Source organism: Molothrus aeneus, chromosome 22 (genome assembly GCF_037042795.1).
Source record: "Molothrus aeneus isolate 106 chromosome 22, BPBGC_Maene_1.0, whole genome shotgun sequence".
Classification (NCBI taxonomy): Eukaryota; Metazoa; Chordata; class Aves; order Passeriformes; family Icteridae; genus Molothrus; species Molothrus aeneus.
Genome location: NC_089667.1, coordinates 2,758,702 through 3,900,424, shown reverse-complemented (window position 1 = coordinate 3,900,424; position 1,141,723 = coordinate 2,758,702). Strand labels below are relative to the sequence as shown.

The window sequence follows — 1,141,723 nt, the reverse complement described above, 5'->3', positions numbered from 1 at the left end:
ATTAAGCAAAAACAATTCAGATGAAACCAATCAAGCAATGACCAGTTGGTAAACAATGTCCAACCACATTCCAAAGCAACAAAGCACAGGAGAAGCCAGTCAGATAATTATTGTTTGCATTTTTCTCTGAGACGTCTCAGCTTCCCAGGAGAAGAAATCCTGGGCAAAGGGATTTTTCAGAAAATATGATGGTGACAATCCTGTCCTTTCCAGCTGCCATCACACCCTCCCAGCTCTGGAATTGTCCTGCTCAGCTCATGAGCTTCATGGCTGGCACCTGGCCACAGCCAGCTCCAGGCTGACACTGGTGTCTCCCTTTTTCTGTGCAAAAATCCTCCAGGATCAGCTTTCCCCCCCTCCCTTCCTGTGCTCCATCCCCTGCAGAAACAGTGCTGTGCTTCTGTGCTTCCCCACACAAACTGGGGAGCTTTTTGCTTTGATGTCTTTTTGGGTAACCTAAAACCAAAATTAAGAGAATAAAAAGCAGATCTATTTATTGAAGGGTCTTCAGGTACATTTAGAGCAGACAAAACCCACCCAAAAATGGACAATGGGTCCCAGATTTCACACTTTTATAAGTTTGGTCCATTTGCATTTTGGGGGTGAATCTGCCAATTCCAGCTTCAGCTGATGAAGTCATTGACCCCAAGTTTGCTGCCCCCAAGTCCCTTTTGTTCCCATCTCTGGGGCCTGAGGCAGTGAGGTGTCCTTGATTGCCAGGCCTGGAGAGGAATTGTTGTGTCTGCCCCAAATGGGGAAGCAGCAGCTCCCACTGTGTGTGGAGTTCAGAGTTCTACACTAAAGAACTGCAGGGTCACAAATAGATGGAAAATAGAAAAGCTGAAATCCTCAGGCAGTGGTTTGGACATCCAGTGTCCCCCAGCCTGCACAGCCTGGTTCCCCTGGGCAGAGCTGCAGGATCAGGGCAGATCCATTCAGCACTGGCCACCCCTGGGCTCCTTCTGGCCACAGCTGGGTCTCTCCTGAGGGCATCCAGAGCTTCTCCAGCCTCTCCCCAGCCCCTGTGTGCCCGCCCAGAGGTGGCAGCAGCCAAGGTGACAGTGTGTAATTAAGTGGGAATGGATCCCCATGTGAACCCAGTGGACAGGGGTGAACATAAAAGCCTGGCAGAATTTTTCTCACCTCATCCTGAGCAGATGGGCAAATGGCACCTAATCAGTCCTCTCTCCTTTTTTTCTTTTTTTTTTTTTTTAACCTTTTAAATAATGAAGCAGCAACCTGGCTGAAATGGCCCCATCTGGATCATATAATCCTAATCTTCCTCTGAGGTTAAGTGCAGGTTATGTCACCAGGAGCTGAGGTGACAGCATGGAAATGGCACACAGATCCACCTGAAAGTGACTTTTTTTTCACCACTGGGAAAACTGGGATTGGGAATGGCCCCTTCTGGTAAAACTGGGATTGGGAATGTCTCCTTCTGACTGCAGACCTTTTTCCAGAATCCTAAATTAGTGGGTATTCCACTGCTGCCTTTTTCCCCTATTAACAATTCTCACCCCACTCATTTAAAATGCAACAGGTTGGAAGAGCAAACAGAGCCTTACTCTAAATTCAGCTGAAATCCCCAGCCTGGAGCTGTCCTGAGGCTCCTGAGGGTTCAGATCAGCGTGGAGGTTGTGGTCTGTCCTCTCTTTCTACTCCAGTTCCTAACCCAACTATTTAATTTAGCATAGTGGGATTAAATCCAAGGCTTGATGTGAATTTTCTCCTTCCAAAATGTGCAGGAAAAGTCTGTCAGAGGCTGTGAGCAGCAGGATAGGAAAGGGTTTAAGGGTGACGCAGAAAATCTGAAAAAAAAACCTAGTGGGATTAAATAAAGCACTGAGAGTTTGACACAATCAGGAATTATATCCTATTAGACTACAGGATAATCCCAAGAGAGGTGGCAGAATGCAGCAGGCAGTTTAAACCAAATTGCTTATACCAGCCTGTGAATACTGAGAGATAAAAGGCAGCAGATAAATTAATTAAAAATCCATAGCTCAGACAGGCCTTGCTTTGCCTCTCACTGTCCCTGGAATTCATGAGGAGAGAGAGAGCAGCACAAAGCCAATGGCACAAGGGCTGAGCCTGCCATCTGATTATGTCAGTTAATTTAAGGCAAAGACACTGCAACACACACAAAAAAAAACAAAAACATTCCAGCAAACAAAAGTCGCATCCCAACGAGCCATTTGTCACTTTTTTTATGACTGCATTTAAAAGGCAACCTCTGAAACAAAGTTCACCCTGCTTATATCTCATCACCAGGACCTGGTGCCTGCTGCAATGAAAGCAATTAATTGAGGTCCTTTACATCACTTTCTCTCATGCATCATTGAGTTAATTATTTAATGACATATAAATCCTAACGGTTCAAAAGGTCTGGGGCTCGCTGCAGCTTCATTGCAAAGCCGTCTTTCATCTCCCTCTTCTCACAAGAGCAACTCCCCTTCCCTGTGAAGAAGGAGCTCTCTCTCTCTGAGATATTGTTGTGGCAGCCATCAAAAGGTGTGATATGAAATGTTTATTCACACACAGATAGCAGATATTAAATGAAATGAGACATATGTGGTTGCCTGTTTGTTTGGTGCTCCCCTGCTAAACCCTCAAGACACTTCCCTGTCACTCTCTCTCCTTGGATTGGCTGTGGGATGGGATATGTCTGTTTGATCTGGTGCTTTCACTTCCATTAGATAGTGCTTGTCAGCAAGGAAACACCACAAATTAATTAATTTGTTAAAGAGACTGAGCGTTTCCTTAACAATGCCTCGCATTTGTTTGGAACCTTTCATGTAAGGCTCTTGGAAAGCTCTGCAGAACTGAATTAATTAGTGGTGAGGTGGCATTTTCTGCCATGCCAGTGTGAGCTTGGCACTTTTGGGGCTACAGCATTAAATTAAATTAAAAATTTTTAAAGTTTGTGCTTTAAATTGTGTGTTTGGGCCCAGGGCTGGCAGCTGCTGGGTACCTCCACCCCTGAGTGCAGGGACACTCTGCCCCTCTCACAGCCTGGGGCACAGCACCCTTCCAGCTCAGGGGAATTCCTAATGAGAGGAATGAGGGATTTGTCTTTCCAAACCAGCTGTGGGTCTGCTGGGAGATAAAACCAGCACTGAGAGAGAAAAGAAACAATGGGGAGGATTCCACTGAGTGATGAATGGAAAAAGAGATTTGCTTTTACAACTAAACTGTAGGTTTGCTGATAAATGAAATTGGATATTGAAAGGTGAAAGAAACAATGGGGAAAACTTTAAATTCCATAAGAATTAAAAATGAAAAGGCAGGGTTATACATTAGAGGGGAATCTTTGGTATCAGGTGTTTTGGGAAGTCTGAACCATGATTTCTTCTTCTTATTTGTAGCCATCTTGTGAATGGCTTTGAATGCCTGAGCTTCACAAAAAAGAAACGGCTGTGTTTCTCAAACCCTTCCTTATCAGGCTAGAAAACAATCATTCTTCATTGTAAACCCAGCTTTAGAACGTGTGAATTATCTCGTGTCCATCACAATCAGCTGAAAACCTGGCATGGCTGCATCCACTGTGGCTGGGGGAATTCAAACACATTTGCAAACATCCCTTGTGTGCCAAGGGAACAATGGGCCGGGCACAGCTGCCTGGGGAGCGCTCAGCACCAGCTGCAGCCTGGGCCTGCTCCTCTGGGAGGTGACAGCTGGGGAAGGACAGGGACGGGAGGTTGGTGACAGGAGAACACCCTGAACTCTGGCGGGGGGGGGACACCTCGGGGAGCTGCTCTGCACCCCCATCAAGGAGGTAAATGTGTTTTCTTAGGGTTAAATTTCTATGCTTCATGATCTTGGCACCTCACCTGCCTTGGGGGTTCAGAAGAGCTTCAGTGCACAGTGGGCAAAGCTTAGCTGGTGCAAAGGCAGCTGCAGACATGGGTGTCCCAATGAATGTGAACAGAAATTAGCAAGGAGAGCGAGGATTACTCTAAAAATAATTTGTTTGATAGAACAAAAGCTGTGCAGTTTGAGTAATTATTCCTACAGCACTTTTTGGGGAATCCCCTCTTGCCTTCTGCTCCCTTGTTCCAGCCTCAGGTTCTTTGTTCTAGATTGCAAGGCAAGATGTGTTCTTGTATGCTCTTGTTCTGTATGGCAGATTATCTTTTGTCAAGTGGGCAGTTTGCCTTATCTCTCTCTCTGAGTGATCACACCCACTCCTCCCTCCAGGGGACATCTGCTGATAACAGCCATTGAATGTCCCTGCATGGCTGATAAGAACTGCAGCATCCCATTGGCAGATGTGAGCCCAGAGGGAGGAGCCAAGCATTCCTGCCTGGATATAATCTGGGGATTCTGGAACACCAGCCAAGCATTCCTGCCTGGATATAATCTGGGGATTCTGGAACACCAGCCAAGCATTCCTACCTGGATATAATCTGGAGATTCTGGAACACCAGCCAAGCATTCCTACCTGGATATAATCTGGAGATTCTGGAACACCAGCCAAGCATTCCTGCCTGGATATAATCTGGAGATTCTGGAACACCAGCCAAGCATTCCTACCTGGATATAATCTGGAGATTCTGGAACACCAGCCAAGCATTCCTGCCTGGATATAATCTGGAGATTCTGGAACACCAGCCAAGCATTCCTGCCTGGATATAATCTGGAGATTCTGGAACACCAGCACAGCTTCTCCACTGGATTCCCCAGAGGAGCAGCAGCTGCCTCTTGCCCTGGATCTTCAGAGGCAGAGACTGCACCTTTCTCCAGGATCCCTGCTCCAGCAGAACCAGCCCTGACACTGCAGGAGGGCTGAGCCACAATTCCAATGGGACTGCTGCCAGCACCCTGACCCACAGGGTGTCAGGCTGGGTTCTGACTCTGTCAGTGTTTTAGTCACTGCATTGTTAATTTTATCTTTTTATTTTCTTCCCTATTAAAGAACTGTTATTTCTGATCCCATTTTTTTGCCTGAGAGTCCCTTAATTTCAAATTTATAATAATTCAGAGGGAGGGGGTTTACATTTTTTCCATTTTAGGGGAGGCTCCTGCCTTCCTTAGCAGACACCTGGCTTTCCAAACCAAGACACCAACATTACCCCATATGTGTCTGGAACTGGGATAAGATTGGAAAATTAAAGCTGCCTTCACGTTTTCTCCATTTCAGGGGAGGCTCCTGCCTTCCTTAGCAGGCACTTGGCTTTCCAAACCAAGACATTCTCTTCCTTGCCTTTCCTCAGGAAAGGGGTTGTAATTGAGAGAGAGAGAGGAGGATGAATTAAACAGATCCACTTTGAGAGTGAATTGTAGCTTTTCAGGTTGCCCAAACTCAGGCAGACAAGCTGCCCTTGAGATAAAGCTTTTGCATCTGTGGGAGAGAAACAACTGGCCAGGAGAACCATTTGCAATCCATTTCAGCAACACTTTCTAAAATAAGTGCTTCAAAGATTCCATTTAGATTCTGTCAGGCAGTTTCTGGGTGTTAATTAAATACTGACTGATTATGGAAAACTTATTTATGGGAATCCTAGACCTGCTGATGACTCTAGGAGCATTTTATAACACATCCTGCTTAGAAATAATTTTTTTTTTTGCATTGATTTCTCTACACCCTTTTTTTTTTCCCACTTATTTTGAAAAATGCTATCAGGAAAAGAAAGATTTCTTTCTTAAAAGTTTTCCTGCCATAACTTTTTAATTCTCTGGTTCTTACTGGATGAGTAGGAGACTGCAGGTGATAAATCATAGACTCCAGTTAGAAATATTTAGACTGTGGAAATGCAGCCAATGGAATTGAAAATGAGACATAGAAACCTTTTATACTCTTAATTTGTGGGCACTCATTTTGCTGTGAACAACCCTTTTCTGGTGGTGTCAGCAGCAGGTTAACCATGACAACCACCATGAAAAGCTGACAGAATTACAGATTCACTGGCTCAAAATATTCACAAAAACAGGGAAAAAACTTCTTGTAAATGCAACAGGTAGGTGTGGAACTCTGGCAACTTGTCTTGAGGAACAGGACTGCTGGGATTGTCACTAGGGTTGTCACTGGGGTTGTCACTGTCACTGGGGTTGTCACTGGGATTGTCACTGTGGTTGTCACTGGGGTTGTCACCGTCACTGGGGTTGTCACTGGGATTGTCACTGTGGTTGTCACTGGGGTTGTCACGGTCACTGGGGTTGTCACTGGAATTGTCACTGGGGTTGTCACTGTCAGGAAGCAGCAGAGGGAACTGGCAGTGCTTGGGGAGCTGCTGCATTATCTTGTGGGCACAGGAGCATCTCTGTGATCTCCAGTGCTGGATTGGTGACACAGCTCCTGTGCAGCACCCAATTCAGCCCTGAGGAGCCTGGCTAATTAATGCTGTGTAATACATCTTGAAAGGGCCCCTGGGTGTGACTCATGCAGGGGGAGCTCAGCAGAGCACCAACATTTTGCTTGAAACTATTAAAACTGAGCTTAGCAGCACACCCCAAAGGGCAGGAATGACAAAGAGAGGTGACCAGAGCAAACACAACCCTTCCAGGCTGGCATTGGCCCCAGAGAGCCAGATGGGCATCCTGGCTTTGCAAAGAGCACCAGGGGTTAGTCCTGGCTTTGCAAAGAGCACCAGGGGTTGTCAGCCCCAGGTTTAATGCTGAATCCAGGGAAGTGTTCAGGGATCTGTTCCCTGATCCCAGAGCCTCACGTGGCCCTGCAGAAGAGCTGGGCCCAGCTGAGCAATGCCTGATCCATCATCATTGCCTTTGATTTAATGCACAGTAACCCTGCCTCTAACCTAAATTAATTGCATGGTCATACATATAAGTCACTTAATTGTAATTGTTATTACCTTAATTTCTACAATTACAGTGGGTAAACAACAGGGCTTCATCTTTCAAGGGACGTGGCTCACGTTTGGAGCATGTTCGCTTCCCTGCCTTGCTCATCTCTCCTGTCAGATCTCTAGAAAACATCATGTGCATCCTCCCAGGCAGGGAATTTGGAAATATTCTTATGGTAATAAGAACTTCTCCTTCAGCTCTGGCCAGCTCCTGGGTGGGACATGGTGACTGAGTGGCACCAGCCTACCCTACAAAGGGACAACTTCATCAACAGCTGAGTGCCAAGAGCTTGCAGCTTTTGTCTTCCTTCTGCACCCCACACAATGGGGTCTGTAAACCCAGATTGTAAAGTGATTTGTAAACCCAGATTTACAGATTTTCCAGACACTGACCTTTTTTTAATTTGAATTTTAGATAAACATTTTGTAGATCTGGCCCTGTAGTTGTAGTGGCTGCCTGACGTCTCCTGCTGATGGGATGAGGCAGTGCCTCTTCAGCTCCAGACATCACAGATCCCAAAGAGCAGAATTCACCAATAACTTTAATTCCTCTCCTCTCCCTTCAAGATACAACCCCTTTAATTACAGGCCTGTAACATTTTTCAGTCGTTCTCACTTCCCAGCAAATAGTTTGGCTAATAGTGGTTGTATTGATGGACCCATCCAGCAGAGCAGAGAAAGAACCAAAGCTCCTGGATTTAAAATGAATGGAGTGTTTACCTGTACATCATTTTAATGGATGGTGAAATTCATTCTCATGATAGACCCATAAATGTCACTTTCTGTCTGCCACAGCAAAATACTCGTGTAACAAATGGCATGCTGCATTAATACCCAACAAGAGGATGTTCAAAGCAGCTTGACTTGCATTACACACGCTAATAAAGGCTCAACCTGGGATTTTTATTCATTCTGTTGGCTCAGGGAGCAGCAGAAACACATGGGTAGAGGTACAGCAAGAGGGAAGATGAATTATATGAAATTAAATATAAACTAGTCTGGCTCCCAGAAATGAGATCCTTTGTTGAGCTTGGGTCTATTCCAGGTGCTCCGGTAGAAACTATTTTTATTTGTTTAGGTTTTTTTTGCCACAATCCTCTGTGAGTTTGCTCAGCTTTGAGAAAACCTGGAGGCTGATAGCAGCCTCTTCCATCCCTCAGTGGAAATGCAATCACATCCCTGAAATCCCAGTGTCCAGGGAGCTCAAAGCCCTCCAGGTGTGCACAGAAGAGCAATCAGGGCCCTTTATTACATCCTGTTCTGCCCCACTCTCCCAGGACAGCAGCAGGTTTGGGACACTGTGTGCAAAGAGGAATCAGCAAAACATCCCCAGCCTTTTTGTTTCCTGTTATTTTCTCTCCAGGAAAACATTTTCTCAGGTTCTCTTTTCCTGCATTCCCCTGGGTTGGGAAGCACAAACATTGTCCTCTCCTGGGCCCAGGGATGGAGCAAGCAGCAGAGAACAGCTCCAGCCCCCATGCCAGGAGCCAGCTCTGTGCCTGTCCCTCTGCCTTTGACCTCACAAATCTACCCTGTGGGATTTCAGAGCGGGGAAACCAAAGGAAATTTTAGAATTAAAATTTATTTAGTAAAAAGTCAAACCCTCTGTAGTCCTATAGAAATGAAGAAGTTTCTTCACCTCTAAGTCACCTTCTAGGCTTTAACAGAGAATAATGTCTCATAACATCCCTTGAGAATAAAGTCTCATATCTCATCCTTTTTACCAAGGATGGTAAAAATAGGTACAAAATGTAGAGAAAATGAGGATTTCTCTCTTTCTCTTAAGATCCCCATAAGCAGCTCTTATCTCGGCATTTGGGATGTTCTTATCTCCCTGTGATGGGAAGGGCTGGGTGTTTCATGAGCCACAAACAGTCCCACCACCACTTTGGGGCTGAGGAAGACTCCAGTCCTGCGAGAGCTTTCCTGGATCAGCCTTTAACCCTCCAGAAAGGCACTGATTGAAGCTGCCACCCAAAGAGCACTCCCTGTGTGCCCTCCCACACTCCCTGGTGATAAATTGGGCATGAGGGTGGATGAGAAACCCCTGATTGTGGCTGCTCAAACAAAGGTCAGGGCTCTGTGTTCCTCAGCAGAGGATTAGAGCCTAGGGGAAGTTTAGCAGGACCTAAATTGAATCATTTAATTAACAGAAAACTCCCCCTTCCCATCTACTGCCAATTTTCTGTTACACCTTTGGTTTCATCTTTATTCCCTTTGGTTTAGTTCCAGCTCCCCTGTCCCTAAACTCTCAGAGTGGAGCCCTCCTGCTTTTCAAAAAAATGCTGCAGCTCAGTTTGCAAGCCTTGCTGAGCTCTGTCAGATCATTTAAATATTTAACTTAGCCTGGATGGACTATTTGTTAATTAGAGCTTTCTGTGTTACAGAAATGTTCCTTAATTTGCATCTCCCAATAAAAATATCCCCTGGATACCAGCACTTAAAGCTGCAAACCCCTCCACAGGAAGAAGCTGTCGGGGACAAAGCAGAATGGGATTCCCCTGCTTCTCAATTCCCAGGATCCATGGCCACGTTCCTCAGATTGGAAACATCCAAAAGGAGGGCTTGGATGGAGCTCAGTGTTTGCATTAGCCCAGGTCTCCAGCACAAGGAGCATCCCAGATCTCCTGGGCTCTGTCTGAGGGTAGAAATGCAAAATGTGGCTGGGGTGTGCGTTCTATTCCGATTTTTTACAGCTGGGGCAGTTCTCTGCTGTTCATGGGGCAGTTTTCTTTATCTCTCCCACAGCCAATCCTCCCTCCAGGAGATCTCTGCTGTCCATGGGCCATTAATTATTAATTCTCTTCTGTTCATGGGCCATTAATTATTAATTCTCTTCTGTCCATGGCCACTGAGTGTCCCTGCAGGGCTGATCCAATTCCACCATCCCATGGGGAGATGCTGCGCCCAGGGGAGGAGCCAAGCATTCCTACCTGGATCCAATCTGAGCTTTGGGACAGCCCAGCAGCCTTTGCCCAGTGCATTGCCAGAGGAGCAGCTTCTGCTGCCCTGCATGGCCAGAGGGAGCCCAGGCCCATCTCCAGCAGCCCTGGAGCTGCAGAGGAAAACTCCCCCCTTGTGCAGGATCCCTGCTCCAGCAGAGCCACAGCTGGCACTGCAGGAGGGCTGAGCCCCCATGGGATGGGGCTGTGCCACCCCCTGACACACAGGGGACAGGGCATGGGCTGACTCTGGGAGTGGGTTGGTTTGTATTACTGTATTTTAATTTTATTTTTATTTTTTTCCCTAATAAAGAACTGTTATTCCTGCCCCCATATCTTTGTCTTAGAGCTCCTTAATTTCAAAATTATAATAATCCAGAGGGAGAGGATTCACATTTTTCATTTCAAGGGAAGCCCCTGCCTTCCTCAGCAGACACCTGGCTTTTCAAACCAAGACACAGGTCCTGCTGATGGGATCTGAGGCGTTCACCTGCTCCTGATTTCTCTCACTGAGCTGTTGTAGGAAGATGTTTGAGGCATTGCTCCTCTCTGATGGCCTCTCCAGCTTTCTGTGTGAGGAGAGTGGTAATTCCACTGGTGATACTTCAAGAAATATCGCTGGCTCCGTGTATTTAAGGGCTTTGAATCGTGAAGAGAAAGGGGAAGTGTAATCTTCTTACATTATCATTAAAGGCATCAACTAATCCTGCTGCAAAAGGTGTGACTTGCTGATGGAAAGGGGAACCTTGCTGCTGCCTGGGAATGCATCTTGCCAGCTCACGAACACTTCTCCCCCAGTTCCTCAAAATCTTATCTGTGCCTGATAAATTCCAATCCCCGCCTGGTTAATGCACAGTCCACACCTGGGAAATGCTGTGGCCTTTTCTATAAATATTTGCTTTGCCACCGCTGAGTAAAAACAACAAACTGGTGCTGGGATGTGCAAGTGCTGCAGATCAAGCAGGAGGTGGCACAGTCAGGTGGGCAATCATCAAACCAGCCAGGGGCACACTCAGGTTTTTCATTTTGCTGCTGACTTGATCTGCTGCCTCAGGCAAAGCACTTCACTGGGTTCTGCTTCCAGTTCCACCCACTGGGAAAATAAATATCAGCATACCCAGCTTTGTCCCTCTGCTTTGGAAAACAAAGGAGGTGAGATCTGGGAAGAAGCATTCCTGCATTTAGCTGTGTGGCAGTGATCTCTGATTCTTTTCCAGGCAGGATGAGGGAAAGTTTTACTGTCCCTTCCTCAATTTGCACTCTTGTGCCAACCCCACAGAGGGGAAGAGGGACGTGAGCAAGGTTTGGGAGCCTCTGGGCACAGGGATTTATGGAGGGCAGAGGTGCCAGTGTGCTGACAGAACATCTTCTTTCCTCCCTTGATAAGTTTTTGACCACTGCAGGTGCAAATTGGTCAGATTTACCTTGCTCCTGTGTGCTCCATCTGCAGCCACACAGCAAATTGGTTCTGCTGATAACTTCCCCTCCCCACACATCAACCATTCTCTCCAGCACTCAGTGCCTTCCAAAAAGTGCTCCATGGCTTGGAGAGGCTTTGCACAAGGAAAAAAATCCAAGCCAGAATGTTGAGGGATGGCTGAAATGGTGTTCATGGAAAGGAGTTTTGGGTTTGGTGCAGGGTGTTGGAGTCCAGGTCAAAAATCCTTGAACTGAGTGGGCTGGGGACAGCAACAGGATTTGGTTCCAGGGAGTGGAGGTTTCACAGGGAGGAGGTTTGTGCAAGCAAGAGGAACCCAAAGAGGGAGCTTTTCACGAGGATGGAGGAGTCGAAGTGTCTAATATATGAATCAGGAATAATCTATGAATCAGGAATAATCTATGAATAAGAAATAATCTATTAGAACCCCCAGGCTGACAGGGAGCAGCAGTGTGTGACAGGAGCAAGGATTGTCCTGGACACGTGGCTTGGCCATCCCAAAAGCAGAGATAACCCCAGGTTGTGCCACTGCTGTCAGCAGCAGGAGCTCTGCAGCCAGCTGGCAGAGAGGGGAACTCTCTTATTTCCACATTTATTTCATGCCAGGGTTCCTCAGTGCATCTCAATGACTGCAGCACTATTGGAAAAAGAACACAATTATTTTGGATTTGCCGTTTCTTATCTCTATTTTTTAATTTTTTTTTTTTTTTGTTCATTAGTGGCTTGCTTTTAGTTAATGAAACCTCCTGCTGGAAGGGAAGGGAAGGGAAGGGAAGGGAAGGGAAGGGAAGGGAAGGGAAGGGAAGGGAAGGGAAGGGAAGGGAAGGGAAGGGAAGGGAAGGGAAGGGAAGGGAAGGGAAGGGAAGGGAAGGGAAGGGAAGGGAAGGGAAGGGAAGGGAAGGGAAGGGAAGGGAAAGGAAGGGAAGGGAAGGGAAGGCTGTGATTTCCAGCCAAATGTGTGTGTGTGTGCCAGGGACTGTCAGCACAACACCCTGCCCAAATTTGGGCAGGGACCTGAGTGCGGGAGGCTGATTGAAGGAGCAGGACATGAAATTGCACTTGCCTGGCTTTTTCTGTGGGATCTGGAATTCAAATTTAGGCTCCACTTGTTGATGTAAGACCTGGAAGTGCCTGTTGCCATCACTGATTCAGGTGGACACGCCAGGAATTGACTCCAGAGAGGAAATGAAACTTTCTGAGCTTGGAGTCCACACCTCCATCTCCTGTTGGGTTGGACGCAGAGGATTTGTAGAATCCTGTTTGAAAAATGGGCAACACTTGTGATTAAAAAGAAAAACCCTTTGTCAGCTTTCTTAAAAGCTATTTTATTATTTTATTATTATTTTACCTTAAAAGCTATTTTATCCCCCATGTGGGGAGAAAAAGGGGGAAGGATGCCTTAGAATAACTCCTGTGCCTTGGAAGCATTTTTAATATCCCTTTAAGTACAAGATCCAGCATATTTCTGGCTGATATGAATTGCTCTTATATTAAAAATGTAGCAGTGGTGTTTTATGAAGGGGAAACATTTTTAATGCCAAAGTAGGGCTATTTTAAAATGAGTTGCTTTTATGAAATGGATGAGGTGGTTTTATTTAAAAAAGACCATTTGGGAGGGAAAACTGTGGCAGTATTTCTGTCTTACAGTGTAAGACAAAGCTGCATTTTTTACACTACCTCTTTTTTGAAAAGAAGGGGCTAGATTTGAATTTTTTGGGGTTTCCATGGAGTCTGTTTAGGCTCTGCCTGCAGACAAAAATCCAGTTTTTCATGAAGGGTGTGGTATTAGAAATAGTCCAAGGTGTTTCTTTGGCTCAAATACAAAGTGACCTTGTGGGAAACTGCTTTGGAGTAAAACCTGCATTTATAATTATAAATAATAATATTATTAAAAATAAAAATAATAATTTATAATTTTAAATAATAATGTAATAATAAAATACAAATAAAATGCAGGTATAAATATAAAGATTATACAAATAATTATAAAAATAATTATTATATTATATTATATTATATTTATTATATATTATATTATATATATACATTATATTATATATATTATATTATATTATATTATATTATATTATATTATATTATATTATATTATATTATATTATATTATATTATATTATATTATATTATATTATATTATATTATATTATATTATATTATATTATATTATATTATATTATATTATATTATATTATATTATATTTATCCTGCAGCACCCACACTGCTCTCAGCTTGCTGAACTGCTCCATGAGCCTGGATTCCCACCTTTGTTTCCTCATTAAAAGTTCTGATCCTGGATTCTCACCCTTGTTTCTTCCTTAAAAACTCTGGTTCTGGTCCATGACCCTGAATTCTCACCTCTATTTCCTCATTAAAACGTCTGGTTCTAGTCCATAATTCTGGATTCTCCCCTTTGTTTCCTCATTAAAAGCTCTTGTTCTAGTGCATAATCCTGGATTCTCACCTTTGTTTCCTCATTAAAACCTCTGATCCTGGCTTCTCTCCTTTGTTTCCTCATTAAAACCTCTGGTTCTAGTCCATGATCCTGGACTCTCCCCTTTGTTTCCTTATTAAAATCTCTTTAAAAGTTCCTGGAATTTTGTTATTTTCACTCTATGGTTCGTTTCTGCTGTGTCTACCCCACCCCTCATCTCTCACTTCTTCGTGCTTGTGGGCAGAGGGAAAAACCTTGGGAATGCACCTTCCAAAGATCAATAAAAAGTTAAAAGCCAGGAAAACACTTTTTCTGAGCGTGCTTGCTTGCAGGAGGTTGAGAGTGGCCGCGGATGTTGTGAAGGAGAGCGAGGCTGATCTGTGCTCACACAGATTTCTGGTTTTGAAATCAGACTGGGGGTGGCACAGGACCAAAGGCAGATTTAAACACTTTTCAGAGGTGAAGTTCCTCCTTTCCTAAATTACTGTCTTGGCTCATTTCAGGGTGTGGTGTGTGTGCTGCAGAGAGGCTGCCAGAGTGCTGGTAATGCTTTGGCAGTCCTGACTGACCTCAGGTGCTGCTTCCACAGCTCTGTTATTGATCCCAGGAAATCTGTGCTCGTGGTTTGAACAGACAGGTGTCTGCTGAGGAAGGCAGGAACCTCCTTGGAAATGGAAAATGTAAAACCCCTCCCTGTGAATTATTATTTTGAAATTAAGGGGCTCTGGCACAAGGATATGGGAGCAGGAATAACAGTTCGTTATTAGGAAAAAAATAAAAATAAAATTAAAATACAGTAATACAAACCAACCCTGCCAGAGTCAGCCCATGCCCTGTCCCCTGTGGGTCAGGGGGTGGCACAGCCCCATCCCATGGGGGCTCAGCCCTCCTGCAGTGCCAGCTGTGGCTCTGCTGGAGCAGGGATCCTGCACAAGGGGGGAGTTTTCCTCTGCAGCTCCAGGGCTGCTGGAGATGGGCCTGGGCTCCCTCTGGCCATGCAGGGCAGCAGAAGCTGCTCCTCTGGCAATGCACTGGGCAAAGGCTGCTGGGCTGTCCCAAAGCTCAGATTGGATCCAGGTAGGAATGCTTGGCTCCTCCCCTGGGCGCAGCATCTCCCCATGGGATGATGGAATTGGATCAGCCCTGCAGGGACACTCAGTGGGCATGGACAGAAGAGAATTAATAATTAATAGCCCATGAACAGAAGATAATTAATAATTAATGGCCCATGAACAGCAGAGATCTCCTGGAGGGAGGATTGGCTGTGGGAGAGATAAAGAAAACTGCCCCATGAACAGCAGAGAACTGCCCCAGCTCTGACAGGTGGGGATAGAACACACAGCCCTGGACATATTTTGCAGCCTAAGACATTTGTGTTCTTGAGTAGAGAGAGAAATCATGGCTCCTGTCACCCCGTGATGCATTCCATGTAGGAATCATCTCCTTGGCCTCTGGGTTGGGAATCAAGAGCTCACACAGCCCTGCAGGTCAACAGGTTGCACACTGAGTGTGCTTCAGGTTAAGTTTCTGCAATTGCTGAAAGGCAAAGGGGAAAAAACTCATTGGTGTTTGTTTTGTCTTTAATCACTCCTGCACAAAGGCAGCTCTGTGCCTCCCTGGGGTCTGCCTGGGTGGTTTTGCATATCTGAGAGATGCAGTGCTGGCTTCCCCCTTCCCTCTCCATTATTTATCTATCCCTTTGTGTCAGGGCCAGCTTAAGTTGTGCGCAGTTCTCTGGGCTGTGGTGATAATTATATTTATTCTTCTGAGATGGTTTTCCTTGGGTTTTCAAACAAGACAGGGGCCTTTGAGATCCCACTCTCTGTGGCTCTCTGATAGCTTTTGAACCATTTGTGAATCTCCAACAAATTTCCCCAGCATGTGTCAGTCTCGAAGAGAACTGGATGGGGATGTTATTTTTGTTACCCAAAGGGACTGCTAGAATCCTATATTTCTGTAAGTTTCATAAACACCGGGGGGAGAGAAATGGGTGTTAATTCTGTATTTCCATAGGCTTTGTAAATGGAGGTGGGAGAGAAAAGGGTGTCAGTCCCACTGCTGGGGGCTGAGGGTAAGGTCACCCTGACAAGAAACCAGGATCTGTGTGGGAGACATCCCAAATGTCCCAGGAACAGGAAAAGCAGCTTTGTGCCTAAACTTCCATCCATTTCCATGGGAAATTCAGGGGTTTGTGGTTCCACCACCCACAGAGTGACCTAAGTGTTAAGCCTTATATATTTAGAATTTATTTTGTCATGCTGCTCCTTCTGCTGCTTCAGCCATCTGACTGACATCTATCTCAGCATTTCATAGCTCAGTCTCTTCCCTGAGAAAGGAATGTGTGAGGGCTGCAGGCAGAATGAGGTATCCGTGCTTGGGATGGAGAAGGTGTCAGGAAAATTCATCCACAAACACCAGAGGTTGATGTCCAAAAGGAGACAGAGCAGTCCTGGGACTTTATTTCAATCAAGGCAGAGGCCATGGGCCATTCCCCTGGGGTCTCTCCAGTTTTTGGAGGACTCAGCCCACTTTTTATCCCAATTTCCCAGCCATATTTCTCTTCTCTCTTTCCCCATTTCTGAGGTACTTGAGAGGTTCAGACTTCCCAAAACACCTAATACCAAAGATTTCCCTCTAATGTATAACCCTCCACTTTAATTTTTAATTCTTATGGAATTTAAGGGTTTTTCCCTATTGTTTCTTTCATCTTTCAATACCCAATTTCATCCATCAGCCCAACCTACAGTTTGTTTGTAAAAGCAAATCTCTTTTTCCATTCATCAATCATTGGGACCTTTCCCATTGTTTCTTTTCTCTCCCAGTGCTGGTTTTATCTCCCAGCAGACCCACAGCTTGTTGGGAAAGACAAATCCCTCATTCCTCTCAAAGATGCCGTGTGAGACACACACCCCTCGTGTCTGGCATTTTGGGGAGTGCAGAACGCCCTGGTCCCGTCCCTTCCTGCAGACAGAGACGCTTTCTGGGTGCATGACTCAAGTGAACTCAATGATTTTGTCTCCCTGCCATCCTCGGGGCAGGCACAGATGACCTCATGTCTGGGAGAGCACAGGGCACCCTGTCCTCTGCTTCCTGCACGGACAAATCCCCTCCCTGCGTGTTCTGAGACCTGATTTTCAGTGCTGCTCCCTACTGAGCACCCCCATTCAACCAAAAAAAAAAAGTGTGCAAAGCCTTCTAGGTGCAGTTTTCAAGGGAATTTCTGCGTGAGAAAAAAGTATAGAACAATTATATTTAAATACTTCATTCATTTTTAAAAGAACTCTTTGTTCCTTTCCTCCCTTAAAAGCTCCTTTAGTGATTTATCTCAGCAAATTCTGAGGGCCAAAAAGGCTCTTTGGGGTGAGCTGGGAAGGGACCTGCAGCCTTCCAGCCTGGTGACACCAGGACAGCCATTGCTCCTCTCTGTCAAAAGCTCTAATTCCTAATTTAGGAGGCAATTCTAGTGCAAATTAGTGCGCCTTGCAGATAGAATTAGAGTCTGTGTGATGATTTGGAAAATACAATCAATTTACTCCAATTGTTTGTACATGTCAGATCTCTCTCCAATAATGAAGAATTTACTCCCTTCGTGCGTGAATACAAACAATGAGCCATTAACCACGGGATGGGAGGCAGAAACAGCACATGGGGGTGAGGGGCTCCTCCTCAGGGAGGGTATTTCCAGGTCAGCGAGGCTGGGAACCTGCCTGACCTGGGAACGGCCTGGAAATATCCTCCTGGAAATAGCTCTGACCTGGAAATATCCTCCTGGAAATATCCCTGGCCTGGAAATATCCTCCCTGACCTGGGAACAGCCTGGAAATATCCTCCTGGAAATATCCCTGGCCTGGAAATATCCTCCCTCCCTGTTCCCAGGTCAGAGAGGATATTTCCAGGTCAGAGAGGATATTTCCAGGTCAGGGAGGATCTTTCCAGGTCAGGGAGGATATTTCCAGGTCAGGGAGGATATTTCCAGGTCAGAGAGGATATTTCCAGGTTAGGGAGGATATTTCCAGGTTAGGGAGGATATTTCCAGGTCAGAGAGGATATTTCCAGGTCAGGGAGGATCTTTCCAGGTCAGGGAGGATATTTCCAGGTCAGGGAGGATATTTCCAGGTCAGAGAGGATATTTCCAGGTTAGGGAGGATATTTCCAGGTTAGGGAGGATATTTCCAGGTCAGAGAGGATATTTCCAGGTTAGGGAGGATGTTCCCAGGTTAGGGAGGATATTTCCAGGTTAGGGAGGATATTTCCAGGTCAGAGAGGATATTTCCAGGTTAGGGAGGATATTTCCAGGTTAGGGAGGATATTTCCAGGTCAGAGAGGATATTTCCAGGTTAGGGAGGATGTTCCCAGGTAGGGAGGATATTTCCAGGTTAGGGAGGATATTTCCAGGTCAGAGAGGACATTCCCAGGTTGAAATCCCAAACCCTGCCCTGTGGAAGGCTGCAGGTAGAGGAGGGATATCAGGTTCAAGGTGACCCCCGTGGCAGGGAGGAACGATGAGGAGGACTCCATTGATACCACAAGGCTAATTAATTACTTTATTATACGATATTATTCTATATTACATTACACTACGTTACATTACACCTAAACTGAATCTGCCAAGCACCCAACTCTGCACACAACTGCCCAAAATCTCATGACTGTCCCTCAACAGTCCCAACACACACACACACACCTCTGGCCAAGGAAACAAAACCCCATCACTGTGGGTAAACAATCTCCACACTGCATTCTGCTTTGGCACAAACACGGGCACAGCAAATGAGATAAGAATTGTTTTTCCTTTCTCTGATGTTCAGAGAATGTGAAACCCAGAAATACCCTTGGGAAGAATTGTGCCTTGCTTTTCTCTCTCTGAAGAGAAATGTGGCTACAGAGGGATGTCAGGGATGACCCTCCCCTGCCCAAAATGATGTGGGAGGATGGAGGACGCCCAGTCCTGCTGCTGGAGCAGGGGAAGAGAGGCCAGTGCTGGGGCCAGGGTGGCTCTGTCCTGCAAGGGACACCAGGTCCTCCCCCTGTCCCCAAACTGGCTGTCACAGGGTGGCTGGAGGGGCTCTGTTCCCAGGGCTTTTCCAAGTTCCTGGCCTCCCCAAAGGCTTATTCTTCTGATGAAGCCCCTGAAAAGTGCATTTATTGAGACATCCCACTGGGGACCGTGCTGTGGCCATCATTACGATTGCAGGTGTGATTTCTGTGCTGCAATAATTCACCCTCGGCCCTGGGAGGATGCCAGGCTGGGCCTACAGCTGGTTCCAAAGCTCTGGGCCATTTCTGAGCACCAGCAGAGTGTGTCCAGTGCCTCCCTTGCAGAGCTCCTCCAGACCATCCCCTGTCCCACATCCACCCAGAGCTCATCAGAGGCTGCCTGGGGAGCGATTGTTGCTCTAATTCTCCATTTCTGGTCTTTTCACAGCTTTTTGGAAAGCAAACAATGTGCATATTTCATGGATTTCAGCTCAATATCTGTTTCATTGTGAACACTCTGGGTGAGTTTCCAGGAGCTGCCCCAGTGAATCACTTGAGCTGACAAATGGAAACTGGGGAGGAATTTCTGAGCTCCAGGCCTTCATCAGCGTCCTGCTCCTCTCCCTCAGAAATCAGAGATCAGCTCCTCTGCCTCAGTCTGGCAAAGCCTGATATTCTCCCAGCAGAGTTTCATGTTTGGTTTTGGAATTTGAGCAGTTCCTAAGGAAAGGCCATTCCCAGGAAAAGTTCCCTTTAATCCCCAGGATGGCTGGAAAAGGCTTCTTTATCAGAGACCTCTGCTGCCTGCTGGGGCTGGAGGCCAGGATGGTTTGTGCTGTACAAATCCACCCAAAATTCCATTCAGGGATCCCCAAAACTCCCAAATCCACCCAAAAATTCCTCCCAGATTTCCACCCAGGAATCCCAGAAATCCTGAAATTCCCAAAAATTCCACCCAAAATTCCATCAGGGATCTCTGAAACTCCCAAGTCCACCCAAAGATTTCCCCCAAATTTCCACCCAAAGATTCCCCAAATTTCTGAAATTCCACCCAAATTCCACCTAAAATTCCACCCAGGAATCCCAAAAATCCTGAAATCCCACCCAAATTCCACCCAAAATTCCACCCAGGAATCCCAAAAATCCTGAAATCCCACCAAAATCCCGCCCAAAATTCCACCCAAAATTCCACCTAGGGATTCCAAAAATCCCCAAATCCACCCAAAAATTCAAAAAAAATTCCACCCAGGAATCCCTGAAATCCCAAATCCACCCAAAATTCCACCCGGGAATCCCAAAAATCCTGAAATCCCACCCAGAATCCCACCCGAAATCCCACCCAAATTCCACCCAAGAACCCCAAAATTCCCCAAAAAAATCCCCCCCAAATCCAACCCAAATTCCATCCAGGCATCCCAAAAATCCCCAAATTCCACTGAAAGTCACAGATTCTCCAGGAGGGAGGATCCTGTGGCTGTAAATTCCTGGGGCATGCAGATGTTCCAGCATATGTATCCCATCTCTGGGGCCAGCCTTAATGCTGGGGGAAACGCACAAGATGCTAAAACCTGCATTATCTGGGATTTGGGATGTTTGCTTGGCAGAACAAGGGATTAGAGAACAGAAAGCTGAAATGACCATCTGTCTGCAGAAAAAGGATCCCGTGAATTCAAATTTCCATGGTCGTTTTCCTTAATCTCCTTGGCTTCATTTGATAGCTTCTATCAGAGCTGATGCCCTGTGCCCCAAACAGGGACAAAGTTCATTTCCCACACGTGGGAGTTCTCTCCTACTTGTCTTTCTCTAGAAACTGTCACTTTTGAGTTTTTCCTGTTGTTTGCAGCCCATAGTTTTAGTATTGGGAAAGAGGAAAGCTTTATCAATACGATTGCCTGGCAAAAGATTTGGTGTCAGAACCCAGGAAATTCCTCTGGCTGCCCTGGAGGGCTCCAGCCCCTGCCCAGGGGGCTCAGAGACCTTGGCACAGAGCCCCAGACACCTTGATCCATGGAAAAACCATTACCAACCTTTATATGAAGAATTACAAGTCAAAAGAGTTTAAGTAGAATGATAGTTTGTCATGGGGTGAAAAATCGATTTTTGGGGTTTTTAGAATGGGGGTTCAGGGGGCAAGATGGAGGGATCTGGGTGTGTCCAGCCTTTCTCCTGCTTCTTCTTGGCCTCCATCTTCTGCTGTGATGGTGGCACTTTTGGATTGGTTTAGAGTAGAAGCTCAGTGTCTAACACAGGTGATGGGTATTGGAAAGTAATTGTAAATATTGTACAGGTAGTTTTTAGTATAAAAAGATAACAGTGCCCTGGGGGCAGGCAGAGTGCCTCTGTCTGTCCTGCTGAATGGACCTCACCAGGGCAGGAGAAAGAATTTTATAGATAAGAAACAATAAAAAACCTTGAGACTGAGAAATTAAGAGCTCTGACTCCTTCTTTGACTGCCAGGCTGGGAAAAGAGACTTTCTAACACATCTTGGGGTCACTGTGAGCAGCAGAGATTCCAGGAATTTGGAGAATATGGAAACTATAAGTGAGATTGAAATGAAAGCAAGCTTTGAGATCCCTCAGTTACTGAACAACTGGAAAACAATGGTGTGGCTGCTGAAGGTGATCCCCTTTTGATGGAACAACACTCTCTGCTTGCAGACAGGCCCAAGGTCAGAGCAGACCCTACAGCTTGGCAGAAGGGGCCCAAAGAGGAGTTTTTAGGGTTTAAAATGTAACACAGGATGGTGATGTAATGATTCTTATAGGCTGTGTGTAAATGCTGTAGGATTTGTATCTTGTACTGGATTGGTTAGTGAGAATCAGAATATTGTTATTGATGGATAATGAGATGATTGGCTCTCACAATTAAGGGATAACTATTGTGTGAATATCAAGACAAGCTTTAGTGATGTACAGTTATGTTATTGCAGTTTAGATGGCCTCTGCTCTCCCCATGGTTCCTTTCCCCCTGTGTTGCTGCCATCAGACAGCCTGGGCTGTCCAGGACAGGTACAAAGAAGCTGCACAGGTGTCCCTTACCTGGGGCAGGTGGGAATGGAAAAGCTTGGGGGGCTCAGGGGGTGGGCATGGCACCACCTGAGCTCCAATGCAGTGACAAGAAAGCAGTTTGCACTGATAAATGGCACAGAAGAGCTGAGTGACAGACCTTGGGAGGGGCCAGGGCTGGCTGATGCAACCCCAGGGGTATAAAGGCCTGAGCACCCATCTTGAACATGAACTGGCCATGAGCTGTGTACGAGGGGCAGCTCCCAGAGCTGCAGCTTCTGCCTTGTGTAGTCCTTTGTTGTATTTTTGTTAAGGTTTAATAAACCTCTTTAAATTTCCAAAGTGAGCAGTTGTCTCTCACAATATTCAGCACAGATGAAGATTTATTGTATTGTAATGGGAACTTCCTTCCTCTCTGGGGCTCCTTTGGGGCTGCTCCAAGCTGTGGCTGGCAGCTCCACCCAGGCCCTTTGCAATAAACCACAAATTCCACAGCCTGGCTTCAGAGATCTCTCTCTGTCCATCCTGACCATCCTACCCGTCACCCCTACATTTTTAGGGTTTCCAGCACCTTCTATCCCCAAAGAATGAGATCTGGGTTTGTATTTCTTCTCCATCTAGACCTGAAATGTTTTTTCCTCTGGGCTGGGATGACTCACACTGTTGGACCCTATCACTGCACGAGGGTTTAGTCACCAATTCCAGCTGTTTATACACCAATTTTTGCCACGTGCTTGTGAATCTGTTGGTATTTGATGTCTCCCCATAGAGCCCCTGCTCCTGGAAATGTGAGAACCTTGAAATTTTGGGTTTAAAAAAGTTTCAAGGCCTCGTGGCTGTTCAGGAGAAATCTGGAAGTGTGTTAAAAGTGCTGCCTGTGGATTCACAGCCCAGAGAGGTTAAAGCCCTGAGTTTATTAATTTTAAATCTCATTACCTTTAAGAGCAAATTATATTTTCCTTAAAATAGCAGAGACATAACACCTGCAAAGAGGCAGCAGATCCTTGGTTCTGTGGTGGGGCTGTGCACTGGGAGATGCAGAACCTCAGAGCCTGAAGGAAATAAAGTCCTTTGCTTTGTTTTAAAACCTTGCCTTGCTCCCATTTTTTAGGATTTAGTTCTGAAGGCAGCGAGCCTTGCTGGAAGACCTTGATTTGGGGTATCTTCAGCAAGACAAAGAGGTTGCTGGGCACTAATCAGCTCTGCTGGAATGGTTTGTGGCCGTGCTGGCATTAGCATGAGCTCCCCAGGGGCTCCCAGGTGCCTTTGGAGTGAAACACCAAATAAATTGGGGTCCTCACCCCTGTGCAGGCTGCCTTGAACCATAGAAGCTTGAGATTTCTTTCATTTTTTCCTGTTCTCTGTGCTCTGCCTTTCCAGCTTTCCTTCTCTTTTAGCATTTCCTTGTTTACAGCAAGGTGAGTGGTATTTACAGCGCCGGGGAATTTGTCAGGAGCTGCATTCTGCTCCTCATCTGCTCCGTGCCCGTCTCACAAAGCAATTAGCAGGCAGAGCATGTGAATAACAAACGGTGCTGGAGGGGCTGCTCAGCCGGCTGTGCCCAGCAGGGCTGCTCCTGCCACAGCTGGGAGCTGGCAGTGCCAGCAGCGCTGGCCAGGGCCACTGCCAGGGCCACCAACCTGAGCCGGGGGGCAGGGACAGGGAGCCACAGCTCTGGGGACACTGTTGTGGAGCAGGGAGTGGCAATTAGGGACAGGTATCAATTGTAGGGCAAGGACAGGGAGCCACAGCTTTGGGATCCCTGGGGACACTGCTGTGGGGACACTGGGGACACAGCTCTGGGGTCCTGGGGACACAGCTCTGGGGACACTGGGGACACTGCTGTGGGGCAGGGAGTGGCAATTAGGGACAGGTATCAATTGTAGGGCAAGGACAGGGAGCCACAGCTTTGGGATCCCTGGGGACACTGCTGTGGGGTCATTAGGACACTGCTTTGGGGCAGGTATCAGCTCCAGGGTGGGACAGGGAGCCACAGCTCTGGGGACACTGGGGACACTACTGTGGGGGCACTGGGGACACTGCTGTGGGGCAAGGAGTGGCAATTAGGGACAGGTATCAATTGTAGGGCAAGGACAGATCCACAGCTTTGGGATCCTTGGGGACACTGCTGTGGGGCCCTTGGGGACACTGCTGTGGGGCAGGGAGTGGCAATTAGGGACAGGTATCAGCTGCAGGGTGAGGACAGAGAGTCACAGCTCTGGGGCCCTTGGGGACACAGCTTTGGGGCAGGGAGTGGCAATTAGGGGGAGGTATCAGCTGTAGGGCAAGGACAGGGATCCACAGCTCTGGCATCCTTGGGGACCCTGCTTTGGGGTCCTTGGGGACACTGCTTTGGGGTCCCTGGGGACACTGCTGTGAGGCAGGTATCAGCTGTAGGGTGAGGACAGAGAGTCACAGCTTTGGGACACTGCTGTGGGACAGGGAGTGGCAGTTAAGGACAGGTATCACATATTTGGTCTTTCCTTTTTCAGTGGAAGCTGATGAGTTGTGCCTCCAACTCTTAGAGGTGTCCTGAGCTGTTTTAGTCTTAGAATCAAAGAAATAAAACTTTTGTGCTCAGTTCTGCTGCCTGAGATGCAGCCTGGGCTCAGCTGGAGTGTGTGGCTGGGGCTTTAGCCAGGGGAGAGCTAAAAGAAGTGGGATAGCAGAGGAGTATTTCATAGACACTTTAAAAAGTCATCTGCAAATATAAATTAATATTTCTCTTTGTTTGCATGGGATGGTTCCCTGCCCTCAGTGCTGCGCTGAGATGCTGGAATCAGTCAGGGAAGGGTGAACAGAGGGATTTGAGGCTGCTTCAAGTGCAAATGTCTGTGCAAACTCAACCTGGAGCTGCTGCTGACTTTCCCATTATTCATTTATTGGGTGCCTTGCTCTGAGGCTGAAATTGGTACCTCCAAAACTCAGCCTGGCCCTAAATGAGGGAGAGGAGAGGAGAGGAGAGGAGAGGAGAGGAGAGGAGAGGAGAGGAGAGGAGAGGAGAGGAGAGGAGAGGAGAGGAGAGGAGAGGAGAGGAGAGGAGAGGAGAGGAGAGGAGAGGAGAGGAGAGGAGAGGAGAGGAGAGGAGAGGAGAGGAGAGGAGAGGAGAGGAGAGGAGAGGAGAGGAGAGGAGAGGAGAGGAGAGGAGAGGAGAGGAGAGGAGAGGAGAGGAGAGGAGAGGAGAGGAGAGGCTCCATCCTCTATCCCAGGCTTTTGGACACTTCCCAGTCTTTTCCTTCCCTCCCAGGATTGCTGTGCTGCCCTTCCAGCCAGCACTTTGCCTGAAAAGCAGGCCCACATCACCCAGCCTGGCCTCCAGCTGGCTTCCCATGAAATAATAACGAGAGCATTTAGGAAATGAAGCCCTGAGTGTCGCCCGAGGGCAGGCAGGCCCTGCTCAGGGAGAGTGGAGAGGGTTTGTTCAGAGCTGGGAAGCAGCACAGGATGGAGCTGAGTGCAGGGGACAGCCCTGAGCCTGATGCCTCCTGACGGGCCCTGGCTGCTCCCTCCATCCCCTTGTGCCCCAGGGAACCCATCCCACCTGGGGCCAGGCTGTGGAGGTGAGGGATGGGCCTGGAACAGCTCTGTGTGTGTGTGGATGCAGAGCCTGCCCTCAGGAAGGATTCCAGGAGTGGCTCTGGGCTCAAAGCCCCCTGTGCTTGATCCAGATGTGGTTCTGGTTGATCCAGATGTGGTTCTGGTGGATCCAGGTGTGGTTCTGCTTGATCCAGGTGTGGCAATCAAGGACACCTCACTGCCTCAGGGCCCAGAGATGGGAACAAAAGGGACTTGGGGGCAGCAAACCTGGGGTCAATGACTTCATCAGCTGAAGCTGGAATTGGCAGATTCACCCCCAAAATGCAAATGGACCAAACTTATAAAAGTGTGAAACCTGTGACCCATTGTCCATTTTAGGGTGGGTTTTTTCTGCTCTAAATGTACCTGAAGGCCCTTCAATAAATAGAACTGTTTTTATTCTCTTAATTTTGCCTGGCCTCTGTTTTTAGGCAGCCCAAAAGGCATCAGTGCCATCAGTGAAGATGGAATGAGGTTGCTCTCCCTGCTCCAGGCTTTGAGGGTTCCTTCCTGCAAGGACTTGGGTGGTCCCTCCCTGGAGTGGGCTCTGCTCTCAGAGGAACCATGACATTCTCTCACTTTTTTGTCCCTCTCTTTCTAGACAGGAATGAGTAGCTGGGAGACTGGGAAAGAAAGAGGAAAAGATTGTCAATGATCAGAAATTCAGCCAGTTACAGAATGGTTTTGGTTGGAAGGCCATGGGCAGGGATAGCTTCCACTGTTCCAGGCTTCTCAAAGCCCTGTCCAGCCTGGCCTGGAACACTTCCAGGGATGGGGCAGCCACAACAGCTTAACAAATGTTCCATTTCTGTTTATGAAAAGGCTCTTTGGTGAGCTGGTAGCCATTTAAACAGCTCCCTAATCCAGTGCAGTCTCTCAGAAAGGCCAGCAGTGGTTGGCAGCACCTGAGATGGATGAGATGGCTCCTCTGCTTTCACCAGGAGCAATTTATTTACGGGGTGAGGCTGTCAGCCCTGCATGAGCACTGCCAAAGCTGCCAGGAGGAGCTTTTGTTGGGTTTCTATTCCCAGCTTCAGCCAAAGCAGCCCTGCCTGGGCCATGGCTTTGTTCTGAGGAGAATGAGGTGGTCAAAGGCAGCTCCTGCTCTCTCTTGGTGCTTCCATGTCTGGATGGTGCTGTGTGGGACGGCTTGGAGCAGAAATGAGAAGTGCAAAGGTGGTGGGTTGGAACCCAGGACATTGCTCTGGCTGCCCTGGAGGGCTCCAGACCCTGGCAGGGGGCTCAGAGACCTTGGCAGGGAGTCAAAACCACCTGTGCCTTGGATTTTAACCCAGGGAAACAATTCCCAACTTTGTGTGAGCCACAAGAGTCTGAGTAGAATGATAGTGAATTTGTCACAGGGTGAAAATGTAGAATTTTGGGGTTTTTAGAATGAGGGTTCAGGAGGAAGGATGGAGGGATTTGGGTGGAAATTCCTCTGGCTGCCCTGGAGGGCTCCAGACCTTGGCAGGGGACTCAGAGCCCTTGGCAGGGAGTCAAAACCACCTGTGCCTTTGATTGTAACCCATGGAAACAATTCCCAACCTTGTGTGAAGAGTTACAAGCCACAGGGGTTTGAATAGAATGACAGTGAATTTGTCACAGGGTGAAAAAGTAGAATTTTGGGGATTGAAAATGGGAGTTCAAGAAGCAACATGGAGGAATTTGGGTGTGTTCTGCCTTTCTCCTTCTCCTTCTTGTTCTTCATCTTCTGCTGTGATGGTGGCACTTTGGGATTGGTTTAGAGTAGAAGCTCATTGTCTAACACAGGTGATTGGGAAGTTATGGTAAATAAGTACAGGCAGTTTTTAGTATAAAAAGCCAACACCACCCCAAGGGCAGGGACTGTGCCACAACCCGACCTGCTGGACAGATCTCAGCAGGTCAGAGAGAGAATGGAACAGATAAGAGCAAATAAACAACCTTGAAAAGCAGAGCTGAGGAATCCCAACTTCTTCTTCAAGCGCGGGGCTGGGAAAAAAAGAGACTTTTTAATACCTCAGGAGCCATTCCAACAGCTCAGAACCCGAGAGTGGTGTTGCTTGTACCTTCGTGGAGAATCAAAGCCTGATTTTTCTCTTTAGCTGGGAATTAGCTGGGGGAGTGACTCACTCTGCTAATGCTGCCTGCAGAATTATCCTGGCCACAGCAGCTTGGGCTCCTCACTCACTCTGCTCCACTTGCTCTTGGCCAAATTTAAGGTTTGTGATTCGGTTGCTTTTGCTGTGCTGCTTGCTAAGCTGCTGAGGGGATCAGCAAGAGAGGTGGGAGGAACTGTTGGGAAAAATCAGGGATTTCAGGGCATTGCCAGAATTCCAGAGCTCAGCCTGGCCTGGCTTGTGGCCTCCAGGAGAGATCAAACTCCATGAGCTTTGGATCTGCTGTCTGTGGCAGATTAATGTTTCTGTTCCTCTGGAGCCCACGGCTCAGAAATAATGACCTGGTGAGAGGCACATCCAAACAGTCCACAGAAAGGTCATGATAACAATTACAGGAGTGCAATAAATGCAATTAAGTATTCACAGCAGCTGATTCCTCGCTAAGGGTGGAGAGATCCCATTTTGGAGAGGAGCAGAGGTCAGGCAGCAGAAGGGTGAGGAGCATTTTTGATGTGGCAGGGAATGAATTCCCTGCCTCGAGCAGGGTGAGTGTCCCTCTGATCCCTGCTCAGGGCTGGGCAGGAGCAGGGATCAGCACAGATTATGGAGAATCCTCCTTGTACACCTGCCCTGAGGGCTGGCAGGTGAAAATCTGCAGGATTTGGTGCTGTGGAGGGGCAGAGACGTTCACCAAAGCCCAGTGATGGTGAAAGTCCTTGGGGAGAGGGAGCAGCAGCGGGATGGGGGAGGCTCCTCTGCAAGGAGGGGAAGGTGCTCACCCTCTGTGGCTTCAGCAGCTCATTCCTGGGCAGAAAGGAGCAGGATGGGAGCATTCCTGGGCTGAATTAATCAGGATGAGAGCATTCTGGGGTGAAAGGAGCAGGATAGGAGCATTCCTGGGTAGAAAGGAGAATGGGAACATTCTGGGCATAAAGGAGCAGGATGGGAGCATTCCTGGGCTGAAGGGAGAAGGATGGGAGCATTCCTGGGCTGAATTAATCAGGATGAGAGCATTCTGGGGTGAAAGGAGCAGGATGGGAGCATTCCTGGGTAGAAAGGAGAATGGGAACATTCTGGGCATAAAGGATTAGGATGGGAGCACTCCTGGGCTGAAGGGAGCAGGATGGGAACATTCCTGGGCTGAATGGAGGGGTGGGAGCATTCTGGGGTGAATGGAGTGGGAATGGGAGCATTCTGGGGTGAAAGGGGCAGGATTGGAGCATTCTGGGGTGAATGGAACAGGATGGGAGCATTCCTGGGCTGAAGGGAGCAGGATGGGAGCAATCTTGGGCTGAAAGAAGCAAGATGGGAGCATTCCTGGGCAAAAAGAAGCAGGATGGGAGCATTCTGAGGTGAAAGGAGCAGGATGGGAGCATTCCTGGGCTGGATAGAGCATTGCTGGGCAGAAAGGAGCAGGATGGGAGCATTTTGGTCTGAATGGAGTGGGAATGGGAGCATTCCTGGGCTGAACGGATTGGGATGGGAGGATTCCTGGGCTGAGTGGAGCATTCCTAGCTGAAAGGAGAAGAATGGGAGCATTTTGGGATGAATAGAGGGAAGTGGGAGCATTCCCAGGCAGAAAGGAGCAGGATGGGAGCATTCCTGGGCAGAATGGAGCAGGATGGGAGCATTCCTGGGCTGAAGGGAGCAGGATGGAGCATTCCTGGGCAGAATGGAGTGGGAATGGGAGCATTCCTGGGCTGAGTGGAGCAGGATGGAGCATTCCTGGGCAGAATGGAGCAGTATGGGAGCATTCCTGGGCTGAAGGGAGCAGGATGGAGCATTCCTGGGCTGAGTGGAGCATTCCTGGGCAGAAAGGAGCAGGATGGAGCATTCATGGGCTGGATGTGGCATTCCTGGGCAGAAAGGAGCAGGATGGGAGCATTCCTGGGCAGAAAGGAGCAGGATGGAGCATTCCTCACTCCACAGGCTCTCTCTGCCTCGCTGCAGGCCTGTTCCTGCAGCTCTGCCAAAGGGTTTGTAGCTGCATCCTCTGCTGTGCAAAGGCAACGTTTTGCTGCCAAGGTGATGGTGTAACTGAGATTGAAGGCCTGTGTGTGTGCAAAACCCTGCAGGGTTTGAAATGGGAGTAGGAACAGCCGTCCTCAATCTGCTCTTTTTGTGCTGTCGGATGAATCTCAGGGGGAAATTCGAAAAGAAAACACATTTCCCGTGCCAAAGGTAAATGCTGGGACATTTCTGGGGGCAGTGATGGTGTTTGCAGGGCAGGATTGGTCCCCCAGTGCTGGATGAGTGGGTTTGGGCACAGCCCATCACCTCCATCAATGCCAGGGCTGAGGAAGCAGCTGGGATTTATGTGCCTGGCTTTGGATCCACAGCAGAGCTGGAAAAGGGACCCCAGTGCCTGGGATCTCAATCTTCTGCTGGAAAAAGGATCTCAGTGCCTGGGATCTCAATATTCTGCTGGAAAAAGGATCTCAGTGCCTGGGATCTCAATATTCTGCTGGAAAAAGGATCTCAGTGCCTGGGATCTCAATCTTCTGCTGGAAAAAGGACCCCAGTGCCTGGGATCTCAATCTTCTGCTGGAAAAAGGACCCCAGTGCCTGGGATCTCAATCTTCTGCTGGAAAAAAAGATGCCAGTGCCTGGGTTCATCAATCTTCTGCTGGAAAAAGGATCCCAGTGCCAGGGGGGTTCTTAATCTTCTGCCCATCACAGCACCCCAGGGGAATGGAGCCTTTCTCCAATCCTCTGGTGGTGCTGCCCAGGGCTGGGAGGCACAGCTTGGAGTGGGGATAGGCAAGGAGAGCGGTCAGTGCTGCCTGGGGCTGGCTCCTGGTGCTGCTGCTCTGGGGTGCTCTGGGATGATGTGGGAGCTGCTCTGGGATGCTCTGGGATGATGTGGGATGATCTGAGATGTGGGAGCTGCTCTGGGATGATGTGGGTTGCTGTGGGACGTGAGAGCTGCCCTGGAATGCTGCTCTGGGATGTGAGAGCTGCTCTAGGATGGGGGAGCTGCTCTGGGATACTCTGGGATGCTCTGGGATGCTCTGGGAGCTGCTCTGGGGTGCTCTGGGGAGTGGGAGCTGCTCTGGGATGCTCTGGGAGCTGCTCTGGGGTGTGGGAGCTGCTCTGGGATGATGTGGGTTGCTGTGGGATGTGGGAGCTGCCCTGGGATGCTCTGGGATGTGGGAGCTGCCCTGGGATGCTCTGGGATGCTGTGGGAGCTGCTCTGGGATGTGGGAGCTGCTCTGGGGTGCTCTGGAATGCTGTGGGAGCTGCTCTGGGGTGCTCTGGGATCCTGTGGGAGCTGCTCTGGGGTGCTCTGGAATGCTCTGGGATGCTCTGGAATGCTGTGGGAGCTGCTCTGGGGTGCTCTGGGAGCTGCTCTGGGGTGCTCTGGGATCCTGTGGGAGCTGCTCTGGGGTGCTCTGGAATGCTCTGGGATGCTCTGGAATGCTGTGGGAGCTGCTCTGGGATGTGGGAGCTGCTCTGGGATGCTCTGGAATGCTGTGGGAGCTGCTCTGGGGTGCTCTGGAATGCTCTGGGATGCTCTGGGGTCCTGTGGGAGCTGGAGGGATGGAGTCACTCCCTGCTGTTAACCCCTGGCTGCCCTGCTTGCCCCTCTCCAGGAGCACCCTGCAGGCTCCCCTCTCTGTGGTGGGCTGTTTGTTTGGCAGCAGTTTCACCTTTGTTCCTGAGCCTGGAGCAGGGCTGGGCAGAGGCAGTGTAATTAAAGTTTGTTCAGACAAAGCTCGGTGACGAGATGCAGTGTTGCTGAATCCACAAGGGGCACAATTAACTGATAAGAGTAAACTAATTGTTATTCATATTAAATTAGGGCACAGGTGATTTGGAAAATCTATAGACACTCCCATATGCTTTGCAGTTTTGCATTGCAGATTATGGTTTTATAAGGCCCTTCTGGGATTCGGATTAGAGAGGCAAAGTGTGGAGCTGTATCTAAACTGAACACACTCCTTCCTGATTAACTACATGATAAAAACATAAATGTGACCATCAGAGGATTTGTCACTGTTTGCATACTAATTTTTCTTTTCCAGGCATGAACACAACAGGTTTTTTTTTAATACATCCCAGTGATTTTGTTTAGTGGCAGCTTGGTAAAGCCAGGCAGGGTGACGTGATTGCTGTGTTGTCACATAAGAGTTTGGAGCTGGAGGTTGAGAGGAATGAGGGATTTGTGTTTCCAAACCAGCTGTGGGGCTGCTGATAGACAAAACCAGATAAAAGAAACAATGGGAAGGATTCCACTGAGTGATGAATGGAAAAAGAGATTTGCTTTTACAAATAAACTGTAGGTTTGCTGATCAATGAAATTGGATATTGAAAGATGAAAGAAACAATGGGGAGGAAAAATCCCTAAATTCCATAAGAATTAAAAATTAAAAGGCAGGGTTATACATTAGAGGGGAATCTCTGGGATCAGGTGTTCTGGGGAGTCTGAACCTCTCAAGTACCTCAGACAATGGGGAAAGAGAGAAGGGAAATGTGGCTGGAAATTGGGATAAAAAGTGGGCTGAGTCCTCCAAATATTGGAGAGACCCCAGGGGATGCCCCATGACCTCTGCCTTGATTGGAATAAAGCCAAAGGACTGCTCTGTCTCCTTTTTGGACATCAACCTCTGGTGTTTGTGGGTGAATTTTCCTAACAAGGTTAACAGCAGGGAATGGCAGGGACATGCCTGCCTCAGGAGCTGGTTCACACTCTCTGTGGATATTTGCAGATCTGTGCTCACCCTGCCAGGATGAGGTGAGGCTGCAAAGAGGTGCAGTCTCTCCACACAGCCTGGGAAAGCCAGGCTGGAGCTTTTGGAGCAGTTCTGTATCAGGCTCCATTGGTTTAAAACATCTCTGAAATGAATATTTATAAATGGGACACGAAGAAAGAATCTAAATTGCTTGTGTGATCTTGGGACATGAGATATTATGATTATTTATGCGGTTCTATGTCTTGCTTTATCAGTTCATTGTGTTGCAATCCCAGAGTGTCACAAGCTGCTCTTGAAGAAGGTTCTCTCTCAGTTAGAGGCAAAACTGCCTGGAGACGCAGTGGTGGGAGATGTGGGGACAGCAGGGCAGGAAATGGGGCAGAGGATGAGCCAACAGCCCAGCTGGAGTGTTGAGGGAAAGAGAGATGCAGGCTTGGACGGGCTGCTGACCCCTAAAAACAAAGAGTCTGTGACTTTTATCATCCTAAGGTCCCCATTTGGAGTTGTCTCAGCACACCCACTGTTGGGGAAGATGAAACAAGAGAGCCTTATCAATATGATTGTCTGGGAAAAGATTTTGAGAATATGGAAACTATAAGTGAGATTGAAATGAAAGCAAGCTTTGAGATACCTCAGTTACTGAACAACTGGAAAACAATGGTGTGGCTGCTGAAGGTGATCCCCTTTTGATGGAACAACACCCTCTGCTTGCAGACAGGCCCAAGGGGCAGAGCAGACCCTACAGCTTGGCAGAAGGGGCCCAAAGAGGAGTTTTTAGGGTTTAAAATGTAACACAGGATGGTAATGTAATGATTCTTATAGGCTGTATGTAAATGTTGTAGGATTTGTATTTTGTACTAGATTGGTTAGGGAGAATCAGAATATTCAACACAGAAGATTTATGGTATTGTAACGGGAACCTCGCTCTCTTACCCTTTTACTCTCATGCCCTTCTACTCTCTTACACTTTTGCTCCCTTATCTTTTTACTCTCTTACCCTCTCATCCTCTCTCCCCCTCTCTTCTCTCAGTCCTGCTCTCAGCTGTGCCTGGCAGCTCCCAGCAGGGCCCTGCACCCAGGCCCTTTGCAATGAACCCCAAGTTCCCAGCCCTGGCTGCAGAGATCTCTCATCTCTGTCCGTCCCGACCGTCCCACCCTGTGACCGTGTTCACAGGGGTCCCAGGATGAGGGAAGAGACGAGGATCTGACTCCATGTTTCAGAAGGAGCCAGTTGGACAAGAGCCAAAAAACAATTTATTAGAAAAATAAAAGAACAAAGAAACTAATGGCTTTTGTGGGGTGCTTTACCAGGGCCAAGAACTTCTTTCACCTGGCTCGGGTTTTCTCTGTAAAGAGTTTTGTTATTCTGCCTTTTATTAAAACTTTTCTGTTTCCAACGCTACCACAAAAGCCATCCTGCTGATTTTATGCCATCTAAGGTAGCTGAGCTATCTTGGGTGTGATACAGATCTCCAAGAGCTTATGAGACCTGGCTTGAGGAGACCATAAATCCCTCTGTCCATGGGGAGCCCCAGGCACAGCTCTCATCCCCCGGGCTCTGAGCTCTGCAGGCTCAGAGTCTCAGCAGGGCAGGGAACAGGGGGTTTGTGTTGGGCTGAGGTGCCTTCACTGGAGGAAATCCTGGTGGGAAATGCCAGGCTGGGGCTGGATTGCAGGGGAGAGCACCACCTGCTGATCCAGCACCATGGCTCCTCTGCTCTTCTCTGCCTCTCACCTGCTCCTGAACGTGCTGTGCGCTGCTGTGAAGCATCCTGAGAGCTGCACCCACAGATCAGGGAACAGAAACCTCCTCCATCCACTTCCAGAGCTTTGCAGGGGTGGCCAGCTCCTCCCTGGTGCTGGGGAAGAAAGTAGGGAATGTCTGTGTGCCTGTCCTGAGCCTGCTGGTCTGTGGCCCTTGGTGAGTAACAGGGTTAGGGTTATGAGGACAGCCAGCACAGCAGGTGCTTGTTGAAGGGTGTTCTTGCCCAGGGTGAAAATGACAACCAAAGCAGGAGCAAGGATCTGTCCCAGAGAGTGGGAGGGACTGGGAGGGTTGAAGGGAGCACCATAAACACTGGGCTGGGGGGTTTGGTGGGATGGAGGGTGAACACAATTTGTTAGTTTGGTTTCTGGGTATGAGCAGCTACAAACACTGTGGGAAGAAGGGCAGTGGTGTTAGTTTGGCAAAGTGGCCAGAATTTGGCATTCTTTTCCTCCCACAACCTCTGGGTTGTCATGCAGGTGAGAGGGACCATCAAGTGACACGGAGACCCACAGAGGCATTGCTCCATCCCTCTGGATGAAAATTACAGCATGAGGCACCCAGAGCTGCTCCTGGTGATCAGAGCAGCAGAACAACCATGCAAAGACACTGCTCTGACATTTCTTACAAAGACACTGCCCTGGCATTTCCCAAGGCTGTCCCTTTGAACCAAGGGCAGGGCTGGGTCTGAGGAGCTCAGGGCTGGGTCTGAGGATCTCAGGGCTGGGTCTGAGGAGCTCAGGGCTGGGTCTAAGGAGCTCAGGGCTGGGTCTGAGGAGCTCAGGGCTGGGTCTGAGGAGCTCAGGGCTGGGTTTCAGCATCTGGCCCATGCCACTGCTCTCCTGTTTCTGCAGGCAGCCCTGTCTCCAGTCCTGCACCACAAGGTGACGATGGCCTGGGGAAACTCCCTGAGGGGAGGAAGAGGAGGCAGTGCTGCTGGGGTGTGAAGCTGTGGCTGGGGCAGCAGCAGAGGCTGACAGCCAGGTGAGATGCAGTCAGGGATCTCTCCAGCTGCTCCCAGCCCCGTGTCTGTGTGTGCCCTGCTGAAGCATACTGTCCTGGATTGCCAAGCACATTGTCTTCTGTTTGCCATCTGTATGGCAGTTGGCTTCTGCTCAGTGGGCAGTTTGCCTTATCTCTTCCACAATCACTCCTCCCTCTGGGAGACACCTGCTGATAACAGCTACGGAATGTCCCTGCATGGCTGATAAGAACTACAGCATCCCATTGGGAGATGTGAGCCCAGAGGGAGGAGCCAAGCATTCCTGCCTGGATATAATCTGGAGGTTCTGGAACACCAGCCAAGCATTCCTGCCTGGATATAATATGAGATTCTGGAACACCAGCCAAGCATTCCTGCCTGGATAGAATCTGGAGATTCTGGAACACCAGCACGGCTTCTGCACTGGATTCCCCAGAGGAACAGCAGCTGCCTCTTGCCCTGGATCTTCAGAGGCAGAGACTGCACCTTTCTCCAGGATCCCTGTTCCAGCAGAGCCACCCCTGGCACTGCAGGAGGGCTGAGCCACAATTCCAATGGTTCTGCTGCCAGCACCCTGACCCACAGGGTGTCAGGCTGGGTTCTGACTCTGTCAGTGTTGGTTTAATTACTGCATTGTTTATTTATCTTTTTATTTTCTTCCCTATTAAAGAACTGTTATTCCTGCTCCCATTTTTTTGCCTGAATGCCCCCCCTTAATTTAAAATTTATGAAATTCAGATGGAGGGGATTTACATTTTCCATTTTAGGGGGGGCTCCTGCCTTCCTTAGCAGACACCTGTGTGTTCAAACTAAGACACATACCCTGCTATTTACTGAGGACTGGCCCTGGTGCTGTTCCCTCGCCCCTCACAGCCCTGGCTGATGAGCTTGTTGTTCACTGGAGAGAGGCACCACTCCTGTCCATGCCTGGCTCCGAGCACAGACACTCCCAGCACTGCCAGATGGTAAACACAGGGCGAGGAGAGCAGGGAGCTGCAGCTCTGCTTCCTCACAGGAAAAAAGCCTGGAGGGAGCGAGCCTGCCCTGGCCCTGCTGCTGCCTGGCTGTGGAGTTGGGAAGGGCAAGACAGAGCAGGGTCAAGGACTGAGCCCTGAGCCCCAGGGTGGCTGGGGCAGTGCAGGGTGTGGGGCTAGGAGTGTCTCCTTTAGGTTTGCACGTGCCTCCAGCCCTGTGGAAACAAATCTTACATAAACGTAGCCAGAAGCACAGCATTAATATTTAAAAAAATGACATTTAAGGTATTGGATGTGTGCTGTGCTCTCCAGCAGTGTCTCTGTGTTTGCGTGTGCGCACTCACGCTCCGGGCTTTGTTTTCCTTTTATAGTGGATTGTTGTGTGTATGTGTTTTACTCGGGGTGTTCTGTGCTATAATAAGAAGGGAGAGGGAGCAGGGAAATGCTGCTCTGTTTATACACACTGCTGTCAACAGCGATGCTGCCTCTTCCAGACTCACATCCTCCCTGAAGCTCCTGGATCCAGGCAAAGATTTCCCCCCATGATCCCAGGATCCTGCAGGACCGCCTGAGCCTCTCCTCCCATTCCCTCTCCTGGAATTTGGCCCAGGGGAGCGTGGCACAGCCCCATGCAGTGTGCAGACAAGTGGATATGTGCAGGTTCAAAGAGACAACCTTGGGAAATGTCAGGGCAGTGTTTTTGCATGGTTGTTCTGCTGCTCTGATCACCAGGAGCAGCTCTGGGTGCGTCACGCTGGGATTTTTGTCCACAGGGATGAAGCAATGCCTCTCTGCGTCCCTCCTGAGCTTCCTTGATACTTTTCCCAATGTTTTCCACCTTTGTGAGTCTTCTGAGGCTCTGGTGCAGGACTCAGCCTGAAATGTTACTGCTCACACATAATTTTATAAATCTCAGGTGTAGCACATCTCCTTCCCCTCCCCCCTGAATTTTGATGTGTTTAGGTTTTGTGGCAGGAGCATTTTTATGCCTCTTCTCATTTTTTTCCCCTGAAATATTCACTGAATTTGCCCTTTTCTCATTCTGATATGGGCCTCAAGGGACAGATCGCTCCTATCCATCTCCAGCATGCCATAACAGCCTGGGACACGCTGGAAAAGCACTGGGTCTGAATCCACCCTTTTGATATAAGTGGACATTATGCATTTTTAATAGACATGGAGCTCAGTGAAACCCTTAGTACTAGCTGAGCTGGCACAAAATTCCCAGGCAAGGAGTCTTTGGAGCTGATCTCTCCCTAGGTACCTTGCAGAAAATGAGACCAAGGACAAAAAAAGGCCACGTTCCTTTTGATTGCAGGAGCTGCTGTGTTTTGCAGGAGCAGGAGCTGCCTGGCTGTGCATGAAGGACTCTGGGCTGGCAGTCCTTGTTCATCCTGTTGTTCCACAGAGTAGGTGCAGCTTGCAGGGAGAGGCTGCTTAAAGCTCCTTCCTTCCAGCATCACCTTGGTCTGGAGGCATCATCTGCCTGCTTTGTCCAGCCCAGGCTCAGCAAAGCTCATTTCCACCTGAGGCAGGGGTGTGGAGCCCTCCAGCTCACCCCACTGCAGGAATAGGGAATGTGGGAATCCCTGTGCCTCAGAGGGCGCAGCTGGGCTTTGTCAGTGGGCCTGATCATTTGTGGGTGATGTTCGGATTTCCAAACTTCTCAGCAGAAATCTCTGCATCGCCTGGAGATGCACAGGTGAAAGCTGGAGTCTGAATGCTGTGGGTTCAAAATCAAAATATCCAGTGAAAATGGTGGGAATCCCTGGTGAAGATCCCTGAGGCTGCTCCACGCTCTGGATCCCAGATCTCTGTGTACTCCAGCTTTCCCCAGTCACCAGAATGATGGCTTTTGTTTTTGTTTTTGTTTTTTTTTTTACTTTGTTCTTCCTTTTTTGGTAAAGCATAAGTAAATCTGTCTATACCTACAGGTTTCCATGGCACTGTAACCTTACAGAGAGGGAGCAGCAGGGGAGGATCCGTGGATCTGTGCACGTCCACTGTGCAACAGGGAGAGATAAATGGGGGTACTTGGAGAGGAGTGATGTGGTTGGAAGCAGCTCAGGACAGGTGAAAGGTGCCTCATCCCCAAGCTCAGCAGTGACTTTTGGCTCAGGTTAAACTGCCCAGCTGCCATTTGGAGACACACTCACTGTGGTGCTCAGCCTGCTGAGCAGGATCAGGAGATGAGACCTTTGCTCTCCCTGTCCCCTGAAGCTCTGCCTCCTCCAAGTGATCCCCAAGGAGGAAGGGAGCATCCCTGTGGTTCTGTGCATGGATAGAGGTCACACACAGGTCCTGTCTGCCTGCTGGGCTGGGTGCAGATGTCACAGCTCAAGGGCAGCCCTAGGCACATCCAGAGCCTCCTTCCCATGGGAAAACGCTCCTGCTGCCCTTAGTCCAGTGCCAGGACCCTTGGGCAGCCCCCAGGAGGGACATGGGGGTGCTCAGTGCTTGGGTGGGGATGGCTGAGCAGGGCTGTGGGAAGGCTGGTGCTGCAGGGAAGGGCAGTGGGATGAGGTGTAAGGAGGGCTGCCCGCTGCTCCCAAAGCCTGGCTGGGCTCAGCTGGGAGCCACCAGCACGAGCATGGGCAGAGAGGAGCTGAGGGGGCTGCTCTGAAGAGCTGGAAGTGGAGCAGAGCTCTGCCTGCCACCCTAGGGGCTGGAGGGGACCCTCACACCCAGCACATGGTCACCTTCTGAGCTTCCTCTGAGCAATGCTGAGCCCTCTCCCCAGCCAGAGCCTCTCCATGCCCATGCCATGCCATGCCATGCCATGCCATCCCATCCCATGCCATCCCATCCCATGGATCCCATCCCATGCCATCCCATCCCATCCCATGGATCCCATCCCACCCCAGCTCATTTCATCCCATCCCATCCCATCCCATCCCATCCCATCCCATCCCATCCCATCCCATCCCATGCCATTCCATCCCATCCCATGGATCCCATCCCATCCCAGCTCATTTCATCCCATCCCATGGATCCCATCCCATGGATCCCATCCCATCCCATTATCCCATCCCATCCCATTATCCCATCCCATCCCATATCCCATCCCATCCCATTATCCCACCCCATTACCCCGTTATCCCATCCCCTCTCCCCCCGGTCCCGCGGCCGCAGCTCGGGCTGTGCTCAGGGTGAGCAGAGCAGATCCAGTTCCTCCCGGGGCCCTTTCCCGGCTGTGGCTGCCGCTGTCGCAGGGAGCGGTGCCCCTGCCGGAGCGGGATCAATTGGTACAGACCATTCCCAGAGCATCCCCTCCTCTGGCAGCCAGAGCTGCCGGCGCTGCTCTGGATACAAAGCAGCCACGCTCTGGCTCCTTCCTCCCGCATCCCGCTGGCCTCCTCCTCCTCCTCTTCTTCCTCCTCCTCCTCCTCCTCCTCCTCCTCCCTGTTTGCTCGCTCTCTTTCTCCCCCGAACGCCAGGCTGCAGAAGGCAGAGCTGCGAGCCGGAGCACAGCGAGGAGCTCCCCGAGGCTGCTCCTGGCCGAGGGAAACGCGGGCAGGGATGCGATGAAGCAGCGCCGTGCTTGCTGCCTGGATTAAGAAAGAAAACATTTAGAAAAAAAACCAAACACCTAAACAAAGCGAGAAAAGCACCACAAAGCCGGACGCAACAAACGAGGCGGAAAGGGGGGAGAGAAAGAGGCGGAGGTTGCTGGATGGGCGAGGAGCCGCTTTGAATCGTGCCTCTGTTCGCAGGGATTAGAGCATGAATGGGAGACGCTTCCCGGCCGCGATGGAGACAGAAGGCGGCTCCGGCTGTGCTCACAAGGTAACTCTGGCTGCCTCCCCTGGCTGCATGGCTGAGCCGAGCAGGACACACGTCCTTTAAGCCCAGGGTGTGTGTGTGGGTGCCGCGGGCAGGGCACGGCAGGGAGCAGGAGATGCTCGGAGCGGTTTTTCCCAGCCCTCCCAGCGCAGTGAGAGGACGCAGAGCGGGTCCGGGGGGCTGCGGTGCTGGAGATTCACTTTGCCTCCCCTTTGCCTGAGGACACCGAGCTGCCTTCCCCGGGGATCGCTCCAGGAGCTCCCAGCATCGCCCTCCCGACCCTGCGCTGCCCCGGGGTCCCTCGGTGGCCCCGCATCCTCCCGAGCATCCGTGCACAATTAGGGGAGGGAGGTGAGAGGCCGCCCGGAGTTGCTGTTCCCCTCCCTTGGTCATCCTCTGCCTTTTCTTAGCACAGCAGAGGGATGGGATGCAGGAGGAGGGGGAACTGAAATCGCTTTCATTCGTGCCAGCAGCGCCGGGAGCCAACTTTGAGGCTGCTTAAAGGGAAAATCTTCCCAAGTGCTGTCTTTTTCTTGGGGAAGAGGAGATGGCTGAGCAAGGCTTTGCCGTCTGAGGAGGGATGTCTGTGTTGTGGTGTGGAGTGGGAGTGGATGAAAGCCAGTGGTTGTGAGGGAGAAAGTCAGGGCTGATCAATGAAGCTGCCCACAAATTATGCTTTCCTCTCCCTGCTGGGCCTCTCTCTGACTCAGTTCCTGGGTCTCTGACCGTGAAACTCCGAATTTCTCTCAGCCAGAGCAGACAGCACAACTTCAAGCAGGGCTGGGAGGTGCCTTTAGCCAGATGTTTGGGAAAGCCCCGAGGAGAGCCCGATGTTGGCAGCTGTGGAGCCCCTCCCCAGTTATCCCCAGCGAGCAGAGCTCCTGCCTGGCCATCCCTCACTGCCTCGGGCAGGATCCTGCTGCTGCCACATCCATTTGCTCCCATTCCCCTCCTCCCCTTGCCTCCAGGGGCTGCTCGATGGCTCCTGGCACGGGGTTAGGAAGCGTTTGCTTTGATTACTGAAATAACGACGTGTCCCAGAAGTCCCCACTGGTGTGAACACATCCTGAGCCCCAGAGTGCCACCGGTCCCTGTAGGAGCCTGGATGTGCAGCAACAGTGATGCAGGAACATTCAGGGAGTTTGTGGCCCAATGTGAGGGACTGGCAGGGACTCTGGAGTCTCTTGCACTGCTCTGCACACACTTGGATTTTTTAGTGTCCCTGAGCATCCTCCTCAGTGAGTGGAGTCACCAGGATTTGGCTGGAAGGTCACAAGGGCTGGGATTTCTTGGCTTGCCTGGCAGAGATGGGACTGAAAGGGTGTGGAGAGGAAAATGGAGGCACTGGGGAAACGGTGGGGAAAATATCTTCTTTCTGTGTGAAACTCCAAACTCTGGTGTCTGTGCCAGCCTCGAGGAATGTAGATGATGTTCTGGTGAAGGAATTCAAGAATTAGGAATAATATTTCTCCCAGCAGGGTTAATTCTGTGGCAGGGGCTTTGGAAATGGCCAAAGCCAGCAGGACAGTGGCCGTTGCTATAATGGGAAGGCAGCTGATCAATAATTTTATTTTCCTGTTTGAATATTTATGGGTGTGGGGAAGGCAGAGGAAGAAACGTGCAGTCTGTGATGTTGGCTCTGGGCACGTTCCCACTCCAGCTGGATTACAAATCCCTTCCTGCACCCCTCCATGGGCATTCCTGGGGGGATCCCAGCAGTGCCCTGACAGCTTCAGAGTGCAGAACAGGGGACACAAGCCTCATGTTTGGCTTCTCTGGGTCAGAAAAGCCAGAGGGTCTCCATGAGGGTCTCCCTCAGTGCAGGAGTCCCCAAGAGAAGAGAGGGGGAGCTTTCCCACCTGGCTTCCCAAAGTTTCCTGACCCATCAGGGTGGCTCAGAGTGCACAAAGTGCCCCAAGCCTGGCAGGGGCTGTCACCCTGTCTGTGTCACAGCTGGCACAGGGCAGTGCCACCAGAGCCCAGCCAAGCTCAGCGATGCTGGATCTCCTCTTCCCTGCCCATTTGTGGTGCATCTTCCCGGGGATTCTCTGCAGTTGTGCCCCTCTGGAGGCCAGGAGGGCTCTGAGTGCCCCCAGAGTGCAGGGCTGGTGGGGTTTCAGCATCCCCAGCCCTGCTGCATCCTCCTGGCAACCCTCGGGGACATCTGGCCTAAGCTCACCAAGAATCCTTCCAGGACCAAACTGTGAGCACACGCTCCCTCCTTGGCCAGAGCCGGCTGTTCCCTGCCAAAACGCTGCTTTCTGAACCCAAATCAGGGCATCATCCGCCCCTTCAATCTCTTCCAGCCCTCTCCTGTTGCCACAGCACAAGCCGTGGGAAATGACAAGAGCTGTCTTAAAAAGGGACACCAGGGCAAACGCTGCATTTCATTTTTCAGTGGGTTTTGCAGACTTGCCTTTTGAGATGATTTTGCTCTCTCTTGCCCTTGTTCTATTTCTACTGGCTCAAAAAAAAAAAAAAAAAAAGTTGTGCAAAAAAAGCAATTTTTAGTTCGTCCAACAAAACCCAGTGGGCAGATCTGAATCCAGAGGAGGACAGGATGTGGTCCTTTCTTGCATTTCTGTGCATTTTCTCTGGCAGGGATGAGCAGTGCCAGAGGCTGCCTGGATTCCAGGGCTGCTTTTCAGCAGCATCCCTGACCTCTGGGGATGCAGCAAGCCATGGTCAGCATCTTCCTCTGTGGCCATGCCCTCAGTGGTTCCCTCACCCTCCACTTTCCCTGCAGGCCTTCATTTCCTGCCTCAAAAAGTTCCGTGGGCTGCAGCTGCAAGTTGTGTTTAGCTGGAGGAGCATTTGGGGGAGCTTTGGTGTCTTGTGTCCCGCTGTGGTCACCAGAAACTGATGCCGTGAGAAGGCTGGCCTAGAACAGAGGCTGGGCAGAGTTAAAGAATAAAGCAGGGATTTATTAAAAGGCCTCCATGGATGCACCTTGGGCAGCACAAGAGCCCAGCCAGGGCTGCACCTAAGGTGAACGAAAATGGTCCCAGAATGCACCCAAGATGAACCAAAATGGTCCCAAAATGAACCCAAGGTGAACCAAAATGGTCCCAAAATGAACCCAAGGTGAACCAAAATAGTCCCAAAATGAACCCAAGGTGAACCAAAATGGTCCCAAAATGAACCCAAGAGGAACCAAAATGGTCCCAAAATGAACCCAAGGTGAACCCAAATGGTCCCAAAATGCACGAGCGCTCCCGGGGTCTCTCCCTTGGATCAGTTCTGCTCCATTTGCATCTTGCAGTTCATTGTCCCATCCCAGCTTTAGCCCATGCAGTCCCATCCTTGTTTTTCTCTCTCCAGCCCACGGGGTTTGTGCTCCTGGGCTGAGATTTGGATCATTTGTCCTTGGTGCCCAGCTTGAGCAGGAATTGTTTTGTCTCCCTGCTCTGTGCCCAGAGCTCACCATCCCCTGATGTGAACCCAGACCCACACACTAAAGCAGCACAGAACCTGAAAAATGCAAAAGCCAAAACCTGAGGCAGCAGCTTCAACCCACTCCAAGGCAAAGCTTCTTCTGGGATCAATGTCCCTGGAAGGTGCCTCTGTGGGTCCTTTTTCTCTGGGATGTGTTTTCTGCTCATGCTCTGCCTGTGGAGATCCTGGATCAGCCACCTGCCCGTGCTTTGCTGCTGTGGTGGCAGAAGGAGTGACCCATGCCAGGGGGGCTGAAGGGTGAGGATGGACTCTCCCTTTTCCTCCTGCATTCCTTGACTTGTGTTTGGCTTGGCCATCAGGGCTGGATTCACCTCCAGGAGCTGAGGAGGGATTCTGTGAGCAGACACCATGGGGTGGGGCCCGTCATTAATCTCCATCTCCTGCTGGAGACACAAGGAGCAGCCCCAAGTGCTGGCAGTGAGTCCCTGGGGAATACATCCTGCTCCAGCTGTGCTGGGAACTCCACACCCCCAGGGAATGAGAGAGTGGGCAAAGAATTCCCAGTGCTGGGGAGCACATCCTGCTCTCTCAGTGCCCTGTCCCAGGAATTCAGCCAGTTCAGCCCTCCTCCTACCCTTATCCCTCTCCCTCTGTGGGTTTTTTGGCTGTACCAAGTGTCACTTCCCAAAAGACATTGTTCACAGGCTCAGAAAATTATTCCTGGCCAGGAATGCACTTTAAAGCACAGTTCCACACCCATTTTTCCATTCTGGAAGTGAACTCCTTCCCTCTGCATAGTTCTGAGTGGTAGTACACCTTGGAGCACACTTCCACACCCATTTTTCCATTCTGGAAGTGAGTTCCTTCCCTCTGCATAGTTCTGGGCAGTAAAACACCTTGGAGCACATTTCCATGCTCATTTTTTACCATGCTGGAAGTGAGTTCCTTCCCCTGCACAGTTCTGGGCAGCGAAACACTTTGGAGCATAATTCCACACCCATTTTTCCATCCTGGAAGTGAGGCCCTTCCCTCTGCAAAGTTCTGGGCAGGAATACACTTTAAAGCACACTCCCACACTCATTTTTTACCATGCTGGAAGTGAGCTCCTTCCCCTACACAGTTCTGGGCAGCAAAACACTTTGGAGCATAATTCCACACCCATTTTTCCCATCCTGGAAGTGAGTTCCTTCATTCTGCACAGTTCTGGGCAGTAAAACACCTTGGAGCACGCTTCCACACTCATTTTTCCATGCTGCAAGGGAATTCCTTCCCCTGCACAGCCCTGTGCAGTTGCTCTCCCTCTGTTCCTGCCCTGCCCGGGTACCACAGAGCCTTGAACCAATTTCCCAGCTGCAGTGGTGCCTCTGAAATCCCTGCAGCTCTGCTCTCCCTGTGAGCCATGGCCAACACAACACGCTGTGCCTGGCTGTGACAGCAGAATAAATAGGAAATGCTCGAGATCCCCCTCCTGCCTGCATCTGAGCTGTTTTCCTAAAGCCAGGACAAGAGCTAAGCTTCTGTCGAGGGATTTCTGTGCTGTTCTTGAAGAGCAGCGGAGAGGGAATTGAAAGCTGAGGCTCAGGAGGAGAAGCCTGCTCACCTCCAAAAAATGGGGAACCCTTTGCTTCAGTGCTCTGAAGATTGGGGTGCTGCCTTAGGTAGGTTCAGCTGTAAAGAAAAATAGGGATTTCCAGGGTGAAGCTCATCTGATCTAAAGGAATTGCCCTAAAATAGACCAAGTGGTTGTTTGCAAAGAGAATGGAGCCAGGCAGCTCTGCTGAGGGGAGCTCCCTGCTCCTGTGGCCCTGCAGGGAGCAGGAGAGGGAGGCACACTTCACTCTCTGACAGGAGACAGAGCCGTGGGATTTGTCTCAGTCTCCTTGCTGGACATCATTCCTAAATTCCCTGCAGGTTCCTCTGGAGATAAAAGGCAAAAAAAAAAAAAAACCACACCCAAAAAAAACCCCAAAAAACCCAAAACAAAACAAAAAAAAAACCCAAAAACAAAACCAAAACCAACCAAACAACAACAACAAAAAAACCAAAAAACAAACAAACAAAAAACAAACCAAAACAAAAAAAAAACACCAAAACAAAACAAAACAAACAAAAAAAAACCCCAAACCAAACTTGCTGGACATCATTCCTAAATGCCCTGCAGGTTCCTTTGCACCTGAAAGGCAAAAAAAACAAAAAACAAAAAACAAACAAAAAAAAAAACTGCAGAAAAAACCAAAACAAACAAACAAAAAAACCAAAAAAACCCCAAAAACAAAACCAAAAACCAAACAAAAACAAAACCAAAAAAACAACAACAACAAAAAAAAAAGCCAAAACTAAAAAAAGGCTACTCCAGGAGAAACACCTCAAGTCTGCCTCACCTTCCATTGAGCTGGAAAGAGCCCAGAGCAGAAGGAGGGATGCTGGGGCTGTGCTCTGCATTTCATGAATGGATGAATGTAGAGACACAAGAGGGGATTTGGAGGGGATTTGGAAGCCTGCTCCAGGATTTGTCTGGCACACAGAGCATTTATAATACTTCCAGCATTATCATAACATAATGCCAGCGTGATTTGGGGCCCACTCGGGCTCTCAGTGAATAAAGAGCAGCACTCCTGTCACCATCAGGGGGACAGGGATCTCACTAGGGATGAGTTGGGGTCCAGATTCTTGTCCTGGTGGCCCCGAGCAGGGGCTGAGATGCTCTGGAGTGCTGCTGTGAGGGACTGGGGCTGCTGGAGGGTGTCAGTGTGACAGTGGGTGGGTCTGGGGTTTGCTGGGTCCCCCAGGTGCTGGTGATGGGGAGAGATGGGGAGACTGACTTGGGGATCAGAATCTGATTTTATTGTGGGTCACCCTGGTTTTTTAAGATTTTCTAAGCCTTCTGCTGTTGACATTCTTGTAGTGAACTTTCTCACACACTTTCTGTAAGTAACTCATTGTTTTGCATTCCTTTATGGAAGAGGAGAGAGTTGATGGACTGTTGGTTCAACCAGTGGCATTGGAGAGGTGGCACTGTCATCCTCCAATCCACTGTCACTTTTAGAAGACTGTAAATGTTGGAGTCAGAAAATAAACTGCCCTTTTTTCCTCACCTTGAGAACGGTGGTGAGCTCGTGTTCTTTTGTGTCCTGTAGCGACAATTGTGGGATACAAACCCTCATGTACTATTTCAGGGAGAGTAGTAACATGTACCACAATGATTAGGTTAAAATCCCATACACAAACTTATGCATACCTTGCTTGCAGAGTTTAATGGCATTTTCTTTTTCCAGTAAACCCGTTGGATTGAATCTTCTTGCAAAGCAGATCTAATTTTCAAAGTTCCCTTTGCTTTTGCCAAGGCATCCTGTTATCAAATCTCTGATGTTAACCAGGTCCAAAGTCCATAATCTGTCTTGTGTCCCCCAACATTCCAGCACCCAGATGAAGGAAGGAATGATGAATCTGACTCCATGTACTCAGATAGCTAATTTATTATTTTATGATACTATAGTATATAAAAAAAATGCTAAACTATACTAAAGAATGCAGAAAGGATACAGACAGAAGGCGAGAAAGAATAATAAGAAGAACTCGTGACTCTTTTATAGATAAGATACAATAAACAACCTTGAGACTGAGAAATGAAGAGCTCTGACTCTTTCTTCAAGCACCAGGCTGGGAAAAGAGACTTTTGAACTTTTCTTGGGGTCACTGTGAGCAGCAGAGATCCCAACATTTGGGGAGTGGGCAGGAGCTGAGGGACCCTGAGGGACATTGGGCAGTGATGAGGCAGAGCTGCTCCTCCTGTCCATCACAGAATAACCACAAATCCCCCAAAAATGAGGGATCCAAGCCAGAGCAGACCCCCTCTCCTCTCCCTGAGCTCAGGCTGGGACGGGAGCAGCCAACAGAAGGGATTTTGTCAGGCTGGGTGCAGTACCTGGAGAACTGGTTTGGCTCATGAATAACTTGATATTTGTCCTGAATAATAGATGCACGTGATGGCTGCTGAGAGGCAGGGCTGGGAGGGGGCTGGGTGCCTGAGGGAGGGAGGGAGGGAGGCACAGGGATGAGGCGGCCATGGGCTGAGCTGGGGGCAGGAAAAGGGGCAGAGGGGACCTTTGGGTGTGAATGGGTGTGGCTGAGGCAGAGAGGGGGCTTGGCTGGTGGTTTTGTGTCCTCTGCAGTCAGCAGGAGTATATAAGTGTGTATTTATATAAAAATATATTATATAGTGTATATATATTGTATATATGTATATATATTATATTCTATAATTACATTATATATGCATTACATTATATTACATTATATATACATTCAATATAAAAATATATATTTTTATATATAGATTGTGTATAAAAATATATATTTTTGTATGTAGATCGTGTATAAAAATATATTTTTTTATATAAAGAGTATATAATATTGTATATTATATACATTATATATGTACACATATATACATGTGCTAAACATATATATATGTATTATATTAATAATACATACATAACAGGTATTATTATATGTACTACATATATGTAGTACATGATATATGTATTATATTATATTATATATGTATTATATATGTATTATATACATATTATATATATATTATATATTATTAGTGCAATACAGCACTGCCCAGCTTGGGCTCTGGGGCTGGGGAGGGTGAATATTTGTAATTTGCAGCTTTTAAAAAAATTCTAGTTAATGATTTAAATTTTTATTTTTAAAATGTTTGCGAATATTTGCCATTTCTCTGCCTCCAAGAGGGGCTTCCTTGGCTGTGTCCATGGCAGGAGAGCAATGGGTGCTGTGGATAAATCCCAGCACGGTTTGTGCTGTGGGTCAGGACAAACGGGGCAGGTTTGGGAGAGCCCAGAGGCTGGAGCTGAGGGCTGTGGGGGTTTTTGGGAGTTCCTGGCAGTGCTCAGACCAGCAGGGTGCTGTGACAGGCAGCCTCTCCCTTCCTTGAGAGACAGCTTTCACCTGACTTTCTAGTGGCACGCTCTGCTTCTAATTTGGGAGAGAGGGAAGGATAATCTGGCACAAGGCTGCCACCTCTGAGAGGCTGCCAGGCACTCTGTGGCACTGTCTGCCTGCTCCCTGCAGCCTGGGATGCAGGAATGCTCCTTCCCTCCTGCCACACCTGGCTCCTGAGGAGGATGCAGGGCTCAGGAGAGGCTGCCCTGGGTGGTGTGGGCTGCTAGGGACAGCTCAGGATTTATTCAGATGGGCTCTGATCCACTTGGATGGACAGCAGCTGGTTAAGGAGATTGGAGCCACACAAGTCACTGCTGATGAATAATTCTGCCAGTGTCTTTCTTATAATAGTGTCACATTCAGCAGGCATGACTCGGACATATTCATCTTCCCAGAGTGTGCAGCTCCTGGAGTGACCTTCTGTGAGGCTTTGGAAGTGTTGTCTTCTGTTTGTCACACCAAGGAGCATCAGTCCTGACATGATTTTTAGCAGAGACAAAAAATTACAAGTGCTGAAATGGGGAGTATTGAAAAGAGGGGTTGGAAGCTGTGTGAAAAAGGATAATTCTGAGAGCACAGCTCACTCCTGGGTGGGCCAGTTTGAAGCCTCATCTCCCTTGGAGTTAGTTATTCTAAGTTATTAGTTCCTTTAACTCTAAATTCTCCCAAGTGCAAGCAGCCAGAGTTCAGAGAGGAGCACAGAGAAGGGGCCTGGCAGGCACAGCTGTGAATAAACCCACTGTGAGATGAATCCCCAGCAGCAAAGGGGGATCTGCCTGGATTCTGCAGGTGGAAATTGTGTCTCTGCCTCCAGCCTGGCAGGCTGGCCTCAGGAAAGAGGAAAAATGGCAATAAAAGGTGCCTTTCTATAAATAAAGCCCAATTTCTGCCCTTTGTGGAGGCTGTGGCATTGAGAGGACGCAGGAATTGCTGTCAGGTGCTGGGCTCAGGGAAATGCTGCACACCACAAATCCATCCCTGTTTTGGGGGTTTGGGGAGTTTTGTACTGGCAGAACACGTGTGGGAGGGAAGCAGGGGGACCTGAGCTCTGTCCCTTGGCTTTGGGAAATGTGACAGCTGTGAAGCTGCTGGTGGCAAAGGATTGGTGGCAATCCCCTGAAGGTGTCACCCCACACGTGCACCTCCTTCCTTCCAGCCATTTGTCTCCTGAAAATGCTGCCAGCACTGTTTCTGCCCTGTTTGTCTTGTTCCAGAAGGCTCTAAAGGCAAGAGGCTCAGAGTTAATAAATAACTCACCTGAGGGCCTGGGTTATCCCAGGGCAGAGCAGGGTGGGATCTGGGTTATCCCTGCACTGGGTTATCCCAGGGCAGAGCAGGGTGGGAGCCCTGCAGGGTGGGAGCCAGGCTGGGCACAGAGCCTGGGGGGTGGGAAGGGATCAGCCTGTGGAGTGGGGAACAGTCCCAAATGTGGGATGAGATCAGCCTGTGGAGTGGGGAACAATTCCCATTTGTGATGGGATCAGCCTGTGGAGTGGGGAACAATCCCAAAGTGGGAGATGGGATCAGCCTGTGGAGTGGGGAACAATCCCAAAGTGGGAGATGGGATCAGCCTGTGGAGTGGGGAACAATTCCCATTTGTGATGGGATCAGCCTGTGGAGTGGGGAACAATCCCAAATGTGGGAGATGGGATCAGCCTGTGGAGTGGGGAACAATCCCAGTGTGGGATGGGATCAGCCTGTGGAGTGGGGAACAATCCCAAATGTGTGGGAGATGGGATCAGCACCTGCCCCCTCTGCTGCTCCTGCTGTGGGACACCTTCAGCTTTAAAGCTTGGAGTGCTTCCCAAAGCTGTGCTACACTGGGGGGATGTGGGAAAAAGGGATCAGGGAGTGCAGGGAATCCTGTTCCAGAGGCAGGATGGGAATCAATGGCTTCACTCTGTGCTGAGAACCAGCACAGGCAGAGAGGCTGAGACAGAAAATCCTCTTTTTTGTCAGCATGACAGCAACTGGGTGGACCAGGAGTGCCCAGATGTCCTCCCTGATGTGCCACATCCCCATTTTCACAGCCTGCATTTCCCAGGAGCCCCAGTCCCTGGAGCAGCAGTGGCCCCATGCAGCACCTTCAGAGCCCATGCAGCTCTGCTTCCTCCCTCTCTGTCTCAACCATCATTTCTGTTCTGGCTCATTATCAACTGAGTCAATGAGTTTAGTAACTCATGTTTTTAAAGATTAGTCATCTATAGGAATGACATTTGAAAGACTGACAGCTCCAATCAAATCACAAGGGCTGCTCTTGTGCTTGAAGTTGTTTAATTAAAATAAAAAAAAGGTAAAATCAACCTGACTAATTACGTGTGGTACCCTGAGATGCAGCTGAGGGAAGAACAGACGTGGTCCTAGGAAGGAAGGAGCTGCCAGGGTGCTTGGGTGTGGGCTGGGCAGGCCTGAAGGGAGTGAGCTGGAGCTCTGTGGATGTTCCCTTAGCCCTGCTCCCTCCTTGGGCTGGGCCTGATCTCTGCCAGGCAGGGCTGGTGACAGTGGTAATAATAATAATAACAACGCTGTGATTTGCCTGGTTGATTTGAGATGTGCCATAATTACTGTGTGATTACAATATTCTTAGAGCAGGGCTCACAAACCCCCCCAGCTCCTCAGAGCTCCCCAAGGGCTCATCTGGCACCTCACCTTGCAAGCAAAGCCTGCACGGGAGGCTGGGGGGTGTCACTGGGATATTTTATGAAAAATCCCTTTGCCAGGATTTCTTCTCCTGGGAAGATGAGGAGCCTCAGCTTCTCCATGTTTTGCTCTTCTGGAATGTGATTTGGAGAATTGCTTACTCTGCATGTGAATTGTTTTGAATTAATGATCAATCACAGCCAGCTGTGTCAGACTCTGGTCAGTCACAAGTTTTTCTTATTCATTCTTGTTTAGCCTTCTGATGTCTCCTTTCTCTTTCTTTAGTATAGTTTTAGTATAGCATTTTCATATAATATAATATAATATAATATAATATAATATAATATAATATAATATAATATAATATAATATAATATAATATAATATAATATAATATAATATAATATAATCAGCCTTCTGAGAACTTAGGGTCAGATTCTCATCTCTGACCTCGTCCTGGGGACCCCACAACACGCCAATATCTGGGTGTCCCTCAGGCAGCTCTGGCTGTGCCAGGTGAGGGCTGTGTGCCCTCAGCCACCTGTAGATCAGAGTTCCCTGCTTCTGAGACTCTCTGGGGGAGTATTTGGTAGCAGGATGGTGCTTGGCCAAGCAGGACAAGCTTTTCCAAGGGCTGAGGATGCTCCTGGGAATGGCAGGGGCTGGGCAGTGGCACCTGGGGATGCTTTTCTTCCTGTGACAACCTCGTGCCCACTGAAGTATGAGGTGTGCAATTCTCAGCTTCATTCTGTCCCCAGCTTCTGCTTTGATGCCTTTTGGGGCTTCTAAAACAGAGGCCAGACAAAATAAAGAGAATAAAAAGCAGATCTATTTATTGAAGGGCCTTCAGGTACATTTAGGGCAGACAAAACCCACCCAAAATGGACAATGGGTCACAGGTTTCACACTTTTATAACTTTGGTCCATTTGCATTTTGGGGGTGAATCTGTCAATTCCAGCTTCAGCTGATGAAGTCATTGACCCCAAGTTTGCTGCCCCCAAGTCCCTTTTGTTCCCATCTCTGGGGCCTGAGGCAGTGAGGTGTCCTTGATTGCCAGGCCTGGAGAGGAATTGTTGTGTCTGCCCCAAATGGGGAAGCAGCAGCTCCCACTGTGTGTGGAGTTCAGAGTCCTACACTAAAGAACTGCAGGGTTACAAATATGTGAAAATATAAAAGCTCAAATCCTAAGGCACCAGTTTGGCTCCTCCATTTCTCATTCAGAAGATCTGGATAGGCTTGGACTTTGAGTGACTCTAAATTCAGGAGAAATTACCTTTTCCAGGCCATAGGATTGGGCTCTGCCAGCATTGGTGCCTCTGCCATCACTGTGCTGAGCCCCTGAGCTCCCTGAGCCATGAAATTCCTGGCCAAAATTGGGCAGCTATTTCCATCTCACCTCCAGAGCAGGCTGAGGTGAGCTGAGCCAAAATAACTCAGCCACAGGGAAGGCAGAGTCAGCACCAGGCTGGGGTTGGAAGCTGGACAAGCCTGAACATTCATCCTGTGCCTTTCCCTCTGAGAGCAAAATCCCATTTCCTCAGGCAGGGCTGGAACAGCTCTGGGTTTATTGGATTGGCGCAGGGGGATTTGTGCTGGTGGAAGAGAAGGAATGGTTCCCTGCCAAACACCTCTCACATGGAATGGGCCAGGTTATCCTGGGGATGCCTTGAGAAGGCTGAGTTAGAACAGAGGCTGGGCAGAGTTAAAGAATAAAGCAGGGATTTATTAAAAAGCCTCAAAGGATCCACCTTGGGCAGCACAAGAGCCCAGCCAGGGCTGCACCCAAGAGGAACCAAAATGGTCCCAAAATGAACCCAAGAGGAACCAAAATGGTCCTAGAATGAACCCAAGATGAACGAAAATGGTCCCAAAATGGTCCCAAGATGAACCAAAATGGTCCCAAAATGAACCCAAGAGGAACCAAAATGGTCCCAAAATGAACCCAAGAGGAACCAAAATGGTCCCAAAATGAACCCAAGATGAACCCAAATGGTCCCAAAATGGTCCCAAGATGAACCAAAATGGCCCCAAAATGAACCCAAGATGAACCAAAATGGTCCCAAAATGAACCCAAGATGAACCCAAATGGTCCCAAATGCACGAGCACTCCCGGGGTCTCTCCCTTGGATCAGTTCTGCTCCATTTGCATCTTGCAGTTCATTGTCCCATTCCAGCTCCAGCCCATGCAGTCCCATCCTTGTTTTTCTCTCTCCAGCCCACGGTGTTTGTGCTCCTGGGCTGAGATTTGGATCATTTGTCCTTGGTGCCCAGCTGGAGCAGGAATTGTTTTGTCTCCCTGCTCTGTGCCCAGAGCTCAGCATCCCCTGATGTGAACCCAGCCCCACACACTAAAGCAGCACAGAACCTGAAAGATAGAAAAGCCAAACCTGAGGCATCACTGACATGTCAAAGGCTCCCAGGCAGGCAGAATTTCATATTCCCTGGGGAGAGAGCTGGTGAGCAAAGGATGATGAGAGCCCCTTGTGGAGCCCTTGTGCTTCTTTGAGCAGGCCCAGCAGGCTCAGAATTTGGGCAGGGAGCAAAAATCCCCACAGGAGACCATTTAAAAATGACCTTCCAAGCAGGGTGTGTAGGTTTGTGGCTGCACTAATGGACTGCAGGACTGCAAGCACCAATTGATTGTGCTGCAAGCTGCTGAATTACAGTTAGGAATCAGCTTAATCATGCCAGATCCCCCCCTCACTTCCCTTTCCACGCTATGGCATCAAAGAATCAATGTTAATTCCTCAGTCCCATTAGTGACTCCTGTGTGGGCACCCAGCACTGAACAGGGATCAGGATTTGAGCCTCATCCCTTTAAAGGAGCCATCTAACAGGGATGGGAGCTGGGAATTTTCTCTCTAAGCTGATGGAGTGGCTGATTTCCTGTCCAGCTGCTGAGCTGGGAGCTCTGAGTGCCACTCTGAGCTCTGCTGGAGTTTCCTGAAAGGCCACGGGAGTGAAAACCTGCTGGAAATATTCCTGTTGGTGCCTTTTTGGGCTACCTAAAACAGAGGCCAGACAAAATTAAGGGAATAAAAAGGGCTTTCAGGTACATTTAGGGCAGACAAAACCCACCCAAAAATGGACAATGGGTCACAGGTTTCACATTTTTATAAGTTTGGTCCATTTGCATTTTGGGGGTGAATCTGCCAATTCCAGCTTCAGCTGATGAAGTCATTGACCCCAAGTTTGCTGCCCCCAAGTCCCTTTTGTTCCCATCTCTGGGGCCTGAGGCAGTGAGGTGTCCTTGATTGCCAGGCCTGGAGAGGAATTGTTGTGTCTGCCCCAAATGGGGAAGCAGCAGCTCCCACTGTGTGTGGAGTTCAGAGTTCTACACTAAAGAACTGCAGGGTTACAAATAGGTGGAAAATATAATAATATATTATTGCTAAATTTATTTTTATTATTATTATTATTATTATTATTATTGTTATTGTTATTGTTATTCTTGTTGTTGTTGTTGTTATTACATTATCTATTTCAAATAGATGAAAAATATAAAAGCCAAAATCCTAAGGCATCACTGTGACTGGCACTGCTACACCATGAATCTGTTCCTGCAGTGCTGGGATGAGCTCTGGTGTTGCTGTTACCCTGGGAGCCTTGGCAGCTCTGCATTGCAAAGGTGGCTTCAAATAAGACAGGAATTTAACCATGAGTTTACCCAGATGTTGCAATAGGACACAAAATGAATGACACACACACAAGCTGAGATGTCCAAGGTAAAAAGAGAGCAGTTTATTTCCCAATTCCAATATTTATAGACTTTCAAAAGTGACCATGGATTGGAGGATGAAATTGCCACCTCTCCAACCACACTGGTCATACCAACAGTCCATCAATTCTCTCCTCCTCCAAAAAGAAGTGCAAAACAATCATTATTTATGTGAAAAGTGTGCGAGAAACTCCATTACAAAAATGTAAAGATCAGAAGGCTTAGAAGAACTTTAGAAGAACAGGGTGACACCCAGACACTGCTCAGCTGAAATTCCCAGTGTGGTTGTTCTGGGTGCTTCTGACCATCAAAGCTGCTCCTTGCAGCTCTTGCAGCTCCTTCTTGCAGTTCTTGCAGCTCTGCTCCTCTGCCCAGCTCTGAGCTGCACCTGTGGGGAGCAGCAGGGAGGTGATGCCAGCTGGGAATTCACAGCACTGGAATTCCAGAGTGCCAGGAGCCCTCTGCCTCCCCCAGGCAGGAGCAGCCTCTCTCTGCCCCCAGGCAGGGAACTCTCCTGCCTGTCTGGAGCATCTCCCAGCCCGGACATTGCTCAATGTCCAGCAGCTCCTGCACAGCAGTTTCTGCTTCACCTCTGTCTTCAGGGACTGCTTCCTGCATCAGCTGCTGCTGTTTCCAAAAATGATGGAGAATTTGGATGTGTTCATGTTTTTTTGGAAAAAAAAACACCTCTAAGATATTTGATGTTAGCTATTGAAAAGAGAACAATCATGTTTTAAAGAGCTAAATCCCTTTTTCAGGTGATTTAGTTCTAAAAAGTTCCCTTTTTAGAGAACTCAGTGGTGGCTTTCTGCAGTGGGAGAGGGAACTCGCTCACAGCTCTGCGAGCTTCTTTCTCCCCTTTTCTTTTATACATTAGAATCAGGTTATTAATAACTCCTTTTAAATAGAGCAGGATTTATTTTCTTCCAGGGGTAAGGAAGAGCTCTTTAATTAAAAGTGAGTGCTGATGGCTGTGGGGCTGCTGAGCTCTGCCAGGTGATGCCACAGGTGTGTCCCACCCCGCCGTGCCCCCTGGCCCTGGGTGTGGGGGGAGAGCAGCGTCACCTCCAGGTCTGCCGTTGAGAATTTTGGGATTTGGGAGATAAATTGAGCCCTTGTGGCTTGCTGGGCACAGCTCTTCCCGTCTGAGGGTTGGATTTGTGAATTTTCCCAGGTGCCAGCGTGAGGGGAGGCAGCTCCCAGCGTGTCCCACCAGCCCACAGAATCCTCCACCAATAATTCACAGAGGAAATAAGAGCTTCTCTCAACCATCACCAGCACGAGCTCTGGGGTGGTGGAGGTGATGGAATCCTTAATCCAGCATCAGTCAGCACCAGCCTGCCTCCTTTTATTGCTGTGTTCTGCTGGTTTGGCTTGTTTGGCTTTCTTGGGTACAGGAGGGAAGGGAAAGGGAAGGGAAAGGGGAAGGGAAGGAAAGGAAAGGGAAGGAAAGGGAAGGAAAGGGAAGGGAAGGGAAGGAAAGGAAAGGAAAGGAAAGGAAAGGAAAGGGAAGGAAAGGGAAGGGAAGGAAAGGAAAGGAAAGGAAAGGAAAGGGAAGGAAAGGAAAGGAAAGGGGTCTTGACACATTTGGCTCGATGATTCAGCCTTGCACATCCTGGAAAAATGCAGTTTGCTGGCCTGCAGGTTGGAAAGATGAGCTTTTTCCTCTGGAAAAGTGAGGTTTGGTCATTGTGACCTGCCACCTGCTCCCATGAGGTGTCACGTGGCAGCTCCTGCCTCCAAACCCTTTGGACAAAGCATATGCAAAGCCTATTATGGAGCTGTGGAATTCAGCCTGATCTTGTTGAAATTGGGTCATCCTTTGTTAATGTCACTTGTTCAGATCCATGGGAGTCAGCAGTGCACAAACACTCGGTGCAATGCAGAGCACAGAGGTGGAAATGGAGAGCCTGGGAATGTGTCTGATGTGGTCTGGGCTGAGCAGAGGGGGCAGCTGAGGTGTGTAGTGTCACCAGATGAGGAGAATTGGATGAGAAACCCTCAAATGAGCTAATTGTTGCAGCATTTCCACCAGCAACCTTTAACAAAAATCCACCAACTTTTCCTGAAGCAAAGCAACTCCCAGCTGCCTTTCTATTTTGGGAGTGGGCTGCAAGTCAAACAGCTTTTTATCTTGGGAGAGATGCTTCTTAAAAACTGTGTGTGAAGGGCAGCCCTTCATCAGGGAGGGCTGGGGGCAGGAGAGGCCTCCTCATCCCACACCTGAGTCAAGGCACAGCTTTCCTGGTGTTGGCCATCCTGGCAGAGCACAGCATCCTCTGTCTCATAGATGAGTAATGCCATGGTTGACTCACAATTTAAAGGCAAATATTATGTATATGTTAAGAGAAGTTTTATAGGTTTATAGTTATATAGATTATATATAACTAGACTATATATAACTATTATATATTATAGCTATAATAGTTATATATAACTATATAATAGATATAATATATAATATATAATATATTATACATATATATATTATATATTATACAATATTCTATATTCTATATTATATTTTATATATATTATAAATAATATATTATATATTATATATTTTATATACTTACATTAAACTATTATATGTAATATATTATATATAGTTATATGTAACTATTATACATAACTATTATAATTATATATATTAATATATATTAATATCTATATAATTATATGTATTATAACAATATATATATTATAACTATTATATATAATAACTATATAGTTTATATATATAACTATAACTCTATATATTTATATAGGTTTATAGTTATGTTTTACCCCCCTTGTGTTGTTATCAGGGGGTGCCCTGGGTTTGGGACATTTGGGAAGGTGGGGTTGTTACTATGGCAGCTCCTGACCTCCAAACAAGATTTAAGGCACTGATTTCCACCCCTGGGCAGTGAAGAAGGAGTTGATGGACAGAACTTTGGGAGGGGCTAAAGGGTTAAAAGGCAAAATCTCCATTGTGTGGATGAGCACATGGTGGGAAAAATCCTCTGCTCCAGCACTGTAATATTTTCTCTGTTCAGTCTGCTGTTGTATTTTTAATAAACCTTTAATAAGGTCTTAGTAAACCTTTCCAATTTTTGGAAGTGAGCAGCATTTCTCACATCTGGAAGCAGAAAGGGTCCCTAAATCTGGTGCCACTCCCTGGTGAGGCTGTGCCAGCACCCAGGACCCACAGCAGCCTCACCACTGCTGGTGCCAAGCGTGTGTGACGCATTCTTTTGCTCCTGCTTTGCTTGGCACAAGAAGGTTGCAAAGGTCAGGTGCAGCCCTTTCCAAAATCATTTAATAAAAGGATTCCTGCCTTTTCCAGCCCTGGAAAAGATCCCTTTGCAGCAGCAAGGAGAGGAAGTGCAGTGCCTGTAGTTAAGGAGAAATCTGGACAGCACCTGGGCACTGTGGTGATGCTGCAATGTGAGAGCCTGTCCAGGAAAACAAGCACATTTAGGGCAATAAATCCAATGTTTTCAGGCTCTCCCAGGAGGTGCACCTTGCTGTTGGAAGCAGTGGAGCCCTGGGACTGTGTCACAGCATGAGAGCAGTGCCACTACACCTCCTGTCCCGATTCTACCACGGAGGGTGGATTAATCTGGAGAAGAGAAAGTTTCTGATGCTTGTTAAAATTTGGCTGAAGCTCTGAAACTCAAGGGGTTTTATGTTTTCCAAACTGGTGGGTGGTTCATTCTAATTATGGATATGCAGTTTATTCACATACACAACTAATCCTTTTTTGAATCCTGTTAAGTTCTTGTTCTTCTCAGTATCCTGTGGCAATAAGTTCCAGCAGCTAATTGTGCTTGTGTTGAGCTCCCTTGATCCACTTTACTCATGCTTGCTTTAAAATTTAAGTGTTGTTCTGAGGAGCTCGGTTAATTTTTTTATTTATTTTATTTCCTTTTTTTTTATTTTCTGGGAGATAATCTGTTTTCTTGATCCCATTTGTGGCACCAGACTCAGGCTGGAAGGGAAGGGTGGGTTGGGTTTTGCCTCAGCTGTTGCAAGGTCAGGGGAATTTTGTGCCTCAGTTTCTGTGGCAGTTTGGAAAGCACAGGAAGTGGCTCTGTAGGCAAGGCAAGGGGTTTGTAGGTTAAGCTGGAGAAAATACCGAGTGAAAAAACAGCCTCCAGAGGCTGAGCTTCCTTACCAGGCTTTTCCAGTATCTCTGGGTTTCTGAAATCTAAAAAAATTACCAACCAAAAAAACCCCAACCAAATAAAAAGCCATAAAAAGGAGAATGCATTATTTCTGTATTCTGGCCATAGAAATTATTTCAATTTTTAAAAGAAGGAAACGAATTCTGAGTGAAGAGATGATGCCAACCCTCACCCTCCATTGCAGCATTGGCTCCAAAATTTGGGTTCTCGTGGATGTATCTGGATCTCCTCTGGCTGGGAGGATTCTCTTGGACACCTGAAACATTTCTGATCATTCTCCTTCCCTTTGCTGACCTGCAGTCCAAGGTTTGTGCTGCACAGATCAGCTCAGGGATGGCCATTCCCCCTCAGAGCTGGGAGGGCTGACCTGAGAATCCTCTGTCCTTTTGTCCCCTGGATCGGGAGAATCTGAGCTTGAAAACACCACCCCTGATTAAATCCTCCAAGAAGCAGCAATTCTGTGTGCTCATTACTCAGTTCTGGCTATGTTCTGCTTAATAACTAAACACTAATTAGCTGCACAGTTTTGCTACTATACTTATAATAGCCCCCATTAAAGTTATGGGGTTTTTAGGCAGTAATGGCTTACAGAGTAATTAACGAGCAAGAGGCTTTTATTACTACCTTTATTTTTAGCCTGTGCTTTACAAGCCTGTTCTGCCAAATACCAAAAATCTTAGACAGAGGCTTGGAATGCCCATCCCCTGCCAAGCAGTGTGATAAAGAACAGGGATGAGTGTGCAGCACCTGGAGCTCAGAGCTGCTCCAGAATCCCGAAATTCCAGACTGGTTTGGGTTGAAAGGAACTTAAATCTCATCCAGTCCCACCCCCTGCCATGGGCAGGGACACCTCCCACTGGCCCAGGTTGGTCCCAACCCCATCCAGCCTGGCCTCTTGTCCTGACCCAGCCTTGTCCCCAGTGTCTGCTGGGCTGTGACCACCCCGTGCCTCAGTTTCCCCCTCTGGGAAGGGGGCAGGACACCCCTGAACTCACAGTTCTGGGGCTGATTTCTGTGCCAGGCACCTGCCTGAGCTGGGGTGGGAATTCAGAAGGGTTTTTGGGTTGAGGAGGGCAGAGCAGAGGGACCAACTCTGTCTTGTGCCACTCCAGCATCATTTTCCAGCAGAGATCAAACCCGGCTGCTGTTACAAAAGTGGAAGGAGTCCTGATTTTAGATTTTGGGAAGGAAAAGCTTTTGGTGAGAATCTCCGGAAGTGTGAATGTTTATTTCTTTGCAAAGCTTTTGTTGCAGGTTTTGGCAGCATCTGTTTATTATTTCCTGGCTTGTTTGAAACACAACAAAACAAGTGTTTGCTACGTTTGTTTGGGGATTTTTTTTGGGTGCATTTTTTTGTCACATCTAGACAATGTTTTTACTCCAGTAAGATGTATAGGTACAAATTCAAATCAAGCCTTTCTTTAGCTTAACATTTTCTAAATCACTTCTCTTCAGTGTGGGCAAACCAAGGATTAATGACACTGGGGCTGAGCAGCCCCAGAGGAGGAATGAAGGTAAAACTGACTATAAAGGTTGCAGATCAAATCACTCGCTCCTATGGCAAGTGTCAGAGCTGATGCCAATTAACTTGATTTAAAAAAAGAACCTTCAGTGTTTAATAATCCGGCATGTTACTAACACGTGGCTCCAGGATTTATTAAAGCTTTTTTATTAGATCAGTGCCCTTTCCCTGTTGTCATTCCTCGACACCATTGCCCTCTGCCGGAGGATGGGGATCTCTTTCATCTTTTGGCACCCAATTCTTCCCAAAACCGTGCGAAACTCCTTTGTTCTAGAAGTACTTTAACCCCTAAAAACACTTACTTTTGAGTCAGTGATTTGTGGCTTGCACATTACCTTTCAAAAGTAAAAAAAAAAAAAAGGCAGGATACTTTCTGTAGTGGAAAATAGATTTTGATTGTTTTAATTGATGTTTAAATTTGTTCATTCTCCTTCATTTCCCTGGGGAAGAAGAGACAGGAGAAGTTTAAAAGTGACAATCTGAGAGAAGCAGGTTTTGTTTCAAACAGTTTCAGTGAGAAAAGGAGAGTCCTGTTATGATGGGGAAGGGGTGGAGTGAATGCCTTGAAGAGGAACATTTTTCCCAGACCAATTTTTCTCTCGTGCCACAAACAGCAACAAAAATCATCGCCTGGCTTTGGCAACAAGGGAATTTTGGGATTCAGGGCAAGCCCTCTGTCCTGGGCAGTGTAAAATCACAGGCTTCCACGTAATTCCTGGCTGGTGGCGTTCACAGGAGAAAATGGATTTCACCTTTGGCCCATGCTGAGAGGGGAGTGTGGCTTTGTGACACTGAGAGCTGGTGTCACCTCTCACCATGGCATCAGGGTGTGGAGAGGGAAGCTTGGAATGCTCTGGATGGAGATTTCATAGCATTCACTGTGCCCGTGCTCACAGGGGTCCCAGGATGAGGGAAGAGAGGAGGATCTGACTCCATGTTTCAGAAGGCTGATTTATTATTTTATGATATATATTATATTAAAACTATACTAAAAGAATAGAAGAAAGGATTTCATCAGAAGGCTGGCTAAGAATAGAAAAAGGAATGATAACAAAGGTTTGTGGCTCAGACAGAGTCTGAGCCAGCTGGGCTGTGATTGGCCATTAATTAGAAACAACCACATGAGCCCAATCCCAGATGCACCTGTTGCATTCCACAGCAGCAGATAACCATTGGTTACATTTTGTTCCTGAGGCCTCTCAGCTTCTCAGGAGGAAAAATCCTAAGGAAAGGATTTTTCAGAAAAGATGTGTGTGACAGCTCACAGCTGCCCCAAAGAAATTCTCACCACGTCCTTCAGGCAGGATCATCAATAACAGCAAATCCCTTCAGGAACCAGCAGTGAGGGAAGGCTGCAGAGCAGAGCTGGGCAGCTCAGGGTGCAGAACTGGGCTCAGCCTCTGGCTCCATGTCCACCCACCAGCATCAGGGACCCACCCTGGGCTCGTGTCCCTTTGGGGACATTATTGCAGCCACTGCAGCCCAGGAGTGCTGATGGCACAGAGGGAGCTCAGCCAGCTCTGGGGGACAGGGAAGGGAGCATGGGGACATTCCCTGGGCCTGGCAGCTCTCCCTGCTGGGCCTGGGCAGCTGGAGCTCCACAGGGACAGCTCAGTGCCCAGGGAGCTGCTGAATGCTCTGGAGCAAATGGAAATAATCAGAGCAAAGCACAAACCACTGGAGCTGCTCGGTGTCCCCACTGCTCAGGGGCTGGGAAGCAGAGCAGCACCCCAGCACAAAGGGGCCCATTTGCCATCATGGCAAGCTCAGCCTGTCCTGTGGGATGAGGCTGGGTTGAGCCTGGATGGGCAGGAGGAAGGGGAAAGGCAGCTTTAAGGTAGGGGCACTGTGCCTGGAGGAAGCTGCCCGTGACAAACAGGGCATTTGGTGATGCCAGCCCACGGTGGCAGCTTGCCAGGGGCTGTCCATGGGCTCTGAGTGGCTTTTTGAGCTGTTATTTCCTCCACCCCCTCTCCAGCAGCAGAATCCTGTCCTGGGTGCATTTCTGGGGAAGGCACTTTCCTGGGAAAGGTGTTCAGCCTTTCCAGCTGCCCCTTAGGCCCTGCAGGGATGCTCAAGGGACCTGTTCCAGCTTCATCAGGGGATTCCAAGGGTGCTACCCCTCCTTGTCCTCTGTTCAGGCACAGTCAGCAATGCAGGCACAGCAGGGATGATGCTCTTTCCTCAGGGCACTGTGCTCTGGCAGATCGAGGCCAGCAGGAATTCTCTGGCTCCAAGAGCTGGACAGGGATGCAGCAGAAGGCTGATGCTTGCTGGAATAATTCCTCCCCTTCCTCCCTGGTTTATTTTGTCTGAATGAGGCTGCTTTCACCAATTCTGGAAACAAATGAGAGAGCTCTGACTGGGGAACTGGCTGTTTGCTAGAGCTGGCTGGGAATTTTCCTACGAGTTTGGGTTTTGTATGCATGGAAAAGAAATTATTCACTGAAACGTCAGTTGAGGGACATTTACATGACAGTTTTAAAGACAAAGCCCTGTTTTCCCTGGTAAATTAATACCTTTGTGATTGAAGTGCTAATTTGGAAGAACCAGGTTCTATCCAGCCACTTGAATATTGCTTGATTGCAAGATTCATTTAGAGGAAAAACCTGTCAGTTCTTGGAGCTGTTTCACTCCAAGTGAGCTCAGTGCTGGGGGCTGGCTGTACAGCCCAGTGGCCAAGGAAAACTCAGATCAATCCAATTTGGGCTAATCAAGGATCTGAACCTGGATTTCTCCATGTCTTCCCCCAAGAAAAAGCCACCTCTGCACAAGCAGCGTGGCACCTGTCACAGACATCTTTTATGAAAAATCTTTTCTTTAGGATTTTTCCTCCTGAGAAGCTGAGAGGCCTCAGGAACAAAATGCAAACAATGGTTATCTGCTGCTGTGGAATGCAACAGGTGCATCTGGGATTGGGCTCATGTGGTTGTTTCTAATCAATGGCCAATCACAGCCCAGCTGGCTCAGACTCTCTGTCTGAGCCACAAGCCTTTGTTATCATTCTATTCTATTCTTAGCCAGCCTTCTGATGAAACCTTTTCTTCTTTTCCTTTAGTATAGTTTTAATGTAATATATATCATAAAATAATAAATCAAGCCTTGTGAAACATGGAGTCAGATCCTCGTCTCTTCCCCAGTCTGAAACCCCTGTGAACACAGCCACAGCACCAGACTCAAGGGGAATTAGGGAGGGGATGTGATAACTCCCAGATCACTGTCAGTGGGAGAGCAGAGCTTTTCCCAGAGCATCCTGCTCCCTCTGCAGCATCCCTGGGCTCTGCCTGCCTGCACTGCAGCCCTTTTAGCAGCCTCTAATGCGTGGCCCCACCTGGGAGCAGCAGCACTAAACTGCTACCCGTGTTTGCAAACTGCCCTGGAGCGTGGCAGCCCTGCTAAGTGCTGTGCTTGGGGCTGAAATACAGCCTGCTTAAATCTTGTATGTGCTTGTCTTGCATCAAACTAAGCCATTGTGGCACTTTAATAGACTCCAGGCACAGCACCTCTGAGAGGGAGCCAACCTGAGCTTCGCTGGAAGCCTGAGCTGAAAGTGGAGCTGCCTGCAGGATGGGCTGAGCTGAGGGAGTGCTGGTGGGAATGGTGCCTTTGTCCTTTACCCAAAACAGGCAAAATTAAGGGAATAAAACATATATAATAATAAAGATAATATTAGATATATAATAATACTAATACTAATACTACTACTAATAATAATAATAATAATAATAATTATATATAATAATTATTATAATACTAATAATAGATAATAAAAAGAATAATAATATTTATTGAAGGGTCTTCAGATACAAAACAGAGGCCAGGCAAAATTAAGAGAATGAAAAGCAGCTCTATTTATTGAAGGGTCTTCAGGTACAAAACAGAGGCCAGGCAAAATTAAGAGAATAAAAAGCAGCTCTATTTATTGAAGGGTCTTCATGTACATTTAGAGCAGACAAAACCCACCCTAAAATGGACAATGGGTCATGGTTTTCATACTTTTATAAGTTTGGTCCATTTGGTTAAAAAGTGGTTGTATTTATTGAAGAACCTTCAGGTACAAAACAGAGGCCAGACAAAATTAAGGGAATAAAAAACAGTTCTGTTTATTGAAGGGCCTTCAGGTACATTTAGGGCAGACAAAGCCCCCCAGGAGCTGCACCCAAAAATGGACAATTCTAAGCTGATGGAGTGGCTGATTTTTTGTCCAGCTGCTGAGCTGGGAGCTCTGAGTGCCACTCTGAGCTTTGCTGGAGTTTCCTGAAAGGCCACGGGAGTGAAAACCTGCTGGAAATATTCCTGTTGGTGCCTTTTTGGGCTACCTAAAAACAGAGGCCAGACAAAATTAAGGGAATAAATAGTGCTTATATTTATTGAAGAGCCTTCAGGTACATTTAGAGCAGACAAAACCCACCCAAGAATGGACAATGGGTCACAGGTTTCACACTTTTATAAGTTTGGTCCATTTGCATTTTGGGGGTGAATCTGCCAATTCCAGCTTCAGCTGATGAAGTCATTGACCCCAAGTTTGCTGCCCCCAAGTCCCTTTTGTTCCCATCTCTGGGGCCTGAGGCAGTGAGGTGTCCTTGATTGCCAGGCCTGGAGAGGAATTGTTGTGTCTGCCCCAAATGGGGAAGCAGCAGCTCCCACTGTGTGTGGAGTTCAGAGTCCTACACTAAAGAACTGCAGGGTCACAAATAGATGGAAAACATAAATGCTCAAATCCTAAGGCATCAGGGAAAATATGGGATTTCTGTGGCCAGGAGCAGAGGTGCAGCCACCCCAAGGGCCCTGCCTGGCCAAGGGAGGATGTGGCAGGTGACAGCCTGTGCTGCTGTGCCCAGCAGTGCCGTGCTTGTGGCAGCCTCTGCTCCTTCCCTGCGCTGGGCTGGTGCAGGGGAAGGTTCTGCTCCGCTGGGATGGCTCAGACACTGCAGCTCTGAGCAGCTTTAGCTCAGCTGACAACAGGGGCTTGCCTGACAAGGGGATGCAAAGGGAAAGCAAGGCCCTGGACACGCAGGAGACATCTCCCTGGAGGGGTGGGACCCGGCTGCTGCTCACTGCCTCCCTGGGGTTTGTTCTTCTCAGGAGAGCTCTGGTGCTTTCTGTGCCTGTGAAAAACGCCAATCACTTGTTTTTAAAATTTTAAAAGTTTAATAGTAATAAAATGGTTATTAAAATAGTAATACAATTAGAGTAATAATAATTTGGACAATTTGGATTAGGACAATATGAGACAATAGAGACAAAGAGTTACAGACAGTCCGGGTACCTCTTTCTGGGCAAAAGGCCCCACGTTAACAGAGGATTAACCCTTAAAAGCAACAGCCTGTTGCATATTCATACATCCCATCCATGATGCATAAATTCCATTCAAACACAGGATTCTGTCTGGGCAGTGTCAGCTTCTTCCTCTGAATCCTGATGGTGTCCTGGATCCTGAGTGAGGCAGGCAGAAGTCAGCTTCTTCTGATAAGAGAACAATAAATTCCTTTTCTCTGAAAGATTTAGGTGTCCTGTGGCTGCTATCTGGTGCGAATACCTCATTCCTTTCTTAAAAAATATCCCTCTTACATAGTTCCTATTTCAACTACAAAAGTGACCTTTTAACTACAAAACTATTAAAATGTGAATACAGCACTACTAATCAATACAACAAAATACACGTAGTAAATATCTGCATAGAGCAGATGACAATATGAACCAGCAGAAACAAAGAGTTATTTTAACTACAAAAGTTAATTTTTAACTGTTTTAACTACAGAAGTTTTTAACTATTTTAAAACTATCTTAACTACAAAAGTGACCTTTTAACTACAAAACTATTAAAACGTGAATACAGCACTACTAATCAATACAACAAAACACACATAGTGAATATCTGCATAGAGCCATACAATATGCACTTTTCACAGTGCCTGCTGGCCTTTGCTGTGTGTTGCAGGTTTCCTCCCACATGAGTCCCTGAGGTTCCTGCTGGCAGCTCCAGCAGAGCCCTGCAGAGGTGCCCTCCTGCTCCTGGCTCTGAGGCCCCTCCAAACCTGCTTCTGCAATGGGTGGGTTGTAAGCACTGGTAAGACCCACGAGCCGTGTCACCTTGCTGCTCTCTGCCTTCTCGCGTTCTCTCGCTCTGTCCTCGCTCCTTCCTGCCCATTTATTTCTGTTCTCCATGTGCTCTGCTGTTCTGTCTCTGGGGTTTTCACTGTCAGGTAATGAGGAGCTGTGGGCCCAGTCAGTCTTGGAGATGCCGAAGAGACGAGACATCCTGGCTATCGTGCTGATAGTTCTGCCCTGGACACTGCTAATCACCGTCTGGCACCAGAGCACCATTGCTCCTCTGCTTGCAGTGCACAAGGGTGAGAGAAACCAAACCAGCCCATGCCAAGCCCGTGCATCCCCCCCTTCGTCCTCATCTCCTCTCTCATTTCATTCCTCCATGGCAGCCATGCTCATCTCAGCTCCCAGACCATGCCCATGCAGGAGCCTCCCCACCTCTGCTGCAGGGGTTCTTCAGAGGCATCAAACTCCCCACCCCAGCTCCTAGGGGTTCTTCAGAGGCATCAAACTCCCCACCCCAGCTCCTAGGGGTTCTTCAGAGGCATCAAACTCCCCACCTCAGCTCCTAGGGGTTCTTCAGAGGCATCAAACTCCCCACCCCAGCTCCTAGGGGTTCTTCAGAGGCATCAAACTCCCCACCCCAGCTCCTAGGGGTTCTTCAGAGGCATCAAACTCCACACCATGGGATGTGCTTGCTGCACTTGGAGAGCTCTTTATGGCCTATGCCCAGAGTGCTGCTTCTCTTTGTTCCCTGAGAGGATTCCCTCCCTCCCTGCTGGCCTTTGCAGAGCTCTGCACACAAAGTCATTCCAGCGGGAAAGCTGCAAAAGAAACAGCAGAGGAAACAAAGCTGCCACTCAAGGCAGCTGCTCTGGGAGACCTGAGGCTGAGAGCACTTTTAAGGAAAGCAGAAAAGCAGCGCTCTTGCACTTGAAGGAGAAGGCAAGAGCCAGATCTCACCTGCCTGGGGGAGCTGAAGTGCTCTGAGAAGTTGACTCCACACTCCTGTCACACACTGCAGTAAACACAGCCCTGGCCCAGATCAGGGGCTCCAGGAAGTTCTGAGGGAACCCTTCTGGCCAGAAGCATCCCAGTTTGGTCCTGTTCTTGGCACAGCAGCAGTATCCAAGGGCTATGAGGGCTCTTGGGGGCTGGAAGAAGCCATGCTGCCTTCTGCCACCTTCCTTCTTGGTTCTGCCCTTCTGCTGTGGGCAGGCTGGTCTGGGGGAAGTAGACCAGTTCATTTTCAGACCCTTTCATCCTCTCTGGTCCCTTTCTCTGAGGGATTCTCTCCCCTTTCAGTGTTTGTCCCCATCCTGTATAGCTGCTTATCCCTTTGCTGGACACTCTGATGCGCAGTTTGAGCTGCAGGAACTTCAGTCTGTCCTGAGCAGTTTTCCCTTTCTCCTGACTGCCACCTCTGAGACTTTGAGCAGGGAAAAATGCCTCTGATCCCTTCTGGAAGGTGGACAGTGTTTCAGAGGATGAGGGATCTCCTGGGCTCTAAAAGAGGACTTTAAAGATGACTAAAAACACACTGCCTGTCTGTACAGCAGTTTGATCAGTGCCCTAAAAGCTGTTTTCTGTCAATGGCCTCTGCAGTTTCAGCACAGAGACTGTTCCAATGGCTCGGTCAAGAACTCACCAATGACCTTGATGAGACACTTCTCTGCTTCTCAGAGCCCCCAGCAGAGAGTGAGTGGTGGTAGAGACCAATCTGAAATCTCTCAAGAGGAATCATTTTGTTCTTGTGAAGCATTTCTGAGATGCTCTGCTCACAGGTGCTGAGAGAGATGTGCACCTGGAGATGGCCAAACAGCAGCACTTCCCCGTGCCAGGGCTCACAGCTGAGGATCTGACCTGCAGGGCTTTGCAAACTGCCTCAGGCACCATCCTGGCTAATTACATTTGTGTCTGTGTCCAATGCATTTCGCAGATTTATTTCTGAATTGATTCCAGCTCTCAGAGAGCTCTGCTGTGATGCTGAGGTGCTTTGCAGCACTTAGGGCCTGATAGCAACGTGTACCCTGCTCCTTCCCCCAAATATCCACCCCCCTCTGTCAATACCTTGGAGTACAAAGCCTTCATTTGGTTCAGGTATCAAAGCTTTGCTGCTGGAAGAATAACATGCTATGAAAAAGCCATGGGTAATCCCATGCTGGGTCAGATCTAATGGCCCTCTGTTCCTGTTCTTTCTCATCTCAAGTACCTGATGTTGAAAAATCTATGGCTCAAAGAGCTCTGTGCCCACTGGAGAGGCAGCCTTCCATCCTGAGTGGGGGTCCCCCTTCATCTCTGCAGACTGTGGCATTCCCCCTGCCCTGCACTGGAGAATTGCACGTGGAACTTGCACCCTGGAAAAGCAGCAGGTGCATCAACACTGGTTTTCCTCGAGCTGATTGTGAACATTTGCAGGGATTTTGTATGTTTGGATCAGAGTATCCGATCTTTAGGCTGTTCATTGCTCACATCTACAGCCCTGAGGGGGCTGTTCTGTTCAGAGGCTGGAGGGGCCTTTTTGAGGCAGGTTAGTTAGAGGCAGGGGAAAGTCTCTGCAGGAAAAAACCTACAATTACAGGCTTTAATTTCCACTCTCCATTTCTGCATTTGAAGTGTGCCTTTCCCCACTTCTCTGTGGCTGTCAGAGAGCAGTGGGGCACTGCAGTGTCCTGCCCAGACCGTGCTGCTGGGGATCTTCACTGGCCTGGTGTTTTCCACCAGTTTTTTCTGTGCCTCCCAGTCCAGGTCCTCCAGTTCTTGAGTGCAGATCTGAGTCCTGCCCCACTGAGCGTGGTGCCCAGAGCTCCGGAGCTCTTCAGGGATGATGGACCATCATTCCACATGGCTATTTTCTTTATCTAAACCTACTTGCTCTACAATCCTCTTTTCTGGGTGCTTTTTGAAGCTGCTTGTTGTGAGCGCTCAGCCCAGTTGTGAGCTCAGCTTGTTGAGCACTCAGCTTGTTGTGAGCTCTCAGGCCTTTTTTCTTTTCAGTGCTGGTTTTCTAGCAGCAGAATCTTCTTTTCTCACGTGTGTTTGTCCCTGATTCCTTTATTTATCCGTGCCCTTACCCACGAAAGCCTCCACTCCTGGCACCCACGAGGGTGACCCGCTGGCTCAGCCAGGGGGTGCCGGACGCCCGAGTCCATGCAGCTCTCTCTTCTCTCCATGCCCTTGCCCAGATGATGGTGGTGACTCCCAGCGTGATCTCGCTGCAGGCTTGGACTCCAAGGAATACTGCCTGTCGGACCGGGACATAGTGGAGGTGGTGAGGACAGAGTACGTTTACACGCGCCCGCCCCCGTGGTCGGACACGCTGCCCACCATCCACGTGGTCACCCCCACCTACAGCCGGCCAGTGCAGAAGGCAGAGCTCACCAGGCTGGCCAACACCCTGCTGCACGTGCCCAACCTTCACTGGATCCTGGTGGAGGACTCGCAGCGCCGCACGCCGCTCATCACCCGCCTGCTGCGGGACACGGGGCTCAACTACACCCACCTGAACGTGGAGACCCCCCGCAACTACAAACTGCGAGGGGACATGAGGGACCCCCGCATCCCCCGCGGCACCATGCAGAGGAACCTGGCCCTCAGGTGGCTGAGAGAGACCTTTCACAAAAACAACAGCCAGCCCGGGATTGTTTACTTTGCTGATGATGATAACACCTACAGCCTGGAGCTCTTCGAGGAGGTAAGGGCCTGATGGGGGCGTGGATGGGGCTGGTGAGCCTGGGGAGTGTAGGATGGTTGTGGTGAGCCTGGATAAGTGTAGGAGTGGAGTGGTTGTTCTATCTATCTAGGATGGGGCTGCTGAGCCTGGGGTAGGACGGTCGGGATGGACGGAGACGAGAGATCTCTGCAGCCAGGTCATGGAACTTGGGGTTTATTGCAAAGGGCCTGGGTGCAGGGCCCTGCTGGGGGCTGCCAGCCACAGCTTGGAGCAGGACTGAGAGAAGAGAGGGGGAGAGAGGATGAGAGGGTGAGAGAGTAAAAAAGGTAAGAGCATAAAAGGGTAAGAGAGCGAGATTCCTATTACACTACAATAAATCATCTTCTGTGTTGAATATTCTAATTCTCACTAACTAGTCTAGTACAAGATACAAATCCTACAGCATTTACATACAGCCTACAAGAATCACTACATTAGCATCCTGTGTTATATTTTAAACCCTAAAAACTCCTCTTTGGGCCAAGCTGTAGGGTCTGCTCTTACCCTTGGGCCTGTCTGCAAGCAGAGGGTGTTGTTCCATCAAAAGGGGATCACCTTCAGCAGCCACACCATTGTTTTCCAGATGTTCAGTAACTGAGTTATCTCAAAGCTTACTTTCATTTCAATCTCACTTACAGTTTCCATATTCTCAAGATATTTTGCTAGACAATCACATTGATAAGGCTTTCCTGTTTCATCTTCCCCAACAGGGAAGGGGTGAGGTGTAAGAGGTTACAGTATGGGTGAATGAAGGTGGTATGGAATGTAATCTTATCCCCTAAAGAGTTGCAGCTGAACCAATTACTAAAGATTAGGAGCAGGCCTGATGTTAACAGGCCACACCTGTAGCCAATAAGAAGAGTGTTAGAAAAGAGTGGCTTGGTGGGAACTGGAGTCAGTTGGCTGCTGTGAGGACAAGGATGAGTTAGTGCCTAGAGGAGCTGCCTACGAGAAACATGAAGGAGGTACAAAACTCTGGTAATATGGAACCCTTGCAATGTAATGATAATAGAACTCTTGCAATGTAATGACAGCAGTGAGGGATGCTGTGGGTGAGCTGAGGAGGTGCTGGGCTCCACAGCCTTCCCAGGACATCTTGTTCAGAGATGTTCCCTGTGCTGGTCCCTGCCTTGCTGCACACACGAGGAACAGGAGTTTGCTGGAGCTTTTTGTTCCCCTCCTGGAAAAGCAGAGCCCTTCATACACTGCCTGGGGGAGGGATGTCTGTGCCAGGAGATGTGTCCAGTTTTTTCCCCCTAGAGCAATTCCTATTCCAGCACTCAGTATGACTCTCCCAGGGTGCTATCAGCAGGCAGAGGGGCTGAGATCTCTCCCTGAATTTGGCAGCTCCAGGGCTGATTTTCAGCATGTCCTGACAATGTGGTTGGGCTTGAGCAGGGGAAGATTTGCTGGGCTTTCCACCTTTGCTCTTTGTTCCAGCCCAGCTGGGGCTCTACATGAGCTCCTGTCTGCAGGTTTGAATGTTCTTACTTGGCTTCTAGCTCAGAAATTACTTGTTCCCTTGCTCTCTTGAGGCCAAACTCTTTCACCAAGGGATGAGAAAGGAGGATTGCTTCCTTCCCCACCAGCTGCCTGTTTTCATACCAGGGATCTCCTATTTATTTCCTCACGCATGCCTCTTTCCCTTCCCCAATGGCTTTCACTTTAGCTTGCACAGCCACAGGAATGGCTTTGGAAGCTGAGAGTGAATTCAGGCTGAATTTCTTTCTTCCCCTGTCCCCTTTGAGGCTGGCTCTGGTGGCATCTTGAGACAGACTCCTCACATGAATAAAGCAGAAAGGGTTCCTTCATTCACTCCTGTGCTGTGCTCATAGAGGCTTCTCCTCTCAGATGTGTCTCTGCAGTTAAGGTCACTGAGCCAAGGAAATGTGCTGTGAAATGCAGGAGACACACATTATTGTTCCCTGTGGACAGGGGCTGCCGTTAGCAGCTGTATAATGCAGAAGGGCAAGTGCCAGAGCTCTTCTGCTCTCGTTTGCAGTAATTAGCAGTGATGAGATTAGCTCTGGGAGAGCCCTGATCTAAGAGAGCGAGCTGAGAGCAGAGATGGAGGCTGAGCCTGCCAGGGAGCAGGGCAGGGTGCTGAGGGTGAGGGCATTCAGAGCATCTGCCTTGGCCAAAGGGGCCCCTGGTGGCTCTGCTCCATTTCTGGTGGCCACAGGGAGCAGAGGCACCCTGTTCCACAGGGCAGGGCTGTTCTGCCTGCTGGCAATGTCCACAGAGGCTGTGCTTCCCAGTTGTCCCCCAGGCTGGCAGCTGCAGTGCCCCACTCTGGAGATGCCCTTAGCCTTACATAGCCTGAGACTGCAGCTTAAATACCTTAGTAGAGACCACCTTTCTTCCTAGACGTGCCATTCCTGCATTTCCATGAGGCCTTGGACAAGGTTCTTCCCTCCTGGGTCTTGGTTAGCCCATTTGGAGCCCAAGAGTTGGACAAAAACCCCACTCATAAATCCCAGAGATTTCAAACAAACTTCTTCCCGCCTTGCTCGGGCAGGATGATGCTGTTAGAATTATGAGGAAGAAGTTGATGATGACCAGACAGAATCCTCTGTTTGAATGGAATTTATGCATCATGTATGAGGTGTATGAATATGCAACAGGCTGTTGTTTTTAAGGGTTAATCCTTTGTTAACGGGTGTCCTTTTTTATGGGCCTATGCTGCCCAGAAAAGGTACCCAGACTGTCCATAACTCTTTGTTTCTCTTGTCTCATATTGTCCTAATTCAAATTGTCCAAATTATTATTATTACTCTAATTATATTGCTATGAATTAATACAGCATGTGTAAAATACGTACTTTATGATTGGCTTTTCAGAAATATTAAAATGAATATTATATGTGTTGTGTTAGAAAGTAATGCTGTATTAATTCTCTCAAGTAGTGCGTTAAATATAGTTTTAGGTTATAACAAAATGTTAAAATAGAAACTATGCTCTGTAGGATACTTTTTTTCTAAAGAAAGGACTCGCACTGAGATAGCAGCCACAGGACACCTAAATCATTCAGAGAAAGCAGGTGTATTGCTCCATTCTCAGAACTTCTTCCCGCCTCGCTCGGGCAGGATGACGCCGTTAGGATTATGAGGAAGAAGTTGATGATGAACAAACAGAATCCTGTATTTGAATGGAATTTATGCAACATGTATGAGATGTATGAATATGCAACAGGCTGTTGCTTTTAAGGGTTAATCCCTTGTTAACGGGTGTCCTTTCTTTGGGGCTATCACAAAATCTACATTTTTCACACTCTGTGTGTTTTCCTGGCAGATGCGCAGCACCCAGAAGGTGTTGGTGTGGCCCGTGGCCTTCATGGGCGGCCTGCGCCTAAAGTTTTCATACAGGCAGAACTTATTTCACATATATTTTATTTTAATATCTGCAAAAAGCCAAGCACAGCATACCCATTTTTCACACCCTGTGTGTGCTCGTGGCAGATGCGCAGCACCAGGAAGGTGTCGGTGTGGCCTGTGGCCTTTGTGGGCGGCCTGCGCTACGAGTCGCCCAAGGTGAACGCGGCGGGGAAGGTTTACGGCTGGAAAACCGTCTTCGACCCGCACCGGCCCTTCGCCATCGACATGGCCGGCTTTGCTGTCAACCTCAGGCTCATCCTGCAGCGCTCCCAGGCCTACTTCAAACTGCGCGGGGTCAAGGGCGGCTACCAGGAGAGCAGCCTGCTCCGCGAGCTGGTCACCCTCAGCGACCTCGAGCCCAAGGCTGCCAACTGCACTAAGGTATGCTCTCGTCCTGCTGCGGGGTGCTGGGGAGCCAGAGGGGGAAGAAAACACAGTTTTCTCCATCATTCCATCACTTCACAGAATCACAGTATTGATATTTACCAATACAGCCAGACGGGGCATGCCTGAGCTTGTCTGGCCCTGCTGCTGAACCAAACAGCAGCACTGTGGTGTTTCACCCCAGGGACACTTTTGGCCGGCTGGGTGTGTGGTGTTTCACCCCACAGACACTTTTGCCTGGCTGGGTGTGTGGTGTTTCACCCCACAGACACTTTTGGCTGGCTGGGTGTGTGGTGTTTCACCCCACAGACACTTTTGGCTGCCTGGGTGTGTGGTGTTTCACCCCACAGACACTTTTGGCTGCCTGGGTGTGTGGTGTTTCACCCACAGGCACTTTTGGCTGCCTGGGTGTGTGGTGTTTCACCCCACAGACACTTTTGGCTGCCTGGGTGTGTGGTGTTTCACCCCACAGACACTTTTGGCTGGCTGGGTGTGTGGTGTTTCACCCCACAGACACTTTTTCCTGGCTGGATGCTGCAGCTGGGCCCTGCAGACAAGTCCAGGCCTGCAGGAGCTCTGGTGCTGCTGGGATGGAGCTTCCCCCATAACAGGGGCTGCTCCTCAGGTTTCCCTCTGTGGAGAAGCTTTAAGGGGGTGGTGAAGGAAAGGAGTTGGTTCTGATGGAGGGTTTGGATCCAGAGCTTTATTCTGGCCCTCAGGCCTCTGAATGCAGCACCAGCTCCAACAGAACTCCCTGAGCCTGTGGCTGCTGCTCCTTTGAACCCCGGGGAGAGGGGCAGGGAAGGGGCAGGGAGCCACCAAGCAGGGACAGGAGGGGAGGGACAAAGGGACAAAGGACACCTGGATGGCCCAATGCCCCCAGGGACAGAGGGCATCCTTTGGATCTGCCCATCACTGATGCCCTTCTGGAATGCCAGGACTGACAGACAGTGCTGGGAGGGGAAAGGAGAGGTGACTGACACACCTGGGAGGGAATCTGCAGGGGAAGGACTGGGGTTCTGAGGTAAATCCTGAAAACACAACACACAGAACATCCTGAGCTAAAAGGGACCCACAAGGATCATCCAGTCCAGCTCCTGCCGCAGCAATCCCACCCTGTCCATCCCTGGATTGCTGTCCAACCCCTCCTGCAGCTCTGGCAGCCTTGGGGCTGTGCCCATTCCCTGGGGAGCCTGGGCAGTGCCAGCACCCTCTGGGGGAAGAACCTTTCCCAAAATCCAGCCTAAACCTGCCCTGGCTCAGCTGCAGCCATTCCCTGGGTCCTCAACAGAAAGAAGAGGGATCAGTGCCTGTCCACCCACTGCCCCTCATGAGGAGACTGCAGATGGCTGTGAGCCTCCCCTCAGTCTCCCCTTCGCCAGGCTGCTCCTCTGTTTGGAGGGAGCACAGCTCCATTTCAGGGAAGCTGGGAATGGGGGATTGTGCACTAAAATGTGTGGAGGGCACTTAATCTCCTAGTGGTTGCAGAGACCTTGAAATGCACTCTTCTCTCCACTGTAATTGTTCTTCTTTCTTACATTAACCCTTAAAAAATATTATTTTCAAGGTGGGCTTTCCTGTGGCCTGGCTGATCCCCTGGAGCAGGGAGTTCCATGGGTGAAATGTCTGTTATTTCATGTGAATTCCTGAGCGGGGTTTGAGTGCTGTGACATGCTGGGGTTTGCTCTGTGGCCCCTGTAACCAAGGAGCAGGGAAGGGCTGCTCACACAGGCTCTGCCTTGCTGCCAAGTTGTCTTCTCCCTCCTGACATCTCTGCAGTATCTGTGCTGTCAGTGCCCACAAAAACCTGGATCTTTCTATGTCAGAGATAACACAGAAATGTTGTAGTGCCTGGGACATTGCTGTGAGCTCCAGGAGGCTTCCTGGAGGCTCCATTTGGGGGGATTTCACTGCTTTTAGCTGACTGATCAATGTTGCCTGTGCACGTGGCTGGGTCAGGGAGCAGAACCCTGTGTGCTAAATAACACAGAAACCACGGATGGCTCTTCTCCTGAAAACTTCCCAGTCTGAGAGGAGAGATGAATCTGTCTGGGCTGACAGGGACCGTGGGAGACACCATGAGACAAAGCTGCTTAGAGTGACAGGCGTCAATCACGGCCCATGAGCCACAGAGGTGCTGCCAAGGGCTTTGAAGCTTTGGGAATGGTTTCCCTAAATACTGGAGGTGTGCTGGGGGTCCCTCTGAAATCAGAGACCCCTGTGTAGCACTCTCACACCTTTGTCTGTTATAAACATCAGCCAGTCTGATTTAGAGAGTCTTTATTTCTTAATTACCCTCACAGAATTGTTCTTTTATTGTAAATAAGTTGTTATCGCCAACAGCCCCAGTGTTGGATCCAGGTCTCATCTTTTCTGGGATAGGAAGGAAAATGTGGTTTATAGCCTCTGCCTGATTTCCATGTGCACTGCTCCAAAGCCATGGAAAAAAACAGGAATCTGAATGTTCAACAGTGCTCTCACAAGGAACCCAGGAATGAGGAGGAGGAGCTGAGGGGAATGAGCAAGTCTGGGCTTTATCGGATACCTGCTGTGCCTCTCTGAATCCACATTTCTGTGCTTATGGCTGTCCTACACCAGTTCAAATAACCCAACCAGCCTCCCAAGAAAGAGGAAAGAGTTTGGATTAAAATTGGATCCCTGTTCCTGGGCTCTGTGTGGAAATAAACGTGTTTCCAACAGGCAGGAGGGATGGACAGGCTGCTTTTACTCTGCGTACAGAGGATCAGGGGTGTTTACCTGATCTTCCCTCCATAGGGTGTTTACCAGGGTGTTTACCTGGCCAGTTATGCAGTCTTTGGTCCATTGTCCTTGCTGTAAACAAATACCTGCTGGAAGGAAGCTCTGCTGAAAGGCTGGAGTGGGAAATGACAGCCCTGGAGGAAGGAGAGGAAGGAAAATGTTGTTTCCAGGAGGGGGAAACAAAGGGTGCTGGAGCCAGGCAGGGCTGAGCCAGGTCAGGGATGGGAGGAAGCAGCAGGGATTGCTGCCCAGCACTGGAAGCAGACTGAGTTTCCTTTCTTGGCTGGGCTGGGGGGAGCTCACAAGGCTCCTTGTTGTGAGCTGAATGCTGTCTGCTCCTGGCAGGCTCTGAGTGCAGCTTTGCAGCCTCCATTTCCCTGGAAATCTCCATTTCTGCTCTTAATCACCTGTGACTGGGTTCACAGGGGTCCCAGGATGAGAGAAGAGATGAGGATCTGACTCCATGTTTAGAAGGCTTGATTTATTATTTTATGATATATATTAAAACTATACTAAAAGAATAGAAGAAAGGATTTCATCAGAAGGCTGGCTAAGAATAGAAAAAGAAAGAATGATAACAAAGGCTTGTGGCTCAGACTCTGAGCCAGCTGGGCTGTGATTGGCCATTAATTAGAAACAACCACATGAGCCCAATCCCAGATGCACCTGTTGCATTCCACAGCAGCAGATAACCATTGGTTACATTTTGTTCCTGAGGCCTCTCAGCTTCTCAGGAGGAAAAATCCTAAGGAAAGGATTTTTCATAAAAGATGCTTGTGACACTCACCCCTTTTACCAGGACAAGAGTCAGGGCCAGCAGCAGAGAAGGACCAAAGCCAGCTGTGGTCTGGGCTTCTCTGAGCCTGAGGTCACAGCTCCGGCTCCTCTCTCCCCCCTGTGCTCCCAGCACTTGTCATGCTTTGCTCCTGTTAAACACAACCACACACCTGCTTTGCAGGGAGATTTACATTAAAAATTATGATGTGCTTAGAGTCATTAAGGGGGGATCAGAGGAATATGTAAGATAAGCACAGACATCTGTTCTCCAAAAATGCTGCCTTCCCTGTGTGCTCTGCTGGTGCTGGAAATGTTGATCAGAATTCAGCCCACAAACACACACTCCTGCAGAAAGCTGAAGTGTAGGCCAAAGATCACGTATCATGCTTATTTTGTTGGATTTGGGAACTGCCCAAAATGAAGGAGAAAGTAAAGGAAGTTGGTATTATTTGCTGAGGAGAAAGGTATCCCTCCTTATGAGGAGGGAAGGATTGGTTTATCCTGGAGCTGTAAGGAAACAGGGCTTTGCAAGGGTTCTCTGTATTTGGATTTCTGCTGTTTGTGCATTTCCCCACACCCCCAGATCAAACCATCCTCTCTTCAACCCCTTGGCACAGGAGAGAGGTCTGAGATTTGGCATTGCTGTCAGGCTGGTGGAAGGGGGGGACATTCTGTTCCCCATTTTCTTTGGACAGCCAGGGAACAACCTGCAGTGAGCTCAGGCAGGGAGGACTGAAGCAGAGACAGAGGCCCATGGGCATCACAATGCCACAGCTGGGGACATTTTATTGTCAGGCTGCAGAGCAGGGAGCAGAGCTGCCCTGTCAGCCTGGTGTCTCTTTTTTTCCCCATTCTGTAGTTTCCATTTCAAACAACAGCAATTCCTGAATCCCTCCTGGGAGGGTCTGCTGGAAACCCTGTGATCCCTCCCACTGCAGGTCGGACACTTCTGTTTGTTTTTTCATCTCCTGTTGGGAGAGAATGAATTGTTCTGCTGTGGAGATGGAGCCTTGTGACCTCCTAGGTCTGTTTTGAGTCCTGTGACTCCAAATGTCAGGCCAGGAATGAGTGGAAGGGTTTTGCAGTAGTGTTTTTAAAGGGGGGTCCCTTGAGTGCTCTCAAGGGTGATGTATGAAGTGATGTATGAAACCACTGCTCAGGAAAAGTCAGATATTTGGTCCCCCTCACTGTTTGGTCCCTCGTGAGAGAGCCAAAGCTTCTCTGAGGCATAAAACACGCTGCTTGTTGAAAAAAAAAACAAGCACTGGCTGAAAGGAAAAGCAAATGTTTCTGTAGTAAATGGTGACCTACCTCCCACGTTAAGGAGCACAGCATGGAAAATGGTAAAAGCTGCTGTATCAAGCTGTAAACTCTGAAAATGGGTCGGTTTTAGCCCATTTGATCTGCCCTTTTTGGCATTTGGCTGTAAGAGAGCAGAAGTGGGCTCCAATTGAAGCAGAGCACTGGTGCTGTGTGGTTGTGTTGCTCTGCTGCTGGAGTGGGAGTGAGCCCTGGGCCAGAGGAGGGCCAGCAGTGCAAAGGGCTCTCTCTGAAGGGGAGAATTGGCTGCAGGATTTCTCCAGCACCTTTTAAATCCTTTCACCATCACTGCAGAGCCCTGAGAGCCACTTGTGAGCCCCGCTGGGTTTTGTCTTTTCCCGGGCATGCAGTGCAGTAATTGCAGCAGTGGGGAGAGCAGGGCTGGAATCAAGGGTGACTTTGATGAGCAGGCTCTGAAGTGCTCGTGGGGGATGATGAAATGGATTTTTGGACCCACTCCAGCCAGCAGTTGGTCTCTGCTGCTTCAGTATTAGCAGAGATTTAAGCTCCACGCAGGAGGTGACTGCTCCATCAGAGAGGAATTTGGTCAAACAAGGTCCTTGGGAAGGGAGGGAAGGTGCTCTGCTTGAGCCAGGAGGGTTTGAAAGGGGCTTTGTTCATCCCTCAGAAGCAGAACGTGGCCTGGTTTTTCAGGAAGGCAGGCACTGGGTGGAAGAGGTTTGCAGGATTGGGTGTGCAGGGGATTGTCATGGCAACCAGAGGGAAACCCCACGAGGTGGGAAACAGCCAGGCACAGGTGAGGGGAAGCAGGAAACCTGTTTGGAGAGGATAAAGCTGCAAGGAGGAAAGCAATGAGGATAATTGAGTATTTTAAGCAGCTTCCACAACCGTCTGAGCACAGCAAGTAGAAACAATTTCCTACAACAGCCCCTCTGAAATACTCAACCACCTCAGATTCTGCCAGTTCTCCTCCACAGATGTTGATCTCTCTGCAACTCTGCTGCCAAGACAGAGGGAAGCTTTTAGGAGAAGCTCCAGTTGTGTTTTAAGCAAGTTTGGGAGGGGTTTTAATACCTGGTACAGAATAGGGGGTGGCTGTATGGGGGCAGCATTCCAAAGGCTTTTGGGGGATCCATAGGGGAATGCTGGGTTATGAGAGGGTGTGTGCAGCCCAGAGCTCGTGGGAAGAAGGGAGGATTCTGGAGCCAGCTCCTGCCTCAGCAGCTCTGAGGCTGCAGCAGCACTGAGTCCTTCCCTGCTCAGTGACACTCAGTGGCTTTTTAGGCTCTGGAAAGGATTTAAAAGTGAAAAGAGAAGTGGTGGTTTTGTCTTTTCCCGGGCATGCAGCGCAGGAATTGCAGCAGTGGGGAGAGCAGGGCTGGAATCAAGGGTGACTTTGATGAGCAGGCTCTGAAGTGCTCGTGGGGGATGATGAAATGGAGGTTAGGAAAGGAGGTTAGGGGGCAGACTGATGCCTGCTCCCCAGGAATGGATTTTCAGGGATGCACTGAAAAATTCAGATTGTATTTCCCTCAGCCAAAGGCAGGGGTGGACATGGAAGAGCTGCCGATGCCTCTTCCCTCCCAACATCACCTAAATGTCAGAAATTTGCATTTCCCCTCTGAGTGACTCCAAGGCTGAGGGTGTGGGTGATAACCCAGGAGCAGCTGAGGAGCTGTGGGAGGCAGGGCTGTGATTCCAGGCTGGGAGGGAGCTGCCTTACCCCATTGGAAGGCTGATGAGCCTTTGGAGGGAGCTGCTGGATAACTACATGGAAGGAGCAGGGTAATGTCCCACGACAGCACACTGTAAATGGTGATTTCTGTGCACTGTGCGTTCTGCAGAGCAGCAGCTCTGCCTAAATGAAGGTTTATGCAAAGCCCCTCTCAGCAGTGGATGCACCATTAGGCTCCAGGGTGGCTGCTTAAATTGCACTATTGATTTAATGTGCAGGAATATTTCCTAGTGCACTGGAGAGCTGCAGCTAATGACTTCTGCTGGCTTCCTCAGATTTTAGTCTGGCACACAAGGACAGAGAAGCCTGTGCTGGTGAACGAGGGCAAGAAAGGATTCACAGATCCCAATGTGGAAATCTGACTGTGCATGGCTGACAGAGACCAACAACCAGGTAAGAGCTGTTTCTAACAGCACTGAGAAACTACACAAGGGCAGGGAAAAGAGAAAAGCTCTTTTAAATGTGCTTTTTCATTTCCATTTTTCACAACCCTGACCTTCTCTTACTGCTAAACCTCTCAAGACCATTTGTTAATCTCTCTTTTTTAGAGTTAATCCATTTTTAAGACAAAATACCTGCTGAGAGATTGAGGGGAAGAAAAATGCAGGGAGTAGGAGTTTCAGCAGAAGTTGCAGCATTAAGAAAAATCCTTGTGTAAACAAGGTTGCCTTATTAACTTAATATAGCTAAAGCACCGAGGTGAAGGGTGTGGATTTATCCACCTGCAAACACCTGAGGGAAGCTAAAGCAGTAGCAGCAAAAAGATTTTTGGTCAGGCAGAAGCTTTCACTGAGGGAAATATTTAATTCAGGCCCACAGTGAAGGCACAGAGGGGCCCTGATGAGTATGGAAGGTGTGGATTGAACCCTGCCTGAGGTGTTTGTTCACCTGAGGAGACCATGGGGTGTCTTTTCCAGTGGAAAGGAGGAAAGAGCACACACATTGATATTTGTTCATGCCCTGGGTGTTTCTGCAGCTGGTTTGCAGGAGGATGAGCTGTTCACTTGTAGCTGCAGCCTGTGGAGCTGCCCTTCATTCTTATGAGCAATAAAATAAATGCCCAATTCCCTTTCACTGGAGTGTAGAACCAGGCCTGGAGGGACAGGAGGTTGCTGCTCCTGAGTCCTGAGAAACAGGAGCAGGAAGGGGTAGATTTGCTCAGCAGGGGTGAATTTTTACCCGCAATGAGCTCCCTTGTGTCCCATTCCCTGGGGGAAGCAGGATGGATCCCTGGCTGCTGCTCTGTGCCCTGGGCAGGGCAGGAGGAGAGCCTGCACCGGCTGCTCTGGGCCAGGGAGAGGCTGTGCACGGGGGCTGCAGCTCTCCAGTGCTGCTCCCCCTGCCCAGGCGGCACAATCTTGGGATCTGCAGTGAGGGCCAGGGCTTTGGGATGGCCCTGCAGTGAGGGCCAGGGCTTTGGGATGGCCCTGCAGTGAGGGCCAGGGCTTTGGGATGGCCCTGCAGTGAGGGCCAGGGCTTTGGGATGGCCCTGCAGTGAGGGCCAGGGCTTTGGGATGGCCCTGCAGAGTGGGACACGGCTTTGGGATGGCCCTGCAGAGTGGGACACGGCTTTGGGATGGCCCTGCAGAGTGGGACACAGCTTTAGGCTGGCTCTGCAGTGGTTCAGGGCTTTGGGATGGCTCTGAAGAGTGGGACACAGCTTTAGGCTGGCCCTGCAGTGGCCCAGAGGTGCTACCCATGCTGTTTGTGTCTCTTGCAGAAGATTTCTTCATGCACAGCCTGCAAGGTTCCTCTCCACAGCACCCACCCAGGCAGGAGCCAGGAGCTCTGCTGACTCCCACCAGTTTTAGCCTTCAGAAAAACCAAGCACCACTGCATACATGAAGTCCCCGGATCCCCTGCCCCTCCTCCCGGGCTCCGGAGGTGGAGAACAAAGCACAGCAAGGCAGGACTGGCAGCTCCCGGCCCCAGGCTCCGGCTGCAACGTGAGCAGGGCTGTGCCAGCACCTGCCTGAGGGTGAGCGCCACCACAGTGGCCCCCAGGGACTGGTTTTGCTGAGCAACATGAACTTTGTGGCCGTGTGTGAGACAGCCTGAGCAGCTCTCTGGCCGTGGAGGGGACAGCTGCCTTCCTAGATGGCACCTTAGCCCTTAATTTTAGGCCTCCTTTAATCAGTGTTCGTTACGCTGCACAAGAGGGGAAGGGTTTGGGGCGGGGGAAAACAAGGCAGGTTAGAACAAACCCTTGAAGCATCACTGTTCTGATTCCCTCTCCTTTTCCTTCCTCAGTTTCACAGTTTGGGGGGCACCCTGATGTTCCTGTGTGGTCATGGAATCATGGAAGGGTTGGGGTGGAAGGGACCTCAAAGGTCCTCTGGTCCAAGCCCTGCCCTGGGCAGGGACACCTGCAGCTGGACCAGGTTGCTCCTGGCCTGGAATATTCCCAGGATTGGGGCATCCCCACCTCTCTGGGCAGCCTGAGCCAGTGTGAACCACCCTCATTGTAAAAAATGCCCTTATATCTCACCTATCCTCTTTGAGCTGGCCCCATCTTTCTTAGAAGACCCCAGAGTGGGACAGGAGCAGGGGGCTGCTGATCACCACCAGTTCACCACTAATCCTCATGGAGTCGTGTCTCCAGCATGTGGATCTCTAAAAATGCTAAAATAACTGGAAATGGGGTTTAATGAGATTGTGGGGGCCATACACCACAATATTCATCCAGATCTTGGTCCTGTTTGGCCCTAATTTGGCTCCCATGAGCATTAGGTATGGGATTCTCTCAAGGGTGCTCCTACATAAAGGCAAATTTCCACTCTTAAAAAATAAAACTGCTTCAAACTAGAGATTGAACACTAAGAGGTGATTTTAGTCCATTTCCCATTTGACTGGAGAGTATCCTCCAGCCCCAGCCCCTTTTTCTGCTACTGCAGAGCTGGTGTGAAAAGCCACCCTGGAGCAGTTCCCTTGGGAAGGGGATCCTGGGCTCAGGGCTCTGCTTCTTCACCATCTGGTGGTGCTGCCACCATGGGTGACTCTGTTTGAGACTGCCAAGCTTGCTGAGATAAAAACTGAGGTACAACAGGCCCCTTCTCCCCAGCCAAAACCCATAGATTCCCTCCTCCTCCTCCATAACTGTTGTCAAACCTTTGTCATTCCCCCTACCCCTGTCCTAATTCCTTCAAAAATTTTGAAGCACAATTTTACCTTTGAACTGAGGGAAAAATGTAATCCTGCAATAGACTTGGTTATTTTTAGCCCTAACACACAGAACTATTAAAATGCTCTGGGTTTGATTGTTGGCTTCACAGTGCAGAAGTCTCCCCTTGGACTAATGACATTGTGTATTTCCTGATATTTCAAAAGGAAAATATTTTTTGTAAGTTATTTTCTCCCACTGTATATCAGAACCGTTGGGGAAAAGTCTCATTCTTTAGTTCCCAGCCACAGAAGCCTTTACAAAAATGTTCCTTTTAGATGCAATGGCTGAAGCACCACTTGGAAAGAAAGTGTTGGATGCTGCTGGCTGCTCTATGGGAACAGGTATTGTTACCTTGGATTAAAACTCTGCACTCAAGTAGATTTATTCTCTTACTGTACTGGCCTTCCAAGCTCCCTTCAGTCTGCAAACCCTACAGTGGAAAAGAGACATTTTTCAAGGACTACCAAGTTTTCATAGCATTGAAATAGTTTCCAGCTGATGTCCTCTCCGAGCTGCATGTTTTGGTTCACTGATCTGAATTCCAGTCCCTGCTGGGTTCCAACTTTCCCTCCTTGGAAGGAAATAATAACTTTCAGAAAAATGCAAAGGATGGAGTGCTGAACACAGCCCTGCACGTTTGCTCTGCCCACAGGAGCCTGGGCCCTCTCAGCTGTCCCAGAGCTGCTGTGGCCCTGGGGAGCAGAGACAGACCTGGCCAGGATGGAGTGTGTTCCAGCTGCACTGTCTGTTCTCAGTTTTAAACAAACTGTATTTAAATTTGTTAAATAAAATGATGGTTTCTAAGAGCCAGAATAGCCTGCACCTCCCTTACAGACACAGTCTGGTGTTTCTCCTGGTACTGGCACAGAAAGCAGAGACTCCTTGGAGATTCTGTAGGATTCACAGCTCAGGTTTGATCTCTCCCTCTCCCTAAGGAGGCTGCAGCTCCTCTGTGCCTGGAGCTGCTGAATTAAAACAATGTCATGTTTACCTAAATCCCAAGTTTCTGTTTAGAGGGACAAAAAGAAAAAACAGGACCCAAGATCCCACAGCAGCTTTAAGGAGAAAGCAGGGATGAGTTTTCCCACTTGCAAGCCCTTTGCTTCTACCCCAGCCAAAATGGGATCCCTGCTCATTGTGCAAGGGGGAATTTCATCTTTAGGTGCTTCAGTGTGAGCACTGCTGGAGAGGGGACTGCAGCACTCACTTGTTCTTTTCTCCTCCTTGAAAATTCTCATTCCTACCTGGCCTGAAACATAATGATACATTTGACAGAAGACAAAACACATCTCACTTTTTAAATTTTCTCTTTTTTTTCCTTTTGAGAGAGAGACGACCTCCATCATAAAACTTAGTGGAAAAAAAAGCTGAAATTTAAAGTCATTTGACAACCACCTTGCCTTCCAACAAGGGAACACGTAATGGCCTTTCTGCAGAGAGACTTGCTAAAATCTGCCTCAAAATGGTTTCCCACACCTGATTACTCACATGTTCACCAACTATTTTCTCCCTACCTAATTATAAAAATGAGGAGGCCAAGGATAGCACATTTTGAAAGTCCCTGGAAAGCTGAGCTCAGCTTCCAGTTCAGATGGCTTCAGTTCTTTCTCTCTCTCTCTCTCTCACCTGCCTCCAGCACCTTTTTACGCCCCCACATCCACCAGATGGTCCAGAACATGCTCAGCCATCGGGGCTGGGGGCCTCAGCAGGGCAGGGGATGAGCTCCATCCATCCATCCATGGAGCAAGGGCGCTGCTTCCTCGCTGTCCTCTCCTCTGACCTCACTGCCAGAGGGCAAATCCTTCCCCTGGCTCTGGTGGAGATGAGCATGCCCAAGTGCTGAGCCACCAGGTCCCCAGCCATGCAAGCAGGAGTGCTCAGGGTGAGCCAAACGTGGGCCAGGAGCTCTGAGCCCACTCTCAGTCCACGTACTGGGTCCGTCCCAGGTAAGGGATGTCCACGGACTGGATGATGCGGCCCGCCGTGCGCTCCTCAAAGATCACAATCTGCACAGGACAGAGAGAGAAAATCCCTTCTTGCAAAGCCTGGGGCTGCAAAAATGCTTAGGAGAAGCATATTTAAAGAGCTCAGTCAGCGTGGGTCTAACAAGGACTGAGGCTCTGCCTTGGGGATGAAGCAGCATCACCCAGGTTTGGGGTGATTTCCAACCTGAGGCAGAGCTGTGAAGTTCAGCTGTCAGAGCCAGCTTTGGAGCAGCACCTTCCCTCGTTTTCAGAGATCTCAGGAGACAGCACTGCCCTTCCCCTCTGTGGCACTGGCTTTCAGCTAAAGGGTAATTGCTGTCCTGTGTGTGTCTGGCTCTATGGGACAAGGATCTTTAACAGCCCCAACAGGCACAGAGCAATCCCAGCAGAGCCTCTCACCTCGTTGCCCCCTCTCCTTAGCCAGGGCCCAGGAAGGTAAAGAGTTTCCTGAGGTCCAATCTTCCAGTATCTTCCCAGGTTCTGACCATTGACAAACACCACTCCTTTCTCCCAGCCCTGGAATCAAGGCAGAACATGAAATTACTGATGCAGCTCTGCTGCCTCCTTAGCATCCCTACAGGAAACCAAATCTACTTTCACACTTGCATTCTTTCCAGCCACTTTCTGCAGGTTTTCTGCTTGCTTTCCCTGTGCAAATCCCTGCAGCCAGGGAAAGGGATTTAAACGAGCCCTGCTGAACAGGAGTTATCCTTAATGTGCTCATTAAAAGGATAAAGCTTTCAAAAATGTGCAATTTGTGATTTGTGCTTGTATAGGAAGTTTCTTCCCTTTGAACAGACAGGCCTTTATTCCTCCCCAAGCATGGAATAGCTGCCCTCACCTCTTTCCCAGGTGACAGAAAAACTGAATTGCTGCTGGCTGTCCTGATTTACAGCAAACAGAATTTTCCCAATACATGGAAAAGTGAGCAGGACAGTAAGGCCAGGCACAAGGTTGGCTCTAAGGGAGGGAAATCAGAGGAGGAAGTTTAATAATATTTAAAATCTCATGTGAAGTTCTGTGCAGTCTCCTACAGAAGCATGACAGGAATGCTAACTCCCATGCCATGGCCACAAAGAAGTGACTCTTTCCATGTCACACTGAGGAGACAGGAATAAAACAAGGCCCTCCTTTATTTTCTGTGCCCATTACTCCTCTGCAACTAGAAAAGAGCATTTGCATGCCAGCAAAATAAGACTGAAGTGGTCACGGGCAGCTCTGCAGGGTCAGTTTTCTCACAGGACCTCTCCACACTGAACAGAATTACCTGGAGGAGACCCTCAGAATAATTCCCTAAGAGAGAGGGGGAGGCTACAGAGATCAGTCAGAGCAGCTGCACAAGTCTCTCTAACCAGTTTTTTTTTATAAAAACTTGACCAAGAAGAACCAGGACTTGCCTGCAGCTTCAGGAAGGTGTCCTGTGGCTGCTGCTCTATCCACAGCCTCCCGCGGAAGAACGCCGGCCCCACGAAATAATCCGGGACTGAGCTCCAGCCAGACACGTGCTGCAGGCTGCAAGAGAGGGACACCTCACAGCCCATGGGGGCCACCTGCCTGTCCCCACCACCCACAGCCCTGGCAGGCCAAGCTGGGCTGCAGAGGAGATGCCTGGGGCTGTCACCACTCCTGATGTCAGCGCTTCAATGTTTTTTAGAATAGTGTGTGCTGATGGGGCAAAGGGGAAAGGATTCAGGCTGGAAGAGAGCAGGTTGGGATTGGGTATTAGGGAAAAATTCTGCCCCGTGAGGCTGTGAGGCCCTGGCAAAGGTTGCCCAGAGTATCTGTGGCTGCCTCATGCCTGGGAGTGTCCAAGGCCAGACTGGAGCACCCTGGGATGGTGAAGGGGTCCCTGGCCACGGCAGCAGTGGGATGAGAGGATCTTAGAAGTCCCTTCCACCCACACAATTCTGGGATAAAAGCTCTGCTTCACTTTGGCTGCTGAGGATCCTTCAGATCTGCCAGGGTGTTTGAAATGGCTGTGGCTTGCTAAAGGAGACTGCAGAACTGACAGGATTCAAACCAGACACTCCTGCCATGGCTCCTGGCGAGGAACACAAACACATCCCTGCAGTGTGCAGTAATCAGGGGGATCTGACATGATTCCTTACCTGTGGCAACAATTTGGGAGCAGGGCACAAGCAGAAGAGGAAATAAGGAGAGCAGAATCCCACAGAAGCCTTGAGCTCCTGTAAGAACATGTTCCCTCCAGCCCTTACAAACTGCATCTCTTGGACTGGGGGAAGTTATTGATCCAGTGCAGCCTGGCTGCTACTGAATTATTCAACTTAAAGCCTGTGACAGCTCCTTTCACAACACTCCTCTCTCTCCTCCCCCAGGGGACTGTGAGCTGATTGTGTTTCAGTGCTGCTGGTCAGCAGCCAGGAGCTGAGGCTACTGGTGACTAATCTTGCTTTTGTTTGGCCATGGCAGCTCACTTGCTTTAATGCTCCTCACTGGAAATATTCCTCTAACACCCTGCAGTCCAAAAGGCTCTGAGTTACCCCATCAATAAGAATCCTTCAGGTAGCTCCTCAGCACCTGGTAAACTGCCCTGAGGCATTTCAGAATGAACCTTTTCCCTTTTAAAAGCCTTTTTATTTTAATGTGGCCTCTCCCTCTCCCTCCTACACAAAATGGGGCAGCTGTGATATCTTGGGGGATGCACATAAGTTGCTTGCTGGTATTAAAAACATCACTGAAAAGAGTCTCTGGACTGTGGCCAGAGTCCTTAGGGCATCTGCTGCCTGAAACATTTGCTGAGGTTTTCTCTATGTGCTGACAGAGGCTCTTCAACATCCCCCTGCTAAATTTCCTCCCTTGAATTAAAGCAAAACAACATAAAAGAGAGGGAGCCATCTGGATTGTTAATGCATTATCAGTAGCTTTCTAGAATTAATCCATCCCTTGCCAGGCTGAATTACTAAATATATCAGCCAGATTGGCAATTTCCAGAAAGACCCAAAATTTCCAACATGTGGGTGTGAGGGGATCCTTCCCTTTGGATAAGCCTGGATTTACCTACCTGATCTCACCCTGCTGCCAGGAAACCTTTAAACCCCACACAGTGGGATTAGATGTCTCCCTAAATGATGGTTTGGATCAGCTGGCACCAGTTCCTGCACTATTTCAGGCAAAAGTATCAACAAAAGTAGCAGTACAAAAATCCACTCCCCACTGTTACCTCATTTAGCTGCTCCCCATTAGACACTGCACTGCTGGAAAGCAGGTGGTTTGAAATGAAGAAGGAAAAAGAAAATAAAGGTTAAAATCCCACAAACCTTTTCATGAAGGCAGGTTTCATCTCCAAGCTGTAAATCTTGAAGTTCCTCAAGGGGGTTTTATTCAAGAAGATGTCACCAATTAAGCCTGTGAGAGCAATGGGGGTAATGAGAAGTTGAGGAACAGCTAAAGCTGATGGATTTTGCTATTTGAATCTGAGGAACAGCAGGAGATGGAAAGCAGCCACGTTCTGCAATGGAATTAGAGTCCATATGGTCCCATTGCTCATGCAGATTGAGTGGGGAGCATCTCTAAACTCTGCCCTCTCCATTCCCTCCTTTCCTCAGCTCAGCAGGGCCCCCAACCCTCCCAGGAGAACCCCCTGGGATGTGATGGGGCTTGTGGGGATTGTGGGGTTCAAGCTGACCATGCACAGATTGTTTTTAAAGCAGTCAATCACTTTTTAAAGCAGTGAATCACTTTTTAAAGCAGTCAATCACTTCTCTAACAGGCACAGCAAAACACAACCGAGCCAGCACCAACACCCAGGGCTGCTCCAGGGCTTTTCATCCCAGGATTTTAAGGCACCTGAAGAAGTCATTCACCTTTAGCAGCCTTTTGTTGAAGGCAAAGCCTGCTCCTAATCACAGCTCTGAGGCTGCCTGGGCAGCACTGAGGTTTATGCAATGTTTCTGCATTAAATAAAATCAATACAGTCACGTGCCTAACTCCATTAATCCATTTTATAGAGCTTTTGCACATAGCTCCCCACTAAAATAGAATCAACCCCTTCCAGCCCCACCACTGTGTGTGATAGGCTTGAGCATTTCAGTCAATTCTGCTCCATGGGATGCAGTTCCCTCCTCCTGACATTGTGTGAGCTTTTAAATGGTGTGATTCTCAAATATCAACCTCTCCAGGGAAAACACAGATTAAAAAAGGTATTTTCCTTCCCTCCTTGTGAAGTAATATGCTCAGAGAGCAAGAAAAGGGAGCTGAGCATCACCTAGGAAACCCAGAGCAGAGCAAGAGCCATTGACAGCCCTGGGTTTAGCTGTACCCTTATCAAATAAACCTTGGGGCACTGAGCAGCCACTGCTTCTCCTCTGATCACTGCAGAGATGGGGGAGGATGTTTTTAAACCCATCCCCACGGAGCTGTACCCAGCTCCCCCACATACACAGTGTTAACAAACACCTGCAGAACAGAGCAGAGGAGAGCAGAGCTCATCACTGATGTCACAATCACATCCCTGCAGTTGGGTTTGGGCAGGAAATTGTCTCTGCTTCAAACCAGAACTCAGGTGTCCATAACTGTGCCACTGTCAGCAAAGTGGGAATAAAATTATCAAAATATTCTCAAGACATTCAACATTCTGATAATTCTGTTTAAATATAAATATTTAGCAAAGTGGAACTAGAAATTAGCAACTGGAAGTTGCTCTGATGAGCAGAGCTCATCAAGGATGTCACAATCACATCCCTGCAGATGGATTTGGGCAGGAAATTGTCTCTGAACCCAGAACTCAGGTGTCCATAACTGTGTCACTGTCAGCACAGGTGGGAATAAAATAATCCAAATATTCTCAGAATATTCAACATTCTGATGTTTAAAGATGTTATAAGTTTTAGCAAAGTGGAACTAGAAATCAGCAACTGGAAGCTGCTCTGATGAGCAGAGCTCATCACTGATGTCACAATCACATCCCTGCAGATGGGTTTGGCCAGGAAATTGTCTCTGCTTCAAACCAGAACTCAGGTGTCCATAACTGTGTCACTGTCAGCAAAGGTGGGAATAAAATAATCCAAATATTCTCAAAACATTCAACATTTTCCAGTCCTGACCAGCACCATGAGAGCTGTGCTGGAGAGATTGGTTTTAAAAGAAAGGAACAGTCACACTTGTGGCTATTTCAAGAATCTTCCAGGTATTTGTGATGTGTGCAACAGAGCTGAGCCCTTATAGTTCTTGAGGTTCCTAATATTTTTAGACAAAGAAACATCTATTAATTTAATGATGGTCACAGTGATTTAGGCACTGATGTACCTTGACAATCTTCCACACTTCCTAGGACAATGGGACACACCCAGGGAGTTTTGGAGTCAGCTCCTGTAGTTTAGCTGCCCACAAATTTGTGTAGCAGCAGGAGCAAAGATTTTTCAGGGATACAATCCTGGATTTACATCCCATGTCAGGCCTGCAAAGTGCTTGAACAACACTGAAATTCATAATACTGCTGGAGTTTGCAGAGACCTGAGACATCAATTATGTTTTCCTAAATCCTTCTTCTGTACTGTTACAGGACTCCAAGATAGCTGACCTGAATCTGGAGCTGCTTTTATATCTGCCAATAAATTATAAACACAAACATTGCCTGGAATGTTTTGGAAGAATCATGGGAGGACCACAAGTTGCTGAAAAGCACCTGGGCCCTCAGCTGGTTCTGTGCAAAGCACACAGGCAGCTCTGAGCATTTCCCCTCTGAGCAGTCCCTGGGAGGGTTTGGGAGCTCTGAGCAGTCCCTGGGAGGGTTTGGGAGCACTGAGCAGTCCCTGGGAGGGTTTGGGAGCTCTGAGCAGTCCCTGGGAGGGTTTGGGAGCTCTCAGCAGTCCCTGGGACAGTTTGGGAGCTCTCAGCAGTCCCTGGGAGGGTTTGGGAGCTCTCAGCAGTCCCTGGGACAGTTTGGGAGCTCTGAGCAGTCCCTGGGAGGGTTTGGGAGCTCTCAGCAGTCCCTGGGAGGGTTTGGGAGCTCTGAGGAGTCCCTGGGAGGGTTTGGGAGCTCTCAGCAGTCCCTGGGAGGGTTTGGGAGCTCTGAGCAGTCCCTGGGACAGTTTGGGAGCTCTGAGCAGTCCCTGGGACAGTCTGGAAGCTCTGAGCAGTCCCTGGGAGGGTTTGGGAGCTCTCAGCAGTCCCTGGGAGGGTTTGGGAGCTCTGAGCAGTCCCTGGGAGGGTTTGGGAGCTCTGAGGAGTCCCTGGGAGGGTTTGGGAGCTCTCAGCAGTCTCTGGGAGGGTTTGGGAGCACTGATCCACACCCACCTTTCCTCTGCTCATTCAGTGCCAGCCCATAATTGACACGGCCACGGTTCTCCACCAGCAGCCTCAGCTGCCTGAAGCCCTGCTGGAAAGAATAAAGGACAAACATCAGCTGCAGCAGCCCTGCCCTCAGCAGAGGGGCTGAAGGGGAGAAATGGCACCACTGCCTTTGGCAGCTGCAATTTATAAATTTACTTTCAAGTTCTCTATTATTGTTGCTGCTTTGTTAATGAAGGAATGGGACTATCCTGGGTTAAGAATTTATTGTTTAGATGAATGTCAGTCTCTCAGAGGCTGTGAGGTTTTAAAGGAGCAAGCAGCTGGCTATAAAGCAGTCACAAATTCTTTGTTACAAGACAATTCATAACTTTCTAATCTAATGGACAGATGCTACAAGGTTTATTTTGCTTTACTAACATCACCTTTCCTTACTTCTACTGCACTGTGGATACTTTTACTTGATAGGCTGCTGTCTCACATCCTCACATATGCTTCTGTTATAACTTCTAAACTCTTTTATAACTTCTAAACTCTTAGCTTACTCTATACAACCACACCCTACACTACAAACCCTTCAATATCTTACCCAATAGTTTCCTACATTATAAACCATTCACATCAATATGGTTTCCTACATTATAAACCCTTCACCATCTTATCAAACAGTTTCCTACATTTTAAATCCTTCACCATCTAATCAATAGTTTCCTACATTTTATAAACCCTTCACCATCTTATCAATAGTTTCCTACATTTTAAACCCTTCACCATCTCAACCCAATAGTTTCCTACATGATAAACCATTCACATCAATACAGTTTCCTACACTATAAACCCTTCACCATCTTATCAAGTTTCCTATATTATAAACTCTGCACCATCTTATCAATAGCTTCCTACATCATGAACCCTTCACCATCTTATCAATACAGTTTCCTCACCATCTTATCAATAGTTTCCTACATTTTAAACCCTTCACTATTTTATCAATAGTTTCCTACATTTTAAACCCTTCACCATTTTATCAATAGCTTCCTACATTTTAAGCCCTTCACCATCTTATCAATAGTTTCCTACATTTTAAGCCCTTCACCATCTTACCCAATAGTTTCCTACATTATAAACCATTCACATCAATACAGTTTCCTACATTTTAAGCCATTCACCATCTTATCAATAGCTTCCTACATTTTAAACCCTTCACCATTTTCTCAATAGTTTCCTACATTATAAACCCTTCACCATCTTACCCAATTCAGTTTCTCTCTTACTTACAGCTATAGAAACACAAGTTTATTGTTTTTCTACTTCATGTCTGCGTAATTTATTTTTACATCAATCAAAGCCTGCAGATCAAACCCTCCTGTATCTGTAGAAATTTCTATATTTCCATTTCCCACAGTTCTCTACTGCAAACAGGGAGGAACTCACAGCCTTTGCACAGATTTCTGGGTTGTTTTTTGGTTTTTTTTTTCTTAATCTTGGATTTTTAATTCCCATTTTAATAGCACCCACAGAGCCAGCAATGGAGTTTGATGCAGGGCAGGCTCGTGCCATAAACTCTCCCACAAGCCCTAAGAACAACAGTGCACCCACCCATCCCCTCAGCTGCTCCCACAGCTCTGGTGCAATGTGCTCATCAATACTGAGCTCTTAGTGCCAGCTTCTGACAGGGTAAAACTGCTCTCAGAGCTGAACTGAGACATTCCTCCTCATTTAATTTGAGACCCAAGAGCCTCCAAAGCCCCTTAAAACCTGCTTTGTGCTAAGGAAGAAGCAGCCTGCAGAGATTTAATCTGCAATAACAGGGTACAGGTACTCAATGTTGTGGCTGTGTAAGAAGGCTGGCAAATTTTGTACAGCAAGGGCTGCAATAACTTGAATTTTCTCCATGGAAAAGCATTCAGACCCCACTTTTCAATCACAAATGGTAACTTGGCAGTGAAATCCCATCATTTGTGTCTGATTGGGGTACCAAGCTAGTCTGGGGTAGGAGGAGGTGCCTCTCTGAGCCTTCTCCCTTTTCAGTGATCTTGTCATCCACACCCTGGAGTTACCTGTCCCTCAGGAATGGAGAGCTCCACTGAGTTGTAGTCCAGCTCCCCCACATACACAGTGTTAACAAACACCTGCAGAACAGAGCAGAGGAGAGCAGAGCTCATCACTGATGTCACAATCACATCCCTGCAGTTGGGTTTGGGCAGGAAATTGTCTCTGCTTCAAACTAGAACTCAGGTGTCCATAACTCTGCCACTGTCAGCAAAGTGGGAATAAAATTATCAAAATATTCTCAGGACATTCAACATTCTGATAATTCTGTTTAAATACAAATTCTGTTTAAATATAAATATTTAGCAAAGTGGAACTAGAAATCAGCAACTGGAAGCTGCTCTGATGAGAAGAGCAACTGCTCATCAGTGATGTCATAAACACATCCCTCAGCTGGATTTGGGCACAAAATTGTCTTTGCTTCAAACTAGAACTCAGGTGTCCATAACTGTGTCACTGTCAGCAAAGGTGGGAATAAAATAATCAAAATATTCTCAGGACATTCAACATTCTGATGTCTAAAAATGTTAGAGGTTTTAGCAATGTGGAACTGGAAATTTAATTAGAAGCTGTGAGGGTTTAGGGCTTAGCTGAGAAGTGGAAATTCATGTTTTCTCCCCATTTCCTGCCCCACCCAACCTGAGTGAGCCCTGTGCCCCTACCTGTGCCTGGTCCTGACTGTGCCACAGTGAGCACAGGTGGGAATAAAATTATCAAAATATTCTCAGAATATTCAACATTCTTATACTTAAGTATGTTATAAGTTTTAACAAAGTGGAACTGGAAATTAGCAACTAAAGTTGCTCTGATGAGCACAGCAACTGCTGATCAATGATGTCAGAACCACATCCCTCAGCTGGATTTGGGCAGGAAATTGTCCCTGATTCAAACCAGAACTCAGGTGCCCATAATAGTGAGCACAGGTAGGAATAAAATAATCCAAATATTCTGAGAACATTCAACATTCTGATGTTTAAAGATGTTAACTTCATCTTTCCTCCTGTAGCTCGAAGCTTGGCTGGCATTCCCAGTTGGTGAAATGCTTTGTCACCCCTATGGTTAGGAAGGACATGGGAGGATGCATTGCTCTGGATATGCCATTTTTCCTGTCACTGACTTGGTGGATTGATATGTGATTACAGGTTTTAGCAAGTGAAACTGGATGTTTAATTAGAAGCTGTGAGGGTTTTTGCTCAGCTGAGCAGGGCAGGGTTGATGTTTCCCCCATGAGTGAGCCCTGTGCCCTACCTGAGCCCGGTCCCGGACGTGGTCCCTGCTGTGCAGGTGTCCCCCCCCAAAAATGACAGTCTCATAGAGCACATAGCCATAGGGCTGCCCAATGCTGTCGTTCAGCTGCAGATTCTCCATGTTCACAGGGAACTCTGACTTGATGGGCTGCAGGGGAGAAGCAAATTGAACATCAGGAGTGGAAATTCTTGGAGGAGCAGCTCATTTAAAGGTTCACTCTGCCACAGGTGAGAGCCTCCAAACTCTGGTCCAACCCAAAATCCCTCCTGACCAAAGTACCAGAAAAAGGAGCCAAGGACTTGCAAAAGTGCAATTCCAAGAGAACAGAAGGAGCAGTGAAAAAGCTGAGATAAAAGATTTGCTGCTTTTGCATATCCTTGGTAAAAAAATACCCCAGCCTCATCCTTTTGGGATAAGGCAGAGCAGAAATTGCTCTACAAGTTGATGCCTTTTAGGTCTGGGATGCAGTAAAAGAGGTGTCAGTACCTGCAGAAGTGCTGGCAGCACATCCCACAGAGAGATGTACTGGTGCAAGAGGATGGCACCATAGGAGGCCTTGCTCTCAATCATGGGAGGCAGAGGAAGGGGCTGGCCTGGGGTGCAAAAACAAAGATGGAACAATGACTTCAGACAACAAATTCAAGATACCTCCCTCCCAGACCTTCTTTGTCCTCCCATCCTTAATTCATAATCAAGCAGAGCTCCAGAAAGGTCAGTGTCAATAACTCCCATCCAAGGAGAGCCCCAGAAAGGTCAGTGTCAATAATTCCCAACCAAGGAGAGCCCCAGAAGGGCCAGAGTCAATAATTCCCATCCAAGGAGAGCCCCAGAAGGAGCCCAGAAGGGTCAGCTTCAATAATTCCCAACCAAGCAGAGCCCCAGAAGGGCCAATTTCAATCATTCCCAATCCATCCCCAGTTTCAATAATTCCCATCCAAGGAAAGCCCCAGCAGGGCCAGTGTCAATAATTCCCAACTAACCAGAGCCCCAGAAGGGCCAGTTTCAACAATTCCCAAACAAGAAGAACCCCAGAAAGGCCAGTTTCAATAGTTCCCAATCCATCCCCAGTTTCAGTAATTTCCACCCAAGCAGAGCCCCAGAAGGGCCAGTTTCAATCATTCCCAATCCATCCCCAGTTTCAATCATTCCCAATCCATCCCCAGTTTCAATCATTCCCAATCCATCCCCAGTTTCAATCATTCCCAATCCATCCCCAGTTTCAATCATTCCCTGACTGAACAGTGCTGAGACTCCTGGGTTGGTGATTACCAATGACCATGCTGAAGAGTTGTCTCAGCTTGAAGAATTTGGATGTGTAGTCCCCAGCCTCTGTCAGCACAGCATCATAATCTGGAAAAGCAGAACAGCAGCACATGTTTTAAAAACATTTAAAAAAAAAAACCATAAAAAACTATAAAGCAGCTCTGGGATGGCTTCATGCAAGAAATAAAAGCCCCAGGCACAATTTTCATGGCATTGTCTGCAGAATGGAAATCTGTACACTTTAATCTGAGGGAACATCACTAAACAGCCACAAAATTCCTTAAATTAGAGAAGAGCCATTCACACTTTCAGAGATCTAATTTGCACGTATCCAGAATTTCACACAGGATAAAGTCAACAATTAACCATTTTCACCAGGGGCTGTTGGGATGAAAAGAGATTTACAGTAAAATTTGACTTTGTAAAATTAAAAAATGGTGTTTTGGATCATCATCTCTCCCTAGAAAAAAGAGACATCAGTTCATCATCTGTGACAGCTCTGTTTAAAATTCAGAATAAGGGAATCCCCCACTTCCTGGAATGGCTGGGAATTAGAATCACTCATGTAAGCTCCCTTTTAGACAGGAATTTACTTCTGGGCTGTGTCCTACCTCATCTCTCAGGACAAAGTGGTTGTGCTGACCACTTCTGAGCGTGGCTGGTCACTGTCAGCAGCCCAGGGCAGGCAGAGCTGCACAGGCAAAACAAACTCACCATAACTGGTGACATCTGACTTGTACTCATCAGCTTCCAGAGCCCCGCTCATGAAGCCAAAGTTGGTGCCTCCATGGAACATGTAGAGGTTGATGGATGCTCCTGTTTTGAGGATGCTTTCTACAGTATTCACCATCTCTGTAAAAAAAAAGAGATTTTTTTGCAGTGCCAGGGAGGCCACGGACACAAATCTGGGCCAGGAATTCAAATCAGAAACGTTCTGGTAACTCCTGCCCAATTACAGTGATTTGTGTTGTGATTTGCCCTCAGGAAGTGGCAACACATCTACTGATGCATTTAAATACTAAATTTATTATTATTATTATTATTAATAATAATAATAATAATAATAATAATAATAATAATAATAATAATAATAATAATAATAATAATAATAATAATAGTTGTTGTTGTTGTTGTTAACTTAATTATTTGAATGTATTAAATATTTAATATTTAATCCTCTTCTCCAGGTGAAAAAGGGGTAAAGCTCATGGCCTCCAGCAAGAATTTTGCTTTGAAGAAGAAGAGTTGCAAGGACTCCTCAGCCAGACTAATCACCCAATTACAAAGACAATTGCAGGAGGATGAAAGTTGTTAAACCAGTCCTGTACAGCTCTGCTTTCACTGCTCTTTAGATGCCCTGGGGGTTTGTTTTTTTAGTAGTAACCTTCCAAATGAGCTTTTAACCTGGGAGAAAGTGCTGCACTCCCAAGAGGCTGAAATTCACTACAAAATGTTCTACAAGAAGAGCGTTTGGTGCTCACCATCTGCATCAAAGACATAGTGAGGGCCTCCCCAGTTATCAAACCAGCCAGTCCAGTACTCCATCACCATCTTAGGCTGGTCTTTCTGTCAAGAGAAAAACAGAGTTCACATGGATCCAGGACAGGCCTGCAGCCACCCCTTTGTTCTGGAGCAGCATTGTTGAAACAGAAGAAGGAGGAGAGGGAGGATGAGAAGAGGAAGGAGGAGGAGAAAAGGAGAAAAGGGAGAGGGAGGAGAAGGAGGAGAAGGAGGAGAAGGAGGAGAAGGAGGAGAAGGAGGAGAAGGAGGAGAAGGAGGAGAAGGAGGAGAAGGAGGAGAAGGAGGAGAAGGAGGAGAAGGAGGAGAAGGAGGAGAAGGAGGAGAAGGAGGAGAAGGAGGAGAAGGAGGAGAAGGAGGAGAAGGAGGAGAAGGAGGAGAAGGAGGAGAAGGAGGAGAAGGAGGAGAAGGAGGAGAAGGAGGAGAAGGAGGAGAAGGAGGACAAGGAGGACAAGGAGGACAAGGAGGACAAGGAGGACAAGGAGGACAAGGAGGACAAGGAGGACAAGGAGGACAAGGAGGACAAGGAGGACAAGGAGGACAAGGAGGACAAGGAGGACAAGGAGGACAAGGAGGACAAGGAGGACAAGGAGGACAAGGAGGACAAGGAGGACAAGGAGGACAAGGAGGACAAGGAGGACAAGGAGGACAAGGAGGACAAGGAGGAGTTTATTTCCTGACTCCAATATTTATAGATATTATTATAGATATTCAGTGGATGGATTGGAGGATGACATTGTCACCTCTCCAATGACACTGGACAAACCAACAGTCTATCAAATTTCTCCTCCTCCAGAGAGGAATGTAAAAACAATAACTATTTTAATTATTTACATAAAAGTGTGTGAGAAACTCCATTACAAGAATGCAAACATCAGAAGGCTCAGAAGAACAGGGTGACAGTGTGGTGCCATGGTTTTACAGGAGTATTTTCTTCTCAACTGGCACAGCCAAAAAGGCACCTAAGGAGCTCTGAACAAGGAGCTGTGGGCCAGCAATGCCCAGAACAGGCAAGCAGAGCTTTGTTCCTCTGCTAGTCACAAAGCACAGAGCACACAGCCAGGTAGGTGCTGTCAAACATTTCTGGATGCTGCTGTTTGGCAGAGCTGTAGCAAAGGGACAAACCAACTGTCAGTGTTTAGTTCTTGCTAAAAACACACATTTATAAATGTCTGCTTATCTGCCACGCCACTGCCAGCTGAGAGCTTGCAGGTGCAGGGCAGCCAGAGCTTGCCAAGGTACAGCAGCAGACCTGAGCTGCTTTAATGCCTTTTTAATGCTGCATATGGTGCTGGCAGGGAAGAATTTGCAGGAATTAGGTCTTCATTAAAGGCTCTGCACACAGAGCAATTGCTTCCCATTTGTCAGTGCCTGGCAGCTCCCTGAGGCCCTGCAGGATCCCTCCTGTCCCCATGGCATGGGCAGGGCAATGTGTGCTCAGCCTGGCTGCCCCTCCAGCCTCCTGGGCTTTAATTCCAGGCAGTTTTGTGACAGGGGTTTTGTTTAATGCCACAGGAATTGGCTGAGGTAAGTGGCATTAAAGAAACTCGTGTTTCATTAGGAGAAAACAACTGCCTGTAATCATCGAAACATCCCTGGAAATGCATTTAATCAATCCATCCCCAGTGAACCAGGCAAAGAAGGGATTTTATCACCTTCTGGAACAAAAACCCATAACAAGGAGAAGACAAAACAGCTTCATAACCCCTAGAAACATTTCCTATCTCATTATTGGTGTGGCAAAGGAGGAGCTGCTCCTCTGGGGCCACGTGTGGTGGGGAAGGTGCCACCTTCTGCTCATTTGCAAGGTTTGGGCAATTCTGGCAGACCTAAAGGAGGTGCAAGCACTTCCAGCAGAGCCTCTTTGGCCAGCAGAGGAAAAGAAAACAAATGCAAGCTGCAGGATTGAACATCCAGCATGCCAGCAGGGCTCCCCTCCACAGCCAAAAGGTGAGCAGAGAATTGATCAGGGCTGGGGCAGATCCCAGCTGCTCACATCCTTCATCTGCTGCAAGCAGAGCACAGGGAAAGACGACAGAGGGTGTAAAAACAGAGATAACCTGTCACTGAGCCCAAAACCTGCCATTCCCTCACCACTCCCTCATCACAATCAGGACACTGTTCACATCAAGAGCTCATTAATTAATTAACTCCCTCCCTGAGGCAAACCTCTGATAGAACAGAGGGGTTAAAAATGCTCAAGTGACACAGTAAAACCTCATAAATCTGAATGAGGCCCTGGAGGTGCACAGCCACAGCTGCAGCACACCAGCAAAGAGCACCCACAGCACCAGGGTGAAAGAGTTTGGGAAAAAGATGATGGAAATTCAAGAGAGAGGTTTGATAATTGTGCACTGGGATGCTCTGGGTATCACTTGAACAAGTCTAACCCCCACCAGCTAAACACAGGGCACAGCTGGGTGAAAATCCCTTTTAGAAGGACAACAGGACACTTAAATCCTGCTTCCCTAAATCCAGGAGGATTTGGCCTCGTGAGAAGGAAGCCCCAAAACAACAGACAAATCCCAAACAGAGTTATCAGCTTCACTTCCAGTGCTGGGAAACGTGGATGAGCAAAGTGTTTCTGCAGCTCACCTGCACTGTGTCAAGGTATTTCAGCAGCCCAGGCTCCAGCTTCTGAAAGTTAACAGTGGCCAGTGCTAGTGGGAAAGGAAAAATGTATTAATTTACACTCATCCAAAATGTCCAGGGGATCATCTCCTCAGGCCAGCAGGAGGGAACTGCAACACCTCCTGAACCCCCAAAACACCTCCTGAACCCCCAAAACAACCTGCTCAGAAACTCCCATCAAAGCCTTCACTGGTGTGCAGAATCCAAGTGAACCACAGCACAGAGTGGAATCCTCCCAGGCCATCTTTCAGCTCTAATGTGCAGAGATATCAGAGAGAGAGAGCATCAGAGCAGCTCCTGGGGTATCACCAGCTCTAATTAGAGCCTGTAAAGCACTTGGAGATCCTCACTTAAAAGGCACCACATAAAGGCAAATTTATTACCAAGGCCTGTGTGGATGGCACAGTGCTCTCCCAGGCTTTAGCTGCAGGAATCCCTTCCCAGGCAATATCCCACAGCCTGTCATGTCTGTGGGGATGAGTGAGAGCAGCCACAGCACAGGAGAGCCACAGAGAATTAACTGCAACTGGAGGAATTCTCTGTGCTTCTGCCCATCCTCAGGCTCTGCAGTAACTTCAGTCTAACAAGATGAAGTTTAATTAAAGTCCAAGTGCCCAGTCCTGCATTTTGGCCACAATAGCCCCTGCAATGCCATGGGGATGGTGTGGCTGGGCAGTGCCCAGCACAAAGGGACCTGGTGGGCAGCAGCTGGACAGGAGCCAGCAGAGTGCCCTGGGGGCCAAGGAGGCCAAACTCCTGGCCTGGGGCAGGAATGGGGTGGCCAGCAGGAGCAGGGAGCTCACTGTGCCCTGCCCTGGGCACTGCTGAGGGCACCCCTCGAGTGCTGGGCCCAGCTCTGGGCCCTCAGCCTGGGAAGGACCTTGGGACACTGAGCTCTGAATTTGCCAATGGCATCAATTACAGACTGGGTGACACTTTCAGTTCATTGTCCCTCTGCAAGCCCTGAATGGACCCAGGAGTAGCTGGACAGAGTGATGCTGTCTGGTACATAAATTTAAGACTGATGGAAGATCCTGCATTCAAGTTATCTTATACATCTGTATCTATATCTGATATCTATACCTGCACATCCAGAGGGGACAGCGAGGCTGGAGAGGGGCTGGGAACACAAACCCTGAGAGGAACCCCTGAGGGAGCTGGGGGTGCTCAGCCTGGAGAAAAGGAGACTCAGGGGTGCCCCCATCACTGCACAGCTCCTGAAAGGTGCCTGTGCTCAGCTGGGGCTGGGCTCTTTCTCCAGGAACTGACACAACCAGAGCACACAGCCTCGAGCTGCACCAAGGGAAATACAGGCTGGATAGCAGGAAGAAGATTTTTCCAGAAAGGGGATAAAGTTCTGGAATGTTCTGCCCAGGGAGGTGGTGGAGTCCCCATCCCTGGGTGTGTTTAACAAAGCCTGGATGGGGCACTGGGTGCCAGGGTTGAGTTGGGGTGTTGGGGCTGGGTTGGACTCGATGGTCTTGAAGGTCTCTCCCTGTCAGAACCCAGGAAATCCCTCTGGCTGCCCTGGAGGACTCGAGCCCCTGCCCAGGGGGCTCAGAGACCTTGGCACAGAGCCCCAGACCCCTGTGCCTTTGATTTAGCCCTTGGAAAAAACAATTACCAACCTTAGATGGAGAATTACAAGCCACAACAGTTTAACTAGAATGACAGTGAATTTATCACAGGGTGAAAAATCGATTTTTTGGGGTTTTTAGCATGGGGGTTCAGGGGGCAAGATGGAGGGATCTGGGTGTGTCCAGCCTTTCTCCTTTTTCTTCTTGGCCTCCATCTTCTGCTGTGATGGTGGCACTTTGGGATTGGTTTGGAGTAGAAGCTCAGTGTCTAACACAGGTGATGGGTATTGGGAAGTCATTGTAAACATTGCATACGTAGTTTTTAGTATAAAGACATAACCCTGCCCTGGGGGCAGGCAGAGTGCCTGGAACTGTCCTGCTGGATGGACCTTGACTGGACAGGAGTAAAAATTTTATAGATAAGAAACAATGAACAACCTTGAGACCAAGAACTGAAGAGCTCTGACTCCTTTGACCGCTGGGCTGGGAAAAGAGACTTTGAACACATCTTGGGGTCACTCTGGGCAGCAGAGATTCCGAGATCTGTGCTGTGATTCTGTGATTCTGGGTGGGAACACCTCCTGCAGGACAAGACCCTAATCTGGGATCAGTGTCCCAGCCCCTGGCACACATTTTAACCATTTTTGTATCTCCCAGCCCTCAGTCACACTGATATTTCTCCCAGACAAACTCTGCAGCAGCAATGATGTGATTCAGCATTAAAAATTGACTTCCAACAAGAGAGCTGCTATCAAATCCAGCCCCAGTTGTGTCAGGCAGATCACTTCAAACAGAATTATTTACAGAAGGAAAAGCTCACTTCTCACTATTTATACCTTGATTTTAATAGGCTGACCCATGTAGTGAGCTGAGCTGGAGAATTCAGCACAGAAAACACGAAAGGAGAACAAAATAAAATGTGGATTTAGCACTGATGTAATATGTTAGTTGGCAGTTCTGAAGGAGAACGTGCCCAGCTCTGTATGGTTAACAGCAGCCCATGGAAAAGAGAACCATCCCCAGAGCCTTACTGATCCTTCTCATGGGCTGTTCTTCCCACACACACACACACACAAGGCATCCCACCCTGCTCTGGAGGGACAGCAGAGGCTTTGGCACCCAGCAGCTCCCAGAGGGGCCTCACCAGGTCAGATCAGCTTGGGAATTTTGGAATCAGAGTGGGATTGGGATAGAAGAGACCTTAAACTCATCCCTGGAAGGGCAGGGAGACCTCTCACTATTCCAGAGGATCCAAACCCTGCCCAGCCTGGCCTTGGACACTTCCAGGGATGGGCAGGGATTCTTGCCTCTCCTTCAACCCCTTCCTCACACCCTGCTGCCCCTCACTTGGAGCCCTGGTTATCCCAAACATCCTGAGAGGAACCCCTGAGGGAGCTGGGGGTGCTCAGCCTGGAGAAAAGGAGACTCAGGGGTGCCCCCATCACTGCACAGCTCCTGAAAGGTGCCTGTGCTCAGCTGGGGCTGGGCTCTTTCTCCAGGAGCTGACACAACCAGAGCACACAGCCTCGAGCTGCACAAGGGAAATACAGGGTGGATAGCAGGAAGAAGATTTTCCAGAAAGGGTGATAAAGTTCTGGAATGTTCTGCCCAGGGAGGTGGTGCAGTCCCCATCCCTGGGTGTGTTTAACAAAGCCTGGATGTGGCACTGGGTGCCAGGGTTCAGTTGAGCTGTTGGGGCTGGGTTGGACTGGATGGTCTTGAAAGTCTCCTCCAATCTGGTCATTCCATGAATTCTCTAAATTCTGTTATTCTGTGATCAGTGACACCCTGGCTCTCACAGATTGTTGTGACAACCAGAGGCAAACTGGGATCAAAGAGCTCCCAGCAGAACAGGACACTCCAGACAAGGAGGAGCTGCCAACATTCCCTCCCTCAGGAGATGAGGCCAAGGCAGGGATTTCTCCTTTCTCCTCCTCCTGACAGCTCTGTGTGTGTGTGGCAGGCAGACAGTGACTCTGTGTGGTCACAGCTGAAAACTGCTGCACACCCAAAAACATCCAAAGGAATTTTTCACCGTGCTGCTGAAGGCCCATGACTCAGTAAATGAATTTATCCCTCTCATTCTGACATGGAAAAGCAAAAGGAGGGAAAAAAGGAGGGGAAAGTTTTTCCCTTTAATCATCTCCATGCCTGAGATTGGAAATTTAACATTATTTATGACTGAGTGATAACAGGAGCACTCAAAGGCTGTACCCTGCAAATACTAAATTTGGGGAGCAATAACACCCCAGGCAATTGGCAGGAACACAGGAGAGAGCAGAGGCCAAGCACAGAGTAAATCCCAGCTGAAATTACCCCAAATTCTGGGAATCAGTGCCCCAAACAGTCAGATTTAGGGCTCAGTGAAACTCAAGCAGCTGCACCTCCATTTCTTCCCAGGAAAAAGGAGGAGGGTGCTAAGCAACATTTAAAAAACTTATTAGAATTATACTTTATAAAAGGGAAAATGGGCATCCTTCTGCATTCTACACATCTGACACCCTCCTTTCCCCACCTAAGGTTTTACACCCCAAAATAAGCTTGCTCAGAAGATAATGCTGCCCCACAAACTATTGCTACATCTACTGCTTAAATGTAAAACTCAGAATCAAGGTTTTAATGGACCTTTTTTTCCTTCTCTTTTTAACTGCAAAGCTTTTACCTTAGGAATGAGTTACTACTGCTAGTAATTGCTGAGGAACTTGTTTAGTATCTATTGAAATGAAGCAATAAGTAGCATTTTCAGCCTTGTAGTCAGGTGAAACATTAAGAAATGCTGGGTGCTGCCATCTCTTGACTCAGTGGGAAGTACAGATGCCCATCCCTTCCCACAGTGTTGCACTATGTGGAAAATAAATAATTCTAAACCTTTCTGGGAGGGGTCTGGGTTTGTCCTGGCTGCACCATCCAGCCAAGGGGTCCCTCCTGCCACAAACAGGACTCAGGGGGTGCAAAGGGTGAATTCAAGTCCTGTTTTCCTCCCTCAGCTCTAGAAGCACTCACCTCCTTCCACCAAGCCAAAGGACAGCCCATTCTTGTTGTCTGAGGTCATCAGCAGCTCCACAATCCCTCTGTTTAACAGGGCCTGGGTTAAAAAGAGCAAAAGCCATTGTGTTAACAGAATTTAGCATTTCTCAGGGTATTAAAGCACTCCAGCATCCCTTCTGTGGGCACAGCCTGCAACTGGCAGTGCCTTGTAATAAATATTATCCCTGTGACATCTCCCATTCCTCCTGAAGCCTCCCTGCCTACTTTTCCCAGCTTAAAGACCACTGGAAAATCTTATTTTGTCTTAGAAAGCTCAATTGGTTTCTCACTGATGCATCCAACTTCAGGATTATAGCTTCTGAGATCAAGGCAGTAAACAGCTTCACTGCTTTCATCAGGAGAGGGATTCAGGTGGAAGGAGGAAAGGAAATTCAGCTCAGGCTTCCCAAATGCCTGACAGTGGGAGCTGGAAAGAGGGAAGAGCTGATTTTGCACAGAACACCTTCACAGGACAGCTCAGGCACAGATGTTTTTCAAAAATCAATGAATTTAGTGGTTCCTCAATATTACAGCTCTAGAGGAATCAGGAGTCCAAGGTTTTAAAATCCACCTGCACACACAAGATCCTCCCATAAGGATTGCTCTCTTGCAGCTGGTCCTGAACAGAACAGTGCCTTAATTAACCACTCATTTCACTGTTCCTCCATTGGAAGTCACTCCTGCAGCTCCCAGGAGCTCTGAGAGCAAGGCTTCAGTCCCTTCAGTCCAAATCACTAATTGTGACATGGGATAAAACCCTTTGCTTATTGTCCCTGCCTGCACTAAGAGCAGACCTGGGCATGAAACCTTGCAACACAGAGCCTACAGACAAACCCAGCCCAGAGCCAGGACAAGCTGGGCACTTCTTCAACCCATCCCCACCAAATTTATACCTGAACAGAAGCTGGATTCAGACAAAATTCAGCTGCTGAGGGAGCTGGAATTTCTAACCAATTTTACCAAGGTAATTCTTTGAGCACTGCACTAATGCTGAGTTTCTTCCCCTCCTTTTGAGTGTAAATGCAAAACAGAGGAACAGCAGAGCTCCCACACATTCAGTGCCTCCCAGAGTGCAGCAGAGAAGCAGGAATAGAAGCTCAGGTCTGTGTGGGAAGGGCCATGTCAATAAATCCTTTCACTTTTAGGAAGGCAAAGGTACCCAAAAAGTGAGGTAAGCACAGGGAGTTGAGTTTTTGTGTGAGCTGTGGGTGTTTTGTAATGAGTTTATTAATTCCAGGAAGCTGCAACTTGGTCAGAGATGCTAGATGTGAATTAATCACCTTGCCACAAACCAGAACAAAGACTCAGAGCCCCACCTCACATCAGATCCCACTCCAACCAAAAACAAAGCCCTGCAAATCCTGCTTTCCAACATTTCCATCTCTAACCACTATTCTGCACTGCCTCAGATGCAAATTGCACCCAATCCCAGAATATGATGAAACAGCACTGCAAAAATACACCCACAGGCCTGGCAGGGAGATGTGTCCTGACAAGTCTGAAACAGCACAAACTCTCCTCACCAAGGAAAGCAAGGCCAAGCCTGCAGCCTGCTCAGACCCCCAGAACCTCTGTGTCCCCTTCATCCAGGGCTCTGAAAACCACCTGCTTGCCATTATCTCTAATTTGTTTGTGTACAAACTTTATATTTGACCTTGTAAGGAGAGCTAAACCACAGCACAAGCTGGAGTTGGTGCAGCCCTAAGGAGAGGAGCACTCCTGCCATGGACTGGTTTGTTTGAAAAGCCTCTGGACACCCTGAGCAATGGCACAACCTGAGCCTCAGGGTGTCACCCTCATTAAACCCTACACTCCTCACCACCCTGGCTGTCCTCTCAGCAGCCCTGGGAGGATGAATAGGACTCAACCAAACACAAATCCAAACAATCCTAGCTTTTTCTTCCATCTCCCACCTAGGCTGAATAGCAATCATTATCATCTACAACCCTAAGCTTACACTCCTCAACTTCTATCTATACACTGTAATAACTGCAACTGTCTTCCTCACCCTAAACACAATCAAAGTCTAAAACTATCTACCCTAATAACTAAAAATAAAGCTATCTACTCTAATAACCCTGAGGGTGAGCCTCAGGGTGCAGCTGGGCTACCCAAAAGGCTCCAGAAGGATCCCATCATCCTGTAGCAGAAGAGCAAGCCTGCATGGGTGACCCCCCTGATGTGCAGCAATACCTTTAAGCATTCAGTGAGAAGAAATGAAACAACAAACCCTGTGAGGCACACTGCAGATCTCACTATCTGCCTGCCCTGCACTGGGTCAGAGTGCTGGGAGATCCACCAGGATAATCCAGCCTCCCTGGGCATGGGCCAGCTCCTCATCACTGACTCAGAGCAGCCAGGGCACAGTTCAATCCCTTTCTGACAGGGCTAAGGGAGGCATTAGGCAAATTAAGCTCCCTGATGCTGAGCTGCAGATTACACAGGTTTAGGAGAGTGCTGCTGACTTGTTCCCATCAACTCTCCTGCCAGGAAAGCCAACAAAGGGAAACCTTTATCAAATATATCTAGGAGAGGCAAAAAAGGACCTGCAGGTGAGAGCTGCTTCAAGGCAGGCTGTGCAGGACAGACACTCCCAGCTCACTATCTCCCTCTTCTCTGGGAGATATAAGAACACAGATTTATCAACACTCAGAGGCTCATGTGCCAACTCTTCCACTCCTGGAGGAAACATCCAAGGAAAATGCAGCTGGTGCTTTCAAGAGTCTCTCAAACCACACTCAAAAGTTACACAGAAAAAAGAAAACACTGTAGGGAAGGAGAATTATGGGAGAGATTAACACAGAAACAAGTAAAAGTGCCACCATTACCATTTTGACATAGTTCATGTAGTTTGGGTCTTTGGCATAGGAACCATATTCATTCTCCACCTGCACTGCAATGATGGGACCTCCTTTCTTGTACTGTGGGGGACAAAAAAAAGGGAGAAAGAAGGTGTTCACTTGATTTCTAACTAGCAAAAATCCCATTAACTGGCAGGAAAGATGCACCAGCATCAGAAGGACTCAGCTCCACCCTCCCATGCTCCCACAGTGACAGAGAAAACAGCCTGTGCTGATTCCTGGTGCATTTTTGTGGCAGTTTTTGGTTATTGCCTGACCCTCTGCTGTCACACAGAGCCCCCAGTGCCCTGTGCAGCCACTCCCAGGAACAGGGACAGGGGCAGGATGGTGCTTGCCTGGAAAGGGACAACCACGCGCATCAGGCGGTCAAAGTAGGCGTCCACAGCCTCCGTGAAGCCCTTGTAGGTCGTCCTCAGCTGCATCTCGGGGTCCTGCAGCAGCCAGCTGGGGAACAGCAGCAGAAGAGATGTGTTAGACAGCCCTGTCCAGTCATGCAGAGGTGTTCCAGCCACTGGCATCAAGTCCCACCTGGGCAGGGATCATCAGTGTCACCTGGCGGAGCCCACAGTGACACCGTGTCCCACCCACCTCATGTCCATCTCTCACTTGGAAATAAATCCAGGCTCCAATTCCCAATCTCCTCCTCTTCTTTTTGTTTTGCATTTCAGGCCCAAACTCATTTCATCACCTCTTCCAATAATATTTCAAGGCTTAATCTTATCACTCCAAAGTGAATTCCCTGCATTCCCGAGGGCACTGCAACCAAGTGCTCCCTCAAAAAAACCCAACCCTTTCTCAAATAAAAGATTGCTGTCATTGTTCCCACTGTTTCTACTGCTGATTTACAAGGCTGGGTTTGTTTGGAGTTAACAGCAAAAAGGGCAATTTGTTGAAGAGCAGAACAATATAGTGCTGTAACAATTTAAGGGGAATGAGCCTGTATTTTCCTTTTCTCAGCAAAATGAGGCCTTAACTAATATCCTTTCAAAGATCTGAATATTCAACTCTTTGCTAAATGTGGCTTTGTGGACTTAAAAAAAATCATGTCCTCTTTAGCTGGAAAATGAGAATAGTACTGTTGCCCTTTATTAGAATTTTTATGTGTCTGATTAAAAAACCACATGGGTGATGTGACAACAACTGACAACAGATGCACTTCTCATAATCCAATGTGGAGGTGGCTTCTGGCTCTGGTCATGAAGAGCTCTGCTCTCAGGAGTAAGTCCCTGACAACTCAACTCTGATGCCAAAGGCAGGTGAAAAGTGAAAAGTTAAAAAAATAATCCCCAAGTAATCTGCACTGAGGTTTGTGCTGTGTGCAGTAAGGAAAACGTGGTAACCTGGCACTGGCTCCACTCAGGAACCAGGAATGTCCCAGGGCTCCCAGAGCCTCCTCAGGGGAAAACACCACAGGAGGCTGGGGTTTCATCACTGCCAGCCATATAATGCAGATTTCTAGTAGGACTTTTAAAATGGAGCTGAGATGGAGTAAATTCTTACACCAAGCTGCAAATCCTGTCCATGTTATGCAGAGTCAAGGTGCAACAGCAAGATGGGTTCCTCTAATTCTATTTTCTTGCTGTAACCATTATACCATAAAACAATTATTATTATTTTAACACTCAAAAACAAAATTAGAAGAGCTCCATAAGATAATGAGATAATTTCTGTTTTGGGAACACAGAAAATAAATATCCCCATCAAGCAGCCAGGCATTCCAAAGCAATTCCTTTGAAGGAGCCTTGACTATGTGATCGTGTGTCACAGACATATTTTATGAAAAATCTTTTCATTAGGATCTTTTCTCCTGAGAAGCTGGAAGTTTCAACTTCTCCATGTTTTGCTGCTTTGAAATATGATTTGGAGAATTGCTTACCCAGCATGTGAAATTGTTTTTACTTGATGACCAATGACAGCCACCTGTGTCGAGGCTGTGAGCAGTCACAAGATTTTATTATCATTCATTCCTTTCCTTGCTCCCTTCTGATGAAATCCTTTCTTCTATTCTTTAGTATAGTTTATCATTTTCTTTTAATATAATATATATCATAAAATAATAAATCAGCCTTCTGAAACATGGAGTCAAGATTCTCATCTCTTCCCTCATCCCGGGACCCCTGTGAACACCACCACAATTGGGAGTCTGGGATTTGTTTGTCCCTGATGTTGTGATCAGGAGCTTGGGATTTGTTTGTCCCTGATATTTCCCTGCAGTGAGCAATTTCCACACTCACCTGGGCAGACCCCCGAGGTCCCACTCTGAGCAGATGTAAGGTCCAGGGCGCAGAATCACCCACAGCCCATTTTTAGCTGCCAGGGAAAGGAAGGCCCTGGGGATCCAGACAGAGGAATTATTGTCTGCAGAACCCCCACCCCTAATACTCCAAACCCATTGAATTTAGGTAGCAAAGCAGAAGGGAATTGCATGATGAAGTAACCACACAGGACTGGTGTCACTGTGATATTTTCTGAAAAATCCCTTCACCAGCATTTCTTCTCTTGGGAAGTTGAGAAGCCTCAGAGAAAAATGAAAACAATAATTATCTGATTGGCTTCTCCCTGTTTTGCTGCTTTGGAATGTGTTTGGACATTGTTTACCAACAGGTGCATGTTTGACTGGTTTAATGTGAATTGTTTTTATTTCATGACCAATCACCACCCAGCTCATTAAGCCTTCTGTCTGTATCCTTTTTCTGTATTCTTTTAGTATAGTTTTAGTATGGCATTCTTTTAATATAGTATAATATCATAAATAATAAATCAGCCTTCTGAGAACATGGAGTCAGATTAATCTCTTCCCTCATCCTGGGGATCCCAGCAAAGATATCAAATTGGTGCTAAATTGATTAAGTTCCCAGAACTTCAGAAGGATGAGGAAGGGGAAGGAAGGAGTCCCCACTGCCTGATCAAGGCACATCTGGAAATGACATCTTCACCCAAACACCACACCCCCCCTCCCCTCCAAAGAGGAGTATTTCAGAACAGAGCTGTCTGTGCCACATACCTCAGGTCCAGGTTTTTACTGAAGTCAAACTTGCCTCTTTCCTTTTCGTGCAGGTTCCACGGCACGTACCTGAAAGGCAGAGCAGGTGAAGGTGAGCTCTGGCATACTCAGAGAAAAACTGAGGCCCCACCATTCTTTTCTGTAGGAGCCACAGAGGGTAGGACAGTTGGGATGGATGGAGACGAGAGATCTCTGAAGCCAGGTCATGGAAATTGCATTTATTGCAAAGGGCCTGGGTGCAGGGCCCTGCTGGGAGCTGCCAGGCACAGCTCAGAGCAGGACTGAGAGAGCCCCAAAGAGGGAGAGAGAAGAATAAAACAAGAGGAAAAAAGAGAGCAAAGTTCCCGTTACAATACCATAAATCTTCTTCTCTGCTGAATATTCTAATTTTCACTAACCAATCTAGTACAAGACACAAGTCCTACAGCATTTAGGATTTTAAACAAGCTCTTTCCCCACCAAGCCTTGGAAAGCAAGGCCAAGCCTGCAGCCTGCTCAGACCCCCAGAACCTCTGTGTCCCCTTCATCCAGGGCTCTGAAAACCACTTGCTTGCCATTATCTCTGTTTGTGTACAAACTTTATATTTAACCTTATAAGGAGAGCTAAACCACATTACATCACCATCCTGTGTTACACTTTAAACCCTAAAAACTCCTCTTTGGCCCCTTCTGCCAAGCTGCAGGGTCTGCTCTGCCCCTTGGGCCTGTCTGCAGGCAGAGGGTGTTGTTCCATCAAAAGGGGATCACCTTCAGCAGCCACACCATTGTTTTCCAGTTGTTCAGTAACTGAGGGATCTCAAAGCTTGCTTTCATTTCAATCTCACTTACAGTTTCCACATTCTCAAAATCTTCTGCCAGGCAATCATATTTACATGGCTTTCCTGCTCCATCTTCCCCAACACTTTTCCCACAGTAAGGAGCATGGAAATACATCCTTATGGCCTGTCACAGACATGTTTGATGAAAAATTCTTTCCTTAGGATTTTTCCTCCTGAGAAGCTGAGAGGCCTCAGGAACAAAATGTAAACAATGATTATTGTGGAATAATATTGTTATTATTCAACAATAATCTGTGGAATAATAACAATATTATTATTATTCCACAGATTATTGGAATAATAACAATATTATTGTTATTATTCCAATAATCTGTGGAATAATAACATTAATATAACAATAATAACAATATTATTGTTGTTATTCCAATAATCTGTGGAATAATCACAATAATATAACAATAATAACAATAATAACAATATTATTGTTATTATTCCAATAATCTGTGGAATAATAACAATAATATAACAATAATATAACAATAATAACAATATTATTGTTATTATTCCAATAATCTGTGGAATAGTAACAATAATATAACAATAATAACAATATTATTGTTATTATTCCAATAATCTGTGGAATAGTAACAATAATATAACAATAATAACAGTAATAACAATATTATTGTTATTATTCCAATAATCTGTGGAATAATAACAATAATATAATAATAATAATATTATTGTTATTATTCCAATAATCTGTGGAATAATAACAATAATATAACAATAATAACAATATTATTGTTATTATTCCGATAATCTGCTGCTGTGGAATGCAACAGGTGGATCTGTGACTGGTCTCATGTGGTTGTTTCTAATTAATGGCCAATCACAGCCCAGCTGTCCAGACTGTCTCAGTCAGTCACAAGCCTTTGTTACCATTCTTTTTCTATTCTTAGCCAGCCTTCTGATGAAATCCTTTCTTTTATTCTTTTAGTATAGTTTTAATATAATATATATCATAAAACAATAAATCAGCCTTCTGGAAAACATGGAGTCACCATTCTTGTCTCTTCCCTCATGCTGGGACCCCTGTGAGCACCAGCACAGTGGAGAGGCTGGGCAGGGAGGGCACTCACGTGGTGAGGGTGTTGAGGCCACAGGCTCTCATTTTGAGCATGCGATCCTCCCAGTACTCCCGGGGCACTCTGAAGTAGTGCATGGAGCCCCCCAGGATGCGGAAGGGCATCCCTTCCAGCAGGAACTCGGAGTTCTCTGTCTGCAGGCCATGGGTCCTCCCCCACAGCCCCAGAGGGGTCAGCTCGCTCCAGTTAAACCTGCAAGAGAAAAGGAGATGGGTGAGCAGACAGTCCTGGGGGAGGAATGTGTCCCACTCATTGCACCTCGCCCAGCACAGAGTCACGAGGTTGGGAGATGTGGTGTTACATTTTAGTTAAATGGTATGCTCTGTCTCACCTCTCAAAAATGTAGGGTTTATTCCAAGCCTGTGACCCTCCCCTGAAGTACCATGGATCTGTAATCCCATTGGCCCAAGCCTTACTCCATGCCCACTTTGAATCTCCCTGTTAAGCTGTGCCAGGGAGACCAAACCTCTCCTTGCCCTTTTTCTCCCTCTCTCTGCAACAGGAAGAGACCTTCAAGATCATTGAGTCCAACCCAGCCCAAATCCCTCAACTCAACCCTGGCACCCAGTGCCACATCCAGGCTTTGTCAAACACACCCAGGGATGGTGACTCCACCACCTCCCTGGACAGAACATTCCAGAACTTTATCACCCTTTCTGAAAAAACTTTTCCCTGATATCCAACCTGTAATTCCCTTGGTGCAGCTTGAGACCAGCTCTGACCTTCCTGCTTCTCAAGCAAGCCACACTCTTGTTCCTACAGAGCACAGAGATGGTTCAGAAGGCTCTAAGCCAGTTGGGAGATCTTCTTAAATATAGTTTTAAATCCATTTCACTGGCTGCTTCCCCCCTGAACCCCCAAGCCACTGTGCCTCACTCTACAACTGACACTGCTCAGGCACAGAGCATGAAACTCATTTGCTGAAATCATGGATGGGCAAGTTTTCACTCACAATACTCACAAACACTTCCCTAACCTATGGAATTCAACATCTCCCTTTGCAGTAGGAGGGCACATGGCTGATTTCCAGACCCATGTTCCAACATCAGCTGCATCCATCACTGCCATCCCAAATGTCTTGGGGACTCTGGCATCTTCCAACTCAAAGCATGGAAAAAATAAAACCCTCTCACCTGTTCCCTGTGAACAGAGAACCTTTTCCTCAGTTTAATGAACCCCCTGGATTATATTCATCACCCAGGAGAGACTAAATCAGCCGTCACCACAAACTTACCTCTGCTCACATCACTGTTAAGGTTCATCCTGAAAATGTTATTTGCCAGAAGAACCAGAGGCACGGGGCCAGCAGCTCCTCAGCACTTACCAGGGTGAGCCCTCCTGCTGTCACAGCTCCTCTGGGGTCAGCTCCTGCACTACTCACGGCCTTGCAGGCTCCCAGCTCTCTTTGGCTGAACCAAAACCCCATCTCACCAACAAGACAGTGTCTGTTTTTACCAAAGCAGTGTCACTGCCTCCCTCAGCCCACCCCACGAACAGAGGGTCAGACAATGGCAGCTTGTTCCTTATCAGAGCCAGATGTGAGCAATGAATTCCCAGCTCCAGAAAGCAGCAATGACCAGCACACTTGGGAGAAAATCACAGGGAGAGAGGAGAGGAACACCTAAGGCCCCAGCTGCTGCCTAGGCTATGTGAGAAGCAGTTGTTAGCAGAGGGTGAGGATGCTCAGAGCTTGTGGCTTACAGGGATTGCTAACCACAGCCTGTCTGTCCTCTGACAGGCCAGGGGGACTAAAAGGAGCTGAACTAAGGCTTGCAGGGCACTGCAGGGCTGGCTGACAAGCTCAGTGGGTACCTGAGTAGCACAGCATTCTCACAGGGCTCTGAAACAGCCAGCAGCAGGCAGGGGTAATACCTGGAAAAGGAAGCCAGGTTAGATATTCAGTGCCTCCAGACAAAGAGACTCACAGATTGTCCAGCCATTCCCAGTGGTCCTTCCAGCCAGGTCTTATAAGCTCTTGGAGATTTTTATTACACCTAAGATAGCTCAGCTACTTTAGAAGGCATAAAATCAGCAGGATGGCTTTTGTGGTAGTGCTGGAAACAGAAAAGTTTTGATAAAAGGCAAAATAACAAAACTCTTTACAGAGAAAAATCGAGCCAGATGCAAGAGGGTCTTGCTCCTGGTAAAACACCTCACAAAAGCAATTAGTTCCTGTGTTTTCTTCTTTTTTTTAGTAAATTGCTTAGACAGGACTTTTTAGCTCCTGTGCAATCCATAAGTTTGAGGTGAAGTCCCTCCCCCAGGTCCTATGAGGTGTCTTTTTACCTAATTGAGGAGAGAAACTGTCACAGACATATTTTATGTTTTATGAAAAATCCTTGTTTTAGCATTTTTCCTCCTGAGAAGCTGAGAGGCCTCAGGAACAAAATGTAACCAATGGTTATCTGCTGCTGTGGAATGCAACAGGTGCATCTGGGATTGGGCTCATGTGGTTGTTTCTAATTAATGGCCAATCACAGCCCAGCTGGCTCGGTCAGTCACAAGCCTTTGTTATCTTTCTTTTTCTATTCTTAGCCAGCCTTCTGATGAAATCTTTTCTTCTATTATTTTAGTATAGTTTTAATAATATAATATATATCATAAAATAATAAATCAAGCCTTCTAAACATGGAGTCAGATCCTTGTCTTTCCCCTCACCCTGGGACCCCTGCGAACACGATCACCAGAAACTTCTGGGCTTTATTTCCTTTTTAAGGAAACAAAGAATAATTTGGTCACTCCATCAACAGGGAGCACATTCCAACATCCCAGCAACAGAGCTGAGCAAGGAGACTCTGCTGTGTCAGAATGTGGGGTGATAACAACAGCTCCTGATGATAGTGCAGCTCAGATAGGAGAAATGAGTACAAACCACAAATCTGCCACATTTAAAGCGTGCCTGGGTCAGAACAGGACCCAACGTGCTCATCTGCATGAGAAACAGCCAGAGAATGATGGCACGAGGCTGGGAAATGGCAGCACTGCTCCCAAGGAATTGTGATGAATTTCAGCAGCAGGGGAAAGGGTTCTCAAGCCCCAAACAGGACACGCCATGGCCACCTGCTCCTCTGTGCTGCTAAGTTACAGATTGTGACTTTGGCAAATGTGAAAAATGCATATTTTATGATTGGCTTTTTGCAAAAATTATGCTGTATTAATTTTTTTAGTAGTGTGTTAAATATAATTTTAGGTTGTAACATAATGTTAAAATAGAAACTATGCTATGTAAGATACTTTTTTTAAAAGAAAGGACTTGCAGCAAGATAGCAGCCACAGGACACCTGAATTGTTCAGAGAAAGAGAATTTATTGCCCCATTATCAGAAGAAACAAACTTCTTCTTCCTTGCTCAGCCCTGAAGAGCTGTCAGGATTCAGAGGAAGAAGCTGACACTGCCCAGCCAGAATCCTGTGTTTGAATGGAATTTATGCACCATGGATGAGGTGTATGAATATGCAACAGGCTGTTGCTTTTAAGGGTTAATCCTCTGTTAACGTGGGGCCTTTTTCAGGCTTATGTTGCCCAGAAAAAGCTACCCAGACTGTCTGTAACTCTTTGTTTCTATTGTCTCATATTGTCCTAATCCAAATTGTCCAAATTATTATTATTACTCTAATTATATTACTATTTTTGTAACCATTTTATTACTATTAAACTTCTAAAATTTTAAAAACAAGTTATTGGCGTTTTTCACAGCAAACCAAACCAGCAGCTACATCTACTTCTGCTTTCCAGAGGTGGAAAACTCAAAGGGGTCTGGAGCTGCAAAACTCCAATTTTTAAAGATTATGTTGGAAAAGAGTTTCCAAGTTGTTTCTTAGCTAGGTAGAGCCCCAAATTCCCCCTGCACACAGAAGTGCTGCTGAGTGGTGCCAGAATGAAGGCTGTGCTCAGGAGGCACACACAGCCAGATAAAAATAAACTAATCACTTAAGCTCATCTTCTTAATCCCAGGCACAACTAACCTGGCACATTCCCATCAAGTTTCCTACTTTAAAACTCCCCATCTCCATTGTTTTTTCTCCCCAAGAAGGGCTGGAAGGAAGCTCCCAGTCTCCCAGTATTTTCAACACGTTATCCTAGATATCCTGAAACCCACATTTCTCATTAGGATCTGTTCAAGTCACCTCAGGAAGAAACATTTCTGTGACTCAGCAGAGCTTGATCCTGTTACCCTGAGCTGGATTGCCAGAGTTTAAAGTGTACCTGGGCTCTGTGCTTCCTCCTGAGAGCAATTTACAGCTCCCAGAAGACTTTTTTTCTCACTTCTATAATGACAGAACAGGTTGCAAATAGTCTTTTTTTTTTTTTTCCCTTTGTTAAAGGTTCCTGGCTTTCTTTGTCAACCTCAGCAGCCATCCCTGGGAGTGTTCCAGTCAGGCTGGATGGGGCTGGGAGCAATCTGGGATACTGGAAGTGTCCCTGCCTATGGCAGGGGTGGGACTGGGTCATCTTTAATATCCTTAATATCCAACCCAAATTATAAGATTCCATGATTCTGTGATTTCATCTCTGCCTCAGGGAAGTCTCTTTTGCAGAAAAACCCCAAAACAACCATTCCATTACCAACCAACCCTTCAGAGCAGAGACTCTGAAGTTGGATTGCATGAGTTAGTCCACTAAGATGGAATAAGCCTCTGTAAGATGGAATGTGAAGTGCAAAATAGAGCACATGGAAAAGCCGAGTCCCAAATAACTTGTGAACCAAACAGCCATGCTGCTCACACCTGTGAAACACAAACATGGCTGAAGTCCTCTCTGCAAGAGAGATTTGAAAAACCTCTCTGATCGAACACCAACCTTTGATCTTCAACCACCCCATATCCAGAGCAGCTGGGAGAAAAAGCTGGTGGAAAACAGCCAAACCAGGGGAAAAAAGGCAACAATTTCTTTGCTGATACTGAAGGATGTGCTTCAGAGGACAAGGGACTGTGCTGCTGATCCCTAAGCTCCACTGAGACCTCCAAGGGCTTTGCTGTTTATTCTGGGCTTCCTCTGGCCAGGGGAAAGTGAAAGCTCTGAGCTGCCCTGGCCCCCAGCTCCCTGCCCTGCACAGCCCCCCTGCTCACAGACCAAGGCTGAGGTAGCAGCAGCAATATCCTGTAAAACTGCTTGTTCTGCACACAGGGGTTTGTTCTGCACACAGGGATTTGTGGCTACACTCCTAGAGGAGACAGATGCTGTGCCTCCATCAGGTATCAGTTTGCAATAATCCTCCCTAAGAACCCAGGTGGCACAAATCCAAGGCCAGCTATGCAAGAATTTTGCTTCTAATTATGCAAAGATTTATTAAAGCTTTTTCCATAGCTCTGAGGATCAGGTTTACTTCCAACTATGATTTTAAGAAGGTGTTATAAAACAATCCAGCTGGCAATAAATAACTCTATTACATCTCCATACATATCCATGTGTATTTTCCAGCATGCCACTGGGAGGGACTGAGGAGTTTCTGACACCTGGAAGCCACAAACACGGGGAAAGAACATCACCCCCAGAATGAACGTGATCTAAACCACGTGGGATTCAAGCCAGAACCTCAAAATACTTCTTGATACTACTGGTGGGGTAGAGCTGCTGGTCTGGAGGGTGAAACAGGAGCAGCAGAAGGAAGAGAAGAGGTTTAGACTGGACAGGTGGGCATGGCCCATGGGTACCACACCGCTCTGGGGACACGGAGCAGGGACAGGCAGCGCCAGACCGGGGCTGCAGAGAGGGAAACAACGGCTGGGAGCCCGGAGCTGGGTGAGATGAGCCGGAGCAGCGATTGATTCGCGGAGCGCATCATCCACCAGCGCTGCGGTGATGCAAAGGCTCCCAAGGTCGGCACAGAACTGATTTATAACGAACACAGAGCTGATTTATAACACAGAGCTGATTTATAACACAGAGCTGATTTATGGCGCTGGCAGCGCGGCTTTCCCCGCCGATATTTCGGTGACGGACGGTGCGGCTATCAGGTGCAGCGCATATTTATATTTATATTTATATTTATATTTATATTTATATTTATATTTATATTTATATTTATATTTAGCTTTGCTCATTCCGCGCTCCTTCCCACGCTCCCGTTCCGCTGCAGGAATGATGGCAGCGGAGGTCTCCCATCGGAAAGGATGGGATTCTACCGAGCCTGCTCCCGCCCGGTAATTCCCCGGCAGCGCTCGGGACGCACGGACGCTAATTACGTTAATAACCGTTCTCCCGTGCACCGGCGCCGCCGATTCCATCCATGCGCAGTTCTCCCGCAGCCAGCCCCGCTGCCAGCGGCGGGGCCTGCGCCCGGCGGGCACCGACACCCGCCTCACGCCCGGCCCCGCCGCCCCCGGGGCGCGACCCCCGCGCCCCCCACCTCGCGCCGGGTCTCACCTGCGCAGCAGCAGCCACAGCACGACGAGGAGCAGCGCGACGCCCCCGAGGCGGCGCTGCCGCCGCCCCCCGCACGGCCACATGGCGGAGGGAGCGCGGCCGGGCCCCGGGAGCCCAGAACCCCGGCCCGGAGCCCCCCGCGCCCTCCGGGCCCGAACCCCCCACCCGCCGGGCGCCGACCCAGAGCGCGCCCGCCCCGCCTCGGACCCGCCCCGCCCGCCGCCCGCGCGCCACTGGCCCCGCCCCGCCGGACCGCCTCCCCGACTCCCATTGGCTGCCGGAGGGGCGCGCGCGGCTGAGGGGGCGGGGCGTGAGAGGGAGAGGCGCGGCCGTGAGGGAACGGCCTGAGGGGGACGGAGAGACGGACAGAGAATGGGGAGAGGGAATATGGAGAGAGAACATGGATAGAGAGACGGGACTGAGAATATAGATAGAGAACATGGATAGAGAGACGGAACAGAGAATATGGATAGAGAACATGGAGAGAGAGATGGGACTGAGAACATGGATAGAGAGACGGGACAGAGAACATGGATAGAGAACATGGATAGAGAATATGGACAGAGCTGGGACAGAGAACATGGACTAGACAGCTGGAACAGAGAATATGGATAGAGAACATGGACAAAGAGCATGGATAGAGAACATGGACAGAGAGCTGGGACAGAAAATATGGGTAGAGAGATGGGACTGAGAACATGAATAGAGAGATGGGACTGACAGCTGGGACAGAGAACATGGATGGAAAGCACTGGGAGAGAGCCCAGACTGAGAGAGAGCCCCAGGAGAGAACCCAGGCTGAGACCATGGCCAGGGACCCCTGGGAGAGGGACCCTAGGCAGGGATCCCACAGAGAGACCCACGACAGAGCCCCCCAGGAGAGAACCTGCACTGATACCCTGGACAGGGACCCGTGACAGAGATCCTGGGAGAGACCCCAGACAGATCCTCTGGGCAGAAACTCCCCATGGAGACCCTGGAGAGACTTCAGACAGAGACCCTGGGCAGAGACCCCAGCCAGAGACCCCTTCCCACTGCCCAGAGACCCTCCCAGCCCAGGACACCCATCCCCTGGGCAGGCAGAGGGTCTCCCCCATGGGCAGGGGGCTGTTCCTCTTTGAGGCACTGGTATTTATCCTTTTAACTGCCCTCACTGCCCTGTGGGGCAAATTCAATGCGCAATAAAATGAGGGAGGGGACATTCAGGGCCTGCCAGCAACAGCAGGAACTGAGGTCAAACAAGTGGAAGGTGTCTGGAATGAGTTTAAGGGTTTAAGGTCCCTTCCAACCCAACCCATTCCATGATTCTGCTGCTAATCTCTGTCATCTTCCCCCTGCCAAGTACTGCTGAGAAAAAAGAGCTGGCTGACCTGAAGGGGTTAACAAAGACATTACCTAAAAAGCCCTCAAGCAGAACTATTTTGCAACGCCTACTTCAAAAATTCCCTATTGCTTCTGTTTAAACACCTGAAATACCACAGAAGGAAATTATCTTAATTTCCACTCCAGTAACATTTCCATCATTGCTTTATTGATTTCAAATCAGAGAGGAGAAAATAATTTACCAATATTTTTACTCCCCTTACATTGTTCACAGCCTCACTGATTGGAGGCCACAGAGCTCAATATTTCTGTACATAACTTTATTTTTCATTTGCACTTTTGTGTTGGAAAGGCTTCTTTAAGATTAAGCACCAAGATGTGGTGGGAATACAGAGAACAAGCAATGGCTGGGAAAAGTTTAGGAAACATCAGGAAAAGTTTGCTGGGAAAAGAGGGAGTGCTTCTAGCTAAAGGAGAGGCATCCTAGGATAAAAACCCTCTGGTTAGAGCCTGTGATCATCGGTTCCCAGGGGTGCTGTGAGCAGTTAATTCCTTCAAAATAAAGATTTCAGTGATCCCATGGGCTCACCTCTGCCTGGGATTCCCATTTCAGAGGTGAGCAGCAGCTCTGGGGTTTGTTTTGCCAAGGAGGACGTGTGGCAGGCAGGCCAGGAGCAGGGTTTGGAGACAGAGACTTGGGTTGGCAGCTGTGATTTCTGGCTGCACAACGCCAGCCTGGCGACAGCAGCTCTGCCAGGCACGGCATGCAGCTGTGCCAGCCAGCTGGGGGTAAGGCAGGAAGGCTGTTCCCACTGGGGCATCCCCCTCTCCAGTCCCAGGGAGAGAGCTGGCCAGCAGGGGAGGGAAACAGGCCGGGCTGGAACACACGGAGGGATTTGAAGGCTCCTGGCTTCAGCCCTGCAGCAGATTCCTGGCCACAATCATCCTCATGACCTCGTTGGTGCCTGCAGCAGGATGGGCATGCAAAGGAAACACGGTTAAGGCATGGCCCAGTATTTTCCCCCTCAAAAGACCAAGAGAATTCTCCCCTGCTGTGCAGTTTACAGCTCTTCCCACCAGCTGAAGTGGCATTTAGGAGGGGCTGGGCCAAAACCCAACTGCCAAGGGCCAGCATATTGCTTGGGAAAGCTGCTGCTGCTTTTTATGTGAGTGTTGGGAGGCTGCAGGAGCAGGCATTGAGCAGAACTGGATTCACAGCAACATCTGAGCTCTCTGCTGTACATTTAACACATTCACCACACACAGGCTGCAAACCCACTGGGTGTAAGAAAGAGCATGTCCCTCACCAGCTACCCTGCTTGTAGGTGAGGGGATTTCAAAGCAGAGAAAACAGAATATTTAGGAGGCCAATCTGAGATTACAAATGGCCAGATACTGTTAGAGATACAATGTCAAGGAGTGCAAACAGACCAAAATCACAGGAGAGGAATTGTTAGGGAGAATCATCACGAGGCCAGGAGTAATGGGATGAAACTGGACAGAGGCATTGCTAACATGACAACTAAATATATTTCTCTGCTGTAAGACTCTTAAAATAGCCAGCTAAATATCTTCCTCTGCCCTCACACAGCCAGAGCTGCTGGCCAGGGCTCTCACACACAGCACACCTCATGCTCAGAGCAGAGCAGGGCTCTGAAACCCAACAATCAGACTCATGTGGGAAGGTGGGGGCCTCCAGGGGGGTTTTCCTCCCAACCCCACTGCCAACTTCACTTGTTCTAGGAGTGTCATTTACCTTCCAGGATCTGGTGCACTCTGATGTCTCGCACGAACTGCTGCACGGCGTAATCCTTCAGGTAGCCATAGCCACCGTGCATCTGCAGAGCCTGGTTACAGATCTGAGGGGATAACACTGCTCTGAAGTGACTCGTACAGGACACAGCAGTGGCAGAAGTTCAGTAAGGGCCCAGGAATCTGGGCTCACTTTTTTTCCCTGGTCACCCAATCTCATCTCTTAAAAACATGGTGTGACTGTCAGACCCCATCAGTGCTGCTCTCCATGCTATCATATGTCCTGTTTCACATGAAGGGTGTGTTTATGTGAACAGCAATGCCCAGAAATACCCAGGGATGGGTACAGATACCCAGGAATGGGATAGATACCCTGGGATGGGTACAGAGATGCCCAGGGATCAGAACAGACACCCACGGATGGGTACAGATACCCAGGGATGGGTACGGGGATGCCCAAGAATGGGTACAGATACACAGCGATGGGTACAGGGATACCCAGGTATGGGTATAAATACCCAGGAATGGGCACAGAGATGCCCAGGGATGGGTACAGACACCCAGGGATGGGTACAGAGATGCCCAGGGATGGGTACAGACACCCAAGGATGGCTACCGACATCCAGGGATGGGAATCTTTAGGGAATAAATTGATTTTTGTCGCATTTCTGCCGTTTGCAAACCCGAGCCGCCACCTGGCGCCACCTGGCGGCCACTCAGGGGAGGGGCAGGCAGGGCGCTGGTTTCCATGGAAACGCGACTCCGCGCGTCCTGTCCCCCAGTTTGGGATGGAAAACGGAACAACAGCAAAAATTCAAACTGCTGAGCACATAAACAGCTTCTAAATGGCACTGGGATAGGAAATGTCAAGTTCTTTTCCCCCCTTCTTGCTTTCTCTTTCTGGGAACATTTTGATAAAGTAATAAAATAAGGTATTTTTCAAAGGGATAAGATAATTTTCAAAGCAATAATGTAATTTTTCAGCGGTCTAGGAAAGACCACTTCCTACCTAAGAACAATCACCCTGCAACATACAAATTTTCCTTGGAAAATAAAAATGCTCTGCTCCCTATCCTGTCTCCCTTTTGGACCCCAGGAAGAACAGTGGAAAGATGTTTGAAATCTCTCAGATTAATCCTGCAGCCTCCACATGTGTTATAAAACATCCTGTCCTCAAATGAGGCTCCTGTTGGCTTTGGGTTGTGTAGTGGTTTTGGTTCACCAATTTAAAGATCTTAATCTTTAAATTAAGATTTGAGATTAAACCTTAAAATTTTAAGTTTTTTTTAAACCTTTAAAAAAATTTAAGATTTTTTTGCAAATTTAAGATTTTTCAAAGATTTAAGATTTAAATTAATCTTAATTTAAGATTAAGATTTAATCTTAAATTTAAGATTAAATTTAAAAATAAAAAAATACAAATTTTCAGGGACAAGATCAAACTTCTCCCTGACACCCTGGGCATTAAGATTAAATTTAAGATTTGGAAAAAAAAAATTAAGATGTCACTGTCATATTTTCTGAAAAATCCTCTTTGCCCAGGATTCTTCTCCTGGGAAGCTGAGAAGCCTCAGAGAGAAATGAAGACAATAATTTTCTGATTTCTTCTCATTTTTTGCTGCTTTGGAATGTGTTTGGACATTGTTTATTTACCAGCTGGTCATTATTTGATTGGTTTCATGTGCGTTGTTTTAAATTAATGACCAATCACTGTCAGGCTGTGTCGGGACTTTGGAAGAGAGTCACGAGTTATCATTATCATTCTTGTTAAGCTTTCTGTCTGTATCCTTTATTCTTTAGTATGGTTTTAGTATAGCATTAATATAATGTAATGTAATGTAATATAATAATAAATTAGCCTTCTAAGAACGTGGAGTCAGACTCATTCCTCCTCTGTCTGGGGCACCTCAAATATGACACTAAGATTTTTCAGGGAGAAGATCAAAGTTCTCCCTGACACCCTGGGCATTAAGGGGGGCATCTCCAACCTTCCAAGGAGGATCCCAAGAGGAGTTTGAGGCACCTACCCCGAAGCACTCGTCGGTGGCAAAGAGCTTGGCCATGGAGCAGAGCACGGCCGCGTCCTCCCGGCCCTCCTGCAGCGCCCGAGCCGCGTTGCGCACCATCAGCCGCGCAGCCACGAGCCGGGTGGCCATCTCTGCCAGCCTGAACTGCAGGTACTGCAGAGCCACAGGAAACCTCCATCAGCACCTCACAGGGGTCTCAGCCAAGCCCACCACTGCCAGGCAGGGCTGGGAGCCACAGCTCTATAGAGAGAGCAAACACAGCCCCTCCACCGCCAGGCAGGGTTGGTAGCCACAGCTCTATGGAGAGAGCAAACACAGCCCCTCCACTGCCAGGCAGGGTTGGTAGCCACAGCTCTGTGGAGAGAGGAAACACAGCCCCACCACTGCCAGGCAGGGCTGGGAGCCACAGCTCTATGGAGAGAGGAAACACAGCCCCACCACCAACCACCACCAGGCAGGGCTGGGAGCCACAGCTCTATAGAGAGGCAAACACAGCCCCACCACTGCCAGGCATGTTGGTAGCCACAGCTCTATAGAGAGGCAAACACAGCCCCACCACTGCCAGGCAGGGTAAGGAGCCACAGCTCTATAGAGAGGCAAACACAGCCCCACCACTGCCAGGCAGGGCTGGGAGCCACAGCTCTATAGAGAGAGGCAAACTTTCCCTGGGGAAGGCTGTGAGAAGATCAGAGAAAATAATGAGAAACAATTTGTATCTCCACTTGCTGCACCTGGTGTTGTGCACGTGTGGAATGTGTTATGGGGATTTGGTTATACAAAGGGTGGTTTTGTAACTGGACACTGGATAGTGTTGGGATTGACCAATTGGATCCATCTGGATCAGACTGTCTGTAAGGGTGATGAGCTTCTTAATAAGTATACTATAATAATATACTATAGTATAATAGTATAATATATGTTATACATTATAATATGTTATAATATATAACATATTATAATATATATTATATAATAGTATAATATAGTATAAAGTATAATATAATAATAATATAGCACAGTATAACAGAATAAAGCAATTGATCAGCCTTGTGTAATCATGGAGTCAATGATTAATTATTATTACCCCGTTCAGGGGACTGCTGCTATGATAAGGGCTCAGGCCTGATACACTTCCTTAGGAAAGTGTGCTCTTGACTTCTCCAGGGAGGGCCCTGTGAGGTGAGGGATGGCCCTCCCAGCATGAGGAAGGTCAGGGCTGCTGCAGGGCTTACCTGGTTGTTGGCGAGGGGTTCCCCGAACTGCTTGCGGACAGTGAGGTGCTCCTGAGCCAGGAGAACTGAGGCGTGAGCAGCTCCTAACGAACAAGAAGCTGGTGGGAGAAGCCAAGGACACAGAGTGAAGGTGAAGCTACTTCAGACAGGCAACAGGAAGGTCCTGCCCTCCTCCCCTGGCTCTCTTTGGCTTTCTCACCAATGTTTATCCTGCCTCCGTTGAGCCCCTGCATGGCGATGCTGAATCCCTGCCCTTCAGCTCCCAGCCGGTTGCCCACAGGAACAACGCAGTCCTCAAAGATCACAGCTCGAGTTGGCTGGGAATTCCAGCCTACCTGGGAAAAAAAAGCTCCTTCCAGACTGCTCCTGAGGAGCAGCACAGCTCCAACACAGAACCACCCAACCCCTCGGTCTCACCGCCAAGCTGCCACAAAGCACCCGTGGCCTGCATGGCTTGGCCTCAGTGTGGAAATTGGAATGGGTGTTTTTGAGAAGAGGCACAAATCCAGTGATCTTGATTTTCCTGAGACTAAAATCCTTCACTTACCAAAGGGATGGGTATTGGGCAAACTTCACCACTTGGTGAAACCATGACAGTTTGGGACTACAATCCCATCCATGGAGAGATCCCTAATGCTTTGCACAGAAAAGCTCATTGGAACCACAGGACACAGCCTCAAGCTGTGCAGGGGAGGCTCAGATTAGACATCAGGAAGAATTTCTCCATGGAAAAGGCTGTCAGGCATTGGAATGGGCTGTCCAAGGAGGTATTTGAGTGACCACCCCTGCAGGTGTTTAAGGAATGCCTGGATGTGGCACTCAGTGCTCTGGCTGACAAGGAGGATCAGTCACAGGCTGGACTCAATGGTCTTGGAGGTCTTTCCAATCCTGATGCTTCTGTGGTTCTGTGATCTCTGTCCTGCACTTCCCTCAAGCACACAGGAAGCACAACCCAAGCCTCTTACCTTCTTCTCCTTCTTGCCAAAGCTGAGCCCTGGCATTCCCTTCTCCAGCACGAGGCAGGAGATGCCCTTGGGGCCTGGGCCCCCTGTGCGACACATGACCACGTACACATCGGTGTCACCTCCCCCGCTGATGAAGGCCTGCAGGAGGGCACAACAAGAAAAGTGAGGCTTTTTGTGGGGGGGTGGTTTGCAAACTATCCCTGAGCCCACAGCAGCAGCTGGCAGGGTACAGAAATGGAGAGGCAAAGAGCCCACAGCCAGAGGCGTTCAGGGACCCAGCTGGTGAAAGCTCTGCAGAGCACGTCTTGCCTTGGGAGAATGCACAGAGGTGAGGAGACAGCAGGAATGGGAAGGACAGTTTAGCAGGAGCAAAGAGGTACCTTGGAGCCATTCAAGACGTAGGTGTCCCCTTTCCTCTGAGCTGAGGTCAGCAGGGAAGCTGCATCACTGCCACTCCCTGTTTGAGAAGCAAGGAAGCAGCCAGTGAAGCAGAAGGTCCAGAGCCTACAAACTCTCCCTGGGACCATACCCTGACACCTGAGTTTGTACCACAAGCATCTCAGCAATCATCATCTGCCTCTCCTCAACTTCACAAAATGAATATGGAAAGAAACGTTTCACCTGCAGCCCTTTGCAATGTTCATGTGCAGTTAAAGAGAGAGGAGATGTCCTGGTTGAGGATGCTCACCTGGCTCAGTCAGGACCTTTGCAAGGTTCATGTGCAGTTAAAGAGAGAGGAGGAGATGTCCTGCTTGAGGATGCTCACCTGGCTCAGTCAGGCAGTAAGAGGCAAACTTTTCCATGCTACAGAGAGATGGGCAGAACCTGTGCCGCTGCTCCTCGTTGCCAAAGGTGTCGATCATCCAAACACACATGCTGGGGTGGGAGACAAGGAGCAGCATTCAGGATTGAACATAGGTTGTACAAGAACATCCCTGGCTGAACAGAGGAAAGCTCCACAGAGCTGAGCCACAAGCCCTGAGGCCTGAAAATGTTATTGTTACACCTTCCATTCACCACAGACTCAATGCCCTGTGGAACAGCAGGTTCTGTTTAAGAGCCTCAGTCTCCTCTCCATGAGCCCTGCTCCCTCTCCAGGAAACTGCACCTGAAGAACGAGCAGCATCACTGCAGCTCTCTGTGCCAAGTGACCTGTCACTGGACATGTCTCTACAAGCAGGACAGCCCTGGGGTCAGGTGGTGCCTCTGGGCTCTGTCACAGCATGGCTGAGGCACAAAAGCTTTTTCCAGGCAGGTTACTATCTATAGAAAGCTTAAGTGGCAGGGCAGAGAACAAAATCCAGAACTTAATCCTATCTTGCATGCCACAAAGCTAAAATTACTTCTTGGTGGCATCTCAGTCCTTGTGGCCTATTTGTTTACTGCCATCCAGGGATCCTCACAGGGATGTGTGTACTCGAGGTCAGCACTTAAATATATAAATAATGAGCAGCAGCCAGGGAGTGCCTCCAGCTGGATTTAGAGCCCACAGAGCAGCCAGGCTGACACCATCCACCCTGCACAGACAGACTCACTTGTGGATGCTCATGTAAGCAGTGGTGCTGGTACATCCTGTTGCCAGAGCTTCAAAGATGATGGAGGTGTCAAGCCGTGACAATCCAGAGCCACCAACATCTGGTTTCACATAGATCCCACCAAATCCCAGCTGGGCTGCCTTCCTCATCGTTTCCACAGGGAATATTTCCTGTTGGGGCAGGAGAGATATCCCAATGAATATTCAGGATTAGTTCAGTCCCTTTGGGTAGCCTTGGGTTTGAGTCCCACTGTCCTGCAGAGTTTAAGACAGTTGGGTGGGTCAAAGAAGAGCTGGTACCAACACAGACACATTCCATCTTCAGCAGTGAATCCAGGATCCAGGTGATTGAATAACCTGGCTGGGAAAGCTTCAAGGTGTTTCTGATGACTTCCCCTTCCCCAGCTACAGCAGCAGCTTCAATGACAACCCCCAGAGCTACTGCAGGAACCCTCAGTGAGACCCATGGGTCACAATGTCCTAAGGGAGGAAAAAGGGAGCAGTGCAACCCTGGTGAGGCTGTCCTACCTTCTCATCCCACTCGGCCATGTAAGGAGCCATCTCCTTCGCAGCAAAATCAAGGGCAACTTTCTGGAATTCCTTCTGATCCTCAGTGAGTCCCGTGGATGCTAGAAAAGCAGCAAGAGATGAGAACACGTGTCTGTTGAGGGAAAGCAGCACAACCACCTTGTCTACACCCCAAACAATTTCAAGGTGCCCCTTAACTCACACAAACAGTTCAGGGTCTCTGCTGCAGAGACCATTTCTCTATTCCTCAGGAATACAATGAACTGTGCTGAGAGCAGGGGGCTTTGGGAGGGGCTTTCTTGGGACAAAACAAATCCAAGATCCCAGCTGGCTCTGTCTGCTCCGTGCTAACTACATTAGAAAGCCAGGACAGGGACCACAGTCACTCCATCTAACTAAGTCTGTGATAAAGAAATCTGAGGGAGCAGTGCTGGGACTTTAAAGAAAGGAGATTGGAAGCAAATAATACAGCAGCCCTTTGGAAACAGCATCTAAAGCTTTAGTTAGGTTCTGCATTTAAAACCTGCTTCACTGACACATAGATCCAACATTGTTTTGGTTGTTCCTCTCCTGAAATTCACAGCTATGCTGCAGCCTCAATTTTTAATGTTGCTACATTTAGACATCGAAGCAATTCATCTGCAAAGTGTCCTGGAACCAGAATGGTTTGGATTGGAAGGGACCCTAAGGACCATCTTGTTCCAACCACCTGACATCTTCTATGAGACTAAGCCTGTCCAACCTGGCCTTGAGCACTGCCAGGGATGGGGCATCCACAACTTCTGGCCAACCTGTGCCAGCTGGAATTCTGCCTGAAGAATTTCTTCCTAGTATCTAACCTGAATCTCTCCTCTTTTAGCTTAAATCCATTCCCCCTTACCCTATCAGTCTGCCTATATAAAAAACCACTTTCCTTCTTTTTAAAAATCCCTCTTCTTTTGAGAGATACTCTTTGATTCACTATCAAATCTGGAAAACCGTGAAAACCTAGGTAAGGGAAGGACATGGAGATGTCACTATAGGATATGAAACAACATGAGTGCACACACCACTGCTCTTAAGGTGAAGAAAAAGGGAGTTTATTTTCTGACTCTAGCATTTATAGTTTTCTAAAAGAGACAGTGGATTGGAGAGTGAAAGTGCTCCTTCTCCAATGACACTAGACAAACTAACAGTTTATCAAATTTCTTTTCTTCTATAAAAGAAAATGCAAAACAATAAGTTATTTACAGAAAGTATGTGAGAAATTTTACTGCAAAAATGTAAACGTTAAAAAGTTTAAAAAATCTTTAAAAAATCAGAGCAACATGGAGAGGGATAGACCTTCCTTGTGGGCTTTTTCTTACTATTGAGCACGGTCTAAAGAGGTAAAAGGAGGGACATGGAGAGGGATGGACCTTTCCTTACAGGCTCTGTTTCACTGCTGAGCATGGTGTAAAGAGGTAAAAGGAGGGACAGGGAGAGGGATGGACCTTTCTTTGTGGGCTCTGTCCCACTACTGAGCACGGTCTAACAAGGCAGAAGGAGGGACAGGGAGAGGGAAAGACCTTTGCTTGTGGGTTCTGTCCCACTGCTGAGCACGGTCTAACAAGGCAGAAGGAGGGACAAGGAGAAGGATGGACCTTTCCTTACAGGCTCTGTTTCACTGCTGAGCACAGTATAACAAGGCAGAAGGAGGGACAGGGAGAGGGAAAGACCTTTCCTTGTGGGCTCTGTCCCACTGCTGAGCACGGTCTAAAGAGGTAAAAGGAGGGACAGGGAGAGGGAAAGACCTTTCCTTGCGGGTTCTGTCCCACTGCCAGGCACCCTCTGCGCGTGTCCGCGCCCGCACTGCCCTGACCGGGAGCAGGACCCGGGGAGGAGGGACACGGGGAGCGGTGACACACGGAGCAGTGACACGAACAGCTGGGAACATCCCTCCGGGCGGGAACAGGACCCGGGGGCCACCGACCCGCCGTCCATCATGTCCCCCAGCCCGCCTCCCCCAGGCCGGGCAGCTCCTTACGGTCGATGCAGGACGCGATCCCCCGGCGCCCCAGCAGCAGCCGCGCCGCCGCCCGCGGGGCCGCTCGCCACGCCATGGCCATGGCCGTGCGGGGCCGCTCCGCTTCCCGGCTCCTGCCGGCTCCTGCCGGGGCAGGCTGGGAGCTGTAGTCCTGCCCCCGGCACCGCCCGCCCGGGCGGGGAGGGAGCGAGGGGAGCCGGCCCTGCCCCGGCCTTTGCATAGCGGGCACCGCTTCCGAGCGCGCTTCCTCCTCCTCCTCCTCCTCCTCCTCCCCGCCCGGCACCGCCAGCATCCTCATCGCCCCGAGCAGGACCGGCGGCAGCGGCCCGGGCTGGTGAGCGGCAGCTCGGAGGGCTGGCAAGGAGGGAGGGAGGAAGGGGAAAGCTTGGCATAGAAGGCGGAAAAGTTGATGCCGGCCGGCCTGGCAGGAGGCAGCGGGCTCGGAGCCGTGCGAGTGCTGCTGGCAGAGGGGGCAGGGGATGGGCCGGCCGGCCCGAGCCTCTCCCGGCACCCCGGGGTCCGCAGGGCTGGGAGGGACCTGGGCGTCAGCGGTGAACCCCCCTGGCCGGGCACGGCCACCTGCGGCCAGGTGCGTTTGGCGCTCTGCAGGGAAGGGGCCGCTCCCGAGGGACGCGGGCGAGCCCGGCCAGGAGCAGAGCCCAGGCAGAGCCCGGGCAGGGGCAGGAAAAGCCCGGACAGGGGCAGGCAGGGGCAGAGCCCAGGCAGGGGCAGGCAGAGCCCAGGCAGGGGCAGGCAGAGCCCGGATAGCGGCAGGCAGAGCCCAGGCAGGGGCAGGCAGAGCCCGGGCAGGGGCAGGCAGAGCCCGGGCAGGGGCAGGCAGAGCCCGGATAGCGGCAGGCAGAGCCCAGGCAGGGGCAGGCAGAGCCCTGGCAGGGGCAGAGCCCAGGCAGGGGCAGAGCCCAGGCAGGGGCGGGCAGGGGCAGGCAGAGCCCAGGCAAGGGCAGAGCCCAGGCAGAGCCCGGATAGCGGCAGGCAGAGCCCAGACAGATCCTGGCCAGAGGCAGGCAGAGCCCGGGCAGAGCCCAGGCAGGGGCGGGCAGAGCCCAGGGAGGCGCAGGCAGAGCCTGGGCAGAGCCCGGCCAGAGGCAGGCAGAGCCCGGGCAGAGCCCGGGCAGGGGCAGGCAGAGGCAGGCAGAGCCCAGGCAGGGGCAGGCAGAGCCCGAAGCCGCAGGCAGAGCCCAGCAGAGCCCGGGCAGAGCCCAGGCAGCCGGGGCGAGGCTGGGCTGAGCCCTGGGGAGCAGCACAGCTCCTGTGCCAAAGGCAGAGAGGGCCCGCGCTCTGCCCACGCACCTTGGGGATTGCCTGGGTACAGCAGCGATCCAGCCCTGCTGCTGGTGTCCATCAGGGCTCCAGGGTGCGGTCCCCAAGCCCTGCCAGCATTCACACTGATAGAGGAAGTGGCTGAGCTCAAGGAAAGATTTATTTGCTCTCCACTCGCCCTGCAGTGCTCGCAGCTCCCTGCCTCAGCCGTCTGTACTCTTTTCAGCCGCCTGGAGCAGCAGTAATTCCTCCTCCTTCTCTCGTCCATCAGGTGCTTCTCAGTGAAGAGAAGATAATTCAGAGAGACCAGAGATGCCTTGGCCGAGCAGAAAGAGAGACAAAGGAGCAGTAGCAGGTCTGTGCTGACATCCTGACTGATTTAGCACCTCTCATTTGAGGTTCCAGGCCATAGTGAAACTACAGGCAGCCGTGCTAACCGTCTGTCTTTCACAGGCAGTGTCTTACAGACAGCATTTCCTGTGCCAAATGGGCTGAGCACCCGAGCGTGACTGAGACAAGCCTGCTAGGTGTGTGATAAGGACAGTGATGTATTCTCAGCACAAGGGGCTTAGGAAATGGAATTCAGGCCCATTTTTGCACAGCAGAGTTGGTCAGTCAGAGTACCCCCAGTGCAGTGCCAGGAAACTGATGTGGTACCAGCTGCAAAGACAAAAAGCAAGAAAATGGCACTGGAGGCATAATGATGTGGTGTTTAAAGTACAAGATGAAAAAACTGCACATCTGTGCCACTCATCTGCTTGATCCACTCCAGCAAATAACCGCATTTTTATCCTTTAATCACTTCTTAATAACTGGGACCTTTTTGTCTGTGTCCTGAAGAAACAAAGGATCCGTTCTGAACAGGTAGTTCAGTGGAGGTTAAGCTAAGATTTCCAGCTCCTGCAGGAATTGAAATAGTTTGGTTTGCTTGGTGAATGTTCCTCTTACCAGATTCACCTAAGTCTGCTTTGTTGCCTGGAGCTGATTTCTCAGCAATTAATTAAAAAAATTCAACTACACTTCATGTGGGCAAACATGGTCTATCCTGAGGTCTTTTTTATTACTAACTGGGAGTATTAAACTACATTTTTGCAGACCCAAAAAAAATCTCCTTATTTCAGATGCAAATTAGAAATACTCAGAATCATTGGTGCATAATGCTGCTACCTTACCCTGAGCACCTGGGGTGCCCCAAGCTCCTCCTGCTGCAGTCAAATGTGTGAAACCAGCTTGGACAACTAAAAATATTTTTTGAAACAAAATGTGTTTTATCTCAATGTCTTTTAAGATAAAAAAGAGCCTGATGCTAAAATTGCCAAAACCGAGAAGGAGACCTCGGATAAGGAGGAAGAAGAGAAGTCTGCAAAACCTCCAGCTGGGAGCTCCAAGTCAGGATGGAAGAACTGGAAGAAAAAAGAATCAGAGTCTGGTGGGGAGGAAAGCAAGATCACATATTGTCACTGGCTGCTGAAATCAGAACCTGAGAGCAGGCTGGAGAAGGGGGTGGATGTGAAGGTGAGCACTGGCACCCCCTCACTCAGCAAAGGACAGCAGCAGGGCCACTCCTGCCCACCTTTAGTCCCAGATGCTGAGGGACAGCATCAGGAAACTCAGGTTGCTTTATCCTCTCAAAACCCATTTGTCCTCCTGGAAACAGAAAAACAAAATGTTCTTGTCCAAGGTGACAACCTTGGGGTTTCATACATGTAATACAAGAGGAAATCAGCTCCTCAGCATGCTTGGCTGCTGGTCACAGGAGCAGCATCTATTTCAGACTCTGCCTTTTCACTGCTGCTTTGTAAAGGTTTTTCTGTAGGCCCTGTGGGAGATAAAAATTGTGTCAAGTTTGTGCTATAATTGAAGGAGCTGCTAGCAACAAACGCTTAGGCTCAGTGCAGACAATGACACTGTAAAGATCAGAATGCTCCTGAATGAATGTTTATTTTCATTTCATTTGGCAGTTCAGCGTTGACGACTTGAAAGCTCAGCCTAATCAGACAACCTGCTGGGATGGAGTAAGGAACTACCAGGTAAGAAGCACATGGGGGCACTGAAATAGCAGTAGAAGAAGGTGGCTCTGCCCACAGCTTGTTCCTGTGCCTGAAGCATTTCCTCTTGCGGCACCCTGCCTGTTCATGCAGGTGCATTTTGGCAGGGACCTGAAGTCAGCTCTTGCTTAGTGGCCTCAAGGTCAGAGGTAGATTCAGGCTGGTGAATATTCTGTCAAATCACCCAGTTTTTCTTTCACTTAGACCAACCTTTGGTACCTCACAGCAAGTCTGTACTTACCCAAATCCTCTGTCAGTGCACAGTTTTCTGTTCCAAAGGAATTCCACGTGTGTTCCCCTGCTGTGTACGATGCCTGTGCTGTATAGGATTCCCTGTTCCCCTACACATCATCTGCTCTGAATTGTTTGCTGACAGCTCTCCTGGGCAAGGGTGGCTGAGCTGTTGAATTCCCACACACTTTCTGACCAACAGGAGCTTGCTCTTCAGCCTTGTTTTGACTTTATTTAATTCCAACACAAAACCATCTCTATGACAACTGTAGGAAACATTATCTGAGTAATTCTGAAGCACATCTACCTTTCCTCTTGTTGGTTCCTGCTCTTGGCTGCTTCTAATGAAGCCCTGAGAGCTTGATGGAAAGAGCTGAAAGTCTCTTGTTTACTCCTGACAGGCAAGGAATTTCCTGAGATCCATGAAACTTGGGCAGCAGGCCTTCTTCTACCACAGTAACTGCAAAGAGCCTGGCATTGTGGCCCTTGTCAAGGTGAGTGTCTCTGTTTTGGGGAGAAGTGATAAGGAATGGATTATCAAGCAGCTCACTGCTTGTGTCTCAGCACCAAAGAGTGCAGGAGTTGTCCAGTGAGAGCAGGGAGTGAGCCCAGGACACCTCAGCTCAGCACTACAGGGCTGACTCAGCCATGTGTCCCCAGAGAGATGGAACCACGCTGTGCTGTTTTCCTGCTGACATTTCGGGGCACTCCCAGCCAAGCCAAGTGCTGTTCCACACTCTGTTCCAGTCTGACTCACTCCATTCTAGTCAGCAGAGCCCACAAGGCAGTAGACTAAAACCAGGGCACAGAGCAGCTTTTTCTTTAAGAGCAGAATTCATCACAAAGATCAGCAGCAGCTACCCAGTTTTCCTCTGCTGCATTTCCTTCCACGCTGATCTCCAGCAGGTGATGCTGCACTCACTGCTCTGCACTTCTTCCACCCAAGAAATGTAAAGGAAACTGTTAGAATGGAGTTCAGGGAAAGCAAGGCTGATTTTTCACCAGGATTACTCTCTGTCACATCTCATGCCCTTTGCTGGCAGGTGTTTTGAACTGATGGAAACTTTCCTCTCCCCTTCTGCTTCAGATTGTGAAGGAGGCGTACCCTGATCACACACAGTTTGATCAGAAGGATCCTCATTATGACTCCACCAGCAGAAAAGAGAACCCCAAATGGTCCATGGTAATGTATTCCATTAAATACAGCCCTGTGTGCAAGCCAAGAGAAGGGAGAAGGCTCTTTGCATCATATTAAAAATCTTAAGCTTCTGTCCTGGCCTAGCTGCCTTTTTCTCTCTCAAGAGAAAATTCAATCCTATTTTCTCTGCTTTTTCCCCAATCCCTTCCAGGAGGCTGCCAAAATATATCTCCCTAAATTTTCATATCTTGGCTGCAGAGCTGGCCTCTCTTCCTTTTCATATCTTGGCTGCAGAGTTGGCCTCCACACATGGCAGAACCCTGAGTTAGAAAAATGAGCTAAGAGCCACTGTCAGTGCACAGCGAGCAAAGCTGCAGTTTTGAGGCACATTAGATTGATTGTAGGGTGTTCATGTAGGGTGTTCATGTAGGGTGTTCATGGGCTGCCTACATCCCACATCTGAATTTTGCATTGTTTGTGACTTGCTGCTGCACAGTGCCAACAAATCACCTGCAGAACCCTGAGTTAGAAAAATGAGCTAAGAGCCACTGTCAGTGCACAGCAAGCAAAGCTGCAGTTTTGAGGCACATTAGATTGTAGGGAAGGGAGTGTTCATGGGCTGCCTACATCCCACATCTGAACTTTGCATTGTCTGTGACTTGCTGCTGCACAGTGCCAACAAATCACCTGCCACAAATACTGGGAAGCTCTTTCAGCCTTCAGCAAGGCAAAGTCAGTGCACATCAGTCACTTCCTACAGCTCCAAATCTTTACCCCTCAAATATTCTACGGGCTGTGGAGGCTGTGTGCCTGTCCAAGCTGCTGCTGCCCTCCCTTGCAGGTGGATGTGCAGTTTGTGAGGATGACCAAGCGCTTCATCCCCCTGGCTGAGATCAAGGCTCACCACCTGGCACACAAGGCAGACGGGGGCCCCCTCAAGGACATGATGCTCTTCAGCAGGCAGCGTCTGTCCATCCAGCCCCTGACACAAGGTGAGAACCTCCCAGGACTCTTCATTCCCTCGGTCAGGGCAAGCTGCAAGTCCCATTTATGGTTTTTCCTTCCTTACCACAGAGGAGTTTGATTTTGTCTTGAGCCTGGAAGAGGAAAAGCCACATTAAAGCAGCACAGCTCCCACCCAGCCTGCTGATGCCTCCTCCTCCACCAGCACAACTCTCAAGTTCACCTGCTCAAGCACAGCACCACGAACATGCCACCACAAGACCTGCAGCCACACGTCCCTTCCCTTGACACACTGTTATTTTTGCTTATTTTTTCAATAAATAAAGCCTTTTGGAATCAACTGCAGCTACTTGGGTTTAAGTAGTAGGAAAATCTGCAATTCATCTCTTGAGGAAGAAACAGGTACATCTTCTTTGTTTAGTTTGGGGTCTAGTGCAGCTCCATGTACTGCAGAGGGACATTTTTCTGCAGGAAGGAATCCCTGAGTTCTGTCTAGAACCAGAAAATTTAGAATCATTGAATAGGTTGGATTTGAAGAGACCTTAAAATCATCTCGTTCCACCCCTTACCTTGGGCAGGGACATTTTCCACTATCCCAGGGTGCTCCAAGCTCTGTCCAGCCTGGCTTTGGACACTTCCAGGGATGTGGCAGCCACACAATCAGGAGGAATTTCTCCCCAACCTCCCATCTAAACTATTTTCTGTCAGTTTGAAGCCTTTCCCCCTCCTCCTGCCAGTGCATGCTGTTGTAAACAGTCTCTCTGGAGATGGACACACAAAGCAGATCACAGTGAACTTCCTGCAGGTACAAAAGTTCCCATGTTATTTTAGTTCTGACATCAGGGAAATGGAAGAAAATAAAGCCAGCCTGCTAATTTTTAAGCCACATGGGTCCTCCACCAGCACAGCTGCCAAGCAGTGACACAGCTTAAAGAAAGACCAAGGATTTATAAAGATAACAAAGGACAAACTCCTCCAGCATGTTTGAGAGCTGCACACTGTGGCACTTTTTAAAGAAAAATCTCTCCATACCACAGAAAAAAACCCCAACCCAACCCAATGCAAAACATCAGACAAACTCATGCACAGCATTTGACAGCCAGGGCTGGCTCTTTTTAATTGGAGAGACAAAAAAACCCAAGTTTTAAAATACAGCCATTGAAAAGACGACGAATTAAGAAACATGTAAACACAGCAGAGGCTTAATTACAACTTGCACTGCTTGGTTTGGTACTTGCCCACTCCCCTGTGCCTGGGAGGGAGGGAATGAGCCAAGTACAGCACAGAACCACCAGCTGAGGGGGACAGGAGTGCCCCTTGACATGCTAACAGAACACTGCTCTGGAGTGCCTTGTCCTGCAGTGAGCCCAGCTTCTCTCTAAGGATGCTCAGCACATCTGCTCCACCCCACACAAACACAGGGCCCAGTGCTAACAGGCTGAAAATGGTCCTTCAGATTCAGTAAAAACGGGGGTCACTTCTGAATCCTGGTTCCACACACAGGGACATGGGGTAGGAAAAAATCCCCCAACTGAATGTATAGGCTCAGTCAATGTCCAGGCTCAATCAATGTCCAGGCTCATGCACCTTTTCCAAAGGAACCCTCCAGGAGTGATGAGCAGATGTTGAACAGCCACCTCCTTAGAGCCAGGCAATGATCTCACACCCAGTCAGGCAGGAAAAAACCACTCCTGGAATGCAGAGACATCTCCATCCAGGGGGTTGCTTACCTTCTACACGGCCTACAATCCAGGGGAATAAAGGAATAAAGGAATAAAGGAATAAAGGAATAAAGGAATAAAGGAATAAAGGCAAGGAGGGAGCTGAAGGAAAGCTGAAGAAGATTGTAAGGGCACTGCTGTGCTCAGTTCCCCTTAGAACAGTTTGCATCCCCAAGAGCTCCCAAAGGAGCCTCACTTGTCCCTAAAGGATTGTGCCTGGCTGCAGCACAGCCAGTTCCCCCCAGGGAAGGAGGGAGGGAGGGAGGAGTGTCCCAAGTGCCATCCAGGGTCCCCTGCCATGGCAGAGGTGCCCAGCCCTGCCCTGGCACAGCAGGCTCATTGTTGTTTGCAGGGAGGTTTTGCCCCAGCCTTGGGAAGGCAGGGCCCAGCCCATGGCACAGATTCCCCGTGGGGGGACAAGCAAGCCAGGACCTCAGTGGGGCACAGCAGAACCAGGGGGTGACACAAGCACTGAGCAGAGATGAGAGCATCAGTGTCCTCTACAGAGCGAGACTGGCCAGCTCTACTACAAACCACAACCTTACACGTGGTGAGGAAAAGATAACTGACTTTGGCAAGCAGAAACACACATTTATCACTGAAATACAGTAGCTGTCATTACAGATAAAGCTCCCCTTCCCACCCCAGCCCCACTCCCTCCACCAGCACCGTTCCACTGAACACAGCAGACACTTCCATTGCCCAGACACCCGCTCCACACTCAGCTGTAGGACAGAGGAACTTGATTCCAGAGCCAAAAGGAAGCTGGACGAACTAACAAGCCACAAATTCAGGGAAATCCAGACAAATCCCACTTGACAGAGCTCATATCCCAGCACTTGGTGCAGGCTGGTCTCTCCCTGGGGTAGGAGGTGTCACCACCTGCTTGAGCAGGAGGGACATCCTCCAACCTCAGTCAATCAAGTCTACAAAGCCACATCTGATTTTTAATGGAGGAGTGACTTCCTTCTGGGAATGTGCTCATGAGTCTACTTAGCTGAAGGCTAAAAGCAGCTTATTTTAAAAAAAAGAAAACCCACATTCAGGTTCTCAGCTCACTGCATGCTCTCAGACCTCGCTGGTGACTTCAGCTCAGGCCTCAGGAATGTGTCTCTGGAATCAGAGCTCTGCCACCCTTCCAGGTGCTGCTTGGCTCCTTCCAGCAGCCCACACTGGCCTGTTTGAGCCCCCCACAACAACTGCATCCCCCTTCTGTCCCCGCTAACCCTCATCCTGCAGGCACGAGGCAGCAAACCTCAGCAAACCAGACCACATGCACGTGTCCCCACACTGCTGTCCATCCCCACACACAGCCTGCTCTGTCCCCAGGACACAGACACAGGCAGGGCAGCGTGGGCAGCACAAACCCACCCACAGGAGAGCCCCCAAGAGCTCCAGAGCTGCTCTCCACACCTCCCTGCAGCAGCACCTGCATGAGAGCAGCAGCCGAGTGTGGATCTCAGGACAAGAGAAGGAAGGCACAGCTCGTGGCCAGGAGCCTTCCTGGCCCCACTTTGTTGCCCACCCATGAGCACTGGGACCGTCACCGCTCTGCCCACACCATGGCACCTCCTCCTGCAGCCACATCTCACTCCCTCCTACCAGCCCCAGCTCCTGGTGGGACACAGCCCGTGCTCCACGTGGCTGGGTGGCAGTCCCAGGGCTGAGTCACCTCCAGCATCCAGCTGCTCGAGGCAAGGAATCCAACGCCAGCATGAAGAGGAAGAAGGGGAAGCAGCGAGGGGATGACACCACAAGGTTTCCAGCAGGTCACACCAGTCTCTGATCCCTCCTCTAGCTCCTTCTGCTGGGACCTCCATCCAGCTCATCACCAGGCAAGATTTCCAAAAGGCAAGGCAAACATCCATCCTGCACAGCCCCAAAGCACCCTGCACACGGCAGCCTGGGCCTCCCCTCGCTCTCTCCTTCCCCACAGCCCGTGGGAGCTCTCGGGACACAGAGGAGATCAGGAGGAGATCAGGAGCTCGGCCATGGCCTCCAAGCAGCCACGGCCTCCAAGGCATGGATGGACTGGGCAGTGCCACGGCGCCTCCGCTGCAGCTGGCCGAGCCCTCCCGCCCCGTCCCGCCCCGCCAGTCCTCCGAAGGAAGGAAGGAATGCAGTCCAATCCGGGTTTACTCAGTGAGGTCCCTGGTGCCCCGCGGTGCTGGGGGGTCCCGGCGCCCCCCGGCCTCACTGGCGGCCGTTGTTGTCCGCGGGCTGCCCGGGGGCCTTGGCCTCGCCGTGCGAGGAGCTGCCCTCGAAGCGCTGCGACGCGATGGCCGCCTGGTGGGACATGCTCTTCCTCACGATGTCCCCTTTCCTCCACAGCACCACCTCCTGCAGGGACACAGCAAAGGCTTGTCAGGGCTCCTGAGACCTTCTGCTAGGACCTTCTGCTGAGAGAGACCTTCTCCTAGGACCTTCTACTGAGAGAGACCCTCTGCTGAGACCTCCTGCTAGGACCTTCTGCTGAGAGAGACCTTCTGCTGAGACCTTCTGCTAGGACCTTCTGCTGGGACCTTCTGCTAGGACCTTCTGCTGCCCCACCCAGCCCCCCAGGCTGAACCAGGCTCGGTGTCCCACCCACAGCCAGGATCCACCTGGCAGTGCAGCCTGCCTGAAATTCGGGTAGGAAGCTCCTCCCTGGGTCTGGGCACACAGAGGACATCCACAGCACCTCTGTCCTAGTGCCACTGGTAAGGTGAAGCACAGGAGCTCCACCACGGAGCAGAAAAGATATCCCAGGCAGGCACTTTGCAGACTCCTCCTCACCACCATACACACATCTGACCTGCAGGGACATTCTTCTAGATCATCTTTCCATGTGATGAATCCCAAAATGGAATTCTTCTAGACTATCTTTCCACTTGCTGAATCCCAAATTCCCAGCAGGTCCTTGTAAAAGCGTTCCCATCACCATGCACGGCTCCAAAGAGAACAGCAGCTGTGGTTCTCACCTGCTGTTTGAAGTAGCGCCTCTCCTCCTCATCAATCAGCACCAGGTTGAGGTAATAACGCACAGAGAACTTCTTGTTGATGTCCCTCATGGTTGGAGTCAGCTCATAGCCAGCCAGAAAGAGCCTGATGGGAATGGACTCCCCTGGAAAGGGCACAGAGCTCTCAGCACAGACAGGATGCAGAGAGAAACCAGGAGAGCAGCAGCAAAACACAAACTCACACGGCCACAACCTTTGTCACCGCTTCCACAAGTGGACTAACATGAGCTAGAAGACCTCAACTCCCTCCAGAAACCAGCATGCACGGTCCTCAGCCAGATCCTGCCCTTGCTGACAGCTATTCCAGCTCCACTCTAACAGCACAGGACTCTTTTGGGACCTGCATCAAGACAGCACTGCAGGAAAAAATGAGTAAGGTGACATTTTCTCTAGCAGGTGACTCTGCTGGGCAAAGGAACACTGGCACAGGAGATTGGCACAGAGCAAGAACAACACCACCTCTGCTCTGAGCTGCAGCAATGCCAGCTGCTGGCCCATGCCAACTGTGAATTTATAGCTGGATCTGCCACTGCTCCATCAGAAAGAATTATGATCCTGTCTTAGTCACCCCTCATCACACTGGAGAGGGAAGGGGATCAGATCAATCCCCTGCTCTGAACCCACAACAGTGGAACGGGATGCTGAGCACACAGAACATACTTCAAGAGTCATATTCCCACCCCAAAATCCTCCAGGAGAGCAGTGCTGGGGGTTGCTGTGCCCTCTCACCTCTCACAGGTGCCCCATCCATGATCTCGTACTTGGCTATGGTGTCGTTCTCGTGGTACACGTTGGGCCCCGTGCCCGTTGTCTCCCTCTTGATGATGTCTATCTCCATGTGCTTGATCTTGATCCGCACCAGCAGGAAGTAGATCTTCCCCACAATCACATCTTTTAGATGGTACCTGGCACGAGAGGGGAGGAAACACCAGGATCAAAGCCTGTGCAGCAGAGCAGGGCTCAGGCTGACGTGCAGGAACTTGCTGGGCAGGCACTTTGCTCTCATCCCCAGCAGATGGCAAATCAACCACCCCCACCAGCAACCAGCCCTTTATTTCCACCCTCTGCTCTTTTGGAAACCCACAAGAACATTTAGCACCAGCATATAAATTAAATACTTTGCTTCAGGCTGAATATCTGCAAGAAACCCCTGGAAGAGCAAAGGCTCCAAAATCAGTATTTTACATCAATTAAAACCAACCCAAATCACTGAATCATTTAGGTTGGAAAAGACCTCTGAGATCATTGAGTCCAGCCACCACTTGCAGGGAGATTTGCCAGCACCAGCTGGGAAGGATGCACTAAGGGTAGTTTAAAAGAGCTCTTCCTAACTTCTTTGCTAGAGTTAATTTCTACTCCAGCTGTATTGCCTGGAAAGGAGCAACCATTGCCTTTTGGAGGCACCTGGAAGTACTGATCAGGATACAGGGAGTGGGAAGTTACAGCAAGCATTTCATGCTGTGCTCCAGGCTCAGTGAGCCACAGCCATTGCTTCCCACTCCCTGACCCAGAAATATGAGAAAAGGAGAGGAACCCATGGAGCAGGGAGGATCTGAGCTGCCTCCAGCCTGTCTGGAGCATGTGTGAGACATAAACTTTAAGGAATTTAGGGATTTTAGAGGAGCTAAGATTTTAGTTAGAGATAAGTTTTATTGGAGTTAATTAAAATCAACCTTGATGAAGTTAAGAGTTAGCAGTTAACTAATAACTGATTGCTTGGCAACACAATGCTGGGTTAGCTGGGTTTATAATGAAGAATATAGAAACTGATAAAAGGCTTTTAGGAACATAAGAAAATTGTGGCCTCCTCTGTTCTGAAACCAATTGAAGACAGGAATGGGAGTTCTACCAAGGGTTCATTTGTCAGATTTGCATTGAAAAGGCAGCAAGGTCAGAACGAGGAAGACTTCATTTACTTCCTCATTTTGGGACCCCTCCCCATGAAAGGGACCAGTGACCCATTTCAAGGAACAAACTGCACATGCTTAATGGCTTTTGAACTAATTACCATGCTTAATGACTTTTGAACTAATTACCATACAGAGTGGGGAATGGGATGAACCAAAGTTATGAACCTGTATTTGTATTTTGGGTATTCAATACCTGTACAGATAAAAGGGCTCTGTGATCACCTGTAAATTGTGTTGTGTATTGGGAGCTATTCCACAATAAACACACACTTTCTAACTCTAAACTGTCAGAGAGTTTTTGGATATTGGCACTAGATCAATATCCATATTGGGAATGGGATGTACCAAAGTTATGAACATGCATTTGTATTTTGGTATTCAATACTTGTATAGCTAAAAGGGCTCTGTAATCACCTGTAAATTGTGCTGTGTATTTGGGAGCTATCCCACAATAAACAAACACTTTCTAACTCTAAACTGTTCGAGAGTTTTTGTCCGTCACAGTTGGATATCAGTACTAGATCAAGATCCATATTTTTTTCAATAAATCACATGAGCATGGAATTCCTTTGAGGAAACCCCAGCAGGTGGGTCCCCAGCTGCTCCTGAGCCACTCACTTGGACTTGTTGTACTCGAACTCGATGTGCAGGCAGTCCTCAATGCCCACTTCCATCTTGATGGAGGAGTTGAGCTCGGGGTAGGTGCTCAGAGTGTGCACAACGATGTCCATCTCCTTCACCACATCGTTCAGCCTGCGGCTCACGGTGGCACGGAGGAAATACCTGCAGGGACAGTTGTCATGGACATAGGTCATGAAAAATCCTTTCCTTAGGACCTTTTCTCCTGAGAAGCTGAGAGGCCTCAGGAACAAAATGCAAACAATGGTTATCTGCTGCTGTGGAATGCAACAGGTGCATCTGGGATTGGTCTCGTGTGGTTGTTTCTGATTAATGGCCAATCACAGTCCAACTGGCTCGGACTCTCTGGTCAGTCACAAGATTTTATCATTCCATTCCTTTCTTTGCTAGCCTTCTGATGAAATCCTTTCTCTTTCTTTAGTGTGGTTTTAATTTATAATTTTCTTTTAATATAATATATATCATAAAATAATAAATCTTTTCTCTTTCTTTAGTGTAGTTTTAATATATCATTTTCTTTTAATATAACATATATAATAAAATAATAAATCAGCCTTCTGAAACCTGGAGTCAAGATTCTCGTCTCTTCCCTTGTCCTGTGAACACCACCACAGACAGTCCCTTGCCACCAGGGTCACAGCAGGGACAGCCCCAGGGGGGCTTGGGCTGCACTGTCCTTAGGACACAGATCCATGTAAGGAGCTGAAATGCATTTCAATGCAAATCTAAATACAACGTGTGATCAACTCAGCAGATCCACTGAGAAAGTTCCTTTTTCCCACTGAAGCTTGGAGCTTTCTCCTTGGCAAGGTGAGGTGCTCAGCTCAGCTCAGCTCATGCACAGCTGAGAGGAGGGCCAGCATTTCAAGAACAGGGAATGGGAAATGTCCAAAGGGATGAAATAAGCAGGAAACCAAAGAATTGCCACAAGGAAGCAGAAGAGCAAGGAAGCTCCTCTTCCCATGTCATTTGCTGTTCCACTGCTCTTTTAGCCCAGGTCTGAACAAAATAAACCCACAGTAAAAGAGCCCCCAGCTCTTTACATGTACCTGCCCCTGGAGCAGCCAACACCCCACACTGGAAAAGGCAGAAGGGAATTTTCAGATTCAGAAGGGAATTTTCAGATGGAAAAGCAGAATCCTCTCAGCTTCCAAGCATTTGTGAGCCTGAGTTACCTAAGCCCCGTTTTGGGGCTCTGAGGAACAGCCTGCACATGTTCAAACCACTGCCCTTTTGCAAGATTACATCAGGCTGCACAGCCACACCTCCCAGTGCACATCTCAGACTTTTCCAACCCCCACTTTGAAGGCAGTGAAAGGATTTTGAGTCGATTGAGTGCCTTGATGTGAAATATCATTTCTAACATATGAACAAGGCACCAGCAAAGCATCTGTTTGCATACAGAGCACAATTAAAGTTGACAAGACTGATTACAGCAAAAATATCCCCACTGGAGACTAAACCAAACAGTTTATTTTGATTTTTTGAATTATCAAATAAATTAGCAAGTATTTGATTCAAAAGGGGCTGATTTCTCTTGTCACTCAAAGGGGAAAAACAAGTTCCATAAAGAGCCTGATGCATGCTTGTAAAATAAAGACCTCAAAGGCAGCCTTTTACAATTCAGGCACTAAAATTAATTTGGAGTTCTGCATCATCAGAGTGAATATCAGCACTCACAGAGAGCAGAACTGGGCTCAGCCAGAGCAGGGGACTCACCTTAGCTTCACATTCTGCCCCGTGTAGGACTCGTAAGGTTTCTCCACATGTGTGAACTCAAAGTCAAACGTTTGTGATTGAGTGAACTCCCCAGGCCGGGCCAGGTCCTTCACCAGGGACACGAACTCGTGGTGGTTCCCTCGGTCATAGTAGAGCTCTAGAAAATGGAAATCCAGGTTAAGCTGAACCCCACATGACACAGGAGATTTTCAGCAACTCTCTTGTCCAGGTCACTCCTTCCTTCAACACCATTCACAGAACCTACCAGGGGAGCTGCACTTGTTCCCTGCTCTCCATCAGAGCCAGGTGCAGGCCACAACTTTCCTCCCTGAAACAGGAAGGAAAAGGTCCACACAATCTCCTTTACTACAATTTAATCAAGAACTTGCCTTGGGGAGGCATGAGTCGCCTATTATCAATATTAAATATTTGTAGCTCATGCAAACCCTTCCAATAATCTTCTGCACTGTATTCCAGGCCAAAGGCATTGCCCCCGTGAGGAAAAGCCACCACTGCTTGTCTGGAACAGCCAGTGACAGAGCAAAACCAAGGGGACACGATGATTCCAACTGCTCCTGCTTATCCTTGGGCAGCAAAGAGCTGAGCGGCCTTGAGCTGCAGCAGGGAATAAATGACAATGTTGATCCTGCTGCACAACCAGCCTGTGTGTGGGGAGGCAGCTGAACCCTCCAGCCCATGGGTAACACATTCCTGGCCATGTGAGCATGCTGAGGGAAGAGCTCTCACCTCTGGAAGCACTGCTCAAACCAGCTCAAGTGACCAGCACTGCCTCGCTCTTCCCCACAACCCTCCCACATCAGCAGGAAACTACAGCTTTCCTCATTTAATGAAAGCAATCCTCCACACCTCCACTGAGTTTTCAGCCTCAAGACAAAGCAACAAAACTCTTCAATCTCTGCAATTTGCATGAACAGCTTGGGACTACCCAAACCCATCAATGAAACCTGCCCTTCCCAGCCCTGTGTGTGAGCCTGTGCCTACAGCACACCCACACAGCCCTTCTGCAAGGCAAAGCCTTTCTGCTTACATGAGGAAACAAAAACCTAAGTCATCACACAATCACACTCACACAAGCTCAGTGTCAGCACTAAACTGTGCAGAGGAGGCTTCTGAGAGGTATCAGAGGTGCTCAGGAACTGCAGTTCAGCCCTCCTTGAGATGCACAATGAGATTTCAGCTTTTAAGTGATGCCTGTTCCTCACAGCCCTTTGCTCACCTTATCTCTCTAATGGAAATTTTGGCACTAGAGCTCCCCTCACTTACGCACAACAGCAAATGTCACCAAGCCCTTTAGGCTGGGCAGGTGACATAAATAACCCAGCCTCTCTCTGTGCACTGAATTTGTGTGTCCACTGAGAGGAAGTGCTTGCTGATGTGACAGGGAGAAGCCACGTGCCAAGAGAAAAAAGAGGAACCAGCCACAGAAATGGAGGAATCAGCCCAGACCATCATGACACACAATGCAGAAGGCACAAATCAAAAAAGCAAGGGGAGGCAGATGTCAGTGCACTGAGTTCTGTGCTACCTCAGAAGGTCATGTTTGGCACCCTGCAGCCTTTAGCAGAGTGATGTTTCCCACACTCCAGCCTGTCAAACAGGTATAAGCTGTAATTTCAGGTTTTCAGAGCTATAAGGTTTCCAGACTTCCAGAGAAAATAACCTGCCAACATTTCAGTGGCTTGCTCAGGCCACAGCCACCAGAGGTGAAACCATCTGGAATGGGTTCTGGGCTGACTTGAGAGCAGGCAGGACCCAGCACTCACAGTCTGGCCTCCAGTACCTGCTCTGGAGCATCTTCCCTGCAAAACATCCCTCCTTCACATCCCAGTCCCCCTGCCTGTTAAACTGCCTCACCTCCACGCTGACCTCATGGCAGCAAGAAGTCAGAATACAAGATGGAAAGCATTGAGAAGTGCAATTAGTGGAACAAACTTCAGTGATTTATCAAAAAGGCCTGAGGGGCATAAGGACTGACGTGCAGCCACAGCAGCTGTAACACACCCTGCTTGGGCAATAATGTGCATACAAAGCAGTAATTCCAGGCAGGCATGGCTCAAAAGTCTTCCAGAACAGGGAATGAGTTGCAGGCAAGGCAGCACAGCAGAGACAGTGGAGCAGGAAGCAAAGTTCATGCTTAATTTCCACTGGGAACCGTATCAATAGGAGCTCATACCCTGGCTCCTGGTGAACAGCCTCACCTACACTGCATCATTTACAAATCATCATCCCTTCCCTTCCAAAATCCAGAGTCAGGCACAAGCAAAGCCAATAAAACTCAAACAGCAGCATGGGCTGGGTGGGAAATCTCCTGCTCATGTTCCCTCACCACACAATTTGCAATGCAAAGGCTGCAGGCCCTTGGCTCCAGCAGTGATTTTGGGGTTTAGAGCCAAGCACAGAGAGCCACAGATGTGAGGCCTCGCATGCAGCCACGGGAAGGAACATCCTGAACTTATTTTGGCTTGTGGGGCTCAAGGCATATCTGTGGAGCAGGGACAGCTCCACTCCAATGGAGGAGTGGGTGTGGCAGCTGCCTTTCCCCTTCGAAAGCAGGAAATATTAAACCTGAATTGCTTACACGCACAGATAACCACAAGTTTTGAACAACTTGAAGTCACCCAACCAACCGTGCAGGGGTGTGTGGAGGAGAAGGTGGGATCAGCCAAGGTGAGCCTGCAAGCCTCAGGAAAGGGGATCCACGCAGGTTAAAGGGATGTAAGGACAAAACCCACCCCATCAGCACCCTCAGCATCCCTAAGAGGATCAGCAGGCACACGAGGGAAGCGGGCAGGTAGCTCCTGGAGCAGGAACAGCCAGCCTGGGCAGCAGGTCTGGGCTGACCTGCAGCTGCAGGACAGAACCAAAGCGCGCCCAGCTCGGAGCTGAAACCAGTGACCGAGCAGAAGAGAGAAATTAGGACAGGAGAACAATGACCTGGAAAAGGACTGGAATGCCCTTCCTTCTGCCAGGGCTCAAGCCTGGAGAACAGGCCAGGCTGCCCAGCTTGGAGAGTGGAATAATGTCCAGCAGCCGTGGGAATGCTGTGTGCAGCCAGGAGCGAGAGGAACCTGCTCAACACCAGCAGGATCCCAGTGCCATGGGCACAGCAATACCCCCAGTACCAGTGGGATCCCAGTGCCATGGGCACAGCAATACCCCCAGTACCAGTGGGATCCCAGTGCCATGGGCACAGCAATGCCCCCAGAGCCCCGGTACCAGCGGGTTACCATGGGATGCAGTGATGCTCCCTGGACACTCAGCACCAGCAATGCTCTCTGGATCCCTGGCACCCGCAGGGATCTCAGTACCATGGGGTCCAGCACTGCTCCCCAGACCCTTGGCACCTGTGGGATGCAGTGATCCCCCCCGGACCCCGGCAGCAGCGGGATCCATCCCCGTGCGGTGCAGCGCTGCTCCCGGCACCCACGAGGGCCATCAGGAAGGGAGCCCGGGCCCGCAGGCCGCCCCGCTCACCGATCTGCCCGATGAACTCCACTTTGATGCCCTGGTGCTCCAGCCGCTTGTTGGGGTTCTTGAGGGTGAGGACCACCCTGCCCGACACGGTCTCGCCGTCATAGAAGAGGAAGTATTTCTCCTTCTTGCCTTCCTCCGTCTTGTGCTCCACCCGCCGCCGGCTCTCGGCGTCGCTCAGCACCAGCTCCAGCTCCGGGCTCTGCCCGAACCCGAAGAAGCTCATGGTCCCGGGATGCGGCGCGGGCCGGCGCGGCCGGACCCCGCGGCCCCGCTGGCGGATCGCGGCCGGGGCGGGGCTGCGCGGGGCGGCGGCGGCGGCGCCGGGGAAGGAGCCGGGGCGGCGGCGGCAGCAACGGCGGCGGCGGCGGCGCGGGGGGGCCGCAATGCGGCAGCGCTGCCGGGGCGGCGGCGGCGGGACCCGCGCACCGCGCACCGCGCACCGCGCACCGCGCACCGCGCACCGCGCACCGCGCACCGCGCACCGCGCACCGCGCACCGCGCACCGCGCACCGCGCACCGCGCACCGCGCACCGCGCACCGCGCACCGCGCACCGCGCACCGCGCACCGCGCACCGCGCACCGCGCAGCTCCGCCCCGGCCCGGCCGCGCCCGCCCCGCTCCTTCCGGGGCAGCGGCGCCCGCCGCGATTGGCCCGCGCCGCCCCGCGCTCGCCATTGGCGCGTTCGAAGGCGGGCGGCGGCGGCGGCGCGATGGCGGCGGAGCGGCTGCGGAGCGCGCTCGGCGGGTGGCGGCTGCCGGAGCTGGCTGCAGGTGCGGGCCGGGAGCGGGATCGGGATTGGAATTAGGAATAGGATTGGGATCGGGGTTAGGATTGGGAGCGGGGCCGGGGTTAGGACCGGGGCCGGGGCCAGTTTCTCGACCTCTTTTCCGGTCTAGGTCGCTCTGTCTCTCGGTCTCTCTGTTTCCCGGTCCCGCTCTCTGTCCTAGTCTCTCTGTGTCTGTTCCGGTCTCGGTTTCGGTCCCGGTCCAGGTCTCTATTCCGGTCTCGGTCTCTGTCCCGTTCTGTCTCCCTGTCCCGTTCTGTCTCTCTGTCCCGCTGTCCGTCTCTGTCCCGTTCTGTCTCTCTGTCCCGCTGTCTGATTCTGTCCCGTTCTGTCTCTCTGTCCCGCTGTCCATCTCGGTATCGGTTTCTGTTCCCTCTCCCGGTCCTGTCTCTGTTTCCGTCCGGGTCTCTGTCCCGGTCCCAATCTTGGTGTCAGTCTATGTGCCGGTCTCTCTGTCTCGGTGCCGGTCTCTCTGTCTCGGTGCCGGTCTCTGTCGCTCTCCCGTTCTGTCTCTTTGTCCCGGTCCCGGTGTCAGTCCCGGTCCCGGTGTCAGTCCCGGTCCCCCTGTCTCTTTGTCCCGGTGTCAGTCCCGGTCCCTCGGTCTCGGTCCCGGTTCCGGTGGCTCTCCCCGGTCACGGGGGTGCGGCTGAACCCAGGCATTGGGAGGCTCCTGGCACTGACAGCGTTGCCCTCAGCCCGCCCGTGTCCCGCTGGATTTTGGGCAGTCCATGCTTATTTTGGAGCCTTATTTTGGGTGAAACGCGTTTCGGAGAAATCTCACCCCTAGCACTTATAAACGGTTTTTTTTATTATTTTTTTTTATTTTTTTTATTTCTCTCAGTGTGGGTGGACACGGTGTGGGATCTGGATTTCACGGAGACCGAGCCTCTGGATCGCTGGATAGCGGAGGAGATCACGGCCGATGGGCTCGACACCTTCACCCGCCTGTACAGCGCTCTGGCGCCCTTTGCTGCCGGGGACCAGGAGAGCAGAGAGGTGACATCCCCTGAGCACAGCCAGCCGCTCTCACTTTCTCTCTTTCACATCCGTCTTGCCTTGGAATTGGCAAAATATTCAAAAACTACTCAAACAATTCTTGCTCTGTGTGCTGGAATGCTTCAGAAGGAAGTTATTCCCAAATTTTAATAATAGAACTCAGTATTAAATCATTATACTATATTATATTATACTATATTATATTATACTATATTATATTATACTATACAATATTGTACTATATTACATTACATTATACTATATTATATTACATTATATAATATCATTATATATATCATATACATTATATATTATATACATTATGTATATTATTATATTATATACATTATATATATTACTATATATTATTATGTTCTATATATTATATTTAGTATACATAGTGTTATTATAATTATTGATAATAAATATATTTTAACAATTATTAATGTTAATTTATTAATTTAATTATTAATATATTATAAATATTAATAGAATTAAAATACTATAGATATTAATAATTACAGTAATAAAATAATTACAATAATAAAACACTTTTAAAAGCAGATAACACATAGGGAGTTGGTCATGGTGGCACCTGTTAAAATCTGAATAATGGCTAGTTTTGGACATCCATGTTGTTATGGGATTCCTGACTATTCCTGTTTTGCCTCAGAATGTCTGGACCTTGTTTGCTGGGAGCAGCCTGTCCCACCAGGCCCTCGTGGCCGTGCTGCATCACTTTGTGCACGTGGGCCAGCACAAAAGAGCCAACACACAGCAGAGGGTCTTTGCTCTGCACTCAGCTGGGCTCTACCTGCTGCTGCTGGAGATCCCAGGTGAGCCCTGAAATGTTCCTCTTCATGCCTGGGGACAGCACAGGTCAGGCAGGGTCGGGTTTGTCACAATTCCAGGTGGAACAAGTGGCGATGTTGGCTTGGTGGCCCTGAAATGCTCAGGGGTTTCACGAGCTGAGCGTGGTGTGAGTGCTGAGCAGTGTCACTGGACCCCTGCCACAGAGGTGTTTGGTGGCCCCAGAGCGGGTCTGTGTCCTGTGGCAAGGTGGCAAAGGAGAGTGCACAGAGCTGGAACCACACAGGTCCCTCTGCTTTGACAGTCAAGGCAGGAGCTTATTCCTGTTCCTGTAAGCAGGGAGCATTTCACTGTGCAGCACATCTGGATGGGTTTGATTGTGCAAGCAGAAATGTCAGTTTAGAATGACCAGCAGCTGAGTGTTTCCAGCAGGTTTGTTCACAGCTGGATCCCTTTGCATTCCAGCATGCCCTGAGGTTTTGCTGATGTCCAGGGTGCAGCTGAGATGGAAGGGGTCATTCAGCTGGTGGTGCTCCTGGAATGTGTCACTGCTTCAGGCAGCTCTTTGTTCTTCTCATGAACGTTTTTAGGCTCTGGGGCACCTGTGGAGAGATCATAGAACCACAAACTGATTTGGGCTGGGAGGAACCTTAAAGCTCATGTCATTCCATGGGCAGAGACACTTTCCACTAGACCAGGTTGCTCCAGCCTGGCACTGAGCACTTCCAGGGGTGGGACATGATGCTCAGGTGGTTTGATGTTCTCTGTATCTTGCCTGGAAGAGGACTGATGTTTGTCTTTTCTGGGCAGGCAGCATAGCCAACCAGGTGTTCCACCAAGTGATGTTTGACAAATGCCTTCACACCCTGACAAAATGCTGGCCTCAAGAGATGAAGAAAAGGAAGAAGGCACAGTCTCAAAGCTCTCAGCCCAATGCCAGAAGGAACAGAAAGAAAGGGAAACCATGCAGGAATGACAGCTCTGGTGTAAGATATTTGTGCAATTTTTTCAGATACAAATCCCTAGTTATAAGCAAATTGTTGGCAAGCTGTTTCTCTTTTCTGCCAATACAGATGGAAGAGATGTTGGAAGAGGAGAAAGAAGAGGATGATGAGAATGTTTACTTCTCAACAGAAGATCTTCTCCAAGTCCGCAACGCCATCTTCCTTCTCTTGAAAAACTTCCTGAGGCTTCTGCCCAAGTTCTCCCTGAAAGAAAAGCCTCAGTGCATGCAGAACTGTGTGCAGGTAAGAATGATCCAGCTTGATGAGCCTTCTGTCCCCTAACCCAGACTTTTTGGGGATGCAGAGCACTCCACATGGAGGAGGTGGCAGCCCTGCCTTCCATCACCTGGTCCCTGATGGGAACTGGGGAGATGTGGGAGCAGGGTGCCTGCCCTGTGTCTGCCTCTCCTACTGAACACTTGCAGGTGTTTTGTTCCTGGAATCAGAAGGGTTTGGGTTGGAAGGGACCTTAAATCTCGTCTTGTTCCACACCCTGCCATGGCAGGGACACCTTCCACTGTCCCAGGCTGCTCCAAGCCCTTGTCCAGCCTGGGCCTGGGCACTGCCAGGGATGCAGGGGCAGCCCTCACTTGTTCCTGGGGGGAGATTCTGGGCTTTGGGCTCTGCTTTTGTTCTGTTCAAGGGAGGTGTTTGAAAGTTAAACCCAGTGGTGTGACCCCAGACATCCAGAGCCCTGCACAGCCTCCCCTCAGGGCACTGAGCTCATCTTGGCTCTCTTCCCTTGCAGATCTTTGTTGAGATGACCAGCTTTGAGGCAGTGCTCCACGAGTTCGAGTTTTCAGCAGCCATGTAAGCAAAAAATTCTTAATAATTCTTAGGGTTTATAAAATGGTCTGAACAAGTAAAGCCATCAGTGCTTGTGTTATTGTCCAGTTTGTATAAAAATGAAAGTGACAAATTCTCTTATAAAGATAATTGGAATGTGTTCCACGTGCTGACTGCAAAGAGCATCTTGTGAATATTGAATGTTTCACAGTCAAAGAGCTCTTTTAATAGTCACATTTACTCTGATGAGAGGTGAAGACATCTCTTTGCTTTCTTTCCTTAGGGATGTTAATAAAGCCAAGTACATTCCTGAGCTGGCCTATTACGGACTTCACTTACTGTGCTCCCCTCTCCATGGCACAGAGGATAAGGTACAAGTTAAACAGAATCTTTAACATCCTCACAGCAGCATGGAAAAGGAGTGGTTGCTTCTTTCCTTCTCAGCATGTCCTTTTTGCTTGGATGGTTTTTACTTTTCACTTCAGTTTCCCTCTTTGTGCCATCTTTGCTGGGTCAGAGCAAAGATGGTTTTTCCCACCCCAGTCCTTATTTGCTGCTGCACTTGTGTGCAGTGAATTCTGTGCTCTGCTGACTCTTATGGCAAATGAATTGAAAACAAAGGAGATCTGCAGTGACACTGGGTCTCTGAACCTTAAAGAAGAGAGTTCCAGGTGGCTGCCTTTGCCTGGAATGTTGTGATTCCCTGCTAGATGGAGCTGCAGCACCGCCTGGCAGCGTGTGAGGGGCTGGGCTGTGCAGAGCTCTGTGCCCTCAGTGAGGCTGAGCAGGGCTGGTTCTTCTTCACAGAACACTCTGGGATCGTGGAGCAGCCAGTTCTGCCAGAAATTCCCATCTGTATTTGTTTAAATTGGCAAGCAGAGCAGGGCATCTCCCACTTACCTGAGTGCTGCTGCTCTGCATGGGCTGCTGAAGGTTGGGTGTGCCCAGGCTGTGTCTGGGAGTCTGTGTGCCCCCCTGGGCTGGTTCTGAGCCTGCAGGCTGGGGATCAGCAGCTGTCTAGTCAGGAAAGCCTAGAGAGCACACCAGCCTGGTTATTCCTGAGTGCCAGCCCAGCTGCAGCAGCCTGTGTGTTTCTGCCTCCTTGGTTTCTCAGTGCAGCATGAGCTTTGCAGAGCTGTTGGCGTTTGTGGTGACAGCAAGGTGTAGCCACTCTCCTTCCCAGACCTGCCTCATCTTCCCTGCCTCTCCTGCTTGTTCAGGGAATGTCAGGATCATGAGGAAAGCTGTGGTCCCAAAAACATTCAAGGGAGACAACTCCAAGAGTTCAAGTACAAAACACGCATTTAGCTTAAGACATCTCCTGTGCAAAACCCAGCGAGTTTCCTCAAACTCCAAATGTTTCTGGCAGAAAAAAAAAAATCCACAGGGGACTTTGGAGGGAGCACTTTGCCCTGTTTGGAGGGCAGCTGTTAATGCTTTCAGAAAGCCCTTCTGAGACCTTGCTGAGCTTGCATGAGAACATCACAGCCAGGAAAAGTGTTGTGTGTATTTAGAAAGTGTCCTCGTGGAATTTCTCTGCTAGGAGTCATGCTTTAACCTGTGCTGCTGTTTGGTTCTAAGCTTGATTCAGAATTACTTCATGACCCTGGAGTGCCCATCCATGGAACAGAGCCTGCCAGTCACCTCTTCTTTGCAGACCCTTCGATGTGTGTTCCAGCGACTCCTCAGTGTTGTTCTGGTTTCATGCTTTATTATTATATTTACATTTATTATATAATTATATTATATATTATTATTTATTAGATATATTATATGATTATATTATATTTATTCATGCATTAACCTGTGCTACTGTTTGGTTCTAAGCTTGATTCAGAATTATTTACCTTGATTCAGAATTATTTCATGACCCTGGAGTGCCCATCCATGGAACAGAGCCTGCCAATAGCCCCTTCTTTGCAGACCCTTCAGTGTGTGTTTCTTTGCAGACCCTTCAATGTGTGTTTCTCTGCAGACCCTTCGATGTGTGTTTCTTTGCAGACTCTTCAATCTGTGTTTCTTTGCAGACCCTTCAATCTGTGTTTCTCTGCAGACCCTTCAGTGTGTGTTTCTTTGCAGACCCTTCAGTGTGTGTTTCTTTGCAGACCCTTCAATCTGTGTTTCTCTGCAGACCCTTCAGTGTGTGTTTCTCTGCAGACCCTTCAGTGTGTGTTTCTCTGCAGACCCTTCAGTGTGTGTTTCTTTGCAGACCCTTCGATGTGTGTTCCAGCGACTCCTCGGTGTTGTTCTGATGGTGGAGAGCAGTGGGGGCTCCAGGTGTGAGGCCCTTCCCATCACATCAGCTGTGACCAGCGCCAGGAACCAGGCTGTGAAATTCATCAGGTGACATTCAGAGCTCTGAGCATGGCTGCTCCTTTCTTCTGGCATGCCTTTGCTTTGCTGTTGAGGTGATAAAGGGATGAGACAAACTGGCACTGGCTTTGAAGTTGTTTGTGCAAATGAGGCTTAATTAAAATGTCTGGAATGGGAATTTACCCAGCTTGCTGGCAGAGGGGGAAGAAGGTGCTGTGGAAAGGACCCATTTTCTGTATTTTGCTTTGTGTCAGTTTTTCAAGTCTTGTGTTCAACTACAGAGAATTGTGAAGGAAATGAAAGATTAACATGGAGCTCATTCCTCTGTAGTTGTTGCTCTCTCCTGCTTAATGATGTGTTTTGCCTGTGTTTATCCCCCCTTTTGGGGATCCATGTTGTTGGAAGTGTAGTTTGTGCAGAGATCCCCAGACAACATATAAAAGTAGATTAAGAACAAAGAAGCTTTTCATGTTACCCTTCTACTTGTTAGAAAAGTATGGGAAGAAATTATTTTGTGCCTGCAAAGCCTGGTTAACGTGGGAAGCAAGGATGGTTCTCTGCTCATATCCTGCTGCACTCATGATTCCAGAGTCATGGCCACTTTTCCTGACTTTTCAAATGCATTCCAAAAGGAATGTCCTTGACTTTTCCTCTGCTATAAACCAGCTTTGTTAAAATCTGCTTATGTCTTTCCCCTCTGCAGTTCTCTGGTGGATGAGCTGAAAGAAGCTGTTTATCCTGTTCTGCGAATCTTGCTCCAACATATCTGTACCAAGGTATGCCAAGCTCTGCTACTTCTGGGGCTGGAGAACTCGTGTGGATACATTGGAACATCATTAATAGTTTAGGAAATTTGTTTTCACAATCTTTTCTAAGCAATGAAAACGTGTGATGGTGAAGTAGTGACTGAGGGAGCTGTGATGATTCTCACTGTTGTTGAATGTGAATATATCAGCTCATTAAATAAAAAAACACTTCTCTTAAGCCCTGAAATGCCTTTCTGGCATCCAGAGCAGTGAAGTATCACAGGATGCCCTTGTGTCTTTCAGGTTTTAATTAAATTTTCTCTCAGGTCCCAGACAAGGCTGATTATCGCACCTACGCTGCCCAGGCCCTGGTGACCCTGCTGGACAAACTCCCCTGTGCAGAGTTTGCTGAATTCATTGCTTGGCTTTATAAATACTCACTCACCAAAGTAAGTGCATTTCCTTGATGCTTTGCAGATGAAGGGTTCAATCTCAGCACTGAATAGCTCTGTCACTGCTGGTACCCAGAGGCAAGAAAACTCTGTGTTCACTTCCATTAACAGAGCGCCTCGTGTGCTTTTTCTTCCTGCAGGTTTCCTACAGAGTGTTTGCTCTTGATGTAGCCTTGGCTTTGTTGGAGCTGCCAGAGAGGAGCCCAGGCAGCTCCTTGTCCCAGGATCAGCAGAGTTTGCTAAAGCACAAGTTTTTAGTGCAGGTCATGGTGTTTGGCCGGTGCTCAGACAAAGCCCCCATGGTCCGGAGCAAAGCTCTCAGCAGCCTCGCCCATTGTCTCGAGATGAAAGCTGCTGCTGCCTTGGAGAGCATTCAGGACTTACTACAGAGCTGTGAGTACTGTGGGCACATGAGGTAATGAAAATCATTCTTGAACTTTCAAGGGGATAATTGCTGGGAGGTAGGAGTTGTCAGGAACTTAAAAACTGGCACGCAGAGTCCTTACGTGCTGTGCCATAATGAGCAGTAATTCATGAGCTGTTGGGAAGGATGAAAGTTTGACAAGAAAGTCTCACATATATGTGTGTTTAGCAGAAAGATTTTTAAATGTAGAGTCTGATGAAGAAATAGAGATGGAAGTAAGTTTTTATATAGAAGAAAAGAATTGCTGAGCCAGTCTCGCTGGATAACCAAGGAGGCAAAGGGTGTGTTAGTTAGAAGGGGTTTGTATGGCTTAGAGCATAGGATAAACCCACCCCAAACAAGAAGATGTTTTTACTAAGCAGAAAGATGGCACAGGAGAACAGCCTGCTGATGTTGCAAGTCGAAAAAAGGTCTCAGAATTTTCCACTGCAAGAAAACTGAAAAACAACTTCTAGCTTAAACTGTAATGTACTGACTGTTAGTGATTGGAGAACAGTAACATGAATATGGTAATTATAGTAGTTATGATAGGCTGTAGATAATAGTTAGGGTATAGATTGGTTCTACTGTATTAAGAATCTAAGCAAAGAAAAGTATAAAATGCATTGGAACCAAAAGAAAAGGATAGAATGCAATGTAACCAAAACCAAAGGGCTCCAGGCCTGCCTGCAGCTGGAGCTGACAGCTGTAGACACAGCTCTGTCACCCACCACCCTGGACTGCTGCAATGTCTTAAATAGAATAAACTGCATTTTGGATACAATAAACTGCATTTTGGAGAGCTGCCTGGAGTCCCACATCCCTCATTTAAGCTCTTACAATGAGCCTTGTTCCTTATGAAGCCTTATATTTGGAAGGGATTTATTCTCCTGTATCAGTTCTAAAGAGATTCCTCTGTGAGGCCCCTTTGAAGGATGTTTACAGACAACCAAAATTGCTCATTGGGAAAAAAAAAAAAAAAGCAGTTCATTCTTGCCTGACAGCTGATTAAATCTTGAGTTGCCTTTTGCTTCTGCTAAGTTGTTCTGTTCGTGACTGGCATTCCGAGCTCCCTCAGGTGTGCTGAAGGCCAGATGGCACAATTCAGAGCCTGCACACAGCATCCCACGGCTAGATTGCTCGCCCAAAAAGAATTTGGAATGGCAGGGATATCCAGAATTCAAATACTTGGTTTGATTTCCTTTTTTATTTCTCTTTTTTGGCAGCCTCTGTCCGCACAGTGTTGGAAGCAAACACAAACACTGCAAGCGTGACAGTCAGTGCAGAAGGTATAGAGTCATTCTTTTCCAGTAAGTCTCAGGCTTTTCTTGGCATGCCATTTCCTAAAAAACACACAAATCTGTTAAACCTAGGGCATGCATGAGGCTCTCTGTTTAACACTGAACCATCTTCTTGCCAGGTGAATATATGCTTTTATTATTCCTCAGCTTTTATCTTTTCTTTCAGCTGTGTCCAACCATCCACTGAGGACCTTCCCAACTTCCAGAACTGTGGAGCTGACAGACAGCAGTGACAGTGCTGGGCCTGATGGTATGTCAGAATTAAAGCAGCCTTTCCAGATAAGCATTCAAAGCCTTAATTGAAATCAGACTTTCTGAATTGTATTCATTGTCCATTTCTCAAAGGAAGTGGAGAAATCTGTTACAAAACACTTAAGGGTGATGAAGGGGGTGGAATTGCCAGCCATAAAGTAACACTATTTCCACTCAAGTCTGAAAAATACATTTAATCCTGAAATGCAGATGTCTGTTGGTACTAATGTGGTGGCAACCCTTGTTGAGAAGCAGGTAATTTATTCTTCTCAAATTGTAATTTATGTGGAATAAAACACTTGTAGCTCCATGAATTTCAGGGTAATTAAATCTCTTGCTCCAATGCACAAAGAACTGATCTGTTTTGCTGTGTAAAGCACAGCACCTTTCTGTTCTGGAGGCAAGGATCTGTTTCTCTGCAGCATCAGGTTGAAAGCTGAAAGCAGAGTGTCACACAAAATGTCCTGATGCAGCATGGCAAGCTGCCTCTAATGTGTTGATAGCATGAAATCACCGTGCAAGTTGGCTTTTGTGGCCAGGATGTTCCTCCTTTAAACCTCTCCCTTTCTTTTCCTCTTGTGTGGAAAAGCTTTTCTTGCTAACCTTTCAACCCCTGCCAGGATCTGCACTCTCAGTTCTTGCTGTTCACCTCCCTTGAACTGCTGACAGTTTCAATTCTCTGCTTGCCTCACATCCTGCAGTGCTGCCTTTGTTCCACGCTGCTCCTCACATGGGATCTCCCTCCCTATCTCCAGGAGCCAGGCTCCAATCTCCCCCCATTGAAAGCTCCTTTTTTTTTTTTTCAAACACACTCTGCTGATAAATTTCCTTAATCTGCTCCCTCAGACAGAAAAGTCCTCCAGGCCACTCAAGGTATTGTGAATTCCCCGTGTAGTTGCAGGCTCCTCGTGCCAGAGGATGCCTGGGTTTGTCTCTGATACCCAGCTGAGCACACTCTTGGCACTTGGCAAAACAAATTAAGAAAAGGCTGGAATGAAAAAAGACTGTCTGGAGCTCCAGAGGATTCTGGAATCCAGGGCTCTCCGAGGCAGTCAAGGTGCATTAGCAAAGCTGTCTGGCCCATGCCTGTGCTTGGCTTGTGCCTGTGCTAATTTTGCTCTCCTCTGAAGACCAAACAGCTCATTTCTCTTAGAAAAGAAACAAATCTCAGCCAGGGATAGTCAGAACATGCTCAGTGCTCAAGGGCAGAGATCAGAAGGGTGGGGATAACCTGCAAGGTGAGGTGTGCACTGCAGAATTCCCCCTGCACACCAGCATCAAAGATTCCCTTCCCTTGGGAGTTCCCAGCCCTTTAGAACTTGGGATTTTTGGTTGTTTTGTTGTTTGTTCCCCCCCTCTTTTCTACATCAGAAAGATCAATGCCAAAGTGTGATTATTTGGTCACCTTCACAAGACTGGACTATTTTAGTGGCAAAATCTTGCAGTAGGAAGGTTCTGTGCTCTTCCTGTGCAGCTGCTCTTGGGAGGAGGATGGAAACTGCACTTAGCTGCCCATTAAGAAAGCCCAGATCAAAGTCCCTTTGCTTCCTTTTGGTAAAAATGTATTTTTAAGCTAGTTTTGCTTAGTTCCCTGTGACTAATCCTGTTTTTAATGGCAACAGGATGGATGTCCGTGTGAATCTCTAAGTAACAGATCTCCAAATTTGGCATATCTTTGGGAAATCTGACAAACAGCAATAAATAAAAACCTTAAAAGCCATGATAAAATGCTTGAAGTCCTTATGGCCAGTTAATAGCCTAGTGATTCAAAATGTGAGAAATAATTGATCTGTGTATTCAGTTGTGTGCCACTTAATAACTTCTTGCCTTGATGATGTATTTTTTCCCTGCCAACATGCAGAAATAAGTATGAATATGGCTGTGCAGGGTGAAATTTGGGCCCTAACATGACATCCAGGGAAGAGGGATGTGTTCTGCTTTCCTTGCAGGCTCTGAGGTGGTTCTTTGCAGCTGCTGGTTCAATTGTACACCCTCATGGAATTAACAAATGGAGTCATTTTCCCTCTGCAGCACACAGCAGTTCAAACATTGATGCTGTGTGCAGCTCTGAGGCAGAACTCCCAGGAGGTTGTGGGTGTTGTGAGCTCTGCAGAGCCTCCCCTGGCTCTGTGCTGGCTCCTTTTGTCTGAGCTCTGCCCAGGTAGCTCTTCCCACAGGTACCAGGGTTACCTGAGCCACAGACTGTGCCTGACTCATCTGCTGAGCTCTCAGACTCTGAAGGTAGCCTCACATCTTTTGTGTAGACAAATAAGAGGTCAGAAATTACAGATTCACCTTTTTTTTTTTTTTTTTTTTTTGCTGTGTGTCTCAAGTAATTTGTTCCATCATTTTCTTTTGTGATATATTAAGATGAGTTTTCAAATGAAAGAAGTGGGGAAATGGTTTGGGTTTGTTTTTCCTTCTGGCTTATGCCTCATTCTGGATTTTTCTGGGTGGTTTTAATTGTTCAGTCCTTCTGAAAGTTTTGGGGAGCCGTTTGAGTTTGTTTTTGCTGATTTACTGAGTTTGTGCTGCTTTAGGGTGGGCAGGCCCTGGCACAGGGTGCCCAGAGCAGCTGGGGCTGCCCCTGGATCCCTGGCAGTGCCCAAGGCCAGGCTGGACACAGCTTGGAGCACCTGGGACAGTGGAAGGTGTCCCTGCCATGGCAGGGGTGGAACAAGATGAGCTTTAAGGTCCCTTCCAACCAAAACCATCCTGGGGTTGTGTTGTTCCAGCTGGTGCTGTGAGTAATTCCTTCTTCGTGGGGGTAATTCCTTTTTATCCTCATTTTGGATAGGAAAAGAAGTCATGGCCATGCTGAGAGTGAGAGCTGGAGATGAGAAAACCAACGTGAGGAAATCTGCTCTGCAGGTAGGGTGAGGTTTGCATCCTTCCCTGCTCTCAGTGATTACCCAAAATTGTTAAGTAATTAATTAGGCCACAGCTTTGCTGCAAACTCTGTCACTTTGCCCACTTGTAGCTTCCTGCTCTCCCTGCAGAGTGCCTTAGAGGCATTTAGGATCTTGTTTACTAGCTCCTGATAAGTAAATAATGCAGGCATAATGATGGAAATTTCTCTAGTACCCTTGCTGGCGTTCTGTTATTCCGTCATTTGCAAGGAGAGGCTCTTGTCAAATGTCAATAGGCATTTCAATTAAGAGCCTTCCTCATAAACTGAAGCATATTAACTGCTTAGTTTGTTTTGACCTTGTTAGCAAAGGGATTAGGTTATATCCAGCCTCTTTTTGAGCTCTGTGCTGCTTTCCTTGCTGCTCATTTCTTTAATGAAGTCATTAGCTTTTAAAGAGAGATGCTTCAATGGAAATTTCCTTGTTTTTAAAAAAGAGGTGTCTGCTGCTGACTGCCTTCCTCTGTTAGTCCTCTTCACCCCAGCTCTTCCCCCTCAATTCACACACTGATTTGAGCTTCCCAGTCAGGGCTTTGCAATTCATGTTTTAATGCTTTCTGATTAAGAATAAAAATAAATCCCTCTTCCTTATTATGAAGTAAAAGCTGTGGCTCATACAAGAGGCACGTTACTTTCAAGGGGAAATTGTGACACCCTCCCTCTCCAGCTGCTGTTCCAGAGCAGCAATGACTGGAATGATGTTTTCTGATTCATTTTCCATCTCTGGCTGTGCCCAGCACTCATGAATTGTTAATGTGCTTCACTCTGGGTGTGATGAATCTCTGGTTGCTGTTGGTGGGGGGTAAATTGTATTTTTGCTTTGCCACCCAGTGCCCCTGGAGTGCCCAGCCCAGCTGAACCTAAATGGTGGGCCCAGAATGGGAGGGGATTTGGGGACAAAGAAGGAAGTTCATGGTGACTGCATTCTTGTGAAACAGGAGCTTTAGCCTGAACAGGACAGTGGGGGTCTAGGTAGGATCACTTGGGTTTGGACTCCCAATTACCCTCCTTGCACTTGTTCCAAATATCAAGGCAAGTGCAATGAGATGCCTGTCACATTCAGTAATTCTGTCTGGTTAAGGTGTTCCTACCATAATTAATGAAAAGATTTTGAAGGCTGCAAAGCAGTGGGGAGGGACAAGGGATTTTTTTGGCCTTTTGACCTGTTTTTAAGCTGCCCCCTAGAAAATTCCACAAGTAGAGCACATGTAGTTTGTGATTATCAGTGAAAATGGCAACACCAGAATGGAACTCAAACCCCTTTTTAGTGAGCTCTGCTCCAAACCCAACCAAACATGTTGCAGATGTAAACGGAGCTGGGAACCCTTCGTGGGAGCTTTGAAATGCAACTCTATTGGAATTAAATATCAATATAGCCAGATGGGACATGCTTGGGCTTGTCTGCCCTTGCTGCTTGACCAAAGGTAGCAACTGTGGTGATTTCACCTCAGAGACACCATTGGCCGGCTGGGTGTGTGGTGTTTCGCCCCACAGACACTTTTGGCTGGCTGGGTGTGTGGTGTTTGACCCCACAGACACTTTTGCCTCCTGGGTGTGTGGTGTTTCACCCCACAGACACTTTTGGCCGGCTGGGTGTGTGGTGTTTCACCCCACAGACACTTTTGGCCGGCTGGGTGTGTGGTGTTTCACCCCACAGACACTTTTGGCCGGCTGGGTGTGTGGTGTTTCACCCCACAGACACTTTGGGCTGGCTGGGTGTGTGGTGTTTCACCCCACAGACACTTTTGCCTGCTGGGTGTGTGGTGTTTCACCCACAGACACTTTTGCCTGGCTGGGTGTGTGGTGTTTCACCCCACAGACACTTTGGGCTGGCTGGGTGTGTGGTGTTTCACCCCACAGACACTTTTGCCTGCCTGGGTGCTGCAGCTGGGCCCTGCAGACAAGTCCAGGCCTGCAGGAGCTCTGGTGGTGCTGGGATGGAGCTTCCCCCCATAACAGGGGCTGCTCCTCAGGTTTCCCTCTGTGGAGAAGCTTTGAGGTGATGGTGAAGGAAAGGAGTCGGTTCTGATGGAGGGTTTGGATCCAGAGCTTTATTTATTCTGGCCCTCAGGCCTCTGAATGCAGCACCAGCTCCCACAGAACTCCCTGAGCCCGTGGCTGCTGCTCCTTTGAACCCCGGGGAGAGGGGCAGGGAAGGGGCAGGGAGCCACCAAGCAGGGACAGGAGGGGAGGGACAAAGGACACCTGGATGGCCCAATGCCCCCAGGGACAGAGGGCATCCTTTGGATCTGCCAATCACTTGAGGCCCTTCTGGAATGCCAGGACTGACAGACAGTGCTGGGAGGGGTCAGGGAGAGGGGACTGACACACCTGGGGAGGGACTGGGAAAACTGCCATCAGAGCACACCACAACTCAGCGCTGCTGTTTGCCTGGCAGGTGTTTGTGAGCCTCCTGAGGCAGGGCGTGGTGCCCTGCACGGCCGAGGAGCTGGGCGTGCTGCGGGAGCGCTGCCGGGACCCCGCCGTGTCCGTGCGGAAGCAGGCGCTGCACTCCATCACCGAGCTGCTCCTGGTGAGCCTGCCCAAGAGGAACACAATTCAGTGCTCTCATCTTACTGCAGGGGTGCCATGCTCTTGTCTGCTTATCACAAAAGTTTCGTATCTTCTTGGTGTTTCTCCTGAGTCAGCTCCTCATACTCCTGGCTTCCACACTGTTGTCTCCTTATCACAAAAGTTTCACACCTTCCTGGTGTTTCTCATGGGCAGCTCCTCAGAGCACTGACCCTTTCTTCTTCACAAAGCACCCAACTAACTCCAGTTCCCTTCTCCAGCAGCCAACCACTCTTTTATAGCATCTTCGTCTCACTGGGTACAGCTCTGGCCTGTTAAAGTCAGGCCTGCTCCCAATCTTTGATAATTGGCCCAGCTGCAACTCCTTAGGGCTAAGATTACTTTCTACACTATCTTTATTTTCTTATATTCTATCCCACTACAGTTAAATGGGTATTTATATTATGTCTTGGTTTGGAAAGACAGGTGCCTGCTAAGGAAGGCAGGAGCCTCCCCTGAAGTGGAAAAAATGTAAACCCCCTCCCTCCAAATTTTATAAATTTTAAATTAAGGGGCTCTCAGGCAAAAAATATGGCAGCAGGAATAACAGTTCTTTACTAGGGAAGAAAATAAATTTTCTTTAAAGAAAACTCAGAGAAAATTTTGTTTGTATTTTTTGGGGCCTGAGACAGTGAGGTGTTCCTCAAGTTAGACCCCTGGAGGGATTGTTTTGTGTGAGTAAACAGGAGGTGATAGTGTATATGGAGATTAGATTTATACTCTAAAGCAGCACAGGATTTGAAAAATATAAAAGCTAAAATCCTAAGGCATCAAGGGGAATGGAAATTCTGCCACACCTGGGAAGGGGGAGAGCAGGAGGGACCTCACCAATCAGTTATTCACTCTAGGAGCTGCATTTTAGGCTGCTCTAATTCTTTTCATTACCTTTTGACTCGGAAGTCATGACTCACTCTGATACCTACTTGTGATTTATGCAGAGTGCTTCCAACTGTTGGAAACACTGATTTTTCTGGCTGTTGATTTATGTGTCATGAAGAAAATGTTTATGTTGCTGGCCTTCTCAAGTTAAAAAAAACCCTGAATCACTTTCAGATGTAATGTGTGGATGATAGCAATGCTATATTTTTCTTTCTTTTCTATTTATTCACAGGGGGTTTGTAACTCAGGCTTGGAGCACAGGGTTTATATTAAGCAAAGCTCTTTTTTTTAGTGCTAAATCATCTGCTGTACAGCCTTATTGCAAACCTGTTATAATTCTTTATAGAGTCTCAAAACAAAGTGTTACAGTACTTTAGCAGAAACACCAGGTATTTATCATAGAGATGATTAAAGACCTTGTGATGCTGAGTTTCCCTGTCCCACCTGCTGCCACACTGCTGGGCTTGATTAAAATTCAAGTTTTGAAGTTTGTAGCTGAACCTGGAGGCCTTTGCTGCTCTTACCCATGCATTTGGGATCCCCTAATGATTTAAAAATGTGTTTCTCTCAGTCTCAGCCCAGCAATGTCCTGGTGCAGAAGGCCTGGTTGGACGGAGTGGTGCCTGTGGTGATGGATGCAGAAAGCTCTGTCCAAGAAAAGGCCTTGGATTGCCTTGATCAGCTCTTGCTGCAGCACATAAAACCTTACCATAAATCCAGGAGTGGTGATGGGAAGCAGGAGCTGGCTTGGGATCTGCTCTCCCTGTTGTCTTCAGAAAGCCAGGAGCTGAGGTAAATGCATTTTTCCCTCCCTTGCCTCTGTTAACATTCAGGGATAAAACCCACAAGTTTGGGGTTTTTTTTTCACTTTTAATCCCATTAGAATACACAATTTTTCCTTTACAGAAGGAAATTACCTATTGACTGAGGACTAAGATAAGAGTCTGAGTTTATGTTCTCATTCCCTGTGTGGCCACAGCCTGTGAGGTTCCACAGCTCACACGCACCCCGTTAAAATGCACGTGCTGTGCAAGGACAAGAAACCAAATTTTTCTCAGGGATTTCTTTGAAACTGCTCAAATTCCCTGCTTGAAAGCCTCAGTATCATTCTGGGGATGGAAACTGCCACACTGAGGTGCTTGTGTTGCCCTGCCAGCTCCCAGGACAGGGCTGTTGAGCATGGATAAGAAGAGTTCAGCCTTGCTCTGTGTCAGGTGTTTTCACCTGCTGCTCCTGTTACCTGTGCTCTCTCCCTGGACTGAACTGCTCATTGTTCCATCCCATGCTGGATGCACTGATAGCACATGAATATTTAAGTCAGATGGAGGTGTTCCTCTGACAGAAGTGAGAGAGGATATATAAAGCAAGAACATCACCTTGTATTAATTCTTATGTACAATATGTTACTTGTCTTGTGACAAATCGAATTATCCTGCCTGCCGTGGGAAGGAGAGGGAGAAATGGGATGACACACAGCATGACAAGGACACAACATTGATTAAAGACAGCTGTATGTTTATTAGTCAACAGGGCATAATAGCTCAGAAATAGCAGCTGAGGCACTGGTGGTGCTGCCGTGCCAGTGTGGGGAGCTGTCACTGTTCTAATTTGGGCCATTTTCTAACAGGGTTTGCACATTCCTGGCACCTTCTTCCTCCTGACCCTGCAGGACCTTGCAGCTTGAGAAATCTCACAGCTCTACCAGTGTGGAGCAGATAATGAGGGTTGTGCAGAAAAACGAGCAGGCTGTGATGCCTGACATGACTCTGCTGTGCCTTCATCCCTGGGAGTGCTCAGGGCCAGGCTGGATGGGGCTCTGAGCACCCCAGGTTAGGGAAAGGTGCCCTTATCCATGGCAGGGGGTGGAATGAGATAATCTTCAAGGTCCCTTCCAATTAAGGCCATTCTATTGATGCCTTGTCACGGCTGAACTGGAACAGAGGCTAGATGGAGCTAAAGAATAAAGCAGGGATTTATTAAGGGGCCTCAATGGATGCACCTTGGGCAGCACAAGAGCCCAGCCAGGGCTGCACCCAAGATGAACCAAAATGATCACAAAATGAACTCAAGATGAACCCAAATGGTCCCAAAATGCACGAGCGCTCCCGGGGTCTCTCCCTTGGATCAGTTCTGCTCCATTTGCATCTTGCAGTTCATTGTCCCATTCCAGCTTTAGCCCATGCAGTCCCATCCTTGTTTTTCTCTCTCCAGCCCACGGTGTTTGTGCTCCTGGGCTGAGATTTGGATCATTTGTCCTTGGTGCCCAGCTGGAGCAGGAATTGTTTTGTCTCCCTGCTCTGTGCCCAGAGCTCAGCATCCCCTGATGTGAACCCAGACCCACACACTAAAGCAAAACAAAATCTGAAAAATAGAAAAGCTAAACCTGAGGCATCATTATGACTCTGGGTATTAAATAACCACTGCTGGAAAGTCTTGGCTACAAATTGCTGAAATTATAATTTCCTGGTGTGTCATGGGACCAGTTGGACCTTCTGTGTTACTGCCCCAACACCCATGTAGGGATGTCAGGTCTGTAGTGAAAATATGCCTAAATGTGGAAATTTTCAGTGGGAATTGTGGCAATGCCAGGCAATAGCAGCTTTGTTGTGTTGAATTTTACTGTTCTATTTATTCCTCCCTAAACTTTCCTTTCCTCCCTGCAGCCGTTACCTGAGCAAAGCCTTCCTTATGTGGTCCAAGCAGAACAAGTTCACCTCCACTTTTGTCAATAATGTCATGTCTCACGTGGAGACAGAGCATTCCAGGGCAGCTTGGATGCTGCTTGCCAAGGTGGCAGGTTCTTCCCCCAAGCTGGATTACTCCAAGATCATTGAATCCTGGGACAGCATCAGCAGGTCAGTGTGTGTGCTCTGAGCTCCATTCTGCCAGGGAGCCCTCAGTGCCCTTCCACAGATTGCCTTGTAGCTGCTAAAATCCCAGTTTTTCCTTCAAACTGTCACTACTTCAGCTGGAAATCCAGCAAAGGCTTCGAGATTGGTGCAGTAACCAACTCTTTCCTCAAGCCCTCTGAGTTTTCATTGCCTTTGACAGGCCTGCCTTAATCATGCATGTCCCAGATGAGCGAGGATTGCTCAGCTGTGCTTTGGTGGCGTGGCTCAGAGCTACTGTTGGTTTTGCAGGCAGCAGGACACCAACAGTGGCACCGTGGGACACGTCCTGTGTGTCATTGGGCACGTGGCAAAGCACCTCCCCAGGAGCATCCGTGAGGGGCTGAAGGGTGAGTGGCCCTGAACACCTGCAGAGGTTTCATCTCAGGAGTTTTGCTGTTAATTGCAGCCCCAAGATAGAGGAACAGTCTCTGTTTCGGCCCGTGTGTTCGAAGAATGAGTCAGAGCTCTTCAGTTTTTGATCTCTATATATCTTATCTATAAAAATTTTCCTCCTGTCCAGCTGAGGTCCACTCAGCAGGACAGACAGAGGCACTCTGACCGCTCTCGGGGCGGTGCTGTCTCTTTATCCTACAAACTACGTACAACATGTTTACAATTACTTTCCAATACCTATTGGAGGAATACAGTATGGGTAAATGAAGGTGGTATGGAATGTAATCTTATCCCCTAAAGAGTTGCAGCTGAACCAATTACTAAAGATTAAGAGCAGGCCTGATCTTACCAGGCCACACCTGTAGCCAATAAGAACAAGTGGCATAAAAGAGTGGATTGGTGGGCCCTGGGGTCAGATGGCTGCTGCAAGGACCAGGAACAGTCAGTGCTTAGAGGAGCTGCCTGTGAGAAACATTGAGGAGGTATGAAACTCTGGTGATATGGAATCCTTGCACCATAGTGATAAAAGAACTCTTGATATACGTAAGACAACGCGTAATGATAATAGAACTGTTGTAATAGATAAGACAACAACCTATCACCTATGTTAGACAGTGAACTTCTATTCTAAACCAGTCCCAAAGTGTCAGCATCACAGTAGAAGATGGGGGTAGAGAAGAAGAAGAAAGGCTGGAACACGCCCAAGTCCCTCCATCTTGCCCCCAAAAACCCCTATTCTAAAAATCCCAAAATCTACCTTTTCACCCAGTGATGAATCTTTTATTACACTGCTTAAACTTCTGTGGCTTTCAGGTCCTCATACAAAGCTGGCAACCTGCTCCATGGGTCATAATCAAACCCACAGGTGCTCTGGGCTGTGTGCCAGGGTCTCTGAGCCCCCTGGCAGGGGTCCCACAACTCTGGACACCCACAGGGATGTGCTGAGTCCTGACAGTTTTGTGCCTCCACAAACCCTTGAACAGCTTAGAAAATGTTTATTTTATGTGTGATGTCATCTCCAGGGAGCATCCAGAGCTGGCTGAAGGAGTCTCAGTGTCCCCTGGAGGTGATCAGCCCTGCTGTGGAGACCCTGCAGAAGCTCTGCCAGGCCTCTGCAGCTGCACCAGAGGAGGCACAGGTGGGACTTAAAATACTCCTTTTAAAATAGCCTGTTCCCCACTCAGGGGGTGTCTGCTGCTGTCTGCAGCCTGTGGGATGGATGATGAGCTCTAAAAAAGAGGCTCTGATTCCAGCAGCTTGAGCCTGCTCTGCTCAGCTCTGCCTCTTTGCTGCACTTGAGCTGGAGAACATCCTGGGGCTAAGCCTGAGCTTGTGAGAAATCTTCTGCCTTCAATCTTCTGCCTTCAAATGTGTTCCCCCCACACACCTCTGAAACACCTTGCATTTGCCTTCTGTCCAAGTTTACGGAATTCCTAAAGGAAATTTCCTAAAGGAAACCTGTAGCTGTGCTTGTTCCAGCTTGAAGCCACAGATTTATGCTGTAATCTCTGTGTTCTCCATCAGAGCTGCTGGAAATACACATATTTCCTAGACCTCTTCCTGGAGACCAAACAGGGAGTTAATAACTTGCTCATAACTTTTTTTCTGCCTCCATTTGTTTTATGCCATGGCTCTGTTCTGTTCCCATAATGGGAAGTTAGGCCATATTTTGTTGGTAAAATAAAAATCTCAGCCTGGACACAATTGCAGAGAAGCCAAAATTGATGCAGGTCTCTGTCCCTGATGATTTCTCTTTGTGTCTGTTTTATATTTCTCTTTCAGTGTAGATGGTAGCTGTCTTATAATAAGCATCCCAATCAAGTTTAGTAAATAATGGGCAGAACTGAACCTTCTGTGCCTCAGCAGCCAGGGTGGGATGATGGTTTTTGGGTTTTTAAACTGACAATCAGAAAATCCTGCCCTGTAGGTACAGCCACCACAGAGTGTTGGCTTAAAATGAAATACAGATGTTCCTGTCATTGGTCACTTCATCAAATCTAACATTAAATACTATTTATATATGTATTTGGTTATTAAAATTATCACTTTTAGATGGTGGAAAACCAGAAATTATGCTTTATATTCACCACAGTGTAGTAGATAATCTGCTTTTCATGTGTTTCCCCTTCACTCTTTGGAATTCACATCATGTTTTCTTGGTTAATGGAGCTGCTTTTTTCAAGCAACATCTAAAAATTCCCACAGACACCTCCAATGTGTTGGGTGCACATGAAACAGTCGCCTAAATCCTTTTTGTTTAAGTCTGTGTGATTTCTATAATGAAGTAAACTTGGGCCTGTGGATCATTAAAAGCCACATTTTCCAAGGTGTTTTGACACTTGCACACATCCTTTGATGTGCAGGGAGAATTTTAAAGCTCTAAGGCACTGTCAGTTTGATTTTAATGGAATCCAGATTATTAAAAGCACGTAAAGACTTTGATATTAGGGATTCATGTGTGGACAGATATTACAGCTACCTTTTGTTTAATTAATAATGTGTTGAATTAATTTTGTTTAATTACTGAACAGGAGCTGCTCAACCAGGTGTGTGGAGATTTGGTATCCACCTGTGAGAGCTACATCTCCAACATAGTCCTCAAAGAGGATGGAGCAGGGCAGCTGCAGGAAGATCTCTTGGTAAGTTTGGGGATTATTATTGTAAATAATCCCCTTCAAGGGTTATTTAAAGGGTGGAGGTGTGCCTGGAGCTGGTGTTCCTTGAAATCCATGCCAAGAGCTGGGATCATAGGAATGTGCAGGGCCTGTGTGTGTGGTGAACACTTGTGTTTAAGGGCCTGGGAGCCCACAGCAGTTTTACACACCAGCAGTTGCTTTAAGGATATGGCACCCCATGTATTTTTAATATATGACGTGGTTTTTATTTCCTTGCCTTTCCACTCAAACTTCTGAGATGAGCTGTTTGGGAGAGATGCATGGAATGCTCTGAGGAGTATTTCAGTCTCATTAGATGTGGTGGGGGCTGTTGGAGCATATTAAACACACCCACCCAGGATTTCTGTTCCAAAGCCTCCCCTTCTGTTCTCCAGCCACTGCCTTGAAAGCACTGAGGGAATTTTGAGTTGTTTTTTTGGAGAAGAACCGACTCCTGCTGGCTTAATTTGCAGCTCAGCCTCTGCCTTTTGACTGCAGTGCTGCTTTCTCTCTGCAGGTCAGACACCTCTTCCTGCTGGGTGAGGCTGCCCAGCTGTGCCCAGCCAAGGTGGACAAACACATCTTCCTTGTGGTTCAGTCCATCCTGGCCTCTTCTGGCAGCAAGGACCAACGTGAGCCACTCTCCCTCTGCCTTTAGCTGTCGTGATGTTCACAGGGGTGTCAGGATCAGGGAAGAGATGAGAATCTTGACTCCATGTGTCAGAAAGCTGATTTATTATTTTATTATTTATATTTATTATTATATGATATAGATTTAGTGAATTATTATTTTATGATATATATTATTGTGGGATATGTATATTATGATACATATATTTATATTTTATATATATATATATTTCTTCTCCCTATGATTTAGGGAGAAGAAGAATATAATATATATATTATATTAAAACTATACTAAAAGAATAGAAGAAAGGAGGATCTCATCAGAAGGCTTAAAAGGAAAGGAATGATAATAAAATCTTGTGACTGACCAGAAAGTCTGAGCCAGCTGGGCTGTGATTGGCCATTAATTAGAAACAACCACATGAGCCCAATCCCAGATGCACCTGTTGCATTCCACAGCAGCAGATAACCATTGTTTGCATTTTGTTCCTGAGGCCTCTCAGCTTCTCAGGAGAAAAATCCTAAGGAAAGGATTTTTCATAAGAGATGTCTGTGACATTTAGCTTTGAATTTGCAGTCACCCCTGTGTGCCAGGCCCTGTTTCCATCCCTGCCCTGTTCTTTTCCAGTGTCTGCTTGCACAGACAGTGAGGAGATGCCCAGCTCCCAGACACTGTCGCAGTTCAGGGGCTCAGCCATGCCTCCCGTGGTCAGGGCTCATGCACTCATCACTTTAGGTAAGTGCTATCCTGCCTTAAAAATGGGCCTTTGTGTATCTCAGCCTTTCTGGTGAAGTTCTGCCCAAAATCCTGCAGAAAAGGAGGCTCAGGGGGGACCTTGTCACTCTGCAGCTCCCTGGCAGGAGGGAGGGGACAGGGACAGGACAAGAGGAAATGGTCTCCAGCTGTGCCAGGGGAGGGCAGCTTGGACATGAGGAAGAATTTGTCCATGGAAAGGGTTGTTAAACATTGGAAGGGGCTGCTCAGGGAGGCTTGGAGTGCCCATCCCTGGAGGTGTCCAAGGAATGCCTGGATGTGGCACTCAGAGCTCTGGGCTGGGGACAGAGCAGGGATCAGTCACAGGTTGGACTCAATGATCCCAGAGGTCTTTTCCAACCTAAATAATTCCATGTAAAGCTCTGGCAGTTGTGACAGAGAGCCCCAGTGCTCTGTTGGCATTAGTGCAGCTCAGAGCTTTTAGCAATGCAAATATCCATGGAAACAAGTTGGGCAAACCATCAGAACCCTGCCAGCTCTGCTTCTCCAGGTGGTTAATGCATTAATAGTGACCAGTAATCAGCACTGTCCCCAGAGCTGTGCTGTCCTTGTACTCAGAGCTGGGTGCTGAAGGATCCAGCTCACTTTCAGTAAGGTATTCTAGAGAGGGTGAGGAAAACTTGGTCCTGTTGATGTAGCTTAGAGCAGGATGGCTGCACTCAAATACTTGTTCTCCTCAATGTGAGGGAAATGCTGCTTTCAGAGAAGCCTGGAATGCCAGCTGCATTCCCAGGATTCTGAGGAATACCACATGAAAGTTCTGGGTTTTAATACTTCCTTGGTTAGGAACAAGTTTCTTCTGCAGATAGGCAGCATTATTCTTCCCTTAATTGCTTTGGAAAGTTTAATACTTTTGTGCAGAGCTTGGGAACAGGGAGAAGTGATGTTAGAACTATTGCAGGCTATTTTATTTTAGGTTGGTTCAGTGATGCTCTCAGAGGTGGGTGTCTCCCTGCTATGCCTATGACAGCTGGGGCTGTTCTTTTTAGCTGCTTTGAATAATACCCTGCACACAGAAATAGTTTGCTGTGAAGGAGGGAATTTGGCATGGAGACCCACTCTATAGGTCTAAGGGGAGTTTGGAAGAACTTGAAGTACCATCTCCCTGAGAGATCGTGCAGATTGCTCATCAAGTTCCAGCATGAGTTTCTTGTTTATTCCCTTGTTTACTTCCTGATTCCTTCCCTGGTTTGTTTTGGAGGCAGCGAGCTGGGCTGGCTGGGAAGGAGAATTTATCCCAGCTCTGCTGCTCTGGTGATGCCTTGGAGTGGCTGCCTAGAACAGAGGATAAGACAGAGTTAAGGGAATAAAGTGGGAATTTATTAAAGGCCTTTAATAGATACACCTTGGGCAGGGTTACAGAGGCTACACCCAAAATGGACAATGGTCATGAGGTCTTGCATTTGTGGGGTTCCCAGATGGAGGAAGAAATGATGAATCTGACTCCATGTTCTCAGAAGGTTAATTTATTATTTTATGATATTATATTATATTAAAGAATACTATTCTAAACTATACTAAAGAATACAGAAAGGATACTTACAGAAAGCTAAAAAGATAATCATGAAAACTTGTGACTCCTTCCAGAGTCCTGACACAGCTTGGCCCTGATTGGCCAATAAGTCAAAACAATTCACATGAAACCAATGAAACAATCACCTGTTGGTAAACAATGTCCAAATGCATTCCAAAGCAGCAAAACACAGGAGAAGCAAATCAGGTAATTATTGTTTTCCTTTTTCTCTGAGGCTTCTCAGCTTCCCAGGAGAAGAATCTTGGGCAAAGGGATTTTTCCAGAAAATATGGCTGCTACAATGAGGTTTTCAGACCGATTTGAGTTTGGTCTATTTGCATATCAGAGGTTAATCCTCTAATTACAGCTTCAGCTAATGAAGTCATTCATAGTTTACTTCCCCCCAGTCCACTTTTGTTTATACTTTTTGGGGTCTGAGGCTGTTGGGTGTCTTTGGATCTCACACCTAGAGAGAAATTGCTTTGTCTGACCACAATATGAAGAGTTCACTAGACTTTACATGGCACTTAGAGCTGTGCTGTCTTGGTTTCAAAAGACAGGTGCCTGCTAAGGAAGGCAAGAGCCTCCCCTGAAATGGAGGATGTGAATGCCCCTCCCTCCAAATTGCTATAAATTTGAAATTAAGGGGCTCTCAGGCAAAAAATAGGGGAGCAGGAAATAACAGTTCTTTAATAGGGAAGAAAATAAAAAGATAAAATAAACAATGCAGTAAACTAAAACACTGCCAGAGTCAGAACCCAGCCTGACACCCTGTGGGTCAGGCTGTTGGCAGCAGAACCATTGGAATTGTGGCTCAGCCCTCCTGCAGTGTCAGGGCTGGTTCTGCTGGAGCAGGGATCCTGGAGAAAGGTGCAGTCTCTGCCTCTGGAGATCCAGGGCAAGAGGCAGCTGCTGTTCCTCTGGAAATCCAATGCAGAAGCCGTGCTGGTGTTCCAGAATCTCCAGATTATATCCAGGTAGGAATGCTTGGCTGGTGTTCCAGAATCTCCAGATTATATCCAGGTAGGAATGCTTGGCTGGTGTTCCAGAATCTCCAGATTATATCCAGGCAGGAATGCTTGGCTCCTCCCTCTGGGCTCACATCTCCCAATGGGATGCTGCAGTTCTTATCAGCAGGTGTCCCCTGGAGGGAGGAGTGGTTGTCCGGGTCTCCTGCTGGGCAGGTTTGCCCCCGGGCAAGCAGCATGGGGCTGCTCAGTCCTCATGGGGATAGCTCAGTCCTTTGGGGACAGACTGTCCAAGTACCCAAGCTGCTCTTAGCCACAGGCAACCTTAGCAAGCTTAAGGGATATCAGCTCTTTTTAGTGATTCTCAGCTCTTTTGCTTACTAAGGCACCATTGCAGGCCGACCGAAAGGCAGACACGAGAGAGGAGAAGGCAGCTGGGGTTCCACAGTGATGGCTTTATTGGGGGTCTGTGAAGGGTTCCAGTGACAGCTCTTCTAACCAGAATGGGCTAAACCAGTCCATTATATAGGGTATAGGGAGATCCAAAATTGTCCAGTAGCAGGGGTTAAGGGAAAGTGACCTATGGGGTTACAGAGAGATGAGCAGGGGTCCGAAAGGCAGAAGAGAGGGGCTTCTTGCTATTTCACCATGACTTGGCATTTCCTATCTTTAAGCCTCTTCCCTCCACGGAGCCCTAGCAGGCCTGGAGCCTGCTGCAAGTGGTTGTGGACGAGATAAGGAAAGAACCTGCCTTAGTCCAAGAAAGGAAGGAGTCGAACCCCCATATGTTGGTTTCAAGGCAACCGCATAGACCACTTATGCTTCTTTCTCATAAAGAGGTGTTAGTAAAACAATTACATAGCCTTGTCAAGACTAACTTGCAGGTGAAAACCCAGGACATCTCTACCTAAATATGGCCAACCACTCACAACTTAACTTCCAAGACATTTCCTCACCTATCATAGAAGAGCTGATAGGATTCCATGACCATGCCCTGATGTGACTGTGTTCACAGGGGTTCTTGGATGAGGGAAGAGACGAGGATCTGACTCCATGTTTCAGAAGGCTTGATTTATTATTTTATGATATATATCACATTAAAACTAGACTAAAAGAATAGAAGAAAGGATTTCCTCAGAAGGCTGGCTAAGAATAGAAAAAGAAGGAATGAGAGCAGAGGTTTGTGGCTCGGACTCTCTGTCCAAGCCATCTGGGCTGTGATTGGCCATTAATGACAAATAACCAACATGGGCCAATCACAGATCCACCTGTTGCATTACACAGCAGCAGATAGTCAATATTTACATTTTGTTCCTGAGGCATCTCAGCTTCTCAGGAGGAAAAATCCTAAGGAAAGGATTTTCCATAAAAGATGCCTGCGACACCCTAATGGTTGCACTAGCAATCTGCAGCCTAGTCCTCTACCTATTAACCCATACACTCAGAGAAAAACTATCGATAAGGATAAGGAAAACTGCCCACGAAACAGAAGACAACTATACAGATGGCAAACAGAATCCACCTTGCCTTGCAATCTGGGACATGCACCCTAAGGAGGCACTAGCAGGCCAACCAGCATTACAATTGCTATCTTAACCACCATGTCCGTCATCCTCCTTCCTATCCTCCCCTATAATCCTTACCATTATCTAAGAAACTTAGAATTACCTAAACCCAAGGCCTTCAAAGCCTTAAACAAGAGTTAAGCCCTCTTAGCGCAGGCTCTGAGAACCACAAGAACCTGAAATTGCAGGCGTCACCAGCGGTGTTGCTTTGCAGGGAAGCTGTGCCTGCAGCACGAGGAGCTGGCCAAGAAATGCATCGCGGCGCTGGCGCGGGAGCTGGAGGTGTCGCCGGACGTGGCCGTGCGCAACAACGCGGCGCTGGTGCTGTGCGACCTGTGCGTGCGCTACACCTCGCTGGGCGACAGATACATCCCCAACATCTCCCTGTGCCTGCGGGACCCGCACCCCTTCATCCGCAGGCAGACCCTCATCCTGCTCACCAACCTCCTGCAGGTGAGGTTATGCGGAAATTTTCTGGATGGGAATCTGTTTTAAGTGAAATGTGCATTTTTTAATTGAGTCTGTGGCTTGTAAACACATCTGCGACACCCCTCAAACTATTGGCTGATGAAGGAGACATCTGCATCCTGCTCACCAACCTCCTGTAGGTGAGACAAAATGGAAATTTTCTGGAGTAGAAATCCATTTTAAGTGAAATTTACATCTTTGAACTAAGTCTGTAGCTTGCAAACACATCTGTAACACCCCTCAAACTATTGGAGACACCTTCATCCTGCCCACCAGCCTCCTGCAGGTGGTGAGACAGAGTGGAAATTTTCAAGAGTAGAAATCCATTTTGGTTTAAGTGAAATATACATCTTTGAATTGAGTCTGTAGCTTGCAAACACAGCTGCAACACCCCTCAGACTATTGGCTAGCTAAGGAGACACCCTCATCCTGCTCACCAACCTCCTGCAGGTGAGATTATGTGGAAGTTGTCTGGATAGAAATACGTTTTAAAGGAAATGTACATCTTTGAATTGAGTCTGTAGCTTGCAAGCACAGCTCCAACACCCCTCAGACTATTGGCTAATGAAGGAGACTCCCTCATCCTGCACACCAGCCTCCTGCAGGTGAGACAAAATGGAAATTTTCTGGATACAAATCCATTTTAAGTGAAATGTACCTCTTGAATTAAGTTTGTAGCTTGCAAACTCAGCTGCAACACCTCTCAGGCTATTGGCTAATGAAGGAGACACCCTCATCTTGCTCACCAACCTCCTGCAGCTGAGACACAGTGAAAATTTTCCAGAGTAGAAATCCATTTTAAGTGAAATGTACATTTTTTGAATTAAGTCTGTAGCTTGCAAAGGCATGCAGTGTAAAAACAGTGTTGAAGAGCACACCTGCCATGGGGTGGGAAAACAGATTTTTCATTTTTCTGCTTTATTCTTCATGCCTGGGGTAAACCTCAATGTGCTGTTGTGGCATTTATGCTGCTTAGAGCATCCCCCAAAATACTTGGGGTTGTTTTGGGGTTTATTTTATGTGCCTCTTGAGGGTTTACAGCTTGTTTGTTTACCTGACTGCAACTGGGAGGTTCACACTGAATTTTCCTTGTCCAGGTTGTTGATTTCTGCTGATTTTCACAGGAGGAGTTTGTGAAATGGAAGGACTGCCTCTTCTTTCGGTTTGTCAGTGTCCTGGTGGATCCAAACCCAGACATTGCCAGGTAAAGATCTCAGCTGTGAAATGATGGAGGAGGTGAAGGTCAGAGATGGCTCAAAACCTGTCTCAGTCTTGGCACCTTCACATTGTGAAGAGAAATGCCAGTGATAAAGCAGATTATCCCTCTAACCTCTGGACTTCCTTTAGGGTCTGCAGTGGTGGCACAGGGGTGATGAGCCTCTCCCCAGGTCATTTAAAAGTCCCAAAGTGTCCTTGGCTGTCCTCAAAACCTTCAGCTCTGCTCTATTCAGGACTCAGTTATCCAGAAAAAAAAAGGCATTTTTGAGTCAGACCCTTGTGAAATCTTCCTTGTGGTTTTCTGACAGGCTCTGTCTCAAGTGCTGGATTTGTTTAAGAACTAGGATTAAGTATTTTGTTGCAGTTTCTTTTTTCTTATGTTGCATGCCTTGCCTTTTCAGCCTTCTGCCACATCTTGTAATTGTTAGAGGAATGACCTGTCAAATGATGTGTCAGAAGAATTATGCACTCTCATTTTAAGTGCATGTTTATGAAGTTTTTGGAGGTTTCAAGGTCTCCAGCTGCTCTGTTATGTGGGAAATGAATGGGGCAGGTTTCTCTCAGGTGGGGAGCTCATGTAGAAATTAGGATTGCAGAGGAGGATTGGACACCTTGCTGCTCATTTCTGCCTGGAACAGTCAATCTGAGATGGATATTTCCAGAACCATCGACCTTTTGTCAATTACCATTCACATTCCCTTTTCTCTTCAGTGTCTTTTGAATATCTAAAAATGTCTTTCCAGTAGATGGTGGCATTGCAGCATCGTGTTCCTCCCATTTCTTTGGGAGCCTTTTCCTTTGCATCTGCATTTGGAGACTGCATCCAGCCAAAACCACTTTCTTCAGGCCTGGGTTTGCCCTGCAGCTCTTGCAGGACCTTTGGTCATGAACTCGTTGCTGAGTGCTGTGTCTCAGCCATGGTGGAACTCAGGTTAAATAATTAAATTGCTGTGACAGGATTCAAGTTCAGATTTATTTCTGACTCAGTTTGCTTTAATGGCCATAAAAATGAGTAGTGCTGTGGCTGCTGGAGATGTCTGTCCCTCTGAGAAAGGGTGGAAGTCAGTGAGCTGGGCAAGAATTAAATGTGGTATTGAGGGAGAGGAGAACCATCCTCCAGCCTTGAGAGCCCTACACAGCCTCAGGGGTGGCTTTTGGAAAGCATCCAGTGATAATTTCCTCCTTCTCCTCCCCTGCAGGTTTGCAGAGTTCTGCCTGGTGCATCTCTTGCTGAAGAGGAACCCTGTGATGTTCTCCCAGCACTTCATTGAGTGCATCTTCCATTTCAACAGCTATGAGAAACACCAGAAGTACAACAGGTTCCCCCAGAGCCAGCGGTCAGTTGAGCGCATTCCTGGCTAATTTTTGCTAAATTATGGGCTGTCTGGCCATGCAGCTCTCAGTGACAGCACAGCATTTGTGGCACTTGATAATTATCCATGCAAGTGCTGAGCTGGGTCCTGCCTTCCCTGTGACACTGCTGTGTGTAATTTGTAGGACTGTGTGCTGTCCTAGCAGGTTTATGGGTCTTAAAAGTGGCATGCAAATATCCCTGGCTGATTTAAGGTCTCATTATTCCTGGGAGCTGGCATGATGTGATTTGGGCCTCTGTAAAATGTCCTGCTCTGCCACAGGGCGAAGCAGCTCTTCTCTCTGAAGGGGAAGGAGAACAAAGAGAAGAGGATGAGGATCTACACCTTCCTGCTGGAACATTTTACAGATGAGCAGAGGTTCAGCATCACCACCAAGATCAGCCACAGCATCCTAGGTAAGGCTTTAAAAATGCCTTTAAAAACCTGCCAAACAAAAACCTGGTGTCTGTATAAAATCTCATGATCCAGGTGTTTTTATCCTGGCTTGCCCATCATTGCTGCTTCTGGAAAAACAAATTATTTCTTTCCTGTGTCTTCCAGCTTGCTTTGTGGATGAGGTCCTTCCTTTGGACCTGGAAGGCAGTGAGCTGCTCTCAGATACATTTGCAGTCCTCAGCTGCAAAGAAATCAAGCTCTCAAGTATGAGGTCCAAACCTGAGGAGGACATTCAGGCTGATGAAGATGAGATGGCCATGGCCAATGCTGTCATGCAGGTGGCCCAGAAAAAGCTCATTTCACAGGTGAGGGGCACTTGCTGTGCTGTGGGGAGAGGGCTGGGCAGCTCATATTGTAAAAGCACAATATGAAGGCAGAATTGCTGAGGGATGCTTGTTGTGGAGGTGGAGGGAGCAGAAGTGCATTTCCCAGGAGCCAGGGGAGCTGTGCTGAGCTGGACTTGTTCCCCACCCCTCTCCTTGGCCAGGCATTTGAGCAGAACAATGATTTTCCTGCACCTCTGGGCAATTTGCCTTCACTGTGAGATCTGAGTGACTTAGTGATGCATCTGAAAAGGCTCCCCTTAGGTTAAAAGCCTCTGTGCATATGTGTGGTGCAAGAGCAGCCTTAATTACAGTGATTCCTTGGCTGTGGAGGGAGAACTCCTCTGTGGAGGTGCAGAGTGGCTTTTCCTTCACTGCCTCGCATAACTGTTCATGCCTCGTTCACAAAAAAAGGTTCAAAAGAAGAATTTCATCGAAAACATCATCCCAATAATCACATCACTCAAGTCCTTGATGGAGCAGAAGAGGATCCCAGCTCTTAAGGACCTGATGAACTGCCTGAGGGTAAGGGGAAGTGTTGCTGGTCCTGATGTTTTGATCCTCTCTGGAGTTAATGTGCAACCACTGCCACAACCAAGAGCCTTCTGAGGAGGGAGGAATTCAGAAGATAGGATGTTGTGACACTGCCACTGTGTTAAATAACGTGGGAGGTGGAGGGATTGGAGATGAGGCTCTCAGTGTGGAACGTGGGCAGGAAGAGAGCTCAAACGCTGCAAAGCTTTTCCATGTTCTGAGGAACAAATTGGAGTTAAAACTCTTCAGTCTGTTAAAAACACCTCTGCTCTACCAACTGGTGTTTCCTTTTGCTCCCAAGCAGCTGTGATCTGAATGGGGATGTGAATCAGTAGCTGAGGGAGATTTCTGAAGGAGTCCAAACATTCCTTGTTGCTGCAGGAAATGATGCAAGATTACCGAAACGAAATCAAAGACTTCTTTGCTGTGGACAAGCAGCTGGCAGCCGAGCTGGAGTATGACATGAAGAAATATGAAGAGCAGCTGGCCAGGGAGAAGGAGTCAGAGCAAGAGCAGCTCCCAGCAGCCCACAGGGAGGTGGTTATTGCCATTAATTCCATGTCTCCTCTGCTCAAATTTGTGTGCTCACAGCGCCCATGCCCTGCCTGGGGACCCTGCCCTTGGAGCAGGATGGTTATCAGGGGTTTTCCTCCCCCTTTGTACTTCCTGACAGAAGTTTTGGTTTCAGAGTCATTTAATAGACTTAGAACATCAGCAAACAAAGCTAAGAGGAGCAGCAAATGATTAATGGAGAGAGAATTAAATTTAAAGGAAAAAGCAAGTCTAATTTGGCACTGGCTGGGCTTAAATGCTGTATTCTCTCTGTTCTCAGAATGATAAACTGGTAACAAAGAAAAGAGTTCACTTTGCCTGATGTCAGGTGTCTACAAAGTGAGAGTTCAAAGCTGTCCCAGTCATGAGATACTCTTTTAAATTCAGTGTAAAGAAATAAATATGTGCCTGAGTCAGTTGTCCTGAGCTATTTTAGATCCTTACCTTAAGATGAGATGACTTCTAGCCTGGAAGTTCATTTCTCTGCAGACCTTAGAAGAGCACTTTTTATATATAGACCTCTAAACTGGGACATTTGTGTCCCTGCTCACTTCTTGGTAAAATTTTGGCCAATAAATTGTTCCTCCCCAGCACCCTTTCCATCCCTCCATCCATCCCTCCATCCCTCCATCCATCCATCCATCCATCCATCCATCCATCCATCCATCCATCCATCCATCCATCCCACAAAGGGCAGTTCTGAAACACTCAGGCCCAAGCACCTTGCAGGGTTTTCTGCTCTTGTCTCCACTGGCAGACATGACCTGTTCTCCTGTTTTCCACAGCAGACTCCATCTCTGGAGAGAGCTGCAGCTCCTGGTGGCCAGAATAATATCAGTGCTCAGTCCTCTGGGGGTGGGAGGCCATCCACACCTGGCTCCATCCCTGCCCCTGGCCCCTCTGAGTTTGCCACTCCTCGTGCTGAGGCTCTCAAGCAGCCACTGGTGGATCGCAGGTATGGGCTCATTTTGTTACCTGGTATTTTACATTTATTATATATTTGTATTTCTTTTTATTTATTTATAATTTGTATTTTTATATTTTAATATTATGTATTATTTTACATTCTATATTTATTTATATTATTTTTTTATTATGTATTGATATTGTATATTTCAATATTGTTTGTATATTAGAGTTTATATATTTTGTATTTTTATTTATATTATATTATTTTTATTAAGTATTTATATTTTCTATTTTTATATTAGAGCTTATATATTATGTATTTTATATTTTTATTTATACTATTTATATTATTTTTATTTACATTGTGTACTTTTATATTATTTTATTAGAGTTTATATATTTTATATTAATTTATTCATATTATTGATATTATTTGTTTTTATTTGTTAAATTTTTTATTATTTTTACATTAGAGCTTATATATTATGTATTTTATATTTTTATTTGTATTTATTATTATATTGCTTTATTTTATTATAGATTTATTATATTATATTTTTATATTCTTTTAATTCGAGTTTATATATTTCATATTTTTAATTTATTTATATTGCTTATTTTAATTTAATTATTTATTCATATTTTAATATTATTTTTATATTAGCATTTATATATTTCTTATATTTTATATTTTAATTTATTTATAATATTTATTTATTTGTATATTTCCACTTATTTATGTCACTTTGCTGATCCTTTCTTTAGAGAGTGGTCTGAAACTCATGGGTGTTGCAGCATAATCTCATTATTAGGTGTTGAAGATGCTGAGGGAGGGGACAGACCTTCCCTCAGGGTCTCATCAGGGCTTTCAGAGGGACATCCCAGCCACTGTCCCTTTGTGCCTTAGGGCAGCATCCCTGAGCACCCTGGCCATCCTCACCTCTGTCCCTTTGTGCCCTAGGGCAGCATCCCTGAGCACCCTGGCCATCCTCACCTGTGTCCCTCTGTCCCTTTGTGCCCTAGGGCAGCATCCCTGAGCACCCTGGCCATCCTCACCTGTGTCCCTCTGTCCCTTTGTGCCCTAGGGCAGCATCCCTGAGCACCCTGGCCATCCTCACCTCTGTCCCTTTGTGCCCTAGGGCAGCATCCCTGAGCACCCTGGCCATCCTCACCTCTGTCCCTCTGTCCCTTTGTGCCCTAGGGCAGCATCCCTGAGCACCCTGGCCATCCTCACCTCTGTCCCTTTGTGCCCTAGGGCAGCATCCCTGAGCACCCTGGCCATCCTCACCTCTGTCCCTTTGTGGCCTAGGGCAACATCCCTGAGCACCCTGGCCATCCTCACCTCTGTCCCTTTGTGCCCTAGGGCAGCATCCCTGAGCACCCTGGCCATCCTCACCTCTGTCCCTTTGTGCCCTAGGGCAGCATCCCTGAGCACCCTGGCCATCCTCACCTCTGTCCCTTTGTGCCCTAGGGCAGCATCCCTGAGCACCCTGGCCATCCTCACCTGTGTCCCTCTGTCCCTTTGTGCCCTAGGGCAGCATCCCTGAGCACCCTGGCCATCCTCACCTCTGTCCCTTTGTGCCTTAGGGCAGCATCCCTGAGCACCCTGGCCATCCTCACCTGTTGTGTCCCTTTGTGCCTTAGGGCAGCATCCCTGAGCACCCTGGCCATCCTCACCTCTGTCCCTCTGTCCCTTTGTGCCCTAGGGCAGCATCCCTGAGCACCCTGGCCATCCTCACCTCTGTCCCTCTGTCCCTTTGTGCCCTAGGGCAGCATCCCTGAGCACCCTGGCCATCCTCACCTCTGTCCCTTTGTGCCTTAGGGCAGCATCCCTGAGCACCCTGGCCATCCTCACCTGTTGTGTCCCTTTGTGCCTTAGGGCAGCATCCCTGAGCACCCTGGCCATCCTCACCTCTGTCCCTCTGTCCCTTTGTGCCCTAGGGCAGCATCCCTGAGCACCCTGGCCATCCTCACCTCGGCCAGGAAGGCTCTGCAGGAGAGGAGCCAGCAGCGCAGCAGGAGCGTGGGCAGCAGCCTGTCAGCTTCCTCTGAGGCAGCGGGCACAGCTGGCAGCCAGCAAGGTGGGCACTGCCATGCCCTGCTCTGCATGGGCACAGCCAGCAAGGTGGGAACTGCTCTGCATGGGCACAGCTGGCACCAGCAAGGTGGGAACTGCCCTGGCTCTGCTTTACATGGGCACAGCTGGTACCAGCAAGGTGGGAACTGCCCTGGCTCTGCTTTGCATGGGCACAGCTGGCACCAGCAAGGTGGGAACTGCCCTGGCTCTGCTTTGCATGGGCACAGCTGGCACCAGCAAGGTGGGAGCTGCCCTGGCTCTGCTCTGCACGGGCACAGGCAGAGCTGCAGTGCATTTCAGATCTCACTTTTTCCCTTCTTGTTCCCAGGCTCCTTCCAAAGCCTGAACCAACAGTCCAGTGGAGGAACCACGGCTGTGGTGGGGAGAGCAATCAGCACCCCAGAGGGTGAGTAGGAACTGGTGGCTGTGGATTATTTATTTATCTAAGGGCTTGCAGGAAGGAAGAGCCCTCCTGAAACCAAGGGATGAGAAAACTGAAACTGTGCATGGGAAAGCACAGCCCAGTGTCTCCATGTGCATCTCACAGGGTCAGTGCAGGAGGGAATTTATTTTGGGATGCTGACATAACACAGTGCCCTTTCTTCCTTCCTTGGCTCTGGGGTGCTGAAGAGGAAGGTGGCTGGGGTTCCTCAGCAGCCTGCCCTGCCCAGGGGTGTGGCAGCAGCTCTCTGGCCATAGAGAGAGAGATTTTCCCAGGATTTCCCTGGTGAAAGCTGTGAGAAGATCAGAGAAAAGAATCAGAAACAATTCTTAGCTCCACTTGCTGCACCTGGTGTAGTGCACATGGGGAATGTGTTATGGGGATTTGGTTACCAAAGGGTGATTTCTTAATTGGACACTGGTGATGGTGTTGGGATTGACCATTTGGATCCATCTGGATCAGACTGTCTGTAAGGGTGATGAGCTTCTTAAGAAGTATAATATAATAATATAGTATAATATTGTATATATATAAATATAGTATATATATTATATACTATATAATTTAATAATATGGTATATAGAGAGGCAAACTTTCCCAGGATTTTCCTGGGGAAGGCTGTGAGAAGATCAGAGAAAAGAATGAGAAACAATTCTTATCTCCTCTTGCTGCACCTGGTGGTGTGCACATGGGGAATGTGTTATGGGGATTTAGTTACTAAAGGGTGGTTTCTTAATTGGACACTGGATAGTGTTTGGAGAGATTGACCAATTAAGTCAGAGCTGTATGTAAGGGTTACAAGCTTCTTAATAGATATAATATTATACTTAATAGGTATAATATTAAGTATTATACCTATTATATAGGAATAATACTTAATATTATACCTATTAAGTACAAGCTTCTTAATAGGTGTAATATATTATAGTAGAATAAAGTGATTGATCAGCCTTCTGCAATAATGGAGAACTAATATTTATAGTAATTATTACCCATACTAATTATTACCCAGCTGGGGCCCTGCTATGACACAGGTGCAAGGCTGAGCACTTCCTGGGCTCTGGAAGCTCAGCTGAGCAGTGTCAGTGCCCTGCAGAACCCTGCTGCACAGGGAAATCCTCGAGGTCAGGTTCTCCCTACTCTGAGGTGTCCAAAGAGGGTCTGGGGTGAGCTGCAAGCTGCTCCCAGAGCAGCACAGGATGTGCTCACAGGGATTAACAGCCTGCACAGACACTGAGGGTGTGTGTTCCACACTCAGAACTGGGCAAGGAATGATGTGGTGTGGTTACTGCACAGAGAGGAACATCCAGTGCACAAACTGTGAGTCTTTGCTTGTGTCCACTGCAGCTGAGCCCTGCAGGGACAGATTCTGCTGGAATGCTCTGCAAGCACGAGAGGCACTTAGAGCAAAAGCCAAATGGAGCTGAGTTCCAGCAGGAAATCCCCTTCCTTTCCATCCCTTTGCTGCTGAACTCCTTTAGATCATCTCTGTTGTGCTGTGAGGTGCAGAGAATTGAGAGAGAGCTCCAGGTGTGCATGTGTGACAGCTCAGCCCTCCTTAGGTTTGGGGCCTGCTTTGGGAAGGTTCTGGAATCCCCAGGGAGCTGTGGGACTGACTGACAGCTCCCCTTAGGTTTGGGGCCTGCTTTGGGAAGGTTCTGGAATCCCCAGGGAGCTGTGGGACTGACTGACAGCTCCCCTTAGGTTTGGGGCCTGCTTTGGGAAGGTTCTGGAATCCCCAGGGAGCTGTGGGACTGACTGACAGCTCCCCTTAGGTTTGGGGCCTGCTTTGGGAAGGTTCTGGAATCCCCAGGGAGCTGTGGGACTGACTGACAGCTCCCCTTAGGTTTGGGGCCTGCTTTGGGAAGGTTCTGGAATCCCCAGGGAGCTGTGGCAGTGCCCCTCACACACAGCAGAGCCACACTGCAAACCCCTGACAGCCCTGAGCAGCCACTGGAAAATCTGATCCTGCCCTTCCTTCCCCGTGTGCTGGGCTGCACTTGTTGCCTCAATGTTTCTCTTTTCCTAAGCAACAAGCAAAAAAAAAAAGAAATGGGGTTTGGTGCAAGAAGTGTTTTTAGAGAGCAGGATTCTTTGAGTGCTGTGGTCTCCTGGAAGCTTGCACGGCTGTTGCTCTTAAAGCACCATATGGTGAAAAAGGAGGGAAAATGTTAATCTGCAGTGGTGCTAGAGCTGAATTCCTGCTTTGCTTGGAGGCAGCATGTGTCCTTCAGCAGGGAGACAAACTGTACAGAGCAGGAGCATCACTTCAGTCAGCGTGTGTTGAGCCATCTGTATGGTGGCACAGGCTGATAGACAACCAGAATAAAACATTTTATTCCTCTGCTATATCATTCTGAGACTACTGGAGATGCAGTTCTTTGTAAACAGGTTTGTACTTGAGAAGCTGGGAGCAGCTGTCCCCTCTTGCTGCCTCCTTCAGCTGTTCTGGCTGTGTTCTCTCTTCCCTTCTGTCTTTGGGGCTCCTCAGCTCCTGCTTGGTGCTTTGGGAGCAGCCTCAGTGAGCTGGGTGCAGGGGATTGTACATAAACTGTACATTATTGTGGAGATAACCACACTGCAAGGAAGCCCTACTTCCCCATTTTTCCCCCCATTTTCCCCCCACTTCTTTTCTGTTTAATCTTTACCATTTCTTTCCCCTTCATTTCCCTTCCTTCCCCATCAATGGCTCCCTACCAAGGTAACTTTTTCAGGCCCACACTGCACAGAGTCACTGGCACAGTCCTGGGAGATGCAGGGCAGAGCTAAGGCAGATGGATCAAGTTTGATTTCTGCTCTAAGCTTCAGTGATTCCCTTCCAGGACAGGGGAGGAGTTACAGAGCAAACCCAGCTCAGCTGTGAAGAAAAGTCCTTTTAGCTGAGTTTCCAACTCCTGCCCTATAAAGCACTTCCTACCTTAATTCCTTGTGAAAGGTTCTGGGAAACACGAGCATAAAACAGAGCGTTGAGTTAAGTAAAATCTGAATATTGTGACATCTCTCCTGAGATAAATGACAGGAAAGAGACAGCTGACAACCAGGGCCTATTCAGGCAAGCTAAATTCCACCTAGCTCCCCTGTCAAGTGATTCCTCTTGTCTGACTGCAGGCAGCTCCTCACTGAGTGGCTCTTCAGGGCCTTTGGCAGTTTTCAGATTCTGCCTTGAGTAAGAGGAGCAACTGCTCTGGGTGGGATGTGCTGCTGGGAGGGATGGCAGAGCTTCAGTGCCTGCCAGGGCAGGGGCACAGGACCAAGGTGCCACCCTGATTGCCTCCAGCCTGTGAGGCTGGGATTTGGGGGTGCTGTGCCCATCACACTCAGCACAGGGGCTGTGAGGCTGGGATTTGGGGGTGGTGTGCCCATCACACTCAGCACAGGGGTTTGAGGCTGGGATTTGGGGGTGATGTGCCCATCACACTCAGCACAGGGGTTTGAGGCTGGATGGGAGGCCCTGAGGTCTGGGAGGAAGAGTTGGATATGTGTGTTTGCAATTAACTGGATTTACTTACTCTGTGACACTTGAGTATGGCACAGCAGCCTGCTTTGCCCTCTGGCTGTGTCACAGGCTGCTAATATGTGATTTTTTATTTGTTTTTATTTCCAGAGACCATAAATGAGTTGACATTTGGTGCTGGGGTCAGTTACATCAGCCTGATGCACACACCCCATTCAGCTCCAGGCAAGTCATCTCTGGCATTCTTATTTGAGGGGAGGGGGAAATGAAACCAACCCCAAATGACCAAACTCTGTGGCATTTTGTAAAACACGAAAACATATGTATTGTTTGCAGCGAAGAAAGAGCCTGAGGATGAGCCAAGGGATATCATCTGTTTGACATCTCCAGAAAAACTGTGAGTGCAGCACGGGGCTGGAACAGGAACTGCAGGGAGAGAGAGAGGGGCTGGAGCTGGCACTGCTGGGAGAGAGAGAGAGAGAGGAGCTGGAAGAGCCATTGCAGGCAGAAAGAAACACTGGAACAGCCACTGCAGGGAGAGAGAGGTTGGAGTAGGCAGAAAGAGAGGATGGAACAGGCAGAGAGGCGCTGGAGCAGGCACTGCTAGGAGAGAGAGGGGCTGGAACATCCACTTCAGGCAGAGAGAGGTGCTGGAGTACTCGCTGCTGGCAGAGGGGGGCTGGAGCAGGCACTCCAGGGAGAGAGAGAGAGAGGCTGGGGCAGGCACTGCAGGCAGAGAGAGAGGGGCTGGAACAGGCAGAGAAGAGAGGCTGGAAGATCCACTGCAGGGAGAAGGAAACACTGGAGCAGGCACTGCAGGGAGAAGGAAACACTGGAGCGGGCACTGCAGGGAGAAGGAAACACTGGAGCGGGCACTGCAGGCAGAGAGAGAGAGAGAGAAGCTGGAGCAGGCACTGCAGGCAGAAAGAGGGGCTGGAACAGGCACTGCAGGCAGAGAGAGAGGGGCTGGAACAGGCAGAGAGAGGGGCTGGAAGATCCACTGCAGGGAGAAGGAAACACTGGAGTAGGCACTGCAGGCCGAGGGAATGGCCAAGGGTTGGGAAATGCAGGGCTGTTCTCCTTCCTTCCTGCAGCCCGTGCCGGCCCCGGGAGTGGAAGGTGGAGTCCCCAGCCCGGAGGAGCGGCCAGGCCCAGGCGGGGCCGCTGCGGCGCTCACAGCGCAGAGCCCCCCCGAGGGCGGACACCTGAGAGCCGAGGGCGGACACCTGAGAGCCGCACACAGAGAGGCACCAGGCTCCTGCACTGCCCCCGGCATCCGAAACGGCTGTGAATGTGCATCCTGCCCTGTCTGCTCTGAGCTGGCTCTCCCCAGAGCTGTTCTGGAGATGGGCAAAGCCTGCAGAGCACAGGGATGGGTTGCAAGTGCTGCTGTTCACACTGCAGGGCTCAGAGCTGCAGGGTGAAAGGAGGGTGGCTTTTCACTCTCTGGATGTGTAACTTGTCCATTTGGAAGAGTAAGGGCATAATGTCACCACGAGCTTGGCAATAAATTCATTTATCACAGCTTGCAGGGCAGTGAGTGGCTGGGTTTGCTCACCCAATCCCTCATTGTCCCTCTTGGTTTTATAATAGAGTTGCTTTAATTTGAAAAAAGGTGAATCAGCTTGTCACTGCCACACCCCTAAATCTGGTAATTGCACGCTACATCACCTCTTATTTGTTGTGCAAACTCCTGTGTGTATGAACAGCCTTAATGTTCTTTTTATATGGAATATTTCCATTCTTGAACTGTGTTATTTCCAACTATTAGCATTTGATGAAAATAAATGGTTGCAGAATTAATTCCACCCACGGCGTCTCCCCTTTTCTTCAGCTGACAGAGAAATGATTTTTTTTTCCCCTGCAGATTTCTACAGCTTCTCAGTCTCTTCTACCACATCATTGGTATCTTGGGCCCTCAGTTCAATTATTGTTGGGCCAGCAGCTTTTAAATAGAGACTTTGACTTGACTGCAAGCAGGGTATGAGTGACTCAGACAATGTGGGTAAGTGCCTTGTTTATCCCAAATATCCTGGGTAAATCTGACCCTTCCTGAGTCTCCCTGATGGCCACATGCACCTCACTGAAGTTTTTCTGTTTTTAGCTTTTATCACAGAGCTCATGGCCTAGATTTCATTGAAACTTGGAGCTGGGTTTTGTTTTATTCCTGCTGGTTTGTCTAAGTCAGACACCAGCCCCAGGTATGGAACAGGATTTGCTGCAGGAGTGGAAACAGAGGCACTTTCCTCCTGCACTGGAATCCCAACGTTTGCCTCCACTTTCCCTACCCTCTTTTGAAGATCAGAGAACCCTTCAAGTGAGGTTAAACTTTATTCCCAAAATCAAAGTCAGAGAACAGAGGATGTATGGAATGGCTTTGGCTGAAGCTATGGCCAAACCATATATTTCTGTACCTTCTCTCCTGCCTTCAGCTATTATTTAACCACTCTGAAGGTAAACTGGGATCATTTATTTCCTACTTTTAGTTTTCTCCTCGAGCAGTATCTGAGATGGGCCCTGTGAGTTTTAACCTGTCTTCTCTAGAGAAGAACCAGGAACAAATGTCCAAGAATAAACTGATAAACAGCCCTGGACTTTGTCACCTCCATCCACTGTGAGTGCTCTGACAGGAAAGACCTTCCCTTATTTCACTGAGTTGAAAACAGGAGCTTCCCATAATTTGGCTGTTTGAAAACCACCACCAAGCCTCAACAAAAACCCCTACAAGAATGCTTTAGAGCTTGATATTTATGTAAAACATTCTTGGCAAAGTTAAAAGATAATACATTAGTACAAACCTGAATATTATTCACAATGATACAATGAATTCATCCATCAGCTCTCAGGAGCTGGGTGGGGGGAGATCCTCTCCCCTTTCTCTCATTAGAGATGCCACTGTGCATTTTGGAACTGGGAAAAAAAATAAAATGAAGTTTGGATTCCTAGCCCTGCTGGTTTGTCACACGAAGGCTGCCTTTGGTGGGGCTGCAGATTGTGCTCCCAGAGCTACCCTGGTCCAACCCTTTCCTCTCTCTCCTTTGTTGAGGTACCCTGAAAGCAGCACAGAGGAGCAGTGGATGCCCAGAGGGTGCAGAGGGATGTCAGAACAATTAGAGGCAGCAATCAGCACTGGGTGGTTGGATGAAGAGCTGGTATTAAGAAGGTAACACCAGGGAAAAGCTGCAGGATAGTGGTGATGGGTGAGTTACAGAGAGAACGCCTGGCTGGGGCTGCCCCATCCTTGTCTTTGCTTCCCCTGGCAAAGGGACAAGTGGCAATGCTTTGTTGGGGTGGAACAAATGCAGCAATGGCATGCCCAGCAAGGGCTCTAGGAGACAAAGCAGAGTAAAGCAGAACACGAAAAAATAACACTGACAGTCCAAATTGTCAAGTATCCAAAATACTGTATACAGGAAAAGTTAAGACAACTCAATTCATATTGGAAATACAAGAACACTAAATTCTGCTACATTAAAAAACTTCCTAAACCACAGCACAGTCCTAGTGTTGCATCCACATCTTGCAGCCTGGTCTCACCCAATGCTGTTCAACACTATCAACATGGATATTTTGGGAAACAAAATATTCCCCATCATTCTCTCTAAAGCCAAGAGAACCAAATTTGGTTGGTTTTGCTTTTTCTTTTTTTTTTTTTTTCCTTTACCATCTAGAGAAGAATTTCATCTGACACTGTAAAAGTGCTTTTGTGTTGAGCTTTTGCTTTCCCAAGCCCAGAAACAGTGGCCTTGGCCATGTGGTTTAAACCTGCCAAGCTGCTGCAGCTGTCACACTGTGTTAGTGCTTTAGGGAACTTGCAGAGGGGCAGCAAACACTGAAGTCACTCTGTCACCTCTTTATAACTGAATCCAAAAACCATCCTGGCTGTTTCTTGCAACGACAAAAACAAAGTGTTGGTCACTGGCAAGAAATTTTTTTTTTTTCATATAAAAAAGTTGATAGCTCCTGCCATAAATTTACAAAAACTATCCCTGAGTGACTCTGTTCTGTGTCTGGTAAGACCTCTTGTGACAAGGAAATGGCTGAAGCTGGCTGAAGAGGAAAGAGATGCTGTTCCACCTGCAGCTTTTTGTTACACTTTGCACTAATACTGATATGCTCTGACAGTGCCACACTATAGCAACGTGTGAGCTCCTCTCCTGTAGCTTCAACAGTAAAAAAATAGCTCCGTTACTCAAACACTGCTGGCATCGCATATTTACACTTTTAAATAGAAATGTTACCTTTTCTGAAGTAATCAAAATAGATCTTTGCAAAAAAATTTAGAAGGTTGTGGGGTTTTACAAAATAAACGGAGAAGGTAAAAAAAGCTGGAGGATCTCTCAGTACCTTTTATGGCAATCTTAGCCCAGGAAATTATTTGGCTTTAATTTTCCTGAAAGGGATGTCTTAGCAGTGGTTCTGTGCCTCCCCTGTAAGCCTCTTTGCCCACGGAAGGACGCAGGAGCCAAGCCTGCTTTGTGCAGATTAGAACCAGGGGTTACCTGGGTGCAGGAGCCCTGCCAGGCACTGCCCTGCCCTGGGGCTCCTGTTAAACAAAGCATTTGGGGATTTACACAAGGGCTGAGGGCATTAGTGGTGGTTTCACTGTCATTGGTGGCTGGGCACCTGAGCAGAGCCAAGCACAGGACAATCACAGATGTGGAAAAGTCACCAGCCAGGCCTGGGCAATGAGCTGCTGGGAGGAAATCCCCCAAATCTCACTCTCTGAAGTCCATCTACTGCTGTATCAGCACCTTTTTTTTTGTCTACTGGTAACACATTGCTGCTCATGTCTACTACAGGTTTACCTAATGCTGTGCCCCTGCTGGATTTGCACATTGTGGCCGTGTCCCTGCAGCACAAAGAGAAGGCAATTCCACAAACTTCACACAGCCCAGTCTCTTGGGAAGGATTGAAACCTTTCCTCAGTCCAAGGACAGGTTTGGGTGATCCTGTTGGTATCTCCAGAGGCAGGGGAGACGCGAGTTGGGCAGTGAGGAGTTACTTTAAACTTTGGCAAAGAAAAAAAAGATAAACAGATAGCTAGCTATCGAGTTCTTGTGTGTTCCAAACTCTTCCAAGCGCACTTAATTATTCTTTTGCTCTTGCTTTGAGTTCCTGGAGGAGGTATTTTCACACTTGCTTTTGCTGGTTTGCAATCTCCTTTTGGCGTCTTAGATGACAAATGAAGACTTGTGTCTGAAGTCGCCCTGCAACGAAACAGTTTGGGATGTAGGAAGGATCCAGCAGCTTTCCAGGCAGCTCTCTGTTCCTGCTGCCCCTAAAAGGTGGATCCAAGCTGTGTGACGATGCCCAGGCAGCTCCCATTTCCCACTGGGAAGGAGAGGGAGGCACCAGTTCCCCCGGCCAGGTGCTCCTCCCCTCGTCCTCCTCTCACACCAAGGCGTGGCAGGGACTTTCTCATTCCCTCACTGATATCTCTGCTAATGGGAGAGGCTTTTTCTGCTCTTAAGCTCAGTGATCTACTCAAATCCCAAAATACAAATTCTCTCGTAAAAGCATCACGTCCTGCCCACTTAATCCAATGAAACTCATCCTAAGGGGGTCAGGCCACGAGATAACTCAGAGCAGAGCTGCCTCTGATAGCTCCTGGCATCAGTCACTTCCAGGCAGCTTCAACTGTTCATCATTTCTAAGGAAATGACTCAGCCCTCACCCTTCTGTTTTCCCTCTGTTCCCCAGCCCTGCTGAGGAGGGGAGCCCACTCTCACAAAGTCTGTGGGCCCTCCCAGCGCCTCGTCCTCTGCCCACCCTCCTCCTCTCCTGCCAGAGATGGAAATGCAAAGCATTTGTTGTTACCTCATCATCTGTCCGGATATAGTTAACGCCATCAGGCTTTGCTGGAGTCTTGTAGCTGAAAGAAAGGGAAAAAAAATCTCATTTCTGGGACAGGAAGACTGCAGGGTTTTGGAGGGGAGGTGCTGGGGAAGATGGAAATGAGGAGGAGGAGCTGAGTGAGAAGCAAGCAGAGAGAAACCCAGTTTGTTTCTCAAATGAGAGGTCTGTGTTTATTCCATCATTTACCATGACTGGGATTTTGTCTGAATTCCCCTTCAGCACAGGGCGAGAAGATTGCTGTGTGTTTCCCTAAAACTCTGCAAAGAGATAAACTGATTCCTTCCTGGGCTTTGCTGCTTTGGTGTCTGTCACTGCCTTTCTGGGCCTCCTGCTCTGTTTCCTGTGGCAATTATAAAGTTCATTTTAATCCTTCACTGCCAGAAGCCTTCAGCATTTTTCTTAGTTACAAGGAAGCACCACTTGTTTGCAATCCCACAGGAACTCAGGATTTATACAAGACTGTCAAGTCCAGTGTATGCCAACCCTCAGCTGCATTTAAATGGCATATTTAGAGCTTTTTTCTGAAAAACAAACGAAACCAACGAGAAAAACAAGACAGGACTTGTGCTGAAAAGCAACATTTAGCACAGAACAAATCTATCTGGTGAGAATCTTGGCTTTGCATATATTATCTCCTCTCCAGACTCTGTAAGGACATCGAGGCTTGTCTCTGATGCTAATGCTGTTGTTTTTAACATTTTCATCTGCGCTCCAGAACGGCTGTTTTTCATCCCAAATTTAGGTCCTCACAACTAGTGAGACTTTCTGTGGAGAGCCTGCTCTGCTGCATCCATTCCCTACGCATGTCCTGATGCTTCAGACTAATTAGGCAGCGAGCTGAGATCATTAAACCATGGCCCTCGTTATGCCAACAGCACAGGAGCTGCTGGACAAACACCTGCAGGCATTTAATTGTGCTGGGCCTCCTTTCCGTGCAGAGGATGAGGGTGGATGTCAGAGCACAGCTCTCATCCACACCACAATTCTCCCCTAGGAAAATGCCATCCATTCCTGCAAGCATCCAAGGCCAGGCTGGATGGAGCTCTGAGCAGCCTGGTCCAGTGAAAAATGTCCCTGTCCATGGCTGGATGGTCTTTAAGGTCCCAACTGACTCTGGGATTCCGTGATGATTCCATGAAATAAACCTGGATGCTGCAGGGTTTTACAGCAGGGCATTGGATGCCTCAGGGACTGGCTTGGCCTGAGGACTTTGGTGGGGAATTAGGCACTGAAATTCCTTTTAGTCACTAATTTTTGGCACCCTTCAGACTCCTCCATGCTACCTGAGGGTGCAGGGAGTTGTCCAAGAAGCCCAGCTTACCTTTCCCCACTCTCTTTGCCATTTGCAAAGTATCCCCTTCTGTAGGCACAGCAGATCCCAAAAGTGATGAGCACCAGGACTGCAAGGACCACCAGGACTCCCCCGATTATCCCACCAATATTGAGGTCATCTGCCAAAGAGAGACACCAGCTCAGTGTTTCTTCAGGGCAGCAGCCACATGCCAGCTTCACACACACTAAAATGCCATCTCTCAAGTCTTTCAAGCAATAGTTCACAGGGAACAAGTGAGTCCCTGACTTCAAGATTAAATCTGTTCACAATCTGACGTTTCCCTGCATTTTCAGATTATTTTTATCTCCTTATGTTTGGGGCTATGAGAAAGCAGGGAAGACTTAATGCTGTAGGATGTCCCTCCCCAATCCTGATGGTGATGGCAATTTATTTATGGTGATAAATCAGGCAGCATTGATGAAAACTGTACAGAGAGCCACTCACAGACTTCCATCTCCTGCTCCTCACACTTGGCAAAGCCAGCCTCGTTTGTTGCTATGCAGGAGTAACGACCTGTGTCACCTTTGTGCACTGCATGGAAAACCTGGGGAGGGAAAAGGGACAAAGGGAAGGGATGTGACATGAGAAACAAAGCACTGTGAGGGTATAAAAGCGTGTATAAAAATGTATCTCTGCTAAGATCTTCTTCCATCAATCTTCCCCCTCCCAACTAACCCAGACCCTGGCACACTTCACCCTCTTCAAATTATTCATTCCTTGAAAGCCAGGCAATGTTTTTGTGAATTTACAAGCAGACTTAAAGATAACCTGTCCAGCCAAACAAGTGTTGATCAGGTGTGTCAGGGCATTACCAGAGTGCCTGTGGCAGGGTTCAGGCTGTAGGAGGAGTTGTGGGGTTTGGATTTGCTGTCGGCTGACAGAGGTTCGCTGTTGCGGTACCAGCTGTAGGTGGACTTGGGGAAACCTTCATTCTCATGGCAGTGAAGAGAGGCTGACTTGCCAACAGGGACAGCTTTAGGCACAGAGCATCTGGGAGTCATGGGTTTCACTGTGGGGAGACAAAAACCAGGTGAGCGGCACTAAAATTCTCTGCTTTCTTAGGCAAAACCATCCAAACTTCCCATTATTTCCAGCTGGTTTTAAACCTCCCAGAGTGGCACTGTTTGGAGATGCCCACAGCCCTTTGTGTTCCCCTTGCAGAGGCTGTGGGTTTGTGTTCATTTGTGTTTGTGCCAAGAATATTGTATTCTATTTTATCTATTTATTCTATTTTATTTATTTATTCTATTTTATTCTATTCTGTTACTCTATTGTATTCTAAATAGAATTGTATTCTATTTGCCATCTGTATGGAAGTTGTCTTCTGTTCAGTGGTCAGTTTTCCTTATCTCTTCCACAACCATTCCTCCCTCTGGGCAGACATCTGCTGATAACAGCTATTGAATGTCACTGCATGGCTGATAAGAACTACAGCATCCCATTGGGAGATGTAAGCCCAGAGGGAGGAGCCAAGCATTCCTGCCTGGATATAATCTGGAGATTCTGGAACACCAGCCAAGCATTCCTGCCTGGATATAATCTGGAGATTCTGGGACACCAGCACAGCTTCTGCACTGGATTTCCCAGAGGAACAGCAGCTGCCTCTTGCCCTGGATCTTCAGAGGAAGAGACTGCACCTTTCTCCAGGATCCCTGCTCCAGCAGAACCAGCCCTGGCACTGCAGGAGGGCTGAGCCACAATTCCAATGGTTCTGCTGCCAGCACCCTGACCCACAGGGTGTCAGCCTGGGTTCTGACTCTGTCAGTGCTGTTTTAGTTTACTGCATTGTTTATTTTATCCTTTTAATTTCTTCCCTAATACAGAACTGTTATTCCTACTCCCACATTTTTGCCTTAAAGCCCCTTCATTTAAAATTTATAGCAATTTGGAGGGAGGGGATTTACATTTTCCATTTCAGGGGAAGCTCCTGCCTTCCTTAGCAGACACAGTTTGGTACCTTGGACTGTGAGCTGGATGTTGATCTCGTCGATGGTTTTGGTGTCGGAGGGCGCAGCCACCTCGCAGCGGTACGTGGCCGTGTCCATCCTCGTGGTGTTCTTAATCACCAGGGACGTCCTGCTCAGGATCTCTGCCCGAGTTGCAAAGTCTCCTGAGACACAGAAAAAAGAGGGAAAACAGCAGGGGAATCAAGATTAATGACTCAAGACTGAAAACCAGACTCGTTTTGGGTGTATAAATTAAGTGGTTGTTCTCAGACTCCTTTCCAGAGTCAAAGGAACTCGATGCTTGAAAACCCCAAAGGAAACCAAAGCTTCCAGCTATGTAAGAGGATGAACTGGAAAGCATCACTCCAACCCTCAAAAACTGTGGCAAAATCGAACTTCCAAGACAGCCTCAGGCCTTGCCTCCTTTGGCAGATTCGTTTGGATGTGGCTCTTGGTCCCATGTGAAGTGCTGGAGTAATTCCAGATGGAGTCAAGCCCTCCTGGCACTGGAGTTCTCCTGTCAAGCCAGTGAGGCTGCTTCTAATGCTCCCAGGATGCTGCAAATCCCTGAGCAGCCTCAGCAGAGAGCACTGGCAGCTGGACACACAGGTCCCTGCTGGGGTGCAGGTGGAGCTCTCAGATGTTCTGGGGAAAGCCTGGAGGGCTCAGTGCCTGGTGCTGAGAGCTCAGACACCCAGTGACCATGGGACCCACAGAAGGGAAGCTGTATCATTCCTTTCTTCCCCAGAAAATGCCTCCTAAGGAGGATCTCACTCCAGCTCCCTGTGGCTCCCTACTGTGACTTGTCAGTACTGAGGCAGGGAGGAAAAAAACATCCTGCTCCCTCTCCATCCTGCACTTCAACTGTTCCAGAAGAAAGCAGCCAGCCAGCCAGAGCTCCTGCCTTTCACAGGCTTGTTTGTTCCCCATTGTGCTGTTTCTGAAAGCTGGTTTGGAAATCTGAGAACAAGGAATCTTCATACCCTGCATTTTGTTGCCAAAAAACACGTAAGAGGTTTCTCCATCTCGGATTTTCTTCCACTCGATTCTGGGATCTGGCGTCACCGTGGATTTAATGATGCAGGACAGCTCCACACCTAGCAGGAGAAATGGAGGCAATCCAGATTAATAGGAAGCAGCTGTGTTTTTGCTCTGCTCTGAACACTCTCACTCAGTGTTTTATTAGGAGATGCTGCCCACAAAGCAGAGCCTTCTCTTTCATCTGCTTCACAAACAGAAACATTGCTGGGTTCCAGGAGCTATTGGAAGATGGATTTTGGCCAGCAAAAATAATAGTCCAGCAGATATCAGCTATGGAGAGAAATGAACACCCTGTTCTCTGCAGACTGGGGCTCATGGCAAACAAAACCTTTAGTCAGAGTGAGCCCTCAGCCCTGTCCTGCTGCTGAGCAGAGCCACCCTGTGAGCCAGGGGTGCAGCATCTCCCTGGGCAGTGCCTGGGGATGGGCTGGGAGAGCAACTCCTGGGGATAAACCCAGCCAACGCTGTCCCCTCTGCAGCTGGCCCTGGCACCCCAGCTCCCCAGCAGGGTGAGAGGAGCCTTCCCAGTGTCACAGGCATCTTTTATGAAAAATCCTTTCCTTAGGATTTTTCCTCCTGAGAAGCTGAGAGGCCTCAGGAACAAAATGCAAACAATGGTTATCTGCTGCTGTGGAATGCAACAGGTGCATCTGGGATTGGGCTCGTGGTTGTTTCTAATTAATGGCCAATCACAGCCCAGCTGGCTTGGACAGAGAGCCGAGCCACAAACCTTTGTTATTCATTCTTTTTCTATTCTATTCTTAGCCAGCCTTCTGATGAAACCTTCTCTTCTCTTCTATTCTTTTAGTATAGTTTTAATATAATATATATCATGAAATAATAAATCAGCCTTCTGAAACATGGAGTCAGATCCTCGTCTCTTCCCTCATCCAAGAACTCCTGTGAGCACCATCACAAGAAAATATAAATTTCTCTCTCTGTGTATTAATTGCATTGTTTTCCTTTTCTTGGGACCCAGTTCAAAAAAGCACTTAGGCAGAGACTTTGCAATGCCAGTGGCTTGCAGAGGACCTCAATAAACCATTTAAAACAGGGATATACAAACACATTCTCAGGCACTCCTCTGAATCCCTGGCTCTCGTAGTCCTAAGGAACCAGTGAACAATAAGCCAAATTTTCCTGCATTGTTTGGCCTGATGCAGCACAGGCAGCACTCACTTTGGAATTCCTGCACCACGGGCTTGGTGTTGCTGGATGTCAGCTCCACAGCCAAGAGTCTGCAGCCTGGAAAAACAAACAGAAGGTAATAAGAAATAGCATAGCTCATAAGTCACCCAGCTAGGAGCAGGCTGCCTGCTGAGAAATCATCCTGGCCAGCTCTGAGGAGTGACTTCCCCTGACAAAACCTCTTCCTGCCTACCAGCACAGCTCCAGCAGGACTGAGTTTATTTAGGAGTTGTGGTGTAAATACAGGAAAATATAATTGTTAGAAGTAGCAATTAAAGAGGAGGATAAGCATAATGGCACAAAGGCAGTGCCAGCACGAGCCATTTCCTTGTGCTTGTTTAGATGGGAAAGGAACTGTGCTAATGCAGGAGTGAAAGTTTTATTTGGAAAATTAACTTGATGGTCAGAAGACAGGAAGCAGACCAGTCTCCAGAGATCTGGTCAGTTCCTGGGAGATGGAATGGGCCAGGCCTGGCCTCTAACAAATGCTGATTACATTGGCAAATACTGCAAGTGTGGAAATGTAAAATGTGAGGCAGTAAATCACAAGAGGACTGTGAATCAGGAGAAAACAGCTCAGCTCTTTGGGTAGAGCCCCAGCCAGACCCACACTGGGGAGGAAGCTGAGCCATGCAATGCTGTGAGGCTCCTTACAACACAAACCTGCTTGTTCCCTTCCTGCTCTGAGCACTAATTCCCAATTAATCCAGCCATCTTCCCTATTTTGCATGTTCCTTTAGTTTGAAAAATCTGCCTTCTGTGTCCCTTCTGCTGTGCACCCCACCAGAGCAGGCATCAACAGCAGTCTCGCTCTGCTGGATACCAAATTCACCAACAACTCCCCAGAGGGAGAGGGAAACAAGCAGGGATTTCCCTGGAAGAGGAGAGTGAAGCAGACAGGATATTCTGGAGCTGGGTGTTCTGGTTCTCCTTCTCCCATGCACAACATGGTGTCACCAAACCAGGCTCCAAAGCCCCTCCAGGAGGAGGCCCCATGCTGCAATCAGTGCCAAAATAATCAGCTGCAGGGGCCTGCTGGGGTCACATGAGCAGCTCTGCTGTGACAAATCCCATCACAGGTTGGTGGAAATCTAAGGGAGATGCCCACTGAGCTCGCTGGGCATTGATCAAACAGCAGCTTAAAAATGATGGAAAACCCAGCCTCAGGGACATGGGATGCAGCTGAAGGTTAAGAGTAAAAAGCCATAACAAGCATGGATAGAAAGCAGAAAAGAGAGATGTGGAGAAAGGAATGCTCTCCAGCATCATGACCCAGCTGGAAATTCCTGCGCTGGCTTTCAGGGGGGAAAGCTTTTGGGCAGGGACAACATCCCCCTGTGGAGTGGCCTGAGAAGCACCCAAGAGCTGCAAAGTCACTCCCACTCAAAGCCTGAGGGCCTTCAACACCCAAAACCCTTCCAGCAATGCTGAAATGTTCCCTGCTGGTTCCTGCCCCTCATTTATTAAATGCTGACACTTTCCTGGTACCCCAAAGACCACCAGGGAGAGCTGGAGTTTGACAGGGTTTAGAAAGCTGCCTTTGTGTCCAAAATCATTGTTTCTCACACAAAAGCCACCAGCTGATGCGAACTAATAGCTGGCCCAGCCAGAACTGCTCCTAGCAGGACTTTTCCACCCTTCCCCCTTCTGCACTGGAGACAGTCATGCAGCCTTTGGGAGAAATCCAATACTGCACTGAGCTGACAGAGCTCTGCACTTTGGTTCTCTCCAGGCAGCAGCTGGTCTAAGCAGTAATTTTTGCAAGTCTGTTTTGAAGCAGAGTCCATTTTCATAAGAGTTGCTGCTTCCAGACCTACCCCCTGAAAGCAGGGAATGGTGCCAGACAATGCCAAAGCATTCCCTGCCCTCTGTGCATCAGGGAACTGTGGATTGATCTGGGTTGGAGGGGACCTTAAAGACCCTCCAGTCCCACCCCTGCCATGGCCAGGGACACCTTCCACCGTGCCAGGGTGCTCCAGCCTGGCTTTGGACATTGCCAGGGATCCAGGGGCAGCCACAGCTGCTCTGGGCACCCTGTGCCAGAGCCTCATCACCCTCCCAGGCAGGAATTTATCCCAACATCCAGTCTGTTCTGTCAGCTGAATCCATTCCCCCTTGTCCTGACATGATGTGCTCTTGTAAAAGGGGATTTTTTAAAGTTCTCTGATCCTCCAGGTGTTCTGTGTGGGGCTCCCATCCTCGGGAGCATGAACAGATTCCACTGACCCCAGCAAACCCCAGAGCATGGGAAGCTGCTGATCCCCCAAAGACAAGGCACAATTTTGGGAAAATCCTTTTGGAATCTTTGGAAACGTTTCTAACAGTGAAACACAGCATTTGAGTGCCTCTGCTGTGAGATTGCTGCTTCTGGAACCAAGAACTGAATTGAGAGCCCAGGTCTGAGCACTCAGCTGATCTGAGGGGATGCTGGCTGGCCTCCTGCTCTGGACCAGTTTTAGTTTTGTTTCAGATTCTTGCTTGCACAATATCTTTTTCTGGGAAAATGCTGTCCCATCAAATAGGCATGGCAACAGTCCTACATCTGCTGTAGTTAGAAAATCTGTTCAGCTGAAGGTGGGGACAACAAAACCACGGAGCTGTGTAGCTCTGAGGGAGTTATGGCTCTGGAAATATTCACTCCAGGCCAGTGGGACTCCATCAGATTCCAGCCCCATCTCATTTCTCAGAAACTGCTCACAGCAGGCTTTTTCTCACCCACTAAACACAAGAGATTCAGGTCTATCCCTCAGGCACAAAGCAGGATGACAACAAATTTTAGACAGAAGCTGAGTCCTTGGAGACTGTGTGAGAGGTTCTGACATTATTACATGTATTGACCGTGGGCAGAGATCAATGTGGCTGCTTAAATCACTGCTAAGGCAGATTTATTCCCTTCTGTGTGGCAGAATACTGCAAGTAGCATGTTCTAAATTAAAAGAAGGTGACAGCAAAGCAAAACAAAAACCTGAGCTGACCATACAGACTGTACAGAAAGAGAGGAATGCCTTTCTGGAACCATCCATCCCTCATCCCAACTCTGCTGGCAAGAGTTGTTTGTTTGTTTTGTTTTGTGTTAAATCATCATTAGTGCTTAATAATCTTCTAAAAGGTGTTGCTTTAGGCTCCTTCCAGCCCAGCACAAACAAGCAGCAAAGGGTTTGTGTTATGTAAATCTCACTTCAAAGGCTGCAGCACCCGGGGTTTGGAGAACAGCTGGAATTGCATTCCCTGTCCATGTGTGCCACAGCACAGGCTCCCACCACAGCCGTATGTGCCACATCCCTGGATCCCACCAGGTCCATATGTGCTGCACCTCCCAGCTCCTACCAGGTCTCCATAGGCTGCAAAATCCCAAATCCTACCAGATCTGTATGTTCTACCCCTCTGAGTACCTACCAGCTCTCTGTGTGCTGCAGACTCAGCCAGACATACAGCTGAATCCCAAATGTCATCAGTTCTCCAAAATAGAATCCAGGACAAGCCACTGAAGTCTATAGCATATTCTTATGGCACTTCTTTTTTTTTTTTTTTTTTCAGCTAAAGAGATCCAGCCCATGCTTGTTACTGTGACTCATGGTATCTGAATCATTTTAAAACGCTATACTGAAGAAAAAAAAAGCAGCTTTATAGGCGACTCTGTGTGTTAAATCTCCTTTCTACTTTTCAAAGCCAAGCCTGACCTTCCATTTCCTTCCATCCTGATGTCTGTTTGAAAGGTCTAGGCAGAAATTTGAAGAGGAGGTGAGGTATTGTGTTATAGGGAAAATGAGAGGATGACCAGGAGACAGTTTGGGAGAAGTTGCTGGCAGCATCCTGAGCCACAGCCCCGCTCGATGTTATCTGATACAGTAATTTTAGTGAATGCACTGTCAGGCACAGGCAGTACAAAACCACGCAGCTGCATTTAAACACCTGCCCACCAAAGCAACAGAAATATTCCTTGCTTGAGGTGTCCATCATCACCAAGCCCTTGCTGGATTTGCAATTCAAAGCGTGCCTAAGCCATGTGGGAACGCTGCGATAAACCACACGCCTTGTTAAGCACCTCTGCCTTCTGGGGGGGTACTTGGTGCAGCAGGGGTGAGGGATACATTGGGGGGTGTTAAAACACGTTTGCTGAACCCTCTGCATGTCAGCAGCCTCAGGGCTGCTCGTCTGGAGGTGCCCCTGGAGCATCCATCCATCCATCCATCCATCCATCCATCCATCCATCCATCATCCATCCATCCATCCCTGTGTCCGTCCATCCATCCATCCATCCATCCATCCATCCATCCATCCATCCATCCATCATCCATCCATCCATCCATCCATCCATCCATCCATCCATCATCCATCCATCCATCCATCCATCCATCCATCCATCCATCCATCCATCCATCCATCCATCCATCCCTATGTCCATCCATCCATCCATCCCTATGTCCATCCATCTATCCATCCATCCATCCATCCATCATCCATCCATCCATCCATCCATCCATCCATCCATCCATCCATCACCCATCCATCCATCCATCCATCCATCCATCCATCCATCCATCCATCCATCCCTCATCAATCCATCCATCCATCCATCCATCCATCCATCCATCCATCCATCCATCCATCCATCCCTCCATCCATCCATCCATCCATCCATCCATCCATCCATCCATCCATCCATCCATCCATCCATCCATCCATCCTCAGTGGTGACAAGGACAGCACAGCCCGGGCACAGAGCAGCCCAGGGGAGCTGGGCAGGGCAGCCAGGCTGACCCAGGGCTGGCCCTGCCTCTCAAGGGGGGTGTGCAGCAGGGAGGAAGCTGCCTGGGAAATGGGTGGGAAACCTCCAGAGGAAGAAGAGCAGAGGGCGCCATGCGGAGCTGGACTGGGTAAAACAAGGAGAGGGGAGGCTGCATTCCTGCCCTCAGCTTATTTTGAGGAAATCACCATAAGCCCTTTCAGGAGCCTCTGACCATCTGCCTGGAAATATCCATCCTTTTGTCTCCCAGTGCTGCAGGCTCTTTATCCCCCCGTTCTCTATTCCCAGCGCGTCTCCTTGCAATTCCACAAGCAGACTTGTGCCAGGTGGTGCAGGACAGACAACGCAGCGTGGCACAGCAGTGAGACACCACAGTGCCTTAGGCACTGTTTGGTGAAGTTTCTTGGGCTTTCTTTGTCCAAATGTCTTTGTGTGGAACTTCAGAAACAGCAAATGTACTTGTGACAGATAAAGACTGGATTTGTAAAGGGTGAATAAATGTTTTGCAGCACTCAGTCTTAACTTCCACTCCTTTCCTTCATCCCAAGGAGCTGGTGCTGTGTTTGCTCTGGCCCCTCAGTGTCAGGCTAAAGCCCCTGGGGGCTGATAGGAGGGAGCAGGCAGGTGATGAGCCATGTTTGCCCAGTGACCCAAGCGAGCCATGTGCCTTTTTTTATTCCATTTTTCCATGGCACCTCCCTGAGCTCAGCCTTGACTCCAGGGTGGGCTGCCCTGCTGGAGAACAATGTCAATGTGCAGCCAGAGATTAGTGAACAAAAGCTTAGGAGTGTCTCCGTTCAAATTAAGTAACAGATGGACCTGGTCTGTGTGGGAGCTGATAACAGTTATAAAAAGGCCATCACCAGACTGTGGCCAGCCCACCCTGGAAAAAACCCACTCAGTCGTAAATCCTCTGTGCTGTTATAGCTGCTTGTGCGAGTAAGGCTTTATTTTTACCAGCTATCATCAACCAGCACGCCTTATTTTAAGATGCATGGCTTTTACTGCTCAGCTAAAAGGGTGCCAGCTCTCTGACAGACACCTCCCAACAGAGATGTGCCCGCCTGGGCAGGGAGCACCAGGCAGAATTAACCCAGAGAAGGGAAATGCAGCCTTGCAGAGCAGCCTTGGCATCCACAGGGCTTTGCTGTCCTCCTCTTAGGGAGCTCACTTGTGGCACTTTGCTGTGAAATGCTGGTGGCGAGGGGGTCTCTGGTGGTCCCAGCAGCAGCGGGACCCCGCAGGATGGAGCTGTGTGAACACCACCGGGTGTTTGCATTCATCTGGAGGTGTAAGAACTTGGGATTTTGCCCTTAATTCACTTTCTTCCTCCTCACCAGTACAGAAGGTGAGGAGATGCCTGACTTCAAACAGGGTACGTGCAGTTCTGGAATGAAATCTTAACCTGTTAAATCTCCTGATTTAAATCTCCTGACTTCAACTGGGACCTTAAAGACCTGACTGCATTTGCTGCAGAGAGGGCTCATTAGCACCCAGGCCACGCACACAGGCTTTTCTCTTCCTTTTTCTTTTTCAGTTTTTTTCTTTCCTCCTCCTTCTTTTCTTCTTTGCTTTTTGTCTTCCTTTTGGACAGGAGCATTTACTGTTCTACCTCCTAACCAGACAGCAAAGCACACCCACCCTGAGGAGTGGAACAGGTTGCTCTCAAGGAGATTTGGAACCCTCTTAGGTCAAAAGCCTCTCTGCAAAGCAGCTCCTTCTGCAGCCAAACACTCCCCCTGTCTCCCAGGCAGGCAGGGAACCATAGGTGTTGCCTGGGAAGACCACACAGAGCTCTCTGATGGTTTCCCCCAGCCTGGTTTCATCACACTGGGCTGCAGCTGCAGACAGACTGTCTCAAGCCACCATCTGATCAGGGCTCCTGCAGCTCAGGGTTTCACAACCTCTGCTTGCTGTGGCATTGCAGCGTGGGCAGAGATGAGATGTTAAGGTCCTGCAGATCAGCACCTTCACAGAAACGACCCCACTTTATTAAAATGGGGTTTCCTCTGTCCCAACAGAGCTGGCTGGAGGCGCCAGCCCCACAAAGGGACCCTCACTCAGCCGCCAGCAAGGAGGAGATGGACATTTATACTCCATTTAATACCCTGCAGATGTGGCTGTACAAACCTTGCCCAACATCTTAATCTGGGCCTAGCTCTCCTGTTTTCCCAAGCTCATCCCCTGGGCTCTGGCTCCTCTCCTGGAGAGCACTGGCTGTATGCGCAATATTTGTGTGCATGACTAATACCCAATACTTAAAGAGATTAGGATGGAAGCAGCAAGGAGAACTTCCAGCATGTCAGATTGCATCTCCTTCTGGAATATACTTCAGGCCAACTTCAGCTCAGGGAGAGGATGGAAAGAGTTGGAATTTGCCCCTCAAAATCAGGGATGAAGGGTAGTGGAGGGGGAACAGAAAGGAAACATGAACAGGAAAGCTGTTACCACCATTCCCTGCATTCCTGAATTGCTTCTTCCTTCCCAACAAACCTGAGGTCTCATTCAACAAACTGAAAGTCTCATTTCCCTCGTGTGAGCAACAGGGAATAGGGCATGGAGCTCCTGCCAGGGGATTGAGTCCTGCCCAGACCACTTCTTTGCCTTGCTGGTGGCCTCTGGGGTCAAGCCCCTCAGAGATGCTTTGGGCTTCCAGTGTTAGGCTGAGTCTCCAGGAGGGAAAACAGGGGCAGGTGGCCTTGCTGTGTGGTTCTGAGGCAGGAGAGCTTCTCCTTACAACCGCACCAGGGTTTTGGCAAAATAACAGAGGAGAAATCCCAGATCACTCGGCCAGGAATGCATCAAACCAGCCAGGATGTGCTCAGTGCTGGTCTTGCCATTTCATTAACAAATGGGCAGCCTAATTACACCTTCAAACTGGGCTGGCTCACAGCCAGCATCAGGGAAATAAAATGGGGATGAGGGGATCCCAGGAGGGTAGCTCATCCCCACCTCTGTTTAGGGCATGGAAACCCCAGGGATGCAGCTGGCCAGGACCCTGGCACCCTGAGGAAGCTGAGGGTCTCTTGTGCAGTTTCCCCCCATCATTTCCATCTCCCCAGGTGCTGTACATTCCTCAGCTGAGCCTCAGTCCCTCCACATTCAGCATCCCCTGTACTCAGTAAGGATGTACAGTTCCAGTTCACTGGAGGAAAAAAATGAGGAATGGAAATCCCAGGAAGAGCAAAGGCACACGCTGTCTCAGGCAGCAGTGGATATGCCTCTCTGTGACCTGTTTACTAGATGAGAATGCCTTGCAGCAGCAAATCCCAGGAACAGAGATGGTGAGCACTGGAGAGCAGTGGGAACTTTTGCACAGGGCAGATTTGAAACCAACCCTTCCTGCCTAGTCCCACTTGCCTTCCATTGTTTCCTCAGCCAGCCCTAGGAACTGCCATGCAGGCACATCCTACGTTATTTCTCACTTCAGCAAGTCCCCTTCCTCCCCAAAGTGGCAGATGCTGGTACCAAATTAGTGCAAAGTGGGAGGGAACCAGCAGATAAGTACCACAAAAGCCAGGAGCAATGGTGCTCCTGCTGTCCTTCCCTTCCTCCCAGCAGGACTCTCCTGGCAGCCGACAGATGCTGAGGGATGAAATCCAGGGCAGAGTGGGGTCAGTGAGATGTGACAGGGATCTATGGCCAGTGTCAGGGAGAGGGAGTGAACTGCAATGGGAAAAGGGGCAAGTTCCTTTATTTTTGGCTCGTGTGGGAATTTGACTCAAGGATTGCTGAGGATCTCAGAAGCCACGGTGACATTTTCCAGGCTGAGCGCCAGCCGAGGCACAGACTTGATCTCAGCAGGTATTTGACTTCCCTGGGAGCTGGGATGCTTGCTACCTGCCTGACCCTGCCTTTTGATGAGGACACACATCTCAGAAGCTGCCTGCAATGCAAAGACAGGAAATAAGCGGATATGCTATCAGCACCAGGCTTTGCAGTGCTCCTTAGTGTCTGGCTGTGTCCCAACCATCAATACAGAGACTTGCAGGGGTTTAGCCTATAATCCTCTATTCCTCTGTCTGTGACTCTAATCTCCTGATCCTCCCTTCTCCTCCAGCCTAGAGGCTTGACCAGCAAAACACGGATCCGAGGTTCTGCTTATTGAAGACCAACCATGTCATCTTCCTGTGGAAAATGGGAGCTGGGGAGAGAGCAGCAGTCATCCGAGCCAAGAGCCGGGAGTGGGCTGGAGAAGGGAACAGGAGAGGGCGTGAGCAAGCACACAGAGAAATAAATCATTTATGACAAGACTGAAAGCAGCTCTCGTTTTAAGAACATTTCCTCCAATTTTACAGTGTAATTTCTGCCTTTTTTTTTCCTTTCCCCGCGTGCGTATAATTCTAGCCCCGGGTACAAACCGCAATTGTCTCACGAACACGCCATGAAACACGCACAAATAAACGCTGCAGGAGCCTGCTGCAGGCACCCAGGGAACATCCCCAGCTGCCTGTGAGCACACCAAGAGCTCACAGAGATCCCTGTGCCGTCATTCCAGGCGGGAGAGCTGGGGCCGGCCTCCGCCAGGCAGCTTTGAAGCTTTGCAGAGAATCCGTCAGAACAAAGGACGCAGACCCACAAGGGGGGAAAGGCACTCAGCAAGCCCAGAGATGTGATTTTAGGGGCAGCCCTGGATCACAGGAGCAGATCTGAGAAGACTTGCCTTGTTAACATCAGCCTGAGCAGCACAGGCTGCCAACCTGCGCGGGGAGAAGCGCTGCAGGGTTCAGGGGAGATTATTTTCTTAGGAAGTGCACCAGGGAATTAAAGGGAGCCCAAGTGAAGTCACAGACAGATAAAGATGAAAAGCCTGACACAGAGCTATTAGGAAGATGCCAGCATAAATGAGCAGGGGGAGAGGGAAGGGAGTAATGCTGTGTCAGAGCAAAGAGGACAAAACCCATCCTGGCTCAGCCCAGCCTGGATTCCTGACCAGGGCAAGTCTGTTTAACAGAGCAGAAATGAGCCTTGGCACAGAGGGGTTAAAAGATTACTTGTCCTGGGTGAGTTGAATTAGCCACATATCTGGGAACCAACTTCTCCCAGACCCTGCCTTGTTTTTCTCCTTAAACATCATCTGCTGCTATTTTTAGCAGAGAATTTTCTCAGCCGAATGCTCCCAGTGGAGCTCTGGTCAGGGGCCCTTTTCCCAGCGAGACATGGGCACAGCAGCACATGCTGGCCCCTGGCTCAGCCCAGCTCTGTGCCACTGCCCTGCCATCTCTGGGTTCCTGTGCCACACTGCCAGCCCTCTCCTGAGGCACGGGACAGTGCCCACCCCAGCCTGGGCCAGGTATATTCAATGCCCTCAAAAAGCCAGGGGAGGCTCTAAGGTCAGAGACAGCTAAAAGGGGTGGACTGGACTTGGTAACTCGCCTGGAGGCTTTAGCAGCATGAATGGCAAGAAAGGTGGGAAGGAGATGGAAAGAAATGATTAGGCTGACATTAATAACAGGATCTGCTTCTCAGGACTAAAATCTATTTGGATTCCTTCCAGTTCCTCCGAGGGAAACCATGGAAGCTTTTATTGTTCATAAAAGTTGTAACTAAATTCGGACTGTATGAAGCTTAAGGAAATACCTCTCAGAGGACAACCCTGCTAAAAACAAACGAGGTAACTCCCTTCCTCTTCTCTGCTTTTCTTGGGGCCTTCATTCTTCCTTGGCCAACACCCCAAGCTGTCCATCAGCCCATCAGCCCCTGGCTCCTGGCTGCTCAGCCTCCAGCACTGCTATCTGTCTGCCTGGCTGCAATTAGCAATGTGTCACTGGATGTCTGGGCTGCTTCTCAGGGAGGCAACGCTGGGAACTGCTTTTATCTCCAGCTTGAATTAATACCTGCCTGCCAGAGATCAGCACGGAAATCAAAGGGCCAGATCAGGGCACACGGATGGACAAATTGAGTAAAGCAGGAGCAAACCCCTGCCTTGTGTGTGCTAATGTGCAGCTCAGGCTGGGGGAGCTGGGAGGATTGAGCTCTGTGGATGCTGGGGATGAAGTCAGGAAGGTCCCTGTAACAATGGCCCCTTCTTGGTCAGTGTATCTGTTCCCTGTGTGTCTTGGAGCCATGTCAGCGAAGCAAACAGATTGGGAACACATTTGCACTCCCCACAGCAGCATAGAAGCCAGCCCTGACACAGAGGAGCAAGCTGGGCTCTTGGCTGCTCCGTGCCTCGGTGCCAAGTTTCCAGCTCTGCTCAAAACCTGTGTTGGAGCCTGAGAGGACAGGCAGGGCTGGGGAATGCTCAGCTCACAGAACCTGGCAGCTGCAGGACAGGGGAGCCAGGCTGAGCTCACCTGCGCTGCTCTGAGGCTTCCCAGGTGACACCAAACCTGGCACAGTGTGGCTCTGGCCTCCTCACGGCCACGCTGGAACAGCTGGGGCAGCAGGAGCCCACACAGCACACAGATGCTGCACAGGGCCTCGTCCCTGTGGCGAGAGCTGCCTGCAAAAAGCTTCCCCCAGCCCTGCAGGAATCCCAGGAGCCCTGGATCTCTCTCCTGACCTTCATGTGTGCATTCCAGCACATGGCACTTAACCTTTGAGGCTCCTGTGCAGCGCCAGTGCCAGCGTTTCACGGATGAGTGTGCTTCCCCTCGCATCTGCCCCGGCATCAGAGGCTGCCAGCACCTCTCTGTCTCTCTGCTGGCCCTGCTCCCAGCTGAAGGACAGACAATAGGCATTTGAATCCAGTCTCCACTTCCCCTCCCCAGCAGCCTGGGGAGATGGCATATCAGAGGCAGTGCTGAGAGCAGCTCCTGCCAGCTAGCCACAGGTCTCTGCAGATCCCACGCTGTCCTCTCCTTCCCTCCCACGGCCACAGAACCACCACTGCAGAGGTCACTGGGCACCCAGGCCAGCTCTGCTGGGCAAGTCCTGCCTCCCTCCAGCTAGCCAGGCCAAGGGAGCCTTCTCTCAGCACTCTGCTGCTGCCAGAATGGACTGGATCACCCTGCATCCCCAACCTGCCAGCCACAGCACTGGGCACGGAGCTCTCCTGGACCTCTCTGCCCTGCCAGCTCACTGCAGACACACTGGCCACCTCCTGGACCTCTCCTGCTCACTCTTAGGAGCATCTACCTGCATTTAAGTGATCCAGGTTCCACCTGCAAGAGGTTCAGCCAGGGTCTGGTGAGAACTGTCCTGGATTCTCCTGAAGAACCATCTTCCATCTTTCTAGAACCAGCTCTGCCTCTGGAGCCATTCAGCCTGCTTGGCACCATTCCTGCTGCTTCAGAGATAACAACAGAGAGTGAGAAAAACCTGTCTAGACACCATTTACCTTCCACGGACTCCCACTGCCACATCAAAGCACCTCTTCAAACAAAACTGGCCAGGGAAAACTCCCCAGCCCTCCTGTGCCTGCTCCAGCCAGAGGCAAGGACTCATCCCATCATGCTCCAGAGTTTATCTTTAATCCAGGCCCTTCTGACAACAGGAAGAGAGGGAGGATGAAAAATCTCATTACAGGCACATCAACAGAAGTCACCTGGCTTTACCCTGCCCAGCTGGGGGCTGCATCCCTTCTGCTCAGTGCCCAGCTTCAAGCTGAGATCTCACCTGTCTCCTCCGGGCAGGCTGCAACCCCCCAGCTCCTCTCCAAAGCTGCCACACACTTGTCACACTTGTCCCTTCTGCTCAGCTGCCTTCCCATGTGTGTGAATGCTGGGCAAGCTTGGCTGCGAGCTGGGGATCACAGAATATCTTCCTGTGACACCCAAGGGAAGGGAGGTCAGCACCCAGCTCAGGACAAAGGCACAGGAGCTCAGGGAGAGGCTCAGGATACCCTGAAACCAAGGAGAGAATTTCAGGTTTCCTGAGCAATTCAGAATTCAATTCTCAGTTCTTGAGAATTTCAGGTTTCTTGAGCACAAGTTCAAGTCCCTGCTGTGAGGAAGCACCTGGTGCTGGCATCGAGCACTGACCCCACACAGCCACCACGAGAGCAGCATCTACCTCATTATTTTAATCAGGGTCCTTTGAAATACCTCCTGTGTGAGAGACAGCTAAGAAAATCCCAGTCTGGCTTTATTCTGTCTCAGGCAGAAACAGCCTTTATTTAGCAAACTGCTGCTAACAGCTCTGTCTCATTAGTCAGTGTTTAGGGAAGCAGGCTGCAATTGTTCTGAAGTCTGGCATTGCAGAAAGAGCCTTGATAATGAGGTCTGCAGGAGACGATTCCTCCTGACAGCCCCACAATGACCTAGAAATCCTACTTAATTCCCTGTCAGGGAAAAGTGCTGAGTAACAGCGAGGTGCAGAGGCACCGGGGGCTGGTCCCAGAGGGAGCTGCTCACACTCGGGGCTGCCATGCAGGTCCAGGGTGGCAGAGCCAGCCCTGCCCAGCTGCAGCAGCTCCCCAGAGAGAGCCTGAGGGGCAGGGACATGGGGCTTGCTGTGGGAAGGTTTTGTAGCCTCGTCTGGAGAGACTTGGCATATAGATAACACAACAGGAAAATCAACAGCAGCACCTGGGTCTGGGCTTCCCAAGGCATGAAGCACTGCCTCCCCTGGATTGTACTCACCTGCAAACTGTGCCAAAGCCCTGCCAAGGAACTCCCTGGCTCAAACAGCTCCACTTTTCCCTCTGTTCTAGGTCTGGCATGGCCGGGAGCTCACCAGCTCCACTGCTCCCAGCAGAGCCTGTGCAGTGTTCTGCTGTGGAGCACCCCTGGAGCTGCACAGAGGAGCAGACTCTGGGCAGATTGTTAGAGCAGCCCTCCAGTATCCGAAGACAGCCTACCAGAAGGAGGCAGATGAGCTACACAAGGGCACGGAGTGATAGGGAAAGTGTGGATGGCTTTAAAACCTGAAGAGTATGTGTTTCCTTTGGATATTGGGAAGAAATTCCTTGCCAGAAGGGTTGTGAGACACTGGAACATGTTGTGGGTGACCCATTCTTGGAAGTGTTCAAGATCAGCTTGAATGGGTCTTTGAGCTTAAGGCGGTCTAGTGGAAAGTGTCCCTGCCAATGACATGGGGGGTGAAATTAGCTGAACTTTAAGGTCCCTTCCAAACCAACCATTCTATTATTCTGTGGTAATATTCATTCTGTGCAGTAGCAGTAAGCAGTTGAAGATAGAAATAACAGACTATTCATTCTGAGAAACTGCTATCCAATGAGTTTAACTGCTTGGCTCTCACATGTATGCTCCATTTAGCATTACTATATCCAGTAACAGTCCTAGCGCTTTATCATACACACAAATATTTTATAATTTTTAACGTTTCTGACATTTGGGAACAGGATATGGGACACAGAGTGTGTGCCCTGAGGTGCTGGGGAGCATCTGACACGTTCTGCCCCAGCTGCTTTCCCCCATTCCCTCGGAGGAGCAGGCAGCAGGCTGGGGCAGGCTCAGCCCATAGGCACCCCATTTTCAGTGGGGTGATTTGTTCTCTACAAGCAGCACGTGGGCATGGCCAGAAACCTCTGGGCTGGGTGGCCCAGGGCCAGCTGGGCCAGAAGGTGAGGCAGGAGGTGTAGCAGGAATGTGGGCTCCATACTCCTGCAGGGAGGCTGTACAAAGGTGGGGTTGGTCTCTTCCACCAGACAGCACGGACAGAACCAGAGGACACAGCCTCGAGCTACATCAGGGAAGGGATAGGTTGGATATTAGGAAAAAATTCTTCACCAGAAGAATAATAAAGCACTGGAATGCTCTTCCCAGGCAGATGGTAGAATCACCATCTCTGGATGTGTTTAAAAAAAGCCTGGACATGGCACTTGGTGCTATAGTCCAGTTGAGGTGTGAGGGCATAGGTTGGGCTCAATGATCTTAAAGGTCTCTTCCAACCTCATTATTCTGTGATTCTGTGATACAGCTGACCCTGAAGACCACCTCCAGCACAGACCCCCAGAGCCATGTGCTTGCCACCTGTTCCAGCCAGCAGACGAGGGGCTAAGGCAGGAATTCTGGAGCTGAATGCAGGGTCTGTTCAGGAGGGGTCTGGAGCCACACTGGGCTGGGGGTGCTGTCACAGCCCCTGGCACAGGAATGCAGGGTCTGTTCAGGGGGATCTGGAGCCTCCCCAGCATTGGGCTGGGGGTTCTGTTTCAGCCCCTGGCACAGGAATGCAGGGTCTGGAGCCACATTGGGCTGGGGGTGCCCTCCCAGCCCCTGGCACAGGAATCAGCTCAGCCCATCACGTGCAGGGCTGCGAGCGCGGCGCTGTTTAAAGCACAGCCCAAATGTGCAAAAGACTGCTGCAAAAAAAAAGAAAATTTAAAAAAAAAAAAAGGGCAAATGAAATCAGCAGCCGAAACAGTGTCTAGAGACAGCCCCAGCCAAGTCCCTCGAATGTCAGCAGCAGAAGGAGGGCTCAGAGATGGAGAACCCAGCTCAGTCTGCTGGCACACACGGAGGATCTGCCTCAGAGACATGAGGAAAAGACATATGCTGAGAAGGGAAGGCCCAGCTTTATTTTACCAGCCTCTGTTCCCACCCAAGATGTTTTAAAGACTGCCTTGCAAAGTAGGAATTAAATCCAAAGGTGCCTATGCATCTTCCTTGCTGTCATCCCCTTATCAGTTATCTCCAGCCTGCTCTGAGCCAGAAGATGAAAGGATCCTAACACCACTTATCTTCCCACTTAAGAACACGCTTAAAAGCTTGCTCTTAAAGAGCAGGACACTCAAGGCTGGGGAAGCAGCTGTAAATTCTGCAAATGGGCTTCCTTGCATGTCTTTGAAGGAGCTACTGCTTCTCAATGAGGGGCACAGATACCAAGAGGAAACTCGGGAGAGAGGAAAGAGAGAAGCCTTGATAGCCAAGGGAGTCTTTGCCTCATGTCCAGGACGTGGAGCTGAGTGACAGTTCCTCATGATACCATGAAGAAACTCAGGAGGGTGGAAAGAGAGAAGCCTTGATAGCCAAGGGAGTCTTTGCCTCATGTCCAGGACGTGGAGCTGAGTGAGAGATGTGAGACTTAGAGCATGTGTGCCTCAGAAGTGACCAAGGACGAGCCAGGAATTGCAAAGCTCTTGGGAAATATGGAAGCAGCCAGAATGATGGCATATTTGTCACTCCAAAACCAGGCTCTCCTCGGCACTGTGCAGTGTCACGGGCAGCAAAGGTTAGGGATGCCCTTGCAGGCTGCAGGCAGAGCTGCTGCATCCAGCCCTGCTCCAGGACCAAGCCTCGAGGCCAGGACCTCTCCCACACAGCCCCGTGTCTGAATTTGACCCTCAGCTCCCCTCTTTGTAGAGCTGCTTGTAACCACAGTGAACCTGGCTCCAGCTCGCTTTTGTCATTTAATAGCTGAGTCAAACTGTCAAAACAGCCAAAAAGGATCTGTTCCAAATATTTGCAGAAAGAGGAGGATCAAGGAGCCTGCAGCAGAACAGCAGGAGCCTGCCCAGGCAGGGAGAACAATTCTCATTGTGGAGCAGCAGCAGGATGCTGGTGGGCGATGAGCACGCCTTGGGACGTGGGCATAGAGCCCCCAAAGCCCCCAAATCCTCCAATGTTCAGGGATAAACTGGAATCTGGAGTCCCCTCTGTTGGGGTGTCACTCACTTGGGGACATCAATTGTGGTTATTAATTGTTGTGGTGTTGTGAGGGTCCCCAGGACGAGGTGAGACATGAGAACTGACTCTAAGTTCTCAGAAGACTGATTTATTATTTTATGATATTATGTTATAGTATATAATATTAATTATATATATAATTAATTAATATATTATTTATAATAATTATATAGTTATATATATTATATTATATATTACATATAATATAATTATTATATATAATTATATAATTATATATAATATATATTATATTATATTATATTATATTATATTATATTATATTATATTATATTATATTATATTATATTATATTATATTATATTATATTATATTATATTATATTATATTATATTATATGAAAATTATATACTAAAACTATACTAAAGAAAGAGAAAGGAGACATCAGAAGGCCAGACAAGCATGGTAATAAAAACTCATGACAGACTCAGAGTGTCTGACACAGCTGGCTGTGATTGGCCATTAATTAAAAACAATTCACATGCTGGGTAAACAATTCTCCAAATCACACTCCAGAGGAGCAAAACATGGAGAAGCTGAAGCCTCCCAGGAGAAAAATCCTGGCAAAGGGATTTTTCAGAAAATATGTCAGTGACACCCCTCTGCCCCCTGGCAAAGGCCCAGCCCTGCAGGGTGACCCGCCCTGTGGCAGCTCAGCTGTTGGCTTGGAGGAGCAGTTGGCAGAGGGACAGGGGGTGCTGGGGCGCCTCAGGAGCTGCTGCCAGCCCCAGCAGGGACTTCAAAGGGCTCCTCTCTCCCTGCTGTGTGGGACAGGACAGCTGTGTGCTGGGCAGGCCCACCAGAGCATTTCTGATGGCAGCACGGAGGGGCTGGTACCTGGTGTAAGCTCCTCTCTCTCGGGTTGCTGTTGATAATTGCTGCCCCGAGATGTGCAGGGTGTCTCTGCTTCGGCCCGTGCGGCTGAAGAACGAGTCTGGACTCTTCACTTTTTGCTCTTGAGGTTGTTTATTAATTCTTATCTATAAAATTTTCTTTCTGCCCAGCCGAGATCAGCTCAGCAGGGCAGCCACAGGCACTCTGACCGCCCCTGAGGTGGTGTTGTCCTTTTATACTACAAACTACATAAAACATATTTACACTTAATTCCCAATACCCATCACCTGTGTTAGACAGTGCACTTCTACTCTAAACCAATCCCAAAGTGCCAACATCACTGCAGAAAATGGAGAACAAGAAGAAGAAGGAGAAAGGCTGGACACACCCAGATTCCTCCATCTTGTCCCCATAACCCCCATACCAAAAATCCTAAAATCTACATTTTCACCCTGTGATCATTTTGTTATTACACCATTCAAACCTGTGTGACTTTCAGGTCCTCATACAAAGTTGGCAACTCACTCCATGGGTCATAATCAAATCCCCAGCTGCTCTGGGCTGTGTTCCAGGGTCTCTGAGCCCCCCGGCGGGGTCCTCAGCAACTCTGGACACCCAGAGGGATGCACTGAGTTCTGACACTCTCCAGCAGGCAGAGCTCTGAGATTTATGGGATGCTGAAACCTGGCCAGAATGAAGGGAAAACACCAGCTCCAGAAGGATGTTTACCAACTCAAACTGCCAGCTCTGCTTGAGAAAGAGCCCACGAGGCTCAGTGGGCGATTATAAGGCACTCTGCCAGTTCAAAGGCAACTCCATCAGCTCTGAAGGAGATAAGGCATTGCCTTGCTGGGAAATCAGAGCAGCCCCATGCACATCCACCACCTGCAACCTCAGCAGAGCAGCTCACAGCAAAGAGGGAGGGAAAGCAGCACCTCCTGTGCTGTGTGGGAGCCTCTAGATCAGCGAGGAGATCCGTGGTGGGTGAAACCAACCTGTCCCATGGCTCATGTCTCCAATCCCAACCGGGGTGTTGGAACCCAGGACATCCCTCTGGCTTGAGACCCTGCCAGGGGGCTCAGAGACCTTGGCACAGAGCCCAAGACCCCCCTGTGCCTTTGATTTTGACCCATGGAAAAAACAATTACCAACCTGATATGAGGATTTACAAGCCACGAAAGTTTAAGTAGAATGACAGTTAGTTTGTCACAGGGTGAAAAGTAGAATTTTGGGGTTTTTAGAATAGGGTCTCAGGGTCCCAAGATGAAGGAATTTGGGTGTGCCTTGTCCTTCTTTCTCCTTCTTCTTGTCCTCCATCTTCGGGGTGATGGTGGCACTTTTGGATTGGTTTAGAGTAGAGACAAACTGTCTAACATAGGTGATAGGTATTGGAAAATTATTGTAAATAAAGTACAGGCAGTTTTTAGTATAAAAAGACAACACCACCCTGAGGGCGGGCAGTGTGCCACGGACTGACCTGCTGAACCGACCTCAGCAGGCCAGAGAAAGAATGTACTAGATAAGAGAAAATAAACAACCTTGAAAAGCAGAGCTGAAGAATCCTGACTCCTTCTTCAGTTGCTGAGCTGGGAAAAGAAACTCTCTGACACACCTTGGGGTCCTCCTGACCACAAACACTCCTGAGACAGGGGTGCCTCACTCCTTCCACTCTGCTGGTACCCAAAGACCTCAACAGCTTCTTCCAAGGGCTCCCACAGGCTGGGCTGGACCAGAGCTCCAGAGCACAGAGCTGGGACTTCCCTTTCCAAGATGCTCAGGACCTCCCTAGCACAGAGCGGATGTTTTCCAGGCTCTAAAAATAACCAGCTCCAAACAACGTGGTGGGCATAAAGAAATATTTATCTGCAAGGTTTTTGCTGAAGATCAATACGGAAGAAAAAGATTAAAGCAAAGATTTAAGTGTGTATTAAAAATAGCTGTTGATAAGTTCCCTTTGAGGGGATAAAAGCTTTTTTACAGGAGCAGCGAGAGCTGCAGGACTTTGCAACACCTTCCCTGCCGTGTGAGCTGCAGGAAATCATTCAGGAGAGTGTCAGCAGCCAGAGCCTCGGGAGGAAGTCCATTAGCAGGCAGCAATTCCTTAATGGGCCCTGGGGTATGTGGGAAAAGCTGCTGTGGACATAGGGGCTCCTTCCAGCACCACGATTCACACAGCCAGTTACCATCCCATCCTCCCAGGAACGCTCCTCATCTTTATGGCAGCCTGAGAGCACCATGAATTCATCTTTTGAGGAGCTTCCAGTGAGTTTTTGCTTTTTCTTTCTCTTTTTTTTTTTTTTTTTTTTTTTGTCAGCCCTCAGCAAACAGCCGCGAACAGAAGCTGTTCTGTAAGGCAGCTAACAGCAGCACCATCCATTAAACCTCTGTTTCCCAAGGATAACATCCTGGCAAAACAATAAATGCTGCTCTCCACGGGTGATTTTGGGGCTGAAAGATCTTGTCCACTTACAGAAAAAATCATTAAGTTCTCTGCTGTGCAGCCACCTCCACTCCAGGTCTGAGAGAACACACAGCCACCCAGGAGGGATGAAAAGTGGCAGGAACCTTTCCACCGGGAATAAAAAGCAGGACTGCTGTGCAGAGCTCTGCTTCTCTGCTAAAAGGTAAAAAAGAGCTCTCCTCCACTGACCTTGCTTGCCAGCCTTATTCCATGTCACTAATGAAACACAACTCCCGACTTCCTTTGGATATGTGGGATTTTCATGGGCTCCTTCAGCAAGTGCTGAAGGCTGTGCATCTTGAGAAATACTGGGCAAGAGTGTCAAAAATGGCAATTTAATTAGATGTCTCAATGGGAAGAGAGCAGGGAAGCCGGGTGCTGTCAACAGACCTGAAATTTTAGAAGTATTTCACTCCCACCCTTCAAAACAGAGCCTGAAAGTGTCCTGATTTACGTCCTCTCTGTCAAATACTGGCCACTTATATAAGAAATTGCCCAAAGTTTATTAAGGCAGGGATTTTCAGAGGAGGTCATGGGCATTAGAAACCCAGCCTAGTAATAGGAACAAAATCCCCTTAGATTTCAGTGGATTTCTCCAGCTCAGCAGAAAATCTTACCTAGGCCACCAAAATACATTTTTAATAGCGTGATTAAAAATCTTGAAATACTGCTGAACATTGTCCACTGCTGCCTTTCAGCCTCATGCCAAAGATAGAGTAAGTCCCTGGCATGCTGCAGTTTTAAAGCTCAGTGTGTCTTCAAATGAGCCAGCTGTGCCCAAACAAATTAAGAGGGTCCAAAAAACCTGCTGATCTCACATTTGTGTTGTAATAATCAGGTACATTGAAGGGAGTAGGTTCCAGCATGCTCTGGCTTTAACTCTGAAATCCCTAGGATTTATGACTTAAAAAAAAAAAAGAAAGAAAACCTTAAGCATTATCTGCACACAATTTAATTTCATCCATTGGTGCTCTGAAAAAACCTTCATTTCCCCTTGTAACTGAGTCTTAAGCCCTGTGCTCCAGCCCATGAGGGGCACCACAGAGCCCAATACCTGGGATTATTTATACTGACAAGCAATTCTTGCATGACAGAACAATTCCCATTAATTTTTCGAGCTTATCTGAAGTACCTGTGGGCTGTCAGGTTACAACATGTATGTGCTTTAGTTTCTCTTTGATTGGCCAATGCCAGCCCAGAGCTGACTGGACTCTCATCTGACAGCATTTCACAGGTGAGTTCATGGGAATCCAACCCAGCTGTGCTCTCAGGAGCTGGAGAAATTTCCAAAATACTTGTTGTTTTGGGGGGTTTTTGGGGGTTTTGTTTTAGTTTTTGTTTTGTGTTTTGTTTTTTTTTTGGGGGGGGGGTTGGGGGTTTTTGTTTTTCGGAGGTTTTTTTGTTTGTTTGTTTTTTGGTTGGTTGGTTTGGTTTTTGTTGTTGTTGTTTTGGGGTTCTTTTTTGGCCAACTCCCATTTATAAATTTTGCTCCTGCCTCTGCTGCTCTTTCCTCTGCCTGTTCTCTGCTTTGGAACATGCACCTAAAGCAATTCCCTCCAATTCCCAACACAGCAGAAAAGCACCTTTGACAAGACACTGAGGAACTGCAGAGGAGCTCCCTCTCCAAACCTCACGTTTTACATATTGGGGTCTTTTTCTAAGATATTTGAAGGCCTGGCTGAGGATGCTGCTCTGAAGAACAGGACTCCAGCTCCGTGTGCAGCTGTCCTGGTGCTGCCCAGGAGTCACACAAAGCTTCCTCAGAGTGGCAGCAAGGCCACCAAAGTGATAGCAGGGCCTCAGCTGGCTGTCCCTGAGCAGAAAACACCTTTAAAATACACCTCCCTCGATGTTTATCCCCCAAAGAGGCTGCCTGACCCCTGAAATGAGAAGCAGGAGCTTGTGAGGAGTTGATAATCCCTGAAACCAGTGTTCTGGTGAACCGCAAGGAATGGACTCCATGAACTCCTCACTGTCCTGTTCCCCACAGATTTATTTTGCTGAAACCCATGGACTCCATGAACTCCTCACTGTTCAGTTCCCCATATTTATTTTGGGGAACCCCAAGGAATGGACTCCATGAACTCTTCACTGTCCTGTTCCCCACAGATTTATTTTGGGGAACCCCAAGAATGGACTCCATGAACTCCTCACTGTCCTGTTCCCCATATTTATTTTGGGGAACCCCAAGGAAGGGACTCCATGAACTCCTCACTGTCCTGTTCCCCACAGATTTATTTTGCTGAAACCCATGGACTCCATGAACTCCTCACTGTCCTGTTCCCCATATTTATTTTGGGGAACCCCAAGGAAGGGACTCCATGAACTCCTCACTGTCCTGTTCCCCACAGATTTATTTTGCTAAGTCCCCACAAAAAAAGAATTGAAACTCTCCAAACCACACCTCTCCCCTCAGGTTATTCCTGTCGGTGCTCTGAAGGGTCACGAGCAAACAAAGACCTGAACTTTCCAGCCAAAAAAAGGTCCAGTTTTTATGTTATTATTTATTCTTCTGAAAAGTGAAACCCCTGGCTTCCAGCAGGGAGCTGGAGCACTGTGACCCAGCAGTTATTTCCTCTGCCCCAAGCACAGCTATTGCCAGAACTGCACCCAAGCAGCAATCCAGGCCCTTTGGGGGAATTTCAAGCTGTGTCCAGAACATTCATTAGTGCAATTAAAGCCATTAGCTGGTTCTGAAGCCATGCCCTGACTCAGCAAGGACTGGGGTTTGTGCCCACGCCCTGACTCCTGCACCTCCCAGGAGTGATGTTCGGTGCTTCGCTGGGGTTTGGTCCTGTCTCACAACAACGTGATACTCCCTGGGGGCTCTGAGGGAAGGCAACCAGCCCTTATCAATCAGGAGAAGACGCTGCAGCTCAAATTCCCATCGATGGAGAAGCCAGATTGAGAATGTAATTATCCTAATTAATTTTATATCTGGAACTCATCTCCTTTTGCAGTTTCCAAGCAGGCCACCGGCTTTTTTTTTGCACAGAGCAGTGGTTTTATCTTGTTGAAGGGCATGTTGGCAACACAAGCTCTTGTTGTGTGAGACAAGGACTCTTGAGGACTCGGGATGCTGCTGGCCTGTGGAAATCTTTGCCTTTGCTAACTCCCTCCCACCACTTCAGGCCGGCTCCGTAAGGAGTTCACGAACCTTCTCCGGATCATCGGGGCTTGATGCAATCAACTGTGAAGCATTAGCTCTAAATATACAACTGGGAGGCCAGTTCTGCTTCAACACACAAACACTCATGGCAGAGGATGAGCCAGCAGCCAGCCCAATTTGCAAGAGGAACTGAACTAATAATCCAAGCAAGCTGCAGGGGAAGCAGGAGTGAGTGGGGGCTGATCATTGCTGTGCCCTTTGGGGATGGCTAAAGTTAGGGGCAAACTGGCAGGAGGCCACCCACAGCTTTTGTCCTTGTTGGTGGAGCTAAATGCAGCAGCTCATTCTGCTTTATTTACTTGTTTAGGTGATTTTTTGGCAACTCCAAGCGTGTCCCTGGTGCAAATCCTCCGTGTGTGGACAGATAATTGAAAAACAACAGCAGCAGGCCAAGAGACCCAGCATTCAACTTGTACAGGGAAAATAAACACTGAAAGAACCCAAGCTCACAAAGCAGAGCAACATCTCAGCCCACAGACTAAAGCAAACACGTTTTACTCTTTGGATCTCCTCGTGTTTCAGCAACCAAGAAATTCTCAGAAGCATTCGGGGCAAGAGGGAATGTGCTGGTGTCACGTTCTTTGTCAACAGCTGTAAAGGAGATGCGCATCCAACCACTCTTTGGTGGCCATGCCAGACCCCGCTTACCCAAAAAGGAACACCAAGCCCTTCCTAGGAATTTTTTGGAAGATGTTATTAAGCATCTGATTTTGGCAGGGCTCTCAAAGCCGTTTGTCCCGGTTTTTTACTGCCTGTTGAAAAGAAAGCGATACTACAAATACTTCCCATCAGAACATACCAACAAGCAACCTATCATCGCTGCAAGGGAGCTAACAACATTTCCACCAAGTGGTTTTTGGCACTGACAGCTGACTCAGAACAGTTGTTGGTGGCTGGGACAGATGGACTTCATATATTAAAAAAAAAAAAAAAAGGAAATGAGAACTTCGACTCCATAGATTTTAAAAAGCCTTTTGCGAAATCCAACCTATTACCAAGCCCTCAGAATTAAATCAAAAGGAGATTTGAATATAATGAGCTTTAAAGCTGAAATGTGCCTGAGACTTGCCCATATCTCCCCATCAAGGACTACAAGCTATCAGCATGTTCCATTTTCAACAGGAAATACTCCAGAGTTTTGGGAGGGTCTCCACAGCTCTGCCCTCAGCCCAGCCTGTGAAATCCTCTAACATCCAAATATTTGTTTCCACGGGGAAGCTGGCAAGGAGAGAGAGCTGGAGGTAGAACTGAAGTCAGCCGTGAGCCCCGCTCTCCATCAGTGCCGCCGAGAGCTTCCCCTGCTCTAATCGTGGCCATGGCATTTCCCTGATGTGCAGAACCTTTAGAGGCTTTCAGTGCCTAGAGCTGGGAATGCTCTGAACGCTCCATGCTTCACTGGCTCCCCTTCCATGGCAATGTTTTAAGGCCACGAGCAAGAACAGGGGTTGTTCTGGCAGCAGCACACAGCAGAGGCAAGCCCAGCCCGCAGCGCTCGGGGGTCAGAGCAGCACCTCAGAGTCTAGAGCAGGTCAGAGTTGGCATCTCAGCATCTTGGGAGCTTTGCCTCCTTCTTTTCATGCCTTTTTCTTTTTTCTCCCCCAAGTAATCAGTTGGCACAAACACATCCTTCCAGTCACACTCCCATCCCACTACCCAGCACCAGCCCTGCAGGCTTCAGTGCATGTCTAATTTTATGTACTGCTGACAGCATAACCCTATTTTAGTGGGGTGCCCCCAGCACCTCAAGTCAGGAGTGGTGGAAGAAACCTTTTTATTCTCAACCTCACTCTGCCCAATCTTTTGGGCTTATGACCCCAAGTTCAAACATTACTGGAAATCAACACAGGATGAGGCACTCTGACTTTGAATTTAATGGAAAGCAAAGCCTGGCACCACTGGGCTCACTCACCAGGTAAATCCTCTCAGTCAGAGGTGTGAAACCAGTGGGGTTTGGCTGCTTTTAGCAACTATTGTCTGTCTGAAGAAACACAGAAATATCTGGAGTTTGTTTCCATTCCTCCTATCTTTAGGCCAGATTCAGTAGGATACTTGGGCTCTGTTCATGCAACACAAGAAGGAAATGGGGCACCTTTCTACCCTGCAGCCCCTCTGCCAGGGAAAGTCGTGTTAAATCTGTGTTTTTTGCCCATCAAAGGGAGCAGCTGAATCCAGAGCTAGCACTGGGCAGACCGTGTGATGCTCTGGGATCAGGCACTCCTGATTTCTCCCACTGAAGCTGCTTCTGCTCCAAACCACAGCAAAGCAAGTGAACACCAGAGCCTGGAGTGCGTGACAACCCTCTGCTTGTTGGGGATGAGTGTCAGAGTCATCTTCACACCCCTCCGCTGACTGATTGGGTAAATAGTGCCCAAATCTCACTTTACTTGAGACCCAAAGCGACTCTAAGCGACTCTGTGAGCTCTCTGGAGTCACTGGAGGAGTGTTTTTTGTCCTTAGATAAACTGTTTGAAATATTTCCATTCACTTCCTTGAATGTTGACCCAAAACAGTGACTGGTGAGTGTGTACACGCTCAGCCCTGTGTATTTTGGTACTCAGCTGTAGGCTGGTTGTCAGCCTAACCCCACTCCACCCCATCTTCTCCTCCTGCCATCTGGGCAGAGGGGGGGAGGACAACGTGAGCCCACCGGCTGCTGTCCCCCTCCTCATCCCCCAGCTATTAATAGCCAGACAACAAATGAGCCCAAATTCATTCCTGAGCGGAATTAGCAAATGTTTTTGCAATTAAAACTGCAAACACTCACGCGGGGCCCCCCGAACAATAGGCGCCTGTGCCTGGTCTTGAATAGGCACCAGTGTCCTCCCTGCCTGCCTGCCGAGCCTGCACATTCCTGGCACCCTCAGCCCTGGACCCGCTCCTTGCTGAGCTGGGTTTTGGGATGTTTCCCCCTGTGCTGTGTGTGTCCCACGCTCCCTGCAGCATCCGGCGGGTCCTTGCTGCGGGCTGGCCCTGGCCCCGTGTGCTGGCCCCGTGTGCTGGCCCCGTGTGCTGGCCCGTCCCCATCCCGGCGGCTCCCACGCTGTCCCCGCATCCCCCCGCGCCCGGGCCAGCGCATCCCTCCCCTCCCTTCCCTTCTCCGGGGCAGCAGGAGCAGGGACGGGGGCAGGAGCAGGGGCAGGGGCAGGGGCAGGGGCAGGGGCAGGAACAGGAACAGGAGCAGGAGCAGGAGCAGGAGCAGGGGCAGGAGCAGGGGCAGGGGCAGGGGCAGGAGCAGGGGCAGGAGCAGGAGCAGGGGCAGGGGCAGGAGCAGGGGCAGGGGCAGGAGCAGGAGCAGGAGCAGGGGCAGGAGCAGGAGCAGGAACAGGAACAGAAGCAGGGGCAGGGGCAGGAGCAGGAGCAGGAGCAGGAGCAGGGGCAGGAGCAGGAGCAAGGGCAGGAGCAGGGGCAGGAACAGGAGCAGGGGCAGGAGCAGGGGCAGGAGCAGGAGCAGGAGCAGGGGCAAGGGCAGGGGCACGGGCACGGGTAGGGGCAGGGGCAGCGCATCCCTGTCCTTCCCCGGGATGGTGACGGGGGCAGCGCATCTCCCCCTTTCCCTGGGATCACAACCGGGGCAGCGCATCCCTCCTCCCTCCCTGCCCCGGGATCACGACCGGCCAGCGCATCACCCCCTTTCCACGGGATCGCAACCCGGGCAGCGCATCCCTCCTTTCTTTCTCTCCGGGATGGGGACAGGGACACCGCATCTCTCCTCTCTCCCCGGCTCCGGGATGGGGACAGGGACACCGCATCCCTCCTCCCTCTCTGAATCTGCGATCGGGACGGGAGCAGCGCATCCCTCCTCCCTCCCTGGCTCCGGGACAGGGACACCGCATCCCTCCTCCCTCTCTGAATCTCGGATCCGGACGGGAGCAGCGCATCCCTCCTCCCTCCCCTCTCCGCGATCCGGACGGGAGCAGCGCACGGCGGTGCGCGGTCGGCGGGGCGGGCGGCGGGCGGTGCGGGGCGGTGCGGGCGCTGCCGGCCGGTACTCACCGAGCAGGGGCAGGAGCAGGAGCCGGAGCAGCTCCGGCCGCCGCAGCGCCATGATGGGGTGTGCGGAGCCGAGCCGAGCCTGCGCACTGCCCGGGCGGCGCCGGCCCGGGGGCGGGGGTGCCGCCAGCCCGGTCCCGGCTCCGCGGGGGCACCGGCCGGGGGCGGGCCCGGCACGGCTCGGCTCGGCACGGGAGGGGACGGGGCACGCACCGCACCCGCGGGCAGGGCGCGGCCCGGGCCCGCCGCCTGGAAAAGGGGATGGTCCCGGCAGGGGGATGGTGAATGGAGAGAGGGGATGGTCCCGGCAATGGGACCCCGTGAATGCGAAGAGGGCATGGTTCTGGCAGTGGGACCCCGTGAATGGGGAGAGGGGATGGTCCCGGGAGGGGAACCTCCGTGAATGGGGAGAGGAGATGATCCCAGCAATGGGACCCCGTGAATGCGGAGAGGGGATGGTTCTGACAGTGGGACCCCCGTGAATGGAGAGAGGGGATGGTTCTGACAGTGGGACCCCGTGAATGGAGAGAGGGGATGGTTCTGACAGTGGGACCCCGTGAATGGAGAGAGGGGATGGTTCTGACAGTGGGACCCCGTGAATGGAGAGAGGGGATGGTTCTGACAGTGGGACCCCCGTGAATGGAGAGAGGGGATGGTTCTGACAGTGGGACCCCGTGAATGGAGAGAGGGGATGGTTCTGGCAGTGGGACCCCGTGAATGGAGAGAGGGGATGGTCCCAGCAATGGGACCCCCGTGGATGGGGAGAGGAGATGATCCTGGCCGTGGGACCCCCGTGAATGGAGAGAGGGGATGGTTCTGGCAGTGGGACCCCGTGAATGGGGAGAGGGGATGGTCCAGCACTGGGATGTTCACATTGTGAGAAAAGGAGCCGTTCCTCCCCGTGGGACCCCCGCCGGATGGGAGAGATGGAGATCCCGGTAGTGAGACCCCTGGCGAGTGGGGAGAGGGGTCGGTCCCGTTAGTGGGACCCCCAGTCGGCAAGGAGGAAGAGTGATCCCGGTCTTGGGACCCCCGTGGGTGGGGAAAGGGGGTGATCCTGGCAGTGGGACCCCCGTGGGTGGGGAGAGAGGGAGATTCTGGCAGTGGGACCCCCGTGGGTGGGGAGAGGGGGTGATCCCACCCATGGTGCAGAGAGAGGCCGTTCCCAACCGCTGGTTAAGCTCTGTGGAGAGAAGGAAACTCAGCCTGAGTAAGGCACCAAGAGGACTTTAATGTTTTTGAGCCAGGATATTAGCAACATTGTGGTTATAAAACCCATCTAAGTTTTGTTCCAAAGTGTTTCCCCTTTATGTTTAAGAAGAACCCCTAAAAAGAGATTTCTCTGAGAATTTGCCCTGAAAAGCCAACTCTCATTGGTCTGTGAATTTTACTATAAACTTTCAACAACTTAAAGTAAGCAAGAAACATAAACAAGCAGCTGGGCAGAGAATGCTGCTCTTGAGGAACTTCCTGAGCCATAGAATCACAGAATGGTTTGGACTGGGAAGGATCTTAGAGATCATTTAGTTCCAACCCCCATGAGAAGGAACACCTTCCCCAGCCCTCCTGCTGGACCAGATCCTTTCTGACACAGCCAAATATTTGATTTAGTGATTTTGCCCTAAAAAATAGCTTGGCACAGAGAGCATCCCAAGCTGCTGTGTGGTCCTCAAAAGTGCCCCAGGATCTTTTTCTTTGATTAAGAGCAACAGAAATGATCAGCATGGGACAGTGGCCCCGAATAGAGCAAGTTCTGTGTTAATGCTGGCTCTTGCGTCACCGCCAGCAGAGTCTGATGAGGATGCAATTAAGAAGCTGTTGAAGATCAAGCAGCTGGAATGAAAGGCAGAGCTCTCCTCTGCTCCATAAACCAGCTCAGCAGAGCTGGCAGGAGTTAAGGGATGTAAAAATGTATTTAACCTGATAACGCAGCAGATCTAACTCGAGATGCTAATGAGTAGATTTAAAGGGATGATCTGAGCCCGGTGAAATTAATACAGGGAGTCTCATCAATTCTAATGACCAGATGGGACATTTCCCTGAGGATGAAGGGGAAGGAATCACCTAATAAGGCTGTATGGCTTAAAACCTGACTCTGGCAGTCTTTGGGCTGGGTCCCTGTCGAGTTGGGAATCATTTTAACACAGCCCATTTGGGCTGCTCTGACAGGAGAAGTAAAATGTGATGACAGCGAATATAATCAGCGATAAAGTGCAATCACTGAAGTGTCAGGATCCTCTTTAGCTTCCAGCAGCAGCTTGATCAGGGCAGAGAGGAGATGAGACAGAAGAGACAAAGAAGGATGGGAGGTCTCTAGCTAGATTGCAGAAAAAAAAAGAAAATTATTTCAGTTTGGATGGTGCTTGGAGCAGCCTGGTCTGGTGGAAGGTGTCCCTGCCTGTGGCAGGGGGTGGAACTGGATGATTTTGGAGGTCCCTTCCTCCCCAAACCATTGTGTGCTGCTCTGAGTGGGAATGAGCCGTGCTGGGACAGCCACAGGAGGACTGTGCCGAGGTGTGTTGGCTCCCCCAGGCCATCTGGGCCACTCGAGGGGGAGCTGGATCTGCTCTGAGGAGCTCCCCCAAGCCTTGATTCCCCTCTCCAGGCTGCTGGAGCCCAGCCTAGGCGTGCCCTGAGAGTGTGTTTGAATAATCAATGCAGGCAGGGGCTGGGTTTGGAGTCAACTGGCAGAGCAGATATCACCTTCAGGATAACACCAGGGCATGGAACCTCGGCATCATCCCAGATATCCATACTGCACCAGAGGGATGTGCCAATTGCTGTTCTCAGGCTGATACAACCCTGCCAGCTCTTCTCTTTGTGCTGCCCCCGTGGTTTCACTGCAGCCAGGTCCTGCCTTTTCAGCTGCCATTGCCTCTGAGGAGCGTTACTCTGCTTTTTTAAAGTTCTTCTAAGCTTTTTGATATTTACATTTTTTGTAATGAAGTTTTTCACGGAGTTTTTATGTAAATAATAATTGGTTTGTGTTTTTTCTAAAAAAAGAAAAAATTAATAAACTGTTAGTTTAACCAGTGTAATTAAAAAAATAACAATTTCATTCTCCAATCCATAGCCACTTTTAAAATTCTATAAATATCAAAATCCAGAAATAAACACACCTTTTTTTACCTTAAACATCTCAGCGTGCAAGTGTCATTCATTTCGTGTCATATTACAACAGAGGAGCACTTTGAAACGTGAAACTCAACAAACTCAAAGAGTCACAATAAATACTATACAGGATATTAATTTATTAATAAATATTATACAAGATATGAATTCATTTATATTAATATATATTATAAATATATAATATATTTGTATATTATAAATATTATACATCAGGCTGGGATGGCAAAGCACTGCTGTGTAAAACACTGATTTCCACACACAGATGGAGCTCCCTTTCCCTTATTTATTGTTGAAACAAGCTACTAGAATAAAATTTGTGCTGAGGGCAGCCCTGTGTGGCACAGGGGTGTATTCAGAAATGAGGAGGACCTCTTCCTGTGGTTTCCTTGTTCTCTGGAGGGTTTTCCAATCCATGCTCCAAACAAGCAAAGGAATCTGCAGGATGATAGGAGGGGAGCACAGGCCCTGCCAGGGAGCTCCAGGACAGCCTGTGTGGGGAGTGATGGAGAACAAAATGTGGGATAAAGCCATAGATACTCCTTGTAAGAACAGAGGGACGGTGACCAAGGACTAAACTGGAGAAAAAAAGCCCTGAGGGATTTCTGAAGGTTGCATGGAGCGTGCGGTACATCAGGTGTTTGGGATCTGAAGGCAGCTCAGAGAAAATGGATCTTTTTGATGCTTGCAGTGCCTGGAGGCCCAAACTGAGTTTCAAGCCCTGCTGGGAAGAAGCTGCTCAAACCTGTAATAACAGGCTGTGCCTGTCACGATGGCTTTTCAATAGCAGTCCACATGGCAGGCAGGAATGTGATTATCCCAGGCACCAGGGCTCTGCCAGAGAGCTGTGCCATACCTTGTGTGAGGAGGAGCAGCCTGTCTGAGCCCTCAGGGCTGTCCATCTGGACCTTTCCCAGCCTGCAGCTTTCTCCAGACCTCTTTAACTTTGATGCTGTGATGGTGACAGGACTCTGCTGGCCTGGGGTGAGGGAGGTCCTGGCAGATTGCTCCACCAGAGAGGGTTTGGCTGTTGTCGGGGGTGGGAGCAGCAGCACTGGGGGGAATCTGTTGTGTTAAAGAAAAAACTTTACACAAAAGAGAAGGGTTCTGGGCCACAGTGTTTTCTCAGGGGGAAAATACCTGCAGATGTGATTTTATTGGATGATCTGAAGTGTCTCTAGAGCCACCTTTGCATGTGACAGATGGCAGGTCACAGGTGATGTGTGTAACTGGTGACAGAATGGCCACCAGAGAGGAAAAGTCTCCCTGGAGCTGCCCTGGGGTGAGCAGGAGCTGTGTCCCAGCCTTGGTTCCCCTTGGTGGGACAGAACCTCTCAGTCTGACTGGGTAGGGTGTCTGGAAACAAAGTCCTGCCTTGTCCTGGGGGGTTTCTAGGGTCACTTTAGGCAGGTACATGTTTGTGCACATCACTCCTGATCTCTGGATTTACCCAGATCATTCCCAGCAGCTCTGGGGAGAGATGCAGGTGTCTGGCCTGTGTCCATCCCTCTTTCACACCCTCCTGCTGCTCGGGCAGCTTTTTAAGGATGGCCTCATGCTCCAGTGCCTCTCACTCCTAGCTGAAGACAGCATCTCTTTTTTTGTCTGCTGCAGTCTAGACAAGCTGTTGATTCCCTGGTGTCACAGCCCATGACCCCACTCCTACACCAGTGCCATCATTTCCCCCTAGTTCATTGCTCAGGCATATGCTCATCTATTTTGAATCATTTCTGTGTGTGAGGCTGAGTGGCTCTAATCTCGTCTCCCTCCCGGGGCGTCAGTCACACTGGCATGTGCCTTTTCCCTGTCTGCCTCCCTCTCTTTATGGACTATGGGTATTTTTAACTCTACCCTCTAATTAGAGGCAGTATTCTCAGGATATTTTGTGCTGAAGGGCTCTCACGTCTGTGGTCAGCAGGGCAGGCAGTGAACACTGGGGACTGGCCATGCTTGGAAACCTTCCTGCTGAGCAAACAGGGTCCAGCAGCAGAGCCTGGGATGTGGGGAGTGCCTGCATTCCTCAGCAGCGTGCTGGGGTGGCAGCCACACAGAGGAGGCAGCTAACCCCCAGTGTGGAAAATGCCAATCGCTTGGTTTTTTTAAATTTTAAAAGTTAATAGTAATAAAATGATTATAAAAATAGTAATATAATTAGAGTAATAATAATTTGGACAATTTAGATTAGGACAATACAAGACAATAGAAGAATAGAGTTATGGACAGTCTGGGTACCTTTTCTGGGCAACATAAGCCCGAAAAAGGACCCACGTTAACAGAGGATTAACCCTTAAAAGAAACAGCCTGTTGCATATTCATACACCTCATCCATGATGCATAAATTCCATTCAAACACAGGATTCTGTCTGGGCAGTGTCAGCTTCTTCCTCTGAATCCTGACAGCTCTTCAGGGCTGAGCAAGGCAGGAAGAAGTTTGTTTCTTCTGATAATGGGGCAATGAATTATTTTTCTCTGAAACATTTAGATGTCCTGTGGCTGCTATCTCGCTGCAAGTCCTTTCTTTAAAAAAAGTATCTTACATAGCATAGTTTCTATTTTCACATTGTTATAACCTAAAACTATATTTAACACACTTCTTAAGAGAATTAATACAGCATCACTTTCTAACATAACACATCTAATATTCATTTCAATATTTGCAAAAAGCCAATCATAAAATAGGCATTTTTCACCCCCAGGGACAGGGCCACAGCTGCCTCCTCATCCTGCAGCACAGCGCAGAGCCTGCTCAGAGCTCCCTGCAGCTGCCTCCAAGCTGCACGCTCATTTCTCCCGACCTGGAGCAGCCACATCCCCAGAGACATCCCTGGAGACATCCCCGAGCTGAGCTCCCTCACCCTGTGCTGGTCCAGGCACAGAGAAGACAGTGATACTGTGTCACTATAGGACATGAAATAAAATGACACACACACTGGAAACTCCAAGGTAAAAAGAAGGGAAGTTTATTTTCTGACTCCAATATTTCTAGACTTTCAAAAGTGACAGTGGATTGGAGGATGAAAGTGCCACCTCTCCAATGACTCTGGACAAACCAACAGTCCGGCAAATTTCTCCTCCTCCAGAAAAGAATGTAAAACAATAATTATTTACATAAAAGTGCATGAGAAACTTCATTACAAGAATGTAAACATCAGAAGGCTTAGAAGAACTTAGAAGAACAGGGCAACAATACTAATTAGAGGTGGCCTTGAACCAGGTGTCCCCATCCAGGACCTTGTCTCCTTGTCCTTCCAGCACCAAGCAGTGCTGCCTGCCTGGCTCCAGCACCCTCTGGAGCCCCAGCCTGCTGGAAGCTGTGTGTCCTAGGGTGACGTTATGATGCTTGTATCCCCATTTGTGTGTTCTGTTCATGCTGCATATCATGTTCTGTGCCTTCAAGACTGGCTCTGAAGAGTGAAAGTTTTGGTTTGGTTTGGTTTGGTTTGGTTTGGTTTTTCTATCAGCTGCTCCCCACGGCTGGTGGGACACACAGACACAGGGCAGTGCATGGTGCTGCTTTTGCTTTTTGCTTTGCTTTTCACTTTGCTCTTGCTTTTTGCTTCTGCTCGTTAGTTAGTTTAGCTAAGCAGTCCAATTTTTCCCTGGACTGTTTCTCCTTTCTCTTTTTTGGACATACTCGAACCTGCTCTGGACTGGGACCTGGGAAACACCGAGAGTTTGCACCTTGTGGCTGCAGCAGCTGCCCCAGCACCGGAGGGACTGAGAACAGAGCGACCACCCCCAAGAGAGACTTTCTGAATTTGTCAACTTTTTCAGAGCAGTGACAGAGTGGTGTCATCTGGTATTGTTCATTTTGTGTGCTGGGGGGTGCTGTGCCTATTAATAAACAGGTCCTTTCCACTTCTCTCCAAGGAATCCTTCCCAAGCCAGTTGGGCAGAGGGGCTATGTGGGTTTGCTTTCTGGAGGGGTCCCCTTTGGAGGTTTTCTCCCAAATTTGCCCTAAACCAGGGCACTGTGGTTCCCCAGCGCAGAGGCACGAGGCAGCCGTGGTGAGTGGCTGGTGTGAGCAGAGCTTTCCTCTCCCTGCCCAGCAAGCAGCATCTGGCTGGCCCAGGGCAGCCCCCGGGCAGCCTGTGGTGTGCTGCACATCTCCTGTTCACAGCCAAGTGCTCGCTGCCCTGCCACAGCCCCCAGCAAAGCCAGGCCAGCTGTCATTGCCTGTCCCACTGACTGTGCCCTTGCCAAGGCAGCCGGGGGTGGCACCAGCTCGGGAGGGGCAGGGTGGGCGCTGGGGCTGCTGACCCAGCTCAGCTCTGTGGCTGGGAACAGCCAGCCCTGCTTCCCTGGCTGGGCTGCCTGGAGAAGGGGGATACAACTCCCTTTCCTCTGCTGGGGTGTGGGAAGGGGAGGCTCCCTCTCTCTCCTGATCCCTTACAGACCCTGCTGCACACACTGATAACTGTTAGAGATAAGGCTCTGTCGAATTTATCTCTGTGCTTGAAAGACAATGGGGAACACAGAGGGAAAACCGTTTCTTCAGGAGAGTGAGGATGTTCTGCAAAGCTCAGGGCTCAGGCTGCTCACGCCCTGGGGCAGAAGGAGCTGCTCTTCTTCTTCAGCACCATGGCAGGAGGGCAGTCAGGTCTTCAAATCCAGCCTGTGCAGGTGAGAGCAGCCTCCTTGGGCAGCGCCCCTCACTGCCTCCCATCTCCCTGTGCTCCCTGTGCTCCTTCCCTTCCTGAGTCACTGTTTACCCTGGCTCCGAGGGCTCCTGCTGCTGCGCTGGAGCAGCCTTGTCTGGATTTTCCAAGCTCTCCAAGGTTGTTTTGACATGCCTAACATCCAGTGTCAGCCAAGGGTCTCCCACCACCCAAGCAGCACCTTGCTGGCCAAACAACACACGCCCTGGGGCAGGCAGCTGGCTATGCAAACACCCCCACGCATGCACACACCTCTTGCACTGTTTTATTGTTTAATAAGTGCCTTAGGTTTCGCCCTCCCAGCTCTTCTTCATGTGAATCCCTGGCTCAAGCTGGTTTTCATGGCTCTTAATGGAAACCAGTCGGGTTCTGCATTGGCAATGTGCTCAAGTTGCTTGGAAAGGAGTCAAGGATTTAGTTCTTGTTGGTCTCTTGAGTCCCTGTTGGTGCATTTTTCCCTGTCCCATCTGCCTGATGGCTTTTCCAGATGATGGCATCCCACACCTTTGGGTCTGAAGCAGTCCCAGAGGAGGGCTTGTCTCATGAAGAGAGCTGCTCAGGCTCCTTTGGAGGAACAGGGATTTCTTGGGGGGTCTGGCTGCTTTGGGACTTTGTGCTTCTGGAGGGCTGTGGGGCTGGGGGAATTGCTTTGTGTCACTGAGTGCCACCCTTGGTCCCCTCCTGGGCAGCCTGGTGGGAGCAGTGTCCTGCTGCCTTGCAGTGGAGAGCAGTGCTGGGTTTGGAGGAGGAGCAGGGCTCTAATCTCTGCCAGTCGAGTGGTGCTTGCAAAGACGATTAGACATATGCCAGCTAATTCATAGTAAACAGGATGGAGGGAGAATTTGCCACTTATAAATGGCAGATGAGCAAGCCCATCATTGCTGTCACTCCTGGGTAATACAGGCTGACATAAGCCCAGTTTAGCTGCAAGTTTATCATTGCTAATCCTGCTGGCCCATGCCCCTCTGTTCCATCCTCCTTTCTGTGTTTTGTCTCTTTCTCCCTTGCTCCTGGTATTCCATCTTGGGGGCAAATTCCCCAGCATCTCCCACCCTCTTCTCAATACATTTGGCTGCCAAGGAATCTTTTCCTTTCTCCTGAAAGTGTCCCTGTGCAGATTGGGGAGATCTATGGAGAGATCTATGGGGAGATCTATGGGGAGATCTATGGGGAGATCTGTGGGGAGATCTGTGGGGAGATCTATGGGGAGATCTTGTCACCCCAAGGTTTTGGATAGACTTCCCAACCCCACTGCAGCTCTCATCACCTTCATTTGCCTCTCTGACCCCTTGGTGCTATTTCTTCACATGATACAGCATTGCCCAGCTCCCTTCCAGGTGTGCCTGTCTCCAATATCATCGATGCTCCTGCATCTCCCACATGTGGGGTTGGGGCTCAGACAATGGGCTCAGACCCCCCCATGGGTTCTGCTCAGGGCTGGATCCCACCCAGCCTGGAGTTTATCTGATACCTTTCCCCAAACAGACACTCCCCTGGGCTCTGTGTGAGCAGCACCACAGGAAATTTTATCTTGGAACCACCCTGCTGTTTGGACAGCCACGTGGCCAAGCCAAACACCATCCTCTGCTGCTGGGGAGGGGGGGTTGGAGCCTTCGAAGAGGCGGAGGGGAAGGCGAATGTCCATGGGGGAGAGCAGCGACCACACAGCCTGGCTGTGGGAATACAAAGCTGGATGGCACCAGCCAGATGTGGAACCAGTGCTCAGTCTTACCTCTGCCCCACTGAAGGACTCTGGGCTCGCTCCAGAGCGTGGCAGGTCCAGCTGGGATGCAAGTCTTGCTCCTCTGTGCCTGTGTGGGTGCCAGGGACAGCAGTGGGAGCCAGAGCAGTGACATCTTTCCTGGGAGTCCTGTTGGATTTCCTTCCCAGTGATGATACAAATGTCCAGGTTTTCCTTGCTTGACCCAGCCACCCACAGAGGGTATGTGGGGGTTTTTTGGGTACTCTCAGTGATGTCTCAGAGACATTGCCCTGCTACTCTCCTTCATTCAGTTAAACTCCCTCCCCCTGCCTGGCCTTCATCCCTTGGATTGGATCAGCTGGAGAAAGGAGGTCAGAGACAGGAATCCCATGAACCCAACCCCTCCCCAGGGGCAGGGGGACGGGAGATGCCCTCAGGTGGTTTGGGGCAAGCCAGGGAGTCCGAGACCCCTGTGCTGAGCGAGGGCAGAGCATCCCTCCCTGGGGAAAAGCCTCCCTGGGAGCAGGGCTGAGGGTGCCGAGCCGCGGAGCTCCTCTGGGATGAATTTCTCCAGCCCAGGAGTTCCCCCTTGTGGCAGGAGGCTCGGGCTGGTGCGGGGAGCTGCCGGGGAAGGCTCTGGATGTGCTTTGTCTTCCGGAGGGTGCTGTCCGTGGGTGTGCGGCTATCACCGAACCAGCGCTGGGTTTGCCTTTCCCGTGGCCGCGGCGGTGCCTGGATGGACTCGGCAGAGCTCCGAGCTCTGCATCTGCCGCAGTTTGCCCCTCACCTCACAGGGGCTGTTGCTCCAGGGTCCCTCTGCTCCCCGTCCGTGCGGGCAGCTCGGTGGGAGCAGCCCTCGATGGATGTGTGGGCACGGGGCTGTGAGTGATGGAGAGCCCGCTCATGGTGAATTCACAGCCAGGAGCCGGGTCCTGGCCCCTCTCCGAGCTGCCCAGAGCCAGGGCTTCCCTCTCACACCGGGAGCAGCCAGCGAGATGCTTTGCAGCTGCCTGCTGACATTTGTGGTTGCTGCTGCAGCAGCCGGGCATGAAGGGGAGGCCTCCACAGCTTCCCCGCTCCAGATCAGCCTCTGAGCATCCTCTGAGCCCCGTGCCGGCCCGGGGAGCCGAGGGCAGCTGTTCCCGTGATGAATCAGCACCTCCCGGGATGCTGAGCCGGGCTCCTCACGGCGCGGAGGCGACATCGATGTTTATTAATGACTGTATCGGGGATGCTGTTTAGTCAGCGCTCCCACGGAGCCCGAGAGGCACCCGAGAGGGGGGAAGCGGCTCCTCTGTCCTCGGGGGACACCTCAGGCACCTCGGCACCCGCAGTGTTTAGCGCGCTGATAGCCGGGTCCCACGGGATGCCACTGCTGCTGGCACACTGATGGGGAAGATGAAACAGGAAAGCCTTATCAATGTGATTGTCTGGGAAAAGGTTTTGAGAATATGGAAACTATGAGCAAGATTGAAATGAAAGCAAGCTTTGAGATCCCTCAGTTACTGAACAACTGGAAAACAATGGTGTGGCTGGCTGAAGGTGATCCCCTTTTGATGGAACAACACCCTCTGCTTGCAGACAGGCCCAAGGGGCAGAGCAGACCCTACAGCTTGGCAGAAGGGGCCCAAAGAGGAGTTTGTAGGGTTTAAAATGTAACACAGTATGGTAATGTAATGATTCTTATAGGCTGTATGTAAATGCTATAGGATTTGTATCTTGTACTGGATTGGTTAGTGAGAATTAGAATATTCAACACAGAAGATGGTTTATTGTATTGTGACAGGAACTTCGCTCTCTTACCCCTTTACTCTCTTATGCTTTTGCTCTCTTGCCCCTCTTACTCTCTCACCCTCTCATCCTCTCTCCCCTCTCTTCTCTCAGTCCTGCTCTGAGCTGTGCCTGGCAGCTCCCAGCAGGGCCCTGCACCCAGGCCCTTTGCAATAAACCCCAAATTCCAAGCCCTGGCTGCAGAGATCTCTCATCTCTGTCTGTCCTACCCCCGACACTCCTACAGCACACGGCTCCAGTCCCTGCAGAACCACAGCACGCGGAGCTGGGGAAACTGAGGCACAGCAGGCAGCCAGGGGTGACAGCAGGACACGGACAGACCGTGCTGATCTCCTGATGGGCAGCGGGCTCCTGCCTGCATCTGGCACATCCAGGGGGATTTATTGGTGCAAGAGGGCTGCAGATTTAACTGGTGACAACCAAGCAAAACCATTAGAGGAGGAGGGGGAATGGTTCTTAAAATGCTGGGCAGCGTGGGGTGTGCTCTGGGTGCACGCTGGGGACGTTTTGGCACAGAGAGGAAGCAGTTTAAGGGCTGGGTGCTGTTATTAAACTCTGTGACGAGCGTTTTCCCACTCCGCCATCTGCAGTGCCATGAAACTTGCATGAGATTTGAAATGAAAAGTCTATTTCTTTGAATGAAGTTTTAATAAGATCAAATTGGAAAAAGAAAATAGTGCCTCTTCCCCCTCCCGTCCTGCCCCCCTTCCTTGGCTGCTGTTGGATTTAGTCTGGTGGAGGTAAAACCCCTTGTGAAGGGGCAGGGGCCTGCACTGGGAGCTGGGTGTTCAGGGGTCTCTGCAGGGGATGGGAGGAATTTGAGGGCCATAAAAGCTGTGGGGTTGCAGTGGAGGGGCTGTCCTGGTGCTGGGGGTGGTGGTGAGCTCACAGGCCATACCAGGGGCACACATTGACATGGGCTGCAGGGACTAAATGACCTTTAAAGGTCCCTTCCCACCCAAAAAGGGGAGCAAGCCCCTCCTGGTTGGTGTGCCAGATCCCTCGGGATGCTGGGAAGGGCTCAGCTGCAAACCCCTTCATTAACCCTCTCTTTGAACTATAATTTAAATGGGCTTAAGCTGCGTCCCTGCTGGGTGGAGGGAGGATGCTGCCGGGGGTGTTCCCAGCTCGGGGCAGCACAGAGGGCAGCTGGTGGCCCGGGGGACCCTGCCGGTGTGGGATGCTGCCAAAAGGGAATGCTGCCGGTGTGGGATGCTGCCAAAAGGGAATGCTGCCGGGGGGGAGAGCTGCCGATTTGGGGTGCTGCAGGTGCGGGATGCTGCCGGTGGGGATGTTGTCGGTGCGGGATGCAGCCAGTGTGGGATGCTGTCGGTGTGGTGCAGCCGGGGCGGGATGCAGCCGTTGTAGGAGGCTGTGGGTGCGGGATGCTGTCGGTGGGAATGCTGCTGATGGGAATGCCTCTGATGGGAGATGCCATCCCTGCCCCTCTCCGGGCGGGGCGGGGCCGCCAGGGGGAGCCTGCAGCCGCGGCGGGAGCTTCATCCCCCGCTGAGCATCATCGTCATCATCATCATCATCGTCATCAGCAGCACCATCCTCCCCGCCGCCCCGGGGCTGGGACGCGCTGCAGGGCTCGGCGGGATGCGAGTCCCACCCTGCCCCAGCCCTCCCCAGTGCCCGGCTCCCCACGGCATTTCCAACGGGGCAGGTCCAGCCCCGGGGCCCCGAGGGATGCAGCTTCAGCCAAGTGGGATGGAGAGGAGAGCTGCGTGGCCCTGTTCTCTGAGAAGCACGAAGCCCAGCTGGCGTCTCCTCATTGCCCGGGAATGGCTCCCAGCACATGGCTGTGCTGCCAGCGCCGGGATGGGCTGGATGCCCCGGAGATGGAACCCGGGGCATTGCCCTCTGCTCCTTCTGTGATCAGCAGCTCCCAGCACTGGCGGGTGGGGCAGGCTCCAGGAAGGGGAAACTGAGGCACAGCCCATCAGCCGTGCTGGGTACAGAGAGAAGAGCAGTTGCAGCCCAGCATGGCTCACCTGGAGGTGCCAGCCCCAGGAGCTGTGCCCAGGTGTGCTCTTAGCCCTGAGCTGGGCTCAGCCCCATGCCAGCCAGGCCGGACAGGAGGCTCTGGTGTTTTGCAGTAGCCCCCAGGCACAAAGGCCCCTTCCCCTGCAGATCTCATGGCCACACGTGCCAGGAACCAGGTGTCCCTCTGGCACACAGGCTGTGACACGCCACTGCCCTGCTGCAGCCTCACCAGCGGTCAATAAACCCTCTCTCTGATCTTCCTACCCCTGCCAGCTTCTGTCCCAATGCCAGAGGGCTGGCACTGCCCCAGCTGGGAGAGGAGCACTCCAGCTTCACCTTTTCCAGCAGCTGGGAAGGCAGAGGGAGAGGTGAGAAGGTACCTGGAGCTCAGGGAGTGTGTTAACATGAGTGACATTCCTGGAAAAGCAGGCACAGATTTAATTCGCTCGGCAGCGTGGGCGGGATCCTGCTGCTGGATCCTCCACCATGGATCCTGAGTGCCTGAAGTGTCCGTGGAGGTGGTGCTGCATCCAGTGCCAGCTATTTTGGGCAGGTGTCAGTGCCCTGCTCCTCATCCTCCCCCGCTCCACGTGCCCTGGCTGCTCCGTGCCACCATCCCTGAGCAGTGGGAGGCTGGGGACGGTGCAGTCCCAAGGAGCAGGCTGAGGGTGCCAGGCAGTGGGGCTGGCAGGGGCTGGGAGGTGCCCCAGGACTAGCAGAGGGACAGAGCAGGGTGAATGACTCGTCATGGCTGGCCCTGCCTGTCCCTGCCTGTCCCTGCCCACCGGGGTGGCCCCGCTGGGTTCCCCCTCTCCATATGGCTGTGGATGTCTGGAGAGGCGTTTGACACCCTTGGATGGGTAATAAATAGAATCAGGCCCGCTGCCTTTTGTTTTGATTGATTCCATTTGTTCTGCATAAGCAGCTCCTTACCCTTGCCAAGGCTCAGCTCCCGAGGAAGGAAAATGCTGAGAGATGGAGGGGCCCAGTCTGGCTCTGCTGGGAAGGTCCCCGAGGCTGAACTCTGACAGGGAGACACTGAGGCACCCAGCAGTGCCAGGTTTTGGTTAAGAAGGGAAACTGAGGCTGGGAAAGGTGGTGTGCTGTGCCTTGGGGATGCACAGTGAGGCAGGGGAGCCTCTCAGGGCCAGAAGTTCCTTCTCTGGCGCTGGGTGGGGATGAAGCCACCCAGACTGGCAAGCAAAGAGCGATCCAGAGACGTCGGCCAGCCCATGGTGCCACTGGCACAAAGGGAAAATGACTTTATAAATGAGCTTGGGATGAAAATGAGCACAGGAGCCAGGACTCCTGGCTTCCCTTGCCAGCTTGGTTGGAAACAGCAGCCTCGGGCGAGTCTGGTTCCTCCCTGCCTCAGTTTCCCCAAGCAGGAGAGGCTGTTTATCCATCAGGAGCTGGGGAACAGGCAGGTTTGGGAGCAGCTGGGATGAAACACTGGAAGCTCAAAGCCGGGGGGCTGCTCCATGGGCTCCCTGTGGGGCGGCACAGCAGTGAGGCCCCGAGTGGTGGGCGATGGGTGGGGACTGGTGGGACCCCAAAGCCATCTCCCTGGTGGTTCCCCGTGTGTAACCCCCTCACCTCCTTGCCTGGAGACCCCCATTCCCGGCAGAAGGAGGGACGGGGTTAAAACCATCGCCCCACCCCGGTGCTGCCGTGCCCCCCGGGTGAGTCACAGGGCCGGGGGTGCGCGTTCCTGCTCCGCAGCTGAGGTGCCACGTCAGGGGGAGCGGGTGTGGGCCCGAAGGACACAGCTGCCTCCTCTCCGCGTCCTCTCACTGCTCCTCTCCTCCTTCTGATCTGCCTCATTATCTCCTGAGTCATCATCGCTCCCACCTCCGCTGCAGCCACCGCCGCCCGCAGCCGGCACCGCGCGGGGCTGGAGCTGCCGGCGGGGAGAGGGGAGCTGCGGGCTCCTGAGTGTCACCTCCCGGTCCCCAAAGATGTCCCGGTGACTGGGGACCGGGAGCATCTCCCCTGCGCGTCCTGCTGGGCGCTCAGATGGACACAGATGGGTGGGTGGTCATCTCCCATCTGCTCCCACTCCCTTTCTTCCTTTTCCTCCTGCCTTCTTGGCAGGGAGACCCTCCAGCCCCCTCCTCCTTCTCGGGGCTGCAGAAGGGTGAGAGCTGCCATGTCCATGGGCTGATGAAGACCTTTTTTTCTGAACAGGAAGGTATTTTCAGGCAATAACTGCTCCTGCCCGGCACGGAGGGATCCCTGGCCACGGTGCTTGTCTTGCAGGGATGCTTTAGGGCTGGCAGTCAGGCTCCGGTGTGCCAGGCAAGGCTGCAGGCTGCTTCCCAAGCCCCGCACATATCAGGAGCCAGGAATACAGCTGGTCTGCTCGCTGCTGCCCAAATAGGTCCCGATCCAGCTGCTGGCATTGCTGAGCACACGCTGGCGTGCTGCAGATCCCGGGTTTGGCATGAGCAGCCTGTGGTGCATCCAGGACACGGCTGTGCTCCCCAGAGAGCCCGAGGCATGCTCCAGGATTTTGCCTCCGAAGGTGCTGCAAGGCCAGGGCTGGCTCCATTTAGCTGCCGGGATGAGAGGCACAGCTCTGAGCTGAGCGGAAATCCGAGGAAGTGCCTCTCTCTCTCCCCGTGGCACTTGGCAGCCTCTTCGCAGCGTTAATTCCTCTTGCTGCTACCAATTTGTGGCTTATTAATTCTCATTTGAGCTCCCCGGTTTCCTCTCTCCGCTCCTCGTGCTGCCTCTCCCCGGCAGCCCCGAGTGCCCACAGTGGAGGAGCTCGGGGGGGATGGCAGCCCCCATGTCTCCTGTCGGCTGCGTGGGTGCAGCAGTTTAGGTCTCTTGTCAGAGGGTGTCTTCTCCCAGAGCTGGGAATGTCTCCGTGGCTCGGCATGACCGACGGCGGCTGAGCTGTGAGCTGTGGTGGCTCGCAGCCAGGCTCTGTCTCGCAGACTGTTCTGGAAGTGCCCCGGGTTAACCTGTCCATCACCCACAGATTTCTGCAGATCTGAGTCTGGGCTCTTCCCCCCATCCCTCTCTGCTTTGTGCTTTGCCTCCATGGCTAATAACTAGGTCAGGAGTCCTGGAGCAGCCGGGTGGGTGGGTGGCCATCTCCCATCTGCTCCCACTCCCTTTCTTCCTTTTCCTCCTGCCTTCTTGGCAGGGGGACCCTCCAGCCCCCTCCTCCTTCTCGGGGCTGCAGAAGGGTGAGAGCTGCCATGTCCATGGGCTGATGAAGACCTTTTTTCTGAACAGGAAGGTATTTTCAGGCAATAACTGGATTATGGCCCCACAGCCGGGCTGTCAGCTGTAGCCAATTGAGCCCGTGGCTGTGAAGAGCCTGTCGTGATGGGAGCATCCTTGGGTACAGACATCCCTGCAGAGGGTTTCCTACCCCCCAGCACTGGGGTGGTGGTAGCCACGGCCATGGCAGTGGGAAGTGCTGGAGCTGTGCAGGAGGCTCTGAGTCGGTGCAGAAGGTAACAAGCAGCTGAGTGACAGCCACGAGAGCCCCCCGGGGACAGCCACACGCTGCCGGAGGGCCGGGGAATCAAAGCCTTGGGAGAGCTGATGTCTGCAGGCTCCAGGAGAAAGGCTGCTCTCGAGAGGAAGGGATGATGCAAAGGCCACCTGCTCGCAATGCCCTGTGCCAGCAGGACCCGGGTGACATTGAAACAGCTCTGTCCCTTGAAGCACCCGGCTCCCAACGCCTCAGTTTCCCTCCGAGGGGGCAGAGCTGCAGCCCCCGAGGGCTGTGGGGGTCCTGTGGCAGCATCCGGTCCCGCTGGCCACCCCTGGGACGGCGCCGGCAGCGCGGGTGCTCCGAACAGGCGGCCCCTTGTGCGGCGGGGCCGGCGGCGGCTCCGAGCCCCCGAGGGGAGCGGGGAACAAGGGCGGCTGTGTGCGCCCATGGCACTGCCTGGCCCTCTGCCCTCCACGCATTCCCGACACGGGCAGCGCTTTCCGGGCTGCCGCCGCTGGGATGCGCAGGGAGGGGTGCTGGCTTCTATAAGGGGCTTGTTGTGGAGTTGATTTTCTTTTTTTTTTTTTTTTTTTTCCTCCTTTTTCCTTTTTTATTTTATTAGCAGCCTTTGGGTGTCTTTTTGAGCAATTAATCTGGGTCATGACATTCGCTGAGCAGATCGGAGAGCCCGGGGCTCATTAGCACCCGGCCGAACGTCGCTGGAGAGGCGCTCTCGGCAGCTCCGCGGCTCCGCCTGCTTGTTATTCTGGGAGAGTCGGGGGCTGCGGCAGCTCAGAGTCCCCTCAGCAGAGACCCCACCGCACTGCTGTGGGCAGGGGGGACACCGTGGGGTGGCCGGGGTCCCCTCCTGCCGTGGTGGCGTGGCCGGAGCAGCCGGTGATGCTGTGCTGGCGCTGGGGTCCCCGGTAATCAGCAGGCAGCACCGTGCTGCAGGGCTCAAGGACTTTTGAGGGTCTCAGCCTCCCTGCTTCGGCTTTGGATTGACTTCATTCCCTGTCCATCAGCTGCTGGAGTCCTCAGAAGTGACCTGCAGCTGCTGCTGCATCGGCACCAGGAGTGGTGTTTGGTCCTGGCAGCCCTTTGTAGGAGCTGGTGCTGCTCCCCTCCCCTCTCCTGCCTGGGGAAACTGAGGCTGGAGAACTCACCTGGCCCAAATCCAGTTGCCTGCCTGTCTGTCCCTGCCAGCAAGGAAGGAACCATCTCTCCTTGGTCAAATCCAGCCCAGCTGTCATAGGGAACTGGTCTGTGATTCCCCACCTCCATCTCATGGATGCTCCTCTGTGGCTTTGGCCGGAATTTTGCTTTGGTTTTCCACAATGCCCCACGGCCATGAGCTGCTCCCAAGCTGCAAGCCCTGGCCTTAAACCTTCTGAGGGTTTTCACCCCAAGCCTCAAGCCTTCACCCTATCCTGCTGCCCACCTCCTGCACGGCCCAGCCCCGTCCATAGGCCTGGGGAGCAGGAATGGCGAGGAAGCTCCCTGTGCCTGGCTGGCTGTGGCGCAGCATATGTGCTGGGATCTGCTCCCTGCCTGCTGTTTATCCGCTTCCTTCGAGTTAACTTATGTTTCCATCGCTGCCCATCTGTCTCCTTCTCTTCTTCTCTTCTTTCCACTCCTTCCGTGCTGGCAGGCGCCGGCGGAGCGCGGGGTCTCCATCCCCGGCAGCTCGGGGTGACCCTGGGGAGTGACAGGAATTCTGCTTCCCTCCACTGCTCCTGTATCCCTGCAGGCCAGTTTTTGGGGGAATCCCGGTGTGGATGCACCCAAGGCTGAGCTCTGGCAGTTCCCTCCATCCACCACTAAATCCAGCAGGAATTCCGTCTGGAGGATCCCCTTCATCCATTAAACCTGAAGCCGCCGGGGCTGTGTCGGTGCCGGCAGCTCCCTTTCAGCCTTCCATTCCCTCCCTTCCTCCCTCTTCCTCGGCTCTCTTCACTCCCCAGGCTCAGCGACGTCGCTCCCATCCATCCTGTGTGGAATTTGCTCTTCAGATGTCTGTGCCTTCCCAGCTCCGGGAGGGAAGCCCGGCCCCGCTCCCACCCGGAGCCCGGCTATTAGGGATACCCAGGCTTCTTCGGGAAACACAAAGGCATCGAGAGCCGGAGCCAACATGCACCTGCTTTTCTTGCTGCTTCAGAAAGCCCTTGTGGCTGCTGCCTCCCACTTCTCCAGCTTTTATTTATAGTCTGTCTTGCTCGCGCTGGGGATTTTTTCTTTCTTTCTTTCCCTCTCCCCGGCGCAGCTGAGCTGCTGAACTCGTAGCGCTGCGGAGAGGCTTCTCCCTCAGCTCAGCTGCATGGCCATGGAAAAGGGACTGGGAGAGAAACTGGATCCCCACAGGAGCATCCCAGAGCTTCATCACCATGCTCTTCATCAGTGCTGGTCACCCCTGTGGTGGCCGGGGGCTCATGCACGAGGTCACTGCTGGTGGCCGTGACCCACATTTGGGGCTTTGCTGGGTGCTGTGGGCACGAGTGGCATCATCCTCGCTGTGGCACCAGGCTCTCAGGGCTCCTGCAAAGGACAGATCAGGCCCTGAGGAGGGACATCCCTCCAGCTGTCTGTGCTGCTTGTCACATCAGTTTGGTGACACCAGTCTCTTGCCTGCTGGGAACTGGGCTGAGACCCAGCAAGCTCGTGCTGCTCATGGCCCCTCAGGGGGATGCTGGGCAGAGATGGGGCTGGTGTTTTTCTCTTTGCCAGCACTGTCCCATCCCCAGAGCACAGCAGGATGTCCCTGTGCCCAAGAATGCACAGAGGATCACTCAGCCAGGGGACACCAACATCATCTGCCCAGGTCAGTGCTTTAAGAAGCTTGGGGACTGGTTGGGATGAGTGCACCAGCCAGTGCTGTTCCATGTGGGACACTGCCAGCCTGCCATGTCCCACAGGGAAGCCACCAATGGCTGTGGAGAGTCACTGAAAGCCAGGCTCCACTCCTTTGAGCAAAAACACAGTGCTTGCCACAGCCATCTCTGCCCTCCCAGGGAGGAGGTGGCCAGGGGACACAGCAACGAGAAGGGAGGGGAGAGGGGGCTGAGGACTGAAACAACAGCCAAAAATTACAAAATAAAATCCAATCACAAGGCGAGAGGCTCGCCATCTGCCGTGTGGGTGCCAGAGCAGGAGGCACCCGTCAGCCCCGCACTGCTGCTGCAGCCTGGGTGGCACCAGTGCCAAGTGATTCCACACTGGGAGGGAAGGATGCTCTGGGGACCCTCACACCCCAAAATGTACCCTGGGGGGAAAGCCAGGAGGGAAACCCTTCACCCCAGGGGCAGCTGCTGGTAGAGGTTTTGTGTGAGCCATGGCTGCTGGGGTGAAACTCTTCACACCTTGGTGTTTCCTAATGAAAGAAGAAAATCCAGGTGGAAGCGGAGACTCCTTTGTTCCAGGGGAGCCACGTTTCCATGGCACCCAGTGGGAATGTGCTTCTCCACACACCTGATGCCTCGCGGGGTCCAGCAGCACGGCGAGGGGAGCCGGGGGTGCCCCTCCAACACAGCCATGGCAAACCAGGGCACCCAACCTGGGCAGGTGTCCCCAGATGGGCTCAGATGCCACGACATCATGGGCAGAGGTGGCATAGTGTCATGTGTAAGCAGCGAGTGCCACCCCCGAGGCGGCTGTGCCGGGAGCACCGTTCGTGGCTAACACTGCATTCCTGGCTAAAGCCGTGTTCCCAGCTAATGCCTGGTCGTGTTCCCGGCTAATGCCTCATTCCAAGCTAACAGCCTGTTCCCTAACACGGTGTTCACCTAACACTGTGTTCCCGGCTAACGCTGCATTCGTGCTCGCGCTCCCGGCTAACGCCTCATTCCCAGCTAACACCGTGTTCCTGGCTAACACCACGTTCATGCTCCCGGCTAACACCTCATACCGTGTTCCCAGCTAACGCCTGGTCGTGTTCCTGGCTAATACCTCATTCCAAGCTAACACCATGTTCCCACCTAACACCGTGTTCCCAGCTAACGCCGCATTCCCGGCTAATGCTGTGCTCATGCTCCTGGCTAACACCTCTTTCCCAGCTAACACCGTGTTCCCACCAATACCCTGTTCCCAGCTAACACCCCTGTTCCCAGCTAACACCGTGTTCCCACCAATACCCTGTTCCCAGCTAACACCCCTGTTCCCAGCTAACACCGTGTTCTCAACTGACACTGTGTTCCCACCTCATACCCTGTTCTCGGCTAACACCCTGTTCCCAGCTAACGCCGTGTTCCCGGCTAATGCCGTACTCGTGCTCCTGGCTAATGCCTCTTTCCGAGCTAACGCTGTGTTCCCACCAATACCCTGTTCCCAGCTAACACCCCTGTTCCCAGCTGACACTGTGTTCCCACCTAATACCCCATTCCTGGCTAACACCGTGTTCCCAGCTAACACCCCTGTTCTCAGCTAACACCCCTGTTCCCAGCTAACACCCCTGTTCTCAGCTAACACCCCTGTTCCCGGCTAACACCGTGTTCCCGGCTAACACCCCTGTTCTCAGCTAACACCCTGTTCCCAGTTAACACCATGTTCTCAGCTAACACTGTGTTCCCACCTAATACCCTGTTCCCGGCTAACACCGTGTTCCCAGCTCACACCCCTGTTCCCGGCTAACACCGTGTTCCCGGCTAATGTGGTGCCGGCACGGAAGACAAAAGCGGCATTACTCACTGCCGGGGAGGAGTGGCTCAGAGCATTACTCAGCCCCGCCAGCAACTGGGTCTATTCTTTGTGCTTCAACCTGGGGGACCGGGGAGGAGGAGGGGAAGGAGGGCTGGGGATGGGGGACTCATTTTTCCGACGGAGCAATGCCCGCCCACTCCTCTGCAGCCCCCTCCTTCCCCCGGTGTCACTGGAGGGACGTCAGCGGGGGGGATGCTCGGGCGGGGGCTGTGCCAATGCTGGTGCCTCCGGTTCTCCATGTGCCGCTTCCTCGGGGCTAATTGGAGATAATTGATCCAAGGAGAAGCTGGAGGAGGCTCATGTGGCTGTGGGTCATGACCTCCTGTGCTCCTCTCCTCCAGGTATCTGGCAAAGAAAGTCCCCAAGACCTCCAGATGTGGAGCACAGCTGGGGCCGGGGTTTTTGCTGAAGTCTGGGCACAGCTCTGGGAAGGCACTGGCATCATGCTGGTGTGGAATTCTCTGGAATTTTCTGCTGGGCCAGGTGCACACATTGCTCCACTGCTGGGGAGGGTAGCAAACACATTGCCCTCCTCCTGGGAGAGTTTACTCCTGGCTTAGAGGATTTTTTAGGGAGCTCCTGGTGAGGTTGATGCTGGGATGGATGGATGGATGGATGGATGGATGGATGGATGGATGGATGGATGGATGGATGGATGGATGGATGGATGGATGGATGGATGGATGGATGGATGGAGGCAGTAATGTAGGAGCACTGGAGAGGGGAGGCAGGGGTGAGGGATGAGCCGCTGGCGGATTTGTAGCCACGGATGCAGCTTCTTAATGGAGGAAAATAATCAATGTGAGCTGAAGGGGGGAAGAGGATTTTAAGTGGGGGAGGACATCGCTGCTCTGGGTTGGGAGCATAGGAATTCCCATGGGTGAGGGGAATGAAGGGGAACAACGTTCTCAAAGGCATGGCCATGAGCAGGAGCAGAATGGGGGTGAGGAATAGTGCAGGGGCAACACCTGCTCTGATAGGAAACACCTGGAGCCACCCAAAGCTGGGGAAACCCCAGCTGCAGAGGATGAAGCTTTAAATAGGGGAGGGGAAGCCCTTCCAGCATTCCAGCTTCTCTGCCCTGGTTCCTGCCCGTTTTGGTGATCCTGTGGCTCTCCTGGCCAGGTACTGTCAGTGTGGCTGGGCTGTGTGGTGGGGATTCTGGTTGTAAGAGGATATCCCCTCCCCTTGGATGTTTGGTTGGGAAATCAACCTTGGTGTGTGCATCAGGATAGGGCTGGCAGAGCCCTACCCACAGCAGGACTTGGATTTCTGGTGGGGATTCTGCTTTGAGCTCCAGAGAATGCAGCTTGGAGGGCTCTGGGCATGGAGTGGCTGCTCCTGTCTGTTAGGGGAGTCCAGCTTCTTCATGGCTTTGTCATGGGCAGGAAAACATGCTGGTATTGCTCAGTATGCAGGGAAATTGTTTCTTGCTCAGTTCCCAGACACAAAAGGTAATTTTGGGCTGGACCAGACCTTTTCTGGCTCTTTCAGCGTTGCAGCTCCTGTGTCTGTCCGCAGGGTCCGTGCAGAGCCCTGGCAGCCGTGTGTGTCTCCACGTGGCTTTGCAGGCACTAATGAACATCCCCCGTGCTGAGCTCCTCGCTCCCAGGGAGGAAAACCTCGTTATCCAGGGAGATGGATGCGGTGGCGTGTTCCCAGACACCCCGTGGCAGAGCCAGCCTCTAGGTCTGGATGCCTGGGTTACAGAGGTGCCTGGGGAGACACTTTTGTTCCCAAAGCAGTGGTGAATTTAGGGGATTCGAGTCCCACCACCCTGCTGCAGGACCCCTGGGGGTCTCCTTATTCTCTGCATCCCTCGTGTTGCTCCTGTAAATGCACCCTCAAGCCTCTACCAAGCAATTAAAACCGCAGCTACCCATAAAAATTAATTGTGCCGTGTAACGCTGCTCTCTGGCCAATGAGCTTGTCCCCACCTGACCCTGGGACCCCATCCCTATTGGAGCCCCTCCGAGGGGGGGACTGGGTACCTCTGCATGTGGTTGCCCCAGCAACTGTCAGTCTCACAGAGCATCCATCACACCCAACATTTCGGAGCCGTTATCGCGCCTGGGGCGCGGCGCTGATGGAGCGCTGCCGCGGGATAAGCGTCACCCGCCTCACCTCGCTCTTTATCTCACAGTGGGCATAAATATCCACCAGCTCCTGCGTGTCCCCCTGCTCCAATCCCCTCCTGGTGCTGCTCACAGCAAGAGCTCCCTGAGCAGGGACCTGTGTCCGTAGGAGACTCGGCACAAAAGCAATTAGGAGTTTCCGAAGCGCGGTGTCGTTAATTGCATCTATCCTGGCAAATTAACAAAAGCGCCGGGGCCATTGTTTGACTCTGCCTGTGCCTGCGTGGCCTCAGGTGCAGCCTAGAAATGTTGGAGGGGGTCTGAGGGATGGGAAGAGCTGTGGGGTGATGGGTAGAGGGGAGCTGTGGGTTGTGGAGCCGGGAGAACGGCTCATGGGTGCCCAGCTGCTTTTCCTGCTCCTCACAAAGCGTGTCCTCGTAGGGCAGAAACTGGTCTGAAAACTGTCCCAGATCTTTCCTCTACCCAATATTTTCCCTGCCTTTATCCTGCTTTCCCTGTTCCCCAACATCTCACCTGGCTTGTGCTGAGGGATTCCTGCTCCTTTTCTAAGCCCGCACCATCCTTGATCTGCGGCTTTGCATCATTTCAGGACTTAATTTTAAAGGTAAAATATGCTGTCAAAATAAAGCTGACTTTTTTTAGTGCTGCCTAAAACTAAGCAGGTCTGAGGGTCAGAGCAGCAGCTGGGGGGAGCTGCAGGTGTCTGGGGCTGGGCTGGTTTATCCCAGGAATGCTTGGTTCTCCTTAATTAATTCGTAAGGCCTTCTCTCATGTTTTTACACAAAACACCACGGGTTTGGCTCACAGCATCCCTCCCGAAGGGAAGCCCAGCGTGGGGCTGTGGAAGACACCCGCCCAGCTTGGAGTGCTGTCCTCATCCAAGGTTTTGCAGGGGAAGCCTGGGATGAGCGTGAATCAGCCATTCTCTGAGCAGAAAGCAGAGTGAGCACCAGCATCCCCCCCCCCCGGGGGCTGCCTGGGATGGCTCCCTGCCTGCTGCAGGCAGCTTTCCTGCAGGGAATGCATAATTTCCTTGGACCCCCTCAGGCAACCAGCTGGGAATCTCCAGATTCCCCAGTTTCGATGACAGCGTGGGGAATTTGGGAGCAGCATTTCCTGCCCTGTCTCGCTGCTCTGGTGATAAAAGGCGAGTGACAGCCCGTGGATGTTTTGGGGGAGGAAAGCATGTAGGGCAGTGCTGCTGCAGGGAGGGGATTGCTCTGCCTTCCCTGTTTCCCAAAGGATGCTCAGGCTCTGCCAGGCTCTCCCAGCTGACCAAGGATGTGTTGGTTCTTTCCCTGCCATGGGTTGCTCTCCAGTGGGACTGACCCCAGGGATCAGAAAGGTGCTGGAGGGTCCCTGCAGGTGTTTTCCTGCAGCTTTAGGTTGCAGGGATGCTCTGGCTGTGCCTGGAGCTGCATCTCCTTGTCAGTGCCTCAAAAGACACTCATATATTCAAATGCTTCGAGGAGCTGGGGAAATAAATAAATAACATCATCTGCTGGGATTTTCTTGCTCCCGTTTTGCTGGTGAGGAGCCAGGCCCGGGTGGTGGTGGCGGAAGGAGCCGGTGGGGATGGGGCGATCCGAGGAGGGTTCCTGCCCTCTGGGCATCTCCTGGTGAGATCCCAGCGCAGGGAGTGAGAGCCCGGGGGACCCTGCGGGGGCTGTGCAGCCTCGCGCAAGGCCACCGTGTCCTTGTCGGGGGGTGGCGCAGGTACTGCTGTCCCCGCGGCTCCGAGCTCCGGGTCACCTTCCCCGCCGCGCTGCCGGGAGCCGCGGCCGCGCCGTGACCGGAGCGGTGCCGGCGGAGCCGCAGCACAGCAGGGAACCGGCATTTATCTGCTGCGACAGCTTTGCAACAGATTCCTTGGCGGAGCTGACTGCAAACTGCAATCCTAAACTGTCGGACGGCTCCTTTTTCCAGCCTGGGAGTGTGAGAAACAAATTTGTTTGGGTTATAAAAACATATTAAAAAGCAACACATTTTGTTTTGCAATATACATAGTTCTTCATGCCAATTTTTTTTTTAATGACTGCCATTCTAATCCCTTCCAGACAAAGACGTTTCTTAATAACTTTTTGTGGAGGTAATTGCTGGGGAGCCGTTTCAAAGTGGCAGGCAGGGAGCTGTGGGTTGCACAGCTGCAAGTGATGGCTGTGCATTGCTCAGGTACGGGGGGAGGAAGGATCAAAAAAAGCTCTTGGGTGTCTCTAGCTCTGAAAAGGTTCCATACCTGGTGATGCCTGACATCAGGATGTCTGGAACAGCACAGGAAAGTGGCTTTTTTGCTCATCACACGTGCCCAGATGGTTGGCATCTTCATGGGCATGTGCTCTGTAGTTCTCTGGTGGTTCAGAGGCTGCTTGGCTCTTCCCAGATCCTGGGTTTGGAGGGTCTGGCTCTGAGCAGCAGCTCATCAGTACCAGCAGCTTCCTCTCCTCCTGGCATCCAGATAACGTTCAGGACCTCCAGCAGAGGGTTTCCCTGGTAGGAACAACGTGTTAGGGTTCCCTGGGAGCTGCAGGTAGGTTTGGGTCCCAAACCACTTGGGGTCCATCAGCTCCTCATCCTTGGGCTGATGATTGTGGAACATCCTGGGGTGTCTCCAGATCTCCTTTGCAAATGAGGGGGTCCAGACTTGTTTTTCCAAGTTGGTGTCAGCTGCTCTTCAAATCAAGGTAAATGCCTGTGGGTTTTTTTTGGTTTTTTTTTTTTTTTTAGAAATGGCACTGTTTGATGTGCAATTAAAATGCTCCATTTAATTAGACAAATACCAAAGAACCTTCAGAAACATGACTATTTTTCTATATTTACTCCTCTTGTGTTTTTCTTAGTGACTGTAGTTCCAATTAAAACAACCTCCCCTATTAAACTGTTGGCTCCTAAACCCAGGAACTAAAAATACAGCACAACCATGAAGCTGCCCTCCCTACCCCCACATCTTTCCTTGGACTGCTGCCTCTGCATTGCTTTGCTCCCTGAGAGCTTCTCCAGGCACTTGCTGGAGCTGGTGGTACTTGACTTTGGCTTTGCTCCATCACTTCTCCTACCTTGTGCTAAAAACTTGCTGCCTTTGGGCAGAAATATGCCCAGAGCAGCCCGATTAGGATGGAGGGATGGGTTACTATGGGGATGGGAAGGCATTTGCAGCAGGTTTTCTCCCACCCTATTAATTTGGGGAGCCTTTGGAGGTGGTTTCATCCCAAAAAGCCCTGTTTGATGTGCCTCCAGCTGGGAGCTGACACTTGCTGTGGTGGGGCTGGGGGGAACAGCTTGCATCCACCCCAAACATGTCTGTGCCATCCATGCGTTTGCAGTATAGGAACAATAGCCGGCCTGCCAAGCTAAACACGAGCTGTTCCCAAAGTTATTGGCATTTTGCTTTTTGCCAAGGGTCTGGAGAGGAGGCGGAGAAGCAGCCATCAGCTCTGAGCTGCAGCTTGGAGCTGGGAGAGGGAAGGAAACCCCTTCTGATCATCCAGGTTGAGGCAGCACCAGCAGCTGTGCCTGTGCTCGGGGAAACTGAGGCAAACCCTTGGTTTGTGTGCGCTGGGCACCCCCAGGGGCACTGATGGGGAAGATGAAACAGGAAAGCCTCATCAATGTGATTGTCTGGGAAAAGGTTTGGAGAATATGGAAACTATGAGCAAGATTGAGATGAAAGCAAGCTTTGAGATCCCTCAGTTACTGAACAACTGGAAAACAATGGTGTGGCTGCTGAAGGTGATCCCCTTTTGATGGAACAACACCCTCTGCTTGCAGACAGGCCCAAGGGGCAGAGCAGACCCTACAGCTTGGCAGAAGGGGCCCAAAGAGGAGTTTGTAGGGTTTAAAATGTAACACAGTATGGTGATGTAATGATTCTTATAGGCTGTATGTAAATGCTGTAGGATTTGTATCTTGTATTAGACTGGTTAGTGAGAATCAGAATATTCAACACAGAAGATGATTTATTGTAGTGTAAAGGGAACTATGCTCTCTTAGCTCTTACCCTCTTACTCTCTCACCCTCTCATCCTCTCATGCTCTCTCCCCTCTCTTCTCTCAGTCCTGCTCTCAGCTGTGCCTGGCAGCTCCCAGCAGGGCCCTGCACCCAGGCCCTTTGCAATAAACCCCAAGTTCCAGCCCTGGCTGCAGAGATCTCTCGTCTCCGTCCATCCCAACCGTCCTACCCCCCAATGCCCCCACAGGGCACCTCCCTGCCCTGCTTTGCCCCAGCTGCTGAGCTCAGCCCCCAGGCACTGAGCCTGGCTCTGTTTAATGGGGAGGTAATTTCCCAGAGGTGCCTGAATTTGCCTTAATGCGAGCTGTCAAAATGATGTACAACTGTGCCGGGCTGCCTCGCTCCCCCTGCCTCTCTGGTGACAATTTTGTCAAAGATCCTTTCTGAGATGCTGTTTTGACGGGGTGCTAATGGCTCCTTCCTCATCAGGCACTCGTCGTGTCCTGAACGTGCTGAATGGAAGCCGCTTGTTTCTGTGGTAATTAAGAAAAATGATAATAACAGGTTTAAAGGAGAGCAGCTGGGGGTCAGTGCTGCTGGGTTGTTGGCAGCTCGGTGATGCTCACAGCCTGCAAAGGCCAGAGGTAGCATCTCCTCTGTGGGCTGGGATAAATCAGGTTTTTGGGAGCCTTTGAGGGTTTGCTGGGATGGGGCAGCCCTCAGAAATAAGGAGCTGGCTCAGCTCATCTTAATAACATAGGAGGTTAAAAATAAAAATCAATAAATACCAGATTATTGAGATGGGATTAATATCAATTTTAAACACCCCCCAACATCAATAATGACCCAGCGTAGTCCAACTAATGAGATTGGGGGCCTCAGCAATCAAGGCAGAGGATTAGAGATGATCAGAATAAATCCCAAATGATGAGGGACGTTGCCAAAGTCTATCCTTGGAAGACCCCACTGGCATGGACCTGATCCTGGGGGATGCTTGGGGCTGACTTTGCTTGACCTCAGGGCTGGGTGATCTGACCTGGATGTGGGTTTGGGCACAGGCTGCAGCTCTTGGTGCCTGCTTGGGTGTTGGAGCCCAGAATGCTGTGACCTCCCTTTAGCACACCGTGGTCAGATCCCACCTTTCTGGCAGCATCTCGTGGGCTCCCACCTCCACCACTGATGGCTCAGACTCCAAGCCTAGATCAGAACACTGGGACACTTGAACATTGCCTAAAACCAGTTTGCCCACAGCCCTTGGATAGCCCCAACCATCTTCTCCCACAGCTGCCCGTGGTCTCCAGCTGTGCTCTCCCTTCCCAGTTCCCAGCTTAATCCCCAGGCGTGTTTTTAATGCCTCTGCATGTCTCTAAGCTCCTCTATACCCAGAAGCCAAATGCTCCTTGTAGGATTCAGATGTCTCCCCTGTGGATTAGATGGGATGGCTGCAAATTCCTTGTAATTTGCTCACACGGGGTCTATTATCTGCTCCTGGGAGGAGGGGGCTCAGGGGTGGCCCCCCTCTGTTTCCCATCTGTGGAACGCTGGGCCAGGGGGGATTTTAGCCAGTGATCCCTTGTCCAGGCTGTGATTCAATTATTCCCCACTGCAGCCTTGCTGGTGGCTATGGGGCAGCACTGGAATTTGTTCCTTGTGTAGTGTGATGGAGGATGGCCCATCCCTGTGCCAGGCAGAGCTGGATCATGTCCTCCCTGTTCCACCCAGGGCTGGACCAGAGCATCCCCAACTGATTCAGGGCTGGATCAGAGCATCCCCATCCCACCCAGAGCTGGACCAGAGCATCCCAGTCCCACTCAGGGCTCGACCAGAGCATCTCCAACCCAACCAGAGCTGAACCAGAGCATCCCCTGCTGATTCAGGTCTGGACCAGATCATCCCCAACCCATCCAGGGCTGGTCCACACCATCCCCATCTGATCCAGAGCTGGACTGGAGCATCCTCATCCCATTCAGGGATGAGGACCAAAGCACCTCAAACTGATTCAGGGATGGACCAGAGCATCCCTATCCCATTCAGGGCTGGACCAGAGCATCCCTGTCCCATGCAGGTCTGTCCCCCTGGGCTCTCTCCCTTCCCAGGTTAGCTGGTTCACCAGCTGCCTGTGTTGTTAAATATCACTGCTGCTTAACTCAGGTGACTGGGATGCAGGCTGGATTTGCTGATTCAGCAGGTTAAAAGGGAAAATCCTTTCTTTTATTGAAAAGAGTGGGAGCTGGGCAGAAGCAGGGGAGTTTTTGGGAGGGAAGTCCTTTTCTGCCAGGGATTTCTGGCTGATCAGAGCTGTGTGCTCCAGGAGTTTGATCCCTGCTGTCGGCTGTCTCGTGCCCAGCAGCTGGAGAACACCTGAGTTGGTGCTTTCAGGTCCTGGGAGCTGTTTGCCCTCTCCATAGGGATGGAGAGCATCAAGCGAGGGCATCCCTGTGCTTCCCACATCTCACCATGAGCGGTGGCATCCCCCACCCCCGGGGCTGCCGCCGCCTTCCCGGGGCGGGGAGCCTGGATTTGTCTTTCTAATGCCTCAGTCAATGGCATCGATTGGGCTGGAGCAGAGGATCGATCGTAATTTGGTCGGAGGGCCCCGGCGCCGGGTGCGAGAGGAGTAATTAGAGCAGCAGAGGCGGCGCGGGCCGGGAGGTCGGGACGGAGCCCATCGCCTGGGGAGGGACAGACGGACGGACAGGCAGCAGGGAGGGCGAGGGGCTCCCGCTCTTCCAGCGGCCGGGATGCCCTTCCTGGCACCCAGACCCCCACCCCAGGCTGGCAGGAACAGGGGGGTTTGCTCTGCAAAGGGATGGATGCTGAAGCTGGGTGTTTTCCAAACGTGCTTTCCCTCTCCTCTGGAGCAGCCCCTTCAGCCCCACAGAGCAATTTTTCCCAAACTGGGCAGAGTTTGGGTGCTGGGAGGTGCCTGCAAGGGAGGGAATCCACTGCACTACCCAAGGAGAGAGGGATGAGGGATGCTGGTGGGAGCTGGGTCTTGTTACAGTTGGGCAAAAATGGGAGAAATTCCCCTGCAGCCCAAGGGAACGGCACCAGAGCCCCGAGCCGGGCTGCAATGCAAATTTCCTGCTCTGCCTTGGCCTTCCAGGCTGCAGCTCGCTGGCAAATCCCACCCACACGGCTGGAGCCTGCTGCTTTCCCCAGCCCTGCCTTCGCAGGGGGCTGCGGTGGAACAGACTCTCTCCTCTTCCCCAGCAAGAATGATGGGCCATCTGGATTTCAAAGGCAGCTGCTTTAATTGGAAGCTGTTCCTTGCAATGGGAAAGGAGGGGGCTCTGCCTGACAGACACCCCCAGCTTTGTCCCCCCTTGCTGTCCACGGCCATGCTGGGGAACCACATCCCAAGGGGGCCCTGGGGGATGTCTGCACACAGCTGGGCTTGGGAGCATCCCAGGGGTAGTTCCCAGAGTTGGGTGAGTGGAAGGGAAGGGAGAGGAGGATGTAAACTTGGAGAAAGGTCAGGAATGCTATAAATAAATGGCATCCGGGGAAAGAAATGTCAGCGTGAGGCAGCAGCGACACAGCAGTGCCCGAGATGGGGAGGGAAATGTTGGTGTCTGGGGGATCAAATCCATGGAATGAATGGGGAGGGGGCCCTCCCTGAATGTGGTGGGTCAAAGCGTGGCTGTTGTGCTGCCCAGGTTGTTATTGGGGGTGCTGATGCAGCCAGGTGGGATTGGGGCACACATCAGTCACAATTCTCCCAGACTCTCAGCACTTGGAAAGTTGTGCTGCTGCTGTCTGACAGGGAAAACAGGCTGGGGCTGTGAGGCTTTCCAGCTGCTCCACTCCCAGGCCCATCTTCAGTGAAGGCAGAAAAATGAGGGAGAGCTTCCCGTGGTCCTCCTGCCCGAGCTGTGGCAGAAGGATGTTGCAGGAGTGGGCGAGCACCCTGGAGGGGTTTATTTGGGATGGGGGAGCATCAGCAAAGGAGGCTGCAGTGCTACCCGTGCCCACAGCCTCCCCAGGGCATTCCCTGCAGCTCTGCCGGCCTCCCAGGGGAGCCAGGCGTGCTCCTGGGGACTGATTGCACGTTTGTCCCCGAAGTGGTCTGACTCGCTGCCGAGTCATCTTCCCGCAGCCCTGTGAATGCCGGGCTGATTGCTGCCTGGCAGGGAGGGAGCCTGGGGAGGGGGAGGCTGACTGGGAGCCAAGCCCAGCTGCGGGAAGCGCTGCCGACAGCGCTGCCCGGGCCGGGCTGTGCTCACCGGGCTGTGCTCAGCTCCTCTCGCTGCTCTGAGGAAGGGATGGTTTGGGGAGCTGTGTGTGCCGGGGGATAGGACCCCCGCGTCCCCAAGGGAGCCCTGGGGGGCTGTCACCTCTCCCTGTGTCCCCTGGGCCGGGCTGGCTCGCCGGGCTGTGCTCAGCTGCTCTCCCTGCTCTGTGCCCATCTCCATGGAGGGGATGGTTTGGGGAGTTGTGTGTCCCTCTGGGACAGGACCCCCATGTCCCCAAGAGAGCTCTGGGGTGTCGCAGACATCTTTTATGGAAAATCCTTTCCTTAGGATTTTTCCTCCTGAGAAGCTGAGAGGCCTCAGGAACAAAATGCAAACAATGGTTATCTGCTGCTGTGGAATGCAACAGGTGCATCTGGGATTGGGCTCATGTGGTTGTTTCTCATTAATGGCCAATCACAGCCCAGCTGGCTCAGACAGAGAGTTCGAGCCACAAGCCTTTGTTATGATTCCTTCTTTTTCTGTTCTTAGTCAGCCTTCTGATGAAATCCTTTCTTCTATTCTTTTAGTATAGTTTTAATATAATATATATCATAAAATAATAAATCAGCCTTCTGAAACATGGAGTCAGATCCTCATCTCTTCCCTCAACCTGAGACCCCTGTGAACACGGTCACACTGGGGGCTGTGACCTCTCCCTGTGTCCCCTGGGAGTGCTGTGGCAGTGAAGGGCGATCTGGGGGTGCCTGGGCCTGAGGCTGGTGCCACCCTGTGACTTCTGCATGGGGATTTCCTCCCCATGGCAGGCTGCAGTGTCACCTGCTCATTGCACCTTCACCCCCAAGTCCCTCCTGGTCCAGGGAGGGTTTGGGGTCATTGTGGTGATGCCCTGAGCTTGGGGGCACAGGGTGCTGAGCTGGGAGCCTCCAAAGTCACCTGTCCTGGGCACTCTGTCTCCTTCAGCCCTTCGTTGTGGCACCTGGGCTGTGCCTGGAGGGGACACACGGGAGGGCCAGAGCCTCTTTTTGCTGTGCCTGGCCTCCTGAGCAGGGCAGACAGCTTGGAGGGCTGTGGCCTCGGGCAATCCTGTTACAGGCTGCCAGGCTGTTGTTGGAGGGAGTGGAGGATTTGCCCACCTGCTGCGGGGCAGGGAGCAGCAGGAGGGGGCTGGGGCTGGAGGGACCTGGGGGGTTCCCTGAGAGGTTGGACTCTGCTTCCCCCAGCCACGATGTAGCCTGGTTTGGGGTATGGCTATGGGAAAAGCCATCAGCGAGGGATGGGCTCTGGCTGTTGGCTCCTCAGGGCCCACCCTGAGCCCCCCACCCAAGATATTCACTTTGAGAGAGGAGAAAAGCAGTGAGTGGTTCAGTCTGGGCAGGGAGGTGCGAGGCTGCAGACCCTGCAGCCATCATCTTCTGCCGTGAACAAAGGCGGCTCTGAGGCTCCCCAGCCTCTCGGCTCTGCACAAGAGATCCCTTCTCTCCGGCAGCAAAAGCCTTTTCTAAGCCCGGCCCCCCTCCTCGGGAGGGCTGCAAGGCTCTTCCCTGCCCTCGGCCAGCCCAGCCTGGCTCCTGCCTGTGCCCTCCCTGGGCTGCTGCGGGGTCCGGCCATGGAGGGGACCCCGACAGGTTTGTCCCCTCCTGCAGCAGGGCCAGAGGTGGAGGTGGGATCTTGGGGGGCAAGGCTTGGATTGCAGACAGTCCCACATCCTGGGGACCCTGCCTGGCACCAAGAAGGCTCCTGGGGGAGCCTGGGGTGATGATCAGCCCCCCCGGTTCGGGTGGGACTGGGCTGGGGCGGGCTCTGGCCGCGGGCACCGGGGAGCCCGGCAGGGCAGCAGGGATCAGAGGGAGGAGGAGAAGAGCTCCTGCGCCGGTAATTACGGGCGAGGCTGATGCCACATGATCCGGGGACGTCAGCAGAGTGTCACAGCTGATGACACGCTGCATGTGCAGGGGCTGGAAAGGATGCCAGGGTGAGGGGGCTGGAGCACTGGGACACGGCGTGTGCCCACAGCGCTGAGCCAGCCTGGCCACCCCACCTTCACTGAGTCACCTCTCGTCCCCTCCTGCCAGGGCCCAGCCTTGTCCCCCTCCCGTGCAAAGAAAGTTCATTGTTTCAAGTCCAAACAGCTGAGTTTCAGGAGAAGGTCTATTCTGGAGATGTTGCTCTTTTGACATCCCGGGTGGTCCTTTCTGGTTCTGAACCAGACCTGCAGAATCCTGAAGCAGAGAACTGCTACAGAAAATCACTAATAACTATTTAGAAATCCACTGAGCCAGTAGCTCTTTCCCCCCTTTTTCTTTTTTCTTTTTTTCAAAAAGACCAGCAGCAGCAGAGGCTTCTTGGCTTCTCAGGAGGAAAAAAAATCCTAAGGAAAGGATTTTTCAGAAAACATGTCTGTGACACCCTCCCTCTGGGAGCTCAGCACGGCCAGATCCCTGTGCCTCAGTTTCCCCCGGTGCAGTGAACTGAGCAGCTGCCGTGGCTCTGTGCCTCAGTTTCCCTCGGTGCAGTAAGCTGAGCAGCTGCCGTGGCTCCGTGCCTCAGTTTCCCCCGGTGCAGGGAGCCGAGCAGCTGCCGTGGCTCTGTGCCTCAGTTTCCCCCAGTGCAGTAAGCTGAGCAGCTGCCGTAGCTCCGTGCCTCAGGTTCCCCCGTGCAGGGAGCCGAGCAGCTGCCGTAGCTCCGTGCCTCAGTTTCCCCACCGGTGCAGGGAGCCGAGCAGCTGCCGTGGCTCCGTGCCTCAGTTTCCCCCGGTGCAGGGAGCCGAGCAGCTGCCGTAGCTCCGTGCCTCAGTTTCCCCACCGGTGCAGGGAGCCGAGCAGCTGCCGTGGCTCCGTGCCTCAGTTTCCCCGGTGCAGGGAGCCGAGCAGCTGCCGTAGCTCCGTGCCTCAGTTTCCCCCGGTGCAGGGAGCCGAGCAGCTGCCGTGGCTCCCTGCCTCCCCTCTCCAGCAAGGAGAACAGCACGCTCCTGGCTTTTTGGGGATGTTCTCGGGGAAGCCAAGGCAAAGTGTGGTTACTCATGGCGATGACAGCGCCGATGACAAGTCCCGCAGCCCCCAGAAGCACGTGCTGTGCCTGTGCTCCCGCGCAGGGAGGTGTGTTCCCGGTGCCAGAGAGCCCCGCTGAGTAATGGGGTGGGCGGCAGTGCTGGGGTGCCGTGCTGCAGGGTACGTTCTGTCCTCTTTTTAGGGTGGAGGGGCTCCCCCCAGGCAGCCCCTGAGGGGTGTGTCCCCCCACGGGCAGTAGGATGGGGGGCTACAGCGCCACTCTGCTTTGTGTGAAGGGTGAGATGGGTCCCCAGCGAGGTCAGCAGTGTCCCGCTGCCCCTGCTTGGAGGAGCAAACACCAGGTCACGGTGGCTGCCCTGGGTTTGGGGACCCCCACTGGCCCCAGCCAAGATCCCACAGAGCAGCACAACAAGGCTTCCCCTGACTGGTGTTGGGACAGGGATGCTCCATGCAGTGGAAAGACGTATTTAGGCTGGGGAAGCAGGTGATGAGATAAGGATGGGGTATCGCGTTACCACAGCCGGATCTTTCTTTGAGGTTAACAAGACAAGACAGACAATCGCTGCTGCTTGATCCAGGGAGTGCTGTGTGAGTGAGTCTATTAGTGGGCTGATGAGTAATTAGCTCTGTTGGAGACCTGCTAACGGGAGGAGAAAGTTGTTACCGTGACTCAACTGACCCCTCTTCGCACAAGTTTAGTGTGTCTTTTCTGAAATACCACAGGTGGATCGTTCCACGACTTGGACGTGCAGCCAGCAAGGCATGGCAGGATATTCCCTGTTTGCCATCTGGAGTCACGCGTCGGTGATGAGCCACCGGCGAGGGGACAGGGGACGAGGAGGGAACGAGCCTAACCCCAGCTGGGTGTGAGCCGAGCCCATCTGCCTGCCTGTCCTTTGAGGGGGCTTGTTTTGGTCTTTCCGAAGAGCAGGCTGGCTGAGCAGGCAGCGGCACCGCAGGCTTGGCACAGCCCTTCCAGCTCAGCTCCCGAGCTTTCAGTGCCCCCGAGGGCCCCTGCCCTGCTGCTCTTCCTCGCTGAGATGGCAGGGATGGGGTGGGCTCTGCTGGTCCCTGCACAGAGAGGGGAGGAGGTGACAGCTGGGCCATGTGGGATGCTGTGAGACACCAAGTCCCACTTTCGGAATGTGGGCCGTTCCCTCCGAAGTGCAGGAGGCAGCTCTCCCGGGAGATCAGGTGTTGTGAGACTCGTGACTCCACCATGCAAATGCTGGAGGCTGTGAATAATCATGTACTTGTGCAGGGAGACTCAGCCCCGTGTGGGTTGGAGCATCCCTCGGCCAGGTGGGAAGCAGCTGGGTCCAGATTCCTGCTTTCCTGGACTGGTCACCAGCAGCGAGGTGTTGGAGGGAGAGAGGCAGCAATCCATATCCTGGCAAGTCTCATTTTCAGTTCAGCCCCTCTCCAGTGTTGAGTATTTTTTGCTGCCCCATATGAAGTCTGATCCAGATCCTTGCTGCTCCAAGTGCTGGAATTCCCTGGGTTTCCAGCCTGAGTTGTAGCTCATTCCCACTTTTCTCGTGCCACTTCCCAACCCAAAACCTCTCTCCCTGATCCTGAGAGCCAAATCTCAGGGAGATGGCAGCAGGGCTCAGCCAGGGCTGCATCTCTCCCACATGAATGTGTGTGATGGGGAGAGCTGCATCCCCCGGGTCTCTGGTGCTAATCTGAGAACTCCTGCCTCATCTGTCAGAGCTGTTTTCTTTTAAAAAACAGCCACATTTTTATCCTTCTTGTTAGACAGAGCAGTGGAATTATCACTGGGCAGTTGTCAGTGGCTCAGCTGGGCATGGTGGGTTCTGCTGGCCATGGCTGTGTGGAGGACAAGGACATCCCTGGGTCAGTAGCACAACACACAGGTACAGCTCAGGTCAGCAAAACACTGCTGCAAGAGCAGCTCCAGCTGGGAATGTGGGGCAGGAAGGTGGCAGCTCCAGGGTGCCCTGCATCCCATGGAACTGCAGAGCTGGAAATGGGGAGCAGGAAGGTGCCAGCTGCAGGGTGCCCTGCATCCCATGGGAACTGCAGAGCTGGAAATGGGGAGCAGGAAGGTGCCAGCTGCAGGATGCCCTGCATTCCATGGAACTGCAGAGCTGGGAATGTGGGGCAGGAAGGTGCCAGCTGCAGGGTGCCCTGCATTCCATGGGAATTGCAGTGCTGGGAATATGGGGCAGGAAGGTGCCAGCTGCAGGGTGCCCTGCATCCCATGGAACTGCAGAGCTGGAAATGGGGAGCAGGAAGGTGCCAGCTGCAGGGTGCCCTGCATCCCATGGGAACTGCAGAGCTGGGAATGTGGGGCTGGAAGGTGCCAGCTGCAGGGTGCCCTGCATCCCATGGAACTGCAGAGATGGGAGGAAGGTGGCAGCTCCAGGGTGCTCTGCATTCCATGGGAATTGCAGAGCTGGGAATGTGGGGCAGGAAGGTGCCAGCTGCAGGGTGCCCTGCATCCCATGGGAGCTGCAGTGCTGGGAATATGGAGATGGGAACATTTGTATGGGTCTAGGGGCTGTGTGGCTGATTTGGTCCCATTGCCATCCCCTTGGCATGGAGGGCTGCCCACCTGCCTCCCACGTGCCATGGCCAGGGCCTGGGGTGCTCCTTGCCTCGCCACTGATTCCTTCACCCGCTCCTGGCTCTGCCACCACAGGCTGACGTGCAAGTACAAGGAGTGCCCTGCTCATGTAAATAAACCCAGCTATAAATAGAGAGGGAGAGAAGTGTGAAAACAGTGGGGAATGGATTTCATGAAACCAGCAAATTAGTCTGGAGAAACAAGGGTGTGAACTGACAGCCATGCTCCAAACCAAGCCCATATTTCCAGTTTCTTGAGGGATGTTAGTGGGGCCCCTGTGGATGCACAGGCTGGGATCAGGGCTGGGCCCCCCCATCCACCACGGGCTCCTGATGCCTCCCAGGTTGGGCTGTGTTACCAAAGGTGCCATCAATGCCCTTAATTATTTTTTTTTTCCTCTTTGAAATTGTGGCAAAAGCCAGGTAAAGACATGGAGATGATCTGACTGGTAACATGGACTCCTGCTAGACCAGAACACTTTGTCTCTGTCTGGCTGGGCAAGGGCAGATGGAGCTGTGCCAGCCTTGGGTTGGCTGCTCTGCAAGCTGGGAGATTTTGGGCGCTTTGAAGGTGGCAGGACCGGCATGGGGAGGGTGCTGGACAAAGGGTTTTGCCCTCCTGGGCCACTCCAAACCAGACTTTCAGGAAACAGGAGAGCAGCTTGGAGAGCAGAACTGCCCCAGCACAAGGGTCAGCCCTGGCTGTGCCAACCCCCTGTGAAGATCTGCAAGCTTTCACTTCAGGCCTCAGCACCAGGAGCTGAGTCAGGCTTTTATGAGGTCTTGGAATCTGCTGGGGAAGCAAAGTGCCTGGGAGCTTGCGTGAGCTGGGGCTGGGCTGGGGGATGCTCTTGCCTCCTGCCCAGGGCTGTGCCAACATCTGATCCTCCAGGAATGTAATTCCAGGCAGAAGCTGTGGGATGTTTCTCCAACTCCCACATCCTCTGCAAGAGTTGGGTTTGTTTTTTTTTTATTTTATTTTATTTTATTTTTTTTCTTTCCTGAACGTGCATGGGAAGAGGTGGGAAGAGCAGCTGCTCAGACCTCTCCCAATGGGCAAGGGGAACACAGTGACTGCTGGGGACAAAACAATGTGTCCCCCTCTCCGTGTGAGCCTGTCCCCTCCCGGGCTGGCTGTCAGCTAGGGGAGTTCAGTGGCTCATTTTCCATGGCTGGCATGCTCCTGGGGGAGCCAGCCCGGCTGTTTGCCCATCTGGCACTGCCAGGTCTTTGCAGGGAGGATGGGTGGGCTGAGATGGGGGAGCACAGGGGCACTTCCTGTTCTCTGCCCATTTTCCATTGAAATGAACCCAAATTCTCTCTTGTCAAGTGGGCTGTGCCCAGCAGGTGACAAGGAGCTGTCACAGGGGGTAAATGGTGTGGAGCAGGAGCAGGGGAGGTGGCACAGGTGGTGCAATGACAGGAGGAGGTGGCACAGCTGGTGCTAGAGGTGACAGTGGCACTGAGTGAATGTGACACCAAGCTGTGGTGGTGGCAATGAGGTGACCGTGCAGTGCAGGGTCCTGGCAGAAGTGACAGCAAGCTGGTGCAGGGGGCAGGTGACATATCTGTCCCAGGCTGGTGGGGAGATGACCCTGGAGCTCTGCCAGGGCACAGATGGTGGCAGCTGTGTTCCCCTGAGCTGGTGCATGGTACGAGGCTGCAGTGGCACCAGGCAGCTGGCAGGGAGGTGACCCTGAGCTGGTGCAGGGTGCAGGGACAGATGGCACAGCTGATGTGGAGCTGGTGCAGGGGGCAGGTGGCTCAGCCCGTGGTAGGGAGGTGACCCTGCCCAGTCACAAGCTGTCACTGGTGTGTCAGAGAGGCAGTGTGTGGCAGCAGGGGTAGGTGGCAGCTGGGGCCAGGGAGGTGACACTGCACCAGGGGAAGGGGGGCACGTCTGGGGACAGGGAGGTGATGCTGAGCTGCTGTAGGGGGCACATCCAGCAACAGGGAGGTGACACTAAAGCTATGCAGGGGCACAGCTGGGGACAGGAAAGTAACGCTGAGCTGGCACGGAGAATGCGTCTGGGGATAGGGAGTGACACTAAGCTGAAAGTGACGCTGAGCTGCTGTAGGGGACACATCTGGAGCCAGGAAGGTGATGTTGCACCATGGCAGGAACACTTATGGAGGCAAGGAGGGAGCAGTGAGTAGGTGCAGTGACATTTGGGGATAGGGAGGTGATAATGAGTCGGTGCAGGGGCACAGCTGGACACAGGCAGGTGACATGGAACCAGGGTAAGGGTCCATCTGGGGATGGGGAGGTGACACTGATCTGGTGTGGTGACACGTCTGGGGACAGGGAGGTGACACTCAAACAGTGCAGTGACACATTTGGGAGTGAGGAGGTGGCACCGAGTTGGTGCAGGGGCACATCTGTGGACGAGGAGGTGGCACTGATCTGGTGCAGTGATGCATCTGGGGACAGGGAGGTGACACTGAGTAGGTGCGGTGACACATCTGGACACGGGGAGGTGGCACCGAGCCGGTGCAGGGGCGCCTCTAGACACAGGGAGGTGACACTGATCCGGTGCAGGGCACATCTGGGGCCAGCGAGGTGACACTGTACGGGTGCAGGGGCACACCTAGACACAGCGAGGTGACACTGATCCGGTCCAGGGCACATCTGGGGACAGCGAGGTGACACTGTACCGGTTTGGTGACACATCTGGGGATGGTGAGGCAGCACTGAGGTGGTGCGGCGGCACATCTGGGCACGGGGAGGTGGCAGCGAGGTGGTTCAGGGGCACAGCTAGACATAGGAAGGTGACACTGCACCGGTGCAGGGGCACACCTAGACATAGGAAGGTGACACTGTACCAGTGCAGGGCACATCTGGGCACGGTGAGGCAGCACCGAGGTGATGCGGTGACACATCTGGGCACGGGGAGGTGGCACCGAGCCGGTTCGGGGGCCCGTGCGGGCGCGGGTCGCGGCGGGTGTCCGTGCGGGGAGGTGACCGTCCGGCGGAGGTGACCGCGCCGCTCCCGGCAGTGCGCATGATACTGCGGCGCAGGGGCCCCGTGCGCGCCAACCCACCTTGAACCGGCCCGGGCCGCGGCGGCGGCCAATCACCGCCCACTCCGCCGGGGCGCGGCCAATGGGCGGCGGGCGGGGGCGGTGCCGAGCCGCTAAAGGGCGCAGGCTAGGCTGCACCGCGCGGCGGAGCGCAGGTGCGGCGCGGCGCGGGGATGGGCGCGGGCATGGGCGCAGCGGCGGGCGGCCGGCCCTGAGCCGCCCCTCCGGCCCCGCCAGCCCCGCCGAGCCCTGCCCGGCCACGGCCAGCCCGGCCCGGCCCCGCCCCGCCCCGGCCGGGCCGCCCGGCGGGCGGAAGATGCTGCGCACCGGGGGCCGGTAGTACTATGATTTGGTATGTGGCCGCTTTGGTAGCAAGTGTGCTCGGCGCCCGCGGGCTGCCCGTCCAAGGTGAGTGCGGCCGCGGGGTGTTTTCCGCCGGGGTGAGCCCGGGAGGGCCGCGCCGGGGTTTGCGGGGCGGCGGCGGGGCCGCCTTTACGTGTCCTCCCCCCCTTCTCCCGGTGTACCGGATGCGGCGGGGGGGATGCGCATGGACCGGGAGGGATGCGCGCACCGGGGGGGGCATCACGTCCCGGGGAGAGGGTACCGGGAAAGGGCTGGGGAGGAGGGTAGGAGGGGGAACTGCGGCTGCGAAGGGGGTTTGCGGGGTTCGCGTCTTCCCCGCTGCCGGTGCGGGGACCGAGCGCTTCCCGCTGCGGCGGGGCGCTGGCGATTCCTTCATCCCCCGCTGCCGGGGGGAGCCAGGAGCGCCCGGCGCATCCTCCCTCCGCAGGCTCTCGGCGGGGCTGGCCGTGACCTCCCCGAGGGCAGCGGCTGCAGCTGGGGAAGTTCGGGAAGCCGCGCTGCCGGTGCGGCAGAGCCTCTGCCCAGGGCTTGGAAATTCCCTTTGGGAGAAGGCGAGCGGGTGCGGGTCCTGGCGGGGAGGGAGCACGGCCGGCTGAGTGTCCCCGTTGATCAGGGATGGGCAAGCTTTTCTCCGCATTCGGATTTTCTTCTCTCATCCTGAGGAAGCGCCTGCGGCAGCTCCGGGGGGTGCGGGCAGCGTTTGCCCTTCCCTGCAAGGGTAGCCCGGCTGGGCAAGGAGAAATGCAGGAGGGATTCGTCGCCTTCCCCTGCAGCGCCCCGGCTGCGGGTTGGGGGGTGACTTTGCTCCCACCCCCCCGCCCAGGAGAGGCTGCCCTCCTTCTCCCCCCACTGCAGGCTGGCTGCTGTGCTGTGGTAAACTGAGGCACAGGGTTGTCCAAGGTCAGGACGGAGACGGCGGCAAGGAATAACCCTGATTTTCCTGCTCTAGCTTCTTTCCCTTCAGCTGCCAGCCCCCTCCCACCCCTCCGAGCCATCCCTGCAGGTACAGGGGAGCTCCCTGCCGCTGGTGCAACACCCTCCCCCATCTCTGCCGCTGGTTCCTCGCGGGACACACGGTTTTCCCTGCGTCCCGGTGGTCCTTTCCCGGGATGAGACCCTGGAGCCGTGCCCTGGGTGTCACCCACCCTGCCCATGGGGATGCGGTGGCTGCCGGCAGCAAGGGATTGCCTGGCTGGGAGCCACCACCACTCCCCTCCCCGTGCTGAGGGGGACGCTGCCTCGGGGGGCACGGGTGGGCTGGGAGGGGGCACCTGCCGGGTGCTGCAGCCCCCCCAGTTCACAGCGCTCCCTGAGCCCACTGGGTCACATCTCGTCCCTTGTCCTCCTCGCCTGGCAGGCGGCTCCTGGAGGCAGGGGGTGTGTGTCAGGACAGGGCCGTCCTTTTGGGGAGGTTCACGATGGGGCTGCCCCATTTGGGGGTACGTAGCCCCTCTCACCGAGCCGTGGCCGGCAGCTGCCAGCCTGAACTGCGTGCTGCAGTGTGGCGAGGCAGTGTTTGCAGCAGCTGCTTGTACAGGGATGCTCCGCCGGGGAGAGGAGCAGAGCAGCGCGTTCGGCACCTGGGAACTTGGAAATACCCTGGAGCCGCGGGGATGGAGCTCCGGAACTGGTGCCGGGGGGAGTGGGTGCCGGGAAGCCCCGGCACGGGGGTGCTGTGCGTGTGGAGCAGCGTGTACGTGATGAATGAGCGTGCCGTGAGTAATGCGGGGGTGGCTGCCGGGGGAGGGGGTGCTGCGGGCCAGCGCGGCCCCCGCAGGGGCAGGGAGCCCACGGCACTCACCCCAGCTGCTGCAGCCCTTTGGTCCCAGCACTGTCCCGTCCTCCTGGGGAGCTGTCACCCTGCATTGCTTGGGGACAGGAGGAGAGCCGGGGCTCACTGTGTACCGGTGCCCGCGCTGGGGCTTTTCCTCTTGCCATGGCCTTCCTCCCACACCACTTCCTCTTTGCCAGCGGTGCTGGCCCTGGGCAGCCTTCTTGCCTGGCTCTCCAAGGGCTTTCCAGGCGTTAATCGGCTCAGAGAGGGAAGGAGGGTGCGTTATCCCCTCTTATGGCATGGGGGAGGAGAGCCAGGACGTGACCGCGCCAGGAGTGGGTGTCAGAGGAAGGATCCGGCCTCCTGGCATTCCCAGCAGTGCCGTCACACCGAGGGGCTTTTCCTCCCTCTCCCACGAGCGTGACGCTGTGGCAGCACACACACAGTGCCTGGGGATGCTGGTGGATCGGGCAGGAGGGTTTGCAGAGCGAGGATTCGGCTCTGGTGAGGAGGCTCCCTGGGCACCGCGGCAGGCGACGCTCCTGGCGCTGACCTTGGCCGGTTGGAGGGGCTCGGGGTGGCAGTGCCAGCCCTCCATCCCCTGCTCACTCGCCGTGCACAGCTCTTGGGTTTTGACTCTTTGGCCGTGGAGGAGTCTGGACCGGGAGCCGCTGGATTTGGCACGTGTGGCTTTGGCCCCGCTGTCTTCTGGCAAGGGGATGGTTTGGCACCGGGAACAGCCAAGGGCGTTGGCCGGGCTCCCATTTCCATCATTCCCTGGAGGTTTTCTGCTCCTCTGGACCTGTTGGATGGGAGCACGCGGGGCAGGGAGGGACGTGAGCGGCTCGATGGATGACTTGGCTTGCCGGCGGGTCTTTGTGGTGATGCTTTGCCGGCTCAGTTGCCTTTTGGCTTGGAAGATGCAGCTTTGCTGGTGATGGGTGAGCCCTGCAAGTTCCTCTCCAGAGCTGTGGCAGGGTGGCACAGCTCCCGTTCACCTCTGGTCCTCTGTCTTGGAGGTCATGCCTTCACGTGGATGAGAAGCCCTGCAGATGGGCCAGCAGTGGGTCCAACCCCGTGCCGTGCCGATGGAGGAGTGCTTCCCTCTCCCTTTCCCTGCAGGAGGAATCTCCCAGGCTGGGAGCCCTGAGCGACCAGCTGGCCTTTGGAAAAACAACTCGCTTCCTCCCGCTCCTCCGTGGAGAGGCTGGCGTTGGTGGGAGGGCTGCCTGAGCCAGGAACAGCGTGATTCAGGAGCTGCTGGCGGGCAGCTCGGAGCGCTGCCTGCATCCCAGTTTCCTGCTGGAGGGCTGTGAATGCATCGGGATGGTACCCGCTGCTCCACGGGGAGGGTGGTGCCAGCCTGCATGGGGGTACTGGGGTGATGTGGGGCTGGACTGGGGGCACAGCACCCTGGCAGTGCTCTCCAGCTGCCAGAGGTCTCTTCTGGGATGGGTTTGGTGCTCCAGCTCCCACCACAGCTGCTTGTTTGTCCCTGTGGTGCGTGGAGGGAGCTCACGGGGAGTGCACAGGTAGCTGCTGGTCGTTGCTGGGAGATGATGCCTCCCACGAGGCAGCTGCCAACACCCGATGCTCAACGCCGGGCTGGTGGTGATTGGAAGGAGGGGGCACAAGGGACCCCCAGGAAGGAGTAAGGTGACCTTAGGGAAGTAATTTTCTTTCCTGCTCCATCTCCGTGCCTCTCAGAGCACCAACCTGTGCTCCCGTGTGCTCACTGAGCTGCTGCCTAGCCAGGCACATTCCCACCTGTGCCATTCCAGGGAGCAAGGACCCACTGTGGGGCTGCTGTGGGGCAGCATCCCATGCCTGCATTCCCCTTGGGATGCCAGGGCAGCTGCCTGCCTGAGGAGGGGGGTGATAGTCCCACAGGACACCCCTTGTGCCCAGGAATGGGGTTCTGAGTCCCCATCTCGCTGGGAATGGGGCACCAAGCCACCCCTCAGAGCTGCTAATCCTTCTCCTCCCTGGCCCCGTGTGACCTTGAGGCATGTCACTTGACCTGCGCATCGCCCTCCATCCATCTGGAAAATCGGGTTTAAAACGCAGGAATCGCACTGAAAGCCCAGATGCTGCTTTCCAGCTGGGGGAGGGGGTGAGGGCTGCGCTCCCAGCCCCAGGGCTTCCCCCATCAGGGGACAGGCGGGTGCTTTTGGGGGGCTCTGGATACCCCAAGATAGGGGCTGGGTTTGTAATGGGGGGTGCAACCCCTACTGGGATATTTAGGGGGCACAGAGGTGGGGGACAGGCAAACTCCCAGCACCCCACACCCTGCCAGGGTCCCTGCAGCACGTTGTCCCTGTCCCCCACCTGGGCTGCAGTCTCCCCTGTCTTCATTTCATGGCGATGGCTGCCTGCTCTCCTTCCCTGCTGGCCTCCATATGCCACGCTGGTGGCCTTGTCCTCAGAGATCCCTGCCATATCCTGCCTCCACCGATGGGAGCGGGATGTGTCAGAGCACATCTCGTCTCGGCTCACCAGGGAGGAGAGGTCCACAGGCTCGGGCCCTTGTGCCTGCTCCCTCAGCCGTCCCCATGGGGGCTCTGGGGTGGGGATAGTGCCAGGGGTGTGGGGCAGCACTGGAAATAGATCGTGGTGCCTCTGTTAGCAGGCTGCAAGGTGATGGGGGGTCAGGACAGGATGCCCTCTCTGCCCTAGAGCATTGGTGTCCACTGTCCCAGGAGGAGAAGCTTTCCCAGGTGTTAATTCCTTTGGAAACCTCTCTGAAAGCACCTGCAGGAAGAGTCCTGCTTCAGCAAGCACAGCAGAGATTCTGGATGCCTTCAGCTTCACCGAATCCTGTGGCACCTTCCACCTGTGCCCTTGGGATCGGAGGAACTGCACGCCCAGATCCAGGTGAGGGTCTCCCCCTGCTTGGCATCGCCGTCCTGGGGAGCCCCGCGGTGGCACCGTCTCGGTGGCGGCAGCCTTCCCTCCTCTCCCTTTGGGATGCTGTTCAACTCCACCTCCGCATCTTGTATTCTTGCCTCCTGGCACGCGGCATGCTTTTATTTTTCCTGGATCTGCCTGGATGACGAAGCCTGTTGATTACTTGTTTTTCTTTACGAGGCATCCCCCAGCTTCACGTGAGCTCCTGCACCGAGGCGGATTTGGGGTTCGCCTCGGTGCTGCCGTTCCCTGATGTTGACCCTGTTTCCAAACCGCAGATTCAGCCTTGAAACCTCTCTGAACTTGGCTGGGAAAATCAAGTGGGTTTAAAAATACCCCGTCTATTTGTGCTCTGTTTCTTCTGGCGTCTGCGGGTTGTTTTCAAGCGTTTCCCTACAAATGTGGGGGTGAGAAAACACTTTGAATCGAGAGCTGCAGTCTCCATTGCTCGCTTTCTTCATGGTCTGGACTTGGAAGGAAAACTTGGTCAGGGTTGGGACCCCGCAGGGTTGGTGGGTTGGGAAGTTGAGGAGACCCCAAGAGGGTTTGTGAGACATCTCCCCATTGCCTTGCTGGTGCTCTGGAAGTGGGGACAGGAGGGCACAGGGCGGGTGGCAGCTGGGCAGAGCCGGGGGCCGGTTCCCCGCCGTGGCTGCCAGTCGGCCGTGCGCTGGGGAGGTGATGCTCAGCCGTGCGTGCAATTCCCCACCGGCCCCGCGATCAGACACCGGCGCTGTGAGCTGCCGGGGATGACCTATTTTCCTGCGCCCGGGCAGCCCTGGCCAGGCGTGGGTCCGGCGGAGCGGCTGGCTCGTCCCCTCCCCGGGGACGTCACCCACTGCTCTGCCAGGGAGCCAGCCAGGGGATCCTCATGTAGTGTGACTCCCTGGCGCCCGTCCCCAGGGTGTCTGGGTGGCCTCTTGGGCAGCGGGCTTGCTCCAGCTGGGCAAACATTGGCATTCCAGGCTCCAGTTGGTGGAGAGGTGCTGGAAACCAAGATTCCAGCTTGGTAGCCCAGGAGCTGGAGCGCTGGGGCAGGTGGGGGGCTTGGAAAGGGGTTTGGGTGCTACCGCTTCCATCTTCTCCTGCTGGTGGGGAGAGGATGTCACTTTGAAGGTGATGGAAGTGCTGGGGACCTGCTCGCTCTGGCAAGGCGGCTGGGGAAGCGCGTCCTTGGATGCTCTTGAGCAGCATGTGACAGCTCTGTCCCCGATCGGCGCAGCAGGACCATGGACAGGGAGGGGGGCTCATCCAGCCCTGCAGCGCAGCCCCCCTCACCCTCTCGGATGGAGGGGTCAGGACGGGTTCTCACAGCTCAGTGCCGGGGTGGCAGGGGAGGGCTGGTACCGTCCCTGCTGACAGGGTGCGAACGGGAGCTCATCGGCGATGCAGCGCTAACGAGGGATGGAAAGGTGCAAGAGTGTTGTCGAGGCGGTGCAAAGCGTGTGCGGGGGTGTGCGTGCACACCGCACGTGTGTGCTCAGCCATTCCCCCCGCCCCGCTGGGGTCCGGGCGGATCCGTGGCCCTGCAGGACCCCCGAGCGGGGCCGGGTGCCTGCAGTGGGTGTGCAATGCAGCATCTGCTCCTTGCAGATGCCTCACAGCTCTGCACCCCCAGCCCGCTGCCACCAGCCAGCCCTCCCAGTTAAAGAGCCACCCGTGCCTGGTTTGCTGGTGGCGTGGGAGCTTGGTGACCTTCTGCAGGGACACACCTTGTGCGTGCCGTGTGCGAGCCGCGGCCGGCTCTGCCCGCTGCCCTTCCCGCGGGGACACTCGGCTGGTGGGCCCGTGGGGTGGCACATCACGGGCCTCTCGCCGGTACGCGCTTGTGCCAGAGCCAAAAATAGCCGGTGATGCTCGGTGATGCTCGGCTCCCGCGGCGGGAAGCGGTGATGTCACTCGCCGCCAATCACCGGCGGCCCCGAGGAGCAGCGCGGAGGAGTGGGAACGTGCTTCCCCGAGCATCCCTCCCCGAGCACCCCCCCGGAACAGCCAGCGGCCGCGTGTGCCAGGAAAACGGGGTCCTTTCCATGATGGGAAGGGCGATGTGGGTCTAAACCTAGTTTTGGGGACCCCCTGTTTGGCTTCCTCCCAGCCCTGGGTTTCCCTGTCTCTCCCTCTCTGAACGCCGTGCTGAGGATGCAGCTTTGCTGCTGCTGGCAGAGCGGGATGACGCCAGGCTGCAGCGAGCAGGGCGGCACAGCCGGGGTGGAGCAGCCTCGGAGCTGAGACCAAAGTCCCCTGTAATTAGCCAGCTGGGAGGAGCAGGGTGACAGACCCGACCCGCAGGTCGCAGACGGGTTTCAGGCTTGGGGCTCTCGGGGATGCCCGAGGACATGTGGGCTTGGCTGGGGCATGGTGGCTCCGGGGGCCCAGCCCACCCTGGCAGCGGCGGGAGAGCTGGGTCCGAGGGCTGGCACAGCAGAGCTGTGCCCAGGGGTCTGTGCATGCTCAGTCCTGCCCGCTGGAGGATGCAGGGGCACAAGCTAAAAGCAGCCTTTTCCCTGCCACAAGGATATAGGGTAGCCCGGATGGTGCTGCTATGTGGGGAGCAGTGCTAGGCATGCTCCGTGCTCTTCTACTGAGAGCAGGGGTCCCCAAAACCCCTGTGTGGTCACTGGGTATCACCCTTGCCCTGGTGCAGAGGTTGGGAAGCTGTCCTGGAACATTGGGGTGCTGATGGCCACTGTCCTGATTCCTGTGGTAGCTCAGGGGTGGCCTTGGAGCTGAGTGTAAGGGCTTGGGACCCTCTGTTGGTTTTGGGGCAAGGGTGAGCCATGAGCTGCCCTTGCTGGAGACAGGGGGCTGGGTATGGGCATCCTGGTTCGATGCTGGGCACCAGCAGTGGGATCAGCCACAGATTCTTCCTTCGCCCCCTCGCAGGTGCCCTCGGCTCGAGGGAGGAGCCCGAGTTCGTGACCGCTCGCGCTGGCGAGAGCGTGATCCTGGGATGCGACGTGATCCACCCGCTGACGGGACAGCCCCCTCCCTATGTCGTGGAGTGGTTCAAGTTCGGCGTCCCCATCCCCATCTTCATCAAGTTTGGGTTTTACCCTCCCCATGTGGACCCAGAGTATGCCGGTGAGTCCCGGGGGCGCAGGGGGACGAGGGGAGGGTGCCGGGTCCCGGCTGCAGCCCGGCCTGGGCCATGCAGCTCCGCTCCATCCGTTCCTCTGTCACAAACCACGCGGGCTCTGCCTCTCGTTGCTCGCTTTCCACCCAGTTGGTTTTAATTAAGCAGCAGCGTTAGGAAGCCAGCTGGGCTGCGTGGGACGGGAGCAAGCGAGGCAGAGAAACCCAGGGTGATGCGTGGTGGCGGTGGCTGCTGCTGCTGCTGCTGCTGCACCCCAGAGCAGCTGTGAGCCCAGGGAGGGGTGCTGGGGGGACACTGGGGATGGAGCCAGGGCCACGTGCTGGGCAGAGGTGACAGGTTGGAGCTGCAGAACTCATATGGCTGCTTGCCAATGTGCTGCCTGTGACACGTGGCCGGTGTCCTCTGGTGGGATCTGTGAGCTGGAAACCAGCCCTGAGAAGGTTGGTGTGGCAGGACAGACACATTGTGGTATCTCTTTCCCTGTCCTGGGAATCTTCCCTGGGTCTTAGGGGACTCTCTGCCCAAATTGCTCTCTAAGAAATGCAGCAGCAGGGAAGATGCACCAGCTGAGCCCTGCCAAACTCAGCTCAGCAATGAGCGATCCCACAGCCCGGTGGCCACTGCACCAGGGTGGAGCTTTAGGCTGCTCTGCTCCTGACCCAGTTTTTGGGGCTGTGCACAGGGTCAGCTCAGGGCTGCCCTGCTTTCTGGGAGTCTCCCAGGCGGGGCAAAGCTCTGGGGCACGCCCCTGTGCCGGCTGTGCCGCCGCCAGCCCCCGGCTGGGAGCAGAAGGCCGGTGTCGCTGCGGGCAGACATTGCTCCAGGCACCTTGCCTGGCCCTGGCAGCTTGGCTCTGCTGTCCCCAGATGGGCGAGTGTGTCACTGGCCTGGCACCACTGACCTGGCGCCACCAGCTGGAACCACACCGTGGGGACCAGCCAGCCCCAAACCGGGACAGTGCCCACACAGGGATGGGGTGTCCCCTGTGGTGATGTTCTGGGGGGCTGCTCTGGGGCCAGGATGGGGGTGTCCCCTGCAACGGTGCTCTGGGGGCTGCTCTGGTGTGGGGATAGGATGTCCCCTGTGGCCATGCTCTGGGGGCTGCACCAGTTTGGGATGGTTTGTTCCTTCAGTGATGTTCTGGGAGCTGCTCCAGTTTGGGATAGGGTTTCCCTTGCAGTGATGCTCTGGGGGCTGCAGCAGTTTGGGATGGGGTGTCCCCTGTAGTGATGCCCTGGGAGCTGCAGCAGTTTGGGATGGTTTGTTCCCCACAGTGATGTTCTGGGAGCTGCTCCAGTTTGGGATGGCTTGTTCTCCACAGTGATGTTCTGGGAGCTGCTTCAGTTTGGGATAGGGTTTCCCCTGCAGTGATGCTCTGGGGGCTACAGCAGTTTGGGATGGGGTTTCCCCTGCAGTGATGCTCCGGGGGCTGCTCTGGTGTTGGGGACACGGTGCCAACGCTGTGCTCTCCCACAGGCCGGGCCAGCCTGCACGACAAAGCCTCCCTGCGCATTGAGCAGGTGCGCTCTGAGGACCAGGGCTGGTACGAGTGCAAAGTGCTCATGCTGGACCAGCAGTACGACACCTTCCACAACGGCAGCTGGGTCCACCTCACGGTCAATGGTGAGCGGGGCGGGGGCTGCGGCATCCCTGCGGTGCCAAAATGGGATTTCTGGGGGATGCTGGATGGCTGGGGGATGCTGGGCCTCAACGGCATCTTCTGTGCCTGGCAGACACGCCAGCCTGAAGCCATCCAGGCTGGCTGATCCGGCCAGGGTGTGACTTCAAAAGGGACAAAGCTTTATTAGGGATTCCTCAGTTTAATTACACAGAGCTTGTTTAAAGGAGAGACATCAAGAACCGGGGCTGGGAATGAATCTCCTCTCAACAAACAGATCAGAAAATCAAATCTTTGTTTTCTTGAAATTCAGATTTACTCAAATTACTTTTTCATTTTATTAAGGCTGTATATTAAACTAATTAACAAATTGTCATTCTCTGCATCAGGAGAGAGATCTTTATTTTTAGCCCAGCAGCAGGGCTGTGCCTCTCCTGCTGCAGTGGGGTGGCTGGAGAGATGTGGCCACTGGCAGCTCCTCGCTGGTCTTGCCTTGACCTTGTGCAATTAATTTAACCTTTGGGGGGATAGCTGTGCTGTGGCACAGAGCAGAGCCACCTAATTGAGCCCAATTAGTGAGCAGGAGCTTTGCAAGCGGGGCTGTGCAGGCCACCAGCCCCATCCCTGCCTGCTGCCCTGCCTGCTGCTTCCTGCTTTCCCCCAACCTGCTAATGAGCTCCGAGGGCTTGGGAAGGAGGGCAAGAGGAGGAGGAAGGAGGAGGATGGCGGTGCCTGGCTCACCTCTGCCACGTGCACAGATCCTGCAAACTGCCTGGAAAATGGCCCCAGATGCCCTGTCCCTCCCCTTGGCAAAATGGGCCAGTTTTGGGGCTTTATGCAGCACGGGGCGTGCAGGGGCTTAATAACAATATAATAACCATAATCCTCCCAGCCCGAGGAATTGCTTTCAGGGTGAGGGCTGTGGCTTTCCCCCAGCGCATTACAATGCTTAATTTTCTTAGGGGGAAAATAAAAATCATTTGGGGAGAAACAAAATATAATTCCTTTTCCTTTTTTTTTTTTTTTTCTCCCAAGCAGATTAAATTGCCAACCTGTCTTCTTCTAAAGTGGGCTTTAACAACCGCGGGTAATTAGGGGCGGGCTGTAATCCTGCCAGCCTCTTTCATCAGGAAGGAGCCTTTCGGTCTGCACTGCGGTGTTTTCCCATGTTTTGACAATAGCGAGTTAATGTGCAGCGGGGTGGGGGGAGGAGAGGGGACAGGGCTAGGGTGCGACGTGGCACCTCTTGGTCGCTGTCCCCAGGGACACCCCTGTCCGTGCAGCCTTTGTGGCGGTCGCAGCCCTGCCGTGGGGATGTGCAGGGCATCCCCTGTGTGCAGGCAGCAGCGTCCCCTCTGTCCCCGTGTGCCCCCAGCCCCGGAGAGGCCACGGGTGACGCGGTGGTGTGGTGTGTCCCCAGCTCCCCCCACGTTCACGGAGACCCCGCCGCAGTACGTAGAGGCGAAGGAGGGCAGCAGCGTCACCCTGACCTGCATGGCGTTCGGGAACCCCAAGCCCATCGTCACCTGGCTCCGAGAGGGAGACCTTTTGGGTGCCAATGGCAAGTACCAGGTAGGTGGGGGTGGGCTGCCGTGGGGGCTCCTGGGCTGGCAGCTGGCAGGGACAGTATTGACGGGACCACGGTGGCGGCGGCTCCGCTGAGCCTGGAGCCAGCCGTGCTTTCTCAGCACTTCTCCTTGGTGAGATGCCCATTTTCCCCCACCCCATCCCTGCTGAGCAGCAGCCTGTAACGCTGCCAGCCCTTGGGTGCAGGCTGGAGACCCTCTGAGTGCTTGGGACAGCCCTGCTCCTGTACCTGACCTGCTCCCTGCAGACCCAGCCCAGGGGCCAAGACCCTGGAGGTGTGGTGGGGGCTGCAGCCTGGGGTAGTGTCCCCCCTGGCAGGGCTGGGGCAGGGCAGGATTGAGCAGGGAGGATTTCCCCTCCTCCCCTCCCCTTCAGGACCCTTTTTGCATCCCAGAGGCTCCCAGGCAGAGATTCCCCCCTGAGCTGTAATTGGTAAATCAGGCATTGGAATCAGCGCAGGCACTAATGAGAGTAATTAGGAATCATTTGTTACTAATTGAAATAGAAGGATGAGGCAGAATGAGGTGGGGGGGGAAGCCTGGCTGGGAGGCCTCCCCTGTGCATGGGGGTGCTGCTACCCCAAAAGGTGACAGTCCCTTGTCCATCCTTCTGCTGTGTCCCCAGGGGTATCCATCCACTCCTCTTCTAGCTGAGAGGTGGCCCCACAGGGAGGACAGTGGCCAGGCTGGGGTCTCCCCTCATCCCCCAGCAATGGAGCAGGTCCTTGGGGGGGCAGGGAATGCTCCAGCAAGGCTCCTTGTGCAGCTCCAATGGTGCTGGGGTGCTTGGCAGGAGCGATTTGGAGCCTGCTGCCTGCCAGTCACTTCAGGGAGACGAATGTGCTGGGATGGTTATTTATTTATTTCATGATTTTTTTTTCCCTTCCCCTTGGCGTCGAGCAGCAAGGCGTGTGTTGGTTTATTAATATCCCACGTCTTGCAGAGCGGGGAAACCCGTCTCTCATCCGGCCCCGAGAGCGCCGGCAGCTCTGCCGTGGGAAGCAGGGAGGGCCTCCCCCATCCCCCTGGGGGTCCCTGCCCACGCTCCAGGGTCTTCCCTTGTTGCCAGGTGAGCGACGGGAGCCTCACGGTGCTCTCGGTCAGCCGGGAGGACAGAGGTGCCTACACCTGCCGGGCCTACAGCATCCAGGGCGAGGCTGTGCACACCACGCGCCTGCTCGTCCAAGGTGAGACCTTCCAGCTCCTCAGCATCCCCTGGGAAGCCAGGATGGGGGGCATTCCACAGGTCCATGGTGTCACCTTGGGGTGACCCCCCAGGCCTCTGTGCCTGGCTGCCCCTGGCTCTGCATCCGGTTTGTAGGATGGAGGAATCTGCTTAATTGGGACGCGGTGGTGGCCGTGCTGATGAGCAGCCAGGCCCTGATGGCAGCTCGGTTTTGTTTGGGAAGCGGGGAAAAGATTGAGGCTGTCATGAAGCGCCTCGTCAGACAGCGGTGATGCATGACAGGCCTCCTGCTCCTTGCTCCCTCTCTTATTAAATAAATCTTTAATTAGGTCAGCAGCTACCGGCAGAGAGAGGAGCGCGGGGTGTCCTCTGCTCTGCTTTTGTGGCAGTGGTGAGCTGCTGGCTCCTGGCAGTCTGTTCCCCCTGGATTTTTCCTGTGGGTGATACTCTCCTCCAGAAGTGCTGGGGATGAAGGGAGGTGTGTCCTTGTGTGCCCTGGGAGAAGCACCATGGGCGTGGATCCTCTCCTCAAAGCTGTAGAGATTAGGAAAGCACTGGGAATAACAGGGTCACTGGTCAGCCGAGAGATTAGGGAAAGGGCTGGGAATAACAGGGTCACTGTGGTTCTCAGTCAGCCCAGAGATTAGGGAAAAGGTTGGGAATAACAGGGTCACTGTGGTTCTCAGAGGATCGGGGCCAGCCCTGCCCCAGAACCCTCCAGCAGCTCCCAGCCAAAATGCTGTGATGGAGCTGAACCTGAGCAACCTTTGTGGGGACACCTGTAGTGGTGGGAGTGACACCTTCCTCTTCCCCCCTCCAGGACCTCCCTTTATCGTTTCCCCTCCGGAGAACATCACAGTCAACATCTCCCAGGATGCTCTGTTCACCTGCCAGGCCGAGGCGTATCCCGGGAACCTCACCTACCTGTGGTACTGGGAGGAGGAGAACGTCTACTTCAAGAAGTGAGTTTATAGCTGGTGGGGCAGCGTGTTCTCCTCCTCCTGCTGCTCCTGGCTTGTGCTGGGAGCTGGGATTGTGCTGGGCTTTGCCTCTGGCTCTCCTCGTGATCCTCCTCTCCTCTTCTCCTGCAGTGACTTGAAGCTGAGGGTGCGGATCCTGATCGATGGGACGCTGATTATTTTCCGTGTCAAACCAGAGGATGCTGGAAAATACACCTGCATCCCCAGCAACAGCCTGGGCCGCTCGCCATCAGCCTCTGCCTACCTGACAGTGCAGTGTGAGTGTGGGGATGGGGCTGGCATTGATAACACCTGGCTCCCAGGCAGCCCCACAGGCTCTCTTGTCCTGGTGTGACACTGGGAGAGTCAGGCTGATGTGACAGCAGCCTTTGGATGAACACGGAATCATCCTCAGCAAAAAAGCTTAAGAGCATCCCACGTGGGCGTGGGAGACAAGAAAGCAAATGGTCTGAGCAGCCTGAGTGACACTGCTCAGCTGGGACCGGCATCCACCTTGGCTACAAGTGTTTTTTAATTAGGTGAGCGTGACTGTGTTCACAGGGGTCTTAGGTTGAGGGAAGAGACGAGGATTTGACTCCATGCTTCAGAAGGTTTGATTTATTATTTTATTATATATATTGCATTAAAACTATACTAAAAGAATAGAAGAAAGGATTTCCTCAGAAGGCTGGCTAAGAATAGAAAAAGAAAGAATGATAACAAAGGCTTGTGGCTCTGACTCTCTGTCCGAGCCAGCTGGGCTGTGGTTGGCCATTAATTAGCAATAACTAACATGGGCTAATCAAAGATCTACTTGTTGCATTCCACAGCAGCAGATAGTCAATGTTTACATTTTGTTCCTGAGGCTTCTCAGCTTCTCAGGAGGAAAAATCCTGAAGAAAGGATTTTTCATAAAAGATGTCTGTAACAGGTGAGCATCATCCCATGGCGGCTGCCTCACCGTCCTCACCCTGCTGGGGTGAGGTGAGGGCTCTCAGTGCCGAGGTGTGGTTTTTTTTGGTGTTCATTTTGGGGGTTATTCCTGTGTTGTGGCCGTTCTGCGAGCTCGGTGTGTCACATTCCTGGGGCGGTAAGCGATCTAAACAAGCGCAGGAGAAAGGGCTGCAGCAGGAGCGGCGCCTCCCACGCTCGCTCGTTCTGCAGGAATCCCCGGGCGGTAATGGGTAGTGTGCCACCGGCATCCTGTGGCATTCCCCTGTAATGGCCTCAATTGCCGCCGCTCCAATTGCAATATTGCTCTGCTCCGAAAGACTTCGGCGTTTTTATTTCATAATGAAAGACAGGCCTGAGCAAAGTGGGCTCTCAGCGTGGGTTTTCCAAGGCTGCCTTAAAGCTGCTGCTGCCTTTAGACCTGGTGCTGGTTAGTGGGGAGCCCAAGAGCCGGGCTGGCAGGTCCCTGTGGGGATGGATGAAGGGGCAGAGTGAGCAGGGGGATGGTGTGAGTAGTGCTGTGCCCAGGCACAGGCGTGATTTGGGGCTTGGATGTTCCCAGCTGGGTGGCTCTTGGGAAAGCCTGTGGCCTCAGGCCATTAAATCTGCCCTGCCTCTAATCCAGGGCCACTTGTCAGGGCTGATAGCTGTTAAAAATAGCTCTAATGGCAGGGAGAACAGGCTCGGACAATCTGCTGCTCAGCCAGGCTTCAGCACAGGGAGGGGTGCTCGGTTTTTGGTGCCACAAACCCTTTTCCTCCTGAGCAAACCTTGTCCACACCGGGGTGATACCTCTGGAGGGACCTTCCCATCCTCTGAAAGCAGATGGGGACACAGCTCTGGGTCATTAGTGGGCTGGGCTGGCCCCTGGCCAGTGACCTAGTAGTGAAAGGCTCGATCCCATTACCCTCTCCCGCACTGCTGGAGTCCTTGATTACATTTCCTAAGAGGTGGAGTTAAGCAGAGGGGGGTAAAGCCTGCTCCATATGTGGCGCTGGGCAATCTGGGTTATGGTGCCACTGCCGGGGGCGAGCGGTTTTGGGGAGTGGTTGGGGTGACCTGCTGGGAGCAGAGCTCCCAAACTCTGCTGGTTTTGCCCCAAGAAAGCAATAATCTTCCATCTTCCACATCTTCCATGCCTTCCTGTTAAGCACCTTAATGTTTACCCTCCCAATTTGCATCAGCAGTGCAGGGATGCTGCACCCCAAAACTCCCACATTTATCCCTTAATGCAGCATAAGCCCCATCAGGATTTTCCCATAACCTCGTGCTGCCGGTGTCTAGACGAGATTGTAGAAATACTCACTCTTCTTATTAAAAATAACATTTTTTTAAAAAGCTTCTTATTAAAGAAAGTCTAGATTCTCTTCAACCCACTCGCACTTAATTAAAAAGCTCTTAGAAGTGCTGTTAATGACACATTCTAGACTGGAGGATTGCGAGACACCTCTCTGCGTGGGTGGTGCAGTGTGGAGGGGGGGTTAGATACGTATTTTAAGGTTTTTGCATCTTGGAAAGGGTGAGGTGGCTGCTGTTCAACATGACCCAGCCTCAGTGAGGCATGAGTATAAGCAGATACGGGAGGTAAAGGACTTGTGGCAGCCTGGACACAGATCCCTTTTCCTATCTGTGTGTGTTTTAAGGCTTGGCAGTTGAAATAGGTTTGATTGCTTATATGTAAAACCAGGCTGTGCTGGATGTTCGTCACACCTGGCACATGTTGTGCTGTAATGGAGCAGCAGGATGCAAGTTGGTGTGGAATTGGGAGCAGGCATATCTCCCATTTCTTCTTAAATGCAATCTTTAATGACCCCCAGGTAGGAACACCCCGGACATGAGCAAAGCCTTCCAGAAATACCAGGTATTCCAGAGGATTTGTGTGTAGCAAGCCTGGCTTAACAACCTGTGGGAGCCAGGGTGGTGCTGGGTTTGGAATTCATTACAGAAGTGAGGCAGATCCTCTGAAGCCAGGCTGGGAGGAGAGAAGGGCTCTCTCCCCGTGCTGATGTGGTGCTGCTGCCCTCCCAGATCCTGCCCGTGTGGTGAACATGCCCCCCATCATCTACGTTCCCATCGGGATCCACGGGTACATCCGCTGCCCTGTGGAGGCAGAGCCACCGGTCACGCTGGTCAAGTGGAACAAGGACGGGCGTCCCCTGCGAATCGAGAAGGTACCAGAGCCCCCAGGGAGCAGGGGACAGGGGGGCACAGAGGGCTCGGACCCTCATGTCCTCTGCAAACACCAGTGAGCACCACCAGGCACCCTGTGGGTCCCTTTCTGTTGGGAGAGAAGAATCTCGTGGATGGGATGACACTGCTTTTCCTTGTCAGCTGTGGGCAGAGTTAATTCCAGTATTCCAGTTCTTGTATGGAGCCCACAGTGCCTGTGGACATTCTGTGTCTCCCACACCTGATGCCTTCTTCCCCCTAAAGTCACCTCCCGATGGCCCTGCTTTATTTTTCCAATGGCAACTGGTGGTTAAAAGACCCTTTTAACAAATCTACATCTTCCCCTAATCATGGTTTGATAGTCTGAGCAAGGATATTAGCCATTAAATATTTAAAGAAAACGCTCAATATTTTAAATTTTTTGCTTAAATATTAACGATTTGAAGTTTTAATTCCATTTAAAGTTGTTGCTGCTGTGGCCTCCTGGTCCTTGGTGCCCTCAGCTCTCCAGGTAGAGATGTCTTGCTGACTCCAGAACAAGTCTTATTTAGTGTTAGATTCTGATCTTAAATCTTTTGGGCTACACGAAGGTGCCTGGCTGTGCTTGGACAGGCTGATGTTGCCCAAGTTTCCTCTCTCTACTGTTGAGGAGATGCTTTGGATGTTGGGAGTGGGATTGGGCATCTCCTGGAGATGTGACAGCACCCTGGGCATGGGCGGGGGCTTGGCTGAGGGGGAAATAAGGAGCTGTGGTGGGTGTTGGCTAAGTGATCTCCCTGGCTCTCCCTGCTGCAGTATTCTGGCTGGAACCTGCTGGAAGACGGCTCGATCCGGATCGAGGAGGCCACTGAAGATGCTCTCGGCACTTACACCTGTGTGCCTTATAACGCCCTGGGTACGATGGGCCAGTCTCCCCCTGCCCGACTGGTACTGAAGGTAATCCTCTGCCAAAATCCCCTGGGTTTGCTGGGAGCAGTGTCCTCCTGTGCCAGGAGCAGCTCCTGGGGCTGTGTGGGGAAGAGCAGAGGCTCCAGGGTGAGGGAGTGTCTGTGCTGTGGTTGGAGTTGTGCTTCCCACCGGCCCAGGCAAACCCCCAGGGCACCCTGTCTGGTGTAGCTGGAAATATCCTGCTGGAGCAGCAGTGCGGGTTTTGACACTGGACTGGGGTAGTTTGAGGAAACATCTCCCTGGAATGTCCCCTTTGCCAAGAAAACACTTAGCCCTGCTGGCCCGGGCTTGGGTTCAGGAGGATTTTCATAAATGGATGATTTGAGCTCCACGTGCTCCGGCTGCGTGCGGCGCCTGGGGCGCGCTGAGCTCCCAGTGCAGTTCCTGGTGCAGCTGGGGTGGGAGCTGCTGCCTCTTCCCTCCCTGAACACGGAGTCCTGTGCCTGGGAGGGAGCTGTGGTGATTCATGGAGTCTCGGCGAGGTTCAGATGATAACGCTTTGTGTACCAGACACGCGCATCCGCCGGGGCGGCTGCCGGGGCGAGGAAATCAGGTTGATGGCTGATGTGATGTGGGTGGGTTTCTTCCTGTTTCCAGGAGGTAAAAAGCAAGATGCTGCTCAGCCTGGAGAAGTTGCGTGGAGGTGTCAAAGCAGGCTTCCTGCAAAGACGGCACCTGCAAGGAAGCTGGAGAGGGATTCTTTGTCAGGAACTGTAGAGATGGGACGTGGGGTAATGGGGTCAAACTTAAAGAGGCAAAATTTAGGTTAGATATTAGGAGAAAGCTTTTCTGTGTGAGGATGAGGAGGCCCTGACACAGGTTGCCCAGAGAAGCTATGGCTGCCCTATCCCTGGAAGTGTCCAAGGCCAGTTGGAGCAATCTGTGACAGTGCAATGTGTCCCTGCCCATGGCAGAGTGGAATGGGATGAGCCTTAAGGTACTTACCAACCCAAACCATTCTAGGATTCCATGATTCTTTGGACAGAATCTTCCTCCAGGTGTAATTTGAGCCATTGAGGCTCCTTAGCACACGTTCTCCGCACAATTTTCCTTGCAATGCCTCAAGCTTGCCCAGAATGGGGATTGGGTGGGTCTGGAAAAGGTTTGGTTTTGGTGATGGGAGTTTGGGCAGGCTGACACTCGTTGTTTTTCCCTTGTTTGGCTGCAGGACCCCCCCTATTTCACGGTGCTACCAGGCTGGGAGTACAGACAGGAGGCAGGGAGGGAGCTGTTGATTCCTTGCGCTGCTGCCGGAGACCCCTTTCCCATCATCGCCTGGAGAAAGGTACCCGGCCTGCCAGACAAATCTGCAGTGCCTTTGGCTTTTGGTGAATATTGCAGACAGAGAAGCCACACTCTGTCCCGGTAAGAACAAACTGCAGGTACAGCTGCTTCGCTTTGGGCTGAGCCACTGCCGTCCTGTCCCGCAGGTGGGTGGGGGAAGCCCGGCTTGTGGCCGCCCAGTAATCCCGGGAAACCGACACGGCAGCATCCGCAAAGCTGAAACACTGCCCCCGCCCCGGCCCCTCCTCTGCCTCGCCAGCACTGCCCACAGGACGCCCTCCTCCTTGCCTGGCTCCCAGGTGTCACCAGCGGGACGTGGCAGTGGTGGCAGTGCCGTTGTCGCAGCACACACCTCCTGTGGAGGGAGGAGATGTGTCACCGCAGCACATCAGGGGTCTGGACCAGTCAGCAGCTGCTTTACTGCCCTGTGACTTCAAAGAGCCTGGGAAGAAGCTGTTTTTATGATCCTGAACTGGATATAAAGACTTCATGATGTCCCTTGTCATAGAGCAGGGTGTGGTGGCACAGCCTGGGAGCAGCGAGGGCTTTCCAGTCCTCCTGCAGCCTTTCCCTTGCTTCCCACCTTTACTGCTCCCATAGGAAAGCCACTGTACAGGAGACCTCCTGAGCTCTTTGTTGTGCTGTCAGGAGCTTCCCTCCAAGCCTTCCACGCCCTTCTTAGGGCTCTTGAGAGTGATCTGGGTCCCTCTGTCACCCAGCGGGACCATCCCCAATCTTTGTGTCTTGAGCTGCTGCACCTCTGGGTCCCTTTTAGCAGCACGAGGAGGACCGTGACTTGTACACATTGCAAGTGACCTGCCTAAAGCTTGTTGGCTGTTTAGTCTTTTTCTCCATCTTATTTTTCTTTCCATGCCCTCACCAGTCTCAGCCAGGTTTCTTTCCAATCCCATTTGTGCCTTCTGGTGGTCCTCCTCCTTTTGTGGCTCTGGACTTATCTCCTCCAACTCCAGTTAGGGCTGGCTTGGCCTGGGCTCAGTTTGCCAGTGGCAGAAACCAAATTCCTCCCTCCCCATCAGCCCACCAGTGCAGACCAGCCTCTTGAAGTACTCCTTGCCTTGCACTGTAACCCAACGTGTCCATGGGCTCCTCTGCTCCTCCTTCTTTGCATCAACCTCTGGGTCCTGGTGATCAGCAGAGTCCCCCACATGAAGAACAGCTGAAGAAGACTCAGGACAATGTGGAATTTGCACAACTTTGGCTGATGGGCATAGATGAGTTGTTACAAGATCCATCTTTCCGCTCGGCTTGAGAGATTCCAGGCACCTCCACGCACGCCATCCTCCCACATCCCCACGGGACCCTTGCTGCCCAGACTCTGATGTGAAGGGTCCTGCCTCTCATCTGCTGCTAACTGAGGCTGAGGGGCAGTTTGGGCATCTCCTGGGGCAGCCTGTGCCTTCCCCATCCCGGGAGGGGGTTTGCTGGGATATCCAGTGCCCGTTCTTGCAGCAGTTTCAGCTTTGGATGCCGGAGGTTGAGCCCTGGCGCGGGGCTCGCTGTCCGTGCGAGTGCCGTGGGGTTTCCCGCTGGTGTGTGAGCGCTGCCAGCAGCCTCCTGACGCATGCCTCTCGCGTTGCCCCCCAGGTCCTCTCGGAAACGGGGGAACCGTCTGCCTTGCCACGATCGGAGAGCCCGGATCCCCTGCCGGTGGCCGGCGGTGTCCCCTGGGCCGCGCAGGTAGCTTAGTGACCCCGCCGCCGCCTCGCCCTGCCCCACCACCCGCTGCTGAGTCCTGTTCTTTCTCTCTTTGCCTGGCTCCCCCCACCCCGCTCCCTGCCCAAGGTAGGGAAGCCCAGCAGGAGCAAGCACAACACGCTGCCCGGCGGGACCCTGCAGATCCGCTCCCTCGGCAAGGACGACCACGGCGAGTGGGAGTGCGTCGCCACCAACATCGTCGCGAGCATTACTGCCAGCACCCACCTGACCGTCGTAGGTACGGGCAGGGGGGGAAAAAGGGGCCTGGGGAGAGCCCCCCGGGCAAGGCAGGAGGTGGGCATGCTCCCCACAGGTGACAGGACAAGGGGGAGTGGCTTTAAGCTGAGAGACGGGTGGTTTAGATGGGATATTGGGAAGAAATTCCTCCCTTTGAGAGGGTGGTTAGGCCCTGGTGCAGAAGCTGTGGCTGCCCTATCTCTGGAAGTGTTCAAGGTCACGTTGGACAGGGCTTGGAGCAATGGGGTCTACTGGAAGGTGTCCCTGCCCATGTCAGGAGGGTTTGAGCAGCCATCCCTTCAAGTTCCTTCCAACCCAAACCACTCTATGATATTGGGAAGAAATTCTTCCCTTTGAGGGTGGTGAGGCCCTGGCACAGAAGCTGTGGCTGCCTTATCTCTGGAAGTGTTCAAGGTCACATTGGACAGGGCTTGGAGCAACCTGGTCTACTGGAAGGTGTCCCTGCCCATGTCAAGAGAGTTTGAGTAGCTGTCCCTTCAAATTCCTTCCAACCCAAACCACTCTATGATTCTAAGAGCAGTGTCTCCTTTAAATGTTATTTCCTGCTGGAGTTGCCTTTCTCTGTGCTGTTATGGCCACCTGCCCTCTGCCATTTCCAGCAGAAATGGCCTTGGCCATTTGTGACCGTGTTCACAGGGGTCCGAGGATGAGGGAAGAGACGAGGATCTGACTCCATGTTTCACAAGGCTTGATTTATTATTTTATGATATATTTTATATTAAAGCTATACTAAAAGAATAGAAGAAAGGATTTCCTCAGAAGGCTGGCTAAGAATAGAAAAAGAAACAATGAATAACAAAGGCTTGTGGCTCGGACAGAGGGTCTGAGCCAGCTGGGCTGTGATTGGCCATTAATGAGAAACAACCACATGAGCCCAATCCCAGATGCACCTGTTGCATTCCACAGCAGCAGATAACCATTGTTTGCATTTTGTTCCTGAGGCCTCTCAGCTTCTCAGGAGGAAAAATCCTAAGGAAAGGATTTTTCATAGAAGATGTCCGTGACAGCCATTGGCTTGGTGCAAGAGGAGTCCCCTCAGGCCGTGTTTTGGGAGATGACCCCTTGCAGCCGTGGTGCTGCTCCCCTCTAAGCTGTCCCCTCTCTGTGCAGGGACAAGCCCTCACGCCCCGACCAGCGTGCACGTGGTGGCCGCCATGACCTCAGCCAACGTGTCCTGGGAGCCCGGCTATGACGGTGGATACGAGCAGACTTTCTCAGTTTGGTACGGCCCTCTGTGAGTCATCCTGGCATGCTTTGCTCTCTGCTTCTTTTCCTTCCTAGCCGACCCGAGCTTGGAGCAGCCGGGGGGAGGAGGGTGGGGAGGGTGGTGTGCCCAGCTCTGTGCCCGTGGGCCTTGCAGGGCTGAGCTCCCCCAGGGCTCCTCCGACAGATGGGTGGTGGTTGTGGTGGTGGTGGGATCGTGCAGTTCCTGTATTTTCTCTCCCTTCTGTGCTGGCCACTGCCTCTGTCTGCCCCAGCAGGTTTTACTCTGCTTGTGGTACACAGGAGATGCTTTGCATTCGTGTAGCTGTGCCTCTGGCATCTAATTTCATGATAAACTGTTTATGAGGCTTAACAGCCAGGGAGAGGATGGAAAATGCAACCTTTAGAGAGTGTGTCCTGGAAGAGCTGTGACTAAGCAGAAATGTTCTCTCCTTGCTCTGTGGCTCCCTGGGGGTGGTTAAATCCCAGCTGAGATCATGACCAGCCACTGTGAGATCCTGGCACTGGGGCTTTGCTCCCATAGCTCCTGTGCTCCCAGCACCCAGGTGCATCCCACCTTCCTGCAGCAGGGCCAGGCTCAGCCCTGTGCCTTTCCCCTGGGGCAGGGGAGGGAGAAATGTAGCTGCAGCAGGGCTGGGGTTTACTTTGGGCTCTGCTGTTGTCATCTTCTTATAAAGAATCATCCTTGGAAATGTGGAGGGGGTGATGTGTTCCCTTTCCATGCCTGGGCTGGCATTCTTCAGCCTTTCCTCTCGCTCTCTCCTTCTTTCCTTGCCTTAATTTGCCCTGATGGAGGCTGCTGATAGAGAGGAGAGAGGGAGATGCTGCCTGTAATGATTTCTGCTCTGCTCCAGCCTGAGGCTGGGCTGTCTGTCTGGAGATGGAAAGAAGGAATGGATTGAACAGAGAGAGGGGAAATGAGGGAGCAAGCTGAGCAGTGCAGACCTTGCTTTGATGAAAATGTCCTTGGGAAGGAGTGGTTAAACCTCTCTGCTCTGGCTGCATCAGCAGCTGCTGCTGCTCTTGCTCTGCAAGCTACTCTCAGATTCCTGCCTCCTCGTGGCTCTTCCAGACTGCACAGGGAGAGAGCAGCCAGCAGGGAAGGGTGTTTGCACCAAGCTTGCATTAAGGAATTCACAGGGAGCTGTGGGGACTCAGGATAGGGAGGCAGTGACCTGCCTTGCCCTGACCCTAGGGCGTGATCCCTGGGGGATGTGCTGTTCCCTGGGCATCCGGGGCATCTGGGGCACAGCTGGCTCATGCAGTGCCATCCAGAGTGCCATCCATGTGCTTTCCTCCCTGCTGTGGCTGTGGGATGCTCAAGCAAAACAAGGCTCCATTTTCTCTGGATTCGTGCTCTCCTCCTGCCTCTGCCTTTGTTGAGGCTGGAAATGCAAACCCCTGTCCCCAGGGTGGCCAGGGCCAGCACAGCATCCCAGCTGCACCACGTCCTCCCTCAGCCAGGGGGTTCTCCCAGTTCAGTGCTGCATTTACCCCCTGCTTTCCCCACCCTCAGCCCCTCTCTCGTGTGTCCCTGCCTGCAGCAGTGCCAGGAAGGAGGGATGTGAGGGCAGTGGGATTAAACACTGCAGGGACACTGCCCAGGAGAGGGGCTGCCCTCCTGCCTCTGCCAGAGTGGAGGGGGGTGCTGGGATCTGCAGTCCCAGCTGGAGCTGCACTGATCCAGAGGCTTTCCCTGGGTTTGGCAGAGGCACACAGCACATGCATGGCTCTCCACAGACCTGCTCGTTTCCATTGCTGCTGCTTCTCTGCCTCACTTTCTGCTCTCTGGACAGCAGCAGTATTTCTCTTTCCTCCATCTTTTCCTGCTGGGTGGATTCACCTGGCTGTGTGCTGGTAACTGCGATGTGCCCCCTTACCTGTGCAGGACAGACCATCTGCACCAATCCTTCCCAAATTTTCCAAGGACACCACCAAAACCTGCAGCTGAGGGCTCAGACTCCCTAAAACATCTTCTAACACGAGCAGTATGGTAGTCATGCAGTGGTGCTGCTTTGGGATGTGGGATCCTGGTGGGATTAATGGCTTGTGGAGGTGGCACTGGGATGGCTCTGGGGGCATTTTTCACCCTGGGGTTGTGGTTAGACCCCAGCAGAAAGGTTCTGTCCTGCACTCCCTGCCAGTGCCTCTGCTGCTCTGCCAAACCCTGAGTGGTGCCCCAGGCTGTGCTGGCAGCCCCCGACTTGTGCAAATGTGGCAGAGATGGGGATTTAGTTAAATGTCTCTCGTGGGATGACATGTACAGGGCTACAGCTGAGGGAGAACTTGGCTCTGGCTCAGGAGATGTCGAGGTATAAATGGGAACAGGGCCTGTCTCCTGCGTCAGCCGTTCCCTTTGCAGCACTCACCAAAATGCTCCAGCTCCCACTTTTGCCCGTGGGAATCTGGTGGAGATCACGTCAGAGCGGGGCTGTTGGCACTGCTGTTATCCCTGACCCAGCTCAGGGCAGAGGGGAGAGCTCGTGGCAGTGCCCCTGAGAGCTGGTGGGACACCAGGGCATGGCGTCCTTTGCCAGCTCGTGGGTGGTGAGTGGCTGCCCCATGTCCATCCACATCACTGCTGTCAAACCAAACCATCGCTCAGGAAAGCTCCATTTTTGCATAAGAAGTTAATGCTGCCTCTCTGTCCTCCCTGTCAAAGACACCTTTCCCTGAGGATGCTCCCTTTTCTCTTGGCAGGATGAAGAGAGCCCAGTTTGGACCCCATGACTGGCTGTCTCTCCCTGTGCCAGCTGGTTCCAGCTGGCTGCTGGTGGATACCTTGGAACCAGAGACTGCCTACCAGTTCAGTGTCTTGGCTCAAAACAAGCTGGGCACCAGCTCCTTCAGTGAGGTGGTCACTGTGAACACTCTAGGTAAGTCCTCCTTGGGAACAGGGGAGGGATCTGGGAGCTCTGTGTTGCCTTCTCCATGTTTCCTGTCTGTTGGAGATGGAGATGGAGATGAACATCATCAGCAATGGTTTCCAGCCATGTTGGGGATAGTTTGTGGAGGGTCCTGAATGAAGCTTGCGGATTTTGGTGGATGCACGAGGCTTTGGAAGGCTTATCCTGAGAGACAGCATGGGGGAGCTGTACTGTGCCAGTCACCTTTCAGATCTTCCTTAAGTTCAGCTGGGATCAGGAGGTATTAATAGAGCACGAGATCACTTGTTAGAGCTCAGAGCCTTTGGGCTCTCAGGTGGTGGTGGGAGGAAGCAGGAAGACCTGGAGTCATGGCCTCATTAGTCCAGTGCCTTTTGAAAATCCACTTTTCTATTTCTGTGATAAGAGACCAGACTCCCAAGAGGTGCCCTAAACTCCTGGAATGTGGGAACTGCCACAGTGGTCCTTCTTATCGCCGGCCAGGGGTGTATGTACAATCACAAACAGGACAGGACTGCTGTGGAACGTGCCTTGAGCTGTTTTATTTTCCAGCATCAGTCTCATTACATGGTTAAGACAATGGGAAGATGCCAGCAGCTCACATCCCCGGCAGCAGGCCAAGAACTTAATGTTACAATTTACTTTATAAGTTTCTTGACCAATCACACAAAGCAAAAGCACATTGACAGTAGTTCTATCCAACCACCATAAGCACATGTACCTGTGGTTAAAGCAATGCTTGCTTATTTTTAATATAATACCTACTTGTAAGCCTTAAAACACAATGTACAGAGCTCCATTATTAAGCTTCAAACTTCCTAGTATCTTGCTAGATAAACTTTCTGTAGCTTAGAGAGTTATTCTAGACAAGCGTTACTACACAGACCATTGTTCTATTTGTCCTTGCTTTTCTACTTTTTAAATAATTTTTCTGCTGACCTATCTCATGGCTGCTGCTTAGCTCCAATCACAGTTCTGCTGTCTCTGAGGCCTGCCTTTTGCAGCTTTCCCAAAACCCTCTGATTTTGTGGATTCCCACACTTCTGCTGCTGCTGGGGGCACGGGTGGAAGAGAATCTCCTGTGCTTGCCCTGCCCCAGCTCAGAGGTGTCCCTGTCCCTTCTGCTCTGCCCCCAGCATTCCCTGTAACAACTCCAGAGCCTCTGGTGTTGGTTACCCCACCGAGGTGCCTAACAGCCAACCGGACACAGCAAGGCGTCCTCCTGTCGTGGCTCCCTCCCGCCAACCACAGCTTCCCCATCGACCGCTACATCATGGAGTTCCGCGTGGCGGAGAAGTGGGAGATCCTGGATGATGGCATCCCGGGCTCCGAGAGCGAGTTCTTTGCCAAGGACTTGTCCCAGGTGAGCAGGGGCTGGCTGCCCACACCAAGCCCAACGGAGTGATCTTTTCCAGCCTTCATGGCTCTGTGATAATATTGCACCATCTGCTGCAGCTCCGGGGAAGTTTTGGAGTGGCTTGATCAAGGAGCTGGGCAAGATAGAACGCTTTAATAATTTTAATTAATGGTATTAAGTAATCACAATCAATATACATAAAAATGATAAATAGTGTGTTACTCTTCAATTACTCTTAGCCAGCATTTGTATAAAGTTGTTATAAGCTACTTCTGTAGGAACACAGCTTGAGAAAATGACTGAGACTTAAAGTTTTGGTAAGGCCACTCTGATATACTTCAATGGACAAAACCTGGGAGAGAAGGATGTGTTGTTGAGGTTGGAATGTAGGATTTATGGACCACAAGGACATTTTGCAGAAAGCAGAAGCTAAAGAGACTAACAAAGTCTCAGTATACATTAGAAAGTCCCTACAGGAGGAAAAAGATACTAAAAATATGCACTAATTAGCATAAGAAGCGAGAAATCGATAACCAATAGAGGATAGGATATGAATTAACGAAAGAGAATTGTGTCATTTAGAACCAATGAACAATAACTTTTGTTTGATGAAAGTGTATAAATAGATGAAAAAGTTTTGTATCTGTGTCTGGGCAGAGGCCAGAATTTTGGGTTGACCACACAAAATGGCCACACACCCCCTGGGCAAGGATAAAAGCCTGGCTTGCTAACATTAAAAATGTGTTGTTAGAGGGTTTTTGTTGGAACCCAGGACATCCCTCTGGCTGTCCTGAGCAGCCAAGACCCCTGCCAGGGGGCTCAGAGACCCTGGCACAGAGCCCAAGATGCCTGTGGTTTTGATTATGACCCGTGGAGCAAGTTACCAACCTTAGATAAGATCTGCAAGCCACAAAAAATTAAGTAGAATGATAGCGAATTTATCACAAGGTGAAAAAGTAGATTTTGGGGTTTTCTAGAATGGGGGTTCAGAGGGCAAGATGGAGGGATCTGGGCATGTCCTGCCTTTCTCCTTCTTCTTCTTGGCCTCCATCTTCTGCTGTGATGTTGACACTTTTGGATTGGTTTAGAGTAGAAGCTCACTGTCTAACATAGGTGATAGGTATTGGGAAGTTATTGTAAACATTGTACACGTAGTTTTAGTATAAAGCCATAACACCGCCCTGGGGGCAGGCAGATTGCTAAGCAGACCTCAGCAGGACAGGACAAAGAATTTTATAGATAAAGAACCAGAAACAACCTTGGGACCAAGAAATTAAGAGCCCTGACTCCTTCTTCAAGCGCCGGGCTGGGAAAAGAGACTTTCATACTTTTCTCGGGGTCACTCTTAGCAGCGAGAGATCCCGACAGGTTTTATGGGGATGTTGGAGGTTCTGGTAAGACGAGGCTGGAGGGTGTGTGGGGGCCCTGACAGGTGTGTTTGGCGTTGCAGGACACCTGGTACGAGTTCCGCGTGCTGGCGGTCATGCAGGATCTCATCAGCGAACCCAGCAACGTCGCTGGCGTGTCCAGCACAGGTGAGGGCTGGCTCCTCTCCTCTTCTCCCCCTGGCTGTGGGGCTGTGAGCTGGGCTGAGGGAGGGGTGCAGGGCTGTCATGGCTGTGCTGAGCTGACCCCAGGCTGCCCCGATGGGAGCAGGTGAGGACAAATCCCCGGAGCATCGCCGAGCCCAGCCCGACCCGGCTCTGCGGTGAGCCTGGAGAACAAAGCTCCGAGCGGGCACTGGCGCAGCCGGGGAGCGGGAATGAAAGGTGGAGAGAGGGAAACGTAGCACTGCAGTGCAGAGTCCACAGGGAAAAGGGCTTTGCAAGCAGGGAGACTGCAACGTGCTGCAGTTCGTGCGTGTTCTCCCTGCACATGCAGCGCTGAGAATGCTCCTCGAGCCAGGGGCAGGCGGAGGAGGGTTGTGATGGCGCTGGGAAGGCGAGGGCAGCAGGAAAGGATGGGGATGGGGCGAGCCCTGATTTTCTGGCTCTCGTGGAAAAGCCGGCTCGGCTGTGCTGCGATGCTGCGGTCTCTCTCTGCCCCCAAGTGGTGCCGGTGTGGTGAGGAGAGCTTGCCGCAGCTTCCCTGCTCGCTGCCCTTGCTCCTCACGCCCAGGTTTTCTGATGGGGTTTGGCAGGTGCCCGGCCCCAGGCAGCTGCTCTGCCAGGCTGAAAGCTCCGTGGGGGAATGCGCTGATGCTGGATATGGCACACGGCAGGAGCACCGAGGTGTGCAGGGTGCACATCTGCACGTGCTCACAGCTGAGGTCTGCTGGGGCTTCGCACGTGCTCCTGTTGAGCAAAGGGTTTGCAGCCCAGTTTTCATTGAAATGCTGAAATGAAGCCCTGACAAAGAGGTTGAAATGCCTTCTGCTGCTGCAGTAGGCTATTCAGCCAGGAGGTGACTGCAGGTTTGCTGCAGTTGTGTGTGTTCGTATGTATTTGTTTGGTGTGGACGCTTCTTCCCTGGATGTCCACCAGCTAACACAGAAAGGTTTATCAGGTTGGTTTGGGCAGTCTGATCTAGTTGAAGATGTCCCTGCTAGACAGCCTTAAACAGCCCTTCCCATCCTAAACTATTTTATGATTCTGTGATCTGGTGTGAGATCACCAACTCCCTTGGCCTTGAAGCAGCACTGATTGTTCTCCCTTTGTGGGCTGGCTTGGAAGCAGGGTCTTTACAGAGATTATCATTCCTGCAGACTATCACTGCCTCCACGCTGTGGCAGCTCCCTGGGGAAGGCAGCACGTGTAACATTGAACTGTGTTTTTCCCCAGATGTTTTTCCTCAGCCTGACCTGACGGACGAGGGCCTAGCCCGCCCGGTGCTGGCTGGCATCGTTGCCACCATCTGCTTCCTGGCTGCTGCCATCCTCTTCAGCACACTCGCCGCCTGCTTCGTCAACAAGCAACGCAAACGCAAGCTCAAGCGCAAGAAAGGTGAGTCCATTCCCGGTGTGCTTCCTCCCTCCTTCCTGTCTCCCCCTCGTTTCTGCCCCCTGGTTGTGTTGTGGTCGTAACCTTCTTCCCTGTCTGTCTCTTCTTCGTCCGTGCGCGTCCTCAGGTGAAGCCCTGACTTCCTCCCTCGGCTGTGCCTGAAAGCGCCCGCGGTCGGGAGCGGGAGAGGCAGGGTGGGTGAAGAGGCGCCAGAGAAACTAGCCTGGGAATTCCGAGGGAGCTCTCCCACGCGGTGATAACTCCTAGAGCCGGGGGTTTAGGCTGGGCTGTCCTCTGGGATGCAGACGGGGGGCACTGCTCACCTGCTCCAGGTCACCCTGGAGCTGGGTTCTCCAGCTGCTCCCAGCATGGAGCGGGCAGTGCTGGGCTAGAGAAGACCCCAAAGGAGACCCTGCTGCTCTGTTTCCCAAAAGCTGGGACTGCAGCCTCCATGCAGGAGTGGCTGGTAGGGAAAAGGGCGGCTGGGGAGCTGGAGAGGGCAGGGAAGTGGCTCCGTCTCCTCCAGCCTGCGGGGCTGTGGCAGCAGGACGGGCAGGACCCTGTGACGGGAGCTGTTTGTTGTCAGCAACCATTAAAGCACTGGAGCAATGAAACCTTGGCCTCTTGTTGAGTGTCTTTTGTTGTCGTGATGTTGAGTGTGTCTTGTCTCTGTCGTGTTGCGCCTCCTCAGCGTTCTCTCTTCTTTCCCCTTTTTATTCTCTTCCAGACCCTCCTCTCTCGATAACCCACTGCAGGAAGAGTTTGGAGTCCCCGTAAGTATCTGTCTTAGCTGTGGCACCAGGCTGTGAGGGTCTTCAAGGTGCCTCCCTCCTACAGTCATTGCAAAGCTCAAATGGAAATGTCTCATCCTTATTTGGTGCTCCTGATGAGTTGTTTTTGAGTGTTCCCTGAACTTTTGGGAACACAGCAGTTCACAAGAGACAAATGGGCTTTGGAGCAGGAAGCAGCAGGGACAAATGCAGCAAGCTGAGCTAAGAGATGACCCCGCTGGATCTGTGAACACTTTCCAAAGCTGGAGTTGGCTGATGGAACTCAATTCCACACCAGTTGGAAGAGGCTCCTTAGGACAAGGACTAGCCTGCTACATATGGAGTCCTTCCTGCCAGCTCAGTGTAGTTTTTGAGTCATTCTCTGTTGGCTCTTTTTTTCCTGGGAAATTCATCTTTTCTCCTGAAGAGTGCCCTGCTGAAGCCTCTTTCCATATGTGCCCAAAGGTGGTGGATTGGGGTGCTGCGGAAGCCACAGCTCCTTGCAGAGCCCATCAAAAGCATGTGTAGCTGCAAATCAGCAGGAGCATCTTCCTGGTGGGAGTGCAAGAGTCTGGGATGTGGACACCTCATTCTTTGGCTCCTCAACTGTTGGAAAATGTCCTGGTGCCGGTGGATCTGAATCTTACTTGTTTTCAGTTCATCCACTGCTCTGAAATAACCTGCACTGTGTTGGATCTGCTGTCTTTTGCCTCTCAATCCTGTTTGTTCAAGGCTTTCTGGATAGGGATGAGGGAACTGTCCTGGTGCTCTCTGCCTTTTGAGATGCTCAGCCTAAAGTCTGAGTGTTGATAAGAGTGTTGGGAGAAAGAGTTGGTCTGAAATGATCCGTTAGCATCTCCAAGTGAGATGCTGAGTTCTGTGGGAGGGAACATTTGCCTGATGTCCCTCTTCTCAGGGCCTTTCCTGGGCATGTACAGCTCAGGTGGACATAAGAAAGCCCAGAAGGAGTTGGAAGCGAGCTCTGGGTGTGTCTTTTTTTCCTTGTGGGGCTGTAGAGCTTGTTGCAAGGTCTTGGTGGAGCTTGTTGTGAAGTGTTGGGGTGTTGGTGGAGCTTATTGCAAGGTGTTGGTGTGAACTTTCAGCCCTGAGTGTTCCGAGCTGCCCTCCCAAGGAGCAGGGATGCTGTGCACTGCCGCTGCTGAGACTCTGCCATCCTGGTTAGCCCCTGCCAATTTCTCCCAGAGGTTCCTCTTTTGAGAGCTGGTAGCACTTTGTTTCCCGGATCCAGAGTTGTTCTTCTGGGCAGGAAGGGCTCCTTTCCTCCCCAGGTGACCGTCCCCTCTCTCGGTTTTTCTCCCCTGTGGTCCAGGTTGTCTTCCGGCAAGGTGAGTCCCGAGAGCATCCGCACGCTCCGTCCCCCCTCGGAGTCCTCTGACGACCAGGGCCCTCAGGCCAAGCGGATGCTGAGCCCCACCAAGGAGAAGGAGCTCTCCCTTTACAAGAAGACCAAACGAGCCATCAGCAGCAAGAAGTACAGCGTCTCCAAGGCGGAGGCCGAAGCTGAGGCCACCACTCCGATCGAGCTCATCAGCCGCGGGCCGGACGGACGCTTCGTCATGGACCCGGCCGACATGGAGCCCTCCCTGAAGACACGGCGGATCGAGGGCTTCCCCTTCGTGGAGGAGACGGACATGTACCCCGAGTTCAGGCAGTCGGACGAGGAGAACGACGACCCCGTCGTCCCCACCTCTGTGACCGCCCTGAAAGCCCAGCTCACCCCTCTCTCCTCCAGCCAGGAGTCCTACCTTCAGCCACCAGCATACAGCCCCCGGTTCCACCGGGCACTGGAGGGTCCCGGCGCCCTGCAGGCCACCGGCCAGGCCCGCCCGCCAGCCCCCCGGGCTTTCCACCACCAGTTTTACGGTTACCTCAGCAGCAGCAGCCCCGGGGAGGTGGACCCGCCGCCCTTCTACATGCCAGAAGTCAGCCCGCTGAGCTCAGTCATGTCCTCCCCACCGCTGCCCCCCGAGGGGCCCTTCGGACACCCCACCATCCCCGAGGAGAATGGGGAGAATGCCTCCAACAGCACGCTGCCCCTGGCCCAGACCCCCACGGGGGGCCGGTCCCCCGAGCCCTGGGGCAGGGCCGAGTTCCCCTTCGGCAGCCTGGAGCTGGCCCCCGCGCCGTTCCCCCACCAGCTCCAGCCCTGCGAGGCGGCCGAGGGCTCCCAGCCCACGGGCTGCCTTCCTCGGGGGCCACCACCCTCCTCCCTCCAGGTGGTCCCTGCATCCTACTCGGGCATCCTGCCCCTGGAGGCACCAAAGAGCTGGACCGGCAAGTCACCGGGCAGGGGTCAATCCTCCGTGCCCGCTACCACCAAGTGGCAGGACAAACCTATGCAACCCATGGGATGTCAAGGGCAGCTAAGACATACCAGCCAAGGTATGGGCATACCCGTGTTGCCTTACCACGAACCGTCCGAGCCCGTCGGCCCCAGCGGCACAAGCACATTCAGCCTGGACACCAGGTGGTACGAGCCCCAACCCCGACCTCGGCCCAGCCCTCGGCAGGTCAGGAGGGCTGAGCCCAGTTTACATCAGGTGGTGCTACAACCTTCAAGGCTTTCTCCTCTGACCCAAAGTCCCCTGAGCTCCCGCAACAGCTCCCCGGAGCTGACTGCCCGCGCCCGGCCCCGCCCGGGGCTCATCCAGCAGGCGGAGGTGTCGGAGATCACGCTGCAGCCGCCCGCGGCCGTCAGCTTCTCCCGCAAATCCACGCCGTCCTCCACGGGATCTCCGGCGCCGAGCAGCCGTGGGGACAGCCCCAGCTTCCGACCGACCACCGCCTTCACCCCCGTGGGCACCGGCTTCTCCAACTCCCAGGGCTCCTCCCTGCCCGTGGACACCATGGATGTTTTCGGAGACATCCCTTCTCCAAGGAGGGCTGGCGAGGAGATTCTCCAACCGGAGCCGACATCCACCACCACGGTAGCCGCCACAGGGTAAGTGCGTGAGCCCCATGGTGACCACCCCCCCCCCCACTCCCAGCCCCTTCCTGGCTTCCCCCACCCTGCCTTACCCGTTCCCTCTGACTCCCTCCCTGCCATCACCATCCCAACTGGTAGGGTCTCTCTGGGCACGCTGCAGCATCCCTTTTGGAGACCGGCGTCCTGCGGGCTTTGCTAGGCAGAGGCTGGTGCCACGGGCACGGGTTGCATGGCCGCCGCCCGAGAGCGCTGGGTTTTAGGCAGGCGACCTTCCCGGTCCCTTGGGAATCTGGGAGCGCCGTGAACTCGGGCTACGGGCCGTCTACCAGGTGTACAAAGACCTGGCTCGCTTAGGTAAGTGTCCTGGTGTCACTGGAGGTTGTTTCCTCTTCTAGCTGCTGGCTCTTGGCTTTCTTCGAACGTTAGGGCCGCCGCCGCCGCGCCTCTGTCTTCCTCCTCCTCTTCCTTCCCGCGGAGTCTAGAGAGCTTTAATGCATGACAGAAACAGCTATCACGGTCACCGCCCCACCTGCAAAAGGGATGCTGCAGCCCCAGGACGCGGGCAGGGAGAGATCAAGGACTTAGCCACACCAGCAGCATGTCAGGAGAGGAGCAAAAATAAAAATAAACTAAGCCCAGCGGAGATCGGGAGGCTGCCGGCACGCTCAGATCCTGCCCTAAAGAGGGATGTGGCTGCACTAGACAGTAGCGGCTGGTTTTCCAGGTACCAGGGTTGCTCCAGGCAAAAGCGTCTCTCTCTCTCTCTCTCTCTCTCTCTCTCTTTCTCTCTATTTCTCCTCTTTCCTTCCGTCTTTCACAGCACCTTAGACCCCGTAGCCGTGCTTTCGTCCCATCCTTTCGTCTCGCTTCATTCTGGCTTCTTGTCTGGTGGGGTCGAGCCCCCTCCTCCGGCTTGTGGCAGAGAGGAGTCGGGGGCCGGGGCTCCCGGCCCCGCGGAGCCGGCGCGGTCGGAGGCGTTCGGAGGAGAGGCTGTGTTCTGGGGAGGGGGGAGGCAGCGTTTCACCCCGCAGTGCCCTCCGCATTTCACTCCCGCCCTCTGGTACCTGGAAGCGTTATGGCCTTAGCAAATCCCTCCGGCACTGAACGGAAGGAAGGAGGGCTCAGGGGAGAGAGGATGGGGAGGGAGAGCAGCTGGATGAGCCTGAAATGACTTCTGTGTGCCTCTGGAAAACCCAGCTACGGAGCGATGCAGTCAGGGATGTAGTCACAGGTCCATGTGTCTAGCAGGGCATGCCAAGGAGAGCCAGCTCCAGGACAGAGCCGTGTTAGAGCAGCACTGTTGTCCGTGCTTTTATGCAGTGTATCCATTCGCTTTGTTGATTATCGTTTTTGTTTCTTCTTTTCCTTTCTCTTCTGTTTCTTTCCCCCTTTCTTCTCCAGCCTCGTTTCGTTTGTGTTTCAGTTTGGTTTCTTTCCCTCCTTTTTCCTTTGGAGTTGTTGACGTGCTGATGTGTTGCGGAGCTCGGCTCCTTGCGGGTGTTGATAACTGCTTTGTTTTTGATTAATCTCAGCTATCTGGGCAGTGTTGTCGAGACAAGCTTCTCCTCAGCTCAATAGGTAAGGGTGATCCATGTCCGAAAGGATGGTGTGGGTGCTGTGGAGGGTGGCCGGGAGCGGGGCATGACAGGGGACACGGAAGGGGCTTTTCCAATACCATCTCTTCCTTTAAAGGGGAATAAGGAATGTGAAAACACTAGGAAACACCTCTGGACGCACAGTCTCTGTGGCTTTTGGGTTTCCCCTCCCAGCAGCACACGCTGCTCCCCTGCCTTGGGGGCTGGGGTTTGGGATGAGCCGAGCTGCCGTCTCGCTGGGCCACCCTTCCTTTCTTGGGGGCTGGTGACACACGTGGCACTTTTGGCCCTGGCAGGGTGCACGAGGGCTGTGGGGTGTTAGGGAGGTGTGTGTTGAGGTGGGGTTGTCCTGGATGATCCAAACCAGGAGGAGCCCACAGCTAACCCCTGAAGTCAGGAAAAACAGCCATCTCTGTCTGCCAGCTGCAGACAGCCTGCTCAGAGTGGGCTCCAAAAATCAGTCTCCAGCTGCAGTCCAGCACGTGGAGAATTTTGTTTCCAGCAGAGTCTGGATTTGTTTTCTTTCTCCCGAGTCTCCTCAATCACAGAAAATGGGAAAAGTCTTTCTCCCAAGATGGATTGTATGCTTGGCAGCAGCAGAACTATGGTCTCAGGCTGCCAGAAACGTGTTTTTTCCTTCCCACCACAGGTGTAGTCATGGTAAAATCCTTCCATACCTGAAATACTCCTTGGAGAAATCTTTGACCTCTTCTGACCCAGCTGTAAATAATCTGCCCTAAGCAGATCTTGAAAGACTCTTCCAAGAAAATTCCTCCTGGGCTGCCTTCATGGGGCTGGTTTCCTAGACAGCCATGGGCATTTCTGGAACTGGGATGGAGTAATCTGGAGATGGTTTTCAGACCTTAGAAGCAGAAGAACATCACTAAAACTGCCAAATCCAGATGGGATAATACTAATTTGTGACCCAGAGGATTGGCAGCACTGACCTGTTTGGCCGTCAGCCAGGCTGGTTGTGAAAGCAGAGATGGGATTGTAGATGGGCCTGTTTCTAAAGGCATGGCCATACCCAAACTTCCTTAGGACAGGTCTTACAAAAAGTAAAGCTTTGCTGCCTTGGTTGGGAAGAGTCAAGGTTCTGGCTGATTCTCTCGAACAGCCTGAGGAGCCTTGTTGGGCGGGGAAAGAGCCTCATGAGAGAGAGGTGGGATGCCTAGAGAAATCAGGGAGAGGTTTCCAGGAGAGGGGAATTCCTCCAGCTGACCTGGAGGGTTGTCCTGGGGTGGGGAGAGCAGGATTGGTGAGGAGGGGGTGTTGGATGTGTGTGGTCCATGGAGGAGCCATCCTCTTGGCATGACAAAACCCATCCTGTTCGAGCCTCCAAATCTCTTGAGCACTTGGCTGCCTTCTCCTTCTGTTTTTCCTTGCTGATCCCAGAGCAGGGCATCCTGTGAGGAGCAAAGTTGGCACCAAGCCTTGGTGAGATCTGGGCTGTGCCAGCCTTTTTGGGAAATGGGGAAGCCCTCAGAGAGGATGTGGCTGTTTGTTCTTGCTCTGTGACACTTCCCTGCTCTGGCAGCATTAGGGACACAAGCAGTCATGGCTTTAGCACAGCAGAGGTGAGTCCAGGCTCATGTCTGAGTTTGGTGTGGCTCTTGCTCAGGTCCTGGCTGGCTCCAGTGCTGGCTGCCATGGGCTGATGGATTTTGAGAAGCAGGTGACACTGCCCAGCAGGGTGGGAGCAGCCGTGTGTCCTACTCCAGGATGCTGCTGGGAGCTGCAGTCACAGGGACAACTCCAGAGTCATTATCCCCAAAAAGGGGAAACCAGAAGAATAAATCTCACTTCAATAAGCAAGGAATCCCGCAGAGAGCCCAGCCGAGTAATTTCTTGATGATTTGGGGTCATAAAATTGTCAGTGCATGCAGAGCACAGGGATTTTATACCAGGCCAGCCAGATTTCTCTATTGCAGCATTGGAAGCTGAGAGGAGAAGGAGAAGCAGCATGTGAGCTCCCTGCTGCACCATGGTGGCTTTTGCTAGGTGAAGCTCAGGTAGTTTTTATGGATGAGCAGAGATAAATGATGCAGTTACTGAGCCAGGCAAGGAGTTCTCCCATCTTCTCCTAGGATGCAGCGCGCATCTTGGAACAGGGAAAAGGGGGCTGTCGTCTCCCTGCAGAGGGAAACCCAAAAACCACAGACAAGGCACCAAGCTCCCCTGCCCCTCGGCACGGCAGCCTGCCCTGGGTGGCCTCCCTGGGCCCCCCTTGCCGGGGCAGCCCTGCCAGTGCAGGGAGCTGGGGGGCTTGGCAGTGGCGTAGCGTTGAGTGACCAAGGGACGTCGGCGCCAGGCGTGCGGGAGGAGCAGCAGCAGCCCTCGCTCCCCGCTTGAAAGAAAACAGGTTCCCCTTTAAAGACTGTCCATGTGCTGATCCTCTGCATGTGTTCCATGCCTCCTTCCGCTTGGAGAAGTTGTGAGTCCGCTTGTCTGAGTGCGTTTTTCTTTTCTTTCTTAATTATTATTATTATTATTATTATCGTTATTTTTCTTTTCAGTCTCTTTAATTTCCTTATATATTTTCTCACTCCTGTTTTTCATTTATCTTCCTCTCTCCCGTCCCCTTCTCCATGACTGTATCCCCCTCTTCCTGTCCAGCCCGGCCCCGTTCCCCTCGCCTTCTCTCCTCTCCGTCAGCATGGTGGTGAAGTCCGTTGTGTAGATGAGTTATGGTGTCTGCAGACCTGTAGAAGGGCACCCCTTCTCTGGTGTGCTCCCTGCTGTGACCAGCCCCTTCCTCCCTCCCTCCTGGCGGTGCCTTGGCAGCAGCAGCAGCCCTGGCCTGGGGCTGTCACCGCGGTGTTTCTCTGGCACCTCTTGTGCTGAAGGATCCCAAGCGTTCCGGGATGGAGGCAGCAGCCTCGGAGCAGAGTGGGAATTCTGACTTGCAGGAGCCTTGTGTAGGACAACTGAGCTCTTCATGTGAGGAGGATGAAGGGTAGAAGGACACAGTGGGCTCCTTTCAAGTGGATACTCTACTTTATCCAAGTGGATGCTCTAACATGCCCAAACTATTCCTGGATGTCAATGTCTTGGCTCAAGGAGAGGAGGAGACAGGGAGGGTGTGTTGAGACCTCCATGAGGTTAAATATATATGAATTTATCTATAGTATCCTTGAATCTCCTGGACCCTTCCTTTATATGGGTTCCCTTTCAGAGTGGATGATTTCAGGGGTCTTCTCCCTCATATCTTTGCTTTGTACATGGAAGGACATTTGAAGAAGAGCAGCTGTGATGTGTGTTGGGCTGGATACTTCTCTCCTTCCTTTTCCTGCCCTGGGACTCTTGGAGGTCCTTCAGTACCTTTGTGGCCTCTCCAGTACCTCCCAGTCCATGCAGTCCAGACACTTGCTCATGCAGAAGGGTTTTCCTTTGAAGACTCGAGGAAAGCTGCTGCTCCAGGTGTTGGTGGTGCCTTGCAGAAGGTTGGTGCCAGGAGTTCACATGGGCTTCTCAAAGCTCCTTTGCTTGGCTCTACACTGAAATTTCCAGAAGAAGTTCGCCCACCTCCCTAAACGTCTCATCTGTTGGTATTCAAGAGCTCCTTTGTGTGTGGGCAGCTGCCCAATATGTGAACTCTGGGGGCAGGAAGAGGCTTTTGGCTGAGCTTAAAATGAAAATTAATTTGGACGAATTGGCGCCCTTTGAAGAGATAAAGGGTGGGTAGAGCAGATAAAATTTGGCTGCTGAGTAGCATCGTTTTGTCCTCTGTATCCCTTCCTTGCCAGAGGTCAGATAGTATTTATGGTGACACATGGGTTCAGTGCACTCACTGTTTATTTTGTGTGTATAAATACGAGTTCAATTATGGAGAACTAGTGGAAATGAGCTTCAGGCAATTTCCTCATAATCCCTCATGTAAATCTGTTTAATTTTGTCAGCATGCCACGACAGCTTCTTCTTAGAAAGAAAACAGAGTGGAAAGAGAAAGAGACTTTTACAGGCTGAGCTTTAATAACAGTGGCAAAAGCTGTCTGGGTGGTGGGAAGAGGTGGTGGAAGGCAGGTGCTGGTGGGCAGGATGGTGGCAGGATCACCGAGCTCGTTGCTCTCCAGGGCTTGGCACACCTGAACTCTGTGGGTGATGGAGCTGGAGCAGCTGAAGTCACCATTAGCCAAGTCCCTGCAGGAATGCAACTCATCTGCACCCCACAGAATGTTGGCTGTAAGAGGGAAAAGCCTGTCATTGGCCATTCAAGCAGGAATTGCTGCAAGGAGTGCCATGTTGTGACCTGTGGGTCACTGCAGTCCTGCCTTCAGCCAGCATGGTTGAAGCTCAGTTGGTTCAGCTCAGAGGGCAGAGCTGCTGCTGGCAGCATCTCTCACAAGAGGCTGATTGCACTTGGGAAGGTGTTTGAGCTCTGCAAATGTAAACGTTGTCTTCTGGATGAGGAAAAGCTTGGATCCAGCCAGCGGGACTCCCGGCATGTCTAATGAGCTGCTTCATCTTTGGCTGATGTGATGCTCTGCTGGGAGCTGGAACAGAGGCTCTCCAGGAACTCTCCGCACCCTGACGTCTCTGTTGTGTTGGAAAACATGAAAAGGAGCTGTTCTGTGCCCAGTGAAAACATGAAAATGAGCTTTTCTGTGCCCAGTGTTTGGGTTTCTGTTGCGTCTGCTGTGCCTCAGCTGCTTCTTCACCTCACGCTGCACTTCCCTGGGTGCTCTCCAGTGCTGCCAGCAAAACTGAGAAGCTTCGCAATCACACTCATCTTCAAAAAAACCCAAAAACCCTTTTGCTCCCCAAGGGGAAAAAACCTCCTGGGAGCTCCTTGCCTGTGCGCTCCTGCTGAAATTTCAATGCTCTGGAGACCCTTGGGATGTCAGATGGGAAGTGCTGCTGTCACACTGTGCTCTGCACACATGGGGACTCACAGGGAAAAGCCTACAGGTGTCTTCAGTGCCAGCCAGGCTCTGCCTGGACCCCAGGGGAGATGAGGAGCTCCAGACTCTCCGTGGGTGGGTGTACTCTGGTACCACAGCCCGGGAGTGCAGGGTCTGTGCTCCAGCCCATGTCCTCGCCCCTTCCCTGCTGCTCCTGCCAGCAGCCACGGTGTTTTTGCCATGCTGGATGGGGCACACCCTGCTGACAGACAGGGGGACATCATCCTCAGTGGTTCTGTGCCTCAGCAGGAGTCTGAAGGCACGGATGTTGCCTCTTGCAGCCAGCTGAGGTGTCTCCTCCTGCCGTCCTGCTGCCCGTGGCTTGTGGGATTTGCTGATCACTGCCCTGGTCACAGATGGATGCAGGAGCTGCCATCAGCACTGTCCTCTGTGTGGCTCCTGTGACGAGGTTTGGTTGCTGACCCCTGGTGACCAAGTTGTCAGAGCAGAAGAGCATCATCTCCTCCTCTGAAGGGTTCCAGCAGGCTGGTTTAAATCTTCTTTCCTCATTGGAGCCTGGCTTAAAATGTTGGCTTTATCGCAGTGAAAGGTGCTTTGTGGAAGCTTCCAATCTTCTCTGGACACCTTGTCTGCAAGTGGCTTGGGTTTATCCCAGATGGTCACAGACAGCTTCTGTGGCATTAGGAGTTGGTGACTCTTCGAGGGTCGTGGAAGTAAAATGGAGAGGGGGAAGGAGATGGGAAAGCAGCAAGAAGGAGGGGATGCTATAGATAAGGGGTGTGCTATAGATAAGAGCTGGACTGCCCGCTCTCCTTAGGAAAAGGTTTTCCTCTAATGCTCTGCTCTCTACAGCAGTCGTGCTTTCCAGGCCTTGGATGGGAAAAACAGGTACAGTGAAGGAGATAAAACAAAAAATCTCTTTGCAAAGGGGAGGATACTGCACCTTGAGCTGGTTCCTGTAGAAGAGCTCCCCAGGGGGTACAGCTGATAAACTATCCCTTGCACCTGCTGGCTCTCCTGCAGGAAGCACCCCTTTGCAAACGTCCTCCTTGTCCTTGCAATAAAACCTTGTCAGTGTTTCCATTTCCAGCTCCCAGCCTCTCGCTGTTCCAGGAGCAGATGCTCCTGTGCTGTCGCGTTTCTGTTGTCGCTTCTCACAGGGACCTGGGAACGAGGTACCTCTCCCAGCTCTGTTGGTCTGTGCCCTTGGTGTCCCTGTCTGTCGTGTGGCCCCTGGTTTTTCTGGCTGTGGGAGCAGGGCCAGCAGGATCCTGCCTCCCTGCTGTTTGTGGTGCAGGTGTTGTCTGCCTCGGGTGGCTCGTGGTGCCCGTCTCGATGCTGCCGTGCCGCTTCTGCCTATCTCTTTCTCTTCTCTTCTCTCTCCATCCCAAGGGGTTTCCTATCACTTCCCAGAAATGCCTTATCGGACATAGGATCTGCCCCGTCCTGTTTTGTCTAGCAGTGTTGGCATGGCAGGCAGGTGAGCTGGGGATGCCCACATTGGATGTGGCACTGGCCAGGTCGCGGTGCTGCTGGAAAACCTGGAGGAGACGTAGGGGCACGGCGGGGACGCCTCACTTCCTCCATCCCGTGCTCTGGCACACCTGGCTGGCCCTGCTCCCTCGGCCCTGGGTTTCTCACCTCTTCCTTTTCCACGGCAGAGCCAGCTGGGATCGGCCGATCCCCCACCGGGGACGCCCAGAGGCCCGAGCGTGGCCGGGAGCCGCTGATGGCGCGTGTCTGCTTTTCCTTCCTAGAAAACGTCCATCTCCGCCCGGGGACACTGCTGCACCTGAGAGGCTCGAAGCTCTGAAATACCAGCGGATAAAGAAGCCCAAAAAGTCATCCAAGGGCTCCTCGAAATCCAGAAAACAACCCAGTGAGTGCGAGGACCCCACGGTCCCCAACGGCATTCCCTGTGTCCTGCTGTGAGCAGAGCTTGGGCAGATCCCTGCCGGCTCCAGCACTGGGGTTCTCCAAGCCCGTTCCTGGATGCTGCCCTTGTTCCCTGCTTCCCAAAGGGATGTCTCCCCGGGCTGCTTGCCTGCAGGTTGTCCCTCCTTTGCTCCTCCAAACCAAGTCCTTTCCATGCATCTCCCATATTTAGTCATTTGTTTGGATTTTGAGTGTTAATTTCATTTTCCCTGATGCCCAGCGTTTTCCCTTCTTGCCACACTGCGTATTCAGGGCCAGGCTTGCTGTCACCTCCCTTTTTCAGCAAGCAAAGCGCTCTGCTCTGCCTGCTGCTGGCTCCAGTCCCATCTGCCTTCTCTCCCCCCTTCCCAGATGGCTCTGCCTCCCAGGTTCAGCACCCTCCCAGCTCTCAGGTACTGTCACCTGACGAAGCTGTCTGCCTCCGCAAGAAGAAGAGACACCCTCGTCAGGACCCCTTCGCCCGGCTCTCAGCGCTGAAGGACGACCTCTGCCACCGACAGCTCCCTGAAGACCAGACAGCCATTCTCAACAGCGTGGACCACGATGACACCAGTGGACACGCCACCCTGCTCTAGCCTAGCGCCGGTCCCAGGAGGTTGAACAGGAGCGGTGGAGGGAGCTGGTGTCACACCACGGGGGGATGGAGGTGATGGGAAAGAGGGGGGGACACCCCTAAGCTGTCACCTCTCTGAGGGGTTCGGTGGCTCACGGTGGGGACGAGCTGGGGGGACCTGGGGGATGCTTTGGGGAGAATGCTTTGGGCTGGGTGTTCCTCAAATCCACTTCTCCCCCACCCCAAACAGTTTGGGTGGGGTGGGAAGAGGGGTGTTGCATCTCAGTTTTGGAAAAGATCTATAGGCTTCAAAGGCATGGATGGAGCTTTTGACATCTGCGTCGGCAGCGCGCGTTTAGGGGGAAAGTGTGGGATTGAGCAGCTGGCCCTCAATCGCCAGAAGAAGTTGAATGACACAGGGTGTAATTAAGTGACAAGAACCTAACAACCCAGGCGGGAACTGGTAATCCCATGAATCTGATTATGATAAAAACATGACCAAATAATCCCAGGAAAGATGTAATTGTGAAAATCTCCCTGCCTCCCCCTTCCCAGCCTCCTTTGACGTGAAGGTAACAGCAGCAAAACCATCCGTGACATCTTTCCTTACCTATCTCTGAAAGGGAAAAGCCAGAAAGACCCTGAGCCTTCGAATCAATGTGAGAAATCACCATTTGTCTGTGTGCAAATGCACTTGAGCCTCGGTGAGGTGTGCTTGATGCCGCGCGAGCGCGCAGGTGCGGGGCTGATGCGATCTGGGGGTGTTTCCCCCTCCAGGCGTGGCGTGTGCCAGCTTTGATGAGGGTGGGTTTGATTAATTCTGCCCGGCTGCTCTGTGTATCTCAGGCAAATGTTCTTCAGCGCCGCATGGTGATGTGATTTCTTACTGTGTGATGTTTAATCCCTACCCATAACCGCAAAGGGGGAGACGTGGGCGTGCGGGCGAGCGGGGTTTGGCTGCCTGGTGCCCAAAGCCTCCGTCGGCAGGTGCTGAGCCCCAGGGAGAGCATCTGGAAGTGCCCAGCTCTGCGGATGGACGTGGATGGCTCCGTGCAAAGCTAAGCCCAGCGTTTCGCGCCAGCTTAAAATATGTTGCTGCTGGTTTCACTGTTTTTCCCTTTTTCCTTCCTGCTCCAGCCCGGATGTGTCGGCTGTGACACCTGCCAGGGTTGTGCCCCTCCCTTTGCTCCCTGTTCCCCTCAGTAATGCTGTTCAAACTCTTCACCAGAATGTATTTCCTCTTCAGAATAGGGTAGGTTTGGTGGCTGGTGGTTTTCTGGATTGCATAGGCCTTTTTTTTGGTTTGTTTTTAGCAGGCAAGGTGTAACCCGAGAACAGCCGGGCTCACTTTCCTGCTCTGCCTCCACTCTCTGACTGCGTGGCCTTGGGCAAGTCACTTGACCTCTCTGTGCCTCAGTTCTCCCATCTGTAAAATGGGGATAAGTCATATTTGAGCACTTTGGACAAGCACTTGGTGGCCTACAGACTGCAAGTGCTATGTAAATGCTTAGTGCTAATACCAAGCAATCCCTACCTTTAAAATATTTAGAGTTGATTCTTTTTTTTTGGTTTGAAGTGGTAAAATCAACCACTGCATCCAGGTTTGCACAGTTCTTCCTCTGCGGTAAAGTGCTAAACCCTCCGGCCTGCCTGGGAATAAAACACCGAGTGTTTCATGTAGATATTCTTGCTTTGAGTGGATTCAGGCTGTAGAAAAAGTGTCAGGAGAGCTGGAGAGCCTGCAGGCATGTTTTTAGCCCCAGGCTCTCTATTTGCATATGAAACTTTTGTTTATTCCCAGGTAGAATTGCCAAGAGATTCTCTGCAATCTCGCCTTTAATTCTGCTTTGCCTTGGTTTTTGCTCTTGCTGCTGGTTGAACCTCCAAGGGCTGAGATGTTTGGAGGAAGACGTGAGCTCTCGGTTGTGATCTGGCTCTCTGACCATGCCACGCTTTTAGGTTGGAGCCTGTTGATTGCTCTGCCTCCTTATACCTGGTTTTAGAGGTTGTGCTTCCTTTCCCAGCAGGATGCTCGGGAACCTGTGGCCACCAAAAGCAGAGCACCGTGTCTTTTCCAATCTCCAGGCCCTAAGTAAGGTTTGAACCGCTGGACAATGAATCCTCTAAATCGATAACCAGATATTTCTGAGCTTTAACAACTTTCTCAAACCATCACCAGGTTTGTCTTGGGAAGGAGGGAGGGTCTGGCAGAAATGCCTCTCTCTTTCCAGCCTGTACCAGGGCTTTTTATTGACCTGACGAGTGACCTGACGTAAGAACCTCAACTCTCAGAGTGAGAACTCAACCTTGCTAACAGTATGACTGCGAATTTCTTTTCTTTGGGTGTGTTTTTAGGGTTTTTTCCCTAGAACCTGCTCGGATCTGAATTGATTTAATGCCATTCTCCCGCTCGGCAGCGGGGAAAACTCTGCCTGGCTTGGCCAACTTCAGCTCGCCGGTCCCTCCAGCTGGGCTGCTCCTGATGGACAGGTGACCCTCGGGGCTGGGGGAGGCGTGGAGGCTCTGTGCTGCCTGTGCCATGGCCAACTTGCTCTTCCTTTTGCTCTCATTGCCTCAGCCTCTGGAACAGAGGGTTGCTTTTCCATTTGAGTGCTTTCCAAACGATTTACGACACCCGTTCGGATGGGCCAGGCGCTGTCTTCAGGCTCTTGAGGTTTCTACCTCAGGACTATGCCCCATCCCATCTTAAGGAGCTCTAGAGGACTTGGAGTGCAGGGCAGGTTGACGGAGCATGCCGGCTTGCTGGGTCAGTCTTTTGAGATTTGTTTTCCTTTTGCAGGTGTTTTGAGCCACTGGGCTTTTCATGGTCTTCGACCTTTAGAGGCTGGAGCTGCAGCCCTCTCTCTTTCAGCCGTGTACCTGCCACGCTGCTGGAGTGGGAAATCCCGCCCGGGCGCCTCGTGGAAGCAGCTCCTCCCTAAAACCATCCTTAACTCCTTTCCCTGCTAGACCGAGTTACCTTCTGATAGACTCGGGCCGCGCTTTGGCTGACTGGCTCGCCTCTTGCTTTGGCAACCTCCTCCTCGCTTCTCCCAGCCCTCTGGTTTCCATGCCCTTCAGGGTCGCTCCTCTCTCCTTCCGTGGACCTGGAAACATCGAAGCCGTGTCAGACGATGCCAAACACTTCCCCCATTTCACCCCCGTTTGAACTCCGTGTCGCTTTGGTGGTTTGCAAACACAGCTGCTGTCGCTGCTGCTGCTGCTTCTTCATTATTTTTTTTTTTTTTCCTTTCATGCTGCAAAATATATCTTGATTTTTATCTTCCTGGGCCACACTCTCTTATTTTCTAAGCTGGTCTGAGGTAGATGGCTCTTTCTGTATCTATCAGTAACTGTACAATTCCTCCTTTCACGTTGTGAACATGATGTTCTATTAGGTCCCTTGGCAAATCCTGGCCCACGGTGAAAAAATTCCTCTGAATCACAAGGATATTGTCCCTGGGCTCTGCTGGGGTGTCAGTGTAGGGATACCAGCCCCGTTTTGGGGGGTCCTTGCTGATGCTTCTCCCTGCAAGGGGGCCATGGTGGGGATGCTCCAGCACTGGTTTCGTGCCACCTTGGGGGTTGCAGGATTGGGGCACCCTGAGCTGGGGAAGGTGACATGGAGAGGTGGATAGAGGATGCCACTGAGATCCTGTGGAAAAGGGGTGCTCCTGGGGTGCTATCCCTTGCAGTCCAACAAGGAGTCCTGGAGCAGGCAGGGAAAAAGGGCAGGGAAAGTGCTTTGCCTGCTTTTCCAGCAGGGCTTGCTGAGCTCTCATCCACGTGTTTCTAAGGTGACTTTGCCGTGCAGCCCCAGCAGCGTTTTGGTTCTGCAGTGTTGACGTGAAGGAAAATGCAAGTTAGTGTCAGGGGGGAGAGGGAGCATTCAGGGCTCGTTTGTGGGGCCCCGTTGCTGTGCCTGCCACTACAGCACCCACGGGCACAGGGAGTGATGAGTTTGTGGGATGGGGGAGCTGCAAGGTCCCAGGGTCCCTTCCCAGTCTGAACCTCGGCATGGTTTGCAGTCTGCCCCGAGTCACCGTGAGCCCTCATGCTGGCTGTGTGAGCAGGGGAAATCCTTTTCCTGGGAGGATTCTCATTCCTGCTCCCCTGTGCTGGTCACCTGTGACTTGGAGGCTGCTTTGGGGCATGGGGGGACTCCAGGCTGTTCATCTGGTGTTTGTCACCTTGTCAGCTGCCTCAGTGCCACTGGAGGAAGGCTGGAGGTGATGCTGTTTGGATATATAAATGTAAAGGGAATATAAAGGGAATAACAGCTTGCTGTACCTACCTCTGGGAGTGCTGAGGACACTGGATTTGGGATCAGCAGCCCAGGCACGGTCCTGGCAGGGCTTAGTCATGTCTGGTGGCATCCAGACATGACACACATTCCAGACTCATTGCTGCTCCCACCTTGCTGTCTGTATTAGGACAAAATCCGCCTGGCATTTTGGTTTCTCTTCCTGCTTCAGGCAGTGACGTAGATTTGGGAGTTCTTGGAGTTTTGGGTTGGTTTCAGCTGTAGCTCTTATCTGGAGGTATTTTTCCATGAGGCTGGACCTTCAGGGATTTCCACACGTCCCACATGGGCTCGCTGCAGCCCCAGACTGAAGTCAGGGCTTTTTTGGAAGGAAATCTTCTCAAGGAACTGGAGTAAAACCCACTGTACATATGAGATATAAATAGATAGAGAAGCATAGGACAAAGGTAGATAGGTTTGCAGAATTCAGTAGATTTGCATGTCGGGGTATGTGTGTGTCATGGGGAGAGTTTAGAGCCGTGCTGGAGCGGGGGATCAGGATGGGCCAAGCTGGGAAGGGGCTGGGAGCAGCTGCAGCCTGAGGGGAGTTTGGGGATGGAGAGGCACCGGCGTGAGCTGCGCTGCGGCCCTGCTGCACACAACAGATCGCTCTGTTTCATTATTTCATCCCCAGTTTTTAGCTTTGCTTTGTTCATTGTCTGGGACTCACCCTTGGGCCCTGAGATGGAGGAGCAGGAGGGTCAGGTCCTGTGCTCTGCGTGCCCGAGGCACGTGGGGCGTGACACGGGACAGGACACGGGAGGAGGATGTCACATTGCCTCATCCCTGGTGCCATCGCTTAAAGAAAAAGCTGCACCACGCAAAAACCCTTCCCTCGAGTCCCTCTAGATGCTGCTCTCTGGTTACTCGTGTGAAAGCATTTTGCTTTGCGTCTGTTCTTCCCAGAGAAGCGTGAGTCAGAAGGGATGAGAGAGGGATACAGCTAAATTTGTCCCCTGAGCTGAGGAATGCAGCACTGGCTGTGCCAGCCAGCCCCAGCAGTGCCTCCTGGGAGGGACAAGATGTTCTTGACAGAGTCTTTTTATTTTAAACCTCATTAGCAGGACTTTGAGGATCTGAGGCAGAGAGGGGGTTTGGTCACCAGTGATGCCAGAGCTGGTACTGACCCCGGGCACGGGGGCAGCTGGATTCAGGCTGGATCCTCACTCCTCTCCCAGAGCCATCCCTGTGCTGTCTGGGCACGGGGTGGCCCTTACAGAAAGCAGGATATTTACTCCCATTTCGCCCCTCCATCCAAATTCTGTTGTTTTTTTTTTTTCTGTTTTTGAGTGTCTTGACTCTCTGCCTGTGTTTGTGGGAAGGAGAGGTAGGAAGTGCAGTTGTTCCTGTTAGAAATCTGTCAGGGAATGCTTGATCCAGGAACTGAGGGCTGGGAGGCAGCGACCAGATTTGGCAACACCGGTGCCAGCAAAAGAAGAAACTTAATATTGCACTCAATTTCCATCAGTTGGCACATCCCCAAGCAGGGAGGACCAGTGTGGTTGTGTGGAGATGGGAGCCTGTTCCCCTGCCTGGGTGACTGGGATGAGAGGGAGCCGTGTTTTTCCATTTTCCCCAATTTTGGGTGTTTTGGCACAGCTGGCTGAGCTCTTTTCCTCAGCATTGCGTGGCAGCAGGATGAGCATCCCCAGTCCTGGGGCTCTGGCTGGCTTTTGATACGTGCATGGATGGAGGAGGGACCTGGGGAGGGGGTGGGCAGTGAGAGGGGGGCAGAGGGGCTGGTCCAGGCTCGGGGGTGTTGGCTGAGGCAAGCATGTGCTCTAGAGGTAGATAAGGATTTTTGTACTGGTTGCAGTGGGGTGGGAAATGCAGGATGGAGGGGCTGGCATCCCCCATGGAGGACAGCTTGCCCGGATTTTATATTTACCATCAAAATGACACTTTCTCTCCCAGGAGGGCTTTTATTCTTGTTCTCCTGAGGTTGCAGGGCTGCAAAAGAGGGTGCCCATCTTCCCAGGTCTGAAAGCTCCTTGGATTTCCACCCACTCCCCCCCCAGCACTTAGATTAAAATAAAACACACAAAAAAAAATAGACTTGAGAAATGAGCCCCAGTATCTCTATCTAAAGAAATGATATTGGTGTATTGAAACCGCATTGTATATAAAATTAAACAAATATATATTTACTCTCTATTTTAGAAGGGGGGAGAATAAATATTTAAAATAATTCGTTAGTAATAGGTGTCAGAAACTTCTGTGCAGCATGAGAGAGGCTGTCAGAGGTGGGGAGAGTCTCAACAGCAGGAGCAGAGCGAGTATTTTTACATTATATTGCGCTTCAGCTTCTCTGCTTCTCCATCCACCTATAAATAGACAAAAAATATATATACAAATATATATATATATATAAAAATTATATATATCTAAGTCACATAGCTGTTTTATTTTTGTATCCATGCCTAGTGCTGTTTGAGCAATACAGTGGCGAGGGAGAGGAGGGCTGGGCCAGGCTGGGGGGCTTGCAGTGCTCCGGGGGATCTGCCCTCTCCGGGCCCAGCATCACCACTGTTTGCTGTTTCAATAGGGAAAAACACTAAAAAGGGACAAAATCCCGGCATGGGGAAGCCTGGGCTTGCTGCCAGCTTGCCCAGGGCCATGGTGAGGTGGTGTTTCCACTGAGGGCTGTCTTGGGCTTTTTTTTCTCAGAGAAAAAAGACAAATTTCAGCTCTGAGGAGCATCAGGGAGCTGCAGCCTGGGGGTGGCACAGGGTGGGGACACGCTGTGGGGACAGGGTCCCCACACTGCTGCCTCCCTGATCACCTGTCCCTGCTGCCCTGATAAACCTCGAGGGTTTCTGAAACCCTCAGAGCCCCTCAGAGCCACCCGGGTGGCCACAGTGGCATTCTCCAGGTCCCTGCACCTGGCTGGAGCGGGGAACCTGCTCTGGAGGGAATGTCAGGACCTCTCCAGCTGAGTCTCCCAGGGCCTACTGGTGCTGTGGGGCTGCTGGGGTCCACTGGGGCAGGATGTGGGGCTCTCCCTGCCTGGATGGGTGGGATTTGAAGCTCTCCCTGCCTGGATAGGGTGAGGGGCTCTCCCTGCCTGGATGGGTGGGATTTGAAACTCTCCCTGCCTGGATGGAATGTGGGGCTCTCCCTGTCCCTCTGGATGGAATGTGGGGCTCTCCCTGCCTGGATAGATGGGATGAGGGGCTCTCCCTGTCCCTCTGGATGGGATGAGGGGCTCTCCCTGTCCCTCTGGATGGGATGAGGGGCTCTCCCTGTCCCTCTGGATGGGATGAGAGGCTCTCCCTGTCCCTCTGGATGGGATGAGGTGCTCTCCCTGTCCCTCTGGATGGGATGAGGGGCTCTCCCTGTCCCTCTGGATGGGATGTGAGGCTCTCCCTGCCTGGATGGGTGGGATTTGAAGCTCTCCCTGTCCCTCTGGATAGGATCTGGGGCTCTCCCTGTCCCTATGGCTGAGGTGGCATCGAGCCCTGGCGCGGTGGGGGCTGTGCTGGGGATATTTGGGGCTTTTCCTGCAGGGCAGTACGGACCCGCCGGATCCCTGCCCCCTTCCCCCTGGGCTGTGGCAGGACAAGGAGCCAGTTTGGGACTGAGCAATGCCAGGGAGCTGCAAACCACCCCCGTGCCTTCACTGGGGCACGATTTGGGGATTGTCTTTGGGCAGTGGCTCCCCTCAGCCTGTGTCCCACAATCCTGGGCTCTGGGGGGGTCCAGGTGCTGTTGTTTGGGCTCAGATGTCCCCGAGGGGACGGTGGCAGAGCCCTGGAGTGCTTACACCCCTGCAGAGGCAGGCAGAGGTCCCTCAGCGTGGTGCCCCACGGCTGAGGCGCTGGCAGGAGCTGGCCCCTCGCAGCAGCCCCGTGTCCTCCGTAGGTGTCACCTGTATTTTCCATGATATTTCTCTCTCTTCTTCGTCGGGTCGGGGGGGGTGGCTGGGGTGGGGGATGTTTCTAATATCCAGCCGAGATTTGTTCAGCACCAATTCTTGATATCGAAGCAAAGCATGTTTGGTGGGACTAACTTGCATTTATTAGCGGTAAATACATAAGTGAGTATTTTATATGTTAAAATAAAACAAACGAACGGGAGAAGAAAAAAGAAAAAAAAAAAAAAAGAGGATGTCAGGAGAAAGAGAAGGGATGAGATTTCTCACCACTCAGTGTCCGGGCTGGGGGGCTGCCTTGCCCCCCCCCGTGGGGCTTTGGGTATTGCTGGGGGTGGGCAGGGGGGCGGGCAGCTTTCTCCTACCCCCATCTCCCCTGGAATCACTTACAGAAAAAAAACAGGCAAAGGAAAGCTCGAAATGTTTACAAAGCACACTTCCCACAGTACCGTTAACCCTCTGGATGCCAAACAGACACATCAGGAGCTGCCCCCTCCCTGTGCTCAGGGGTGCTGGCTCCCACAGCATCATCCTGCTTCCCGTGGTTTCTTTGGTTTGGTTTTTTTTGGACACCATCCCCACTGCCTCCATCTGTGTGCACCTGCCTGGAGCTTGCTGTCCAGGGGAGGGGTTTGCTTCTGCCCCCTCCCAGGCTCTTCCTGCTCACCTGGGAGCTGTGGGAAGCTGTCCAGGGGCAGTTTGCTTCTGCCCCCTCCCAGGCTCTTCCCGCTCGGCTGGCAGCTGTGGGAAGTGCCTGTCTCTGCTCGGGAGGTTCTGGCTCGGTGGGAGATGCTGGCACTCACTCCTTGCCCTCCCAGATGCACTTTAAGGCCAAACTTCCCTTATTTTCCTTCTCCGGGGCTGGCACAGAGCAGGCAGGGGATGCTCCCGTGGCCCCAGGGGGTGCAGGACCTTCCACACATCTGTGCAGGCTCTGGTCCCTTGGCATCTCCCGTGTGGGGAAGCCCTTTGGAAATCCTGGGAATGCCCACGTTGCCATAAGGTTCATCCTTTGGGCATTAGGGGATCACAGCTGCACTGCAGCTCCTCGGGGAGCAGCCCTGGGTCCCCCGGGAGCATCTCCAGCTCTCCCATGGGAGCATCCCTGGCTCTCCGGGGGAGCCCAGACTTTTTAATCCCCTTTTAATAGGTTTGTAGACTCTCTGAACCCTCGTAGACCTCCATAGGTAGCTCTTGATTTAGTCCCCTCCTAACCCCATAGTGTTTTCCCCTAAGGCAGGATTTTCTTCCGGACCCAACGCGCGTCTCTGGTTGCGTGCTACAACTTTTTCTTTTTAAGAAGAATTTCTTGCCTCTGGATATAAAGACTAGACCATCCAACCTCGTTTCCATCTCTTGAATGTCGAGTATTACGATGTATAACACACGTTAGGGTGCTCTTTGGTGCTGTTTCAATGGTAACCAGTGGAACTGACTTTTTTAAATAACAATAACAATAAAAGAAACTTTAGTGTCGCTGGTTCCATAACGTTCGTTGTCGTGACTTTTTTTTTTTTTCCTCTTTTTTTGGAAGTTTTATTAGGGTTTTGTTTTCTTTTTTTTTAATTCTTTTTTAATTTTTACTAAACAGTGAGTAGCGATCAGCTGCCGGGTTTCTGTGGTGTTGATTTTAGTGACTGGTGGATGCTGTGAGCTTGGCAGGCTGCGTCACAATTTAGTGGGATTTGGGATCAAGTAGCTTCATTTTGGAACTGCACACAGCAAAACGAGCATTTGATGGGAGCCCAGACGGCAACTAGAGGGTTAATTTTTGAACTTTCAGGTATGTTCCTCAGAAGAAAATAATAATAATAAAAAAAATAATAAAAAAAAAAAAGATAAGAGAAACAAAACACTATTTTTTCAGTAAGCTTTTTTTTTCTGTAAACGATTTACAAATAAATCTGACATGATGGTGCTGTACCAAAGCCTTATACGAAACTTATTCCGCTCTCTCTATAATCTCTCTGTATCTGTATTGTTGCTCTCGGCCTCCGCCAAGGCCAGGAAATGCCAGCAGGAGGGACCGATGGCCGCGCTCGCCATCGGCATCCCTGGAATTCCCCGGCATGGGAATCGTCGTTCATTCCCGGGAATTCCCGGCCCGCGGGGAGGGAAAGCCAAATTTCAGCATCACTCCCCAGGCGTGCGATGAGGGGCACAAGTGGGGGTCCCTCACCCCAAACTCTCCTTCCGACTGGGTGCTATCCTGCCCTGGGCAGGGATCCGAGACCTCGAGGGCGTTTTACCCCCCGCGCCCCCTCCTCCGGGGGATTCCACATCTTCCAGCTCAGCCCGAGCTCCGCAGCGCTCAGCCAAGGCAGACCCCTGGCTCTGCCCTGCGAGCCCTCTGCCAGCCCTTCCCCTGGGGAGCTGGGGCTGCTTTGATAGCTCGAAGCAATAATCCCACTCTGCCAAGAAAGTTGGGTCCTTTTGGCTCTTGGACTGTTGTCAGTTAATGAGTAAATGCTCATAAGCCAACAAAAAAAGTGGAAGCAATGAGAGTTTGAAGCCCTGCCTTACTGGGAGTAGCTGGTCCCTCGGTCTCTGCCTGTTGGAATTTTAAGGCCTGCTGAGTATTTAATTTATCGCCGGTAACATTGCATGTTCATAGATTGACTTCTTGAGTTGATTTTTTTCTTATTTTAATGTACCCACTATAAGAAATTCTGGCAGTGTTGCAATGTTACGTACAACTAGCCATGCTGTAGGAGAATGATGGGTTTTGGAATCGATTAACTTGCTCCTCATGTAACATTACCCTGCTTCAGAAATGTTTTGTATTTTGATATAAATAAACATTTGCTAAAAAAAAATATCTATAAAAAGGCTCGGTTGCTGCCATTGATTTGCTCAGTGGGGCTGTGGGGAGGGGGTGGGCTGCCCCAGAGGTGTTTGTGGGGGATGCTGGGCTGTTCTTTGCCCTCAGCATCCCAAGTTGTCTTGTCCCCCTGGGATTTGCAGCATGTCCCAGCTGGTGCTCCAGGCTGAGCTGGATACTGGGATGGACACTGATGCTCAGGTCTTGATTTTGGGTGAGCTCCAACCCCATCTGGCAGGTTGATGATGGACGGTGAGCCCTGTCCCTTACTGTCCCCTCCCACAGTTCCCTTTCTCATCCCCTCCCCTTTACCTGCTCCCTCTGGAGTTTTTCTCCATCTTTTTGCGCTGATTCATCCCGCAGGAGCCCCAGGATAATGAAGTCTGTGTGCAGCCATGGAGTGTGTCCGGGACTGTGTGATGCCACAGTGTCCCCAGACTCGCTGGTGGCCGTGCCACACTGTCCCCAGGGTCACTGGTGGCAGTGCCCCGCTGTCCCTAGCCTTGCTGGTGGCCGTGCCCCGCTGTCCCTAGCCTTGCTGGTGGCCGTGCCACACTGTCCCCATTCTCGCTGGTGGCCGTGCCCCGCTGTCCCCAGGCTCGCTGGTGGCCGTGCCTCACTGTCCCCATTCTCGCTGGTGGCCGTGCCTCACTGTCCCCATTCTCGCTGGTGGCCCTGCCCCGCTGTCCCCAGGCTCGCTGGTGGCCGTGCCCCGCTGTCCCCAGGCTCGCTGGTGGCCGTGCCCCGCTGTCCCCATTCTCGCTGGTGGCCGTGCCTCACTGTCCCCATTCTCGCTGGTGGCCGTGCCTCACTGTCCCCAGGCTCGCTGGTGGCCGTGCCCCGCTGTCCCCATTCTCGCTGGTGGCCGTGCCTCACTGTCCCCAGGCTCGCTGGTGGCCGTGCCCGCTGTCCCCAGGCTCGCTGGTGGCCGTGCCACGAGGTGGCAGTGCCGGCTAGGCAGCTCCCGGCGCTGGCGATGCGCTCCGAGGAAGAGGAGGCTGCCTCGATCACCTCCAGCATCGCTGTGCTCCGTGTGTCCCCCGCAGGGCCAGCATGGAGGGGATGCTGCTGTCTGTCTGTCTGTCTGTCTGTCTGAGCTATCCCCCAGCGCTGGGGTCTGCACGAAGCCCCCCCCCCCAGCCTCCCTGCAAGGATTTTAGGGGCTGGAACATGTTCTGCTTTCAGCACGCTGGGGACAGGGCTCAGCCCCTGCAGCATCCTTGGGGTCGGTTCCAGGCTTAAACCCCGGTCCCAGCTGAACCCCTCTAGTGGTAGGGATGCAGCATCTTTGGGGCGTCAGCTCTGGAGCTTCCCAGTTAAATCCCACTCCAGGGAGGAGCAGGGATGCAGGGAAAGGCTGTTCCCACATCCCTGCTCCCCAAAACCGGGGGCTGAGGCAGCCCTGGCCCCTGCACCCCTCTGCTCTGTTGGTGCAGAGATCAGGGACTGTCCTGCTGTGGTCCCAGCACGGGTGGGAAGATGCTGGGGAGCTGCTCAGGGGCTGCCCTCCATCTCTGTTCCAGGCTTGGTGAAACCCTGCGGGAAGGAGGAGGAATCCTCCCGGCTGGATGCACAGGAGAACTGACCCACGCTGCTTCAGAGAGAGTGAGGGGGAAAACTCAGGGTGGGCGGGCTGTGACTGAGGACTGTGCAGTTGAATTGATGCCTTTTGGGCTGCCTAAAAACAGAGGCCAGACAAAATGAAGAGAATAAAAAGTAGTTATGTTTATTGAAGTACATTATGTTTATTCAGGTACATTTAGGGCAGACAAAACCCACCCAAAAATGGACAATGGGTCATGGGTTTTCACACTTCTATGAGTTTGGTCCATTTGCATTTTGGGGGTGAATCTGCCAATTCCAGCTTCAGCTGATGAAGTCATTGACCCCAAGTTTGCTGCCCCCTTTTGTTCCCATCTCTGGGGCCTGAGGCAGTGAGGTGTCCTTGATTGCCAGGCCTGGAGAGGAATTGTTGTGTCTGCCCCAAACGGGGAAGCAGCAGCTCCCACTGTGTGTGGAGTTCAGAGTTCTACACTAAAGAACTGCAGGGTCACAAATAGATGGAAAAATAGAAAAGCTGAAATCCTAAGGCATCAGAATGATGCTGCTGGAGCTCACCCAGGCTGTGTGGGTCACAGGGGATGATCCCTGGGCTGGGGGAGGATGGCACTGGTGTGCATGGCAGCTGTGACGCCCCCCCAGTATCCCCAGTCCCCCCAGTGCAGGTGGGCAGCCCAGCTGTGCTGGTGGCCTGGGGCACAATCCCCTGGCTGTGCTTTTAAGCCTCACAAGGACAGCTGACATTTCCTGAGGGCAGTTTGGACTCTCTCCAATGGTTCAGGGGCTGACAAAAAGCCTTGATCTGCAATCACTGAGCTGAGGTGCTCCCAGCATTTTGAACACCTGTCCCCAGGTAACAAATTTATTTCCCCTCCTGGAGCCAGGCAGCATTCCCCTCCTCTGGAGCCCCACATCTGGCTCCTGGCTCTCTCCCAGCCCCACTGAGGGCCAAACCTCTGCTGCCAGGATGGGTGGCACTGGCAGGAGCTGGCAGGGATGCAGGGGATGCCCCAGGGGGAGGCTCTGTGCCCTCCACAGGTAGGTCTGGCTGGAGTGTCTGCTATCAGTGAATTATTGATTGGATTTACCACCACGGCTCTGACAACACCATTACTGCCTTTGACTTCATGTTTAAATCATCACTCCAATAGCTCTGAAAGATGAGATCTTTTATTTAAAACGCACTCAGTGGCTCTTTTTGATGCCCTGGCTGGATGTGCTGCTGGCAGGGGTGGGGAGTGCTGGGTGCCTCAGTCTCACACCAGGGGCTTTGGGGACACTCAAGGTCACTCTGAGAGAAACTCTCACCTCATGCTCCAAATGAAAGCTGCAGGTAAGAGGGAGCTGCAGGGAGCTGTGCCATGCCCTCTGCCCTGCCTTCAGCCCAGCCACAGCAATCCCTGAAGCTGGTGGAGCAAGCTGGGAGCTCCTCCAGGGCTCTGTGCCCCCAGCCCACCCTGCTGTGCTCTCCCACTGCTGTGTCCCTGCTCCCCATCCCCAGAGCTTCCCCAGCTCCCAGGCTGAATCCCAGACCCTGTGCCTGTGTCTCCACAGCTTCTTCCCACCCTGACCTGCCTCTGGGGTGTGCAGGGTGCCTGTGGTGCTCTGGGGCTGCACATTTTGGGGCACAGCAATGGATGTAGAGGCCCATGGGGCCAGAATTCCCCCATGCCCAGCTGGGGGCTGTTGGGATGCTCAGTGCCATCCCACTGGGAAGCTGCACTGCTCATTCCAGCAGGACAACAGGGCTGCCTGCATCCCTGCTTGTCTTTTTATCAGCTTCACCATCCAATATTCCCAGGCTGCTTTGTCTTTGCTTTCCATTTATCAATATTACCAGCTGATCCCACCGTCCCCCTCCGTGGGTTTATTAATATTGCCCTCTGATCTGCAGGCAGCAGCCATGCTTTATATTCCTGCCCCATCCCCAGCTCCTCCAAGCCCCCACGCCATGTTTAATTAGATTTTCTCCTTGGCTCAGGCAAACACAAATTGAGCTCCTGGTATCTCTGTGCTGTGCTGGAGCTGGGTGCCTGGCTGAGGTGGACAGCATCCTCCACCACATTAATATTCTAGTGCTGGTGCTTGTCTTGGGATGGTGCAGTCTGGGGGGTTTGCCTGGAAAAGGGATTATTTCTAACCCCCACACCCTGTTTTCAGTGAATGGCAATTAATTTAGCAGGGAAATATCTTTTCCTACGGGGTCAGGGTTGAGAGTTCATGATTAGGAAGCAGCACAGGATCCCTGGGTCAGAAATCAGAGCTGCTGCTTCCCCTTCTCCCATTGCATTCCCCCCATCCTGCTGCTCCGGGCCATTAATGTCATTTTCCAAGGAATCCTTCTGGGCTTGGCTTTCCTCAAGTCAGTGGGGACCAGCATCAGCCTCTCCCACTGCTCCATGGCAGCTTTTCCACATCAGAGGGAAAGAAAATTGTTTATGCAAAGTTTGTCAGTCCCTCCAGGCACGGAGGGAAGCGCTGATTGTTCTCCAGCTATCTCAAATCTTTTGCCAGTTTCCAAAATTAAAATTTTTCCCTGTGTCTTGCAGACATATTTGGTGTTCGTGCTTGGATTTCCAGACTTACTGTCCAGCAGCTGCACCATTATTATTATTATTATTTTTATTTTCATTATTACTAATATTATTATCATCATCATCATCATCATTATTATCATCATTATTATCATTATTACTATTACTATTATAATATTTAATTTAATTTGAATTTTATTTTACTTTAATTTTTATTTTATTTTTAATTTTACTTTTAAAAATTTCCTATTTTATTGTATTGTATTTTATTTTTTAATTTAATTTTAATTTCATAGAATTTTATTACCCCACCTCCCCAAAAATAAATAAATAAACAAACAAATAAATAAATAAATAATTTTATTTATTGGATTTCTCCTCCTGCCACAGTCTCACCCTTTGTGTTTTCCTCTTCTCCCAGGGAATACAGGATGGAATTTGCTCCAGGGATGCTCATGCAGGGACCAGAAACCCCTCCTGGGGCTGGATCTGCCTTTCTCAGCTGTGATTCCATGGGGCAAAGAGCTTTCCATCCTGGCAGCCTGTGGTGCTGCTGGGATGCAGGATGTGCTCCCCTGCCTCTCCTTTCGCAGCCCTGCCAGAGGAATGTGCTCCTTGAGTCAATAGGAAGCTAATTAAGCCATTTATCTGGGAAAAGCAGCCACTCCTGGTGAGCTGAGCTGGAGGGATGGAGGAGGAAGGAGCACAGAGCTGGGGAGAGCAGCAGAAGGCTGTGGGCAGCCCCTGCAAAGGGAGAAGCTCAGCTGGGAGCTGAGCAAGGTGGGCTCCATCCCCAGCACTCCCTGCCAGGACCCTGCCCATCCCTAGGTCACACCCTGGTCTTGCATGTGCTGCCTGAAAGGAATCCCTGAGGATGCTGCAGTGCTAAAATCACCAATAAACTGCTTTTCTAGCTGACAACTCGGTGCTGAGTTCTGTAACACCCATCATTCTCACCCATACTGACAAACAGTGTTTATTCCCAGCTGCCCCTCAGCCCTGTGCTATCCATGCAGGGGACCCAAATCCCATTTTTCCCCCCCAAACTCCCCTCTCCAGGCTTGCTGTTTGCAGAGCACGGCTCTGCACTAAAGCAGGCTGCACTCTAACTTTAAATTGACATTTTTAGTGGAGCCCTGGGAGGTTTTTCCAAGGAGTGCAGCCTATTCTTCAGGGCTTTTATAAGCCTTTAGTAGCTTAATACACAACTAAGTTGGCCCTAATCCCTCATAAAAGCACGTAGGTTTTCTTGCCCTTCTGCTGCATCAAGGTCTTAGCCAGGTGCTTTCCTTCACTGTTGTGTTTGTCTGAAGGACGGGAAGGAAATGCCTGTGAAATTTTCCTTTTTAAAGACCTGGATCCTCAGATCAAACCCATCCAGGGGGGGCTGTGGGCAGGAGATGGGTTCCATGGGACAGAGGGAATGTCTCATCCCTGATGTGGTGGCACAAATCCTTTTGGCTCCATGGACATGCAGCACCTGGGGAAATCTTTGGCTGGATCATCCCCACAGTGACCCAGAGTGACCGTGCTCACAGGGGTCTGAGGATGAGGGAAGAGATGAGGATCTCACTCCATGTTTCAGAAGGCTGATTCATTATTTTATGATATATATTACATTAAAACTATACTAAAAGAATAGAAGAAAGGATTTCCTCAGAAGGCTGTCTAAGAATAGAAAAAGAAGGAATCATAACAAAAGTTTGTGCCTTGGACTCTCTGTCTGAGCCAGCTGGGCTGTGATTGGCCATTAATTAGAAACAACCACATGAGCCCAATCCCAGATGCACCTGTTGCATTCCACAGCAGCAGATAACCATTGGTTACATTTTGTTCCTGAGGCCTCTCAGCTTCTCAGGAGGAAAAATCCTAAGGAAAGGATTTTTTATAAAAGATGTCTGTGACAATCCAGAGTGAGGGGGGCGGTGTGAAAATATGGAAAAAAAGGATTTCTTCAGCAAAACAACAGTAACCCTGCAGTGAGAGGGGCTGTGCAGCTCTGCCCCTGCCAGGAGATGCCCAGCCATGGGTGAGTTGGGTTTTATCCTTCACTTTGGAGAAGTTTCTTGGGTTCTGGCTGGGGTTCATTCTCAGAAATATGGTTTTTGTGAGGAGAGATGAAATGCTGCCTTGAAAGTTTGGAAATGGGTGGATGCAGAGCTGGAGGGGTCTGTGCTTGGCCAGGGCTGGGCAGGGATTGATTCCCCCAAGAATTCTCCTGGGCACTTGCAGCTGAGCTGTGCCTCGCTCTCCAGCCCTTCCCAGACCTGGGGCTGGCCCAGGATCACTCTGTGGTGGGGTGTGGGAGTGCTCCAGACCCCAAAATGAGGATTTCTGCACCAGGGCAGCCTGGTGCTGAACACGAACACACAACTCTGCACCCCAAAACCACACACAACAGGGGCTTGTCTGCCAGTGGGGGAAAATTCGGGTCCCTGTGGGCCAGCCTGGCAGGAGCTGCCCCATTTGCATATTAGGGGTGAGTTTATGAATTATGCAGCCACCACGGCACGTCCAGAGGAATCGGCTGCAACACGGAAAGCATATTTATCTTGGTGTCTCATTGATTTATTTTTCCTCTCCTGTTTTTTCAAGCTTGAGCAGCTGCAGCGAGGAAGGGAAAACAGCCCAGGCAGCCGGGGCTGCAGTGGGACAGTGTCCCCTCCCTGCAGCCATCACTCCCATGGGGCTTCTCCTCAAAGCTGGGAGCTGTTCCATGGAGACCAACGTGTTCTGAGCACTCTGGTGCTTGTTTTGGTGGAGCAGGAGCCTGGGGATATTTCAGAGTGAGTGTAATCATTTTTGGTGACAGCAAAGGTGCTCCTGAAGGGTGATAAGGACCATGGGGTGGTGAGAGGGACAGTGACCAAGGACTGTCCTCTGTGGGCACCATCAGAGGTCCTAGGCAGGAGCCAGGCCGTGAGGACACATCAGAACATTCGTCCTCATCTGGGTAGAAATGCAACCATCCATTTTCACATTGTCTCCATTGTCTTTGTCCATCCATCTACCCTTTCCACTCATTAACTCCACCATCTGCTCCTTCATTTATCTCCCATCCTGGCCAGTAAATCATCTCTGTCTTCCCTCTCCACCCATGCATGAGAGAAGAACCTCTTGGTTCCCTCCTCATCCCAGACCCCCAGGGCCATGACCCTGCTTTGAGCAAGACTCCATCCAGGAGGGAAGCTCCCAAATCCCTTGGGGCTTTATTTTAGCTCTTAGATGGCTTCCAAGCACTCAGGGACTGCAGGAAGGAACCAGACCTGCTCCATCCCCAGGTGCTGGACTGTGGGTACCACTGACAACCACACTCCACCTGCCTTCTCCTGCATCCCTGGGAGCATCCCCAGGTGCTGGACTGTGGGTACCACTCACATCCATGCTCCACCTGCCTTCTCCTGCATCCCTGGGAGCATCCCCAGGTGCTGGACTGTGGGTACCACTCACATCCACCTGCCTTCTCCTGCATCCCTGGGAGCATCCCCAAGTGTTGGACTGCAGGTACCACTCACATCCACGCTCCACCTGCCTTCTCCTGCACCCATGGAAGCTCTCAGCCCTCCCAGCTGTGCCCTTTTCCCCCCAGCAGCAAAGGTTAGCTGAGATCACAGAGCCAGCCGGCTGCCCAGATTCCCACTCCCTGGGGCTAATTATGGAACAACATTAGATAAAAGTCAACATATGTTGTAAAAGGCACTATGTATCAGCGCCTGACAGCTCCTAACAATGTGCTCATGTAACAGCTGTCAGGCTGCAATGCCTGGAAATGAGGAATATGTTGATTTATGGATATCAGATCTGCCCTCACGTTGGCCGACGGCGGCGCGGAGCAGCGGCAGCGCCCGCCAGGATGGGCTGTTCCCCACGCCCTGGCTCAGCCTCCCGCCCTTCCCAGGGATGGTTCACTTCCAGAGGTGCCCACGTTTGTGTTGCTGCTCCTACAGAGGAGGAAAATCCCCAAATCCTGTTGTTTCTGCCCCCTCTCCATGGGCTCGGAGAGCAGGGAGGTTCATCCAGCTCAGGAGGGATGTGGAGTTGCTGGAGAGAGGCACCAGCATCATCAGAGAGATGGAGCAGCTCTGCCGGGAGGAAAAGCTGAGAGAATTTGGATTGTTCAGCCTGGAGAAGGGGAGCTGAGGGGTGACCAAATTTCAGCCTCCCAGTACCTAAAGGAGCCAGCGAGAAGGATGGGGAGAGATGTTTTACAAGAGCCTGGAGCAACAGGAAAAGGGGGAATGGCGTCAACCATAAAGCAGGATTAGATCAGATATTGGGAGAGAATTATTCCCTGTGAGGGTGGTGAGGGCCTGGCACAGGGTGCCCAGAGGAGCTGTGGCTGCCCCTGGATCCCTGGAAGTGGATTGGACCAGGACTTGGAGCAGCCTGGGATGGTGGAAGGTCCCTGTCCATGGCAGGGAGTGGAACAAGATGATCTTTAAATTGCCTTCCAATCCAGGCCATTCTCTGATTCTATGATTCATTTCTATATAGGACTGCAGTTCATTTCTGTGCTAATTGTAATATTTTATTTTAAATGCAATCAGTAAATATTTGCTGGCCGAACAAAACCTTCTTCCCTCCTCATCCCTCCCTGTTTCAGAGCTCTGGCTGCTCAGACCTCTCTGCTTTGATTGAACCAATCACTGGGTGGTTTCAAAGTCTTGGGGTCACAGGGCAGCTTTAGACATCAGCTCCCAGCCCCAGATCCCCCTGGGAGACGCGGTGCTGTCCCTGCAGCTGGCAGGATGCACCCAGGCCCAGCCCATGCTCCCCAGATCCTTGGAGCTGAGAGCAGAGGCTGCACTGGGATCACTCACAGCTACTGACACTTGTGTTCTTCACCTGTACTTGTCCTGATGCTTGTGTTCTTCACCTTCTCCTGTTCTGCAGCTCTGTCCCTTCATGGAACCCCTGCACTGTGGCAATTCCCCAGACCATGTTCCTTCACCTTCTGTGGCCTCTAGGGCTCTGTATGTTGGGGGGAACCAAAATGGGACTGTGGCTTGGGCAGATTTTGGGACGTGGGAGGTGTGGTGAGCCCACAAACCCCCAGATCCTGCACCCTGCTCCCCTCCAGCTTTTGGGGTGAAGCTCAGCTTTTTTACTGTTTTCCTGCTTGGATAAGGAAGTGAATTTTTTTGGGAGGTTGTGGTCAAACCAATGGGTGCTCAGATTTGAATATTGGCAGCTGGTGTGGCCAATGAGGACATGGATCCACCTCTGAGAACACAGGGGGTTAAGAGCAGAGAATGCCCAGGGAACTCTCGCTTGGTTCCAGTCCCTGAAGGAGATCAGATCTTTTGTGTGGTGGTGGAAACTGGGGGGAGGAGGAGGAGGAGGAGGAGGAGGAGGAGGAATGTTTTTGGGAGGTTTTCATTCTGACTTCTGTGTGTTCTTTTTTTTCATCTTGGAAGTTAATAAAGTTCTTTTCCTTTATTCCTAAGCTGGAGCCTTGCTCTATTTCTGGTCTATAAGCTTTGCTCTGTTTCTGGTCACATCTCACAGCAGACACTGGGGAGAATATATTTTCATGGGGGCACTGGCATTGTGCCTATCCCCTGTGGTGGAGTTCACAGGGGTTCCAGGACGAGGGAAGAGATGAGAATCTCGACTCCATGGTTCAGAAGGCTGATTTATTATTTTATGGTGTATATTATATTAAAAAGAAATGATATTTTAAAACTATACTAAAAGAATAGAGGAAAGGATTTCATCAGAAAGAAGGGAAGGAAAAAGGGAAGGAAAAAGGAAAGGAAAAAGGGAAGGAAAGGAAAGGAAAGGAAAAAGGAAAGGAAAGGAAAGGAAAGGAAAGGAAAGGAAAGGAAAGGAAAGATAATAAAATCTTGTGGCTGACCAGAGTCCCAACACAGCTGGACCTGTGATTGGCCATCAAGTAGAAACAACTGACATGGACCAATCAGAGATGCACCTGTTGCATTCCACAGCAGCAGATAATTATTGTTTTTCTTTACCTCTGAGGCTTCTCAGGAAAAAAATCCTCTCAAAAGGATTTTTCATAAAATATGCCAGGATCTGGGGGGCCTGAACCATGGACATTCCCACCGCAGCAGAAAGCAGAGGTGCCATCCCAGCTGCTGGCAGAGTTCATTAGTGGCTCCCACTAATCAGCTTTGATGGGAACAGGGAAGGAAATTCCTCCTGGCTTTATTAGGCACGCTCGGCTGGATGCTCCCAGGTACAGCTGGGCCTGAGGGAAACCTGATTCTGCTTAGATCTGTGGGGCTTGGGCTGATTTTTGGCAAGGAAAGAGCTTTTGGGAAGTGTTTTCTTGGCTGAGGCGGGGTTGTTGGGGAGGCAGGAGGGGATAAGGCAGCTCCAAACTCATGTAATTTAAAATACAGGAGAGCATTCTCTTTCCCTCCTTGTTTTCAGCAACCCTCAAGGCTCCAGGAGCTGTGGAATGGAGATATTTCTTCCTGGGAATGGGGTGGGACTGGATGCTTTTGGTGCAAACTGGGTTTGCTCCCCTGTGGGAGGTGGCAGCCTGGCCAGGGATGCAGCGGGACTCTGAGGTTCCCCCTTGGGAAGGCAGTGGATCCAAAATTAATTTGAAGTGGGGATGTTTTTTCAGCTCTTAATGTCAAGAGACATCATTTTTAGTTTCCTTTTCCAAATGCTGATCCCTAGCAGGATTTGCATCGCTCTTTAATTTATTCCAGCCATGTTTTCCTGTATGTGCACTCTGGTTTTCCTACATTTTGTGGGGCTGTTTTCCTGGGGGTTTTTGACAAATATGAATAAAGATGCGATCTGCAAATGCTTTAACTCTTTTTATTTTTGGGTGCTGGGGTCTCATCCCCTGTAACAACCCTGCCAAGTTCCCCCTGCTGCAGGGGGAATGTGTAAATCCAGTAAAAGTGTTCATTCCATTGAAATTTGAAAATATAATAAAGTTGGTTATATCACTTTATAAAAAGTAATAAAAAAGAAGGTTAATGTCCTTCCTCAACTTGCAGCCTGTGTGTTTTAATCTGCAAAACAATAATGGAAAACTCCATTTATGGAGCTGCAGAGTGGGTTGGACTGAGCCTTTACAAAACCTCACATAAGACTAAATAAACTCCGGCTCCATTGCAATTTGCTCTTTATAGGCTGATATTTACCAGCCTAGCAACCCCTCTACTTCCTAACTTGAATATATTTCATTTTTTTTAATACATATTCATTATTTACAAACTAGTTTCCACTCTCCAATTTCTGCTGCTTTGTGTGATTTCTCGTGGGAATTCTTTTAATATGCAGATTTCATAGGAAATATTTTTATATATAGATATTTTGGCTATGTAATTATCTCAGGTCTATTGTGTTTAATTCCAAATATAACTTTGCAATTCCCCAAAGAATGACTCTATTTTAGGTTTTCCCCTCTTGGGGGAAGTTTTATTAACCACAGGTGTGTGTGTGGATGGGGGAATTATCCCAAATTCCTCGTGCAGGGCAGACCTGTGAGCAGGAGATGGGAAAGCAGCTCCAGGATGTTTTATTTTGCTCCAATGGTGGGAAAAATTCTCTGGGAATTTTTGCCTTTCCCCTCTTTTGATGCTCAGATGGGGAGCAGGAACTGGTGGCTGCTGGAGGAGCAAGAAGCTCCCACAGACCATATCAAAAGCAAGTGCACATTAATGGGCTTTTTTCCCTTTTTTTTTTTTTTAAATGGGGTTTGGACACTGAGCCTGGGATTCATCCAGGCTGGACCAAGAGCCCTGTGGCATTTGGAATGCAAATCACCCAGCCATGCCTTAATCATTACCACCGGGAGACAATTAGGGTTAAAATATAGATTTTTCCAAAACAAGGCCAAACTGTAGAGGCATAAAAAGAAAAAAAAAAAAGTCTGGCTATGATTCATTTATATCAGCCTGTTGCTTTGAGGAGGTTGTTAGATGCTGGGAAAGAGCCTAAAACCAGAGATCTGCTCCAAAACAGGGGAGAAAAGTGGGGTTTAGGTGGGTTCCACCTCTGTGGAATTCAGAATTCAGGGCTGGCTGATCCCACAGAATTCCCCCCAGCAGCAAAAAACGTTGGAAACAGGGAAATTAGTCAGCTGTGCTGGAATGTGATCGAAAGTGCAAAGCAGAGGATGAGGGAGGTGAACAGAAAGGGCCTTTTTTGCATTTTTATAATCTTGTGGGCTTTATGAGCAAGGTAAACTTAATAACGTGGGCCAAGAGCCTTGCTGAGCACTGCCCGGGGCTGTGCAGGGAGGGGGTGAGGAAAGGGGCTGGGAGAGCCCAGGGGGCTCATGGGGGGCACTGGGGGTGAGCAGCTGCTGCCAGGCTGGGCTTCCCCTTCGCCCCTTGGCTTTTCTCCAGGGATTTACCCAACACTGATCCCACTGACGGTGTGAAAATGCAGGAAAAATTATTTTTTTCACAATTTCTGGCCTTGGAGTGAAAAAAAAAAAAAAGGAAAAGGTTTGATTTCATAGGTTATTCCCAATCCCAGCTCCCTGTGGTGTCTCCTTGCCCACCTGTCCTGTCTCAGCACCATGACTGGGGCCCGTGGGTGGGAGCCAGGCTGTCCCTGGACCCACACAACAATTTCCCCTTCCTTCCTCCTCCCTCTTGCTCTCCGCTTTCCCCCAAATCAGAGGGTGAGGGATGGGGAGCAGCCTGTCCTGCCCCTCCTGTGCACCTTGCAATGCCCTTCCCAAAGCCAAACCCCGTGGCCAGGGCCAGCACACGGCTTTGGATAATCCTTGCCCAGATTGTGGAAGTGTCCCTGTGGGGAAAACCCAACAACAGCCGCGCTCTAATCTTTAATTAGAGAGTTAATTACCCTCGGAGGCTTGTGAGGGGGTGGCTGGACATGGAGGGAAGCTGCTTTGTGAGTGGAATAGGGGGCAAAGACTTTGGGGTTGGGGGGGTGGTGGCTCCTGATTTAGCTGGGTGAGGGGTGGGCACCTGTCCTGTCCCCTTGTCCCTCCTCCCCTGTGCCCAGGGAGGGACCCCAGGTGATGAATGCTGGGTTTGGATGGACTGAGGGGTGGGCACCTGTCCTGTCCCTCTGTCCCCAGGGATGGATCCCAGCCGAAATCCAGCTGTCCCCTGTTCCTGGCAGTGCGGGGGTCTGGGTGTCACCACCCTGGCACAGGGGTTCCAGCAAGTGGCACATGGCTGAGGAGCCGAGCTGGCCCACGGGGATGTGGGCTCTTGGTGGCCTCTCTGCCACCTGCTTGGTCTCTAACACTGAAGTCAAAAAGCAGGAATACAAATGGTGTGTGAGAGCCCAGTGCTGTGCAGGGCACACAGAACGTGGCAAATGGGACAGGGCAGATGGGACAGGGCACACAGGACAGGGGACTCTGAATGTGGCAAATGGGACAGGGCACACGGAACAGGTCACACTGTGCATGGCATGTGGGACAGGGCACACTGAACGTGGCACATGGGACAGGGCAGATGGGACAGGAGACTCTGAATGTGGCACATGGGACAGGGCACACAGGACAGGGCACACTGAACATGGCACACAGGACAGGGCACACTGAACGTGGCACATGGGACAGGGCACACAGGACAGGGCACACTGAACGTGGCACACGGGACAGGTCACACTGAATGTGGCAAATGGGACAGGGCAGATGGGACAAGGCACACTGAATGTGGCACATGGGATAGGGCAGACGAGGCAGGGCACATGGGAAAGGGCACACTGTGCACAGCACACGGGACAGGGCAAAGTCTGCATGGTCCCAAGCACACAGCTCAGGGTATATTGCACATGTGTCTCAGCCCATGGCACAGAACCCATGTCACCCAGCCCATGGCACGCAGCACATGTCACACAAAGCATAGCACATGTAACCCAGCCCATGGCACACAGAGCATGGCACACAACCCATGTCATACAGCCCATGGCACCCAGCCCCATGGCACCGAGCCCATGTCCCCAGCCCTGTCACACCTGTCCCCAGCCCTGTCACATGTCCCCAGCCCGTATCCCCAGCCCTGTCACATGTCCCCAGCCCATGTCCCCAGCCCTGTCACACCTGTCCCCGCCCAGCCCCGGGGCTCCCCGCGGGGCTGTGACCAGCGGCAGTGACCAGAGGAGGGCGCTCTCGGCTCAGAATTGCCCCTCCCAGGCCCTGCCCCGCCCCACCTGCAGCCCCCCAGAATCCCAACCCCCGGTGAAGAACAGCCCCCCAAAATCCCCGACCCCAGGTGCAGAACAGCCTCCCCATGTCCCCCTCCCAGCCCCTGTCCTGCCCCACCTTCAGCCCCCCAAAATCCCAATCCCAGGTGCAGAACAACCTCCCCTGTCCCCTTCCAGCCCCCCAAAATCCCAACCATGTACAGAACAACCTCCCCTGTCCCCTTCCAGACCCCCAAAACCCCCTATCCCATGCACAGAACAACCTCCTCTGTCCCACTCCAGCCCCCCAAAACCCCCTACCCCAGGTACAGAACAGCCTCCCCTGACCCACCTGCAGCCCCCCAAAATCTCCAAAAACCCCATGCACAGAACAGCCTCCCCTGTCCCCTTCCAGCCCCTCAAAACCCCCTATCCCATGCACAGAACAGCCTCCCCTGTCCCACTCCAGCCCCCCTGCACTCCTGACCCCCCCCAGCTTGGGGGGTTCGGGCATGGAAGGTTCTGGCATCGCCCCATTGCACCCCTGGGGTGGCTCAGTCTCCCCCTTGGGCATTGGGGACCCCCCCAGGTACAGGGCCCAGCCCAGGGAAAAGCCCAAAGCAGCAAAAGGGACTCGGTGCCAGGGAGGGGAGTGAGTGTAATGATGGGAAAATAAGGGGAAAATAAGGGAAAGTAGGAAATCAGCACAACAAAGTTGACTAAAGCAAATATTTCCATCCCTGCAGGAGGGAGCTGGGCTGACTGGAATGCTAAAGCTGCCCCTATTTGCATCTTTTTAAATAGGAGCCGATAAAAGCAAATACTCCACCGCCAATAATTATAATATTTTAATTGCCTTTCTTCAGGGCTTTTGTTTTTCAGCGAGACACAAAAGCTGTGTGTAAACTGGCAGAAATAAATATCCCTGCTGGTGTGGGTTTGGGTGAGATTCCTGAGTGTGCTCCTTAGGACCTGCTGCACCCCTGGGGCTCAGCTGGGACCTGGGGGTTGCACATCCCCATCCTTGGGGGCATCAGGGGGTGAATTTTGCTCCCCTCTCCCTCCCAAATTCCTGGTTGCAGGGTCCCCCCCATCCCTGTGCTGCTGTTGGGATTTTAGAGCACTTCCAGAACAATTTTGGTTTCCAGACCAAACCCCCAGGCCTGGGCAGGATGGGGGGCTCAGAAGGTTGGAATCGATGACCTAAGAGATCTTTCCAACCCAAATGATTCTAGAAAACGCCTTCCCAGTTCCATTGTGGTATAAAAATGGAGCCTTTCATTAATAAATACGTGATTTGGTGTCTGGGGGTGATCTATCTCTGCTTTTCCCCCATGTTTTTAATTCACAGCACATTTTTCACTTGCTAGCAAGGGCCCCATCCAGAGACTCCCTTGCTCTGGGGGATTTGGGATGGTTCCCCCAGCCCAGCACACCTGGGGGGGTGCTGCAGGTGAGCTGGGAGCTCCCAGCATCCCTGAGCCCCTGGAGGAGGAGCAGGTTCATCCTGCAGAGGGGGAGAGCTGGAGGATGTGGAGGAGGCTGAGGGTGAGCCGTGGATGTCTTTATTTTTGGGTTTAATTCCTTAGCTACAATAGAAAGATTTGGGTTTTTAATAGGTGAATGGAGCTGTTGCTGTGTGCAGCTGCCTCCTCTCAGCTCTGCTGGTTCCAGAAAAGGAATTTTTGTGGGTTTTTTTTCAGTCTTAACAGGGAGCCACGTTGTGCAAATCACCCCCAAACTCTGCTGTGGGGTGTCTGAGAGCTGCAGTGAAACAAACTCCACTCCTCCACTCTTGATACCCCATGGAAAAATGATTTACAAGGAGGATGCCCCCAAATCACCTCCCTGCAAGTGCAGGGCTTGTGTTTAATGTCACCAAATGTCCCTGAGTGTGCCCAGGTACCACCCAGCTCCACAGAGAGCTCTCCATGAGGCTCAGCCTGGGGCAGAACACATCAATATCGAATTCCCAGAGGAGTTAAAGTCTTTCCAAGTTGGGTTCTGAGCAGGGCTTGCTTTGGTGGGTTCCATCCCCATGGTGGGGGCCCTGGAGCTGCTCCAGCACGGGAGGGCTGGGTCCTGCTGTCCTTTGGGGGCCCAGGGAGTGTCCCAGGGCAGAGAAAATCCCCCCATCCTCTGGGTACCCCCAAACTGCCTGGGAAGGAGGGAGAGTGCAGCTGCTGAGCCCTCAATTCGGGGTGCACCGAGGGGAAATCTCATTTTTCCAGGGGGGTGGTGGGGCTGGATTTGCTGCTTGCTGCCCAGGAAGGATTTTTGTCACAGACACATTTTGTGAAAAATCCTTTCCTTAGGATTGTTCCTCCTGAGAAGCTGAGAGGCCTCAGGAACAAAATGCAAACAATGGTTATCTGCTGCTGTGGAATGCAACAGGTGCATCTGGGATTGATCTCATGTGGTTGTTTCTAATCAATGGCCAATCACAGCCCAGCTGGCTCGGACAGAGAGCTGAGCCACAAACCTTTGTTATCATTCCTTCTTTTTCTATTCTTATGAATATCATCATTCTTCTGATGAAATCCTTTCTTCTATTCTTTTAGTATAGTTTTAATGTAATATATATCATAAAATAATAAATCAAGCCTTCTGAAACACGGAGTCAGATCCTCATCTCTTCTCTCATCCTTGCACCCCTGTGAACACCACCACAGATTTTTCTCCTGGTTTTTGGCTGGTTTGGCTGATAGTGAGGAGTTTGTGGGGGGAGAGTGGGGCTGGATTGCTGGGCAGGGGTCCTGGGGAGGTTGGGCTGACTGGGCAGAGTAGGAACAGGGTCACCCCTGTGGGATGGAGGCTCGGGATGGGGTTTGGGGTGGGAAGGAGCTGGGCCCAGCTGCTTCTGTGGGCAAAGAGAAAGAGGGAGGGAAGGGGAACAGGAGCAGCGTGGTCTGACCCAGGTTTAGCCTCCTGCTGTGTCCCAGGATTTAACTGGGATTGGGGGATCCCAAAAGGGCCCATCTTGAACCCCTCTTTGGGGGAAACCTGCCCCAGCCCCAGCTGCACAGGCTCTTTCCCCTGTCATTCCAGCTCCAGGCATAAATCCCGAGGGAAGCAGGGTTCATTGGCTCTAGTGCCCCTGGGATGACTTGTTTTATTTAGATTTTCATTCCTGGAAAGAGAACGAGACCTTTTCCCCCTATTTTTAGGGTTTCACATTGATATAACACAGAATTTTTTGCTGTTTTCTCTGTGCCTGGCCCCGAAGCAGTGGGGAAGTGGGGATGGAGCAGGAAGGGATTTTTCCTTCTGTTTTCCCAGCTGTCAGAGGGGGACACAGCAACATCCCCTGGCATCCCCCAGAGCTGCTGAAGCCTCTCCTGGCCCTTCCCCATCCCATATCCAGCCTGTCCACCGAACCAAGGGGTGCTGAACAAACAAACAAACCTCAAACTGTCCCCTCTGCTGGCGCTGAACAAACAAACAAACCTCAAACTGTCCCCTCTGCTGGGGGGCATCACCAGAGTTTGTTTCTTTGGAGTTGAAATTAATTTCCCTCCCCATGGGTCCAGGGCTATGCTCAAAAGTGCAAATAAACCTCGGGCACATCTCGCTTGTGTGCCCCAGGATCCACGTGCAGCAAGATATTTGCAGGGTCAGGGACTAATAATTTAAACTGCTGAGCAAAATAAATAAGTGTAAAGCAAACCCCAAACCCAGAGCGCCACAGGAGCAGGCAATATTGTTTGCTTTTCAAATAGACACACGAAAAATACAAACAGTAGCAGGAGGGATACAGAGATTAAAATTTTTATAAAAACAAAATAGCAGCAATCCCACCAGGAAGCAGTGTTTCCATTTTGTATGTGCATAAGATTAGCAACACTTTGCTGCCTGCTATGAGCATCCCTCTTCCCCTCCTCCTGGGAAACTTTGACCAAAAAAAATAATCTTTTTGGACCAAAAGGAAAAAAAAACAATAAAAAACCAAACCAAAAAATAAGACGATTAAGATTTCCTGCAGAAAATGTTGACTTTTTAAATTGGCTGTTGTCTCTGCTCTAGCCTAGGGGGCAGCCAGGAAATTCCCTTTTTACTTTTCCCACACAAACCCTGAAAAGTTGGAATTAGATGCCTCCCTTGCAGATCTTGATGTGTCATAAACGTGAAATCCACATGGAAGGAGGAGAGGGATGTGCTGGCTCTGTGTCAGGGGATCCTGAGCCAGAGGGGAGCGAGGTGTGTGCCTGGGTGGACACCGTGCAGCCAATGCTGCTGCTCCTGCTGGGCTTTGAGTCTTCCTGCTGTAAACTGTGATTCCTGGAGCGTCACCACGGGGATTTCCAGAGGCAGGTCCCCAGGCAGCTGTGCCTGAGCGCCACAGGGAGCCCTGCCCTGAGCCCACTGCCATTCCTGCAGGGGCTTTCCCTTGGTGAGGGAATGTTTTCTGCCCGATATATTTCAAGGATCTCTGAGTGTTTGACTTTTGCAGTTTCAAAATTGAAAAGGCTGAAATCAGTGGTTTGGTCAATAAAAAGCTCCAATCTATTCCCTTTTCAACTTCACTTTTGCCATTTAATGCTTGGACTGGCCCTGAGCGCTCTGGTTTAGTTGACAGGGCAGTGATGGGTTAAACAGACTCCACGATCCTGGGGGTGCTTTCCAACCTAAATGATTCCATGATGTGGTCCAGTAACACCTTGTCCAGGTGCCTGGAGTCACTCCTGATTCCCCAGGCCTTCTTTCATGTGCTGTCATGTATCCAAAGTGAGCTTGGAGCTGGAATTTGGAGTTTTTTGGACCTGGCATGGCTGGTACTGACCCCATCCCCAGCCAGCCCCAGCTCCCCTCAGACATCCCCATTCTCCTGGCATCAAACCTGAGCTAACGCATGAGTGGGGTGGGAACTCCAGGGAGCTGCAGGGGTGGCTTTGACAAGCAGATCCCACCACATCCTCACCTTCCCCACGAGCGTTTGCGGGGCCGGCAGCGCCCGTGCCCACCCCTCTGCAGAAGGCTGGAGCCAGCATTTGAATAATGAATTCTGCTTAAGACTGAAAAGCTCCGAGATCCATCTGTAACAAGACTCGAAATAATTACAGCTGATGATTGCCTGGTACCTCAGCCAGAAAAAACAGAACAGATTTTGGCCGCCAGCAATTACAAGCAGCACCCGCTCGAGCACGGGGAGAACTTTGTGAGCGAATTCATGAATACATTTGTGTGGATCAGGAGTGGTGGGGATGGGGTTTGGGGTGCAGAGTGTGGGGAGGAGGTGTCTGTGCTCACATGGATCCCTGAGAACTCGTCTGGGAGAGCAGTGGGTGTTCCCTTGGGGTGTGTGTCTGTCTGCAGCATCCTTAGGGGCTGGGAGGAGCAGGGAATCCACACTCAGACCAGTGCTTGGGGTTTTAATCCACACCAGGATAAGAATTGGTGGGGAGATGGGAGAAGAACAGGGAAAAGTGGGGACAAAATGAGAGCCTTCCCAGGAGCAGAGGGATGTGTGGAGGTGGCAGAAGAGGGTGATGAATTTTGGACTCTGCCAAACATCTTCCCCCTGTTCCTTTGGGTTTGTGGCTTCACAGGCAGGGGCTGAGCAGAGCAGGGTTGTTCCTCCACACAACACAACAGCGCTCCCCTTGGGGCTGCCAAAAGCGCCCGTGCTGTCCCTGCTCAGATTTGCCTCTCGCATAATGGGGATAATTTATCAAATAGTGAATACTACGCTTCCCTTCTTCCATGTCTCCTCCACGTACCATTTCAACTGACTGAAAATTGTCAAATTAGACTATTTTCCTTGACTGCTCCATTTAGGAGCAGGGGGAGCCGAAGGCGCTGATAATTGCGCTGCGCGCTCCGCCAACGTCTTGTAAAATAACAGCGAATAAAACTGTTACTGCCCGAGCTCCAGGAATGTCCTGCTGGCTGAAACATGGGCTTCTCTCCTGAAACTGGATGCTGATGATCCTTAAAGGTCTGTTTTCTTTGCCCCCAGAGCGTGGCTGGCTGAGGCTGACTCGGGGAAACCTCCGCTCGGGGACTGTAAGGACGCGGCGCTATCGTGTTTTCCCATCCGCCAAAATTGCGTGTGCTCAGAATTGTCCCCGTGTAATGTGCCTGTATTAATCATTGCTCCCTTATCTTGTTCGCCTCCAATCTACAAGGATCTGCTTGGTTCTCCTCTGCACCTTAAATTCTCTTTTATCTCAACTGGTGTCACCGCAGAGCCCGCAGACAGCTGGAGCAGCTTTCCTCCTGCAGCTGGAAAATGCGGGCGGGACTCCCTGCCCTGTCCCCATCCCTGGATTTTCTGTGGGATGTGGGGCTTGTATGGACTGGCTGGAGCAGTGCTGGCATTTTGGAGCATGTGTGGGTGTCTCTGCTCTGCAGCCATCCTGGTGGCCATGTGAGATCCTTGTGGCGGGGATGATCGTGGTGGGAAGGGTGACCTGGGGAGAGGGAAGCTCCCAGCCCTTGGATTGGCAATCCAAGAGGTCCAAAGAAATTTTGTGATGGGGGAGCCACGTACTCTGTCAGGTTGTTTCCTCCCTCCCCCCCGGCCAAAATTACCTCACTGACCCCCTGTTTCTGGTGATGAGTCCATCTGGAAGTTGGAAAGACAAACCTGGGAGACCTTGTGCATGCCTGGGTATTTCCACAGTGTACAGCAAGGGCCTGGGGGGCTTTTCCTCAGGGAATCTCTTGCACTGGTATTTCCCACCCAAGCTGAGGCGGATGCCAAACCAGAAGCACTTTATTTTATGCCAGAGCAGCCTGCCAGCCCAGAGCAGATATGCAGAGAGGGTTTGCTGGTCCTGCCCTATGTCCTGAGCTTGTCTAATGCTGCCAGTGGGGTTTTTGTAGGCTCTGTATTTCTGTTGGTATTGGGATGCTGGGATTTCTTCGTCAGTGATTCAAGTTATTTTCTCCCTTTCCATCTTTATCACTAGAGCTGGTTAAATAAAACAGGAGCTACAAAATGCCTACTGAGTACAGGTGCCCAATTTGAATGATGATGATTCTGTTATAGAATCCCAGAATCTTTAAGGCTGAAAAAGACCTTTAAGATCATCAGGTCCAGCCACTACTGTGTTCACAATTAAACCATGTCCTCAAGTGCCATAACTACACATTTTTTAAACACTTTCCAGGATGGTGATTCCCTGAGCAGTCTTTTCAAATGTTTCCCAACATTTGCCATGAAAAAAACCTTTTCCTAATATCTAAGCTGTTAGATAGGAGGCTGTTTCCTCTTATCCTGTCTCTCTGCACCACCCTGTTTTGGGATGAAACGCGAGGTACCAAGTCTGCCATCCCAAACTCCCCACAGCCTCTCCTGAAAACCTCCATTTAAACCCAGAATATGGGAGCTGCTTGGGCAATATAGACTGTGCAGCGTGGCTTAATGGGGCCCCAAATAAAGGGAACAGCTGGGTAATCAGTTCGAGTGGCTGGGAACCAGTTTACCGTGCATTAAGTATTCTTTGATTCCGTTTAATTGGGACATTGCAGAGACCCTGACGTCCAGTAATAAGGACAGTGGGAAGCTGATCAGACAGCTCGTTAACACTCAATTAATGTCGCTCTGTACGGCACAGCAGTAACTTTTAAAAAATGTATGTGCTCAGCCGAGGTGGAATGGGATTGCCAAGGCAATTTCCAGAGGGCCCGAGCCGGGGCTGCCACGCGGGAACGGCGCTGCCGCGGCGCCCGCGTGCAATTGAAGTGGAATTAAAAGTTGAAGTGCGATTTTTTTAGGTGAATGCAGTCACTTTACGCAGTGCAGAATCAGTTCATTTTTAATTTATAGGAGCAATTAAAGCGCAGTAAGAATAAAATTAATAAATCTTTAGCTAACTGACCGTGATTCTTCTGAAAACTCTTTTTGTTCCTCCTGATGTGGGTGATAGGGGCACCTGGCGTGCCTGGAATTACATTAACAGCCAGCTCTTCCCCTTCAGCCTTTCCTTGTCAATCCTCCAGGCTTCAGTAATCTTCCCTGGATGTGCCCTGGCTGTGCTGGGGTGTTTGCTTTGCACCCATAGTCGTGCAAAGCCTCAGCAGCAGCTTTAACGTTGGCTTTGGCTGAGGGACCTGAGCCAGGAGGGTGAATCCCAGGGATTCCCTGAATTCCTTACTGTGGGATTTGCTGAGATGCAGAGATGGAGCAGAGGATGCCAGGTGCCATCCTTCACCTTGCTCCAGGGATCTGTCACCTCTGCTAGGCCTGTGCACCACCTGAGAAGCAGAGGGACAGACGGACATGGGCATCTCAAGGCAGGGAATGGTGGCTGTAACTTCACTGGGAACCCTGGAAAGGACTTGGATGGAGAAGTGTAACCTGGCAAAGAAGGGAAGGAGCTCTCAGAAGAGGCATCTCAGTCTGCAATAGCTCTGCAGGGTTTTCCTGTGGTGTGGATGGAGAAAGCTCTCAGTGGTCTGGGTTCAGCTTTTCTCTCTCCCAGTCAGTTTCCCGTCATTTTCCCTCCGGCCAGACAGAGTCCACGCTTGGCATAGCATGGCTGGAGGGGTAATTGTCATCTCTGCATTTCCCTAATGAGCTCTGGGTCTGCTAATGAGCCTATTGCTCCTCACAGAGGAGCTCTGACAGGGCCCCTCTGCTCCGAGGGGGGCACAGCTTTGATCAGGGCATGTCTCTTGCCCCCTGAGTGCTCAGAGGGGGACAATTCCCCGCTGGCCTCTTTGTAACTCAGCTCCTCCAACCATTCCTTGCCATCAATCATAGATTCATTTAAGGGCATGATTTCCTCCTTCTTTCTTTTCTTTTCTTCCCTTTTTTTTTAATTTTTTTTTTTTTTATTTTATTACATCTGCACACTCAGTCATGCAAAAAATTACACGATTTCAGAGCTTCAGCTGACTCTGGTCTCAGAGCACGGGGGCTGCTTAGCACTGCCATCACCATTCAATTAGCCCTGTGCACAAAAGGGATAACACAGCCTAGGGCTGACAGGGGCTCTGTCCTGTGCAGAGCACTGTGGGGAGAGCAGGAGCTTGCCCAGTTACTCCTCTGTTGGAGCTCAGTCCATCCCTCTGAGTGTCCAGAGTTGCTGGGGACCCCGCCAGGGGGCTCAGAGACCCTGGCACACAGCCCAGAGCACCTGGGGATTTGATTTTGACCCCTGGAGCAAGTTGCCAGCTTTGTATGAGGATCTGAAAGTCACACAGCTTTGAATGGTGTAATGACAAAATGATCACAGGGTGAAAATGTAGATTTTAGGATTTTTGGTATGGGGGTTATGGGGACAAGATGGAGGAATCTGGGCGTGTCCAGCCTTTCTCCTTCTTCTTCTTGTTCTCCATTTTCTGCAGTGATGGTGGCACTTTGGGATTGGTCTAGAGTGGAAGTGCACTGTCTAACATGGGTGATGGGCATTGGGAATTAAGTGTAAATATGTTTTATGTAGTTTGTAGTATAAAAGGACAACACCCCCTCAGGGGCGGTCAGAGTGCAGACCTCGGCTGGGCAGAAAGAAAATTTTATAGATAAGAATTAATAAACAACCTCAAGACCGAGAAGTGAAGAGTCCAGACTCGTTCTTCAGCCGCACGGGCCGAAGCAGAGACACCCTGCACATCTCGGGGCAGCAATTATCAACAGCAGCCCGAGACTCCTCAGCTCATCCTCTCCCCTCATCCACTGGGATAACGATGGGGACTGGGCTCCAGAGGTTGAGTTGAGCCTGAACATGCCAAGAGATGCAACAGGTGGGCATGGAGTTGTTTAGTGCTGCTGACTCCCAAGCAGGTGCTTCAGTGCTGCCTCCTTTTCTGGCTGCGTGTCTGCCGCAAAATCCAAGTGGATGGAGCTGCTCTGAGCATCCTCCTCCTCCCAGGGGACAGATCAGCCTCCTTGCAGCAGCAATCCCAGTGTGCCAGGCTGCAGAATTCCCTCAGCTCCTCAGACGTGCCCTGGAGGATGCTGAGCTGTGGGGAGGGCTCCCCGCCCTGCTGTGGACTCACCCCCCAGCCCACAGCTGCATTTTTGCCCTGCCTGTGCAGCACTCGCAGGTGGGCTGCAGAGATGGGGGTGAGATGAAACACACGGCTGGAGCCAGCTCGGGGAGGCGGTGTGAGCTTTTCCTTGCAGTTTATAGGCCACAAAAACCTGCCTTTCCAACACTTCCCCTCCTTCTCCATGGAAAGCCTCAGTTCTGCTGCTAAAACGTGGTTTGCAGGAGAGGCAGGTGAGCACACGTGCCACTCCCAGGACTCCTCTGGCCATCCCTTCCCCAGGTAGATGAAGCACCACATCACCTCTGTCATTCACGATCAAAACCTCTGCATTTTTAGGCTGGTGATGACTGAAGATAAATCTGTAGCTTTGAAAGGAGGGGCAGAGGGTAAAAGAAAAGTTATTCCTTTCCTTCCACCTCTGCCCTTGAGTGGGAGCTGATAAAATCCAAAGGCTCTGCCAGGAGATCAGACTCCACTCCAGCTTTGCCCAGGAACCATGTGGATGAAATATTAAGCACTGGGGCTGGAGCAGGTAGAGGAGGAATAATCAGATGAGTAGCTAAAGGTCTGGTATCCTGTGGGGACACATGTGATTGATCAGCCTTGCAAAAATAAATAACCTGGCCCTTTAGATCTATGTAGCAATTTTAAATTTTTAATAAATCTGTGTGTATGGTGAAGGATAAGTCGTCGCCCTGCGCTCTGTGCCTCTGATTCTCTGGGTGAATTTATCATGCTCTCCCTTTTGGAGGCTTCACATCCTGCTGATAAACAGTTTAAAACTCCTGTCCCGTCTTTATCTCTTTGAGGTGCCACAGAGCCTGGCTGGGGATGCTCCATCTCTGAGCAGGGAGAAGGGAGAGCCCAAAGCTGCTGCTCCTGCCTTTGCCAGCCCGTGGTGCCCCCAGGTTTGCTGCAGGAGGAGGGAGAAGAACCAGGAGTGCAGGGGAGGGCTCTGGAATCCTGCAGAGAGGGGCAGCATGTGGAGCAGAGGGAGAGATAACACAGCAGAGGTAACACAGCAGCCTTCCAGACACGGGAAATGATGGCACAAGGTGGACAGCACCTGCAAACCAATCCTGGCAGGCTCTACAGAGCAGGGTTGGGCTCTCTCCACCTTCCTGCTTGGAGTTGAGGCACTTGGGAATGATGGAGCCTGGCAAAGCTGATCTGTTTCTGCTCTGAGAAAGAGCAACCAGGGGTCTGAGAAAAGAGTTTGCTCCTCCGGGAATGTGGAGTTGGAGGCAGAAGGACCCAGGTGCAGCTGAATTTCACATCTGAGAAGCACAGGACATGTTTGAAGGCAAAATGTGCCTTTCCTGTGGCTTGGTGCAGGGCTCCTGGGCGGGGCTGTGGGTGGCAGCGCTCTCCTGGCATCACAAGAGCTTTGCAAAACTCTTTTGTCACTTGTGTGCCATTTTTGTGCTGTGCAGCTGTTCAGTCACATCCCTCTGTGTCCCACCTGAGCTGTGGAGCGAGAGCTGCTGCCATCCCACTCCTGAACAGGCAGGAATCTGCCATCCTCTCCTAGCTGGGATTCCAGCAGCCCTGGGTGAGGTTTCCCAGGTCCCTGCTCTCTGCCAGGCTCTGACACGCCCAGCCCAGGGCTCTGTCCCCCGGGCAGAGCTGCTCTCAAGGACCACATCCCAGCTGGGCAATACAAACTCCCCGCTCAGCAGGGAGGCAAATCCAAGCTGGGAATACTTTTGGGTTTTATTTTTACCATTGCAGTGGGGAAGCCTGGAAGATCTGCAGAGCCATGGCAGCGTGGGTGCTGCTGTTCCCCCACGCTCAGTGGGGGTGACACGGCTGCGTGTGTCACCTGCAGGGCCCGCGCTCCTGCTGGAACCTCCTGGTGCCTGCAATTAATTTCTACGTGAGCCCAGATCATTGCTGACTTTGGGGGGCATTTTTTTTTTTGTACTCTGTGTCTAGCAGCCATCAGTATTTTTAAAACTTGAGCTGCCAGCAAATTTGAGTCGTGGTAGAACCTCTGGAGGAGGTGCTGATGCTCTCGGTGGCTGCTGTCAAGGGGAAGGCAGGATGTGAGCTGAGGGAAAACCTTCTCCTGCTCCCCTGATAACGTGGCACTGTTCTCTGGGCTTGGGTTATGGATTTGGAACCTCCAGGAGGGGGTTCTGGTGATGCTTGGAGGTCTGGTCTGGCCACCAGTTGTCATCGGCAGCACCAAACGTCCCCCCAGCCATGGGGACAGCAAGCACAGTGCGGTGACAGGCAGAGGGAGCCCCAGGCTAGAGAGCCAGGGGATGAGCAGGGAAAGGTGTCCAAGCCATCCGGGGGGTGTGCACGACCCTGGCACAGCAGTGGGAGCTGGAGCTGCCACCTCGGGGTGGTCCCAGCCTGGCAGAGCTGTGATATCCATCCCTTTCAAGCACTGCTGCTCTGCTCTTTGGGAAAACTCATTAAAAGCAAACATCTCCTGGCTCTGCAGTAATTGAGAGCTATCAGTGGAGCACCAGGATGCTCTTTAAAGCATTATGGGGGAGGAGAGAAGGTAAAAGCCCGGGGATGAAGGCCAGCCAGGAAGGATGAAATAGCATTTAACAGTGAGCAGGTTTGCCTTGGGCATCCTGGCAGGCATGGCAGCTCTAGGTGGGAGGCTGCTGGCACCCAGGTGTCATTTACTTTGATTTCCTGATGGTGTTTTTAACCTTTCAGGGGCCAGGACAGCCAGCCCTGCTATCAGCACAGATGAGGGTGGCTGTGGGGGCTTTGGTACCTTTGATGATCTACAGTAATTTGTTTTCCCTCCTCATCTGAGGCAAGCCCTGGTAACTTTCTCTGTGCCTCTTCCTCTGCCACAGCCAAATGGGGAGCAGGCACCTTTTTCTGGGGTGAATTTGGCCCTGTGAGCATTGCAAGCCTTCCCACTGGTTTTTAAACACTCTCATCAGCAGAGCCCAGATCTGGCAGCCAGATTCCTCGCTCAGGTTTAAACGAGGGATTGCCTCCCTCCTGTGCTCTGTTTGTTGTCTCAATTTCTCTGATCACCAGCAAAGATGGTTTTTTTAGACATTCTGCTTCTTGCAGATAATATTCCTCCTTGAGCAGACCTGCTTGGACTTAAATAGGCAAAGTGTTGGGGGCTGTGTGTGCAGATTTTGCTGAGCTGCTCGGTGGTGAAGGTGTGGGGGCCCAAAATGCTGCTCCTGAGAGGAAAAAAAGGATTTGCAGGGACAGTGGGTAGAGGTGAGGAGGTGGAGAAGAGCTGCCAGGAAGATGATGGCTGGGGAGAGCACTGGGGAGGAAGGCAGTGCCTTCCTGAGGTGGTAACACCAGCCCAGCCCCGTGCAGGAGAAAAGTGATTCCCAAGCATTCCCAGCATGTTGTTCTCCCAGGTTTTTTTTGATGCCACAGTGCTTTTGGGCATGGCTTTGCTCTGCTGCAGCCCTTGAAAGCTGTTGTCCAACACGTCTCACTCCTGTATGGTCGAAATAATTGCGTGAGTGGCATCCAATGCTCTCTTCACTCCTTTTTGCATCGTCCCTCTTGTGAATAAAAGCCACTTTCATCTCCTGCCTCCTTTAGCATTTTCCATCCCATTCTTTCTCCCCCTTTTTTTTTACCCACAAAAAGCACAATTTTTGAAAATGAAATGAGAAAGAGAGAAAAAGAAAGCTCAGATGCAAGTTTTTTTTGGTTTTTTTTTTTTTTTTTTGCTCATGAAAAGGAAAGCGTGGAATACAACAAATTAAATAGCCACCCAGTGAGAAAAAAGGGAGTGGAGTGAAAAATGGGCAGGGGGGGGATAAAACCCAGATGAAAAAGGCAGGCTGGTGCTGGAAGATGCCAGACAGGTCTGGGAATAGAGGCATAGCATGGCAGTAAAATAATTGTACCCCTTCGGCTGCAGTCCAGCGCTGCTTTCTGCCTCGCTACCCCAAGCCTGCCATCCTCTGTTAGCTCCTGCAATATTTTATCCGCCAGCCCGGGCTCTGTTTCACCAGCGATGGAGAGGACTGGATTAATTAGGAGAGCTCTCTCTCCCACAGCCAGCCCGGCTCTGCGGGGGGAAGGCTGGGAACTATTTAAAGGGATGAAGATGTACTGCAGCAGCTGCCATCTCTCTGGCTGGTAATGTGCTCGCTCACCTAGCTGAAAATTCATCTCCTTTTGCCCTCTGCCAGTAATTCCCAGCAAATAAAAGCTGGTGAGCTCCAGGCTGAGCTCTGGGCTGGGCTGGGGGTTTGGGGAGAGCAGGTGTAAGGGAGGGCATGGGGGCGAGATGTGTCTGGATGGAGCTTGGAACCTTGCAGAACGTTCAGAACCTGAACGCTGCTCTTGTTTGTGACAGCAGTGCCCACGATGGGAGCGGGGCTGCAGGAATCCCAGGTACCCCCCAGCCAGCACGGACCCTGCCCAGCACCGCTCCCCCGTTTCACAGCTCATTAAGGCCCAGCCTTGCCTCCGAGTGACACAGGTAATGAATCCTCTGCAGGGTGCCTGCTGGCTTTAATAAGCTGGAATGAACTGAGGATGAGAATTAACCTGGCAGGATTAGCTCGCTCTGCAGCGGGATGCTGGGGATGTCTCCTCGCGGGCCGTGACGGGAATTTCAACACCTCTGGCTGCCCGCACTGGCTCCGGCTGCTCTTTGTGGAGCATCCAGCAGCTTTAAAGCCCCTGCGGGGCCGAGGGGGAGCAGGCAGGGGAGCAGCACCCCGGCTTGGATGGTGCCTGCTGCCCCCCCGAATGTCGGACGGGAGCGATGCTGAGCTCTGCAGCTGCCAGATGTGGGCTCTGCAGCTGCCAGATGTGCAGCATCCCGGCGCTCCAGAGCAGGGAGGGTTTGAGAAGCTGTGTGTGGGTTCGGGAGGTGTTTCAGGCAGCACATGGGGTGGGTTTTGGCCAGGGCTCCCGGAGCCTGGCTGATCACAGCACCGTGAGAGCCTGACGCCTGAAAACCCTGCAATTACCCTGCATTTGCTTGGGCCTTCGGGCTTTTTATTTTCAGTAAATGGCTTTGTAATGCAGCCCCCCTGCAGGGCACGCTCCGTGGGACACAGGACGTGCTTCATGCCCGAAAAGCCACAGGGATGGCAGTGTGGGGACATCCAGGGGCTGAGCCTGGGATCCCACACCGCATCCAGGGTCCCGCCCGATCCCTGGATCAGGGATCCTGATAGGATCCAGGCAAGGGGGCACTGTGCTCTTGCTTAGCTCAGCGCAGATGAGGAGCTTCCCTGCTGTCCTGCCTTTGGTAGAGTTAGTCCCTTCCTAATCCCCGGTGGTTGGGATTTAGGATGAGCCCTGCTGTGACACATCACCCTGCTGCCTGTCACCCTCCCTCTACGCTGTAGGTCCCTGGGCAAAGCTCATCCTGCAGCTGGGTGAGCCCTGGTACGTGCCCAAATGGATGAAAGATCCCTCGTGATGAGGTCTCTGGTGTCGAGATGACCCCGAGGTGTTGAAAGTCTCTTTTTCCCAGCCCTGAGACCAAAGAAGAAGACAGGATGTCTTGGCTCTTGTTCTGAAGGTTGTTTATTTTCTCTTATCTCATACATTGTCTTTCTGACCCACTGAGATCTGTCTGGCAGGTCAGTTCATGGCACACTGACTGCCTCGGGGCACTGTTATCTTTTTATACTAAAAACTACATGAACTTTATTTACAATAATTTTCCAGTACCTATCACCTATGTTAGACAGTTTGTTTCTACTCTAAACCAATCCAGCAGTGTCACCATCACAGCAGAAGATGGAGGCCAAGGAGGAGAAGGAGAAAGACAGAACATGCCCAGATTCCTCCATCTTGCCTCTTGAACCCCCATTCTAAAATCCCCAAAATTCTACATTTTCACCCTGTGATTAATTCACTATCATTCTTCTCAAACCCTTGTGGCTTGTACATCTTCATTCAAAGTTGGTAGTTTTTTTCCATGGGCTAAAATTGAAGGCACAGGTGGTTTTGACTCCGTGCCAAGGTCTCTGAGCCCCCTGCCAGCGTCTGGAGTCCTCCAGAGCAGTCAGAGGAATGTCCTGGATTCCAGCACCTTGGGTCTGGGGGAAATGAGGGGAATGGGTAATTGGGACACACCTGGCTCCACAGGCACAGGGACGTGGGAAGGTGATGAGGGTTGGCACCTCTGTCTGCCAGCCCAGCAAAGCCAACATCAGAGAGCCCTGCTCTTTGCCAGGCTGCTTCCCAGCCCGTGGTCTCCTCCATGGGCACGGCACATGCATATTAATGTGCTTTTCCTGCCTTACAGGAGCCTCTAAGGACAGACACAGAGTTTGAGAAACCCTTAATGGCACTGCTTGTAATTAGAATGTAATTGGAATAATGGGGAGCCCAGGGGCTGATTTGTGTGGTTTTGGTTATTTTGAGGCTTGTGGGGTTATCCACTTCCCCAGGCCTGGTTTGTGGGGGTTTAGTGATGCTGCTTTGCCTTGGTTTGGGTCCTTCCTCCTGCCTGTCCGTGGAGAGCAGGAGGAGGGGAATGGGGACAAGGATTGGCAACAACTGACAGAACCAGAGGACACAGGCTTGAGATGTGCCAAGGGAAATATGGGTTGGATATTAGGAAAAAGTTGTGGGGGGATAGAATGTAAGAAAGTAAAGATAGTGCAGAAGGGAATCTCACCCTGAGGAGTTGCAGCTGTACCAATCACCAAAGATTGGGAACAGGCCTGGCCTTAACAGGCCACAGGTGTTTCCAATGAGGAGGAGTGCTATAAAAGAGTGGCTTAGCTGGGTGAGAAGGGAGTTGCAGTTTGTTGGCTGTGCTGTAAGGAAGGAGTCAGTGCTGTGAGGAGAGCCCCATGAGAATTCACCAAGAAGGTATGGGAGCTTTTCAATAAGATGGCAACAAAGAGTTTTTTCCAGAAAGAGTGACAAAGTTGTGGAATGTTCTGCCCGGGGAGGTGGTGGAGTCACCACCCTGGGTGTGTTTAACAAAGCCTGGATGTGGCACTGAGTGCCAGGGTTGCGTTGAGGGGTTTGGGCTGGATTGGACTCAATGATCTTGAAGGTCTCCTCCAACCTGGTCATTCTGTGAGTGCAGGCACAGAGCAAACACTTCCTTGTGACACCACAGCCTGGTTTGAGGGCCACCAGAGCCATCCCTCATTGATAGCACCTGGGCTGTAATGAGCTCCCAGTCCAGGCTAGGAAATAGTTTGGAAGCTGCTCTGGATTTCCATGGAATGTCCCTGTCTGCTGAAGGGTTTCTGGCTTTTTCAGCTCTTAGTAAGAGTGTGAATGTTTTTATTTCTGCATCAATGGGGTAGCAAGGAGAGGGTTAACACCACATACCCGGGTGTATTGTCCCCAAGATGCTGAGGCAGGGACAGTGCTCCTGTCCCTTGGCATGGGGACAAATCTGGTGGCAGCCACCAGCTCCCACACTGGGGCTGCTGGTGGCTAGCAGGAACAAAGCCCAAGTGTGGAGCTGGAAGTGGATGGAGCCTGGATGACCCAAAGTGTTTTGAAGAAGATAATTAACATTGAGAGGGGATGGCTTTCAACTGCTTGGATTTTCTAAGGTTAAACCTGGATGTCATGAGGGTATATCCCAAATTCCATGCACGGCTGGGCAAGGTGGCTGTGCCTGCCCACCTTTAGCCTTAAATCAAAGGTTGCAGTCCTTGATGAGAAAGCAGCCAGGGAGATTTTTATTCTGATGCTGGATTTCAGGGACTTGCAGGAAGGTGTCTGTTTTTCTCTCCCAATCCAGTTTGTGGAAGAAGAAAAACAATCAAGAAAGCAGGGAGGGTGATGTTCTTAAATCCACCAGGGCTTTAGGAGGATATTATTTGTGCTTCTTGAATAATGGCTTTTGATATGTAATAATATTGTGTGGGGTTTTTTTTGATGGCCAATATTACATTTATTTTAAATGATATAATCAGCCCTTGGCGTCTCAGCTGATTTAGTCAATTAAGTTTTTAACCTCATGTCTTCAATCTCATCTGTGAGTAATTTAAATGTGGTGATTTTAATGAAAGTACATCTACCTGTTCATTTATCCACACACACCGTTGCCCTTTGGATCTGTGGTGAGAGGGACAGGAGATGCCTTTTCTCTTCTGCATGGAAATGTTTAGCAAGGCTGAGGAGACAATGCAGTGATTGGCATTAGGGAGCTAAAGGGGTTTTTGTTTTTTCCCCCCCACCAATGCAATCCAAATCTATCAGATGTAGCAATTCCCAGAGTGGCTGTACATTAAAGCTTTCAGAAAGGACAGTGGGACTGCCTCAGAATCTGGGGTGGTGTTTCTTACCCCAGGAGATGACAATAATGCACCATGGGGTGGTGTTTCTTACCCCAGGAGATGACAATAATGCACCATGGGGTGGTGTTTCTTACCCCAGGAGATGACAATAATGCACCACCCAAAGCTGATGGATGCACAACATCTCAGATGCTCATGCAAATCTTGTGGCTTGCCCTGATAATTACAGCAGCTTCAGGATCAGGCACTGCTGGGGCTGAGATTGAGCCCCAAACCCCTCTGTGCTGTTTGGGGCACTCATGACAGTGATGTCCCCAGGCAGATGGCCCTGGAGATGCCCTTCCTGGCAGGATGGTGGCTCCTGCAGCCCCTGGCGTGGCCCTCGCAGCGCTCGTGGTTTTTGCCTCGTGCTGAATTCAAGCCCAGCAAACGCAGCTGATGTTTTTCAGCCTTCACCAGCACTGCAAAGAGAAATCAAGATAAATGACCTGGGGCTGCTCAGAGCCCAGCTTTGTGTGCTCCTGGACACGCTGGCTCCTCCCCACGGTGTTTTTTGGCTCACAAGGGAGTTCTGCAGCACCAGCAACAGCCCAGGCTGGTGCTGGGGCTCCTTGGGCACACACCCTGGAGAGGTGCCTGCTCCAAAGCGGGTGTCTGAGGCCAAGTTCTTTGAAATCAAGCCCAGAAGCAGCAGTAACAGCTTTTTGTTCATATCTCATAGGCTGACATATCTAAAATTCTTTTTTTTTATTTGTTTTTAAAGTAAAAATATTCCAAAGAGGCATTATATGTGGTTTTCTCACAGAAGGCAACCTGCCTCCCCCTGAAAACATTTGTTTCAAAATTTTCTGTGGAAAATGTGAACGGTTTTTTTTTTTATAAAAGCATTTCTATTCATGAGCAGTAGCTCAGAGAGATTTGCAGAAAATAAATAGGTTTTGGCAGCATAAAAGTCTCTGTTGAACAAGGGGATGGGGAAGGTGTGAAGCTTGATTTGGTATCGTTTGCCCATGGAATTTCAGCAAAACTCCTTCAGCAGAAGTGTCAGGGGACATTTTCCCATCAAGCCCCTGTCCAAATCTCCTGGTGCTGGTGAGAGCTACAACATTCCTGTGTCAATAACCACCTTCTTGGCTGTTGCAGTGCTCTGCTCCTTGGAGATTTGTCTCCATCCCACCCTGGGCCATGCTTGCTGCTGCCTGGGTGTGTTGGAGAGCTGGCCTTGAGCTCCCTCCACATTTCAGCTGGTGAAGGTCACTGTGTCTCAGGAAAGCTGATTTCTCCTGCACTTCTAATAAACATTCTGCCTTATTAGTGCAGGTTTTTAATGAACTCTCTGCACAACGGAAAGCAGAGAAGGCAGGGACAGGGCCTGTGTTGGTCTGAAGCAAAAGTGAGGTTTTTATTTTGCAGCCCTCTTGCTGCTGACCTGGGCTGGAGGCGCCTGGGGCAGGGCAGGTTGGCATTCATTCTCTGGTAGAATTGATCAATAATTCCTGCCTTGGGGTGAGTGAGTGATTAGCCTGTCAGGAATTCACCAGGCTCCAGTTTCCAGCATGCCCCCTGCTTCCAGCATCCCCAAATTCCCTGCTGCCATAGGGAGCAGCTCATCTTAGAGCCAAACCTTGTTTTGGGTGTTCTCTTACCAGCTTTTTGGGCTATGTCCTGCCCTAAGTCTCCCAGCTGAAATTTGGCTCTCCTCTCCTTGCTCATCTGAGGCTCTTTCCCTCCTTCCTGCCATGGATGGGGTGTAAAACTGATGATATTTGGGAGTGTGAGCTGGCCCTGCTTGTCCACACCTCCTCCCCTCTTCATTCCTTCAGAGCTGCATATAAGAAAGCTCAATTTTCTTGAAAGCTGCCTAAAAAAAAAAAAAGGTATTTCCATGTCTGGCAAGGAAGCAGGAGGATGAAGGGATGCTTGGAGCTGCCTCTCTACCTCCAGCTCTTCCCCCACGTCCACGTGGATGCAGCTTCACTCCCTTGTGGGAAAGGGAGAGGGGAGGAGAGGCACCTGCACCGCTTCCCTTTAAGCAGAGATTTGTCTGTGGCTCTGAAAGCAGAATTAGAGGTAGGGTTTAATCATACAAGCTCTGAAATATTGGAGATTAAATCTTTTTAAGGAGGGCAGCTAAGCACTTTATTTTCTGTGCAGGAATCTTCAGGGGGTCGGAGACCAGACAACTGGATTTAAAGCTTTTAAATTACTTTTTTCTTCTTCCTTTTTTTTTTTAAACAAGTTTTTTTTTTTTTTTTTTTCCCTCCCACAATACATGGTTGGACAGGGAAGATTTTAAAGTGATGGTTAAAAAAAAGAGAGAGAAAAAAGATGGGTGGAATGGAGATGCTTGTTGAGAACGGACATTATTAATGTTGTGTTGAGTTGTCCAGGCACATTTAATCCTTAAAGTGCACGTGTACTCTGGGAAGTGATTTTTGTGGAAGGAGGGAAATCTTTCAGGTGTTTCTTGTCATTTCTTGCTGCATTTGATGACAGCTTTGCTCCATGGCAAGGGGATTTTCAGCCCCTTTCCTGCTGCAGCCCCCAAAAGCCCTGAAGGTGCTCGTGGGTGCTGTGGGTCCCCCTTCCCGGGGTTCCGGGGGGATGTTTAAGCTGAGATTGGCATTCTGGCTGCAATTGGGTTTTGTTTTTCCCAGCCAGGCACTGGACCAGCCTTGCTCAGGGGAATTGGAGCTGTTTGGTTGCCTCTCACAGAGCCTGCTCGGGGACGTTTGCTTGTGTTTGTCTTGCGTTTTTCTTAATTTCACGGAGCTGAAGAGATCGATGGGAAGGTAGACCTGGGATTTAAGGCTGCCTATAGCACAACTCTGTGACTGATGACCCCAGCTCTGCTGCTGCTCTGCAGGCTGGGAGCTTGCAGGGCTGCCAGGGGCAGCTGATGGTGACATCCACAGGAGGAATGGTGTGTCCTTCCCATGGGTGGGAAGGACCATCCCCAGGAGGAGTGTTGTCCTTCCCATGGGTGGGACACCTGAGTGGGTCATGGTGACTTTTATGAGTAGAAAAGCTGCCCATTTTTTTAAAAGGTTGCAGAGTTCACAGGTTGGGCCAGTTGCTGCCAGGGTGGAGTTCTAACTATTTGTTATTGTAATCACCTGTCGTTTTTGTTAACTACCTGTCCTTGATGGTTAAGGATTCCCCCTTTTGTCGAGTGGCACACCCAGATGGTGAAGAGGAGGGGACATCGAGTCAACATGCAAATGATATCGGATCCAGCGTGCAACAGGAGAGATCCCTCACCAAACCTAGCCAAAAACCCCTAAAACAACGAGCCAACACAAAATTGACGAATCAAAGCGATGACTAGACGTGAGGAACAGAATCCAGTATTGACAAGGCCTTTTTACCCCTCACCCTAACCTAAAATGTTGGCTGGACAGAGGACCTTGAATGTCAAACCAAAACATCTGATGCCCTTGTGAGGACGGAAGCCCCAGCTCTGCCCACAGACCATTGGACAAAGCTGCGCTCTTCTTCCTCCTCTGTGCCACTCCTGGGAGCAGCAGCGGTGCGAGCATGGACCCATTGGTTCTCCCCACCTGAGCTGGTTTTCAATAAAGGCATTAAAAAGGAGAAAGATCTCCTGCCCTATTTATTTCAGTGAACGCCCTGGGAAAGGAGTGCGAAGTTGGTTTTGAAGGCTCTCAAAGGACTCTGGGAGTCCTGCCTGGACTCGGTGGGACCTTGCCTGGGGTGTCAGCAGACCGGCGCTGGAATCGCGGTGCCGCCGGCTGTATCGGCTGCTCGTTGCCATGGGAACACCCTGTGGCATCGTGCTTGTTTGGAACGAGGTGGCACTGGCGTGTTGGCAGGACGCGCTGCGCTTTTCCCACCTGGAGCGAGCGCCTTTGGCCACTGGAAGTTGTGTGTGTGAGGGAAAGAAGGGTTGGCTTGGGTGACTGTGCTGGAAGGGCTCCAACAGCCAGTGAAATAAACACAGGCAGGAGACTTTTCTCCTTTTTAGTACCTTTATTAAAAGTGACCAGCTCAGGTGGGGAGATCCGATGGGTCTGTGCTTACGCCACTGCTGCTCCCAGGAGTGACTTGGAGGAGGAAGAAGAGTGCAGCTTTGTTCAGTGGTCTGTGGGCAGAGCTGGGGGTTCCGTCCTCATGAGAGCATCAGGAAATTCTCAACATTTGAGGTCCTCTGTCCAGCCAACGTTTTTTTAGGTTAGGGGTAAAAAGTCCTTGGTGGATACTGGATTCTGTTCCTCACGTCTAGTCATTGCTTTGGTTCATCAGTTTTGTGTTGGCTCGTTGTTTTAGGGGTTTTTGGCTAGGTTTGCTGAGGGGTCTCTCCTGTTGCACGCTGGATCTGATGTCATTTGCCTGCTGACTCGATGTCCCCTCCTCTTCACCATCCGGGTGCCATCCTCCAGGAAGCAGCAGGGTGCCACTCGACAAAAGGGGGAATTCTTAACCATCAAGGACAGGTAGTTAACGAAAGTGACAGGTGATTACAACAACAAACAGTTAGAACTCCACCCTGGCAGCAACTGGCCCAACCTGTGAACTCTGCAGCCTTTTAAAAAAATGGGCGTCTGTTCTACTCATAACAGCCAGCGCTGAGGACACTGAGGGTGATGGGAGAAGGTCCCCTTGGTGATGCTCTGGTGTCCCTGCTGGTGCAGGCAGCATTTTCTCCATTCCAAAGGCTGCTCCATGGCAGTGAAATGGTTTGTGCAGCCTGGGTGTCCCTGTAGAGATGCTGCTGCATCCCTCCAGCACCGGCAGCCTCTGCAGCCCACCGTGGCTTTAATGGCCCAATTCCACCGAGCAAATGAGGCAGCGCCTCCGAGCCCTCCCCTCGGCCTGCCAGCTAATTAGCACTCCATTAACTTAACGAGGCTCTGCTGGCCACCCTGGATGTGGCCAGGAGAGGGAGAGCCAGGCTTGGCTGGACCTGGGGGCTGCGGCAGAGCCTTTGTGGCTGAGCAGGGAGGGCTTTGCCCTGGGCTCTTGGGGCTGCCGAGGCTTTTCCATGCCTTTGGGTCAGAATGGCCGTGTCAGGGAAGGGTGATGGGGATGGCTGGCGCTGTTGGAAGCTCTGGGAGTGAGTTGTGACGTTGTGTAGGGTGTGATGCTCCAGCATCCTGCACAACCCTGTCTTGAGACACTGCCCCATGGCCAAGGGGGACTGAAGGGGGTGCAGTGTCCCTCGGAGGAGATTCCCTTCCTGCTGGAAAGGCTCAGACAACGGCAGCTCCCTGCCAAAGCTTTGTTTGTTGACAGAGTTAAATTTGCAATTTCATGGTTTGGTTACAATGAGTTTAGTTTATAAAATTCATGAGCTGTTAGGAAGTGTGGGGAGGAGGGGGGAAAAACACGCCTGGGAGTCAGCAGGGACGTGGCTGCTGGCACATCCAGCAGGGTCCTGCTTTGGGGACCCTGTGGGGCTCAGAGATGGGGTGTGAGAGCCTTGTGCAGGACAGAGGGATGAGTCCCCACTGGAGGAGAAATGCTGGTTTCTCCTGGTAACAACCACTGTGTCTTTACCTGCACACCGTGCAGAGCTTTCCTTGGGTGGCCTTCAGAGAGCCACTGGAGAAACAGGAATCCTTTCAGGGATGGAGCCCAGGGTCTTGGAAACAGCAGGGCTCAGCCTGCTCAGGGAGCCTGCTGCTGGTTTGGAGTTTGAATTTGTGGTTCTTGGGAGCTTTGGTTGGCAACCCACGAGATGAGCTCCATTCCCTGGAATTCAGAAGGACCGTGACAGAGAGAGGCAGTTCCCTGGAGTGTCACTGCATAGGCAGCGTGCTCCAGTCCATCTGTTGTGAGATGAGCTGGTTGACACCCTCACATCCCACTTTTCCAGGAGATTTCTTTGCAGCCTGTCTATTGTATTTGCAGGGTGCCCTGATGAAGGAAGGAAGGAATGACGAATCTGGCTTCATGTTCTCAGAAGGTTAATTTATTATTTTATGATACTATATTATATTAAAGAATACTATACTATACTAAAGAATACAGAAAGGATACTTAGAGAAGGCTAAAAAGATAATAATTGAAACTCGTGACTCTCTCCAGAGTCCTGACACGGCTTGGCCCTGATTGGCCAATGAGTCAAAATAACACACACCAGAATCCAATGAAAAAACCTCCAAACACATTCCAAATGAGCAAAACACAGGAGAAGCAAATAAGATAAGAATTGTTTTCCTTTTCTCTGAGGCTTCTCAGCTTCCCAGGAGAAAAATCCTGAGCAAAGAGATTTTTCAGAGAATGTGAATGTGATACCTGTCCTGTGTCTTTGGGGGCTGACTTGGAAGCAGAGCAGCCCCCCCGGTCCCATCCTCCATCCCCCAGCAGTGGAGATGCTGCTCCAGGATCCCAGAGCTGCTGATGAGCTCGGAGGGAATCAAAAGGCAGTGTCAGGAAGGATCTACACAAATATTAGCTAATTAACATAGAGTGCTGGGAGCTCAGGGGGAGCAGGAAGGGGAGGATTCACTGAGGATACAAAGCCATGAGGTACCTGTCCAGCATGGCAATATCTGTGAGCAGGAGCCAGCAGCCTGTGTGTGCTGCTGTGGCTGGGCTGGCGTTATTGTCACATCAGCAGGAGGCTGGTGCCCTCCCAGATTCCTTACAGGTCATAAACCACCACTGGACTCCATTGGAAATGCTAAGCTGTTGATTCTTGGGGTTTTCAAAAGAAACCTGGTGTTAGTCACTGCATGGTCTGTCCCTCTGTGGGGTTGTTCATGGAGACAGGCCATAAATAGACACCAAAACCCCCTTTTCCTGCAGTGTCTGTTGGGTGGTTGACTTCCTGGGATCAGTGGTCTCTAAGGTTTGGCAGAATCTGCTCATGGCTGAACACATGGATGTGCTAAGCAAGGCCCAGAAATCATTGGTGGAAATGGAACTGAAGTTCAGGGACGGTTACTAGATCTGACCAGGGCATCCAAAAATTAAGGGGAAGGTGATTCAGGCTGACTCCTGGACCTCATTCTGGTGACCTCTCCAGCAGCATTGTCCATGATGAAACCTTTCAGTTGCTCTGTGTTCATTAATGGCCTTTGGGTTGTAATTAGTACATCCTTGCCTTACTGAACATCTCCATTTGAAGCAATTTACTGTGTGAATGTTTCCCTGTGAAGCTGCTGGACTTTCTGGGAATGCTCAAGAGGGTTTCTCTTTCCCAGCAAGCCCCAGCACATGGGTTTTGTTGATATACAAGATGCAGGACCCAGGTGAGGTTCATGGTCATTGGATTTTTGTATATGGGGCTTGTCTGGAAGGAAATCCTCCTCTTCCCTTGCTGGTGGGGCAATTGCATGGAATTCTTTTCCATCCAAAGTGTTTAATCACCTAATTTGTGTTAAGGAGCATCGGCTTTTCATTTCCAGCTGCGCCAGCACAGAAGATGCTTCCTTGTTAATGAATCCTGGACTTGAAACATCTTTATGTCTGTGTGGGGACATGAAAGCCCAGGGAGGGGACAAGACTTGAGGGTGCATCAGGAAATTGGGAGCAAGGGCAGGATGGAGCGCAGCAACGAGACCACCCGCAGATCCCGCTGCATTGTGTCCAATCCAGTACCCAAATTTCAGACTTTTAAGAGGATTATCAGGTGTCTGTTTGAATTACTCTGACATGAACAGTCACTCAGAAAATGTACATTCATTTGAAAGGTCAAGCACATCTGATTTTTGCCTTTGGTATGCGGGGGCTTATCCTTTCAACTCTCCCTTCCTTAATGAGATTCTTGTTTCAAAGAGTCGCGCTGTGCCCAGGATTTGACAGAGTCAAGGGTGCTGGAGATAGTTTTTGTTATCATGTTTACCCTTTTATCTGCCTGTCCTTTGAAAGCTCCCCAGCACACAATAAGGATGCAGCAGGATGGCCACTCGGGGCAGCTCTGCCAGCAAAATCAGCTTTTTAGGGGCGGAGAGATGGAGATGTGCTAGCGGGGAGCTGCAGCACCAGGAATTTTGATTTCTGTGTGGCAAAGCATCCAAATGGAGAGAGGGCCTTTAAGACCTCCAGTCACTGGGCAGGGGGGGCGGCTGGGCAGGTACCAGGGTGTCATCAGCTCCCACAGAAACCTCAGAGGAAATAAAGCCAAGTTGGGCTTGGCATGGCAGAGTTGTGTTTCTTGATTAAATTAATGTGTATTGATATTTCTCCTGTTGTTTTGACTTCACAGGCTGTTTAAATTCAGGCTTGTCACAACAAAATACAAAGGAGGTTGCTCAGAGATTGATTTTTTTTTTTTCCCTTTAATCCTGTCTCTGAAGAAGAAGAGTATTTTAAAATTTTATTTTTTTTTTTCCCAGTACTTCCAGGTTGACAGCCAGGGAAGGCTGCAAACGTTAAAACTGTTGTGCAAATAATTATGTTAAAATGCTGAGCATACATTATGGAGGGCGCTCCTTGATTGTAACGTACGAATCAATTTTCTGCGTCACAAAATTACTGACACTGGAGTTGGCTTTGGTGATTTATTCCCTGGAATGACGATCCTGTGACTGCCTTTCCCCTGGAGAAGGTTTTTATTTTTTTCCTGATGGGTGAAGCTTTGGTCTCCTCTTTGCTGTCACTGCTGTCTCCTCCCTGCCTCGGTGACAGTCCCCTCTGCCGCTTAAAAATAGCGGCTTTTATGCAAACTACGTCCCAAAACGCTCTGCCAAGTTAAATAATGTAGTCACAAAACCAAATATTGAATAATGACTGAGGCATGGATTAAGGGAGACAGGCAAGGAACAAAAGAGAGATTCTCAAGTGTTTTGAACACAGAATTGAGACGACACAGATGCTCAGTGGGCTTTTTCTCTCTGCAGCCAGAGGACACAGATTAAAGGGGTCCTCCAGGACTGTGCACTCCCAGCCAGCTTAAGCTGCCTAAAGACCTCTTTAAATCCAACCTTTTCGACAAGCCCAGCTGGCTGGAGGAATTTCTGCTGGGGATAAATTCAGAGAGTCATGGAGTGGTTTGGTTTGGAAGGGACCTTGGAGGCCGTCTCGTTCCAAACCTCTGCAGGGACACTTTCCACTAGAGATTCTCCCATTGGACCTTTTAAAATGGATTTCTGGGGAACATATCTTGGTTTTTTTTTTTCTAGTGGAAAGTTCCCATGGGAGCTTTTCTGTGCTTGCTTCTGGAAAGAAAACATAGTTTCTCTTGTTTTCCCTTGAAAGGCAGCAGCCCAGGCAGTGCCATCAACCCCAATTCTTTACACGACTCTGTTTTTGCAGGGAGATTTAAATAAAAAATGCCAGAGGCGGGGAAAAAAAAAATCACAGGCATGTAATTTCTCATGCAACTCGTGGGATTTTTCAAATCCACCTCAAAGTTGTTGAGTTGCAGTAACTCAGTGGGTAGCTGTTGGCTACTCATATGGTGAGAGAGGAACAGGCTGAAGGAATGTTGCACACAAACTTATGTAAATGTCTTCTGTACAGCTCAGAGAAAGTCTAGGACTCCTTTAAATCTAAAAGTTGGAAATTTATCTGGGAAGACATAAATTCAGAAGATGTCTTTTCCTCAATAAATTCAGACTATTGGCCAGGGAAGAAGTATCCATGTTTCAAAGAAGGAATTACTGGACTTTCTGAGTGTTTCTTCTTTTTTTTTTTCCTGGTCCAGAAACACTTGAAATGTGGCTCAGGATAAATTGCAAGGTGATGATTTACATGACAGGTGACACTGGCAAGCACATTATTCTCAGAGGAAGCATGAGATGGGATGTATTTACTGCCTGTCTGGGCAAATTATCCACTCTCAGATGTCTGGCATGTGCTTGTGTAGGAAATGTGTGAATCCAAAATAGCTGATAAAGGGGATGCAGGGCACAGCAGTTAATAAATGCAACCCCCCCATGGTTGTTGCTGCATCCCTCCTGCTGAACTCTGTAACTGAGAGATCTGGAGATGCTCTGAGGCTGGGTTGGAGTGAGGGAGCTCGCAGAGGAATTTCCTTGCTGCTGCAGAGGTGAGATGGGCACGGCTTTGCTGAGGAAAGGAGAAGGATCTGTGTTTGAGGGATGTCAGTGCAGGGAGCCCAGTGTGTTTTGATTTTGGAGCTGCAGGAGCCAACACCTTGTCTCCTGTTCCTTCCTGAGGTTATAACATCCCATCCTCCAGGGAAACTCCTCATCTGAGATCAGGAAAATTACCCTGCTCTGGCTGCTGCTGTTGCTTGGTCTTGTCAGGCTGGCTGTGATTTACTCCTAATATTTATCCCTCTTCACCTTATCTTTCCTACTGATGATTTAAGCAGAATAATGAAGTGGTGCTGTTAAACTCTGAGCTCGTGCTATCCGAGGGGACTGCAGCTCACAGGCAGGGATGGGTTGGGAATTTCAGTGCAGTTTTGGAGCCCTGATGTCCCCCCTGGTAGCTGGTGATGACCCTCCATGTGGAGACTGCTTTAGATCACCTCTATTATGGATTATTGTGTTTCCAGAAGGTTTTTTTCTCCCCTACTCTGGGCGGGGGGAGGTTTGCAGGATGATTGCTTTTTATTTGTGTGTGTGTGCCCACGGAAAGCTTGGGATCTCATCTGGCTTTTAAGGATCTGCTTCTGTTACCTAGCAGGTATTGTAGGTGGATGTGTAAATGAGGATCCTTCTGTTTACAAAGAAATGGATATATAGTATAAAAACAATTTACTTGTAAAAGACTCATCCTGCCTCCAGAATATGTTTGAATCTTAACACAAGACAAAGTAATTTAATCCCTCCCAAACCCATATGTTGTTTGCTTCTCATTTTTTCCAGCAAATTTTACCTTCATCAAAAGATAAATCAATTTGTAGCAGCTATTGGCAGCTCTTTAAGCTGCTGAATTGAACAGCTTAATTAGGGAAAATATATTGAAAGATCTAAGAGATGCTAACCCATTCAGTGTCTCCTCTTGGTACATCCCTGTGGTCTTACACATGTGTGGGGCTCCAGACCCCCTCTAGTTTGTCTTTGCTGCTGCTTTTATGTGATGCTTTGTGGTGTAGTGATGGCACGAGGGGTTTTACTGCCCTCTAAAGCCTGGCAGGGCTTTTCTAGGGCTGTCCAGTTTGAGGATTTATTATAGAAGTTTATTCTCTTGCAAATTTTTCTTTTAAATAAAAGCAATAACAATTTAAAAAATTAAACCAATAATAACAACAACAAATTATTATTATTACTACTACTATTATTAACAACATTGGTGGTATTATTATTATTAGAGGGCTCTTCCCAAAGCACCTGGCAGCTGCCCAGTGTCTGTGAGCATCCCATGTCTGCAGCATGAGATGGAGTCGTGGTCTCAGAGTTCTCACACCCAGATAAATGGGACAGGAACAATTTGGAGCACCATTCCCAAAGTTCCACTCTCATTCAGCGCCGTTCCTGTGCGTTGTTTGCACTTTGGAGGGGGGGATGGAAAAAGGCACCCAGTAAAAGTACAAACTGCATGAGTCAGCCTGAATCTGCTGTTGTGCCTCGTTCTTCCCATTAGCAAACTCCAGGGATGAGTGTGTGGGGAGGTGGGCATGCCCTCCTTCCTGAATGACAGGTTCTTTCAGGGCTAAACTCATTGGTGAACATCCCCAGCCTGGCTCAGCACATCCCTGCCTCTCCCAGATATCCTGGGCAGGGGAGTGGCTGCTGTTGATCTTTGCCATGGCTAAGATGAGGACAGACCTTTGCTAGACCTGTCTTGGAGGGACAAAGCTGCTGTGCCCTCAGTCCCAGCCTTCAAAAACCTGCTAGGAAGTGGATTTTGGAAAGGAGTTTCCTGCTGCTCCTGTTGGAGAGGATGAGCATCAGCTGAGGACTTCAGAGCTGTGCTTTGCTGTAAAGCTTCCATACTTGACCTTTCTTAGGGCTCTACCTTGGGTGACGTTTGGTCCAGGATTACTAGAGATGGCTCTGGGTTCAGCAAATAAGTTTCTTGCAGATCTGAACTCCCCAAGGCTCGTGTGCTGGGCTACAACAAAAAAGCAATGTTTGGTTAATTTAAGCTTTAACTGAGGTGCTGAGATAAAACAGAGCTGATGTCAGGGTAGTCTTGCTTCAGAAGCAGAGTATTGTCAGCGCAGAGCAAAGTGTTCTCCATCTGTTCCTGTGGCTGTCAGGAGCCAATATTAGATAGCTCCGCTGCAGGCTGGGAATCTGCGAGTGAGGGCTCATGGCAAAAGCTCCATGTGGGAAGTTTCATCCCTCCCTTTGCCTTGCCTTGGGTTAACTCACACCCAAACCAGTCAGGCTTTGCAAAGCTGAGTGTTCCTGGTGATGTCTAGAACTCATTTAACATCCTTCACGTTGCCCTGGAAGGACAGGGACAAAAAGGAAGCTGAAACATCAACTGAAGGATCTCCTTGTCATCATCCTGAAAATCTCCTAATGACCCAAAGAGTGGTTTCCTTGCTCTTGGAGCTTGTAGCACATGACAGACCTTGAGGTTTTTCTTCGCCCACCTCACGTTTTTTTTGTCCTCTGCAGCAACAGAGATGAGGTTTGGCTGCTGAGGGAAATGATGAAACTTAGAAAACGAGAGGTCCTGTGACAGGCTAACACCTCAGCTTGCTTTGAACTCGATAGTGAAATATATAGACACAATTTTCATCGCAGGTGGCTTTTTCCATGGTAGCATGTGGGTATCTGTGCCCAGCCCCACACGTGTGTGTACATGCATAGTTATTCTTGCCTCAGCACAGCGATTTCCTAACGATCTCTTACCCATCCAAGACAGATTGCTTTTCATGGTTCAGTGGCCGCAGCTCAGGCATCCATTTTAATCAATAAAACAGTCAAAAGAGAGAATAGATTTACTTGTTTCTGGTTTTTTACATTTAATTGAAAATTTTCGAGTGATTACAAACATAGCTATTGTATAGATTGTGGAGTTTAGAAGACAATAAGTGCCAAAAGAAAAATGTCCCTGGAGCTCAACCTCTTCCCCTTGTGATGCACTATAGATGTTGGTGGTTTGTGCCTGGCCTCGTCCTTTCTTCTCCTTCCTCAGGGTTTGCAAAAAGCGGGATGGATTTAATGGGGTTTTACCCAGACACTGCAGGGATGTCTGCGATGAGCAGCATTAAATCCTCTTGTTTGTCATGAGGGAGAATCTCCTTTGACACAGAATGTGGAAACACCATGGGAAACCTGGAGATGCATCATCGTGAGCCACCTGGTCACCAAACATGTGTGAGGGTGGGCCATAAACTCTCTCCAGATCCAACAAAAAGGGTTTAATTTTAATGAGAGCTGATTGAAAAGCAGTTTCAGCAAAAAAAAAAAGATCTTTTGGTCATCAACAGGGGAAAATATGTATAATTTTTGTCATGTTTTCATGTCCAAACCAAGCCCCTTCTTCAGAAGGAAACTGTGGGGATAAATAATTGGAGAATAGGTGGGTTTGGGGTATTTCCTAGTGCCCAAAGGTGCTGCTGTGGTATTTATCCCTTATTAGCAGGTTAGGTTAACCTTCCCCACTGGAGATTGAATTTGATCATTTAATCTGTTCCCTTTGTTAATGTGAGTGTCCAAAGGTAGGTGTGTTTGTGGGGGTACCACATACATAACAATCCTGTTGAGATTTGAATAAATGTGTGCATGGAGCAATGATTTGCTGTGTGGTGTTAGGAAAGGGAACTCCTGGACACCCATGGTTTCTGAGCTTGCAGCTTGCATTGATGCCTGATAAACTTTGCCTTTCTTCTGGGGATTCTTTGGAAAAAATAACAAGCCATGCTGTCTCTCTGGCTGTAAATTTAATAAACCTGGAAGCAGCACAGCAGCTGAACATATCAAAGCCACAGACTGTTAACTCCAGTGCAGGAAAACTTTAAAAACAGTCCTCGAGACCCCTGCGCTCTCTGCAAAATGAGATCTGAGTCCTCTTTAAGTTGTTTTTAATAGCTGGAATTACTGAAGATTGGTGTTTACCAGGGAATAGGTTTGTGAGGGAGCTGCCTGGTGGGTGCCCATGGTGATACCATTTCCAGTGGTATTCCTGGGATAACCTCCAGAGCACACAGGCCTCCTCACAAATTAACGCTGAGCCCTTTGTGCTGCCTGGCTCTGGCTCCCAGACGGACAATTTCCTCGATATTTTTATTATCATCTCCGATTTCCTAAGCTTGGTTGCCTGCTGAAAGCAGATTTGTTCTGGCATGGGCCAAGATGTGGCTCTGGAGGAGTGGTTGTCACCTTCCATCTGTCACGGGTAGCGCCCCTGTCACCTTGCAGAGAGCGTGGCTTTGTCTCCAAGAGCCCAAACCTGTGGAGCAGCTCTTAGGAATCCAGAGATTCCCAGTTTGGAGATTCCATCAGAGAAGAAAAACAGCTCATGGGGTGGTTGTGTCCACAAAACGAAGCATTTTTGTCCTTTTTATCCCTGATATGTTGCAAGCTGGACAACCCCAAATGTTGGATTATGTGCAAACGCACCCTGAAGAATTTGCAGCAAAACTGATTTTACTGCTACAAAAAGTTTATAGATTATGGCTATTCCTTTCTTGGCAGCATTTTAACTCTTCCTCCCCATCAATTTTATGGATTTTGTGGGATTTTTTCCCATTGCATATCCCTCACCAGAAGGAAGCAGCCGTTTTGAGGAAGAACAGATCCTTTTCACAATTTTCTTTTCAAACGCAAAATCAAATTCTCCATCAGGAAAGGCTTCAAATAGAAAACTCTGACCAGCCCAAATTAGGGGGGACTCAATTTACTCTGGCAGAATACTTTGAGAGCTGCAGATGAAAACTGCAATTTAAGTGCCTAATATTATAATTATACACCGATGTGTTTTATTAATGGGATTGAATGCTGGTAGCTTTGTAGTAATGAGCTTTTTTGAAGATCCGTGTAATAGAGTTTTCTGATGGTGAGGACCCTGCCATGCTGCCCCCTCTAAGAAGCACCTTGAAACTTGTGGAGTAGCCAGGGACAGGGTTAATTCGTTGACTTGAGCAGTAATTAGTTGCCCTTCTCCTGGAGGAGCCCTTACTGGAGGGGAAGAGGAACCCAAACCTCTCGCTTTTGGTGCTGCATGGATGATCTGGAATTTTATTTTGGGTGATTCTCGAGCAAATGAAACGTTTGGGGAGCCTTGGAGATGAAAGGTTTTGTCTTGACAAATTAGCACTTAGCAGATTGCTGGTATTAAAGAGCTGTGGGTTTGAGCGATGTGTGCAGTTGGGCCTTTTTAACACAGGAAAAATCATTTTCCCATTCTCTAACAGCATTTGAATGCACTTCTGGTAATAAATAGGGAGAAAAAACAAGATGAAACCTTTGAGTCTTTTCCTGGGCCACACCATTCCCTCCCAGCGGGGTAAAGCTGGGTCAGTTAAAAAGATTCATGTTTGCAGCTTGCATATTCCCTGTGGAAAAACCTGGAACAATCCTAACTGAGGTTCTGAAATAAAGTCTCTAAGACAAATTTCAGTTTTAAACAGAATGTTGATATGGGATATTCTGATAGTTTAATTTTTTTTTTCTTACTGTGAATTTATCACAACTCGCTTCCCCCGGAAGGAATTTTGGATAAATCAACAGCTTGTGTTAATTATATTAATAACCACATTAATTATATAACAGTGCATAAGAATTCAAGGTCTTCTAAGACTGAGTAGGGAGAGCAATGAAAATAAAATGGCAAATTCTAGAGCTGTTATACTGTGAAATCGATGTTACTTACTTGGTGTCTTTTGACAGGGAAAAGTAACTTTTCAAAACCCACTCCAATGTTCTTTACAAATCCTGCTTTTCTCTAAATGTGTCCCTTCTATGCTAGAGCATAATTAGCTTTTGTCAACTTTTCTATGGGCAGTTTTCATTTTGCACTTTCTTTGAATTCCATGGCTGCTTTTCTGGAATAGCTGAAGTTTTGTTTCTTCCTCTGGCATTTTTAGTCTGCAATTTTCGTGGAGAGAAAACCTCATGTTTGGCCTCCTCTCACTAGTTAGGTGTCCTTGATGCATTCATTTAGGAAATGCAAAGCCAGGCAAGTGTTGCCCCTTCTCCCTTTGTTAATTAACCCAGTGTGTACAATCACATTTTATTTGGCAGCTTGACTGGAGGGCCCAGCTGCTGGGAGATGAGCCATGAGAGGGGAAACAGGAGCTTTGTGCTGAGTTAATATGTGGATTTTTGGAGCTTGTTGATGTTCCCTAGAACATCTGCTCCTTGGCACTTGCCTGTCCAGCTCAACCTGGATCCTTCCAGGAACGGTGGAATGAGGAGGGGTGGGGAAATGGGGGTGCAAATGGGAAAATGGGATGGAGAGTGAGAGACTTCCCCTATTGCTGATGGACGCTGGTGTCTGAATCTTGGGGACTTCAGGGCAAAGCCTCCCTCCCAAGGCCAAGGAACCATGTCTGGCTTCCAGCATCACCCTCAGTGACTTGTGGCATGCTGGGTTTGGTGTGGGAGGGATGGCAGGAGATGGGAAGATCTGTGTCCCATGCATTCTCCATCCTGTCCTGCATCCCTCCTGCCCTTCTCACTCATGGTCCCTGTCAGGGAAGTGGGAAGAATGGGCAAGGAGACAGCTCCAGTGCCACCCTGTCCACCCCCACATTATCCTGCCTTATTACATTGTAATAAATTGAACCATTCCACTTCATTATTTCATATTTGAGGAGATTTATAGATTGTCCTGGTGGCTGAAGAGGCAGTGATTAAAGGAGCAGTGTGCTAATGAATGAGCCTCAGCACAAAGCCTTTTTAATTAATGCACAGCCCAGGGGCTGTAAACGCCTTGCTGATAACAAGCCTGGCCCATTCAGGACATGAACTGACAACTTTGCAGAGAATGAAGGCTTATGTGGAGACATGGGTATGGTATTGAAATGGCAATTAAGGCTAATAAAATGATTCGTCTGCCCATCCATCGCCCTCCTTCCCTGTGCCCAGCCCTGTCTCTGCCTCTGCCTTGGAAGTAATGGCAGGTGGAGATTTCATTTGGCTCCTCCAACCTTTCTTGGTGATTTAATTTACAGGCTGCATCTGTTCCTTCACAAGGCTCTTTCAGTCACATTAGAGATGGATTTTCACTCCAGGCTATTCTGAACTCACTGGAAATTTCCCTGAGTCAGATTATTTTGCCCAGTGTTTACGGCTGCTTTTCTTTTTATTTCTACAAAACTTTTCTAATGGAGTGTCTTGCTGGGAGGGGAGGCAGTGAACTTGTTGGCAGTGCTGTCCATCCATCCACACATTCAGCACTGACTCTGGGCTGCTCAGAGCCCTGGGATAAGCAGAGTGGATTCACACAGCTCTGGGAAAGAGGGAACTTTCCAGGATGAGTTGTCACCTTCTGTCAGGATGGCCTCAAATCTATCCCTGATTTTTGATGGGTTTCACATCCCCTTCCTGCACATCCTGTGCTTGGTGGTGTTGGTACATTTGCCCATTGGTAAAAGTGACTTTGAAAAAATGCATTAAGGAAAAAATCAATGCTTAAATAAACTGGTGGTGACAAACTGGAACTTCCCATTTCCTTGAGAAGTTTAGGGGGAGATGAACAGCACAGACAGGTCATTGCTGCTCCACTGAACTCTGAGGAATTGCCCTGGTTTGTGCCCCATTCTTTGTGGTGATGCTTAAATGCTGTGCCCTGAGTCAGCCTTGTGGCAAAACACCCTTGGTGTGTCCAGGAGCACACAGAGATCAAACCAGGCATCACTGACACCTGGCAGCTCTGGCGAGTTTTGGAATGCTGTACTCCTCTGAGCATCCCCTGTGGCTTGGGAGTGAGGACCTCAAAGCCTGGCACCATCCCTTCTTCTCAAGGTCCATCTTCTGCATTTTGCCTCACTGAATTCCTGACAGGTGGAAGCACTATTTTTCAGAAAGGGACACATGGGAAGAGGAGGTGGCAAACTTTTGAAACAAAGTTAAAAAAAAAAAGAAAAAAGACAAAAATATAAATGATGCTGCTTGTGGCCTGCAGCTTTAATGATATTTGCCCATTTGATTGATGAAGATGATGAACGAGGCTTTGTGGCCTGTTGAGGGTGAAAAGTCTAAGTACCAGGATGGAGAGTAAATCAATCACTTCCCTCTCCCGTGCCAGATGGGATCATCAGTTACCTGCAGATCCCGGCAGCGCCGTGCATTACCCGGCTGTGGGACAGCACATCAGCCATGGCTGCTGCCTCCTTTCCCCAGAGATCAATAATCCATGGCCAGGGGAAGCAACACCACAGAAATAAAACTGCTAAAACTCCTGGCCAACTTTATTCTCGTGTCAGGTTTCGTTTGCTGATGGACAAATTCTGGCACCACATCTCACAGGGGTTGGGCTGGACACTGGGCCCTGCAGTGCTGGGCTCTTCAGGGCAAGGTAGAGGTGCCTTAAGATTTTAGCCTTTAATATATTTCAAATCCTCTATGCTGCATCAGTGCATAACTCTAAACTCCATATAAAGTGTAGTTAACTCCTCACATTTCAGTCAGTCTTCACATTTAGTCATTTTAGTCAGACAAAACAATTCCTCTAGGCCTGAGATCCATGGACACCCTACAGCTTCAGACCCCGTAAAGTATAAATCAAAGTGAATTGGGGAGGGGAGAAAATGGGGGGGAAATGATTTCATTGCCTGAAGCTGTAATTGGAGGATTAACCTCTGATTTGTAAATGGACCAAACTTATATCTGGTCTAATCTTATATCTTATATCATCTTATATCTATCTTATATCTTATATCTATCTTATAAGATTGGTCCATTTATAGATATAAGATCTATCTTATGAAAAACTTGTGACCATCATCCAAACTGGGTTTAGTCCCTCTCAGAGGCTTTTGATTGCCGCAGGTGTATCTATTGAAGGCCTTTAATAAATGCCCACTTTTATTCTCTTAATCTTGTTTAGCCTCTGTTCCAGGTATCTACTCAAAGACAGCATTAGGACACAGGAGATGGTGTACATGGGGGAAAATGCTGGTGGTTTATTGAAGAATAATCTTCTCTTGAGTGCCTGCAGTGCCCATGTTATTTTTTGGGTTTTTTTGTTTTGTTTGTGTGCATATGTTTTTTCGTGGCCTTAATTAAGTATTTGAGCACTTCCTCATCATTTACATGCTGAAACCCAGAGTGTAGAGGTAAAAAATGGTTCTGTCCCTGCTTTGGACAGAGGGATTTGGGTTGCAGGGCTGTATCTCAGTGCTGGACCCTGCAGGAGTCAGAGATCTCATTCCTTGGGCATTATGAGCCATGTCCTCCATGTGCCATCCCCATGTTACACCTGCTTTGGGCCAGCACTGTAACTTTATTATTTTGAGTAGTATTTGCCTTACACTTGGCAGAATCCCATGAATTATTTGAGGGTGTGTTGGTAAACAAGGTTTGACAAACAGTGGCTCAGAACCATGTAACAAGCTCAGGACTTGGGATGTTCATCAAAAGTTTTGGGGTTTTATATTTCCTGAGTTCCACCAACCTTGTGAGCAGAGCCAGTGTGATTTATGGCTTTGTGTTATGCTCCTGTGAAACTTGCAGGATTTTGTTATAAAATTCTCCCAGCTTTAACTATCAGGTTTCACCTGAGCCCTGTTTTGGAGGCCGTTAATTCTTTATGTTGTCATTTCTGAAGACCCTTTTACAGCAGGAACTCAGCATTATATAGCACTTAATAATGGGCATGTTGCACTCCAGAGTAAAGAACATTCTGCTGTGTTCAAGCCTCTTACAGTGATCACTGCAGCTGCTGATGGCCAGGACAAATGTGCCCAGTGTTTTGCAGTGTATTTATGTAGGGAAGCATCATTCTGCTCAGGTACTTTTTGGGTTGTGATTTATGCTCAGAGGTGCTGCAGGACTTTCACACTCTCTGAGTCCTGTTGTCTAATAAAGTCCCAAGTTGTGTCAGTGGGGAAGGAGAGCTGCCCTTGGGAAGAGTCCATCCCTCTTGTTGACTTGGTCCATTGACCTCCCCAGTCTATTATCAGGACTCATTGGAGAGCTGGCCTTAATTACCTGGCCTCAAGATGATGAGTTTAATGTGCTGCTCAGACAGAGAAGCTGCCACATGCAGAGGTCCTCACCAACCATGAAGAACACGGTGGGAAGCAAAGGAAGGAGGAGCTGAGATCCTTGTAATGTGTATGTCCTGAGTTTTAAGACCCTAAGAAGGGAGATATGATGGGCCAGGCTTGGTCTTGTCACAGCAGATGCAGAACCAGTGCATTAAACTTACAGCCACAGGAGGATGAGGTGAATTTCTGACAGCAGCACTGTTCTGACTTCTCAGCACTGTTTTTTCCCCTGGATGTGCTGCAGATTCCTTCTGTGACCTTGAGGATGTTTTCAAATCTTTCTTTTCTGCTTGTATCTGGGCTTTCTAGGGCAGGGACCATCTCTTACAATGTCTACTTAATCGAGGTTTGCCTCTTTTTGCCTCTTGTTTGAAGTCTCTGGGCACTGCTTTTGATATCAATAACAGTCATGATGGTGAGAGACCAAAGACAAAGGAACAGTTCCCAGGAAAAATAGAGCAGTGCTGCTCTCCTGTATTGGTAATCCAGGGGTAAGGAATATAGATGAGTTTTGACAGGAAATAAGAAGTGCTGGGGAGCTCAGACTGCAGTTCTAGTGTGGACTGAAATCTGGTGTACAATGAACAAAGCCTTCCAGACCTCCCTGTGCTCTCTCACCTGGGTGGGAGAGTAGGAAGGGAAACACAAACATTTCCTAAGAGGATCTGCTTGAATTCATAGTGCCTAGAGCAGGGTTGTTAGATGGGCCCTGAATCACAGGCAGGAGCAGAGGATTTGGGGGAGAACAGTCTCCCCTAATAAATCCACACAGCACCTGACTTGCAAATAGGTGAAGTAGAGTTTTTGAGGTTGGAATTGCTGGCTAAATCCAGGACTTCTGTGCAGCCCACTGCAGTCATTAGAAAGGGCCTTAAACTCATTCTCTCCTTTTCATTAGCATTGACCATTAGCTCTGGAGAGCCGTGTTATTGATATAAATGTCTTTGAAACCTCCCGAGCCCCAGGCTTTGACGGATTTCATAGGCTGGTTAGGGAAAGTGTTTCTTTTCATCAGTTTTGAATTTGTCACTATTTCAGTGGAATCAAACGGGACTTCTTGTGTTGCAAGGCAGGGAGGGTAGAAATACCAGATGTACTTTATCTCCCTCACTCATTAATTCATATACATTTATCATAAGACTTCCTATTTGTCTCCTTTTTAAGATAAATAATCTCAGCCCTTCCAATGCCTTGTCATATGCAGACAAGAATGATTTAAGGAGCTGGAAAAGTTCCATATGACAAGGGATACAGAGATTCAAGTGTTGAGTCTGGTCCTTTCATTTCTGGAGGACAGAGCAGAAGATGGACATGACAGGGCTGAATATCCTGGTTTCTCTGCAGATGTCCTGTGGCTAACACAGGGACAAGTGCATGGAAACACATCTGTCCACCCCATTTTTGATGCTGGTAACACATTCTGGGCTGTGATAAGTTCGAATTTTGTACAGAATGAGCTACATTTGATAGGAGCTGTCTGTATGGCCTCTTAGTCCCAAACTCAGAGGTGGATGCCGAACGTGTTTGAGTCATTCCCTCCGCAGGAATGTTTTATAACTTGGCTGAGGTTGTAGCTGTGGTATTTGCTTAAGATCTGATCCAGATCTCCTGTAATTGCAAGGTGTCTTTCTGGAGGATTTGGAAGAGCTAGGCTGCCTTATTCCCTTCCCCCTAATTTGAAGGTTATGCATTGCTGTTTTCCCCCGGAATACAAGAGTCTTTCCTGGGATACTCGGGAGGATCAGAGGAGGAATAGCAGCAGCCCTGTTTTAGGGTACTAATCCTCTTGTAAATCCCAGCATTTGTATATCTCTAATAATAATTCCAGGCACTTGAATGATGGTTTAAGCGCACCCATAAGGAAATAAACACTGAGCTAATCCTCTCAGCGCCCGGGGAGCAGCAGGGTGAGCAAGTGGTTAATGCTTGTGGCGTGGGTGGGGCTGCTCTCGATTCCCTGAGCATGACAGGACCCTGGGAGCAGCTGATGCCAGGAGAGGTGTGGCGACAGGAGGCACAGCTCACCTGAGAGACGTCCCTGCAGCATCCTCACCTCACCCCTCGCTCAGGAGCTGCCTGTGAGCTCAGACAGAACCAACAGCTTGAGAAATCTCTCCCTGCAGCCCAAGCTAATTTGTGCTGTCAATCCCCCTCGCTTCCCGCGCTCGTATTTAGCACCATTGATTTATTGGATTGCAGGAATATTAAGAACCTCAAACTATTAGTCCTGATTATAACTTGTTGGCGGCTTCATCACTCCATGTGTCTTGCCATGCTTGGGAGGAGACAGACTGGGCCCTTTGCTTGTTCCCAGCAGCTATTGAGCCTCAATTTACCACTCTCCTCCTCTCTGCCTTTCCCTGCCCTCCCAAACTTTCCCAAGCATGCTTTTCTTACAGCCACAGGGATTTTTGGGAAGGCATGGAGGAATGGAATAACTTTCCAAGATGAGATGGACTCATGCATAGCAGAGCCAGGGAGCTGAGGTTGCTTTTGCCTTTGTTCCCAATGCACTGGATCTTTCCTAATTTCTCCTCTACTGCTTCCCATCCCTTTGCTCCCTTCAGAGCACTTAACACTGCCTTTCCTTTCCTACCTTCAAGGTCCTCTTTGAAAATCTCTGCATCTTTGGCCTCAGAGCAGACTGTCTTCCCTTCTCATCCCTTTTCCAAGTCCTGGGTGCTTCCAGAAGGAAATGGGGTCATCCTGAGTACAGATGGGAATGCATTTAGAGGAGTAAACACCACTGCAAAGAGATGCTGCAATGGCCCTGGTTTTGAAGCTGGCCTTGATCAAGAGAAAAACAGCCTCTGGCAGTGAGGGAGGGGGAGAGCAGGGAATTTGGGGTGAGAAAAGTGCTGAAAGGAACAGTCTGTGCTGCGCACTGTGCCCGGGGGGTTTGGTGTGTACAGATGGACCAGGTCCCTCTGTGCTCCAGCTGGGCCTGAGTGCAGGGACAGTGCTTGGAGGGGCTGTGTGAGCTTCCCCTGAATTGTGGGGGTGTGTGAGGGGGCTCAGCCCCCATCCCACTCTGCCAGTGGGGGATGCAGCAGAGTTTGTGTTTGTTGGATTTGTGACTGTCCTGTCTTTCTGCTTGGCTTTTCCCTCCAATGGGAAGGTGTGGGGTCATAAAGGAGCCCCCTGAGCCTTCAGGCTGGGGTCACTGGGGTTTACTGATCCCTGGTATGGGCTGGTGGGGTCTGGCAGCTTCCACCATCAAGGCTGTGCTTTGCTACAGGGGCCAAGACTCCATGGGGGAAATGGCCTAAGATCAGTTCCTTTGTGGGGGGCGAAAAATAAAGAGAAATGGCTTTTAGAATCTGAGAGTTCCACATTATTAACATCAGAGCTGCTCTTACCTCTGCAGTGTCCTCTTAAATGATGCTGGTGCTGCCAAGGGCTCCCAAAATCTGGATGGCTGGGAGCTCCCTGCCTGGGGTTCCAGCTGTGTGGTGCTTTGGAGAGGGTGTCATGTGCCTTGGTGACTGTAAAGGGCAGGGGGAGAGGCAGCAGGATCCCACCACCCTCATCCCTTAGCTGCATCTGAAGAGAGCTGCCTCCAAGCTGCTGGTGTGGGAATCCTTAAAATCAGAGGGTTTTGGGAAAGCTGCAAAAGACAGGTGTCAGAGACAGCAACTGACTGGACTTTCACAGCATTAAAATTGCTGTGTTGTAATATATAGCAATGCTTAATGCGAGCAAAAAAGATGATTTAAGCAAGAAATAAATATATTATAGTAAAGCTATGAAATGCAAAGTAGTTAATAAATGACACAATTAGAAAAGTTTCTTTTTAGTTAAACCCAGAGAGAGAGCTGGGGGTGGTGTCCCCACTCCCGAGCCTCCTTTCCTGCCCTCCAGAGGCTCTGTGGTGAGATGAGAGCTCTGTCTGCAGCCCTGTCCATCTTCCATCGCTCAGGGCCTCAGGAATATTGCAGAGGAAGGGTTTCCACTTGTTGTAACCCAGGAAATTCCTCTGACTGCCCTGGAGGACTCGAGACCCTGCTGGGGGAGCTTGGAGACCTTGGCACAGAGCCCAAGACCCCTGTGCCTTTGATTTTGACCCATGGAAAAAATTACCAACCTTTTTATGACGATTTACAAGTCAAGAGAGTTTAATTAGAATAATAGTTAGTTTGTCACAGGGTGAAAAACAGATTTTTGAGGTTTTTAGAAAACCTCAAAAGGTCCCAAGATGGAGGAATTTGGGCATGCCCTGTTCTTCTTCTTTCTTCTTCCTGGCCTCCATGTTCTGGGTGATGTTGGCACTTTTGGATTGGTTTAGAGTAGAAGCTCACTGTCTAACATAGGTGATAGGTATTGGGAAGTTATGGTAAATATTGTACAGGTAGTTTTTAGTATAAAAGATAACACCAGTGTGCCTGAACCCGACCTGCCAGACAGACCCCGGTAGGTTGGAGAAATAATGTTAGAGATAAGAAATAATAAACAACCTTGAGAACGAGAACAGAAAAGTCCTGACTCCTTCTTTGACTGCCAGGCTGGGAAAAGAGACTTGTACGGATCTCAGAGTCACTCTGAGCAGCAGAGATTCTGAGAGCCACTCTGCTGGCGTGAGGCTGGATAAGGTCTGGGCGAGCTGCTGCTGAGGGATGGCTGGGGAGTGCTCCACAAGGACCTGGCCCTTGCCCAGGAAAGGTTTCCATCACTGCCTCCCAGCCCTGCGGCCATGCGCTGCTGTAGCCTAATTACAGCAGCGCTGCTTAACAGACTGCAGAGCCTGCACTGCATCTCATGGCTTTTACTGCCCCAGGAGCACCAGTCCTCCTGCTGTGCATGGAGCCAGACAGGGCTCTGAGAATCACAGGGTGTCCTCAGCTGGAAGGGGCTGTGGCAGCAGCTCTCTGGCCGCAGAGACAAACACAACTTTCCCAGGCATCATTGTGTGAAAGGCTGTGAGAAGATCAGAGAAAAGAATGAGAAACGATTCTCATCTCCACTTGCTGCACCTGGTGTGCACAAGTGGAATGTGCTATGGAGATCTGGTTACCAAAGGGTGGTTTCTTAATTGGACACTGGATAGTGTTGGGATTGACCAATTGGATCCATCTGGATTGGACTGTCTGTAAGGGTGATGACCTTCTTAATAAGTATAATATTATATATATATATATATATATATATATATATATAATATAGTATATAGTATAATATAATATATAGAGGGGCAAACTTTCCCATGCATGGTCCTGGAGAAGGCTGTGAGAAGAAGATCAGAGAAAAGAATGAGAAACAATTCTTGCCTTCACTTGTTGCACCTGGTGTTGTGCACATGTGGAATGTGTTTTGGAGATTTGGTTACCAAAGGGTGGTTTCTTAATTAGCCATTGGTAATAGTATTTGGATTGGAGAACCAATCAAGTGCACCTGTAGTAAACTAGGGTATAAAAGTATAGGTTTCTTCATAAAGATTATTATCAGCCTTCTGTAATGCATGGAGTCTGTGCTAATTATTACCTGTTACTGTAATAAGGGACCACAAGGATCACCCAGTGCAGCTCCTGGCCCTGCACAGACACCCCAGCAATCCCACCCTGTCTCTGGGAGCATTGTCCAGCCCCTCCGGCAGCCTCTGCCCATTCCCTGGGGGGTCTGGGCAGTGCCCAGCACCCTCTGGGGGACAAACCTTTTCCCAGTCATCCTAAAATCCACCATAACAGGATGGATCATGTTTCCCCATCACATGGATCGTGTTTTACCATCACTTCCAGGGTAGGACAGCAGCATCGCTTGCAGCTGGAGTTTTAGGTGCTGCTCTCACCTTCAGCAAACAGAAGTGAAGGATATTCCAGGTGAATTTGGATGCTTAAATTAGTATAGCAACTCTTCCATCCACTTCCAGCCCTCATCTTTCCCTTCTCCAGCCTTGCTCCCTGCTCCTGCAGCCCAGAGCTAGTGCAGCAAACACGTTCCTCACGGAGCAGCCAGCCTGCTTAAGGACCTAAATTTATTTCATTTTCTAAACTGCAGCTGGGAAAAAATAAGGACCCATTAGGCTGTCAGTTGTCAGAGCTTTACAGGAGCATCAACACATCATGTTTTTCTTTACTGAGACATTAAATGTGTCAAGAGCCAGTGATGGACTGTTTGGATCAGATTCAGAGGGCAGAAGGGATGGTGAGTGAGGGCAGGATGGTTTTCTCTGCTCTCCCAGGCTCCAGAGTCTCAGGAATGCTGTGCTTTCCCACATGTCAGAGCCCTTCAGCTGCTTCACCTTAATGGAAGCAGTCACAGGTGTCTGCAGGGATGTCAGCAGGGAGCTGAAGCTCAGGTGCTCGCCCATCACTGGATGGAGCAGCACCACAGGTCTCTGGTGCAGCCCTCGTGGGTAGGATTTGGATGCTGCTGGAAGCCAGGAGCGTTTCTCCCCATTTTCTCCCCGTCAGGAGGTTAATGACTGCCTGACCACAGCAGTGTGCCAGGGCAGGAACTGACAGGCAGAGCAATGTGGAAATCGTGACTTAAGCTAAGGAGAATTCAATGTGAATGGAGGTTTTATTATTTCCCAAAGTACAGCTGGACCTGGGAGTTTTATTTTGTTTTTCCTGTGCTTGTCAGATGCCCAGAAACTTCCCAAAGCCTTCAACATCCCAAGGCTCTCCCGAATGCAGTGTTTGGTCTGCATGTACACGAGATGTGTGGCAAATATTTTATTTCAGATGCTGGCATATTTGCACTGGCACCGACTGCGTTCCATGTGAGTGATGAAAGGCCCTGTATAAATACGGTGTTTCCATTGGTATTGATTGCATTATGATTGCAATTACACTTGCAGTGGGGCTGCCTGCATTATGTGTGTTATTAGATTGGCACTCATCATTAGTGCCTGCCTGAGACCACTTTCTTTTTCCTCGAGTCGTGTCTGACACAGCAGGAACGGAGCTGTGGAGGCAGAGCCAAGGCTGAGCTTGGGATGTTGGGTTTTCCTGCAGCACTGACCTGCCCAGGGCAGTGCCTGGCTGAGGAGGTCTCTGGTGTCGAGATGACCCCGAGGTGTTGGAAAGTCTCTTTTTCCCAGCCCCGAGACTGAAGAAGAAGACAGAATTCCTTGGTTCTCATTCTCAAGGTTCATTATTTATTATCTATTACATTTTTTCTCTGACCTGCTGAGGTCTGTCCAGCAGGTCGGTTCGTGGCACACTGACTGCCCTCAGGGCAATGTTATCTTTTTATACTAAAAACTACATGAACTTTATTTACAATAATTTTCCAACACCTATCCCCTACGTTAGTCAGTCTCTACTCTAAACCAATCCAAAAGTGCCACCACCACAGCAGAAGATGGAGGCCAAGAAGAAGCAGGAGGAAAGACAGAACACGCCCAGATTCCTCCATCTTGCCTCCTGAACCACTGTTCTAAAAACCCCAAAATTCTACATTTTCACCCTGTGATAACTTCATTATCATTCTACTCAAACCCTTGTGGCTTGTACATCTTCATACAAAGTTGGTAGTTTTTTCCATGGGCTAAAATCAAAGGCACAGGTGTTTTTGACTCCATGCCAAGGAGTTTTTGACCCCTGCCAGGGTCTCGAGTCCTCCAGGGCAGCCAGAGGAATTTCCTGGGCTCCAACACCTGGGTGGTTCTGAACCCGAGCATCTCTTGCCTCTCGTGCAGGGCAGTGTTTGATGCTCTCCTGGTTGTCACTGCTCAGTGCCTTCAGCTGGATGTCCCCTCCCACACGAGCAGCTCAGCTCTTGTGGCAGCTCCTGCTGCACTCCCTCCTGCTGTGTTGAGATCCCCAAAATTCCAAGGTGCTATTTAAAATTCCTTCTTGCTCTCTGTGCTGACCTCCTCATTACAGACCCAAATTGCCTTGGATAGTCTGTGTAGTAGAATGTCTCTCCTCCTTTGATTCAACCTCTGTCTTTATTTTTTTTTTTTTGTTATTCTGTTTTGTGAGATGAGGGTGCTGCGGGCTCAGAGGCGGTTTTGATATTTTCCAAGTCAATATCTCTTCCTGCTAGGAACAAGATGTAATCTGTGTGTGTGTGCCTTCACAGGCTCACACAGAGCAGCATCAGGCTCCTGGAACAGGAAGAAAGGGATGTGCATTCCCCAAACGCAGCAGGGAGCTCTGACATTGCCTCTCCCTGGCCTCTGAAGCTGGTGAGAGGATTGCCCTTTGCTGCCCTGCCCTGGAAATGTCATCCTGGCTGGAGAGGGAGTTCTGTGCCTCCTCCTCGCCCCAGGCTGAGGCAGCTCCCTGGCAAACTGATGAGGAGCAGATGCTTTGAGCTCGGGAAGGGTTTTCCCTGCCTGGGCAGGTGTTAATGGGAAAGGTTACAGGTATGATGGGGAGTGAGGAGCAGAGTGGGAAGGGGCAGATGGACAAGGCAGGAGGGGGAAGGAGAGGGAAGCAGGATGGCTGTGCAGGGCTTTCTTCATCTGCTCACTTAATTAGAGAGGAGACCCCAACCTGGGCACCCCTGAGCCTTTGAGGAGTGGTGGGGGTTTGCTCTGGGCTCTGCCCCTGGCCTCAGCCACTGCCCCAGGGAATCTGCCTAACACCTGGAGAAAGCCAAAATAATTTTTAAAAAAACCACTGAGGGGTAAAAATGGGGAGGGGGAAGTGGGCATGAGGAAGGGACACAAAATGCACTTCCTCTCTGACAATCCACATGAGTTTGAAGTCAAAACATTCTGTGCATGTCTGTTTTTTCATTGCCTCACCACCTGGTAGCTATTATCAGATGACAATTTATTCCAGGCATCCTCTTGGGAGGAGATTTCACTAGCATCAAGATTTTAAATCCAGAAAGGGCCATGCTTGGCATGGTGTGTGCCTAAGACAGAGTGTTTGGTTTCATTTCCCATCCTGGGCTGTGCCCCTTGCCGGGGTTTCGTGTGTGTTCCCCTGGCAAAACCTCAGGATTTGGCTCTGAAGTCCAGGAGCCTTCACTGGCTCTTAAACCACCTCTTCAGGAAGAATCTCCAGACACAGCTGGGAGGGGGAAGGATTCTTGCAGTTTGGCTGGGAAAAGGTGGGGGAGTTGTGCCTGGGCTCTGGGACAGGCTAAAAGAGGAATTTTATTTTGTGTAACCTCAGGAGGTTTGCAAGGCAGATGGAAATGGCTGCAGAGGAGCAGGTAGAGCATCTGTGTTTCTCTGGAAGGAGAAGATTCCCTCAGCATGCCTCAACATGGTTGTATCTGATTCAGGAGTGTGTGACCAGTTCACAGAGGTCTCAGGTTAAGGGAAGAGACGAGGATCTGACTCCATGTTTCACAAGGCTTGATTTATTATTTTATGATATATATTATATTAAGACTATGCTAAAAGAATAGAAGAAAGGATTTCATCAGAAGGCTGGCTAAGAATAGAAAAAGAAAGAATGATAACAAAGGTTTGTGGCTCAGACTCTGTCCGAGCCAGCTGGGCTGTGATTGGCCATTAATTAGAAACAACCACATGAGCCCAATCCCAGATGCACCTGTTGCATTCCACAGCAGCAGATAACCATTGTTTGCATTTTGTTCCTGAGGCCTCTCAGCTTCTCAGGAGGAAAAATCCTAAGGAAAGGATTTTTCATAAAAGATGTCTGCGACAGGAGTTTATCACCAGGATAAATTGGTGCATCAGGCACCTTTTGTCTTTGCCTTTCCTTTGCCTTGGAGGCTTATTGGTCAAATTGGTAACTATTAGAATATTACTTTACTGCTAATGACTTTGCAATAGGTTGCACTGGGATGTTGCAACTCCAAAACCTGCTGTGTTTTATGGGAGAGGGTGGCTTTTCCCTGTGCATTATGGCTTCCTGAGCTTTCTGCCATTAGAGAATTCTTCCCCTGGTGTAGAATCCCATCCCAGCTCCTCCTGAAGTCTCCCTCTGGACACCCTGCTTCCCAAATTTCCCAAAAAGTGCCTTGCTGGTGCCTCAGCCAGGCGTGACACACGGGGCTGTGAGCACCTCAGTGCCTTGCCAACGGTGAAAATAGACTTGTCATGTTTCGTTTGGTTTGGTTTCCAGCAGATGTATTCACAAATAACTTCATTTGATGGCAATGATGGGGAAAGAAAAGAAAATCATCCCCATGATTTTCTGAATGTTATCCAATGATCTATAAAGCTAGGCAGAAATTTAAAAAATAAAAAGGGAAAGAGAAAGGAGGAATTGTGAAGAGTTTGACAAGTGTGTCAGTGTTTCTTGAACACATTACAGCACAAAATTCAGTTGGCTTGGGTTCCTAAAGCACTTCATTGCTGGCTCCTGAGTGCTGAGCTGGGCTGTGCTGCCTGTGTTCCCAGCACATGAGGGACACAACATGCAACAAAATGCAGGAAAAATCAGGGAGCCTTTAATGCTGGAGTGATGGTGTTTGAGGAGGGAGGAGCGTGATTAGATCACTTTGGTTGTCCCTACTGCTGCCAGAGCCACAAACTCCAGGGTTTACAGGGCTCAGCATGGTGGGATCTGCAGAATCCAGGGAGTCTCTGTCTGGATTTGCTTCTGGCCTGCTCCCAGTGTGAGCCCAAATTTCCCAAGTGTGCTGAATGCAGCAGGAGGAGCTGGGCAGGTGTGTTGCAGGGGGAGTGCCCAGGGTGTGCCAGAGCTGCTCTCCTGCACTGCAGCTGCATTAGAAACCTGCTCAGGTGCTGCTGGCCACAGGCAGCCCCAGCTGTGCAGATCCAGGGCTCTGGGAGGAGCTGGGCCAAGCCATCCCTGTAATCATCCCTCCAGAGTCCCCCTGGAGTGGTGCTGCTGGTTTGTAACCTGTAAAATCAGAGGGGCTTGGTCAGTTCAGCCAAGCAGCTGCTGTTCAGCACCCCCTTCACTCTGGATTTTGGTTTGCTCTTGTTTAGGAGGTGGATTTGTTTTGTTGGTAGGTGCTGGGTGAGGGAGCAGTGCCCAAGCAGAGGGGCTGTGTCACTGCAATTCCACATAAGGCAGCATGAAGCAAGGAGGGGGAAAATACAAGCAAATAATAATAATATTAATAATGCAAACAGAATGAAAAATAGTGCCATGGGAAGATTTAATGCAAATTCCCTTCCTGTCCTGACTGTGTCTGGTGACCAATCCTGTGACACTGGGTTTGGTCACCAGGACTGGGGCTCTGAGATGGGACAAGGGACATGGAGCTGGGTTGCACTCCAAGGAGCCTGGTGTCCCATCTGAGGGCTTCTCTCCAGGTGCCTGGAGGCACAGTGCGGGGCTTTGTCTCTTGTTTAGAGAGCCTTGGCTTTTATAAGTTCAAAAATGAGATGGCAAATTGAATTTATTCATGAGCATGGAGGCTCTCTGGGGTTTCCTCTTTAATTCAGTAGACTCGCTTTAAGGGACTCTGTTTTAGCAGAGAAAGGACGGAGTTGGTGCTTTCATCTTTCAAGCTCCCTTTACCGGTGTTCCCCCCTTGCTCCTGAGTCCTACAGAGCCTGTCCCAGAGCAGAGATGTCCCTTTGTGTGGTTCCCACCCCTTTGTGTGTGGGATGCTGTGCTGGGTTTTTGGTTCAAGGCTCCTCTCCCTGTGCAGGGGTTTGGGAGGATCCATGGGAGGGGGTGCAGCAAAGAGCCCCCAAGGTCCTTTCTCCTTCCTCCCCACCCACTTTGGAGCAGGAGCTGCCCTGGTGGGGTGACGCCTCCACCCTGGCTGGCAGCTGGCTCGTGCCACGCTGCCACTGCCATCCCAGCTCAGGCTAATGGGTGCCATATGGAACGAGCCTGGCTCTGCCTCCCACTCCCCCTCCATGCTCCCAGGGAGCCCCGAGGGGTTTCCAAGCAGTGACAGGAGCAGTCACAGGCACAGGGACCTGTTAGCTGCTCTTTCATGGTTCAGCAGGCTCCGTTTCCACCTGCTGCTCTCCGGGGAGCCCCTGTGAGCTGCACAAGGTGGGCAGAGACAACAGGGTGTTTTGTGGGATGTGGGGCATCTTTGTGCAGGATGAGGGTGTGCAATGGACTTGGGGGTTAAATAGCCCCTCCCAAGTTTTGGGAGATGCCCATTTCCCTCCCTTTTCCGTTGGCATTGCTGCTAAAAAGTGGAGGTGGGTTCAGGGAAGGAGGGGAGCCAGAGCTCCTCCAGCCTGCAAGCACAGCTCGGGCTGGAGGTGCTTTTGTCTCTTGTTTAACCCAACAAAGCCCCGTGGGCTGATAACTTCAGAGGGCTGCGCAGCAGCTCTTGTATAAACCATGGAAATCAGGAGAATTTTTGCTGTGGTTTAAGTTTGTTATGAGCTGAATGTCAGCCTGGGTTTGTGGTCCCTCTGGGAGCGCCGGGAGCCGGGAAGGTGCAGCGCTAAAATTCATTGCCTGCTGAGCTGGCTGCTGCTGTGTGCACACAGCCCGTGCTCCCAGCGAGTGTCTGGGGCTGTAAAACCCCGTGGAAGGAGGTGATAAAGCCCCTGAGGCTCCAGCAGAGCTGCACCTCCCCAGCTGCTCCCTTGGTAATGGGACCTCCTGATGCACGGCAGGATCTTTACTGGGAAGGTGCCATTGAAGGACAGCGTCTGAGGATGTTTGGATGTTAAAGTTTTACAGCTCCCCTGCCTTCGAACAATGCCTAAAAATACTAGTGTATGCAAATTATAAACTAATTTAGATGATGGAGCATGGGAATATTGCTCATACTCCCCAAGCATGGCATTTCCAATCATATCTTCGTTTCATTTTTAAGCAAAGAAATCATAATCTTGACATGTTTATCATTCAGTGCCTGCACCAATTATCTCTTTGGGTTCATTCTATAGTTCATAGAACTGATAGATTATGATCATGTTGTTAGGAGAATTGTGCAATCATTATTCCTCCAGCTGGAGGAGAAGTTGCAAAACAATTATAAAGAATGATTCTCCTTTGGATTGCTTTTGGAGTTCATGGAATAGGCAAGTTCCCATTACCAGGGACCTGGAGCTGCAAGGTTCCTGCCACCGGTGGGTTTGAACTCTTGTGATCCAAACCCCATGTCTTGAGATGCTCATTTCCTCCAGCAAGCTCCAGTTGTGGTTATTATTTTTTTATGGGTTGATATCAGAGAGATGAATGCCATTGGCTGCACGAGGGCTGCGACTCGGAATGATAATTTCCAGTTTAATTACAGTGCAGGGCGCTGGGGATGCACCAGTGGATACCTTTTGGGTTAGAAATTGAGACTCGAGGCTTTGCATCCAAATAACCCAGTGTGGAATTTTGACTTGAAATCGGGTGAAGCGTGGTTCCCCCAAATTAAGCGTTGTTTTCTTTCAATGTCCTTAATGAGACTCGTGGGATTGTGACCCTCCCAAAGAAAATATTTGCAGGAGATGCTGCTAAAGGAGTCCTCTGGGAATTTGGGAGTTGAAGGCAGCATGCTCCTAGGGGAGAGCTTTTCTTTGATCCCCAGAAGGAGCTCTCTAATCTCTTCCATAAACACACTTGGGCAGCTCCGGGGTGATTTGGCAGCCCTGCCTGTGTGATGGATGGTCCCCAGAGGACCACGCTGCCTCCCCGCTCCTCCCCTGCCCCACTTCTCCACTCACACTATCGAATTTTCAAGTTACTTGACCAGAAGGCAGCAGAACCAGAAAAACAAATGTCTCGTCAAGACATCATTCCCACACAAGGATTTTGTCTCCTTGTCTCTCCAGGGCTTTTCTTTCCCTGCTCATGTCCCAGCTGGTGTCAGGACACGAACAAAGGGCTTGGCTGCATCCGTGCTTATCCAATTTGGGGCTGGATGAAACCCCCTGTCCCCCAGGCCTTTTTGTTTTGCCTTCTCCAAGTGGTCAATATCGACTGCTGGAGCAGAGCTATTTATTTAAGAATGCACCTTGTCAATATTTATGTAGCCTGCAGCTGGCTGAGTGTTCCAGAGCAGTGTGGGGAGTGATGGACGGGCAGGGGAACTCTCCAGCTGGGAAGGGCTCCGTGCTGGGGAAGGAGGGAGCAGCCTTGGAGGGGCTCTGGTGATTTTGCTGTGCCTTGGAGTGGCAGTTTCCTCCTTATTCTGGTCACACTTCCCTCCTCCTCCTCTGAAATTCTTCTTTCCCTCTGCATCCCCACTCTGGAGGGCTCAGATTTTCCTTTGGGGGAGGGAGAGGACAATCACCTGCTTGCCATGAGACCCTCAGTTCCTTTTGGGAGCAGAACTTGCTTCTGCTGTTAATTACCTGTTTAAATTACATGGCAAATAACAGAGAACCCTCAATTAGGTTATTCAGGTGTTGCACACCCAGGGAAGCAGGGTGAATGTCCTAGACCCAAGCTCATGTTTTAATATGAAACCTGTTTTTATATGCTGGGCAGAGGTGCCAAGAGTCCTTCAACTTTAGAAGAAACATGGAGAAACTGGCATTATTATTTATTACTTTCCAACACCTCCCACCCTGAGCACCTGGAGTTAACAGGCTCCCTGTAGCTCTCCACTGGCTGGGATTTAGTAGATGGATAAACACATTTTATTTCTTCAGAAAGGGGAAAAGTTGTTTACAAATTTTAAACCAGAATGGAAATGTTGTTTTTTGTCAGGACTATTTCATGAACAATAACAAAATAATGTTTAAAAAGCCTTTGACGTGTCCCTTTCAAAAGCAAAACTGAAGTGCTGGGGGGAATATTAAATGCCACAAATACAAGGTATTAATGCTTATTAATAAGCTAAGAGAAGAATAAAATGCAACTGAAAGCAGAAATTCATGCCTTTGTGAAGGCTTAGTGAACCTTTGTGAAGGCTCTGCCACATCACCACAGGAAAGGGTCATATCTTTATTTAAAAACAAATAAAGGCACAAAATGTGCCTGTGGGGGAAAATCAGCTGTGGGGCTTCCAGATTTACATTGATGTTATTTAATGGTGGTCAGGGGAAGACCCTTCTGGGTAGGAAACTCTCAAGGAGTTGTCCCTGAGGTTCTTGCATCTTCCTTAAGCTGTGTGACATGGATGTGCTTAAGTGCTGCTAATTCTGCTTTTCTCAAAGTGTATTGGACTTTTTAAATGTTAGACAGTGGCAAGGGTATTGGTTTTGGTCAATTCTCCTTTTCCTTTCAATTATTGTAGGAAGGATACAAAAAGATTCTAAGAACAGGTCCTCTGACAAGTGAGAGCAAGATTTGCTTGTCCTGAAGAGTAGCTCCAAGGAGAACACGGGACATATTTCCAATTACTTCATGACCAAACCTATTACAAAATAAAAATATTTCCAAGTGCCAGAGGAGGGAGCCAGCAAAACACAGGAAATCAGAACATTTCTGCCTTTTTAATATCTCTTTTCCTAATGAAATCAGAAGAAATTGAGTGGAGCAGCACCAAACTTTGCTGTCAGTTGAGAAGGAGTTGATAAAGTGGTGTCAGTGTGTGATGGATGAGTTGGGAGCACTCACTTTAAAAATCAAAAGTTTTTGGCTCTGGGAGGACGGGGCTTTCTCCTTTCTGCTCTGCCCACCTGCTCCAGTCTATTTTTTGCAATAATCTCAGGGGTTATTTCTGGCCTTTTCCCTGCTCTTGCAGCACACAGCTATCCATGGGGATACTTGGGAATTTTTGCTTGCCCAGGCTTGTCACTGCTCTCCCCACAAAGCAGAGCTATGTCACAGGCATGTTTTATGGAAAAGCCTTTCCTTAGGATTGTTCCTCCTGAGAAGCTGAGAGGCCTCAGGAACAAAATGCAAACAATGGTTATCTGCTGCTGTGGAATGCAACAGGTGCATCCGGGATTGGTCCATGTGGTTGTTTCTAATTAATGGCCAATCACAGTCAGCTGGCTCAGACAGAGACCCGAGCCACAAACCTTTGTTATTCCTTCCTTCTTTTTCTATTCTTAGCCAGCCTTCTGAGGAAATCCTTTCTTCTATTCTTTTAGTATAGTTTTAATGTAATATATATCATAAAATAATAAATCAAGCCTTCTGAAACATGGAGTCAGATCCTCATCTCTTCCCTCATCCTCAGACACCTGTGAACACTGTCACAGAGCTGGATGTTGGTGACAGGCTCTCAGATGGCCAACAATAATTCATGGCCTCACACAATGGTTTGGGTTGGGAGAGACCTTAAATCTCATCTCATTCCAACCCCCTGCCTGGGGAGGCACACCTTCCACCAGCCCATGTTGCTCTAAATCCCACCCAACCTGGCCTTGCGCACTTCCATAGGTCGGCATACACATTCTCCCTGGAAAAAGGAACGATGGCAGGTCCTGGGAGGACACTGGGAGATGTGCTGGAGTGCATCTCCTCGCTTCCATGGGGAGTGTGGGGAGCATGGTGCTGCCTGGAAAAGCTGGGGGAGGCAGGGAAAAGGACATCTGTGAGATGCCGGAGGCGTCTCCACCCTGCAGCGCTGCTGTGGGAGGCAGGGAGGGATAGAGAGCACCCATGGGCAATGCAGCCGAGCTGGGTGACCCCAAACACCCCCGTGCAGCCCCAAAACTCCTCTCCAGTGCCTGGGATGGGTGGGAGCTGCCAGTGCCTCTCAGTTTTGGGCCTTGCCTTTCGATTTGCGTGCGCTCCGTCACTCCACAGATTCCCACTCCCCGTCGCCTTGCAAAATGCCTGCGCCGCATATGAAATGGAGGAGATAAAATTACAGGATCTGAGAATTGGCCGGGCTCTGTGCAATATATAACATACCAGATGGTCCTACAGGATGCCTCTGAAATATCTGTGCAATAGCATTTTAAGAAACTGATATAACTGATCAGGCAGCATATGGAAAAGACTTTCTGTGCTGTGTGAGGGTGCGGTGCCCCCTCTCCCGGCACCTGCTCTGCCTCCCCAAATTAGGGGTGCCACGCAACAATGAGCATCTCCCATCCTTAATGGGAGATGTTCCCATCAAACATCTGGGACAGGGCCCTGCAGCTGGGAGAGCACCATTCCAGCATCATTCTGTAGAAATGAAAAAAGAAATAAAGTTGTTGTCAATCAAGGGCAGAGTGATAACATGGTGGTTCGGTGGCTTCTTCACAACAACAACGTCCAGGATGGCCTTTTCCTGGGAGCATCCCAAGGATGGGGCTGTTTGCATGGAGTTTGTGACCACCCAGCCTCCCTCCTGCTGCTCTGCTGTAAATGAGGTTTTGATCGCATATTTCCCATCTCCCTGTGCCTTAAACAGAGGGCGGGGTGGGTTTGTGGGAGCAGACAGACCCTAGAATGCACCTCCCTCATCCCTGGGCAGCAGCACAAACCCTGGGTCTCCAGCAGGAGTTTTCCCCGCTCTCCACCCTTTGAGCCTCCCCAGTCCATCCAATTTTGGATGCACCTCATGTGCTCATCTTGCCCGTGGTGTCCCTGGGCTGCCTCTCACCCTGTGCACATCCAAAGCCTCTCCTGCCTGTTTGCTATTCCCTGCTCCTCTGCCTGGCCTCACACATGGGCTGACCCCTCTGTCAAACAGAATGGACAATATTTCCTCTCCACAAGGCTTGGCTCATATTCTATGAGGTACTTCGGGGTCACGGGATGAAAGGCTCCTTGCTGCTTCTGCAATGAGTCCAAGTCGAGCTAAGAATAGATCTATAAACAAGCCAGCAGGGAAGGCTTCCCTGGGGAACCTCTCAGGACTCTCAGAGAATGTCATTGCTGGAGTCATTGTCACAGGAGATGTGGACCCTGCTGAGCCCTTGCTCTGGGGGGTGCCTGCCTTTCCTGTGTGGGGGGTGGCTCTGAGCAGATCCTCTCCCAAACTGCAGATTGCTTTTGGTCCCAAGGAGCAGTGCTGGGATTGGACACCCCAAAGCTGAGGCAGGAGAGGGAATATTGCATCCCGTGGCTGCAGGTGCTGTGGTGGGTGATGCTGCAGGACACAGGTGGTGGGCTCTTGTTGGGATCTGGAGGGATGGAACCAATTTTCCTCCCAGGCCTGTTTCCCTGGGTGCCCTGGGAGAGGGCTGCGGGCTGGGATGAGCTGCAGGGCTGGGTTTTTCACCGGCACGTGAAATGCTCTGGCAGGAGGCTCCACGCTTGGTTGCTACCCACGCTCGTGCAGAGGTATTTCGAGCTGTCAGTCTGGCGTGCTGTCTGTCTGTCCACCCACCCAGGCATCTATAAAAATCCGGGCTGGATTAAATCTCTGTCAGAGCCCTGCTGCTGGGGCCAGGGCTCGTGATGCTGATTGTTGTCCTGGAGCCCAACGTCCAGGTGGAGAGGGTCAGGATTGGGGCCTGAAATGTGCAGCTTGATCAGCTTGATCCCTGTTTCTGGAGTAATCTACATAAAAGCTGAGAGCGGGAATCTTGCAGAAAGCAGGCTTCCCTCCTTTGTCTTTCCTGACTCTGTCCTCTCTGTTATCTTGACGGCTTCTGCTTGGCTGCCGTGTTGCTCTTTAATCTGGAGCCCTCTGTTCTTACCTGAGCTACAGAGGCTTGACGAGGAAAGCCACTGAACTCAGAGAAAAATGAAAAGGAGCAAAGCTTATAAAAATGTTTTCTTTCTCATTCTTGAAAAAAAAAGGAAGAAGAGAAAACCCAACCCCCAGAAGCGCACAGCCAGTGAGTGATGCCTGGATTCATCCTTGAACTGTTTCCTGCTTATGGATCAGGGATGCATCATTTCTGCTTTGCTTTCTTTCTTTCCTCCCCCCCCTGCTCTTTCCCTGGCATTCAATCATTTTGATCAAAGCCAGGCAAACAAAAAACTCTTTGCTTTCACCCCATTGACTGGGAGAAGAGAGTCCTGCCCCGGTCCTGAGGAGAGCATCTTTGGAGAGGGTGGGATGGGGAGCCTGGAGCAGTGAGGTGTGAGGGGATGGGGGGTGGCACAGAGGAACTCGATGCCTGCATGGAGATAAATGTTTTGTACACGACAACAATGGATAATTACTGTGATCAAAGATCTGTGTGAGGGTATCTTGTGTTTCATCACTCCTGGTGCTGGCCCATCCTCCTGACAGCTGAGGAGGGGAGCGAACTCCCCCGCTGTCTTTTCCCACCATCCTCCTCCCCATGGATTTCCTCTGAAAATGCACACGAATCCTTCCCATGAGGATTCCTCCCAGGAGATGGGGTGCTCTGGAGGGTGGTGGTGTTTTGGGAGTGGCTGGGAGCACCTGGGGGTGTGAAGGGGGCAGGCTCTTCTCAGGAGTGCTCAGAGAGGGCAACGAGCACAATCAAAGTGCAGGAAATTCTCTTTAAATGTAAGAAAAGCTGTTTCAGGGAAGTGGTGCTCCAGCACTGGAATGGGTTGTCCAGGGACACTGTGGGGTCCTGACCTCCTGGTGCTGCCACGTTTTCCAGTGCTCACAGCACATCTTTGGGGGTGCCTCATCCAGCATGCTGCAGGTAATGATTCTTGACGGGAATTAGGACCCTGTCCATCTGGCCCCCGTTCTGCCATCTAACAAGAGGAGATAAGTGCACTTAACAACACACCAGCTCTAGTTCAGGCCCCTTCTTCCCAAGCCAGAATCAATAGCAGTTCTCTACAGCTTTTAGAGACTTAGATCCCATCTTTTCATCTCTCTCTCACTCATTTTTCCCAAGCAGCATGTGCATGATTTCTCTTTTTTTTCCACTCTGCGGAAATTTTCCCGTTCCACCTTTCATCCACACCCGCGTGGTGCTGGCCCAGCCGGGGCTGCAGCTTGCACACCAGATAAGAAACCATACCATACCTGGGTTCCCTGATCCCCATCTCCCCCTCTCTCCTGGCCAGGAGCTCTCCCACAGTCTCATTTATCTTCAAAGTGCTTTACAAACACTAATTAATCCCCGCAGCAGCCCGCGGCGGGAGGTGATGCATCGCTGTTTGCCCTCAGCCACTGATGCCAGCACCCTCATTCCTCGCCCTTGGTTTCTTCCCTGCTTGCTGTGCTTGCCGTGGTTTGGAGGAGTAGGGAACTCTCCCCATGGAAGGGTAGCAGGACACTTGGTGTCTGTGTCACAATGGTTGGGGACCTGTGTGGAAGGAGCCTGACTGATGGCACTGCCAGCCAGGACCTGCAGGAGGTGAGCAGTGCTGTTTGCTCCATCTCCTCCTCCCGAGCCCCAGCCTGCTTCTGCCTTGGCTTTCCCTGCTCATTTAGTTGCCTTAGGTCCAGCTTAATTGTTTTGTTTGCCTTCCCCCCTGGGCTGGGTGATGCTGCTGGCCCAGCCTGGGGTAACTCAAAGTGTTTGCCCTTGGTGAGGGATGCAGAAGCACTTGGGGAGGATGGTTGGGTGGATCCTTGTGCTCTCCCTGCAGAGCTTGGCGTGGTTGGTGCTCAATTCATAGAATCACAGGATGGTTTGGGTTGGTATCACCTCATTCCAACCCCCTGCTATGGCCAGGGACACTTCCCACTAGACCAGGTTGCTCCAAGCCCCATCCAGGTTATTTATTCCTGCAGGAGCTCTGAGTTCAGAGAGTCTTTCTTTTTAAAAAAAATAGAAAAAGAAAAAAGCTAGGTTTTTTTTTTTTTCCTCTCTCCTTGCACAAAATGCAAATCAATAGCTGTTGTATTCACATTCTAACAAGATGTCAAGGAGAAAAGGGTAGCCTTTCATTCAGCAGAGCACACACACACACACCCCGAGGGAGGGAACAGGGAGGAGGTTGCGGGGGCTGCCTGGGGCGGGCACTGTGGAGAGGGCACGGGGGTGAAAGCCACAGGCACGGCTGGTTTGGGAGGCTTCTGTTTCCCTGGAGCCCTCTGCGCCCCTTCCTGCCCATCCCAGAGCTTCCATTCCCCACCCTGCTCTCTCAGCATCCCTTTAAACCAAACCCTTGTGCTCCTCATCCTGCCCATCCCAACCCTTCTGCACCCCATTCTGCCCATCCCAGTGCTCCCACTTTGCTCCCCTACACCTCCCAGTGTGAGCAGACACCTCTCAAGGCAGCCTTGGGCTCCTTGCAAAGCCACAGCCCTGCAGAGAGGTGCCATGCAGTTCCCTGGCACTGCTCTGGGGTGGATGGTCCATGGGGGTGTGGGGTCTGGGGTTGGGAAGGAGAGTGGAGGTGGCCATGGCAAGGATGGTCCTCAGCACCTGGAGGAGCAGGACAGCGCTCTGTGGCACGGGGTGATCTGTGGCTCACGGTGATCTGTGGCATGAGGTGATCTGTGGCACAGGATGATCTGTGGCTCAGGGTGATCTGTGGCTCAGGGTGATCTGTGGCTCAGGGTGATCTGTGGCTCAGGGTGATCTGTGGCACGGGGTGATCTGTGGCTCAGGGTGATCTGTGGCATGAGGTGATCTGTGTCTCATGGTGATGTGTGGCATGAGGTGATCTGTGGCACAGGGTGATCTGTGGCACGGGGTGATCTGGGGCATGAGGTGATCTGTGGCACAGGATGATCTGTGGCTCAGGGTGATCTGTGGCTCATGGTGATCTGTGGCTCAGGGTGATCTGTGGCACGGGGTGATCTGTGGCTCAGGGTGATCTGTGGCTCATGGTGATCTGTGGCACAGGGTGATCTGTGGCTCAGGGTGATCTGTGGCTCAGGGTGATCTGTGGCTCATGGTGATCTGTGGCTCAGGGTGATCTGTGGCTCAGGGTGATCTGTGGCACGGGGTGATCTGTGCCCTGAGGTGATCTGTGTCTCATGGTGATCTGTGGCATGAGGTGATCTGTGGCACAGGATGATCTGTGGCTCATGGTGATCTGTGGCTCATGCTGATCTGTGGCACAGGGTGATCTGTGTCTCATGGTGATCTGTGGCATGAGGTGATCTGTGGCATAGGGTGATCTGTGGCTCAGGGTGATCTGTGGCATGAGGTGATGCAGGACTCTGTAGGGATCACTCTGGCAGATGGGATCAGCCCAGTGCAGGCTGCTCTGGGGATGGAGCACCCAGGATGGGAGCAGGGATGCTCCTCGCGCTGCTCTCCTGCACTTCTCTGCCCCTCTCCCTGTCTGTGCAAACCTCTGCTTCACTGAAAACGTGTTATTTCCCCCAGAGACTACTCTGGTCCCAGATGTGAATATGCATTGAGACAGCTGGGGAAAAAAACCTCTGGAAATACACACAAAAATCATGTCTAAATGTGCCCAGCGGAGCAGAATGTCTCCTCTCCGATCAGGGGCTGCCTGTCAAATTTAAATATGCATTTCAGATTCTCTGCTTGATGTCGGAAAGCAAACAACCCCAAATATCCCAGAAAAGCTCCACCAGCTAAATACATATTTATACACCTTTTTATTATGTGTCTTGGAAATCAAACAAATGAAACAGGCCAGTGCCTGCTCGGTCCTGCAGAGCTGGTGAGCAGTGATGGATTTGTTTGGCTGATCAAAGCACATTTGTTCCCATTTTGCAGATGGGAAGGTAAAGGCAGCAAGGTACCAAAGGTCTGCTCTAGGGTCACTCTCAGAGCTGTGTTTGGCAGTTTGGGTGCCAGCCTAATTGGCCAAAATATATGCAAAGAGAGCAGCTCAGTGTGTGCTGGACTTGGGTAATAATCACTGCCAGGTGAAGAAAAAAAAAAAAAAAAAAAGCAAATGGGAGAAGTGTGGTGGGAGGAAAAAAAAAAAGTAAGAATGTGTTGTTTTGAAACTTCCCCAAATATAGCTTTTCAACTCAGGGTTTGAAAGCAGAGCAACATGTTTGTTCTGAGTCCATCAAACATTTCTGTTAATTAGAAATGATTTCTTTGTTCATTTCCTTTAGTTCCTCCAAGATAACTTTATTTCTTTTTTTTTGCCTTGGGCGGATTCAGAGCTCGCTGTGTGTGTTTGGAGGATGAGCTGCAGCCACAGGGTTCAGCTGAGCCCCAAAGCAGCTCAGTTTCCCCTGGGGACAGATGTCCCTGTCCTGGGCTGGCCAGGAAGGATGCAGCCACATGCCTGGCAGCCCTGGGAAATCCCAAATGTCTCTTTGCAGCTGTTTTCCCAAAATACTTGTGAAGCAAAGGATAAATTTGCTTGGTGTCATCTGTTGGGGTGTCATTTAGAGGGAAATTCAGGACAGAAATATCCCTGTCCTCTCCCAGGCTGAGGGAGACACTCTGCTCACTGGGTTTTGCTCCATGTGATGATTTAGCTCTTTCAGAGGTCAAGCAACATAACTTTACCCTTATTAAAGGAATGAAATCCTTAGTCATGTTTGCTTTGGTGCTTTCCTGAGGATGCAGGAGATGGGATGCCTTCAGCAGATAATGTGGGAACATGGCTGAGTTAAAAGCTTTTGAAAACTTGTGGTTTATTCATGCAGAGTAGAAAATGAAGAAGGATTAATGGTTAAAAGCCAGAGGAGTTTGTCCTGGCAGTGTGTGCTTGGCTCCCATCCCTCTCTGGGTGAGGGACACCCCTTCCAGAGCACAAGGGACCTGGCTCTGTGCTCCAACCCCACTGCTCCTGCTCCTCCCAGTGCTGCTGTGTGTGACAATAGTGCCAGATAAGAGGGATGGACATGGACGGGGATGTGCTGATACTGTGTTGTAACAGGTGGGTGAGACAAAAGGGAAAAAAGACCAGAGGGGAGGGAATGATCAGGGGTTTGTGGGTTTGGGTGCCAGGAGAGCTCTGGCCCCAGCTCTGTGGCAGGCTGTGGGAATTGGGGTTTGTGCACCCCAATGAAGAGGGTCCCTTAGCCAGGTGCTCCCTGAGATGATGGCTTAATGGAAAAAGGAGTCTCGAGGGAAAATAATCCAGGAAAATGGGGAGCCAGGGATGGTGAGAACAAGCCCAGGTAGGTGAGAACAGAGACCAAGGCGAGGAGCAGGTGAAACCCTGGGGTGTGGGATGTGGAGGAGTGTGTGGCCACTGGTGCCAGAATGCTGTGGTGAGTTAGCTGGAAACCCAAAGTGTTGGGCTGAAAGTTCTCTTGGGCTGGCCTGGAGCTCAAAAAGAGACCTTTAACCCTGAGCTAGTGGGGAAAGAGATGGTTTTGAGAAAAACTGAAGGTTAAAATTTGTCCTGAACCATTACAAAAACCCCACTTACAGTCTGTTTTTAACAAAGTTGCAGTGAGAAATAAGAAACATGTTGTTGGTTTCTTTTTTTTTTTTTTTTTTGTTTAGAAAATGTCAAAAATAAGTACTATTTATTTTGGAAACTAACCTTTGCAACTTTTTTTTTTTTTTTTGGCAATGCAGCAAACTCACGCCCTGACTGGTGAATGCCTTGGTCTGGAGGTGGCTGTGGGAGGGGGACATGGCAGGGGCAGCTGCCCAAGCCCAGGGATGCTCAGGGCTCAGCAGAGATGTGGGAATGTGCCAGGGAGGGGGTTCTGGGGGTACAGAAGAAAATTGTGGCATCCTGGAAGGAAGGGAGACCCTGAGGAAAACTCCTTGGTATGGGATAGGGGGTCTGCAGGGGCAGGTACCCTGAGCTCAGGGTCTTTTTGGGGCTTTGTGAGCTGCTGAAGGGAAAAAAATCATGTCTCCAGTTAGGATGCACAGGGAAGATTGCTGCCTGGTTTCAGAGATTTTGTGTGAAAAACACCCACTCATGCTAAAAAGCTTGGATTGCTCCCTGGTTTGCCTCAGCAGTGGAAGAGCTGCTGCTGCCTTCCCAGTGAGGGGAGCAGAGGGCAGGGAGAGCCAAGGGGCTGAAGCCTGGGGCTGCCCCACCAGCCAGCTCCAGGCTGGGGAAGGAAAACCTTCCCCTTTGCAGGTGGCTGGTGCACGAGGAGCTGGTGTGACCATGCCTGTGTCCATGCAGGACTGCTCTCTGCATCCCGAGGCTGCTCTCTGCATCCCGAGGCTGCTCCTGCATCCTGGGGCTGCTCTCTGCATCCCGGGGCTGCTCTCTGCATCCTAGAGCTGCTCTCTGCATCCCAGAGCTGCTCCCTGCATCCCAGAACTGCTCTGTGCATCCCGGGGCTGCTCCTTCTATCCCGGGGCTGCTCTCTGCATCCCGGGGCTGCTCTCTCCATCCCAGAGCTGCTCTCTGCATCCCAGGGCTGCTCCTTCTATCCCAGAGCTGCTCTCTGCATCCCAGCGCTGCTCCTGTATCCTGGGTCTGCTCCCTCCATCCCAGAGTATCACCCTCCATCCCGGGGCTGCACCTTCCATCCCAGAGCTTCTCCCTCCATCCCAGAGCTTCTCCCTCCATCCCAGAGCTGCTCCTGCATCCCAGAGCTGCTCCCTCCATCCCAGAGCTGCTCCTTCCATCCCAGAGCTGCTCCCTCCATCCCAGAGCTGCTCCTTCCATCCCAGAGCTGCTCCTTCCATCCCAGAGCTTCTCCTTCCATCCCAGAGCTGCTCCTTCCATCCCAGAGCTGCTCCTTCATCCCGGGGCTGCTCCCTCCATCCCAGAGCTGCTCCTTCCATCCCAGAGCTGCTCCTTCCATCCCAGAGCTGCTCCCTCCATCCCAGAGCTTCTCCTTCCATCCCAGAGCTGCTCCTTCCATCCCAGAGCTGCTCCTTCATCCCGGGGCTGCTCCCTCCATCCCAGAGCTGCTCCCTCCATCCCGGGGCTGCTCCCTGCATCCTGAGAGCTGCTCCTGCATCCCGGGGCTGCTCCCTCCATCCCAGAGCTGCTCCCTGCATCCTGAGAGCCGCTCCTGTATCCTGGGTCTGCTCCTTCCATCCCAGAGCTGCTCCCTCCATCCCAGAGCCTCTCCCTGCATCCCGGGCACCAGCTGGTGCCGGGAGGGATGCTCGGGGGGTCGATGCCTGCATTTAACTCCCTGGTTGCGGAGTGAAGCCCGCAGGAGAGCGGGAGTGCGTGTGTCAGTCAGCATCCTGAGCCAATGGGTGCCCGGTAGGAGGTCTGCGCTCCCGGAGCACGCACGGAACCCGCTGCTCCTTCTGCCAGTTGTGTGCGAGTGTGCGTGCGTGTGCAAGGAGAGACCAGCCACACTGACTGCCTGCTCCCGTCTCTCCCCCTCTCTCCAGCTCGCTAACTCCGTCTCCCTCCCTCTGCAAACATTGGATTTAAACCTGCTCAGAATTCAGCGCAGACGGAAAGCAGCGGCGGCAGCAGCAGCCAGCAGCGAGCGAAGCAGCCGCTCGCCTAGCGCAGCTCCAAGATGTACCATCCTGCCTGCTGGATCGTCTTCACGGCCACCACTGCCCTGCTCTTCATCCCAGGTAGCGCAGGAAGCTTTTTCTGGGGCGGCTGGGAGGGCAGGGGCTGGCAGGGTGGGAGAGCCGAGCGGGCTCTGCGCGCAGGGAGCCGGCTCCGCGCACATTGCGCACGAACGCGCGCAGGCAGGCGGGCAGGCAGCGAGTTTCTCTGCATCGGGGGATTGCCCAGTGCTCCCCGTGATCCCCTTGAGGGGCTCCGGAGCCGTGCTGGACCCCCAGGTGGGCACCGAGCCGCCGGTACCTGAGCGGTGCCGGCACCTGCAGCCCCCGAGCTGGGCAGGGTCTGTCCCCCCGAGCGATCTCTGCTCGAAATGATGGGCTCGTGCAGTTTTTTTTTCCCTTCAGAGTTGGGCACCTGCTGTGCCCTCCCTCTTCTGAGAGCTGTCATGCTATTCCCTGCGCTGCCCTCATCCGTGCTTCCCTGATTCCTGCCAGGCAAACTCGGTGCCTTCCCCTCCAAAGTGAAAATGAGCCCCCCGCCCCAATCCAGGCACTCGGGGAGGCCGTGCCGGTGCCGCAGCCTCGCTGAACTGAGCGGGTGGCTCCCGAAACGGGGGCTGGCCTCGTCCCCCCGGCTCCGGGGGAGATGCTGGGGCTGCATCCAGCGCTGGCTCCGTGCTGATGCTCGCGGGGCAGCGGGCGCTGCATCCAGCGAGGGCGATGGGGGCGGAGAGCGGAGCTGAGCGCCGGGGGGAGGAAGTCACCGGCGTGTTTTTGATGATGATGTGCGCTTTTAGCAGCTGGGGAGATTATCATCCCTGTGCAAGCAGATGGGGACTGGGTGTCGAGGCTGGGATCCGATCTTAACCCAGCCTTGTGTTTTTCATGACCGCCAGGGAGGGTTCTGTTGCACCAGGGAGGGCAGAGGGAGGCACGGCTGTGATTTCAGCAGCTGAAGCACACACGGGCTCTGAGGGGTTGGTGTGGGTGGCAAGAGGGTGAGGCTGGCAGGGGAGAGGTTACTCATGTCACAGCTGGCGAACAGCTCTGCCCACAGCAGGGCTGAACAGGAGGGTTCTTGGGTTAGAACTTGCTTGTGGAGGCTTGTGCCGTGGGACCAGGCACATCCTGAGGTCCTGTGGAGCTGTCACACTGCAAACTGAGCAGATCAGTGGGTACAGGACCCCCTGGGATGGGCACAAGACCCCCTGGAATGGGCTGGTTGCCCCTCTGTGGGATGGCAGGGGGCTGGGATGTGCATCAGCACTGGGGTCAGCCCTGTCCCCTGGGCCAAGCTTTGGGAGCAGTGGTGGAAAACCCTTGACCAGCAGAGCCTCGAGCTCCTCAGCAGCAGCAGAAACCAAAATGGTGCATCTGTAGTTTAGCATGTGAGCACAAGGGAGCCATGGCTGTGTGAGCTGCCTGACTTTGTGCATGTAAAGGGGTTTTTTTGAAAATAGATCTTCAGCAGGACAGGGTGGGTGTGCCTGGCGTGGGGGCAGGCGTGCCTCAGCAAGGATGCTCTGAGCAGAGCATTGGCTCTTTCACCCTCCTGCTGGATAAGGTTCTGTGGGTTGGAATTGCAGAGAAATGGATGGAAGCAGCTGTGTGGGCCAAATGGGAGGACGTGTGACACTTGATGGGCTGTCACAGAGATGTCCTTAAGCTGCAGGAGCTGGCAGAAACCTGACAGGGTGCATTTGCTGTTTGCCAGTGCTCTGCTGCACTTTCCTCAGGATGTGGCTGTTTGGGCCAAGCCAAGGCCTGGGCTGGCTCTGGCCCCTGCATGGGCCAGGGAAGGAAAAGGCCCTTGCGTTTAAGTCCCTGGAAACTTGGGAGAGGCTTCTTGATCCACACTTATGCAGTTGTAGCTTTCCCTTCTTATTTCTATTAAGCAGCAATATCTGCTTTGGCTTTGGATGTTCCCCTGAGCTAAACCAGCCCAGGACTTTGCCTGGCTGGGCTCAGCCCTTAATCCATCAAGCCAAACCCTTCTGCCTGCATTAGAGGAAGGGAAATACTCTGGGCTGCTGGTGCTTTGCCTTCCTGCCCTGCATTTGAACATCTCCAATCCTTTTTATTTATGCCTGGCTTGCAGAGGTTGGATGTTTTCCCTCCCTGCCCAACCTGTCCCAGCAGTGATTGCAGTCATGGTTTCACTGCTGTGGGCTGGAACACGAGTCACGTTGGCAAAGTCACGGATGGCAGAGGGAAGGTGAATGGTCCCTGCTGTCCTTTGGAGCCTGCACCTTTTCCCAAAATGTTTTTCTTGGGCTGTTTATTATTCACAGGCAAAGGTTTTGTGCAGGTGACTCTCCCCTGGGATATGCAGAGGCTGGTTCTGAAGTGCAAACTCTTTTCCTTTCCGTTTTTATCCGAATCCTGCGGGAGTTTCACACGGGGTGGTTAAAGTGAGAAGGGAACCTGCTTTTAGAAGGTGTAATTAGAGTGAAGGGAAACATCACAACTTGAAGGCTCCTGCAGAAAATAGCATCGCAAAGTTATTATTAGCTGTAATAGCTTATTTGCCAGTTTTTCCTCTTTCTCCTGCTCCCACCTCTGTCTTTCCCCCTTTCTCTTATTTTTGTTAGGAAAGATGCATTTTTCCCATTGGGTCTTGTGTCATCTCGTTACCAATTTACTCTCGTGGAATCTAAAGACACGAAAGGTTAATGCAATAATGAAACCCTGACCCCTCTGGTCATGGAGACTGTCTTACTCTGCAGCTTTTTACTTCTTTGTAAGACAAGTTTCTATCTAAAATAATTTGGAAGCCTTAATGCTGTTGTCATCTGGAGCCTTGGGGGAGGCGGGTTCCTGGACTGGGGTTGCTCTCTGAGGTGGGAAGGATGCTGAGGGTTTTTAATGAGTCCAGCGCTGCAGGATAGGGAGGTGAGTGGGTAATTTAATTGCCAAGCTGTTGGCAAATGCTTTGAACTGCTGGGCATTGTGGGTGCTGCTGGTTTGAGGTGAGGGTGGGCTGTGATGGGGAATGAATTTGGGGCAGGGGGGAATCGTTGTCTGAGCTGCAGTCACAGGGTGACATCATGGCTCTACAGGTGGCAAAAATCAATGCTCATCAGCCTCTTCAGACATTTATATTGCTGCCTTTGCAGGCTGGGGGAAATTACTTGTCATGGCAGTGGTCAGAAAATCTGGTACTGCAGGGGGGGATGGACAATCCTGTTTTTCACTGCTCCAGGACACCGGGATCAAGGTGAAGCTTGTAGAGCTTGGGGTGTCCCCCAGTGTGCCACTGTCACCCTGGCACCCAGGACCTGCTTTCTGCATCCTCCCAGGGACTCTGTGTGACTTCATCCTTGCTGAGGCAGCCTGGCTTTGGTGGTGGTTGTAAAACCCATCTAAATTTACAAAACAGACATTGCAGGCATTAAAAAACACCCTCCCATCCCCTCCTAAAGGGGTCCCTGCTGCAGGAGCTTGCTTTTCCTGCTGCCTGTGACATGACTGTCACCTCTCTCTGGTGGGGGATGCTGGGCTGGTGGAGGGCTGCTGATCCCTGCCACTAAGCCTGAGAATAAGTACCTGGAGCACATTAGTTCTGCTTTAGTGTCATTTCAATATGAGCAAGAGGGGCTTAAAGGGATTTTCTGTGCTCTCCCAAAGGCTGGGGATAGGTGTGGATCAGGCACTGCAATCATCAGTCTTCCAGGAGGAGTCAGGGAAGCTGGGGAAGGTGTCCCAGCAGGATGGGGTGTGAGCCCAAAACCACTGTCTGGCCTTCCTCTGCCTCTCCCTGAGGCCTGGCCTGTACTTTCCCTGCCAGAGGGTGATTTCTCCATCTCCTGGCTCCCAGTACAGGGAGAAGGTTGGTGTTGGCTCTTAGAGGATGCTTTAATTCTGCTGGGGAGGAGCAGCACTCGCTGTCATTTCCAAGCAATGTGGGGAGAGGGAGTGTGATGGGAGAGGAGGCACACACAGCTCTTGCTCCCTGCAAATCCCCGCCGGTGCAAGTTCCCAGAAGAATTTGCCCTGGGGGCTGTGGGTTTCGGGGTCGGTGGCTCTGGCAGCTGCCTTTCAGGATGCCCCAAAGTGCTGAACCTTGCTTTGCATTTTCCAGCAGCTTCTCTTTGACAGCCTCTCCTTTGTGCATTCCGTGGTTGCAGACGGCCGGGTGGAGGAGCTTTTGCTGGTGCGAATCCCTGTGAAAAACTGAAAAGGGAGAGATGTTTCAAAGGCACCGATGGGAGCTCTGTGCCTTAACTGGCGCCTTTGAAAATCTTCTCCAAAGGCTTGAATATTTGGTTATGGCGAATTTTGAGCTGCATAAACAGCTGTGTTCATATTTTACAGTTGAATATGAAATTCGGAGTTTGTGCTTTGCTTGGTGAGAAACCAAAGTCACTGAGAGGGGCTGTCGGGGTGCAGCGATGGACCCCGAGAGGTTTGTGGGGGAACAGGGCACCCAGGAGGACCCTTCTGCTGCAGTCAGGTGGGGATAGAGCAAAACTTGTTGGATTTTATCTGTAATCTCCTTCACGACCCTGGGGTCACCCTCAGCTTTGCAGCTCTGCCTTTCCCCTCCCCAGTCAGCCAAAGCTGGGCACTGATCCTGAGCCCTTCTTACCTTCTGAGCATCCCCTGAGATGCTCTCAGCTGCTGGCATGTGCAGGATGGGGAGTGATTTCAGCTGTCACACTCCTCCTTTTTGTTTAAACTTAAAAATAATAACAGCTTTGCTGCAAATCTCCTTGCCTCCCAGTCATCTTTCCCTAATGAAGGCACGGTACATATAATTACCAATGCAGCAACAGCACATAACAGAGGTGGCTTTGACACTTGCTGCTCCGTGGGTGGGTTTTTCCAGGGAGCTCCTCTTCGTTTCATGCTAAGAGAGAAGAAACACTTTCCTGCCTGCTTCTCCAAAGCTCTGGGATCGTGTTTTCACCCTCTATGGGTACCCAGGCAAGGTGGCTTTTCTGGTGGGAGCGGCAGGGGACGTGTCACCCTTGTGAATGGATGGACACGCGAGCCCAGGTGTGTGGGGCTGACTGGGAGTTGGGGGATTCTCCCTCCAGTCCCAGCTTAGGTTCAGACAGCGTGGGATGGCTGAGGGCAGTGGTTTGGGATGCTCAGGTACTGCAGGGACCCATCAGTGAGAGAGCCACCCCCTTGGGAGGAGCTGCTTTTGGGAAGTTGAACCTGTTGCCTGTGCGGCAGAGTCATGTGCGCCGGGGACACGTGTGAGATGAGGCAAAGAAGGGGGAAAAAGAGGAGATATTTTTAGGTTTACTTTTCTGTGAATTCAGCGCTAGTGAAAAGTGCTGGATTGACTGCTCTGGAGACTGAAGCCAAGTGCAGGGAAGGGTAGCCCAGGAAAGCTTCCCTGTGAGCTCTGCACTTCAGGATGGGATGGTGGGACTGGACCTCATCAGCTCAGACTGCCTGGACAGCAAAGCCATGGGGGATGTCTGTAGTGTTGAGCAGAGCTGGTGCACTCATGGGGTTTTCCAATGGATTTAGGATTCCCAGGAGGGCAGCTGGGGTTACCTGTGCTCCATATGGCTTTGTGCTATATGATTCACCCCATGGGTTGCTCCTCCTGGCTCCTCAGCCACATGAGGACCAGCTGACCCCGCAGCAGGAGGTTTGGGCTTCCTTCTGGTCCTGCCTTTTCCACTAACCACGCTTCCCAGGCATGTGTATTCCCATGCTTTTTGCAGAGCATGGAAGAAGAGGTCTTCACATGGGGCTTGGCCCTCAGAGCAGCTCCAAAGTGGTGAGACTGGGCTGAGCCAGGCTGTGCCCCACGTGTTTTCTGAGCAGTGTCCCCCTGCTGTCCCCTGCCAGCCCTTTGCCTCCTCTCTCCCAACTGTTTACTTCTGGCTTTTGTTTCCTGGACTTGTTGCTATGCATGCAGCATGTGGAAGGAGCTCCAGCGAATATAGGCCACACTTTGATTGTTCAGCAAGCTGGAAAATGATGATTATAATTTTTGACAGAAAGGAAGGGAGGGGGAAGGAGATCTCTGGGCTTTCAAATCTGCTCTGTCATAAGCAGGATCTTGCAAGGACCTTCTGATGACTTCTCCCGCCCCAAAGGAAATGGAGTTTGCATAGCAAGAGGGGTTAGAGGAAAAATTCCTCTCTCTGCAAGGACAAAGTGGCACTTCTTTCACCAAGCCTTCCACCTCGGGTGGCGGTCCTGTCACAGAGCATCAGCCAAATGCAGTTGGTGTTGGCCAGTAATTGACTGGGAAGCATCCAAGAGAAACCTTGATGCTGCTAAAAAAATCCTCCTTCCTGTTAGAGCAGCACACAGGTGCATCCCTTGGATTGCAGAGGTGCTGGCAGAGCAGTGCCTGCAGTGCCAGCCCTGGGGGCCGTGGGTGTTGAGGTGGAAGCCAACCTGGAACTGTCTGGAGGCTCCAAAGGCTTCTCCCAAAGGGGCAGCTCCATTTGGGGCCACACCAGCAGGGGACTTGTCTCATCACAGTCCAGCCTGGCAGCAGAGCCCATGGAGATGTTGGCTGCTCCTGCCCCTTCTCAACTCACTGCTCTGTTGGCATCACCTGCACAGTCCTCGAAGGATCTCCCTATTTATTTGTTTTATTTAATGGCATTGGCCAATTTCCACTTCAAATTTTTTTCTTTTCTTTTTTTTTTTTTTCTTCTTTGTGGTTGTTTATTTTAATGCGATCACTCCTAATGAGGCTAATGACATTTAGTCTCTGTGGCGGTGCATTTTAATTTGGTCACCGAAATGTCAGCGCACGGCTGCCTCCTCCTATCTCCCCGTGACAAAAGGCACCTCAGACAAAGGAGCCCTGTCCCCAGCTGTCCCTCGCCCTCCTTATCTCCATCCTCACAGGGACGGGCCAGCACTTTTGGCAAAGCCACCTCCTGCCATCCCCTCCTCTGCTGGTGCCAGGGGAGCGGGTTTGGCCGCCAAGGGCCGCGAGGAGGGAAAGTGAGGGCTGCCGGAAACTCGGGATTTTCAGGCGAGCCAGCGCCACGTAATTAATCAGATGTCAAAAGCTCTCAGCAAAGTTAGCTTTGATCGGCAGGGAAATCTGTCAAATAGGTCGTTCTGCTGCCCCCGGTGCTTTTCTGTCTCGCTCTGCCCATAAGTCTACCTGGCACTTCTCCTTTCCATGGCCATGTTGGGAACTTCCCACAGCAGGGTAGGACCTTCCTGCTTGGAAAGCTGGACCAGCTTCTCCTTGCCTGCACTAGGGCTGGTGCCATGGGCATTTTAGAACTGGAAATGGGAAAAAGGGAGAGGGCTGGGGTGGGAGTCATAGATATTTGGAGAGGGTGAGGTGCTCAGATGTTGTGTGTGAATTTGGAGAGGGCTGTGGTCCAAGCTGGGGGGTCAGGAGCAGCCTAAACCCTGGGGAGGTGGTGCTGGGGTCACAGGTGGCTGCACTGGAGAAGTGGAAACTTCTCTGCCTTGTGTTGCACCCAAATCTCTCAAGGTGCTGAACCTCAGAAGCCTGAGCCATTTTACTTAAGAATGAGTCCTTTTTTCTGCAATCTGGGTCCAAATGCAGCTGAATTTGATCTGTTCTCCTTTGATCTGTTCCTCCCTCGCTATTCTATGTACCAGGAATGGATGAAGATTAAAGTTTGCAGTTTCTGAGCAAACTAGGTTACTCATCACTGCACGATACCCAATTACCTGCTGATACCTCAGGAGTGAGAAGGTATTGATCTTGCTTGGATTTGAACTTGTTGAACCAAAGACTCTGGATATTTCAAATCCGTTGTGGAGGACGTGCCATTTCCTTCAGGAATCAAAGAGGGATGCAGGCTGTGTTTCTGCATCACATGGACTGTGGGAGGTGGGTCTCTCCTCTCTGCCACAAGGGAGATGACCAATAAGTGATAAATAATATTGTCTGTACCCTCCACACCACAGGAGGGATATAGACGTAATGACTTTTGTGATGTGCCTGGGAATATCTTAATTTTGCTGGGAAGAAGTCCTCAGAAGCTGATTTTTACCTCACATGGGTGGGTTTTCTGTGCCCTCTCTGCTCACCACTTCTTTGTGAGCACTGCAGGCTGCAGAAGTGCCTTTGATGGCATCCCCTGTGTCTGCCTTCCTCCTGTCTGTTGTGTTCCCAACCAGAAATAGCCAATAAATTCAAAAGAAACACGAAAATTCTTCCAAAAATTACCTGGCGAGACGAGGCCGGGGGGCCTGGATCAAAACCTTTATTACTGAAACTCAGTGATATCAGGTCTCACTCTTACACAGTGTTTGTTTCCAGCAGATCTTAAAATAATTCACGGAGAAGAGAAATTTTATTGTACCTGTTTTTGTAGACAGGGGAGCCAAGGAATAAAGAGGGAAAATGACTTGCCCAAGGCATGTGCAGAGACACGTGTTAAGAGACGTGTCCTTGCTGTAGCTCCAAATCTGAAGTGCGTTTTTCCTTGTGAAACAGTGGAGTTCCTGCTTTGAGAAACACAGAAGAAACAGTGCAGGATCACTACATTAGGTGCTAAAATCCCTGTGCTGGGCTGGCAGGGAGCTGGAGCACCACCAGGCTCTTGAACCTGCACTTAGATGCCCCAGTTTGTGTCCTGGCAGGAGAGTCTGTAGCACAGTTGAGGCAGTGATGTCTGGAAGAAGGAAAATGTGAATTCATGATCAGCCTGCCTTTGTGAGTGGAGGGGCACCCTCTGCTCCTCTCCAGGCTGGCAGGAGGGCAGCACGTGGTTGATCCCCCTGCCCTTTCACGTTGCATCTTTGCCTGTCCTTCCCCTGAGGCTGGAGAGCGATGATCCCGGAGCTGAAAGGAGGAGGCGAACAGAGGAGAAATTCTCAAGCACACTCTTCACTCAGCCCTCGGTCTCCAGATGGAAGCGCTCTTTGGAATTTCAGGGGGAGCACGCATTTGTCCTGTCAGCGCCTGCCCTGCGCTGCAGCATCCGCCGGCCGCCGCGGGGCCGAGAGCCGCTGCCTTTGCCAGCCTCTCCGGATCCTCGGGACACTTTATCTTTATAAAGTCGCAATAAGTGGACAGTATAATATATTTCACTTTTAATAAGGTGTTGCCAGTTGCACACACTCTGCAGAGCAATTAGTGTCAAAGGCGGCTAAGCAATGGCGGGGCGCCGTAATTCCGCTGTTTACCGGGCTGCAGGATTTATGGGCAGTGCTGGAGGAGCCGCGGCCACGGCTTGGCTGGAGGCACAGGAGGTGCCGTGCACTGGCTTGGAAGCCACACTCTGAGCTGCTCTGAGTCGTGGTACTCTTGGGAGAGAGGCAGGAATGAGCCACTGCTTTGTTTTGGTGTCTCCCACCCCAGTTCTGGGATTCCGAAAGGAGATGCTGAGCCTGCTCAGATGTGCCTGCCAAAATTTTGGGCAGTTGCTCAAAATTCAGACTGAGAGGACCCCCTTGCTCTTTGAGTGTTGGCATGGGAGGAAGAGCTTTGCCATGTGAGGTTTTCCACCATCAAGGAAGGGAATCATAGAATCACAGAATGGATTGGGTTGGAAGGGACCTTAAAGATCATCTCATCCCACATCCTTGCCTTGGGCAGGGATATCTTTCACTAGGCCAGGTTGCCTGGCTTTGAACATCTCTAGGGACGGAGAGAAGTCTGGAGAAGTCTCCAGTGTCTGGATTAAAGGTAGCCCCTGGGCTTGGTTGGCACACAGGCATTGTGCTGATGGTCTGACCAGTCGGGTGAAGACAGGACAGGAGAGGGGAATTTTCAGGTCTGGGGGAGGCTTTTTTGCATGCTTACATCCTGTGAGGTACCTGGATGGTGGGGGTATCCAGAGATGGTGGGAGATGCTACTCAGTGGTTCTGCTTCCCATAAGAGTAACCCCATTTTCTCTCCTGGGCATCTAGGACTTCTTACTTCAGCTTTTCGAAATTTTTTTTTAGCATCAGGGCATGTTGGGCAAAGAGTTTCAGTGAGCTCAGCTCAGAGAAGTGCTTATCCCTGCCTCCTTCCCATGAACTGAACATTCCTGCTTTTGTCTGGGGACTCTCTGATCATCACAGGCTGTACTGTGCAGTTTTTGTAAAGTCAGTCCATGTGCTGATCTCACTGCTGAGGCTGTCAGGCAGCTCCACCATCCTGCCACAGCCCTCCTACCCAGATCTGACCAGGCTCATCCTGCCACTCATATTTCCAGAGGCTTGACCTACAGTCCTTGGCTTTGTGTGAGGACAGAAAGTGGTGTCACACCATGAGCGGGGTGGAGGGAGGTGCCGCTGTTCCTAATGGCTGGATTGGGCTGCAGATGCTGCAGAGTCAGTCCAGGCAGGATCTGCTGCTGGGAAGCAAACTCAGTTTGTGTCAGATGTGTGGGATGTGGTTCTGAGGGTCTGGGATCAGCCCTGTGGGGACTGCACATGCACACACAGCCGCTAATGCGCGAGGCGCGTGCCAGGGATGCAGCGCTGGGTTCTGCATCCCTCATCTCCAGCTGCCATCAGCTCTGCACGCCTGAACCTGCACCTCTCCTGCCATTTGCCACCCCAGCCCCTGGGGATGCCTTCACTCCTGGAGGGATCAGCCCCAGAATTTGGTTTTTGGAGCCAGCACAGTTGATATTGCTGAGCCCATGCCCCTGCCCGCTCCCCCTTCCCCACCCCCTGATTCTCAGTTCAATAAAGTCCCAGTATCTTGGGTTTGTTCTCCGAATTGAAAGCCTTCCATTTTCACACCTCTGTAATTGGTGCTATCTGTTGAGAGAAACTCTGCAACTCCAGCCAGCCAGGGTCAGGAGGAGCTGAATTGAATTAAAAGGAGCAGAAATTGGTTCGAGGTGGGCAGAGGGCCGCAGGGAGAACTATGCAATTTCTCTCCTCAGGGCTCCTGATGAGCAGAGCAAGCAGCAGCTTCCCATCTCTGCCCGTGGGGGGCTGACACTGGCCCACCCACACCTTAATCTGCACATCGAGGTGGGCATCTCTCAATTGAAAACAAGGAAATGAAACCCAGCATCTCCTCCTTTTATCTGGCCAGCAGGCCAGGACTCTGCTCCTCTGGCTCCTTGGCCAGGATGCTGACAACTGTCACTGAAATGACCTTGCTGTGATTAAATACAGCAAGAAGTGATGTTTTTAATAAAAAACTAAAGCAGTGATACAAGCTGATGGCTGGGAGATTTGAGGTGCTGTGTGTTAATCCTACCTGTATCTGAGCCCCAGATTGAAAACTCCTTGTGCTGTTGGACTGAGTTAAGGGCAAGCATCCTGGCCTTTGGATCATGGTTCCCCAGCTCAGTCTCTGCTGGCTTAGGCTGGTGTAAAACCACAGAAACTTCAGCCAAAGCCAGTGGATTTATAGCCCCGTGGTAAAGCTAAGGATGGAGAGAGTGCTGGGAAGTGCCAGGTCTGAAGTTGTCTTAGGGGAATGGATGTGATGCTTACAGCTCTTAAGGAGCTGCTTGGAAATTTTCCCACATTTTTTTTTCCCCATGAAAAATGGTTTTTTTGTTATCTTCGCTCACAGAGTGTAGGAGCACTCTTTGCTTGGCTCTGGGAAGCTTGCTTATCTTGAGGATGCTATTTCTAGGAGCAGGAGGAGACCCATCTGAGGAAGGGAGTGCTGTGACCTCTGATCCCCACGCTGCCCTTATCCCTCAGCCCACACAGAGTTCTTCTTCCTCAGGCCAGGCTGGGCTGGTTTTCTCTTTTGTCGCTCTTCTAGTGGGTGTACAATTAGTTTTTATAAGGGATTTGGCCCCAGGTCTTCCCCAGCCCAGCTAAATGTCCTTGGCTTTTCAGAACCAGAGCCGCTCTTGCTTTGGTGTTGGCTTGGTGAGCACTCAGAGTAGAGTGGCTCCAACAGGACAGCGCAGAGAGGGGGAGATATTTCAAATGGTGAAATTTCAGGCAACAAGGGAGCAATTTTCCACCCACTTCTGAGCTGGAGCGTAGCCCTTCCAGTCTCCCTTTCTGTTGCTCCCCAGCTGGGCTGGCACCAGGGATGTGCCATTTATTGGAGGCAGTGAGAAGGCACGTGGCCAGGGTAGCACTGGAGGATGCCAAGCGCGCTGCCCTGCCTGCCCAGCTGTTTGGAGGATATCCCCAGCCCCATTTTTCCCCCCAGGGGGCTTATTGCTCATGGCCTTGCTGTCCCCTGCTCCTGTCCCTGGGCAGCAGAGGGGACAGTGGCACAGCTGGAGCTGGCAGAGCACCCTGGGCCCCTGCTCTGCCTCTCTCATAATTTATACAAGCGCAGGCCGATGTTCCCTTTTAAATTGACAAAGGCAGAGACTGGAGCCCGGGAAGCCCTCTGACCCCGGAGCCCTGGTCCATGAAAATTACAGGCGCTGCACAGCACGTTTCCTCTTGATGTACTTGCAGTGGGGAGATGCTGGTTAATTTGCCAGGACTCAGAGGTGACCCGGGTTTAATAAAGAGGATTAATGGATTTGAGCTAAAGGTCTCGGCTGTTTGGAGCTGATAGCCTTCTCCTTCCAAGACACTCCGGCAAGGCACGGCTCAGCCTCCTGTGGGGAGAGGTGGGGGCAGCTCTGCTGGAGGAGCACTGCTGTGTGGGCAGGGCATTGCCTCGGGGTTAATTAGCAAACCCAGCTACCCTGGCCCATCTCCCCGGGCTGGGCAGTGCTGCTGTGAGGCTGCCAGCCTGCCCTGGGTCCTGCCTGTCGCTCCTCCAGCTGCCCTGGGACGTCCCCTTCCCACCTTTGGGAAGCTTGTGCCACCCCTTAGGAGGGGACATGACCGGGTGAGAGGCATGACACAGAGCTGCGACACAGAGCTTGTGCAATGCCTTGTGCTCCAGTTTTGGGATTGGATGCTGAATGTGGGCTCAGACCCCTTGTTTTAGCAGCTTTCCCTGTGGATGGTTTAGGACAGCAGTGCCCTCCAACCAGTGGATGCCAACAGCAGTGCCGACCTTACTGAGAAGAGTTTGTGCTTTGTACAAAGTCCAGGGATTTACACTCTTCCCTGGGGAAGACAGGCAGGGTTTTAGGGATAGGCATGGTTACACCAGCAGACCCTACAGTGCTGGGCAGCTGGGGAGCAGCAGAGGAGGTGGTTTGGCTCAGGGCTGGACCCCTGAGTGGTGTCACAGCTGGATGTAGGGATAGAGGCAGGATGCAGAGGGAGTTCCTCACCTGTAGGATGCACTTGTGAGGTGTGAGTGGTGACAGGGCTGTAGAGGAGAGGAGCAGCCTGAGGGCAGTTTGTCTCAGCACATCCATGCTGCTCTGCCCGCTGGAGTCCTCCTGTTCCCACAAGGGTTAAGGACAATCCTGTGGGAAGGATCCCACGGGGCTGCCAAAACCCGTGGCAGGAGTGATTGGCTGCCAGGGGCTGTGATGGGGAAGAGGCTGAGCTGAGCTGCTGCCATATCCCTCTGCTCTGCCTTCCCACTTAATGTTCCCAGCACGCAGAGAGCAATGAATTCCCCGTAGCGTCCCGCTCCCTGGCCCTGGAGTCCCTGGCGATATTCCCGTAATAAATAAGTGGAGTACTTTGGACAGGAGCAGCCAAGGACTGGGCCAGTTTCCCTGCCGGGAAAATGCATGCACGATCAATGCAATCAACTTACCCTTCAGGTCCTTTTTGGGTTGGATGGTAGAGATGCTCTGACTGAAACCCATTTATTGAGTAGAGAAGGTGCAATGGAATTACAAGCTGTAGCTTTTATCAGCTCCTGGCTTCTGCCTTGTCTTTACCTTATCCAACAGAATGCTGAGTGTTATGAAGCATTATTCTCTTAAAACCCCATTACTCCTCATTTCAGAGGGGTGTGGAAGCACTCAGTGATTCATCCTTTGCCAACTACAGGTGGAAGTGTTCAACAGGAGGTCCTGGCATGGAGCTGAGTCCTATTTAAAGTATTATTTATCCCTCTAGGGCTGGCCACTGACCTCTCTTAGCTCTCTTGCTCACCAGGCAATTCCAAGTGAACAACTCCCTTGCAGAGCTGAGCATCAAGTCAGAGCCAAAACCATTTGTGTTCCTCCCAGTGTGTCCCACAGCTCTTTAGGACAGGAAGGGAAGGTATTTAATGTATCATGGAAAAATTAAGTACAGGAGCTGGAATGGATGATTCAGCAAGTGCACTTAAGGGTGATGCCCTGTTATAATGGATATAGTGGAAACCCTGGAGGGAATTTGTAGAGATGTCCATGGCTGCACAAACTCTGAACATCATTAGGAATGAGGTAAATTTTGCCCATCTGTGCACATGTTTTGGTCACTTTGGGCTGATGCTGGCAGTATTTTTTGGTCTGGGTAGTGCATGACTCGTGGGGGATTTCTCCCTCTATAAACAAGCCTATTTTCGAGTAGCTGCTGAAATGGAAAAAAGGAAAAATAACCCCAGAAACGGTGAGTTTGCTCTCATTTAATCTCTTTAAACCAGCCACCACAGAGGTCAGGGCAAGAGCCCGTCAGGCAAATAATCTTTAATGCTCACAGGCAGCCAGGACTTGGTATTTATTTCACTTCAGGTTCCTCTAGCAAGAAGCATCACCTGCATGCCATCCTCTTCCTCAGGTGCCGTACACCGGGCTCCTGGCACGCTGTGTCCCTGCTTGCTGTGGTGTCCCTGATGTGCCACGAGCGATGTGGCTAACGGCCCTGTGCTGCTTCCCTGGATCCGAGGGGCTGGGCACCGAATTTAGCCGAGCTGTAGCTGGGCAAAGAGTCTATTTCAGTCAGTGCTGGGCACTGCTGGCGTGCAGAGCGCAGCGCCCCGGTCCTGCAGCCCCTTCTGAGGCTGCATCGCAGGAATACCCTGGCTCTGGATGCAGAGACATGGGATGCAGAGAGCTGGGATGCAAAGGCTCTGGATGCAGAGAGACGGGGTGCAGAGAGCCAGGAGGCAAAGGCTCTAGGTGCAAAGAACTGGGATGCAGAGAGCTGGGATGCAAAGGCTCTGGATGCAAAGAGCCAGGGAGCAAAAGCTCTGGATGCAAAGGCTCTGGATGCAAAGAGCCAGGGAGCAAAAGCTCTGGATGCAAAGAGCCGGGATGCAAAGGCTCTGGATGCAAAGGCTCTGGATGCAAAGGCTCTGGATGCAAAGAGCCACTTTGCAGTCAGGTCAGGCTCTTTCCGCTCTCCTCAGCCCTCGCCAAGGACCTGGGGGTGCCGCAGCGGGGTCCCCCCTCTGCAGCGGGGCCTCGCAAATGAGCGCGGCCGCACCGGGGCTGCTGCCTGAATGCATTCAGCCGGCATTGTCTTCCCTGCGCTCCGCTCCGCCTGGAATTCTTCCCTGGGATCGCCATGCATTATTTAGCTTGGCGCTGGAGATGCTGTTTTCAGGAAGGGGCCGGGCAGAGCATCCCCCAGCTCCGGGTGTTGCCTGGCAAGCGAGCAGAGCATCTCCATGGTCTGACCCTCCAGCCCTGTGCTGCTTTTCCCGGGAGAGCTCTCATCCCGGGCAGCAGACCTAGCGCGAAATTGCTGCTCACCCCTGCAGCAGGAGATTTCATTATCATTAGCTGAGCTTGCACAGCTCCACGTGCTGTCGTGCAGCTGCAAGTTTAGCTGGGCCTTTTAAAAATCCAGCTGCAATATAGTTAATTTTTTTTCCCCTCCCTTTTTTTCCCCTGTGTTTTTATTCTTTGCCTCGCAGAAAAGCTTTGCTTTTATGTTTTGGGTCAATTTGGCAGCCTCTGAGCATAGTGCATGCTCAGAAAGGGCAGAAAATTAGTATTTCAAGGATTGCAGCCAGGCAGAGCAACCTGTGGGCAGGTTTAAAATATGCAAGTCCCATTCCCAGGGATTGAGCAGTTTTTGCAGGATTCAGTGTTTATTTTATACCTTAACAATTTACACTAGAGGAAAAAAAAAATAGAAGTGCTAAAAAGTCCCCTTTTTCTTGGGAACAGGAGTCAGGGTCATGGTAGGTGTGGGAGGAAGAAGAGGGATCCCCAGGGAATTTCCCCCTGTGGGCTGGAAAAGTCAAACTCCCTGACTTGCCTAAGATTTCAATTTTTTTTAAGACTCTGGCTACCTGTGCAATGAGCTGACAAAACCCAGCCCAATCTTCCACAAAACTGCTGCTTTTTAGGAGAACTTTGTTTCCATTAGCATTTCCAGCAAAACTCTTTTTTAATGCCAAGTTGGGATTTTTTTCACTAAAATTTCCCCTTTTCTGGGAAGTCCTGGTCAAATCCCTATTCTGTGAGCCAAATTCCTGGCATGGTGACCTTTCCTCATGACTTTTCCCATCCTTGCCCTACCCAGCCCTGGAAGCCACTTTCCCCCCCATTGCCAATAAAGGCAAACAAAAATTAAATCTATAATTATCATTACTAATTCCACTTAATTAGTCACAAGCCAGCAGCCAAATTGGCTTTCTCATAATTATCAGATAAGCAGTAAGCACATCTCATAGATTATAATTAACACTGCTTAATTAAAATCTAATATACATACACCCTTTCCTCAACATATGCCTAACTGGGTTCACAAACAGAGGGGGAGTGAAGCCCCCATCCCTGTTACTCCCCCAAAGATTTGTTGGATGCCACTTTTGTGTTAAGTTGGTGGCACGTGGGATGTTCTTCCTGTGCTTTCCAACACCGTGGCTCCAAAAAAAGTGAGTCTCTGCTTCACAGTGAACTCACACAAGATGCTGTCCCCACTTCACTATTTTTTCTTTTTATTGTTATTGCTCCAGCTGTGACCTCTCCATAATCCCCTGTCGAGGCTGGGCTCTGCAATAATAAAGCAGCTTGAATAAATTACACTTTCAAAGGCGAAGGCCGGATTTTGGTGCAGAGCTCTGGAAATTGATGTCTCTCTTATTCCTTCTTTTCCTGAGCGGGGCTGGGAGATGCTCTGAGGCTGTAGTGAGGCTTTGTGTGTGGAGGGAAACTCTCAAACTTGTTTGCACCTTGGCTGCTCATTGATACCTCACTGAAACCTCATTGATATCTCACCAAAATCTCATTGATACCTCACCGAAATCTTATTGATATCTCACCAAAATCTCATTGATACCTCCCTGAAACCTCATTGATATCTCACCAAAATCTCATTGATACCTCACTGAAATCCCATTGATACCTCACTGAAATCTCATTGATACCTCACTGAAATCTCATTGATACCTCATTGAAATCTTATTGATGTCTCACCAAAATCTCATTGATACCTCACTGAAATCTCATTGATATCTCACCGAAACCTCTTTGATACCTCACTGAAATGCTCTGGGTGCCGCAGCAGCGATGGCAGGGAGCCCCTTGGTCCCCTCCATGGCTTGGTTGAGGGCTTGATGCTTGCAGGTGAGAGCCCACACTATGGTTTGTGTGCTGGGGGGGCTTTTGGCTCCTTTTTCCCTGGATTTGGTGGAGAGGCCCCTCCTGTGGATGAGGAACCCGGGTCTGAACCAGCACAGGCATCATAAGGGGCCACCAAAGCTTTGGTGCTCCCTTTGCAGGTGGCCTGACTTGTGAGCAGGGCACTGCCTGCCAGCACAGCTGCCACTGGCTGACCTTGGGGCAATAATTACATTGTGTTCCAGGTAGCTCTGCTCCCATTCCCAGATAAATTCTTGCCTGTTTGGCTGCCTGAGAGAAGCAGAAACTCCTGATAGTGCTGATTATTAATGAGATCATTTGCCTGCCAGTTTTTGCTGAGCTCATATCTGACTGGGGAGTTGATTCACCGTGGGAGATTTACAAAATGTGATTTCTGTCTCAGAGATGCTGAGCTGAGCTCCTTTAGCCAGGATGGAGGGAGCTCCTTCTCTGGGATTTAGTCCTGGCCAGGGCTCCTGGCTGCACTGCCAGGGCTGGTGACCCTCAGGGCAGGGATGGGGCATTTTTAACACCAATCCTTGGGGATCAGAGGCTTCCATGTCTGGGGAATGGTGGCACTGGGTGATGCCAGGGCACCCTGGCATTCCGTGATGTCAGCTTGTCTCCAAAGGCTTTCAGTGCAGTGGAAGGGAAAGGCTTGGCACGTGTTCCAGCGTCAGGGGAGGATTTGCGGATTAGAGATGTGTAATTGTATGTAGTGCATGACAAAACAAAATAAGTGGCAAAAAGAACTCAGTCGTATTAGGAATTCAAAGCAAGCGTTAAGCTTTTCTACATTAAGGGAGGGAAAAAAAATAGCCAGGAAAATGCACGAGGCAAAATCCCCTTTGCTCTGCATGCTGAGGCACAGCCTGGCTGCTGTGGGATGAGGGATGCTCGCCATCCACAGGAGAGAGGGGCCAACCACTCCTGAAAACTTTTCCCTCCCAGCTGCCAGCCATGGATGGATTTGCTGGCTTGGGAGAGATGTGCATCTGGAATATGAAGGGGAAACAGGGCTGGGGCTTCCTGGCTGGTGTTCCTGGTGGTGCTGGAGTGCCGTGCACGAGCCAGGTGCTCTGGGCTCTGGTGGTGGCTGAGCCCCCTCTCCACACTGTCCCCATGCCCACAGCATCTCCACAGCCTCTGCTCGCCAGGTTCTCGCCTGCCCGTGCGAGGCAGCTGGAAGCTTTTGTCCATGGGGATTTCTCACCATCATAAGATCTTCCCAGATTAAGTAAATAATTTCACATTAGCTTAATTAAGTCTAATAGACTCATTAGTTCACTCTTTGCGCACGTTCCCGAGGGAGGATGGCCGGGAACCGTGAAGAGTTGCTGTGGAGAAATCCTGTGGCATCTTAAAGGCAGGAGCCAGCTGTGGGAGCACTGCTGCTGGGTCAGGGTTGGCTCTGTGAGGTTCAGGAATTAAAAATTTACATCCTCGTGGTGGCTTGAATCACGGGGAGGTCTTTCCTGTCCAAAACGCTGATGGGTTTTGGGCTGGCTGGTGGCTCAGGTGGCTGTGAAGGTGGGTGCAGTGGCACAAGCAGGAACATGGTCCCAGACCATCCCCTGGTGCCACAACTGCTTCCACAAGCAGGAACATGGTCCCAGACCATCCCCTGGTGCCACAACTGCTTCCACAAGCAGGAACATGGTCCCAGACCATCCCCTGGTGCCACAACTGCTTCCACAAGCAGGAACATGGTCCCAGACCATCCCCTGGTGCCACAACTGCTTCCACAAGCAGGAACATGGTCCCACACCATCCCCTGGTGCCACAACTGCTTCCACAAGCAGGAACATGGTCCCACACCATCCCCTGGTGCCACACCTGCCTCCGTGTCCTTGGGAATATGTTGCCCTGCTTGGAACAGGGTGGTTCCATCAGACCAGTCTGGCAGTGCCACAAGGGCACACTTTGGAGTGAGTTTTTTGGTGCTTTTGCAGTATTTTTCTTCCTTCTCCCACTACCAAGAAGTTTCTGAGCCCATCATGCTCAGAAGGGTGGAGAAGAGCAAGGGCTCCTGATTCAGCGGCAGGGTTGGGATGGTCCCTTTGGCTGCTGTGTGGGATGGCAGGAGTGGCTCCTGGATGGTGCTGTGGGACATGGAGAGATCAGTGGGGGACAGATGTTGAGCAGAGAAGCAGATGTGGGGGAAAAAAGGCTGAGGCTGCTGGCTGCCCTGGGTAGAAGGTGATGGGGAATGAAAGGGCTGATGGAAGCTGAAATCTGTGTGTGTGCAGGTGCTGCCAGGGTGGGAGTGTGTCTGTTTGCAGCAGGGGGAGATTTTGGCTTTTCTCTTACCTGCGGGCGTGTGGTACTGAATTATACCACAGCGTACAGGGCATTTTTATGATGCATTTTAAAGTTACATCAAGGGCATTGAGAGCATATGGGTAGGTGACCTCTTTTTTGCATTTGCATAAATCTAAATAAATAAAATAAAATTGAGAGCGGGAGGCAGGGACCTGCAGATCTCTTCATTCCGGTGGCGTGTTCCCATCTCCCGCACACAATGCTGAGGAGCAGAAAGCACAGAAGCCCGAGGTAGACATCTGGTTTCCCTTTCACAAGTGTTGCCTGTTCTTTATTTATAAAGAAATTATTGTATTTAAAGCCAATACTCATCTCTTGTACCAGCAGAGAGCAGAGAGAGATGGATAGATTAGAGGGAAGTGGGTTGTGCATATAAATGGGGGTTAATTTGCTGACTCTTTGGAGAAGTGAAACCTGGCTGAGAGCTCCCGGGTTTGGAGGTTCCTGGAGGTGTTTTTGATTTCAAAAGCAGCGTGAGAGGAGCCAGTCCTGGCCAGGGGGATGCTGAATTACAGCGTGCTGGGTACCATCCTCATCCCTGCATGGCAGAGGGGCAGGATGGAGGGAGAAGGGAGAGCCGACAGCATCCCCTGAGCATCAGAGGGGATAAAATCTCTCTCCTTGTGGCTCTGGGACTTGTCCCTCCACATCCCACCCACAGCATTTCTCTTTGCCTCACTCCATCTGGGCAGCAGGATTTGGTGCTGGCCATGCAACAGCTCCAGCAGGGATGGGAATGGGAAAAGAATAGATTGAAACGCTAAATATACCCAGCAGGAACCAGCTGGAGCCGGTGGAAACCTCAAACGTGCACATAGAGAGGAAGAACACAATGTTTCATTTGTTTTGTTTTATTTCACAAGAAAAATCTTCACAGCCCAAACTGTCACTTTGGAAGTAATTTGTGGCTGAGGATTTCAACACCCACTCCAATGATATTTTATTCTGACCCTAAACAAAATCAATAGCTTTTTTTTTTTCCCTCCTCCTTTTTCTTCTTCCTTGAGAAAACAGTATTTTTCAGCTCAGTGGAAGAAGAAAATAGATTCTGCCCAGTGTTGTTAAAAAGATATTATAACCAGTGTTTCTGGAAGTGTAAAAAGTACATGATCTAATATGTCTGAAGCAATTTTGAAAGGCTGCTTTATTTAGGATAATGGAGAAGCAGCAGTAAACCTCATAATCTTCCCGGATAAGGAGTCCAGCAGGAGGGATCTGAGCTGCAGCGTTGTGCCCTGGCTGCTTTTTTCTACCTGTCAGAGCCAGGGTTGAATGCTGGATGAAGCTCAGTGAGGTGGTGGAACCCAGCAGCAGCCAGGGAGGGTAGGGGGCTCCTATTTTAAGTCTGTAAAGCCCCTGAATATGAGAGAGAGGCTCTGAGATGCAGGAGCACCCCTGGGAGGGTTTAGGACAGCAGGGGTGCTGGTCAGGGGTGTCTCTGGCACTGCTGCTCTGTCTTTTCATGTTCCCAACCTCTGAAAGCAGAGAAGCCTTCAGCAATATTGTCCCCATCGGTTGCCCTCCTCGGGAATTACAGAAAATCTTGTTTGTCAGAAGGGAGGCAAAAAAGAAAAAAAAATAAAGAGGAGTCTGATGAATTTTAAAATAAATTATAAATTATTTTTTTAATAAATTATGAATACATTTTCTCTGTCAGGATTTGAGGCTCTCTGCTCTGATCAAAAAGTTTCCGAGTGTGTTCTCTCCCCACTTAGTCAAATGTAGATGTGTGCATTTCTGCTCCTGATTTTATTTTATTTTATTTTGATGAATTTTTTACTCCAACAACAACAAATACTTTGTTTGTTCTTGACGGGCACTGGGGGAGAAAACTTCTGAAACACTGCTCAAACACTTCACTTGCAATCAGGGTGAGGACTCTGAGGATGCTCTGAGCCTCCCCAGCCCCTCTGGCGCTTGGGAGAGGGAGAGGCAGCAGGAAAAGGGGGTGGAGGATCAGGGAGGGTGGATGGAGCTGGAGCAAGGTGGGCTTGGTGTGCACCACCAGCCCCAGTGACACAGAGGCTGCTGGTGGTGTGGAAAGAGTTCTTGAAGGGCTTTCCAAAAGTCTAAATCCTTTGAAGGAATGAGATGCAGCGAGTGATGCACTTCCCTGCTTGGTTTGCATCCTCCTGGCCTTGGTTTGAAAAGCTAGGTGTCTGCTAAGGAAGGCAGGAGCCTCCCCGAAATGGAAAATGTAAACGCCCTCCCTCTGAATTATTATAATTTTGAAATTAGGGACTCTCATGCAAAGATATGGGAGTAGGAATAACAGTTCCTTACTAGGAAAAAAATTAAAAATACAAGTGCAACAGTACAAGAAAAATCACTGCCAGAGTCAGCCCATGCCCTGCCCCCTGTGTGTCAGGGGGTGGCACAGCCCCATCCCATGGGGGCTCAGCCCTCCTGCAGTGCCAGCTGTGGCTCTGCTGGAGCAGGGATCCTGCACAAGGGGGGAGTTTTCCTCTGCAGCTCCAGGGCTGCTGGAGATGGGCCTGGGCTCCCTCTGGCCATGCAGGGCAGCAGAAGCTGCTCCTCTGGGAATGCACTGGGCAAAGGCTGCTGGGCTGTCCCAAAGCTCAGATTGGATCCAGGTAGGAATGCTTGGCTCCTCCCCTGGGCGCAGCATCTCCCCATGGGATGATGGAATTGGATCAGCCCTGCAGGGACACTCAGTGGGCATGGAAAGAAGAGAATTAATAATTAATGGCCCATGGACAGAAGAGAGCTCCTGGAGGGAGGATTGGCTGTGGGAGAGATAAAGAAAACTGCCCAAAGAACAGCAGAGCACTACCCCACCTCTAACAGATAGGAATGGAATTTGCACCCCTATTTCCAATGTAAGACACTCCTGTCTCCATATCCAAGCTTCCACATACCCAGGTTTTGTGTCCCTGCCAGGTTCTGGCTCTGCTCAGCTGCAGGTAAGGACCTGGCTCCTTACAGACACTTCTGCTGCCACCCAAGACTTCTGCCCAGCATCACGTCCTTGGGCCCCTCGTTGGACTGGATAAAAGGGCTGTGATTAGCCTTCCCTTCAGAGGATGACAGGGCAATTACTCTTGTAGATTTTAATTAAAATGTTTAATTACACACAGTTCCAGCAGGCAGAAAAGTTAACACCGGTCCTGGCCGGTCCCCAGACTTGGGGTTAGTGGGAGCAGGGAGAGGAGGAGATGGGCAGGGAGGAGATGGCTCCATCAGTAACATGATGCACTCTCTTCAGTGTTCAGGAGGGCAGGAGGTGAACCTGGTCACAGGGACAGAGCAACAAACTCACAAAGTCACAGGGAGCATGTATGTATGTGTGCTGCTTATTCATTTCTTCCTGGTCCAGTTAGGAGGGAATGGCAGCTTCCTTGGATCTCTTGCAGCTGGAAGCTGGTTCTTTGCTTTTTCCATAGCAGTGTCTCATCTTCATCCTGCACACAACCCCCGGTCCTTCTCAGCAGCTCTCCTGCTCAGCTCATCCCCTCCCAGCCTGTTCCACTGTGTGGGATTATCCTGCTCCAGGCGCTCAGCTTGGCACTCTGCTTGATGTCATAGATACTCTTCAATATTTTGAAGAACAAGCTGCTCCTGTAAAAACAAATCCCTGAAGTCTGTTGAGGTGTTTAAAACTCATTTTCCATATGGAGGTCCCTGGGATAACAGTGCCTGGAGAGGCAGAAGAGCCAAGGCAATGGCTGGACTAATTGGCTCATGTTAATTGTCAGTAACTAGGATAAACAGATCAACAAGGAAAGACCTGTCTGTGCTGGGTTTGGAGCCTTTTGTCCATTGCCTTGGAAGCACAGGTCTTTTACACAGGTAAATCCCAAAAAGCATCAGCATTCAGTTCCTGAAATAATCTGTGAGGAAGGAAGGAGTGGAAAAAATAAAATGCAGTGTACAGCCTTTCTCCAGGGAGCAATTACCAGCCTGAGAAAAAGCTCTTGGTGCTTCACTCCATGAAACACCTCTCCATCTGTCTGTATCCTCTTCCTGCTGGTCCTGCAGCAGCAGGGACAGGAGGAGCCACCCAGCTCCTCCAGCACCTTCCCCCGAGAGTGTGGAGCTGCTCCCTAAAGCCTCACCCTGTTCTCCTTAGCCTGAAGGCGAAGGAAAGCCAGGAGATCCCCAGGAGTACAGGGAGCTGTTGGAGGTCTCCAGCCTTGGCCTGCTCTGCTTTTATCCCAGGATTCTGCTGAATCTCTGCTGCTGCTCAGCCCAGGGGGATTCCAGCCACCTTCACTCCTTGGAGTGGTTTTCTTCCCATTTTGCCTGAGCTGTGTGAGGCAGCAGAGATACCCCTGACTCCTGTCCTGCTGCAGCTTGGGGCTATCCTTACCTCATTGCTGAGATATTTCCTCCACAAGGCACCACTCTTGTCTCATGATGCGTGTCCAGGAAGCCACACATCTCTTAACTTCATTAATTCCTATTAGGATTTGAGCCATTTTCTTTATTTCTAAGTGATTTCCCTTAACAGACACTCTGTGTACTGCCAAAACATCAAAGGTGCTGTGTTAAAACTCCATTTTTCCAAAATTTGGAGAAAAGATGCCCTGGGAGGGCTGGGCTTTAGGTCTTCTAGCAGTGGGGTGAGTTCTTAATTTGAGAGTGATTGTTGTCACTTCAGAGCTGGTTTATTGAGAAGCTGAGGAGCTTTTCAGCAACAGTAATGAAGTCCCAACCCATGAGAAGCTGAGATTGCAAGGGAGTCGCAGGACTGAGAGGAATGGAGTTAGTGGGCTTGTTATCCAGTTAACACCTCGTGGAGCTGGGGAACATTTAGCTCTGGTTAGCAGGAGCCCTGAGGTGAGTGGCCAAGGGTTTCACAGCTCCTGTTAGTGTGAAAAGCCAGGGCTCACCCCGAGCTGAGGAGGCAAACCCTGTCCCCAGTCCCCGGTGCCGAGGTCGCCCTTCTCCATCTCCAAGGCAGGCTCCTCTGCCTCCCCTCTCCGTGGCGATCGCTGACGTGTTTATTTCTCTGATTAATGAACTCTGCAAATTAACCTCCTCGCTGCTCTATAATTGCCATTAAGGCTTCAAAAATCACTTAAGCGTTTCCGGCGCTGGCGAGCCCATTCCGCGCGGCCGGCCAGCGCCGTGTGCTGATTGCAGGGAGATAGAGCCTGGCTCCTGACCTCCACGTTTACAATTAATTATTGCATTCAGCACCCAAATTACCCCCGCTCTCCACGTGCTCAGCTTTATCTCTCTGCACACACAGGCTTGGCTTTTAATTAAAGGTCCTTCAAATTAAATGAAAACAAATTCAATTATTGCCTCTCATTGGAACAGCTCACCGCAGACTCCTGACTATACTTCTTCTATGGAGAACCTGGAGACTGCTGGTCTCCCATAATCCAGTCTGACTAAATTTGCCTGATCTGCTGTTTTCCTTATCGTCTCTTGAGCTGTTCTCTCACTGCCAGGTCAGATGTGGGCTTGACTTGCAGAGAAAGCAGAGTTTTAAATGGGCTTGCTCTCTCTTTGTGTTGTTGCCCTTCAAGGAGAAGATGCTCTTGTACGGTGTGGACAGGTGGGACCATCATCATTAGTCTTCATTTTGGCAGCAGTGGAAGGGAGAGGACCCCAAAAATGAGGGTTTGGCCTCTCTGGTGCTGGATACCTGAATGCCAGGTGGTGGGATGGGCTCTCACCCGAGGGAACTGTGGTGTTTGGAGCTCTTTGTTCGAGCATGGAGCCCCCCAAGCCCCAGGGCTTCTGAAAAGGGGATATACCTCATGTGCACAAGGGTAGATTTTTTTCCAAAAGTGTGACTTGCATTATTATGGTTGTGAAAGCATCACAAATCAGTGCTATTTCTGATGGCCTTCGGTGTGGCAAAACCCAGGTGGTTGAGAAGGTTTCACAGCAGGTGGATACCTTGGGAGAGCTTGGCTCACATACAAGCTCTTGGCTGGAGATAAGCTTCATTTCACACCAATCGTGCCTTCTAATGCCCAGCTGCCCCTTCAGGTGATGTCCTTTCCTGCCTCCAAGCAGGATTTCTTAGCCAGAAAAGTATCTTCCTGTCCCACACAAACAAGTGGTCTCCTAAAAGGTCCTTGTTCATCTCCCATGTGAAGGAGAGAGACAGAATATGGCTCTGGCACTGCTCTGCCGAGTGGTTTGGTCCTGGTTATTATTTTTCCTCCCTTTTGTGCAGTTTGTGCCATCATCTGTGCTGGCACGAGCTGGCAGGAGGGACCAGCTCCAGCCTGGCTGATGCAGAGGAGGAAACAGTCCAGCGTGTGGAGGAGGGGGAACCAAAGTCAGCAAGCGTGCTCAAACCCGAGAATGATAATGAATGTCTGGGGTAGGGCTCTCTGGTGGTGTAAATTAGCCAAATATCCGCGCCGTTTTGCCAAGCAACATCAGCCGATGATCGGCCTCATTAGCTTCACCTATGGAAACCCTTCCCTGGCTCTCCGGGGCTGCGTGTGCCCGGAGGGGGCACCGGGCAGCGATGCCAGGCGGGGTGAGCCGGGGGGATGCTGTGCCAGCACGGTTCAAAAAGCACCAGCCTGCGCTTTGCGGAGCAGCCAAACTCCTCATAAGTCTCCCGCTGTGCCGAGCTCTCTCCGTGCCGCTCTGTATGGTAATCACCCCCGATTATATTGCTCTTTAAAAGGCCGCAGCGATCGCTTTTATTTTGCTGGCAGCCAAGCGCGGCTGCCTGGCGGTGATTGAAGGTTAGGATGCTGTGACCGCCCGCTCCCCCGGCCCGGGACTCGCCTTTCCCCTTCATCCCGTCCCTATGGGAGCTTTCCCTGTGTCCTCTGCTTACAGCCGCGCTCTCTGCTCACTTGTGATGTGGTAATTTTGTGACATCTCTTTTCCCAGCGCCGCGCAGGGTGAGGATGGAGGGTGGCAGTGCATTGGGAAGCGGGATGGGCGCTGGGAAGCCTGGGGTAGGGAGCATCCTGCGGCACTCCCTAGACATTGTCCCCTTTGCTTTTCATGCCCTGAGCACTACAAGGACATCGTGGTGACACGAGCTGCCTGGCTGCCTTTTCAGTGCGAGGTGGGCTCCGGCTGGCTTTGCTCCTTTGGAATTCTGATAGAGACAGAGGGAGAAGCGCCTGGAAATGACCACGATGCACACGCGGGCTCTGTCCCTCTGCTCCACTGCTGCAAAGGGAGAGGGGAAGGCAGAGCCCCTGGAAAGGGAGAGATTCAAAAGCCGGGAGGAAGAGAGGAGAAGGGATGAGAGGAGAGGAGAAGGGATGAGGGGAGAGGGAGAAGGGATGAGAGGAGAGAAGAAGGGATGAGGGGAGAGGGAGAAGGGATGAGAGGAGAGAAGAAGGGATGAGAGGAGAGGAGAAGGGATGAGAGGAGAGGAGAAGGGATGAGGGGAGAGGAGAAGGGATGCGAGGAGAGGAGAAGGGATGAGAGGAGAGGAGAAGGGATGAGAGGAGAGGAGAAGGGATGAGAGGAGAGGAGAAGGGATGCGAGGAGAGGAGAAGGGATGCGAGGAGAGGAGAAGGGATGAGAGGAGAGGAGAAGGGATGAGAGGAGAGGAGAAGGGATGCGAGGAGAGGAGAAGGGATGAGGGGAGAGGGAGAAGGGATGAGAGGAGAGGAGAAGGGATGCGAGGAGAGGCGAAGGGATGCGAGGAGAGGCGAAGGGATGCGAGGAGAGGCGAAGGGATGCGAGGAGAGGCGGTGCGGATGGATGGATGCGCGGGAGGGGGTGGAGAGCAGCGAACACCGGAGAGCCGGAGCGAGCTCATCTCTGCTGCCCGCGGGGTGCCCGGGCTGAGCCAGGCGGCTCTGCTGGCATTTAATTTACTGCTGGACACCGTGTCCCGCGGCTCACTCGCCCCCTCGGGGCGGCAGCAGAGCCGCTGCCTCCGGGTCGAGGAGCAGGGCTGGTTTCAAAGCCAGGCATCGCTTTGTGGGTTGGTTTTTTTTTTGCCACCACCCGGCGTTTGGGCAATTATTAGTCTAGAGCAGTCGTGGAGGATTTTCTGCTTCAGTTCACGAGTTCCCTCTTGCTGCACAAACACTCTGGTGGGGAACCGATTTTCTCTGTGATGTTCCCGCAGCCGCTGAGATGTCAGCTTGGTGTCTGGGGTATCACAATGAATGTCTCTTCCCCATCAAAACCATCTGGAGTGCTTTAATAACACGGGGGGAGATCCCAGGGTAGCGCTCCTGTTGCAGCTGAGGATTAAGATAGGATGTCAGAGTTTGTGTCCGAGGGAATCACATTTTTTCCCTTACCTGCAGCATCCTTTCGTCAGTGGATCTTGAGATGTGTTAATCCTGCAAGGCACAGCAGGGTCAGCATCCTCAGGCTGGGGGAAATCAGGGGAGACCTCACAGCAGCCTACAGCTTCCTTGAGATGGGCAGTGGCTGGGCAGACACGGATCTTTTCTCTCTGGTGACCAGGAACAAGACCCAGGAATGGCTGGAGCTGTGCCAGGGGAGGGTCAGGTTGGATATCAGGGAAAGGTTCTTCCCCCAGAGGTGCTGGGCACTGCCCAGGCTCCCTAGGGAATGGGCACAGCCCTGTCACTATAGGACATGGAATAACATGACACGCACACACTGCTGTTCTTAAGGTAAAAAAGGGGCAGTTTTATTTTCTGACTCCAACATTTATAGATTTTCAAAGGTGGCAGTGGATTGGAGGGTGAAAGTGTCCAAACTAACAGTTTACCAAATTTCTTCTCCTCCATAAAAGAATGCAAAACAATATGTTATTTACAGAAAATGTATGAAAAAGATTGTTGCAAAAATGTAATTATCAGGAGGCTTAGAAAATCTTAAAAAATCAAAGCAACACGGCCCCAAGGCTGCCAGAGCTCCAGAAGCATTTGGACAACAATCTCAGAGACAGGGTGGGATTGTTGGGGTGTCTGCAGGGCCAGGAGTTGGACTCAGTGATCCTTGTGGATCCCTTCCCACTCAGGATATTCCATGGTTCTCTGAAATCACTTCTCTGAAGATTGGTGATTAGGGAGAATCTCTCACTCCCATCACCTCTGTGGCTACCCTTTGCTTTTCCTTAATTAAGTGCAGCATAGGAAAGAAAATTCTCTGTGCTGAGCATCAGAGGGCTGCACTGAGAGCTGCTGCAGCCCAGGAATGCAGCTGAGGGTCTTACAAGGTTTGCTGGGGTTTTTTTTTCTGGAGGTTTGAAGTGTGCGGCAGAAACAGCAAGGTCGGAGTTCAGGTTTGACTGCAGTCAGGTGGAACAAAGAAGCTATGAGGCATTTAGAAAAGTGTTTGTTTTGGGCTTGCATTTGCCTTGTGAGGCCCATTACTGAGTGCAAGCCGTTCTCTGCAGCGTGGTGATGGCAAAGTGTGGTTTATAGGCCTAATGGAGCAGATTTGTCACTGGAGCAAGGAGGTGTGACTCTACTCAAGTCTGCAAATTGCCCCCCTGTTTCTGCAGACTGCTGTTTTTGCTTTCCTTTTCCCCCTTTTCCTCCTCTATCCATCACCATTGTGTGCTCGCCACAGTGATTTCCCTAAAGTCATCTATCCCCAGGCTGTGCCATTAACAGGCAGGCTTCGGTGTGATGGCTTTGTTTGTTCTTGGAAAACTATAAATATTGCTGGACTAATGGCTCAGAGGATGAAGCTGGGCCATTTTGGGGTGTCTGAGTTCTGGAGGGCTGAAATGTATTTTTAAAAAATGAAAAAAAAATAGCTGGTGCTGTGAGAGGAGGGAAGGAATTGGGTGGGGTTTTGCTTTGGTCTCCATCAGACACTTTGTCCCTCCAGCTCCAAGTGTTTGGCACTGCTGCAACATCCACTCCTATCCAGTGTCCTCATCCTGCCCCATGTCCTGTCAACAAAGCAGGGAAGGGCCAGAAGTTTCCTAAAGAGAAGAGTTTAGTAGTTGTAATGCATAATTAGGCTGCCATTTGGAATTTTACCAGAAGAGAGCCTCTTTTCCTGGTGGTTTGTTTGGCTTTGCTGTTTTTTCCTTGTCTGTGTGTATAAGTATGTACATAAAAGTGCTATTTGGGATGAGGGCATAGCTTGCTTTAAGCCAGCTCAGCTTCTGTGACTGCAATGTAGATGCAATTTTAGTAATTAGACTCGGTGCCTCTGTCTCCTGGCAGAGGGATGTTTATGTGGAGCAATGCTCCAGCTGTGGTGTTTCAGCAGCTTTCTGAGCTTTAGAAGTGATGGGTCAAAATATTAAACAGGGTTTAATATTAAAAATGAGGAATTACTGGTCTGTGGGTGTTGGGGGTCCCACGGAGAAGCTGTGGATGGGAGATGCTGGAGGGGTCCCTGTCCTTAGGCTGGGTGTCCTTACTCCAGAACCACTAAAACATCCTCTTTATGGATGGACATTTAAGGTGTCCTTCAGGAATTAGAAACATTTAAGATGTCCTTCAGGAATTAGAAACAAAGATCACTTGAGTTATCAACATTCCACTAGAGGCAGAGCAAGGTATTTCCTAGAATTTGTTTGTGTGGGATGGTTTGGCTGGACTCAAAGGTTGGCTTGGATGATCTTGGAGATCTTTCCCAACCTAAACAATTCTATGACTCTGCCATGAAAGCTGATAATGGATGTGTAAGAAATAGGAAATGAGGATTGGGTGATGACCTATTTTCAAATGGGAAAGAATCTGACTTCTCTGGGTAACTTTCAATTGGTTTGGGATGGTTTTGTTGCTCGGGGTGTGGATTTTCCCAGCCATTGAGGTCAGGAGAAGATGAGTGTCAGTGTTCTTGTGAAATGCTGCTCTTCTCAGCCTCCCTGAGACCTAACAGCTCTTTTTGCTGAGGGCAGAGCAGCCTGTAAGGGGTGAGAAACACAAGAGCCCAGAGGATGGCACTGCCACTGCTGTTGGAAAAGGAGAGCAATGGTGGAAAAAGCCAGGATTTGACTCCTCTTTGCTGATGGACTTTTCCCCAGCAGAGAGCAGAGGTTAATTGTTCTTTGCAGCCATCCCCACCCCTGGCTTCAGCAGCACCACAGAGCAGGTGGACAGAAGATGGATGGGGCTGTGCTGCACCTTGGCCTCCTCGGGAAGGCATTTCTGCCATGAGAGATGGGATTACACACAGGGAGTTTGGCTTTTCCCATCCTCCCGAGAAGCTCCAGAGCCCGCAGCTGTGTGGTGAAGCAGGGAACAAAGGCAGATAAGATGGAAAGAGAGTAGTGACCAGGAACCAGGCCTGTGATGGAGCATTTTCCTTGAGAGAGGCTCTTACTGAAAATTGCTGGCTGTTACAATGCACGGAGAGGGGGAATGAGGCAGTGGGGATGGAATAGTTTTGCATGGGGAAACATCATGGAGCAAGGCTTTTAAAAGGGGCTTCTCAGCATGGCTTTGTCTGGAAAGCAAGGAGATGGCTTTGCCTGATCCTGGCAATTTTCCATGAGTACCCTGAGCCCTGGTGGTGCCTGGGAGTGTAAGCCCTCATGGCAGGGATGCACACACAAGGATTTAAATCACACTAAATATAAACAAAGCCAGGAAAATCTTCCCACTGAGGCCAAACTGTTTTTCTGCCCAACCTGAATTCTGCCCAAGGCATGGCTAAGGTTAAATCTTTTTCATCCCTGTCTTCTGTGAAGACTGGACGACTTCGCTAAGTGTGATTGGAGCAGTTTGTTTTTAAGCTCCACATAAGCACTATGCTGGATTTATAGCGTTTTCATTCTTTTGGAATCGACCCACTGGGAGCCATTAAACTTTTATTGCTCTCTGCAGTTGCCTGGCCAGAGCGGGATGGAGCAGCCCTGCTGCTGGAAACACTCTGTCTTCAGCTGCCAGGGCTGTGCTGGAGAGGAGGGACAGCAGGGACAGCCCTCCCAGGGCCACCCAAGGATTTGCTCATCAGCTGGAAAGATGCTTTGGATGTGATGATGGTTGTCACAATCCTCTGCAAGGCACAGAAAGATCCACCAGTGCATCCTCCCCTGGGTCTTGCTGTTTCTCACCTCTCTTGACTGACAATATCACTGCTCATCCTTAAAAGCTGAGAGTGCAGGAGGCTTAAGACTTAATTTTGTTGCATCCTGAGACTATCCAGGTTTTTAAGTACACCTTGACTGTGCAGATAAGGACCTGGAAGTGTGTCCTCCAAAGGGTTTGTGTGGGAATGTTGGGTGGTGCTGTTTTTCCTGTTTCATCCACAAGCCTCGTGCTTAAATATTAACAAATGGATCCTGCCTTTTTAGGGATGGGAAAAATTTATCACATGTGAGAACGTGAGGGAGACAGAACATGGCTGTTGCAGCCTGAGCTGCCTGACTTGACACTCTCTTGGCACAGGGAGAGAGAAGAGCTGCCTGCTGGGGGCATTTTTCATGGAATAGAATTTCAGGACAGGTGAATGGAGCATCTTGGCCAGGTGCTGGTCCCTGTCCAACCATGCTGAGGCTAAGGCTGGGGGGGATGTTTCCTACCCAGGAGAGAGGGAGCAAAGTTAGATCACACCCCGAAGATGGTCCCAGACCTGGGTCTCGTGTTGTAGCAGATGAACCTCAAATGCAGCAGCTGAAAGAATTTCTGGATGGAAATTCTCTTGGAAATTCTCTCTCATTTCAACCTTTGGCTCCCATCCCACTCATCCCAGAGCTTCACCACTGTGGGCTTTCCCTTCTTTAACCCAATCCTTTATGGGTTTGTCTTTCTGGCTGAACCTTCTGCAACCCTTTCCTTGCATTTCCATGGGAGCCTTCCTTCAGTCAGGGCTGAACCACCCCCAAGGCTCCGATATTCAACCCAAAACATTGCAACTGGAATTCTGCAAACAAAAACTGAACATCCCAGCATGGCCACTTTTCTCTCCTGAAGGGAGGTTTGCATTATCTCCTTGTAGCTCCAGAAGGCCAGACTGGGCTACTTCTGTCGGCATGTTTTCTAATTTAATTACTTATCCTTGTCTCAAATTGTTTATGGTACACTAGGCTATTAAATGTGCCATAAGCAAATGGCTCTTGAAAGAGGAAGAGGATTTATTTGTTTTAGCAACCACTCCAACAAAAGTCTATTTCCTCAGCTAATTAAGATTCCATTCGCTAATTTAAATGTTATGCTAATTAAAGCATAATTCTGAAACCGTAAAAAGGAACTTAAAAAAGGGGGGGGGGGAGGCAGAAAAAAGAAGCAGAAAGTAAGAAAGAAAACTGGTTGGCCTTTAGAAATTGCATTAAATTTATTGTGTTGTTGTAACAATGGTGAATGGAGTAATTATTTCATTTGCCTCTCATGTGCTATTCATGCTGTTGCTTTTATTCATTTTCCCCCCATTCTCACACTTCATCTCATTAACACCCCTTCTCTCCCTCTAATGGGCATCATCTTGCGATGGTTTAAGATGAATTGTGAGTGTGATCCCTGTGCTTCCCAGGAAAGGGCCACACTGAGAGTATTTGAGCCTGTTTATCTTCCAGCCCGAGCTGAGACAACGCTCAGCGGCCAAACTCACGGAGTTACATTGTGCTCACTTTAATTAAAATATAAATTACCTACTTTTGGGGAGGAATAAAGGGAAAGAACAACAGGAGCAAGGTCTGTTTTGGTTTGTGTTTTCTTTTTTAAATGTGTCTGTATGTGCAAGGGACTGGCTCCTTTTCTCAGCTCACCCATCGGATTCTGGCCTTGTAACTTGGGAAATAGAATCATTGAGCATTTCAAAAGGAGATTAATTCACTGGAGACTTCACTAAGATAAAGTCTGGTACTTTAAGGAGAGGTTGAATGGGTCTCTGGTTTCGTGGAAGGTGTCCCTGCCCATGGCAGGGGGTGGAACTAAATGGTCTTTAAGGTCTCTTCCAACCCATGCTATTCTGGGATTCTGTGATTGTTGAGCTGAAACAAATATATCAGGAAAAAACTTCACCAGAAGTAGGGAAACTGGACTTGCTGCTGTAGTTTTGGCTCTCAGCTGAATGCCAGGTCATGGAGGTCCACTGCCCACCTTCCATCTGATTGATCCCACCAAGATTTCATCACCCCCTGGAGCTGGCATGGCCTTGGGACAGCCTGGGAGGTGCCAGGCTGATGGGCATCAGAGCCTCAGCCTGATCATCAGCTCCTTGCTTTGATGTTTGCTTTGCCTTGGCCAGGATGAGACTTTGAGCTTTGCTGGAGCCTCTGGAGGCCGGGATGAAAGGGCAGAGCCATCCACAACGTGGAGAAAAACCGAGCTGTTGAGAGCAAGCGCCTGCACTGGAGAGGAAATAAAAGGAGAGAGGGAGATGAAAGATGATCATAAAGAGACCTGGCTGGCAGGAGCAAGACATGAACCCTAAAAAAAAGGAGGCTGTAGCAGCCCCAGTGTTATCCCCCAGGATATTATCCCAGCAGTGAGGATCCTCTCCTTTCTCCAGGTCCTTCTTTGCCCCGGGGTGCCAGAGCTTTCCCACACTCCTGGCTGATCCATCTTGGGAGAGAGAATTTGGAGAAAGTTTCTTTGCAGTGTTGTCTTGCTGTGTTCATATTATCAATAATGAAAAACAGGCAGGAATTTATTATATTGCTTTAATTTATGCATTTGGAGTTTTTTAAGAGAAAACCAATTAAGATTCTCTGATGAGCCATCCAGCTCCCAGCGGCTTTGGGAAACACTTCCACGAGACACATTCAATCTGTGCCCAATACCTTTGTGTGTGGTCCTGATAAACACTTTTGGGTGATGCTGAAAGAAATGCAATATCTCCTCCTGCGTCCTCTCCTGCCTCCCCAGCCCTAATCCTGCTCACTGCCATCACTGTGCCTGGCAGGCTGAGTCCCTGGGAGGTAGAGGTTCAAAGCAGAGTTTGTGGAAAAGCCAGTGTAGGCATTCAAGGCAGGGCTAGCTGACTTTCTGCCCTGCTCATGCTGTGGGTTGTGAGTTTTTAGTTGTTTCAGAGCTGGGGAATGTTGTCTACATCAGCTGCTCTGGATGTTCCAGTTGGATGAAGGAATTTTGGGGTGTTGTGCCATATCTGTGGTGGGATAGTGTGACTGTTCACAGGGGTCTGAGGATGACGGAAGGGATGAGGATCTGACTCCATGTTTCAGAAGGCTTGATTTATTATTTTATAATATATATTATATTAAAACTATACTAAAAGAATAGAAGAAAGGATTTCAACAGAAGGCTGGCTAAGAATAGAAAAAGAAGGAATGATAACAAAGGTTTGTGTCTCAGACAGAGAGTCCAAGCCAGATGACTGTGATTGGCCATTAATTAGAAACAATCACATGAGATTAATTACAATTACAGGAGACAATTAAAAACAATCACATGAGATCTACTTGTTGCATTCCACAGCAGCAGATAACCATTGTTTACATTTTGTTCCTGAGGCCTCTCAGCTTCTCAGGAGGAAAAATCCTAAGGAAAGGATTTTTCATAAAAGATGTCTGAGACAGGATAGGGACTGAGGGATGTTTGTTCCCCAGTCTCTCTGTCCATCCCTGGTTTCTCCCTGCAGCTGTGCTCCAGCTGTGCCTCATCCCATCTCCATCCCATCTCCATCCCAGCTCTGGACCCACAAGCAGCACCTGCTTTGCCTGTCCTGGTCTACAGATATATTTAAACTTTGATCTTGATGGGAAGTGACTGGTGCTACATTAAAGCCATATGTTTTAGAGGGAACGGCGAGGACGTGTAAGCTCAGTGATATTCACATCTAGAGAGAGCTGGGAACTTGTAGTGCCACCCACGCTTGGTATTTCTGCCGGCTCTGCGAGGCTTACACAGCTGGGGAAGGCAGAGTGGGAGCGAGATCTTCTGCTTAAGGGATTTTGTAGAGAGAGATGGATTAGATAGATTTGATGGAAACTGATAGTTTATGAAAATGAATTCACCTGCATCTCAATTTGGTTCTTGATGCCAGGAGACAGAGAAGAAAAGGAATAAAAAAAGGCAAGAGGGGGAGAGGGAAAACAATCCCAAGTTAATTAAAGTGCAGTTTTGATGTGCTGTGCTGGGCTGTTTTCTTTTTAACTGTTTGGCGAGTGGGATGGGTTTGTGTCAGCTTCCCAGGGAGGAGTGAGCAGAGGGATGCTGCATTTTGGGGTTTCTCCTTGTCTCCTCTGACTGTCCAAGTGGTAGCTTAGGGGAATGAAGTGGGACTGTGCCAGAAGAAGTGAGGAGAGCCATGGTGGCCACGGGTACTTGGCAGCATGAAAAAAACCTGCTTACAATTCTCCAGATTTCTCGGAAGTGTCCTGACAGGAGTGGAATTAGCACTGCTCGTTCAGCACCCAGCTGGAGCAGGCTGCCACCCCCGCTGGCTGTCACACCACTCCCTCGTGTTTGGCCACTGGAAGCTTTGGGAGAAGCCAGATGTTGGGTGGGAATAAACAAAAATTTCACAAATCCCCTTTTTTAACTGTCCTTTCGCCAGGAAGGTGACAAACCACAATGGGGTGGTTCTCCTGGAGGCAGGGGGTCAGGGAGAACCTTTCCATCCCAAGCCATGGAGTTATGAAAAGCTGGGGAGGGGATAGGACTGTCCCTGCTTTGCAGAGTGCAGGAAGAGTCCCAGCCTGCTTTTCATGGCTTTGGATATACAAAGGTGCCTCTGGCTTCAGTCAGACAGGGCACAGGCAAGAATTTGCATAGAGCCCAACTGGAGTGGGGATTGAGCTGGATCTTGAACATTGGCTTGAGGATTTCCAGCTGATGGAGCAGTTGGGACAACTGGCTTTGGGTCCCATGGGAAATTTGGCTTTTCCTTCGGTCTGGGTGCTCAAACAGGGCTTTTCCTTTCTTCCTGTGACAGAAAACTCTCTGAGCAGCCTCCCACCCTGAGGAGCTTGTGTTCCTCTGCTGAAATCCTGCTCTGAGGGCAGTGAAGATCAGAGAGGTTCTTGGAGTATCATCAGAACAGCAAGATCCAGGATCTGAACCAGAATCTGTTCCTTCTGCTGTCTGTTGATACTCTGATTGCTAAATAATTATTGGCATTGGTGAGCACAGGCAGCTCCTCAACTCCCCGTGGCTGGAGGGAAATCTCTTCATCTCCATGCTTTGATTCCTTCATCTAGAACAACAGGGATAATAATCCTTATTTTCTCTCAGTTTATGTCACTCTTTCAATGTAAATATGAACTCCTTTGGGCAAGAAATGTCTCTGGGAACTCGTGAGGAATAAACAGTGTTTGGAGGTGGCATTACATGTACGAGCAGGACCTTTTTAACGGGGCTCTGTGCAGCTCCAAGGGAGCATTTTTCAAAAGAAGATGGGAAAAAAGCCAACGCAGAAAGTTGAAAACAAAACATGTGGGTAAATTAAGGCATGTAAGGCTCGCTTTGGAGTGTGAGGGAAGCATCTCTGCCTGCTTAGTTTATCAAAGGGAGGTTAAGAGGTGATTTCATTGTGGTCTACATATTTCTCTGTGGGGGAGAAGCTGCTGAAAATGGACAGGTTTTTAATCTAGCAGCAAAGAGTGTGTCAGGATCCAGTGCTGGAAGGTGAAGCTGGACTCATTTACAGTAGAAGCAGCGTCTGATTTTTGAAGGGAGGGTAATTAATCATTGCAACAACTTACTCTGAGCCACAGCAGGGCTGCCATAACCCATGAGCTCTGCGCTTAAGGGAGACATTTCTGAGGGGCTTTCAGGAGCCACAAGGAAAGCTGGGAGCTGCTGCGGGACCCACTGGTGGCAGGACCCGGCCATCCATGGGATGGGGACTGTCCCATGCTGGCCTCTCCCCTCCATAGAGCTGGACAGGGGTGGTTTTGTCCCAGTTTGGGTGTCTGCACAGTGCTGGGGTGTCCCCAGGTGCAGGGAGCAACCACAGATGCATTAAGCACTAATCACTGCCAGGCCTCCAGGGATCAGCAGGGTCATTGTGCCTTTTTTTTTTTTTTTATTCCTTTCAAAAGCATTTTTAAAAATCGATACAAATAAATAAAGAGGCCATAAATCTAGGAAGACACCTGCAGCTCCCTCTGGAGCCCTCTGTTTGGTGGGGATGGGTTGAAGGGTGACAGAGCATTGACCTGCCTGAGACAGATGGGAGGAAGCTGGAGCCAATGGATGCAGGACAGGGGGCTCCAGGGGATTGCACAGCTGAGGGGGTAAGGGATGTTTATTTTAAGGTATAGGACATCCCCAGCTGCCCACTCACCAAGGGAAAAGCCTGGCTTTAGGAGCATTTTGTTGACTTTGAGGCAGAGGCCAGGGATTGCTTGAAAAACAAGACCAAGCTGAGGCAGACCCAGCAGCAGCCCCTTGTCTTGGCTCCCCTGACCTCATCTGGTCAGGCTTGATTTCCCCACACCTGTGTTTCAGCTCTGGGGGCAGGGGTCACTCTCAGCCTGAGTTATTTGTGCTGAGCAGCATCCCCTGCCTCTGGCACAGATGGGGAAGTGACAGGCTCATTTCTGCACCCATCCAAGCTCCCTCTCTTTTCATCTCAGCAGGAGGGGTGTTTCTTTGGGAATGGTTTGGGAAACATTCTGCATGACCCTGGGGGTTTGGGGTGGATAGTGAAGCTCCTTGTCCTGCTGCTGAAAGCTGACTAGGAAATCTGAGGTGAATTGTGCAGTGGTTCATTTCTAGTGCTCATCCATGCTTGGAGGTACAAGCTGGTTAAAGCCCTTCCCAAGGGACAAAATATTCTTATAAAACACAAGATGCTGCGTGTACCCCCTCCCATGCAGGCCAAACAAATTGTGTCTTGGGCAAATAGAGCACAGAAGGGTGACAAAGGCACTGTCCTTTACCTGAACACTCTCCTCATCCCTGTGGTGTGCAGCAGAGAAACAGCTCTGCCTTGGCAAGCATCCTGCTGAGGGGGAAAATTTATGCATGGCACCTCCAAATTTGTATTCGTGGGTGCAAGGTGGGAGCAGCAGCATCTCAGGGGATCCTTGCTGGGTCCCAGGGAGAAAAATTCATCTCTGTGCGCCTGGTGTGATCTCAGCAGGTTCTGTGGCTCTCTTGTCCCCCTTCACCCCATTCCCCCTGGAGGGGGGTTGGTTGTTTTTGGCACAGAGGGTCTTCCTCGGGCAGGTTTGCTGGAATTGCTGTGCTCCTCGGTAATCATGGACTGTCAGCAGCCTAAGGAGGGGAGTTCAGCTCAACACCGACACTGCAAGGAGAGATAATGGTAAATAACCAGCAGCTATTGGGGAAGGTTGAAGTAAAATAAATGGATCCAATTTTCAGTCTTTCTCTTGGGTTTTTCTTTTTTTTTTTTTTTCCTTTTTCTTGCTCTATCCTTTTTTTCCTCTTTCCCTCTAGAGCAGCTTGGGCTGGTGCAGCCCCAGCAGAGCTGGAGAGCCCTGTGGCTAAAACTGAGGGGGCCCTGGTGTTTTGGTCTGCACCCAGATCTCAAGCTTTTAGGTGTTGAGGGGGAAGCAAAAAGTCAATTTGACTTCTTGTCAAGGGATAAGCTGGGAAGGAAAACTCCTGGTCACTGCTAAGTGGATGGAGGAGGGGAAAAAGGGCTCGAAACCCCTCCCAATCCCTTAAATAAATGTTTTCCCTAGTCTAGCTGCCCACACATAAACAAAATGCATTTTCAACCTGTTCTTTCTCCATCCCTGACAGCACAGTGGCAGTTTTTGCCAGAAGTCCTCGTGGGCTGTTGGTGGAAGTGTGGTGGTGGTGGGAAGTGAAGGTGCCCGTGCCCCGCGGGGGCTGTGGGAATCGCTCCAATCGCTGCTCGCTGACCTCTGCTTGAGGCTTTGAAATCCATGTGAGAAAACCATAATAGCTCCCCACCTTGCACATCCTCCTCGCCAAAACAGAAACGTTTCTTGCAGGACCTCACCCAGGACTTAAATACCTCCCGAAATTCCTCTGCAGCAATTCACTTTTCTGTCTTGCATCCAGGAGCTCTGCTGTCGAGCTGCTTTTCTTCCTTCCCAGCATCGCTTTCTCAACACTGCCTGCTGGCTTTAAGGACTGGGAGGATGCAATCCTAATTATCCTCAGGGTGTTTTCTGTTAATTCTTGGGATTACATCTTCCCATCGGGGAAGAGCAGGTGCAGTAACTGGCCCTGCTGTTGGCACAGAACAGGGGAATGCTGGGCCTTCCTTTGCAAAGTAATTTTGGGGTCACATTGAAGTGCTGAAAACAATTTGGATGCTTGAGCAGGGTGCACCTTCTGGAGCTCTGGGTGCCTGCAGGTCGTGCCAGCCCCTTCCAGCTCAGCTGAGTTTTCTGGGATTTGGAAATGACAAACATGCAGAGCACAGTGTAATTAAACACGCCGTGCACGGGCTCATTAAGTGGTTGCTGGGAGTAAAGCGAAAGCCTCGCTGACAGCCTGGCCTGGCAGGAGCAGGGGCTGTGGAGATGACTCAAGGCCAAGCACAGCTTGATGGGGAGCGTGTTTCTGACCCTGTGCCACGAGGTGCCGAGCTGGGATCCAGAGCATCCGCAGCCTCTCCCCCGCCACATCCTGCTCAGCTGTCCGGGTCTGCAGATGAGAAATAAAATAAACAGCAATTTCCCAGCCGTGCAGGCTCTTTGAGCTCTGACTGCAAGCAGTGTGCTGTCTGCTTTTTCAAGTTCTCCTGCAAAAAGCATGTCAGGTTTCCTTGGAAACTTCTGAAACTTCCTGTCCTTGGCTTGAATCCGCGGTGGTGTTGAGGACATCGCGTGCTGCAGAGTGGGTTGAGCTGTCGAGCTGTGGTGTTGCCCTCCCTGCACCTGGGTGTTGCTCAGGGGGAGCTTTCAGGGCTTTTTGGGATGCTGTGTGTGTGGTACCCCAGGGAGAGCTGCCTGTGGGGACACCATTCCCATTGCAGGAGCTTTACCTGGATTTACCTGCCAAGGCTGTGGGGTGCTTTTGAACCCTCCAGAACAACAAAGGGAATCAGAAAAATAAAATATCATCAGGGAATCTTATCAAACAGCAAGGTCACCTCTAAAAATAGGGAAGATGGAGAGGCTCTTGGGCACTTTTTTACAGATAAATTGTTCCTCAGCTCAGACCAGGCAGCCTTGCTGACCTTCCCACCCTCCATTCCGAAGGAAAAGCCTGGGTGGTTCTCATGGCTGTGGTAAGTGATGCCCCAACCCTTTTCTTCTCCCCCCTTTGAAATCTGAATTTTCCATAAAGCTAAGCCCAGACCTCCAGTAAAAAGGTGTCTTCTGCTGCACAGTTGTGGGGAGATGAGTAAAAACAGGGTCCTCTCCCTCTTCTTTAAGGCTCTTCTCTCGCCTTTTAATTTTCCTCAAGCCTTGGAGTGATATTCCATAAGGGCTCTGTGAAAGAGTGCTGACACAAGACTCTAATTTCAGGTGTGAATATGGAGACGTTTTTCATTAGGAAGCATATGGTGTTAAGGTTAAAAAAAAAAAGAGATGAAGTTTGACGGCCAGGAACAAAGCAATGAAATAATAACTACAGGTGGGTAAAGCCTCCAGCAGCGTTTGCAAACAACAAAACCAAGCCAGGGGTGTTTCAGATCTAAGTGTTATTGTCACTTCCTGGAGTTAGTGGAAAATTTTTCAGGGGAATCAGGGTTGTTTTTTGACAGAAATTTGGGTTTTCATCAAAAGTGAAATTTCCATTGGAAGTGTTCACCTTCTGAGGGAAATTTGGGCGTGTGGTAGGAGACAAAGAAAGAAAGAAAATAGCAAAGAAAGATGTCAGAAAGCAGCTGAGGAGTTTCTATGCTGAGTGATGGATGAAGTGTCCCCCTTCCCCAGTGCCAGGCTAATACAGACTGGGAAGGGGCCTGCTGGGTGCTGGGTGTTGGTCACCTTCAGCTCAGGGGGTGCAGGCACCTGGCTCCATCCCTGCTATCAAACACTGGACTCATCTCCCTATTAAAGCAACCTCATAAATATACAGCAGCTTCCCCACCCATAAGAAAATATCTCCTTGATTCTTTCCTTTGAGACTTCATGGAAGTTTTCTGCCTCCTCATCTCCTGATTTATCCTTATCTCTTGAAAGTGTTACCTAATGGCAGGAGATCCAGATTGGGATATGTGAGAGGCAGCTGTTCTCTAAAACATCTTTTATTCCTCCTTCTGCCTAGTAAAACAGGGTTAAAGGTATTAATACTCCTGGTGAAATACTGGGGGAGATGCTGATTAAAAGCCTGGGATGGGAGGTGAATCTTTGCTGCCGGAGTGTCCGGCTTCTCATTTCCCCTCAGGGCTTTGGGAGAAAGTTGAGCTCAGGAGCCAAATGTCATTGCTGAGACTTTGCTTTCTTCCCTGCTCTTTGAATGCCAGGTCCCGAGTGGCCTTGCAATTTATGGTGAATATTTTATACCTCTAAATGATGTTTTGTGGGATTCTGCTCATCTCGCCTGCTTTGCCTCCGCCGGTCGTGGAGGATGGAGCCTTTGTTGTACGTGTTAAGCTTGACAAGGTGCCGTTTTTCCAAATGGATAATTCTGTTCCTCTGCTGTCGAGGAAGTTGTTTCCTTCCTGGAAAGGCTGATCTGTGGCCTAAATGAGGCTTTGGCTGCCAGGAAGACGCCTGGCTAAAAGATGCAATGTGGCTGCAGGTGACCTTGAGATAAGGCATGTAGGGGGTGTTGCTTATATTTTTTCCTGGTCCCATTTTGGAGCTTGTTTGTACTGGGAAAAGCTTCAATGTAGGGGAAAGTGGGGGTTACTGAACCCCCTTGTCACTGATCACTTCCCATTAGCAGGCAGGGCAGTGCAGAGAATGAGGGGTCTGAGGGGGAAACAGTTTTCTCTACAAAAGAGAAAAAAAAAACACTTAGGAAAACTGGAAAGTGGGAAGATAAATGGCGTGGAGAAACAAACCACTAAAGAACTTGAGTCAGGAGGTCAGATTGGGAATATGCTGCTCGTTTTCCAGCTCCAGCCATTACCTTCTGCCTTGAGCTGGCTCAGGCAGGCTTGGTGCTGCGTGTCAGCCCAGGGATAGCTGAGCTGGTCCCACTGTGCATCCCTGCAAAGCAGGAGGAGGATGGAGCCTGGCCAGCCTTGCTGGCTGCCTTGGAAGCTGGAAGCTGGAGCATCACTCTCCACAAGTGGCTGCATCCCAACACCCTCGGCAGACACACTCCCACCACGTCTGCACAGGGCTGTGACTTCGGGGACCTGTGGGAGGAAAGGTGCCGTAGAACCACCGGTTTTATTAACACCGTGGAAGCTTGCCAGCCATAATTAAAGCCGTGAGAAGCTCGGCGGTCTCACTTCACAGAGCCTGGTACAAATATTTCTGTTGGGTTTGATCCATGCTGCTTCGGAGGCTCCTGGTTTCACCTCGCGCCGCCGAGCTGCGTGAGGTCTCTCAAAGAACGTGGTGAGCCCTCGCCGAGGTGAAGCAAGGCAAGGCTGACGTGATGTGAGCGCTGATGAGGCGACCAAGTTTCCCTCTCAGCAGGCCACAGTTAGCCTGCAAAGTTTGGATAAATTGGATGGGAGTGAAGGAACTTGGAGAAGTCAGTTGAGTAGCGCCTTGTGTGGGATTCACCGGCATATTTCCCGCATCTTCTCTGTCTCAGGGAGGAGGAGTGTGGGGAAGAGCAGACTAAAGAAGAGGAGGCAACCTTTCGTAAGTGCGTAGAGATGTCTCTCCTCCTTCCCCACTCTTGCAGGAGCCATCTGCTGCAGCTCAGCAGGCTTGAGCCCAGTCAAACTGTTTTCCCCCCTGCCTCATAAATTACTTCTTGCAACTTCAGGCAAGTGTCAAAGTCTTGGTTATAAATGCACCCTTTGGAGAACCTCTTTGCAAACATGGTTTCTCTGGGGACAGAGTTACTTCATGGCACCTGTTGTTAGCTTCCATAAAAATCCAGCTGTGGTAGGTGTCCAAGTTTCTCCATAATCACTAAGGAGATATGAGGGACCTAAGAGTTAACTGCTCACTCTTTGCACCTCTGTGGTGGTGGGGGAAACTTGGAGGATTTGCTTGGCTGGCCACCTTTTAAAAGGCAAGAACTTCCTGAGGTGATGCTTGCTAGGGCTTTAGGAGATCTTCCCATTTGAGCAAAATCTGAGCAGAGGGACCAACTTAGAGCTCTCTCCAGGCTCTTACCCTTAAATTTTGAAGGTGACTTTAATCAGCTCCTGAAGGAATTGTCCCATCCTTGGCAAACTCAAGGGGATTGAGATGATGATTTAACCACGGTGCAACAGAAACATTTGGTACAGGACATAGTAACTATGATATCATCCTTGTGACAACAGATGACTCATCCCCAAGATGATGAGAACCTCCCCAGAATTCTTAAAAGTCCTCTCTCATCCACACTATACCGAGCCCAGGCTGTTGGATCCAGCCCACAGACACAGTCCTGCTCTCCTGTTCTGTGAATTAAACACACCCCAGAGCGCCACAGCCACGGCTCGAGGGCGGCTTTCCTGAAAGCACCGCCGTTTTCCTCAACAGCACCTCCCCAGCTGCGTGCAGCGGGGTTAAAAATGGAGAAAGGGATGAAGAGCTCCTTCCATCTGTTGCCCACCAGTGCTTGCAGACCCGAGGGGAGGTGACCGCCTGCACTGCAGCACTCCCTGAGCCAAGGGGGCACAGCCGAGCGCGCCTGTGGGAGGCGGCACGGGGTCGGTGCGGGCACGCGGGATATTTTTAACGCCGCTCCCCGAACGTGCAGGCAGGACCGGCAGAAAGTGCCAGGTTGCCAACCCAGCCAAGGATTCCGGGCTGGAGAGCTGTCGGGGAGGGAGAGAGGCGTGAATTGAGCGTGACGTGCTTCTCTCCAGAGGGTGCACAGTAGGAGTGACGGGGGTAGGACGGAGAGACGAGAGATCTCTGAAGCCAGGTCTTGGAATTTGTGGTTATTTGCAAAGGGCCTGTGTGCAGGGCCCTGCTGGGAGCTGCCAGGCACAGCTCAGAGCAGCCCCAAAGAAGAGCCCCAAAGAGAGAGAGAGAAGAATAAAAACAAGAGGAAAAAAAGAGAGTGAAATTCCCATTATAATACAGTACATCTTCTTCTGTGATGATAAGAATATTCTTATTTTCACTAACCAGTCTAGTACAAGATACAAATCCTTTAGTGTAGGAGCGTCAGGGGGTAGGACGGTCAGGATGGATGGAGACAAGAGATCTCTGCAGCCAGGTCTGGAACTTGGGGTTTATTGCAAAGGGCCTGGGTGCAGGGCCCTGCTGGGAGCTGCCAGGCACAGCTGAGAGCAGGACTGAGAGAAGAGAGGGGAGAGAGGATGAGAGGGTGAGAGAGTAAAAGGGCAAGAGAGCAAAAGCGTAAGAGAGCGAGGTTCCCATTACAATACAATAAATCTTCTTCTGTGTTGAATATTCTGATTCTCACTAACCAATCTAGTATAAGATACAAATCCTACAGCATTTACATACAGCCTATAAGAATCATTACATTACCATCCTGTGTTACATTTTAAACCCTAAAAACTCCTCTTTGGGCCAAGCTGTAGGGTCTGCTCTGACCCTTGGACCTGTCTGCAAGCAGAGGGTGTTGTTTAATCAAAGGGGGATCACCTTCAGCCAGCTACACCATTGTTTTCCAGTTGCTCAGTAGCTAAGGCTTGGTATCTAAAAGCTTGCTTTCATTTCAATCTCGCTTGTAGTTTCCATATTCTCAAAATCTTTTGCCAGGCAATCATATTGATAAGGCTTTCCTGTTTCATCTTCCCCAAGAGTGCACAAAGAGGGCTGGAGCGTCCCCCTCCATAGGAGAGTGCTCCTGCACCATGCAGGGACATCCCAGGTGTGGGCTTCGAGTCATCCCCTCCAAAATACCCCCTGTTCACCAGTGCCCTCCTCATGGCCACACAGCAAGGTGGCCTCAGCCCATCTGGGGTCCCTGAGGGTGTTTACGTGCTGAAGCAGTGCCAGCCCAGCTCCTGTTTGTCCCCCACAAGGGGACAGCTGACAGCCAGGAGCTGAAGTCAAGCTGGCTGCTTCCTCTGCTGCAGCAGAGACAGGTTTTGTGCTTGTTCCTGACCTAGAAACAGGGCCAGCCACCTCGAGGTGAAGAGCTCTGCATCCTCTTACCCATCCCTGGAGCCTTCTAATCTTCTGAGCTGAAGGTCTTTTGATCTGAGCAGCTCTGTAGTGCAGGCCAGGCTGGCCAGGAGGTGTTGAATGTTTAAAAACCTTGGGCTGCTCTCGCTGCAGGGGAGTGATGCAGGCTTAAAAACAGTTCTGGTTCCTCCTGTGTCTGGTCAGGGAATAGGGGGAGGACAAGGACACCTTGCAAACCCTTGGGTGCCAGGTAGAGGTGTAACATCCAAAGGTTTTTTTTCCTGTGGTGTCACTCAGAGAAGTGCCTCAGGCTAGAGCAGCATTCCTGGGCTTGGGGCTGCTCTGCAGCAATGGGACAGGAGTCAGGACTGAATTCCTCCCTGCTAAACCTTTGATTTCCTTAGGAAACCCCTGCCTGGTTCTCAGACTGGTCAGCAGTGCCTGAATATCCCCAAGGCGGGGGGGGGGTAAAAGCTTGGAGAGACCACCAAGGATCAGGGGCTGCTGTCCTTGAGGTTCTGGCAGTGCACCCCCCCCCCCAAATTGTGCTGCTTGGGGGAGAATCTGATGACACGAGCTTACAGTCACCACAGAATGCTCCATTTCCAGCCTCCCAAGCTGCACATCAGTCACCTCTTCAGCAGCCAGGAGGACTTTTTGGAGAGCTGTTATCCTCCTGCTCCTGGTGCACTGGATTTGAGCAGCCCAGATGTTTGTGTAAGGCTTCTCCTTTTGGCTGCAAATAGGCCCCATTTCCTGGCAATTCAGTGGTTTTAGGGGATGCTGCTGTGGCTGGAGGAGGGAGCCATGGTCTGGCGGGGCACAACCTTGGACTCTGACCTCACAGAGCCTTTGCACAGCATTTGCTGCCTAATGAAGCTTAGGCAGCAGCCTGAGAGCTGCATGGCAGATCATTGCAGGGAAATCAGCTATTATTGGATTTGCTGCAGATGATCTGAGCGATGATTTGCTTCTCTCTCAAAATACAATTAGTCACTTCCACAAGCTCAAAGGAGAGCAAGGGCCTGAACTATTTGTGGCTTTGTGCTGAGGGAGCAGAAGAGTTCTCCTGGTCTGGACAGCTCCAGATGAGCTTTGCCTCGTGGTGGCTTTTGTTAGCGATGCTCAAATCGAGCTCCGTGTTATGTGTCTACATTTTTAGCACCCTCAGATTTGCAGCTGTGCCCTGGGTGTTGGGTGAGGTGCTAGAGGCAGAGGATGAGCATTGATGGAGCCAACTGGGTCCATCCACAGCACGACAGCAGCAGGGAAGAGGGAGAAAAAAACTGGCTTGCCAGAATCCAGCACGGAGAGGTTGTTATTTTGTTCACTAGAGTGGGAGAAAGTCTGTACACAGCTGTATTTCTTCCCTTCTCTCTGCCTGGTGGGGATGTGCTGGTTTGGGCTCTGCCCCCAGGACTGTTTCTCTGCTAAGGAGAAGGTTTGTCAGCTGGCAGGCTGCCCCTGGCCTTGCAGAGGTGTGCTGGCTGCAGCCTTGCTCCTTTGCAGGTGAGCTCTGCCTCATCAGGAGCCAGTGCCATGCCAAGAACATGCTTATGTGAGATTATTTACAGTTTGGTACCCAGCCCTGGGTGCCTAAAGGAGATCTCCTCTCTCTGCACTGTACTTTGCCTTTAAACACTCCTGGTTGGTAGTTGCTGGAAGTGTGAAAGCACCTTAGGTCAATTGGTGTTTCTGAACACCTTAATTAAGTGCTTTTTGCTTCTATTGAGCCCCTGCCCTTAAAAACCAGCCTTGAAACTGCAACATACAACCAATACTTAAGGTTGCTTTATCATCTTAACTCTGCTTACAGGTTCTTTCTTGCTGGAGCAATCACTTCTCCCTGTTCTTCCCTGCCTGCCACTGGGATCTCCTTGGGATCTCCCTGGCAGGGCTGCCCCACATCCCATCCCTGCTGAAACCTTTCTGCTCCCCCTTCCCGCCAGGCTGCCTGCAAAAACAGGATCGGGGCAGTGTTTTGAGACTTAACAGGGGCTGCTTTGGGCTCCTGGGGCTTTGGTGTGGGCAGCATCTTTGGGTTGTGTTTGGTACTATGGTGAGACCTGGATCCAGGGGAGATTTGTAGGGTCCCAGCTTGTGCGTGCCGTGGGTTGGACCCCATGGCAGTGCCACGATGCACAAGGCTGTCCCCAGCTCTCCTGCTGCCCTCCCTCTCCCTTCCTCTCTGCTGATCAGAGCACTTGCTGTGTTTTAGGCTGCAAGCACGGTGCATTGTGCATTTCCATAAAGGACGTGGTGTGGAAGGGAATTTTATTGTATATGCTGGCTGCGTGCTTCCTTTTAAACTATACCCCTGTCACCAGGCAGCTTTCTACAGGTTGGTTGCAGAGTGAACAGCTGAGAACCTGTGGGAAGACCCAAATGGCACTTAAATTATATTTGCTCTTTGATTTTGAAGACATTTAGTACCATTTAATAGAATCAGAATGCAATTTAACTCTGCCAAGTGGGGGAGGCCGCCTCGGGAGAAGTGACACTGCCATAGCTGGGGAAACAAAAAAATTCAAGTGAGCAAAACAGCAGGGTCGCATTTACTATCCGGGTAATTATTATTAAATAAAGAGCAGAGTGGGACTGTGTCTATCAGCCTCCCCGAGCACTCCAAGCGGCATTAACCACTTCAGTGCCGTGGGATGCTCTGGGTTAGGAGCACTCCGGGGACCCCCGAGGCGTGGCAGCTGAAGAGGCTGTTGAATTAACCAGGGAGCGTTTAAGTGGAGCCTGATTTTAGTGCTAATGGTCCCCTTAGTCCGGCTGGGCTCTCTCTCCCCCGAGCCGGCAGCAGCACTTCAGTGCCAATATTGTTTTTTTCCACCAGGAGCCGGTTATTAAAAAAATAATGCAGGGAAAGGGACAGGAGCTGTGCTGTGCTGAGCACATCTTGGAGACAGCTCCACAGGGAAGTCTGGCTTTCCTGCCTCCCTGTCTGGCTGAAAGGATGATGAAGACTTCTTGTTTGAATTTCGGCTTTCTTTTTTATTCCCCCCGCTCCCCCCTTTATTTATTTTTTCCACCATTTTCTGGTGTTGTTTGTTTATTTGGTTGATTGGTTTTTTTTCCCCATTGCCGTTGGGGCTTTTGCTTGCATTTTTGATTTTATTTTTAACCTTAAACTGTCCATTTCAGCCGCCAGGATGCCTTAGCTTTGGCAGCACTAAGTTCTCTCCAGTGAGGAGCAGTTAAGCCCGGCCTGGCTGCCTGGCACTGCTCTGCTTAATTTAAAGTTTTTTTTTGGGCAGGTCTCCAATGCAGAGAGACAGCGCCGTGGGCGGCCGACTCCCAGCCGTTGTTCCCTGCCTGTTTAGAGGAGATAATGGCACTTCCCAGCCTCACCGGGGGTTTGCAGAGGACGAGTCTATTATAAAGATTGCGAGGTGCTAAAGATGCTTTGCTGATTGGGGTATACAAGTAGCTGAGGTACCTGGTTTAAGGGAAGCTTTGCAGTTGTGAAATCAGAAGATTGTCTTTTTTTATTGCCTGGCACCTGGAAATCAGATTGAGTTGTTAGAGTTTTATTTTTTTGCTTGGAAAAAAAAAATTACAGTAAACTGGGAGATAACTTATGTGTGGTGATGATACATCACATTCCTGAAGCATGTTTTGGCTGAAGCTTCTTACACAGCAGGGAAATGCTCCCAAATTGCAGATGTGGAAACTGAGACACTGAGGTTGGGGGTGATGGGGATCACCTTGACCAACAGGATTTGGAGAAGTCTTCATCCTGCCATCCATGGGGAGCAGCAGGTCAGCAGATCCCAGGATGTGTTGGATGGCTGGGAGTTGTGGGGAGGAAAGGTCCCACTAAAATGGTCAGAAATCATTTCTGCTGTGTCCAAGCCTCCGAAATCCCAGCTCACAGCAGCTCTGGGTGCCAGTGGGGACGTGCAGGCAGAGGCTGCTGCTCCAAGATGAGTTTCCCCTGGAAAACCTGGAGTCCTCGTAGAGCTCTGTGACAGATGCAGCTCCTCATCCCTCCACTAGTATTAGGTGTGCATTTATGTCTGCATCTCTCAAACAGCTTGATATGTCCAATCCTCCTGGATAAAGGCAAAGGATTGAATTATTTCCAAAGGACAATATTTCATTTCCTATAAGTGCCTTAATCTCGTGAGTAAATATTACAGCTTTGTGCTATAATCCCTAAGCTGGTATATCTCTTCCCTTCACAGTTACCTTTTGTGTTGATTTACATTTAATATGTTGCCATTAAATCTCTTTCTCTCCCTGAGGCCTATTATAAGTGCAGTATTTATTCTGTTGAGTCTTTTTTAGTCACATTTCTATTGTATTCTAATGTGCTCACACAAAAGACTGCTGGGCACATTCCTGGGATATTTGCATCTTTTTCTTCCCTAATTTTGTCTGGGCTCCTGAAAACACGTGCTGGTTTGGCCCTGCACCCAAGGATTCCTCATACAGATGAGATTCCTTCAGGAAATCTTCTCTGCTAACTCCTGGGCTTTCCTGGTCTGCCAGTCCTGCTCCCAGGAGGAGCCTCCTGCCTGGTAGAACGGAGCATCCTGATCTCTGGAAAAAATCCCTGTATCAGCCAGGGAGATCTCCATCTCATTTCATCCTTGGGCTCAGGCTTTGCATGAACCCACCTCATTCATTAGGCAGCTCAAGGAGAGGTTTTCTGGAATTTGCAGGCAGGAGGGGGTGGTTTGAGAGCTGGCTGGGGGTGTTTAAGGACAGGACAGAGCAGGGGATGCAAAGACTGCAGTAAAGGTTTGGGACACAGTGGGTATTTTTGGCTCCTTGATATAATGATGGGTCTAAAACCTTCTCCTGGGATATCCGAGGGTCTCTGCAGCCAAGTGCAGTTTAGGGGGGGAGAGAGGGCGTCACAAAAGTTTTCCTGAGCTGGGGAACCTCCCCTGGGTGGTGTTTTGGGGGTGGGTGAGGGATGGTGAGGGAGTGGAAACCCCTTCCCTCCCCCTGCTCTCAGCACCCACCCTCAGTGGGCACTGCTGACCTGCTCATTCCTTTATCCCGCCTGATTCTGGGGGGCTGTGCCTCTGCTTTCCAGGCTTTGGAGGGAGGTGTGGGAGATTGGGGGTCTGTGCTGCCTGGGTTGCTGATTTCTGTGTGCAAATCCTCATATTTTCCCGTGTCCCTGTTCTTTTTTCTGCTGTCCCCTCGATATAATAGCTGTGCTGCTCTCTAAAGTGCCTGGATCTCTACAGATTAAGGGTGCTCAGAAGAAGCTATTATTATTGTGATGCTTTTATTGCATGGAGAGACTGAGACATTAAAGGACTCCTTCAGCTCAGGCTTTTAGAGGTAGAGAAGATTGGCCAGAGCAGATTTGGGTGCAAACATCCACCCCAAGAGACAACCTGAAGCAGCAAAGAGCTGAGCTCATCTGCCTGGGTTGGAGGAGAGGCTCATGCTCAGACTGCAGATTTCCACCAGCACTCTGAATGTCAGCTCTCCTCTGGAGCATCCTTGCCCACGGGAAGGAGGGATGAGCTTCCCTCACTCCCTGCCTTTGCAGAGGGTGGTGTTGAAAAGCAGGAGGTCCCACAGACTCTGTTCACAGGGCTGTAGGTAAAGCCTGTCCCACCTGGCTGGGAAAAAAACCCCATGCAATTATTGACTAATTGACTAAAACCTTTTAATCAGGTTAAAAGTGTGCTCAAGCCTGTGTGTCTCCTGTCACCTCACCACTGTCACCTCCACTAGGGACAGGTCCTGTGGCAGAGCTACTGCCAGGTCCTTTCTGGGACCCTTATCATGGATTAAACATCCCAGAATAGCCAGCCTTTCCCTATGAGATTCAAGTCTGGGATTAAGATTCTGCAAGATGCAAAAGCAAAGGAGCGCACACAAATATCCAGGGGTAGTGACAAAATGGCTGCGTTTGAGCTGTGCCAATGAGGCGAACAGCAAAGGAAGGAAAAACAAATGTTGGCTGTTGAGGGACACGGGGAAACTATGCTTTTATCTCCTTCAAAATCACTCTGCTCTGTTTGGTTTTTAAATCTTCCTTCCACGGTGGAGTCATTCTGCTACTACGTGCAAAGCTACCAGGGGAGTTGGGGGAAGAGGGGAAAAAAAATTAATTGAATCCTTAGGTTTGAGTGATGGCTACTCTGAGAGCTTGTCAACCTGATGGTAAATCTTGGGGGTGTTAATTGCTTTGAAATCCCTTTCCTCTTGTCAGCAGTTCCCCACCTTCCCCGCAGTCCCATCTCGCTTGTTTGCAGCCCACGGTGAGCTGCCCGTGCACAGCTCTGAGCATCCAGGGGAGGCTCGGGGTGAGAGGGAGGGATGCCTTCTCCTTATTCCCTTTCCAATGGCTCCTGTTTGCTGATAAGGTTAATTGATTTCTTTTGCTTTAATTAACGAAATTCAATTTCCGCTTAATGAGAAAGATTTTGGTGTGACACGTGTAAATGGCGAAGTGAGGAGTGCCAGGCGAGAGGGGAGGGAGGGAGCAGCCTGTGTGTGGGCAGGCAGCTCAGGGAGGTGGGGTTCCTCATCCTGGGCATCCTCCTGTGTCCCCAGAGTGAGGTGCAGCCCATTGCTGCATCCTCTGTGGGAGCCAGGAACATCAGCAAACATCCAACGCAGTTTGGTGCACCTTCGACCTTTCTAAGGAGAATTGACCCTGGGATAGAATCATGGGATGGTTTGGGTTGGAAAGGACCTTAAAATTCATGTCGTCCAACCCCTGCCATGCACGGGGACACTGTCCCTCATCCTGGGCATCCTCCTGTGTCCCCAGAGTGAGGTGCAGCCCATTGCTGCATCCTCTGTGCTAGCCAGGACCATCAGCAAACATCCTCTGCAGTTTGGTGCACCTCTGACCTTTTTAGATAGAATTGACCCTGGGATAGAATCATGGGATGGTTTGGGTTGGAGGGACCTTAAAATTCATCAGCAAACATCCTCTGCAGTTTGGTGCACCTCTGACCTTTCTAGGGAGAATTGACCCTGGGATAGAAACATGGAATGGTTTGGGTTGGAAGGGACCTTAAAATTCATGTCATCCAACCCCTGCCATGCACAGGGACACCTTCCCATATCCCAGGTTGCTCCAAGCCCTGTCCAACCTTGGACACTTCCAGGTGTGGGGCAGCCACAGCTTCTCTGGGCACCTTGTGCCAGGACCTGCCCACCCTCATGGGAAGAGTTTCCTCCATGTCTCTGACCCAGCCAGCAGCACACGGGCTCATTTTGGGCCCTTGGCTCCCTTGTTTGTGCTGAAATTGGGATCAACATGAGAGGAGCGTGGGGGGAAGGAGGATGGCAGAGAGAGAGAGTCACTTCTCATCAAGTTGATCAATCTTTCTGCTGTTGAAGCCTCTCAATGAGTTGAATGTGATTTTCTCTGCCTTACGCGCAAGGTGGAAGTCGATCGCTTTCAATTTTCAGCATGCAGAACTGGCACTCTGTCAAGCTCCTGCCTTGCATAACCATGATTGCTGCTGGCGAGGGCTCCCAGCACACCCAGAGCCGTGCTGGGAGCGGGGCTGGGTGTGGGCAGCACCCCCTGCCTGGGAGCTCCAGCCAGGCTGGTCCCTCTGTCCCTGTGCGGGGCAGGCTGCTGGCAAGAGGAGGGTGAAATCTCTGTGTGGGGCTGAGAAAATGCTGGGCTGCGCTGTGAGGGGACAGATGTGACAGCACAATGGACTCGATCAGCCCAGGGCTGCAAACCCAGAGCCCTGAGACTGTTAAGCTCTTTGCACATCAGCCAAGGGCTCTGCAGCTCCACAGGCAGGGAATGGGGTAGAACTGAGTGGCATTAACCTGCCTGGGAATGTGGAGAAGCTCTTGCTGCCTTACAAATTCCCATTTCCCACGAATGAATCCCAAAGGAGGATGCAACAGGCGCTGGCAAGGAGTTTGGGACATTGTGTGGGGGCTGTTGTCAGCAGCCTGGGGTGTGAGCGTGGCCTCGGAGCCTCCTGCCTGCCACAGGGGCCAGAGGCTGCAGATAAGAGAAAGTGATTTCTGGTTTTAATTAACTGAGCTTTCATTTCAGGATAAACAAAGGCCGTGTTTGTGTGCTGACAGCTGGCTGTCCTTCTGGGTCAGATAAGAAGGCAACTTATTGCCTCCAAGCTCTGGGAGGGACCAGGAGAGAGTCCAAGGAGTGGGAAACGTGAACAAATGCCGGGTGAACCTACACGGGCAGCCGGGCTGGGCTATTGTGTGTGTTAAATAGGGATTCTTGTGCCTATTCATCCTCCTGCCCCTGGGTAGGAGCTGCTGTCCTGCCATTGTCCCAGCAAATCCCTAAACCAGTGGCAAGCGTGTTGTGGCAGGCGTCCAAGGTTTCCTCTGCAAAGCTGGAGTGCTCCCGGGGGCTTTGCTGGCTTTGGGAAGGATGGCTGCCCATCCCTGCACGAGCTCCCTGATTTCTGAGTCTTCTGGTGCCCTGAGGATGAAGCTGTCCCTGGGATGCGTTCCAGGGAGAGGAGGGAATTGCCCCGAGGCCAGGCACTGGTTTGCTTTGGCAGCCCCGGGCTTGGCTGGAGCAGAGGCTCCTTTGGGAGGGTCAGGCAGTGCCAGGGTAAATGCCAGGCTCCCAGTTCAGTACCCCTGCGATGTGATTTAAGCATTCAAAGACCTGAGAAATGCCAGTATTCACAGCCTGGTGCCCTGACCAACACATTCTGGGAAGGTTGCAGTTTATTGCAGCCCTGAGACACGTGAACAGTCCCTGTTTTGGCCCGTGCATTCGAAGAATGAGTTGGAGTTCTTCAGTTCTCCGTCTCAGAGTTGTTTATTGTATCTAATCTATAAAAATTTTTGTCCTGCCCTGCCAAGGTCTGTCCAGCAGGACAGTTCCAGGCACTCTGCCTGCCCCCAGGGTGGTGTCATCTCTTTATACTACAAACTACGTGTACAATGTTTACAATTACTTTCCAACACCTATCACCTATGTTAGACAGTGAGCTTCTACTCTAAACCAATCCAAAAGTGCCACCATCACAGTAGAAGGTGGAGGTAGAGAAGAAGAAGAGGAACGGCTGGACATGTCCAAGTCCCTCCATCTTGTCCCCAAAACCCCTATTCTAAAAATTCCACAATCTACATTTTCACCCAGTGATAATTTTATTATTACACTGCTTAAACTTCTGTGGCTTTCAGGTCTTCATACAAAGCTGGTAATTTGCCCCACGGGTCATAATCAAACCCACAGACGTTCTGGGCTGTGTGCCAGGGTCTCTGAGCCCCCTGGCAGGGGTCCCGGCAACTCTGGACACCCAGAGGGATGTGCTGAGTTCCGACAACACATTCCATGGGGAGACCAGGGAATTTCCTGGGTGCTCCCAGGCACCTGGTGCTGCAGGGAGGGAGGAGCAGTCAAAGCAGTGGAGGAGTGAGAATACCTCTCCCCAGCCGATGATTCAGAGGTTCAGCCAACCTCCGTGGCACCTCTCCTCGATCTGGTGGGGACGGGGTGTTCCCAGCATGTGCTGCTGCTCCCCACTGTGTTCTGGCTGAGCAGGGGCTGGGGAGAGCTGGATTTTGGTGAGGGTGGGCACAGGGCACTGCTCCCTGGGGGGTGCCATGTTGTCATCTTAACGCAGAAGTTCCATAGCTTTGTGAAAAACATTAATCACTTGTTTTTAAAATTTTAAAAGTTTAATAGTAATAAAATGGTTATAAAAATAGTAATACAATTAGAGTAATAATAATTTGGACAATTAGGACAACATCAGACAATAGAAACAAAGAGTTACAGATGTCCGGGTACCTTTTCTGGGCAGCATAAGCCAGAAAAAGGGTGCATATTAACAGAGGACTAACCCTTAAAAACAATACCCTGTTGCATATTCATACATCTCATCCATGATGCATAAATTCCATTCAAACACAGGATTCTGTCTGGGCAGTGTCAGCTTCTTAATCCTAACAGCATCATCTGACTGAGTGAGGCAGGAAGAAGTTAATTTCTTATGATAATGGGGCAATAAATTCTCCTCCTTTGAAAGATTTAGGGTCCTGCTATCTTGGTGCAAGTCCTCTCTTTAGGAAAAAAGTATCCTACATAGCATAGTTTCTATTTTAGCATTATGTTATAACCTAAAACTATATTTAACACATTACTTTGGAGAATTAATACAGCATAGCTTTCTAACACAACACATGTAATATTTATTTTAATATTTGTAAAAAGCCAATCATAAAATACACATTTTTCACACCTTCCTGGTGATTTCTCATGGGCATCTCCTCACAGCACTGACTCCTTCTTCACAACACAGCCAGACCCCTTCTGGGTCTCTGGAGCTCTGCATGGCAGAAAGCAAACAGCTGGTTTGGGAGGGTCAGCAGATGTGTGGCACATCTGGGCAGGGGACAGGCAGCTGAGAGCCTCCTGCACTGCCTCAGAGCTCTGCAGATGAGTTCAGCTCTTGTCTGAGATGCTGAAAGGAAGATGGTGCTGGGTGTGTTCTCATTTGGAACATTTGCAGGAGCTCTTCTGGTAGGTCAAAGTTTTCCATTACCTTTGTGAAAAATCCCAAAGCAAAACCTGAGGTTTTCAGGCTGTGGCTCTCACACATCATCTGTTCAAACCTAAAGTAGGAGTATGTTCATTTCTTAGCTAATTTTTTACTGAACTTTTTCCTTGTTCTTTTTCACTGGAGAGACAAAAGTAAAAAGAAACCTTAAATGACTTTGTGGGATGTCGAGGGAAAAAAGTTTGCTTTTCCTTTAATCTTCAGCAATACAAGTTGGCAGTTTCAGTCCAGTTCCAGTCTTGGCACATTTTCTCTTTGTGCCTAATTTGAGGTGACCGCTCTAAGATCTGCTCTGGTTTCACATTCCCCAGCCTTGTGTTTCTGCACTTCCAAGCCTGTGTGATGGATCTTAAGGAGTCTACAGTATACAGCCCTGTATCCATCTGTTGTCCTTACAAGTTAAACAGCCTGAAAAAAAAAATGGATTACAGCCTCAGTTCCTATAATGAAGCAGCAATTTGTCTCCAGATCCTGATCCAGGTGTAGCAGAGCTAACGAGCCGGCTGGCCTTGAGCATCAGAGAATGTTAAATACATTTTTTTGGTGGAGAAAAAGCTGGAGTGAGGAGGAGAAAGCAGCATTGGGAAGAAGGAGGGAGGGAAGGACAGCAAAGGTGGGAGAAATTGGGAAATGGGATGGGGTTATCCCTGCTGAGCACTGGTCATGGAGCCAAGGTGGGTCTCTGGTCAGGTTGGATGTGCAGATTGTGCCTGGTGTCATCTCCAAGCTGTCTTTGAAGCAGTTGTTGATCATCCAGTGGTGCCAGAGGTTACTGGAAACCTGGAAGGGAGGGGAAAGTCCTGCAAAAGCCATCTGGCTGCTTTTCCTAGGAGAGGATGCCAAGGTTTGTGTGGGCTGAGCCGCTCAGCGTCTCTCACGGGGTGGGGATTCATGGGAGGGACCCCCAGCCCCTTCCTGCTGCTTGCCAGGATTATTAAGGCAGGTAAAAAATGCCGGCGAGGAAATGAGAGGAGAAGGTCTCATTCCATTATGTGGGAGAAAATATTCCCCAATTAAGGAGAATGAGCTGAAAGTGGGATGTGGGGGGGAGAGGGAAGGGGGGGAATCGTGCAGCTCCCAGCAGAAGCTGTCACCTTCAGTGGGGCTGCAAGAGGAGAGGATGAGGAGGATGGATGGATGGATGGATGGTTGGGTAATTTTTGGTTTTTTTTTTTCTTATGGTGAGGAAGGTTTGGTTCTGAAAGCAAGAGGAGAGGAAAGGGAGGCCAGGTTGATGGAGATCACGTTTCATTCAATTTGGAGAAAAGGAGAGGGAGAAAAGAAGATGAGCCTGAAATGAGGCTTAATTTTAATGAAGAAAAATTCTCTGCTAAGTAAGGAGAGTTGAAAGGGAGGGGAGAGGAGGGTTTGAAAATGATAGGAGCCTGACACACTATTGTGGTGGAGAGATTTCCTTTTCTTCCTTTTCCCTTTGGTTGGGGAAAAAAAAAAGATAATAAGGACAGTGAAAGGTGGAGGAGAAAAGAGAGGAGAGATCTAATAAATGAGTTGCACCACCTGAGAAGAGGTGGCCTCGCTGCTGGGGGAGGTGACTCAGGGCTCTGCTCAGCACTCATGGATGCAGATGGCTTTTCTCCCTGCTTTACCCCCCATGGTGTGCCAGGCCTGCAGGGGCAAGGCAGGGCTCAGCCTTTTAATTGATTTTTAACTCAGAAATTACTCCTTAAATGGGTACCAGAGAGGTTTGAAGCACCCCAGGGGCCACCTGATGGATGGGGCCACAAAGAATGATGAACCTGAGCCCTCTTCTGCTGCTTTGGGTGTTGTGTCTCTCCTGAAGGAGGATCTGGGGACTCACTGCCAGCACCATGGTGGGAAGGACAGATCCAGCCCTGGGCACTCATGGATTGTAGCTGGCACAGTAAATCAAATCCCTTCCTGGCACCCAGGATGGATTTCTGAGCCCTTGGGACTTCACTGCACTTAGGATGTGCATCCCTGCTCATTCCCAGCTACTGATTTCCATTAGAAGTTGTTAAAAATACATGAATGGTGTCATTTGCATCATTTTCTTTGCCATCTAATTGCGGCACCTTGCACACAACTGAGGCTCAGCCACCACTGAGGGGAGGTTCAAGAGGGGACTGGTGCCAGCTGCTGCCTCAGTGGGGTGGTTGGCAGTGCTGACCCAGTGAAAATCCCTTTTGCAGAGCAATTTTCTTGCTCTGGGTGCTGGTTTGGATGCCCCAGGAACCTCTGGGGTGGCACAAGCCCTTCAGATACGCTGGAAATATTTGGCTGAGCGTTTCCTGCTGTTGTCATTCTGGCTGCCCTTGGTTTGGTGGGAATTACTGGGTATTTCATCGATTCTTTTTCCATCTGTTTCCCGGATTTCTGCTCATTCCCCAGATCTCCTGTCTGGCTCGTAGCTGGTGGGTACACAGGCTGAGAGCACCCAGGGAACTGCAGTTAAAAGCTCATCTCATCTTCTGCACGACTCACATTGCACAACTCGCTTGGTTTAAGGCTTATTAAAAGAACAACACATCCTCTGGGGACAAAGAAATCCATCTTGCTTCCAAATGCTTTTGTGGGGACAAATCCAAATGCTTGGCAATAGCAGGCCCGGGTGAAGCTCACATTCACTCATTTATTTCTTGCTCAGGTGACTTTGGCTTCATGCAGACTTCTTGTTCTTGATGAATAACACTTAGGTTCTTAAAGCAGTGTTTGTGTAAAGCTGCTGAAGAAATAGGAGGCAAATTGCCTGCAATTGCTGGATCCTAATCAACAAGCAAACAAGAGAATTGCTCCCTCCCCTGTCCAAGCTGTCACCCTTCCTCCCCATGGAAGTGTTTGATGGTGCTCCTGAAAGCAGTGAGATGGTGACAATTCCATTTCCTGTACTCCATCATTTTCCCCCTTGCCAAGGCAAAGCTGAGTGGGGAGTGCCAGCCTATTCTGGAGCAATCTCTGGAGGGATGTGGGGAGGCTGGGACAGTCTGGAAATCTCTGGTTCTGTCCTGGGGAAGTGTTCCCTTCCCTCTGATGGGGCCTGAAAAGGCGTTAGGAGAGTAACTGATCCATGGCTTCCGGGAGGCAGCTCTGAAATGGGCTCTGTAATCTTAGACTTTGGACCTTTTTTTCTCCATAATCCAAGGCTTAGATCCTTGATTTGGTGTGTTTGAGTCCCTCCTGCTCCCCTCGTCCCCCCAAATCCCTTCCCTTTGAAATAACACCTGCTCATATACTTGTGTCTGTCATGGGGAGGCAGAAAGATCTTCTCATCACAAGGAAACGTGGTTTGCTTCAATCCCCCCCACTGCCACACATCCTCTTCCCAAAATACTGCATAATGTCAGACTAAATCCTTATCAGAAATTTTAATGAGCAAAATAAAACCTGAAATCTGTGTGATTAAAATCAAATCTTCCCTCTTCTGCTGTGCTGGAGCTGGCTGCCAAAACAGAGGCACAAGGCTGACAATGGGAGGCCCCTCGTATTTAATTACCTCCGGCTTCATCGGCGCTTTAGAGACGTCCTCTGGTCCCTGCTGGGGCCCTGGAGAACCTCAAAGAACAAACAGAGGGTGGTTAAAGTGGTATCCACTCAAATGTGCCCAGAGAAGCCGTGGCTGCCCCATCCCTGGAATTGTTCCTTCCAGTGTCCCTGGAACAAGATGATCTTTAAGGTCCCTCCCAGCCAAAGCCATTCTGGGATTCTGTGTTTGGTTGCTGGTCTGTGCTGTTGGAAATGATCCAGTTCTGGCTCCCAGGAGAGTCTGGTATCTCCAGAGATCTCAAGGGACAAAAGTTGTCCAGTACTGATCCCAGGTGTTGCTTTTTCCTTCCCCCGGTGATGGTCTTAATATTTATGGAGGAGTTTTCCATGGGTGGTGGCTGCTCCTGGCTGCCCTGAGGACACTCCATCTGTCCACTCACCTCTCTGCCAAATTCCTTTTGACTTCCTCTGTCAGCCCTGCATCACCTGTGCTGCTCAGTGCCCAGCTGTCCTTTCCTACCTCCTAGAGATCCCTTTTTCCTGCTTTGTCTGCCTTTGAAGTCACATCACAGTTCTTTATAGCTGCTGTTAGGCCCACCGTGCTGCCAAATACCATCACCCAAGGGACCTCCCTTCAGAGCCAAGGTGGGGCTCACCAAAGGGAGGAGAAAAGGTGAATCCTGATGGCTCCTGCTCTTGCCCACCTCTTTAGTGCTGTTCCAGCTCCACATCTTCTTTCTGTGCATGAAAAATCACCTTTCAGCCCCTTTTTTTAAAAAATACAATGTCTGTAGTGCCTTTCAGCCTCCCTGGACGCTCCTTGCAGCTGACTTCCAGTCAGAGGTCCATGCAGTGCTGCAGTGAATTGACTTCCTACTCTGTTTCTTTCATTCCTGGATTAATTCCTTGAGTACCTCTCAAAATCACCATCCGACTTTCCCAAAGTCTCTTGAATTATGTCTTCACCCGTATCCTCTGTCGTTTGTCTCCTTCCAAGAGGCTGTTTCATTTCATTTGTCCTTCGAAGGAAGCAGGAGCATATTTCATGAGCCGGAGAATTGAATCAAATAGAAGAGAGCAGAGAGCACTCACCTGAGCTCAGACCTTTTCCCACCAGAAAGAGAAAGAGATAATTAAGAGATACTCAGGAGGTGCAGCCAGCCCGTGTTTCTGGCAGGAATCCTGACTGGGTATCTCTGTCTGCTTCGCCCAGAACGCAGGATGCTTAAATTATCATAATTTAATGGCAATAATATGAGTATCCAGATAGGAATAACTAGAGCAGTGAAAATTCTGGAGAGCGAACGGGAGAACTTTGGTTGCAATGACCTTGTCTTAAAACCTGATAAGCCATGGTGACTTGAGCTGGAGAGACAGTAATGAGGGGAATATATGCAGATGGCCAGTGTCCTCCTCAGTTCTGTGACATTGTTCCCAAGCAGGTGGACAGAGCTGCTGTCGTGACTTGTCTCGTGGACAGCTGGCTCTGAAACGCTGCCGTGACAGTGGGACATCGGCTCCTCGGCGCTCCTCCCCTTTCTCTTTCTTTTTTTGGTGTGGTTTGAAAGGCAGGAGCAATTATGCCAAGATTAGAGTGTTAATCATCATTTGCAAATGGGGGAGTTGTTCTGAGGAAGCAGTAGTATGTTGAGGGGAAGCATGGATTGACTGACTTTGAGCCTGAGAGGAGCCATGCAACTGCCATCCTTCAAGCATACGTCTCCTTGACCTCGTGAATGTGCTGTGCAGCGCTGGGTCAGAAATCTGCAAAACTCATTCGAGAAATCCTGTTTTGATTAATGTCAGCCTGGCCAGACATTCCCCCCTTCTCCATAACCAGCCATGCAGTTTGCTGAACGTGCTGGGGGAAAAACACTCAGCAACTGGTTTGTGGCACAGGTTGTTGTGCTGTGCTGCACTTGATGCTCTCCAAGATGTATCCTAGGGAAGCTGGGCTGGAATAAAGCAGCTCCTCTCAGAAAATCATCATGAAACTGGGTAGGAGTGCACAGCTCCATGCCTGCAGTCCTCTTGGCTTTGTGGGTTTTTGCAGAAAGCATTTTATAATGAAAAAAGAGCAGAAAAAAAGATGTCTTATTGACATTTATTGTCTATTTGCCCTCTTCCACAAGTTAAAGCTCTCTGGGACTGGAAATGCAGATGCTCCCTGGAGGACCAGCATCTCCTTCCTCCTAATTTCATTTCACTTGACAATAATAAGATATAAACCCACAATTAAATCCATATTAATGGATACAGCTCCACAAAGTCATGGGGGCTGTTGAATTAAGGTCCAGCCCTGCCTGGTCCTGAGTGCCTTTCCCTTCTGCTCAGCTGCACTGGGAGCTCAAGAGTTTGCAGGCTCTCACGTGAGATCCTCAGCATCTTGCAGAGTTGTGGCTTTTAATTTTGCAGATCATCAAAGGCAAACCAATCCATCAATTATCAACGCTCCAGCTTGATGCTGAGTAAATGAGAGTATTATGGTGTATCAATTAGCAGCATTGGATGCTCTGAAATGATAACAGAGGAGCTTTCCAGACATGCCTGGCATCCCAGGCTGCAAATTGAGGGAGAAGGTGCCAGGATGTGGCAAAAATTGGTGGGATTTTGGCTGTTGGGGAAGGATGCTGGACTCGGGAGCTGGACTTGAGGGGAAAAAAGGAAGGGATGCTCCTGGGTGGGTCGAAATCCCATTTCCTGTTCAAGGGTTGTAGCTCTTGTGTGTGGTAGGTGGTTGTAGTGGTTGACTGCTGAGAATCTAATTGTACTTGGAATGCAGAGAGATTTGGGATGTATGGGCATTTTTTAAGGTATTTAGTTCTCATAATTCCAGATCAGTAGAAAATCCAGCTAAAGGAGCAGCGCTCCTGTCCTCATGCTCTGCAGTCTGTGCCCTCTTCTCCCTTCTTTTCCTCCATGTTCAGGGTGTGACATGAACAGGCTTATTGTAAATGTTCCTCTGGATTGTCCACAGCTGCAGAAGCCACCGCTAATTCCTCAGCATCCGTTGGGGAGTGTGTGTATGGCACAACAATGAATCCTGGTCCCTACACAATTCTCAGTGGTGGTTTGTCTTGCATCTCTCAAATTCATCACCACCAGGCTCTCATTATATGTTCAGATTGATGCACTTGTATACTCCTTTTATTTATTTATTATTTTGTATTCAGCACATTAAGTAGAGCTCAGTGAATAACACATTTTTCTGCTCATTTGCTGGATGATAAAATTCCTTTAAAAAAAAAAAAGGAGGGGTGAAAAGCTCAGCCCCACTCCCTGCAAACACCACTGTTTTGTTTAGATTTCATTTATTTAAATATATTCCCAAAGGGTTTGAATAAAACAGAAGGAAACCCTGTGATGGGCCTTTGAACCGAATGCTCTGCATGTTTTTGTGTTCCAGCATCTTTTGAAGTTGTTCAATTCTTCCCTTTCTGAAACAATCCAGTGGGTTCAACCCAAGAATTGTTTGGGGTCACCAGACTTTTAGTTTTGAGAGAAATATTTTTGATAGTTTAAGTTTCTCTTCCTCCTAGTTAATAAAATGAGTCTTGCAGCCTTTCATGATGTGGAAGGATTTTGCCATTTTAGGTTTGCGTTGCTGCTGCAAGAAAATGTGGAATAGAACCAAAGTTAATAGGGAAGGGTCTGGGATCCTATGAGGAGCAGATGAGGGAACTGGGAGGGCTCAGCCTGGAGCAAAGGAGGCTCAGGGGGCCCTTGTGGCTCTGCACAGCTCCTGCCAGGAGGGCACAGCCGGGGGGGTCGGGCTCTGCTCCAGGGACCAGGGACAGGAGCAGAGGGAACGGCCTCAGGCTGGGCCAGGGCAGGGTCCAGATGGACACCAGGAGGAATTTCCCCATGGAAAGGGACTGGAAGGGGCTCCCCAGGGAGGTTTGGAGTGCCCATCCCTGGAGGTGTCCAAGGAATGGCTGGATGTGACACTCAGTGCTCTGGGCTGGGGACAAGGTAGGGGTTGGGCACAGATTGAACCTGATGGTCTTGCAGGGCTTTTCCAATGATTCCAAGAGTGATGATGCAGATATAAATTTAGCAGCTGATGTCTTAATTCCTCAGATACATTTTGCAAACAGTCCCCCCTTGAATTCCTCTGACCAGTGGCTTCCAACATCTCCATTTCCATGGGGAAACAGAGTCACAGTGGCCGAGCTGCCCAGCCTCAGACCATGACTTGCTGGGAGATCAGGTTGCTTTGGTTTGCATCCAGCTGTTTGCAGCTGGCCAGCTGTGTGTGAGGGGGGGAGATGTGCTGAAGTCAGCCTAGGAGGATGTTTTGGGCCATTTATGGTGACTTGTGCTGGGGTGGCAGGAGCTGATGCTCTCTCCTGCGTGTCCAAAGGCAGCTGGCAGCATGTCCCAGCCCTGCTGCCTTGTGCCTAATATGTGCAATAGCCTTAAATATTCCTGGCCTGTGATATTTTTAAGGAGTATTCATCTAGCACTTCTCTTAACAGCTACAGCAGTGCACCTGAGGGATTAGAGCTGATCTTTGTCACAAGTGTTTAGTGCTTGATACACATGTTTATTATATATTTCAACTAAATTGGAGTCAATAAACCCTCTGCATAAATATAATGTCTCTGAACAAAACACACATCCCCTCCCCAAATAGGCTATTTGCTATGCAGGAGCTCTAAAGGGTTGTAGGGATCTCTGATTCTTACTTCTGTTGTAATTGGCATTAAAATATAATACCTTTCCTTCAAAGACAGGCTCCCATACTGTGAAAATGTCCTTTCTGTCCAGGCAGGGGCCAAATAATAGCAAATTATAAGCATGGAAAATATTTAGGAAAAAAAAAAAAAGAGAAAGAGGAAAGAGGACTCTGAATTATCAGAGCTGATCCATAGCTTGCAGTCTCGTACAATTTGTCTTTTGAATACACCATACGAACCAGCTATGAATAAAATCAGTCAATTTATCCCAAAATCAATGTTCTTTCGTAGAAGTGCTTAAAATCTAAGTGGAAGGGAAAGCTTTGAAGCTGCCTATCCCTTGGTAAACGCCGCACTTACTCCCCGTTTGATTTTAGCAGAAAATCCTTCTGTCTCCCAGGGCTCAGCACAGCACCTTGATTAGAAAATCTGATGAGTAATTAGCAAATGTGTGGAAAATGGCTATTTATTTTATTTATTTTTTTTTTTTTTAAAGAAAACAATGCTTTTTCTTGCCATGGTTGGCACTCACGGCTTCCATGAGCCTCGTTGCTATGAGGTCGTGTCGCAGCTCCCTCGGAGTCGTGTGGCCCAGCAGGGAATTGCTGGGGACACATGTCCTCTGGCAAGGGCCATGCACGCCTTGTAGGAAGCACGGAGCCTCCTTTGTCTGCCTGGTGCCTCCAGGGAAAGCCCATTGCTTCTCCACCTTGGGAGAGCTGCCAAGGCTGGCAGTGCTGGCAGCCTCTGCTTCTCAGCAGGTTGGCAGGCTCGTGTCTCCATGAGGGATCCGGGCAAGCCAGGTTGGCTCCCGCTGCTGGATTAGAGGCTCTGGCGTGATAAAGACGTGCAAAGTGTTTCCCTCCTCTCCTCTGGGGAGGGGAGTGCCCAGTCCCTGGGATCAGGATAGCGTGGGGGTGCTGCTTGTGCTGGTGTGGCTCTCCTGGCTCCAGGCCATTGTCCCCTTGGCTTCACTCCTTGGCTCCTGCCAGTTTGATCCCAGCCAAATTTGCAGCCCAGGCTGGAGACAAGTCCCTGTGCAGTGCAGATGGTTGAAACCCCTCTGAATGAGATGTTTAGAAATGGAGGGGATGTCACAGCCAAGGAATTGAGCCTGACACATCACCATGGAGGTGCCCAGTGACCCCAGATTCTCTCTTTTGAGTCCCAGTCAAGAGCGCTGTGATTGAGCAGCTGTGATCTGCTGCTTGGAGGATTAAAAGGCTGCTTGGGTCTCACTGAAAGGATTTTGCCCATTTTTATGTCATATCTTGGCATCCCTTAATTGCAAATGGGCTTTCTTTCCCCTAAAAGAGATACCAACCCCACTGGGGATGAGACCAGGGAGCCTGGGTGATGTGTCAGGCCTCCCTGGGAGGCTGTGGCAGAGCAGAGAGTGACTCCTCTTGTCCAGAATCCCAGACCCTGTTTCCATCAGTCACATCTCTGGTCCTCCAATCTCTTCCAGCTACTTCTTACACTGAGGTCATCAGGGGCTTTGCATGATTGAATTACAGGGTCAAGGGTGGAGCTTGAGCAGGTCCATGAGATGGTTTTTCCCCTTCTGTGGTGTCAGGTCTCCTGAAGATTCACGTTTGGTGAGGTGCTTTAATGGAGTGAAGTCTTGGGGGTCAGCTAAGCAATCTGCAGTCCTGAGGGGGAGGCGGTGGACCTGCTCTTGTCAGTCCTCAGGTATCAATTACTGAAGTGAAAGGCTTTGTTCTCCCGCTTTGTTTGGATCAATTGTTGATAAATAGCTCAGTGCTTGTGATGGATGTTGTGATCAGAAGTTTGAACTTGCCCCAGGCCTGTCAAATTTGATGTATCTCAGATGTCTGCACTAATTTATACAAATGCTTTGCAGTGCTAGAAGAAATCAAAACCTTGGAAACACAAAAGTTTAACCAAAAAAGGAGCAACTTTCCTTTCTTGTCCCTAAAGACCTTGTGTTATTTCAGGTAAATGTTAAGTTAATGCCTGGGAACCCCAGCCCCAGTTGGGGTCCTACAGCCCAGCTGTTGTATCCAAATCAGATTCTTTATTTCAGAAAGCTTATTTCAAAATAAAGACAGGACTTGAAGAAGAAAAAGGGAAATATCACAGCACCATGACTTGCAGAAGGACGTGCAGGTGGTTGATAGTGTGGCCATGAGTGTAACCTGGTCACCTGCGGCTTTGTCTTCACTAATCTGCTGCTTTCATTTCCCAGGCTGGCATTTCAAGCAGGCTAAACACAGAAATCAAAAAAGCAGCTCTTGCTAAATTCCCTAAATACAAACATTTTGTGGCTTAGCCTATTTATAGCTGGCTATAGTGAAGGTAGCACTCAGTGAGAGGGACATCAGGAGGTTAATATGCGTGCAGCTGGTTTGGCCAATTGATTTTTGTGACCATTAAATTCTGCCTCTGAGAGCCTTGCATACACATTTCACTTGATCCATCTTGGACAGTGGAGTGCTACAAAGAGTGCTTGAAGCTTTATTTCCCTGATTTACAGGAAATAAGGTGTTACTGGTTAAGGTGCTGCAGATAAATTCACAGAGGTTTGGTGTTTGGTTTTTTTTTCCTCGTTGTTTTTGTGTTTTAATTGGCTGGCAGCTCTCCCCATGTCTCCCCCCACCCAGTCCTTATTTAGTTCAGCGTGCAATTCCGCGCACAATGCGCACACGCTGAGGTGTGGTTTCAAGGTCTTCGCGTGTTTAGCAAATATTTCAGCCAAAACGATCTGTTCAGCTGTTACATTGATTGCCAAGATTACAGCACGACAACAAACATTATTTGGGGGATCGGAGACGAAATTACAGCCCACTCTCGGCGGCGTCTGCAGCGAGGAGCAGATGCACCGTTAATTTGGTGCTGCAGTGGCCATTCCCCAGCGCAGCGGTGTGGGATGCAGCAGCATCCAGCCAGCTGTGCCTGCCGTGGAGCAGCAAACCCCGCAAGGATCCGCGCCATGCCAGGGCCTTTTCTGCCCACCGAGGGCGGTGGTGCTGCAGGCCAAAGCAGAACAGGTGGTAGAGGTTGGCAGAGTTGTGTTGGACGGTTGGGATGCAGAAAGTGGCGCTTGAAATGGTGACAGATCCACAGCCGGTCTGCGGAGCGCGGGGTGGTGGTGCTGGCCACGGTGCAGGCTGGGTTTTTCATGAGAGCCTTGGACCGATGGAATGATGGCGTGATCATAAACCTGTTTATTTTGGAAGGAGTAGCGATGGGCAAATGGGGTGTTTGCTCCATGAGCTGGCATAGCGTCCCCTTTGGACAGGATGGGGCACAGTTGTGTTAGTTTGGGACTCAAACTTTTGCTGGAACCCAAATCCATTGGCTTGCAGATTGCCTGTGACTCAATTTGGTGGAGGAATTGGGCTTTGGCTTATGAATTCCACCCCTGCAGGATGTGTGAGTGCTGCTGGCACATTGACCTTGGGAGATGAGCTGGAAGCAGCACTGAAGGCAGCAGGAACCCATCTGCTGTGACCCAGCCTGCCTCAGTTTCTCCATCTGTACAGTGGGGAGTGTCATGGAGGTGAACAAGTGGAGCTCATGGAATGTTAGCACACTGTGACACATGACATTAGGGCTTGGGGACGTGCTGGCACCCACAGCACCAGAGAGGAACCATCTGTGAGGGTGAGGAGAAGGCAGCAGGGTTCTGTCCCATGTCCTCCTTCCTGTGAGCCCTCCCCATGCAGCTGAGCAGGCTGTGGAGAAGGAGGATGGAGAGAAAATGTGGCTCCTGTGCCATCCTTCCCCACGGCTCTCACTGTGGTGCCTCCCCTCAACACACACTTTTCACCTCACATCTGCAAAGAGTAAAATATCTGCTCTAACATGGGAAGCTGGTGCATGCAGAATGAGGTCATTGCACTTGATCTCATCATGAACATTTTTTTCCCATGGTTGAAAAGTGAATATCAACTGTGTAGTGGCCACCGAGGAGCTCAAAGGAAGGACATGCAGCCTGATATATGGCACTGCCTTGAAGTTTGGGGCTCTGCAGTCCCAAGGACAGGGCTGGTTGAGGACTCTCTGACCTTGAACGTGCTGCTCTGTCCTGCCTGATGCTCCCAGGAGGTTTCTGGCAGAGGAAAACAGCCCAGCCAGAAAAGTTGATTAAATGACATTTCTGTCCTGATGCTGGCTACGGGGTCACCCTTCTTATTAAAGTTAGGGTTATTGATAGCTCTTCAGGAGTCTGTATAGAGTTAATAAGTGGTTAGCAGATGTTAGAAGCATATTGCAGATATTAGTGGTAGATTGGGATAAATCCATCAGTGGATGATGCTGCTGGTGGCTACAGGCATGAGCTGAGCACTGCCTCATCGGCTGAATATTCAGCAATCCATTACCTGCTAACTATTTGCCTGTATTAAGCCTTGTTTAACTCTCTGTTAACCAGCCAGAGTCCCTCTCTGGGAAATTTGGCCTGAAAAAGCACCAAGTACACAAATCTCTTGACATCTCTGCCAAAACCTTGGCTAGCGAGTAATTTGTACATCTGATTCCTGCCTGTGCTTTGAATCCCTCTCCGAGCAGCTTCCTCAACCCATTTCTCCAATTTATTAAGCCACTTTGTCCTTGGAGTAGTAGAGGCACAAAAAGGTGATCAAAGAGGAGGTGGAAGATCAAATATTAAATTTCTGAATGTTTTCTGCTAAGTGACAGCGAGGGAGCCAGGAATTGAATGCCCAATATTGCCGCTTTCAATGGCTTTCTCTTCCAAATGTCACCACGTAAAAATAAAACTGAAGGGAAAGGGAAAAGCCAAACAGCAAGAGGGACATATCACAGCTAAATGACACACACCCCGAATGCTGGAGTGGTTTCAGTGGCTTTTTATGGGAGCTGCTCCCATCTTGGCAAAGTTAATGAGTAGCCAGTTTTCACTGCCTGCTGGGTAATGTCAGGTCTAAAATACAGTAAAGCCTGTCTGAGGCAGCCACTCAAGGGAGCAACAAATACAGGTTGCAGGCAGAGACGGCTCAGAATTGCTCTCCACGGCCCTGGTCCTTTGCAGTGACCAAGGAGCTTGTCTGCTGAACAGGGAAAGATGACAAAAGTGGTGTGGAGCCCTGTCCTTTGCTAGCCAGTGAGGTGTTTCTGCTTTTCCCTGGTTGCCTCTGGGTCCTGGTGGCCCTGTCCCTCCATCCTAGTGGAGATCAGTGTGAGGGTGTCCCTCATTGGTTTTTGTTCTGCATTGTCAAAATCTTCAGGCGTTTGAACCCCTTGGTTTCGTCTTGATTTGGGATTTGCACAGGATAGGAAGCCAGGGAAAAATTCTGCTGTAAAATTATTTTCTGAAATAGTTACGCAATTATTCTAGACCTGCTACTGACATTTCTGATTTTCTTTGTCTCCTACCAAGCTGGCTTGCGTGACCTGGTCTGCAGCTCAAATTTTTGCTCTATTGTCAGTCTTATCTCTGATTAAGCCAATCATGTGGAGATGAACCAGCGTGACCCACATGGTCCCATCATTTCCCAGGGCACTCCTGGATCCTGCACTCAGTGCTCACCCTCCTGAATCACTGGTGGCTGTGGCCTCTAATTACCTGTGACGTGGCCTGTTGGGATGTATTTGGGAAATTGATAGCTTGGCATGGTGATGAATAATTCTTGCAGCTTGGTGGAGGTGGGATGAGTTACAGGTCAGTCCCTCTCCTGCTCAGGGAGGGCAGTGGAGGAGGCTGTACGTGGATGGGATTGGACTCAGCGTTCAGGAGAGGAACGTCTTTGTTCCACAGTGATTTTGGTAATCCTGCCTGGGGTTTTTAGCATCTCTGTGCAATATTTGAGTCCTTTCCACCTTGGAAACGTGCTCCCTTGCACCTACATGCAGGGTTTTGGGTCCCAGCAGAGAATATCTAGGGAAGAGCCCACAGGTGGCATTCAGTGATGAGTCCTGGTGGGATGGGCTGGGAAATATTTCCAGGGTTCAAAACCCAGACAGTGTCTGCTGACACCCTGGTGCTCATAAAACAGAGTTGGGAGCAGAGGTTTGCCAAATGTTGCCCATCTTCACCCAGGAGGACAAGGTTTCCTCTGGGCCAGCTGCTGGTCCATCTGCATTTCTGCTGAATAACAGAGCTGGCTTGGGGGAGCGTGGGTGATGGAATGTGCCCGTTTCCATGGCATCTGAGTGCTTTGCAACGTTCCAGCTGGGGAAATGGGGCCCTGTTATTATTCCCATCAGACAGGTGGGAAACTGGGGTGTGGGGAAGTCGGGAACCAAGTTGGGCTTAGTGATGCTGTGTCACTGTTTTGGGGTCACACATCTCTAAATGAGGGATGGGGGGTCTGAAAAGCTGGGGATGTGCTTTTCCCATTTGAAACAGGTACTGAAGTTCAGATAGGAACTTTCAGAAATGTTTTGAGGACTGCAGTTGTTTGTAATAACTGCACTGGCCTTCTCTGGCTTTTTAAGCCACGCTGTGCCTCTTGTGTTTGCTTTCATTTGTTTATTTATTTATTTTGATAATCCCCACTTCACAGAAGGGATCTGCAGTGAAAGAATTAGTGGCCTGTCAAGGCAATTTCTCACCCTCTTCACCCAGGACATCTGGTTAGTTTACATTAGGGATACTTCAAAAAATAATTGTTTAGAGCCCACAATTCATTTATTATTCACTTCAAAATATTTGTGTATGACTTTGCCTCTTCTGAGTTTCCTCAAGTCTTAGGCAGTTGACATTTACTGGAATTATTTTGTCCCTAATTACCTCTGCTTTTGATGAAAGAGAATTAAAAGCATAATCAACATCCCCAAAGTATCTGAAGTCAGACAATTGCAGAATGGGTTCATTCCCACCAATCCTATATATCATAAAGATAGCTTTTTTTAATCTTCTTATTTCTTTATTGTTTATTTATACAAAGCTCATTGTATATTTTACTTTAGCATTTTGTATACATATTTCATCTGTTTCTCCATGACATTCAGGATGTTTATATCAAATTTCATGCTCACTTATGCCCAAGCATGGTTTTTGCTTAACTGACTGACACAGCTTTAAGAACCATGGATGGTTACATATTGTGTTTCCAATTTTACTTGGTTATTTTATTATTTTTTTGAGCCATTTCCAGTCATTGTAGCATGCCACCAGTGTATTGCACAGACACTATTTAAAATACCTGTGTCTTGTTAAAAATAATAAAGGTTTAAAGTGTTATTCTTGCAGTATCTTTAGCTGGTAATGACCTTTCTATTGCTGAGCACTGAGGTAAAGGAAAGACACCGTGGTTCTTTATTACCAGAGGAGCCTAACTAAGCTGCAATTGCCAATGTCAAATTGCTTGCGAGCTGTTTGACCTCCTATTTACTTCTAATTTCTGCAAGCTGTTAGTAAGAGCTGCACTAAATCAACCTGTCATTTGATTTCGCCTTTTGCAACCATCACTGAAAGATTTTATACTTACGAGCATCGCAGAGGAACTGCCTGAAATGGCTTAAGAGAGAGTGTTGGAGTTTACAATGAATGTGGGAATGTTTGAGGATATAAAGGGTAGAAATTATAGGGTAAGGGCTATGGGAGGGGAGAGGAGCTGATGCTTCTTTCACAAGAGAGGTGTGGGAAGCAGCAAGGAAAACATGGACCTAAAGCAAGATATCACCTGATGGGATTCCACATTTATTCTTACTCCGTGGTTCCGATTATGGATTTACACAATTTGTTCTTTCCCCTAAGTGCTGGAGCTGCAAAATCAAGCTGCATTCACCCTGCTTCTTAGCTCATCACTAATAATAAAGATCCTTCACCGGGAGTGGAGTTGACAGTTGTGCTGAGGACAGTCATCGCGGGGGCCGCACCGCGAGCGAGGACACGTTATTGTTCAGCATGCACCACTGTTCCCACATTGTACAGCTCCTTCAAAGGCCCTCAGAATGCTGCTCAGTTGTTCAGATTCTCAATACCTCTGGTAGGGAGCTGGCGTTCAAGGTTTCCTGCAGCGGGGGAAATGGAGGCAAAGGGAGGATGAAAAGGGAGATGGGAAACAAAGAGGTGATCGTGATTCCTGTCTCCCAGTGGGGTGTTGGGACTTGCTCCATAGGAGACTTAGTCCCGAGCTCTGCTGTTGAAAGTGTCTTGATTCCCTTTTTTGCAGCAGAAATGTGAGTCTGAGGAGTGCTCGTTGTTCTGGTGTGTGGGTGCTGGGTAATGGCACCAGCAGCTTCTCCTGAGCAGCTTTTCCCGAGCATTTTTAAGAGCCTGATGCTGTGCTGATGTATCTGCACTTGCAAAATAGCAGCAAAAGGTGTTGCACAGAAAACTGCCTCTATTACAGTATTTACTGATCTATGTATGTATAAAACCACTGCAGAAGGAAAAGCCATAACAGGCCCCTTTAACAGGTATTTATGGCCAGGTCCTGCTGTAGTGTTGTTGCCATTCCTCTTCCTGTCTCCCAGGAGTGTTTTGCAGACACAATTCTTGGAAAAACAAACCAGGGAGCAGTGTGCTTCATCTTGGCATGGTCACTTGGCTGGATTTTGGGTGCAGGCTTTGCCTGCTCCCATAGGAGGAAAATACGTACTTTAGGGAAGCCTCTGTTTGCAAGACCTGCTTCTTTCACAGCATCAAAGGAAGGAGACCAACAAAAGGCAGACCTGAATAGCAGATAAAGCTGGGAAGAATAATTCCTGACCTGTTCCATTGTGAAGATAAGTGACATATAAAACTGGGTCCATATTAGGTCTGAGGAAGAATTGGTTTCCAGGGATAAGGCCATGGTCTGGCCAGCACCTACTGAAGTGTTGCTGTCTCCCCTAATTGGGCTGTTAAACCTTAGGGGAGCAAAAATGTGGTAATGACCTTCCTGGAAACAAAGCTGGAGAGAGGAGGAAGGATGGGGAAATGTCTCAGCAATCTGTGACCGAGTGCTTAGCACCAGGTGCTTGGATGTGGGGAAGCTGAGGGTGAGATCTGTCTCCAAAGAGATGGCAGCATTGTGAAAACACACTGAAGTAAATCACTGTTCCCTAAGCAGAGCCAGCCCCCATAAATCAACAATAATATCTCAGCCCTCGCTGAGTGCACGTCTGAGACACTGCACTCAGCTCCAGTCACCACGTTACGAAGGAGGAAATTACAGAATAAGAGAAGGTGAGAATTAGGGCAATAGGACCACAGCTCTGTGAATATCAGATATTTTTTCATAGTACTTCTGGACAATTGGGGTCAGATTGGTTTTGATTTTTTTCTCGAAAATCAAAGTAACACCCAAAATGAAATATCAGACAGTAGGGGGGAAAAGAGCCAAAATTGCTTGAAAAAAAAATCTTGCTCTTCTCGAGACATGCTTTTTATTTTTCTTGAAGTCAAAACCCATTCAGTAGGCTTGGCCTAATTTCACTCAGAGTTTCAGCAGAACCTGGGTCATATTTCTGGTGGTGCTAGTTCTCACTGGCTTGGACTCCAAAATACATTGAAAAAGGGGCAATGGATGGAGGATCAGACAAACCTGAACCTTTTCCTCTGTGTAAGATGAAAAGGGAGAGAACAGCTGCTGGATGTTGTGGCAGAATAGAGCAGGGCTGGCTGCTGCTTTGGTGGGAGTATCTTCACAGGAAGAGCTGGTTTGGACTGCAAGGGGGTCACACAAGACAAGGGGGGAGGAGAATATTAAAAGTTGATTTGGTGCATGTAGCTGGTCATGACTTTCAAGTAAGATACAAAGACATTAAGTAAGATGTGAAGTGCTGGAGTTTGTCCAAAGAACAACAGAACCAGGGAAGGGTCTGAAACACATGTCCAGTGAGGAGTGGCTGAGGGGGCTGGGAAGGCTCAGGGGAAGCTTCCTCACTCTCAACAACTCAATGGAGGTTGGAGCCAGGTGGGGATTGATCTATTTTCCCAATTAAGAAATGACAGAGCAAGAGTAGATGGCCTTGAGAGGAGGTTTCGATTGGGTATTATGGAAGATGTCTTCACCAAAAGGGCTGTCAAGCATTGAACAGTCTGCCTAGGGGGGTGGTGGAGTCCCATCCCTGGAGGGATTTATGAGACATGGATGTGGCACTTGGGGACGTGCTTTAGTGGTGGCCCTTGCAGTTGGACTCCATGATCTCAGAGGTCTTTTCCAAACGAAATGGTTTGATGATGAGCATTTCTTAGGAAGACAGACTTGCCCCATGGGGCAGCTTGGCCCTCCTGGCCATATTTAGCCTGGGTGAGTGGCAGCAAAACCCAAACCCTGCTGCTCTGGGGCCTGGGGTGCCGTGACTTTCTTTGCAGGGAAGGTGGGAAAGGCTCTACCACTGAGTGATCTGTTCATAATAAGGTTCTGTTATTAATGCTCAGTGATGACCTTGCTAGGGCACAGTTGAGTGCCTTGTCATCTGTCCTGATCTTATTAGAGGCGTCGGCGGGATTCGGTGTGTGCCGGGCTCCTCTTTATCTCGTTGCTATCAATACCGCGCGCAGTCATGAGGGCCCCACTCCCAAGGGCCGCCCATATGTCTAAAACCCTCTTCGTGACTTGCTATTTTAAGAGTCACATTTATAAGAAAAAAATAGACAGCTACAGTAGACCAACAATGTCTTTCCTATCACCAGCAGATATATCAGAGATAAAGTACCCTGGCTCCTTCCTTTTGCTGGTGCCACGGAAGGGAAGAAATCTTGGTGATTCATGGGCTGGTGGTGGCTGTTGGCTCCAAGGCCTACTAATCACAGGTATTAATGGAACCAACTGGAGAAGTGGGTCAGTGCTCGGCCTGAGTTAGGAGCAGAGCGTGTCACCAGGAAGAAAAATGAGGGGAAAGCTCAGAGATGATGTTAGCAGAAGGATTTCTGCAGTCAGAGCTTGGGAGAGAACTGAGAGGAGAAAAGACTCTGGTATCTCCAGGGCAGATATGAGCAAACATCTTGTGCTGTTGTAAATGAGAGAGAGTGAATTGCTTGCTTGATTGTAAATTTAAAAAGATAGCGTGTTTCTATCAATAACCAGAGGCTTAAATAATAGACCTTGGTCTGACTACCAATCTCCTTTCCCCGTTTAGGGAGAAAGTCTCTTAGAGCAGCAGGGAGAGTCTCCACGCAACATCTTGTAGCTCTATCTATCACCTGCCTTATCAGTGGGTGTACTACAACTTCTTGCTCCAAGTCAGCTTTTTCTTTGTCTCTTCAACCTCTTCTCGACTTCTATTTGTGGTTTTTAAAATGTTATTTCCAGGCAGGCAACATGATAACTCAGCCTGAAGCGTTGCTCAGATCCAGCCTTTGCAAAGGAGCTGGAAGCAATGCCGTGGGTGTTTGTGTGTGTGGTTAACAGATCCACACCCATGTCCATCCCAGCATGGTTTTTGGGAGGTTCTAACAAAGCTGAGTCTTTCTCCTTTTAGCCACTCCTTTGTCTAAAAGGGCTTGGTAGCATTCCTAGCATTTACCTGCAGAATGTTTTGTGTCCCATCACCAGCTTTCTGCTGAATTTGTTGAAGTGAGGGAAACCCATATGGTGGGGCCTTGCTGCACACTTGGAAAATGGGATTCCAACCAGGAGCCCTCCCATTGCTGCCTCAGCCGAGCCATTTTGTGCCCTGCTGCTGCACTATTAAAATAAGCACGAATTGAGAATTAGTGCAGCACAGTGGAAGGGACAGGCAAAACAAGTCCGAGGCTCCAAACAACAAATTATTCTTGAATCAAACATCTCATTAATGGCTGCAGTGTCGCCACTCTGCTTTGCATAATTAAGTTTCATGGGGCGTTACAATTAACAGTTGTGCCGCAATGTAGGTAGGAACAATCTCCCGTTTATTTACCCTGGCTGTATCTGAAAGTGCTGTGTGGTGAATAAGACGCATTTACAAGTAGATTAGGGTGCATTCTGGGTCATAAATTGAGTAAGGCTGTAATTGCTTTCCAACAAAGGAGAGCTGCAAATAAGACAGGCCGCCTCTCTTTTTTTTTTTTCCCCTTCTGAAACCCTTTTTTTCCTGTTGATGTGTCTGAAAATTCTCATCCCCAGCTAAATAACACAGTTATGGCATTGAAAACCTTGTAGAAGCTTTTTCAACTTGACAGCTCCTACTCTGTAATATTTCAAGGCATATTTTCCCCCTTCTTCTTCTCCCTTCTTGAGTCTCTGCTGCAGAGACCTGTTTTAAAACCACATATTCTGGCTTTGTATATTATCAGTTAAATATCCGCATGTGCATCCACGATGGGGAGGGAGAGAGGGGAGATGCTTGGGTTTCAGGCACTTGGAATTAACTGGGAAAGAAGCCAAAATGTCATTAGAAGCTCTCGGATACGGCAGAATGCGAAGCACCTCCAGTCTATATTCAGATACGAAGCCAGGCCCAGGAATTAAACATTTATCAAGGCTGGGGGATTAAAGCCTGACCACAAATACTCTTCTTGGTGAAGGGCTTTCCCTGCAAGGAAGGAAGGATCCGGAGTGTTAGCAATGCCGATTGCAGGCTGTTGAGGAGCAGGAGAAGCTCTCTCCACCTAGAAACTCTCTAGGCCAAATGAGCTTTTCTTGCTTCAAATATTTCTTAATCGTACTTTCTTATAGGATTATGAAGAGGCTGGTGGAGAATGTTAAAAAAAAAAAAAAATTGGGTTTTTTTTCAGCCCTCACGAATATTTCTCGGGTGGTTGGTAAGACTTGGAGCCGGAGTAGCTCAAAAAAGGGAGAGAAAGATTCAGCTCCCAACCAGATCTGTTCATCCTTATACACTTAAGGAAAAGCTGCCATTTCCTCCTAAAAACCCATTTGTCTTGCAAATTTCTATAATGAGCAGATTTTGGAATAAATACCATGTAATCTGCAGTGACAGTTCTCTCATTTCTTTTTTATTAGTTCAATCTTCTCAGCATCTGAAACACGTAGCAGCGGAGTCTCAGAAGAGGTTTAGGCAGCTCTGAGGGAGTTTTTTTAACACCTTGGCACACAACTCTGCCACTCGCTCTCCCATGGCATCGCTCCCCTCTCCGTTACCTTCCATTTATTTATTCAATTGTGTGTTTTAGCAGCATCTGTCCATAGCCCCAGGCACCCTTTTAGTCATTTAGAGTACACACAGCCATGCATTATCCAGACGTGCCCCATCCCATCATCCTCAATTCCTACAACAGCCTATGGAGCAACAGCTGGATGGGCACAGCCTCCTTGCTTAGTTTTTCATGTTTCCAGATGCCTGTGGAAAAAAGGGAAGGCCTTCTCATTTATCTCCAATTAATATTTATCGTATCCACAAGGCAGATTTTTTTTGATTGGGGTTGGCAAAGATGGAATTTCTTTGTCCTAGAGAAAGTCAAATTGGTCTTTCTGGAAGGAAAGGATGAATAGTTGTGTTTGTCCCATGTCTGTGGTCCTGCCTGGTGGGCTGTAGATCAGGTAGGACGTCCCCACCTGGAAGAATGAATTGCTGCAGCTAGAGCTTGGGAAAGATGGATCCTGAGCAGTTTTTGCCCATGGAGCATGGAATTTGGGCTGATGTTGGAAATATTTGGTAGCATTACCTGCTTGAGACTGCAGAGATGGAAAGGTTGGTGTCAGACCTTAACCAAGGATGGGTGATTTTGCTGTTGGGAGAAAAACAATGTAAGAAAGAGCAGGAAGCACGTCTCTGTTGGGATTTAAATTTTGGGATGGGAAGAGGCAGCTCTTGCCTCTGGAACTCAGGCCTGTTCTACAGGCTTGTGTAGGGGGGTTGGAAAAAGCTGAGACTGTGAGAGGCAAATAAGAAAACAAACAGCTCATAGGATGGCCTTGTGACCCCGTGCCATTCAAGCTGACCTTTATAAAAGTGTATTAAAACCTGGAGTTTTCCCTTTTGTGTTTCCTGCAGTCTACAAGTGAATTACAAATTCCATCACTTTTAAAATATGTTGTGTTAAAATACTTGGTGAACTTTAACTTTTTCTTCTTTTCCCTCCTAGGTAAGTGGCATTTACTTAATGTTGAAGTACTTGAAGGTCCAGAGCGGGGATGTAAAACATCCTTGCCCAGTTGAAGGTGACTTGTCAGGTAAACCCAAATCTTTTCCTTCTTTTTTTCACCCCATGTCCAACCCAAGCTGTTTCCTCTCTCTTTTGATGTTACTGAGGCAGGCTGATAAGCAGGGGAAGGGCGTGAAGGTGTGTGAGCTTCATTTCCAGTTCACTGCTTTGAGGAGCTGAGTTGCAGTTTGGATTGGCAGCTCTGACTGTCTCCCTCAGGGTTGAGCATCGCAGTGCAGCAAGGTGTGAGGTTCAGAATCCCCTGGAAAGGTGAAGGTGATGCTGAGCCACGCCGTGCTCAATCCAGCCGAGTATTTCAGCAATGCTGGGAACTGTCACGGAGCCTGTTGCCATCACACAGTTTTGGAAAGCTTCAGAGCTGTGTTTCCAGAAAAATGATGCTTGTGCTTGCTCTCACCTCCCTCTGACCTTTCAAAGCATGGTGCCTGCCTCTGCAAAAAAAACTGTCACGTGCCTGACTTTGAAATATTTCTCTCGTACGGTGATTTTCACACTCAATAGCAATTCAGAGCGATTTTCTCCCTCAAACCCTTTCAGCCCCAAACCCTCTGCGAACTGGTATTTTCTTTGCTCAAAAGAGTACCTCTTGTTTTCTACAGAGCCCAAAAAAGCCTGGGTGAGCCACAGCAAGAGCCACCCAGGGCTGGATGTGCTGAGCCAGGTCTCATGGTGTCGTATAACTCCCGGCAGCTCATTCCCTGTGTGTCACTTTTCCTGAGGTCGCTGTATTATCTCACCCTGGCAGATGCAGCGAGGTAGAAATACAAGGCTATTTGCAATGCAGTTTATTAAGACATGTTTTAGAGGTGGTTTGAGGGAGCACTGGCTGGAAATGTTAATCATCATCTCTGACAATGTATTGACCTGCCTTCTGCCTTACCCCGCTGCCTCGGGAGCCGGGGGGAGTGCGGGCTGGGATATCGGAGTGCTCCAGCCGTGCCGCCCCCAGCCCCTCCTGCACTGCCTCTCCCGTGCCGAGCAGGGAACATCACTGCTGGCACACGGAGGAGAAACTTTTTGCCTGTTGAAAGGCAGCTCGTGAGTAGGGAAGGCAAAGGAAAACAAACATTTATTTTACTTTTTTTTTTCTTTTACTTTTTTTTTTTTTTTTTTTTTTTTTTTTTTGGAGCTGGTAGTTTTCTTGCTGGGAAGAGGGAGTAATCTGGCTTCTGTGGAAACAAATGGTATTGCACGACTGCCTTGCTGCCTTCTCCTGCTCTGCCAGAAAAGGTGTCATTATTTTTCCCCTTTTGTTTTAGACTTCTGTGAACCAAAAGGGCTTGAGGATTTTAATGGTCTATCTCAAAGATTGAGAGGCCCTTTATATGTCAAGCCACAATCCCATCCTAGGCTGTACTGGCCTCTGTTTGATTTTATGAAGCTTATTTTGGATAGATGGTATTTTTATAGCTCCTGCCTTGCTTCACCGATGGCCATATTGATGTAGCGCTACAGGACAGGGCTAATAAATAGTTTATAAAACTGTAGGTTCATTCTCCCAAGTGATGTAGGGCTGTGTCTGAGCAGACTGCAAATCACCATCCCGGCAATGCCGGGGCTCCATTCGGCACAGCCCTGGGCACACTGTGGGGAGGGTGGGTTTGAAGCAAAGCACAGCTTGCTCCAGCTGAAACTGCTCCAAGCTTCCCCTTGCAGTGATGCTTTGCCCCTGCAATGGATGGTGGAACAGTCAGCTGTTTGTTGGGTCCAGCAGCAGGAGCATCCTGCCTTCATCCTGCCCTGTGAGGGTGCCATCGCTTTGGGAAACTTTTCCTTAAGCTCCCTAGAGCCAATCATGTGATGTGACATTCCTATTAACAAAATTTCGCTGGCAGCACCTTCCCTCCTATATGGACCTTCCTAAATCTTTGGAAATGCACTGAGTGATGGCAGTCTGGAGTGCAAGGTCACTTCAATCACCTCCTGTATGTGACCACAGTGTCAGTGAGGGCTGTACCTGTGGGCTTGGTAGGAGCTGGCTCAGACCCAGGTGGAGCCCTTGGGAAACTCCTACCGTGGTGTTTAACTCCTAAATGCTCATTTAAACAGTTGCCTTGGAGTCTGTTTTAAGTCTGAGGTCTGGTGTCTGTTTGGCCTGTTCTTCCTTCTCCAGAGATGTCTTTTTCCTTGTCCCTGTGAGCAATGTGTGTGTGAAAACCCTGAACTGGCTGCTGGCATCAAAGGCTTTCTCCTGTTGCTTCCTTTTGGTATTAGAAATATGAGCCTCCCTCATTTCTCCCACTTTTCCAGTCTTACAATGCTCAGGATGAAAAGTCAATGAGGTTGACTCCGCCTGAATGTTGGCATTCCCAGTAATGGGATCCTAAAAGGGACATGAGGCATCATTATTAGCCCATGTGGAAGTTGGGTTTGGTTTCTAGAAACACAGGAATTGATTCCAAAAAGGGAAGGGAAGCAGTGAGGGTGGGAGATGTACCCACACACTTACACATTGATTTTTGCCATGCATCCCCTTCATGATCTGGGCTTGCTTTGGAGGGGTCTCTGGGCAGTAACTATCCAAAAGAGCTGTCCTGTCACCACTAAGGACTTTATTCACTTGCAGATACAGCTCAGAAGGAGGAAAAAAGCCAACCCAACTCCCAGCCTTCCCCGCACCCACTGTCCACACCCCGCCAGCATTTGGCAAATGAGAAAAAATTAAAGCCATATATTTTCCTGCTGTGCTCAGTTACCACGTTGTCCTTTTCTTTGGAAAGGAAATGCAGTTGGGAAGACATATGGAGGTGCTTGTTCTTCTTGTTGCCATGGGTATGTCTGTGGTGTCTTCAGACATGCGGCTCTGGGTGCCCAGTTTTGGCTTGGTCCCCTCAGCTCCACCACTGCCAGATGCTTGTCAGGGGGTTTAGGTCCATATTGCCAATTCCCTCCTTCTCTAAGATGCCTCTTGCACTATTTTAGGATAATTTTCCCTGACAGCTCTATAATTTGAAGGTTAATTTGGATATTACTATTCTATTACTACTGCTCCGAGGCTCCTGTGCGGGCTGCTAGGATCACTCAGCAACTCATATGTCTTTAGGTGCCACAAGCCTGGCTTAGGGACACTCAAGCTGCTTCATCCAGGGCGATCTTAAAGCACCCACAACCTCCAAAAATGTGAGGGAATGGCTAGGCTAGAATGAGAGCAAGTCTGCAGAGGTGATGTATCCAAAATTGAGATCCAAAAGAAAGACCTCTTGGAGTAAGTTTGGGCTTTTGAGGAATAACTGGATAAGTGGGTGATAGAGATACAGCCACATGCAAAGATGTATCCTGTTTGATGCCAGCTTGCACAAGGAAAGGTGGGAAAAGACCCATGGGGCTGCTGTGTCTTTTAATTTGTTCCTTGAACCAGTCTAGGACAAATTGTCGTGTTGGTGTAGGAAACCTTAGGCTGTCCCTGCTTGTTTTGTTCCTCATTATAAGTACCTTACAGTTAACTTTAAAAGACTTCATTCTCCAGATAGCTCAGCTGAATGGCTTTTTTTTCCTTTAGTACTGAGCATAAAAGAGAAGTGCAGCCCTTCAAGCTCCACAGTGGAGTTCAATGAGAGAGAGAGATTGGGAGTCGATGCATTTATTAGAACCATTAGGGCAGAGGAATGTGCACGGATACATTGCCAGCTCCACGCTTGGAACTGGCATTTTTTCCCTGGATTTAGATTGTTCTCAGTATTCCTGCGCTGATACAGGAAAGTCCCAGCATGGGATGATGAGATCAAGTGCACATTGGTAGCAAATGCAATTTGTAAAGTGTTGGTTGGATAAATGACATTGTGTATAAAAGAAATGTTGCAACACAGCCCTACTAATGCAGCCATGTGACACCAATTTAATGCATTTTCCCCATTAAGCTGCTTGTTCAAGACATCTTTCGACCATTTTGAGTGCAGCAGTGGTGTGTAAGGCCTCTATTTTCTGAGTATTACTCATTTTGCAGCTAACAGATGTCAGTGTCTATTTGTCCCTTATGGAAAAGTCCCTTTAAAGTTCAATAGGGATTAAATTTGTCAGGCTCTATAGAAACATAACAGGATTCTATGGAAATTACTCTGCAATCCTATAGAATGTAATAGATAATCTCCTCGTCTCTGGAGGTATTTTAACTCTTGCATAATTGCAGACCAGAATAGAAAATCTCCATTAAATTCAACGAGATGGTTCACAAAAATCCTATAGGAAAATGATAATTTTCTATTAAAATCACTAGGACTTTTTCATCAGCACGTTGGTATTCATAGAGAGGTTTTATTCATTTGCCAATCCTACTAAAAAGTGTTTTGTCAGGAGGCTGATACTTGCTTTGTTCTAGGGAACTGTGATTTGTGCATAAACGATGCTTATGTCCAATGCTCGTATAATTTATGGCGAGGCACTAAATTCCCTTTCAGAATAACTGGAGCAGGATGAGGCTTTAAGCCCTGCAGGGAGGGGAAAAAAAAAAAAGAGATGTAGCCAGGGATTTGGAGAAGGGGTCTGCCTGTGAGGACCACCCTGCTATTGTGTTACACAGGTCGCTGGAGCCCACAGCGGACCCAGGCAGGGTGTTGTGATCATGCACGGATGTGCCACAGTCACAAGCTTGTCCCTGTCATCTCCCTGGCTCCGGCGCTCCTTATCTAAAGTGTTCAGCCCAGGATGCTGCAAATTAATGTTGGATTGAAGCTCTGTTTCTGTGAAACTGCCCGTGGCTGGTTTGAATGGCTCTGCTGCCTCCTGCATCAGCAGGCTGGCTTTTCGTGGTGTGGCCTGGGTGGTGGGGAGCAGCCAAAATCCAGGGCTTTGCTCTTGGAGGTCACTGCCTCTGCCGTGTTGCTGGTGGAGCTCAGCCAAGACACGGCTGGAGCAGTTAATTATGGAGAGAAAGCTCTGCTTGGCTGTGGGGGGTGCGAAAAGCCACCCCTTGAAAGGATCAGCCTCCTTTTCTCCAGCCTTGGAAGGTGCTGCTGTGCATGTTGATGAAGGCAAAGCACCCAGGTCAGCAGCGAAATGCTGCCTGCAGATGGATCATCCCTGCTTGAGACACACGCAGAGGCCACCCCGTGAGGGAGCTTGCTCAGAGGAGGGGACATGGGGGTGGGTGATGCTCTGGGGAGCAGGTGGGGCTGTGCCCATAACCTCTCTCAGGGGCGATGCAGGGCGGTGAGCGATGCTCTGCAGCCTGACACAGCAGCGTGATTGCTCTTCTTCTGCCCGTCCCTTGTGTAGGAGGATGAGTCATCTTGAGAAGGGAATTGTTAACTCCTTGGGGGGTATTTACAAAGATAAGTCTTCAAGGAAGGTTGCTTTGTTTTGGCAAGACGTGCTTAGAAGGACTTTCTTAAAAGGATGGTGAATTAACTCCTCAGCTGAACATCAGCTCTCTTGGTGGCATTGCAGAAGGGACAGTGTCCTGCCCTGTGGTTGTGGTGGCCTCAGCAAAGCACAACTAGCCCTGGGCTAAGGGTTAGTGCAGGTCTGAGTTTCATTCTGAGGGCTTGCGCTCAGTATAGACCTAGCAAAACTTTGGGGCAGATCCCAAGGTTTTGGTCCATGGGTGAAACATGTCACAGATGCCTCCCTCCCTGCAGTGGGGAACAGCTCAGGAAGAATGTCTGCATAGCAGGGCTGGGATCAGCTGATAGAGCTGAGAAGGTCCATGGCCAGGGGAAATTTAATGTCACAGGGTAAAGGTCAGGATGTGCCTCAGGATAGGGCGATGCCAGGAGAAACCAGGAACCAGCTCCAAACTTCCAGTGCCTGGGTTCCTTTGCACTTCCCCGGTGCCAACACTCACAGCTCAGACTATAAAAATCAATTGACACAACATATGTAATGGTCTCATTTACTGGCGAATAGAAATGTGTGTAAATCTGGCATTAAACATGAGTTTACACTGTTCCCCTTCTTGGGAGAGCAGTGATTGACGGCGCTGTGTAAATGACAGGAATATGCCGGTAGAAGCTGGGAAACATTTACCCTTCGGAGAGCCATGTGTACATTGGAGGATTGCCTCGCCTCGCCGGGCGTTAAACACATCTGGAGGGATCACTTCTTGCACGGTTCCTTGCTGTTGCTTACAGTTAATACCTTTTGTGGCAAGAGGAATTTTGTGTGGAGAAGCAACCCTGTCTTCTATAAAATATTCCCAGTGTTTTTGTACCTCCTGAGCCATGCTGTTCCCTCCTAGAAGGTGCTGGAGCAAAAGCTCCTGCAAACCCTTCGTGTAGCAGCAGGTATCTTACTCCAGAGGTTGGGATGCTGCCTGGGTGAGTAGGGGCTGGCTTCTCTTGCTGTGCCCGTTAGCCAGCTAGTCCAAGAGAAAATTCAATAACAGCCATTTGAGATTAAATTCTGAGCACTTGAGCAATCTAAAGCCAGCGAGGAGTCGGTGTCTCAGCAGTCAGTCAAATGGTCCGGGCTGTCATCTTATTAGAGGGAAAGAGAAACTTTGATTTAACCCCAGACCCTTAATTTTCAATAATGTTTTCTGATTCCCACTAGCTGTTACCATTTCATGAAATCTTTGGGTTCTAAAATTTGTGACTTGTGCTCACAGTTTGGACTTCCCAGGGAATTTTCTTGGACAGGAGGATCCGTACAAATCAATTAATGGAAGTAGGGGTGGAGAGCAGTGGGTTGTGTGGGTGTTGGAAAGGGATACTGGAGCAAACTCTCTGGGATGAAAGACAAAGGAGTTGCCATTTGCAGTGTCAGTGGATAATGCTGTAGAAAGGGAAAAAAACAGCCTAAACCTCAGAACTTGATAAAAAACCTGACTACAGTTCTTCCCAGCTCCATGGGTTTTACAGCTTTGAGTCCTGGTGTGGATTTAACTTCCCCCGTCCCTTCCTGCTCCTCCTGTGCTGTGTTCAACTGCTGCCATCTGATCACAGCCTTCCAAAATATTGGAAATTAATTGGAAGCTTAAATACTACTTTGGCCTTTTACTCTGCTCCAGACTGAGTGAAGTAAAGGTTTTATCTCATCAGAAGGACATCTTCCTGAAGAAGGGGAAGTTGTTCTTTTTCCGCTGGAATCCATTTTCCTTTTAATTGCGCAAAGCCCCGGCCCCTTGCCAAACGTAAGAATCAGCCACCAGCCTTTTATTTATGTAACTATACATTTATTTATATTATTGCAACTTCCCACCTTCTGGCTGAGGATGTTTTTTACCCTTGGAGGCGAGCTTGAAAAGTAATCCTGGGTGCTCTCTCCACGTTTCTCCCGTGCTTGGGAGCCGCACGGGCAGGCAGCGCAGAGGTGTGAATTAAATTTCGGTGTCGCAGCGCAGGAGTTCTGGTTATGCCACCTTCCCTCTTCAATGCAATCCTTCCCCAGCTCCTCTCACCTCCTTCCCTGCTATTCTTCCTGCATTTATTGCCTTCATTTCCATAGCTCGTCCGGGGCTGCATTCTCCTAGCCCGCTCCCCTGTAATGTGTGACCCAGATAGCGCTTTCTTTCCGGACAAAGCCATAAACAATGGAATCCCTGACAATGTGCTCGGCTGCTGCTCCACACTGAGTGGGGCTTGGATTTAGCAGTAGAGAAATATTCTCTTGAAACCAGATTATCTCAGGTACTCCATGCCCCCTATTACCATAGGATCTGAGCACCTTGTGGCTTTTGAAGATGCTTATTTTCCCGTTAACCCCGTGGCGTTATCCTTTTTTATAAAAGGCTGGGGGCTGAATCATCAGGAGCATAAGGAAAGCTCTGGGCACAGGGCGTGGAGTGGCTTTTTTGGTAGGATTGCATTGATTTTTGGATACTTAGGCTGGGATGAATTACAGAGGTGGCTGGGCTGAGTAAGGTGCTGTGGAGTACTAACATCAGGACTATTTTGTGCTGTGCCCCTGCCATCATTTTCCCGTCAGTAGGAGAAGCTGATATTCCCTCCCCAGCTGGTGGAAATCAATAGAGCCCAGCTCCATTGACATCCATGCAATTGCCCCGTGTCTGTGAAAATCTGAGACCTTTCAGAAGCTCCAGAGTCCCTTAAAAATCATGTTCTCATTCCTGATGGGAAATGACCATGTCCTCGTTGGTCCCATGCACTGGAGATGTGCTTCCCCCACCTTTGCAGGGACAATAATTTACAGTACCATGCTGCTTCCTTTATCTCCATTTATACTCTCTTAATGTGGTTGGGAATCCACAAATTCCCTTTTACGCTGTTCTGAACGAAACCTACTAAACCTTAATCATGGTTTGGGGAGTAGTAATTCTTTCTTTTATATGGCTCTCTTTTATTTTCTCTTATATAATTTTTTCCTTTAAGAAAAGATCATTAATCCATGTTTCTGAGCCTTCCCATCAATCTATAATTGAATCGTATAAAAAAGACTTGATTTTACATCCGTATAAGAAAGAATTCAATTCTCCTTAATGCCTGTAGATTTATAGGTCTAAATTTCCAGATTTCTCTTAATTTTATTTTACTTTTAATAACCCAGCTTGTCTGGACTTATCTAAATTATTAGTGAACCTGAATATGCTGTGATCTGAGGATATCAGTTATCTTTTCCGCAGAGGAAGAGCCAAAAGCTGAACAGGCCTATCTCCGAGAAAACAAAACCACTTCTGAGAGCTGCCTAACTGGTGAGCTGGGAAGCCCCTCTCACCGGTGCCTTCAAAAGGTGCTCGTTTAATTGTCGCATTTTTAACACCGTCTTGCCCTGCAGGGCTTTCCCCTCTCAAGTCTCGTCTCTGCTATCACCTCTCCCTTTAAAGCACAAAGGGAGCAGCACAAAGGGAGCAGTCGTGCCTTGCTGGCTTGTGGGGCTGGGAGGAGAAACTCTGCCTTTCCAGACCCATCTCTGCCACCAGAGTCGCTTTAAAACCTGGTCTGAGTTGTTGCTGTTGCTTTGTTCAAGGCATCTTCTCTGTTTAATCCAGCCTTGGATGGGTTGTACCTGCTGGGGGTGGCTACCTGGTGCTGCTTCCAGTCCAGATTTTGGATGAATGCGACTTTCAACACAGTTTTTAGGGATTTGTTTTGTGCCTGCACTGATGGGAGAGGGAGAGAGTGACGAGTTAATTTCACTTTATATCTTGGAGTCCTGTGCCAGATTCCTCTGAGCTGCAAAACACCACTGGGTTTTTTATTGCGATGTTGGGGTCCAGCTGGACTCTGGGAGTGTAAGGCCTGCAGGGATGCAATGGCTTTTGCTAATTTCATAATGCTCCTAAAAAAAAATATGGGGCTTGGATTGATGGAAGACCTCCAGTGCTGTCGGGCTTGTACCCTGAGAGCTCAGGTGGCCCTGCTTTTAAAGCTAAGTGATGTCAACTGAAATGCGATGGACTTTGATTGTCCTTGTGCTGCCTTCCAACTCAGGATATTCTGTGATTCCAAAGCAGCTTTTCCTTCACTGACATCCCATCTCAGAGTTGCTCAGGCATCCTGCAGATCCAGCTGCTTCACCTTCTCCTTCCTCCTCCTCTCTGCAGCACAGGAGAAGACAAAGGCAGGTAATTGTGCTGTCTCTGCACACAGCAAATTCCAGCTGGGGTGTCCATTTTAAGCACTGCTTGGAGCCTTGACAGTGACATGTGTGTGGGAAATTGCTCTGAATTCCTCCAGCCTCCACTGTGTTTAACTCCTGGAAAAGGTGTTTGGAAAAGCAGCAAGTCTGATATTTGCTCTGAGTTTCTTGCACTGGGAAGAGGAGCAAATCCCAGGTTTTGCTGTCCGTGCATTTACCAGCCTCAATCCCTGCCTTTCCTGCAGGCTCCCAGTCCCATCTGTTCAAGCTTTCTTGCACTGATGTGCTTTTTCTCTATTTTCCTGCCATGCCTGTGCTGCAGATTCCCCCTCTCTAAATGAGACTCGGGATCTGTTCTGTGCTCTCCTCCCAGACATCCCCGCTCCCTTTCCCTCCCTCCGTGCATTCCCTCCCTTCCCTCCTTGGCCAGCAAGGGAGGGCTGGTGTTGAAAGAAGGGATTTTGGGGTGCTCAAGAGATGGGAGGATCACGAGTCATTATTGGGGGAAGGTCAGCCCTCTGGAACCTCCTTAAAATGGAGCTCCAAAGTGGGATTAAAATCCTGGGTGAATTTCTCCTCAGACTGACCCCTTCTGGTGCTGGTGTGCAGGTTATGTGATTTCCAAAGTACCCTCAGGATCCCCTGGCTCCCAATATTGTGTTACTAGGAAATCTCCTGGGTCTGCTGGAGCACTTGGAGGTAAAACTGCTGCTTGGAATGGCTGCAGACAGATTTGTGCTCCTTTTCATTTTATTCATTACTTTTTCTCCCTTCATTCTCCTTGTTGCTTTCTGAGTTTCAGATGGATTATCCAGATTGCAGAGCCCAAACCCTGCCTGCCTGCCAGGTCCTTCTGTTCCCTTACAGTTCATTTCTTACAGCCAATGTTGCAACCCCTTCTTTCCATGGGGGTTTGAAGGTGCAGCTCTGTACACCCAGTGGCTCAGGGCTGTGGTCACCTCCAGGACACCAGTTTGTCCCACCAAGGCCTCTGCTGGTGGGGGAGGATTTGTTTGGCTTTGCAGGAGCCACTGGGGTGGTTTTGTAGGTTTCTTGGGAGGGGTGTCCCATGCAGGGATGTCTGTGCTGCTTCCCCCAGCACAGTCTCAGGGTTTCTCCCTCCTGATGGGCCCTTCCAGGGCTCTCCTTGGAATGTTTCTGCCTGCAGCCATTCCTGAGCTTGCTTTCTGCATGCCCTCATTCTCTTTGGAGAGCTCTAGGAAACAAGGTGGCTTTGGATGGTGTCTGTAAAGGTAGAAAAGGAAGGGAATAAAGGGGTAAATCTATCCCAAAGTAACTTTGTGTCCTCTTGTCCATCCCGATGGCAAACTGCTCTTGCCAGAGGCTGTCAGGACACCCCTGGCACATGGGAGTCTCATTATTCCCCATGAGTAATTTCTCCTGGATGTCTCTTTGAAAATTACAGGCTGGGAGACACTGGGTGACGTGGCAGTGAGGGGAAAAGAAAAAAAAAAAAGATTTTTTTTTTCCCCCCTTCATTTTGGAGGTAGGTTCAGGAGTCTGAGAGCATGATTCCTCCCTTGAGGAGTTCACTCTCCAGCTCTCTCTTTTGACTTAGCACACAGGGGATGTTTTCTTTCCTTGGAAGAGAACAGACATAACCATTTTCTTTCTGTATTGATTAAAACCAACAAACATCCTTGAGTGATTTTGTGCTTCCTTAGGTGGAGGGAGAGTACAAAACCCAGGTCTTTGTTTGCTCATCAGCATCGTGAGGCTTTGCTCTGGCTGCCAGCAGTGCTGGGAAGGAAGAGCATTTCATCACTGCTGCCACTGGGACCCACCAAAATGGACCAAAGAGCGACTGCTCTGTGTTATAGAAAAATGAAATTACTTTCCTGGCTGAGATCAGAGGGGTCAAAAAGGAAATGCCTGTGGCCAGTCTGGTAATGTAAGATCTGGTTTTCAGTCCTGGAGCACTGGGCAAGTCTCTTTGATCTTGGCCTGCCTCAGTTTCCCCCTCAGCAAACCTTGGCATGCTCATCCCAGCACTTAACCTTGTGCTTTGTACCTGGGGATGAACCTGCTTATAAAATGGACCTGAAATGCATAATAGGCAGATGGATGTGAATTAGAGAACAACAGCTTTGCACTCTCTGCATCTTCAACTCAAGGTGATGTCCCTGGGGACTTTACCATGGCTGTGAGCCAGGTTTGGGGTCCCAGCCCACGAGGTGCCCTTTGGGACCCCGTGCAGATGAACACAGGTGTTAAATACTTCCTGTGATCCCACAGCCCTGGCTTGCTGGTGTTCCTGGGGATGATGGATGACTCCTGGACAGCTGAGATTCTTTGAAATATTCTGCTGGCTGTCAAGCCTGTCTCTTCCCCTGTCTATCCATCTCCTCAGAATAACTGTGTTCTGCAGTTCCATGCACACGTGTTCTGCTGCTCCGTGGGGAGATCCTGGAGTGGGATAACTGCAGGACTGCACGGATTAAGTTATTAAAAGAGGCGTTTGTGATGCTTTTTCCTCCTGAGCGTCTCAGAGCAATTTGCTGAGGTCGCTTTTACACATGGGAAAAGTGAGGCAAAGCCCAAAATTGTGCAGTGAGTCAGGAGCAATTTGGAAATGGAACCCAAGCATTCTGCTGTCCAGGGTTGTGCTCCTTCCTAGGGCTCAGAAGAGCAAAATGTGCTTCAGAGTTCAGTAAAGAGGCGTGTGGTGGGCCCTGGGGGGAGGCTGGAAGCTGCAAGATGACTGAATCAGTCATCATGTCTAAGCACTGATTCTGGCTCCATCCTCCTCCTCTTGCTGCATTTCTCTCATTTGTCCTACCCCTCTGGGAGTCCAGCTAAGGATGGAAGAAATTGCCTGGAAAAGCCATCAGCCCACGTCTAATTCCCTCCTGAATTCATGTTTCAGGCTCTGAGAGTTTGTATTAAGCCTGCAACTTTTGAATAACAATTTTGTTTTCCATCCGGAGTTGGTTCTCCCAGCTCAGAAGGCTCTTGTGGCACACCTAGGAACAAATCCCAGATTTCAGCTTGGTTTCCTGCTCTGGTTGTCTGGAGAAACTTTTCTAGGTGTTAAGATGCGGGGTTGTCCTCTCCTGCCAGGCTTTGCTTACCTGGCACTTCTCAGGAGCAGCAGCTCCTGGTGGGCAGCAGCTTTGCTGAGGTGAAAGCTCAAAAAGGACCAGGGCTCCTCATCTCTGCTCCACACAAGTCCCTCAAGATATTCACCTGCCCCAAAAGTGTAACAGATCAACTGGAAGTGTTAATATTAAATATGGTGAGGAAAGTAGCAGCCTTGGTTTCACAAACCACTGAGTACTTTAAGATTAGGTTGAGTACTTTGGTTTGTGTGTTATTTGGGCAACTTTGCATGAACGAATTTGGGCAAGAGAGTTTCTCTGTGCTGTGGTTTATTTGCCAAAAATCCTGAATATGTGGAGATTGTAGAAATCATTATTCTCCCTTTGAAATCCTGTTTTTTAATGGTTGGGAATAGCTGGGGTTCCAGCCAGGACAGAGCTGGGGATCTGCAGCATTCTCCATCACCTTTTCTTGCTCTTTCAACTGGAGGTGTTGAGCCTCCCCTTCCTCGCTTGGGGTGACGTCTGCACTTTAATTAGCAACTGCCACTTCCCTTGCAGGAAAGTCCTGGAGAGTTTCATGGCAATGATATTAATGAACGTCTGTGGAAGTTGTTCCCGAAACATATGGCAATGAATATTTCTGTTGGGTTTGTCTTGCTGTCCCACCGAAAGCTGTGCTGGGGGAATGCTTCCCCGGTTTGCTTTGAAAGTCAAACACTTGTGCAGTCTGTAATGTCTGCACGATTTTTCCATAAAGATGAAAGGTGTGAAGGAAAAGAAAAATTATCATTGATGCTTTTAATTATTGCTTGGTTTTAATGACAGAAGACCAAAGAACAAAGTTTTTGCCTTCTCCTCCCTCTCTACCCTCTCATACAAGAATTCAGGGTCCTCTGTGATTTTCAGAGCTCCCATGAACCCCACAGATTATCCCAAACCCAGGGATAACCCAAACCAGCATGGGTTTGGCCCTGTTGTGGTGTAACTTTTGGGGTGAACCATTCTCTGCGCCATTTGTTCTTCCCTTTCCCTCCAGACCCCAGTGCAGAGCAGAAGCCCCAGCACAGCAGGATTTTCCCTGTTGTGGTGGCACAAGAAGAGCTCTTTCCATGCAAACAGTCTCTGTCTCCTGGCATTGCTGCTGTGGTCTTTTGTCCAGGAGTTAAACTGCAGGGTTTTGCTGCATCATAGCCAGAGTCTGACCCAAGCCCTGGGGGCACCAAGGGGTCTTGCAGAGGCAGTGCCTGGGAGAGGGAATGGGAGGGACACCTGGGAGCCAGGGCATATCCCACAAATTCGCACTATCCCGCGTCTCACTGCGGGTGGAGCCACATCTCTGGTAATCTTGTGTTGCAAATCCAAAGGAAATGGATTTTCTGTCCCTTTTTGGGCTGGTGAGCAGTGGAGAGCCTCATTTGGAAACACTGTGATGGGAAGCTTGTTCCAGAGGATTGAGTTTCTCCTGGGCTGCTGTGAAACACTTGGGTCCCAGAAGCAGGAGCACGAGTCTGTGTGACACTAACCAGGCTGCTGGCCTCTAGATCCCAAATATTTAACTTTTCAGCAGCCCTATAGCCCTTTCCTGCTAGTCAAAAACTCCTTTAGCCATGGTTTAAGGTCCATTATCTGTTGGCTGATGAGCCCTGCATGCATCACAGGATGCAGTGGGCATATTCAGACCCATAATTGCAGCCTCTGGTGGGATCCTCTCACTCCTCCTTTATCTGGGATCTCTCTGTGCTGACAGCCCCAGCCTGCATAAAAATTTAGCAGGGAAAAAGCTGTTCCCTGTGCACCAAGCCCACTTCTGAAAGATGTTGTGTAAGCGACTTGGCGAGCAAGTAACTTTTGCATTTAGACTGTAATTGGCTTTAAATTCCAAAAGTCCATTGCTAATGATATTCAGAGCACTTTAATTAAAGGGACACTGTCAAGTACTTCCTTTATAGTTTTCCTTTCGCGCGTGCTCTCGGTTGTAATACCAATTTTTTTTTTTTTTTAATAAGCTTGAAGGTAATAATTAAAGTAATTCTCTGCTGATTTTGTCCTTTTCTATTTGGCAAACTTTGATCCATTATTATTTTTCAATGGAGATGAGATTAACATGGCCACTTTTGTTCCTCGATCGTTCTGGTTCAATACGGCCCCGGATTGCGCTGGGATCTCGCCGCCCTCGTGCCGGTGGCATTGCTTGGTGGTGACATTGATGCTGCTTTGGGGAGGGCAGTGACATTGATGCAGCTTTGAGGGAGCTGCTGAGGCAGCTGCAGGAGCTCGTGCTCCACCTTAAAGACTCTCTGAGCTGTCTGATCCACTGTCGGGAAGAACCCGAATCCGTGCTGAAAGGTGGGGTTTAGAATTGCTCAAAGTGAAATGAAGATAACCCTCCCCCTCACTAGGAAAGCCCATCTTTTGTATATGTAAAAGTATTTTCTGATGGAAGAAAATGTATTTGCAAGGTGTCGGCTCATAAAAGAAGCCATCTCATGATCTAAGTTACAAAGACACTCAGCTCTAAGCTGTCTCTTCAGTTTTCAACTCTAGACTTAAATTGGGGATGAATAATTTGTCTAGGACTTCAAACTCCCAGGCTTTCCTGCTTGTTAAAGAGGAATAAACAGGCTGAGGGATGGCAGCTGCCTGGCCTGTAGTCAGGGGTGCTGCAGCAGCTCCTCCTGCTCTGTGCTCTTCCCTCTCCACACATCTGTGGCACAGAGGGGGGGATGCTCATCCTGCCCGTGCCCTTTTCCACAAAAGTGCTGCCTTGAGCAAAACTGTGCTAGTGGTGTGAGCATGAACCCACTCAGGGCGTGGGTGGGATGCAGCAGGAATGTTTTGCCTGTTCCAGACAGTGATGTGCCTCTCATTAGCCTTGGGACTCCATGAGATGGGTCAGGAGGGAAACACTGACCGACCAAAACTCAAAACTCGTCTGCATTCACCAGCCGCTCTTTAGTCTTCCCTGAAGCAGCCAGGTGTGGAGAGGGCTATTTAGATCTGAGAGGATAAGGCAATAACCATTTTAAGAAAGATATTCGCGGTGGGTCAAATTTTAAACAATGACAGTGTTTCCACATGGCAGCCTCTGCCAATTATTGCTTGTAATTGCTTTCCCTCCGGTGCTGCCTTTGCCCTTTCTCTTTTACAGGAGCTGCTGTCCCCTGTCCACCCCATGTAGCTTTCTCCCACCTTCTTCTGGGCTGGAGCATTTTGCAAGTTTTTTTCAGACACTGTAAATGGCTCAATTGCATCTGGAGGGATAAAGGGTTCCTGCTTTTCCTGAATCCTTGGTTATTTGGCAGCTGGTTACTGCAGCAGCAGTGAATTCACGCAAGGTTCATGTTGAGGTGTAGCTGAGGTCTGAGTTGAGGGAACCAGCAGCTTGTGTTCTCCAGGCAGAGACTGAAGGTGCCAGGTGATGTGTCTGAGGGGGTCAGGGCTTTCTGGAGCACATGGATAGGGAGGAGTGCTGGGTGTCCTGGTGTTGTGGGTGAGCACACAGATCCTCACTGCGGTTGTGCCAGAGGAGTATTTATGACAGTATTTATGAACCTACGCCAGGACAAGCCATGTGGGCTTTGGACTGGGCTGTAAAAACCCACAGCACCCTCTCTGAATCCAGCACTGCCAGCTTTGGGAATGCTTCCCTTGGTGGGTGAAGTGACAACCTGCCTCTGTCCTCTGCTGAGCCACCAGCCCTCGAGGCCATGCTCCCGTTTAGCCCATTAAAACTGGCTCTCGTTTACCCTGCTGAATCAATTTCTAAGTCTTTAAATGGTACCTTCCTTGTGCTAATCATACAATAGGACTACTAATGAATGTCTCAATTATTTAATGTTTGAATCGAGCAATTATTTTCTTGAGGTAGCAAATTGAAGTTTTCAGGAGGAAAAATACCATCTCACCACCCCTCCTTTTTTTTTTACTGCTACATAATTAAGTAATTGTATAGCCAGTGATTTAATAGCTACAAGATCAGGAGTGACATATTTTATTCATTTTAAGCAGGACTGTTTCTCATTTCTCCTCTTTCTGCCTAGGAGGAGCCCTTACCAGCCTCTGGGAAGGCTGGGGAAAAGCTGCAAAGCTTTACCCTTGCCTCTGTCGCGTTTCTTTCTGTGTTTAACGATTTTTCTCCTCTGTGCTGAGCTGCTTCTGCCACGGGCTGCCAGCGGGCGCTTTCCCTGGAGCCCTTGGAGGGCTGTTTTGGAGGATGGATTTGCTGCCTGTCACCACCATCAGCTCGTGTCCCACCCTGTCCCTGTGCTGTGCCTGATGCACTTGGGTGCTCCCATGTTTTTGGGGGCATATTTGGAGGGAGGAGAAGAGCTGAGGCGCTGACTATTGTTTAACTGGGAGCTGTTGCTGCACCAGTGGTGGCAGGAGCCCTCCAGGGAGTGCCCTGGTCAGGGGATTTATCTCCCTTTGGAGCAGACACGCGGCCCTGGCGCAGAGCGTTTGTCACACATCATCCCCGTCGCGCTGTCGCAGAGACACGCGGAGTGACAGTTGCGCTGGTGGAAACCTCTCTGCTTGTTTTAAATAAATAAAGAAGTTAATCACTAGGGAATTACCGTGCTCAGATGTTGAGACATCCTGGGGATGAAAAGAAGTGTCTAAGGAACAAGAATATTTAGTGTCGACTGAGCGTCTACCTGAATTCCCCTTATTTGCGTGTGTGTCAGCTGTACAGGGGTATCTGTGCTGGAGAGCAGAACGGCTGGGTGGTTGTCTGGACAAATAATTCACCTTCCCTGCTTGTTTTTCATCCACTGGTGGACAGACTGTGGTCCCTTCAGAGCCTGTTGCTGTAATTCCTGCTAGTGGGACTTGTCTGTAGCTTGTTTGTAGGTACCTGCTAGGGAGTAGAGACTTTTGTAGCGGTAAAATGCCCTGATAAAAAATGGATGATGTGTGATATCCTTGTTCTCCTGCCAGAGCCAGAATCCCGGGCAGGCTGTGATTGCTCCCTCCTTGGATGAATGCAGCGTTAAGCTGTGCTCCTGGCGTGAGCGTTCATGACCATGAAGCTGAAATGGGCCTTCCCTGGCACCATCCTCCCGATTTCAGACAAGTTCCCAACAGCACGGGTTGGTGAGAGCGCTGGCAGAGAGGGAGCACAAATGTGCTGTGAATAGGCATCAGCGGGAATTCATTAACAGGACCCAATTAGCAAATTCTAAGTGGCAGCGCTGGGCTGAGAAGCGGGGCCGGTCCAATCCAGTCACGGTGAGCATCCCATCAGCCGGCTGGGGGGTGAGGTGGGGATCCAGGAGCACGCACCGTGGCCTCTGGAAAAAGCCACTTTGGGAGGAATGAGGTGTGACCTGCAGCAACGCATCCCCCGCCCTGCCGGCAGGGACGGAGCCGCTGTCTCCCGTGACAGGGTTAAACTCCTGTGACGGTGAGTGATTACTCGCCAGATGACAAACGAGCCCAGGGCTGCCGTGGCATTGCAAGTAGTTTTTCAAGGGCTCGGTCTTTTGTTAAAGAAATAGTGACTTGTAATTATTTAGTTAAAACTTTGAGTCAGGGGCTGCTGCCTCTGCAGCATCATCACGTGTCTCTCTCCAGCATCACCTTCCCACTCTGAAGCCTCCTTAGATCAACCTTGGTGGCCTCACCCCCAACCCCTGGGGCTGACACAGATCTGAGAGGTGGTGGCCACCCTTAAACCCAGGCAGGAGTGGTGGTGATGTCTTCACAGCCTTTCCCAGGTAGTTTCAACTGCTGCTTTCTGGTGTCCTTATTTAACACGCACATTGTAATTAAGAAGAATTTCCTGTACTCCTCTGGGGCTCGTGAGAAATTTGAGAGCTGGAGGGGTTTGTGTGTTATGTTAACATGCTTGTTAAATAGGAGAGGTCTCCTCAGTGGAGCTGAATGGACCCAGGTACCAGCTGAGACAGCTGTAATGTTGGAGGACCTTTGGGAAGCACAAATGTGAGATGGATTCGTGTGTGCAGGAGTGACTGCTGGTGGAAAAGGAGGTGAGGAGGTCAGGATCCCTCACTTTGGGTTTGATGAGTGAGCTCAGGAGGCCACATCCAGCATGTGGGTTGGCTTTACCCCATGCCATCCAGCAGGGTGGCTCGCCTTCATGGTTGGCACTGAATTTGGGGAGACCTGGTGGATGCTAAATATCCTGGCTCTCCATTCCTGGTTATCCTGGAGCACTGGGCCCCATGCACACCAAACCTTCCCTTAAAAACCGTTGAAATCATTCTGCAGCCTGGATGTGGCTCTGTGTTCCTCTACCTGAAGGAGTTTAGCTGGTCAATTTGGTGGCTGTGGGCATGGCCACAGCACCACACTGATGGCTTTTGCTTCCCAAAGACTCCTGAAAAGTTTCTGGCTGGGGATTCAGCCCATACAGGTGCTTGTTGTGAGCTCTCTGGGGCTCCTGAGCTGTGAAGTTTTGGAGCTTGGCCAGGAGGGTGCTGGGCAAGGCACTGTGCTGGTGGCTGGAGCCTTCCTTTAGCTGGAAACTTTTAGAGTCAGTCACCAAAGGCAGATGTGGAATCACAGAGTTGTTCAGGTTGAAAAAGACCTTTAAGATGATCAAGTCCAACCACCACCAAGTTCACCATTAAACCATGTCCTCAAGTGCCACATCCACATGGGTTTTATTAACACTTCCAGGGACATTGACTCCACCACCTCCCTGGGCAACCTGTTCCAATTTTACAACTCTTTCTATGAAGAAATTTTCCTAACATCCAATGTAAACCTCCCTTGATGCAACTTGAGGCATTTCCTTGTCTGTCACTTTGTTACCTGGGAGCAGAGCCCAACACCCACCTGGCTCCACACTCCTTTCAGGAGGTTGTGGAGAGCAATAAGGTCTCCCCTGATCCTCCTTTTCTCCAGGCTAAATTGCAGCTGAAATCTCAGCACATTGCTAATGTTTGAGCAGAGGAAGGGGCTGTTTTTTCCCTTAAGTATCAGCTTGCTTGGGTTTTATTTTTCCTTTCTTTTTAGTTCAGCTTTCCACAGCAGTTATTGACAGCGTTAGGAGCTACCCAGGGATCAGGTAGGAATGAGAACTGTGGTGAGGCTTCACCTGGGACCAGTCTGCCTTTCCCCTCGTGGTTCTGCTGCTGCAGTTGTGTACAGCTGTGTGCAGCTGTGCTTCTGCACCGCAGCCCCAAGACCCCGTTGTGCTGCCAGCAGGACTCCCACAGCTGCGCTGTGACGGTGACAAAGCCTGGATTTATGTGTTGTGACTTCCCCTGACCTCTTCTTCAACTGGTTCTTGCCTCCTGGCTATGAGTGACCCCGTCCCCGACACCTCCCTGAGCGCCTCCAGCGCCGCGCGAGTTCTGGAGTGTCCCCAGCCAAAACCGTTACCAGATGTTTACACGTCTGGAGGTGCCATCGCCAGGGCTCCATCCCTCATGCCTCATTTCGTAAGGAGCAGTCGTATTTTGCAAAGTTCACTCCCCTCCCTGAAGCTCTGTTATCTCACTGTGCCGTGCCCTCGCATGTTCCAGCAGCCGCTCCCTGCGGTGGGGCACTGGGACATGCACTGGGAGCATCCAGCTGTGCTGGGAGCATCCAGCTGTGCTCATTGGCTCTGTTTTGGGTGTCTGAGTGGTGGTTTAGTGGGGCCTGTCAGAGGGACAGGCTGCAGTGACTTTGCCCCCAGCTAAGCTCCATAGGGAGCAGTCTGTGGCGACAGCACTGGGCACAATGGGCAGTGTCCGGGTGGGCAGAGGTGACCTGTTTGCAGGGAAAGAAAGAACAGCCTGGAAATCCACTCTGGTGCCAAAGAAAAAAGCAACATGTGTTTTAAAACACTCCCCACATGCAAGGCTTTTGCTTGCCTGTGTCGCAGTAATCTCAATTTAAGCCCTAAATAGATGTGAGTTAAATAACTTTTTGGAGTTGTCATTAAAGGCTCCTTCTCAGGTTTGTTTCTGTTTTCTCCCTGAAGGTGAAAGCTGCAGGAGTCCCCAGTTATCTTAATTTCACCTTGAGTGTTTTTGGCTGCAAACTTGTGGTGTTTGGCTTCGTAGGAATGATAAAATCTAAGATTTCACTTGTGAAGGCTTCACTCTGCTGAAAATCCCTGTTGAATGAGGAGTGTGGGATCAGACCCCTCATTTAGATCAATGGTTCAGGAAGGAGAAAAAAAAAAGAGATGAACTTGCAGCCTGTGAAGAAAACCTGGCTGGGGGAGGAGGGAGGAGGGGGAGAGCTGAGTTAATGGAAGAGAGATATCTCCAGCCTGGAAATGGATGAAGGGAAAGGGAACGTATCTCACTTCGTCCTCCTGGGATTAATTTTGAATATCAAACGCTTGATCTCGAGCCGTTCCTCAGGCAGCCGGTCATGTTTCTGTGAAAGCTGTATTTTGAAAAGAATTTTTCTGATGCTTTAAAACAGAGGAAAGCAAAGCAAATGACCTTATCCTGCTTTGCATTATGTCACACTCGATGATATTCTTTTGCAGTACTTGCAGATAGCTTGACACATCGAGGCAGACAGCCCCTTATTATTAAATCTGTTTGCAAATGTGCTCGGATTGCCCTTCACATCCACCCCTGGTTATGAGCGGTGGCAGCCTGTGGCTGCAAATCCCAGGTCCCCACAAACACCCACTTCCTCCCCGCCTCCCCACCGAAATTGTCAACACTTTGGGAATTAATGAATTGTCCTGTGAGAAAAGGAAGGGGATGAAGGGATCCTGGCAGGGATGAAATGCCTCCTTCCTGTGGTTCTCCTCCTGCACGGCTCTCAGGGCTCCGCACTGAGCTGCTGACCTCAGGAATGTTCCTGTGAGTGGCACGGAGGGACCCAGTCCCTGTTCAGCTGTGTCATGTCTCCCCCCGGGTCACATCAGGCCAGCAGCGCCGCTGCTTTCTGCGCTGGTGAAAGCTGAATCAATAGTGCCTCACGCTGCTGAGCCGGGCTATTGCTGCAGCAAGGCGTGCAATCCTCTGCGTGCTGCAAGGACCCTGCTTCCCTGCACGAGCAAAGCAGAAAGCACTGACAAACAGACGGCCAGGGGGAGAGGGATGAGAGCAATTTGGCATTTAAACCCTGAGTGGTGACAGGGCTCCTTGCTGTGCCTGCCCTGGAGGTGCCTGCTTTTCCAGCTGGAACTTTCCTGTCCAGTGAAACATCATCAGCATCTTTTCCTCTGGGGTTGCTCGGAGAAAAGCCTCACTGTTTATTCTGATCTCCAGCCTTCCCCTGGTAAACCCTCTGTGCAAAGCACCCCTGCTGTCAGCATCACCTGATTTACCTCCAGCTGTGGCAGGGATACAGGGATGCCTGGATTCCTCAGGAGCTTGGGGGAAAAGTTCTCCCAAGAGAAAACGGAGGGAGAATTTTCTTTTCTGAATACAAGCCATTGGTAATTGGCCTCCAAGATCTATAAGGACCTGTCAGTAAATAAATACCAGGCTGGCCAAAGCCACAAATAGGTCAGACTCCCAGAGGTTTTATTTAGCCTCTATTCAGATCCTAATGGATTTTTATCCTACAAAGAGGTCTTTGGGATTTGACATTTGTGTTCACATCTGATGCTATTGCAGCACTCCTGATAATCCCTGTGAGCTGTGGAATTGCACCCTGCATCACTGGGAGCTCGTGGATGAGGCTGCCAGGGCAGTTTGGGCATTTCTGCTGAGGCACTCACTGTCTGTCTCTTCCAGATTTCACTGTCAGTGAATTTGTGCTTTTCCTTATGGGAGAATGAATAAGAGGCACCACATAAACTTGGGGCTTTTTGTTTTGAAATGTTTTTCTCCTTTCTCATCCTGTTCTTGAATGATCCACCCACAACTTTTTCATTAGGTATGGAAATGTGTTTAAGACCACGTTTTTTCATTGTTATTTTCCTATTATCCTTACACACCTCTGTCTGTTCAATGCTGAAGGTGATATTGCAAGCTGAGAATGTTGTTTTCTTCCATGAAACCACCACAATATTTTCATTTACTGTTCCCTCTCCCTTTCTCTCCATGTCTTGCTTTCTTGGCCACCACTGGCTGTTGATCAGATGTTTTTGTTAAGTTGTCCAGAGTGATGTGTGGTTTTTTCCCTTCCCCTGAGTGGTTACAATTAAGTTAGAATCCATCAATGTGTATGAGTTGTTGGCAATGTTGCTTTTGATAGGCATTACCTTGTACTTGTCTGTATTAAATTTCAGCTGTCATTGTTTTCTTAATTGCCTGTGTTAGATAATGTTGAATTTCCCACAGTCCTCTCCTCCTGACTAAAATGAATAGCATTTGTATCACAAATGCTTCAAACTTGACACCTTTTTTTTTCTCCATGCCATTTAAAACTTCACCTTGGCTTGGCTGATTTAATTTGCTATCAATTTCTCATATTTTGAGGCATTCCTTTCTTTCCTTTCCCTCTTTCTGTCTCTCTCCTACTCTGTCAGCTTTGAGGGGGTTCCCTCCATGGCAGGAAGGGCACACCTTGGATTTAGCCATGAAGGGGAGGGAAAGCTCCATTTCCCTAAAGGTGAAAGGGCAAAGATGTAGCACAGGTGTATAGTATAAATCCTTCAGGAGCTCTGGGATATGGGTTTGGGTTGTTAAAGCAGGATTTTCTCAGCCGTGGTGACTCAAATCCAGCTCATCTGTGTGTGGTCTGTGTCCTCCTGGCCCTAGCAATGTCATTTTTGGGATCTGCTTGATACAGGAGTGGGAGAGCCGTGGTTCAGGAGATCTGGCTTTTATTTTCCACTCTCCCTCATCCCTGCTTTGTGTGGATCTTGACAAGCTGCTGTTCTTCCCCAGCTGCCGTTCAGTTTGTGTGCTTCCCTTGTTCAAATGACATCCCTTCACAAGGCATCTGCAGGAAGATGGTTTTCATCTTCGGAGCCTGCTGCTTCTTCAGGGGTACTGGTTATCATTAATTAAGACATTTTTGAAGGACTAATAAATAATAACAGCTTTTCTTGAAAGTATTACTGCCTTCCTCAAAGGACTCTGATAGATTAGAGAGGGGACACTTTATTTTCTAAAAACCACACTGTGCCATATCACGTTCATCCAGATAGTTTATTATAACTTTCAAACCCCCAGTTTAACAAGTTTACTTACTGCTGAAGTGAGCCTTTCAAGTCTGGAATTATCTGTTCACTTCGAAAGCATGGAATGATCATTTCCATGCCAGCAAAAAATTACTGAGTGAAATTGGGTGATAATTTTAGTCTTAATTTGGTTTTCAATCTATGAAAGTTTCTCGATATTTTTAAATGATGTGAAAGGATCTCCTCTATTCAGTGTTGCCCAAAATAGTCTACTGCAGCAAATTAAAGCATTTGGTAACTTGGCCTTTATGAGAACCTTGTGTGGCTTTTCTCCTCTTTGAGGAAGAACTGGATGCCACATTAACAGGCTGGCAGACCAGACCTTCAGAAGGGGCTGGAGGACCGTAAAGAGGTGGAGAGACCTCTGGCATTGCTCCCGAGGCAGATGAAAGGCACAGAGAGAGTTTATGAACCCATCTGCAGGAGGAAGGCAGCAAACTTGCCAGTTCAGCGAGCTCAGTTGAATCCTTCCCAGCCAGGGTAGATCCAAAGTTAATCGCTCAGAGGTCTGATGGTATTTTTATCCCTGCATTTATATTTTATGGAACCATCTGGTCCCATTAAAGCTTTCAAAGTCAGCTTAGATTGAATTGAGTTTCCCGGGAACTGAGGAGAGGAGGAGTAAGAGTAGGTGAGGTGTGGGGATGGGGGAGGTCTCATTGCAAAGCAAGCACTGACAAACAGACGGCCAGGGGGAGAGGGATGAAAGCAAATTAAATTTGGCATTTAAAACCTGAGTGGTGATGGGACTCCTTGCTGTGCCTGCCCTGGAGGTGTCTGGTTTTCCAGCTGGAACCTTCCTGTCCAGTGAAACACCATCAGCATCTTTTCCTCTGGAGAGAAGGAGACCTTGTAACTCTTTGTGAAAGCAGTGGTGACAACTTGAAAAATGGCTTTGCCAGCAGTGAGTGCCCTTTTTGGGCAGGAGCTGTGGAGAGTTGCTCTAGGACATTAAAGTCTCCAGCTGGGTCCATCAGCTCCCCAGCCTGGTGCTGTGCACAAAGTGGTCCAGCACCTCATTCCCACATTTCCACCCTGTAGCCATGATATTTTATGAAATATCCTTTCCTTAGGATTTTTTTCTCCTGAGAAGCTGAGAGGCCTCAGGAACAAAATGCAAACAATGGTTATCTGCTGCTGTGGAATGCAACAGGTGCATCTGGGATTGGGCTCATGTGGTTGTTTCTAATTAATGGCCAATCACAGCCCAGCTGGCTCAGACTCTCTGTCAGAGACACAAACCTTTGTTATCATTCTTTCTTTTTCTATTCTTAGCCAGCCTTCTGATGAAATCCTTTCTTCTACTCTTTTAGTATAGTTTTAATATAATATATATCATAAAATAATGAATCAGCCTTCTGAAACATGGAGTCAGATCCTCGTCTCTTCCCTCATCCTCAGACCTCTGTGAACACGGCCACACCACCCCTCTCTCAACAGCTTTGCAAAGGTGGGAGTGAACAGGCCTCAGGAGAGGAGCTGCAGCCCTGGCAGGGGCTGCTCCATGCCCAGACCATCACTCCTGTGCTCCAGCAGTGCCAATCCTGACAGCACAGCAGCTGCTGAGCCATCCAGACTTGGAGGTTTCCCCTCCTCGTTTTGGTGTTTGCTCACTTGGAGCCTCCCTGTCCCTTCCCCATCCTGCATGTTCCCTTTCCAGGGTTATGGCCTGGAAAAATGGGAGCAGAGGGGCGTGCACTGAATCATTTGCCTTCTGTTCCACAGCACTGGTGGCTCTCCCAGCTCACACCGAGCCTCAGTGGCAAACCCTGGAGGGTTTGGCTGGGACAGAGTTCGGCTGTGCCCGTTTGGGATGTGAGTGGTTACCATGCAAATTGTCTGCTGTTCAGTGTGCTCCCAACCTGTCTGGAGATGGGAAAGGAGTTTGTGGGTGTTCTGGTTTTCAGGAGCACCTCGTGTGTCACAGCAGTTTGGGAATAGAAACCTTTTCCTTTCAGCTGCAAACACAACCGGCTCTCATTAGATGAAGCCAGTGGTTCCCTACACATCTGAAAGGCACAAGCCACCACTTTTCTTGATTTCCTCCAGAGAATAACTTGCATTTGCTCTTTAAACACTCCTGCAACCCCTTGTGATTTTTTTCGAACACCCCTAACCTGAATCCATCTCTTGCTGCTGCTGTCCAAGGATCTCACAGCACCATGGGATGGCAACTCCTTGCTCTCCAAAGGATTGGAATGAGTGTCTGAAAAGCCCCTTGAGATGCAGAAGAAGATGCTTGCAAAGGAACCTGCTGCTTCTTGGGCAGAGTGAGACTTTTGCAAACCCAGGGCACCTCCTGTTTGCAGTAAGGGATATTTCATGGTGATAGCTTGGCCCAGCTTATCATGGTCACCATTTTTCCTCTTTTTCCCAAGTACCTCAGAGCTGCTGATAATGCCGTGGCTTTGGGACAGCTGCTCTGAGCGTGTTAGATTTGAGTGAAAAATTCATGGAAGTAATTTATTCATTGAATTCAGCAGTCTCAGGCTTGGGGTATGTCTGCTGGGCAAGTTGTTATTTCCTTCAATTTATTAGTCGTGGAGTAATATGCCAATATACATTGAGGCTTCTGTGTCACAAAACATTTGTAATTCAGAAATCAGGGCTGGCTGGTGAGCTCAGAGAGGCAGATGGGGGATGAGGTCTTCCCCTGGGAGGCTGCTCTGAGGTTTTTGGGGAAAGCATCCTTCAGAAAACTCTCTGCTGATCCACCCTGCTCTTGCAGCCCCACTCTTTTGGGTGTGAGGGGGTTTGGGTTTGGAAGAGGGCTGAAGCTGTTAATAGCCTTAAAGTGTGCACAGGGCTTTTCATTCACCCTCTGCTCCTCCAGGGCTGGGGGAATTGGAGCTCCTGTTATTATTTAAGTGTCTCTCCGGCTGCTCCTTCTCTTCCTGTCGTCTCCTTGCCTGTCTTTGATTAATGACTGGACCATCCATTCCAGTGCTTCCCTCTCTCCTTCACTTAATTCCCTATTTTTTCCCTCCTTTCCCCTCCACTTCTGTTTTTTTCCTCACACAAACTGCTGATCTAAATGTTCAAAATAAATTATGCTGAATAATGGATGAAGGCAGCTGCATAATTTATGGTGCCACAGGGTGAGGCAAAGCCCTGTGTGCTCTTCCTCTGCTTCTTGCCCCCTGTGCCATCCCATGCCCTTTCCCTGAGCAAACTGAGGAGGTGGTGGCACCAGGTTTGCTGGTGGCTGCTCTTCAGGTACCACTTTCAGGCAGAGAAGGGATTTAATATTGCAGGATTATGCACCCAGGGGTGTTGTGACCACGGGAGATGAGAGGTGCTGACGTTCAGCCCATCAAAGGTCGTCCGTGCCTGCTGGGGCAGAGATAATGGGTTTAATTAGTTACCCCATGACGTTCCTCTCCTGCCTTTCTGCAGCAGGATGGTGCTGCTGGAAAAGGTTTTAAAACGGAAAGGGTGGGTATCTTCCTTTTGGGGTTTTGCTTTGCCCCAAGTGTAAGTATGTGAGAAAGTCTGGTGTTGGTTAGAGTGATTCATTCTGGCAGGCTGAGGCAATTTCTTCTGACTTTTATATTATATTCAGAATTTCTCTCCATAAGGATATCAGATATAATTATAATATGTTGAAATGAAGTACTTCAACCTTATCAAAAATAACATTTTGATAATTTTTCGCTGAAAATGTCAACACAATCAATAGGTTCTTGCAAATGTTTTCATTTTATTAAACTCAGCAGATTGTTCTGCTGGCATGTTTTAACCCACACTAAATATCCTTTTTTCCATATTGGGATGAACTTAGATAATAAGGTTACCTTTAAAAGCCACATGGTGATGAAGTAGAGCTTTTTAGCAGCAGCCCTCCATGTTCCTTATAAAAGGATGAAAGAGTGGCAGAGATGACTGAGACAGTGAGGCAAAGAAAAAAGGAGAGACGGAGAGACATAATTTTTCCCTCTCCAGGTTTATTATCCCATCTGTTTGCCTCTGTCTTTCACGATGTCTTGTCCGTCAGCCGCTAAAACCTAATTCTGTAAGAAATAAATACAACTTGAGTAAATTAAATGAAAAGGCTGCACAGAAGCCAATTACTCTCTGTCCCCCAGACGCTCGGGAACAGAGTTCATTTCCCTGTAATGAACAATGTGCTGAGTGACAGCCTGGCAAAATGAGCCATGGTTTCATCCAGGGGCAAATGGGAGGAGATGGAGTAGTTAGGGATGGTTCTGTCTGTGGAGGTGGAGATGTGGGGAGACTCCAACTCCTCTGCCTGGCTTCCTGAGAGACATCACCTTTGTGGAAACCATTTGTTGCTAAAATTGGGAGCAGCAGAGCTGGTTGAAGGTGCCCCAGTGTTTCCTTTCAGTGTCTCCCAGTTTCATTTGCTTGAAAGTCTCAGTGTTGTGCAGGCAGAGCCATCCCCTGCCAGGAGAGAAGTTCAGGACCACAGCAGACATTTGCAGCCTCTGGAAGGAGTTCAAAAAGAGGTAAACTCAAATGTATGTGGGATCTGTGAAGTGGTGAGGCTGAGGAATTAACCTGGGACTCAGGACTCAGCCCTGCTCTGTCGCAGCCCTGACTGCGTGACCTTCAGCAAATGGCTTTGCAGTCTGCTCTCTCTCCCCCAGCAGCACATCATTTTGTTCACTCCTCTCCTCTGATTGCAGGCAGCTTTGGTAAAAGATTTTGTTCCTCTGTGTGTGTATTGAACTTGGCACAAAAGCTGCTCATTCCAGCTGTTGCTGTAATACGTGTGGGGAGCTTTTTGAGGAGTGCTGGAGTAGGGCAGGAGGGAGCCTGGGCTGCAGCCTCTGCTTGGTTTTCCTTCTGTGCTTCTAGGACTCAACCCAAGAGCTTAAGTCAAGCAGAGGTGAGAGTGTGTGCTGGCACTAAGATTTTGTAGGGCAGTGGATGGGGTGCCAGTCTAGTGTAACACAGGGATCAGTGCAGGTGCTGTCACACTACTGATGCAGAGTTGATGGTGTCTTGTTGTTGTAACCATAGATGAGGATAAGCAAATTTTGCCTGTTCCCTTTGCCTCTGTGTATGCACAGACTCCTTCATACAGCTTCCTGAGTGTTCCTGTGGGATCACCCAGGATACTGGACTGAAGGGGCTATCACTAGGGATAGTTTATTTGGGGCTGCCTGTGGCGAGGCTGAGCCAGCACAGCTTGTTCTCAGGAGCTGTTGTGGTGCAGCAGGTAATGACTGCTCGGGAGAGGGAACTTGCAGTGCTTTATTATGCGGAATATCCAGGCAGTGAAAGACAGCTGCTGCTGCTCTGTGCAGTATTATACCCCCATAATCAATATTGGGGAGGAGGAACGGCTGGGCAACCTGTTCCCTATTATGGGCACTTAAGCAGTGCTTGGGTTGACAAAGAACCTTGTACCAACTGCAGGCAGCACATGTTCAACATGCTCCTCATATATCAGGGAGCGATCCAGCCAAAAGCCCAGATGCTCTTGACAGCTAACTTTGGAGAGGAGCTGGTGACAAAGCAGCCTTTCAACCACAGGAATCTCCTTTTCCTCTGGATACTTGGGGATCAGCTTTGCCTGAGCCTCGAAACCCAGAGCAAGGAGACTGATGGTGGTGTGCAATTAAAGTCACTAAATATCACCCAGGCAGGCGGCTGGAGCTCTGAGATCTGATGTCAGGTGTGAAGGACCTGGAGCCAGGACTGTTGGGCTGTTTCTCTGGCACTGCCACTGATTCATTTTGACTTTGAGCAAGTCATTTAATCGCTCAGTAATTAATGCTATTCATACAGCTAAATTGAGTACTGCTAGGTACGTGAGCTCTCGCTGCAGGCACACTGTGGCCATTCAAAAAAATCACAGCAACACCTAGAATAGAAGAGAAGGTGTTTGATTTCAAAGCGTCCTGGGCTGCCACTTGAATCCTTCTCATCATGTATCTAAAAAGGGCCTGTGGCACATCTCTGAAAGGCTCCACTTCCTTACTGCAGGAAGGAGTGATACCCACGGGCCAGAGCTGGGAAATCCATCACCTACCTCAGCAAATAAGTGTTAATGAAGTTCACAGGGAGTCTGGGAGGGATGGTAGTAGGAAACAGCAGATGATTCCTGCCATTTTAGCATTGATCTCCTCCGTGACCTGCTGGTTTGAGGCTGGCACAGCAGCCCCATGACCCTGGAGCCCATGCTGAGGTGACCTCCTGCTCTCCTGGTCTGAGCCTGTTTAACCGAGGAGCTGCTGGAGTCAATCAGAGCCAAGTGTTTGCAAGCAGGGCCCGTGCCTGGTGCTGAGTGTTTTTATTAGCTCAGTACAAACTGCAGCAGAGCACTTATTGATTCCTGTGATCCACTGCCCTCAGTAACATCATTTGTAAACTTTTGGGGAAGCGGGAGTGGTAGCAAAGGCTGCTGCATGATCCCAGTCACTGGGGCATTCAAATTACCTTTACTGAGTGAAGAATTTGCTGCCTAACACTCAAGGCTTGGCTGGTGGGTCAGGAAGGGCTTGGAAGGCAGTGAGTGAGTACAAAGGGCTGCAGACTCTGTCTTTGCCCTCGACCCAAGACACGTGGCTTTGCCCAGGGGTTGGAGGCCACGTGCATGCTGCTTGACCTCTGTGTTACACGGCAAAATGAGAGACCTCTTGTGTTTTTTATCTGCCCTGCCTTGAAGTAACGCTGCCTGGAGAGGCTTTCTTGTGCTCACAGTAAGTAAAATGAAAGGTCTTTGGACCTTTAGCTGCAGGGCTTTGCTCAAATTCCCCTGTACTTATTCTTGCTCCTGGCAGACCCCTGTAATTGCACTGTGTCTCTCTGTATTTATGCAGATATATTATACATCAATCTCCTACCAAGTGCATCAATTTCTTGACTAAACCTGCTGTTTGGGAGTCCATTAAGGATGTTTTGTTGACCAGATGTGGCCCCAAAAGGGAAGAGTTCCCCCTTTTCAGCTGTTGTGGGTGTGGATAAGGGATGTGAGTGAGCTGGGATGGAAATATCTGTGGTTCTGCATGCACACAAAATGACTTCTGGGAAGCTAGGATAAGCATCTTGTTCCTTCAGCTTTTCAAAATGACAGATCTCTATCACTCAGAGGAGTTTTTCACCTAAATAGTGGCAGTAGATCCACAGGGTCCTCTGGGGGAGCAATGGACTTACTGCAAAGTCAGGACAGTTTAACTGGAATTTACAAACCCACCTGGGATTTTGGGTTTGTGCTTCATTTGAATGGGAATTTAATATCCCGTGTTCCCCAGATGGCTTAGAGAGTTTTGCTGTGTATTTTCCAAAAGGAGGTTTTACAAAAACGTGGAAAACCACCAGTAAAATGTGTTTTGCCACAAAAAACCCAGTGAATTTTGGATGGCTGGCTTTTAACTTATTAGCAGCTATGGGATGTTGTGGCCCAACAGAGGAAATAAAGCTCCAGTTATCCCCTTCAGTGCAACTTTTACCTTCTAAAGAGATGTCAAATTGTCCAGTTCAATTTAAGAACACATAAATCCATGTGCATTTTTTTCCTTGCTACATCTGTAGTAAAACTCTTTAGATGGTGGGACAATATGTACTTTTAGAGATGCTAAATTGCCTTTAGAGGGAGGAGTTAGGGAAAGGAAGAAGGGAAAAGGTGGTAGCAGAGATAGAGCCTGTGAATTAGCTGGGCTGGAGGGGACAATCTGGGCGACTGACTCATCCTTATTACCCACACATCAACTTTCTGTCCCCAAGGCCACACTGCCAGGCCATTTCCATAGTGTTTTCTTCAAATATACCTTCCTGTGCCTCCAATCTCTCCCCTGGCTGGAGGTGCTGATGTCTGGAGGAGTAATTACTGTGGGGGTAAAGCTGGACTCTGAGATGGACTGGGAGCCACCTGACACTGTCTTGCCCCTGGTCCTGCCCTCCATGGGGAAATTTTAAGTGTGTCAGAGTGATGGCTTTGCACAAATTCCCAGCTGACAGGGACATGTGTTTGGGCTGCCTGGGTGGTTGGGAATTCATTAGGAACTTTTGTGTCTGCAGCTGTCTCTTGGATTATATCTTTATTGATCCTGCCTGCCCATGGCCAATGGGAAATATGTGGAACTGATGAAGCTCTTCTGAAGGGGAGTTCATAATCTTGCTCAAACAAAGCCAGGCCCCCAGAGAGAGGGATGAATGGCCCGTGTGTAGCCTATTTTGAGATGATATGGCTATCACATCTTGTTCCCCTTGTTTTACTGGGATAACATTCAATTACCCCTGCCAACAGCAGCTTCCTGTAAGGGTTGTTGAGAGAGCTAATTGCTTGCCCCACTTACTCCAAATGAGAAATACAAGGCATCTCTGAGGCTGTGTGGGGCCAAGAGGATCACTGGGAATGGCACCAGTTTTAGGACTGCACAGGTCCCCTAAAGACCTGGTGTGCTGAGGAGGTTGTGGAGCTGCAGGTCAGCCTTGAGCCCAACTCTGCCATGGCTTGGCTGCTTGACCAGAGGAAATTTATCACTGGCTGGGGTCTCTGTACAAATCACAAACAGGATGGGGCTGCTGTGGAACGTGCCTTGAGCTGTTTTATTTTCCAGTATCAGTCTCATTACATGGTTAAGACAATGGGAAGATGCCAGCAGCTCACATCCCAGGCAGCAGACCAAGAACTTAATCTTACAATTTACTTTATAAGTTTTTTGACCAATCACACAAAGCAAGAGCACATTGACAGTAGTTCTATCCAACCACTATAAGCACATGTACCTTTGGTTAAACAATGCTTGCTTATTTTGGATACAATACCTGCTTGTAAGCCTTAAAACACAACGCACAGAGCTCCATTATTAAGCTTTAAACTTCTTAATATCTTGCTAGATAAACTTTTCTGTAGCTTAGAGAGTTATTCTAGACAAGCATTAATACACAGACCATTGTTCTATTTGTCCTTGCTTTTCTACTTTTTAAATAATTTTTCTGCTGACCTATCTCATGGCTGCTGCTTAGCTCCAATCACAGTTCTGCTGTCTCTGAGGCCTGCCTTTTGCAGCTTTCCCAAAACCCTCTGATTTTGTGGATTCCCACAGAAATTCACTTCAATTTGTGGCAGGGTTTAAGAGAAAGGTCATGGATGATCAGGAGATGCCAAGTTAAGCTGGAGTTTGTGCTCCCTAAGCAAGCAGTGGGTTGCCATCCCTGGGTCTTGCTCTGGGGACGCATAGAAGGGTGAGATGGTGGCTCTGTGGCGTGCAGAGGATTATTTGGGCTATGCTGCCCTCCCTGCCAGGGCTGCACAGTTGGTACCAGTGTCAGCCTCTTCAGCAGGGAAGCTTCTCCACAGCCCACATTGTTCTGAGGGAGCCTGGGCAGAGCTGTCAGCAGGTAGCAGCTTTCACTCGCTATTTTGTGCAGCACCCCAGAGAGGCAGAGCCCAAGCAGCCCTGTATCAATGCCTGACAGCACCTTCCTGCTTGTACACCTGAGCAAGGAGACAACTTGTGAGACAACTGCACTTAGCCCCTGCCAAAGCCAAGCACCGGAGAAGTCCCTGATGTATTTAGAGAAACACACTGTCTTGTTGTGTCTGCTGTGGAGAAACCTTGCTAATCCTTCCTGAAAAGCCCAAAGGGGGATCCAAAGTAGCTTTTCATTAGCCAGACATGCCCTACAAGTTCCCCAGCAAAATACATACAAGGGAGGGATGCTGCTGCAGCAGAGTGATGGAGAGGAGGGGAGGAATGTGCTGGGCAGGGAGAGAAAGTGCTGGGCAGAGAGAGAGGATTGAGATGGACAGGGAGAGAGGGATGTGCTGGGCAGGGAGAGAGGGATGTGCTGGGCAGGGAGAGAGGGATGAGATGGGCAGGGAGAGAGGGATGAGATGGGCAGGGAGAGAGGGATGAGATGGGCAGGGAGAGAGGGATGAGATGGGCAGGGAGAGAGGGATGTGATGGGCAGGGAGAGAGGGATGTGATGGGCAGGGAGAGAGGGATGAGATGGGCAGGGAGAGAGGGATGTGATGGGCAGGGAGAGAGGGATGAGATGGGCAGGGAGAGAGGATTGAGATGGACAGGGAGAGAGGGATGAGAGGGACAGGGAGAGAGGGATGTGAGTGCCAGCATCATATCAGGAAAGGACTGGGAGATTTGGAAGAGGCTTGTAGGCTTTAGGAAGAACTGAGAGCTTTGCATTGCAGGGAGGGGTGAGAAAAAGTGGGGCTCCTCCCTGGGATTGCACCATCTTTTGGGCATCCCGTGGGGCTGCAAACCTCAGCCAGAGGTCCCTGCTGTTTTCCCTCTTTTCCCACTGGAGGAAGGCTCATTCCCAGACTCCCTAATGATGGAGAGCCCTCACTGCTGCCTGCAGCCAGGGCTGCCTGGCATATTTCTCTATGCATGTGCAAACAAGCTATCCCTGACACAGCACCTTTATGGCAGAATAACTCCATCCCTTGTGCTGGGCTGTGCTGTTTCTTGCTGAGCCAGTACAGCTCGTACAGGAACTGTGTGTACACAAGCCCAGAATGTGTGGAAAGCACTTATTTAGACTTCCTGCTGCATGAGAGAAGGGATGGGAGTTCATTTCTCAGTGGGGCTGGCTGATCCAGCAGGGATGGGGGTCTATAGTCAGGACCTGGGATGAGTGCAAACTGCAAGGTCATTAATGCTGCTGTGCCCATGTAAATGCTCTGCTGCTGCTTTGCCTCGCTCCTGCTGAGCATCCATCCCTGAGCTGCTGTGTCTGCCTTTCCCTGTCTCTCCCAGGCAGCAGAGCCCCGAGCTGCAGAGGGTTGGATCCCACCCGGGATCAGGCTAATTCGTGGTGCTAACAGGTTGTCAGCTCTGGGGCTCTAAGGGGATGTGTTTCCCAGGCTGTGGGAGCTAAATCCGGGTGGACGTGACTTGCATGTCCACAGTTCCCCTCTTGAGCTGCAGGACTTGCAGGAGCTGAGAGTGCTCTGGTGATATCTGCAGGCATGGCAGAAAATCGTTTTCGGTGGTGGAAAGTGACTTTGCAGTATGGATAAAATCTTGTGAAATTACTCTGGGCTAAGAACAATTTGTTTCAGTCTCCATCTCCCAAGATATTGATGTTGGACATGTCCAGATTTGCCAGACCTTCTGTCTGTGCACCCATTTTGAATGCTGGGTTTGGGTGCCTTTCTGTTGTTTTTGCTTGGGTGTGCTTGTGGCCTCAGGGACAGGAGTTCCACTAAAGCAGATAAAGGACTTTAAATAATAAACACCTGCCAAGGTGTCAGGAGAATACCTGGATGAAATTAAACTCCTGCTAAAGAGTTGGGTGCATGAGTGCATATATGAGAGCATATAGATATATAGGTGTCATTTTGGTGACATATAGATATATAGGTGTCATTTTGGTGACATGGTGCAAGTGTTCAAACCTGCCCTTCATATGCAGAGGGGCTCACTGAGAGTCCCCACTGACACAGGCAGAGGAACCCAGGAGCAGTATTAATTTAGATGGCTCTCCTTCCCATTCCAGGCCTGTTGTTATGGTGCTGTTGGTGTGTAATAAAAGACCTTTCAGTGCTGGGGGAAATCAAATAATCCTACGCAAATGTGAAGGCATTTGGGTGGCGATTGTCCTAATGAAATTGGTGATTCAGCTCTGGCTCTGTGTGTCCCCTTTCCTCCTCTTAAGGTGATTTTGCCAGCCTGTGGATTGATAGATTGATGCCTGAGTGCCTTTGTTATCAGGAACTTGTCATTAAGGGTTTGTGCATTGCTTAGAATTGAGACTAACCTAGGCTTTTCTGGCTGGGGGATATTTTGGGAAAGATTTATGAATTTTATGAGATGGACTTAAGTAGTAGATAGTGAAGGCTTTGGGATGGTAAAAGAGTATTTATCTTGAAAAATAGGAAAATATTATGAACCTTGACATCTCTTTCACTCCAGAGGCAGCCTGTGAACTCTTAGAGCTGGAAAATTACATGGAGAATGTGCCACAGGGCAGTGTTTTCTATACTCTGTCGTGCCTCTTCCTGTCTTACACCCTCTCCTGGCTTGACAGGGCAGAAAAGACTGTGAAGGAGAGGAAAATGAATTTTCTGGGTTAAGGGAGTTCCAGCTCTCTTTCCTCCCTTCCCACCAGCCCTGCCTGTGTCAGTGTCCTTGGCCCGGGCAGTGGGAGAGGGGATGATGCTCTGGCAGCCCTGGGCACTGGGGTACTGCTCCAGTCAGGTGAACCTGATGGTTCCCAGTCCCAGATATTTGGGACACAGGTGCCCAGGACATGGGATGATCTCTTGCCTGGGAGGGGTTTTGTCTGCACATCTCAGTCAGTCAGTGACTGACTCGTGTGCCAAAGCAGGAGCGTTTAGAGCCCCGCCGAGTTTTGATCTCTCCTAATATAACGAGGAGCTTCCTTGTGGGTCTCCTCCATCTCTGATTTCTGTGAAGCCCATTTCAGCTCCTCTGTCACCGCAGAGCTCAAACCAGCCTTGTCAGAGGCAAGGGGGATAAAAAGCCACAGACCTCTCTTGTTAGAGACATGCTTCCCTGGCTTTCCTGAGGGCTCGGGGACTGCATTACCAACACTCTGTGAGAAGCAAATGCACTTTGTACAAACCATTTAACCTCTCCGTGCCTCTGTTTACCCTTTTAAAAAGGTGTAATACCCACAGAGATGCTGTGAGGATCAATTACTGTTTCTGTATTCTGAGATCCCTGGATAAAAGGGTAGAGAATTATCCTTGCCAGTCTGCCTCAAATATTGTTTTCATTAAGATTAACACTCTTCAGTAAACAGAAGCGTTAGAGCTGTATTAGGTGTTTAATAAGTAATATGGAGTTGTTATCCATCACCGTGTCTTTTCAGAGGGAGCTGCTGGGGAATGCACAGTAGCAGGGCTGTGGAAGTGAAGCATCCTGCTCTAATTGCTCGTTTGATTAGCAGCACTTAGGGTTACGTGAGGGTGATTGGGTGGACCTCATCTGAATTCCTCGTCTCAAGGGCACAGAAGCAACAGGAGACACGGGAACCACATCAGCAAGATTGTTGAGACTAAGATACAGGAACTCCACTCGAACTTGCAGGCAGCCCCCAAAGTTGGGGGAGAGGCAGCTCAGGGCAGATGGAGGGATGGGCAGAGGGCTGCAAATTCTGGTAAATCTTGCCAAATCTATAAAATATTTAAATAAATTAATCAAGTGGTATGGTTTCCCATAGCCTATAAGGCAGTACTTCTGCATCCCTGGCATGTGGTTATGGAATCAGGGCTGCTTTACATGGAGCACCTGGGCTCCAGCAGAAATGGGGAGTCCTGTGGAGCTGCACTCCCACTCCCCATCCCTGAACTCTGTGGGGATGGCAGAGTTCACAAAAGGAAGATTTCCTGACCTCAGTATCAACTACTCTTTAAATTCTCCTCCTTTTTAGCTGTTTCACCTCTCAAATCTCCTCCTCACCTTTGGTCACTATTCTTGCATCCCTGACCATGGGAACAGGTTGCCCCCATATTTTAGGCTTCTTTTTTTTTTTGCCCAGATGTGGCTGGCAGGAGAAAGAGAGCTGAAGAAAAATAGAGTTTTAAAAGCCAACAGCCAGAACTGGGTCCTCAGCTGGGTCAAGTGCTGTGCTGATTTATGCTGGCTGAGGTTCTGGCCCATAATCTTTTGTGCTCTATCATAAATATTACGTTGATTTAAAATGAATAGATCTATCTCAAACTTGGCTGAGCCTTCAGTGTAAATAATGCAACTTTTGGAAGTCCACTTCCATGTTGTCCTTGCTGCCTGTGAGGACATAACTCTGTCTTAACACTTTGGTAACAGAAGGGGTTTTCCTTGCCTCCAATTTTGCTCAAATTTGGAGGAATTTCTTTCCAGTGGGCTGGACTGAGAGGCCAGCAGACCCATGCCTTGGTGCACCCAGCTTACAGATGCTGTCTTATTCCCTCAGCTCTGGAAAAAGCAGTGCTAGAGATTTGTGGTCAGTTGTGCTGGGGCATGTTCACAGCTGTTGATGGCAAATGTTGGATACTGATTTTGTCCTCTAAAAGCCTGGAAGTGTTGGGACATCACAGCTTTGATTCCCGGAATGCCTGGAGTTATCCACCTTGGAAACTCAGACAGCTTTTAGCCAAGACTGACATGTGAATAATACATATGAAAACCAGCTGAGTTTGTGAGGAATTACCTTAGTCTGAAAGCATGCCCTGACCCAGTTTGGGTGCAGCAGGCCTGTCTGTGGCTTGAAGAGTGGATGGCATTCCCAATCCGTTCAGAGCCATCTCTGTGCTCCGAGGCAGGCGTGAAATGACAGTGCCTGTAAGCCCTTGGCTCCACGTCTCTTCCCCAGGGAGTTGTGCTCTGAGTTATCAGTGCCTCGGAGTGCTGCTCCCTGCTAAGTCCCCAGGAAATCCCATTCTGCTCACCAGCCAGAAAAGGCGTCTGCAGGATTTCTACCAGCCTGGAAATAATGGGAGAGTAACACCAATTAAGAGGACAGGCTCAGTCCATCTCCCGCTGTTCCGCGGAGGAGATCAAGGCGGGTTTGTCGCCGTTTGAAGAGTGGCCTTTGAGGAAATTGTCAGTGAAGATGTTCTGAAACTGCTCCAAACGTTGCAAGTTGCTGCTGCTCGGATACATAGCAGGAGAGCGGAGTCTCCTCTGAAGAGGAGCTGGCAGGGAGTCTGGGGAAGGGCGGCAGAGCCAGATCCCCGTGGGAGGCCAGTGGGAAGAGACTCCCAGGATGATGCATGAGAGGGGTAAAGCTGGTGAGGGCAGAGGTGAAGAGGAAAGAGGTTGAAGCAGGAGTTTGTGGGACTGGAGCAGGAAGAGCAAGGCTGCTCTTTGCTTTGAGCTGGGGGGGAAAAGAGAAGGGCAGCTCTCACCTAGGATTGTCTCCTTCCTTACAGCCCTAATTTCCAGAGAGGGGTGAAGGACGAGGAAGGACAATGGGATGGTGCAGTGTCGCAGACATCTTTTATGGAAAATCCTTTCCTTAGGATTTTTCCTCTTGAGAAGCTGAGAGGCCTCAGGAACAAAGTGTAAACAATGGTTATCTGCTGCTGTGGAATGCAACAGGCGGATCTTTGATTGGCCCATGTTGGTTGTTTCTAATTAATGGCCAATCACAGCCCAGCTGGCTCGGACAGAGAGTCCGAGCCACAAACCTTTGTTATCATTCCTTCTTTTTCTATTCTTAGCCAGCCTTCTGATGAAATCCTTTCTTCTATTCTTTTAGTATAGTTTTAATGTAATATATGCCATAAAATAATAAATCAAGCCTTCTGAAACATGAAGTCAAATCCTCGTCTCTTCCCTCAACCGGAGACCCCTGTGAACACGGTCACAGTGCAGGTGCTCAGACAGCTTTGCCCCAGGCTGGTGGTCCAGTGTGGAGGCAGAATTTAGCTGGGGCATTGCATGGTGAAAGTTCTCTGGGAAGAGAAGAGGTGTAGGAACATTTCCATCACATTGTCTCTCTTCAGTGAGGGCCCATGAGCAGTTTTGGCTTTTGGGCTGACAGCAGCCTGGCACAGTGTCCTTAGCTGGGCCTCTCCAGCACTGTGCTGAGGGATGGAGCACGTGAGTGAAACCACAGGGTTTTGTCCGTGCCACAGAGACCCAGCAGGCACAGCTGTCCCTGGGCCACCAAGCCATCTTCCCACCTACTCCATCACCCAGGCTGTGAGGTTTCAGCAAGGGGCTTCTCGGGCAGAGTGTCAACCTGCAGCCCCTGTGGTTTGCAACCTTCTGGCTTGGATGGGGCTGCCTGGAGCTCCTCGGGTTCAGCAGATTTTTAACAGTCTGTTTTCTGCCTCTGCAGTGCCAGAGCAGCTTGCTCTTCCAGTGCTCCAGCAGGCTCCTGCCAGCCCCTGGGGAGCAAAGAGCCCAAGTCCTCCAACCCTGGCACTGATCACCACCAGGATTTGGCTCTCTGAACAAAGCCCTGCATCTCACAGGAAGCTTTATCTGAGCTCCCTTTGATGCTAACCAGGCTGCACCAGGTTAAGCTATTGAACTGCCTGTGTCAACTCCTGGCTCTGGGATCTGGCAGAGGGAATGCTCATGGAGGGCAAGACCAATGGCCATGTGCATCAATGTTTGGTGCCTCTGCACCTCTGACCCAGTGATTTATTTAAACCCTTGTAACAGAGGAGGCCAAGCCCAAAATATGGCTCCAGCCCTCTGCAGGACTGAATTAAACATGTGCCATTGCTTCTTGCAGGCTCTTGCTAATTTTTGTACAGGGAGGGAGGAGGGAGAGCTCAAACAGATGGCCCAAGTATCACTCTCACTGTCTCCTACCTCCTTCCTAAATAAATGAGTGCTTCACAGAGAAGTTTGGAGGGTGTAATGTGCTTTTAGGGAGGACACTTTCCAGGAAGGCTGAGGCTGAGGCTGCTGGGGTCAGTGTGGATGTTGCTCTTACACCCTCTTGTCTTGAGACACCAGTTAATTTATGCAGCACTTGATCAGACTCTCATTACTGGAGATTCAGCAGGGACAGCTAGCAAGGGTATTATTTTATTTCCTTGCTCCATGTTCATTTAGTTCAGTAATTTCTTTCCCCCAGGAAAGTGTGGCTCAGATGAAGCATCTGGATTTTCAATAAGGTCCATCTTTATTTTAGGTGGCAACCGGCATTTGGTTTTCCTGTGAAAAACAACCCCATCACCTCCCATTTTAAAGGATAGGGATTTTCTATACAGTGATGCTGGATTCTGTTGCTGAGAGCAATATGTGGGGAAAGACCAGGATTAGAGGGAGTCTTTGTCATTTTGGGAAAGTGTTCAAAAGTGTCTTCCATCATGACTGAAGAACATCGGTGGCCCTGCCCTGGGGTGGCAGATGGGTGTAACCACCACAACCAGGGGTTTTGGCAGAGGACAGGAGGGCAGGCTTGGTTAAGTCCCATGGAGATCTCTTTGGGTGAGGCCTGGCTGGGTCCCCTCCTGGCCATCCCTCCCGCCTGGAGCCTGCTGGATTGTCCAGAGGAGCGCGGAGGCAGAGGCGATGCGGGGAGGGACAGCAACCGCCGGTGGAAGAGAAAATGCTGACATAAATTAATCAAACGAGGCATCTCACAAGATTGAATTAGATCCTGATTTATGACTGCAGTGCTGCTGCTTCTGCAGTTCTGATGCTCCATGCTTACTCCTCACCCCTGATTTATAGGGAGGCTCCTGCTGGAAGGGGGCCCCTGGGGAAGGGATGGATGGATGGATGGATGGATGGATGGATGGATGGATGGATGGATGGATGGATGGATGGATGGATGGATGGATGGATGGTGTTACCATCTGAGCTAATACCAGCCATCACATCCTGCTTCTCGTCAGGACTTCACCTATTCAACTGCTGTATCAGCTCATTTTCGAGGTGTTTTGGATGCATCATGTAGCTGTTGAAAGGATGATGCCTGGAACAGGAGGGAGCCTTTGATCCTGCGTCTTGCTCATCCTCCACCTCCTCAGCACACCATGAAAACCGCTACCTGCTTCTTCCTGTGACCTGAAAGGTCTTTCCAACCCCTTCAGGTTGGGTTGGCTTGTGAGTGAGGCTGGTTTATCTTCTGAGAGATGCTTCTACTGCCTGGGATGCCAATCCCTTCATTTCTGTTCCACTCGGAGAGCTCCTGTAGCTCCTGGCTCCCTTGTCGAGCCTGTCGAGGGGAGCCTGATTTGTCTGGACGTGTCCAATACGTTCCCACACTGCACCAGCAGCAGGTTGGCAGAGCATGAAGTGGCTGAGCACAAGTGACTCCTCAGCCTGTGCAGAGGAGCCAGAGTAGCTCTGAGGGAGCCTGGTGCCAAGGTTGCTTCAAAGAGACTTCTGGGGACCTCACCCTGAGTGGGGGGGGGGAAGAAAGAGAAGATAAAGGGAGCAGGTGAAACTTGAGGGTGTTAACAATGAGCAGCTCTGAGCAGAAAGTTGGGGTGAGATTGCTGATGAGCAGGCAAGGGGAATCCCATGGACAGCGTGGAAAATAGGAATGTGTAGGTTGTGTGGGATGAGTTGGAGGAGGAGTCTGAGGAGAGAAATTCGGAGGATTTGGAGAGAAATCAACATAGTCCTCCCTTCCTTAGGGCTGGGGTTTTTTTGCCTACCACCCATACAGGATTCATTCAGCTTCATCCATGTAGGGAAAGCATTTTCCAAAGAGCCAACCCCTTCTCTGGCAGTGAGTGTGCCTCTCTCTGGGATGACTGGGGTGGGGAATTGGAGGACTTGGCTTGAGCAGGAGGGCAGTAGCCCCCAGCCTTGTTTGCAGTGATGTTCCCTGGGTACCTGGCATCAGAGATGAAGAATAGAAACAGATCTTCTGTCTTCCTGCAGCGTATTGATTTTTTGCTCCCTGCTCTGGCCTTTTGCTTATCCTTTTCAGCAGCTGGCGGTGAAGTGAAATATAAGGTTTGAAAAACTAAAAATACAAAATGTGACAGCTTCATTGCTCCGAGTGATGGTATTTCGAGGGGACTCGTGACCTGAAAAAATGGAGGCAATGCCATCCCAGCCTCCTTCTACTCACGTGGTGAGGAAGAGAGAGGAGGAAAGGAAGGATTTGGGGCTTGGGTGTGCAGCTTTGTCATTGCCAGGCTTGGGAGTGACCCTGCCCCTTCTGCAGAGGCACCTCTGGCTTGCTGTGGAGGTTTGGGAATGGGAAGGGATGCCTGCAGTCCCAGGACATGGAATTATTGGAATTAAATACCAGTATTGCCGGATGGAACGTGCCTGGGCTCGTCTGGCCCTTGCTGCTTGACCAAAGGCGGCAGCTGTGGTGGTTTCACCCCAGAGACACCTTTGGCTGGCTGGGTGCTGCAGCTGGGTGCTAGAGGCAAGTCCAGGTATGCAGGAGCTCAGGTTTCCCTCTGGCAGAGAGGCTTCAAGGTGAGGTGAAGGAAAGGAGTCGGTTCTGCTGGAGGGTTTGGATCCAGAGCTTTATTCTGGCCCACAGGCCTCTGAATGCAGCACCAGCTCCAACAGAACTCCCTGAGCCCGTGGCTGCTGCTCCTTTGAACCCCAGGGAGAGGGGCAGGGAAGGGGCAGGGAGCCACCAAGCAGGGACAGGAGGGGGCGAAGTCTCAGGGGACAAATGACATCTGGATGGCCCAATGTCCCCAGGGCTGAGAGGCATCTTTTGAACTTCACCAATCACACAGCGCCCTTTCTGGAATGCCAGGATTGATGGACAGCACTCAGCAAGGGTCAAGGGAGGGGAAGGGAGAGGTTATTGGCACACCTGGGGAAAGAACTGGCATGACTGAGACAGGGTATTGCATCACACCACAACATGGAATGTGCCATTTTTGTCCCTGCCACACGTTCACACGGGACACATCATCCCGCTGTACCCATCTGAGCAGGAAAGGTGGCTGTGGGACCCTGAGGTGATGGGAGCAGGGATAAACCTGGGAGCAGGGATAAACCTAACAGCCCATCGCTGTCGGTACTGGGAGCATGTTTTAGGGCTATTTACAGGCTTTTGAGTGGTTACTAATTAGCAAGTGCCGCAGCTCACTGCGACACGGCAGCCGGCTTCGTCGGAGAGTGCCCAGCAGGGTTTAAATTACTTGTCATTTGCCTTGTTTTGCTTGGCCATTTGAATGCTTGACTCTCTCCTAATTGGCATCGTAACCGCTGGGGTGACACGCTCAGAGGCTCTTGATTGGATTCCTTATTTTTTTTTGGAGGGGGGGAAGCCTGGCAGATGCTGCAGAAATTAAGCAATAGGGTTTAATTCCTCTGTGTTGTTCGAGAGACACGCGATGCAGAAGGGAGAAATCCCTTGGGTTTGCCATGTTAGGGTGAACTCAGCCTGGGATTTGCATGGTACAGGTAGAGTTTAAGCAAAGGGAGTTCATCCCTGGGTGCTGTGGGCCCCTGGGCTATGGGAAGGTTCTGCAAAGGTGGAGGAGCAATTTGCACGCTTGGGTTGTACCAGCAGAGATGGATAGTTCTGGAAGGTGTTCCAGGGTTGTGAATGGCTTAATCTGTGTGTGCCTCCGGGGAATTACACAGCCCAAAACCCAGGGCAAGCATAAAAACTTCCCCAGTACCACAATGAACATCACGAAGGCTGTAGGGTTGGAACTAGAGCGTGGAACCCCAGAATGGCTTGGGTTGGATGGGACCTTAAAGACCATCGAATTCCAGCCCCTCTGCCATGATCTTTAAGGTCTCTTCCAACCCATCCCGTGACTCTGTGCCTGTAGGGGATGGCTGGGTGAGCCCTGGTGCCCATCTCCTGCCTCTGGCTTTGCTGTGAGCTCACAAAGCCCAGGGGTTTGGGATCCCCGTGCTCCTGGGCAGTTTCTGTGCCCACTGCAGAGCCGAGCTCGGCGGTGCACTGTTGTGGTTATTAAATCCGATGGCGATGAATGGGACATGACACCTGTGTATATGATTCAAATCGAGTCATCCCATTACACGGTGTAAATCAATAAACAAAATGTAGCCGCTGACAGCATTTACAGTTCCCCCTATTACTGCCAACCAGCCCATTTTCTGTGCATGAAAGAGGCATTTACACCCCATTTAACTGTGCTTTGATGCGGGATCCTGTTCCTGGGAAGAGGGGAGGCTTTGACAGGTGGCATTAGGAGAAGGGGAGATCTACAGCGCTCATTTGCAGAGACCTGAACCGAGGGTTGTGAAACACATCTTCACCTGTTTGTGCTGTCCATCACCCTAATTGATGATGTGCAGGGTTGGCAAATAGAGCTTGGACAGGGGAGAGGTGATGCTGGTGGTGTTGGAATACAGCTGTGCTGGCCTTTCCCGGTGGATCAGGAGGGAGGGAATGTTGTTTTCCCTTCTGTCCTAGCTGGGGAATGGCCTTTCTCTCAAGTTGAGTGTCAGGGAGAGAAAGGATGAGGGAGAAGCAGGCTGGGACACGCTCTGAGGGACATCGCTCTAAGAACACCTCAACTGTCTGACTTGATTTTATTTAATGGGCTTTGCAATCTGGTGATTAATCTGGTAATCACAGCAAATGTTACAGTCACGGCTGGCAATAAAAATATAACCTAAAGTAGATAAAACCCCTCTTTTTCTTCTCTTTTCCATTTTTTTCCCCGCTGAGAAATTGTCAGATGACATCTCTCCCCTTTATGAGAGGCGGCAGGAGGGAGAGGGAGATGCATGTGAGGGGAAAACCTGATCCTTGCTGCATCTCTGCAGGGCTCAGAAAACTTCCAGCTCCTCGCTGGTGCAGAGGGGCTCAGAAGTTCCCCCACCCCGAATTTAGGCAAAGTGATTTTTGGGGGAGGCATGGGCAGGGATCAGACCGGCTGCCCTTGGAACTGCAAATTGGTAGTTTTGTCTCGTTTCCTGGAACTGCACCAAATCGCTGGATTACTCCAAAAAGCACAAGAAAGGCCTGTCTTTCCCTCTGCCTGCCTTTGTTGTTGCTTGATTTTGTTGGTGTTTTGCCACTGCAATTGGCTACGTGGATGAAAAGGGCAGTTTTGTGACCAAGAAGCAGAGACATGGTTAGAAAACAGCAAACAGAAGGAGGGATTTTACAAAATGTACTACTTGAACATCCTTTTGTCAGCATAGAGACATAAATCCAGGCCCATTTTTCACATTCCTCATCACGTTTTCCTTCAGATTTCCACCAAAAATGTCCCTTAAGCCCCAAAACGCAGCTTGGCAGGAGACAGCGCTGGTGTTGATTCTGGAGGAACAGCATTCCCATATGCTTTGCTTAGTCCAGATCTGCTTCCAGTAAATATCCTCAGCAGCCAGGACTGAAGTTCGATTCTCTGCCAGTCATCCTCATCTAAGACTTGCATTTATTTATCCTTTATCACTCCCTTGGCCAGTGTCTGGCGTGACTTCAGCCCTTTCTTTCCCCAGCTCCTCGAGCTTTTATCGTAACTGCCATGGGAATGGTGAGATGAGGAGCCTGTGTTCCCTCATCCTGAGAGATGCAGGGGATGGGGATGGCATTTCCAGAGTGACTTGATGCCAGACCTGCAGGCTGGAGCCTGTGGAGATGACAGGGAGAGGGCTGGCAGATAGGGAACAGCGCTGGAGCTCCTGGAAGAAAGGGGAAAGGGGATGTTTCAATGCAACTTCTCATTAGAAAAGGTTAAATATATCAACCCAGGATGTTTCTTCTTATTAAAAGGGTTGGGTTTGATGCTTCCTTTGTAATTAGGAACAAGTCAAGAAAGATTTTGAAACCTTTTGTGTGATTGTGTTTGAGCTGTTTCCCCACAGACTTGGGAGCAGTTGGCGTTTGTGTGGAAGGGCCCTGGGGCTCTGGGTGGGAGCAGTGCCATGTCCTGTCCTGGGGAGGCCAACAGGAAAAAACTGCCTTAGACTTGATAAGTTTCAAGCCAAAAAAGCTTCAGACAGCACCTCCAGACTCATTAAAGCTCAGGGAAGGTGACCTGGCTCTCCTGCAGCCAGCAGGGAGAGGAGCTGCAGGTGTGTTTACCTGCAGGCACTGGGAGTTTTGCACCCTCTGGCACCGAGCTGCATCATTAGTGTTGCCTGATTTCCCTCTGCCACCTTGGGAAAGCTGGTTTTTAATGCCTCGGTGTCCTGTGTGCCCTCCCGTGCCCTTCCCCGGGCTGCTGAGCACCATCTTTTAACTTTGAAGGAATTGTCACCCTTCTTACGCATCTTCCCCATCTTTCCTTGGCTGTCTGTCACCTTTTGCTGCCAAATTTTCTGGACTGTGAAATGAAGCTTTTATTATCTTCCGAGAAGAGGGGGGGGGGGGCAGAAATTAAATTAGTGAAATTAAAAAGATGATGATGATGACGACTGTAACCTGACTTCAACCCTTTTCATTCCGCCTCACATAGCAAGGCAGCCGGCTCTGTTCTGGGGCTTCTGCTTGGATTGCTGGAAAGAACCAAACTTTTACTTTCAAATTAACCTGTCAAATCATATATTTATAAGGGAATTGAAGGCAGGAGAATGAGGGTCCCGGATATTCCCACGCATCAATTAGGGGGAAAATTAATTACGATTTACTGGCATTACCACATTAGAGCTCCCTTGATTGGAGAGCAACTTGCTCTGTGCTCTGGAAAAAGTTAAATTAAGGAGTTTGGAGGGAGGGGGTCCTGGGCTGGTTCTGTGGGCAGAACCTCCAAGAGCAGATACTTGGACTTGGTATCTCCTCAAAAAAATTGTTTTGGGATGTGAGTGCATTGGACACTCTAAAATTGCTTGTATGACCTTGACAGAGCACTTGGTCTGGGGCTGGGTGATCTCCAATGCTAGGGCAGGGAAAAGCTGATCCTCCTTGTCCTTGTCAGCACATCTCACCCCATCCTGGTGCTGCATCCTTGGGCTGATGAGATCCCTGCTTGATCCCATTGCCAGGGAGTCCCAGAGAGTCCATCAGATCTTCTGTGGGGTTATTCTGGGGGTTAGTGAATATTTCATGGGCCTAAATTAGTGCTGGAAGGAGCCCCCAGTGTGGCTCCCCAATGTCCCTTGTGTGGCTGCTAAATGGAGAAACCTGGAGAAATGGGACCTGGGGGAATGGCTGCAAAGCTGCTTTTCCATGGGAAAGCCAATCTCATTCCTGCTCCAAACACCCAGGCCATTAACAATTTGCTGCTGCAGTAAAAGGCTGTGGCACAGGGAGAAGCCACAGGGCGAGGTGAGGCACAGGAATTCCCTCCAATCCCATTTTTTGTGCCATGGAGGCAGCAGCTGTGCAAGGAGAAGGTCAGAGGAGGCTTTGATGGGGTCCAGGGAGGAGGGGAGGCAGATTGTGTGCTGCAGGGAGAGGGAGGGATTTCACAAAACTTTGAGGAGTTTGGGAACAGATGAACCTGGCATGCGGCCACTTTCCAAAGCCTGTTGTGGGTTGTGGTTTTTTAATATTCCTGGCATTACCCACCAGCAGAGATGAAATTTGTAGGCTCAGAAAGCCCAGATTCTGGGGTCAAAACTCAGGCAGTGATGTGTCAAATCCAGAGTGGGAATGGAATTGTGCTACTGGAAATCACCCTGGGACAGAGAGAGCATCCCTGGGAGCTGGGAGCAGTGTGCCTGCAGGGCTTTGTCCTTGGTGCCTCTTTTCAGGCAGCTGGGACAGGGATATTCAGTATTTGCCCTGGGAAGGTGAGATCAGGTGTCAGGACCCAGGACATCCCTCTGGCTGTCCTGAGCAGCCCAGACCCCTGCCAGGGGGCTCAGAGACCCTGGCACAGAGCCCAGGATGCCCCTGTGGGTTTGATTATGACCCATGGAGCAAATTACCAACCTTGTATGAAAATCAGCAAGCCACGACAGTTTAGGTAGAATAATAGTGAAGTTATCACGGGGTGGAAAAGTAGATTTTGGGGTTTTTGGGATAGGGGTTCAGAGGGCAAGATGGAGGGGACTGGGTGTGCCCAGCCTTTCTCCTTCTTCTTCTTGGCCTCCATCTTCTGCTGTGATGGTGACACTTTTAGATTGGTTTAGAGTAGAAGCTCACTGTCTAACATAGGTGATAGGTATTGAGAAGTAATTGTAAACATTGTACAGGTAGTTTTTAGTATAAAGACATAACCCTGCCCTGGGGGCAGGCAGAGTGCCTGGAACTGTCCTGCTGAGAGGACCTCGGCAGGGCAGGAGAAAATTTTTTACAGACAAGATAAAATAAACAACCTTGAGACCGAGAAATGAAGAGCCCTGACCCTTCAATGGGAAAAGAGACTTTTGAACTTTTCTCGGGGTCACTCTGAGCAGCAGAGATCCTGACAATTGGGTGCTTGGAGCAATGGTCCAGCTACTGGGACCAGTCCCAGACTCCTCATTTGTCAATCCCTTGCAGAACAGGGCTGGTTTATGGCTGGGGTGTGCCACCTCTTATCAAGGACACTGCAGCTGTGGCATGAGGTGCCAGGGCCCCTGTGGGAAGGAGGGAGAGCCCAGGGCTGTGCTCTCATTCCCTGTGTGCCCGTGCCAGGGAGAGCAGGATCCAGCCTCAGAGCTGCTGCTGTGCCTGAGGCCATGCAGGCTGGGCAGGCTTGAGATGGATACACGGATGGAGGGTGCTGTGCCCTCGCCATGGGCTGTCTTGGCCATCCCAGGTGTTTCTGGGGTTGTCCCCTCTGTGGGGCTGTCCCCACATTGGTGACCAGCCCTTGCTGCTGCCAGTGAAGCCAGCCCTGAGCTGCCAGGAGAGCTCTCTGCAGCAGCTGCAGGTGGATTTACACCAGGGAAGGATCCAGCCCTCGTCAGGAGCTGAGGGTGGGAGAGACACTGGGGTTAGGGACCCCGAAAGCACAAACATCCCTGTGACAAGCTGTTTGAAGCCAAGCTGATCAGAGAAGGTGACAGCCCTGCCACATCTGGGAACAGTTTCTGTGTCCTCCTTGCTGACAGGAGGAGTTTGATTCCTTTAATATTTGATGTGTTCTGTCTTTTGCAATGTTTGTTTTTGGTGTTGTGGGTTTTGACTTGTTTTTTTATTTTTTTAAACTCTGCTGCTCCTCAGTACCAGCTGCCCATGCCATGGGCATGGGAGCTCTGCAGGAGCCAGGGGAGGGGCAGGCAGTGTGACAGCAAATGTGACACCTGGGGGCCTGGAAACTCTGCCTGACCTGGGAGATTGCTGCTGCTTCTCCTCATCCACCTTTCCAGCTGGAGTTAGGGGTTTTATTCTTCCTGTGTGCAAGAATAGGCAAAGGATGCAAATAGGACTTTTCATCCTCCTCCAGCTCCCCAGGTCACTCTGCTTGAAGCTGGGGGTGGCAGCAGGGAGGTGACCTCCTGGAAAACTCTTGGACCATCTTGCCTCAGGCCCCTTCTTCCCACCCTGGTCCTCTGCTTGGTCCCATTCCTGCTGCAGATGGACAAAGCTCCCACCTGGAGAGCAAATTTCCTGCAGCTGGGACAACTTCTGCTCTCCTGATGGCTTTTTTCCCCTCTCCTGGGACATCCCTGCAAAGGAAAACCTTCTTCACATGTCTTGAAATGCTGAGCTGAGGGTCTGGGAGGAGAGAGCAAGAAGTGTGTGCTGAAGTCACCTGGGGGGATTTTGGGAGTCTCTGTCACAGAAACAATCGTGGAGGGTCTGGAGAAGCTCTGCAGGCAGCAGGGCAGGGGGGCTGTGCCTTTTGGAGGGGCTCCTGGAGCAGGACCGAGCTGGGGAACATGTTCCCCTCTGACAGGGAGCTTTGCCTGGTGATGGGCTGCCCACATTCCCAGCAGGAAGGCAGGAGCAAGAGCCCAGAGAGGACGAGCAGAGGCTGTCCCAGGCTCGGAGCTGGCAGGGCGAGCTCTCTGCCGCACAAAGGCTTCCCCCATTGACATCAACGTACGTGGGTGCCACAATTACTGCAGGCTCTGACATCTGAAAGGAGCAGAGCCACCCTTGCTGTAATTCACTGCCACTCTGATTGCGGGGCAGAGCAGGGAAAAGTCAAATTACCCAAAAAAGCAAAAGGGGAAAGCGATAAAGCCGTGCCTCACTGATGGAGGTCAGGGTGGTGTGGGGCAGGACAGGAGGCCCAGCTGCTCTTCTGCCCTTGCCATGCCCAGGCAATGTTGTCCAAGCTCCAGTCTGATGGTCTTGCCTTGGGCATGGTGGGATGAGGAGGTTCACCTCTGCAGGATTTGGAGGTGTGGGTGCTGGTATGAGCCAGGCCAGAGCAGAACAAATCCAGGATGTTTGCTCACAGGCATTTGCTTGGGCAAATTTCTTCTGAGTGGGTTCTGAAGGAGTGGGGCTGACATGGGAGTTAGCTGGGCTGGGTGGAGATTACTGCTGCTTGGCTCGGGGTCAGGCAGACAAATCCTGCTTTCTGGTTGCTTTCTGAAAGCCCAGCGTGACGTGCCTGACAGCAGAGCTGTGGCTTGAGCCTCCTAAGCTGAGGAACATGAATTTCCCCTTTCCCACTCCAAGTGTCGGCCGTCTCTGCCCGAGGGTGCTGGACAGCCTAACTCCAGCTCCAACTTGCTATCAGACTCTCTCTATAACTTGCTTTTGAGACTCTGCCTGCATTTCATGTGGATTTTGCTCCTGCCCAGCAGCTAGGAGGAGGAGGAAAGCATTACCCCACATCTGACTGTTCCTTTTCAGCCACTGCATCTCCCCAAATCCCCCCTGAGCGCATGGGAGGGACCCTGGGTAGGCATCACTGCTCTCCTGCTTTTCCCTCCCTCCTCCTTTTCCTCCTTTCAAGGTGCATTTCTACATCTGTTGGATGCAGCAGCGTGCCAGCTCGGTTAATTACAGTCTGCTTACCTGAATTCCCCTGTGGAATTCCAGCTGGATAACAGTATCCTTCTCTGGTGAGCCTTAAAGACTCACAGGCAGCCAGACCCCTCTGCCTTTGGGTGTAAACATGGGTTTATGATGCTCAGAGCTGCCCAGGGCAGCAGCAGGGCTGTGGTGCTGGTTATCCCTAAAGGCTTGAGAGCTGGTGCCTTGCTTGATCACTCTGGGATGGGGCTGGCATCTGTCTGTCCAGGAGAGCAGCCAGCAGGGATGGTGGGAAATATGGTCCATGGGAACAGAGCTGGAAGCCACGAGGCTCACAGGAGGTGGATGAAAACACTTTGAGCTGCTCTAATGCTTAAGTGGACAAGATAATGGAATACTTTTTTTCCTTATTGGCCCACCAGATAAGTCATTAATGCAGGCGATTTCCAGCGGCGCCTGTGATTTGCATGGATACAAAAGAGCGAGATTTTCATTATTTGGTGGGGTGCTGCTTGATCAAGGGCTGCAGAGAGGAACTCAGGGCTGATTTGGTGCACTATTTATGGTCTTTCATTAGCAGCTGACAGGAGCTTTGTCCCGCCTCAGCTCCGAGTGTCTCCAGCGTATCATCAGCGCAAGAGGAGCATTTTGCCTGAGTCTTGTTGGATGATAAAGTTATCAGCATTCACATTGCTGCAGTTGTGCCCCCAGATCAGATGTTTTTGGAGGCAATGGGTGTGATTTTTTGTTTAAAAAAGTGCTCATCTACCACAAAATGATGAGAGGTGAGGTTGATGTCTGGAGAAGAGCAGCTTAGGAGGTGCTGGCGTGGGAGTTCCTCTCTCCATCACTTCCTGCTCCATCTCTGGCCCATTCCAGGCCAGCCAGGCAGGGGAGTGACAGCCTGAGCCCCCCAAACCTCTCATTCATTCCATGCTGGCCTCCAGCTCAGCGATCCCAGGGGAAGCAGTGTGCTCCTGCAGACCCTGCTTAGCTCCTACTCTAAAGCAGCTTTTCTTTGCTCTGACTGATTTTTCCGCACTCTCTCTCTCTTGGGAAGACGATGTAATCTCTTTCCTTATTGACACTCGTGGCAGATCTGTATGGAGAATGCAGTCTGGGGGTGATGCTGCAGCCCAGGAGCTGGGCCAACAGGTCACTGAAACCCTATTATTTGGGATTGCAATTCCTGCCTCCTCAGGTGACAGCAGTGTCCTGGGACCACAGTGGGGGTCTTTGGTAATACAAATTACTCAGGAAGGGTTTCCCATGCTCTGGCATTCCAAATCTATAAACAGCAGAGGCTTTGGTCAGCTTCTGTTAGGGGGATCTGTCCTTTCCACCCCACTCACCAGAGCTTTGGGGTTCAGGGCTGCTGGCAAGAGAGAGGATTTGCTATTCAAGGCACAGGGGCAGGAAAGCACAGCCTGAAAGGTGTCAGTGCAATCTCACTGGCCTTTGTGCCTTTATTTATCTGAAATCCCACAGAGCTGTCCTTCACTGCAGCTTGGATTAAATTCATCTGATTGTGGTGTGGGTTTTGCAAGGTGTCTTTTTTATTTAAAGCCCTAGTTCCTGTGACAGTGCAGGAATCTCTGTCTGCCTTCTCCTTCTAATGAGAAAGTTTGTCTGAGTATTTGGAGGTGAAGCAGAGCTTTCCTAGGGAAGGAAAGCTGTGCTTCCAGGCAGGGGTTTATTGCCCATAAGCAGCTGGCTTTCTCCTGTGCCACTGAGCTTGTCCGTGAGCTGCTCTGAGCCAAATCCAGCCCTGGTTATTGTGCAGAGTAATCATAGAAGTGTCTCATTTAAACTAGGAGTGAACTGAGGCCAAGAAATAACTCTCCAAAGAATCAGCCTCATCTTCTCCACCTGCCTCTCCTTACCCCATAATCTGCCTTGGGAAGCTTGAGGGAGTGCAGTACCTGATCCTTCAGCCCACAGGAGGCAGGACCTGGTGTGCAAAGGGTGCAGGCTGGAGGCTGCCCAGGAGCCCCAACCTCCTTCTGGCCACTTTGCCTTGGGCAGAGCCAAGGTGGGCCCTGGAAAGGCTTGCAAGCTTCCAGCAGGTGAGAGAGCACACGGGGGTCTGGGCAGGGCTGAGCCAAGGAGGGAGGGAGGAGGGAGGGAGGGTCGTGTGACAGCTCTCGGGGCCGGCCGGCCCTTTGGCATATGGAGCCGTTGTGCTTGGGTGCTTCGTTTTAAAGAATTTTCAAAGAGCCCGTCCATCTGGGCCCCCTCGCTGCTGCCGGCGCGGCGGGGCGCCGAGCAGATGGTTTGCAAACAAAACAGCTTTGGCTCAGGAGGGGAAGGAGACCTGTCCAGAGAGGCTGGAGCTCAGCCCCAGCACCGCGAGCGGGGCGCTGGCAGCGGCATTGCCCCGGGACGGGCAGGTGCGTGGCTGTGAGCAGGCAGGATCTGCGGCTCTTGGGGGTGTTGGTGCCCCTGCAAACAGCCTGGTGGCTGCACTGTGAGGGCTTTGATCCCAAATCCTGCCCTGCAGAGCTGGCTGGGAGCTGCTCGTTCCCTCTGCCTCGCATCCCCGTCCTCACGCACAAACGCACGCGCTCCTGAATGCGGGATCGCTTTGCAGAGGTCGGTGCTGAGCAGTTTAGGGAATGGCTGATCTGCTGCTCGCATTACCTGAGCTTTCCTTGAAAATCCTTCAGCCATCCAGCCGCTGACCCTGAGATGTGACAAGCTCACAGCTCTTGCCAATAAAGCAGCGACTCGGTTTGAATAATATCTGACAATTACGTGCTGAGCCCCAGCATTATGCAATATTTATGCATGTGTCTGGACTGTAAAACAGTGATTATCTAAAAGGAGTAATTGTTTGCAGTCTTACACTGAATTTCTTTTCTTCTTTGGCCTTGGAGAGCCACACTGTTAATCAGCAGCACACAGGGCACTCGTTAAACGCTTCCACTGAAACCAGCCCCACCATTAGCCCAGCAGGGCTCTGAGCAGTGTCTTGGTGCAGTGGCATGAGGTTCAGTGCACAGAGCTTTATTTTACTGCCTTGGGCTGGTGGATTGCTCATGCTTGGGCTGCCAGGTGGGTGAAGAGGGCCAGCACCCACCCCTGCTGGCTGAGCGTGCGTGGGATAACAGGCTTTGATGTGCTGAACAGAGAGGTGCCAGGGCAGAAGGGCTGAGCCCAGGCACCCAGCGAGGCTTTTCACCCTCCCTTTCCCTCCTGGACACTCAAAGGCGCTGCCGTGCCCTTGGAGCAGAGCAGTGATTGAAATCTCTCTTTGTTCCTCACTCCCTCTGCCACAGCAGCTGCCCTTTAGTTTTTTTCTCCTCTTCTCTTCTTTTTCCAAGTGTTGTCGGCTGTCAACCTGGGCCGAGGAGGGAGTCAAAGCTGAAGAGACAAATGTGGGCTGTCACATCGCAGGGGTGGGGTGGGACAGAGAGGGCAGCCCGGCCTCCTGCCCCGTGGCCAGCAGGAGGAGGGACTGCCCGGCACATGGGAGCCCCCGGCACGCTGGGGCCACGGGGGTGATGCTTGTTTCTGCAGCACAGAAGGAAAGCCTCTATTTTGAGGAGGAAAAAAAAAAGCTTTTCCATCCTTTTGGCGCTCTGCAGAGGTGGCGGCAGGGCAGCAAAATGTTTTCCAGTTTGCATTCCGGTGACAGCGTGGTCACAACGTTTGGCACGGGATATATCCCAGCGTAATTCCTGCAGGAGGCTGGGATTCGAGGTGGAGAAAGGCTCAGGGGACCAGGCAGTGGAGACAGACAATGTGTCTGGTCAGCAGAACAGGCAGTGGAGCTGGAGAGGCCAGGATTACTGCTGCCACAGCTTGTTAACATAAACTAATACAGGCTGCTGCGTTGGACGCGGGGAGATAGGAGGGAGAAAAATGGGAAGCGTGTGCAGGAATAAGGGCCCAGATAATGAAGCTGGCAATGAGAATGCAAAGCAAAACAAAACAGGAAGAAATGCTGTTGTTGCAGACTCCAGGCTCTGTCTGCTTCAGCTTCTTGCTGCTTCTCAAAGACTTTATTCGTGGCTGGGATGGTGCTTTCCACAGTGCTGGAGTCACTGCTTCACCCCCAGGGCTGTGGGAAGAGAGGGTGAGTGTCCTGTTCAAGGCCTCAATGGCACTAACATTGCCTCAGCCAGGGTGTCCCACTACCACAGAGGGGTGTGAACAGGGTGATGCTTCCCAGCACCTCCTGGGACAGGATCTTACAGCAGGAGACACATTATCCATCACCAGGATGGGTTGCATGCCCATCCCAGCCCATGCAGGAGTAGTTCCCTGCTGCTGAAGTGGAAGAGCCAGCAATGAAATGGCTTTTTGGGCTCCTACAGCAAAAAAGCAGAGCAAGGGCTGTAGTTATCCTAAGAAATTTGGGATGAGAGGGCTCCTTGCACATCCTGACAAGGGAGGGATAAGGAAATAGGAAATGCACGTGTCACCCTGGGATGTGCTGTGGCAGAGATCACCACGCTGAGCTGTTGGGTTGCAAGTGGGCAGGGGATCTCCACCCCTCTTTTTTGAGTATGAAAAGCATGGAAAGGAGCTTGCTGCAGCATGTGGGACCAGACACCCACCCTGGCAGCACAGGGCCACCCTGCTGAAAGGCAGCACTGGTTTTATGAGGTGTGCTGCCTTCCTGCCTAGAGGGTCCTGCCTTCTCACAGGTCCCTGAGCCGTGGACAATTCATCTGGTTTTATGGTGATGACGGAAGAGTCCAATCTGCAGCCTGTAGCTGGAAAGTTCAGAGCCACGCAAGGCTGGCTGGGGAGGAGAGCAGGTTTTATTGATGGCCTGGGCTCCTGGATGTTGTGTGGGAGGAATCTTGTTAATGGGTCCCTTGGGCCATTGCCTCCTGACTCTGCCATATCTCCTTATTTACCTGCCTCGGCTCCGATGGTGTATTTTTTATTTTGCCTTTTTTTTTTTTGCCTTTTTGCCTTTTTCCTGCTCTCTTTTGATGTTGCAAGGGCTTTTAAAAATGCAGCAGGAAGGGAGGATGTGGGGCTGACCAAGGCACCTGCCAGTCCTTTGCCATCCCTCATGATGTGTCCTTCAGCATCAGAGATCACCACAAAAGATGTCCTGGGCTTCGTGATGTGGCTCTGACAACACAGAATGATGGCCTTGGCTCCAAGGTGACCAGGGAGCTGCTGATGGGCTGCAGCCCCATCAGTCTCTTGTGTCGGTTGAAGGGGTGAAAGGATGATCACTCACGGCTCACCTTCCTGAAGTCATCCCATGGCCGTGCTCTGCAGCCAGAATTGTGCATCCTCACGGGAGCAGTGCTGCCACTGGAGCCTCCTGGCTGGTTGCTGGGGAAGATGAAACAGGAAAGCCTTATCAATATGATTGTCTGGCAGAAGATTTGGAGAATATAGAAACTATAAGCGAGATTGAAATGAAAGCAAGCTTTGAGATCCCTCAGTTACTGAACAACTGGAAAACAATGGTGTGGCTGCTGAAGGTGATCCCCTTTTGATGGAACAACACCCTCTGCTTGCAGACAGGCCCAAGGGGCAGAGCAGACCCTACAGCTTGGCAGAAGGGGCCCAAAGAGGAGTTTTTAGGGTTTAAAAAGTAACACAGTGTGGTAATGTAATGATTCTTATAGGTTGTATGGAAATGCTATAGGATTTGTATCTTATGTTAGATTGGTTAGTGAGAATCAGAATATTCAACACAGAAGATGATTTATGGTGTTGTAACAGGAACCTCGCCTCTCTTAACCTTTTGCTCTCTTACGCTTTTACTCTCTTACCCTTTTTTACTCCCTTAGTCTCTTCCCTCTCATCCTCTCTCCCCTCTCTTCTCTCAGTCCTGCTCTGAGCTGTGCCTGGCAGCTCCCAGCAGGGCCCTGCACCCAGGCCCTTTGCAATGAACCCCGAGTTCCAGCCCTGGCTGCAGAGATCTCTCGTCTCCATCCCGACCGTGCTACCCCCTGACGCTCCTACAGTTGGTGTCACGGGGCTTGAGGATCAGGCTCCACTTTCTGGCCCATTTTTGATAATAAATTGATAGTTGAAAATGTTTGACAAACAAACAGCAAACAGGAATCAAACCCGCTCACGTGCGCATTAACATTTCATGGCGCCTTTCTTGTTTGTTTGCTTTTAAATCACAAAACGCTGTGATACATTTTTAATCGAAAGCACTATTGGCTGTTGCCATCACTGTTCCGATAACTTCAGTGATGAAAAAGAAGTTCAATGCAGAAATGTAATGGGATCTTTTAGGAGGTGGGCGATGGGTTCATGACAACCGTTTTCGCTTCTACAAAGAGCATTTTTGTCAGGGAGAAATATATTTAAAAACATTCTTATTTGAAGAAACTCTCAGAGCTCTCGGGATGCTCTTTGATGGCTGTCGGCGTGGCAGAGCAGTACACGATGGGCTGTGTGTGGTGGGAAGGTGGGGGGTGATGACTGACTGTGTTTAGTGTCCCCAGGGCAGGGTCCTCAGCCCCTCGAGGGGTTGCTTCCTTGCAATCATGTTTTTAAACCCTCCTTAAGGTGCTCTCAGAAGAAAATCCTCCCTCCTGGCTAAACCCAGTGACTTGCAGACAACAGCCTTATCTTGAAAGCTTAACTAAGGTTTTTTCTCCCCTCCTATGAAGGCAGGAGATGAAAGGCATTTGTTTGTGTGCATCTGTGTGGGAATGCAGCACAGTAAATAGTGGGTAGGGAATATTAATACAGGACTAAACCCATCCCTGGCATGAATCACAGGGAGGACATATGTTGTGACAACTTTCCTAAGGGGGTTCTGGCCAAGGTAGATACCGTGTGTTCCCCAGAGGGAAGGAGGAGGGAATGACAGCTCTTTTCTTTCCAAGACTGATATAATTAAAGAGTTATAATGTCCTTTAACTTCACTGCCCTTGGCACTCTTGTGCACTGACATATTTATTTCTTATTTTTTTTAGCACTGATGAGTGACTAGTAGGGTTTATGTGAAGAGGCAGAAGGCCCTCAAATACAGTTCAGCACTGTGCAGAGGGAACGTGGTTTTATTTCCCTGGGATTGATCATCCATCCATCCATCCATCCATCCATCCATCCATCCATCCATCCATCCATCCATCATCCATCCATCCATCATCCATCCATCCATCCATCCATCCATCCATCCATCCATCCATCCATCCATCCATCCATCCATCCATCCATTCCCTGAGCGTGAGGTTAAACCCTCTGTCCTTCCCACTGTCGCTTAACACACCGAACTTTGTCAAGAGAAGCTTATTTTAATTTAATAGAAAAATACATTATACATAATGCTCCCCATAATTTTCCCTCTGATCTGAAGGAGAATCTGCTGGTCTGCCCAACCCAGCCCAATACCTGCGGATTTGTTGCTGCATGGTTTAAATAATAACAATAACAATACCAGTAGCAATAATATCCTTTGCCGCTGTCCTTAAGTGACAAAGATGATGGAAAATGAAGTTGTAGATAGCTGGAGATGACAATGTGAGTATGCTCTACCCATCTTCCAGGTTATTAGCAGGTGTCAGTCACTGGAAGGAATCTAATAATTTCCACATTGCTGTGGTGTCTCCAAACGTCAGCCGTGCTGCTGTGGCTGCAGAAAGCAAATGGTTTTATGGGCTCAATTCCCATTTCTGCTCAGTCTTGTTGTGAGAGAGGCTGTAAGGGTGCAGTGTCCGTGGCCACGTGGCACTGTGTCCTGCAGCGGGGTCCTGACATGCCACTCAAGGGTGTCACCATGTCACAGACAGCACCTGGTACCTGTTGCTGCTGTGGAGTTTCACCACCCAACCTTTCCTTTCTTGCCCTGCTAATGGCCCTTACCCAGTTATCCATCCTGGATTAATCTGGGAATCCCCCTCTGGATGGAGGGGGAGATAGAGCGATGGTGAGGCTGTCACTGCTGAGAAAGGGGGAGCACAAGGGGTCTGTTGTGGATTTGGATGTGTTGTGCATTTCCTGAGCTCTTGTGGAGTAAACCATGAGGGGACAGATTGCTCCCTTGGACAAGTTGCTCCCTTGGAATCAGCATCCTGATGAGAGTGCTATAAACACACACTAATAATCCCTTTCTGAGCGAACATGACACGCACCATGGGTGTCAAGGCTTGCTGCCCTGGGGAGGGCTGCTCCCACATGCCTTTCCTGGAGGGTCCAGCCAGTCGGGAGGAGACTGGGAGCCACAGGAGTTCATTGTTTCCCAAGCAGGCGGTGCTTTGCGAGCTTGAAGCGAGCACCAGATGGGCAGAGATGATGAAAGAGGCATCGGCGTGAAAGGCTTCCCTCTAGGGTGTTAAATATTACATTCCCCGAGCCCGCCGAACTGTTGAAACCAATAGAACTAATTAGGGAGCCCGTGCCGGGGAAGGACACGCTGTGGCTGGCGGCTGGAAGTGGTGCCAGATCCCACAAAACCCTCCCTTTGTCTGTCCCAATGCCTCTCCTGAGCGTGGCAGACAGGGCACACCGTCCTTTGGGGGACAGCTCTGGAAAAGGAGCGTGTCCCCTGTCCCAGGGCCACCTTCTAGCGTGGATGAGGGCTGGGAAGCAGAGGGGACAGCTGACTCCTGTGCAGCAGGGTTGGCTTCCCCCCATTTTCATCTGCTGAGCCGACTGAGAAGATGCCAGGGGTGTTTGCAGAGCTTTGGAGAGCTGTCCTGTGGCCATGGTGAGCTCTGCCAGGAGTTTCCAGGGGATGAGAGTAGAGCAGGGCTGGGTGGGTTATAGGGGCTCTGGAGAGAGTGTTAAAGTCACCATCACTGTGTGCCTGTTCCTCTTTTCTGGTGACAAGCCAGGCTCTGTAAGCAGAGCACCCTGGTGACCCCATCAGCACAGGCTGACCACCAGGGTTTGGCTGGATGTCAGACCTTGACCCCTGACTATCACCTGCTGCTCAACAGGGAGCCAGCAGTGCACCTCAGCTCCCCAACATCCATCTTTCCCTGGATTTCTGTCTCTGCTGGGGGAGCTCCTGCCCTGGTATGCGGGAGAGCCATGAGGGAGGGTAAATCCATCCCTGTGCCCTTGTCAGTGTGGGGTCCTGTTCTCTTAATGGGCTTCTCCAGCCCATGTGCCAGCAGCTGCCCTGAAAGAGGGCAGGATTATCCAAGCCAGCCCATGCCATCTGTGCCCTCAGCCAGAGCTGCTTCATCTCTGTGCTGCACATGCCCCTCTGCATCTCCCTCCCTGGCAGCCCTCGCACTGGAAATAATAATAATAAAAAAAAAATAATAATAATGGCAATAATAAAAACAATAAAAGAAAAGGAATTAAGACAAGCAAACATAAAGATGAGTTGTTGCATGGCTCCTGTGCCGATTCTGATCTCAATGTCAAGGGAGCATCATTCCAGCCTAATGGCATCTTCCCGTGGAAGTGCTTTGTAGCAGTCATAAATAAACATGCTGGCTGAAAAGCATGATAACAAAAAAATGGAAACTGAGGTGCCCGGGATCTTTATTATTGAGCGGACAAAGCATCTGTGATTAGCAGGAACAGGGGAGAGGAGAGGGTAAAAATAAAAGGTGGCCGATTGTGTTGCTGCCTTGTCCGTGTCAAGAGAGGATCTGGCTGTGGTAGGTTGACAGGTTGTCTGGATAAATAGTTTGGGGGCAGAACACACATTTCTGATGGAACTTTCTTTTTTACAGCCAAGATCAGGAGCTCCAGAGGTACTGTCAAGGACGGACGAAGCTCTATAAATCAGGACAGGCTTTTTTGTCTGTCTGAAAAGTCTTATCTCGGAGTTCGTCCAGGCAATTTTTTGAGGTCTCTCTGGCTTCCTCCCTTCTCCTTATCAGAGCGCCACAGCTTTAAATGCAGATAGATACCCTCTAATGGAAGCACAAGCCAGAGCCCTCACTCCCTGTAAGTGCCAGCTGGTAATTTAGTTGTGTGCCCTTTGGCATGGGCGCATCCATCACAGGATAGAGGCAGCGTCACCTCCCGGTGCTGCACCAGGGACTGCGGTGCCAGCAGGGGCTCAGGGCTGAAGGGACCCCAGCTCCTGCCCTCCTTGCTCAGTGTGGGACGAGCCACCTGTAAAATGGGCTGAGCCTCTCGGGCTGCTGTTGATAATTGCTGCCCTGAGATGTGCAGGGTGTCTCTGCCTCGGTCCACGTAACTGAAGAACGAGTCTGGACTCTTCACTTTTCGCTCTTGAAGTTGTTTATTAATTCTTATCTATAAAATTTTCTTTCTGCCCAGCCGAGGTCAGCTCAGCAGGGCAGCCACAGGCACTGTGACCACCCCTGAGGTGGTGTTGTCCTTTTATACTACAAACTACATAAAACATATTTACACTTAATTCCCAATACCTATCACCTGTGTTAGACAGTGCACTTCCACTCTAGACCAATCCCAAAGTGCCACCATCACTGCAGAAAATGGAGAACAAGAAGAAGAAGAAGAAGGAGAAAGGCTGGGCACACCCAAGTTCCTCCATCTTGTCCCCATAGCCCCCATACCAAAAATCCTAAAATCTACATTTTCACCCTGTGATCATTTTGTTATTACACCATTCAAACCTGTGTGACTTTCAGGTCTTCATACAAAGCTGGTAATTTGCTCCAGGGGTCAAAATCAAATCCCCAGGTGCTCTGGGCTGTGTGCCAGGGTCTCCGGGGCCCCTGGCGGGGTCCTTGGCCACTCTGGACACCCAGAAGGATGGACTGAGCTCCGACATGAGCCCAGTGGGTTTTCTCACTCTGTGGTTGTGTTGAGGGGATTAAGGAGCGGTAAAGAAATCCTGCCCGGTGTCTGAGGCAGCAGGGTGGAGATGGGCAGGGTTGAGAGCAGCCATTCCTCTGAATTTTGTTTAGTTTTTCTCTTGCTGTGTCTTTCCCCCTCACACACTTTTTGTATTGAAACCAAATGAGTTGGGAAGGAAGGGTTGATTTTTGGCTGGCCACGATCCAGAGGGATGTCATGCACCCGGAATCAGAGCTCAGCGGGATGAAAACCGACATGGGGTTTGATGGGGGAAGCTGTCAAACCACCCCTCGGCTGCGGAGCCCTACCCAAACCTCCTCGAACCTTTTGAAAATCACTTGTCACCTTCCCTAACAAACAGTGCACAGCTAATGGCGACACTTCAGCATTCCCGACAGCTCCAGATTGTTAATTCCCCCTGTTTTTCCCCCTGAATGGCGTTTTGCCTTCTGGCTAAAGCAGCGTGGCTGCATCAGCCCGTGAGCTCCTCACCTGTGGACGTGTGAAGGGGGTTTAATAGGTTTCTTCTCTTTGCCCCACTGGGCTGTGACCGGGAGGGGAGACAGAGCTGCCTGAGTCACTAATTGCTTTGGCCCTGCAACTCCCGAATGATGGAAAAGATTAAGAGGGAAGGAAAACAGCCATTCTATCTCTTTCTTGAAAAAACTTGCAGCATGAAAGGCTCATTAACATCATTAATGTTTCATTAACCTCTAGCCAGACAAATAAGCTGGAGGTAATTTAACAGTACGGGGGGGAAAAAAAAAAGAAAGAAAATTAAAAATTACCCAGGTGTAGGTGACATTCTCCGGTTTACCTTCGCTGTGGGTTTTGGAGAGGTGCGGGCTCCTCTTCCTCCCTGCCTGGCGCTTGGAGCTCTGCCAGCGGCTCCGGAGGGCTGCAGGTAATAACGAGCGGGGAAAGTCATTGATTGTGACAAAATGGGATTCATTTGAACACAGCAACATCTGAAATCTCGCAAAGGAACAGTGCTCCGCACAATGCCGGCTTTAGAGAGAAAAAAAACCCAAAAAACCTGAAAAAAAAAAATGAAGGGGGAAAAATCCGTGGCTGCAAAATGACTTTCTTTGTTTGAGTTAAAGGCTTTCTCCCCTTGTTAATTTTGGTTGGGTTTTATTTGATTTTTATCTCTGCCCAAGTTTACATGCTCCACCTCCACCCTGCTCATCCCAAGTCCATGTGGATGTGTACACACTGGGAGAGATATATTTATACACATGCAAACACTGGTGCTTTGTGAGCCCACTTGTAACTCACTGCTTCCCTCTCAATTGCCTTCCCTTGAGCAAGATGTAGGAAAAAAATCATTGTTAGTTCCTCCTTGAAATCTGAAGGTGGGTTAAAAATATAAAAAATGCAGTATTTTTTGGCTCTTTGCTGTGGTATAGTCTGTGAGCTTCCAGAATTGTCTGATTAATCTGGGTCGTTCATGAGCAAGTGATAAGAGAGAGTTTCTGCCTGTAAGAGAGCAGAGAATAAGGAAAATCAGCCAAAGGGAGAGGTTTGTCCCCATTCCCAGTTCAGAGGGATGAAGGAGACTGGTTTAAGGTGACCCTGAGGAGATCCTGTTGGAACAGAGGGTTGAACATGCTCCTCGTGGATGGTTATCCCCTGATTTCCACTTGTTCTCCTGTCCCACAAACCAGACCCTGCACGACTTTGCAAGATTTGCCTGTTCCTGGGTGATTTTTTTGCTTTGTGGAGTTTGGACCAGCCACTTTCCTGCTGTGGGGAAAGAGGAGGAGATCTTTGCTGCTCTGTTCACTCCAATCCTGGATCCTCTATTTGCTCTATTTGCTCTGTTTGGGGCTTTGGATAAGGTGCCTGATTTCCACAGCTCTGTTTTCCTTAGCCATAAAATGTTAATAACTCTCCCAGCGTTCAAATTAGTCCTCATGAAGATCTTTAGGTGTGAAGTACAACATTAATGTAAATTTTCCTGTCTTTGCCCACTCCTGTGCTGGGACAGGAGGTCTCAGCCAGGGGAGTGGATGTTTCCTGAGCTGAGGTTGGGATCAGGCTGTTATCCAGCACGAGGAAGGGATGGGAGGTGCTCAGTAACATTGAACCACCTGCTCTAGCTGCTCGCACTTGCTTTCAGCTACCCCTGCACTGCCCAGGGACTTCAAAAAGCTGCAGTCTTTAGCGTTACAGGAATTTTCTGTCTAGTGCCAGCCCTCGGTATTTCACAGGTTCCCCAAGCAGCCCGCAGGCACAAATAACCTTTACGTCCTGCTCTCCACTGTTTATGTAAACTTGGCTTCTGCTTGTTCCTGTCACACCGTGCCTGTGCTCTTTTTCCTCTGGGGATGGAGGGGGAGATAGAGCAGGGAAAAATTCCTGTGTGAACATTTCCTGGTGAAAAAGGGTCTTGCCTACGTGGGCTTGAAGGGAACCCAGCAGTGCAGGTAGGGCAGGAGCTGAGGGCTGGGTGTTTCTGTTACAGTTTTGTGTCTGGTAACAAGGACTGTGTCAGCACTGGGTCCTTGCAGGCAGAAGGTGCTGCTGCAACATCACACCGGTCCTGGGGGTGGTGGTTGCTGTGGTGGTGGGGAAGGTGCTTTCCTTTGGATGCAGCCCCCAGCCTTGGCTCCATACCTGGGGCTGTCAGCACGGCCTGCAGCTGCACACACAGATGTGGACCCCACCTAGCCACATGTGCAGGCAGTAGCTCTGGTTCTCTCTTCAGGCAGGGCAGGCAGCTGATTTTAAGTCTCTCCAAATGAGCCTGCGTGGTAGAAAACTCTGCTGAATTTCTTGGGTGACCCTTCCTGGGTGACCCCATCTCAAGGAGTTAAACTGAGACTTCTCCTAACAGGGAGGCCTGTCTGTGTATGAGCAGTCATGAAGGGCTTTCTGAAAATTTGAGACCCTTTTTTTTGCTGGGTGAGCCCTTTAAACAAGGAGACGTTAAAAATCGCTTGGAAAAATCTTGGTCTAATTTTGCCACAGTGAAACAGCACAAACTGAACCACTATAAAGATCTTTTTTATTGCCATCTATCAGTGTTTGTATCTGTCTCCATCCCATCCTTTTGACAACAGTATATGAGCAGCCAGGATTTATCCTTCCCAGCTAAATCTCTTTCAACCCATGCAAGAAGCCCAGGAAATGATTTCACAAAAATATATAGTTCACCAAAATTATTCAACCCTGAAGCGTTCAGGTTTAGGTCAGTGTAAATTTAGAATAAGTATTTGTTCTGGTTCTTATCTTAGCCAAGCTGATTTACCCAGGAGCAGCTGATAACTCCTTTTAAATTCACTACAGAATCATCTTCTTCCAAATGCTCATTCCCCACTTCTCCCCCCATGTCCCTGCCTGAGTTTGTTATCCTGGTGTTGCACACATGGGTGTTGGATTGCTGATGAGCTCTGCTGGATCCTCAGCTCCATGTTTCCAAAAGGAAAAAACATGCATGGGATGTGACTGGTATAGTAGAATTTAATAAAAAATTAGGAACAGCTTCCCCAACTCTTTTTTAGAAGCCCAAGTTGGGAACAAATATTTGACTTGCACAGGAAAAAAAAAAAGTGTTTATGTGGTTTATGATGTCTTTTCACTTGTTCAACTTTCAAGCAGACTTTTTTTCTCTCTAAACCTCAGCAATTCCTTCTTCAACAGCAAATCTCTTGAGGTGGAGAGTGCTTTGGAATAGAGTTATTTACCCATCTCTCTCTCTTTCTATGAACAGACTTTAAATGAGCTGAAAACCAGGAGCTGCAGGAACTTGTACTGGCTCCTGCCAGCTCTTCCCATCTGCATTCCCTCATCTGCTCCTTGCTGGGTCTGGTGCAAGAAAGTGAGGTGCTGCAAAGAGAGAGAGGTCTTGGACCATCCACTCTCATCCCTGCTCTGTCTGCTCTCATCCCTGCATTCCTGCTGCCCTGCATTCCTGCCCATGCACCAGGATGCTCAGCATCCCTGTGCCAGGAGCTGCATCCCTACCCTGCATCCCTGCCTGGGCAACTGAATCCCTGCCCAGGCAGCCACATCCCTGCCCTGGCCACCCTCATTCCTGCCCCGGCTGCCCTGCATTCCTGCCCAGGCAGTCAAATCCCTGCCCCACTGCTCTGCATCCTGGGCCAGTGGCCACATCCCTGCCTTGCATCTTTGCCCAAGCAGCTGCATCCCTGCTCTGGCCTCTCCCATCCCTGCCCCGGCTTCCCTGCATTCCTGCTGCCCTGCATTCCTGCCCTTGCAACCACATCTCTGCCCCTCTGCTCTGCATCTCTGTGCCAGCGACCCCATCCCTGCCCTGCATCCCTACCTGCATCTTGCCCAGCCTCCTGCCACCCTGCCTGGTCATCTGCAACCCTGCCCAGTCACCTGCATCCCTGCCCTGCATCTCTGCCCTGCATCCTGACTGGTCATCTTGTTATAGTAGAATCTAATCCTTGCCTGGTCACCTGCATCCCTGCCTGCTTACCTGCATCCCTGCCCTGCATCCTGCCAGGGCAGTTGCATCCTTGGCTACACCATAGCATCCCTGCCCTGCATCCCTGCCTGCTTACCTGCATCCCTGCCCAGTCACCTGCATCCCTGCCCTGCATCCCTGCCTGCTTACCTGCCTCTTGCCTGCTTACCTGCAACCCTGCCCAGTCATCTGCATCCCTGCTCAGTCACCTGCATCCCTGCCTTGCATCCCTGCCTGCTTACCTGCAACCCTGCCCAGTCACCTGCATCCCTGTCCTGCATCCCTGACTGCTTACCTGCATCCTGCCCGGTCACCTGCATCCCTGCTCTGCAGGCTCCATCCCTGTCTCACTTCCCTGCCCGGGCAGCCACATCCCCATCCCAGTGCACCGCCCGAATCCCAGCCCCGCATCCCGGCCCCGCATCCCGGCCCCGCGTCCCTGCCCGTGCCTGGGGAAGCAGCACCATCTCGCGTCGGTCTGGAGCCGGCACAGCCGCTCCCTGCCCGACCGCACCTCCTGGAGAACCCGGGGAAATGCCGACACTCCCCAGCACCAGCTCGTCCCAGCTGCCTTATTCCGCCCTCTCAGAACGTGGATCCTATTTTCCTCCTTTTATTCCCCTCCTGTTTCTCAAGGACAGGGAATTCTGAAGCCTTCTGCTAACTGAGGGGATGCTGAATGGTTCAAACGTGTATCATTTCTTTTTCCTAATCTTTCAGGACATGCGGAAGTGCCAAGGTTTATTTGCTGCTGCTCAGACTCCCTTTATACCATCCTATTTATGCCTGTCTGAAATAACTGCAGAATAGAATGTATTTAGAAGTGTTGTTCCCTTGAGGGGTGGTTTTCAAGGGGATGTAGGACCCAGATTTTGGAGCAAGGAGTTGCTGCATCTTCTAAAGTAGTTTTATCCTCTCTAAGGCTGCTGACACCCAGAGATGGTGAGTTAAAAGGGTTGCTGATGAAAACAGGACTGGGGACAGCGTCGGGCCAAAAAAAGCTCTTTCTGAGAGGTCTATTTCTAGCAGCGAGAGATGCTGAAAGGCAAAGCTGGTGCGTCACGGCTCCTGCTGGTCAGGAGTTGTGTGTGTCGAGGCGGGGAGAGGCTGCAGAGAGCAGGACTAGCAGCCCAAGGCCTGGAGATGGCAGATCTGAGACTTAGCTGGGTAATTCCTTTCTTTTTAGAGCTGGCATAAGGATTTTCCTGTGTTGGAAACAGAGTTCAATCCGACACTGAGATGCTGCTGTCTAGAAATTATCAGCTCGGTTCCTGCTTGGGAATAATTTCATTTTAGAGGAAAATGAGGTGCATTGACTTTAAAACAGCAGGAACAACAGCTCTATCCTTTGTAAAGCAAAGTGTGTTTGGTGTGTCCCCAGAAGTTCTTGAAGGAGAAAGCTTGGATCATGCAAGGTAAGGGAGGCTGCCTACAGCACTGGGGACTGGCGAGAGTGAGTTTTTCCAGGCAAGCCTTTCTGCTAAAAAGCTGTGAAAAAAAAATAAATCAAAGAAAACATTTGGAGAAACAAAATAGTGCAGCCTCCTTCCCCCAGCAAGCAAGTTTTCTTTGGCTTGTTCAAATTGAGATATTTGCATTTGAAACACACCTACATATATATATGTATTTATAGATAGAGCCCTAGAAGGTGAAACTTGTAGTTTCAGCAAAAAGACTAAAATAGCCTCATGTTTTTGCCTTTATTTTTCCATTCTGGTTAGTAAAGAGTCTGTGATTGGCATAAGGCTACTTGCAAAATGCCAGGCTGGATCAGCATCATCCTTCTGGCAGCCAGCTTGGGTCGATGGAAAATAAATACAACTCCCTCTGTGATCACCCTCTTTTCTTCATCGTGGCATTGTTGGAGAGCAATGGGATGGGGGTCCTTTAAAGGGGGATTTTGGGAGCTCTTTGTGACTATCCAGCAGCAGGGAAAGGAACTCTCCATGGGATGCAGAGACTCTTCATGGGATGCAGGGACTCTTCATGGGATACAGGGACTCTTCATGGGATGCAGGGACCCTTTCTACAATGCAGAAACTCTTTGTGCAATGAGTTCTTCTGGCTAAAGTCCCTCCCTAGGAGCTCTCCTGGGCCTCCCAACATCTATGGGATGAGACAGGACCTCCCTGGACCCCACCAGGCACCAGTACCAAGGATATGGCAGCGACTGATGAGGGTTTCACTGCCGGAGGGCCCAAGGGCAGGAGCCAAATTGGGGCTGGATATTGACATTGAAAGTTGGCTTTTTGAAAGGCACAACAGCCTTTGCTTGCTGCAGAGCTAATTATTATGCAAATTCATGCTAATAAACTCTGCCTTGCATGTTGTGGAGAAGCTGCCTTTCCCGGTTAACATACCAGTAATGAGAGGTAGATTTGTAATTCAGATGCTGGTGGTAATATCCTAAATTACTCCACTCTGTAATGGACTTTATTTCTTTCTCCCCTCGGCTCTCCCCCCAGTCCAAATGTCAATGCAAATCAGTTACAACTTTGCATATTTATTGCAGATGTATTTATTGTTGATACAGGGGTGAGACCCTCAGCTAAACAGCTCCTGCTGGCACTGCCATGCCGCCAGGGGCTCAAGGTGTGGTTTTACCTGTCATGGTGCTTGGAGGAGCTCCTTCCATCTCTTCCATCTCCTTTTTTTTTTCTCTTCCAAGGAACAGCCTGAGAGTGGGGAAAACATGTTTATTTTTTTATTCATTAATTCCTTAGCATCTTTGCATGTGTGGTTTTGCATGACTGCTTATTCTCCGAGTTGGTGGAGATAACCAGGGAAGCACAGATCATTTGCAGACTAAGCTAGGATTTAGGCCTAAAGCTACTGAACCAAGGCTTAGATTAGATGGCATCAGGCCTCTGTAATCAGCCTCTGTAAGATTTTGGCCCCACTTTGTCATCTTAATCAATGGAAAATCATGCAAGTCAGCTGTGCTTGACATTTCAGCTGCTGTTGAGCCACTGCTGAGCCAGAAATGCCCTTCTGTTACTCAGTGTCCCATGGCACACAAATATAAAGCAGTTTTCTTTCTGCAGTTGTGAACCCATGCTCAGAAAGTCCTGACTTGAGACCATCTGACAGGAAAGGAAAAGCAAACCCATTCCCACATTGCCCCTGGGCTGCCAGAGGAGCAGCCCAGGGAGTGTTTCAGGGTAATGCTGGCTGGGCTGAGGGAATGGGAAAGGACAGAGTTGTGTCCTGGTGGGTTTAAGCCTGGTGTGGGCTTTGATCTTACTGGTCTTGTCTTTCTGCTTGCTCTGAGGCATTTTTTTCATTTTTTTTCCCTTCCTATGGGAGAGAGAGCCCCAAAGCTTGGGAGTATCTGTGGCTCTCCAAGTCCTTTGCATCAGTATGGACAAATTGATGGATTAAAAATTGGCTTTTGGGGGAATATTGTCTGCTCCTGGCTCTGGGGGTGATGATTTGGGGAAGGCTCAGTGATCTGAGCTTGAGCTCACTGAACCATTGCAGACAAGCTGTATGTGCACAAGGTTGTGCCTCCCTGGAGGATTTCCTTCCCTGCAGTCAGAGCAGGTGCCCATGTTCAAACAGCACAAGGGACTGGGCAGGCTGCTCTGCCTGAGGCCTGGAGCAAGTGTGTGAGTGGAGAGAGAAGCAGGAGCACCTCTGGGCCTGCCCAAATCTAGCACAGAGGTCTTTGAAGCCTTTGAACATTTTTGCTTTGCTTCCATTTGCATTCAGGCTTCTGCACAGAGAGAAACCACCTGGGCTGAGAGGAGACACTTTGAAAGGGACTGGGGAATGCTCTGCAGCCCTGCTTCTCCTCATCTCCATGGGCCCCCTGCATGCACCAGGCACTGGACACCTGGAGTTTGCTCTGAATCACTGTTTGCCATTTATTCCAAGGCCAGGCTAAAAATTGTCAGAACCATCTCTTCCAGCCTCAAAATATCGATGAGTCACTGAGGAGCAAAGGGCTACAGAGCCAGAACACAGAGTCTGTGATGGTGTTCACAGGGGTCTTAGGATGAGGGAAGAGACGAGGATCTGACTCCATGTTTCAGAAGGCTTGATTTATTATTTTATTATAGATTTATTATTTTATGATATATATTACATTAAAACTATACTAAAAGAATAGAAGAAAGGATTTCATCAGAAGGCTGGCCAAGAATAGTATAAGAAGGAGTGATAACAAAGGCTTGTGGCTCGGACAGAGAGTCTGAGCCAGCTGGACTGTGATTGGCCATTGATTAGAAACAACCACATGAGCCCAATCCCAGATGCACCTGTTGCATCCCACAGCAGCAGATAACCATTGTTTGCATTTTGTTCCTGAGGCCTCTCAGCTTCTCAGGAGGAACAATCCTAAGGAAAGGATTTTTCATGAAAGATGTCTGTGACAAGCGTGCAGCCTGTGGTGGGGAATTTTAGACCGAGAGTAGCCTTGAGGGCTGTTCAGCATTGCCAGCCTCTCTCTCCTGTGTGTCCCCCTCTGATGATCCTTGGCCTCTCTCCTATGCTTTGCAGGCAGCTCTGCATCCTCATGGGTCCTGGGGCATCCTCCCTGCCCACTGGCGTGTGTGAGGCATCCTGAGGGATGCCAAGCCTTGTGCTGCACGGGGCAGAGGTACCCTGTTGGAATTAAATACCAATATTGCCGGATGGAACATGCCTGTGGTGGTCCTGGCCCTTGCTGCTTGACCAAAGGTGGCAGCTGTGGTGGTTTCACCCCAGAGACACCTTTGGCTGGCTGGGTGCTGCAGCTGGGTGCTAGAGACAAGTCCAGGCATGCAGGAGCTCAGGTTTACCTCTGGTGGAGAAGCTTTAAGGCGATGGTGAAGGAAAAGGAGTCGGTTCTGCTGGAGGGTTTGGATCCAGAGCTTTATTCCTGGCACACAGGCCTCTGAATCCAGCAACAGCTCCAACAGAACGCAGGAATGTGGTTGCTGCTCCTTTGAACCCCGGGGAGAGGGGCAGGGAAGGGGCAGGGAGCCACCAAGCAGGTAAGGGGGGGGGAAGTCTCAGGGCACAAATGACACCTGGGTGGCCCAATGTCCCCCAGGGCTGAAAAGCATCTTTTGAACTTCGCCAATCACTCGATGCCCTTCTGGAATGCCAGGATTGATGGACAGCACTCAGCAGGGTGCAAGGGAGGGGAAAGGAGAGGTTATTGGCATGCCTGGGGAAAGAACCGGGATAGCTGAGACAGGGTATTGCATCACACTGCAACAGTACCCCAGCCCCACGGAGGTGCGGGTGTTGAGATCCGTGCGGGTGGCGGTGCTGTGAGGAGCTGGGAGCAGCGTGCAGTGCTGCAGCTCTTCCACACGGTGCTGACAAAGCTCCACACAAGACACAGAAGGCTCTGGATCCTCACTCCACAGCCACCTTGTCCCAGCACCCTCTGTAGTGCTCGTAGCTTTCCCCATCCAACAAGGGGTGAAAGGCTGGCAGTGCCCACCCTGTGAGCCCTGGAGCCCAATTAGCTCGACTCCAGGGATGCAGAGAAGAGAAGGAGATGCTCAGTGCGATGTTTAGGATGTATCTCTCAGCTCTGGAGACCCCGGATGATGCCTTGCTGCTCTTGCTCCAGCTGCTCTCCAGGCTGTGGGGTCAGGGTGGGCAAGCTGTGCTTCCTCCTGCTTTCAGGCCAGCAGGTGAGACTGAAAGGGCTCATCCATGCTTGAAGGAGCAGGACAAAGCCTGAGCACTCCTTTTGTGCTGCAGGCTTTGGGTGGGCTCAGAGACAGCCAGTTCCTGGGTTGGTGGGGTGGCAGAAGCAGGGCTGCAATCTCCCCTCATTACTGTGTATGCTGTGCTGCACTCAGGAGCAGCCAACCTCCCACCGAGTGTCTGCAGCCGTTTCTTAATTGCTTTCTTAACTTCGTTACTCCTCTTCTGTTGGCAGTGCCCTGAAGCAAGGAGCACTTGCTCTTGCATGCCAAAATTAGCTTCTTTTATTTAATTTTAAATAAACGTAGAGTCCTTTGAGTGCTCCCAGCATCTGCCGTGCAGGGGCAGAGGGAGCGGGCGGTTAATTTTGCATGTGCTACTCCTCAAAGACCTGCCTGTTACTCGGCCTTTAGGAAGTTTTTAATGTTTCTTGCAGCTGTCCTTGGTGACCCTGAGCGAGTCAGGCTCTGTGGGTACAAAAGGAGGAGATGAATTCTTCATCTCTCCAACATGTGTCTGTCTGCACTGCTTAGAGCCAACACTTCTCAGCAAGGCCGTGGGGGTTCTGGTGGATGCCGCTGTCACACAGAGCTCTCAGCAGGGTTTAGAGGTGTTAGGCTGAGCCCTAGGCCAGGTTTTACCTGGGCAGAAGTGCAAGTTAGGACATCAAGGTGCCTGGAGAGCCCTTCTCTGCCACACTGTCCCCATATGACCTTGGGTATGTCAGCTGTCTCTCAGCTTCTCTGTGTTTGGGATCATGATAGGATGAGATCAGGGTGGTAACTGCAGTAGTTCAGCATGGAGAGGGCAAGGAAGGCTCTAGGAAGAGCGAGGACCAGGAGGAAGAAGGGCTGGAGGTCTCCTCACAAAGTTTGCTGAGCTGAGGGCGGCGTGCACGTGCATGTTTTACACAGGGCGCTGAAATAATTTATGGAGAGCTTCTCCCTTTCAGCAGAGGAGGTGGTCAAGACGAGCGAATAAATCTTTAAAAGAATAATGTTTTCAAAATCAGGCTCCTTGTCCTCGAACCCTTTGATGTATGAGAGCAATAGTAGGTAGGACACATAGTGAAATAAACATGAGATCTCCGTGGAAGAGAATAGCGGAGTGGAGAAAATATTAGTGTTTACATCAAAACTCAATTGGAGCACTCGTTTCAAGATGATAGTTTATTATATTGAATCCAATTTAGTCCCGCCAGGATGTTTCTTGTGCGGGTGACACTCAAGCTCACTCTGTGTCTCCTCCTCCTCACTGTACCTGGGCACTGCTGTCCCCCCTGGGTGATTCATCCTCTGCCTCTCGCTGCCGTCTCAGGAGGGTTGGAAAAGCAAAGGAAGGAATTAATCAGCTTTTGGCCAATTTGCTGTTTCTTTCTGGGCTGCTGATAGCTTGTCTTGACCCCATCCTGGGAGAGATGTGCTGGGAGATGAGGGGATGCAGAGGGAAGGAACCTGTGGTGATGTGGACAGAGGGTGTTCAGGTCATTAGTCCCTCCTCTCTGTCCTGAAGTGTTCAAAATCCAGCCATGATTAATGCATGGGAGAGGTTCGCTCCTGCTCCCAGCACTTTTAGGAGCTTCACACCTCTTTGCTGAGCCTGGAGCACGTCACCAATGAATTGTGTTTGCCAGTCTCCAGGTACCTTGGTATTGCACCATATGAGGGTTGGGAGAAGAGAGGTGTGAAGGGCTTGGCATCCTTCCAGAGCCCTGATGTGATGGGGATGGGGAGCTGACCCAGGGAAGCCTGCCCCTTCTGCTCCAGCTGCAGCAGATGTGAAGGCCTGCAGTCCTTCCAGGTGTATTTAATGTGAATTTATTAGCACTGGGTGCACAGTAGGGCTCTTAATGGCTCCATGACCCGTACCCAGTGAAGGGTATCTTTGGGCAGATGATCCCAAAGAGTTTACCTGAATATTTCCTTCACACCAGGCAGCTGAGGTGACAAGGGACACCCTGGCTGTGTAGGATGCCTCACATCACCCCACAGCTGTATGGGAAGCCCTGAGCATCCAGAGCAGCACACCTGGGCCAGGAGTCTCTGTCCAGCTTATTCAGAATAATGAATGGAGAATATTTTAGTACCCTCAGGGCAGGTGGTGCAGAGAAGTTTATCAGTTTGATTACTCTTCTTTTTCTTGGTGAATTTTCCTCCTGGTTATGAAGAGCTGTGTCAGAACTCCCTCCTGCCAAGTACATTTTTTACTGGTCTATTCACTGGCCAGGCAGTGTTTGGGATCTCATTTACTCTTGAATAATATTGGCTGTAATCCGTGCACATTGCCTGGCTTTGGTTGATGTGATTCCCCAGGGCTGGGGCTGTGGGGGCTTGCAGGTGTGATTTGCTTTGCAGGCAGAGGATGGATGCCCTTAGCAGAGTTACTGGCCCTGTGGATGCTGAGTAGGAGGGGCTGTCCCTGGGATAGGTGCCCATCCAACCTGGATGCACTTGGATTGCAGGAGATCTGAGCCCTCATCTCTCCTCCCCTCCTTTGTTTCCTAATGTGCAATTAGTTATATGTATGTAAATTACAGAGCGAGCAGAATCAAAGGGAGATGAGTGAAGAGAGAGAGAAAAAAAAAAGAAGCCCAGCCCAATAATTTATTCTGGTGCAAATGTTGTTTTTTGTGCCCCTGGATCTCTTGGCAGTGCTGAGGTAGAAGGAAGGAGGCGGCCGTGTAGGCACTGGGCAGCAAACGGGGAGTGAGGATGAGATTTGCAAAGTCACTTGGGAGATTGGGATGCTCAGTTCCCATTAATTTTAATAAGAAGAGGACATCTGTCTCCTAGCTGACTTTGAAAATATCAGCCCAAACTTTGTCTAACCCTTAGTTATTTCTCCACCTGTTGCTCTCTTGTAACAATGCTTTGGTGGCATTTAGCAGCAAAAACAGCTCTTAAACACGTAGGCGCTTTCTAACCAGCTGCTAGGATGGATTTATAGAGACCTTGTTAGAGACAGGACTCAGCTTTTTCATGGTTCAGACCTGCTAAAGGCAGCAGAGAGAAAACTTCTTGTTTGTTGTGATGATCAAGAGATCAGCCAGCATCTCGTTAATAAACGGTCAAGAATAATTCAGGCAGGTCTTTAATTCATTATCAGAATTTCCAAGAAGTGGATAACTTACATTCTCCCAATTGAACCCATTCCTGCTAGGGATGTGGTTTTCCCTGGGAGCTGGTATCCCAAACTGTGCCCTGCTGCTCCTCTCAGCCCTGTTCGTGTTTACCTGGTGATGGAGTGTCTGTTTGCACACCCTGAGCCACAGCACCGCCGTCTGCCTGGCCTTTGATTTCTTCATCCTCCCTGTATTACTCTGCAGTTGTCTTTATTGAATTTCATCTCACTGATTTTTTTTTTCCCTGTTTGTCTAATTTATCACCAATATTTTGAATTCTGATCCTCATTTTTGAAGCATTCTAGGCTCCTCTCTGCAAGGTCTCAGGCTCTTTCTTCTTTATTATTCCCAGCACCTCTGAGATACAAAACAAAGAGACTCTGGCCCGTGGCAGAGGAGGAGAAGCCATTTGAAATGCCTTCCTCAGTGATGGGAAGTGCTTGGCAGCTGCTCCCTGTGTCAGCTCAGCTGATGACATTTCCACCCCTGGTGCTGCCTGAGCTTTCTTCCCAACTTCCCTCGTAGGGGATGTCACGAGGGACGATGTCAAGCACTTTAATGAAGTCAAGGTATATCACATCTGCTGCCTCCTCCCCTCCGATCCAGGAGACCAATTACACCGTCAAAAAAGGAAATTAAGTTGGTTTGACATGATTTGCTATTGACAAATCCGCAGTGGCTGTTCCTTATCACTCCATTATCTCCTCAGTGCTCCCAAAATTGATTGCTGTGTAATTGGGCCACGCGGCTCACGGAGTATAGGGCAAAATGTGCTCAACCCCTCGGGCAGCCAGGAAAGTGGAATCAAAAAGCACTTTTCCTCCTTGGCTTTCATGTTCCCAGATCCACGTGTGCTGCCTTGGACACGCTGCCAGTGCTGGGGAAGGTGTAGGGGCACCAGGATGGCTCCTGCACTCATTCTTTGGGCACCTTTGGTAGGCACCTCACTCATTCCCGTTTTGGTGGTGTCCAAAAAGGGCTGTGCACTTGGTTATTTAGGGATTTATGGGTTCTCAGGGGAAGCTCAGCATTGATCCAATTTATCCCGTGGACTCCCAAATCCCTGGAGCCCTTAAGCAGATATGGAGGCAGCTGCTCCTGCAGCTCTGCCCTCCCTGCGGTCTCCCTCCACCAACTCCTGTGTTTACTCTTCTTATGAGCACCACAATTTAGTTTTATGACCCAGCGATCAATTCTCCATCAGGAGCTCTGGAAAAGCTACTGATGTGTTTCCAATAAATGGCACGTCAAAGAAAATATATATGATCCTGTCCTGTCCCTGTCTTGTTTCCTTCTGCTTCGCATGCAGCCTTTACAAACATTTCCAGGAGGCAGAAGAAGGGGGCTCGTTGTTTGTTTGAGGCATTAGGAATGAGGGGATATCGATTCCCCGGGGATAGGGGGATTGGTGGACAGGGAAATTCGTACAGCAGTCACTGGTGAGGCTCAGACAGGGAGCGTGTGCCGTGGGTCTGCAAAGAGCAATTGCTCTGGAGGCAGAAATGAAACAAGTGTCAGGGAGAATAACTGGAGGCTGATGTTAATAATTAAGCTTTCTAATGAGAGCATTTGTTTTTCTCCAGTAGATGGATTCAGCCTTTCCCATCCTGGTGGTGTTGTGTACAAGCCCAGCTCATTTTTTCACCTGCCGAGGACAAAACACTGCACAGGCAGAGATTGCTCCTCGTGCCTGCTGGGATGGACAGGCCAGATGAGGATTGGGACTGGTGTATGAGAATGGGAACTGGGGGAGGTTTCATGGCCATCTGCAGCTTCCTCTTGGTGGGGAGCAGAGGGACAGCACTGATCTCTCCTCTCTGGTGACCTGAGGGAATGGATGGAGCTGTGCCAGGGGAGGATTAGGCTGGATTTTAGGAGAAGGCTCTTGACCAGGCTCCCCAGGGAATGGGCACAGCCCCAAGGCTGCCAGAGCTCCAGGAGAATTTGGGAAATGCAGCACAAATGGGATTGTTGGGGTGTCTGTGCAGGGCCAAGAGCTGGAATTAAATGATCCTTGTGGGACCCTTCAAGCTCAGTGTATGTTATGATTCTATGATATTTAATGTACTCCTGCTCTGTGGGAGCTCAGTCCCATCTCTGCAACCTTCCAGTTTCCTCATCTGGAAAAAGAACTTTAGGAATCCTGGAGCTGGGTGAATCTTAATTAAAAAAAAATATTTTCTATAAAGAAACTTAGTTTTGCTGAGATCCACATCTGTGGTGATAGAAATGGGCTGGAAACAGGAGCATCTATTATGCCGCAGGTTTTTATATTTCCTGGAGAAAATCCAAAGACATTTTTTGTTTGAAACTGGTACATCAAAACATTGCAAATTCAGTTTGGTACAACGCCCTGGTTTGATGAAACAAAGAAAAAAAGTCCCCATTTCTGAATTTCAGCGTTGTGGAACTGATGATTCCAGAAAAACCTTTCAACTTCTAACCCTATCTCAAGATGAAAACAAATGTTGAACCACAGAGATTTCCCAGAGGAAGGAAATTCTGCTTTCCTAACACCTCTAACACTTACTTTTTGTTGTAAATCATTTTGAGCTCTACAGATGAAAAGCTCTTGGTAGATGCAAAATATTGCTGCTTTTTATTTTATTTATTATTCATCATGATAGTTCATGCCCAAAGAGGAATTAATATTCTTTCTTTCTTAGCTGCTGGGTCCCGTGAAAATTGCCCAGCTAAGGAGCCTGGCTGCCTGCACTTGTGGCATACGTGGGAAATTCATTAAAATTTCATCATTTCTGGCTTAAGTTGTTCACTTTTTTGACCAGCTCTGCTGGGTCTGGCTCTGCAGGACCTGGTGGGCTTTGCTTGGCCAGGATGGGCCACTTTGGTCGTGCTCTTGGCACGTTGCAGGAGGGAGCGTGGGAAAAGGGGGGATCCTGTGGGAGCTGGGTTGGGAAAGGAGGAGGCAACTGATGAGCTTTGCTAATTGCCAAGGCTTGCAGATGGCTGGACCAGGTCTCTCCCCACGCTGTTTCTGCTGGATTTGCTCTGGCACCAGGCATGCACAGCACCTGCTCCCCACCAGCCCTGGGGGCACAGGTAGCCAGGAAGGGGGATATTAAAAGGACATCTGGCAAAGAGCCCGTGTGGCACAGGAGGGGAGGGAGCCTTCAATGAAGTTTCCCCAAATACGCAATTAATTTTGACTTAATAAGACATTTATTGTATAATAAACAACAACTGATTCTATGAAAAAATATTTATTGAGGATTTACGGCTGAGTAATGAATTTGTAGCTCGGTTTGCCTCGACAAGATTTATTTACATAGCAGTTAAACCCCAATCAATAATATGCTTTTAATAATCACTGTATTTAAGTAGTATTTCAACAATACACTGTAATTAGGCCATGAATTCTTCTGTAATTCTTTAGATTTAGTATACTTTGGGGTTCCGAATCTCTCCTGGATCGTGATGTGAGTGCTCCATTAATGTTAATTAAGTGTGTGCCAATCAAGCAGAGCATAAACCTCGCTGTGTGCGAGTGAATAGCAATGGAGCAGTGGGAGGGAAGCAGTTCAGGCTTCCCGGGATAGAGAGACGTGGTTTCACTTCAGCATCCTTCACTTTGGATCAGCCATCACCAGGATCAGCTCCTGGGAGAAGAAGGAGGGCAGAGACCAATGCTCCTGATGGGAACATTCCTGTGCCTTGTGCCACACTGTCCTCTGATCTGTGCCAAAGAGCTCCCAAACAAGGCTGTTTGAGATTAAATTGCTGGTTTATAGATAGGTAGCTGTGAGTCTGTGGAGCTCCTGGAGTCCCCCAGGAGCTGTGTTTGCTGGGCATATTTGCTCTGTCCCAGGGAAAACAGCTCCTGGGCTGGCTGGTACAGAGGGTGCACAATGGGGATGCTCATCCTGGTGCTGATGGTTTCTATTGCTGGGTGCAGGGAATGGATCCTGCTTTTGTGAGCTGCTGGTGAAAGGTGAGTGGCCACAAGGAAGTCTGGCACTTTGCTTCCCTCTGCCCATGGGAATTTTAACTTGGATTTTTGGCAGTTTAATATTCCGCTGAAAAACGTGAGCATGGAGTGGGTGCACTTCAGAGCATGACGCTGCAAAGTTTTACTCTACTCACAAGGCACTCGGAAGTCTTTCTAGATAAATCACACTTTAAATGCACATTTTTCTCTGCTCTTGCTCTGTCTAATCTCTCTTTGTCTCAGCAATTGTAGCTCCTGTCTCTGTCTGCAGCCGATGGTATCGCTCCTGAGAAAGATACGGGTGTGTATATTTAGAAAATGTCTCCTGCATTGTCCTCCCACAAGGGATACTTGAAATGGCTTTAGGGGGCAAAAAAAGAAAAGGCCAAAATATAGTCCTTTACTGTCTTGCTTCTTTCTGCCTTGTTAGAACAGGGCCCGAGGCAGGAGAGGTGCCACAGAGCCACACGTGGAACAGGGCTGGCAGCACAGCAGGGGATGCACTGAGGAATATTTACTGCACCAGAGAAAAGATTTGATGCTAAACACTTATTTTCCTTTTTATTTGGTAAATCATCCTGCGCTGTGGTTCAAGTGCGGCTGGCAGAGGGGTGAGGGAGGCAGGGAGAGAAGTGAGGGGTGGCAGCTGCAGAGGAGATGGGGGAAAAACCTCCACGTGAGCTTTCCCAGGAAAGGCACCGAGTTGTGAAATTAGGCAAGACAGCAGGCAGGGAAGAAGGATGCTCTGTGTTATGGTAATCGCTCTTCTTAATTGCTTTGACTCCGATGACCACTCATTTCTTATCCTAACAAAGACATGAGAGCCATCCTCTCCGGACCGCAAAAGCGCATCCTGAGCGAAGCTTCTCTTGTGGTCTGCCAGGGACCCAAACCTCTTTGTGACTGCCAGCCCCAAGGTGCAGCTGTGTTGGGACATTGTGGTGGTCATGGTCCCACAGGAGGCTGAGCCCAACGAGCCCAGAGGGATTTTTTTGGAACAAGGGCTCGTGCCAGGCATGGATCCAGCACCTCCACACCTGCTCAGCTGAGGTACAGAAAACCAGGCAGAGCTGCTGCCATCAGTGTTTTACCAACCCTCTTTGAGCTGAATAGAATCCTGTTGCTCAGCTGTACAATTTGCACTGATTCCTCTGTAAATTCATGGTCTGAACTCACGAGGAGCAGGCAGAAAGGTGCCTGCTGCTTTTTGCCTGGGCTTGATCCAGCGCACAATAATTGCATTGACTGTTTCATTCCGTGCTTGGCAGTTCAGGGCTTAGAAATCCCCCACAAAAGAGCCCAGCACACAGAAACTTGACTTGGAGTCTAAAGCAAAGCTGCAACTGGCAGAGGTGCAGATCTTTAGGCTCAATCAGATGCATAAAGACAGGCAGGCCAAGCTGAGATGGGAATATGTTGCTTCAGCTGTGCGCTGAAAGCTGCTGAAATTTTCCATATCAGAGGCTTGCTTTACAAAAAGGGATGGTCTGGCCTGGGGTTTGCAGGGAGGAAAACAGCAGTGGTGACGACAGCAGCAATAAAAAGCTCTCCCTGCTTTCCACACTGCTGGGAATTGCTTGTCTGTGCTCTTCCAGTGACTTTCCAAGCCAGTTTTCTCTGTGTACGAATCAAAAGCATCTGCCTGTTTGCCCTTGGTGTGTCCCAGGCTCCAGCAGCCCTGCACCAGTGTCACTGGTCACAGTGACTGTGGGTTGCTGGTGTCAGGGCTGGGCTGTGTCTGGGCTCACAGAGGCTGGAGAGCAGCTGTGTTGTGGAGAGGGGCTGGTTGAAGGAGTTATGGGTATTCTTTTACTGTTTTTTTTTTTTTTTTTTTTTAATGTGGAATGGTGTTTTTTTGCATTTTAGTAGAATTCCAGATTGGTTTAGATTGGAGGGAACCTTAAAGCTCATCTCATTCCAGCCCCTGCCATGGGCAGGGTCACTTTTCACTATCCCAGGTTGCTCCAAGCTCCATCCACCCTGGCCTTGAACACTTCCAGGGCAGCACTCTGGGGAATCTGTGCCAGGGCCTCCCCACCCTCACAGGGAGGAATTTTTCCTCATTCCCTTCAAAGTGCCTCTTGGTGATTAAACAAGCAGCTCACCTAGAGGGGAAAAATATTGCCCATGCTCTGAGCTGTTCTGGACTTCTTCAAAATGAGTCTGAGGAGGAGAGAAATGCCTCCTGGTGCTCTGCAGGAGATTTTTAACCAGTCTGAGATACTCAGTCTGAGTGAGAGCAGTCATGTTTTTGGGAGGGGAAACTTTGCTGATTCCAGCAACATCTTTTCCTCTGGTAAGGAATAACTGCTCTGGCTTGGGAGTGCAATCAGGCAGCCCAGCTGGCCCAGGGATGGCCACGAGAGGACTTTGGCCTCCCTGCTGCATTTCAATTCCCCCAGCACTGCGGCAGCGATGGACACTCGGACACTGGTTGCATTAAACATAGGGTCAGTCATTTCCCTGCCTTCATTCTTTGTCTGTAATCCTGCATCTAATGGCAGCAATTAGTCACTGTCCAAGAAGGGATGAGCAAGCTCCTGGCTCGTCCCTGCTCTCTGACGGATCTGCTCCTCCAGAGGGATGGAAAGGTCATTAGCAGAGGGTTAGCTATTGATCGGCTTAGGGGAGAGAGAGGGTCCAGAGGTGAAGCTCAGCACCAGGCTTAAACGATGGGCCAGAGAAAGAAAAGAAAAATAGGCTGGCAGCAGCCCCAGGGAGCCCCCAGCCACCGTGCCACAGATGCAAAGGACAAATTCTTATTGATTGGAGAGGTGTTTTTGGAGGTAGGTTATTTCTTTTCCCTCCCTAAAGCGGTGACCAATTATAGCTGTTGACTGGCAGAGACAAATGCCACAAGTACCAAGCCTGGATTTCCTAAGGCCATCCTGCTTCTCCTTATGGTGGGGTTGTAAAATCCCAGAGTGCTAAAAAGAGCACCCTTGAACTGGCTGGGAGAGAGATCTCTGTCCCAAAACTGGGGATGGGGATGGTTTTTGCACACACTCCTCTGCCAGGTGGGCAGGAACAGCTCTGCAAAATGGCACAGGAGGAAGCAAGTAAGGAATTGGTGGCTCCTGTGTAGGAAATGCTGAGTGCAGGCTGAAAAAGTAATGGGGTGCTTTGGGCAGTGGTTGAGATGGAGGGAGGACAGAAGGATCTGGGGCAGATTCAATGATTTGCTCAGCTCATTTTGGGCACTGGCTATAATTAAGTTGTTCAGCAGATAAATTAAGGCCATTGCCAAGCTCTAGGAGGGAAGGACCTTCATGGTGGATGAGGGCCAGGCTCTCCTCGGGGGGGGTGGGTTCTTCCCAACCATCAGTCACACCTCAGGGCCTGTTGAACACCCTCCGACCTCCTCTTCCATCACAGCTGTGTCAAAAAGAGGGATGAGGTTATTGACCGTGTCAACAGGGCTGATAAATCACAGCCTCCAAGCTGGCAGTGCAGGATACCCTTGGTCTAAGCTACCCTTGGTCTAAGATACCTTGGTCTAAGCCTAAGCTTGGCTTAGGCTTCATCCTCTGCCCAGCTGGGAGTGTCCCTCCATGCATGTGGGGATGGTGCTCCTAAAGAGACATCAGTGGTGATGCTTGCTGCTGCCAGAGCTCTTCCTTAGGATCTCAGAATTAGAGTGTTCTCTAATGCCTAACTCATCTTTTCCTCTTGCCTCACTAACTGTGTTTCCCAGGTGCAAACTGGCTCTATTTCCTGAGTTGTCTCACTCCTGAAGGCTCCTTTCTCTGGAGAAGAGGTGTGAAACCATTTCTGCTCCTCCAGGCCAAGGGCTTCGCATCAACACAGGGGTGTAGTGAAAAGCTGATAAGCCCACCCAGCCCTTGCAGGCAGCACTGCCAAGAACCTCTTGGTGCTCCCACAGGCCGACAGCCAGGTTCAGCCCAGGTGGAAGCAGGGATGGATTCACGTGTGGGTGTGTTGTGTTGTGATGTCACAGCTTGCCTCAGTTTTCCTGGTCCTTCCCCAAGTGCCAATCACCTCTCCTTTCCCCCACCCTGACCCCTGCTGAGCACTGTCTGTCAATCCTGGCATTCCAGAAGGGCAGCGAGTGATTGGCAGAGTTCAAAAGATGCTTTTCAGCCCTGGGGGACATTGGGCCATCCAGGTGTCATTTGTCCCCTGAGACTTCCCCCCCCTACCTGGTTGGTGGCTCCCTACCCCTTCCCTGCCCCTCTCCCCGGGGTTCAAAGGAGCAGCAACCATGCGGTTTGGGGAGTTCTGTTGGAGGAGTTGCTGGATTCAGAGGCCTGTGGGCCAGAATAAAGCTCAGGATCCAAACCCTCCATCAGAACCGACTCCTTTTTCTTCACCATCACCTTAAAGCTTCTCTGCCAGAGGGAAACCTGAGCTCCTGCATACCTGGACTTTTCCCAAGCACCCAGCTGCAGCACCCAGCCAGCCAAAGGTGTCTCTGGGGTGAAACCACCACAGCTGCCACCTTTGGTCAAGCAGCAAGGGCCAGACAAGCCCAGGCATGTCCCATCTGGTGATATTGGTAATAATTCCAAGATGGGTGGGAAGAAGGGAGAGCAGCAAGGCGGGATACCTGCACCCTTCCCATGCTCATCCTGTCTCCACCCTGCCAGTGATGGAGTGTAACCCTCTCCTCTGTAGTGATTATCCTGTTCTTGGAGGCTTCTTTGACCTTCAGCAGCAGATGGATAATGCTGCGGGCAGGCAGGAGGAAGGCTCGGGAGCGCTGCCTTCAATACGGCTTCGCCCTCCTGATTTATACAGGGGAGCGAGCGGTGCTGATGCTCGCTGCTGCTCATAGATTATCTTCATTCCAGCAGCACTCAGGCAGACAGCAGAGGTAACAGAGAGCCATCCACCACCCTATCCGTCACCTTCCCTCCGGCACTGGCGGTGGCTGCCGCAGAGCCGCCGCTTCCAGGGGAAACCTGCCCTCTCCATCAAACACCGCAGCAAAAAGTCATATTCTGCAAACAGGTCCATGTGTCTCTGGGGAGCTTGTCATGGCTGTGTGTCTCCCAAGCCTCTCTGGAGGACAGGGAAGCAGGGATGGAATAATGCTGGAGGGGAGCTGATGGGCTCAGGGGAGCCAGGAGGGTTGAGGTCTCTGTTCAGCCCAGGGTGGTGCTGGGATTCATGGCTGTGTTTCAAGGTCTGGGCATCTCAATTCAACCAGTGGAAAGGAAATCGAAGGTGCTGGGGACCTACTGTGATTTCTTGCATTGTTTTTATTTTATTATTTTATTTTGTTTTATTTTATTTTATTTTATTTTATTTTTTATTATTTTATTTTTTATTATTTTATTTTATTTTATATTATTTTATTTTATTTTATTTTATATTTTATTTTGTTTATTTTATTTTATTTTATTTTATTTTATTTTATTTTATTTTATTTTATTTTATTTTATTTTATTTTTATTATTTTATTTTATTTTATTTTATTTTGTTTTATTTTATTTTATTTTTATTATTTTTTATATTTTTATTATTTTATTTTATTTTATTTTATTTTATTTTAATTTTCCCTCTCCTCACCTCTCAGGCCTTCCTTTCCTCAACTGGGATTAATCTTAATCTTACTTACCCTCCTCCTAGGGGAGCAGGGAGGCTTGTTCTGTTCATGTCTGGAAAATGCTCTGAAATCCTCTGATGAAAGGTGCTGACAGAGCACTGAGGACTTCCAGGATTCACGGTTTTAGCTTAATGGAGCGGTGGAAAGCACAAGGGGCTGAGGAGGTGGTTCTGTCAGCGTGGTGGGGCTTGGAGTACTGGGGGAGAGCTGGCAGTGGGATCCCTGGGAGATGCCCCCTCCAAAGGACACTGAGAATCACATTTTTTGAGCTGAAAGTAGAAAGTCTTGGCAGCTGCACCAGCCAGGAGTGGGAAGCCTAAAGGCAAGTTATACCTTTCTTCTCTCGCTGCCTCTGAGAACACATGAATTATCCAGCCTTCCTTTGCTGCCTGGAGACCAGGATCAAACCCAGGTATGCAGAGTGCTGGTGTTTGTGCTGAGGCTGGGCAGATGGGGGTGCAGCAGGCAAGGTGTGGGGCCTGCAGTGCTCCCTCTTGGAGAGCATAGTGTATTTTGGCTCTGAATTGAATTTTAATTCCTCCTTTTCTTATTTTTTTTTAATATTGTAAAATAGTCAGGGTTTAGATCTCTGCACTTGTCTTTTTTTTATTATCAGCTGTATGTAAAATGTGCCCAGTAGCCCAAACATAATGAGTGTACTCAGTGTGGAGCCAGAGGAGTGTTATGTGCAGGGAGCTCTGCAGGTTCCCAGCGCTTCACCTCCTCCTTGGGTAGCTCCAAACAAAATCTTACCACTGAAACCTCCACAGGCTTCAGGACAGGTGGGAGACTGCACATCCCAATCCTCCTTTTGCTTGGGAGAACCCTGTTTCTAACACCAATTTGATCAGCATCCCGTGGCTGAACAACCTGGGCTTGGTGCATTCAAAATTGCCCTGCGGCATAAGATGAACAAAATCTGAATGCCTGGTGAGCAGCAGTCCATCGTGCAGGAGGATATATTGCTCCAGCTGGAAATAATTTCTATTGCTAGGGAAGAGAGTGGCCTGTTCTGAGCTATTGCACTGGGCTGCTCAGTAATTTGTGCAGTGCAGATGGGAGTGCAGAGTCTTTACTGCTGGAGAAAGCTCGAGTCAAGTTGTTAAGGAAGAAATATAATCAGAAAGAGCCAGGAAACATAAAGATCAAAGTTGAGAATAATTTACATTTCATCAAGAACTTGTGGAAAAAGGACAAGGAAAAAAAGCAAGCCCCGTCGGTTATGTGAGGTTTTCAGCAGAAGGAGTAGGATTCAGGAGCAAAACACACAGAAACTGACTTTTCCCTGTATTTTCAAAGTGAGAATTGACTGCCGAGCCACAAGTGTACTTGAAGTGACATTTGTGGGCGCGCTGTGAAAATCCTCAGACAGCACAAAGCCTTGTTCAGCGGCAGCCATGTGTCACTTTGAACCCTGTGATGCTCTCGCGGGCGCTCTGACAGCGGGGACATGGGATGCAGGAGCTTGGAATAGATGGCATTGGGGTTATCCATAAAGTTTGTGGTTTTCTCCCAGCCTTTTGCCTCCATTTTTTGGGGAGGATCATCATGCAGAGGGAGAAGTGGACGCATTGATGGGATGCAATTTGTCCTCTTGCCCAACTCCTTGGAATGTTCATGTATCATTCTTCTATCTGTAGCATTTTAATGCCTTTACAAAACGTTTCCTAACGACAGAAAGATAATTTGGCTAATGCAGCTCTGCACAATTAGGTTCCTCAGTTAACATCATGTTCCTGCATCAGATGCCCTTTCCCTCGTAACCTATTTTTCATACCCTGGGTAAATATGTTTAATGATCAATTGGCATGTTATTAACGCACAATAACGATCTCACTAAATCGAAGCTCAGGCTTTATTTGAGACACTTACAGTAAATATTGACTGTTCTGCAGAATTATGGCGGAGCCCTGAGCAGTCTGTTCCAATGGGAACAGGATCCATTTTTTAATACCAGTTATTGATTTTCGGCAAGCAAAGTGCCTGGAGACGTCTGTGGTTTTCCTCCTCCTCTCTGTGGGCTGTTGGGATGGACATGCACCAGGGAGATGATTTCTTTGCTCCATCAGTAGTGCCATGGCTGGGGATGGGCAGAGCTGATGGGCATTTCTCCCTCTCCCTTTGGAGGTTTTCCCAAGGCCAAGGTCACTCCCATCCAGCAGACCTGGCTGGAGAAAGGTCCCTGCCACCCGCCAGGGTGACAACTGCTTGCTGTGAATGTTCTGGTTTAATCTTCTGCCCTTAATTGCTGCTAAGGAAAAAAAAAATTGGCTTGTTTGGACATTTGATGAAGCTTCCTGCCAGCTCCCATTTTCCTGCTGTCCTGTGACCTGTCCACTCAAAGGCTGATGAGAATCGACACTCGCTTCTCCTGGAGCATCCCGGGGTGATGTGCCCCTGGCACCTCTACATGGGAGAGCCAGCTGATGTGGGGGTGACATGTTTACAGCCCTGCTAAGATCCACTCTCTCTTCCTCTGTGCTCCTTGTGCCTCACCATTGAATCCTTTTAATCAGAGCCACCCTCTAGGAGGACTTCTATCAATGTAATTCCCGTCCCCGGGAGTAAGGTCAGTCATCCTGCTCATGCTGGGATTTGATGACGGTCCCACCATCATGTGTTAGGCTGCTTTTCCCAGAGGAATGGGAAAGCACTTTCCCCCAGTGCTTACAAAAGCCTTGGGAATAGCAGATATTTCCATCAGATATCTCAGTTTTTCACTCATGTGGGAGAGGAGGGAGATGGAAATGAGTCACATCCCATGCAAGGTCTGTTCGTGAATACCTTGCCTCGGAGGGAGCAGGTAGGGTGGCTTCTCCCTGCTATTACCTTGTTGGAGCCCTGTTTTCTTCCATGGAGAAGGGTTTGAAGGGCAGGGTGACTCTCAGGACTGAGAGTTACTGCGTGTGATGTACAGCACATGGAATTCCTCAGGAATGACTTTGCAGATCATTCTCCTGGTGGGCAAATTCATTTGTCGGAGATAGAAAGAGACAAGGAGCACGTCTGTGCTAGGTGTGTGTGCAGGGATGCAGGGACAGCTGTGCACACTCTGAGGCCAGAGGAGCCTCCAGATGTGCACAAGCTCTTGTAAATGGCTGTGATGCCTTGTTAAGGCAGGAGCTGCTTCCCGAGCCAGGAGCTGGGGAAAGGGCTGTGCCTTGGCCATAGCTCATGAAGATTTGAAGTCCATTGGCGTGGCTGACTGTCTGTGTATATTTATGTAGAAGACTTTGCGTCCCTGGAAGGTGCTGCTGCTTGTTATTTTGACTGATTACAGGAGAGTGACTGTACTACAATAGCAGAAGCCACTCATTAGCTTTGGCGTAGCACAGAGAAATCGGCAACTTGTTCCAGCCACATCTGCCCCTGGAGGTGAATATTAAACAGGAATTGATCCCGGGTAATGAGAACACAGCCCGGGCTGCTGTGATTAGCACTGGTTGAATTTTAAATAGTTAATTATTTCAACAGGCAAAAGGAGCTGTTTGGGGGTGGGAGAGTGTGTTGTGTTTGGGGTGGTGGCTGTGTGTGAAGGGGTGAGTGTTGGTGTGGTGGCCGTGAGTGTTTTGGGGGTGTAGGTGGCTCAGATTTGGAAGGTTTGTGTGCATATGGTGTGAGTGTGAGCAGGGTACACCTGGAATGCTGCCTGGGGAGTGCTGCGGGGGGCTTCTATCCAGGTGAGAAGGTAGATGGGTGGCCCCATGACACCTGGAAGCGCATGTCTTGGAGCAAACAAGTTTTGGGCAGAGTTCAAAGAGCTGTGGAGATGAAAGTCTGAGGGCACGTGTGTGTGTGCTGCCCCAGCTGAGTGTACAGGGGCCATTCCCAGTCTCTCCAGCCTCAGGACAGGAAAAACCTGGGGAAACAGGTCTGGAAAGTTGTGATGGGAATGCATTGAATCCTGTTTTTCTTGCATTCCCCCACCTCTGCTCCCTTCTTCTGGAGCTCTGCAGAAACAAAGGGAAGGCGAGAGAAGTTGGCGGGTGCCAGGGGAAGGCGTGCTGTCTGCCTGGAGACAGGGGAATTATCCAGCTTCAATAAATACCTTTCAAAAAGAGAGGAAAGAAAGAGAATTTCGCCCTTCTCCTCACCCCACGCCTCCCAAAATACCAAATCACCATGATTAAAAATTGACTCAAATGGACAAGCAGGCCCGGTAATTGATTGTGGCCTTTCATTCTTGCAGCCACACTTAATTAACCTTTAGACTCAAATACCAAGCACTGGTTAGACAGAAAGGTGCAGGCAGGAAGGAAGACGACAGTGTCTGTTGGGAGGATCCCAGGCTCTGAGAAGTCCTTTGGGGTGAAGATGCCTGGATGATGCTCTGAGGAAGAGCAGGTTGTGCAATAACACAAGGCTTGGATTTGGAGGTTTGGTTCCCTTTCCCAGACTGTAGAAGGAAGAACACCCCCATTCCAGATTATGTTCCCCCAGTGTATTCCAGCTCAGCTCCTTTTCCTGTGCTGTTGCTGATATTTATTGCTTAAAACCATTGACAGGAGCTGACACCAAGTTGTGCTCAGCTGTAGGAAAACACCAGGCTGAAAACTGCACAGATGGGTTTGTCTTTGTGTGTTGAGTGCTACCTTGTAGTGGTGAGGGGAAAAAATGCAAAATGTGTGGCAAGGAATGCTGTAAATGGACTTTCAGGTAGTAAAAGCTCTTAGTTGAGGGATGCTTTTTTCCTCAGTGAATTTCTTGGTAAATCAATCTCCAGAACTAAAACAAAAACGTGGCAAGCAGGGATTCCTGTGACCTTTCCCTTAGGGAAGGGTTCAAAGTCCATTTTTTGGTATGAGGATCTGAGACAGTCAAGGATAAATATCCTGTCCCAGGGACTGTGTCAGGCTTGGTCCTCCCACAGTATAATCTCCTTGTTGGATCTCCCCAGCTATTCCTTGAGGATCCCTGAGGTGGAAGACCACATTTGAGTGCAAAATGGGTATTTTTGCCCATTTCAAGAGCTGCCGGTCTCCCACACACCCTTGTTTCCTTTCAGCCATGGGTCCTGTGGTTTTGTGCTTGGGAGCATTAATGCAGAGCTCCTCTGGCCTCCTTACAGCACAAGTTGTCTCTGCTCTGTGCAGTGCAAACGTGCTTTGACCTGGAAAGCCGCTGCCAGCAGCAGATGGAGCAGACCTGCAGGCCCAGCTGCTCTGTGCCCTGCCAGGTGCTGGGGATGCTTTGGTTTTTTAATGCTTTGGTTGAAAGACACTTCGAGTTTGTTCTCAAATTGGGGATGTATAGAGGAAACTTGGGGTGAGGCATCAAAATGTGTACTCTAAATGAGGTAACTCATTTCAGAGGAGACGAGGATGAGCGAAGAGGAGGCTCCAAGTGGTGGATCTAACAAAGGTGACACTGCTTTGATGGTGTAGTATCAGTTCTGCTTTTTACATCAAGCCCAGGTTCAGCATAAAAACAGGAGGGCTGATTTGGAGAGCACAGCTGAAAGCCAGAAGCGTGAATACAAAACACACAGCATAATAAACAGGGAGGGCTCCTATAGGAACAATAGCAGCTCGTGAATGTCCATGGGAAATCGTTTGCTTCCAGATATGTAAATGTCTGAGCTTGTCCATGAGGCCTGGTCCCAAATTTTTGGACAGGGCAGCAATGGCTGAGCTTGGCTTGTACTCTGGCTCTGTGGCAGGACTTGGGCTGGGTCCTACCCACAGCTCTTTCTGTATTCATCTCCCTTCGACCAGGAGCCTCGGGAGGCTGGGAGACAAATTGCATTTGTGCCTATCAGATGGAGACTTTGGGGGTTTGAGCAGGAATTCTCTGCCTTTTGTCTTTTATCATTAGGAGTCAGGGATGGAGGTGACAACAGAGTCATGTATGAATGCAGAGTAAACAAAGCTTTAGTGTGGGTGTGATGACATGTTTCTTTTGTCCTTAATATATTCATCCTCTGAGTGCTCCAGGGTTATGCATTTAATTTGTTGTGCAATTGGCAGAGCTTTAGAAGTACTTAAGCATCCAGCTATCCTTGCCCAAAAATAACTGGAAAGCAACTGGGGTTGGGTTTTTTTGTTCAGGAGGAGGTGGGCCAAGGAGATAAATGTGTTCTGCACGGCAGGAATGCAGCCCAATCCTGACAGGCCCACCGTGGTTTTCTGGTTATTTGGGTTTTTTCTTCATCCCTTCCCCAGTTTGAAGCAGCTCTGGCTACAAGGAGCTCTGAGGGAGGAAGTGTGGGCTGGTGGTTACAGCACCAGCTCAGGATTTAGGTGATTTAGGCTGAACCTCTCATTTTGCTGCTGTCTTTCTGCGTCATCTAAGTCTCTCTGCAGTTGTAATATCACCATTTCTGCAGAGAGGGGTTGCAAGAGTAAATATATTAAAGATTGGGAGGCATTAAGGTGCTGTGGGAAGGCTCCTGCAGAGAAAGAGAGCGTGCACCTGCAAATCTCAGTGGCTCAGAGGGTCGACAAAAGCAGCCTCAAATATATTATTTTTAATATCTCATTATTTCTGAGTCCGCTGGAAGATTTTGAACCGTCCTTGTCAGGTCATAGAATCACAGAATTTAGGCTGGAAAAGTCCTCCAAGATCATTGAGTCCAACCTGTGACTTATCCCCACCTTGTCAACCAGCCTAGAGCACTGAGTGCCACATCCAGTCATTTCTTGAGCACCTCCAGGGGTGGGGACTCCACCACCTCCTTGGGCAGCCCATTCCAATGCCTGACAATCCTTTCAGTGAAGAAATTCTTTGTGATGTCCAACCTGAGGCCCAGAGCAGAGGCTTTGATTTCCCTCCCTTTGTGCTGTTGGGTCCTTTCATAAAAACAAGCCCAAGGTTGACCCTGTGTGCAGTGCAGGCTCTCTGTGGCACTCTGGACTGGGAAATTGAGGATTTTGAGCTAGCATGGGTGCTTGGCACTCCTCAAAGTTGGGCTTAAGGTGCTGGTGCCCTATCATTATGGGACTTAGAGAAATAATAGAAGAACAACTATTGGTGATCCCGACGTGATAGTTAGCAGAAGATAAGACAGCCGAGAGCTGTGGCGGCCAAGAGCTGCGACAGAACATAGCCTTTGGGTCAAGGAGCTGTGAAAGAGTATGGCCTTTGAGCAAGGAGCTATGTGTGTTGTACATGGCCTGTGAGTCATGAGAAAATGTATGTATTGTAATTGAACATCTGTACAACTGTTAACTTATGTAAAAGAAAAGGGGGAAATATAGTAGAGGAAATGTATTTGAATATCTGTATAGAGGCTTCGCCCCGGAGGTCCCGGTTGCCCTTGATGGGCTGCAGCTGCAACCAATGAAGATGACTGGGATAAAAGGGGGCAGGTTAGCCAGTCAGGGAGAGCCTTGTAGGAGCCCTGACCTGAGAGAGAATGGCATGCAGCAGGAAAAAAAAAAAAAAAAAAAAAAAAAAAAAAAAAAAAAATCTGTGCAGTGAACAGTGAAGATCTGCAACCATGAGAATACACCAAAGAGGTATGGACTTTAGAAGTCTGAGAATATCATTATGGGACTCTAGAGAAATAATAGAAGAACAACAATGCCCAACATCATCTCCAGGTTGGTTCAGCTCAGCGATGGGGTGGGTTCTGCTGTGGAAGGGACTCAGCAGCAGGCAAGGCCTTGGTGCTCGCTGTCAGAGCTGCACAGCAGCACTGCTCAGGAACAATTTCTGAACGCTCACGGATGTGTTTGGCAGCTGATAATGGGACTGAACTTTCTGTTTCAGATCCTACAGAAGTTTGGAGCTGAAAAACCTTGTGAGCCCAGGGCCTGAACCCCTAGGAAGATTAAAATTCCCTACCCCTACTTCGAAAGGCGCTGAGAGTCTGTCTGGCAAGACAGGTTCATTAACAAATTAATAGAATAATCAGCGGGGCTTTGTGTGCGTTTTGCAGATAAAAAACTGGTAACAGCGTTCTTTGGCTCTTTAATGGCTGATAAGAGCCAACTATCTGCTCCATGGCGGGGCTAATCACAGAGATAACAGAGGTTAACTCAACTGCGGGGCACTGGTGAGGGGCCGTGCAGAGGCGGGGATGGATGGAGGTGGGAGCTCAGGGGTTTTAAACATGATGAAAGGGAATAGCAGCAAAGTGAGGGGAGAGAAAACCAGCAGCAAGCTCTCTGTGGGTATTTTTAGGAGCACTGTGCAAAGACCACGAGGGTTGAGCTGCTGGGAGGCTGATGCAGTGGGGAAGTGGCTGGGTGGGATGCAGGGAGCTCTGTCTGCTCTCAGGTCTTTCCATGGGGGTTTGGACAAGGAATAGGTTGCCCAGAGAAGTTGTGGCTGTCCCATCCCTGGAAGTGTCCAAGGCCAGGTTGGGCAGGGCTTGGAGTAACTGCTCTCAGGGAAGCTGTCCCTGCCTATGGCAGGGGGTTGAATGAGGTGATCTTTAATGTCCCTCCTAACCCAAACCATTCCATGACTCCACAATCCTATGAGACTGGTTACCAGAACTTTCTCTCTAAGATAAGAAGCTGGGGAGAGTGGAGGATGTGGTTTTTAGGAGTCCAGTAGGAAAGAGGCAGAATGTGCTGCGTGCAGGTTCCCAGGCTGGTGCAGAAAAGCCAAGGCACTTCAATGCCAAGGGTCTCACAATCAAAAGTCTGTGCAGAGCCATGTGTGAGCCTCTCTAGGAGAATTTCAAGCTCCATCTTAACACCAAACCACCCCCAGTCATGCTTATCAGCTCTCCTGCCTGGCATCCCAGCCCAGCATCCTCCTCTCTGCACCCTGGGAGCCAAACACAGCAGGAATGAGTGGCAGGTGCAGGAGGCTGGGTTGGATAGTGCTTCCAATGCCTTTCAAATCCAGGAGTCTCCTGGTTTTTCTGAACAAAGCCCACAGTCTATCTCCTCTCTGCAGGCCTTCTGCACCTGTGAGTTGCAAGGAGTGGGAGCAGCCCTCGGGTTTGCAGGCAGCAGAGCTGCGAACATGCGATGCTTTCGCAGAAGTGTCACTTTACCTTCATAAATTACAAATGTGTGCACTGAAATATTGATGGGGATACAAGAGGGACCCTTGGGCTTGCCTCAGGAATGCAGCAGCCGAGAGCAATAAGGATTCAGGGTGTGTTTTGCTTTCTGCAGCCTCCTCCGTGGAGGTTTTGAGGTGTACCTGGTATCCAGGGACCTCTTCTCGTGTGTCCTCGTGTCACCTCCCCTAGAGGAGGCTGTGGAAAGTGGCCGTCAGGCCTGCCATGGGAAGTGCTTGGCTCTGTCTTTCCCTGAAGGACTATTAATTTATACAATATTTGCTTTGTTAAAGGAAGGACGTTGTCAGGCAGCTTTCAAGTGATGTGTGAAAGTGACTCTAATAAGATGTTCTGGGGAAGCCTGAAGGCAGCCCCGCCTCTCCGCCAAACTTCTCCAGGCCTTCTTTGAAAGGAGCAGCAGCAACCTTGATCTTCCTCTCCTTCTCCTCCTCCTCCTCCCCCCTAGCAGAGGCAGTTGCTGCAGACTCCTCTGACGGGGGTGGAGGCACTGGGACGAGTGGGAGGGCCGGGGACTGCCGGGGAACAGAAGCAAGGAGGAGATGGCACAGAGGGGTGGGAGTTTTCTTTGGAGAAGCAGCTGCAGCTCTGGGCTGGTGCTTGGCTAATCAGTGCAGTGTGGAAGAGACTGTAAATGAGATCTGGATCTTCCTCTCCAAAGCCTTGCGGGCATCCTTCAAAAGGGATGTGCTCTCAGCACCCTTTGGATGGAAAAGGAACCCCAGAACGCCATCACCATCAGCTTGTACTACTCAGGCTCTGCAATTATTGAGGGATTTGGGTCTCCCTGGGGTTTCCCTGCTGTCTGTGGTGCAGTGGGCAATTAAATAGAGGTAACTACTGCTGTACCCCACCTTTCTCCATGGGACAGCATTCCGTTCCATATCCCCAGCACTGCCTGCCTCATGTTCCCCATCTTCTCCAACACCAGGATGAAGTGTTGGGATTATATAAAGTGCTTCTTGCTGGGCCATCCTCTTTTGTTATAGGAGAAAGCCAAAATAAAAGCTCCCAAATGAAAAGCATTTCTGGGCAATGAAGTGTCAGGACCAGTGTGAGCAATCCTGGGGTGTAAATCTGGGTGCGTAAACCTTCCTGGGTAAATTGTGTTTTCAAGGATTTTTTATTGTTTTTGCAAATTTTGAAGGAATTAGGTATTGATTAACCCATTAATGCTGTGTGCTGCTATCCCACCTGTCAGCCCAGAAGCTTCAATCCCATTACAGATGTTAACCAAGCGTGATCACAGGGGGATTTTTGTGTTGAAGGGGTAAACTGAGGCACAGGTCCAAGCTCAGCTGAGCCAGGCTCACAGAGCTCTTTCTCTTCTTTCTCCTCCTCCTTCAGGCCCCAACTGCCTGGAGCAGAGTGGGGCTGTTGATAAAACATCCAAACCATTAGAACATAGGGAGAGAACAGAAACAGGAGATAAAAGGTGATCCCTTGCCTCACCTCCCTCCATCTCCAGAGGGATCCCTGCACCCCTGGGGGAGTGTGAACTTGTGGAAAGGACTTTTTGGTAGTTCTGGCAAATGGGAGGAAAAGAAGGAAAGAAATGACTACAACTGAAAGGCACAAAAAGCTGAGAGAGAAGCCCAGTTCCTGCATGGGGCAGTGGTGTGAAGGTGCCATCTGGGAGCTCAGAGCAATCTCTTAATTTGGGGTAAGGAGCCTTGACACAAACTCTGGCACTGACAAAATGCCTTTTTCCCCTTTTATTTTTTTTTTTCATTTATAAGGATTCTGGAGCTGTTGGGAGGCTTAATTAATTAGTTAAGATGTTTTCCACTGTTATTGTGCCTCCCCTCAAAGGCTTCTGACAGTAAATTCTCATCAAGTGGAAGATCTAATAAGTGCCAATTATTGAAGTTTGCTAATTGCCAGCTAATAATAATGCTGATTAATAATGCTTTTAACACCACTGTTAATTTCAAATGTGGGTACATGTGCTGCAGCACCATTGATTTAAATTGTCATTTCTTCTGCTTTGTGGCTAATTGCGGTAAAAATCAGGTCGGTGGCATTTTTTTGTCCGAAGTGCACATTGTTCTAACCCTGGAAAAACCAGCAAAGTTTTTAAGGGGGATATTTAAAAATAAAGGAATAAGCTCGGGAGGATAATGCATCGCGGAGAAGCGGTTCGTTCATTTCCTTGACAAGTGTAATTTAATTTTAATTATTTATGATTCTTCATAGCCCGCTAGAAAATGTTCTGTAGGATATTTTGTAAAACTAATGAAGTCTTAGTAATAGGAGACCTAACTCGAGCCCTGCGCAGAGCCGTGGGAAGATGCAGCTTGTCTCCCTCCTTCTGATTAATCCGTATCATAGCAGGGATGTTTTGCATGATTATCCTTTAGGAATCCCACCCAGGCAGGGATGCCGCTGCTCCAGTTGTGTGGGAAGTGTATCCCAAAGCTTTATTTTGGTTTTGCTGGAAAACTTTTTCCTTTTGGAGCTGTAGTGATGGGACACTCCAGCGAGAGGGGAGTCTTGCCCTCATTAGAGCATCCCACATCATGCAATAGGATTTGTGATCACACTGGACTGATCATAAAGTGGGGTTTCCCTCTTAATTATTCCTATTTTGATTTCTGCCCCTAAATGCCCCAGGGGGTGAGGAATCATGGAACAAGGAGGGGAAGTGACTTGGTTTGAAATCCCCCAAAGGAGAGCAATGTGTGTTCCTGTTGTGGCATTGCTCAGGGTTTGGGATGGGCAGGGATGCTGGAATTCCCGGCCCCTGAGGATGGATCAGGGCTTGGGATGGACAGGGATCCCAGAATTCCCAGCCCCTGCAGATGGATCAGAGTTTGGGGTGGACAGGGATGCTGGAATTCCTGGCCCCTGAGGATGGATCAGGGCTTGGTATGGACTGGGATCCTGGATTCCCAGCCCCTGCAGATGGATCAGGGTTTGGGATTGCAGGGATCCTGGAATTCCCGGCCCCTGTGCATGAATTAGGGCTCAGGATCACAGGATCCCGGAATTCCTGGCCCCTGTGGATGGATCCGCTGGGCAAGTGTGCCCACAGCAGCGCGGGGCCTTGAGCGGAAACCTAAATTTAAATGTTAAAAAGCTTTGTTCATTACTGGTGGCATTTCCTCCCCCTCCCCATTTGTCACTTGGAGCGGAGCTGTGACTCTTTTAATATCAAACAAATAATAAGCTCCCTCTAAAGTGATTTTTCTGACAAGGAGCTCAATATATTAAACTTTATCTATATTTTAATAGCCAATTTCACACCAAACTGCCTTCTTAATAATGTATTTACCACCTGGGGATATTATTCCAACCCATCTGGAAAGAATTGGAAATTAACTGTCCCTAAACTGAGTCTGTGTGTGCTTTAGATGCAGTGGAGATAACAGCGGTGTCATTCCTAGGGGAAGTGGGGGAGGAAGCTCATCGTGCACCGAGCAAAATGTCAGCATCAAAGGCAAGAGCTGGAAGGGAAACGAGTGCTCTCCTTCCTGCACCCAGAGCCCGGCCCCAGCCCACCTCTGAAATATTCAGCCTCTCCCAGGAACAGCTGAGAGCACCTCAAGAGCATCTTCTGTGTTGTAGGAGAGGAGGGGTTTGGTTTCCAAGGATGCAGCATGGATGCAGGGCTCCAGGGAGTGGCAGCATCGTGCCCAAGCTGCCACGGGGCACCTGCCACTGTGGTGTCAGTGGGCACCCAAAGGAAGGGGAAAAGTTGTGTTTTCTAAGCTGGTGCTTCTAATGGCAATTTTTCTGCTCAGGCAGTGTGCTTAACTTGCTCTATTTCTGTGTGGTTCTCTCTGGATCGCTCTGATCCCATCTGAATCAACACTGAAGCCTGGGCAGATTGCAGCCTCCTCCTCCCCGTGTGTAGGGGTGAGTTTGGAAAATATCCCTTTGTTTAGTCTCAGAGGCATTTATAATTACTGTTACTATTTGCTTCCTTCCCACTGTTTCAAGGGGTTGGACAATTCAGCTCCCCTGGCACTGGGTTCTGTGTGAAAAAAAACACCAGTTTTGTGTCGTGGTTTTGGTTTGTTAATTTGAGATTTTGTTTATTTTGAGATTTCTTGGTTATGGGATTATCCAAGCCCCAGCAACCTGACCTTGAACAGGGATGGAGCAGCCACAGCTTCTCTGGGCACCCTGTGCCAGGACCTCATCACCCTCACAGGGAAGAATTCCTTCCCAACATCCCAATATAAACCTGCTCTCTGTCAGTTTGATCTATTCCCCTTATACTGGTACTACAGTTCTTAATAGAGACCCTCTTCAACTGCCTTGGATACTCCCTCCAGATACAGGAAGGAATTTTGACTGTATTTCTTATCAAATTAGGGTCTGTCGAGGTCTGTCTAGCTGATGTTACTCATTGCTGGCTGTACAGAGCATGCCTTGCAGTGAGGGGACACCAGGGACATTGCTGGGACATCCCTCAAGCCAGAACTGAGCTTTCCTTTTTACCCTCAGCAAAAATTCCTTCCTGAGCTTCCTCGGGGTGTGTTTGCTGGGAAGGACTGGCTGTGAGGTCAGGGCTGTTGCTTTTTATGCCATACCTGCTGTTACATCACTTGGTGGTGGCTGATAAAAGGCTCACAGAGCACAGGTATTGCTTCCAGCATCTCCATGGATGCACAGACCCCCCACACACCGCTCTCCTCAGCAGAAAAATCCTGAAGAATTCCATTGTTTTAAAGTTTTTCTTGAATGTGACTGTGGTAGGAGGGTTTATTTTATTATTCATACATTTCTACGAGACATCACCCTCACCAAAGCAGATTAATTCTTGCAGTGTTTCCTTTTCTTTTTAAAATAATTAAGGGCAGCTGCTACTTAAAGTCAGCAAAAACATCCCAGTTTTAGATAAAAGTGCCTCGTGTTTGTTGTTGTAATGAAGTAGTTTGACACGGAGATGAAAGTCTCTGCTGTTTGTGTTGTAAAAACTGGTTTTGACGCCATTTTTGAACAATGTCAAACTGTTTCCTTACATTTTGAACAAGATGTGCTTTGATCTTGGAAAAAAAACCCCCGCAACCCCAAGATGTTTCAATCAGAATGGAAAAGCAGCAGCCCTTAATGATTTTAAAATAGGATCAAATGTTTCAATCATTATGTTATGTCACATAATGACACCCTCGTAGCTGTGCTGTGTGATGCTCAGCGTTGCATTTAGCATCAGGAAATGTTGTAGAAATAATTCAAAATAATCTAAAATGCTGAAATGAAATGGTGAAATTGCAAAGTGGCTCCTTAAAGCGTCAAAGGAAAATTCTGGTTTCTGGCAGTTTTGGAGTTGCTGAGCTCATCGGAAGAAAGTGTGCGGCCGCTTTTGGGTTTTTTCATTCCAAATCTCAGCGAAAACAAAGCGTGGAGGGGTTGAAAGCACCTTGTGAAATGGAAATTCTGCAAATCGACCCATTTTAGCTGTGATCCCCTATCTGTGGCACGAGGGGAAGAACTTGGGGGGAGGAGAAGGAAAAGTAGTGGGATTCTCAGTCTGTGGCAGTGCCCAGCCCTGTGGATCGGGGCTGAATTGGTTTGGGAAGGGGTTGGGAAGCAGAGAGGTGTTTGTGCATCCTTATGCTAAACCAGCTGGGTTTGGACCCTTTCTGGGCCTTCTTGTCACTTTTGGATTTGCCAGGTGAGGTGCCAGGAGTGAGGGGTGGGATGGAGACAACAGGGTGCAGGTTCCTTTCTGAGTGGTCCAAAGGGCTCAATCCTGTGGCACCTGGATCTTTGGATGCTGGGAGCAGGGGGGAGGCACTGCGGTCCCCAAACCATGCCCTGAGTGTGGGACAGCCGGGTCAAAGAGGAGGGGGGCACAAAGGCTGCTGAGATCCTGCTGGGGGGGGAGATGAGTGCTGACAGTTACCTGGGGACCCCGAGCTACCAGAATCCCTAACTTAATCAGACAGATAACAGGAGCAGCTAGAGATGAGGCAGCAGCAGGAACTGCTGAACAATAGGAGCCAGCCTCCCCAGGCCCTCGTGCTGCGACTGAGATAATAAACTATATAAAAATCTGTCACTATGCGATAAGTGATGAATTAGAATCAATTATATGTTTAAAATAATAGACCTCCCCGCGGTGTTAACTCTCCAGAATGGTTATGGCTCCTGCCTGGGCTTGGCAGTGCTGGTGGCACTTGCTGGCACTGTCACCACCGGGCCTGGGACACCTCGTGCAGGCGCCTTTGCAGCACCGGGGAGCTCGGCGTGGTGGCAGCCAAAATCAGAAGTGACAGCTGAGATTTTGGTGTTTAATTTTGCATCTCCTCCTGGTCCCAGCAGAGCCAGGCGTGGTGTGTGGATGCAGCCAGCGGATGTCGTGCCTGGTGCAGAGATTTCCAGCGTGCTGCTTGTTGTTTGGGGTTTTTAGAGATTTGCCGTTTTTCCTGCATTATCGGCCGCTCCACGTGCGTGGCCTCGCTGCTGCTCCCTGCCTGGAGCAGCGATTTCCCGAGCAGCTGAGTGCTGTTGTGCTACATAACACTGCCTGAGTGCGGTTCTCCTCTCCCTCAAATGCCGGGAGGAGAGACAAAGGTGTGAAAATGCGAGATTAACCCTGTGAATCAGCCATCAAGTGATGCCTGTGTGTCTGTGAGGCAGGAGGCAGAGCATCCCGGCTGGGTTGCCCTGTTAATGCAGGGTGGATGTGAAGGTTGGTAAATATTCCCAACAAAGCTCTTGTGGGATGGTGGGATGGCTGTGCCTGTCCAGCCCAGGACTAAATTGGGTTGAAAGCAGAACCATTGTGCAGAGCAGCTGTGGCTGCCCCATCCCTGGAAGTGTTCCAGGCCGGGTTGGACGGGGCTTGGAATAACCTGGGATAGTGGAAGGTGTCCCTGCCTGTGGCAGAGGGTGGGATGAGCTTTAAGGTCACTTCCACCCAAACTATTCTGGAATTCTGTGATATTTGGTTTTCTGACTGTGCTGCTTCCAAAGGGGCTCAGGAGGAGGACTGAGACTGAGAGGAACATCCCAGTGAGCTGGCCTGGTTGGGAGATGGACTAGATGACCTTGAAATATCCCTTCCAACTTAAGTCAGATGATGATCTTGGATGTCTTTTCCAACCTTAATGATTCTGTGACTCTAAACCATAATTCTGAGGTCATTTTGGTGAGGATCAGAGCAGAGTCCTTGCTTTTCCTGCTGGAATTGCAGTGCTGTGATGTGTCACAGATGTGCTGCAAAGGGTGTTAAGACACTGGGCTCAGTCTGGCTCCTTCCTTCTTCAGCACATTTCCAACTCAGACTTTTCAAACAAACCCAGAACCCTGCTCAGGTGTTCTCAGGGGTTTGCAAAGTTCTATATTGCTCTAATTAATTGAGCTTTTCCCCACTGAGGACAAAGGCTTTTTTTGCTGCCCTCCACATCCTGTTCCTTCTGAGGCTGGGGAGTTTCCAAGCTCCCTGCGCTGACGGGAGGGAAAATTTTCTTTGTCCATCAGAAGTTGGATGGAAACCTGTGCCTGGGCCTGGTTTGCTTTATTATTTTGTTAAATAGCACAACTTGCAGCCATAAAGCCCTGGAAGGCTGTGCTAAGCAGGGGCGCTGGGACCAGTGCTAATGGATTGAAGCGAGCGGCTCACCAGCCACAGGGGTGCCCTGGGATTTCCCTTTTGAATCTTATTTACATTCGGACTAACTATAGCTCCCAAGCTTGGCTATAAATAATTTCTGGGAAAGAGTTGTCTAATTAAACGTACAGCAGCAAAAAAAGTACTTTTAACCACAACACTGGTGTCCTAATGAACGTAATCACTGGATGGGGACAGCTTAGGAAACAGAACTTGACATCTCCCCGTGGAGGCAGAGAGATGGAGGGGGAAACCTACTTGGGGAGAATTCCCAATCAATATTTAATTGTGTAGCATGCAATCTGCCTGAGCATTTTTTAAAAATAAAATTAAAGCCCCACAGAAACTGGAGAACCTTTAAAGCAGATTTGAGGAGGGGGAGTCTCTCTGGTTTTTTATAGCTGTCTGGGGAGGGAGCAGCATCTAACAGCCCCTACAGGCATGCAAATTGTTCTGTGCTTGGTAAAATGGCCTGGATTCAGGCTTTGGCCAGGGATTTACAGCCTTGCCCCATCCATCACAGTCTTCCTCCCTTCCTGGGGCCTCAGTTTTGTTGTCTGTAAATGAGGAATACAGGAATTCCCCCAAACCTCACAGGTGCCCAGCTGTAGCTTGCATCTGGAATGCATTTTGACAATGAGAATTATCCATAGTAATGGGTATCCATAAAATTCACAAGGGCATGGAGTGACAGGACAAGGAGGAATGGCTTTGAGGTGACAGAGGTCCATTTTAGATTGGGAAGAAAATCTTTACAATGAGGGTGGTGAGGCCCTGGCACAGGGTGCCCAGAGAAGCTGTGGCTGCTTCTGAAGTGTCCAAGGCCAGGCTGGACAGGGCTTGGAGCAACCTGGGATAGTGGAAGGTGTCCCTGCCTGTGGCAGGGGGTTGGACTGGATGATTTTAAGTCCTTTCCAGCCCAAACCATTCCAGGACTCTGCCTCAGCCCTGTGCCACGATGCCGTGGAGGTAAAACACAGCAAGAGCTGATGGGTATGTGATGGGCAGAGCTCTCTGCTGTGGGCACACAGAGAGGTGGAACCTGAGGCAGCAGAGAGGCTCCTGGGCATGGCCTCATGCTCATCTGGGAGGTTTTGGCTCCGTGTGGGAGTAGGAAAGGTGTGAATGCCTGGGGAGAGGCTGCCCACTGGCAGGATGGGTCTGTGCTGAGCAGATGTGTCCCCACCTCTGTGAAATGTCATAGCAGGTGCTGGTGAGCCACTGGGAGAAATCCAGTGTTGGTTGGACTTGGCTGTCTTAGAGGGCTTTTCCAACATGAATGATTCTGTGAAATAAAGCCAGGCAGCTCTGGCTTGCACCCCACAGTGTTTGTGCTTCTCACAAGACTGGGACACAGAATTAGGGGGCCACCAGCACAAATCCACACGCCCCCAGCTGCAGCAGAGATGCTGATTTGTGCTGCTGGACCCGCAGTCCCCTCCAGCGGGGAGGAAGGTTTGGGAAGAGCAGCCTGGAATGCCTGTCCCGCTGGTTTGAGTGCCGCTGGCCCTGGCAGGGGTGTGCAGCAGTGGGATGCCGCTGCTCTCTGCCTGCTGCTGCTCCTGCTCCATCCCCCGGGAATTCACTCCGGCTTCGCTGCGATTAATCTCATCGGCCACTGGATGTCAATGTTGCCTCATCCAATTACAAGTGGGAAAATCGCGGATCTTCAGAAAGGGGGAGAAAATGCTGCTGTCAGAATATCGCAGGTTGGATGTTGTTTTCTTCAGCGAAGTTGGTTATTAAACACCGTGGAGCCGTGTACGAAGGGGAGGAATCCATCACTGCTCTTGTTTGGCTCAGCCAGGGTGGGATTTGACCCCATCTGCACAAAGACTAAACCTTGATTTGGGATGAAAAGCCTTGGCAGAATGAAAAGCTGGATTAAAAAAAAACCCAAAAAACCAAAAAAACAACCATCCCCCCTTCCTTGAGGCACAGCTGAGTTGTTGGTGGTTGGCACTGCACCCTTCAGCAGGACAGGGATGTGTTCCTGGGGGCAAGGGAGCTTGGAGGATGTGAACTCAGAAAATCCAGTTCTGGAAGGGGAGGATTCTCAGGAAGCAGATCTGGATTTAAACACTGCAGCTTGGCCTCCTCCCCGTTATCCATCTTCCAGCCAGTCGTGGGGAAGCAGCTGTATCCTGCCAAGATTCATGATCAAGAACGCCTCTCCCCCACCTCCTTCCTGCTTTCCACAAATATTTTAAAGCCAAGCCCTGGGCTGGGAAGCAGGTGCCTGTCTGCACACCCAGCTGGGACATCTGTGGCGAGGTTCCTTGGGAAGTGGAAGCCCTGAGCTGGAATGGAGGTCTGTAGGTATGGTCTGGTGGGTTGAGATGCACCTCAATCCTCTCCTGCACTGTGAAACCACACAGTATGGATCTTCCCACAAAGAGAATGGGGGATGCAGAAGCATCTGGGTGTGTCCTTTGCTTGGATAGAACATCCCTAGCAGCAGGATCTGTGGAGAGCTCCCTGCCCTCCCTCACACCTCTGCAGCATTTAAAGTCAGGACATTGCTCCCCAGAGCTGCCAGCCCACTGCCTTTCTTTCCCAGCAAAATAGAAGGAAAATGGATTTCTGTTTTCCATCCCTTTGGAATTATCATCCCCCCCCCCCACTTTCACGTTGAGTTCATTTGAGCACGTTAATATCTCAAGTTTAATGATAAGTCTAACGGAATTCATTTATAAGATAAATAAGATGTTATTAGTACATTAGTAGCAAAAAATGTGCAAGGACATTGCTAATCTAAGGTGAAAATGCCTTCCTGCGTGAAATTTAATTAGCAGATTGTGTTCTATTAGTGACTTTTATGGGGATTTCATGAAAATGAATACAAATACGATCTGGGCAGCCTCTCCTGTGAAATGAGAGCCTCCCTAACCTACCCTCCCTCTCCCCACCAGGAAAACACAGATGTGTGTCCTCTTCCTTTTCCAAAGGGAACTTTGTGGAGGCAGAAAGGCAGCCTGTGGCCACCTTGCAGCGTGGGGACGTGGCTGAAGGGTGTCACAGAAGCTGAGTGTGCTCACAGTGAGTGAAACAGGCTGGGGGGACTCAGAAATATCCCAGCCTTTCCCTCTGCCTGAGCAAGCAGCTGGTCAGAGCTGCTTTTCCATGAAAAAAAGCAGTGATGGTTATGGAGCTCTCCTTCGTGCTCGGAATTTTCTCCCTAGCCAGATGTCCTGCAGCAGGCAGCAGTGGTGGCAGAGGGTGCCAGGTCCTGCCCAGGGTCCATGGTGGGGATGCAGTGTCACAGTGCCATGTGCTGTGTCCCTGCTGGCGTGGAGGAGCTGCAGGGAATGGAGCCCATCCAAGAGCATCATCCATATTTTAAAGACTTATGGTCCCTCAGCAAGCCCGAGGGGGTTGTGCAGCTGTCACTGCCAGGCTGGGCTGGAGTCACAAGCCACAGAGATGTGCTGGTGTCCCTTTCCTTGCAGCTCGTCTTGCAAAGCCAGCACAGCAGGGACTCTGTGGAGGTGACACTGATGCATCTTCCTTGGTTTCATGCTGAACACCAGCACTTGGGGTGTTTCTGGAGCTGGGAAACATTCCCATGCTGTGATTTCAGGAGCTTACAGATGACTTGGAAAGGAAAAGCATCTTGGCATCAGCAACAAGCTGCCAAAAGAAATAAGTGGAAGGCTTTTCTGTTCTCAGTCTCCCTGGGAAGACTGTTGTGCATACCCTGCTTTGGGAAGAGTTGTCACTGGCATCACCTCCTCCACCTGATCTGGGACCTCCTGGTTCCAGTCCCTGTGTGTGACTAAGGGAGATACAATGGAATTCCAGGATGGTTTGGGTTGGAAGGGACCTTGAAGTTGGTAAGGTGGTGTTGGGTCATAGGTTGGACTTGATGATCTCAAAGGTCTTTTCCAGCCTAGTTAGTTCTGTGATTCAGTGTTTCTGTAAAAACCACCCCTTGCCATGGGCAGGGACACCTTCCACTATCCCAGGCTGCTCCAAGCCTGTCCAACCTGGCCTTGGACACTTGCAGGGATCCAGGGGCAGCCACAGCTATTCCTCAGTGATGCTGTGCTGGCTCCTTGCTCTTGGCACCAAAACCCAGGCTGAGGTTCTGCCTCATCCAGAATCATGGGAAAACTGCTGTTGGCTCTGGAGTGGCCAGGAGGGTCAGACAAACAGCCATGGGCTGTTTGATCTTTGTTTGAAAGGACTTGGGAAGGTGTTGGAGCTCCAGAGGAGCAGAGAGAGCCCTTGTGCCCTGAGAAGTGGCACGGCAGGGTCACCTCCCCTTAGCAGACCTGTCCCACCCCTTGTGTTCATGCAGAATGACTTCAGTAGCCCAGCCAGGATTTTGAAGCTGGGGAGATGTCATGAGTTACTGGAGGAGGCATCTGGTGGTGGTTCCAAAGCTCCTTCCCTGCCATCTGCGGGTGCAGGATCCAGCTCTTGCTGATTCCTTTGCTGAACAGTGAAGCAAATGCACTGGGAATCATTATTCATGCAGATGATCCTCACAATTCAATAGAGGTAATTAGGAGAATGATGGAGGAAATTAGCACTTTCTGTGGGTTTATTAATATTAATAAAATGATTCCACGGTTAAAAATAATAATAATAATATTCATAAAATAAATACATAACTGCAGAAGAGCTCTGCCCAGCTACTAAACACCAGGCTGCTCCAGGCAGGAATCAACAAGCAGCTGGAATCAGTCTGCTGGCTTTTTGCCCCCTCTAAAGATGGAATCATAGAAGTCAGAACCAATTGAGGCATATCTGGGGTAATTTCTCATTTCCCACATTTATCTTCCACATTAGGGAGAGGAGCTGAAGCTCAGCCAATCCTTAAGGCTTTGAGAAGTTGAGGGACTTGCCTTTAGTGTGCCAATGGTCTTGAAAATAGGACGTTTTCTGAGAACTGCTGATGGGACATGGGTCAGGGCTTCAACCTGACAAAGGGCAGGGATAGATGGGATATTGGGAAGGAATTCTTCCCTGGGAAGGCAGTGAGGCCCTGGTACAGGTTTCCCTGTGGCTGCTCCATCCCTGAAAGTGTCCAGGGCTAGGTTGGATGGGGTTTGGACAGTCTGGGACAGTGGAAGGTCTCCCTGCCATGGCAAAGGTTGGAACAAGATGGGCTTTGAGGTCCCTACCAACCCAAACCATTGTGTGATGATCCTGTGATTCTGTGACTGAGGCATATTTGGGGTCATTTCTTGTTTGCCACTTTTATCTTCCACATTAGGGAGAAGAGCTGAAGCTCAGAAGATCTTCAAAGCTTTGGAAAATTGAGTGGCTTGTCTTTAATGTGCCAATGCTCTTAAAACCAGGATGTTTTCTGGGAGCTGCCTCTGATTCCTGTTGTCCTCTTGCTGCTTCACCTGCTGGGTACTGCTCCTAGCAGGAAAAGCATCCTCACATCCCCACTTGCCATGGAGCTGGTGTAACGTGGCTATGGGTACCCATTTCCAGATTGCTCCCTCTGTTGTGTTTCCCATTCCCAGATCCCAGCAGAGGACTGTGGATCTCTGCCCCCCATGTGTTGTGCATCCTCAGGAATGCTTTTCAGCTCCTGTGCTGCTGGCGTGCTAGATGTGCCTCAGGATTTGGAGGAGGTTATTTGCACAGGGTGAGGAGATTATCAAATTAAAGACAGCACAGAATGCTATTAATGAAAATACATGACAAAGGTATTTAAACATGTAAAAATTTAATTAGAATTTTTATTGTTAAAGTCTTGCTACAAGTGCTTTCTGAAACCCTCTTCTTTCTGCGGAGATCAAGGCTGCTTCATTTTCTTGCATGCTAAAGGAGGATTTGGGGTAAAGAAGGGAATAATTGTACCAAATATCTTCTGAAGAAGGCAACAGGACTTTTCCATTGGATGCTGGGTGTGGGCTGTGCCCTGGCTGGACCCATGGGAAGCCTGTCTAGTCTTGACTCTTTTAGAAAGGCATTAGTGGGGTTTTGCAGGATCAAAAAACTTCATGGGCTGGGAGGGACACCTGGGGAGCATCAGTGTCAGACTGAGGATGTTGCTGAACTCTGAGGATGGCAGCAGGCTCTCAGGAAGGGCAGGAAAAATCCCCGATGGGCTGGTGCACTTGTAGCTCCTCCATCCATGGGAGATGTGCAAACCCGAAAAACTTACAGGGAGAGCAAAGAGAAGGAGCTCAGAGCCCCACGCAGCTCCCAGGCTGTGCTCCCTGCCCTTTCCTCCTCAGAACACCCCTGATCTCCCTGCTCTGGGGAGCAGCTCTGCTTGTTTTGACTCTGCAGGGAGCTGGGAATTGGCCAGGAACAGCTCTCCTGGCTGACCCCACTGCGCCGGCGCTCCCGAGCTGGAGATGCCAGTCTGGTGGGTGGTGCCAATTCCCAGAGCCTTCTCCTGCTGTCTTTATTAAATGGGAAAAGATCAGAGCGGTTGAACCCTTAACTTTAATGAGAGATTGCATTATATTAAATGGTAATTGCAAAAAAATCAGTTTCTATAATTAAAAGGAGACCTCACAGCCAGGCATGGAGGAGGTTTTCTGCAGCTGCAAAGATCTTCAGCATCTTACTGCTGGGGATCCTCGTGTTCTCTGAGTTTCTGGGTTGCTTATGGTCAGCAAGAGCCAGGATGGGGACTGGGATGGGATTCCCTGTCCCATCCACTCGGGAGCCATGCCCAGGGCTGTATATCCTGCACTCCAATGGCAGAGCTGGTGAGGGGAGGCAATTATTTCCAGTCTAGAGGAATTTGCAGGGCTGGCAGTTTTAAGGAGGGGGGGAAAGCAACCCTATCTCCCAACTTGTAAATTAAGCAGATCTGCTTGGGAACGAACTGTCACCGCCGGAGAAGAAATATGAAACCTCTGGGGTCATGTATGCAGAGTAATTTTTCTGACTGTAACTCTACTTAAAAGTAAGGATATGATGGAAATGCTTAGAGCATTTTAAATGGACCCAACAGAGATCTGCTTCAGCTCCAGTGAAGTCTGTGCAGACTTTATTGGGTGTTGGCTTACTCTAAACTTGCTAACACCAGAGTTTAGTGCGTGACTGAGAAATAAATTGGTTCCTTCTCCTTATTAAGTGAAAATACTCTCAGATGAAGGAGAAAGAACAGCCTTATTTGAATATTTTGGTGGGATTTGCGGCATGAGAACAAGGAGGTCGGTAATGTTGAGGAGAGGCACTGGGATGCTTGCTCCCCACCTTGGGTCAGGATTCTCCACACAGGACTCAGGATGGATCAGGTCTCCAAGTGATGGAAACCTCCCAGGGGTGAAGCTGACCTTGAAAAGCAGCAAGGGTGTCTGTGTGTCCGTCAGGCTCACTGCCTGTTTGAGGGAATACATGACAAGGCTCGCTTTAGGGAGTGGAAGAAAAAAACCCTCCACAGGAGCTCAAAATGTGAGCCCACATCAGCCTCCCTTGGGAGTCAGTGAAGGCACTGCCAGTCCCAATTCTGCTCCCAAGGTTTTCCCTCTCTCTCTAAAGTGGCTAAGCAAAGCCAGCCTGGTGAACCCTGTCAGAGAAGCCCTTTGAAAGGAGCTGTGACCCTGAAGCTGTGCATGGGTGTTGGATTCTGGGACATGCTGCATTCAAGGAGTTCATTTAGGGGGAAGAGCAGGAGAGATGCACCATGACCTCTCCCTGGCATGCAAGCCTTGGGAATGGCAGGGTTTTCCTCCCAGTTCTGAATTTGAATTCCCAATTCTAAAGACCCCACTTGGCTCTGCTCTCCTCCAGCCCCATCAGTGAGACATTTGAAGGCTGGTGTGTGTTGGTTTCTGACAGGTGGAAAAATGAGTGTGCCAAGGCAGAGGCAGGAGGATCCCAGGGGACGGTGAGCAGAGTGATGGCTGCTTTGCTCCTTGGTGCACCCTTTGTGAAGTTTATGGAGCCATTTGGGACACAGGAGTGTCCCAAATTGTGCTGTTGCAAGGTGCAAACAAAGGGAGGAGGGAGGATTTGGGGCTCACCTCAGAGCAATGAGCTCCCTCTGCGTGGGGGTGCTCCCACCTGCCTTGGCCATTCCCTGGGGCGCAGGGTGGCTGAACCAGACACACCATCCCCACCAGCAAATGCAATTCCCTTGGGTTTGATTGGAAGGATGCAGCCAGGGGAGGGTGTGCTCTATTGTGAAGTGGCTCCGTGCAGAGCCAGGCTGGCCTGAGGACATCCCCTCCTGCTCTGGGGTCAGACATCCCAATCCCATTCCAGGGAAGGTTTTTAAGCACCCAGACTGCAGTAGGCAGATACAGGGAATCTGCTGCTTTTCTGCTTGCTTAGGAGCATAAGGAATGCTGCAGATTATCACCCCAGAAGGAATTAATAAAGCTGGGTTTGCTGGCTGATTGAAGACTGGGCAGCTGTGAGTGCATTCCTGTAGGTATCCATGAAATGTGGCCTCTAGATGCTCAGGATTGAGGTGTGATAGGAGGAAATCTGGATGGAGAGGAGAGTAACAGCCAGCCCAGCTTTTCCTTCTCCTCCCCCATCTCCCTTCTTGCCTCCCCTGGATTTCTGTGGTGTGAGATTTTTCACCCCGTGCACTGGAAACAATATCTTGGAGCAGCTTTGGAGCCATTTGTTTTCCCTTTAATTGGCTAGTGGGGAGAAAATAACGAAGGGAAGTCATGCAGGGGAAGTTCTCATCGGTGCCATTTTTGGCAACAGAGTCGCAACATCCTAAATTTATTTATTTAATTGCATTATTAAAAGTATAAATAAAAATAAATCCAGGAGAGCAGCCGGATCTATACTTTGCATCTCTAAAATAGAACCATAAATGCCACGGAGCACTGGGGGAATGATTTATTAGCCTGTTATCGTGAGTGACTGGGACGCTTTCGATGGAGTCCTTGCTAATTTCTAACAGCTGCATTAAATCACAGATGCTATCAGCTATTATAAAATAATCACCCAGTGCTCTGTGAACCAGCACGAGCCCAGGGTCAGTGCTGGAGCCCTGGATTTGTTTCACATCTCAGCCCCTCTGTTTCCTGCGAGGGTGGGAAATAAATAGGGCTTGTAGCGGCCTCATTTTATCATCCAGGAGTTGACAATAAATAAAAACCTCTATAAAACTTTTTTCTAAAAGGAGTTTCGACCAGAATTTGCAATGAGAGGAAACCTGATTTTGTGCTGTGTGATGTCAGGACTCCTGGGTCCTGTTTCTAGTTCAGAGAGGGAGCTGAGTTTGCTGATTTATGGGGCAGAGGGAGGATTTCAAGGGTTTGGCTGCAGACAGGGCTGCAAGGAAGGGAGCAGGTCCTGGCAGTAAGAAACGTCTGTCAGCTCCTCCGCCTTTGCTCCTCGCTGCTCTTTCAGACAAGTCACTTAAATTTCCCTGCAGCTCGGCTGCCTTCCTCTCGTTTGACAAATAACGTGTGTGTTTATGTGCCTGGGCTCCGGAGGGGGTTAATACTTGGCCTGGAAATCTCTTTAGAAGTGCCAATTTGTAGCAACAGAGAAACAACAATGAATAGAAGAGCCTGCGAGGACCAGAAGAAGCGAGCGGGCGGCTGCTTATCAGGATGGTGGCTCACAGAGCCAGCTGCAATAGCAGGGGTAGTTGTAAAGGGTGAAGGAGATGGGAAGGAGAAAAAAAAAAACAAACCCAAACCCACAAAAAAATAAAAATAAAGCAGTTAGGAAGAAAATGCCTCCCATCTGCAACACTCGTATTTTTCTTGACAGTTTTGCTTTATGTTAGAGCAGCTGCTTAACATGACAAACGCCAGCTTTAATAACGAGGAGCAGAGGAGATGCAGGGATGGAGCTCTATGGCTCATCCTGCTCTCCCATGCTCTTCCTTGGGTGTGAACAGCCCAGGGCAGGCTCATCCTGGTGTCCTGCACCACCTTGTCCTGTAGCCATGATATTTTCTGAAAAATCCTTTCCTTAGGATTTTTCCTCCTGAGAAGCTGAGACGCCTCAGGAACAAAATGCAAACAATGGTTATCTGCTGCTGTGGAATGGAACAGGTGCATCTGGGATTGGGCTCATGTGGTTGTTTCTAATTAATGGCCAATCACAGCCCAGCTGTCCAGACTGTCTTGGTCAGTCACAAGCCTTTGTTATCATTCTTTTTCTATTCTTGGCCAGCCTTCTGATGAAATCCTTTCTTCTATTCTTTTAGTATAGTTTTAATATAATATATATCATAAAATAATAAATCAGCCTTCTGAAATATGGAGTCAGATCCTTGTCTCTTCCCTCAACCTGGGACCCCTGCAAACACCACCACATTGTCCAGCTTGGGAAGATCAGTTTGGGAACAGTTGTGGTTTTGAAGTGCTGTGTCCTTGTTTGAATTTGTGGGGTTAAAGGGGTTTTAAGGAAGAAGGAGCCCTCAGGGTTGTTAGTTTGTGGAGCAGCAGCTCCTGGTGACATCCTAGGCTGCTCCAAGCCATGTGTCCATGGGAAACAATGCTTTGGAGGGACCTGGGGCTTCCAGGGTAGCTGTGGGCAGCTCTCTTATTTCCCCAGAGGTATTTGGGTTCCTTTGTCTTTTCCTACCTTGTCATTCTCTCTGCAAAACGGGATGGTGGCTTTGCAGCTTGCAGGTTGTTTCCTTCCTGCGGTATCGGGGGTTGTTGGATTGTCAGCAGCCTGGAGATAGCAGGGATTGCTGACAGCAAGCAGAACTCAGTCAGAGCTGTGCACAGAAACCTTGCTCAGCCTTTGAAACCGCAGTCAAACCCTCCCCCAAGGTTATTCTTCCTCATAAAACACTCTTAGTTTTGTTTGCTGCAAACGTAGATTTTAATCCCAGCATCCAGGCAGAGCTGGGCTTTGAAGAGAATTGGGTTGGAGTCAGAAGTGAATGGCTGAGGCCAGGCTGACTGAAACAGATGAATTAAAGCTGACCTAGGAAGATGGAGATGTTCCCATCCACACCCCGGCTGTGCCACTTGCATATTTATCTCATTGTGCCCGATACCACTGGGAATAAATCAGCAGTGAGACCTGCAGGGAGCAGCTCTGCTGCCTCTGAGAGCAGAGACCTGCACCAGCATTTACCCACAGCTCCCATCAAACTCCCAGGGAAGTTTTCCAAAGCCTTCAGGAACCAAGAGCCTTCCCTCACCTAATGGTTTTCTCCCCCTCACTTCAGCCCTTAGAAGCAGGAATTTCAAAGTTGAAAAAACATCACCAGCACTGGGCCACAGAGGGGAAGACTGAAAACACTGAGAATTTTTATTTCTCCTGGGACCTGCAGCATGAGCAGCCCAGGTAGTTCAGACAGGCTGAGAACAAGTGTTCAGACCTTTACCTGCAGAACACGACTGCCAAACCTGCCCAGCAGCACCTGGAGACAAGGGGAGCGTGCAGGGTGAGGAGTGGGAGCAGGGAAATTTCCTCCCCAGTTCTGCAGAGATCCCACCCAGCTCCCTGCAGCTCCCAGCCCTCCTCCCTCTGCCCCTTCCAGCAGCAGCCCAGGCAGGATCTGAGAGCCCCAGGAGGTGCCCCAGCAGTGAGATGTTCTGGAGGCTGGCTTGTGTTGTTGGTTGGGAGAGCGGGCGTGTGGAGGTGTGAAAATCCCAGAGTGGTTTGGGTTGGAAGGGACTCTCAAGGTAACACAGTGCCACCTCCTGCCATGGGCAGGGACACCTTCCACTGTCCCAGGGTGCTCCAAACCCTGTCCAAGCTGGCCTGGAGCACCTCAGGAATGGGGCAGCACAGCTTCTCTGGGCAGCATTAAATATGAGTGGCAGGGCAGGGCTGCCCTGGGTGGTGATAAGAGCCCCAGGGACATTTGGGGTTGTCTTGCCCAAGCTGGGAGGACATGTTGGAGGGGATGAGGGTACATGGTGGGCAGAGGAACACAAATGTTGCCCTTCAGGGCTGCAGGGCACAAGCCATTCCTTCAGGGGAATCCAAGTTTTCAAGGCCCAGTTTATCTCTATGGAATCAGTCAGGCATGTTTTTGTCTTTATCTTGAAATCTTGCTGGTTTGGCTGCTCTGCTGGTATAAAAGGTTTGGTTTGGGCAAGCAAACCCTGAGTCTGAGCAGGGCTCCAGGATGTGCAGTCCCTCACCTGTGCATCACACGAGGATGGATTTGCTGGGGGGACTAATGATGGAAAAACCTGTTAAACATGGACTGCTCCAGGAAGCTGTGGCTGCTTGCAGATTGTTTCCCTCCAGATGTACAAGGCCAGGTTGGACAGGGCTTGAGGCACCCTGGGATAGGGGAAGGTGCCCCTGCCCATGGCAGGGGCAGGACTGGATATCCTGAGAGGTTCTGGTGCGATCCAGGTGTGAAAAAGAGCAGCACACACTGAAGAGGATGTTAAGCCAGGATTTTCCTTTCTCTCCCCTGTGCTGGGGATGCTGTTTGGAACCTCCCAGGACAGCCCAGAGCGTGGTGTTTCCCTCTTCCAGCACGGTGTGTCGGTGGCACAGCTGCTCTCTGATCATTCCTGCGTCTCTGTATTCTGTAAATAAGCCCCGAGGCTACGCGATGGCTTCGTGTTTAGAAACAGGATAAACAGGGCGATGTGATATCTATTTATTTGTTCTTTTATTAGTTCAGCACAGAGCTCACAGAGCACTTTGTGAGTGTCTATGAGATGAGCCTTGTAATGTTCCCAGGAGAGGGGAGAAGCATTCCTGCTCCAGGAACGTGGGGGAAGCTGAGGGTTCCCTGTGTGCCATGGCCAGGGTGAGAGTGTGGTAGATGCAGGGGTGGATCCCAGATCCTGCTTTCCATTTCCAGTCTGTAATGGCTGGTAGGGCTCAAATGCATATTTCATGCCCAGGTGCAGCATCTGTGCTCCAGAACCCTTTTTCTGGGGTTTCTCCTACTCCTGGACTAATTTGGGAATGTGATTGTGCCTCCACACCTTGTCCTAGGGAGGGGTCATTAGGTATTAATGATGGAAAAACCTGTCAAACACAGACTGCCCCAAGAAAAGCCTGTTAAACACAGACTGCCCCAAGAAAAGCCTGTTAAACACAGACTGCCCCAAGAAAAGCCTGTCAAACACAGACTGCCCCAAGAAGCTGTGGCTGCCCCATCCCTGGAGGTGTCCAAGGCCAGGTTGGACAGGGCTTGGGGCACCCTGGGATAGGGGAAGGTGTCCCTGCCCATGGCAGGGGTGGCACTGGATATCCTATGAGGTCCCTTATGGGACACCCACATCTTCTCTGGAAATGACCAGTGCTTCTCACCCTCACATCTTAATATCCAATTTATCTCACCCTTCCTAATATCCAGTTTAAACCTGCCCTCTGTCAGGTCAAAGCCATTCCCCCTTGTCCTGTCACTGTCTGCTTCCCAGGGATGTGGGAAATTTGGGACAGGGCTCCTGGAAGCATCTCTTTGGCAGAGACTGTGCACCGTGATGGATTTTTGTTGTGCTGTTTAGTTTGGTTTTGTTTTTTTTCCAAGACAATGTCCTTGCTAGGGCAGCTTGAACTTTGGCTGCTTTGATATGGAAATGTTTTGGCAATGAAGCAAAATGTCACATGTCTGTAATGCCCCTCCAACATCCCTTCCCTCTAGAGTTGGAGTTTCAGGGAAAGGGACTGCACAGAAGTTGAAAATTTGCCCAAATGAACTAAATACCATCAGAAATGGCAACAAAAAAAAAAATCTTGGCATCGCAGAGAAAATCTTAACATTTTGCTTTCCTTAGAAAAAAAAAAATTAAAAAACCCCTAAATCATGCTGGATGGTTGTCAGAAATGCTTCAGGAAAATTAAATCCGTGTTTTTCAAGCTTTTAGGGTGATGTTGTGATGGTTCTGCTGCCCCTGGGTGTCCCAGCCCCTCCGAGCTTTGCTTGAGAAGCACCGGGGGTTCTCAGAGCTGGTGTTGTTTATTCCTTTAATATTTGGTGTAAGGAGGAGGCTGCTTTAACTGCTCCAGGTGGGTGTCTGTGGAGCTGCCTCCGTTTTGGATTTCATTTGTCAGGTTTACACACTCTTTAAACGTGCCATATGCCGGGGTTCAGCCGGGGATTGCAGCTGAGCATTAAGTGTGGAGTAATCCCATTAAAATCCCCAGGGATTGCTGTGGGTCCTGCTCAACCACGACCTGCCTTCCCACGCTGTAATCCTGACTCCAGGCTGGGTTTGTGTGGCCCTGGGGGGATTTTGTGGAAGAGGGAAGGATTTGTGTGTGAATTTAGGGCATGAGGATGGGGTTGGAGGGTCTACCTGGGCACTGACTGCTAAACCAGCCCTGAGCCAGTTGTAAATGAGGAGCCTGAGCCTCCAGTCTGGATTTTCTGCCCTTGGAGCTCAAGCACCACGATCAATGTGAAGAATGAGTCGCATTTTTTTCCCACAATTACCTCAGCAGGTTGTTTAATTTTTTTTTTTCCCCTTTTGCTGAATTCGTGCGATAAAACGCATTAAATGTAACAGCACGGAAAATAAAAGTTCCGTTTGCAGAGAGAGCCTGATTTAGTCTGAAGATAAAACAAGATAAAACAACTGGAAAAATTAAGTGGGATAAATAAATTCCGCTGGGAAGAGGCTGAGGTGAGAGAGGGGGAGGTGTGTGTGTGGCAGTGGCCTGGCAGTGGTCAGTGCAGCTGTGGATCCCATTCCCAAGGCTTTCCACCTGGGAAAGGGGTGATGCTTGGCTTTGTGCCCCTTCCACAAACTGGTGGGTGCTCAGTTTTGTCCCAGGACAGTGAGATGTGATTCTCCCTGCATGGGGAGGTGTTGGGGAAGATGAAACAGGAGAGCTTTATAAATATGATTGTCTGGCAAAAGATTTTGAGAATATGGAAACTATGAGTGAGATTGAAATGAAAGCAAGCTCTGAGATCCCTCAGTTACTGAACAACGGGAAAACAATGGTGTAGCCAGGTGAAGGTAATCCCCTTTTGATGGAACAACACCCTCTGCTTGCAGACAGGCCCAAGGGGCAGAGCAGACCCTACAGCTTGGCAGAAGGGGCCCAAAGAGGAGTTTGTAGGGTTTAAAACGTAGCACAGTATAGTAATGTAGTGATTCTTATAAGCTGTATAGAAATGCTATAGGATTTGTATCTTGTACTGGATTGGTTAGTGAGAATCAGAATATTCAACACAGAAGATGATTTACTGTATTGTAACAAGAACTTTACACTCTCACCTCTTGTCTCTTAGCTCTTGCCTTTTACACTCTTACCCTTTTACTCTCTTATGTTTTTACTCTCTCACCCTCTCATCCTCTCTCCCCTCTCTTCTCTCAGTCCTGCTCTCAGCTGTGTCTGGCAGCTCCCAGCAGGGCCCTGCACCCAGGCCCTTTGCAATAAACCCCAAATTCCAAGCCCTGGTTTCAGAGATCTCTCATCTCCATCCGTCCTGACCGTCCTACCCCCCGTCACTCCTACAGGGAGGATGTGTATTCCTCCTGCCTGTGCTCGTGCCATCTCTTTTGGGTGAAGAAATGAGAATATTCAGCAGCAAACGGGAAAAAGCACAAAGCGGGGCTGTGGGGTGTGGGGGAAGAGGTGTCGGGATGGATTGCCAAATCTGCTGGGGAAAAATTAGCAGCTGCAAGTGTGCAAGAGAAAGGTGGAGAAGAAAAGGGGTAGAGACAGATGGAGAGAAGGAGGGAGAGAAAAAGGAGGTGGGAGGAGAGGGAGGAGGGGATAATAGTGTGGAAAGAAATTAGTTAACAATCTTATAGCCCCGAGCCCAGACACCATCTGGAGGATGCAGGGTACCAAGACACAGCTCCACATTCACCATGGAGGTGTCACATATGTCTTGGCCAGGTAGGGTGGCCGAGATGCTCAGGATTAGAAATTCCCCATGCCCCAGGAAAGAGATGCCTTAAAAGAGCCCAATTTTGTGAAAAAAGTGCCTGTGGCTGTCTGCCAGCTGGGGACCAGAGAGGAGCTGTTGTTGTTGAAAGTCTTGTCTGGGCTTTCCAGAGGGAGATCTGGAGAACTTCCACTTCCACCAGTGCTGGAGGGTGAATCCCTGGGAGCAAAGATTACTCTTTGATTAAAAAAGCACAAGGCCTCCAAGGGCTGCCTTTCCCTACAGCTGTGCTGGGTTTTTGCTTTCCTGGGTGCAGCACTAACCCCTTGAGCAACGGTTTAATTAACCCCATGAACCCCTTTGAACAAGGCTGAATGTCTGAGAGACAGCAAAGTTCATCTCAGAGAAAGGGAAAAAATAAAAAAAACCCCAACATTCTTTCCCATTATCTTTGCCTTAAGATGTAATTTTCTTTGCTTGCTGAGGACTGTGACAAGCACATGGTTTGTTGTGCCCACTGAGGGAAAGGCTGCTGTCCTAGGGTGAAGCACACCTCTGTGGTACAGCTGTGTCCATGTTTCCTTGCATTCCCCTACCCAGGCAGGTTTAAAAGGAGTGAGAAATGGTCCTTGGATCTCTTTTGGAAGAGGCAGTGTCCCAGAGGAGGAGGTGGCACTTGCTGGCCAAATGTGCAGTGTCCCAGTGGTGCTGCAGTCCCTCCCTCACTGCACTGATCCCGCGGGAGCTGGACTCACTCCCTGCTGCACAGTGAGCATTTCAGTGTGCCCTGAGCTGTGTGGAGAAAAGGGAAATCATCTGGGAGCAGGAATGAGGCTGGGGAACGAAACCCAGCATGGCCACCCGTAGGTCCCAGTGGCTGCAGGCTGACTCCCAGTCTGACACTGGAGCAGCTCAGTGGCTGAGCTCCCCCACAGCCCCCAGGCTCTGGTCCCTCACTAATTACTTCCAGGCCTGTACTCCTGACATTTGCAAGCTCCTGATTAGAGCAACGAGGGAGAAATCTCGGAGGGAGAGGGAGGCTAAACTGCACCACTAATAACAGCTGAGATTGACAGTGGGCTGGGAGGCGACAGCCGGGGAGGTGCAGGGACTCGTCCTTGCCGGCTCAGTTTCTTCCTGAGCCTCTGGGATGATGAGAGAAGGTCAGGGCTTGTTAACGTCACCGTGAGGAGCAGGATCCACCACTGCCATCTGCCTGGTGCCCCCAGGGCCTGTGCCAGCCTTGAGTCCCTCTCAGCCAGGCGATATTTTTAGCCACAGACCTGAACTGGAGCCACCCTGTGCAACCTCAGGTCTGCAACTGTCTCGGTGCAAAAGTGCCTCTGCCTCTGTGTCTGCTGACTTTGTGCTTCGTGAAAATTTTGCAGCCTCCTGGATTTCAAGTTTTTCCCTCCTGCCCTTTTCTCTCCCACGTCCCATCATTTGATGGCAGTGCAGTCACTGGGGAGGTATTGGTAACCCCACAAGTGGGACTGGCACATGTTTGTGATGGGGTGGCCCAGAATACCAAACCAGGAGAGGCTGCTCTGGTTCCCCGGGTGCCCACAGTGGCCTCTGAGATGAGCATGGTTGAGCCATGTCTCCTGCAGTCTCCTGCACAGCCATTCCAGGCTGTTGGGTCCCTACCCAGCTACATAGATATGGATCACACTCATTTCCCAGCCCTCTCTCTCTCCCCTCCTTGATGCCCCATATCCCCTTACCTGTCTGTAGCAGCCAGTTTAGTTCTCTGTCTGTCCATTCATTCCCTGCCTTTGCATCCATTCATGGATCCATGGCTCTCCGGCCTCCTCAGAGTCTCTTTGTGAGGCAGACAGGCTTTTTTTCCCTATAAATCTTCCCTCTCCTGGATTACTCTGGCTCTGGCAGGCTTTGTGCTACACACACTCTACATCTACAGCTCCTATCCCAAGGGGTAAACATGACTTTACCCAGCAGAGCTTGTGGTCCCTGCAGCATCCTTGTCCCCTGGATCTAATCCTGCTGCTGGGTGAGGCTCAGCAGTGCCCGTGGTCTCACTGCTGGGGGCTGCCATGGGTTTGTGCTGGCCCCTGCTGCTCCCTCCCTTCCAGCTCCTCCATGGCAGAGTGGAGCAGCTCAGGAAGGAGCAGAGTGTCCTTCCTCTCCCATCCTCCTCCCAAAGAATCCCTGCTATGGGAGCAGCCAGCCTGCACACTCGGGGTTAAGGCAACTTTTCAGTAGCTGAGGAGCTTTCTGATGGAAAACCCAGCCCTGCTTTTCTCCCTGCTTCCCTGGGCTCCCAGGCTGCCCTATTTATCCAGGCTGCAGAGAGCATCCCTCTGGTGCTAGAGCTGGTGCTGGGTTGCCAGCACACATCCCTGCAGTGCCAGCCTGTGGCTAGTGGCTGTTTGGGGTCACTGAGTCCCACTGCCACGTACAAAGAACCTATTCTGCTGAAAATTGGGCTTAGGATCACTGAAAACTCCTTGCAAAACCCCTTTATCAGTTCTAACAGCTGTGTTTGGATCTCTGGATGAGGTCGGGGTCCTGAATTAGCCAAAACTCCTTTGTTGGTGGTTATTTCCCTCCTCCAGCCCTGAGAGGGACAGGTTCCCTGGGATACATCAGCAGAGGAGGCAGATGTCCTTTGGAGGAAGGCACCTAGCCAAGGTCCAGCCTGGTTTGGGCTGAGGAACTGCATGAGGAATCCTGGCAGCACAGGGTCAGTTTTCATTCTGTGGGCACACACAGGTGTGTCTGGATGGTCACCAAGGTCTTGGTGCCTCCAGATGCTCTTTGAGGAGATAAATGGTGGTGTGTGGGTGTCTCCAAAGGAGGAAATTTGTTGAAATTTATTGTTGAGGAGGAAATTTGTTGAAATTTATTGTTGATGCTCTGTTGTGAGTGGCAGGGTGGGAAGCCCTTGGGCTTCCTAATTCAAGGATCTCAGTGTCAGCAAGCGGGGACAGGAGAGGAGATGCTCTGGAGCTGTCTTATTTTATGCCATGGGAAAGGACGTGGGGACAGGACCCTGTTTCTCACACAGAGAGAGAGAACTGGAGCCAGTCCCCACAGGGATATGCATCAACAGGTGGAGGCAGGGAAAGATGCTGCGGTGGCCGAGGGTTTGGGCAACCTGCTGGCCTGGAGGGCAAGCGAGAGAAACGCCCCCTCTGCAGCGGGGCTGAAGCGGGGCTGAAGCGGGTGAAGGCTTGGGGGTCCCTCGGCTGGCGGCGTCCCCGGTGCCCGTGCGGGAGCGCGGCGCGGCAGGGGTTAATGTGCGTGTCCTCCTGCGCATCCCGCCCCGCTGCCGCCCGCCCGCCCGCCCGTGTGCGGGGCTCGGGCCGTGCGGGAGCCGAGGCGCCGGGCAGCGCTGGAGCCGCTGCCATGACAACCCCGGGGATGCTGCCGGCCGGGGCCGGGGTGCTGCCGTCGCCGCCGCCCCCCCGCATCCCCCCCGCCCCGCTGCGCGCCTGAGCCGCAGCCCGAGCAGCCACCGGCCCCGCGGGGCTCCGAGACCCTCTGGACACAGCCCAGGAGCATCGCGGACATCGCCTGCAGCTCCGCGGGGAAGTTTCGATCTTGCGACAGAACCGGGATTTTGGGAGCTTTATTGGGTTTTAAAATTTTTTAAAATTTTTTTTTTTTTTTAAATTCTCCTTTCTCTCTGTGATTTAAACAAAAGCTCAAGAGCCGGAGAACAGCCCAGCCCCGGCCCGCTGTGTCCCCCCCGGTGCCGATGCCGCCCTCCCCTTCCTTTCACAGACACTCACGTTTCCTCCGTGGGTTATAAACTTTTGATGCCAGATCTCCGCAGCGCCTGCCCAGCTGCAGCTGAAAGTAGCGTCTCCAGCAGCCACACATCTGTGACCTTCATCTCGTGCTCCGCACCTTCTCTCCTCCTCTTCCTCCTCCTCCCCCCGGCCCTCCCGTCCTCCTCCCTCGCCCGAGGACAGCGGGACTCCCTCCGATGCCGCTCGGCAGGCTCAGCGCTCGCAGCCAGCCTTGCCGGGGGCTCTCCTGATCTCCGTGGAGCTCCGCAGCGCTCGCCCCGGTGGTTTTGCTCCCCCCCATCCCTCCTCTCCACCCACCCCTTCCCCCTTTTCGCCTTGTCGGGTGTGTTTTTTGCCTGTTGGAAAAGTCCCCGCTGCCCAGGATGGGGGTCGGTGGGTGCTTGGCCCTGCCCTGGAGGTGCCTGGTCGTCCTCTGTCTCAGGCTGCTCTTCCTTGTGCCCGCAGGAGTGCCCGTGCGCAGCGGAGATGCCACCTTCCCCAAAGCCATGGACAACGTGACAGTGCGGCAAGGGGAGAGCGCCACGCTCAGGTAGGAGCAGCTGCACGGGGGCTTGGGGGGCTCGGGGGTGCTGCTTGCGGCTTTTGGGGGATGCTCCGTGCCCGGCGGGGCTGCCGGAGGGTCCTGGGACCAGCTGGAGACTTTGCGCGTGTCCCAGGGGCTTGTCCCCGTGGTGGCAGGGGACACTCCGGATGGCAGCTTGTCCCCGTGGTGGTGGTGGGGTCACCCCGTGCGAGCGCTTGTGGAGGGACGGCTGCGTTCGGTGCTTTTCGGGCTGCAGCGCGGGGTTCTGGCAACCTCCTGGGGGGGCTGCGGGTGCCAGACGAGGAGACGACCCGGGGGTTTAGGTGGCAGACAGTGAGTTAGTGCTGCCCGAAAACCCCAAAGTTGTGCCTGTGTGAGAGGGGAGGGGGGTCCGTGCTGCTGGCACCGGTGCCAGCCTGCACTGCCAGCGGCTTTCCAGGGCTGCGATGCCTCCGAGGTGTCAGTGTTTTCCTCGATCGCTTTATAGTCTCTGCACGAATCCGTTAATATCAAATCAATCTTTTACTCCAGGGGTGCATCTTATGAATTCTGATGGATGCTTTCCCTTACGTTGTTTGCTGTAGGAGAAACACAGGCGGCTGATATGCAGATGGGTCACTCCTGTGCCGCACAGCCCGGCCGAGCATCCCTTTCATTCCCTGAATGAGTTACAGGTGTACGCGGTGCTGTGCCCAGGTAGCACCGCAGCTCTCCACAGGCATCGCGGCCAGAGGAGCAGCCCAGCCTTTTTTTGGAGGGCAGCGAGGCTTTGGGTCGTGCTGTGCGTGCTTCAGGCAGCCCCGGGAGGACCCGAGCTGGTTCATCCGGGAGCTGTGGGACTGGGGGAAGGAGCTCGGGGGTGCTGGGACGTGAGCGTGGAGCAAGAGAGCCCGGAGGAGTTTGTTTGCTTTGCCTGCACCAGCGAGCAGCGTGTGCCCCTCACCCGAGGCTCGCTCAAAGCCTAAGGATCGGGGTCTCTGCAGCAGAGAGCAGCTGCTCTTGCCAGAGCCGGGCACGGGGATGGCCCAAGCAGAGCCTGACACGCTCTCCGTGAGCAGCCGAGCCGGCGCAGGGCTGAGGAGCTGCTGCTGCTTTGAGCAGAGGGAGCTGTGCTCACCTGGGCAGGTTTCCGTGCCTGAGGTGGTCTTTATAGGGGAAGTGTTTGGTGGTTTTGGGGATCAGGCTCTGGCTGAGGCTCTGTGGGTTCTGTGCTGTGGAGGGAGGTGTTGGTTGCCTGTCTGCCCTCTTCCCACCACGCTCAGTGCCAGACTTTGGGATGCTGTCCCTTTTTCTGCCCGCTGGGACACGCTTGTTGTCATCACCCCGTGTTCCTGGGGTCTCCTTGTGCTCTTCCTAATTGAACTGCAATGATGATTAACCTGAGCTGTGTGAGTAAAGCAGTTTAAAGAAGGACAGTCCCCAAGAGAGGTGCCTTTGGCCCTGGTGCTCTTTTCCTTGCTGTTGGAACTTGTCTCTGCAGTGAAGTGTGGCTCTGGGCTCTCGGAGGCGATGCTGGTGCTGCTCAGAGCAGGATGGGTGCCTGTGCCTGCTCCCAGGGGAGCCCCTGCACGTCCAGCCGAGCCTGCTGCCAGCAGAGGGCTGACTTGGATCTCCTTTTTTTCTTTTTTTTTTTTAATTTCTAGTCTTCTGCCCCCTTTTCTGTGCTGCTTTCAGGAGGGGATGTTTGTGAAGCAGCCCTGGCTTGGTGGGAGGTTTTAGCCTCCCCATAAGAAACTCTGCATCCCCAAAGTGCTGACACTTAGGGGAAGCCCCTGCCCCAAAAGCACCTGAGTTTATCCATTTCCCCCCTTGGCATCTGCTCCTACCCATGCTCCCCAGGGCATCTTTTCCATGCTCTTACCCCCTCCCTTCTCCTCCTCGAGTCCAGCTTTCCCCTGCTGCAGGCAGGTTTCTGCCCCCAGCTCCCATTTGCTCCCAGTCTGCTCCATCTTTTCTTGCTCTGCTGTTTCCCAGTGCTCCTTCCCTTCCCTCCTCTCCCTGTTTCCCTGCTGCTACCCCTCTGCAGCCTGTGGGTGCCAAGCAGTTTTCCATCTTCCCTTAGGATCTGGAGATAGGCAGGGAATTGCGCACAACAAGCCAAGGAGGTGGCGTCGGTGGGGGCTTGAAGGCAGGAGGACAAAGGTGGAGCATCTTGAGGATGGGGCTGATGTTTATTTGCAGGCTGTGATTTCCTATGAAGAGCCAGGCAGGGAAAAGTGCCCTGGGAAGTCTTTCCCAGTGAGTGGTGTTATTGCTAAGTGGTGTTTTCTCCTGTGCACCCACAGGAGGAGGTGGTGGTGTCCTCTGCTGTCCTCCCTGCAAATGGCACTTTTCCTGGGGCTCAAACCAAGGAGCTGGGCTTGGAAAAAGTGAGAGCTGTAATTCCAGTGTGTAGCTCTTGTAGAATTAGCCCCAGTCCTGCTAGCTCTGGATGGCCAGGTCCTCTCCCTCATCCTGGTGGTGAGATGGGCTGAGCCTGCAAATCTTCCTGGCTCCTGCAGGGTTGGTGGAAGGTCTTTGCTTTCCAAGATCAGCCCTTTAACCACCCCTTGCATTGCAGAAAGGAGCTGGGAGAGCGAGCAAACCTGTGTGAAAGTGGTGGAGGAAACCTGGAGGCTTTTCAGGCTGCTTGTGGGTTTCCTGTATTGGATTTTGGGTGCTTCCATTTCCAGCTCTCCACCCTTTTTCCGAGGGAGGCTCAGCATAATCCTTGCAGAAACTCAGGCTCCATCTACAGGCAACTTGCAGGTCATCTTAGATCAGCAACAAATAATTTCTGTTTTAAGCAAAGATTGTTGGTAATTCACTCCTTTTTATTGTAAGAACAAACAATTCCCATAATAGTCAGGCACCTTTCCTCTCCTGAGAACTAAAGGCAGTATGGAAATTCTCTGTGTACTGTTAAAAATCAAACCAAACTGCCTCTTCCCTGACTCAGGAACACAAAGCTTGGGTGTTGAGGGGGCAGGATTAACTGATGTAACCCACCAGTCTGGGACATGAAGCAGAGCAAGGAGCACACTGGGAACCACCAGGGATGGTGGAGATGGTCACTTTTTAATCTCCCAGCTGGGATTTGATGTGGAAACAAGGATTAAGTTCCTTCTTTTGGGAAGAGTGCCACTGAGTCTTAGCATTCTCCATGTGCTGCTCGTTAGATGCACGTCCTAGGGTTGCTGTGGTGGCATTGCTGGCAGGTCATGGTTGGCCAATCCCCATGGGTTGATCCTGCCTGGTGGCTTTGGTTGGGTTTTATCCCTGTTGGAGATGGTCACTTTTTCATCTCCCAGCTGGGATTCGATGTGGAAACAAGGATTAAGTTCCTTCTTTTGGGAAGAGTGCCACTGAGTCTTGGTTTTCTCCATGTGCTGCTCGTTAGATGCACGTCCTGGGGTTGCTCTGGGGGCATCACTGGCAGCTCATGGTTGGCCAACCCCCATGGGCTGATCCTGCCTGAAGACTTTGGCTGGGTTTTATCCCAGCTGCATCAGTGGTGGAAGCATCTCCATGAGCCAGAGGGGAAACTGTGGCAAATATTCCCACGGTGTTAAAGTGGGGATGGAAATGGGATCGTCCTGCTGTGCCGCCAGCAAACCGACCTTTACAGCAGCCATCAGAACAGTTCATAAAGACATCAACCACCAGCTGCTCAAAATTTCAAGGCTCTATAGTTTTATCTGTATTTAAGAAATATTGTTGGGTTTTTTTTTAAGGGAGAGAGTGCGTTTTAGAGGTTGGAGGGATTAGCTGGGAGATGGGGTGTGCTGAGTTTTCTCCGTGGCTGTCACTGCAGGGACACCAGGACTTGAGGAGGCCCCTCTGTTGCTCTCAGCCTCAGTTTCCCCATCTGTAAAAGGATCCAACAGCAGTGGTTTATCAGTGATGATTAGAGGAATGGGTACTCATAGGTGATGCTAAGGCAGGTATAGCTAGGCTTTTTTCCAAACTAAATAATACAGAGCTGCTTTATCTCTGTATATAAGGGCAAATTTTCAAGTCAAATCCCCTGGGCTTGTCTGCTTCTGGTGAACCCATGGCCTCTCCTACTGCCTGTCCATGGAGGAGACCAAGAAGTCAGGCTAGCTTTGCTCATTGGCATCCAGGACTCCGTGCCTGGCTGTATTCTGTCAATTAGCTAGTGTGAGAACAATTCCAATTAAAAATAAAAAGCCCGAATAAAACATCATGAGATGCTGTTCTTCCATTTATTTTTGCAATTATGGTTTTAATTATTTCTGACAATGCCGCTTTGATTCTTCTTTTTTTTTCTTTTGGTGTAATAACCTACCACAGTCTATTTTCCAGCACGCAACAAGACCTCAGTAAAATACAACCAGCAGGAGCAGGAGGCAGGACCACAGTCTCCAGGCATAGGTCTGGGAAGTCAGGAAATCACATTTTTTTGGCCTCTTTTTTCAGTCAAACCGCTGATATTCTGTGTACCTGCCTGTTAATGGGGGTTGTGACACTCACCTGTCGCCCTGCAACAGCAGCCAGGGACCTGGCAGAGAAAAGAAGCGTTAATGCATCCACATCTCTGCTGTTAAATCCTTGCTGGGGAGCAGGAAGAGAGTCACTGCTCTTTGTGTGCAAATGCTAAAAGCGTGGGGATTAGCGCAGAGCAGATTAGTGAGGACTTGCTCCATTGCTGCCCCTTCCTTCCTCCCTCCTCTCTCCTATCCAAAAACTTTTCTGGAGCAGCTAAATATATACCTGCCGTTTCCAAGGTAGAGCTCGCTGCGTGGCGGAGCTGTAATTGGCGACTCAGGGAAATTACAGCCATGGATTCTGGCATTTGGATCCTCCTGGCTGGCATAATAATTTCTCCCTAGGTAGCTGGTATTTAACTTGTCTTATCTGCTCCTGATAGTTGTAATTACAGTGCCCGCTAATTTCACTGTAATATTGCTGCCACTGGAAGGGTGGTTGGAGAAAGGTCAGGGGGTTGCAGGAGGGCTCCTTCCTCCCCAGCCTGCTGGGGCCAGTGATGCTGCCAAAGTGCAGATGCTGAGCCCATGGAGCTGGTACCCTGGCTGTGCCCCTTCCCACCTTGGTGGGGCTGGAGCAGCCTCACAGCCCCTGCCATGCCATTGTCCTTGTTGGCATCAGTGAAGGACGTGCTGGAGGGAGCTTTAAGTCCTGATGTCTTTTTCTGTGGGTTGAATATTGGTTTCCAGCTCATGTCAGGGCTGGCTGGTTTGTGTGAGAGCCACTTCTTGGGTTGTGCAGTGAGAGGCTGGTTGTCACTGATGTTGGCTGGTCCTGGGCTGGTTGTCCCTCAGGGAGGTTGGCGTTCCTTGTGGTTCATTGTCCCTAAGATTGGTTGTTCCTGAGACTGGTGATGCCTGCAGTTTGTTGTTCCTGTGGCTGATTGTCCCTGAGATTGGTTGTTCTGGGGTAATTGTCCCTGAGGTTGGTGTTCCTTGTGGTACATTGTCCCTGAGGCTGGTTGCCCCTGATGTTGGTTGTCCCTGAGGTTGATGTTCCCTGTGGTTCATTGTCCCTGACAGGTTGGTTGTCCCTGCAGTTGGTTGTCCCTGATGCTGGTGTTCCCTGCAGTTGGTTGTCACTGAGGCTGCTTGTCCTTGAGGTTGGTGTTCCCTGTGGCTCATTGTCCCTGATGTTGGTTGTCCCAGGGGCTCATTGTCCCTGACGTTGGTTGTCCCTGAGGCTGGTGTTCCCTGCAGCTCGTTGTCCCCAGCACTGGCTGTCCCTGCTCCAAGAGCACAGTCCTGCTGTGCAATGGGAAGATTCAAGTCTGGCTTTGGGGAGATCCAGGGCTGGCTTTGGGGAATTCACCTTCAGCCAGCAAGGCTCGGGCTGCTGCCTGTGCCAGCCCTTGTCCTGCTGAGCCAGCACCGGGCAGGCTTTATGTGGGTGTAGGGCTGGGCTCAGTGTCAGAGAGCTGGGGAGTCCTGCTGACACAGGCTGGAACCACAACACTGGGGGTTTGCTGCAGAAAATGCTGGTTTTGAGAGCACAGCGAGCTGGTGGGGCTCTGCAGAGGGAGGAGGGGACCCTCACTGTCACATCTCCCTGGGCCAGGATTCAAACCCTGGGAACATCCTCTTGTCTAGCAAAAAAAACCCCAAAAAAACAAACCACCCCCCACACTAAGTTTTTAAGCTCCACTAGGCAGAAATATTTCCAAGTTGTGATATTTACCTCCTGGGGATGAGACTGAACTGTTGGTAATCCTGCACTATAGGGTACAGAGATCTTTTTGCAAGGATAATAAACTCCCTGGTAATAGCTGTCCTTCCCCTGGATCACGAACACTCCTCCTGGAGCTCAGGGCTTTGTTTCTGGAACAGGATTAGGTGTTAACGCTGCAGAACCAAACGGGGGCACAGTGGCTGCCTTTCACTTTCCTGCTTTCCAAAGAGTTTCTCTGTTCCCCTGACTGTTCTCACAGTTTGCCTCCTCCTTGCATTCCTCAGCCCTAAACCACGGATGCTTTTTACAACAGCTGGACATATTGTTTTAAGTGATAATCTTTAGATACTGCAGCCTAGCAGACAGTTCATAAGAAATATCTGATTCAGTGACTATCACTTCTTCCTCTGTCCTTGTGAGCAGCCTTTGAGGGTTAGAATGTGCTGTTTTTTCTTTTTTTTTTTTTTTTTTTTTTTTAATGAGAAAAATAATTTCCCCACAGCCCCTGTCAACAATTTTTAGCCTGTAGTGGGTTGTTTACTGCAGGTTGGATTTGATATGTAGGTCTTGTCTTTCCTGACAGAACCCTTCAAGGTCGGCTCTTCAGTGCAAAACACTCACATTTTATATTTCTGTTTTCCTATGAATATTTCCCAAGATTTGCTTAAAATGAGTTGTTTCCATGACTATGCTCACTTGACGGACTTGTTCCTTGGGATACAAATGGGTCTCCCAGTCTGTTTCTCTGTGGAGGGGGAGGATAATGAGAACAACATCTGTTGTGGTGTAAGCTGTAAATTTAAGATATTTTTTCTCATCCTGTAAAAGATCAGCAAATTGTGCTGATGCTGATGCGGTACTTTGTGCCATCTCCAGTGCTGATGGGTTCAGTGTGGGGACACTTGAGGACATGTCACACATCTTGCTTTTTCTTCTCTTGGTGTGCCAAGGCTTGTGTGTGGTGTTACTTCCAGGCTGGAGCTGGAGAGGAGAGAAATGGGGCTCCAGAAGGGAAAAAGTGGAAGAAGAGAGAGAAAAGTTGGGAAGGGGGAAAGAAAAATGTCAGGTGGAAGAAGGAATGGGTAAAGGTAAAACCAGGGCGTTGCAAAGGGTGCACCAAAGAAAAATCCATGACTGGTAACTCTCAGTGTGTGAAGTTCAGCTTTGAGGGATGAGCTCCTAAATTAAAGCCCAGCAGGCAGCACAGAAATGTGGGGGGTTTGGCTTGAGCCAGTTGGTACCCAAGTTCTAGTGGGATAGTGTATCCCTTCACTGGGTTTTATATATCTTCTCCGTGTGTGTGCATGTGTGCATGTGTGTATATATATATTTCTATAAAAATCTAACAAATTTCTAACCCATATAAATCCAATTACCCATGTTTTGCCTGCAGGGAGCGAGGGAGATTAATGTTTGGTATTTTGGCAGGAATGTAAAAAGAAATAGGTGGTAATAACAATGAAGGCTCATAAAAAGGAACCGATAGTCGTGTCTGTGCCCGGAACTCGGCCGTAATTCTCCTGGGGATTTGTCAGCAGAGTGCCCTGCTCCCATGGAGGGGCAGGAAAGAGCCAGGAGTGCTTCCTGGGCACTTGAGCATCCATCCTGCCAGTGAAGGTTCCATTAATGCGATAATAATAGAGGCTGATAAAGAGAAATGGTTTATGCTCCCAGGGCACCTTCTTGTGACAGATCCTGCTCTGTGTCGGGACTCGTAGGAGCCACAGGAGCGTGCTCCTCTTTATCCCTGTTTCACTGAGAGGCAAGTCCCAGGAAAGGAGGATGAACATGGAAGGAGAGGAGGGAGCTGAGCTCTTCTCCACCCTCTGTTACAAGTCTGTAGTGGTGCTGGTGCCTGCAGGTCCAGCTTGGAGTGACATGGCCTGGGGAGTTTCAGGCAGGAATTGGGAGTGCCAGAGTTGTGCTCTCATCTTTTCTCCACTCAGAGTCCTTTCCTGCAGTGTCTCTTCCCTTCCCTCTCATAAACTCAGGTGCCTGAGATGCCTTTTCCTGCAGCTCTCACTCATGGGACAGTAGCTTTGTTGGAGGATGAGGAGTCACTGCAAGGCTGTTCCTATCTCATCATTGCTTAGCCTTGTCCCCTTGTGCCCATGGCCTGTCCCGTGTGGTGCCTGCAGTCAAAGAGGCTGTTGGGGCAGAATGCTACTGAGTCACAGCTTTCTCAGCATGTTGCTCATTGGGTTTGCTGTGGGGGCATTGCTGGCAGGTCATGGTTGGCCATCCCAATAGGTTGATCCTGCCTGGAAACATTGGTTGGGTTTTATCCCAGCTGCATCACAGTGGTGGAAGCATCTCCACCGAAGGGCTGCAGGCCCTTGAGCTGAAAATGCCTACCAGGCACTTCCACTCCCTCAGTGTCAACACCTGGGAGCCAGTCCTCATCATCCTCCCCTGACATCCTCACTCTGGTGTCTGGGTGAGTTCCCTCTGCTGCTGTTGTCCCCTGTGTCATGGGTGGCACCTGCACTGCTCCTGAGCTGTCACCCGTGGCCATGCATTAATCATGGTTCAGAGAGTGTGTCCCTACAGCAGGTTCTTCCTTCTCTGCAGGCTTTGCATCAGGCTCCTTGCTCTCCGTTTATTACCATCACCGGTTTTATAACCCACTTTATCAGATGACTTTTTTTTTTTTCCTTTCTTAAAGAGCATAACCCATGAGCAACTCATCATTTCTGAGAGAGGGAGAGTGCCGTTAGCGGCAGAGCAAGGGCTCCTTGCTCGCACCTGGAATGAGGAGCCTGCTTTGCCGTGGTGTTGCATTTAATTCAATCAAGGCAGTTAAAGCCAAGATTTAAAGTCCTTTGTGTGATCACAGGAGTTGCTCTGATGCGGCAGCAGGTAGAAGGGAAGATTGAGCCCATTTCTGAGGAGACTGGGAGTAAGTGTTGGCAGCAGCCAGGCCTGGGGCTGACTGCGGCAGTGGCCACGGTGGGAACCTCTTAGCATTCACAGTGCATCCCATCTCTGTCTCTGTCACCCTCCCTGCTCCTTCTCCTCATCCCCATATATTCCTTTAAGTAGAATTGATTTGTTTGCCTTTTTTTTTTTTAACTGGGGGGAGGGCTGTTTTTAATTAATATTCTTAACTATATGATAATTGCACCGACTGGTCCCAGCGCTGTCTGAGTCACCCTCTCCTCCCTTGTTCTTGCAGGAAGGCTCTTTGGACTTAATTAAAGTTAGGGATCCAGGGCTAGTGGGAACAGCAGGAGTCTTGCAGGGTTTTTGATGAAATGATTGCTGTGGGGGAAGTGGCTATTTCCTACCCAGAGCTATAGATTGTGATGCTGAGACAGAGTTACGACCGTCTGGTTTGGCCACCTGCTTTTACACGGGCTGCTGCATTCTCATCCTGCATTTCCCACCCTGTGCCCACAAATCCCTCCTGGACACATCAGCCCTTGTTTTGGGGTGAGAGGAGCTCAATTTCACAGTGTTTTCCCTGCTTAGGCACAACCCCTCCTTGTGGGAGTGTGTCTTGGAGCGACCCTGTCTGAGCTCCCCATGCCTGGCACTGGTGTTGCAGGTCATGATGGGGAATTTTGGAGGGATAATGGAAAAGCTGCATGGACTCAGCAGACCTTTTTCATCTCTGGTTTCAGCGCTGGTGCTTGCAGACAGCGCTGCCACCAGAGCTCAAATGCAGCCCAAGCAAGAACTTAACAAGCTCCGAGAGCTGTCCAGAAAGTTATCCTGACACCAAGTGACAGACTCTCAATTGATATCCTCTGGAGACTTTAAACTCACTTCTGCAAGGTTTCCAAAGCTGGTTTTGTCTCATACCTGAAGAATCCTTTATCTGCTACGACGCCTCCCCTGCCTTGTCTCATTGCTCTTGACGTTTCTTTGTTGCCTGCTGCAGCTCGGGTAAACTCCACTGCAAAACTATTTAAGAGAGGTTTCTCTCAGCCTTGCTCAGCTCTCTTGCTGGAGTTCTGGTATAAATCACCTGGGCTGATGCTGTTCCTGCTTGGCTCTGCAGGGAAGTGGCTGGAGTGATGTCAGGACTGCTGCTGCTCATCCCAAAGGGCAGGGAATGCTCCAGACCCCTGGGGAAGGGCAAATTTAGTGGTTGGTGTAGAAAAGTGAGAGAAACTATTGTAGGAGATTGCTCGTCTTCCATCCTGGCAATGCTCTGGAGCAAACAAGCAAAATTATTTGTGATCAGCTAGAATGGACAAGAGACTGCACCACAGCCAGCAGAGGTTTGTCAAGGAGAAATTGTGTCAGACAAATGGAATCTCATCTGTACCATGGAGTAAGGAGCCTGGTGGGCAGGGGGGAAACTGGAGGTGCCTCAGATGGTGACCCAGGCAAGGCTGGAGCTGCTGCCTGTGAGCTGCCTGAAGCCTGAGGTGGGAATCACTGTCTGGGATGGCTGTGAGGAAGCAGGCTGGGAGTTCTAAGGTGCTTCTCTGCTTCTGAGACCCAGCCCAGTCTAAAATTCATTCCTAACTGGTACAAGAAGCCACCTTTGCAGTAGGCTGCAGCTGGCTGGTAACATCCTGCTGGATGGCACAGAGAGCTTGGGGAGCTGGCTTTATGCCCTGAATCTGCCTGTGCAGGAGTGTGCCTGTTCATGGCATCATTGTGCTGCAGGACTGGCATTTTGGGATGCCACCAAGGACTCTGGAGGTTTCTGAAGTAAAGATGTGCAGTTGCCGATGCCTTGCTCTAGATCCCATCCTGTGGTGCCCCAACTGGGAATGTCCATGATGGAGTGTATTGATTTTCCTTCCATGCAAGGGGTCTTCCAGCCCTCTGCAGGATGGGTGCTGGCCTCATCCTGCTGCCTCCTGCTGCCTTTTTCTGTGGTGCTCCCAAGCAGCAGCACTTTTCCTCTTCTCCGTGCTGTGGGTGTCGTGCTCCAGCACCCATCACAGAGCCAGCCATCTCTGGACCCCTTCCCCAGTCATGTCAGACCCACTGTGTACAAGACAAGCTTTTAAGAGGCAGCTGGGGCCTGCCCAGACTCTATAACTGAGGCTGGACACTCTCAGGGGTGCAGTTGAGGCATTTTCCTTGATTTTGCTTTTATTGCCTGGTAAATCAGTGATAGGGCCAGCCTGTCTGCAGGAAGCAGCTCTGTGTACTGAAACGTGTTCTCCCTGCTACATCTCTCTCCTAGCCCACCTCCCCAAGCTGGGAGCCATCCAGGGTGGCCAAAACCAGACAGTCCTGGGCCTTGGCTTCCTCTGGGAAGAAGCCCTGACAGAATCCTGTGCTTTGTCCTGTGATTGCTGAGCTTGCAGTGGTTTTCAAGACTGATACTGCACTTAGCAGGGTGCTGCCAAACCCATGGAGTCCAGCAGGTTATTTTCCTTCAGAAGCCATTTATCTTTTCCCTTTTAGATGCTCGTCTTCTGTCTCTCATCTCTGGTTTTATCTCTCACGTGGGAAGGAGCTCAGTCTTCCCAACCCTCCCAAATCACTGGTGCTGGAAACAGGGTCAGACCCCATTGTGGGGAGGAGAGGCAGCTCTGGGGCAGGTACCAGGGAGAGGGGATGCCAGGGCTCTATTGATTTCTTTCCCATTATTATTTAGGGAAGTTTGCTCCAATCTTCAGCTTCTTCTGCGTGTCTTCCAGTTGGATGAGGCTGCCCTGTGGGCTGGTGGGATTCCAGAAGGTTCTGGGCTGGGGTTGGAAAGTTTTGTTCCAGCAGGGAATTGACAACTTGACTTTCTTTTTTGGTGGGGGTTGCATGGATTGAGGGGAAAGCTGAGATGCAAAATGTCAGATAGGAGGTTTAGGAGTGCCTTGGGCTCTGCCACCACCTCTTGCTTAACCTCACTTCACCTGAGGCTCCGAATTTCCTGCCTTCTTGCTCCTTTGAGAGACTCCAAACCTTGCATGCTACCAAACATTTTGGACACTCCCATCCAAAAGTTTCCTACAGTAACAACACTCTTTCTCATTAAACACTAACTTAATAGAACAGGAGAATGCTGCGTGATGGATATTAAACTTTAACAACTGTGTATATCTATTACCTTGCTGCTAAATCTTTATATGCCTTAAATAATCAATTGATATTTAATTAGCATACAGTACTATTACTGCCTTCCTAAATCTATAATGATAAACCAAGTTACAAGTTATTGGACGTTAATTACTATCTGATGATTAGAAACAGCAAGACATTTCCCAGTCTCATCCCGGATATAATCCAGCGTGTCCATGCTCACTGCTGAGCCAAGCCACGCTCCCTGTCTCTTAATAATCAATGGCTGTTCAACATGCAATATTTGTCTAATTAGCACTAAATTAAATCCTCATTGACAACACTTCAGGGTAAGAGATCTGCATCGAATATGATGGATTAGACACGGAAGGGGTGTTATTGTGAGCAGGAGATGTGTGTGTCGCTTGCTTTGCTTGTCATGGCTGGCACATGGCTTCCTGTGACTGTCAGCCCGCTCCTGGGGGGACAGTGATGGAGCTGTGCCTGGATGTTGGATTGACAGTCCTGGAGACCCTGGGTCTGTCTTTAATCGAGCTGTAGACATGAGCAGCTCTTCCCAGCACCCTCCTCTGCTTCCAGCCTGCTCTCACCCATGGATGTACAAATGCCTCCATCAGCAGGGTGGGTTTGTGTGGGATGTGACGGGGCTTTCCCTGCTGGCAGAGGGCAGATGTTTCTTCTGGATTTTATGCTTTGTGCAAACTTTTTGGGAGTGTGTGTAACTTCTGTTTGGGCAATGAGGATCAGGGAGATCAGAGAGTTCCAGAATGGTTTGGGTTGGAAGGGACTTTACAGCTCATTTCATGTTCCATGAGCAGGGACACCTTCCACTATTCCAGTTTGCTCCAGCCTGGCCCTGGACACTTCCAGGAATGGGACATCCCCAACACAAGATATTTGCAGCCACAAGTCTGAGCTCACAGCAGGGACGCTGGGGGGATTTGGAGGGGTGTGGTGGTGAGAGCAATCCCAAATCCTGGTGTTGCAGGGAGGAGTTCCCCCGGGAGCTGCTGTCTCGCACATGGCAGATGTTTCTTCTGCATTTTATGCTTTGTGCAAACTTTTTGGGAGTGTATGTAGCCTCTGTTTGGGCAATGAGGATCAGGGAGATCAGAGCGTTCCAGAATGGTTTGGGTTGGAAGGGACTTTAAAAGCTCATTTCATGTTCCATGAGCAGGGACACCTTCCACTATTCCAGTTTGCTCCAGCCTGGCCTTGGACACTTGCAGGAATGGGACACGCCCAACACAAGGAGTTTGCTCACAGCAGGGACACTGGGGGGATTTGGAGGGGTGTGGGGGCGAGAGCAATCCCGAATCCTGGCGTTTCAGGGAGGAGTTCCCCCGGGAGCTGCCGTCTCACACATGGTTTGTCAGCATCCATGGAAGCTGTTTTGCGAGAGCAGCGGGAAGGATTGCACAGCCGCCGGCTCCTTGCGAGACTCAGCCTGTCCTTCACACTCAGCGTGGATGTAATTAACTGTGCTGATGGGATGTTATGCCAACAGCAAAGCAGAAAACACCAGAAAATGAGTCAGGAGCGATAGCGGGGCTGCTCAGCGCGGAGAGGCGGGAAGCGGCAGCCAGGCGTGCGCTGGGCTCGTGTCCTGCCCCACGGCACGAGTGGGACCATCCTCCTGCAGGAGGGCAGGGGCTGCCTCTGAGAGGAGCAGTGGGGCACAGAGAGCCTCCCTCAGCATCTGCCATGGCTTTGCTGTGGGGAGATGCAGTCCCTGGGAGGTGTTTGTCTCCCTGGATGTGTGATGGATCTGTAACTTCAGCTCTCAGTCCCCTCCTTTCGATCCTTTGCAAGGAATCACTCTCCTTGCTGTGTCAGGGATGTTTCTCAGCACTGGTTTTCCTGTCTTGTTGGGGAAGATGAAACAGGAAAGCCTTATAAATGTGATTGTCTGGCAAAAGATTTTGAGAATATGGAAACTATAAGCGAGATTGAAATGAAAGCAAGCTTTGAGATACCCCAGTTACTGAACAACTGGAAAACAATGGTGTGGCCGGCTGAAGGTGATCCCCTTTTGATGGAACAACACCCTCTGCTTGCAGACAGCCCCAAGGGTCAGAGCAGACCCTACAGCTTGGCAGAAGGGGCCCAAAGAGGAGTTTTTAGGGTTTAAAGTGTAACACAGTATGGTAATATAATGATTCTTATAGGGTGTATGTAAATGCTATAGGATTTGTATCTTGTACTAGATTGGTTAGTGAGAATCAGAATATTCAACACAGAAGATGATTTATGGTATTGTAACGGGAGCCTCGCTCTCTTACCCTTTTACTCTCTCACCCTCTCATCCTCTCTCCCCCTCTCTTCTCTCAGTCCTGCTCTGAGCTGTGCCTGGCAGCTCCCAGCAGGGCCCTGCACCCAGGCCCTTTGCAATGAACCCCAAATTCCAGCCCTGGCTGCAGAGATCTCTCGTCTCCATCCGTCCTGACCGTCCTATCCCCTGACACTCCTACACTGTCTCTTCAGGGTTTTACAGGTGGTAAAACCTCCTGAAGCCTGAGCAGCTCCTTGGCTCCTCACAGGTCTCTCTCTACTCCCCAAAAGTGCTGAACCTCACTGGCTGGGAGGTCTCCTGCACTTGGCAGGAGGAGGGATGACAAAGAGGAAAAATTAAAAAAAAAACAAAAAAGACTGTCGATTAGCAATTGAAATTGTTCTTAAAAGAATTTGCCTATTCTGCAAGGAATGTTTAGTAATTGATGGCAATTTCTAGCAATTAAATCCAAATTAATTCGTGCTACCGAGAAGCAGTTTATTTATGGCTCTGTATTTATGGGCACTCCTTCTCCTTAAAACTATCATCGTTGCTTTTGATAAGTAATTAGAGTTTACTGAATAATTTCCCAATGTAGGTATGAATTTTAAATAATTTTTAATACCGTGCAAGTGTTTCATTGTATTGCTGAGTGAGGGATTATCATTATTTATATTGTAGTAGGGCCTGGAGGCTGGGACAGGCACTGTGTGAGTGTATAGCACAGAGAGAGTCCCTGCCCAGAACAGCTTGCAGGGAGTTTTATGTCAGCAGCAGGATTGTGAGTGTGCTTTTCCAAGAAATAAAAGATATTTGGAGTCATTTGCACCTGTGTAGCACAGGCTGAAAATGTGTTTCTCCTTCATCTTGAGTAGGGGGAAATAGTAATTTCCTACTAGTGATAGTAATGGTTAATCACTCTGAAGAGGAGGGGCAAAGTCCAGACCATGAGGGGGTGAACAAACCCCAGGTATTTTGGTTGGTTAAATTGCAGATTATTTGATCAACTTGGCGTAGTGGAAAGTACCCTGCCTATGGCAGGGCTTAGGACAAGATGAGTTTTAAATTCCTTCACAACCCACATCATTCTGGTATTCTGCACTTTGAAGTGCCTTTTATTTGCTTTGTGGCTTTTCTAAGATGATCTCAGATCGTGGTTGCAAACCTTTAACCGTGTTCCTGCAGCTCCACACATGTCCTTTGGCTCTGTACAAGGTGAGATCTTCATGCAGGGCCATTTCCAGGTCTGGCAGATTTGAGCAGAGAGGGAAAAAACAACAAGTGGTGGGAGTTGACAGTGTGACACCAGACATGGAGAGTTGGGTTTAGGAAAGCTGTGTGTCCCAAGCGCCTTCCATCAGGTGTGTGACTCCCCTCACAGCATCTGGTGGATGCTCAGCAGGGCAGAACTCATGTCAGGGATGGTGTGGGAGGGAGAGATGTCTTCTGATGCCTGATTTACAGATGGGGAAGTCATCTTACAAATGCTGGAAGCAGGAGTTGGCCAGGCTGGAGGGAAGTGCTAATTAAAGCACATGGTGACAGCATCCATGCGAGGAGGATCCTGGAGAGAGGGAGAAAGCCAAGCCTGGAGAGCAGGCACCATGTTCAGAAGTGAGCCTGGGAGCTGGCAGCAGCATCTGGGCTTGCAGTGCCAGCCAGGAGTACACTCCAAAGCACAGACTTTGTGCCCTAAATATCTTTTAGGGGTCCCGAGGTGAGTGTTGCTTTTATGGAGGGTTAAACTCAAGCCTGGGAACCTTGGAGAATTAAATATCCCACAGTGTTAATGTGTAGGAACAGATTTGGGATTTACCACATGCACTTGCATTATAGCTGACGTGCCCATGGGCTGTTTGAAACTTCGAGGCTGCTTGGATCCTTTGGAACATCACAGAGGTGCCCGACCCCACTGCTGCTCCTGTCCCCTTTGTCACCTGAGGGTAGCAGGGTCAGCCCCCACCTCTGATTCAAAGTCTGTGCTGATCCTGCCCGTGGCAGCACAGCCTGTTCTGGCTCATTTCTGCCTTCATTACTGAGCTTGATTAAACGGTACTTGTACAGCCAAGGGTTGGGAAAACACACAAAGGGACTTTTCTACTCATCTGAGGCACTTGGGTACCGTGGAGACAGATGCTGAAGGGAGAGGGAGACGTGGAGAGACATTGAGGTCGCGGTAATGAGATGTAAGCCATTAGGGCAGTGTCCTTGTGGGATCCAGGTGCCTCCAAGGGAGGGAGAGGGTTCAGACAGAGCCCCAGGACCTGGAAAGGGCTCCCTCTGAAGAAGGGAAGAATGAAGTGAGGAGTTGTCCTGTCTGAGGGACAGGATTCTCTGGCTTTTGCAGAGGGTGGGGTTGGGAGAAAGCCATGGTGAGACTGTTTTGGCCTCAGGTTCTCACCGTCTGTATCTTGTTTTATAGAGGCTGTGTGTGCAGCCAGCAATATTATTGGCACTGCTGGAACACAGAGAGCTGCATTTAACCAGCACCTCCTGGGCTGTGCAGCTGCTGTAGGGTCATGAGTGGAGCATGGGGTGATGCTGAGAAAGGACATGACTCCTGTCACCTCCCTGATTTCTACAGCAAGATGTGGTCTCCCAGATCAGATCAAGCTTGTCTTTGGGGGCTGGGAAAAGCTGTAGCAGAAGGTGGCAGCTCTTACTACAGGGTGAGTTTGGCCAGGTCTGGGACTGTCCATAGGGCCCACCCCGAGTGCTGATGGCTCAGCAAAGACAGGCCTGGGAGTGACTTCTGAAGATGGGGAACAACTTCAAACCAGCAGGCTCATGGTCTTGAACTCTCCTGCTCTGGACAGTCTTCCCTTAGATATTTCAGCCCAATTATTTTTGTGCTGTCCTTCCCATGCTGGAGGAGTGCAGAGCTTTCCTCCCTGCCCATCTGCAAACCTCATCTTGTGCTTCATTTGAACATTTTCCTTTTACCTGTTCCCTGCTGCTGCCAGGGTCTGGGGCACGATGGTGGCTTTCATCCCTCCTTCCCTGTGATGATTCAGAGCTGGTGGCTTTTGCCCTCTGCACTACAGGTCCCTGGTTTGTTATAAGCTGTTGTGAGGTGGTTCATGGTGCAGAGGAGAGATGCTGGGGACTCTTCTGAGTTAATGAACTGCCAGATTGCAAGGGATGACACTCAGTGACACCCTGGGTCTCTTTGGGAGGTGTGTGTCACCCCCTGCTCTCACCCTGTGATCTGAGGACGCTGGCACTGGGCTCATGTGTGGACTCAGGGATCTTAGGAGATGGTTGAGGCTTTTAACTGTGGGCCCTGATGGCCCTGCTGTCCCTTCCAGCAGCTCCCAGAGCTCCAGTAATTGACTGCACATGCCCAAAATCACTGCCTCTCTGAAGCTTCAGGACCTGCCAGTGCTTCTGACTGCTCCAGTGCCCTGTGAGTGTCCAGACAGGGGTCAGTGAGGCAGCTGCTGTTAGAGGAGCTCAGAGTCTCCAGGTTGGAGAGGCAGGAGCACTCCCCCACCCTTGGATTGAGGACTGAAGCACCCACAGACTCCGAGGGGTGTAAACAGGGTTTGGGCTCTCAGCAGCCACGAGGTCACTGAATGTGCTCAGCTCAGCAGGGCAGGGCTGTGGTGGGTGCCAAAATCACCGTGTGATGAGAGAAATGAGGGTGATGGCTTTACTGAGGATGTGGTGAGGACAGTGCCCTTGCGGAAGGTGGGTGCAGGGAAGGAGCTGAGCCATCCTAATCCCTTCTGGCACGATCAGAGTTAAACTCCCGTGGCAGGATTGCTCATCAGTGATTCATCAGCCTGAGCATTAGGGTGGTTCTCCCTTGCTGTCTGCAGAAATAACTCTGGGGAGCAGGGGAGGGGGATGTGTCACCCCCCCAGGGAGATTTGGGTGGCTCTGAAGTGTCACCACATGGATAACTGACCAAAGCTGGGGGGTTGAGAGGAGGGGATTTGCAGACTGGAGGCAGGGGTGCTGCTGGCAGGGTGGATCTCTGTGTCACACTGACCAGGTGTGGGCAAGGGATGCTCCAGCCATGGGTGGGCACTCAGGTTTGTGGTGCAGAGGTACCTGCCTGTGGCTAAATTTCACATTTTACAGCAGAGAGCTTGGATCTTCTCCTGTTGCTCAACCACAAGCAGCACCTGAACCATACAAAGCCCAGACAGAGTGAGTTCCTCAGGTCAAAACCTCCCTGCCGTTATTGCCTCTTCCTGACAGCAGCCCGACCCTCCACCAAATAAAAATTCCATGCACAGAGCCGGTTAAAAACATCAATTAGCTCTAAAACAATTATTATTTTTTTTGAAATGTCATTTTATATATGCACTAACACAACACAATAATCCTGGGTTATTTAACAGAGCATTTACCATGAAAACAGTCATTACTCTTTAAACGCTGCTGACTGTACAAGCCTCTTAACATTAAACGGCAAGTGAGGCAGAAGTCTTGCCATCAGAAATGCCACATTCTCCTGAATATATTAAAAACACTGGCACTGGGAGGCTTGCTGCCTGATTCAGTGGCTTTTCCCGTGCTGGGAAAGCTCTTGAAATTCTGGGGCAGCCCATGGAGCATGGGAGTAATGTCCAACTTTGATTTTGTTTAGGTGTAGGCATTTGTGGGAGGGGATTAGATGGTTTCAACCCAACTTCACCGTAGTCCCAAGCCTTCCCTGTGCCCCATTCCTCTCCTTTTCAGCCTTGATTGCACCAAAAGAGGTTCAGATTGGACATCAGAAGGATTTTTTTTTCACAGAAATGGTTGTTAGGCATTGGAATGGGCTGCTCAGGGAGGTGGTGGAGTCCCCATCCCTGGAGGTGTTCAAGGAAGGACTGGAGGTGGCTCTCAGTGCCCTTGGCTGGGTGACAAGGTGGGGTTTAGCCCCAGGCTGGACTCAATCTGAGGTCTTTTCCAGCCTAAGTCGTGCTGTGGTCCTGTACCATCCTGATCTCCCGGGGTAGCAGCAAGGTTTGTTATCCAGCCTAAACCCAGTGGATTTAGCAGGTTTAATAGTCTCCATAGGGCCTATCATAATGCACTGAAAAAGATGTTTTTTGCAGCTAAGTCAATAACGAATTTAGTAGTAAATTCTGCATTTTTCCCCTTTTGAGGTTCAAGGGAATTGTGCTGGATGTATATTATTTGCTTATTTATTAGACCTCTTCTAATACCTGGCACAAGCCCGAGGGAGCAGATGGAAATACCATTCTCAGACTACCAAAAGCCTTTGGTTTAAGCAAAATAGTTGTGTTTAAAGATTAATTTAAGATGCTTTAAAAATTGAGCAGGCCATTCATTTTTAATATTGATTGATATTATTATAAAAGATTCAGCTGCAACTCTTCTCACCAGGACCTCTCTTGGCGCGCAGACAGCGCGTTTGTCTGCGAGGGACGTGGCTTAGTTATTTTTAATCTTTGATACTTGTTCTTGTGAAATTTATGGGAAGCATCATCTCGTATCTGGCACATCAGAGCATCCCAGGCAGGAGCTGGGAGGGCCTGGGGAGGAGGTGAATTTGGATGAATGGCTGGTGGGGGTTGGAGCCTGTGTCTCTGCTGGATGAAGGGGAGAGCTTGGTACGTCTTATTCCAGCAGCATCGTAGGACTGGGAGCAAATCTTCTTCCATTGAACTGGAAGGAGCTGTGGTACAGTAAATGTGAGGGACCTGAATAGGCAGAAAATAAAATCTGCCCAAACAGCCAGGATGTTTGATTGTGCTTCTTGCAAACCTCCTATAGTTTTTTTTTATTATTAAACATTTTTTAAAGTGGAAGTGGAAATGAAATACTGGCAGAGCGCCCAAGCCTGGGCACCTCCTTTGCATTGACATCTTTTGATAGTGTTTTGTTGGCAAACTAGTGATACAAGGCAGGCACCCCAGCCCTGGAGAAGCTGAGTTTGATGCTGAAGAATAATTCTCCAAATTGCATTTATTTCACAGGCGTAAAAGGTCACAAAGTGAAGGGAAACAAGAACTGTATTCAATTAGACAATTTGATCAAAATAAATCTGTCAAGATGGCATTCCTGCTGAGAAATCAATTGACTTGGAAAATGAAGGCAGCTGCTGCTGCTGCTGCCATTATTGTTGTTATTATTATTATTATTTTAAATTAGCTCCAGTACCTGCCACGAGTACCTGAGCAGGAGTGCCCGAGTGGCTCAGATCATCTATCACTCTTATTAGATATTAATATATCCTCCTCTGCCTTGCATTTAGTACCCTGTTAATGGTCAAGTGGCCCCAGAGTGCTTCCCGGGAGGCTGATGGGAATAATTAGTAATGAGAAGGGATGGTGAGGTGCTTTTTTTTAATTTATTTTTTTTTTTTTTAGCCAGAAGGTTCAGGGAATGAAAAACCTGGTGAGATGGAGAAGAAGCAAGGACACTGGTGTGCTTGGTCACACACAGTTCTTGGTGGCTCTAAATTAACCTCAGTAATATCCCTGCATGTTCCTTTTTGTTCCAGCAGAGAAGCATCCAAATAATTGAATTTATGGCTGGGGATTGGTAGGAAAGGGTTTTTTCTCCCCATATTGGTGCTGCTCCTGCTTCTCTGGGTGTGCTGGCTCTGACTGGCTTGGTGGCACTGGGGTTGTGCCCATGCCTTGATGGGCAAAGGAGTTTGGCAAGAGACTCTAAGGGAGGAGGGGTAGAGGGACATGAACCATCAGGCTGGAAGCTGAGGAAAGGCTGAAGTGGGCAAAAACTAGCATGAGATATTCCCTTAGGGAATAAATTATTTTGAAGAGGAAGAAATCCTCCCATTGGAGAGAACTTGAAGCCTCCACAGCCCTCTCCATCACCTGAGCTGTTTAAAACTTGATTTGATAGAGCACTGGAGAATTACAGCAAAGCAACAGGCCTGCCCCAGCTGGATGAGAGCCTGGAGAACTCTGACAGATCCTTCCCAGCCTTGGCACTTCCCTTCCTGCTGCCGTCAGCCCTTGGCGGCTGATCCGGCGTCGCCTCCCGGGGATGTCCCGTCTTTGAACGAGCACAGGGAAATCAGATGTGAAGGCTCCCAGGGCTGCCAGGTACCAGAAGTGTCTGGGCTGCCTGTGATGGGAAAGGTGATGAGAGAAATTTCCTTCATCTTTTACCAGCTGGGGTGTTTTCCTTTGCATCAGGCAGCGTTAAAGAACCCGCAGAAAAGAAAGAACAGGCACCAAGCTCCTTTAAGGACAGATTTTATCACAGCGATGGATCGCTCTGCTTGCCAACTGCCTTCAGCTTGGTGCAGCTCATCAAAGAGCCTCTTCCTGTGCCTTGGGCAGCTCTGCCTGGATACAGCTTGTGGCCAGGAGGCTTTGCCCCAGAGGGGTCACCTGAGCTGCCAGCAGATCCTCCTCTCTCTCTCAGAAGGTGGCTGAAGTGTCAGCAATAGGTGGCAGAGAGAAGCAGGGTCCTCCTGGACATCTGATAGGTACCAGCACTTGGGTTTGGTGCTGACACCATGCCCCAGATGGGTTTTGTAGGTGTGACTACATCCTCCTCCCTTAAATAACAGAATCATTTCTGTTGGAAAAGTCCTCTAAAATCATCAAGTTCAACCATTCCCCAGCACTGCCAAACCTACCACTAACCCATATCCCCAAGGACCACATCTGCACATCTTTTAAATCCCACCACTGCCCTGGGCAGCCTGTGGCAGTGCTTGAAAACCCTTTCCATGGAGAACTCATTCTGAATATCCAACCTACCCCTCCCCTGCTGGAATGTGAGGCCATTTCCTCTTGTTCTGGTCCTGCTGCCCTGCTCCTGCCTGGTCATCAGACCCTGAATGGGTGTAATTGTGCCCACCTTGAGACTCTGGGGCAGGGGATGTGCACTGGGAGCCAGGCTGAGGATGGACTTGCCTTTGCTCACCTGTGTGTGCAGGTGATCCAGCTGGGATCACACGAGGGCAGAGTGGCAGGAGAGGGACCTCAGCTATCACCTCCTCCTCCCATGGCTTGAATTTTTATTGACTGGAGATGACAAACTGGTTTATGGACAGATCTTTTATACCCGCTAGGACTCGGCAGTTATTTTTGAGATGATGCTTTGCCTCAGAATCTTCCTTCCTTCATCCTTCATAAATCTTGAGCAGGCTGCTGCATTCAGACCAAGCTTAATATTCTTCTTGCAGATCTCTGCACCAAAATGGCTGTATCCAAGCAGGGAGGGGTTGGCAGATTCCCCTCTACCCCTTTGCTCTGCTCTAAGGCTACCTCAGTGTTAGGGTCTGTAAAAGGGTGTGGGGTCCTTGGAGGGGGCAGGACTGTGCTGCTTTGGGGGTGTCTGTGTGAGGGTCCAGGACATGGATATGAACCTCTTTTCTTCCCATCAGGGTGTAGTTTGTGAGGAGTATGGAGGTGGCTGGAGTATGGAGGTGGTGGTACCACCCAGGGAAGAGCAATGAGGGCAGTAATGGGAATAAAAGAACAAGGAAGGGATAGAAAGAGAGACTTATTTTGCAGCTGTGTTGCTGTTGTTGGCTTTTTTCGAGTGAAAAGCAGAGGGGAAGGAGTCCAGCCCCCTCATTTCACCTCTCACTCACTAATGCCTTCAGTTGCAAAGGACAGATCCCATTCACTTGGCCTTTCTCCTCTCCTCATTAACTCCCATGACCTTGAGGCTGTGGCAAGAGCAAAGCGTTTATCCCAACAAAAGGATTATCAAAATAAATAACCAGAGTTTCCAGAAAGGTCATGTCCCTCGCAAGCCCAGGCTGAGGCAAAACCTCTGTGCTCAGCTGAGTTTGGACTGGCTTTTCTTCCCAGTGTGTCGGGTGATAAATCCCACTTGTGTCCCTCAGCCCTGAGCACCGTCCTTCTCACAGCAGAGCTGGAGAATCTTTTCCTGGGAGCTGCAGCAGTGGGGAGTGGAGCAATGCTCTGTCCCCCAGGGATGTCTGAAAAGCCCCATGGTGCCCTGGTGTTGTCATTGTTGCTGCCCTTCCCAGACCATTCTGAGGATCTCCCAGTGGGACGTGATCAGCAGAATGAGCCCCCAGGCTCCCTGTTAGCAGGTCACTGGAGGAATCCTCCTTTAGACAAACTCCTTTAGATGAAATGGATCCTGAGGAGTTCAAAATCAGGGTGAAAGATGCTGATTATTAAGAAAGTGTTGGATATAGAGAAATTAAGGATGGTGTGATACAGAAATAAAGGTGCAGGTGTCTCGGGAAGTGGTTCCTACAAATATACACACACACCTGTGTGTAGGTGTATGCATGCATAGGTGGTTCCCAGATAAGCCCTAAAACTTGCTACTCCTAATCTTGGTGTTAAAAATAATAATATTCCTTCTAATTTTCACATCCTTTGGGATTTCCCTGTGTACTGCACTGCTCTGGTTTAGTTTAGGCTGGGCTCAAGGGACAGGGCTTGCCCTCAGCTTATCAAACAGCACCTTCTCTAGCAGGTGGGCTTTTCTCCATGTTTCCTACAGCAAACTTGTCTCTGACTATCTTCCAGTTTCCTGCAAAAAAGTTTAATTCATGTTTGGTGATGCAAATGAACGCGGCTGCTTCCAGGGAGCCCTTGGGAGGCAGTCAGGAGCAGGCTGGCATTGCACACCCCAGTCTGCAAGCCCACGAGCTGAGCTGCTGGGACTGCAATACCTGTGTGGAGGAAGAACAGAGCTGCCTCGCTGCAGGAGGTTCTCACATCCAGGGTGAGATCCTGCCTGGGATCTGAGCTGGCTCGGCTGCTCCGCGCTTTCCTTCTGCTCCTCTTGGTTCATGCAGCTGGGGAATAAAAAGCACCTGCCTTTGCTGCCGCTGCCTGAGTGAAGTGTTATCAGGTTTTATTCTCCCACCTGTCTCCCTTTTTCACACCTGTGTATCACAAAAACGTCTCCTATCATCACATGCCCCGTGAAACTCTCCTGGAGCGTTTATCTGTTCGAGAGCAATAGCGGAGGATGTGATTTTGAGGCTGGCGTCCTCCCTCTGCCTTTCATCCCTTCTCTTTGACATGATAGAGCATCTCCGAAGTTGTAAAGAGCATCTCTCTTTGTGTGGGTGCACCTGCTCCGTGTGTGCCGTGGGCGGGGGTGCTGTTAGCAGGGGGAAATCGGTGAATAATTTACCACGCAACCAAAAGGACCAGTAAAGCTTTAAATTATTAACACCGAGTTCATTTCAGAGGAGAGGTGTTGGAGCTGTTTGCTTTGGCTGCGGGCTCTGCCTCTGAGTTGGGGTGGCAGGAGTAGGAGTGGCTCTGGAATGATTCTGGTGCTGTGGTCATTTTCAGGCTGGAAGAGTATGAGCCAAGGAAATAAATAATTGAAAAGATCCAGATAGGTGTAAGGACAATCCCAACAGCTTTAATTATGTAAGCTGGTGATGCCCTTCCCTGGGAAAGAGATGAAAAAATAATGACCTTTTGTTGCGTTGCCACAGAAATGGTATTTTCTTTCATTGCCTCCCTTAATTCTTTAGGAGGCAGAGGAGCAGGTGATTCCTCTCTCCTTCCAGCAAGCTGGCGTGGGGCAGCTCCTTCCCAATCCAACCCAGAGATGTTCCCACACACATTTAACCTGCTGATTCCTTACCTGCAACTTTGCACTGCTGTGTGATTCCTCTTGAATTAGGCACCACAAGCCCGGCCAGCAGCTGCACCTGGAGCCCAGGTGCTCACCCAAACCACCAGAATTCCAGCTGGTTTTGGCAGGTGAAGGTGCTGCCCAGCAGGTCAGATGCTGTTCCCCATCCAGGCAGCATTTGGTGGGATAAGAACTGAGTGTGAACTGGTGCTGAACCCGAATCAAGAGCTGCCATTGAAGCATTTGCCTGCTTCTCTCCTTTTTTTTTCCCAAGCACACCAAGAGCTGGGAGTTAATTCTGGAATTGTCACTTGCACAAGGATGTTTCTGGCAGGCTCAGGGTTGCTAAGTGTAGTTAAGTGCCTCGAGCATCCCCAACTATTCAGCTCCTTGGTTTTTTCCTCCATGAAGAGAAACTTTTCTGAAGAGGGAAGCGAGTGCAATCAGCCGTGCTAAATAATCCTGTAGGGTGCTGCAGGAGGTGCCACCAGCACTGCTGTGTGGGCTGCCTGGGCTGGCTCCTTCCCCAATTTCACCCCCTCCATCTCTCATCTCCTCTGGATCCTTTTGCTGGCATCTGTGAGAGCAGGGAAGTGCTTGGAGCTGGGTGTCGGTACATCCTTGGGAAGGCAGCAAGGAAGGTGCACTCGGTGCCTCTGAGATGCTTCTGGACTCAGAATCCTCTTGCTGCTGATCACACCAGTGCATGGATGGGCTGGACTGGGATGTGCCAGGATGCTCCAGATGTCTGTGGCACCAGACAAACTTAAACCCACTCATGCTCCGTAATTCCCTCTGGGACACTGGGAGTGCATTGAGGCAGCAGTGCAGGGGGCTCTGCCCTGTTCCTTCTCTGGAATGAGGTGGTTGGTACCACTGAGGGCTCTGGAGGAAAGAGCTCATTTCTGGAGTGATGTGATTTGCCTCTGGTGTTTTCAGGGAGGATTTTTGTAACTGTTTAAACCTGGTAAATTGCTAATTACTTAACAGCATGCTTCTGAGAGGAGCATAAAGAGAAGACTCCAAAGCTTCTAAGTGGTTTTTAACAAATACAAATTTCATTTTCTATTAGGATCTTGGAATTGGTTTCTGAGGCGGTTGATGCTGCTTTTTGTAGTTGTTTTGGGTACTGTTTCTGCAAGTGTAGGGTCCAGCCCTGCATTGTGGAGGTTGAACCCCAGAGATGATTTACTTTGGTGGCTGCTCTCAATCCTGGCTCCTGCTGTGGTCCAGGGGGCCCCAGTTAGACTGAGCTGGGCTGAAAAGCCTCGCTGATGAAGGATCATCCCTATCCTAAATCCGCACTCATTTTCAACTAGTTCAGCACAGCAAATTCCCTCTTTCCTCTCTTTTTTCACCTTCTAGTCCTCTTTCCAGAGGTGCAAGAGGGAGTGAAAGACCCAAAGCTTTTTCTCCTTGCCTGCCTCTCATGCTGCAAAAATTAATAACAAGCTTCAGCTCCCCAGCCCGTGTTCCCAGAAGCTTATTTATACCTGTGCTTAGTGTTGATTCAGCTGCCTCACATGCATCACTCAAATTCACAAGAGCTCTCATAGAAAGGAGAGATGAAAACCACCCTATCCTGCTTCTGCCTCTCTTTTGTTTCTATTTTCTCTCTCCTTCACGCTCACAACGCTTGCCTCCAAAGTTTTAAGCATGAGGAAAAAGAAGTTGTCACCGAACGTGTTTCAGAGCCCCTGTGTGAGCTCCCTCTCCTGCTTAGGCCTGGCTTTGCAAAGCGAGGAGCTGAGCTTAGCAGACCCCTTGGAGAGCCTGCTGCCCACATCAGAGGAGAGGAGGAAAGGCCTGACAGGTGCCTCCTCGGCCATTCCAAATCTCCCACCGTCGGCACATTTGTGTTAGATATTGATTTCTGTTTAATAGAATAAGCCAGGAGAAATCACACTCTTTGTTGGTGTTCAAAGGATAAACCATAAAAGCCATTAAGAAGTACTGTAAGCGGCAGGATGATTAATGAGACTTTAGGTGCATTCCACTGACTGCTCCCAGATAATGTCTTTGAAAGATCCCATTGCTTCTGGCTGCAATTCAGAGCTATTTATTTGCAAGGTGAAGCTCTGAGGAGCAGCGCTTCCAGCTCTGCCTGATACTGTTATGGAGACAAACTGGTTGCCCCCGATTTCCCATCTCCAGAGGGATCTTTTTGCATTGTGGTTTTGCTCGTCAGCCTTGTTGAGATACTGGGGAGGACAAGTGAAAGATGCAGTGTCTGTCCTCAAATCGCTGCTCTGTGCCTGTGGTGAGAGGCTGTCTTAGGGAGAGAGAGCCATGGGCTTGGGGATCATAGGAATGAAGCCCTTTTTGGGACGTACTGATCCTGTTTGGATTGGTTTTGGGTCTGTTTTTTGGTTGTTTTTCCTGTTTTCCTGTGGATCCATGTCTCTGTCCAAGGGAGTTTTCTGGCACTTGGGCTGTCTCTGATCCTGGCAGTGCTGGTAGCCCATAAATACCTCTTTGGTTTCAGTCTGGACAGAGCTCACAGCGGTGTGCTCCAGCCTCCAGGGCTGAAATACCCCAAAACCTCTGTGCTGGGTCTCTGTGTGGGTCAGCATCCCACCGTGAGCCCCAAAGCATGTGCATCAGCATCCCACTGCCACCCCAAATCTGTGCAGGTCAGCACCCCTCTGTGAGCCCAGCAGACCTGGCAATGAATATTTCTTTCAGTCCCTTTCATGACATCTCCATAGACTTTTGCTTCCCGGGGTTCCTAAACTGGGGTTTTTCAGGACCCCCATTTTTCAGCAGATGGGCTCTTCAGGACAAGCTGAGGAATGGTTTTTCTTACTGGATAAAACCAGAGGGCCAAAGGAGTCTCAGACCCAAGGTCTAATCCATTCTTTCTGCTTTGTTTTTTCCAACTGCACAACTTGGAGACTTCAGGGTGTGATGTGCAGAGTGTGGGGTGGCTGGAGGTACAGAGCTGCTCTCCAGACTGGGGCCATGCAGTCCCACACCCCAACTTCCCACCAGTTCTGCCAGGTTTCTCTTTTCCCTGGAGAGGTGGAAGTTATTGGTGTCACAGCCAATGCTGTTTCTAAACCAAGCCCATCTGCAGTGAAATAACAAACAGAACACAAGGAAAGAGATAAGCTGAGTTAAAAAAAGAAAAAAAAAAAAAAACCAAAAAAAAAACAAACAACAAAACTGCACTTGAAATTTATTCTTTTTAATCCCTGGAGGAAAAAACCAAACAAACCCTTCCCTGTGGCAGGGCAGGATATGGGAGGCAGAAATTTTCTGTCAAGGGAGCCAGAGCTGCCAGAGTTTGTCATCAAGAGTAATAACAACCAAATTATGATTGGCAAACTGTTGTTGAGGGGGTAATGAGGATTTAATCCGGTGCAGCAGAGGAGCAGGGAGGGGGAGCAGGCAGTATCCCATCTTTAATGAACAGCAGCGCTGCTGGTAGCAGGGGAAGGACCCAATTCTGCTCTTCCCTTCCTCAGTGCTCGTGCTGCAGCAACAGCCAGAGACAGAACCCACCTTCCTTGCAGAGGATTGGTTTCTCCCGTTAAACTTGAAGATAAAAGTCGGCTGCTAAATTGCTGTCACTGTTTTAATTCTCCCTGTCTCGCCACCTCCCCTCTTCCCCCGCTACCTCCTCCTCCTGCTTTTCTCCTTTATTTTTGTCTCCTTCTTTCTCCTTTCTGTGCCTCTCCTCCATCTTTGTTTTGCTCTGTCAATCTCTTCCTTTATTCTAAAGCTCCTTTCCCCTTCCTCCGCTCTCCTATCTCCTTTATTCCCTTTAAATTCATTGCTGCTCCTCTCTCCCAAGCCCTCCTCCTCTCTCAGCATCCTCTCCATCGCCGCCAGGCTTTGCAGCCTCTCCTGGGGCTCCTCTGCTCCTCTGTCTCTTCCCACAACTGATTTATTGGCTCACTTGGAGAAAATTTGGGCTGGTATTTGTGCCTCCAAGATGCTGCCAGCAGCTGGGAGAGCACTAAAAGGGCACTGGGTTTGTTTTCAGGACCACAGTCAAGTACTGTGGTTTGGGCTGGGTGAGCTCCCCTGCGGGCTGTGTTTTTTGGAGAGGTTTGAGGATCTTTTGGCTTTCAGCATCCTTTCCCTCTCATACCTGCCCTCCAGACATGAGCTCTTGAGCAAGGTGCTCCCCAGGCTTTGCTTCTTGCATACACTCAGCACTTAATAAGCAAAACTTGGTAGTAAAAACAGCGAGTGGAGGATGTGAGGGGGTGGGAGCCCTGGGGTGGGGGATTTATAATGTTTATGAGCTCCGGGTTTGCCTCTGCCACTGACTGCTGCCGGAGATTTAGCAAATCCTTTAATCTCTCTCCTTCCTCAGTTTCTCCAGTCGGTTAAGTGAAGATAATGAGCCATAACTAACTTGCAAGCTGTCGTGGGAACGATTTAATTAGTGGCTGATCTTGCTAGGTGCTGTGGGGCTTTGGTTCCATGGCGCAGGAGCGTGGATTCAGGCATGAGAAGGCTCCAAGGGGCTCAGGACCTACAAGATATTTGCCTGACTAAATACTTTGGGTGATCCAAGCCCCAGCTCATATGGCAGCTCCTACAGAGTGGTCTCCTGGAGGGGTGATGTCCCTGGCCCCCTGTCCAGCTGTGCCCCACAGCAGCGAGCAGGGGATGCAGGGACATCAGCTGTGCTGTCCTTTGCCGTGTGTTTTGCAGGCAGTCCCTCTCCATCCCTTCCTGCTTGCACTGGGGTTAATTGCCTCGTGCATCTGCCAGCCGCAGGGCTTCCCAGCCAGCACCGCTCTTCCAGGAATAGAGGCTCTTGGTCTGCAGCTCTCTGTCATAAATCCAAAAAAAAGGAGAGAGAAAGAAGGGAGGAAATCTATTCCTTCCAGCTGTCTCTGGCTTACGTGGCCGATAAGATGTGCTGGTTTCATTTGGAGTGGGTGGGAGGAGAAGCAGAGGTGGTGGAGGAAGAGAGGTAAATACTGGTGCAGAAACACTCCTGGGTTCCAGGGATCAGCTGAGGATCCTCACATGAGTATCTTCCACCCTTCCTGCTCATTATCCAGTGAAAAATTCCCCTTATCATGACGCTTGTTGCTTCCTTTGGATGCTCTCTGGAGCTTGGCTGCCTTTCTGTCCCAGGGTGCAGAAAACACTGCACTTGTGAGATCCAATCTGCCTTGCTTAGGGAGTGTGTTTGTTCTATTATGCCCAGTGGTTTTGGTTGTAACCACATGCCAAAGAGGCATGACAGGGATTTGTTCCTTCCTCCTTCTCCATGCTGGGGCTGCACATGCTCCATTCCAGAGGATTAGCTGACACTGAAGCAAAGCATATCCACTATCTTCCTTCTGTCTGTCTGCTTTAGTACCTTAACAAATGCAATTATATTTGTCTTGCATCATCTTTTTTCTCAAGATGAGCCCATGCTGATCAGTGTTTACAATTCCATTCTCTCTTCCCTGGCCAGAAAAGCAGGGGAATGGTGTTCACATAAAAGCCTTTGAGAAGCAAAGAAGCTCATGAAATCTCACCCTGGAGTGACCTTTCTTCTCCTTCCCTTGAGCAGGCAAAAGGCATCATGTAACCCATCCACTGAATCCCATAAATGGTTTTTACAGACATGTAAAATATTGGTGAAAAATACTTCATCCCTTTAAAGAGAAAAACAAACAGCTTCTCTCATCATTATACAGTTTCTAGGAAGAAAAACACAGTTGGTATTGACAAAGCTTAAAAAGGCGGGGGGGAGATGGGAGAAAAAAGAAAACCCAAACTCAGGATGCTGAACTTCTCACAAAACAACCTGCCTTTGATATTTACAGACGTGTAATTTGCTCCTTGTTGGATTTGGTGTGAACTTGTCAGCAGTGCTGCGTGCGGGCACGGGGAGGCAAAGTGTTCCTGTTTGTTGGCTGAAATTGCAGTGGGAGCTGTTGGACATCTTGGTGGTCATTGTGTCTGTCAAGAGAATGGTTCATTGCACCCTAAAAAGCTGCTTAAAGGGTGTTCATTTTCAGAATCACAGAATTTAGGTTGGAAAAGACCTCCAAGATCATTGAGTTCAATCTGTGGTTGATCCCTACCTTGTCACACAGACCAGGCCTTCCTTGGACATCTCCAGGAATGGTGGCTCTACCACCTCCCTGTGAAGCCCCTTCCAATGTGTAAAAACCCTTTCAGTGCAAAAAATTCCTCCAGATGTCCAACCTGACCCTTCCCTGGTGCAACTTGAGGCCATGCCCTCTTAAGGGTGCCTTAAATGTCCTCACAGCCCAAACCTGGGTGATTAACCACGAGACTTGATGAGCTTAGAAGTCTTTTCTAACCTCCACAGTTCTCTGATTGGGGTTGGCCACCATTCTTTGAACAGCTTTGAAGATGAACCTGCACAAGTTATGAGACTTCCAGACTGCTGTATTGAGCTGAGCTCAGTGCTACCCTGAGTGCTCAATGCGAGGTGCTCACCTGGAGTTTGCACCACCAGTACTTTTATTGCTCCAGAATTCCCTTTCCATCAGCTGGGGTTGATTTCAAGGTGTGAACTTGGCTTCTCGCATGACCTGCAGTTGGCTGTGTGCTCTGTTACGTTTCAAAGTACTCTGAGAGCTGTAGAAATGCGATGCCTTGCCTTTTGCAGTTGAAATATTTTTATTCTTTCCCCTTCCTGGGTTTATTGCCTTTGAGTTACGCAGGTGCCTTTGAAGTAGGGATGAATTTTAGCCATGGAGTTTCATCTCGAGGTGTAGATCCCTGCTCAAAGGAGGGAAGCGTTCACTACATTTTCTTTTCCCATTCAGCCTATTACAGAATTGGAACCAAGCTGTGAAATTCAGATGTAAATTCCTCCTAAGCCACCACCAGACACGGTTTGATTGCCCAGCTTTTTAAGCTGGTGAGCTCTGATAGTCAGGATGGAAACTTGGGAATGGCTTCCTTGGAGATAGGAATGATCACTTGACTGCCATCCTTCTGCATCCAGAATGCAAGCTGGGAGTGGGATTGGTGGGAAGCCACATTTTTTTCCATGTTCAGCTTCTGAAAGATGGGCTGTTGCTATGTTTGCCTCCAAAATGTGTCTGTGGTGGAAAAGAAATTAAAGTTAGAAAATTATGGGACACAGCGGGGATTCTGGTGGGGGGACAAAAATCCATATGATGCCCCACTACCACTCTGAAAGCACCTGAGGTGCTTTGGGCCCATGGCACCCCTTTGCTGTCTTTGAGTGAGTGGGATTTCCTCATGGCCTTGCCGGCAGAGCCGCCCTCGGTGTCTAATTGGCCGTAGTCACAGCTCCCAGCCCGCTCCATTTATATCCACAAACGGGGATTACTGGGAGCCAACCAACTTCAATGCCAGCTGCAGAGGGATGGAGGGGGAGAGGGGAGAGCAGGAAATGAGCCGTGCAGATGTTGGAGAGTGAATTAGCCTTTCAGAGTGTTTTCCATGGCGAGGCGGCGCGGCAGCCGAGGTAAGAGGGAGCAGGATGCTGACAGCATCCCTCCAGCAATCCCTCATATTTACTGAGGGATTGAGGTGAGTTTGTTCTCTTCTAGCAGATTGAAGGCTGTGGAGACCTCAGAGCATCCTAAGGGTGCGTGGCAGGGCTTAATAATAAAGAATGAGTCAGGTCTTCAATATTTTACATGAAGATACCGGGCTTAAATAATAAATGAAGCAAAATTAATCAAGGTGTATCCAAAGGGGGAGGAATGGATGTTCCAATGCAGGGAGCTCGGGAGCAGCTCGGCAACTGTCAACATAGAACAGAAATGAAGTTGTACCTAAAAACCAGCCAGAGAGGAATCTCTAGATGATCTTCCTCTTCCTTTAAACTGTGTAAATTGTTCTGAGATTTTGTGCTGAAGGATTCACTGCTGCCCACAAAGAGTTGTCCATGACCAAGAAAGGGACTTCTCATGAAAAAGTTGTGGTGTTTCAGTTACAGTCTTGTCTGGAGGGTCGAAAAGGTGAGGAAAGGCAGGTATAAAAATGTAATGGAGCTGAACATCTCTAGTGATGCTGGGTGGATGCAAATTCAAGCTGGGCTCTGGAAAAGGGCAGCTGTCTGAGGCACAGACAGAGCTCTACTTCCTTTCTGTGCCCCCCTTTTCCATCCTTTCCTTTCCATCAATGCTGGAGTTCCTCCTGCTGATCTCTGCCAGCCTTGCATCATGTGGAGGGCAGGATGGACCCCATCACATCTCCCTCTGCCTTTGGTACTTCTCTGGAGCAGACAAGCCCAGGCATGAAAGGACCTGGACTTATTTCCATTTAGATGGTTCAGAACAGCCTTGTGGGCTTAGATGTTCATCGTCCTTTGACTTTCAGTGGGCTTTGGCTCTCAGATTCCTTTGCAGATCTCGGCTTTAAGCCTTGCGGCTTTCCTCTCCGATGGGGCTCCATTTAACCTTTCCTCTTGTCTGAGGGAAGCACATCACATTAGCCCATGCACACAGATGGAAAACTGAAGAGGACCTTTGCCCTTTCCCTTCTTCAAATGTAACAACTCAGGGATCCCCCATAAAGGCTGGATTTCCCTTATGAAGCTGTTGTTGGCAAAAGACCTACGAGGTAATTGGAAAAGTAGCCAGGTTTGAGATTAAAGTTGTTCCATCAGCTGAGACATTCGTCAGAAGCTTCCCCTCTGGCTGATTTACATAATGCTCCGAACCATTTTGGGAGGAGTGTTGTGAATCCCATAATGCAAATAACCCCTGAGCCTCTATAATCAAACGCCTTCACCTGATCCAAGATGAGCCCAGAAAGAAATTTGCCACATGTTTTACCCAGCTCAGCAATGTCTCCTCTGCAGACGGAATTGTTAACAATATTCCGACCTGTTGGAGCACAACATTGAAACGTATAGAAACAAGACCTGCAGCCACGTTCTGCAATTCAATCTTGTCTTTATTGCGGTGGTGGAGGTGTGCTGCATATTAGCGAGGAGTTTTTTCCCCTGACTAACCTTGGCCAGGTTTCATTACCCACTCCTGGCTCTGCTGGGCTGTCTGTCTGTGTGGGCCTGTGTCCTGTTGAAGGGAAGCTGACCGCCTTCCAATCCTGCTGGGGATGGGGTGACCATCATCAGCCTCCATATGCTTTGTCCTGCTAACGTATAGAATCATTTCGGTTGGAAAAAAATATAAATAATCAATGAGTTTGAAAGGCTGAGAATATTGGCCTGGAAAACGAAAGGCTTCGGGGTGACCTAATTGCGGCCTTCTGCACCTGATGGGAGCTGTTAAAAAAGATGGAGAGATATCCTTTACAAGGGTCTGGAGGGACAGGATGAGGGGCACTGGCTTCACACTGAGAGTAGGTTTAGACTGAATATTGGGAATAAATTCTTGGTTGTGAGGGTGGTGAGGCCCTGGCACAGATTGCCCAGAGAAGCTCTGGTTGCCCCTGGATCTCCTGCTCTGATCCAAGGCCAGGTTGGATGGAGCTCTGAGCACCCTGGTTTAGTGGAAGGTGTCCCTGCCCATGGCAGGGGGTTGGAACTATATTGTCTTCAGTGTCCTTCCAACCCAAACCATTCCTCTATTCTATGATTCATTAAGCAAAACGCCCAGCTTGAATTTCCACCAATGGCCAGATGGAATCAGGGATGATAGGAGAGGATGTGCTCTTAACTTTTCTGGATTATGGTGATGCTCAATCAACTTCTGTATCTCCACACAGAATTCCCCCTGCTGAAGATCTGTGCTCTAATCCTCTCTTCTTTTTTTTCCCCACTTTTATCTTCTGGAGAAGAACATTATATCTCTTACCCGCTTGGTAGTTTCTGTTCCTCGATTGAATTATACAGAGGGTGCACTCGAGTGGTTTTTAAATCTAAATGAAAATGTAAAGAACCCTTTGCCGGAGTGCCGAATCCTGCAATAAGGCAAATTGTTTGACTTCTTCACACCCCCATCTGGCCCTAATTGATTCTTGTAACCCAACTGTGATTTCTAACATGTTCTAGGCAGAGAAATCTACCGGCACTAATTCAACACGGTGAGCACTGGTTCGGTGTTTAATGCGACGATGAGATCAATGTCCCTTCCGAGGGAGCCTCACCCGCCCAGCCACGGCCAAGCAGCAGCTCCAGGGCAGGCTTTGCCCAAAACTTTGTTTTCAAAGATGGGAATATAATTTTTTTTTTTCATCCCTCTCTTATTTTTTCCTCCCCCTTAAAAACCTGCAGCTCTTTCTTTTCCCATAGAAATCCCATGGGAGAAGGCTGATCTTTTGGGAGCAAAGATTAAAAGCATTTTAGATGAGCCTGTGTTCGCCGTACCCCTGCTTGTGAACCCCAGGATGTTTTGGCATTTGGATTCAGCCTGTGGCTTGGGCAGAGGTTGAATCCTGTTTCTTGGCAGCAGCTTTCCTGAGCCTCATCCCTGCTGTGCACAGCAGGGATCCAGGGGCTGTCGTCCAAGGATGCCTTCACTCAGAATTACAACTTGGATCCTCCGGAGTCATGCTATGAATAGAAGGGTGCTTTTGCTTTTATTATTATTTTTTTAAAACTATGCTAAAAATATTGGCTTTCTGGATATCCTTGGCTCCTTAATAAATGAGCTGAGAGCATGGACCTCTGGGCCTCATCCAGCTCTTGCGTTGATCTCTGCTGGGAATAGCAGGAGGCCCCAGAAGGAGTTCAGCCAGGTCTTTGGAGCCACAGAGGAGCCAGCCATAATTTCTCTATCTCTACAGCTTTCTGGAAGTGTTAACATTTATCTCTTTGCTCTGGGCTTTCAATGTCAGGGAACTGGAAGCCGTTTACCCTGATCATCATATTTTAAATGAGGAGTAAGGGCTGTGTTGGTGGGAATATATAGCCACAAGGCTTTTCCACTGGAGTAGGGTGAGTCATAGGAGAAACCCTTGTGGAAGGAGGTTTTCATGGAGAGGAGGTGGATGTCCCTGCTGCCTCCTACAAGTGTGTAAGAAATGCTTTGTGGTGTGGTGATGGATGTGGCACAACACTCCCCCACCTTGGGCTCGGCATCGTGTAACGACGTGCAATCGTGCAGTCATTGTCTTGGTGCCTCATTGCTCCATTTTCCCCTTCCCACCACCTCCCTGAGACATTTCGGGCTGCCAGCACTCGCTTAGAACAATGTGGCATTTTAGGGCTGAGTGTGATGAGACTGGCAGGCGACAGGCAGCTCGATGGCAGTGAGTGACGGGAGCTGGGCTCCCAGCTGGAGATGACAGGTCCAGCTGACATCTTGCCATGCCGTGTGGGCTGCTCCTCAGCCGTGCTGGGGGGAACAAACAGCTTTTTACTTGTCCAGCAGTTGCTGTCTCTTCTGTGTTGCTACACTTGCATCTCCAGATGCCATAGGATTAATCTTCCCTGGCAAGGTGATGGTTGGAAGCTCCTTCCATTTCAGATGAGTTGACACCAGGAAGGCAGTGTGGACCATGGCATATCATGTTGGCCACAGGCAGCATTTGGCTTGTCCACGCAGAACCTGGGCTCACCTTCCCAAAAACTGGGCTCACAGGGATTTATTTGTGTGCTGGTAGCTGTGTGTGGTGGTGGGTATGGCATGGATGAAGGACAAGCTCATCCTCTCCCAAAGCAGACCTTGTAGCTCCAGCTCTGGAGTTGTTTGCTGTAGTTTTCTCTTACGTAGCTATGCTGAGATTAAAAAAAAAAATAGGAAAAAACAGATGTTGGAATCAGTGAGATGAGATTTACATATATAGAAGGGCTAAAAAGCTTCATTTTTGTTTGGTTTTGTTCCTCTTTGTTTGCTTTCTTACTTTTCGGAGTGTTTTCACATTAAAAATTCAAGATATGTCTGTCTTCTATTTTCTGGGAGGCTCGGAGGACATCTGGAGAACTTGTTAGGATTTTGTTGTTTGAGACACAATTTCTTTGGAGGCTGAGGGGTAGCTCTGGCTGTTTGAAACCCCACTTTGGATGGTGGATTGTGTTGTCACCTCCTTTTGGAATGCTTATTTTGGAGAAAAGCTCGTGAGAGAGATGTCCTTGTTAAACCTTGCACCATGAAATAATGGCTCAGAAAAGCTCCAGTTTGGGGGAACCTCTAATGAGCCACCCCAGGAGGCACAGCTCTGTATTCTCGTTTTGTCTGAGGTAATGGGAAAAAAGAAGAGGCAAGTCAAGTAGTGAAAACATTTTTAAAGTTCAAAAAATAAGAGAATGGGCAACCTCAGACCCCGCCTGTCTGTATGCGCTGCTTGTAAGTCGGTGGAAAAAAAAAGGCAGCACCCTGCTTTTTTCCATTAAGCTTCTTCTATAATGTATTAATAGAGAATTATACCCTCGCTATAGGATTATTAAAAAAGAAGGGAGATAAAAATGATAGAAATGAATCCGTGTGCTATTATGTGGATGACAATAGATACACTTAAGCCTTCCAGCCCTGACCTTGGCACATGTTTCATCTCAACTCGCGGAGAGGCTGGAATTGATACGCTGACACTTATCATTAATATGAAGAACCATCATCTTCCCCCAAGAGCATGAGGGAATGGGAAGCATTTTGCCAATGCTCTGAGGGGTAGAGAAGGGCCTCTTCTTGTCCCAGTGCAAACCCTTATGTCCCACTCCCTGATTTTTCTTTATCTTTTTAAATTCAACTTGCTACCTAAGTTTTTGTGCGAGGTGTCCAGCCTGTGCCATCCTCCTCTCCCCCTGCCTTATGCTCCCCATTTGATCATAGGCTGGTTTGACAAGGAAAAAGCCATTCAAACCTGTGCCAAATGCCACCTTAGCAATGTGAGGGGACCTTCACTCCAGATTCCTTCAGTTTGGGGCACATGGATTGGTGCTAGAAAAAAGACTGTGGGAATGAATGAGACCAAAACTGAGTTGAATTTTTTCTTCCCCAGATATTTAGCAATTTGAGTCTCTCCACATCTGGAGACAGCTGTGAACTTTCCCCCCAGTGCTGTGCATCCCTTTCAGAAGCACAGCAGTATCCATAGTCCCCATCCTCTCCTGCAGCATCTAGTCCCATGACTGCAGGGGGAGTTTTGTTTTTGATAGGGAAATTTGTTTTCCAGGAGCTTCCTCTGTCTCTGAAGTTGGAAGGAGGGCAGGTTGCTGCTGTGGATTTGTGTCCACCAGGATCAGGAGCGGGTCCTCCATCCTGGCTGGTGCCCCTGCCTCCCAAATATCCCAACCTGTGATGTCTTCCTCAAACTCAAGCTGCCAGACATTGCTGCCATTTCCCACAGCCCACTCCATGTGGTGGAGACAAAGGATTTCCACTCTCCGTTCCTTTCTCAAATTAAGTCTGTTTAGCCCTTAAGCTCCTGTGAATATCGAGAGGGAGAAAGAGCTGTGTAATGCAGTGACAGTTGTGCTGTGTTCCTGCTAATGCAGATATCATTTGATCAGTGTGATCCTCTGCAACCTCTTCCGAGGATTAATAATGCAGAATGTTTCACTGGAATGAAACCTGAGGAGCAGCAGATTTGGTTATCCGAGCGCTCCAGGTGGGAGCCAGCTGTGAGCAGAACTTGTGGTGGGTGTCTCAGAGGGAGCTGTGCTCCTGAGATGCTGCTGAGGAGGGGGAGGATGCTGGGACACAATGAAGGGACACCACTTCACCATTAAACCATATATCCCTACAATATCCAAATCATTTGTCATCAATACACTTTCAATGAACCTTCCTCTATATTTCCTAGTATCAAAAACAATAACCAACTGTCATCATCACTCCATAACCACCCCTAAACAAACATAGAATTGACCCCAGAACTGACCTCCCCCAAAAAACCAAACAAAAATACAAACCATGATGATAAATCATCAACCAATCACCCACCAAATTTTACGTTCTTGTAGCTTATAGAAAGAATGATCCTGAAGATGTCAAGATGGTTGCCACACACACCCAAGGACAAAAGACTTAGTCGTAAACTTACTGTTAGTTTAGTTTTGCTAGGTATATACATGCAAGTATCCATGCTCCAGTGTAGATGCCCTGGACACCTCCCACCACAATGAAGTGAGAGGGAGGGCAAGGCTGGCAGCTTTCCTTCCACTTGAGCGCAGAGCCTCCCCATCGCCTCAAAAACGGGGGACTGGCCATGGCGCCTCCCCATCCCTGCACTTTCAGCATCACCATGGGATGCTCTTGTGCTGCTGGTCATGGCTGTGATGCCGAGTGGCCAGCTGGGGGTACAACATCCAATCTGGTCACAAAGGGATAAAGCAGGACAGCTGGGAGGGCACGCAGGAGGAATTCTCTCCAAAGTCCTCGGCGTGGCAGCTCTGCTGCCTCAAAACACTGCGTGTGCCTCTTCCTTTCTTCCTTTGTCTCGTTTTATTTATAACTCTGGTTGGATTTTTTTAATTATTACTATGATTGCTCCTGCTGAGCTGTAAAGGCGGTGAGGAAAAAAGGGAAAAAAATACCAGGGCAGCCGTATCAGGCAAATTGAACTGGTTTGTTATAATCAACTGCTGCTGCTGTATCCTTGGCTTTCCGTGGCTCTCTCCCCATAGTCCCCATGTACATATAGATGCTCTCCCTCCTCTCAATTTCAGTGTCAAGAACTTTATTGGCATGACAAGATATAGTGTGTTTCTGGAGTTAATACAGTCTCAAGTGTGTATGTCTGAGAGAGGTTTTCACAGTAGTAATTGGGTTTTATACAGTGTGTCCAGTTCTATATTCAGTGGCTGAGGTGCAGCTATATCAGGAAGCCATTTCTGCCACCTCTGCTTGAATTATGCAGAGGACTTTTTCCCTCATTTTTAAGGGTGAAATAGAGGTGGTTGTGCAGCCAGTCTGCACCTTGCCCCTCCTGCTTTGTGGCTGGAGGGGATCCCTCAGCTCAGCCTTGTCGGGTGAGGCTGTTTTGGCAGTGCTGTCATGCTTGTTTCTACTCCATCCTCCCCATGGAACCAGATCAAGGGCATCCAGTGGGGCTGTGCCTCCAGAGTGGACCGAGGGTACATTTATCCTCTGTGCTCAGATGTGGCTTGGTCGAGGTGCTGGCTGGGTGCTGCTCTGGGAGAAGAGATTCTCATTGATCATGGAATTCCAGAGGGGTTTGGCTTGGAAAGGGACTTAAAATCCATCTTGTTCCAACCCCCCTGCTGTGAGCAGGGACCCCAGGTTGCTCCAAGTCCCATCCATCCTGGCCTTGGACATCCATATGGCCAGAGCTTGCTCTCTTCTTCCCTGGCTGTGTCCTCTCCCCCCCCTCCCCTGCCTTCTCCATACCTCCCCCTTTGCCATCCTCTTCTTTTTCCTTGCTTTGCTCCCTATTTACTTCAAGATTTCCCTGGTTCCCCCATGTCCCTGCTTTGCCCCATGGGGATATATCGTGGCCCCACATATGGAAGCACCCCAGAGAGAGCAGGGTGCCACATGGGCTGTGTGCAGAGCTAAGGGACAAATGCGACCGAGAGCAGCCAGTCCATGTGACAAGGAACCTTTGCTCCAAGAGGCGATGAAAGGCAGCAGAATTGGAAATTATTTTATTTCAATTAGATTTTAATTAGCTGCTGTCTCCCAGCCACTGGATCAGTCAGCAAATAATTGAAAAGCAACAATATTTGCATGTGGTGCCTGGAAGAAAAGCTGCCTCTGATCTGTGGCAGGGAGGCTTTGGGGAGATAATTCCCAAGGTCAGCTGCTCCTCAGTGGTAGTTCAGCGTGGACAAGTTTCTTGAAAATAACCCACTGTAGCCTCACACTAATTTTACAGTAAATTAATGCCAAGCCGGCATTTGTATGGATTTAATTAGCAGGCAACACAAACTTTTATAAACCTTTTGCAGTGGCAATTTAAACCTGATTGCAAAGTTATTAAAGGCAGCCATGGCAGGCTGCTTCCAGAAGTCTGCAGGGACCAAAGGCAGGGGGGCTACATGCTGTGTTGGTGCTGCTGGAGCTTTTCATGCCATGGCAAAACAGAAGAAACCCTGCTGACTCGCTGGGGAGGTGCAAGGCTCAACCAGGTGAGTGCCAGTGTGCACCACCTACCTGGAGTCAGAGCAGAGCCTTGCTGGTCAGTCCTGCTGCACTCCCCAGCAGGTTGCACCCTTCTAGGAGACCTGTTGGCTCCCAAATCTCCCCCAAGTTGCTGTTCTGCCCTTCTCCATACGGTTGCTGCATGGTTTTACAGCAGCTACAAATAAAAAGGCCCCTACTGTCCCCCCAGCACAAGGAGAGCTGTTTATGAGCAGGGCTGTGGCAGTAACGTGTGGCGTGGTCCCTGAAGAGAGCTGCTGGAAATCACGAGATCATGAGTTTCACAACACATATCTAGAGCTGGTGTCACAGATAATTAAAATGAGCGGGTTAGGAGCCTCGCTTGGGTGCGTGGATTACAGCTCCCGTATTTCAGGGTGGGCATGGGTGGCTTGAAGCATGGAAGAAATAGCCCTGCAGCAGTTGGACAGGCTGGATGGCCGTGCTAAGGATATTAAAAATATTTATGCAGTCTGGAATGATGGGAGTTCTTTTGAAACGCCTGCAGAACGAGGTCATTTCTTATTTTGCAAATAATTGCATTTAAAATTTACCTATATCTCTATGTGTATGTGTCTGTATATATAAGGGAAGACACAATTCTTGGCAGAGCAGGTTTAATTGCCAGCCTGCCTTAATAAGAAATGGGCAAAGGCAGCTTTTAATTACAATTGTGGCTGGAGCAGGACACCTCAGCAATCAGGCCGATCCTGTCCTCCATGCTTCCCTCCTCACATGTTGGAGGACAATGGCAAGTCATTAACGAGCCATAATGGGAAAAGCCGTATCTAATGATTACATTCTCTTAGCGAGGCCGGGCGGGTGAATAACCACCGGGGTACTTTTTCTTCGCTTTTCTCCTCGCTAATAGCCTTGCTAGAGCTGCTGAAGCCTGGCCCAGCTGCCGGGCCACTGACTGCTCTGCTTGGCTCCCGGTGCCAGTGATTGAGTGCCCAGCCCTGTTCTGCTGTCTGTTGCACTGTGTAGATCTGGAGTTGCTCCACGGGCTTGCATTTGTCTGACATAAATGGGAGCAGAGCCTGGCCTGCTTCAGCTCCATTCCCTGGTAGCTGGAGGAGAGCTCTGATTAATGATTGATTGCTGGTATTAATTTGCTGCGTGTAAGAGGTGTCCAAGGACAAGGCTGAAATGGCTCTTGCGTATCCAAGGGGAGTCAGGAAGAGCTGACGGCTTCAAGGGGAGCTGTGTGCTGGCAGACACCCTCCCTAGAGTGGCTGAGAAACAGGAACCCCTTTGGGAAGGTTTTGAAGTGGCTGGTTAGTTGCTGTGAAGTTATTCTCTCCTTAGCTGCTCTGTGTCTGTACCCACCACAGGTCTCTGGAGACACAGCCTGGTTTCCAGAGGTGCTGTGCTGGTATTTTTCCATACGGGTAGAAACTGCTGGGTGTCCAGCATCTTTAATGTGGAAATGAGATGTTCAAGGGAAGTTCTGAAACTCCAGGAATGCTGGCACACAGCCTGTGGGTCATGCATATGATGAAGATGGAATGGAGAAGCAGTTTTTGAGGTCTTGGTCAGAAAGGGCCCAGCTTTTAGGCCCTCTGGTCTTTGGAAAAGCGGCTGCAGAGATCCAGACCCTTCCCGTTCCAGACTCCCTGGTCCCTGCTACAAACTTGGATCAGGGCAAAGTGGGAAAGGGAAGAGTGGATTGCTAAAAAAGTCATAAACGCAAAAGTAGATGATCTGAGAGATATTTCTAGATGGACGTGGGTAGGAAAATGAGAGGGGAATGCTATTTGCATCTTGCAATTAAAATAAATCCGAACAGGAGAGGGGATGGCAGTGCTGAGTCTGTGGATGTGTCTGATGAAGCAAAGCTGATTCACCTGGAAGCTGACACAGCTGTGTTAATGTGCTGGCACACAGCAGCCCCTGCCTGTCTGTGAGTCAGCCTCGGTGGGGCCTGGCCCCACCTGGGAGTTAGAAAAGCTGCTGCCTCCCCTTTGACTGGAGAAGGTTCCTTGCTGGGCTCCCACGCACGCACCCAGCTCTGGCTGCAAAGGAGAACACCCACTAGGGAGAGACTGGGCTCCACTAACTGTGTAAGCATTTCAGTTGCCACTCATTACTTTGTTTTGTGGGAGTGGGGCAGGTGTGCAGAGAAGCAGGAGAAAGGAAGGACAGGGATGTGAATTTTGAGTGTAATTGCAGCGATTTACCCATTTGCAGTGTGGAGCACAAGTGAGTTGGCAGGCAGGGGTCGAATGCTGGGGAGCAGCAGCAGTTCTGCCATTTAGGATCAAAAGAGGGGTTGAAAACCCTCAGCACTGGGAGCAGAGCATTCTCCTGCACCCCAAGCATGCTCTAAAAATACCCACTGGTAATCAAGCTCCTGCCGCTCGCCTTTGTGTCTCCCTTGTTGCTGGTGCTCATCAGGCCCTCAGGTATAAATAGCAGAGCTTTTGACAGAGCCACTCTCTGTTGTTTTGATGTCCCAAATGCTGTGGTGGTGCTCAGTGTGGTCCCACAGACCATGGGATGGCACCCACCAGGGAACCAGCTCTGCCACAGACCCTCCTGGGAGGGTGGTGCTTGGGCACCCACTCACAGGGCAGTCCATGGGAGAAATGCAGGCTGGAAGGAGATGCAGCTGTGTGTGCATGCAGGGGGACAGGCTCAATGCTGCTTTTTTAGAGTTTTTCTATTGCCCAAGCTAGAAATGACTGCTTGGTCTGTTGGATATTACAGAAGTATAGAATGGTTGGTGTTGGATGAGACTCTGTGGATCATTTCCTTCCACCCTGTGCCATGGGCAGGGACACCTTCCACTATCCCAGGTTGCTCCAAGCTCCATCTAACCTGGCCTTGAATGCTTCCAGGGACAGGAAAACCTGTGTCACAGCCTCACCACCCTCACAGAGAAAAATTTCTTCTTAGTAACTAATCTAAACCTTTCCTCTTTCAGTTTAAAGCCATTAGTTCCTGTATTTTTCCCCACCCCGTATCCTTCAGGCTTGAGCCCCTTGGGTAACTCTCAGAGTAGCAGGAGAGGGAAGGGGCAGATCTGAAGATCACCCAGCCTCTCCCTGTGCAACAGTGCTGGGTGTTGGTGGCGCCCAGCAGAGCTCCTGGAAAACCTCTGAGTGTTGTGGGACCCAAAGGAAGAGAGGAAGATGCGATCTTGTTTTTTCCAATATGTCAGAAGTTGTTATAGAAAAGAGACCGATCGATTGCTTTCCGTGTCCACTGCTAGACAGAACAGGAAGGAATCAGATTAATTTGCAGTAGGGAAGATCAAGGTTAGATACTTGGGAACAGCAGTCTGGTGCAAGCATTGGAAAGAGCTGGGAGGGGATGGGGAAATTGGTGTGTCTCGTTGCTGGGGGCTCTGTGAGCGAATTGGTGCTGGGGATGGGATGGGGACAGCTGGTGCTGCTCCGTGGAGGGCTCTGGGACAATCTGTGAGTGGTGGCTTCCCAGTATGATGTTGTCCCTCCCTGCCAGATGTGGGCACAGCGCTGGAGGCTGCAGGGATACAATGCTTATTAAGCAATTACTGGGGGAAGCAGAGAGGTGTCTCCAAACTGGCTGCTCTGCAGCTTTCCTGTGCAAACTGTCTTGCTGAAATCCAAATGTCATCCGTCATCAGCAGCTGAACAGCCTCTCCGAAACCTCTGAGTGGGACGTATGCACTGGTTCATTACAGCTGTCATCCTGCTGGTGCTTGGGTTTATTTGTGGTGGTGGTGGTGGTGTTGTTCACAGAGAGCCTCTGCTGTGCTTTTTGGACATGAACGCTGGCTCCGGGGGCTGGGAGCTGCAAGAACTCCCATCTGCTTGCTCCGAAGGCAAAGGCTGTGTCAGCACCCACCACGGCTTCCTGACACCATGCAGGGATGCAGTCAGAGAATTGATTTAGGATGGAAATAACCTTTTAAGGCTACTGAGTCCAACTGTTAGCTCAGGACTGCTAAGCCCATCAACTAACCCATATCCCTAAATGCTACATCTCTGCGTCTTTTAAGTTCTTATGGGGATGGTGACTCCACAGCTGCCCTGGGCAGCCTGTGCCAGGGCTTGACATCCCTTTTGGTGAAGAAATATTTTGTAATATCTAAACTAACCCCTCTGGTGTTGCCCCGGCCCCCCTCTGTAAGCAAAAGCAGCAGCCTTCATTGCATCCTCCCTGTTCACTTTTTTGCAAGGACTTGGAGAAATGGGACCTTGGCAGAAGGATTCAAAGGGGCTGGGATGAGGAGGAACAGGGTGGGTTTGTAAAGCTGAAATCCTTATGGGAGATGTGGCTTGACTTTCTCCTATGCCCAGTGGTGGTTTAGAAGACATTGGCACCCCAGCTGTGTCCCCTGGGGTAGGTGTCCAGCTTACAGCTTCCTTCACTGAGCCAAAAGCTCTTTTGCTTCCAGGAAGGAATTTCTTGAGATCCTCCTGGGAATCATAGAGCTCAGCATCCCCCTGTCACAAGAAACTTGCCCCAAATCTTCCCCTGTGGTCTGTTGCAGGGTTAAAACATATTCCCCAGTGCAGTCAGAGAGGGGGCTGATTGTGGAGCCAGGAAAGAGGAAGCCTAATGGGTAGGTAATTAAAGGACGTGCCAGGATAGATGGATGAATGGAGTGGAGGGAGGATGCGGAGGGGCTATAGAAACACATTAATACATGTATGAGGAAGGGAGAGATGGACGACAAGATTAATTTACGGTCGTTCCTGTCTATTATTATTCTGAGTCAGACACTCAGATCACATTTGGAAAGTCTCCAAACCTGCCCTGGTGCCATAAGGTTAATACAAGGCCAATGGCTCAGTGAGATCCCCTGGGCTCGGAGCCGGATTAGACAAACTCCAGCTGAAACCTAAGGTGGGCAGATAGGGGAGCAAGAGATAAGAGGGTGAGCAGAGGGGTTAGAGGGCTTCGTGGCTGGGATTGGTGAGTGATGATACAGGCTGGCACTGGCTTGGGGTCACCAGAGGAGTGTTATCATCTGGGATATTGGCAGAACAGACACCCAGATTTATTTTAGGAGGGAGCAAGTAGCACCTTGCTGTTTGTGGGATGGGATGAGGTGGGCTTGTAGTTGGTTGTACTCCCTGGGCTGGCTGGATTTGGCCATTGCATCTCGAATCCCTCCCCATCCCAGAGGTGCTTCAGCTCCTGGTGGCAAGTAGGAGTTTTGGAAATCTTTGCTGACCTCCTGTTTGGGATTTTTACAGGTCTTGGCTAATTCTCAGGAGGTGGAGAGCACTGAAAGACTTTGTAGGGTGTGGATCTCGAGTTCAGACTCCCAGGACAGGTTGTTTTGCTGTTTGCTGTAGCTCAGGAGCAGAAGCTGCTGTGGTGTCCAAGCAGCAATACAGCACATTCCCAGCTTCCCCGTGTGCAGGTTCTGTGCCATGGAATGGCCCCTTCTCCTTGTCAGGGTTAAGCAAGTGGCTCACTGGCAGCTTCATGCCTAGCCCATGTGGCTCGGAGGGGGTCTGCAGCCCTGTGATCCACGGAGGGAGTTCAGCAGCTCAGGAAAGAGAAGCAGTACTTCACAACAAGGGGTGAGCCAGGAGACTTGTTGGAAACTGCAATCATTAGATGTGCTCCTCCTTGGAAACCTTCTGAGCGTTTTCCTTTTCCTTGCTCCTCGTCTGAAGTACAGCTCTTTGCTCCAGTTCCACAGGCTGGGTGGGCTCAGGTGGATTTCCCTTTCAAATCGTACAGGCGGGGCAAAGACACCCCCAGCCAGCTGGAGCGAGGGTGTGCAGGCAGGGAAGGGAGTTGGGAGGGACGAGGGTGCATCGCCTTTTGTTTATCCTTCGCTTTAATAATCGGCTGATTAAGTTGCATTTTTATTTGGTTTCAGTGGCAATCAGATTGAGAGCTGTAACATCCACTCACACCTCATAATTACCATTAATTTCTCCCTCCTCTTGCGAGGCGGGGCTGGGGTTGGCAGAGGCAGCAGGAGAGGGGTGAGTGGGATCCCAGCGCTTTGGTGCCTTGATGAGCCGAGGCAGTGCCCGCTCCTTGGCTGGGGCCGAGCCGGAGGAATTGGAGAGGAGGGAGAAGGGGTGGGGAATGGGGGAAAATCCACCTTAAATCTCAGACAAAGGCAAACCCGGCAAAGTGTCGGAGTCAGCACAACAGGCTGTGTGAGTCTAATTACCATAACGATGTGAAAGAGCCCAATCAGCAATCTGGGGCTAATCTTTCATGTATTACAGGTCTCTCTTTTTGGAGCGCTTCGGAGCTAAATGCATTTTTAATGAAGATATTCCTAGACTTGCAGATAATTTCCCACTCTTTACAAGGAGGGTATCAGAGCTCATTAAGTGGGTTGTTCTTTTATATATATTTATATATATATATGTATATTTTTATATATATGTATATTTATATATATATGTATATATTTGTGTGTGTGTGTACATGTATATATATCCCAGTTGTTCAGAAGGCCAACGTCAGTGTGACAGGAAAGGGAAGACATTCGCTGTCTCAGGGAGGAAGGGATGTGGTGGGAGGACTGGCTCTCACCACGAAAGTTTGCTTTCTGCATCTTTCATGGGTTTGCGTGCTTTTCCCTCTCTCTGGTGCAGCCAGATAATCAAATATAATAAAATAATGGTGGGAGTGGGGAAATAAAAGAATGGTGGGAGTGGGGATTGGGGTGATGGAGCAGGATGGATTGAGGTGGGGCCAAAGCCTCTGCAGTTATTGCAGCCTTAGCTATGGCTGTAGAGGGACTGTAATCATATTATTGCTCCGATGGTGATTTCTCCTATCGCATCCTAAAGTGCTGTCAGATGAAATCTGGCTGAAAATTAAGGGAGAAGCTGTGGCTGGCCTGCAGAGGATGAGATATTTGGGGAGGGAGAGGGGCTGTCTCCTCCCGCTCCCCAGGATCTCCGCAGGCGCTTTCCTGGGGAGCAGGGAAAGGAAAACAGGGAGATTGCCTTTAAAGCCTCAGACAGCTGGCTCCTGACAGGAGGAGAACGCAGAGGGTGTGTTTCCAATTATCTCTGTAGATAGGGCCAAATCCCTAGAGGGGATGAGGAACTCTAAGTCAAAATGAGATCGAGGAATTGCTGGAGAGAAACCGGAGCGATGATGGGTCCGGGAGCGGCCATGTGGGGAACATCACGCTGCTCAATTATAACCTGCCTGAAGGGAAAAGGCTTTGAACTCGAGGGAAGAAGCACTTGCTGTGAGCCTGTGAGCAGGAGGGTGTCTGAAATGTCTCTGATGCCATTGGATTGTTGGGTTTTCTCCTGGGCTGTGCCTTCCCAAGTCTTTATTTGAGCCTCGGCGGTAGTGCTGGGGGCTCCTTCCCGCTTGGGATTTAGCTTGTAAACCTAAAAACTGAAAGGCCTCTGGAGTGTAGAAGTCTTTGAATGTGCTCTGGAGTTGGGCTGGAGCAGTGATGTGTTAGGTCTGATCCCTTGCTTTTGGGTATGAGCCTTGCAGGAGCTCACTTTGTGGCTGAGCCAGACTCTTGTGTCTGGATGCTTGCTTTTGGTGGCCAAATTTCCTGCTTCCTCCAAATTTCCTGCTCCTCTTGCACCTCCTTCCATCCTGCAGGGAAATTTGGTTTCTGCTTGGACTTACTTCTGGCCTTCTTCCTTCTTGCTGGTGGGATTACAACCATGTTGAGGTGGCTGGGGGAGATGAGGGATAAAGGGTTTCATTTAAAGGCAGGGCCAGAGATTTCTGGAGAAAATGCTGTGCTGAGAGTTCTGGGAGCAGCTGCTTGTACATCCTGAGGGAATTGCTTCCTTCCTCAGTCTGTGCCAAGGGCATCCAGCAGGAGACTGTGGGTGGCAAGGGGTTAAAGAGGCAGAGGAGTGAGAGGAGGAGGAGGAGAGCAGAACTTTGCAGGGATGATAAACACCACCGAGGATGATTTTCTCTCCACAGAACAGGCCATTGATCTGTGATTAGAGGAGCTGAAGCTTTTATAGTCCATCAGGTAGGAAATCACATCATTGTGGGTTCAGAGGTCAGAGAAATCGGGGAGAGAGTGAGGAGAGAGAAGAGCTGACAGAGCCTCTTGAGGGGCTTGGAAAGGCAAGGAGGATGTGTGGCTGAAAAGCTTTGAGGGTCCTCAAGACATCCAAGGGTCTTCAGCTTGGTTTGGCCGCCCAGGTTGTGACAAGTGAGACTCCTCTGACTTGGGCACTGAGTATTGGTCTGGTGTTTTTTGTTCTGTGGGCAGCTTGGGGTGGCCAGACCAGGTCTGAAGTCACAGCTGTGACCTCAGGATGGTTTCTCCTGTTGGTCCTAGAGATGCTGCTGGACTGGATGTTAAAAACCTTGAAAGGCTGAGGTTTGTCCCAGGAACAGCCACATGTAAACATCACCCCAGTCCTCTTGCTGATGGGGCTCTGCTCTCTGGCACCAGAGACACCTGCTTTAAGCAATCCCTCTGAGTTCATTCCTCCACTTGGAGATGCTCCTCAAGCTGGAGTCCTTCAAGACTGAAAATTCACTGGGGCTGGGCTAAAAATAGCTTGTGGAGCTGGTGCTCGTATTGCTGCACTTAGATACCGCGCTGTGGAGTGAATAGATTGTGTGTGCCTTCGTGCCTGCTGTAAATAACTGGCTGCTGGAGCCAGGTGGGTATTATGGATTAATTCAGTAATTGGTCCATATGGAGCATCCACTTATAATATCAATTTTTCCATGTACCTCTTAATATCTTGAAAGGAGCTTTAGGAAGATGCACACTCGTAACAAGGAAAGGAAAACTAGGAAGAGCTCGTTTAGCAAGAGGATGGAGGGGAAGGTCAGGAGATGAGCTGTCAAGTAGGCTGGTAAAGGGTTACTCTCAAGCAGATCGATCACGTGTAATTTGGCCTTGCTCTGAGAGAAAAAGGAATAACAAAGGTAGGGCAGATTAAATAGAAGACAAAGGGAGAGCGTGTGATTACAGCCTCTCCTGTCCTGCTTTTCCCCAGCCCTGTGACGGCAGCTGTACCACTCATTTTCTGCCTGTTATTTTGCCTCTGGCCTCAGCCCCGTGGCTTCTCAGCGGGGTGTTTTAAAAATATGATATGATTCCTTTGCCTTCCGTGTTTGGAGGCCCATAGCAGGCACTGACCTTTCAAGTCTCTTTGTGATTAAAGCTCTTATTAATTTCCTGTGGGGCTGCAGACACTCTGAGGCAGTAAAGTGTTGGGAGTTCATTAACATGTGGGGCTTTAATTAGTCGGCAAGAAATCCCTCTCTGTCCCGATTTGACCAAGGAAAAAAGAGGAAGGATGGTTTTTAAAAGAAAAAAAAGTAGAGAGAGAAAACGATGTTGAAGTAAAAATAGTCGCAGCAAACATCTTCACAGTAGGAACAGATTTCAAGGCTCACAATCTATTTATCAGGCACTTTAGACCTGTGTGCATGCTCCCCATACAAACCATCAGCCATGGCTCTTTACAGACAGACGTGGGGACAATCGTCCCACTGGCACCCAGAGCAGTAAATAATAGTGGCAGGAAGGGAATGAGCAGAAGGGTTTGAAAAACAAGCCAAGTGAGCCTGTGCAGCAGCTTCTGCACAGCCTGATGCTGCCACGGGCAGCGCTGCCTGTTCCACTCTCCCAGATTTCACTGGAGGTACATGAGGATTGCTGGCAAGCCAGATGCAATGAGTTTTGCTGTGATGGGGCTTGATTCTTCTACCTTCTGCCTTTTCAGTAGCGTGGGCAGCATCCCTGTTAGAGGAGATACAGGTGGAGCAGAGCCCAGTGTTGGGCATGGCAGCAGCCCAGAGGTGCTCCAGCCGTGGGAATGCACCATCAACATGTGGTCCTGGTACTTATTTAAACCTTGGGTGGAATGATATATGTTTGATTGCCCGGTTGATCTATTTGTGACAAGTGTTAAAACACATGTGCATTGATTTTCTTTGAGGAGCGTATTTCTAAGGGTAATTTAATAGTGGTGTTGAGCATAGCTCTTACTGGCCAGGGAAGAGGCGGAGGGAGGGAGGGAAGGGGGGATTAGATGAAGAAGAGAGAAACACTAATGGCGTTTTCACAATGCAATTGCTTAGGTCAGTGAAAAGCTGTCACAGTTTAATGCACTCGCTTGTTGGGGATGTTATCATATACAGGATTAAGCCATTCCAAAACATGAAAACAAGAGCAGCTTGTTAGCAAGGGAAGCTGTTAAAGAGCTGCTGTTGCAAAGTTATGATCTCTGTGTGGAGGGAGTTACACTGTGCCTCTCCTGCTGCCAAGACTGCAGGGATGCTCTTGTCTTCTGGGACCAGCTGGTCTCCATCTCCCCTTTTCCTGGAGGAGCTGCTCCTTGGCATTTGATCCTGAGGGGTCATTAGGGGATAGGCACAGGAAGGCTAGAGCCTGGGTGAGGGTAAATCCAGTGCATCTCTTGGCTCTGGGCTGAGCTGTTTGGACATGCCATGGTGTTGTGACCAACAGCAGCAATCCAGTCTGGGGCTCTCTGGGCGGGTTCCCCATCTGCCAGGGACATTGAGTCCAGTATCCACAAGCCATCTTCTCAGAGCCTTAGAAGATCTGCTTCTTGACTCCTAATGAGGAGTGAAAGATTTTCCAGTGGCTCAGGCTGGGATCTAAAAGAGAAGCTGGGCTTTTCCAGGTGAAATACTGTCCTGGTTCATATCCATGCAGCCTCCTTGTCTCCTGTGGGGTTGCAGAACCAGCACTTGGATGGCAATAACTCTGCTCATCACACAGCAGTCAGGGGAGGCTCAGCTCCCTCTTTCTGGGCTGACTCCACATGTCTGCCAGGATCAGAAAGCATTACAAGCTTGTGTGTGTCACCCAAAATCAGCAGCTCCAGCTCTGGATATGTGTGGGGAGCCGCTTTATGGAATAGGATGGATAGGCTGTGCCATCTCCCCAGTGCCACTTTTCACAGTGGGTTGTATTTTAGTCTCTCCCCATGCTAGCGAGTGAGCTCCTCTCCATCATATGTAATATTTAGTTCTCCATCCAGTCTACTTTCAGTTGTTAAAAACAACGGAGCATCTCCTCCTTCCTCCTGGGAGATGGTTGCATTGCTCTGTAGATCTTGGCGTCACGAACTTCTTTCATATATGTACTTGACCTAAATTCTCTCTCTCTTGCAAACAGCCACAGTTTTTGCCCTCCAGCCATATCCCTTCTCCCAATATCCCCACTTCTTTAGAGTGTTCACACTTGGAAAACACATAGTTGCAATCATACAGGTGCCTTTATATGTTTTTTAACCAGGCTATAAATCCTGCTTGTTGACAAGGTTATTGTTATCTGGCTTCTGCCATGACCCACTGTTAAAATACATGACATAAATTACACAGAACATATCATACAAGCCATTTTTCCTGGTATGAAGTCTGATAAATATTAATGGCCCATTGCTGTAGCTTTGTACTGTGGTAGGATTGGAGTCAATGAGGTTGATCTGAGGCATGATAATTGCTGGTGGACACGGACCCCAGGCAGCTCTGAATTAGCTGTCTCTCCAAGCACTATGCACTTCTGGAGCTCTGGCTGTGTCTCCAGGGGGTTAATTTTGGCCTCTGTTTTCTCAGATTCTGTCTATTAGAGGGAAGACTCAGGTTGGATGGGACAAGTCTACCCAGAACTCTTCCTGTGCTGATTTGTCCTCACTTGGGTTATCTATAATATTAAATACTTGCATTCATTCATCTTTGCCACAGATGGCAAGGCAGCAGTGTGGATGTCACCTCTGTCCCCAGGCACACGTCACTGCTCATCCCTCGTGCCCTTGGGACCCATTGCCCATACCTTCCCTTATCTCCCCAATCTGAATTTTCAGCGCCTGCCAACTGTAAATGGCATTTTATCCACTGGAAATGTGAATCCGGTCAGTGGCGTCGGCTCCGTCACGCTTATCAGAAATGCATTATCAGGTGGGGATTAGACAGAACCTCGTGCTCCTGTTGCTATCCATGCCAGGCGAATAATGAATAATGAAAATTCCCAGGACCAGAGACAAACACACTTGACAGGCATGGAAGCGCCTGCTCTGCCTTTCACTCACTTTAATGTGACAAATGTGGCTCCTTCAGAAATCTTTCCACTCCATTCACCATGGCTTTTTTTTTCCCCCCTCCTCCTGCTGCCTCCCCACTCTCCCAGCCCCTTAGCCCCTGTGCCATGGAGGAGGATTCAGGAGGTCACTCCCACCCTGACTTCCACCCAGCCCCATGGAGACTGCCTTGTGTTCACACATGGATGCTGTGTGGTTTGGGTCCTCACCTCCTCTGAACTTTGCTGTTGCAGCTTCTCTCCTTCTCTCCCTTGTTGTCAGTGCAGCTTTCACAGGGGGGCAGAGCATGGCAGAGGCACTGCTCTGCTGCACAGCCCTCACTTCCATGGCAGCAGTGAGTTTGGTGGGGATGAGAGTGAAGGCACTGTGTCTCCCAGGATATCAGTGCTGCATCCTTCAGTGCTGACCTCCCCAACCCTTATGGTTTTGCTACCTGCTCCTCTCCCGGGCACTCCAGGCCTGTCTGAGCCTCGTCCTGCACCACAGATACTCCAGTTAACTCGAGTCCTTGCCCTTTTCTCAGGGTCAGTGGATGCTTGGTTTTGTTCTGTCTCATACCTACCCTTTCTGAGCTGTGGAAAGAGCATGCACTTCCCTGGGGCTGACCAGCCACTCTTGGATTTTGAAGTGTGTAACTCAGGAGGACTGAACTCCTTGTCACAGTCAGTGCAAGAATGAGAGCAGCAGTTCCTACTGCACCATTCCTGGGCTCAGAGAGAGCTTTCCTGCCATGGCTGTCCTCCCTGTGCCTTCTGTTCTGTATGTTTCCCATGCAGGGACAGGAGGATGTGGGTTCCACAGTGATGCAGACACTGGTGCAGGTGGCTGTGAGTGAGCTCTGGTTCTTCCAGGTCCCTGGATGCACTGGAACTTTCTCCAGGATGCTGTGGCTGACCTGTAGAGTGGGGCACTGTTCAGAGAGAATGGGGCCAAGGAGAAGGTGTTTGTTGCTGACCAGGTATGGGATTTTTCCCAGGACTCAGGTCTGGCCTGCCTCTTGTCTCACGTAAATCAGCCGTGGCGATGCCATCTGTAAAGGCTGTCTACACGAGACACAACTACAGCATGGGTTGTTTTTTTTCCTTCAGTTGTCATCTAGAAGGAGGCAATAAATTTTATGGACCAGGGTTTATTGAGCACAGAGGATGAGGAATTGAGCTGCCTGGCTTGAATCTGAAGCTGATGTTCTGGGGGGAACAAGTGCTTTCAGACGAACGCTTCAATCACTCACTGCCCACTTTCCAGAGGAAGTCAAATGTCCGTGTCCCATGTCGGCATTTCCGGGGGAGCAGAGCCCCGGTGCCAGCCCTCCCCTGCCTTTGCCCCGTCTGTCAGGGGTGACATCTGTCTCCTTCCCAGCCTGCCTCTTTAAAAAGCATCCAGGCTGCTGCTGGGAGGACGTCTTGGCTCGGCACCGGTGGTGACAGTCCCTCTTGACGCATTCTTCTTGGCCGCCTTACACCAGCTCCGTGACTCCGGCTCTTCCTCCCATCCACCCGGCAGGGAGGGAAGGAGCTGTGAGCCCGCATCACATCTGCTGCACAGTGTGAGCCTTTGCCAGCGAGACTCCTGCTCATTAATGTCAAACTTATTTTAGCAAATAATGCTCAATTTCTCGTCCTGGGGAAGGGGCTGGTGCCAGCAGCGACTGCAGCAGCTCCGGAGGAGATGCAGCTCCAAAGCGCTGGGATTTGGGAATGGGGTGGGAATGTGCTGGGGAGTGTGGGCATGGGCTTTGCTCCATGCATGAAAATGATCCTGGCGTGTCATGTCTGGGACTCTTGGCCAAACTTGGAGTCATAAAATCATAGAATAGCCTGGATTGGAAATGATACTAAAGATCAAGTTCTAACCCCCTTTAATGGGCAGGGACATCTTCCTGCATCCCAGGTTGCTGCAAGTTGTGTCCAACCTGGCCTTGAACGCTTCCAGAGATGGCACATCCATAACTTCTCTGGGCAACATGTGCCAGGGCCTCAGCACCCTCCCAGGGAAGAATTTTTTTTTCCCTATATCTAATCTAAAACTACTCCCTGTCAGTGTGAAGCTGTTTCCCTTTGTCCTGTTAGTCCATGCTCTTGTAAAAGTCCCTCGCCATCTTTCTTGTAGAATCCCTTCAGTCCTGGCCATATTTCCAGTTTGTGCCACTGGCTCAAGCAAGAACTGTTGGGAGTTTTGAAGGCCCCAGATACACACAGGTTGTACTTCTTTGGCCTTTTTCTGCAGCAAGAGGTTTATTTGCTTTTTTTCTTCAAGCACATGGTTCTCTTCACATAGAGGGAAGCTGGAGGAAGAGGCAGAGTGAGCCCCAGTCCTCTCCTCCTCTGCCAGTGCTGCAATATTCAGTAGCTGATGCTTGAGGGGGAATTTGCCAAAGCACACCTTGTTGACCACTATCCCGATTCCCTGACTATCCCAGAGTAGAGATGAGCTGGTGATTTATTGTTCACGCTAGGAAAAGAGAACTCCATCTCAGGTGATGCTCACAGGGTTCCTTCTGTAAGCTGAGACAGCTCATCTGTTTTAGCAGAGCCAGTATTTCAAAGATTGCTACTGTTAGCTGGCCATTATCATCCCCATTTTTCATACAAATCAATTCAGACACAGTCAGAAGACAAGAAGAGTAGATAACTAGGAGCCAAAAAATAGCCAGAGGTCCTAGCACCAAGCCCTGGGATTGAACTGTTTTGACTGTGATGCCTCTGAAGGCATCTGAGGGGACCTCCTTTCTCTTTGTCCCGTGTCAAGGCCACTGATGCTGGTTTGTGCCTTCACTGCGGTTTAGATGTGGTTTTATCCATTGGGTTTTCAGTGAGTGAGTTCCTCCTATAGTGCTAACACCACACTATGGAATCAGAAGGGTTTGGGTTGGAAGGGACTTTGAAGCACATTTCATTCCATGGGCAGGAACACCTTCCACTATCTCAGGTTGCTCCCAGCCCCATCCAGCCTGGCCTTGGACATTCCAGGGGTGGGGCAGCCAGAGCTTCCCTGGGTACTCTGTGCCAGGGCCTCACCACCTCTCACTGTAAAGAATTTTTTCCATCTATCAAGCCTAAATTTTTGAAACATCTTTAATTAAATACCTTTAATTCTGGACTCCTTTTCCCTCATGGGACAGTTGCAGTTGACGTTAATGGAAGTTATTTATTCCCATTAATGGCAGTTTCTGTTATTGTGCTATTTTTGTATAAACTGCTCTGAAGGTCATGAGCAAGGTTGGGTGGCTGCTCCAGGCAGTCCTGTGTGCTGGGATAACCCAGAGGACCTGCTCAGTCTTGAGCTCTATCTGGAGCCACAGGAAGAGCCCTTGGAAACCTGAAAAAAATCTGGGAGTAGAGCTTGGAGGAAAATTTCCTTTCGAGTATCTTTTTCCCACCAGAAAAAGACTGCCTTTGTCAAGAGAGACACTGACGTGGGAAACATCTGTTCTGTGCTAAAAAAAGGGGGAAAGGCGGATAGAGGGAAAAACTTGAGAATGTGATTTCCCCCTCCCCTCTGCTTGTTAAGCAGCAAAATGGAAACAAGAATAATTGTGAGCATATGGGGTGAAAAATAATAAACAGGCGAATAAAGTAAAATGATGTTCTGGCTGGGCAGCTGATTTTTTTCAGTTTTGTTTCATTTGTGGATGTTGGAATTGGTATTGTGGGGGGATATGTTGTCAGTAAAACAGGCAAACAGAGATCAGTCAGATGAAATTAATTGTGAGGCTGAACACACAGGAAGCTAAACATGGAAATAACATTGCGTTCATGGGAGCTCTGAGCCTGGGCTGAAAGCGGGGTGGCACTCGTGACCTGCTGGCTTGGAGGTTGTCCATGCAACCCAAAATCATCCCATTTATGCTAATGGAGCCTCTCCTAGCCCTCTCCCGTCCTCTGGGAGGAGGGGGCGATCGGGGAGCAGCCTGTGCTTAGACGCTCGCGTGAGAGATGAGCACTAGACTGGAGTACTCTTAGCAGATGCCAGCGCTGAACTTTCTGCCTCACTTGAAGCGAGTGGTGTTATTTCTCCTCAGCTGCAGAGGAGGGGGCTGAGCGAAGGCAGGAGCAGAGCTGCGATCCCGCGTGAGCGATGGCGCGTCAGGCAGAGGGGAAATGCTGCTTCCACTTCTCCCAGGCTGACACCTGAGCTGTGCCTGGGCATCGTCTCCCCCTCGCCGTGCTAGGCTTGTCTTTCCTCAGGGTTGATGAGCGTGTACCCAGCCAGGGACAAGAGTGGTTGTGGCAGTGAGGACAAAGTGTGGTGTTTGATCTGGGGTTTGGTGGGAGCGCTTCCTGCACCTGTTTGTCACTGTCCCTTCTCCCCCTGAATCTGTCTTCCCAGCTAGAGAGGACAGAGGGAAAGGGAAACAGCTCAATCCTGCAGGAAGGAGGTATAGCATGACAGGCCTCCTGAATTCCAGCATGACAGTGACAGCCATTAGAGAGACGGCCTTTGCCAGCCGGGAGCTGAAGCTCTGTCACCTCTAGCCCATGGGCCAATCCTGCAGCCCATCTGTCCTGACACAGGGTGTGCACGTGCCTGATGCTGGCCATTCCCCAGGTCTCCTTGGAGGAGCAGAAGGCACCAGGGGCATTAGAAGGCCCAGGACACTGTGCCTGTGTGAAGGATGGTCATGGCCATGTTGCCCTGAGTGTACTGAGGGCACACAGGCACTGAGGTGGCCAGGAGCAGGCGACCTGCAGGGTGCAGGTGTAGCTGCTCTATGGAGCCCATGAAGGCGGGCACAGGGCACTGCCCAGCCCCCTGCTCTTTGGTCCAGCTCTCCAAAAACCAAGGAACAGGATCATGATTTCCCCTCATGCCTTGCCATCCTGCAGGTGAGCTCTCCTCCCCAAAACCTCCACACTCAAATTCCCATCTCCAATCTCAGCTTGGCAAAGCTTCTTGTTGGGATCATGGGTTAGGATTCTCTCCCTTCCTGAGGGCTGGAAACTTGCCTCTGGCCACCTGGTGCGCTTGCCTTTGGATTTGCAGCTTCTCCTGCTCATTAGCTCATAAATAATATGGACCAGCAGCATTCAGTGCTAATTAATTTTGTGAACTGAACCAGGGTGAATGGGGTAATTGCCCGTGGCGTGTGCAGGCCACCAGGTGAGCCCTCCTGCTTTTGCCCTCCTTGTTTACCAGCTCCTCTCTGTTTATTTTAAGAAGCATTTGGTCCCCTCTCCGTGTGCAGAAGAAAAGCCATGTGATCCAGCCCAGAGAGAGCACAGCAGGCACTGAATATTAAATTAAAACACATCCTCGCTTATACACGAAAAAACTCCAAGCTGGAAAGGTTAAGAGCTAACAGAGATCCTCAGAACAGTCTCTGTCTGTTTGGAATGAATTAATCAGACCATTAAACAAATCTTTTAATCTAAAGTATCCCTTTCATTTCAGTACTCTGTAAAACAAAGTGACTGGAGTATTGAGGGAAGAGTTTGCCATCACTGTGCTTTATTTGTACTAGGGAGGCGGGTGGTGTGATGTTTTTTTTCCCTCCCTGTCTTCCTCTTTTGGAAACAAAAGCAGGGTTAGAAAGAGCACATGAGCTGGGACTCAATGGGCATGGAAAAGGCTGAATTCCCATGGTTCACGAGGTGTTGCATCATGAGCAGAGAGGTTTTTTTTATCTTGGGAGGCAGAGCAAGCACAAGAGGAGGCAACATCTGAACTGGAGATGAGCAATATGTGGGAATTATGGAGTGTTGAAGTCTTGGGATAGCGAGGCTGGAGCAGGGAAGGCAGAGAGCATTCCTGGGGTCTTGGAGCCCAGAACAAGCAGGGAAGTTGTTTCTGCAGAGGCTTAGTGGAGTTTATCAGAGCCAGGTCTGGGGAGTCACGGAGGTGCTGGTGGATGCTCAGAGATGTCAGGTGCAAGCTGCCACAGGCTTTCCTCAGCCCGAGCAGCCTCTGTTGAGGGAAGGGTCTGGGAAGATTGTACATGTGGCAAAGAGCTCAGAAACTCTGCGTGCTACCTCGTACAACTCCTATCTGCAAGTCAGGCACTTTCTGCAGTGCTGAGCAGTGCTGGGGCCTCTTGAGTTGTGTTTTTAAAGACATTTGTGAAGTTGATGGTACTTTAAGTTTCCCATTCCTGTTGGCTCAACTGGGAACCAGTGCCTTAGCATCCAACTCTTTAGAGTGGCACTAAAAGCAGCTCAGAACTCTGTGAGGATGCACTCTTCCCCTATTCTTTACCCTTTATACAGTGCTTGATGGCATTTTTAAAGCCATTCCTAGGTTTTTTTCCCGGCTGAATATGTGCAGGAAGACCCAACCTAGTGACCTGGGCACAGCTTGTGTTTGTGTTCCCTTTGCCACCTCATTTTGGTACTTGCACCCAAATATTTGAGAAAATGCTGCTATCACCCACACATGTGCAGAAAGGAGAAAGGCAGAGAGAACGATAAACCCAGGTAAAATCAGGCAATCCTGTTGCAAAATCAAATGTATCCTTTTTTTTTTCCCCTTATTATTTTTTTCTCCCTTTTTAATACACTCTTCAAAGCTTGCTAAGATTAAGTGCGCGATTTATCTTCGCCAAGTTTGAATTTTAAAAGGAACAGCCAACTGTGTGATCGTATTATTAATATTTATACCTCGTCACAGAATGTTGACAGATTAATTATGCAATATGGTATAAAAATCAGCAGGCAGCGTGGGAGGGCGGTGGCAAAGTTCATGTATTAATAACACAGCGGGGTGGCTCGCACGCTCCCTGTGTGGCTCCCTGTTATCAGCACCTCATCCCGCGCCCAGCGGAGGCACCTTCATCCTGCTGAAGGGATGAGGATGCTGACAGCAAGAGGGGAAAGACAAATGGAAAAGGCGGAGGGATCCCAGCTCTTTTTGTGCTGCTTCAGGAGTCTTTGTTGGGTCAGGGAGCAGGTGTGAGGAGCCTCACAAGCATTCTTGGCCTGAAGACCACCAGGAGGTGGTTTTGTCAGTGGAGATGCTGGATCTGGAGTTGGGGGTTTGCTCCAAAGTTGTCTCTTTCATCCTGGCTCATCCCTCCTCCCCAACAATTAGCCCTTCTCTTAACGAGTGGTGTCCCCTGTCTGGCCAAAATTGCTTCTCTCTCACCTGTCCATGGTGGCTGGTGCTGTGCCTCTTCTGAGGTCCAGCCCAGCACCAGGCACGTTGGAGAAAGGTTTAAATCATCTTTAGTGGACAAATATGAGATGGATGGTTGTACAGGGAGAGGTTTTTCCTTCCCCAAGAAGTCAGCTTGGGTCTTTGGGCACAGCGTTTGAGAGATTTACATCGGGAGAAGTAGGAAATGAAAATTGTGTGAGCCCCAGGGGTGAGAGCAAAGTCATTTGAGAGCACCCTGGTGTTGTTTGCTGCCCAGCCCAGCCTGACTGGAGATTTGAAGTTTGTAGATGTTGTGAGAAGCATCTGTGGAGTGTTACCTCTCAGGATCTTCTCTGCTGGTTTTCTCCTAGAGATGTGCATCCTGTGAGCCTGATCCTGCCCTAGGGCCTCCATCCATTGGCATCCACTTGGCTGAGATGGATGGACGGATGCTAAATTAAGGTCGGGTGTGTGGATGATTCATGCCAGCCAGCCTGGCTGGACAGCAGAAGTCTGTGGCTGGGAATAAATCCCTCAGTGTGGAGCTGATAACGTTTGCCATGGGCAGAGCTGCCTGTGCAGCTGGCACAGCTCAGCTGTCCCCTCCGGTCACCCTCGGTGTGAAGGAAAGCTTGCCCTCCTGAAGCCCTCTGGGGTTGCTATTTCCATCCCAGCCTCTCTCTGCCTAAGTGCTGCTCGTTTGGATTTTTTTATTAATGAATCTTTTTCCTTAGTGTGTCTCAGGGGGATGTTTGATATGAAATGATTTGCCTGATCCTTCTCAAATAATCTCAAGCGGCGTCTGGGTCAGGCTGTGGGGATGTACTTGGGCTGTTAGAGGGTTCTTTGTCAGAGAAGCCATGGATCTTAGAAAGGCAGCAGAATACATCTCTCTCCCTCTCTCCTCTTGCATCTTGCTCCTGTTTGGCCCTGGCACAAGCTCTTTCATAAAAAAAAAACCCATCCATGTGCAGCCAGGCTATGGAGAGCAGCCTTCGGGGAGATGTGCAAAGGCAGTTCAAGACTGATATCCCAGTTCCAATGAGGTGTTTAACCTGCCAGACAACAAAGAAAGTCGTTTAAGGTGGCTTTTGAAAGCCTTTCCAAGGATTTGGCTTCTCAATTTCCATTCAAATGAACTTTCCCTGTTCCCTTTCGTGCAGCTTCCCAATGCCTCTTTTTACAGCCTCGGCCTTTCAATCTTAATTAAAAAAATGGGAAGAACAAAGGCACAATTGAGCAAAGCACTTCAACAAATGGTTGAAGTAACAGATTTTCCTGGCTTTCAGTGCAGGCTTAGAGATGTTTTGGGACTTTGCTCCATGAAATTGGGGTCCTAAGGCTATTGGTGCAAATCCCTCTAGCTTTTTTCACCCAAGAAACAAGTCCACATTGATGGGAAATGTTTTGATCTACCTGGAGCACGTTCTCATCAAACCAACTTGAGTTATAAAGGGTCTTTTCCTCCCATTTTTGTGGGTTTCTTTTCTAATTGAGATGGAAACAAAGGCAGAAGCCTCTGAGTTGTTTAGAAAATGGTTTTTTTCTGCTAATGGCAAAGTTGATCTCCTTCTGGATGGCCAGGCAAGATTTGTCAGCATTATCTGTCAGTGGCCCTTAAGTAGATGTGAATCTGGAAATGCAAAGGATTGGCTGTTAGTGACAGGAGATTGGGAGCTCAGGGTGAGGGGAATGGCAAGGAAAATCCAAAATGCCCGTGGATAGAGCCGTCCCCTGCAGCTTCCCAATCAGAGCTGGAGCTTCCTCCCAGTCTCCTCCTGCCTTTCCAGATGATAAACGTTGGATAATTGATTTATTCCAGCCGTGCCCCACCTGGCTGTCGGCTGTCCCATTTCCCCCGAGTGCCTGCAGCCGCTTCCCTGCCCCGCTCCAATGCTCTCCCACCACAGGAGGACACGGAGCCTTGGCAGGGAGCAGATGGACAACCCATCTTGTAGGCATCAAGAGCAGGAGGCTCAGTGCTGGGCTCTTTGGAGGCTGACGGCTCCCAAGACCCCGGAATGTTGGGAGGAGCAGTCGAGAGGCGGCTGTTAGTCAGTGGGAAGGCAACTTTTGCTGGCTGAAGGTCCTTTTCTAAGTAGCCCTCAAGGTTAAAGTTGGATGCTCCTTCCAGATGGTCTCCATCTGATGCATCTCATTATGGGCTTCAGCTGCCTCGCATTCCTGGCCTCCCAGTGCCAAGAATAACAAGGAATGGAAGCCAGCAACAGCGATGGCTGCTGTTAGAAGGGTATAAGATGATTTAAGGGTCAAGACAAGACCATATGGCCCATCAAGGTCCCGTCGTAACAACCCGGAGGAATATAAAACACCTTGTGTTAGTTCACCCTTCCTGCTTCCTCTCAAGGCTGTCTGCTGTCACCTTTGTGAGAGTGGTTCCCCAGCTCCACCCTGCTCTGATTTATGCCCTGAGCTGCTTTCCAGAGCCCTGTGGGGCCCCTCATGGGATGTCCTCCCTGGTGGGCAGGCAGGAGGAGCAGAGGCATCTCGGGATCTGTGGCTCCAGGCTCAGTCTTCTGTAACCCTGCCTGGTTTAGGGAAAGCTGGGAGACCCTGTGTGTGCAGCTGTGAAATCGGGTGTCATGTGTGAGCCCTTTTGGCACCCGAGGGTGTGCTGAAGCATTTACTGCTCCTGCCAGCATTTCTCATCCCTGGATTGATGTGAAGTGGCCTCTTGGTGTCATTGGTGGCTCACATCTCCAGCCCCCTCGGCCTCCAGCCCCCTCAGCCCTCAGCCAGCCCAACTGCTCAGCTGGATAAGCCACATCTGGTTGGTCTTTCCTTGAGATTCAGATGCATCTGGAATGTGCTCAGCTTGTTGTCCTCTCAAATAGTCTGAGGCTTTTCCTTGGTTCCCCTGTGGACTCACAGCCTTCCTTCACCAAATTCTGCTAAAATCACACTCATTTCCATGGAGGGAGCAGAGCAGGAGGGACCCCTGCCCTCAGTTGGGAAGAGGGTCTGTCTGCATCCCATCACTTTAATTCCAAGGTGAAGTGCAGCATCCTGGCACAACCAATCCAAGTGCTGTGGCTGCCCAGATAAATCTGCATTTCTGAGAGGGAGTCGATGCTTCCTTGGAGTGTCAGCACAGGGCTTGGCCTGCAGCAGCCTGGAGGCAGCGATGCTCCTGTTCCCGAGGCTGTTCCCAAAACAGCAGTGTGCGTGGGTGTCTGGGATCGTGTGGGCAGCCACACCTCGGGGCTGTGGCTCCTCACCCTGGTGCTGTGTCCCTGCCCCACTTTGGTGACAAGACAGCCACATTCCCTGCTCGGCTCTGGTCCCGCAGTCCATCTCCCGAGGGAACACTTACAGCCCTGACCTTAAAGAGCAATTTCGGGCAAGCACGGAGCAGCTCAATTGTTCATAAACCTGACATTTATGTCTCAGAGATTCTTCCTCTGCAGAATGCACTGCTCTTTATGATTTTATCAAATAAAATGCCCCTTCGCCCCCAACCAAGCTCTTTCTCCTTCCCTGATGTTTTTGTAGGGCAATCATTGTCAATGGAGAGCTTGAAGGCATCTGCTCGTCCTTAATGTCGTGGCAGGGCGAGGGTTAGGGAGATGTTTGTGCAGGAATTAGCGAGCACGGATGGGCAGGACTGAGCTCTGGTCCTCTAATGTTGGTAATTACTGAGCAGGGATTAGGGACTTGCACTGCGCACACGTAGAGAAACTGAGTATTAAATGCAAACAGATCAAACCACCTGACGGACCTGAAAAGTTTATTCCTGGGATTTTCACTGCTCTGCTGCAATGCTTCCCGGGCTTTCAGATCATTTCCCTGCTCATCACAGGGGTGGCATGGCGGGTTTGGAAGCAGCAATGTGGTGTCATCCCAAAATAGCTGTTAACTGGGGGTAGGATAACTAGCCAGGATGCAGGAGTGCATCTTCAGCTTCAGAGTTCCCATAAAAAGCTGGAGCAGAGACACCAGCTGTGGCCAGAGGTACCTGTGTGACAGCAGCCTTTGGTCCTGTCCTAGCTCCATGGGGACAGCAGTGCCCTGAGATGGGGCTCTCTGCTGCTCTGTGTCACCAAGTTGCCCAGGGAAGTTGTGGATGCCCCATTCCCAGAACTGTTCAAAGCTGGGTTGCACTGAGCTCTGAGCAACCTGGTCTAGTGAAAGGTGTCTCTGCCCACAGCACGGAGGTTGGAATGAGATGGGCTTTAAGGTAATTTCCTAAACATTCTGGGATTCTGTGATTTCTGTGTTTTCTGTGATCTCCCTTTCCTCATTGCTGGTGCTGTCTCCCAGCTCCTTCCCAGTCACCACACAAGGAAATCCACTGGTTGAACAAACACTGCTCACTCTGACCAGGGCACCCTCTATCCAGTCTATTAATACCAGCGCCACATGGAGGGCTTGCTACCTTGGAAGTGTTAATTAGCTTCCCCCCTCCTCCCTCCCATTATTTTCCTGCCTCGCTCTTTAGAAGGTCTCTGAACCAGGAGATCAATGTCTCCAGCTAATCCGCTCTTCAGCAGCTTAGAGAAGCACCACAGAATACTCGGTTTAATTCTCCTCTAACACCTTTGCTAATCACCCCTCCCAGCCCCAGAGCCCCGGGCAGGCGGGGAGGGGAGGGTCCGGATGGGGAGCACAGCAGGTGCTCATTTACACAGAGACAGGCAGGACCTGCACACCGGGAGGGAAAGAGCAGGGGTGCAGGGGGGAAAGGCAGTGGGAGGGACAGCAGGGGAAGACCCCTTGGGATGGGAAGCGTGGCATCAGTGTGCAACCTGTTTGAATGCTCTTGGAGTCATAGAATCATTTAGGTAGGAAAAGACCTCACCATGGTGTTGTTTCCCATCTTGTCCTCTCCCTCCGTGCTGTAGGTACAGGTTGTGCTGTGAACCTCTGCAGTTAATAAGGATAACTGCTCCTCCTGGCCTCTTCACACAGTGCCCTGGAGTCTGAAAGGGCTTGCCAGGGTGGGTCAAACCCCTGGGATCTGGCCTGAGCTGTCCCTCTGAGCAGTGTTCCCTGTTGGCAGGGACATGCGGGAGGTCCCAGGAGGGAGCAGTCACATCCCGTGTGCTGCCATGGTCCTCTGCAGCAGGACATGATGGAGTCATTGTGGTTGGAAAAGACCTCTAAGATCAAGTCCAGCCATCCTCAGGCTTTTTGGCTGACTCGAGCTGGGGGCTGTGGGCTCTGGGAGCTCTGCCACTGCCTCTCCAGCTCCCTGTGCTTGCCCATCCTCCCCTCTGTGGGAGCAGGACTTCTCTGGGGCCACTTTGGCTTTCACAGCAGAGCTGCATAAATAGCCTGGGGTGACTCTGAGAGTCAGACAGAGTCACCCGTGGGTGACAGTTGTTGTGCTTTGACTCCTTGGCTCTTGCTGCACAAGTTTACCAGAGGCTGTGTGTCCTCTGTGGGGAAGACAGTGACCTGGATTTAACTGTGAGGACCTTGCTAAGCTTTTCCACCTCCAACTGCTGTGATCCAGCTAAACAGCTGGGAGCAAAAACCCACGTGAAGTGCAAGTGCATGCTAATGAGTCGTGTTGCCAAAACCAGAAGGAACCAACTCTACAGGGATTTGGTACTTTTATTTTTTTTTTCCCTGCTACCCAAGTTCAATAGCAGTGAATTGCATATTTCTCTGAGGCTTCTCAACAAACAATTTACACTGTAAATATATTTGTTGGCATGCAAATCACTCTGCATTATGAGTCTTGATTAATATTATAATGTGTTGATGAAAGCCTCTAAGTGGTTCTTGGAACTAAGGTTCCTGACAAAGATCAGCTGTTTGGGTGCCCAGTGTTTGCAAAACATTAGATTAGGGTGATTTTTTTTCCTTTGTTTTGGTTTCTTTCCCCCATGTGTGTTGTTTAATGGGTTGTTTCTTTTCCCCCTCCCTCTGTTTAAGATGGTGAGTGCAAAGTGGCAGTGGCTTTTCAAACCAGGCAATTAATTAACACAATCAAGCTCTTCCCCATGCTGCTGCCACCCCTCTCTGCTCCTTGGCCCCATGTAAGAGGGATGCTGCTGTGGGGGTGGTCCTCAGCCCCTGCTCCTGGGGAGGGACAGGATAAAGGGAACAGAGCTATCAGCAATCCCTGTGTGTGCCAGTAGCCAGGCTGGGACATGGAGCAGCAAGTCCATGTGTGGATGGAGCTGTTCACTGAGCAGCAGAGTAATGAGGCTTGATTGCCTCTGGAGCCATCCCAGGGGCTTTGTTCCCCTGGAGCCTCTCTGGTCTGGAGGAAAATTCATGGTCAGTCCTGCAAATGTGGCACCACCAGCCTCCTTCCCTAGCGATTCCACTTTCCAGGATGGAGCAGCTTTGATCTTGTGCCTTCCCTGACAGAACAGTGCTGGGAAGAACCACAGGGTTCATCAGAGGGTGCTGAGTGACCCCCATCCCACCTTCACTGCTCTTTCCCTGACTGCATTCCCAGCTCCATCCTTTGTGACAGCTCCTGAAGCACCTGGAAATCCTTTCCCTCTTCCACCCCATCTTCCTCAGCCAGAGCAGGCTGCTCTGGGTGCTGGGCTGCCCCTGGGGAAGGGGATGTGTTTCCAGCCTCTCTGGCATTTGCTTGTGGAGACAGGAGACATGGCAGTGGCAATGAGCACCATTCTCCCCATCCAGCTTTTGTGATGGCTGCTCTCACTCTCATTGCTATTTTCCTTCCACCCTTCAGAGCTGAGTTCCCAAAGATGTCAGGACAAATGCCACACTCATCAGTGTGGCTCTGCCCAGGCAGGCAGGCAGGAGCAGGGAGAAAAGGCAAGAAAGGAAAAATAACCCTGTTTAGCAGGCGGCAGAGCAGGGTTTAGTGACAGCCTCAAGTCTTGATCTTTGTTAAACTGCTGTTTTGCTCAGAGACTGACAGGGAGCACCATGAAATACGGAGTGTTCAGCTTGTACCACTCTGGAGAGCTGTGCAGGTTGTGTGTGGCTCTGCTGTGATGTGCCTGGCAGGGAGAACACCACGGGGGCACTCTGAGCTCCCCTGCCCCAAGAACAGGCTGCTTTGGGAGAGCATCTCCCCTTTCTGCAGCTTCCCATGGTGAGCCCACTCCTGGCTTTGTTCCCCTCTGTTTCTCAGCAGTCCCAAGTGGTTTTCTGCAGTGGCTCGTGGCTCATTTGGCCATCCCCAGGGAGAGCAGCATGGCAGAGCCATCCCCACCCTGCTCGTTGCCCTCTGAGCATGGCAGCTCGTGCTGAGGTCTCGGAGTTGGAGCCGAGCTGGGCAGGGAAATCACAGACACTTAAAGGAGAGACAGAGAGAGAGGGGGAAAGAGTGATGAGCACACGTGCTTTAAAAGAACACACTGCCTTTTTTTTCCTCTTCCTTTTCTTTTTTTCTGAAAGCAGCTGTGCCTTTTTCCAGCACTTTTAACTGGTTGCCAGGGAAACAGAGCAAGGGAGAGTGGAAAGGTTAGATGGATATTGGACGAGGCTAATGCACTTGTTTCAACCAAGAATTGACAGGTGCTTAGGACACCGAAGGTCCTGATAACTCCTCATTTGTACAGCTCCTTTGCAGAGCCTCGAGTACCTCCCTACCACCATTAATTGTGTTTTAATCATTTGCAAATTATAATCCATCTCCATCAGGGGATCTCTAATGGTGGCTTTATGGAGCGCGTCCGCATGTTCCTCAGCCCTTCTGGGATACTGGGGATGAAATATTGGGTACCTGGAGCCTCGTTGGTATGGGTGGGCTGACCTGAAGGGACTTGGACTCCAGCAGAGGTCCTGATGGCAAAGGTGGGAATTGCAGCTGGGTGATCCCAACATGCTGGGAAAAGCACTGGAGGGAAGCCATGTGTTTGTGGCTGTCTGGTTTTCACAGAGAAGGGGGCTGGCATTGGAGAGGTGGTGATGCACATGTCCAGTGAGTCCACAGGGTCATCCTCCACCTTGGTCCCAGTGTTGGCAGAGTCTTTGGCATCTCCCTGCTCACCAGCAGCTGCCATCCAGCCCCACAGGGCTGCTGGGGCACATGGTCCTGGCATGTTTGCAGCTCTACTTGGCTTTTTCACCTTCCTCCGGGTTAAAAACCAAAGACAAATGCCTCACTGTGGATTTTTGTCATCATTGTGATGCTCAGAGGGCTTTTTCCCTCTGCTTCTGCTTTAGGTTTTGTTTTTGTTTTGAGTCTGTCTTGTCTAAAATAGCAGCTCCATCTAAGGAATAACCAAGGGGCCTGAAATTTGGCTGTTCAGGATGAGCGTCACATCTGGTCTGTGCAAAAACACAAGGAGTGAGAAATGGCTACAGAGTCGTAAAGCTCAGGCTCTGGAGAGGCAGGGGTGGCTGCTGAGGCTCTTATTGCATTTGGGGTTTGTTTTCCTGGGGAGGGCAGAAGGGCAATTATTAAAAAAACCTAAGCTTAACCCCACTTGTGTCTGTGGGTGGGGAGGTGGAAGTGATGCTGAGGGCTGGGGGACCCCAGCTCTGCTCTGGTACCCTGAGCCTCATCCTGCAGCTCTGGGTGCCTCAAACACTGATGGATAACAGGGCTCCCTCCTCCCTGGGGTGACCTCAGGGGACTCTGCCTCATCCTGCCCACCCTTCCAAAATGCCTGGCTGCGTCCTCCCAGGCCAGCTCACAGCCAAGCCATGGAAGATGGGAATCCACCTTATTCTGAGGGGAGGGAACAGAGTATAGTCCTTGCCCAGGGCTGCAAACAGAACTGCTCACTGCTCCTTCTTGTCAGCAGCTCCCCGAGCCTGCTGCCTCTCCATCATTCCTGAGTGATGGGTACCAGGCCAGCCCAGAGATGCACAGCACTCATATCCCTATTATGACATTTTCAGTGTCACAGCTGAGTGTGAGGGACTCGGAAAATGTCACTTCAGGTATTAGAAAATGACTGTGCTTTTGCCACACTGTGGTTCCTGGTCCAAAGTGCTTTTCCTCCCATCAGTTCCAGCTGGAGGGGCCTCTGCCTTTGACTAAGGTATCTCTGCTCTGGGGTTTTTAGTGAAAAGTGTGATTTTAGTCATGGTGCAAGGAGCCAGGCTGACAGCCCTGGGCCATGCAGCCACTCCAGCTACTGCACAAATGCTGAATGAGTTCCACATCTCCTCTGTGCAGGGGTTTCCTCTCCCCAGCTTTCCTTCTCTCCCTCTTCTCCTGACCACTGGTGGCACATTGCCCTGCCAGGTCCTTCACCAGCATCTCCCCTGCTTTGGAGGGGACCTGTGCTATTGCCAGGAGAGGAGCTCAGTCCTAATCACCAGCTTCATCAGGGGTGATGTTTAAACATGCGACACATCAATGCAATGTGAGCTGCTTTTCCCATCCCCTCCCAGCAGTACATGGAATTGTGACCGCCACGGGCTGTGGGGCTGCCTGGCACCCAGGTGAGCTCCAGAACTGATTCCTGGTGTGTAGAGACCTGAGCAGACCGAGTGGCTCCGGTCTGTCCCAGTCACATGCCTCATCCCCTTGACAGCAGGAATGGCTCTGGTCGATCTCAGCAGTGCCCAGGGTGCCAGGGCAATGGGCTCCCCAGCAAGCTGGCATTATACTGCCTGAAAGAGAGATCAGGAATGGGAAAAGGGAGTGGAAGAAGAGGAATGATTTATGAGGCTTCGCTTGGCCAAGCAGGGCATTCTCAGCATATTCCAAAATAATTTAGCATCATCTATTGTGCCTGCAGCGGGAGCTTGTTGCGGAAAACGAAAGGGAGCAAAAAAAAAAAAACTCACCATATAAAGAAGGCAGAAAGCCCCTTGATGGGATGGTTAGAGCTTGAAGTTTCTTTTTTCCTGAGGGCTGCTGTCTCCTCTCCCCAGTTCTCTCTGTAAATCAAACTGCCAGCGTCGGATCGGCGGCTCCGTCTTTCCTGCAGCCGCTTCCCCGAGGCCTCCGCGTGCACCGAGGGGACGTAATCACCACCTAGAACAGCTTGAAGGACACAGGCGCAGGAGCCGAGAGGACGATTTGTAGTGAATAATTTAGTGGATGAATTTAAAGCTTTTGTTCTCGTCGCAAATTACCTGCGAACTGTACGGGAAGGTTTTGATCATACAAATTCATTTTACATCGCCTCTCTCTGCCAACAGACCCACCTACCCGCTTCGTTTGGGTTTGAACCGATGCATTTTTCCCTGCACTTCGATGTGTTGTGGGGGGTGGGTTGGACCTTTAATTAACCCATCATTTTGGTGCCTGTGGTTTTAATTACCAGCATAGGATTGCCTGTCTGAGTTGTGTTGAAGATTGGAGAGTGATGTTTGTAAATAGGAATAATTAGCAAAGTTTGTTTGTGTACCGTGGGGTGTTTGCACAGCCTTCAATGTGTTTTGCTTTTAGGTGGAAGGAGATGAGATGGGCACAGGGCTGGGATGCCCGGAGAGGGATGAGTGCCAATGTCAGCATCCTGGGATGCACTGCCTGGACATTGTGCAGTTGGAGAGGGACCCCTTATTGGAGAGGGGCTTTTTATAAGGGTGTTGTAGAGACAGAACAAGGGCAGATGGCTTTAAGACAACAGGATTAGATGGGATAATGGAGAGGAATTCCTCCCTGTGAGGTGGGGAGGGCCTGGCACAGGGTGCCCAGAGAAGCTGTGGCTGCCTCTGGATCTCTGGGAGTGTCCAAGGCCAGGCTGGATCAGGCTTGGAGCAATCTGGGATAGTGGAAGGTGTTCCTGCCCATGGCATGGGGTTGGAATGAGATGATCTTTAAATCCCTTCCAACACAAACCATTCTGTGATTCCCTCTCCTCACCCTGGCATGTCTTTCACACCCCTGAGAGGCTTTTCCCTGTCTTTGTGTTTGGTGTGGACGGTTGGATCCAAAGCTCTCTACTCCCCTCCGCTCACTGCCGAGTTTGTTTGGGACTAGGGAATTCAGCAAAGTGCATGTGAAGGAGGCTGCAGCCTGCCCAGAGACAGCCACGAGAAATGAAGTTGTATCACTCTCTGAGATCAAATTATCCTTCTCAGCTTTCGGGGAGAGGACTCAGGCAGCCCCATGCGAGAGCTCACTGCCTCCTCCTCAGCTCAGTTTATATCCTGGTCCCCCGGCAGACTGCAAATGCTCCCTCATCAGGGCCTGCTCTCTGTGCTAATGGCCCTCCATAAATAAGCCCCAGGAACAGCGATAGAGAACAATCATAAAAGGCAGGCGCATAAATTAAAGGCGATGTTATAATAAACTAGACAAGCCCTTCATCGAGGGTTTTATGTTTCTCCTTGAGTCGGCAGCTTTGCCAGCAGAAAATTATTTCCGTGTGCCTTGGCCCAATCCTCTGTCTCTCTGCTCTGCCACAAATGGATGTCAGAAATACCTGGAATCACCATGTCCCTTTTTTGGCATTCTGGGTATTAAAGCTGCAGGGATTTCTCGGAACAGCTCTCAGCATGTCCTTAGGGTGGCAACAAGACCATGGATTTACTGATGGTGGCTCTGGGCACTCTTTGTGGCTATAAATGAAATGTATGGGCTCTGGGTGGCTGGAATTCCTGAGAGCTCAACACTATTGCCGGCCGGGGGTGTATGTACAAATCACAAATGGGACAGGGCTGCTGTGGAACGTGCCTTGAGCTGTTTTATTTTCCAGCATCAGTCTCATTACATGGTTAAGACAATGGGAAGATGCCAGCAGCTCACATCCCAGGCAGCAGACCAAGAACTTAATCTTACAACTTACTTTATAAGTTTTTTTGACCAATCACACAAAGCAAGAGCACATTGACAGTAGTGCTATCCAACCAATATAAGCACACGTACCTTTGGTTAAAATGCTTGCTTATTTCAAATACAATACCTGCTTGTAAGCCTTAAAACACAATGCACAGAGCTCCATTATTAAGCTTAGAACTTCCTAGTATCTTGCTAGATAAACTTTCTGTAGCTTAGAGAGTTATTCTAGACAAGTGTTAATACACAGACCATTGTTCTATTTGTCCTTACTTTTCTACAGTTTAAATAATTTTTCTGCTGACCTAACTCATTGCTACTGCTTAGCTCCAATCACAGTTCTGCTGTCTCTGAGGCCTGCCTTTTGCAGCTTTCCCAAAACCCTCTGATTTTGTGGATTCCCACACCTACACCTTCAGAGAAAGCTGGAAGTTGTTGCACTCGCCCTGGTGAGCTGCAGTCAAACCTCCTGGAGGGAGATGCTGGTGCATAAAACAGCAGCGTCTGGAATGCATGGTACCTCTGAAAGGCTGCTCCTTCCCCTTTGCCCCGGAGCATCTCCCTGGTTGGAGAAGCATGCACCAGTGGCTGGCATGTAGACTCCGTGCCACATCTCCGGAGCGCCTCGGGAGTGATGGATACACTGCTGAAACTCCTGCCTCTCCCACTGAGTTCAGAGCTGTCTCTCCAAATCACATCCTGGATGACTGAAACTTGGCAGGGCGAGTGGGAGAGGCAGGCAGAGCTGCGTGCTTGCACCCTGTGCTGGAGAGACACAGCAAGTTGTGCCCTGTGCATGGAGCGGGTCAGGAAGGAGTCCATCTCCAGTTCTGTGACACACTGTGATGCAAAGTTCATGTCTTGGTCACCAGCTCAGCTTGCTCCCAAGTCCTTTTTGGACACTTTCAGTCTAAGATAATGACACTGAAAGTAAAGTGCAAACTGCTGCTCCAGGCTCTGATCTTGCTTTCATCCTGTCCACCCATCCTTTATGGTCTGTGCAGTGAAATCCAGAGGCAGACAGATGTGTGTTGACAGGGAGGTGTCACCCCGTGCCTCTTGCAGGAGGCTGTGTGGACAAGGAGGAGAATTCCAGACATCCATCTCCTCATTTCAGGTTCAGAACAATTTGCAGGCACGTTTTCAGCTCTGATTTGGATACATGCCCAGCCACATGTCCAGCTCCATGCAAGGGGTTTCCCCCTTGCTGTGCAGAGTTACATCCAAATGGGGCAGCTCAGACACATCCCCTGGGTGCTCAACCAGCTTCTTCCTCTGCAGTTTGATGAAGCTGCAGCACATCTTGTGCTGGTGTGGGAGGGTGACAGCCAGGCACATTATGTACATGGTGGGGTGGGATGGATAAATGGAGAAGAAGGAGAGGATGTGGAAAAGGAGGATAGAGAGAGGGTGAGCTGTAGGCTCTGCTTTCTGCTCTGTGCTCCCCTGTACACTCTGGCCTGAGCTCCCCCTCGTGTTCAGCCACACATATTTCTCCATTGCTCTCCTGACTCTCCTCTCTCAGTTATTGCAGGGATGTCCCATCTTTCTGGCCATGTTTGCATTGGAGAAGCTGGAGCCCCACTGGGCAGTCCACTGGCTGTCAGCTTAATTTCCCCACAACCAAGGCATCCCCCTTCTCCCCAGTGTGATTGCAGCACCTCCAGCCTTTCTGATTATTCAGCCCAGACCAGATGCTCAGACAAGCTGCATCAAGAGCTGGAGATCCATAGTTTTGATTGTGCACGGAGAGACACGTGCCACAGACATGCCCTGGAGTGTCTCACTGGGTTCCCTCGAGGGAGAGAGGAGCCGTGCTGTGCCGGTGCAGCATCAGTTCCCTCCAGAGGCTGGCAGGCACTCCCTGCCACTGCTGCCGCTCATCAGCCCCTCGCTGGTCTCGCACAGGGTCGTTTTCTGCTCCATTTCCTCCCTCAGCCTCCGGATTCCCCCTCCCAAGCTCTCTGTTTTCTTCTTCATCATCCCGGCTGGGATAGAATATGACTGCAGCCACAAAGAGCTGAGATTGCAGCTGCCCTCGGGGCTTGTTTGCCCACATCACCTGTCGGATCAGGAAGCCTGCATGTCCTTGGAAAAATATGTATTTCAGGCTGCCGGGATGCTAATTTGCAAGGCCCATTACTCAAACGAAACATTAAAATGGCCGTCCATAAAGCAGAGCCTTTATCCGTGCCTCCCCTTCGGTCTGTACTCCCCGCGCCAGGTATAGGCTTCCTGTCAAGCCCAAGAGCCAAAAGCAAAGATTTATAGGAAGGTTCCTTAACTCCGACCTGCATTTTAATTATGTTGCCGCCAGCCTGTGCTGAGAATAAACTCAGTGGCTATTGTGTTACCCTCGCTCCTCATCTCCGGAAGAATGCTCCAGGTTTGTGGTGTCCCCGGTGGGAACCCTCTTGTATTCCCACCTTTTTTCCTCCCCGCTTGCCTGCACGGATCAGCAGAGCGATTGCTTGGTGCTCAAACACTGATCCAAACGTGAGGCTGGGAGGGAAGGATGCAGGGAATGAGTCCTGTGCATCACCATGCCTCAGTTTCCCTTAATGTGGGAGCTCTGCCCAGCCTCCCCCAACCCACTCTGTGTGCAGGGGGTGTGAGAGCTGGTCCTGCCACAGCCACCTCGGTGCTGCCGGGGCAGGAGGCAGCGAGCAGGGTTGGAGCAAAGCCCAAATTGCTTTTTGGAGAGCTCAGTTTCACACCGGGAGCGGAGCCGTGGCACCGCGGGGAATTGAGGAGCCACGCGTGTCAGGGAGGAGATGCGCTGAACTTCAGAGCCGGCTTGTTTATTTTGCCTGTGTATTTATGAGCGGGGGTGTGTATAAATATTGCTCGCCCGTGCCAGACGATGCTGGTGTCGTGCTTCGTGCGGGTGCAAAGCTTGACCTGGCACTTCCCGGCGGGAATGATGCATATTTATTAGCGAGGCGATGGGTGGGAACGGCTCCCTCGATGGGTGGGAACGGCTCCCTCACTCGCTGGTGTGGCAGACACTGGCTCAGCAGTTCAGGGGTTATTATTATTAAAATAATTAAAAGCAAAAGCAGCTCGGCCACCACAGTGTCTCCCGTGCCGACTTCATGAAGGAGCCAATTTCTGCTAGGGTAGGAGAGGGGTTCATGAGAGGATGTTCTTGGGAAGTTCCTGACTACATAGGGATTGACTCTGTAAACTCCGGGTACCAGAGCACATCCTCTGCCTCAGTTTCCCTACTGATAGCAGTGACATATTGAAGTGACGTAAGTCTCAGCCTGGCAGGAGAGTGTGAAATGCTCCCTTCATTAATAAGCACAAAGTGCTTTGGTATTTTTAGATGGAAGTGCCACGTATTGATATAATATTACTGTACCTCGTTTGACTTCTTTTTCGATTGCAAGCCCCCTCTTGATCCCGTTACCTGCACTAACAGTTATCTGGCTATATTTTATCATCTGAATATTTCAATTAAATTACTTTAAGGGGAAAAAAAAAGCTGCAGCCTAGGCTGAAGTTGGAAATGATCACTGTATCACTCCAACTTCCCTCCATTCCCAGAAGGTTAATTGAAAGGCAGCCATCTTGGTGACGTTTAGACAAATGAGGATAATTATGTGTTCTCCAGCTCTTTGAGAGGTTAATTGCTTAGATGTACGAAGACTTGAAGAACAAAGAAGGAATAAATCAGAAGCAGGACTATGATCTGATAATGTAATTTGGGATATTCACGTGCAACTCAAACAAATAAACCCCCTAATTGCATGCAGTTGTTTGGCCCCTGGGGTTACCTAGATGAGACTCCTGGTTCTCAGGGATGCTCGGAGAAGGGATACCAGCAGGAAAGGTCTTCATCTGGCTGGTACCCAGGAGTGTCTGTTGTCACCTCACAATGATGATGACTTCTTTATCTGGCACTGGAGATGACTTCTTCATCTTCACGGAGCTGTCACCTGGCTCCTTAGTGCCTGAAGCATCAACCCCCATCCCGGCAGAGCAGCGGTGGGTAGAAATCAGATGGGTCAGGGAGGAGTGGGAGCAGCGAGCAAAGGATTTCCTCTGGTGGGTTATTTTATTTTGCCTAATTGCTGGTGAAATTCCTGCAAATTGGCAATTATATTCCTGAGCTGATGGCTCACCCAGGTCGTTTACAGATCTCGTGTTTGGCAGGAGCGCTTTATGGTGTTCGCCATGAAATACAGCTTCGCTCTCCAGCGGCAGAATTTCCCTCTTTTTAGAGGTTGCTAATTCCGTCTGCAAGGATTTTGCACCTAAATCTTGTGGCAGCACAATCGTGAAGGTACCTGATTTTTTTTCCTTTTAATTCATGTTGGTGGACCAGTCTGGGAGTCAGTTTGTCCATCTGTGAGCCCCTTCGTCCTCTTGGGGTGGGATACTCACTGGCAGTGACTTCCAGGTGTGAGGGGTGTGGACGGAGTGAGCGGATTTGCCCCTCAGCTTTCACTGCAGTGAATGGTGCAGTGTGGAGCCAAGACCTTGTAATGTTGGAGCTTTTATGGAAGTCTCGGGGTTGTGTGGAGCATCAAGCTGTCCAGCCTGGATCAAACACTGCTTCATTTTCCAGCCATGAGGGTCAGGAAAACACTGCTTTTTTTCTTTGCTGAAAACTTGAGGGTAAAACATCTTCATCCAGCATCTCTTTCTCCCTCCTGTCTCTGGGGAAGTTGGAATTGATTTCAAATGAGCAAATGCCTCCCCACCCCTAACGTGTGAGAAGCCCTGAGCCTCGGCCTCTGAAACACCGGTGAGAGGTTTTTCCGTCGATCTGTCTGGAATTGCAGTTTAATTCCCTGCATTTGCTCCCGTATTGTGCATTAAGATACAGTGAGTTTATCCAGCAGTCCAGCTGTTTTGAAGATAATTACTACAGAACTCAACCTGATGTAAAATAATCCTCCCGGGCAAGCAGCCAAGAGCTTGAGACTTATCCTCCAAAGACTGAAACCTCTCCATTACCCTTAAGAGCCACAGAGATAGCAGTGGGCATCTCATGACAAATATATTTTTGGTGGTAATCAACAACAGGATGTAAGAAGAGGTTTTGCTTTCTGCCCCGTTCTTGGGGAGGGTGGTGTGGCCAGATTGACTGACCGAGAGCATGACATGTGATGGAGACATGGATGGCTTTCCTATTAAAGGGCTCTAAATGCTTTTGTTTCCCCCAGGAATCCCTTTTGGGGTGATAACACCACCCCCTTGCTGCATTGGGGTGGCTTCAGACCAATTTCCGCTCCTTGCAATGCAGGGACAAGTGTCCAATGGTTTTGCTACGACTCCTTCTCTTGCAGATGTGCCTTGATCCAGGTTTTAATCAGCCTGCCAGCATCCTTTCTTCTTTTGCAGCTGTGGGATGCTGCCAGTGCCATGGCCACATCCCCCTGGGTTGAAAGTGTCCCCCTCACCCAGCTGAGATGGAGATGGTCACCAGTCCCATCAGGATGGCTGAATCAGAGCGGTCAGAGCCTCATGTTGCCACACGCTAATTACCGCCACTTAACTGCATGTCCAGCTGTGACAGCCAAAGTTATTCCTCTCTCTCCCTGCCTGGGCAGATGAATGAAAAAACCCATCAAAAAAGCAATAGCAAGGAAAATTCCAACCCCACAACCCCAGCGCAGGCGTGGAGGAGGTTGAGGTTCTCAACTGCTCAGCTCTGCTAGCGATGAACTCGGTGTTTTCTTTGCTGCTTTTGATTGAAGAACACTGGAAATCAGCCGGTTGCAGGTGCTGTATTGTGTGAGATTAGCAATGATTTAGGCAGGGTGCAGGTGCTGATTGAGCAGGGCGCTCTGCCTACACTGGCAGAGAGCAGGGGAATCTCCAGATTGCACCCTTCAAGGGTGCTGAGAGCATTGGTGGGTTTTTCCCTGCAGGGATGTAGGGCAGAGATCAGTGTAGGGATAGGGGAATTTGCTTTTTCTGGTGAGAAAACAGCTCTCTGCCCATGTTTCTTAGGATAGGTACTGATGCCTTGATGGTAAACGCTGCTGGATTGTGACTGCCTTTCTGGAGAAGAGCTGGGAAGATGTCCCAGCCTTCTTCAAACCACAGCATGGCCAAGTGACCATGGAGAAGTGTGAAATAAATGCCCGGCTGTGTTAGGGAGAAATGCAATCATTTTGGGCAAGGAAGGATGCTTTTCTGTACTTCTTCCAATTTCTGTGGTTTTGCTGGCCTGGCTGCCCCTGCTCAGTGCCTTCATTTTCATCTCTGTCTTTGTGAGATGAGGTGTGGCCGCCAGCATCGACTGCCTCTGATGGAAGCATTTACATGCCACCTGCTCCATAAACATTCCCATTGATTTGCTCCATCCAAAGGCCTTCCGCTTTCTTTCTTTTGCTGCCACCTCATATTTCCTTATGAAGATTTCTCCTGAGCTAATAACAACTGTTGGCTGTTGGGGCTTAGGCTAATGCCTTCTGACCTTCCCTACCACACAGGGGGAGCATCCCGGCACGTGGGCACAGATATTGAAGCAGCGCTGTGTCAGAAACAAGGGAAAATCATGTTTGGAGGAGTACTGGGAGGAGAACCTGACTTTGCCCAGCCCCCCTTTCCCTTGCCAATGATGTTGTCAGGGTGAGGTGTGTCCCTGCAAGCTGGAAGTAGAAGCAATGAGGAGTGAAAGAAGGGCTTTACGAACAGGAGGAAAAGCCTGGCTCGCTTTAACAGAGCTGACTGTTTCTGGATTTGCTCGATGTGGAGCATTAATTCAGAAAATCCCGTGAATGGCTTTGGGGAGAAGATGTGATCTGTCAGTGGGGGCACCGTGCAGCAGCTCACCTCACTGGGCATCCCTTCCCTCTGCAAACTAGGATTGCTTTTTAAGCCATCTGCAGCACAGCTATGCCTGTGTCAGCTTTAGCATCACTCTGTGCCACCTGCAGCAGTACCCAAGTCCATCCCTGACTCCAGGGGGCTCAGACCCCCCCTCCCTGAATCAATGTCAGCTCAAGCTTGGCAGCAACACCTTGGCAGCCTTTGCATGTCCTGGGTTGTCACAGACACCACCCAAAGCCCTGTGGAAGCTGAGCACAGAGCAGCCAGTGTTTTGTGTGACATGGACCCCTCAGGGACTGCGTAGTGAGCATTGTCTTGACTTCTGATGCCTCGCGCAGACGGCTCCCGCCCTCCTCATCATCTTGTTATCATTCTAATGTCTGGGAGCTGCAGTCATGGACCAAAACACCATTAAACTATCTGAAATGGAGCAACTCGACAGCCTCTGCCCTCACAGGCTTATTATCTTTGCAGATGGATATTTTATATTTAGCAGTCGCTAATGTATCAATTTGGGCTTTGATTTTTCACAGGGAGCAGCTTCTATTCTGGTGCCTGCTGGTGGGCAAACTGCCACTGCAGGGGAACCGCCAGGGACAAGCCCTCCCTGTGAAGCCCTGAGCCTCTGGAGAGGGCAGAAGGGTCCCATAGCCCTTGGAGGGCTTTGGGCAGGGGGTTGTTGGGAGGGAACAGGTTTTCCAGTGGCCTGGAGTGTGTTTGAATAGCACTGGGAGCTCTTGGGGAATTGGAGCAGCAGCAGTGGGGCCAGCAATTAATTAAACTTGCAGAGTGAGAGGCAGTTGTGTGTGGCTTTGCAGGAGGCAGCAGCTGAGTGGTGTAAGGTGGGGAGGGAGGAATGTTACGGAGAAAAGGAGAACTTTGGGCTGGCCCAGCTCTGGCACACCCCATGCTCCTTGTTTTCCCACAGTGGGTATGGGTGTGGTGATGGATCAGGACATGCTGAGTGGCTCCTGAGGGCTGGATGGGTGGTGGTAGTGCTGGGTGATGCCATAGGGTGCATCCCAAGTGCCCTCTGTCCTTGGGGTGCTGGGAGGGTGTGGGGATGGCATGGAGCTGTGCTTTCTGTTCTCAGTGTGCTGGGATGGCATGAGGATGGCATGGAGCTGTGCCCTCTGCTCTCAGGGTGCTGGGATGGCATGGAGCCAGAAAGCTGTGCTTTCTGCTCTCAGTGTGCTGGGAGGGTGTGGGGATGGCATGGAGCTGTGCTTTCTGTTCTCAGTGTGCTGGGATGGCATGAGGATGGCATGGAGCTGTGCTTTCTGCTCTCAGTGTGCTGGGAGGGTGTGGGGATGGCATGGAGCTGTGCTTTCTGTTCTCAGTGTGCTGGGATGGCATGAGGATGGCATGGAGCTGTGCCTCCTGTTCTCAGGCTGCTGGGATGGCATGAGGATGGCATGGAGCTGTGCTTTCTGCTCTCAGTGTGCTGGGATGATGTGGGGATGGCATGGAGCTGTGCCCTCTGTTCTCAGTGTGCTGGGATGGCATGGAGCTGTGCCCTCTGCTCTCAGGGTGCTGGGATGATGTGGGGATGGCATGGAGCTGTGCCCTCTGCTCTCAGGGTGCTGGGATGGCATGGAGCTGTGCCCTCTGCTCTCAGGGTGCTGGGATGGCATGGAGCTGTGCCCTCTGCTCTCAGGGTGCTGGGATGATGTGGGGATGGCATGGAGCTGTGCCCTCTGCCCCTGGGCTGCTGAGGTAGCGTGGGAAAGGCGTGGGGATGGTGTGGAGCTGTGCACTCCACATCCAGCCACCAGGAGGGATGGGAGAGAGGGGAGAAGGGACACTGCAGGTGCCTCAGAGACAGAGTGGACATGAGCATGATGAAAGAAAAGTGCCTTGTGCCCTCCACCCCCCGAATAAACAGCATGGATGGCAGTGAGGGAAGCTCAGGTGGCGCAGTCCGGCCCTCGGGAGCTGCCATGTGAGACATGCCATCACATGGTGCAGATGCCATTGTCCCTGCAGATAATGTGGCGGGTTGCATTGTTGGGAGAGGATTAGAGGAGCTGCAATGTTTTGATGGCCTGCTTCTCATTTGCATCTTGAACGAAGTGGGAGCCCAGCCAGGTTCTGTTCTTTTGTGTTTAATTCTGAGGAAATGTGTTTATTTCCGATGATTACAAATAAATCTCCTCTGCCTTTGCTCCAGCCGCCCAGAATAAAAAACATCCGGTGGCCCTTAACTGTGTAGCCAGGGCGAATATTGGAAGTGCAGGAGAAATCCCATTAGGAGTCCCTGGAAAATGTAATTAACAATTTCTTCTCAAAGACAAGGGTGTTTGTTCTGCCCCTGTGACAGGTATTTTTGGTTGGAGGTTTCCCAGGGTGAAGCATCACCTGGTTGCTGTCGAGGGGCTTCACTCCTGAGCTGGGTGAGCTATTTTAGCTGCTGAAAACTGGGTCAGCTGCAAGTTTGCAACTGGTTTTGGCATCTCCATTTGTCATCCTGACGAGACACATTACCTACAGGAGAGAGAAGCAGTTTGGGGTTGAAGGGCCATAGAGGAGTTTAAAAGTAGAGCACTGTTGGTTTGAACAAGGAAACAGGAGAGGTTTGAATCCTAGAATCATCAAATATCCTCAGCTGGAAGGGACACACAAGGATCATTAAGTCCATGTCCTGGCTCTGCACTGGACAACCCCAAAAGTCCCACCATGTGTCCAAAGAAATGGACAACAAATTTGGGTTGATCCATCCCCCAGCCTCTTGGCATGGACAGGGACCGGTGGTGTTGGCTCTTGAGGTACAAACATGTCCCCTGGGTTTCTTAGGATGTGCATCAACATTTTGGGGTCCCACGTATCCCATTCCTCAGAATATTTTGCCCCCATGGAGAGGGTTTTGCAAGACTTCCTGTATGGCTCCAACTCTTATTTTTTGCTGTTTATCCCTCCAAATTACTGCCAGAAAACTAGTGCTGACCCTGGACACAGCATTTCCCTCACCATGGGAGAGGCACTGAGGGCAGCCCCAGGCTTCTGCCTCGTGTTCAGCCAAGTCAGCAGTGCAGGAAAGGTCTGTGACAGGGACAGAGAAGGCAGGGGGTGGAGGTGGAGGGTGTTATGGCTCAGCCCACACATAGGAGAGGCACTGTCAGTGCTCATTGATGGGGCTGGGAAGGAGCCTGCTGTGGGAGCTATGTGGGGTCTCTCCTAACAGGTGCAGGAGGAGGGAGACGGGCACTGTGTGCCACCACACACAAAGAGCATGTCAGCAGAGCTATCTGTATTGTTGACACTAAGTGAAATAATCCCACGGCAAACTTCAAAATTAGCATTTAAGAATGAGGAATAGGGGCAATTAGAGGGGAAGCAGCGCAGCGCCGCTGCCCCCAGCTCCCACCCTCATGCATCTTCTCACGCTGCTGCGTTCAGGTTCATCACCCTCATCTCTGGTGGAGCTCTGGGATCCCTGCAGCAGCTCTCGTCCTCCTGCAGAGCGAGGGGATCAATATGGGTCTCAGGAGATGAAGCCTTAGAGAGCCCACATGTATCATTGTGAACATTGTGAACATTGTGGGAAGCTCCAGCAAAGCCTGGCATCCAAAGCTCCCCAGCCACTCTGGAGGAGAGCAGCAGTGGTTGGAGGCAGCTGAAGGGTTACAGATGGTGAAAAGTCTCTGCTCAGAGGCAATGAGGGTGTAAGTGGGATGCAGAGATGGAGGAGCTGATGGCACTGGTCACATTGTGCAAAGAAGGGATGCGTGGGGGAGCTGGGATGCAGCGTATGCTGGGGGCTGACAATATCATTCCCAAGATATTCCCCCTGCCTTGCTGGTGGGCTTTCTCCAGGTGAACTGCAGAGCCAGGATAAGTTTATTTCCCTCCCATGTGACAGGTGCTTTATTGTCTTTTGTCCCTTCTGGACTGGTAAGGCAGTTTCTGGAGATGGATACGGTGCCTTCAGGAAACTGTTAATGGGGGTTTGTCTTTGGTTTTAATTAGATCCCTTCAAGGGAAAACCTCCTGGCCTGCTTTATTATCCAGCTTTGTCAGAGCTTGTCTGCTTTATCTAAACACTTTGCAGAAGTCTCTTTACCTGTTTGCTTACTGGAGACATTATCATAATCCTGGTCAATTGGAAATGGGGAGCAAAGACTGCTCAGCAGACAGGCGAGTGCCGTCAGCTTAGCAGCTAATGGAGATCACTTTCCCAGACAGGTAAAGAAGCTGATGAGGTGATCCTTATGCCAGGGCATCCATCAGTATTCTCTTTGTAGTCCCAATTGCCAGGGCATGGGAAAACTGGTGGTGGGAAAGTGAGGTTAGTTGAGAAGGTGCCTGCAGGAATGCCATGTGCTCTGTGCCAGCTGATGGATGGAGCTTTTCTGCTGATGGCGGTTCTGACACGTTCCCAGGAGGTGCAGGAGGGCTGTTTTTTTGTCTGGCTGTCTGTAGCTGCAGGGAACAGTCTCCTCTCCAGTGGAGAGGAGCATGATGCTGCACAAAGCTGAAGAGACTTGGTCCTAAATTTGCTATTGAGCGGCAGTGACTGAAGAGTGGGCTGGAGGGGTGGGAAAAAGGAGCCTTTGCCTCCTTGCTCTTGGCATGGATTTGTTACAAAGGTCTCCAAGTTGCTGCTTCCTGCTCATTCCAAGTGGTTTTGAGGGCAGTACCAGTCACCAGCACCACGGACAAGGCAGGGTGATGCTGTCCTTGCCCTCCCTCCTGTGAATGTCCAGCCGGGGGCATCTCTTGGTGCTCATGCAGTGCAGCTCTGACATGTAAGTGTGAGATGTAAATGCAGAATGAACCACCCCAGTTCTCAGGTGTCCTGGACCGGCCCCAGATCTCCTCAGGAAGCACATCCCATATGCACCAGCCAAAGCTGGGCGGCGACAGTGGAACGTACTCAGCGCCGGCACGAGCGTCTCATCCCTGTCACTTCAAACCCGAGTCCTTGTGCTTCACCCCTAATGAGGGGACCTGAGAGTACCTCGCAGGGCTGTAGTCTGGATATTTATATGAGCGCAGACATGCAAGTTGTCTGTTTTACATATTGCTGCCCTGATTTTTCAGTGCACGCAATGAATAATTTACAGAAGCCGTGTGTAAGTATCTCTTTATTATTCATTATAATGAAGTGAGACAGCAGTAATAGTCCACTAGACTGGAATCCCCCAGGGCCGAACTTTACTTGGCTGTGCTTAGCTCTCCCCCAGTTAATTTGAAGGAAGAGAGGGCTCGGTTTCCTGACAAGGACAATGCTGTCTGTGGGCACAAGGCTGCCCTGGTCTGGCAGAGCTGAGCTGGCACCAGGGCATGTCTGACACCAGGCAGGGTCCCCTCGTGCCGGCAGTGCCACGGCAGGCGTGGAGCACCATCCGTCTTTCCCGGCGTCCATACGTGCTGTGGCTGGCAGAGACGTACAGCTCCTGCAAGGGGAAAATTACTTGTTTGCAGGAGAATATATGGCTCGTTCCTCTGAACCGAGCACCCGGGGGGACCCTCAAACATGCCAAGTATCGCCCCTTTCCTGCGCCCGATTAATAATCTCGATCGAGGTGATGCTCTGCAATCTCAGCAAGGGAGGCATATAACACCCCCAGTGCCTGGGCAGGAGAGGCACTGCAATGGGGATGAGGACAGGAACAGCCTCCCAGCTGCTCTCTGAATTTACAGGCATGTGGAGAGGGACTTGCACGAGTTCCTTGATTGACTGTAGGTGCCTTTTCCTACGATCTTGGCTGGACAAAGCTGCAGCAGGTCTGCTACTGCTGGCTAGCTCATGTCTAGTTGATTTCCCCCTTTTTTCTTTTCATGCCAAGAGAAAGCTTCCCTAGCTTGGTCCTCAAATGGCAAAGGTGAAGCTCCCAAGGGATGCTGGGCTCTTAATTTAACCAAACACTCAGAGCTTTTGCTGCAGATACCATGGCAGCAGCAGCAGCAGAGAAGGCCACATGTAGATAGATGGAGAAGAATCTATCAAAAAGTATGAAAAAGCCATGTTTTCCAGGAACATTTTAATTCCCTTCCCCCCCATCCCATTCCTTGCCAAGTGTAACTCAGCGCCGTGGACCGGAGCTGCTGAGCTCCTGCACATCTCAGAGCAGGGAGGGTGGGAGCCAGGCAGGAAATAAATAATGGAAATGACCGCGTTGTGTTTTCAAGGCACTTCTAGGATTTACAGCTGCTTATCCAAATGTTCCCTTCCCTTCCCCATGAGCTGGCTTGGCCGTCTCCGGCTGTTTCTCTTCTTCCCCTCTCCCTGTGCATGTGCTGTGGCCCCTGTCCCCAGCAGTGGGGGTGTTTATCACCCCGGGGATGGCTCGAGGGCTGTGCCAACAAGCTGAACTGTCAGCACATTTTACAGCTTCATCTGGAATTCTCAGTGCACAGAAAAAGCAAGGGGGGCTGTGGAGGTGGGTGAGAAGAAATGGTCCGCCTGACTTGCAGAGGTCAAACAATGGGGATTTTGTCTGTGGTTCCCCAGTTGTGTGTAAAAGAAAAAGGGAGGTTTTATTTCTGGTGAACCCACTGTTTATGTGAAATCTCACGTGGTGGGGGATGTGGAAACGGAGCACGGCCGCAGCATGCAGCATCTCCGTGCTGGCAGAGCTGGGGAGCCACCCTCCCATCCTGCTCCCATCCCTTTTTGGGACCCGGGACGCTCTGTGTGTGTCCCATTCCAGGCGTGTGACCCTCTGTGTGTCCCCTCCAGGTGTACTGTGGATGACCGGGTCACGCGGGTAGCGTGGCTGAACCGCAGCACCATCCTGTATGCCGGCAATGACAAGTGGTCTATAGACAACCGTGTGGTCATCCTGTCCAACACCAAGACCCAGTACAGCATCAAGATACACAACGTGGACATTTACGATGAGGGCCCCTACACTTGCTCTGTGCAGACAGACAATCACCCCAAGACTTCACGTGTCCATCTCATCGTGCAAGGTAGGTCTGAACGTGCCTCATGCTGTTGCTGGGTGGTTTGGTCGGGAAGGCTGCCTGGACTTGGGAAGGGTTTGGAGGCCCTCTTGATAGTTGAGTTGGAGCTGCTTCTGAGATTGCATGGCATGGGAACAGTGGTGTGGACAAGTGCCCACCATGCCAGGGAGGAGATGAGCGTGCATTGTCTCAGCCTTGCTGTGTTGTGCAGTCGTCACATGGGGCAGAGGACACCTGAGAACAGGCAGTGGGGCTGCTGAGCTCTTCTTTATTCCCCCTTTGCCTGTCTGTGCTGTGAATTTGACTTGTCTCCACTGCTTGGAACCGTGTTGCTCAGTTCGCTCCATCGGGGATTTGTTAGTAAGGTGCTCAAGCAGGTGTTGGAAGATGCTTCAAGAGAGCCAAGAAGAGCAACGTGCTGCTAGGCACAGAGGAGAAGCAGATCCCAGCAGCACAAGGCTCTGTGCTTTTGGGAAAGAGGTCAAAATCTCTGTGGGGCCATGAAGGGCTCTTGGCACAGGGCTTCATAGGCAAGTGTATTAATATAGCAGATGCTGTTGGGCTGCAAAGCAGTGTTCTGAGGCTGTTCTGATGGGGGAATCCAGGTGCTGGCAGATCAGAGGGACCAGTAGCTCTCTGATGGATGCTGCATCTCGATTCTTGCGGCTTTGCACCAGCTACTGGCTTTTGTCCGGTCTCTAGATTAATTTTTCAGAGTTAGTGTTAGTTCAGGTTAGATAAAGATAATGAAAGTTTCCTAATCCTCTTAAAGAAGATTTATTTGGCTGAGTAGAAAGCTCTCGGAATACAATAAAGCGTGTATAAAACCAGGACCTAATCTTTCCTTTAATTTCAAACAGCTGATGGGTATTGATTTTGCAATGAGCAAATCTGAAAACTTTCTCAGCCTCGACACATCTCTGAGAAGCCCCCAACAGAGTTATGTATGTATTTATGTACCCTTCTCATTGGCTAGAGGCAGGGGTTGATTGTGGTCACCCATCCAACAGGTTTTCCTGCCTGGTGGCTGTAGGAATGTGTTGGGAAACCCCAGATTGTGTGCACCAGACTGTGGTGAAGAAGGGGAGTGGTCACCTCGGGAAGAGGGGAGAGGAGATCCACTGGGAGCATCCCTCCATCTCCTTGTTCGGAGCTGTCCCTCTCCTCCTTTTCGAGCTGTGTGCGAGCTGTCCATCTGTGAGGTTTAATCTGTTTATCCTGTCTGCTCTCTAATCACGCTAATCCATCCAGTCAACAGCGGTGAAGTACCCGCGTGCTTTGCACCTAATGAAATCAGGTGAACTGGCGGCGGTGCTCAGCACCCGCTGCCCTCACCCCTTTCTCAGGGTGATGCAGGCACCTGCCAGGCACAGCCAGGTGAAGGTGAGAGAGAGTTTGTGTCCAGAGTGATGGTCTGGTGGTGAGGCATTCCTAACTCTGCTGGGGAAAGTTTTTTTTCCTGGTGTGAGCAAGTCCTGTTGAATTGCTCCCACCGCAGCGATGACTGTGGTTCTCAGCAGTGTCACTTCTGCACAGCTGGAGGGAAGCATGAGAGGAACTGGGGGTGCAGGCACAGGTCAAGTGCTCCATGCTGAGCACTGTCTGTACTTCCCTTTCAATGAGTTAAGCTCAAGCCACATGGTTTGCCCAGCTGAGAAAATCCATCTGTAGGTGCCTTTGAAGGTGGTGATGAGAGAGGCAAATCCTCCTGTGCTCTGTTCCTGGTTCAGCCTGAGGAAGAAAAGCCTGTGTGGAGATGCCATAGCAGCCATCCAGTATCTGGAGGAACCTACAAAGAAGTCAAGGGGGACTCTTCATCAGGAATTGTAGTTAAAAGGAATAATGGGTACAATCTGAAAGAGAGGAAATTTAGGCTGGATGTAAAGAAATTCTTTCCTGTGAGGGTGGTGAGGTCCTGGCACAGGTTTCTCAGAGAAGCTGTGGCTGCCCCATCCCTGGAAGTGTTCAAGGTCAGGTTGGAGCAACCTGGTCTAGTGGAAGGTGTCCCTGTGCATGGCAAGGGATGGAGCGAGATGATCTTTAAGGTCACTTCTGACCCAAGGCATTCTATAATTCAGCTCCTCTGCAGTTCCTTGGTGGCTAAATTGTGATTTTTGTGAGGATGAACAACGCACAGTCCTTTGCTCAGTGCTGAGAGGAAAGGAATGATTTTCCAAAGATGGATTTAGTCCTGGCTGTTTCTGTAAGCAGAGCACACACTTTACAGGGATGGGAGCAAAGCCCTGTTTCTGGCCTCAAAACTGAGGTTTAGGTCTGTCCTCTGTTTTTTGCCCTCACTGTGCCAGCAGGATGCCAAACATGCAGTAATGACCAGTTAGCAACTATATTCAGGTCAATTAATTTCTATTTGTATTTTGCAAAACTATAAGTTGGCCGGAGAGAGTATTGATTCTTTGTGCCCGTGTTCAATTGGGTTTTAATTGTGCTACTGAGGGGCTCGGCCTTCCCTCCCAGCAACCCAGCAATAAATCTGCCAGGGAATCGCCGTCAACAGTAAATGTGTCTCTTAGTAGCACTATTAATATGTCTCTTGCATTGGTTCATTGCAACAGCCGTTAACAGCGTCGATGGCAGGAAGCCAGAGGGGGTTTTTTGTCGTCTCCCTTTTCCTCTTTCTGTCAGGAGCTGCCTCGTGATGAAGGGATGGATGCTTTCAGAGATAGATGTGGTGTTTATGGCACGCTGGTGTGTTCTGGGGAGAGTTTGGGATGAAGAGAGAACAGGAATTTAAGCTCATATAAGCAGAAGATGAGCCACCCCATCCTCCTCTTGTCATAAAGGCTGGAGTGGAGCTGAAGTGGGGTGGTCCTTGGTGAGCCCTCCTGCCTCTGGGATGAGCAGTGTGGAGGCCACCTCTCAAAACAGGTGAGAGGGAAAGCTCCTGGGAGGTGCAGGCTTGCAAGGAGGAGTCAAGAGACCTTAAAGGCATCATGCTGCAGGATGGTTTTTGGAGTGAGGGGTGTGGTAGACCCTAGTTAGGACACAGCCCTGCCTTCATGGCTTGGGCTGCTTCAAGTTGCACTTCAGTTCAAAATGTGGAGCTCAGGGTCAGTTTTTTGGCAGAGGCTGTGAGCTTGGGATCCCTTCTGGTGGAGATTTTGGTGGTGACCATTGGTACTGGCCATCCCTACCTAACAGTGGTCTTTGGTATTTCTCCCATGTTTTCTGTTCCTGATTATTTAAAGAGCCCTTCCCTGTACTGCCTTGATCCTACTCGCCATACTGAAGCCTCTCCCAGCTGTTGGAATTGTTTCTCTTGTTTCTGGTTGGCACAATCCATTTTCTGTCTCTGTGTTTTCTGCTTTCCTCACCCTGGGAACCAGGACAGGTTTCGAAGGACCACGACCTTTGTTTATAGGGTGTGGTTGTGTGGTGTCTTATCCAAATGCACTTAAGGATGCTCTCCTGGAGCTGGTCCTGTGTCTCACTCACCAGCTCTCAAAGCAGCACCAGTGCAGATGTAGCTTCTGCACGAGTGTTTCAAAACCAAACTGAGACTTTTATTTTTCCCTTGTGATAACAACTGGCTCCTTAGGGTTCTCAGAGGGCCACATTTGAGAACTTTTTTTAATCTCAATTGAGATCTTTTTCTCCAAAGAGAAAAGGTTGGATGAAAAGTTGCAGCCAGACCCCTATCTCAACTTTCTTTCCTCCCTGAAGAGGCAGAGGATGGGCAAGAGAGTGAAAACGGCCAAATGAAGGTGATGCAGGAGCAATGTGATAGTGAATTCAAAAGCAAAGCAGCCTAATGAAAATCTGGAAGGAATAGCAAAGTTTGAAGAAGGAAGCAACTAAAGGGGGGGAAAAAAAAAGAAAAAAAGGATGAGAAGAAAAGCGCAGAGTCCCTAGAACAAAGGAGAGAGAGAAGGAAATGTGCACACCCAGAAAAGCACCAGAGCATCAAAAGGGCAGGAGGCAGCAAAGGGGAGGAATGAAAGAGCGATGAAAGAGAGAGGGCAGGGAGAGGGGGAAGGTCTGGAAGGAGGAAGAGACAGAGTGGCAGGCAGAAAACAGCACACACTGCCCGGACAGGAACAGACACTGCCCCATGGCATGCCAGCCCAAAATCCAGATGGGAGAATGGTAAAGGGGCAGGATGGGGTCCACCAAGGACAGCATCCTTGGGCTCCCAGTCTCAAAGCTGCCTGAAACTGGTGAAAAGGAGCCATCAGGATGTGCCACAGGGACCAGCAGCAGCAGCAGCAGATGATTAATTACTGCAAAAAAAACAAAACTGGGGAAGAGGAGGGAGAACTGGTGAAGTTGTTTCCCCATTATATTTCCGAACAGAAAGAACGTTTTAGCTCGTGCACAAATAGCTCCCTGGGAAGCACTCTCACTTCCTAATTGTTCATAAATTTACTGACAGGTGGTTACACAGTAGGTATAACACTGTGAGTTTCGGTTTTATTGCTTTCCCTGTCTCAACATGAAAACTTGGAGAAAAAGGATGCACTGCGAGCAGTCAGGTGACTCCACCTGGAAAAGGGTGCTCAGTGCCTGTATTTAATTTTTGCCATGTTCCTTCCTGTAAATCCCACTGAGATCCCACAGAGGGTGTTTTACTGGGGGAATGCTGTGAAAAGAGGGTGTTCAAGACCTCAAGCAAAGGGAAAAGGACGAAATTAACAAAATGGAGTGCCTGTAGAAAATGTGAGGCCATGACACACAGCTCGCTTGGCAGGGAAATTTGACAAAAATCATTTTGTTGACCAAACTGTAGCTTTTAAAAGTGCTTAATCCATTATCTCAATAAAATCAGCTCTGATGAGCCTCTCAGACCGAGCTGTCACCAGAATGGTTCGATCAGAGATGGTCATCATCGCTGCTGAGCAGCAACATGTTGTTAAAACTCTTGATGTCACCTCTTTGACCAAGTCAGTTCCCCCGTGGGAACACTGAGGTGCATTTTCACAGGGTTACCCTGTGTGTCCTGGCAGGTGTCTCCTGAACCCCGAAAGCAATGAGCTGGAGAGAGGGAAAACATCAATTTCCATCTGCCAGCCCAGAGCTGACTCTCAGGTGCCCCATTTAAGGCCATCAGCCCCAGACAGGAGCTGTTCTAGGGAAGGTCTCATATTGCTGGTGCCTTCAGCAGACACACAGGGACTGGAGGAGGCCCCGGTGCCACCCTGCTGTGCTTCTCATCAGTGAGGGAGATGGAAGGCACAGGCAAAATGTGAGTTTTCAGCACATTTGCCTCCTTTGTGCTGACTTTCTGTACGCTAATGAGACCTTGCACAGTGACACCTCTGACAGCCCCATCCTGCCTGTGCCGGGGAGGCTTGTGCAGAGCTGGAGATGCCTGGGGCTATAGGCAGCTGGGGTGCTGGGAAGGGAGGCAGTGTCATCTCCTGCAGGCATCCGACCCCTGCTAGGGTGACAGTCCCTCTCCCTGCTGGTGACAGCATCACCTGTCACAGGACACAGCTGGACACTGCAGCTGCAGAGGCGAGGGAGCTGCATGAACGCTGCATCTCCCCAAAATAGGAGATGTGTGAGAGGGGGTGGAAAGGGAGGTGCCAGGGCAGAAACACAATGTGCTGTAGGTGTGACAGTGTCCATGGAGGCTTCAGAGCTCTGAAGATGGGATGTGCCTCTCTGCTGTCCCTATGGGGACCTGTCCCCCAAGTAGGGGTGGACAAGTGGCTGTTGCCTGGCAGTCTGAAGAACCCATAGTTATCCATCATCTCCCCTTATCAGCAGCATAGGAAGACATCTCTTTTAATGGATTAGGAGCTAATGATGTGGAGGAGGGACATCGGTTGCATGTGTCAGCCACTGTGCTCATGCAGGCTCTCCGCTCCAAGGCGTGCAGCAGTAATGATCTGGCAGCTAAAAATAATCCAGGGCCACGGCGGCGAGTGGCTGGGGTAGGGATGGGCACTCTGGGGATGAGTCAGCCTGCACACAGTCGTGTGCGTCACCGTCATGTGCAGCCCCCGATCACGCAGCCATTCCCGAGGTGCTGTTTGTTCCCCGCGTGCTTTAGCAGGGAAGAGTTGTCTCTGCGAGCAGGGACCGTCCCTCCTCACCCTTGGGTGTCTGGTTGTCAGGGTCTCTCGCTGGTCAGAGTGACCCCAAGAAAGGTTAGAAAGTCTCTTTTCCCAGCCCGGTGCTTGAAGAAGGAGTCAGAGCTCTTCATTTCTCTGTCTCAAGGTTGTTTATTGTATCTTATCTATAAAATATTTTCTCCTGCCCTGCTGAGGTCAGCTCAGCAAGACAGTCCAGGCATTCTGCCTGCCCCTGGGGCAGTGTTATTTCTTTATACTAAAAACGACGTGTACAATGTTTACAATTACTTTCCAATACCTATGTTAGACAGTGAGCTTCTATACTAAACCAATCCCAAAGTGCCAGCATCACAGCAGAAGATGGAGACCAATAAGAAGAAGAAGAAGAAAGGCTGGACATGTGCAAGTTCCTCCATCTTGTCCCCAAAACCCCCATTCCAAAAATCCTAAAATCTACATTTCCACCCTGTGATAATTTTATTATTATACTATTTAAACTTCTGTGACTTTCAGATCCTCATACAAAGCTGGTAATTTGCTCCAGGGGTCATAGTCAAACCCGCAGGTGCTCTGGGCTGTGTGCCAGGGTCTCCGAGCTCCCCGGCGGGGTCCTCGGCAACTCTGGACACCCAGAGGGATGCACTGAGTTCTGACATCTGGTAGTGGCTCTCCAGGTCTGAGCTTTCCCGTTGCTTTTGTCTCCAGATGGGACAATGAGTGCAAAGACACCGCTGGTGCCCAGAGCAGGTGGTGGGATGGAACATACTGGGGAGAGTCCCACAGGTATCCCAAGTACTGCACAGGACATGGCAGTGTCACCAAGGTGTGATCCCATGGCCAGCCCCATAGGGCCCAGTCTGTGAGGTGAGGGGAGGGATGGCACCTCACAGTCCCCGCAGATGGTGGCAGACACTGGCACATGCCTAGGTCCCACAGAGAGTGTGGATTGGCGCATCAGGCAGTGCAGGTCTCGGGTGGTAAAGGATGGAGATAAATCACAGGCTTATTGTTATTGAATTTAGTGGCATCGCTTTCACATTCAATTTCTCTCACCGGCTTTCGGAACAAACAAGAAATTACAGTGCAAATGTATTTTTTGGCTTACCAAACCTTATGCATTAACTTCCCTGTGATTAATATTATGCAGGGCTGACGAAACCCTCTGCGCGCCACTCGTCGCTCCGGTGAGACCATGCTGCTCGTCGCTTCCTCAGGATTTATTCTTTATTCAATCTGCTTATAGTTGTAGACTTCTGTGAGGAAGGACTGTGGATAAAAGGGGATAGAGATGGTGTTCTGCCCTGTTTTTCTCACTGCAGCTGTATAGAGCAGAGAGAGGGAAATGTAGAGAACCAAAGATAATCCAGGGAAAGGATGCTATCAGCAGGTAAAGGACTAGGAGCAGCACCCACAGTCATGCTGGAGGGCTGCAAGGCATTACCAGGGCTGCCTGACCTGAGAGGAGACCAAGAGAAATCTATGGGGTTTGGGAGAGCCTTTGGACTCCACACCAGCACCAATCCCAAGCTGTCACCACCTTGAGACAAGGCAGCTTTGGTGGGATGTGCTTGTCAGGGCAGCCATGCCTTGGCCATCCCTATCTCATGGTATTGACAGGGTGTGGCTGAGGGCTGGTTTTATCCACATGTCATATTTGCCATCAAATTCACCCTGCCTGCATCCCTAAGTGGCCCTAGTTTCCACCCGCTCCTCCCACGGCAAACCAGCGTGTCCTTGAGACACCATCCTTGACAGCCCAGTCAGTGGGATCTATACAAACGCAATCAAGGTCCTTTGATGTCCTTCTCCAAGTCCTGGTAACCTCATAGGCAACGATCGCAGTCACAGCCATTGAGCTGCCCTGTGGGGTCCCCGTGCTGTCCATGGGTGTCCCTCCACTGAGTGTCCCTTCTGGCTCGCAGGGACGTTCCTGATTGCATTAGGGCAGGCAGTGGAAGCACGGCCGTGCTTCCCTTGCCTCTGGATGTTCAGGAAATGCAATTCCCCACTGTGAGACCTGCTGGCATGTCTGTGTCAGCATCCTTTGCTAAGGGAAGGGCTTTCAGGCTGATATGTGGGTTTGTATGGCTTGGGGTTTTCCGAATGGGAGCACTGGGACTGTAGTGGTTATGGGTAGTGGTAATTTTTTCCGCAGGAGTGAAAGTGTTTCTGTGCCCAGGAGGGGGACAGGCTCACATCTGTGCCCAGAGCACCAGTTTCTGCATCTCCTTTTGTACTTGTGGTTTGGGACTCAGAGAACAGGAAAGGGATGCCAGCCTTGAACTGGAGGTGTCTGGGAGGGCAAGAATAGAATGATGACTGATTTTGCTGATGCCCTGCATCACAAATCATCACTCTAGTCCAGCATCTGCAGGCAAAATCACACAAGGAAGAGACAGGCTGCCATCTGGAGCAGGGGTGGCATCCCAAGGTCTCGGCATCCACTAATGATAGTGATGTCATCTCAGACCAAAACTGCTCACAAGGAATGCTGGTTTGCAGGGCTCAGGAGCAGATGAAAAATGCCGCAGTTGTGGGAACCTTTGTCCTGGATGTTCTTGTAGTTTTCAGATGTTCCTGGTACCAGTTTGAGGAGCTGTTACTGGAGGGGAGAGGTGCAAGGATGCTGGTAATATGGATTAGTGTTATCTTGTCTGAGTGAGGAAGGGCCATTTACAGCCTTCCTGCAGCTCATTGTGGCTGCACTGTTGGAGTTGGCCGGTTCTGCTCCGAGCGTTAACTACGTTTTCCAGCAGTTGCCGGCACACACTTTTCATTTTTGGATTGCTGCTTTCCCCTGAAGGACTCAGACAATCTCCCTCTGCTATAACAGACTGTACTTCTATATTAATGTGTCAAGTTGCTGGGAAATTTACTGCTTTGCAGAACCCATAGGGCTGCAGAGACCGCACTGCATCTTTGCCATGGCTCATCCTGCTGTGCCGCCTCTCCCACGCCAGGAGAGAGGAGAATCTCCCTGGGAGTGTGAGGAGAGCTTCCCTGGGGGTGCAAGGAGAGCCAGACAGCCCCACTTGCCCTTGCAGGCAGTGCTGGTGTTGGCCACAGTGGTTTTCAGGTGATTATCCTGGAATCCCAGCAGTGCAGGAGGGACCTGCGTACAAGGGTTGGGCATCTAATGCCACTTGACCTGGGCTTTCAGCACATTGTGTGCTTGGGGAGGGGGCACAGGGCATCCTTTCTGGCATTGTAGGTATGGTGTTTCATTTGGGGAGGGTTGTTAAATATGGCCTCATTTACTCCCTGGGGTGCAAACCCTTTAGGGGGTTGTGTCCGACAGCCCAGAGTGCCAGGAAGCAGCATCGGCAAGTGAGCTTTAATTGCTTTTTGCCATGGCCAGGGATATTTATGGGTACGGAGATTGCCAAGTTATTTATTAGATGGAGTATCTGGGGATAGAGTAATATAAATCACCCTGGCCGGTATTGAAGGAGCAGACGCTCAGTAATTTAAACAGCTTTAATAAATATGCTAAAATATGAGCCTTGTCTCAGGCCATAACGAGAGCTGGTTATCGGGCCATAGAGTGGGGGGGCTGGCACAGTGAGTGGACCCCTCCACACCCCAGATCCATGCTTGGCTCCAGTCCAAGACACTGATTTGGAGACATGGAATTGCTGACTGGACAGGGCAACAGAGGGGACACAGCATCACACGATGGGACAGGTCTCATGGCTGGGGCCTCCCACCTGCGCCTGGCAAGCTGGTGTATTGATGGCGCCTTTGGTGGCCTTTATGTCTTGCAGTGCCCCCCCAGATTGTCAACATCTCGTCAGACATCACCGTGAACGAGGGCAGCAGTGTGACCCTCATGTGCCTGGCCTTTGGGAGACCGGAGCCCACCGTCACGTGGCGGCACCTCTCTGGGAAAGGTGAGCCCTTGCTTGGTGGAAGAACTGCCTGGGTCTGAGGAGGGGCCATCCTGGCCTGCGTGGGATGCATGGTTGTCCCTGTAGAGGTGGTCAGGGTGGCATTAAGGTGACTCACAGTCAGAGGTGCTGACCTGGGATGGGGCTGAGGGCGCTTGTCAAGTGCTTCCTGGGTGAAGGGGATGCCAGATGCCCAGGCAGGGAGTGTCGGGGCAGGGGCACAGGGAATTTCCTGGTGTTGGTGTCCACGGGTGACAGTGTCACACGTTCAGTACATCCCCCAGGGCAGACCTTTGTGAGTGAGGACGAGTACCTGGAGATCACGGGCATCACACGGGAGCAGTCCGGGGAGTACGAATGCAGCGCCGTCAATGACGTGGCCGTCCCAGACGTGCGGAAAGTCAAAGTTACTGTCAACTGTGAGTGCAGGGCACAGGGGAATGAATGGTGGGAGGTGGGTGCACCTGGGCCAGTGTGACACATCTAGGTGTCTCTGCAGACCCGCCGTACATCTCCAACGCCAAGAACACGGGCGCCTCGGTGGGCCAGAAGGGCATCCTGCAGTGCGAGGCTTCGGCTGTCCCTGTGGCGGAGTTTCAGTGGTTCAAGGAGGACACCAGGTGAGGGGCTGGAGAGGGCAGCCACAGCCTTGGGGTGATGTCACACGTCCCGGCTAGATGGTGACAGTAGGGGGGTGACAGTCCCCCTCTTTCAGGGCTCCACAAAATCCCAGTTACCAGTGGAGGTGCAGTGCAGAACAAAAAGGCACAGCACGGGCCTGGGTGCTGCTGGGTTCCTTTATTTGATGTTACACTCCCCAAGTCTCGGGGTCCCAGGCAATGAGCTGGGGGCAAACAACAGCTTATAAGGGGGGGCAGGTCTCAAGGGAGGATACAATGTTCAACTAATCAAAGGCACTGGGGGTGGAACACAAGGGCAAGGGGTACAAGGGGAAAAAACTGCTTGGGACAGGAGGGGTTAACAACTGGTTGTGGGAGGAAGGGGTTTGAAACTTGGCAGAAAAGTAGCTAAGTAGCAAAGAGATAAACCAACACCTGGCTCAATTGAATAACAAAGACAAGTCTGTGTCACTCTAAAAGCAGGGGGAAAAAAGCCCAAAAAACTGCCAAACAACAAATCAAACACTAACCTGCAAAATAAAAACACACTGCAACAGGGTGACAAGGTGAGGAGGTGGAGGGAGGTGGCAGTGTCTGAGGCCATTATGTGGAAAAATATGGTATTTGCAGGGGTCCCCAACAAAGGAGGAATGATGAGGAGGACTCCATCTTATCAGAAGGCTAATTAATTCCTTTATTATACTATATTATTCTACTATATTGCACTATATTGCATTACATCTAAACTGAATCTGCCAAGCACTCAACCCTGCACACAACTGCACTCATCTCGTGACTGTCAGCCGACAGTCCTGACACACACACACACACACCTGGCCCTGATAGGCCAAGGAAACAAAACACCATCACTCTGGGTAAACAATCTTCATATTGCATTCTATTTTGGCACAACACAGGCACAGCAAATGAGATAAGAATTGTGCTTTCTTTATCTGATGTTCAAAGAATGTGAAACCCAGAAATGTTCTTGGGAAGAACTGTGCCTTGCTTTTCTCTGTGAAGAGAAATGTGGCGACACAAAAAGGCTGGGATCAACTCGTTTTGGTGGGTGCTCAGCTGAGGGCTGAGGAAACCCCAGAGCTGTTTCTCCCAGGGATGGTGGCTGTGGGACACTGGGGTCAGGCTGGATGGAGAGTGGAATGGAGAGTTTGTCTTCAAAACTGGGATGCACAAGTCCAGTGGGGGAACATGTGGGTGTACAGTGGTGTTGGCTGGTGGGAAGCAGAGTGTCCAGGAAGGGGTAAGATCCACCCCAGCCCTGTTCTCCCAGCACTGCTATGGTGTTTCTCTGCAGGTTAGCAAACGGGCTGGAGGGAGTGCGGATCGAGAGCAAGGGCCGCCTGTCCACGCTGACCTTCTTCAACGTCTCGGAGAAGGACTACGGCAACTACACGTGCGTGGCCACGAACCAGCTGGGCAACACCAACGCCAGCATCATCCTCTACGGTAGGTGCCGGTTTTCTGTAGTAAGGTGAGGTGAGAAGGAGGAAAAAGAGAAGGAGAGTGAAGAGGAGGCATTTGGAGAGGAGGAGGATGAAGAAGAGGAAGAGGAGGAGGAGGATGAAGAGGAGTTTGAAGAGCATGATGAGGAGGATGAAGAGAAGGAGGATGAAGAGAAGGAGGCTGGCAGACGGCCAGTGGTGGAGTGATGGAGCAGAGCTGGCTGTATTTGGTGTTCCTGGTGCGCCGAGGTGCCAAACAGCACAAACCCCGAGCAGTGAGGCCCTGCCTGAGGATGCTCAGAGGATGAGATCTGGATCAGCCCAACACTGGGTGCACAGCACAGCTGGCCACAGTCCGCTCAGCCCTGGTGTTGCTGGAGCACAGGGGTGAGGAGGGAGCCTGGGACAGGTGAGAACACGCTCTGGGTGCGTGGTGTGGGGTTTTCCCTTGTTTGCTACTGGCAGGTCTGCCAGCAGTGGTCACGTTGTACTGGCAAAAGCAGGATGGGTGACATCAGCCTGGGTGATTCAGGTGGCCAGGGCAGGAAGGTGTTTGAGGAATGGTGTCATCAAGGACAGCTGTCATTGAGGAAGGTTGTGTGTACCTGTGGCATGTCCCTTTGGCATTCTGACAAGCTGAGAGAGCTGCCACGATCCAAGGGTGGACAGCAGGAGCCTGCCTTCCTCCAGCAGGAGGGAGAGGATGGAAGTCAGGTAGCAGGCTCAAGGAGATGTTGAGAGGGAGAAGAGTTTCCACACCAGCTTAGAGTTTGGATGGGTGGACACTGTGGAGGGGGCCTGTGGGGTGCTTGGTGTTTTGAGGTGGTGAGAGGGGCACACCTTTGGCTTTGGTTGTGGGGCTGGCTGGCCCATTCAGGTGTTTTCTGCTCCACCCTGTTCTGTTGTGTTCTGTAAGGTTGTGTTTGGGTAGGGGCTGATCCAGGCCTTTCTATTCTAACCAGTTCTCCTCTGCCCTGGCCTGATTTCTTCTCTTTGGGTCCAAACTCTGGGTTCTGTTCCCTCTCCACTGCTCTCTTCTCTTCTCTTCTCTTCTCTTCTCTTCTCTTCTCTTCTCTTCTCTTCTCTTCTCTTCTCTTCTCTTCTCTTCTCTTCTCTTCTCTTCTCTTCTCTTCTCTTCTCTTCTCTTCTCTTCTCTTCTCTTCCTTTTTTACCTTTTTGGTGAAGAAATTTTCCCAATATCCAGTATAGTGCAGTATAGTATAATAGACTATATATAATACAATATGATACAAATACAATGTAGTACATATTATTAATAATAATAATATATCAATAATAAATATATATAGATATGAAAACAACTGTTATTCATATATTTAATATTACTGTCTTGTTGACATATATTATTATATATAAGCATATTATTCTTTATTATATATTATGTATGATACTCACAGTATATAAATTATAGAATATCTAGTATACATTATTAGTTTTTGCATAGTACAACATATAACTTACAATGTAAATGAGGTATTTTCTATATATATATTTTAGGGGTATAGGAGTTATAGTGGCAGTGCTGAATTGATGGTTGGGTTTGATGCTCTTAAAGGTTTCTTCCAACCTTGATGATTCTATGACTGTATACAGTAAATATTGTATTTATGATATTTAGTACATAAATAAGTACATTAAGTTTCCAATCCAGTTTTCCCAATATCCTTTTTTTTTCCTATTTCCCTGTCCTGCTGGCACTCTTACACTTGCTTTTTCTCTGATGTGAGACAAAATAACAGCACCTAAGTCTCTTTTATTTATGACGTGAAACCAGACTAAAGTAAAAGTTGCAGTGGAGGTAACTCCCTCTACTCAGAAGGGGACTGGATTAGGGTTTTTTTGGTTTTGTTCCAAGCTATTACGTGGTTATCTTTTATTTGACAACATCTGTTTTCAGGCATTTTTCCTTCTCTCGGCAGATAGTGTTGCTCTTTACACACTCCTCCTGTGACAGCACAGCAATCCTCTCACAACGGTTATCAATTGATGCCAACATGCAGAGAAAACAAAATTTCACCTTGTTTTAATTAATTAATCCCACAAACACGTCCAGCAGGCTGAAGTGAAGCACATTAGAGGTGATTCCATAGATGACAAAACAGGGATATTAAAAATCATCCATAAAAAGTGAGATGTAGGAGCCCAGTCCTGTGGCTCTCCCTGCCTTGTAGCAACTCCTGTTAGTAATGGTCTGGTCAGTGGAATGCTAATATTCCTCTAATCCTTGTTTTATAAAAGGAAGATTAGGAAAATAGTTACTAGTGAGAGAGCAAGAAAAAGCATTAGGAAGGAAAAGTTAAAACTTAAAATGTTCCATTTGTTTTCATGCGGGTATTTAGCTGCACCAACATTGAAGCCTAAATTTGTCTTTGAAAGGATATTGGCACATCCTTTGGATATTGCTGTGTGAACACTCAGGGTACCTAAAGCTATTTTAATTTCATAACTTTTAATGGAGAAAAAGGCAAACATTCATATTCTATTTTCCCCCCCTTCTTTCAAGAGTGTATTGAGTGAAGCACACTGGAGCAGTGAGGAGCAAGCAGGCCATGGAGTGAGCTCAAAAAAGAATTTAAGCAGGTGGGATTCCATCCCTCCTCGAGGATTGCGCTTTTTTCATTTCGTGAACATGTTGTGAAATTCAACAGCTTGTCTGTCAAAACTGCAGCTTCTTGGAAACACAGGGGAGAGTGGAAAAGATGGGCTCTGTGGAGAGCTTCTATTTGGGTACGTGCGTGGTGTTTCTTGGACAGTCTCTACCAGCCTTTGCCAAAGGGGAGAGGAGCATGAGTGGTTGGAAATCTGTTAATTCTTTTATTTAAAGATTTCATGTCTGGGTTCACTTTTTGATGAGCACGTTGCATTTTGTACTTGCTATTTATATATGGAGATGAGGGGGGGAAAATCACCCAAACCTGGATCTTAGGATCTCTTTTAAGTGCAGCATGTCCCTCAGTCACCAAGGGAAATTCCCCCAAGCCCCCACTCCAAACTGGGAGCTCTGGGACCTTTTATTGTCCCTTTCCATTGAAGAGCTGTTGGAATAAAGAGAGATGTAGTTGTTTTATAAAAGATGCCATCTGCATTTTTCCAATGTTCAGGGTCTTATTTCTAGTATGTAATCTTTTTGATTGATGATTGGGTGAGTTAACTGAAAATAAGTTAAAATACCAAGTGTTAGATGTGATTTAAACCAATTATTCTATGGAGAGATAAAATCTTTTCATGCTTTATTGTGCACTCTCTTAAGAATCAGCAGCTTCAGACTAAATACATAAAAGCAAGGGAAAGCAATTACATCTTTAAGAATAAGAGCCCTGATTCAATATTTAAAGACTGCTTGACTTAAAACACTTAAAACACAAGTCATAGAATCACAGAATGGTTTGGGCTGGAAGGGACCTTAGAGCTCATCCAGTTTCACCCCCTGCCATGGACAGGGACACTTTGTACTACCCTAGGGTGCTCCAAGCCCCATCCAACCTGGCCTTGGGCACTTCCAGGGATCCAGGGGCAGCCACAGCTTCACAGAGCCTCACTGCAAATATTTGAATTTTGCAAAAAGAGAATCAATGCAAAACATATGCAAAAAAAAAAAAAAAAAAGCAAGAAATAGCATCTTTGCCCTGTTTTCCTATTGCTGTGGAGCATCTGTGATTGCAGTGATTTTCTGTGTTTATTTGTGCACACAAACCAGTAATCTGACAAAACTAAGAGATATTAGGAGTGGAAATTAGTAAGGAGAGGAGAAGGAGGCAGTGCTGTATTCAGGCAGTGTAAATACCAGAACCAGATCTTTTGTACAGGAGAGAAAGTAATTACCCCCCATCTACTGTTGTGCATTACAGGAACTTGGAAGGGCAGGTGAATCTGTCCAACTGCTCTTTTGTGTCTGCCACCAGCAATGCTTTTCAGGTCAAGGGAGCAGCTCACACCTCATTTCATCATTCTTCAAGTTGCCACCTGCCATTATTAATAGCCCACAAAAAGGCTGAGATATGTAAGCTCCATAGATGCTGCCAAAGAGTCTGGGAATTGCAATCCCCAGCTTTATTTTGCTTCAGGAATGTGCTGGTGGGCAGCTCAGGGATTGATGGTCGCACATTGCTGTGCCATGGTGCCACAGCCAGCCTGGCTGGAAGCAGTGGAGGGGACAGAACACTGTTGGGTGGGGAGTTACAAAGGCTTCAATTCCCTCTGGTCAACAATAAAATGATTTTTTCCTGTTAATTGAGTGGATTGTGCTGTGTGGATGTTCTGGGTGGGATCAGGGCACATGTCCATCAGGTGCCTGGTGCTGGCTGGCTCTGCTGGTGCTTCATGACTCTGGGCTGAGCCATCCATCCCCTCAGCATCTTCTGCTCCAAACACCCCTCAGGAAGTGGCCACTCTTCTCTGGAGTCAGGCTGGGAGAGCTGGGAGTGTTCACCGGGAGGAGAGAAGGCTCTGGGGAAACTTTGGAGTCTTTTCCAGTGCCTAAAGGAGCTCCAGGAGAGCTGGGAAGGGCTAACTCATGGGGTTAATTTGGGTTATTTGGTCAGCTAATTAGGATTTGGGGTTACCTGGGACAGACTCACTTTCTGTAGAGGACTTTATGGTTACTTTAGATCATGGGGTTACTTTGGCTCAATCAACTAACATTTGGGGTTACTGTAGATCATTGGGAATAATTGAGGTCAAACTTGTTCTGGTCAGATCACTTTGAGGTTACTTGAGGTCAACCAGTTAATATTTGGGGTTACTAAAGGTCATTGGGGTTACTAGAGGTCAAATTTGTTCTGTGCAGAGCCCTTTGAGGTTACTTGAGGCCATTATTTGAGGTCAACCAATTAATATTTGGGGTTACTATAGGTCATTGGGGTAACTAGAGGTCATTGGGGGGTTACTTGAGGTCAACTAGTTCATATTTGGGGTTACCAGAGGTCAAACTTGCTCTGTCCAGAGCAATTTGAGGTTACTTGAGGTCATTGTGGGGTTACTTGAGGTCAACCAGGTAATACTTGGGGTTACTTTAGGTCATTGGGGTTACTAGAGGTCAGACTTGTTCTGTGCTGAGAACTTTAAGGTTACTTGAGGTCATTGTGGGGTTACTGGTGGTCAACCAGTTACTATTTGGGGTTACTATAGGTCATTGGGGTTACTAGAGGTCAAACTCACTCTGGACAGAGCACTTTGGGGTTACTTTAGGTCATTGGGGTTACTTGAGGTCAGCCAATTAACATGGGATTATTTGAGGTTACATTTCCATCTCTGAGGACCCTGCTGGGCTTTGCTGAGTTCAGGCATTTTTCTTGTTCCAGTATTTGAGGTCACCAGCTCCAGCAGTGACAGCAGAGCTTGGACCTGAGTTTGTGTCCCTGCCACGACTCCTTCTGTTCCATCTCACACCAAGGAACCCCCGTGTGCTGTTGCTGTGTCACACCTGCCCACCATGGTGCCAGTGTGGTGTCAGTCCCACCCTCACTCCAGCTTTCCTGGTGACTTTGAGTTCCCTTGTCACCATGAATTGCTCATGCCAGACCCCCTGGCCCTTCCCTCTGCCCCCTGGCCCCAGCTGTGCCTCCAAATTCCATCCCACCCATGTCCTGTGAGCACCTGCCCTTCTTGGCCTGTCTGCACATGAGCTCCTCCAGCATTCAGGTTTTTTGGGAGAAGATGTAGATCCTGAGGATCTGAACATGAGTGAAGCTCTCCAGCTCCATCTCTTCTGGCTGGTACCCCTGGATTTCTGTGTCCCTCTGTCCATACCAACCTTTACCTTCTGCAGCTGCAGATCTGGTGAGATGTTTCAAAGACACCAACACAGCTTGAAACATTAAACCAGGCTTTATTAGACAATCATTAACATGTCACATCACCCAGGGTTAAGCTTTAATCATCATCCACAAACAGAGAAATGATTAGTTTTAATAAACTTGGCCTAAATCAGCTGTAAATTAGAATCTCAAATAGGAGCACTTTCATGGGGGGGGCAGAGGTTGTGCCATGGCACTGTGGTTTGGGCAGCTTGGGAGGTGAGGAAAAAACCTTCCTTCATGTCTTGGTGAATTGAGCCAGAGCTGAAGTGGGATATCTTCTTTTCCCTCAGTATTTATCAGTGTTCTCTTCTTGTGAAGGGATGAGGGACAGCTCCCTCCTCTTCACTGAGATGTTTTGTTTGTAGGGTTTTTCCCAGCACATTCCCTGTTATCCTCTGGGGTTACTTTGCCTTCACCTATTATCTTCTCTACCTACTATGCATGCATTTTTTTCTCTTTCACACTTTTATTTCCATTTGGTCCCTATACTTCACATGTGCAGTTATCTTCCTGTGTTTGGTACGTTTTGTTTTCTCTTAACTATTTCATTAAACACTTTGTGTTTTCTCTTAACTATTTCATGAAACGCCAACTTTGCCATTAGATGCTGTAAATAATCCATATATTGTACCACCCTATAAAATGCTTACCTACAGTCACTGCTCACATTAACATAGTGTCCCAGGGTCTGTGTTTGTGGCAAGCCTTAGATCTTGCTCAACTTGTGTCTCCTTTTTGTGTGCATGAAGCCACCACTTTCTGTTCCTCACTCTGTGCTGGGTGGCTGCTCAGTCACAGGGGTGAACATCCCTGTTGGAGCCTTTTTAGAATCAAAATTGGAGTTGGAAGGGACCTTTTAAAGGTCATTTAGTCCAACCCCCCTTCAATGAGCAGGCACAGGCCTTGAAGGACCATGTAGTTACCTCAGGGAAAATATCAGGAAAAATCATCCTGGGGAGGTAGCCAAGGCTTACTCTAGGTGCCTTTGCTCTCAGACATGAGTTACTGGACAGGCTTCCCCCAGACTTCCTTCAGTTATTGCTGTCCTCAGAGATGAAGAATTGGACAGGCTTTCCCCCATTAGCTGCTGTTGCAGACCATGAAAAGCAGAGAGGAACTGTTGTCTTTTCCTGAGCCTTCTAGGAAAGAGAGGCTCCAGCAGCACCCTGAGTGTGGACACGTTCCCTTCCCGTTTCTCCTGAGTCCTGAAAATGAAAAGCAGCAAGAGATACATTCTAAATTCTTCATCTCCATGTGTCTGTTTCTCACCTGGAGAAGAGTGAATGTTGCAACAAACTGGGAGGAGTGAAGTGGAAGGCATGGGACTTCTGTCCTGCACAGAAAGAAGGCAGGAAAAGAAAGTAAAAGCTATTTTTTGGTGCATGTGAAGGGACTGCTTAGCTCTGTAAGCATTTGTGCTATTCCCATGGCTCACACTGGAGTTGAGAGAGCCTCCAACACAGGCTAAGAAAATCCATTCACCACAGAGCCGCTGATTCCTTCTGACCTTTGTATCCAAGATCTTAGGAGAGAAACAAAATCCCAACCTTGCCATCTGTACTCAAACCAAGGTCTCAAAAAATCTAAGGCTTCCTCAAGGAGAAGGAAGGAAATAGCCAGGAAAGGAAGAAAATAGCCAGAAAATGGACACAAAATAAATCAAGAGGAAGAAAATTAAAAGCAAGCAATAATAAATAACTGCAGTAATAAATAAGCTGAGCAGGGGCAGCCAGAGTCCAGGTGCACTCACACCTCAATGCCCAGGCACTGGGGTTTGAACAAAGCAGAGCCAAAATATTTGCTGGGACGGCAGGGCTAGGGAGCCTCAGCTGAGTTCTCTGCCTGTCCTGGTGGGAGTTGTCCCTTTCCCATAGAGAGTGACAGTTCAGAGAACACAGGAGTCACAGGCAGCCTGTGATGAAATGTGCCATCTGCCCTGATTTTGTGATTGTATCTAATTACTACTTTATTTTGTGTCTGTATCTTTATTCTTGTCTCTTCTGTAGAGTATCTTTACAATCTTTACAAGGCCAAGCTGTCTGATACCAGAATACATTCTTCCACAGTAAAGAATAAATTGAAGAGAAAATGTTTGTTTTCTTTTTTTTCTAGTAATGACCCAGCATTTTTAGTTTTATTTCCTCCCTGTATGAGGTGACTTATCTATTTGGGAGCTCTCCAACTCAAGCACAATGCAATTGCTTTAGGATAGATTATGAAATTTCTAAAAGTGTCATTAAATCAAAGCCAATAACCAGTGCAGAACTGTGAACTAGAAAATAGTGATAAGAATTAGTCACACATTAAAATCCACATCTATAGAGATACTAGAGAAAGGCACCGATTTAGCAGTGTTTGGGCAGGTGTAAATACAGAAAAGTTTAAGGCTAATCAGCATTTGGTATTAAATCTGCAGAAATTGTTATGATTTTGGATGATGTGCTGAGCTGCTGCCATTGGTTTGAGGGGTGAAAACCAAAGAAGAAGGAGCAGTGAGAGGTCTGAGGAAAACCAAGCTAAGAAACCCTTTCTGTTCTACCTGCAAAGGGTCTACCTGCCCCTAACAAATGTGGGTTTCCACTTGTCATATCACAAGGTCTATTCAGCAAGGAAATGTCTGATTATGGCATAGTTCTACCCCTCCTGGATGATCATGTGCTCTTATAATCAATTTTGTTTGAGCATGGGCATGACACAGCTTCTTGCTCATCACTCAATCTTCCCATCATTTCCTTCACCTTCTGGCAGCGCTTGGATTTAACATCTCAGACTCTCCTTTGCCTCTTCCTGAATTAAGATAAATGCTCAGAAAAAATCAGTAGATAAAAAGACAAGGAATAACACCATCCTGAGGAAATTATGATAACTGGATATGATTTCATAGAATCACAGAATGATTTGGGTTGGAAGGGGCTACAGGAGAGCTGGGGAAGCACTTTTCATAAGGGCATGGACAAGGGGGAATGGATTTAAGTTGAAAGAGGATGAGTTTAGATTGGGTCCTGGGGAAAAAAGTCTTCACTTTGAGAGTGGTGAGGCCCTGGCACAGGTTGCCCAGAGAAGCTGGGGCTGCTCCATCCCTGGAAGTATCTAAGGCCACGTTGGACAGGACTTAAAGCAACCTGAGATAATTGAAGGCTTCCTGGCCCATGGCAGGGGATGGGACAAGATGGTTTTTAAGATCCCTTCTGACCCAAGTCATTCTGGGATTCTGTGATGAACCCATTCCAGGTGACTGCAGGCCTGAGAGCATATTCACAAATGCATAAGAACCCCATTAACTTCACATTTCATCCATGCCCTGAGTTTTGATGCTAAGACAGCTGAGCACTTATTTTTCTATTTCTTCCCTTTCAGAATGCCAGTACTGGGGCTCAGACCTGTGACTTCTCCAAATTCCTCTCCATGGCCAGGGGGAGTGTGGACAGACCCATGGCCCTGTGGCAGAGTGTGTGGTGGCTGCCTCTGCTTCCCTCACTCTGCCCAGCTGTGGCATCCCATCCTGACTGGCCCCTTGTGTGCCCTGCAGCCCAAATAACAGCCCTAACATAAAAACTCCAACCAATCTCCACTCCAGCGGTGTAATCAGATGACCAGCCTCCTCCCTGCCTGCCAAGAACCCCCCAGCAACCCCAAAATGCTCCTGCATACCTGAGAATCCACATCTGGACAATGCCATTTCCTGAGCCAACGATCCTTTGTTAGCAGTCACAAGTTGTGCCACTCCAGAGCACCAAGGCCTGGTGGCTCTCACATGATTGTCTGCATCAGGACTCCCCAAGGAGGGCAACTTCAAGCGTGGTGGGGCTGGACTGACACCTCTTCAGTGTATCCTCCTCCTCCTCCTCCTCATACAAGGACTATGCCTGCCTTAAGTGTTCCTCAAGCTCTTTGCAAACCTCCTCACCTCCTCCTCAGCGCTGGCAACGCTCTCCAAATGATGGACAAATCCACCACCCTTCCAAGGGGGAACACAGCACCCTGGTCAGCTTAGGGGTGGGAACTGCAGGCACAGTGGGGAGGTGGGTTACCCTGTATACCCTAAATGCAACTCAGGTGCTTTAATTAAGCTAAGACCTTCTAATTTACTAGTATCATGGGCTTAGATCCCATGATACCATAGTTAACAGCTATATGCCCTAACCAACAGGCCTCTGCCTAAGGCTCGGGTACATAACTAATGCACATCAATGAGCTTGCAACTCACTATGAACTTCACTACAGAGCTGATAAGAAGAGGAATTGAACCTCTGTAAAAAGGACTACAGCCTAACGCTTACACACTCAGCGCTGTCACATCATCTCAGTGCTGTCCCTAACGCTCTCCTTTCTCCTCTCTCCTCCATACAGGGCCCGGAGCGGTGCACGATGGCGGCAACGCGGCGTCCCGGGTGGCTGCTGGCCTCTGCCTCTGGGCCACCCTCCTCGCTCGCCTCCTTCTCGACTTTTGATAAGGGAGCGGAGGGTCCCGGGAGGCCTCGCCGCACCTCTCCCCCGCCGCGGGCTCGGCCGCCGCGCCGCCCGGGGACTCCTCTCCACCGGACGGGCGATGGATGCACCGGAGGACGGGCGGCGGTGCCGAGCGTCCGAGGATGGCCCCGTCTCCCACGTGCCAGGATCGTCCTCGCCGCCGGTTACGCTGTACAGACCCCACCACGTGCCACCAGACTGTCACCCGCCACCGTCGCCCTGGGGATGTGGCCTGGCACGGACGGAGCCCCCTGTGGCTGCCTCATCTCCAACGCCGGGGGCACGGAGCCGTCGGGGCGGGTGCCGCCCAGAGCCTTCACCGGGATGTCCGTCTCGTCGTCTCACTAAGCCGCCTATGCCCAAAAAGACCCCAAGGTTGAAGCCTCCTGGCTCCGCCTTCAGCCCTCTCGGTCCTGAATGTCAGTTCTCGTCGCCAAAGCTCCTCCCTAAGCACCCTGATGTCGCCAGCCCCCCATCGCCTGCCTCTGCTCCTGACAGGATGCTCTCTGGCCCTCTGGGAGAGGGTCACCCGACACAACCAGTTGTCCTTCAAGGGTCACACACTTCCCACAACTCTTTATTCCAGCTGACATCTTACCCCTGTGCTTCTCACTAAAACCCCCTCACCTTCCTGAGGACACAAGGCTGCTCTCCCAGGAATGGGAGCCCTGGGGACTGCCACCAGCCCTCCTACAGACTAGAGCCTTCTTGCTGCATCGGACAGCCAGGCCCTCACTCCTTGCTCCAGATCCCTGCCCACTCTGCTGCTGCCCCCCTGATGGCAGGGGCTGCCCCATGGCTCTCACCTTGATGTTCTGCCAGCACTTTTTGGGGAGGTTTCTCTGGGCTTGTTGTCCAAGCACTTTCCAACCTGCACATCAAAAGCACAGCATCACCAGCGTGGGGCAGAGGCTCTGAACAACGGATCGAAACACCAGCGGACAAGGCCCTTTTGCTACAGCTCTGACATCCATGACCCTCTGTATCTGTGCCCCTCATGGGGCCATGAGCTACAATGTCCTCACTCTGCCTTGTCTCATGCCCATCACATGTCCCTTCCTGAGGAAAGTCTGATGTGTCTGACCCTGTGGAGGAGGCCAGGGCTCTGTCAATTTGCTGTGCTGGCACAGCAGGGACAAGGATGGCTCCAATGCTCCCTGCTGCAACTTGCCTGTGACACCAAAATAGACACACCCAGACTCTGCCCTCTCTGCTTCTTCTAGCCACCCTGGGAGCTGCCACCCGTAGTGGCGGTGGCCATGTCATCTCCCCACATATGGAATTGTGCTCCTGATGGCCTCGTGCACCATGGAACCCCTTGCCTGGTACATTGTGGCAGCCCTGAGCCTTCTTGTCACTTCATGGCCACCCGGGAATGCTTTGGTGCCACAGTCTGGGGATGGACACTCCCATCCTGCTCCTGAAAAGTCACGCCTGGCACTGAACCCTATTGCTGCGACAGGGAGACTCGACCACAGCAAGGCACTGAGCAAGCACACAGAGTGTCCCCTGTCCTGACCCAGCACCTCCCCGTGCCTTGTCCCTTCTTTCTCCCTCCATAAGTGAGATGACTTAGAACAACGGCCACGCACACGCTGTCTTCCCCCTGCAAACTCTGCTGCTGCCCAAACCTGCTTTCTGTGGCTACAAGGAAGCTGGGGTGCCAGCCCTCAGCACATAAGATGGAAAAACCACCCTGAGCCAGAGGCCATGATGGGCCACCACCGTGTCCTCTATGCAGCCATGCCTGTCCTCATCCCTGTTCCCAATGGGCTGCCCAGGACCTGCTACAAAATCTCAGTGGATGCTCCTGCCTGCCCATCCTGGATATTCGACATGTACCATGGCTGATTGAAAAAAAAACAGGGCAGGAGCTGCTCCAGTGCTGGCCTGAGGCTCTGGCTTACCTGGTGGACAGGGATCTGGTGTTGACTGGGTGAGTCCGCGTCCTGCGGTCCCTGCAGTGCTGCTCTGCTTCTCTGCTGGCATCCAAGAAAGGTGGCACTGTCAGAGATCTGGGTCCTGTCCCCCAGCCCGGAGCATGTTTATCACGTGGGGATGGCACTGTCTTCAGCCAGCACGGCACCACGCACATCCTTCCCCACATGCCTGCTCCAAAATACCGTGGGTGCAGGAGACACCTTGCCCTGATGCCTTTACTGGTCCGCACTGCCCCACAACTGCCCCCCGCTGCCACCCTGTGCCCTTTCCTTGGTCAGCCCCAAATTTCTCTGTCCCCACAGCAGAAATGCTGCAGAGTCACAGGGCAAGAGGCCACGGCGAATCGGAGAGTGGTGGTGACGAGATGCCACGACGCACACTGAGGCTGGCGGGCCTGGTGCCAGGGCTGCCCCCCATCCCATCCTTGTCCCTGGGTTGGGTGGGCTCCCCTGTACCCTGCCGGGACGGCATTCGACTTTCTCGTGCCATGTAACGTGCCATTGTGAGGAACGTGTTGGCTGTCTGAGGCCGGCCCCGCCGCGGCTCTGCCGGGTGCCAGACCCATTTGTGACCACTGCTCTCCGTGTTTGGATGCCCAGGGGGTGGCTGGGTGCCCAGGGCGGGGGCAGTGTGGCTCTTGGGTCTCTCCTGCTGATGGCCGTGATGGCCGGTCTTGAGTTTCTGTCGATCATTGTATTCCAAGGGTGGCTATACTACCTGAGATTTGTGCATGTTACATTGTAGTTGTAACCTTTTCTAATTCGGCAAGAATAAGAGATGGTTGTGATTGTGCAGTGTATCAATAAAGTTTGACGAACTTTGTACCTTCGGGGCTTTGCTTCACGGGTCCCGTGCACCCCAGGGAAGGGATGCAGTGCTGGGCACCTGCTGAGCTGAGCTGGGAGGGCTCCTGAGTGCCTGGGACCTCTGCCACTCCTGGGGTCCCACCCAGCACTTGGCTGGACCCTCTTTTGATCGTCCCCTGTGACAGTGATGCTTGAAGCCCCACAGCTGGGGGCCTGCTGCTGTTTGGGCCACCCTTCACCCCATCCATGCATCTCCCCTGGGAATCCACCAGTGAGTCTCGGCTCCTGCCCGCCTCTGTCTGCTGATGAGTGATGAGCACACGCCTGTTGATGGAGGCCCTGAAGGGTAAGGACTGTCTGAGTTCTCATCGCTCACCCACGTTCCATGGAAGCAGCATGACTGGGGGCCTCTTTTCCACAACTGAGACATTCCCAGCATTTCCTCCATCATCTTGCAACAACGCTCACTCTGACAACTAAACCTGCCCCTGTCAAGGGATGCCTGTGCAGACAATGCACTCCCAAGGTTTGCTCCTGTCGTGATCTGGCAGCGTGTGACACAGAGCAAACGTCTTTGTCAAAGGACAAAAACCTTGAGGACCAGGAGCAGAAGACTCGTGACCCTCAGCGTCTCCCTGACAGGGCCGTAATCTCACAGCAGGCTGTACCCATTGCTCCCAGGGGATGCCTCACTTTTCCACACCATCAACCAGGAGAAAACATTCAACAAGCTCTTCTAGTGTGAGACCTGCTGCCAGGAGACTGGGGGTAGTGGGACTGTGACAGACCCATCAGAGTCTTGCTCACTTTGAGACCTCCCTTCGTCTTCCCCAACGTGGGAATGAAAAGTCCAGTCCCAAGAGTTTTTCCCTGAACACCACAACAAGCAAACAGCTCCATCCCAGCACTGCTATGAGCTGCTGTGACCTTGCACATCAGGAACACTGCTGTCCCCCTTGAGTGACCCCACTTACCCAGGTAAGTGCTTCCCAAAACTCAACAACCTCCTGAGGGAAGGGATCTGGGAGGGATGTGTCACCTTGCCCACTTTCCTCAATGTCACCTGCAGTGAACCAAGCACTGGTGACCTCCATGGGAGACTCTGCTTTGAGCCTCTTCCAAAAACCCCACCCTGTCAGGGAGCCAGGGCTGATTTGATGTAACTACAGGTGCCACAAAGCAACGCTCGCCCCTTGCATGTGTCATCTGGGGATCACGCCACAATCCAAGCTTCACTAATGCTTCCCATCTTCCCATGCCAGTTCTGCCTGATACCCAGTGCTGGACCTGCCTCCACTGGAGTGAATACCTACAGATGCCCACACGCTCCTGCTCATGGCACATCCTGATGCCTCGTCTGCATTGTCCCCAGCACAGAGCACGGGAGGCGATGCAGCCCCTCTGTGCCCATCCTCCATCTCCCTTTCCTGGCTTGAGAGGGATGTTTCTCCATGGCCCTCAGCAATGCCCAACCTGTGCCTAAGGACATGGACCTCAGCTGCTACATCCAGGGGGAGGGAAGGCATTTTCAGACCATGACTTCCATCCCTTCCCAGCACCAAGAGACACCCTTACCTATGTCAATAAATTATTACATAAATGCATCCATCGAGCCGCCTCTCTCTCTCTTTAACTTCCTCTTTGTCTGCTACTTTGGCACTGGACACTCCTTGATCTCTCACCTAGAACACCAAAAAAGTTACAATTACAGTGAGGAGGTGAGGGAGAGAGCCCTGCTACCTCCATACCTATCCCTGGATCCTTCCCCATTACCCCCAAGCGTCTGGGCATTGCCCCTCCTACCAGGTTTGCTCTATTGTGGCTGGCTGGTCCAACCTGGGACTTGCAGGAGCTGCATAAAGACCCAGCACCATCATCTCTGCCATCCTGACCCTGCTACCTGTGCCCAGCTGTCCTGTCCCCACACCCTCAGTACCCTGTCCCTTACTTGGGATATGCTGCAAAGCTGAGCATGGTTCTTCCCTTACCCCATGTCAGTATCACCTGGACCCTGCCTGTCACACCTCAAAGCAACATCTTCCCATCCTTCTTCTCCATGCTCATCTCTTGGGTTACATCATAGGGTCAAGAAATAAAAAAAAGCTCACACAAAACTGTCACAGCATCAACAGCAACCAACTTCTGATCCTGCAAATGTGTCAGGTGACCTGAAGAAACCAGCACCCTGGAGGCTACAGTTGAGGATGAGGACCAAACTCACTAAGCAACCTTCCAGCATCACCAAAAGCCAAGACACTGACCAAGACAAGGCTCCATGGACAGCAAAATGCACCTACACCCAAACAATCTTGCCACGCTTTGCCTGTACGGAGCACTGCATGGGGGATCCTGTTCCCTGTATTCACCTCACATCACCCTGTCCCTCCTTCCCACGCAGGATTCACTTCAGCTGCTCCACAAGCATCCCCAGCAATGCTTTGCAGCTGGGCTAGAGAGCCACACCTGAGCTTAGGGGCACTGAGTGTGGTCCTGAGCAGGGAAATTGGGCAGTGTCAGCTGTGCCTGACACTGTCTCCATCTACTCACCCAAGCCTTACCTGTGACAGCATTCCTGCTGGGCCCATCAGTGAGGTCCAGGGGCCATCTTTCCAATGCTCTCCTGGCCCATTGTGATGACTTGGTGCTCCCGTCTGCCACCCCCACCTCCAGCACCCCTCCCCACATCCCTCCCCATTCCTGGTGGCGCAAGGGGAGAACGCGGAGTGGCCCTGGCCCCCGCGGCAATGAGCACCACAAGCAGACGGAGCGGCCACATGGAACAATCGTTTTAATGGATAGGCAGAGAGAGCCCCCTCGCCGCCTGCCTGCCCGCGCCCGGGCCCCCCGCGTGCCCCCCGCCGCCGGCCGCAGGGAAGGAAAGGAAATTGAAGGAGGAAAACCAATTGCAGGAGAAACCCCCGCTGAAATGGACGGCGAGGCAACAGGTCCTGCGCCTTGGCAGGGGCCGGTTGCTTCGTCTTCTTTTTCTCATTTCTTTTGTGTTTGTTTTTTTTTATATATATATATATATATACATATACACACACACGCACGCGCACACACACACATATACATACACATATATATATATATATATAAAAATATATAAAACTGAGCTATATAGATCTCCCTCTGTCCCTCAGCTCGCTTTATTCCACCGTGAAAAGGCCGGGGCCACGCGGCAAAAAGCGACAGAGAGGGGCCCTGGTCCCCTGTGACCCTTTGTCCCCGGTGACCCAAGGGTGGAAAGGCGAGGGGGTTCAGGGATGTGTGACCGAGACACTTGTCTCGCTGAGAACCGATACACACCTAACTCCATATACAGCATGCAGTAATGGCAGCGGAAGGACCCTGCTGGGAACTGTGGCTAGAACTCTAACAAAAAAGAAAATTATATATATATATATATGTATATTTATATATACTGTATATATATATCCCATAAAAAGATTCAGTATCTCCCTCCACCTCAACGCGCGGCGAGTGTCATCTGTGCCCTCGGCAGGAACTGTCCAGACGACCACTTTTGGGCCGGTTTTGGGGGTGTTTCAGCACAGACCTCCTCCTCATCCTCCTCGCCGGGCTCACAAACCTCCTTGGCTGGTCGCCTCCTCGGCAAACAAACTTCTCTCTGCTTGCTCCCCCTCTCCTGGATTGGTTTTTTTTTCATCTTTTTTTTTTCTTTTTTTTCTCCCTCTTTTTTTTGCATTTCTGTTTTTTAGGAACTAAGAGTTCTAGGCTCGTATCAGAAAATACAATTAATAAAATTAACCATGACTCAGAATCCCTTATCATTCACGATGTCCGCGGATGGTACGATGAAAGCGTGGCTCGACGCTGGTCTCCTTCCTCCCTTTCCTTTCGTGGTGGTGTGGTAACTGTTGAAGATCTATATATCTATACATATATATATGTATACATGGAGATATATATATATATATATGTATATATATTCTGAAACACAAATGGCGGCACAGTCCATGAGAAGACGGGGAAATCTTGGCAAAGGAGAAAACCCGTGTGTCTGGATGGAGGGTCCCACGGGAGGGAGCAGGCGGGTGGCGGCAGTGAAGAGGACAGGGCAGGGAACAAGTGCCACACTCTGATGACCCCGTCCATCCTCCACGCTGGCCCGTGGCAGAGAGCAACAAAAACAGGGGGAAAAAGTGGTAGGGGACAAAAAAAAAAAAAAGGGTGAAAAGAAAAAGACTCAGTCGCATTGCATCTTCAGCAGGAAGCCTTGGATTATTAATTTTTTCCCTTTTCTCTCCATTCCAAATTCCCGTTGTGGTGTTTTTTTTGTTTTTTTTTTTTTTTGCGTGTTTTTCCTCTCTCCCCCTCCCCCAGGTGGCCTGGCCGGATACTCTCTCAATTCTTATGATTATTTTCGGAAACGGTGAACACTTCTTCTTTTTCTTCTTCTTTTCTTCCTCTCCTTTCTGCTTGCACTCGCTGGCCGTGGTCGTCGCTGCCGCTACTCCGCGGGCTGGCTCTCGGGTCAAAACTGGCGGGCGAGGTGGGCGAGCGGGAGGAGCAGCAGCCACACGCAGCTGCTTCGCCGCCACGCGCCGTTGTTCCCGTCGTGCACTGCTCCAGGGCCTGTGGGAAGGGACAGGAACGCCCGTGTGGTTGGTCATGAAGTCAACAAATAGAAGAAACCATGAAATAAAGATTAAAACAAAAAAAAAAAAAAATCACACTATTTGGGGCCCCCGGCAGTGTTGCACGTGATGGGATTGCTCTGAGAGGTCTCTGGGTGTCCCCCTCCATCTGTGCTTCTCAGGAACATGGGAACGGCCATCCCTGTCCTCACAAATGCTGATTTTTGGGACAAGATCCTCTGCAGTCCCTTTTCAGCCTGAAGTCCCCATCCCAAGCCCACTTCCTGTGCATCACCACCATCCAACCTCCCTCAGCCCCCTTCACCCTCCTCCAAACTGGTCCCAGATTTCCAGCCACACTTGTAGGGGAGATGACAGTTATTACCCAGCACATTCTGCCCACCCCAGGGTCACCACCGTGTTGCCCTCCAGTGTCCCTTGGGAGGGACAGTAACCACCTCCCCACCCTGCAGAGATACTGCCAGCAGCACTACATTGAGGACTTGGTGTTTTGCACCTCTTCAATGTCTCTTTGGGGCTCAGTATGGGCCCACACCACCTCAAGGAGATGGGATGAGGAGGGTCAAGAAGAGCCAAGCCCACTCATCTATGGGGACTACAAGAAGTGAGGAGTTCAAAGCTCACTGTGGGAAAGGATGTGGAGGGTGTCTTAGGCAATGGCTTTCACCAAAACACCCATTTTTTCACAAAATAGTTGGCCCAAGAGACAACTAAGGTGGAAAAAGACCTCAGGAAAGCATCCATGCTTGTGTCCTGTGGAAGCAGGGCTGACCACAAGGTCTGATTCACAACTGCTTTCGAAACCCCAGGACATGTGCCCTCACTTCAAAACCTGACTGGGGCACTGAGCATCAGTAGCCATCTGGTTTCCCACCAGTAACACTCTCCAGCACACTCAGACACCTCCCACCTCACAAATCCAGGTCTCGCACACTGCTTCCACAGACATCTGCAAGTCATACCAAGGACTGACCACTCCATTCATCACAAATGAAGCCACCCCAAAATCAAAATGACACCAAGCCAGTTGACCAGACAGTAAGAGAGCTGGCTGCCCTGGCCAGGAATAACAACAGAAGGGGGACCAAATGCCTGTCCACCCCTCTCTCATCCCATAAAAAAGGCACTAGAAGCATCCCAGAGGAGGAAGGACCTGCCACAAGGCCCACTAACACAGTAGCACTGGGAAAACAGCCCAAAGACCGCCCTGCTGTGCGCTGGCAATGGGGAGGGAGCGGGACACCATGGGATGGGGACAGGCATGCAGAGGGCACAGACCACCACCAGACAGGCACAGTAGGCTGGCAGGGAGGGGGCAGGATGGGAGGGTGGCTAAGAAAGCCCTGATTCTTCCCTACACCAGTGAAAGCAGTGGGGCTGTAGGGCAGGAGATCCAGCTGGTGGGTGCTGCGGCTCCCACTGAGATGAGTTGTGGTGGGAGCCAGAGGGGCCCAAGGGGAACAGCAGGGGAAGCACTGGCATTGTAGGGAACCCCCAAATTACTGACCTTTCCAGGGTGTCAGAGCGGTAGTTGTCTCTTCTAAAAATTAAAGAACAAGGGAAAGTTAAGGCAAAAGGGCAATGGAAAGCGCAGGCTTGAGACACCTCCCTCAGCCTGCCCTCGACCTGGGGTGGGAAAACCAGTGGATGGGGTAGAAATGGGATCTGATTGCCCAAATCACACCCCACTGCTCTGGGGCCATGGTCCCCTCATCTCTGAGATGAGATGAATATGGGACCTCAGAGCTGGCAAAGCCTGTGGTTGCACCCTGTGCAAAAGGCAAAGCACAGGGGCTGGGATATGGGGACGCAGGGCATTCAGCTTCCCCTGTGAGTCCAGGGCCCATCCCTCTTGCTAAGCCTGCAACATCCCAAAAAGATTTATTGCCTGACAGCTGCCTCTGGGAGCAACATAGACTGTGTGATGGGTGAGAAGCAGAGGGTTGGTTTTTTTCCCCAACTCCACAGAATGATGTGGTTTCCCTGAGCACTCTATCACATCCCAGACAGCACCAAATGAGCCGCTGAATGAGACGGCAGGTCTGGAATAACGAGTGCTACATGTTAAATAAAGCACTAGTTGACCTCCATGAAAAATTAGATTAAAAAAAGGATTAAAAGATGAACGCTGCATTAGCCTCTCTCACAACCCCAAAAAGGCTCATGTCACGCTACCTGCACAGATGAAACCTCCATTTGTGGGGGAAAAACTCCAAAACACTCAGCTTCAGGGAAAAAGAGCCACTCACAAAATTGTCCCCCAAAACCTCACAGAAGAGACATTTCTCATGCACAGGTAGTGCAGCCACCGCATCCACTTCCCTCTTATCTTGCATTAAATAAATTAATAAATATGTCGATAAATAAGACACATTAATCCCCAGATTGAAGACACTGGTTTAGGGACGGGTGAGCTTGGCCCTATGATGCTTGGGGCCATCACATTCCTGGTAATTAGGGAGGGATTGTTCATGGGGGTGCTGGGGAGCCCTGCACCAGGAGATGGGGAACCCCAGCATGTCACGGTCTCCTCAGGGAACTGCCACCCCCCCCAGGGGGACTAATTTAAAGACTGAATGGATCATTCAATCAATTGAGCCTTTATGGAAATTATAGGTGGTCAAAGGACTCTGATTTTCCTGATGGGATTCACAGCCAGACCACAAAGCTAAGGGGAGATCATAAAATAAGCTTAGACTTTTGTGGGATGCTTCCCAGCCTCCCACCTGACACTGCCATCACAGCATGAGTCCCACAGATGAGTTAGAACCCAAGGAACCAAGAGGTTAGAACCCAAGGAACCAAGAGCTCTTCAGCAGGGAGACGCCATCTTTACTTTTAGGCTGTTCATCCAGCCTGGATCTGCAGATCCCAAACTGAAGGCTCCCACTAATCAAGATTTTAACCTCATAAACATATTGGAAGGCTGCAACATCACAGCTAAGAATGTGGCTCAGGCTATGTTGAGCATTTGGCACGGCCACCCTACGTCTGCAAAACTGGTGGAGCCAGGTCTGGGTGGCTTTGCAGTGCCAGAGGCATTGGCATCCCTAAAACATGGGGTTGGTTATTGGATTGCCAGGAAGGCTGGGGTGGAAGAGAACTGAGGTAGTTCCTAAGCAATGGCAATGATGGCTTAGCACAGGTGAACCTTCATCACACCCAGCTTGGACTTTACTGGGGGAGCAAATGGGTTGGAGCATCCAAGATGGGATGAACTCCTCTGTCACAGCTCAGGGGAACCTGGCACAGCTGCCAGTACCAGTGGCAGGGGAGGATAAGCCTGTCCTGTGATGTCACCCTGACCCCACAGCTGTGGTGTGGCCCCTGGCAAAGCCCGACATCCTCTGACATCCTTAAACAAACTGCACCCTTGGAATCCATCCAGCTCCTCCCCAGGACATGGACAGCACTTCCCAGGGTCTCCAGATGCCTCCCACTACCCTGGCACACTCCAGAACCCAGAACATACTGTGGGACTGCTCCCTATCCCAAGACACTTTGTATGGCCAGGGTACAGACTGCCCTGATCCATCCCTGAGGGACCTGGGGACAAGGAAGGTTAATTTGTCACTCTGCTCTGCTCCCTCTGACCGTACAATAACAAGAGACAAGGAGATGGCCAGGCACAACAACCGGGTGGCAAAGAGGAGGACAATGTTGGGGAGAGTTTGGAGGTCCCCAGTCTGCACTTGTCCCGTGTGGTTCAGCTGCAAGAACCACACACCCCATACCCCAGCAGGGAAATGTCCCCAAGCAGTGGCCAGGGATGAGATCTGTCATCCATCTCTGACTCCTGGAGGGCACAGCCTCTGCTCTGGTTTTGCTGCCACCTGAAGAGGTTTGACAAATATGTTAATCAATCACAGCCCTTCCCATCCATGGGCGGTGTCAGCATTGCTCTCATCCCAGCTCCAGCATGCAGGGAAAACAGTCCTGGGACAGAGGTACAAACTTTCTCCTCCTTCCTGCCCTCCACACCTTCCCATCTCCCTTGGCACCTCCAATAAGGATATATCTGCTTGTCAGGAGCAGAAAACATGGCCTGGAAGGTGATGGAGCAGGGAGCCTGTTTGTTCTCAGATGGGAATGGGGCAGCAATGACTGAGCAGCATCTCTCCTCCCACCCATTGACACAGGGGGATGCCTTCACAGAGAGGCTCTCCCAGGCACTCATCAGAGCAAGAAGATGGAAACCTGCAGCCAGCTCCTAACTTTGCATTCATGGCAGCTCCCAAACACAGTGCCAAACACCTCTGAATGGTGGGAGACACTGGACCTGGATCAGGAGGCAGCTTTGGAGGTTCACCCCTTCCCAAGCACTCACCACAACCTCCAGCCCACGTGCCGAGGGCAGAAAGGACCAGCAGCAAATATAAATCTCCCCCAAAAGACACGGGAGACCCTTCCCATGTCTCTGCCATTGGTGATGTCACTGTGAAGCCATTCCCCCTTCCTGGCTGATTCCCTCAGCCCTACTCACCATAGAGGATCATGCTGGCGTTGGTGTTCCCTAGCTGGTTGGAGGCTACGCAGGTGTAGTTGCCATAGTCCTGCTCAGAGACGTTGAAGAAGGTCAGTCTGGAGAAGAAGGCTTTGTTCTCCACTTTCAGCCCTTTCTGTCCTTCAGCCAGTCTGGGAGAAAAGAGGAATGGGAGGTCACAGGGGTGGCATCAGGAAGGGATGTGCTCACTATTTTCCATGCCCAGTTATCCTCTGGTTGTGCCTGTGAGTGGGGAGATGGGTTCTTGGGAGACGAGAGAGAGGGAAAGGTATTGGGAAAGATAAGGGAGATGGATGCTGCTCTGCTGTGTCTCCAGCTGCCAGCCCATACCACCCCCATGCTGACCAGAGGCATCCTCACTGCTGCAGGGTCGTGGGATGGTGCTGGGACTCACCAAATGCTGTGCAGAGAGAGGGATGCTCCTGTGCCTGGGAAAGGCTCATTCCCACCCTACAGAAGGGCCTGGTTTCCCTCTCATGCCCTCAGTCCTCTCTGTTTTGCAGAATGCCTTCTGTGACCTTCCTCTTCTCTCATCCCTGTGTCCCCCCAGTGAGTGCTGCAACAGGCACCCATCACAGCAGGGAGGGTTCTCAGCCAGCACAAATGCTGGAGCATTAACCAAGTGCTTGGGTTTCCCTGAGCTGGTGTCCCCATCCTGCTTAGCTCCTGCAGCTCTTGCCTGCTAATTCCTCAGGGGAAGTGCTGGATTCCCATTATGAGCCACGCTGGGTGCTGATCAGGCGGGCTGAGCCTGCTCCTGCCGCTGCTCTGCAGGCCCTCGTGATCTGACCTAGTTCTGAGCAGAGCCTTTCATCTGCCATACAAACATCCGCAGCTTTGTACACTCTGCTGCTCCTTTCCTCTCCAACCGGGTGAGGCAGGCAGACCCAGACTTCCCTCCAGCTTCTGGAGCATCTTTTTTTGGTCAAAACATCCCTCCTTATCAGTGACTAGTGTGGCTTGTCCTGTGTTTGGCCACACCACGGCCCCTCTGGGCTAATCAACACAAAAATTGGTTAAAACCACTTTGCCGGGGTCAGAGAGAGGCAATTTCTCCAGAGTGGGACCTACCCTAGGCTGTGCTGCACCACTCCTCATTCCCCAACCACGTCCCTGTGCTTTGGCAGGACACAGAAGTTGCAGGTTGATCTAAAAGGCCCATTTTCACCCCAAAGCAAGGCAGACTCTCTCTGAGGTATAGCAAACCCTGTTTCTTGACTGACACCCCATTCCTTTTGCTTTTCCAAGAGCTGCCTTCTGGCCAAAGCATTTAAAGAGATGACAGAGATTTCATCCACCCCTAAGCGTGTGGATTTGTGCTGCCAATATCCATTTTGGACATTATGCTTCACCCAAGCAGGGATTTACCACAACACCTTCACACAGAGGCACGGGCAGCAGCAATCCTCCCCCAGTGAGGGCTGCAAGAGGTTCCTGGGAAAATCCCTTTCCACAAATTTGATGAGTTAAATAAAAACTCTTACCGCTTGTCATCTTTGTACCACTGGAAGTTGGCGGAGGGGACGGCGGAGGCCTCACACAGCAGGATGCCCTTCTGCCCCACCGGCACCCCTGTGCTCTTGGCATCCGAGATGTACGGAGGGTCTGCAGGGAGAGGGGAAACCTGGGGTCAACACCCAGCAGCCTTTGGGACTCCTATCTGTCTTGGTTTACAAGATAGATGTCTGCTAGGGAAGGCAGAAAAAGCCTCCCTTGGAAAGGAGGAGGCTTTTTCCTTTTCCCTCCCTTGTAAACCCCCTCCCTCCCTCCCTCCCTCCCTCTGAATTATTAGAATCGTGAAATCAAGGGGCTCTCAGGCAAAGATATGGGAATAGGAATAGCAGTTCTTTACTACTATGTATAACAAAGCAAACAACTACGGCTCTATCCCTGCCCCTTGCTCCTGAAGATTTCCTTTCTCTCCCCGCACATGAGCAGGAGCCAAAATAATCTCTGAGCCCATTCTCAGCTCCTGCCACTCCGGTGCTGCTGTACAGAGGTTTTCAGGTTCATGGGAGTTCTCTTCCAAAAACAACAGACCCTCAACTCATGGTTATTACATGTTCAGCTAATGGAGTGACCAGAGAGGGGCTTAGGAGAGTCTTTGTGTATGTCTAAACATGAAATATGCTGCTTTCTTCCTCTCTCTCATTTTATCTAACAGAAAAAAAAAAATTCTATTTACTGCTCTCTTCTCTTCTCTCCTCAGAGGTTATCAGCACAGCATCTCTCCATGGGCAGAAAACCCAGGTTGATGGAGACAGCTGAGGAGGAGGTGGTGGGAAAAAATGGAGCTTGAAAAGAAGGGGAAAATAGGGCAAAACACCACCTGCTCAGAAAAACTGCTGCCGCCTGTCTCTCTCTGGGGCCTTTGTGTGCCTCACTTCCTTGAGGGGAAGTGCCCTTCCCTTGCGGGGCAGCACGGTGACCCTCTGCAGCCCCACCCCTGTCCCCCGAGGGCCCCAGGGACTCACAGTTGACGGTGACTTTGACTCGCTGGACGACGGGCGCTGAGACATCGTTGGAGGCGCTGCACTCGTACTCTCCCGACTGCTCCCGCGTGATTCCCGTGATCTCCAGGTACTCATCCTCGCTGATGAAGCCCACGGCTGCAGAGGCAGAGACAGAGAGCCCTGAGTGATGGGGAGGCACAAGAAACCTGTGCCCACTGGCTGCTCACCCTCTGTGAGCGTGTCACTCTGCACTAGGACACCCAGCCTGCAGGTCCCAGCCCAGAATGTCCCTGTGCCCCTCCATTCCATCATTGCCAGAAAGGTTTCTGCAAACACTGGGCTGCTCCAGCAGCTCTGGCCTCACTGAGAGCATCACTTGCTGGAGATAATGTCCTTGATGTGCTCAGGTTGGGCAAAGTGGGCAAGCCTGCACCCTGCAAAATGACCTGAGCTCACCTCTGCACATCCCCTCTGCTGGGAGATTCCTCCAGGCTAACTCACATAAACACCCTTCTCTAATTTTTCAGCTTCAATTAATTCACAGCAAGTCTATTCCCATTAGTGGTGGTGCCAACACCTCCCTTTAGCTGGAACACCTCCCTTTAGCTGGAACACCTCATCCCTGTGCCACCTCAGGCTCATTTCTGGGGGGGGAGCTGCACTTGTCACCCTCCTCTCCATCCAGGCTGCTGTGCAGCTTCTTGTTTCACTCAAAGCCAGAAAGATGCAATAAGTGGCATTTTCTTCACTCTGGCATCTTTCAGCCCCCATTCCTTGCAGGAGCTCTCTTTATTTTGACACACTTCTGGAAAAACATCCAGTGCTTGTCTGGCCAGGAGCAGGTTGGGGCACGAGATTCCCCAGGTTCTTCCCCAAACAAGCAGCAAAAATTACTTTTTGCAGTCCCAAAACAGGGACAATTTCTCCCTTTCCTGTTGTTTACATCTCCCCACTGGATCTCCTGCAGCCAGGATGCTGTAATTACTGCACGGAACATCTCCAAGCCCTGTGTCACACTTAATATTCCTATAAATTTTAAACGGTAGTCCTTGGTACATATGTGTGGCAATTGGTGTCATATTTTAATTAGGCTTGCCCTACACCATCTGAAATTAATAATAGCTCGAATTACCAGTGTAATTTATAAATTAACATTGCTGCAGCATTAGGAAATAAATTAGCTCTGGACAGCTGTTTCTGGGAGTGAGTGCCAATGGCAGAGAGGCCAAGCACAGGTCCCTGGTCCCCAGGGGGATGCTGTGAGCTCGGCCAGCCCTGGCTTCCCACCCAGACACCGCTGTCTGTGCTGGCGTGACCTGATGGGCCACAACTCGCCGCGCTTGGCCGGTCAACCGTGTGCATCCTGCTCCTAACAAATGCATGCAACATCCACACGTGGGAGGCTCCCAGCAGGGCACACGCTGCTGCTTCCCACTGGCTGATGCTTTTATGGCATCTTTTCCCATGCTTCAGGGGTAGTGTGGTCAGACTCCACCATCCACCATGGAAAGAGCTGAGCAGCACCGATGGTGTTCCTGTAATGCCCTGGGACAGCTCAAGAGCACCCCAGGCATCTGCCAGGATCCTGCTGCTGCAGTCCCAGGTGCCACTATTGTCAACTCAAACTAGTGCAAATATGCTCAGCCGTGATGAAATCCCACCTTGGCTCTCTCTCCCTGCACCAGCACTCGCAGCTGCCACCTCCACACAGCATCCCTGGTTCTCTGCATGTCCACTGCTCCCCGAACTCAGGACGCCAGGCATGCACACATACACCCCACCTTTCCAGGCTGATCTAACTGGGAAGGCAGCCCTGTGGGCTTTGCAAAGGAGTGAAGTGAGTTTTCCTGTTGATGAATTGCTGACATGCACCAGTGTCCTCAGCCCTGTGCTGAAATTCCCACCTGAGTGGCTGGTGGTGCAAACCGCTGAGCTCATCAGTACTTAGTGCAACTGAAGGGTGAGATATGAAGGCGTTACCCCAAAATCAATATCCTTTAGAGACACAAAAATTACATCTTTACATCCAGCAGCCCTGCAGCACTGCAAAAAAAAAAAAAAAGGAGAGAGGGGGAAAAAAATTCCTTTTTGTGGCTGACCTAGAATCAGCTTCTCTGTAGCACAGCGCTGCCTGCTGATAAAGTAAGGACACAGCCGGTGGCCTTCAGATGCTCCGTGCACAAATCTGACTCTGGGTTGTGCAAAGGCTCAGATAACACTGCTTCCCAACTCACCAAAGGCCCTTTCCCAAGTTGCAGAGTCGGCTCACACACGGCAAGAATTAGCTCTTGCCATAGTCAAGCCATAATTTGTGTGCCTGGTTTGATCAGGGAGCAAAGCAGCTCGAGTGCATTTTGTTCTCCAGCAAAAGACTTCATTAAAGTAACTGCGAGGGTCAGATTTCCACCTGCAAAAGCTCAGGAAATTGGGGAATGAAGGTTTCCCCTGTGCCTGCGTTGCACTGAAGTCTGAGATATGTGCACAGTAATCAGCTGATGGAGAGGCAGAGCTCAAAGTTCAGGGACTCAGGGTCTGACATCCTGGGAATTTGGCTACAGCCAAACAGAGCCTGCCCCAGACTGGGACAGGATGCTCTGAGCTGGAGATGACTCCTGTTTCTGTCCTGTGCACAATGTGATATGAGTCACGCTCAGATGACAACAGCATTAGAGATACCATCCCTGCAAGAGGCTCTGGCCCAGGGATGCCTCCTTGGTGACAGCTACAGCATCTCAAATATTTAGGTGACATAAAGAGTCCCTGCCCCCTGGTGACACCAGGTGACTAAGACAACATTCCCCCATCCTCTCCTATACAAGTGTCTTTGAAGGAAAACCAGATCTGTAAAGCTGCTTCACTCTGTGGGACCACATCCTGGAAGCACCTGGAACTAGGGAAAGCTCAGGACAAGGCTTGACCAGAGCCCTGCAGCTCCAGGAGCTGTGCCAGAGGTACCAATCCTTCTCTGCCTGAACTGATGGTGGGAACTTTCAAGGCTGTCTCTGCTTGAGCACAATTAGGAGCTGAAATATTGCAGGAATTAATGGAGAGCTCTCTCATCTCCTCAGGAGCTAGAAAACTAGCACAGCCAGCACCCATCATTATTATTATTAATACTAATAATATAATACAGGCTAGAAATGGAATGGCCATGGACGATGCACAAGTGTAATCCTTGCTCATCAGCCAAGGATGATGAACTAACCCACTGTGAGCAGGGGAGATGGGAAAGCAGAGCCTGAGTCCTTGTGCTCAGTGAGCAGGAGGCTGCACACAGACCACCACGCACTATTTGGGACTTGCTCTGCAGATCTCTGTTAAAAGCCTCAGGGAAGGGGAAGTTTGACCATCATGAATGTGGAGGAGCCACAGAGGCGAGGTCCTGGTGTGGCACAGAGCACCAAGGCAAACCAACAGATGGCCAAGCTGTGCTTGGGGTCCCACACAGCATGGATGCAATGAGGTGTGGGCAGATGCCTCCTGCATCCATATTCCTCCCTCCATGCCTTTCTCCTTCCCTCACTTCTCCTCCCTTTCCCATCCTGACTCATCTCCCTTCTGACTCCTCCTCCCTATTTGCTTCCATTGAGCCTCTGACAAGATAATAACTCACCAGAAAGTGAACACATGTTCCCAAATTAATTACATGCCACTGTCCCCTGGCTCACTGTTGCAGCCATGTTCAGGTCTCTAGGACACTGCTCACAGCTTTCCCTGGCTGAAGACTGCCTGTGATGCCACTGAAAAACCTTCCTTGGAGCTCTTCCCTGTGTCCATACCAACTCCCTGCACCTCAGATCAAGCTGAGCCAGCCAGGGCTGCAAGATTTTTCACCTCTAAAGCCCAAAGGCACAACCTCAACAGTGGTCCCACAATAGGTTTGGTCTCTGGGTGCTCAAAGTCCCACCAGTGATCCCAAAGCACTGCCCTGCCCTCTACACCGTGCTGCTGCATTTTCCAGGCACTGATCCCAGTGGCCAGGATGAGCCAAAGAAAGAGAATATTTTATGGAGATAATTTTATTAAAATGTTTACAACAATGCAGATATTGACATCTCACTTCAATCAATAGCACAATTTATTGTCCTTCAAGGTGAACATTAAGCCAAGCTGCCCATTAGTCAATATTTACCTCCAAGGTCTATAAATCTTTATACGGGCTTCAGCGGATGTTGACAGCAGCTGATTCCAGATAAGTAAAAGTAAGAGCGTGAAACATTGCTCCTTTTGGAGGTGAAATAGTAACTAGTTAATTACAGTCCCTACAGCAATTCTCAACTATCAATTTATGGCTACTTCTGGCAATAAAAATTAACATCGTGCAGACTCCCAGCTCCGAGTGACGCACTAAACCCAAGAGCCATATATTTCAAACGTCACCCCGATGCGGTGCTGATGGCCATCCTATAACAGTTTATGGTAAATAAATAAAGCACACAAAGGTAATAAGAGAATTGTTGGCACCCGAGACCCGCTTCACCTCTCCTTCATGCAGCAGCGAGAGGAAAAGTGCCGCTGGGATGGGAGCAGGATGGGAGATTTAGTAGAATCAGAGCAGATGGGGGAGTAGGTGGAGGAGGAACCACCCCAAATTGCCCCAAATCTGTCTCAAAGGAGGCAGGACACAGCCCCAGGTGGGTGGGTAAACAAGAGCTAAAGCTGCCACCAGAACATGCCCCAGCCAAACTGAGGGATGCACCTGCTTCAGCTCTTATTAACCACTATTACCCTCTCCTGATGGCTCATTAACACATCAGGAACAAAGTTCAGGCATTTCTGAAATTCCCTTCCCCATTTTTATTTGATCAGGTGAATGACCCCAGCTAGGGCAGCTTCTCCTCCGTGCAGCCCCTCTTTTCAACCCCACTGTGCCAGCTTAAAGATGCCATGCTCCAGTGGACAAAGATTAGGGATAATTAACCTGCTGGAAACCATCCAGCGCAATCATTCAAAAAATGATTTTTTTTAAGATTACCCTATCGACCCAGACAAACTCCTCTCCTCCTCTTGTGAATATTGCATCCCTGAACCGCAGGCTCAAGCCCATTTCTATCTGTGACCCCCCCTTAGCTGAGCAATCCATTTAGGAAGCACACCTACATGAGGTACGGGGTACACACCTCCTGTTCTCCATGTTCACAACCCTTCAGAAGCAGGACCGTCTCCCCAGAAACGGGCACACAGCACATCAGAGTCTCTGTCGTGCTTACACAGGGCCAAGCCACTGTTTTTGAAGTTTCCCGATGACAAGGAGGGAAATCTCTCCTCCGACATGCTTTTTCATGTTAATTAGCATGTTTCCATGGCCTGATGTTGTGCAAAGCCCCAGGGGATGCTGCACTCCCTGCCTGGCACTGCACGGTGCTCAGGGATGTGGGAGCTTGGCAGGAGCTCACTCCACTGCTGCAGTCTGAGCTCCCTCCTCATCCTCACACCCCAGGGGTGGCAATCATCACCAGTTGTGTCTGGTGTCATCAAACAGAGAGAAAAAATCATGTTTTCCTTACTCAGACCCTTCATTACATTGGATTTGGGGAACTCTCACAGCCAATTTTGCTCCTTGTGTGCGGCAGCACAGGTTTTGAAGGAGAGGGGTGGCCATAAAATCCTTGGCATAAAGTTCTTCTTCTCCACTGGTATCAGTGTCCCCTCCTCCCTGGGGCTGTGGGAGCCTCTCCTTGCCTGTTGCTATGTAGTGCTGTGGCTTTTCTTCCCCTTCCAACTTTCTGGGGCATAGGTGAGCTGAGGGTGCCTTGAATTTTGCTCCAAAATACAATGGAGGACCTGCCCAGGCCTGATTTTGTGCTGACATGAGCACAGGTGACTATTTCTGAAGGGCCAATCTCTGGCTGCCCATGACCACAGGGTCAGGACATGGGGATTTTGACAGGCACATTCTAACGTGGAGCCATCACAAAGGCAGGAAATACACGTTCTTCAACTTCTTGCTCAATGCAGAGCTAGAGCTAAGTCAGGACCCACATTTATGGCTCTGTTTGCTCAGTGCATCCCTGAGATCACCCTTGGGGCTCATACCTCACACAACAACTCTGATATTTGCTATTAAGTGGGTACATGCCACACATCTCACTAGCCACAGGGACAGGTGACCTACAGAGACCTTCCAGATGCCACCACATCCCATGGTCACTCAGTGGTCACACATGGTCAATATATTGGCATGAACTCCAGGGACAGTGAAAGCAAGGCACTGGGGGCCTGAGCAACCTGGTCTAGTGGAGGGTGACCCTGTCTGTGGCAGGGTGTAGGAATGAGAAGGTCTTCAAGGTCCCTTCCAACCCAAACCAGTCTCTGACTCCCTGCCATGCCCTTCCCCGCAGTATTCCGGGGACACCTGCCCACTCTGCTCACCCCACCGACGCTATGCAGAGCTGCCAAGTCGCCTGAGCCATCCATTATAGCACCATTGTGAAGAGTTTTTAGCTTAAAAGTCCTTGAAAGTTTCCCACTGTGACTCGTTAAACAAGATCTTTTTCACTTTCCCTCTATTCTCCGCTAACAATATTTATACTCATTTCTTTTATTGAAATCTATCTGCCGCCTGTTCTATTAAAGCCACCTGAGTGGCAGCTCCTATTCTCCGGGAGCCTGCAGCCCATCTATTCTCCAGACAATGAGGTACAAGCAGTCTATCTTCTATTGTGCTTCCTGGCCTTCGGCTCTCAAATCTTCCATCTCAAAAAGGCATGTCAGAGACGCCTCCATGCAAAAGATTGGAATCCCGGGTTGTGGGGGCTTCCCAGTGTTGGCCTGGCTTGCTGCCCTCCCTCTCTGGGCGAGCACCTCCAGGGAGATGCTGCTGTGGCACCTGTGATCCCTCAGGGATGCATCTCTCCATCCTTAGTGTGGATTGTGGCATCAGCCGGCGCACGGCTCGCTGCTGCCGAGGTTTTTTGCACGTCTCAGACAACTTATTTGTTACCAGGAATAAAAGAGGAGCATTAAACCTTTTGTTTGCAAGAAGTAGTTCCTTGGGAAATAAATGGATTATGGAAATTAATATTTAAAGAAACAAAACAAAACAACTCAGGGACCAACCACCCTTGAACGAGGCTCTAACTCAGGAGTAAATGAGTCGAATAAAGAATGAGCTCTTTTATTTCAGTGTGAGGGAGAGCTCAGAGGCAGCTCAAGGCTCAGCAAAGTAGCAGTGACTTTCTTCAGCCTCTCCCAGCCTCTGCCTCCTCCTGGGGTGCTGGTAAGGACACTGGACCCCAGGAAAAGGTCCAGAGGGCACATGTCATCCTGTTAGAGCAAATTAGCAATGGCTACGGCTCACAAAGACGTTAAATAGTGTCAGATTTGCAGTAAAGATGGGTGCAGGGCTCGTTAGAGGGCAGCTGTTCTTAATGACACCCACCCATTATTGCCAGCATGAGCTGGATCCCTTTCTCCTTGGCCCTGGAAAGGCAAGGGTGACCCTTGTGGTGACACTGGGAGGGACTGATGCTTGGCAGAAGCTGTGACTGGCATGGAGCCACTTCCCACGGAGCTTTTCTGCCTCCTTGCAAAAACAAATGCAAAAGGTACATGAAAATCAATGTCGAGGCTCCCACAGAGCCAAGCCTTCTCCAGAGAGCTCCTGAGGAGACAGCATCTCCCAGCAGCTCCTGCCCGAGCACCAGCACTGCTCCTGGCACCACTCTTCCTCCCATGGTCTCTTCCACAGCCCAGAGCATCCAATCAGGCACCCAACACAAAGTCCTCTCTCCTTCCTTTCCTTACCCCTCCTTCCCCCCTGTGTTTTTTTCCCCGTAGCTGCTTCCAAGGTGAGAGAGGACAGCGTTGCTGGAATGAAAGATTCTCCTGCATGCCCTCTCCCAGCAGTGGCTCTAATTCATTTTTCATGGCCCCTTGCAGTGACAAAAGCCGCTGCTTCTCTCTTGTAAGCATGCACCACGCAATAAGTCAAAGCTGATGTGCATTTTCCCCCTGGGTGCCGAAGCTGCGCTTTTGATTTAATTTGTCCTGTTGTTTGGCGCTCAGCCTTCGCCGGTGAGCTCCTCTGGAAAGGTGGGAAGTAGGGCCCCATCCATGTGGAGGGGCTGCCTAACAGATGGGGTACAGTGGGTAGTGGTTAAATAATTTGTTGCAATGCTACCAAGATGTTGGAGAGCGACAGATGCTGCTGGAGAAAATCACTCAAACACGCATCCTGTTTGTGGGAACGCTGCTCCTCCATTAAATCCTGTTGCAACTTGGCTCCTCTGGAGCTCTTCCCGTTTCTGGCAGCTTCCTCGCTGGCTCTGGGAGAAGCTGTGGTGCACAGGGCTTGGCGAGGAGAGCAAGAACCAAGGTTGCTCCTGCCTGCTCCGGGGACACCTGCCTACTCTGCTCACCCCACCGATGCTATGCAGAGCTGCCAAGTCGCCTGAGCCATCCATTATAGCACCATTGTGAAGAGTTTTTAGCTTAAAAGTCATTTATCTGCAGGTGCTTTGCAAAGAACCCTTAAAAATTCCATGGGAGATCCACCACATCCCTTCCCAACAACTCCATGTGACCACATTGCTGTGCAGGAGAAAACATTCCCAACCCCTGCCAAACTTGAGGCACCCTGCTTTCCTCTGGATTTGTGTGAAAAAGAGCTGCTGGCAGCCAGGACTGAAGGGTCCCTCTGGCTGGAAATTTAAACCCCAAGGCTTTCTCCACAGGACAAGCTCTTAAGAAGCAATTGCAATGCAAAGCGTTAAATGGCTGTAACCTCGGCTAAGCCGTATTTCAGCCGCATTAGGGAAATATCCCTCACATGGGAAGCAAGTGGCATAATGGCATTAGAGTAAAAAAATAAGCATCAAGTGCCGGCTAAATCCATCCCCAGAGCTGGCAAGAAGTCATGGGGATCTGGGAAACTTTCCCTTCTCCACACGTATCCCAGCAGGCAGCTCATGGCAAGCCCGGACTCTGTGGCTGCCACAGCTTTCTGCAAATGGGGGATATTTTCCATCCCTCTTTCTCCCCTGGGACCCCCTGACCACTCTTCACCCCCCAGAGTCATCTGAATCATGGCAGGGTGAGACTCGCTGTCGCCTCTCCGTCATCTTTATCCCGTCTTTATTTTTTCAGACACGCTATTTTCCAGCCCAGTGGCCTTGCTCTGTCCCTTGTGTTTTATGGCACTGATGTCTCCATTTCTGCAGGATCACTCACAATATTGTGGCTTATTGAGAGAAGCCAGGGAAATGCAGGGGTGATGAGTTGGATGGGTTTGGGGCTCTGGGGGGCTGGTGAGGATGCCCTGGGTCTGGGGAAGGGGGATGAGGTGGTTGTGACAGGAATTTCAGGGATGTGTGATGCTGGGTGGCTGAGACTGGGGGACTGGAGGCTGGGCTGAGCCCTTTCCTTGGAGCCCATCATCCCCTCCTCAGGCCTCTGTGTAGGTATTGGCCCTGCTACAGGAGCTGGGAGGGCAGCGAGAGGCATTGCTCTGCAAGGGAAATGCCATTTTAAATAACAGCAGTGTGTCACAGGAAGGGGAAAAACCCATGGGCTACAGCATTGCTCTGGCTTTAAATTATACCATAGGAGAATAAAAATAAAAGAGAGGAAGACAGAGAGAGAGGCCAGGAGGAAAAAGAATTGCCATTGTTTTACCAAGCAGATGGGAAAGTTCAGGGGATCAGAAAAAGACTATTATTATCTTGACTCGACCGAGAGAAGATGGGAAAGGAAGAGGCATTTTTTTTCCCTGCAGTGAGGAATGCTGTGGCTGAAGTGTTTCAGCAAAGAGTCAGAAGGAAACGATGCCATCAGCTCGGGGTAGCACCCAAGTTACCCCCACAGCCTGGGCACGCCACCATGATTTCCCTTTTTGTCCCCTTTCCCAGCAGTGACACCACATCCTGTGCTTCTATTGCAAGGCCAGGGAGGGGTAACCAGGGCACACATTTCTCACCACCTCCAGCTGCAGCAACGTGCCAGATGTACGGCCAGATGTGCCCACTGCCAGTGGCGCTGCAGCTGTGGGCACCCCTCCATGGCACTGCTGGTCCCACCACCTTCCCAGCCTCGGGGCATGGCCACCTGCCACAACTACCCAAATTTCTGTTTCCTTGTCCCAGAAACCTATTGCTTGTCTACAAGCCATTAAATATCCTAAATACACAACGAATTTCCTGCTGGCTGTTTAACATGAGCAGAACATGATTTTTTTTCCTCCCAAATTCATGTGAAAAGCCCTTTTTCTGTGTCTGCAATGGTGCTACAGCTCCGTGGCTGTAGCTTCACTTTTGTTCTCCAGCTTGGTACGGGGCAGCTGAGCCACTCTGGCTCTCCAGCTCCTTGCCCTTACAAGCACAGCAGCGTTTCTCAGCCTCACCAGAGACAAAGAGACTCTTTTTCTACCCATATTCAGGCCAGGGGAAGGGCACAGCCCTGAGGCCCATGGCAGTGACCGAGCACAGACATCAACAACTGATTTACAAACTGGGGCAAACACTGGTGCAGCATCTTCCCTGACAAGTGTCAAGGTGATGGGACAGGGAAACAAGGAGGTGAGTGTAGGTCAGTCCTGTCAGAGCATCCTTCACCCACCACATCCCTCCTTAAAGCCTCTTTGCCACTCAATTTCCTCCCTTTCCTTCTATCCTCACTTTCTCTCCTCCTCTTTTCCCTCTTCCTCCCTCTGCCACGTGGTCTTTCCCTCAGTCCCCCCACTTTGCCTTGTCACCTTTCCTTCCCTGCAGCCACTTCTCTCTTGCACCCCTGGGACACAGAGAGGGGCTGGCAACCTGCCCTGCTTAATCCCAGGGCCACTGACTCCTCGGGCACTTAATATTCACGACAGAGAGAAACATTTCATGGCGAATTGGACGCACATTCAACTGGAAATGGAAATTTTATGACTCTTCTCACTCTGCGCAGCAGATTACACCAGCTGAGAAAACATGGAAGCAAATGAACAACCTGTGAACTGTAAAGTATATTAATAATGAAATCACAGCCGGGGAAATGAAGGCTTTATTCTGTTTATATTCTGCTCCATTAATGGAGAGTGCTCGCAGTAGCTCCGCCCCATTAGCTGGCAATCTGCGCCCCAGGAAGGATGGTGGGGGAATGGTGGCACTGGGCAAAATCCTCCTTCCCTCTGGGAAGTTTGGCTCAAAGCATTTCCCTGTGCTGCCTCCATCTATGGACAGTGGGGGTGGGTGAACATGGGGGTTATCTTTAGTGCCCTGCCCTGTGCAAGCTTGGGAGCAAGGTTATAAGGCAAGGAATGGAGCAAATGGTGATGCCAGGAAAAAGAAGGAACAAGTTTGGGTGGAAATCAGCTCCAAAACCACAAGGAGACACCCAGCAAAGAACTGGCACTGGGAAAAACATCCATAGAGAGCCTTATGTGCTTTCTCCTTGGGCTGCTCATTCCCATCCCCTGCCTGCTGTGTTTGAGCATCCCCACCTCTCCAGCATCCTTCCCACCCCTCACCACCACATCCCATTTCTCCAGGGATGGAAGCACTTGTGCACCCACAGCCCCAAAGCCACGCTGATGGCCACAAACTGAGCCAGGCCAGCAGGGTTTGTGCAAATAAATATTTCAGTGCTATTACCCGGCACACAGCCCTGTCCTTGGCTCAGCAGACCTGGGCCACGTGTGACACAGCCCAGCCAGGCTCTCTCCTTCCCGAAAACAACGGCAGCAGCTTATGCAAAGCACATCACAGCAGCTAAAAGGAGCCAGAGCAGAGTTTTCTATAGCTGGAGCGACCTGGTGTTGACAGAATGGGGACGCATTTCCACAGCTCAGATTTTTATAATAATACCTCAAGGGAGTCGCTGGCAAAGTTTGGCCCAAATATAATTAGTTTGCACAGCTATTAGGGGCTGATAAAAGGTTTTAATTTGCGTGGAGATCTCTGGAATCTCAGACACTCCTGTCCCTTGCTCTTCCCCAGGCCAGCTGAATGAAAGGAGAGTCCCAGGCAGGGAGCGACACAAAGCCACGCATTTATCAGGGAAACAGGGAGTTGTGTTCAGCAGCAAAGAAGAGAAGGAAAATCCAACAAAAAGCTGACATTGCTGGTGTGTTGGGCTTTGTCCTCTTTGTCCCACCACGCCATTAACACATCCCATCCTTCCTGCAGGGAGATGCCATGCAGAGCACAGATCAGGGCATTTGCAACTCCTCAGTGGGTCCCACCTTTGTGGGAAAGGTGGTCAGGGACCAAGAGGACAAGACACAGGATAAAATCTGGGGGTGCAGGCAGGGCTTCCTGGTTTTGCCCCCTATTAGGGCAGCAGGCAGCTGCTTCCCCAAACTGTGATGAGGAGCAGATCCCTCTCTGCCTCTGGCAAACTGGGAAAGTGTGACATTGCAAAGCTGCATTTAGGGAATGTCTTGAAACCAAGAGGGTTCCCCCCCCCACCTTTTTTTAAGGGAAAGACATTGCCTCATTTGTAGCTGGAAGGGGTCTTGTTATTTTTGTACCAAGATGCATATTTTAGAGGTATCTATGCCAAATATGCAAAATCAGCTCCAAGAGTTCATTTCCACCATGCAGAGAGCCAAAAATATTACTTTTATACACATAAAAGTACATAATCTCCCATTGCTTTGAGCAAGCAGGAGGAACTAGGGTGTATCAAGAAGGGAAATGCTAAAAGAAGTTCCCCACATGTCATGCTAACCAAGTTTTAGTCATTCCTTGGCGAAAGAACAACATGGAACTCATGAAGTGATTCCACCAGATTCTGTCCCCTGCTGGGCCACATCCCTCTCCCGTGGGAGCTGATAGAGAAGCTGCTGGCACTCAACAGGCTGAATATTTCCCCTGATCCCTGTCCGGATCTTGCTGGTGGTCATATGGGTCCACATTCTTCTTAAGCAACCCATGGCAATGCCAGTTGCCTCCATCACCACAACCACACAAAAAAACAGTGTCCATCCCAAAGTCCTGCTTCTCCATGGCCACTTCACCCTATTTATTTCTCCTGTTTGTATACCCTACATGATACAAGCAGAGCTGGACCACTGCTGACCCTTTGCCCAGCTGCTCTGCCTGGCACACATTGATTAAAGGAGTATCAAAAGTGGTGGCAGATTTACAGGTTAACAATGATTTAGTGGAGAGCACCGGAGCCAAATTAATGCTGGCTATAATGTAGTTTACCTCATTAAACAATGCACACCAAGATCCTGTCTGTTGTAAAACAATTGGTCTCTGAAGCCTAGTGTTCATCTTCCAGGGTTGCTGGGAGATAATAAATGGGTAATATTCCGGCGATAATGGTAATGGAGTCACGGCTCAGAGCTAATATTATGGCAAAGCAGTAATTATTTCAACAGTAAACAAGGGGATGGTTGAGCTGCCGACAGGATTGGAGCCAGTTGAAATGCTCCAGTTAATACAGTGGAGCCCAGGCCTGCAGCTGCCTCTAGGAAGGAGGACAAGGGGCTTGGCCATCACGTGTGTCAGTCGAACCTTTGTTGAGTCACCCAGACATCAAAAGACAGGAGGGACACATGCACTAAAGTGAGGTGGGACAGCATGTACAACGTTGGCCATCCCAACCCAACTCATCCAAACCCATCCTATGCTATCCTATGCTATCCTATGCTATCCTATGCTATCCTATGCTATCCTATGCTATCCTATGCTATCCTATGCTATCCTATCCTATCCTATCCTATCCTATCCTATCCTATCCCATCCCATCCCATCCCATCCCATCCCATTCTCCCATCCCACCCCATCCCATGCAGAGCTGGCAGCGCAGGCTGGGCTCTGAGCTCCATCACACAGCAGGAGCACTCACTTCCCTCCTTTGACACACCACTCATGTTGGCTCAAAGCAAATCTCCAAAGCAGAAAAGAGGCAGAGCAGAGACACAAGACTCAGGATGAACACAGAAGGAGCCTTACACGAACCATCTGCTCCCTCTGAGAGGTATTTCCCTGCTAAAAGGGCCAGGAGAGGACACAGCTCTCTGGTCTTCCATTAATGAGGTGACATGAGGACAGGCTAACAGGAGCAATCTCACAGCACGTGAAGCTGGTCAGGGGAGGAACAAGGCAGAACAAAAGCAGACAGAGATTTCCCCACCCAAGAGGATCCCCCTTCTCCCTGTGCCTTCCAGCTAGGCTCCAGATCTGATGCCCAACCTATAAATATCCCCTGCCTCCTCTCCAGGGAGGATGAAGATGGCAGGCAATGTGCTTAATGGACAAACCTCTGAGACGGGAGGATGTCTCCCCTTCCCAGGGACAAGCACCTCTCCAAGCTGGATAATTTTTGCAGATGTTTGTCCTCTTGTTTTAAGCCTTGCCAAGAGCCAGGGAGAATCAATATACCCAAATATACCAGACTTCTCCCAGAGTCCCTTTGCTGGTTTGCTGCTGATGTATAGACAGATGATCTCATGAGACCTCTGCCACATCAGGCCACTGTGTCTCATCTATCTTAAGTGCAGATACGAGCTGTGATTACTGCTGCCTCTGAGTGCCTCACGTCTGGAATGTGTTTATCCTCCTGCAGTTCTGTGAGACAAGTGACTGCAATTGTTCCTCTTCCAGGGAGGCCACGGGGGTTAAATGGGCAGATCATGGGGGATATCCTGGATGTGGCCACATCAGGATCCTCCAGGCATCTCCCCAGGATCTGCCTTGTAGCACTGAGGCGTCACCTGCCCCACAAATGACAGCTCAGCCTCAGCTCAGGACTGCAGCTCTGCATAGGATCCAGCTTTCAGCACCCAGATTAATCCTGAGATTAATGAGGGATTCCCACCACATAGACCTCTTGATCAGACCTCTTACAAGTAAATACACCATCAGCCAAACCATAATGTTTTCCTAACCTGGCAGCCACTGTCTTAAGCCTCACACCAGAATCCATCATACTACAGCAATAATCAAAAAGCAATTAGATAAAACCATGGCAGAAAAGTCCACCAAGGGTCATTAAGGATGACGACTTGGATGCAGCCTCTGGCTCGGGATGTCTGTGTATGGCAGAGCAGTGCTGGATGAGCCAGTGGAGGGATCTGCATGCAGATCCACACCCACTTTTACACCCTTTCCTTGTGCCTCTGGCCCTGCCGTGGCACGATAACCCCACTTGTCTGCCCACACAGCCCTCCTCATCATTACTGCTAAACTGTGCCTGCTCCTCCTGGGACAGAGGCTGCTGAGCCTTCATTCCTCCTGGAAGATCCCTCACTTCAATTCCTTGGCACATTTCCCAAGCTTAATGGGAGGCATGACTAGTTTTGTGTCTGTAGCACAGATAAATATCCCCTGGATAGCTCAACGTGGTGCCACTCTCTCTGCCAGTGCCTTGGCGTCACCCTGAGCCCGGTGGCCCAGCGTGCTGTGCTTCATCCCAGCCAAGAAACCTCAGCCTTCATCCACTGAGAGATGAAAACTGGCCTGACAATATGACAATTGCCATGACAACATCAGTTACCCCACAGAAATAAATAAAAAGCTCAGTAACTATGGAAACACCTGAGTGACCAAAACCAGGCTATTAACCAGAAGACCTCGCTGCAGTTTACAGACAGCGTCGGCACCGCGAGGCTGGGGCTGTAATCCAGCCAAAGACTCAGAAACACAACGTGCTCTGCACCTAAGGGTGCAAAATGGACGTTTATGGGCACACAGAGCATTGCCTTTCAGACCCCTGAGTCCAAGTCTGTGCAACTTCTACCTCCCCTGGGCACATGCTGCTGCCTTCATGCCAGGTGTTACATCCAGGCCTCTGTTATCTACATCATTCTCTCCCTCTTTGCCTCTTTTGCTCTGTCCCTTCACCCCCAAGGTGCCTCTCTTAATTGCCATCCCAAGGGCCTGGGCCCCACGGGGGTACCAAGAAGGGATGGAGCTGCCCCGTCCCATGCCAGATCTTGGCACCTCACAGCAGTTTCACAGAGCTGAGTTTTGAAGCCCCAGTGCCTGGCAGCTCTGCTGGTACTTGTGATGCCAGCTGGAGCATCCAAGCCCAGGACAAAGCCTCTAAGCTGTTAAGCCTCCTCTGCTGAGGCAGAAGAAGCTGTGACTCCAGCAGCTTCACTTCTTTTTCCACCTCAATCTGTTCAGCTGCATTAACAGGAGTTGCTGTGAGTTAATACAGCATTACTGGGAGGAGAAATAAAATAAGACAGAGAGAAGTAAGGCAGAGGGACAGAAGACAGTCTTTATCACACCTTATTTGGACTGGCCACAGGCTCACAAAACACTTCTCCAGAGCCAGCAGCCTGATTCTGTTCATGCAGGAGGATGAGGATGGGCACAGGTAGGACCAAGGTCTGAGAACTAATGGAGGCACCAACAAGACCAACACACCTGCATTTCTCAAAATCAGAAGCAGAAAACTCTCTTGCTCAGGTCCACTGAGCTCTTGAGTTACACTGTGAACTTGATCTCCTCATCCCAGCTGCAGGAACTCCTCCAGCCCCCAAACCAAAGAGAGCTTCCAAAATGGGTTTCACAACTCCTAGATCATGGCAACAGCTGCAGGCAGGCAAATTCAGCAGAGTTTACCAGCCCAAGCCACTGAATGCAAATTCATTGGAGCAGAGACAGAACAGCCAAGCAGTCAGAGGAGCCTGGAGTGGCTGGCACAGGGTCTCAAGTGAGATCAGTCACCAGGGAGCCGGGCTGTTCTTGGTGTGTATCCTCTGAAAGGCCTTCCCCTGCACTCCCTGGTGAGCAAACACTCTTATTTGCTCCATTTCCCACCAACAGGTGCACTGTGTGCTCGCAGGTGCCAAGGAAATCATAAAACCTGTGAAGTGCCTTTGCACAGAGCAGCACTCACCAGTGTCAGCTCGGGGACAGCTCCTGGTGGGGCCGTGCCTGGCACACACAGCCTGTGCCAAGCAGCACTGCTGAGAGCCACTTCCCCACTCACTGTGGGAACCCTTAAATTATGCACCAGCATTCTCTCAAACAATTCTCCCTTGTCCCTTTTCTCCACCACTTCAAGAGAGATGGAGGAAGATGGTGAGAAGGAACAGGAGGCAGTTCGCTCGAGACTTCCCCTGGGATGAGTAGAACAACCAAGAGGGGCCAGCAGCAAGCTTTGGGTTTTGCTTGGCCCTGGCACTCTGAATTAGAATGTATCCTACATCCCTGATCTGCTATAGCACCTCTATGCATTTTCTCTGGCTCTCATTTCAGTCCTCACACTCCCGATCTTCATCTCTGCTGTGTGTGGTGAATGCAAAATGGAGAAGTAGAGGTTCCCCTTGGTGCCTTGGCAGACCTAGAAACAGAGGAGCTGCCCACGGAGATGGGCAGCCATGGAAGTTGTCCTGGGCCACCTCTGGGCTCATCACCCTCCATCAGCAGGAGACCAGGCTCTGGTAAATCTCTGTGATCATTTGTTCCCTTTGAGTTTTGAAAGCAGAATGCCTAATCATGGCCAAAATCAGGAAAGAGCTGCTGCTGCAAATTACACAGCGCCACAGGTAATTTCTGATTAGCTCACTCTTCCTCTCCTGGTGCATCCTCAGTTTCCATAGCAGCTAAGTCCTAAGTAAAATGGAAACATCTGGTTCAAGCGCATGTAAAGATTCCCTGGGGAAAAAAACCTGCTGGATGGCAGCAAACACAGAAAATAGCCCTTGTGAAAGACAGAGGCATCAGGAGCTGGGAGCCTGGTTAGGACAGGATGGATGGCATGTGGGAGAAGGCAGCAAGGGGCACAAGAGTGGGAGACAAGGGTTCTGGGGAGCAGGAGGGGATGTAGGAAGGAGAGAAGGGCTGTGGGAAAACAAGATGCTTGTGAAAAACAGGTACTGAGGAGGCTGAGCAAAACAAAAATATGTTGTCAGGGTAGACAAGGGGAAGAGTAGGAAGAAGAGGCTTCAAGGTGGGAACACATGGAGACTGCCTCGACCATAAATGTGACAGCAACTTTGATTCCATAGAGAGACGCTCAGGGATGGGGAGGAGCACATGGATCCATACAAAGACCCTGACCAAAACCACCAGCCCAGAAGCAAGCCCACCTACAGTGGAAAGCCAAAATGTGCTCTGGGGGAATGGTTTGTAGAGGCTCCTGTCAAGGGAAGGGGCTGAGATGCCACCAACCCAGCTTGCTCAGCCTGGGCTTTGCAGAGTGATGGATCTGGCCCAGCCATTCCCTCCAGCACAGACAAATAGCAAAAAATCAATGGAGCTGCAACGAGACACCGCAGCCCTCGTCAGGAGCTGGGCAGGGAGAGCAGCCACGGTGCCATTCGCCACTGCCGCCCCTGCGCCGGCTCCTTTGGCTGCCGGACAGCCTGGCCGGGCGTCCCCAAGGAGAGCTTGAGGCAGTTGTCTGGAACAACAGCCCACGTTGGTAAAACCCCAGGGGAAACAAGACTCTGAGGCGGAACTGAAGCGCTTAGACAGGATCAGAGGATCAGAGGCAGGCGTTGCCGCTTGGCCGCGCGGCTCATCCCAGCCGGAGCCTCCGGATCTCACCCCCGGCTCACCCACGAGAGCCTCGCAACCGCCTGGGAATAACAGGGCAGCAAAACGCAAAACAAGTGCCAAAAAGCAGCTGGGAAAAGGGGTTGAAATTATACGGTCCTGCACGTCTGGGAATTTGCTTCCCAGCAGTCACACCCACACAGTTCTGCTGAGGGTTTGCTTACCAATTAACAAGGCCACCAATTAATGCTTCATGTGTTTTCCTGCTCATTTGCACTATTTACAATCCTCCTTTGAAGCAACCTGTAAGAATTGCCTGAAAAATTTTCAAAACATGGCCAGACAAGCACGTTCAATGTGCAATGCAAGTGCCCCATGCAGGAGCTCCATGATCCTTGTGTGTCCCTTCCAACAGAGACTATTCCCTGATTCTATAAACCTCTGAGCACAACAACCCCAACCTGGCACCTACAGCCAATCTTCCACAGGACCAAAACCATCAGCTCCTCTTTCAGACCACCAGGATGGATGTTCCTCCACCAAAGTCACCAAGTCCTGTGTTGAGTCACATCTTTTTGGTGCATTTCACCTTCTCCTGGCAACATAATGAGCCACCGACCCCTCCCCAGCCACTCACAAAGAGTGCTGTGCCCTTCCCAAAATATTTCAGGTAATGTTTGGTTCTTACCTTTGGGTGAGATGTGTCTCCAGGTGATTGTTGGGTCTGGCCTGCCCGTGGCTATGCAGGTGAGGCTGACGTTGCCGCCCTCGTTGATGGAGATGTCAGAAGAGATCTCGGTGATTTTTGGAGACACTGCAATGATGCAAAGAGGAGAAGGAAAATGAAACTGGTTCTGCTTCAACTCAAATCTTAGACTGTGGGTGAAGGAGGCTGAATTTCCATCCTCCCTCAGCTTTGACAATTTTTGCAGTAGCCCATCAGTCTCATCTGACTTGGCAGGAAGAAACAGGGAAAAGAGGGGGCAGAGAAGACACAGCTGAAGTGGGAAGAAACTGTAGCCAGAGGGGATTCAGTCATTTTAGGGAGGCTCGAGAAACTCCTCCGTGGTGTGAGACAGTACTTCTTCCTACCCCACTTCCAGCATTCCTTGTGTCCTCCTAGCCATGACAAACCCTTCCCAGCAGAGCTGCATCATCCTGAGGAAACACGAGTCATCCCCTTCAAACTCCTGCAGCTTTTCCTCTTTGCCAGGCCCTTGTAAGCACAGGAGCACCAAGAGGAGCTGGGCATGAAGAGAGAATCTGCTGAGGAGCCTCTGAGGTCGACCACCCTGCAAAGGGAGGGAAATTCTGCAGGGAGGAAAACCATCCCCCTGCATTGGCACTGCCACCCAGAGCATGCAGGAGTGAGTCAGATACAGGGGGTCCAGGTCCCAGGAGGGGACACAGGTACACGATGGGGGTGATGAGAAGGGGGCTGGGAAGGGATGGGGAGCAAGCAGGGAGCACCCAGCTCCTGCTGCTGCATGAGCAGAGGACACGATGTGGCTGCTGGGGAGGGCTGGGAGATCTTCTGGTGGGGATGTAGGAGGGAAAAGCATCAGCTGCTGTTATCAGCCTGCACCTGCAGAATATAATAAAGACTGTCACGTTCTCAGGTTTATTTCCAGACTTTCTCCAGAGCCTAGCAGGCACTGGCACCCCGCTGCAGCACTTTGCAGGAGAGCCACAAATCACCCACACCTTCCACCCTTGCTGGGAGAGCCAGATTCATTTCCCCACTTGGGGCTGCAGCCCAACACCCCGAATCCTGACTTGGACCCCGCTCCTGGGGCTCCCTTCCCTGCCTCTCCCCACCTCCCACACCTTCCTGGGCTGCGCCAAGCCGGAATGACTGCAATGGCCTTGCACGCAATGCCTCTGCTGTGCAGGTAAGTAATTTATTGATCCGTAAAGCACTCCAAGACGCTCTGGAAGGGATTATGTCATGCCAGTGCCGTGCAATAAAATAAAAAATGATGGATTTTTTGTGAACATGATGGTGATTTAGGGTTTGTAGTTGGAAGTGTAGTTAAAGTACATTTTAAGTGGAAATCAAGGTGGGTAATGAATTATTCTCTGTTTTGAAGGGCTTCTGGGAGTTCATTTTTTTGCTGCTCTGGGCATGATGGCTAATCTGCTAATCATGCACTGGAGAGCAGCCCTGGATCAGCTGCTCCCAAACAGAGGGGGCTCTGGGGCAGGACAGTGGAGGGCACAAAGACAACACCTAAAAAATATTAATATGCTTCAGTGTCACTAAGGGGACAGCACATTCCTCATGGGACCACTCAGAGCTGGGAATGCTCTGCCCATGGCCAGGTCCATTGAGGAGATGCAATTAATTACAACATCGTTATGATTGCTCCACTGTGCTCCTGGTGAGGCTGGGACTGCCAGCCAGGAAATCCATGTGTGCTCTAAAAACACAGAGTGTGTGGTCTCCACAACAAAAACAGGCCCAGGGGGTATTACCATGGTCATTTTGGAGAGGTGGGAAGAGCCAAGTGGAGGCGCAGTGATCGCCCACCTTTGCCTGGGAAGCAGCAAGAGCTTCCAGCTCTAAGTCCCAAAAAAACAAAAGCAATATCCATCATCTTTAATGTGCTGTTTGCTGCATCACAGAGGAACCTTTCTGATGTTTTTAACTGCTGAATCCACATCGACCCAATTCAGCTTGTTTTGCAGAGGCTTTAAAAAAAGCAAGTCAGACTTTACACTGCTACTCTGGGACTGCACAGACCTATTCGCACCCACCCAGGCGAGAGACAAAAATCAACTGACCAGGTTATAAAACATAATTAAAACAATTTAAACTTGGCTTTGATTGATAGGACAAAGGGGAATGCCTTTAACCTGAGGAGGGTTGATTTAGAACAGGTATAAGTTTTTTGCAATGAGTGTAGTGAGACCCTGGCCAAGGTTGCCCAGAGAAGCTGGGGCTGCCCCATCCTTGGAATTTTCCAAGGCCAGGCTCAGGCTAGACAGGGCTTGGAGCAGCTTGGGATAGTGGAAGGTGTCCCTGCCCACAGCAGGGGATGGAACTAGAGGGTCTTTAAGGTCCCTTTAAACTCTAACCTTTCCATAATTCTATAAAAAGCAGCTCAAACTGCTCATGCAACAGGGCAAAAGTTCACCATACTCTGGCAAGCTCAGGACACTTTGAGGGAGATGCAATTTACTGTGGCCCATCTGGAATGAGAGGAGGCAAGAACATCTGGGAAGCAAACCAGAGAAACGTCACTGAAGCTGTTAACTAAGTCTGGAGTTGTCTATGCAGTGGTAGGATTTAACACGGTGGTTATTGTATGCTAATTAAATAGTTGAATATTTTACTGCACAAACTATTCCAAATGCCTTTCTAGAGACACAACAGGTGTTTTGTAAGGCTTTTATCAGACTAGGGAGGGAAATCTTAATAAATAAATGATCCAAGTATATATTTAATATTATTTAACAGTCACTGGCGCTTCCATTCCCTCTGCATTAAAGGACTTTCACCAGCACTTGGCATTTCTGCAGCAGTGGGGCATTTCCTGTGCCGAAAGCAGGACGCAGATGGAGCTGTGCCCCTTTGGGAATGAATAAATAAATAAAGCTAAGTAAATGCAGGCTTCCCAAGCAGAAACCCTCTCCTTGCAGGCAGTCCTTTTGTGTTCAGCATCTCTCTTGCTCGGAAGTGATTAAACATGGCAGTGTTGGCCAAGCTGCTCCGGTGACACTGCACAGATTTCCCCACAGGCAGGCTGGTGCTTTATTGATCCAACTCTTTCTTTTTTCCCCCTCCATCTTCACCACGGTTCTGGGGAAGGTCTCTGGGTGCTCTCAGCCCCCTGCAGGTGCCCTGGGCACGCCCCCAGCTCGCCCCAATGAGGTGCACACAAGGAGTCCCCAGGACAGAAAGCAGCTTGCTTAAATATTTAACCAAAGCATATGGTGAGCTGCACGTTTGAGGGTGCTCAGGCAGGTGATAGATGTCTTTCTGGATCCAAGCATATGTGCCTGCCGACACACATCCATTCCCTGGCGCACAGACACCCTCCTGCCACTGGCACAGACGATATCCCTGCTCTGCTTTCACCTCCAAACACCCGCCCCTGCCAGCACAGGTGTGCAGCTCACAGATCCCGTGCCTGCATCCCGCAGCAGTGCTGCACACAGATCTTCACATCCTGGGAATGTGGTGGGGCTCCCCAGGCATTTCTGCCACCTCCTCTGCTGCCTCTCCCATGGCACCCACTGCAGCACTGAGGCCTTCCCTGATTATTGCTCCAGCTGCCTTTTACAGCTCATCCCAAACTGTATAAACATCACCAGCTTTGCTTCCTTGCTTGGGCCCTGCCACCTCCATTTCCATCATCATCAGCTCCCCACCCACCTTCCTGGCATGTACTAACTGTGCTGCTTGCCTGGGCTGTCCTCCCCCTGAGCCCCTGCCCCCATCTCTGGCTCCCTCACCCCAGCACCCCAAATTTCAGCCACACATCAGGCTGAGTGGAGGGTGCATCTGGAACAACCTCTCCACCTCAGACTGGCAAGGGAACTTCAAATCAAGTTGCCTATTCCTTCTTCAAGGAGCAATTGCACTTTTTTGGCTTAAGCACCCCCTTTCTATGCAGTTTTGGAAGCCAAGAAAGTAATGCAGAAGTACAGTTGTGACCTTTGCAGACAGGCAAACCCCTTCTGGTGTGGGAGTGAGGCAGAGCAGGTGTTTGCCCCGGCCAATGGGTCTCAGGCCCTGGCATAGCCTGGGAGAGAGTGGCTGTCCTGGTAAGCCCAGCCCTGCTTCCCTTTCATAAAACATGCAAACCTCCATCTTCCAGCACGAGTAACATCTGCTCCAGATCAAAGGAAACAACAAAGAACAACTATAAAAGTGTCTGGAAGAAAGAAAAAGAGGGAGAGTCAGACTTGCGTTCTGCAGGCGATCTGTGATGTGCACTGGCAGCTTCCTGAGCATCAGCCTGACGCTGCTCCTGCTCCTCATAACAGCTTCTTACAGCTTCTCACTGCTGTCACACTCAGACTTCCCTGTGTTTTACAGAGTTTGCTGCCATGGGTCCTGCCACTGGGATTGGGTGAGGGGGAGTCCTGGGTGTCCTATCCCTGCTCACAGCAATGCTGAGTCAAACTGAGCCCATCCTCAGGCAACTGAGGGGCTGCCAAAGGCAGGGACCCAATGTCCAGCTCCAGGGCTCCTCCAGAGTGTAACCAGAGCACTTTGTAGCTGCCAGGTCAGGAGAAGGTGCAGTGCTGGCTGCCACAGTGCCAGGCACCTCCATGGTGCCTCCTCTCTCTTTTGTGTTCCAAAGCTTTCTGCCTTCAGGGAGCAAATTGAGAGCCCTGTGCCTTCAATTACAGGTGTATTATAATGGGCTTTTAAATCAGTTTGTGTTGCTCTAACACAATTATAGTTAAGAGAAAAGCAGAGAGGGCTTTGTCTTTCTGTCATATCACACTTCCATCATTTCATCCTTCCTTCATATCATCCTTCCATCATATCAGGAGCTGTTTTGAGCCTGTCCAAAGGTGTGAGGAAGGGCAGACACAGCCTCAGAGCCTGCTCAGTCACAAAGGTTTGTACACAAACCCCTTGTGGGTGCCTATCCTGCTTCCCAGGGCTGCCTGGACCCTGGGTTGGCACCACCACCCCCTTCCCATGTTCAGCACAGCTCCACCAAGGGACTGATCCCCCTCTTCACAAACCTGGCAGCAGCCCAAGCCATGAAAAAAGTAGGCTGGAAACAAAGAGGACATACATAACGACCTTAATAAGCAATTAATAAATAACTAATGACAATTGCTCGTTCTAAAGCGAGGCGTAATGAGATGTGTCATACGGCACCGAAATGTGTCTAAATGATTTCCCAACCAGGTAACAGCTCCTGTTGCAGGGAAGCTTGGAGGACACGAGATTTTTTACGCCCGTCTCTGCAGCAGGTTATACAGCACAGCATCATAATAACTCAGAGGAGGAGGGGGAAACAAGACGTTCCCAATCATTCATTAGTAAAGTATTTGTGAACGCGGGTATAATTCACCGCATAAACAGCAGGGTTTCTGCAGACAAACTTTATAGCTAAGTGCCAAAAGGGAGCCCAATCTGATTCCACTTACGACAGCATAAATCAGCACTACTACTGCAGTCAACAAGGGATACACCACAATAAACGTGGCACAATAGGAGAGTCGGGGCTCGAGCACAAGGATTTTCCCCTGATTTCTGGATGGGTCCAGGTCACGAGCCTGGATCAAGAGCAGCTCCCTCAGGAGTCAGGATGCTGCCTCACTGGATTCACTCCCCTGTTTTCAAGACTTTGAAGGGATCTGCATCATTTTCCCTAGCAAAAAAAATGAAGAAAACACCTAACACCAAGCCCCACACCTGTGGGGAATCAAACCATAGTTTCTTTGTATGGCTGTTAATGAGCAGCTTTAAGAGGAGGCAGAATCCCTCCCTCAGGTTTGGGAGAGTTCTGTGTTAATGTTACAATGCCAGAAGGAAGATGTGGCACAGCTCTGGACTTCGTTGCCTCCTTTAAAATGAGTCTAATGATGCTGAGTGAAAAGAAAACAAGAAGAAAGATATAAAAGCAAAGTTTTTTTCATTATTATCCATGAAGAAATGCAGACAAACTAGGAGTGTTTGGCAGTTCAGCTCCCTGTCTAGACAGATCTCATTTTCAACTCCACACACGCTGCACGGATCTAGTTTCCAGTTTTTGCACCCCGAGCCACCTGGGATTCCCCCTGTAAGCCAAGCAACGCCTCATGAAAGGCAGAAAATTGAAGGATCTCGAATCCTTAAGACATCTGCATCATTTTTCCAGCATTATTGACACCTCTGCTCAAGGCACGACAGCCTCTCTCACAACTGCCTCCACGGTGACCAACAAAGTGACAGTGACTCTGTCACACCCTGCTCAGGGGATGCAGGGTCCCCAGCTCCTCTCATCCCACTGGGTACCAGTGAAGTCTCCATCAGACCCTTGGGAAAATCCCTGTGTGGGGACGAGCCAGAGCGTGCTGAGAGCACCCCAGAAAGTTTGAACACGACTTGTGGTTAATACAAAGCTTGTCAAACCCATCACCTCGAAATGCTGAATGTCTTTATTAGATTCCTTTATCTCCCCCCAAGATCGGAGGGACACGACGAGATGATTCTCGGCGGAGATGTCATCATCCAGAAACTAATTAAAGGCTGTGCGGGAAGCCGGGCCACGCACACTCTGGAGAACAAAACGCATTAGCAACCCGAGCTGGGGAAAATATTACAAGTGAACTTCAGATCAGAAAGGGCGAGCGAGGGATTTCACAGCAGCTCTCCTCTCCTCTCCCCATCTTTCCTCACACTCATCCCTACACTCCCTTGTCCTCCATAGGTGACCCCAGCTTGGAGATGATTAGGACTAGCCTGGGAGCTGGGGGATGCAGGCCAGCAGGGGATCCTTTCCTCCACTCTGGGAGAAAAGCATGATTTGTGGAATTTCCTTTATTTTTAATCATAGAAAAGCATCCTTGCTGTGGGTCAATAAGTGCAGAGAAAAATGGATGGATGCTGGTTCTGCCAGAGTGCTCCTGGCAAAACCCTTGGTCTCGTTTGGTCTCATCTCTCTGTCAATGTAATGACAAGAATTTCTCATCCTTGCAGGCTTGTGAAAAAGACAACAACATAAGAAATTATGAGATACCCAGAGCCTATGGCCACAGGAAATGGACAGGGGGGCATTTCTCCATGGGGACAGATGCACAGAACTGGTTTAGGACACGTGTCTCAAATGGATGTACCTGCAAACAACCCTTCCCAGCCAACCTGGAGTCTCCAATGGACAGCAAATATCCACGATATTGCTCATCTGATCCATCGACACATGCTGTCCTGCTAAATCCTGCACAAACCCCCAGCTCCCCTCCCCACAACCAGCCAGAGTGGCCGTGCCCCACCCTCCTGCTCCCCACTCTGCTGCTGGAGAGCAGGGGGGCTCTCCCTGTCTCCTCTGTCCATGCAGAGCGGGCATCACACCAAGGGCTGAGCTCGCCAAACTGCCCTGTGCCACTTCACTCCTCAAAAAGGACCTGACAGGAACAAAGCAGCTCAAACATCCTTTCCAAAGATAAATCAGATGCTCTAATGCAGCCTGCATCTCCAATGAATATAGGGCAGGTGTCTCTGAAGTGAAGTATTAGTTAAAATGATGCTCTTTAAATTACATTTCGGCTATTTCAGGCAGACAGGTTGTGTGTGGGTTGGGCTGGGTTTTTTTATGATCTATCTAGAGGCTTAAAAAGACACAGAGAGAAATAAATCTCCCTTCCATTAAAAACACATTACGCTCTTGCATATTTGTTCTTATCTCGGCGCTCTCGCTCTCGTGCTCCCTCTCGCAGGGCTGGAGCACAAAGTAAGTGTTTGTGATTGCACTTCCACCCTGACACTCAGCTAATTCGAGGAGCTGCCAGCCCGTGCCCAGGCAGAGCACACGGCTCTCCCACCCCCGCAGGAGGATGAGCTGTGCTTCCCCAAATGCCTCGCTGGACCCGGTGCCTTTACTTCAAAAACCACTGAGATTTGTGGTGTTAATGTGGAAACCATGAGAAAGTCTCAAGTTTTGATTGAGTTTATTTGGATCTTCTGAGTCTATCCATGCCCTTTTTGTCTCATTTATCTATTTACATCCCTCCACTGCCAGCACTGCCTGTTCCTAGACAGCCACTTTCCTCCCATCCTTCCTGAGCTCCAGCTCTTCCAGGCGCCCTCGTGCTCCAGACAGGGCTTTTACTTCTGCTTAGGCTTCTTCCCATCTTTGCCTTTGACTCCAGTTAAAAATTAATGGATCAGGCAGAGAGCACAGCCCTGTTATTGTCTGATTAGGTGGTCTGGAGGCTGCTACTTATGCCCAGACTGTTTGTCTGGGAGAACAGAGTAGGAGAGCAAAGCTTGTGAAGTGGGAGAACAAAGCTCGCAAAGTGGGAGGTCAGCAAGGTCCAGCAGTTCAAAATGAACCCCAGGTGAGGTGATCCATGCCTCCATGTGCTGCCACTCCTCCTATCCCCATGGGAACACATCTTTTGTGACTCACCCATCACTCCAACAGAGGCAGGCCTACCTTCCCAAAGATGCCCTGATCCATTCCTTACTCCTCTTAGTCATTTCTTTACATCCCTGCTTTTTCAGTCTCTCCTTCTTTGACTCCAAGAGACCTCCCAGCCTTCCTCACCCCTCCCATGGAATATTGCTGGTTCCTCATCCTCTCCCAAGGCACATTTCTAGGCCAACTCACAGCTTCCTCAAGCCCAGGGGACCAACCCAAAGCTTGGCCAAAGATGCCAGGAACAAGCAGGAGGGCAAACACCAACAATCCAGAGTCTGTGGGATGATGCTCACTGTCCTTCCCAAACCTTCAAATGTGGTTTATCCCTATCGTCCAAACTCTGGGAGATAAGGGAGCTTTATTATTATTTCCACTTTACGGATGGAGAAATGAGACCCAAAGATCAAATGGGCCAGAAGTGCCTGTTCAGATCAATGCTCTGCAGCACCTGCATCTCAGGCTCTGTGGAGCTTGGAAAGCCACATTAAAAAGGCACAGGGAGAGTGAGGGTGGCTGCCAGGGCAGGTATTTCCATTGGGCTGCACAGAATGAGAGCTCCACAGTTAAGAATCAGTCATCAGGCCACCGAGACACAGCTGTGTATCCCTGTACATAGAGGGGCAATTAAAATTCCAATCGCCAATTTCAACCCAGCCAAGCAACATTTGAGAGAGCTAAAAGCAGAGGAAAAGCAGGGAGCGATGGTCCCACAAGGGAAGGATATTGATGTGCCTGGAGAACGCGGGGGCTGTTCTCCTTTCCCATTAGGACTGCTCCTTCATTTCCTGTTCCTCCTAAACAAAGCCCTCGAGCCTTCTTCTCGGCCACACTCGTGCCTCCGAGAATGCCAGAAAAGCCACAGGGAATTATCCCCGCCAGAGCATCCTTAATTTCCCTATTTGTCTTCCTAATGCCCAGCCTCATCACCAGCACCATCTATTCCCCATGTGCTCCTACTTTACATGGATGGACTATTTTTACCCCATTCTTCCTATGCCTCTTTTTCCTCCCATTTAATCATTTTGGAGGCTTTTTATCCACACTTTCCTTTCCTTTCTTTCCTCTTTCCCTTTCATTTTTAATACCTGTGGTTCTCCGATTCAAAATCATTACTGTTTTTAACTTGACTCGAGCCTCTTAATTAAGTTACTTTCCATTATTTTTTATCTAGTCCATTTGTCTACATCCCCCGCACCCTCCCTAATTCTCCCTTTCCTCCCCAAGGCAGGCTGGGTATGAAATCTTACATTTCCATTTGGCTAACAATCACTTTGAATTTTTAAATGCTATTAAATTGGATCACACCAGTCACTGGACTGGAGTTGTCGAGCTGTGATATTTACTCGCGCCAGTCAAAGGGAAATGAAATTGTGGCGGCGCGGGGGGGAGGCGATGGGGGAGCCCAGATTTATTCTGCCCGCAGTCCCTCGCAACCAGGCACAATCCCCTCGGATTTCTGAGCCAGTTCAAAGGAAACTCTCACGCTCAACCATGAATGTATTGTAATGTCTTTAATAAATCAATTACTTGTTGGCAGGGAAGTGTCACTGCATCTCCAATCCTTGTAATCACCTCAGCCTTGCTGTGTTTTAAGTGCGGAAAGCCCACGGAGGTAGATGGGGAGCCAGGAGCGTTGTCAGCACAGGGCAAAGCACAGAAAGCACCACTTGGTCTTGCCAGGAAAGGCCAAAATGTGTAGAAAGGATTTGCATCATGTAAAAACACACACACATACACACATAGAGTGACCCCCAGCTCCAGGATGAGGACACCACAGTGCTGGAAGGACTGTGTGGGGCTCATCCTTCCCAGGGCAGCTCCTGGGATGCAGAAGCTTGGAAGGAATGACCACAGCAGGTTCCTAGGAAATGCCTATCCCAGGAATCAGCCTGTGGTGATGGGAGCAGCCTCTGGTCCTTCCTGCCCAGTGCTGAGCAGGGGAATATTGCAAAGCAGCGTTTTCCCACTGGCCCAAGAGCCAGACAACATTTTGCTGCACTAATTCAGACCCTGAGCTTTGTGCTTCTGCTTCAGGAGAGTACTATATTTCAATTTTACTAAAAGAGACCTTTTCCACTCAAAAATTTGCTAAAGGGAGAGAGATTTGATTATAAAGCAGCCCTGGCCAAATCCAACCCCTCCTCCTCTCTCTGTGCCGACGACATCCTCCCCTCCACAACAACAATCATCTGAGCACAAACAGACAACAGAGCTTTTCAGAAAGTAATGAACTCCGGTCGGAGCCAAGGCAGGAAGGGTTTAATGTTCAGTGCAGAAAGCTTGGCGAGGCCATCAATTATATAGCCCTGCTGCTGAAGGAGCAAAAAAAAAGAGAGAGTATTTCAGACAGACTCGGCCAAAAAGAAAAGATAGGGAAGGAAATCGCTGTGAGAGAGATTTAATTTCACAAGCAGGGAGAAGTGTTTGCAAAAGAGGAAGAGGATCAAAGGCTGAAGCTCTCAGGCTGGCTGCGGGGAGGAGGGATTACAAGGACAGCAAACCATGGAGGAGACATCTCTGTTGATGCCTTGTGTCAATGCTGGGCCAGGCAAGCAGAGCCTGGGGCACAAACTGGGGAGTCTGGTGGCTGTGGGGGCCCAGTGGGCAGGAGACTTGGGCAGAGAGGAGGGTGGATTGAGACCTGTTCATCTTATCTCACACAGGACAGCAAACCAGCATGGGGTCTGTGGCCTCTCCTGCCTCATCCCAAATCCTACCCAGGAAATGATACAAGATGCTACCAAAAAGGAAAGCTGAAATCTTTTGGGCCTCTCTACTACTGGGACCAGTAAGCCAGAAATGAAAAATCACAGAATTCCAGAATGGTTTGGGTTGAAAGGAACATTAAAGGTCATCTCATTCCCACCCCCTGCCATGGACAGGGATACCTGCCACTATCCCAGGGGGCTCCAAGCCCCGTCCAGCCTGGCCTTGGTCACTTCCAGGGATGGGGCAGCCATCTGGGCACCCTGTGCCAGGGCCTCAGCACCCTCACAGGGCACAATTCTTTCTATATGAGGATATGGATCTACCTAAAACAAGAAGACCTCCTCGCCCTGTCCCCTGCATGCAGTGGGGCCATGCTGATCCCTTCCAGGGATCCAGTCACAGACTAAGGTACAAATTCACCTCCTTTCTGGAGGACAAAGGGCTTTCACTGCTGTCTCACAGCAGGCATGGAAAACCCATCAAGACCAAAACAAATCAAGACCACATTTCAATATCTTATTTGAACAACCACATTTCCACATCTTTTACAAAGATCCTTGCCTTTTTGTTTTTCACTTCCTGCTTCTCCTTGTCTTTCTAAATCTCTTTCTTCTCCATTGCATCACCAGAACAGAAAGAAAACAAAATCACATCTCTCCCCAGGTTTCAATGCAGCTCGTCCTTCCCATTTCCCCCGTCTCCTTCAAAACCCAAGCAAGAACAGTGTGAAAAACCCCACATTTTCCACCCAGTTTCCCCCTTTATTGTCCCAGTGACCTCCCTCCAGCCTGTCCTCAAGCCTGGAGATATTTGCTGGAGGTTCTCTAGCCCTCAGAGGTGGCAGGGCCTGGCAGCTTTTTGGCAGCTGTTGCCTTGGCCTCTCCTTTATCTCCAGCATTGTGTTCACATCTGCTTCCCCCTCTGCCTCTTTCCCTGCTGCTGGGAGTCTGCTTTTAAATCACTGCTCAGCACAGCAGCTGCCAGGCACAGGTTCCATGCCCCGTTTGGATGGGGGATCCAAAAGCCGTTTGCAAACCTCCCTCTGCCTTTTTTCTTCTCTCATTTTCTTAATTTTTGTTTTAATTTTTTTTTTTTATCCTCCCGAACCTGCCAGTGCTGCCACACTGCTTTCCCCTCCTCCCTTTTGGCTGAGGAGCTCTCTTGGCTCTGGAAGTATGTTCAGACACCTGGTTGCTGGCAGCATGGGGTCTGGCAGCAGCTGGCAGCGTGCAGCTCTCTGATAGGGAATGGGAGGAGAGCAGGGATCTCACTGGGGGTCAGAGCTACCCACCGTGGCCATCAAGGATGTGCTGGTGGCCACTTGCACTGCTCCTGCCTTGCTGGTGGCTTTCTACCATGCACGTTCATCTGGCTTTGCCTGCAGCTTTGGCCAAGGACATTGATTGTTTTTTGCTGAGGATTTGTAGGGTAAAATAACACAGATTTGTGCAGCACCACTCAGGAGCTGGGAATGCATTTAGGACAAGGCATTGCCATCTGTGGCTCCTGTCCTCAGCAGAGGCCCACTCCCAAGCAGGGCAATTTTGGCAAAGCAAGGCAGCAAACCTTAGGGAGCAGAGCCAGGCACGTGGAAGGCTGGATGCCTCACTGCCACCCTGCCCACGCAGTGGCTCCAGGCTAAATTCCCATTCCAGATTGCAATTTCTCTGTGCTACCAAAAAAAGAGAGGGCTATATCCTTCCGGTTGCCAGTAATGTACAAAATCCCCTGAAAAAACTTGGCTGATTCCTCCCCAACCTCCTTTCACTCAAGGTCTGTGCAGGATTGCAGGCCAGGATCCCCATGGATACCACCTTCATGGCAAAGACTACACCAAACAGACAAAAATCCCTTGGGAAGAGTCCTTTGCTTCATCCTCTGACTCCCCAAGCCTCTGCAACAGGTTTTTGCTTCTGGACTCGCCTCCAGAGAGACTGGCCAGAAAAACCAGTTTTAAAGGCCAAAAAGAAGAGCCAGATTAAAGTATCAACTCTGAATTTATGCTCAGGACTTAAGTTTTAATAATGCAACAGAAAATCAATATTTAATAAAGCAAATGATGGAGAAAAACAGTGAATGGGAGATGAGCTGCTGCTCATGTTTTCAAACATGTAACCCCCAGAGGAGCAGGGTTGGCAGGATGGATGTGGAACCAGATTGCCACAAAGAGCTGGCACACAGGACGCCCCAGGTCCCAGCGATTCCAGCTCCGGTGTCAAGGGGAGCTCACGGGTCTTTTATTAAAGGACAAAGAAGGAATTATTGCCGTGGTCAGAATCCAAACACTCATGGAGAGAGATCAAATGCTGAAGCACGAGGGGAGTGGAGCAGCTGCTGCCCTGAGCAGGCCCAGACTGGGGCTGGGCTGTAGGAACATGGGCAGGCAGCAACACCCCCAGGTTCAGGTGCCAAAGAGCTGTCTGGGGATGGAGATCTGAGAAGCTGGGAGGGAGCACAGGGGCTAAAAGCAGAGGGAAAACTCCTGCCTGCTGAGCAGGAGAGGAGGTGCATAGTTCAGGTGGGCAAGTGGGCAATTGGGGCACTAAGCATGGCTGGCAGGTGGGGAGGCACAGCAAATGTGCATCCCTGAGCAAGGCAAGCACACATCCCTGGGCATGGCAGGAGTGCATCCCTGGGAATGGCAAACCTGCATCCCTGGGCACAAACCACACATCCCTGGGCACAAACCACACATCCCTGGGCACAAACCACACATCCCTGGGCACAAATCACACATCCCTGGAAATGGCAAACCTACATCTCTGGGAATGGCAAACCTACATCTCTGGGAATGGCAAACCTGCATCCGTGGGCACAAACCACACATCCCTGGGCAAAGCAAACCTTCATCCCAGGGCATGGCAGGAGTGCATCCCTGCACAGCAAGCAGACATCCCTGGGGACAGCAAGAGTGCATCCCTGACCATGGCAAACCTGCATCCCTGAGCACAACAAACCTCTATCTCTTGGCAAAAAGTGCACATCTCTGGACACAGCAAGAGCTGGGCAAAACAATCGTGAATCACTGGACACAGAAAGTGTGCATCCCTGGGCATGACAAGCATAAATCCGTGGGCACATCCCTCAGCTAAAAGCACACAGCCCTGGGCATGGCAAGTGTGCATCCCCAGGAGCGCTGGTCTGGGCAGGACGAGGGGAGCTCTGCGATGCTCGGGACAGATCAGCAGCTCTGCCTCCCTCCCCTGGAGGATGGAGAAAACTGCAGCGAGCCCCTGCGTGGCACAGAGCTGTCACCTGCGCCTTGTCCCCCCATTGCCTTTCCAGCCCTGATACAATGCTGCCAGCCAGGAAAGGAGGAATTTTGCCCATACCCCTGCCAGCGATGGCAGGTGCTTTTTGAGGTACCTGGCTCAGGGTGCACAAAGATCTGTGCCCCATCTCACAAAGTCTGGGGACTCTGGATAAATCCTCTGGGCAAAGGAGACTCTCACTTGCACAGGAATCAGTGCCCTTGGATGAAACCCCTCCTCTGGCACACTGTGTGTGCCGGGTTGTCTGCCTGGCCCTGCAGCACGGCAGTAATTTGTAGCTTGTGCTAGGATCCTTCACATTGAAAGATGACATATAAATATAAAACGTTATCACTCCATAACAGCCACATGCTATAAAACGCCAGGCAGAAGGATCTGGAACTAGATGGAGGCAGTGCTTTAAATCCTTCCCTGCAGAGTTACTGCCGCTAAAACAACAGACCCGCTCCAAAGAGCTCCAGCAACGGAGAGAGAAGAGGACAGACCCCGATAAAAACACCACAATTGAGGAATTAGATGAATAAATGATGGGATTACAGCATGACCTCCCCATGTTGACAGCCCCAGGGTAGCAGTAGCACCGGCGCACCCGGTGACATCTCCTCCCATTCATCCCCTGCTGTGATTTTCACGGATGCTCCGCGCTCCTGTAGTAACAACAAAGCACCGGCACCGGCGTTACACTAGAGCGGGCTGACTCCGCTCCCACGGCTACGATAACAACGCTGTTACTGTAGTAACATTACAGAGCCGGGGTCTCACTGTTCTACCCTTAATTTTATTGTCGTAAGATTAAATTGCAATAATGTTATTGAGCTGCCATTAGTGTCGCCATGGCAACAATAACATTAAGGTAGCGATATCGCATTACAGTGGTCCAACCGTTCCACCACAAATATTTTAATGTAGTAAAACAAAAGAGATTACTGCAGTAACATTAAACTGCAGTGACCTCATTAAACCCCCACTGGCTTTATCACAGGGCTCCTCTGGAAACCACACGCGGCAGTGGGAGTACCCTACACACATCCTGGGTGCTGCTGTGCCACCCCTTTGGCTGGTAAATCCATGGGGAAGGAAGGGGACATGCTGCACATCTGGAGAGGCACACACAGCTGCAGTCTGTAGGAGCATCAGGGGTAGGATGGTCAGGATGGACGGAGACGAGAGATCTCTGCAGCCAGGGCTGGAACTTGGGGTTTATTGCAGAGGGCCTGGGTGCAGGGCCCTGCTGGGAGCTGCCAGGCACAGCTCAGAGCAGGACTGAGAGAAGAGAGGGGGAGAGAGGATGAGAGGGTGAGAGAGTAAAAGGGCAAGAGAGCAAGAGCATAAGAGAGTGAGGTTCCTGTCACAATACCATAAATCATCTTCTGTGTTGAATATTCTGATTCTCACTAACCAATCTAGTACAAGATACAAATCCTATAGCATTTCCATACAGCCTATAAGAATCATTACATTACCATACTGTGCTACATTTTAAACCCTAAAAACTACTCTTTAAATCTCTTCTGCCAAGCTGTAGGGTCTGCTCTGATCCTTGGAGCTGTCTGCAAGCAGAGGGTATTGTTTCAAAAGGGGATTACTTTCAGCCAGCCACACCATTGTTTTCCAGTTGTTCAGTAACTGAGGTATCTAAAAGCTTCCTTTTACTTCAATCTCGCTTATAATTTCTATATTCTCAAAATCTTTTGCCAGACAATCATATTGATAAGGCTTTTCTGTTTCATCATCCCCACCAGCAGTCCTCCCTGCCTGGAGAGCTGCTGGAGCCGCTGGCCTCCCGGATTCACCCGCTCCGCAGAAGGGATTAGCAGAGTCACTCTTGAATGGCTCTGGGTGAGGCAGGTGACCTCTTCCTGAAAGCCTTTGGAGAGGTTGAGTGAACGGGGCTGCTGGGAGCTTGCGTGCTCAGAAAGGCTCAAAGAGGAGCAGGCTCTTGTTTTCTAGAAGAGGGGTGAAGCGAGGGTGACCTCCGCAGCTCTGAGGGAGTAGCAGAGAGAGTTCCACGGAGCTCTCCTCGCTGCCACGGCAGCGCACACAGCTGAGCCAGGGAGGATGGAAACAGTGGAGCCATGGGGATGCCAGAGGTGGGAATGCCCCCAGCACTGAGGCACGGGACATCTGGAGGGATCCACAAAGAACTCTGTCAGGAACCCAGTGACAAACAGGACGACAGCATTAGCGCTTCACTGGGGACACAAACAGGAATCAGCCACAGCCTGGGTGTATGTGAGAAAGAAAAACAGGAAGGAAATTAAACTGGTCTGTGTGTCCTGTGAATCACTGGATCTTCCTTCTCCTCTGCTCCAGTCTTCTGCCAATTATTTGTCCTTGGGAACAGGATACATCCTCCCATGACTCTGGCAGTGCCTGGCCCCATTTCATCACTGGGGTGCCAGGCAAGCCTGGAGGAGAATGGCTTGAAATGGAAAAAGTTTTATGTAGAGTAGATATAAGGAAGACATTTTTTAAAATGAGGGTGGTGGGGTCCTGGCCAAGGTTAACCAGAGAAGCTGTGGCTGCCCCATCCCTGGAAGTGTCCAAGGTGAGGTTGGACAGGGCTGGGGCACCCTGGGGTAGTGGAAGGTGTCCGTGCCCATGGCAGGGGATGAAACCAGGGGTCTTTAAGGTCGCTTCCTACCCAAACCACTCTGGGATTCTATGACATCCCTTCATCCCAAACTCCCTATTACCAAGGTGCCCTCCTTGTAACAATGTGAACTCACTCAAGCACTGTTCACCCCTCCATCCCTCCCTCTCTTTACACCAGCAGGCTCATCCACAAGCTCCAGGAAGGAGCAGCATGGTGGGACACACCCCCAGTGGGATGCAGCATGCCTGGGTCCCTCCAGTAGCAGCAGGGACATGAAACTGGGGCAGCCTGAAGCTGCAGCAAGGGCAGAAAGTGAGCCCAGGGCAAACTCTTCCACAGTACAGACTCTGGAGTCTCTTTTCCCTCCCTGCTCCCACCCCACGATATAATTGCTAATTAATAATAACGTTTAGCTCTCAGATAGAGCGTTCCATCTTCAAAGACCTCTGTCGACATTAATGAATTAATCCTCATCAACCCCCCTGTGAAGTAGGTGACAATTATAATCTCTGCCTCACAGATGTTAAACTGATTTGCAAAGAGGTCAAGTGACTTTGGGGAGGCTGGAGGGAGCCTGGCCTGGTACGAGGCCACTCCACAGGGGAACATGGACAAGCACACCCCAGAGAAGCAAGGGCTGTGATCCGAGGGTGTGAGGGAGATGGAGAGATCCAGGGGCAGTAATGGATGTGGGACCTGCAGAGATGCTTCCCGAGGGCAGAGCAAAACGAGGATAAAGAGCCAAAAACTAGGCCAGTGCGTGAGAGCGTGTGGGAGACCTTCAGTCCTCCACGACAGCCCTGATACAAAAGGCAAGGATGCTTTGACAGAGGGACGGTGATTAGCAACAAAAGAGAGCCGGGGAAGGAGCACATCAGTCAAAAGAGCCGAGAGCACAGGCGAAGTGAGGGAGGATTTCCATTTCCTGCCGCTGGTTTCCTCCCCTCCACTGCTTTGGGAGGCTCTCCTAGCTCCCCCATGCCTTTTAGGAGTTATTATCTAAACCTGCCTTTGCTTCTAGAAGGAATAGCTGCTCCCATGGTGGGAAATGTGTGGACACCCCAGTAAATCCATGCCAAAAGCAGGGGGAGCATCTTACCCAGTGTGAAACTCCAGCCCATGGCTTCAAACGTGAGCAGTGTCTGGGCAAATCCCTTTTCCCTTCTTGCTCCCAAGCCAGGGATGTGCAATGCAGGCATTGGTGGCACAGGCTCAGCCTCACCGGTAAGGTGATGATGACTACAGGGACTGAGCCTTCCTCCCAGCAAAGGCATTTCCCAGGCAGCAAAAGCAACAAAAAGTTCTCCTTGATGTCCCACGAGTGAAAGGGGCTTGTGGCATCAAAGGAAAATTAATTGGGCAGAGTTTGATGGTTGAAACAAAGCCGGCTGGGGCACTGCAGCCCCACTGGAGGCTTTATCTTGCCGGCACAGACCTTGGCAGTGCTGCTCCCTGCACGGGGACAGGTGCCACCAGCACTGCCACCTCTGCCCCCTGCCGCCCCCTGCCACCTGTGTCCACAGCCCCCCGACTCTGCCGAGCAGGTAATTAACTCCCAGACAAAGGCAGGGATTTGAAGATTAACCTGGGCTCTGGAAGGAGTGGGGAAAACTCATTTACACCAAACAAAAGGGGAGGGGTGATTAGTTTCTCCAGTGACAACAGCAAAAGCCAGATAGGGCCAGGCAAAGTGATAAAGAAGCAGGGAAAGCGCTAATATCCCCCCAGTTGCCTGCTTTTGCCTTTTTTTTTTTCTTCTTCTTTCTTTCTTTTTAAGCACTAAAATTCCACCATTTTCTATCATGCAAATTCGTGTGCCTAAGTGAGATTAAACTCTGGCAGGCTCCGTGCCTCCTTCCCCAAGTCCATTTCCTGCACTGAGATAAGGCCAACTTCCCTTAATGCATCTTACAAGGCAGTGGGAGTGTTTAGCAGGCACGCATTGGAGACGGCTTATTATCAATACAAATAACAGCTTTCCAGATAGCTCCTTCTCCTCCTACCTCGCCTCTCTCCTTTAAACCCAGGAACCCAGAGAACGGCTTAAATAGCTGAAATGTCCTGCAGGGAGAAAGGGGAGGCTGTGCTGAGATGCTGCTGCAAGCAGGACTTGCTGAGGAGAGGAGAGGAGAGGAGAGGAGAGGAGAGGAGAGGAGAGGAGAGGAGAGGAGAGGAGAGGAGAGGAGAGGAGAGGAGAGGAGAGGAGAGGAGAGGAGAGGAGAGGAGAGGAGAGGAGAGGAGAGGAGAGGAGAGGAGAGGAGAGGAGAGGAGAGGAGAGGAGAGGAGAGGAGAGGAGAGGAGAGGAGAGGAGAGGAGAGGAGAGGAGAGGAGAGGAGAGGAGAGGAGAGGATTGCTCCTCTGAGGTCAGTGGGACCTAAATCCTGTTTCTCACTCTGGGTTTCTGCCCCACTCCAAGTTCACAGCTTGCCTATTGCAAGTGGAGCTTCCTTGGATTTTGTTTCTTTGGCATTTACTCCCAAAAACACCTCACTCTCCCCAAGGTCCAAGGCAGACACTGCAAACACAGGCAGTGCTGCTTTTTGCTGCTTTGTTCTGGGGAGTTTGCTGATTATTGCAGCCCTGAGACACGAGAACAGTCTCTGTTTCAGCCCGTGCATTCAAAGAATGAGTTGGAGTTCTTCAGTTCTCGGTCTCAGAGTTGTTTATTGTATCTTATCTATAAAATTTTCCTCCTGTCCAGCCGAGGTCTGTCCATCAGGACAGCCAGCAGCACTCTGACTGCCCTTGGGGTGGTGTTGTCTCTTTATACTACAAACTACGTGTACAATGTTTACAATTACTTTCCAATACCTATTACCTATGTTAGACAGTGAGCTTCTACTCTAAACCAATCCCCAAGTGCCAGCATGACAGCAGAAGGTGGAGGTAGAGAAGAAGAAGAGGAACGGCTGGACATGCCCAAGTCCCTCCATCTTGTCCCCAAAACCCCTATTCTAAAAATTCTACAATCTACATTTTCACCCAGTGATAATTTTATTATTACACTAAAACTTCTGTGGCTTTCAGGTCCTCATACAAAGCTGGTAATTTGCCCCATGGGTCATAATCAAACCCACAGGTGCTCTGGGCTCTGTGCCAGGGTCTCTGAGCCCCCTGGCAGGGGTCCTGGCAACTCTGGACACCCATAGGGATGTGCTGAGTTCCAACACTTTGTCTGGTCTTATGGCAACTCCTCCTAAGAAGGAATGAGCACTGAAGGAGTGGGAGCACCTTCCAGACCTGCAGATGACAGGGATGCTCCCTGAGCTGCTCATTTTAGCTCTGTCTGTAACCTGGGTGCATTTTGCCCAGGAGAGATCCAGGTGCTAAGAACCTCCTTGTGCCTTTGGCAGCTCTGCTGTTGGCTGACATCGGCTTGGCACCACCAGCCTGACCCCATTTAGAGCAGTCCCCAAAATAGCAGGTCTGAACTTTGGTGCATTCAGTGCCAAGGGTCTGCTGTCTCATTCCTGAGCTCATTTGTCCCACATTAGCACAGAGGCACCGACCTGCTATTCCTGGATCAGCAGCAATCACCTTTTCCCTTTTGTACCAGGATTTCAAGACTGACAAGTGTTTCTGAAAGCCTGGCCAATGAGGAAAAGTGGGGAAAAACAGAGCTTGGATGGTTTCAGAAAGAAGGCAGCTAAGGGGCACCAGGATAACAGCCTTCCCAAAAGCAAAAGGTTATTACAGAGGACACTGATCAATTGTTCCCCACATCCACTGGGAATAGGCTGAGAAAAACTCCACTCCATTTGCAACAAAGAAGGTTTAAGTTAGATATTAGCTATACATTTTCTAATTAAAAAGGTAGCAAAGCAGTAGAATAGATTGTCTGGGGAGACTGAAGAACCTGCTTTGTTAAAGATTTTCAAGAATAGCTTTCACATGTGCTTGGCAGCGAGGTCTCTGTCTGGTTGCAGGGGGACGGGATAAATTAGCTCTTGAGGTGCCTTTTCCCCACCTATTTTGGGATCTTGGCCATCCAGTAGAGCCAGCCTAGAAATAAACGTGCAGCTCACCCCTTGCTGCAGTGTGGGTATCCTCATTTCTGAGTGTTTCTACCTCATTTTCTCCTTGGGGATCATTCCTGACCCTCATACCCTGAAGGAATATCCTTCTCCCACCCCTACCCCTCTCCTGCGTTTTGCTCTCCCCCCTCCCACAGCTCTGCTCCCCTCCAGCAGCCCTTGGCCTAAACCACAGATGCCCTCCATCCATGGCTGTTTCCCAGAGATTTCCCCTAAACCTGGGGAGGAGAGGGGATGCAGGCATGGCTCAGAGTGTCTGGGCACATATGCACCCATCCTCGGGAGCAGCAGGCTGAGCAATCCTGGCTGGAACGGGGAGAGCTCCTTGCCCCGGGGCACCCAGTCCCTTTGGAGAGCGCAGCCTGCCCCGGGGCACGATTTAATTGCATCCTGAGAGGCCGGAGTGCTCCTGCCCCCAGGCCCTTTCCTGGTGCAGCAAGGGGAAACTCAGGAACTCAGGACCTGCTTAGAGCAGCATGCACACCTTCCTCTTCCTGGCTGAACCTGTTAACAAGGAGACATCCCCTTTCCCACCTCCTTGAATCACCCCTCCTTTCTTATCCAGCTGCAGGAAGGGGCAAAATGTCCCAGGGCTGTGTGCTGAACTTGGCACATCCCTGAAATCTGGTGCTGAGCAACCCTGCTTTCCTAGGAGGGGGAATAAGCACCATTTCCCACAAGCTGAACGTTGTTTTGGACAGGATTATTCCAGAATACATATTTATAGGGCCCATTTTCCAAGGCAGGAGAGTTAATCCTGGCACCACAGCCCAATTTTCATCGAGGTCATTAAGGCAGGTTTCCCTTTAATTGGACATGATAATTCACTTTCATGTCCTGCTCTGAGAAAGGGCTGGGTGAGCCAAAGAACAGCTTTTCAAATTAGGGGGCTTGCTCTCCAGAGCTGGAATTTCTGAGGATCTTCAGCACATTACAGGACTGAGACCATCACTGAATCATCCCATACTTAACTGCTGCAAGGAGTTAAGCTCTGACCTTTTCCTGCAGTACCCAAATATCTCTTCCTAATGATACAGCGAGACACAGGAGGGATGGGTCTGGATGTCTGGTGATACAGGAAATTTAGGTCAGGAAACGGGAATCAGAAGAGAACAGACAGAAATTGTCCTGCAGCACCCCAGCATCTGATAGCGACTTCAGAACTTGCTGGTGATCGACTTTGGCTTAAGAAATTCAGGCAGGTAATAAGAGATTGCAAGATAAACAGCCAGAACCAGGGCTGGCAATGCATCCTCTTCCCCTCTGTGCTTAATGGAGACGGAGAAAGTCCGGCTCTGGTTAGTCAGCTTGATTGCTTGGAGAGGAAAAGGAAAATGAAAAGGGAGGGAAGAAGAAAAATAAAGGCCCTGAGTCTGGGTTTTTTCCCCACTTCTATTCATTAGGCTGTCAATAGCGCTCAGGCCTGGAATATCGACGGTGGATTAGCTCAACCCGACTCTGTGTACAAGACCAATGCCTTTTTAACCCAGCTTGTTTCCAAATCAATACACCCATCAGCATTCGAAAATTAGCCCGAGACGAGATTCCAATACTCAAGCTGGTGTGTCATGTTAAGAGGGCTCCTGGCCAAATCACAGAAGAAGCAGCATGAAAAAAAACAGTTGCTAGCAAGGGATTAGGAATTTTCCATTAATCTTCCCCCAGGCTAAGAGCTCATCAGGCTCCGTGTGTCCCTCCACAGGCTTCCCCTTGTCCAGCTCTTGCCCTGCCACATGGGCACAGGATCAATCTTCCATGAATGTCCATCTGCTTGACCATCCCATGTGGCCACACCTGTCTGTCCCCTCTCAAGAAGTTGTGTGTGCTCACACACTTGCTGAAGAGCACATGTAGGCATCCCCTTAGCCACCAAAAGAGCTCCAGCACCCTGTGCTGGTCTTTCTCCTCCTCTTCCTCCTCCAAAAGTATGGAATTTCAACACACAAACACATATTGTTGCTAGGCATACACACACTCCCACAAAGCACACAAATCTGTCAGCTCTCTCTTTTCCCCCAACACAAGTTTTACTTCAAGCATTGCCTCCAGCTTGGAAAACAAAAAAACATCAAACAACAACAACAACAACAAACAGCACCACGGGTTTGCCAGTGACTGTGTTGGGAGGCAGAGCTGCCTATATCAGAGCCCTGAGATTATGTCAGCAAAGATGGATAAAACCAAGCCTGACAGAGTTCAAGAGCATTTGGAGAATACCCTCAGGGACATGGTGTGACTCTTGGGGATAGTGCTGTGCAGGGCCAGGAGCTGGACTCCATCATCCTCGTGGGTCCCTGTGGGTCCCTTCCAACTCAGCAAGTTCTCTGATTCTGTGAAAGTCATTACCCAGCTTGGGACAATCCTAGCTTGTGGATCAGCCTCTACTTCTGCACCAAGCTGTGTCAAATGCTCAACATAGGAGCAATTGGACAAGAAGACATCAAGGCAAAAGGAACAGAGAAAGCGAAGTCCCAAGCCCTCTACAAACTCCCTTTTCTTACCTTGCACGATGAGATGGACACGCGATGTCTTGGGGTGATTGTCTGTCTGCACAGAGCAGGTGTAGGGGCCCTCATCATACACATCCACATCCTGGATCTGGATGCTGTACTGGGTTTTGGTGTTGGCCAGGAGCACCACCCGAGGGTCCAAGCACCACTTGTCATTGCCGGCATAGAGGATGCTGCTGCGGTTCAGCCAGGCCACCCGGGTCACCCGGTTGTCCACGGAGCACCTGGGGAGAGGCAGAGAGGTGACCCATCAGTGCGCTGCTCCTGGGCGCTCTCCCTCCCTCCCTTCCAGCCCTCCTGGTCCTCCTGGCACTATTTTTAGCTTTGCTGTCAGCAGCACTTTCAGAGACCAAGAGCTTTCAGTGTCCAAAGAGGACAAGGTCAGTGCTTTTCCTGCAGTGCTCAGGGCACCAATATCCATCTAAACCAGCAGCTCCAGAGATTTGACCAACAGCTTCACAGAGTTTTCAGACGCAGGGAAGTCAGAGCCACCCAGTACCAGCTTTTCACTCCTCCATTCCAATTTATTCTTTCACAAACTCCCAGACAAACAGAGCTGAGTCCAAACCTCCATCCCAAGTCCACACTTTTTTTAGGGGTGCAGGTTGTTACTTCCTGCCCAAGTCCATCACCTGTCATTCTCTCTGCAGACCTTCACATCCCTGCAGCCACACAAAAAGATGCAAAATGATGTTGGGAAAGCTTGTGCTGCTTCACAAAGGAGCAAGGAAAATTTATCTTTGGAGAAAGCCATCTTTGACACACACCTCTAAAGAGAAACCTTGAATATCTGACCATTTGTCCCCTCTGTCAACTTTTCCTTCCATACCCATCACCTGCTCCCCTGCTCCTCCCTCACTTGTGAGCTGAGCATTTCACTTATCCAGGGATGTTTTGGAGGCAGAAATCCTCTATATTCAGCCTCAATAAGCACCTGAATTCCCCCTGGAGACAACACAGTGCAAACCCAGAAATTATTTTGATCCTGAAGGAGATTACTTTCCTGTCAACATTAGCTGGGATCAGTCCTTCTCCTCCCAAAGGTTTCTGCCAGCTCTGTAACCCTCCATCCCCATGTCCCCATGCCAGATTTGAATCCTCCTATTGCCACAAGAGAAGCATCAAGAAGTTCTCTAAACAGCAGAAACCTGCAGCCCCCACAGCCAGCTAAACCCCTGCTTCTGTCTGAGAAATTTTGGGATTACGGAGCCATCGGGATTTAGCCACGCTTTGCTGGATGCTGGCTCCAGAGCATAACGTCCCTGCATAAAACCACTCAGCCTAAGATCCACTGTTTATATTCTCCCCCAAACTACTTCATTACTTGTGCAGTGGCTGGGATGCAAATTAACTTCAGAGGCACCGGGAGGGAGCCCAGCAGCCTCTGGGACATCTCACTCGGGGTGACTTCAAGGAATTTAAGGGACTTAATGGGCTCCATGTGCCAGACTGCACTGACAGGGGAGCTAACGGCAAGGATGGGTGTATCTGTGGCACATGGACTTGTCCTGGACACTTTAGGGAATCTGTCCTTCCTTTGGGTGAGCTGTCTCCTTACTGGGGCTCCTTATAGCCCCCTTTGGGTGGGGATTTACATTTTCTGCAAGGTAACAAGCGATAGGACAAGAGGAAACGGCCTCAAGTTGTACCAGGGAAGGTTTAGATTGAATATTAGGGAATATTTCTTCACTGAAAGGGTGCTCAAGGCCAGGGCAGTGCTGGAGTCACTGGAGGGATCTAGAAGTCCCATAGATGTGGCACTTGGGGACATGGATTTGTGGAGGACCTGGAAGTACAGGGGAATGGTTGGACTGACCTTAGGGGCTTTTCCAACCTTGATGACCCGTGATGGAAGACTCCTCTTCCTGTGTCCATTACTGATGCCAGGGAACACAAAGGTACCCACCTGGGGACAAGTCATCCCATCTCATTCAGACTCCTCTTGGAACCTCTTTGGCCCCAGTGATTACAGGAGAAGCCAAAATAACCCACCCAGCCTCAACACACAAATTTTGGGGGTTGGGGGTGACAGAGGAAACGTGTTGTCTGCAGCACAGGACACCCCTGAGCTGCCAGTACCCAGCTCCTGCTCCATCCTCCCTCCCTGGTGTGAAAAACAGCCAATAAATTAAACCATTTTACTACTGTTCCATAATGATATTACGATAATAATAAATTAAATGTGAGCAGATTTTTATGATCTACATTAAAAAAAGCAATAGATTCAGTCTGGGCTGAACACCAAGAACTTGGCTCTTGCTCTCAGCTGCATTACAACTTGAGTAAAAGGCCTGAGAGTTTAGTTGCACAAGTTGAATTAAACTGGAGATTTCTTCCCAGAGGATGGGTTTAGTCTATTGAACTCCAAATCTCAGCTCTGCTGGTAGCTCAGACCTATGGGGCACGAATGAAATGAAGTGGTTATTTGGTGTTTGGCTCTGGTACCATGAAATAGGCTCCTGTGGTGGTGGTTCTGCACAGACACAGGGGTGTCCAGGGCTGGGTGATGAGAAACCAGACATGACTTGAATTTCTCACCCAATCCCCTCTGCAGACGTTACCTTGAGGAACTGTAAGCAGGCTGAACTAAAAATATATATTTCCCCTCTCCTCCTCCATGCCAGTATCCTTTATGAAATGCAGCAGCTTGGAGATCCTTGGATAATAATGGAGCCAGACAGTGTGCAATCCAAGCATTCCCTCTATCATATGGGCATTTAAGTGCTTTTGAAAAGCAACGGGGCTCAGGTAACGCATGAGGCAACAGTGAAATAAGTGCTGTCGCCCTTCACAGCACCCGGGCACAATCTCTCCTTATCATCCAGACACGCTTCCCTGTCCCTGGGATCGGCAAGCTTCAAGCTGTTACTTTGTATTCTTCCCTGCCTCTTAAAGCTCCTGAGCCGACATATATATAGAAAAAAATATATATATAATAAAGCACAGCACGGCTCCTGGGAAAGAGGTGCTTTGACCTCTGGATGCATTGGGCTATTTAGGGGTTGGCAGTTGTGCTCCTTCCTGAGCTGCTCCCAAGCACTCTGCCCCTCCTGTCTCTCCAGCCCCTCCTGCTTCTCCTTCCCCTCCAGCCCCTCCTGCCCCTCCAGCCCCTCCTGCCCCTCCTGCCCCTCCAGCCTCTCCAGGCCCTCATGCCCTTCCAGTCCCTCATGCTCCTCCTGCTCCTCAAGCCCCTCCTGCTCCTCAAGCCCCTCCTGCTCCTCCAGCCTCTCCAGCCCCTCATACCCTTCCAGTCCCTCCTGTCTCTCCAGCCCCTCCAGCCCCTCCTGCCCCTCCAGCCCCTCCTGCCCCTCCAGCCTCTCCAGCCCCTCCAGCTCCTCCTGCTCCTCAAGCCCCTCCTGCTCCTCCAGCCCCTCCTGCTCCTCCAGCCTCTCCAGCCCCTCATACCCTTCCAGTCCCTCCTGCTCCTCCAGCCCCTGCTGCCCCTCCTGCTCCTCCAGCCTCTCCAGGCCCTCATGCCCTTCCAGTCCCTCCTGCTCCTCCTGCTCCTCCAGCCCCTCCTGCTCCTCCAGCCTCTCCAGCCCCTCATACCCTTCCAGTCCCTCCTGCTCCTCAAGCCCCTCCAGCCCCTGATGCCCCTCCTGTCTCTCCAGCTCCTCCAGCCCCTCCTGCTCCTCCTCCTCCTCGCGCAAGCACAGGTCGGGGTCCCCGTGGCCGAGGCTCATCACAGCGACCCGATGCTCTTCCAGCCCCTCCATCTGCTCCTCGTTCCCTCCTCCAGCAGCTCCGGTCTCCAGTGCAGGGATGGGGAGCCTCCTCTCCCACAGGTGGGCAGCAGAGCAGAAAGCCTTTGCCTTTGGCCAGCAAGCCAAGCTCCAGGCACAGGTGGAGAGCAAAGCCACCGCCGAGCCCACAGCCTCTCATCCTTCCACCCTGCTCTTGGCAAAGTGCAAAGCCCTGGGATGCCTCCTCCACCTCGCTGGAAGCTCTCACTTTCCCTCTCACCCCAGGATGTGCCAGGGAAGGAGGGGAGGGAGAGGTCCTTGGGGTGCCGGAAAGCAGTGCTTGCCTCCAAAAAGATGATCTAAAAACAATTAAGCACAGATGAGGTAATTTTCTCTCTCAAGATCCTTAATCCTTGTTCCACTCCTGCTCAGACAGCAAGGACTTCTCCTCCAGGAAGATGAAAAACTGCTGTGTGCCAGCATAGGGTGGAGATGATGCTGCTCTGGATACTGCTGCCTCTCTCTGTTGTTTCCTTCCCAATAAACCCAGAGTCCCAAGCCTTGGGGTTTCTCCTCTGGGAGAGGGGAACACTGCCTAACTCACCACTGCTACATCACCCTGGGGCAGGAAGGGATGGTTTGTCGGGAGATGAAGCTCCTCATGCTGCACCAGACCCTCTGCTCCCTGAGGCCTCTGAGGGCGCCTCAAAATGACTACAAATTGGGGCATTTTACAGTCAAACACACTGAGCAAAGGTGAGAGCTGTGAATCTCCATCCTCCCCACCTGTCCCAACCCACCTGCTCATCCCTTGCCCTGCACTCCCCGATTAATGATGTGTGGTGGGTGCAAAGGGATACAGAGTGGAGCTGCCCCTTCCACATCTGTCAACATCTCCCACAGCCAAAATTTCCAGGCTTTGTTATCCACTCTGTTCTATCAAGTCAGGGACTGGCCACTCTCCCCCAGCTGGTATTCCCAAACATTTCCACAGCCTGAGGGCTGAGCTCATGCATCCCCAGGGCCCCACAGGTGCAGCCAACAGCCCACCTGGCTGTAGGGACAGCACTCAAAGACAAACTGGAAGAGGAAAAGCAGCAGCACAAGGATTCTGCCAGCGAGCACAAAGATGAGCCGGGCTGAAAATGCCAACAAAGCCATCAGTGGGGACAAAACAGCCTCATAAACAAGTACCAGGAATAAACAAGCAGCAGGGTGCTGAGGCTGAGTTCCCTGACCACTGATCCCACCCATGCTGCGTCCAGCCCTCAGCACCTCCCTGCGACTCCGGAGCAGACACAGATGGCACACACCAGCAGTGACATGCCCTCCTGAATTTCTCTCTTTGCTTTCTCGAGTTTGCACACAAAAAGATGACATGAGAGGAGGTGGGCAGGCAGTGGGGGGAAGGAGGTTTTTAATTACTGAAGTGTAGTAATTGGCACACAACACTTTTTTTGTTGCCTCTTATGCAGATTTCTGGTGTTCCAGAGGGCTGGGCTGGAGAGCACAGATTGTCTCAACCCAGCAGGACACACAAGAAATGAATAATGTTAATTAGAACTGAAAAGAGCTCAGCAAAATTACCAACCTGATTGCTGCTTTCATTGCAATTATCAAGGTACAAGCTCCATCATGGGGAGGCAGAACAGGGCTAAGCCTGGCTCACCCCATGAAATGTGGAGGCCCAGCCTGGGCTGTGACCAAACTGACCCTCCCCAGGCTCAATTCTCCTTCCATCACCCCCTAATTTTCATGGCATGCCCACCCTAGAGAAAACCACCTTCCTAAATCCTGGCCACTTGATGGAATTTCACAATGACACTGACCCAAAATCTTTAGGTTGGAAAGAACCTTTAAGATCATTGAGTCCAAGCATTAACCCAGCACTGCCAAGCCCACCCCTAAACCATGTCCCCAAGTGCCACACCCATCATCAAGCATCCCCAGATATCTTTTCATATTCTTCCCAGTCTAACCCAGCCATTCCCACACAATTACAGATTTTTAATCAATCCCACACCAGCAATGTTTTGTCTGCTATGGGCTAAACCAAGCTGGAGATCAGGAATAAATTTGGGGTTTATCTTAAAATTGAGTGCAAATCCTCCCACTGAGGCTGGGTAAGATGACACGATGCTCTGGGCCTGCCTTGTCCCCAGCTTCTCATATCCCAGACATCACCTTCCAGCCTCTGCACCATCAGCCAAGCTATAAATGATCAACTAAACCAGCCCGCCGCCTGAGGCAGAGCTCCACATCTTCAGATTTATTTCTGTGATTATCACATTTTATTGTTATTTATTAGGATTAATTAAAGGCCGGGCTGTGAACAACTCAATCCCAGTCAGGCACAGTCTCACAGACTTTCCTATGATGTTTAGGAGAGAATTTTGGCCATCAGTTCCTGGGCAAAGGGAAAGCTGGGGCCAGATTGTGCCATGCTTCTTAGGACAGGCACTGCCCACAATCCTGTAAGGCTGGCATGCCCATGCCATGGACAGCCTGAGGTGTGGCTATCACACAGAACATGGTCTGGAAGCTTTTTAACTAATAAATATCGAGCCAAATCTCTCATTGTTACAACCCAGTCTGGTTTCGCTCTCTCTGCTGCACTGGGCTAAGTCACGCACCAGCAATTTCTCCCAGTCCAGCCCTTCTCCAGCAGGATTTACAGCATCTGCTCCCTTTCTGTGCACACCCAGCCTGTGTTTGCTCACACACCCTCCCTGCAGCACCGTCTGCTCACATCCACAGGGCTGGCCAGTGCTGCCCTGCACACCAAGCCCACACGGCACACACTGAGAGCACCCACACACGTGGGGAACAGCATGTGCTCCCCCAGCAATAATCCCATTCTGCTGGAGCAGGGACACCCAGCTCAGGCCATGGAGCTCGGATGGCGAGGTTGGATGTGTTAGTCACAGGCAAGGAGCAATAGACATTTATAGTGGACTGCTGGATTAAAATGCCTATAGGTTTGGTACTGCTGAAAGCCCCCAGTGCTCAGTCAGGGACTCTGATGGGGGCTGGAGGCTCAGCCCTGCTGGGGTGAGTGGCTGTTGATCAGGCTCTTGGCATTCCTGTCCTCACCTGCTCCCCAGGACCAGCCCAGTCATCCTCGCCCTCACTGTGAGTTTGGCTGGAGGGCATCCCTGGGGCTCCCACTGATGTGACACCACCAAAGACACAGCCCGAGGAGGTTTTCACAGCACAGAGTGGCTCACAGTGCTCCTCCCTGCATGGGCAGCCTGGTTCCTGTCAGGTAGGAGCCCACCCAGTGATTAACTCAGCAGTGGGGTCTGGCAGGAAAGGGGGTCCCTGCTGGGGCTGGTGCCTTCCTCCCGTCCCCCCTGCAGCAGCCAGAGCCTCTCCAAAGGCTGCAGGGTGAGGAGGTACCCTTGGATCAGCTGCCACCCCAGTGCCTCTTCAAATTAACACTGAGCTGGTCAAAAGGAATGCTCAGAAGTGGAAAATAAAACCCCTTTGTGCTTCCCCCTCTCTTCCCTGCCCAGACAGCTCCATGTTGGTTGTTGCAGAGGGAGTCAGGGCCCTGGACTGTGAGGTCCTGCATTTCCCACTGGCCCATGCAAGTTCCTGCCCTTTACTCCTGCCTTCTGCAAGGTTTTAAAGATATCTGGCACCTCCTTGCCAGGGAGTGTGAGTTAACTCATGTTTATAAAGTACCTGATCTCCTCAATTGAAAGTTTATACATGCAAATGATTCACACTAATTACATTAATAATAATACTGGGCTCAAAAAGATCCGCCTTGGTTCACTGCCCGGGATTTGCAGAGCTGCAAACAACTCCCAGTGTGCTGCCTTAGACACGGCTATTGGCACATGCCAAGGAAACAGGAGGAAACCGGACTGGGAAGGGAAGAAGAGCTGCAAAAAGAGCTGGAGCTCCTGCTGACTGAGCATCAGGCAGGGTGGGGAGAGGCACGGATTCTGTGAGCACCTCTGAGTGCATCCTGCAGTGCTGGGGCTCTCTGAGCACCTCTGTGTGCATCCTGCAGTGCTGGGGCTCTGAGAGCACCTCTGTGTGCATCCTGCAGTGCTGGGGCTCTGAGAGCACCTCTGTGTGCATCCTGCAGTGCTGGGGTTGTGCGAGCACCTCTGAGTGCATCCTGCAGTGCTGGGGCTCTGAGAGCACCTCTGAGTGCATCCTGCAGTGCTGGGGTTGTGTGGGCACCTCTGTGTGCATCCTGCAGTGCTGGGGTTCTGAGAGCACCTCTGAGTGCATCCTGCAGTGCTGGGGTTCTCTGAGCACCTCTGAGTGCATCCTGCAGTGCTGGGGTTGTGTGGGCACCTCTGTGTGCATCCTGCAGTGCTGGGGTTCTGAGAGCACCTCTGAGTGCATCCTGCAGTGCTGGGGCTCTGAGAGCACCTCTGAGTGCATCCTGCAGTGCTGGGGTTCTCTGAGCACCTCTGTGTGCATCCTGCAGTGCTGGGGCTCTGTGAACACCTCTGAGTGCATCCTGCAGTGCTGGGATTCTCTGAGCACCTCTGAGTGCATCCTGCAGTGCTGGGGTTGTGTGAGCACCTCTGTGTGCATCCTGCAGTGCTGGGGTTGTGTGAGCACCTCTGTGTGCATCCTGCAGTGCTGGGGCTCTGAGAGCACCTCTGAGTGCATCCTGCAGTGCTGGGGCTCTGAGAGCACCTCTGAGTGCATCCTGCAGTGCTGGGGTTCTCTGAGCACCTCTGTGTGCATCCTGCAGTGCTGGGGTTCTCTGAGCACCTCTGAGTGCATCCTGCAGTGCTGGGATTCTCTGAGCACCTCTGAGTGCATCCTGCAGTGCTGGGATTCTCTGAGCACCTCTGAGTGCATCCTGCAGTGCTGGGATTCTCTGAGCACCTCTGAGTGCATCCTGCAGTGCTGGGGTTGTGTGAGCACCTCTGTGTGCATCCTGCAGTGCTGGGGTTGTGTGAGCACCTCTGTGTGCATCCTGCAGTGCTGGGGTTGTGTGAGCACCTCTGTGTGCATCCTGCAGTGCTGGGGTTGTGTGAGCACCTCTGAGCGCATCCTGCAGTGCTGGGGTTGTGTGAGCACCTCTGAGTGCATCCTGCAGTGCTGGGGTTGTGTGAGCACCTCTGTGTGCATCCTGCAGTGCTGGGGTTGTGTGAGCACCTCTGAGCGCATCCTGCAGTGCTGGGGTTGTGTGAGCACCTCTGTGTGCATCCTGCAGTGCTGGGGTTGTGTGAGCACCTCTGAGTGCATCCTGCAGTGCTGGGAGAGCCCTGTCCTGGCCCCAGGGCTGCTGCAGAGTGGGCAGATCACGATGCAGCCGGCAGGGATGGCTCGTCTGGAAAAGTCTTTATCTCTCTGCAATGCAGCAATGCACCAGCACCTTTCCAAGTCCCGTGCTCGGCTCATCCAGCCTTTCTATTTATCCTCCTATTGTCTCTGCTAACAACAGGGCTCTGCACATCTATAGCATCTTCCATCTCAGCATCTCTGAGCATGCCACAAAACATCAATGAGGGCAGCAGGCATGGCAGGAAGTCCCTAAGCCCGGGTGGGGCTGGCTCCCTGGGGCACCACTGGAGCGTGTTCCTGGCCCATCTGCCTGGCTGCCCTCCAGAAGTGCTAATGGCACTGGGCACAGGGTGGCACCAGCACCAAAATGCCTGTGGGCAGCTGTGCGGGGACACAAATGACATGGGTACTGTCAGGACCCTGGACATCCCTCTGGCTGTCCTGAGCAGCCCAGACCCCTGCCAGGGGGCTCAGAGACCCTGGCACAGAGCCCAGGATGCCCCTGTGGGTTTGATAATGACCCGTGGAGCAAATTACCAACTTTAGATGAAGATCTGCAAGCTACAACAAGTTTAGGTAGAATAATAGTGAAGTTATCATGGGGTAGAAAAGTAGATTTTGGGGTTTCTGGTATGGGGGTTCAGAGGGCAAGATGGAGGGATCTGGGTTTGCCCAGCCTTTCTCCTTCTTCTTCTTGGCCTCCATCTTCTGCTGGGATGTTGGCACTTTTAGATTGGTTTAGAGTAGAAGCTCACTGTCTAACATAGGTGATGGGTATTGAGAAGTAATTGTAAACATTGTACACGTAGTTTTTAGTATAAAGACATAACACCGCCCTAGGGGCAGGCAGAGTGCCTCAGACTGTCTTGCTGAGCTGACCTCGGCAGGGCAGGAGAAAATTTTTTATAGATAAGATACAATAAACAACCTTGAGACAGAGAAATGAAGAGCTCTGACTCCTCCTTCAAGCCCCAGGCTGGGAAAAGAGACTTTCTAACCTTTCTTGGGGTCACTGTGAGCAGCAGAGACCCCAACAGGGTACCACCAGGGAACCCATAGGAGGGATCCTGGGCTGAGCTGTCGGACAGTTATTCCTCAGGGTTTTCTCCTTTTTCGCATTCCCCAAGCCCAAGTAATGAACAGGAGGCTCTTGGATGCCAGCAGGCAAAGCCACCCCTCCCCTGGCAGTCTTCCAGGGTTGCCTACAGAAGGATCCTCACTCCATCAGCCCAGTCCAGGACCAAGCTCTAGCAGCTTCAAAAAGAGGTGTGGAAAATGCCACAAGAAGAAAATAACTCCCTGATGATCTCATCCTCTCCCCTCAAACATAACGAAGCAGTGCAAACCCTAGCAAACAAGGTCTCCTCATCTGAGGAGGTGCAGAGAAGTTGCTTTCTCTCTCTCTGCCTCCAAAAGAACAGGGATCTCTCTCCTTGCTCTGCACTTCTCTCTAGAAAAAAATGCTCTTTACCACCCACAAGTCCGGGCTGAGCCACTCAAGTCACCCCAACTCCCCATCCTTCAGTGCCCCCCTGGCAGCTCCAGCTCCTGCTCTCCTCCTGCAGGCTGCACTGCCTGAACGGCGCTGAACTCGCCCAATTACGAGCCGTGCCCCGGAATAAATCCCGGTTCTGCTTTGCCAAGTGACACTAATGGCCCTGGAATAAAGCGATGCCATCCACCCCAACGGGCTGCAAAGGAGCGCGTTTAACTGCGCACGAAGGCAAGGCACTGCTGAGCTTAACTGCACTGAAAATGCATTCCAAAGGAAGCGATGCACTTAACTTATCACAAGTGGGAAATTATCACTGAAGTGCCTTTTCCTTAGAAGTTGAGGCACAAAACAGGAGCGGTGAGGGGTGAACGCTTTCTGCCAGGACTGCAGAGAGGGACGGAGGAGGGAATTGGAGGCTGCTGAAGGATGCTGCGAGTCCGGGGGCTCTGGGAGGAGGAGCAGGGGCGAGAGGGAGGGAGAGGTGATGCAAACAGAGGGCTGCAGGGCACTGGTGGAGACAACACAGGGAAACCTGTCCAGGCAAGGGCACAAGCTCAGGAATTAGGTTTTCAAGGCATTGGCAGAGCTGCTCTAGGGAGCTGGGGGAGCTTGGGCTGTCACTGCCTTCTGCTGACCAGCTGGGTCTAGATAGGATCATGGAATGGTTTGGGTTGGAGAGAACCTTAAAGATCATCCTGTTCTATCCCCTGCCGTGGGCTGGGACACCTCCCACTCGAGCAGGTTGCTCCATGTCCCATCCAACCTGGCCTTGGACACTTCCAGGGACGGGGCAGCCAGGACTTCAAGTAGCAAAAACATGCTGCTATTGTACATATATATACCATATCTCTATATATCCATCTATCTATTCTCTGTCTATATATTCTCTATCCATATATGCTATATCTATATATACCATGCCATCTCTATAATTCTGGCCTTGGGCACTTCCAGGGATGGGGCAGCCACGACTTCATGTAGCAAAAATATGCTGCTATTGTACATGTATAAACCATATCTATATATATATCCATCTATCTATTCTCCATCTATATATATTATATCTATATATGCCATGCCATCTCTATAATTCTAGCCTGGGAATAATTGCAGGTTACCGCTCCACCTTCCTACACCAGCTCTCTCTCATGCTCCTAATTGCATCTTCACCACGAGCTCGTCATGCTTCTGCTGCCAGGTGGGGAGAGATGGGGAGAGACAGAACAAGGACAAGCAGCAAATCCTTAAAATTAAAATAGAGAGGTGGTCCCAGCAACTCAAGGCTGAGTAGGAGGAGTGGGGCATCCCAAGCCTTTGGAGATGAATCCTGAAGCCTTGCAGGGCTGTGCTGCATCACAGGGTGATTCTTCTTTGGCAGAAGAGCACAAACAGCTGAGAGAAAAAGCTAAACTGTGCCTCTTGCTCTGACATCCCTCTTCAGAGAACACAGCTCCCTAACAAGAACCTGCACAGCTCCTCACAGACGCATAAACCCCAGAACAGAGCCAGACCTTCTTCCACTGCCTAACCAGAAGGTGGTTTGCTACATAAACCAAGTTCAAGTGCTCCTCTCATGACTCCCATGTGACTCATCACAATGGGGTGGGGACTTGAGTCTGACAGAGGAGGCTGGAGAGGCATTGACACAACAAGGCAAGTGGGGAACCAGAGGAAGTGGAAAGGAGGGACAGGAGGGATGTCAAGGAAGGAAACATGATGGAGCCAAAGCAGTGGGACCTTCTCCAGCCTTGCCATGGCACCAAAGCCCTCTCCTCATTTATAAAATAGCACTAATGAGACCAGAAACAAAAGAGGGAGTGAGGGAAAGGACCCTTCCCAGTAAAGACACCCCCATCCTTCCCTCTCCCCTTGAGGACATCATCCTTAAAATATATTTCATTTCACAGCTGCATTATGGTACCACAAAATCCTGAGAATCCAATTTAAGAACAGATTACCTCCTCACTTACTTCATTTGAAGCAATTACATGTTAATTTTCATTGAGACCAGCCTAATGCATACCAATCTGATGCTGCAATCTCATTTGAATACTTGAGGGAAAGCTAGTTGGGCTCTGGGCTCTGGAGGCTCATATTTAAAGGGCCACTTCACATTTCCTTTCCCTTTTCCCCTGGTTATTTACGTTCTCATCACACTTGTGGTGCTCCCTCCCTCCCTTCAGGGCATTCCCAGCAGCTGCTGCCACACCTGAGACAAAATAAAAATGCCCAATAAGTGTTGCAGTAGTGCTGCTGTGAAATGAAATGTGATGCTGTGTCCATCACCAGTGCAGCCCACAAGGCACCACCTTCCCCAGACCAAGCTCCAACATGAACCACGTTCTTCTCCACCAGTGAGTATCAACCACGTTCTTCTCCACCAGTGAGTAACATCCCAGCATCAAAGTCACGGGGAAACACGTGCTCGTCTCAGCAAAGAGAGGACGACGACTCCTCCTCCTCCTCCTAGGCCAGGAGCAGGCTCCACCACGTTTCTGGCTGATGGTTATCTCCAGCTCCCTCACACTCACTCAGTCTCTCCTATCTCTGCAGAGCTGCAGTATCGATCGTGTCTCGGACACCAAGCTTTGAGTAATTAATAATGCCAGGAGAGTGTGGATCCTGCTTGGGGGTGAGGCGGGGAGGCAGCTGCCCCTGGCTGGCTGCACGCATCCTGGTGATAAGCATTCATGTTGGAGGCTGCACCTTAATTAGATTTTTCAGATTGCAGAAGCCCTGAGACACTTGTGCAGACACCATATAAATGTATATTGCATTGTACTGTAATTAATCCAAGGTGATGGAGCAGGAGCCAGGGATTCACAGTGAGACAATCAGCCTCAAAACTTCAGCACATCATCGGGCTCCAACCCACCCCATGGCCCAAACCAGCTGCAAACCAAGAAATCTCCCTCTTCACTCACCAGAGACACGTTGGACAACAGGAACACCCCAGAAGCCAAAGGTTTCCTGATGCCTCCTACCCAGACAAGGTTTTCACCATTATATGTACATCTTCCCTTCCACACAAGCAGTTTAACAGCCAGAAAGACAACAAAAAGCACTAAAGACAAGCAGAGATTAATTGCAGCTCCTCCTCTCCAAAAGAAATAATCGATTGCATCAGGCAGATGTCTGTGCTGTCCCTGAAAGCACGTGGATGTCACAGCCACGGGCTCCAGACATTTGTATTCCACATCAGACAGCCAGGATGCTCCATGAGCACTGAGGGAAGTGATGGGGTGAGAGAGTTTTGTTGGAGAAAATCTTTGGAAAAGGAGTTTGTGCTGAGGATAACCCTGAGAAGGTGCAGGAGGAGATGAAGTGACAGATGAAAAATTGCTGTCTGAAACATCACTCAACCTCCTAAAGCCTCCTGTGCCTGTGCAAGTCACCTGCCTAGAGCAGGGGGGAGCTTTTGCTTGCTGGGAGCTGTGGGACATTCTCCTGGCTGTTATGAGCTTCCCTAGAAAACAGAGATGCACAATCCAGGCTTGGATAGCTCAGGGCTGGTCCCTGTTCCCACAGGTGTTTGCCTGCAGCAGAGATGCTCTGCTGACCTTGCACACACCCAAACCTGGAGCTGAGCTGGCTTTTCACCTGACCACCTCACCCCAACCCTGCTCCCTCCATCCTGGGGCAGCCAAGGGGTTTCACATGCATTGGGAACATCCTGTAATTTCTATTAATGCAATCAAACTGCTGCTGATCGAGTCCAACAGCCTTTGCCTGCAGGAAACAACCACCAGCACACTGGGCCCTTTCTGCAGAGCCACTGGGCTGGATGGGACCCCTGGGGAACATTCTGGCTGCTCCAAGCCCCACAGGGGCTCATTCAGAGGGTCCCAGGACACGATGGCTCAGCCTCCACTGTGCCCACGGGGTAAAAAGCCCTCTGAGGAGTGAGGGAGCTGAGCCTGGAGCCTGTTCTGGCACCAGTGGGTTTGGGAGGGATGGAATGAGTCGCAGGGCCCCAGGGCGCGTGGTGAGAAACCAAATAATCAGGATTCAGGGGAGGAAAGGCAGTTACCTGGGCAACAGAGAGCTGCTAATCCATCTGCCACCCCGCAGGACTGCCCAGCTGCTCCTCCACTGCCAGGGGAGCCCCCAGCCCAGACTGCAGCTCCACAGCCTCATGGGGGCTATCCCAACCCAATTCCAGGCTGGGTGGGAAGCCAGAGGTGACCCCGCCCTCAGCCCTGCCCTGATGCAGCCCTTCCCCAGGCACAGCAGCTCTCAGCAGAGTCAGCAGCTCTCACTGCCCACCCCCACAGCCTGAATGATGGTGGCCATGCCCAAGACACAGAAGGAGCTGATGTCCCACAGCTCTGTCCTGCCCTGGGTACCATCCCTTCCCAAGCGCTGGCCACGCTTTTCCCCTGCTCCATCTCCCATCACACCCAAAAGCTCCTCTGCAGTGAGCAAGGAAGGAGGGAGATCCTCTGCTGGCAGACATGGATGCAGGTGCCAAGGAGACACAAGGACACAGGGGATGCAGGGGATGCCAGCACGGTGTCACTGTCCTGTCCCATGTGCACCCCCACCCCTCTGTGGTGACACAGGGCCCGCAGCAGCCTCTGCTCCCCATCCAGCTGCTTTGGCAGGTGGAGAAACACCAGCACTCCAGCTAAAACAACAGGTTCGTTGGCTTGGGGATAGGATTTCAAAGCAACCAGAGAGACTTTGCCTGTTCCCTACTGATCCAACTCAGTCCCTGCACAAGCCTTTGAAAACACGTCCTTTATAGTTTTCAATTTTGATGTCACATCTGTAAGAATATATGGTGGGGTTTTTTTTCCTTCTTCTTCCCGTCTTCTTCTTAAGAGGACATATCACACTTTGAACTCTAATTTTTATTTATTTTCATTTCACTAGAAAAGGACTGATTCCCCACTGAGCAGGGATGGAGGAAGAGAAAAGGGGGTGGGGAGGAAGCCTTCAAAAAGTGCCCAGATTTAATTTTTTATCAGAGGAACAGAAAGAGAAATTTGTTGATGATCAAACAGATTCAAGTACTTTAAAAGAAAGCGACCGCCGGTAAATGGAAACTAGTTAAGGAATTACATGAAAGACAAGGGAGACACTCGAGAAGCAGAAGAAATGCTGCAACCAAGTGGGAAACCAAACCCATCTGTCCCAAACCGCTGGAGCAGCAGCGATGAGCAGGAGGTGAAGTGTTTGCTGTGCAGCAGCAGCAGCAGCAGCACAGACGATGGCAGAGCTGGAGGCTTGCAGAGCTCTGAGCTGGCCCCAGCGCCAGGAACCAGCACCCAGCCAGGGTTTTACCTGCCTGCCTCCCTGCACAGCTGAAACAAGTGGAGGCAGGCAAATAAAGGGCTGCATCACTTTGAAAAACAGCACCCCGGGGGCTCTGTGTTTTGCTTTTCCTCCTCGGCACATTCCAGCTCGAGTGCGCTCGGTTTATAAATTCGAAGGGAGTGGGATTGTTTGGGTTGGGTTTTTTCCTCCCTTTGCTTTGGTTTTAATCCAACGGCAGCACTTGAGCGCTCAGGCTGGGAGCTGAGCCGGGCAATGGGATGTGGACAGAGCGATTTAGGGAAGGGAGGGGCAAGCAGAGGAGGAGGAGGAGGAGGAGGAGGAGGAGGAGGAGGGGGTGAGACCATGGCAGCACCAAGCTGGCCTGCAGGAGTCAGAGGCTGACAGGGCTTGAGAGAAGGAGCCGGATCCATCCTATGGAAAATGCGTATTTTATGATTGGCTTTTTGCAAATATTCAAATGAATATTATGTGTGGTTTGTTAGAAAGTCATGCTGTATTCATTTTGTTAAGTAGTGTGTTAAATATAGTTTTAGGTTATAACATAATGTTAAAATAGAAACGATGCTATGTAAGATAATTTTTTTCAAAGAAAGGACTCGCACTGAGATAGCAGCCACAGGACACCTGAATCTTTCAGAGAAAGAGAATTTATTGCCCCATTATCAGAAGAAACGAGCTTCTTCCTGCCTCACTCATCCCTGAAGACACCTTCAGGATTCAGAGGAAGAAGCTGACACTGCCCAGACAGAATCCTGGGTTTGAATGGAATTTATGCATCGTGGATGAGGTGTATGAATATGCAACAGGCTGTTGCTTTTAAGGGTTAATCCTCTGTTAAGGTGGGTCCTTTTTTGGCCTTATACTGCCCAGAAAGAGGTACCCAGACTGTCTGTAACCCTTTGTTTTTATTGTTTCATATTGTCCTAATCCAAATTGTCCAAATTATTATTAGTCTAATTATATTACTATTTTTATTATCATTAAACTTTTAAAACTTTAAAAACAAGCGATTGGCGTTTTTCACACATCCCAACCCTAACAAGCCTTGCCGAGGCCCTGAAGAGGCCAGATCCTATTGTTTCCTGAACTGTGACCCACCTGGCTTAGCTCAGAAATCTTTTAAATAGGAAAACAGAGCCGGCATTTGCTTTCATGCAGAGTCAGTGGTGAGCAAAGCCCAAGGGTTGCATTAGATTAGCAGCCGGCTCCTCCGAAGGCATGGAAACTTTGATCATTTAATATGTATGCACCGTGTCGGAGCACACAGGTCTCCAAACCCCAGTAAATGTTTTATTAGGGCAGCTCTGGCTTTTATGCCCAAGCCTTGCTCCTTTTGGACTCTGGGGATCTTGTTGTGATTGGAAAGACGCTGTTCATCATCTCCCTCTCTCCCAGGAAGGGCTGTGCAGCTCCTGCCTTGCTTCTCCCTCGGATCTCACTCAAAGTGCATTGGAGCCCAGGAGCCTGGATGGTGGCAGGAATATCCCAAAATGACCCCCTGCCCTCCTCAAAGAATCCTTTTGCATCTTGCAGAAACCCCAAGATGTGAACTCTGATGTCAGTGCTGATCACAGTGGGAGCAAAGGCTCTGCTCTTCCTCCTCCATCACCACCTTATGGACTCAGGGACATGGTTTAGTGGTGGATCTGGCAGTACTGGCTAAATCCTTGCACACAATGACCTTAGACGTCTTTTCAACCTTTCTGATTCTATTAAAGTGTCCACCAGGCCTGCCCAGAGCTCCCAGTCCCACCAGGACATGGCAGAGCCAGTCACCCTCACTAGGAAGTCACCAGGCAGGAGCCTCTCTGGGGAGGAGATTTCTGACTGAAGCATTGCAGAACCAGCCCCAAGCTCCCCTGAGTACAGAACATCTCGGTGTTATCAGAAACACTCTTTGATTATGTTCTTTTAATTTGCAAATTACTTGTAGTTGCCAAAATTTGGAAGTGATTCATTGCCAAAGTGATTATTTGTTGTTGAGAATGTCATTTTTGTTGGAAATTTAGAAGAAAATCTCCACTAAACAGCATAGTTTTCCCTCCATGCTGCCATACTCAACTCCAAATGGATATAACCCCACTCAGTGCTGGATTTCCAGCTTCCCAAGGGCTGGAATTCAGATGAGGAACCAGTGCATGAAGAGAGAATGGGGCAGATACAATCTGTGTGTACAAGGACTGTGCTTCAAAGGACACTGGGCCAGGACCATAAATCTGAGTGCACAGTCCTACAAGAGACATTCTAGGGGAAAATTACACACTGTAGAATTAAAGCAGCCCCCTTTTTTTTTCCTCCACGATTGTAAAAAATATTTACATCCAAAATAGACAAGAAAAGCCTAGTGCCAAGAAAATAGGGGATTTTTATAGATCCTGTTTCTGCAAGAAATTACCAAGACAACAAGTCACTAAGTTCTGAGAAAGGATTTGACATTTTCCTGAATAAAAATAGCACCTGAAGTGGCATCATTTAGGATTACACCTTATGGGCAAGTGCTGCCGAAGCAGCCGGAGTATAAAACCCTTCCCATGGGTGGAAAAATTCACCTGTGGGATCCCACCAGGGATGCTTTATTGTTTCCCCTTTTCTATAGGATTTCACACTAATTTCCACAGAATCCTCTTTGTTTTGTCACTATTAAGTTTGATTAGACTTTTTTTTTTCCTATAAAGGAATTACAAGGAGCAGCAATTGTCATGCTTCAAGGCATGGACACATCATCAGCTCGGAATGAGAATGACCCCACGGTGCCATCCGGTGTTTTAGGGGATTTCTGGATTAAGCAGAAAGCCAGGGTTTTTGTCCCAGGTGCAGCCACTTGTGCTGTGAGATTTGTCTACAAAAGCACACTCCAAAATTCCAACCCACTGGGCTATGGCTGCAGAGCAAAGAGCAGGAGGGGTGGGTGTGGACAGGCACCTGGTGGGAAGGGAGCAGCTCATCCAGGCAAGGATGCATCTCCAAAAAGACATTCTCTGGCTGTCCTACCTTCCACATTTTCTCTTAAGAGCACAAAAACACCCACGTGCACACGGCAGCACATCATGACAAAAGGAGACCGGACGCCAAGGAATACAGGGGAAAGCCTGGACATGGAATGACTGAATGAGGACACTGGGATTTTGGAGAAGCATTATGATCATGACAGCTTTCTGCATTTTCTACCTCCAGCAACAGAAAGCCCTGAGGTGCCTGCAGAAGGGCAGATGATGAGGTGTTGTCACAACCACCAGAGCCCTTACAGCTGCATCCCATCAGATGGGATCCGAGCCCTGCCAGGAACACGCATCCATCTCCCCGAGCTGGCAGTGGGACACAGCCCAGCTGCACCTCTCCTCTCTGGGAGAGATCCCATCTCCACCAGCACAGGCCTTGTCCCGGTTCCCTTCTGGGCAGGTTTGCCCCCGAGCAGGCAGCATGGGGCTGGATAGCTCAGTCCTTTGGGGACAGACTGTCCGAGTACCCAGACCACTCTTAGCCGCAGGCAACCTTAGCAAGCTTAAGGGATATCAGCTCTTTAGTGATTTATCAGATCTTTTATAATTTCAGCTCTTTGCTTGCTAAGGCACCCAGGCTGGCCGGGAGGCAGATGCGAGACAGGAGAAGACTCGTCCTGGGGTTCCACAGTGATGGCTTTACTGGGCGTCTGTGAAGGGTTCCAGCGACAGCTCTTCTAACCAGAATGGGCTACACCAGCCCATTATATAGGGTATAGGGGGATCCAAAATTGTCCAATAGCAGGGGTTAAGGGAGAGTGACCTATGGGGCTACAGAGAGATGAGCAGGGGTGCAAAAGGCGGAAGACAGGGCCTTGCCATGACTTGGCATTTCCTGTCATTCGGCCTCTCCATGGGGTCCTAGCTAGCCCATGGCCTGCTGCAAGGCCTGTCCTCCCCAGAAGTGCCAATTAACCCCTCACCCGGGGGTGACCAGCCATCCCCTACCAAGTGGCAGGCGCTGACCCAGCACTGCCTCCACACCTTGGGATGCTCCTTGTGGAGCACCAGGAAGGCAGATGGACAGCGAGGAGCAGAAGCAGCACAATGCTGATGGATTGGACAGCCAGGGAAGGGAAGGGAAGGGAAGGGAAGGGAAGGGAAGGGAAGGGAAGGGAAGGGAAGGGAAGGGAAGGGAAGGGAAGGGAAGGGAAGGGAAGGGAAGGGAAGGGAAGGGAAGGGAAGGGAAGGGAAGGGAAGGGAAGGGAAGGGAAGGGAAGGGAAGGGAAGGGAAGGGAAGGGAAGGGAAGGGAAGGGAAGGGAAGGGAAGGGAAGGGAAGGGAAGGGAAGGGAAGGGAAGGGAAGGGTTGAGCCTTCTGCTCGAGGCGCTGAGCGTTGCTCTGTGCTCTCCACAGCTCCTCTGGCGAGGCCGAGCTGTCCCTCTGCCCCCGCTGCCTCATCCCTGCCAATGCTGAGTTTGACCCTCTTTATCCAGATGGCCCAAATCTTCCAAGCACTGAGGCTCCTGCAGTTTTCCAGGAAAATGCCCAGTGGTCTCATTATATCCAAATTCTCCTCCTCCACTGAGCCCAGCTAATTCACTCCTTCATCACTGCCTGTGTGGAAATAAGGGAAAGGAGGGACCAGGAGGGAAAGGTGGGGGATTTCATCTATCCAGGGGCTTGATTTCTTCAAGTTTTGAAACCTAGAATATGAATGTGTTTATTTTTAAATCGAAATTCAAACTAATTATTAGCAGGAGGCTTTCAAGTCAAATGTAGGTCATGCAATGTGATGGGGGATAATAGCAATTGTTTCAGCTTCAGGAAGCACAGAAGTAATGGATACTCAGGAGTTGTCCAGTTTGGTTAAGCACTTTTAACACAAAATTGGGCACCTTTTTTACTTCAGCCTGGCCACCCTCTTCTCTGGAGTGCTGGACTGGAGCCATGGGGTGCCCACTCCATCATCCAGCAATGGTTTGCAGAGGCCTCAGGGCAGAGGGGTGAAACACAGCCTACAGGACACCCAACTCACCTCAAAGGATGAGCTGGACCTGATAATTGCGATATTTAATGATAAGAATTAAAATTATTCATATGGGAATGTCAAAACCAGGAGTTTGGGATGTACATTTTATGCTACTCCTTCAAACAGAGGTGGGGGGATAGTGAGACCTGCCCCTTCCTGCATCTCAGCCGTCAGAACTGACTTGACCCACTGCACAAAAGAACCAATCTTTTCACCCATTTCTGCTTTAAGAAGAGCCTTGAAAATAAAAAAATCTTGGGATGTCAAGAGCTGTGAATCCTCAGCAGCTTTTCCCCAGCACCAGGTGCTTGTGGGCAGCAAATATCAAAGCCAAAGCCTGGGAATGCAAAACGTGGCGTTTACACATAAGAAAATGTTTGGCAGCAGGAAAATCTTTGTGCTACACCCGGTTGGAGGGAGCAGGATCAGGAGGAAACTTCTCCACACCAGCCCAAGGCGCCTGAGACAGCTCAGAGCAAACGTAACCTACTTGCAGTCAACCACGATCAAGGCGAAACAGAAAAGCTGCCAATTAAAAACACAGAATGATTTCAAACAACAAAGAAATCCGTGGACATTGTTTGATCACACATATTCTGCACGAGAAGAAAGAAACACAAAAAAAATAGAGGCTAAAAATAGGCTGGGTGCTGTGAGCCAGCTCCCCAGCCCAGCAAAGGCACCGGCTCCGGGGAGTTTTGCAGCTTTACCCATGCAGCCGTCATTGTTGCTAAGTTCTGAGCTCTATTCAAACTTGCAAAACGTTTTCTTTTCCTGCAAAAATACAAGAATCTCCCCCCGCCCTCCCCATCTTGGAGCTCATCTCTCCTAAAGCAGCTCACATGATGATGATCAAAAATAAGCCCTCCAAGCCTAAGCTCACTAACATTCATTTCTCTCCTGCTAATGCTGGACTTCTTACTGTTAATCCTTAAATATATCCTTAAATAAGAATGACAGTACCTGAAGCACCTAACAACCCTGTATCATAAACAGACAGCCTCTGCATTCCTAATTTAGCTTGCCACAGAAGAGCTGACACTAATCCCAGATCCTGAGTCCCGGATATCTCACACGTAAATGCCATCGCCTTGCTCACCTTGACATTACAGAGCAGCCTGAACTTTCCTTGTTCTGCTCAACTTTCAGCTGCTTGTTTGTTTTTTCTCCCTTGTTTTGCACAAAAGCTGACCCATGTCAAGCTCAGCCTCTGGGGCTGGGGATTAAGGGGAAGTGTCACCTTCACCCTGTGTGGCTCATTGCTGCAGGGACACGAGCCACGAGTGACACCGGGAGTAGGAGACTGCGGATGGAATCTGCACCAGGCAACAACCTGCACTGAAAGTGCTCAAATCTCCTATTGAGAGCTCTCAGTAACAGAAAAGGAGCAGTGGGTAAAAAGGCAGGGGAATGGAGATGACCACGCCGGCTCAGCTCGGCCACTGCACCAAAAATCACCAGTATTTGCAATTTCTATGTCTAAGGCTCCAGTTTTCAAAGTGCTCCAGACCAGCACTGAGAATCTGGCACAGAATCACAGAAACCCAAAATGGTTTGGGTTGGAATGGACCTGAAAACTCATCTCATTTCAACCCTCTCAAGACCTTCCACTAGCCTGGCTTGCTCCAAGCCCTGTCCAGCCTGGCCTTGAGCAATTGCAGGGATGGTGCAGCCACAGCTCCTCTGGACAGCCTCTGCCGGTGCCTCCTACACAGCCTGTGAGTAAATGGGATTGTTCCCAAAATACCAGGAACCTGGGTAAATGTGTGCACTTAGGAGGCAGGAAAAGAGCATTTGACATTTTGCAGGGACTCCAGAAAGAAAGGAGAGCAAAGCTTTACAAAGCAGAGCTCGCCCATCATTTCTCAGTGGATTTTCGTATCTCTCCAAAAAGGCAATCTGAAAACAAAAGGCTGTGAGGGACTGCAGCTGGCTCCCACAGAGCAGGCACCAAACCCAGCCACTCCATGTGATCTTTAACAGGGAAAGCACAGAGGAGGGAGGATTTTAGCAAATTGCAGCAAGGAATTAACTCTACATCAATTTGGGGGCTTGTAGAGTAATTTCTCCCCTCAGCATGAGGGCAAGCACACTGCAGCTGCAAGCCAGCCATGAGCCAGGGACAAGAAATATCACCAGAGCAGCGAGGAGAAGCATCAAGTGCCAACAATAAGCCAGGCACAAGCCCTAAAGTTTATTGCAAGCCTCCGTGGACCCAGGAGGGCACCGTGGGCCAGCTCCAAGCTGGCGATGGGAAGGTGCCAAAGCCCATCATCCTGTCAGAGCTGTCAGCTGGCAGGGCTGCTGTGGCACGCCGGGGTTGGTGGCCCCATGCCACGGCCAGGGGACAGGCAGTGTCCCTCTGCAAAGCATCTGCTGTGGTCAGAATAATGAGTCAGAGCAAGGGCTTTGCTGCTGCTTTCTGCAGATTTGCATTGCATGAGCTCTGGGCATCCCAGAGCCGGGCGGAGGGGCGGGCTCTGCAGCCCAAATTGGCTCTGCTGTGCTTCAGTGCACTGGCCACACCGTGCTGGAGGGTTGGTGCCTGCCAGGGGCTGGGCAGTCTGACACCCAGAGGGTGGTCGGGCACTGAACAGACTCGCCAGGAACGTGGTCACAGCCCCAAGGCTGACAGAGCTCAGGAAGAGTTTGGAAAACGCTCTCAGGCACAGGGTGTGACTCTTGGGGATGGTGCTGAGCAGGGACAGGAGTTGGACTCAGTGATCCTCATGGGCCCCTTCCAGCTGAGCAGATTCTATGATTCTGTGGTCCTGCATGCTCACTCCTGAGTGCTGGGGAGCATCCTGGACCCATCCTGGAGGCAAAGCTCTCCCCACCAGCTCCTCACATAGTGGGGATAACACCAGCACATCTTGAATGGCAAAACAGGGTTTGGCACTGCTTTGCCTCAAAGCCTTGCTTTGATTTTCATGCCATGGCAAAACTGAAAGGATGACACCTGCCTGGACCCCAGGTGACTGGAGGGACCGGGGGTTACACAGTGCTCACTGCAGATGAATTCTTCCAGCCCAGAAATGCTCAGATTTAGAGACAGACGGATGCCCCCGAGGCTTACACACCTCTGTGGGACAGGACAAGCTCCAAAGGGCAGGTGCAGCCACAGAGCAGAGCCCCAGGTTTCCAGGTTTGATTCCTATCACTGAGATAAGCAGCAGCTGCAGGCTGGGAGCAGGTTCAGCTTTCAGGCTTTTGCTCAGAGCTGGGATTTTGCTTTGGGCCCATCCTCAGCCAAGAGTGAAGCGGAACAAAATCACTACAAGAAAGCATTTGGTATCTCTGTTTCTCTGGACAAGGTCTGGTTCCCCCCCTCACACACTCCGGTGCCTTTGGAAAACAAAATCCTGCTCCTTCTGTGTGCCAGATCCCACAAGAAAATGGGAACTGGCAAACAGCTCCAGCTCTCAGCAGCAATTTCTGCTGGAGGAAGGGGACCCAGATCTAAGCGTGTCTGGGCTGCAGACAATTTACATCCCACTAAAAGGCTCTGAGGAGGGAACTGGGGGACTGGGCTGGGTTTGGCTTCTGCTGGACCTGCTTTCATCATTGGATGGAGCCTGAGGAGCTTTGTTCTTTGCAATAACACATGAGGATATTTCCTGGTGCTGCCAAACTTTACAATATGACCAAGTATTCCATAACCCCTCTTATTTTCCTTTTAAGCCCCAGCTCTCACTCATATATTGTTATATAAGAAATCCTTAGCCCTCCTCACTCTTCCCATTCAAAAATATATAAATCCACAGGGGAAAAAAAACCCAAATCAAACAAAACCCAACAAAGCAGCAATGAAATTCTTCAAAAACCACCTCCAGTCACCAGACACATGGTTTGAAAAGCAAGACTCCGGATTTGGAATCCTTAAGCTCTGCCATGCTTACTCTGCACTGCACAGGAGCCCCTAAGAACAACTCTCTGGCTCCTTCCTGTCTTTAATCTGCCTCAGCAGGCACAATAAACAATTACAAATGGAATAACAATATTGGAAAAGGGGGCTGGGAGCACAGGAGAGGAGATGCTGTAATGTAGAGAAGGCCTGAGAATACCAGCAAAGGCTTTTAAGAGCCATACATGCTAATTATGGTGTTAAAAATCTGTCAGTTGAAGGTCTGGATATTAAATGGAATTGGCTTGAGATGACAGGGCTGAACTGGGTTTTAAAAAATTATTTATTAAAATGCTCTGGATACAAATTAATGTTCTTAGTTCAAAATGTATTATTGTCTCTCTGGCTTTGATCTGCAGAGCACTTTGAGCGATGAATGGGAGAGGTTGTCAAATTTCCCTTTGCACCACTCTCCAAGTGACTCCACAGCCCTCGCTGAGAGGCTGCTTTACAATTTCCTCCAGCAGTATCTTTCCTTACATCCTCAGGAAGATCTGCACCAGCAAGGCCATGCCCCTTGTTCTGGGGTGAACTGTTTGGGAGAAAGCACCAGCACCTGGATGGGCCAATGTGTGGCATGGATGGAAAGCTCGCTGAAGTCAGGGATGAGGCTGCTGACAAAATTGGGATCTAAGAGCCAGGAACGAGGTTTGCCCAGAGAAAAGTATCTTTGGGAGGGATTCAGCTCTCCCCTCCATTCTTCTACAAGTGGCTGCTTGGTCTATGCACTCCAGTCTGGTGGAAAATAACAGCCCTGTTCAGTAATTTGGGATCTATTTGTCCTTGTCAATAGGGAAAGGGGGAAATGGCTTAAAATTGAAAGAGAATGGGTTTAGATTGGACATTACAAAGAAATTCTTTCCTGTGAGATTAGTGAGGCTCCAGCACAGAGTGCCCAGAGAAGCTGTGGCTGCCCCATCCCTGAAAGTGTCCAAGGCCAGGTTGGACAGGGCTTGGAGCACCCTGGGATAGTGGAAAGGGTCCTTATCCATGGCAAGGGGTAGAAAGAAATGATCTTTAGGATCCCTCCCAAATGAAACCATTCTGTAATTCTATGATTAGGAAATCAGAGGCTGAGTGGTAGAGAGACCAGGGGCAGCAGCCCTGCATTCATCCTTCCAGCAGCCTGGAGAAGGTGGAAGCCCGTGCTGATGTGCAGGGTGCCTGGGAGGCTCCAGCTCCAGCTGTGCACAGTGATCCCTTCCCAATGACAAACCCTGCCAGTGCAAACCCAGGTATGCAGTTTTGGCCAAGTCCATCCCACGCCTTGCCTGAGAATCACATTCCTTGTGGCCAGGGAATCACTCTCCCCTCTCCAGCTCATCCACCACATGCAAATTCACCCATTGCCTCCAGCAGCTCCAGCTCTTTGGCTCCCTACACAGTTCGCTCCACTCGGCTCCCAGGTCACCTCCTTCCTTCCCACTTTATCTCCTCTTAGTTTTTATTTTCTAATATTATTTTTTTTTAACAATGTCTGTACAATTTCGCTCTCGATAACACGCGAGTTAATTAAGCCGTGATCTCCTGGAGACGGGTTGCTACAAGGAGATAAGCAGCGGCTTCTGTTCCCCATAAACAGCTGTGCTCCTCTCCAGCTTCTGGGGATTTGCTGCTTTTGTACAGGAGACAAAACAATCATTGCCAATTAAACCTGGACATCGTATTTTCCCCATCTCTTGACATCACCTTTCCCCATGATCCTCGCAGAGGAGTGAGGGTGCAGTGCTGTAAAGTGAGACTTGGGGGAAATTAATACCTGAGGTTGTAATAGGCCAGATAACGGCATGAATTCAACACAGGGCAGGGCTTGAAGGACAAAAGCCACTGCAGTTCCAGCAGAGTTGTGCTAATGTGGCCTTGGTGGGTGGGTGACACCGAGCCGATGGGTTTGCAAGGGGTGTGGAGGGGCAGGTCTGGAATTTAGAAGGTCTCAACACACTTTTAGATATGGTCTCACATGAAAAAGAGGAAATTCAGTGAATAAGAAAGGAAAAGTCGAAGCAAATTAAAGCAAGACCAAACAATTTTGCTCTGCTCAGAGTGGGAGATTTTTGCTCAGCTCTTTACTTGCCACTCCTCACCCACGACAGAACAGAAGTGATTTTTACCTCTTTGCACTGATTTTGGCAATAGGACAGCACCAGAATGCCGGTATGGACCCAGAACCATAAAATGGGAACAATCACCTTGAGATCTCTCTGCACCCATGGCTGGGGGACACTGAGGTGCAGCAGTAAGGGGGGACCTGGAGATGCACAGAGCTGGACTCCTGGCTACCACTGCCGAGGCAGGGCTGGATGCCAGACCAGAAAAATCATCAAAATGGCACAACCTGAGACTTTTTTACTTCTGGATGCTCCGTGACCTCCTCTAGGTCTGCTTGTTGTCAACACTGATGCGCTGCCTGCAGACTTATCTTGGAGCCTGGTTTCATTCCTTTACCCCTTCAAATCTGATTTAAAGCTTTGCTGACTCCTGCACAGATATCCTTTGGGGCAGGGGTACCCCATTGTGGAGACCAAAAAACCCCAAATTCTGCCCATGACGCCAGGCTCAGAGCCAGGTATTGATCTGCTGGCTCTTTCCATTTCTTTCCTCAGCATTCCCCATGACTGGAAGAACACAGGAGAGCTCTGCTTGTGCTCCTGATTCCTTAACCAGTCATCCCTAGGCCACAAAGTCTCTCTTGATTGCCCTTGGACTTCTTGCTGCAACTTCATTGCTGCCTATTACGAGTGACATGCCAGGAGTTGCTCATTAAACACAGTCACTCAGTCTTGGGGGGGAAAGGAGGTGGGGGGGTTCCTTTTTATTCCCCCTGAATGTGGCTTTAATGATTTTAAATCCCTTCAACCCAATTACAGCTCTGTATCCTGATTAGGAACTGAGCTATTGTGCACTGGAGCCATTATCTGGCGGCCCATAGAAAAATTAGTACCTGGAGAGGCTGCACTGGGAAATAAATCTTTTCCTGACATTTTAGGACCAATTCTTGGCCAATTAGAGCACACTTTGCCATGTAGGTAATGTGTATCCAAACTGCTCTCCCTGCTGAAAAGGGCAAGCAGAGAACAAGTGTAATCCATGCAAAAGAGGAGGAAAAATCACCCGCTGCCAAGGAACTCTCCAGTGCTTCCCGACAAGTTGTGTGCCCTCTGCAGAGCTCCATCTGACCCCAAAGCCATGGGGCATGGAGCAAAAAAAGCCTTTTTGTGCCAGCCCCATCCCATTCCTCTCCTGTTTCCTGTCCCATCTCAGCCATGGGCTGTGGGCAGGTACAGAGGGATGGAAGCAAAGCCAAAGAAGGGGACCTGGTTTGGGATGGACATGTCCCAGCTTGGCCCTGAGGCATTGCACCCTACAGTGGTCAAGGTTTTGACCATCCTGACAATGAGGACACAACCAATGGAGCTGAGAAACTGTGCAGAGAATGATGATGGCTCCAGGACACCCCAGAGGGAACAGGAAAGACCTCAGGTGGATCTGAGGAGGTTTATGTCTGGCCTAGGGTAGCATGGACCAGAAACCTGCTCCACCAGCCCCAGCCCTGCAGCAAGAAATGCAGCCCTCACTGCCCACAGGACTTGGACAAGGTGTGCAGACAAGACATTGAGGTAAATACAATTTCCCAGGAGGAAGCTCCTTCTGAGCCATTTTTCCCTTGCTAGCACTTGTTCAGTTGGTTTTGCACCTCCCTGTCCCTTCCTCCTCCACCCCTCAGCTGGAGCTGTCCTAACAGAAATTCCCTAATTGCTAAAAGTCACAAAGAACTGCTCACTCAGGCGTCCACAACTCTCCCAGTTGTCCCCATGGCACAGCATAAGATGCTCCCATTGCCCCTTGTGCACTCTCCTCTCCCATCCCTCTCCTCTGCAGTGTTTCCAGGGCAACGGGGAAAACAAGAATTTAAACAAAACTGAACCCAAGAAAGTAGAAGATGCCAAACATACCCCCTCCCAGCTGAACAGAGGGATGTGCTCAGTCCAAACACCTGCCAAGGGAGCTCAGACCAGTGCCAGAGGGCAGGTGAGCACCAGGCACAGCACTGCAGGATGCTTTGAGGATGGATCTTTGCTTCTGGAGTCAGAAATCCCAACCACATGGTGCCTCCTGGCTCTGGGAAGGTCTCATGCTACAGGATTTCCAGAGCAGGTCTGGGAACCTCTCAGCCATGGGTTGGGTGAACTCTCTGATCCTTGGTGTCTTGGCAAGGTGGGAAAAGCCTGGCTCTGCCTTATGGATGAATTTGGAAATAACCATTAGTCCTGACCCCCCTCCAGAAGAAAAGAACTGAACAAAGAGCTGAGAGCACAGCAGGAATCTGGTGCCATCACACTGGGACAGTTCCCACCTTCCCCACGCCAGAAACTGAGCTCAGCAAAGACCCAAACCCCCAAGGCTCTGACCTCAGGACAGAACCTCAAGCTACAAAAGGCAGTTGAGCATTTATGATGCATTTGTTCTTGGTTCTACGGTGAGATCTCAGCGGGCAGCCCTGGCTGCCACCAGCACAGCAGTCCAGCTGTGCAGGCACTAGTGGCACAGCTGGACTGAGCCAGTCACTTGGCAAATTAAACTGGTGCCTCTCGTTGCCTTTTAACACCTTCCCCACTCTCCCTCCTGGGGAGGCAGCAGGAGAAGGGATGGAGGGACCATGGAGCACCCAGGGAATGTGAACATCCAGGATGGATCACACCCTCCCTGCCCTGGGGTCGGGTTAATGGTGCGTGGGCCTCTCGGTGCAACTTTTTGTCTATAAAAATCCTAATGGCAAGCAGTTAAATTCATCCCTGGTGAGAAGATGATCATAGTTAATGGAATTAATGCAAGGTTTTAATTTGCCTCTCGCTGCTCGGTCCTAGCAACTCCCCAGCCTCCAGCACAAGCGCCAAGAAGATGATGTTTGATCTTCCCTCCCCTGGTACTCGTGTACTTCTCATCCTATTCACCATCTGGAGGTGGGAAAGCCCATCAGGCCTCCCTGCTCTGCTGCAGGACTGATAATCAGGAGGCCTGGTGCTGCAAACCCCAGCTCAGTCTCACCTCTGGAGGCGCAGCAGCAGAGGCTCAGTTTGTGGACCTCAATACGTGGGCCAGCAGCTTCTGGGAAAGGACTGGGGTAAGAAGAGGACAGCATGGAGGGATCCAATGACCACAGCAGTTACCAGCACCTCCTCTTTGTGTCTTTGGTGCTTGTTATGGTTTATTTGGGGGGGATATTGGTAGTGTTTGTTTATTCAGTGTCGTTGGCGGCGGATCCTTACCCAGAGGCCTGGGCCAACTGGGGTGTTGCTGGTTATGTTATGTTGTTGGTTATCTATTTCTTTTTGTGGAGAAATAGATCAACACAGTCCAAATTTTGGGGTGCAAACTCAAACCCAGAAGAGTTTGGGGCTGCTGGGATGCCTGGGACACCAGGGAGAACACAGAGCATGGCAAAAGAAATCATGGAAAAGCTGCAAAACAAGTAAAGAACCAGCCAGGAACAGTCTGATCCAAATAGACTGGAACAGCAGAGATGGGGGGAAAGGAAAACAGTATTAAAAAAAGCAGCGGTGTGTTGCTGAAATGAGATTAGAACAGTAACAGGTTCCCTCCCGTGCCAGCTAAATCCCCATTAAATCAGATTAATGCAGATGGTCTTTATGTAACTGACCAAGACGATAGATCAATATTGTTGTTTCAGTCGGGGAAGGAAAAAATTTGTCCTGTCTGACAAAAACACATCATTATCTGCCTACAGCAACCTGCACCTTGCTCAGGACTGCCCAAACCAGGCTGGCTGGGTTGGTCTGGAGATGACAAACCCTCACAAATGGCTCATCCCAGTACCTACTACCACCCTGGGGGGAAAAACCCTAAGTGAGATTTTTTCCTCTCTTGGAAAGATAAAATTTGGGGTTCTCTCCTGGCCAGGGCTGTGAAGTTCCATGTCCCACAGCAGGACCTTGCTGGGAAGTCTCCCAGCAGCCACAATTGCAATCCAGCCAGAAATTTTCCTGTGTCAGCAGCATTGAAGAGCTGCATTCCACCCAAGTGCCATCTGCAGTGACATTTTCTATTATTCCCCTTTCCTACTAAACCTGCTCCCACTTTTGCTGGGGACAGAATTCCCTCTCCCTGCAGGGCAGGTGGGGGACAATGCAAGAACTCACCCCTCCCAGCATTCAAGTGAATAAAAAGGGAAAAAAAGGAGGCCTGAGAGCAGGGGAACCTGGGATGATTTTCTCCTGGAGCCATTATCCAGGGGCCCGTAGCACAATTAGCACCTGGAGAGGCTGCACAGAGATATAAATCTCTGTGACATTTCAGGACCGATTCCCCGCCAATTAGAGCACCCTGGCTCTCCCGTCAGCAGCCTCACCACCACAAAGGCCAAGCCCAGAGGATGGAAAAATCCATCTGGAGAGAGGACAGAGCAGTGCAGGGGGGCCGGAGCTGGGCCTCCCCCCTGCCAGCCTGGTCCATGGACCCACAGCTCTGCTCCCGTGCTCCTGTCTCACACCAGGTGTGGGAATCATCCCCCCTGCTTGCCCAGAGCTAAAAACCCTTCCAAAATCCCAGCCCAAGCCCTTCCCACGGTTTGGAGGAGCACCCAGGAGCTCTGGCTCCCTCCCTCCATCTCATCATTAGGGATGGATGAGATGCTCTATGGAAAGTGCTATTTTTGTCACTCAATCTGGGTTTGCAAAGGGAGAGGCACCATGGAATCGCCAATTCACTCACTTTTTGTTCTGGATTTTAACTCCAAACTCCTCTGTTTAAAACAGTCTTTCCCTGCAACCTTTCCTTTACATTTGCTTTATATCAGCCACAAATCTGAAAGCTCAAAAGCAAACACCAGACTTCTTGGGTTTTGCTGAGGCAAAAGAGTGAAATCCAGTCAGAATATTTTCCCAGATTTTAAATCCACCGACATTTTGAAACGTTTCGTTCGTGAGCTGAGCCCGAACGATTTTTTTTTTTATACCATCAATCCAAGCACCACTTCCAACCTCAACTGCCTTTTCCAAGCTACTTGCTCTGCCCTCTACAAGAGCAATGTTCCTCCATCTCTCCTCCTGCTCTCAATTGCTGCCTCCAAGTGCTCTCTTGGGGAGACTTCTTTTGGATCACGGCTGCTTAGCATTGAATCCCAGAGTATTTGGAGCTGGGAGGAACCTTAAAATTCATCTCATTCCATCCTCTGCCATGGGCAGGGACACTTTCCACTAGGCCAGGTGGCTCCAAGCTGTGTCCAGCCTGGCTTTGGACACTTGCAGGGATGGGGCAGCCACAGCTTCTCTGTGCCAGTGCATGAGGAGCTCAACTTGTAAGGATTCCTTATTTTTATAGCAGTAATCCTGCTTTCTCAGCTCCCACATCCTCCCACCAAAGCCACGGCAGCGGGGATGGGATGGGATGGGATGGGCTGGGCTGGGAGAGGTTCAGGCATGCAGAGCTCAGTCTTGCTGCGGAATCCCCTTCGGTGCTCACAAAGCTAAAAATAATCATCAATTTCTTCCCCAGGTAGTGTTCTCCCATCCCTGGGGGAAATCAATCACAGCATCAAAAGGAAGGCAGCTCTAAAGGGCTCCAGCAGAGCTGCACGCACTCAGAGAGAGGCACCAGGAGGTGGATAACAGCAGCAAAACCTGTAGTCAGCAACCCCTCCCCACCTGGTTGTTTTTCTCTTTTTTTTGGTTTAACTTTTAATTATTTTTAAAGGTTGTTTGGTGTTTTTCAGACTTGCTCAGGATTGAGTGGCAGAAATCTCAAATTTAATTTAATTAGCACCTCCTCCTTGCCTGGAAATGGCTTTTCTTCAAGTCTGACAGTTCCACCCTTTGACTGCCATCGCCTCCTTCCCTCTGTGTTTCCAAGGGACCTGGAAAAATCTTGTTCCCTGCTTTCTTTGTGCTCCAGCCCCAGCAAAGACATGCTGAAAGCTGCTGGGATGGAGATGGGCTGCAGCAAGCCCAGCAAGACTGGAAAGAAGCAGCACACACATTGCTTTTTCCTTCTCTCTATCCTAAGGAGTTGCTGATTTAATTGTATTTATTCCTTGGCAATTGGTGGCAGATGTGGAAGTGACAGTGACATTAGATGGAAGGCAGATAATAAATACCAGCATTAAAAACAAACCCATGTGTGGGTGCAGGCACTGTAAATTGGCATTTGTGCAGGACACGAGCTGCATCGAACAACATCCCATGGCAAAGCTCTCCATGTACAGTGTTAATAGAGCAGGAAAGGCACATAAAATCCAAAGATTCCCACTGCTTTTACAAGCCCTGTGTGTTGAGGGCACAGGTAAAGCTCCCAGAGCAGCAGTTCAATGTGCAAATCCACTTGAAGGAGCACAAAAGGAATAACTTCCCTGCTCGGGTGTCCTTTTTCCCAGGAAAATGCATCCATGCAAGCCCCTCCTTCCAACAAGGGGCAGAATTGACCCTGCATACCTCCCTCCTTCGAGCCAGGAATTTGTTATTCTAAATTGTTGCAGTGTGACGCCATTTCCTGTTTCACCTATCCCAACCCCTCAGGTGTGCCAACCTTTCCTTTCCCCTTTGCCCTCCTGCTGAGAGCTGTCCATCAATCTTAACATTCCAGCAGGGTCATGGTGTGGTTGGCAGAAGTTCAAAAGAAGTCCCTCAGGTCTGGGCTCATTGGCCTGTCCAAGTGTCTTTATCCCTTGAGCCTTCCCCTCCTCCCGCCTGGTTGGTGGCTCACCTGTGCCTTCCCCTCCCCCTGTCCCCGGGCTTAAAAGGAGACGGGACCATGCGGTCTGGATTCTGTTGGGAGCTGTTACAAGATTCAGAGGTCTGTCATCCTGGAATAAACTCTGGATTAAAACTCTACAGCAGAATCCTCTCCTGTTTCTCTTCACTGTCCCCTGAACCTTTTCCACCAGAGGTAAACTGAGTTTCTACTATGCCTGGATTTGTTCTGAGTGCCCAGCTGCAGCATCCAGCCAGCCAAAGGTATCTCTGAGGTGAAACACCACAGCTGCCGCCTTTGGCCCAGCAGCAAGGGCCAGACGAGGCCAGGCACATCCCACACGGTAATATTGGGATTAATATTCCTTACTAAATATTCAGTAATTACACATCAGTGGAGAAAGCAAGAAGACCCTGCATGAATGCGCCTTGATTGGCACGGCAGGCTCGGCTGCACTGTGTCCTAACAAGTGTGGTGTGTTTGCTGATGGGACATGGGCTGGCTTTGGGGAGCCTCCCTGGGAGCACCAGGCACAGCATTAAAGTGCCTTGAGGCTCCCTGGGAAATCAGCACGGACCTCACCTGCAATCAGGGACAACGAGGTTACGCTGGTGATTAGCTCGGAAAAAACATCAGTGCAGGGAGGGGAGCACTTGCAGCTGCCTGTGTGCCTGGTCTTCATGCAAAGTGGTTTTGGAAGCAAGACTTGATTTCTGGCTGAGAAATTGACCACTCTTCAATCCTTCTGCCTCAGTTCTGAACTGGTTTGGGGAGCTTGATGTCATGCTGGGGAGGTGGGACTGCAGTATCTGATGATAAACCCACATTTGCAGTATCTGATGATAAACCCACATTTGCAGAATCTGATGATAAAGCCACATTTCTAAGGGGAAATTGGGTATTTAAAATTGCCTGCTTTCAGAGAGAAAGGGAAAAGAAAAGTCAATTCCACTCGACCATGCTCTTGGCCTCAGCAGGTGCTGTTTAACCCCTTTGCCACCCAGAGTGTTTTACTCTAGGGTAACAGAGGCCCTTAATAAGTGTTATGGTCACTAATAAGTGTTATAATCACATATCACAGTGACTTTCATGCTGGTAACCACTAATCTGGGATTGGATTTGTGCTGGGAAGCGGGACAATACCCAGAACAGGGACTGACCCTCATCACAGCATGATGAGGGGAGGGAAGGGACAGCAAGTGGGGATGGAGTCTGCATCTCTTCATTTCCAGGCAGTCTCCTCCACCAGACACTCTGTGCCTCCCCAACCAGCACTGGAAATAAGGAGAAGGACAGGTGAGACCTTCATGGGCACAACAAGGGGCAACAGACCTGTAATATGGGAAAGAGCTTCCTTACTCTGCAGGTGACCACACCCTGGAACAGGCTGCCCAGAGAGGAGTGGGGTCTCCACCACTGAGATATCCCAGAACCATCCACAATGCTGTGCCACATGTGCTGAGATGACCCTGGGAGGCTGGAGATGCTGTGATTCCTCCCAGCCTGAGCAGTTCTGGGACATCCAGAAGCAGAAAATCCCAGACATCCACAGCAGGAGCAAAGGGGACACAACCACGTGTCTCATCTCTTCCTTGAGCAACCTGGAAATGTGGTACTCTCATTTGCCTCCTTCTCCTTCTGCTCTCCAGCACCCCACCAAGTCCTGACCCTGCTCTTCTCTGGGTGCTGACCCTCCCATCTCCTGTTGTTCAAGCACACACAGAGCATTGTCCTTTTTAAACAGAATCTACTACCCTGCAATTACTGAGCATGGAGAGGAGGACGGGAGCTGTATTGACTTACAAAGCCCACACGGTTGGAATGCAGCCCAAACAAATCAATGGCATATTTAGCCAAATAAACTGCTCTAGCAAGCTGATGACTCCAGACCTCCACTGGTCCAGAGGATGTTTTACTGGAATGCCTGGTGGTTTGCAGCTGGAGCAGTTTTAAAAGCATGAAGCCAATGAACGTAGTGACAGACAAGGGGGAAGGGTGTGATGCACAAAGAGAGCAGGTTTAGATTAGAGATAGGGAAAAAATTCTTCCCTGCGAGGGAGGTGAGGCCCTGGCACAGGGTGCCCAGAGCAGCTGTGGCTGCCCAATCCCTGGAAGTGTCCAAGGCCAGGTTGGATGGGGCTGGGAGCAGCCTGGGATAGTGGAAGGTGTCTCTGCCCAGGGCAGGGAGTGGATGAGATGAGCTTTAAGGTCCCTTCCATCCCAGTTCTGTGGGGATTCTGTGATAACATGAGTGTTATGAATGTGATTTCCACATCAGCAGAAAGTTCAACCTGGTGATGTCCTAAAAGTTTCATCAGACTTAAATTATTACATGAATCTGTCCATGTTGGCAACCACCCACAGTTATTTCCTCTTTTCCGTGAAATTCTGATCATGAGAAAGGATTTGTGACACTGATCTGGGGTCACAGCTCTTGGATAAGCACAGATGGGAAATCAAGAGTGTTGAAGAAGAGAAGCTACCAGAGAAGAGAGATATGAAAGGGGAAGTGGAAACACAAGTAGGTGTAGCTCTGTTCTTCCAGAAAAGCCAACTCTCTTTGAAATAGCAAACCCAGTCACTTTTACACCTCATGGTTCCCAAATTCAATCTTTAACAACCAGAGAAGATGCTGGGCTGTTTGCCACCTCAAACCTGCCACCCTTCCCCAGAAAAGTCAATCCCACCACAGAGACTTGTATACATGAATGAGGCCAGGTTGCAATAATCACTGCACAAGCACCAAACAGGTCCTTGAGCTGACTGGATCTGCTCTTCCCAGAGCTTTGTGTCCAGAGAGTGAAAACATTTCCCACACAGAGGCCACAAATCAAATGACCAGAGTACTTGAGGTCATCTTCTCCAAACCTTAGAAAAATGTATATATTATTAACCAGACACATGTCAACAGGGAACATAATTTGGACAGAAAGACCTGAAATGTTTGTTTTGCAAAGTGCTTTTGGAAATGGACATTTTCCAGGTTTTTTAATTTTTCCTTTTCTTTCACTCTTGGCTGAAACTCTTCACCACGTTTGGCAGGGCTTCACAGATGGCGCTGGCCGACCCACAACTGAATTTTTCAGAGAATAAGCTATTTGTCCAAAAGAAGACAACATGCCCAGATTTTCTAGGTTCCAACCCTCTCCCACGCTGCTCTTGCTGCCAGTGCAGCCGTCAGCTCTCCCACCCTGCAGCAGAGGCTCCTTGGGGAGGTGAGGAGTGGTTCCCTCCTCGGCAGAGGGATGCAGGAGCATCCCTGGCCAGGAGCATCCCCTGCAAGGCCCATCCCTTATTTTGAGCATCTTCTGCCACGAGCAGTGTATGACACAACAGCACCCAAAGCCTCCCTGTGCTTTCCTTCTCCCTGTGGGAATGAGGACGGATATTTTGCACCCAGCGGGGCTTTTTCCTTGCTGAGCAAGTTCTCCTGGTCTCTGCTGCCCACAAACAGGATGCAAAGCTTGGCCTGGGTGCATGGGAACAGGCGTGATTTGCAAGTAAACAAACGTGCTGGGTGAGATTTGCTCTCTCGCCGGGCAAATCCTCTTTGAGTCTGAGCCTCTGGAAGCAGAGCCAGTGGAGGAAATTAATCCTGAGAGCCCCAATTCAGCAAGCTCAGCACTGAGTCAGCCTGAGGGGGGATGCCCAGGAGATGTGGGTGCTCATCCATTGGGATACACCCTGAGCACCTCCAGGAGGGCTGGGAGAGGCTTTTTAAGGACACTTAAAAACCTCTTTACAGCCCACAGCAGGAAAAGGGAGACAAAGCGCTGCCACTCAGCCCAGGAAGGACCAACATCCCGTGTTTCTGCAAGGGATTCCAGCTCCCTTTCCTGCTGCAATCCCAAAGGCAGCTCACCTCCCTCCTCACCCTGTAACACCCCAAAAGCTGTGATGCCACAAACTCAAAAGGACAGCGGAGCAGAGGGACAGTGCCCTGCCCTCCACCTCTGCTCCAAGACTCTCTGCTGGACAAAACAGCCCCCAAACCTAATCCCAATCTCCTTGCTGAGATAACAGCCCCTGATCACCATCTGAGGAACAAGGAGTGTTCATCCATGCTGCTCATGGGCAATCTGGGTCCTACACGCACAATGAAATCCCTGCTCAATTTAAACTCCCTGCGGCTTTTGGGGGCAAGACCAAGAAAGGAGACAGAGATTGAAGGTCCTGGTAAAGCAGGCAGGCACCCAGTGGGATTTTCAAAAACATGGGTGTCAGAGGAGAGGGGAAAATCTTTCTGGAGCCGACCCTCAGCTCCACCAGCACCCCACAAACACAGCCCTGGCTCATCCATAGCAGTATCATTGGGAGCAACACGTTCCTATAGCTGATAACAGAGAGGAGCAGGGATTTGCAGAGCTGGGGGGAAGCTGCCACATGGCCGTGTCTGCAGCAGCTGAGGAGAGAGCTGTCGGTGTTTGCTCACAAACAATATGCTCGTCAGGATCTGGCCTCGTCTCTCAACTAGAAGATTTCCTTATGGAAGTTTCTCCACAGGCAGCAACGCTACAGAACACGCATGGCTGGATCGGTCTGGCATCCAAAGCTCCCAAGGAAAAGGCCTGGACAGTGTTCCAAACACCTCCTCTCCATCAGATCTGTCTTCCATTAACTAAATATTGCTTAATATCATTAAAATATCAGTCTCATTCCCTCCTTGCCTGTAGTGCTCTGGTGCTGTTACCCTACTGGTTTTGTTCTAGCAAGGACCCAAAAAAATTTCCTTTTTTATTTTTCACACTTTCAGTTACCAAAAAAACTTTTAGAATAAACTAAAAATCTGTTTCTAGTTGTTTGTGGCTTTTCTTCCTGACAAGTTCACACCTCTGCTGTCCCTTCAGAGGATGCATCAAACACTTATGATGTGCCAAGTGACCTGGAAGAGGCCCCAGCTGGAGCTGTGACACGATACCCAGTGCTGGAGAAGCAGATGCCACCTCATTTTCCCAGGAAGCCCAACGGAGCCTCAGTCACCTGGAGAGGAGAGCTCCCAGTGATTTTATAACTGCCATGACACAAAACCTGAGAAGTAGAATGGTCATGGCAGGCACCAAGAAAAATTAATTTATTTTCTTAAACTTAAAGGACAACTTGGGTGTGGAATGTGAGCACAGCTGGGAACTCAGCACCCCCCATCCCGCTGCTGAGCCCCCCAGCTGTGACTGTGTTCACAGGGGGAAGAAACGAGGATCTGAGGCCATGTTTCAGAAGGCTTGATTTATTATTTTATGATATATATTTCATTAAAACTATACTAAAAGAATAGAAGAAAAGGTTTCATCAGAAGGCTGGCTAAGAATAGAATAGCAAAGAATGATAACAAAGGCTTGTGGCTTGGACAGAGAGTCTGAGCCAGCCGGGCTGTGATTGGCCATTAATTACAAACATTCAACATTGGCCAATCCCAGATGCACCTGTTGCATTCCACAGCAGCAGATAACCATTGTTTGCATTTTGTTCCTGAGGCCTCTCAGCTTCTCAGGAGGAAAAATCCTAAGGAAAGGATTTTTCATAAAAGTTGTCTGCGACACCCAACCCTACCTGCAAAGTCAATTTAGTGCTCAGGTTTAGTTGTTGGGAAGGAAATTCCCCATCCATGGAGGCATGTAGGGAGAAGGGTGATCAATCTGCCGGGCTGCTGCTCCCAAAGCTTCCCTGGGGCTGCTCACAGGCAGAGGGGTCGGTGCTGCCCAGGGAGCCCCACGCCGCTCCTCGAGGGCCTGATCAGCTGTGCAGAGTTTGCACAGCTTGGGAGGAAATGAGCTCCTCCAACTCATCCCTGCCATTGCCAGCTCTTCCTTTTAGCCCCCTGCCTGTGCTCCTTGGAAAACCTCTGCCCATAAAGGCAGTGGAGCAGTTCTTGTAATATCCAGGGATCCCGAATGTTGCTATTTCCAGCAATGTCAATAAAAAAGGGAAAAAAGATGCTCCCGTGAGTGCTGCAAAATTCTCCCCTTGGGGCTGCACATAACTCATCTGAATTTCTGAAGTTCCCAAATCTCCAACCAGCTTCAATCCAGCCTGTGGCTTGCTCAGCTTCCAGTTTCAAAGAGGAATGGTGATACCCCTCAAGCAGCAACATTTCTCCTGCTGTGAACCACAACAATCCACACAGTATGGGTTTTCCTCCAAGACATGCACTGGGAAGCCAAGGGGACCTGGGGAGCCCAAGGCCATGTGCTGATCCCCTGTGCTGCTGTTGTTCAGCATCCCATAATGTTATGTCCATTTGCAGATTGCACTTTATTGGTTTTTATTTGGCAGCCTCGCTTGACTCTGCCCTTTAATTTATCCATTATACATCCTGATTAATTGGCCGATAAAGCTCCGTCCAGTTTTTTAAAACAAATTCCCAGTCCATTTGCTTTTAGTGGAGCTGTGAACAAGCAGTTTAACTCATTACATTAGAGCCCTCGTGCCTGGGGTGCGCTCTGGAAGCAGAGATTCCAGGATCATACATATGGAACACAGCTCTGATCTGCATTAACAGTCCCTCCGAGCCTGGGGCTGGCTAAGGAGAGATCCCACAGCTCCCTGTGAGTGCTGCACAGGGACAGCCCCTTCCTCCTGGAGGTTCATTTCCCAGGAGAGTGCAAGCCTTTCTCTGCATGCACTGATGCCAAGTTAATGATTAGTTCCCACAAAACCAACTTTTGCACTTCTTTTATTTTCAGCTTCATTGCCCAGCTGCCCTGTTTTAGAAGGAGCCATCTCCAGACTCCCTTTCTTCCATTATACCCTCTTTTAGGGCTGGAAAAACATCTCCAAAGCCATTGCTGGAGTCTCTATCCCTCTTCTGTCACAGACATGTTTTATGAAAAATCCTTTTCTTAGGATTTTTCCTCCTGAGAAGCTGAGAGGCCTCAGGAACAAAATGCAAACAATGGTTATCTGCTGCTGTGGAATGCAACAGGTGCATCTGGGATTGGGCTCATGTGGTTGTTTCTAATTAATGGCCAATCACAGCCCAGCTGGCTCAGACAGAGAGCCGAGCCACAAACCTTTGTTATTCCTTCCTTCTTTTTCTATTCTTAGCCAGCCTTCTGATGAAATCCTTTCTTCTATTCTTTTAGTATAGTTTTAATGTAATATATATCATAAAATAATAAATCAAGCCTTCTGAAACATGGAGTCAGATCCTCATCTCTTCCCTCATCCCCAGACCCCTGTGAACAGGGTCACACTCTTCCATGGTACAGCCCTTTCCATCCACAGATTCCTGGCTGCAATCCCTCATTCCCAAATCCCCAGCACAAACACCTCTGCCTGAGCAGCACTTCTGGTGGAGGATTCACATCACCCATGGCAGTGCCTCCCTGGGCATTCCTTGCTCCCACAACCACTCCTTGTTTTGCCTGAAAATCCCCAAATCTCTCTTTTTCTCAGCACCCAAAGCCCCCAGAGTAAATCCACCAGAGCCTATTCCAGGTGCAATTGAGGAATGACACATGCAGAAGTGGGAGCAGGGGAGAAGGGAATTAATCCTGCTGGGTTGGCTCTTCAAAAGCATAAAAGGAAGAGAAAAAACTAAGGGAAGAGCAAACACCATTCTCCTGAATATGGAACCAAGAGTGAATAAGTGATGGACTTCCACAGGACACCTTAATTCCTGTCCATCAGCCTGGCTGCCTTTTCTCCCCTCCAATGTTATTATCTCACACTCTCCTGGCGTGAACAGGACTGGGTGCATCTCTGTCTCACCAGCTCAGCTGATAAGCTTGACAGACCTGGCCATTGGTGACAGCATTCACATTTCCAGTGGATAAAGTGCCATTTACATGAGGCAAGAGCTGGTGATTTTCCATCAGCCAGGACAGAATGAGGATGGGAACAGCTTGTAAGCTTCCCTTTTATTTTTTTTTTCTGGTTTGCTTTTTTGTTGTTGTTGTTGTTGTTTCCTTGGTGGGTTTTTTTTAAGGGCAAAATCTGGACTTTCTCCTCCACTCCCATTTATAAACATCACCACGAACAAGGCTCTGGCCCTGATTAAAATTCCCAGCATGCCAGAGTTTGTAAAAATCTCCAGCCCAAAGCAAAACAAGCTCAGGGAAAAGTCTGGCAACCCGTTAAATCTGGCTGTTGTCGAGGGGATTAGAGGGGAATTTGGCATGCTCCCCTTTCCCTTCCTTCGGACTCATGCCTTATATTTTTAAGGGACCTTTCTTTAGCCCACACTGCTTTCTTCTGGAAGAGCAAAGGGGTTTTTAATGTTCCCCTTTGTCTTCCTATCACGGCTGTTCTCTTTGCCTTTTCCTTGACAAATTGTTGCCTTCTTTAGGCAGGAATTCCAGGGGCCAGTTCCCACCAGGAAAACTGGGGAGCTGGGAAGAATGTGAGGCTGAGACACATTCCTTTGCTATCAGTGCCCTCCTCCTGCCCTTCCTCAGTCCTTGAGGGGGAGACTGGCCCAGCTGCCCTCATCTTGTCCCCTCTTCCATCAGGGATGAAGGGAAAGGCTCTGTCAGACATGGAGCTATCACCAGGGCCTGCCCTGGGGGATTCAGGGGGACGCAGATGTGTGGAAGAGCTGCAAACCTCACCCCCAAAATCCCTGCTGGGTGCTTTGTCCCCTCTCCAGACAAGTCACGTCCCCGCAGTCACACCACCAACACGGGGAAAGCTCCACGCCTGGTGAGTGAGATGGAAGCAATAAAGATCTCTGACAGCACTGATAACACCAAGGTCACCAGCCAAGGGCCTGCTCTGCTCTGACAACCCAGGCTTTATTGACTTAATTAAAAAAAAAATAAAATAAATTATCTTTTTTGTTGTTGTTGTTGTTTTGGGGTGGTTTTTTTTTGTTTTGTTTTGTTTCTATTTTATCCACAAACTTCTTGCTGGCCTGTTTCAGACCAGCAGTCCCAAAGCCAGCAAGGTGGGTCCCCATCCAATAACTCTGGTAGTTAATCACTGTCATGTTCAGGGGACACCCCAGCCTTGCCATGGATGGGGCTCCATGGATGGGGCTCCATGGAGATGACAACGGGGCTGAGCTCAACAGCCCCAGCCTTGGAAGTTCATGCTTGGAAATGCTGGAGATAAGGGCAGTGCAAGGACACAAAACCCCTGACAAATGTACATTATGCCTGATGAAAATAGGGGAAATCCTCTTAGAAGCTTCTCTTTACATTATATTTGCAGGAAGATTCAACTTTTAGGAGTTTTAAGAGCAGAATTCTAAATCCACCTATTGCTCTTCATCTCCATTTGCCTTCCTGATAGGAAAAAATATCCAGATAAGGGGAAATTCACATATTTTTACACTGATATGCTCTTCTTAACTGCCCACAAGCAGCAACCAAGCATTTACATGAAGGACAACAGGACACAGCCATGCCATAGGTGATGGATTGTGGAAATGGAATACAACCTCAGCATCAGGAGAGGGGGCAGCAACAGGGGAAGGGAAAATAGGAGAGATTTCACCTTGTTTCTGCCCCATTTTATCTGCTTGGACACCTGCCCAGTACTGGGGACAGCATGGAAGCTCCAAGAAATTTTCCAAGGCATTCACCCCCAGCTGCAGCCTTTGTCCTGACAGCATCTGCAGGCCCTGATCTCCTAAATCACCTAAATCCCTGCTGGGAAGGGCAAGACCTCATTCCAGTGGAATTCCACCTCATTCCAAAGGAATGCCAAGGGATGGGATGAGCCCAGGTCTCCCATCCAAGCAGAGGCTGCCCTCCCCAGGGTCAGGCACAGCTTGGGTGGGAGATGCTGCCCACAGGAGCTGAGCAGCAGCCCTGGTGTCTCTTTGCCTCTGTCATTAATCACAAGCACACAGGGAAGGGTTGGAGATCCTCCAAGCAGGCAGCCAGCCAGGCATGGAGGAGGAGGAGGAGGGAAACATGAGACCCCTCTTGCCTTCAGGGATAATCCTGGAAATGCCAGAAACCAGGAGAAGTCTTTGACTCCATCCCAGGCTCCATCCCCTCCCTTGAACTGCCCCAACAAACCCAGGAACCGCAGCCACCAAACCAGAAATGGGAGAAATCTTCCTCCTTTCTTCATCCCTGCAAAGCTCCTCCCAGCACGGGCCGCTCCAGCCTGCACGGGGAGGAGCCCATTGTGCCTTCACATCCTCCTCTTTAGAACCTTCCTGGGCCAGCCCCTCAACATCTGCCGTGCTGCTCCTCCTGCCCCTCACCTGCTGTTCACACAGACACCCGGCTCAGCTGTACTGGATTTTTCCAGTGCTGCCTCCTCCTCCTCCTCCTCTCTCCAACCCTGCAGAGCATCTCCATCCCCACATCCTCCTGCTGCTGGACACAGCAAGAGCTGGAGGCACTGCAACAACCCCAACCCTCTCATCCGGCTGGAAACTCAGGATTTTTGGGATTCAGGATGCTTAAGCTCCGATTTAATTCATCCTGAGATCTGCACAAAGTCCCTGCCTGGCAGAGGAATGGTGCCCTAATATCCCAGATCCTGGGAGAAAAAGCTCATTTACTACTGTTTATATTAATTCATACAACCTGCTCCTCAAATCCTAACCTATGGAAAGGATTCCTTGGGAATTCACAAACCTTTAGGGATACAAATACTGCACGGAGCACGACAGCCTCACAAAGTGTGCATGATAAGTAAGAGAATCAACTCTCAATAGATAAAATCAACTCTCAGCCTCACCAGAAAAGACTCCAGATCCCAAGTCAGCTCCAAAGCTCCAGTTTTCCTTGGATTGCACTGCAAAAAACAGTTCCCCAGAGTCCAAATTCACAGCCATGCCCCCAACTATCTCCCCAGCCATTCCCTCACAAAGTCTTTCTTCCTGTCCTGGTGTTAAGGAGGGTTATTACTCCTTCCTCCCAGCATGCGACAGAAATGTTTGTGCAGAGAAAAAAAATCCCCAAGTCAGTACATTAATGTCCTGCAATGAAAAATAGATCTGTCTAAATATGCTCAAGGTAATTCAGAATACATTTGAGGTGATTTCAGGCTCTAAAGTCTGCCTGTAACAGCATTTCAGGCTGTGTTTATCAGTGCTTTTCCCCTGCACTTGCATTTTTTTTCCTCCCTAGTTATTTTTAAAACATTTGCACAACAACAGAACCTAATGATCATGGCTAAGGGTAGGAATCAGCCTCCCAGCAGCCTCTCCCAGCTCTGGAAATTTTACCTTCCCATCTCCCTGAGCCAAAGGCTTGCCTGATGCAGGCTGGGGTTGAGCTTAGGTCAAAGCAAAGAGTCCAATCCCCATCCTACAGCTGCAAATCTGCAGTGAGAGTCCTGAATTCAGCCAGATTTCAGCCTGGGCACTGTTCAGGGATTCAGAGTGACAGCAAAGGTCGGGTGGGAACTTTGTCTTCACAGCACAGACAAGAGGGAACATCTCTCCCAAAGGCTAAAGGATGCTCCCTGGACCAAATGGTCCTGGACCAAACCTTTCTCCAGGACCAAACCCTCCCCTGGTTTCAACCACTCAGCCTCACACCTGCTGAAGGATGAACTTTCCCAAGCCAAAGGGTGCCCAGGGTCAGGATGATCCCTGATGTTTGCTGCCATGGGATGCTTTGGAGAGACGGCTCTGGAAACTCCTCCCAGCCTTCCCTGCTGATTCCCCACAAGGAGATGGGAGCTGGACAGGTCACCCAGGGAGAGCAGCCATCCATCCTAGCCATGACCCATCAGACCACTGCTCCCAGGAGCACATCCCACTGCAGAAGCCCATTCCTCCTTTAGAGCTTTGGGAAACAGCTCTGTGGTTCCCCCCAGGCTGCTGAACCTCATTATTTGTGGGGAGGGGCAGAGTTTGGCTGCAGGGCCAGGAAGCTCAAGCAGAAACAGGTATGGAGATGGATGAGGTGGGATTGTCCTGGCAAGACAAAGAGAAATGGGAGCCTTGGAGCCAGTTCAGATGTTTTACCTGGGGCAAACCCACCTGGTGCAGATCCTGCCCTGAGAACACTGCGGCAGCGGAGAGCACAGTGTGCCAGGCACACTCCAACACTGCTCTGAAGTACCAGCTTGGAAAAGAAACAAAGAGAGATGGCTTTGGGCTCAAGAGGGCCCATCTGTTTTTCAGGAGTATTTATTTATTTATAAATTAATGTATCTATTTTACCTTGTGCTTTTGCGCCATCTTGAAAACAAGGAGTCATAATATCCCTCAAGCAATTCTGCCCCTTATCCATCTGGTAAACAGCCATTCTCTTTTATTTTCCTGGCTTTTTTTTTGGTTTTTTTAAAGCTTTTCAGTTTCTAACAGAGCTGAAATCCACAATCCCATGACAAGGACATCACCATTAATGATGATAGCAGGAATAATGACACTGCACTCGCCTCGTGCCTCTGCTGGCAGATTTCAACCCATTTCAGAGTCACCTGCGAGCACCCAGCAGAGGAGCCAAACACGGGGCTAATTTTAGGAGTAAAAACTTGTAGAGAGAAGCTGAGCTCTTCTTCCAGTCCCAAGACAAGGCTTTAGCAGGGTTATAAATAGGAGGCAGCGTTGCCAGCACCTTTTCTCCCGATAAATACAGGATGTCACATGTGTGTATGCGTGGTGACATTTTCCCAAGCATCTCGCAATTAAAGCCTTTCTCTGCCTTAGCGCTGCCTCGGTGTAATCACCGAGAGCTTTTCCAGGGCCAGTCTGGCATTTGCCAGCAGAGGGAACCTTCCCATTGCTGGCTGGGAGACGGAGGGACCCTTCAGAGCTTCTCTGCAGCAGCCAACATCGCTCTGCTCTGCCCAGCTTTGGAATCCCAGCACACACAGATCACTTGTGACACTCTCAGACACCCCAATGCATTTCGAGTGGGTGCAGAGTGTGCAAATATTCCATTTTCTGGGGTGTGCACCAGTGACAAATCCATCCCCCATGCCCAAATCTCGCCATTGCAAAAATCAATTTGCATCTCCCTGGGACACATCCCTGCAGATCCCACCTATTGCTCAACAGGAATTAGTGCCAAGACCCCCTAGAAGCCCCCAAAATCAAATTCAGTCTCTCCCCTGGCTCAGGGAGAAGCTCACACCCCATGGACAGGGGGGTCCCTGCCCCTTGGGGGAGAGGGAGCTGCTGCTCAACCCCAAATGGATTCAAAGCAAATCCCACACCCATTATTCACGCTGCTCACCCCAGGCTATAAAACATTCATCCTGAAAAGTTTTCAAATAAAATAGAGCCTCTAACCAAATGACACACGGGGTTAAACTAGATCTATTTCCCAGCTAAAAAACCCCATTAAATTATAACGTATCTCCATTCCCCCCTGGATGAGGGAGCTGGTGCTGCAGCTGGAGGCAGGGCCTGCACTGGAGACAGGCAGGATTTATAACCACAAACCCTCCAACAGTTGTTCACAGCATCAGCTCCCTGCACATTAGAAACACTTCCCATTCCCATCTCCTGCATGGATTGCACTTTGCAGTTATGAAGTTGTTTCCACTTTCTCCTCCCCCCTCGCTCCCTCCTTCCCTACTATAATATTTAGTCTGCAGCTCTGCTTATTTACATACTTAATTTCAGTTCTGTTTGCAAACACAAATTAGTTTTGTGCAATTACTTTGTGCATGGACATGGAGTTTATCCGCTTCAGCAGTTTAACAACACGGGAAGTGACTGCACAGGACCATATGGCTCCCGATATATAATCACAATATTACCTGCAGATTAGTTACATAAGGGCTGCCAGAGCAGGGCAGAGCAAGGAGATTGGAGGGAAAAAAATGGGGAAAGGGGATGGGAAAGAAGGGGGAAAGAGGGGGAGGAGGGAAAAAGAGGGGGAAGGGAAAAGGGGGAGAGAAAGAGAGGAGGAAAGTGAAGGAGGAGGAGAAGGGAGAAAAAGTGAGAGAAGGAGGAAAGAGAAAAAGGGGGGAGAGGGGAAAGAGGGAAGGGGAAAGAGAGGGAGAAAAGGGGAAGAAAGAGGGGTAGAAAGGGGGGGAAGGGGAGAAAAGGGGGGAAAGGAGGAAAGGGGATGGGAAAAAGAGGGGGAAGGGAGAAGGGGGAGAGAGAAAGAGAGGAGGAAAGTGAAAATGGAGGAGAAAGGGGAGCAAAGGGAAAGGAGGAGGGAAGGAGAAAAAGGTGGAGGAGGAAAGAGAGGGGAGAAGGGGAAGAAAATGGGGGAGGGAAAAAAGGGGGAAAAGGGGATGGGAAAGAAGAGGGAAGGGGGGGAGAAAGGAAAAAGGGGGAGAGAGAAAAAGAGGAGGAAAATGAAAGAGAAGGAGAAAGCGGGGGAAAGGGAAAGAAGGAGGGAAAGAGGAAAAGCGGGGATAAGGGAAAAGGGAGAAGGGGAAAGAGAGGGAGAAAAGAGGGAAGAAAGAGAGGTACAAAGGGAAAGAAAGGGGGGAAGGGGAAAAAAGGGGGGAAAGGGGATGGGAAAGAAGAGGGAAAGGGGGGAGGAGAGAAAAAGGGGGAAGGGAGAAGAGAAAGAGAGGAGGAAAGTGAAAGAGGAGGAGAAAGGGGGGGCAAAGGGAAAGAAGGAGGGAAAGAGAAAAATGGGAGAGAAGGGAAAGGGGGGAAAAGGAAAAGAAAGGGGGAAATGGGAGGAAAAGGGGGAAGGAGGGAACAGGGAAAGAAAGGGAAAAGGAAAGAAAGTGAGGGAAGAAAAGAAGGGGGGAAGGGAAAGAAAGGGGGGAGAGAAAAACGGAGGGAAGGGAAAGAAAGGGGAGAAAGGAAAAGAGGGAGGAAAGGGTAAAAGAGGGGGAAGGGAAAGGAGAAAAGGGGAGAAGGGAAGGAAAGGGAGAGAAGTGGGAAGAAAGGGGGGAAAGGAAAGAAAGGGAGGGAAAAGGAAAGAAGGAGGGAAGGGAAGAAAAGGGGAAGGGAAAGAAGGGGAAAAGGGAAAGGATGAGAAGGAGAAGGGGGGAGAGGGAAAGACTGGGGAGAAAGGGAAAGGGTGGATGGGAAAAGGGAAGAGAGGGAAAGAAGGAGGAAAGGGAGTGAGGGATGAAGAGAAAGGGGTGAAGAGAAAAAGAGGGGAAAGGAAAGAAGGGGAAAGGGCAAAAGTGGGGGACAGGAAAGGGGGGGAGGGAAGAAGAAAGGGGGAAAGGGGAAGGGAAATAAAGGAGAAAGGGAAGGACAGGGAAGGGAAAGGAAAGGGGGGAAGGGAAGGGAAGAAGGGAAAGAAAGAGGATAAGGAAGGAAAGGGGGAAAAAGAAGGGGGAAGGGAAGGGAAAGAAGAGGGAGGGAGGAGGATGAAGGACAGGGAAGGGGAAGAAGGGGAGAAGGAAAAGGAGCAAGGGAAAAGGGTGGGGAAGGGAAAGAGGGCAAGAGAAAAGAAAGAGGGAAAATGAAAGAGGAAAGGTGGGGAAGGGGGAAAACCTGGGGAAAGGGAAAGAATGGGGGAAAGAAAGGAGGGGCAAGGAAAAGAAGGGAGAAAGAAAAAAATCAGACAAAAGGAGAAGAGAAAAATTCAAACAAAAAGGAAAAATAGAAAAGGGGGGAAAAAGAGAGAAGAAAAGCAAGAAAGGGAGGAAAAGGAGAAAATAATACAAAGAAAGGAGAAAGATTCCCTGACTCCACAATGCTGGCAGCGTGGGAGAACAGAGCTATGCAGGAAATTGATTTTATGACAAAAGTGAAAAATCAGGTGAAAAATTGTTTGAGTCAAATTAAATATTTTGTTCAACCAGAAAATAAAGGTTTTGTTTCATTGTCAGGTGTTCTCTGGTTTAGGTAGCAGGTTTCTCTGACCTTCATAACCACAGTTGGTTACATTTAGCAAAAAACAAAACAAACCCCAAAACAGTAATTGAAACAAAAATCCAAATATTTTTCTGGAAAATGAAACAAGTTTTTTAGATGGGTTTTTTTTTTTCCTTTCCCTGACCCAAAATTGGTGGTTTGAGCTCTGTTCAGTAATAATTCCAGTCAACCCACACCTTCCTTTTCCAGGGAAATTATTATGACCATGAAAAGCTGTGATGGGATGCAGCAGATGGAATTTTTTAAGCACAGCTGTGAGACAGGCAGGGTATTGGGGAGGGGTTTGGGAAAAAAAATTTTCCCATTTTTTTCAGTTGTTTTTTTTTTTTTTTTTTTAATGGGTTTCTTTTAAAGTCAAATTGTGAATAGGCAGAGTTTGCTGGGGAGGATTTTAACCCCCTGTAGATATCAGTGACCCCAAATGCCTCCCAAAAGGGTCATCAAGGCCAGATTGGATGGGGCTTGGAGAAACCTGGTCCAGTGGGAAGGTCCCATGGCAGAGGATTGAACAAGTTGGGCTTTAAATCCATTCCAACCCAATCCATTCCAACCCAAACCATTCTGGGGTTCTGATACAAACGAGCTCCTGGGGCTGGAGACCCCACAAGGGGCAGTGGGATTTTCTCCCTCATCCTCACTCCTGGCACCATCGGGACAATCTGAAAAGGTTCCCCGTGGCCAGCGGGGTTCACATCCCTGTGACTGAGTCTGAGGGGTGCTGGCTCCTGCACAGTCCCTCCCCTGCCCCTCTGCAGCCTGGGGGGATGAGGGGATGGGCACAAGGGACGCCTTCATTGTCACCCAGGTGGTGCCAGCCCCCTTGCAGCAGCACTTCTACCACGGCTCCATCCCCACAGCCCATCTAACCCCCAGTATTATTCCCATGCAGATATTTCCAATATTTCTCAAAGCTCCTGAGAGTTCATTGCATTTCCTGCTCTGTGTGAGAACACAAATTCATTCCACGGGTGCTCAGCAGCCTCAGAACACCAGGCCCCCTGACCTCCCCAGGCAGCATCCCAGGTGACAATTCCCACAGTCCTGAATCCCTTCCCAGATTCACCTTTTCCCGTGAACATCTCAGAAACCTGGTTTTTATTTCATTCCCCTCTTCCCCTGCTGCTTGTAAGACAGTCTTTATTTATATAATACATTTCACATCCAAGACATCGCTGAGAGCTCTACACAAATATTAATTACCAAGCCCTGGGTGGTAAATTATAAATATCCGTTCTCTCCAGATTAAAAACAAAAAAAAAAAACCCAAAAAAACCCCCACAACGTTTAATAATAATAATAATAGTAATAAAGACTGCACTGTGGCACATAAAGTGCTACATGAAGGAGCACTCCTTTCCTCCAGGGCTTCTATAAAACACACCAGAGCCCAGAAAAGTTAAAAAAGGGGATAACTGAGGGTCAGGCCATCAAGCTGGTGATGCACAGGCAGCTGGGCATTGAAAACACAGTGAGAGGATGCAGAGAATTCAGTGCTAATAACAATGGGTGAGAGCAACCACTGGTGAACATCTGGCAGAGGGGGCTCACAGCCCCTGAGCACCTCCCCTCTGCCTGGCCTTTCTGGAGCAGCTGGAAAACGCTGCCCTGAGCCATCTCTGCTGATCCCATCCCTCCCCTGCCTGTGTGACATGGGCTGTACCCTGCAGGATTTCTGTGCCACACCAGGTGTCACCGTCCTGACAGGGCGGTGATGGACTCACCAGGAAGCAGCCAGGTGTGATAAGGCAGCAGCTGCTTTTGGGTTGTGCTCTGGGATCTCTCATCCTTGCAGAGCACATTTTGGGGTATATTTGACACTCCTTCCTCATGAAGAAGCAGCCACAGCTGACAGCAATGAGCAGGCAGGGCAGAGATAAGACCCTGGCATGGTGAGACCCAGGGCTGGTTGTGCCTGGCCACAGAATGAGGCAGTCCCTGATCCAAACATAAATCACAGAATTTGAGCTGGAAGGACCCACAGGGATCACCACATCCAACTCCTGGCCCTGCACAGACACCCCAACAACCCCACCCTGTCTCTGAGAGCGCTGTCCAACCCCTCCTGCACCTCTGGCAGCCCTGTGCCCATTCCCTGGGGAGCCTGGGCAGTGCCAGCACCCTCGGTGTTGGGGAAGATGAAACAGGAAAGCCTTGTCAATATGATTGTCTGGCAAAAGATCTTGAGAATATGGAAACTATCAGTGAGATTGAAATGAAAGCAAGCTTTGAGATACCAAGCCTGAGTTACTGAACAACTGGAAAACAATGGTGTGGCCAGCTGAAGGTAATCCCCTTTTGATGGAACAACACCCTCTGCTTGCAGACAGGCCCAAGGGGCAGAGCAGACCCTGCAGCTTGGCAGAAGGGGCCCAAGAGGAGTTTTTAGGGTTTAAAGTGTAACACAGGATGGTAATGTAATGATTCTTATAGGCTGTATGTAAATGCTGTAGGATTTGTATCTTGTACTAGATTGGTTAGTGAGAATTAGAATATTCAACACAGAAGATGATTTATGGTATTGTAACAGGAACTTCATTCTCTTAGCTCTTGTCTTTTACCCTCTTACCCCTTTTACTCTCTCACCCTCTCATCCTCTCTCCCCCTCTCTTCTCTCAGTCCTGCTCTCAGCTGTTCCTGGCAGCTCCCAGCAGGGCCCTGCACCCAGGCCCTCTGCAATAAACCCCAAGTTCCAGCCCTGGCTGCAGAGATCTCTCGTCTCCATCCCGTCCGTCCTACCCCCTGACGCTCTTACACTCAGGGGAAGAACCTTTCCCTGATCTCCTTGGACAAGGCAAAACCACAACCAAGTAAAATGCCACGCACATCCAAACTCCAAATCCTTCTGGCTGCCCTGTTGTGACAGAGCAGGACCATGGGAAGCATCTGGATGTCCGAGATATGTACCCACCTTCCACCAGATGAGGGGGGAGAGGTAAAATTTCCTCTCTCGGTCTTATAGCTCCTACCACAAACACACATCAGACCACGCTGATGCTGCCAAGTCCCCATCTCTGTTCTCCCTAGCAGCTCTTGGGGCCTTTGCAAGACTCAACAGATCTCTCCCAAGGACTAAAACAAATTCTCTGGGCACAGTTCACCTCCCAAATCCCAGAACAGGAGCAGTTTGCTGCAATTCTTGCTCTTTGTATCCTTCCTGACCCTGCTCAGCTTCAGATCAAGCTCTCAAATGCTTCACTTCCAAGCTGCAAGTGGCACAAACAGGGCAGATCATTCAGGGCCTGAAAATATTTATTTATGAATACTTTTTCTCTTTAATTTTGATTTTCTTCATTGCTGCCTGCTGGCCTCCCCCCATTTTTTTTCTTTTTCTGTGTGTTGTATAGATCAAAGCAATCACAGAAAAGGACAAAACCCAGCTTTCAGGGTGGGAGAGGCAGCAATCAGAGCCAGTGGAAAGGACACGCCAGGAAGTCAATGAAGATGGGAAATAACATTTACCAATGCAGGGCTCAGCAGGCCCAGGGTACTTTGCCTGGCTCTTTGAACAGTGTGTGCTCCTCTTTCCCTTTGAGTGCAGCTGCTCCCTGAGAAAGGGAACCTGAGGATAATAACCCTGGGATGATCCCTGCAGCAGCCTCACAGCGCTGTGATTTCTGCTTGCACGGCCGGCAAATCCAGCTCTAAACACAGGGGGTGTTTAATGACTTTCTCTGGCCACTGCCTCCCTCCACACCAAACCTCAGTGAGGTTTTAAGGCTTGGGAGCAGCTCCCTGGCCCCAGCCACAGCTGGAAGCAGGGCCAAGCACTCTGCGAGGAGCAGGCAGGAGGCTGGACACAGAGCTCTTCTCCTGCTGCCTTCATCTTGCACAAAATATCAAGCAGAAAGAGACAGCAGCTCAGTTTGCCACCTAATTTCAAAGGCTGGTGCCTCCAGCTGCCTCTTCAAACCACCCTCCAAGAGGAAGGCAGCTTCATTTGGCATTTGTTTAGCAAGAAAAAGCACAAGTCCTGCAGAAAGCCATGAGCAGGATGTCATAACTATTTACTGCTCACCCACACTGGAGTGCTGCTGCAGCATTATCCTCCCCAGCACACACATCCCATTCCTGAGGAGCCAGTGAAGCACAGCACATCTTCAGAGGAATGAAATGGACAGACACAAAGAGAAGGACAGGAGGAAAAACATCTCCAGCTTAGGAGACTGATTGTAAAAGACCTCTCTTATCTAGGCACACAAAGGGTAGCCATTAATTCTCCAACCTATTGGAGGTCAGACATGGAAAAACCTCACTCTGCCCCCTCTTTCTGCCTCAGCTCAATGCCTTGGAGGAAAGATTTTGTCCATTCTGGCTAGCAGCACCATGGTAGAGGAGATGGAGCACACTGGGCCACCAAAGTGCCACCTCTCCCTCTACTCATCCACAGTCCAGGACCTGGACAGCTCCCAAGGAGCAAAGTAGGATGTCCTATAGGCTGTGGTACATCAAGACATGCAGGGAGTAGTAAGATCATCTATAGCCACAATGGTTTTCTCCCAGTCCTGATTCCCTCCTCCCCCAGCCCCAGCTGTGGTCAGTGGGTCCAATTTCACAGCTGCTCTGTTCCAAATTGGACTCGTGCTTCCCAGCTGTCCTCCCACTCCCGCATTTGTTTGCCATCAGCTTTAATTAGGAGAAGTTTCACCGCCTGACACATCCAAGCCTCTGCTCCAGCTCCTCCAAGGCCATCTTCCTCACCCACTCCATGCTGAGGGCTTTGAAGGCTTGCAGCCACTGCCTTGGATGCATCTCCTTGCCTCTTGTGCTGCCAGCCAGGGATCAGTGTGGAGTGAAGGGACACAAACCCCCACCTCAGCCACGGGCACCTCGGCCAGGTCTCTCCTGCCTGCTCTTGCCGAGCCGTGATGCAGAACTGAGCTGGAGAAATCAAAGCTGATTCCAATCTTATTATCCAACACGGCCCTATCAGCTGAGACAGCGACATTTATCACATTAATAGGAATGATAGAAGAAAACTGGGATCCTGTCCAACAAGAGCACTTTATCACATGTTGCACTGTCTTACAAATCCAATTATCACCAGCCGAAGGTCTTAACGGCCCTCCAAGAGTGGCTCTGGAAATCTTAAAAGACTATAAAAGCACTTGTCCAGAGCCTTCAGCATCACCTCTGCCAGGGCTTGGGAAGAAGCATCATGTCCTATTTGGGAGATTGGAGCAGCTTCATCCCAGCAAAGGGAGACAGGTCCCACTAGGACATTGCCACCATGGCTCGGGGGAAGAAAGGAGAAATCCAGGCCAGCTACATGACTCAGGGAAGAGAATCCCACCAGCAAGAGAGCAGGGGTGAAGGCAGTGGCTGCCAAACCACATCCCAGGGGAGGGGGATGCCTCAGGATGCTGCCCAAAACCCGTGGGATTTGTCCATGCAAAGCCTGAGGTGCCATCCAGAGTGGGGGCAATAAGAGTTTGCCCTTCTCTCCTCTCTGATTTTCCTGACCAAGAACAGCAGCAGGAGCAGACCTCTCCAGGCACAATCCCAAAGGATTCTGCTGCTCCCTTGGCCTCCTGGCCTGTCTCACTAGGAAAAGACTTGAGCAAAGCTTTTCTCCACTCTCACTGAATGAAGAACAGTCAAACCCAGCATCAATTCCCTTATTTCCCTTCAGCTGTCAGTTACTAAGGTTGAATTCCAGCTTGATCCCAAATGATTTTTTTCCCCCTATTTTCAATACTGCAAGCAAAGCAAAAGGCAATAAAATTTACTTTTTCCTCCCCCCGTGGCTCCAATGATCGTATCTTAAATAATTTATCCACTCCTCTTCCACACTCATGCTCTTCCCTTCCTATTTCCCAGACATGCTTCAGCATTCCTCCTCCTGCCCCACCCCAGCAGGTCAGGAATGATGACCAGGGGAATTTGTCACAGCAGGACAGGCTTTTCATGTCATTCTGCTCCACTGAGCAGCCAGAAACAGCTTCTTGTTGCCACCTCCAGCCCCGTGCAGTCATTCCACAATTCCCCAGGAATGTGTGACACCTCCAAAGGCACCTGAGTTAAGCATCTGGGCACCATCCCTGTGTTCCAAAGGCTCCTTTGAGCTGCAGCAGGATGCTGGGACCAGGTGAGTGTGATGACAGGAGAGGAGAGGGACAGACGAGGTGCAGGGCAGTGGAAAATCCCAGAGCTTGCTTCAGCCACATGAGGAGCAGCAGAGAGGAACAAATTCTGCTCTTGTTTGTGCTGGTGTGGGCACAACAGGGAGTGTTTGATTCCTTTTGGACTGCCTTCCCTCCAAGCAGGGAGCTTGGAGAGGGTTTGGAGGCACCTGATGGGGATGGCAACCAAACCTCCCTGGGGTAAGAAGGAGCAGGACACGTGTCCCCCTCGGCTGCTTGAACCTTGGAGGGGTCTTGACAGCTCTGCCAAAATCTGTCCCTCGTCCTGTTGCCATCAACACTGGCAGATTTGTGGGATGAAGGCAGAATACCAGATAAAGGCAGAGAGCCATTTTGTGGGAGCAGAGGCAATACAGACACAAGGAGACAGGGCTAAAGCATCCCTTGGATACTGCCAGGGGAGATGGTCCAACATCAGGGCAGAAGGTGGGGACTATTTGTGGTATTCACATTCTCTGAACAGACAGAGACATAATTCTCTCTCCAGGATTTTTCCTAATTCTCTCTCCCAGGATTTTTCCTGGGGAAGGCAGCGAGAAGCTCAGAGAAGAAGAGAAAACAATTCTTATCTCTACTTGCTGCTCCTGTTGTTTGGCACATGTGGAATGCATTATGGAGATTGCTCACCCAAAGTGATTTGTTAATTGGACATCAATGATGGTTGTTTGGACTGATTGACCAATCGGGTCAAAGCTGTGTCGTGACTGTCTGGAAAGAGTCACAGGTTTTTCTTTAGTATCTTTTTAGGATAGTATCTCTTTAGTGTAGTATCTCTTTAGTATAGGTTTAATATAGTATCAGTGTAATAAAACCTAGCTTAATAAAGCATTCGTTCAGCCTTCTGAATCATGGAGTCAGAGCACATTATTCCCCCCATCAGGGGCACCCTGCATCAATAACTATGGAAGGGACACACTCTGCATCCCGCTATCTCTCCATCTCTAGACAGATGTAGCACAGCCCCTGATCACACACCAAGTTTATGGGCACAGAGGCTTTCCTGGCTGGCTGTTCACCAGCTTCCATACGCACAGCAGGTCCCTCTAATCTGGATTATTCCTGCCTGCAGGAATCAAGCTGCCACAAATGAGCTTTACCCTGGTGAAGCCCACGGAGGCAGAGCAGCTGCCGCCTCACATAATCTCTGCCGCGCCACGATGAACCGATGCCCCCCTGACCCCCACGTGGGAATGTGTCTCCTGATTCCATTTCCAGGCATTTTCCCTGCTAAATAAAGCAACAAGCAGGCAAATTACCCCGGTTCTCTACAGGGTCCCCCCCTTTTGTGGCTGTGGCACAAGAGAGCAACGTGCTTATCCACACCTGACTGGCATTACCAGTGCCGGGAAACAAGGGTCTCCATCGTGCTGCTCGTACATATTTAAAGTGATTTAATGGTTGTCATTCATTATTAACCACGGTTATTAGAAAGATGCCTAGGAACACATGGAGAACGGGATCTTTGCCTGGCTAGACACTGCACAAACACTGAGCAGAATAAAAAGATCTCTTCTAGGAAAAGCCCTGCTCTGATAAAACAGCAGCACTTGCAGGAAATATTTGGATTTTGGGGGCAGGGCGAAAAGAAAGAGACACATATATTTCATAAAAGCTTTTCCAGTTTTTAATCCTGGTGCATTTCATGGCTGCATTGTCCCAGCAGGACTTGCTGCCCTCTACTTTACTCACACTGAGGTGGCCTGGGAGCCCCTGTGAGGGGCACAAGCTCCACTGAACAGGATGAGATAAAAAAGATTCTCCTGAGCATCACCCTCCAAAAGACTCCTGGCAGGGATAAATCCAGTCAATTCACAAGGCAGTGGGGAAAAACCACACATTTGCAAAGCGCTGTCGATGTTCTGGGCATTAAAGAGACATTTTAATAAGCACCATAATGGAAATTTATGTCAGGGTCCACAAAATAATACAGATGGCGGTTTATGCAGCCCTTGTATTTAAAACAAAGTAAATTATATTACCCTAAAACAATAGAAGAAATTGTAAAGCACACAAAGAAGTGGAACATATCCAGCTCCTTCTCCAGCAGGACCCAGCATCCTACAGCCGGATGCTGCCCCTTACAAATCCCTTTGTTGCCTTCACTCATTCCTAATTAAAATTAAAAGAAGCTCCAAAGGCTTGGCTAACAGAAAGGACCCTCTCCATGTGTGTACAAGAGATGGATGACAGCAAGGAGTGGTGGAAGAGTGGGGGGATGGAGGAGAGAGAAAATAGAAAGGGAGGTGGGGGGCGGAAGCAAAGAAACTATCAAAAAATAGGATTTTGGAAAGCCCAGCTTTAATCTTTTCAGAAATGATGGGGATTTGGTAAAGCTGAGATGCACACCAGGAATCCTGGAGGCACAGCTGGAATTGAACACAGGTGCCTTGTCCTGGCACAGCATCCGTGCCTGTGCCAAGAGCACGAGGGGCTCCCAGATCTCCCACCCCTTTCCCTGCTCTGGAAGGGCTGAGGGAGGTGGGGATGGACTGAGGAAGGAGCCCCAGTGGATGTCTTTGCACTTCCCTGATTTCCTCTTGGTAAAATATCTCCCAATATCCTTCATTTTCCACAACTGCAGAGGAAAATAGGAGGAAAATCCCAAAGCTCAGCCACTGCTCATTTTTAAGCCCCTCGAGGTTTTGCTTGGCTTTGGGAATTGCAGAAGTTGCCTGGACTGGGTGTTCAGTGCAGTTTGTTTTCAGCCCATAGAAGCATTTACCAGGTGGATTTTCTTCCATTTCCACAGAGCCCTGCACACTGAGGCTGAAAGCTCTGCTAAGAGGAGCTGTCAGGGCACATTATCCAGAGGGGCTGATGCCTCTGGAGAAAGGAAAGTTGAAACTGTGAGTGAGAACAAGGAGAGGTGACGATGGACAAGATGTGCATTAGAAGGAAGAAGGACACTATCAAGAAGGACACAATCAAAAATTTTTAAATCCATTTGCTGCTTAGTTTTCCATGCACTGAGAGCTTCCAGTCTGCTCCTTTAGCAGGCAGGGCACTGAGCTTTTCACCTATCCTGCAGCCACCATCCAGTGGCATCCATTGCCTCCTGAATTTGTCTTTCCAATGGGAAAGACAAAAGAAAATCTCATTTTAAGGTCGCCCTGCAGCATGAGTTCTAATTCTCCTGAGCATAGGCACAGGCTGGGATAAATTACTCCTGGAGATTCTCTCTGCTGATCCCTGATGGGGTTGAGGATCTCTGTACCCACCACTTACAGCCCCACGCTTTGGTTAAATTAATTTGAATAAATTGAATTTTGATCTAAGTGGCAACGCAACAAAATTCTTCAAAACTCCAAGCCAGGCTGGACATGCCCTGAGCAACCTGATCAAGCAGGTGGATCCCTGCCCATGGCAGGGGGGTTGGAGGTAAATGATCCATCCACAAGGTCCTTTCCAACCCAAACCATTGTAGGACTCTGTGAAAATTCCCAGTGCATCCTGCTGACTCCATCACTCCAAGCAGCAAAACCAGAGCTGTTTTTCTGTACAGCACCTTGTGTGCTGTCTAAAACACACCCAGATACCTGCCCGGATGCCACATTCCAACGCCTCAAACAAGAATGTGGGGACACAAAACTGGCCGCCCCAAAACAGGGTGATTGTCACAGCCACTGTCACCCAGGCAGGGCACAATGAGAAGTACCAAAAAACCACTTTTGGGGATGTTTGTTCCAAACCCCCATGGCTGAAAAACCAGCCTGTGGCTTTAAACATATTTCAGAGTCCTTTTGCATTTGTTTTTCCAATTTTCACGAGCCTAATGTAATCACGGAGAGTCTCATTCCCTATGTTAAATGCCCAATCCCTGCAGACTGAGGGAAGGCAGGAGACAGAAGCAGCCAGGAGGGAGCATGGCAGCTTGTCAGGGAAAAATGTTAGCAGAGCACTTGGCTGGGGAAGGAGGAGGAGGAGAGGGGCAGCAGAGGTGTCTGCAGGGCTCAGCTCAATGCTGCAAGTCACCGTGTCTTCCCCCCTGAGGCCCCTGTCATCCCTCAGCTCGTTTTACACCGGTGCAGGGATCAGCAGCAGTTGGAAGTTTAGGTTTTTAGTGTCTGCAGCCTCAGCTTCCCCCTGGCAGAGTTAAGAGGAGTCTGAAAACCTTCTCAAAAGGTGCTGAAGGGGTCCCAAGTTGCACAATGCAGAAGGAATAGGGAGAGGCTTGGGGCAGGTGTAAGAAGCTGGTCTGGGCACCAGAAGTTATGAGCATGGCAGGACTAAGCCCTGTCCTGGCTAATTAACCCCCGCAATCTGTAGGGGGTGGTAGTTTAATGAGGGTACCCCAAAAAAAACGAGCAGGGCACAAATACCAAGACTGGTCAGTGGGCAAACCAATTGGTGCTGCCCCATCCCTGGAAGTGCCCAAGGCCAGGTTGGACAGGGCTTGGGGCAACCTGGGATAGTGCAAGGGGTCTCTGCACATGGCAGGAGGTGGGACTGAACTCAAGGTCCCTCCTAACACAAACCATTCTGAGATTCTATGAATTACCACCCAAAGCAGCCTTTCACTCTCTGCTTCTCCATCCACTCCTCCCTCCCTCGATCCCCCCTTGCATCCATCCATGTCTCAGGAGTTCCCCAGAGGCAGCAAGAACTGGAAAATCTCTTTGACAAGAAGTGAGGACATATTATTGGCTTTACCAAGTGATCAGAACAACCGGGCCACTTTTCCTATAATCCATTTATTTTCCTACTTTTAGAGCTTTTGATCTCTTTGATCTATTGGATACATATGGATCAACCTGAGCAGCACAGACCTTGGAGGGAAACCACACACCAGGATGAATTTCTACACCCTGCTACAAACCAGGGGGAAGACAAACACCTCTGAGGAGCTTGATTTGGGGAGATAACAAATTAGAGCTCACAGGCAAGGCACTACTGAAACCTCAGGGTCTAAAGACCTTCGATGGTGATGATCCAACAAAGGAGTATTCATCTCCTCCCTGCTGGAGCTGCCTGAGCATCCTTCACAGTAAAATCCCCCAGACCTGAGCAGCAGGGACAGCATTACCCTGACAATGTAAACACATTAAGAAAGCAAAGAGTTACAAGCTCAGATGCCAAGTGGCGCAATCACGTCCGAGCTATTTAGCAAATAACGTGGAAAGAAGACATGATGGATAAAGACGAAATTAATGACTGAACTGGTGCTCAGTGATTATCAAGAAACTAGTGATGAGGACCTGATTACATTCACAATGGATAATAAAGGCTTGCCCCAATCAGTAATATATATACTCAGGGCTTCAAAAGGACTCATTTCCAACGCGGGGGAAAATTATGGGAGAAATTGGCTGGAAGGAAAAGTGTCAACAGAGAAATGTGGGCTCGTAACACAAAACTTATTAGAGAGCCAAAAAGTCAGGACTCCACAATCCAAAAAAGACAATTTTGGCTAAAAGCCCTATTCTTATTGCTAAAGCAGCAATCAAGCATAACACAAAAATAAAAGAGGAATAGACAGCAATCAATGTACATTAGGAGTTATGAAGCACGTTGATAAGGAGAGCTAAAAACACCATGGGGGAGGCAATTGCTGCCTGCCTGAAGCACGGAGGGGATTTAACAGCACTACCCCCAGCCCAGCCCAAGGCAGCTGGGCTAGAATTGGTTAGAGCATGGTGCTAACATCACTGAGGTTCTCACAGCTAAAAGGCATCAGCAGGAATAAATCACCTTTGAGGCTGCTGGAGACCCTCTGCAAATCCAGCCATGCCATTGTCCCCTCTGCAGCTCTGTTCCCAGCTGGGAATGGGTATAAGGACAGCTCCTGTCCCTGCTGCTGCTGCTGTGATCTTTGTGCAAAGCCACTGGAGCACCCACACTCTTGTCATCAGGGATAGAGCCAGACCCCACGCCACCAACAAATTCCCAATCAGCCCCTGTAGCCTGAACACAATTCCCCACTCTGAGCCCTATTTTGACCAAGAACTCTTCCCCCAGTTACCAATTCAAGCCTTTTCTTGTGCAAGGAGTGAATTTGTCGCTAACCAGCACCAGGGTGCAAATACTTTTGGCTGATGTCAATACCACAGCGCTGATATTGGAGAAGGAGCAGCTTCCCAAGACATTTTGTCTTTGGAATTCCAATCCCAGCTAAGTTTTAGCCCAGGTAATTACATCTAATCTCCCCAGTTGCTCAAGCAGAGGAAAATACCCTCCTCCTACCCATCCCTGAGCGGCTGAGCTGGAAAAGCTCTGCACTGACAAACAGACGTGCCAAGCCTGGATATTATTGGAACGTCTTTCAAACAATTTGTATCCCCAGAACGGTGGTAAAGAGATATTGTATGGCAAATAAATTAAAGCATTTGGCCATAAAGCCAATAACACAGAGAGAGAGAAAGGAGTACAGACACTGGAGGAGAGGGAGGTTTTAAATGAGATTAAAGAAAGATGGAAAGTCAACAAGAAAAGAAGGAATCTTAAAAAAAAAAATAAAAAAAAAAGAAAAAAGAATATTAAAGCAGCAGCAAGGATGTGCTTTCTGGGATTTGTGGATATGGCTCGGACAAAAGGTCAGCCCATTCGTGCCAGTCTCATGAAAAACTCTGAGATGAGAGGTTAAACCCTCACAAACACCTGAAGAAACAATAATGTCAGAAAATAGAAAACCAGGAGAGGTGAGGAGCGAGGGGAGCTGCTCCGGGCACTCTCGTGCTGGGCTGAACCACCTCACTCCCACCTCACTCCCACCTCTGCCAGAACACGAGGCCCAGGTAGACTGAGCACTTGCACGACTGCTACTGCTCCAGAGTCTCTGGGATGGCTTAAAAACCCTTTTTATTAAGCCAGATGGAGAGAGGGGGAAGGGGAAGGGGAAGGGGAGGAGGGGAGGGCGATACATCTATGTGCCAGGTGCCAACAAGGGGGAAGGAAGAGAAAAAGAGAAATCAAGCGTGGAAAATAAGAGAAAATGTAGTCAGAGATATAAAGCCTGTCAAATTGGCTGCAAACACTAACAAAAGCAAAGGAGAGATAGTTTTCTCTTTAACAAATGCTTTGATCAGCTGTAGTTGATATAATTACTATATAAAGCTACAGCAAGACAGAAATAAGACACATTTATCCTCACAGAGCAAAGAGAACCTTTTTGATCGCTTCCTTTCTTTCCCAAGCTGTGACAAGCAGATTCCAGGCTGGAAGGTCACACAGCTGAGATTTGGGCAGTCCCCTTCTGAGGGGCTGTGGGACCTGAGCCTGGTCCCTTGGGCCTGGCTTTGGCAGTCTGAGCCCTGGGAGCCAGCCCAGCTCCTGCAGGCCACACCAAGCAAAGGCCTCACACCGTGGGCAGGGCCCTGGGCACAGAACCAGGGAAAAGGGGAGGCCACAGCAATGGAGGAGGCCACTGAGGAGGCCTCAGTGCTCCCTGTGGTGAGGACTGGCCCAGGGGAAGGCTAGAAATAGCCCAGAGGAAATGCAGATGCCCATGGGAATGAGAGGCAGGGAAGGGCTCGGGGAGAGTGGCACAGTGCACACTCAACCACCAAAACCTGCACAAAACCCAAAATCCTGCAAAAATCACAGCACACCCAACCACCAAAACCTGAACAAAAACCTGCAAAAACCACAGCACACCCAACCACCAAAACCTGAACAAAAACCTGCAAAAACCACAGCACACCCAACCACCAAAACCCGAACAAAAACCTGCAAAAATCACAGCACACCCAACCACCAAAACGTGCACAAAACCCAAAAACCTGCAAAAACCACAGCACATCCAACCACCAAAACCTGAACAAAAACCTGCAAAAACCACAGCACACCAACCACCAAAACTTGCCCTCACCATTCCCAGCTGGTGCAGAGAGCAGGACAACAGCCAAGGAAATTTCCATGACAAACCCAGACACTCAATTTGCTGCTGCAAGCATTCCACAACACCTGCTTTGCCGCCTTCCTCCCACGGTCCTGACCTTCACCACATCCCTCTCGCCATCACAACAGCAGCCCAGGTGAGACTGCCAGGACCAAGAAATACTCCCCTGCCCCAGGAAGAGAGGGAATCATCCCAAGCATTCCCATTTTCAGGTCACACCACACCCAGAGATCTGATTCTGTAGTTTCCAAGCATCACATTTGAATTTCAACCACTCTTATTTACTTCAGTCTAGCTAGGTAATGTTAAAAATAAACACCACAACAAGCTATTTCTATGAAATATTTCCCTCTTGACAATGTGACATTGCTCATTAGAAATACAATGCAGCCCCAAAACGCTGCCAAACCCCTCCAGTCACTGCCACTGCCATGCACAGGGGGCTGTCCCTGCCTCGGTGACAGCCAGCTGAGCATCTGTTTGTGCACAAAGAGCAGGGACAGCCCTGCAGTGCCACTGGGGGCTGAGTGTGGGACGTGAATCACTGTGGAATGATAGGATAGTTTGGGTTGGAAGGGAGCAGAAGGGTTGTGGGGCAGTGTTTGGTGGGAGTAGGGCTGGCGTGGTAGTGCAGGGTGAGTGACGCAGCAGAACAGCCCAGGGGAGGCCAGAACAGCACAGGGCTCAGCAGGACGCACCATGTCCTCCAACAGGACAGCCAAGATGCGTCCCTAAGGACAGCAGAGCACACAGGTCACAGGGGATGGTGCCCACACAGACACCAGGAGCACACAGGAAGGGGGAGCAGGGCTCCTCTCCCACATTCCATGCAAACCCCTGATTTATTTAGACTGGAACAATTTGTCGTCGGCTGTAATTTTAACTACCTCCGTGCTGAGGAGCCAATCAGGGCTTGTGCTCATCGAGGCTTTTATGAGTTCCCATAAAAGCAGCAAAATGAAAACTCAGGGGCCCTTAAAATATACTCCGCGGGTTTGTGCAGTGCAATTGGAGGCTTTTATGACTCCTGTCAGGGCTTTTATGACCCTGTAAAACTGTGCAGCGGCCCAGCCTGCGATGAAAAGTGACCTCAGATGTCTTAAAAGCCTAAATGGTCCTGTACATTTACAAGACCTGCTGGCTGAATGCAGGGAAGCCCTGGGGCACGTCACCCAGGCTCAGCTCTGCTGCAGGGGAGGGCACGGCAGGAGGGGCAGCGCCAGAGCCTCATCACCACCCTTAAAAACACAAACCCCATCTTTTTCTTAAAATCTAGGGGGAAAATAAGCAGTTTCCCTCCTGTCAGGACAGGGCACAGCCATGGGAGTTGGTCTGCCAAGCCACGAGCTCCCTGGCTCCGCATAACGTGATTTGCAAGCAGCCGGGATGCAATCCTAGCGGAGCTCTGGAATAAGTGAGTTTGATGGCATCACACTCTCTCATTTCCCAACACAAACACCACTTGATTTAGCAGAAGCAGCAGGGTTTTGATTCCCCCCCTTAAATGAAGGCAAGACTGGAAGATTAGGGATGCGGCAGGGAGGCAGAAAGAAAACCCATCAGGCAGGCAGTGACAAAGAAGCATTAATAAACTGCACAAGGTACCAAATGCCATGCAGGAACGGGGGACAGAAAGGCAAAAGGATAATACAAGACCCAGGAATGTGGCCAGAGCTTGCAGGATGCTCAGGATTGGTGCTGGGAGCCAGGGCAGAATCACAATGGGTCACTAAGCCACAGAATGACAGTAAGTGATGCAAATAAAACCAGTGGCACATCACTGAGGGCATTAACAAAACACATGCCTGATCCCATAAAAAAATAAGCCATCTCCCCATGCTCTCCTGAGCAGGAAAATACACCACAGTCTATTCAAACAAGAAGAGTTGCTTCATGCATGAGAAAAATGTGAGTATATCAGCACAGGAAAACACCCAGTCTCCTCCAGGCCACATCCAAATATCTTTTTTAATGCACTGAGAAGGTGAGTGAGGAATCCCATTGCTGGCTGGGTCACACATTCAGCCCTGTCCAACCTGGCCTTGGACCCTGCCAGGGATGGCTCAGCCTCAGCTTCTCTGGGCAGCCTGAGCCAGGACCTCCCCACCCTCACAGGGAAGATTTTGGTCTTAGTATCTCATCTAACCCTACTCTCTGTCACTTTGAAGCCATTCCTCCTCGTCCTGTCCCTCCAAGCCCTTGTAAATAGTTTCACTCTGTATCAGGATCCTTTCTGGGTGATGGTGGGACAGCTGAATTAACCGTTTTTCTCCCAAAACTCTCATTTTTTTAATATAACCCGAGCTCAGATGGCAGAAACCAGGTCCTGATTAATATCAACTATGCAACCAATCCAACTTTTGATGGATATTTTATGTTATCTCCACTTCCCCATCCCTTCAGCAGCCTTACAGCTTCAGCACGGTGCAGCAAGGTATTAATTCCACAAAACAAGGGGCAAAATGAAAATGCCAGCGGATGGGTAACATGCCAGACTTGCCAAAATTCTACAACCCATCTGGAAGTGTTGCTGAGCAACTTTGCACACCCAGCAAAACACAAATCCCACGGTAAAGCCGGTGTGGAGCGTGCAGGTAATTGCAATTAACATTCAGGGCAAACACATGCAAAATCAGGGCAAAGCTAAAACAGAGAAACTGTCTTTATTTTCCTTTCCATCTCCCCTCTTCCACCTCCCTGTTTTTGGGGTTTTTTTTTAGGAACAGAGCATGGATGTGGAAAATAGCCTATTGAGCCCACTTCCCCGCCTCAGAGGAGCTGCAAATGTGATCCTTTGCTAGCTCAGACAAAATCTGCCATGCTACATTAGGCTTGATAGCAAATTTGCTACTTGCAAGCTTTTATCAAAACTGTATATCTTAAAAATCTTAATAACACCGAGCTTTCTGTTGGCCTCGACGGCTGCCTCCTTCCACCCCTCCGCATCCTCTCCCCGCCGGGCGCGCGCGGCTCTGCTCGGAACCAATTCCCAATTTGGAGTTCAGCATTTTCAGCCGTGGAAAAAAAAAAACAAAAACCACAAAAACCCAGCAGAAAGTGCTGGGGTGGGGGGAAGAAATCAGCCAGATCTCCACGGCTGGGATTTATTCTGGTGTGGAGATGCCTGAACGAGGCCGGAACGCTGCCTCCATCCCGCTCGTGACCTATTTCGAGGACTTACAAGTTCATTTCTGAATGAACAACCATCCACAGGCAGCGGAACAAATGTAACATGGCCTTCCAGCCTCTCCAGCCACGTTCCCCGGTGGCTCTGAGGGTGCAAGGGCTGGTCAAAAGTGGTTTTTTCCCTCCCTGAAATTGCTTATATAGAAAAGTCTTTCTCCTCAGCCACTGTCTGCTGTCTAACAAAGGCTCTGCATATGCTGGAACCCCAGTCTCATGGGGCTGCTGTAATAGCTGGGCTCCTTTACCCAGCCACCTCTTTTAATGAAATTTATAGAAATTTAATATCTCTGAGACCTCTTTCCTTCTGTCAAATTGGGTAGAAATTGGCCAGGAATTGGCCAAAGGGCTCAGAAACTACAGAGGGCTAGGAGTGGGTAAGGCAGACAGACAGGGACCGATGATTGCACAGACTCCTCTGGAAGGATCCAAACTAAAAATCAATATCTTTTCCTTTTGTCTCTATGGGTTTGTATTTCTTTTTTGGTTTTGCTGTTAGGAGGGTGCTTTTTTTACACAGCAAAATTCCACATGGAATGTTTCTATGGCAGTTGCATGATGGGAAGCTTTCAGCCAGCATCCCTGGGGGCTGCAGGACACCCTTTGGAAAAGGGATGCTGTGAATTTGCTCCCTCCCGGCTCAACACTCAATACATGCAGTTTTCCCCAAATCCCATTCCCACGATGTCTAAACCCATGAGACAGGTGATGGAAAAGCAGAGGATTTGTGCCCAAGAAAGACACAGAGCCCCTATACATTGATCCAGTTGGAGCATCAAGTCCACAAACTGGAAAAAGACACTTTAGTTCCCTAAACCTCTCCACAAAACACCAGTGTCCTCAGTGAACAAGCTCATTCAACCTCAAAATTGAGAGAAAATGAGAAAAACTTTGGTGGAGCTGTTTAAGCCCCTCTTCCAGAGTCATCTCCAACTGCAGGCGCTCCATCTGGAGCCACATTGACCAGGTTTTTTGTTTCTGGTGTGAATTCTATCACCCAGCAACTGCCTGAGCCAGCTGGGAGCTGAGGAGTTTCCTTGAATCATATTAGAGGGATAATCTCCTCACCCTGGCTCAGGAGGGGGGGTCTTAACTCCATTACTAAAGTCGACAGAGCAGATGGGTGCAAAGCTTTCTAGGAAAATGGATGCTCTGCAGAATTCCACGAGCTAAGCAGGGCAAACATGAAGGAAGCCATCCCAGATTGCTGAAATGAAGAGAACTCTGCATAATTCCTAATGGAAGTTTGTTCAGGATTTAGCAAAGGGCAAAGCCTTTCCCCCTACAAGGGGGAAGATGCTCTTGCCAAGTACAACAATATCTGGATTTTGTAGCTTGCCCAACTCCAGTTGGCCAAATCCTCAAATAATACTTAAAGATATTCTCCGAGGCTGGTCTGGACATGGAGAGCTGCTGTTGGAGCTCTCCAACACTTCCTGTCTGAGGGGCCATGGAATTTTGGCAGGCTTGTCTGAAATTAAGCTTCCAAAGGGTGGCTAATGAGATTCCTTCCTCTCCTTTCAGCCCCTTCAGAAATGCCTGATTTAGGGGGAGACCTCATGGACCGGAGGATTTTTTTTTGGTTCTCCTTATAATTCTAAGGAGGGAAAAGGGGCTGAAGATCTCCTTATTCTTTTACATGGTTTATTTCAGGTATTCAAATGCCCAAATCCACCCACCCTGATGTTCTCCTCAGCACAGACACACAGAGCTGCCAGTGTCTCCTTCCCCTGCTCAGATTGATAACTGAGCATGAAGCTGTCGAGTCTCTCCCAGACAAGGCACAGAGAGGAGTATTTTTCCTGCATTAACCGTCTTACTCCTCCGCTTGACTGATTAGTTACTACGCAGGATCTTCTGGATTTCCATTAGGAAAGGAAAGCGGTGACAGAAACCTGTACTTGTGGTTAATTTTGCAATTTGTCACTTTTCTCATGAAGCAAACAAAGGAACTATCTGCAAACACACCGCACCCCTCTGGGAAAGGCAAAGGTAGCTACAGTAGGCAATTCCCAAATTCCACACAAAAAAAAAAAGGGAGGCACCCCAAACTCCATTTCCTTGCACCATCCCTCTTGGCTGCTTCAGCACAGCTGTTGGGGTCACTCAGTGCCTCTCTGCCCTGCTCTGCCCTCCATCCCCCAGCCAAGCTCTGCATTCCCAACGAGGCTCTGGTCACAGCCACGCTCCTCCAGCTGCACCGATTCCCTCAAGCACAGTGACCAGATAAGACCTTTATCAGTCAATTCTATTCCACAACAGGAAGAGCAAGGGGTGAAATTCAAAGAGGCTGGAGTCAGACTTCATAAAAAGGGCTGATTACCCACTTCACCAACCGGAGCAGCAGCTCCCTGGGCCTCTCCGGATTCTCGGTGTTGGCTCAGACAAGGGATGCTCAGTCCCATTTCTTTCTCCCTGTTTCCCAGCCAAGTGACACCTCTATCAGAGCTCTGGAGGCTCCCCAAACCTGTTGCTGGCTGCCTGGAGATCCTCAGTGCAAGGTGTGGAGCGAGGTGAAATACAGCATCTCTGTATTCCACCCGCTACCAGAACTCCAGCAGGGAAGGAAAATCCTGGAGGAGATGAGATCCCCTCGAGTGCCTCCCATGGGAGCTATTCCCTTGCCTGGCTGCACTGCTATGCACGTGTCACAGGGAGCTGGGGACGTGGTGTGGTGCAGACCTGCATGTCAGCTCCGGGTCTGGCTTAGAAATGAATGGTTTCTGCTATTTCCCCGAGGAGAGAGGAGCGAGCGCTCCCCGCACACACACAAAATCAATAAGTTGTTGGGTCTCAGGGAACAGCTCTTTTAATTACAGCTCTCCCCTGAGCTGGGCGCAGGCTTTGCAGGTTGGCAGCACGATGGAAAACCGGGAGGGACAGTCCCTGGGAGTGTGCAGGGACCACTGGGGATGCTGGAGGTGAAGAGGGGGAATGAACCATTTCTCCCAGAACATTCCCAGTTCTGCCTTGGCACTGTCCTGATCCAGCCCAGCCTCACCTCAAACTCCAGCCAGACAGGCACACGCTGCTATTTATCATACAGGGACTTAATCCAAAGAACCTTTTGCTGCTGGCTTTATCCATCGCATTTATCTGCTGATCTCTCCCATCTCATCTCGCATTCCGTGCAGCCTCCCCGGAGCTGCAGCTGGTTTGTGAGCAGCAGCATAAAGCCTGATTTAATACCTGGGAATGGGGAGCAGTGCCCTTTTCTAGGGAGCAGCAGCTGGGGCGATCCCTTTGCAAGGGGCATCGGGATGCTGCCAGTCCTGTCATGGTTCTCCAAGAAAACAGGCACTTGATCCCAAAAAAAACTGCCAGGAAAAAGGTGAGACCTTCGCCCTAAGCCTCCCCTGGATCCAGCCAGGTCCCCCATCCCTCCTCCCTCTCGCCTGCTCCTTCTTTAACTCCGTTTCCAAGTGCTGAGTTACTATCAAGGAAGGTTTAATAGGATCCTGGATTTTAAAGCCACTGGCAACACAGTCTGGGCCTTTTATGGTTAGTAATGAATAAAAGAACTCAAATCACCTTTTTTTTTCTCTCTCTTAACAGTCTCTGCCTACAAATTAAAGTCATTGTGCTTCTCACTCTGTCTCACTCCTTTTGTCTTCCTGCAACGCCATCTGAGCCCATGCAGGACTAGTCCAAGGTGTGCCCTGCTTCCCACCCCCTGCTTTTATTTATTTTGCAATATTTACCCCTTCCAAAACTCCCCATTACTTACTCTCACTTCCATTCCATCTTTTTGTCTTCCTATCAATTCCTCTTTTTTTCATTACCCCACATTATCACGGGAGCAATGACATTTTGGAACCCCACTGCAGAACAAAGCCCTTGACTCTTTCCCTAGAGCTGGCAACCAGCCCTTCACGGTAGAAAAAGCCAAAATTGCTACTATCTTGTCACCAATTCTGGTTATTTTTAGCACTCTTTCCCTTAAAGCGCCAGCTCCCCAATCATGTGATTACAACATGAATCTTATCTCTGATCTAAAAGTTTCATGCCCTCACAGCTGCCAGAGAAGTGCTGGGAAAGATGAGTCAGACTTTCAAAAACCGGCAAAAAGACTGGGCTTAACTGCATCTTGCTGAAACCGTAACTCAGGGGGCGCCTAACCCCGCTTATTAAATGTTCCTAATTTTTAATGCAATGCTGGAGAGAATTAGCCATTCAAGCCCTGCTGGGTGGCTTCAGAAGTCTCCCCGTTACCTCACTTAATTAAGACAGCACAGAAGATCTTCATATCCTTTGGGTGAAGCGCTGGCTCTGTTGGACATTTTTTCATTAGCGTCACCATAAATAAGATTTCAAGCCTTGGCATTTACCACAGGAGCGGGATGAAGAAATCAACGTGAAGACAAAGCCTTTTGGTAACCACAAGTGGATTTCAAGGCAAACCCGACTCTCTTATCTTCGCATTTATCTTTATCCCATTGATACGGCGCTATCGATGGCCGGCAGCTATCTGATGGCACACTAACAGCTCTATTTGCAGCTCACACAGCGATAGCCCCTCGCCATCCCCCATCACCAGCAGATTTTGTATGACAGGAATGTTACACGACCTTTCCTTCCACTTTTTCACCCGGCCTGGATTCATCCTGCGCGCAGAAATGACCGGCTAGCCCTAAAGAGCACCTGGTAATTGGGAATTGGATCATTGTAATATATAAGCCAAAAAAACCCAAAAAATCAAGAAGAGGGAAAAGCTCCTGATCTCCACCTTATCTCCCTCCCAGTCTCATATTTACCCTTCTCACACGTGCTTACAATTTTCCCTTGTTTGGCACAGAGAGATGCACTGAATGACACAGGATATTTAAGTAAACATTTTACCGTCCTACCGTTATTTATTATTAATAATATACTGCTAACTCTGCCCTTGTAGGCACCTCTAGGAGGGAAATAGTATTTGCAAGTGTCCAAAGGCAGATTCCCCATGGATTGCTGTGCTCCCTCCCCGTGCCAACAACAGGGGCACATCCCTGTTTGTCTTCTCTGGACTTCGTGACTTTCTCCATCTTTTTTTTCCATGGATATAAGCTGGATAAATGCTTCTCTCACCCCCACACAAAAGAAAACTCTATCTCCTCGCACAAGCCCCAAAATATATTTTCCCACCTTGTGACTGAACTTGAACCTCCTCCACTTCACACGCCTTCCAAAATAACCCCGAGTCGAGCAGTTCAAATTAAAGCAACAAGAGCTGAGTGTTTGGCCCCCCTGATTTCAAATGACACACTCGAAAATAAAGAGCCATTTTTGGCTTATTTTTCCATGCTTTCCCTTTCCCCCGGACAACTTGAGAGCTCTTGTATGAATGGGGAAATTATTTCAGATGGCTAAAAAGGCATTATTATTTCTACAGGAAAAAATGCATGTGGAATTTGGTCCAGCTGCCATGGGAAAAGCAGTCCCATCTCTGACTGACTGTAAAGGCAGATGTAGGGTATAAACACTTCAGGGGAATCAGAGCAGCACCAGGGCTTCCTCCAAGCTCCATGTGGCTCATGGGGACATCACCACCAAGGCCACTGTGACACCTCGTGGTGCAGGGGACATTTCGGGTTCCTCTTTTGGGCCCAAAACCTTTCCCAACAAAGTCTCCAGGGTTTTGGATCTGGGCTCCACAAATATTCCCATTCCAGCGTAAGAATTTGTTGAAAGCAGAATATGGTTGTACACAAGGACAGCTGATGCCTGACATTTATCTTCATGACTGAAGACGGCAGACCACAGAACATGAGAGGCAGAGTTAGTTATCTTCTCCTTAGCCATGACTGACAGTAAATGTCAGCAAAGATTAGTTATTCTGTATCATATCCGTGTCACGCATGTTTTTAATTCTCCTACTGCTTCAGTACTGTTTCCACTTCCAGTTGTAATAAATCAAATGTACTTGCTCTGCGTGAAGAGGAGTTTCTGCAGTTGGAGAAGGCCTGCTGATCACCCACTGTACCCACTTTACATGTCCTCAGCCCAGACAGATTTCCTGCTCTGCATCTCTGACCACAATGGCTTAATTTTGGTTAAAATTGTAATTAAATCTTTTTATGCATCACCTTCCCTCGTGATGGATCCAGAAACACAAGGTAATTAATGAGTTGCTTCGCTCAGCAGTGAAACACAGCCAGCTCTGGGGTGAAAGTCTCAGAGTTTGACAACCTGATGCCACCTGAGTGGCAATTCCGGACAGGCACAGAAAGCTGCTAAGGAAGAATTTGGAAAGGAACAATGGTGAAGTCTGGAGGACACTAGAAGTACTGTCTTTGCCAGCAGAAATAAATCCCAGCTCTCTGCAACATGGTCAGCATTCAATACTTCAGGTTCAGCTCCTTGCAGTGGGGTGAGCTGTCATGAGGACCACGAACCCACCATGTTCTGGGGAGAGCACACATTAATGTCCACTTTAAATCCCAGCTCTGTGGCTGAGCTACTGACAGCTTGGAGAGAGCCACAGGGCAGCAGGGCCGGAAGGGAGCCTGTCTCAGACTCCCTGAGCATCAGAGTGAGCCTTTCCTTGTCCCCAAGCCACCCTTAGACCCACAGAGGGGCTGGAAGGATTCCATCCCACCTACTCATCCATACACGAGCTTCACATCACCACCCTTGGACATCGAGTCCCATCTCTACTCAAGGCACAATGAACACAAGTGACACCAAATCTTTACCTTTCACACCCTGCTGCCTGATCTCTTTGTTTCACCCCCACCCTTGCACAGGCTTCGCTGTTCTCTTTTTGGGCCCCACCTCAGGCAAGTCCCCATTGCACCCAGCCAATGATTTCCATCCAAACCCAGCTCCAACTTTATTTCAAGGTGGTTTTCACCTGTTCTTCACTTCATCTCCTGATTCAGGGCTGGGGTTTGCAGCCAGTCCTGCAAGCTGGAGGAGAAGCCAGTAACATCTCCTGAGGGCACCAGGTCCCTTCCTAATGGCTTTCATGTCTTCCTGTACCTTTAAATAATTGAAATCTCTTTGTTGCTAAGTACATCCAAGCAAGAGGGCACTAAAAATTTTAAACCTCTCTGGGGATGCCAGGACCAGGAAATCTACACAATTGACAAGATGTCCTGCCACCAAAGTACCATGTCTCCTGAAATGAGACTGACTGTGCTGCTCCTTGGAGCCACTCCCGCAGTGGTTCCTCCCTCAGGGTGCTTGTCACTACTATGGGAAAGGTGTCCTCTTTGATTCCTAACAGCCTTCTCAAATCTGTTTTAAAAATATCATTTCAGTGTAGAGCATGATGCCTACAAAGTGCTCCTCCAGGGAGAAGTGGCAGCAGGGTGACACGAGGTTCCTGTCAGCCCTACAAAAGCACAGCACGAGCTACACGGACGTGGCTGGCCCTTGTAACAACCAAGTTACGTTCCTAAAGCATGAGGAGCACTGAGAGGTGAGTCAGGTCTTTCTGCCCCACGAATTTCCCAAGGGAAAGAACACCTAAAAGGCAGTTTTTCGTCCCATAAGAGGAAGGAAGCTCTACAACTGCAAGGGGGAGTAAGGCACGGGTCAGCTCAGCAATGGGGCAGCTCTGGGTGCTGCTGTAGCTGCTCAACATCAGCCCACCCCGAGCTGCTGAGGAGCTCAGAGGAGCTCAGAGGCCAGCAAAGCTCAGAAACCAGATCTAACAGCTCACCCTCAAAGTCCGCATGTCTTCAGAGACATTAATTAAATAATCTTTTCATTTCATTTGAAGACAGCAGAGCTCTCTTAAAGACCTTGACAGCTTGTTCATGGTCCCGAGGTGGTGGGCATGCAGTCCCTGGGTTGCACAGGGAGAGGATCAACACCAGACAGGTGCCAGGGCACAGCAGGATCTGGGACAAATGACCCCAGACAACTGCCCTGGGCTTCAATCACCAGTTGCCACTTCCGATAGCTGAATCCCCATGCACCACTCCTGATGTAAATAACCATCCATTTATAACTCCTTGTAATTACCTGCCTATTTCTGCGGCCCGCCTTCACAAGGTAGTCTCTCTGCAATTATAGCTAATTGCCTTGATTGCTACTGCATATTTGAAGAAAGTGCAGAAAAAAAATTGATGAAGTGGGCTAGTTTAACAAAGAGCCATATGGGGACCAGAACAGAAAGAGTTAACATTTGGAGCTTCTGATTTATTTCTCATTCCTGTCAAAATAAACCCTGAGGATGCGAAAGCCCTTCCAGAACCATTGACACAAGTCTTGACCATTTCTGTAATAACTTGTGAAACTTTCTTTGAGCACAAGTCCCAAGCTGCAGGTGGAGCAGCCCCTGCCAGCCCTGTCCAGGTGTTCCCAGCATCACAGGGATGATGCAGGTTTATGTTCTATTACCTACAGTAACTGCAAATATCCTTTAACACATAATCATGGGACTCATCTGTGCCTGGGCTCTGAATTGCCCAGGGCTCTGAGCTCCATTTTTTAGCAAATTAGGCAAACTCCAGGGATAACTCGACACCTCCAAATCTGAGCAACCACTCCCCATGCCAGGATGTTCCCTGCTCTGCCACGGGACTTGAGCCCAGGCCTCCACACAGGACCAAATGTCCACCGGGAGCCATTGGTGTCCTCGTTTGCCCTCAGTTCACTCTCTGCTATCCCGAGCCTCACAGACCTGGCCAGTGCCCCATGCCCAGCTCCCAGGGCTGCTCCAGCAGTGTTACAATCCTCAGCCAATGGGAAGGTCAAGCAGAGCAAAAGCTCCCACCGAGCCACAAATCCTCAGCTCACCTTCCTTCTGAAGGGACATCAATTACTCGGGGCTGTCAGGATGATAAGGCAGCCCAGCCTCCACAATAAGGAGGATATTCCAGCTAATAACTTCCCATTAAGCTCCTCAGAGCTGGATGTTTTCCATGCTTTTCTGCAGGGCTGCTGCCAGGGCTTGTTTGCTCTCCTTACCCAGCTAACTCTTGAAGGGATATGGCTTGAGGCACTGTTGTAAAATGAGATCTCTACCACCAGTCCTGCTGGAAATCCCTGGCAGAGCTGGACAGAGAAACCACAACCTCTGAGTTTTTGCCCTGATCCCAGCTTAGCCTTTCTCTTCCAAAGGAAGATGACAGCACTCAACACAGAAGATGTAAACAAAATTAAAAAAAAAAAAAAGAAAGAAATGGAAGAATCCTCTTATCCATCACTTCTGACCAGTTTATTGCCTGCAAGCACATTCCTAGCACACTGAAGGGATGCCAGGAGAGGATGGCTGGGATGTTATATTTCACTTTTTCTCCCCTTGATGCTCACTAACCTTCAAATGTCCGTCCCCACAAACTGAGAGGTGAATGCAGAGGTGAATCTCAAGTTCAGGGTTAGTTTTTGATGCTGACCTGATGATCCACGTTTGTATCCCTTCACTTTTTCAACACATCCTGCACCTCCTCCTCATCCTTCCCAGCAGCTTGTCCTTCCAGGGCCAACAACCACATCACCACACACACCAGGATGAGGATGGACCCTTCCTTCCCTTCCTAATCCCAGGTGGGGAGTACATCAGGGATGCTCTGGGAACTGCCCCAAAGCACTCCTTGTCCTGCATTGCTCAAGAGTGCAGAACTGGGCTGGTCTTGTAGGGATTACCTTCACCTCAGGAAATTTGCTTGAGGAAAAAGAAATCTCTGTTCCATTAATGCTTCATAAAAATTTTACAAGGTTTCTGCTAAAGGAAGGAAAACAAACAGAGATGATGTCGGCACCCAAGCACTCTTGAAATCAAACATTCTTTCTCTAATGCATTTTTTTTCTATAGTACCAATCAGAAAGGCAATCAAGCACGAAGCCCACAGCTCCCAGTGCTTCCATTTCCAGCATGTGAATTTTTTCCTGCTCAGGACATTCACTCCCAGTGCTTCCACACAACCTCATGTCCCACCAAGTCTCTGGAGCAGCTGGTGAGATGACACCAAAAAAATCACCCAGAAAGCCAAGGACAGAACATCCTTAACAGAATCCTGATTTTGATGGAATTCATTAACTTCACCAGCATCTAGGACTGGAAAGGGATCAATGTGCATGGGTACTGTGAGTGTTTTCCAGGCACATGGGGATGGGGAGAGAGGAAGCTCCTGTCTTTCCCTAATAAAGGTGGAAGCTTTCTGTGTACCACAGCATTAACAACTCCTTCATTAAAATCCAGAGCCTAGGCTGTTTTTCCAGCAGGGAATGGTACAGCACAGCCAGGATAGTAATGAGAGGTTTGCCATTAAATCCACAGCTGAGGTCTGGTCCAGGCAGAGACATTTGGAAACCGAGTACCTGAGTCAGCTCGAGACCTGTCTAATCAGTCTGGGAAAATGTCAAAGGTATTTCTGCAGTGTTCACTGGCCAAAAAGACCCAATAATCTCTTTTTCCCCCTTGTTCCTTTGTTTTTCTGAGACCTTCCCTTTCTCTGCAGAAATATTCTGCTGTAAACATAGACGGCTCCTAAAAATCAGGCTTCTTCATAAACTGTATATTAAAAACCAACCCTCCAAAGAAAACTCTGCAACCGAATACAAAACATAGTTATTGGAGAGCTGCACAGTGATGGTGATGAGGAACAAACCCACCCAAAGTAAGGGGGGAAAGAAGTAAATAAGGAGAACACCAAGGAAAAAAATTCTGCTAAGAACTCAGGAGACGTTAATTGTCTAAGATCAAATGTGTATGGATGAAATATACATAAGGCTCATAAATCTATATCATACAGACAGACACAATGCTAAATATATATTAGTTACTTTGCAAAACTTGAAATTAAAAGTTCTATTTTCATCCACACATGGCTTTGGCTCTCTTCACCATCCACAGGTTCTGAGAAAGGAAAACATTTCCCCTGAACAACTGCCCAGGGATTTGGGACAACCCCCAGGAGATGGGAAGGATGCAGATGATGAAGCCACCAGCATCCCACCTCTGCAGTGAGACCCTGGCTCACCTCAAGCCCCTCAGCTCTCACCCTCAGCCTCTATTAAACCTTCCAAGCAGAGGAATGAAACCCTCTAGACCCTCTGGAGGAGGAGAATCCCATTTCCCAAAGCCTGCTAACACCCCAAGAATCCACACTGCACCCCACTATTCACAGCCTGGCTGTGCTCCATTCCCAAGGGAGCAAAAAGCTTCTGAGTTGCCAAATAAAGCCAGAGGAGATGGTTCCTCCCATCCATCTCCCCCCTGGAAATCTCACAGAGCTCTCTGTGGGTGTCTAAGCTGGTTAAATGCACGGGAGGGTCTCCCAAAACACACTGGGAATAAGTCAGATTAGGGGAGCTGCATTTCCACCTCGTATTTCTCCAACCCCTCTGCATCCCCCAGGCTGCAGCCAGAGCTGCTGAGCATGAGCAAGGAGCAGTAGGAGAGAAACCCACAAGCCTAAGAGAAAAGGGGAAAAAAAATAGCAATAAAGGCTTTGCTGCCTCCGTGGCTGGCTCGGGAGAGGCCGGGAGGCCGGTTAATGGATGTCAGTTCTGTTTCCATTGAAGAAAAGAAAAATCAATGAAGCCTCTTAGGCAGGCAGGGCACAGCCACAGCCCTCGTGCTGCTTTGCCTTCTCCTCACCCACAAACAGAGCTTGGATCCACATTTTCCAGCTCGGGAAGCAGAGCCAAGCAGCCCTATGGGTTCCCACAGAGGCAGGAGAAACAGGAACATCCGTAACCTGATCCTCCACTCTGCTCTTTACCTGCAGATGTTCACTCCCATGGATTTCTGCAGCAACAGCTGCAACAGGGTGGGAAGATCCTCGCCTCAAACTGCCACGTTGGCAGAGACCCCACTGCAGATGTAATTATAAAGCTGAAATTCTCTTCCCAACTACTTTTGGGGTTGAGTTTTTTATTGTACTCCTGCGGTTTTGCCACACTGACACGAGCAGCGCTTTGCTGGCAGAAGGGACCCGCTCTGGGTGGTCTCCATAGAGCTGGAGTTGGATTTTTCCCTTTACTGCCTCTGTTTCAGCCTCTCATGCAGAAAAGATGCAGCTCAGAAATTTTGTTAGCACTAAAAAGAATACTAATGAACTTGCAGGTTGCTGGGTGAGGCACCTAATGACAAGCCACATGCAGAATTGCTTAGCTGAGTCTCCTGGAAGTTTCAGAGATGAGATTTAAATGGACTCAGGATGCAACAACTCACCAAAAAAGCCATTTCTTCCCCTATTTCTGCTTAGTGCAGTACCAGGTGTTTTCCTGCTGCTCAACATCCTCATGAGGTTCTAATACACCTGATCAATGTTGGATATTTTCTATTCTGATCCTGTGACTTCCTCTAAATGCTGGGGTTGGGATTTATCACCTCACGAGCCAAGTTCATCCATTTGGACCCCGTTTCATAGCAAATGGAGAGAAAGAGGCACTGCTAGGACACAATCTGTCTGACCTATTTTAGACACCTGCCTTAGACTGGGATGAATTGCACCCTAAAAAGGCCCATTGCTCCTCAGTGACTGCAAAGGGGGACTGGACAAACACGCTCAGACACAGGCATCCATCATCTCGGACACCTGCAGTTACAGGAACAGGTATCCCAGACTGCCCTTCCTTTTCTGGGCTCCTATGGAAATGCTCACGGATCAAGCTTTTGGCAGAATTTTTGTCAGTTCCTTTGCTTTTTCTCTCTTTCCCCTTAGCCCATGTCCTCCTGTAGTCAACAGCAGACAGGACTCTGGGAGATGGGCTGGTCCTTCTCTCTTCCCAAGACCTGCTTGGATCAGACACCTAATTTCTGGATGCCAGAATTTCTGGATGGATCTAACTGGGAGCACAGAATCATGACAACCATGAGAGAGAATCAAAGCACCCTGGTTTAAGACATGGATGAAGCAGTCTCTGGCAAGAGCACACTGCTCTCCCACAGTTCATGTCTCACCCAGGCTGAGAGAGCCCTCCCAGCCCTTGGTGGACGAGTTGTCCAGCAAACAGCTGCAGCATCCTGGGGTAAGGATCAGAGCTCTGGAAAAGCATGGATGGGGCTCATTTTGGAGAGGAAACCATGCGTTACCAGAAATGAAAGATAAAGCACCACATCCGACCTAAGGCAAAGTCCATCTCCAATGAGGAGCTTTCTACAGCACCAAAAAATAGACTCAAATCTAATATCTCTCATGCTGGGGAAAAGTTGGATATGGATCCCATTTTCCAAACTGCCTTGTCTCCAAATAACATACCCTCATACATTTTTAGCCTTGAGTCCTACTGGGATGAGCTTATTCAATCGCGCTTTTCACCTGCACACCCCTGTCTAGCAATCTTCCCCAATAATTCGTGAAGCCTTTGGCCAATTTTAACTAAATTTGACAGAGGAACAGATGGCTCAAAGACATTAAGTACCTGCAAGTCTAGTGCAGATAGGCAGCCAGGTACGGGAGAGGGACGCTGCGAGTGCCCCACGGAGGGAAAGGCCACAGGAAAATGAGATTCATCCTCATCCGAACCTCAGAGAATCCACTCAGCACAAAGCCTTTCCAAGCGTCCTCACCACAGGCAGCAAATCATTGACTCCTACTTGGATTAAAATGAAGTAAACTTAAAAGAACCCCGGCTTTATCGGCCTCCGTGCCAGTCAGAGGATGGATTTTGCATATGAAATCAGAGCCTGTGTGACAACTCAGACAAAGGAGGAAAACCAACACGGAAGCAAAGTCAAGTTGCTGCCGGCACCAAGGAACTGCAGGAAATCTTGCACCAAACCTTCCCACATCTATCCAGAGCCCTTGGATGCTGCAGGCGGGGTGAGGGGATGACTGATGCAGCAAATTTTAGGTGGTTCCTGCACCAAATTTTTCTTGGCTCCATTCAAGGCATTTCTTGCACCAAGGGAGGGCACAAAACGATCTCAGCGGCCCCGGGCTGGCCCGGCACGCCAGACGCCAGTAATAGAGCTGCTCATCTATTTCCCATCAATGTATCTTCTTAATGAGGGAAGATGGCTTTTTAATAAATAAAAGCTTTCACCAAAAATAGCTGCACGGTCATCTATAATCCCCTGAAAACTTCTAAAGGTCTAAAGTTGAGGCGCAAAGCACAGAGCAGGAGTTAGCGGAGGGCGGTGAGGAAATAGGGCAGCCACTCCCAAACCTTTACAGCCAGGAGGAAATGCAGCACACCTTTTCTGCACACACCTGCACATGCCTCACCCTCCCAGCACTAGAGCAGCGTCAAAAGCATTTTGCAAACTAATATTCCCAAAGTCCCAGAGCTTAGGCAAGTACTTTTGTTTCTATTTCAGTGCAGGGGGGAAAGAGGCAAAGAGCAGCAAAATGCCTTCATTGGAAAGGGTGAGCTGGTGGCAGAGTGAGGACGGAGGAGGCAGCAGCACCCCCGAGCCAAAACCAGGGAGGGATTAGGCACTGAGCCTCGTGGCCACCTCCCCTTTCCTGTCTATCAGCACCATCTCCCCTCTCCTCCAAGTAAAGCAGATTTGTCCACAAAATCAGCTCCGGGTGGTGCAGCCTCGCCCAGCAGGTACAGATGGACTCGCTGATCAAGATGAATCATTTGGCACGTTCCAGTGACCCGGGCGCAACCGCAGAACGGGCTCTTTGCTCAGGGCCCTCTCCAGGGCCAGGGCATCGGGGACAAAAATGAGAGGAGCCTCCAAAACAGGCAGGGCCCCCACATCTGGCCCCTCCAGCTCATCTGCCCCCTCCCCACCAAGGTCTGGCTTGTTTGCCTCACCGAAGCCCCCTCCCCGCTCTCAGACAAGGTTAATAGGGTAGAGAGAGAGCATCTGTTTATGAGAAGGTTATCAAGTGAAAGGCAGTAACGCAGCCTCCAAACCAGCTTTTCATAGCCTCTTACTTATTATTTAATTTGGCTCCAGTACGTGAAATTAGGCTAATGGCTGTTAAGTGGTTAAGGCACGCACATTGTCCATCTGCCGAGAAGGCTCCAGGCCGTTGTTCTGTTTCAAAGGCTAAGGAGGAAAAATAATATGAGAGTTGCATGCTGTTAGTTTGAGAGCTCATAAATGCATTTTTTTCCCTCTTTCCCTCGCTTTTATATTTCTTTTATCTCCTGTGCTTTGCCTCTTGCAGCATTAGGAACTTCTGGAAAGCGAGTTACTGGCTTTATTATTTTTTTTGTCAGCGCTCTTATGCCTTTTTTTGCCTTTATTTTTTTTTTTTCTAAGCAGAGGGAAGGGTGAGCCAGCCCGTTCCAGCAATGCCACAGCCACCAGCTGTTGCAGCCTGCCCATTCAGCTGAGCTCAGTGCAGCATCCCCCATTTGAGAGCAGGAGAATTAAGCACAAAGCCCTGAGCTTTTGTTTCTTCTCCTTGACACCAGGACTGGCAGCTTCTCTCCACCAACACAACATCAGCTCTGCAGTTTTCCTTACGCACAATCTGGAGCGCTCAACCCCTCCCCACCTGCACTCCTTGCTGCATTTAATGAGCAGTTCTACACATTGCATGGAAGAAGGGTGTTTTTCTACACATTTTAAACCTTAAATGATGCAAGCTCAGGCTGGAGCTCCCTCTTCCCTTGAGTTTTGCACATAACCAGCACCCACGTGGATTCTCGGGTGTCTCGTACAAGAGCTGAGCTTGTTCTGTCATTACTTCAGAGGAATAATGAGGTCTCTCAAAGCTTTACTGTTTTCATGGGAGTTGTAGGAATGTAACCTCTCTGTAAAACCTGACCAAAACCAGGCAGCTGATTCACAAAAGCCAGCAGGAATGGTGAAGGGGAAAAGGGACACCTGGACCTCTCTTCCATGCATCCACAAAGAAGATGTGAATGACTTTAAGGCAGATGAGCTACAGACAGCAAGGCTAAACTGCATGTCAAACCTAGCCAAAAATCCTTGGAACCATGGGATCACAGAGTGGTTTGGGTTGCAAGTTTAAAGGTCATCCAGTCCCATCCCCCTGCCAGGGGCACCTTTTACTATCCCAGGTTATTCCAAGCCCTATCCAACCTAGCCTGGAACACTTTCAGCGACAGGGCAGCCACAACTTCTCTGGGCAACCCATGCCAGGGCCTCAGCACCCTCACAGGGATTGGGAATTTCATCCCAATATCCCACCTAACCCTGCCCTCTCGCAGTGGGAAGCCATTCCCCTTTGGTCCATCAGGCAAGGGAAACTGCTTGACCTGACAGCAGCCCTTGGAAGGAGGGGGCTCTGAGGAGGGGAACAGCAGGCAGGAAAGAGAAGGGAAGGAACCCTCCAGCCACTGCAAAAAAATAGGAGCCCAGAGCCATCTCTGTCCCTTGTGTAGGAGCTGAGCTGACTCTGAGTGAGGAGGGTTATTTATGGGGACACGAGGAAGGAGAAGGCAGCTGACGAGCAGATCTCATTTTCCTCCATTACTGCAACAACCCCACTTGAAATCCAACTTTATTTCTTCCTTTCCAAGCCAGGGAAAAAAGAAATAACTGAATGCCACAAACAAAGTCAGCCTTCCATCCTTGTTATCCCCTGATTTTGCCAGAGGTTAGCGGGATGGTTTCAGACTCGCAGCAGGGGAAACAAGCAGCAGTTGGCAGGTCCAGGAGAAAAGATTGGAGCATTTACCAACAGGCATTTACCTCACCCCTCCTGAAAGGAGCCCCCAGTGCTGCTTTTCCACAGAAACACTTTTCCAGGGCATAGCTGTGGCATCCAGGCTTGCCCATCTGCTCTATCTCCCCTGGCTTTATCCCTCTGTGCTGCCTCTCCCACCAGGTATCTGCATGAATTACTCCTCCCCACTTGTACCTTTGTTCACAGGGTATGTAAATATAAATACATATTTATCTTTTAAAAAAAATCTTTAAAATTTTTGCATATAAATATAGATTTCTTTTTTCATATTGGGGGTTGGCCCTAGATTATCTTTAAGGCCCCTTCCAGCCCGAGCGTTTCTATGATCCCATGATAAACACACACAAATTTGGTCTCTGTGTGCGCCGATGGCTGACACGTGCAGAACGAACTGTGCTCAGGGGGTGCTTTGTTATAACACTCAACCCCTAAATTCCCAGCCCTATACTCATTTTGACACTGCTCTCCTGCTTCCCCGCTGAACCTTACCCAAAACACACCATCCAGACTGTGTTTTTTGAGGAAAGATATGAGGAAAACAGGAAATTAAGCTGCTGGTGCTGCCTGACGGGAGGGTGAAGCGGCTTTGTGCTGGAATAACCAGCAAAGCGAGATGCTCAGCCCATGTCCTGCAGCTCTGCACCTGCTTATGCTGACAAATAACTGCCCAGCCTGCAGAGCATTCTGGGACTATGGAATGGAGCAGGATTTTTTCACAGAAAACTGCCCAGGTTTGGTGGACCAGTGCGGGAATCTCGCGCTGGTGCAGCAGTTTCTGGGGGGGGAAGTGAGCTGGTGCAATATTTTTACTTGACACTGGCAGAAGCCCTGCTCTGACACATTTTTCCCTGTTCTGCTGCCAGCGCTGTTTAATTCCCGTGGCAGGCTGGCGGGAGCGGCGAAGCGATCCTAGCAGAAGTCTGACACCAGGAGAGCTCTGTGTGAATAGCATATCCTGCAAATCTGCAGGATAGAGAACATCTGAAAACCAGGTTAAGGGATAAATACTGACAAGCCCTGACTGGAGAACAGAGTGTTCATTCAAACACCTGCATGAACTGGAGGATTGTTTCGGTTTTCCCTCTAAATGCTGCTGAACCAGGCGATAGAGCCACGCGGAAAAGCAGAAGGAGGAGGCAATTCAGAACCTCCAACCTGCTCCTGGAGTATGGGGGGCTTCCCATCTGAAAATGGGGGGAATTGGCAGGACAGGGTCTGCAGGAAGCATCCTTCAAGGAGTCCTACCCCGTACCATGCTGCCAGGAAGCATATGCAAGGAAAAGAAGGATTACAGCACTTTGCTTCTGATCATCCCTGTTTTGAAGGGGTTTTTTGGCCTTAGTCGCCAGCAATTTTGGCAAGAGGTTTCCCAAGCACTGAGCTGGCAGTTGTAGGGAAGAGGGTGGCTTTATACAAGACATAAAAATCCGGGGAGATGGCTTTGAACTAAAGCTGATGCAGGAGAAAGACAAAAAGGAAATATCCTCGTGGGCACAGCAGCTGCTTCAGCGAGACAGCAGGGAAAATTTGTGGAGAGGAGGCTGAGCTCAGAGTAGAGTTTTTCCCAGACTGCAGGATCACAGTGTGGAAGGAGGAGACCTGAGGAGGACAGGCTCCATATTTTTCCTCAGATTCCTTTAAGAAAGGGAAGCTTTGACCCCCTCCTCTCGTCTCAGGGGAGCAGGGAAAGAGGACAAGCTGCTCACAGCCTGCAGCCTCGCTGGTGGGACGGGAAATTGCTCTGCTCCTGCTGGGATCTGCAGCCCTGGCCTCTATGGGGAGTGATGGATGAAAGGGAGGGAGAGGAGGAGGAAGCTGTGTCTTAAGGCTCTGCAGCAGCAAATGGCCTCAGCGATTAGAACTGAGTGGGCAGCTGTGTATCACTCTGGATTTTCTGCCTGTTTCATCACTAGCAGTGACTCAGGAATATTCTTCATCGCCCTCAAGCGAGGATATGATCATTTTCTGCCACTTGAGATGAAGCTAATTTTACAGCAGCTTAGAGGGAGAGAGATGTCATGTGCTGATTTCTGTACTGTCTGCATCACCCAGTGCTGCAGCACAGCCAGGCCTTAGGTGCTGACAGCTGGAAGTTAAACCACCCTGCACCAGGACAGAAAATCCAGGGAAAGGGGGTTTGGAGCTTCAGGGCCCAGAAAGATGAGAACAGAAAAGCAGCACAGAATCAAGAATTCCCAGCAAGGAGAAACCTAACAGCATCCCTTCTCCAGGTCCATAGAATCCCAATGTGGTTTGGGATGGAAGGGACCTTAAAGTTCATCTTATTCCACCCCCTGCCATGGGCAGGGACACCTTCCACTATCCCAGGTTGCTCCAAGCTGGCCTTGGACACTTCTAGGGCTGGAGCAACCACAACTTTTATGGACAACCTGTGCCAGTCCTGTGCATTAGTAGGAGAAGTGTCCTGACTGCCTGAAGGTGTTGAATCTGCTCTGATAGGACAAGTGTGATGAGCAAAACTGATGGACAGAAGGCAGATCTCCAAGGGCTGATCTCACCACTCAAATCTAACCAGTCCCAGAGACTCCAAATTTACCAAAACCAAATCCTGGTGAGTGAGTAGCCCATTTTTCACAGAATTCCAGAGTGGTTTGGGTAATGGATGCAACCTTAAAGCTCATCTCAATCCAACTCCCTGCCATGTGCAGGGACACCTTCCACTAAACCAGGTTGGTTGCTCAAAGTGCAAAGCGTTCACAACGTTGGTGCCAAATCACTCCCTTGGCACATCAGATCCTGGGGCTGGCTGAGCTCCCCCTCTGATCCTATCAGAGCTTCCCATGGAGCTGGGATGAGACAGCAGCTGAACCAAGTGCCACCACCAGCACTGCAGCTGGGCTGCCCGGGCTCCTGGCTGGGAACCAGCACTGTGACCACATTCAGATGGGTTTTCTTGCTCACTGCTCAGGCCATTTATTTATTTCTGAGATGCACAAGCTGCCTTCTCACCAGGCCCTGGCAGTGCCTCACCAGGCTCCCTGTGCAAAGCCATGGTGTCCCAGCCACCGCCCAGCATGTGATGCCTTGACAGCCCTGGATTCGGGAGCTAACTGGCAGTGGAGGCTGCCTTTGCAGGGGGAACGGAGCAGTGCTGCCAGCTTTTCGTGACAAAGGGAGTGTTTATAACAGGCACGGTGACAGCTGTCCGAATGCCACATTTATTTACAAAACGTTCGTTAAATTACTGACAGTTGGCGCCGCGCGGGGAAGCTGAGAGGAGGAAGAGCTGACACGTCCCCGGCGCGCTCATTCGGCAGCCCCACGGTGCCTCCCAGCAGCCTCCCCTTGCAGCGTGGGTGGCACAGCCCTTTGCTCAGGGTGTCACTGCACCTTCTGTCCTCCCCTTCCCACCAAACCTGCAAGGGGATCATCCTGCAACCTCCCACCCACCCCAGAGGGTCAGTGACAGGACCCAGCACATCCCTCTGGCTGTCCTGAGCAGCCCAGACCCCTGCCAGGGGCTCAGAGACCCTGGCACAGAGCCCAGGATGCCCCTGTGGTTTTGATTATGACCCATGGAGCAAATTACCAACCCTGTATGAAGACCAGCAAGCCACAACATTTTAAGTAGAATATTAGTAAAGTTATCAAGAGGTAGAAAAGTAGATTTTAGAGTTTTTGGTATGGGGGTTCAGGGGGCAAGATGGAAGGAACTGAGCATGTCCAGCTTTTCTCCTTCTTCTTCTCGGCCTCCAACTTCTACTGTGATGTTGGCACTTACAGATTGGTTTAGAGTAGAAGCTCACTGTCTAACACAGGTGATAGGTATTGGGAAGTAATTGTAAATATTGTACACATAGTTTTTTGTATAAAGACATAACACTGCCCCAGGGGCAGGCAGAGTGCCTCAGACTGTCTTGCTGAGCTGATCTCAGCAGAGCAGGAGAAAATTTTTTATAGATAAGACACAATAAACAACCTTGAGACCAAGAAAAGAAGAGCCCTGACTCCTTCTTCGAGCACTGGGCTGGTAAAAGAGACTTTTGAACTTTTCTCGGGGTCACTCTGAGCAGCAGAGATCCCGACAGGTCAGAGCCACCAAGGTGGGTGAAGTTCCTCCTAACAATGCACGGCCACCAAGCCTGCTGCCTTTTCTAGAAAGATCAAGAGGATGTTGATAACCCTACGATCCCTTCAGGTTATTTCAGGCAGTGCCACTTGAATGGATGGAGGTCACCAAGAGCACCTCTGGACAGCCAAAAATGTCTGTGTTGTTTTCAGACTCACAGAGGTGGCTGAGGTGAAGGCCCCGTGTCTGCTGAGCAATGCCAACAGTCTGCAAGCTGCTGGCTTGGAACCAGCAAGGAAATTGCAGCTGCCATCCTCCAGTAGACAAGGACAACAGGAGAAATTTAGGAGCCCAGCTGACATGCACCAGTGAAAGCATCTCCCCTGGCCAGCCACCTCCGTGACGAAGCAACAACAACCCAAGATGGGATTTTGACTTTCTGAGCACAGAATTGTTCAGGCTGGAAAAGTCCTCCAAGACCATCAACTCCAACCATTCCCCCAGTCCACCACTCACCTGTGTCCCCAAGTGCCACATGCATGTGGCTTTTAAATCCCTCCAAGGATGAGAAGGGATTCCTCATTCCAGGGCTTGACATCCCTTTTGGTACAGAAATATCCCCTAATATCCAAACTAAACCTCCTCTGGTGCAATTTAAGGTTGTTTCCTCTTGACCTATCGCTCATTACTCGTGAGAGGAGACTGATCCCCACACCCTGCCCTGCCACAGAATGCGAGAGAGGGAAGAGGATCTTTAATTCCACTGGTCAAGGCCAACAAGATACCTTTGGCTCCTCGTGTTTGTAGAGGACTAAATCACATCCCTTGCACACACACACACCATGAGGAATCTCCAAACTGCTCCCTCCCAATGCTGCCACGTCCTGCCCTGACTCCCACACTGTGGAAGTTTGCAGAGCAAACACGGTCCTGACGTGCCTTGGCCAGCTGGAAGTTTGGCCTTGGAAAACATCACTCAAAACAAACTTTGTCTGATTCAAAACAAAGCAGCTCTTCCACAGAGTAGCAAGCAACGGCAGGGATGAAGTTTGATGGAAAAATTGACCCAAGAGGTAAAGCAGTTTTGAGGTGAGGAGGGCAAGATTTATTTTCAGCTAAAGGGAAACTGTGTGTGTCCAGAAACCCATTCCTTCTGAGACTGAATGAAATCAGGATCTTGCTACTTCTTATAAAACACTTTTAAACCAAATCTTGCTTTAGCTTCATCAGAGAACTTCCTGTAACACTTGAGAAAATGCTTCACTGAACTCACAAACTCAGATAAAAGGAAAGAAATACTATTTTTCCAAGCAAACCCAAACCTGCCCTCTCCCCCACAAGGCAATTCTAAGTCAAATCCTTTCCAGTCAAGGTATGCAAGAAAGAAATGGATTGTTTAATAAAAATATCTGGGTTTGAATTAAAAAAGAAAAAGTACTTTCTTATTTAACAAATGATAAAAACCTGAAATTTTTGAATGAAAGTAGACTCCCAGCTCCTGCTGAATAGTAATGGAAGAAAAAGGACTTGGAAAATACTTCCTTGAATTTTCACCTCAGTCACCTTTCCTTTGAGCTCATCAAGAGCTTTATACTGGACTGTGAGAAAGGAAAAGGGATGCAAGATAATTAAATGTTATCTTTATGGTTTTTAAGGTTATTTAAGGAATAAAGCCCTCCACATAAAATTGATTGAATTTGGAGGACTGAAGGATAACAACCTAAATATGCCTTCAAATATTACTGCTGTGCCTATCTGTAGGTCCAAAGTATCTTGAGATTTGGTGGTGTCTTTGAGCCTGGAGCTGCCCTGCTCTCCTTTCATACCTTTGAGAATTTGCTTTTCTCAACGGCTTCCTCTCATACTTCTTATTAGAGATGAGTAAAAACCACGAGGCTGAAAAACACGCTGCTTTTGCTGAACTGAGGATGTGAAGATGCGAAAATAATGATCCCACCATGACAAAAAAAGGGAAAAAGAGACTCAAAAATCCCAAGTAATGAATGTTTGGATCATGGCTGGGGCTCTGCATGTGTCTAATAAAACAGACACAGGTGTCAGAGCCATTTATGGTTGCAGGCACAGAGCTGGTCAAAATCTCCCATCTCTGGGAAAGAAATCCTGTGATATTTCACCAGCTGCTCATGTTGGAAGGTGGTTTTATCCCTTATTTACTCTGTCCTCATTGACATGCAGAGCTGGACTCACTCCTCTCCTGTTTGACCCTTGGTGTCCTTTCCTATTCAGCACTGTCCCCAAAGGTGTCCCCACCTTCAGACCAGGCTCAGCTCTCCAGACCTTGTCCCAGTTCTCTCCCAGATTTTTCCAGGGAAGAATCCAGCTGCAAAGTCAAGTTTGCCTGCAGATTTTCCATACCCACCCATCTGCCTCCTCACTTTGCACATAAACTAAGGATGCTTCCCAGCGTGACTGTGGCGGTGACAGCCAACACCACTCCCTGACAGCTGAAGAATCCTTATTTAAACCAGGATTTTTAATATCCTCATGATGGAGATGCTGTTGGCGGTTCAGCAGACGCTGCAGCAACCAGACAGCCAAGCCTGAGCCTCAGACTTGGCTCCTTCACAGCCTTGCACCTCTGAGAACTAAACCCAAGGAGAGCAGAAGGTATTTCCCACTTGCTTTGCGAAGGTGCCGCATGCAACAACGAGCAAACCCCGAGGAGAAGGAATTCCACATTGCTATTCCACACACAACCCGTTCACAGTCTGCATCCTGGAGCAGGACTGAAATGCTGTCTTCCAACCTGATCCCCAGTCCATTACAGCTGGGATAAAGACTCATGGTGACATTAATGAGCACTGGATCAGCCCCTTTGCTGGCATAAATCTCTCTGTCGCATCAGTGGGATTGCATTTTCCCCATTTGCCTGTTTGTTTGGCTCTGGATTCTCATTACAATTTCTATTAGCCCAGGCTCCCACTGATGTGGTCGTAGATTAGTTCCTTCCTGATTTTTTTTCCTCCGAAGGAAAATAAGGGTGTCTGAGCTCAAAGTGGCAGGTTTTGGCAGGTCTGGGGGGAAGAAAACAACTCTGTCTGATCAAGAAGAGAATTTTTCCAAGGGCACAGATTGGAGTAACTCCAGTGAGGCCAACAGAAGTGACAAATCCTTAGGCAAGCTAGAGACGACCCACATCCCCAGCCCACCTCTGTTAACACACACATGGGAGCTGCCAGTTCAGGGCTGCAGTGCCAGCAGCAGCGTGGCCCAGAGGGCTCTGCCAGGGTGGCACTGGGACAGCACATCAGGACAGCCAAAGGCCAGAGGTGAGGCCAGGTGCCATCCCTTGGATTAGCACCCACAAGTGCTAAGTTCCAAGGCTTACATCAGCTCGTGGTTCTGGTGAGGCAGCTTCAGAGCAGGCTTGGGGGCAGTGAGCAGCCCCACAGAGGCATTGCTTCCCCAGGTCCCAATATCCCTGATTTTACTTCAGCTCCCACCTAAGCATCCACCCTGCCAGCACCTCTGCAGCACCCCAGCCTCACACCAGGTACCTCCAACATGACAATTCCCTGCCATGGCCAAGCAAATACATCTCCCAATCCCCTCTTCAAACCCCAAGCAAGGGCAGGACATGGGTGGACACCTCTGGTGCCCTCCAGTAGGACACTTTTAGCATTTTCCTTGCAGAGGGATGAATCCTGCCACAAAGAGACTGCAACGCAAGCAGATGACTCATGGAGCAGAGAAAGGAAGCATTGCAATTGCTGTGCACGAATCAAGACATTTATAGGGCCTGGGAGGGCACCTAACGTCACACCAGGAGCTGAGGGCAGGGCTGACAACTGAAAATCCATTTCCTAAGCCTGCCTCAACCATTACAAACACCAGCCCAGCATGGCTCCACTGTGGGGCTGCTCTGGCCTCCCTCCCAAGGTGAAGCTTGTTTGACTTCAGTTTTTCCAGATGTGAGATGCTTAAGCCAGGGTGGAGATGCCAGCTCCACAAAAGCCCACTTGTCCCCTAGGAGACCCCAGCTCCAGTGAACCAGAGGCAGCAGCTCTACCAGGGAAGCTATAAAGGGAAACCCTCCTCTGGCACAGCAATCAGGAGCTTGTCTCATCTCAGATGGAAATTGCACTCAGGGAAAAAAAAAAAAAAAAAAAAAAAGAATAATCCATGCATATGACAATTTTTTTTCACCACTTTAAGCTGATTCCATCTCGGAGATGGGAGAGAGGTGGCAGAGATTTGCTGACATGTCACTTTTGTAATAAACTCCTCTTTCAGAAACGTGCCATCACCAGCAGAGCAATTGGCTCGTGAGCGACAAACCCCACACATGGGGCTCCTGCAGCCTCTCCCAGGGGCATCCCCAGCAATGTGGGGACAAAACCCTGACCAGAAAGGAGGACCCAGCAAGAGGAGAGAGGCAGGGGTGAAGTGGCACCCTGAGGGATGCAGGACATGCTCTGCTCCTTCCCCACCTTAATGCAGGAGGGGTCACCACAGCCCTGAATTGATTCCCTAAACCTCAGGATGAAAAGGGGAGAGGTTTGAAGGAGAAGGACAGAGGTGGTGGATATTGGAGAATTAGTGGAATTAACTTAGGTTAAGACATGAGTGCACAGCTTGACTCCATCCCTACAGGGCTGCTGGAAGCTGCTCCCAGCCCATCCCAGGTGCTCAGAATTCCTTTACTGCTCAGGAACTGAGAAGAGCAAAGGTGTGACACCTTGGCCTCTGCCAGCCCCAGCTATATCTCCCTCTATGGCCTTGGGAAGTAGGCAGGCAGGCAATCAGGAGTCTCTGAAATAAATAACTGCAGCAGGTTATTTATTTCCTGAAAACTACCAGGTGCTGAGCGTGGAGACCATGGGGATGGGATGGCTTTTCCACAGGTCTGGGCCCTGGAGAGGCAGATGAGCACTGATCTGGAAATCAGGAATGTGGTGGTTGTGCAGGGAAGGGGGGCAGTTGGCTGGGCAGGGCAGGAGATGGGAATTCCTAACTTGGGGTGTTCTCAGCTGGTGGGACAGGGTGGACAAGTAACACTCCCTCAGTGGGGTTATTGCAGCTCAGAGTGGGAGTGGGAGCCTGGAGCAAGACGGACACAGAGCTGGGCAGCCAGCAGAGGAGGGTTAGTAATCATGGCTGGCCCCTTTCACCATCATCCTCTTCCCTGTCTGGCTTTTGTTACTCACACCAGGAGCCCAGCCCAGTGCTGGGCACTGCCCTCTGAGCCCCCCTAAACCCCCCATGACTCAGCCAAGGCTTTCCCAGGCACAGACAGCCTGGAATGGGTTCCCCTGGCCTCCTCCCCCTGCAGGATTTCTGCACTCATTGACTGCAAACCACAAAGGCGGCTGCCCAAAACCTCAGTGAGAATCACCCTCACTCAAACACTGGCAGGAAAAGCACTGGGGGGGACTTGGAGGCTCCCCCAGGACCTGGGTGCTGGAACACATCACATTTACCCATTGGAGATCATTCCTATTTTTCTATGACACAATAAAAACACAGCGAGGCAAATTCCTGTGAATAAAAGGGAAAAGATGGGGCAGCAAAGAGTCGCAGAAAACAGACCCATCTCTGAAAAATAGTCTTTTCTGCTTAGCAAACAAGCACTTTCTGTTTGCACCCATCAAACAAACATGCTTGATTTTGTTTTGTTTCACAGCCAAGTCATCATTTCTCCAAAATTATTTCAAGAGCACAACAGGGGCCAAATAAATTTGCAAAACAGGCTTAGGTAAAGAATGACAGAGCTCAGTGGCAAAGCTCACAGCCCTTTTCAAAGCCTGCATGGAAACCACAGGAAACATCAGGGTTAAAAAAAGCTTTGCCTTATGTTTAACTCAAATTTGACTTCTAGTGTTGGAATCAAAGAGGGGAATAAATGAAGGCATTGCATCACCCTGCCAAGGAAACCAGAGGAGATGGAGAGAGGAGCACCGTGGATTCGGGGGGACACCATGCAGGCGCCTGTGCTGCTGATGGGAATGTCAGAGCCTCGCCATGGAAAGCGCTGACTGATGCCAATTAAAGTGAAATCATAATCAAGCCATTTGTTTTGGTGCCCAGAGAGCTGCTCCAAAGGTCTCAGCAATGCCTGGACTCGGTTCAAGCACTGGGTGGAAGTTCAGGATGGGTCCTCTCAGCGTGAGCCACTCGCTGCTGGTGAGGGCAGAGCTGTGTGGACATGGTGGGAGGGGATGAAGATCAGCCTCACCCTCACAATCTGTGCTTAAGGACACAAGGAAGGACAGAAAACTGACTTTCACCTGCACACAACTCCTCAGTGTAACCCCAAAGGCAGGACCAACACATCCATCAGTAAAAGCACAGTACTGTGACACAACACCCTCAAACCCTTTCCCTATTCCCCCAGGCTTTGCTGCACCCAGGAGTAAATCCTACCCCTCCTATCCCAGGCAGCAGCCCTAAACCAACATCTAAAGCTTGATTTAAATGAAATACAGTGATCCAAAGTGCTGGTACCCACGACATGCCTGTACCCTCCAGCAGAAACATCACGAGATGGAAGGAAATACCTGAACACCTCCAACGTCTCTGGTCCTAAACTGATTCCCCACAGTGGATTGTACAGAGCAAAGCCTTTTCAACAGAGAAGTCTCCTTGCAGCTTTCAATCCAGCTTTTTTCCCAGCACTGAATTCACTCTGCTTGGAGGGACAGAGCTGAAAAGAGCCTCTTGGCAGGGCACTGCTGTTTGACAGCAGCTTGGGCTCCTCAGCACCTGCCACCCCAATAAAATAACCTATTTCCAGCAGCCAAGGCCTCTCCCTTGGGAAGAGGGTGGGACAGGATTTCCAAGTGCTCCAGAGAAAGAGCAACTTCTGCTGCTGAGTTTTCAGCTTGTTCTTCCCTTTTGGCATCTGTGAAACACCAAGAAGGGACCTCTAGAAACAACTCTCCTTCCAAATCCTTGGCTGCAGCTCCCTGTCCTCCCACCTTGCATGGAAATGAGTGGGATTGGATTAGACCTGATTTTTTTTTTCCCCCTTTTCTGACTGCCACCCATGCAGGGTTGGGCAGGAGGTGGCCAGGGGCATGGCTGGGGTCTGCCAGAGCCTTTATAGCAGCATTGCTATTCTGCACAAGTTAAACTCCTCCACAACAGATCGATGGGCACGCCAGGCTGGGAGGGGAGCAGGCAGGAAGATTCATGCTTCCTTGATTTCCTCAGGTTTTCACATGCTCTGCTCCTCCTGGCTCCTGCCACAGTGCAGCATGACAGGGACTGACCAGGGGATGCAGCAACGTCCCACTGCCTGCTGGGCCAAGTGCTCCCACCTCAAACCAGCAGGAGAACACCTCCAAATGCCCAGGCAAAGCCACACCTGCATGTCTCTGTCACCAGAGCAGAGCACTGAGCTGGTGGTGGCAGCAAGCCATTCATTTCCAGGAGCAATCCCTGCTCCAGGGGCAGGACAGCAGGAATGTCATCAGCACAGGGGGAGCAGAATCTGCACAAGCTGCACACCCCAAAGCCCACGTGCCCCTCTCCTGGGGCACACCTGTATTGGCAAGGCACCTATCAAGGGACAGGGACATCCCCTGTCACCAGAGTGGCTCCCAGCTCTACAGGGATGCATCCATGGCAGCTCTGGGATGATGGCACACTGCTGTCCTCCCCAGAGCCACCTCCCAGGGACAGGATTTGTCACCTTTCCCATGAAACGTCCCTGACAGAAGAATCCCTCCTGCTGACTCACCCAAGCTTCCCTTTGTTCTCCTCCAGCACCAGTGACCACCCAGTGCCAGGGCAGAGCACCTCAATCCACGGTGTGGATCAAGATCCCTGATCTATGCCCAAAACCCCATGCAGGCCCCCACAAGAGCCTCTTCCCATAAGTTTGCAGAGCACCCACCCAGCTGCTGCCACCCCGTGTGTTTCACTGCCCAGACCCCCTGTAACCCTCCCTCTTTGACAGCAGGATCTGTAGGAATTTTGGCACTTGGAAGAACACAGCGATTCAGGAAAGAAAAAGAGCTACTATTTTTTTAAGCCAAGCTCAAATTCCTAAGCAAGACACTCCATCCTCTGCCACCTTCTCCAGCCTCTTTGCCCAGTTGTGCCATGACAAGACAAACCCAGGGGAACGGCCACAACACAGCTCCCACCCTCCCAGGAGCACACAAGATTTGGCTTCAAACAACTGAGTTGCAGGAAAATTCCTGCTGAAATTCCTCCTGGGGCTTTTTTATCTGCCCTGGCTTGGCACCTGGGACAACACAGCAATTCAGGAAAGAAAAGGAGCTACTTCTTTTTTTAAGCCAAGCTCAAATTCCTAAGCAAGACACTCCATCCTCTGCCACCCATTCTCCAGCCTCTTTGCCCGGTCGTGCCATGACAAGACAAACCCAGGGGAACGGCCACAACACAGCTCCCACCCTCCCAGGAGCTGGGAGCTGGGGAGGGGGACGCAAGATTTGACTGCAAACAACTGAATTGCAGGACAATTCCTGCTGAAATTCCTCCTGGGGCTTTTTTTCCTGCCCTGGCTTGGCCCCTTTCCGCGGGCTGGCCTAAGGCAGGAGTGCAGTGTCACCGCACACGCCCAGCTGGCCCCGCAGATGTCGGTGTCACCTATGCAATGCCCCGGAGGAGCAAAGTCGCTCCCGAGCATGCCGGAGTTGCAAGCGCCGCTTCCCAGCGCTGCAATTAAAACCTGGCTTTTGATTTTTAATGTCCCTATCAAACATCCTCTGGGATGACTGCGCCCATCTGCTGTGAGGACAGGGACGAGTGTCTGGGCATAAGATGTCCCAGAAATTATGCTGAGCTAAATTACGGATTCCTTGGCAGCCCCTGAACCCCTCGGATCGCTGCTGCAGGAGGCAGGACCCTGGTGCAACGCCCAGCCCCCATCTCTCCCCTTCCCATGGAGGGAACGCTGCCAGGGAGCAGCAGCCCCTGCCTCTGGAGCGCAGGGATTTTTAAGGAACGGAGCATTAACCTGCCCCATCCTGCACTTCCCAATCCAGCAGGTCTGCACCTGAGATAGAGGCACAAAGCCACACCAGGGGGTCACCAGCTCACCCTTTCCCCAGGCTGGGGCGGTCTGACACGGGTGCAGACACCCCGGGCACTGCACGCCAGGAGCAGAGCAGGATTCATCTGCACCGAACGCGGCCCAAGTGCCCGAGCCACGGTACCGACAGCAGCAACCGAGCCCCTGCCTCGCACTGTTGGGGGGCAGGACGCCCAAAGGGAACCACATCCCCTTATTTTTCATCCCCCAGTAACTTTCCCGAACACAACTGGGAGGGCTGAGCCCAAGCCCGATCCCCCGGCGCTCCAATCTCTCAGCTCGTTGCCCGGGACCATCGCACACCGCCAGCCGGCACGGCGCATCCCCAGCGGGGAAACTGAGTCACGACCCCAAAGTCACCACGCAAGCAGCACCCCCGAGCCCCCCAAGCCCCCGTGCAGCTGCTCCTACCTGAGCGTGGCGCTCTCCCCTTGCCGCACTGTCACGTTGTCCATGGCTTTGGGGAAGGTGGCATCTCCGCTGCGCACGGGCACTCCTGCGGGCACAAGGAAGAGCAGCCTGAGACAGAGGACGACCAGGCACCTCCAGGGCAGGGCCAAGCACCCACCGACCCCCATCCTGGGCAGCGGGGACTTTTCCAACAGGCAAAAAACACACCCGACAAGGCGAAAAGGGGGAAGGGGTGGGTGGAGAGGAGGGATGGGGGGGAGCAAAACCACCGGGGCGAGCGCTGCGGAGCTCCACGGAGATCAGGAGAGCCCCCGGCAAGGCTGGCTGCGAGCGCTGAGCCTGCCGAGCGGCATCGGAGGGAGTCCCGCTGTCCTCGGGCGAGGGAGGAGGACGGGAGGGCCGGGGGGAGGAGGAGGAAGAGGAGGAGGAGAAGTGGCAAAGGTGCTGGGCGAGCCGGTTCTTCGGGCAGCAGTCCGAGGCTCACTTGGGCGAGGAGGCGCCGGGGGGGCCCGGCTGTACCCCACTCCCGCACGCTTGTCCCGAGGCGGGGGCAGTCCAAAAACCAATAAAAACCCCAAAAAAACACCCCCGAGGCGAGCTAGCAAAGGTGTCCAGGCGCAAGAAGGCACAGCGGGCAAAACCCTTCGGGATGCCCTGCAGCTCCTCTCCTCCCGCCCCGCTGCCGGGGGACTGCTCCAGGCGGGATGCAGAACGCGGGGATGTCAGGCTGCCGGAGCCCCTGGCTGGCCTCAGCGGCGGGCGGGGGGGATGCGGGGGGGCGGCGGCGACAGCAGCACCCCGGCCCCGGCCGGCAGCATCCCCGGGGTTGTCATGGCAGCGGCTCCAGCGCTGCCCGGCGCCTCGGCTCCCGCACGGCCCGAGCCCCGCACACGGGCGGGCGGGCGGGCGGCAGCGGGGCGGGATGCGCAGGAGGACACGCACATTAACCCCTGCCGCGCCGCGCTCTGCGGGGGCATGGCAAGACCCCCCCCCCCGCTCCTTTCTCCTCTCTCTCTCCCCCTGCGCTTACCTGTGTCCCGCAACCAGCGCCGCACAACTCTCCCCTTTGCCCTCCTCTACCTCTGCACCTTCCCCATCCCAGGCGGCAAAGTCACTGTGCAAGAGGGGAAACTGAGGCACGGGTAATATCCCCCCCCGGCAGGTGATGATGAGGAGAGGCAGGAGCGTGTCCTCCTGGTCCCCTGCACCTCACAAACACAGCGTGAGCTTAAGTGGCAAATTCCTCCCCAGCCGCAAGCACGGTCCCCGTGTACTTTTTATCAGCTCATAATTTAACAAATATCACATTTGCTTATGCCGAGTAATTCCTCCTTCCCTCCGCTAGTGGCTAGACACATTAATATTTCCAGGCACAGTTCCATGCTGGTAAAAAGGTGCTGGGGAGCATCCTCAGAGTAGAGAGTCCTGGAGGCAGCAGTCAAATCACAGCTCTTGGGGTCCTGCACCCCTCAAACCCCCCAGCTGTCACAGCCCAGCCTCAGGAAACACCAGATCTCCGCCCTTGCTGTGCCCAATGCCTTCCCTGCTTTGCCTTACCCAAAAATCCTCCCTCCATTCCCCCACCGTGTGCTCGGCAGCTTTTGCACGGCACCAACGTGGGGTGGTGGGGTTTGTTTTGTGGGTTTTTTTTTTTGTTGTTTTTGAGTTTGCTGCTGGCAACCTGAGCTGGATTCAAACCGGTGACCTAGATGTGAAAGGATCCGTAGCCCGTTACTAATCCCTGGAGTCTCCGAATCCCCTGTAAACTACTGCTTAATTCACTAACTGTGCTATTTAATCTCTAAAACATTATGAGCTGTGCCGGGCAGAGGAAACACTCCATCAAATAAAGCTTTATTATTATTGTGCATGCTGGCTGGTCATACGAGAAGGGGATTGCTCTGCAAGTCTCTCTACTTTTTCCTTGTCTGAAGGTTCTCTGCTCCTTGAATTTAGCGCTGGTGGGACGTGCTGCCTCCAGCCCTGTGTTTTCCCAGAGGAAACAGCAGCTTTGCCCAGCTCTTGGCACAAGGACTTTAATCCCCGCAGCGAACTCGGCTGTCAGAACTGGCAAGGGAGGGGGGAACGCCGCATTCAGCGGATCCTTTGGGGCCACAAATGACATGGGAGGGGTCTCTGAAACCTCACTGCGTAAGGAGAGACCGTCAGAGGCAGGGGAAAAGGCTGTCCAGGGCTGGGTACAAGACAGCAGAGAATAAAACACAGCAATCCTGCTGGTGGCTGCGGCATCCAGGCACCCCTGGCAGGATGGGGACCCCCCGGGATACCTGCAGCACCATCACACAAGAGCTCGCTCTTTGTGGGGCCGCTCCTTTGAATGGGCAGAGACCAACTCCTGTGTCAGCAAAAGCAGAGGGATTCCAATAACCACCGCCAGTTAACCTCTTAACACGGAATTCAGCCCCGCATCGCCAGGAGCATCTGAAATTACGAGCTAAAAAACAACTCCCTGCACTGAAAGCACGCGAGGCTGGGGCAGATGTGACCTGCAGAGCTGTTCCAGCCCTTGCCAGGGCTGAATTTGGCCCACTGTTAGGAGATCATCAGCAGCATTGTTTGAAAATCCCAAGGAATTTACATCCAATATGCTCCTGCATACTAAAGCCCGGCAGAATCCCTGCTCTCCCTCCCTCTCTTGCATACATACAATGTACATATAAATCAGCCTGTCACAGCTCGTCTCTTTTCTGACAGCAGTAATTGCTTCGGACTATAAAAATATCTATAGACAATAAACACAACGCGGGAAAACAGCAAAGAGAAAACCAAATCAAGGTTCCTTTAAATAATTCAGTTGCTCCAGCAGCAGTGGAGCCAGCAACTGAGTCCAGCTGTGAAGGTTCAGCAGCGAGAGAAAGAGAGCTTTGTAGCCTTCTCTGGGGATGAGAGAGTCTTTTTTCCTTCATTGGGTTTTGACCACAGCAGCAGCAGAGTTTGCTGCACACGGGCTGAGCCCATCTGAGCACCAAACAGCCTCTCGCTTTCAGCTTCTTCCCTTTCTTCCTACTTAGGTGAAAGTCTTTTTTTTTTTTTCCCCTCCTCCTTTCGAGCAACAGGCAGGAGGCAAACACAACGAGCCGAGCACAGCACGTTCGAGGTGTGTCTTTATCTCCGTATCCATCTCACTGCTCTCCTTCCCAGCAAGGCTAAAGGCCCCCCTCTCCTGGCAGAGACCACAAACAGGGCAGCAGGAGCAGCAAGGGCTGGACAGGGTGGGAAGTGATGCACGACAAGGATGGAGCCAGGAGAAGGATTTTCCCCGTGGGAGATGGCAGCTGGACGGGAGGATTCTCTGAAAGCCTGGATGGAGAAGGGGTCAGAAGGAGCAAGGCCCTGGGGGTTTGCTTCCCAAAGGAGAATCTCCGTGGATAGCTGGGGAGGAGGAGTTCAGAGGCAGAGCAGGGAGCAAATCAGTCCCAAAAATGTCCCACAGGGAAGAATGGTGGCATTTGGATTGCTGCAAGGGACCCCGACTCCTTCTGCAAGGACCCTCCCAGCAAACACTGCCCCAGTCTCGGGCTTTTCATGCAGAACCAAGCCTTAAGCAGCTAATCTGCAGATCTGGTCCCAAAGGCCGATAATCAGATGCAAATTCGCAGTTCAAGTTCCTCTATCAAGGGAAACAACAACATTGCTGCATTTTCTCCTGCTTCCTCCGAAGTCTCCAGCAGGACTCTGTCTTCTATTTTATTGTAGCTGCTTGCAGGTCCAAATTAAAGATCCTCCCATCCTACAGACCTGTCTGCAAACCTATATCCACACAATCCTACACCTCCCCACACCAATGGATTTCATTCCTGGAGAACAAAAAACTACTTTCAATAAGTAGGTCATAGCAAGGCAATTCGTACAGCCAGATTTTCCTTTTAATTCCTTTTTTTCCCTTTTCAGGGAGTTGATAGATGGCAATCTATAGCCCCAAAGTGGAAATTTATTTTTAATCTGAAACGGCCAAATATGATCAGAAACGTAATTTATGCTCGAGACACTCTCGTTCCTTCCGAATGAAAACACGATTTTACAACGGCAGCCGTGCTATCGCATACCACATTATTCTCCAATAAGCTCCGAGTTGCACAAAAAGTGCTTAATTTCCTTGGCATTCGTCAGGTGAATGACACACGAGTCCGGGGGAGCTTTTCCTGAATAACTGCTGAGCTCTCCGTGTCCACAGCCATTCACCGAAGCCACAAAGGACGCGGGCTCTAACTCCGCTCACTGCCTCGTTTATGCCCTCGTTAGCGGTGGCCCCAATTAAAGAACAATAACTGGGAGCCTTACTTGGCCGGAGCCGTTCGGAGCCCTTCTCGCCCCAAAGGCATTCCCGCTCCGAGCTGCAGGAATCGCCTGTTCGGGGCTGTTTCTGGGGCAGGTTTTGGAATGCAAGCAGCATCCTCATGGGCGCTCAATCCCTCCCAGGCAGGGACTCCCAGCACCCTCCTCACGGTGCTTAAAAACAACGCAGGAGACCCCATTAATCCCTGCTAGAGACGCTGTTAATATTTAACTGCAGTTTAGATAAACTTACAGTAACCATCCTATTAAATTTCAATAAAATGTGCTTTTGGGAGCCTTCCCCTAAAGCCACGCTGCCCTGCTCTGCCTGCACTTTGCACCAAGTGCCTCGCAGTAAAAAAAAAAAAAAAAAAAAAAAGAACATTTTGTTTGCCCTTTAAAAAACTGCTGGGCTCGGGTTTGTCGCTTGCTCTCATCGTGCTCAGGGACTTTGGAATTTTCAAGCACGAATTAACTCCTTCCAGGGCACCCTCGGCAGAGCTGCAAAGCCTCAGCCAAGGGGCTGGAGGAGCAGGTGCCCTGGAAAAGGCTGCAAATCTGCCCCAAGCTGGTGCTGCAAAAGCCAGCACAGGGCTGATCTCCCTGCACCACCTCACCAGGTAACCTGAACCCACCCAAGGAAAGCCAAAATGCCCCACAGAGCACTGCCAGCCCTAATACACAGCAGCATCCTTGAGGATACTCAATGAGAGGAACAGTGGATTTGTCTTTCCAAACCAGCTGTGGGGCTGCTGGTGGATAAAGCCAGCACTGGGACAGAAAAGAAACAATGGGAAGGATTCCACTGATGGATGAATGGATAAAGAGGTTTGCTTTTGCAAATAAACTTTAGGTTTGCTGATCAATGAAATTAGATATTGGAAGATGAAAGAAACAATGGGGAAGAAAAACCTCTAAATTCCATAAGAATTAAAAATTAAAAGGGAGAGTTATACATTAGAGGGGAATCTCTAGTATCAGGTGTATCAGGAAGTCTGAACCTCTCAAGTACTTCAGAAATGGGGAAAGAGAGAAGGGAAATGTGGCTGGGAAATTGGGATAAAAAGAGACCCTGGGGTCTCCCCAAAAATTGGAGAGACCCCAGGGCAATGCCCCATGGCCTCTGCCTTGATTGGAATAAAGTTCCAGGCCTGCTCTGTCTCCTTTTTAGACATCAGCCTCTGGTATTTGTGGGTTAATTTTCCTGACGCTCAATATCTCATCCCTGGCAGTGTTCAAAGCCAGGTTGGATGGAGCAGCCTGGGCTGCTGAAGGTGTCCCCAGCCCCAGGGTTGGGGCTGGGTGAGCTTTGAGGTCCCTTCCAACCCAAACCATGCTGGGGTTGTTTGTACATTGCAGAGGGGCCAGGCAGTGCTGCAGCTGGGATCAGGAGGATGCAGAGCAGCCCTCAAGGCCTCACTTTCCCCTTTGGATTGGTCCTTTCTCCCACAGCCCTCAGTGTCTGGGCCTTTCACAGCAGCCCAGCCAGGCACTCACGTTTATGGAGTGACACCTCTGCAGGTCCAGGCTCCATATCAAACATCTATGCAGAGAGTTAAAAAACTGATCAAAGAGCTACCAAGCCACACTGGCAACGTGAGAATTATGAACTGGGATTGATCCTTGGTACAAATCAATATTGATTTCACATAAATCTGTTTCTCATGGCTTCCTTGTGAGCTTATGCTGCTGTATGAACAGCCCAAAGAACTTCTTTGATACAGACTCTGCATCTCCAGCAGAGTTTGATTGGCTCAGGTGCCAGGGACAGTGATGATGTGGGATAAAGCCGTGCCATTATCCATCTAATGGCATTTGATAAGTGTGTGACATTAACCCAGAGCTCTACAACTCAATTCCTGCAGTCAGTGAAAAGGGGAAAAAGCTGAATGAGCTGAAAAGCAAAGCCAGACACTCCTCAGATCTCACCATGGATATTTGACAGCTCCAGCACGGCTCCCTTAAATGTGAAAACACAAGGTTCTACCCCCTCTGAGGCTCTGCCCACAGTCTGGGGGCTCTGTTCTGGTTAACTGTTTGGAAAAGCAGCTCCAAGAGTTGCTGCACCTCCTCCTGGGATGGTCCCAAGGCAAACACACTGAGCCAAGCCTTGCCCAGCCCATCTGGATATCGCACACAGCCTCAACTGCAGGGAGCAGCAAAAAGCCTGGCAGTTCCACCCTCTCCATCTCAGTTTCCCCCCCCAAACCCTTTCTGAACAGAAAACTGCTCAGTCCCTACAAAACCAGGGGAAGCAGACAACAGAGGAGGAGCACATACCTCAGTTTAGACGAGCACCTTCAACAAAAAGCAAATAGCAAGAGCAGAGCCCCTAAAATCCCTCTTTTAGACTGAGTGTGCTCAGTTGTGCTGGGTGAAAGCCCAGCCCACTGCCAGGTGTTCTGCATCCTTGGAATCAGCCTCTCCTGATCTCCCTATTGCCTGCACCTGCCTCCAGACTGGGAGCAGCCACCTCCAAACCAAGCTGTCCTTTCTGAGTCCCCACCAGCTGCTGCCCAAAATGGGCTTTTTCCCATTTTCACCCCAGATCAGCACCCATCTTTTGCCAGCCTGCTTCTCTGAAGTTGCCAAATTGCTCGAGTACATTCCTTGGGAAAAACCTCCAGGCTCGTCGCCGTCTGCCTGTATCAGTTTGAGTTCTGCCACCGGTCCTCTGACCCTCACTGGCTCTCTGCATCCAAGAATAATATTAATAATAGTCATGCCATTAAGCAAGATGCTTGGTTTGAATTTGAAGATTTTGAGAAATGATCTCATAAATTTAATTCCCGGGGTACCATCTTTGAGCGTTAACAGGCACAGTCGCCTCTGAATTCTGGGAAATGAGCATAATTACATGGAGATCGACAAGGCACAAATGCCAAGAATTCTGTTAACCTTTAATACTGCAAAAAAACTCTCCCCTTGTAATTATCTCTTTCCTTTGTCTTAAATGTTACTGATGAATATTTAGTGGGATAAGCAAATAAAAGGAGGCTGAGGGGTGCAAGGAGGTGCAGTTCCCTGTGGGGTAAGTCTGAAAACCTGAAAACCTCACAGCATCGTTGTGGGTCAGGGGAGGATGGGAGCCCAGGTCACAAAACTGCTCCATGGGACAATCACACCCCCGTGGTGACACACAGCCACGACGGAGCCAGCAGAGGGGAATTTGAGTTACTCCAAAATCCAGATTAACTCCCAGCACTGCTGCAAATGCACCTTCAGCCAGGTCAGTGAAGAGTGATCCCACAGCCCTCAGTGGGATGGGCTCAGGTGCCCTTTCTCCAAACGGAACTTTGGCTGGGAAGAAAACTTCCCAGGTAAAAAACACATCACCTTTCAAACACATCCTCCCTAGGGCTGCAAATGGCACTGCCCTCTTGCTGCACATGGAGCCTGATGGAAAGAAGATTTTCTCCCGGTGTGAACTGCATTAATATCTGTCAGAGCTCTGGCATTTCTGCCTATAATGATGAAAAATATGTGCCGAGAGTGCGGGGTGCTCTCAGCATCGCCTCCCTCCCCATGAAGTGAAATTAGAAGCAGCTGCTCCTGCTCCCGTCCTCTTTACAGCCCTACAACATTATCTGGGGAAGATTATTATTTGGGAGATGGTGTGGAGATAAGGGAGCCCCGTGACCCATCCGTATTCCAGCGGTGCCCTGCTGCAGACAGGGCTCAGCTCTCCCCTCCCCGCAGCTGCAGACTGGTGGAAAGGTCACTCTCCTCTCTTAATGTCGTGTCAGAGCCACCGCTGAGGGAACACGGCAAAGGGAAAGGCTCATCTCCCCCACTGGGTGGAGAAAATCCAGCTCTGTCCTGGGAGGAGTGTGCCAGGAGGAGCTGGTTGGGCTCTACCCACCTGCAATGCCAACTGCCTTCAGAGCACTCTCCAGGAGCTCTGGAGGGGCTGGAAGGAGCTTCCTCCTGGGCTTGAAGGTGCTGCTCTCAACCACACCCCAACAGCAGCTGGACCTGCTGATTTGGGTGGGCAAGGAGGCAGCGAGCCCTGTGCTGTGGAGGAGAGGGATTGCAGCACACCCCTGTGCCTGTCCCAAAATACTGAAGGCATCAGGGGGACAGAGGATATCCCAGCCACGAGTGTGCCAGTCCCAGATCCCAAATTAAGCAATGCTTTTTGGGCCACTGAGGCTGTGAGCTGGCCTACCCAGAAGCCCCAGAGAGGCTGGAGCAGTCACAGAGTAAACTTTCCTTCCAGCCTCAAGGCCAGACCTTTACACATCCCCTCCTCCCTTGTTCCAGGAGGAGAGAAGCCAAGGCAGTATTTATCCACAGAAGACTGGGGAGAAAAATGAAAGAGGTGAGTTCATTAAGTCCAACACCTCCCTCTCCTGGGAGGGCTCTGCCCTTGGAGGGGAGGAACAGTCCCAGCCCAGGAGCAGGGCTGTGGGCAGCAGTGAGGGCTGCAAACCTCCCCGAAAGAGGTGACACCACAACCACCTCAGACCTGGGGTCCCAGCAGCTCCAGCCAGCCCCCCCAGCTACTCCTGACCTCAGAATGTGGCAGATGTTTGCTCTCCTCCTTTCCCTTTCTCTTTCCCTTCCCCTGCCTTCCACTGGAGCGAGGTTTCTGGTCTCCAAGCTGCTTTTATGCCCCTTTAAAAGGTTATAAAAGCTGTCTTTATATTCCAATAAAGGGATGTAAAAACAACCTTCTTTGCAGTTCAATAAACGTGCTTAACTTTTCCCCCCATTAATACTTCTTTGCCTCAATGCCATGTGCACATGTGAGCTGCTCCAGGACATGGAGGAGGATGGGGCTTTGGGCACCACATCCCGAGGCAGGAGAAAGCAGAGCATCCAAAGGGAGAGGGGCCAAGGGGCTGTGCTGGGGGCACCCAGCACCCTGCTGGAGGCAGCTCTGGTGCCAGGCAAAGACAGGCAACATAATCTGAGTTGCTGTCCAAAAAGGAGAGAGATGAGGATGCAACCTCAGTGGATACTGTGCTGGTGCATTTACTCCAAAGAAAATTCCTCCTGGAAGCAGGCGTGAGCTCAGGGAAGGACTGTGCTGTCCTTTGAGAAAAATTCAAGGGATGAACTATAAATCAGGGGGTAAAGAGCTGCCCAGCAGGGTTTTTCCTCTTCTTGCAAAGGCCTGTGGATGTAAGGGATGATGAACTGCAGCCACCCTGTCCCCATCCCTGCACAAAGCAGCAGCTGCACGCTCAGGGCTGTGCCACCTCTCTCCTGGGTGACAAGGGACACGTCACTTCACCCTGCACTGCCAGCCCCCTGCTCTTGGCAGCACCATTTAGACCTTACAGGCCGTGGGTCAGGAGTTGTCCTGTCCAGAACAACAGTGGCACAGGAAGCCTGACAGGCCCCTGCTCCCCGTGCAGCCTCCAGGCACAGTTCTAATTATTATTTACCGTTCGTGCAGCCATCCCGTGGCTCGCAATCCGTCTTTCTCAAAAGCGTCCTTTTCCTTGGAAGAGGATCTAAACCTGTCCTGCTGCTCGTCCAACAGCCTCTCCAGGCATTAAAACAAGGAGGTTTATTATTTTTGGTGACAGCCTGTTCTGCAAGGTGAACACAACTCGAATGAATCAAACCGACTTGGATTTCATACATCATCCCCCAGCAGCACCAACGTGAAGGGCAGGAGGGGTTTGGCTGCCGAGTGCAGAGCAAAGCAAGGAGTTTATTGAGTTTATTGGTGCTGATCTCTTGGTGATGGGGAGCCTCTGGGGTGCTGGGACCATGGGGGCTGGAGGGAGATGTGAGTCCATAAACAGGGCAAGCTGGAGATAGCAGTTACAGGAGCTGGAGCGGGAGCCCAGCAGCAAGGCAGTGAGAACCTTTCTAACTGTGCTCCCACTCTCTGACCTTGTTTCTCCCCTTCCTGCCCCTGCACAGGTACTGGGGATGGGGACCAAACTCTGAGCAGGGCAGATGATCTTATCATAAAATCCCAGAATGGTTTGGGTTGGAAGGAACCTCCCACCATGAGCACCTTCCACTGTCCCAGGTTGCTCCAAGCCCTGTCCAACCTGGCTTTGGACACATCCAGGTCAGGGACAGCCACAGCTCCTCTGGGAAACCTGTGCAAAGGCCTCACCACACCCACAGGTAGGAATTTCTTCCTGATATCCAATCTAACCCTGCCCCTGGCCAAGGGGCTCCTTGCCTCACCACACACCCTGTCCCATCCCACCCAGGCTGAGCCCTCCCTGCCACCTCCAGCTAATTAACCTAGCTAATTGCCTTTGCCAGGCTCCTTTTAAAGGCAGTGGGAGAATGATGAGGGTGAAGGGAGAGGGTGAGCATCCAGGGCTCCCTGGGGAGCTCAGAAGCATTTACAGTCCCTGGCACAGGAAAATCCATACTCATCTTGGCTCTGGGAGGCAGGGCTGCCCTCCCACACTCCTATTAGCAATTCCCAATCATCTTTTATTAGGCCTGCATTGATTTGCTGCTCATTTCGGTGGGAATGAAGAACTAAGAGCCTCAGCCTGGCCTCAGCTGAGGAATCCAGGCACAGAGCAGATGGAGCCAGAGGAGATCTTGGGAGATGCTGCCCTGGGTTCAGCTGAGCCATTACACAGCAGCAGCAGAGCTGTCCTTTCAAAACAGCCTTTCACATCCCACAAAGCTGGGAAACACATGAGGAAAAGGGATCAAGGGCAGGAGGGGCTGAGGCTCCCCCTGATCTGTATTTAGGGTGCTCCTTTCATACTGGGGAGGGAAGCACTGTCTAGCAGGGATTCCTGGGAGAATTCACCTGGATCCCACACTCCAACCCCCAACACTGCAGAGCAGCTCGGGCCAGTTATTACCCCCTGGAGAAACAGTCTTCTAACACTACTCCAGTTTCCAAGCCAACATTTCCATGTAGCTTGTGAAACACAAATTCTGTTAGGAATCATCTGAATATTTTGTTCTAATAATGCCATAACACCAGCGTACCCATTAGCACATACACAGAAAGGAGTATTTGAATATCAAAACAAAGCAAATTTACAGTCATTTTTTTTTCTTCTCCTGGCAAAGGCATCATTGCTAGTTATCAGTTTCCAACTGTTTGCACCACAGCTTTTCCATGTGTGTCCCTGCTGTCATCAAACCTGCTGCTCCCTGCACCCTGTGTCCTGAGATAACCTGAGATGTGCAGCGATGGCTACAAAAGGGCCTCACAGCCCCCAGGGAGGAGAAGGGCTGAGAATGACAGGGTGGCAGAGGAGATGGTGGGAGATGCAAATCTCCGGCTGTGTGAGCCACAGATGAATTCCTCTGCACCCAGCAGCTCCCTCATAACACATCACAACATCTACCTCACCCCATCCTCATCACCCTCAACACCCACCTCGTCCCATTATTGCTCTCACCTCATCCCATCACAGCACCCACCTCATCCCATCATAACACATCACAACAGCATCCCCCTCACCCCATCCTGGCACCCACCTCATTCAATCATGGCAGCACCTCACCCCTTCCCAATGCCCTGCTCATCCCATCACAGCACCCACCTCATCCCATCATAACACATCACAACAACATCCACCTCACCCCATCCTAGCACCCACCTCATCCCATTATTGCTCCCACCTCATCCCATCATGGCAACACCTCACCCCATCCCAATGCCCATCTCTTTCCATCACAGCACCCACCTCATCCCATCCTAGCACCCATCTCATCCCATTATTGCTCTCACCTCATCCCATCATGCACCCAACTCATTCAAACAAGGCATCCACCTCACCCCATCACAACATCCACCTCTTTCCATCACAGCACCCACCTTATCCCATCCTAGCACCCACCTCATCCACCTCATCCCATCATGGCAACACCTCACCCCATCCTAATGCCCTCCTCATCCCATCACAGCACCCACCTCATCCCATTACTGCTCTCACCTCATCCCATCATGCACCCACCTCATCTCATCACAACATCCACCTCTTTCCATCACAGAACCAACCCCATCCCAGCAATCTGAGGTGGGAGGACACACTAAAACCCACTTTTTTTTGCATTTAGAGTTAATTATATGTATTTTTTTTAGAATGCCCCTGCATTTAGCAAGCCAGAGCCACTCTCTAAAACACCCCAGGAAATCCAAAGCCGGGGGAGCGGATTCAGAGGAGAACAGCTCACAGTGCCTGTGGTGAGGCAGATGAAAGCTGAGGGCTGCATCCTTGGATGTGCCTCACTTCAGACAGAGCGGGAGGAAATTCAGACACTCTTAAAATTCTGCCCCAGATCTGCCAGCATGGAAACTTTCCCTCTGCTTTGAACCAGGCAGCTGAATTCTCTCCCTGGGAAGCGGCTGCCTCCAGGCAGTGTGCAGGAGGTGATGGAAGAGGATTTGGGATATGGGCAGGGTCCAGCACTGCCTGGGGGTGGCCAAGGTGATGCTGCAGGAGTGACTGTCACCCACCCAGGTGATGCTGGGGCTGTGGCACTCAGGATCCTGAGTAAAACAAGAATAAACCTTGCCACCAGGAAACAAGGGTTTGCTTCTCTGCGTGTGTTCTGATGCCAGTTACAAGCATGTAAGGAGCAAATTGGGTCTGAGCCAGAGGGTCTGAGAGCAGCAGCTCCTGGGGATCCACTGCCCATTTTTCCCTTTCTTGCTTTTTTTCTCTCTGTTTACCTCCAGGAAGTCAGGGAACAAGACAGGGAGATGAAATCTGGAACCCCGTGAGAGGTGAAGTCCTGTAAGGAATGTGCTGCTGAATTCCCCTTTCCCTGCCCATCACTGGGTGCTGGTGTCACACCGCAGACAGAGGTGCAGGAATTTTGTCCCACACTGAACTGGGGCTGCCACAGCCCCTGCTGGCACCCACTGTGCTTTTTGCCTGGCATCAGTGCACAGCTCACAACCAGAGCGGGCCAAATTCCTCCCTGGGGTAGCTCAATTAAAGTCAATGATGGCACACCAGGGATGAACCTGGCCCACTGGCCTGAGCTGGAGTCCACAACAAGTCCAGCTGGCAACTCAGAGGCAGCAGGAAGGATCCCTGGCACCAGGAACAGCGCTGGGAGCTGTGGTCAGCATTTGTGAGTGGGAGACTCAATAAACCCAGGGCTAAGTAAACCAGATCTGTAATAAATAACAACCAGCATTCCACCTCTTCCAAATGCTGCAGAGATCCACCCAAATTGTTCTTCCAAGCCCCATGTGTGGTGGGGACATTTCATTAGCCCTGTTACACTGACAGGGAAACAGGCACTGGAGCCTAATAATAATAAAAATCCATTCTGTTACAGTGCTTGTTGTGTATCCCAAATAGCAGCTCCAAAAGGCAGGGAAATGGCTGGGCTGGTTTTACTGGAGTCAGAGGGATGGAAATGGGCAAGGAGGGTGGTGATTAGCTTCAGGTCACTCATCAAGATGAAGTTTGCTGAGTGGTGCCACCAGGCCACATCCAGGCTGGGCTGAGGGGCTCGAAGGTGCAAGCAGGATGGATCAGGGGAAATGCTGTTCCACAGCTGCTAACTGAAGGAGAGTCAGAGCATTCAGAGAATCCCAGAATCATTAAGGTTCGAAAAGCCCTCCAAGGTCATCAAGCCCAACCTGTGACCAATCCCCAACTTGTCACCCAGCCCAGAGCACTGAGTGCCACGTCCAGGTGTTCCTTGGACACCTCTAAGGATGGGGACTCCAAACCTCCCTGGGCAATGCTCAACAACCCTTCCCATGAAGGAATTCCACCTGATGTCCAACCTGAACCCCTCTGGCAGAGCTTGAGGCTGTGTCCTCTTGTCCTGTCCCTGTACCCTGGGAGAAGAGGCTGACCCTCACCAGCCTGCACCTTCCTGTCAGGGAGTTGTAGAGGGTGAGAAGTCCAACCTGCCTGCACCAGGCCAGAGGAATCTGCAGCAGCTCAGATCCCTCTGCCCACCCAAACCCATGCCAACAGACCCCAGGGAAGTCCCCACCAAAACTTTAATGTGGCTTTATGCAGAGCTTGCGGGGTGTGATTGCCCAGCAATTGTGGTGTGATTACACCACAGCTCTGCTTCCCACACCTGCAATTTTCACTCTACTCCTACAACTTCAAGGCTCCATGGCTGCAAATTAATTAAAGTGTAAGTGCAAAATCAGTGGTGCCACTGAATGTTATAAATACCCTTCCATGGTGACCAGGAAGCCAAAGCCACAATTTTGGAGATGGAGGTAACGTTAAGAGCTGAAATGTAGTGAAATTCCAGTTATAGGGACAAGTGGGAGGTGGTGAGGTTATCCAAAAGCTTTACCACGGTGTAATTACACTGTATTCATCAGGTAATTACAGCCCTGCTATTATATACTACAACTCTCCATTCCCTGCCTAATCCCACGAGGTAGATCCAGAGGGATAAAAGGCAGCAGCAACAGACACCTGACTGCTGCAAGAAGGAATGATGGACGTGGACTGACAGGGAGAGCAAAAGGAGAGGGGGTAGGAATGGAAACGCTCCAGGTATCCAGAGCAATCACTCACACCCTGAGCAGCCCCAGGTGCATTCCCACTCTCTGATGCTCCAGGGATTCGCACCACAGAATGAGGAAGAGCCAGACTTGGCTGCTTGGGATCTATTGAGGAGGTAAAAGCATCCATCAAAAGCCAATCTGCTTTGGGAAAGCAGAGAAAGAGGTTACTCCGGATTAATTTTTCACTTCCAAAGCTTTATGGGGAGTTCTGAAAGTGTCAGGTCGCTTCAATATTTTCTGAACGAGAAGCTCAGCGCTGGTTCCAAACTCCTCTGTTTGGATTGTCAGGTAATTTGTACCCAAACATTTCAATTAAAAATTTCTGTTGGCTCATCTGTTTGGGTTTTTCCTCTGGGGAGAGAGATGGAGGACTCGGAGGTTTTGCTTATTTCCAAATTTCTGTCATTTTGATGCCTTATAAGCTACTTTAGGGTTGAACAGGGAGGGGGAAACTTAATAACCCATTGCAGGGAGAGCACCCAGCCCTGGCTGAGGGGTGGATTCATCCCTACAGCCCTTCTCCTGTGGCACATCTGAATATCCCTGGGTCCCGAGGGAATTTTTTTTTCTGGCAGCAGGGCACTGGTGGAATCCCATCCCTGGAGGAATTTAAAAGCTGTGTAAAGCTGGTTAAGTGGTGGGTGTGGCAGTGCTGGGGAAAAGGATGGACTCAGTGATCTTACAGGGCTTTTCCAACCTAAATTATTCCATTCCGCTGTTTTCTATTCTATTCTATTCTATTCTATTCTATTCTATTCTATTCTATTCTATTCTATTCTCTGATTCTATTTTCAATTCATCTCTTCTTCTCTTCTCTTCTCTTCTCTTCTCTTCTCTTCTCTTCTCTTCTCTTCTCTTCTCTTCTCTTCTCTTCTCTTCTCTTCTCTTCTCTTCTCTTCTCTTCTCTTCTCCTCTCCTCTCTCTTTCTCTTCCATTCCATCCTGTTCCATGATTTCCAGGGTTTTCCTCCACCCAGACCAGCTCAAGGTTCCTGTTCCACAAGGCTGGGTAAGCATTCAATGGAACAAATCCCACCCTGCTCCACGGGGTCCCATTTGGAGTTCCAGTGCTCCATGACCTTATTTAACACTACCCCATCCCCAAGGCAGCCCGGCCCAGCCCAGCCCTGATGTTCCTCACAGGTCTCCTACTGCTCCCTCCTTCCCCCTGATCCTGTTTTCCTGCTGCTATTTGCATTCATATTTCCCCAGCAGATGGGCACAGGAAGGGATGTACAGAACTGTATCCATGGTGGAGTCCAGCAGGGTCTGGAATAACCCCAGCCCTTCCTGTTGCACAGCATAGCACAGAAAATGAAGACAATTCCCCTTTGGTGCTCCCAAAACATTTACACAGAGCAGACGTGGGCATGGAAATACAATCAGATGGGACACAAACTGTGTTTTTGCTGGGATTTTTTTTGCTGTTTGGGTTTGGTTTTTTCCTTCTTTTTCTTTGTTTTAAGTCAAGCTGGACCAAATTCTTTATCATCTGCTCCTGCAGAAGCCGCGCAGGATTTGTGGAGCCACAACGAAAGAGAAGGAGCAAATCCCTGTGGGATGCCAGAATGCATCCCAAGGGAGCAACTCACAGAGTTGCATCCACGTGGACTGGCTCTAATCCCTCTGGGTGCAGTTTCATCCACTGAAATCCATCCTCTGCAAGGTGCCAAGCACAGCTGCCATGGGAAATAAGGGCTGAGCCATTGCTGGAATGATCTTACAGGAATGATCCTCATCTCCATTAGGGGCTCAGCTAAGCCATGGAGCCTTAAACTTGATTATACCTTTCATTAGGAATGACTGAATGATGTTTTAAAGCTGGAAAATGAACTCGCAGCTAAGAGGAAACACTTTCTTGGCGAGGCCGTAGAGGAGGTTCCCCACGGAATAGATGCAGCTGTGAGAGTCAAAATTAAATTGATATTAGAAAATTTCCTGAGGGGGAAAAAAGTCATCTGGTGCCTGCAGAAATGGTATCACACAGAGAACTGACTAGGAAATGGAAAGCTGCTGAAACTCAAATATATGTGTGTGTGTATATATATATATGTCTATATATGTTTAAATAAAAAAGAAAATATCCTCTAACTTCCCATCTCAGCAGAAATTTCCAAAAAGTAAAATTTTCATGGAATAGATTATTTTTCCCCCCGTTTACCTAATACAAGGACATTCCAGCTAACTCCCTGCTCCTGAAAGAGTAATCTGTGTCCTGTAGATGGGACAGAATATGGCAAGTTACTTTCCAGTGGGTTTTAGGGTTTGGGGTTTTGGGGTTTGGTCCTTCCCACTGCGTCCCAGCAAGTCTCCCTGGCCAGCAGGGACAACTCCTGGCCTAGCCATCAGACAACTGAACCACTGAGATCCTTCCAGGCAATCACGTAGATTTAGATTTGCCCAATGCAAAATCAATTTCTCTGGATAAAAGTTAAAAGCATCCCAGGAATTTTGCAATAAAGGCACTTTCTGTGCAGAAATGTACATTGATGGAAGACCAACAGGCTCTGACCGATCTGGTCTAGTTGAAGATGTCTCTGATGACTGCAGGAGATTGGATGAGGTGAGCTTTAAGGTCCCTTCCAACCCAAACCATTCTGGGATTCACAGCCAGGATTCCAAAGGTGGCTTTCTCCATCTCCATGCTGCTTGGGAATGAGCAAACGGAGCAAAGCAAAAGGATGCAGATACAAAAGCACAGGTGGACACAGGAAAATCCCTCTTGCATCAGCCTCCCTTGTGTCCCTCCACGCAGACAGAGGCACCAGGAGCCTGCACATTTCCATTTGCACCCACAGGGAAGAGCAGGGACAGCTCCAGCCACATCCACAGCAGGAACCTTTGGATCAGATAAACAAAAAGCCGCTGATGGCAACAGCTCCTCTGCTCCCGTTGCCTGCTCACAGTTCACTCTAACAGCCCCCAGAAAGGGACACACATTCCTTCAGCATTTATCCAAGGAAAGCTGGAGGCTCTGTGGGGAGCACAGCCTGGGGGCAGCTGGAGGGGCGCTGCCAGTGCCCCCGCCCTGCGGCATCGCTCCCGGACACGGCGCTCAGCCCAGCCCAGGGGCACATCCACAGCCCTGGCTCTGCCTCAAACACCATCTCTCCCTTACTGCCTTAAATAAAAGCTTCCAGCATGGCTGGCTCCCTCCAGGAATGAGTCAAAGCTCCCTGCAACACAGGGCCACCCCTCCATCACCGCAACCCAGCACAGCACAGCACCAGACTCCTCCAAAATTCCCATTGGGAGCACCTCCATACCTCCACTGCTCCAAATTAGACCCCTGCAAGCCTTCACTTTGACCTCTAAAATAAAAGCAGTCATAATTAAGATGATCTGGGTTTATTAGCTGGCAGATTGCAGATGTATTTCCATATTTTTTTGTGCAACCCCAGCATCTCAAAGCTGCTGCTCACCCAAAGCCTGGATTCCTCTGCAATTGCACGGTGCCCGTAACATTAAAGAAAACATCAACTCTGATGAGACCACTGAGACCTGCAATAAAAACAGGAGGGCTGGTTGTACCAGACACATCTGCTGCCAGCACCCTCCTCCACACCTGACTCCTGCTCTCCAGGCTGGAATCCAAAGGGGTCACAACACCCTCAGGGAGCCCCACACCACCCCCTGCCTCTGACTGAATAGAACCATTGCCAAGCCAGAACTCAGAGGGTGGAAACTCCAAACATGTGCTCCCAGAGGTGGCTTGTGAGAATCTGCAAGGTAGCAGGGATGGAACGAGGTCAGAAAGGGAAAAATCAGTGGCAAAGAGGAGCCAGGACCTCGAGTCCAGGCTCTGAGAGGGAAGATAATAAAAAGGCATCATCCCTTTGCAGGCAGTGAATTGTTGCTGAAGCCCGAGGATCACAGACAGCCCTCTCATCTGAACGGAGCAGTCAAGTGAAGACATTTCCCAGCCATTAAGTCGAGCGATAAAGCACCCGCAGTAAAGTCAGGGAAGTGGAATTTATCATGGCACTGTACAGATTGTAGGGCCAGGAGAGAGCTGGCTCAGGTCAACAGGTTGACCTCTTGTGTTTGCTAAAGATCCTTCCCTTCATCACCTCCATTAACATCCCATCTCTGCGCTGCGGCCGGCGCCAGCGCTCCCTCCCTGGGGACTCTCCCCCTTCCCTCCTGACTGGGGGGCACTTTCTGAAGAGCCAAGCAGAAAAAATTTCCCTTCCTTAGCTCCAGGCCATTAGTCCTTGTCCTACCACCTTTGGAGACCAGGAATAATTCCTTTTCTTCATTTCCAACATTGCCCAGAAGGTCTTTAGAGATTGTGATCCAATCCTTCCTCCTCAGGAGGTTTCTCCTCCTTTGCTAGACTATAATTTAGGGCTGGAATGGGTCAGCCCAGCCTTGTGATGTGCCTGCTCTGAGAAGTCACCTCCACCTTCCAGGGAAGGAGTTTCATCCTCCCAAGGACGTTTTTCTCTTGCTCAGATCTGCATAGGGATCATCCTGCTCCTCCCAGCCAGTGATGCAGCTTTAAAGTCTGTTGCCCAGAGAAGCTGTGGCTGCCTCATCCCTGGAATTGTTCAAGGCCAGGTTGGATGAGGCTTGGAGCAACCTGGCCCAATGGATGTTGTTCCCACCTGTGTCAGGGGCGGGAATTTCCCACCCAAACCATTCTGTGATTCCTTTATTCTACAAAATCCTCTTTGGTTATGGTGTTCAATAAGGAAATAAATAAATTTTGAACAATGACATGCAGCCAGTAAGAGCAATTTGAGGCAGTCAAGGATGGCAAAAGTTCCTCCATATCCCTGTGATCTGAAATCTCAGCCATTCAACTCACATCAGGAAGGTTTTTGTTTGGGATCGATGACCTTGTTTAGACCGAAACCATCCAAGCCCAGCAACCTGCAGCACACAGAGGATGTTTTCTTGCTGTTGGTTGGCTGAAGTTATTCTCATTTACGCCTTTTTTCTATTTCCTAGCAGAGACAGCAGAATAACCGTCGGGAAGACAATTCCCAGGATGATTTCTGCCTTGTATCAGAGGAGCCAAAACGCGCAGATGAAAACTCTGCAAATGTTTTGCAAGGGAGCAGTAGCCCTTTTGAAGATGGCTGATTTCCCAGCACAAACATTTCATCCAGCCCTCAGAGTTCTTTGCAAAACAGTTTGAGCCCCACAAAAAAACAACCAACGAGAAAACCCAAAAAACTGTCAAAACATTGTGAAGGAGACTGAATTTTTCTGTTCATTTCAAAAGGAGCCATCAGCATCCAGGACCAACAGACTGGTGGGTGCATAACAGTGCATGGAATCCAGGTATTTGGCTTTTCTGCCTTCTCCATGCAAGAGCCAAGTGGTTGCAGTGCTCCTTGTACAGTACAGGGTCACCTCATCAAAGCTCCAAAATTAAACAACCAACCTTTCTGTACCCAAAAAGTGCAACCCAAAAAAATGCTGAACCCCAAATATCATAGAAATCCAGAATGGTTTGGGATCAGAGGGGCTTTAAAGCTCACGTGCTTCCAAGCATCTGCCATGGGCAGGGACACCTTCCCCTGTCCCAGGGTGCTCCAAGGCCCATCCAGCCTGGCCTTGGGCACTGCCAGGGATGAGGCAGCCACAGCTGCTCTGGGCAACCTCTGCCAGGGCCTGCCCACCCTCACAGGGAAGAATTCTTCCCATTATCCCATCTATCCCTGTCCTCTGGCAGTGTCAAACAATTGTCCCTGTCTTGTCCCTTCATCCCTTGTCCCCAGTCCCTCTCCAGCTCTTCTGGAGCCTCTTTAGGGCCTGTCAGGGGCTCTGAGCTCTCCCTGGATCCTTCTCCTCCCCAGGTGAGCACCCCCAGATCTCCCAGCCTCCGGAGCAGAGGGGCTCCAGCCCATGGATCATCTCCATGATCTCCTCTGGACTCTGCCCAGCATCTCCACATCCTCTTGCTATTGGGTGCCAAAAAAAACAAACAAACAAAAAATTTGATGCTATGCTGCTTTTTCCTCCCTGCCTTGACTACTTCCAACCTTCTCCCCTTCCCTTCTGCAGCCTGTCCTGCTGTCCCCAGGTCCCGCTGATGCCCACAGCCCCTCGGGCATGCGGATGGAGCTGCACAGGGAGGCCATGCAGGCAGCACAGGGGAGGGAGGCTGTGCTCAGGGGATGGAGGCTGTGCTCAGGGGATGGAGGCTGTGCAGGGATGGAGGCTGTGCTCAGGGGATGGAGGCTGTGCAGGCAGCACAGGGGAGGGAGGCTGTGCTCAGGGGATGGAGGCTGTGCAGGGATGGAGGCTGTGCAGGCAGCTCGGGGGATGGAGGCTGTGCTCAGGGGATGGAGGCTGTGCTCAGGGGACGGAGGCTGTGCAGGCAGCACAGGGGAGGGAGGCTGTGCCGAGTCTCGCCCCGTTTCCTCCTCTCCACCTGGTTGCTCATCCAGCTCCTGCCAGGAGCAGCGAGGCGAAGGCAGCGCCGGATGGATGGGCAGCGGCCGGCAGCACAGCACAGACGCTCCCAACAAGCTCCTGGGGTGCTGCCAGCCCCAGGCCTGTGTGCTCCCAGCTATTCCTGGCACCCCATCCCCTCACCTGGCTTGCTCGAGCACCAGGGTAGTGCTGGGGCATCATCATTCTCGAGGAGCAACAAAATCAAACTGCCAGACCATGCTCAGCAGTAGGAAAATGGATATTATCATACACTCCCAGCTCACTTGCCAGAAAACCAGGCTAAAGCCAGGCTGATGTGGCCCCAAGCCTGAAGTCCCTCCTAGGACTAGCTCTAGACATGACCTTCCCTGTGCTGGTGTGGGTTTAACATCCAAAACAGGCTGCAGGCACCTAAGGAAGCACAGGAACGCCTCCTGCATCCAAACCTCAAGAGACACCCATCCCAAGCTGCTGCCCATCCCTCGTTTCTCCGCACTCCAGCTCTGGTTATAGCAGCCAGCTGGGAGGGAGGGATGCAGGGAGCTGCTGCTTCCCAGCCAAGCCAGAACTCAGCTCTGGTGCTTATGAGCATCCCCTCCCCGTGGGAGGATCCGTACCCTGGGTGCTGCAGGCTGGGGGATGATGGGATGCAGCAGCTAATTTGCACTAATGGTCCCAGAAAGGCAGGGAGAGCTCTCCAGAGGAGAACACACTTGAGCAATAACCTAAATAGCTCTGCGTTTCCAAGCAAAAAGTCCTTGAGGAGGGAAGAGAGGTCCTACAGTTGAATATTTCTCCCCACCTGCACCTAAACTTGGCTGGGGATGTTGGAAAAGAGCTGCCCAGGCAGGGAAAGACATCAGATCTGCTGCAATGTGAGCAGCAGCCCTTGGAACCATGGCTGGATGTCCAGTGCTGCTTTCTGTGCCCGCTTGGACAGACTGAGGCAGTCCTGGGAAGAGCCCAGCCCGGAGCACATTTGGCTCCATTGCCAGCCCAAGGCAAAAAAGTCAGCCCATCTGTGCTGAGACAGGTTGATATAGAGGGTGAAATGCCTAAGTAAAATTCCACAACAGGGCATTAAAAAGATGTAATAAAATATACACGAGTTATTAAATATTGTCATCAAGATGAATCATAAATCAGAGATTTTATGGTTTCTGATTATAAATTCCATTTATTCTGTAAGCGTTTAAAGAAAGAAAAATGGAGATTCAGTAAAGATTTAAGCCCAGCCATGATGCTGCTGATATTTCACTGTTGCTTGTGGATGACACAGCTGGGGGAGCCCAATGTTGGGTGCACAGAATTGTCTGGAAGGATCCTCTCGTGCCATGAAAAATTCCAATATCCTTATGGACACCACTACAGAGTTCCTGTACTGCAAACTCTCCTCCCCACCTCTCTCCTCACCCTGTTTGTGGGTTGTAAGATGCAGCTGACTTTTACAAAGAGAGAAATCATCATTTCAGGGAAGGGAAGGCTAAAACCAGAGAGTGTATGTGGGAAATACCTTTTCCCCCTCTTCAAATGCCAAGAGAAATATCAAAGAAATTGCTTTCTTGGAAAGACTCAAGGGTTCAAATAAATTGTCAAGTGCTGGGTGCCAGCACTTCCCTCCTCCTGCCACGGCAGCACCGTGAGGCTTCCCCTGCAGAGATGCCACCACAAAGAAATGTCAGGAGATATAAACCTTGCAGAGATTTCCACAGAAAACAAGCAGAGGGACAGCCCATGCCATCTCATTCTGAGGAGGATCTCAGCCCAAGCCAGCCTGAAGCTATCAAAACCCTGCTCTGCTATTCTACAAAATCCTGAAAACCTTGGTATTCTACAGGCACAACCCAGGCGTGTCAACAGCCCTGGCGCCCTCTCAGCAATGACTGTTTCCTGCATTTAAGGCCCATTCCTGTTTGTCAGCATCACAAAACAGTGCTAGATTGTTCCTTGTCCAACCCTAAAACAGGTTGACTCAGTCCCCATCCTGCATTTTTCAGTTAAGAGAAAACGCACACCTGATGTACAGCTTTGCACGGGCTGTTTCCGTTCACTTTAATCCATTCACCATCCTATTACAGTTCATTTCCAGGGGAACCAGAGCCCACGGACACAGATCCATAACCCCAGCCATTAAATCCCATCTCTCAGATAGGCTGGGTGGAAGCTGGACCACAGGGCAGATCCTGTTTAATTAGAGCTCATAAAACCAGCTCAGTGCTGCACCGGGGAGTGGGGCTGATTTGCAGCTGCCTTTAAAACGGAGCAGGGTTACTGCTTCAGCAGTTTTTCCCAGCCAGTTTTATGGATGCAACAATAAAGCCCAAAAAAAAAAAAAAAAAGAAGAAGTTTGCATGCCAGGAGTTTTAGTGCTGAAGCATCTGATAACGTCACGGCAGCTTGTCGTGGGATGGAGGGAAGGAGAGCACTGGGATGGGAGTGGAGATGTGGATGAGCTGCAGGAGGGAGGCAAACCCAGCCTTGCTAAGCCACAACAGCTCCTCAGCGGGGAGATAAGACACGTTGAAAATGAGCTGTGCCGTATTTCCAAACAGCCTGTGTGAAGGTTTCTGTCTGGCCAGATGAAGCAGTGCTGGGCTGCCAGGATGGGGTTTATGAGGTGCAACAAGGAGGGGATGCCAGGAGCCTTGGCTGGGGGGAAACACTGGGATGTACAGAATCCCAGAATGGCTTGGGGTGGGAAGCTCATCCCATTCCATCCCCTGCCATGGGCAGGGACAACTTCCACTGTCCCAGGGCACTCCAAGTCCCATCCAACCTGAACTTGGACACTTCCAGGGAGGAGGCAGCCACAGCTGCTCTGGGCACCCAGTGCCACGACCTCCCCACCCACACAGGGAAGAATTTCTTCCCAGTATCCCATCTAAAGCTACTCTCATCAAAACAAATTAAATAAGGCTTCTTATTTTCTTTCTTTTTTTTTTTTTTAATTTTTGAATAGAAATTCTATCCTCCCCCCACAGCCAACTCCTTCTGAGCTTCTCAGGATGCACCTGAATTGCTGTGCTGGAGTATTACAGCCTGGTGCATATCTCTGGACAAGCTCTCCCAGGTGTTTCCACGTGGAATCCACCAGACAAGGAGCAGGATGAGCTTGTTCCTGCTGCTGAGCCTCCAGCATGCAGCCTGGCCCTGCACAAGGTGAGCTGGTTGTCTGTGTGAGCCCCCATGACAGCCCCAGGCACAGGCACGACAATCCAGGTGGGCATTTGGAAAGATGAACTGGCAGATCAGAGAAAAAAAAAAAAGGGGCAAAAAGCAGCACACAAGGTTTCTAGGATAGGAAAACAAGAGAATGAAAGCCTCCCTGAATGCCAGCCAGGGCAAATCAGCACTTCCCTTCCTGCCTCTCCGGCTGCAGCTTTGGGTAAAATGTGATGAAGCAGCTTTATGCATGAAAGAGGCCAATTTAAAAGAAAAAAACCAGGGCAAGTGTAAGGAAAAAGAAGAACAGAGCGAGACTGATGGGGTCAGGGCGCTGTTAAGGATGTCAATACCCATCACTCACCAGTAACCTTTCTGTAACTCCTGACCCCGCAGTGGCTGTCGCGAAACCGCAGCAAAATTAAAACAGAAATGAAGCAGCATCAGGTCCCGGCGAGAGGAGGCAGCGCCTGACAGGCAAGGTAAGGGCCTGACGTGGAGACAAGGAGGGGGCACGGCGCCGGCCACGGCAGCCCCGGCGCTCCCGGGAAAAGGGCGAGGGATGCAGGATGCGGAGGGATGCAGGATGCAGTGGGATGCAGGATGCAGTGGGATGCAGGGGGAGCGGGTCGGACGCGCGCTGCCGGCACAGGGGGACACGGAGCCGGGCGATGAGGCTCGGCTGACAGCAGCGGGATGGAGGAGGTGAGGATCACCCCGGGAGAGAGGAAGGACGAGGCTGATGTACCCCAAGAGATGAGGCTGGATGGGGGACAGCGGATCGCTACAGCTGGTGGGGTTATGTCGCAGACATCTTTTATGAAAAATCCTTTCCGTAGGATTTTTCCTCCTGAGAAGCTGAGAGGCCACAGGAACAACATGTAACCAATGGTTATCTGCTGCTGTGGAATGCAACAGGTGCATCTGGGATTGGCCTATGTGGTTGTTTCTAATTAATGGCCAATCACAGTCAGCTGGCTCGGACAGAGAGTCCAAGCCACAAGCCTTTGTTATCATTCCTTCTTTTTCTATTCTTAGCCAGCCTTCTGATAGAAGAAACCCTTTCTTCTATTCTTTTAGTATAGTTTTAATATAATCTATATCATAAAATAATAAATCAAGCCTTCTGAAACATGGAGTCAGATCCTCGTCTCTTCCCTCATCCTCGGACCCCTGTGAACACGGTCACAGGGTTACAACACCACCACTCTGTACTTTGGGGGATTTCTGCTAAGAAAAGGCAATTTCCTCAGGTTGCAGGTGGGTTTTCATGCAGTCCTGCATCCCATCCATCCATAAAAGTAGTGAAATAAGCAGCAAACCTCCCTCTGAGAGGGCTGGAGTTGCAGCAGCACGACGCTCCCCTCTCCTCCTGCCGCCGGCTCTCTGTGTGAATTTAAAGCATGTTCCAGAGATGGGCTGACCTTTCCAGAACACATGAAAAGGCAAAAGGAGAGGTGGAAATGCACAGAAGGGAAAATGTACCTTGTGATGGAAAACAGACCATGCACATCCCACCTAGCAAAATGGGGAGAAACGGGGAAGGAAGGGGATCTAGCCTGGGATCAGTCCCAGATAAAGCCAGGCCTTCTCATTGCTGTCCCAGCCCCAAAGGGTAGGTCCCAAAGCAGGCCCTGAGCAGATTTAGCCCAAAAGCACATGGGACCAGGGTTGCCCTTACTGGGAAGCATCCCTAAGGCTCACCCATAGTGATCTCCCAGCTATTTAACCCAGACTTTGAGGGAGATAAGTTCCCCAGATCAGCCAGCAGACCACAGCAAAGTTTCTCCAGCACTGTTTCATCCATCTCACGCAGCTTTCAGAGCATCCTTCTCCCTCCCCATCTCACAGATACCTGCCTTTCTCTTTTGCCAGCCTCTCCCTCAGCCTGCTGTTGTGAGAAAAGGAGGACAAGCTCATTCCTCGGTGCCAGGGGTTCCAGGCACAGCCCTGGCCAGGAACAAGCGCACAGGGGGAAGGCAATGAGGAGAACCACGGGAGCTGCTGTCACACAGCAGCAGCACTGACCCTGCTGGGAGCCCCTGGATGCCTGGGAATGGCAAGGACACAGATTCCTGGGGTCCTGCCTTCCCTGTCACGGCTCTCTCAGCTTTAAGCTGGGCTAAGGTGAGGGTTCCTGTGCTTGTGGGCACAGCCCTCCCTCCGCCTCCCAGCCAGGCACAGCGTGCAGGATCAGCTCAGGCTCCTCTCTGCAAGACGTCCAGAAGCTGAGACAGAGCTGATCCATCTTCCCCGCTGAAAGAGTGTAAACAACTCAGCTGCAGGCTTGGAGTGCAAGAGAGGACACGCAGTTGGAAATTTTAAGGGCCAATTTACTAGGTAATTTACTAAACACGCTAATAATTGACATTGCAAGCACCATCCTGCTGTCCCCAGCTCCTGCTTAATATCCGTAGCAAGAGGGAGAAAACAGCTTTCCCTGTCCTCGTGGCTCTGCAAAGCCTCCTCTGCCAGCCACATCCTGGATGCCATCTGGGCAGCTTCGCTCTGCTCAATCCCAACCAACACAACAGCAACCCTGGCAAAAGCCAGGCTCCTGATTAGTATGCATATTTCTGAGCTCTGATTCCACCTGAGGATCTGTGCGAGGGAAAGGTGTGTTGTAATTACCACCCCTTCCCTAGCTGTAATTAAAGACAAACTGAAGGGAGTTATGCCCAGGCTTTCGGTTTCCCTGAAGCTTTTCCCCGTGCCAAAGAAACAGCTCTGCAAGAAAATTCCCAGCAGCTTCTTGGAGAAAGGCAGCGGCTCAGCCTGGAGTTGCAGCCTGGTTTAGGTGATGGTGCTTAGACTGGGCTTTTCAGCCAGACACAAGGAGAGGGCTGCAATGCAGGTATCCCACATCCTTTAGCCACCTGCTGCAGGAGGGGAGGAACTGCCTTCGCTATGAGGAGCACAGGTCGTGGAAGGGTTTGTGATGGAAGGGACCTTGAACATCATCTCTTCCACCCCTGCCATGGCAGGGACACCTTCCACTGTCCCAGGGTGCTTCAAGCCCCATCCAATCCGGCTTTGGACACTTCCAGGGATCCAGGGGTAGCTGCAGCTTCTCCAGGGAACTGGTTCCAAGGCCTCTCCACCCTCACAGATAAGAATTTCTTTCCAATATCCCATCTAATCCTGCCCTCTGGCAACGGGAATACATTCTTTCTTGTCCTGTCACTCCAGGCCCTTTTCCACAGTCCCTTTCCAGCTCTCTTGAAGCCTCCTCAGTTGCTGGAAGGTCTCCCCTGGCTGGCAGATGACCAAGATGAACCAGACCCCTATGACTTGGGTGACTAAGCCTGGGCATGGTGAAGCCCAGCACACCCAGTGGTGGCATCTCTGCACCAGTGGAAGCTACACATTCAGTCCTGTTCAACAAACCATCCCAGGACATCAAATCCCTGCACAAATGGGAGGGATTTGGGCTGTTTGTTTGGTCAGAAATGCTGTTTTTTGAAATTTAAAACTTCCCATGGGAACGTGTTGACTTTGACAAAGTCACATTTGTGCTTTTATTGCCTTGACTTGCTTCATTTTAATTCCAAGCACCTCTGCTGGTTCTTAATGGTTTATATTCCTACCTAGCAAATCTTTTGGAGAGATGCTCTGCTTCCCCCACTTCTCCCCACTGAGAAACTGCACTTGCAGGGCAGGAAATGAAATTCTAAATTCAAAATGCAGCTCATATTCAACAAAACCTCTGCATAATTGAGAGGGATTCCAAATCAACCCAATCCTGGGCACTGTGGGGAGCACCCACAGCTGGGTGCCCAAAGGACCAGTGAACATCTTTGAATTTATTTCTGTCCTGCACCTGGCTGGATCTGCACGTTAGAAATGAGGATGAAAATCTGATGAGCAGTAAATAAATCTGTGCCCTCAAAGGCGCAGGGGTTTCAAGAGCCCTCTCACCACTCTCTCAAGAAAAAAACAAACGAAAAAAAACCTCTCAGGGTCCACAAAGGCCTTTCACATTGAGCATCTTCATCCTGAAAAGCCCTTCAAAGTTGTCACTCTCAGCAAGCCAGGTCACAGTTTGCAATTAATCATTCACTTGATTAATTTTGCCTCCTTTAGCCTGTGAGTCTCTGCAGGCACAAAACCCTGTCGGGGTGAGGAAGCCGTGGGTGGGCTGTGAGTGCCCTGAGACAGAGCCAGCGTGGATGTGCCTTGGGAGCACGGAGCCAAACCACGCTTCAGGAGGGTCCAGGCATGGACACAAGGTCAAAGCTCTTGCCCATATGCCCTGGCAAGAAAATTCCTTTAAAAAATTCCTCTGGTGGGTGTAATGACCTCACTGAGATATCACATCACACATCCCTCCTCCTCCTCTTCGCCTTACACTCAGCCTTACTCTACTCTCTCCAATGGACCAGCAAAATATTCCTTTCAAATTGCTGTGAGGTTTTTTTTTTTTGTGTTTTCTTTCTTTTCTTTCCATTAGGAGACATGTTCATTAGGAAAATATCAGAAACCTCTGGGGCAGCTTGTGCTTCTAACTCATTTTCCAAATGTATAATGAGCCAGGAGTAAATTTTTTAGGGTGAATTTAATTGACCTTTGCAGTGGCATTAGGCAGATTGGCTTAAAGTCCATTAGAGCATAATGTAACCTGGTGAGATTTTAGGGAAGGGTATTGGAGAAACCGATGGAGTTGGACTGCTCCCCTCCCTTCCTCCCCAAGCTTTCTTCACAGAGGAAATGCAGGATGGCTCAAGAATAGAGAGGGCTGAACAGAAGGGGAGAGAGATGAACAGACGGGGAGAGAATTAAAAGGGAGAAGTGAGGGAAAGAGTGGGAGGCAGAGAGAGGGGAGCAGCTCCAACTGGCCCTGGGCTGCTGCAGGTTTGGCTGCTCAGGGACAGGCAGTGGCAGCCACTAACGACCAGCTGGGCCGTTTGTTGGTGACACAGTGCCAGCTGGGGAGCAGGCCCTCGGGCCATGGAAGAGAGCCCAGCTTTGCAGGGACGGCTGGTGAGCCGCTGGTCCCTCAGGGAAATGCGCTGACAGATGCTGGGCTCTCCAGGAGCTGCTCCAGGTGCCACAGCCAGGGACCTGCACCTGCTCAGGGACACCCCTGGGGGCACGGTAAGCTGTCCCTGAGGAGGCTGGGGGAGTCTGGTCAGCTCCACATCCCGGCTCATATCCAGGAGGGGATGTCAGACCTCCAGCAGTGCTAACAGGGGCTCTCCAGGGACTGCTGAGAAACAACACAAGGTGAAAACTACAGAATTTCACTCCAGTGCAGAGAAACAGCACGGCAAGAAGGCTTCAACCTATAAAGCCATGTACTGCACACACCTGTGACTCCAGTCTTGGGCTCTCAGGGCATATTTGGGAACTAAATGCATTGTGATGTCACCCCATAAGGCAGAAACCCCCATGTATAAAAATATATAGAAAATTAGAGTCAGAGAATCCCAGAACGATTTGGCTTGGAAAGGACCTTAAAGCTCATCTCATTCCACCCCTGCAGGGACACCTCCAACTAGACCAGGTTGCTCCAGCCTGGTTTGGAACACTGCCAGGATGAGGAATCAACAACCTCTCTGGGCATATATACATATACACACACACACACATATATATATACACATATAAATATATGTATCTATATGTATATATACATATATATATATATATGTATATATACATATATATATGTATATATATGTATATATACATATATATATGTATATATATAATATGTGTGTATATATATACAAATAAATATACATATATATATACACAGATATATATATATAAATACATATATACATATATGTACATATGTACATATATAGTTGTGTATATATGCATGTATGTATATATACATATATGTGTGCGTATATTGATATATTGATATATACACACACACTCACACACACATAAATATATGAGGAGTTAAAAACCAGCCAACCCTTACACCAGTAACAAGTTTCCATCCCCAGACCGCAATTCCTGCCTCCTTTTAGCAGCTGTGCAGGGCAGGTTCCCGTTCAGGGTCAGCACCACCTGCAGCAGCTCAGGGAGCAGCACCTCTGCCCTGGGCACTCACACGCCGCTTGGAACGACAGGAACACAATTGCAGCAATCGAAGGCCTCGGGGCAAAGCTGGGTGCCAGGGAGCTGGCAAGGCACCGCTGCTCCCACCCTTCCCTGTTTCACAATGCCGCACACCAAGCCCCGGGTGTGTTTACAGGGAAGTCAAAATCTCCGCCCGATGCGACCCCGGGATTGCAGGAGTGGGGTCGGACCCCACCGAAAGGGCTCTGGCTCCCAGCACCGTCCTGATTTGCGGTCCCATTCCAGTTATCCGAGCCCTGCCCGGCCCTCGGCACAGGGATGCCCCGAGGAGATCACCCAGGAGCACTCACCTCTAACCTGTCAGCACTAAAGAACTACTTTTCCTTCGGTGTTTTTGCACCAGCCTATAAAGGAGGGCCGGCAAATCAACCTGGGAAAATCTCGAGGCTGTGTTTTGAAACATCACTTGTTTTGCGTTTTTTTTCTCCCCCACCCAGCCCCGATAATCTCAGGCACTCCCTGTCCGTGCAGGGGTGGGGTATGAAATGCCGGGCTCATTCCAGCCCACACCATTCCCACCCGGCGTGGAGCAATCCTCCCTGAAGTCATCCCCAGCTCTGATAAGGAAATGGGGTGCACTCCCTAGGGATGGGTGAGCAACACGACGCTGAGAGCCCAGTGCTGAGCCCGGCTGCCCCCAGGCTCGGGCTGGTGCCCTGATGTTGAAACCATCCTCCTTCCTCCTCCCTATAGCCAAAACAGCTCTGCCAGGATGCTCCGCTCTGTGCCAGAGAGGCAGCTCCCACTTGTTATCCTCCTACTGCGACATAAATGAGATTCCAGCATCCCAATTCCCAGTTACAAACCCTCCACCGTGCACTGACCGGTGCTAAACACGCCCGTGGTGCCCGCGGGGCTTTGCTCCCGCAAAGGCTGCGATGTGGGAAGGCTCAGGATGCCCTCCCTGCACCAAACCGGCCACAAAAGGGTTACCGACCTGCTCTCCTTTCCAAAACTTTGCTGCTCCATCCCCTGAGAGGCTGCAGCGAGGGAGAAGAGGGTTTCAAAAGCGAGCCGGAAAATGAGAGAGAAAAGGGGAAGGTTTCAGCTGGATGCGGTGAAATGGAAGGCTTTGTGTTTTCAGAAATTAAGGGTGCAAGGGGTCTCTTTGTGCTAAATGCTCCGGATGGGATGAAAGTAAATAGAGCTCAGCTGGGCAGGGGAGTTCGGGCGACGTGGAGAAGAATTTTTAGCCCCGTTAGATATTAATTTCCCATACATCATCCCCCTGTCCTCTGCCTGTTTGAAGTGCTCGAGGTTTCAGGCTTCAAAGCGCACCACGCCGGCCACTCGCACAAAGCTCAGGATCCGTGGGGAGCCGCATCAGCAGGTTCCAGCCCCGTGTCCCAGCAGGACCCCTGCCTGCCCTGCCACCCCCCACGGGCCAGCCCCGGGATGTGGCAGCCCGTGCCAGCGCGCGGTGACATCCTCGGGCCTGCGCTGCACCGGTGGGGGGGACAAGGCAGAGCAGATGAAAGTGCTGACCCACTTTGTGGCCCAGAGTGCTCATTAAAACCCAACCACATGTCCGTGCACGCCTGGAAAAGCCGGTGGGGTCGCAAACCCCGTCCCTGCCTCACTGTCACTGATGAAGCACCTTCCAAAATCATCAATGGCGCTTTGTTGGGTTGCGTCAGCTAACGAGGAAAAGGCCATTTATTGTTTCAGTGGGGAAAGGCTGACGCACCACAAAGAGGGCCCTTTGCCTGACTCAGAGCAAATATCTGCAGCTTTTCCAGGGTGATTTGCCTTCCACAAGAGGCTTCTGTCCTCCAGCAAGACACTCGGGCTGATGGTGGTCCCGGCTGGGAGAAGCAGCGATGCTTTTCTGGATGCCCAGTGAGGGATCTGCATCCAGCATCACTGATGCTGGGGTTTGCAATTTCTGTGGATGCACAGCACAAGCACAGAGCGAGGCAGGCAGAGCTATTCCAAATTTTCTCCTGGGCAAAGGGAGGCACGGCTGACCGAAGAGCAGGAGGCAGAGCCCAAGCTGAACCAGAGCCAGGCCAGGCAAAGCCCAACCATCTGCCTGCTGCAAAGCCAAATGAGCTGAGGTTACTTGATTGAAACAGCAAGTGCATAAATATCCAATAAAATAAACAACAGCCATAATTAATAATAAAATAAAAATAGCCTTTCCTTTCTGCTCCTGCACTTTGCAGCCGCAGAGCTCAGGGCACATCACACGCCAGAGTAACAACTAATTATAAGCACCAATTACGATGATAATGAAATAATCTACCTTCCAAACCTGCTTGCCATTAATTTTCCCTGGCTGTAAAGAAGGTTGAGAGCTTACACTGGACAGAGGGAGTGACGTGGGTGCGCCCTGCTCTGTGCCACAAACCAGCCTGACAGAAGGAGGGGGGACAGAGCCATCCTGCAGCAGTGACTTCCCCAGGTCATTGCCCAGGGAAGCGGTGGCTGCCACATTCCTAGAAGTGTCCAAGCCAGGTTGGGGCTTGGAGCAACCTGGGGTAGTGGAAGGTGTCCCTGACCATGGCAGGGGCTGGAATGAGATGAGCTTTAAGGTCCCTTCCAACCCAAAGCATTCTATGATTCTATGAAAGCCACGCATTCTTTGGGGTAAAACAGAAGCAAATCAGCACAGGAAAGATTTGATTTATCTCCTCTCTGTAAACTGAAGGTTTTCTTTCCCAACACCATCAGCAGACAAAAATAAAGGGGCTGAAGGAGGACAATTTGGATGAGATGCTGAGAAGCAGCGTTTATCCCTTTCTAGACAGTGACTCAGGGAATCATGTGGGCACGGGCTGATTCACAAGCCAGCAGTTAAGCAAGAGCCTGAGTGATGAAGTACTTGAGGCTTGCACTTCATTGCTCTCCTGAGCCAGAGCCAGCACCTCGCTCCCAATCCTGGCTCATCCCATGTCAGGCTGTGGGTGTCATTGACCATTCCGTGTCTGATCTCAGCCCATCCCATGTCAGTCTGTGGGAGTCATTGCCCATTCCGTGTCTCCAATCCCATCCCATCCCATGTCAGGCTGTGGGAGTCATTGCCTGTTCCATGTCTCCAATCCCATCCCATCCCATGTCAGTCTGTGGGTGTCATTGCCCATTCCGTGTCTCCAATCCCAGCCCATCCCATGTCAGGCTGTGGCTGTCACTGCCCATTCCATGTCTCCATTCCCCCCAGGGCAGATCGGTGCTCACGATGCTGATGCAGAGCTCTGTGACAAAGGACACTCTTCTTCCCAGCTCAGATCTTCCCTGCCCTGGGAATGTGTGCTTTCAGCCCAGAAAGCCAAGCCTGCTCCTGGGCTGTGTTCCCAGCACCATCAGCACCAGGTCAAGGGAGGGGATCGTCCCCCCCTGCTCCACTCTGGTGAGAGCCCCCTGGAGCACTGTGCCCAACTCTGGGACCCCAACAGCAGCAGGATGTGGGGCTGCTGGACAAAGTCCAGAGGAGGCCACAGAGATGCTACAAAGGCTGGAGCACCTTTCCTGTGGAGACAGACTGGGAGAGCTGGGGATGTTCAGGCTGTAGAGGAAAAGGCCCTGGGGAGAACTTAGACTCCTTCCAGAGCCTAAAGGGGCTCCAGGAGAGCTGGAGAAGGACTTTGGACAAGGGTCTGGAGTGCCAGGACAAAGGGAATGGGTTCATACTGCCAAAGGGCAGGGTCAGAGGGGATACTGGGAAGGAATTCTTCCCTGTGAGGGTGGGCAGGCCCTGGCACAGGGTGCCCAGAGCAGCTGTGGCTGCCCCTGGGTCCCTGGCAGTGCCCAAGGCCAGGCTGGATGGGGCTTGGAGCACTCTGGGATAGTGGAAGGTGTCCCTGCCCTTGAAACAAGATGATCCTCAAGGTCTCTCCCAACCCAAACCAGTCTGGGATTCTCTGATCTTGTATTTGATTACAGAGGAACCTGGCTGGTGCATTTAATCAGCAAGGATGGCAACCAAGTCCCAAAATGCTCCTCTCCAACCTTGCAGCGAGCCACCAAAGCACAGCACTTGATCCAAAACAGAGAATTCCTGGGCTGCAAAGCTGGAAAAGCAAAAGCTCTGCATGTCAGAGAGGGTCAGGGGCCCCACATGTCCCAGCCCCAGTGGTTCTGAGCAACACAATGTCCTGTAAAGCCCAGGGCTGGCTCTGGCACCAAAGGTGAGCAGAGCCTGTAAGATTGATTTCTTTTTGTTTTCGATTGACAGCGTGTTTGCTAGAAAATGTCATTTTCAGGAACCGAAGCTATCTGTGGATTCAAGTCAGGTTTAGCGAACAGTTTTCACAGAAAATAAATAGAACGGGGAGAGGAGGGAGCTGCAGAGAAGTCAAAACATCTCGTGGATGATGTTTCTTGTGTGTTACATTTCAATCTCTCACTTGAAATGTCATTGTCATTCCAAAAAATTGACATTTATCTAAAAGGTTAAAAAAAGGCTACGCTGAGTGAAGCATATGGGTCGGTTTCCACGTTTGCATAAACTGTTTCATTAGGATTTGACAGAAACACTGGGTTGACGTCACTGTAAGAAACCCAGCTCCACACTTTTCTCCGAGGTGACCTCAAGGCAATGTAGTTTCTTTGCCCTGGCCACCAACTAAGCTGTGAAAAATAATTTAAAAAGCCATTATTCACCCAACGTTGGCAGTTCTGGGGTTGGGAGAGTGCGTGGAGCCGTTCCCACCGCAGGGAATCGTCCAGAGTGGTGCAGGTGTACAAATCCCCTTGGAAAGTCATGGCAGGTTTTGGTTACTGTGACAGAGCTAGGCCAGCACGAGTCCATATTAAACTAATGAAGGATCTTAAAATCCAGGAATGTAGAGAAAACAGGACTGAAAAATGACACAACCAGCACATGCAGGGAATATAAATTGTCCCATTCATCCCGAATTTGACCTCAGATTCCAGGAAGGCCATGGAATTGTAACGACCAGCCACCACCAATTTAATCCACCACCAGTTTAATCCCATGATAATTATAATGCCATGGTTCCAGGCTGGAACAAACAACCCCTCCCCGAGGCAGAAAAGGCCTTTTCATCACCTTCTGAAAGAACCGGTCAAAGTCTTGATTTTCTGGATTCTCCCCCAGACTGATGTAATGCAGATAAAAAGTACAGGGCCTGGGGGGGAATGACTGACTGGAAAATAGAGGGAAAACATCTCCGGGAAATGGTCAGTCAATGGGGGTTTTGTGATGTGGCAGTCTGAAGTTTCCAGTGGGAGCACCACTGGAGGGGAAGAGTTCAGCCCAGTTTTGGGAAGATGCTTGTTTTCCCCTGTGTCTCTTAGGACTGGGAATGTGGATATGCCCAGGGTAAGGATTGGGATGCCCAACTCCTTCCAACCGCATGCCTGGATGGATCTCAAATTCCCCCAAAAGCACAACTGAGGATTTACAACCCAATTCAAATAGGCTCTGCTTATAAATTAATGGCTTTAACAACTTGAGGTCTTCCAAAAAGCAGCTGAAATTTGTAGAATTCCAGAATGGATTGGAGGGAAGAGAATCATGGAATGATCCAGGCTGGATGGGACCTTAAATGCCCATCTCGTTCCACCCCTGCCATGGCAGGGACACCTTCCACTGTCCCAGGCTGCTCCAAGCCCTGTCCATCCTGGCCTTGGACACTCCCAAGGATCCAGGGGCAGCCACAGCTTCTCTAGGGAACCTGTGCCGAGGCCTCACCACCATCACAGGGAACAATTTTTTCCCAATATCCCATCTAACCTTGCCCTCCAACAGTTGGAAATAAACTCAGAGCAAAGGTTTTAGCACTCAGAGTGCTGGCAACACTTCTGATCTGGATGTCAGCTCTGTAGCAGCTCCTTTTCTTTTCTTTTTTAATTATTTAGTTGTTTTTATTTTTAATATTCATTCCTTCTTTTTTTTAAAAAAGCTCCAAGCTCCTTAGAAAAAGGCTGTGTGTTTTTCTACTCTGTGCTTGGATGACTCTCAGCCCCCTGACAGAGAATCTATAGGTGCTAACAAAATACAAACGGATAATTAATCACCATAATTGGGGATTGGGTGGCTTTTTTTCACTTCCATCTCCTCTGTGGTGTTTCTTCAAAAGAAAAGAGGGGGGGGAAAAATCTAGTAGAGAAGGAAAGAAAAGAAATCCCGTAAGTCTAAACGGGCTGCACAGATTTATGGAGAATTAGTTTAGTCCTTGGGACCTTGTGACACGAGAGTCCAACCAAACTCCATTCTTGGCTTTATGATGTTTTCAAGCCCCCTCAATGCAATTATTTCCTTGTCTCCCTACAGCCCATCCATTATTCTCTATAATAATATGTTTTCTGAAACTCCTTTCCATAAACAACGAGAGCAGGCAGCGAGAAACCTCATTGTTATTGATATGGTGTCACATCACCAGTAAAAAGGCTCCTGCAAAATGGGCTGAGAATGGAGATGGCTTCAATTGAAAACATCCCCACCTTTTACATCCTTCCAAGATAAATGAAGCCAAGGCACTGTGACGTCACACGGGGAAATTTAACCCCACAGTGGTTTTGGGGACAATCAAAACAAGAGATTTTGAGACAATCAAACAAATTCTTGGTAAGAAACAGGTTCCTGGCAGAGTTTGTTCCTTCCACTGGATCTGGCCCCACACCATCCCTCAACATTCATGAAACTTTTAAAAGCAAAAAGTTCCAGGCTTATTTGTCCCTTGAACCCAAAATTATGCAAGGAAATCAATAAAATGTTGCTTTCACCCAGCGTATGATGCTCAAAAGCACAAGCACCACCAAGCTCCTGTTAAAATAGCAACAATCTTCACCCCCCAAATCATCATCCTGGGGGGTTCAAGCCCACAATTCCCATTACAACTGATAAAATCACAGCAACTGCAAAGCATAGCTGGCAGTTTCAGTGGCAATATCACAAAGATTTGAAATGAGCTTAAATAGCTAAAAGTGATGCTTGTAGGGCTGGATTCTGGATTTGTATGCCTGGAAGACAGAGCTCAAGCCACACCAACACTGTCTTTGCACTCAGACACATGGATCATGTTCATTCAATTAATTAAAATAGTCCAGTTATGATCCTGGCAACATCAAACAAGGATTAATAAACTTTCTACATATTCTAGGTAGACCCAAGTGTATGTCTGACCCCCCCACATCCCCCAAAGATCATCCATGCCTCTAAAAATTTCAGGTATATATTGAACCACCCTAAACCTTAAAAATGAATCCATGGGGTGAGGATGATTGGATCAGCCTATTAAGAAATTCAAAAACAAAGATTTCATATTAAAAGATCAAGGGGGAAAATCACTCATTGGCCACAAAGAGAAAAATAAGAGCAAGAACACAGCTGGAAGCAGCCCCATGGAGTGAGATAACTGATCCCAGGGCCCTGCATCCTTCCTCAAACTCCTGCTTATTCTGACATTTCAGCAATAGGAGCATCCAGGCAGAGCATTTTCTCAGAGACCAGATTTTTATCATCCTAATCATGGTCCGGGACCAATACATGGAAGCATTTACTGGTCCAGAAAGCATTTGTACTGTTCCAGTAACTAAGCACTTTTGAAAGACTCTTTTCCACCTGATTGTAGGAACTGATAGCTCAGGAGCTGCTAGCGAGAGATTGATGCTTCATATGTTTGAAAGCTCAAACTCCAAGCAGAGAATATTGCACTGGTTTCTGGCTCTAGTGGTTTTCATAACACCCAGCAGCAATATCATGTCAGAACAGCAGCTGCCAAATCTAGTCTTCAATTATTGCCAGCTTCAAGTTCAAGGAAGGCTAAATCCAGGGGTTCGGTGCAACCTGTTGTAAAATGCAGCTCTAACAGGACTCCCTTTGTCTTTTCCCCTGTCCCATACATATTTTAGGAGCTTCCAGGTGTCTGCACCAAATTAGAGACTGTGGATGGCTGGAGGCATCCTGGCCACACGCTGCTGAAATAGGTGGGTTAAATGGTTTAGACAAATAAAACCTTAATGCTTTCAACCTCAGTCGAAGGGGACCTTCAACCCTTCTCCTCACCCTTTTCCAGCCTGCAGAGTTTAACAGTGGAAAATGAGAGGTTGGGACTTGCTTTGCTTCCTGAACTCATTTAGCCCAGAAAAAAAACAAAGGAGGTTTAAGATGTCTTTTGGGGAGGGCAAACTTGTCCAGAGAAGCTGTGGCTGCCCCTGGATCCCTGGAAATGTCCAAGGCCAGGCTGGATGGGCTTGGAGCAACCTGGGGTAGGGTAAGATGTCCCATGGCAGGGGGTGCAACTATATTATCTTAAGGATCCTTCCAACCCAAACCATTCCATGATTCTGTGACCTCATGGTTTTAATTTGCATGTACAACAGCCCTGGAAATTACAGAGCAGGACTCTGTGACTGTGGAGAGATGGGTCCATGCTAACCCTGCTGCCTCCTTACTTTAGAACCTTCTCTTGCAGGCTCTCCCACCATTCCCAACAAGAAGATTTTGGCAGATAAAATCTACCAGGTTACACACGTTCCTGCAGCAGAGAAAAATTCCAAGAGCAGGGCTGCAGATCCTTCCCCCTGCAATGACATGTGCAAATGTGTCCTGAGCAATTTTGTGAATTCAATGATATCTCCCATGTGGATTGTGCAAAATCCCCCAGCAAAAAGTTTCATTTCGTGTCACGTGAGCGACCTGTGCAGAGCATGAAAGCAGGGGATGGGGATATGCCAAAATCCCTAATGCTATCACTTCTGCAAACAAAATTAATGATTTTCAAGCCCTGGAGCCATCAGATTTCACTTCCACAGGGACTTGTGTTGGGTGAGCACCAAGTTCTCTCAGCCACATGGGAATTTCATACTCCAGTGATATAAAAGATGAGGGTTAAGCACACGGGGAAGCTACGTGAGGACACAAGAGGAAGGCCATGATGAGCTTCCATCAATCCACAATGTCTAAGGCCAGAAGAGACAATCAAAGCTGACAGCCTGGAGAAGACAAGCCACACAATTTCACCCTGTGAGCGCCGGAGCAAACACAGGGATTATTCCCTTGCACTCAGGCAAACACCAGCAAACCCAGTCACTTCTTGCTGATGCTCTGGCTGGGTTTTAGCAGGACAATCAGTCTTGCTTAAAAGACTTCAAGTGATGATGAATTCACCATTTCCCCCACATAATCAAGGGATAGCTTGGTTTGCATCTGGCTCCTGTTTTACCAGAGTTCCAAAGATGTATTACACAAACTGGCCTGGATTTAGGTCATGTATCACTGACATCTCCATCCAAAGGAAAAGGCTTTGCCAGCACCTACAAGGAAAACTCCTCTTCCTCCAAACCTCAGTCCTCAGTGCCTGGGACAGAAGCCATCCCAGCTTAGGGTTGGTGAAGGTGACGTGTCCCCATGCTGCCTTAACAGCAGTCTCCAGCCTGAGAAGCTGTGGAGAACCTCCACATGCTTCTTGACACCTCCATACCAGAAAGAAATCCCAGAATCCCTGACTGGTTTGGGTTGGAAGAGACATTAAGGATCATCTATTTCCAACTCTCCTACCACAGGCAGGGAACCTCTTGCCAGACTGGAAATGGGGCAAAAGACCCCAAAAGTTCCTGCAATGGTCAAGTTGGACCCAAAGTATCTTTTGGGTCTGATCTAGGGGAGGGAATAAACCACGGGCAAAATAAATAAATAAAAAACCAATCTCCATTTGGAGGCACTAAATCCCCACTCCTTTCCAGATGGCTGGGAGATTTCTCCCAGGTGGTAAATATATTATTAGGAACTCATTTCACCGTGAAATTGACTATTCAAAACACAGACAGAAGTTAATATATTAGGACAACCTGTCTGAAAAGCTCGCATTAGAGGGAATTTATTTTTGTTTAATATAAAACGTGGCAGTACACACATGGCTGTCCTCGAGCTGCTCCTCAGCAGAAACATGCGTTCAGACATTGGGGAGGTCTCCCACAACAGGACAAATGGCACTGGATAAAGTCACTGTCACCTTTGGGGCAGCAGGGACACCAGCACTGGGAAGCAGAACTGAGCCATGGCTGGGAGGCTTCTCCAGGCCTCACTGACCATCTCAGTGTTGTGATTCTGGTGTTCCTCAGGAGCCCAGTGCTTAGAGAAAGCCAGAGCAAGGTATTAATGAAGATTTGCTGCTCAGGGACATCCTTCCACTGACTCCAAAGGGAAAATCCAAGCAACGTGAAAAGGACATGAAGAACGTCTTCCACAGGGAGCCATGAGGCCAGACAAGCCCTCCAGACACCCCGATCTACTCCCCCACTCAAAACAGGAACAGGTTTCAACCTGAAGTTGAGCCTAAACTTTATCCAGGTTTAGATTAAACCTACATCTTGAAACTATTTTCATTTACAGACCAAATCCAATGGAATCTGCCATTACTAAATCACACCTAATGCATTATTTCTTATTAATCACTAATAAGAAGATGCCTGAAGTAACAGATTTTTCTAAAGTTGAGTTAATTGTTTTGATTATGTAATTATTTGAAAGTATCCCAGATATTTTTTAGCGAGGAGGAGCAGCATAATTTTGCAAATCAGTAATGAAGAAGGCTCAGTGAGTCGACAAACAGTTTGTATGGCTTAATTTGCTTCCCAGCCTTTCTGTCAAGGAGCTGCAGCTTTGCTATATGTAAGATCTGCCTGGGGGAGGTCATGAAGGTGACCTTTTTCTTCCCACTCAATAGCAGAGGACGAGAGTCTGAACTGCTGGACACACACCGACTTCAGAGCATGTCTTCATTAGAGGCCACACGACACCTCTGAAGTCTCAGCCCTTCTGGAAAAGCATGGATGGGAGAAACTTCTGCAAGCCTGGGTCTATTAGACTACAACTTATTTCACTGTAATTCAGCTGCTAATTAACTCACTTTAAGCTAAATGCCTATGTCTTGGGTAAAGTGACCTCTTTGCTGGCCTTCGGTCCAGGACAGGCTTGGTGGCTCAACAACCGCCTCAGCTGAATTTTGAGCTCTTCAAAGAGATATCCCAGGATTCCTGCATTGAACAGGTCCTCTTGCGCAGTGTTCCTTGAGAAGTGGGTGCATGACAGCCTGGACAAAATCCAGGCTGGACAAATTGTCCTTTGAGAAGGGAAATTGGTGAAAGGTGTCTGAGGAAGAAGAGAGCATAGAGGTCCAATAGAAAACACATGATGGGAAAGAGTTACCCCATCCTGGAAAAAGCTGGACATTTCTAGGAGCCATCACCTTTCCCTAGACCTTGGAAAATTTCCACCTAGAAAAATACAAACCCCCTACCACTCCTCTTAGACCAACCCAATTTATCGGGAGCAATCTTTAAAACCCAGTTTAATCCTGCCTGCTCAGATCTTGATCAGCAAAGCCACTTGAACCCTAAAAAAGCCACTTATCTGCAGGGATAAAATTCATGGCCTCCCTTGGCAACCAAACCTCATCCAGCAATGAGGCTGCAGACTTGGCCTCTGGCTCTTTGTCTCAGTCTCTCTCAGCCATTCTGCTGCAGATAAATAATTAACCACACGTTGGAACAGGGACCTGGGCACACATCTCCTCCATCCCGGCTGAGTGCCTGAGCTGATGGGCTATAAAATCCCTGCTGGCCCAACAAATATTTATTCATGCAAAATGGAGCAGCTTCTATGAAAGAGGGACAAATTTGTGTGCTCTCCTTGTGCTCTGCAGAGGATTCACCCGGGAGCAAACACTGGTGAGGTGGAGATATGGGTTTGTTGGCCAAACTCAGAACGTTTTCATCTCTTGGCTGAACTCCTCATCCTTCCAAACTCCACCATACAAGGAAAAATAGCTGTAAGCATTCAAGAGCAATCTTTATTAATGAAATTGGGAGGGCAATATTATTATTAATAAATATTCATAAAACATGGACAAGGGAAGCATCCCCATCTAAGGTCCTCAGGCTTGGCTGTTTGGAGAGCTGAGTTGGAACACACAGTGGGATTCCTGAGGCTGTCCTGCACAGGGCCAGGAGCTGGTCTTGGATAATCCTTGTTGGTGCCTTTCAACTCAGGATATTCTATGAGTATTTAATATGAACAGCCATGGTGGCCTCTTCCAATGGTCATCAGGGCCACCAACTAATTGCCAACTCCACCAGTCCTTGAGGATGCCATGAGACACTTGGTCCTTTAGGAATCCCTCTAATTAAAGCCATCCTTCTTCAATTTTCCAATCCACATCAGCAAATCAAATTCCCAGTCAGAATTCCTCTTTCTGTGGTCTTTTAGTTTTGATTCTCTTGCATCTCCCTTCTCCAGTGGAATAAGGGATTGTTAATCCCTTCCAATGAAATGAGACTTTTGCACATATACAGGAGCACACCTGAAGTCCCTGCAAGAAGTCACACCTTGGTACCTGACATCATGAGAAATGGTCCTGGGAAAAGGTCCTGCTTCTCTTTTTTTATCAGTAATTCATTCAAGGCACCAAACCCAGCTGTTAGGAGTGGCTGGCATTCACTTTACAAAGAAAGCAAGGCTAAAATAAACTAAAATACAAAACCCTTCCTCTGTGCATACATTGCTTCTACAAATGTGAGTACTAATAGTATTTGACATGTTGGTCATCTGCGTTTTTTTGCCATAATTCACTTAGAGTGGTTCTGCTTGATTATTGTACATTTTACACCATGATGCACAGAAAATGTTGTTGCTTTTTTTGCCTCCCTAACTGGTTTTATTCCTTCTAGAAATCACTCATTCATAGTACCCACATTTGAGGCTAGAGAGGGAGGGAAGAAACAAAGCAAAAATCAAAGAGAAGATAGGCAGCAAGAGAATAGGAAATAAATGAAGAGAAACGAAAGGAGAAAAAACAATAAGAAGGGAAAACAAGCCGAGAAATTATGCAAATAGAAGAAAACAAAGCCAAGAGCCAGAAGGGCAGAGAGAGAAGCCAGTTCCCTGTGTTTTGGGATAGCAGATCCTATTTCTGCCCAGAGAGCGGGGCAAAGGACAACCTAACATGTGAGGACTTAATTGTATTTATTTTCCATGGAGTTGAGTCTTGTTTAACCCAACATCTTCTCCGTGCTCAGAGTGTTTGTGTGGCATTAGACATGATGTTCTTATGGAAATCTCTGCAGTCAGAAAAAGAGCTGGGAAGAAAATAACTGTTCCTGCTCTATAAAAATTTTGCCCTTTCCTATGTAGGGAAGGAGGGGGGAAGAAGCTGTAAACCAAAATTCTCAAATTACTCAAACTTGAGGAAAGTTGGGCCGAAGTCAACATGACCTTTAGATTTCACATTTTTTTGCTTATTAATGATAAGAAAAATTCAGCTATGCTTCAATCTTCTATTTTGAGCCAGAAATTCACTTGTTTTCCTCAAGGAAAAGAAAAATATTATATTTTAAAATCTTGCAAAATGTTTTAATTTTCCTTGTATTTTTAGTTCTGCTCAAACACTCCTTTGAAACTGGCCTGTTCTCCTGGAAAGCTGCTTTTCCTAAATCTGTATGTCCCTGTTTAAGGAGAACCAGATGGAAGGTGTTCCATCATCTCATTTAAGGGCATTGTGTCCTGTAGTGACAGAACAAGGGGGAATGGCCTTAAGGTGAGGGAGGACAGGTTTAGATGGGATACTGGGAAAAATTCTTCCCTGTGAGGGTGGGGAAGGCCTGGCACAGGGTGCCCCTGGATCCCTGGAAGGGTCCAAGGCCAGGTTGAATGGGGTTTGAGTGGAAAATGTCCCTCCCCATGGCAAGGGGCGGGACAGGATGGAGCCTTAATCTCCTTTCCAACGCAAATCCTCCCATGATTCTCTTCCCTCCTAGCCAGCCATGGCAGAGGGGAATCCCACACCAGTGCCACGAATCTCAGCCCACCCTCAGCTCCTCACATGCAGAGCAGGGAAGGATTTGCTCCCTCAGCTCCCAGCATCTTGGGATACATGGATGGACAGGAGACAGACAGAGCCCACTTAGGTTCATGACCAACAACACACACCTGGATAATCCACCCAGCCTCTTGGCAGCAGGAAGGAGCTGCTTTGCTCTCAATCCATCACTGAGGTTATTGTGTCTCTCTGAGGGCTTCAAGCTGCCTGGAATCCCCAGTTAGTTAATAAAGAAAACAGGAGATTCAACAATTGTTTGTGCTTGGGCTGCCGTGTAAAGGCTTCGTCTCTCAGCAATGAAACAAAAGGGGACTAATAACACCCCGTGCTGCAAAAGCAAGTGCCAAGGAAGAGACAGAAATCAATTATCCGGGTGAAATTCAAAGGGAGAGGAAGTGGAGAACACGTCCCCATCAGCAAACAGCACACATAATCCCATTAACACGGACGCTGTCTCCCTTGCGGGAGTGCCAAGCCATGGAGAAAGATGATAATTAAAATAAACAAACAAAAAGTTGCCTCAACTTCCCACATAAGGGGTGGTGGGATGGATGGATGGATGCCACTGGGACATGGCAGAGGGCAAAAGGGGAGCTGAGGGGGAGCTGGGGGGATCAGGACACTGAATGCTTGGGAAAGCCACCTGTCCCTGTCACCAGATGCTGTGAAGGGCAGCTGCACCCAATGGATGGTTAAACCATCACATCTTTAGTGCAACCTGCAAAATGCAGCCTCACCAGGCTGAACAAGTCCAAAGGAGGGATGAGGATGCCCCGAGGATGCATCCCATGGCAGGGACAACCCTCCCAGCATCCTCCTCACCCCACTCTGCAGGAACAGGGATGCTGGGCCCAGAACTATCAAAGGCAGAAATCAGCTGTGCCAGTCTCCCCAAAATGTCTCTCCTCTCTTCATGGACTCACCAAAAACCTTCAAACTCCATCTCTCACTGTTTTCTATCAGGATGTCCCATCCCTGGAAGTTTTCAAGGCCAGGTTGGACAGGGATTGAGGCAACCTCGTGGAAAATGCTCCTGCCCATGGCAGGGGGTGGAACAAGAGGAGGTCTAAGGTCCCTTCCGACCCAAACCAATCAGGGATTCCATGATAAATTGAGGCAGCCTTACTGGGTTGCACAAAATCATCACTGAAACCCATTCAGTCTCTTTTTTTAACAAGAAAAAAAACAAAAAAAAACCCAAAAACTGAGGCACAAGAAAAGGAGAAACCCAGCCCTTCCTGGAAAAAAAGGTGGAAAAGCTGAGCCATCTGGGATCTCTGCCTGCCCTAAACTGGACTGCAAGGAGGCCCATGTGGCTCCTGGGGACACAGCTCTGTGCTCCAGTGACACAAACTGGGCATCTGTCACCGTAAATCCATGTTTCCCACATGGGGCAAGTAGAGACAAAGTGATTCTGGCACAATTGGGCCCTCTAAAAATGGGCAAATTGATGCTGTAGTACCAGAGTCTCCACTGGGATTAGGGCAACCCCAAGTGCATCTGAGTTTTGTGCTGCAGGAGGGGATGGCCACAGTGCTCCTGCAAGCAACCGTGTGTGAAACTCTCCCCTGCAAACCCAAATCCATAAAGAAACATCCATTTTTCAGGACTGGTGCTCTGTGAGGCACTTCCAGCAATTCTCCCAATGTTCTTGCCCTCAGGATGGATTCAAGGAGCTGCAGAGAGGAACTGCAAGAAAATAAACCAGCATCAACCCTTCTCTATTCTCTTGTCATTTCGTAAAGCTTGGGGCTACATGGGGACACAGATGACCCTTGAATCCTGATAAAACCATCCCAAAATGGGTCTGCAACCTCTTGGATGCCTGCACCCCCTTCCAGGGTTTCCATTTCCCCCCCTTGATTCTCCTCATGACCTTCCCCTTCAACCCTTCTCCATTCTCTTGTCATTTCTTAATGCTCAGGGCTAAATGGGAACACAGATGACCCTTCCACATCCAGCAACGTTTCACATCCTTGTGGATCCTCTGTTTTATCTCAGGAACCCATCTGGGCAAGGACAGGTTAAGCATAATTGTTTGTGCAGCCCCCAGCCAACTTCCCAGATGAAATTTATTGCTCCAACATAATTCTCTTGTACTTTTTTTTCCCCCCCCACGCATCTGCTGCTGGCAGCTTTTGGAGATAGGACACTGCACTGATCTGGCATTGCAATCCCAATTTCTGCTCAGAAAAAGGTTTTCTGAAGTCTGTGAGAGTTAATGGGAATGGAATACACAACATCTTCCAAGGATTTGGGATCAGAACCAAGATGAGCTCAGGAAGTAAAAAAAAAGTCTAAAAAAGTCTAAATCCTTTTCCCCTTGCCCCCACAGCTGCTCTCCCTGACAGAGCCTCTTTGCCTCCAACTCTGGCTCAGATATATGGCTGCTCTATAATTTATAATTGTCTCCAAAGACCACAGAGAAGTTCATAAATTTAAGGGGGAAAAAAAAAGTCCTTTTCAAGGATAATTTTAATATCAGGCTTTTCATTTAGGGAAAGAGCAACTCAAATTAATTCCTGTAAATACTGTCTTTTGCCTGCTCCACTTGGTCCATCTGTCCCAGGAGCATCTGCAGCCAGGAACAGGGATGAGAGTGAATCCACAGCCCCAGGCAGACCGGCAAGACATCCCCACAACGAATTAAAATACAAGATTAAAATACAGTCACTTAATCCCCTGCAAAGCCTCTTAAGTTTTTCTATCAGGGTCAGCTCATTTAGCTCTTAGTCAACCCACCTCTGAAAATACCGCAGTTTAGGTCTTTCCATGACTGTCCAGAAGGTTGGAATGAGGGATGGGATGAAAGGCAACAGGGACCAAGTGGATGGAGGTAAATTCCATGTAAATATCCCTCATTAGGGAGCAAGGAATAACATCCTCTTTCACACCCATCTCCTCCTTGGGATGCTCCTGCATCCTTCCACAAGTCAGCTTTTCCCTTCCCTTGCTCATGCCTCAGTTTCTCCATGGTGTAACGAGGATGAGTTACCCTGGGGCTGAGCCCAGCAGCCTCACTGGAGGCACTTTCCCCACACACAGCTACTCTGTGCTGGGATGGCAGAATGGCTTTTAGCTGCTGTGGATGATGGAGAGTTAAATCCTGATAAAACCATCCCAAAACGGGTCTGCAACCCCTTGGATGCCTGCACCCCTTCCAGGCTTTCCCTTTGCCCCCTTGATTCTCCTCATGACCTTCCCCAGGCTCCTGCTCACCTAATCCCAGGGGTGCTATCCTGGAGAAATTTGCTTCCTGCAGAACTGTCCTGGAGGATGGTGTGACAGAGCCCTGCCAGCAATTGGAAGGGCTTGCTGCAGGCATAATGAAAACAAAACTCCTTGGACAGTTTATTTAGGCCAGGCTCTCTGCCCCACCATGTTCACTTTGTATCATCTCACAGCCCCAAATTCCCCTTTTTTGTCACTTTGATTTTTTTTTTAATTTTCTAAGCCTTCTGATGTTTACATTCTTGTAGCAAAGTTTCTCACACACCTTCTGTGAATAACTTATTGTTTCGCATTCTTTTATAGAAGAAAAGAAATTTGATAGACTGTTAGTTTGTCCAGTGTCATTTTTTGAGGTGGCACTTTCACCTTCCAACCCACTGTCACTTTTAGAAAACTATAAATGTTAGAGTCAAAAAACAAACTTTCCTTTTTCTTCCCCTTGAAAACAGCAGTGTGTGTGCTTGTGTTGTTTCATGTCCTAGAGCAACACTTCTTTTCTCCCTCTCCTCAATTAACCAAAATTAGAAGGAGGTGGAAGTTACAAAGGCAGCTCCTGCACTAGTCCTGCTCCTGACAGTCCAGGTGACAACAGGGATCTGCAGCAATGGAGCACTGAAGGTGGAAAACCAAAACCAGCCCTGTGCCATGGGACACACCGAGCCCAGGGCTACTGTGACATTTACAGGGGTCCGAGGATGAGGGAAGAGAGGAGGATCTGACTCCATGTTTCACAAGGCTGATTTATTATTTTATGATATAGATCACATTAAAACTACACTAAAAGAACAGAAGAAAAGATTTCATCAGAAGGCTAGCTAAGAATAAAATAGCAAAGAATGATAACAAAAGTTTGTGGCTCGGCTCTCTGTCCGAGCCAGCTGGGCTGTGATTAGCTATTAATTACAAACATCTAACATGGACCAATCCCAGATGCACCTGTTGCATTCCACAGCAGCAGATAACCATTGGTTACATTTTGTTCCTGAGGTCTCTCAGCTTCTCAGGAGGAAAAATCCTAAGGAAAGGATTTTTCATCAAAGATGTCTGCGACATGTCTGCCTGTGCTTGCTGGAGAAAGCCCTTCTCAAGATGAATCCAGCTTCCTCTGCTCTGCAGGACTGCCCCAAAAAAGCACTGGGGCCAAGGCTCCTCCAAAGCTAGGAAACAATTGGATTCATCTCCCTGGGAGTGCAGGAGCAGCACAAACTCTCCTTGCCTGAGCCAAGGGCTGGTAGCACCACCTGGAGCTGTTTTGCCTCTCCAAGGTCCCTGTGCACACAATTATAACCAGCAGCACCCATGTATTTATGTGCTCACACACACCCAGACATGCAGTCACTTTGCAAAGTCCAGATGATCCTACAGCTGTATTTTAATATTTCAATATCAGGGTCAGAGTGAATCTCACTGTCTCCCTCTTATCTTCCCTGCGCATACCAGCGCTGTCAATGCCATCGGCAATTTTACATGTAAATGAGCCCATCAATCACTCCCTGCTCGGCAGCTCCTCACTTCCAAGACTACCATGGAGTTACACCATTAAATCTCCTGGCTTTACAATATACATCATGACATATTTGACATCAATCAGCTGTGTCAGTCCGCTCACTGTAAACCATAAACTTGCTCTGCATTCCAGCTCCGTGCACAGTGATTAAAACCTTCTCAGCCCGGTTTCCTGATTATGGTGACAAATGACAGTGCCTTCCCTTCTGACTCAACACTCACCCAGCCTCCCCTGAGCGCCCCTGCCCTGGCCAGCTCTCATCCTCAGTTATCCATGGGCACTGCTCACCCCTCTGTCCTGCTCTCTGACCTTTCCCATCTACCATTTCTGGTCCATCCATCCATTCATGCCTCCACCAGCACATGTGTTTCTCCTGCAGCTACACCCACTCCCCATGTCCTCCAAAGGGCTGCTGGTACAGCTTTGACCACCTCTAGAATTTAGGTGAAGCAGCAGAAGAGACATTTTTGGGCATGACTGTGATCTCAGTGACCTGATTTAGAGGGTGGCACCCCTGTCTATGGCAGGGGGTTGGAATGAGACAATCTTTAAACTCCCTCCCAATCCAGTCCATTTTATGATTCTGTGACCTGAAGAGATGTAGCTGGGTCAAGACAGTTACCCAAAATCATCCTTCCTGTGCTCAGCCAACACCTGCCAGCCTTACACAAGCTGTCTTTATACACATTCAATGCATTGAGTGACTTCAGGCAGACATTCCATAATCCTGCTTCACACAGCATTGTGCTTTGAGGCACCTGAAAAAAACCCTGTTCCAATTGTCAGGACGACTGATCCTTCCCTAATCCCATTTGCTTCCTGAAGAATGAACAGCTCTACATGATTCCTGAGGCTGTTAAGTATCAGGTCTATCAAGTCAGGAACCAGACTTCACACACAAATGCAAGTTCGAGGGGTTTGCCTCAGACCACTGAAATTTTGCCTTTTATTTCATTTTTGTCTTTTTCTGCTGGGAAACTCAAGAAGAAGAATTGAGTTGGGCAAGTCTAGACTTTAATATGTGTTCTGAGGACATGTTTTTTATCAATCTGCCTAAAATTGCAGTAACTCAATACTTCAACATCACAGGGAGAGACTCTTTACAAGAGCATGTAGTGACAGGACAAGGGGAATGGCTTCAAACTGACAGAGATCAGGTTTAGATTGGATATTGGGAAGAATTCTTCCCTGTGAAGCTGCTGAGGCCCTGGCACAAGGTGCCCAGAGCAGCTGTGGCTGCCCCTGGATCCCTGGCATCCAAGGCCAGGCTGGATGGGACTTGGAACAACCTGGGATAGTGGAAGGTGTCCCTGCCCGTGGCAGAGGGTTGGAATAGGATGAGCTTTAAGGTTCCCTCCAACCCAAACCAGTTTGGAATTCTGTGATAATTTTTTATCACAAACACACTTTTTTTCTGGGCACACTTTAAAAAAAACAACAAAACAGCTTTGCTAATAACTCAGGCCCAAGACTGAAACCCTTATGGAAGGTGTGATCACATCATTAACAACACAGACTTGAGAAAAACCCCATCACCACCAAAGACAACATTTTCTGATTGGGTTTCTCCTAGATCAGGAAACTGAGGCATTTGTGAAACAAACCCCAAGAGACTGCAAGAAGCCACACACAAGGAGATCATTTCAGCTTCCAGCCAACTCACCTTGTTAGAATTTTTTCCAGCACCTTATCATTGCTGTTTCTTGCACCAGAGAAGCCACACAACTTTTACCATTGCTCCTTCCCTCTGTACATCCCCATCAGTCAGAGGCAGAATCCTCATTAAGACTGGCAGGATCTAAACCAGACTGTTATGTCTTATGTTATCACATAGGGCTTGCCCAGGTGGCTTTTCTGCCACCACATCACCTTCTGAGCACCTGGATCAAGAAATAATAGAATATCTTGAGTTGGAAAGGATCTACAAGGTTCACTGAAGTCAAACTCCTTGCCCTGCACAGGACAACATGAAGGATCCCACCTGAAGACAGAAGGAGCCTGAGGAGTAGCTCAGAACTGATGTTTTTCCCATCTAGGGCCTTGTAAATGACCCCAAAAGAAACATGGAAATCGTGGAAGAAGCCAGACAGGCAGAAGAGGGAAGAAGTTAACAACTCGCTTTCATTCTTGGGACATCCACAGAGAAATGATCCCTCCTTCACTGAAAGATGAATGGGCAGCTGTACAGGTTATGAGGGAGGTTTTATTGCAGATCAATAAATCTGTGTCACAAACCCCATCTGGAGGGAGTTTTAATTTAAAGAAAAGAGTGATGAACGCTGAAAGACAATAAATCAAAAAGTTGTGAAACCCCATTCGTATTAACCTTCTGTCAATGCTAGCACAGACTCTGGACAGGGCTGGGGACAAGAGTTTGCTGCCCCCATGGACCTGGGATTAAGGAGCATCAACAGGGATCAAGCAGGCACAAGAAACCCAGGATTTATGACTGTGCTGCTTTCAGAGCTCAGCAGGTGTCAGCAGGAGATGGTTCTCAGATCCAGATTGGAGAGAAAACCAGAAAGAACAAACCTGGGAGAGTTCATGGCGCCAAACTCGAGGCAGGTCTGACAGAAGAGGGGAAGAGCAGTGATTATCTCAGATCTCTGCTCAAAACACACAGAAAAGAGCTCCCTCCCAAAGCTCTCCTTTCCATCATGTGGCTTTCTCCATCTGCCAGGTGCTGGCTCCACTTGGAAGCGGAAGCCAACCCAAACTAACCCAGATCTGGTCAGTGACAAGAAAGACTCTAATAAAGTCAAAATCCTTCAGGGAGAGATTCTGGGAGAATCCCCAGGTCTCCAGGTGAGGATTCAGAGCCACTCCTCATTACCAACCTCTCGTGGAGGTCACACCTGGACAATTACCTTTGCTCATCAGAGAGGCTCCAGCTCCTCCCATGCTGACTGAGGGTGGAATCAGGTATCTGCAGCCCTTCCCACACCTGAACCTCACCCCTTGCCCAAATCCACCCCTGGTTCATGGAATGACACAATCATGGAATACTTTGGGTCAGACAGAATTCTTTCCAACTGGGAGGTTTCCAAACATCTTAAACACCAGTTGCTTTTAAATTTTGGAAACCTGCACTTTCTCTAAATTCCCTAGCTGTGCTATTAATCTTATCTTCCATTAGGCAAACGAGAGCTTTTTAAAAAATCCAATTTACTTTTCCCCGTATACACTTCAGGTTAACTTTATTTTTCACGTTACTCAGCTTGAACTAAGCAATAATCATTTCCAGATTAATGATGATAATTTCAAACACTTTTCAGAGCAGGTATCTTAATATCCTCTCTGACCAGCAAAGAATTTCCTGTTCTACAACAGGATTACATTTAGGAAGATTAAACACATTTCTGTTTTGCTGGAGGCAGTGGGGATGGGGACTTGGTGAAAGGCTCTCAGTGGAAATCTCCATCCAGGACAAGTTCAGGAATGCAAAAAACATGTGGGTTTTGGTTTGTTTTTTTTTTCTTCCCTAAAATAAATGCAATTAATTTTTAAAGGTACAGTCCTGCAGCAGGTTGTGGGAACAGCCATTCCAGTGGAAAAATCATAGATTTCTGGAATGGTTTGGGTTGGAAGGGACATTAAAGCTCAATTTGCTTCAACTCACCTTCCACCATCCCGGGCTGCCCTGTCCAACTGGACTTTGGACACTTCCAGGGATGGGGATCATCCTCGCTGAGCTGTCCCAGGGCCTCTGTATTCTGGCAGTGGATTCAAATGCCACTTTTCATCCCTAAATCTATTCATTTAATCCAAAAAAGAAGTGCTGCCCCACTAAAATGGTTGTTGGTTCTGCAGGATGTTGGAGCAAGGGGAAGACCCAACAGGTTTGGACCTTGGAGCAGGAAAATGCCCTCAGCTCCACCCTGCAAAGGGGAAACTGAGGCCAAGAGAGGAGATGCTGTGGTTTAGCTGATGTTTAAATTGAAAACACAAATTAAATCCCAGAGGATCCAGTCAAGTTGACTGAAAGGGGCTCATCCCAGGGGGCTGATGTCGGCAGGATTAGAAAAATCCCGCTACTGTATTCAGCCCTGCTCCTAATGGATTCAGCTTCCTTTAAAAAGACAAATACTATAATGTGAGAGGATATTTCACATTGTTCTCAAGGGCTTTTTACAGGCTTTGAGCCATGAAAACAAGAGGGAGAGCACAGCAGGCACTTCAGCAGCAAAAGGCAGGCTGATGAGGTGACAGAAAACACGGAGCAGTTTGGATGCACAGTTGATGCTCCTGCAATTCAGGAGCTGATGAGAGAAGGAAACCCGAGGGCTAAGTGGAAAAACAGCACAAATGTGATCAGAAACACACCACGGAGCTCCCTGAACTAAAATTACCCTGACTTATTTCTGCTTTTCCCCTGTGCCCCAGCATGGGCCTGCCTCATAACAACCACAACCAAAACCCTGTTGCTCCCATGCTCTGTCCCACTCTCATCTTCCTCTGAACAGGTTAAACCACAGCAGACATTTCTGCACTCCAGCACAACTGCCTTTCAGGCGTGTAGGAGGAAAGGCAGTCAGGAATTCAGCAACCCTCACTAATGACTCGTACATTCACTGAGCTGATAACGCTCCCATCCCCGAGCCCTGAAGTTCCAAGGCAGTGACGTTCCCCCAAGCTACAGCTCAAAGTGCCTGGAGCCATTCAGAGCAGGGTGACTTGAAAAATAAGCAAAGAAAATTTTTATAAACCCAACAAATCCTTCAGTCAGATGTGAATGAGCATCATTAAGGCAGGAGCAGTCTGTGAGTACAAGCCCATCATCATCAGTGTCACTTTATTGAAGGAGGCTCCTTTGGGACCCCCATTTCTCCCACAGCCCAACCCAAGAGAGTGAGAAAGGAGCTGGATTTCCCTGCTCCCAACCAAGAGGGCAAGAAAGGAGTTGGATTTCCCTGCTCCCAACCAAGAGGGCGAGAAAGGAGCTGGATTTCCCTGCTCCCAACCAAGAGGGCGAGAAAGGAGCTGGATTTCCCTGCTCCCAACCAAGAGGGCGAGAAAGGAGTTGGATTTCCCTGCTCCCAACCAAGAGGGCGAGAAAGGAGCTGGATTTCCCTGCTCCCAACCAAAGAGGGCGAGAAAGGAGTTGGATTTCCCTGCTCCCAACCAAGAGGGCGAGAAAGGAGTTGGATTTCCCTGCTCCCAACCAAAGAGGGCGAGAAAGGAGTTGGATTTCCCTGCTCCCAACCAAAGCTTTGACAGAGAGGCAGAAAGGAGAGTGAGAGTGAATGAATATTAGCACATCAGCTTTTTGGGTCACCATTAAAAAGGATCATGTGAAAGGAGGTCAGATAAATATTTAACATGGTTATTAATATCTGCTCCTAATTTCATTCCTCCTCCCAGCTCCTCCCTTCACTTGGCGTGGTTGATCCCTTTTAAGAAGGTCAGCCGGGATTGTAGGGCAGTGCTGGCTGGCAAAGGGGGCAGGGAGGGACAGAGGCACCTTTCCCCCTGGAGCACAGCCTGAGTTAGGCTGGGGCTGGCACTGCCTGCCAAGGCACCAGGGACACCCTTGGCTCTCCCCTGCCCAGGGCAGGCACTGCTCAGCCCCAGCGTTGCCATGGGGAGTAGGGATGGAAAAACAGAGCTGGAGCCCCAAACAGGAGGATACAGAGCTGCTGGAGCAAGTCCAGGGAGGCCATGGAGAAGATCCATGGGCTGGAGCCCCTCTGCTCTGGAGCCAGGCTGGGGCAGCTGGGAGGGAGAGGAGAAGGCTCCAGGGAGAGCTCAGAGCCCCTTTCAGGGCCTGAAGGGGCTCCAGGAGAGCTGGAGAGGGACTGGGGACAAGGGATGGAGGGACAGGACACAGGGAATGGCTCCCAGTGCCAGAGGGCAGGGATGGATGGGATATTGGGAATTCTTGCCTGTGAAAATGGTGAGGCCCTGGCACAGGGTGCCCAGAGCAGCTGGGGCTGCCCCTGGATCCCTGGCAGTGCCCAAGGCCAGGCTGGATGGGGCTGGGAGCAGCCTGGGACAGGGGAGGTGTCCCTGCCCATGGATGAGATGGACCATAAAGTCTCACCCAAACCAAACCATTCCATGATCCTTAAACAGTGATAGCAACTCACCCTTAGAGATGTGCATACACACACAGCCTGAAGATCTTGTCCAGAATTCCCAGCAGAATTTTCCCAGAGCAAAGATGGGACATTATTTCTGTGAAAAGGGGTGCGTGTGAGCCCTCAGAAGGCCTCACCAATGCTCACAGCAACAGAAAACCAAACATGAGCCCAAAACACACAAACCAGATCCTCCCCACAGCTGCCAACTCTGCTGATGCACTGCCAAACCCACAGCTGTGGGTTTTTCCTTGTTTTTCCATGGGGAAAACCAGGATCAGGTTCCACTTTCTACCTTCCTGAGCCACTGCCACTGGGACTGCTGGCGCTGGCAGGCAGCCCTCAGCAATATATGCCTTCACCAATTTGGGATCTCCACAGCTGCATATGATTGTTGGTTTTTTTTAATTTAAAACCTTATTTACAGATTCCTCCACACACACACCTGTGTGCACTCCTTTGCATTTTCCTGTCCTATACTGCCATCATTTCTTAAGACAATATTCCCTCAGGAAGAAAAGGGAATCATCTTATCCAATTTTCCTATACAAACAGCCCCAAAAATGCTTCAGGGTCTTTGCGTTGTGATCCCTGCACCTTTTTCCTCCTTGGAAGAGGATGCCAAGAGCTTCATCCTCTTTGTATCCCCAGAAATTCATTTTTCCCAATGTCCTCACCCTGTTCACTGGCTGTCAGGCTGATGTGGGGAATTTACAGCTCTGTCAAAGGAGCACTGCATGACTTAGGGCCAGGGCTGGTAGGAAATAAAAGGATCCTAACTTGAGCAGAGATAAGTCATCCTGCACCACAGCAAGCCCAGGAAAAACAACAGTGAAAGAAATAATTTAAAAGATGGAGAGAGAAACTCCCTTCTCTTGTTTGGGTTTTGGATAGAGTCTGCTACAGAGAGAGAAACCCAAGGGAAAAGCCAGCATCCCTCTACCATGGTTCTGGGAGATTTTGGATCCCCCCCCCTCTTCCAGCATTGCTGGTGTTGGACTCCCCAAGACAGCCTGTGCCTAGAAATCTCAGCTCAACATTTTGCTCTGAATTGTGGAAAAACCCCAGGACATGGGAAGAAACCAGCAGAGAGTCAAGGAGTCAATGCTCAAATACCAGGTCAGGCACTGCTTCCAGCTCTTGGCACATCCTCACCCCAGCCAGGATTGGGGCCCTCAGTGCCTCCAGGTCTCTTATTTTACACTGTTCCAAAGACAAAATTATTCACCTCCTCCTCAGCATTTTCTGGTGCTTCCCACACCAGTGTTAAATGCTCTGGGAACCTCCTCACATCCATCTTTGCAGCTCTTCCTCACTATTCTCTCTGTTTTACAACTGGGAGCAAAGCTCCTGGTGCTTTGGTGCCTCAATCTCCCCAGGTAACCTTGACCAGCAGGAGAGGAGGAAACGAGAGCACCAAACCCAATGGAGCATCCAGGGGGGTGAGGACAACATTCAGGCAGGGATAAATAAACAGTTCAAAGTGATGGGTGGAGTTGTCTCATATATCAAGAGTTCTTTTAGCATTATGGTGCTAGGATTCCATATCACCAGAGTTTCATACCTCCTCAATGTTTCTCACAGAGAGCTCCTCTAAGCACTGACTGTTCCTGGTCCTTGCAGCAGCCATCTGAGCCCAGTGCCCACCAATCCACTCTTTTATGCCACTTGTTCTTATTGGCTACAGGCGTGGCCTGGTAAGATCAGGCCTGCTCCTAATCTTTAGTAATTGTTCCAGCTGCAACTCGTTGGATAAGATTCCATTCTATACCACCCTCATACTGTATCCCCTACAGGGTGGGACATTTACACACTTGTATTCCACATCTGCTTTAAGGAGCTGATGTCCCCTGGCAAAGCTGAGTGGGACAGAGCTGCTGACCCCAGGAGAAGCCTGCCTGCAGCAGAACAAGGGGCTCTGCTAGGAGAAGCCATTCCTGGTGTTCTGCAGAATGGCTTTGAGGTTCCTGGAGGGAATGCTGTGGGAATGGCACCCTGAGGACTCCAGTGCTCCATCCCCAGCATTCAGACATCTCCTGGGACACCCCTTGGTTCTCCCAGCTTGACAACACCAGAGAGGCACAGCAGTCCCAGCATCCACGTACCAACAGTCCCGTTCATCAAACCAGCCCTTCAGATCTAATTTCCAGGCTCCTCTCCCTCCCAGCCATCCTTTTCTCCCTCCAGACCTCCCTTCTCCCTGCCTTTTTCAGTGCACAAAAGGTCTGCTGCTAAGCAGGGGTTGCCATGAAAACAAGACAAGAGTTCGGGTGGGGAAAAGCGCCCACGTACCATCCTCTCCTCCCAATAGAAATAAATAAGGGAGGGAAAAAAGATGGATGTTTAGCGTCACTTGAGAGGTGCATGGAGCAGAAATTATGGCAATTTCCTGTAACTGGAATCAAATGCCCGACTTGCCAGCTCACAGCAGGGCACTGCCATTAATTCCAACACTTGTGTGAGAGTTGTGTTCCCATTAAAGGCCCAATTTTGAGCCCATTTCTCTGATCAACAGATGGCTGCAAAACTGGGGCTTGGTAGATTTGATCAGGGCAGAGTTTGCACAGGTTGTGATTTTGGCCAGGAAAACTGCAAGGAAAAATTGTGCTCAAAATCCTGTGGTGCTGGTGAGGGGCTGGGAGATGCCCCTCACCCCGGCACCATCCCAATTATCCCAGGCTGAGCAGCAACATGCCAAGGGAATTGGATGGATTAACCACTGTAAAAACAAAAATGTTATTTAATCAAAGCATAACAAAGTCCAGCTATCTCCTGCAGGCTGCCACAGGGATTGGCAGAGCTTCCTGCAGCCCTAGCTCGGGACACTTAAGCTGCAGAGGAACTCTGCTGTCCAAGACCTGATTCCTGCAGTTTTCTCCTCAGTGTTCCCAGATAAAGGATCAATTCCTGCACAGTAAATACCCCAGGATATTTGGGGGTGGTGTAAAGGTGCTACACCAGGTTGCTTCTGGAGGAATTGCAGACAGACTAATGGATGATTGCCAGCCACAGCATGGAATGATCTTCCTGGAGACTGAAAGTCCTGGAGCTCCAGACTGGAAAGGAAGGAGTGCATGGAGAAGGTGGCATCATCTTTTCTGCCCTGTCCCAGCCTAAGCCAGCATCTCACCAGCCCTGCCTGAAAATCAGGACTCCAGCTTACCTCATTACAGCTCTGGGACAGGGATATTGGGGAACAAACAGCCCCTCCTCAGTTTGTCCTGTATCACAGCTCTGGGACAGGGATATTGGGGAACAAACAGCCCCTCCTCAGTTTGTCCTGTATCACAGCCCTGGGACAGGGATATTTGGGAATGTACAGCTCCTCCTCAGTCCCTCCTGTATCACAGCCCTGGGACAGGGATATTTGGGAGCAAACAGCTCCTCCTCAGTTTGTCCTGTATCACAGCCCTGGGACAGGGATATTTGGGAATGTACAGCTCCTCCTCAATCCCTCCTGTATCACAGCCCTGGGACAGGGATATTTGGGAATAGACAGCTCCTCCTCAGTTTGTCCTGTATCACAGCCCTGGGACAGGGATATTTGGGAAGGGACAGCCCCTCCTCTGCTCCCCACCCCACAGCAAGCCACACCCAGTCACCCCAGGACACCGTCCCTCTTGGAAAGGGCTGTAATCCCCCCTGAGATGGGGAGCAGGATCATAACTCCCACCGCAAAGGATGAATATTCATTTTGGCACTAAGTCCCCTATCAGGTCTCCCAGGCAGGTGGTTTTAAGACTGGATCCCCAGAGAGTTTTGTCTCATTCTCTGGAAGCAGAGCCCTGGCTTGGAGACACAATAACTCACTTAAGGAGAGCTAATTCTCTCTGCCAGGGGATTGAAGTGCAGTGGGAAGGTGGCACTCAGATGACAGCCTGGCAATGCCACTCGTGTCTCTCCTTGTGCACTCTGATGCTGGCAGGGCACGGCCTCAAACCCCTGTGTCAGCCACAGGTTTGGAGGTGGGATGGAAAGAGGGACAAGGTATTCCCTGCCACTCCTCTGGACACCCAAGCCAGAAACCAAAGCCCCTTTGCAGGCCTGTGCCAGGCTCCCCAGTGCCAGAGCCTAATGAAAACATTTGCAATTACAATGATAATATTATGATTTTAAAAGGAATTAGATTCTGCTGACCTAAATATTAACCATGCAGACAGTCAGGGCCATGTGGACTTCTCCAAAGAACATTGCACACTTCTTTTCCAAGAATTAACAGGGGCAGGGGATAGGAGGGGGAGCAATGCCACAGGAGCCCACAGCTCCCCTCACCCCCAGGACTGCCAGTGCAATGTGCTGCCTCAGTTTCCCCACCTTTAAAAACAGGATAAATGGAAAATAAACACTGAGAGAATGGAATGTTTTTTTCCCTTTAAAAAAAAAGAAGTGGCAATCATCAGCAAAAGATGTTTCCCTCATCTGACATTGCAGAGTATTAAACTGCTGAGCAGTTGTGACAGGTGCTGTAACAGCAGCATTCATTATCAGGTTGGTTCTGTTCAGTGCTCCTCACTCACGTGCTCCTCCCTAGAGACTGCATTGCTCCTGCTTTACTCCAGGTTTACTCCAGGTTTACTCCAGCTTTACTCCTCCTCAGACATGGCAATGATTATGATGCCTCTTAACTCTGGACATGACAGCATTGCCACAGTCCCATCCTGCCAGGCCCTGCCAGCTGCTGTGTCACAGAATTGTCACAGAATCCCAGGATGGTTTGGGTGAGAGGAGACCTGGGACTCCATCCTCATCAAACTCCAACCCCCTGCCATAGCAGAGACACCTTCCCCTGTCCCAGGCTGCTCCAAGCCCCATCCAGCCTGGCCTTGGGCACTGCCAGGGATCCAGGGGCAGCCCCACCTGCTCTGGGCACCTGTGCCAGGCCCCATCACCCTCAGATCAAAGAATTCCTTCCCAATATCCCATCCATCCCTGCCCTCTGGCACTGGGAGCCATTCCCTGTGTCCTGTCCCTCCATGCCTTGTCCCCAGTCCCTCTCCAGCTCTCCTGGAGCCCCTTCAGGCCCTGGCAGGGGCTCTGAGCTCTCCCTGGAGCCTTCTCCTCTCCAGGTGAGCACCCCCAGCTCTCCCAGCCTGGCTCCAGAGCCGAGGGGCTCCAGCCCTTGGAGCATCTCTGGACTCACTGTGACAGGCTCACACTCCATCTCTCCCTCCAGACACACCCAGCACCACCTTCCCCCTCCATTACCCCCTTCCTCCAGAGCCTTGTGTCACCTGAACCATTTCCTAGCCCCAGAACCCCACTGAGTCCCCCTGTGCCCCTGCAGGAGACCGAGTTGCCATGGATCAGCTGTGTGTGGGATCTGCTCTCCCATCACACACCTGGCAGAGCACACCCGATGGAGCAGCACCCACCCAGACCATTTGGATGGCACAAAAGGTGTAGTGGGACATGCCTCGTTCATGAGATTGGACATTGTGCACAGCAGATAAGTTTCTGGGTCTGTGGGTAACGTTTGCAGCTTGGCCGTGGGTAGGAACACTTGGGCTATATGGTACCTGAAACAAGAGTGTGTCTGGTGAGTGTACTGACTGAATACCATCCGTCTGGGAGATGATGTTTGGGGTTTTGATGGAGAGGCATAGTGTATGATGTGGATTATCCTGCATTTCATGGACTGTCTGATGGGGCAGAGAGTGTGAGGCATTGTTATACGTACTAAGGTACTCACTGTGACAGGCTCACACTCCATCTCTCCCTCCAGACACCCCCAGCACCACCTTCCCCCTCCATTACCCCCTTCCTCCAGAGCCTTGTGTCACCTGAACCATTTCTTAGCCCCAGAACCCCTGTGCCCCTGCAGGAGACCGAGTTGCCATGGATCAGCTGTGTGTGGGATCTGCTCTCCCATCACACACCTGGCAGAGCACACCCAATGGAGCAGCACCCACCCAGACCATTTGGGTGGCACAGAAAGTGGTTTGTGCTCCTTTGTCCTCAATATTTGAATAAAATAAAGCTGAAGATCTCTGGGACTGCATGGAAATGCCAGGAGAGTTAAGATATTTCCCATCCATCTCTGGAGAACAGCAGATCTCCTCACCAGTGGGCTGGCAGTCCCTCTTTTCATGGCTGAAGGGAGGCATAAAACACCTGAGCTCCAACCTGCACACGGATAAAAATGAGCACGAGGTCTGCTGGTGCTCCTGCACCCCAGGACCTGGGTGCTGAACACCACAGCCTCTATTTATCAACAGATAAGAACCTTTTCCTGCTCAAGACACTGCTTCCCACACTGGGCAGCTGGTGGGGGATTGAACAGCAGCTCAGTCTCCACCAGGGAGGAGGTTAATTATAGCTCCATCATCCTGCCACGGACACGCTGCAGCCGGGGGCTGCTGAGAAACCTCTTCCTTTCCCTTTGGATTGGAAAGATGAACACATTTAATCCCTCCTGTGCTATTCACAGAGCCCTGTGAGCCTGAGAAGATTCATGGCTGGTTTTTCACAGTGCTGCTCTTCCTGCTAACGCTGCCCTTCCCACTAATGTATGCCGGACGGGATTTGCATTAGTCAGGAAGGGGCGCCATAAAATGGAAGACATGGAAGAGGAGGCAATAAAACACCTGGTAGAAGCACTGCCAACAGAGAAACGAGCCTTGGTCCCCCCAAAAAGGCTCAGCCCTCTGTGCTGAGCCACCCCACTGCCAGCAGAAACTTTTCCTCTTTTGCCAGGAGTTTGATATCCCCTTTGCAGAGGCTGCAGGAGGTATGGGATGGTGGTACAGGTGGGAAACCCAAGCCCACCCCAATCCCTGGGGATGTCAGGGGATGTCAGCATCGCCCTCCCTCTCTATCCCTGCCCAGCCTTCCTAAGCAAAAGCGGAGAGTGGAATAAAACATCATTTTCCTCCTTTGAGATATGCATCCCAAACCAGCAGAGGGGGGAAAAGCCAAGAGGAACAGGCAGAGGGTTGTAGGCACAGCCAGTTGGGATGCTGAAGGTGCAGGTTGTGACACGAGGCTGTCCCCAGCACTGCAGGGAATAGTCCAACACCTGTGAGAGGACAGAAATTCCCTTTCTGTGGCCAGATGGCAACAGCAACAAAAATAACAAGAAAAGGGAAAAAAAAAAAAGAGCAAGAAGAACCAGGAGCAACCTTTAAAAAGGTGCATTGTTTCTTTCCGCTTTTTAAATGGCATCATATCAAAACAGCCCATAAAAAATGAATCTGAGTGTGTTTTGTAAATTATAGATTAGCCAGGAGCAATGCTTCACTACAAAGCTCGGTGCCAAGTTGCAATTCCAGCAGCGTTTCTGCCGAGCCCGCTGGGCAGGAGGTCACAGCAGTGGTAGCAGTGTGTTCTCTCTGTATTATTATTATTCTGATGCAGAAATAATACTGCTGCTCTTACACAAGGCCAGTGAGTAGGGAGAGAGGAGGTGGGTAGAAAGGAGCAAGGATGGGGCTAAAATTGTTCTTTATTCCCTTTATCTTGCCCTGACTAACTGAAGGTACATGTCACTCACAGCTGGGTGGAAAAGAAATCTCTCCTCTACCTTCCCCCTTTGAGTCCATCTCTGTATAATCGGAGAGATTCTTGCAAAATCAAGGCCTTATGACTGAGTGGGAGGGAAACTACTGCTCTAAATACATAGTTTTGGGCTCTGAAGCTGAACAAATGTCTGTGTCTCTGGGTTGTGAGCAATCCTGGGCATGGAGTACACGATGTGGTACCCAAGAGGAGCATCACTGACGTGATCTGCTGCGTTTGGGGTTTTATTTCACTCTTCTCTGCAGGCATCACACTGAAGAGGTTAATATTAAAGGCACCTCATGCCTTTAAAAAGGAAGTCTGAAAAATAGCTAGATTTGGGGTTTCTGCTAATTTCTAGGGAGCTTTGATTTCTCCTCCTTTGTTTGGCAATTCTTTTTGAGCACCGGTAGCAAAATTGGCCAATTACCATAATTGGGTCACCCCTAAAGACTGTGATAGACACCCAGGGCAACCTACCAGAGAGAATCTGACTTATGGCTCATTATTAGTGAGAGCTTGACAGGTTATTTCAGTAACAGGCAGCAAAGGCAGCAGAGCAAAGGCACTGGGGAGAAGCTGGGGGCCCGTGCAGCTGGCAGGGCCAGGGTTGGCTCAGTCACTGCTGGTCCCACAATGTCACCACGGGCACTGCTCTGGGGCTCAGGATGGGGGCACAGGGTGCTCCTTGTAGGGCTGCAGCTGAGCTGCAAATTCAGCACAAACCCTTCTGCCCAGACTCTGGGTGTTGCACATCCAGCTTGTTGCACAATCATCAGCCAGTGGTGACTTGTAGGTGACACCAAGGTCCCAAACGCCAGAGAGCTCCACTTCGTCCAGAGCTGTGCTTTGTCTCAGATTTTGGGATTTTTTTGGTATTACAAGGTTGGCTGCTGGGTTTTGTAATGAGGGCGCTGACTACCAGATGCTGGTCCTTGCTCATCCTTGGCCTCAGTGTTGTGAATCAAAAAGGTCATAGAAACACAGAATATCTTGAGTTGGAAGGTACCCACAGGGATCACTGAATCCACCTCCCAGCCCTGCACAGGGCAGTCCCAAGGATCCCATCATGTGCCTGGAATCAATGTTTGTCTTTACCCGTGTGGGCATGAGTGAATACACTCACTTTGTAACCACAGCTCATAGGAGGAAAGGCAAAATTGATTTCTTACTGAACTCCTACAAGACTCCCTCAAAAACCCCAACTCCCAATTTCCTGCTCCCATTACTCAGCATTTTGCCCCACCAGCATCAATCCTGGATGAATTTCCTTCCTGGGATCCCTTCCAAGGAAGGATCCTGCTTCCCCTTCCTGCATCACCACTATTAACACCCAGCAAATGCATCTTTATCCAAACCATGAGCAGCCAGACAGCTCTGCCGAGGAACATCTCCCTCTCCCCAAGCTGCTGAGGGACTGTGGAATCAGGATGGAACAGATGTTTTAAGGACTCTATAAATCCGTGAAGATAAAAAAACCACCCACCCAGCACTTTCTAACAACCCCCCGTGCTGATGGGCTGGCACATTGGAAATAAATACAGCCACCCACAGAAAGTCAGATAAATCTCTGCATTACATTCCAAATATATATATATATATATATGTATATATATATATATATGTATATGTATATATATATATTTGTGAGTCTGTGCATATATATATTTATTTTTATATATATATATGAGTGTGCACATATAAGAATACCCATGTTTTTTAAAGACTAAAGTTGCTAAATTTAGACCATTATGACTCAAATAAAATCTTCCTTCCTCTCGCCCATCTCTTCTTTTCTCCCATTAATCTCAGCAGCTCCCCCATTGCTTGTGTACCCCTCTGTCCCCTCCCTCCCACGGCTTTGGTGACTCCCCCAACTCCCCCCCACCACTATCATCTCCCCCACTAACTCCTCACCAAACTCCAATGAGTTTTTCTAATTAGAGTAATTAATTTTCTGCCCAAGTTAATAAGACTGTCTGCAGTTCAGAAATAATTGGGCTTCCCAAACACCAATATTCCCTCCCTTTCCCCCTCTCTCTCGGCAGTGAGTGACGAGAGGGCTCCCTAATAACTCAAACTCTGTTTTTCACCCGATGGTTTTGTGTTTCCAGCATTATTTAATTTTTCCATTAACACTCCAACACCAGCCTTCCCCTGCCTGGGGCACACAGGAGGGAATTGGTTGCTCAGGGATGCTCTGGCCTGCAGGGGATCCCTTCCAAGAGGGAATAAATCCCTTTGGGAATCCACAGGCACCACTCCTCCCATGGTACCAACCACCAGGTTAATTTGCCCCCACCAAGCTTTGCTTTCCCCCTGCAGAGTATTCTGGAGGTGGGATTGATTCGGGTGCCTGTTGCTGTAAAAGGACATTTTGCCATGAGGAAACTTTCCATTATATCCCCCAGGTGAGGTTTTTCTAGAGATAAGACCCTACAACACATTCCATGAGGGCCTGAGGAGCCTTTTTCATCTCTCTGGGACAGATTTGCAGGCGTCCCTTGGGGACAAAATGATGATGCCCAGAACACAAACCCTGCAACCCTCAGCTTCTCCAAAGCCTAATCTGGCCAGAATTTCCATGCAGGCACCACAGTTCATGATGCTAAGCCTGAATAATGTATTTTCCTGCTGGGAAGGGATTCAGCAGCATCACAGGTGCTGGAGCTCCCAGGTAGGGCTGGACCAATGGGATCAGCATCCCTCATCCTTGAACCTGAGCATCCCGCAGTTCAAAGGTCAGACAGGACAAGCCTCCAGATTTAGCAGCCAAAATTAAATACTAAAGCAGGTTCAGGAAGGAAAAAACAAAAGTGCAGAATTGTGACAGCAGAGGATAAAATATCTCTGTTTTAAAAGCATTAATGGAGCAGGCAATTCAACAACCTTCACCCGAAAGCACCCAAACACTTCGACTTTATAAAAGAAAATGGTTCAGTGACAATGAAGTTCAACATTTCAGTGAAAAAGGCCTGTCAGGCTTGGAGCAGAGTGAATCAGGCCATCAGAAGAGGAAAATTCACATCAACCCTGACTCATTGCTGAGGCAGAGAAGAGCAGAAGCTTTGTGTGGTTTTTATCACACAAACTCGGACTGAGAGACCCCGGCTCACCAGGATGGGAGGGCTGGAGTGAGGATTTCATGTCCTGCACCCTGAGAGCATCTCCTCCAGGTGAAATTGTGGCTGGTGGCACCCAGAGGGTCAGAGTAGATTAGAGCCACGAACTGTCCTGGCCTTAATTCCCTGAAATGAGCGTCCTGCCTCTCACTCCCTCCGCTAATCAAATAAAAGAAAGAAGATGAAATGCCAACCACAAACGAGAGATTTGCAGCTGGGGGATCTAATTCCAGGAGTCTGCAGGCCATAAAAAGAAGGGATCCATTAGCATCCACTTACCTGCCATGATGAAGTGACCGCGATAAAGTGCACAGGATTAAATAAATTTAAGTGAATCCCCTGACGGCATTTTTATGGGATTGAAAGAGGTTTTATCCACTCGCAACCTCTATCCTCGGAGGGAACTGATTCAATAAAAACCAAACCCACTTCATCTAGCAGGAAGGCAAAAAAAAAAAGACACAAAAACTCTGCAACGTTTACAGAGTCACTAAAGCAGTCAGGGAAAAAAATTAAATATAGGGCAAATCCCTGAGTGGGAGAAATACGCAGAACTCTGCTGCTACAGCTCAGCTCCATCATTTTAACCTCCAACTTTTAATGCTTTCACTCCCTGGGGCAGGAGCAGTCGGTCCCTGCCCCCAGGCACCTTGCAGCTCCCACAGCATTTGGAGTGGGGGGAGAAAAGGGATTTCCCACCCTTTTGTCTATCCCCAGAGATTCTCTCTTCTATCCCCCCAGCTCAGCACCTTAATTGCCCCTGGTAGCCAACTCCAGAGCAGCCTGGATATCCAAACTCCCTGCAAACTCCTCTCCCACAGCCAGGCCAGAAATAGATCTGGCTCTCTTCTGCCCATGAGGATGGGAATTATCTCCTTCCCTGCTCCACTACTTTGTGCTGAGCTTTGCAAAGGGACACTGCTGCTGCTGCTGCTGCCTGCAGATAACATCCCGCTGCTCCCCGAGGATGGAGATGCCATTTGCCATCCAACAGCCTCCATCTGCTGCCACAGCCCGTGCACATCCCAAACACTGAAATCCCAAACACTGATATCCCAAATGCTGACATCCCAAACACTGAGCACATCCCAAACACTGATATCCCAAACACTGAGCACATCCCAGACACTGACATCCCAGACACTGATATCCCAAACACTGACATCCCAAACACTGAGCACATCCCAAACACTGAAATCCCAAACACTGATATCCCAAATGCTGACATCCCAACACTGAGCACATCCCAAACACTGAGCACATCCCAAACACTGAGCACATCCCAAACACTGACATCCCAGACACTGATATCCCAAACACTGACATCCCAAACACTGAGCACATCCCAAACACTGAAATCCCAAACACTGATATCCCAAATACTGACATCCCAAACACTGAGCACATCCCAAACACTGACATCCCAAACACTGACATCCCAAATGCTGACATCCCAAACACTGATATTCCAAACACTGAGCACATCCCAAATGCTGACATCCCAAACACTGATATTCCAAACACTGACATCCCAAACACTGACATCCCAAACACTGATATTCCAAACACTGACATCCCAAACACTGAGCATATCCTTCACAGACATCCCAAACACTGAGCACATCCCAAACACTGAGCACATCCCAGACACTGAGCACATCCCAAACACTGATATCCCAAACACTGAGCACATCCCAAACACTGAGCATCCCAAACACTGAGCATCCCAAACATCAAACATCCCAAACAAACACCGAACATCCTGAACATCAAACATCCTAAACACAGAGCATCCCAAATGCCAAGTATCCCAAATTGTGAGCATCCCAAATACTGAGTGACTTGAACACATTGTCCTGGACATAGTGCATTCCAAACATGGAGCATTCCAAATGAATCCCAAACACTGAATATCCCAAACACCAAGCATCCCACCCTAGATCCCAATCCAGAGGCTAAATAACACTGCCTGCACCCCTGAGCCTTTTCTCCCATGTGTTGCTGTGGCCTCAGTTTCCCCAGGTGGAAGTGAAGTGTGGCACACAGGGCACTGTCTCTGCCACCTCAGCTCTGACAGGGAATTTTCTCCCAGCAGCAAATTCCTGGGATGGAATTTGGGATTCAGTTTGAGGCTGCCAACCCCTGGAAAGCCCCACAGACTTCAACCAGACCAACCCATTCCTGAAGAACAGCAACACCACTCCAAGTCATGGTATTTCACTGGGAGACGCATGTGAGCAGGAGGAGCAGACCCCAGGACAGGTGTTGGACACCTGTGCTGTTCCAAACAGGGACATTTGGGATCCTTTCCACGGCAAAGACAGAGCTGAATGTCAGCAGAGCAGTGCCGTGCCCTGCCAGAGCCACACATCCTTCAAGCACCCCTGGATCCATCTGCATCCTGCTCCTCCAGCCCTGGTGAGGAACCTTTGGGGTTGCAATCAACCCCGCTGCTCCCATTTCTCTGCCCCTGGGTCTCCCTCTGGATGCATTTCCCTCCCAGCAGGGCTTCCAGAGGGGTTTGGCTCCTCCTACCCACATCCATCACCCACCCATCCAGCACTCCCAAATTTACCTGCCCCAAATACATCATCTCACTCCATCTTTTAGAGCCTCTCCTGAATTATCCAGGGACAGGGCTGGGGAAGGAAATCCTCCCGTCTTTAGGAGCTCCAGCAACAGACTCCAAAAGCCCACAGCGAAAAATAATCCATAAATCTGGACCCAAATAACAAATGATATAAACTCCTATCAGAGGAAGGAAAATAAGGATTAGAAGCTCCTCGGAACAAAGCCATTTTCCTCTGATGTACATGAGAGTGGGGGAAAAACCATTTTAATTACTGATCAAAAATAAATTACTTGCATTTGCCAGGCCTCTCTTTTTATTATTATTATTTTCGAAATTACTTTTGTAGGATGACTTAAACTTATTAATATATTTATAAGGAAAGAAAACACCCATAAATGCTTAGAATACCGAGCCAACAAATTAATTAACATCAAATTACTCATGGTTACTCCAGCTTGATACCAAACATTGCTCCCCTATTATGTGGAGGATGGACAAAAAATCTCTTGCAGCTGTTAATTATTTCAATTATTAATTTTATTTAATAATTCATATCCCTTTTCCCGACCCCCTGGAGTATGTTACAGTATCTACATTTCTTCCTCTCAGTCTCCATTTCTCCCTAACTCCACTTTCAGCAAGACAATCCATCACTCCACAAGGTTACTAGCTTAAGGAGAGAAGGGGTTTTTTTATTTTTATTATTATTATTTTATTTTATTTTTTATAATAGACAGTCATTTCCTCCGAGAAGTACCCCCAGTAAATACCTGCTCTAGAGAAATGATAATAAATCCTTAAAGGTGAACTTAGCTGCTTTTCCCCTCGTGTGCTGCCTTTGAAGAATAAAAAAAGTAATACGTCTTAAAAAAACCTAAACCCACCCTCTGAGAGCCCAAATCCTTCCTAGTACATACATGGAGAGTGAATTACAGATAAATCCACTTGAAAGTCAAGCAGGGAGGATTTTTTTTAAGCACCTTTTAGGTCTGGATTAAGGTTCTCAGCATCGCCCAAGGCTCTGCTCAGTCCATGGACCCTTCCCAAGCGTGTTCCCAAGGCCAGGTGACAGCAGAGAAAGGGAAACTGAGGCACAAGGAAATTAAATTTATTCATGAACTTGTGGGGTTCTTTTTGAGCTTGTGTTGCACAGGGAAGCCGTGGCTGCTCCTGGATCCCCATCCAAGGCCAGGTTGGAGGGGGTTGGAGCTCCCTGGGACAGTGGAAGGTGTCCCTGGGTGGAATGGGATGGAGCTTTAATGTCCCTTCCAACCCAAACCAGTTTGGGATTCTGGGATTCCCACACATTCCCATCACACAGAAGGACCTGGAGCTGCTGGGGAAAGTCCAGGGGAGAGCACAAAGGTGCTCCAGAGGCTGGAGCACTTTTTATACAAAGACAGGCTGGGAGGAGATGCTCACCTGGAGAGGAGAAGGCTCCAGGAACACTCAGGGCCACTTTCAGGGCCTAAAGGGTCTCCAAAAGATCTGGAGAGGGACTGGGGACAAGGGATGGAGGGACAGGACACAGGCAATGGCTCCCAGTGCCAGAGGGCAGGGATGGACGGGATATTGGGAATTGGGAATTGTTCCCTGTGAGGGTGGGCAGGCCCTGGCACAGGTGCCCAGAGCAGCTGGGGCTGCCCCTGGATCCCTGGCAGTGCCCAAGGCCAGGCTGGACAGGGCTGGGAGCAGCCTGGGACAGGGGAAGGTGTCCCTGCCATGGCAGGGGTGGCACTGGGTGAGCTGTAAGGTCCCTTCCAACTCAAACTGTTCTGGAATTCTGTGATTCCCACACCTCCCACGTGCTGTTCTGAAGGGATCCCTTTTCCACAGCATTCCTCATTAGGTGAACACAGCCCTTAAAATACAAAGGATTAAAAAAAAAATTATGCAGTTGCGGCCTTTTCCTATTTTTCCCTCTTTTCTCCCTGTTTTTAAGCCCTCAGCAGCTGCTTTTTGGAGCTTTTGTGTTTAACCACCCTGAAGAGAGAGTTACTTCAAAGGGAAAAGGAAAGTTGGGATTTCAGCAGGACTCTATCTATCAGCCAGAGCATCAGGAAAATTGCCTTGGTTTTGGAAGCAGGAGAAAAAATCTTGCATGGAGAAAGGTGTGAAGCTCCTGAAAAAATCCCTGCCACCCTCAAAGGGAAAAGCTCAGAAAAAATTGGGGATGGAGGGGGGAACTGAAAATTAAAAAAAAAATATATCTTCACATTTCTATACATCTATTTTTCCATAAAAGAGCTTTACCCTACAAAACCTCATTGCATTTGGGGCTGCTGGGGTTCAGGGATGTCGCAGAATTTGGGATTGATCTGCAGCTGGTGCCACCAAACCACTCATGGATGCACACGGCTCCTGTGTGCCTGAGTTTATCTGGAAATTAATTTCCAGATCAAAAGGAACCCTTTTAATGACAGAATACAAGTGGGGGTTGGTGGAGGATAGAGAAAAAGGTTGAAAAACTTGGCAGCCCCAGAATATTTCTTGCTGTCAAGGGGATCCATAATTCTGATATGGTTTTGGGGAAGAGAAAGGAGGAATTTGGTGTTAACTCTGGGGCAGAGAGTCCCAAATTTGATTCCAGAAAGGAAATGTTTAAGGAGAAACAATAGCTCCATACTCCAGAACACACAAAATAAATTAATAAATTAGTAAAATAAAAAATTAATCTTCTCTCTTGATCTAGAGGAGAGAAGTAAAATGATGGTGCTCTTTGCTGATCTCTGGAGGGCAAATCAAATCCCAAAAGAGGGGAACAGAAGCTCCAAAAGAGCCACATTGGAAAATAAACTGGAGGATTGTTGGTTTGGGGCTGGTTCTGGGAAGGAGAGAGGGGAGAGGTCACTTTCAAAATGTGTTTTTTTTCCTAATTCATCTCTTAACTATGGTGAGAACAAAATCTGATTATTTTGGTGGGTGGCCTGGATTATTATCTTGGTGGCCTTTACATATTTTCCAATGGGATAACAACAGTTTAGAGCCTAAATCTGACAGCTGAGTGCCTGATCCTGCTATGGAGCCCCAAAAGCACCTGGCCTTTCTGTGGCATTGCCTTTCTGGGGATGCCCAAGCACTTGGGAAGAACAACCCAAGCTCCTCTCCCACCCCTGTCAGGCAGCAGGTAAAAAATCATTCCCATTTTGAACAGCTGGGGAAACTGGGGCAACAAAAATGGGAAACAATTTGTCCATGCTGGCTCAATAATGTGCTTACAAAAGGAATCCAAGACCACTTTTCCCATCTATCCACTAAAGCTCCCTCCCTCCCCAAGCAGCTCTGAATAACTGTGTCACTTTTCCTGCAATTTGCAGAGGCCACACGCTGTTCCTCTCTTCCCCTCGCTCCCACTGATTGGCATTTCCATCTCCACGACCTGGTGTTTTTCCATTCTCCCAGGGAAATGTGGTTCTTAAGGGGCTCCTGGCTTCTTCTTCAGCTGTGAAGGGGGTGGAGAGCAGAGGGGAGAGCCCAGCAGGCACAGAGGGAGCAGGCACAGCCCTTCTTGGACCCAAACCTTAATGAAATCTGCATTTTCCTCCCTTTTTCCCCCCATTTTCCCACACACCTTGCAGCACTGCAGGGGCTGATCCCATTCCACCATCACCTGAACACACCCCTGCCTTCCCACCACCTTGTTGATGCAAGGAACCAAACCCTGGTGTTTTCTCCCTGGATTAAACCAAATCCTGATGCTTTCTCCCTGGATTAAACCCCACAGCTTTGCCTTTTCCTGCCAGGCCCAACCTCACTGGATACAACCCTAAAATAAGAATTACCCCAGCATGTTCTGGCCCTCCAGCACCCCAACCCCAAACCTGCTCCCCAACCTGGGACAATGCGCACTGCACCAAGATCCTCACCCAAACTGAGCTTTTCCAGCACAGAAACAACAAACTGAGCCCACACACCAACAAACTGAGCCCACACACCTCCTCCAGAGCCACCTTCCTTTAAGGAAAGGGCTGGGTTTTGCAATTGGGTCTTTTTTTAATCCCCCCTCTTTTTCCTCTTAGGCCTGAATGCTTTAACGAGCGTCCTTTTGACCTAGGGAACTTAGTTTTAATTTCCATCCCTTTATCCAGAGAACAATGTGTCCTGGGGGCATCTTTGAGCACAATGTACACTTTCATCATCAAAACAAATGCTGGAAATACCCATCTGCCATGGTATCAGAGCGTGTTGGCTCACTGAGCCGGACACCGCTTAGGGGACAAGGGAGCCTTTTACTCTTCTCAAAGTCATGAGTGCTCCCTCTAAGCTCTTTAGCATTAGAGATTCCTGTGGAGATGGGTATTAGAAGATCCATTTCTTTTTTCCCCGGTCAGGAATGATGGGGGATGGAGCATTCTTTGGAGATTTCTGCTCCTACAGGGGAGGAAAGGAGGGAGGATCCTCTGTCACTCATCCTGGCAGGTGCCTGGAGGGGCTCAGGAGTGCCTTGCTCCCAGGGGATGCTGCTCAGAGGGAGGGATGGAGCAGCAAGCTGGGTCCAAAGTCAAGGACTCAGCTCTGAGCTGAAGGTTACACAGGGTGGGCAAGCATCCAGCAGGGCTTCACCTCAGATTTCTGTCCCCAGAAAGGGGTGACAACTCTCTCTGATTTATTTCATCACAGAATCTCAGAGTAGTTTGGGTTGGAAGGGACCTTAAAGATCATCTCATTCCACCCACTGCCATGGCAGGGACACCTTCCACTATCCCAGGCTGCTCCAAGCCCCATCCAGCCTGGCCTTGGGCACTGCCAGGGAAGATTTTCAGGACCCCCTGTACCAGGACCTCTGCCCCCCACTCTCAGAGATTGCACTCCTGGCTCAGGATCTCCAGCTCCACTCAACACCCTCCATCATCCAAACCTTCCCAGTTTCCCCCCAGCAATGTTCCAGACCATTTCATGCCATGACATTCAGCTTTTTAGGATTTGGCCCTTTCCCCAAACCCACCCTAAAAAGAGGTTTGCCAGCTACAGCCTCCTCTCTGTTCCAGACTGGAATAATTTGGAATAAGTTATAATAACAGTAAACATAGTACAAACAACAACAAATCAAACTTGCTTTGTTACTCCCCAGGCACACACATTTGTCTTCCAAGCGACAAAGTAATCACATTTTTGGTTCTAATTTATGACGTGCATTTCAGTCGGTGCCTTGGGGCGTTATCACAAGTCACAGCCCCAGTGAGGAATCCAGGCTCTTAAATCCTCACCTCCTTTAGCTCCTCCACCTGCCAACAATTCCAAAGACATCCTTTCCTCTGTTTGAGCTGATTGCACAGAGCCCAGGGATGGTATCCCACCTCCACAGGGAGGAACTGAACCCATGGGAGCACCAGCCCTGTGGAAAGGGGCATCACAAAACCTGCTGAAAGACAGGCTGGGTTTAATTTCCTAAGGAATCTGCATGGAAAAGCCCATTTTTACCTATTAGCTTTTATGTTCTCCCTTCAAACAGCTTCAAAACACAATGTCCATCATTACTGTTTATGGGACACTGACACACACACACACACAGAGAAAACACTGGAATGTGGAAAAATACAGAGAATTCTTCTCTCTGCCATGAGCTCTTCCCACCAGCCACAAGTCACCCAGAGAGCAGCTGGAGCATGCAGATGAGGGCCAGCTGCAGGGAGGGATGAGCAGCTGGATCTCAGGGGAAACTGGGGCGTGGTTCAGCAGCTTCCCAGCTGAATTTGGAAGGATGGAAGGGGAGGGTTCAAGGCTCCTGGAGTGGCATCACTGTACCTGCCCAGCCCCTCCCTCTACTCTGAGCAGGCATCAGCGATTCCACAAGAGATCTCCATGCTCTCCATACAGGAACACGGGGGTTTTCCCCCTCTTTTAAGCAGAAATTCTGGATTCTGCTGGGATTTTCCCGTGGCAGGTGTCAGTTTGTGTATAACCCACTGAAGCTCAGCCACATCTCCATCGCACCAGAACAAGCACCAAGCCCTTGCTGGGAAAGGGGAAGGAAATGGGATGGGGGCTGAAATTTCCTCCCCAAGATAACACAAAGAGAAATCTCTGCCACCAAGCAGAACAATCACATTTCTTGCCAAGGAGCACAAGCCTTTTGGCAGGTCGGGGATGGATCTCAGGAGCTGACACGTCTCTCTGCTGTCTACAGCTGATGAAATGTCAAATGAGATGGAACAGAAAGTGAGACCCAGCTGGGAAAGCTCCAACAGGCTGATTGATACCGGGAGGAGGAGGAGGAGGAGGGTGAGGTGGCTGAAGAACCACAGGGACCTGCTGCTGGTTGCTCCTGCACTCAGCAAGGTGATGCTTTGGGGATGGACACTTTGGGGATGGACACTTTGGGGAGGGACACTTTGGAGATGGCCAGCCCTGAGTATCTCTGTGACTCCTGAGCATCTCTGTGGCTCCTGCTGCTGCTCCTCCTCCTCCTCCTCCTCCTCTCCTGCTGACCAGAGCTGGGAAGGAGCAGCCTTGGTAATTGCCAGAGCAGTCAGCAGTGACAGCAGTCATAGTCCTCAACACAAAGAGCAATGATCATTAATTATTGTCCTTATTCATTAGTGTGAGGGGGGGTCCCTGGGCAGGATCCTCTGGAGCTGAGAGGTGGCTCAGGGGTGAGTGGGCCCAGTGCTTTGCAGAAGAGTTGGTTTAAAAACTCAGATTAATGCTGGGTTTTCAGCAGTGAACAGGGGGAGGAGGGAAATCCGTGCCTCTCATCACTGGCACCTCAAATCTCTGCACAGACCCTGGGCCAGGGGAATGGAAACAGGGAAGGGATGGAGATGAGCTGGAAGAGCAGTAATGGGGTGAAATGAAGCTACATCCCCCCAAAATATGGGAGAGTTGGTAAAGAGGAGAGATCACATCCCCTGACCTTGCCCACAGCATCTGCATCACATACAGGGATTAATACCCATAGGGAATTTCCAGCCTGACCCTTGAACTGTCACAGTTCCCTCCAGCCCAGCAGAGCATGAGTCACTGCAGAGCAGAGGGTGACCTTTGAGATGTGGGGGATGTCCTTTCCTAAAGGACCTTACGGAATTCAGTCCTGAATTTAGTCCTGAATGAATGGAAATCTCCTTTCAGCCTAAGGACAGACCTTTTCTGAGGCTGTGGGAAGGCAGGCAATGAGGCAAGGCACAAGATCCACCACCCAACCAAAAAACCCTGCTCCCAAAAAGCCAGACACACACAGCCACGGGGTGCTGTGTTCCACGATACCCCTTAATAGGATCAGCAAAACAGGGCCTGCATATAAAATACAGCTGCTTTGGAGATCACAAAAATACTTTAATCTGCAGTGGCTCCTCACCTCTAGGGGCCTGTGAACTGGTACACTCTATCTGCTTATTTAGCTGATCCTGTTAAAAAAGCTATCAGAATAAAGCAGAGAGGGAAAAAGAAAGAGAAATCTCCATTGTGTGAACTGAGCCAGAGAAAACTTTCCCTCTAGCAAGACTCTGGCAAAAATCCCAGTCCCACTCCAGTGGTGCTTTGAAATACAAACAGGAAGATCTGCTGGTCCTAAAGAGCATTTCCCACTGCCCCGGGGCTCCCTGCCCACAGAGAAGTCCTGGAGATGCTCCTTGGAGAAGCAGGGATGATCTTTGCAGCCTGCACAAGAAAAAGGTAGGGGATGAGGCAAGAGGGAGATGTGAGGAACAGGAGCATCCTGACACATGGAAGCGTCCAGGTGAGCGCCTTGGAAGGAATAAAGCACCATGGATTTTGTATCAGCCTGGAAATGCAGCTCCCCTATCCCCATCCCTCTGCCAGAGCTGCAGCACAGAGCCCAAGGGCAGTGGCAGGAGGATTTTGTCACACATCAGGAGAGCTGGGGCTGGGCGAGTGCTGCCACACTGGGGAGGGATGCTCAGCACAAGCCTGATAGAGACATCATCCAGTGACTGTGCATGAGGGAGAGGCAGGAGCTGCCTCACAACAAGCTAAAACCAGGGGGGAAAGCCACAAATATAGAAAAAATGCAAAGGCAAGGCACAAAACCTGCTTTTGCCTGCCTTGAATAAGTTATCCAGCTCTGGTGGGAAGCAGGAGGGGCAAATTCCTGCTCTGTAAGGGTCTGCTGCCACCAGGTTCGTTCCAGTGTGCCCGTGTTCACTGGGGTCTGAGGGAGAGGGAAGAGAGGAGGATCTGACTCCATGTTTCAGAAGGCTTGATTTATTATTTTATGATATACATTACATTAAAACTATACTAAAAGAATAGAAGAAAGGATTTCATCAGAAGGCTGGCTAAGAATAGAAAAAGAATGGAATGAATAACAAAGGCTCGTGGCTCAGAGAGTCTGAGCCAGCTGACTGTGATTGGCCATTAATTAGAAACAACCACATGAGCCCAATCCCAGATGCACCTGTTGCATTCCACAGCAGCAGATAACCATTGTTTGCATTTTGTTCCTGAGGCCTCTCAGCTTCTCAAGAGGAAAAATCCTAAGGAAAGGATTTTTCATAAGAGATGTCTGTGACATTCCAGCTGCTGTCATACAGCTCCTACCAACCTGCTGCTGCTGGCTCTTTCATTCGGGATCCATAGTTTGGTCAGGTTTACTCATCAAAGGCAATAAAGCAAAGAGCTGAGTGAGGTGTGAGAGGCACAGCAAGGTGACAGGGCTGCCAGATCCCTGCACAGGCCTGGGAGCATTGCATGGGAAAACAGAGCCACTTCCCCAGCATCTCCTGCTGCCCTGCAGGGAGCCCGGCAGCAAATTTCAGGGGGAGGAAAAACAAAAGGCAAATCCCAAAAGGCACATACAGGATTCCCTAATTTCCTGTGGAGAGATGGGATCTGCAGGCTGAAGGACCAGAAAAATGTGAAGGGATAGCAGTCCATTCTGCAGAATTCCTGGAAGAGGAGAGTGCCTTATCCCCTTGGACAACACCCAAGCATGGCTTCAAGCCCTCCATATCACCCTGACAAAACCCTCATGTTTCCTATTCGATGGAGTCCAGGAGCCTCAGGCCCAGGCTCTAGACCTGTGTCAGCAGCTCGTGCTGCTCACAGGCAATATTCCAGCCAATCTTATTCCTGGGACACTTTGGAGAAACTGAGGGACCCACCCTGACACCATCAGCACACCAGCAAATAAACTTCATCTTGTTTGAATCCTCAAAATCAGTAAATCTGCCTTATGGAGAATGCTAATAGCAATATTTCAAGACAAGTGAGATTTTGGGGTGCAGCTTGTGACCCTAAATCCCTGAAAGAGAGTTGGAATTGATTCCTAAATGTAACCACGCTATTCCTGTGGGGAGATTCACTGCAGAACATCCAAGGAGCGACCAGGACTCATCCTGCCTGGTGCTGTCCCCATTGCTGGGCCAGGAGGCCGCTGGCACTCGGAGCCAATTCAGCCCCAGCTGGTCCCCCCAGATGAGAATCAGATGGAAAATCCTGGCCTGGCACTCAGCACACACCACGTGGGAGCCGGGGATGGCAGCGCCGCTGCCTCCAGCCTTGACCTTTATTTTCCATTAATGGACCCGGGTGAGTGTCGGCTGTGTTTGAAGCTGCATAAAATGAACTGAAAATAAGCGGGATAAACAGCAGCAGTTAAGGCTCTTTCCCCACTCCCACACTCTCCCCTCCTTTTTTTTTTCTTTTTTTTTTTTTTCCTTTTTTTTTTCCTGGAGCAATGCTGAACCAACTGTAGCAAAGTTATTGACACACAGCGAGGTGCTTGCAGGCACAGCTGACGTGTTGGGAGCCAGCTCCCTGCTGGCTGCCCAAGCAGGGGACACAAACCCAGAGGAAAAAGGCTCCACGGGGGGAGCTCTGCCAGTCCCCAGATGTCATCAAGCATCTGGATCAAGTGTGAGCAGGACAGAGCCAGCCCGTCCCCCTCGGGAGGAAGATGGAAGGAAAAAGAAGTGAGGATCACTACAGATGGAAAGGGAAGCCAAGGAATATGGGAAAGCCTTGCTGAGATTTGATTAATTGTATATTATACTACATATAGTAGTAGTAGTAGTAATAATATAATATAATATAACATCATACAATGTAATATAATATAATATAATATAAATTAATATGTATATTAATATATATTTTTATATAAAATATATTACTGTACAATACTGACATTAAATATATTATAGTATAATACTGACATTCCATGCCCTGAGCAGGTATCATCCATCCACAGATGCAATTTTCTACCATTATTATTATTATTATTATTATTATTATTATTATTATTATTATTATTATTATTATTATTATTATATAAAAAATATATTACTGTATAATACTGACATTCTATGCCCTGAGCAGGTATCATCCATCCATGGATGCAATTTTCCACCCTAATTATTATTATTAATATTATTAGTATTAGTATTAGTATCTTATTTTATTTTATTTTATATATATATATATAAAATAAAATATATTACAGTATAATACTAACATTCCATACCCTGATCAGGTATCATCCATCCACGAATACAATTTTCCACCCTAATTATTACTATTATTATTTTAATTATTATTATTATTATTGTTGTTGTTTGTTGTTGTTTTTATTACCATTATTATTACCATTATTATTATCATTATTATTATTACTATTGTGTATATATATATATATATATATATTACTGTATAATATTGACATTAAATATTAGACATTAATACTGACATTCCATGCCCTGACCAGGTGTCATCCATCCACAGATGCAATTTTCCACCCTAACTGAGGTATTTTGCACCCTGCCACTCTGGGTATCACCTTTTTGGGGAAGCCCATAAAGAAGAGGATTCTCTTTAGGAAGAAATTCTTCCCTGGGAGGGTGGGAGGAGCTGGCACAGGCTGCACAGACAAGCTGTGGATGCTTTGAACACTTCCAAGGACAGCTGGGAGTGTTCAAGGCCAGGTTGGACAGGAATTGGAGCATCCTGATCTAGTGGAAGGTGTCCCTGCCCGTGGCAGGGGGTGGAACTGGATGAGCTTTAGGGTTCCTTATAACCCTAATTCTTTATAACTCTATAATTCTCACATATGGAGCCCACAAGCCTCACACCAAGGAAGGAGCGGGAGCTGGAGGGCTCCAGTGGGAAATAACACCCCCAGGAGAACTGTCATTTGGGCTTTTACACACCCAGATTGCCATCAGAGGGAAAAAAGCCAGCCCAAAACTTTTAAAAACATTAACCTTCACTGGTATTTGCAGAGCAAACAGGCAACTCACACAAATTAAATGGCAATGTGTTGCCTCCTTCTGCTATTCCAGTTTTAGGAATGCAGGTTTAGGATTCCAGGGCATGCTGTGCTAGGCTGCTAACCCTTTAATTCTTTAAATCCAAGCTCATCTCTCAGCCAGGCCTTTAATTTAAATTTCTCTGGATAGCTGCCCCATGTTTAATAAATAACTATTGACTATTTAAAGAGCACCTGGGCTGAGGTTTCCCACCTCAGGCTGGGTACACACGTACAAACACACAGTGCCTATTACTGCCTTATTAAACCTTAAGCTATTGCCTAGTCCTAGGCAAAAGCTTAATAGCTGCTTGCTATTTAATTAGCCAGGGAATTCAGGGCTTATTGGGGAAAAAAAAGTAAATACCAGCAGGACTGTAGCTCTGACAGCCCTGGGAAATGGCTCCTCCTTTCCTTTTGCTATCCCCAGAGGAAATGGCCATCCATGGCCAGCAGCAAGGATGGATCACAGAACCCCAGAATGGTTTGGGGTGGAGACAACCTTAAACCTCATCTCATTCCACTCACTACCATGGGACATTTTCCACTATCCCAGGGTGCTCCAAACCCCATCCGAGCTGGCCTTGGACACTGCCAGGGGTGTGGGGAATCCACAGCCTCTCCAGGCGACCTGTTCCAGCATCTCAGAGATGTGGGGAGGACAGGACAGTGGCTCCCACTGTCCCCTTTGATCCAGCACGGTGGGGACTGATAAACCAGTGAAAAAACCCCAGGCCACCACCCATGGGGCCACCACCATAACCAGCACAAGGGGATCACCCACAAAAACAGCCACTGGACTCACAGGTGCCACTATAAACACGACGTGGACATGCAGCTCTTCCAAGGTGAAAAGAGAATTTTTTAATTTCTGACTCCAACGTTTACAGATTTCCAAAAGTGACAGTGGATTGGAGGGTGACAGAGCCACCTCTCCAATGACACTGGACAGATCAACAATCCATCAAATTTCTCCTCCTCCTCATAAAAGAATGCAAAACAATAAGTTATTTACATAAAGTGTGTGAGAAAGTTCGTTGCAAGAATGTAAACATCAGAAGGTTTAGAAAAACTTAAAAAATCAGGGCGACACCCAAAAATCCATCCCAGAGCTGTCACCTGTGTATCTCACTGGGATCACTCCTAAATCCCCACAGGAGCCCTTTAACTCCTGAGCTTTGCAGCAGGTGACACGTGGGACTCCCCTTCCCCCAGGCTCAGCGTTCCCATAACTCACACTGCATGCCAGATATTCGCAGGTAAGCTTCCATCAGGACCCAGCAGGATTTATCTACACGGGCTCCCATTAAGGGTAATGAGATGAAGGCAATCAGCCTCATACATTCCACTTTGGCCAGTATAAATTCCTTCACTTCATTCCATGGCTGCTGGAGTCATGGCAAGGAATGAGCAGGGGTGGGGGAAAGAAAAAGAAGGGGAAGGAGAGGAAGATAAAACACTCCCAGGCTACATCTAGCTTTGCATTTGTTGGGGAGGTGGTTGGGATTGGAATTGTAGAATTCCAGACTGGTTTGGGGTGGAAAGGACCTTAAATCTCAACCAGTTCCAGCCCCAGCTGTCCCTAGACCAGTTTGGTCCAAGCCCCATCCGACCTGGCCTGGAACATGGGTTGGAGCAACCACAGCTTCCCTGGGCACCCTGTGCCATGGCCTCCCCACCCTCACGGGGAAGAATTCCCTCCTAATATCCCACCTAACCCTGATCTCTGTCAATTTAAAACCACTTCCCTTGTCACTGCCTGGATCCGTGGATTCAGCAGCCACCAGCTGGGAGGGTGTCAGAAACCAGGAGATTCCTCTGGCTGCCCTGGAGGACTTGAGACCCTGGCAGGGGGCTCAGAGACCTTGGCACGGAGTCACAGACACCTGTGCCTTTGATTGTAACCCATGGAAACAATTACCAACTTTGTGTGAGGAGTTGCAAGCCACAGGAGTTTGAATAGAATGATAGTGAATTTATCACTGGGTGAAAATGTTGAATTTTGGGGATTTTAGAATGGGGGTTCAGGAGGCAAGATGGAGGAATTGGGCATGTCCTGTCCTATTACTTCTTCTTAACCTCCATCTTCTGCTGTGATGGTGGCACTTTTGGATTGGTTTAAGGTAGAGGCTCACTGTCTAACATAGGTGATAGGTTTTGGAAAATTATTGTAAATAAAGTACACGTAGTTTTTAGTATAAAAAGATAATACCACCCTGAGGGCAGTCAGTGTGCCTCAACCCAACCTGCTGGACAGACCTCAGTGGGTCGGAGAACAATGTTATAGATCAGAAAAAATAAACAACCTTGAGAATGAGAACCAAGGCATCCTGGCTTCTTCTTCAGTCTCAGGGCTGGGATAAAGAGACTTTCCAACACCTCGGGGTCATCTCAACACCAGAGACCTCCTCAGGAGGGCTCAAGGCAGCCTGCTACACCCCCTGGCAGCATTCCCCCGTCCCAGTGGACACCCACTCTGGGGTGGATTGGGGTTATTTTGGCCGTTTCTCTGCAGGATTGCTCGCTGCTCGTTTGCTCCATCCCAGCGGACGTTGCCATCTGCCAGCGCCGCCCGACAGGAGATTTTGTCAGCGCCACGCTCGGCGTCACTGTGAAGGTGACACTTTCCAGGGGGCTGGCTGTGGTTTGTATCTGCTTTCAATTTATTCACAGAGCAACTTAAAGGCAAAAAAAATAAAAAAAATTCTAAGGCAACTAGAAGAGACTTTGTAAAAAACAGTCATTACAAAACTCGAGGATTTCAGATGTTGTTATTGTTCCAGTGAGCTCCAGAGATAACGGCTGAAATCGGGGCCCTGCTGTGCACTTCACAAACAGGCAAAAACCCTGCCTCCCTTCAGGAAAGGGCTGTGTTTGCTGGGAGTTGCAGCAGGCAGAGGAGATTCGGTGCTAAGCTGAACGTCAGATGTCTTATCAGGCACTCACACCGAGAGGTGTTAACTCTGGAACCTACTGATGGTGAGCTCAAAGTCCTCGTGGTGTTTGAGTCAGCTCGCTCAGCTACTCTCTGGTTGTGCCTCCCTCAGCCTCCTGCTTCCTCTGCAAAGGGCACCCCAAAACCAGCCCAAAAAGGGCAGTCAGAATTCCCAAAGAAGTCTCAAAGAATTCCCAAAGAATTCCCAAATAACTCCCAATAATTCCCAAAGAACTCCTCTAGGATTCCCAAAAAAATCCCAATAATTCCAAAAGAATTCCCCAAGAATTCCCAAATAACTCCCAATAATTCCCGAAGAACTCCTCTAAGATTCCCAAAAAAAATCCCAATAATTCCAAAAGAATTCCCCAGGAATTCCAAAAGAATTCCCCAAGAATTCCTAATAATTCCTGAAGAATTCCCACAGATTTCCCAAAAATTCCCAAAGAATTCCCCAAAGAATTCCCAATAATTTTCAAATAATTCCCAGTAATTCCCAAGAATTCCCCAAGAATTCCCAAAACAATTCCTGAAGAATTCCCAAAGAATTCCCCAAAGAACTCCCCAAGAATTCCCACAGATTTCCCAAAAAATTCTTAAGAATTTCTAAAGAATTCCCAATAAAATTAACCCACACGGAGCTGAGTGGGGCACAACTAGCATGGCCCATCATTGGGTTCTCCTGCTCCTCCTCCTCCCTCACTGGCTGGACACAGGGTCTGGACAATCTTTGCAAAGCTCCAGAGCCATTGAGCCAAGCCACCACTTCCCTGACGTGACATTTGTTATCCCTAATTATCAACTTGGCCTCATTTTAAAGTCATTTGCACTGATTACTCTGACTGCTGCCTTGGGTAGTCAATGACTTAGCACATAGAAAAATATTTAAAATATATGTATATTCACCAAAATTCCTTTAATGTCCTGCTTTGCTGCATCTTGGCTTAAACTGATGCCCACTTGTTCCTCTAATCTGACACAACCTCAAAGAGTCTCGTGGCATCAATCCGCTCAATTCCCTTCAGAAATGTGTAAGCCCTCAACGAAGCCCCTTCTTAATCCCCTTTTTGCCAGTGATTACAGAGTGGTGTCTCTAACTCAGCCCGGATCAGAGTCCCCATGTCCCCACCAAGCTGCCTTTGTTCACCTGGCTGTGTGGTGTCACTCCTGCAGTGTCACTGAACACATGGTGTCACCCCCCCGATGTGCTCTGGGACAGGGCCTGAATGCGTTTGCAAACTGCTCAGCCCCTGGGGAAGTTTGGATCCACATATTCAAGAGTTTCAGGAAAAGCAGCAAACAAGAGAATTGTAATTGAAACCCAAAAAAAAAAAAAAAAAAAAAGAAATTCTGAATTCAATTCTTGATTGTGGCAAATCCACAGCAGAAAATGAATTCCCTGGATAAGCAGTGCTTTGAAGAAGAAGCTCAGCACCTCTCCCATCCAACTTCCACACTCATTTTGTCCCCCATTAAAATCATTAAAACCCCACTCCTTGCTCTGGAGGTGATGTCAGTTCTCCTGAGCTCACTCTGGGAAGCCATGGATACCTCTGGCTCCAGGGCTTTGGCACTTGTCACAGAATTGCAGCATCATGGAATGCTTTGGGTTGGAAGAGACCTTCAAGATCCACCTTGTTCCAACCTTTTGCCATGGGCAGAGACAAATTCTACTGGACCAAGTTGCTCAGAGCTCCATCCAACCCGGACTTCTCTCCTCTCCTTCCATGATCCTCACGTAGGTGGGAACATCAGGGCTGTGGGCATCAGGAAGAGGCTGTGGAGGCCTGGGTGAGGAATGGTGTGGCCAGCAGGAGCAGGGAGGTCACTCTGTCCCTGCCCTGGGCACTGGGTAGGGCACACCTGGAGTGCTGTGCCCAGCTCTGGGCCCTCAGCTTGGGAAGGACCTGGAAGGTCTGGAGCACATCCAGAGGGGACAATGAGGCTGGGGAGGGGCTGGGAACACAAACCCTGAGAGGAACCCCTGAGGGAGCTGGGGGTGCTCAGCCTGGAGAAAAGGAGACTCAGGGGTGCCCCCATCACTGCACAGCTCCTGAAAGGTGCCTGTGCTCAGCTGGGGCTGGGCTCTTTCTCCAGGAGCTGACACAACCAGAGCACACAGCCTCGAGCTGCACCAAGGGAAATACAGGCTGGATAGCAGGAAGAAGATTTTCCAGAAAGGGGATAAAGTTCTGGAATGTTCTGCCCAGGGAGGTGGTGCAGTCCCCATCCCTGGGTGTGTTTAACAAAGCCTGGATGGGGCACTGGGTGCCAGGGTTGAGTTGAGTGGTTGGGGCTGGGTTGGACTCGATGGTCTTGAAGGTCTCTTCCAACCCAGTGATTCTGTGGTTCTGTGAAGGGTGGACAGACAGACAGCTGGACACACAGCTCCCCCTGAGCCTCTGCTTCCTGCTGGGATGGACTGTGGTGCTTTAGCATGCAGCAGACCCCTTCCATCCTTGGCTTGGGGAGGAAAAGCAGCTGCAAGAGCCAGGGCCAGCTCTCCATGGGAGGAAACATGCCTTAGGCACAGCTCGTAAACACACACAGGAGAGGCTGCTCCGAGGAGGAGGAGGAGGAGGAGGGCTGCTCCGAGGAGGAGGAGGAGGAGGAGGAGGAGGAGGAGGAGGAGGAGGAGCGATTCCAGCCCAGCATAGCCTGGTGGCAGGAGAGCAAACAAAGGCTGACCAGCAGGAGCCTGCTCTGCCCACGGCCTGTGGAGCCAGGAAAGGCTCTGACAGCACTGCCAGGCTCCCCAAAAGGGAGGGGAGAGCCCCAGGCAGCCAAAGCCCCTGTGACACTGGCACCAGGTGGGAGAAGAGGAGGAAGGACAGAAGGAGGAAGGAGAGGAGGTGATGCTGCTTTGTTGTTTCTACAAAGATGCTCTGTGTGTTTGCACAGGGGGAAGGGACAACGTAGAGCTGGCAGGAAAAGCAACCCACACCTATAAGGAAAATCCCTGAGGATCCAGCCTGGGGATACAGCGGAGATGCCCTGGGCAGGGTGGCACAATGCCCATGAGGTGTGCAGTGATTTCCCTGATCACACAGCAGGTTAAGCTGGCCAGGATGAGTCCAGGAGATGCCCTGGGCAGGGTGGCACAATGCCCATGAGGTGTGCAGTGATTTCCCTGATCACACAGCAGGCTAAGCTGGCCAGGATGCGTCCAGGAGATGCCCTGGGATGGGCATGGGTGCCACAATGCCCATGAGGTGTGCAGTGATTTCCATGATCACACAGCAGGTTAAGCAGGCCAGGATGAGTCCATGCCTGGCAGCACTGGAGAACATCCTCTCACCCCTTCTCCAGCCAGCCTTTCACTGTTCCCATTTCCAGCCCCATCAGCACTGCCCAGTGCTGCAATGAGCTCTGTCCAGCCTCAGGGACCTGCAGGTGGGGCTGGAGGGGGCTCAGGGTGAGCTACAGGTCTGGGGAGGGGGGGATCACAGAGCAAGGGAGGCAGGAGAAGAGCAGGAGGGCCAGGCTGAAGCACCTGCACAGCCATCGCCTCCTGGACTGAGGATGCTCAAGGTCAGGGAAGAGGGGCAGCTGCACAAATCATGTCCCACAAATTATCTCTTCTTTTTTTCCCAAATGTCCAGAAAAAAAATACTGGAGTGAGAACCAGGAGGATGCTGGGGTGAGGGAGGGGAGGATGGTGGGGTAAGGATGAGGAGGATGGTGGGTGAGGGAGGGGAGGATAGTGGGGTGAGGATCAGGAACATGGTGGTGAGGGAAGGAGGGGAGGATAGTGGGATGAGGAGGGGAGGATGGAGGGGTAAGGATGAGGAGGATGGGGGTGAAGGAGGGAAGGATGGTGGGGTGAGGATCAGGAGCATGGTGGTGAGGGAGGGGAGGGGAGGATCCTGGGGTGAGGGAGGGAGGGAATGGTGGGGTGAGGACGGGAGGATGCTGGGGTGAGGGAGGGGAGGGTGGTGGGGTAAGGATGAGGAGGATGGTGGGTGAGGGAGGGGAGGATGTCGGGGTGAGGATCAGGAGCATGGTGGTGAGGGAGGGGAGGGGAGGATCCTGGGGTGAGGGAGGGGAGGATGGGGTAGGGATGAGGAGGATGGTGGGTGAGGGAGGGGAGGATGTCGGGGCGAGGACCACCAGCCTTTTCCACGGCTCGTTTTCGCCATCTAGTGCTCAGCTCCCTTTTGCATGCCAGAGCCAGATTATTTCACAATAAACCAGCCAGAGCCGCAGATTGTTTCACAAGTACGGAGCGGTACAGAATAAAACCCCGCTGTTCCAAGCCAGTTCAGGTCTGGCCCCTGTGCACCTGAAGTCCCAGAGCACAAGATGGTCATAAATTATCATATTTGGGTCATTTTTGGAGTAATTTTTTTGCAAGAGAACAAAACTGAGCTGTCCCAGACTGGCATAGAACAGGTGCAGGGAGAACACGCAGTTTTCAGTCCATGAAACCTTGCTTTCTCCTCCTTTCCTTTGGCTTTTAGAAATCACTGTGTGTGCCTCAGTTTCCCCAAGAAGAGGAAAACATCCCCCTTTAGCAGCACAGAGAAAATTTTCTCTTGTCATCCCTCATCAGTATTCTGGGAACAGCAAGGGAGGGAAGTTTGCCAATATCTTTTTGAAGGATAAACACCTGAATACAGGATGTTTTCCATGAGATCCAAAATGCATAGGATAACACAAAGAAAAAGCAGATTTTGATGTCTATCAGCATGTCCCACATCAACCTAGACATTTGCTAACTCAAAAATAATAAATCTGATAGGGAAAGCACAGTGAGCCTGAGGGGTAAAACACTGCAGCAGGTTGTCCAGAGAGCTGGTGGATTCTTCATCCCTGGAAGTGTTCAAGGCCAGGTTGGATGGGGCTTGGAGCACCCTGGTTTGGCTGCTCTTGGTAGGGGGGGTGGATTAGAGACCTTTTAAAGGTCCTTTCCAACCCAAACTATTTTACAGTTCTACCATCCCCTCTGGGGAGGAGCACCATGGATGCTCTGGGATGAGCAGGAAGAACAGTCCCAGCCCCATGCAGAGCTGCAGCAGGAACCACACAAGCCAGGGAATTCACAGAATCACAGAATGACCAGGCTGGGAGAGACCTTCAAGATCACAGAGTCCAACCCAGCCCCAACAGCTCAACTCAACCCTGGCACCCAGTGCCACATCCAGGCTTTGTTAAACACACCCAGGGATGGGGACTCCACCACCTCCCTGGGCAGAACATTCCAGAACTTTATCACTCTTTCTGGAAAAACTTCTTCCTGCTATCCAACCTGTATTTCCTTGGTGCAGCTCGAGGCTGTGTGCTCTGGTTGTGTCAGTGCTGCTGGAGAAGAGCCCAGCCCCAGCTGAGCACAGGCACCTTTCAGGAGCTGTGCAGAGTGAAGAACCAGAGCTCAGCTCACCACACCAAGCCCGTTTCTCTCTCTGTGGGGTTTCTCAGCTGCTGCAGGCACGGCACTGCTGCCTGGGGAGGGTGGTCCCCACCAGCCCTGATGTCCCCAAAGTGCCACCAGGCTGCTGTGCCGTGCTGCAGGAGGGCATTGCCATCTGCTGACAGGCTGCAGCCCTGCACCTCCTGCAGCAAACCCTGCCTGCTCCTGCTCCTGCTCCTGCTCCTGCTTGCTCCTGTTCCTTCTCCTGCTCCTGCTCCTGCTCCTGCTCCTGCTCCTTCTCCTGCTCCCGTTCCTGCTCCTTCTCCTGCTCCCGTTCCTGCTCCTGCTCCTGTTCCTTCTCCTGCTCCTGCTCCTGCTCCTGTTCCTTCTCCTGCTCCCGTTCCTGCTCCTGCTCCTGCTCCTGTTCCTTCTCCTGCTCCCGTTCCTGCTCCTGCTCCTGCTCCCGTTCCTGCTCCTGCTCCTGCTCCTGTTCCTTCTCCTGCTCCCGTTCCTGCTCCTTCTCCTGCTCCCATTCCTGCTCCTGCTCCTGTTCCTTCTCCTGCTCCTGCTCCTTCTCCTGCTCCTGCTCCTGCTCCTGTTCCTGCCCTTGCTCCTGCTCCTGTTCCTGCTCCTGTTCCTTCTCCTTCTCCTGCTCCTGCTCCTGCTCCTGCTCCTGCTCCTGCTCCTCCAGGCCCTGTGGATGCAGCCCAACAAGCCCAGGATGGAATCCCCCTCTCCAGGAAGGATGATGCTCCTGTCCAGGACCTGCCCAGCTCCATCCCAGCTGGGTAAAGGCAGCCTCATCCACCAGCAGTGGCTTCTACTCACGAGTGAATAATCAGCTTATTACAGATTCAGATAGAAAATCATAATATTTGCTAATCACAATATTAATTTCTTGCTAATTGGCTGCCTGATGGCACAGGCAGAGCAAGGGGGCACCAGCTGGCTGCCGAGGCAGGGCCTTCCCTGGCTGCTGCACGGTGAAGGAGGTTTTGGCTTCCTACAGAAGTCAAGTCCCCAAACAACAGGAGGGAACAATTTGCATGCAGAGGGATCCTCACCCCCCAGTGAAACTGTGGGCAGGAGTGGGGGAAGGGGCTCAGGCAAGGAAACTGAGGCATAAACCCCCACCCAAAAGGGAAAGGGAGAGGAGCAAAGCAGAGCACACAGAAGCTCTGAGCAGCGTTTGACACTTGCTCCCTCTTTCTTTGCAGCATCCCTTCATGAAGCCAGCACTGCCACTCCCCATCCCACTCCCTGTCCTCTCCCTCGGGAATAGGGCCCTGGGGAGGAGGGAAGGCACTTCACAGGTAACCCCTCTGCACGGAGCTGGTGTGACATTATGCAGGTTGGATGCCAGGCAAGGCTGATCACAGAGTCATTGCTGCTGCTGCTGCTAATGAGGCCCTTAGGCTAATTAAAAAGACGAGTAGAACACAAAAACATAATGAGGAGCCAGTTTATCAGTCAATCGGAGGACATGAATACGCCAATAAAAGTTTGAACTACCTCCTTGCTGCCAGCATCCCAGAGCTGGCCCAGCCCTGGGCTGCAGGGGAAATACTCACTGAAATGGCTTTGTGCTCCCAGCTCCTGGCTGAGGACAGAACAGGACAAAGCTCACTGAAATGGTTTTGTGCTCCAGCTCCTGGCTCAGGACAGGATGGGCCAAAGCTCACCAAAATGGCTTTGTGCTCCAGCTCCTGGCTGAAGACAAGATGGGACAAAGCTCACCGAAATGGCTTTGTGCTCCCAGCTCCTGGCTGAGGACAGAACAGGACAAAGCTCACCAAAATGGCTTTGTGCTCCAGCTCCTGGCTGAAGACAAGATGGGACAAAGCTCACCAAAATGGCTTTGTGCTACTGGCTCCTGGCTCAGGACAGGATGGGACAAAGCTCACCAAAATGGCTTTGTGCTCCAGCTCCTGGCTCAGGACAGGACGGGACAAAGTTCACTAAAATGGCTTTGTAATATGTGATGTAGGGTAATTCATGCTGATGTGAAAATGCATAAAATAAAAATTGTAGAATAAATTTTACGTGTAACTAAAATCCAAAGAGCCTAAGAACACAGACAGTCCAGGGACAGATTACCATGTAGAAGTTGTGAAACTCCCGGTGGCAGCAAAGAAAGAATGCCTCATTAACAGGCAAAAGGACGTGGTATGGAGATGAGCTTCTCCTGGAACCATACAGAACACCCAAGAGTGATCAACACTTGATAAGAATCTTCAATCAAGATAACTGAAGTCATCAAAAACATACATCTGAATACTCGACTTATCATAACATGATCAACACCTGCCACCTCCCAAGAAACAGCATTGTCCAGCCCTGTACAGTGAAAAGAAACTTCATGCATATGTGGGTGACAAAAAGAATAGGGGCACCTCTGCCTCAGGCAGAAAAAGGCAGAAAAAACTGTATAAAACAGCCCTGCCAGAGATGGCATTCGTGAACAGAGGGAGATCTGATGCGATAGAAGTCAGATCAGGGCTCACCCAGCACCGACCCCAGGCCTGACTGTGGCTATCAAGGACCGTATTTTCAGTCGCAAAAATAAAATCTTTCGTTATTATTATTAATTTAGCTTTCTCGTTGATTATTTATAACAGCTTTGTGCTCCCCAGCTCCTGGTTCAGGACAACAGGGGGATTTGAGGTCAGGAAGAGGTGTGCAACCTCCTCTGTGCCCAACTGGCATGTGGCTGTTCACTTTTCCTCCACAGAGGATGGAGAGCTTGGAAAGCAAATAATGAGAGGGGCTTGGGTAGCTCATCTGATGGAGTCTCTGGTGTTGAGATGACCCCAAGGTGTTGGAAAGTCTCTTTTTCTCAGCCCTGAGATTGAAGAAGGCAGAATTCTTTGGCTCTCGTTCCCAAGGTTGTTTATTTGCTAATTTGTTCAATATAGTTTTAGGTTATAACATAATGTTAAATTGAAACTCTGCTATGTAGGATACTTTTTTTAAGAGAGGACTTGCACCAAGATAGCAGCCACAGGACACCTGAATCTTTCAGAGAAAAAGGAATTTATTGCTCCCTCATCAGAAGAAACGAACTTCTTCCTGCCTCACTCAGCCTTAAAGACACTGTCAGGATTTAGAGGAAGAAGCTGACACTGCCCAGACAGAATCCTGTGTTTGAATGGAATTTATGCATCATGGATGAGGTGTATGAATATGCAACAGGCTGTTGCTTTTAAGGGTTAATCCTCTGTTAAAGTGGATCCTTTTTCAGGCTTATTTTGCCCAGAAAAGGTACCTGGACTGTCTGTAACTCTTTGTTTTTATTGTCTCGTATTGTCCTAATCCAAATTGTCCAAATTATTATTGCTCTGATTTTATTACTATCTTTATAACCATTTTATTACAATTAAACTTTTAAAATTCTAAAAACAAGTGATTGGCGTTTTTCACACCCTGGATCCCTAAGGATGAAGGATGCTGTGGGAGGCTCCATCCAGCCAAGTTAGTCTGGGCTGTGCTCCCTCCTCTGGCTTTCCCATTAGCCTCTAACCAGGCGGAACAAATGGGCAGGAGAGGCTGCAATCCCGCTGCCAGAGCATTATTCTTGTTATTAATATTATCATTATTATTATTATTATTATTATTCACCCTGTGGCAGGCTCAGCCACTGAGAGCTGCAGGTGAACCACGGGGTCAGCAACCTGGTCTAAGTCTGAAAGCAGCCAAAAACCCGGAAAGGTCCTGCCTGGGCCCAGCAGAGGGATCCCAGATCACCCACAGCCCTGTGAAGAACGCCAATCACTTGTTTTTAGAATTTTAAAAGTTTAATAGTAATAAAATGGTTATAAAATTAGTAATATAATCAGAGTAATAAAAAATTGAATTCCAATTGGGATTTAGGACAATACAAGACAATATAAACAAAGAGTTACGGAAGTCTGGGTACCTTTTCTTGGCAAAATAAGCCTGGAAAAGGACCCACGTTAACAGAGGATTAACCCTTAAAAACAACAGCTTGTTGCATATTCATACACCTCATCCATGATGCATAAATTCCATTCAAACACAGGATTCTGTCTGGGCACTGTCAGATTCTTCCTCTTCATGGCTGAGCAAGGCAGGAAGAAGTTTGCTTTTTCTGATAATGGAGCAATAAATTCTTTTTCTCTGAAAGATTTCGGTGTCCTATCTAGGTGAGTCCTCTCTTTAAAAAAGCATCTTACATAGCATAGTTTCTATTTAAACATTATGTTATAACATAAAACTATATTTAACACACTACTTAAGAAAATTAATGCAGCATCACTTTCTAACATAACACATATTCATTTGAATATTTGCGAAAAGCCAATCATAAAATACTCATTTTTCACAGCCCCCACCCCATCACCCAGCTCTGTTCCCTGCACCTCCAAGCCAAGGACAGAGCCAGGTGCTGGTTTTGGGGCTGGTTTTGGGGCTGGTTTTGGGGCTGGTTTTGCTGACAAACAGCTTCCGTGGGTTTCCTCGCTCAGCTCTCTGGCCCAGCCTGTGGATGAGCCAGGAAATCTCAGGGGTGTCTTTGTGATAAACAAATGTAAACACTTAAACCTAAACAGCAGCAGCTGGAGCTGCCGTGTCTGAGCACCCCAGGGCACGAGGAGAGGAGAGGAGAGGAGAGGAGAGGAGAGGAGAGGAGAGGAGAGGAGAGGAGAGGAGAGGAGAGGAGAGGAGAGGAGAGGAGAGGAGAGGAGAGGAGAGGAAAAGATGAGGGGAAAGGAGGGGAAAGATGAGGGGAAAGGAGTGGAAAGATGAGGGGAAAGGAGGGGAAAGAGAAGGATGGGGGAAAGGAAAGAGAAGGATTTGGAGAAAGGAGAGGAGAGAGAAGGATGGGGGGAAAGAGAGAGGAGGATGGAGGGGAAAGAGAGAGGAAGATGCAGGGGAAAGGAGGGGAGAGATGAGGATGGGGGAAAAGGAAAGAGGAGGATTTGGAGAAAGGAGAGGAGAGAAAAGGATGGGGGAAATGAGGGGAGGTCCAATAGAAGAGGAATTTGGGAAATCACCTCTCAAGCCTATCCATGGGTGCTCAGACACTGCCTGCATGTCCTGCTTGACCTGACTCTCCAAGCCAGCCCCTGATTCCTGCAGTGCCACACGTTCCTTTGCAGGTGAGGCATCCCAGATCTGTCAGTGGAGCTGCGGGGGATGCTCCTCCCGGGCTGTGCTCATTGCACCCACCCTGATGCTCTGCAAGAGGCGTTTCCTTGCCCTGGTCTGTCCCCGAGCTGCTCCCCATTCCCAGATACTGAACTGGCAGTGGCCACCCGGGCAGGGGACAGCTGGCAGCGTGACACAGGCTGGCTCTGCCTGCAGGAGATGCTCCCTGCAGTGCCCTCCTTCTGACCAGATGCAGAGATTTCCTCTTATTCAGCATATTTACAGCACTCTCCTTTTATAGGACCCGAGAAACTTCATGTAATTAATCCCACCGGTCACTCCCTAAATACACCCCTGGGTAGTCCAGGCAGGCCAGAGCCTCCCTGCTGCATCTTCCTGTACTTAAATTGGGATTACAAAAACGAGGGAGAGTGACTTTTTACAAGGGCATGGAGTGACAGGATGTGGAGGGACGGTTTTAAACTAAAAGAGGAGAGATTTAGATTAGATATTAGGAGGAAATTCTTCCCAGTGAGGGTGGTGAGGCCCTGGCACAGTTTGAAATTGTCCAAAGCCTGGTTGGACAGGGCTTGGAGCAACCTGGGGTAGTGGAAGCTGTCCCTGCCCGTGGTAGGGAGTAGAAGGAGATGAGTTTTAGAGTCTCTTCCAACTCAAACCGTTCCCTAATTCCAGGATTCTGTGACCCCCGGGTTTTAGGGGGACCCCCTGTCTCCTTCTGAGGAGCCCCTCTGCAGCCCCAGCTCCTCTCCCCTGGCTGCCAGGCAGGCCCTGAAATGGAGCTGCTAATTAAATTACACTGCCAGCCAAAACTGCTTCGTCAAGTAAATAAATAAATAAAAATTAGAAGGTCATCAAAGCTGTGTTTGGAGACCATCGCATTAGCATACATCTGCATAGTAATGAAGGGAAAAAAGGGCCATTTAAAGAGAGCTGGTAATTTACCCCGCCAAGTAAACTTCATTACCTTTAAGTAGCGCCCACGACAAGCACTAATTCACACCTTTAACGACCCTGGCACAGATGGCAGAGAGGGACGGGGAGGGCAGGGGCAGCCAAGGTTCCCCGGGTCCCGCGAGGCTCTGGTCAGTGCTGGGGGTGATGCTGTGACCCACCCCGGCCGGGGAATTGGGTGTCAGCGCCAAAGCTTTGCCATCTGGGGGTGCAACAGCTGGATCATGGCAAATGGAGGGGCTTTGCTTCACCTCCTGCATGCCAAGGGAGCTGAGATCCCTCTGGAGCCCCCCAGAGCACAGCAAACCCCCCCACCAGTGCCACCAGTATCACCAGTCTGGCGCCGCACCGGAGCCCTCAGCGGCAGATGAGGGAGGAAAATGAGGAAAACGGGGCTGTCCTTCTGCCTTGGATGCACCCCGTGCATCCTCCCAAGCACTTTACTCCACAGCGGAGCCTTGTAGTACCCATTAGAGCCGTGCGAGGCCAGCACAGCCCCGCTCTCCATCCCTGCCTCTCTGCAGCATCCCGTTTCTCCAGGCTGCTGGGTGTATTTATTTCCGATCAGGTCAGGAGTATCAAGGTTGTAAAATAACATATTTCCCCTTGTTTTCTTCCCGGATCTCGTATGAAACGCTTCCAAAATCAATTATCTGCCGGTGGCTGAGCTCCCGGCACAGCAGACACCCCGTGGGGGCCAGAAACCAGGCTGGGGGATGAAGGAGGGATGGGAGGAGGGAAAACACAACAGCTCTTAAAAACAAGAGCAGGCTGCTGGTACCAAAGTGATTCCAGCATTTATTATAATAAAAAGAAAGGCCTAAAGCGTTCCTGTCGAGGATGCTGCAGCGCCGGCCTCTATTGTCCCAGGGGAGCAGCACAGCTTCCCTGGGTCAGATGCCCCTTTCTATCCTGTTTTTTGTCCCTTTGGATTGGTTTCTTTTTGGATCCTTCACTTGCATGAAGGTTTAAGGCACTTCATTGGCCCATTACAGTTCTGTCCAGGCTGCCTTGTTTCGCTTGGGAGCTGGTGCAGTTTACTTGGGTGTAATTTCTTATAACGACCCTTTTAATCCCTTTTACCATAACCTAATTAACAGTACCTGTTAAAAACAAGAGTAGGCTCCTGGTACTAAAGTGATTCCAGCATTTATGATAAGAAAAATAAAGCCCTAAAGCAAAGGGGGCCCAGGCCATGCAGGAGCGTTCCCATCCAGGATGCTGCAGCGCCGGCACTGGGGCTGCTCAGCTGCAATGGCCCTTATGTGGAGCAGGACAGCTTCCCTGGGTCAGATACCCCTTTTTATCCTTTTATCCTGAGGATTGGTTTCTGTTTAGATCCTTCATTTGCATGCAGGTTTAAGGCACTTGATTGGCCCATTACAGTTTTGTCCAGGTTGGCTCATTTCGCTGGGGGCTGGTGCACTTTTCTTGGGTGTAATTACTTATAACTCCCCTTTTAACCCCTTTTACTATAACCAAACTAACAGTACATGTTAAAAACAAGAGTAGGCTCCTGGTACTAAAGTGATTCCAGCATTTATGATAAGAAAAACAGAGGCCTAAAGCAAAGGGGGCCTTGGCCGAGCAGGAGCGTTCCCATCAAGGATGCTGCAGTGCCAGCACTGGGGCTGCTCAGCAGTGATGGCCCTGATGTTCCAGGTGGAGCAACACACATTCAGTGGGTCAGATGCCCCTTTTTACCCTGTTTTTTGTCCCTTTGGATTGGTTTCTGTTTGTATCCTTCGTTTGCATGAAGGTTTAAGGAGCTTGATTGGCCCATTACAGTTCTGTCCAGGCTGGCTCATTTTGCTTGGGGCGTGGTGCACTTTACTGAGGTGTAATTTCTTATAACTTCCCTTTTAAACCCTTTTACCATAACCAAACTAACAGTACATGCTTAACAATTACCAACTATTTTACAACAGTTTCTAACCTATTTTAACAACGGCCTGGTGGGGATTTCTGCTGGTACGGGAATTCCAGCTGGGAAGGCTTCATGTGCCTGCCAGGTCCTGCTCCACCAGAGCACAGAGCTCAGTTCCAGCTGTGTGCAGAGGTTGAGGTGTCACCTTCTGCTAGGCAGGAGGGGAAAAGGGCTGCAAGCATCCCCAGGGTGTGTGGTTGTGCCCTGAATTAGGACAGAGCTGTTTGTCCAAACAGTTCCCCTTGCAGAGATTCCCCCCTTCCCCTTATGGCCTCCTTGAATTCAGCATATTTTATTAGGATAAGGGTGCTCCTCTTCCTATAGGCACCATCCTCAACCCACCAAAATTCCCCTCCTTATGGCCTCCTTCCCCTCCTTATGGATTCCTTGAGTTCAGCACAGTTTATTAGGGTAAGGGCTCTCCTTTTCCTGTGGGCTCCATCCTCAGCCCACCGAAATCAGAGATTGCTTTGTTGAGAGCTCCAGAGCTCCAGAGAGGGGCTCAGAGGGGCAGAAAGTCACGGCAGGAATATCACAGGAGACACCAGCCCACCTGGCAGGTCAGGACTCCTGGGAAATTTAGCTTCAAACTCCTCTCAAAATCAAACTAAAACTTCAATGTTCCTTCAGGCCACACCCCAGCTATCCTAATGGGTGAGAACATGGGACACTGTTCCCATCCCAGTGATGTTCCTGTTATAGATGGATAAGGAGATGATTGGGTCTCGCAATTAAGGGATAACTATTGTGTGAATATTAAGAAAAGCTTTACTGATGTATAGTTATGTTATTGTGGTTTAGATGTCCTCTGTTCTCCCCATAGTTCCTTTTCCCCCCCTGGATTGTTACCATCAGACAGCCTGGGTTGTCCAGGACAGGTAAAAAAGAAGGCTGCACATGTGCCCCTTCACATTCCCATCACTGTTCCATCTTGAGGTACTACCCAAGGAACCAGCTGGCCATAAAGCTAGGACAGCATCTTCATTCCCTTTTTCCAAGACAACATCTTCATTTGTTCCTTCCCTCTTTCCTTTCCTTCCCATCTCCCTTCTCCCTTCCCCCTTCCCTTCCCTTCCCTTCCCTTCCCTTCCCTTCCCTTCCCTTCCCTTCCCTTCCCTTCCCTTCCCTTCCCTTCCCTTCCCTTCCCTTCCCTTCCCTTCCCTTCCCTTCCCTTCCCTTCCCTTCCCTTCCCTTCCCTTCCCTTCCCTTCCCTGTATTTTTCTAAAAAGCGCTTTTTTTTGGCCATGTCTCATTTCATTCCTCATCAGATGCTTTCCCAGAGCATAATCCTGGCTTGTCAGGCAGCCCTTGCAGAAAGGAGTAAATCCTGTTTGATCCATTCCTGTGCACTTTGAACATGCAGAGAAGCACCTGAGGCAGAAACACAATTCCCGGGTGCGGGGGGGATGCTGGGCTCCTTAATTACCCGGCCCCGGAGTCCTTTAGCTCCGGTGCAAAGCGCTTTAACACGGCTGTTCCTCAGCTTATTTCCAGCCTGTTTCTCTCTCCCTTTAACTCAAGCACCGGCATAACGAGCCAACAATTGCCGGAAACCAATAACAACGTTTTTTAAAAGACAAGGTCGGGGTTATTTCTTTTCTCTCTCGCTTTCATGAGACAATAGCGAGGACGATGGTGGTGATTACCTGGAATTTCATGCTGTGATTGAGGGCCTACAACAAGCGGAGACCATTCATTGTCTGGGTTCGAACTGAAGGAGGGGAAATTTAGGTTTGATATATGAAAGAAATTGGTCCCTGTGAGGATGGTGAGGCCTCGGCAAAGGCTGCCCAGGGAATTTGATGAGCTGCCCCATCCCTGGCAGTGCCCAAGGCCAGGTTGGATGGGGTTTGGAGCAACCTGGGATAGTGGTAGGTGTCCCTGCCCATGGCAGGGGTGGGACTGGATAAGCTTTAAAGTCCCTCCCAACCCAACCCAGTCTGTGATTCTATAAAAGTATTCTATTTTGACATAAGGAAGTGGATAAAGACAGGCTGACACTGTGTGTTCCTGCCTCTGGGAAAAGATATTTATGGATTTGTTCAGGCTGAGTGCTTGGCCAGGGCCAGCTGACCAGGATCACCAACAAACTCCTAGCTAGACGGATTGCACCTCACTTTCCACAGAATATTCCCACCCCACAGGTTAAGCAGTTTGTATGTGGACCCTCAAGAGGGGGACCAAAAAGACATCTTAAACTTGTGTAATATGTAATGTAAAGTAATTCATGCTTAGATGGAAAATGTATAAAATAAAAATCGTAAAATAAATTAAACCTCCAATGAGCCTCTGACCACAGACTACCCAGAGACAGATTACCACATCCAAGTTGCGAAAGTCCTGGTGGCAGTGGGAATGAATGCCTCGTTTACAAATAAAAGAACGGGGCTGGCACAGAGATGGGATTTCCTGGAACCACCCGGGAACACCCAAGGACGATCAGTACTTGATAAGTGTCATCAATCAAGATAACCGAAGTCGTCAAGAACATACATCTGAATACTCGACTGCTCCTGACATGATCAGCACCGCCACCACCCAAGAAACAGCGATTGTCCAGCCCTGTACATTGAAAAGAAACTTCATACATATGCGGGGTGACAAAGGAAATTGGGGCACTTCTGCCCCAGGCAGAAAAAAACTGTATAAAACAGCCCTGCCGGGATGGCATTTGTGAACAGAGGGAGATCCGGTGTGATAGAGGTCGGATCCAGGTTCACCCAGCGCCCACCCCAGCCTTGACACTGTCTCTTTGGCTGTGGCTTTTTGAGGACTGTATTTTCAGTCACAAAAATAAAATCTTTTGCATTTATTAATTTACCTTTCTCGTTGATCCTTTATAACACTTGTATGACCGAGTCTGACCCAGACCCAAAAATACCCTCTTGGCGCACAGCTACCCTCGGGCTATTGGAGTTGTGTCTCGTTAACCAGACCCATCTGAGAGCAGCTGGAGCCGTAGGAACGCATTCGAATTCGAGACAGAGCCTTGGAGGCAGCATAGAGATTGTTACGGAGTATTTGCATTGCCACAATGCATGGCTGGCCCCATTACGGCCCTTTCTGAGCGCCTCGTAATTACCGATGTACCCTGCAAGCCTCTTCGAAGGCAATGTTCCACTATTGCTCCCCATTAACGGACGGCGATCTGCGATCCAGGGAAGCAAGGAAAAGGGTTTGCAAAATAACACTGAAATAATGCTGGAAATGCTCAGCAGGGTTTGCAAAAGCATCTGTGCGAGTACCTGGCTTGTTCTGCCACTTGCATAAAATCCACCCAGGGCATCAAAACTAAACCTGGTCATCCATGGCATGGAACTTAAGGTCATCCTAGAAGAGCATCAGAGGGAAGCAGAGTCCCAGAAGAACATCACATCCACCAGATCCATCCCACCCACCCTGGCAGCAGGTTTGCAGGGGCTGCAAGGTGTCATTGGGAGTGCTGCTGTATTAAAATGTGACACAAAGGCTGCTTCTCCCTCCATCTCTCCCCGGATTCCTCTCCCCTGCCTTCTCCTTCCATCTCTCCCCGGATTCCTCTCCCCTGCCTTCTCCTTCCACCTCTCCCTGGATTCCTCTCCCCTGCCTTCTCCTTCCATCCTTCCCTCGGGTACCTCTCCTTTGCCTTCTTCCTCCATCCGTCCCTCCCTGGATTCCTCTCCCTTCTCTTCTCCTTCCATTCCTGTCTGGATATCTCTCCTTTGCTTTCTTCCATGTAACCCTGGGTACCTCTCTCCCCTGTTTTCTCCTTCTATCCCTCCCGGATTCCTCTCCCCTGCTCTCTCCCTCCATCCCTCCCCAGCTACTTCTCCCCTGCCCTCTCCTTCCATCCGTCTCCCCAAATTCCTCTCCCCTGCCCTCTCCCTCCCTCCCTCTCCCCAGCCTCCTCCCCAGCCCCACCACCCCCCCAGCCCCTTTCCCCCGTTTTCCTGCCATGACAGGCACTGCACCAGACAAGGTTGTGTTGCACAGTAATTGCACCTGGAAGGCAGAGCCACGGCTGAGCCCAAACACCGGGCGCTGCCTCTTTGAAATCCTGGAGAAGAGCTCCGGAATACATTGGGAATAAAAACAACAAAGAAGAAAATTGGGACAAGCTGCACTAATACAGTGGAGGTGGGAGCAGGCAGTAGCTGGAGAATGGGGGTGGAATGATTCTCCTTATTCCCATGTGAGATCTATAGACATACATATAATATCTATATATTTTTAATATTTTTTTAAAAGATGTTGCTGCTTTTTTCCCCCTCATTAAAATCCAGCCTCATTTCAGCTGCTGTACCAGTACCTCCAGAGAAACCCAAGCCTTGGTTGTGGCTCACAGAGATGTCCCTGAGCCAGTTTTAGGACATCTCTTTCAGGAAGCAGCAGTGACCCAGCTACGGAGAGACTGAGCTGGCCAAAACTCACGCAGCCAAAACCGTGCAGTCCCATGTGCAGAGTGACATAGATGAATAACCCAAATCCTACTTCCTAATTTTATTTTTGTTTTAATTACTATTATTTTTTTAAACCCCTTAGGCTGTAATTCTTTGGACTGACATTTCTTCTGGCACTGGGCTCTGGGCTGGCAGGCACCCACAGGCAGCAGTGGGAGATGGATGATTAACACCAGGAGCCAGGGACACCCTGGAAATCTGTGCTGCCCCCTGGAAATCACCCGGCTGCTCACCTCGTGCATCACTCCACAGAGGTGCTCCTGCTTGGAGCCCAACATATTATCCCCATTTCTTTTCACAATCCCTTTTATTTTGTTTCTTAAAGCATCTCACTTCAGTAATAACTTGGAGAGATGTCTTGGGATGCCAAATAACAAAATGCATTTCCGCAGCGGCTTCATAATTAATGTTTGCATAGTTTATCTTTCATGGAAAGATTATTCTGACTAACGAGGTTCTGGGCCACTAATTCATTACAGTGCCTTGTCACTTCCTGCTCCTTCTTATTACCCAGAAATAGACTCATTAGTCAGAGTGCAATGACAGGGAGAAATTGTGTTCATTAATTTAATTCCTCTTCTCTCCCTTTCTGGGTCGGTGTTTGTCCGAAATCAGGGATTAGAAGGGGAGGAAATGGGACCTGTTGCAGTGCTTGGTGCTTCCCCCGTGTTTCCCCTCGTGCTCGGGGGGGAGGAAGCTCAGTCCTTCCCTTCTCTGCAGCAGCAGACACAGGCAGGGCTGGCTCATCTGCCTGGCTTTAGCCTCAAAGCTTTTCCAAAGCCTGGGAAATGCTGAAGTGGAATTTTCCCCATCGGCCACACTCAAGGGATGGAGGGAACCATTTACCCCTGGCCTGGCTGGAGCTGAAGCAAAGCAAAACCCCTCCAGGTCCTGCTGAACCCCCTTTCCACTGATCCCTACAATAAACTCCCCTTGGGGAATTCCCCACCTCGGTGTGATGGAATTACAGCTCCATATTTCATGATTCTCCATTTCTTTTCCTGTTATCCCTACAATAAACCCCCCTTTGGGGATTCCCCACCTCGGTGTGATGGAATTACAGCTCCATATTTCATGATTCTCCATTTCTGTTCCTGCTATCACTCACTGTCTTGCTCCCAGTGGCATTTCCAGCTGGGCATCCCCAAAAAGCCACAAGAATCATGGAATATCCTGAGTTCAAAGAGACCAACAAGGATTATGGAGCCCAACTCCTGGCTGCTTGAGACACTCCAAGAATCCCTCTCTGTGCATGGGAACATTGGTTAAATATTCCTTGAACATTGGTTAAAATTCCTTGAAGCGGCAGCCTTGGAGTCATGACCATTTCCTTGGGGAGCCTGTTCCAGTGCCCAGAGAGCTTTCCCCAAGCAGCAAACAAAGGAAAAAAAAAAAAAATTGGCCAAGAAAAGGGAAATCCATCCCAAATGAGAAAGGAAAATAGTCACCAGTCCGGGCTGGGGAGGAACCACCTCCAGCTCCTACTTCGTCATGCAAGGCAGAGGTCCAGGGACAGACAGGGGAAATTAAAGGAGAAAAAGCTCTTTTATCCCCTCCTACATGTCCTAAACCCTGAGCAATTTGTGTAACACCTGCCGTATTTAACACATTTAACACTTTTTATACAGCAGAGCCAGCGCCCAGCAGGGCACCGTGACAGGAACCGGCTCAGAGGCATCTGCTGCCAGGGCTGCCCAGCAGGGAAAAGGTTAAAAACCCTTGGATTTACACAGGTTTGGCAGCTCGTCCCGGTTTTCCTACAGGTAATTACAATAATTGTGGGGTGCAAACACTTTACAGAGATCAAAAACTGGGGTGTGAATGGGAAAGGGATGAGGACAAGCAAGATCAAAGGAAAAATTATTAAAATCTATATATTGCCGCTCCCTAATTCCTGTGAAGTGTGATAGCGGGGCTGGAGGGGTGAAGGAGCAGCCTTGATGCTGCGTTAATCTCGCAGCCCATAAATTCCCACATTTTTGGTTAAATCATACACGGAAGCCTCCATCCAGCACCGCTCCAAACCCAGCCCTGTCCAGCGCCGCGGGGCACCTTTTCTATTCCTGACACCAAACCACTGAGGGATGCACAAGCTCATCTTTTTGGGGAAGAAATTGCTTCATTTCTTGCTTTTCCAAGCGGGACTCGAGCAGAAGCTCTGGAGCTTGGGACTGCTTTGACTTTGCGGTCCCCCCCATCAGCGATGCTCTAATCTGCGCTCGGCAGGAGGATCCGCTTTTCCCTGCGGGGTCGGCTATTAACAGTTGACGTTTAGTTTAAACAAAGCCTTGAGATTGTCCAAATATTTGCCTCAAACACACTTTGTGTTTTGCCTCTCGGCTCGGCTCCCCTCGGGGCTGTTCCGCTCTGGTTTTCCCATCCAGCCCGGGTCTCCCAGGCCGCAGGGATGGATCTCAAGCATCACCCGATAAACCTCGAGTTTACGCATGGACTCCCTCCCTCTCCCTGAAACAAAACATCAAAGTGACGGGGAAATTATCTTCTTGGAGCAAAGTGGGTTTTAAGTCATTTACTTTTAATTTTCCCTTCTATGCTGCAAACTCGAGCAGGAGAAAAAAGAACAAAGTTCAACGCGGAAATATAAACACTGACTTGTTTCAAACCATCGTTTTTCTCACAGCTCCCCCCAAAAAGGCTCGATTAATATTTTTAATATAACTAATTATTTGTGGGAATGTGCACAAGCTCCTGCACGCTTTGTCTCCTCCCCATCCCTGCTCCTCCTAAAACCCCCACACTGGAGCAGCAAAACACACTTGGAAAAGGGTTTGACACTTTCTTTTGGTAAAGAAAACAAACAGCTGAAAAAACAAGAACATGGCTTCAGAAATATTCCCCCCACAGCAAGCTGCTAATGAAGAACAGCAGTCCCAGAGAGTCCCAGGGAGCTGCTGATCCATGCAAACCTGGGCTAGGATTTCATGGAAATAACAACTTCCTATAGAGCTGTGATCTCCACGGCCTGCATTTATTCTTTTCCAGCCTCTTTTCTTTGTTCTGCCTCCCATTTGAATCAAAAAATGTAGATTTCCATGTTTCTCTAGCTCAGACAGAGCTGGGCTCTGGGATAACCCTTGGAGCATCAGCATCTGCATGGGATTCACTCAGTGGTCAACTCAGTTATGAGGAACAAAAATGGAGAAGAAAAATAAAGAAAGAGCTGACAACAAAGGTTAGAACCCGCTGCTCTGCACTCCTCTGGGCTCCAGAGGAATGCTGTGAGGAGAGATGCGCTGCTGTTTGCTTAGGTTGGGATTTTTGCTGTTGTTTACAGGTATTTTTGTCTCTCCCAGACTCCCAGCTCTGCCTGCATTCCTGATCAGCAGTGCCCCGTCCCGCTCACGTAGCCGTGCTTATAAAGTCATCTTGCTGCAGAGAAAAAACGGGGCAGGAAACAATAATTCTTCCCCAGCCATTCCTGGACGGTGCCCAGGGTATTTGCTGCTGTAATTCAGGTTTGTCTTGCCAGGCCAAACCTTCAGAAGTCAGCACACTCACAGGAGATCAGCCTGGAACGGCCCCCAAGAAATGACCTCATTCCTGCCATCAGCAAAAGTACTCCCAGTAAATTATCCCAGGTATTCACACGATGTGGTTTCCACAGGCAGCAGCCCAGAAAGACAAGGGTTGGTTCTATCACCAGGAGCTTTTAGGGCTGGGAGGGATGCACAGGGAGATGCCCAGTGCCATTGCAATGTGTGTTCCAGGAGCTCAGAGAGCACTTCCATGTGCTAACTGGATCCATACTATGGCTGTCCTGCTTTCCCCCACACCAAAGCACCAAAACATCATCCAATGTCATTAATAAAGGGCTGTAAAAACACCAGTGAGCCTTCATATCCATACACCTGACCCTCAGCACATCCACTCTATCCAAACCCCACAGCAGCACCTGTCACAGACACATTTTATGAAAAATCCTTTCCTTAGGATTTTTCCTCCTGAGAAGCTGAGAGGCCTCAGGAACAAAATGCAAACAATGGTTATCTGCTGCTGTGGATGCAACAGGTGCATCTGGGATTGGGCTCATGGGGTTGTTTCTAATTAATGGCCAATCACAGCCCGGCTGGCTCAGACTCTCTGTGCGAGCCACAAACCTTTGTTATCATTCCTTCTTTTTCTATTCTTAGCCAACCTTCTGATGAAATCCTTTCTTCTATTCTTTTAGTATAGTTTTAATGTAATATATATAATAAAATAATAAATCAAGCCTTGTGAAACATGGAGTCAGATCCTCATCTCTTCCCTCATCCTCAGACCCCTGTGGGCATGGCCACAGCACCCAAACCAGGCAGGGACCCCCATGCTCACAGTCCAGCACGAGCTCCTCTTCCTGACAGCATCCACCCTGCTTCCCTACAGCTGCAGGGAAGGCCCCTCCTGAGGATTTTCCCTACGATTTTCTCAAAACTGGACACACTGGAGGATTTTGGGATGGGTGGATGTCCCCCAAGGGCTGCACCCCTTCCCTGGGCTGTCCCCACCTGGATTCACATACCTGGACAGCTTTTGGATGCCTCTCTCCTGGTGCCACTGGCTGCTGTGCCTGTGTGGCTCCTTCCCTGCATGTCTTATCCCCCCTCTATAAAAAAAAAAATAATCTAACTTTGCCTCAAGGATAAGTAGAATAAAATGTCACTTACCTATTAGGGGGGAAAAAGGGAAGAAAGAGGGAAAGTATTACACACGTATTCTTTGAAATCAGGTCAGCTTAAAGCTTTGAAATGGCAAAAATTTAAAGATATTTTCCTCCCACTTCCCTTCCTCTCTTTTTTCCCAACTCTTTTAAAGGACTGTCTACTTTCAAAGGCTTCCCTGAGTCCAGTTTTCCCTCTGGTACAGTTGTTTTTTTTTTTATTTTTGCGCCATGCTCAGGCAATGCCCATCTCCTCCTGTCCCGTGTGTGTACATGGCTGCTTCCCCCTGAGGGAGAGAAGGAAAGAGCTGGAGAAAAGCAAAATAACAAATAAGGGAGGTGAAAGCAGGGACTCACAGCATGGTTTAGGATGGAAGGGACCTTAGAGATATTCTAGTCCCACTGGACCAGGTTGCTCCAAGCCTGGCCTTGAACACTTGCAGGGATGAGGCATCCACAGCCTCTGTTCCATGGAGGAATTAATCTCTGGTGGCCACATCTCAGCACATCCCATGCAAAGGATGGGAAACCCAAGCACAAGGGGAGCTCTGGAATTCTCCCCTCTCCTCCTGCAGCTCAGGACTCAATGAGGGCCTTTCTCCAGCTCATTCCTGAACCATTTAAGGCAAATTCTCCAATCTGCATCCTTTCCAGTGCTGTCTGCAGCCTAACAGGCCCTATCTCTAAGGAAAGCAGAGTGCCAAAAAGAGATATTTGTTATTAAAGAGCAGTTTTATCATCCCCATCCATCTGCCTGCCCACCTTTACAGCACATATATGAGCTACATATAGAAAACCTCAAATGTAGGAATGTGATGTGCAGCCACACTTTCTCCAAACAGGAAAGGGAAGAAATTTGGTCTCATCTCTCCTGATCCCTCTGCAGAACATCTCCAGCCCCATGAGCTGAGTTTGGTCTGATCTCTGTGCAGAGCATCTCCAGCCCCATAAACTGGATTTGGTCTGATCTCTGTGCAGAGCATCTCCAGCCCCATGAACTGAATTTGGTCTGATCTCTCTACAGAGCATCTCCAGCCCCATGAGCTGAGTTTGGTCTCATTCCTCTGATTTCTCTGCAGAGCATCTCCAGCCTCATGAGCTGAATTTGGTCTGATCTCTCTACAGAGCATCTCCAGCCCCATAAACTGAGTTTGGTCTGATCCCTCTGCAGAGCATCTCCAGCCCCATGAGCTGAGTTTGATCTGATCTCTGTGCAGAGCATCTCCAGCCCCATAAACTGAATTTGGTCTCATTCCTCTGATTTCTCTGCAGAGCATCTCCAGCCTCATGAGCTGAATTTGGTCTGATCTCTCTACAGAGCATCTCCAGCCCCATGAGCTGAGTTTGGTCTGATCCCTCTGCAGAGCATCTCCAGCCCCGTGAGCTGCCTGGAGGGGGGCACTGAGGGTGCATTTAGGATGTGGTGGTAATTCATTAAGGCTGAGAATCGTGCTGACAATTCCCACCAGGAGCAGAGGGAGCAGCTGGAGGACCCCTGCATGCATCCATATGCCTCTCCCATATGCAGGGAAGCAGCAGCAGTGACAGGGACTGTCACAGAGCATGGCTGGGAGCAGAGCACGTCCTGCTGCAGCCTGGGCTCCTCTGCAGCATCCTTGCTGGGCAGGCTGGAGAGCAGAGCACACACAAACCCCCTCCTGCCTCAGCCTGGCTCAGCCCCTGGCTCTGGTGATGCTTTTATTGCAGAGCACCAGACTGAGACAGCTCCTGCTTGGAACAGAGGCTGGAGCTCCGAGTGCTCCATCACCTCCATCCCTGCAGCCACAGGGTCACACTCGGCTGCCAGTGCTTCATCCTCACCTCCCTCCTCCTCCTCTACTTCAGGGATTCACAAATCCCCCCCACCCCAACCCTGCCTGCTCTCACACCTCTTTTGTGGGTACATGAGACATAAATCCCTTTTGTTTGTGGGTACATGAGACATAAATCTCTTTTTTGCTGGGTACATGAGACATAAATCCCTTTTTCTTCCCTGCAAACACCTGAAGTCGAGACCCACTTGGAGCATGCTCTAAGTGCTCTGCAGTCCCAGCCCAGAGCTGGCAAATGAACCCTGCTGTTACAAATTACTGGTTTCTCATTCTAACACATCCTAAAATCAGGATTTCTGTCACCCTGCCTGCTCCTCATTCCCTTAAACTCTCAGGGTTTTCTCTAATACCATCCTAAAATCAGGATTTCTTCAGTCTGCCTGCTCCTTGTCCCCTTAAAGTCTTTGGGTTTTTTCTCTAGCACCATCCTAAAATCAGGATTTCTGTCACCCTGCCTGCTCCTTGTCCCCTTAAAGTCTTTGGGTTTTTTCTCTAGCACCATCCTAAAATCAGGATTTCTGTCACCCTGCCTGCTCCTCATCCCCTTAAACTCTCAGGGTTTTTCTCTAGCACCACCCTAAAATGAGGATTTCAGTCACCTTCCCTGCCCCTCATTCCCTTAAACTCTTTGGGTTTTTCTCTAACACCACCCTAAAATCAGGATTTCTGTCACCGTGCCGCTCCTCATCCCCTGCCGCTCCCGCAGTTTTTCAGCTTTAGGAGCAGAAGTGGCTGTGAGGGGTTTCCCTCTCTCGCTCCTGCCTGGGCTTTGGAGCAGGGAGGTGAAGGCAGAGGTCGCGCTCGGTCTCTCCCCGTGTCAGGGACACCAGCCCGGGATCAGAGCAGCGCCAGGCTCGGCGGAGCCATCGCTAGATGGGGACAGAGTCCCACCGACCGAGTCCCACCGACAGCCGGGCGCTCCCCGCTCATCCCAGCCCGGCACTGGGATGCTCCAGCAACGCGGAGGGACCGCAGCCCCTCGGAGCCACCACTGCAGAGTGGGAATGTGAGAAAACCCTGCTGGGAAAAGCAGGGTGAGAGTCAAAGCCGTGCCAGCAGTTTGTGTGCGTGTCCTCCCGCAGCGTGCCCCGCTGATCCCCTTCCACTTCTCCGGCAAAGTGCTTGGATTTATTATCAGGTTTATTATCAGCTTCCCGAGACCTCCCTCTGCAACAACGATTCCTTTGAGAGGAGCTCTTGCTCTCCCTTCTCCCTGGTTTTTAGCAAGTTTTCCCGTGTATTGGGGTTTTTTGTTATTTGGAATATATATATATATATATATATATATATATATATATATATATATTCCAAATAACATATATATAACATATATAACATATATATATAAAAAATAAAAAACATATATATAACATATATATAAATAACATATATATATGTGTGAATATATATGTGTATATATATGTGTATACATATGTATGTATACATATGTATGTATATATATGTATATATATGTATATAGATGTATATATGTGTGTATATATGTATATGTATATATATATGTGAATATATATATATATATATATATTTTTTTTTTTAATATGATTTTTTTTTTCATATTCATTGATTTTTCACACTGGGCAATGCAACACATTCTGCACCCGTGGGGATCTTCATTTGCAGGACCCACCATCCCCTGTGGAACAGGAGGGAGGGCTGAGGGATAGAAAATGTGTGACAGCTTTAAACTGTTGCTCCTGTCAGCCAGCAGGGCACAGGTCCACGGCAAGCACGCAAAAAGCATTCCTTTCTTTCATTTCACACTGAAAAAAAAAATGATGTGTTTTTCCAACTGACAGGATTTTCCTGGTTAAAATCCTGTCCAGGAGAAAATTACTGCAGGTGGCTCTGGGAGGATGGGGAGGCTCTGCTCAGATTGGCACCAAGGGCAGAGCCACTGACCACCCTCCCCAAAAATAACTGAATATCCACATTTCTCCCAATTCTCTGCTTAAATCACCCCGTTCAGCCACAGCAGAGTAACACAGAGGGATGCTGCGTCCCTTAGTGCTGATCTCAAGCAATAACCCCCTTTTCCAATATCTGTAAATACATTCCAGGGTCTAGGATCCCCTTCAACCCCCATGCTCCCTCAGGAGAGGTGTTCTGGTCCTTTTCACCCTTTCCAGGCTTGGAAATCTCCCACAGCTCTGCAATTCCAGAGTGATGGAGGGGAAGGCACAGCTCTCAGAGCTTCCCTCCTGCACAGCAGGATTTAGAGAGGTTTGGAAGACACCAGGAGATATTTTATAAACCCAACATTCCTCTCCCTCCTGCCAGCCCCTCTTGCTCCCCAGTACCACAGGTATCAACCCTTGTCCTTGTTGTATTTTGTTGCATTAATCCCTCAAGGCAGGGGAGAGGGAAAAAAACCAATAATTATTTTAAAAATCCATACAAAAGAGAAGGAAAAAGGAAGGAGGATTAAGTCAGAAAAGGAGGGACATGCGAGGTGTTGCTATTATTGATGCCAGCATTTTGATCCCTCCCCTGCAGCTCCTTCAAGGCTGAGAGTGGTAAATAAAAGGGGGATAACAATTTTGGGCAAGGAGGGCTCAGACACTGGAGCAGGACAGGTGCCAGTGTCCAGGGGCCAGGAGAAGCCACATCCACGGGACACAGATCCAGCCACAGCCCTGGGAAACTCCGAATTCCTTCCCTCCCAGAGATACTTTTAATAACCAATTAATATTTAGTCAACAAGTAGCCGTGCTAAATCCGAGGAGATGGATTTCGCAGGAGGGCTATTTCATGTTAAATGAGCACTGACTCATCAGCAGCATTTACTGGGGATTATGGATTAGCTGCGTGCCCAGTATCCATCACCACAAATCCAGCTGCCAGCAGGGCCAGCACGAGGCTGTCCCGTGGTGGGGGAACCCCTGGGGAACCTCCACAGCCCCTCCAAGGGGCTCTTCTCCTTCACAGCCCTGCCAGGAACATTCCAGAATGGGATGGCTATGGGAAAGTGAACCCTGCTGAGGGAATGACAAAATTATCCTTTGTCCCCTCCAAAAGGAAAGAAGCCCAGAGGTTTCTCTCCTTGATTAGGTGAAAAAAGAGACCTCACAGGACCTGGGGGACTTCACCTCAAACTTAAGGATAGCCAGTTGAGTGCTTGGCACATTCACTCCAGATATAATGTAATATAGAATACAGAATATAGAACAATATAGTATAATGAAGTAATTAATTAGCCTTCTGATAAGATGGAGTCCTCCTCATCATTCCTTCCTTCATCAGGACATTCCCTGCAAGCACTGTAATGGGGTGCCACTGCAATTGGAGAGAAGCCAAACAGTCCTGCCTGGGCAATTAACTAGAAAAAGAAGAGAACAAAGGAACTAATCACTTTTGTGGGTGTTTTACCAGGAGAAAGAACCTCTTGCACCTGGCTCAGTTTTTCTCTGTTTGCTATTTTGCCTTTTATTCAACCTTTTTGTCTCCAGCACTGCAACAGAAGCCATCCTGCTGATTTTATGCCTCCAAAGGTAGCTGAGCCATCTTGGGTGAGTAATGGACCTCCAAGGGCTTATGAGACCTGGCTCAAGGAGGCTACTTGACCCCAACCCATGGCTCCAGACAGTTCCCCCCACTAAAATATGGAACAGCATGGAGCTGGGATTGTGCAAAGTGGACACACAGCACAAGGGATGGAAGGGAGGAGAGCACCCTAACTATCAATCCCTGAAAAACAGGGCACAGCATCCCAACCTGCAAAACTTCCTGCAAAGGGGTCTCCTTCTCAAAGTGTGTCCTGCCAAGGCTGGATTGGTTGGGCAAAGGAGCAGAAAATACCAGGTGGGTCCTTCCACCCCTAGAAGCGTTCAAGGCCGGGTTGGGCAGGGCTTGGAGAGAGCTGGTTGAGTGGGAGGCATCCCTGGTTTGGAGTCAGATTGTCATTAAACCTCCTTCCTACTGAAACTGTTCTGGGATTTGGGGATACAGGAGCACTGGGCTGCTGCAGACAGTGTGGGAAGCATCGCCTCTCTGAGGAGAAGAGAACACTCATCCTGCCCAGTCCTGTCTCTGCTGGACAGCAAACCCTGCTGCTGATGCTCCCTCTCCCCTCCTCATCCAGCAAGAGACACCCCCAGGCAGTCCTTCCCTCCCACAAATCCATTCAGGCTCAGCTGAGGCTGGGTTTGTTCATGGGGACCCTCCCCAAGGACAGTTCTTCCCTGCTGATCCAACGCCAATGGCCACATGGCAGCTTCCCCCTTGCATCCCATTGTAGCATTTGCAGGGAATGCCCTGACAAAGGAAGGAATGATGAGGAGGACTCCGTCTTATCAGAGGGCTAATTAGTTACTTTATTATACTATATTGTTCTATATTCTATACTATATTACATTATATCTAGACTGAATGTGCCAAGCATTCAACCCTGCACAAAACTGCCCAGAGTCTTGGGACTGACAGTCCCAACAGTGCTGACACACACACACACCTGCCCTGATAGGCCAAGGAAACAAAACACCATCACTCTGGGTAAACATTCTCTATATTGCATTCTACTTTGGCACAAACACGGGCACAGCAAATGAGATAAGAATTGTTTTTCCTTTCGCTGAGCTTCAGAGAATGTAAAACCCAGAAATATTATTGGAAAGAATTGTGCCTTGCTTTTCTCGGTGAGATGCGGTGACACCCCATCCCTTTGGGATCCCTCTGGGAGGCAGGGTGGGATCAGGGGATCCAGGCAGGGCTGGGCCCTGCTCTGCTGCTTATCAGTGTTGCTTCTGCTGGAGGAGGTGATTAACTCCCTGACCTGCCAAGCTTTAACGCGACCTCCGAGAATAGATAGAATCTTGTTATCTTGTAATGAGTTTTATGGCTTATTTCAGTACATTTTGGCCATGTTTCTCCAGTGATTAAGGCAATTATCAGCCTGTGCGTTTCAGGATTATGAATTATGGAGCCTCTGAAAGGCTACAGAGATTTAATATCTCTCTCAGCGTCCCTCTGCCACACTTCCAGCACTTAACTGGCTCTGGACTCTTTCTGCTTGGAGCATGGGAATGAGGGCACAGCAAAGGAATTGCGCATCAAAGCTTGGGAATGAGATACAGAATACAATCAATAATAGAGAATATTTAACAATTAATAATACAATTAATAATACAATTAATAATACAGAATATTTAACATATATTTAACATACATTTAACATATATTTAACATATATTTAACAGTGTGTGACCCAGGAGTGCAGGGCACAGTCACAGCCCCAGCAGGGATGCTGCTGGTGCCTGTCAGGGAATGGGGAGCACAGTCTGGGTGTCCCAGCCCTTGCAGGAGTGAGTCACAGATTCTCAGCTGGGATTTGGGGGATGTGATTTAATCCCAAGGAGAGGCTGGGGAAGGCCAGTCCATCTGAGCTGCCCTGTGGCTATTTTGGGGCACAGTGTCTCACCTGGCTGGGGACACCCAGTCCTACCTGTGGCCCTCTCCCTGGAGTGCCCTGTCCCACCTGAAGCTTTTTAGACTCCTAATGCCACTGAGCAGCTTAGGCCTGGACTGAGCACTCGGGATTAGCAGGGAGGGGACATTTCCTGTCAGACCTAACTGGCCTTGTGTCACACACATCTTTTATGGAAAATCCTTTCCTTATGATTTTTCCTCCTGAGAAGCTGAGAGGCCTCAGGAACAAAATGCAAACAATGGTTATCTGCTGCTGTGGGATGCAACAGGTGCATCTGGGATTGGGCTCATGTGGTTGTTTGTAATTAATGGCCAATCACAGTCAGCTGGCTCAGACTCTCTGTCCCAGCCACAAGGCTTTGTTATCATTCCTTCTTATACTATTCTTAGCCAGCCTTCTGATGAAATCCTTTCTTCTTTTCTTTTAGTATAGTTTTAATGTAATATCTATCATAAAATAATAAATCAAGCCTTCTGAAACATGGAGTCAGATCCTCATCTCTTCCCTCATCCTCAGACCCCTGTGAACACGGTCACAGCCTTGGCCCTGCTCAGAGCTGTCCTGGGCAAAAGGCACAGCCAAGTGGAGCCATCCATGCTGACCATGGCAGTGGCACCTTGCTCTCCTAAAAGCCTTCAGAGCACTCAAGGAAAGGCACCAGCACATTTTCATGGAAGGGGAAACTGAGGCACGATGTGTTGTTGCTGGGAATGAAATCCCCTTTCAGCCTGGAACTCGAGGATGGGACAGCCATGAGCAAAACAAGCCTGAGCTGAGCCTGAGCTGGACTTGTGGGAGGGCAGGACTGACTGGGGTGTCCTGGAAGAGAGGCAGCATCCGCAGCACGTTTTGCTGTTCAGCAGCCTTACCCAAAGGGCAATCCCTGCCCACATCCAGCCCTCCCCACACAGAGCTGGGGTGCCCCAAATCCAATCCCAGCCCCCCCTGCTTGCAGGGCCTCACTGCCCAGCCCAGAGGCACAAAGGACATTTGGAGGCTCTTGCAAGCCCCCAGACCCCACCTTAATGTAAAAATACTCTGTTTGCCTGCCCCTGGCTGCAATGGGGACAGCTGAGGCCGGGCAGGGCCAGGTCCTGCTGCCACCACCCATCCTTAGCACCATCCAGATGGAGCCTTTTAACGATCTTGATCCACGCTTGGTTTTATTTTTATTTTTTGCTCCCTGCAAATGATCACTAGAACTTGATGGCTGCTTGGGAAAACACAGACGACAGCAGAAACCTTTTGGTGCGAGGAGCTGTGCTGGCTCAGCTTCCTCCTCTCCCCCTCCCTGCGGATGTGGGTGCTTTTTCCAAGCAGAAAAACGAAAAATATTAATTTTGCATAGAAATAAAATTAAGCTTTTGGAAACGAGCTTCACGAAATAAAGCCATCGCTTGAGTTAATTAAGAAGTGATTACACTGAAAGGCTGGGATAAAAGCTTCACACACAGAGCTGCTGCCACAGGCTGGGATGGGGAAAGACCTGGGGAAGTGAAGGGAAAGTGTGACCATGTTCACAGGGGTCTGAGGATGAGGGAAGAGACGAGGATCTGACTCCATGTTTCACAAGGCTTGATTTATTATTTTATGATATATATTACATTAAAACTATGCTAAAAGAATAGAAGAAAGGATTTCATCAGAAGGCTGGCTAAGAATAGAAAAAGAAGGAATGATAACAAAGGTTTGTGGCTCGCACAGAGAGTCTGAGCCAGCTGGGCTGTGATTGGCCATTAATTAGAAACAACCACATGAGCCCAATCCCAGATGCACCTGTTGCATTCCACAGCAGCAGATAACCATTGTTTGCATTTTGTTCCTGAGGCCTCTCAGCTTCTCAGGAGGAAAAACCCTAAGGAAAGGATTTTTCATAAAATGTGACAGGGAAGAGCAGCACCTGGGCTGGTCCCAGCCCTTGCTCTGCCCCCTTTGCTCTGTTCCATCTGCTCTCCCTGCACCTCTCCCAGTGCTGGACTCACCAAAGTCGTTCCACAAAGCACTGGATGTAAAAAATATGCAAACCCAGGCTTCCCCCAAGGGGTGCAAGTGCCTCTGCCCTCCACGAGATGACAGATAAAATCCCCTGTTACTGGAGGAAGGTAATTTGACATAACAGCTGTTCTGACATTCTCTCCCTATGGATATTGCCTGCAATAAGAATGCAAATCAGCACTCTTTGCACTTCTCCTGGAGAGCAACTTTCACCTGAGAGCACTTCCAAAATGTGAACTCATTACCACCCACTCCTTGGAGCTGCTCTGCCTCTGCCCTGGCCACAGCAGAGCCTGCACCCTGCTGATCAGAGCAGCAGGAGAAACAGGAAACTTGTCTTGATCTTGGCAGTAAAGCCGCTGTTCATCACCTTGCCTCAGTTTCCACATTGTGAAAACCAGGATGTCACTCTGGGACACAAAATAAAATTATGTGGACACTGGAATTTCCACGGTAAAAAGAGGGAAGTTTAATTTCTGACTCCAACATTTATAGATTTCCAAGAGTGACAGTGGATTGGAGGATGACAGTGCCACCTCTCCAATGACACTGGACAAACCAACAGTCTATTAAATTTCTCCTCCTCCATAAAAAAATGCAAATAAATTAATTATTTACATAAAGTCTGTGGAAAGTTTGTTACAAGAATGTAAACATCAGAAGGCTTAGAAAAACTTAAAAAAAACCAGGGCAACACCAGGCTCGAGATGCCAGAGGTGATAAAAGAGCAGCAGATGTAGAGACAAAGGCTGCAGGCAGCAAGAGCACGGTGTGACTTCTCAGAGAGATGCTTTCACTCATCAAGCACCATTTCTCCAAGCCAAAATGAAGCCACCCATCTACAGAGCCTTCCCTGAGTGCTCCCATCCTCTGGGATGATGGGCTGGTGCCAGACCTGCTCCAAGGAGGAGGAACCTCCTCACCCTTCCTCCTCATTGCTCCACTGCCTGGAGAGCAGAGGCTCCAAACCTCAAGTGAAAGGTGCCCTGCTGCTCTCTGTATGGCAGCTGCTAATAATCCCTGGAATTTATGGGCTCCCAGGATGCAGGAATGGCAAATGTGTTCTAATCCAGTAGCTGAGGACTTAGAGCAGCAGCCTGGGAATCAATCCTGCTTTTTTTTTTTTTTTTACCTGGGGAATTTGAACCTGCAGCTCACCGGCAAAATGATCCAAATGATCCAAAGCTGCTGATAAGTTAGGATGGAAACTTAACTTATCAGCAGCTTTGGATCATTTACCACTCATTCCATAGGACACCTGGTTGGCAAGTGACCTCTGTAGAATTAACCCCATCCTACACCCACCCCACTGCAGGCTGGACTCCCCAGATTTGCACCACAGCTCAGCAGGAGAAGGGAAGAGCTCCCAATATCCCCCACTCCAGATGGGAGCCATTCAGCCTTCCCCATCCCCAGGGACCCAAAGCCACGGCCGGCATCCTGCCAGCCACCCCCTCATTGAGCATTCAGGGGGGTTTGCTCCCCTTGTTGATGATATTTCACTTTGTATAATTAAACCTTAATGAGAATAGGGACCAGAGCTTCCCCAGCGAATCTCCTAACCTCTGAACGAGGGAGCCACTCGGATTCCTAATTAATAAACACCTATTGGTACACAAGGCAGAGCTCTGAGCAGGGGCCAGCCCAGCATCCCCCATCTGCCAACATCCCCAACATCCTTTGGTGCTTCCCTGTGAGCTGCAGGTTCAAATTCCCCGAGGCAAAAAAAAAAAAAGAAAAAAAAAAAAAAAAGCAGGATTGATTCCCAGGCTGCTGCTCTAAGTCCTCAGCTACTGGATTAAAACACAGTTATCACCACTCCATTGCCTCCGTCAATCTACACCCGAGTTTTTTTCCCCCTCCTGCAGTTGAGCATTTTGATTAATTCAAATCACATCGCTCCCAGACAAGTCACAGGGATTTACTATCCACTGGAAAACAGATGTACAGGTGGACTAAGGCTCCTCCACATCCAAAGACTCAGGTTTGGGCTGCTCTGGCATATTGAAAACCACCTTAACCTTAAACCCAGCGCTGGGGAGCCAGGCTAGGCTGGAGCAGCCCCATCCATCTCTTCAAACAAGCCCTGCAAAACAAATGTCACAACAAAGGGGATGTAGGACTGCAGAGCGTGCAGCCCCCTCCAGCCTGGAGGAGATGCTCCAAGGCATCCTGAAATGCAGAGTTTGATGGATGGAGGAGGGATGCTGGCAGCACAGGGATGGGGTGTAAACTTCATGTTGGAAAAATGTCAATTTTTCCATCCTGAAACACAGAATATGGTTCTGGCTCAGCCTGACCAATTAAAGGAAACCTGTTAGCAACTCCTCTGTTATCATTTTCAGTTGAGTTGGTGGAGCAGCAGCTATTTTTTCCTAGACAGACGCCCCCTAAGGTGCTTCTCACCACCAAGGCAACAGTGCTCCTACAAAACAGGGAAAATTTTAAATCTCCCATCCCACATAGGAAACCAAGCCCCAGAGAGGAGAATTTGACAAGATCTATGGCAGAGCAAGAAAGGAAAATCAAGTTTCCCAAGGCCCCCCCAAGGACTGGGCCATCCCCCCTCTCCAAACCAATGAAACCCTTGAAAATGGACACACTTAAACAGGCTTAAGCCTCCATTAAATCAGTTCAGTCTCACTTGGTAATTTACCGTTGCAAGCAAAATCAATTTTAGCAAAGGTTAAACTAGTTCTGTCTGTATTAGGAGTTTGCACCATTTTAAATAAATTGATTTAAAATCAATTCACTTGATTTTGTGCAAATTTCTAATACAAGCAAAGGCATCACTAAGCTCAGTTCAGGTTTCAGCCACTTGCTTGCTTTATTTCCTTCTGGTGCTTTCCCAAAAGATGTCAAATGCCAAATTTGGATGATAATTTGGTAAATAATGAAATCTCCATAGTTAACCCAGCTTTAAATTATGATCATTCTTTATAAAATCATGATATTCATGATTTATCATTTGATAAATGATGAAATCTCCATAGTTAAGCCAGCTTTAAATTGTGATCATTCTTTATAAAATCATGATACTCCTCCAAAAGGAAGCAGCATTGCCCCGAGTTTTCCGGGCAGCACAGAAGATTCCAACTTGCTTTTCCCAAGCAACCAAAGGAGAATCAATACACAAAAAAAAAGCTTTTCATTTTTTTGTTCCCCATCCCAGGCTACTGCCCTGCCCTCTCCTCTCTGGTGGTCCAGGCTTAGATCATGAGCAGGCCCAGGTGTGGTTTCAAAGCATCTTTAGCATGATGAGGACTTAATAATAACCCATCTCTTCAATTCCTCCAAAGGCCTCTCCAAAATGAGGCCATGAAAGCACCCTATTGACTGCCTGTCCCATCACAGGGTGGAAAAAGGAATAAAAATAGCTTGAGATAACTGCAGGGAAAAAAAAACCCCACCAAAGTCCCCTCCCTTTGTTGAGCAGAACTGACCTCTCGTCCCACAAAGAATAACCCCCAGCAGACTGCCAAAAGCTTGGAAGAAGCAGGGAACCATTTGATTTTCACCCCCGTGGGTTGCATAAAACGGGGAGGCAGGACCTTTTGTGTGCATCATCATCTCTGAGCCAAAAATCCCCGGGGTGTGAGGAGCCATGGAGGCAGCTGGGGGGACAGCAAGGCAAGGGCTGGGACTGCAGCCCTGAGGAGCAGGGTGGGGTGAGGCTGGAGGAGTGACCTGGAACTGGGGTGGGAGTGTATCATTGCAAGGGGCCCTGCTGGGGGATAATTAGCATGGAGTCCATGTATTACAGAAGGCTGAATCATAATCTTCATTAAGAAACCCATAGTTTTATACCTTAGTTTGCTACAGGTGCACTTGATTGGCCCTTTAGTTAAACACCATCACCACTGGTTAATTAAGAAGCCATCCATTGGTAAACAGGTCTCCATAACACATTCTACGTGTTCACAACACCAGGTGAAGCAAGGGAAGATAAGAATTGTGAAAAAATGCATATTTTATGATTGGCTTTTCACAAATATTCAAATGAATATTATATGTGTTATGTTAGAAAGTTATGCTGTATTAATTCTTTTAAGTAGTGTGTTAAATATAGTTTTAGGTTATAACAGAATGTTAAAATAGGAACTATGCTATGTAGGGTACTTTTTTTAAGAGAGGACTCACAGTGAGATAGCAACCACAGGACACCTAAATCTTTCAGAGAAAAAGAATTTATTGCTCTCTTATCAGGAGAAACAAACTTCTTCCTGCCTTGCTCAGTCCTGAAGACATCATCAGAATTTAGAGGAAGAAGCTGACACTGCCCGAACAGAATCCTGTGTTTGAATAGAATTTATGCATCATGTATGAGGTGTATGAATATGCAACAGGCTGTTGCTTTTAAGGGTTAATCCTCTGTTAAAGTGGGTCCTTTTTCGGGCTTATTTTGCCCAGAAAAGATACCTGGACTGTCCATAACTCTTTGTTTCTGTTGTCTCATATTGTCCTAAATCCTAATTGTCCAAATTTTCATTACTCTAATTATATTACTATTTTTATAACCATTTTATTACTATTAAACTTCTAAAATTTTAAAAACAAGTGATTGGTGTTTTTCACAGAATTGTTTCTCATTCTTTTCTCTGATCTTCTCACAGCCTTTCCCAGAACGATGCTTGGGAAAGTTGTGTTTCTCTCTGTTCCAGGGAATCCCATCATCGACTGCAATGTGGGCTGGGGGAGAAACCTTTGCCAGGGTGGTTCCTGCAGTGTTTGTTGTGTTTCTCTGTGTGGCCAGAGAGCTGCTGTGACAGGAGAGCTCTGCTCTCATCCCAAGTGCCCTGAGACCTGGATTCCCCATTGCTGTCCCTGGGGGACTGCAGGAACCACCCTGGCAAAGGTTTCTCCCCCAGCCCACATTGCAGTGGATGATGTGATTCCCTGGAACAGCTCATTCTTCCTGAACTCTGCTAAACCTTCACCTTGGGGCAGGAGGTGTCACAGGGCAATCACATCCCTACTAAAATTTTATTGTGGGTATAAAATTCCCCTGTATCAGCCTTAATTTTGTCAAATTTCAGTTCTGTAGGACATTGCTTGGATGCTGAATTAAGTGAGAGCCAGGAGCAACAGCAGCTCAGCTCCCCCTCCAGCACCACCCCAGCTGTGAGAGAAGTTGTGCTGTCCAGGGAATCTTCATCCTGGAAGTGCCCAAGGCCAGGCTGGATGGGGCTTGGAGCACCCTGGGATAGTGGAAAGTGTCCCTGCCCATGGCAAGGGAATGAGATGAGCTTTAAGGTGCCCCCCAACCCCAGCCATTCTGGAGTTTTATGAGTCTGTTCACACTGAAAAACACTTCAGAGAAGAGCTGAATATTTGGCAAACAAAATCCTGATCCCAGTGTCCTGGTCCTCTAAATCCTTCCAGTTCTCCCATCCCAAGGCATTCCAAAAGGAACTATTTACAAGTTCTATATTTTATGGCTGAGGATGCAGGGAGTGATGTGCAGAGATTGGTTTTTCTTTCCCAGCTCTAAAAGATGGAGAGGAAAAGGATCAGAGGGGAAGGGAGAGGATTTGTGGATTTGGAGGAGGGAGCTGAGGAGACGACAAGGTTGGAAATTTCCTCCTGGCAGCCCTTTTCAAGAAGAGTATTAGAATTTATTTTCAATTATACACAAGAATAAGCTGTCTGCAGTATAGTTAACTTTCAATTTCAACCAATTTTCGACACATTCAATCACAGATGCCTCAGTGATTAAGAATCTATGTTGCAAAACAATTCCCACTTTGCAACAATGCAATCAAACAGATCTACAACTCATAACCCATTATCCAAGAGTTTTTCAGCTCATTGGGGAAGTGAAATGGGATTCACCAAGCATGCCCTTTTTTTACCCAGTGAGCCCCCAAGCTCATTTGCAAACAGAGCTGTGACTCCAAACAACCCACACGGGGATGGGTTGGGGTTTTTTTGTGTGTGGTTTGTGTTGCTTTTCCGCTCTCTCTGGAGATGCTGAAGTGCAAGGCTGGGATTTGGGATGCTGTTGGAGAGGCTTGGAGCTGTATGGGAAGGCAGTGGGGGGCTGGAGGGGGGCTCTCCATCACCCATAAGGATGAAAGAATGGGAAAGGCTTTGGAAAAGCTGCTTCATTTGCAACTGGCTGCCTTTTCCCCCACCTTTTTTTGTCTTGAAATAATGCTGGGACGGACAATGTCAACGTTGGTCACAATGACAGTGGTGACAGGTCACAGCCAGCAACAGGCTGGACCCTTCCCACGCTGGGCTTGGAGATGCCCCCTGCCTTCCCCCATCCTGCTGCTGCTCCTGGGAAGGAGAGGAGCCCCCCCAGGACTCACAGGGTTTTGGTGGCTGCAGGAAATCTCCTGCCCCCACAGCCCCAGGAAGCACCGGATAAACCGAGCCTTTCTGGGCTTACCCAAAAACTGAGGCCAGACAAAATTAAGTGGTTCTATTTATTGGAGACCCTTCAGGTACATTTAGGGCAGACAAAACCCCCCAGGGACTACACACAAAAATGGACTCACAGGTTTCACACTTTTATGAGTTTGGTCCATTTGCATTTTGGGGGTGAATCTGTCAATTCCAGCTTCAGCTGATGAAGTCGTTGACCCCAAGTTTGCTGCCCCCAACTCCCTTTTGTTCCCATCTCTGGGGCCTGAGGCAGTGAGGTGTCCTTGTTTGCCAGGCCTGGAGAGGAATTGTTGTGTCTGCCCCAAATGGGGAAGCAGCAGCTCCCACTGTGTGTGGAGTTCAGAGTTCTACACTAAAGAACTGCAGGTTACAAATAGATGGAAAATACAAAAGCTAAAGTCCTAAGGCATCAATGCCATGGGGGCTGTGACTTCACACCCAAGATGTTTCCTCTCCAGAGACTATTTGGAGTAGATAAATATGATTTGGAGCAGCACAGACCCCCCTCCAAATATTCCTGCTCCTAGAGGTGCCACTGTGCCCATCTGCTATTCCACACACACTGTCCAGCCATGCTCACTGGGACCCCTCCAAAGGCCACCAGACCCCTCTGGGAAGGAACACATCACAGCTGAAGATTTGGGAATAGAAGGGCTCAGGCTGATGGGAGAGGAGGAAGAGGATTTTAAAGCTCACTGAGCCTGGAGGAGAGGCAATAAAGCAGCTGAAGGAAATTACTTTCCTGGGTAAAGTGTCGTTTTGTCAAGACCAAAGTTCTCCCTGGGAATGAGTTGATTTTGAGTAAAAACCATCAGGAACAGAAAAAAGAACTGTGAGGGACCAGGTGTTTGAATGACACACTTTGGAAAGGCAAAGTGGAAGTGCCACAAAACAGCTGCACAGACCTCAGATTGCCTCCCTGTGCTCTTGCACTCCGTGGAAAGTGCACTGAAGACACCTCAAATTCCTTGTTTTGCCCTGATTTGGGATTTGGGATCCCTGGAAGCTGACAGATGTGCCCACTAAAGGGATACCCCTGGCAGAAGTTGGGCTCCCCATCCCAAGGGACCCCACGTGCACCCCCTGCACCAGCTCCTCTCTCCCTTTGATGCTGACAAATAACAATTTCAAACTGGGGAAGACACCTGGGAGAGCCGAGGCACTTGTGCTACAAGATAATTAGAGATTATTATAATCGAAATTTCATTGCCACATCAAACTGTGTCTTTTAGCATTAATTAATCTCCTCTCCCAGCCTCTGAGCACTCCCAGCTCCCGCGCTGTAGGACAGCAGCTTGTCAAACACACCAAAGACTTGCATCTCATTACCTTATCAGAGGGGGTGAATGGGGAGCTGGGGAGCAGCACTGACACATTCCCCAGCACAGCCAGGGACGTGAGGACGCCTGCAAAGCTGCTCCTTGGATTGCAAACTTGTCTAACAAGGCACACGAGGATCTTCATCCCCTCACCGCACCCTCCTTCCTCTACCTCTCGTGCCTCCTGATAAAAGCAGGCCTGGCAAAGCTGCTGCTTTGTCCCATGGCAATGTATGACCTTGAATAAACTATGAATGAGAACTGAGACATCCTGGCAGGGCATGGAGTGCTCATTCCTTACTCTCCTTAAGCTCCTAGAAGTGGGTGCAGCCGTGCTGCTGTCCCGGTTACAGTGTAAAAATTCCTATTTAATATCCCATTCCCAGCCTGGTGCGTGAGATTTCCCTCCTTCAGGGAGGTTTGGGGTAGGTGTGAGGCTAAACCCAGTTTTCTACATGAGGTTCACAGCAGCTGCTGGATGAGACCAGGCAAGACTGACCTTGAAGAACCAAAGCAGCAGAGAGAAGCCAGACCCAGCTAAGGGCAAATTCCAAAAGCTCTCAGCACTTCTGAAAAAGCCCAAACCAAACAAAAATCCACCTTCAAGGGGAGAAACCTCAGCACAGGAACACACTGCATCCCTTTTAGCAGCAGCTGAAGGAATTGGGCACCCTCAGCCCCCCTCAAACCTGGCCATGTTTTTGCTGTGTATATATTGGTGCTATGCATGAGGTGCTGTATGTTCTAATCATTGATTCTCCACTCCTTCCATAGCTCAGCTGCAAATAAATATCCTCTCCCTTGTTTCCACCTCTCCACTCCCCCTTTCCCCATTATTGGCTTTCTGACGGAAGGCTTTAATTTATTCCCCCTGCCATATCTTTGTGCCGCTGTTTTCCAGCGCTTTACACCATCTATTACCCACCGTCCTGTGTCATTTAACTGCACAAGGCACTCTGAGATACAGTTTGCTTGAAGGATGCTGGAGCCATTAATCCTGGTTCCACAGCCCTGCAGAATGCCCCTGGCACTGTCACTGTGCACACACACAGCCCTTCTGATCTCCACTGAAACCCACCCGCTGTTGGGTTTGTGAGGGGTCCCCAGGACGAGGTGAGGGATGAGAAATCTGACTCCATGTTCTCAGAAGGCTGATATTCTATTCTATTCTATTCTATTCTATTCTATTCTATTCTATTCTATTCTATTCTATTCCATTCCATTCCTTTCTATTCTATTCCTTTCTATTCTATAAATGCTATGCTAAAACTGTACTAAAGAAAGAGTAAGGATACAGACAGAAGGTTTAACAACAATGAATAATAAAAACTCGTGACTGACTCCTCAGAGTCCGACACAGCTGATGGTGATTGGTCATTAAGTAAAAACAATTCACATGAAACCAATCAAACATGCACCTGTTGGTAAACAATGTCCAGACCATATTCCAAAGCAGCAAACACAGGAGAAGCGAATTAGATAATTATTATTTACAGTTTTCTCTGAGGCTTCGCAGCTTCACAGGAGAAGAAATCCTGGCAAAGGGATTTTTCAGAAAATATGACAGTGACAAGCCCCAGCCCTAATTTAACACCAAGTCAGTCCAATCAAACCCCTCCTGACCACTCCTGGCTTCTCCCCATTCCTATTGCCCAGGCAGAGCCTCGCGGCTGCAAATGGTCCCAGCTCCAGGGAAGCGCTGAGCAGCTGGATCATGGCAAGCAAAGACCAGTTTGGGGAGGGGAATACCAGTCTCCTTCATCCCAGAAAATGGGACAATGAGATGATGAAAAACACATCAACCACAGCAGATCCTCTCCTCGGAGCCACTCCGCGCCACGCTGCCTGCAAATCGTTCACCAGAGGGAGAGCTTTGATGAAAAATAGAAAGGGGGAAAAAAAATTTAACGGAACGAGAAAATGTCATTTATTTTATTTATTTATCGGAATATTTCCACGTGGGGAGAGGAGGACGGGCATGATTATTCATCGGATTGCACATGGCAGGCTCCGCTGGGAAACGCCGCCGCGCTCGCGTCCCTGCGCCGCCTGACACGTCGTTAGGGTGTATTAATTGTGCCAGAGTGAGAGATGAGAGAGAGCCCCTGTCTCAAAGAGCTGCCAGTCCAACACAGCTCCCTCCCACCTCTGCAAAGCCAGGAATGAGCAACTCCAGCTGCAGGAAGCAGGCACCGGACTCCACAGCTATCCCAGCTGGAAAAGGCAAACAAACCCCAAGCCAAACCCTCGCGCTCCTGCTCAGCACAGATGAGCCCTAACTTGATTTAAAATCGTGTCTGTCTTCACTGTCTTCACAACAGCAATCTGTGCCTTCCATGGCATTTTCCATATGCCTCCAGAATCCCAGAATCATGGAATGGCTTGGGTTGGAAGGGACTTTAAAAGCCATCTCATTCCACCCCCTTCCACAGGCAGGGACACTTTCCACTGAAGCAGGGGGGGTTGATCTCACCAGTGTGGTATTTTCTGAGATCCCCGTCAAAGGGAGGAAAGAATGAATCGGACTCCACATTCTTAGAAGGCTAATTTATTATTTTATGATCTATATTATATTAAAGAATGCTAATATAATACTAAATACTAAAACTATACAAATACTGAATACTAAAACTATACTAAACTATACTAAAGAATAGAGAAAGGATACTTACAGAAGGCTAAAAGATGCTACTGAAAAACTTGTGACTCTCTCCTCCAGAGTCCAGCACAGCTTGGCCGTCATTGGCCAATGAGTAAAACCAATTCACATGTTGGATAAACAGTCTCCAACCACATTCCGAAGCAGCAAAATGCAGGAGAAGCAAATCAGATCATTATTGTTTTCATTTTTCTCTGAGGCTTCTCAGCTTCCCAGGAGAAAATCCTGGGTGAAGGGATTTTTTCCAGAAAATATGACAGTGACACACCAGGAAGGATATTTTCCTGTTGTTATTTTGCTGATGGGGAAACTGAGGCACTGGGGCAGCAGACTGGTTTTCCCCAGGCCATGTGATGCTGGTGCAGCAGCGCTGTGGCTCCTGCCTGCTCCTCCTCTCCCAGGTTGCTCTGGAGATGCTACATTTCAATAACTCCTGGTTTTTCTGCTGCACTCACGGGAATTTTAACAGCCTTCCACTGGCATGGTGATGAAGCTGCAAGGTTTGTGGGGAGAGCTGATATCTTACATTGGAGCAGCTGAGGCAGGTGGGAAAAGCCATTTTTATGCTGAAAACCCAGATCTGATTGAGCTCTGATGAAGGGATGCTGCATTCGTCCACCTCCTCTGGCAGCCTAACAAAACCTCGCTTGCACCAACTTTCTAAAACAAGGAAGCAGCAAACAGCTGCCAGCCCCCACCTCCTCCACTCAAACACCCACAAAACCCCTTGGGATATGCAAACACCTCCATGATTTCCCAGCAACCTCACAAGCAAGAAACTATTGCAAGGCCCTGAACAACGGCATGACCTGAAATTCCTACTTGGATTCAGGCAGAACATTCACAAGTTGCTTTCTTTGGAGCTAGTGTGGATCAGTTTTTTAAATTCATGGGAGAAAATGTGTTGTTTTGGAAGCCACAAGCACTTTGTTGCCATTACTGAAGCCAATATAATGGCCCACCTGGAGACACGCTCCCCTGCACACAGCTCAGCATTCCTGGGAAGAGGAAGGGAAGAAGTCTGAAGAGAGCTGGTTTTGCGGTTTAGTTGTTTGGGGTTTTTTTTTTTAAAAAAATCATTATAATTTAAAGGCCAAAGCTCTAACGAGTGCACAAGGGCAAGAGGCGACAAATGCCTTGGTGAAAAATACAAAATTACCATTTTAATGGATGAGTGTTGACTCCCTGGGTCTCCCCGGGGACGCCTGTTTGATTTCCTCAGCTTGTTAGCACAAGGATTTGACACAAGCGATTAATGCTGAGTTCATTAAGGGGGGGTGAGTGCTTTTTTGCTTTTCCACTGGATTCAGCATGGAAAAAAAGGCTGGAGGGGAAAGGGGATCAGTGGTAGGGATCTCCTGCCCTTGAGGATGCAGAGATTGGAAGCAGCTCATCACACCAGTGCCCAACAGCATCAGCCTCAGAAACGCTGCTCACTTCAGGGCCCAAGCTTCAAATCTCTTCCTTCAGCATCCTCACATCCCAGGGATTGGAGGAATTGGCCTCCTCTGCACCCTCCATCACAACAGAGACCAGTTTTGATCCCAAAGCCTGAAAATAACAAACCTCCGCATTCCCTGGCAAGATCCCAGCCCTGCAGAGGGGAGAAACTGAGACAGAGTGCTGGGAAGGGCTGACCTTGCCCATGGGCACCTGGAGCACCCCTGGCAGAAGCCACTGTTGGACCAGAGTCACCAGCCACAGGGACACACATCCGGCCCTTGTCAGAAGGGCAGAGCAGGAACTGTGCCCATGGCTCTGCCATCCCAAGCTGCCCCTGCAGAGGGATGGATGTGGAGGGATGGATGGGTGGAGGGATGGATGGATGGATGGATGGATGGATGGATGGATGGATGGATGGATGGATGGATGGATGGATGCAGGGGGATGGATGGGCTGCATCCAGCCCTGCTCTTCCCACAGGCACTCACAGCACAGCAGCTGTCCCCAGCCACGAGCATCAGTGCAAAGGGGAAAATCAGCATCAGCCAGAGCCAGAGCCATGCCAGGCCTGTGCCACTGCTCCATCTGACACTGCAAGGTCAGCTCCTGTCCCCTTCCCACCAGCCATGGCACCTCAGCTCCCAGGGGAAGCTCCCTCTGACACAGCTGGGAGATTTCAGAGCCTTTGGAGAGAAAGAGCAAGCAGGGATGAATCCCCCCTTTCCCAGGGGACACTTGGAGAGCCAGGGCTGCCTGCCCTGAGCCAGAAGCCCTCCACAGCCCAGCTGCCTGCTTCCCCCTTCATTCTGATAAAGTCCCTGCTCAGCAAGAGCAGTTTGTTTGGGGTTTTTTTGTTGAGGAAGCACAAGCAGAGGTGGAAGGTTAAGTCCACTCCGGTGCTCTTTGCTAGCTCTCTGGCTGATCTGGCAGATGAATTCCTGCACAACAGGCAGCTTTGAGGAATGAATGCAGCTGGTGCTGGCTGGCTGTGCCCTGTCCTCTCCCCCTGAGCTGAACACAGGGCTGGTGATCTGCAGAACCCTGAGCTCCCCTTTCCTGCACCCCCACCCACCACTGATGCTCCCACAATTTAACCAAGGGATGTAGGGATGTAGGTCCACTGTTTTCCAGCTCTGCACCAGAGAGGAGCAGCAAGGCAGTCATGGGGAAGAAGTGACTGCAACTAAAAATGACTTATTGTTCATTTTTCTTTTAAAAATAAAGCCCTTCCTCCCTTTTTCTAGCTCCTTCCTTTAATCCTCTCTCCTCAGGGTTTTTGGCTAAGTGCCTCTCCCCAGGCATGGGGCTGTGATTTTATATCCCATCACCTGGGGCAGGGAGCTGGGAAGATGCTTCCCAGTCACAGCTGTGCCCTGCCACATCAGCTCATGTCATGGGGCCATTGCTGAACCATCACCAGCCTCCTGCAGAATTTCCTTCCCCTTATTCCCCAGATGCCCACAGATCTCTCCAGGTCCTCCAGGGAGCATGAAAACATCACTGGCTGCAGAGATTCCTGGTTTCTGTCCCGGCTGGAGAGGTTTTTATTTCAGACAGGCAATGGCTTTGTGCTGTACTCTGTATTTTGCAGCACTCTGCCAGTTTGGGCTGGGCTGGAGTTTCTGGCTGGGGTTAAACCATGGCACGGAGGGGATGGACACACTCCCAGAGCTGGGATGTTCCAGGAGCACCACTGGCCTGCTCAGCCCCAAGCAGCCCTGCTCTGCCAGCTCACAATCCATTCCCACTGGGAAAACTCCCCTCTGCAAGGCTCCGTGTCCTCATAGCTCTCCTGCAAGGACGGCACAAGAGGTGCTGCTGGGATGGGCTGGCTTAAGGAAGGAGACATCCCTCACCTTGCATCCCTGGGCATCCCTCTGCATCCCTGGACACAACACAGATCCCCAAGGAGAGCAGAGGAGGGAGGGTCTGACAGAGCTTCCAAAATCCTGTGACTAGTGAGGATGGATAGCCAGGATGGAGAGGGACAAGGGGCCTCTCACACTGGGGATGCAACCCAGCAGCCCCAGCCCCAGCACAAAGATTGGCTCTGCTGGGAGAACACCAGGATCTGAGCCTGTGCATCTCAGGGCAGAGATGCACAAACCAGCTTGGAGCAACCTGGTACAGGGAGGTGTCCCTGCTCGTGGCAGGGGGTGGGACTGAGAGGAGCTTTAAGGTCCCTTCCAATCCAAACCATTCTGCGGTTCTATGAAACACCCATTTCACCCTCAGCTCTGCCCAAAACCCACAAACAAAGCCCATGCTCAAGCTCTCCTCAACCCACACCCCCCCAGGAGCTCGGTTTGGGGCAAACTGGTATCCAGAGGCAAGCCCAGAGGGGCAGATGCAGGCTGGCACAGCGGGCTGGATGCAGGAAAGCCCTGATGACAAATGGCATCAGCACCATGACACCAATTAGCTGCTCGGGGAGGTTAAGACAATGCAAGTCCCGTCCCTGCCAGACAGAAGATGCCAAGGGAACGTGTTCTGAAAGGTTTGGCCTCCTTAGCATCTCTCCAAAGTAATTCCACTTGTAACTCATAAAGCTTCCCCAGCCGACTGCGCGGGGCTTGCCAGCTCCTGGATGAGACAGACATTTGTATGAGATATACAAAGCCATTTAGCTGTTCAAAAGCTATCAGCACTTACATGCAAGGTTGAAGCAGGACAGATTCTGCTGTATTCAGGGCATCAAAGGGGATTATCCAGGAAATGATAACAGATTTTAATTTAGATCCTCCAAGATGGGTATTGGGGCTGGGCAGGGAGAGGTAGAGAATGAGAAGGGGGGAGGTTATAAGGCAGGGAGGGGGAGAAAAGAAAAATAAATAAGCAAGGAGAGATGGCTGATCACAAAAGTTGTGTCCACACATTTACCATGCTGACCACGGAGCTGTCGCTGCCACGTCATCATCCCTGCACCCACCCGTGCTCCTTTTCCCTAATCCTTCCCAATTCCAGGGGGAGCACTGAGCTGCAGCCCCTCCACACCAAATATTGCCATTTTCCTAGGCACAGCATCTATTCCTGCTCAGAGTTATTTTTTTTCCAGGCAGGAGGGGAAGAGGCTGCCCACCGGGCTGTGACTCCGGCTATCAGTCAGTCTATCAGCGGCTTCTGGGTACATTAAGTTCTCCTTTGCAGAGAGATCTCGATATTCCTGTCCTCCCAGCCTGATTTTCCATGCAAATTTAAAGAGCTTTACACAATGAACACCTCTGCATCTCAGACATGCTTGTGTTTATGTATTTTATCTAATTTGAGGGGCAGGGTCTGAGGCTTTCCACACAAGGGGCGGATGGATGGATGGATGGATGGATGGATGGATGGATGGATGGATGGATGGATGGATGGATGGATGGAGGGAGATCACCTCCAGAGATGCTCAACTTCAGCGCTCTGTGAGTTGCTTTTTGGAGATGCTGGAGGCCCAGCTCAAATTCGAACACTGCCTCAAAATCAAAACATTTCATTAAAACCCTAAAAGCAGCAGCTTTGTCTTTTAAAGTGCTTTAATTGAGGATACATGGCAAATCCTTCCAGATTGAGAAATAGTTTAAGTCAATCCCAAGCCTTGTTTTCTTTTTAGAAACAGCTCCTTGCCTCATGTCCTCTCCTGCCACATGGCTTCTTTGCAGGTTTTGCCTTTCTATTTCCGACAGTCCCAGATGGGATCTATGAATAAAACTGAAGAGGAGCTGGAGATTGGCTCCGAGTCATTAACGCAGCAAATATAGACTCAGCTCAAGATCTGAGGCATGAGGGGGAGGGGGAAGAAAAGCTCCCACCTCTCGTCTCGAGGACGGATCCAGGCTAATGTGGGATGATGCATCCCTGCAGACATTAATGGAGCAGAGGAGACAGTTCTTGACTTTTAATCCTCAGATCAATTCAGTGTACGCACTGGATATACAAAATGCCTCTGGCTATGCATGGCACAACTTTCCTGTCCAAAATGCCCATCTCCTGAGGCTGCTCTTGGAGAAAAAGCCCAAATATCCCAAAACAATCTGTTCAGTGACCCGTGTCTTTTGCCCTGTGGAAAGATGTTTTTATACATGGAGTTTTGTAGGAATCAGATCCCACGGGTGCAGCACAAATTCACCCTCTGGTTTGACCTGGTCTGCCCAGAGACCTTGCATCACATCCATCCCCAAAACAATTACAGGAATGTGGCTGGCTTGGAGAGGAGATATTTATCCAAGAGAACACAAGGATAACTTGGAGTTATTTTTTATAGTCACATTGATCAAAATCCTGGTATTTGGTCAAGAAAATTTCTTGGGACAATTTCTCACCCTTCATTATACAATTGAGCTGGATGGATCAGGGGAAGGATCAAGCCCAATAAATACACCCCACATCCCCCAAAAAACCCAAATTCTCCCCTTTTCCAAGCCAAGACTCAGGACAGGTCTGTGAGCATGGGTTGTGTATGCACTCAGGTTAATGAAATGACCCAAGAAGGAAGAGCCCAGTGTGACAACCTAGGTGTCACCAACCCCACCAGCACAGCCTGCATGGAGGACAGTCCTTCTGCTTCCAGGTCATCCAGGCTGACCTGATTAGGTCAACATTACAAGATCACCAGTGATGAAAACCTCTGAAAACCATGGCAGAAACCCACCCACCCTTCAGCCGTGTCATCCAGGGACGAGATCCCTCATCCCTGCACCCCCACTGTCCGTCCTCACTTCCCCTTCTTGGCAATTAAAGCAATAAATAAAGGTGAAGGAATCTCATCCCATTTTTAAGGCAAAAAGGAATGAAAACAGAGAGTGAAGGGCACCGCTGGGAGGGAAGGGGCTGTAATTAAACCCTCCCCCTCTTTATGTTTTCACTGTTTTTCTGAAGGCCTGACTAAAACGCCCTTAAAACCTTCCTCCACAAAAGCGGGAAAAAGACCCCCCTTCCCCTCCCACCACCCGCCACTAAATGGAATGAAATGGATTTTTCAAATGTCATGCTAGTATCCACTTAATAATACATTTTCCTATAGACAGGACAATAATATATATTTTAATCACTTTTCTACAGGCAAATAAACGGCATGGAAGCCTGGCCTTCACTGGCGCTTGGAAATTATGAATTTTTCAATAACCTTTTCTATTATTCATCCCGTGTTATTCCGTAACATTTCTATGTGAGGAATGTGCTTGCCAGACACTTTATGAATCTCTTCTTTTATTTATTAAACAGCAAGGTGTCTCCCTGAAACCCCTCCTCCCTCCTCTGGAAAGATGTCAGCAGAGCCTGAGCAAGACTTAAGACACAGATAATTACACCTTGGGTCATTAATAATTTCCCCTCTGTAAGGGTGGCCACGTGAGCAGCTCCTGGGATGCAGCTGGCTCAGCCTCAGGTGGGTTTGGGGGCAGATGCCAGGAATAAAATCCAAAATTTAGGGAAGAGGACAATGGGATGGGCTTCAGGGGTATGTCCTACGAAAGCATCTTCATATAGGAAGGGATTCACCAGTGGCACAGCACAATTCCCTTGGCTCTGGTATGGATGAGCCAAATTAGAAATCAAGGCTGTGTCCATGGATTTGGGGTTTGGGAGAAGCCAACTCTGCATCCCTGGCTCCTATGGGCACCCTCCATGAGGGTCTGGCACTGTGTCCTGCTGGATTGGATGGCCAGAGGCCAAAACAAAGCCCTTTTCACACCAAAACACCAGTGCCCCACTGTCACTCACCATTTACATAGTTCCTGCTGCAGGAACAACCCTATAAACAAAGCCAAAATCCTTTTTAATGTTTGTCTCCACCTCTCCCTGAGCAGAGGGACCAGCGCGTGCTGCGGCTTTGCTGGGACGTTGGATGGCACAGGAAGGGATCAAACAGGGAAGCATCACTCCCAACACCTAATACCAGCTTAATTATGGGATGATATCTGTGACTTACGCCCCTGCACAACGCAGAGAGCTCAGCAGCTGATGGCAAAGATCCTCTGATGCGACCCAATTAGGAATCCAGATCCGACGCTCGAGAGCCGAACGCACGGCAAAAAGAAAAAGCAGAGGAGACGCCAAGGAAGCAGACCTGGGATTAATCTGAGCGCTGTGCTCGTGGATACCCATGAGGTAATGGTTAAAAAGATTTATAATTTGAAGGCAATGACCTCGTGGGGGAAGAGTGGGGGTGCTCTTCTTGCAGCAAGCGGGACCTTATTATTTTGCAAATGACATCTCCATCACGAGGCAGAGCCTCTCATGCTGAAATACAGATGAATAAATGATACATAGAGGAGCTCTATGCAGATCCTTGGTGGAGATATGAAGAAAAGGGAAAATTAAAAAAAAAAAAAAGACAGAAAATTAAAGCATAGATTTCCCACAGTGTTTCCGTTCCCATCCCCAAGGTTCAGATAGCAGCGTCACTTGGGAATTGAAAAAAATCAAAAAAGAAGTAAAATAAAATGATCGAAAATACTGCCTGGAGCTCTGCACTTAAGAAAGAAGGAGAAGGAATTTTAAAATGGGATGCTGGATCGAAAAGCAGCTTTGGCAGCACAGCTCAAAGCAGCCAGAGCATCCCTAGGCACGGTCCTGGTTCAGCATCTGGGGACCTTATCCCACACACGGAGAGCTGGAGTTCATGGGACCAGCCAGACTCCAATCCAAGCCATTTTTTCCTCAGTGTCTTTCATTAGCCGATCCCTCCTGCCTGCCACAAGGACAAGAGGAAGGACATCGCCCCAGTCTGTGGCCAGGAGCCTGTTCCATACCTGTTCAAACACTGATAACTCCTACTCCAGCTGCCTCAGGTGGCTGTGGGCTGACACTTGGCAAAGGATTTCTCTGATAACTCCTTGTAATCAGGATGGGAAAACAGCCCCACTGAACCCAACAAAAAAATAGATTAAAATAAAAAAAAAAAAGGAACTGTGAGAAAAGGCCTGTGACAGGGACTGTAATGGATTTTCAGGGGCGGGAAATGCTTTTGGTTCAACTTTTTGTGGTTGCAGCAGGGGGCTGGAATTGGAGGAATTGATTGCAGGGCAGGGATGCAGCTCAACATGCTGAGGCCCGTGTCCCTGCTCCAGGGGCCTTGCTAGACAGCCTCCAAGGAAAAAAATCATTCCACTGGTGTTACTGATACTGTGATAACGTAGGGAATCCACGAGGCAGAAGCAGCATCCTACCGCAGGAAAGAAACTCAAATAAAATAAAGAAAATCTCTAGGAAATTCAGTTTTTTCTATACCTGAGGATAGGGTTTTTCTAGCTGGTGTTTCTCTGTGCTTCTCCTCCTCATCCTCCTCCTGAGAAAAACACCAGCTAGGTGCCATGCCCAGGATGGCAAAGGACATGTCTGAAGCACAAACCCTGCAGGTTTTATGCCAGGTGTGATCATGGGCAGTGAATCCCAGTGCCCTCATTAGCCAGAATTCCTATTTCATGCCCAGCACTGGTTATTTTTAAACCTGCACATCTCACATGAGCAGAAAGCCCAGAAGACAGGCAGCTCCAGTCAGAGAAGCAAGATCCATGAACAATGGCAGCGTGGAAGGGGTGAAGGAACAGGAGAGCAGGGCTGGGACAGGACACTGTGAGAAAGGACAAGAGCAACAATCTTGGGGTTTGAGTGTGGATGGTGAGCACCAGGACTGTTCAAGGCAGCCAGGAATATTGGAGATTCCCAGCTCCTGTGAGGGCACTGAGGTGTTGGCACAGGTTGCCCAGAGAAGCTGTGGATGCCCCATCCACAGAAGTGTTCAAGGTCAAGTTGGATTAGATCAGGGTTAGGCTGGATGGGGTTGGATTAACCTGGTCCAGTGGAAGGAGTTCCTGTCCAAGGCAGGGGGTAGGAATGAGATGAGGTTAAAGATCCATTCCAACCCAAACAGTTCTGGGATTCTGTGATTGTATGAACCATGATCAGCAAGCTTGAGAGGAGGGAACAACTGCTTAGGAGCGATTTCCAGGTGGAGAGAAGGGGTGGCTCAGAGAGAAGGAGAAGGGATCACCATCCTCATCCACTCCTTTGCAGCGCCATCAGCACGGAAGGCTGACCTGACTTCCCCAATCCCACAGGAATTTCTGGACTTAAAGGCAGAGTTGCCAACTACACCCACCTCTGCAGCTCTGCCAAAAGCACCAAAATTGAGGTCACCCAGATCCCAGCCCATGGCCTTGGCTCCCTGTCTTTGTCCTTGGCATAAAGGTTCTGGCAATCAGCTCCAACCCCAGCTGCTGGGAGGCGAGGGCTTTTTGGACCTTGTGAACCTCATGAGAACCAGAATCTCCAGTAAAATGGAACAAAGGTATCAACATGTTGTGCTGGCCAACTTCTCCAGAAGGATCTGGTGTGTTTGGCTCAGTGCAGGTACCAAAAGGAGCAGCCATGTCTTCCAATGTCCTCAACAAGTTGGCTGCTGAGCCTCCGAAATTCAGGAATTTGTCCAGCAATCCAAGTCGAGCACTTTGGGAAACACAGACTGAACTAACCACTTGGAAAACAGTTTCCAAGTCTCTCTGAAGCTTTCCCCTGAAATGACAGCTCCAACTTTTTAATGGCACCCAAAGCATTTTCAGCCTGGTTTCCTGAGGAAATGAGCCTTACACACCGGCAGTGCCTGCCCGGCTGTTTCCTTTCCCCATATCCAGTGATTTCTAAACCTTATAACCCATTTCAATAAAATCTGATGGAAGGACACATTTATCTCCAAGATACAAGTTTGGGGAAAATAGAGAACTAGTCAGATGAAAGATACTATTAAAGCTTTTACCCAGAGAAAGGCAGCACTGTGAATTCAACTTTTTTTAAGCATCAGAAAATCTAGCACGAGTTTGCTCTCGAGACACAGGCACAGGGATCCAGTAATAATTATTTCTGCTGCTCTTGGAAGTAGCTGTGTGTGTTTTTTATATGTATGAAATCAACACTAGAATATTTGCCTGGATAAACTAATCGAAATTGCTTGTTGGATGAGTTCACCGGCTATAAAACCCTGCAGTTACAAGGTATAATTACAGCAGCTTTTATTTTCCTCAACAAAAAAAGTCTTCATTAAAACAGAGTTAAGGTTGTAAACAGATCATTAATTTACAACAACATTATCAGATGGGTTACAGTTATTAAAAGAGAACACACTGTAGAGCCAGGAAACCGAGGAGTGAAGGTTAAAACCAGCTGAAATTTGGAAAGCTGAGTTTCATAAATATCCCAGCCCCAGCCTGATCAGTTGCAGGGATATTGCAGCAAGGACACCTGGAGAGATCTGCATTATGGATGGGCTGGTGGGAGGCCCAGCAATGCCAGAGATGCTTCTGGAGCAGGCACGGACACGGAGCTTCCCAGGAGATCTCAGGGGACCCAGAGCTGCCAAGATCTGCTCTGGTCTAGGGGAAGGTGCCCCTGCTCGTGCCAGGGGGCTGGAACAAGATGGGCTTTACGTTCCTTTCCAACCCAAACCAGTCTGGGATTCTCTGATTTGCCCCACTGAACACCACAGGGACCCCAGGAGGCTGAGCCCACTCTGGATGACACCTCCTGAGACCTTTTTGGGCCGCAGCTTATCTTACATGGGCCATAGCCCAAGGCACTGAACCCAGAGGGGTCTGCCCAGCTATGCCAGCCCCACCTGGAACCCTCGGGGTGCCCAGGTGTGCCCCAGAGCAGTGACAGCCACAGGGACCACACCAGGGGACGCTCAACAAAGCCACGCTTCTCTTCTGAAGGGAAAGCTCATTTAAACTCTGCCTTCAGAGAGCAAAGACCAACAGCACTATGGAATCATGGTGAGAAGGACCAGGATGTGATTTCACCCAGGAGCTCGACCTGGCACCTCCCTGTGCTGCTCCATTCAGGCAAAGGCCTCCTCTGGGCAGCAGAGCAGAGCTAACAGCAAATGAGGGCAAGCACGCACAGAGGGGGGGATCACAGGAATTCAGAGAAAATTGGGGTTTTCAGCTGTTTGCTTTCCCTCTCAGCCTTGGGTTTGCATTCCTTTTATCCCTTACTTTTATTGTAAGTACAGAGTATTAGCTGTCTCTCAGTGGCTCCTGAAGGAGCCAAGAGCTGGAGTGATGGACCCAGGAGGGAAGGGGCAAGCATCCCACGTGGCTCCAGCTCCAAGAAAATCTGTGATTTGGTGTCTTGCCATAAAGCAGGATGCAGGCACAATCAATTCCCTCACAGCCACGACTTGAGGCCCCCTTTTTCCCTTGAAACCTGCCCCAGGTTTGCTTTCAGCACATCGAGTGGAGAGAGAGAGAGAGAGAAATACAATCGTGGAAAACCTTTTAAAGCCTGCACAGCTCTCCCTTGATAGCACATTGTTAAAAGGGATGTTATTGCGAGGGGACACTGTGAATCCATACAGTCAATGCTCCAGAACTTTAGTGGCAAAACAACTCAATAGCCTCAATTGACTGCATGAAATTCTATCATTTTACCACTAGAAAGAAAAGAAGGCAGGAAGAAAAAAATAATAAATAAGAGACTACATTGCATTTGTCTTTCGTTAACTCCCTGGGCAAGAGCATCTCAATCCATGTCCTTAGCACAATGTGAGCCAACCCCTAAGTGGCTCCAATAAAAAAAATAAAAAGCCAAATACATCCCAAATGCACTCCCACACTCCAGAGCAGCTCTCCTGACTACCCCAAAAAGAACAGCCTCAGCAGCATAAAGACACAGCATCAGCCTCAGGCAGCTGCCTTGATTACCACCTTCCCTCTGATGAAGATGACGCGGGATATGATTAAAGATGCTCTGAAAAGACACACAAGTAATAGAGGAGAACTTTTTGCCTCCTTTCCCCAGCTAGGTCACTAGGTGTTCCTCCTCAGCAGCTGATTTCTTATTCCAAATTTGTCCAGACCCTGCTCTTCTTCATCAGCTGAAGAGCTCCAAGACCGCTGGCGCCTCAACCGCTCCTCTCCTGCTGATTGGGCTTTGTGGCTCTTGGGAAGCTCTGCCTGACGGCAGGAATCTGTCTGCACCCTCCACCAACCGGTGCTTAGAGGGGCTCCAAGGCATCATGGAGGGTTCAGAGCATCACAAAGAACCAGCAAGTATTACTTTTGTAAAGCAAAACCTCTGCTTAGCTTCTTTCCCCCCGTTTTTCTCCTGCTGTACACTCAGGAATTCAGCTGCTTTCGCCACAGCCACTCGGAAAGATGCCAATCACCCCGAGCTGCCCTCAGTCCATCCCCAAGAGGGAGAGAAAAGATGGTTTTATTTCGGGTAGCACAATCCAGCAGGCAGATCAGGGGGCTGAGAGAGCAGGCAGGCGCCTGGCTGCCTCCCCACACTGCAGTGTGACTTTGGGAAGTCATCGCACTCCGCCGGGTCCCCTCCCATTTTCCTTCTCTCTGCCCTTCTCTGCCATCTGACACACGGGCTGTTTCCTTGTCCCCCGGCCAAGCCCCAGCCCCGCAGAGCTCCCTGCAAATGCTAATGAGCAGTGCCATTGCAACCTGGACGTGCGGGGCTGAACATCTGTGCTTCCACAGAAACCTCTGGAACAGGGCTGGAGGGATGGAACAGCACAGCCAGCAGGGCTTTGCCTCAGTCCCAAGCCATCCTCTGCACTTAGAGCTGCCCACCCCAAAATTTTCTCTTTGTTCCCACCCGTGCCAGGCCATATTCCACCAGGGCAGAGCACGGGATGAGCACACAAATGCCAGGAGGGACTTGTGCAGCCTCCTCTGTGCAAGGCAGCACCTGCCGGGATGTCTCATCACAGCCAATTGATATTCTACTGAGCATCTTTGGAAAAATAATCTGCAAACAAGACGCTGCAGGCTATAAAATCACTCCCTCTCCTTCGCTTTAGTTCGCAGCTTAATAAAAGCATAACACAAGGTAGCTGAGGAAACCGCCGCACTTTGCCCAACCACATCATCCCTTTGTGTATTATTAATCGGTTTCAAGTTGTACCACGGCTTCCTGGGGTGGGAAGGAGAAGGGGGCTCCGTCTGTGGAGGAGACTTGTCTTTCCCTTTCAAGGTTTGCTGCTAAAAGTCTCACTTAACAGAGCAGCGCAGAAAGAGAGTGGCACTTACACCCCTGGCTCCCCGCGATGCTCACGGTGAGGATCGATAGGAGAAATCATTTGGGGTTTATCTCTGCTGTTGGGCACAGGCACAGCACCGAAATGGAGAAGTTTCAGACAAATAGGGTGAAAAAAGCATTGTTGGGAAAATGGGGAAAACACACCAATTTTTGAGAGTGGAATGGGGCCCTAAGTGGCACACTGGTATTTTACAGTGTAGTAGATGTCTCTCACCCAAAGCTTTCCAACTCTCCCTTGCTTCATAAAATCATGGAATTCAGTTTAGAAAAGACCTCTAAGATCTTTCTGGGTCCCTGATGGGTTTGTAACAGCTCAGTGCAGGTGTCTCCTCCCTGATCACAACGCATCACACAGGAACATTAATCCTGAGGTCTGCAACCTGTTCCCAGACCTCCACATGGGTTTGGTTTCAGGCACAGGCAGAATCCTCTCCAAATGCTCCCAGGATGGAATAAGCAGCTCCCTGGATGCTGCAGAGTGTATTGGAGAGCAGCGCTGAGATGCTGAGTGCTCCCATCTGTGGATTTCTGTATCACCTGGATGAAGAAGGGTTTTATGGTGGGGAAGAAAGGCACGGAGCATCCATCAGAGCCCCAGGAGCAGCATGGGCAGGAGACCAACAGGCTCCTGCTAAGGCTTCTGATAATTTTTCCCACTAAAATAGTACAATATATTGTCTATTCGGGAGCAGTTTAAGTTGGTTCATTTCACACAGTAAATTAACCTGATTTCTTTAATAGGGGATTTTTATTTGGTGTCAAGCCCCAACTGTTATCCCAAACCCTGCACCCTGGGACTCCAGCTATTAAAACTTCTCCCTGGACATGGAGCTGGAAGTGCTGCTGGAGCAGCGGGTTTGGTGTCACTCAGAAATAAATGGCTCAATCATTTCCAAACATCCTGGCCATTTACTGCTTCCACCTGACCCAAGAGATTTCTCGAAGCAAAGCTGCTTTTTAGATTTACTAAATGAAAAACAAGGTATTGGAAACCCTCCTGGAGTGCAGACCCTTCCCAAGCTCCTGTGGGGATACTGAGGGCAGCTCCATGCATGGAAATTCACTGTAGGATGGGATAAAACACTAAAACTCCTTGAATACCCTGGCCAGGGAGATAATCAAGGTTTTCTTTTCTGGATGGACTCGGTCCTGACTTCCTTTCTCACAGCTGCTGCAGTCCAGATGGGAGCTTAGCTCCTGTGCTGGAAATTGGTTCTCTCTGCACCAGGGATGAACCACAGGATGTGGCCAGGCTGATGTAGGTCGGGCAAACAACAGCAAGGACCCAGTGCCCAATTGCTCCCTCACTTCCCTTCAGTGGCCACTGGGGCTCCACAGCCTTTAATGGGACCAGAACCAGTGGCCAAGTTGGGAGTCACCAGCCCTCACTCTGCCAGCAGAGAGGCACCATCTTTTGGGATTAAAAAATATCCTGAGATTTTTAGTTCCTGAGAGGTGAAGAGCAGCCCTTTGGCAGCAAGGATGTAGTAATTTTTTTAACTTCCATGGAAAACGCCAGCTCAATGTGGCACCCACACTGAGATGGGTTTTCTGACAGTCCAGGCAAGGTATTCAATTGCTTGATGCCCTCTGTCTCAACAGCAGCTATTCCAAATGCCCATCTGAGTCCCTCTGGGTCTTTGAAATACTCACTTTGGAGGAAATCTATGCCTAAAATGCATGGGGCTTCTGGGCCAGTCACAAGCAGAAACTGCCTGTAAAGCAGAAGGAAGCCCCAAAGGCAAAATTCCCCCTCTCCATTGAATCCAGAGCTCCTTCTGCCCCTCTCCCTGCTCCTCAAAGCCTCCCATCCCACCCTGGCAGCCGTCACCTCGGCACCCAACCGCTATGCTCCAATCCACGCCTGGTTAACCAAGTGACAAACCCCCCCAGTTAATTTTTCTCCTCTCCCCTATCTGGGGTGCTGCTGACATTTTGATATTTCCCGCTGGGATTATCCTCCACATAATGAATTTCCTCCCCAGCCCCTCCTTCCCTCGCGCCTTTTGGCTTTGCCGACGCGCACGCTCTCTCTCGACTCTGCCGACTCCAGGAGCAAGCCCGACACAAGATGAATCGCTCGGAGACTCCTGGTGCATCCTTCTTTACACTTCACATCTTCCCAGCGCCGATGAGAAATGAGTTTTTTCCTCATCCATCATAAGTCAGCGTGACAAGGCTGTCGTTCTCCACTGTATCATGCGCCTCTCCGTCCCGCTTGGCTGAGCAGCCCGCTTCCCTGAGAGCATCTGGGACCTTTCCGAAGTGCTCTCGGTCGGATCGGGAATTTGGGCACTGACAAAAAGTTATTTCTGAATGTTTCCAGCCTCCAAATTGCTCCCTGCCTCATGGGCTGTGCCCCAGTAAGATTCTGCACGGCTCAGGCTGTGTTAATCCTAAGGAAGGGGAAACTGAGGCACGGAGCAGCTTTGTGGCTCCTATGAGGTCTGACTGTGAGCCAGGAACAGCTATCCACAAATTCTGCTTTTGATTCCCAGCATTGCTTCAATAACCTAACTCCAAACCTGAGCAATGGCATCAAAACCAAAGGAATAAAAAAGATCAAGTTGTCAATTCTCATCTCTTCAATAAATTCCAAGTGTTTCACTTCAATTTTCCTCCTGCAGCATCAGTCAAAGAAAGCAGAGGATTCTGCCTCAGGTACAATTTGATATGGATACTTCCCTCTTTTTGATTTGGGATGTTTTTTGCCGCAACTTCCACTTACTCAGAAATTCCTCTCAGGCCTGGGGTGGAGGGAATTTGAATTCATACTATGAATTCAACCAACACAAAGCCCAGCAGAAAGCTGGAATTTCCTGTCAAGGTTAGGAGCAACCCTCTGCTTTCACTTCCTGCTGAGCATCCATCCTTGGGAGCCAGTTTGTGAGTCTGGCAGCAGCACCAGGTGGGGAGCTGGAGTGAGGATGTCAGGGAAAGCAGGGGGAATCAGAGGTAGGCAAGGGTCAGATGGCTCTGTGCTGCCTGCTGCCACCTGACCCTGCATCCAGCTTGTTTCCATGACAATAGCAGGTAGCTTCACTCCAAACCATCAAAAAGAAATGGCATGGAAAGCTGTCCAACAGAGACAGAGAAGTGACAGCTCAGCCATTGGGATCAGACCCCCACCAGCAGCTTCCCTCTCTGCTCTACTGTCCATGCCCAGATAAATCCTTGTGTTTTGGGGTTTTCCCTAAAAACAGCAGCAATGCCTTGGTGGTGATGATCCTGCAGATCCCATGCCAGATCCCTACAACACTGGCTCCCCCAGGAGAACCATGTGCAGTTTGGAGATCCAGGAGCAGAGAAGGAGTATTGCATTTGCATTTCTCCCAGATGAAGGAAGGAATGATGAATCTGACTCCATGTTCTCAGAAGGCTAATTTATTTTAGGATACTATAATATATTAAAGAATACTAAACTATACTATACTAAAGAATACAGAAAGGATACTTACAGAAGAATAAAAAGATAATGAAAACTCATGACTCTCTCTAGAGTTTTGGCACAGCTTGGCCCTGATTGGCCAATGAGTTAAAACAATTCTCATGAAACCAATGAAACAATCACCTGTGGGTAAACAATCTCCAAACACATTCTACATGAGCAAAACACAGGAGAAGCAAATGAGATAAGAATTGTTTCCCTTTTCTCTGAGGCTCCTCAGCTTCCCAGGAGAAGAATCCTGGGCAAAGGGATTTTTCAGAGAATGTGAATGCCACAAAGGCATCCCTGAGTCTCCTGGCAGGAGCAGGGAAGGGCTCCCAGCTGTCCACCCTCCTGTCATTCCAAGACAAGCAGCTCAGCCGGGAAAAGAAGATTTAACTGTGTTTGCTTCAAAACCCCAAAATGAGTTCCCTCCCATCTGCTGGAGAGATTGATCTCCTCAGTCAGCCGTAAATCGCCCAAAAACTCCCTTGGAGCACTTAGGCAGGAGAGGGATGAGGCTGGGAATCGTGTGCTCTCTTAGGCTCACATCCTGCAAGGACACTGCCTGGGAGCAGGTAAATTATCCAGCTTGGATATAACAATTTCAGCTAGTTAATTAATTTTCTAACTTCTTTTGTCTGCAGGTAAAGATCTTTCCACCCCAAAATGAGAATCCCAGATCCCAAATTCCTTATTCAGCTTCCTAAATAATGCTGACTCAGCATTACGAGGAGGAGGAGACCCCCCTGCCATCACTGAGATTCATGGACACCCCCAGGACAAACTCTGCACCTACTTAATGTCACTTTTGGGCACTGGACAGCGTCACAGGGGAAGAGGAGCCTCTTGCAACAATGATGGAAATAGTCAAATGCAGAAAATTCAAAATAAATAGTGGACATCCAATATCATGTGTGTTTGCAGCCCAGCCAAATCCAAGATATCCAACTGCCAGGACTTCAAAGGTACAAATGTGAGATTTAGAGATACAGAGACACAGAGATACAGAGATATAGAGATACAGAGACATATATAATCTTTTTTTTAAACTCTCAGGCTCATTAGTCCAGTTCAAGCTGTGTTGCTCCACTAGAAAGGCTCTGATGATGCCAGTTTTATTCCCTACTGGTACCTTAGTTTTTCCTTTAATTTTTGCAAGTTGAAGTTTTCAAAGAGAAACTGCTTAAAAGTCCCTTTCTATAAATCCATTTTAACTAATTCCATGCAAACCCATGGAAGGTGCTCTCAGTATTGTTGATCCCAAACCTTCAGCAGGAGTTTAGTCCTTAAAAATCAGATTGGAAAATATTGGGGTTGCTTTTTCTGCCTTTTAACCTAAAACCTACTTTTGGTCCCTATTTTGGAGTTACTTCTTTCCTCAGTGGAAGAGGAGATTTCTCCACAGCATTTGAAAATCCTACAGGTGTTTGCAAAGGCTGGGCACTCAGAGACAGTGGGAGAGGAATGCAAGTTGTCTGAATTTTGCTGTAGCATTTCCTGCTGAATGCAAACTGCAAAATAATTGGGGACTGGAGATGCTCGTGGCTATTCAGAATGGCAGGATAAAAGAATAATTCTTTTCTGTGAACAATCACCAAACAAATCACTCCTGAGCATATGCTCAGACAAATTAGAAGGAAAAGCAGAGAGGCCCAAATGGGGCAGTCATGGTACACAAAATGCAGGAGGCAGGAATTCCCAAATGAATGGAATGGATGCTGCTCAGCCCTGCCAAGGCCAGGAAAGGGGCAGAGGGTAACTGGGAAGGTGGGAGCCAGAGGGGAGCAGTCGTGGGGTGAGTCCTAAACATAAAAAGTACCTGGAGCTGCTGGAGAGATTCCAAAGGAGACAACAAAGAACCTCCAAGAGCTGGAGCCCCCTGCTCTGGAGGCTGGCAGAGCTGGGGGTGCTCACCTGGAGAGGAGAAGGCTCCAGGGAGAGCTCAGAGCCCCTGCCAGGGCCTGAAGGGGCTCCAGGAGAGCTGGAGAGGGACTGGGGACAAGGGAAGGAGGGACAGGACACAGGGAATGGCTCCCACTGCCAGAGGGCAGGGCTGGATGGGACATTGGGAATTGGGAATTGTTCCCTGGCAGGGTGGGCAGGCCCTGGTACAGGGTGCCCAGAGCAGCTGTGGCCGCCCCTGGATCCCTGGCAGTGCCCAAGGTGAGGTTGGATGGGGTTTGGAGCACCTGGGACAGTGGGAGGTGTCCCTGCCATGGCAGGGGGTGGAATAGGATAAGCTTTAAGGTCCCCTCCAACCCAAGCCATCCTATGATTCTGATGATTCCCTGGCTCTGATTCTGGCCTCATATCCCGCAAACACCCCTGGGATATTCCTAAACCAAAGCCTGCTCTGCCTCTGCCCCAGCAGGAGATGTTACAGAGCTGCATCAGAACCACAATCTGAATTTCATCTCCCTCAGGACAAATGCAATTGCTGGCACTGCAGGAGGTCCAGATGAGCCGGATTTACATGTGGGACATTCAGAGTGAGGTGAGATGTCCCTGTAACCCACGTAATTCCCTCCCTCTCCTGGCAGGTGACACACACCTGAGATGGCAACAGCACTGGCACTACAAGTGTGGGATGGAGATTTAGGAACCCAAATCCTTTCACTTTCAGATAAAAAAATCCCAGATCTTGAAAAGAAGTATCCCTATGGATCTCACAGCAGTTCCAAATCCTGCACAAGAAGGCAGACACCAGTGACCTTGTCTGTCTCAGCTGAGTCAGCTCCTGCCCACCACATCCCCCATCCTCACCTGGGTGCAGGCTGCAATTCCCAGTGCTCCCCAGTGCTCCCCACCTTGTCTCCCAGCACCAAGGCCTCTCAGGGCCAGCTGTGAGGGATAAACAGCTGGAGACAGACGTGGGGAGGGAAAGGATCTGTGAGGAAAGTGATGGAAGTTGCCATGTGTCACCAGGCTGCAGCCACCAAGGCTAATTGAGCCTTCAGGCCCTGTTCCTCCCGATGATGGGAGCAGCTGAGATTAATGAACAGAACCAACCTTTCCCATCTTTTTATGGTTCTTTTTTCCTAGCAGTGTCTGAGCACGGCAGCAGAACCAGGATCAATAGGTGGGAAATGTAGGTAATAAGTGGCCTTTAAGAAGACAGCTGGGACCTGCATGTCCTGCTCAGCTACAAATCCCAATCCTGCCTGACAGGCATAACTCTGGCACTCAGGTCCCTGGGCTGGTGTAAATCACGGGACAGAGGCCAACAGCTGGAGCTGCTCTAAGGACTGAGTTCATCCCTCAGTCCCCACATAAGGAAGGAATCCAGGGTCTGTTTCATTGTGGGGACAGCAGGGGTGATGGCTGGAATGAGATCCCCAGAACATGGAAGGCTGCTCACATATCCATCACTTCTGGGGACATGTTCAAGCTCTGCCAAACCACATCCACTCTTAGCACCCACCAGTCAGTTTAAGATAAATATAATTAATGTTTGCAAAGAAGCCCCTGGGACAGCTTGGGATCTTGAAGCACCCTTCATCCCAGACTGGGAATTGTTGGAGAGGGACTTTGGAAAAGGCCAGGAAGAGGTCAAAGGAGAATAGCTTTAAACTGCCAGAGGGCAGGTGGGAAGATGTTGCTCCCCATGAGGATGCTGAGGCCCTGGCACAGGGTGCCCAGAGAAGCTGTGTCTGCTGCATCCCTGGAAGTGTCCAAGGTCAGGTAGGACAGAGCTTGGAGCAGCCTGGGACAGTGGAAGGTGTCCTGTGTCCTTGCCCATGGCAGGGGGTGGGATTGGATGAGCTTTAAGGTCCCTTCCAACCCAAAGCATTCTGTGATGCTTCGATGATGATGGGAGGGAGGAAGAACACGTTCTGATGGGTCAGAGCAGTGAGCAGCATCACATCCAGCCACAGCCAGTCAGACAACCACCCATGCCAGACAACGGAACCACAGGAGCTCCTCAGCCTCATCCTAGGTGCCCCCAGCTCCTCAGAGCCCTGGCTCTCTATTCTATTTGCAGAGATTCCCGTGGCAGGGAGGAATGATGAACCTGACTCCATGTTCTCAGAAGGCTAATTTATTATTTTATGATACTATATTATATTAAAGAATACTATACTAAACCATACTAAAGAATACAGAAAGGATCCTTACAGAAGGCTGAAAGATAATAATCAAAGCTCGTGACTCTTTCCTGAGTTTTGACACAGCTTGGCCCTGATTGGCCAGAGTCAAAACAACTCCCAGCAGAATCCAATGGAACAATCACCTGTGGGCAAACAATCTCCAAACACATTCCACATATGAGCACAACACAGGAGAAGCAAATGAGATAAGAATTGTTTTCCTTTTCTCTGAGGCTTCTCAGCTTCCCAGGAGAAAATCACGGGTGAAGGGATTTTTCAGAGAATGTGAATGCCACAGCTGTCCAGGTGGGAGGGCAGGGCAGCCCCCAGGAGCAGCACCGACCCTGGCTGCAGCTCAGCCCCTCGTGAGAGGGCAGAGGGTCGGGGCAGCAGGGCTGCGATGGCAAACCCAACCCCTGCACCACTGCAGCTGGGAGTGCAGGCAGCCTGGGAGCTGTGTGTGGCCCGGAGCGTTGGTTATTATGCGAGTCAGGCAGCTCTGGTGACAATTAGCCATGGCTGGGAGGCGGCGCAGGTGGCTGCCTGCACCTGGGGCTGTGCTGCAGGAATGCAGGGCTGCTCTGGGAGAGCTGCTCCCTTTGCTGCTCTCTGTCCCACTGCTCTCCTGACTCACCAATCACGCCAGGACCACTTCATGTGTGGTTTATTGAGACTCCTCTCCACAAAGCTCAGCCACGTTTCACCGTTTCACGTTTGCCTTTAAGGAAGCCACCTGAGACAGGAGAAGCACTGCCTGTGCAGAGGGGATGGACTAATTAATCTCCTGGCCACCAAAAGCATCCCATGTCCTGGCTAACGACCTTTCCCATCCTGTCAAGGCATTAATCAGCTTGGAGTGCTGATTTCACACGGCTTCTGGAGGCTGGGAGGCTCCCTGGCAGGAGCATGGCCGCAGACTCCTGCAGACCTCTTTCTCTCCTCATCAGAGTTACTGTTTTGGGTAATGATGAAGCAGGGGAATTGATTTGAAGCCTAATGAATAATCAGCCACCATCAATAATTGTAATCACTAATCTGGTGCAATTAGAGGCAATTATAGTAAATGCAATTTCCTCCCGAGCTGCTAACGAACTGCAAAAATATGAATTGACTTGAACTGCCTGCCTGTGATTTATGCAGCCACAAGATCAAGGATCCCATTACACCAACAAAGGCTCTTAAAGGGACATGGAAGTTGCTTTGTCCCCCTTTTCCACCCCACTCTCCCAGCAAAGCCACCAAACTTTGGCGGGAATCCCAAGGTAGCACCATGAAAGAGATGAATCCCCTTTTTCCTCTTCTTTCCCTTCAGTGCCACATCCAACTCCCACATCAGCTCCCGCAAAGCGAGGATAACACGTGCCAGGAGAGGTGCCACATGCACATCTCCACGTGGAGAGATTGCCACCTATTGGCACATCCACGGGGATGGTGGAGGAGGCAGCAGCACCTCCAGATCCACCAGGAGCACCAGGTTCCTGTGGGTTTGGAGATGGAGCAGCGATTTCCAGCTGCCTGTTATCCTCCCGGTGCCGTTAAAAGCGCTGTTTCAAAGCACCCTTTAATTTCAAGTGCCTGGGAGGACACGCACCAGCCTCAATTGGAAAAGGCGATAAGCACAAGAGTGGGATCTTAGGAGAGTTTTTGAGATGAAAAGAGAGCTTGCAGGCACTTTTTTCCTCCCAAATTGCAAGAGAAACGGAAAGATCTTGAAGAAAAGCACAAACCACTTCCCAAAACAAAAAAACTGAGTTCAGTGCCAAGAATCGGATTGAGAAGCACCAAAAGGAGTGATTTCAGGGATTTGGGGCAGGTCCCAACTTTTCTATAAGTTTGGGGACTCTACAAAACTGGATTTTGTGTAGAAAAAATTCGATCTTGACAAAGGTGGCTCTAAAGAAACCTGGTCTAGTGGAAGCTCTCCCTGCCTGTGGCAGGGGGCTGGAATGGGATGACCCTCGAGGTCTCCCCCAACCCAAACCAGTCTGGAATTCCATGATAACATGGAGATAAATTAGATTTCCATTCTCAAAGCCCATTTGATGACAAGCCATGGGGGAACAGCTCTCACCAGGCAGGTACCCACATCAAGGGGCACTGCATTTCCATAGCGTGTCCATTCCAAAGCTGGAGAGACAGAAACCACTGGATCAGACATGGAAATGAACCTGCCTCCATGAGCAACCCCCCACTTGATTCCAGCTATTATTCTCCTCAGAGTCAATAGCTTCCACTCTCCTGTCCATAAATCTTGATATTCACCTCCCCAGAAATCAATAGCTGCCTATTATTGGTCTGTAATTGTTACAAAAATTTAATCAAGGGTCAATAAAAGAAAGGAACAAGTCTATTGCAGCAGCAGAACTTCCAACACAAAGTATTTCACTGCCCAATTATCCTCTGCTCCTGACTTTTGCTAATATTATTTATTATTCAGGCAACTACAATGCCCAGAAGACTCAATCTGAGCCGTGAATGATGTTCCTGCACAAGGAACGAAACTCCCACTGTTGCCCAAACCAGTTGCAAGGCAAAGAACCAACAATATTGAACAGAAAAAGGTACAAACTGCTGGGGAAATGATCACTGCAATAAATCTGTGCCCAAAACTAAGCACCAAGTGAGCGTTGAGAAATTAAAAGACAAATGAGAGACTCATTCCCAGAGGAAACACAAGTTGGCAGTAGCTGGTGGAAGCTGGGGATGTTTTTTTTTTCTGGGTGTATTTTGGAAATGCAAATTGGGTTTCTGTGCAAAATTGCTACTTCTGTGTAGATTATTGGATCAAATTCACCTTAAAGTAAAAAAAGAAAAAAAAAATACAAAACAAAAAACCCACAGAAACTATTAGGAGAGAAAGGGATTAAAAAATCCTTTGTAATTTCCACCCAAATCAGTTCCAGGCGGTTGCAAGCCCTCCAGGCTTCATCTCTCTACATCTTGCAGTCAAAAAAAAAGGTGAGGAAAATAGCAGGGACATTAGAACAAGTCCAAATGTCTTTCAAAATAAGAATGATTGTCATTTTTGACCTGTGCCAGTCCCACTGACAATTTCTGAGAGGTTTGAAGGCGTGAGAAACTTTCTCACAGCTGCCACGTCCCACATTGCCACTTGGAAAAAGAATCACATTTCCAGGTTTCCAATAGGTTTGGAGACACTCTAACCTGGAGATCTCTCCTGCCTCATTCTCCACTTGCCTTTTGTGCTTTAAAAATCAAATTTTAAAGCTTCCCATATATTCTGCATGTTTAGTCCGTGCAAAACAAAAGTGTCACAAACCTGCTCACAGGCTGAAAAGCATTTGGTTGCATTTACAAGGAACTTTGGGGATTTTCCTAAGGCAGTCAAGGGTCACTTTTGGTTCTCAAACTCCCCTTCCATTGATGTCTGCTCACCTTCCACCCTTCAAAATGCATGGAACCTACACAATTCCAAACCTTAAATTCCCATAGGCATTTTCCCTCAAAACAAAGCAGAGGCTGCATTTGTGCTCTAAGGTTTTATGCCCAAGAAAGGATCTAAATAAAACCATCACATGAAATTCCCTCAGAAAACACAACCACAAAAAATCCCACCAAAACACCACCTTAAACAGATAAAATATAATTATCCAGCAACAAATGGTGCCAACACTCCAAAGAAGCAGGAGGAGCACAGGCATCTCCAAACCCACCGAAATTTCCAATTGCAAAACATTTTTTCCCCCTGTGGCGCAACGCAAGTAATAAATACGGAAATCTGTAAAGAAAGGAAAACCAGGAACTCTGCTGTGTCTCACCAACAAAGTACAACACAGGTTGGGAAGGAAATGAGGAGCTTTATTCCTTTGCTGGGCTTTGATGGGCTCATGGTTTTGGGATATTGCTGGTCCATCACAGCAGGTGTAGGGATATATGGAAAGTAGGAGCTGAAGCAAAGCATCCTCACCTCCACAAACCCACCCCATCCCAAATCTATAGGTTTGGAGCTTCATTCCACTCTCCCAGTCATATTTTCCACCAGTGACTTGCACAACCCAACTAAACCCTGATTAAAATGATATTTCCTTGGATCATGTATTTCTCACTTTGCCATTTCCCCAAGAACCCTGTCATATCCTCCTGCCAGGCTGCAGATGGTCTAATCCCTCCAAAAAAGCTTTTTTAGAGCTGCTCCTCACTGCACATATCCAATCACAAAGCCTCCCAAACCAGGATTAAACCCATAATTTGCTGCAAGTTGGTAAAAATTTGGCTTTATTTCAAATCAGGCCTGAAGCTGAAGTTTTCTCCAAATGTTTTGCTGCTGGGCAAGTGGAGCATCTCATTTGCACTCAAAAATTTCTGTTTGCTTCAGTTTTCCCTGTTTCCCAATTCTACATTGTGAGATGCAATCAGAGGAGGGAAAATAAAGCAATTAAAGGAATCGCATGAGATTCCCAGACGGCCACTGATACCAATCAGCTTCAAGAGGGTCTTGGCACCCAACCTGCAAAATATTTGATTTTCTGGAGTGGATCTGGGGTTTTTTTTCCTTTGGTGAGTGGAGCTGGCGCTCAGATCCATTTTTGCATATAAAGAATGACAAGGAGGCTCTAGAGAAGACCACAAGTGGCAACTGAGCTCTGGCTTTTTGTGATGTTTTTTGTATTGGTGCAACCTGGATTTATTCCCCAGAGCCTGAGGATCAGGTTTAGTCCTTCCTCAGCCTCTTGCTCTTTCCATGTTCATCCCTACCTTTATCTCCTCCTCCCAGAGCTCACGTTTACACCTCCGTGTAAGCAGCCGTGCCGGTAATCGCAAAGCAGCTTATTTTTAATTGTGCTGAAACCAAATTGTTATTTAAACTTCAGATCTTGCTTTTCTCCCCCAAGACCCCTTTAATTCCTCCCAGATGTTAATTATACTGAATCACAAAGCTGCAAAAATCTCAGGCTGGTTGAAGAAAGAGCCCCTCCAGCCTGATCCTGACGGGAAATCAATGCCACCACCAGAGCTGTATCATCTACATCCATGCTGAGCTTTGGGAATGGGAACCACAAGGACAACACTTCCCAAAGGACCAAGGTGATTTTAGAGGTCCAATTCCCATTTTTCCATGCAATTCCCAGCCTAAGGTCCATTAATTTTTAATGAAACCTCGTGGTTTGCCAAATCTCCTCAGGAGTTTGGAGCAAAGCCTCCAACCCATCAAGGCTGTTGTACCCTGAGTGTCTACACCTTTGCCCTTATGCTTGATCCCCAATTTCTTTTTCCTTGGAGATGATGAGGAGGCAAGAGATGATCTGGAGGCAGCAAGGATTTTATCTGGGTGGATTTGGAACAATTTTCATATTTGAAAATACATATTTGGAATATAAATTTTATATTTGGAAACGAACAATTTAAATGGAATTTCAGGACCAGGACATATTGGTCTAGTGGAAGGTGTACCTGCCCATGGCAGGGTGTTGGAACAAGAAAATTTTTAATGTTCCTTCTAACCCAAACCTTTCTAGGGCTCCATAATTCCATGAGATTAGTGGTTCACACAGAATAACACTTTTTCATCACAGCTGGACATGGGGAGCAGGACTTGCACCCAATTTCATCACTTCAGATGTGGTTTAGTGTTTCTGCTGCTGTATTACTTTGCTGTTGGGATTGTTTTATACTTTAAATACCCATCACATTAAGCCATGGCATTTTGGTGGCTGACTTGATAACCCTTAGGATATAAAAGGGAATGTGAAAAGTGCAAAGAGAAAACTGTTCTTCCTTCTCCTCCCCACCATGGTTCAGCAGCAGATATAACCCATAACAAATTGATTTGTTAGAACGAGAGAGACAGCACATGGTATTAAGAAATTATGAGTTATTAGGGAGCTCTAAAAGCCAAAAATCTGATACCTATAAACCACTGCTCTGAGCAGACGCCAAACCCTTTGGAACTCACAACGCACACGGCTAAAACGCAGGTCCTGCAATCCTGCATCTGGGCTAAAAATACCAGAGAACAGGGCCAAGCTCCATTTTTAAGCCCCATTCCATGCCAAACCCTTGATAGGGATGCTTCAGGTCTGATTTCCCTCCTGCTCATCACGGCTCTTCATAAATCAAAAGCATTCCCAATTTATTCCTCTCCTTTCCAAGCTCCGCGCTCCTCTCATCTGCTCAGCCTCGCAGAAAGCTCGTTAAACAATTCATTGCAAGCGCCTGGAGTATAATGAGCAATGGGAGGGCTGGGAAGGCTGGTGCCAGCAGGCACACAGGGCTCTGCACCCCCAGGATGCTTGGGATGGCCCCAAACCCCACGTCTGGAAGTGGCCATCCTCTGCTCCAGGTGCCATGGAGCACCATGTGTCCAGGTTCGTGTGCCTGGGCAGGTTTAGTGGTTCCTCTCCCTCCTGCTGGTAGGAGAGGAGATGATTGGAGAAAATAAGAACAAAAAGAAGGCTGAGGAATGCACAAGAGCAGGATGAAGCCCAGGGGAGGTGGGGCATGGCTGAGAGAGAACAGCTTGACCTCCATTGAGAGCCTGAGCAAAGTGCAAATAAACCCTGGCACAGAGCTGGTGTTCCCAGGATGCTCCTGCATCCCTCTGCTCTCCTCCAGCCACAATCCCAAATCTGCTTATCCCTGGGGGAATCGCCATCCCTGGAGGTGTCCAAGGAGCTACTGGACATGCTCTGGTGTAGTTGACAATGTGGGGATCAGTCACAGGTTGGACTTGATCTGGGAGGTCTTTTCAAACTTTAAAAGTTCTGGGATTCAGCAGCTCTTTAGCATGGGGCGTTCTCCTGGGGAAGGTGGTTCCTGTCCTGCCCCACCATGGACGCACAGCCCCTTCACAGTGATGAAGTTGGGTGCAAGTCCTGCTTCCCATGTCCAGCTGTAATAAAAAAGCTTTATCCTGCACGAACCACTAATCTCATGGAGTCACGGAGTCCTAGAATGGTGTGGGTTGGAAGGAACATTAAAAATTGTCTTGTTCCAACCCTTTCCCATGGGCAGGGACACCTCCCACTAGACACAGCCCCTCCTGGTATCCAGCCAGGCATCCAGCACTGCCTCTCCCAGCCTTCCTGGGAGATTGGAACCCCCTCCATTCACACAACATTAACCCCAGTGCAGCGATCCCCGCGCCGAGCAGGACTTTAGCTCTAATATGTATTTAAAAATTGAACGTATGTATCTATTTCCAAATATCCGCCGTGCAGACACACGGCTAATCCACTTCCAGACATTTTCCCAATTATGCCAGGGTCCTCTGCACAGCCCATTACCCCGTCGATGTTACTAAGTGCTGCATAAACAATCCTCTGCTGCGTGGCTGACACTTAAGCGGACACGTGGAAGCCAATTGCAGCAGGACAGCAAATGGAGCCGGAACAGTGGCAGCAGCAGCTCCCCTGCTGTGAAAGCCATAATCATCAGCACATCTGGGCTGCTTTCCCACACAGAAAGCCACCTCTGCAGAAAACTCGCCTCCTCCCCACTGGTGATGTGCTGCCTGGTGGGGTCACGAGAAATTTGGAGTTTGCAGGAGGTTGGGGACTCTGTGGAGCTCGTCCATGTGATGCTACAGATCCAGTGCGAGAGAGGACTCCAAGCAAACCTCTCCTTCCTGGGCTGCCCATGCAGGAAGCACTTTCCACGCACCCCGACAAACACGTGTGTGTGTGGGCTGGAGGGGAGCAGAGCTACAGCAAGGCCAGGAGGCAAGAGGAAAGCCTGGCAAAGGAATGGCATCCATTTTGCCCCTTCCTGGCCAAACCCATGGTCCTGCTCCTCACAGCAGCTCTAGGATGTTGGAGGGGGCACAGGGTGGTGGGACCATGTCCCCCTCTCCATCCACTGTGGGGTGGCTGAGGGACATGTCCCAGGACAGCCTGTCACCCTCCCACAGCCTGAGCAGAGCCAGCACGCCCAGTCCCCAGCTCAGGGGCCTGGCACAGGACACGCCCCATCCTCACAGGCTGCTCAATGCAGGGAATCCCCCAGCCCCACTCTCTGCCCCCACTCCAGGAAGCAATTCCCTGTTTAAACTGGAACCAGTCCATCCTAACCCTTTGGAAGCTGGGCAGCACCTTGATCCTCCTGGAGAGCCCCAGAGCCCCTGTCCATCCCCACGCCGCCAGCTCCAAATGTCACCATGTGCTTTTCCCCTTCCTTTCCCCCCTCCCTATTGTTTTTAAAAGCAGTCAGACTGTTAATTAAAAAGGCAGAAATCAATTGCCCTCATCTCCCCATCAGAAGCTCCTCTGCATGCCGGGATTAAAGCTGCCTTCTACTTTAAGTCAATTAGAGATAAGGGGAAGCTGACATTTCTACAACCCGCCTTATCAAACTGCTTGAAAACTGCTCAGATTAAAATGTAAAAAGATTATTTCCTCAGCTCTCTCTGCCTCTCTTGCCTTTCTTTTTTAATAATTATTCATAAGAAACCAGACAAACGGGTGCTGATAGTCTGAGATAGCGCTGCTCCTGCACCGGGCTATTCTCAGGATCATCCAGGAGCATCCTGTGGGATACTGAGATCCCCCAGCACCCCCAGAACAGGGGGAAGGAGGCAGAGAGTCCTCAGGACTGCAAAACTCAGTCCCCATGAGCCACATCCTGACTTTCCATCCAAGAGCTGCAGGGAAAGGGTCAAAGCCCTTGTCTGGATGCCATCCTAATGAGGCTCTGCTGTCCCTAATTAGCCAGAGGCAGGAGGAGGCTGGGATGAGAGGTGGGATGCAGGCCAGGGACCCAGGACAGGGTTGGAATGATAAATACAGCCAGGGACAGGGGCAGGGACACTGCTGGCATGGCCCAGGTTTGTCAGCAATGCCCAGGAGCTGCATCCACACGGTGAAAATGCAATTCCTGCACCGGGATCTGCTGCCCTGCATGGCTCAGCTCCCCCCACCAAGGCTTTCCTGGGACTGGGAGAAAATGGGGCTGGAAAACAGCTCAGCACCAAGTCAGCTCTGCTGATGGGGAGTGACCTGATGAGCTGAAACTGGCATCTCCCCTGTCCATCCATCCATCCATCCATCCATCCATCCATCCATCCATCCATCCATCCATCCATCCTCCTCTCCTCTGAGGACAATACAGCAATTGGATCCTCCACAAAATGCAGGTTTAGAGAGAAAAAAAAAAAAAAAAAAGAGAGAGAGGAAAAAATATAAAAGTTTCATATCACAAATGCATGAGGGTTTTTTCGGAAATATGCCAAATGTTAGAAGCAAACTGCAACATCCACCAAGGGATTTCACTGATGTTTTTCACATTGAAGGAGAAAAAAAAAATCTCATTGCAGCCCCAGATGCAGGGAGCAGAAAGCTCTTTATTCCTCCAGGCAGCAGTGCCACCCCCAAAGTCACCAAGCAGAAAATATTTACGTCACAAACAACAACAGAGATGCTCCCTGGGCTGATCCATGTCCCCAAAACCCCCTGCCCACCCCAGTGCAGTGAATCTCTGCCAGGGTTGGAGCTGCCCTTGCAGCAATATAATAATAATAATAATAATAATAATAATAATAATAATAATAATAATAATAATAATAATAATAATAATGCTCCAGGTGGATCCAAAGCAAGGGGTTACTGCAGCAGCAGCAGCTTGGGAAAACCAGGAGTTGAAATTTGGATTCACATCAGAAATATCCCCTGCAAAGGGAGTGGGAGATGAGAGCACAAAAAAAAAAAAAGGTGGGGGAAGAAAAGGAAAATAGAGTAAAAATAAAATCAAAGAAAAAAGGGAAAAAAGAGAAAAGATAAAAGAAGAAGGAAAACGAAAAATGAAAATGAAGGAAAAACAAAAAGGGGAAAAGAAAAAAGCAAAATAGAAAAAAGAAAAGGATAAAAGAGGAAAGAACTAGAAGGGAGAAAAATAAAATAGGAGAAAAAGAAAAAATAATAAAAAGGAAAAAGGTAAAAGAAATAAAGAAAAAAGAACGGAGAAGGGGGGAAAAGGAAAATAAAAAAAAGGGAAAAAGAAAAAAAAAGGGAAGAAAAAAATAGGAAAAGACTGATGGGAAGGAAGTGGGGGCAGAGGACAGGGACCAGGAGCTGTCCCAGCAGGACGCTTGGTGCATCCTTTTCTTCCACCATCATTTCCAAAACCACACAAAAGGCAAAACCCTCAAATCCAAGGAGATACAAAGCACAGCATTGTCTCATCCCTGGGGAAATGCCATGAAGTGTCTGGACCACCCTGATCCACTTGGGACACAGATCCCATTCCCCCTCTGCACATTCCTGCGCCTGTGCCTCAGTTTCCCCTCAGCAGAGGAGGTGGAATCCTTCCCACTGGCAGAAGGATTTCATTAACTTAAACCCTTCAAGATTTATAAAGCACTTGTGAAAGCTCCCGTGTAGGAAATATTCCAGTGTCACTGCAAACGTCAACTGTAACATATTAAATCTTTCCCTCTTAAAAAAATAATAATATGAGATTATGTCCCAGGAGGAAGTTTTCCCACTAGACTTCTCTATTCTTATAAAAACGACCCGGCATCACTTAACGGCTCATAAATTCCATCTCCCATTAAGCAGATATTAAACACGTATTTATAAAGGTTTAAACAGATCAGTTCACTTAATTTTCAGTTTGCCTTTAGGCAAAAAAATGGTGTGTTTGAATTGGGAGAGTTCCTGCTGGGGCTGATGGCGGAGGATCCCTGAGACCAGGGACCTCTCCCCAGCATCAGCAGCACCTTCTGGCCCTCTGGAACAGCACTGATGGACAAATCCATCATGGGAAATACAGGATCCTGCACTTCAGCAGGTCAGAGACTTAAAAATTAAGTACAGGGATAATTGTCTCATCTTCCTTAAGAAGGGAGAAAAAGCAGTTTAATTCCCCAGGCATGTGCATGGACCAGAGCTTTGACACATTGCAGCCCAGTCACCAACCTGACTTACACTAGTGCTGTTGATATTATTTTATTATTCTTCATTATTTAATTGCTTTTTTTGCATCCAGGTCTTTGGTCAATCCATTCTAACAGCATATTCCAGTACTGAGTGGCACACCAATATTGAATCCCAGAATGAGATACTGGGAATATCAATATTCTAATGGGACAGGTGGTGACACTGAGAAGGTGACCTGCAGCCACAGGCTGTGGAGGAGCCTCAGACCCACTTATTCCAACCAAAATTTACCATTTTTCCTTGAAAACAATGTCTGGGACCACCACCCAATGCTGTATCCATCCCAAAGAAAGCAAGGACAGAGCAAGCAGTCATCCCTTTAAAATCCCAGAATGGGATTCAATGGGAAATCTCTCTGAAGAGCACCTACACAAAATACATAAAAACAGCCACTAAAATCCCACATGGTCAAATTAATCCTGATCTCTCCCAAGATTTAGAAAGATCATTCCTATGACTTTACTTAAAGCAGCCTAAAAATGGAGGGGTTTAGTCCTGCTCCCTGGGTCAGGCTTTGCTTTTGGGGTCCATAGTGTGAATTTCAGACAACAAATACAGATACAAACTCTGTAGTTCACGTGGAAAAGGTTTCCCTGTTTGTTTAAGGCATACAAAGGCTGGATTTGCTGAGAAAATCGAGGGTTTAAAGCTCAGTAAATAGCAGAGAAGGACACTGTGACCCAGGAAAAAGAGCCAGGAGGTCTCCCCAGTGGACAGCCAGTAAAGTCAGAGCAGAGAGAACAACCTCAGATCTTCCCATCCCACCCACAACCTGCCCAAACCAGCTCCCAGGCTGGACCCCTGAGCACGGATAGCAGGAAGATTTCCAGCAGCACAGGTCTGCTGGGGAGCAATTAGAGAGTAAGGACATGGAGGAGAAATGAGATCAATTCCGTGGGCATCTTCCCCACAGCAGGTAGGGGAGGCGGCTGTCCCTCCGTCCTGCCTGCTGCATATTGAGGGGGACAGAGCAAGAAGCAAAGAATTAAATGACAAGCCCTGGGACAGGTGGTGACATTGAGAGGGCAAACTCCTGCCACAGGGTGTGGTAGAGTCTCAGATTCTGTATTCCAAGAAAAATTTATTATCTTTTCCTTGAAACCAAAGGAAGGGTTTGTATCCATTCTGTACCTATGGACAAAAAGGCAAGGGCAGACCAAGCAGGCATCCTTACAAAACCCAGAGATTTGGCTGAGTTGTGATGAGCAAACCTCCAGCCAGTTTTCCATCCCTAATCCTCTTGTTGCTTCCAAGACATCCACAAAATGTTTTTAAAAAAAGCAAGCACAACTCTATTATTATCATATAAAACAATCTATGAACGTAGTATTCCTGAAATGCTCTGTGCCTGCAGTTGGAAATTTCAAGGTGCGACAAAAATTGAGTGTTCCTGTCTTGATGAGTGGGATACAACAGGAGCAAAAGCAGACAGCTTTATCTCCTGCGGGGGGGTAAAAAAGCCAAAAAATGTAAATTCTCTTTTATATGTGAAAGACTTTGAAATCTGGTGCAAAACCTGGGGCAAAAGTCTGAAACTCAATTTCCTTCACATCACAGAATATTCCAGGAACAGAATATTCCCAGTGATCAGTGGGATCACTGAATGCTTTCATTTTCATTCCATTGGTTTTTATTACATAAAATAAGAGAAAAAAGAGAATGCTGGAAGAGTCTTCCAGTGCCTAAAGGGACTCCAAGAGAGCTGGAGAGGAACTTTAGAAAAGGACCTGGAGGGACAGGACACAGGGAATGGGTTCACACTGCCAGAGGGCAGGGATGGATGGGATATTGGGAAGAATTCTTCCCTGTGAGGGTGGGCAGGCCCTGGCACAGGGTGCCCAGGGCAGCTGTGGCTGCCCCATCCCTGGAAGTGCCCAAGGCCAGGTTGGATGGGACTTGGAGGAACCTGGGATATTGGAAGGTGTCCCTGCCCATGGCCAGGGGTGGAATGAGATGAGCTTTAAGGTCCCTTTGAACCCAAACCATTCCATAATTCTCTGATACTCCAACCTATGGAAATTATATCCACTGGTAACACCATGCAAAACTCCAGTGGAAAAAATCGTACCAGATATTCTGATTTCACTGTAAGTGGTGCTGGAATAGCCTTTCACCACAAGCCCAATGCCTGGTGCTTCCCAGCCCTCAAAGAGGAGAGACAGAGGAGCCTCTCAGTGAAATTCAACAGGCAGCTCCATGCAGAGGTAGGAGATGAGGCCCCTCTTTGCACAAGGCATGATTAACCTCTGACACCAGGTTTCATTAAACGGAAGAGCTTAAAAGGGAACCATCAGGCTGAAGGACTTACATGAGCAATGAGAACCTGCACAGCTCCACAGCAGAATAGAACAAGCCCTTGTGCTTTCAGAGAAAGAAACTTCTCCAAGTGGGATGTGTTGGCAGTGCTGGGCTAATGGCTGGACTCAGTGATCTTAGAGGTCTTTTGCAACCTCAGAGATTCTGTGATTCTGTGATTGTAACTCTGCAGCCACATTCTGAGAAGCTTCTTGGACCTTCCCCAGACTCCCATTTTTCAGAAAAGAGGGCAGGGGATGAGCTGGCCCACTGATCCTGCAAGTCCCACGCTAGTCCAAAAACTGGGAGTACTGAAAAATAAATGACAAAACCCTCGTGTTCCCATGACAGGGTCGCTGGAAGCGTGGCACTGACTTGTCCCTTTTAATGAGTGTTAATGCTCCCCTTTCATTTCTGCGGCCATGGGATGCCAACACATTTATCTGTTTTATGCGTCTCCGTTCAATTTCAAGAGACATTTCTTTGGACATCGAACGTTGTAATTTGCACTGGCTCCCCATCGCGAATGGCTGAAGTTGGAAAAATCACTGAGTGAGTGATCAAACACATTATAAAAATAGTCAGGCAAATGCACCACTATCTTCTTCTCAAGAGCCATTTATAGGGGCCAATCCTAAAGCCATTGAAGTCAATGGAAAGACTCCTGCAGAATTCAATGGGGTTTTGATCGAGTCCTTATTGTGCTATCCATAAGAAATAGGTCAGATATTTATATATAGTCTTGAAATGTTGTGTGCCACCACGCTGGCAGCTTGCCTTTTGAGGCACAGCCTCACTTCTTGCCGAACCTGCTGCAAAGCTGAGGACTTTGCAAGTCCAGCTTCCAAACCTTTCCCCCTTTGGCACCACTGCCATGTTGGTTTCCACCCTCAGCTCTCCCTTCTCCTGCATGAAACCCACACCAGCACCTTCCTCCTCTGACCTGGAAACGGTTTCATGCCCAGCCTGTGCTCCCTTTGCACATGGGTAAGGCAAACCTGAGGTGGAAAATTGCTCCTGGAGTCCACATGTAGGGAATAACAGAGGGTATGGAGCTGAGAAAGAGCCAGCACCATTTAACGAGACCCTGTTATCAAACCAACCCACCTAAGCAGGGGCAAACACTCCTGAGTACAAACTATTTCAGCTTGAAAAGGACTTGTTCCAGCCTAGCCTTAAATAAGTTCCAGATCAAGTTGAAGCAAATTGGAGCCCTTCATCCTCACATGTTTTCCAGCTTAAAGATATCGGGTTAAATTCATATAAACAAGGAGATGAGTCTTGTGCTGTTGGCACAACCTTCGTCACACACACCTTGAGAGCACAAGTGCAAATCAACCACCTAATTCTGCATTCAGGATGTGCTGTTTTGTGATGACTTGGGAAGGGGCTTGAAGCAGGTTCAGGGAATATTATTTCAACTGAATACAAAGCCTTCCAGTGAATTAATTGTTATTTGTTACCAAAGTGACTTCCTTCTGTCCCAGTTTTAGTTTAGACGAGGCTTTAGAACCAGTATTTTCTGGGGAAACAAACCTCACCTTTCTTCATCTGACGCACCCACTGCTTTTTGAGTACTGTGAGATGAATAAAAGCAAACCTCAGCCCTTCAAACCATTATTCATAAGCGTAAATTTATACAAGTGAATCATCCCACTGGAAGTGGTAATACCTCTCATGTACTCCGAGTGAAATACATGGCTGTTTACCAATTAGTCGGACTGCAGTAGGTTTAGTTGCTGTAGTTCCACGTTAATTATTTATAACACTTTGCAGTACCACCAGTAAATGTACAGAAGCATCTTCTTTAAAAATAATGAGACCTTAGTCCTGTGCAAAGTCCCTGCAGCAGCTGTTATTAAAACTTCAGTGAAGCGAGAGAAGAAATGGATGTTTTTGCATCTGCAGCATGAGCAGCAAACTTCTCCTGCCTTGGATTTAGCCTTTGCATGGTTTCATCCTTTCAGGAAAAATCAATGAGGAAAAATAGCAACATCTAGGTTTTTCCTGGCCCTTTTATTACCAAAAAAAAAAAAAAAAAAAAGAAAAGAAAAAAGGACACTTTGGGAATGTGTCACTTTAATGACTTGTCATTTTAAGCAGCCAAGGACCAGGAAATGGGCAAGCAGCTCTGAGGTACCCTAATGGAGCTTAAGGTAGGTGTTCTTGTAGGATCAATTTGACTGCAGCTAAGTCTTACTTCTTGGCATGGATTTGATGAATGCTGGGCATGGCTTAAAGATGAGATAATCTGCTCAATTTATTCTTATTATTTATTTGCTATCCTTGTGACAAAATGAATTATGGTTCTGCACGGAGCCAGAAGCAGGGATAAAGTTACCATTGGGGAAGAATATGTCACTGTAATGGGATCTTTGCTTTTTTCCTTCCCCTTGAATGAAATCAGCACACTGAAGAAACGCTTCACACATAACCTAAAGGAATCATTTCCAGACAGCAGAGGGGTAAACTGAGCCTTTTTGCTTCACTGTACAAACACAATTACTACAACAGCAGCTTAATACAATTGTTTATACAGATGTCTCGTGTTTCCAACAGCCAGAAATATCCTTGTCTTTCTAGGAAGCAATGCAGGGCACAGCAATGCTGCTGTGGGGATGTGCTTAGGGAAAAGAGGGGTGAATAATGGGGCTGATTTGGGGGATCTCATTGATCTCCACTTGCCCCAGACCCTACTCTTTCATCTCAGGCTTGCCTCCCAAATGTAACAGCTGAATCATGTAATCACAGAATGATGGAATCATTGAGGCTGGAAAAGCCCTCTAAGACCACTGAGTTCAATCATTAACCCAGCCCTGCCAAGGCCATCACTAAACAACGTCCCCAAGTGCCACATCTACATGATTTTGCAATCCCTCCTGGAATGGGGACTCCAACATTGCCTTGGGCAGCCTGTGCCAGGGCTGGACAACCCCTTCCATGAAGAAATTTTCCCAATATTCAACCTAAACCTCTCTTGGCACAACTTGAGGCCGTTTCCTTTCCTCCTGCCCCTGTTACCTGAGAGCAGAGCCTGGCCCTCACCTTGGCTGCCCCCTCCTGTCCGGAGCTGTGCAGAGCAACAAGATCCCTCCTGAGCCTCCTTTTATCCAGGCTGAGCCCCTTTCCCAGATCCCTCAGCCACTCCAGACCTTTCCACATCTTTGTTGCCCTTCTTAGGATGCATCGTGGGACAATCTGTGTGAACAAACACCTCCACCATCAGCAGATGGTACCTAAACCCCCTGGGCATGAAGCCAGGACAGAATCATCAGATGTCCTGAGTTGGAAGGGATCCGTAAGGATCACCAAGTCCAGCTCCTGGGTGGACTCACATTTTGCTGTCTCCTTGCCATAATGAGATGCTTGCCTTAGGCTCCACTCCCCACCCTCATCAGCAGGCAAACCTTTCCCTGCCATACAACTTGCCAGTGGATAAACCCAGCAGCAGCAACAGTCTGATGTTCTACATCCCACAGCCCATTAATTTACCATCAAAGGGGTGTTATGAGGATAAGGGCATTAATGATGGAGCCTTTGGATGTCTGATTGTTGGGCAGCCGAGGGTGCGTCAAGGAACGTGGCAGACAAGTGCTTCAATTTGCTCCCTACACCCAGCTCCGTGTGTTAACCCTTCATCAAGGCTTTGTGTTTATTTTCCTTCACATAAAGGAAGGGCACGAGCCCTTTGAAGAGCTGAGCTGCAAGAAGAACACACAAGGTTAAAGCCCTGAAAAGTCCTGATCAAGGAGCCGACTGGATTACAGCCAAAGCTGCGGCAAATTTCTCTCTTTCTTCCCCGACAGGGATCTAAACACAAAAGGAATAGGTTTTTGGGGGGAATTCCATCTAATTCCATCAAATCCTTTTTGTCATTTCCTCACCATCCTTTAAACATCTGACAAGGCCAATCGACCGCGCCAGGCACGGAGGGAATCGCAGCACCGGGGCTATAACTCTAAGTTCATTAAGCGTGAATTATTATTTGAGCCAGCCTCAATTTTCACCAGCAGAATTAGACATTCCTAAAATAATGTCCCTGACACATGCAGAAAATGGGCTTTACGGCTCTCACCTTGAACTCCACCAGAACTCCCACCTCATCTGTTACCCTTCCACGGGCAGGAGACGGAGCGCGGCGCTGCGGCTTCACCTTTAATTATGCCAGGTATTTAAGGGCTAATGTTCATAGAAGAGGAGTATACGAGGCAATAAATGGCTTTTGCAGGTGATTAAATGCCCAAGCAGAACAGAGGTACTTGATAAGTGCAGAGGCCGTTTGCTCAATTATGTTCCCGGCGCTGTGAACTTTATTCCAGCTCCCCGATAAGGAAGGGGAATATTCAACAAGAGAAAGGAAAACATCAATGGACTGAGTTTTGCATATCAAATATATATATTACACATACGTAATTCGTGTATTTTTTTCCTTCACTTTACATTGAGGTTTGCTTGGCCCAAGTGCAACAACTTCAGAAGTTTAAATGACAGGTGAAATGCCACAAATCACCCGGATCAAGGAGGATTTCATCCCAGATTCTTGCTGCAAGTCGCCCCTCCCTACAGCTCCTTTCCACAGAGTGAACCCATGGAGCAAGGAGAATTTAAAAAAGGTTTGCAAGGTTTGCTGATGCTGTTGATTCCCCCAGGGGCCAGTGGGCAGCGTGAGGTGCCAAAGGCTCAAGGAAGCTCTGGGGACAATAGACGGGACATAAACCATAGGAGAACTGAGTCTGGACAAGTCTTTTGCACCAAAAAATGTCCCCATGGGTCTGGCTGAGCCTCTGCTGGCATCATACAGTGGTCGTGTGGAGAAAAAAAGTCAGCTTTACATCAAAAATTTGATTCTTATTGAGCACTTAAATTCAATTTGGGGCTGTTTATATAATGTTTCACTGCAAAAATCTTTATTTTAATGTTTATTTTCTTGGTAATGGTGAGGAGTCTCCAGAAACATCTTTGTATCAGCAATTCCTTGCAGTTGCAGCCCCAGCCCAGAAGCTGCAAAAGCAGCTCTAAATCCCACTCTGGCCATATGTCCAGCAGCACAAAAAATCTATAACTCTATTTCGCATCGGGTCACTTCCACCGGCGTGACTAAGGACATGAGCCCCTTGTGTTAGGAGATATCCATTCCTTCCTGCCAGTGCCTAAGTGAGAGCTTTTCCTTGCCATAAAATCACACACAGAACCCTCCTCAGTGCTTTCATTTCCTCACATCTCTGCTGAGCCCAGAAACCTGCCTGGTTTTTGCCAGCAGCACATTTTGGAGCTTCCCCTCTGCAATCCCTGGGAGCATGAGAAACCCCAGCACTCCATGAACACAGCATCACCCATCCTGGTATCTGGAATAGATTCTCCACGTACAGCAGATATTTGGCCTGTTTTTTCCTTCCCCTCAGTAAATACTGATCGTTATCTCTCCAAAAGGACACTGCCATTGCCACACACAAGGCCACAATCTAATTTATCCAGTTCCTTTTCATAACTCCCAACGCTCCATTATTAGGGCAACTTTATATTTCTCTTGCAGTCAAAGGCCACAGCCCCAGTCACCCCGTGTTTCAGACCATTAAGAAATAAGTTAAACAACATTAGCCCCCAGAGGAAATTTGAAGCCCACGACTGCTAAGCTTTCGCTGCAATGAAAATTGATCTATTTGTCTTATTTTCCATTTCCCATCAAGTAGAGAGTTTGCAGCTCCTAACAAGGCTTGGCCATGCACGAATTTCACATCCATCATATCCTTGGTAGGGCTTACAAAGCTTCAGACTCTTCCAAGCTCAATTATTATTTAAAGAATCAATTAAAAATATTTAATATAAAGTTATTGAACAAAAAAAATTGTGCTAAGGTTCAACAAGAGCATAGGAAGATCAAGAGCAAATGGACTCAAGTGATACCAAGGGAGGTTTAGGTTGGATATTAGGGAAAAATCTACACTGAAAGGATTAGCACAGACTGTCCAGGACAGGGATGAATTTGACATCCCTGGAAGGATTTAAAAGCCATGTAGATGTGGCACTTGGGGACATAGACAATGGTAACCTTGGCAGTGCTGGTTTGGTTGGACTTCGGTGACCTGAAAGGGCTTTTCCAACCCAAACCATTCTATGATTTTGTTTTCCCTCTCCTCCTTGTTTGCCTTCCTGCCATGAAATCCTTTCTACAAATAAAGCCCAAAGATCATCACTACAACCTCATTTTTCTTCTGAATGGGAAAGGAGCATCCTATTCTGGTAGGGACAGAATAAAACAGTCCTGTGCAAGCCAAATATTCATCTTTCTTCTGCCTTGCTTGCACTCACTGCTGAGCTCTCTGTTGTCAGTGTTTGTTTCCTACCTGCAGAAATGGATGTTTCCATTGAAATCCCATTGGTTTGGGATATGTTGCCAGCAGTGCCCAGAGCCAGATGCTTCAGGAGGTGGAAAACCCCTTCCAGGGCCCATCCTGGTTTGCAATACTGCACTCTCCTAATAATATTCCTCTCCTAAGTCCAAATCCTCCATCTCCTGACTGCTTGTCGAGTAAAGGGATTTGGTCACAGCCAATTTTGGGAGTAAAACAGTAAAAAAATCTCATCTCCTTCTCCTGCTTCTCACCTTAGTGTGCAGTGCACCCTGTCAGGTTTGGGCAGGGGATGGAATATCCTGGGGTTAAAGCACACAGAGACAGCAGGACCTACCAAAATATATCCACACACCACTGAAGGTTTGCAACTTTCCCCCCACAATTCCAGATGATTTCCTACCAAGTCTCGTTCCAAAGACTAAAAACCAAGGTGACAAGACCAGATTAATTTGTCCAGGGGACAAATCTCCCCTGTCTTTTCTAGGAAAAAAACAGAAGGGGAGATGCAGCCCTGGCTTTGGCAGGACCTGACACTCAGTGCTCTGGTGTAGTTGAAAAGGTGATGGTTGATCAAAGATTGGACTCCACGACATTGGAGGTCTTTCCCAATCTCAGTGGTTCCATGATTCTGTCATTTGAGAGTCCCTTGGTCCAGGAGAGGACATCCCACCCATTCCCAGCAAAGCCTGTGAGATGCTGCATTGGTTTAACCCCAATTCCAGAACTTTGGGAGCACAAAGAGCTGCAGTCACTGCTCCAAGCAGAGAAAAACTTTGGATTTTCAGAATCTGGAAGAATTTGGAGCAGCCTGAGCTAACACACCAGCTGGTAAGTTCAAGGGTTGCTGTCCCCAGCAGCTGTCTCACCACCTCTCCTTGCCCAGATGTGTTGAGGTAGGATACAACAGCATGAGAAGCAAATCCTGAAGGGCAGCAGATGTTCCCAATTTTGCATCAACTCTCTGCTGGAGCCAGTGGCAGCTCAGGAGCCCTTTTCCAGGATGTTCCCAGGTCCTGGGTGCAGAGGTATCTGTGATATCAGGGACACCCACTTCCTCCACCTCCTCCTGCAGCTGAGACTCTGAAAAAGCCACTTTGCTGCTATTTTATTTTCCCCAAACATATCAGTCTCAGAGAAGATATTTTCTCCCGTCACAGATTTTCCCTCAATAAAATGTGACATTTTCCTGCCTTCACCTATTTATTGCACAACATGAGCTCATTCTCTGGTGCCGATTTACATGCAGAACTTTTCAAATTTGTTTTATTTTTTAATTGGGGAAGGAACTCTGCTGCTTTGGTTGCATCCTGACAATTTAAAACCCTGGAGCGAGCTGTTTACGGACTGCCAGATTTCTGTTTAGCGCTCTCCACATCTCTCTTCAAACCTCAGTCTTCCTTTATAACCTTGGAAAAATCACAGGGGGATTATTCAAGGAGTTTTTATTAACTTGGACCACGCGTTTCCCCTCGGCTCAGCTGCCTGTAAAGTGGGAATAAGGAGAGCTGCTCTATTACCTGTGGGGCAGCTCTGTCTCTGGCAATCAACCTGTGCAGTGCTTGGTGTGAGGATTCCTGACGTCAGGGTGGGACTTTTGGGCAGCTGGAGGAATGTGATGACAAATAAGATTTGCGAGAGAGGTAGATGAGATCTTGTTAGCTCTTGGGCAGAGGTGATAATAGATAAGATAAAACCGACATGCCCACGCTGCTGTAAAACAAGAAGGGTCGGGCCACTCTCCTGTACCAATTTGCAGCAGAGGAGGATGAAAACCTGGAGAATGTCCCAGGGAAATAGGTGCTACTCTGAGCACAGCGTGGGGAGCTGCTTATTTACTGATGGCAAAAAGTGTGGAAGCAGCTGCAAGGAGCCATCAACCTGTGATTGCCCTGGAAAATAATCCCGTCTCCCTGCCTCCCCACGATCAAGGCTGGAGGAAAATCAATCCAGAGCTGAGATTGGATACAGTGATACAATATTTATGACTTTGGCACTCGAGCCAGGTACTGCCTGCTGAGGAGGGGATGAAGTGCAGTTCCTGGGGTGTCCCATGGGTGCAGAGTGATGTTCAAATGGAGTGGGATCCATCTGCATCCATGGAGCCTGCCCTCTCTGCCAGCCCTGCTCTAGCCCAGGGATTTAGAGCAAGGCCATAAATACATCACTGTCCTACAATTCTGCCTACATTTCCATGTGCATGAACACAAGGAATAGAGTTCCAAAGACATGATATTCCTGCTCTTCCAGGTAATTTCCCTGACAAGGGCAGATGTTCCATGCATGGCCACTCTGCAGTGACCACTGCCAATGAACCCCTGTCCTGCCATTCCACAAACCTGATGGTCCCACTGGCCTGGAGCTGGCTGGGAAAGGCAGCTGGGAGCTGGATGTAACCTTCACACTGGAGCCCTCTAGGCACTGTGACAGAGGAGACACAGGCAGGGGGCAGCGGTGATGGGGAGGAACAAACAGATCCTGCTGGAACATTGCCAGGTTTATGAGGGCTTTGCAATTCCTTTAAACCAACGTGAACACCACTGAGCACCCAACTCCTTGCTTTGCCTGCTGAGAGCATCAAAGAGATGCTCATCCTGGCACACACATGCACAGGGGAGGGCACAGAGGGAAAAAGGAGGGCACAGAGGGAGCAAAAAGGGCACAGAGGAGGATAAGTCCAAAACTCCAGACACCAACTCTAAATTCTACCAGAAACAGCCAAACTACCCCTGCCCCATCAGCCTGACCACCAGCCCAGCAACACTGCCCAGCCAAGCTGTGGTGATGCTCCAAGAGCATGGAAAACATGCTCAAACAACAACTCCTTGCTTTGCCTGCTGAGAGCATCAAAAAGATGCTCATCCTGGTACACACATGCACAGGGGAGGGCACAGAAGGAACAAGGAGGGCACAGAGGGAGTAAAGAGGGCACAGAGGGAGCAAAATGGATCAGTCCAAAATTCCAGACACCAACTCTAAATTCTACCACAAATCACCCCTGCCCCATCAGCCCTACCACCAGCCCAGCAACACCACCCAGTCAAGCTGTGGTGATGCTCCAAGAGCATGGAAAACAGCAATGGGGCACCCGGCCAATCCTTCCCAAACATCACCAGCAAGGGCACCACTCCCCCTCCCAAGCCACCAGCCCCCTCCATCTGCAGAATTTATAGGGCTGTCCTGGTGACACACCGCCTCCGTAAGTGCAGAATGGCAGTTGTAAAAAATCCCATTTGCCAGCGTATTAGAATCCTATTAGCGCTCCCGGCGGAGAAATAACGCCGGCCCTCCTGGAGGGATTAAAGGGACTAGGACTCAGCCTCCACAGTTTTATGGCCCTCACCCCCATTTGCTGATCAAACTGACAGATATAAAGCTGAAGGCGAGAAGTGTCCTTGGCCCATAAGCCCCACAGCAGGAAAATGCCTTTGAAGAAACATGAGTGCCAGTAAGGAGACTCCAGTGCTGCCAGGAAAGGGAACGGGGCCGTTCCTTCATCCTCACAGCATCCTCTCCATCAACCCTAATTCTGGGGTAGAAAATGCCCAGGGAGAGGAAGGGAAGGGAAGGGAAGGGAAGGGAAGGGAAGGGAAGGGAAGGGAAGGGAAGGGAAGGGAAGGGAAGGGAAGGGAAGGGAAGGGAAGGGAAGGGAAGGGAAGGGAAGGGAAGGGAAGGGAAGGGAAGGGAAGGGAAGGGAAGGGAAGGGAAGGGAAGGGAAGGGAAGGGAAGGGAAGGGAAGGGAAGGGAAGGGAAGGGAAGGGAAGGGAAGGGAAGGGAAGGGAAGGGAAGGGAAGGGAAGGGAAGGGAAGGGAAGGCCAACAGGGCAGTGCCTCCTGGACACATCCCTGTGCAAGGCAGGGTCCTGTGGATATTGCCCAGCAAACCCTGACTTGTCTCTTGGCAGTTTACAGGACCTGTTTTCACAACACAGGAGGTTGTGTAATTACTGGAAGGATCACTCATAAATATCTATTGATTGTCTGGGAATTCTTCAGGGGAAAATGGCTATTTCATAAAATAAAGCACGATCCACAAAATTGTTGAAGGCCAGGCTGGATGGAGCTTGGAGCAACCTTTGTAGTGGAAGGTGTCCCTGCCCATGGCAGGGGGTGGAACAAAATTATCTTTAAGGTCTCTTTTAACCCAAACCATTTCTTGGTCCTCCCTTACACCCCAAACCAGCTGCAGATACATTTCACATGCAACAGACTCCCCCAACACATCTCCCTGCAAAATATCCTCCTCTTCCACAGTATGATTTTCCTTCTTTTTGTGGCCCTGGGCACAAGAATGCTGAGCCAGAGCTGGGCTGAAAATATCTCAGCACAAGGAAAGGTTGGGTTTTATTCCCTCCAAAGACACACACAGCACATAGATGCTCCCAGGGTGTGTGTGCTGCCTTTTGGGATCTTCAGGGAATTGCCTGCCCACTGGGAGCCCCGTGCAGAGGAGACAGTGTGGGGCTGGACTGGGAAGCCCTGGCAGCATTCCCAACTCTCTGAGTTCACCAGTGCAGAGTCCTGGGGAGAATAAATAAATAATTGCAGACTGCTTGCTCAGCACTGCTGTAAATAGTTCATGAGTTCCAGGAGATTTATTTCCCTCTTCTCGCCTTAACGAGCCCGCAGCCGCCGTGGAGGGCTGGGAAGGTTCACAGCCTCCAGCCACCAAGCAGGGCTACCAGGGAGCCCAGCCATGCCCAGCACTGGCCTGTGGGGGTTTTGGGAACTCACAGACCCACTGGCATCAGCTCATCCAGCCCCTCATGCTTGTGCCCGTTCCCAAACCCAGGATTTACAGGTCCACATGCCAATGAGAAAATGCTTTTTGCTCCCCTCGAGGATTTGTTACAGGTCCTTGGCCAGGATCCCAAGTGCTGCCTGCTCTCCCCTTGAGATGGCTCTATCCACCAGCCATTAGGGAGACACTTCCCAAGAGATTTACAGTGTGGTCTCACACAGACCCAGGAGACCCAGCCGGGCTCCCAGGGAAACATCCTGTCCCCAAGGGATTTGCAATGCCAAGAGGACACGGGGAGCATTAAGAGCTAATGAAGAGGTATAAGTGTGACAGCCACCCCAGGGACAAACACAGCTGAGACTGCACAAGGAGGCAGCTATTCATCCCAGCTTTCATTTTGAGGTCCTTGATTTATTTCCAAAGCAAACTTGGCCAGACAGAGCTGTTCCAGGAGAATTTCTCCCATGTCACCTCTCCCTTGGAGCCATCTAACAAAGGGACCAGCAAAGTGTGTGAGATCCAGCAGGCACCCACCCCTCCTCACAGCAGCTCTGGTGCTGTAAAGGCTTTATCAATCCCTGGAGCCATCCAGCCTCCCCTGCTAGGTCTCTTTATTATGTGCCTTGACATTTCCAAGGGTTATATTTCCGCCCGTGAGAACCATCAGTCCAGCAGCACACAGTAATATATGGAGTAATAGAGTCTCAGCACAGCAGGTTTAATCTCATATTGCTGAAGCCCCTGGTGTCCTAGCTGAAGTAAGTTTGTCATTAGGAATCCCTTTCTGCCGACCTTGTTTTGTTAGGGGTTATTATTTTACCCCTAAAGAGAAGAGAAACACTCGAGATTGATTTATGACTCTCCTGTTTCTGGGAGGAGAGGAGAGGAGAGGAGAGGAGAGGAGAGGAGAGGAGAGGAGAGGAGAGGAGAGGAGAGGAGAGGAGAGGAGAGGAGAGGAGAGGAGAGGAGAGGAGAGGAGAGGAGAGGAGAGGAGAGGAGAGGAGAGGAGAGGAGAGGAGAGGAGAGGAGAGGAGAGGAGAGGAGAGGAGAGGAGAGGAGAGGAGAGGAGAGGAGAGGAGAGGAGAGGAGAGGAGAGGAGAGGAGAGGAGAGGAGAGGAGAGGAGAGGAGAGCCCAGTGGCTGCTCTCCTGCCAGCCAGCACAGCCACACTGTGCCACCAGCTGAGTGACACCCAGGGTCCCTCTTGAGCCCTGGGCAGGGTCAGAGCCCTGTGCAGCAGTGACTCCACAGCTTCACCCCAGCAGATTCTCCTGCAGAGCCATGGAAGATTAATGATCAGCCCTGGTGCCTCCACTAATTCGATGAAAAAGGGGCAAAGCAGGGGAGAGGAATATAATCAGGATATTTTCTACAGTGCCAACCTGGATTTGGAGGGATAAGGCAGCAATTAGGGCAGCAGAGACTGGACATTCAGAGTTCATCTGTGCCTTTTAGGGCCATCCAAGGGAAAGGGGTTGAGCCCTAAAAGCTGGCAGCATTCAGTGCAGATCAGAGATATGCTGGAGGAAATAACCTGCCTGGACAGGAGAGGGGCCCAGCACTCCCATGCCCATGAATCACATTCCTTCACTCTTTAGACCCTCAAATTTACCTCCCTACCCAAACACTTGGGAGAAAACACCAGTATGAAAGCAGTTCATTTTCTCTGGGTATCCCAAGCATCTGGGGAAGATCATGGAATAGAATCATGGAATAGTTGGAGTGGGAAGGGACTTTATAAATGTAATCTAGTCCTGCCTGTGCATCCCAGCACCTCCCCACAGCTGACACAGCCACGGGAGCATTTCCACAGGAGCCCAGAACAAGGTTTGAACACAAGTCTCCAGCTCCCTAATGCGCTGTGCCCTGATGGCCGTGAGGATTTTCAGGCTGTTACACAAAACCCAGGATTAAATCAAGCCCAGTGACGGGGCTGGCAGCCTTCTGCAGCCATCTAAGGGCAAGAGGGCCCAGGGGACAGAGCAGCTTTGTGCTCTGCTGCTGCGTGGCTCCACAAAGGAGGGGATGAGGTGGAGAGAGCTGGGACAGGGATGCACGTGGCAGTGCCAGCCTGAAAGCCCCACACAGAGAGGCTGCCCCACCATCTCCAGCTCCAGCTGGAAACACCACCACAGCCTCCAGCCCCTCAGAGCCCTTCCCAGTCTCCTGGGGTAGAGGGGTAATACTGGAAGGCTTTATCTCAGACCCCCCAAGTGCAGGAAAATCAGGGAAAGTGCCAAACACGCCATCCCCAAACAGAAGCAGCAGCTGAACGAAAGGGCTTGGGAAGCCTGTCCACACTGGGGGCCTTGGGAATAGGTTTTGCTCTGCTATAGGAGCTTTACTCCTTGCTGCATTTGATAGCTGCTTTCCCCTGGAGCACAGTCATCCCTGAGATCACAGCTTCATGGAGGAACGAGATAAAAAGGTGCCAGGAGTGATGCCAAAACCCCTTAATCCATCCAAGGCTAGCTGACATTTCCCAGCTGAAATCTCTGGCTCTATCAGAGCAGGAGGTGCTCTGGCAGGTAGCACATAGCAAATCTGAGGACATGGACACAATGTGAGGCTTCACTCTGATGTCCTGGCCATGCCAAGGAGCTCAGTTGGCCTCTGCAATCTATAGATTTCCATTTGGAAAAATAATTGTGGAAGTTTAGGGGTGCTTTGGGGGTCATCCAGGTGCATCTAAGCAAGCAGGGGCCACATGGACTTGCAGAAGTCCTTTGGTGTTGGGGAAGATGAAGCAGGAAAGCCTTACAAATATGATTGCCTGGCAAAAGATTTTGAGAATATAGAAACTATAAGCGAGATTGAAATGAAAGCAAGCTTTGAGATCCCTCAGTTACTGAACAACTGGAAAACAATGGTGTGGCTGCTGAAGGTGATCCCCCTTTTGATGGAACAACACCCTCTGCTTGCAGACAGGCCCAAGGGGCAGAGCAGACCCTGCAGCTTGGCAGAAGGGGCCCAAAGAGGAGTTTGTAGGGTTTAAAATGTAACACAGGATGGTAATGTAATGATTCTTATAGGCTGTATGGAAATGCTGTAGGATTTGTATCTTGTACTAGATTGGTTAGTGAGAATTAGAATATTCAACACAGAAGAAGATTTATTGTATTGTAATGAGAACCTCGTTCTCTTACCCTTTTACTCTCTCACCCTCTCATCCTCTCTCCCCTCTCTTCTCTCAGTCCTGCTCTCAGCTGTGCCTGGCAGCTCCCAGCAGGGCCCTGCACCCAGGCCCTTTGCAATAAACCCCAAGTTCTAGCCCTGGCTGCAGAGATCTCTCGTCTCCATCCATCCCGACCATGCAACCCCCCAACGCTCCAACACTTTGGGGCAACAAATGCTGCTGGAAAAACCCAGTGGGAGTTTCAGGGCAAACCCACTGCAGCTCTGCACTGGCTTTGAAAGCCTCCAGGAGCCAGCAGGTACGAGCTGGAGGGGAATGAGGCTGAGCTGAGCGTGGCACCCTCTGGTTCTGGGGATGTGCACCCACTGTGTGCTGTGATGGCAGCTCATCCTGACTGCCCATGGCAGGAAGGACACCACTGCCTCATGAATATGCAGAGGCAGGGTCAGAATTAACATCTTTAATGAAATTAAACTCAGGCAACAGGGTTCTTTGCCTGACCACGGTTTGGGAAGCATGGGGAAAAAGCTGTGCTGGAGAGAAGCAAGCCCTGGAGACTGCCTGGCAAAAATATCCTTCCCTCCTCCTGGCATCTGCCCTCCTCTCCCAGCCCTATCTCCATCAGAAGACACAGAAAGATGCCTATGCCAAAGCCATGGCAGCACTGGGAGCATAAGGATCAAATATTGAAGGTTTTTATTGTATCTCTGACACCATGAGGATCAGATCCAGTGACACTGGAGCAGCCTGGAAATCCCAAACTAGCATGGCTGGGATCCCCAGATGAGGCTGGGGACTCCTGTGTTCCCCCAGATATCAGCACAGCCTGTTCCTCTGGGGGGACAAAGGGATCCTCTCTCACCAGCAAACCAATCACTGCTGTATTGATTACATTTCCATTAGCAGAATTCCCGTGGGATGGTAGGCTGGGTAGCACTGGAGAGGCCATGACAGGGCTGGTGGGACTATTGAGGCTGCCTAGCACAGAGAAACATCCCAGCCCAGAGGCACTTCTTGTGCCTCTTGCCATAGCAAGAATCCCCAGAACAAATGGCCTGAAGACCCTGTGTTATATGAGAAGAGTCCTGTGCTAGGAATCCCAGCTGTGCAGCCAGGTCCTGGTGTTTCCCAGCACCTTGATTCCTTCCCAATCCACTCATTTGTGTGCTAATCAGGATGGCAATCAGTCCTTCCCATGGACACTGGGACCAAGGCTCAACCTCACTGCCCCAGCTAAAGCAAGAAGGGTTTTTTCTGGTGCAGAACTGATCCCTGTCTCTCCTTACCAAGTCTCCAGTGGTAAGGGCATAGAGAGAGTTATAAATCAAGCTCGAGTGTTTATCTTCTCTTTAGGGGTAAAATAATAACCCCAAACAAAACAGGGTCAGGAGAAAGGAATTCCTGGCCTCCCACTGCCAGGAATATACTCTGTTTAATTTGCACCAGCAGCCCTTTCAGAGGCTCTAGCTCCATCAATAAGAATTTCCACAGGGAAGTAATTCCAGGATCAGTGACTTCTCTCACACAGAACATCCTGACCCAGCCCTCAGATGTTGCAGCATCACACCCATGCCTTTCCCACAAAGGTTTGGGGCTGGCAAGCTGAAACTCCAGATCCCTGTGGGGTTAGGAGACCCTTATGGCACTGAAGGAGGCTGAAGTTTCTCCCTCTCTTTTGTCAGGTCAAATTTACTGCAACAGGAGAACGTTTCAGGAGATATTTGTCATTGTTTGTGGCAGTTTGGAAAGCTCCTAAATACGCTCTGTGCAATCGTGAATGTAAATTGAATAGAAGCAAAAGCAATTTGCGAGGCATTAAAATCCCTCTGCAGGTTCCTTTGAAGTGATCGATGTCTCAAACCACGATGTTATCTCCACGTAACCGAGCTGGGCAACGCAATCCAATCCCTGAAGTCATTCCCTTCTCAGGTAACTTATCAGCCCATGGACCACATTCACTGCCGACCTCTGCAGGCATCACTGTGCCTGCAAAGAGCTCCCGCCCTATCTCCTGGGGCACCTTTATGGCAGGGGAAGAGAAGGGAGGGACCTGGCATGAACAGATTTTGGGATGCACACATCTGGCCTGGCTCAGCTCCCTCCCAGCAGAATCCCTGCAAAAAAGCACCAGGGTGGATTTTGCTCCTATTTTTGCACGATGCATCAAAACCAGGTTGCACCGCTGGGTGTGAAGCTGCCAGCCTTGAAGAAGTGCAGTTCTCAGCCCTGTTCCTGGCTGATCCTCAGCTCCTCCACCCCACATGGACAATCTGCAGCCAGACAGGAGCGATCACTGCAGCCCTGCTGCCTGCAGGAGTGACTTTTTTGGGAGGACTCTCATCACTCCTGGTGCCTGGCAGATTTCTGTGATCCAAGCCTCAAGGCAACACGTGGAATTGAGATTTGCACTCATCAAATTCCTGGACCATTCCCACAGCCTGTGCATCTCCACTGTGAAAAGGTGTGTGTCCACTGGATTAAGGATTATGGAGATTTAAGAGCTTTTATGAGTTTTCACAAGATGGGGATTAGCAAAAAGCCCAGAGGGCTCCAGCAGCAGTTGTGCCAAACTCTCCATGGCCACTCTCCATGATGATCTTTCTATGGGGATCCCTGGATCCTGGATCCCAGTCCCTGGGAGCAAGCAAAGCCTGTGCATGAGGAGCTGTGGATGCCCCATCCCTGGAAGTGCTCTGGGTCATGCTGAACAAGACTGGGAGCAACCTGGACGCTTGGAGAAATGGAAAGGAGAAATCACCTGGACAAAGAGGAGCTTTGAGGTCCCTTCCAACCCAAACCCTTCCACAATCCTGTGAGCTGCGAGGCTGCTCCCCACCAATCCACCTGCCAGGAGCAAAGGGGCCATGAGGGCTGGGTGTTGTTGGATGCACCACAGGAAGCAGCTGTGATGAGGAGGAAACAAGAACTGGGGTAGAACAGACAAAGAGCCACCCAGCCAAGGCTGCCCCCTTCCCTGGTGACCGCTGCTCCCAGCATCCCGGGGCACCCAGCTGCAGCAGGCAGATAGGCAAGGATTCCTCTGCAGGAAAAGTTTCTTCCTAATCATATTAGCTGGAGCTGGGCCCGTGCCCTGCAGCAGCAGGTCAGTATCTATTTCAAAGCTTTCACTTATGAAAATAAATTTACTGTTAGCGCCGCGGAGCTCCGGCGCATGTATAAGCAGGGGGTTTGGGGAGTGGGTTTGGAGTCCTCTAGCAATGGGAGGAAGCAAGGAAGGAATGAGACTGCAGAGGGAAAGGGTTAAAGCTCCCTCCTTTCCTCCCAGCCCAGGCAGAGGAGCTGCTCTCAATCAGTGTGTGATTGCAATCAGCGGGAAGGTGCCGTTTGCATTAAACAGAGCAGACAGGGGAAAAAAAAGACAAGACAGGCTGTGCAATCTGAAAAATTTATGTAAAAATCACAAACAACAATAAAAACCAGCTTTTTTTTTCTTTCTTTCTCCCTCTGCTTCTCCTTGTTATTATTGTCCCCAAGGGCAGAGAAGTGGGATGGAGCAGGGAGCCAGTGCTTCCTGGGGCTCCTGTGCCGTACCTAAATCTGCCCTACATCAAACCTTGCAATCAGTCTCCTTTACTACTAATTTTGCCTCATGTTTTTTAATTAAATTTGCCGCTTCCTTCAAATACCAGGCGATGAACCATCCACATTTCCTCCAAATACCCTTGAAAATGTGGAATCAAACAACTAAGCAAAATGATACCCAAAGAATTGTCGCTGAAGAGGCATTGCCCGGAGCATGCATGGCTGCAGCAGGAGCCAGGGAGGAGAATTAGGGTGAAGCACGGAAAACTTGGCCACAGAGGATTTTCAGTGAGCTCAAACTGCAGTAGCAGCACCCAACCTGCTCGTTAGAACTTCAGGAAAAAAGGTAACGACAATCCTGAAGATGGCACTCCTGGGCTACCCTTCCCAAGCCAATCTCCCTTCCTGACCCTCCCCAAGCAGAGGGTGCCCGGCACCCTGAACTGGGATGGCTCAGAGCTCCTCCAAACTCTCCAAGGCTGTCCAGGTCGGGTGGGAAATGTGTCTTTCCCTCTCACCCTTCCACAGCTATTTTTTGGTTTCAAAGGCAGCTCCTGACAGGGATTTGAGGCTGGAGACCAAGGCAAAGCAGACTGAGAAACTTCAGGAGCAGCAGCATGTTCTGTGAGCAGGCAGAAAAAAGGGAGAGGAAAGATTTTTCTTTCATCGATTTGACATTTGCTGCTTTTTGGTTTCTCTCAGCAGCATCTCCTGACTGTGCACCACGAGACAGGGAGGCCCCTGCTCCATTTATTCACTGGATCCCCTGTGCCAACCTGGGACCAATTTATTGCACCTGGGCTCAATGGCAAGAGGATGAACTACAACAGTTTTGCTCGGAGTTTCTCTTTGACAGCTGAAGCTCGTTTGAACCAGCAGCTCAAGGGGAAGGGAAAGGGCCTTTGAGGCCCCCCATGGTGTGGGACTGCGTGAAAAAGGCCCCTGAGCTGCCACTGACTGGGTAACTAACAGAGCCCAGCACTGAGGCCACACAAGTCCTCGATGCTCCACAGGAGCCTCTTCCCACCCTGAGCAGGCAAGAGCTTTGTGTGGAGCACACAGGACCAGCCACGCCTCAGCTGGGCCGTCACCCTCCCACCAACAAACCTTCCCAAGCCATCGTCCAACCGTGGAGAGGCTCAGGCCACCAGCAGCAGCACCTGGAAAAGGGGAGGAAGACTTCTAGGAGCAGCTGTAAGCAATCTGATCAATGGTGCAGAGCAAGAGTGCATCCTAAAAGAGGCATTTTCTGCATCACCTTGTGGGTGAAGACCCAACCTCAGCTGCATCTGAACCTCCTCCACGTTCTCAGCTGCCTCAGATTTGGCATTCCAGCTCAGCACAGGGACATTTTCTGCATTTAAATGGACAAGAGCCTTATCCCCAAGATGAAGGGGGATGGTGGGAAGGCAGTGTTCCAGCCCAGGCAGGGATGGCAGGAGGACAATCAGGCACATTTTTCCCTTTGTCCTCACATCACCTTGAGCACGGTGCCTTCCTGAGGCAGCAAACCCAGGACAGCACAGGGAGCAGGGCATTCAGCGATGGATCAGGCAGGAATGCTGGTAACCAGAGCCTTTATTAGGCTCCTTTATTTATTTATTTCTCCGAGCAGTAGGTGTTAGCCTAAGGTGAGTGAAGAAGTGCCGGCACTGGGAGACAGGGTAATATGTTATGGAGAAATCTTCTCGGTGTGAGCAGGGGCTGGGCTGGCTGCTCCTGTGCTCTATGCATTATTTATGGCCCTGCTCAGCACTGCCAGCCCCTTTATCTGCCTTCCAAGGGGCTCAAGAAGAGAATAAATCTTTGACTCAGCAGTTTTTAGCCCAGTGAAATGAAGAAATGAAAGAGAAATACACACACACACTCTCCTTTTATATATATAAATATATATATATATAAGCTGAATCCACTCTGGGGAGGTGACAAGGAGCTAATCCAGCCCCCTGAGAGGCTGCAGGTACTGGCTCTGGGCGGCTCAGAGTGAAGAGATTTAGCTCCTACATAAATTGTCTGCAGCTCTTCCCCTTCTGCTGACCTCCAGCGCTGTGTCTGTCTGTCCTTAGGCTGAGCACAAAACCAAAGCCCGGCCTTTGGGAGAGCTTAGGAAGTGCCTAACACACTCCTGGTGCTGCCATCAATTAAATAAATCTGCATGATGCATCACACAAATAAATAAATAAGTGGAGATGACTGAAGAGCTCCATTTTTTTTCCCAGCTGCACATACACACACGTGTACTTAAAGCCAATTTTTCAAACAATAAAACACTTGAATTTTTTTCCGCATGAAAAATTCATCCTGTCTCACAGCCATCTAAAAAGCAAATAAGCAAAGAAACAAATAAATTCTTCGTGGTGAAAAAACATCACCCAAATCATTCCTGATGATCTTCACCACACAGCCACAATTCCCAAGCAGCCCTCGACGCCCTGGTTGCTCCCACTGTGGGAGTGAAGAGCAGGTGCTACATCCATGAAAATAAAACAGTGGTAATAAAATAGCAGGGTTTCTTGGAGGGAGAGGCAAGGAGAAGGGAGCCAGCCCTTTCCAGATTCCAGCAGGGTTTTTTCTGGAGGTGTGGATCTCCCTGCTAGCACAGGGACCCATCCAAACACGGTCCTGCAGCACAGCCACTGCCACCAGCTAATTATCACCTCTTCCTCCCTGCATCCAGGCTCTGTAAAAATAGTTCTTTTAATCAGGGCCGCCTCCCCCAGGGGAGCCTGCGTGCAATCCTGGCACCGGTTGCAAATGGGTGCCCCAGATCTATTTTGAGCTCCCCAGGGCTGTGCCAGGTCCCCATCACAGGACACCCAGCCCGGTGTGAGAGCAGCTCCAGCTGCTGAGCACCCAGGAGCGATTTTCCTTCCTCCAGGAAGGAGCTGCAGTGCTGCTGGTTCTGCAGATGAGGAGCCAAAGGCACTCCAGTCCTTGTAGGCAGGTTAAACCCCGGCCAGAGAGCCCCTGAGAAGGGTTGCTGAGGACATTTGCAGTATGTACCACGGGGATAAGCTGCTTCCAGGCTCTGTGAGTGGGGAAAGAGCTCCTCTTTTCTCTCCTTTACAGCCCCACTCAGAAACTCTCACCTGGCAGCTCCTCTCTGTGATAAAAGGTGGGAGAAGGGCCAGGCTGGATGGGGCTTTGAGCAGCTTGGTCTAGTGGAAAGTGTCCCTGGCCATGGCAGGGGTGAGACAAGATGAGCCTCAGGCTTCCTCCTAACACAAACCCTTCTGTGATTCTGAGATAAAATGGGTTCCTCATCCCAACTCTCTCAAGATTTTCCCATCAGGATGGGAACAAAAGCCAAAACACCAAAACGGGTTTTCCAAACCCCGGTGTGAGCACAGCCACGGCACAGCCAGAGATTAACCAATCACAGAATCCTATGAAATAACACAAAAAACATTGCATACCACGCTTAAAACATCACACAATGCCATCCTTAAAAACAACCAAACCACCCCAAAAGTCTTCCCTGGGATTTTTTTTTAATTGTTTTTTTTTTTTTTTTTTGGAGGGCAGACGGTGGTTAAGATGCTAATACTGAGTCTTCTTCACCCTGCCACCACCCTCGCGGGGTGACAGAGCTCCATGCAGCCACGCCTTTGGCTCTGGGACAGCTCTGCTCTACCAGCTGGTAGGGGAGAAAGGTCGAGCAAGTGACAGCCAGCACTGCTCACGGCTGAAATCCATCACGAGACAGCCAGAGCAGCCTGGCTTTTCTGGTTTGTTTTTGGGGGGTATTTTAGAGACATTTGATGCCCATCTAAGTCTCTCTCAGCATAGAAAAAACACCCCCTGCCTCCGACCCGGCACAGAGGGGTCTCACAGAGGAGATATGTTCGTTATCAAAGTTCGTAAAAGCCTTAAAATAATTGAAAAGGTAAATAAAAGAGAGGCGGCGAAGCAGAACGGCTGGCAGCGCCTCCTGCTCGTTAGGAAAGGGGGGCACTTAACGCTACACAGAGAGCAAATTAGCCTTTAATCATCGCTGCCTTCGCTGGGTTTTATCCACGAGTGAGCTCCAGCCCAGGCTCCTCCCTGGTGCCGGCAGCCCTGGGGACTCCAGCTCGCCTCCTGTTTATTCCCCGGCTGCTTTGTTGTCTCAGATCAGCAGAATAAGGGAGCCGTGTCGGCAGAAGATACTTCTGTGCAGCCAGCGAGAAGTTCGCACAGAAAATTGATATTCGCTGCAAATTATTTTGGATGATTTACTGGAATGAATTAACTCACAGCGACACGGGGAAAATTCCAACTGCACTGCTGCCTGCCTCCCACCAACAGCACCACGAGGATTCCAGCCTCAGCCTTCTTCTGTGGGGATGAGGATGAGGATGGTGGGGCTTGGAGAGGGCCCTGAGCAGGCTGTGGCTCAGGAAGATCCGACATGGTTGGATTTGGTGTGTGGGTGCTTGCAGAGCATCCAGGTTTGGGCTGTGGCCTGGAAAACCAAACCAGCCCAACACAGTCATCCCATCATGACCTTGCACCCCAAGCAGTGAGGGCAGCACGGAGAGAGAGGGGATTCTGTGCCCTGGTGAGACCCCAGCTGCAGAGCTGCCCCCAGATCTGGGGCACCCCACAGGACAAGGAGCTGGAGCTGCTGGAGCCACCAGAGAGACCATGGAGAGACCAGCTCCAAGAGCCCCTCTCCACAGGCTGGGAGAGATGGGGTGGAGGAGAGGAGAGGAGAGGAGAAGGCTCTACTCCTCTCACCTGGAGAGGAGAAGGCTCCAGGGAGAGCTCAGAGCCCCTGCCAGGGCCTGAAGGGGCTCCAGGAGAGCTGGAGAGGGACTGGGGACAAGGCCTGGAGGGACAGGACCCAGGGAATGGCTCCCAGTGCCAGAGGGCAGGGATGGATGGGATATTGGGCAGGAGTTGTTCCCTGGGAGGGTGGGCAGGCCCTGGCACAGGGTGCCCAGAGCAGCTGGGGCTGCCCCTGGATCCCTGGCAGTGCCCAAGGCCAGTTTGGAAGGGGCTTGGAGCACCCTGGGATGGTGGAAGATGTCCCTGTCCAGGGCAGGGGGTAGAACAGGATGAGCTTTAAGGTCTTTTCCAACCCCAACCCTTCCAGGATTCTATAATTCTATCTTGATTTTGTCACAGGCAGCAGGAGGGGAGATGTCCCGTGGATGGCACCTCTTGCAGACCCCAGTTGCTCATGTTGGCACCCTGGGGAGTTTTGAGAGGGACAGGAGCACCCGGAGAGGGCAGGGGCTTGTCTGACCCCAGCTCAGCTCTGCTACCTCTGTTCTGTTTGCAAGAAGCAGAGATAATGCCACTGATTGATCTTTTTCAGCTCTTTTGAAATCACAGGATAAAAGACTCCGGGCTTAACGCTGGGAAAAAGGAGCACGTCCTGCTGGGACAGCTCTTCCCTTTGTCCATGCCCTCAAGGTGGTGACTTCTGCAGTGCTCCCTTGCCACCAGAGTGGCACCATGAGGGATCCTTGTGACTCACAAGGGCTCAGCAGAGGGTCACACTGAGGCAATGGCATTCAGGGATTGCTCTCGGGCTGGGATTGCACCCACCAGCTCTCCTCCTGCCGTGACTCCGCTGGCTCTGACGCGCTTACAAGAGGGATGAACTCAATCCCTCAATCCTGGATTTCCCTCCCACCACTTCCTTGGCCCTAAATATGAGCAGCAAGGTTTTTTGGGAAGAGGGATCCCTCCTGCACCAGGGGCTTCCTCAACCACCCACCCTCAAACCAAGACAAAAAGATCCCTCCACTCCTTTCCTTGGCTGGAGGAGAGGAGGATGAGGCTGGTGGCAAGCTGCCTCCACATTTCCTCCACCCTGGGATTGCTCATAACCCTGCCTAATCCCTTGAGTAGCTTAAAGCATCTGCAGGGATCCACTGCTTTACACACTGAGCCCTGCAAAGCCAAGAACAGCCAAGGACACTCGTGACAACCACGTCCCCATCCGGGAAGGAGCTCAGCATCCCCTGAGGGAGCGCTGCCCACCGCAGCTCCCCCTTCTCAGGGGGAGAATATGGGCTCCCATCCCTCCTCCAGCACAGGACCCTGTCCCAAAAGCAGCACTGATTTTCATGCTCCATGATTTTCACCCCCAGTATGCTGAGGTACAAATGTCCATCAGGCAGGAGTTATCCCATATTTACCCCTCTGCCTGCTGTCCCCTCCCCACAGGGCACCCAGCCCTGCCAGGCTGTTTCCCCATGGTCAGTCCATGTAATAGCCTGTACATAACCACCTAAACGCTGCAAACTCTTTGAAATAAGCATGGAAATTGGTTTCCAGGCTCCAGCAGTTTCTAAATAATGGATGTTTAAGATAATAATAAAAAAAGAAAAAGCAAGCGACATACAAAGTGGATTCTAGAGGGGAAAAGAAAAAAGGTGGAGCATGTTCTCAACAAAAAATCTCCAAGAAAACCTGAAACAGCACAGAGGGACCTAGAAGCTCTGGCTGCAGCTGGCAATTTAACCCTGTGCTCTCACAGTGGAGAAAACCTCATTTCCCTGTGCTCCCCCAATAACTCCTCCTCACTTTATATTCCGCCTCGCCGCAGATGTAATATATTCTGTCAATGCAAAATTTGGGCTGAAAAATGTGCTGGCCTTGGGGAGATGTCTGGATTGGATTGGATTGGAGAGAAGAGATGAGATGAGAAGGGTGTGTGCTGAGAGCAGTCAGGCACAAGGGATGGAAGGGAACAGGAAGGCATCAACCTTTGGCTCTCTCCATTAGCCAAAAGACATGCCAGGCTACTGCTTTAAGCAAAGGTCAACTAAACTGCTCATTCCTGTTGGCAACACCACCCACATGAGTCCATTTCAGCCACAAAAAGGGTACTTGCTTAAATCCATAAAAATTCCTTAATGCTGGGCCCACAGCTGGAGTGTGCCAGATGGGCATCTCCCAGAAGATCATCAGCATGAAGGAGGTCTCAGTGATCACAAAATTGAGGATTTTGGAGCCTGGGGACAGCTGGCAACATGGGAAGGAGGCTGCAGTACCGCTGCAAGGAAAACCATAAGAGAATGGAGGAACAGCAAGTCCCTTCTCACCCCTTCCAATACCTCAAGAGGAGGGAATTTCCTTTTCCTCTTCAACAAACATCCACAGCTTGCTCATCAAGGAACACCCTTCAAGGGAAGGTGTCACTGACATATTTTATGAAAATCCTTTCACTAGGATTTTTCTCCTGAGGAGCTGCAAAGCCTCGGAAAAGAGATGTGAAGAGTAACAATCTGATGGCTGTGGAATGTGGCCTGGAGATGGTTCACCAACAGGTGCATCTTTGATTGGTCTCATGTGAACTGTTTCTACTCGATGACCAATCACAGGTCCAGCTGTGTCGGGACTCTGGTCAGTCACAAGATTTTATTATCACTCATTTCCTTTCTAACTTTCTGATGTCTCCTTTCTCCTCCTTTAGTACAGCATTTTTAATATAATAAAATATCATAAAATAATAAATCAGCCTCCTGAAACATGGAGTCAAGATTCTCATCTCTTCCCTCGTCCTGGGGAAGGGATAGTTTAGGAGAGCTGAGTGATGCAGGATCTGCCCACAGCAAGACCATCAGAGCAGCTCCTGCACACCCCGAGGGCAGTGACAGGGACAGGGATGGATGTTTGTTTTAATTACAGCGAGTGTGTGTTACCTTTACACATCCCCAAATCACCCAGCCCCGCGGCATAATTCACTCAAAGGGGCTTTTCCACCCGAGTCAGCAAAATGAAGAGATTCAATTACAGCCTTTGACTGGGCCTGCTTATTGTTATTTATAATACAATACATCCCAGCTGCTGCGGAGAGAGATGTACAGGTCCTGAAATGTTGCCTGTCTTGGCAGTTAATTGAAACGCCGGCGCCTTGCTAGGATTGCTTGTCCCAGCCTCCCCAACACCGAGCAGTGGCATCTACCTGCTGTACCCTAATAGAGAGGCACTGTCACCAAAGGACACCTGTGGCAGGGGCAGAGCTCTTAAAAGCTGCCAACTCCTGCGCTCCAAACCCAACAGCGGCCGAGCTACAATGGGGGGTTTCAAATGAATCCTGGAAGAGCACTTGGAGGAGAATGGCTCTATTTTTGAAGAATGACACGGGGGGGAATCCACAGCCATTTCCTCTGAATGGCTGCAAACCCAGCTGCACTTTATAAGCAAAGTGATGGATACTTTTTGTCCCCTCTTGCTGCTCCGTCTCACTCCATCTACAATGAAGTCGTGCTACCTAAGTCCTTTGTGTCCCTGCCTCCCAATTAGGGAGAGGATGCTAAGGTGGAAAAGGAACTCATTAGCAGGTACCAGGGGCACAAAGTGGGAGGGAAAGTGGCTTTCCCTCCTAAAGCAGGGCAGGATTCACTGGGCTTGTGGGAAGGGCTCGGCTCAGCGCCAAGGACTTCACAGCTTGCCTGGATCAAGGCACAGAGGGATAATTTCCCAGGCATGCAGCATCCAGTGCCACCAATGCGGGCAGCAAACACCCAGCAGCACCTTCACAAACACACACAAACCCCAGCCAGCACTTTTGGAATCATTTTGGTTTGGGTTGAAAGCAAGCCTAAAAATCAGAGTGTTCCAACCCCCTGCCACGTATAGCAACAACTTCTACTAGACCATGCTGCTCAGAACTCCATCCCTCCTGTCCTGAGCACTTCCAGGGATGGGGCAGCCACAACTTCTCTGGATGTCCTTATTTTATTATTTTGGTGGAGAAAGTCAGCCCTGCAGCACTCACAGCCTCATGCTGGGGAAAGGAGGAGGAATAAGAAGTCTGGCACGTAGCAGCACCTGCAGCCCTTTGCTGGGCTGCCACCTTCTCCTGGGTGCTCCATGGAGAGGTTTGGGACTGCCACAGGAGTTTCTGCATGAGGATTTGCCAGCAGCCAAAGCAACGAATCAAAATTTACCGTGCCCTAGAATCACAGAATTTAGGTTGGAAAAGCCTTCTAAGATCATTAAGCCCAACCATTCCCCCAGCACTGCCAAGGCCACCATTAAATCATACCCCCAAGTACCACATCTAGGCCTTTTAAATCCCTCCAGAAATGGGGACCCCACCACTGACAGCCTATTCCAGGGCTTGATATCCCTTTGGATGAAGAAATTTTTCCTATTGCTGATGTAAGACAGGATGCCTTTGGCCTTCTTGGCCACCTGGGCATTTGCTGGCTCATATCCAGCCCCCACACAAGTGCTCTTGTGCTTCCCCCAGAGTGCCACCAGTGGGAGCAAACAGCTGTGAAGGAGTAGGTCTGGCTGTGTTGGGGGGTACATGGGGCTCCTGGGACTGTCCTGGGTCCTGGCCCTCTCCTAACAGAGCAGGTGAAGCCTCTGACCTAATCCATGAATGGGAATAATGCTCAGATGAGCCGTGCCAAGAAGGTGGGAGTGTAGATGCAGCCAGCCAAGAGCCTTTCTTTGATGGTCCATCAGCTGGAAACCCTGGAGGAACTCAGTGGGCAGCAAATAAGAGGTGGAAACAGAGGCAGGGTCAGTCAAGAGGAGAAACTTTCTGTGCCAGCAGGATTGTGAGATGACATCTTTCCTACCAAGCGTTCAGCCCTGACTGTAAACACCCAACTAACCTTATTATTATTATTTTTATGTGTCTATAACTTGCTTCAATGACCTGAAACAAAGCTGTGGTTTTCAACGGCAGCCATCTGAGTGCCTCTGAATCTTTTTTCCCTTCCACTTTGCAAAATGTGAAAAACACCAATCACTTGTTTTTAAAATTTAAAAAGTTTAATGATAATATAATAGTTATGAAAATAGCAATATAATCAGAGTAATAATAATTTGGATAATTTAGATTAGGACAATATGAGACAACAGAAGCAAAGAGTTACAGATGTCAGGGTAGCTTTTCTGGGCAACATAAGCCCAAAAAAGGACCCACGTTAACAGAGGATTAACCCTTAAAAACAATAATGTTGCATATTCATACACCTCATATATGATGCATAAATTCCACTCAAACACAGGATTCTGTCTGGGCAGTGTCAGCTTCTTCCTCTGAATCCTGATGGCATCACCTGCCCAAGCGAGGCAGGAAGAAGTTCATTTCTGCTGATAATGGAGCAATGAATTCTTTTTCTCTGAAAGATTTGGGTGTCCTGTGGCTGCTATCTCGCTGTGAGTCCTTTCTTTAAAAAAAAGTATCCTACACAGCATAGTTTCTATTTTAACATTTTGTTATAACCTAAAACTATATTTAACACACAACTTAAGAGAATTAATACAGCATCATTTTCTAACACAACACACGTAACATTCATTTGAATATTTGCGAAAAGCCAATCATGAACCACCCAGTTTTCACACAAAATGTTCATGCTCCTTTTGGCAGCATGGGCTCTGCTCCAGGCAGCCCTTTCCATGGAATGCTGCCTGCCTGCTGCCTGCCCGTGTCCCTTCCAGCCAGCTCCTCGCTGCCTTTTGATTGATTGATCGGCGTGGCAGCCTAATAAGCGATAACAGCACATATGACAAACTAAACAACCATCTAATGAATTGATTGACATCCGAAGGATTTGACTTGATGCACAACCCCAGTCACAGATAAGGTTAATGAGGGAGAAATTAAAATGTAGCTCAATGGGTAATGAATACAGCATGTGCCTTGTTGGAACACATGCCAGATCCATCACTCTGAATCAAGTGGTGGTAGCAATTTCTAAATTATTTATTGCACCCCTCATCCTCCTGTCTCGAGGGAAGAGGCACTTGGACCGGCCTTTGTATTATTTTTGTATATACATATATATATATAAAACTGTTTCTGTCTATCTCTGCATTGTGAGGATTCATAGCCAAAGAAAATTGCTTTGAATTTTGCAATTTTCAGGTTGGTTTTTGTTCTTTTTGTAAACTCAATAGCAAAAAAATACAACAATCCTGAACCTGTCATGCCATTTGAATCATAATAGCTACAAATTCACTCCTCTGAATAAATGGAGAGGCTTATTTATCAAATATATACAAGATGTCTGTCTAGCTGTTAACACACAGAGGTATGAGTAGGCAGAGGAAATCGAGAAAGTTTACATATTCACTGCTGTCTCCAGGGACCCTCCTTTTCCACCTACTTCTTATTCCCTCTCCCTTCCCCCAATCACATCTCCAACTTGCTTTGACTTGCTGTGGTTTTCCTTTTTTTTTTTTTCCTTTCTTTTTTTGCCTCAAATGTGTCTGGCTGGCAAAACTTGGGCTGTCAGAAATGATCAAGAGATGAAGTTGCCAAGGAAGGGGAGAGGGATTTGCATGGAGATGCATTTCCCCTTGTCTCACTGCCTGCACGAGAGGGGATCTCCTCCTCTGTCTAGGAGGAGAGCAGGGAACTCTCAGTCTGCTGGAAATATTTGATTATTGCGTGGATTTATTTCTACTTTAGGAAAGGGGAAGCCAGCTTCACCAGAAATGGATTTCTACTGGTTCCCAAAGGGACAGGCACTGGTGGAAAAAGTCAACCAGCATCATATGGGCTCTCTGCATTATTTATTCCTGAATTTCAGGGTACTTGGAGCAGTGACCAGGGGATGTGCTGTCCAAAGCGGGATGAGGAGTAGACAGGGACTGAGCAGATGGCTTCACACTGACACAGGACAGGTTTAAATTGGACACTCAGGAGTAGGTTTAGACTGGAGCACCCTGTGAGGGTGCTGAGGCCCTGGCACAGGTGCCCAGAGCAGCTGTGGCTGCCCCTGGATCCCTGGCAGCGTCCAGGACCAGGCTGGACAGAGCTTGGAGCACCCTGGGACAGTGGAAGGTGTCCCTGCCTGTAGCAGGGGGTTGGAACAAGGTGTGCTTTAAGTTCCTCCAACCCAAACCATTCCGTGATTCTACAAAATGCAGAGTCTGCATCCAGCCAGAAAACAGCAGCTACAGCTTTTCCCTGCAAACCATGGGGACTCCTGTGGTTCCAGGTCCTGAATGATCCTCCAGGATGCCCTGGCTGCTGTGCTGAGCATCAGCAGAGGAAACCACCCCTTCAACCACCTCTTGGATGAACCCAAGAGCCAGGGAGAACCTGATGACCTTTCTCCTCATCAGCAACCTGAGACAGTGAAGCCAACAGGCCTGAACTGTGTTTGTCATCAAATCCTTTAAAAACAGTGCCTGGCTGTTGTGGGAATAAATCCCCACAGCAGCATTGGCCTTTGCTCTGTCCAGGACTCCTGTCCCTCTCCAGTGTCTCCCCAGCAGAGCCCAACACAGACACAGAGATGGATAAAACAGCATCCTGCAGCTCCCAAAGGCAGGCTGAGGTCAAACCTCTGTGGGAGTGCTCAGAAAACACCTCGGGGGCTCCCTGACCTTCCACACCACGTGTGGGACTGCGTGGAAGATCCCTCTGGGAAAAGCCAGTGTCCATAAAGGAGACAGAGGAGTCCTGCAACTTTATTGGAATAAAGAGAGAGAGTCCACTGGGGCACACACCCATGGGGTTTCTCTCTCATGGTTTTGTAGGGCACACCTTCCTTTTATCCTAAACTCCCTGCAGCACGCTGCCCTCTTCCTTTCCCCATTGCTGAGGCACTAGGAAGGTACAGCCCAAACCGCCCATATCCCCCCTTAAATCTGCAATTTCCCCCCAAAGTTCAGAAGTTCAGGCTTGTGCAGTCTGATTCAAGAGCCAGGATCTCTGGGCTCTGTAACAAATCTGCTGCTTGAAGTTGGTAGAAGCATTCAGACCCGTTTCAAAGCCGTTCTCACCCCTTCCCTCAGCCATGGGATTGTTTGTAAAGACACATCTTCCCTCTCAGGACGAGGAGGCCACTCCAGATGCCACCGCAGAAGACGCCCGTGCCATGGAACGCTTTCTTTTCCCACCAGCAGGAATGTCTGCAGATGAGCAAAAGCTTCCAGAAGGCTCGAGTGAAACATCCACATTTTTTATGTGCTGTTCTGAACCCATTAGCACATCTTAATTGCTATCGGCAGAGGAACGCCAGACTTCCCCGCGTCTGCCGAGTCTGTGCGCCTGCTCGGGGATGGGGGAACAGCACCGGAATGCAGCCCTGCATCCTGCAGCATCCCGCAGCATCCCGCAGCATCCTTCAGAACCCTGCAGCATCCTTCAGAACCCTGCAGCATCCTTCAGAACCCTGCAGCATCCTTCAGAATCCTGCAGCACCCTGCAGCCTGAGCTTCGCTCTCCTCTCTGCACAATCTGTCCCCGGGGCTCCTCAGCTGCTTGCAGGAGGAAGCAGGGAGAGGAAAGGAGCTGGGAAAACCCCAATCACTTGTTTTTAAAATTTTTAAGAGTTTAATGATAATAAAATGGTTATAAAAATAGCAATATAATTAGAGTAATAATAATTTGGACAATTTGGATTAGGACAATATGAGACAACAGAAACAAAGAGTTATGGACAGTCCAGGTACCTTTTCTGGGCAAAATAAGCCCGAAAAAGGCCCCACTTTAACAGAGGATTAACCCTTAAAAGCAACAGCCTGTTGCATATTCATACACCTCATCCATGATGCATAAATTCCATTCAAACCCAGGATTCTGTCTGGGCAGTGTCAGCTTCTTCCTCTGAATCCTGACGAATCTTCATGGCTGAGCAAGGCAGGAAGAAGTTCGTTTCTTCTGATAATGGGGCAATAAATTCTCTTTCTCTGAAAGATTTGGGTGTCCTGTGGCTGCTATCTCAGTGAGAGTCCTTTCTTTAAAAAAAATATCTTACATAGCATAGTTTTTATTTTAACATTATGTTATAATCTAAAACTACATTTAACACACTACTTAAGAAAATGAATACAGCATAACTTTCTAACACAACACTATAATATTCATCTTAAAAATTTGCAAGAAGCCAATCATAAAATCGGCATTTTTCACAGAAGCCAAGGCTCATCTTACAGCCCTGCTCTTGGTGAACACCGGGGATCACCCCGGGCTTTGCCAGGACATGCTGAGCCCAGACAGACAGACAGACAGACAGCCCATTCCCAACGAGCCAGTGCTGGGGACACCCCGCACACTGACACCCTGTGTGCCTACAGCGTTGTGGGGACATGTGGAGCCTGCCCGAGGACAGAGAGGCTTCCCCAAAGCGGGGAGGGAGGAGGGAGCCAAGGGACAGACGGACGGACGGACTCTCCCTGTCGACTCCCTCCCGGGCAGACCCTGCCGCCGGTGCTGGGAAAAACTTGGAGCTGCTGCAGAGCATCAGTTAATTTGTCATCATGGAAACAGCCAGCCCGGGTCAGCGGCTGTTGGTGGAGGAGTCAGGAAGTGCTACTGGTGGTGATCTGTTCTTTTTCCTTTTTTTTTTTTTTTTTTTTTCTTTCTTTTAAGGAGATTTCATTTTTTTTTTCTTTTTTTTTCTTTTAAAGCTGCCTTGATAAGGAATTTACCAGGGCAAAATGAGATTACACCAGAGCTTGGAGTAGCTAAAAGCAGCAGTTTGCTGGGGATGCAGAGACTGCTGCTTATACTATCTCTCTATCATCACATATATCCTTCTATCTCATCTATCTAGCACCATATATACCCTTTAGCTCGCCAGCTCCCACAATCCCTGCCCTCTATCCATCATCCACCTATTCATCAACACACATCCAGCTCTATCTACCTAGCCATCACTATAAATATCCCATCCATCCATCTCTCTCAATCTATCTCTCATCAGAGAGACCCTTTCCCTACCTACCTGCCCATATATCCACACACACATTCACACACCCCCCTTGTCTGTCCATCTGTCACGGGCAGAGCTCTCACCTCCTCTCCCCCATCCTTCACTGCACGTATCCTCCCATCCACCAGCCCATCCATCACAGCCTCTTCCTGCACGGGGCTCGGTGCCTCTCTGCTCCATTTGCTACCCGAGGGCACCAGATATTTCCCTGTGGATCACTGGATCCACAGCCCACCAAGCAGCAGGTCCTTTTCTCCCCCCAGCCAGGAGCCCTGGAGAGGGGATGGAGCTGGGAAAGGCACTCTGAGCCAGGGGAGGATGTTGGGGAAGATGAAACAGGAAAGCCTTACAAATATGATTGCCTGGCAAAAGATTTGGAGAATATGGAAACTATAAGCGAGATTGAAATGAAAGCAAGCTTTGAGATCCCTCAGTTACTGAACACCTGGAAAACAATGGTGTGGCTGGCTGAAGGTGATCCCCCTTTTGATGGAACAACACCCTCTGCTTGCAGACAGGCCCAAGGGTCAGAGCAGACCCTGCAGCTTGGCAGAAGGGGCCCAAAGAGGAGTTTTTAGGGTTTAAAATGTAACACAGGATGGTAATGTAATGATTCTTATAGGCTGTATGGAAATGCTATAGGATTTGTATCTTGTACTAGATTGGTTAGTGAGAATTAGAATATTCAACACAGAAGAAGATTTACTGTATTGTAATGGGAATTTCTCTCTCTTAGCTCTTGCCTCTTACCCTGTTTATTCTCTTACGCTTTTACTCTCTCACCCTCCCATCCTCTCTCCCCCTCTCTTCTCTCAGTCCTGCTCTGAGCTGTTCCTGGCAGCTCCCAGCAGGGCCCTGCACCCAGGCCCTTTGCAATAAACCCCAAGTTCCAGCCCTGGCTGCAGAGATCTCTTGTGTCCGTCTGTCCCAATTGTCCTACCCCCGATGCTCTTTCAATAGGAGACAGTGTGGAGTGCTAACACTGCTCAGCTGGGCTGGGCTGCACCTGCACATCCCCCAGCAGGAGGAAAGAGCAGCTCCTGGTCTGGGCAGGAGCACAAAAACCAGGCACATGCTTATAGGGAAAGTGCTGAGCACCTTCTGCAAGGTGCAGCAAGGATTTAAGGAAAATCCTGATCCCCACACTAACGAAGAGCATCAGTGCCCTGTATCCCCCCAGATCCTGCCCAGCTCTCTGGCAAGTGTAAGAGGAGAGGGATTTCCCTTGTAGAGATCCATATGCCACCAGGGCTCCAAAAATGCCATATTTCATTCCATTCACAACATTTGGGTGTTGTGCACAGCAGATAAGTTTCTGGGTCTTTGGGTAACGCTTATGGCTTGGCCGTGGGTAGGAACACTTGGGCTATATGGTACCTGAAACAAGAGTGTGTCTGGTGAGTGTACTGACCAAATGTCATCCGTCTGGGAGATGATGTTTGGGTTTTTGAGGGAGTGGCATGACGTATGATGTGGATTATCCTGCATTTCGTGGACTGTCTGATGGGGCAGAGAGTGTGATGCATTACTATGCACACCCTGAAAGCATGAAGAAAACATGCTGGGGTGGAAAGGAAAGGCAAGTCTAAGAGGAGAGGAATTTTCCTCGCACGGATCCCTGTGCCACCAGGGCTCCAAAAATGCCGTATTTCCTCCTCAAATCAGCCGCTGACCAAACCACATCATACCCTACCCCTCACCAACTGCCAGGCTGGCACAGAGCCTCCAGGCTGGAGCCAAAGGCAGCTCAGGCTCAGCATGGTGGGGGGAGGATGCTGCCGAGTGGCACCGAGCCATGAAATTTGCCAGAGACAAGAAAACACCCAAGCAGTGCTTAAAAACTGAAAGCTGTTACTTTAATTACGGGCTTTCTGCTTTATCACCAATAGCGTTTCTCACACATTCATCAGCAAACCTGGTAATAAATCAATCGTGGGTAGCCAGGAGCTGCAGTCTGGCTCCTTCCCTTTCTCTTCGCTGCTCCCTGCGAGCTCTCACACCATTAGTATGCAGTCCAGCACTGTCAGTCTGTGCATTCCTCATCGGCTTTGGACTGGAGCTGGTATCAGAGGATGCCCCCAGCACAGATTTCACACAGCCAGCCTTGCCTGTGAGGAAGGCAGGAGCTGGTGGAGGAGATGGAGACGTGCCTGTGTCTCTCAGGGCATGTGAGCAGTCCTGGCTGCACGCTGGAGGGGTATTTCTGCACCCACAGGAATTTCAGGATGGGAGGAATGCAGGGATGGGGCAGGTGCTGGTGTCACACACCTGGGTGCAGGCATCAGCCTCTGTGCACGCTCCCACTCCTTCTGCTCCTTGTTTTGTGCCCAGAAATCCCAGTGGCAAGGCCAGGGTGGGCTGTGTGGGCACATTGGCTGAGCAGAGGGGCAGCAAAATCTCAGCTACAAAACCTTTTCCATGCAGGGACACTGGCCCTGCAGCACAGCCCAGCTGGCAGGACACCTGAGGACACCTGAGGCCGGGGAGAACCACGTGAAGGTGTTCCCTGTGCCTTTGCTGTGCCTTTGCACTTGAGACAGCCATGGAAAGCCAGCTCTGCTGCCTGTCCCACACCCAAAAAAGCCAAATGTTCCAGTTAGCTGGGGTGGTGCACCATCCACTCACGCTGCACTGGAGCTGCCAGTGTTATCCCTGCACACACCAATTCCTGGAGAGGATACTGCATGTCCTGACTGTCCACAACTCACAAAGGGCCAAATCCTCCTGCCTGGATCTTGCTGGAGCAAGATTCAGCAGTGGGAACTGAGGCTGAGGATGCTGGCCCTGCTGAGGTCTCTGTTCATGAGCTGTTTGACACCTGCCCTCTCCTCAACATCCCGCTGTCCACTGCAGCAAATCCAGCCACAGCTCAGCTGCTGAAACACAAATTGAACAGCTCCAGCCCTTTCATTTCCCTATCACCTCTGCCAGCCTCCCAAATCTATTTTTTCCTCCTATTTGAGTGTTCCTGGGTTCACCCCACTGTGGCAGAGGTGCTCCCCTCTCTCCTCTCCCCATGGCAGTGCCTGCTGCTCCCCATCAGCCGGGGAAGGGCTGCACAGATGTGCACACAGCAGTCCAGATGTGCAGGGCACCTTGCCAGGCTGGTGATGGAGAGGGAGCTGTCTCCCACCTCCCAAAATGAGGAGATGGGCTCCCTCCAATTGCTGCTGGAGCGAGTGTGCAAATCCAATTGACCTTGAACAATAATTGGCCCTCTAATTAACACTCAGCAGAGAAGCAAAGGGCCAAGAGTCTTTCTAGAGGAGGGGGAAGGGAGGGGAAGGGAAGGGAAGGGAAGGGAAGGGAAGGGAAGGGAAGGGAAGGGAAGGGAAGGGAAGGGAAGGGAAGGGAAGGGAAGGGAAGGGAAGGGAAGGGAAGGGAAGGGAAGGGAAGGGAAGGGAAGGGAAGGGAAGGGAAGGGAAGGGAAGGGGAGCAGCCATCCCTCCGTGCTGTGTTTCTGTGTGGATGAAAGGACACATCTCCATGTTTAACCAGGAGAATCCCTTCCCTGGGGCTCATCCTCGGGAGCTGGAGCCAGCGGACACTCTGGCACCACAGTCCTGGGGAAAGCATCCTAAGGCAGAGGATGCTCACTGCCCAGCCCAGCACACACCCTGCCCTCCTCACAGAGCCCCACACAGCATCACAAGCATCTCCTGGGATCTCTCCCAGCCTGATCCCTGCAGAGATCACCTCCAGCCCTCCCTGTGGCGTTTGCATCTCTGTCCTGCCCTGTCTCCCCCCATCACTCTCTCCATATCTCACCCTCCCACACCAACACACACATTTCCCTCTGCTCATCCCCTCCTTTAGGCTGGCATCAGGAGCTCCAGGCTTGACATTTCCATCTCCAGGCTATTTCCAGGAGGGCACATCCGAGGAAGCGGTCACAGGTGATTCCCCCGCTCCACCACAGGGGGCAGATCCTCACTGCAGACATCATCAGTTCTGCAAATCCCCAAATCCCACCCTCCTGCCACCCTCGTCCTGGGGAATGCAGAGCCACAACAGGCTGAAACTGGCAGCAGCCAGAGTCCTGCAGGAGCTCCTGCTGTCCTGCTCTTCCCTCCACAGCCCCAGGGCAAGTGGAGCCCCACGGGCTGGATCCTGCCTGGTCCTCCCTGGAGCAAGCAGGGAGTAAAACCATCATGGCTCTGCTTCCCAAGCAGGAAACTGCTGGGATCACACCTGATATGGATTCAGCAATGGAGGGACTGAATTCTGGGCTGGTCCTGCCCTTAGGTGGGGTGAGGCTGGAGAGCATCACTTGGTTGAGGTTGAGTCCTTTTAGGAGGGTGGCTAGCCATAGGGGGAAAGCTAGGGCTAAGGTTATAGATAGTTGGGTGGTTGGGGTAAATGTGCAGGGTAGCAGTCCTAGAGTGTTAGTGAGTAGGAGGAAGATTATGAGGGATGTTAAAATTAGGGCTCATTTGTGCCCTTTTTTGTCTAGGGGTGTTATTAGTTGTTTTGTGACTAGGTTGATAACTCATAGCTGGAGGGTTGAGAGTTGGTGAGTAATTCATCACTTGCAAACCTCAACCCAGCCCTTAACCCTTTCTTCCAAAAGATAACAAACTGATAGCAAGTGACTGCAACCACCAGAAACTGAGGGAGATTCATCTGCTACGATTCCTGCCAGGAGCTGCCAGTGAACTGGAAAATCATGTCACAGCCTCCTCTTTGGAGCTGCTCCTGCAGAAGGGACACCTTGAGCTTCCAGCTCAGGTGAGCTCCATCACTGTCTTGCATTTCTCAGGTCAGAAAGGAGATGAAGCTGTGCCTGCAGCCACCCAGCTGCTGCTCTGCCCTGGCTGGCACCACCAGCCCTGAACCCTGATGCCATTGCTAAATCCCCTGCTAGCAGGGATGGTGTCCCAGAACAGCTGGGCTGGCCAGGACCCGAGGAGCTGGGTGTCACCTTGTGAGAGTCTGTCTGAATTTTCCCTCATCTGCCTCACAATCATCGTTTGGGGACCACTGAAGAGAAGACCCCCCCTGTCTGGAAATCTCTGGCTCTGAAGGAGAAAGTCATGTGCCTGAGACCTGAGAGCACAGTGCTGGGTTATTGTTTTCACAGGTGTTGTTTGCTGTGTGCTACACTGAGCCCAATGAGAAGAAGAAGGGGGCACCGTGCCCTTTTTGCAACAATAGCCTTGGAAGCTGTCCCACCTCTCAGCCTGGCTGGGCTTCTCCTGAGTCTTGGGTGGTCCCCCCACAGAAGATCCTCACCTGTTTTACAACCACCGTGACAGACAGACTGAGATGTGAGGAGCCTCTCCATCAAGGACTGAGACATGGAACCCCCGTGTGAAAAGGCCCCTCTGCTCCTTCCAAGGACTGGGACAGAAACCCCCAGCCCGGGGCAGGTGTGTGGGGGAGGCAAGCTGACCAAAGCGAGATGTTTGCCTGCAGGTTGTGACCACTGGACCACGAAAACAATGGCTCTGGTTTACTGCTGAGAACATGGACTACCTGTTACATCTATTCCTTATTGTATCTGTTTCCTCCCCCTCACAATTTTCAATAGAATTATCATAACAAAAACCTCTGAGTTTCCTAGAGATTTTGAGATGTCCCCGACGTAACAGGCAGATCCTTGACTGGACTGGACCAAAGGACTTCATCTCTATGTTTGGTAGCTATATCCCCCCCCCCCTCTCTCTCTTTTCTCTCTCTTTCTCTCTATTTTTCTCTCCCTTAATCCCTCTATCACATTTTGCTGTGGTCATTCAATAAAGGAGCATTTGTTGTGATTATCATTGCAAACCCCCTGTGCCGTGCCAGTTCTTTTTGCACCCTGAGATCAAATCCACGAACCACCACGAATCCCGTTCGTAAGGATGGATGGTGACACATCTCCACCCTCAGCAGTGCTCAGAGTCCAGAGCAGCACACAGACAAGGCCCCAGCAAAACCCAGAGGCCCTGGCTCACACCAGGAGTGGGGTGGGAATGTGGCATCCCAGGGAGCTCCCAGTCCCCAGCCTGGCAGCACACGCAGGAGCTCCCCAGCTGCTGCTTTCCTCACTCAGTTGCCTCCCTGACCATAACTACTCCTTAATTATTTAATGTCTGCAAGACACCTCGAGACTTTGCATGGGAAGGGAGATGAACTGCACGACCTAAAATTGGTCTTTTCCATCTCAAACTCCTTGCATTTTATCCTGGGATGAAAAGAGCTCTATTAGGCAAAGTATCAGTATTATTAGATTTCCTTGGAGCCCTAACAAACGGATATTAGATTATTACTGCAGATGCATTTCTAAGGCACTCATCACCAGAGTATCTGAGCATCAATTACACAGATTTAGAGATAAAAAATGCTTTCCCCTGGAGAACAGGGTACAAAACCCCTTCTCTTTTTGCCTCCCTTCCCCATCTTTTCCAAATACATTTACTTCCCTCCCACTGCCTTCTGCAGAGCTGGAGCTGCTTACGAGGGAAGCTCTCAGATTGATGGGCAACCCTGCAATCTTTGAAACATCTGAAGCAGCAAAAGCTTTTTGTAAAGACTGGCAGGAGTCAGCTGAAGAGATTTCAATGTGCAAATGGACATAAAAAGATGCAAGAGGGGGAATGAAACGTTGGATTTATTGTTCTAAGGACAAAGGATCTGCTATTAGATGAGATGACCCCATGGCCTGGGTCCAGCACCTACAGGTCACAGTGCACAGAAAACCCATCCTGCTTTTGGGGTGAAAGGGAAAAATGGAAAAAGTTCAGGTTTGACTGTGCTGATAAGGTCTCTGATAATTCCCTGCCTTACTATTGCCATTATGCTAACCCCTAGCAACACCACAGGAACTGGGCTGGATATTGAACACACAAATCCACGGCTGGAAGTGCTTAAAGGCTGAAGAGAAAAGATCAAAGTTTGAGAGGGGAAAACACGGAGAAAGGCTTGGCCAGGATCACAGGGCTGGGACCAAACTGCTCCTCATCCCCAGGTCCCAGGACACACAGGGACCATGCCACATCACCCTTGCCTAACTCAGTCTTTCTTGCTCTTTCTGCTGATCTTGCTTCCAAAAAGACTAAATATCACAATGAATTGAATTGCAATGCATGTTTTTGTGGTTTTTTTTTTTTTTTATTTCAGCTGCTGCGTCCAGAGATTGTGATTTGGCCTAATTTCAGAGCAAAGCATCAAATCCATTCCTTTCACCAAGCCAAGCCCATTCCACCCTGTAGGTAAATACTCCAGGGCTACACCCAGGAGGTGCTTCCAGCCCCACGACAGCCCTCTCAACAAGCTGTCAGAAGGGGCAAAACCCAGACAAAATCCCTTAATTCTCTTTCCAGATCAGGATCCCATCCCCAGAGCGGGTCCACACCACCTTGTGAGCCCAGCCCAGCTGCTTGGCTCATCCCAGAGCCCCTCCTGCACGGCTGATGGAGACAAAGCCACTGCTCCAGCCAGCCCAGCTTTGTGTGTCAGCCAGAGAAGCCACTGGGCAGCAGGGAAAGCAGCCCTACTTCAGAGGAAAGCTCTCAGAGGCACCTTCTGCTTTTATCCATGGGCAGGACTCAGAGCCAGGATATGGGTCTCCTCCTGCCATCCTAGTTCTGCCCCACCAGGACCACGAGTTCTATGTGTCAGTCTTGGAAGGAACCTTAAAAATAATTTTTTTCCACCCCGTGCCACGGGCAGGGACACCTTCCACGAGACCAGGCTGCTCCAAGCCCCATCCAGCCTTGCCTGGAAGACTTCCAGGGCTGGATGTGTGTAGCCCTTCCAATGGACAACTGCAGCCTCCAAGCAATGCAGCTCTTGGCACCCAGCTGTCTGAACACCACAGGGATGGACCAGATGTCCCTTTGTGTGAGAGCTGCCAGCCCTGGGAGCACAGTCTCAGGGTTAAACACTTTGCAGGGTAACTGGGAAGGCCCAGCTGATGCACAAGATGACTTGGGTGTAGCCATGGTCCTGACTCCTGCCCTGCAGGGAAAACCTGCACGGCAGAGATGAAGGAGAGCCAGGGCCCAGCTCAGGGACACGTTAAAGGGAGAGGAATTGGGATGGACAGGACCCAATGCAGAGGGAGGGAGCATGAGCAGGGGGATTTGGCTACGTCAGAGCAGGGCATGGTGAGCAAAACAACCACAAATCCGAGAAACAGAGGGTCAGGCATCTCCTCCTGCCCCAGCAGGACAGGAGGCTCACAGCAGCATCCAGCCAAGGGGCTGGCACAGGGGCATGGGACCCAGCACTGCCTGTGGATGCCAGGCACAGCCAAAGCTCAAACATTAAAGAACAAAACCCATCACCGTCCTCAAATGATTTCACAAGTTACGAGGTCAATGCACTTGGTCCTCTCTCAGGCAGAGACACAGTTTGACCTTGTGCTGCTGCCCTTGGCACAGCTGTAAAGGCACTTTGCAGCCCCAGGCAGGGTCAGGCACCAGCAGCACTTCTGTTCATCTCCCAGACCCCTGCCAGAGCTCAGAACAGAGCCTGGGGATCCCATTGCTGAAACCCCCCAGGACTGCAGGTCTCCTCCCCATCAACCCCACCAATCTCATCACCATCTTCACTGCCTGTGCTGGGGAGGAAATGATATTCCAGCACATCACCTGCCCTGCACAGATTTATAAGGAAGAGAAGGGAGGTTTCCCAAAGGTTCAAAGACCCATCTGTTCCTCCTCTCCTGTAGCTTCCCCTCCATCTCAAGCATCTCTCCATGTTTCAGGAGCAGCCTCAGAAATCGATGCTCGCTGAATCACAGTTAGATCCTTTGGTTTATTTATTATTTTCCCAGCTTGAACTCAAAGCTCCTTCCGCATGGCGGGAGCAGGGGATGAAGCAGGCAGCGCTTCACAAGCACAGGCACTGCAGGAGGGACGAGGCAGCAGCGAGGCACGGGAGGGGCAGGAGCCCTTCCCTCCCAGCACATTGCTCCAGACACCACCATGCCAAAGCCCAGAATGGTTTGCATTGAGAGGGACATTAAAGCCCATCTCATTCCAACTATTGCTGCTATCTTGCTGCTATGCCAGGTTGCTCCAACCCCAAATCCAGCCTGGGATGGGGCAGCCACAGCTTCTCTGGGCAACCTGTGATGGTAAGGAATGATCCAATGCAAGTCAATGATCAGCTGATGGATGCAAAATCTGGAAGGAGAAGATTGTCTGTGCATGCCTGCATAGGCATTCTGAGTATTCTTCTGGATTTTGCATCACTTGGGCTGTGCTCAACACACCAGCCCTGCTGCAATTCTCCAGTGAAGGCCGGATGAAGGAAAAAAGCAGGCAGTTATCAAAAATCCCTAGCAGCAAGGACAGAGGGACACCAGGGCACATGCCCTGCTCTGATATCTTCACCAGCAATGTCTCTCCATCACTTTTCTGCTCATAATCTGCCACCTTTCCCCCAGCCAAACATCCAACAGTTTCCAACCAAGGTTGGATGTCAAGGATGTTGGATCTTCATGGAAAACATCTTTGAAACACCGAGGCTGGACTGGTGGATTCCCACCTTGGCTCTGCCTGCAGCCACATTGGGCAGCTCGTGGAGTTTCCCCAGTGGGCACCAGCTCCTTCCAACCCCCACCAGAGGGCTGCAGCCCCATGGGGCCTGTCCCAAACCCCTATTCCCCAGAGCAGAGCCCTCCCATAGCCCTGTGCTCGCCGCTTCCCAGCCGGGGCTCACCACAGCCAAGTTAATTGCAAAGACGGCAGCGCCGGAGCAGAAAGCAACCAGCAGGGTTGCTGGAAAAGCCAATTCCCACAATACAGAGCTGATGGGATTTCTGTGTGGAAGAGGGCAGAGAGGGGCAGGGGTGGGGGAGCTGAGCATGTCCCAGACAATCGCTCCGCTGGCGCTAACGTGCGGATAAATAGCCAGTGCCGACATCTGCTGAGAAATACCTTTCCCTCTCCACACTGAGAACTGCAATCTAATAATATCCCAAATGCCCCCCCCGTATCCTTCTCCATCCCTCCCCCACCCAATTACCGAGCCTGACATTATCCGTCATCTTCCCTTTGTGTCGGCGAGAATCCAAACGCAGACGCCGGGAAATTAATAATAATTGTTGTGTCAAAATGCGGGATGTAATCAGGATGCGGCGTGGAAGCTAATACAAACACAAACAAATGGTATTTATCCTCCCGAATGATCCCTCCCCTCCCTTCCCTAAGGGCTGCTGATGATAATACTCATGGAAGAGATGAATCAGTGCTAATATAGGGATTAGGAATAGATCCCAAACCCCAGCCTGGGCTGCAATCAAAAGGAGCGCTCTTAATTGAAATTAGAGCTGGGATTTCGGTGCCTCTGCAGAGATGGGTTAAGCCCATTGGGGCTAAACAGAAGGGAAAATAAAAATAGCATCTTTATTCAAGAGCAAGAAGGTGGGAATGAGAAAAAAGATCCTCTCTGGCTTCGACACACCTGGTTTGCTCAGTCTTGGCTTTGCAGCTGGGTTTTGTCCCAGCGCCGATTCCCAATTCCCGCAGGCAGGGCAGAGACGATGCTCCCGCTTCTCCCTCAGGCATCTCTCTGCCTTTTCAGCTTGAGATGGGTTCAGAGAGGATATTTCAAGATCAAACCACACCTCCCGTGCTCTGAGGGAACCCAGGGCAAGCTGAGCTCAGGGTCCTGTTCCTGACTCTTTCCTGAAACTTTTTACCGCTCTGCAAGTGAAACGTGCTCTTTCCCCCGATGCTCACACTGGCAAAGATAAGCGTTCTCACTTGCATTCCTTTTATTCAGAGGCACAAAAGGAGAGGAAAAGACCACCTGAAAAAAGGCACAAGTCCTGCTTTTATTGCTGCTTCATTGCCCACATCCCTCTGCGCCCCAGGGCCACCTGGACTGATATCCTCAGCAGCAGAATGACAATTTAATCACCCCACCAAACCCATTGAACCATTTACTCAGAGGGGCTGAATTCTTCCCAAATCCCAGTCCCAGGCAGGAGGGATGGTCAGGACCAGGTGTTTAATGGCAGCATCTCACTTTCTCCCTTTCCAAAGGTTTTGGTGGTTAGTGACTCCTTCTCCCGACTCTGTCCCAGCCCTACACCTCACCCTGAGTGATCCCTCTCTGTGGATGCTGCTCAAAGGAGTCTAACACACATGAGAAGCAGAAAATAGGATCCAGGCATGGATTATTCCCACGAGCACATTAGCAATTCCTGTGCTTTAATTCCAAATTAGATTTTACGTCTAAAAACAGGTTTCTGAATTCTTGGCTTGGGCACTGTGCCACAGTCTGTGCCTTGCGCCAGCACATACAAACCCAGACTGAAAACTGGCCCCAAAATAAATCACCCAGCTCCAAACCCTCATGCTGCCAAAGGCTGGGATTTGGCTCTGACCTTCACCACTCTCCCTCCAGCCTCACACAGCCCAGTTGTACAAAAAACTTTTGTGATTTTCTTCTTTTTCCAGCCAGGAAAATCCCATTTCCAAAGCTGAGAGACAGAGAGAAAACCCTCTATGAGCAGTGCAGACTCAATTCATCTCCTTGGTGGCAGCAGGTCCTTGAGGGCAGCCCAAGGGCTTGCAGGTCAGGAGAGACTCAGTGGAGTATGGCCAGTTAGAGATGACTTAGATGCATTCCCATCCCCTGTTTAAACTTTCTGTGTCTCCACAGTGTCCTCTCCAGGAAAAGCTGGCCCGACAGCACACAAGTGTTCAAAAACATGAAGGAACAAATGGTGATGCTGTTCCTCACTCCAGGATGATGCTGGATGTGGGTTTTACCAGCCTGCCTGCATCCCAGCCAGACTTGGATTTATACTCCAAGGCTGCTGACAGCTCTGAGGACCCCCAGCTCACCAGATGGTTGTAACGACCAACACACCAGAAAGTGATGGGTTCTGCAGACACCAGAGGTTTGAAGACTGCCCAAAAATCCTCCACCAGCTTTTGTTTGTGCCTTCAATTACAAGTGCACCAGGATTAGCCATAGAGCAGACTCTGAGAGCAGCTCCCAGCTCCGAAAAGCCTGGCTCATCCCACACTGAGCCACTGAATCCAGTACAAGTCTTGAGCCCAGTCCAGAGACAAACTGATTTTAAACACAAGCACGGTGTAGGAACTCAGCATTCTGCAGCCTGATGTTTGGATCTGGTTTGCAGCTGGGCAGAGGTACCCATCAGGACTTTGGGCATGTACAGCTAAATGAGCTTCCCATGCTCTCACAGCAGGAGCAGATCCATCCCATCCAACTTCTGCTCCCAAAAACCTGGCTAGCTGCTCCAAGGCAGGAATCTGGTTCTTCCACCAGTAGCAGAGGCTGATGCCTCCAAAAAAGGCCAATTTAAGGATGATATGAAGGGCACCTTGGCACTGCTTCTCTTCCTGCTGTCCATGGGACATGAGGGCTGGAGTGCAGCCTCTACACCCCAAGGATGTGCAACACAGAGAATCCCAAAAAGGTTTGGGTTGGAAGGAACCTTAAAGCCCATCCTATCCTATTCTATCTCCTGCCATGGCAAGGACACCTTCCCCTGTCCCAGGCTGCTCCAAGCTGTGTCCAACCTGGCCTTGGGCACTGCCAGGGATCCAGGGGCAGCCCCAGCTGCTCTGGGCACCCTGTGCCAGGGCCTGCCCACCCTCACAACCAAGAATTTCTTCCCAGTATCCCCTCTAGACCTATCCTACTTTGGTTTAAGCCCACCCAATTCTCCACCTAACAAGACTCAACAGAAAAGCAAAGACCTGAGAAGCCCTTGTCCCTGCTGCCACTCCTAAGCCCACGCTTTATTCCCCAGCTGATTTTCCTGTCTGTGAAAGGCACATGTCCACCCTGTCAGCATCCTGAGGCTGGCCATCCTCCAGGCCCTCCTCCAGGCTCTACCAGCCCCTCTCCAGGCTGGAGCTGTCCCTACACGATCCCTCTCAAGTCACAAATTCCAACAGGGAAAGAGGAGCTGGGCAAAGCCCGCAGCCGCAGCGGGGCCGGCGGCAGGAGCGCGAGCGTGGAAATTCATTCATATGAATTTGGAATATAATACCTGACACAAGATGTATCACTGCTGCCATGCTGCAATCCCAGATAAGGACACAGCAGTAACAGATGGAGGAACAAGGCACTTATCTTGTTAGCTGATGGATTTATCTCTCCTTCCCCCACCCTTCCCTACATATTCCATAGTGTGCAGAGAGCCACGCTCCTCGGCAGAGCAGCATATGGAGCACGAATTGATTTCTTCCTAACACCCCCTCCACACTTTAATTCAATAAGAGCTGGAGTGGCGGATAAACAGCTTGTTGTGCTAGGAAAATTTCAAAACAGTCAAGAAAATGTCAAACTGTCTTTTTATGACTGTCTTTCTTTTTTTCTTTTTTTTTTTTCTTCCCTTTTTTATTTTTTTTCCTTTTCATTCCCCCTTCTCCTCGGATGTTCAGTGAGGAGCTCCATGTCTGGAGTGAGCAGTCCTTCCCTGGCAGACACCTGTACATCTCCTGTCAGGCCAGTCCATGGCAAAAGGTGGCTTTGGTCCCCTCCTTGGATGGGAGTTGAGAACGCAGCAACTCTGGGTAGAAGATTAGGCAGATGGTTTCATCTGGCAGCTCCCTTAATCTCATTACTGGAGCTGGTGGAAGTTTTTAATGTGATCGCTCTTTCCTTCTCTACCCTCACCCCACTCAAAATGCCTCGTCTCAAAGAAAAACCCAGACATGTTTCCTTAGTGGTTTCTTTGTTAGGAGCAGATAAAAAAATTTCTTAAAAAAACTATTCCATTTTTATTTTTGGTGTCCTCTCCCTCTCTATTATTTAGCTCTGAAAAGGAGGAATTATTAGAGAAGAGGAAAAAGCAAAATTGGATGTTTTCTGGTCCTTGCTTAAAAATAAGGAGCTCTTTGGAAATAGCAGGGACATGTTTCTGAAGATCATAAGGCACCTCGTGTGCTCTTGCCCTGCCAGTAAACCCAAGCAAAAGCTGCAGCCATGGAGGTTTATTTAGGAATGTGGAAATCCAGCCCTGAGGGACACCAGCATGTCCCACACTCAAGGGTCCTTGCTGGCCTCCAGACCTGTCTCAAACCCCTTGCTCCTGCTGTTCCTCACGCAGCTGCCTGTTTCCAACCAGCCAGGAAACTGAACTCCCTCCCAAACACGCCAGCCCATCGCTCCCCTCCTTCCCAGCTCTCTCCACACCTCCCTAGCTTGTTCTCCTGAGGGATTCTCATGAGATAAAACCCTTCAGGACCTCTCCTCCCCATCCATGCATCCATTCAGCAGCTCATTCCCTGCAGAGCAGAGACCAGCACAGCCCCAAAGCTCAGCCTGGCACCACACGTGGCCTGAGCCATCCCTGGCTCTCAGCTCCCAGAGCTGGTGAAAACCAGTGGGTTTGGAGGAGGAGTTGGAGCAATCACTCCAAGAGTCTGCTCTCATATTTTGAATATTTGAATTCATATTTTGGCGTGAACACAGGGAAAGAAAAGGGGAATGTGCTCCCAAGTATGACCAAATGGACACCAAGTGGATTCCCAAAAGGAAGAACAGAAGACCTCACTGAGGTGAAGGAATAAAAATGTGTTCCCTAAAAAATGTAGGAACAACTTATTACAAACATTGTCGGGGCACCAGTTATTGATGTTTGTTTTACTTTGGGCCTTTCTGGGGGCTCCCTGGATGGGAGAAACTTTCCTGTAGCAGTTCTGTGCCAGGTAAAAGGAGATGCATGGGACTTTTTCAGTCTTCAGTTTCTTGTTTATTGTTATCTTATCAAAAGTTTTGCATTGCTGTACACATCAGGCTCAGCACGCTGGAAAAACACCTCAAAATGGCTCTAAAATTTATGGTTTCAAGGTCTTTTCAAGTTGTCTCATCCAATTAACTCTTAAAACACACATTATTTCTACTTATAATGAACACAAGGAAAGAAAAGGGGAATGTGCTCCTAAGTATGAACAAATGGAAACCAAGTGGATTCCCAACAGGAAGAACAGAAGACCTCACTTAAGTGAAGGAATAAAAATGTGTTCCCTAAAAAATGTAGGAGCTGCTCTGTTTTCTTCAAAACTTCTCCTACAGAGTCTCAGCATGGACTTGGGAGTGACATGCAGGGGACATGCTGTGCACCCATGGTCAGAATACAACCACAACCTTATCTCTCATCACCAGCAACACCTTTTGGAGGTCAAACAAGGAGCCAGCATCCACAAACCCCACCCCAGCACAGTGTCATCCATTGGAGAGGAGAAATAAAGACAGACAAACCCACGGGACAGGCAGTGTTGGGATCTTTAGCTGGTCGGAGTGACCCTGAGAAGAGTTGGAAAGTCTCTTTTCCCAGCCCAGCACTTGAAGAAGGAGTCAGAGCTCTTCATTTCTCGGTCTCAAGGTTGTTTATTGCTTCTTATCTGTAAAATTCTTTCTCCTGCCCTGCCAAGGTCTGTCCAGCAGGACAGTTCAGGCACTCTGCCTCCCTAGGGGTGGTGTTATGTCTTTATACTAAAAACTACAATACTTACAATGTACAATATTTACAATAACTTTCCAATACCCATCACCTATGTTAGACAGTGAGCTTCTACTCCAAACCAATCTAAAAGTGTCAGCATCACAGCAGAAGATGGAGGCCAAGAAGAAGAAGGAGAAAGGCTGGGCACACCCAGTCTCCTCCATCTTGCCCTCTGAACCCCCATACCAGAAACCCCAAAATCTACTTTTCCACCCCCTGATAACTTCACTATTACTCTACTTAATTTGTCATGACTTGCAGATCTTCATCTAAGGTTGGTAACTTGCTCCACGAGTCACAATCAAATCCACAGGGGCATTTTGGGGTCTGTGCCAGGGTCTCTGAGCCCCCTGGCAGGGGTCTGGGCTGCTCAGGACAGCCAGAGGGATGTGCTGGGTTCCCACAGGCAGCAGCATGGGTGTGGGGCTGCACGTCCCTGTGGGGTGAGTGAGTTACACTCCAGCAGCACCCAGAGCAGCAGCAGCCTGGGCTGGGCCCATGCTGGGATGTTTGGGGTGAAAACAGACCCAGAGGAGGGTGTGCAGGGAAGGAGAGCGGTGTCCTGCAGTTCCCCACCTCCCGCCATCCGCCGGCTGCTGTGCTGGAAGGCAGAGCTGCCTCCCCACCCCCTCTGCAGCAGAGCAGTGCAGAAGGCTGCAGGATCCTGCAGGGAGCCGCCGTGTTTAGCATGCAGGAGAGAGTGCAGAGCAAAGCCCTGTCTCGTGCCACGGAGCAGCCGGCCGGGAGCAGCAAATTGCTGCTGGAAGGAGCTGGGGCTTGGGGAATCTGCAGCCCCTCACTGCTGCTCCACCTCCTCTTCACGTTTAGCTCCTGGCTGCAAAGTAGGGATGGGGTCGGTGCCTAATCTACCCCTGCCTCAGTTTCCCTCTATGAGAGAATGCCACCACTCATCTCAGTACAGCCCCAGACTGTCAGGGAGGAGCAGCAGGGATCTCATCCCTCTGCTCCAGAACCATCAGCTCCTTGCCCCATCCCTTCCCCTGACAGCTGCACTGGGCACCCACAACCCCAATGACAGTGGCAGGACCCAGGTACCCACAGGTGATCCCTAACAGCACCCAGGCACCCACAGGTGATCCCTAACAGCACCCAGGCACCCACAGGTGACACATCTAAACACCCATGGGAGATCCATCCCAGCACCCAGGCACCCACAGGTGATCCATAACAGCACCCAGGCACCCACAGGTGATGCATCCCAGCCAGCACCCACCCCATGCCCAGCCCCACACTGAGCTCTCCTCCTCCCCTGAAGGCTGGGGCTCAGCCCCTCCGAGCCTTACCTGCCACCAGGGTCCCCTCCTTGTCCCCTCCTCACCTCCCTCCGTGGCTGCACCAGGGAGGGCAGCAAAGCAGGTGACAGCACACCAGCACCAAGGACAGCCAGTCCCCGTTTGATGCCGGTGTCTCTGGTCAGCTCTGACCCCCTGCACCCACCTCCCCCCCGAAAAGGACATGGAGAGCCCCTTCTCCCCCCACTCAGGACATTTCAAACCTGCCCCTTTCAAAAGAAGCTCTCGCCAAGCACCCAATTACAGCTCAGTGAGTGAGGATGAAAAGCTGCTCTTGGAGCATCCTGTTTTCTCTTTATTTTTCCCCCTTTTCAAGGTTCCTTTTCCCTCCCTTCTCATGAGGTTAAAGAGCTAAAGACCAACTCAGAGCCAGATAATAGAGTGACAGCTCCTCATAAAAAAGCAGCTGAAGCTTTGGAGAGAGCAGGCACACGGTGCATTAGGGATTTCTGTCGCAGCAGCTGGGAGTAACAGTGACCCTCTGAACTCAATTTGCTCCACGGCTTGAAAACCAAGGAAAACCTTTGGACTGTCAAACTCCTCCTTTGGTTTCCAAGGGTGGCTGCAGATTTTGAGCGAGCTTTTGGGGCCCCAGCGTGCCCCTCACCCCACAGCAACTGCCCTTGATTCATATCTGGGGCTGGAGGTGGAATCCCAAACCCTGCAGGGATGTGGGATGTGGTGCAAAAGGGAGAGTAATACACGGGCTGGGAGTGACACTGAGATGTGGAGATGTGGATTTGTACATTACAAGGACTCAACAGCCGCCCTGCCCCAGCCCAGCAAGAGCAGAGGGACAAGGGGGGGACATGTGAAAGGTTGGTGCTGCATGGGAAGAGCTCAGTGCTGCTGCACAAACCCATCACTTTCCCCTCTGCCTTCCCTTTCTTCCTTTTATTTTTTTTTTTTTAATGAGTAGAAAATTCTTCCCACTACGCATTAGCGCCCGATGTAATGGTGCAAAGCATTTTTCATTTATCATCATAAGGCCAGTCAAACGAACCCCCTAATAACATAAATGCAAGAGGAAAGCTATTAGAGTTTATTTGTGCAGTGGCTTTGAACTCGTCCCCACTGCTCCACCAGTGTGACTGGAGGGGCTGCATGGAGCTTGGATCTTCAGGACCTCTCACCCTCAGCGAGGCAGAGCCTTTCCTTACAGAACACTGCAACCCTGCACGTGTTGCTGTGTTGGCTGAATTATCAAAATACCGAAACACCTGAAACGATCCACTGCAAACAGCCGCTGATAGTCCTCCAAAATAGGTTGGACAAGGCTTGGAGAAACCTGGTGTCGGAACCCAGGACATCCCTCTGGGTTGTGTCGCCCCTGCCAGGGGGCTCAGAGACCCTGGCACACAGCCCAGAGCACCTGTGGGTTTGATTATGACCTGTAAAGCAAATTACCAGCTTTGTATGAAGACCTGAAAGCCACAGAAGTCTAAGTAATGTAATAATAAAATTATCACAAGGTGAAAAAGTAGATTTTGAAGTTTTTAGAATAGAAGTTTTGAAAACAAGATGGAGGGACTTAGGTGTGTCCAACCTTTCTTCTTCTTCTTCTTCTCTACATCCATCTGCTGTGATGTTGGCACTTTTGGATTGGTTTAGAGGAGAAATTCACTGTTTAACATGTGATAAATATTAGAAAGTAATTGTAAACATGTTATACGTAGTTTGTAGTATAAAGAGACAACACTGCCCCAGGGGCAGGCAGAGTGCCTGGAATTGTCCTGCTGAACAGACCTTGACAGAACAGGAGAAAAATTTTTATAGATAAAATACAACAAACAACCCTGAGACCCAGAACTGAAGAACTCCGACTCATTCTTCGAACGTGCAGGCCGAAACAGAGACTGCTCACGTGTCTCAGAATAAATAATGCAACCTCCCAAGAGCCTGGGACAGTGGAAAGTGTCTCTGCCTCCCAATGAGAGGGGCTCTGAGACCCCTCCCAACCCAAACCACTCTGGAATTCCCCTTGCCTTGCCATAGCTGTGCTGTGCTCCAAGTCAAGGGAGCACACCTGGCTGTGGCTCACCTGCAGCTAAAGATCTCCAAATCCTGTTATTCCTCCCAGGCAGAACTGAAATCAGGCATTTATTTTCCACAGCATACAGGGCCTGCAGTCCCTATCCCAGCTCTGCACCTCTGCCAAGAGCTATCAGAGCATCTCTGCTGTGCCCAGACCTCCTCCTCTGCCACCCCCAGACTGCACAGCTTTGGGAGATCTGTGCCATGAAATAGCTCCACACATTTGATGAGGCTCATGCAAGAAAACTTCCCTATAAATAAAAATACTTGGAAAATTTAAGTCATTCTTCTGTACAGCTCTTTGCTCTCCTTTGCAGTGGCCATTCCCATCCTAGGATTTCACCACAAGGACAAGAGGAAACAACCTTAGGTTGCTCCAGAGGAGATTTAGGCTTGATTTTAGGAAAATTTTAGGAAATTGAATTTAGGAAATTTTGAATTTAGGAAATTTTAGGAAAAATTTCTTTATGGCAAGGGATGTCAAGCCTTGGAACAGGCTGCCCAGAGAAGTGGTGGAGCCACACCATGGAGTAGGGTTAAAAACATGTATGGATGTGGCATTTGGGGACACATTTGGTTGTGGGCTTGGCAGTGCTGGGGGAGTGGTTTGGGTATTCCTTGGGTGGTCTTAAAGGTGTTTTCCAACCTAAACTATTCCACGATTCAGTGATCTGTCACTGCTGCCTTGCAGATCCACCCTCATCGTTCCAGGTCTCTCCCCTCAGCTGCCTCCAACCCCAAGATCTCCCAGCATCACTTGTCCCAACAGCTCTCATCCTACACAGCCCCGTCCTGGAGAGCCATGACAGAGCATTTAATTTTATACACAATAATTTCCTCATTAAGCCGAAATTAAATGCGTATTTCAAAACCTACGAGAGAGAGCAAACTGCTCAGTCTTATGCTTTATTAAACAAAAAAATCTTTGTGTGGAAAGAGGTTTGGTGCCAAATTACAGCCCTGCTGATGGGGCTGAGCTATTCCCAAGTGTGTCAGGATGTGTGGTGCCAGCAGAGAGGGCCTGCACTGCAGAGGGAAACTGTGGCAGCAGCCTGAAAAATTAGTTGAATCATTAAGAAGTTTATTTCACTCAACTTCAACAAATTGTCATGTTTAGCAGACAGAAAGCTTCCAGGGAAGGGATGTTACAAATCAGCAGGAGCCCCTGTGCAAGGGTAACCTTCCCTCCTCCACCAGGCTGCCCATTGGAGCAGGGAAAACCCCCAGTACAGATGATTCTAGGAAGAAATGTTTTGTGGTGAGGGTGGTAAAACACTGGCACAGGTTTCCCAGAGACATAGCAAATGCTTCATCCAAATGCTTCATTCAAATGGAAAGAGACAAGGTTAGGTTGGATGAGCGTGGAGCTGCTCCACTGTTCCACCAGTGTGACTCCATGGATGGAGCTTGGATCTTTGGGACCTTCCATCCAAAGTTATTCCTCAGTGAGCCAGAACCTTTCCCTACAGACAACTGCAACCCTGCACATGCTGCTGTGTTGCATGAATTGCCAAAATGAATACAGAAATACCTGAAACAAGCCATTGCAAAGGGCCACTGAGATGTGTGGGAGTGTCCAAGGCCAGGCTGGACAGGGCTTGGAGCAGCCTGGGATAGTGGAAGTTGTCCCTGACCATGGCAGGGGATGGAACAAGATAAGCTTTGAGGTTTCTTCCAACCCAAACCATTTTATGATGGGATACCAAGAAATCCAGTTACTCCAGGCGTGGATATAGGGGTGGACTGCAGACCTATCCTGTAGTGTAGATGGGGACAAGGTGCCATCAGTGAAGCACATCTGGAGGTGTGGAGGAGCATTCCCTTACCAAAGCCAGCAGGTAACACCAGGCACCAGGCTAGACCAGCCCATAGCTGCAGCCACCTCCCCCTCTGCTCCCACAGCCCCCCAAAGCCATAAAAATAAACCCTGATAAAACCCAGACGTGTTCCAAAAGCTCCAGCCCTGCCTCCCAGTTTGCAGTGGGTGGGCTCTGGATCACAGACTCTGCCAAGGGCTGCCCTGGGTGCAGAGGTGCAGCAGGAGTCAAGAGGGGTGGGAGGCAACACTCAGGTGGGAAGAAGCTGACACCAATTGAGAGAAAGGATCAGGGCTCGCAGGAAGGGGAGACAATAAAACCCAGCCAGGCAGACAGAGATTAATGAGAGTTTCCCAGATATGATAATTTCTGGACATCCATCAAATTTAATGTGCTCCTGGGCTGGTGAGAGGCACTGCAACTCTCTGAGAGAGGGGAGGGGTCCTGGGGTCTCAGTGGGACCCAGGCACAGCCAGCCCACCCCACAGCACCCCAGCCTGAGCTCGTGGGTGATGCATTTTCTATCAGAAATAGAAAATCCATTGTGTGTTTGTGCCCCTCTGCAGCAGCACATCCAGCTGTCACAGCTGGGCACTGGTGACACATCCCTGAGGACACAGCAGCCTGTTTTGGGAAGGTGTCTGTCAGTGTGTGCTCCCTGCCAAGGTGTCACCACGTGGGGACATCGCTGTGGCACCCCCAGCCCTGCTGCCACCAGCTCCTGCTCCACCACTGCCATGGGGATGCCAAACTGCATCCTCTGAGAGTGCCTGCTCAGCCTCCCGTGCTCCAGAGAGCAGCTGGGGACAGGCTCAGCCCCCCAATCCCTGTGTTTAACACCAATCCAACACACGAGGCAGCCAGGGTTTAACTTCACCTTGGTTGGTGCCAGCACAAGCAAAGCAACTCACACTTGTGGTTTCTCAGGCACAGCTGGAGGGGCAAATCCCTCATTCTCACTAGAATCCGAGGGAATTGGATGGTTTGCCTGAGTTATTTCAGACTGGGCCTGTTGTTGCAGTCTCAGACTTCACTGGGAGCCTCTTGATGCCATCCAACCACTCTGCAACATCTCCACGTTTGCATCCAAGCCCTGGAACCATCCCTGAGCAGCCACAGCCTGGCCCTGCCTTAAAAAAGTTACCACAAATCCCATGGGAAAGGAGACTCCCACATGCTGAAACCACTCAATCATTGAATCCCAGACAGGTTTGGTTAGGAGGGACCTTTCAGCTCATCTCATTCCACCCCTGCCATGGCAGGGACACCTTCCACTGTCCCAGGCTGCTCCCAGCCCTGCCCAGCCTGGCCTTGGGCACTGCCAGGGATCCAGGGGCAGCCCCAGCTGCTCTGGGCACCCTGTGCCAGGGCCTGCCCACCCTGCCAGGGAAGAATTTTTCCCCATATCCCATCTAAACGTCCTCTACTTCACTGATGCAGATGGATCTGCTCCAGCGACCACCAGCCCTCCCTGCTGAGAGCCCTGGGTTCGTGACTGCAGCTCCTCCCCAGCTCTGCTCTCTGCTCCCAGGCAGACCAGGAGCCAGGGAGCTCGCCCTGCACTGCAGTCCCTGTCAGCTCCCCACCAAGATTTGTGTGCTGTGCAGAATTCCTTATTGACATTTAAAGGTCTTGGACAACCAGCCCTACACATCTTTGTTAGGGAGGATGGGAATGGCTTCACCCAAATCTGCAGCCTTAAAGTTCAGAGTCAGGTGTAAGATGTTTTTGCCTGCAGTATATCCAGGTGCTGTCACTGCCCATGGGGTTTGTCATGGCCACCAAACCCTTGTGCTCCTGGGGCATTGATGCAGGAGGCTTGGAAAGGGAAGCCAGTCCTTGCTTCACGTGTGGAGATGACAGTCTGGTCAGAGAGAGAGAAAGCTAGATAAACTTCCCCATGAATTGGTCTGGGAAATTTTAGGGAGGCAGAGAGAAAGAATGTTAAACAAATGATAAACTATCTGCAGTTGGTGTTTTGAACAAGTTATTTTTCTCATAACATGTTTTACTAAAGGGTGGCTTCTTAATTAGGCAATCATGTGAAATGTGTTGATTAAATGACCAATCAGGTCCCCAATCAGGTATAAAAGATGGGGTTTCAATAAGCTCAGGGCTTCTAGCCTCTTACCTTCTGACCTAGAGTCCGTGTCACTTATCCATTCCTGACTCAATGGTGACACAGAGCTGGACACAGATGTGCCATGTGGTTTGGACAAGGGAGGTGACCAGGATGGCAGCAAACCACCCAAAATCCCCATCTGGATCAGGACACAACCAGCAGACATCCCCCACCCTGCCCGAAATGTGCAAGCACGGGACATGGAGAGGTTGAAAGCCAAGGGAATGGGGTAACATCCCTGGGAAGCCCTTCTTCAACCAAGGGACAGAGCCAGAAGGACAGACAGAGCAGTGTCTGGCAGGACACAGTCCATCCCTGTCCAAGGGAAGTGTTTGGGAAGGCACAGGGAAAAGCCTGAGGTTTCCTGCCTAGGGAATAGGGACTTCAGCCTTTAAGGAGGAAAGTAATTTTGGGTGAGAGTGGTGATGAAACGATCGAGTTCTCAAGCAGATGGAAAGCTGTGGAATATGGATAATGGACTTCAAAAGCCAGATTTCAAAAAATTCAGGAAGCTGGTAGATGGATTCTCCTGGGAAAATAATCACAAAGAAGGGGAGAGCTGGCAGTTACTGAAAGAGACTTTATTAAACACACAACAGCAGGCTATCCCCGTGCAAAGGGAAGGTAGGAATCCTAGGAAGAGGCTGCTGTGGCTGAATTCAGAGCCATTCAATGACCTGGGAATAAAAAAGGAATCATGAAAAAAGTAGGGAAACAAGGGCTAATAATTAGGAATGGGTATAACAGAGCCACAATAGCATAGAGGGATAAAGTCAGCAGCACTTACATGCAAAACAAGTTTTAATTAGCAAGAGATATGAGAGGAGAATAAAAAGGCTCTTGGATTTGCTCAAATGAGAAGGAAAAGGAATGTTGGGTCTGTCACCAAGCAGTCAAGGAAAGCATGTGGCAGAACTCCTCAGAGCTGTGTTTGGTTGTATCCATATAAAGGCAGGTGTGTGGCCAGCAGACAGCTCCAAAATTCATGTTAACAGGGAAATGGCTTTCAGACTGGAGCAGGGGGAGAAGATGGGTTAAAAGAAAAAATTAAACTGGCAGAGATTGAGGAAATTCTCTGGAGAGTGATGAAAAATCGGGCAGAAACGTCGCTGAGCCATCAGCGCTGCTCTTTGGGAGCTCGTGGAGGCCGGCAGCAAGGGCAAGAAATCTTCATATCTTTAAGTAAAAAAAACCCAGGAGCTGTAGGCAATCAGCTCAGCTTCAATCACTGGGAAGATACTAAAACAAACGATGAAACTATCATAGCTTGTAAGGCCCGGGAATTTAATAAAGTGAGAAAAAAACCCCACATCCACCACCAACATGAGTTTGTCAAGAACAGATCATGTCAAACCAACCTAATTTCCGCCTTGACAGGATAACTAGACTTGGTGGATAAGAGGAAAGCTGTAGACATGATATACCTTGACTTTAATAAGGCTCCTGATGCCAGTCCCACGCGGCCCCTCCGAGGAAAGTTGAGGAAGCGCGGAGTGGATGTAATCGCTGAGGCTGGGGGCAGAGGGGAGGAGGGATAACAGCCTGTTGACAAAGCGCTCTCAAAGAGTGCTTATCTATTATTTACAACCATGCCAGGAGGCCAACCTACAGCAGGATTCCTCCGGGGTCTGTCCAGCCCCGCTCTCTCCAACATTTACATTTAACTGCTTGCGTTACAGAGCTGGGAGAGCGCTGATTTACATTTGTAGATGATGCCCAGCCAGGAGGAAAGGAAAGGGGCTGGAAGGGTTCTGAGGGTAGGACCAGAATCTCAAATCTTTTATGGAAATGAGCAGTAGGAAATGCAAGATGGACAACTGTGATACAATATGTAACATTCACATTCTCTGAAAAATCCCTTTGCCCAGGATTTTTCTCCTGGGAAGCTGAGAAGCCTAGGAGAAAAAGGAGAACAATAATTATCTCATTTGCTTCTCCTGTGTTGTGTTGCTTTGGAATGTGTTTGGAGATTGTTTGCCCACAGGTGATTGTTTGATTGGATTCTGCTGTGAGTTGTTTTCACTCTTTGGCCAATCAGGGCCAAGCTGTGTCAGGACTCTGGAGAGAGTCATAAGTTTTCATGGTCTTTTTAGCCTCCTGTAATTATCCTTTCTGTATTCTTTAGTATAGTTTAGTATAGTATTCTTTAATATACTATAGTATCATAAAATAATAAATTAGCCTTCTGAGAACATGGAGTCAGATTCATCATTCCTTCTTTCGTCGGGCACCCTGGGAATACAATAGTGATACATTCTGAGAACATTGAACACATCGATAAAAAGGACAGAAATACCTCAGGAACTGGGGTGTTTGAGCTGTCCACAAATTATGGAGGATTCAACCAGGCTACAGAAGATGGCAAATCTTAACAGGGGTGCTGTAAAAAGGACAAAGGAGAATCGTTTTGCTCCATTTGGTTTAATGCAAGGGCTCAGCTGCAGAACCTCAGCCGGACCTGCACACTGGGCTCCCAGAAAGGCAAAGGTCAAGTCATTGCAACTTAACACGTTATCACCTCCCCACTGACCCGTGCTGACACTCTGTCTCCTTCCCCAGCACATCTGGCTGCCCTGAGCCTGCAGCTGGAGGTTCCCTTTCTTCTGAGATCAATCCAAAGTGCGTTTGCCACAGTGCAAGACACACATCTCTAATCGATGTGGAGCAATTGATTGCACGTCCCAGCCGGGACGAGCTGGGCTGAATCCACGGAATAGCAATGAAACTGGTGAGAGATGCAGACAACTCCAGAGAAAGATGAAAGGCACCAGGGTTTGCTTTGTCACTAAAAGAGAAAATGGAGTAAGAATTGACAACTCTCTTCCCTTACTGTAGGAGCATCGGGGGGTAGGAGACGAGAGATCTCTGCAGCCAGGGCTGGAACTTGGGGTTTATTGCAAAGGGCCTGGGTGCAGGGCCCTGCTGGGAGCTGCCAGGCACAGCTCAGAGCAGGACTGAGAGAAGAGAGGGGAGAGAGGATGAGAGGGTGAGAGAGTAAGGGAGTAAAAAAGGTAAGAGAGCGAGGTTCCCATTACAATACAATAAATCTTCTTCTCTGCTGAATATTCTAATTCTCACTAATCAATCTAACACAAGATACAAATCCTATAGCATTTCCATACAGCCTATAAGAATCATTACATTACCATACTGTGTTACATTTTAAACCCTAAAAACTCCTCTTTGGGCCCTTTCTGCCAAGCTGCAGGGTCTGCTCTGCCCCTTGGGCCTGTCTGCAAGCAGAGGATGTTGTTCCATCAAAAGGGGATCACCTTCAGCAGCCACACCATTGTTTTCCAGTTGCTCAGTAACTAAGGGATCTCAAAGCTTGCTTTCATTTCAATCTCACTTATAGTTTCCATATTCTCAAAATCTTTTGCCAGGCAATCACATTGATAAGGCTTTCCTTTTTCATCTTCCACAACACCTTACATAAATACCATACAAAGCAGGGCAATGTTTGTGCAGTCCTTCAAAGAGACAGAAGAAAAACCCACTAATTTGCAACAGGGGTTTTGTTTGAGAACTTGGAATAACTTTGAGGCTCGTGAAGCCCCTACAGAAGGGCTCCATCACCAGAGGGCAGCTCAGTTGCCCATGAAGCAGGTCCCACACGTGCCCAACTCCAGTGGAGGGTGAAATCAGCTGGGATCCACCCAGTCCTAACCCCACAAAGGTCATTCCTCACCAGACTGACACAGGAACCTCTCAGGATCCATGAAACTGTTGCAGCAGCATAAAATCTGGACCACAGACAGTGGCAAATAGAAGTCCTCTCTGTGGCATCCAGCAGATCCATGTGCAGCTCCTGCTCACCAGTGGGAGCAAGGGCTCCACTGCCTCAGACAGCATGACCCCACAAATCACAGCAAGACACACTCAGCACTTTTATTCTTTATTGTTACAGTTCAGACAGCTCCATTATTTATCCAGATTACTTATTCATGTTCCATTTCCAGGGACAACCCTGCTTCAGTGGATAGAGCGATCATCGCCTCTCCCCTCCACTCTCCCCCAGCTCTTGTCCCACTTTTTGTGGTGTTTGGACACACCACTGTTTGTGCAAGAGCATTGGCTTTAACTAGAGAATAATTCCATCCATCCCAGGCCCTCTCTTGCACTGCTCAACGGTTCTGACAAGGGGAGGATTGAAAAGGCACAGCCCAAAATGACAGCTAAGGCTCAGACAGTGACTGACAGAAGCACTGAACGTTTCCTGAGGCAACTCAATCAGAACAGGTTTTCTGGCCATTGTTAGAAGCTAAACCAATTCAGACAAATATCACTCCTACCTGCAGGGACAGCAAGGGCTCATCATTAAGAGCACGGTGGCAGCTGGCCTGGATTAAGCAGAGCTACCCAATGTATTTCCATATATCACCCTCATTTCAAGGCTGCACCTCAGAGGGCACATGGACCTTCACACTTCTGCAAAGATTTGAAGGCTGAAAGGTTATCATGATGTGCTGTCTCCAAGCTTAGATCACACCCTTTGCTCTCAGGTCAGACCCCGAGCACAACTCTACCTCCCACACGAGTCCCCTTCACCCAAGCTGAGTGGGATTGGTGGCTCCTGAAGCCATCCAGATCTGGGAATCACATCCTCCTTTTGTTGGAGGGCTCAGTTTCCTTGTCTGAAGCGCTGACATTAAAGTTTCACCCCCATGAGAAAGCATTTAGAGGAGAAAAGTATTTCTAAGGGCAAAAAACAATACTGCCAGAACTTGTGACAGCTCCTCTGCCAAGCCCCAAGTGGATCCTGCACCTCCAGGTACCATCAGCATCAGCTCAAGCCCACATGTGCAACATCTGTCCTCACCACCACACCTCCCTGTGGCACACACGAATTCCCCAGGAAAAACACGGGGGTGAAAGAAATTAAAAAACTTCTCAGAGCAGCTGAGTGAGCTCCCTAACAAAATGCTCAACTCCTGTGAAACCGAGGCAGGGCTCTCCAAGGAGCGGCTCCAGGCAGAGCAGGTGCCTAACGAGGCTGCAGACAGCACTGCAGACACACATTCCTGACTGACAGACAGCAGGGCCTGCGCCCCAGGGCACGGCTGCCGGGGGCTGAACAGAGTCAGAAAGGAATCCTGGAAGGGTTTGAGATAAAAGGAAATTCAAAGCTTATCTCTGCAATGGGCAGGGACAGCTTCCACTGTCCCAGGCTGCTCCAAGCCCCGTGCAACTTCACCTTGGACATTCCCAGGGATCCAGGGGCAGCCCCAGCTGCTCTGGGCACCCTGTGCCAGGGCCTGCCCACCCTCACAGGGAACAATTCCCAATTCCCAATATCCCATCCATCCCTGCCCTCTGGCACTGGGAGCCATTCCCTGTGTCCTGTCCCTCCATGCCTTGTCCCCAGTCCCTCTCCAGCTCTCCTGGAGCCCCTTCAGGCCCTGGCAGGGGCTCTGAGCTCTCTCTGGAGCCTTCTCCTCTCCAGGTGAGCACCCCCAGCTCTCCCAGCCTGGCTCCAGCCCTTGGAGCAGCTCCTTGCCTGAGCCAGAAGCACTCTCAGCAGTTTTTAGCCATTTTCTCGGTATTTCACCACTGTGACCATGTTCACAGGGGTTCTTGGATGAGGGAAGAGATGAGAATGTTGACTCCATGTTCAGAAGGCTTGATTTATTATTTTATGATATATATATATTACATTATAACTATACTAAAAAGAAATAGAAGGAAAGGTTTCCTCAAAAGGCTAGGTAAGAATAGAAAAGAATGAAATAACAAAGATCTGTGGCTCGGACAGAGAGTCCAAGCTATCTGGTCTGTGGCTGCCCATTAATTGTAAACGTTCAAGATGGCCCAATCACAGACACACCTGATGCATTCCACAGCAGCAGATAATCATTGTTGACATTTTGTTTCTGAGGCCTCTCAGCTTCTCAGAAGGGAAAAAATCCTAAAGAAAAGGATTTTCACAAAAGATGTCTACGACACACCACTCTTACTTATATCCTTACTTATAAAAAGCACAGGGAGAAAGCACAGATAGAATCATCCATCACAGATACGGATCAGAGGCATCCTCACATGGCCATCACTGACCTCCTGCCACCACCACCACTTCCAGTTCACCACCTTCCAGCAGACATCCATTTCCAGGTCACTTGTAGAGTGCTCAAACAAGTGCAAAGTCCCAAGAAATCACATTCTGAGTGCATGAACACCCCCAGCTCCAACTTCCAGCCTCTTCTCTGAGCTGTCCTTTGAGGTGCAGAGCAGTGGCTGAGAAATGCTCTAATCACTGCATCTAATTTCAAACAGTGTGAGGACCATGTTGTGCCTTGGGATAAATGGGGAGAGCTGCCATTGAAGTAAAAGAGAGCTAGGCACTTCAGAGGCTGGAGTTTGGCCTCAAAAATAAATTAAAAAAAAAAAGCCATAAAACTCAACTGTTAAAGTGCATTTAAAAACATAATAAAGCAGATTAGCAATTGAACCGAGCGGCTCGCTGAGGGACTGATAAGTGGGGAGGGCTCTGGAGGCACATATAACCACTGAAAAAAGGCCAAAAAAGCCTTGTTAAGAGTAAAAATGACTTTTGATCCAAAAAAAACAGCATGGAAATGCAGTTTTTCTCATGCATTTTCCATGAGAGAGCAAGCCCAATCAGGCTTGTTTTAAGCAGAGATGCTGAAGCTCCCACCTGGAGTGTTCTGTGCTGGGAGGGACAGGAAATTGCCCGGTGACTCAGTGCATGATGTAGGCGACAACCTTGTGCCTCTCCTGGATGTTCAAAGCACTTTTGACTCATTCAGGGAGTCACTTGACCCAACCCCATCCCAACCTCCTCAGCTGTGCAGTCAAGGAGCTGCAAAAGAAGCTTGCTCCTTCAGTAATTCTCCTGGAGTTGGGTCTTGGGGGTTCATTTAACATTAAAACATTAAAACAGCCATGAAGGAGGAACTTTTATCCTAAAACATGGAGTAGTCACTGGGAGGAGTCAGCTTTAGGAATGGGCAGGGGGAAGGTGTGTGGGGAGGATGGTGAGAGCTCAGCCTTTGCCTTCAAAGATCTTCTCAGCAATTCTCAATGCAAAAACTTCTGAGACAGCGACACGCTGGGCTGCAGAGGCTGAAGCACTTGCTGATACAATCCAAACCTCTCACTGCCTTCAGACCAAGGGATCAGCCCAGGGCTTGACACCCACCAAGCTTCCATGTGCCTGGAGGCCAGCAAGGGATGACCTCCTCCAAGATCTCCTCCTGTCTCACAGTCTCCTGAGCTTTTGGCTTTGTAGAAATCCTCCTGCCCAAGACTGCCCTGCTGAGCTTATTCCCTACCAGATTCATTGGCTGGATTTTGTCTGGAAAAGTTGGAAAATAGAAGGCATCTCTTCTTGGAAGCTTGTACAGTAACCATCTTGCAAAGAAGGGGCAGGTGGCTCATGCTCAACCCAAATTCCACATGTATCGGTCCAAAACGTGGTTCGGGTTTATTAAATCTTTAAAGTCTTTGTACAACTCAAAGGACAACTCCCTCACGCCACCAAACCCCTTTATGGTACCAAAACCAGCACGTGATCAGAGTCAGATCACCCACGCCAGGGTGGAGCTCGGTGCTCCAGGGAAAGAGAGTGGGACCCCTTGCTCCCATGGGACCTGAGACCCCACCCATGCAGGGGAAAGGAGCAACACCCACCCATGTCCCTGTAGATCCCTTCCAGCTGAGGACATTCTATGATTCCATGATAACCACAATCAGGATCCCTGCCAAATCTTCCCAGCACGGTCTGGGTGGGTTTCCAAGCTGATCCCCCCCACCCAGCACATGCCACGTTCACAGGGTGCTCAGCTCCCTCAAAACATGGGGTGCTCAAGCCTTGTCACTGCAGCTGGGGTCAGGGAGACTGAAAACACAAGTGTATAATCCTCTCACGAGTTAATTAAAGCACCCATCCACCCTTCATTCAAACCATTAGCCATGGCTCTTTACAATTAATTATTTGGAACCAAATCAAACAAACAAAGAGAAGACCCAGGAAGAAGAGAGAAAGCCAAGCAGAGCCAGGGCAGTGCTGCAGCAGGGCATTAGCAGGGCTCATCCCTGCCTCCCCTAAGTGAGGCACAACCCCTTTTAGCCAACACAAGGGTTGCTGGAGGTGAGGACCCTGCTTGAAGTTTGGGTCTTACCTCGAGCTGCCTCTGTGACCTTGGGAAAACCTCCCTGTCCCTCCTTGCTTCACTGCCAGCCCCTCATGCCATGACCCATCGCTGTGCTGCTCCCTGCACACCCTCCTTTGCCCTTGAAGTGTGAATAAACCACAAATAATTGATTTACACAGCACAAGAGCTCTTTGGTGAGGCGCTTGGGTGGGCAGGAGCCAGCACTTCTAGCCCTGACCTAGTCCCAGCCCCAGGACTTGCAAAACATCTGCAAGACCTCAGATGAGCAGAGAGCAGACCTTCCCACCTACACAGAAAGCCTGGGAAGGGCTCCTGAATATTGCAAGGAGGGCAAGCAGCTCTCCTCCTGCTCCAGTGGAGGCTGTGTCCCCAGCTGAAGCTCTCTGCCCTAGTTTATCTCCTCTTTTCCATGATCTCTCTCCTCGCTGAAAGCTTCATTTCAGCGCAGGTATGCGAGGGGAGAGGGGAGATGGGGATCAGGGAACCATCCTTCCTTTTCTCTTCTGATTTCCCTTGCATTTCCTTCCCTCTCATGTGCTGCCACAGCCACACTCTGTCTCTCATCCCCAACCTCTGTCTCCTCCATGCCCTCTCTGCTCCCTATCAAGCCAGGGTTTAATGTCTTTCCATCTTTTCCTGGGTAAATTGCAGCAAGTCTGCCGGCTGCTCGGGTGGAACACACTGTTTTATATGCGCCATAAAGGGAGAGAACTCTGTAAACAATATTATTTTTAATAAAATCCAAGTCTTTGGCAGGCCAGCTGCTTTTGTGTCTGTCTTAATTTAATCAGACGATCAGCTCTCTCAAGCAGCAAGAGGGAATGAAAAGCATTAGCAAGTAATCAGGGAACTGGTGAGGAAGAGACATGATTTCCATCAAGAGCTTTCCACCCCAGTGTGCTGCTCTGAGAGCAGGACCAAGTTTTTGGGAAACAGATTCCCAAAACAACTTTGTCAAGGTGCAGGAAGGACATGGGCACACCTGGGTGTAACATTCATCCTGTAGGGCTTGAAAAAGAGCTGCTCTGGGCTATAAGAGCTGAAATGAGAGATGAGGGACTCCAGGGGCTCTCCAAAATGCAGTTTATTGTACACAAAATGCAGTTTATTGTATCCAAGGTGTTACAGCAGTCCAGGTCATGGGTGACAGAGCTGTGCCTACAGCTGTCAGCTCCAGCTGCAGGCAGGCCTGGAGCCCTTTGGTTTTGGTTACAATGCATTATATCCTTTTCTTTTGGTTTCATTGCATTCTACACTTTTCTTTTGGTTCCAATGCATTCTATACTTTTCTTTTGGTTCCAATGCATTCTATACTTTTCTTTGCTGAGCATCTTAATACAGTAGAACCAATCTATACCTTAACTATTATCTACAGCCTATCATAACTACTGTCATTACCATATTCATGTTACTGTTCTCCAATCACTCAAAGTCAGTACATTACAGTTTAAGCTAGAAGTTGTTTTTCAGTTTTCTTGCTGTGGAAAATTCTGAGACCTTTTTTCCACTTGCCACATTTACTGCCTTGTTTGCCTGTGCTCTCTTTCTGCTTGGTAAAAACATCTTCTTGTTTGGGGTGGGTTTATCCTTTGCTCTAAGCCATACAAACCCCTTCTAACTCACACACCCTTTGCCTCCTTGGTTATCCAGTGAGACTGGCTCAGCAATTCTTTTCTTCTATATCAAAACTTGCTTCCATCTCTATTCCTTCTTCAGACTCTACATTTAAAAATCTTTCTGCTAAGCACACAAATCTGTGAGACTTTCTTGTCAAACTTTCATCCTTCCCAACACTGGGCCATGAATAAACCTAGACTTAAAGACACTTCCAGTCAGAGCAGACCACTGTGACCTGGGAAGGCGTCTGACATAGCCCACATTCCTTGGGATGGGAATTCTGCCCAGTTTGGTGACTCCACAATGCTTGTATCCAGGTACAGCCATCCAAGCCAGCATCCATCAGCTCCCTGTTCACAGCCAAACCCCAAACCAGCCTCATTTGACAGGTCAATATCCAAAATCAATCAATACAATGAGAGTACTAGGGATTAAATACTAAATTCTGCAAATATATCCCCAAAATTCAGTCGAGGCTAGATCCAAGCTGGATCCAGGGTAAAAGCTGCCTGCAAAGAGGGGAGGGGAGGAGATGGTGTTGGCAGCTGGAGCAAGGGGAGAAGGAGAGCAGCCCTGAGCAACCCCTGACACACAGCATCATGAGCAGCAGCTGAGTTTGAAAGGTGTCGCTTACAGACAGCCAAAACCTGGCAGAAACAGCTGATTTGGTGACACTTCTGTTCTTCAAGACCAAGCAACAGCCAGCGAGCATCTGCCGTGGGCAGACAGCTCCTTTCCCTGCTCCAAAGCCTCTGAGCCAGCAGGCTCAACACTTGGCCATGATGTCCTCTGAGCCTAAACCATTCCAGATGTGATTCCTGCCTCCATCTCATAACACTTTGGGGGATTTTTGGCAGCTAGAGCTGCCCAGAGCACAGGGAAGGACTCCCCTGGTATGGGACTGATCAAGGGTTCCACTCTTCCACTCAAAGCCACAAATCCTCCAGAATAAAAATCCTCCAAAATTTGAAATAATAAAAACTAATTACAGACACAAAGTAAACAAATTAATTGATGTTTACTTGTTTACCCAGTCACCACAAAATTCTTAATGACTGAACATGTATTTTTAAGATTTTAAATTGTGCTAAGGCGCAGCCATAAATATCCCCAGTAAAGCAAACATGGTGCTTTAGCACTGCAAAGGAACTAAAATTAGTGTTTAATTACAAGAAATCGCTCGAAGTTCTTTTGCTACCATTAATCACTTTCAATTATGAATGTAATTATAAGTCATCTTTTCTCTTTGGGTGGTCGCTGCTGGGACCTGAAGCGGTGACCCTGTGCTCCAGAAGGGAGAACCCCACTTTGCTCACCAAATGACAGCTCCATGCTGGCTGTGCCGAAGGGATGGATCAATTAGTGCCTGCACCAAGCTCCTGAGGAGCCAAGGGCAGGCAAACAACGCAAGGGTGAGGGGGAAACCGAGTTACTGCATCCCTTCTGCCTGCACTGATTGTGCACTACCCACCCGTGGCAGAATCAGAGCTACCAAGACAGAGAAATTGATGTGAAAAATCCTCAATGTCCTCAGGTCATTAAAGGACGAGATGATAATGTTATCTCTTGCCACGAGGCAAATCAAAGCCTTGAGAGTTCCTTCCCTGCCACAGGGATGGCTGCAGTGGGGACACGTGTGGCTCAGTCCGTGCAGGCAGTGCAGGGGAGCAGAGGGCACAGCCAAAATCTGATCCCTCACCTCCTGGCCCTGCCCTGCCCCTGCACCCGGGCTGCACCACGGTCAGCATCACCTCCTGGCAGCTAAAGATGGAGCACGCTCACTGCAGAGGGGGCTTTCAGCTATGGATCAGTTCTCTGGGGAATCTACACCGGGAATCTGCGAAACGTAATTAAGAAAAGCAAATTCATTAGCCATAAGCGCTGATTTTTTTTTTTTTTTTTTTTTTTTTTCTGAAGGAGGTGGCACTTTTCTTCTGGGCAACTTGCAAATCAAAAATAAAAAGCTGAAAACTCCCTCTCTGCTCAGTGCTCAGCCTCCTTCATCAGCTCAGGCTCTGCTCAAAGAGTTTGGGATGTGGAATTACAGCCCTGACTGCAGGCAGTCACTGAAATAAATCCTGATGTGGAGGCAGCTGCTGGCAGAGCATCTCCAGCCTGGGACGCCCCTGATAACCAGGACACTGCACCATGAACTGCTGCCTTGACTCCCCCAAATCCCCTCAGCCTCACAGCCTGCTCCTGGCACTGCCCAGCACTGAAGAGGACCAAAACACAGAAGACAACGTGGAAGATCAAATGGAAACGTTCCCCTTTGGTTCCCTTGGTACTTCTTCACAGAGAATGTGATTAGCCTGCCCTTATCTTGGTGGGAACAGTTGTTAGCAATAATGAAATCATCCAGTCCTTTTCTTTTTGAAATCCAGCCATATCCTTTGGCTCCAGGAAACAGGGGCAGTCACATGTGCCGTTTTCATAAAAAGCCACAAGACAACATATTCCATCACAGTAAATTCCCTTCCCTCAAGTGAAGAGACAAGGGGAGAGATTTCAAGGACAAGAAAAGTTTCAGCCAAAAGAAGGGGCTGAGCTGAAATTCTGCCCATCTGACACTTCCCAAGAAGTTGGCTCCTCACTATCTGAAGAAGTCTGGATGATGACAACCCTTGTTGCTTTTGTCTCTCTCCTTCTGCCTCAGCTCCTGCGAGGGGAACAGGAATTGTGCACTGAATTTCCATGCTGACACCAACTCCAAGAGGATGACTGACTGTGAGGGAAAGCCCAGCCTCTGGAGGATGAACACTCCACTCCACATGTTGGCCAAGATTCCAAGGAGGAATCGCGCCAAAACCTCCACATGTTTCTCCCAACAGCTACTCGTGACCTGCTCGGAATCAGGACTACTCTTGGCAGGTCATGAACCAAGCCAAACTCATCCTCACCTCATCCCCTTGGACTCTTCCCCAGCCCAAGACCCAAATTCCCTGGTGAACCTTCCTCTCAGCCCAGAGGATGACAGAGGGCCACGTTGCCACCCGAGTGGACAGCACACTGGGCTGTTGTGACTCAGCACCTGGATTACCCAGGCCCCATCCTGTGCTGCCTCCTAATTAGCAGGCAGGATTTCAGCGTCCTCAGGTCCTTGGCTGAGTCCCCCCTTCCCTCTGCTCCTCACTTATTCTGTTCACTGAGCTAATTGCCGAGCGCCTGCACCCTGGGTGTCTGCTGCTGTTGGAGAAGATTAGTATTTTTACAGAGGGGAAAAAAAAAAAAGATTAAAAAAAAGATTGTGTTTTTTAAAGCAGATGAAAGGAGAGCCCAAGGAGATGTGCATTTGACTCTCAAACATGCTCCTTCAAGTCTCCCTCAGCAGTACTTAAAGGCATTTCCAAAGCAAGACTTTATGAATGCTAAATGAACCCAGCGCCTTGTTCCTCTGCCACAAGAAAAGAAAAAAAAACTTATCTTTTATATACAACATTTCCTTTATGGCTGACACTGTGCATCAGGCCTTGCTCCCACTTCAGACACCGACGCTGACCTTCACAAAGTCACAGGGACACCAGGGGCTGCCTGGGCTGGAGGAACACACACCGGGCAGGGGCCAGGGAGCCTGGCTGGATCCAGGCAGGGTTCACCTGCTGCTTGCCAGGAAGGGAGAGGTGAGAGCACAAATGGAGAAATGTTCCAAGTCGTGCTTTCTGTCATTGTGATCTTGGATGGCCCAGCCAAAGCAGGGATGCTGGTTGGTGTGTCACCCTGCAGAAGGGTTTGTGAGGATGCAGGTCGAGATGGGATGGGGAATGATGAACCAAGAGGGAACGAGCAGCAGCCCAGCAAAGCAGACAGACACAGGAGAAAACACCCTCTGACTGTCCAGCCCTGAAAACCATCTGTACCAGCACCTCCGTTTCACCAAGGGGTGATGGTGGGGTCCTCATTTGGGTGTCCAGCACCCAAAGTCTCCCCAGTTCCAGAAAGGACAAGGAAAAGCACTTTAATGCACCCAAACACCTTTGGCCACCGGGTGATCGAGTCAAGCCCACCCAATACCTCCTAATGGAGCAAACAGCCCAACCCAGAGCCAGGACTGACCCCACCACCCTCACTGCGTGGATTTCCAGCAGGACCACCCTTCCCTACCTGTGAAATGGGGAAGAAGTGCCTTTAGCTTCTCACAAAATACTCTGGGAAGCTGGTCCACGCTCTAAGGAAATCAGCCACCCAAAGGAAGTCTTGGGAGATTTAATTAGCTGCAGTCTGTGCTGTTTGAGCTTGTTAGGTGCTATATAATTGCTAAATATTATTATTATCTCTGCAGGTACAGCAGTTTGTTAGGATAATGATAGTGATTGACATTTCCCTGGCATCTTTCATCCCAACCAGATCCCATTTTACTCTATTATAAGACACTGTTCTGCCTTGACTCTCCATATGTCTCCAAACTGTCAACAGGATCATAACCAGCTCAGCTTTGCCAAAAGAAATACAGGCAAAGTGGCTCATGGAAGTTCATGGGATGCATCACAAGCTGAGCAACTTCAGCTTTGAGCTCAAGAACTCAAGTTGCACGGGTGGGTGTGGTGCAGACAGAGATCTACGGGCTCTACTTCAACATCAACACGGAGCAAAGCTGCACAAGTGGTCCTGGAACCACCACAGCACCCAAAAACTTCCCTTGTCCATCCTCATCCCCTTTTCCTGGCAAGCAGCTGTGGGTACCATAACCCAACCACCACCATAAAAAATACATCCCAGGGACAGCAAAGCAGAGGGGCCACCGAGTGATTAATGGGGGAATATCAGTTTGGGATAGGTCTCTAAATTCTCATTAAGTCAGGTGCTGAGGCATTGCACATTAATCCAGAACATTTCCCCTTCGGCCCAAACAAATAAATAACTCGTGTATAATTCAGGGAGAACTGGGTGGAGCCATCTCTCCCCCCCTCTCCATCTCTTTCCAACTAACCAGTGAATAAAACATCGCCCACAAATCTATTAGGCTAATTTTAAATCCTGACAATTTAGCAGCACTTCAGCAAGATAAGAGCCATTTATTAAAAGCCACAGTTCATTAAGCCAAATGCTGCTGGCGTATTTACTCAGAGAAACGGGCCTGGGCTCGGCTCTCACCCAGACCAGAAGTCTCCAAAGGAGCAGGAGTGATCCTATTTCACCCAAAAAGAGAGGCCAGCATGAATCTTTGTCCTCCTTGAGCACACGCAGGGCTGTGCATGCTTCCCACCAAAGGAACTGGGTGTCTGTGCTGCCGTCTCCCCTCTTGGATGAGCACAGAGCAGAAATCATGGGAGGCTCTGGAGCTTGGGCACCCAGAGCTGTGAGAAGTCCCCACAGCTCACAGGGGGCCATGGGACTGCTCCCAAAAGGATCAACACCCCAGTCTGGATCAGGATTGCAGTGCTTTGGAGCCATTCCCATTGGTGGCAAGCACAGATTGACTTTGGAGAGGGATGATTGCTTCCAACCACAAGCCAGGAGGGGGCTCCTGAAGAGGAACTGCTGCTTGCCAAAGGTACCAGATTGCACCCGGAGTTTTCCTTCCTCCAAGCTGCCTCTTGACATCTCTGCTGATGTCCTGTGCTGTGACCATGGCAGGGAGTGCTTAGGGACACACAACAAGGGCTGGAGGCTCCCAGGGCACTGGCAGGACAGAGATGGACTCAACAATGGGAGCAGCCCTGCTCTCTGGGAATTGGGATTTTTGGGATTTTTGTTAACCTTCACAAGGGATGAGATGGATGCTCCACCCAAACCAAGACAGCAGTGTGACCGTGTTCACAGGGGTCTCAGGTTGAGGGAAGAGACGAGGATCTGACTCCATGTTTCAGAAGGCTTGATTTATTATTTTATGATATATTTTATATTAAAACTATACTAAAAGAATAGAAGAAAGGATTTCATCAGAAGGCTGGCTAAGAATAGAAAAAGAAAGAATGATAGCAAAGGTTTGTGGCTCAGACAGAGTCCCAGCCAGCTGGGCTGTGATTGGCCATTGATTAGAAACAACCACATGAGCCCAATCCCAGATGCACCTGTTGCATTCCACAGCAGCAGATAACCATTGGTTACATTTTGTTCCTGAGGCCTCTCAGCTTCTCAGGAGGAAAAATCCTAAGGAAAGGATTTTTCATAAAAGATGTCTGCGACACACCAGAACCCATAAAGCCAAACTGTGCATGAGCCCACCTCAGATCTACAAAACCTGCCCAGCAAAGCTGTGCCTGAGCACAGCCTGGCAGAGCCAGCTCTGTGCCAGCATGGATAAGCTCATTCCACATGGGAAACCAGCCCTGACACTGCAGGAGGGCTGAGCCACAATTCCAATGGTTCTGCTGCCAACAGCCTGACCCACAGGGTGTCAGGTTGGGTTCTGACTCTGGAAGTGCTGTTTTAGTTACTGCATTGTTTATTTTATTTTTTTATTTTCTTCCCTGTTAAAGAACTGTTATTCCCTGCTCCCATATTTTTGCCTGAGAGCTCCTAAATTTCAAATTTATAACAATTTGGAGGGAGAGGGTTCACATTTTCCATTTCAGGGGAGGCTCCTGCCTTCCTTAGCAGACACCTGGCTTTCCAAACCAAGCCAGATTTTGGCATGTCTTGGAACCAGAGGATTGGAACATGGAACCAGAGGATTTTTAAGGTCCCTTTCCACCCAAACCACCCCAGGACTCTGTGATCCTGCGGTTCAGGAGGGACGAGTGGTGAGGGATGGAGCCGGCAGGGAGGGAGCTGAGCCAGCAGCGTGCGAGGAGCCGGCGGCAGAGGGCAGTGCAGAAATCCCATCTGGCAGAGCTTGTGAGTGTAATTCATTCCAGCGGGAGACATCCAAGAGACTTTATCAAGTGCAATTGTCCCACTGAGCCTTTCACCTGCACACACTTGCAAGACAGTCTGGAGTGACTACAGAGTATCCCTTTACAGTCAGAGCTGAAAGGAGCATTATAAAGGTGAATTAACATTTTAAAAGAACGTAAAAAACCCAGAACTGTTCTAATGATGATTAATGGGAAGCTATAAGGGAGGCCGTGACCTCCTGGTGTCATTAAATGGATTGGCAGGTTTCTGAGCATTAATTATAAATAGCCACAGGAGTTTGAGTGCTTAGCAGAACGATGATAAATCCATGACACAGGCACAGGGACAAGGAGCCAGGAGCGTGGGGGAACACGTGCCTGTGTGTGCACACAGCTCAGCGTGCAAGGACACATGGGTGTGCACGTGTGTCACACACAGGAAAGAGGCACAGAGCCAAAAAAAGGTGGGAATGAGTATGTCTGAGGATACTGCTGTGTTTGGGTGGAGGGAGAAATGGATAAATGATAAATTAGGCACTACCAGTCAATCACATTTTCTAAATGTTTTATATCCCAAAAGCTATAAAAGCAATATTCCTTTCTGGCCTTATTGGAGCCATTTCTGGAAGGCAATCACATCTGTTTCCTTGGGGATTTGAGCTGAACTGTGCCTTGGCTTTTTTTTCCCTTGCCTTTTTTTTTTCCCTCCCCTTTCTATTTACTCTCTAGCCTGTTACCAAAGCAGGGTCAGAGCTTGCATACAAATAGGGAGGAGGAGTGAAAAACAAACAGCCCTGAACCAGTGATGAACAGACAAAAAGTGATTGCAAACTTCTCATGGCAAAGCCCCAGCGCCACAAATCATGGGCCACACAGATTCTGGGTCAGGCAGCTCCCACATTGGTATTTCCCTTGCTTTAATGTGCATCGTTCCACAATTCCATTGATATTGTGGAGATCTGCATCCTGGGGCACTGCTGTGCATCAGCTTGGATGTGCTGAGCCACCCAGCCTGCCTGGGATTTGCACAGTTCTTCTCTTCCAAGGTCCCTTGGAGAGACACTCATGGATTAAAGCCCAAATCCCTCTCTGCAGCCCACAGGGGCCCAGAGCTGCAGCCACAAAGGTACATTTTTTCCCTAAAGCAGAAGGTGGGGTTTTGCAGGAGTTCTTTGGGAAGAAAGGATCAGCAAACCATCAGAGTCTGCAGATGGAGTTGGGAATAAATGGGGGATGAATGGAGGGAGGACCTGAGGCTCGTTAATGAGCTCTGCCAGTGAACCACAGCGACTGCAGAGGGGGAAGGCTCCTCTCGCTGCCAATGACGGGAACAAAAGGCTCTGGGTGAGATGCCAAGGGGGCAGTCCCATCCCTGGGCATCCAGACACCCCCCTTAGTATTCAGGACAGAGGCTGAGCTGGCACAGCTCTGCACCAGCAGCCACATCCCATCCCCAGCTGAGACAGCAGCCCCAGCACCCAACCATGGAGCATTTCCACTGGGATTGGGATCCCCATTTCCTCCAGCTCCTCTCTGAACTGCTCTTTTATTTCCTTTTATTTCTGCCCAATCTAGGGGGAAGCAAAAGCACACGCCAACCCCCCCTCACACTAAAATTTAAAATATTCCTGTTTAGATTTAAGTCTCATTACCATGCTGGGCCCTCCTGTATTATTTCAACTGATTGGAATATGGTGGCAAAGGAATAAGTTCTCCATACAATTTTCTTCTGATCCTATTAGTTGCAATACAATTACAGTGAATACATCAATTCTTCGTCCCAGCAGCTCCTGGAAAGAGCCACCTATTAAAAGCTGGCTTATTAATGGAATTGTACTTCCAGGATTAATCGGGCCACGTTGGCCATTTCCATTTCTCACTCCACAAGTGCTTTTGTTTGCTTAATAGGCTGAAGTAACTTGAGAATGACACAACTTAGAGCTTCCCCATTTGCTCTGCATATCGCCAGCAAATTTAATATCGCTTTCCTTGCCGGCATCTCCCTGGGATAAAACCTGGCAGTGCTGCCAAGGAAATCCACCCTGCAGGCTGGGGAGGGGTGGAAGGAGCTTTCTGCCTTTGGCAGAGCCAACAAGGGGAAATTCCTCATTGATCCAAGGCGTCAAACCCAAAGGGAAATGGCAACACCAAAACAATTTGCCAAAGCCTGCTGGATGAGAGCCACTGGGATATCATCCCATGAGCAGTTCAAAAGCTTCCCAAAGCAGCCCCTCAGAGCATCACTCCCTGCCCAGTTTGATGTGGGGGGTCCCCTCTGGCCCTGCCCAATCCCAGCCGCAGGAAGCAGCATCAGCATCATCCCTGCACTGTTTCCCAGCACAGATATTCCTGTGGCAGCAAAGCCACTGCATGTTGAAGCACAGTAATATAGTATGACTTTTCCCTTTAATGGAATTTTTCTAGCCCACTAGGAAAAAAAAGACTCCATTAGCCATACTACAAAGGCTCCTACTTATTAGTATTTTAGAACAGTGGCAAAAACATTTCTTGAATCTAATTATTGCTGACAAATATGAAAATTGAAATCAAAGTTAAATTTTCAGCTACAGTGCCTCATTCGGCCGCGGCTCGCCCGCTCCCAACGATTGCATCAACACATTTATTCTGCTGAGCAGGCTCCCAGATTGGGCCCCCCCTTTCCCTGCAGCCCACCCCTCCATCTTCACAGGCATTAGCTCTGACATATTCATCTCCACAGCCAGGCCACGGAACCAACTTCGTGTTTACCACTTGTACGTGGCCAGCGGATCGGAGCGAGGCTTCCGGGGGCTGCAGAGGAAGGGAGCAGAGCTTGCTGCTCGAAGAAGAACTTGCTGCTTTTTGGTTTTCACCTTTTCTTTTTAAATTTATTGTTATTTATTTCCAACTTCGCTGTCTCCCATCCCCTCCCAACCCAATCTCCAAAAGGGTGATTTTGATTTCCACCAAGATAGAGGATGTGGAAGGGAGGGGAGAATGGAGAGAGGGGGGAAATAAGGAGAAAAAAAAAAAAAGCCTTGTCAACATATTTCCTTTCTCCTACCTCCCCCCAACATACTGTAAAAATCAATCCCCTTTGTCATTTTGCTCTGCTTGTGTGAATGTTTAATGGCTGTCGAGGGAGATAATGATTGCTGCTAGGAAATTCATTTCAGATTTGCTATTTATAAAGTACTTGGTGCTCAGGTGGGAAATTAACATAAGGAAGGGGGAAAGGGACCAAACCAGGGAAAAAAAGGCAGCAGGAGAGGAGGGATGAGATGCTGCAGGGCTGGTTGGAACGGGATGGAGCCCAAAGAGAATCTGCATCTGGTCCCACCTCTCCTGGGACAGAGTGAAAAGGTTTGCATGGAGCAAGGATGGCACTGCCAGCCCCTTCCCACCCACGGATGCAAGAGATTATTCCCCAAGTGCCTGGGGGCTTCACCCCCCAAAACCCAGACCAGCAGCCCCAGCAGCACCAATGGTTTGTGCCCCAGCTGCCCCTGCAGCCCCTCAACCCTTTGGATTGACCCCAAGCCTCCTCTGAGTCCCCTCTCCCCTCGAAGCCCACCGAACCTGCTGGATTTTTGAATCCCAAGGGAATTCCCATCTGTGGTCCAGCCAGACCCCACAGCACCAGCGCTGCCATTGAGTTGCTAATTCCTTGTCTCAGAAGTTGCTTTTCACTTTCTGATTTTTCAATAATAGGCTTGGTATGAATCCCTTAAGCTTCTGAAATAAGCTGAAAAATGCTTTTCCAGCCATTTACATAAACACAAGTGGATCAGAAGGAATAATCATAGTTTATGCATTATTTGGGGGCTTTGGAGATGGTTTCTAATGTGGTGTCAGGTTTTGAAGGCCAAAACATACAATGGGAAGCATTGACGTGCAGAAAAGCGGCACAAAAAGTAAACAATAAATAATACACGTTTTTTTCATGTTGTCTCCAGTGACAAGGCAGTTTTGGCTCTGCCACTACCCCAGCCTCTAATGGATCACGGATCCTGCTCCTCGCCAGCTTTGTTCCAAAACGAGCTTCATTAAGAGAGATGTCACTCATCCTAAATCCAAATGCACCCCGTGCCAGCCAGCCCTGCCGCTCTCCTGCACCTTGGCCCGCTATCAAAAACCCCACTGCTGGCTTGGGGAATTGACTTTGGAAAAGTAAAAGTCTAACGGAGGCACCCTGTGATCTCTAAATACCATCTGTCCTGTAGAAAGGGAATGAAAGCTAAAAACACCCAAACCAAGCCAGGAACCAAGTGCTATTCACCAGATAACTCCTCGAAGAGGGGAAAAAAAAGCCCCAAACACCAAAAAAAGAAAGAGAATATTATGGCATTAATGAACCTTGCTTTGCTCTGTGGGCCTGTCACGCTTCCAGTGAGGCGGGTCAGGTCTGGCTTTCAAACCAGTTCTTTAAATCAAGAATTCTGTTTCTAGTAAAATGGAAACATTAGCAAAGGATCTGTTTTGAAGAAATAACAATACAAAATGGAACAAGGCTGGAGACTCCAGGCTCTTTGATACTGCTGGAACACGGCCTTTGGAGCTCTTTTTTTTTTTTTTTTTAAATCACTTCACAACTTTGTACATAAAGCCTCAGCGAGCTCCGAAGAAAATGTTTCAAAAATCAATCCTTACTCTTCCCAGAATTTACTTTCACTGGGAATTTGTGATTGTTCTTTTTTTAATTATTATTTCATTTTGGAATTAGAAAAACCTGAAACATTCCGCTTCGTTTCTAATATTACACAATTTCCCGTGGCATTTCCCACTCCTTAGCAGCTGCTCTCTCTCTCTCCCACCATGAGTCACTGGAGGACACAAACCAGCCCTCTGGACTGAGCATTTGTGGTTTTCCAAGCTCCTTTCCAAGCTAAATCAGGGTTCCCAGGATCAGCAGTGTGCAAGGAAAATACACCAACCCCTCAAGGCTGGGTTGGATGGGGCTTGGAGCAGCCTGGTCTAGTGGAAGGTGTTCCTGCCCATGGCAGGGGTGGAATGCATCACCAAAGGGGTATTGGAGACAGACAAAGGTGACACAGAGACTCCATCATCAGAAAGCATGAAAAGCACTTTATTTAGAAACCCACAGTTCTTGTAGGAACAATGGTGGACCTAAGACCTGATTGGCCTTTAGGAATCTTCTCTCTCCTGCTGGTGAACTATGAATAGCACACTCCGGAGAATCATATTTATAAACAACATTTACAGAAAGAGAGATAATAATTGTTTTAATTCTTTCTCCAAACTTTCTCACAGCTTCCCAGGAAAATCCTGGGACAGCTATGTCTCTCTCTGCTCAGAGGATATGTGGTTACCACAGGAATGAGATGAGATTTAAGGTCCTTTTCAACCCAAACTGTTCTGGGATATTTTTCTGTAATTTCCAAAAAATCCCTGATGAGAACCCACCCTCATCCTTCCTCCAAGCCAGACCCACATCCTGGGGTGAGCCACAGCTCACCCAGCGCAGAGAGGTGACCCTTCCATCCACCTCCAGAGGGTCCCTGGGGCTGTGCTGGGGCTTTTCACTCTGGCAGCACCTCCATCCCCACTGTGCCCGTGGGAAGGCAGAGGGTTCCATGCAGAGCACACAGGGAATACTCTGAGCACCAGGGATTCAGGCACAGTGGATGCCCAGAATCCTGACCTGCCCCTGCAGCTCCTCTGAAGCATTTCAGAGTCAAGGCTCCTTTTTTTTGACTGCCCTGATTAGCAAGCAAAGCATTACTGGGAGGTGGAGGAGGGGGGCAAGAATGCCAAGAACCAACCACTGTCTTTAGTGGGAACAGTCAACAGGACAAGGGGCCAAGAGGTCAATTAATTTACAACAGCTTTCAGCATTAGACATATTAACTGTTAAGCACATCAAAAATCCGAGCTCTGCCTCCTGGCAGCAGAGAGCAGAGCCTGGCAAGGCAGCACCTCTGATTTATTGTTGACCACGAGCAAGGTGCCTGCTTGGGGAGGAGGAGGAGGAGGAGGAGGAAGGTGGCAGCTCCTCCCAGTGCCAGCCACAGCTCCAGATGTGCTGGGATGCAATTCCTGCAGGATGCAGGGGTTGGGGTGCCCCAAGGGGTGCAAAGGGATCACTCTTTGTGTTCCTGTTTTTTCAGAGAATCCCAGAATGGTTTGGGTTGGGAAGGGACCTTAAAGATCCTCCTATTCCAACCCCTGCCATGGACAGGACAGCTTCCACTATCCCAGGTGGCTCCAAGCCCCATCCAGCCTGGCTTTCAACACTTCCAGAGATACAGGGGAAGCCACAGCTGCTCTGGGCACACTGTTCTGGGATCTTCACACCCTCACAGCCAAGAATTTCTTCCCAATCTCCCATCCAGCCCTGCCCTCTGGCACTGGGAGCCATTCCCTGGGTCCTGCCCCTCCATCCCTTGTCCCCAGTCCCTCTCCAGCTCTCCTGGAGCCCCTTTAGCCCCTGCAAGGGGCTCTGAGCTCTCTTTGGAGCCTTCTCCTCTCCAGGTGAGCACCCCCAGCTCTCCCAGTCTGGTTTTTTTCCTATAAAAGCCTCTAAAGGCATGAAAAACCCACGTGTGGTGCTGGCTGGCAACAGAAGACAGAAGCATGGCTTGGACTTCCACTACAAAATCCCCAAATCTGGCACCTTGCTCATTTTGGCTCCTGTTTGAAACCAAGAGCTCAACTCCAAGTCCAAGGCACAGCTCCAAGCTTTTGCCATGAACATCAGAGATGGATCAGGTTTGAGTCTAATGGGAGATTTGTCACTGCCCATCAAAGGAGAATGACAGTAATGCTTAAAAAATCCCATTTCCCCTCTTTAAAGCTCTTGTCCCTTCAACTGGAGAACAAGCAAGGAACATTTTTCCCTTTCTTGCCACTACTGAAGTTTGGGAAGCAAAGACAAACACAAATAAAGGTCTTTTTTTGATCCTCATGGCCAAATATTTGCTCCTCACAACGTGTTTCCCAGGCTGAGGAAAGCTGAATTTCACCTCCACTGACTGACTGGAGCTTCCTGGGAAGAGCTCTCCCCATCCACTCCTGGTTTATCACAGAAAACAGCAAGCCCTGCTCACTAACCTGACCTAGATCTGTCAACTGATCAATTTCTTCCCCATGGGGAAAAAATAAAATGGGGGAGGAAATCAAAATATAGGTATTTTTAAGTGAAAACTGCAAGAAAAATACACAAAGCAGACACTCAAATATCAAATGCACTCGTCTCAGGAGTAAGTTAAAGGAAGATGGAAAAACCACGAGCCAGGGTTATTGTGCTGGTCAAAATTCTTATGTGGAGAAAGGAGAAGCAGCTTTTGTGAAGCACAGGGATATCCCAAAACTGACAGCAGCCTCCAGAGCCCCAGCCCTGCACACAGGGATGGTCCCTGAGGTTACCAGAGCAGATTTTTTACAAGCTCCCAGCTCCCACCTGATCCTCTCTACTTATCAAACTGATATTTATCTCCTTCTGACCCATGAAGCTCATCCCAAATGTGGGAAAGAGAGAGAAGTTGGACACCAACCTGGGCTTCCACGGAATCCCCAAATCTGGCATTTTTGCTCATCTTGGTCCCTGCTAGAAGGCAAGAGCTCAACTCCAAGGCCAAGCTGCAGCTCCAAACCCTGGCCATGAACACCTGAGGTGGTGTTCCATCCTTTCCTCCTCACATACCCACCACAGGGTGGCCACAGGCACCTGGTTCACATGTGCTTCATGGCCAGGAAACGACTGCAAATCCTGAAATTTGTCCTGAAATGATGGGACCTCACACGTCTCCAGCCCACCAGTGAGGCTCCTAAACCTGGTGTAGCTACTACACAAACCTACTCCAGCACCTCCTCCTGTGCTGCAAGGGAATTTATTACACACAATGGAGCTTCCATTGCACTTTGATTTTTTTTAATTATTTTGATCATGATTTTTATCATTGAGATCTCTCCACAACCACAGCATGGAGCAACTACAACAACTTTACTCCTCCTTGTATCCTCCTTGTATCCTCCTTGTATTACAGCTGTGTAACCAGCTCAGCACAGGGAGGCCCCCAGGGAAGCAGCAGAAATCCACACTTGTGTAGTGGGATAGAATATAAGAAAATAAAGATAGTGTAGAAAGTATTCTTACCCCTAAGGAGTGCAGCTGGGCCAATTATGAAAGATTAGGAGCAGGCCTGACTTTAACAGGCCAGAGCTGTACCCAGTGAGAAGAAGATGCTATAAAAGAGTGGTTGGCCCCTTGAGGAGGGAACTGGAGTCAGTGGCTGCTTTGTGAAGAAGAAAGGGTCAGTGCTCTGAGGAGCTGCCCATGAGAAACACCAGGAAGGTGTGAAACTTTTGTGATAAAGAGACAACAGTGTGGCACCTAACAGTGTGAGGGGCTGACTCAGGAGAAACAGCAAGAAGATATGGAACTTTTGTGATAAAGAGACAACAGCATGGAACCCCTGCAGTGAGATGACAACACACTTGGAAAACCCACCTGCAGCTCCACCACCCACACCAAAATCCCATCCCCTTTCCAGCATTTTGGGTGCCTCCAGCGTTTTGCACAGCTCAGCTGCTTTCCAAAGGTCTTCTCAGGTTCCTGCTTGCTCTGATGAATCTTAAAAATGTGCCAATTAATGCCACGTGGTTCCTGATTTCCAGAGGTGCTGATACCTCCTCAGCCCTGCTGGGAATCAACAGCAGTGACAGATGTTCAGCCACGCTCCAAATCCAGCATCGAGCAGGCAGAGTGCATTCCCCTCCTTTTATGTACTGCATATAACTGGGTTATCTAATCATGTAGGTATTGATTATTACTGTTATTACCTATTAAAAAGCTATTTTCTGCCGTTGGGGTGAATATCATGTTTTATTGACCTGTGTGATAACTATTAACCACATCTAATATTTTTCCTGAGGACCAATAAATCCGAGCATTCACAAAAAGATGTCGATACACGTAATTTTTCTTATACACATTCATTAGTGCAATTACCTCCTGCACGAGCTGCCAGGAGGATTCCCCTCACCCCTCCACTGAGAGAAAACTCTCACAGGATTTTGGGGGCAGCATTTTTTGGGAGTAGCCCGAGGTTTCCCCCTCACCCCTCCACTGAGAGAAAATTCTCATTGGATTCTGGGGGTAGAATTTTTTGGCGACAGCATTTTTTGGTGACAGCATTTTCTGGTGATAGCATTTCTTGGGGGATAGGGGTTTTTGGGGGCGGCATTTTTGGGGATTAGCAGGTTTCCCCTCACCCCTCCACTGAGAGAAAATTCACACGGGATTCTAGGGGTAGCATTTTTTGGTGATGGCATTTCTTGGGGGACAGCATTTTTTGGGGATAGTATTTTTTGGGGATAGTATTTTTTGGGAGTAGCCCGAGGTTTCCCCCTCACCCCTCCACTGAGAGAAAATTCACACAGGATTCTGGGGACAGCATTTTTTGGGGGTAGAATTTTTTGGGAGTAGCAGGAGGTTTCCCCTCACCCCTCCACTGATAGAAAATTCACACAGGATTTTGGGCACAGCATTTTTGGGGGACAGCATTTTTCAGGTGTAGCATTTTTTGGGGGCAGCATTTTTTGGGGGGTGGCACTCTTTTGAGATAGTTTTTTTTTGGGAGTAGTATTTTTTAGGATAGTATTTTTGGGCACAGCATTTTTTGGGGATATCATTTTTGGGGGGCAGCATTTTTTGGGGATAACATTTTTTTTTTTTCCATAGCCCCAACCCAGATTCCAAATCCTGCCTTTCCTAAGGGGAAGCACCCAGCCCCTCCTGCCTGTGGATGTGTCTCTGGGTCAGATCCAGCCTTTCCATCACACACCAGCACAGCCTGTCTCACTTTGGGAATTATCTGCATCCCAGCCACATCGAACGAGCGAATAATTCTTTCGGATGAGGAACGCTCTGTGTAGGATGTTGACACATGCTATTATTTTACATACCTATTTCAGCTTGTATGCTTATTAGAATAAGGTCTTTATGCTAATTTGTAAATCAAATTCCCATAATTCTTGGCTTACTGATGCTAAAGGCCCAGCTAAATCTTCTATGACCTTTTAGCCTGGTTAATCCTTTTACGTGTGGCTGAGTGAAGAGTTTTCTTGTCTCTTCCACTCCCGAGTGCTGGGGTGAGATTTTTGCCCCTTCCTTAAGAAATCCAGGTGGGCTGTGGGTCAAGGACATGGGGCATAAGTGAGGACACCCCTTTGCTTTGAGCCAGGAAAGGGGGAAGGGAAAATTCTGCTGCCTGGGCCCTGTGTGAGGATATTTTGGATTTTCATTGCTGCTATTTAAAAATCACACAGAAGACACAGAGCAAACACAATGAGAGCTGTGTTGCCAAATTGCCGTTCACTTCCCGAAGCCTGGGGCTATCCCAGCCCTCTGCAACCTCCCCTCTTCCCATCTCCTCTCCCAAGTTGTGGCTGGAGGTTTTCTGGATCCACCCTTCTCGTGAGTGGATGCAATGGACACCTGCAGCTCCTTCTCAAGGGATGCAGCATCCAAGAAATGCCCCAGCCTCTCTCTCCAGCTCCCTTGGTGTCCAACCACCCTGGACATTCCAGGGCTCAGGGGGCTCTTTCCTGATGGACACAACCCTCAACAGCTCCCATTTTAGGGCCGCAATTCCACAAATCCAACAAATGAACAAAATTTCCACAAAAGTGAGTCTGCAAAACTTGGAGGACCCACAGATGTTTGCACAAATGCAGGTGGTCAAATGCCTCTGAATTATCCCACTTCATGCTCCACTTTCCTTTCAAGCACACTCACAAACCACTTTTCTTCTTGGTTTTTTGGCTGGAAATAGGGAAATGACCCAGGGGAGGACGAGCCGCTGCAGAGGGCAGCACACATCTCTGGAGATATTTGGAGGAGGTTTGTGCCAAACACAGTTTTCCTGCATGACAATTATTTTCACCTTTTCAAACACAAGGCAGCTCCACTTCTGGACACCAAACAAAGGGGAAAACTTATGAATTCCAAAAACTGCTGGGATTAGCAGAAGAATTCATGAAGCAGAAGCACATTACTGCTGATTTTCAGCACTGCATACAAACCTAAATATTACCTTGGGCTTGAATGAACCCAAATTTCTCAAAACTCTCTTTAAAAGTTTGTGCTAAAATACAAAATTATTCGTAGGGTGTGTTTGAGGGGTTTTTTGAATGACTCTTAAATAAAATTACGCAAGAAAAAAACTCCCAAGGGGACTCCTTCCTTCCAACAATGCAGCAACTCCCAGCCCCAAAAAGGCCCCAACTTTTTGCTGCCAAAGGCTGCCCTGGGCAATATTTCACCCAGTTCCCCACAGCTCTGCCCTGGGTCCTCCCCAGCCCACAGAATAACGTGGCTCCCTGCTTTCCCTCACTCCAGGAGTGACTCAGGGACTTCTGGCACCCACATCAGATTCCTGAAATGCAGGGAATTGGGGGATTTTGGGCTCAGGGAGTCAGCACATTCCTCCCCACTGCTCTGCTGCCCAGGAGAGTTATAAAAAATAATAAATAAAGAAATAAAAAAACAACTACTTTTTGATCTGGAAGCTTTGATAGGAGCAAGGAAAGGAAGCAGGAAGGATGACCAGAGGCATGGAATAAGACTGCAAGGAAGCCAGGTGAGGAGCCCCAAAGCAAGCATTAAAAAATAATAAAATAATGAAATAATAAAACAAATGAAGCCTCAATTCCGAGCAGGAGAAGTGAGGAGGGAAAGGCGCAGCTTCATCCCTCTCCTGGGGAGCCCCGACCCTTCACACCCCGCCCGGGTTCCCTGCAGGGCTGGGAGCGGGGGAAGCCCCTGGGATGCAGGAATGCCGGGCGGGCAGCAGCAGCCCTGCGAGACGGAGAGCGGGAGGAAGGCGAAGAGGAGCGATGCCTCGGCACCGTGTGATGTGCATGTTAAGCAGCCTGTGCCGGTCGATACGGCACGGGGGGCTCTCCCCCCGCAGCAGCAGCAGCGGGCCCGGTTTGCCCAGCAGAGAGAAGTTTGTGGTGGGAGACACCCAGTGAGCATCCCTGGCCACCCCGCAGCCCCCAGCCCCGCACCCGCTGGGCTCCCAGAGCCCGCCCGGCTCCTGCTGCAGCGCTCCTCGGCACACGGGGGACGAGGCTGGGCTGCTTTGGACATCCCCAGCCTTCCGCGGGCACCTGGGAGCAGCGCAGAGGGAGCAGGATCCGCCTGTGGAGAAGGAGGTGCATTCACCCCGCCGGGCGCATCCATCCTCGGGAGACCCCGCATCCCCCCGGGCTGCATCCGTCTGGCCCAGGAATACTCGCATCGCCCCGGGGGTGCATCCCTGCTCCAAGGAGCGCCTGCATCCCCTCCCGGGGTGCATCCGTGTCCCCGGGAAGTGCCCGCATCCCGCCCCGGAGCCCCGCTCCAGGCGCAGCAGCATCCCCCTGGCGCATCCCCTGCGCATCCCGAGCTCCCGCGGCGGCCCGGGGCAGGATGCGGCTCCATCCTCTCCTCCCATGGAGGAAACCCCGCTCCCACAGCCCCTCCAGATGGCTGCGAGGAGCCTAACGCGAGCTGACAGGCTCGGCGCTCCCGGCCAGATGGGGCTGGCTCCTGCCGCCTCTTCCCCCCTCCTTTTCCCTTCGCTTTTTGCTCTTTTTTTTCCCCCTTGCACAGCCCCCCCTCCCCTCCAAGCACCGTCCCCCGGCTGGGGGGAGGCAGCCGTGCTGATCCGGGACAGACTGGACCAGGACTTCCCAACTCCCAGCCCGGCGGGAGCGGGGCTGCACCGAGTTTTTCGGACGACCTTGCTGGAAAAGCAAAGGCGTGGGGGGAGCACGGAGGAACCCCGGTCCCCCCACCGTGTCCCCCAGCCTGTTGGATCACTGATCCTGCCAGAATCGTGCTGGGATGGCAGAGTCCTCCTGCACCCGCAAAGATAATCAGGACGCCAGGGGAGCGCTGTCCCCCCCGCCGCCAGCCCGGAGCACCGGGAATTCCTGCGCCGCACCCGCATCCGCATCCCCCGCAACTTCACGGCGGGCTGGGGACAATTTCCCAGCTCTGTCCCCGCTCTGGAGGGATCCTCATGCCCACTCTGGGGGGATTCTCATCCCCCAGCCCCCTCGGAGGGTGCTGCTGTGGGACCGCGCATCCTCCGCCCGCCCGGGCTGCGTCCCCCGCGGCGTTCCCTACCTTGGGGGAGGAGGAGCGCGGCCATCCCGGCGAAGATCACCCAAGAGACGGGGTGGTGCATTTTGGCCTGGGCCATGGTTTTCCTTCTCCTTCCCCACTCACTGCCGGGCAGGGAAAGGTTTAAAATCCAGCGTTTTCCCGGAGCAAAGCGCAGGAAGAGGGGCGGGGGGGGGGGAAGGAAAAAGGAAGGGGAAAAAAAAAAAAAAAAAGGAAAAAAGCGCAGAAGGGTGGGGGAGGGGGGAAAAAACCCAAAAGAAAAAAAAAAGGGGGGGGAAGGGGGTCGGAAGGGGTTGCAGGTGCGAGGACAGGCGCTGCGTGCCCGCCGCTCCGGCCCGCACACGCCGCCCGGCTGCAACACGCCGCCGGCCGCGCACGCAGCCGCCCCCGCGCAGCATTCATTGGCTGCGGGGCCCCCCCGCGCCGGCACCCGCACCCTGCCGGCACCCGCACCCCCGCACCCCCGCGGCAAAGACACCCCGAGAACCCCGCCGGCATCGGCACCCCCAATATCTGCACCCCCAACATCTGCACCGCTTAACCCCAGCACCATCCGGACCCTGCCGGCATCCGCACCCCGGCGGCAAAGACACCCCGAGAACCCCGCCGGCATCGGCACCCCCAATATCTGCATCCCCCTAACCCCAGTACCATCCGGACCCTGCCGGCATCCGCACCCCGGCGGCAAAGACACCCCGAGAACCCCGCCGGCATCGGCACCCCCAATATCTGCATCCCCCTAACCCCAGTACCATCCGGACCCTGCCGGCACCCGCACCCCAGCGGCAAAGACGCCCTGAGCACCCCCCCAGCATCTGCACCCCCCATATCTGCACCCCCCAACCCCACCAGCATCGGGACACCCGGCACCCGCAGTCCCGCACCCCAACGGCAAAGAGACCCCAAACACCCACGGGCATGTGCACCCCCAACATCTGCACCCCCCTAACCCCACCAGCACCCGCACCCCCGCACCCAGCGGCAAAGACACCCCGAGTACCCCGCCAGCATCGGCACCCCCAATTTCTGCATCCCCCTAACCCCACCAGCACCCGCACCCCCGTCACTGTCAGCACCCGCAGTCCCCAACTTCCCCCTGGCATCCACCCCCCCAAACTGCCCCCCCCGGGCATCCACACCCCCAAACTGCCCCCCCGGGCATCTACACCCCCAAACTGCCCCTCCCGGGGCATCTGCAGCCCCCTCATCCCACCAGGATCTGCACCACCCCACCCCTCAGCATCCACATCCCCCTCAGTGTTGGCATCCGCAGCCCCCAGGGTTCCCCCCTCCATCTGCATCCCCCCAGCTCCAGCATCCCCCCAAACTCCCCTGGCAGCCAGCACCCACATCCCCTGGGCATCTGCACCCCCCTACATTACCCTTTAGCATTCACCCCCCTGCTCCATCACCCACACACCCCCAGAGCACCCTTGAAACCCCCCCAAAGCTCTTCCCCTCTGGGAAAGGGGGTGAATCCCTCCTGGAGCAGCTGCAGCAGTGCTGTGACTCAGTTTCCCCAGCTGCACGGTGGTGGGAGGGATTCACACCCACACACCCACCCTGCGTCCCACCTGCCTGGCCCCAAAGGAAGAGGGGCACCTGCTCCTGGGGGCCTGATCTCTGCAGGACAGCCCCTACAAGCCTCTTCCCCTTGTGCACCTAAACCCACGTAGAAATGGCTCTAGAAGCAAATTTAATAAGGAAAACCTCTTCAGTTTGGAGCAGAAATCTCCTTTTAGTCCAGATCAAGGGGGGTTTTCCATGCTGTAACCATGCTCATCTGATTCCTCACACCAAGCCCCTGCTCTGAGCAGCATCTGGGCCCCTTGGACCCAGTTTAGGATTGAACACACTCCTGTTACCTCAGCTCCTTGCCCATGCCAACCACTGGTCCCTATTTCACAACACCAGAAATAAAATAGGCTTCTCTCCACTTCAGGATTCCCAAACCAAACACATCTGTCCACACCACAACCCAGCATCAAGAGCATGACACCCACATGCCCACACAGAAAAGGTCCTTGAAACAAAAACCTTAAATTATTCCACCCTTTGTCCAATAAAAGAATATCTGAGGCTCAGAACCCGCAGAGACCCCTTTAAAACAACCTAAATAAAAACTATCACATTAAATATTATTTTCATAAGTGATAAGGATGTCTCATTTGATTGCTCGGGGTGACTCACAGCCCCTTCAAACAACATTATAGCCAGGAGAAAAATGACAAAGAGGAAAAAAAATTAAAGATATTCTGGCTTTTTGTATTTATGCCTCCTCAGAGGCTTCCAAAAATCTGAGCTGTTCACTTTGCAATTCAGAAGAAGACTTGGCTGCGAACTCTTGGAAATCCAGCTGTGTTTCTCTCTCTATCACCCAGGGACTCTCTGAGTCAGATCCAGGCCAGTCCTTGTGCTGCAGGAAGGTGACAAAGCACAGGTCCCTCTGCTCAAGCCCCGTCCTCAGATCTGACAAGAATTCAAATGTCAAACGTTGGGAGGGATTGGCAGCTCAGGCTGGGTGCTCCTACCTGCCCTGTTTGATGCCTGCACGTCCCTGCCACCAGCCAAAGGGTGACACTGTCCCCAGCCACAGACAAGATGCATTCACCCTTCCTTGGGTGCTCCCCAGCACCTCCACTGCTGTGTCCCACCAATTTCCACGGGGAGTTGCCAAAAAGTGGCTGCAGGCTGCTGCAGAGGGCTCTTAGCTCTCCTTCCTGTCCCCACCCAAGGCTTGGTTCAACCCACAGACCCTGAGGAGGTCCAGTGGATCCACCACCAGCTCCTGGCACCACCAGGAGCACCCCACACCCTGCCAGGGCCTGCAGCACCTCCCAGCTCATTAGGACAGCGAGAGCTAATGAGCACAGTGGCATTAATGACCCGGTGGTGCAGCAGGACACTTCTCCAGAGCCAAATACAGGATGTGGAGGATTTAATCTTGTCATGATATCAGGGCTGGGAGCACAAACTAACTGCTGCTCCAGCGACCACCAGCTGATAGAAAACCCCTGGAAAGGGGGAAAGATTCCTAATCCCATCCCATGTCAACCTCCCCACGATTCCACCTGCATAAATTGCCTACCATGAGATGCCACACAGCAATTTTTACCACCCTTGGCAAAGCTCCTTTGACCCCCAGCTTGCCGAGCCAGCGACTGCGTTTGGAGCAGCTGGAAATGGTCAATTAGGTTGGTTTGGTTTATTACCAACACATTATGCTTTAAAAAACACAACTTCCCTGCCTGTTTGCCTAAGCAGGGAGAGCAGTTTCTAAGTCAGCCCTACGCAGTCGCTGCTCTTCCTACAGATTTGCTCCATGCATTATTAATCCACACAGCGCCTGCTCTGAGCACGGATATTTACCAGTGCACCAGAACAGCTCTTAAGGAGCCTTTGGCTTGTGGCTTTGGGAACATCAACTTTTCATGTTGAGCAGCAGGTGATGTTCAACAGAATGCCTTGCAATAAATGCCTAATATCTCCATTACACTCGTCCATATCTACGTGCTGGGCTGATAGGAACATGCAGATAGCAGGGCTGCACTCCTGAGATAGGGATGGGGGGACAAGTTATTCATGGGAAATCATATATAAATATATATTTATACCTGGTGTTAACCAGGGACACCATCCCTCCATGCAGAAGGCTCCTCTCGGCAGAAATTCCTGCAAAATTTCTATGAAATTCAATTTTTTTCTGCCCCTAAATCTGAATAAAAGCCCAAAACACAACACCTTGGCTAAAAGTCTGCAGGGAAAAAAAAAAAATCCTGATGTGCTGCTTTGCAAGGAAACCTCTAACTGGCTCTAAAAGGAGCGCTGTGACCTTGCTGAGCAGCACTGCATAATTTTTAATAGACATTTTTTGCTGGAACTGACATACTCCCAGGCGTGGTTTTACTTCACTAACATTTTTTCCAGAGGGAAATGCCATGTTTCATTGGGTTTTTTTTCATCATCCCTCCATATACATCCCTATAATTACTGTATGCATTACAATAGCATTGGCGTGCCTTTGATAAGATCCTGGTTCCATTATGCTCCACTCCGTGTGTACACCCGGTAAAAACAGTCCCTCCCTTGAGCTCTTCAAGTCAAAATAGAGAAAGCAGAGGAAGGTGTTGAGACAAGAGCAAATTACTTCTCATTTTAGGGCTGGAAAAATAAGACTTGGGTAGGCTAAGCCACCACATGAGGCCGGGGAGGGAATTTCCAGCTGTGTCACGAACGCAACCAAAACCTCCCAGATTTTAAGGCTTGCAGGGCTCACCTGCTTCCCCATCCGAAATGACTTCTCCTCGTGGCTCCCCAGTGCAAGGGGAGAGTGAAAGCAACGCTCCCACCACTCTGCCAGAAACACCAGCGGTGAATTATGTGCAAAATGACCCTTTCTTCTTGACAATGGGAAGAATTTGTAAAGCTCCACGCACGGCCCTGCCCACGTGTCCACACAAAGGCATTCCAGCACCCCCGAGCCCTGGCGTGCAGGGGACACACGGAGCCAGACAGACTCGTGCCCACGGGTGCCCAGCTCTGCTCCTTTCATTACACCTCCCACGGGTGAGAAAGATAAGCCCAAACGGAGCAGCTGCATGAAGGGAGGAAGCCTATAAGTTATTCATAAGTTCAGGCTCAAGCTCCTCTCTTGCTTTCACTCCATGACACCTTCAAAACATATTATTCATCTATTTTTTTTTCCTCCTCTGGGAAGGGAGATGGTAATTGTAGTAAATATATCACTGCCAAGTCATCCCCGTAGCCTCCGAGGCTGCACGGCGCGAGGGGCAGGGATCTGAGGCAGCAGATTTGGGATGCCTGGGATCCGTGAAGGGCATCCTCAGGCTGCTGAGCACTGGGGGAGAACCTCCACCCACCCCATCCCCTCCACCATCCCATCCTTTGGGATAAAAACCCCACAATGCCCACTTGTCAGAACCCAGCACATCCCTCTGGCTGTTCTGAGCAGCCCAGACCCCTGCCAGGGGGCTCAGAGACCCTGGCACAGAACCCAGGATACCCCTGTGGGTTTGATTATGACCTGTGGAGGAAGTTACCAACCTTAGATGAAGATTGGCAAGCCACAACAGTTTAGGTAGAATGATAGTGAAGTTATCACGGGGTGGAAAAGTAGATTTTGGGGTTTTTAGAATGGGGGTTCAGGAGAAAAGTTGGAGGGAACTGGGCATGTCCTGCCTTTCTCCTTCTTCTTCTTCTTGGCCTCCATCCTCTGCTGTGATGGTGGCACTTTGGGATTGGTTTAGAGTAGAAGCTCACTGTCTAACACAGGTGATGGGTATTGGACAGTAATTGTAAACATTGTACAGGTAGTTTTTAGTATAAAGACATAACCCTGCCCTGGGGCAGGCAGAGTGCCTGGAACTGTCCTGCTGGATGGACCTCGGCAGGGCAGGAGAAAATTTTTTATAGATAAGGAACAATAAACAACCTTGAGAGTGAGAACTGAAGAGCTCTGACTCCTTCTTCAAGCCCCAGGCTGGGAAAAGAGACTTTCTAACTCTTCTCAGGGTCACTCTGAGCAGCAGAGACCCCAACACTCACTGAGCACCTGCAAGCTGTTCATAGGATTTTCCCAGCCCAGCTCACAGTGGGACACCTATTCCATCAGGATGCTGCACGCCATTTCCATCCCATCCTGGTGGCATTTGGGTCAATTTTTGGCTGTTTCTGGCTGACAAATAAAAAAAAATAAAAGCCACTCTCACCAGCATCCCTGCCTGCAGAGAGCCTTTGGAAGCAAGAGCCACAGCTCAGAGGTTTTGTTTGCCCTCTCAAGGCTGCTCCAGACAGAATAATGCTCCTGCCAACTGAAGCAGCTCTCCTTGAGCTCGAGAGGTTAGTTTTTCTGAATGCAGCGACACGGATCCTCGTCTGGGCCCCATAGCACAGAGGATTTGTTGTATTCCAGTGCAAAAATAACCCTGAAAGCAACAGCTACGGCCCCACCAGGAAGGGGAGGGCTCCAGCATCAGTGCAAGGCGCCTGGGAGGGGAGAGAGACACGGGGCATGGATTTTATTTGTCCTCGATTCCCAGGGAGGTCATTTACTGCAGTGCCCCTGGCACTTCCCCAGCCCTTTTCTAGCACATTTGATTCTTGTGAGTTTTCTTAATCTCATCTCCTTCATTGGTTATTGCTCTTTCAGTGCTGAACTCAGCAAGATGGCTTGTGTTTAGAGAAAGATTAGCGCTGAGTACATTAAACACGGTAATGCCATGTACTGTAGGGCACCAGGTCACTGCCCCAGCTCCACAGCACCTTCCCAAACCCCAGCCCTCTGCCTGAGGCTGCTTTTAGCTACGGCTGCAGCACCTCTGGCATCCCAGCACCTCGGGAGATAAAAACCCCAGCAGCTCCAGCACTGAGCACACCTTGTTTCCCCTTCAAACTGAAGCTGGAGTTGGATGGGATGGGGTCACCCCACCCAAGCTGGGAGATGGTAATTGTAGTAAATATATCAAACTGAAGCTGGAGTTGGATGTGATGGGATCTCCCCACCCAATCTGGGACATTCTGTGACTGTTTGATGGTGAAGTGCTGAGGGACAGCGTGGTTTTCACAGCAGAAGAAGCAGAAGGAAAGGGTGGATGGAGAAGGGTTGGATCTCCCACCTGGACACGAGACAGCACCATGCAAGAGCCATCCAGAGCCCTGCCAGGCTGAATGTCCCCAAAGATCTCAAATCTGCAGGCTCAGAGGCAGCAGTGAGCTGCATCCCTGCAGGAAGGCGATGCCCACAGTGCCCTGCTCTTACCCAGTGCACAAAGATGGGGCATCTCTATTGCCCAGGGAAATGTTATTCTCTAGGAAATTTTATCCTCTACATAAAATTTCAGATTTCAAGCAACACAGCAGCAAACCAAGGCAGTAAGAGCCTCTGGAGAGCTGCTCAGTGGCCATGCTCTGCTTGGTCTCACTATTTCCTCCATTCATTCCCTTCCATCAAACAAACCATTTTTCTCTGTATTCCAAAGATGCTGCAGGGATGCTTCCCATCACCCACCCGCTGGGGCTCGTGCTTCCATCAGTCCCCATCCCAACTGGACTCTTATCGTGGCTCACCACCTCCTCTCCCTGCTTTCCAGCTGATTAAAAGTCTGTTTACCTACGGATTACAAGGAGGCAACAAGTCCACGTGGGAAGAGGCACCGTTGCATGGTCAGAGTCTCTGCAAACAGATGGCTCGAGGAGATAGTGGCTGCTTGCTGCCTGTGTGTGCTGCTGGGCTTGGGGGGGACACAGCCCTGGCACATCCCTGCCTTCCCTTCCCTTTTGTTCCCCTCCTCAAGCTCCCTCTGTGACTTGGGGAGTGAAGACAAAGGCTCAGCCAGCTGCCCAAGTCTGTCCTGGAAGGTGTTGGAAGATGAACTCACCCTCAAATTTTTGCATTTCTAATTATCTCTTCCAAATTGATAATGGGATATTAAATTTTGGGGGGAAAAACTCTTTCACTGTTCTTTTCCTGCTCCTCTGGAGCTTGAGCTAACACTGAGGTGGCTCAGCAGTGGCCCACCACACCAATAAAGAAACCTTGATGTCTCAGACGATCCCACCTCAAGAGAGCCCTCTGGAAGCTGGGAACAGACAGAAACCCACCAGAAATTATTTATTGATGAATATTCTCAGCTCTGGAAGGTGCAGCAGCGGAAACACCTTTGCTGCAGTGCTCAAAGCCACCCAGCATCTGCTCTGCTCCCTGGAGCTGGAGTGACACCTCCAAATGCAGCCCAGCCTCCCAGCACCAGTCAACCCCTGGCAGGTCTCAAACACCACATCCTTTGTACTCCAGATGAAGGGGAAAATAAACATGCACATTACAAAACACTGGCTGTGATGAAAGCACCATTTGAGACCCTGCAGACTGTCTAGGGATTTTTTTTCCCATCTAATTCACATCTCCCACTCTCCATCTGCCAAAAGAGAAAGGCAGGTAAGCCCTGGGAGGAACGGGATTCGTATTCCCCAAATAACACTCATTTGCAATTTTAGCTTCTCCCGCTCATCCTGCCACCCCAAACTAATTGCATTCCCCACACCCTCCTCCTCCTCCTCCTCCTCCTTCTCCCCCATCCCAAGCTTTAAAAGCCCTTGGTGTTATACAGCAGGCTCAAGGCACGTTCAAGATTAGTCCTGCAACCTGCCTGGCAGAGCTAGAAAATTGAATGTGGTAGGAAAAAAAAGTGGGGAAAAAAAGGAAAAAAAAAAAAAAAACAGAAAAAAGAAAGACTCAGCTCTTGTCAGGAGTGTGGTAGTACAAGGAAGTAATTTTTCTCTCCCCATTTCAGCTGGACGTTGCTGTTTATGTCTGCTGCATCCTTTCTTCTCCACTGTGCAGCTGTAGCATTGGGAAATTGGAGAGGGGAGGCACGGTGGCGAAGGCAATAGCCATTGAAATTGGATCCTATTGAATTTTCAATAGGACACCAAAATATATCCATATTTCAGCGTGAGATTGCATGGACGTGGAAGTCAACAGTGGAATCTGTGAATGGTCGTTTGGAATAATTACAGTGGGGGGAAATCATCAGAATAATGAGCAGTTGCTCCCGGAATATTCAGGGAAATGAAATGCTGACTGCTGTTTATTAAACAGGGCTTTATTTCCAGTTTAGGTATTGGAATAGCATCACGCTGCAACATTTAGGGTGTTTGGGATGGAATTAGATGGCAAACACACAGCATCACTGAATGACTGGGAAAACCTGGGATCACTGATGCTGCTCCAACTGCCTCATTCATTCCCTCCAGCCCTTCCCTCTTTCTGCCTTTCCCTGTGGTTTCCTCACCCTTCCATTCCCTCCCAGCCACAGCAGCCTCTGCAAGGGGCTGTCAGGCAGCTCTGATGCCACAGGAGATAAAAAGATGGCCCCTGCCCTCCAATCCCCCCATGAACACCAAGGGACACCAGTTCTGGACTGGAGCAGCCATCAGAAACAAAGGACAGCGAGGTGGGATGGCACTGAGAAAGCCAAGAACCAGAGGGTCACCCCTTAGCAGCTGGAATTTTCAAAAGCTTTGAAGTTTTGGGTTGTTTTTTTTTTTTCCCTCACCAATATCCTCAGGAAGATGCTGCACAGCCCACCCACACCCCCACGCCTCCAACACTGCCTGGCACACGCTTAACTTATTGTTTTCTTTAACAAGACCATAAAAAAAAAATAAAAAGCCTCTGCAGCACAGCAGAGAGCCCAAGAACAACTAGCAGGTTTGAAATATCCACTTGAAAAATTAGCAGGAAGAGCACACACTTATATGAAAACCAGGCAGATTCTGAAAACTTACATTTAGGGAGAGATACTAATGTGTCACCTAAGGGACATTTTGTGACACATGCTTTGTGAGATAGAAAATAAAGGATCAAAAAGCCATGGAAGCCTCAGAAATGCAGAGCCCAGAGCTCGCTGGGGGTTGTTCCTGCTGTCCCCACATCCCAGAGGGGATTTGAATGAGGATGTTGCATCTGGAGCGCAGGGGGGAGCAAAAAGAGGAGCAGGAGGCCACTGGGGATGGGAGCCCTCATCATCCTCCCCCTCCTCCCAGCTCATGCATCCTCCCAGCACCAGGATCAGCTGAGGAAGGAGACATGAAGTTTTAAGGAGATGGAAGCGCCTGTGTGTATATGCACACGATTTAGACATCTCAAAAGATTTCACACTGTATTTCACATCATTCACATTTCTAAGCTTTCTCCCTTTGCAATGCAGGAGGTGAGCATAAATGAGACGGGTCAAAAGCCTTATAAGCTTTGAAACAGCTCCAGGTTTTCAAAATCATATTTAAAATCTTCCAGTTCTGGATGGAGCAGGGCTACCTAATGCCAGCCAGATGAAACCAGGCTCCCAAAACCCCACTGTGCGGGCACTTCACACCTCACAGCCAGAGGATAAACCACCCTCAGTGCTTTGACAAGTGCTCTGTGCCCTCCAGGCACGCATCATCTTGCAAACAGAAAACCTCAAACCTGGAGAAAACCAAAAGCAAAAATAAGGTACCTCAGAGACGTCTCCTCCTCGAGGTGATGCAGCATCCAGCGTGGCCAGGAGAGCTGGGGTGGCTTCAAATCAGCCAGGTCCTGCCTGCAAGGAGAAAAGGATGCTCATCCCACATAAAATGCAGAGATTTTTACTGTTTCTTGCTATTTTAGTCACTGGGGGAACCAACAAAACTATTTTGAACAATTTTTTATGAGCATAACAGAGGATTCACACAGGAACCTTCCCTGTGGCACAGAATCCAGAGCTGGGAAATGCAAGAAGTTCCACAGCAGTTTTGGGGGCTGATTTGGGGGTAACACTGTCTTCAAGCACTGAGCACCCTCAGCTCACACCAGGATTTGTCCACAGGGATGCAGGAGAAGTGCCTGGTGCAAGGCAGGGACAGGGCAGGGAATCCTGGCTGTGCCCCAGCAAAAACGGGGCCCAAAACAATTCAATCCACTGGGAAAAAAGACAGACTGATTATAAATGTATAGACTATAAAATAGCACCAGAGATCTTTGGGAGCTCTGCCACATCCTTCCATCCTCACTCACAATATCTCTTCACACTCTGCAATTCACTGGCCTCTGTTTCTCTGCACCACCTCTGCTCTGCAGCAAAGCCAACTTCCAGCACTGGGAGAGGAAAAAAAAACTAAAAAACCCACAACAAAGCAAGGATCCAACACCTTAAAAATAAATTAAAACCCCTAGAGGACACTGAGGAGAGTTGTGGCTTCTTTTACTGCATTTTCCAAGGTGCTGTTTAAACACAGACAGGGGAAGGTGCATAAATACATCAGCTCAGCCCTCTGGCCTGCAGAAGCGTTGGCAGAGCACAGAGAGCACCAGGAGCTGGGATAATTTTATTTTTGTCTCCTTTTTGTCTCCCTCCAGCCAGCACAGCCACAGCCCTGCCTGGGACCTGCTCCTCCAGCCCCACACAAGGGATCTCAGCACTGACCTGCTCCGTGCTGGAGAGGGGGGATGAGAAATAACTGCTCAAGATGACATCAAATTGCCTTCCCAGATCATCCACTCCTGTGCAAAAAGGGTCAGGGCTGAGTTATCCTGGCTCTCACGGCTCCAAGGTGTTGGGTTTATTTTAAAAAATGCACAGAATCACAGAATTACCAGATTGGGGGAGACCTTCAAGATCATTGAGTCCAACCCAGCCCCAATAGCTCAACTCAACCCTGGCACCCAGTGCCACATCCAGGCTTTGTTAAACACACCCAGGGATGGGGACTCCACCACCTCCCTGGGCAGAACATTCCAGAACTTTATCACTCTTTCTGTAAAACACTTTTTCCTGCTATCCACCCTGTATTTCCCTTGTGCAGCTCGAGGCTGTGTGCTCTGGTTGTGTCAGTGCTGCTGGAGAAAGAGCCCAGCCCCAGCTGAGCACAGGCACCTTTCAGGAGCTGTGCAGTGATGGGGGCAGCCCTGAGTCTCCTTTTCTCCAGGCTGAGCACCCCCAGCTCCCTCAGGGGTTCCTCTCAGGGTCTGTGTTCCAAACTCCTCACCAACCTCACTGCCCTTCTCTGGACACATCCCATTCCAAGGTTCTCCATGGCCAGGGACACCTTGCACCAGAGCAGGGTGCTCAGAGCCACATCCAGCCTTGAGCAGCTCCAGGGATGGGGCAGCCACAGCTTCTCATCTCTGCCAGGGCCTCACCACCCCCACAGGGAAGAATTGTTCCTGATATCCCATCCATCCCTGCCATTGGGAGCCATTCCCTGGGTCCTGTCCCCCCATCCCTTGTCCCCAGTTCCTTTCCATGGAACCTTTCCAGTTTCCTATCCTGGAACCCGTCTAGGCCCTGGAAGGAGCTCTGAGGTCTCCTCACGATCTTCTCTTCCCCAAGATTTTCCTCCCCCTATCCTGTCCCTCCAGACCTGTATCCCAAGTTCCTCTTCAGCTCTCCTGGAGGTGAAGCCAGCCCCAGCCCCTTCAGGCACAGGAAGGAGCAACACAGAATCCCAGACTGGTTTGGGTTGGAAAGGACCTTAAAGCTCATCCCATTCCACCCCTGCCATGGCAGGGACACCTCCCACTGTCCCAGGCTGCTCCAAACCCCATCCAGCCTGGCCTTGGGCACTGCCAGGGATCCAGGGGCAGCCACAGCTGCTCTGGGCACCCTGTGCCAGGGCCTCAGCACCCTCACAGCTGAGAATTTTTCCAATATCCCATCCATCCCTGTCCCCCATCAGTCCAAAGCCATTTTCCTTTGCCCAATCTCCCACCTGGATGGCCCAGGGGAATCAGCCCAGCCCCAGCACGAGGGGTTTGGGCAGAGCCTCTGCTGTCCTGTGATGAGCCTGGTGGAAAGGGGAGCTTGGGAATTCCTGGCACAGGGGGAGGATAACCCAGGGCTGCCCTGGTGCTGCCCCTGACCCATCCTCTCTCCTCCCTGATTGCTCCTAATGCCATAACACTCAGCATAATAAATAATGTTAAAAGCAAAAGCCTCTCTGGAGACGTCGGCTCTCGGGCGCAGGTGTTCAGGTTGTGGTAATTGGGTGAGTCATTCATTAAAGGAAATGCAATTTTAAATCTATTACATTCTTTAAAACACAAAGCTTTTGATTTGTCCCACCCATTTCTGGCCCAAGCCCAGTATCCAGGGTTCTCCTGTGCTTGTCAGGCTATTTCTGCAGTGGAGCAGCACAACACAGACTTCATCCTCTCCCATCCCCTGAATCCTGTTGGGCTTGTAAAATCTCCCCTCCATTTTGCAAAGCCCTTTTAATTTCTAATTTTTATCAAATGACCAAAAAGGGCAAGCTGGAGGAACCTGGATACATCACCCCAGTGTGTGAGGATAAATTGGATGATAAAACACAGCTCAGCTGAAGGACACAGGGAAACTCTTCAGTCCTGGGGGAGAGAGGAAGGAGTTTGATCAAAGAAAACGCCAGGTGATTTCTCCCAGCAGGGAAAGACACTGCAATAACCAACAACGAAAAAGTTAAAGACAGACAAATTAAATACAGCACAAATGTTTAGCAGCAAAGGTGATTAACCTTTAAAAGCCACTACCAATGGCAGCCCTGGGTTCAGCATCTCCTGAGATCCTTAAATCAACCCTGAACACCTTTTCAGAAGATTTATGTTCGACAAACACCAAATCCAAGGCTCAGGAAGGAGGTACCTAATGACTTTCCAGGGCCTGTTTGTGTGATCTAAAAGTCCCTTCTGGCCCTAAATTCATTGCAGTGCTGCAGCTGATCCTCAGCTGATCTTGGGAAGCAAAATCCTGCCTGGCCAACCCTATAATCAAGACCCAAAGTCAGTCATTGAAGTTATCACAATTGCCTGAAATTCAAGATAAACCAACCAGGAGAAAAGTTCAATCAAACCTTCTCCCTCTGCCACATCCTCCTGTGCAATTGCTGGTGAATTTGGGGGAGAATAAAGCACAAAATGGTGGCTGGAGAGATTATCCTTGAGAACAACTCAGAATATATTCAATTTGAGAATGTGAATATTGAGAATAATCTGAAGAAGGAGAAGAAGAAGAAGAAGAAGAAGAAGAAGAAGAAGAAGATGACTAGAACAAGCTTCTAGGTCTAATTTTTCAAATCCAGACAAGAACTAAGTTGACCCAGGCAGATGGCCTGGATTTGCAGGTACCAAATACTGGTGACAATGAGTGGCTCAGTGCCACTGGGGAGGAAGGCACCAGGACAGGCTGTCCTGCTCCTCGGGCAGAACAAGCAGCGACAGAAAAGCCACTTTAGAGCAGAGTAATTGCAACAGCAGTGCAAGTTCTGTGTACACAGACCTACTGGCAGAGGGAAAATCACACTTGCAGCCAGCAATATTCGAGTGGCAAACACTCCCAGTGCCAAGGTCTGCTGTGGCTCCTTCTCTCTGCCTCTTCTTTCCAAGAGGATGCCCTTCATTTGCTCTTGCCCCGAGCTCAGCGATCCTCAGGAGCCACTGGAGCTTTCTGGAGTTCTCCTCGTGCTTACTCTGCACCACCCCAAAATCCCCCAGGCTCTGCAGAGCCTGAAGACATCCCTGAGGAGGGGGAGGATGGTGCCCAAGACACTTCCATGGTCACAGCACTGTTCCAAACACCCAAATTCAGCATGAACAGGGCACATGGGTCTCACCTGAGTGTTGAACCACCACATCCAGAGCCCAGCCCAGCACCACCCTCCTGTTCAGATCACTGCTGATTTATGTCAGCAGCACAGACCTGGTCACAGTCCTATTCTCCCTCTCTGCTCCAAGATCATGGAATAGTTTTGGTTGGGAGGGACCCTGGGGCCATGGGCAGGGACACCTTCCACTGCACCAGGCTGCCCAAGTTGGTTTGAGAGTCTCAAACCACTGTAGCAGAGAAGCAGCTGGACTCAGAACCCAGTGCCAGGGCCTTTCCACCCTCACAAAGAAGAATTTATTCCCAGTATCCCATATAACCCTGGCAAGTGGGAAGCATTGTCCTGGTACCACACTCTTCTGTGAAAAGTCACCATGTGTTTGTTCTGGGATCACTTTTCCAGCCAAAGCCTTCCCTGCAATTCCAGTGTTCTCCTGAGCTGGGCTCTCTCCAGGGAATTTCACCTCTCTGAGCCTCCCGCACTGCTGACCCAGCCGGGGATGTTGCTCGAGCTCAGGGCGTGCAGCCAGTGGGAACATGGACATTAATGGAGAGCCTGGCAGTGCTGGGTAATGGTTGGACTTGATCTTAGAGGTTTTCATAACCTTAATTATTGGATAATTATAGGATTTAGCCTTTGCCTGGCTGCCTGTGTGGCACAAGCAATAACCTGGAATTCAATGGCTCCTTCACCAGGGCTGAAACCTCAACTGCAGCATCTTCCTCCTCCACCAGCCCCAGTATTCCCAGCTGGTGAGTGCTTTTCTCTGCCTCGAGCACCCTTCTGCCTTCCCTGTCCCAACAGAAGCTCCACACACACTCCTAGCATCCCTGCAGGACATTTGATAAGACCCCATCACTCCAATTTCCAAGAGAAAAACTCTCCTGGTTGTTCCTGGAGGCACTGGTGGAAATCAGTGATGTCTTCTCCACCACAAGCTGGGTGAGGTCATTCTGAGCAGCAGAGATCCCGCCACCTAGTGAGGCTCTGAGTGCCAGCCTGCATCCCCCTGGCTGCCAGCTCACCCTCTGCCTGGGCATGCAGCCCTGCTTCCCGTGAATCCCAGGGAAATCTGGAAGCAGCACCTGACTCTGGCCTGCTTGGAGCAGTTTCTGAGGCGTTTTCTGGCTCTGGAAAAAAACCAGCGAGGACTTGGCTGCTACAACACTCTGTGAGGGAGCAGGGAAGAAACCCACACGTCTCCTTGTCCTCTTTTTCCCTGTCTGGCCCTAGGGCAAGGGGACAAGATGCCCCTGTGAAGAAATAAAATCCCAGCATGGAAAATACCCCAGGGAACTTGGCAGGGCTCTCCCAGGAGGAGGAGGGAGCCGAGAGCTGGTGCTGCTCATCAGCTGAACGTTCTGAAGGGGTAAATTAAATTCATTCATCTCATCCCAACTCTCAATGGCAGCGTTTTCACCCAACACACACGTTCCTGACAATCAGCTTAATTTACTTCAATAATAAATGAAAAAGGGAAGTTTTCCTTTATAAGAGAAATCAGGACCAAGTGCCACGGTGCTTTTTGTGTGGGTTTTTTTTAAAGCAAACTATTCAACTCGTTCTCTTTAAATAAAATGATTCCTTTATCTATTATTCATTTGAAATACAGAAGGAGGACACAAGAGACTGGAAGCGCATGGTTTGTTTCTGACACCTCTGGAATAGTTTTTAGGAAGACAAAATGCACAGAGCTTAGGGGTTTGGTAGTTAGGAGCCCAAAACTTCCATTTCCTCTGGTTTATGATTTTATAATGTTGCCCATCACTCTGGTGTCTCCATGCAAATCTTAGCTGGCTGAACCTGTGTTATTTGCTGGCTGGGATTGCTCAAGAGCAGCAGGTTTTGTCCTGTGCCCACACATGTGAGATGCAGCTACACAGATTTACACCAAGCTGTGATACAGGTGACTGTAACAGCCAAAACACCTCCAGCTTCAGTCAGGATATTCCTTGTGTTCCAGATTGCAATGCAAGATATATTCCATTACCATCTGTATGGCAGATTATCCCTGTCAAGTGGGCAGTTTGCCTTATCTCTCTCTCTGAGTGACCACAATCACTCCTCCCTTGGGAGGGGACATCTGCTGATAAGAGCTATTGAATGTCCCTGCATGGCTGATAAGAACTACAGCATCCCATTGGGAGATGTGAGCCCAGAGGGAGGAGCCAAGCATTCCTACCTGGATATAATCTGGAGATTCTGGAACACCAGCCAAGCATTCCTGCCTGGATATAATCTGGAGATTCTGGAGCACCAGCCAAGCATTCCTACCTGGATATAATCTGGAGACTCTGGAACACCAGCCAAGCATTCCTGCCTGGATATAATCTGAGATCCTGGAACACCAGCCAAGCATTCCTGCCTGGATATAATCTGGAGATTCTGGAACACCAGCACAGCTTCTGCACTGGATTCCCCAGAGGAACAGCAGCTGCCTCTTGCCCTGGATCTTCAGAGGCAGAGACTGCACCTTTCTCCAGGATCCCTGCTCCAGCAGAACCAGCCCTGACACTGCAGGAGGGCTGAGCCACAATTCCAATGGTTCTGCTGCCAGCACCCTGACCCACAGGGTGTCAGGCTGGGTTCTGACTCTGGCAGTGTGGTTTTAGTTACTGCATTGTTTATTTTATCCTTTTATTTTCTTCCCTATTAAAGAACTGCTATTTCCAGCTCCCATATTTTTGCCTGAGAGCCTCTTAATTTAAAATTTATAGCAATTCAGAGGGGTGGGGGGTGGGGGGTTCACATTCTCCATTTCAGGGGAGGCTCCTGCCTTCCTTGGCAGACACCTGGCTTTCCAAACCAAGACACTTAGTGAAACACTCCTTGGGATTCAGCTCCTGAAATGTTGGTTGTTCCTTTTTTTAGGGGCTTTTTTTTTAGCCTTGCACCAGGTACCCAGGGCAGCAGCAGACCTGTCTCCTTTCCACCCCAACAGGCAGGACTCACCTCCATCCCTCTCCATATACTTTCAATATAAATATATAAAATGTACTCAGGGCTCTCTTTATCAATGGAGAGAGAGACCAGCACCTCCAGAGGGCAATTCATCCAGGCAGCCTGTCTGGAGGAGATGGATGGCCTCTGGAGATGCCCATTTCTCTCCACCGAGAAGGAGGGAGCCCAAGGCGACAAACCCCAAACGTTGACATCCAACTTTTAGACAGTCAAGTCAGAGCAGATTAATCCAACCCATTACTGGGGCCTTTAATTTTTGCTGGCTTGATTTACAAGTGCTTGCTCAGCACGTTGAGTCCCAATGTCACAACAGGGAGGGGGGCCCTGGAGAGTTCTTTGTCCTCTTCCCACCTTGGATGTGACCATCTGTACTCTGCCACACACCTCACGGTATCAAATGCAGATAAAATAAGAATTATTCTCGCTGCAAACTTTCTCTTGGAACTCTAAAAAAGTGAAAATGTTCAATTAAGGTACATTGTTACCAGAGTTTGTAACACACTTGGAGACGACAAGCTCTTTGGAAAGGAAGAATGTATCATTATCCTCATCTTGTAGGTAGGGAAATGGCTGAGTCATGAATAAAACACAGCTTTGGAGCCAGAACCCACAGCTCTGTCCCTGTGCAAGCCAAGGGCATCCTGGACTCATCCCACAGCAGATTCTACCCCTGTGCAGAGCTCAGTCCAGCTCAGGGGTCCCAGCAAAGGACCTGGAGCTGCTGAGCAGAGTCCAGAGATGCTCCAAGGGCTGGAGCCCCTCTGCTCTAGAGCCAGGCTGGGGAGCTGGGGGTGCTCACCTGGAGAGGAGAAGGCTCCAGGGAGAGCTCAGAGCCCCTGCCAGGGCCTGAAGGGGCTCCAGGAGAGCTGGAGAGGGACTGGGGACACAGGATGGAGGGACAGGACACAGGGAATGGCTCCCACTGCCAGAGGGCAGGGATGGATGGGATATTGGGAATTGGGAATTGTTCCCTGGGAGGGTGGGCAGGCCCTGGCATAGGGTGCCCAGAGCTGCCCCTGGATCCCTGGAATGTCCAAGGCCAGGTTGGACAGGGCTGGGAGCAGCCTGGGACAGTGGAAGCTGTCCCTGCCCATGGCAGGGAGGTTTGGAATGAGATGAGCTTCAAGATCCCTTCAAGCCCAACCCATCTGAGGATTCTAAGATGAAACAAGCTGGGCTCAGAGGGCTGAATGTGAAGTCTTGCAGGTCTGAATCACTCTGCTTGTGATGGGAAGCAGAACAAACTTTTGAAACCAGGTTTTAGTGGGACTGAGGTGATGCTGAACACCTTTTTCTGGCCCCTGGATCCCTGGCAGTGTCCAAGGCCAGGTTGGACAGGGCTGGGAGCAGCCTGGGACAGTGGGAGGTGTCCCTGCCCAAGGCAGGGGTTGGAACAAGTTGATTTTTAAGTCAAGATGATTTTTAAGTTTCCTGCCAACTCAAGCCCTGCTGGCATTGTGTGACTCCAGCAGCAGCAGGATGGGGGTGGCTTTGCCCAGCAGGGCAGAGGCTCTGGCACTGCCCACGTGCCCTCTCTGCTGTAGCTGCAGGGTGACAGCAGCCCAAGGGCAGCTCCCAGCCCTTCCTCACAGCAGCTCACCACGCTCCTGTGTGGGGCAGGCCTGCCTGGAGCCCACAGCACATCCATCTCACATCCTAACTGGGAGCCTCCCGGGGACTAATTAAGCTCCAGACCCCAATCAGTGCTTGTGGGTACATTTCAAGCTGCCTCCCACCGTGCTGTGAGATGAATCCAGCCCTTGGCTATTCAGATTTTGTTAATTGCAGCTATTCCAGAGGCACAATGGAGCATTTTTTATTCCTGCAGCCCTGTGTGCAAGCAGGTGGATCCCATTACTGTCAAATGGCAGCACCACATCCCTGCCCTCCCCACATCAGGGCTGCCACAGGTGGGAGCCTCCAGCTGCAAGGAGGAGTTGAGCTCCTGAATGTTATGAGTAGAAAAAGCTGCCAATTTTTTTAAAAAAGGTTGCAGAGTTCACAGGTTGGGCCAGTTGCTGCCAGGGTGGAGTTCTAACTGTTTGTTGCTGTAATCACCTGTCGTTTTCGTTAACTACCTGTCACTGATGGTTAAGAATTCCCCCTTTTGTCGAGTGACACCCAGACGGTGAAGAGGAGGGGACATCGAGTCAACATGCAAATGACATCAGATCCAGCATGCGAATGACATCGGATCCAGCATGCAACAGGAGAGACCCCTCACCAAACCTAGCCAAAAACCCCGAAAACAATGAGCCAACACAAAATTGACAAATCAAAGCAATGTCTAGATGTGAGGAACAGAATCCAGTATCGCCAAGCCCTTTTTACCCCTCACCCTAACCTAAAAGATGCTGGCTAGACAGAGGACCTCAAATGTTAAACCAGAAGACCACATGAATCTCCTGATGCTCTCATGAGGATGGAACCCCCAGCTCTGCCCACAGACCAGCCCACACAGCTGCTCTTTTTCTCCTCCTCCAAGTCACTCCTGGGAGCAGCGGCGGTGTGAGCGTGGACCCGTCGGTTCTCCCCACCCGAGCTCATCACTTTTAATAAAGGCATTAAAAAGGAGAAAAGTCTCCTGCCCGTGTTTTTATTTCACGAAGGAGTTGTCTTCCACAACAAGAAAAAGCCCGGACGTCTCCTGCTTAACACAGGAGGTCTTGCTGACACTCTGCCCGACCTGTTCACTCAGCTGAAAATTGCAGACTCACCTCTCTCTGCCTGGGAATGCACCTCCCTGCTCTCAGGGCAATGAAGTCCAGGTCCATAAAGCAGCACACGCAGAGCTGGCCCTAAGTGTACCCTTAGATCACCTTCCCAGGGTTTTTGTCCATCTACCCACAGGCTACTTAATTAAAAGTTCATTTTTCCCTCAGCAGTCCCTGCTAGGCAGGGCAGAGGGGAGGCTGGAGCAGTGGCTCCTCGGGGCAGCCAGGGGCAGGGCTTGCCCTTGGCTGTGATTCCCCTGGGCTGGGTGCTCGAAGTGGCTCCTGGATGAAGCTGGGAGGGTTATTCTGCTTTCCTTTTGCAGTGTAGACCTATTCTTCTGGAAGAAATTTTTACCACTTCCCAAGGATTTGTGCTCATTCCTGCATCCATGAGAGCACTGCAGCTGGAGGAAGGTGTTGACAGAGCAATCCAGAGCCTGGAGAGGCAGTGATTTACCCCCAGGGGATGGAAAAGTGAAGGACAATGGCCTGGAGAGCTGAACAAGGCAGAAACAACAAAACCCACCTCCTCTCTTCACTTACCCCACTTCACAGCCATCCCACATTTCTCCTCTGTCCTTTCCCCCTCCAGCATTCCCAGCTCCATGCCCTGGCTGGGCTCCTCCATCAGGGTCCCCATGCGTGGCACTCGGAGGCTCCAGCTCAGCCACTGATGAGTGTTTGGGGGCTCTTTGGGAGCTTCCATCAGGCTGCCTTGCCTTCCTTACACCAGGAAATGAGCACACCCATCTTGTCAGCCACAGCACCAATGGAAATGGGCTGAGGGGCATTCATGGAGCTGTGGAAATCATTGGCATATCATGAAGGGAAACCCTGGGGGTGTGTGGCAGGGTTTGGGGGCTTTCTCAGAGGAGATGCCAGAAGTTTCATCTGTATCTGCACTGGTGATGCCTTGGAGTGGCTGCCTGGAACAGAGGCCAGACAGAGTCAGAGAATAAAGTGGGGATTTATGAAAGGCCTTTAACAGCCACACCTTGGGCAGTCAGAGCCTCCCAGGGGCTGCACCCAGCATGGACAGGGGTCATGAGTTTTTCCCACAATTATCACTTTGGTCCATTTACATATCAGGGGTTAATCCTCCACTTACAGCTTCAGGCAATGAAGTTCCATTCCCCAATTTGCTCCTCCCCAATTCACTTTTATTTGTACTTTTCTGGGCCTGAGGCTGTTGGGTGCCCTTGGGTTCCAGGCCCAGAGGAATTTTGTCTGACCAAGATGTGAAGACAGGAGCTGACACTTCATATGGAGTTAGAGTTATGCACTAATGCAGCACAGGAATTGGAAAATATAAAGGCTAAAATCTCAAGGTATCACTGGCAGCAGCTCCTCTGGGGTGTTGTATTTAAGGGACAGCCCTGCACCTTCACCAGAGCCCAACCTCCCCTTTGTACCCTGCAGATGTTTTGCAGCTGGATGCCAAAGGAACAGGGGAAGGAATTCAGTACCCAAAGGGGGCGTGGAGCTTCTGAAGCCAACGTTCCACATTTAATCAAGACTAAACAATCCCTGCCACTCTTCTGAGAGCGGCAGCAAACATCCCCAGCCTCACAGGTGAGCAGTAATCTCAATAAAGTCACGCTCCAGTACCTTCTCCTTAGCCCTGCTGAAGAAACATGCCTTATTATAGAGCTCACACACAGGATATCAGATCCCTCTTCTCCTGAGCCTCAATATTGCCCCAAAAATTAATATTTTCTACAGACATTAAGCCCAGGTACTTGCAAGAGCCCAAAAAACCAGAGAAAACAACAAAACAACCCCCCAAAAAATTTAGAAACAGTACTCCCTCAAGGATGGGATTCAGTATTCAAAATTCAAATATTCAAAATTCAAATACTCAAAATATTCAATATTCAATATTCAAATATTCAAAATATTCAACTCAGTATTCAAAAATATTTAAAATAATCAATATTCCCAGAGCAAGAAGCCAACAATTTTTGAGAACAATTTTTGAGATTTCATCCAGTAGCACCACTGTGGATCCTCCTCTCCCTCAAGGCTGCATTTCCCAAGGATCCAACAACTCCTTGGAAAAGGAGCCACCAACCCAGTCCAAGCCCAACCTAATATGAAGAAATTCAAACATTTTGCCTCATACGTGGTTGGAAGTTTCTAGGGAGGAGCAGATCTGAGACTCGAGAGCAGCCTCTAGTTTCAAAGGCCAGAACTGTGCTCTGACCTGGACCCTCCCCAGCTCCAGGAGCTTTGCTGACCTCAAAAGGTGCTGCTGCCACTCTCTTGGAAGCAAAGCTCCTTTTTGCAGCAGTCCTCCCATGTTATTTTAGCAGCTGCTGTCTTCCAGGCTGCTGGAGTAAGAGATTAATGCTTTAATTATCCCGTGTGAGAGCTGGAGGCTGAGCCTGTGGATGGTATACAGCACTGGCTCCTGGCACTTGTGGATCTAGAGGGACTGCACACTAAAATCTTGCTGGAATCCAAGTGAGGAATAAAAGTGGAAAAAGAAGTAAGACAGCAATCAGAATAATGTACTTTTAATGCCTAATATCTCACAACCAGCTGGGGCTAGAAATGAAAGCTTCCTGCTTGTTGCAAGTGGGGGTTCCTGTCTTGCAAAGACTTTATCTCTCCCTTCTCCATCCCTGGTGGTGCAGGAGGTACCAGATGCTGAAGTTTCCTGCCTTTGCCCCATGCTCTGGAACATCTGTGAGCACCTGATCACCCTCCTTCCTCACCCAGACAGCTCAGGGCTGCTCCTGCATCCCCTCCTTGGGCACAGAGGTCTGCTGCATCCCCAGCACGGACAAGGATCCAGGAGAGGACAACCAAGCTGGATTCCTTCATTTTCCAGCAGCAACTCCTCCATCTCCTGTGGCAGCTCTGGGGCTGGCTGATGGCACAGCTGGAGCATCATCACTGCTGGTTCTGCAGCCCTGCCATTTTCCTGTGTTCCTGCTCTCCTCTTCCACTCCTTATTTTTCTCCCTCTGCCTTCTCTCTCTCTCCACCTCAGCCTATTTTTCTCTCCTCTCCCTGCTCCCCACCATCCCTCTCTCTGCTCCCCCTCCCTCCTACTTAGGAGGAGATCAATATACTGGGAATGCTGACTAGGGAATTAAATCCAGCCAGCCTGTCTCTTTGAGAGACCTCTCACTAATCAGCTTGGATGGATTCCTATTCCCCCCTCCACTCGAGGATGAATTCCTCCATCCCCGGTTCCTGCCAGCCTGCACACAAGGAGGCAAATGTCTCTCTCATCTGCTCTGCACTCTGCTTTTCCTCTCCATGTCTGGATCAAGCAGGTTGGAGGCAATAGCAGCACTACCTTGCCTGCTTCTATTTTCTCTCTGAGCTGTGATCCCGACTGGAACGCTGTCCGTGAGTGAGTAATTCCATCCTCTCAGCCGTGGGCTCCGTCTGTAGCACGTGGGGCTTCTGTGCTTTGGCACATCTCTTCTCAGAGCACAGCTGAGAAGGAGAATGGTGCAAATCAGGCTTTTCAGGGGCATGTTTGTTGTCCTCCATGCCTGTCAAATGAGGAGTTCCATAGGAATTGTGCTTATGGATGGGCTGTCATGCCTGCCTCGCTCTGCTGAAGGGGATGTTCAGGCAGAGGCTCCCCAAAAACCAAGGGCGGGGCAGAGGATGGAAATCAGACAGCCCAGCTCACACAAAACTCCCTAAACCCAGCCTCAAATTGCAAAGGTTCTGCCATAATGGCTAAATCCTGCCTGGATTTGTCCCACAGTGATTTCTGCAGCTCTGAAATCTGCTTGTTTGACCCCAAACCACAGCTGACACATCCCACTGCCTTTTCCAGCTGGTTTTTTATCAGAGAGTTCTGAAAAGGACTGGTTGGGAAATGTCGAAATGTTTCTTTTTGACATTTCTGCTTCCTGACATTCCTGAACTGCAGTGTTTAACTTGGGCTTTTTGGGCTCAATCAAAGCACCACGTTGGGATTTGGTTCCTGCAACGCAGGAGAAACATGGATACACAACAAGGGATGTGGTGATCGAGATGGAAACCTGGCCCATGAGGCCCCTGATCCAAAATATGATCCCCAGGGCACAGCAGAGGGATTCACACATCAGTATTCAACTAAAGGAAAATTTTGGCTCGCTTTGATGAAAAAAGATGCACCAATTTCAGCTGCCCAAAGCTGATCTCGCTAGAGACCTGAGAGCAAAATAATATGGAAGGGGGGGGAACACTGAGTCCTCATAAACATAATTAAAAACAAAAGTCAATTTTGTAGCCTCCCTGTGTTCCTCAAGCAGGCAGTCCCATGAGCAGCCCAGCTAATGAAGCCTGGCTGCCTATGGATCGGTGTCTCACGGCTCAATTCTCTGATGTCTAATGAGGTGCAAGCTCTGATCAAAGTTTTCCCCCACCGTTGGGGAATTCATAACAATGCACTCATCTGGGAGCAGGCTCATCCTCTGAGGCTGCACAGGAGGAGCTGCTGCTGCTGCTGCCTCTCCTCCCACGGCCGCTCTCGCTGGCTGGCTCCTCAGCCCCTCACCAAGATGCCTACACCCAACCCACAACCTGGGGGTGCAATCTGGTGGAAAAGACTGGAAAACATCACAGGCGCTCACACAGAGCCCCAGGGAAACTGCTTCCCCAAAACTGCAGCTCTGAAGAGTTTTCTAGAGACTTCCCAACTGAGGATGCTGCGAGGTGGGCGCTTAAGCCATTTGCACGAGAAGAGAATGGGCAAACAGTGAGTGATAGGCAGATTGTGATAGAACAGGGGGCAATGGTTTTAAACTAAAAGAGGATGGATTTGGATTAGGTGTTCGGAGGGAACTCTTCCTTGTGAGGATGGGAAAGCCCTGGCACAGGGTGCCCAGAGCAGCTGTGGCTGTCCCATCCCTGGCAGTGCCCAAGGCCAGGTTGGAGGAGGCTCAGAGCAGCCTGGGACAGCGGAAGGTGTCCCTGTCCATAGCAGGGGGTATTGAATATTAGTCCCCAAATGTTTCCGGGTGTGGGGGTCCTAATTCTTCTGGCCCTCGCTGCTGGACCAAAGGCGGCAGCTGTGGCATTTTTCACCCCAGAGATACCTTTGGCCGGCTGGATGCTGCAGCTGAGCACTCAGAACAAATCCAGGCAAAGTAGGAACTCAGTTTACCTTTGGTGGAAAAGGTTCAAGGAGCAGTGAAGAGAAAAGAAGCAGGTTCTGTCATAGAGTCTTAGATCCAGAGTTTTATTGCAGCATGGTAGATTTCTGAATGTGGTAACAGCTCCCAGACAGACACACACCAGCCACATGGTCTCGTGTCCTTTTAAGCCCCAGGGACAGGGGGAGGGGAGGGACAGGTGAGGGCCAACCAGGTGTGAGCAGGGGAAGGCTCAAGGATACAGACACTTGGACAGGCCAATGAGCCCGGACCTGAGGGACATCTGCCAACCACACGACGCCTGCTGGAATGTTAAGATTGATGGATGGCTCTTAGGCAGGAGGGCAAAAGGGGGAGGGGGAAAGGTTGGCACACCTGAGGAGATTGGGATAGGTAAAATAGGAAATTGCACTGCAACAAGGGGGTTGGACTGGGTGAGCTTTAAGGTCCCTTCCAATACAAACCCTGCTGGGATTCTATGTTGCAGCAGCAGGACAGAGCCCTCCTAATCAGAACCCAGTGTCTCCCCACCATGGATCCAGCACTTGCATCGCCCCCTTCTCTCCCAGAGCCACAAGCAGTAGGAAAGCTGGAGAGAAGGACACCAAAAAAGAATTGAGGTGTGTGGGCAGAGAAGAGATGCTGCTTGGTCCGAGGGGAGGCAGGCAAGGAGCTGTAGGAGCTCACCAGCTGCTGGTCCTTTATTCTAGCAGAGGATCATGACTGATGCAGAAGTAATTTCCGTGCATGGCTGCCTACGCAGGATGCAAGGGAAGTGAACCAAACTCTGCGCTGACATGTGTACGACTACGCCTGTGCGCTTAAACATGCATGCAAACAAGCTCTGCTCCTCCAAACCCTCCCATAGGCTCATCTCTGCATCCAAATGAAGCAAAATCAGTGTTTACCAGCATTTCTAGAGCTCGCTGACAGCCAAAATACAAGATTTCAGCTGTTGAGGCCCTCCAAGGATTACTGTGTTTGTAGTGCTGGATTTTTCATCAGCCTTTTCAGTCGCTGGCAGAGATGTCAGAGGCAAGCAGGACCGAGCAGGGCAGGACACACCATGCCTTGATGTGTGCCCACTGTGCCCAGGACAGATGGGTTCAAACACGCCAGCAGAGTCTGTGCAAGCCCCAGCAGTGCAGGAGAACCTCACAGACCAAGGGAAGGCAGAAGGAGAATGGAAACAGAATTTTCCCCAGTCACAGCCCCAGGTTGTGTCACAGGTGAGAAGATGCACAAGGCAGTGGAAAGATGCAATTCTCTGCTCCATCATTCCCTCATAACCCAGCTCACAGGGACATGCTCTGGTATCATTTTAAGAGTCTCAGGATGGTTTGGATTGCAAGGGACCTTAAGGACCATCTCTTTCTACCCACCTGTCATGGGCAGGGAAAATTTCCACTAGACCAAGTTTCTCCAAGCCTTGTCCAACCTGGCCTTGAGCACTTCCAGGGATGGGCCAGCCTCAACCCAGCCACTCTGGTATTGTTTGATGGCAAAGCCCTGGTGAGATGCCTTGAGCAGGAGCTCAGGAACTCACTGCTGCAGGGGGCTTTGGGTCAATACAAAACAAACTGAACTCCCCAACCTGTGGCATCAGGGCAGGCTGGGAGGGCAGGGGGAAGCTGTCGCTGCCAAGGCATGAAGGGATGTGCCAGCCCTTCCTGCCTCAGCCAGGGCCACAGATGCTGGTGGCTGCCAGTGCCCAGCCAGGGGGGCAGATGGCTGTGCCCTGATAGGAGATGGCTGCTCCTGCTCTTTGAGTTGGCAGCCTCTGCTCACTTCCATCAGTGCAGCTCTGTGTGAGCTGAGCCCCAGAGCCCAGCCAGCACTCGGTGCCTCACACTCAGTGCCCTCACAGACCCCTCCTTGCAGCCAGGGCTGCTCCCCGTGCCAAGGAGTGGAGAAGGAGGCATTACTGCTGCCACCCCGTCTGGGGACACCTCTGAAACAGGCATCACACTTGACCCTCATCCTCTTCTTAATTACCAGTGAGGGTATTAAATTGCAGCCTTTTATTCATGGACAGGTGTGTGTCTTTGTCAGAGGCCCCTGCTTAAATCATCCGCCTCGTCTCCAATAACAATGTTAATGATGCTCAGAGCCAGTGCTGGACTGTAAAACATATTTCCCTGATGTTTGTTCAATAATTCTCTGAGAATTAAAAACATCTATTACCGGCTGCAGGATGCTGAGAGGCCCCTGGAGCAGAGACCAGGCTGTAACTCACGGAGGGGCTCATCTGATGCTGCAGATGCTGTTATCCCAGTCCCAGGCTCTGGCACTCGGGGGCATTTGACTCAATACCAAGGTGTGGGCACAGCAGCACAGTCACAGCACAGGATTGAAGGTTATCAGCCACATCCACATCCCTGACGTGCTCCAGGAGTGCTCATGGAACACATCTCCAGCTGCCCTTCACCACCCCACCACCATCACTGGCACTGTTGTTATCTCAAACCACTGGGGCCTTATCAAGACTCCATTTGGCAAAACCTCCCAAAACCATTGCTCTTGCTCTGCCTGGCTCACAAACTCAATGGAAAAAAGGGGGGAGGAAAGCTGCTGAGGGAAGGAAAGCATGTAAGGAGGGAGGATGACAATGTGCCACTCGGTGGCACTGCAGGAAAGAAGCCCAGGTGTCCCCAGCCACATCGCCACACTGCTAAAAACACCCAGGCATCACCCAAACCTTCAGCCACAGAGCTGTGAAAAAGCTGCCTCGACACAAACCATGCCACAGAGTAGTCCCCATGCCTGTCATGACTTCTGGCAGCTCGGAAATGTTGTTTCTGGAAAAATATTTATCCTGTTAATGAAGCCGAGGCAGCAGCAGAGGCCCCAGAAGGTCAGAGCAGCCCTCGCTGCAATCAACTCCCTTCACAGCGCCTGCTGAATGGGGCTCTGATTGCAGATGCCAATCAGAGCACTCAATTTTCCCTGCCTATTTGAGAATTAAAACATAAAGGCCCTTTCCCAGACACTGCATTTAGGGGTGGTTTATATAACATAATCTTGTGGGCAGAAAGCCAGATGGATTCGGAGGGTGGGATACTGGAGTTGAGCGACTCCATGAAGATAGAAAATACATCTTAGGACATGAACTCCAGGGAGAGTTGGAGAAGGGGTTGGATGCTGCTGTCCATGGAAATCACCCCAGAACCTCCAGGACACAGGGTTTTCCTGCAGCTTCCTGACCGAGCTGTTTCCAGTGGCCACCAGCCAAGATGCAGACTGCTGGTTTGGTTCTGCTGCCTGTTATTTTTAATTATTATTGCTATTTCCGAGCATCTTTGCGTCTCACCCAAACAATGAGACAGTTGGATGATCAGCAGGCAAGAGGAGAAATGAAAACAAACTAATCCAGTCCCGAAACAAACGCTTCCGATCGTAAAATTCACAACACTCAACGGCTGCGGAGCGCCCGGGCTCGTCCCGCAGTAGGTGCTCACAATTTCCATTTAAATCATCAGAATTAAAGAGCAGCACGAGTCAGAGCATCTGTCTCAAGATTTCTGTGCCTTCCCATGCCCCCATGAGCACAGCTGTTTGGATCAGAGACAGAGGAGGGAGCTACAAATTCACCAAAGGCTGATGGAAATTAAACGTGAGCTGGAGATTTTCTGCCCGTGCATCCCCAAGTGCAGGGGGATGAGATGTCATCACACTGAGCTGTGTCCCAAGGGGTGACAGGGAAGTCACCTTTTGCCCAGGGAAGTGGCAGAATCACCATTCTGGGAGGTGCTCAAAAGGAATGTGGATGTGACACTTGGGGACACGAGCTGGCAGCACTGGAGGAAGGGCTGGACTCGGTCTTGAAGGGATTTTCCAACCCTACTGATTCTGTGACAGCACACAGAGGACCAGATTTTCACCTTCTCCAGGTTTTTTAGCAGAATTCAAAGAAGAGTCGAGCAGGAAAAGGTGTCAGGTAACTGCTCATTCAGGAGATGGAAGAGAGACATTCCAGAGCTGGAAAGCAGCTGGACACTGGACCCATCCCCTCTGCATCCCGGGCTGGGATCCCAGGGCAGTGTGTGTCACCCCTTTGCTGAGGCTGTTTCTGTTCCTGGCATGCTCAGAGGATGTGTTGGTAAGCAGGCACTGATCAAATCACTTGGGATCATTTCCCTTTTGTGACGGTGTTCCCTCAGGTTGAGGGAAGAGACGAGGATCTGACTCCATGTTTCAGAAGGCTTGATTTATTATTTTATGATATATATTATATTAAAACTATACAAAAGGAATAGAAGAAAGGATTTCATCAGAAGGCTGGCTAAGAATAGAATAGGAAAGAATGATAACAAAGGCTTGTGGCTCAGACAGACAGTCCGAGCCAGCTGGGCTGTGATTGGCCATTAATTAGAAACAACCACATGAGAACAATCCCAGATGCACCTGTTGCATTCCACAGCAGCAGATAACCATTGGTTCCATTTTGTTCCTGAGGCCTGTCAGCTTCTCAGGAGGAAAAATCCTAAGGAAAGGATTTTCTATAAAAGATGTCTGTGACACCCTTTGGCTCAGGTATGGAGTTTTTCCTCAGTTTACTGTTAAATCAGCAAACTCCTCCAGCCCTTGTCACCCTGGGGAAGTGAGGAGCTGAAGGCAAAGCTTTTCCAGGGTGGACAAAGCCACCCAGGGTTGGCTCTGATGTGGGACATGGGATGATCCAGCTGAGAGCCAGTGCTGGGACAAGAGCCACCTTGTTGGGAGGAGAAAGGATAGCGAGTGCCCCAGGCAGCTCCTGGTCTGGGGACACCATGGGGCTGACTCAGCAAGCCCCACATCCCAGCTGGGACATGGGAATGTGGCAGCTTCCTGTGTGTGTAACTCTCAAGGACACATCCAACCCTCCCATGGTTTCCATCCTGTTCTTCACAGCCACAGGGAGGATTTGAGAAGGGAAAGAAAAAAGAAAAATCCCAAGGAAATTAATCCTGCTTCCTCCAGATTGCCCCTTCCCCCATGAAGCCTCCCTGCTCAAGCTCATGTCAGCACATGGGTGTGCACCTCACAGCTGCTCTTTGCAGCTCTGCTTTGGTGACAGCCAAACACAGACATTTCAAACCCCCCCACGGACCCTCCTGGTGTGTTTCTGCTCATTCATTCCCTTCCCTCACAGCCCACCAGAGAACACATCTGCTCCCTGATCTTGCCATCGCATGGAAACGCTGCTCTCGAGTGCCTCTACTCCAAAACAAGGCTTTAATTACAGGAGAAGAGAGCCCATCAGATCTCTTAATTTAGCATCTCTTCCTATTAATTAAACCACAAGACATTTAGAGTAGAAAAATGTTGGTGGGCAGCTGAAATCAGCCCCCCGGTGGTGTTTTGGGAAGGTAAAGGATCCCCACAGTCCTTGATTTCTGCCCCGGGGGTTGGAATGAGCAAAGTTTTAGCTCCAGCTATTTTTGTGCAAATAAATGTCACCAATATGTGGCTGCCAGTAGGGAGCAGCACGGCAGCTCTTTAAAATACTCCAGGGAGCATGGAGCAGCGCTGGAGAAGTGCCCCTCTGGATCCCAAATCCCTCCTGGATCCCCAGGATGTCCAGCAGCCCCTAGAGCCCGCCACACCAAGCGAGAGCAGGAGAGCTGCAGCTCACTGAGCCCCAGGAAAGCAGCTCAGCCCAGAGCTCAGCACCCTCCTTGGAGGTGGGATGGCTGCTGAGGGATGGCTCCAAAGGTGCTGTGACTGCCACGTGAGCTGACACAATTCCCAGGCTGGCAGGAGCCGCGTGGCTTCGGGATCTCGGAGCCTCTGTTTGTGTGTGGGTATGGGAGCGTTTCTATCTGTTCTGGCTACTCATCCAGTGAGAAAATATCCCCTGCCTGAAGCAGCCTCTGTGTGTGCAGATACCAGTGAGACCCACCAGAAGAAGGATGAAGAAAAATAAAAAAAAAAAATTAAAAAACCCAACCCGAAACCCAAAGCCTTCCTCCGGCATTCATCATTTTAATTAGCGGAGCTGTGCCTGGAATCTCAATGGGAGATTATACCATAAAGAGAGCCAGGCAGAATAGCACAAGTGGCTCCTCTAACTTCAGAAACAAACAGAGCTGCCTGTGAAATTATTAGGAATATTATGTGTCCCATTTCCAGACCAGCACACTCATCCTGGGGGCTCACCCGCCAGCAGCTGGGGTGGTTTCAAGCAGGGTGACATTTCCAGTACCAGTGTCCTGCCAAATCATTCACCCTCAAGGCTTGGTCCTTCATCCCCATCTCCCTCTTCACCCACCCAGACTTTCCTAATGTACCCCTGGCATGGGAATATAAACATTGGGAAGTGAAGGAGGCTTCAAGCACAGTCAGCCCCACGGCACTGAGCTGCCTGCACATCACACACAGCAGGCACCATCCATATGGATACACCAAGGAAATTAATAAATACACAGACACCAATCTTCTGTGCCCCAAATGTCCTCAGATAATTATAAAAAACAAGGGAGTACATAAAAACTTGCTCCCTTTTCCTTGCAGCTGCCTTGTTCTCTCTTATAAGGGTTAAAAACTTCCTCTGTGGAGATTAAAGCCATGATTTCACATTAAATACACCACGAGCTGGGAATGCACAGCCCTGGCTGCATTTGTGCATCTGCTCTGAGCACAGGCAATCCTCAGGGACCACTTCTGCTGGCCATGAGGGAGAGATAACGGGATGGCAGCACAACCCCACATCCAGCACTCCCTGTAAATTGTTATGACCCACCCAATTGCCTGAATAAATAGGTAGTGAACAGGAAGCTGAAGAATCACCCCAATTTATCTCCCCTAAAAGCCTCCTTGCTATAATCTAATTTCTTTATTCAAGGCACCTTGGCTTGTTGTACAGAGCCCCTGCTCTGCCCCTCTGAGCAGCTTTGGAGCTCTTTCCCTATCACTGAGTGGAAGTTACTGGAGTGAGGAGCATTCCAGGCACGGGCGTTATTGCTCTGTGTAGCCATGATATCTTTTATGAAAAATCCTTTCCTTAGGATTTTTCCTCCTGAGAAGCTGAGAGGCCTCAGGAACAAAATGCAAACAATGGTTATCTGCTGCTGTGGAATGCAACAGGTGCATCTGGGATTGGGCTCATGTGGTTGTTTCTAATTAATGGCCAATCACAGTCCAGCTGGCTCAGACTGTCTCGGTCAGTCACAAGCCTTTGCTATCATTCTTTCCTTTTCTATTCTTAGCCAGCCTTCTGATAAAATCCTTTCTTCTATTCTTTTAGTATAGTTTTAATATAATATATATCATAAAATAATAAATCAAGCCTTCTGAAACATGGAGTCAACATTCTCATCTCTTCCCTCATCCTCAGACCCCTGTGAACACCATCACAGCTCTGTGCTGAATTGGAGGCTACAAACATGTCCACATCCACTCAGCCTTCCCAGGATGAAACAGAAATGAGGCAGCACTGGCTGGAAACTCAGCCAAAAGCCCCTTGCTGAGGTTAAGAATTCCAAAGGTGGCACCGGAAGCAGTTAAAGCTGCTCTGTGAGATTTCACACGCAGCTTTCAGGAGCTTGGCTGGCACCTCCGAGTGCAGCCAATGCGCCTCAAGGCAGCCTGGTGCTCCAGGAACACCCCAGGGCTCCAGGAACACCCCAGGGCTCCAGGAACATCCCAGGGCTCCACAACCATCCCAGGGCTCTGGGAACATTCCAGGGCTCCAGAACCATCCCAGGACTCCGGGAACATCCCAGGGCTTCAGAACCATCCCAGGACTCCAGGAACATCCCAGGGCTCCAGGAACATCCCAGGGCTCTGGGATGGGCAACCTGGTGCTCCAACAGCATCCTGGTGCCCAAGCAGCATTCCAGACAGCCTGGTGCCCCAGGAGAATCTCAGGGCTCCAGGAATATCCCAGGGGCTCTGAGATGGAAAACCTGGTGCTCCAACAGCATCCTGGTGCCCCAGCAGCATCCCGGGCTGCCTGGTGCCCCAGGAACATCCCAGGACAGCTCCCACAGCACCCCTGGCAGACTGGAGCTCTGTCCTTCCACCCCTCTTTGCAAGGCAATGGGGGAAGTCGCCTACTCCCTAAAAAGCCTCCAAACGGAATGGTGGAGATGCAAATCAGAGCTAGTTCTGCTATTAAAGCAATTCCGTGGCAGAGACGACATTCCAGGAAAAGCCGCTTTCAGAGATGATGAGTGCAATTTGTAGATCGTTATCTCTCGGATAAAATCAGAGGACTTTAAAACAATTGGAAATGTTGAGTTTAGACCATCTCCCCTTGGGATATAATATCTGCTTTAATGCTGCTGCGTGTGAGTAACGCTGGAAGCGCCAGCAGTGATACATTCCCAGCGCGGAGCGGCTCTGGGAACAAACCCTCCCAAACCAAAGGAAAGGAAAGACATCATTAGCCAGCGGCAGCGGCGCTTTCATCCTCCCCTTGGGCGGAGAAAAGCCACCTCTGTCCCCTGCAGCCACTCTCTGGCAGCACCTAAGTGGTGTTCTGAGACTTGAAAAAACTTATGGGAGGAACCAGAGGTGGGAAAAGCCTCGGAGACCTCCCAGAGGGATGTCAGGGGCTAAGTAAGGTAAGAGTGATGCCTTAGGAGTTTAGCTGTTATGTTTTCCATCTATTTGTAACCTGCAGTTCTTTAGTGTAGAACTCTGAACTCCACACACAGTGGGAGCTGCTGCTTCCCCATTTGGGGCAGACACAACAATTCCTCTCCAGGCCTGGCAATCAAGGACACCTCACTGCCTCAGGGCCCAGAGATGGGAACAAAAGGGACTTGGGGGCAGCAAACTTGGGGTAAATGACTTCATCAGCTGAAGCTGGAATTGGCAGATTCACCCCCAAAATGCAAATGGACCAAACTTATAAAAGTGTGAAAACCCATGACCATTTTTTTACTGTAGCCCCTGGGGGGCTTTGTCTGCCCTAAATGTACCTGAAGGGCTTTCAATAAACATAATTGCTTTTTATTCCCTTCATTTGTCTGGCCTCTGTTTTTGGGTAGTCCCAACAAGGCATCAAGACAAAGAGTTTGACTCTAAATTGAGAATTTATTCAGAGGCAGAAAAAGCTTCTCAGCACAGGACCTTTTCTCTCTCCAACTCTTCCCACTCAGTGCTTGCCACAATCTTCCATCCCCTGCACAGCCACAAAAATTCTATCTCTGGACTGAAGCCAGACTGGAGCAGTTAAGAGGACTCAAAACCCACATCCCTCTGACTCCATACACTGTCCCCTGCCCCAAGTAAATCCGTGATACCCAACATCCATCCACTGAAAACACAATCAGCAAGGGCAGGTCGAGGCTTGGCCAGCCTGGAGCTGTTTAGGAATAATAAGGGGAAGGTGCCCACCTGCCTTTCCAAAAGTGAGCCCATCAAACCACGGGGAGAAGGGATGCTCACGGATGATGGTGTTGGGAAGATGAAACAGGAAAGCCTTATCAATGTGATTGTCTGGCAAAAGATTTGGAGAATATAGAAACTATAAGCGAGATTGAAATGAAAGCAAGCTTTGAGATCCCTCAGTTACTGAACAACTGGAAAACAATGGTGTGGCTGGCTGAAGGTGATCCCCTTGTGATGGAACAACACCCTCTGCTTGCAGACAGGCCCAAGGGGCAGAGCAGACCCTACAGCTTGGCAGAAGGGGCCCAAAGAGGAGTTTTTAGGGTTTAAAATGTAACACAGTATGGTAATGTAATGATTCTTATAGGCTGTATGGAAATGCTGTAGGATTTGTATCTTGTACTAGATTGGTCAGTGAGAATTAGAATATTGTTCTAGATGGATAATGAGATGATTGGCTATCACAATAAGGGATAACTATTGTGTGAATATCAAGACAAGCTTTAGTGATGCACAGTTATGTTATTGCAGTTTAGATGGCCTCTGCTCTCCCCATGGTTCCTTTCCCCCTGTGTTGCTGCCATCAGACAGCCTGGGCTGTCCAGGACAGGTACAAAGAAGCTGCACAGGTGTCCCTTACCTGGGGCAGGTGGGAATGGAAAAGCTTGGGGGGCTCAGGGGGTGGGCATGGCAACACCTGAGCTCCAATGCAGTGACAAGAAAGCAGTTTGCACTGATAAATGGCACAGAAGAGCTGAGTGACAGACCTTGGGAGGGGCCAGGGCTGGCTGATGCAACCCCAGGGGTATAAAAGCCTGAGCACCCATCTTGAACATGAACTGGCCATGTGCTGTGCACGAGGGGCAGCTCCCAGTGCTGCAGCTTCTTCCTTGTGTAGTCCTTTGTTGTATTTTTGACAAGGTTTAATAAACCTCTTTAAATTTCCAAAGTGAGCAGTTGTCTCTCACCATATTCAGCACAGAAGAAGATTTATTGTATTGTAATGGGAACTTCCCACCTCTCTGGGGCTCCTCTTTGGGGCTGCTTCAAGCTGCAGCTGGCAGCTCCACCCAGGCCCTTTGCAATAACCCACAAGTTCCAAGACCTGGCTTCAGAGATCTCTGGTCTCTGTCCCTCCCATCCTACCCCTGCCGCTCCCACAGGATGCTCTTGCATCATCTCATGAATATTTAACAGGAAGCACTCTGGAAAGAGGAATGTTATTAAGGCTGGTGTCGTCTGTGGCTCCAAATGTGGCCATACATCAGATGTTGCCAGTCTGGTGTGTAAAACCCTCTCAGAGCAGTCGCTGGCAAAGCAGTTTCTTCGTGGTGGGAATAAAAAAAAAACTAGAAAAAAATAAGGAGAATAAAGTAAAATCACAAGTTGTGGAGCCCTGGGGAGCTGCATGTGAATGTTTGAGGGATACCCTACCAATAGATCAGAGCTTCACAATCAGCTACAGCCACACAGGCAGCTCCAAGAGGGGGAAAAGGGAGGGGGAAAGGCAAATCCCAGTCAAACAGAATGCATTGGCTGTAAAGCAATCCTTGGCAGCAGTTTGGAGCATAAACACTTTGTTGGCTGTTATTTTTTCCCTCCTGCAATGGCAAATTAATACTTTTATTGCTGCTGAAGATACTCTAATAATATTTATTCCAGCACTTTACTCTTTATTAAGATGCTTTTGACTTCTTTTAGGTTCTGGCTTTATTTTTCTTCGGACTATTGATATAATTTCTTTCCTCACCACCTTGATGACCCCAGAGGGATGGAAAAAGCCTTTTCCAGCTGAGAGCAAATCCATCTAAGGCCCTCTCCTGCAGGTTAAGAACCAGATTGGGCTCCCACTCACTTTTTGGAGCACCCAGGAATCCTGGAGCAAACCAAGCTCCAGCTTGTTGAAGCCAGTAAGTTTTTCCAGTACTGGGGATCAATCCCAAGGGCCCAGAGCAGTGTCCTGCCTCAAAATATGAATTTGAGTTCATACCTTTGGAGCTCTCAAGCTTCTCCTTGTTTGTTGATGGGTTCCCTGGTGCTCCCATGTTGCCAGCAGGGATAAAAGGAATAAAAACAAGTGATCCAAGGACACGCAGTCCGGAGGAGCCCAATTCTCTTTGAATCCTGATGCTAACATATCACCTCAACCCCATAATATTCTTCTAAACTACACAGACCTTGCCAGGTGTTTCTTTCCATTCCAAAACACTGATAATTCCTTTCATTGGGCTTCCACAACCTGGTTCCTCGCTCTCACTGCAGAATCAGGGATAGTTACAGAGGCTGTTGCTCATTGACCATCTGAGCAATGACTTATGAAGTGTATTTGGATAGGAAATAGGACTATTAAGGCACTTGGCAATATGGCAGGAGCAAAAGCAGCTCATCAGTTCATCATTCGGTTTAAAAAAAAAATTGAAAATAATTTTCATTCCCTAATCACCATAATGAAAACCCAGGGAAGGGATGTGAGTGTGTGGAAAGGACAGAGCATTGCCAGGATGGGCAGGGAAAGGGCCTTAGAGATTCTCCCCAAAAAAGTGGCGAGACAACCCTGAGTGCAAAGACCAGGGGGGTGGATCCTGCATTTTCCTACCCCAAATACCCTCAGCACCTGCAGCAGGCAGCTGAGGAGTCCCTGTGTCACAGTCATATTTTCTGGAAAAATCCCTTTGCCCAGGATTTTCTCCTGGGAAGTTGAGAAGCCTCAGAGAAAAAGGAAAACAATTCTTATCTCATTTGCTTCTCCTGTGTTTTGCTGCTTTGGAATGTGGTTGGACATTGTTTACCCACAGGTGACTGTTTCATTGGTTTCATGTGAATTGTTTTAACTCATTGGCCAATCAGTGCCAAGCTGTGTCAGGGCTCTGGAGAGAGTCACAAGTTTTCATTATTATCTTTTTAGCTTTCTGTAAGTCTCCTTTCTGTATTCTTCAGTATAGTTTAGTATAGTATTCTTTATATAATATAGTATCATAAAATAATAAATTCGCCTTCTAACAACATGGAGTCAGATTCATCATTCCTTCCTGCCATGGGGGACCCTGCAAACACAATATCCCTGTTTCACATGGAAACCTCTGGAACATCCAAGAAATCTGAGGAAGCATCATGGAATGAGGATGGCATGGAGTGCAAAGGCTGGAGGGATAGATCCTGCTTCTTCCTACCCCAAATGCCTTCAACACCTGCAGCAGGCAGCTGGGGAATCCCTGTTTCACATGGGAACCTCTGAAACATCCACAAAACCCCAGGAAGAATCATGGAACTATGAGGGTGGCGTGAACCAAGGCTTGTTCCCTCCTCACCCATTTTCCACCCATTTTGCACCCCAAAACACCATTGTTGCCCTCGTGATCACAAGCCAGGCTCAGGCAATGCCAGTCCTGCTTGTCAGTCCCGAGCTCATTTAATCCGTGCATGTGTTTAATTCCCTACACCCTGGCATTTCCCTCCTCTATCACTTTTCACAGCCTGTCAGTCCCCAAATCCTTTCCCCAGCAGCCACATGCCACAGCTACTTAGGAATTACGCCAGCTGCAGCAGTCATTAGGCACTTCCCATGTCCTGCATGCAGCTGTGAACGCTCCCAGTGCCGACAGACACGGATCAGCCGCGGGACGGGGAGCAGGGATGGCACCCGCCACGCTCCTGCCTTCAAAGCTTTCAGCTTGTCAAGGTTGTGGGTTTTTTTCCTTAATAGTTCAGAAGTTTCCATTGGTTTTCTCTGCTTGAGGAGTTTCAGCAGCCAAGCAGAGAGTTGCCATTGCCCGTTTATCCCACCGTGGCCCCTGCTGAAGGTGATTCACCCCTTACCTTATTGGAACCCAGGAAATCCCTCTGGCTGCCCTGGAGGACTCGAGCCCCTGCCCAGGGGGCTCAGAGACCTTGGCACAGAGCCCCAGACCCCTGTGACTGTGATCTTTACCCACGGGAAAACAATTACCAACCTTTATATGGAGAATTACAAGTCAAGAGAGTTTAAGTAGAATGATAGTTATTTTGTCACAGGGTGAAAAACAGATTTTTGAGGTTTTTAGAATGGGGGCTTGGGGTCCCAAGATGGAGGAATTTGGGTGTGCCTTGTCCTTTTTCCTTCTTTTTAGCTTCTATCTTCTGGGTGATGTTGGCATTTTTAGATTGGTTTAGAGTAGAAGCTCACTGTCTAACATAGGTGATAGGTATTGGGAAGTTATGGTAAATATTGTACACATAATTTTTAGTATAAAAGATAACACCAGTGTGCCTCAACCCAACCTGCCAGACAGACCTCGGTGGGTCAGAGAAAGAATTTTATAGATAAGAAATAATAAACAACCTTGAGAACAAAAACAGAAGAATCCTGACTCCTTCTTCAATTGCTGGGCTGGGAAAAGAGGCTTGTACATATCCCAGAGTCACTCTGACCAGCAGGGATTCTGAGAACCCTGATCTTGTCTCCTGCTCCAGAGAAAACTCTCCTTCCAGCTTTCCCTGGGCAGCCAGAGGTGCAGCAGCTGCCTCCTGGGCTGGACACACCATTGCTGGGATTGCCAGGTTTGCAGAGGCCTTCAGACACCTGGAGATGTGGATCCTGTGCCTGGTGGCATTCCAGCAGACAGCAGCTGAAGAGGTGTGGAAACCCACAGGACATAAATGCATCACCTGCTCCAGCACTGCCAGAACTCCTGGTGCCTCCACATCCCACTCAGTGCTACATCACCTGTTTGAAGTGTTTTGCTGCTAAGTCTGGGGCTACAAATCACCTGTTTGACTTTGGATGGTACCACAAGAGAAAATCATCTTTCCTTCCTTTTGCCCAACACGTGTTGCCAGTAAATCTCTGCATTTTATTTTGTTTTGTTTTGGTTTTTTTTTTTTTTAAACAAGGAATCATAGAATCCCTGAATGATTTGTGTTGGGAAGGACTTCAAAGTTCATATTGTTCCAAGGGATACCTTCCACTAGACTGATTTTATAGAGGAGAAACTGAGGCCCACCAAGAACACAGGACCTGCTCACACATCACTCCAGAAAGAGCCACATCCCTATCTAGGAATGTAACCATGAAAACCCAACAGAGGGGTGGTGTGAACACAGAGCTGAGACCCTCACTTCCCCAACAAACCCAATCCCATGGCAATTCCCATCCTGACAAGCTTTCCCTAGCTGGGAATGTAACCATGAAAACCCAACAGAGGGGTGGTGTGAACACAGAGCTGAGACCCTCACCTCCCCAACAAACCCAATCCCATGGCAATTCCCATCCTGACAAGCTCTGTTTCCCCCTCTGGAGTCATTAGAAAAACCCACGAGGGCAGCGAGGGGAAGTCAGCACTCGCCCTTCGCAAGGTCAACAAAAATCCCTCAAAATTTCATCGAGTTTTGCGAGTCCTAAATGAAGCAATTGCTTAATCTACCTGGGGGATTGCAGCTATTATATCCACTGCCGTAAACAAGCCTCAGCTCCAGCTCCCAAGGATTGCACTGGCGGAGAGGAGCCCAGGCTAAATTGACAAGTTGTCTCTGCTGCCCTTGAAACTCAATTTGCCATCGCTCACCTCATTTCAAATTAGCACAGAGAGAAACCTTGTCGGCCGAGCTGCTCTTTTGGGGCTCTTACACAAGAGCCCTGCTCCACATGCTGGTTTGTTCTGCTGCAACAGGAATTGGGAAAAACTGGAGATTAAATGCAGACCCTGGAATGTGGCCAAAGTGTCCAAGGCCAGGTTGGATGGGGCTTGGACAATGTGGGATAGTGGAAAGTGCTGCTGGCCATGGCAGGGGGTGGAATGAGATGAGCTTTAAGGTCCCTTCCAGCCCAAAATATTCTGTGATTCTATGAAATTAGGGAGAAATTCAGCCTTTTACCAACAAACCTTCAAAAGGTGTGTGCATCCCTAAAATCCTTCCCTGAAGACTTAAAAGGGAGGAGTACAGGAGCAGAGCTCTGCAGAGAGGTGGAGTTTAAACTGCCCCAAGGCATTATCTGGGACTGTGCTGAATCCTCACAGTGGGTTGGGATGGCTCAAGGAAGAAGAGATCCTCCAGATTTGTGGGCAACATTTTTGAAAAGGGCCCTGAATAGAAACGAGCTTGAACCACATTTGCAACAAACGTGTTCAGCATCCAGGGAATTTGCTTTGTATTTTCAAAAGAGGAGTTTTCAATAGCTGTGATTTCAGGTGAAAGTTTCATATCAGTGCTGGATGGATGGTATACAAAAAAAAAATAAAAATCAAAGGCAGTATTATTAACCTGGAGCCTGAAATGGTCTTGTTTTCATGCCTCAACCTAGACCTGGTAGAAGCTGCTGCTGCCACTTGTACACTTGCACCAGAACTTAATGCCAACAGCCCCCTGCCTTCAGAGGGATGGGGCTCATCCATGTGCTGGCACAGACCCCATGGTTTCTGGGGGCTCTGTTGCAGCAGACAGATTCTGCTGGTGCTCTGGGGACACCCTCTGCCATGGGGTGGGGCCTGCAGCAGGTTAACACAGCCATGCAGCCACCAGAGGGGCTGCAAGTGCCTCACCATTGCAACCACAGCCAGGAGGGACCTGCTCCAGAGCCTCTTCTGCTGCCGCTCACGTGGGCTGGCACTTATCCATCCCTTCCTCAAGGGGTTAAAACCTTGCTGTGGTCTCCCTGGTTGCTCTCAGGAGAAGCACCCCCTTCTCTCACCTCCAGGAAGCTCCTGAGGTGCCCAAGCCTTTGCTCTGCAGCCCTCAGGAAGGGACACATGCACAGATCCTCCTGAGCTGCAAAGGCAGCTCCTGACCCTCAGGGAAGACTGAGTAGCCAAGCAAAGGAAGAAAAACACATTACTGGGGAGATCTGGAGGGTGAGGACGCTGCTGCCTGCCCTCCCCAGCTCACTGAGCACAGCCAGGGCTGGGGGCACTCAGTGTCACCAAATCCCCGCGGAGCCCGCGCTGCAGGGGGCTGATGTGACAAAGCCATGGCACCCGCAGCACACAGAGGGACAGCGGGCCTGACGTGGCAGCCATCTGCCCTGGCTGCCTGCACAAAGGGCCCCTTGACAGCTGGGCCAGACACGGCCTTCGGCCCCAGCGCCGCAGCCCACGCTGCAGGCAGCGCCGCCGTGGGCAGCACAAGGGGCCTTGTGTTCCCTGGGGCTCCCTGGGGCTCCCTGGTTCTCCCTTGTGCTCCCTTGTGCTCCCTGGTTCTCCCTTGTGTCCCCTGGTTCTCCCTGATGTTCCCCTGCGCTCCCTCATGCTCCCTGGTGCTCCTTCATGTTCCCTGGGGCTCCCTTGTGTTCCCTTGTGTTCCCTGGTGTTCCCTGGTGTTCCTGGTGCTCCCTTCTGTTCCCTTGTGTTCCCTGGGGCTCCCTTCTGTTCCCTTGTGTTCCCTGGTGTTCCTGGTGCTCCCCTGTGTTCCCTGGGGCTCCCTGGTTCTCCCTTGTGTCCCCTGGTTCTCCCTGATGTTCCCCTGCGCTCCCTCGTGCTCCCTGGTGCTCCTTCATGTTCCCTGGTGCTCCCTTGTTTTCCCTGGTGTTCCCTGGTGCTCCCTTATGTTCCCTGGTGTTCCCTGATGTTCCCTGATGTTCCCTTGTGCTCCCTTGTGCTCCCTGGTGCTCCTTTCTGCTCCGTGGTGTTCCTTGATGTTCCCTTGTGCTCCTTTTTGCTCCTTTGTGTTCCCTGATGTTCCCTTGTGCTCCCTGGTGTTCCTGGGGTGGGAGGGGGATAAAGAGCCACTGTTGGATGTTGCCAGCTGTCCCGTGCCCACCAACAGCTACCTGCCTTTCCCACCCCCAGATCTGCGACTGTCCTGACTCCCCAGCCCTGCTGAGAGGGGACACCAGGGGTCTCATGGGTGCTGGAAGGAGGCAGGTACCAAGCTCAGGTCTGTGATTCAGGCTCCCCAGGATACCAGGACAGCAGCACAAGCACTGCCCTCGAACATCACAGCTTTGATAATTGTCCTC

At 50.0% G+C, this 1,141,723-nt stretch overlaps 10 protein-coding genes across 40 annotated transcripts; 5 read left to right on the top strand and 5 right to left on the bottom strand.

The window, feature by feature from the left end:
- Positions 1-39,309: 39,309 nt before the first annotated feature.
- On the top strand, positions 39,310-83,945 carry B3GAT1 (beta-1,3-glucuronyltransferase 1). 5 transcript variants are annotated; one of them, XM_066564459.1, is made up of 7 exons: positions 39,310-39,488; positions 65,844-65,972; positions 66,109-66,255; positions 69,139-69,647; positions 73,124-73,420; positions 80,252-80,369; positions 81,697-83,945. In XM_066564459.1, exons 3-6 carry the CDS (start codon positions 66,144-66,146, stop codon positions 80,336-80,338), a joined length of 1,005 nt encoding a protein of 334 aa, XP_066420556.1. In that variant the 5' UTR covers positions 39,310-39,488; positions 65,844-65,972; positions 66,109-66,143; the 3' UTR covers positions 80,339-80,369; positions 81,697-83,945. The 5 variants fall into 5 exon arrangements, with proteins under 5 accessions (XP_066420556.1, XP_066420554.1, XP_066420553.1 ...); XM_066564457.1 differs by lacking the exon at positions 39,310-39,488 and having other exon boundaries at positions 65,843-65,955; positions 69,175-69,647; XM_066564456.1 differs by lacking the exon at positions 39,310-39,488 and having other exon boundaries at positions 65,843-65,955.
- A 484-nt stretch (positions 83,946-84,429) lies between these two features.
- On the bottom strand, positions 84,430-118,977 carry LOC136565717 (beta-galactosidase-1-like protein 2). 4 transcript variants are annotated; one of them, XM_066564451.1, is made up of 20 exons: positions 118,847-118,964; positions 114,294-114,353; positions 112,476-112,673; positions 110,555-110,623; positions 109,785-109,880; positions 107,886-107,994; positions 107,518-107,610; positions 104,666-104,747; positions 100,050-100,114; positions 97,418-97,502; positions 96,651-96,788; positions 95,943-96,023; positions 95,160-95,266; positions 94,674-94,820; positions 93,434-93,505; positions 91,380-91,458; positions 88,403-88,490; positions 86,522-86,636; positions 85,524-85,640; positions 84,430-85,145 (listed from the first exon to the last, which is right to left on the bottom strand). In XM_066564451.1, the coding sequence occupies exons 1-20, from the start codon at positions 118,927-118,929 to the stop codon at positions 85,059-85,061; spliced, it is 1,971 nt and encodes a 656-aa protein (XP_066420548.1). In that variant the 5' UTR covers positions 118,930-118,964; the 3' UTR covers positions 84,430-85,058. The 4 variants fall into 4 exon arrangements, with proteins under 4 accessions (XP_066420548.1, XP_066420547.1, XP_066420550.1 ...); XM_066564450.1 differs by having other exon boundaries at positions 91,380-91,461; positions 118,847-118,963; XM_066564453.1 differs by lacking the exon at positions 114,294-114,353 and having other exon boundaries at positions 118,847-118,977.
- A 1,378-nt stretch (positions 118,978-120,355) lies between these two features.
- ACAD8 (acyl-CoA dehydrogenase family member 8) lies at positions 120,356-130,348 on the bottom strand. The gene is made up of 11 exons (XM_066564529.1): positions 130,213-130,348; positions 128,208-128,308; positions 127,681-127,850; positions 126,912-127,021; positions 126,526-126,602; positions 126,146-126,283; positions 125,380-125,515; positions 125,181-125,278; positions 123,949-124,101; positions 121,926-122,028; positions 120,356-121,134 (listed from the first exon to the last, which is right to left on the bottom strand). Exons 1-11 carry the CDS (start codon positions 130,292-130,294, stop codon positions 121,082-121,084), a joined length of 1,221 nt encoding a protein of 406 aa, XP_066420626.1. The 5' UTR covers positions 130,295-130,348; the 3' UTR covers positions 120,356-121,081.
- Positions 130,349-130,375: 27 nt separating this feature from the next.
- On the top strand, positions 130,376-136,213 carry THYN1 (thymocyte nuclear protein 1). The gene is made up of 8 exons (XM_066564530.1): positions 130,376-130,546; positions 131,765-131,848; positions 132,782-133,008; positions 133,455-133,523; positions 134,174-134,266; positions 134,860-134,955; positions 135,752-135,902; positions 135,985-136,213. The coding sequence occupies exons 2-8, from the start codon at positions 131,806-131,808 to the stop codon at positions 136,029-136,031; spliced, it is 726 nt and encodes a 241-aa protein (XP_066420627.1). The 5' UTR covers positions 130,376-130,546; positions 131,765-131,805; the 3' UTR covers positions 136,032-136,213.
- Positions 136,214-136,957: 744 nt separating this feature from the next.
- VPS26B (VPS26 retromer complex component B) lies at positions 136,958-148,645 on the bottom strand. Its single transcript, XM_066564392.1, has 6 exons — positions 148,357-148,645; positions 144,862-145,018; positions 143,122-143,286; positions 141,323-141,498; positions 140,555-140,697; positions 136,958-139,934 (listed from the first exon to the last, which is right to left on the bottom strand). The coding sequence occupies exons 1-6, from the start codon at positions 148,577-148,579 to the stop codon at positions 139,788-139,790; spliced, it is 1,011 nt and encodes a 336-aa protein (XP_066420489.1). The 5' UTR covers positions 148,580-148,645; the 3' UTR covers positions 136,958-139,787.
- A 405-nt stretch (positions 148,646-149,050) lies between these two features.
- On the top strand, positions 149,051-189,544 carry NCAPD3 (non-SMC condensin II complex subunit D3). Its single transcript, XM_066564327.1, has 35 exons — positions 149,051-149,127; positions 149,983-150,137; positions 150,811-150,973; positions 151,758-151,933; positions 152,021-152,194; positions 152,700-152,761; positions 153,021-153,108; positions 154,947-155,080; positions 155,754-155,826; positions 156,123-156,245; positions 156,389-156,641; positions 157,878-157,940; positions 158,119-158,202; positions 161,002-161,075; positions 163,511-163,645; positions 165,134-165,354; positions 167,226-167,417; positions 167,703-167,800; positions 168,869-168,984; positions 170,378-170,485; positions 171,018-171,132; positions 171,759-171,866; positions 176,166-176,404; positions 177,544-177,623; positions 178,837-178,974; positions 179,272-179,405; positions 179,551-179,750; positions 180,183-180,293; positions 180,684-180,839; positions 181,640-181,809; positions 183,705-183,844; positions 184,169-184,246; positions 187,887-187,961; positions 188,073-188,133; positions 188,831-189,544. The coding sequence occupies exons 1-35, from the start codon at positions 149,067-149,069 to the stop codon at positions 188,943-188,945; spliced, it is 4,473 nt and encodes a 1,490-aa protein (XP_066420424.1). The 5' UTR covers positions 149,051-149,066; the 3' UTR covers positions 188,946-189,544.
- Positions 189,545-190,469: 925 nt separating this feature from the next.
- JAM3 (junctional adhesion molecule 3) lies at positions 190,470-225,921 on the bottom strand. Its single transcript, XM_066564328.1, has 9 exons — positions 225,857-225,921; positions 199,095-199,160; positions 197,858-197,971; positions 196,886-197,038; positions 195,741-195,937; positions 195,373-195,472; positions 194,917-195,046; positions 193,557-193,611; positions 190,470-192,946 (listed from the first exon to the last, which is right to left on the bottom strand). The coding sequence occupies exons 1-9, from the start codon at positions 225,906-225,908 to the stop codon at positions 192,911-192,913; spliced, it is 903 nt and encodes a 300-aa protein (XP_066420425.1). The 5' UTR covers positions 225,909-225,921; the 3' UTR covers positions 190,470-192,910.
- Positions 225,922-266,390: 40,469 nt separating this feature from the next.
- On the top strand, positions 266,391-318,044 carry IGSF9B (immunoglobulin superfamily member 9B). 15 transcript variants are annotated; one of them, XR_010784914.1, is made up of 23 exons: positions 266,391-266,532; positions 274,052-274,249; positions 275,739-275,885; positions 277,301-277,452; positions 278,536-278,653; positions 279,473-279,614; positions 279,744-279,889; positions 282,591-282,733; positions 283,527-283,667; positions 284,848-284,964; positions 286,569-286,661; positions 286,767-286,917; positions 288,048-288,171; positions 290,862-291,037; positions 292,183-292,409; positions 293,854-293,938; positions 295,184-295,345; positions 296,070-296,115; positions 297,443-299,074; positions 307,274-307,395; positions 307,803-308,097; positions 308,560-308,663; positions 310,360-318,044. XR_010784914.1 is itself a non-coding variant. In XM_066564443.1 (22 exons), exons 1-21 carry the CDS (start codon positions 266,469-266,471, stop codon positions 308,024-308,026), a joined length of 4,410 nt encoding a protein of 1,469 aa, XP_066420540.1. In that variant the 5' UTR covers positions 266,391-266,468; the 3' UTR covers positions 308,027-308,046; positions 308,560-318,044. The 15 variants fall into 15 exon arrangements, 2 of the variants coding, with proteins under 2 accessions (XP_066420540.1, XP_066420541.1); XR_010784911.1 differs by having other exon boundaries at positions 308,992-318,044; XR_010784912.1 differs by having other exon boundaries at positions 308,560-310,096.
- A 78,899-nt stretch (positions 318,045-396,943) lies between these two features.
- Positions 396,944-706,033, top strand: LOC136565604 (opioid-binding protein/cell adhesion molecule homolog). Of its 5 annotated transcripts, none has more exons than XM_066564280.1 (8): positions 396,944-397,206; positions 595,633-595,717; positions 680,748-680,980; positions 690,774-690,899; positions 691,181-691,315; positions 691,396-691,516; positions 692,832-692,983; positions 703,149-706,033. In XM_066564280.1, the coding sequence occupies exons 1-8, from the start codon at positions 397,146-397,148 to the stop codon at positions 703,247-703,249; spliced, it is 1,014 nt and encodes a 337-aa protein (XP_066420377.1). In that variant the 5' UTR covers positions 396,944-397,145; the 3' UTR covers positions 703,250-706,033. The 5 variants fall into 5 exon arrangements, with proteins under 5 accessions (XP_066420377.1, XP_066420376.1, XP_066420374.1 ...); XM_066564279.1 differs by having other exon boundaries at positions 691,169-691,315; XM_066564282.1 differs by lacking the exon at positions 396,944-397,206 and adding an exon at positions 594,871-595,448 and having other exon boundaries at positions 691,169-691,315.
- A 2,753-nt stretch (positions 706,034-708,786) lies between these two features.
- NTM (neurotrimin) lies at positions 708,787-1,099,751 on the bottom strand. 6 transcript variants are annotated; one of them, XM_066564272.1, is made up of 9 exons: positions 1,099,588-1,099,751; positions 856,262-856,346; positions 760,182-760,414; positions 736,666-736,791; positions 717,616-717,750; positions 716,626-716,746; positions 715,121-715,272; positions 712,145-712,177; positions 708,787-710,614 (listed from the first exon to the last, which is right to left on the bottom strand). In XM_066564272.1, exons 1-9 carry the CDS (start codon positions 1,099,661-1,099,663, stop codon positions 710,514-710,516), a joined length of 1,062 nt encoding a protein of 353 aa, XP_066420369.1. In that variant the 5' UTR covers positions 1,099,664-1,099,751; the 3' UTR covers positions 708,787-710,513. The 6 variants fall into 6 exon arrangements, with proteins under 6 accessions (XP_066420369.1, XP_066420373.1, XP_066420372.1 ...); XM_066564276.1 differs by lacking the exon at positions 1,099,588-1,099,751 and adding an exon at positions 857,292-857,310; XM_066564275.1 differs by lacking the exon at positions 1,099,588-1,099,751 and adding an exon at positions 856,746-856,848.
- Between the last annotated feature and the right edge of the window lie 41,972 nt (positions 1,099,752-1,141,723).

Bases quoted from the DNA above. Each gene is read 5' to 3' on its own strand.
- B3GAT1 (XM_066564456.1), top strand. The intron at 69,648-73,123 runs GTAAGGGCCTGA...TGCTCGTGGCAG, and splicing joins GCCTGGAGCTCTTCGAGGAG to ATGCGCAGCACCAGGAAGGT. The intron at 73,421-80,251 runs GTATGCTCTCGT...TGGCTTCCTCAG, and splicing joins AGGCTGCCAACTGCACTAAG to ATTTTAGTCTGGCACACAAG.
- LOC136565717 (XM_066564450.1), bottom strand. From the start codon at position 118,929: ATGTGGCCGTGCGGGGGGCGGCGGCAGCGCCGCCTCGGGGGCGTCGCG. The intron at 91,462-93,433 runs GTAACTCCAGGG...TATTCTTTCCAG, and splicing joins TCTCCATTCCTGAGGGACAG to CAGGGCTTCAGGCAGCTGAG. The intron at 85,146-85,523 runs GTGAGAGGCTCT...TGTCCTGTGCAG, and splicing joins TAAGGAGAGGGGGCAACGAG to ATTGTGATCTTTGAGGAGCG.
- ACAD8 (XM_066564529.1), bottom strand. From the start codon at position 130,294: ATGGCCATGGCGTGGCGAGCGGCCCCGCGGGCGGCGGCGCGGCTGCTG. The intron at 126,603-126,911 runs GTGAGCATCCTC...CTTCTCAAACAG, and splicing joins TTACTGCCTGACTGAGCCAG to GGAGTGGCAGTGATGCAGCT. The intron at 125,516-126,145 runs GTAAGAGGCTTG...TTTTTTTCCCAG, and splicing joins TTGGCAAGAAGGAGAAGAAG to GTAGGCTGGAATTCCCAGCC.
- THYN1 (XM_066564530.1), top strand. From the start codon at position 131,806: ATGCCTTGGCCGAGCAGAAAGAGAGACAAAGGAGCAGTAGCAG. The intron at 133,009-133,454 runs GTGAGCACTGGC...TTCATTTGGCAG, and splicing joins AGAAGGGGGTGGATGTGAAG to TTCAGCGTTGACGACTTGAA. The intron at 133,524-134,173 runs GTAAGAAGCACA...TACTCCTGACAG, and splicing joins ATGGAGTAAGGAACTACCAG to GCAAGGAATTTCCTGAGATC.
- VPS26B (XM_066564392.1), bottom strand. From the start codon at position 148,579: ATGAGCTTCTTCGGGTTCGGGCAGAGCCCGGAGCTGGAGCTGGTGCTG. The intron at 140,698-141,322 runs GTGAGAGGGCAC...TGCCCTTTCCAG, and splicing joins GGATGGGGCACCTGTGAGAG to GGGAGTCCATTCCCATCAGG. The intron at 139,935-140,554 runs GTGAGAACCACA...GTGTCCCTGCAG, and splicing joins GGCGCTACTTCAAACAGCAG to GAGGTGGTGCTGTGGAGGAA.
- NCAPD3 (XM_066564327.1), top strand. From the start codon at position 149,067: ATGGCGGCGGAGCGGCTGCGGAGCGCGCTCGGCGGGTGGCGGCTGCCG. The intron at 163,646-165,133 runs GTGAGCCTGCCC...TGTTTCTCTCAG, and splicing joins CCATCACCGAGCTGCTCCTG to TCTCAGCCCAGCAATGTCCT. The intron at 167,801-168,868 runs GTGAGTGGCCCT...TGTCATCTCCAG, and splicing joins CATCCGTGAGGGGCTGAAGG to GGAGCATCCAGAGCTGGCTG.
- JAM3 (XM_066564328.1), bottom strand. From the start codon at position 225,908: ATGGCGCTGCGGCGGCCGGAGCTGCTCCGGCTCCTGCTCCTGCCCCTG. The intron at 195,473-195,740 runs GTAATGCCCTGA...TTCCCTCCCCAG, and splicing joins ACCCTGCCACAGGCACTCTG to GTTTTCCATGCAGTGCACAA. The intron at 195,047-195,372 runs GTGAGTGGCTCT...TCTCTTTGGCAG, and splicing joins GGAGCAGGAGATGGAAGTCT to ATGACCTCAATATTGGTGGG.
- IGSF9B (XM_066564443.1), top strand. From the start codon at position 266,469: ATGATTTGGTATGTGGCCGCTTTGGTAGCAAGTGTGCTCGGCGCCCGC. The intron at 279,615-279,743 runs GTGAGTTTATAG...CTTCTCCTGCAG, and splicing joins GAGAACGTCTACTTCAAGAA to TGACTTGAAGCTGAGGGTGC. The intron at 296,116-297,442 runs GTAAGTATCTGT...CCTGTGGTCCAG, and splicing joins AGGAAGAGTTTGGAGTCCCC to GTTGTCTTCCGGCAAGGTGA.
- LOC136565604 (XM_066564277.1), top strand. From the start codon at position 595,551: ATGGGGGTCGGTGGGTGCTTGGCCCTGCCCTGGAGGTGCCTGGTCGTC. The intron at 690,900-691,168 runs GTGAGCCCTTGC...TCACACGTTCAG, and splicing joins GCGGCACCTCTCTGGGAAAG to TACATCCCCCAGGGCAGACC. The intron at 691,316-691,395 runs GTGAGTGCAGGG...GTGTCTCTGCAG, and splicing joins AGTCAAAGTTACTGTCAACT to ACCCGCCGTACATCTCCAAC.
- NTM (XM_066564270.1), bottom strand. From the start codon at position 856,428: ATGGGGGTCGGTGGGTGCTTGGCCCTGCCCTGGAGGTGCCTGGTCGTC. The intron at 760,415-856,261 runs GTAGGAGCAGCT...GCCTCTCCCCAG, and splicing joins GGGGAGAGCGCCACGCTCAG to GTGCTCCGTGGACAACCGGG. The intron at 716,747-717,615 runs GTGAGTCCCTGG...CTCTCCCTGCAG, and splicing joins AGTCAAAGTCACCGTCAACT to ACCCTCCGTACATCTCGGAT.